The sequence below is a fragment of the Corvus moneduloides genome, chromosome 2, assembly GCF_009650955.1.
Source record: "Corvus moneduloides isolate bCorMon1 chromosome 2, bCorMon1.pri, whole genome shotgun sequence".
Classification (NCBI taxonomy): Eukaryota; Metazoa; Chordata; class Aves; order Passeriformes; family Corvidae; genus Corvus; species Corvus moneduloides.
The window spans coordinates 77,515,461-78,532,895 of record NC_045477.1 but is presented as its reverse complement, the minus strand read 5'-3'; the positions used below and the strand labels follow the sequence as shown (position 1 = coordinate 78,532,895).

Genomic DNA, 1,017,435 nt, shown 5'->3' with positions numbered 1-1,017,435 from the left:
GAGAATGTCTGCAGGAGGTGCATACAATGCTGATTTTAAAACTATCAAGCAGGAGTCTTGAAAAATACCAATGCCAAAAAAATCTTAACTAAGATGAGAAAATAATACAATGAAGCTATGTGGCAATTGTAAGGCAAAAGAAGAGAAAAGACAAACTATAACTTCTAAAACGGTCTGTGTTTTGTTTTGTTTTTTTTTTTTTTAAATTGGGCCATTTAATCAAGTGCTGTGCACTTGCTAACAGTAAAAAAAAATCAGATGCTGACTATAGCCATCTGCTACAAAACAGCTGCAGGTACTTACTATACTTTAGTTGTTGTGGTGCATATAAGGTGGTGACTATCTAGCATAATGAATAAAAGATTCACATTTCTATCCACTTCAAATTGCACAAGAATTTCAAAATATGAATTGATAAATTAAATGTCATATTTTGATAATTTAAAATAAAAAAAGGAAAGAAGTATTTTTGCTTTTAATCCAACAGATAGAAGATGCTGTTAAGCACAAATGCCATGAGATAGAAATAGGGAGTTCTAGGCATAGTGATTGAGAAGTTTAATGTAAAGTAATTGAGAAGGTCTCTATGTTTAATGCTTCTTGCAGTCTTGGATATGTAATTAACAGTATCTCAATTTAGACTGAATTACAACAAAGTTTTCTTCTGCAAAAGAGATAGTTTTAACAACAGTTTTGATTATGTTTTATTTTCCATCTTACTCTAATTTTGGTCTTAAGGATAATTTTGTGTAGTGTGAGCTGATGCTATCTTTTCAGTTCATAGGGACTTGCTAGCTAATGGCTGCACAACAGTAACACAAACACTGTGCACTGTAGGGACATTAAATGTAATGTCTTCAATTTTAAAACAGTTGTTTTGTGCTCTCTTTTATAGTGAAAGTAAGACAACTCCTAAGGTGGACAAGCTGCAAAGACTTAGACACCTACATTTAGGTGTCCACTTGCAAGCTAGCATCCAAGACACCACTGTATTTTTAGAAGATTTAGTCTTGATTCAGGGGCCCACTCAGAGGCTCTCAGTGCCTTTTGAGATGTCACACGCACTGACAAATCTTACACAAGGTCTACAGAAGTCGCATGTCCTTTACAAGGGTAAAGGATGAACAGATTAAAGTATGGTGTTTCAAATGGTGTCAGTCACCAATGTCTTTTCAACTGCTTTTCAGCCAATAGTCTACATCCAACTGATGGAATGATACCAGCTCTCTCTGTGATGGAAAGGTAGGTGCTTAAGTGAATAATAATTTTAGAATAAGATTTGAGTACCTACACACAGGCACCAAGTACCATTTTAAACATGGGCCTTTCAGCTATCTACACAAGGCTAGCTGATATGAGATTTATGGGTAGCTCATGCACTTTTAAAGAAGTGTCTGTAGACCAGGAGGACTATCCCAAAGAAGCTGGAATGGCACTTGAGGTCTATGTTTGGTCAGCTGTATATGTATATGTAACAGTATATGGTTTGCATTGACATAAAATCTTTCAATACTTGTATTTTGGAGTTAATATGAGAGAATTACAGAATCTGCTAATTTGGAAGAGACCCACAAGGATCATTGAGTCCAAGTCTAGGTCCAGCACAGGACACCCCAAGAGTCACACCATGTGCCTGAGAGCGCTGGCCAAAGGCTTCTTGAACTCTTGTCAGGTTGGTGCTGTGACCACTTTCCTGGGGAGCCTGTTCAGTGCCCAACCACCCTCTCGGTGAAGAACCTTTTTCTAATATCCAACCTAAACCTCCCCTGACACAATTTCAGGCCATTCCCTCGGGTCCTGGCACTGGTCACCACAGTGAAGAGATCAGTGTCTGCCCCTCCTGTTCCTCTCATGAGGAAGTTGTAGACTGCAATGAGGTCTCCCCTCAGTCTCCTTTTCTTCAGGCTGAACAGACCAAGTGACCTCAGCTGCTCCTCATATGGCTTCCCCTCAAGGCCCTTCACCATCTTTGCTGCCCTCCTTTGGACACTCTCCAAGAGCTTAATGTCTTTTTTATATTGTGGTGCCCAAAACAATATTCAAGGTGAGGCTGTAGCAGGGCAGAGTAGATTGGGACAATCACCTCCCTCAACAGGCTGGCGATGCTGTGCCTGAGTATGCTACTACATTACACAGAATATATTCTTAATATGTTAGTACAAATTTATATAGTATCTATAATAGGTCTTTAATGATTAGAAGGAATTAATTTTGATAGGAAATAAAAAATGCTATTTGATATAGATATGACTAAGCATAATAAAATCTTCATTCATAACCAAGTGACTGTAATGCAATGTAATAAACAAGTTTCAAATGAAATGAATAGAAAGCATTTGAAAATGAACAAAATATTCTCATAGTTGATAGTTTATGTCAAAATGTTTTTACTTTTTTTCACATGGTCATTAAGTCCTTATATATGTATATGTATGTATAAAAATATATTCATGATCAAAATATCTTGAAAAATCATTATGATAATGTGAACTCGTTTGGCCTACAAAAGTCAACACTAATATAGAGGAAGGCAGATGAGGGTTGTGATTGGCTTCCAAAGATCTTATGAATGCATTGTAAGAGTTTTTCCTTTCTCCTACGCTGCTGCAATTCAGGAGTCACTTTATGTAAAATCATTATAAGGGTTTAAAGCAAGAGAATGTGACAGGGATACTCTGGACTTCATAAATCATTTCACTTCATTGAACAATACTTCATTATTTTGCTGGAGTGAAAACATTTTTTTGTTTCATACCAAACTCCATTTCTTATAGAATTGAAAGGTATCTTCACAACGAGTCCAGCTACATTCCCCAGGTACTCAAATCTTTCTGAACAAACAGAGTGAATGACACAAATTTGATTTTCCTCTGAATTGTCCTTACCGTTAACTAAAGAGAAATAATAATAAAAAAAAATCTGTAGTTCAAACATAAATGTGGTTAAAGTTCTTAACCACAGAATCACAGAAAAATTGAGGTTGCAGGGGGCCTCTGAAGGTGATCTTATGTAACCCCCCTGCTCAGACAGGGTCACCTAGAGCCAGTTGTCCAAGACTTCATAACCAAAGTCACAAACAGAAATAAAAATCTTATAAATACTTTGCCCTTACCACCTAAGATGGTTTTTGTGTTGTGGAAAATTCTGCAGGACTTTTATTATTTCTTTTTTTTTCTCATATTTTGATGTCATGACTGCAGTAAGGATCATGTCTTATAGAATTACCAAATAAAAGTTCACTGAAGAGCAACATGAAAATCCCTTTCCCACAAAACATCAGTTCAACCCTTGAGTTCTATGACACTTCTCTCAGCGGTACAACAAATAAGTTTCCAGTGATGACCCAAGTAACAAAAATGTCAAAATACAATGAAAAAAAAAGCATATTAAAAAAAAGCCCTAAAACTAAGGCCAAACCCCATGTGATATTCACTTTTGTTTTCAGACTAATTTTTCATTCTTTTTTCAGTATCGTAATCACTTCATCTTTATAATGAGCTCTATGGGGATTTTAACAGGGAATATTTCCCTCATGTCATGCTATTTCTAGCACAATGGTTAAAACAGTACAAAAGTCCATCTCATAATATATTGAGTATAGAATGAAATAATTATTAGTTTCCAGTCATCTATGAATTCACATGAACGTCAATCTTTCTGCTAACCTTCCTTACTTTGATATAAGAATACAGTTCAGTTTCCAATGAAGTCTGTAACAAAAATCCCAGATTTCATGGTTGCAGAAATACACTTCTAGACACGGGATCTGATATGTTATGATATGAATGCATTTTGCATCTTTTAAGCCCTTAGCACCTTCATTGATGTCTCAGGACCAAGCCACAGAGAGCACCCATTTAACTAATCAGCTTCCATCAAAACTCAAGAGAAAACATTGTGAAATACCTGCATGTGTATTTGTGTGTCTGTGTGAAGATGGGCAGTATACAATTACAATTTAGCAGAACACTGATCTTGGTCCCTTGCTTCATCAGACAGCTTCTAGCAAAAACCAGAATAACTCCTATAGATTTATAGCAGCTAGTGTTATTTGTAGCACTTTATCTGAGTAGGACTAATGAAAGAAGGTGCAGGAGTAGCCAAATCTAAAGCTATTTCTCAACTCATGGTCTCTGTATTATCAGTGATCTGTAGAATCTGAGCAAGTAGTTCATGAAACAGTATGTGTTCACATACAGGCAATGAAACAACTGAAATGGAAAAATGCAAAAATTAAAATTTGAGCATCCCATGCTAAGTTTAGGTTTTTTATATGATGTAGATGAAAACCATTTATCCAACTTTGCACAAGATAATTTTTGTATTTTTAGAACAGTAGTTATTTTTCTGATTAAATAAAAGCTGTCCTTGAGAGGCCCTTGTTTAACAATTGTAGTGTAGTGTTTCTGTAGTGCCATCTTCTAATATTTTATGACCTTTCTGTTAACAGAATTGTATCATGAAATTTTCATATTTTGAGTCCCTTGATGTATAGCTTTTATAGCAAAGATCTTGCATTTCTGCACCATTTTTACATGTTTAGTTTACTAGAGACTCCGTTTTGTTCATAACCTCTGCTCAGATGATAGCAACTCGTCAACAGTTGCATGTCTCTCTGCAGACTCCCTTACATACTCTGATGTGTCTACCGGAGTGTAAGGAGCATAATGAATTATTCAAAAAGTACAATCCAACACATGTGAGCAAGCTGAATAAATGCCAAGTGTGCATAACTTCATTCATTACCTGAAAAACAACAGATGAAAATATGCTGTACGCTGTGAAATGACTTTCCTCCCATCATACCTAAGACAAAGAGAGAAAAAACATCCAGCAGAATACATATCTTGACTGAGTAGAAAAGGAAGAGAGCTAAACAACCATGGAAAATATAGCTGGAATTTTTATGTGCTATATTACATCCTCTTCCCCATCCTTGTATGCCCTTGTGAATTAAGATCCTGCAGAATACTGACTAAAATTACTTTATAAAAGTTATAATCATGAGTGCTGAGCTAAGGGGAAAATGAAATGAATTGCATGATGATAACAAAAATTATGACTATCATAAATTATTATATCTGTAGGACTGAGCCATGTAGGATCCAAGTTTAAAACTTAAAGAACCTATATTGTTATTTAGCAACAGTCCCGGAATACTTCGTTGCACCTCTTCATGACTAAAGGCCCCAAAGCATTATTAATCATCCTAGTGGCTATGAAACCCAGATGGGAAACACTCCTCTAAACTACTGTGGGTTTTTTAAAATCAATGACTCTTAAATGTAAAACACAAAACAGGGAGCATGATCCAGGGCTCCACAGCCTGACAAAGTATTTTAAGCACTACACTGTGAAGTCAAGATCTCTTTTATCTTGTAAATCTCTTCTGTTTGGCATTTGAGTGCTGCATTTCCAACAGAAAGTCTTGTCTGTGCATGTCTTTTCCATACAATCTTTCAAATTGAGTGTGGGGTAGAGGAAAGAGGACATTATTTGGGTGAATTTGGGTTTCACAAGAACACAATAAATCCTCTCTCAAGTCAAACCAATGGTTCTTTTTGCCCTGTGTTCTAAACTAAGAGCAGTAGGAATTGTCATTTAGAAAAACCATACAAAATCAAGCCATTTTGTGGAACTAGTGGATTTCCTTGTACTCCCCCAGGATCCCTCTGCTGCATTAAAGGTGCTGGAGGATACTTCCTTGCCTAAGTGCTGCAAAGAGTAGCTATTCTTGATGAAGGCCACTTTGTTTAGGAACTCTAGTAACACACTCTGACATTACTAAAGTCAGTCTGAATATTGTCTTAGATATGATCTAGCAGACACCTCTGTGACAGATCCTTCTTTCAAGAATTACAAATTCTGAAACAGCCATGTAGAATAATCAGGTAGAACAGCTTGTGACTGAAACAGTAGTGTGGACCCTTAATTCCTATATTTTGCATTATATTCTCCTTTGCTTTCTGTTGTTAGTTTTTAGTATATTGTGAGTAGTAGGAGTGGGTTCCAAAGCATTTTAGACTCAGATTTTTCAAGCCAGCATAGATAAGTTGAGGAATATAAACACCAGAAGAAACCTGTCTAAAAAGTCACAATAGGAGGTTAAAAAGACAGAGAAATATAAAGGAGAAGGAAGGGAAAACAGTAAATTCAGACATGTTTGCATAAATTCAGCAACAAAAGTAAAATGTTCTTTCTGCAGCCATTTAAAGTGATTTGCAAGTACATCAAAAACAATTATAATACAGTGAAGCTGGTTGAAATAATGAGAGATGTACCTTCACTTTGTAACATATTCTAAAGTGGGCAGATGTATTGTGTCATTGTCATGCAATTATCTCCTGTTTTGTTTCATTTCCAGCATTAATTTCATTAAGTGATACCCTCCAGTATAGTATTCCATGCATAATGAGACATGAGGACAGGGTAGCAGTTCTAACAAGATGTGACACTTCTGCAGGCTGCTCAGCAGAACTTGTTCTGTGAAGACACCAGTATCCTCTTCTAATAGAGTGTGTCACACTCCTGACAAATCAAGGATGCATTCTGTTGGAAAAGAAGTGTTAAGAGTGCTGGAATGTCGTACTTTGTATGACAGGACAACTCTGTGGGCAATGTGACTGCTTTCATTTATCAAGCCCCTTGTCTGAAACCAACCTTCAAGTTCTTCAACAAGTTAGTTCAGTTCCAGTACATTTTTAGAAGCATTTGTTTGTCATTATGGATATAATATTGCATATTGTCAAGCATTTACCCTTTTATTACACACTCAAGATTTTTTGTTATTTTTAATAATATGTGAAGCCTGTCATAAAAGCTAGTAGGCTTGGATCTATGCTTTTCTAACTGGAAAGGCACTGTATTTCCAAAAAAAATTTATTTGTTTGGAAATACATGTCTCATGTTGTTATTAGTTCAGAACTAGAGAAGGTCTCTGAATATATCAGTATTGTACAGTTTGCAAAAGAAATTAGACCTTCAAAGCTGTGCTGTTTTCTCATTTGTTCAAAGCTGCTAAAAGCTAAGATACAGAAATGTGGGTTGGCCTGTGATAGAGATTAGAAACTACATTGTCAAGCTGCAATTATATGTAAAGTGAAGATAAATATATTAAGATCTGGGATTTTGGTTTAGAGCAATCATTAATTTGAATCAAACAAATGTGGAGGATGCACTTCATTTTTTAGTGCATAATTCACTGCATCCTCTCAAACTGTTCAAGAAAAAAAATGTAAAGGTTCAAAAATTATTTTTTATCCAAGGAATGGGAAGAAAAAAATATTAACAAATTCTGCATATTTTGTTCATGGTTTTCATATTTTCTCTAGCTCTGAGGAACTATAATGCTGGTTTCCGCAATTACATTATTCTCCTGAGTGATCCAGTTATTGCAAGGATACTGTTCTAACTCTTTCTGATTGCACTGGTAGTAGATGTCTTGCTGATTCAGTATATGTGTGTCCATATCTGTAGTTGAAACACATACGTATCCACGAAAGGATCTGTTAAAAACTGGGGTTAGATAAATCCTTAAAAAGATAAGCTACTTGAAACAAAGTAGCTTTAAGGATAAAACGGAAACAATTTTCTACAGGTAATGTTCTATTTGTATTTAGTTCCACTTTGTTATGGCTGATATATGAATATTGGTCTCAGGCAGTCTTGATTTGTAGCAAGCATTAATGTGAGCATAAAATATTTATTTAAAGTGTTCCAATTTTAATTTCAGGTACTCATAAGGAAAACATAGTTTATGAACTGAGAATCAGAACACTAACCACACCACTAAGCACAAAAATGCCAGTTATTTGGTTTGGGGTTTTTTTACTTGATTTAGTGCAAATATTTTTATTGCTTTTTCTTGCTATAAACAACAAAGAAAGGTCCAGTATCTGATTTCCTTGTGTATTCAAATTTTGTATTTAATAATATCAGAGTATGGATAGATATGACATCTAAATTCAGAGCAACACTCTTTAGAAGCATTTATCTTTTCTCCCTAGTTCCTGTTTTGCTCTTACTTTGTAATGAATAAAACTGTGTGATGTTAAAGTTTCCACTTGCATGTCCTACCCATCAAAACTTGGGATCAATATAATGAAGTTATTAAAAACAATCAAACAGCTGAAACATTCTTGTAACTTGATCAGAGTAGAAGTAGGTAATCTTTATGCAAATTCCCTTGGTTTTTTAGCATTAGACTTAAGGAGAGTGGAGCTTTACACTTGGTTTCTGAGAACAAGCAAACAAAAGTCAAAAGAAGTGGCATAGTTGAATGTGAAGATGTGTTTTCATATGTTCGTCAAGTAATTTTGTTTTACAGGGTCTCAAAAAGCAGGATTCAGTTTCCTAAAGGTAGACATGCGGAGCTCTTTCAAGTACCCATCTGCTGCTCCTCTCCTTACATGATTGTGGTTCCATGAAACTATCTGGAAAAATATCAGAGCATCTATAATGGCATTAGTTGCCCACTTTTAAAGAACTAAATTGCTTTCATCTGAGTTGGAAAGAAACACTAAATATATGAGAAATATGTTATAATGAAAGTGCAAGAAAGAAAAACATCTGTAAAGATTAATCAATACATTCTGCTTCAGTGATTTCTAAAACATTTCTTAGTTTCGGCTTGTATTTCTCACTTAATAAATTCATTTATATTTTAATATTGAAAGTATTTTTTCTGAAGGCCACAAAATAGATTTTAAAAAGCTGTAAAACTTTAACAGTCATAATTTTTTTTACCCATAAAATTCAGTGACAATTTTAGTAAGAGATTGTTTCAATAAATCATGACTTTTTAAATTAAAAAATTTCACATGCGAGTTTGTGACTAATTCCATTTATAATATTTCTTTCAGATGTCACAATATAGAGTACTTCTATGAGATGCAAAGAAGGAAATTCTATGTCATTGAGTTGGTATTTGCTATATTAACCTAGACATCAGCTGCTTCTTATAAATCTCAGTGTAGTATGTGGGAAAAATCCACTGGTAACATGTTATTTTTTAATGGCGTAGTTATTATTACTTAATTTAATTATTTAATTATCCAAAGGAAATATCTGGGGTTTTTTTTACTAAAGACAGGTGCTTTCTTCCTGGCTCCTGCAGTGCTTTTCTAGCTGGTGTGGGGAGAGGAGCACCCTGATACACTACTTTGCAAGGCAATTTTTTTTTTTTGCATTTGCCTTCTGTCATTCTCTATAAAAAGTTGTTTGATCTTTCCTGACAGGAAATAATTTCTTTCAGGGTGCCAGGAAGTGAGTCATTGAAATAAATCTGTGCATTCTCAGTATGCATCAAAATTGTCATTGTTCCTTTGAAAGTCTTTGTGTTTCAAGATTTGGGTTAAAGATTATCTTGCTTCCTATCTTTTCTTTTGCACTAGCTGAGGGGAAAAAAAAGTAAATTGTGGAGCCCAGCCTTACTATGGCTGTCACTTTCTCCCCAAAATATCTCGAAGCTGAGCCATATGATCACCTACTACATGTACGAGAGTGTTCTAAGATCCTGAATAGCACATTGTAAGTTTTCTCTGGAGAGTTCTTCCCAGTTCCAAATCCATTGACGTTCAAAGTAGTCATATATATTTACCAAAAGTCCGCTGTCTCGTGCTGGTTTTCAGAATGGAAACCAAACATGCAGACAGAGAAGGAGACACAGGACTTCTAATGACTTAGTGTACCTAAGACCTATATAGCTTTGACCGCTCAGAAAAGGAAATACTGTTCACCATCAGAAGCGCTTTCTTCTTTTGTTATAATAACGCCATGATTTCCAAGTATCTGTCAGATATTATGCATTTTTCAAACCTTTATAGGGCAATATTATTGTTTCCGTTTTTCAGACATAGGTCTGGGGTCAAGAAGAGGTAAAAGGCTCCTTCCAGACAGTTGTACCAGCTGTAGCAGTCTCTGTCCCCTTCATCATGTGCCCCAGGAAGCCATCCTGATTCCCTGAGTCCCTTAGTAGAGAGCACTTTGCTTTTCTTTTCCTTTTAAGTCCTTTCTAAAATGAGCTAGACATTTCTTCATGGGAATTGCTTCTACCTCACAGCTGAAGCACCAGCCCTTCCTTCTCCCAAGCCTTTCAAGAATATTCCTTGTACCCTGAGCGCCCTGTGCTTGCAATGTGACCAAATAACCTTCCAAGTTTTAGAATTCGAATACTGCTCAGACTAAGGTTGGTTGTTATATCACCACAGCCACTCAGGCCTGGTGAGGAGTAGAGGAACAATGACAGGCCCAGGACCTGAGTAACTCCACATGCACCACAAGACTCTTCCTGGCCCTGAAGTTGATGATGGTGGTAAAAGTCCCCACAAGAGCATGCTGCTGATGTGCAACTATCTCATGAAGTGTCAGAGAAGGATGTGTCAGATGCTAAGAGTACCATGTACCAAGCAGAGCCTGCAGGCAGGAAACATCCCACAGAAAGATATGAGATGCCAGAAACCTCAAGATATTAGCTTGCCTCCAGTGTCTAATTTGAGACTTTCTGTCTGTATGAAATAAGTCAACTTTATTTTCCAACCTAACAAACACGCAGAAGGGACAACCTATCAATGGAGTTGCTATGAGACATAACATTTTTGATACCTGAAATACACTGAGATGTGTAATCAAATGAAATATTTTTGGCTCTTAGATGAATAAAGTGCCAAAAAATCCAATATAAGATAAAAAGTTTGTAAGTAATATAGACAAAGTCTATAAGTAATGCCTCTTTCTTACAAATCAGGTCTATACATGAGTGCATTGCTGAGTTATATACGATTAAAACCAATTGTTTTCCTTTAATGCATTATGCAGATTCTATATAAAATTTGATAAATTATTACATAAATATGTACATTTTAGTGTAGCTCCTTAGAAAGTAAAAATTTTGAAAAGAGATTTCTCCTAGATTACATCATTCTGGAGGTGAGGAAGTTCTTGAAATGAGTTGAGGTACTGACACATCTTCAGATGTCCAAATTGTTACTGGTGATTTTATTGCTAAAGTCCATTAGGAAAATACCTTTTCAGATAAGACTATCTTTTGTTACCAATATTTCAATTTTTTTAGTTACCTATGGCATACAGTGAACAGAATTTAATTGTCTTATGTTCTGATCACGTGTTCCAAAGTTACCTGGAAAGGCTCATTCACAGAACAAAGTGGAACTTTCTGAAACACTGGTTTTGCTTTTGCAGTAGCTCTGAAGATCAGACAAAATGTGTCAGGAATTCCTGCTGTATTGAAACCTATAAATTACAGGGACTAATGATGGAATCAAAAAGTTAATGATGCCCACTGATAAGAATTTTCTCCATTTTTAATTCTTGTTCAAACCCATGCTTAATATTGAAAGATGAGGAAAAGGACTTTCTTTTGCACTTTTCCACAAAAGGTTTCTGCATAAAAGGTTTCCATCAAGACTAGCATATTTTAGGAGACTTTGTAACATGAGGCAGAAAAAAGATAGGGTTTTCTTTCAGCTTTACTTCAGGAAAAAAAGAAAGGGAAATCAAGCTTTTCTATTTCATTACTTTTTAGCTTGAAAAAGTTTTTGATGGGACTCTGTTTCTGAATCTGAAGTAGCTTCTGAACTTTTAGCAGGTTTTAATAAAGGAGAACTTTATCGTATCAGTGGAGTGATCAGTAAAATGGATTGGGGTCTTCCCATATACTTTCTCAAATAGCTTAAATACAACCTCTGTGGTTACTGGGTCTTGTAAACCAGAAACATATACTTGCAAATCAAGTTTCAGTTTTCTCTCTTTTATGGTAACACATGATATTGTGCTAAAAGTTAAATTATTTTATCTGTAAAAAAAGGTGATTGGCTGTCACCTTAGCCCCTCAGAAGGCTCTCACACAGCCATTTTCTCCTTGTTTGCAGGGGAGTGGTTGGAGGTACAGAGTTTTGACTGGTCCCACCCCTGCCAGACAGATGCTCAGGCATGGTTTGCCCATGATAAAGCCATATGAGTTGTTCCTGATATCTTGTTCTTCATGTGCCTGGCCAAGGTTTCCTAGAGAATTTAGCCCTTAACCTCCCCAAGTCTTGAAGTGAGCCTGCCTTCTTGCCTGTGAGTGATGTCTGCCCTTTTTTTTTAGACAGGAAAGGCAGACATCACTGATGTTTCTGCTTTTGAATGCCTTAGATTGTTAGAGCTTTGCTTATAAAAGATAAATCCGTGTCTTAGGCTCATCTTGCATGAAACTGCAAGTCTTTTTCTATGGATGCAATAATTATATCTATACATAATTAAGAAGAGCAATCAGAGTTGTGATCAAAGGTTCAGATCACTCATTGCCATGAATGCTGTTTGCAGTAATTGAAGAACTGCCAATACTTGAAGAGAAGGAAACATACCAGGAGAGGACAAGTAACTATAACAATAATGTCTTCAAATATTTGATTGAATGATACATTTTCTTGGATGCTTATAGTATAAAAGATGGGAAAATATATGAAGAGCATATAATGCATATATTATTTTTAATGATTTTTAATATTTCAATCAAATTGATTTTTCTGTATTGACCTCTTGTTTCCTTATCAGCTGTCTCTCAGCCAACTTCATGTATGTTTTCTGGAAACAGCTGTTGGAAGAAAACTTCTGAATTGGAACTGAATTTATGTGTAATAAGAATTGTTGCTGCATATATTCATTTGCACCTAAGACACATGCTGTAAATAGAACAAGTTGTAATCAATAGGACTTGTCTCAGCATGTGCAGTTGTACATAATCATAAAACTGAGATTAGGATGTGTATTAAAATGGATGAAAGGATGCAGTGTTATATGAACTACTTGCATTATTTTAAAGAGAATAAAAATTCTATTAGTGACTCTTCTGTCAAAATCTAGCCACTGCGGCTCAAATTCTTCAAAGGGCCTGTTCAGATGGAAACTACAGACTAATACTTATTTGAATGAATTAGCCTAGAATTCATTTGAATTTGTTTAATTTTAAATCATGAACTTTGAGTTTATACTATGTTAAGTTACAGAGAGATTTATTTTGCAAGCTTTCAATATTCAAATAAGAGACACTTGCTTAGAGACCCTCATGCAAACCCTGAGAAAGGGAAGATTATACGTCTGTATGATACTTCTGGAAGCTGCCTTCTTGTTCCTCCTACAAAAGTGGCATTTTAACTAGTATTATTTGCTGTCTACGATAGACTATCACATGACAGCCAGCTCATATAAAGGATTTCAGTCCTATTTGCTTGCTTCACTCTAAGACTGAGAAAAACAAGAGCAAACAGGTAGTGTAGTGAGACAGAATGCTCTGAAAAACATAGATATTTATAGAAACAGAAATGGGAATAAAACCCAAACAACTACTTCATCTGTTTAATTACTTTTTACAAATTTCCTTCTTAGTACTAATCTCTCTTGACATATGTTTTCCCTGAAAATAATAAAACAGCAGTTTCTGCAGAATAAAAAAAAGCCATCTAAATTGTATTAAATAAAATTGACGTAATTACATTAAAATCAAGTAAACAGTCCATAGAATACTAGTAATTTTAATGCTTTACTTTACGTTTTACTATAGTATCTCAAAATACATCTGTCAATAAAAGAAAAAGCATTGAAATTCCATGAAACCTCTGAAACAGAGCGGCAGAGAAAAGGGCTTTATTCATAAATAAAGAGTTTATTCATAAATAAAGAGTTTATTCATAAATAAATCAGTTCAATTAATTGCATGTTTTTTGGCTATCCTTTATCAGTAATTAGATGTATAAATGATCATTTCAGAATGAATATTATTTAAACATCTTCATAGCAACAGTTCTCATAGTTTTAATAAGTGTAATATACAGTGCACAATATCCTTTAAATTAACTATATATATTCAACTATGAATCATTAACCCAATATTTAGCTATTATCAAGCATTCACCTTTCTCGTTGACTTCGATGAACTAAGGCCTTCAAAGTTTAAATACTGAGCTTTAGCACTGTGCAACCAGCTTTAGCTATTTCTCTGGTGGGAGTAGCTGCAATATAATCCCTATGGAATAGCTGCAATACAATGTCTTCCTTCTGTACTTAACGACCTGCCCTTTCGAAATCTGAGGTGAAGAAATGGATGATTTAAAAAATGAAGTTTGCTTCTCTCCAAGGGATTGCTGTCTCATGTCTGAGAATTACTGCTTTGAAACTTTTGTGTAACAAAGCGTTTCCATTATTTATTATGCCTTCTTTAATTTCTTGGTCTTGTGAAATACTGGTTTGTCTTTGAGTTAGAGCTTTTTCATTTTGACCTTAACAGCAAGAACATTTGAAGATGCACAGATGCACTATTTTCCTATATGAACTACACTCTTGAAAAGTTTTTTTAAGAAAAGTTGAGTTGTCCATTAATATCCAAGTTCATCAAGCTCTTGTGCCAGAACACTAAACTTAGATTATATTTCTTATTTCTCTTCATATTGTTTTCCTAATTTAATGTCTTAGAAACTGATCTCTCTTGAGCTCTCTTGGTGAAGCCTTGCCTGCAGATCATACTATATTGTGTGTTTAGTGTTTTTTTCCTCCTTTCTGTCCAGAGAGCTGAAGAAGAGCCAAAGGCAGTATTTTCTCTTAACATCAGGTTTGTGTTCCCTTCAGATATAATCATGGAAAGAATCATCATCAGCTAAAGAGGGAGCACCTTGAGTATCTACCCAGAATTAGACGGGATGTTTCTCAGCCTAGCCATCTGAAATGACTGGATAGACATTCCATTGCACAAAATGACCAAGTTATCACTTGGCAGTGCTTTGAATTTCTGTCCAGTAAAGAATGCAATATAGGAAAAAAGAGATTTTGCCGTTATAGGTTAGACAAAGCTTGACCAAGTATACAAATGTGTGGATGCTAAAAGGCAGGAGCAGAGGAATTTTCCAGCTGCTGAAGCATTTGTGAAGTTTTTCCTTTCTCAAGCTTTAGCTGAGAAACAGAGAAAGACGGTTTGGTAAACTATCCACAGGTGCAGGCTGTTGTGAGAACAGAGGAATTGTTTTCAGTCTTGTGAGGATAATATTTTGAAATGGGTGGTTATATTGCTCAGCCACTCACTGTGGTGGGTGGCTAGCCAGGTGGCCAATCATGTAATTTCTCTTTTGCAATCCATGCTATAAAAGATGGGGTTTTGGCATTAAAGGGGTCTGAGCTCTTGCTTCAGCCATATCATCTGACCTGCACTCGTGGTGATTTTGCTGTCTCTCTGGGGATAACAGTGACACAAATGTTTTCGGTAAGAGTTAGATGTAGTAAACAATGTAGTCAGCGTTGTTAAATTTTTTTAATGTTTTGTTTTTCTGATGAAACATTTTTGTTACCTATTACTGAAGAGTAAAACCTTGTACCCACCCTCAACTAATATTAAGATTTTAATCAAACTTTGGAATTTCCTACAGTTATCTGAGCTCTTTGAAGATCTTCTGATATGATAGATGATACATTTAGTATTATCAATGCAATACCTAATTGAGAGTCGATACTTAGAGGTTTGCATTATAACCACTGTTCAAATTGGAGTATCATCTGGGATATAGAACTGCTAACTTATTTTACCAAAATGTTGGGAGTTTTATTTTTTAAAATTTTACTTTCATGGAGGTAATAATTACAGAGGTAGAGTCAGTTAAAAGAAATAAGACAACACTGTAGTTACTATCGTAAATTATTATGATTATGAGGGTCTACAGTCTAGATATGATTTTAAAAAACATCAAGAAACTATTTTATAAACCCCTCAATTCCTTGCTGCATTTCACTGGAGTAATAGGTAACTGTGATATTGTTCACAGGAAAGTTAAACAAATCCTACAGGAAGACTAGATGACCAGACTTATTTTTTTTAACCGTGTAAGTATATGGCTCACTTAAGTTGTCACAAGAACAAGAGATCATGGAATAGCCTGGATTAGAAGGGGCTTTAAAGACCATCTTGTTGCCACTCCTCTGCCATGGGCAGGAACACCTTCCACTAGATCATGCTAGTCAAAGATGTCCCTGTTCATAGCAGGGGGGTTGAAACAGACAATATTTAAGGTCTCTTCCAATACAAATAATTCTGTGATTGTATGATTCCATTCTAAAATTTATGAAGTCTCAGACCTCATTAAATACACCAGGCATTTAAAATCCAGAAATCTTACAAAATGAGAGTAGACTCTTGATTTAAAGAAATGTGGCCATTAAAATGAATTCTGACTTGTAAAAGGGAGCCTTTTTTAGTTGTTTTCTGTTTTGCATTCTGTGCAGACTGGTACAAAGAATTTATTTAGCAATAATTAAGATATGATGGTATAAAAAACCCCCATTGTTTCAGTGTTTAATACTAGAGCTAAATTTAGGATTAATGAAACTAGCCTAAGCTATAGCACTTCATTAAACTTTGGCTCCAGGGAGTCTGAGCTATTCTAGCTTACTTGCACTGAAATAAAAGGAAAATTCAAATTAAAGTTGTTCATATATGTATGTATGTAAGGATTATTTTATTCTGCTATATCTATGTAGCAATCAGAAGAATAAAAGTATACAATATTCTGTGTAGTTACTAACTCAGCATAATTTGTTCTAAATACGTAGTGGGAAAATTTCTCCAAGAAATTTCTTTGACATCTGTTCATTGTGCAATAATCAAGCATGCTTAACCCCTGTTCTGTTAGAGGGAGTGGTGAGCAGAATGTCTTTCTGGTAAACAATCCGAGATTCAAGTGAAAAGACTGATTTTTCTTTTTTTAATTTGAATGAAGAACTGCAGACGCACGAATAGGCCAAGACATAAAGTGAAGACATTTTGGAGAGAGATCAGCAGGGAGATACCAAGATTGTTGAGGAGGTTAATCCATGTACCACGGAAGGAAATGCTGAGAGAATGAGGAGTTTTGAACCTGGAGAAGAAAAGCTAAGGGAGACATACAAGCGCCTCATGCAAGAAACTAGACAAGACAGTCAAACTTTTCATCTGTGCAGATGGAAAGCGAGAGAAAAATAAAACAAGTTGGAACACAGCATAAGAAAATGAAATAAAATCTTTCTATGTAAGAAAAAAATGCCATAAAGGTGGTCAAGCACCATAATAGGCTTCCCAGAGAGACTGTGGAACCTGCATCTTCAGAGATATTTAAAAATCAACTGGGCATAGCCTGCTGGATGTGCTCTGAGTAAGAGCTTGGACTACATGACCTCTGGAGATCTTTTCTGACCTATATGAGTGTGATTTCATCTTCCATGTAAGAAGAATCTTTGAGAAACATGGGAGATTTTAATTTTATTCCCTTTCCTCTTGCAGCTGGTAAGGAAAACTGTTGCTGTTGTCCGCAGGGATGGTGCGGAAAAACGACACTGAATTCAGGTCCAGGATAGAATGGGATCATTTAAGTAATTACCACCTCGTTTATATAACTTGATTTGCAGGAGTGGCATATTATTGGGTGCTTGACCACCTCCCAGAGTGATTGGCTGAACAGTATAACACCTATTTCAAAATATTTTCTTCAGTGTACCATAACAAAGCTGTGCTTAACAAGTTTGCACCTGTGAGATAAAGTCTTGGTTTACAAAATAGCAAACCGTTTCTCAGCTAGTTTGCATGAGAACAAAGACTACAAGAGCCAAGCAGGAAAATTTCTCTGCTTGCTTTTTTAGCATCCATAGAAAACAACTGTAGAAGGATCAGGCCAAAATGAGACATTGACTACTCTTTTGCTAATGCTTCCAGTCTCTCAAAAGATAAATAATACAAATCAGATTCCATGTAAATTGCTGAAGATCTTAAAAAAGGTTCAGAGCAGCTCCAGATTAGCAGAAGAATTCTGAACTGTCAATTGCTTTGCTAACAAATTGATTCATTCCAGTAGGCTATATCCAGGCAAAGTAATTCTGACTGCACTGAGGTCAAATGTAGACGGTTCAGCCCTAGGTAACAACACAGACTGTCTACCCATGAGACATAGCCTGATCTGCTTTAAAATTCTCTCATTGCTGCAGGCATTTTAAGAAGTGCTCAAGTAAACTGAAGCATAGATTTTTTTAGGTGATGACATGACTAGCAGTCTGTAGACCAAAGGAATTAGTGGAGTATCCCACGCACTGAAGCAACATATCTGTATATCCCAAAACATAGAGCTTGAAGTACCGAGAAAAGACCGAGATGCAGACCTTGATGAAGGAAAAACATGTCCCTCACTGATGCTTTAACTCCTAAGTAATATGAAAGAATCTTTTTTACAGCCATGAAGAAGTAATTTTTTTCCCCCAAAATACATTATTTCAGTTTGAGGTCTAATAACTTTTAGGATTTCTGAATTTTAATCTCTTAGAGGTGTTTGCCCAGATTGTTCCATTTGAGTAATCTAATTTAGGTGCTTAACTCCCAAAACATTCAAACATCAAAGCTATTTTTTCTCCATATTAACTTTATGAAGAACCTAGGCAGCAGAGTCAGATTATCAGAATCGCCATGGCTCACAGTAACATCTGCTTTTCAAATATGGTAGTACCTAACTTAGGAACATAAAATGGACTCACTAAGTTTTCATCACCTTGGCCCATTCTTATAAGCAGAAAGAAAGGATGATTCAACAAGGAGCATTTTTACCAATGGCCTACATTGAAATCTACAAATTCTACTGGACAGAAAGAGTAAAGTGCAACTCAGTTGCAAACCATGTCTTTAAGCCTTGATTTTGAGGTTGAACTCCAAATTTAGCTTGGGTAATACTGTGTAAAATCTGAATGAGATAATTTTTCATACTTTTTGTAGTTATTCTATCATTTTAAACACTTTCATAAGATAGTTCTCTATTTGTTTTAAGGTTCGGTTTTACAGGTTGTGCTGAACTAGGACAGTGCTTCTACTGTGATTCAAACTTCTTTTCTGCCCATAGCCACATTTCCTTCTGTATCCTAGCACTAGTTATTGCAAAACTTTGCAAAACATTTTTGTGATTTTGAGTAAGCTCAGCTGCTTTTGAATCTACTGCCTAAAATATGTCTCTTAGAATGTAACAGCTTCATTTCCATTAAAGCTTTTCAACAGAAAAATATAAATGAGATTGGTAACATGATTAACACTATGGCCTCAAGTATACTTTGATGTTTATTTCTGTGTTTCTGAAGTTACTGTTCAATCTCAAATTACCCAGAAGTTTGTATCCAGGCCAAACTTCTGCAGCAGGGTTTCATGGGAATGGTGGTTTTGGCTCTTTTGTTTGTAAATTATTTGCTTATTGCTAGCACACCATTTCTTTCTCTTTTTCTTCTGCATTCCTGAGCAACATCTGGAGAAAACAAGAGTCTGGGTGACTTCCAATTTTTTTCCCATATGTTTTCTTCATGGAAAAAGTAAATGCAAAATCAAAGAAACAAAAATTTCTGTACTGGGTCAGATAGTCAGGCACTGTAAATCAACCAAATTGCCAAAAGAGATCTTATCTCTTTTTAATTTGCCATATTACCCATTTAAAGGGAACAGTTTCTCTTTGCCCATCTATAAGTTTAATACTGTGAATGGGAGATAAAATTAAACATAAAAACAACTTTCCTGAAGAAGAGCAAAGTGCACAGTACAAAAAAAAAGTGTTTTCTTTTCCGGAACATTGATTGGTCCACAAAAATTAATAGTCCTGACTACTGTAATTGCATCTTGAAGTCCTTTCCAGAAGAGAAGTTTGGAACTCCTCTTTCAGCATCTTGAAACTCTACATATGAGTGTTTTTTAAAGAAAAGTTTGGAAAAGAGAGGGAAAGAAGAGTCCTGATGTAAAATAACACCTGGGGTGTCACTTACATTCTTTGCCATTAACATATTCAGTTCACTTGCTATCTTCCTTATTTCATTCTGCAGTGCATTTCTGAGATACATATACTTTGTCACATTTTCCTTCTCTACTGTAACTTTTACTATCAATTGTCTTTAGTGATGTAAGCACCTTCCACACGGCAACCTATATTTTCACTAATAAATGCGTTTTCTAACTTTGTAATTAACAAAAAGGCATATGGATTTATATATAATTATTCACCACCTCTACCTTGCTTATCAGAACATTCAAAGATAACATAGGATTCAGAATCCTGTAGTCATATACAGCGGCTGCAGTATATAGATAACTATTCAGAAATTAATGTGGAAATAAAGTCTTCAGGTTCAGCTTCTTTCTGTCCCTTTCAAATTGTAACTGGCACACTTTACATTTGACTATAATATCTGCTGTTTGAATTATATTGCTAAAATGACATTCCATGCATGTTATGCTGTGTAGCATCTGCAACAGTTTTTTAACCTTAAAATGCACCGTACAGATGTCTTATTCCTGATTTTCCTCTCTAATTAGGTCAGTGTCTTCTACAGCCTCAAATAGTACATGAAGTAACATTATTAGATGTATGCTGTTATGTGCAGAACTAGAAACGGAATTAGCAGAATTAGAAAGAATCCTTTCCTTTCCTCCTCTTCTCCTTCTTCCCTTTCCCCCCCCCACCCTTACCTTCCCATGCTTCCTCTCCCCTCTCCCTCTCTTCTCTTCATCTCCTTGTCTTGCTCCACCTCACCTCTTGCTTTAGTCATATTCCCAGGGCACAGTTTCTCATTACCTGTCTGTCATTTCAATATTTTAAATGACATTTATTTTTGGGAGATGAAATTTAACATAAAAACTACATTACCAAAGAAGAGAAAATACAAAGCTTTTTGCCCTGTTACCTTTTTCTCCTGTCTGTCTCTGTCCCTAGCCCTTTATCTTTTGATTGTTTTGATATGCACAAGACTTCTTAAAGGTAACGCAAGTTGTTCTACAAATTGTTGGTTCCATCAATTTTAGCCTCAGGTTCAAAATGCCCTCATAGAATGTGATGAGAAGATGAGATCAGAAATTGATTTGAATTTAATTTAAACTCCGTGACAAGAACTGAATGATGTTTTGAATCAAGTTCATCCAACTGTTTTTTTCTTTTCTGTTCTATTAAATTTCCCCAAAGAAGGAGTTCAGATTTTATCTTTATTGGAGGTTACTGGGTTTTGGATTTTGCATGCGCATGTGTGTATTATGTTCAATATATTGTTCCAAAATATTTAGGTACAGAGTTCTTGTGACTTCTGTCTTTTTACAGTTTTGGAGGACTTTATTCTCTGTTATTAAGCCTGGATTTTATCACTCAATTACCAGCAAAAATAATAAAAGCTGTGTGGTGCATTTCAACTTCTGACAGGGGTCATCTGCACAGAGCAATTTGTACTTGAGAAGATTAAATTATTTTCTTCCGTCTGTAATAATGAACCTTACTCTTGAAATGGCCCTTTCAGTTGCAAGAAATAGCTTAAAGGTTAAATAGACGATTTTAAGACAACCATTGGCAATCAGTGTGCATTGTACCTAAAGCTAAGTATATTGTTTAAGGTGATTCATTGATAAAAGTTCCATAAATGGTAATGTAACTGGAAATGTGGGGCTGTGTTCTGGGTATCATACAAGCACAAATATCAGAAAGGCAGAAAGCTCAACAACAGCTTATTTCCCATGGCAAGTAACCTGCTACAGATGTGTGAAAGAATGGCTGCACATTTAATATCTTGCTACTTCCTCAGTTGTTACAAATCTATGATTTGGAAGTTCTGGGATTTCTGGGTACTGCTGTACTTACCAGGTGTTTTTACTGCCATTTCATGACTCCCCCTTGGAGGTGTCATGTTTATTTGCTGACACTCATCATCTTGCACTGCATGTTCTTGAAGCCAGAGAACATCACTAGAAAGCAATTTTCAATATCATTTTAGACCCTCAAATCTGCCACTTCTGGAGTTCATCCTTTCTAAATGGCTTCCCTAATCTACTCCTGCAAAGACAAATTGTCTGTCTGTTTCTTTTCAAATAATGTTTGGATTCCAGGAAGAGGAAATCAGTAAACTACTGAAGCAGAAAGACTGTTAGATCGGAAAGATTTTGCAAGTAATGAGACATTGTTTAACTGCAGCTTTGTTATGGCAGATTTGAAACCGTGGACAACACCACTCTGTCTTGTGCTTCTGTCCACAAATCTTTAATATTTATGTAGAGGAAGTCTTGGCTACATAAAGGGCTGTTTGAACTGTATTTCCCACTAATAAATCAACTGTAAATGGAAAAGGGTCTTTCAAAGAATACAAATTTTGGCCCTATTAGTAAGGAAACAGGAAAGTCTCTTGCATCATTTTTATAGAACACAAAATCTCAGCTTCAAACTCCTTGGTTATATGTTTTTCTTAGTTGCCTATGAGTTGAGTTATCTCTCAGTTTTTGATGTGCTGGTCATAAAACAGCATTCCCAAATTTGGATAGCTTCGCAGAATTGCATTATACTGAGGCAGTGTAGCTCAGTTTTCATATACTTACATGTTCCAAAATCTGGGCCAGTGTGCTGGAAATCAAAAACTTATGAATTGCGGTATTAAGATTGTTTTTTATCATTTTTATTATTTCAATAAAAGCAAGAATGAAACAATTAGTGTCATTAGTTTTTGCTGTAAAATTCATGTCAGAATTATCTAAATACTTCTACATGTGTTAATTAAATATAAAAAAGCTCCCTAAGATTACCAGTTGTGTAGCAGAAAAAAGGATGCTCTTGTTAGGTTTTCCTAACTACGTTTGAAGATAAACAAAGAAGTTAATAAGTCTGAAATACTTAGCTACTGGTAGACTATAACAACAGTCCCTATGCATGGTGTACACTCAAAAATTGTATTCTGCTAATGCAGCATTATATTTGTACCTGCTATGCAGTGGTGTGCTGGTGTTGGCCACCAAACTCTAGTTTGACTAGTGTTAATTTTCGTCACAGTAGCTTGTATGGGGCTATGTTTTTGATTTCTGTTGAAAAAAGTGTTGATAAGACAATTCTGTTCTACGTATTGCTGAGCAGTGCTTATAGAGAGTCAAGGCCTTTCCTGTTTCTCGTGCAGCCATGCCAGGGAGAAGGCTGGGGGTTCACAAGAAGGTGGGAGGGAAAACAGCTGGGACAGCTGACCCCAACTGCCCCAACATACCATCTGATGTTGTGCTATGTCTTGGGGTGACTTTATGATGTGAATCCCATATTGCTGCCCTATGCCCAGAAATTAATTCTTGTGCCTTTTTATGCCTTTAAACTGAGCCTGAGAGGGGGAAGGAAAAACTGAGCAAAACTTTTTCAAAGCAGTTTGCAGCTTGTTCAAGGTCACACAGAGATAGCGACTTTTTTTTCCCAGCTGCAGCAGGGGAGCGAGGAAGCACCCGGCTTGCTGCTGCCCAGTCAGCTTTTGGCCAGTGGTTCAGCTGCTTTTTCTCTGGAGAGAGACTGAGAGTTGAACTTTTTTTCCTTCCCTGGAATTTTGGATTTTCTCCCTTTTCTGCTGGACTGCTTCAATATCAGAGCACATCGGGAGAACTTTCCACTGAGCACAGAGGGCCTGGCCCTGGGCCAAGCCCCAGCTCTGAGGAGACCAAAGGGAGGACTCTGACACTTTCCCAGGTTTTTTCTCCACAGCGAGAGATTTTATTATTTAGCATTATTATCCTTTTCCTTTGTTAAATTGTTAAATAAATAGTTTTTATCTCTTTCACTTTCCTTCGAGGAAAATTTATTTTTTTCCAAACCTGGTGGGGGAGAGGTGGTTGTAACCTGCCTTCTCTCAGAGGATATATTTCTAAATTTGGCCAAACCAGTACATGCTATAAAATCAAAGGAGTATTAGAACAAAAAAGTAACATAAGTGTTTTGGCATCTGATATTAAATAGCAAATAAATATTAGGTTAAAAACTATGATAACTGTGCTTCATTGAATAGGACAAATTTGGGCCTGGACACAATTATTTTTCAACTAATCTTATTACAGCAAAATTAGGGATATAGGTATGACATTGATAAAGTGTGTCTTCTTTGAAATGTTTTCTTACTTAATAAAAAGCATCTTTTATGCATATGGAATACCATCACTAGGGAAGTCTGCACTGCAGAAATACCAAGAAATTTTTGAACCAGTCTAAGTCATTAGTTTATTAACAGGAGACAACCCTTGGGCTACAGGTCTTGACTGCATTGTAGCACAGATTAACTTCTGCTCTTTGTCACGCTATATCCATTTGTTGTTGATATTCAGACTGAAGGTAATTAAATCTGAAGTTCTGAAGTGCTCCTGCTCTCACTCTCTCTTACAGTAGACTCAAAGTGTGTATGCAGAAAAATAAGAAAGCTTTGGCTTTTTTTCAGCACTGGTCATTGTCTTATCTTTCTGTGGCTGTCACCAGCTTTGCTGTTGCTGCATTCCTAAGCCTGGTATCCTAGACAAGCAGGCCTGTACTCCTTTAACAGATGATGGCTCCTGTGCTCCAAAGGTCCACTTCGGTGTAACTGGGAGTACAGGTGAGGGCTTTTACATGCTGGTAATTTGTCCTAATATGTGGCTGGAGTATGGCTTGGGAGTTCACCAAGACACACGAACCAGAGAAAAGCTGTCTTGTGCAGTAGTGTAGATATGGCTTTTATTTGCTTGAAAGAGATGGAATTTGGTGATGAACTATATGAAAAGTTTGTAGATCAAAGCTTTTATCAGTATAATATGGGCAGAGGTAATTAAGAAACAAATAACAAGGGTCATGTGCCAAATGATCTCAACCTTGAATCAGAGATGCAAATTTAAAAAAATATTCCCTCATACTGTTTAGCTTTGCTTTTGTGATTACCATCAATAGTGTCAACTGTGATTATTACTTTATAACATATAATTTTTTTGTTTTTTTAGAAGACCATTATAGATCACACAGATCACAGCTCTATTTATCCACAACCGCTTCTTTAGAGTCTTCCCCATTGAATATCTGCTATAAACTTCTGCTGTTTCAGTAGAAAAGGACTACCTTGTGTGTATTCAACTCAAGAATTGTCTTCAGCACATTCTGCATGACACTGACCAATCTGTGTTAAGAAAATTAGCTAATGGATTTAACAATTGAATGAAAACAAATAACTAGTTTTCAGAAGCATACAATATTGAACAAGAGATGCTGATTCTTCACTTACAGCCTTGTCAAAGTTCTGTGGAGCAAAGCTATAGAAAAAAATGAAGATTTACACATCCAGCAACAAAATCACAGGCAAACAATGCAGTCTGAAATTATTCTCCATATTAAGGTTCTGTTGGGTTTTGTGTGTTTGTTTGGGTTTTTTGTTTGTTTTTTTTCTTTAATGGATAAAATATTTTAGAAATAATAGAATATTGGTCATGGGAAGTGATCAGAAAAAAGCCATACCAGGTGAAGTTGCATGAGCATTTCTACAAAAGAAATAAAAAAAATATGGGTTTGTCCTTCACACTAAGAAAACTCTCTTTTCACCTTTCTGTCCCCAAGTGCAGTTTCACAGGTCATTCTGATCTCTATCATCCTAGATATAACCAGTTTTCAAGGTGATTTGCAGAGATCACAAGTATTTATCAAAACCTTTTTGCTGTGCAATATGAATTATTGACATGCCCAAGGCCCACCATGCTGGTTATTTCATTCAGAGTAAATAGGTGATGATGTGCTTATGTGTGTAGACAGCAGACTGACAGAAATGGGAATAAAAGGAGGAGGACAGTGAGAGTGTGGTCATAAATATCGAAATAGAAAATGGAATGACAGAAGAAAGACTGTCAGACACAACAAGCAAAAAGAAAGTGTGCTGCAAACCAAACATTAAATGGATTTTCTTTAAAGTATGTTACAGTTTATGAAAAGTAAAACCAAAAGTGTTTTTAAATTTTCCACTTTTGATAGCTTCAGTGCGAGAGGATCCCTGTCAGGTCTGGATCCATAAGAATTATGGGGTACCAGGCAAAATCTAGTCGGTACATATAAAGCTTTATAAGACCTTTTCTTTGGCTTTTGCTGGGGTTGTTTCTGTAATGACCAAGTTAGGTGCCATTCACTTTGGTTGGCATACTAGCATTTTCAGGCATTCTGTCTGGTACTAAATAAACTGGGCTATTATAATTACTTTTCTTAACAAAATAAATCTATATTTATTTTACTCCTCCCTTTCACTGTTAGTGATACACAGTAAAACTGAGGAATTTTACTGATGGCAACAGAAAACATCACAAAACAGTATAACCATCTTATTTCATAAGAAAAAACTTTGAGTGTTCTAATTTTGCATCTTATATGTGTTTTAGAGATTGTTTCCCTTCCAGTGATTGCCTACCATGACAGATGTTTAAAATGCACATTGGTATTCTTATTTTCCATTTCATGCCAAATGAGCTGGTGTGTCTTCAATGAAACCACATACAAAAAAATACAAAGCTCTATTTGGAAAATACTATGTCATCATAATTCAGTTCTTCAGACATTTCTCAGTGCTGCTCATTAAGTTTATTATCACAAATGAAGTTTGTACAATCCCTGTTTCGATTGCTGTGTTGACTCAAACATAATAGAGTAAGAAATGTCTAATAGTGATGTAATCCCATGGGGGAGCATCTTTTTACTTTTGAAGTAATGCAAATAATATTCTGTGTTGCATTAAATTAGCATGAGGCCGATAAAGGGTAAAACCTATCAGCTGTATCGTTCTCAATTTCGCTGTTCACTGGTAGTGCTAGCAGCTGCTGCAGCAAGTTTAGAATGATAAACCTGATGAAAAAGTCCTTTAATAGGAGCTCTATATCTAACAATTTTCATGGCATGCTAAAAATCAAGAAAATTTAAATAATTCAGAAAGTGATTTATGTATTCATCTTTATTAAGTGAAATATTAAATAAAGAGAGACTGTCAATCTTTAAACAATATCTGTCATAAGCCATGTCTATCATTGATCAGCTCTTGCAGAACTACTTATTTTGGGGTATTTTTGCATAGGTTATACAAACTTGCTTTTGTGGGTTTTCTGAGGGGGGCTTTTTTTGTGTTGTGATTTTTTGTTTGGTTTTTTTTTAGATTTTTCTCTGATTTTAAGGCAAGTTGCATGGGATGAGGGATGAGATATACTAAAGGATGTCCATAGATTAAAAAATTTAATTATGTGCAAGGATCACAACCAGTTGTCCATGTTGGGGGAAGGTAACATCTATATCCCAATGTCATGATTTAACATGGCAGGCAGCTAAATACCACACATCCATTTTCTTGCATCCTGGCCTTGAACTGGGATGGGGAGAGAATCAGAAAAAAAAGTAAGATTTGTAGGTTGAGATAGAAGTTACCGGGAGGAAAATTAACTGTATCCATACTGACACCAGGACACACAACTAAATAAAATCAGTCATCCAGTTATTCTTGACTTATCTAGAGTAATCATGAGCTAGATGTTCAAGTAGGATTTTTATTTATAGATGTTTACCTTTACTGTCTGGTTGGTATAAAGTATCAAGGATTGTTCTCTCCTGTTTTCCCATGTTTTGGGTAAGAATAAATGAGGTTGTACTTTTCTGAACTACTTAATTTTCTTTAACATTTTACCAACTACACCTTATAGCGTTCATAAGGTTGGTTCCTGGACCTTTTGCATCCATTCCCTGTCAAACTCAGATCATCTTCCTCACAGTGGAAACAGGAGAACTATTTCTTGAATATTCCAGACCAAAACAGGGAAGCATAAATAAGCATAAATAAGCCCTCCTTGCCTTAAATATCCATAAGAAAATGTATGCTTACTCCTACATGCATCCATAAATGCATGTAACAATATTATTAATGTTAGCAATTTCATCCCTGTGTATAAACACCTGCAGTAGTTTCACCATGCTTTGCACTTCCTCTCAGTTGTTACAGTCATAATCACAGAATCACAAAGAAAATGCTGAGTTGGAAGGAACCCTCAAGGATCACTGAGTCCAGCTCCTGCCCTGCACAGCACCATTCCCCAAGAACTACACCATGTGCCTGAGAGCATTGTCCAAACACTTCTTGAACTCTGTCAGGCTTGTCTTTCAACTCAGCACTTCAGGAGCCCCGAAATTTTCTCTTCATATACAAAGCCAAATGACACAACATGTTAAGTCTCTATGAAAGCTGTCTAATAAAATAATGGAATGAATTAGGGTTGTCTCCAAATAGCCCAATTGTATTATTTCTCAGCTAGTCATTCTGATAATATCAAAATATTCCATCTGCTCTCAAAACTTGGTGAACAGTTCAGAAGAAAATATGTCTAATTTACCTGATACTAGCAATATTTCAAATTAAATTATATGAAATGCCTACTTTCTTCCATGTAACTTGCAAGATTTGTCTTCTTTTTTCTCCTATTATTTTATTTTTTCCTACTCATACAGTTTGAAAATCTTTGAGTTATTTATCATTCACTTACTAAGTCTCAGCTGTGGGAACCAGTCTACCTTTTTTTGTAACAAAATGGAAAAGTGTATTAGATTTATTTAGATTAGATAGATGGCACCTGACTGTGTACAGAATAATTTGGTTGTGACTTTATTTGATCTAAATGAAGTGAATATCCTTACCTTGATCAATCAGACTGAATAATAATGATGCACTTTACAGTGACTAAAATCAGCTTTCCCAGAACAGCACCATGTGATTTCATACTCCAAACCAGACTGGAAAAAATGCTCCACTGCTCTTACACCTGACAACTTTATTTTCCCGTGTTCAATTTTGCAAAGCTCAGAAAGAATTCTGGAAGTCGTCTGTCTCATGAAATATTAACTAGGTCTCTCTCCAGGAAAAATTTTCCACTATAATGTTCCAAAAGAGTGCAAAATAAAATGGACAAGGAAAACACAGTGATTTGAATAAACAATCATATTCACTAGAGGTTGCTTATAGGCACACATGGTACAATAAATTTTACTTTACACTCAATTTAAATAAATGATAGCTGTTGTAGAGGAGGAAGAAACTGTCCTACACTATTGACATAATGCATAAGCCTGGTCTGAAATTGCTCTGAATTTAAATAAAGTTCACTTTGGTGCTTACTTTAAATTGTATTCCGACAAAGCACTAAACAAAATCACGTATTCTAGTAAGAAAAGTTTCAAGGAAGGAAGGTTTACCAAATGCCAGCTCAAACCTCATTAAAATATGCGTATCTGAAACAGGCAAACTCATAATATAAAATTTACCTTTCCCCAAAATGCGTTTTAAAACATTTATAAATATTAAAAATTGATGATATATGTTAGGAATTGATACCTGGCACAACCTCTTATTTTGTAGACAATTCTAGATGATGTAAGCAGGAATTGTTACAGGTAAAATCATGACAATGATTAAATTACTTATTTAAGTAATTATTTACTTATTATTTATTAACATTTTTATTAACTATCCTTTCTGCTTCCTGTTTCTTTCTCCTTTCAGCCTTTTCCTCATGAACACCTCTCTTTTTCATGGGGAAATGTTACAAACAAGAGCACTTATAGGAATACCATCAGTACCAACACTTAAAATAACAGCATTACTTAATGAACAGCTGACGAGACCCAGTGGTACCAGACTGGTTATCAAGAAGATGCTTACATTTTAAAGAACTGTGTTCTCCTAAAGTGTCCTAAAGTGCTGTGGTGTTAAAGTCTTTCAGTGATTGTTTTACTAACTATGCAGCCCTTTTCTATATTCTAAGACTTTTATAAACCTCCTGTAAGTACATCCATTTCTTTAACAGGGTTTCACTCAAAATGTGGAGAGAATTGTTCCCTTCCTTTTCCTTCTCCTGTACTGGTACAGCCTACCCTACCACACTGGTGACATGCCCAGTGTCTAATAGCACATTGAGTGCAAATGCCATATCCAAAAGACAAAGCTGCTGTTCATGGAAAGTCAAAGTCCTAATTCAAAACTCACTGAAGCACTGAATCCCTGGAGAGAAAAAAAAAAAAAAAGAAAAAAATACTGATTTCAGTGACTATGGAGAAAGCCAAGAAATGCAAAAAATATATTCATTATACTACTGCTGTATAGAACATTAAGGTACATTCATTGCAATGAATGCATGTAATGGACAATGAAAGCCCATAACAATACACTTAGCAGGGAGAACAGTTCTCACAGTGTAAGTGGGGTTGAGGGAGCAATTTGACAAAGGAGAAGGTCACAGAGCAGATTATTATCAGCTTGCTCTTGCAACACAGAATGTTATTTAATAGAATGTGCATGGTAGATTGTGTCAGAACGAAGATTCTCTGATGTTAACAGAAAGAAATAAAAGTGAGAGATAGCAGAGAAGGTGGAGTTATACAGAGTGCTTCAAAAAGGGTGAATGTGAAATTAAATTAGTGTAGTCAGTGACCATATTGCAGAAAGATAAAAAAGAAGTTCCGAATGACAAAACAAAAGATAATTTTACTGCCAGCATGTCAGACTTCCAAAGATAGATGCTGATGGAAAGATCACAGTCCTTAAGACAGAAAATAGCTACACCATTGAGAACTTTAGGTGTGATGCATTTTCCTCCCTTTGGTTTTGAAGGCGTTCTATAAGAAAATTATACTGCATTCTACTAAGGGGCTGATATGATGAATGACAAAAGAAGCAAATTATAGATAACACCAAGTTCTTCATTCTTGGGGTAAAATATTCAAATAGGGATTTAAGTTTTCTATAAGACCTGACATTTAAGACTGCAGATTTTGTTGAGTAGCTAATTTCCCTATGTAATGTAAATGAAGACCTCAAATTCCACACATTGTGCAAGAAACTGCCTTTTAGGTGGAGATATATCAGAAATCCCAGTGTCCTGTATGGCTGTCAGTGTACATGTTTATGTGTGTACACTTTTATCTCTTCAAGAGCCGGAGATGGTAAGTGCACCACGGGTGCCAGCTGACTAAACAGGCTGTGGTGATGGTTGACGTGTTCACTTTGACTTGACAATGAAGTAGTTAAAATGACTTATCACTGAAGGATTCCTACATCTACAAGCCATGAGGGTCCAATTTCCCATCTTTTAAGATCTGTGAGTGCCTTCATTAACCTTTCAAGCTGCAACCTACCCCATTCTAAGATGGGGATAGTGTGCACTTCTAGGTCTGTAGTGCTGCTCCTGCAAGCAGTTGCTACCAGGGAAAGTGGCACTGAAAACAAAACCACGTGTTGATTTTTAGCTGGTTGAATTTCCAGGGGATCAACAAACTGATCTGCCTCACTGCTTGCTAAGCCAAAATGCAGGAGGCAGAGGGAATGTGCTGTTACAGACATGGAGGAGGGTGGCACTTTCAGCATGACACTGTCCCACATGGGCTTGAGGCAGTCAGGGAACCTCACTGCCAGTGGGGACAGGAAGAGAGCAGAGCACACTCTATCATGTTGTAGTGTTTGTTGACTTTGTTTGAGTCATATATTAAAGAATAAAATCACGTTATGTTAGTTTTGCATATTGTACTGATAGCGCTTATTTTCTACTGAAGAAATGCTTATCGTGACAAAGGTGTTAAGCTATAGTTTTTACACATAAGATGGACAATATATAACAGATTGATGCTATGTAGTTTTTAATGAAGCAGGTGCATGCACATCATTTGAATATGTGACAAATCGGAAGTCATATTAAAAAAAAAAATTTAGTAATATTTTTCAGATGTTATATGAAAGGGTAGCTGTCCTGGAAGTCCTAAGTGTGATAGCTGTTTATTTTGGTGGAAGGCGGTGTATATTCTGTGTAATAATCCATGTCTTTTTATTTTTCTGCTTGCTTCTAACTTCTGTCTTTACAATCAGAATGAAACTTTCCTTCTAAATGACACTTGAAAGAGAAAATATTTAAAACAAAAAAGGAAGAAAAGCCCACAAACACTACATACTTTCATTGTTTGCAAACACCACATTTTGTTTTAAATTTAATTTTTTCAGAATCTCATAAAGACAGATATATATCAGCAATAAAACAGAGTAAGACTGAAAGTAAGTGATGCAGGTAACAGTGATTTAGAATTTCTCTGCAAAATTTAAACTGTCCTCATTGCTAGACCCAGATGTTTTCAGAACCAGAAAACTGTATTATAAAACAAACAAATAACTTGATGATCCTTAGCTAGATTTATTAGATCTGTAATGTGCCATGTGGTCACTTGGCTCTTCCAAGAAGCACAGATCTGGGGATGAATGTACTGAAGTGTGCTGAGCAGTGGAAAAATTGATGCCACCCCAGAGAAAGAAAGGCTTTCAGTATTTTTCACCAGTGTCACTTATGATGCATTTCCAGGTAGTCCATTTTGACCCCGTATGATTTAAATCAAATCAGGGATCTCCATTTAACCTGCTGCTTAGAGGAATCTCTAGACATCTTGTTTACACAAAAAGGAGAGGATTTATAGGGTTCACCATATTATCTAACACAGCTTGCTTGTCTCATTATATTCTGTGCAGGAAATACAAACAAAAGGAGTCACAAACGTTTTAAAAGCCTTTACTTAAGTAAACAGAAAATAGGCAAAACACACTGCTTACTTAACATGTTGGCAACTCAACAAAAATTTCCATTTTACCTGAAAATAAGATAATATAGTGGTTTTTTACTTATCATCCAAGGATAAATGTTTTTATTGCAGCATTTTCTGTCAGAATTTTGTGCTTCCCTTTCATTAGGGAGCTATAGGATTTTGTGGTTGCTTTTTACAGGAGTTTGGATTATGAAGTATAATACATATGCTAAATTCATCCTCAAAATATTAAATATAGTCTTACCCGCTCTTTAAAAGCCATTAGACCTTATTTTGTATTATTTAAATGTCTTTTTTATTGCAATATGTTCTTTCAGGGCCATGTTACCTAGTATCTTGCTACATTAGCCAGCCACTGTAGATACTAAGGGGAAAAACTTAGAAGTCGCCAGCATATTCTTATTAAGAGGCTTATCCTGCCTCTGAAGGCAGCAGAAAAAGGAAAATGGAGGTTTACTGCCTTCTCTGACAGTGTAAATGTGTAAAGAAAAAGAAGTTACTGTTGCCTGTAAAATGTCATTAGCTTTAAAAACAAGGAAATAATTATTTTGATCAAGTGGGGGTTGGTCTACTCTGCCATGTCTCAAGTAAAAAGACAAGAGGAAATGGCCTAAGTGGCACCAAAGGAGGTTCAGGTTAGACAATAGGAAAAAAAAAATCACTGAAAGAGTGTTAGGCATTGGAAAAAATTACCTGGGGATATGGTGGAGTCACTGTTTCTGGAAGTGTTCAAGAATTGTCTGGATGTGACACTTGGGCATATGGTTTAGGGGTGAATATGTCTGCTCTCCTCCTTCCTCTTCTCCTTCCTCTTCTTCCTTTTGTCGCCTTTCCTTTCCTTGCCTTTTCTTGCCTTGCCTCGCCTCACCTCCTCCCTTCATTTCACCCATCTCTCCCTTTCCCAATTTTGTTCTCTGTCCCATCCATTCTCTCAGTTTTCCTCTCTCTCCTTCTCTTCCTCCCTTCTATCCTCTCCTTCCCACCCCTCTCCTTCCTGCTCCCCCACCTCTCCCATTTGTCAACAGCTGTTAATACATGTTACAAAAAAATTTCCCTGGAGATATGGTAACTTTTATGCTAAGGAAGAAAACACATTGTCAACTGTACTTTTTGTCAGAGATGGGTCTCTAAATTGAAACTTAAAACAAGCTGTTCTAATAAAAAATCTTTTGCTTAGTAGGTATCATTAAATTCACATTATGTTTGCTATCCGAGCTGATCTTGACTGTTGAACAGAGAAAGCTTTTTGGAGATACAACACAGGGTAATGCAAATACCTCTCTTCGCTCATTTCTACTCTGTCCTGGTAAAACAATTATTCAGTATAAATTAACTTCCTGCCACTAACTTTTATAGTCTTTTTTTAAGAGGGATTATCCTTCAATAAGGGTAGTAATAGTTGAAAAAAATATGTCTTACAGAAATAAATGTTTTATTTACCCTTTGAGCATTATTAGATGATATTTGTATAGTGGTGTTTTCAGGAACACTTTTGTGTTTAAAGTGGGAAAGCCATTAGCTCTTCTTCCTTCTCTCAAGGAATTAAATTAGAAATCACTTCAAGATATTATGAGTTTTGGATTTCCATGTAGTCTTCGTTACTCCTCATTTCTATATCCAAGCAAACGGATTTTCTTGACTCAATATTTTGGAAAAGTTTGACTTCCGTATCTTCAATGATAAATATGAATTGCAAATATTAATATCCTGTCACAAAAGCACTTAGAGTTATGACATTTTTACATGCCTTTTTCATAGCAACTGATATTTCCCTAGAAGCAACACTGTTGGAATTTATGAGCTATTGAATGAAGAAAAATAGCCAGCGAATTAGCGGTAATATAGAATTACTGTTAGTTTTGCCAGTGGCAAATAGTGTTTTCAGTACTGGCAACAGGCTCATTAGCCTTTGTATAAGGCATCTGTGAGCCTGAATCATATCCTGGGGCAACATTACTTTGTAGTCTTGCTTCAAGCAGAACTTTATGAGCAAAAACCTTTTATTATTTCTGTTTTGTTTTTGTTGGTTGTGGTGGATTTGGTGCTTTTTATATTACATTTTGGAAAACAAAATCAGACATTCAGATCTTCAGATTGTTAGCCAATCTTACTTGCCAGTTGCAAATAGTGTCTGAAACAAGCAAGGAACTCATCAATCCTTTGGAAATGGACTGCTAATGTAATATTTAATCCATTAAACATTATGGCTTTGTTCATTAATTTCATTAGCAAAGATCTAAAATGCACCAACCTTTCCTTTTAGATCCAGACCATCTCCATTAATATCCCTTGAAAATGTCTTGGGTTTTTTTGAAGTTTACAGCTAGTAGCAGAAAGCTGAATTTATGTGTGCTCCTGTCAAATTGGGTTTGTAGCAAAGCTAATTGTTGGAAGCTGGAAGGCCAGGTTTCTGAATTTTTTTCTTTTCCTGTTCCAATCATGGCCTCATGAATATAACCAATCCAAAGTCCTATTGCCAGGTCATTACTGCCATGGGGCTGATATAGCTGCAGAGTTGGCTGGCTGTAATCAACACATTGGAAAACAACTGTTCATAGATGCAGTTAGGTCAATGCTTTTTATTTAGTCTGTAGACCTTGGAAAGGCATCAAAACTTTTAAACTTTATGTTTATCATTAGTTTAATTTCCTTCCATAAAGTAATCACCTTTCTAAGAACAATTTTAATAATCATAATTATATTTGGGATTCCTTGTGTTCATTAAAGCAATGTTACTTCTGTCACTCCTGCTGGATGCCTGAGGTAGGGATGAGTCTTGTTATTTGCTATACAAAATCTTCAGTACCTTATGTAATTTAGTCATCAAAGCTCTTTTTAGAGAGAGTTGAAGAAGATGTGCATCTCCTGGGGCAGTTCATTTCTCCCGTCATATAAGCTGATATTAAAATGACAGGTCCTGCGAATAGCTCACAGATGACTAAGAGAGTGTCTGGACAAGCTTGGACCAAATACTTTTTTTTTGAAAGAATGAGATCAGGTGAGATGATTCCTATATTTTCTTCTACAAGCTCAATTTATTTTACATTTCCGGCAAGGTCTTTGATGAGGTATTCATTCAAAGATTTAAAAATGTAAGTTTTATTATGGTAGTTTTCTGTAAATTGCATGCTTCCTTTGAGCAAGGAAAAAACCCAGTCCAAATCAGTGATATTTTGATATTTGGTGGAAAAGAAATAAGAATTTTCCTTTTAGAATTGATTTCTCAAAGTCTTTGTTCAACAACTCAAATTTTTTTATCTATTGAATAACTCGAAATTAAGAGTCTTCTTAACTTCACTGTTAGCTAAGTTATTACTGCCTCTCTGAGAAAAAGGAGACAGAAAAAACCACTGTAATTTAATATGACATTTCCTTTTTTGTAACTATGGACCTTCACACTCATTCATTTTTCAGGCATGCCAGTGAAAAGTCACATGCCTTTGAAAGTTTGTATACACTGCTGATAGAACAGACAGGCTGCGTGAGTTGGGCTGCACCTCGTGCATTGGAGGAAGTCCAATTTAATGGTATCTAGAAAGTCTTAGTGTAGTATGATCTAGTGTGCATAGCCCTGGGAGCCAGAAACCTTTTACACTGATCCTGTTATTCTAAGTTATTTTCAAAGGAAGTAGAGGATAAAAGTTCTTAAAACTTACTTTTATTTCTCAAAAACCTTTTAGTTGTAGTTGGGAGTAGGGGAATATTCTGATATTCTAAGATGTTCACTCATTCAGAATGCCCTAACATAAATGTAAATTGACATTCAAAGGTAGAGAGAAACCTCATCATGCTCTCAAAGTTTTAATTAAAACATGAAATATAAAACAGATCAGGAGGTATGGTACAAATCCTGAGTACCAACTAAATGCACACAGTGTTAAGGATTAAGCATAATCTCCACCACAGACACACAATAAATAACTTCAGTCTTTTCATGGGAGGAACCACCAAGTGCTACATACTTGTGTTTAAAGACTTAATAAGTTCAGTAAAATCCCAGACCCCACACATAATATTTTAGCAACTTCATACATCTAGAAATTAATAGGACTCCATATAACACATTGCAAGTTATAGGTACAATCATTTTCAATCACTGGAAAATATAATTGCTATAACATCTTTGTGGCCTCCTGGATGCTGGATTGGAGTAATGTCATAAATGACTCTTTTCATCATTTTAACCTGGGCCACGTGCCTGTATGGTATCGAGGAGGGAAGATAGCTTCTTCTCTTCGAGGTGATAAGAGGGAGTCTTACAGGAATTTTTATCTACTAGAGGCTGTCAGCACAAGAAACTAGATATTGCTTACACTGCGCTATGGAATTTCTATTTCAAGTTGAGTCTTGCTATGAAAAAGGGAATAAGAGATTTCACAATGTACATACTGTGTCATAAAGTGTAGGGCAACATTAAAAGGGATATTTGAATTTGACAAATTCAATTCTATTCAGAGATTCACTGTTTTGAAGAATTTTGAAAAAATGAGATACAGCCTGAAGGGCAGAGAAATAAAGGGCAGAGCTAGGTTTGTTTTTAACCTCACAGTCTGAGAGAGTCTTCATGCACATACATCATATAGCAAAGATATAATTTGGTGAAAAGCCAGTGTCAGGCTTTGATGCAAAGCCATTTCAATGCAATGTGCCATAGATCACAAATCCTCAAGAGCATTTTCTTTAAACCATCTAGCAATGTTTGAGAAATGATAATTACTAACATTCATGAAATGTAAATTTAATTTTGCCTTAGCATTTGATAGGTTTATGGGTCTTTTCTACAAGCCATTTTTTCTGAAATGTGTCAGACTGACAGTTGTGAAGAGTTAAAGAATGCAGTTGCATGCCTCAAAACACTGTCCCCATAATAGAAACCACCATCTTGGAACTTGAGATAAGCACATAATGCACAGCAGGAAAGAGCTAATTCCAGGCCTAATGGAGTTAAAGTTTTGGTTAGCATCCAGACAAAAAATTCCCACTGTAGCAAGCTGTTGGAAAAAGAAGTGCTTATGCACGTGCCATCTCAAGTTATGGGAATGGCATATACACCCCATGGATGCCCAGGACCTGGACTGTATAAACATGGTACCTCCAGAAGAACAACTCGGGGACCAGCAGAATGCCACTTGTGGTGGTGGTATCTTTGTTTAATCTCTCTCTCTACCCCTCTTCCCCAGCCCCCTCCTATTTCTTTCTGTCTCCCTATCTCGCATTTACTGTTAAATAAAACCTGTACTGGTGACTTTGGAATATGGTCTCATTTGCACCTTAAATCATGCAGAGGCATCTCTTCTATTGAGATCATAACAACAGTGCAGGAATCCAATGGCTTTTATCTAGACACTGAACAAACACACACAGCAGCACTGCAGCCTTCCTGACATTACCCTGTCAAAAACTTTTCTTCAGCTCCATTCTGGAAGAATCGGTGGTAGATATTGGTGCAGTTCAGCTTCTGCTTGTTCAAACCTCAGCCTCTTTGCTAAAGCTGCCAATCAGATAATGTACTAGTCACAGAGTGCCTAAACCTGCAGTGTTCTTCAGTGTAGTCCAGCGGAAAGCTATCAAATAAAGCAGATGGTGCTACTCCTTAATTGCCTAAAATTGTGCTACAGGTGAAATATCTCATAATCACCTTATCAGTTCCTTGGCTTCTGTGACTACATTCCCTGGAAAAGGTTGGCCTATCACAGAATTAAATTTGTCTTTCTTTTCTAGGGTCTCCGATAGGATAGAGGCTAGGGTCTCTGGTAAGATATGTGGTATCACCCTAATAAATCAAAGTAGAGTGAAAGTGGAAAAGATTACTGTGATGAAGAAGATAGTGTATGGAAACAGAAATGCCAAACATTACTGCCTGCAAAAATATGTATGATGGATATATGGAGAGTGTAACCTATCTAGCCACTTAGTAGCGGATGAATAAATGTTATCTTCCTTCTGAGACTGAATACTATCTGAACTATTTGAAATTCCTCAGCCTTACTTGATTTATCATCAAAGGTTTGATACCTATTTAATAATGGGTTTTCTAAGCACTTTTGAGCAATAAAATATCCTGTGATGATCACTGTAGGAGGATCAGAAATTGCAAGCTGGGTGCTGGATCATGGACTTGGAAAGCAGCTGTGAACGGTTGTGACTGGGAGGCACCCCTGATTCATGCCATGTAGCTCCCCACTAGTTGAGGCAATCCAAATAATATAATCACTTCCCTAAACATATCCAGATCTATCTGAAAAACATGATGTTTGGGTTTGGGGTTTTATTACTTTTCCCATTTGCCTAATCTGGAAATCTAATGATTAAGTTCAGTTCTACGAATTTAGATGATTCTTCTAATTTCCTATCTGAAGTCAATTAAAATTACCAATTGATGTTAAATAAAGTATCTGTCTGGAAGCAAAGGCTGAATTTTGCAATAACAGCAACAACATCCGGTACCTGATGTCATGATTGTCTTTCCCTCATAGTAATAATTTTTTAAGCATAAATTTTTGAAGTAGACTCTGCAAGCCTAATAACATTGGGATACCCCATCAGTAGGCCATGAAGAAACCTACAAAGAAACTGATCTGATCTGCTATTCTACAGTTGGATTAGAAAAAAATGCTAAAACTGAAAACTATATAGAATAGTAAATAAAATTAGCATGCAAAAAGAGCAATAGGGTATAATGTGAGAGAGAACAAAATGGTTGCGCCGTTGTGGGGATGAACTATATACATAAGAGTTAGTGGTTATGCATCTGTGCTCTCATCTGTATTGCCAGAGAACAGATAGAGTTCATACTTGTGCAGGGATATACAAAACATTTAGGGTAACATTGTTTTGCATGTTAATTACTACTTTTGCCCACTGTTGTTTAAGTTCAACTGGGAAAAATAAGAACAATGGATATTGGCAACATTGGATCTTTTTCAGAGTCAAATGATGGTCTTTGAAACCAGATGTTTTCATGCACAGACAAGCAATACTTTTTGTTAAAGATTGGTACATGGACTCCTGATTGAGATAGCTATGAAGTATGCTATTGCTTGAGAGATGAAAATGCAAAAGTAAATATTTATATCGTCTTTGTTTCCTGAGTGTTCAATCAGTTGTATGTCGCCTTTTGTTTCTAAAACAGAAAGATTCTCTTCCAAAATCCTCTTATGACTTAAAGGAAAGAAACCATTTGTTAGAAAATAACCCCCAAACCCAAAAAAGATTGTGCTGCTGATCCTTAGCTGCTTGTTTATGTATAGAGGCAGGTGTATATATATTAATGTAAGTTATCACACAATTATAATTTTCTAATTTCAGGGGAAAGCAGTGCTTGGCTAGAGTTTCAACACTCAGAACTCTGAAACTTTAAAGAGAGTTTCTACTAGGTCCAGAGAAACTATTGGTTCTTCTGTCCTAGAGATTTCTGTCTTTCCAGCAGTGATACGAGTGTTTGTCCTTGCCACAGCAATTTAGACCCTAATGTGTTTCTGCAAATTGCTAGGCTGTAAGCTGTGGCAACTCAGGAGCAGACATGATACATTCTAGGAGGACAACAATAGCTTTTAGGGGCAATAACAAAAAAGCTTCTCCACCATCAGAGATGAGAAAATAATTTGTTCACAGAGAGTATGAAATCTTACTGTCTTCTCTCTGGACTCAGGATTTTATCTGGGAACAATTACACTTAAAATGCAGAAACCACTTAGGGAACAGGAATGAGATTTTTCAGGACTTCCATCACAGATTTCTGACTACTGGAATAATGTCATGTCGGGTTTTTTTGTTTTGTTTTGTTTTGTTTTTGGTTTGGTTTGGTTTGGTTTTGGTTTCTTTTTGTTTGTTTTGTTTTGTTTGTTTTTGAATTTTTTCTTTTTTTATTGTTTGGTTTGGTTTTCGGCTGTAATTTTATTGATCGTTTTCTTGGGGTGACTTTATGATGCTGTATCCTCTATCGCCTGCTCTATGCCAGACATGAGTCCTGTGCCTTTAAGCTAGATCCGAGAGAGAGGGGTGGGCAAGGAGGTGGAATTCCTTTGGCGGCTGTGCTCAAAAACACAGATAACTCTCTTGCTCTCACCCCAGCTCTTGGCTCTGCAGCAGGGAAGAGAGTTGCATTATTTTGCTTTTTAGCTAGCTTCTTGTTCATTAGCTGAGGCAGGAAGTTTTCCGGGACTGTGGCTTCTTCTTCTTCTTCTTCTTCTTCTTCTCCTGGAACTGTTCAGCTTTGCTCCAGTCCGGAACACCATCACCGGGAGGCCCCACACCGCGGCCTGGAGGTGCCCACACCGTGGCCCATCCATGGAGAGAGCAGAGCCACACCTACAGAAAGGACTTTGAATCTACCAGGTCTTCTCCACAGTGAGAGGTTTATTATCTAACATTATTCATTTTTTCTTCCTTGTGCCTTCGTGCACCCTGCTTGTTAAATAAACAGGCTTTTCTTCACTTTCCTCCAAGAAATTCCTTTCGAACCTGTGGGGAGGTGCTGCCGAAACCTTCCTTCCATTAGAGGACATGTACATCTCAGGATGTTTCCTCCTAATTTGTCTCAAACCAAGACAATCATTCAGTAAATTAATTGGCAATCAGTAAATTTGGCTTCAAGCTTTTGCATTACATTAAGATAAAACCAAAGATACAATATTATTAGACACAAGCAAATTTCGCTTGCCTGTGGTACAGGATGTTTTTTTTTTCTTTGCTATTACATATCTACATTTGAAACAGAAATGATCATTGCTTAGATAAGCAGGTATGTTCATGGGTTTATAAACTCTCAAATATGATTTGAAATTCCAGTAGTTTTCCAGAAGCATATGGAGAGTGCCTTTCCCTGGCTTTGTCACATTAAAAAGAAATTAACACTCCCATAACTATTTTTACTTGGTTTCAAGGCTACAGGTTAAACAGTTTTAGGCCCCTGCTACTGTAGAAGGCTATATAGTAGGTCCAGATGGTGCCTGAGTATCAGGTGATGTAGAGGACCAGTCCTGCTAGGGTAAGTATTCAAATTCCCTATGCGGGTAATGAAGAGAGGTGACACTTTAAAAGTTTTTGTTCTAGAAGGAGAAGGTGGAAGGACTTAACCAGATTGAAGCCCATGATAAAAGTAAATTTTATCTCTTGTAAATTCACATAATAATTCAATATCCTTGAATTAATCTTTTCTTTACCAGAAAAGACTTATGTGATCCTAGATTCCTTTCTCAGCATGGGAGGAATCACATTTTTAAGGTGACCCTTTGATCTTGAGGGCTCAGTTGATCTGGCCACACTGAGGCTGTTTTTTACCTTTTGAAATGGCCTAAGGCATCTGCCGGGAGCTGGCAGGAACAGAGCAGGACATGGCTGAGGAGGCCACTGCCTCCCTGCAGCACCAGAAAGGGGCAGGTGTCTCAGGCCATCCTGGTGTAACTGCGTAGCCTTGGAACATGGCATTTGCATGGCTAAAGTGGCGGTTGCTGGCTTTGTACAGAGTTTTCAAGCCCTCCAGACTGGCACTCCTCAGACAGGCTGTCTGAATGTTTCTTTACTTGCCTGCAGCTTTGTTTTGCTCAGTTTAGCTGTGACAAGATGGTTTTTTCCTGACTGACCCGATGACTATGGCAAATTTGGTTTACTTCCATTTATCTTTGAATCAGACAACAATAGTTTTACATAGATAGCAGTAACACACCGTTATTCCATGTAGAATCAGATATTTATGACTCTAAGACAATGTTATAATGTAGAGAAATAGAGGCTTAGCGCAAGAGCAGAGAACTGCAGGCACAGATTGTGGTGTAAAGGAAACACAGTCATGGGGTGACAAAGGAGAGTACATAGGGTTGGTACTGGAGACCCCATAGCTATAAACAACTGACCCATGGTCTTTGAAGAAACACAGCTCTGGACCAGGAAAAGACTGGTTTTAAGGGTAACAAAGAGAACCAAGAGGTAACATCTAACGTATGTAAATGGCACCATATATATTAGATTCAGATGTAATCTGGAGCAACAGATGAATGAAGGAAGAGCAAAGGTATAAAAGCATGTCAGCAAACATAATGACGACAAAGTGAATCCTGAAGTGAGAAATAATAATGCATCAATGTCACATTCCTCCCTTTGAAGGACCCCAGATACTGACAACCCAACATAATTCCTCTTCTGCAGTCTGAAATTGCCAGTTTTAAGACCCATACGAACAGTGGCTCACTATAAAATTATAAAAAAAGATAGAAACTATGTAATTTCCTCTTTCCCATGATATTTAGATTACTGAAATGTTGACATTTATCACAAAGTGACATATTTCATACTTTTTCCTAAGAGTCACAGAGGTAACACTTCACAATATAAATCTTTATTTTCTAAATTAATTTTTTATTTCTTATGGTGTACATATAACCAGTAGAGACCAGAGAAATACAAATTGCTATTACCTGTAATTTTGTGATGCTTTTCTGAAAACAATCTTACTGTATGTAGTGTATCAATTCAATTTTGCATGTAGATAATACAAAGTCAAGCTATGTTTACAGTTATATCTGTGGAATTCAGTAGTATCACAAATGTCTAAAAGATGGAGCTGGCCCATGTGCTAATTTCCAGTCTGCTATTGCTCTGAAACTAAAAATACCATAGTTTTTATAGCTTGCTAAAGAGATATATGGCAAGCAACTTTTATGCTTCAGGATGATGTTGCTTTTTACCCTTCTGAAGGCCTGGTATTCAATATTTTTTTTCAGTTGATAAAACTATGTTTTCTTTTTCTTTTTTTTTAAATACAAGGGGTGAATTACACAGGTTTCATGAACACTTCCATCTGCCAAAAAGCAGGCATGTAAACAGACATGAAGAATATTTTTATCACCCGTCACAATGGTGTTAGCTATACTTATAAATAAAGTGAACTGAAAGTAAACAGGAAAGCACATTCTATACAATATCCATACCCTAAAGACAGATACAGGGGACAGAGAAGAGAAATAGCTCTTTGAAAGGCACGCTGACTTATGTATTGAGCAGTATGTTTTTGCCCATCAGCAAAAGAGATCTCTTATACACTTTAATGTGTGGCATATGTATGAATAAAATCAGGCTTTATTATGATTTTTTTAATGGCCATATCCTGCTTTAGATACCGAAGTATGAATCCGCACACATAATGTAGTTATGAAAAGAACTTTGCAGTATGTTTTTGTGTTATTCAAGCATTTTGTTGTCCCTAATTTTGTGTCCGCCTGCTATAAATGTGTGGCCAAAATTCTATGAGCACTATGGCTATACCATCCATTACACCAGTGGCATTGTCTTTGAAGATGCAAGGTGAACTGGATCAAGAACATCCTTTGAATCAGAAATACTCTGACCAATTTCACTGAATGATCCTGTAAACTCTTATACCACCTCAAATGGGAAAGAGAATGACATTGAGAGGAGAAGGAAAATCAGAAACTGCCACAGAGAAAGACCTCCATGTGACTTACATTCAAGAGACTAACAATTGATTTAGACTGCTTGATAAACCTGGAGAGACTTCGCTGTGACACCTAAATTAGGGATGCACAGCAGGTGATCTTAGCACAGCCCTCTGCACTGCGAGGGGTGATGAGATGCATCGACCGAGTCCTCCCAGCCGCAGAAGCTCAGCATGAACTTCCTCCTCAATGTGAACTGGAAAAGAGCCTCATGGCGTACCAGGTATACTGTCTCTAGCATTTTACATTAAAAAGTACTAAAATAAAGCAAAAGATAAAGTTTCTAACTGCCAGATATGCAAATGTTTTCTCGCAAAATTTGTTCATGTATCGCCAGGAAGAAAGAGTAAAGAGTTAAAGCTTAAGTAATATTTTGCTGAGATTTTCGAGAAGAAAATCTGGATTTTTCTAGAGTCACACTAACTTTTTTAGTGTAATATAGTTAGAAACAACTTTTATTTTAATTCCTATTATAATCAGTTGTGACTCAGAGCACATAGAAAAGCACGCTATTTTCTAAATAAGATTAATGCTTACACAATTATTTCAGAGTAGAACTGAATATAAAAGAAAATAAGTAGAGATAGCTTTGCCTACATATTTTAATTCATTATCCTGAGAAGACAATATGAAATAATAAGGTTAATCCAAAATCTTCAATAGGTTAATCTAAACCCTGTTATAATCTGAACAAGAATATTATTTTAGCATATAACCATACAGGTACAAAGTAACAAAGAAGTTATATGTACATCTATATATCTATAGAAAGAGAGGAATACAGACATAACATTTTACATAGCTGTAATTATGCATCATCTTTTATTAGTCATGAAAGGAACAACGATATTTTTTTCCAAGGAAACACAAGTGCTTTTTGATGTCTTTCACTAGGTACACTTAGGAAAAGTTGTCACCTTGAAATGTTTATTTAAAGTGCTAGGACATTAGTTATGACAATAAGTATTCCAGTCAGTACCTTTTCCCCAGGATATACAAGTACATTTAAAAACACAGGTACATCTACAGAAAATAGAAATGGACAGTCAAGAATTATAGAATCATTTAGGTTGGAAAAGAACCTTAAGATCCTTGATTCCAACTGTTGACCTAGCACTGCAAAGCCCATGCTAACCCTAATGTCCACAAGTGTCACATCTACATGTCTTTTAAATATCTCTGGGCATAGTGATTCCACCACCTCCCTGGGTAGTCCATTCTAATGTTTAAAGACCCTTTTCATGAAGAAATTCCTCCTGATATACATCTGAACCTTCCCTGGCACAGCTTGAGGCTGTGTCCTCTCATTCTATCACTTGTTGCCTGGGAGAAGAGGCCGACCCCCACATTCCTACAACCTCTTTTCTGGTATTTGTGGTGTGATAAGGTCTCCTCTGAGCCTCCTTTCCTCTACATTAAACAATCCCAGCTCCCTCAGACACTCCAGACCCTTCACCAGCTCCCTTGCACTTCTCTGGACACACTGTGGCACCTCAATCTTTCTTGATTGACCTCGGGCTTCCTGAAAAACCAGTAATGGGCAATGATCTGAGGGCTTTACCCAGGGAGGCAGCAGACTTCCCTAAGAAATGGGTGTGTGCTACATATAGGGTCTCTCTTGATCTCAGGGTAGAAGAAGAATATCTTCATTTTACCAAAATAAAAATATTTTGGATTTCTGAACTGTAGTATTTTTTGGAATTATTCTTTTCCTGGAATTTTATTGTAAGTAACCAGACTGTCCTCTAAAAAATTATTCCTTACCAAGCTCTCTCACCTCATGGTTGCTATTTGAAAAAAAAATGTACTGAAGCCAGTTACACAACTGTAATATTGGTATCCATTATCATTTTAGTATGATCAGCTTTTGAGTGTGTCTGTCTGAGAAATAGTGCACTTTGAGTAAAGCATTCCTACTTTACACCATAACAGTAATAATACATTAAAAGACTATTTAAAAGAAGGCAAAATAAAGCCAAAATCTTATTTACCAAATGTTCTGGGAAATATGGAGATGATTTAGACTGTTAAAAATGGCCAAGTATAAACAAATGACAGGAAACAGAGGAAACAACACCTACATGTCATTTCTGAGGTCATCTGGGGAGCTCAGCTCAGTCCTGTGGAGCCTGTGTGACCTGCTGTTGGGAAAAGCTTCTACATGCCCAGGCAATTGACCCGGATTGACTCACATACATACTGCATACGGTCCATCATTTTATGTGGATCCAGGTGGTTTTATAGTTTACTGCCACAATGTCCAGCTTAACCTTTTTTTTCCTATTTCTCATCTTGGCTTCTCTAAAACATTCTTCATGTTTCTTCTCAGTGCTATTCCTCTTTTCATTGTTTGCTTTAGCACAGAAACATTGGTTTTTCGTTTGGTTTTTTTGTTTTGTTTTGTCCTAACTTCCAAACGTGGAACTATACAACATTCTGCAGGTTTCCACAGTTTCATGCAATGGTACCTCCCTTGCAAGGTGACCTTGGGACAGATCACCAAAGAGCCTTGGCTCCCTTCTCCTTGCTCTGACATGTTTTAATGATTATATAATAGCTCTTTAAGAAACGAGAATATTTCTTCATAGCATGGCAGATTTAATGAAAAAATCTTGATGCAGCCTGGAGATGTATAAGTCTGATCAATGACGTGGAGTGTGTGGTGATGCCTAGATATAGATGGAACAGGAGGGTGAATGAGGTCTCATGGCAGAGTAGTAAGTGAGAAATCTCCAGACTTGCCACTATTATTCATATTTACTATTAGTTTGTTCAAATGTGTCTGGGAAGGAGAGACTTAATTTTCTACTCCAGAAGGAGTCTTAGAAATGATTCTGTGTAGGTACAGCGTCAAAGATAATGGGAACAGGCCAAGAAAAACAAAAGAGAGGAGTATTACAGACTAGTAATTCACATATGCCTGAGGAGGTCTTAGGACTAATTACTATCAGTATTTGAAAATGAGGTTTGTGTTTCCACAGTTCTATAGAATAAACTACTATTCCTTGACTACCTGCCTTTGTAAGGTCTTGAATAACACACAAAAGTTAGGAATGGAAACCAAGTCCTTCAGGATATAAATAAAATTCTAAGTAACGAGTAACTGTGGAATTTTTTCTGCATTTCTGTGTTTCCTTTTCGAAGATTTATTCCATTTTCATTGAAGTGACTAATACTGGCCATTGTTCAAAAAAAAGTTGCCAGACTGGATTGATTGCTTGTGTGAGTTGATGTAACAAAGGAAAAGAATGAAATCACATTTTCTTTCCCTGAATTACCAACGTCATAATTTCAAGTAAACAAGACAAGGGAATTTGAAAGATTGATTTACAAAATCTGCAAAGAAAAAAAGGAGGTCAAGCAAAATGTACACACTGGCACACATGCCTATTAATGATGTTTATCTGGGCATGGAATTGCTTTGCTGACCTTTATATATCTTTACCTATTTTTTATACTGTGTGCGTTATACTGTATGTGCTATATTGTGTGTGTTAACAACTAACATATAGGTTTAGGAATAAAAATATTTATGTATGTTTCTTTATATTAGTCTCATATAAGAGTAACTTTTTTTGTCTAGGAGGAGTTCTAGTTACTGTATGAATACATACAATACTACAGGGTCGTTTTTTTTATCTTGTAAAAGACTGTAAAGGAAAAATAACTACAAAGTATTCTTAAATACTTTCTGGTTCAAATGACATGGATTTAGTCACAGCAGAACAATCAAATTTTGTAAGAGTAATATGTAATGTACCATTTGTACTGCGGAACACTTTTGCTTGCCTCGTTTCATGAAGCATAAGAACTTGAGCTGGGATGCTTGTGATTCAGGTTTGCATTCGTGTGTCACCACTGCAAGCAGGTATCTAAGCTACCAATAATATTGGTGAAGGTTTGGTGTAGGATTCATGGGCCCACATGTGAATGTCTAGATCTGTTTGAGATAAACAAGGATGTTCCACTTAGCTGCCAGCTGCCCCTCCCCATGGCTCCCATTTAAGGAAGCCTCTGGAACATCCCATACACCCTGCAGTCCCATGAGGATGTCTTGGATACTCCAAGAAATCTTAGGTGGCACCAGTCACCTGTGTGTGGGCAACTGAGTTGCTTCTTTAGGCGTCTGTCTTCATATGAGCTGAAAAATGCACTGGGCTTCACCAACTCTGTTGACAAAGGGCTGTGGCCACTTGTCCAGAGAAAGACCTGAGGCCATTCAGAGCAGTAGTGGACACTGGTGGGTTATTTTTGAGCATCACAACTGGTACTCGTTGGTATTTTAGCAATTGAATCCAATGACTACAGTTACAGCTTAGAGATATACAGCACATAAGTAAATATCTGTATGTTGACATATAGATTAAGATACCTTAATCCAACATTGTGTCCTAACCCTGCTGTTATCCCTAGATAAAATGCAGCTATCATATACCTATAAAGTATCTAATACACAGTTTTTCTGAACTATAAAAAATAGTTCTGAATTCAGAGGGACCTTGGAAGACTGAAGAATTGGCTTGATAGGAATCTCAGAAAGATGAAGAAAGGGAAATGCCAAATCCTCCCCCTGGAGAGGAATAACCCCATACACCAGTACAGGTTGGTGCCTGCTGGGTGAAAAGCAGCTTTGCAGAGAAGGACCCTGTGGTCCTAAGGGACACCAAGCTGAAAAAGAGTCCACATTGTGTCCTTTGCAGCAAAGACAACCAAATACCTTCTGGGCTGAATCAGGTAAAATACCAGCAGGTCAAAGGAGGCGATGCTTCCCCTCTGTTCTGCACTAGTGAGACACATCTACAGTGCTGTGTTCAGGTCTGGGCTCTCAAGGACAATGACAAGAGAGACATGGACACAGTGGGTGGATTCCTGCAAAGGGCCATGAAGATTTTCAAGGTATGGGAACAAATCTGACACCAGAAGTGGCTGAGACAGCTGGGTCTGTTTGGCCTGGAGAAGATGCAGAGAATGATCTTTTGAAAATGTATAGATACCTGATAAGGGAGCAAAGAAGATGGAGCCAAACTCTTGTTCATAGTGCCCAGTGACAGGACTCAGAGGGCACAATGGACAAGAGGCATAAACCAAAATACAACAGCTAAAAAACATCTGCTTGGAGTGCTGAAGCACTGAAACAGTTAGGCCAGGGATTCAATAGAGTCTCCATCCTTGGAGACATTCCAATACCACCTAACCTTGGCCTTAGGCAACTTGCACAAAGTGAGTATGCTATGAGCAGATTTGGTCTAGATGATCTCCAAAGACCCCTTCAAACTTGGTAATACTCTCTTTTTTTTACAAATTGCTTCTAAGAGAAAGATTATCATAGACAACTTATTTTTAACATAAAATATTAAAAAAGCAAACATGACTTTTTGTGACTATATAGGTGTTTAAAAAGACACAGGTAAAATATTACATAAAAACCTTTGTTAATATTCAGGGCTAAGATCAGTGGCTGATCTTGTAAAAGAGACCATAAATATTGCTATATTCACCAGATCCCTTATTCCAGGCTTGTGAGCAGAGATAAATAGATGACAATGGGATACATATATCAAGACAGAAACAAGCAGTTACCAAAGACTGAGAAATGGTATTACCAAACTAATCAGCATAAATGTCATATAATCGGCCATTGCTGTACATCCTGCTCCAGTTGTGTCTAAAGTGCTGCCATCGTTGGTTTGATGGATTTGCTTTACGTCACTGAGGTTCGTCTTGTCTGGCATCCCTGCTGAGACAAATAAGAAAATACAGTATGACGCATGCCTTGTCACTACTGGCAACATATTATAGCTAGAAAAAATCTAAATCTCCTCAGCACACAGACTGTCACAGTTTGGTTTCTAATTCTAATGTTACTGCCAAATTCAAAATCCTTTATAATTGCATCTAGAAACATGCACTATAATATATGGCTATTCATCGTTGAAAGCAGTTCTGAGGTCTGCCAGCTCTGAACAAAGCTGTTCTTGTAGAAATATATCGCAACAAACATTTGCAGACTGAAGTGAACAGTTTTGCAAGTCCCAGTAGTACCTAAAAGTCCACTGCTCACATCTTTCTTGGATTTTTGAAGAAAAAAGGAAATAATTTAATGTAAAATTGGTTGTGTATGTGTCCCAATATTATTGCAAAATAATGTATAACTCATGGAAGGTATGCAGCAAAATATAGTTGTTGCTATATAAAACCTCCACTTTGGCACAATTTAAACAGATTTTACAACATTGTAAGAAAAAATTCTAAAGCTAAATTTAAACAGGAACTCTTTCCCTGAGTTCCCAGATGAATATTTGTACTTTTTTTTAACCAAGGTAAATATTTCTCCACCTCAAAACAGTATTTTGTATGGAACAAGGATGTAATCACCCGTTCTAGTTCTTCTGCCTGGTTAAACACTGGAAGCAGAAGGTCTTGGAGACACAGCGAAATTTGGTAACATTGTCAGCTGCTTGTATCTACTATGCATACTTGTAGACTAACTGTCTTATCCCATATAATAACTTGTGGCATGCCACTATCAATCAAAATTAACAAGTCTAAATTCAGTGTTATTACATACAACAAATATTGACATTGTAATTACACTGAAACTGAAAAAAAGCTTCATATAAAGCAAAGTCAATATTTATATAATTAGGTCAATACATATATAATTCAGAAGGTAAACTCTACTGCTGGAACAGCAGCATTAGAAAGAAGCTCAGCTCTACCGAGCTGATATATTAATTTTACAGTCTGAGTTTCTGAATCAGTATTCATTGTTTAGATACTTATTTCCTTTCTGTATCATTAGGAAAAATGAATAAACTAGTGAATCTTTTTTTTATTATTATTCAAAGGGACTATGATGAAGTATAAATATTTTAGTCATGGTGTTATCTTCTTTGTTAAGCTGATTTAACAGAAGCTGCAGAGGACAGTCATTCTCAAAAAGAATAACTTTTTTCGTGCTTGCATTAAAAGTACTCTTCTCTCTAAAAGCAGCTTGAAAGCTGCTTTTTGTGAACTCCTGCTCTATGTACTTCCTGCAGCTTTGAAAAAAAAAAGCATTAAGGGAAGAGTCAGCTAAAGTCAAACATGCTGTCTTAAAAAACCTGTTGGATGTTTTCTGAAAAAAACCTGCTAGATTGAATTTGTCTTCTTTGCTTCTGTACTGGGCAGCGTACCCTGCTATTTTGTGTGGATTTATTAATCCAGTTCTCTTGCCTGGAATTAGTGGAAATTAGCTGTATGAGTACAATGCAAGTAGACATACAAGAAGGAAAAGTGACAACACATTTTGAGAAGAAGGGAATACAACTTTTCCTCATTGTGTACATTCTGTAACCTGTCTAGAAAAACAGCAGTCACTCAATGCTTCACTGAAAATATTTTGAGAGGATCATCACTATCAAGGTATATCAAGGATTTTTTTCAGGGAAGATTTTATGTAGAACAAAAGCAAAAAAAATTGTTTGCATAATTTCTTCAGAGTTTTAGTGAGGTCTTCTCATATTTAAAAAGACTAATTTCAATAGATGGTGAAAAATTCAGCTCTCGTCTACACAACAAAGCAGTTCAGTAAGTGCTATAGGTATAGCAAAGTAGATTTTTCCCAGTATATTTACAGATACATTTTCACAGTATTGAAAGATATGGTCTTATGCAGGCTATCAATTATAAAAGCTAATTAACATAAAGAAGAAAAATATTCTTAGATCTGGCAGTTGAAGAAATAACCAGCTTCAGCTGAATGTGTTTTAAATCTGAAGACAATGTGATTAGATATTAATTAATGACTGGACAGTCAGGTGTAATTTCTACACCTGAAAATTTAACTTACAGTACTATGGAAAACAGAGATTTCTTTTGATGGGAAATTTTTTCTTTCCAGCCTCAACTGAAAACTGCAGACTTTGGAAGTTCCCATGAAAGCAGTGCTATAAAAAAATGTTCAAACCTACCAATGTATTTTCCTTTGGTCAATCAAAATGCCATAAATCATTATATATAATCTCTGATCTTAAATGAATACATTGTTAGAATTGTAGTGTAACCATACAGCAAACCTGTCACCTATTCAGTCCTATAGATCTATGCCACAACTTTGACCTCATTGAAATAAGAGGTCCAAAAATATATATATAGATATCATCTGGTGAAAAAATCACTGAAAAGAAAACCACTCCTTTAAAATAGCTTATTTTTTTGGTAGTTCTAGTAAATATAACTATAGATTTAATTACTACATCTAGGCTATCCTTTCTATTTAAATTAGTGGGTTCTGTCGTCCATTATGCATCAGGATTTAAAAATATATGCCACCTTTCATATATCATAAGCAGTAATACTTGCATATGAGAGCTTTTCAATCATTTGTAGCAGAGCAGACCAGAAATAAAGCAAATTTCTTTGGTTTTAGTCTCCTCACATGTCTGAGTCTGGATTTATGTTACAGAAAAGGCAATTAAGATTCCCAGGTATTTCAAATTATCTCTGATAACTGTCTAGTTTAGTATTAAAATCATTTTAACTGGAAAAATGGTAAAATTCAGAAGTCTCATCTGAGATTCAGAGGGATTTTTCTGATGAAATTTATAATTTCAGCAGAGCATAACATAAATAGCTTGGGAATTAAAATCCAAATATCATGTTTGCATAAGTCTACATAAAGCAAAGCTGACAAGTATCGCATACATGCCCCCAGTATCAGCTCTGAAACTCTGGAAATAGCTGCAATTTAAAGTATTGTCCTGCTCTGGTTTAGAAAAAAATAAGCAGCAAAAGCATTTCAGTAAACATTGTGTTTAATATTACAGCATCTCATTATAGTATAACAGCTGTAGAGTGTTTCTAAAGCTTTTTAACATGTTCTAAACATACTTAAACTCGTGAGAGGTGATGTCATTGGCAGCTTTGACAGCTGACCTGTTGTGTTCTCCAGAATACCTACAGCAGCAATACAATTTCCTTCAAATAATCAGCAAGAGTGTTTAGCCTTGATTTGAAAAGTCAAACCTATAGTCATGGGAGGTTTTCATTTGACACAGAAGTTTTCTGCTGAGGTTGTCAAAATATTACAAAAACAGGCTATGACTTTGGAGCAGTAGATGCTTACCTACCAAGGGCCATGCTGGGAATTTAATAATTTTAATGGTTTTAAACGGAACATCCTCTGACAATGGCCTATTTTGAACCCAAACCAGAAAGTGTTTGTGTGAGAGTAGTCTAACCTTAACCACCTCTCTGTATTATCTTCTGTCTACTGTGCAGCATATAACAGAATTAATATGGGTTTTCAAGGGAAACTGAAGGTGCCAAATGAGATTCTGTCGACATCACCTTGGACACAAACCCAGACAAAGATTTAGAGAAGAGGAAGAACTGGATTTCTCTTTGTGCAACATTCTTATGATGTTCTGCAAGATTCAAAATACAGCCTTTATGGATTCAGAATTTCCTACAAGCCTCAAATATGAGGAAAAATTTTATTTTTAAAGGAAGGGACAGTATTTCAGATGTAAAAGAAATGTGGAATATTGCTTTTAAAAGTCAGCACTGTGAAGTTGTAGGCAAAATTCTTCTTAGAAGAAAAAGTAATTATTTAAATCACATGCAATGGAAATTTCAGGATCTTTTAAAACATGAACTGTGGAGTAAAACACTGAGAACTTGCTGAAGTTCTGTCCCTAAATTTATGAGAAGGATCATGGGGAGGCATTAATTTATTTTAACAAAAAAAAGCAAAAAGAAAAAAGGAAAAAAAAAAAGTATTTACTTTGTATTACCTTGCATTTGCATTTCATAAATTAAAATGACATATTAGCTCCCAAAACTTTTTATTTGACCGGCCAATATTTTGCCATCTGGAACTTTTAAAGCTTCTAATGAATGTCTCCTCCTTTTATTTCACTGGAGTTTTTTGCCAGGTTTTATTCCTAACTACCCAATATCATGAAAATGGTTCAAAACTAAACAAAATATAACTAACTCACAGATAACTAAATCACTGAGTTGTACTTAAATACCTCAGAAATACTTCAGTTTATACATAGTGGTTCCTATGAAAACGTCCATTTTCTACTTTAAAAAATATTTATATACTGTTCTACTGAACAGTAGCTATATGTGAGAAAAAAATATACTGAATATATGTATATGGAGATCATGCTCCAGCTAGTGTATTTAAGCCAGTACTCTTAAAAATGTCACAAAATACTTATGAGTATCCAGTGCTTAGAAATAAAAGTAGAAACAATAGACTACCCTTATTATTATTATTCAAAGACTCTTCCATGTGAAGTTGATGGGATATTGGCCATGAAGTCTTAATGAGGGGAGAAAAAGTTGTGTGAAAACTCTCTTATGAAGGCTACCTGGAAAAGGACTAATTTCTGGAGGTCGCTTTCATGTCTTTATGACTGCATCTATACTTGGAAAATCTAGGGGATGTCCCTAAAAGGAAAACATATTCTATATGCCCTTTTTATAGTACACATAGACCAGTGTGTGTATTCACCCTCTTCAGGAAACATGTTTCTATAATTTAATGCAACTTTTGCCCTCTCCATTACACAGTTTAAGTGAAATGGAAAAGAGAAGTGTCATTGGAATGGATGATTGCAGAGGTTCCTCCCTCAACAATTCTGTGATTCTATAAATGTTAAATATTTCACAATTCAGCACTAGTCATGAACAGACAAACACAACCCCCCACTACTAACACAAAGTACAGGGGGAATGAACTTACACTGCTTTGCCATTCTTTGACTACATAGTAAGAGATACATGAAATATTTCTGCTGAGAATTGAGTCAGGAATCAACCTAGGAGAGAATGTATCTTTGCTTTCTTTTGTATAGTTTTCACGTAATGAAGGAAAAATTCACAGTTGATGCACAGAGGATAAAGGAATGTCACAATTTTCAAGCATTTTTCCAATGAAGCTTTGGGGATCTTTAAGTTTTAATTTTAAATCAAAATAAGTTTTGTAGCATTACACATATGTTTGCCTTATATGAATTATGAATCAGCTTATTCAGGTGAATTTCTTAATACTTCAGACTTGTCTTTCAGTGAGGCTCCATTTGCTACAAGAGTTATGACAAAAGAACAGAGGATTCAACTTTATTAATTAAGAACAAATGAGAATTTTTTGTTATACAATCTACTATTACATGAAATAAATGTAAGTGTTGCCCTATCAATGCCCTATCAATGAAACCAACGAATTACACAGAAAACAGCCTTCACTTATAATAAAATTGCATGATGTAAAATGGTGTTTATTCCTATCAACTTGTGTCTTTCTGTTAGGTCTAAAATCTTAATTTGGGTGCAGTTTCATTGCATCAAACGTTTGAAACCAAAATGAATAGATTTTGACAAAACAGTAATGCCTCTGCTTCACTATTTGTTTCAGCCTGCGACTGTTGCCTGATGTTTTGAGGTGGGAGGAAAATAAATATAGTGAAAAATTAAAATAGTCAGCCCATTGGGACCCCTAACTTACAGCATCCAGTGATTAATGCATATCTTGGACCACAGGGAAATTGATTATCATCATAAAAGTGGAGTGAATGATTCTCATAAAGTCTTCTACAGCCACTTTGCTTTACGCAAGAAGGAACCAAACCAAAAGCAATGAAAACCCAAAATTGAAAGAAAACCCAACAAGCCAAAAACGTGCTTACACTTTCTCACTTGTATGAGATTACTTTTAAATATGAAGGCCAGAGTGCTTAAAACACATCCATTAAAAACAATTCAGTACACTCTTTTTAAAATCACACACGAGCTCGAAATTTGGCAGAGCAAAATTTCGTCTGTTTGCTGTGTTTTTTACATGGTTCAGTTTGTGTCAGAAATGTTAAACAATTCTGAGCACTACCCTGCGTGCAGCATAAAGTAGCAGTGTGTTGATGCTGAAGTGATGAGCTTAAGAAGATACTAAGAGATGCTATGTAAGGTGCAAATAGTTCTGCTTAGTTCTTGGTATGTGTAGAGTCTGCATTTTCAGCTTGGGTACATTTGGTTAAACACAGCTGCCTACAGACATTTTAGATGTAGGGAAGAGAGATATCACATTTGGCATACATCTGCTTGTCCAAAAGCAACCAGATTCTTACAAAACCCTTTACGGATGTCTTGGACATCTTAGAGCATCTCCAGTGACTTTTGACCCTTCTATTCACGCAACTTAGCTAGTTACAACAGCTTGTATTACAGTGAATCAATGACTGAAGAATGCAGAAGAAGGAGGTGGAATACTCAGCAGTAGATATTTGGTCTGAATTTGGACAGGCAAACTCTACACTTAGTCACATAACAGGTTCAACACTGAGTGACCAGTGAATGTTTTCCAATATGTCCCCTACCATCATGCTTAATATCTTTGATGGAAAACTAAAACTAAATGTCGAATCATGTAGCTATGAAAAATGGATTACATTTTAGAAATTCTAGGTAGGAAAATGAAAAATAAATATTCAAAAAGTGAAATATTTATCAAGTTCATATTTTTTCAGCTGCAGTAGTATATTTTCAGTTTTATACCTAAACCCCTGCCTTTAATCAACTTTGGTTTCAGTATCTGGTGTTGAAGGGCAGGATCAAGGACTGCATACTGACATGAAAATAGTCAATAGCTGATGTGTGCAAACATTTATGAGAAGCCAGTACTTCATGAAAGCGTTTCCTGTTAAAGTACAGAAAGCGTCATCGCGGCTACATTTACATAGTTAAATATGTGTCCCAGAAGGACATCCTTCAGGCAAAGTGGTGTTGAGTGGCTTATGCCTGCTGTGCTCAGGGACATCAATACCTAGAAGAAATTGCTAAACAAATCTCCTCTACATAGTACAATGCCTTGCATCTCTTTTAAGCCACACACAGTGATCCCCCAGGCTCAGAGATCCAGTTATCAATTTGTTTGTTTGGTTTTAGTTCAAAGTGTCCGAAATAAATACGAGGGCTGTGCTGCAACCCGCCAGGTGGTGTTTTTATAACATGAAACTGAAGGAACGCATTGCAGGCTCTGGGGTATGATATCCAGGCAAGGGCAAGTGTTTTGAAAATAAAAAGCCTGCTTTTGAGGGACTCTGTAGGGCAGAGAAACCCGAGTCTTCAAACGTCTGGTTTGTGTTGCCTTTTGGAAGCAGTCCTTGGAATGAATTATCCACAGAACTTTAAGTTTATTTTGGAGTGACCGAGATAATTTTCCCTGATGTTCAGCCATGGAGTGAACAAACGTCCATGCAATGTGGGTAAGAAGAACTGAAACCAGGAGACAACTCACAAGCTTGACAACGTAGACATGGCCAGTGAAATCACTTAAATTTGGAGTGTTGCTTAGTATCATAGGAAGGTTCTATAATGTGGTATAAAACCTAGCAGCAAATTCCCAATGTCTTCATAAGCCTCATCCCTGCAATTGGCCAGTCACTTCTTTCATTGAAATGATGTCATTGCTTGAGTTTTCATGGCTGTTCCTAAGAAAAGTACCCTATGAAATCTGTTTCAGATCCCAAGGAGAGTTTGAGTACCAAAAAGCTGAACCTGAGCTGTATGCCACAAGGTGATGTGGAACAGAGAGATCATACTCACTTAGAAGCCAAGCCAACTGCATAAACACTGAAGAAATTTAGTGTAATAGGCATTTATTTGGAGGAAATAATTTGATCTAAAGTCCTCCTTCTCTTACTTTTACAACAATCATTGTAATAGTACTCAAACCAACACAAATAGCAATTTGAACAGTACAGGGAATATCAAGATGCAAGTAATCTCACATACAAAGGAATAGTATTCCTGTTATTGTTAGAAACCAATTAAGAAACCTGCCTAATGGTATTAGCTAAGAAAATTCTGCATGGTTAAGAATGTATCAGGAAATGAATCCAACACATCATGTTTTACTGCCCATATTTTATGAAATCTGTATACACAAGAAATAGAGTGGAACCAATGGTCTTAAGTCTGGCAAGTCATTTTAACTGAAAGAGCAGCAGACATTAAGTCTCTAGTCCAGTATTTGAAAGTTTTCTTTCAAAGTTGACAGTGGCATTTGTTTCACATTATACATTAATTTACTCAGTATTTCCATTGAGAAAACAAAGCTTTTATGAGTTAATGTAACACAAACAAATGGTGTCACAAACCAAAACATTTCCATTTGTTTCACATTCTTAAGAATCAAAAAGTGATAACATTATTTGTTGAAATAGCTAATACCTACTTTTTTTACTTGTAGGTCAGTTTTAGCATAAATAGCATATATATTAAAACTATATTGATAAAATGGCAAGTATTAGGTGTCTAAAAGACTTGGGTTTATTTTCCATACAGACACCAAACATAACTATGTCTGAGGTAGAGAGAACCACAGTAACCTTCATTAGATCTATTCCTATTGCCTTCTTGGGCAATAGCTTCTAAATCCATGTTCATTATAAGAATGTTCATTATAAAATCAAGGCTCTAGGGTGCTGGAATCAGTATTGCCAATAATGCCTGTTTTAAATGAAGAAATCCATCTTTTCAATCCTTTTCACTGTTGAAGGAGTTTTAACCTTTATCATTAACCTATGCAAAGGCTTTGTAATCAATAAAAAATTAAAATACGGCTAAAGTCCCATAAATCAGACTGTGTAAAAGCAAGCAAATTCTTCATTCTCCAAATTTTCATCTGATTAGTACTAGTTTCCTTCCTGTGAGTCAGATGTCCAGATGTCCTATATAAATTACTGTCCTTTGAAACAATTTACCCATTATTCTTTTATATTCTTTTTTTTTTTTTTTTCATTTTGCTGTAGGAGATTTATAATCAACAATTCTGGCTTATAAAAAACTACCATATAGAAGAAAGAGATGAATTTGAACTGAAACTCTTGAAATTAATGTGTGAACTTAGGTTGAGGAAGAATGTTACCAGTTAGGGTCATTAAAAAATGAAATGTTTTTCAACTTTTTTTTTAATCATTCAGATTCCCCTGATTTATGGCCCAATTTCATTGTAGCAGTTCATTATTCTACTGTTTGTCTGGATGCTGTTTCTAAAATGAAAGTAGCAAAAAAATAAAAACATTTTTGTGGAAAATAAATCTGAACTAAAATGATTTCCATTGTCAAGATATTCAAGTAACTTGGTATTTTTTTTTTCAGGTCAGTCTACCTAGAATTCCAATCATTCCACTCTCTGTTAAAATAAACACAGCCTGTAGATTATCTTAATCCCCAAAATACTGATACATTAAGTAGTTCTTAAGTTTTGCTGAAAAGCAAATTTAATGACATATTTCTACATTTTAAAACTATTTAAGGGAGAACTTTTTACAGTCATTTCCTTATCATGCCTGCGGGTGGGAGATACTAAACTCACCTGTTGCCATGTAGTGGCACATTTAAGAGCCCCCTTGTGAACCTGTTCCCAAAGGTGAGTGATTAGATCTGTGATTTTTCTTGATGAGTTGGTTTTACTGCATCTTGATCTTACTTTTAGAAACACCCCACAGTGGGATCTGCTATGTGTTGGCAAGAGGAAGAAGGACCATGCTGTTATAATTTGGAAAAGAACTTAAGCTGTCAGCTAATCATAACATTGTAATGCACCCAGAAACAGACTGAGAAAATGTAAAATCTGCTGTTGATATCTGACTCAATCCCACATCAAAGACTGGATTACTGGAGAAAAAAGAAGTGTGGAGCAGTAAAGAAAGTAGATGTCCTTGTCTCCATTCCTTCACCTTAAACAAAAGCACAGCTTGTTTCCTTATAAATAAAAGTGCAACATAGAGATTCTACTCAGTTGCTGCTTTCTCTTCCTCTCTAGGTTTACTTTTGGTTCCACATGTTTTAGCTCAGCTACTGTGTTGAAAACATATCAAAAGCATAGGACTGAAAAGAGTCAGTTTTCCAATGTCTTCTTAGAAATGCATTTTCTAACCAGATTATGAAGTTTTAAAACCCACAGTTTTTCACAGAATTTTTTTCCTCTCTGATTTTCATTTCAGAGACAGCTCTTTCTGGCTGAGCATTTCAATTTCTTTTAGGCAAGATGAATGCCAGTGATAAATTCTGTGGTGCTTACTGATGAATATTGATCTGCATCCCTCAGTGTGTTTAGTGTTATGAAATGCCATAGGAAGTCTTGTGTCTCAGTGCATCCCACAAGTACAGGATCTTTGATCTGAAGTCACTAAAGATAAATAGGTAAACATCAAAATATGTGTCTTATGTAAGTTCAGAGATAACCACTGGGTGATTCAAAGAACAAACCTGGTATCTGCAGCAGTTTTACCTCTCCCTAGGAAAGCTGGCCTTGCAGAATTCATATCAATATGCAGGTTTCACACAAATATACAGCTCCAATTCAGCAACACATGAATAGTGCTGCTTCTGTTTTGCTCCCAAGCATCCATCCCTGAACAGAAAGTAACTGCTGATCACCCCATGCTCCCACAGCCTAGCAAAGCTGACCATTGACTTGGACAAAAGTAGTTACTAACAAAAGCAAGATATCAGTCTCCTGGCTAGCAGCAATGCGAGTAATGTAATATCAGGTCCAAAGATAACATGTAGGGAAGAGGAAAAGAAACATTGAGGGGAAAAAGATTATTTATTTGTTTCCCATATTGGTAGTGTGGACATTTGGGAAGCCAAAATAAAAAGAAAACCTATATGGCTTCAAGAGTTTCTTCTTAACAGTACGTATGCCATGCCTGATCCTTTCTTCTAACCAGGTGCCCATCTATTTTACCTTAATTAATTAACCTAAATATAAGCAAAGAAACAGAACTGCTATTTCTGGTTAATTTGATAATTTAGATATATTTTCAAAACAGGATTTTAGTCACAACACAGCTCTTCAAAGAGAACAGGAATACAGATGGATGAGAAACAGCTGAACTTTCACAGTTTAAGTTTTTAGCCTGAAGATATTGATCTAAGAGAGAAAGAATTGAGTAAATAATGGATGAGGGTTGAAAAGCAAAGAAAAGAGAGAAAGGTGACCTCTATTTAAAGTAATTCTGTGTGGACTGTAAGTTAAAGACACTGTAAGTTTGCGCTTAAGTTGGGCTGTACCATTGTCAGTGAAAAGGTATGTCAAAATGCTAAAAATGCTTTTTCCATGCATGGGTGAGTCATGGGAACTGAGGGGATACACTGCATCCACAGACCAAGACCGCCTCCTCCACCGCACTCCTGTTTCCTTTGAAGCATCAGCATGTGGCAAAAGAAGGGGAGATGATAACAATGACCTTGGCACACAACATATTCACCTTTTTCTTCTTGTAGATGAAGAGAAGGAAGATTGGATTCAGATCCCACAGACAGTGAAGCAGAGAAAGTTTTGCCAGAAGCCTGTACCCAAAAGCCTACAAATGTATGCCAGACTTCCTGAGAACAATAATTCACATCCCAGAGTGTGTTACCCAGAGGTTTTATCAAGTTGATGTGCTTACCTTAGCAGAAGTATCATTTCTTGGGAATTAATAGGGAGGGGAATCATTCCATGGAGTAAAGCCTGGATATGAGGCAGTTTAAAGCATGATAGCTCTTTGTGCCCTGAAACTACTTCTGTTTTTAAATAGTCTTCTTCCAGAAAATGGAAGCTGAATAATGAGATGACTGCTTTACAGACCACCACAGGTTTGCTTTTCAGTCTCACACCAAGGATTTGGGGTTTTATGGAGAGATTAAAGGTCATGGCATAGGTTTGGGTGATTGCTCAGAAAAGACAAAGCAAAACCTGGTTCAAATGACACCCATTTCTAGCAGTACGGACAGTCCTGAAGTAAGGTGTCTTCTCAGGGCAATTGGATCTTTCTCTGTTGAAGGACTCCAAATGGCAGCTCCGAAGAAAATTAGCATACGTGCGAGGTGAAGAATTAGAGTGCCTGGATTCTAAAGCAAAAAAAAAATGTAAGTTCACTTTACAGTGAAAAAACCTTACATCTTTGTTGGGGTCCCTCCCCCCTGCCATGGAGCCCTGGGAGAGGCCCCTGCCCTGAGGGGACAGACACGGGGTTTTCCTGCCCCTGCTCAGCCTCGTTCCCTATTGGTTGGTTTGTATTCCCCTGCACAGGCAAGGACCCTCGGGTCCCGTGACTGGAACAGTTCCTCAGCAGAGCTCCGGCCATGCGGCTGGAGAAATAAATATCTCTGAAACATCTATCAAGAATCCGTCTATATATACTTCCTTTTCATGGGGACTCCTGGTTTGATAAATGCGTGTTACAGTATCCCCGCTGTAACAATGGTGGAGAATTGTGAGCAGAACGATCCCCGATCCCTAAGCGACTGATTTGTGTGAGTAAACCCTATAAACTTTGACTTCCTCTTCTTGTTTTTGTTTTGCTATTCCATATCTAAACTATGGAAGAACCATGGGAAGACTCTTGGCTTTCAGAGCCGCATATGGACATTTATCTTAAAAAGATTCTTGAACAATGATTTGTAAATTTTACTTTGATTCAAGCTCAAAAAGAACTGAAACACTTCCTGGCATGGTTGTTTAAGAATTTTTTCTATGTTTCTTGGGATTTAATTCTTACCAAGGAGTTTTGGAAGGCCATTTGGACACTATTAAAATTTGAGTCAAAATACATGCCGATGGAAGAATATTTTCCGAGAATAATTTCCGAGACTGTTGAGCAATGTCAGCTGTGTCTTGGCGAAGGGAAGCCTGGTGCAGGGACTGTGCGGCCCAGGCCACGTGCACCGAGCGCTCTGCGAGCAGCAGCGAGGCAGTTCCCGCATGCGGGCGGAGCCACGGGAGCCGCAGTGTCGGTGGCGGAGCGAGGCGCGGCGGGAGCGGCGGGACCCGGCGGTGCCCCCACGGCCCTGCGCAGCGCGTGGTGGAGCGAGCCCCATGAACGCCCGACCGAGAGGGGCGGCGCGCGGGCGGCGGCTGGCGGTGGTGGCGGCGGAGCAGAGCCGCGCCCAGCCGAAACGCACGCTGGAGCAGGGCATGGGGGGGTCATCGCTCGGGGGCCCAGCCAAGATGCAGTGCCTGGCAGCAGCAGCGAAGCTGCGACCAGAGGAGGCGACGCACGGAGAACTGAGCGGCGTGGCCCGGCCCGGCCCCTGCAGCGCCGAACGCGACCCCGGGAAGAGCGCGCAGGCACCAGCAGCCCCAACAATTCCAACACGGGAGCGACCGAAAGAGGGAGCAAAGACACAGCGAGACAGAAAACAGTAGCCACTCGGAAAAAGGAAAAGATCATAGTAGCTAAGATCTTAGGGATAGTGAAATGGTATAATGTTAAGCAAAATTATGGTTTTATAACAAGGTGTGACAACCAGCAAGACATATTCGTGCATAGAACTGCTATTAAAAAGAATAACCCTGAAAAATGCATCCCAAGCTTGGGAGATGGAGAGCTAGTGGAAGTCAAAATTATACAAAGTAGAAAAGGGTTACAAGCATCGCAGGTCACTGGGCCTGATGGTGTTCCTGTAAAAGGCAGTATATATGCAAAAAATCGTTGTCATGTTAGACAATATCTCCATTGTAAGCCCCCCCCCTACAGTCTCCCTTTCCTAATCCCACCTTTCCCTTTTACCCTATGTCTTATTACCCCCAGAGTATTCCCAATCCGTTTTTTCATCCATGGTTTCCCTCACAAAACCATACCTTTGATAATTGTTTCCCCAAAAATCCCTTTCCAATGCTGAGTGGGGGATGAAAAGGGGGAGGGAAGAAATTAAACCCTCTCCTGCCTCAGTTTCCCCACAAAGCATGCTCAGAGAGTTCTGTCTCCCTTCTGTCAGCCCTAAGATGTTCCACAGAATCTGTTTGGACATTTAAAGACTCAGGAGGGTGGCTTGTTTTGTTATGAAACTGTTCTTGTTATATTTATCCAGTTGTTTTCATTCTCCTTTTATTAAAATAAAACGGGTGAAATGTTGGGGTCCCTCCCCCCTGCCATGGAGCCCTGGGAGAGGGGCCCTGGGGGGGAGACACGGGGTTTCCCGAGCCCCTGGTCAGCCTCATTCCCTATTGGTTGGTTTGTGTTCCCCTGCGCGGGCAAAGGACCCTTGGTCCCGTGACTGGAACAGTTCCTCAGCAGAGCTCCGGCCATGTGGCTGGAGAAATAAATATCTCTGAAACATCTATCAAGAATCTGTCTACATATACTTCCTTTCCACAGGACTCCTGGTTTGATAAATGCGTGTTACAGTATCCCCGCTGTAACACATCTTTGAAAAAGTGAATTAATTACCTAGATCTTCTCTTGCACACTCAAGTGTTAAAGTAATTCCTTGTTTACTCTAAAGCATTTGATTTTGGGAAGTTAGGTTTAGCCAAGTTAGACGGTTCTTTTTTTATTTTACCAATTCAATACATATATTTAAAAGCTTTTGGCAAATTTGGCCACAACTTAAAGTAAAGCAGCAATGGAAACATTAAGAAAAGTAGACTACTGAACTACTATAATCAACATCTACAACCAGTGCAAGAAGACCAAGACTGAACATACACAAACTAGATATTTAGCATAAAAAGATGGAAATAATTACATGACTAAAGAGGCAGAATTGAAACAAAATGAATGAATGCATTCAAAAGCTAATGCAAGTTAAACAACAAAGGCAATTCTCCAAAAATAGTTCAGCAGAATAAGCAGATGAATTAAACTGCTGAAAATGTAGACTGTAGGTTTTTAATAAGTCAATAAAACTAGAAGTCTGGGAATGTCATGTAAGCTTAAGTGGTAATCATGACATCTCTTCCCTTGTGGTATGCCCTCTTCTTCTGTGCCCCCTCTTTTTCTTTCAATCTCACGGATGAGTTATATCATGTCATGCTTCTCCACACAGGAGGAGTTCCAGGACATGTTCGGCACACTGTGGTCGTGCTCCAGCGGTTTCCACAGTCAGCAGGGAACTAGGGAACAGCAGAGACTCTCAATGTGTGTAGCAGGGAGAAGAGTATCAAATTCCAACACCCTCCCAGACATCAGATCAAGATGGTGTCTCCTCACTTTGCCAAGAAAGAAATCAATAAACAGCTCTGATTTTGGGAGTAGAGTTGCAGAAAGCTGAAAGGTGGGCTTAATTCTTCCAGGGGTTGCTGCTATGTCTACCTGGGCACTGAGGGTGACCCTAGCACCCTCATGATTGTGCTGGTGGGGTTCAGTCCTCAGCACCTGAGAAGTCCTGGGTTGGTGACGGAACCAGTTTCTGAGCACTGCTCAATCATACCAAGGCAAATTGAGGTACTCAATCAGACCCAGGTCCATCAAGGAATACCAGTCAGGAACAACAGCGGGAAGTTGGGCCAGAAACAGGACTGGAGAAGAGGCTTCCTTTGTCATTGGCTTGGGACCATTCAGGGGACAGGACTACAGATAATTGTATCTACAGGATAGCTCAAGGAAAGTCTAGGTGCACAGAACAGAGCAGCCATGGGGCTCTTGGGCCAAGAAGGCACGGGTGGGAACCACAGGTGAGGCCAGTCAGGACCACCAAGTCTTGGAATAGGGAACATGGTTAAACCTCATTAGCAGCTGTCTGATTTTTACACTTAATTTGTGTAATTTCCTCAGCACCCTCATCTTCCAAGGAATACCCTGAGACCTCACCCACTTTACAGAGGGATGCTTGATACTGCAAAATGTTCTTGTTCCACTTGTGCCTCTGTATAGGGCACAGGCAATGCAGTTTGGATGGGCAGTTGGTACAGTGCCCTTCACACAGCAAAGTCTTCCTCCGTTCCTTGTGGTGCATGCAGCCATCTCAGCCCTCTCCTACTGCATTACCAGCTGTGGGCTTGAAAAGAGAGGCAGGTAGTTATAAAGCCAGACCCAGGGAATTCCTGCTGGCATTGAGAGTATGTGCCAGTAGCTGGTAGGGCACTCTCTTGAGGGGGAACTTACAGCGTCTTACACTGGCTTGATGATTCCACCGAATGGGGAAGGGAACACAGTCCTGTAAGAAGATGCCTATCCATCTGAGCAAAACCCACAGCAACTCCTGGCAGAAACACATAACAAAAGATGGTTTCAATAGCCTGTTTAGTCAAATGCATGCTGATATCTCACTGAACTGTGCACCTGCCAGTTGATCCAATCATCCCATGCTGTAATCTTTGCGCTCCTCAGGCTTCTCTTTAAACTATTCAGTCTAGATCTGACTTGTAGTATGATGTACCTTTCATTGAGATTAAATACAGATTAAGGTGTTGTAAATAGTATAGTGCCTCTTGCTTGATTCCCAGTCTTTTCTGTGGGAGCCTATTCCTTAGTTCGAACCTTAAATGTCTTATGAAAAAATGAAGGCTTGTGATAAACCAAGACGTAGGCTTCTACAAGTACCGTTTTACACATATTAGTATGAAGCAGAATGTTGTCGCAAACAAAATAAAACAAAAAAATCTCAATTTTTAAAAAACATAATCAGGAATTACATCCCTGTTACAATTTTTGGTTGATGGAAAAAATCTTAACATATATATAATGTATTATTATATCTTAAAAAAGTAAGTACTAAATGACTTTAAAAAGAGTTTTCCTGGGAGAAACCCTGTCGGAAAGATTGACTATTTAAAGCAAATTGTGTAAGTTTTCTGCATTCTCAGGGATGTTTTTTGCTTTCCATGACACTTTAAATATTACAAATTTAGTAATAATGTAGTCAGTTTTCCAGAGCAAAAAAAGAAAGGTGTGGCATTCATAATGCTTGAAAATATGAAATGGTGTACACACAGTGAACAAAATTGCTAGATGTTACTGAAAGCAGAGAGATATCTTTGCTGTTTAAACCTTTTATTGTCACAGTGATCAACTTGCCAGATGCAAACTATTTTTAGTGGCTTTCTCTGCATATGGAATGTGGAAGCATAAATAAAGGAGATTTTTTTCCACACAGGTGGTCTGATTTACAAATAGACAGTGAATAACTAATATATTTAACACCATATATCAATAGAAATCCCAAGGAACTACAATTCGGCATGGTTATAAAATTGTAATTTTAAGGACTGATTTAGTTCTAAATGTAAAAAACCCTGCTCTTTTACTTCTATATTTAGTGAATTGCAACCTTGGTATTCTTTTAAAATCCATGAGTAAAAGAGATATTTTATTTAATGGGGCACATAGAAAATGCAAGAATAAAGTATTACAGATTCATTCTATGTTGACTGTTAAGTTATTTAAAACTGTGTTTTGTTTTACACTTGAAGTGCACCACCCAAAATAGCATGTTAGAGACAGTGAGTCAGTCTCATTCAGATTTTTGTCTGACATGAAAAGGAGTAGTAAATGGGAAAATGGAGACACACAGACAAATAATTATACATTCCCAAGCATATTTTCAGATTACACATCTGAGCTGTGTATGGATATCTTGATATACTAAAATCCAATGGCCTGCATTATGCACAAAATCAGACCAAATGATCAAAATGGAATCCTTTTAGCTGTAGACTTAATAACTTATGTGCAGACTGAAATCCTCTTGAACAGGATAGCCAGACTTCCACATTATTTCTCCAACCGAAAACTCTCTAATTATAGGGAATCAGATATAAATGCTCACAAAAAGAATAACCTGAACTGGTGAACTTGACTTGACCAGACTCATGAAGGTGATTTTTATTTTTGGGGTAGTTTGAAGTATTTTCTTTTTTAAAATTGAAAACAATGGACACATTTTCAAAATTTATTTTTTACATTTATAAATTTCTTACATTTATGCATTTTGCCATGTTTTGTTGAACTTTTATAATTTGCAAGTGACAATCATATTTCAAAGATATTTCTTATCATAAGAGACTGTTTTGTCAGGAGCACTTTCGTATAAAAAGGAATTCGTAAGTTCTAAAGAGAAAAATTCATGAAAATAAGGCTTTACTGGCTGAATGCTGACAGACACTTACCTGAAGCACTACACTCAGCACTGTCCAAGTCCCCAAGCACAACCTAGGCACTAGAAATTCTGTACCTTGTCTCTTCCCCATGCTTTGTATTCAGATGACATTTTTCAAAGTGTTCCTCTGTGCAAATACTTTCCCTGGAAAGATATTGTGCCTCTGGGAGTGCAGGTGATTTTTCAGGTTCTTTATTGGTGATAAGAACCTGAGAAAAAGATGATTAAATATGAGAAGCCTTCCTCCATCACTATTGTGTCACTGTTCTACACTCTTCTGTCTACCCTTAAAGGAGTATCTTAAAATAGTTCATGGTCTAAATGTTCAATAACAATATTAAAATTACAGCTAGGCTGCACTCAGCATTTTTGCCCTGTGGAGTGATTATGAAGGAAGAAAACACAGCTACCCAAATCTGAATCTTCTAAACCACATTTTCAGCTTGTATAACAGAAGGTATGTGATTTATTATTTCTTTTAAAATATCGTTTCCAGTATAATGCGGTCCCAGCGTAACTGTGATTTATAATGTAGTCCAGGTTTTCTGGAACATTTGGCTCAAATTGAAATGCAACTAGAGGTGATCATTTGGCTTAAGAAGACTCATTATGCTAATACATAATTAATTATTTTAGAATTCCCAGGAATATTTCCAGATATTTTGAAGGAGAAAGAAATAACCACCTTCTTTATTAAAACAACATCAACAACAAAAAGGAATAAAATGGCTATAAAATCAAGGTTAGTATTAAAGATGCTATATGTTGAGAAGGTGCAAGGTTAGCATGGTAACCTAGTTTGCTCATGTTCACATTGCTTTGTTTAATTATGGCTACCCCCCTACAACATTGTCCCCATAGAGATGCAGTACAGCTATTTTGGGACGTACTGCCCAAACATATCGGCATGACACTCAGGAGACTAAATACCCAGAAATCCTAGCCCAGTGGTCCCTTCGCATTCACAGAAAGACAAGGAAAGCAAAGCATGTGCCATTAAGTACGCCATAAAACAGATTATGTCCACTTTTGAGTACCATTGATGGCAAGACTGGATTTACAAAGTCAATGATATACTGGCTATCTCCAAGCACTAAATGTGAAAATGCAGAAGTTTTAGCAAATCTTGCTTAGTGAAACAGAAAAGTTGTTTTTTCAAGAGAGTTTAAAAAAAATTTCTCTGTTGAATCTGTTTTGTAGTTCTTTGCCAAATTTATTCCTTTTTGCACAACAATGACTAGTAGATGTACAAGAATTATTAACAGCTGGTATTTGTTTATTTACTTATTTAGAGACTGTTTGCATTTTGTTTTATATTGAAATCTAAACAAGAGAATTTCCTGACTATATTATTTCTGCAAAATGTAAAGAAAAGCTGAAAAGTTACTTTAAGAAAACTTTTATTTATATGCACCATTTATGTAATTATTTATGGATGGATAATATTGAAAAACAGTATATTAAAAAGAACTTGAATATCTTCTGCTCTTGAAATATTTCCTGTGTCAGTACAAAGCCGACTTCTCTCCAAGACTGGAATTCTTTTATGATCTTTTAAAAACTGTAAAGTGTAGTAAAAATCAGTAATGTTTGGAAGTTTTCAGAATCCACTTAATTATTCAGAAAACAATTGTTTCAAAAATGTTTAGATTTTATCAAGTCTGCGCTAATAATATCTCGCTCGAGACAGTACTTTGTCTCTCTCTTATGAATGCTATCCAAACCACTAAAGCATCCCAAAGGGAGAAGAACTGGAAGAATTCAAAACTGTCATGAGGCAATTATTACTGGGCAGACTGCTTCATATCCATGTATTCAGCACATCTATTTCAATTTGTTTCTGGCAAGAAGGAATATAAAATTAAGGATTCACACAGAGGAAGAAACAGGAATAATATTCAATGATTTCAAAGTAGGCAATAAACCAATTTATCCAACAGTACAACTACAGATACTTTCAACTGAATGTAATTATGTCGGAGCATCTGGAGGAAAATTCTCAGGGCAGGAGGGATTTCTAATATTTAATCCAGGTAATTGTGTAAGTCTATGTATAACTTGCCTTCTGGGACTACCCATGTACATTAGGCAAATTATATACCTGTCTGAAAAATTAAGATATTTGGGTAAAGTTTTTTCCATTTGTTTCAGTTGTGAATGAAAGTGGATATAAACCCCACTTAAACTGGAATACAAGTTTAATAGTTTTTCAGCTTAAAAAAGTGCTACATTTTTATTTGCTTTGAGGTTGGGTTTCTGGCTGGTTGGTTGGTTGTTTTGTTTGTGTTTGTTTGTTTGTTGGTTTTTGTTGAAGAAGATAGGCTTTCAAATACTTACAGATGAAATCTGGTAAGGTACCTGTGTGCTTGCTGCCGAGCTTCTCTGTACAGATGTAATCAGAGGCTTGCTACCCAGTGAGAGCAGGAGTAGCCCCAGCCGCGCCTCCTGTCTGTGCCAGGTTTATAATGGGGACAGGAGTCCATCCACACTACAAAAATTGTACAAATAAGGGGAGACAGCTGAACAGTTGAAAATTTCAGAACTTCACAACTTTAAAATTATCCCAAATTATAGGTTCAATTTTGCCTAGAGCTCCTGAGCATTGAAGGCACCTTTACAACCAATAATGAAGGTAGTGTGAACGGTAAAGTTGCCTTGGAGCCTTGACTACAGGCCACTGTTTTTAAAGCAATTGCTGAATAAAATGCAGGGAATTGCAGGCTAAGGTGGACAAGTTTCCAAAAGAAGGCCCTGTAACAGAGCAAAAATAATAAATTGAAGCTACTAAGCTGGAAGAGGTGTGCATCAACAAAAAAGCCCAGCATTACGTGCATAATTTCTAGCCTCACATGTCCACAGGTCTCTCCCATGACACCTGTAACTCCTGCATTTCCAGCACAGCACACCGAACCTAACACCTGTGAATTTATTGGAAAAGTTTGGTGCAGGCTAAATATATTTTAAGTACTGTTCAAACAATTTACCAATATTAATCTCTGAATTCCACCGCCCAGTAATGTTCCTGATTAGTGTTGATTTGCAGGTTGTCCAAGAATCCGGATGAGAAAACCACTTCTTGAAGCATTTCTTCTCAGTGCAGGAGATTTTTTTTATCATCTCTCAGACTTACAGAGATACTAGAGAAAGACCGTGATGGCCAGTCAATGCAATAAGAAGAAATGAAGTGTCAGCATATGCAGTAGGGCAAAGTTCCTAGATAAGAAGGAAATCCTCGTTCAAATAAACACATTCTTGTGGGCATATCTCGGGCTGAATAGAGTGAAATAATAGGTCAAAAAAAAGGGGAATGATTGACAACTAGAAATCAATTAGATTAATTAGAATTAATAGAATCTTCAGAAATTATTTTAAGTTTTTGCAACTCGATGCCAAACAGTAGGATGTACTTTTCTGCCAGACTTCTCTAGCAAGAGGAGCTTTCAGCTCTCAAAATTCCTGCACAAAGATACCAGACTTAGTGCTTTTAAGCAATCCTCTTGGTGATTCATCCATTTGAACCCGAACATGATACATGCTTTACATTTATACATGCTTTTCTATCTGCTCCAGCTCTACTGTTTCTCTGCAATTCATTGCTAGGTGGTTTTGTGTTTTTTTTGGTTTTTTGTTTTTTTTTTTTTTCCCTAGTACATGTGCTTGTACACTCACTCTCTGCCATTTTGTGAGTGAGTATTGATATTTCATAAGCAGTACTTTAATTTTTCCAAGCAGGCTGTTGCAGATAGAAAGAATGGTGGTGGAGTTGATGGGACATGGATTCTAAATGGAGCTCAGAACAGAACAAAACAGATTATGGATTTCCACATTCCTCATGTGTTTTTGCAATAGAGACCTTGATGCATAGACCAGCAAGCTACAGCGGGAGGCATTTTGCACAGTACTGTGGAAAAATCCTGGCATGTAGGACCACACTTCATGGGAGAAACTAGGGTAAGGGATGAATTCCCTTGGGGAATAAACAAGTTCCTAAGGCCTTTCTGTTATTCTGTGCATCTCAACTGTGGAACTACCTGTCTGGCAGACCAGCAAAACCACTCATCTGCTGAATGCAGACACATATGTAATTCAGTTGCTTACATTTAGTAAGGACTGTTTCAGGCACTTCCAGGTATCTTGCTTAGCTACTTACTGTCAGTTGAGAAGAATGGTGACATTCTGTGAGATCTGTGTTGTACCTATTGGCCTCCTGTCTTGGATAATCTCATGTACCTTGGAAGATGTTATGTACCTATCAGTATAGACATAGAAGAATCCCACTGTTATTGTCTTCCATTCTGGTGTCAATCAAAATTGGTTTGGGTTGTCATCTTGGCACTGTATGGTCCATCTCTGTTTACCAATATTTAGAGGTATCATAGATATTCCTGCTCTTTGACATGATCAGTTTATAATTAGGCTTGCTCTTAGCCTGTGGACAAATCAATTTCTTTGAATGACAAAATTGAAACAAAGCCATGTATCATCCAGATGAATATCCAAATATCAGAAGCAAAATGTTTCTAAATTTCTTCTAAGTCTATCAGATCCAGTATCTGTCAGGGAGAATGTGCAGTTCTGGTGATTGTCTGACTGCTGCTGTACTTAGCTTTCATAAATGGGATTACAATGGATGTTGATGAAACATTTGCTAAGTCATGAAAGAAGATAATATGCTGGTTGTCTGAAATTGCTAAAGTGAGTACCTATTTTTCTTCATTTTTCAGATTGTGTCATAATTTGAAGATATTCACTTGCATTCATATGGAAGTGCATACAAGAAGACTGAATATATGACTTTTCATACATAACAAAACCATTCTCTTTCATATCTTTTTAGCTCATATTTTTCTCATTCTTGGATTGCAATGTATGCATATAATTTTTCTATGTCTATGGTTTATGATCGGTTGCTATAAATCACACATCACACTGTTACGGTTATTCACTGATATTAGTTAGAAACTCAGCTTTTGTTGCCACTTCCTAAGTGGTGTGTGATGGCGATAAAATGAAAAATGACATTATGATGTACATATGTTACTGACATCTGGATTTTATCCCAATACCATTACCTGTTAAGTAATTGTTTTCTAGACAACTATATTGTGTCTAGTCAGCACAGAAGTACATGAGGACATGTTTTTAGGCACAATAATCAGGGACTGTTCATTCCATCTGTAACTGAAATTATTCCAATCCAAAAAAAGTCTGGAAAAGAATGAGCTATTTGAAGGAAGTCCTTTCATTTTAGTGTTAATCAAAATAAAATTATGTTTAACAGAATTGGCACTGTTTCTACCAGAACGAATTCCAAGAAGTGTTAAGACCCGCATCTTGGTCAAAATGACCTTCAATCAAAGTGACTTTCAGTTGCAGAGAGCTGGATAATGGATGCTAGGGCATCAGTCCAACTCTACAACTCCTACAGCACATTAATGCTACATTCATCCCCTTCTACAGGTTGTACCTTTCAGAACATAAAAAACCATTTCTTTTGCAGATCTTTTCACTCTCCTCGTTTTCATGAGAACGTGTCTAGTTAAACCATCCTATTTCATGAAACTTCAGAACATATGTTGTAATGACAAGATTGTGCTCTTTAATCTACACTTCATTGCGCATCTTTGATAGTTTTATTATTATTATGAATTTTATACCTGCACATGAAACATCTGTTTTTCCTTTTCTTTTTTTTTAAGTACATTGTGATACATCTATTACAGTAACCAATTTACTTCCTGCTTTCTTCCTCTATACTGCATGTAAAAATATTGTGTGCATCAAGAACAGTGGATAGTAGGACCAATAGGAACAAAGTGAGCATCTTTAATTTCTGCTCCAATTGCTTTTACACACAGGTCAAACCTGTGTTTATAGTATTTTCTTCAATATTTCCTGTAAATTTAATCTCTGCAGGGGGTGAAAGTTATTTCATTTTCCACTGTCTTGAACACTATTTTACTAGAATCATGCTGATTTTAAGTGTACATCTGTCGCGGGTTCGGTTTGTAACCGGGCAGAAACACCAATTTAGTGTAGTGGTTTGGTCCAAAATACTCATTACTGTTTATCTGCTGTGAGATAAGAATTAGGAGAAATGCAAAACAGGCACCAAACTTGAAAGAATATAAAGAAGTTTATTAACAGACCTAAAAGAAGAAAAAAAAATTATACCACCTTCAGAACTCTCCTCCTCCCCCCACCTTCCTCCCTTCTCCCACTGACAATGTGAAAAGACAACCCTTAAGATGTTCAGTCTGTTTACCACTTCCATAATAACCTTGTTCAGTCCATTTAGAAAGAGAAGTTTCTTCTTGCTCATGCTATGAAAACATTATCACAACGAGACAGCCGCCCACTTCCAAATACTGTTCAGTCCATTTAGGAAGAGGAGTCTCTCTGCCTGCGTGTGAGTCCTTTCCCCCGACTTGCAGCTTTTCCCACAACTGCCTTCGAGGGTCCACTCTTGAAGTTTTTTGGGGTACAATTTTAAGGTTGAGCCGTTCAGAAACAAAAACAGAGGCCCTTCTCCTTCCCTGGGAGCAAAGGGTCTTCATCATCTTCATCTCTAGGACTACCTCTGGGAGCATCTCTAGGAACTGAGGTTTTCTCCTTTCCCATTTGGAGCAAAAGTCCTCATCTGGTTCATCTCTACGGACTGAGGTTTTCTCCTTTCCCGTTTGGAGCAAAAGTCCTCATCTGGTTCATCTCTCCCTGTCCAAACTTCTCATGCAATTACAGCTGCATCAGCATCTGCCTATCTCAGCGCAGGTGCTTCTGCTCACGAGTTGAACACTCTACCCCCCATATCTTCATGAAATTACAACAGGATACTCTGGTATATCATAGCTTCACAAAAGAATTTCAGCTTTAAGCATCTCCTCTCTCTCTTCCTTCATGTTTTCAGCTCTTCACAGCAATAAAAGGGTTAATCTCACCTCGGCCTTGCCGCTTTGCAGCTGGAATGTTGAATTTTTCTTATCGCAGTGGAGAGGGGAGAGAGCCAAGCCGCTCTGGCTGCCCACGGCAAGGCGGGGGGGGGGGAGGGTTGGTCCATGGCTGGAACAGGTCCATGGCTTCAGGATGGCCGTGGCCCGGCCCGGCCTGGCCCAAGCAGGGCCTGGGCCGGGCCCGCTGGCCCCCACTCGGGGCCTGCAGCCACCTGTCCCAGCGCCGGAAACGAGAGAGAGCTTGGAGGGGGAGTTTGCCTATTCTTAAATGTGGATCACAGAGGTGATCACAACTTTAAGTGGCTAAGAGAATTGTCCATATTCAAACTGGCCAGCTGATAGGCTCTATCAGTTCCCAGAGGAAACTGTAAGCACCCCTTAGCAAGGACGTCCCCTCCGGGACTATGCTTGCTAACCTATGACAACATCTCATTTTAACAGAATGCCTTTATTGAGATATCACATTTCAGATATTTATTAAAACTGAGAAAAAGTTTCTTTCTTGAATACTTATCAAATAAGACCGTGTATCCTGAATAATTCTAGAATATAAATATCTATCTTGAAAAGAGCTTAGTATTTTCTGCCATCAGATATTCATTGGTGTTGGCAACATCTTCTGTAATTAAGGCTTTCTGGACCAGTCATTAACAGTGAAAAGATTCATTCTTGCCAGAATTGGGTTATTTATACCCAAAAATCTTGGAGTATTTACTGTAAAATGAAGTCAAATTCAATTATTAATTTGTAAATACTCAGACAATATTATTTGAATATGTGTGAAAGAGAAACCCAATAAGATATATGTTGATTCCCAAACATTTGCACCTTTTTCATTTACATCTGGTCTTGTGGGATCATCAGTCAATTTTGATTATGAAGGGGTTTCTACTGGCTAAAGAAATAGACTTTTAGTGACTTGCATTTTTTTTTTTTAATTTTCCCACTGCAAAATCTGTAACTATGACCAGTTACATAGTTTTGAGTACTCTTATGTAGTAGAAAAGTGATTTTCTTCCTTAATATTTCTGAAGAATACATTCTTCTCCAGTTCTCCTTGTTATGATTAAACTCTCCCTGCATTACAGTCAGGTAACTGACCTTGCTTCCTGTTTAACATGGGCACAAGTTCAAAACTTTCCTCTAGACTTTGTCCCAAAACTGCTATTCTTAGAGCACTATCAGTGAAAACAAGGGTGGCCTTCCCTCTATGACAGTGTGGCATAGACAGCCTAAATTTGTGGCAGAGACAAAATCTGGTTCAAATGCAGTGGAAACAAATATCATGTTGAGAAGGGAACTCACTGGTTTAATTTGCTTCTATAAAGACGGTGAGACTAGGGAAGGGGAAGGAAGAACTTAGAACATGAAGAAAATACAGGGAGAACTGGAAATTTTGCCTGAAAAAAACCATTCAGTTCAAAGAACAAAGTGACAAGGGGGATGGTGGGACTGACACAAAAATCAGGTTGGTGAATGAAGAAAGTAGCTCAGCAAACTATGATAGGGTGGAATCTGATGAAAATGAGTAGATCAGCTGGTGGGGCAAATTGACCTTGACATGAAGAAAGGAAGAGGTGAAAGAGTGGGAACAAGGCAGAAACTAAAAGAGTAATACTTTAAAAAGGAGTTAATTTTTGAAACTGCAGAAAATTATTGAAAAGAGAGAGCAACCAAAATAATTTACCACTGAGTTAAATAAGTACCAAAACCAAAAATAGAAAGGAGACTTATATTCTGGAATTGGAGACACAGTGGGATTGTGTAACAGCTGCTTTAGTGAATTTTTTAACTTCATTCTCATTTTATCTTTCAGTTGAAACAGCAGAGTTTTTGCAGACCCACTTCAAGACTCACTTCAAGACCCACTGATAGTCATTGTACGTACCTGTATGAAAAATGAGGGAAAACAGCTACAGGATTTCTTTTTGTTCTGGAGTACTTTCTTCAACTTATTTTTAAGACCAAAAAAAACCAAATGCAAAATGCAAAAAATCAAAAATGTTAGAGCATTAATATCAGTCCACCAGTTAAAAAAAAAAAAAGTAAGAATCAAAGTAAATTCGGCTGAATTGATTTATTACATCTTTGTTTCTAATTAAGCATTGTGAGGGAGGGTTTTAGGCTACTGAAAGGAGATGATTTGCAATTCTGAATTGTCATAATGGTCTATGACCAATGGTCTCTCCAAACCCATTTCCAGTCACAGGCTGTAGGGTATCATGAAGCAGAGACATGCAAGCAATTGTTGTTTTGGATCTGGTCACCCTTTCTTGGAGGGAAAAAGGGCTTAGATTTTTCTGTCCTGTTGACTTTAGGGCTATTTAAGAGTCTTGTGCACATTTAGTTTATGGATATAGACAAAGCCTTATTATTTAACCCAAGAGTTTTTTTAAGTTCAAATTCACATGCTGCTCTTTTTCTCTCTGCACAAATTCGGTTAAAGTTGTCCATTATTGCAAGGATAAGTAGTGTTACCAATCCTGAGTAAGTAATCACTTGTATATACAACTTACTACAAAGGTGCTTCTCAAGTTTTCATTTCTAATAAATAATTCAAGTTTATTTTTAACAATGAAACATGCTCAGAAATTAAGGAAAACTATGTTTACATTAGTACTGATCTGACTAATTTGTCAGACATGCATGTCAAGTGCGAAGAATCCTAAAGACTTAGATGTTGTATCAGATTTGAAATTTGGAAGTTCCTTTGTAGTTGTACGAATCAATCTCCTCTGTTATGTGCCTTTTGTAACAGTTCCTTATGTGCCATTGCAAGGTGACAATTAATGACACCGATCTGCCTGAAAAAATGCACCCAGTTTGAATGCTTGTAATTGTGACGGAAAGCCTGAATTGGACACTGTCTGCCAACAGCAGAAATTGGACAAGAGCCTTTTTCTAAACTCAGTGAGGAGGAATAATTGCTCATTGCAATCCAACTGAGTCTGTTACTTTAGGAGAAAAGAAATCTAAGGATAGGTTTATAAAATACGCAGTAACTCTCCCCTACAGACAGAACAGACTTAAGGCAACTAATGTCTAAAAATCTGGCTAAACACTCAAGGTGGACCAAAAAAGTAAGTAGGGCAGTCTCTACCACCAGAATATTCTGTTAAAAAAAAATTCCAGATTTATAATTTTTTCTTTACTGTGCTATGAAAAAACTATAAAGGTCTTGGGGCCAAGCCAATTGTATGGGGTTCAACAAGGCTGTGTTGGACCCTGCCCCTGGGTCAACAACAACCCAGTGCAATACTATGGATTTGGGTCAGAGTGGCTGGGAAGAGGTCCAGCAGAAAAGGACCTGGGGATGCCAGTTGACAACCACTGAACATGAGCCAGCATGTGCCCAGGAGGCCAGAAGGCCAATGACATCCTGGCTTGCATAAGAAATAGTGTGGCCAGCAGGACCAGGGCAGTGATTCTTCCCCTGTACTCAACACTGGTGAGGCCACACCTTGAGTACTATGTCCAATTTTGGGTCCCTCACTTCAAGAGGTGCTGGAGTGAGTCCAGAGAAGAGCAACAGAGCTGGTGAAGGGTCTGGAGTGTAAGTCCTATGACAAGGGACTTATGAGGGAGCTGGGGTTGCTTAACCTGAAGGAGAGTCAGAGGGGAACTTATCACTCTCTGCAATGCCTGAAAAGAGGTTGTAGCCTGGCGGGGGACATCCTCTTCTCCCAACTCGTGACAGAACAAGAAGACATAAATCTTAAACTGGGTCAGGAGAGGTTCAGGTTGAGTGTCAGAAGGAATTTCTTCACAAAAATGGTTCTTAAGCATTGGAAAAAACTGCCTGGGGTGGGGTGGAGTCACTATCCCTGGAGCTGTTCAAGAAAAAACTGGGCATGGCACTTAGTGCTGTGGTCTCATTGACAAGGTGGTGATCAGTCAAAGGTTGGATTTGATGATCTTAGAGGTCTTTTCCAAATTAAATGATTCTGTAATTACCTGAAAGGAAGTTGTAGTGAGATGGAGGTTAGTTTCCTCTCCTAGGTTATGAGTGCTAGGAGGAGAGAAAATAGCTTCCATTTGCACCAGGTGGTTGAGATTGGATACTGGAAAAAATTTCCTCACAGGAAGGGTTGTCAAGCGTTGGAACAGGTTGCCCAGGAAAGTGGTTGAGTCAACATCCCTGGGGATATTTAATGGACATGTAGATGTGTCGCTCTGAGACGCGGTTTAGTGGTGGACTTGGCGGTGCTGGGTTAACTGGACTCAATGAACTTAAGAGTCTTCGCCTACCTAAATGATTCCATGATTCTTTGTTCTTTGATTCTATGCTTTGTTTATTTGTTTTTTTTTTTTTTTTCCACAAAAATGCATCAAGGGCATAAATGCCAGGACAAATATAAGTAGGTAGATTATTTGGAAAGAGGTAAAGCCAAATTCATTTATCTGCCCTAAATACAACAGAGACTTGAAGCTTAGCAACCATCAGCCTATACAGGGCTCTAATCTGTAAAATATTGTTCCAATTTCTGTCTTTCTTCTAAACCATTATGAAACTCCAGTGATACAGTTTCTATCATACTTTCAACAATAGCATTTACCATGGAAAACGTCCTTATCACAACCAAGGCAACGCGGCAAATCTTCAAACACGCTTTTCAGAAAGTAATATGGATGATAAAGTTAGATTTCCCATAAAATGATCGGAGGTAGCACACTTCCATAAATAAATCACCTAGTTTCTGATATTTATTACAGCTTGAGGAATGCTTAATTTCTTAAATAAAATTTAAAATAAAATTAAATTAAAAGAAGTATTTGAATGATATATTTCAGAAAACTAATGAAAGTATTTCATGCCCATTTTAATTGGTTTATGGTTTTCATATTGCTCTTCAAAAGTAGTGGTATGAAACCTGCCTTAACATAGAAAAAAGTAACTTCTCATATGCAAACTATCATTTACCCTGTCACTGACTGATATTTTTCCAGAAAGAGAAGTAATAATTTTTCATCTTCCTAACTGGTCAGCCTGTCCTGTAAACAAGTCACAGGCTGAAATATCAGCACATTTGGAAGAAACTAGATTATGATTGCATTTCTCTCAGGAACAGAGTGGTAAAACAGTCAACATGAGCAATACTGTTGCAGCTAAACCTCATATAGCAACAGATTCCTATGGCCACAACATCTTAACATTCATAGTGAAATTACAGGGACTAATTTTCATAGTCTTGCTATTTCTAAGCAGGTTCATAATCTGAAAAAATTCCAGTAAAAATTGATAAAATTTTAAACGAAGTGGATACTAAATCTAAGTAATGGAATATAAAACATTTTACTGCAAAGATTTTAAAAAAATGAGCTACAACAACAAAGTAAAATTACAAACTACAGAGCAGTAGTAAATAGATAAGATGATATTCCCAAGATTAGACCTTCAACACAAAACCGAGAAACAGGAAAACGTCTTTCATTATCAGCCACCAAGATGAGTTAATCAACACAGCATTCTTTCCCATGGCTTTAGAATGATGGCGTCATACTTTGTTACATCTCTAATGCTACAGGAATGAAAAAAAGACAAAGATTGTCCCAGATGGAGAATTGGAAAAAAATAATGCTACACAAACTTTCTTTTTCTATACTCTAGTCCACCTTCATGGAACAGTAATAATAAGTGTTCAAAAATTTAGTGTGGTTTGATGTATTACTCTCAATAATACAACTTCATCTCTTATGAGGATGAAAAGTGCACAGAACTTTCATGGAAGGAAACTCGCGCACTTATAATAAAGGTTTCCCTAAATTTGTATGGGTTTTCTACTTGTTATTGTCTTAGTATTCAGAAGATGAAATAGAAGGCTATAGGAGAAATAGGAGACTAGAAGAACTCCTAATTTAATATTTTTATGTACACTGTGGCTTGAATATTTGGTTAGTGTTTTGGAAAAGTACATTATTCTTTTAATCAATCTTTTCTGTTCTGAAAGTCTAAAATACTTCTCAATCTGCCCCAGTCATATACTTGAATGGAGGAACCTCTACTATTTATCAAATATTTCAAGCCCTTGCTGCCAACTTTCTCTGCTCATTTACTGAGGGTACTCTTCAAAACTATGGCTAATCACAATTCTGTGTCATCAAAGACAAAAATATTCAAAATTGAATTGAAAACAGGTCTTTATATACTGTAATGGATATTTTGCAGCTGCACAGAGTTTTTGTGATTTATTGCTTTTATAATCTTGTCCTAGACATATGAAAAATGCATTTATTCTCAGTTTTATTCATCCAGAAGAATCAGATTTGCATGTGGAAATCTAAAGTAAAATACTTCCAGTTAAAGTGAACTACATTTTTCCTGCTAAATTTAGACACTTATGTGAATGAAAAGTGTTTATATTGATTTCAGTGCTACAACAAGAAAATGTTAGGTGACAAATCTATTCAGCATTGGTCAAGGGAATATCTCATTTGAGACTAAAGGATTTATTCATTACACTTTGCTGTACATTATTTTCTGAAAAGTTTTGGTTCAAAATGCCAGGCAAGATCTATCTCTAAGGCTTTCTGCCTCTTCATGGTAAAGAGTACTTCTTGTGAAGGGCCCTTAGTATTCTCCAAGTTTTTACTCCACAGAGGAAGGTGAATAAAAAAAATACCCAGATTTAATAAAAAGAAGCCTCTTTGTCTCTCTTGGCAATGAGATTTTTTGGTACCTACCTAGCTACTTAAATATATGTACCTAAATATGTATGTATATATGTACGTATGTGCATGTATACATACATATGTACATGTATCTATGCATACTTCTATATACATATATACATATTTATATACATGGCATTTACTCGTGATGTCTCATTTGTTTTTCTTTTTTTTTCTTTAGGCAGCACAGAGTAATAATTTCATAAGGTATTTTTCATTTGAAATATATTTTATCCTCTTTATGTGTTTCTTTATTTTTTTTAAGTCTGTGTACATGAACATGAATGAAATGGCTCTGTGCTCATTGCAACAATTCAGATATTTAGTCAGCAAGAGAAAATATGTGCTCTGGCAGCCAAGATGGAAAACCACAGCCTGGGGTGCATCAAACACAGCATGACCAGATGGTCAAAAGAAGTGATCATCCCTCTGTATTCAGCATTGATGCGGCCTCACCTGGAGTGCCAGCGCAGGGCCCCACCATTAAAGAAGAATGTGAAGGTCCTTGAAAATGTCCAGAGGAAGTCAACAAAACTGGCAAAAGGGCTGGAAAGAATGTCCTGTGAGGAGTAGCTGAGAAGTTTGGGCTTGTCCAGTTTGGACAGACAGAGGTTGAGGGGTGACCTCATTGCTCTCTACAGCTTCCTGAGGAGGGGAAGGGGAGAAAGAAGTGCTGACGATCAGTGTAGGTCTCTTCCAACTAAAATAGTCTATTCCAAAAATATTTTTTGGAGTTTGAGGTGTAGGCATCCAAAGGACAGCATGAATTCTTACTAGATCTATACAAAACTTGGCAGCAGTGATTTTCTGAATTTTTAACTTCTCTTTTCCTCTTCATTAGAGGTTTCATGGTTTTAAAGGTTCAACTTTTGCTTTGAGTTTTTTAACTACCTGAAAACAAGGTTTCATGAGCATGACAAATGTTTTGCCTGAGTTAATTTCATTAAGTTTTGCTGCCCAGAATATTTTTTCTTTCAGGAAAGTCAATCTCTTGTTCTCAAGATACATGCTTCTTTAAAGAGTCAGGACAAAACTTTTTGCTTAGTTTGAATTATGACAAAAGATGCATGGGTTCCAAAACTTTTGTTTAATCTATGCCAAATATTTTAGTAAAAACTTAATTTATTTTCAGTTTAATTTAAAATGTATTTTTATCTTTAACACTTGTGAAAGTAATGAAGTTTTTATTGAAAAAAAAATAAAGTGAGAGAACAGAATTAGACAAAGAAAACATGTTGGTTGAGAAGACTAGCCATTTGGGCATCATTTCAGAAAAGCACTTAAATGTGTGTTTAAAAGGAAAGTAGCTTCATTCAAGGCAGACAGTAGACAGTGCATGAGACAATATAGAGGACTGTCTCAAAAAGTAAAAGATCCCAAGACAGTTAGAATTTGGCAAGACAATAAAGTCTCAAAAATCAAGCAGTGGGAAATTGACCAAGACTGAATAAGCAGAGTTTTTGGACTACTAAGTTATATGGGAAATTGTAACTGAACTTGCAAGATGTCCTTCAAAGTTTATAAAAAAAATTGTGTCTGGGGTGCTCTAGATGTGGTTATCCTTGTGTAGCCCTACTAGCTGGAGAGCTCACTAGAAAATAAGGCAATCTACAAAATTACTGTTAATTGAATCGATAGCAAAGGTTCAATCATTCTGCTGAAAAAGAGGTTTTAGATGCAAAACATAGTAAGAAGAAACAGAAACAAAAAACCAACAAAAATAACCCCAAAACAAACAAACAAACAAAAGGTGGGTGAGGAAAGAAGGAAAAAAAGCAAATATGTCCTCGCACAAAACATATGTGCCATGGGATAATGGGGTGCTGCGGACTACATGAATTACTAAAGTTCAAGACACAGCTGGAACTATAAAATAGAAAAGCCTCAGCTTATTTGCTTTAACTTTGAAATTTTGTGCTGTCTCAGACATCCTAGAAACTTGTGAATGTTAAACCTGAATAAGGCCTTTCCTTTCTTGACCAGAGCCAGTGAGATAAACTTGGGTACTTCAAGTATACCAGGCATTCATGCTTATGTACTGGATGTTTACTTTAGCATGAACTGAATCTCTCCTGAGGTTCTATTGACTGTCTTGACTAGACAGTTCATTAACTATATTTCAGTCCATTACCTATAATTAAAGCTTAGACATGTAGCTCATAGCTAAGCAGTTGCATGGAGACATCTAAATGAAAGTGTATTAATGTTTTGCTAACTACTGACAGCAACAACTTCTGTCTCAAGAAACCCCTGAGCTGCTGACTGACAAGAACTGGGAAAATATTCCAGGAAATGATCAATGACCATTTTAGTCTTGTTGTTTTTGTAAATCCTTCCTTAAGCATCTACTATTAGTCAATGGAGACACATGATAAGTAAAGTAGATTAGGTTGAGGGACCCTGAATAACTTTGTACAGCAACATACATTCCTTTATGTTGCTCTCTGGGAACACAGTACGTTGTGTACTGTTAGGAGTTAAGAGCAAGTGAACATAGCAGAAAAAAAAAAAAGAAAAAAAGGATTATCAAGCAATCCAATGAAATCCAGGTGACATCAGTAGAGAAGAAAAGGTTTTTAATATCTGCTGTATGAAACAAACTCTTCCTTCTGAAAGGGTTGGAGGTTTGTTAAAATAAAGAACTATTGGATCCCAATCTTCGCGTATCCTGTCAGATTATGCAATTAAGAGAGATGGGACTATGCAATTACTCAGGATTTATTGCTTAAAATAACAAATAAGGCATCAATCTCGAGGCATGGGATTTGCAGTAAATTAGAATAATGTGAATAGTCACAAGACAGAAGGTTACATGGTAATTTATAACTTTCTAATCCAATAAGCACTTAAAACAAAACTTTGTTTTGACTTCACGACCTATCACCTGTGGTACTTCTCACTGCAGTGCAGCTGTATCTTAACCAATGGCTTGTTAAGTCACGTACACACAGAGATTTCTTTTACAACATCTAAATTCTTAACCTATAAAATCACATTATTAAACTTAAAACTTGTCACCGTAACCCTCAATACTTATTTTTACTTATAACTATAGAAACATAGGTTTGTGATTCTCTTGCTTAAGTTCTATAGATCTCTGACAATTATGCCAGACCTAGCTTCTTCCAGGGCTGTAAATCAAATCCTCCCCTAACTGCAGTTTTTACTCCTCCTTTTCCCACAAAGAACTTGTTTGCTTCAGGTAGTATCTTGAGTTGTGTGATCTACTTTATATGAAGGCACTAATACACACCAAATATCAAGGTCTACTAAGTCTGCATATCTGAAACAAATAATTTACCCTATCCTGTGTCATTACCTCTGAAAACTGTACTGAAGTACTGAAAACTTTTGTATCTTTATCTCACATTCTTCACATGATCTAGTAATCTTCTTACTTCCACACTTTCTTTTTGTGAGCCCCCAAGCTCCATTTATAGCAGTAATTTACGCAGACCAAAAGCACAGGTCTGATTACTGACATGCATCTATCTCTCCTCAGTTAATGGCTAGCACACTCCATGGTATGATTTTGATCCACACTTCCAGACAGAACCTAGGAGTCATTTGAATAAGACAATGCAAGGCAGGCTGTTCGCAACATGAGGGATGATTAACACCTTTTTATTCTAGGAGTAAAAAGGAGGAGGAGTTTGCTCATCTGACTCTACAATTCCTTGATATTTATCTTCTAATCAGACCTGTGAAGTTTAATTTACTAATACAGATGTAATTGAGTGGGTTTTTTGGCTTTTCGGTTTTGTTTTTTTCCCCCAGAAATTGTTTAAACAACTCCTCAAGCAAAGCTCCAAGATACCAAGGTACCAGAACATATCACAGCTTTATTATCCTTTTCTCTCTTACCTTTTTAATTTCCTTGTGGTTATTTTCACGTTTATGCTTTAACTACTACCTGTGTCTGACCCTACCATGAGCTTCAGGTGCTTAAGTGTTCATATAAAATCACACCATGTTTTCTGTGAAGCATGTAGTTAAGGCATTGATCCTACAGATTCTGTTACTGTAATCCTCTCTCCCCACAAGTGTAGAGAGTTTTTAGGAACAGCTGCATCACGATGGAGTACAAAGACAAAATATTTCCTGTAAATAATGCATGGATTCTCAGAAAAGTGGGCACCAAGAGAAATTACAGTTTTATCTGTAGAAGTAGAAAAATTCCAAAACCTTTGGGGGAAACAACGTATTTTTAATCTTCTCTCATAAATTACCTAATCCACTGATGTCCACTGGAACAGAGATGAAATAAATTTATGCAGCTGTGTATTACAACCCCAAAATGTACACTGGGTTCTATGCACCAATATGTATGTCACAGCGATAAATCTGGTAATTAACCTATTAAATAGACTGCCTTTGTCTGTGAATACTTACATTTTTGCAATCACCATTGTCATATTTGATAGTAGCAAAGAAAACTTTACATTTCCAACAAGATTAAAATGCATATAATGAGTTAAAGTCTTAAAAACCTGACGTAATGGAAGTAATTTCTGAACTTGCTACTAATGACACTCTCATAAGTCACAGGTTGTTCTCTCAAGAAATGGGAATTTGTGGCTGGGAGTTCTAAGACAACTGTATTTAAATCCACACTAAGGAACCTATTGCATGTTCATTTCATTTTTAAAAAATTGTCTTGCAAAAGTTCTCAACAACATGCAATGATTTCCATGGCTTTCTGTACCCTAAAAGAGAAATGTTAACAGGACCAATCCTTATTTCCTCTGCTTTTGCCAATAGTTATTTAAATTACACTCAGCTTTTAATTCATCAAGGTCTACAAGTCCATGCAAAGTAAAAATTTCAAGCTGACAAAACTGCAAATCTGAGAAAATTTTAGTGAATTTCAAGTTGAATTTCATTTACACTACTGGAAAAATTATTTTCTATGAGAAACTATTTGTTGGGCTAGTGAAGTACACTTTTAGATCCACAGGGAATATGTGTCACTTTAACACAATCAAACATTTTCAATGAGGCTTAATGTTTCTTTCTTTGTGAAAGTCATATTATGGAAAAGTAGATTTAAAACAAGTGTAGAAAAATAACTAAATGGTATTTCCGCTAGACAATATCAAGTCCCAAATAAAATAACAGGAAATTTAAATTTAAGTAGCATTGATCTGAATATTTACTTATATTACTGGCATAGCTGACACATAGGCAGTACATAATCTTTTGCTATTTAAAATAAGTAAGTTGCCTTTAAATAATGATATCTAGTGTTTTAATTCCTTTGTGTGCTTTCTCCTAGCAACAGACCACCTATAAAGTCAATAGATGAACCAGACCTAAAGTGAGCTGGAGATGAATTTCAAAGGAAATAGAAAGCTGTATTTTAACACAAGGTTCAGCAGAGTATATTTTTTTTAAACTGCAAAATATAAATAGGCAAAATATAGAAAGTTACAGATGAAATTACATTAATTAATCTGTCGTATACTAGTTTACATAGAGATCTGCATGTTAATCGAAGAAAACAGACTTTGGAGATTAAAGTAATCAGTGAAAACTGATGGCATGTATGCATGTGCCAAACTAATAGAGTGTGATAAACCTATTATTCTTTGATATGCAACAGAAATATTTAAATATTATAAACATCCTCTGCTTAAAAATAGATTTACTTAACTTGTTAAAGGAGGAGAGACCTTATTTGTTAATGTACTGCATATTATTTTTTTCTATGTGCTGTACTGATGTCCTATTCACTATGTGAAATTAGGACATTTTAGAAACAAAAACAGTCTGAACCTTCAAACAGAACTGTCTAGAAATATATGGGCACAATGGATAAAATATTTAGAACAGATTAAAATTTAATTCCCCCCTCAAAGTTGCAGGAAATTACTATACCTAAAAAAAAATTACACTTAAAGAAACGTTGTGTAATTATCATCTCATATCAGATGCATAGAGGGGATTTCTTTCCTACAATTCCCAGGTACATGTCAATACTACCTGCAGAATGCACAGAGGTACAGACATGCCACTAGAAGGAATTCTGGGCTGTACTGTTTCTGCACAAACTTTTTTGGGGGGACATAAAAAATTACTTATACTTTGTCTCCCTTATGAGTGAAAAAGAAACAGCTGTTTGCCAGGGGTTTTTTTTGCTTCCTCTTTCTTTTTGTTAATGAGCAATTGTTTCCAGAATACTATTTTATTCCATGTGTTACCACTGGACAATTTATCATGGTATTAAGGTAAAGAACTTCCTTCTGGCAAAAGAACAATTATTCAACCCACCTAGTTTTTATCAAAAGAGGTAAAAATACACAAATATTTACTTCAATGCATTATATTCATAGTAAAGCAGCTTGGTAAGAACTCTGAAGATGTGTCCATAAAATTAAGTAAAAGGCTTAGTCCCTGACTATTCACGCTATTTAATTTCTAACATGGTTCCTGTTAATGGTTTTGGTCTTTGCCAGTTATTACAGTTCCACATGATACCTGGACATAGCTCCGGTGATAACTTATGGCAGGAATATTTCCCATAAATTTGGGCACAGCCACCATCTCTTTTGGGTGTAAGAGTATTTAGCTGTGTGGATGTGAGCCAAGTTGTACCTGTGATTTTATATGTTGCTCTTAGTTTGTTTCAATCTTTGCATCCTGAAGAAAGAACAGCTAAATGTAAAATATCTCTTGAATATATTTGTGTAAAGTGGTGTACTGGATCTGGCTGAGATAAAGTCAGCTTACTTCATGGCAGCCTCTATGCTACTGTGATTTGGATTCATGACCAAAACAGTGTTGTTCACATCCCAGTGTTTTAGATATTGCTGATCAGTGTCTGCATAGGTCAATGCTTTCTCTGTTTCTCCCTCTGTTTCCACCAGTGAGTGCGCCAACAGGCTCTTGCATCACTTGCTGTTTTGTGAGGTTCCCCCCCCCGCACTCCCCCACTCATTTTCATTCCCTTATTAAACTCACAAGTTATTCTCAGTTTTACCCTTCTGTCTCTTTCCCCTATTCCACTGAAAGGTGAATGAGTGAGCAATTGGGTGAGGGCTTTAGATTCCAGCCAGGGTCAACCCATAACGACTGGTTTTCAAACCCTGCAGTGATAGAGTTGTACAACCTCACTAGCAATCTGGATTAAGGCTGCCTTTTTAGAAAGCTTTTGGTTTTTTTCCTAATGTATAGTTTAGCTCTTCCTGCTGCAACTTCAAGCCCATCAATTCTTGCCTTATCCACAGTGAGTATAAATGCAACTTTATCATTACCTGTTGTCAAGATTTTATGCAGAGAAGTCTGGAGATCTTCATGAGTGAAGTATGACTGCAAATACGTGTTTGAAAAAGAACAAAAGAAACTGCACATCACAGAGTTGTAAGAGTGACCCGTACTGATAACAGATATCTCATCAGTAAAGAACCTGCACATGAGCTTCAGGAGGATGCCATCAAGGTTACAGCATATCATAGATATCAATCCTTTCCTTTTTAGCCCATCAGAAAGACTGTGTGTACCAATAAAGAGAAAACATACAATGGGCAGCAAAGTGGCCTAAGAATTAGGGAAGCTGAGTTAAGTGAGATTCTGGGAGAAATGACCATCCAGCTGTTGACTTCTACAGTGCATGAAAGATCTGTTAAAAAATTGGTTTGTTGCCACCAAATAGAGAAAAACAAAGACTGGATAAGGACTTGTACCCTGTTCTGTGTTGCACACAAGTGATCCTGAACAGACCACTTAGAGTATGAGAGCATGCTGAATGAATGAAATTTATGAAAGTAGAAGTGTGAAAAATAAATCTATTGATATATTGACATACTTGGGGGGGGGAGGGGAGGAAGCAGGCAGGGGGTAGTGGTGGAAATCACCTTCCTTTCCTAAAAGGCCTTTGAATTTGATTGCACTAACGTCACTACATTTCCTCTGCGGGCTACCATAACACATTTGAAAGTTCTTATCACAGCAACTTCCAGGCTTTCCTTCTCTGACTCTGCAACCCAAATATTTAATTTTCTTTCTTTAGGTCACATTTTCTACAGCTTGTTGGTTCCCAATATTCCCAAGCCCATCTGGCTCATGTCCATTCCTAAAATTGCACCTTATTGGGTTCAGAGTAGTGAAAACCCAGGCCGATAAAAACAATACCTGGATGACTGAGCTAATAGGTCACACTTTACCTGGAGGCTGGTTAGAAGCAGAGTACTGCAGAGAGTCTACTTTAGGCAGGAGGTTTGACTACACTTTCCTTCCAATCAGATCTTATTCTATGTTTCTTTGGATCATTGCTCAAAGTAAATGATTGGAAGGGAAGTAAAGAAAGTGAAAGTTATTTTCAAAAAGTTTGTGTGGCTTTGCGGATTGTACGGCCCAACAGAGAACCTATTTCTTCACAATGCTGCAATAAGTGTTGGCAAATGTTCATTTTGTAGTCCATAATAACCTTCAGGTCCTTTTATGCAAAACACATTATTTCCTGGTTTACATTTTTATCACAGGATTTCCCTGTCACCATACAATCCTTTCCTCCTGCTGTGTAGGGAAAGAAAACAAAGGAAACTTGTAATTGAGAGAACAAAGAGCATTTAGTTAGAAAGAAAGGACTATTCAGTCAAAGCAGGAAAGATGTAACAAAATTTTTAAAAATATAATATGTCGCAGGTGCACAGTAGTTTGCAGAGAGAGCTATTATACAAGCATTTATTTATCTTTGGGAGAAATATCTGATGTTGCTATTAGGGAATTGATCACTAATATTATTGCTTAGCTTGCTTATTAACAACTATACTATTGGCTATCCAGGCTCACGCTCTTCTTACCTGATAGTGAAAATATTATAGAAGCTATGTACTCTTTTAATAAACGTCTCTGGTTATGCCACGACTGGGGACTGTGTTTTTTTCATGTGTTGCACCGATGGCTTATATTTTACTTAAGCACATTACTAAAACAGATACATTTTTACAAAAAAAAATCTTATCTTCCAAAGTATCTGCACACCTAGAGCTTCATAGCATCTGAAAATTTAATAAAGGTGTTCTTTCTTTCACCATCATGAATGAAAAATATTGCAGAGCGTTGGATAACACACAAAACATTTCTTTACTCTGACAAGGAGTTACAGTCATTCTTTCCTAAAATAATTTTCCACGAATTTTGTGTCCATATAACAGTGGTTTAAACTGGACAGTATTTCTGCTGTTTATTTATAAGACTCCTATGTGATAACTTCAAAAGTCCTTCTAAAATAAAGAGGTGAAACAATATTACTCTCCCTTTATCCACAGGATGCATTAAATGTAATAGATGCTTAATTGGAGAGTTCCAGTTTCTATCCACATCTATACTGTTACCAATTACAGAATGGTAGAGTTCAGTATTTCTGAAAATTCACGCTTTCTTGAAGTATTTAATTGAATCCTAAATGTCACTATTATTAGCTATGGTAAAGAGTATTAGAAATTACTACCTATCACTTTGAATTAAAAAAAATTTAGCAATACAGACTGCTGACACCACTTTAATTCGCTTCAACCATCCGAAATTCAGCAAAGGCAAATGCAGGGTCCTGCAACTGATGAGTTGTGCTTTTCTTAGAAGTGAAAAATATTTGGCGTGCAGGGTACTGAGACAAAAACAACTGATAACTTCCACTGACATATGTTAATATCAGCACACAGGGATAAACTCCACTTGTATTAGAAAGACACTAAGAAAAGTAAAAATAAAGATGACAGACTTCCCATAAAATCATTTAACTGCAGAATTTTGACTAAAGGTCTGAAACAAGTTCCTTCTATTACACTAAATTCCGAATTATTTTCTCATAGGGTACAATTTCATATTTTGTTAGTGGTGAGGCTGGACGAAAGAGCAGGAATGTGCTTCAGGCTTTTGCTATTTTTTCCACCACTGGGAGTAGTGGTGACAGAGGAAGGGGTCCTGCTTTGGAATTCATTTTGCTAAAAAGAACCCCTAAAAAGCATAACCTTTAAGGAACACACAAAAGATGCTGTAAAGTTCAGTGGTGACTGAGCAGAGCCACAGGTAGTGAGTAAAACTACATCATTACTTATGCAGTTATGCTTTAGAGAGGCTGTGGGGCTTTTTTTTCCTGCTCAAACTTTGCCATAGGAAAGGCACATGGAAGCCATTTGCTGTTGGATTAATATAAGGGGCAGAAAGAACAGAGCCTGATTATTGCCTTCTGGTTATTCCCTTGATTCCTTGGCCTGTTCCATGTCTGTTTGGTAGGGATTGAAGGGCATATGCCTGTAGCACGGCACTACACTCCCAGTTACAGACGCTACAATGAGCTGACCCCCAGCAGTGCCACTGGTACATTTTCCCAGAGTTCCAGCTCTGCTCTCTCACCTACATCTTACCAGAGCTGTGTCCTACCCTATTTTGAGAGTCTCAAATACTGTGCAGACTGGGAAAGGATACTGGCAGGTAAGGTAAAACTCCTTACCTATCTGTCTAGGTATATCCAAATGAGAATTTAATGCTTTCAAAAAGCTTTCTGAGGAAAACTGCCACCGTAAAACAGGATGAAAATTTTGCAGTTTGCAACCGGTGATAACCTACCTTATCTGATAACACAGGATTTCCCAGACTTTTAATGGAGGATAGGCTTGCCTCTGCAGTAATGAAAAATGTGACAAGCCACACACTAAATATAAGCAACTTTTTTAGGAAAAAGTTAAGAGTTATGCTGGTAAAAATACCAAAATGAATGGCTTCTTTTGGGATGATGTTTAAAAAAAAACATGTGAGGAGACCAGTTTAATTTTTCTTCTTGTTTTCAATCTGTTTCTATTTAAGAGTTGGCAAGCACAGAAATACACTTGGTTTTTTGGTTAAAGAACACAGATACTTCTCTGTTTCCTCATAAGTAAAACTGATCCCACAAGAAAGGAAAAAGATGCTCCTTTCACTTAATTTTCAATGAATGTCTTGCCGATACTTTGCAAGGAAGAGGTCAATACCTGCCCTAGGGAGCCCAGTCTCACAGTGCAAGAAATACGAATCTGAACAAGGTGGGTAACAGGGGCAAAGGTACCTGAAAGAATGTATTTTTCTGCTGCTCATGGGATGCATTTTGCAGCTCAGCATTCACACATCATATGGTGCTGACTCCTATAGGAATTCACTTATTGATGTGTGGTTTTTTAAAATCTTCTCACAGACAGAGACGTATATTCAATAAAAAATGGAGAATTGTTATGAAAAACCTGGTTTTGATTCAAAATTTAAAAAAAAAGGAAGAAAAAATCAGCTAGAGATCTACTTTGCACTGCTCAGTTTCCCTGTTAACAAGAAAATGGAGAATGCTCTAATTTCATCCTTGTTAGGATTCACTGATCTGCTGCAACATCTATAAGCATTTCATAGTATAACTTGGAAATAATCATTCAGAACCACTTATATTTCTTCTGAAAACCTTTTTGAGAAGGTGAGGAGTTTTACCTAGTGGTTTCTTCTCCCATCCAAATCCTTGCTCTATTTCTGACACTTCAGAAACTGGAAAATCTCTGAAATCTGTGTAAAGATCTGGAACTAGATCCATCCACCCAGTGGTCTGGTACTTCTGTGCATTCGTTCCACAGAAGCCTCATTCACCTCCAAGTATCACAGGCAAGGTGCAGCTCTGTGAGCTGTCTGCTCTCTTCCTGCTCTATAGGTCAGGGAAAGCAAGTTCCATAGCAGAAAAACAATGAGGCTGTGGCACTATATAGCACCACACGGTGGTTTTGGCAACAGTTTTTAAAACCAGGCTTGAATTTTCAAAGCCAGATGGTGTAGTACATTTGTGTCCTGATCATATTTCAAGACAGAGCATTAAACAGCCCACCTCATACTTCAATATCCATACCTAAAAATAGCTAACTGAGGCACACAAGATACAGGTTGTGCAACTGAACAAAAAGTAGTGTTTGTTTTGAACTTAAATACTTATTGCATCCAGTCCTGGGCTCTCCAGTACAAGAAAGACATGGAGTCATTTGAATGGTTTCAGAGGAGGGCCACACAAAGGAGTCAGAGGGCTGGAATACATCTTCTATGCAGACAGGTTGAAAGAGTTGGGATTGTTCAGCCTCGGGTAGAGAAGGCTCCATAGATACCTTAGAGCAGCCTTGCAATACCTAAAAGGGGCTAACAAGAAAGCGGGAAAGGGCCTTTTTGTAAGGGTTATGCCGGTTTGGCCAAATTTAGAAATATATCCTCTGAAGACAGGCCATAACCACCCCTCCTCCACCAGGTTCGGGGAAAAATAAATTTTCCTCAAAGGAAAGTGAAAGAGATAAAAACTATTTATTTCACAAACACACAGGAAAAGGAAAATAATGCTAAATATTAAAAATCTCTCACTGTGGAGAAAAAACCTGGGAAAGTGTCAGAGTCCTCCCTTTGGTCTCCTCGGAGCTGGGGCTTGGCCCAGGGCCAGGCCCTCTGTGCCCGGTGGAAAGTCCTCCCGATGTGTTCTGATATTGAAGCAGTCCAGCAGAAAAGGGAGAAAATCCGAAATTCCAGGGAAGGAAAAAAAAAAAGGTTCAACTCTCAGTCTCTCTCCAGAGAAAAAGCAGCTGAACCACTGGCCAAAAGCTGACTGGACAGCAGCAAGCCGGATACTTCCTCGCTCCCCTGCTGCAGCTGGGAAAAGAAAAAGTCGCCATCTCTGTGTGACCTTGAACAAGCTGCAAACTGCTTCGAAAAAGTTTTGCTCAGTTTTTCCTTCCCCCTCTCAGGCTCAGTTTAAAGGCATAAAAAGGCACAAGAATTAATTTCTGGGCATAGGGCAGCGATATGGGATACACATCATAAAGTCACCACAAGACAGGTGTGTAGTGATAGGACAAGAGGATATGGTTTTAAGCTGAAAGAAGGTGAATTTAAATTGCGTATAAGGATGACATTTTTAGGATGAGGATGGTAAAAGGCTGCAACAGGTTGCCCAGAGAAGTTGTGGGTGCTCCATCTCTGAAAGCATTCAAGGCCATGGTGGATGAGGTTTTGAGCAGCCTTATCTACTGAAAGATGTCCCTCTCCATGGCAGGGGACGTTTGGAATAGCTGATCTTTAAATATTTCTTTCACGTCAAACTACTTGATTCTATGATTCTATAAACATGATGTTACAGAAATGCTCCAAGAATGCAGTATAAAATAAGCATTATACCTCCAGAAGCTCCCAGTCTCTGGAATTGTACTATATTCACCCATATAATTTTAAGTTTGCAGGAAATAAACTGTTTTGAAACAACATCTGAAAAGACAGAAGAATAAAGTGAAGAGTTTGCAGATGATGGTCAATGGGGAAAGACTGAAAAAGTGATGTTATAGCTGAACTTGTTAGCTTTCACTATATACCTCAATACTAAAGAGCACTACTTATATCAAAGTAAACCCTTAAGGTGCAGAAACACTGATTAATTGGCAATGAGATGTCTGGATAACCATATAGCTTAATACCATGGTAAAGCTTCTTCACTCAAGAAAAGGTGGGGATAACAGAACAATGTGATCCATTTAAAAAGCAGATTAATCTCCTTTTAGGCAAATGTAGCAGAAAGATGCCAGGTGGATTGTCTCAAGTATTGCCAACACTGAGGATGCTGCACAATTGAGGTTTGATTCCTGCTCCCAATTACACAGAAAATCTTCTCCAGAAAAGTTCCCATCTGCTGTTAACTCAATTTAGCTGAATCAGGCTCTATTTTCTGAGACTTGATCCATCATTATTTTATTGCTAGTTCTCCTACTCAACTAGAATTTTCAGCTTTTTTTTACATGTCTCTCAAAATCACAGAACAATTTTGAGATAACAGGGAATTCTGTGGGTTAGCACTGTCTAAGGAATCAATACTTCCTCCCATAAAATAAGGAATAAAACCTTCCAAAGATAGATTTTAGACTGACTTCTAAGAGGAAGTGCTTGCCCCTTTGAAATGATTTGTCATTTATCTATTGATTTCTTTGGATTTATGTCCCAGTATATCCCTTCCTCACTAGCAGAACCTTTCAAAGGACTGTTTGGTCAGATTTTATAAAATTATTGATTTGATCTAGGATCATTAATGTAGGATACTGCAAAAGTGAGACCATAGATACATTTTGGAAGCTGAGAATTTTCTTCTGAGACATAGTATTTTTGCTCCAGGAAATTGTTCACAGTGTGAAGAGCTTTTTCCCAAGCTTTCAGGGAAGACTGCTTACATATTTTTAAATAACAAATGAACTTTTGGAAAATTTGACATTTGTATTTATCATTTAATAGCCAAATGGCATCTGAAACACCCAAGAAAGGGCTTTAACCTGTCTAGCAAAGTGTTTTATAAATTATAGATGTTTTGTTCAATCAAGATGAACTTTTTTTTGAAACCTTTCATCCTTTACTTGTGTCTAGTCTGCTGAAAACTGTTTATTTTAAAATAGACCTTGAAGTGATCACTCAAGATTCAGATCAATTAGTTTTAAAGTCAGTAAAAGGCTTTTTTTCAGCACCACAAGAAACAATTGAGTTTTGCTTTCCCTAACATGAAGGCCAAACAAGCTTTTTTCTGCCTTCTTGGGAACAAAGTAGGAATCTGTGGCAGCAGACCAGATGTAGAGCTCAAGTGAGTGGCCAGTGGTGAGGGGTGGTTGAAAGGAATCACACAGATTTTGAGAAGTGTTTGGCCAGGCTGAGAAGCTTCTGTGAAGAATGAGAATGTTCATGGCAGTGAAAGTAGGCACTGAGTCTCTGTGGACACCAAGCCTCCCCTGGGATCTCTGTCCATAGTCCAGGGGCTCCCAGGGGCTCAGCCTTGATCCCTGATTCTTGAGAGCCCAGCAAGACACCCATGAAGACCCTTATGTACTGCCCTTGGCAGCAGCAGCAAAAGTAAGATCATGCCAATGGGAAATGGAGACCAGCTTTTTAGGCACAGTGCTAAAACATCTGAGGCCTGAAGCTCCCAGCAAAGGTGAAAAGAATATTGCTTGGGTGCAACATTCCTGCTATTGACAGTGCATTTGTCTTGGATTCAGCTAAATGAATATAACTAGCAGAAAATTAACACTTCCAAAAGATTATGGTCCATATTTGAAGTAGAGGTTGGCAGAGGAAAAGAGTGGACTCAGAAATTAAAAAAAAATTAACAGGTTTAGTGGTGATTCATATATTTGACGGTAGAAAAATTTTATGTATTTTACTTTTTTTTCCTGAGAATAATTCTCTTAAGGCAGAAGATTTAGACCGATGTTCCATATAAAGAGTGTTTTCTTGATCAGTCTTTGGCTGAGAGTAAAGGTGGGGGAGAGTGGGTGATGCAGGGAAGGGGAAAATATTGCCAACTTCAATGCAAACAGCAAAATTTCTGAAATCATAAAAATCAAATACCAATCCAATCAATACTAGGAAAATGAACTAAGAAATCACGCCCAAAGTCAATAGAGGGAGTTAACTCTTCACAGTCTCAAGGCAAATCCACACAGAGTATTCTTAATTACATATTGTACCCTGGAGCTGTTAATTCAAAACAAATCTATGATATCGAAGTAGGTATGTTACATTGCAAGTAAGGCTTTTTGACTAATTGATTTACACAATGTAGTATTAAAATTGTACTGATAAAACCAAGATTTCTATAAATATACCACTTGTGTAGGAAGCCGAATCCTAGATCTAATTTCCTTCATATGGGACTTGAAGATCTGTGTTTGCCTACTCTAACCTTTTAGCCCTGTCCTCAGTGGTCAGGAAACCTAAATAGCAATCCCTTGCCAGTCACTTCTAGCATGTCCTCTGAAGGTTTCCTTCACCTTCTTCCTGACTGAAGCTATGAAGGAGATCTTTCCTGTATTGCTTCTGGTCTTCTCTCAATGTGGACTGTGTGTCCTCTCCAAATTTGTAACTTCTGCTCACTTCAAAATTAAGCGAAGTAAACATACTAAAGATTTCCTAAAGATGCCACGTTCTGCAGCATTTTGATATTTGCTTTTCTTCCTCACTTTTTAACATCAGTTCCACCATTTTAGTACTTGCTCTGGCACTGCAGTGCTCACTGGATAAGATCGCTCTTGTGATGTTTTCATTTTACTCCCCTGGCCTCTGCCGTATTCTCCAGAGCTTGCCAAAACTTTGTATGACTGCATGGGCTGAACTGCTTCCCTGTTGGCTTTTGAGATTCCCAAAAGTAATGTGTAAATGCTCTATATAAGTCATATTCTCAGATATCTCAGAACACACTACCAGTTCCATGCACTTCACTGTTTTGATCTGATTCATTTCACCTATTTGTGGAACATAACATAAAACCCTAAGGCATCAGTGTAGTACCCATGGCTACATTTATAGTTAATGGGAAGTAGCAAAGACCTCAACGGTGCAAAAAAAGAGGCTTTTAGGCCTCACTGCCTATCTGAGAACCTAATGTGACTGCAATCCTAAGTGAAATCCCTGTAGCGCAGTGGTATGAACGCACTAGTTACAGCTTGATTTGGATTTTCTTCCGATTTATTTTCACACGATGAGGATAGACTTTTATGTCACCAGCCCTAAGGTATATATTCATGAGGGATGAACCTGTTTCATTGTTAGGAGTTTATCTTCCAGATGTCATCACTTTATTTGCATTAGTGTTAGAACTTGTATCCCTATTTGTCTTATCATTAAAGATTAAAAAACTGCAAATAAAATCATGGGATTTTTATATTGCTACAAAATGGGTAACAAAACCCAAAAGCATTTATCATGGATTTATGTATTATTTTTGTACCACAAACATCTTTTAACGGAAGCTGACTCAACCTAAAGTATAACATTTTCAGGTACATTAATGCCAGATATTAAAGTCACAATAGTTTATACACTATTATCTCGGAGAATTTACCTGAATATATATTTCCTGAAGCAATCTCACCATATCGCAATATTTTGACCATACACTCATACACTTGTGCCTGAAATATATTTAATAATGTATAATGTCATTGTTTTTCAAAATAGCAAGGCTGGACAAATGGAAAAGGAAAATGAGCTCCCTGGTTCATATGCACAGTAACACTTGTTTTATATAATCTACAGAAGCCTTGGAATAAATGCATGTGTGTACACAGGGATACTCTTTGGTTCATTTCCTTTTTTTCAATTCCATTTATGAATGTATATTTTATTTTGCTAAAAGCAAGACAGCTACCCCAAACTGCCAGGCTAAATGCAAAGTGTCATCCAACATCTGCTTTGTTTAATTGTTTGACTGACAGTGAATCCTGAAGCCCATCCTCTCCTATCCAAAGCATTGATTTGTATTCAGGAAGTCTATGAGTCATCTTAGGCTGCTAGACTAAGGAGCGTAGCCCTCCTTTTCTAAACAGATTTGTTTGGCAAGTTACAAGTAGCCTAGAAATACTTTTTTAGTCAAAAATATTTATCAAATGTAAGTTCAAATCCCCAGCCAGAATGTCATTAATGCTGTTCAGTGAGAGTGGCAAAGGTTCACAAAGAAATGATCAGTCCAGCAAAATGTGCAGCATCTTCAGTTCCTTTTGAATGAGGTACAAGTTACTCAGCAGATCACGAGAAATATTCAACACATAACAGATGAAGCCCAAATAAAAGAATCTTCCATGGTCTGGTAGCTCATTTTACTTGTGCTGAGATTGCTTGTTTCTTGGTATCCCACAAATGAGGTTCCAAAAAAGCAAAGAACAATCCCAGGATAATTAGTAAGCCAGCATCACAAAGCTTTTTAGAAAATGTATAAAATGAGTACCTGTGATCCTTTTGCCAGTCTATTAATTCTCCAATTAAAAAAAAAAAAAAAGATAAAAAAGAAAGGGTGATGCTTCATTAAAGCTTCAAAGAAGTGAAGAAAAAAACCTGCAAACCAAATAAACAAAAAGCACCTTGTCTTGAAAATCAAAGACAAAACATTAAAGTACTTTTGTAAAATAACGTTAATGTTCATGAAACATGTTTAAAGTGGAAATTGCTTTGGGAAGTTGGGAAATGTTCAGCTAGTGCTGGATGTCACACAGAAGATGCAAAGCACAACACGGTTAAAAAAGACTAAATGGGTCAAATGCAGAATTAAAGTGAGCACAGTATTAAAAGAGTGGGAGAAAAACCTATAAAACATCCTGAAAAAGATATTTACTTAATAACTGCAAATATTTTTCCATTTTAAGTATTTATTTTAGTTGCCAGAGCCTTTGATCTTTCTCAAAAGAAAAAAACGAAAGAAGCATTTAAATCTCATATTGCTCATATTTAAGTTCTATAATGGACAGATGATGTTGTTTGCATGTCCAGATTCACTAGGATTCAGTGAAATAACCAAACCCCACTTACTGAGGGTAGCTTCTGTCTTCTGGAAACTTTTCCTCAAGGGTAGCATCTGGCTAATAATATATTCCCCCTACAGCCTTTTTTGCATTTATATTATGCCAACTAAAACACTACTATTAGGAAATATTATTGTGCCAAGGCAGTTATTCAGATCCTCCATGTTATATGCTACTTAGCCAGCAGAAAGCAACAACAGTGGTATAATTTCTCCAACTGAGCATTGCTCTTAGCTCTTGAGGCCAAAGGGTTTCTTAGGCTCCCCCAGGGAACACCTGCCCTACAAGCCCCTAGCTGGCTGCATCAGCTCTGTGGTGGAGTTTTGACCCATGAGAGTGGATATCCCTCAGGAATGACTAAGAGGAGGGAAAGCTCAAGCTTGGAAAACACGCTGACAGCAGCGTGGGTGCAGCTGCCTGATAAAACGCCGCATGGGATGCACCATTGCACTTGGATATGATCTAGGTGTCATCCAGACACAGACAAAGGAAGGATGAGTCTAACTAGGACTATGACTGGATGAAGAGCCTCCAAGTTTCCATAACAATAATCAGAATCCCCATGCTTCACACCAGGAAATCCATGCTGAATTGACACATGCTGGTTTTAGAATAATAATCTCTCTCGTACACACACAGTGCCCTGTGAGACAAACTTCTGAAATGTATTTGTAGACGAATACACTGTGCCACCTGGAGTTTTAATAAACCAGACTAAATTATTTTCTCTCCATCTCATATAATTTTATTCATGAATAAAGTATTCAGATTTGAGCAAGAGTTTACATCCATGAACCAGGAAGTCATGAATAGATTTGCAACTGCTCTGAGAACGGCTCATTGGCTCATCACAAATCACTATTAACTCTGTAATTTGTCAGTATATTTTAGGTACTGGAAAAAGGAGGGGAAAAAAGAGGTAGAGATGGGTGTAAGTGCACTACACAAGTGGGTCTTTCAGAATATTTTCGAATGTCGATATTGAGGGTCAGAGTCACGAGAACTCCTGCTGCAGAGAAATCCATAACAGTGTCATTCGGGGCTTTTTCACGCCTTTTCCTCCCTCTCACTTGTGCCTGCCTTAGCAGCTATTTTGGCTGTTGCACAGCTTTATTGCATCTTTAGAATTCAGTCTGGCTCAAGTACATTTAAATAGATATGTCCGAGGCTGAGGTATTGCTATGTTGCTCCTGCTGCAATTGCCTCTCTTTAGGGAACACTTCTTTTTGTCCTGACTTTTTATCTGGTGAAACCACTAACTGACACCAGAAGAATTCTGTGGTGAAAGTGTGTCTATAGGTTTTTATTTTATACAGAAAGAGCAAATGTCTACAGTTAAAGTACTTGTACTTTAACAGCAGAGAATGTAACAAGTACAAAAAGGTGAGAATATAATCACATTCCTTTCTCTGTAACAAACAGAATATGTCTGGTTTTGTCACCTGAAGAAAGGTTCCTTCTTTAGCAACATGAACAGCTCTTGAAACTGATAAAGGCTTTTCAAGATAAGAAAGTTACCAGCTGAAACTGGAAGAAATCCATCTATTCAGAAAAATAATATGGCTTTCAGCTCTGCCTATCTAGTAAACAAAGAAGAAAAAGAAAAAAAGCACTACCCAACTTCTAAGGATCTACAAGCATGAGGCAATATATTCTTGCCAATGCTATGACAATGAAAAAAAATCTCACTTGAACTGTCAGTCTATATATTCTATTCTTTTTTCTCCTTATGGAAGCCAAATTACTACTGGTGTCAGTAGATTCAGAAGAAAATTTAAAAAACCCCACTAACTTGATTTTAATTTTTTCTTACTAGAATAGTAAGTTAATTTATGTGAAATTTTACTTAAACACACAACTTGAAGAAGGGAACAAAACTTACCCACTGAGTTGCTGCGTGTGAATAGGAGTTTTCAACACAAGCCCCTGCTTCCAACACAATCCCTGCTCAGGATTAAATGAAGCCAGTTAGCCAGCTGTGTGGGTTGCCAGATGGAGTCTCGTGTTTCCTGATATGGATATACTGTATCCACCATCCAAAGCCTTGGTTTTGGTTTTTCTTTTTATTCAACACTGGCCATGAGTCTGACTCCTCTTTCTTGGTGTGTGGTTCTGATCTAATCGGTGTAGCAAGGCAAAACTACCTCATGGGGTAACTGTTTATGTCTTATCCCAAGTACAGAAGCCTGAGGTTTGGGATCTGAGCACGACTTTCTTCTTACAAGGCGACCACAGTCTGCTTTCCTAACAGAATTCCTTGCAAGAATGTCTAGGTGACTTAGTAAAGTTTTCAAAAGAAAATAATTTTCAGTAAAGGTGAATTTTTATGGTTTTTTTTTTTTAATTTCTTTTCCTTTTATTTGAATTGCAACTTAAATGGAGATCATTAAAAGAAGAGTAGGCTGCAAGTGAGAAGAGTTAGACATAGGACAGGAGAAATATCCCATGGCTCTTACTGCTGTCTTTGTAGATGATTATTTGGGAAATGTAAGAAGAACAATTACTTCTGCTATTAAAAATTATCAAACTGTACCTGGAAGCCTTGAAAGGGCATGAAACTTTGCAGGTGATCAAAAGATGTGCATAGATTCAAGATCACTCCATAGGAAAATGAAGAAGGGGTGCTGCTTCATTACCAGCTATATTGAAGACTTGGTCTCTGGTCATATTTTCGAGAAATGCCCAGTAATGTTACAGAGCAGAGAAGTTCTATCTTACACAAACATCAAAGGAAAAGTAACATCTACAGGATATGAAGAGAACCCAGTGAGTAGCAAGGATGCCAAGCTATCCTTCACAGGATACACACATCTGAAGAAAACCCTGAGGCAGCTAGGGCATATTGCTGCAATCCAGAAAAAATGAACAAAAAGCCAAGGAAGTCAGAACAAAAGTACCAGTCCTGAAATCTTACATCCCTTCAATACAGCGCCAGACAGCTTGAAGTGGCTTAGAAAGCAGTGTACAAGTAGTCCTGAATCAAAAAGCCTGCAGCCCTTGGCAATTGTTTCAGAAGTCTCCTGCACATGCAGGGGACATTTTCATCAACTGAGACGATCACGTCCTGGGCTCACCTCTTGGTAGGCACTGCATCACAAGGCAGACTGAGCAAAAGTCCTTGGAAAACCCCAGCATGAAGCCACTGCTGAGGTCATGTGAGTTGATCCAGCTCTGGGACTGAAGACCTACGATCTGAGGGACAGAGTCCGGGGAAGTCAGCAGTGGTGACAAACACACCGTGTGTGCCATTTTTCTTCCATGGCATTAAACTGCTAACTCTGCAGAACAAGCAAAACTCTGACAACATGTTACAGTGAATTCCCACCTTTGATACATGGCAGGCAATCCAGCAAAGCACCTAGATAGCAAGAGTTCAAGGCTGGTCAAATGGTTGAGACTAAATGCCACAAGAGATGAGGGATGACAGATGTGTACAGGATTGGACTTTGCTAAAAAGTTGCTGAGGAGGAATCTTGTTGGATTTAAGAGGAGACAGCTGCATTCCAGGTGGAAGACAGGCTGTTGCTAATTGGTAGCTGTGAGTGAGGTGTTTTGGCATCTGCCAAGATGACATGTACATGTGATTGTTTCATTTATCTTTGAAAGGGACAAGATCAGGAAGAACACAGTGTGTCTACTTTGAGCATCTTCCAGTAGTCCAGGGCACACTGCATTTTGGATCTCCACAGTTTGGGCTCCACCGTGTTTTGGTTTCTCCCCTCATTCTTTACTCTCTTATGTCTGGATCCTGCTGAGCCACCCGGAGCCAGTGGGAAGTGAGGGCTCTCAGTTGTGCTCACCTGGGACCACCTGTGCTGCCCCTGCTGAGATACAGCCCCCCAGTAGGGCTTGCTGAACTTCTGCTGCTGTTTTCTAACAGTACTCCACAAAATAGTTTCTGTGTTTTCAAGAAAATATGTGCAATTTTTACATCTCCACCTGTAGCCAAATCAGGTGGAGCAATCAATTTAATGGTTAGACATCATGGGTGGAAAACCATTTTTCATCGCTGTTGTGGCAACTTCTATTTCCTCCTGTCACAAAGCAGAAATAATAATGTTTTCATGCAAAGGGCTTAAATTAAATTAACTTTTTCAGCTGAAAAGAAAGTATTGTTTTTATCAAGAAAATAATGATTTTGACAATTGGTCAAGCAAGACATTGTCTTTTTTATTTTAAACACCATTTATTACCTGTAGAATTTAGTGGTTTCAAAAATAAAATCAGAAATACCATTTAAGTTCCCCCTGCCTCCTGCTATTCATGTTATTTTCTCTGATGTAAGACTGACAAACCATTAAGCAATCAGTGAAAGGGCTTGTTTTCCCTTTAGAACTAAAAACAAGTTAATGAATGTGGAAATATGGGAAATCTCACCCATATTTTATTAAAGAACGTGTTAATATGTCTTCTTCAGGGATTTTGTCAGTGTGAAAATATGCAAATTCCATTACTTATAAAAGCACAAAGGGAACTTGATGTACACTGATAAAAAAATAAAGCCTTTCAGAAAATAACAGGCAACTCACTGGGGCATCACTGACCTATTCCTTTCTAACTTATTAACTGAATCTGAGGACCGTTTCAGGATTGTATTGATCGCATTTTTAAAATGACAGGTGACCTCCAAATCAGTTCACAGACCAGTGTCTCTTAGTGAAGCACAGAGCTGCTTGTCAATGGTGCCCTCGGAACTGAAATAGACATTGATGGACAAGACCTTCAACTGGCTGTTTAAAACATGCAGATCTCCCCGATTAGACTGGCCTTTTTTGTTGGGTTTTTGTTGTCATTGCTGTTGCTTGGGAGTATTTAATGAGCCTTTATTGATGAGGTGTTTAGTGTTACAGTACATTAAAAGAATGTGTGCAATACCATAGCTAAGAATTTGTATTCACCAACTTTAAAATACAAAGGTTTTGCTGCAGCTTTATAAAAAAAATTAGCTTTAGCTATAAATATATTCTCTAGTAAAAATACTAAGTGTACAATCTTGACTCATTTCTGTTTTGAAAAAGGTTATGTGAAATTTCTGTAAGTTAAGCAGGCTGTTCTACTAAAATATGAGTATTTGCTACTTATGACACAACTCAGTGACATTAGTTTTACAGGTGTCAGTATATTCGTAGTACCTCAAAATTTGCTGGAGATTTTTAGTGTTAGAAAGGTAAAAACAAATGATGATCTATCTTTTATTTAATATCTACCATATTGCTACATATGTTTATGTTTTATGCATGTTTTATTTTAAATGCAGCAACCCTGTAAGAGAAATGCTTTCTTTAGAAAAGGTGGGGGTTACATTTATTTTCTCTGAGCCTGATTTTGTTCTTGCAGTATCTGTTGTCTACATAATACTTCATTATAAGATGTTATTCAGAAAATGAAACCTTGATCACAATTGCAGCAAGTGTTTATTAAATATGAGTGAAGGAAGGAAAAAAATCAAATTATTTATAATCATTCCTTCCTTCCTGGCTTCCTTAGCAAAGAAGTTTTCCTGGTTTTGGTTTTCCTTTAAGAGAAGAGCAAATGTTATAAATTTGTAATTGAATCTATGTTCAACCACATTAGCAATTCCTCCAGCCCACCAAGACAATAATTTTCTAAAGTTCTTTTATTAAAAGCATTTACCTCAAAAGTATTTGTAATTTCCTCTCCAATTTTTTCCTCTTTGAATTAGATCTCTCATCTGTGTTTCACCCCCCAAAAAAGCTAATTTAAATGGTCCTGGACCAAAAGCAGACTACTCTGTGAGGTTATAGGACATCACTTTCTATCTTGACAATTTTAATGTAGCAATAATTCTCCATGTGATTCTGCCTAATGTCAGTTACACATACCCGGTTTTTCACATTGTAAATAAGTTCGAACTCTTTCAATACCTTTTTTCGCATTTAGAAGTTCAACTCTCATGATTTCTGAGTGAAATTATTCACATTATTTGACATGAATCCCATTTATCCTTTCCCAAATCCCATATTTTTAAAAGTTTAAGTGAAGCCATAGCTGTCATATATTAACTCTCACAAAGGGAAGAATCCAATCCCAAATCTTTAAAGGTGACATTATGAGTATCATATTCTGCCCAAGGGTAGTGCAGGCCGACTTCAGACACATTTGTCTCTGTTAGGATGGACACAAGCCTCTCTCTATGCAATTTGAGCTGAAGAACCACAGCCCAGCTCAGAAGTCATACTTGCACTTATCCTGTCCCTGAGATAATGCTTCTTGCCTCCAAGTAAGGAATATACACTCTGTTGCTGTCAGTGTGTGTGGAGCGTGAACCAGACCCAGCTGAAGTTCAAGCTTGGAAAAATTTACTTTTTCTAAATGAATTCAGAGCTGCAATTCAGACTATTTATTTTTCAAGCATCAGCATTAAAAATCAGTTGTTAGAAGTATCCCTAGGTCAATTGGTTAAGGTGAGCACTCTGGAAGCAGAAAACTATGTTCTGCCGCACCTTCTCTCAGCTTGGGAGAACTTGTTGTATTCATAGTCACTGAGAGTGTGTTAAACTGCATGTGCAGAGCCCAAATGCTTGCCTTTTCTTATTCCAGACAGGCGTCATTTCAGTCTGGGAGGAGTGGGCAACCATAAATAAGGAGCCTGATTGTGACACCTGATGATTGAGGCACATTATTTACAGGATGACAGCACCAGGTCCTGGCCGTTGTGCGAGGTACTTCTGTGCAATTTCCATGGCTGTTAGTAGGTAAAAGTGATTTTGAACAGGAATGGGAAACATGACATTCCTCCTCTATATTCTTCTAGAAAATACAACCATTTCTGGGATATCTGAGCAGATTTTTTTTTTTAAGTGAGAGAAAGTCACAAGAGTATCAGAAAACATATGCTACTGTAAAGTCAACGATTCAATACCTCTGTATTATTTGCGATAACATAGTTGCATCATTAGCAATCTGTAAAAGTCTTGCTAATCTCATAATGAAAGCCCAGAAACAGATTTTTGGATGTTACAGTGGCTCTGAAATCCAAATTGCTCACAAATTCAGCAATACTAGAAGGGAAAATGTACAAGAAATAAGCTATCTCAAAATCCTTCAAGCAGTATCTGAAGTGCTGGAAAATAATTCTGTGTCATCAGAGTGCCAAAACGCTGGTCCAGCAAAAAGTCCTCTGACAAAGCCATGTGATTTTTTTTAAACCTTCATAGTAATGAGAAATTGTTGCTTTAGAATTCTAAGGGAAGTAAATCCATTAATTGTCAGGTTTCTTTCTATTATTTTCAGGGCATGGAATAGTTGGGAAATTAACTGGAAAAATAGGTTTCATTTTAAAAAAACAAACAAAGAACAAAACCAGCTTTTCATGACTGTGTTTATTTTCATGATCTCTCTGTATACAGTTTTTGAATTTGTTCTTACATTTTTTTCTTGAGCAAAGAGCTTAATGCACGTTCTTGACAGTGGTTGAGGAATTTATGCTATGGTCTGTCCCATTCTAAGGTAGTGACCAAAGAGTAAAGGCATTTAATTTTTACATAAAAACGGGAAATCACAATGGAAATTGCTAAGTAAATTAATTTTAATGGCTAGTCTATCTCTTATTACAAGTTATTCCCACAGCAGTTTTACATGTCTGTATGATATTATGTACCTTGGAGTTTTGACTCTTTGGGGGGAGGGGCTGTGCCTTAAATGAAATCCATGCAGTTATTCTCATGAGTGTAAAGTGTTAATCAAAGCTGCTGTTACTAATGACATAATAACTTCATTCTAACTAATCTTTGCAAGTGAAGGGATGCTATCTGTTGAAATGGCAAAATGCTCAGTAAAAGTACATATTCCGAAAAGTTCCTATCAAAGTACAGATGCTATACAAACATGTCTAAGATATATTTATGAGATCACAATGAAACTAGGGGAAGAGACAAAGTGATTTTCTAGTTGCCTTTGTTGTGTGCCTGTGGATAAAATTTAAAAGGCCTTACTAGCCAGGAGTGTCACAAATAAAGCAGGAGTTGGGCCAAAAGGCAATCCATGGTAAGGGCAAATTTTCTGGTAGGGGACTGTGGCTTCACAAGCTGACAGGACAAAAAGAATGAATAATCTAAAGTGAAAATAATAACTATTTGCCTTTTAATTTTAGAAGAAAACCTATTGAAATATCCCTTTCCTTAGGCTACAGGATAGCAACTACGGAAAAACAATGCAGAACTAAGGAGGCTGATCAAAATTTGTAGTTTCTGAGGTAGCATGCTCATACTCTTCATGTAATAAAGTAACAGCATTGTTGTACATGGTAGGGTCATCCTTCTGGGTTTTGCTTCTGGTTGTAGCCCTCATATTTACTAACCTGAAGCGCACTTGTAATGAAAATGTATTTCATAAATAAATCAGGTAATTTCCCACAACAAAAACTTTGGGGTGAAATCCTACCCCTATATGTTCAACAGGAAAATCTCTATTAATCATAAAGCAGGTAGTATTTACCCTTTACCTTTTAAAAGTCTCATATTATGAAAGCATAACGAGAAGCTGTTTTACTTATGCCATTAACAGCACAAAGCTTTGATAGAGGTTTGTGCTAATACCAAGCTTTGTGTTGGCTTCACTCTTGAGGTTTCCTCCCATTTCAGTGAAATAAAATAGCCTACCTATAATAATATAACATATCCTAATTGGGATGGTGGAAAATAAAACGTGCTTCTGTTATTTCAGGGCTGCAAGCCCCTTTGAATTATTCTATAAATACAGTGGGTGCATTATTTAAATGGAGTCTGACTGTACTGAACAGTGCACTAAGCCTTTACATACCACTTTCTGTCTTCAAAGTTTTGAGCTAACATTGACTGAGTACAGTAGGTATGCTCATACATTTGTATTAAGTGAAGGAATAGCTTTACTGTCAAGGATTAGGAAGGAAAATTGTCACGGTAGTGTGAGCTTAAGGGTTCAAAATGGAGGCTCTAAAAAAGAAGATGGAAAAGTTGACTGTAGAAGAGGAAAGAAAAAAATCCAGACGAGACAGATTTTTAGATAGACTAAAAAAACGAGTGGCAAAATAAGTGCAAGAGTACTTTCAGCAAACAGGAGAAAAAATACTGTTTAGAATTTCAACATTCCTGTTCATAGCAAACCCTGCTAACATATCTGAGTGTGTTAGCTTCAATTCCCTCACCTTGTTTACACTTAGAACTAATAATGTTTGTTTGTATACTTAGCTTATTTTTATTTGGCACACCAAATGTTGTGGGTCTCATCAGGAAAATCGTTCATCACAGCTTTATTGCAGCCTCATATTGACAACCTCAAGCATTCAAAAATAGAGAATGTGGCACAAAAATCATAACATTGTCTTTAAATAGTCAAGAAATGACATAAATAGATGTGAGGTCTCTGTGTAGGTTGCCATCTCATTTCTGAGTTGTTACATTACACTTGCTCTATACATCAGGCTGCGTATTTGAAAAAAAAAAAAAAAAAAAAAGATTATTGTACTGCTTAGTCAGCAGCTGGGATTTGATGAAAATTATTTAATTTTATTCACACAATAAAATTGTGAGTATGGATAATATAGATTACTGAAAGAATTATCTTTAGTCCTGGGTATTACTTTAAGATATTGAAGGTTTTTAAAGATTAAGAAAATGTAAAAACTTCAGCTAACAGCTGGACAATCATATTTGAAAGGACCAAAATCAACATGTACTGCTAAAAGTATCTTGACCTGAAGTTACTGAATACCTATAAACAATTACATTCAGGTTATTACTGAATATTATATAATGAGATTAATTATTCTAGATAGAAATGCCACAATAATATCTATTATGTTGCACTTTCAAACTACCTCTTCTAGGATACAAAAGAGTTGGAACAAGATGTGCTAAGTGATTTAGTGATTTCCCCAATGTCCTAGTGTGTGTTTTGTTTACAGCTAGGCATCGTAACTATCAAAGCTTTTATTTTCCTTTTTTTTCCTTGTACAAAACCACTACAAATATTCAGCATTAAGAGAAGATCTGAACGCATCCTGCAGACCAGGTTGTAAAATTTCTTCATCCATTTAGATTTTATAGAGTTCAATAAAATTGGTTACCGGTCATAAAATGTAAGTCCTGAATCCTCCTTTTGTGATGGAAACTGCATAGTTATGCAATGCATAGCATCGATCCATGTTAAGCATCTATCTGTTTACTTATTTTTTTGTTTAAATAGCCATATAAATGGATTCAGGTAACTAGTTATGCAGCCTATGCTAGTTAAAAAGCACTTAATGGAAATCTCTCTGGAGTCTCTGGGCGGCGCATGCTGCAACAACCTGGCAGAATTCTGAAGTCCATGAGGAATATTCACCAGACAGTGGTTTCCTGAAGGTAGCTGAAATTTTGGGGTGTGTTCTGTAAATCTGTAAGGGGCTGGCACTTAACCATTTCACAACTTGCTCCTTTCTGCTGGCAAAAATGCCAGACAGATTAAACAATCACAGACAAGCTTGCTTGTACTTGCTAGAAAAGGATGTCCTGTGCAAAGGACTGGTTCATTTGGCATGTTTCTTACCATAGTCTGACATTTTTTTCCAATCAAAACCAAAAATATCTTTTGAATTTCAGTGACTGTGCAAGCAACCGAATGTGAGGATTTCTGTTTACGAGCAAAACACAAATACCAGTTATAAACTATGCTCAAATTCTTGGTAGAAGGACCAATAAAAGAAGGGTTCTCATCTTTTTTTGGATGCACTCATCTTTTTTATGTTTTTCCTCCTTTGGCTGAACCTACCAAATGTTTCAGGTAGTACTGTGACAGCAGAGCTTGAACTTTATCTCAAGTCAGATCCTAAATAGGTGGATGTAGTTTATAAACATCTTTCATGTCTTTTGAATGTAAATATTTACTTTTATAATTTTTATATAAATTTTTAATGTATTTATATTTAATGTAGGATGATCAGCAAATCACTAATTCTGAACCATACCGCATGTATTTACCCACAGTAAGACTTTCATTTTGATAGTAAATGCACTGGAACATTCCTCTATAATTTACTTCTATTTTCAGCCATTCTTTGAAGTACTATATGGTTATTCAATTTAGCAGCACAGAGGGCAAATACTGTAAACACCACAATCCATTTATGAAAAGTAAAAATAATTCATGGAGTTTCTAATCCAAGAAAGCAAGCTATGAGTGACCAAATGGAACTGCAGACTAAGACCTATCTACCACAGGTCATGCTGTGTTAAAGATTTACTGTAAAAAAAAAAAAAAAAAGGAGGAAATAAAAAAAAAAAGAAAGGTGGTTCAAATATTAGTTACTAGTCTCCTCAAAAAATCTTCCTGCCAGGAAATTTGTCTGGGGACGTTGAACACTTTCCCAGTTAAGCTATATGGGCACAATTCCTATCTTTTGAAATAAATCATCCATAGAAGTGTCTTTGCAGAAAAAATCTTTACTGTGATTAAAATGTAATTGATCACTGGGAACTTGTTGCATAATTCAGTATCTGTCTCTATTATGGGAACAAACTGTATGGCTTGAGCATGCTTTTAGATGCAGATTGAGCTCTTTTCTATCTCCAAGATGAAAAGAAACCTTGGACTTCTCTGATAACTGCATTTGATTTTAGAATGAAAGAAGACAGACAAATTGGGAAAGTAAAATTTCAAGATCAAAGCTCCATCATAGGATCTTTTACAAGCCTGAGAAACAGAATACAATGGTTAGGGTGCTTTTATTCAAAGGTGTATCAAAACTGGATGTTTGATTTTAAAGACAGTTTTTCTTTATTCTTGGACTAGCACAGAGTGGATGCAACCTAGAAGTCAAAAAAACTAGATTAGAAGAGAAAAATAGCTGTGTTCAGGAAAACCTTTTGCTTGCCCATTCCTGAGGTCACTGAAGTAAACTTCAAAGGAAGGTATTCATATCCCTTATACTTTAATATATTAGTGTTGCCTTTGTAATTTATCTGCCAAAGATTATGAAGAGGCAAACCCCAGCAGTGCTCAAAGTAATTTCATTAAAAAATAAAACCCTCCCCCCAAAACCCTAGCATTGTATTAGGCTTGGTCTCAGTCTAACACCTTTATTTTCTATTCCAAGGCTTTAGAAAAGTGAAAAAAAGTGAAGGGGAAAGGTAAGGGATCTCCAATAACCCCTATTCACTTAGCTGATCCATGTCATGATTAAATCAGTGTTTAGATCACCTTAACCACTCATTTTTCCTGATATTATTTTCTTATTAAGTAGTTATAGTGAACATAAGATAATTTATTTTGTTCATATAAAAATGAAATTGAGAAATAAAATTTTAGAGAAAAAAATGGTCAAGATCCTCAGCATGTACACACTATAGAATTATGTCAATCACAGCCTTCTGGACCCAGTACTCTTGTAAAATTCCCAGCTTCTCATAAATACTTTCAGACCACTAATATATAGACTAAAACCCATAACTTTGTATCTACAAAGATGATGTCCCATTAGCATTATCCACGATCAGTCACAGTGGACTCTCAAAAAACCAGCTCACCAGGTGTAGTGTCTCTCCCAGAGCTCTGGGAGCTCCTGATTACATAACTCACCTCCATCATATTTCAATATTCTGAGAAAGCAAAGATGCATGAGAGAATTGGAGGTGTTTGCAGTTGCTGATTCATTTGGCCACGGGATGCGCCATAAATTGTGAAGCAGGTGGTGTTTCCTACAGGCTGATGGTTTGATGCCCAGGTATGTTGCATTGTCTTAGTCCAGATGGCAAAACACATATATCTGAGAGCAGGACATAGTCTGCTAGGCTTCGAGCAACTGGATATAATGCATTCTTGTAACTGCTGGTATCCCTCAGAGAGCAATCCAGCAGCCCTCCCAACCTAATTAATCGTGGCCATGAAGCACTGGCTGTAGCTGCAAGCACATCCAAGTATTTTCTGCACTTATCATACCTTCTGCCCTTTTTACCTTCAGTATCAGCTGCTTGACTTTTTCATCTGGGAGCTGGTAACTGGTAAGGACTGGATTATTTTAATGGTGTTGGGGTTTTTTTGAGAAAAACAGACAGAGGGTATCTGTGGTGCATGAGGGATACTCACACTGGAGTCCACAGTACTTCACAATACAAATTATATCAGTTGTTACATGGATCCAGAGGTGGTGTCCAAAGTTGCTGCCTTTGCTGCCAAGGTGTGTTTGTTCATGTTTCTGAATATAAACACATGCAGGTACAGGGAGTCTTTAAGGAGACGGAGAATATATACAGCACTTAATGCCTTCTGAACAAAAAATATTTGAATTTCAGTTTCCAAGGAGAAGTCACTGAGCCTGTGTAATAGACCAGGAAAAAAGCAAGCAGGGAAAGCAGCTCCCTTTACCTCCTTGATCATAGATGGGGAAGTTGAGCCATAGAATATATAGCCTCAGCATAGGAAACATGTTTCAAGCCAGCCAGAGGGAAAGAAGAAACATGAGAAATGTGGAACCATAGTGATAGGCTTCTTCCCAGAGGATTTATTTGTTCTGCTACATGTTTTCAAGGCAATTCATGGCTAGTTGTTCAGGCCACCTACTGTCAATTTTTTACAGCTGTGAAAAAACATTCTGATGTAATTATTTTGTGACTTTCCAAATGTCAGTGCTGTAAAGGAAATGCTGGGACTAGGAGAGCTTCAGAGAAAAAAATCATAGTTAATTTTGACTAAATAAAATGAATAATTTGCTTAATCAAACAGAAAACGTGTTTTACACAATGCAGAGCATGCAGCAAACGATATAAGAAATCAGAGGGTTTTTTTTTCCTAAAACAAAACTTTCATTAATTTTTACTAAATCTCAGTTTGAAGTGTACTGTTTACCAAATGTCTCCTCTTTTCTTAGTTTTACTCCTTTCCATGTAACAATAACGATTTGAGTCACAGCTGCTTCACTAGAAAAACACCCTCCATTTCAATGAAAAGGAGTAAATCTGTTTAAAAAAGCGGCAGTGTTAGATTAAACTAATCTATTTTACTCTGCACAAAAATGGACTCGAAATTAACATGATCAGCTATGGCGTCTCAGCTGCAAGGCTGGTAACAAGCAGCTGTGAAGGATAATTTCATAAACTATTTCATCCAGAAGCCTAAGAGCATTTCTATTTGTGCCCTGACAAATTGAGAAGTCCTGTAAACTCTTAGTGCATGGGCTAGTTACAGGGAGTATGAGTTTGTTTATGTCTGTTTATAATTAACAAGCAAATCACCACAGACATGCTGTGAAAGTGGGTTGGACCTTGCAAATGATTGTGGATATTTGGATACTTAAGAGCTTGTGTGCTAAACGGCACCTGGACTCAAACAAAGAACAATTCAAGAAAGAAGAGTGTAAGTGGCAGAAAACAAGATTTTTTTTTGGTAGAGAAATGCAAAAGCACTACCAACAAAGCAAAAACTGTTAGCATAAGTAGAGTGATAGTGAGAAGCAAGAAAAGCAAAACTCAGCAAGTGATTTTCTATCAGCTGTTGAAATCTCCATTTGACTGTTGTTTGCCAACCTTGTGGTAAAATGAAGACCCAAAAAGGCATGTCTCAGTTATCGCGGGATAATTGATGTCTAACCACAGATGTCTAATGCTTTGAGATGCCTTAAGATATCCTGACTGGCTTTTCAGCTGCTCATTTCAAAGGTTGCAGAATTCCCATGACTCATGTAATTTTTGCCAGGCTTGTGTAGATATCTTAGAACTACTGTGACATCTCAAGTGGTAGGTGACATATCCATTTAGGTAAATGAATTTAGGTATCTGAGCAGAATTCCACTCTCTGCAAGGGAATACTAGAGTGAAACTAGTAGGGAGAAATGCAAAGTAAAGACTTCTGGACTTCTCATTCAAGTAAGGATTTTACTTTGCTAAATGTTTTATTGAGTGACAGCTCAGCCCACACCAAAATTACTTGAAACTGATTTTGTATTGCCTTTTCTGGGGAAACAGTTCAGGAATCTACAGTCTATTACTGTGAGAAAATACTGCAAAACATACAAAACTAAAATGAGTCTATGATTTTCCAGCTGTGTGACAAAACACTGGTTTTTGCTTAATACATGAACAGAACAAGAGTTTCTAAAAGTTTAGTGTATGCAATTTTAAACAAATGCTAAAAAATTGAACTTCAAAACAAATAGAAGATATGACATGATTACAGCTGTCTTACAGATAAAAGAAGCCGTGACATGCACATGGTCCCCTCTTAATAGGCTACTAAATTGTTTATCCTAAGGTGACAATTCTACTTTTAATACAAAAAGTAGACCTTACAGGGGGGTGACTAAAAGTTATATTAGAACCGGAAAAAATTAGTTAGGAAATGCAAATAATCATATAGCCGAACTTCTTGCCACATGCTACAGTCAGATATCCTTAAATCATTTTCCTGGGTGACTTGCCTAATGATGGAGGCAGTACAACCTCCCCAGCCACCTATTCCAGTGTTCTTACAATTAAAAGTTGTGTTTAATTGTTTTTCCTAAAATATCTTTCTTTTCTATTTGCTATTTATATGGGAACAGAATATCCCCTCCCTCTTAGCTTGTTCCCTCCTCAATGAGATAACTAATTTTTCCCAATACTGTGGTGCTTACAAAGCAACCATGACTTTAACAAGCACATGTTACCATTCACTTTGAAGAGAAGTACTCTGACTCTATCTACTCAAATGCAGTCTTCACTGCAAACATTGAACCCATTACACCACTTCAAGTTATGAGACAACTAGTACAAGTACAGAGAAATTAGTAGTAATATTCTCTTAGATGAATGCCTAACAACATTATTAATGGTGTTCAGGAATTATTTTGTCAGTAAGCAAATCATAGCTTTAAACAATTTTGTATTCAGTACTTGTACCAGTGGATATCCATAGTGGTAAATGACCTTTACCATCCTTCAAACTTGATGAGAAAATTTTGAAAGAAATACCTATACTTAGAGGATAGCTGTATTATTTTAGAAAACATTAGTCTTGTAACTGGATGATTCAATACATATATTTTAAACCAGTTGAGACACATTGGATTGAAGCCTTGAATGCCATGTAATTATCAACTATTGTTGTACAACATTTTGTCTTGAGAACCGAAAGTTCCGATCTATTTAAATGTTGCTGTAACAGCAGGACACTGCATAGAAAAAACAGCATTTTCCCAGAATATAAGGTATTGTAAAAATCACAATGAAAGCTATGTTTGAAAAGGGATAAGTCAACAAAGCTTTTCCAGAAGGAGACCTTCCTAAAAAATCATCTAAACAAATATTAGCCTCATACATTTTAAACTTCAGGGTATCCTAGAACGGATAATAAAAACCCACAAAATACACAAAACCAAACCAAACAGAAAAACCTCTAATTATATCAGTCACACCAGATAAAATATTTGGAAACAAACCATAAAATAAGCAGTCATTTTCCTAATAATAGGCACTCAAGTTAAGTCCCTCTTTCTCCTAGTATGTGCTGTTCAGCATACTCATTAATTATCTGAAAGAGAGGGTAAGTAGTGAGAATAAAACTTGCTGACAACTTTAAATTATTCAGGATCATAAACATAAAAAAATACTGTAAAGACATGCAGAAGGATGTCAAAATATTGACTGACTACGTAATAAAGTGGCAAATGAAATTCAGTGTTGATTAGTGCAAATTAGCACACATAGGAAAACAAGCCAAACTATATACAATGGCTGATTCTAACCAGCTACTGCCAGAGAGGTCTGGGAGCTATGATTTACTAAAAATGGTTATATGAATATTTTGTTTTCATGTTCATTGTTTAAAAAAAATGAAATTTTAAGAACTATTGGATAATAAACATAAAAGCAGCTGAAATAACCCTTCTATAATAATTTTTTGAATCCTGAATATATGGACTTCTGATTCCTCCTTGTGCAAAGGGTACAGTAGAACTCATAGGGGTAGAGAAAATAAACCAGTTTTATTAAAGATTTCTACAGAGTGATTTCTGTGCAAAGAGAAATTAAATATACTAGATCTCATTGAAGGAAGGAGCTGGAGAATAATGTGAAATAAAATCACTCACATGAGAAATTAAATTGGAAGTCCTTATTCGGCTGATGAAATAGGATCAACATGATTTTTGACATGATAGTAGACTTTAAAAAATATATATATATACATAAAGTGTTGCACTCATCGAGATGTTAAGTAATTATTAAACCCATGAAAGGAAAGCACATTATCAACAATAAAATATTAAGAGACAACATTGGACTGTTTCAGATCACCAGAGATGCAGACTGTTTCATGCAGGCAGGCATCACTGTACATTCTGGTCCTTCATAGTTGGCTAAACTTTGCATAGGGGACCCTTTCAAGAGATAGTTACTAGAGTAGATGGGCAAGGCTGTGAACTCAGTGGTACTCCTGTTGAAACTCTTATATTCTCATATCTGCATTCCGAAAATGATTAAATGATGGCCATGGTAGGATTGGACCAAAGCTCCATCCACAGAACTTTCATTCTTTGAGGAAGAAGTTTCAGGGGAGGGAAATGATGATGAAGAGACCACTTTTGGTTCATCTGTTTTGTCACAACTCTGGGCAGATCCAGCTCTCTGGAAGGCCTTAGAGGAGTGAAAGGCAGCTCTGTTCAGTGTCAATTTCTGCCTCCCTGTTTTATGCTTTTCCTCGCTTGATCATCATGCCTTTTCCATTTTAGGGCACAATTGATTTTAAGTTGCCTTCACATCCCAGTACCCTGGTCTGAAAGCATATCTAGCACATCTGAGGCCAGCTATAGAGCATTAGGACATCCTCCAACATCCATGCCAGTGCTTAGACTCGGAGTGTTGCACAGCCTCACACTGCTGGCCACATGTAATGGGAGCAGAGCCCTCAATAAAAGGCTTTACTAGCTCTCTTTTTGAACACAAGGGAAAATACCAAAGTGCTTTGGCTGCAAAAGTTTCTCCTTTTGGGAAAGATACCAGAATGCATGTTAGAGATTGGATGTAATGACCTCTTTTTCTTTGGAGGATGACAGGGTTTGCAAAAAGCAGACAATTACAGCCTGCCCACTGGCAACCTCCCAAATTACAGCAGCAATGATTTTGTAGCAAACACAACAGAAAGCTGACTGCAAACATAGAGAGAAGCTTCTTGTATTTTCAGTGCTGGTTATTTTAACAAAAAGCTGAGATTTTTTTCAGAAAGAATGAGTCCTCTCACATTATTAACCAGCCGGTAGTACATACAGGAGCACTGCAGTCCAGGAATGGGGAGACAAATGTAGTCTTTCTTGCTCTGTAAGAACAACTGATGGATCTTTCTTAATGCCTGAATTTAAACTGGAAAAATATCTTAATTCAAAATTGCTTTCACAGTCCTTATAACAGGCAGAAACCAGAACAGGAAGCTTTACTTTTGCTTCTGTTTTAAATCTACCAATTAATTCCTCTATTTCACTGACTCAATTTTGTTATGTTTATTATACAAACACTGTTTTACTTCAACATTAATGATGTTCCATTTTCCCACTTTTCCATTTTAGGATTTTTTTCTATATATGTTTGACTGTATAAATAAATACATGGATATATAAAATGAAACATACTCAAATGAAACTCCAGATAGTGCATCCATGCTTTTATTTTATAAATGTTCTACTTTGGACTACATCTTCAACAGAGCTGCTGTAGAGAGTTGGCCTTGTATTGGATGAGCTGAATGTAGAGACTAAATTCTATTACTTGTCTATTTCAAAGATGAAAATTCCTGGGAAAGTACCTAAAATAATCCCTCTTTTTTGGACTACATCTATCTTGGTAGACACCAGGACTTAGGAAATATGTCCCTTTGGGACAAACACTTCCTTAAGGACAATGTCATCTAAACTTACAGTAATTTTGCACTGAGGCTTGGTGCAAGAGTTTCATGTGACGTTTCAATTTGGACCAATCTGTTTATAGTCTTACTGGCAAAAAAAGTAGAGAAAGACACCCTGGAGTGGAAATATAAACAACTGTTGCTCTGTGAGCCAGTTTTCATTGACATAGAAGCTGTACAAGCAACATACTCATTGACATGTTCGTAGGCTGGTGCAGTGCCCAGGTAATGTTGGATTCAGTGTGTTTACCAGGGTGCAGCCAGCACACATTTAAGGTGCTTGCTGCTAAGTCTACCTTGTAACACTGAGCCTAACAAATTCAATCAGGTCTGTGTTAGCTCAGCTGCTCTTGCACTGCTCTCTGTTATGCAGTGTGAGCATGGATGATGTTTCTTCCCAACAAACTAGAATTACTTGTTTTTAGAATAAAAGGCAATGTACTTTCACATTCTTGGGGTTTTGCACCATCTTGTATTTATGCTTATGTTCCAACTTTATGTACTACCATAAAACCTGTTTGTGTTATGAACCTTTTTTTCACACCAAGTTTCTTTTTTATACATCATCGATGATGCTCCTCCAATAGGAAAAGTTTTATTTTTTAGCTTTTCTAAATGTTACAATATGAAACTGGTTCAGTTATTCTATGCTTAATATACTCTTAGTTCAGCTATGCGTGCAGTATTTCTGTAATTGAATCTACTGTACTGATAGGGCAGTAGCAAACCACAAACACTATATAGAGCATAACACAAGAATAATATGTCAAACAAATTGTGTGGAGAAGTGTTCTTCTCATATAATATGAAAAAAAAGAGGACAGAAATACTAAGAAGAAAATCAATATATCTTCAACACCAAAAGCCAATTATTTGAGGAAGGTGATACTTTATGTAGTTAATCCTTTATCTCTACTCTTCTATACTGTTACAACAGCTTGGGCAATATTACACATTCATGACAAAAAACAGTTAAGCCCAGGGAGGTGCATAAACTCTTATTTTTTTGCCTCATATAACACAAGTACTGTCGCTCAGAACATGATCATATATAAACCCTCTTCTAGGGACAGCAGCTCTATGTCCAAATATAAAGAGCCTGATATTTCTATCTCCTTAGTTCTCCAGGTTCTATAATCATGACCATCTCACTTTTTATTAAAATAAATACCTAACTTTCATGTGACACAAAATCCCTTACATCAGTAGGATGCTTTAATGAGAATTGTTTTCACGCTAAAGTTTGTGAGAACTTAATCCGTGGTTATAGTATACTATATTGTCAGGTTAACAGTTCCTGTATGTTCCCTTTGTTGTCTATTTAGCTTTTTAGTTTGTCATTAGTCATTAGAAACTAAAGCTACTGCTGTATTTTAATTTGAATACAAGCCCCTGTGCTGATACAGTCATTGGAAGCCAAACTTTGTCTCAAGAGAAATTTTTCAGTTGAGTTGCTTGCAAAGCTCTCATTTATTTCTGATGATGTAGAATGGTACATGCATAACAAAACTTGAATGAATGAAAAAAAAGGATAATCTTATCACACTGATAATTTAAATTAATAAAATGGAAAACTCCTAGTCCATGAACTACTGTTGCCCCCAAAGGGCAAGATATTCCTGTTATTTGGAAGAAAAATGAAAAAGTGTAGCACACCTTCATGTACATTCTCCATCAAAAAGGCACTAAAACTCAGACAATTAATTTGATACTGTTTTTTAACATTATTTTGAATCAAATGTGGAGTAGACAGTCACATCTATGACTTGTCAAATTCTCTAGCAAAGCTTTTCAAAAGTTTTCAGAAAAAAGAGCCATCCCTTTTTCTCAAAATAATGATAGATGGAATGTAGAATTTTTAGAAAATAATGCCTCGGAAGAAGATCCAATTTCTTGAGCAAGATGTAAATCTATACAGCTGTTCCCTCTTTAAACCTTGGCAGCATGCAGTGGTTCACTATACTTGACCAACTAAAGCAGTGGAGTGTGAGTAAAAATACCGATAAACTTTGTGGCTAATCCTTACTCAAAGTGGACTGTATCTCCTTTTAAAGCAGAACTAGTGAATTCCGTATACTCATCTTCTTTGGTATTTTCAATGCTATTGATTTACAGGGTACATTAATTTCTTGAGAAAAACTCTCTGTGACTATCTTACTCTAGCTGACTGTGAACTATTAAAAGGTGCTTATCAGAGTTTCATGGGGAATAGCGCTGGAGGTTAACTTCATGTAATGCTCTGATAAGTCCTGAAATGGTAGAATTTTGGCTTGTCTTTCAACCAAGTATTAAGTAAGCTGGCATTAAAAAACAAGATTTAAACAGCTCTATGCCCAAGTCTGATTCATCATTGACCTCACATATAAATGCACAGCAGAGGGTGAGTAAACAGTATATACTCCACTCTGTTTGCTTGTGCAGCAGACATTTCAAATGGCAGTGTCCAGTGTCTTAGTGCAAGGTATTATTGCTTGTTTGCTGAAAGAAAAGAAGATTCTATAAAAGGAGATAAAAGGAAAAGGGAATTGGCTCATGATGCTATATTTTCCCTTAGTCCATGGGAGAGACACAAAAGGGTGTCAGCCTTCCTGGTGCTCAAGGCATTCCAGCAGAGATCATGGCACACAAACCTGGAAGAACCCAAGCTTATAAACCGAATTCCTTCAATCACAGTGAGATGGCTGACTGTTTTATGTCCAATAAACTGTGACACAATTTCCTGCCTTTATTTTCCAATGTGATAACAGGTTTTTCATAATGCACCACATAGTGTTAGTGCAGTCTCTACCACTGTGTTCTGTATTTTGCATCCTGGAAAAGACTCTGGCAAATGGAAGCAAAGCAAACAAGCAAACAAAACCTCTTTTTATCCTCTGTTCTTCTTCCTTTAATAGAACATAAATGCCACCTTTTATTCAAGAAAACAAAACAACACTGTCACTAGAAGATGCTGTCTGTTGTAAAGCTCATGGTGTTTTGAGCTGAGCAAAAAGACAATTAAAGCCAATTAAGTAGAAAAGGAAACCACGGGGAAATTTAACATGAAAGTAAAAAGGGTTTCAGAATCCTGAATATCAGATTTGTAATGTAGTTCTTTCTCTCTTCAGGGGAATAAAGTTAGTTATATAAAACATTTACACAATATTCTGAAGTTCCTCTCTGTAAAGATACATTAATTGCAAGTGTCTGACTCAGTACAGAAATATCTGAGTCTATCAGAAATGTCTAAAACTGAGCTTAGCTTTGGCAGCATAATTTCAGAGTTATTATCTATTAATGGAAACAAAAATAGTAAATGAAAATTGATTGTTGATTCCATGATCAGTGCAGCCTCCTCTAACAAAAAACCACAACTTCATCAAAGATGGTTCTTATTTGAAATGCCTACATGAATCTCTTCTCAGGACTGCCAGGTATTGCACTTGTCATGAAGAATTAAATAGCAACATACAGTGTTCTTGTTGAAATAACTTGTGGATGTGATAATAGAAATATACAGGTGAGGTGAAGTTGCAGATAAGAGTTACAGTAAATCAATGAAGCTTTAAAACTCAAAAAAACTGTCTAAACTTGTAAGATGTGGCTCCAGTAGAAACTATTCAGTGGCACATTGTAGAGCAAAGCTCCAAGTTCATCGAGATAAATGAGCAAAAGGTGGTGCTGGACCAACAGACTCAATTGCTTTGCCTAACCAAAGATGCCTAGAGCTGTTTGGGCTACCCTGGGCTATCCTCCTAGACCCTGAGTTGCAACTCCAGAAGGACAAAGGCCATCCCTGTATCATATCTGCCACCCCTTTGTGGTGTCCAGGATGCCTCAAGCGATGTCAAATAGCATCAGATTCTTCTGTGTGGTCAATTGACACTTTCATTGTTCAGAGTACATTTTAATATGTGCAGTATCAGTTTGTATTTCTTAGTCTTTATATGATACCATAGAAAACTTGATTTATTTCTTCTTCTTGACTGGTTCCCTCTTCTTTCTGGCTGGTCCTACATTAAGAATTAAATAATAAAGGAACAGAAGCTTGAAAACAGAACAAATCACTCAACAAAAAATATTAGTTAAGTAGGTCAGACCAAAGTTCACATAGTGTTTTATAAGAACCAAAGTTCATTATCGTTCATCTGATAATGGTTTATAGATGAAGTTTAGGAAAAGAATTGAAAGTGTGATACTTTTTTTCAGGCCATTTTCCCACCTTTAAACAATCTCCACTACAGGGACTTCCTGAAGCATAAGTGATATCTTTGTGTTGATACATTTTTCATCCACAGCTATCAGAGGTCAACCCGTCATTTATTCCAAGTGAGTGACTTGATTGCTTGCAGAGAGTTTATTGACAAGAAAGTAAAAGTTGCTGTTATGGTTGAGAATGAAGTAATTGGGCAGTGCATGTGATTTACCGGTTTCTGAATAATTCCTCTAGAGAAAAAATAAGTAAATAGATTTTCCTCTTTCTGAACATAATGAGCTCACACACAATGTGGCTTGGAATGTGTAATTTCAAATATCAAGATGCAATGGTAGCAAAATGTTCTTTGTACTGGTTTCACAATCAAAAGTAGGATGAGTTGCATTTTATCAAAAGGAACTCCAATGTCAACAACAAGAATGACAATATTTGTTCAAGTGTGGCCCAGAAGAGAAAAAATTTCAAAAAATAATTTGAAGGTGTTATACAATGTAGCTGAAAGACAAATTTGTAGTGAGACACAGCTTCTTTTTTTCATTGTGTCAGAACAAAGTTGCCTGTTTATTAAGGAAAGATATGTCAAAAGAGGATCTAAATCCAGGTCCAGTTCTGCCCCACAGAATACATCAATCTCTTGGAACTCATATGAAGTGATATTATGTGATAAACTCTTTTATGTATAATCTACAGAATCATCTAGCAAAATCGCTCCCTTTTTTATCATATATTATGGGGTTTACTAATTACACACATTTTTTACATTGAGAATCTTAAATCCTTAAGAACACATGTTATAAAAAGTTTATGACTTCCATGTAAGTAAGGGAAAAAATCTGTTAGTTCATTTTAGTTGAATCCCTTTGTTCATGCACAAAATCTCACTTTTCCACTTCTTTCCCCAAGGAGAAGCCTAATGTGTAGCTTTTACCAATCTAGCTTCCTCTCTGTCATTAAAGCTGAAAGGAAGAATAAGACGAAGAAGGTACACTGTGCTTTTCCATAACCATGAACTGGTGTATTGTTTCTTCCATATGGCTTACAGCCCTATCTCAGGAACATATACACTGGATTGACCCCTGGATGACCTAAGATTAAACTGTTACAGGAAAAAAAAACAAGTAACAAGGGGCAGCTTAAAGCTAAGTGTGCTCCAGGCAGGGAGATAGAGAGCCTGGTTGCACATGCAGTGGAAATAAACTGGCTGAATAAACCTTCCACGGAGCAAACTGATGGCACCTTTCCCTCCCCTTGCAGCCAATCATATAAACTCCATCATTCCTGTGGACGCTGCACTCGTAAGCAAATGAGCTCTTGAAATGTTTCAGGGTTTTTACTGATAGAAATTTCTTAGAATATTTATCTAGAGAATATGCACTCTGTTTTAAATGCTCTCCTGGAAAACAGCACAAAACCATCATGGGTTTTGCTCCAGACCTTGCTACCTTGCTTTCAGTGACAAATGACTAAGAAGACAGGACAAGTCCTTGAAAGTGTCACCAGAGAACAATGATTACATTTCAGGACCTCTATGCTTAAAATAAATGTCATGGAAAGAAAATTTTTACTGTTGGATTTTAGTGTATAACAAATCATGTACCAGCATATTTTGGGGCACATAGAATGTGTCTAGATGCCCCTCAGAGTTGCAGCTTAGGACAAGAAAGTGACTTTGCTTGTGGTCCGGGTTTTTATTTTTCCTTTTAAAAATTTGATTGTTTCAAAGTATGAATTATTTCTTTGCTTATCTCTTTATTTTGAATATTTTCACCTTTTTTTTTAAATTTTATTTTTCTCCTAGATTCCTACCCTCCCTTTATTTCTCTATGTCTTCTTTTCTTTTTGATGCTCAAAAACAACATGAAGTGAAGCTGGTACAGAAAAGTAGAAAAAAATATTTTCAGGCTTAAAAAAATAACTAATTTAACTATTTTTGGTTATTTTTATTCCTGGATTACAATACACCTAATTTTTGTAGCAAGCTATAGTAGTCACTGTTCCATTTTTCTGTCTCTTATGGTGTGGAAGTTTTGTTGTGCTACAATGTCTTTGGAAATACATAAAGTTCTTAAGCCTCTATCTTTCAAAAACCTGAAAGTATACAAGGATAATCTGAATTCATGACCACTGTATTTGATATATTATTCTGTAGACCATAGTAGTTCAGGATCCTCTTCCCCTTCTTTTAAGAGAACAGCAATCTCTAAGAGATGGGACAGAGAGTAAAGGGAAAACTTGAGCCAACACTCTCTGTCTGAAATACAGTGGATATTGAACCTGTAAATTAAATGCTGACAACATGGAAAAGAATGGAAAAACTCTATCTGATTTCAGCAGAGTGGAATTTTATCACCGCTTTAATGAGACAAGTAAAGAGAATTACATGAAGCACATCCTTTTTCTTTTAACAAAGGCAGGCTTCAGGCTCAGTTTTACATATCAATCTTTAATGTATCCTTGTTTTATCATCTTAGAGTATGTTCCACTGATGGCAGTTCTGAAAAGGAGCCTAAAATATTGTGTGGATCATAAAATGTGAGAGAAAAGTAATATTTGAATTTAAAAAACCCCTAATTTTTTACCAAATTTCTATTCCCACCTTTTTTTCTTATATCTCTGATCTTGATAGTAAACTATATTTATTTTGTGATAGCTTCCAAATAGGAAGTAAATAAGCATGAATGACAGTGAGTTTAAGGAACATTCTCCTATGCCACTTGATTTTCATATTACAGCAGCAAAGGGATTCTACCAACTCACACAATATATTTTTTCTTTGTCCATTTTTTTAAACAAACTTGCACAATGTTGTCATCCTTCATAGTATTGTTATAATTTTTTAATAGCTAGTGTTTTACATAAGTATCTAGCTTTTGAAAGTGATGATTATGTAAATAATTTCAGATTTCATTATAAAGCATATCTAGTGTCTAATCTTTACAGCTCTGAAGACCTAAGTAGCCCCCACCTTACAAGGAAGCATTAGAGCCTTTTGATAGCTTTCAAATATCTTGATTTTTAGACATTTGAGAGCAGGAATTATGAACCTTTGGTCAGTCTTCCCCTATATCATAAGATTTATTTCAGTTGCACTCTGACTTAATTCTTCATTCCTGTATGCTTTTTTTTCTATGCTTATTCATTCTTTTTTTCCTCCCTACGCCATTTTCCTTTAGTAACACTTTGAAAACTTGACGGGGTGCCAATATCTACTTCCACAGAATTATTCATCTTACATTCATACTGATGTTAGTAAAATATGGATCATGTCATGTGAGATGACCGTTCAGAGAGAATGGGAACATCCAAACAACTCCTTGTTCCTTTCTGTGTTATCAGCTTATTGGTAGTCCAGCTTCATTGCTTGAAGGAGATACTTTTTCTAATTTTCAGGATGTCTTGTACTTCAAAAGTGATTAGAGCTTCTCTAACCAATAAGCTAGTAAGCTGTTATCTGTTCTTTTAAATTAATGATCACAGACTTTATTCCCTACAGAAACATGATTAAATGTACATAGCAAATGAGGATTAATAGGTAAAACTTTAAAACTTAGGGTTAAAAAAAGTAATGATAATAAATTAAACAAAAAAATTTTAAAAATCTGTTGTACTTTGTTCTCAGTTGTCTGTGTTTATAAATCAACAGAAAGAAAAAAGAAATTCAGTAGAAGTGAATTTGCAATACACAGTATTACACCAGAATCATCGTACTGTAGATTTTATTGGCAATAAAAAGGGAATAAAGCTCAATAAAAAGGAAAATGTGTTAAAAAAATAAAACCTTATGAGATTTTTTCTGTGTGCTATCTTATGCAGTAGCACTAGAATTTTCATTTCTAGACAGCTAGAATGAGTAAAGAAAATTTCATTTTCTTGTGGGTCAACACTTTTTTGTCATTATGTTTTTCTGGTTTTATATGATATCTCCTAGCAATTTTACTAGTTGGAATATCTAGACTATTATGTAGAAAGGGCTTCTGTTTTGTCAAATAATATACTTAAGGAAACAAAGGAGCAATCTCTCGTTCCTATTATAAGTGCATACATACTACACACACACACATATATATACACACATGTATGTATGTATATGTGTATATATATACAAATGTGTATAAACACAGATGCTCTTTTTTCAATGGAATTTCAAGGCATTGTTCTGGGAAGATTGTTTTCTTTACCCTTGACTTGTGTTAAATATTCCACTCAGGTTATGGAAAATGGTTGTCTGATTGCTTGCCCTATTTTTCTTTGCCAGAACAGATAGACTATGCTTATCTATTAAAAGCACTCCGGAGCTACATTAAGCTTGGATACCTGTGGAGCTTGTCAGCACAGGTTCTCACACAGGTCACTGGTTGCTGGGGCAGCCACAAGAACAGAATAACAAGCACTATTTGATATGGGAAACACACATCTGTGTCTTTTTCTTATCAGCATACTGATGAGAAATCCTTTGGATAATGAAATAGAAAAGCTCTCTAGGTAATTTTGGTGCTTTTTTTTTTTTTTTTTCACTTTTCTAACTCTTGTTGTCTCTGATGCAACTATTTGTATTCTTGAAACACAGAAAAATTAAAAACCTTTGTAGTGGTTGGGATACTTATGCATCACTTCCAGTTCTTGGAGAGATGTTTCAGTTCAGAAAAGAGCTCACAAACACAGATAAGTAGTTGACCACCTGAAAAAACAGAATGTTTGGAAATAAGATCCATCAGAGATGATTTGGCATAAAAATATTATACTAAGACTATGATTTTAGGGATTGTGTTCTGTAGAGCAGGCATAGGTGTCCACCAGCTTGGGATCTCTGAGGAAGCTGTTTATATATCTACAAAATCCTGAGCTGGGAGCCATAGGAGACCTACAGTTTTCTAGAGATGAAAACTACGTGGGACAACTCTCAACATGTAAAAATGCACAAGACACTTATATTCAAGAAAATAACTTGCACTCCATTAAGTTTCGCTTTTTGTTATTGTATTGCTATTTAATGTCTTAACCCTGGGCTCAATTCAGGTGCCCACGTAGAGGTGATGGTTAAAGGTGAGATTCCCAGCGATAGCCTGCCCAGCCTTAGATGGTCTCTGGTGGTGGTAGCTTCTCATACAGCTCCTGTGTCACATCTGATAAACCTATGCAGCTGTTCCACCTTCCCTGGAGCATCTCAGATTTTACCAGATACTTATTTATGGACGCCTGCTTCAAGTCTCTGTGTACTCATATCTATAAGTTAGAGAAAAAAACATAGAGAAAAAACACATCGTAAAGATACTGGTAATTTTTTTCAATATTGTGTAAGAAGATACTCTTTACCTTTCTGAACCATTCTTGCATAATAATAGGTGCCAGGAGTTGCACTCAATTCCCATGATTCTGGAGCTTCCAGATTCCTTTTTAACTGAATGCCTTTATTACTCTTTTGTACAGAAAATCTACCAGGACAGCCAGAACTGCTGTATTCTCATGCAAAGACCAGTGTACATGATGTTTCTATTTTCAGGGTATACTTGAAATACCATAATGTTTTTGTTTCATATATGCCTGCTGTTTTAAACCCTTGACCTTTTAAAGTAAAAAATAGCTATAAATTCACCCATTAATGTATTTTCTGGCACTTTCCTTTTACCATGGAACTCTTACTTCCACACTGTTCAAGTTTCAGAGTGTACCAGAATTTACTGTAGATAAATATTTATCTGTATAGCTATAAACCGTAGCAGATGTGCTATCAGTTTATGCTGCATAACCCAGGTCTCAGACAATTGCCTAAAACAGATTCAGTAACTTGCCAGAATACATCATGCAGTGCCTGGTTATTGTCTGAATGACATTCCTTCATTTTATGTGTCTGTTTGATTCATTAAAAATTTTTAAGGAAGGATTTCACAAACTAGAATTCCATTAAGCAGATAATGAAAAAATTATCATAAAATAGCAGCAAGTGAAATTTCATTATCCTAATTTTGTATTTTTTTAATTCCTTTTTTTTTTTATTTTAAAGAACTATGCAATTTGACTCCTTTCTTCTCTCCTTTGCAAACTGAGCTTCATTGAAGCTCTAGCACTACTTCTAAATTTTCAGTACAAATACATACAATGTATGGCTGTACCATATAATTTTAGGAATTAAATTTTTTCCACCTTGTTTTACACACTAAATTAGAGATAGACATCTTTGTCTATCTTCAGGCAAGATTCCTCAGTCACTTCTGTTTGTGAGATGAATAGGTGGCTGAGATTACCTAGCCTTCAGACTGCTGTTTTCAATATGCAGCTGCGCTTAGGAATCTGGATAGATTCTGTCTGTTCCACTAAAAAGGAAAGGGGGCAGATATGAGTCCTGAAGCTTGGAGTCAAGTGCAACAGGCTTGACACCTCTATACTACTAACTTCTACCTAAACTGCTGAGACCTGTTCTCTTCTAAACCATTTTTTTTTTCCCAAGAAAAATGGTCAGAGTGGTCCGAACTAAATATAGAGGAAGCTACCAGTTAAATAGCGGTGCAATCAAGCATCCAATGCTCAATTTCACTCCCTGGGTTTCTTCTACCTAGCAGCATAAGTGAGTGCATCCATGAGGAAACTGAAGGTACCATAGATTTGTGTCAATGCTTTAAGTGAAGAAAAAATAACCCGAGAAAAAGTTATTTCTTTAAATATACCTCCCATATTTAGGAATACGTGATTTTTGAGTTTTTTGTGGAAGTGATGTCTTAGGGAACCTCTAGGTTTCTTTCCTAGTCCAAACTTGTATGAAAATATTGTTTAAAATTTCAGGTTCACAACAGTGTTTCACTATTTTTTATTAAGCAAATATGTGCTGGACATGGTATCTGGAAATCCAAAGGAAGAACTCTATCACACTAATATTTACAATCAACTTTTAAATAAACTAATTTAGAATTAAAAGATAGCTAGTAACTAGTAGGAAAAAAGCTTCAGAGCATGAGTAATGTGTAGAGTGACACAGAAAGAACACAAGCATGAGTGGGACAGTGCTACTTTCTCCTGGACTAAAGATTCTTGCCATACTTCATAAAGTAGTTGCTGTATCCTTCTATTTCCCTACAGTTTTTCCTCCTAGTTGGCAGACTCATAGGCTAGCTGGAGGTTAGTCACTTTCTAAACAGTATGTACGGCAGCTTCTCTGGAACAGTGTTTATTATGGTGAATTAAGGACATCTGATACTTTTCCTGTACAATAATAGTATACACCAACTAATATAAATTTTAAAAAAAGATAAAATAAAAATATTAGAATATGTTGAAGAAAGCAAGTTGTATAATCTTACTTTGGATAGGAAATTTCAAATCTTCAGGTCATCACGTCACCATGGGCTTTTCAGTTCATCAGGTCACCATACGTTTTTCAGGTCATCAAGTCATTGGATTTTTAAATTCCACTTTTCACTCAGTAATTGGATTTTGACAACAGTCTCTTGCTGTGTTTTTTTTTTTTGTGCTGTGGTTGTTTTATTAACTTTTCCTTCCATGCGCACCTCTAAATGATCAGTCCAGAAAGTAAGATCTGTGAACCCAAGTATATTTGGGTAGGCAAAGGAGCTTCCGAAGTGTGCTGTATGAAATGTGGAAGCTTATAGAGTAGTCACATGACAACAATGTTTTATCCAAATAACACCTTCGTTAATTGACACCAAACATTTAACTCTGGGAAATATCCCTACTGTAAGAATGCGCAGATATAAAAATCAGCAGCCCAATTCACCATTCTCCTCCAACATATGCATCCTCAGCAAAGTACAGGCAAAATCTCCTACCAAACCAGGGTAGTAGCAACAATTGCTCTAGGAATATCCCCAGAAACAAGATGTTAGTCTACTTATGGGCATATAGCAAACAGCCTCTGTACCTTAACTGAAAACGCAATTGAAGAAATTGTTGGGAGAGTGGAAGGACATATATTAAGAGATTTCTAACATTGTTTTTTGAGAGTCTTAATCCTATGTGAGTGGATTTCATCTGAAACATGTTATGCAAATACTTATATGACCCTATTAACAAAGTTAATATCTTTAGTCCTAAGTTCATTTTTTCTCCTGAGGTATATCTTCTTGATTTTTTGGGACATGTATTTTATAAAGGTCAGGTAAGTTTCTGGTATTCTGTTATAGAAAAGTGTTCACCTTCTATGATACTGTTCAAAAGTGCTTAACACTCAGCTAGAACAGCATTCATATTGAATTGGAGGTGATGAATAATTCATACAATCTGATTTTTTTTTCCTTGACATTAGATGATAATTTAGCATAGGGTGCAATTAATGATTTCTAAGATACTGACATTCAAGGTTGTGCTTGGTAACACCTAGAAAATTTAAGAAAAACATGCTTTCACAATTAATTTAATGCAGTAGCTACTCTTTGTCACTCTTATGGTATACAAAATTGTACTGCATGTGTTTATGGCTTCCCTAGATGTTTAGAACACACTCAGTAATACTAGCATGGAAATATAAGATGAAAGATTTCTTAATATCCCATCATCAGGTTTTGACAACCTTGGCATTTCCACATCGGCTTTGGGAAGACTTCCAGACTTGTAATTCACTTTGTGTCTGTGTATGCTGCCTTTTCCTTTTTGCATAATGATTTTAGATACTGTGTCATACACAATCTAAAACCAAGACCCAAGACTGAACTGAGGAGAGCTATTACGAAATACTAATAGTAACGTTATTAAAGATGATTGATCTTTGCCACTGTTTAAAAATGTGTCAATATTTCAATCCTCTTTTCTAGATTCTGCCATGGATTTTATACACAACCTTGGGAAAGCAGCTTGAGGCCAATCTTTCCATTTTGGATATGTAGGTTTATGCCTGTTGTGCCTATTTCTCTTGAGTAGAATGTTTATAATTCCTTGTACCCTAGAAGATGTGAGACCTTGGATGTTTAACATGTGTTGACATCAGACATAACTGGGGAATCAGAAAGTGTGATGGCATATGATGGTAGCTCTTCTTTCTGGGAAGCAGAAAAACCTGTAGCAAGGACAAAACCTGATGCAAGTTTATGTAGGCTGCTGTGAGATTGCATTTTCATCTGCAGGTTGGTTGTCCTTGCCGCAGGGGAACACTTAGTGCATGTCTATGAGCAGCTTGGGTGGTAACCACTTCAGATGGCCCAGTGTTTTTATGATACTAAATGTACGTCAACCAGGCTGTGTTGTCACTTTTACCAAACATGAAATTGTACTCTGGTTCTTTTTGTTGTTGTTGTTTTGTTTTGGTGTTTTTGTTTTGTTGTTGTCATTGTTGTTGTGGGGTTTTTTGGTTTTGCTTTAGGTTTTCTTCTCCTGAATACTTAGAACAGGCTTTGCAGTAGATACTTGGAAATACCAGATTAAAGTTCTTGTGGAATACTTATCCCCAGCATGTTCTGACAACCTTGAGACTCAATGACAGTTTTACTCCCACAGTTTTAAACCCATTTCAGTTATCTGATTTTCGTGTTGCTGCTAATGAATCCCACTGGCAGAGTTAAGAATTTTGCCCTAAAATACACTTCATTAGCATTCCCTGAAGCTTTCTACTGTGGGAGGTGGACAGCAAATGTGAAGAACAATTCCTGTTGTGTTGCATAGGTCAGACAACCATATTGGTTTAGGGAGTGTCACTGATGCTCATTTCTTTCTTTCTGAAGACTCATTTATCTTCTAGGAATCAACAACTTTCTGAGCCAGAATCAAACCATTAGTGATTGTCATCAGAATACTGCTGAGCTAGTACAGGTCTGATATCTTGTTTTACAAAATATGATGAATGAAATCTGCTTCCTGACAGTAAGTCTAATGATTTAGAGCTGGAACTGCTTCGGCATTTTCCAAAATAATTTCTTTGTAAGTTGACTTTCACGATTATAAACTATGGAATCTTGGAATTTATTTTGTGACAAATCCTGCTGTCTTTATTCTACTCTAAAGAAAAATAGTGAATTACCACATTTCTTACTTCTCACATGGCATGGAAAATAGGGCTAATTAGAATAAGATAATTTATATTAGAATGGATTCTAAGAAGAAAACAGCTTAAAAATATTGTTGCAGTTTAGATAATAAATGAAAAGAAATTATGTTATCTTGGGAATCGTAACTTCTAGCACTAAGCTTGATATAGAACCACTTTCTTTCAACACTTTGTTGTCGGGAGAAAAAATAAATTCCAACATAGGTATAGGTTTGGTTATTTTACATTATTCATTAATGATTCCTTTTCCTTCATTTTGAGAAACTCCTTATCCTACCTTACTGTTTTGAGTAAGGATATATTTAAAATGTTGCATGAATCATTTTTTGTTTGTTTTTTTTTTTTTTAATCAAACCAACATAAGGTTGGGTGGGAAACAACAAAATTAACCTTGAAATATGCACAGTGCATTTTTTGACTTTTTTACACATAAGATGCAATTCGCATCCTAACATAGGAACAAGACGCTTTTTGTGCTAAAATCTCTGTTTTGAGAAACCTTGTCTGGTTAGGCCTGAGAAAGTCATTTTTCAGTACCCAAAGTACTCACCTCCTAAATTTTCTACATTTGTAAATATCAATACATGCCTAATTTATTACTTTATTTGCTTTACTATCTCTCTATAGTCACAGTAGAGACACAGGTATTTTGAGTGATTTAGAACTTATTTGTGTTATTTCTATTGGCTGCAGAATGAAACGTTATTACTTCAAGTAAAAAGCATAGTGCTGTAGGTAGTACCCATATGCACTTTGCAGCTACACTAATCCACAGAGAACTACTTGTGCTGTAAACAAATACACCTTTAGATTAGTATAGCTACAAAGAATGACAATTTGGATGATCCAGACGACTGGATGTCTGGATGAGGAGTAAAATAATTTAGTTTATCTAGACTAACAAAAAAACCCATGAGGTATATTTACTGTCTATAGAGTTTTGGAATTCAAAAGAAGGTAAGATTTACTTTTGTTGAAGAACCAAAAACTGGACTATGCATAAGATATATTCAAAGAGGAAATCAGAAAAAGCTTTCTAACCACTAGAGTACTGTGATTATGTTAGGACTTTCCAGTAAACCTTCTAGTGTCTTTCAGACGAGAAATACATGCAGATATTCCTGTAACTGCATTTGAAGCCCATATGCATTATTGTGGCACAATTTCAGTACTATCTTCCCTATAATCCAAAAATCTATAATTTTGTGTTATGCTGGGTATTTTAAAAAACTAATAATTTTTTTTCCACTGGCAAATTGATTTATGATTCAAAATGCAGTCATTAGGCAGTATAAGTGTATCTTTTATCAGCTGCAGTTTATAGTATGTGTATGATACATAATTAATTGAAAATTATAATATTAAAATGTACTTTTAATATAGTATATATATACATTTTTTTCTGAAATATTAGAAAACATGTTTTCTGGATTCTTTTGAGAGCCTATACAAATATGTATGTATACACACATACAGATATATAAACTTATTTTTACACAACCCTTCAACCTTTCTGGTTGTAGTTTCCATAATTTTAGATCACCAGCACAAGAAAAATTATCACAGTTTCTTTCACTGCTGTTCTCCCTCTTCTGCTGCCTAACAAGCTATACCAGAACCACTGGAAAAACAGAAGAGAAAACTGATTATTGGCATGCAGAAGATACTCAAAAGGGAAGACCCAGGTTAACTTGAAAGGAATTTTGAAGAAATTATTTTTTCTTTTTTGAATCCATGCAAATTTGTTTAAAATGTACATAACCAGTTAAAATGAAAGGATAAAATAAATTATGTCAAAAGTAAGAAAAATAGAACTAAAACATTAATAAGCCAAAATAGTTGCTGCACTTTTTGAGCATAATCTTACATTATATATTTCCAGTGACTTGCTAGATCTTCAGACAGATTTATTAACGTCAGTTTTGGCCCAGCTCAACTTTGTTTCCATTTAACCGTTGAGGAGTTACAGTGTCAAAGTCTTCTAAGGGCAGGGTAGAAATTACTTGGGGTGAATTAACATTAATAAATTTGACCGGAGTTTGTGTTGGGATTCATTATGTTAAACCACATCAAGTGAAACTAAGTTGACTTACACAAGTGGACAGAGAAGATAGTTGGGCTGTGTTTAAATGACCTACTCACAAAGCATACAGTCATGCCTCTCCTAAACTGCAGATCAGAAATTGAGTCAGAGATAACCTTTTAAACCTGTGAGGTTTTGATCACATCATCCTCATTTACTTTAATGGGATTTGGACTGTCAACCCAATAGACACAGTGATAAGAGATGGGCTGCATAGAGAATTTCTCCTTTGTAACCCACCTTCTTCTTGTATTTCAGCTGAAGTTAAACAGTATAACTAAAATAGCTCAGTGTGTATCATGAAGAATATTTCACATGGTGGTGAGCTTCATATATTCCAGAGTCTAATGGAAGGTGTAAAAGAGGCTAAAATGTATTATAGATAAGGAAGTCTGATCAAAATAGAAGCGATGGGTTCATTTTTGTGAGGCATTCTCTGTGCCTACTTCAGAGAATATTTTGAGTTATTCTATACACTTAAAATTACAAAATGCTTTTTACTGCTTTTTTTTTCCATTCAGCAGAGGTCTCAAAATATGCTCTGTGTACCCATTTAGGAGACTATTCTTGCTGTCCTGGCAACTTCCCAGTATAGCTGCTCTTTTTCCCAATGGAGGGGAAAAAATTGTAGGCACAAATACAGCAAGACTTCTTGAAGGCATGTCTCATAACAATATAGATTGACAGCAAGAATGGCAAATGACAGAAAAGAATTCCCCGGTTGATTAGAAGTCTTCCTAAGCATCCTGCTCCATCCAAATACAGCTAGTGAATGAAGTCTGCCTAAAATTAATTCTGATGTAACAACAGAAGTGAATCATAGAAATCTATGGCTTTGCTCTAAGGACAAAGTGTCACCAGCCCCATGACATTTAAACTAAATATAGAGGCTGTCACTTTAAATGTCTCAGTTGATCTCAACTACTGACATAAAGCAAAGAGACAGAGCAGGTCTTTAAGGTACTTAGGAGTCAAAAGGTAAAAGGTTTTATGGGCAGAATACCATACCTTGAACTCTACTTAGAAAAAAATTGGAAGACACAGAAAATGTTACAGGACTGCTGAAATAGTTCCTTGCACATGAAACACTACCAGTAGCAGAGCAAGTATATTCTTTCATAAATACACTTTCTGAGTGGTTTTCAGATGCAGATTTCACCTCAGTTGTCTACATCTGTAAGTGGTCCACTGGTGACTCTGGCAACATTTTGTAAACAAAAAAACTCCAACACTTGCATCAAGACCATATGTATTCTGCTAGAAGCTGATTCAACGATTGGAGGTACTTCAAGTAATAGGGCAAACTGAGGAGAATTATTCTTTTGTATTCTTTTGTAATTAGATATATAACTTCTCTTTGTTTCTGGGACAAGACCAAGGTATTTTTATTACATCTTTAAAAATCTCATGTCTGTTTCATTTGTATTACTGCAGACACGTTCTCATGTTGTAATAAGGGACCAGATACATAAAAAACTCTGATGTCCAAATATTTAGATATCAGTGTATTCATTCACCCCTCTAAAAATCCATGACAAATGTCACACATAAAAAACCAAAACATTTTAAATCCCATAGAACTATTTACTTAAAAAATCAAAAAAAGAGAAGAAAAAAATATAACTTGTCCTTCAGGACCCTTTACATCCTAAATATTATTATCACTTACTGCTGATTAGCTGTAGAAATATCTTCTTTTTAATTCAATATTTTAAATATCCACTTTATTTCTTAGCGTGTATTCATCTGTTACTATTATTTTTTTCTGCAGACACATTTTGACAAAATGTTTAAATCTTAGAAAAAGAATCCTAAATAAAACTAGATCTTTGATGGTCAAATGCTGGTATCAACTAGTGCACTGGAAAGAAGAGTCAGAGTTTCCGAATAGGCTTGAAATACATTCCTTAAAAATTCAATTATTTCCTTTAGAATTCCTTAACATAATAAGTAGCGGTCATTTTTCCATGTATCTCATTCTCCATTACTATGTGCTTAACAAACCTTCCTATGAATGATCATCATAATTTTTCAGATGAGAAACTTGAAGCACAGAAAAATCTCTCATCACGTGTCCCATCTTATTGGCAGAAAAGTAAAACAGAATATCCCACAGATATCTTGCATTATGTTCTCTTAGTTCTAATAAAAATCAATTTTTTTCTCCTTTGCAAGTACTTTTGTGAGTAATAAATGGAAACCAAAATGAAATAACAAATCTTTTCAAACTTCAGTACTGTTTTAGTACTGAAGTAGCAGCTTTAAAAGAAATTCACATGTAAGAATAGTTTTAAAGTTTTTTAAATTTCCTGATCTCTTAATGATTGAGTCCTGGCTGTTGATTATCACTGCTCATTTTACTTAGGTGACTAGAGGTCAGTGAAATGTTTCTTTCCTCAAAAACAAAATGTTGTCTCCATGGAGTAATTCACGTTAATTCATGGTCATGTGGCCTTTCAATCCATTAATTAAATTAATGAGACTTCACTGATTTCACCCATGCACCCTTAATTAAAAAACCTGAGAATGAGGAGTACAAAAAAATAACATCTGGCATTATCGGTGTTGTGCCCAAGAGAACTATCTAATAACAGCTCAAGATAATTTATTGTTAATAAAACTTAGTCAGTCTCTCAAAATGCATATGATAATGTGGAAACTGTAACTATTCTGACTTATAGAATCTATTCACTTTTCTCTGCATAGTCTTGATGACTAATGCTTCATACTTCCAGTAGCAGTAAGGTGGAATATTCAAAAGATCTGAATTTGATTGTATCAGAACATACTTGATGAGAAGTCGTAGCTGCTCTTCTGCTGATGAGTTTTGGGTAGCTAAAACTCTGTGTCAGAGGAGTTTAGCATGTTTTCTTGACAGACTTGCCTGAAGTCTACTGAACAAAATATTTTCTCAGCATATGATTTACTTTGTTTTTCACTGGATCATTTTCTGAGGCTGTTGATGTAGCCTAGATGAAATACTAAGTCTTAGAGACCAAAGCAAAGAGCTAAAACTAAAAAAATAATACACTTTCCATTGCCATGCAAACAATAAGTAAGCGAAGGTATCTGGAATAAAATAAATGGTGCCTGGAGATTCCAGGAAAGCGGAATTATTGACTTCTCCTAAATTAATGGCTTAATACACTTCAGTTTCTGTAGTCTTGAGAGAAATTAGGGTTCTGCACAAGCTTTACTTTGTAATATGGATGTCACCATCCCGAATAACTCCTGCTGGGAATCTACCAGGCAGCTGGCATTGAACCCCTGCCTGAGGTATCCTTCAAGGCACCTTGAGCACAGCAGCAGGGAAAAGTCAGAAGTGGAGCAGCCCTGAAGGTACTCAGATAACCAAAGGAATAGGGACAGAAAAAGAACCAACAGAAATGGCAAGTCTTTTGCTTACAAACATCTAAATTATCTGAATTTGCCAGTGGTTCCCTGCATGCAACTGCAGCTAAAGAAATATTCAAATTTTGTTCACAAGAAAAACTCTTAATTCTTGCCATCTCGAAGATGTATAATAAAGCTATAAGTCCTTCCTTTCAAGGACAGCAAAATCAATCGTTTTTCAGTTGTCCTCATTCACATAGAATCATCTGACTCCCTTTTGGTAGGAGTTCCCAGGTTTCCCCTTTAGGAACTAAATTAATGCTCTGCAGATGGATTTTAGTGGCTGAATTCCAAGTTCTTTGTGTTCGTTGGCAATCCATCATATCAATATATGTCCAGAGTAACTTCATTCAACTTCATGACTAGTTTTCACTGAATGCATTAAATACTCAATGCTGTATTACATTTCTACTAATAAGAAATGGGTTTAAGCTGTTCACATAATATATTAATGCATAGAACTGGGAAGATTTATTTTAATTAAACAAATTTCTAAATGGAAGCAAATAATAACAGTTATAATAATTAATAATCAATGCAACTGTCTGTGTAGTGTAGGATGTTTTTAAATTTTTTTTCCACTGTTTTAAAAAACGTCTTTATTAATAATATAAAAATTATAGTTAATGACAGTTTTAGAACGGAATGATTCTTCCTAATTTCAATTCCTCCACCAATTTTCTAGTGGTGGGAAATATCTAAATATTGCTTACTGTTTTTCATCTTTTCTATTAATAAAAGTTAATAAATATGGTGAAAAAGCATGGTTATTTTTTCACAACCATGTACGATTTTTCTTCATATCAAGTTTACATTCACTTTTTAAAGTTTAATGTGTCCTGGATTATTACTGCTGGTGAGGGGTCAGTAGCTCTGACCCAGGAAGAGGTGACCGGTCCAGGGAGATGGTCCTGAAGGGAATCGCCTTCCCAAAGCCCAGTGTGTTCCCTCAGCTGCTGGCAGGAGGGCCTTTGCAGAGACTGTCAGCTCTTTAGTGATATCAGCTCGTGATTTCAGCTCAGCTCTACAGGGCAGCCTCCAGGCCAAACCAGGGAGAGACGAGAGGCCCGTGTGGCTGGTTCCACACAAAGTCACTTATTGTTGGTTCGTACTCCTGGTCCGTACCCCAGCGAAGGGGAAGCTAGGGACAAGCCCCATCCCCCTCGCAGGGGCAGAGGGCTAGCTTTATAGGGATACAGGGGGTGGGTGTCAGAGGGTAAAGGCCAGTGGGTTACAAAGGATCTGCATAGGGTCTCCCAGAGGATTCTGGGTTTGTCTTCTTCTCGCTGTAACTGAGAGTAGCTGCCTTCCCGGGGGAGTCCTCCTGGGAGATTGAGCACTCTCCTTATCTCAGCAGACGCCCCTCTAGGGCAGTGGCTGGGCATACCCTACAACGGATGATGAGACTTCCTAAGGTAACGTGTCAATAATTAATCCCAGGTGTTTTAATAAAACTAAACCATAATTTAATTCATTAGATTATTCCAAGATGATCTTCCTCCTTCACAACACTTTGCTTATAATTCTGGCCTTTCAGAGTGTGTTCTTTTGCCACCCAGAGACTGGCTTTCTTCTACTTTAGTTCTCTGAATTAACCACAAATAAGGACAAAAGAATGTCAGCAACTGCAAAGCAGGGTCAGAAATGCAACAATTGCAGGAGGGAAGAAAAAATTGCAGCAGCACCACTTTAAATCATGTTAAACTTTTGTAGAACTGTACTTTCAGTTGTTACAAATAACTGTATTATATGTATTTTATACGCATTTTTAATTGGCACCTGGAGAAGCTAGACACGTACAGCCATTTATTTCTTTGTTCTGCGTTAATTTCTTTCAAACCCTTAACCAAATCATTGTTCTTCTTGAAATACCATTTTGCTTCTTTTCAGCAATCACTGCTTCCATTAGAAATATTCACATCTAGGGAATTTCCTGCACAGAAACTTACTAATACTTATGCAACCCCTGGTTAATTTGCACAACATTCAAAACAGGTCTCCTCATCTCTTGTGGGTTTAGGGTGAATTATTTGAAAAACATTAAGAAAGCAAATGGGAGAATGAGAAGATGAATTGAGTTTGGTCTCCACTACTTTGAATCCAAAAAGAGAGTCATATTATCCCTATATTACTGCTGATTTTTTTATCTGATCGCTTTCCTGACTCAAAGGATTTTAGTTACACACTTATAGCCTTTTAAAGTGGATTTTTTTTTACCACCCCTTTTCAAACATCTGTTTTGAAATAATATTTATTACTTAATGCAAAACAAAATTAGTGAGAGCCCACAATAAAAACTTTGATGACACCATCTGCTTTGGAGACCTAGGACAGTTGTTTTTGGAAAGAACTCATGCTGCACTGTGAAAACCCAGAATAATCTTTCTGACAAATATACAAGGTTCATGCTATGAAATATATAGGTAAGACAGCAGCCATTTCCAGCAAACACCTTGAGCAAATCAATTGGACAGTACCAGATTTACCTCCTGCTTTACCATGGAAGCAAGCCAGGCTGCTGCTACTTAGCCACCTCCCTTTCCTCTCTCATAAAACATATGCACACACAGAGCCAGCAGCTCTCTGTCACCCCAACTTCCACCAATGTAACTTGCCAAATAAAATGGAAGATTCCACCCAAAGTCTGGTATCTTGAAACTCTTTCTTGCATTATTTGGCTGCAGATAAGCCTGGTTTCACGCAGTATGCACGGGAAAAAAAATAGTTAGAATAAGAGATTTTAATGTTTCACTGGCAAAAAGCCAAAATACAGGGAGCCATAAGGAAAATAAAGACTAGGGGATTAAATACCAAATTTTTCCCTTTTCTACTGGTGGCTATCTGAGCTATGAGAAATGCTCACTGTTTACGTGGCAAGTAAGAAAAAGCATTTCAAACCAGTTTTCATCTGCTTCAGTGCAGCCATTGGCTCTCCACAATACCTGTGTTCAACTGGCCTGACTAGTTCAGGTCGCTAAAGACAGGTTTCTAATGTGTTTTATCAGGTATTAAATAGGCATAATCAGTGTGTCCCAGGAGGGGAAGAAACAAAGGGCAGCCATGTTTAGAGGTGATTTACAAGTGGCAAAACCTGTGCTCCAGGTCTTTCTTCTCTTAAGCAAGTTCAAGTACATTGTGTTTGGTATGACGAAGACTTAAATGGAACTATTTTTAAGCCTTTCACTTCAGCTGAAAGACTCTACAAAAACAAACACCATATGCACAAATCCAGGGATATAATAAATAAGTGCAGATTTACTTCTACATCCCAGGTGAAAAAAAATCCATTTTCTGTTCTATGTTCCAAAAGCTCTGTTTTCTTTGTTAAAGAATACTAAATACATAAACAGTATTTGCAGCACAGAACAACATGTAAAGAATAAAAATATATTGTAAAGACAGATCAAAAGTTTAATGATGTCAAGAAATCCTTTTTCCACTGTTTGTTTTCTGAGATTTTGAGCAAGACCCAAAAAAATTTTTTGAATTTTTTCATCTCAGATGTTCCAAGTGTTCATATCAAAATATACTGCCATATAGATAGGTAAATTGACAATGTTAATGTTCTATGCATATAAACCCATGATTTTATGTTCTGTTTCCTTGTGCTGGTCTTTAACTGAGTCATTTATGTAATTGTTCACTTATCTTTTATAAGGAACTCTTTGGTTTTCAGACCATTCAGGTGTTAATTTTGCATTTAAAAGGTAATTATGATATTACAAATCCCTGATGCATTATTTTCTCTTACCTGAAGATCATAAAAAGGGGGCAGTGGGGGACAGCAGAACTTAATTTTTTTTTTTTTTTTAATTAAAAACTTAGCAGGTCACCTTTTAATAGATTTACCTATGCAAAGGGATTTATATATATTCAGTAAAGACATAAAAGTATAGATTGCAATTAAGAACTGTCCTATGGGATATTATCATATGCAGCCTTCTTTCCCCATCTGTATAAAGCTAAGTGTTTCCTATCGGATGTCAAACACCCTAAGAACCACTGCCAATAGGCATTGAAGGAAAATTCAGTTTTTAAGACATGCACAGCTCCATTCAGGATTGAATTCCAGATATGATTTCAAATCATATCATAGGCTTCAAATTATAATTGGCATCATACAAAGAAAGCAAAGATGAAGATAATTTTGTTGATCCTCTACATATGGGCAAAAGCCATAACTGCTGGTACCCCCAAGAAAATTTAGCCCTGGAACATTCCTAGCCAGGGAGTTGATTAGAAGGGGAGAACTGATAAAAAAAAGGTCTCTGATCAAGCCAGCCTCGGATAAGTGATTCAGCAAAAGAAGGTGCTCAAAACCCCAAATGCTTTTGTTTCTTAAAACATAGATGTATAACTGTAAAGTATTAAATGAGGTGTCTAGGATAGAGGATGGGAATCCATATCTTTTTAGGACTGTTGGCCACCTTTTAAATTAGTGGTAGGGGAGGCAAAATCTTCCTCAGAACAAGGCAGAATAAAACTCCACTTTTATTGTATCCTTAGCTTTTTTGAAGCAGGTCTTTAATTTGCCCTTTGCAAGCGTTTTGCATAGTATGTCAGAGAGGGAGAGACAAGCAGTGACTTTTCGCACAATGCTTGTTTCAAAAAACATAAATGAAGGTATCCAGTAAAGCAGTGCTCTTAGGCTGCGAATTAGTCTGACCTTTATGAAAATTGCCATGGCCAAGACTTCATTCTTGTAATTACAGGAACAGTTGAAGAATTAGCCCTTATGACAAAAGTCATTATTCCTTTAATCATCAGTCTTCAAAATCAACAGTGTTCTTTAGAATTAAGAAGGGAAAAAATAATTATTGAAATACAGGTTTATTATTAAAATGCTAATGAACTCAAAGTGGGGATAATCACAGGTAATAAAAGATTTCACAATATTATTTACCTTAATTTCCTAGTTTTAGGACTTATATTCATTATTAATTTAGGAATATTTAAAAAATTGATTTGAATGATATCCATAACAATATGTTTGATGTGTTGGTTGCCTCACTATCTTTCTTTAAAATGCCTTACACACATGACAGCCTTCTGTGAGGTTTTTTTCCTCTTTTCACTAAAGCCAGGATACTTTTATTTAGAAAGGCACCTGAAGTAATTCTGAACAGTAAACAGTTGTACAGGGAGCTAATAAACAACTGTGAAGTGGAGAACAGATATAATAAAAGACTATATCACAATAGATAAAAGGTACAGTGGTGCTTTTCTCACAGGGATTTTGAAAAGGACTTGAGTTCAATTACAGTGTTAGGTACTTTAATCCTCATTCTCTATTTGCTATAAATAAATCAGAACCAAATTTATCAAGTCAACTGATGAATAGCATTCATTATTTTACACTACATTAACCAAAGTTCTTCAGGGTAGCAATGATTCTCCTCGATAAGTCATCCCAACTGAGGCCATTTCTAAGAACTTCAGAGCAACATAAAAAGGCACCATGTGCTTGCACATGGAATATTCTGTGTTTATTCCTATACGCAGAGAACAAAGAATCTTTTCTTTGTTCCATATTTCTTTTTTTTAATTAAATCTTTTCTACTTTAGCTACAAAGTATTTTGTTATTCATATCTTATCAGATTCACCATCATTATTTTCAGTACTTAGCTAAGGTAGTGATGTTTGGGGTCTAAAGTTGTCTTAGAGTACTCTTGTGGTTGCTGAGAGAGGTACCAATTTCTAGAGTGTCACTTTGAGTGTCCTTTTGCATTTTCTTCTGGAGATATAGATATAGTAGTGTCAATGTCTAGTACTTTAAAGAAAGTGAAATGAGTCCTGGGCTCCACAGCACAAGGGAAATGTGGAGGTCCTGGAGCAGGTCCAGCAGAGGGCTATTAAGTTGGTCAAGCGTCTGGAGAATCTACCTTACAAGGAAAGGCTGAGGATGCTGGGCCTGTTCAGCCTTGAGAAGAGGCAATTCAGATAGATCCTCTCTCTAAATATCTAAAGCATGGGTGACAAGAGGATGGAGCCAGGCACTTCTTGGCAGTGCCAAGCAATAGGACAAGAGGCAATGGGCAGAAAGTGATGCCCAGGAAGTTCCACCTGAACATGAGGAAGAACTTCTTTACTGTGTGGGTGACCATGCACTGGAACAGATTGCCCAGAGAGGTTGTGGAGTCTCCCTCACTGGAGAGACTCAAGTACTTTGTATTGTTTGGATGCAATCCTGTGCAATGTGCTCTAGGATGACTCTACTTCAGCAGGGAGGTTGGACCATTTGAACCAATGCGGTCGCTTCCAACCTGACCCATTCTGTGTTTCCGTGATTCTGTGAGTCCACGTCACAATGGTTCACATGCAAATTTGTTTTGATTCTTCAAGAGTACTCGGCCTCCCCTCCAGTCCCTTATGACTTGAAGCTGTGGATTCCACAGGTTCTTATTGCTCACAACCATGTCATGCTCCCTGGGAGGGAGAAGCGGGCAAGTTGTCTTAACCTTTCCTTTAAGACCACTTAGAGAAGAACACTCCTCCAGGATTACTGAGCATCAATGACCTGGCTTGAGCAGTAGCTGCAACTTTGATCAGTGGCCAAGTATTTAAATGTTTTGAATAACAGACTGCTGAGCATATGCAATCAGTGCAATGCATCCAGAACACGAAAAGCATACTGTATGTGTTCTGGCCATCTGTGCAGCTCACAGGCAATTGCTGAAGTGAATACCAATGTGTCAGGCTAACTGTGTGTGCCTTGTACACAAGATACTCCCAGCTTACCTGAAAGCAACACTCAAAAAGAAGAAATGGAAGACATGCATCTCATAGAATGCTGGTGTTTACAAAGCCCTTGCCTCAGTTAGATTGCTCCTTACCAGCTATTGTTTCACCACCATAAGAAAGGGGCACACACTAAAGAATGCCATATAACCCAAGATGTACCTTCTGTGTAGTACATATGTCTATCCAGTCTTTTTGCTTCTCCTAAGTTAGTCAAAATGACTTAAATATTTTCTCCCTCAGAATCCTTTGTATTTTTCTAAATATTTTTTATAGATTCTTTCTGAAAGCACACACTCCAAAGATCTGCAGGAAGGTGAATTGTCATGGACTGAGATCTTGTTTTTTGGAACAGGCTACTGTCTTGTTCTCAGCAGTGTCATTTGGCTGCAGACTCTGACTACTAGGGCAACTCTTTCTGTGGTGTTGTGAAGAGCCTGAGAATAAGAAGACAGTACACTATTAATGTATCTTGAGGGTTGCGTTAGTTTCTGGATCGATTCAGAATGAAGCCTTCGGGTGTGATTGGACTTGATTTGTGTAACAATTCTTCTCTCCCCTCAGAGAGATTCCCTGCTAGACTCACATCCAGAGCAGGGCTGTAAATGTGGTGCATACATAGAGCTACCACAAGGCATGGGAGAGACAGGTAAGTATTCTCTTGAGACCAAGATGTGGGTACCCACTGCAGGCACTGTGATCAGTGGTAAGATGTTGGAACCACATATTCAAATGACAAAAACTAATTTATGGACAGATACATGAAAACAAATTCTTTAAAATAGTATGGCATACATGAAAAAAGACTTATTTCTCATGTCACAACTCTTCCCTCCTCTGTGATTGAAATTTTTTTGTCAGCTATGACCTTTGCTGATCAGCATAATTTTATAAAATAAGAAGGCTTTACCCACAAATTCTGTATAAGAAATGAATGTAGTCTGGAAAATAAAATTACTCTAAAATTTCATGCTGCTTGCTTAGCAAAACCTTACTGTCTTGAAGCTGTTTGGGGTTCTCAGCCCAGAGCATTACTGGAATGGAAGTCACATGTGTGGGACTCATGTGTCCATGCTGTTCACTTCTTTGTACTTTTAAAAAGAAAGAGCAAAAAGGAGACTACCTAGCTGTGCCTTTAGTTTTTTGCTACTGCTCCTCATTGTCCATGACTCCTCAGATGTAAAATCATAAAACCACAAAATGGCCCTCTCTGAAGAGACCCTGGAAAACCATCTGGTCTAATCTTCCATGGAAAAGGGAGCTTATTTGGGATTATTTAGCATCCTCTGTAGTCATGTCTTGAAAATCTCCAGTGATGAGGACTTCACCACATCCCTAGGGAGGTTGTTCCAGTGATCGACTATTGTCAGTATAAAAAATGTCCATATTATATCAAGATGAAACCTCTTTTAAGGTAACTTGTACCCATGCTCCTTGTCTACTCCACGTGGCTTCTTGTGAAGACAGAGCCTCTGTCATCTGTGAAGCTGCCCTTTAAGTACTTGAAACTGTGATAAGACCTTCCTGAGCCTCTTCTTCTCTAGGCTGAAAAGACATTACTGATCTCGCATTTAGTAACTATGCCAAAACATGCAGTCACAAGGCTCTTGGCTGTCACTGACTTGCACAGAGTAGGACAGCATTTGTCCACAGCTTTGAAAATCTCTTCCACCATTTAAACAACGATATAAACATCTTGGGCAACACAGCATCCCGGCTGTCTGATTTTCACATGTTCAATCTTACCTTTACAGGCAGTTTTTTCCTTCCTAATTACTCATATTACTTCTTTTCTGAAGAAAATTTTCAAATAAAAATACCATGGCAGCAATTTTTACCATTTATTTAATTTCCCGCACTACTTTATTCTTTTAATATATCTAGTTTCTCCCCAGTAATTCTTTCACTGCCGATGTATTTGTAAAAGACTGTCTCTTTCCCATTGACCTTTACGGTTAGCCTCAACATATTTTGATTTTTTGCTGCCTTTATCTTATCCTGAATACCAATAATATGCATATTATTACCTGTACATCCAGATAGCATTATTACCATTACAAGTCAATGAATGCTTTCACCTTAGATAATAGTTTTTGCTGGGGAGCAAATTCAAAGTTAAATGTGTTAAGAATGCATAAATTATTTTGCTTGAATCCTCAGCAGGTACTGAGTCACAACCCATTAATCTTTTCATATACTTCTCAGCACGAAACATTACTATCCCAATATAATGAGTATATAAAAGTAAGTATAGTGATGTTAAATATTAAAATTTAAAACAAGCAGATAATCAGAATTTTAGAGAGTATTCAGAGACTGTTATATATTGCTAGATAGAACTAAGATCAGTTCAATACATATACACGGAATCTTACCATTGATATGAGATAATGCATTTTCAACTATCAATACTATCCCATAAGATCTAAATTAAAAATGCAAAAATAATTCATGCTCGTGATAAACTAGATTTATATTGATATAATTTCATTTGCAGCACCAAGGATACACCTAGGATAAACCTAGAATAACGCAGTATTATGTTGTTCCTTTTACTAGCAATGGATGTAACTATATAGCCACTGGTTTGCTGGTAGGAAACAGAACAATGTAAAAATCATATCCAGAAAGATGATTTAATGCTACAAAGCATAATGACTATCTTGTAAAATCTCATTACAGCCTTGCTGCACTTTTCATAGAATCAAAGTCCAGTGTGGGTCAACAGACCCTACTCTATAAAATATTGTTGGATAATTCACGTTAGCTACAGTTGAAAAAAATAAATTTATATACCGTGAAGTGTTTATGAATTTACAAACCTTAGTAAAAACATTCTTTAATTATGTCTATAAAAAATCAACCTCTGTCACTATACAAAACTGGAACATAAATCTGTCTACAGTTGGAGTGCAGCAGCAGAATCATTGGAAAACATGCTCTGGAACTAAAGGTTGCCAGTTACCCTTATGGTATTGAAATATACTAAACTTGTGAAAAACAGGAAATTGGGTCTGGTCTTCTCTAATTTTATCTCTGAATTGAACTTACAGTAAATAGATATAATATCGACATAAGCAAGGAGTTCCAGTTGCTTGGAGCTGTTTCGTAACAATCCAAAGATCAGGGTTATTCCAACAACTGTAAGAAGCTTAGCAGTTACAGCAGTCAGTTTTCAAAGACAACCAGAGATCCTTAAAGGAAAGTTCTATCCCTTTTCCATGAGAAAATGAGTCAATCACTTAAATTTATTTCCTAATGTTCATTAGTTTTTCAATTATAGTAGAAAAGGCTATAACAAATAAAATGAGGACTAAACTCTAATAAGGGAAAACAATGCTTTTAGTTAAGATAAATTTCTGCTTGAGGCCTTTCATCTTCTTTGTAAGCTCTTGTTGTGCAGGAAAATGGAAGTTGAGTTCCAGTTCAATAAGTTTTCTTCAATTATGTCTGGATTGTCATTAAACTCATATTAAAAGATTCAATATAGCAACATAAGGCTTTAGATCAAGCCTACATTAAGGAATGAAAGACTGTTTTTTTTCTCTCACATAATTTGCTGGAGTTATCTCTCTCCTATGATTTAGGGATATATATATGTAGCCTTTGGAACACACATTTGTCCTCCCATGTGGCACTCCAGAATGACCCAGCTTCTCTATGAGCTTTATGAAAGCCACTCTGCAGGAACCATGTTTATTGGAGCAGTATGAAAATTGAACTTACATTTGAATATAGATGAACATCCCTAGAAGAGTGTGCAAGGAAAATAAGTTTATCTTATCTATTGTGGGTTTAGGAAAAGAGAAGCAGAGTCAAACACACCACAGATATTTCTTATCCTACTCTTGCAGCCTCTAACAACTGAGACCATGTTAAGCCTTTCTGCAGAACAGGGGAAAAAAATCTTTCATTAATTTCACCACAATGTACTTTAACTACATCTAAAACTCAAATTTAATTGAGATGCAGAGAAAATTACAAGGTAATTCAGGTCATCTTGAGAAGTACCCATAAGATAGGTTAAATACCTTGGATGCTTTGGAATTGCTCTTTCCATTAGCTGTAAAAGCTTAGGCAATCTAGACATCTAAAGTCAGGTGAAATGAATCACAACAAAAATAACAAACTCTGGAAAATTGTAAAATTTTGTTCATGAAAGCAAAGTGTTCCTACTGAGAAAAAATAGCAAGACATTGTATTAAAAATGTATGGTTTGCTAAGTTTTTTTTTTTTCCTAATAATTAAATTCTTGTTTTAACAATCTGTGAACATATGACTTTAATGAAGTGGCATATTAAATTAGGATGGATGAGTAACTCACAAAACATACTCAGCAGGTGTCACCATTTTGCTGTATGAATCATTTGCAACTTTTTAAAGATATAAACTATCAGAAATCATTACACACACAAAAAAATTAGAATATGATTCTTTCTATCATTTGCAGGAGTTTCAGCAAGTTTCTGAGTTATTTTGCATAGATTAGGTAGGTCTCATGGAATATTTCTGTTCTCTGATGAGATGAATCCTGATGAGGTCTGATGTGTTAAAATATCTGAATATGAATTGGAAATGCACTTCTTGCTTGATTTATAAGAAACAGGCAATTGATAGAAACATGTCTGAAAGCATTTGTTAAAATAGACATAAGATTCAAAGCACTCCTGCTTTCGAATTTGTTTCCATGAGCTGGGCTGAAGCTATTTTTCCTTACATACCCCACAAAAAAGTAACAAAAATAGAAATAAGCTATGGTCCAGAACAGATATAGGATCATAAGAAGACACTCGGCTTGGCCTACAGGTGCTGCAGAGTAAATACTGTCTGATCACTGCTTTTATTCTCCCTTTTTGCCTCCATACCTTTTGAATTCTTTACTGACTACAGCTAGCTGCTGACCAGCCAGTGGCTGCAGCATCTCTCTGGGAAACTCAGGCCTCCACCCTCCTCTCCCCAGATCAATGCTGTCACCACAGCAGTTTGGCATTAGAAGAGCTTTTTGACTTCTGTCTCCATCAGAGAAGCTGAAGCCTTGTCACCAACTCCATAGATGGGTGGCTGCAGGTGTGGTGAAGAGCCTGGGTCAGCCCCATGTCAAGTGTGCTCCTGTTCTTACTCTTTGCTGTTGGTAGGCTCATGGTGGCCATACACAAGTGAACCACATTTTGGAGGTGCCTATTTCTCTCTGTTAATTATTTGACTAAAACAGCTTTAAACCACTGTGCTCTGCTAGATCCTGCTATTTATGGGGATTATGGTTCTTAACAAGTCACTCCAGTCTGACTACATAATCATAATTACAGATTATGACTGCGTTGACAGCTTCAGCATTGAATTTTTTATTTCAGTTCTACAATGGAATACCTTCCTGAGAAGTCACATCCTAAGAAAGTCTTCAGTTAAAAAAAACCATGAGAGGTAGACAAAAACCAGCAAGACACAGAGAAGAGAGATACAATACCAAGAATATGGATGCTCCTCAGCAAACCTCTCTCTGCCTGGCATTATCTTTCCCTCACTTACAGAAAGCCAAACCTCTTTATCTGTGGCAGTAAATCAAAATTAAATTCAATGGAATATTTTGTGTACGTTAGATGTGAGACTATTCTATTTTCTTATAGCACTTCTATTTTCTTATAGCTTTTTCTTTGGCCAACAAATCCTAATTCATTTTAAAGTGGAATTTAATTTTGAGATTAAAATAACCAAAATTTTTATGCTAATACAAAATGGTACATACAAACTTAAGTAGGACTGTAATTAATTAGTTCTATATACCACATGATTACATAAGTTTATTAAGCGCAGAAACTGACTGAAAACAGTTAATTTGTTTTTAGAATTTTTTTATACTCATTTAGCTTCTGCCTATTCATCTATGTTTTAGCTATATTTTCTGCAAGATTTCTTTCTTCTTCAGGCAAAATGAAAATCAATATTAGACATTAATTAATAACTGTATATATAGCATAAGGCTCATGAAATAACATAAGGAGCTAATATAAAAATCATTTAACACATATAAAAAAACCTTTTCTATATTAAATCACGCATTTCAGAAATATTTCACTTGAAAATTGGACAGACAGCTGCTTTTAAATATCTACCAACAAAAATATCCTTATTGTTCTACCATTTTAAATTCTCTTATGAGTTGTAACTCAAAACAAGAGCACACAAATAAAGATCATAATGAGCACTTAGTAGAATTTGAAATGGCCTTTGAAAATAAAATAAAATAAAACCTACTGTTTGAAATCATGATTGTTTCAACATTTTTATATTTTTACCTGTCATTCAACTGGTAGTCAAGTTGAAATGATCTGATTTTCTACGTGAGCCTCACTTTTAGGGAAATGAGCACCAAGATGTGAAAGTTAAGCTTTGCTTTATACATAGCGACTTCTGTCAAGACAGAACATATTACACTTCAATTTGTGCTATCCTGGAAAGCTCTTTGCCCAGCAAAAGGGAAACCTTTTTCTGATTTTTCAGATAATTTTTCTAGTTCTTTCTCTAAGTGACTTCAATTGTTTTCTCATGCAAAATATCCATAGGCAGGAAGTTGCATGCAAATGCTAAAAGTGCACAGCTGTAACGCTATTATAATCCCCATCAGTGCTCTGTTCATGCATGTTGACAATGCTATGTGGAGCAGAGATCATTACTGACCTTCTAGAAAGCAGGCAAAGGCACAAACAGGAAGAAAATTAGCAGGCCTGTCTGCTGCTGTCCAAAGCACTTGTGATAGCAGCAGAGAAACCTGCCTCCATGCTCACATCAGACGTCTGAACAAGGGAGGAAGAAAGCATGATGCTCCACCAGAATCAGACAGTCCTGGGGAAAAGAGAGCCAAAAATACATGCAGAAAGCCCAGCCACCTCAATGAACACACTTTGCAAAACGGCTGCGATTAGTTGAGGTCATGAGGAGAGGTTGGAAAATGGTTAAGAAAGTGGAAAGCTGTGTCAATCATACTTGACTGGTTACAGCAGTACTGAAGCTTTCTGTTCATCATCTTACTCAGGATCCCTTGGATTTCTTCAAGACTTCAAACTGTCCTCCCAGCACTTTGCTTTCTCAGGTAACTGGCATAGCATTCCTAGCAATGTGTCCGTACTTCGCAACCTCCTCAAGTGCGGGATCAAGTCACAGGTGCTCTTTTTTTTCTGTGCTGGTTTGCCTTGTAGTCCATTCACATAGATCTTCCTCCAGTTCTGAGTGGCATCAAAAAATTAGTATTTTTTCCTCAACTGGGTCTCCATAGCAGCAATACCAGGCTTTTCAATCAGCTGGTGCTGCTCTGGATGCTGATGGCCCTGATCTAAACATGATCAGTCGTGGGATGGGCAGGAAACCTAGAGAAAGGGTAGCACAGAGGTGGGCCATTGAAGAAACAAGAAAGAACAAGGGTTGTGGGCAAAATATTTAATCAGAAATATCTCCTGCTAACTTCAGAATGAGGATTCACAGCACATATGGAGCTTTTTTTTGATAAAAGCTCAAACGACTTTGCCAAAGAGGAGAGGGAATGCAAAGAGTTTAATTACTGTTTCCCAGCACAATAGGTAGAAAAGTTGGGCCAATGTTTAGGTCTTCTGAATTGCTGTTCACTGGTCACAGCAGATTGCACTAGCAATGGCAAAGAAAAGAGATATATACTAATTGATCCTTAAAAGGAATTTATCCCCAGGAGCTAATTTCACTACCTTTAAAGTAAGGGTAATAATAACTGCTGCTCAGTTCTGACATATGTAACAGCATTACACTTAGGAGAGATCTATTTTGCTGGTATTATCATGTTAAATGGTGTGTGGTCATTGGTAAACAGATGTAAAATTTCCAGGCTTTCAGTTGGAAAGGGAAAATGGAGAAATAAAAGATGAAGTTAAGTGAATAGGATATTTAACTCCTGTGCCCTTATTTCTGAAGTGACGTAAATGGAAGACATATTTAAACTTTTCAAATCAGGACATTCCATTAACTGGAAAAAACAGTGAGTGTGAGGAATCCATTATATGGTGATATAAAGTTTAGTACCAGACAGCACTTACAACACAAAAGAAAGTAAAAAAAAAAATCACTTAACATATGTTCTCAGTGTAAGCCATGTGACTAAAGGGGAAAAAATGGGGACATATGTTAACTGCCTTTTGAATACGGTAAAAGTAAGCTCAAGTAACTCAGGACTGAGACGGTGAGAAGTCCCATGAGAATCCAAGAGTTTTAATTCCTTGTTTCACCCCTTTTCCCACTGCGTTTAGCTCAAGTGCACCATACATGTGAACTCTACGGGAGTTTCTTTAGTGGAGGTATAATTTAGTATAATGACTCTAAATGATATTTTATACCACCAAAATGAGTAAGTCCAAAAGAGGGAAAAGCTGAAAACCTGAAGTTTTCATAGGAAGTAGGCTGCAATTTGTAAATATTTTTGTTGAAAGAAATACCATGTTAATTCAATAAACAAATTGCACCAGAAATGCTCTGACTTTGTGGCATCATTTTTTCCCCAACAGAAATATCCTCAGCAAAGAACAACTCCATCCAGCATGTGGAACTCAGATGCTGGAATTTATATATAGACTATATCAGCTTGTTTTCATGACAGAAAATGAAAGCAGAGCAAGCCATTGTATGTGGTATTGTAAGAACAACTGAATGAACATGGCTGTGGGAGGCCTCTTTGAGGGCTTAGTAGGGTTTCACCAGCTGTACCTGCTTTCTAGTTTTGCAAGAAACATATGTGAATATGTTTCAGCATATGCAGAGGCATCCAAAGAATATCTCTTGCATACGGACGAACACACTAGGAACAGCAAATAGGCTTTACCCTGCATGGAACTTTTATCCCCTCTTCTTCACTCCTTGGATGAATAGATGTATTTTTAGATCATAATGCCAAGTGCTTCCATTGAGGAAAGAAAACGATTAAGTGAAAAACTAGACAGCCTATCCATACTTAGCATTTTTTCTGTGTTAAGAAACACTCTACTTCATCAAGCAGATGCAGTGAAGGTAATACGGAAACAATTCATTCTTCATTATTCCCTTAAAAGGTTTTGTGAGCAAAGTGAAAATAAACTGCAAGAAAATAAGTCCAGGTTTGTCTAAAGAAACTGCATGAGAACATTGGTGTCTTCTATGGAAAGTGTTGTACTTTTCTAACTGCTTTGATCAGTAAAAAACCCAAACCCTCCTATTACTCGCTAATTATAGGGTAGTAGAAAAAAATGTCTAAGGCATCTGAAGAGTCTATGTCCCAAAAACCTTCCAAATCAAAATAACTTGTGACCTCATGAAACAAATACTAGGATAAATGTGCTCTGTGCTGCTGGCTTGCACTTTAAGCAGCTGCTCTTGAGTCTGTGGACTACACAGACTGTCATAAAGATATGACATATATAGCTTATTCACAAAAAAAAGAGCTTTTTACTACTCTCCATTAATGCTATATAAATAGAATTTGTAGTGAGAAAGTCAAGTGCTCACCCCCACATTTTAAAAACACAGTGTATTAGTGGAGCTACTAAATACTTTTTCTTCAGTGTTTATGTTGATATTTTTAGAAAACAAGATTGACTGTATAGTTTGCTGCAAAATTTCCTTATAACCAGATGCTCTTTTGAGACCAGAGTCCTGCTGACTGGCACAAGAAGCATCTGGCCAGCTGTCAGGATTGATTTGGCTCAGTAGAAACTGGCAGCAATAACAGAATGGAGGAAGGCTGCAATTACACTAGACAGTAACCCCTCCAATTCCAATAGTTGTTAGCATAACAAAATACCCTTGACATCTGGTAAAAAAAGAGTGGATATAATGCTTGGTTCCTGCATTAGTGAAAAAAGATTTCATATAGTTGCACCCGCACTGCCTTGTCAGCACCCTAAAAAAATCATGCAGGAGTTAAAAGTGGAAACCTGAGAAGAAGGATATTGAGAGAGAAAGAAAAACAACCTGAGCTTCCTCCCTAATCCTTCTCACTAGCTGCTTCATGCATAAGCCTTCACACGTTTTATTCTGTGTGTATTAATGACTCAGATTTGCAGTGTCTTTGTAAAACATTATTTTGGAACTTTTTGGACTTTGCTTAAAGTACTTGAATCCTCATAGGACAGAAACCCCACATTTTAAAGAGAAATAGGCTGGAAGGATTCTTTCTACAGCCTTCCATGAGAGCTGGCACCAGCTGCAGTCAGCTGGCACATGGTGACTCCACAGCAGTAGGTATGTGTCACTTGTTTGATGTCAGCTCACACTGACATTAACCAGACTGCAAGGTAAGAAGATACAAAGGGGAGAGGGGAAAGAAGACTATATCCATAAGACCTTTTTCTGCCATCTTATTCAGCTTCTTCTGTTTGTACTTGAAGGCCATTCTGTTCTCCGGTATTGAGAACACTTGTATAAACATATGGTTATTTCATCTGTAAAACTGCAAGATGTTGAGAGGATTTTAAATAACAGAGCTCCTGAAGACAGCAGGAATGTAAAATACCACCATATTGTCTTTCAGAAATATAGGTCCACCACGAAAGCCAAAGTGAACTATTTAATACTTAACTGAAACTTAAGGTTTCAGTCTGTTGCAGAGCCAATAGCAGTATAATAACCTCATTGAGAGCATGTACTAAAGTGCAAGAGACTGTAAACTTCCTCTTGTCTCACAGGAAGGGAGTACTACTCTTTCAGGGGAAATACTCTTTTTTTTTTTTTCCTGAGGTAACTGAGTAACGTGGAGGTTGTTAAATTCCTTATAGAACAAACAAAATTGTAAAACTCATGGAAAACTTAGATAAATATGTGTCTTGGGGTGACTTTATGATGTGTATCCCCTATCGCCGCTCTATGCTCAGACACTATTCCTGTGCCTTTCTGTGTCTTTAAAACTGTGTGTGAGAGAAAGAAAAAAAAGCCAAACTTTTCAAAGCAGAGTGTGCTCCAAGGTAAGTCTATCTCTTCTGTGTGCTTCTGCGGTGGCAAGAGTGGAGGAAGCACCCTTTCCTGATTTTCAGCCAGCTTTTGGCTCTGTTTCTCTGGAGAGAGGTGGAGAGTTAAACCTTTTTTTCCCTGTGACTTTGGCTTCTTCTTCTCTTCTGGAACTGTTCGGAACACACCGGGAGACCCTACACTGTTGGCCCGGAGGTGGGGCCAGCGCCAACCCAGCCCCAAAGAGAGGAAGCGAGAGACCACACCCACAGAAAGGACTCTGAAAATTTACCACTTTCTCTCCACAGTGAGAGGTTTTATTATTTGGCATTATTCTTTTGCCATTGTGCATTGTCTCTGTTAAATAAATAGGTTTTTTTCCTTTCATTTTCCTCAGAGGAAAATTCTTTCCGAACCTGGTGGGGGAAGGGCAGCTGAAACCTGCCTTCTTTCAGAGGACATTCATTTTGGACGTTCCTCTGAATTTGTCTCAAACCAGGACAACATGAAACTTGGGTAAAGGATCAGATTTTCACCTCTAAAGAGCAAATTTATATCTTAAAAAAAAAAAAAAAAATAGATAGCTTTCAAACCATAGATATTTTATGGTAGAACTATTTCCCTACTGCTGTGTGTGTGGACTGTTTCACTTTAATAGATGTATCTCTGTTATGCAAACAAGCACATATTCCCATACATCTCCACTGAATGTGTAACTAGCACACTAGTATTTTTCTTGGCTGCTGATTGAATATTTCTTTTCATTAGAATATCCTGGACTGTTCTAAACACTCTTCCTTTACACATATAGATGCATCACTCTTTGACAGTCATGCTGGAACAACTGCTTAAAAAGTCGTCAAGAAAGGCGGTGAACCAGCCTGCATCCCTGAGGTCTTGTTAATGGAGACAGTGTGCTTTGCTGGTTCTACTGCCATTGTCATAAAGACTTGGTGTTTTCCATGGCTAAGCATGCAAGGGGTTAGATACTACTCAAAGCCTCATTACTTTTATTTATTAGTACTAAAAAGCCAAAGAAAAATTATACCTGTCTTTTTTAATGTTGTCTCTTACTATGCTTGTTTACTTTAGCTGCTAAAATGCTCATGGCAGGAAGCTATCATTGAATTACTTTCCAAGGCAGAGCACACTGAAAGTTTGGATTGACTCTGCTATGTATCATAACTCATGTGGAAACCACAAAGGCTTCTCCAGACTAATAAGAATTAATATTATCTTGAATGAATGGGATTTCTGAGTGTTCTCAAAAAAAAAAATTTACATGCTTAGATTACAAAAGACTGAATTTTTGTTAACTCTCACAGAATTAAAAAAAAGGTTAAGGTTGGAGGTGACCTCTGGAGGTCATCTGGACCAATCCTTCTGCTCAAGCTGGGCCACCAAGAGATGGTTGCCCACGAGGCTTTTGAAGATCTCCAAAAATGGAGAATGCACAACCTATGTGGGAAAGATGTGGAAGTGATCGATCAATCACCCTCACAATCAAAACTGTTTCCTGATGTTCAGAGGGAATCTCCTGTGTTTCTGTTTCTGCCCATTGACTCTGGTCCTGTCACTGGGCACCACCGAAGAAAGCCCGTCTCTGTTCTTTTCACACCCTCCCTTCAGGTTCTTGTATATATTGATGACATTTTCCCTAAGCCTTCTCCAGGCTGAGCAGTCTAGCCATCTCTGACTTTCCTCACAAATGAGATGCTCCTGACCTTGAATCACCTTTGTAGCCCTTCACTGCAATCTCTCCAGTATGTCCATGTCTTGTGTAACATATAGCTTGTATGAAAAGTTCAGCAAATTTTTGGTATGTAGTCATATTTTTAATATTAAAAGTGTTACAAAAATGTTATATATGAATGTTAAAAATCTGAATAAATTACTTGGAGATTAACAGAAAAACAAGCATCGATCAAAATTACATAGCAGCTAGATGTTCTGTAATCTGCTTTTGGTCTCAGGTTTTACAGAAAAAAGACGATGTTTGAGAGGACAGAATATTATGTCCTATTTTTTCTAGAATGGATTCTATTAAGCAAAGAATAAAGTGTCTGTTTGCACCCTCTTAATAGATTTAAACCATTGGATCAATAGTAAGGGATAAACTAAACCACTTAAGAAGGTATTGCATTAATAAAATCCTTTGCACCTGTCTCTGTAAAAGAGGATAAACAGACCAGAGTTTCAGGGGGTGATTAAGAGAGCATCAGGTTGCAGTGAAAGGCTTAAAGGGGACAAATTAGCCTTTGCTGTACATGGAGATAAGGCACAGGGCTGCAAGACTGAGCTACACATTACAAGCTTTTACAGGCAGATTAAAAGGTTTTGGGTTTTTTAAAGATTCCAGGGGGATATCACATGACAAAATATCTTGAGGCTGTTTATATAACTAATAAAAAAGATGGTAAACTACTGTGCTGGAGCTACCCTTAAGGGCTGCTTGTTGATCTTATTTATTGCAGCCAGAATTATACTTGATTCATAGCTGTTCTTGTATTCATTCTGTAGAAAGCCTTCTGGGACATGTGGGGAAAATGTGAGGATTCAGTATGATTTTATTTCATTTTAATATTAAAATGTACTAGTTGTAATACTTTTATGAGCTTGTTAGTTTATAAATACAATCTAGCCACAGTCACCGAATCCCCTATGCTCATGCCTTTCACATTCTTATTCCTTCTCAGATGGCTGCTGTCTTCAAACTTTCACAAAGCTGTGGGCCAAGATCTTTTATCACCTAGTCTCACTTCTTAGAGATGGATACACACAGAATTTTACCCCTATGTTGTCACAACTGACTTTCTGGGGTTATAACAAGCAAGCACTGAAGGAGATCTGGCTTAATATGTATATCACAAAAATTTATTTGGTAAACTACAGAGTAACAGGTCTTTGTAAATATTTGAAGATGGTTCTAAAAGAGAATGAGAAAATGGCAGTAAATGGCCAGTTTTCATTGTGGGTGGAGGACACCAATGATATTCCATAAGACTTTGTGTTAGCCCACATATCATTCAAGATACTCATAAATGACCTAGAAAATAGGTGAAAAGTGAAGTGAAAATATTTCTGATGTTACTTAGCCATTTGAAATAGCAAAGACCAGGGTCAACTATGAAGAATCCACCAAAGAATCTTAGAGGATTAGGGAAGAAAATAGCTAGTGAAATGCGGCCAGTGTAGGTTAATATAAAGTGTTGTTTATGGCAAAGAACCACCTTTCCTTTTGAGTCCATTTCTATCAATTGAATAAATTATCTTGAAGTTATACCAGAGAAGTTGTTAAGATATTAGGTGAATCTCAGTAACAATAATTACTGAGTTCTTAGAAATGAAGCATAGAGTAAAACAGAGAATGTTATTATAAAGCTGCATAAAGCATTTTTTCTTACTCTATGTACTGAAGTACCCAGAAAAAAAAATGATAGAGAGGAATTGGATAAGGTTAAGAGAAGGACAACAAAGAATATGAGAAGTATGAAACAGTGTCTTTACAAGGAATAAATAAGTAGTCAGGGACTCTTCTGCTTGAAGAAGAAATGACTGAGGGGGAAATGATAGAGCATGTAGAGAACTGATCTATTGTTCTCTGCCCCTTGACAGCAAAGGCACTAGTAGGCATCAAATGAAGCTGTCAGCTGTCAGGTTCAAAACATGGTTACAGATAGAGTATGCATCACCTTGACACCGAGTATTGTGGATGATAAAAATGTAAATAGGCTTGTAGGAAGACTAGACAAATTCATGTCAGAAAAATCCATACAAACTTTTTCTGCTTCAGGAAGTCTTGTAGGCTTGAAGAAGTATTACCATATGCTGTTGGGTTTTTCCTCTGGATGTTTACTTTTAGTACATGCTGGAAAAAAGCTCCCATGCCAACTTAATCTTTGGTTAATCTTTTTTGATGTCCTAGTATCAATTGCCACTGTGATGCTAAAATCTACAAAACCTAACAAGACAGCTACGAAAAAAGAATGAAGGCAATGGAGGTATTTATTGAAAATGAAAGAATAAAACTCTTTTTTTTCTCTCTTTTGAACTGTCTTGAGTGAACTGTTTCACCTAGAGTGTTCTTCAAATCACTTTATACCTATAGGATTGCTTTAGGGATAAAGTTCTGTAGTTTAATATAGGTAATCACTCTAACCCAGCCAAATTTTCAGTCAAATACATTGTATAGTAGGCATTTGAGAAATAAATGATAACCTCATATTCAGGGGACAAAGGAATCAAACATCTTCTGACTTCAACTCTGGTTGACATGAAAGAGTACAATCATAGAAAAATAACTCAGTGGTAAGCAGCGGGCTTGAGGTTCAACCTGCCCTGCTAAGAGTGCAGATATTTACATGGGAGCTATACATGTCTAAACACCACTATAGTCAACAGAGACTCAAGGAATCCCTCCATGAGGAGTAAGGGAATGATTCAATGAGTGGGATATTCAGATACATAAGCCAAAGAATATCATGCCATTTGAAGTAACCAGAAGCATTTTCTCAGATAGGAACAGATACTATCCTAGACCAACAACAGAATTGTATTCTTCTGGGCTCACAGCTGGATGCTTAACAGCATGTGTGAAAGCATCTCAAATGTTTAAGCAACTTAAATACATCCTGTGTGCTTCCCTGAGGATAAAGTGGTCAGTCTCTACACTTCATCAGCAGTATGAATTATATTAAAATTATATAGAGCATAAATATATATATAGCATAAAATAGAATAAATGGAATAGTTCCAATTGGAAAGGGACCTACAAAAACCCCTTAGTTCAACTACCTGACCAATTCAGGGCTGACCAAGTTAAAGAATGCTATTAAGGGCATTGGGCAAATGCCTGTTAAACACTGGGGCATTCACCCCTCTAGGATGCCTGATCCAGGGTTTGACCATTCCCACACATCCTGTCATCACATCCCAGAGAGGAGAGATCAGCTCCTCCCTCTCCACTGCCCCTCCCCAGGAAGCTGTAGAGAGGCAAGAGGTGGCCCCTCAGCCTCCATTTCTCCAAACTATACAATCCTGAAGTCCTCAGCCACTCCTCACAGGACATGACTTCCAGTCCTTTCAGCGGAACTGCTGCCCTCCTCTCAATGCATTCAAGGACCCCAACATACTTCTTACATTGTGGGGCCCAGAACAGCACAGACTACTCGAGGTGAGGCTGCACCAATGCTGGATACAGAGGGATAATCCCCTCTTTTAACAGGCTGATGATGCTGCTTTTGATGCACATCAGGATGGGATTTGCCCTCCTGGCTGCCAGGACACACGGCTGACTCACACTGATCCTGCTGCCAACCAGCAACCCCAGACCCCTTTCTGCAGGGCTACTCTCCAGCCTCTGTTCTCCCAGTTTATTCTTGTTCCCAGCATTACTCTGTCCTAGGTACAGAATCCAGCATATGGACTTGTTAAATTTCATCCCATTAGTCATAGCCCAATGCTCCAATGTATCCAGATCGCTCTGCAAAACCTTTTGTCCCTCAAGAGTGTCAACAGCACCTTCCTGTTTGATATTGTCAGCAAATTTGCTAATGACATGTTCAGATCCTTCATCCAGATTGTTGATTGAAGAGGACTGGCCCCAGGACTGAGCTCTGAGGAATGCCACTGGCAACTGGTCACCAGCCAGATGCAGCTCCATTCACTACAACTCTTCGGACTCTGCCCTTCAGCCAGTCCTTCACACATCAGTTACAGTATTAGTAACATGTAAAAATTTGCAAAAGGATATAAAAATAAACCCATAAAAACTTTAATTCTAAACATCTACAGTGCACTTACGGTTGACACAAAATCCCACTGTGATAACATAAAATGTATTTTCATATTTCAAAATTCATTGTAAATACTTTAAATATACTTAGAAGCAATATGTAATGAAAATAGCATTTTCTGAAAGTGAATTAAGGATAGTTGTGGTAGTTACTGGCAGGTTATAATAAACCTTAACACATTCAAAATGAAATAAAGAGATATAAAAGCCATCTTATAATTCAGCAAGCCATTTATAATGAAATATGCATCTTTTAAATAAAGAGAATGCATTAGCAGTAGTTAATATGTTAAAATTATTCCTTTCTCTAAACCTGTTGTAAATTATGCTTGCTTATAAATATATTAATTTTTCCTAAGTCATTGACAGACAATCCTTTAATACACTTTGAGATATCTATTTCTTATTTAAGCCTTTTATCTTCTGCAGTTAAAGTCAGTACTGTTTCTTGTATAACATTTTAGAATGGCAAAATTGTTTGAAATTAATACTCCTTATTTTGGAAATCTTAAATATGAAACTTAGAACACATTTTTTAATTATTTGTAACAAGGAAGATAGTGCAGTTGTACTTTGAAAACTAATAATTTTTCCGTCATCATTTTCATGGTATGAGTCCAATTTTCCATTTCTGAAGGATACATATAATGTTGTTAAATTTTGAGATTCTGATGTCAAGATGCTCTGGCATACTTCCTTCTGACTCCGTATAAAAACTCATAATGTTTGCAATGTTCTTTATTTGAACATACAGTCTTCACTTGCCAAAGTAATAAACCCATAACATTTATAAAACTGCCTTGAGAACCTTGGAAAATGATATGGAAATCTGGAATATGTCACTTTTTATTAGGTGACTTTGCTGAATATACCCACAAGTTCCTGTCTCTTTTTATGGCACATTATAATTTATGGCTTTTACACTTTGTTATAGATATTGTATATTAGTAGGACTGGAAAAGTCTTTTGTGGATTCAGGTGGATGCAGAATTTCAGGAATGGGATGCTGTGAAAGTGCTTCAGGACTATATTTCTGTGATAGGATTGCCTGCCATGGGCGATAGATAGATCTTTGTTCTGCCCAAGCCCTTGAAGTGTTCAAATGCTGTTTGTGAGGCCCCACTTACAAGGCTCTGCAGAGACGCTTGTCTGACGGCAGCTTTTGCCACTGGTTGACAAGAGCATGTCAGAATTAAGAGCGAGTGTGGTGGCCTGTTCCCTCCCTAGCCTTGGCCACTCCCTTGGTTTCTCCCTATTTGTTCTGTACCCCAACCCTGCCCAGGGACTTCCCCCGGGCCCCTGACAAAACCACCCCGCACTCAGCCCATGTAGTCTCTCCACCTCTGAACGTCGCGGGGACAAGATGTAATTAAAGTTATCTCAAACCCTCATGAGAGACCCTTCTCTACCTTCTTTACCATCCACTGCATTGTAATGCTGCTGGCTGCCCGAGCCAAATCGCAGGGCTGTCCGAAATGGGTTCCAGGATGCGATCAACCGCATGGCCCTAGGAAACCCTCGCTGAGCTTTCAGGCTGCAGCAGCCTGCTAGGCAGAGTCCAGAGGTTACAACAAGCGAGGAACTTGTAGGAGTACAGGGAGGGGCAAACACGATACTGTATGCTACTATGTTTGTTGTATGCAAGACATAACATTAATGAGTTGGGTTTTCATGTTATTTTCCATCTTCTACTTCCTGTCTAGAGCCTGTTTTATGTGTGTCTCTGGTACTGTGGGATAACAGGTACAACAAGGCAAAGAAGAAAAGGAAGGCTTCATTACTCTACATACAATTTGAGAAAGGTGTTGCTGTTTTATAGAATAAAAATTACAGATTTATTTATAAAAAAGGGGTATTGCAAAAATGTAATATGTATTTTTTTCATAGTGCTGATATTTTCAGCCCTATTCCTTTTTAAACTATCCTAGACCTGATATGTTACTGGTTTTATGTATTTAAGTAATTTTTAATAGCAGGAATTGCTTATAGAAAGAGCACCCTTTGTGTTCTTCACTTCTAGTTTACTTTTACAAATTGCACCTCTGATTGTGCTCATCATATATTAAGTCAAAATGATGTCTTCCTGATTTAATTCGTCTTGCCTCAAAGGCCACTGAAGAAAATGTAGGGATTTCATAGCTTTCCTGTTGCTGAAAAGTGCACAGGACTGACATTATTATTTATCTTCTGTAATGTATTGAATAATCAGGGAAGTAACTTTCCTCTCAGCCTTCCCTCAGTAGAAGACTTAAAATTAAATGACAGCAAAGAGGACTGGCCCCAGGACTGAGCTCTGTTACCAGTTTCACCAGTACAATATTTGCATAAGGACTTAGAATTTATTTTCACTATGACAGCAATTTGGGAAAATAATTCCATAATTTTTTTTATCTCTTTAGACAGCTTGGACCGGCTACGTATCACTGAGTTATGAATAATGGGGTTTATACCTACATTGCTCTTTCCAATGGAAAGATACAATAAATGCCAAGAATGCACATTTGTCTTATCTAGGCCTGTAGGTACTTGAATCTTAAAGAAGGAGGGGAATTAGTGTTATCTTGTGTGGTCTTAATTAAGGCATAATTTCATGCTGAATTGCCGTAACATCAGCACTGCTGTGACAACATTAGAGTTCTTTTATATCTGTGTAGTGAAATGTGGTAAAAAAGATCAGATACTTCTTTTATTTCAAGTGATTCTTTTTTAGGGGAGGAGGCATTTGAGAACTACAGATTAACTGAACTCATTTATAATGCAGATGATCAAGAATTTTTTGAAGGATGTGAAGGATGTTCATCTCTAATGACTGTATATATCGTAATGAGACTAAAAGTGTAAAAGAAGAAGCTAAGAATACAGGGAAGGGTGGGATCAATCTTATCCACCCTCAAAATACATATTATATGTCATTTACATCTACATACGAATTAGTTGTTTTGATTCCATATATATTCTTTGAAAAAAGGACTCCTGGTTGCAGTTCAGTTATGCTAAGATAATAAAGTCACTTGACATCTCAAGCTAGATAAAGTGGGTCCCATCCAATCAGTCTCATTAAAAATTTTAATGGTCAGTGCATCTAGTTTAAGAGAAACAAAAATGCATGTGGAGAATAAGTACATAAAGCAGTAAATAAACAAATAATCTAAATTACTCTCAGGAGCATTGTCTACATGTTTGCCCCCAGCATGTGTTGGAGGGTGCAAACCTGGGCCAAACCTGATGAGGAGCAGGCAAATAATTAAATTATATGGACAACCACAGTGGACAATGTTTGGGCCTATCATAGGCCCTGATTTGTATGCAGTACAGATGTGTCTAAAGATCCCTCCAGACTAGAGCTAGACTCCAGAGCATGCCCAAACACACTGACAAAAATAAAAGAGATTTTGAACTTAGGACACTGAAAAGATCTGCAACAAACTGCACCTAATACTGATGTGGAGTAACGTGTGCCCTATTTTCAGGGTATGGATGGTTCCCTGAAGACCATACAGAGATTCTTTCACAGCATTCCATTACTTGAGTTTTTGCTGTGAAGGATGAGCGTTTAACAGATTTCTATACCTTTCTGTTACAGATTAATTCTTGATAATCTGGTACAGATCAGTGTGATCATAAACTAACATAGGGGAAAAACACAATTGCAACATACAGACAGGTTCAGTCTGGTCCTGTCTGCCGTGTCCCAAAGGGACTTACAAGGGATAACAACCTGGGGAAATGTCATCTTTTTGCTTGACTGAGCAAAACACGCTGAATGGCTCTGCACAACCTGGCTCAATATATGCTAGAGAGAAAAAAAGGGGTTAATTTCATGATGCATATATGTCAATGGCTCCTTTTTGTCTGTTAGGTCTCTTAATGAAGAGGTCTTGCCTTTTAGAAATGGACTTAGGCTAAATCTAGCTATTTGAATAACAAGGTTTTAACTCATTCTTTTGGATGCCTCGGATACAAAGATATTTCATTCCATTTCATTGACCTTATTTTGCAATTTACTTTCTTTACATATGGACTCTCATTAAAAAGAAACTAGATACATATTTGGAAAATGTTAATAACTAAATGATATTTCTATTTGCTCAATTCTGAAAAGTAGATAAGGAAGAAATAGTGCTAGAGATAATTACAAAATTTCAATATTTATAGAAACCAGGCACTTGTGTAGATAATAAGACAATTCTCAATGTGCTTTGATGATGATGAAGTGCCAGTTTTCTGTAAATATTGAAATAAGGTAATTATCACTTGAACTGTTCATTATTTATCTGGTTTCAAATCACAATGAATACAGTCAAATTGCCATTTTTTCATATGAATGTGGAGCTAAAAATAAGTATTGTGTTAACCTTCTGTATACTTTCGTTTTGGAAGTAGTTTGAAAAGTGTTTTACAAGATGTAATGAGATAGAATCTCTACACACATAAGGAAGGACAAATTTTCAAATTTAGTTTTGAAGTTAAGAGACCAGGCTTCCTAAAAATGAGCTATCCAGCAGGTATTAAATCTCTGATCCCACAAACACTGACAAACAAAGATAAATCTATTTACCATATATGTGCACAAGTCTAGTAAATAAGAGCAAAGAACCTGTCCTGAGTGGTTGAGTTCTGTACTTTATATGCCTGCAGTTGCATTAGTCAATCTGAAAAACATTTAGACTCTTTTTGATCCAACTGCCTTTGTTGTTTCTGCTACTTTGATGAGAAGGCTGTTTCAGAATGTACTTGTTCAGGAAAAAAACCTTTTAATTTACCCTTAAAAATTAATCCTGAATACTTGATAAATATTTATTCTCATGCAATATTACTGAACACATATGTAGACATTTGCAAAAATAAGTCTTAGCTTGTACTGTGCAAGGACTATATATTAGCTTTGTTCTTTATACAGCTTTAATTACAGAAATAAATAAATGAAGTGTAGTTTTCATAGGTAACAAGACACTACAGCACTCTCTAAATGTAGTTATTTTCAGGATTTCTTATAATGCATTGACTGACACACAGAACCACCTGCAGATAATAATTTGGAAACATAGTAACAAGAGCAGTATTGAAATGAAAATTAGCACACCAAACATAAATTTCACTTATGATATGGTGATGCCTACAAAACATTAATCTTTGTATTATTTAGTGTCTGAACATACTGCGCTCAGAATTATACTGTATTTTTTTAAGACCATACAGAGCACATTTATTTAGGTCCAGATCCAAAAACGTATTTTGCTCAAAGATTGAAGGATAGTAAATGTCACCCCCTGTCTTCAAGAAGGGCTGAAGGAGGACTCAAGGAACTCAGACTGGTAAGCCTCACCTTGTTCCCAGGGAAGATGATGGAGTAGCTAACTCTGGAAACAATTTCCAGGCACATTAACAAGAGGAAAGTCATCAGGAGTAGTCAGCATGGATTCAACAAGTTGAAGTCATGCTTGACCAACTTAAAAAACTTGTATGATGAAGTGATTGGCCTGGTAGATGAGGGGAGAGTGGTGGATACTACTTGGACTTTGGTTAGATCTTTGACATTGTCTACCATGAGGCTGTTCATGTACTGGCTGGACAAGCAGACTGTGAGATGGACTGAAAACTGACCTCGTGGCTGTGTCCAAACTGTGGTGATTGGCAGTGCACCGTCCAGCTGGACACCAGTTATAGTGGTGTTCACCAGGGGACAACACAGGGTATAGTCCTGTTTGACATCCTTAGTGATCCAGAAGATGGGTAAGACTGTACCCTCAGCAAGTTTGATAATGACATCAGAGTGGGAGATGGGCCTAATGTGTCAGAGAGACATGCTGCCAGCCAGAGAGACAGGATGGAGAAATGGGCCAACAGAAACCTCATAGAGTTCAACAAGGGGAAGCACAAAGTCCTGCACCTGGGGGGAAAAACTCCAGTCACTGGTACACGCTGGAACAGACAGAAAGCAGCTTGGCAGAAAAGGACCTAGGTGTCCTTCTGCACATTAGTCTAAACATGACCCAGGAATGTGTCCTTGTGACAAAGAAGGCCAGTGGTGATGCCAGCAGGTTAAGGGAGGTGATCCTACCCTTATACTCAGCACTGTGCAGCCACACCTGAAGTCCTGTGTTCCGTTCTGGGGTTCCCAGTACAAGAGAAACATGGACAAAACAAAAGCAATCCAGCAAAGCGCCATGAAGATGATGCCAAAGATGCTGGAGTATTTTTCTATGAAAAAAGGCTGAGAGAGCTGAGACTGTATAGACTAGAGAATAGAAGGCCTGTGGGTGGATCTGATTAATGTTTTCAGTGGTGCCAGTGACAGGACCAGAGGCAACAGGCCCAAATAGAAAGACAGGTGGTTTCCTCTGAACATCAGAAAATGTTTTTTGGTTGTGAGGGTGACTGAGAACTGGCATAGGCTTCCCAGAGAGGAAGATATTCAAAATCTGTCTGTACAGAGTCCTGGGCAAGCCTCTCTAGATGTCCCTGCTTGAGCAGGAGGGTTGGTCCAGAAGATCTCCAGAGGGCCCTTCCAACCTCAACCATTCTGTGATTCTGTTTCTGTGACTTTTAAGCAAATAAGTGGACCAGTCTTCTGTCATACTAGATAAAATTACAAAATATTTCCTTCCACTGAAAATCAGATATGTTTCTTGTTAAAAAAAATATGATCGTGATATCTTAAAACATGTTTGTTCAGACTTAAATTTGCAGTGAAAGGAAGGAATGGCTGAAGGCTGGATGTCCAGGAGTGCTCTTTCAGGAAGACATTTAGCTGTCAGAGTGCTGCCTCTGCAGGGGTTGTACATCAGCAGACTTTGTGAACTCTTCTGCACTCAACAGTATTTCATTTTTCTCAACAATATGCTATCTCCCACCAGCTTCTGAAGCCTTGATCTAGCATTTAAAGCAAAGGTGAGTTAGTGTCAGTCTAATATGCATAAAAATGATTTGAGATGAAATATTTTTCCTTTTTGTTTTCCAGAAAGCAACAAAACTTTATCAGAGAATCTTTTAGAAATAGAGAAAGACTAATTTGCCAGACAAAACCTTTCAAGTCAATAAGATATTTCATTGAAGAACAGTTAAAAGTAAATAAAATATGCCTACAAGCTCAGGGTCATAAGATCAATTCCTTTTGAAGAAAAACTGTGCTTTTTTTTTAAATTAGGAAATTGGTAGACTCTATAGCTGACTCCTGTGAGAGTCTTTGGACACAGGCTTTTTTAGTTTCTGACTAAACAGGGCAAGAGTTTTGATGACGCAGGTGGGATTCACGCATCTAAACATGGGCAGGTAACCCCATAGCACCCAAAATGTCTGCCCAAAGCTGGTTTTATGACAGGGACACACTCTGCTGACTCTATAGCTAGAGACCTAGGCCACAGACTCTAAAAGAATGAAAGAGTTTAAACAATGTACAGGATGCAGAAATAAAATTCTATGGTTATTATATGCAAATAGTGGCAGCTTTCTTGAAAAAAAAACACCAAACAAAACAAGATTAAGAATACAAGAATAACATTATCACATCTTCAGCAGTTAAAAACCTGAGAGCTTCAAGCTATTCACCCTAAGCATTACTATAACATTTTTACAATAATTATCAGATTTTTAATATATATAGAAAAGTAAAAGTGATTGGTTAAGTAATCTGTGGGATGATGTGAAAAATTACATCTACAAAACAGCTTACACTTTTTTTTGATCTCTGGTCTTACACAACAATTTTTCTAAGGCTATATGGATTCTTAATAGCTTTTCCATTTCTGCCTTGTAAATGCATGTGCCATGGCTCATAGGCACATGTTGGTGTGTATGAGGTTATGTACAGATATTTAAATTTTCACAGGGGGAAAAAAAAAATAAATATGTGTATGTATGGGTGGGGGTAGCGTAACAATGCTGCAAGGATGTGCACTTCAATTCCAGAAGAAAGGAACACAGATGGGGAGTGACTCAATACTGATGAAGTTAGGAGCGTACTCATGTAAGAGCCAGTTGTATATTAGCCTCAACTCTGCAATGCTACTCCTGTTTAAATGGTTAAAATCCTGGTTCTGCATGGGCCGCTAACAGCTGGAATTTGTGTCCGATCTGACCACCTTCAGACAAGGACAGGGATCATAACTGTTCATAGCATGTTTGTAGCACTATAGCTTACTACAGCATGTATATTATTAAAACACACACGGAGCATACGATGCATCAACCAGAATCAAAATCATTATTTTTACAGCATGTTGCTTTTAAGTATAGTAAGACAAATAGGATAGATATGAATGACTGCATTAAAGCAGATAGGTAGCCCTCTTTGTTCTTACCTATGCTTCATTGCTAAGAAATTTTGATTTAATACCTCTGCAATTATTTCAGGCCTTACAGGTGTCTATCTGCTTTTCTAACTCAGAAAATGCAAAGCTTAAGAGTCCGTAGAATAGTACCGTACTGTGACTTGGGACTTTCCATAACACTGAGGAGAAAGGATATTTTTTTAACAAAGTATCCCCAAGTTACATATTATTTAGATGGATCCAAGCTGCTAAATTTACATTATTTCCATTTGCCAGATGTATACTTGACCTTTTGTGTTTGTTCATGTGCATATTTTACATCCAAAAATATTAATTTTTCTAAGCATGCACATGAGGGAAGAATAATAGGCAATGTTTCTCTGGGCTCACTCATAGGCACCAGAGAAACTTTCTGGCTCAGATCCATCCTTTTTACATTAACAAATCTAAACACCACCCTGCATATTGGCCTAAGAAGTGAAAGAGTCCCTCTCCTTCCTCTGTTTGTAGGAGAGAAAGTAAGCAGGATAAGGCAGATTCGATGTGCACCATCTGATGGAGCTGACTGAGCAGTATTGATACAGACAGACTTTAGAAGAGATATGAGCATGATCTGCAAATTAAATTGTGTGGTTGTGTCTGTATAACAACATCAATCTCTGAAAATTAAATCTTAAATAGCTATTGATAATCAAATCTTAAATTAAAATTTTCTGCATTTAATTTATCATAACAGAAATGTTGTAGGTATTATATCCTATATTTTTAATATAAAATAAATTATACTTATTGATTTGTCAAGCTAAGTTTTAATTGTAAGGGGATTTTCATAAGAATAAGGGTGTATTAAGGAATCACAAATTTTCTCATTGCTTTCTTCACTGAAGAAACACAAAGCTTAATTGCTCGTGCCTTGGCTTTGTACTTTTTCTGAGTAATAATTCAGTGAGTCAACAGACCTATATGTATCTTTGCTGAGAATGAAAAAATTCAGTCCCACTGAATCAGGTGATCTATACTCTGCAACCTTCTCTTTAGCCTATGTACACTGTGACAGTTAGAGGTCAAACTACCAATTTATCTATTCAGACCATGCTGTCTAAAAAGGGAGTAATACCTATAAAAGGGAGTATAATTATTTCTGAAAGAGCTACACATATATTCCAGGATTTTTGTAACAAAACTTCAAGCTGACTTTTAAAAATAGTTAGTAAAAACAGAAAGGTAATTTGTGGATTCTTACAGGTAATGATACATACTCAAATAGCTATTGAACAACAAAAATGCAGTTGTCAAGAAAGCTGAAGGAGGTAATAGTATAAATATAATAGAATAAACTAAGCTAATTAAGGCACAGAAGAATGGTATGGTAAAGAATTCAGGGAGCAAAAACATTCTTAAGGGGGTTCCTCTTACACCCCTTCTAGGGAACCTTCATGCTTCATTACCTCTCTTAAAAGCCTGTACACAAACACATGATGCACAGGGAATAAACAAGAAGAACTAGAAATCTATGTGAGGTCGCAGGGCCATAATCTCATTGCAATTACAGAGACATGGTGGGATAGCTCACGTGACTGGAATGCTGCCATGGATGGCCATGTACTTTCTGAAAAGGACAAGTCAGACAGCCGAGGTGGTGGAGTTGTTCTTTATGTGAGAGAGCAACTGGAATGTATTGAGCTCTACCCAGGCACAGACAAAGGAGATAAGAGATTATGGGTAAAAATTAAGGGACATGCTGATATGGGTGACACTGTTGTGGGTGTTCACTACAGTCCACCAGATCAGGAGGAAGAGGAGGAGGAGGTTGATGGGGCTTTCTGTGGACAGCTAGAAATATCTTCGTGGTCACGGGCCCTGGTTCTCCTGAGGGACTTCAACCACTCTCATATTTGTTGGAGGGACGACAAGGCTTGACACACAGGAAGTTCCTGCAGATCATTGAAGATAACTTTTTGGTGCAAGTGATGAAGGAGCCAATGAGAGGTGTGTTGTTGGATCTTATACTAACAAGCCAGGAGGCAATGGTTGAAGATGTGAAGGTTGGAGCAGTCTTGGCTGTAGTGACTGTGAGATGGTGGAACTCAAGATCCTGCTTGGAGGAAGCAAAGCAGTAAGCAGGACTAGAAACCTAAATTTACAGAGAGCTGACTTTAGCCTCTTTAAAGACCTACCCAAAGAAATTCCATGTGTTAGGGCTCTAGAAGAGAAAGGGATCCAAGAGAGGTGGTCATTATTTAGGCACCATTTCCTCCAAACTCAAGACCAATGTATCCCAATGATCAAGAAATCAAGCAAAGGGGGCAGCAGACCTGCATGGATGAATAGGGAGCTTCTAGTAAATATCAAACAGAAGAAAGAAATTCATGGGATGTGGGTAAAGGGAGAGACCATGTGGGAGGACTATAGGAACACTGACAGAGTATGCAGGGATATGATGAAGAAGGCCAAGGCCCACTTGGAATTGAGTCTGGCAAGGGACATCAAGGACAACAAGAAGGGCTTCTTACAAGTACATCAGCAGTAAATGGAAGATTGGGGAAAATGTGGGGCCGCTGCTGAATCATACGGGTGTCCTGGTAACGAGGAACACAAGAAGGCAGAATTGCTGAGAACCTTCTTGGCCTCAGTCTTTACTAATGAGCTCAGCCCTCAGGAGTCCCAGATCTCAGAGGAAAAAGAAGAAGGCTGGATAAAGGAAGATTTCACCTTGGTCATACGGGGTTGGGTTACAGGACAGATAAGCAGAATAAACATCCATAAATCCATGGGCCCTGGTGGGGTCTACCTACAGGTGCTGAAGGAGCTGGCAGATGTTGTTTCTCTGCAGCTCTCCATCATCTTTGAAAAATCATGGAGAATGGGAGAAGTGCCCGATGAATGGAGGAAAGTAAATGTTACTCTCATCTTCAAAAAGCATAAGAAGGAGGACACAGGAAACTACTGACCAGTCAGTGTCACCTCCATCCCTGAAAAGGTGATGGAACAGATCATTGTGGAGGTCATTGATGCTTAGGTTTTAACTTTTTACAAATTTTAATATTAATAGTTAAATTATTTTAATATTTTAAAATATTATATTTTTCAAATTCTGTACTGCCTAGTTTGTAACTCTGAAGCTTCTTTTAGCCTGTTAACTACTGTTCTCTCATGCTGGTTAGACATAACAGGCCTCTCCAAGTTTGCTCTCTAAGGACACCCAGATTGTCCTAGGCTCAAAATGTGTAAACTAACATCTTAAGAAAGGGAGTAAACTTGGGAAAATTACATCGTTAACTGAAGTTTTAATTGGAGAATTAACCCTAATATGCAAATGGACCAAACTTATAAAAGTGTGAAGAACTCATGACCTGGGGTCCATCTTGGGTGTAGCCTTTTGACTGCCCAGGGTGTACCTTTGAAGGCTCTTCAAATAAATACCTACCTTTATTCCCTTATTCTTGTCTAGTCTCTGTTTTCAGGTGGCCACCTCAGGCATCATCACTACCAAGCATGTAGAAGAAAAGAAGGTCATCAGGAGTAGCCAGCATGGATTCACCAAGGGGAAATCATGCTGACCAATCTAATATCCTTTTATGGTGACATAGCAGGATGAATCAATGAGGACAAAAGAGTGGATGTCATCTGCCTTGACTTCAGCAAGGCTTTTGACGCTGTCTCCCATAACATCCTCAAAAGTAAGCTCAGGAAATGTGGGTTAGATGGATGGACAGTGAGGTTGACCAAGAACCGGCTGAATGGCAGAGCTCAGAGGGTTGTGATCAGTGGAGTAGGATCTGGTTGAAGGCTTGTAGACATTTGCATTCCCCAGGGATGAATACTGGGCAAGTGTAGTGTCCTGCCTGGGGAGGATTAACCCCAAGTGCCAGTACAGGTTGGGGGCTGACCTCCTAGAGAGCAACTCTGCAGAGAAGGACCTGGGAGTCTTGGTGGATGACAAGTTGTCAATTAGTTGGCAGTGTGGTCTTGTGGCCAGGAACTCCAGTGGTATCCTGGGGTGAACTGGAAGAGTGTGGCCAGCAGGTCCAGGGAGATGATCCTCCCCCTCTACTCAGCCCTAGTGAGGCCATATCTGGAGTGCTGTGTCCAGTTCTGAGCTCCTTAGTACAAGAAAGACAAGGAGGTACAGTGGAGAGGGTCCATTGGAGACCACAAAGATGATGAGAGGTCTGGAGCATCTGTTATGAGGAGAGACTGCAGGAGCTGGACCTGTTTAGTCTAGAGAAGAAAAAACTGAGTGGGGATCTCATCAATTCACAGAAATATCTCAAAGGTGTGTGACAAGAGGATGGTGCCAGACTTTTTTCAGTTGTGCCCAGAGACAGGACAAGGAGCAATGGCCATGAACTAAAACACAGGAAGTTTCACTGCAAATGAGGAAAAATTTCTTTATATTGAGGGTGGCAGAGCACTGGAACAGGCTGCCAAGCCTCTGTGGGTCACTGAGTCTCCTTCTCTGGAGATGTTCAAAACTCACCTGGATGCATTCCTGTGTCTCCTGCTCTAGGTGACCCTGCCTTGGCAGAGGTGTTGGACTGGATCATCTCCAGAGGTCCCTTCCAATCCTAACAATTATGTGATTCTGTGTTAATATATTAAAATGAAAAACAATAGAGTACTGTGTGATTGAACAGCTCTAATTTTATTATAAGGGCAAAGGCAGCCAAAATCTCATTTGGAAATTTACATATATGACCAGAAGGTTGTAACCAAAACATTTCCCTTGGATAACTCATGTATGTTAAAAAAGATGAATAGAGATGTATAGCTTGTTTTCTGAGCTGGTGCTTGCTGTGGTCTGTTTGGCATCTCCTGTAAAATTCTAACTGTAAATCAAATTAATCCAATAGTAAGCTCAGATGCTTAAGAATAAGACTTGAGTGCCATTTTAGAGATTCTAGGGTGTCCACAATGGCTTCCAGCTGTGTCTCTGGAGGGATATAAAAGGCAAGTTCATAGTCACCACAGGGGAGAACTAAAATGAAAACTGGTTATTTTCAAGCTTATTTAGCATTATTTAATGTTTATAAAAAAGAAACCAAATACCAGAAGCTTCGTAGATACACACAGACATCTCTCATCTTTAAATGGTGTGGAATATTTTCTATTTCTACATGCTTTACTTTGATGTACATAAATTACTGGAATTGTCATGCCCAAACTCAAGACCTTGTCTAGTAACTTGGGCATCTCCTAGTCGAAATTGTCCGAGGCATCATAGCTGAAGTGACAATATAGATAAGGGGTTGGAAACGCGGTATAAAAATCAACAGCTTCCTTGAAATTTGGCCTGCTACTTGTAACAATTGAATTAGCCAAAAATGTAAATATGGTCCTGCTTCCCTCAAGGTAAAATAGAGGATATTATAAAATCTACTTATTCCCATCTGATTTTTATGAAAAATTTAAATTAAGTTTGTCAATGTCATAGTGCTTTTTACATTTATAATTTACTTATGTCTTGAGGCCACTTCAGAAAGGTGGAAAAACATATGCAAATACTATTCCTTACACTCAATGAAGAAAGACAGACAATTCTAGAGACTCAGAATAGAAAACTATTGTAAAAGTTATTAACTCTTTCTTCATTAATCAAAAGAAGAGCCTGAGGGAGCAGGTCCTTGAGATTAGGCCTAACCCCTTTAGTCATGTCTGTACTCATACATAAAAGATGAAGGAGGAACATCAAGCAGGGACTCTCAGCCAAAGTTCCTGGCTTAGTCCTGGTCCTTCTGATCAATGTGCTTCTGGGCAATGCTCAGGCACAGTTCGAGGTTACCATCTATGGGCAGTTTTGGTCAAAAATGTCATCCTGTCACCATGACAGCAACACTTCCAACACTGTTACAGCTGTCTTTGCAACTTCAGCTGTTCCAATGTCTTGTGCCACATCCAGAACTTCCTTCACATGCCTACTCTGCCCTCAGTTTCATGTTGTGAAAAATCTCATTGTGGTGAGCTACAAGAGAGTATTCATATTACCTTATTAAAAACAGTACACACAAAAGATAATTGTAATTTTCGGAGCCGGAGGCAGTCCAGGGCTAGACACTATGGAGGGAGAACACAACAAATATGTTTTTCCTCTGTCTTCAAGGCCAGAAAAAAACCTCATGAGCTTTATCTATCAGCAGTATGCTCAAATGCTATTAACCCCCTCCTTTAGCTTCCAGTCTACTCTATTCTTGATAAAGCAGACCATTTATATCATGCTTGTGTCTCCTTGTTTATAACGCAAATTAAAACACTTGTGCTGCACTGATTTCAAATTTTGTGAAGGTGTTTGTAAGGCCATGTCCAAACGTACAAAAAAGATGAATTCTTCTTAAAAAGTTCATTTGAAGCTACTTTCTCCAGAAGGTTTGATTTGGTTCCCAAACTATTTCAGTGAAGAACATGTATATTCATAACACCTCAGGTTTCTATTTTGAGAATAAAAGTATACAGGTATCTATTAAAAATTAGTAACAGAAATACTATATTTTATCATCAAAACTATTTTTAAAAGATAAACAGATGTGCAATTCTTCCCCCTTTGCCTTCATAATATCTCTTTTCCTACTAGCATATTTATTTCTTTAAAACACGCAACCTTTCTTGAAGTTTCATACATTCACTGCCACAATATATCTATCACGGGACGACATTGTCACCTTTCCTTATCGGATTTTTTATGAAAGAATAAACTATTCTGAAAGAGATGAGACATACATTGTGCCCTGAAATTGTTCTAACACCCACTTTATTGCCTTAATTTCCTCTGAAATCTTCTCTTCACAACATGAGCATATCATTATCAGTAATCCTGTTAAACTGAGTATGGTTCATGCATGACGTCTTTTCAGTGTCTCACTTACATTTGAGATTTCTTAATCTGTATTAATCTGAAATTTGATTTCAATTTTTATTTTAAAAGAATGTTCCCACTTTAATACTCTTCTCCTAATATCAAACGCTACTTTTCTCCTTGACATTTTTTCCAAAAAATTTTGACTAAACAAAAAAATAAGGTTTTTGGTTTGTTTGGGCTTTTTTTTTTAAGTGAAATGGATAGTGTTTGCTAAATCTAAAGACAGACTTTTAAGTGCTTTATGCATAAACAGTCAGGTTTGACTGGGAAAAAAATATTTGAAACAAGGTCCTAATAAAATGAAATTATATTTATTGGAGATACAAGTGAAGATGGGATGAAGAGGTATGCAAATAATGGTTCTTTGTTGATCAGAAAATCAAATAAATACATATTTTTTCTTTGGAATTTTTGTGCACTTTGAAGTGCTGGAGTTGTTGTTATGTTCTTTTATTGTCACACTGTTGCAGTTTTACAAAACTTTACCAGAGATCCAACTGCTCATTTGTTTTGCCAGACTTTTTAATAAGAGAATGGTTCTGCAGGGTAAGTAAAAGCAGGAACTGTATTTTTACTATTTGTGAAGTACCACTTCCTTGCCAGAACAGATTGAACTTCAAAGCCTGACTAAAAACACCATACACAGTTCATTTGTTTGGAAGATACAAAAAATAAAAGCTAGAGCTAGGGTTGTTACAGTGGTATTTCAAATAAACGATAGTGACAGCCAAGTATTTGTCAAAGGCTGAATACGCTTTTTATCCGCCAAACAATTTCTCTGTTCCTGAAGTTAGTAATTGATCGCTAACTTAACTGCTTTATTGATGCTCAAACTGTCACATTGTATCCAGAGCACAAAAAAAAAAGAATTCATATTTATGGATCTAGTCCATCTTTTAATTTTTTTAATACTCAGTGTTTTTAACGGTTGCCTAATCATAAATTCTAGTCAGACTCTTTTAATTGGTTTTTGACCTACATTCTATTATGGGCCTGATTAACAATTCCCTAATCAAAGTTGCAAAACATTCTTCTTTGTGTTCAATAATTTAGATTTCCATGTGGGAGTTCTATTGTTGCTCTTAGTCTCAGTGTGAATTTAGTTCATTCTGTGCATATAGTCTTGAGATTCACTTGAGCAAAAATAATTTCAAACTCAAAAAAACCCCTAATACATCCAAGAATGCAATGAGTCTCTAAACTGTATTTTTGCATTGTTAAAGACACCTACAAATTTAATCACTGTGTATTTTGCTAATTAGCAAAATGGCATATTTGTTCTACTAGAAGCTCCTAGGACCAAGTCTTAGGATGATTACTTTGAACCATGTGGCCAGAGTGTTTTTTGGGGCTATCAAGTTGCTAACAGTCAGGTTTAGGAAGGTTATTCCCATTCATGAGCAAGGCACAGAAGATGACATAATGCCCCCCTTTAGCATCCTCCTTCTCTAGTGCCAGGAAAACAGGAGCTAAATGTGGAAATATTTCCTGGCCACAAAATACTGCAGCATTGTGATTAAAGGTTTTTAAGACCAAAGGTCTGCCTAAAACCCATTGACCTGTAAATTACATCATTCCTGTAGCCTCCAGAAAACAAGAGAGTGGTGTGGATGTCTTAAAGACCAAACAGTCTTTTCCCAGAGGAGCAAATGCTCTTTCTGAGAGATATAGCTTTGAAGTACGGGTGAGGACAAAGGAGGAAGTCTGGAAAGAAGCTCACTGGTCTTAATAGGCCTCAGTGAGGTCTGCACTATTGTGTACTTCTTCTATTGTGGCTAGGTCATTGTAGTCTTCCTAAGTCAGGGACCCTACCATGACAAGAGCCCCCTGCTGACCCTCCAGCCTTTGTCCTTAATCCACACAGAAAATTTCTGTCTGCTTTCAGAAGTGTTTTATATTTAGGGAATTATTTCAAAAACACATCTCAGTTGAGTTGCAGTTTATTCCCTATTCAAATTAAACACAGACAAGCATTATATATCTGATCACCATCCTCTTGGTGATACATTCAAACAGTTGGACAAAGACTTTCAGAACTTAATGGGAAAAAATCCCCAAAACTCATTGTGGAAGCCTGATGGTCCCTGAGTATACTGAAAAATAAAGAGCTTGGCCAAACCTTTTCTTGAAAGGTGCGCAAGGCTAAACCCAAAGTATTTCAACTAATTTGCTGATGACCTTAGTTAGCTCCCTGGTGAATTAAATACTGAAATCTTAGAATTACCTAATGAGCATTCTAAGACTAAAGATGAAGGAACAAGCCCCCTTGTTGATAAACCTATGACATATTCTCCACAGCCAGGGAATTTTATGTATCAGAGTAGAATTTTAAGGAATAGAAAATCTACCATACATGCATATTTAGTCTGATGCATGGTGCTTTGCCAGGCAGTTTTTCCTCAGAGAACTGTGTTGAAATCCATTATATTCAGTTTCTGGCATGTCTGCAGATGAATTAATACAATCCAGTAGGTAATTCCTTTTTGCAAGAATCAGACAAACTATTTTCATCACCAAGAAGACACAGAAGTGTTTTTAAAATATATGCTTTCTGAATGGTGTGTGAGCAGCAGCACAATGTGATTGAATTTCTTTTGAACAGATACTAGGGCAGAACATGAAAGTTGAAGAGATTTTGTGTCCTAAATTGCTTTATATTCATAACTTTATGCAAAGGTTAAAAGTGTAATGAGTTTCTTCTCATTGTGTACTTTTGTACACAAACATACACAACTATTATTATGAAAATGCATTTGGTCCTTAATGCTATTTCTCTACACTGTGAGAGAAGTAAAATTTGTCATATTTTTAACAGAACTAAAACTCACATCTTGCATGGCTCCAGGGGTTCTAATGCTATTTATAGAGTCAACAGGGATACAAAATAAATACAATATGAAATTTAGGGTCAATCCTATGCTCAGCAGAAAGATTACACTAATAAAATTTAGACCCTATCAGGTAGGCATTATCAACACAAAGTTTATCAGGAAGTTGTTTGAATGTTTATACTGAAATCCCCAAATTGCATGCAAATGATAGAAACTGTTAGAGAAGACAAGCGAAAAACCCAGCATGACATGTACTTTTATTTCAAGGTTATAAAATCTACCCATTAATGTACCATATTCACTGTGTCTACAATAAATTAGATGCCATACAATTTAAACAAAAGCACACATTATGATTTCTGAAGCTAATGAAGGATCTGGGAAAAAAACTTCAGAGAGCACACACAAAAATTGCCAAGAAATCACTAGGGGTCTTAAACTACAGAAGGAAGTGAACTGTAATTGCTTAAAATCTTTATCTAAATGTTTAGCTCAGATAGATGATAGAGATTACATGCTCAAAGGAAATTCCTGCCTATTGGGTTTAAAGGGAGTTTTAGATGCCAACAGAGCAGGGCATGATCACTTTGGAACAGCAACAGTAATTATATGTTCTATAAAATTACATACTGAGAAAACATTTATTCCAATACGTGTAAAGTTTCAGTTCTGCACATGAATGCTATTCGCAGTGTAACCTTTCATGGAAGAAAGTTTCAAAATGTTCAGACCCTAGAAACATAAAAAAGAAACAAAAAATATTTACCGACAAGAAAGATGAGCATCTGAATTACATAATGGAATGTGGCTTTATGGAGTTTAATGTTGAATATTTTGTGAAAAAAAACCCAAACAACCCAGCTTCCAAAACTGAAATATCAGAAAAAGATACTTATTTTCTTAAGATTGTGCTAAAATAACCGTGCTCCCATTTTCCTTATGTATTATTTTATGAGGAATTAAATGATAAAACACTCAGACTTTTAAAAGGTTAGTTGCTGCTTTGAATAATACAGAGAATACATATCTTCATCTGTACTACGATATTTTTTATTCTTCCTGAGTATTCTAAATTTCCAGTAAATATTGTAACAATAGGATGGTAAATTTGTACAGATGCAATGAATTTTCATCTATTTCTGATTCTATTTTGGAAGTATATTACTGCTTTTATAGATGGAGAGATGACAGAAGAAAAAAAGATAAGGTAGGTATAATGCAGCACAGATCATCCTACCTTGAGGTATGATTGCCACTTGCAGCATTACCTTTGTGAGGACAGATGGTATCAGTATTGATCAATGTTGAAATTATAGAGATATTTCACTGGGTTCTCCAAGAGCTCGATATCTAATATTATTCCTCTGTTTTACCTGAAAAATTTGTGGGTAATGGCATCCTTGGTAGTATTTATGTCAGAACTGTTTCAAACTCATTTAAAGTTCTGACATGCTTCCAAACCTGGCCAGTTGGAGACATCAGCCCCAGAGCTTCTGAAAAATGACAGCTGAGAATTCACTTCTTGTAACTTAGCCAGTGCTGCCTGATATCCCTGTTTGAGACTGTGAAGAAACCTTCTAAACTGCCATGCTCCATCTGCTTCCAGGGAGTGGGCCATTTCACAGTGGAAGTATGTCTAGATCACAAAAATCTTAGAATGATTTGGGTTGGAAGGGACCTTAAAGGTCATCTAGTTTCAACCCTCCTGTCATAGGCAGGGAAATCTTCCACTAGTTCAGGTTAATCAAGTGCAACCTGATCCTGAACACTTCTGAGCACAGTGAGAGGGCATTCACCCGTTCCAGCGTTCCACCATCCTTATCGTAAAATAATGTCTTCCTTTTGCCCATTTTAAAATGCTGTCATTCCGTTTGAAACCACTGCCCCTTCTCCTGTCACTGTGCTCCATGACAGAGAGTCCATCCCCCTCTTATGCATAGGCCCCCTTAATGTACTGGAAGGCTGCGATCAGGTCTCCTCAGCACCGTCTCTTCTCTAGGCTGAACAAACCTAAATCCTTCAGTCTGTCTTCATAGAGCAGATGCTCCAACCCCTGATCACCTTTTTCATCCTCCTCTGGACCCAACTGAGCAGGTCCTTGTCTTTCTTGCCCTGAGGGCCCTAGAGCTGGATGCAGTACTCCAGGTGGATCCTCAGAAGAGCAGAGTGGGAGAGAATCTCCTCCCTTCACCTGATGGCTGCTTTTCTTTTCACACAGCCCAGGCTATGATTTGCTTTCTGGGCTGCGAGCACACATTTCTGGCTCGTACTCAGTTTTTTATACAACAATACCCCCGAGTTCACATCACTCATCCTCTATGCATGTTTGTGACTCTCTAAGTGAGGAGCAGGACCTTGCACTTGGCCTTATTGAACTCCATGAGTTTTACACAAGCCCACTTCTCAAGTCTGTCCAGGTCCTCCTCGATGGCATTTATATTATGCATGAGGTCTAATATTTTGATAAAACTTATACCTTTATTCATGGTTTTTTTTATTTCAGAGAGATAGAACATTATTTACTTTTCCCTTCTGCTCCTCTTCAGGCATTCAAAACCTGTTTTGTAGATTCACTCTAAAAAGAATAACATTGAAGTTTATTCTAAATGAGAGAAATCTAGGTTTATATATTCAGGAAATAAAAGTTCATTTAGTATTTACATTAAAACTTAGGTGACTGGTCTCTGAAAATCAGTGTGTAAATAGAAATAACATGGAAAGGTATTAGAACTAGTGCTTGGGGAAGAAAAAATACTTTGTCTTTGTTTTGTTTTTAGAATCAATAACTGGACTTTCACAAAAACAGAGGGAACAAAATATTTACTGCTCAGTCCAGCTATTTCACTTTTGCCCTGATACTGCAATTCCCATTGATTTAGCAAGAAAAGCTGTCAAATTTCATATGAGTATAGAAATGAAGAACAAAAATCTTCTAGCTTTCAGAAAGAATAAATCATAACTCTGCTTGGACTGGTTTTAGTTCTACATATTTCACACTAATGGCTATGATTTCTGAACTCCCAAGAGTCCAGATGGGATACCTCATACCACTGCGATGAAATCGAACATTAAGTCTATTTGCAGAAATATTTTCTGCTTGGGGTTGGTAGGCACTACATTTTTCACTAGTCACATACAGACCATATTGATTTCTTTTCCCATGCTTCAAATATTTTTGCATAAAATTTGCATACCTTGAACTCTAAAAAGAAGACATCAGCATCATGTGTTTAAGTGAGAGAAAAAAAAGAGATACCATCAAAATTCTGGACTAACAGTCTAAGGGTCTGTTTATAGTTGGATGAAAATCATATTGGATTTAATATAATGGCACAATGACAACATTTCCACTGAAGTGTCACAGTTTATATCATAAAGTGGTATCAGAGAGTGCAAATGAGAAAAGAATTGTGTGATATTTACCTTATCAACTTAACTAATGTTATATATTATAGCAGATTGAACAGTTGTGCAAAAGCCATTTATATAAAAAAAAATTTGGGTTCCCTGCATAATTAAATTCAGTTCCTTGTGATTAAAAGAAAATGTGTTAGATAACTGTTGTTCAAAATTAGGAAATTACCTTCTTAAAATTGCTGAACACTAGTTCTGTCAGCAATTTTGTATTTCAAATCTAATATGTATGAGCTTACATCAACATACTCTTCTTAATTTTGACAAATATTTAAGTCACTGAGAAAAGTATGCTTTCTTATACAGTTTCATAAAATGTTCTCCTTTTTTAATGTTAGTGCATACCAACTTTTTGACACTAAAGTATGAGTCCTCCATGCTAGATGTGCTATACAGGTAAGTGGAAAAATGTCCAAAGCAATGTCTTGCCTAATTAAAGTTGCTGATTAGAAGTACATTTCAAGTGGAACTAGTGAAGAAGCATGGGATATAAAGGTTAATTTTTAAAAACTAAAAGAAAAGTTGTTTGTAGGTACAAAAATGCTGTTAGTGAGGATCTTCTTGTTATTTTTCTAAGTCCGTGAGAGACTTTTCTCTCTCACAGAAGAGGTAGCAGGGAATGTAAACAACCAACCTGCAACCTTGGAAAGTCTTGTTTATGGTATAGTAGAAAATATTTTGATAATGGATGTTTTAGGATTTTGGCCAATCACCCCCAAGGGGTGGCTGGTCGTTTGCCCAATTAGACTATGAAGAAAAAAGTCTATAAAAGAGTTTGTAAAATAATTAAATAGATCAATCTTGCTGCACAATTCCTGCCTGCTGGATCTTCTCCTCCTCCTCCTCCCTATGGCTGCGGGACACAGTGATATACCGTAGGAACCAGGCCTGCGGTAATAGTTGTTCAATTTCAAATTTTATTATCATTTGATCATAAAATACTTTAACAGATGTACCATTATAAAGCTGGGAACATTGCAATATGCAGTAGTATCTTCAGTAATGCATTCCACAATAGAAAGAGCTCTGAATGTCAGAAAGCTTCACATTCGGTGACTTTTTAATGTACAGGTTCATTTTACAGCAAATGTTTCTATTTATTGAGAGAATTGTCTATGTATTGTGGACAGAAGATAGTGGGAACACAACTCACAGAAAGACATACATATATTTGCTTCAGAAAAAGAAAAGGTCTTCAAAATTTTTCATATAGAAACAATCTCTCTTCTTCCCTTCCACCCAGGTAGGTTTCATGAATTTAGTCTAGTTAGCCTAACTGGTAGCAAAAAACAGTGTACCAACTCTTTTATGTAGTAGAAGTAAACAAAATATAACAATCCGTCTGTTCCAAACAGCAGAATATTTGCTTTGTGTCACAGATAGCCAAACTATAAAAGCAACCTGTTGATCATCACATGCAAACATGCCCTGAAGTGTCCAGTACAAGCAGACAACAGTGACAGCAGACTGGGAAAAGAGTGTAATTTCACCATATTAATTGTCAATGAGATATTTACTACCCAACCCTCCAATTGAGGACACTCAATAATACTCAGAAAAGCCAGAGGAAGAGATTCCAGCTGGGACACAGAAAAAGGAGATCCTGTGAAATGTTGATGGGAATGCATGACTCTGAAGCAGGATCTGGGACCATAACTCCAACACCTCAGACCCTGTTGCCCAGCCCCAGAAATGCACATCGCATGGCGGGGCTTGCTGCGCTAATGTGCATGACTTCACATCTGCATTGTCACTCCCATGGAACATGGACACTGTGTAATTCATAAAGTTGCATATATCTATGATTAAATTATATTGGTATCCACAGCCATTTAGTATTCATGTTGTGATTTGCTCTTAAACCACAAGAATCAGGTTTTTGTTGCTTTAGGGTTTTTTTTCACACCAATGAGAAAATCAGAGGGGACTTTTAATAAGTAATGGTTCAAAATTTCCTGCCTTCTTGCTACATTATGAAACATATATGTTAAGTTCTGGAGAGCTGCTGCTCTTAAGACTTTCTTTAGAGGTTGAAGAAGCAAGATTGCATAGGATCACAGTAGGCAGAACCCCTCACTAGAGCACTCTGAATGGTTACAGCTTCTGCCTCTCTTCTATGCTACAAGTAGTTGCCAGTACACAACCTTAACCTTGTGGAAAGCATCTTAGCCTCCTGTTTAGGACTAGGTACTTCTCTGTCACCCAGCACTTCTCCTGGGTCTCTTGCAGGCTTCAAATATAATAATAATAATTCTGTGTTCTTCTCCAAGTGTTCTGTTGCTGTGGGAGCAGTGTGATGAATCTTGCCAAGCTAGGTTTTACTAGGACATGAAACAGAGGACATGAAGGAAACACTGGAGATATGGCATGAGGACATACTACGTGTTTTGCAGGCTTAGAGGTATTTTTTGATAGCCAGAGGATACCAGTCAGTGGTGTCTCAATCCTTCTGACTGAGATTCTAAAAGATTCTCAGGAATAAAATACCCTCAAACTGTTTTGGTGCTTTGAATGAGCGAGAAAATTAGCAGTTCTGTTCCAAAGATTTTTCAGGGACCTAGTTATCCGACACATGCAATTTTGCCAGATCAGTCTAGAATTGAACAGTCATAATGGCAGTTTATGCTAATCATAAATCCTAGAGATTGTGTCTCTGCAGGCATAACACATAATTTCACTCTGCTAAAAAGCATGGCCAATCTCACTCCCACAGAACCATGTCCTAAACACATTTAATATTAATAAAATCTGGTATGCCTGGTGTGCTCAGACTATATCTTACAGCAGTCCTGCACCACTACAAGGTTAACATGTTAAGTAATTCTCTTTCAATTTGAGAGCAGTGTTAGGCATTCAAGGCCACAACTAAACTGTCACTATCCACACTGTTCTGCAATGTATAAAGCATAACTCCCTTCTTCAGATAAAAGAGAGAAGTCACAGCCTACCTCATTGACAAATCTTTGTTTCCTTTTATAGCAGGCTAATTTTTTTTTAAGAAGTCCCCTGAAAGTCGAGGCAAATATATCCATACAAAAAAAAAATAGCCAAACAAAACCACCCTGTATTCTATATTAGCAGTTTGGTTATATTGAAAAGAAATGCCATTCAGTGAATTAAGGGTTCACAAATATCCAAGTACATTGGGAATGTAAATATGAAGGTAACAACAATTTCTCCAACAGATATGACATTTTAAAATATTATTTAAATTATATAAATATTCATGAAAGTAATTTGAATATGCCAGAATTTTCCCTGCTGCATTTAGCAGCACAGTGTAGGAGCCAAAGTTACTTGAACTAGCTGTAATCAGATTTCTAGAGGAAAATTTTATTAAATAGATTGTAAAATAAAGGAACTGATGCATTTGGAATTATATTCCATAGACATATATTTTGCATCTACTCATGACCACATAATTGTTAAGTAGACAATAAGACATGCACATTTACCTTAGCTGTAACTTCACTGACATAAGTAGCTTTATGTCAAGGAATTTTGAATGATAGCTACAAAATATCAAGGCTGGAACATAATTATTTGGGATGCTGTGAGTTTTTTTACTTAACCACCAAAGACGATAAAAAAATTAATTACCTTTATGAAAATGCATAAGACACAGAAGGCTTCTATTCTGTAGTCTGATCTGTACTTAATTGCAAAATTATCCTAAAACAAAAGACTTAACTATTTGAAAGATGAAAATGAAAACTGTATATGTTTCTGTTCTCTTTCTTAGTTTCTTAAACAAGGTACAAAACTGCGTAGAATAGAAAACTTCAGCCTGAAGAAACTGCCTTCTCCAAGAATAGAGCTAAAGATCTTTTAACCACAACATTTTGATCTGATTAGACAGGTTGAAAAGCCATTTAAATTTATCTTTTTAAATTTGCAAGGGATGCACTCACTGGCAGTGAAGGTGACTTTATTTTTTTTCTATCTCCCTCCCCCTTCTTACCATCCACACATTCAACAATAAAAGGAATTCTAGTTTACAGAACAGGGACACTGTACAGTGGCCCAGTAAAAATGCAAGTGAAAACTTATGCCAACTGTGCAAAGAATGTCCTGACCTTTGAAACATGTTACCAACTTGCTATGAGAAGTGGCTGTGTGAATTTGAGCTTAGTACCAGATGTCTCTTGTTATGATGTCGAGTTTAAGCACGGGATAATAGCAAGTGCCTTGAAAACGTATTTGAAAATAGAGGACCTAGACCTACAAACAATCCCCAGATGGTCAACTAATTACTGGTCACTGAAGATGTACAACACTGACAATGGAGAAAAGACTCCTTTCAGCATACTAAAGAAAAGAAGCAGGTAAGCAAAATAAAAAATAGCTGAGCAACAGGATAAGGCACCTGCCTGTGAAAGTAACACCATCAGCACACACTGCAGTCTTGTTGGCAGAGGCTAAAGGCTAAAATTGCCAAAAGCACAAATATTGTGTACAATGACAGGATTTGGAATGGGGGTATGGAGAAAGAAGTATTTATGACAGGAATTGTTTCAGCAGAATTGGTGAGATCTGGAGCAGTGAGGAAGCTGCATTCTTTTGCTGCCTGCTCCAAGAGAAGCAGCTCTCCCTCTCTCTGCCTATTGCAGAAGCCCTTCATTCTTTTGACGTGCAGTTGTCCAGGATTGCATGTGCATTCATGTGTCTGTCTGTCTTTCCTTGCAATTTTTATGTATTCTTACCCCATAACACTCTAACTTGCTAGTTAAGCTTTATTACACATAAACAGTTCTATTGTTTCCTGAGCTGCTTTTTACCTTACTCTGTTCCCTTCCTGTAGCCTCATATAATATTTTTTGACAGTGCCTAGACTGTTTTACAACCCAGAATATATACTTCCTTGAATCCAAGCACTCATCAAAATATTCTGCATGCTGTGTGCCAGGAACATGTTAGGAATGGTATGTGTATTTGTCAGTAATTTTGGTATTTTCTAGCCAGTGGCCTAGTAATGTGTGTAATTACCATCCTCACCCTTGCCCCTGATCCATTAACTTAAAAAATAACAACTTGTTCTCTTGCTTAAGTAAGTTTGTTCCTTCCTTGGGGAATAAGAAGATAATGCCTCATAAAGGTGATGACATCTTGATACACTTATTTGTCTTAAATCCATTTTCACTGTTTTTAATAAATCTGACTTAAGGAAATTTGGTGGTTGTGTGGCTATTTCAGCACTTCATTCTCAAGGGCAAGACAATCTTGCAACTACAAACAAGAAATGTGAAATGACAACTAACTGATACAGAGAAAGGGAACAGGTAGGATTTGCCTTTACCTTAGGAAAATGTGATTAAAAACGCAACAGCAGGTTTCATATCACAGGAAATTAAAATAGTACCATAGAAGGAATGAGATTTTAAGAGATGTAACATCTCTGGTTTGTAGAGAGCCCTATTGCTAGCTTCTAGCCAATAAATATTTTTTTGCTTTTTCTATGTTTTTCATTTTTCCTGTTTCAGAGAAGGTGAAATATTTTGCTGCAATTGAATAGGGTAAAGAATCCCAGTAGTGAAATCCATTACATGGTGACACAGTCTCCAAAGGAAAGTAGAAGAAGCTTTATTGCTCAGTACACTTAACTCTAGATGAGACGAAGCATTGGAAAATATTCTTTAGGGAACAATCTAGTGACTACATGAAATAGGAAACCAAATAGCTATTTTCAGATCTAATTTCTACCATTAAAATCCATGTTATAGTGTAAATTGAAGGTTATTCAGAGATTAACGTGTTACAGAGCTGCTAGATGAGATTAATAATGTAAAAAAATCTGCATTTCACAACATTTTGCTCATTACTGTAGATTCCAGGGGTAGTAATTTAACCATAATTAAAAGAAAACATACGATAACAAGGACTGAGCTGTAGCCAAAAATAGCCATCTGATTTTAAGTGGCTGCTCTTTACTCAGCAACTAGAAAATCACATCCCTGATCTGGCTTTTCTTCATAATCATAAATGCTGCCTAGGAAAAACAATTCAAATAGTGTGTCAATGAATGTACCTACTGATGTTCAATAGGCTGAAATGGACAACCAAGACAGATGTAAAATGCTTTTGAATAAAACATGCTGATATATCAAGAAAATACTTTACTCATGTAAGAATAATGCTAGTCTGTACTAACTGCAGGGGTGGTGGTAGAAGGATCTTGAAAGACGTCTCTCAGAAAACATATAGATCTCATCCAGAGGGAACAATGTTTACAATTTACCTTACAAAGGGAACTTTAACCTTCTCATTGTTGTCAGTTTTATTTTCCTTTTTTTTTTTTTTTTTTTTCCCCTTCTGATTTCCACTTGTATTTAAGATTGGGAGTGAAGTTACTAAAATGATTCATCAGTACTTTTAAACAATGCTATCTAAATGCAATAAATGGAAATGTGTGGGAGAACAAGGCATTGTAGTTTGCTAGCTTTAATATCCTGATACAGAGAAACATGTCAGATACTACCCCAGATGCTCTCTCACTCCCATTCCTCAATGGGACAGGGAGAGAAAATAGTGTGTAAGAGAAACAAATGAGTATGACTTACTGATGAGCAAAATAGACTTCACTTGAGGAAGAGTCCATGAAAATTATCCATGAAGGCTGGAACACTTGTGGTTTGAAGAAAGACTGAGAGAGTTGGGGTTATTTAGGCTGGAGAAGAGAAGGCTCCATGGCGAAACTATAGAAGCCTTCTAGCACTTAAAAGGGGGCTTATAAGAAAGACAAAGAGAGACTTTATACCAGGGCCTGTAGTGGTGGGGCAAGGCTCAGTGATTTTAAATTAAAAGAGAGTAGATTTAGATTGGACACAAGGAAGGCATTTTTTAAAATGAGAGTGGTGGAACACTGGAACAGGTGGGTGTCCTATCAATGGACACGTTCACAATCAGGTTGGATGCGGATTTGACTAACCTGAGCTAGTGGAAGTTGTCCCTGCCCATGGCAGATGGGTCAGACTACATGATCTTTAAAGGTCCTTTCCAACTCAAACCATTCTATGATCTAGGAACACTTCCTCTGTAAATTGGCCCACTCTCTGGAAAAAGAGCACGGCAATTTAAGATGTCATATTACAGTCTCAAACAGGCCTGTTGAGTGGGACTGGCTATGTTACCAAAGGTGAATTCCCAGCTTATTTTTGAAAATTAATGGAATTTATTGGCAATTAAAAGAGATTTGGATAGTGAGAAGTAAAGGCAAATTTTAAAACACTTTCCCCCCATCTTTTTCTCAGATCCAGCTGCACTTGTTCAGTCCCAACTCTTCTATCTCCCCCTGCTTTGAGTGGCACTGCGATATGGGGAATGGGACATTATAACCAGTTCATTGCAGCACCTCTTCATCCATGCTTCTTCCTCACACCTTTCCTCTGCTTATAAGGGGTATTTCCAGGCAGTTCAGCAAATGCTCATGTGTTCGGCATAGTTGTCCACTATCCACACTGTGGATATCTGCTCCAGCACAGTTCTTCATGGGTTGAAGTAGGACAACCTTCTTTATTGTGTTTTCCCTCACTGTCTGTGGGGGAATCTCTCCTCTGGTCCCTGGAGCACCCCCTTCTCAGCTCCTTCTCTGACCTTGACATTTTCACTGTTGTTTCTCCCTTTTTTTACCTCCATCATTACATTGCTCTTTGTCTGGCATTTTTTCCCTTTCTTAAATGTGTTTTCAGAGGCACCACACACTTGGCTGATGGGCTCAGCTGTGTCCTGCAGTGGGCATTTTGTGGAGGCAGCTGGAAATAACTGCATCTGGCACAGGGTCTCACCGTGATCGCTCTAGCCCGCCTGCTATTAAAACCTTGCCACCCACACCCAATACAAAGCTCTACAATGTAGGGTAACCAGTCCAAACTTCTGACCAAGCATCTGTTTTAAAGTTCTGTTCAAACCAGTTTTATTATCTTTAAGATTACCCTCTACAGGTCAGAGGAGGTCACCTTGTGGATTCCATTGTTTCGAAAGGATACCACATTGTTTCAGGGTCTATTGACTTCTCAGAGCTCTGTTTCTCAGAATACACATTCCCGATCCTGCCTTATGTATGGGTAGACAGAGTTGCAAGGAAGGCAAACAGTGACATTTGTGGTGTTGACAGCACTACTTGTTCAAACACTGGACCTGCACATATATGTGCCTTTTCCTGAAAAGGAAAGACTACTGAAAGGATACTGGAAGACACCTACAGATAGAACTTTACCCCATATTTCTCAATGGTGTAATGCACCAGGACCTAAAAGCATTCCTGAACTCTTTATGATTCAAGTACTCAACTTGAGACACCAGAGAGTCTCTCTATCCAATACTGCTACTAGGATTTTTGTATCTTACTGGTTATTGTTATGAAGGAACACCAGTATGAATATAATTCAGCCAAAAGCTTGTAATATTCCTCATCATGTGATTGTGAGAAGAAAGTTAATGCGAGATTTACATCTAAATACTTTTTTTCTTTTTTCAGATATCTAAAGCTCTTTTGCATTCAGAAAATAACTTGAAATATGTTGTTATCTCCCTAGATATTTACAAACATAATATTGTGGATGCTGAAAGTTTGATGCAGAGAAATTTTCCAGCTTTCTGCCAGCATCGTGTGAAAGTCTTTCTCTCACACACACGCTAGCTCTAAACAGTGAGAGGGTTTTGTAAACTAATATTTTATCTTGCCACCTGCAGCTTGTTATGCAGCTTGTTATGATACTGACTGAAGAAATATTTTGAAATGGGTGTTGTAGGGTTTAACCAATCATTCTAAGAGGTGGATGGTCAAAGGACCAATAACCTTATGCCATTCAAGCAAACCAGGTTATATAAACGAGTTTGGAAATTAATAAATCATTCCATTTCCTCTTGGACCGAAGTCCATGTAGTTTTTCTCGCCGTCCCCGGTACAACAGCGACATAACATCACTTAAAAAAACCCCAAACAACTGGCTTTTAGCTCTCAAGGACAATGTAGGAAAAGAAGTAAAAGTCATCATACAAAAATTCATAAGTTTATATTTGCATACATTACAATATAATTCCAAAGCGTATCCTTTATCGTTTTGCTTCACCTTTCATAGAATGAGATTGTATATTTGTTTTGGTGCTTGAAATATTATTAAGATAACCATTCATCTTTTTGGCATAATGAAAGATGAATGTTTAATGTAAAAAGTTAGGGAAATAGATGTTTCTTGGGAACATCTGGTTCTTTTATAGTTTTATAATTTGAAAATGTACAGTCAAGTTCCTTATCTACCTGTTAAGATTTATGTTGAAACTGATCTTTCCACAAGACAACGAAAGGATGAGCTAGACCAATGAGGTATTCTTTTAGAAAAAAAGAATTCTCTCTCTGTACCACTTTAGCAATACATTCATTATAAAATGAGATGCTAAATTAGACTGTTTTTTCGCTCTGTTCACTTCAGTTTTGCATGACCATGAGTTCTGTGTGAAAAACTTAAACTGAGCCTGAAAAAATTTTTCATTTACTTTTTGGGCTATAGAGTCTGGGCACTTTCAGAGTATACAAGCTTGCTCTTTCTTACTGAGGGAAACTACATAAAAACAATCCAAACCCAGAAAATATGGGAGTGGTTTTTTTTTGTTGTTTTTGCTGTTATTTTAAGAAAGCCATTCATCTAAATTTATGCAAGCAATCTGGATATAAAGCTCATTATTGGTCTTAACATTAATCCTTCAGAAGCACTTTTAAAAAAATTTATATTACTAAACAGTAATTCATGGAGCAGGAATAATGTCAATTGTCTATTGTGTAACTAAATATTTCACTGTCCTTGGAATAATAGCAAATGTACATTTAAATCTTTCTAGGAATGATAGGAACTCTATGCTATATATTCCTCTAATACTAGAACTATGAATATTACCTAATGAAACATGTTTCTGCCTGTGTTTTATAGCTTGACCTGATTTAGCTCTTCTTTTAGAGAGTTCAGATATTACCTGTGAAAGACATTAGGCCTTTCCTTCCTAAACACAGGTATTGAGAGACATTCCAGACATACAAAAAGACCTGTTAATAAAAAGTGTTTAAACATGAGATCAGTCACCGTTAAAACAGAGCTCATTTAAATTAAAAAAAAAAAAAAAGGAACAGAATTAAATCAGAAATTAATGATGAAAACTTCCTATAATAGGAAAAAAATAGCAGGCCATAATTTGTACATATGGAAGAACATAAGACAGGCTATGCACAGGGCTTGCCTTGTTCTTCCTTTTCCAGAAACTACAGCATGTGTCTTTTACAGAAGGAACATCTATTTGAAATGTGATGTCTGATGGTCACAAACAAACCATTTCTCCATGAACTCGTTGAAACCTTATTTGACTTTTTGGAAAGTCTGGTGCTGAGTGGAAAAACTATTACAGTCGCTTATTTTAAACCCGTTACCTGAGAATTTTCTTAGATCCTTCCACATTCTCATATTGTATGATATAGTCTTCATTCACCTGCATGATTCATAGAACTCTTACACACCACAGAGGGTCATGCAATGGTTTCTAAAGGATATATAGGAGAGAAATACAGGATAATAGTTGCAAAAGGGAGGCTTTAAAGTCAATCAAATGAAGAAGCTTCACTATATGTCTTTTTTAGACTCCTGGGTAGAAGCCATCTTAATAAAGAATAAGTTGTAGCAAGCAACTCCTTGCCAACATTCTTCATTATTTTGTAATTTTGTGATTGTACAAATGTCCCTTTAAGAAAAAAACCCACCAACCAGCCAAAAAAATCAATCAAATCAAACCAAAATAAAACAGCTCTTTAGCATGCAATCTCTACAAGTTCTTTTAAATCCTTGCTCTTTTTACTTAGCATCGCCACGTGAACTTTCAGCTCCTGAGTCCATTTTCCATGCCCTATTCTCTTCAGTGTTATATAATGCATTTTGAGCTTAGAAATCACACTTTATTTTTCTGATTTATTTGTTCTAGAATCTTTCCCTCATCCTCCAATATTCGCTTCCATCTCTGTTATCAGCTTGATAAAGGGAATATTGCTGTCCACCTGCATTTGTCTTCACTGCAGTCGCTCTCAAATTTTTATCATTACTGCCATGAATCCCAGGTGCATTCAGAGATCTGTGATTTTCCTCTTGGAACCTTTTCATGATTTCCCACCAATTTATTAATTTCTAGTTCCTGGAATTTCCATGTCTTCTGACCTCAACATTTTGCATTATACCAGCTCTCCTTTGTCAAGTACTTTATTTTCTTTAAGCAGAGAGTAATAATATACTCAGATATTTTGAAAACATAATTCCTATTTTATTCCCAAGATTCAGCTAGAGAGATTGTAAATCTTATCCTGCAGTTAATCCTTTTAGAAGGCATTTCAAGTGCCTTAACAAAAGGAATGAACAAATGTATCTTATTTTTTTATGGCAGGTTTCAGAGTCACCCTTCAATTTCTAATACTAACTGAGTCACTTAATTTTATATATTCAATTTCTCATCATTTTATGTTGTGAGATGGAGTCAATGTAACAGAGCAACATGATATTATTCCCTTGTTACAAATGTTAATTTAAAGTACTGAAGGAAAGCATACAGTTGAAAAATCTAATAATAAATACTAAAATAGAAATTTAGGTTTAGTGGTGTGCCATACTTTGGGGCTTGCTTTGGAAGAATGTTTGAGACATGCTAGTACAGCAGCCACAAAAAGCTTACTTAAAGTGATTTTTCTTTTCAAGCACATCTCAGTTCTCTGGAAGTGTAGGTGCAGCATATTGGAAAAGCACTTTCTCTCTTCTTTATAGCTCTGCACAAAGTGACAGTATTTTGTTTGATTGGTTAGGTTTTGTTTCTTGTCCCTAAAGACAGGTAGAATAAAGACAGAGTTTTTGTTCTGCATATTAATAGCTCCTTGAAATTCTTTAAAAACACACAATAACAGTGCAAGAGTATCCCTTCTCCATCCTTCCCCCTTCTTAGCTCTCTACTCAGTCTCAGGCCACCATTTTGCAAACATCAGTTGAATTATTTCAAGTTTAATTATGTCGTGATTTTTTTCTAGATTGACAGTAAACTTCTGTCCTAGTTGTGAAGAGCATGGGGTGCATTATTATATAACTCAACAACGTGAAAACAAAAATATATTTCCTCTGTTTTGCTTCTAAACATGGCAAAAAATCATCACTTGTAAAATTTACTGAATAACAGAGCCAATCCTGCCATTCTGCTTCCATTGAAAGGTCCCTCATGTGTCAGTAAGTCCTAGCAGTGCTGCTTGCACACCCTATGGCGACAGAACTGAACTACATTCTCTTTCTCTAACTTGGCAATGAATGCCACCTTATTGTCATAACAGGTAAGCAACATGATGCCTACTCCTAAGAACTGAACATCTGAAGCAGAGCATGTAAGAGAGGAAGGCTTACTCTGCACTGACTTCTTTATTTCCTTTTCCACTGTTATTTTTCTGAAGAATAAGGCATTTGTTCACTCTGATGAGGATGTCAAAGTTTTCCAATATACTGAAATACTCAGTGTATCAGAGGATTCTCAGCAACATGGATCCACTTAATTAATATTGCAATTAATACTGAATTACTCTGGAAATCTTACCAAAGCATTTAAAACATTACAGCAATAGCAAATGAACTCATCACAAGTAATGTTATCACAAGATGCACTAAATTAATTAATGAATGGCTGGACACATTTTCTACGGATGTTGAACCCACTGTAGGATATTCCAGCAGAATCAGAAAATGGAACTTCTGGAATGTTCGTTTAACTTATGTGATGATCAACCCCCATCTTCAGTCATCCCCTACGGAGAAGCACATAAGTTGAAACTTACAACACCTGTGCAGCAAACTGCATCCATATTTCTCAGTGAAGAAGATAATGACAGAATAGAGTGCTTTTTGAGACATTGGGAATGGTAAAGAGAAAAATGAGTTAGAAACATCACCTTGGAATTTTCCTTATATGGGGAGTGATTGAGAAAATAGGAATTTCTAATTAATCTACTTCTACTCTTTATAGGTGTGGCCATAAGAAGAACAGCTGGAGCCTTGTGGGTGAAGAATGCCATGCTTTTCAACTGTGCTTTGAAGTTGGAGACATTTAACCTACTTTTGGCTTGTAGAAAAAAGTTTGTGTAGGTCAGTTGTCTTTCCCTGTCTTTAATGTGTAGGCATAACGCAGCAGAAGGACAACAGTAATCACATAGTCCAGAATAAAACATCCTTCATGCAGCACCACAAGAAAGGAAGATAAAGTGCTAAGTCATCTAAGAATATATTTTTGTACTTTGCCAACAGGCACAAGTATTTTTGACAATTCAAATCTTCCTTGCAATTGTCCATATATAAAATTTATTAATTCCTTAAAGCAGGCACACTATCTTGTATCAACTTTCTATAAGGAAATTTTGCCAGACATTTTATTTCCTCTCTACCCCCACACCAGTATTAATAATACAATATTTAGCAGAGAAGTTGTCTATGAAGGAAGAGGATCATTTTTCAAAAGATTTTAGGCAGAAACAAGATCTTTGGAGCCTGCCATCAGCTAGGGACCAAATTACAGTCAAGCTGTGTGTTGTAGTGTGTGAATTGTACAACATTTATGGTAGGGATAGAAAAGAATGTGTGGGTGTTTAACATGTCTCCCTAAGAAGATTGGTGTGAACAAGAGCTAAGAAGCATTCTAAATAGCCTTAAAAACAAGCAAAAATCTCATTAGAGGCCTCAGAGGAACCATTTCTAACACTGTTTAGCATAGCGATTGTATGTTTTTATTGATCAGTAAAGAGTGAAAAAACAAGCCTAAAGACTGGAAATTAGAACTACAAAAAAAAAATAAAAAGAAAAAAATATTAAATCAGAAGCCAGATAAAACAAGCCTGTTATGGATGTTTAGACAAAATAGTCCTTAGCATTCCCCGACTGAAGCCCACTGTAGTATGATGTTCTAACTATATCATAACCATATGTTACATTAAAAAGAATTTTTTTAGGTACCTAGATGCAAATTGCCTAAACACAAATTATTCATTAGAATATTTTATTATAAAAAAAAAAATTAAAAAATAATATTTCTACTGTTTTAAAGTCTCACTGTGACTTACTTGATTAATATTGTCAGAAAAAATGCATTCAATGTACAAGCTGAATGTTTTTACCACTTAAATGAAAAAGACCTTTTAAGTAGTTTTACATTTTCCTATTTATTTTTTACTACTACAGTTACCACTAAAATATGAGCCAGATAAGAGAGAATAAGCATATAATGGAATCTCTCTTTGAACTGGAGTATTACAAAAATTATTACAAAAGTATTACAAAAATTTCAAACCCATGTCTTTGCCAAGTTGATTAAACATCCACTACACACTATCAATTTACCATGCTGTTTTAATGCCAAATAATTCCAAATTTACCATAGCACTTTTTGTCATGGAAACTGCTGCTTATCTTTCAGTTTGACATAGTTTAATAAAATGGTATTTTCTTCTAAATTGTCTGAAACAGATAACTTAATACAAAGAAGCCATTGCCAATTAAACAAGTAATGCTAGACCAAAACACCAAGTATTTCTTGATAATGATGACACCCAAGAATTCTCCAGGTCATTTGTGACACAAAGTAATTTTCTTATTGAACAAGCAGGGAATCTATTTCACTCAAATTGATTGACATTGCTCAAAGGGAAGATATTGACTTTTATTAGCCTCTTTTTAGCTTTTTCTTTCACTCTCAAAAGTCTTCAAATAAATTGTTTCAATTGACACACACAAAGAAATAAAACTCCTCTGCCTTGTGATAGGGCCGAGGCTACAAAGAGCAAGATTCACTGCAGTCTTATTGCAGAAACTCCAAAAGAGGAATAATTCACATTGAGTTGTGCATTTCAAAGTGCCCTGAAAATTAAAAAATACGAATGAAAAATATAGAAAGAAACAGAGAGAAAGGATGCAGTGGCCAAATGGAACCCTTACCTCATATCTACAGGGTTTTCAATACCATTTCCACTTTCTTTGTAACACAGGCACAAAACAAAAAAAATTACTTTTTCTTTTTTCCCCTAAAGCATGTAGTTTAGTGGAAGTGTGTATAAAGGCTAAAGAAGTGAAGAACTGACTTTCAAGTAGCTGCCTTTCTTAATCTGCCGCTGGCCCATATTTCAGTGTTTTTTTATGGTACAGTGTGCATGTGATTGGCAATTACAGCCTGCTTTCTGACCATTTAGAACCACTTCCTTAAAAATGAAAAGTCTACAAAACAAGGTTAAAGTTTAGTCTTTTGTTGTACTAATTAAGGATACCAAATAGTTAAAGAATAAATGACAGATGTGTAAGGACTAGATTTTTATCATTACAGATAATGAAAGCCGCCTTTACTTCAGTGATCTTTTCTCTGACACCGTTTACCAAGGGCAATGTTATTCAGTATGAAAAAGTGTTAAAAGTTGCTCAAATGAGTCTGTAAATGTGGTTGAATACTTTTTTTCTAAAATATACACAATAATGAAGGATATTTAGAGCAACATTTTTTCCTTGGTTTGTTTCAAGTACATCTGTTTTCTTCCTGTGCATACTAAACCCTACACCCTATGGTTTAATAGCATTGAAACAAAAACCAGGTCTAGTTATCTTTTGCTAAATAAAGAAAGCCAAAAAGAACAGAATGTGACAGGATGATACCTTGGGTAGATATGTAAGACGAAAAATATGCTGATGTATTTATTGCTGGCTTTTTAAATCAGTTTGAATCTTTTCCTGTCGCTGTAAGAATCTCTGATAAAATTCTGAGAATATGAATGCAGGCAGAATAGGTGGCCCAGTGCAGTGAAGAGTCTTGGGTAGGAACCTTATATTCAGCTCTAGTTGTTTCCTAGCATCTCCTGCAATGAAAAAGGCTCCAAAGGAAATCAGAAAAAAAATGCACAAACCACAGTAACTTTTTAGTCTAAAACTTGGGTAAAATCCCTTTTTTCCCCTCTCTTTTTTCTTTGATGAAGAAATGGAAGACATAACACTGGGAATATGTAGGTTCTGTGACACAAGAAACAATATCTGCTGATGTTCCTATGGTGTCCTTTCAAGTACCTCTTTTTGAATAAGAATAATAATTTCTTTCCTCTAGTAGAGACTATGTTCTAATATTTAAATGAAGGTAATTTCCTCAAACATGAATCTTATATAAAATGCGACATTACATGTGACACTTCACAGAAATCCTGTCTGAATTCTGCTGTACTAGACTATGGAACAGTATATTTCAGAGTCTAACAAGAGACTGAGGCATGTATTAATAAGAACTCAAAAAATTAAACATTTTGACGAAAGTGTTCTTCCTTCTATCAAAATATTTCATGAAGTTGTCACAAGTCTCTTTTAACTCAATGTAAAAATGTCATGTGCTGCCTTCTTTCCTTTTCTATATTTTTGCATTGAAATATCTCCCTTAATAATTTCTGAAGATAGTAACTTCAGTTTTTCATTGCTAACTTATGTATAAAATTTAAAGCTATACAACAAGGCTTAAAATGTTTGCGAGATGCTGTCATAAATGATAAATTACCATTCTTTCTACTTTCTAAATATTTTTTTCAGCATTGCAAAGGACTGGGTTCCCTTTTTATATTGGATGTTAGAGTCTCCTTCTGGATAGATTCAGCCTGTCATTATCAGAGCAGCATAAGGCCCCAAAAATATTATTGCATAACTTCTTTTGTAATATAGTAAATACCTTGGCCCTGTAAAAAGAATATCCTGGAACTGCAAAACAGATAAAAATATTTATATCAGAGTAAGTGACCAATAGCACTCTGAGTGATCATAGGAACCAGCAAAATGGCAGCAAAGGAAACAGTGCCAGCAGCACTTTGCAACTTCTTTTAAGAACATATCTATGGGTAGGTTAGGATTCCTCTAAAACAAATGAACCAGTTCCCACTAGAGGTTATTTTTATCATGAATGTTTGTAAACCCTTGCTTTGTTTCTTCTTTCTTAGCTTACAGCTGTCCTAGCCTCATCTTTCCTCTTTCATGCAGCTCCTACTCTGAAATGTTGAAGGTCAGGCTTGAGTTCACTTACTGAACTTGTGTAATGTTTTCTTTGTTGTGACTCTTCCCATGATCTTTAAAGCCAATTCAAGACAAAACCCAATCTCACCAATAATTTACCCCAATGTCGATCATCATAAAGAGATGTATATTTTTAAAATGAGTTAACAGACCAAGTCCAGCTGCAAAAAAGAGAAGATGAAATTAAAAGCAGTGAAATACAAATATTTTGTGTCCTTGTACCGCAAAGAAGAGTTTTGAATCAGGTTCTAACCTACGAAATATCTGATTCACCAGACTTTCTTGTTGGTTTTTTTTTTGGTTAAGATTTTTTTGCACATATCATAGCATAATTAGAAAAATTGATATTACAATGAAAAGGAAGTCACAATTATAATTTTAAAGCTAACACTGTTCCTTGGCCACAGCCACAAAACTACAGTGGAAGAAAGACTTTTTCATTCAAACTTTACTTTTCTTCTTTTTCAGTATTAATTTAAGACCATTCTTATTTAAAACTGTAAAACTAAACACCCAAACTAGGAGTTTCAAAATAAGAAGGTAATATTATCAGAAAAATGTGCTTAGTTTTACACATTGTAAAGCTGTGTCTGTTCAAGAGATAATAGAGTTTCTTGTGGATGTATAGAGCAGTTGACACAACTGACCTCTTCCAGAGCTGTCACAGCTTGCAATGTAAATATGCATGAGACTCACATTTTTAAGCTGATAAAAGGCAAATTCAACATATTTGAAATGTAAGGCTCAAAGGTAAGTGCTGAATCAATGAAAAGGCAAAGATCATCACAAAGCACAATGAGAACAGAAGAGATCTAGAATTTGTTCAAGGACAAACTTTTAGGTAAAATGAAGGACATTATAGTGGCTGTGGCTAATTATCAAAAGACAGAAAGACCACATGTTGCCTTCTAATTTTATACATTCACAAAATATTCTTTCAGTTGCTCAAAGCCATCTTAGCAGAGAGTCTGAAAACATGAACAAGAAGTTATCACAACACTGACAGCCTGATAAGAAAAGTACTGTAATCAGAGGAATAAATAATATTAACCTAATTATTGCTGGTTCCTGCTGAATTTTATGCATTGTGACAATACCTTTTCAAAGTGCCATCTGAGTGGAATCTCAGTGGCATAGCAGATGGAAGGGGCAGTACAAGTGTGGGATTTTTATTAGTGTGTTTTTTCTAATGTAGGAACTGCGATTAAGGAAATAAAAGCTCAGGAATGTTGTTATAAACATTAGCAGCATCAGCAAACCAAGCACAGTCACTGTCCTAAAAATGCATGAGAAAGATAGACAGATGAAGAATAAGGACAGCAAGAGACTTACATAAACACAACAGCCCAAGTAAAAAGTGGAAATACTTTCCTGTGTCTTTATTTTTCTTTATCTGTGAGACAAAACAGAGAAGAGGTAATGGCAAAAAGGGAAAATGCAAAATATGATCAGTTGGTAGAGAAAAGACAAAAAATAACCAAAGAATGAGGAAAGGCATTTAGTGAGAGAAGGGATAACATTAAGATATTAAGAAATGCAATAGCTGTAGACTGATTTTTGCTATGGAAAAATCAATGATACAAAATCAATCATCATTAAAACAAATATATAACATTAAAGAACCATGATACCGGATCAGAACAAAAATCATTCTTTGGTCAGTTGCAGATATGTAGACAAAAAATATATCACACAGGGCAAGTATAAATTGCACTTTCCCTAGCTGAAGAATAAGTATTCTGTAAGAGTTTCGTGCAAAAAACTGTGCCTAATATCACTGCTGTGCAAGGTGCTGCTGCTTTTGTGATCCCAAGCAATGGGGAGAAAATGAGCAGGAAAGGGATCAAAGCAAATCTTTTCCTCTAGCTTTCCTTCCTTCTATACTTCAATTCTACATCATGAAGTACAAACAGCAACTGACTGTGGGAGAAAGATCAGAGGGGATGTGCAAGCTTTGTGCTGGCAAGGATGGCCAAGATATGAAAAGAAACCAATGGGCATGGCACCACTGGTATATTGAACCCAGGAGCCCTTGGCCAATTTCTTAATGAACCAGTTCATCAGTCCACCTACTTAATGAAATATAAACTTTCCCACAGTACTTTTCATGTACATGATTATGTAATTTTGCCGAATCTGTGACTACAGGATGATGTTCCCTGAATTTCTGCCATACTGAATAAAACTCAAAGCTCGATTTGGAAGAACCCACAAAATTAAAACTATTTTTACCCATATGTTTTATGATGATTTCCCATGTGAAAATCCGTATTATTTTTTCAATCAATTTTCATTTAGAAATTTAACCTTTTAGAAATCTGCTTTCTATTCTCAAAATATATATCCTCTATTGTAAAGATAGCATGTTCATGATATTTGCAGAACAGAAGATAGGGTATATTTTGAGAAAATCCAGAAAAAAAGTCCCGTAAGAGTGACAGAGTTCCAACTCCTATGGCTTAGTAAGAGAGTTTTCATAAGAGGAGTTGTTATAGCTTGAAGAGAAAACTGAAGACATGATAACTACCTTAATGTGTGTAAAATCTTCTGTTCTCAATGTCCATAGGAGAGAAGTCAAAACGTATCAGATTTAAAATAAAGGAGGAAAACTTTAGGCTACACCTTGAGAAAGATTTTCTATCAGAAGGACTTCTAAGAAGTAAACAGGTTACTGAACTAAATTGTAGAGACTCAAGATTGGCAGCCCTTAAGAACAGATCTGACAAAATCTGTCAGGGATGACCTTCCCAGAGTTGATAAAGATTAACTCAATGAAGTGGAAGGATATCCCTCCAACTGCTGTAACTCCAGTTGTAGCTCATTATTTTACCTGGGAGTAGATTTCACATGCCTATTAAGAAACAGGGAAAAATGGTGTTAAGAAAGGCTTGAAAGACATTAAAGCTTAAATACTTTAATTTAGCTTTCACAAAAACAGAGTGAATCTATTTACATGGGGATAACCTTTTTATCTTGTTTGCATTAAAAAAAAAAACCCAGCCTCTTTGAGAAGAAACTGCTATTTGTAAACAGACTGACCCTCCAGCAGAATTTACAGAATGAAAGTAATAATTGCTGTATAAAAAGAAAATTCAGTTACAGTGTGTCCCAGTATGTCAGGGCTGTGCCGGTGCACATAACCAGCAGATTCAGTCGTCTACTCCTGGAGTGGTCCAGAACTTCACATCTATTGTGAGCAAAGATGAGACAAGGAACTGATGTGAGACAAGGTGGCTGACTGAGCTGCTATCTGGTTTCAAAGAGTGCAGTCAACAAATTATCACAGAACCTCTTCAGGTGGGAATTTCAGAAACCCTGCCATCATGTCCTTACTCTAGGAAGCTCTTGCTAGACCAAGACCTAGACCAATTGATAGGCACTGTTTGTATAGATAGATGTATTGATAAGCACCCTGGGGACACTGCTGGCAATCACAGAAACTCTCCCAGACAGGTCCTTCTGCTTGTGCCCAAGACGTTTCTAAAAAGTCCGTAGAATCTTTTCTGGCAGATATGGAATTGTTCATTTCACAGAATCACAGAATGGGTATGGCTGGAAGGGACCACAGTGGGGTAATTTGGCCCAAATTGGCTCAAGCAGGGTTCTCCTAGAGCACATGGCAAAGATCTGCACCCATGTGGGTTTTGATTATCTACAGTGAGGGACAGCCTCTCCTGGCAGATTGTTCCAGGGCTTCACCACCCTCACGGTAAAGAATTTCTTCCTGATATCTATACCTGCCCTCTTTTCAGCTTTCTGGTGTGTGCAGCTTTTGCTTTACCTATTAAACTGTCTTTACCTCAAACCATGAGCCCCCTTACTTTTACCCTTCTGATTCTCTACTCCATCCCACTGCGGGGCAGTGAGTGGCTGTGCAGGGCTTAGCTGACTATGGGACTTAACCTACAATAAGTCTAATAAAAAAAAGCAATAAAAGTAAACAAAATGTTCACTTTTATGACAGGCATATGTATGGGTGCATTTATGTATATATATAACAGCAAACCCTATTTTGACCAAAAGAATGTTGGAGAAATCTTGAGTTCCTAGACTAACCCCATTTCTTTGTACCCATTACCTTGGCATATTTATACTTACATTTTAATTTCTTATTTGATTTTTTCAAATAGTGAAAATATAGCTTTTGCACTTCTAAAAAAGTAATATTATTTTAAAATATTTCAAATATTGCAGTAACGTTTTACTGGGGCACTTGTAACGTAGCTCTTGCAAGTGTTCTATTTTAAACTTTTTAAATTTTGGGGTTTTTTTAACCCTGTTAGGCTGTAGCAAGTCACAGCCTTGTTCTTACATAAAATATTCACATGCTTAACTTTGAGCACAAGTAACCTCATAAAAACCAATGACCTAAGCAGATGTTTAAAATTAATCATGACAATAAATCTTTGGAGACTAGAGGCCTTTAAATTATAGGTACCAAAAGCAGTATAGTAACTTTCAAGGAATGACAAGAATTTTTATCAAAAAATAGTCATTAGCATCAAATTACCACTTCTGTATATATTACTGAGTAATAACTTTGGACATTACCTTTTCCCTTAAAATCGAAATCCTAGGCCAAACTAAATTGAGTTTGTAATTTCTAGAAAGAAGAGCCCTAATTAAGAAGCATATGTGGTTTGGGGAGGAAAGCAAAAGGGAATAGTACTCAGAAGTCATAAATAACATTAAAATAATTTCTGAGCCCAATATTATTCAGAAGAATTTTAGAGCTATATTCAATATTGTGTTATGATCTTGAAGTGCAACTTACGTGAAATTTAACACTAAAAATGTGATCCAGGCACCTTCAACTACATTTTTTTTGAGTTTATGCAGGTGCCTAAATTCCTGCTGTGTCAAATTACTTACACTGTTTGCACAAAAAAAGCCATGAGATAAAATTCATAAATGGATTAAAAGAAACAGTCACAACACTGGACCTTTTCTTCTTCCTGGTATGCCCACAAGGCCTGTCTCCAGTGAAATATTTACGCTTTCTTGTTTTTTTTCTTTTCCTCACTGGTCCAGACTTTTGTGTCCTTGTTGGTTGTGCAATATGGCCCAGCTTCAACCTGAAGTGTGCATGCATCCCAGCCTGTATTCTGGGTGGAGAGGTAGGATTTGCAGATTTGGGTTGAAGGAGGCATGGGACTTGACCTTTTGATCCTTCTTCTGTGGCCACACAGTGAATGTAGAGAACCATCTGTCAGTATCTAAAAGGATTATCTGAAGTACATCAGTATGAGTCATGCTGAGTTAACATGACAGCAGACCAAGCTGGTGGAAGACAAGCTATTTTCAGTCTGCAAATGGCTTGTAGCTGCACTCTTGCAGGTGATAGCCACCACAGTGACCTATTAAGGCCAGTCTGATGGATCTATATGCAGGCATAGGCTTGGCGTAATGTATGTACCTATTTTTGGACTGGATCTACTTTCTATCCAGTCTCCTCATAGTGTGAGTGGAGACCATGGGTCACACCTCTGCCTCTTTGTGCTAACATGTCATGAGGTGCCAGAGTTACATAGTTACAGTGAGTCTTCCTGGGCAAGGATTTTGAGAAATGTATCTGGTTTCATGGATACCACTCCAGGTTCCTAAACACTACGTGTTGGTACAGTATTTTGTTATACATAAATCCCTGGGCTTCATTTTCTTATTACTTCATCAAAAGTATTTTTCCTGATCAGACGTAATTAGATATTTTTGTTGAGGCCACATGTGTAAGACCAAGTTTTCACTTCTTCATACATCAAAAGTTTTTCTAAATAAACCATCCTAGAGAAAACAAGCTAGAAAATGTGGCAGTCAAAATTAGAGAAGTGAACAAGTAATGAATTCTTAGTGGACTGTCAATCCTGGAAAGGCATTTTTTTCCTTTAAATTTGGACCAATAAAGCTATTATGGAAATGACTATAGTACCTTTAAGATTACTTTGTTATGACTTTGAGGGTAGCAAGTCTTTCTTTTACTCCTCCAGCTCCTCCTTTTATGGCAAAAGTCATAGTAACACTGGCTTTAATCCCTCAAGTAAATAAACAGGTCAACCTTTGCTATTAAGTAGTGTGATTTTAATTCCTACAGTCCAGAGATAAACAGGTATGTTTGAAAAGTAACATTAGGAAAGCAATTTCAAATTCACAGACTGCAATATGTTCTTCTCCATTGTCAAGGCAATCCTGATAATGTGAAGATGTTTGCTACTGCCCTGCTAATCTGTTTATACAAAGAGCTGTCCATCCTCAAAATCTTTCTCAATTTAGTGAAGGCATTCTGCTTCTTCACTGCAAGAATTGCATTATACACAGAACTTTTAGGTCAAAACAAATATCGTGATACTTTTCTTCTACCTTTTCAGTGATTTCTGGTCATAATCATACCTACATCATTGTATTCAAATAGAACACTGATTGATCAGGGCATTAGACTTTACTTGATTAATGCATTTTCCATATAATTTGTGTCCAGTTTCCTTACTGTGTAAATATATTCTCCTCTTACAGGGAGAATACAAAAAACCTGCCATAATGTAATGAAAATCAGAGAAATTTCTTGATGTTCAAGTTCTCTGTGACAGAACCCAGAGCCAAGGTTAAGTGTGTCAAGTACTTTAAGTTCCCATCTCCATGACAGAAAATACTCAGGTATTCCTGGCTGTATTAGATATATTTTCTTCTGGCATCTTATAAGCAGTTCATCTGGCATACTTATCCAAAATTATTTTGCTAGCTGGTCTGCCTAGATCTGGTCACAGATCCAAAGTTTTGGGATTGCACAAACCAGAAACTTGTAGTAACCAGACATCACCCAAGACTGAAAAACACCAATATTGAGTTTCTGATCTAGGGTAGCTAGGCAAGAATGTAACCAAGAACGACTTCAGAGGATTATTATACAATCCATAGAAGTAAATATGGTAATAAGATGCAGGAATGAAATCATTTTTGGCTCAGCAAATAGATTTTCTGCTGAAAACTGTCTCAGAAAATATCCAGTTATTTCTGTTTGTTCTAGAACTCATCATGAAGCTATCTATGCCTCCTAGTCGTGGGATACAAAATAGATAAGTCTATATAAAAGTATCTAATGTATGATATATGCATGGGGCACATTTACTCTTTTATTACAATTTCATATAGCCTTTAATGTGAGAGAACTTGTCCCAGATATGGAATTCTCAAAGTCAGTAGGAACACACACATACAAAAAGCTGAATATAGGTAAGTGGTAGGTTCAATCAGTAACAAAAATAACAGTTAAATCAGAACTCTGAAACAAGCCTTGCGTCTTCAAAAAAGGTAATGAGGTTCCAACTGATAAAAAGTATTGAAATGCTTAGCCCTACTTCCTCAGCATTAATCTATTAATCCATGAACTTAGTCCTGAAACAAGCCCTTTCCTATGCTGTTCATGATTCTAAAAGGGGCTGCATATTTTCAGTATGAGATTTAAAGCCACAAAAAGGATCCCTGAAGTAAGCACATGTTCTACTGAAGTACACTAAGGCATAGATAATAAGCTGAAAATTAATTAAAAAATATTATTTGCCTAAAAATAATTCCACCCAAATACCACTCTTGATGATCAGCTGTAAGAAAAACTGGCTGTATTTTCTGACCCATCAGCTAAGTTTTGACACAAGGTGAACAACTAAACTGGCACAATGTGCAGGCTGCAACTGGCAGAGAAGAAATTCAGAGCATATTCTGTTTACATTACAAGTGATGCAAAGCACAAGCCGAGTGTTCAAAAACACTCTGTGAAAGGTGTAACATGGGCCACAGAATTTCTGAGGTATTCTGGAAGGGCACAGTGGGCACAGTCCTTGTCTTTTCTTGCACAGTAGTATCTTGATCCAAGATCTTAATGATCATAGAATCATAGAATGGCTTGTGAAGGAAAGGACCTTAAAGACCATCCAGTGCACAGAATCACAGAGTTAGGTTGGAAAAGACCCTTGAGATCATCGACTCTAACCTATGACTGAACACCACATTGTCAACTAGACCATGTCACTGAGGGCCACATCCAGTCTTTCCTTAAATACGTCCAGGGATGGTGACCCCACCACCTCCCTGCAGTCCATTTCACCCCCCTGCCATGAGTAGGGGCACTGTCCACTAGACCAGGTTTTTCAAAGACCCATTCAACCCAGTCTTGAATAGTCCAAGGTATGGGGCACCCACAACCTCTCTGGGCAATCTGTTCCGGTACCTCTTCACCCTCACAGTAAAGAATTTCTTCCTAGTAAAGAATTTCTTACAATGATGATGTTGTTTAATTCCTAATCAATCAGGGCAGCAGTGGAGATGTATTTCCTGGAGGCCCCTGGACCTGACTTCTAGGAATGGTGGAGGAAACAAGAACTCTGTAAGAAGCGGAAAAAACCAAATGAAAACCAGACACGATTCACTGAATTGTGAAACGCATACCTTAAATTTTCCCTGCTAAAAAAAAGGTGTAAATGGTAGTGGGTCCTATAGCTTCAGAGACTAATCTTTCTGCCAATTGCTTAAAAACAGGAAACAGATCGCTACTTAAAAAAAAAAAAAAGGCAAAAAAAAGACTAAGATTTAAGCAAAAGTCTTAAATATTAATATTTGGTTTTGATGATATTACCGTCTCTTTGTCAGAAATACCTGTCACAGACTTCATTAAAGAAAACTAATTCAGTGACCTCCTTATTCAGTTTTAGAAGGAAAGATGAGTCTACTTAATAATGTAATCATTTCTTTAAATTACCATCTGCAGTAGGTTATACCAGTTTATTGCTTGTGTATAGTGCTCTCTCAGAAATGTTTCAAGCAGAAATGCCATTCATTTATATGATTATTTTTAGATTCTTCCTCTATGCCTCTTTCAGGAAGGAAGTACAGGGAGTTTGCTCCCCATCTGTTTAGCAAAATGCAAAACACAGGTAAAATCTGCTGGCATTCAAGTGATTTTCAGTTACTTGGACCCCTGGACACTGATATACAGATCCAGAGTTGAAAGACATATATTCTGGCATTTCCTATTAGTACCCTGATACACCTATGAGGGCTTATACAATATTTCTTCTAACTGTGATATCAGCAAACTTGAACCACCAAATCTCAAGCAGCAAATCTGCTGAATAGCCATTAAAAACATGTAATGAAAGGAAGCATGAACACATAGATTCCAAAATGAGTATAAACCACAACAATACTACAGATTCATAACATTTATAGACTTATAACTTTATGATATAGATTTTTAATTATATGTATCGAGTAGAAAATCTACTCTGAGTCAATCTAAGTAAGAAAAGCAGAAAATTCGGTTCAGGTTTCAGATAAAATTCAGAGTGATTCCTACTTTATCCCTGTAAGTTCAGCCAAGCATTATAAAATCTTCACAAACTGTAAAAGCATGTACAAGCTCACTTTAGTGAGAAGTATAGTATTTCTACTTGTCATCATAATAGAGGATCATCATAGATTCATTTTCTTCTTGGAGCCTTTGCATATACATTGCAACCAGACCTCTGGATGCTTAAGGACAGGATGAACATCTTACAGTAAGTTATAACACGTGCAATGGCTAAAGAATTTTTAAAAGAGTAAGAACTGATTCTATTAAATAAACATCTCACATCAACTCAAATCTGTTCCACTTCTGTTAGCTAATTAGAAAATTAAATAATTTCTAAATTATTTCTTAAATTAATTATAATGGATTTACGGTTTACAGTTCTCTCATTTTGATGCTCAGAAGAGAAAAGAGTTTCATAACATCATAAATTTCATGTGAATATTTATTTGCCCCTTTTATATGCAGGGAAATCTTGATCCAATGAAGAATTCACATTACTTTGGTCATGTGGAAAAATTCACCACTAGGGAAATGGAACAAAAAATTTTAAGAAACCAGGGAAATAAATTGCATATGTAAGTTTTCTACTCAAATTTTATTAGGTTTATTACTCAGAGTAGCCTGGTTGTTTTAGGCAAATGTACAAAGATGAAATAGTAGTCTAACCACTCAAAGAGGTGTGCTTGGTAAGGATGTATCATACATGATCAAAGTCATGAATACATCTGTTAAAAACATCTGCAATTAGACATTTAGATTACAGTGCCTTCTGTTTTCCTCTGGTCTTTTCCGACCAGTTGGTACCTGTTCCCAGGTAATATCTCTTTGCAAGCTGATTTTGCTGCACCCAGAGAAGTTTTACATTTGTTTTTCCAACTCTTTGTAAATGGTAGAGTATGTGACTGTAGAACCACATTTTACAAAGAAAAACTGCCTGGAAGACTTCTGAGAAAATTCATGGTCAGGTTAAACACAGCACTCAGACTGTGTTTTATCTTCTGGAAAGATCTGCTTTCTCACCCAACTGCTAAATTCAGGTACACTGAACTAAACTTATAGCTAGAAGTATACAAGCAGAGTAAACTCATTATTAAGAGAATCAGTGTATTAATGGAAGATCTAGATAATTTAGAGTGGAGAAAGTTGCATAGTCAGTATCTTCCAAATTACATTATTTAAATGTGTATGCTCTTAAAGACAATCTACAAAATTGTCTTTAAACCCTTGCTGTATTTTGTGAGTAAAGAAGACTATAAGAAGATCACAGAGTCTAAAGTGTGCCTTAAAAGACTATTTTCTGCTTCCTTTCTTCAGAATATTTCTGAGGTTGTCATACACTTCTCCAGATTCTGATGTAGCAACTACTTTTTGTTCATTTCTATGGTACATCTGGTTTATACAACATTTTGCTTCTCTTTTGATATTAGATTACAAGCACATCTGCAAAACCTGTCTATAAACACTACAAACAGTATTAGAGCAAAAGAAGATCCAGTCAAAATACATTTGTTCATTTAACTAAATTGTTTTTATCAAAAATGTACTTAAAAGTATTTCATTGAATAAAGAAGGCTTTTACCTTCCTACAACTTCCAAGATTTTACAGGGAGCAAGTTCTCCAACAGCAACAGACTAGCACAAGAAATTTAGCAAGCAGAAACTATGAAAGAAGACTTTGTCAAGATTTTTATCCACAGATCTCTAATATGTTAGTATATAATTTTTTGCAGTTCCTTGGCTCTATTCTGCCTCCTCTCACTCCTAACAGCAGCCTTCTGACTCTTTCCTTGGCTTATAATTGCACACTGCCCTCTGTGTCTTCCAACCCGTTTACTGACCAACAGTATGTGTTGGCATTTTGTGGCTTTTGAATAGGATTTGTGAAAATATTTGCAAGTATTCCTGCATCAATGTTGCATAACCAACTGTGTAAAGAACTATTTGCATTTACAGGCAGAAAAATGATTTAACTTACAACCTTTCCAGCTTGCCTGTTCTACATATTCATTAAGACCATTAATCATTTCTCCCACAGCCCCTCTTTTCTTTAAAGGTCACATTTGGTTCCAAATTGAAAAAGACCCTTTCTTAAATGTATGTGTGTGTGTGTGTATTTGCATATTTAAAATTTAACAAAATCTGTAAGTAACATGTTTTACGTCATTAACTTCACTAGCAAAGACCAAGCAGTACTTATTTACCTTTCCACTATTTCTCAGACCATAACCCTTTTGCAACTGATTTAATGGTCTGTGTGACCCTATTCAGAGTAAAGAATGAATGGAATATCCAGTAACAGGTATTTTACAAATCAGGCAAAAAATTAGATACACATACAGTATAATTTCAAAAGTTTTGGCAGCCTGAAGGATCTCTAACATATACCCATTATACTTGTATTAGGATTTTTTTTTCCATTAGGATGAAAGAGAATCCAATTGATGTGTATATTTTCATATACAGTATGATTACCTTTTTTTAGCTGTAATGTTTTACCCTTTTTTTTTCTTTAAATCTCCTTAGCTTGTGTTCAATCTTCTTAACTGAAGTGTCTAATTCACAATCTTAATTACCAAGGTTTTCCTCTCCATCCAGTCATCTCTCCAGGGAATAATTTAGTAGACCTACAATCTCTGGAGTGGTTTATCACTTCCAATTAGCTATTGAGGCAGCTGAAAGAGGAAACTTTCCTAAATTACATGTGCTGTATAAGAAGTAGCACCAGTTCATGCCTTCCCATTAAAAGGAAAACATGAATCTGCTTGCTCTGCTTGAAAGAGCTTTGTAGTACAATATTCACCTTAAATTTTTCCTTCTCAGACAAAGGTAGGAAGCTTCCAGTTCAGTAATCTTTCTCTTTATTCTTACTACACTAACTGCTAAAACATTCCTCAGGAGAGTCAGAACAATTCAGAGCATTTGAGCTAGGCTTCCAAAACATCTTCTGGTATTGTTTTTTTCCTTTCCCATTGACTGGAGACTACATTTGCAAATCTTGTGACTGAACAGCTGCAGAGGCATTCAGCTTCACACACCTAAATTTGAGACCCTCAATTTAATCTCTCAGCACCTTCCCTGTCTTAAAAGAATGTCAGCTTTATGCATTGATCTTTGGGAAGAGATCTGCCAGATTTCGAGATTTCAGAGGATGCCTGGTGCCTAGGTTTCCACTGGAAGCAAGGCAAACAGGCTCCAAATAAACTCTAATGAAAGCACATGGTGCAGAGCTGGAGAAGGAAATTTATGCTATTCAGAGACACTGACGTTAACTCACTGCAAATGTGACAGGCAGTTTTGATACAGAGGTTTATCATACTGTCACAGAATCATAGAATATCCTGAGCTGGAAGGGAAAAGCAAGAATCATCAAAGTCCAACTCCTATCTGTGCACAGGACAGCCCCAAGAATCAAAGCATTGTCTAAATGCTTCTTGGACTCTGTCAGTCTGGTGCTGCAACCACTTTCCTGGGGAGCCTGTTCCAGTGCCCAACCACCCTCTGGGTGAAGAACCTTTTCCTGATATCCAACCTAAATCTCCCCTGACACAACTTCAGGCCATTCCCTCGGGTCCTGGTACTGGTCACCACAGAGAAGAAATCAGTGCCTGCCCTTCCTGTTCCCCTCATGAGGAAGTTGTAGACTGCAATGAGGTCTCCCCTCAGTCTGCTCTTCTCCTGGCTGAACAGACCAAATGACCTCAGCTGCTCCTCATATGGCTTCCCTTTGAGGCTCTTCACCATCTTTGTTGCCGTCCTTTGTATGGTCTCTCATAGCTTAGTGTCTTTCTTTTATCGTGGTGCTCAAAACTGCACACGGGACAGGAGGTGAGGGTGCACCAGCATGGAGTAGAGCAGGACAATCACATCCCTTGACCGTGTGATGCTTTTGCAGACACTGAGTGATAACGACGCTGCAGATCTACTGTATCTCCCCTTGCCAGTGTTGGGATGACAGGGGTAAGTGCTGGTTTGAAGAACGAGGTGTCCTTGTCCACCTTAGAGAGACACATTGCTGAAATCTAGTTAACCATTAACGTGTTTTAGAAGTTTTCACACTGAAAACCCAGCTATCATTTGACATGTTTTTAAACTTAGTTGTGTTGTTTCTGAATATAAAGTTATGATTTCAAAATTAGTGTATGTATAAGTTTCTTTTAAATTTAAAATGATAAATTAGAAATTGGGATCTTTTACAGTAAATTATTCCAGGTTCCATGCTAGGCTGATCAAGATAGATCATGTGAAGTAAGAATATGTTTTATAGTTCCTGTTAAAAAAATAGAGAACACTTGATATTTTTCAAAGTACTAGACCTCTTTCTACCATTTTTTTCAGCTTTGTGTTACTGCTTTTCTCAATTCTAAGTAGAACTGGAATCAAGAAGTTGAACTAGAAGTTTTAGAAGCATGACAGTTGTCATGAAGGTTTTAGATCAACTGTAAAATTTCAAAAGATTGAATTTGCAAATGTGCTTAGCACTGTCAGTGATGCAAAATGTCCAATGCCCCCCTCCCCATCATTTTCTTTGGGTATGATGTGCATGGAAGCCCAAGGAAAACCTTCCAGTTTCAATTCAGGGAATAAGCAGGAAAAAGAAGAGAGCTTCTATCTTTGAAAACACATCCAAAAAGCTTAAAAATGTTGCTGCTGTGTTTAAAGTCTGCCATAGGGGGGTTTTTGCAATTTTATGTTACACATGATAAAAACGGAAGCTAATTTTTTATACTGCGGGTAAGGGAAAATATTAAAAATTAAGCCAGTGCTAAGAACATGGTTTCTAATGACAAATCTGGCCATTATCACTTTTTTATCCTTGAGAAATTGCTCATAAATGGTGCTAACTGGAGTCAATTGCTACCCACTCTCTTGTGCTGACAGATAGCCACTCTGCTCTGGAGGGCACTTACAGAGAACAGAATTGTTTTTCGTTGTAGATACTTGGGAGCTTCAAGTCATTTACTATGAATCATGTGACATTAAACACCTGCGGCAAGCTGCCACCTCTGACAAACTCCTTACTGTAACCCATGAGTACATGCACAATTAATATCAGACTGTACATCATTAAATTTTACTGTCCGACTGAATTCTGCCCTACAGGCACGGAAAGAAGAAACAGCAATGATCCTGCTTACCTGCCCAGGAACAGCTAACTTTTGATATGTTTTCCCCCATGACTCATAAAAAGACTGTTAATTACATTGGTGATATATCATCATACATTTTTTTTCCTAATAGGAATTTCGGTAAAAAATTACTGCTATTTATATCAAATATTACTTCGTCCATCACTGACTGAAATTTATGTAATTTAATTAACTTATGCTTCAGTGATATTTTGAAAATGAAGCAACTCTGAAGTAGCCATTGAACGGGACTTAATTGATATTCTATCAGAGTGTACTGCACCAAAACCCTTATTCTCTCAATAAGATGACACTCCCGATATAAAAAAGTAAGAAAATTAGTATGAAAAAGACCATGCAGTTCAGATACCCTAGCAAAGTAATTGTGCTGAAGAGGAAAGACAGATGGAAAAATAAAGTTTATTTAAGGGTGGGTGTCTTCCAGAGAGGGAGCTCTCAGTGACAGTGGTAATGTTGCATATTTTGCATATTCAGTCTCTCTCTGATTCATGGGTGCTACAACTAATTCTCTTTTTTTTTGGCAGATGTTGAACACATCTGGTTTCTTTCTCATCCATCTGCAGACAGCAGTCAAAATAATATTTTTTGGTTTTCATATTTCTTTAAAATTTGCTCTTTCATTTATCTAAATGCAGACCTAGCTGTCTAGGCAGCATCTGCACTATTTCCACTAGCTAGTGATCTAAACTTCCTTTATGTTCACCTAGTTACATAGCTTTTCTCTGAATTTAAAAGTAACTGTGTATGAGTCTAGATGTATGACTTCTATGACTGCAAGATCAAACTTTATGAAAATTAATGGACTAAAAGTTCTTTTATGTTTTTGTAATTTTTATTTTGTTAAGAGAAAGTAACTCCTCATTTACATGAAAACATTTTCTGTAATTTTGAACTGACATTTTTCAGAGGGATGTTCATATAAAATAGTCAAGTTCTTTATAGCAGGGGAAGAAAATTGCATTATATTTTGCAAATTTAATTAAATATTTCCCACACTAAAATAATTTTTAATAGTTTCAGAACATAATATGAGAACCTGAATAGGCAGACACATATATAAGCAAAGGAAATTTTTTTTCTCCGTTGAAGATAAATATTTTAGGGAAGGAAAAGTATGAATATCATTAAAGTGAAAATTTGTGAGTTGGATACAGTGTGTAGTCTTTTCACTTAAAAATACTCCTTGGTCAATACAGATTTTTATATTAATAGTAATATTCAATATAAGTCTCCATTTCATGGAGAAATGTAACATGTACACTACATGCAAATTAAAAATCCCTTTTCTAGTCTCTTATCATTAAGCATCTATAAAGTGCCATCAGAGTGATGTAAACTCCACTTAATTTCTATGATTTTAAGTTACTATTTTAATGATTGTATGAAAGCAATGCATATCCATGCAGAATCAGCCATTTTGGGTATTCCTATAGTATAACCATTCTACTTGACCAACATCAATATGAGACATAAAATAGATACCCAATTTTACTTACAGACAGCATATACAGTGTGGACTAATGCAACCAAAGCCTTCTGCTGCCATGATTCAGTCAGGCTATCGCTCCTTCTCTTTGTCATTAGCAGGAGAATAATGCATGGTTAAAAGAAAGCAAATGTTATGTGATTTTTCAAAAAAAGGATGAGTTTGTATTAGGCACTTTCTTGAATCAGCTCTCACAGTTTGTGACAGAAGCAGAGTGGCAGAAGCGGTAAATGTTATGATTTATGATTAATATAACAACTTTGAGTACTGCTGTTTGTATTTCCAGTGAGAATTGCTCTGTGGCCTTTTTCCATCTAAAGACTGTGCAGAAAATGTTAACATAAGGAGAATCTGGTTTTTATCCCCTCCACACCAGGGAGCAAAAATATGGATGCCTTTATGCTTTGTTACAGGAATTTAATGTATTTTTTAAAATACTAATATTATTGCAGATAGATTACAAATGCTTGAATTTTCAGAATGTGCAGAATAAGACATATAAGGGTTTCTTAAAACCAAACCTGGACTGGAGATAACCTTTGCATGGGCCAAATATGGGTCATATGAACCAGATAGAAAATCACCTGGTGTGAACAGACCTCGACGTAACTCTGCTTCTTGTCAACAACTTTTTTTCCCTGTTGAGGTAATTTCAGTCCATTTGATAAGTGGGAAAGGACAGCTTCCCTTTAAATCAGGAAGCAGAGTTAACGAAGTCTGTTGCAGAGGTATCAGAGCCAGCTTGGCCATGGGAGGAAATAAAACATTAAGTCATTTCTGATATGACTCAGATAATGGGTAATTGGTAGTTACCCTCTAAACTATCTGGCACTCAAAAGATAACATATTCTAAATTTCTGGCAGCTATTAGAATGCTAATGTTTAAGGTTGGCATAAATTAGACTTACCTGAGCCAATCTATTACACACTACTCTTATATACTTCAGCTGAATCGCTCATGTTTTTGTTACTGGGGATTGCCTCTTTTTCCTTTATTGTTGTGCTCAGATACAGAGGCATTTTGTTTTAATTAAGTCATTACTGCTGTCTTGCAGATTTGCTTAGAACTTCCAATGTTCAGCTGTTATCTGCATCTGTAATCCTCACCTCTATAATTAATGTTATTTTTATGATATTTTAATGTGAAATCACTTTGGGAAAGACAGCCTTTAGCTGCTAATATAATCTTTAAAGAGATAACCCTCCAAAGGCTGGAAATGGCTGTGATCTTCAAGGCTATTAATGACAGCAACACACTTAGAGCTATACTTACATATTCAAATATTTTCAGATATTTCAAATTGGGTATCAGTGGTGTACAAATTTGCCAAAGTGGTCTAAATTTCCAAAAACTCTCAAAAAACAGGTAAACTTTTGGAATAGTATGAACTTAGAGTGGCACATGAGGGAGGATGTTGAAGTTTCAATAATTTCAAATGATCCTTGTTCCTTGTCTTTTTTAACCAGAAAATGAATGAAACAATGGTCAAGCTTAGATTTTGAAACAGAATAAAATAGAGCAGGGAGATAAATCGCTGACACAAGACCCAAAAAAAAAGAAAAATTTATATAGAAGAGGAACTTTTGCCTCCATGACCACAACTACTCTTTGCATAACCACCAAATCATTTATTCATTTATTTCTGATTCACACTTACTTTCTAACTATGCAGCTGAAATTCACTGAAAGAGAAAGTATGTACAAAATGACAATAAATGGGATGAACGGTGCATGTGTTCATTTTCAGAAGTATAAATGATGCAAAAACGTGCTTACCTTTTTTAATTAGTTCTTTCGACTCCTTTATGTTTCTTCACAAAAGTCATTCTCACTTTCATTTATTTAGCACCATATGCTTAGGGATCTTTTCCACTCCCTCTGAGCTGCTGTAAATTTTTCTTAAAATATTCCCTGGCTCACATACCTTTTGATTCTATTAACTATAAACCATATTGAGCATTAAAACTGGTATATAATATCCGAATTCATTATGTATGTTATGTGGAAATCTAATTTCAACTGATTTTATACTGTAGCTATCCTAGAAAACTTAATCAGATTTCCCTTTTCCATTTCTAATATAAAACTGTCTATTAATAAATAAAAGAAGACAAAAATACAGCAACTTAAGATTACACAGAGAAACTCTTTGCAACCAGCTTATTATTTTTGAAACAATAGAAAAGTATGTTATATTACACAAGACTGCTTTTTGTTTCCTGCTGGCAACTGTTTCAGTTTACATTAAATTGAATCCCTCTGTAAGAAAAAGCCCTTGAAGAGAGAAAAGTAGAATATTTTCTTCTGAGATTAAAGGAGGCATTTTCTGGGCCACTGAAGAACTGATATTAATATACATTTATTTAAAAACTTTATATTTCTGTACACTTCTGCCATCATTCTTTATATGTAAATTTCACCTTGGAATCTAAACATTACGAATAAATAAACAGTTTACTAATGTATCAGTGAAGGTGAAACTGTTCCAAGTTAAAATGGAAATGAAAACTTTGAAAAAATATGTCTCTTTTTATTCAGTACTACCAAAAATTAATTGATAGAATTTACAATTTATTTTGAAATTAAATTTTAAATTTACTAGATAATAATTTACCAAACTGCAAACACAGAAAGCATTAAGAGTTGTATCTCTATAAATGTTTTCAACTGCTTATCTAAACAGTAATTTTTGATTTTTTTTTTATGACTACATAAGGAAGGTAAACTGTCTCCTTAATGGAAGAACACCTTTGCACCACTTAATTTCTCCATTCAGATTTCAAAGGAACAGCTAAGTAGTGCAAAGGCATTTGCAATTGTTCTCTGTGCAATAACGAAGACATATTGTTACTTGTTATTCAAATAGGTTGTAAAAATAATATACTCCTTCGGCAAACAAAGAAACCCAAATAACCTGCCTAAGAAATTAAACTGGAATTTAAGTTTTACTGAAATGCACTATTGAAAGGAACTATTTTTACTATCACAAAAGCAATTTCCCAGCATGAGAGCGTACTTCGTTGTATTAATCAGTAATAACCATGTAACTGCTTTGTACTATTACTTAACAGTTTTAATTCTGAGTATTTATAGTAAAAAGTAGTAGGTATTTTCAAAGTTAGGTGTCTTGGTGGGCCTGACAAACATTCAGATGGATAGGCCTATTTTAGTCTATATGAACAGGAAGCCAGGTCACTCAGTAAAGAATGATCAATAAAAATGGTGAAATAGGTTTTCTCCCAAGGACTGATAGCTGGATAATTGAGAAAACGATGGAGAAGAATCATGAAATACCTCTGGATCAATGGCTATTAATTTAAGAGCAGCACATTTCCTGGAATGAAACTGTTGATGTTGTGTGGAACAATTACCATTTTCAATTAACTGACATTTCACGTAGCTTTGAGACTAGAGGAAGACAATAACCCTCAGCACCTAATCTCAGCTCTGCTGTTAGGTGAGCCTTTTGTCAATAGTTCTGTGCTATTATTTCAAAGGCAAACCCAATACACTGTGAGAAGTTATTTTCTTTGTCCTCAAACACTAAGAACTGCAGGCACAGTTCAGGCACAGTTCAGATGCAATGAGTATTGAGACAACAGCAGCCTGCTGTACTAATGTATATCTATATGTGTATATAGCTATTCATATATAAAAATACATGTGTATAGGTGGGTTTGTGTGAATGCTTTTAATAACTGTGTATGTGCACTTTTTTGCCATTCCATTAACATGAACAGTTCAGTGAGCTTTTATGGTTGTTATGGTGCGTCACAAAAAATGGTAAAATAAATATCAATGATACAGCAAGCTATCTCATTTGAATGAAATGAACTAGTCTGCTAATCAACATTGTGTTTTATAACCTGCTATATAAATCACCATTTCATTTCCTAGGCTAAGTTCTTACCACAGTTTGGGAGATCCAGATAAGTCTCTATAATGACAGAGTACTTTTAAATTGACTTTAGATCCCATTGAATTAAAAATACAAGAGGAGAGAAGAGCGACCAGGAAGAGCCTGATGCAGACTATGAGTCAATAGCTGCCATCTGTTGTAATTTTGCACTAACTGAAATCTCAAGTATGAGTCGATAAATCTTTTCTGGGACTCAATTTGGTTATCACTGGTTACTTCTGAGAGCCAAATTGTGGGGTTTTGTGTAATTGAACACAAGACAGGCTAAAAGGGCCCAGCAAACCCCAAAGCCAGGTCAAGAAGGGAGGTGGAACACATGAATGAGAGGATGCAGCAGAGGATGGGACTGCAGCAGCCAGTGTTTACATCAGTTTAGCCTGCTGTGGAAACACAGGATTAGTAACATATTATTTAAATAATTCATCTAGAAGAAACCCACAGCATTGCGCTAAATTCCTTGTGCCTTCAGTTATTTCTGCTTTCTATCAACTGACGGTTTAGAATGAAAAGGATAAACACTCCAAGGATCAAGCTGAGAACACAGAGTGGTTCTTCTTAGTTTCAAGCCTTTGAGAAGCACTATATACTTTCATTTTTTTAGACCAAAAAAGTTAGTATACTTCAGAAATTTATCTGGAGTCACAACATGAGGAAAAAGATCAAACTACAACCAATCATGTTACAAAATTATAAAAATAATTAGCTGATTTGAAATATAACTAACTGGATTGTGAAACTACAGAAGTTTGTGAGCTTATCCTTTTAGCTTCTGAATGGAGACCTGAAGAACAGAAGCATCCATTGATACAAGGTTTGACTACCAAGAGATAAGCAATTAGTTCTACGATGTAACAGAACAACTTATATGTCCTTTTAATATATTGGGCTGACCTATAACTTCTAAAAACATTGGCTCTTGGTGCAGAATGGAAACCGCAATTGGTGAAAAATTACATCAGAAAATGAATAAAATAAAAATACTAAAGAATAAAAAGGAATATAAATAAACATACCACTACTTCCCTAAGAGATGGAAATGTTTTTTAGTTTTGACCTGCTTCCTTGTGTAAAATTAAATTATAATCCTAATAATGGAGGTTAGTTTCTCAAAAAAAAAACCCCAGAAAATCCCAAACCATTAAATTATTTTATTTCTTTATATATGTAAAATACATTTTAAAAGTAATGGTTAGATGCAGAATTACTCAGAAAGTATTACAAGTATTTATTTGGACTGGATATAGTGCTTGAAACAAATTTTCTGAATATTAAACTAATTTTCATCTAAGTCCATTAATCAGCATTATCTTAATCTTTAAACATGTGACCATTTATTTGAAAAAATATTTATTGAGCAGTAATAATAAAACCTTTCCTTTCCTATACTCTATATATTCCTAATTTTTAATATTTTTTTTGGCATCAATATGTGTTCAGTAGTATTCTAAGTGATGGTACTAAGACCTGTCACAAATGTGTTGTTCACAGGTGTGTTCTTTCATCCTCTCTTTAAGGAGAACACGCATGCTTCCTTGCTTTGCTTGTGTCTAGTTTCGTTTCTCTTCAAAACTAGCAAGACAAATATACTTCTACACTGGAGAAGTTATGCTGAAATGAAGCTGACTTTCATTTTCAGGAAGGGGTAACAGAGTTTGTGATGATTTGTAGCTCCACTAGGCTTTAGTACCAGAATTCCTGGAAATTTTATACCTAGAAGAAATTAATTTCCTTTTTTGAAAGGTTTCTAAGTGTCAGAATTCTGCAAATATCAGCCTTGGTTTTCAGCTTGGAATTCTTAGATATCACTGGCTTGATTGAACAAATCTTGGACATCGTTCAATACTTGAAACAGAAAATGTTTTCAATAAGAAAAAGATGTGCTAGGTATCCTGAAATCCATGTAGGGTACATGAGTCTTTGTAATAAAGTCCTTGGCAGATATTTCTTGCTGCAGTTAATGAAAAAGAATAATGATCTTAAGATTTTTGGCTTCCCTCACAATGGGTGTAGTGTTGTTCCTGGGAATTTGGTACAGTTTATAGGTTTTCACAGCAAAATCAAGATGTCAGTTGCCTGAGAATTGAAAGACCTCTCTTCAGAGGTCAGGACAGCATCTACACTGCAGTTTAATAAATACACAGAGCGCTAAGCTGAAAGACAATCTGTTCCTGCATGTTAATCTTCATCCCAGTATTTCCAAATCCTGTTTCCACTTCTTCTCTGAATTTGAGAAAGAAAAATAAGGTCTGAAGAAAACTGCTAGAGGACCCTTCGTTTTCAAATGTTAAACCCAACATGTCCTTAATGCCACTCTGTTTTCTTAGTTATCGCTGGTTTTCTGACCTTCTAGATTTGTTGCTTTTGTTTTTGAGTTGTGTGAAAACTCTATTAGATAAAGTTGCTTGCAAATTATTTGTTTGAGTAACCCATATTCCAATTACTTGGTCAAATGTCCAACAAGCATCACTGATAGATTTTTCAGATCCTTGAATTGGAAAAGCTGTTATGTAATTACAGTAAAATTATTACTAATTAAAACAATATTAATATCAGATGTAAATGAAGATATTATCCACAACACCTAAAACAGAATGTTACAGACATCTATGAAAGGCACTCTGTTTCACCTTTATCCATCTGACTTTCTGCCAGTATTCATGGCTTGTAGGCATTCCCTGTTTCTGCACTAACACTTTTTGAATTAACTATAGATTAGATTTTCTTGCTGAATTGTGGTAACCAATCTCGCTTTTGAAATCCTCCAAGGGTCCAGACAAATTTAATCTTTCTACCTGAAACTTTTATTTCCTCCTTATTCAAGAGACAGTTTGCTTATTCTTCTTAATTAAAGTAAGCATTATTTTACTCGCTTAGGGATATCTCTTTGTTAGATTAGATAACATCTCCTGTAATTTAGTGACTAATTAATGTTTCCTCAATGAGTTATAAAAAAAAAAATCTCATTTCTCCTTCTACTTTGCCAACGAATACTAAGTTTCACAAAATAGGTTAAAAAAAGGCTCTGGTTTCATGTGCATATGATCTAGGTAGATGAGTTATTGATGACAAAAGAGGAAGTCCTGTTCCTTTTTCCTGAATCCAGCTCCATCCTTTGTTCTAATCTTTGTTCCTCTCTCTCCCATTCTGCTCCCTTCCTTTGCTTCCTTTTCCTTTTCCTTTTCCTTTTCCTTTTCCTTTTCCTTTTCCTTTTCCTTTTCCTTTTCCTTTTCCTTTTCCACTTCAGCCACTTTATCTGACCCTTTTTGGACTCCTCCATGCATTTTCTTAGCCCTCTAAATCAATTGAAAACTAAAGTGGAAAGTCAAAACTGGATTTTTTTTCAGCTGAATTAGTAATTTTGAGCAAACCCTGGCAGAGGCTGCACATACTTCTCATGGAGGAAAAGGTGAAACTGCAAAAGCAGAAGAGAAAGTGGAAGGACATAGGAGCGAGAAAAGAGAGGGGAGGAGCAAAGAAAGAGAGAGGAGGAACAAGAGCCTCTGCTGCTGGTTGACCCATGGAAGCACAGCTTCATTTTGCCTGCTTCAGGAGTGACTCTTGCACTGAATACTATTTTCTGTACCATCTGGACATTAATGCTATACATCATATAAACATCTAAGTAGGATGAGTATGTGCAACAGAGGTGGCTCTTGCTTGAGATCACCCACAACCATTTTGAGGTGATTGTTCCTCATAGTCTAAGTTTTCTCTAACTGTAGGTACAATTTGTCTTGCTTTAATTTACATGTCCACAGTGTAGGTACTTGTGTAGTAGTGAGCTTATTTCAGCCTGTTAATCATAGGTATCTAGTAGTGATGTATTTTGTAGTGATGTATTTGAAGTGATGTATTTTGTCTGAGATATTCACAGGCAGCACACAAGACATAGACCCACAGTAAGTCATGCCCATACACCAAGACACTAAAAGTGGTACTAGTGACCTACACTTAGATAGTGAAATCTCACCTCCTACCCCATGATTTGAACACTTTCTTGAAGAGTATAAATCTAACCCTCATTTTAGAAATTCCTACTTTTTAGGCCCATCTAAGTCTTATTCCTCATAAACAGGAGGGAATTAAATAGCAAAGATGGGAAAGAGATGCTCGATTGCCATGATTACACAATATGCTTTTTAAATTCAACTAGCTGGGAAAAATTCTAGCTATGGACATGTATTTATGAACATAAATATGCCTACAACATACACTATATGCAAGCATATTGTGCCAAATCTTAACTAAGAATCTTTCCCACTGTACTCATTCAGGTCTTTACCTGGCATACACACATTGGTGTGTTTATATGCAGCATGAGTGGTTACATGCTTGAAGCTAATCATGTGTGTAATATGCTACAAAATTGAGATCTTCGGTAATAAGCACTACTGTTTCAGAATCTGTTTTTTTGAAATCTAAATTAGGGTAAGGAAACTATTAGATTGAACTATAGCTCTAAAAAGCAACATTTCATATAAACTTCATGTTTAGTGACTGGATCAGAGTTCTTCATGATATACTAAAATTTATCTCCTCTTACCATCAAATATCAGTGCAAATTCCATATGAGATAAAAACGTTCACCTATTCCATTTCTTAATATGAATTTCAACTTCACAGGTGTTGTAATTATATTAAGTAAGCTTAGAAGCTAAGGTATTTTCAAACGTTTACTTATTTTGAAAGGCATGAATCAGTTTCTTTGTAAGTCAGACACACACTCCTGAGTTCATTTATCAGGAGGATCTGATGCTCTTTGTAAATTATCATTTCTGTGAAGGTGAATAATATTTTTTCTTCTACTATGATATTTCAATTCTTCCTTCTTTCTCTAACTAAACAGTTTTTTAACATTAAAATTGTTTGGATGAATGCTCCTTTGAAATATTTCCTCTTTATTACGACTTATACTCTCAGTCTTTATGAAATTCCTGGTTAAAGACTTCATGTATCATCATAATGTTATGTCACAAAGGTCCTGATCCTATCAGGAATTCCTCATGGAGTTAACACAGTCACAAATGTTCTGTGTTATTTAATTGCCTTTTCTCAAATTTATTTTTACAGGAACAGATGTTATTTTTTCCAAGTATACACTTAGGGCTGAATCTTCCATTGGGGCCAAATCAACTGTGAAAGAAAACATTTCTAAGGCACTCAATAACAGTATAGTTAATCTCAACATCCACAGACTTGAATGTTGTATACACAAATGATTCCAATAAAAATGTGGATACATTTTTATTATCAGAAGCAGTTACATTTAGCTGCATGAACTTCTCTAAGATGATGTATTTGTACTGTTGGAACAGAGCCATATCTAATGTTACAAATGCACTCCAGGTGTTAGAAGTAAAATTCTGTTCAGGAATTTACCCAGAACTACTAGAAACAAGAGGAGATGGATAATTTCCTGTATTACTTGGACAGATGTTTAGGTCTGGCTGTACTGGAAGCTTGCAATTTTCATTTGTATCACCACAAAGATATATCCTCAAGGGTACACAAGGAATTGCCAGTCAACATCTAGGCAAAATTAATTTATCAGGTCAGTGCTCCATACTGAGAATTAAGAGAAAAACGGGTGAATCTAATACCTTGTCCCCTTTATAGAGAAGATCAGCTGCTGCAAAGAGCCTCCTCACTGCAGAATTATTTGGAGAAAAAATTTGCAAACATGATACAAAATCAAAGGGAGTCCAATCTATTATTTTAATACACTTGTGAGTTGGGGAAATAGACTCCTTCCTCACTTCTGTAAGACAGTGTTGAGTATTTTGGAAAACAAGATGCACTATTTGCAGAATATGATTATGCAACTCAAGACTTGTTTTAGTAATCTGCAAGTAGGTTGTCGGTGGCAAAATACACAGCTGGGTAAATATTAATTGATCATCTGTTGCTCATATTGTCTTACAGAAACAGCCAACCTGTGACAACAAACAGCCTCAAACCTACACTGCAGGTCCAGTTCATAAGGGTTATTAAAATACAATAGACAGAGAAAATTTCTATGGTTCAGCTTATTGTGCAAGTGTACACATACAAGGCACACCATCATAGAAACAGACTGGCATGGCAACTCTAATTTATTGCAAATCTCAGTACCCTTACAAGAAACTGAGCCTTTGAAGAAATCCTCCAAAAGAACCTTATATATAAATAGTCAGGGTTCTATCATCAGACTCATGAGTAACTGCCAGAGGAAGAAGCTGATACCCTTATTCCTATTTTTAGAGGACAAAACACCCTACTTGATATGATAATAAAATTTATAGTTAAAGCTGTGCTTGATGTGAGCCTTCTGTTTTCACTTGTATGTAATAGTCTCATATTTTTTTCCTCAGTGTCTGAGACTTTTCATATCACTTTCCTTATAATGGAAATATATCCAGTCAAGGACATCATACCTAAAATCAACATCTTATATTTTAGGCAGTCAGTCATATAGAATCCTGCAGTAGTCAGGAAGCTCCTGCTGTAGTGTATTGAGAGCGTAAGGTGACAGCTAATAAAAGCCTTAGTAAGAATTGAGTCCAAAAGTCCAAATCTGTATCCAAAACATTATTCACAAGAAAACCCCTCAATTCAATATTTCACTGAATTTTCTAAGAAACTTGAAGTTATGCTTATGAACATATCCTGAGCTGCCTCAATTTAAAAATCTTATTGGAACCCTGGGTTTAGAAAATTTAGGTTTCTGGGATATATGAAACAATATGGAGGATTTGGGGTGTGGATTTGTTCTTCTTCTTTTCTCCCTCTTCTTCACAAATCTGGGTGTTCTGGTATTGGGTCAAAAAACCCGCAGTGTGGATCATGAATAGTTAGTTATCGGATTATAAGTAAAAACAAATTAGTTGGCATTCCATAACTGGGTGATTTGGACCTTAAAAGACTTTGGAAGTTAGAACTTGGGGCCATTTTTCCACCTTGTTAACTAAGAGGCACATCCCATGCAGCTCTGCCACAGATAGGAATTAATAAACATCTAAGTCTGAAGAACAACCTAGCGCCTACTGCCTTTTAATCCAAACTCTGAGTAAAAGAACTCACGAAACAAAGGCAAAGAAGAAAAACAAAAATAGAGAAAATTAACAAAATCTCACTATTTTTTTCCCATCTAAATGGATTCCATTAAGATGTAACAATGGGGAGAAGAATATTACCTAATTTGTGCCTTGATTTTAGGGGCCTAAGATTGTTGAAGACAATTATTCATTCCTCGCACACTCAGTCTAATGGTTTCCCTTTAATGCTTCCAGAGGGAGAATTTATTCTCCTAACTTAGATTTCTAATGTTAGATGGACTGGATCTTATTTTGGGAATGATTTATCTATCATCATCTACTTATATATATATATTTTTTAATCAGGTGATGGACTATGCCTTAGACCAATATATTTCTTCCTGTTAACAGCAAAGACAACTTCAGGTAACTGACTTCAATGCAGACACTTGCACTATAAATTTGGCCAATGAATATCACCTTGGATACTCTCACTCGTCAGAGTGCCTAATACACATCAGCAACACTTTCCTGTAGCTGTGGACATTTTCTTTCAAAAGGGAAATGTAGAAAGGGTGTTTTACCCTCTCATAATTAGCAATATAAATTGCCATTATCGGGAATAAGTGTCAGATGAGCTCCCTAATGGCAATATTGAAACTCTTTGGCCATCATGATGTTTCATCATGTGTTATATCCTACAGTGGATGGATGGGGAGTGCACCATGAGCAGTTGGAGGTCAGAGCATAGTGGGAGGAATTAGGAGACCCAGCTATCTACATACTGAAGACCATGCTGAAGCAGAAGGCTCTCCTTTTCTCTTTCCTCTAACTCTGATTACTAAGCTATTATATAAAAGAGGAGCAACATCATAATAATCTTCATGAAAAAAGAAAAGCAGAAACTGCAACATTTTCTGGAACCTGATCCTGTTGATCTGCATTAGGTGTCCTCAGCATAAGCAAAATATAAGGCATTTGAGCAGAAAACATGATGATTCAGACCCTAAACTTATTTCTTGACACATTCCTGTTCTATGTCAAAGGCTGATGTTTAAATATAGCAATATCTGAGATATCTGTGAGTTTTCAAGATCTCGACATACAGCTAACAGGTTTTGCTGAGGCTGTATGGGCCATTCTTTAACTTTCTTGAGGTGGCGACTGGAGCTTACTTAAGGTCAACTTAAGCTTAAAAAGCTACCTCAGGATATCTCAGATGAAATAAGATATCCCAGCTGAGGCTACTTCATTAAACTGCAGACCTCCATTGGTTTTTGACACTTGGTTTGCATGTATACACCAAAATCTGAGCATCTTAATTTGACAGATCAATCTCTCCCTACACTCTGAAGCACAGAAAAGAATGGAGTTATTTTGAAATTTAGATAACATCTATATAAGCCTGCACTGAGCATAATCCTAGATTCTTGTATCTTAAAGCCTTATGTATAATACAGTTACATTGAGTTACATTTTGTGGTCTTTCTATTAAGAATTACATGTTTTGGTTTACCTGCAAAGGTGATGTAGTGTGATGGTGTTCATGGATGGGGTACAGAAAGAATCTTAAAGTACATTTGTCATTGCAGATTTGATCCAAAATATCCCTTCTTTCTAAGATCATTCTTTCGAAAAGCTTCCACACACTTTCCACTCCTACCAATGGGTGAGACTAAATGAAAATACTGAGGGGAATATTATAGAAACAGTAAGAGGAATTTTTTTGCAGACAGAACTGCTTGAAAAGCTAGAAACATTTATAACTTTTGTGGGAGACATTAACAAGGCCAAGTAAATCATATCCCATGAACTCCGTTGTAATTTATAGCAGCCTAACTATAGCTGGTCTTAGTACCACACATGATGTGTGAATTCATTAGGGAAACAATGCGACAGAGGCTGGACATTCACAGACTGTAATTCTAGGCGGACAACTTTCCTGAAAATATATGGCCTCAGCACATTCTTCTTACTCTTGGCAATGAACTGTATCATAGGGGCTTTCTATCACATCAGTTAGGTTTCAATTTATTGTGCTTTCCCTAACTCAGCTTTTGCACTGACCTTTGAGAGGAATTAATCCATCATGACCTATGCAAACACATTCCCTGTCTTTATCTCAGGGTTAACCCCACTAAAATCTGGTGAGAACTGGGCAGTGACACTATATTTCCCAGTCCTTATTTTCCTGGGAATGGACAATTTTCATTTTCACTTTCTTCCTTTGTGGGGAAAGGGCTTAAAGGTTTTCTGAGCAGAAATAAAATAGCTTTCCTTCCTTAGAGTTTAACTCTTGTTCCCCTGGCAGAAAGAACAACATTAAAACTGAAAATAGTGTTAAAACACTTTAGCACGATGTTTAACATGTTGGGCATTTCACTAACTCACTTTCTACTAAAATTAATTAGAATTTGGCAATGTGTGTTAGATCAGTAGAATGAAGAACAGTTTTCACATCTCACTTTCAAACTCTGCTGTTATTCCTCCACTTTATATTCTGTTTTAGATTATGTGGGCCAAATTCTGGTTGTAGACTCAAGTACTTCCTCAAAACCTCCCTTTGATAGTAATAAAACCTAACTGCATTTACCAGACTGGATTTAAACATCAGGACTAGAGCCAAATCAGCAGAATTCATATCTGTTATTCCAGATGTCCACCTTCTCAGAGAGCTTACTCTTTATCTCCTTTTGTCTACAAGCATTTACAAGTTTTATCATTACTAATTTCTACAGTTATAATACAATGGGAAGGAAGGCTCATATTTTATTTGATATAATTTTATTTGTCTACTTTCTTAAGAATTCTCATTAAATATATAAATAAATAAATAAATAAAAGCCTTAACACAAGGAATACTCCTTCTAAGAAATTATGAACCAGCAGGAAATTCTTGACTCATTGGTAGGTCTCTATGACAAACATCTGATATTCCCATAGTTTCAACAACATTAACAAGTGCTTGCAAACACTCCATCCATCTTTCATGGAATTGCATTACTGTAGCAGTTGTCTTTCCCAGAAGAGCTCACTCCTATTTAACTGAGTATTTGATTTAGAAATCACAGCTGTTCTTGTAAATAGAAAAATCTGCATCTAAGTAATAAATGGTGAAATTGAGTAAAAATCCACAATATGCACTCCACCACTCCAGTCAATATCATAAGCATCTGTAATTTAAACATAATCAGGTGTTTCTTTTGTTGTCTTTGTGTTACAAAGCCTAAAATCAATTTTATCCATCAATGAGACAGTAAAGAATTTCATCTGAACAATTTCACAGTAGATGATTTTTTGAGTTTATTTTTTAAAATAAATGTAGTTAAAGTCTATCTCTAGACTTGATACTTCCTGCAGGAACTTTCTCTGATGCAGATAACTCCATACTCATGCTTTTCTCGGTCAGCAGGATACTTGGATTTGCATGTTCCAATGTACTCTGTTTCTTTGTATTGCTCAGTTGTACGACTAGTTTTCTGGTTGGAGCAACATAGAGTTTTTTTGTTAGACCTATATGTGAAATTTCTTACCCCAAAAATTCAGGGATAGTAAAAAAAGGAAGGCAAGTATTTGATCACAGTGATACATATTCTGTTTTTTTCACACAGCTTTGAAGACTGGTGTCATATAGAAACTAGGTACATGCAGTTATGCTGTGTCTCTGTGTGTGTGTGTGTGTTTAAAATCCCTGTGCTGTCCTCAGAAAATTTTAAATCCAATCCAAGCTTCACCAAAAATGTTGAAAAGGTTTTAAAAAAGATATAATTTGTATGCTTTGTAAATGTAGGAAATGGAATGAGGAGGAAGAGCCTCTCTGATGGAAAAGCTGAGGCATGCACAAATACCTTCCTCATGAAGGTTCATACTTTAGGATACATCTCAGTTGACCTCTGATGCACAGTGGCACATAACCCTGGAATTTTGATTCCCTGGTCATGGGGTCTTGGGATGCATAAGAAGATTTCATCTGTGTGGATGAAAGTGTGAAGAAAGCACATAACCCTGATAGAGGCTGATAATGACCCCAGGCCTGCAGTCTTTGAGGCCCTCCTGGCTGCTGGATAAGATGTAATCTAGATACAGCCAGAGACACATTATAAATACTTCAGCCAACAATGGAAGTCAATCAACCACAAGATGCAGAATTGTAGGAAATAGGCCTCATCATTTCTGATGCTCATGGACAAGAAAATTGCCTGTATTTTCTTTGTGAGAAGTTTGGTATTTTTGCTTTTACAGAAACATGAGATCATTTCTCTCTGTGTAATTCAGGCCTTTGTCATGTGAAAGGGACCACTTTACTTGAAATGCAACGCAAGCATCATTATATTAGGAGTATATCTTTGCTAAAAGGTGTCTCAGTGCTACACTTTTCGCATAAAATATTTTTTCCCTCTTAAATGTTCAGTTCTTTCACTCTGTTCACCGCCTTTTGTGACAACAAGCTTTAAACAAGTATCCCCTGCAGTTTTATGTATAAAATACGCATATTGTGAAGAAACATTTTAAATCTCTTAAGGATCTTTTGCTTTCAGCTCTTTAAAGAGATACCAAATTTCTATTCCTGTGCTAAAATAGTTAGGTCAGTTAAGAAACCTGATTATTAACATCACTGTTATACAAAACAAAGGCAACTCTTTTTTCAGTAGTAGATAGGACAAAGGATTATAGTAATTATATGCTCTGTGATAACAATATAAAACCAAATTAACTCCATCTATGCTGTCTATATTCTTTAGACCACACACAAAACATTTTGAACTTTTGCTTCCTGGTTTTCATGTAGATATTTATTTTGATTAGAGCTGAATCATTTTCTAACAAACTGACATTCTATTTATTACTTTGCATGACCACCAGCAATCTATTATTTCCATGTTTCACAAACATTAGTCCATTTAGTGTTACAAAATCCAATGGTGACAGAAAAGTATCATCTCCGTTTCTACAGTTGTGGCCAAAGACCACACAGTTCAGGTTACATCAGACCCTGGAAGTGAACCAAAGACTCAAAGTCCCAGCCCAGCACCTTCCTGGTAAGACTACCCTTATAAATTTCCTTGCAGACTCCCTTTGTGGTTGCCATTTCAAGCAACACTTTACAACATGAAGTGATAATTATGTAACCATATTTACAGCCCATCAAGAGTTAACACAACTTGAAACTGGGAGCAATATTTTGTTTGGTATAAAGGAAATCCATGTCAGATGTTTTTATCTTCCCTAGAAGTTAAGTAAAAATACTTTCAGCATTGATCTGTGATATAAATCTAATACAGCTGATTATCTGGAGTGTGTGCATCATGATGATTTCTAATACAAAGAGAAGAGGGCATTCTAGTGGATGGGCCATTTGATATAGTTACAGGTACTCTTACTTCTCGAAGTCTTTTATACCTATCCTCTTGTGATTGCATTTGATCCAAAGATCTATGTTGTGAGACTATTAAGACAAGAAGTTTATTAGGAAAAGAACTTAAGAAAAAACACCTGCAATACACCCGTTTGTTATTTCCTTTTCTATTCAAAGTTTATATGATTTTTTACTATAAGAATTAGATTTTTATCTATTAGGAATTTCCAATAAATTATATGTTAAGAATATATACACTCATGCACATGTACTCATATATATATAATTATATATTAATAATTATATGCTATTATATATCTAGTAATTAGATGTTTAAGTCTGAATAAGTTGATAAAGTCCCATTTTACAGTTCATGGAGAAGAATCTTCAGTCGGTAATTTATTTTAACCCCCTTGGAATGAAATTTATTCTTGAAATTACTGTATCTTTCTGTTGAGAAAATATAAATACGTTTGAGGACTGCAGTTTTGATACTTTTGGAAGCTGAAATTAGGACAGATTAACTCTATCCGTATATGTAAAAATAGATATATCTGATCTGAAAGAAATATCCTCATGTTTTTCCACTTCACTCTTATTTTGCAGAACAAAATGTATCCTGGTACTGAATTGAAATACCTTTTTTTGAACTGTACTGCCTGGTTGCACAAAAGCACTTTATTTTAGAGAAAAAATAAAGGTACTTTTTAGCTATTTCAAAACTTTTATACAGCATGTACAATGCTTTAATTAATTCTCATGTTTATAAGTAAAGAAAATGCTTTTAATTTGGTCCAAAAGATTATAGCCGATCACAAGGTAGCTTGAATGAAGATTGTCCTTCAAATCACACATATCATATAATGTAGATAACTTCATAGCTATCTGTTTCAACAAAACTGAAAAATAGAAGCTCTTTAAAAAATGTCTTTTTAGAGAAACACCGGGTTTAGATTTCATTATCTTTCTGTGAGAATAAGAAATATTTTGTAACTCATTACTTGAGTCCATCTGTCAGGCAATATTGAAAGGCAGCTCAGATTGTGGGGACACTTCACTGTATTAAGATGCAAGTCATCCAAGGATATATGGTTTATACCTCAAATTTGGACTGGAACCCCCTCAAACTTGTCATTAATTCTTGATAGAAAACGATCTTTAGAATATTATCAACAGGACTGGTGTTGTATTTGTAGTTTAGAGAGTTTATCTAAAATTATCAGAGCACTACCAAGGTAATTTATTTAAATGCATTTTATTTGTAAAGCAACAGACCTGTAAGAAACCCACATTTGGCAACTGTGCTTTCAGGAACAACAGTGATCAGGAGATGCAATTAAATCATTTTAACAAAACCACAGTAACCTGCCCACAGCCTAAGGTAGGGCGGCATGTATGTCAGAATGCAAAGTGGAAATTCAGTCCTGTCTGGCATTTTTGGGGCATTGCCACAGGAATAACCAAATGTCTATGGCAATCCCTTGAGTAGTTTATTTTCAGTGGTGTAGAGCACTCAGAAAATTGGACTCCCAAAACCGAATAACATAAACAGAAAATATCCATCAGTAGTCAGTATCACCTTTTTTACCTTATTCTAGGCCTTTGCAGATACCAAAATTCTCCAGTGGGAGAAACGAGGTAAAAATATAAAGTGGATATTTTTCTCTCTTGAAGGCAAATCTGAGCATAATGGCTCCCATTAAAAAAACGTCCAGAGTTCACAGGCATTATAAGAAGCTGTGGCATGTATTTCACCTTGACACCTTATATTATGAAACTGATTTGTTTTTAGTCTACTACATGTGGCTACAGTGATGTCTTTCAACCAATAAGAGAAAAATACTTATTTGGGGAAAAAACTTAACCAAAATTTTGAATGGTCAGGTGGGTGTTGCATATTTTCATTACTAAGATATTGCCAGTGTACATATACTACGAGTAATACATGTAGTGTTGTTATATTAGTATTTAGATATACTTAATTTACTGTTCAACTTTCAAGATGTTGTTTCATAGAAAATTTGTGTTGTATTTCTAGGCTTTCTGCATATTTAATAAACTTATGCCTGATTTAAACACTTGGAATCTGGGTTAGTTATTATTAATACTATATGTATATATATATAACTATAAAATGTAATTAGTCTTGTTTATCACTTTGAGTTTTTTTCCTTTGACTCACCAGTTCTTCGAAACCAGTAAATAATCTAACTACTCCTCAAATACACTTAAAAATAATATGGTGTCTGATAAAAACCAGCTGTTTCCAGATATCACCATATATACTACATGTGCCATGAGTGCACACTTCTAAACTGATTTTACGAACCGTATTTGTACTTGTGTTATGCTTTCTGAGTGTCATTACCAAGCAAATTATGAAATGAGTCTGTTAAGTAGTGATTAACAGATTTCTAGCCTCTTGGATAAAGATTTATGAGTAGATTTAACAAACCCTGTACTTTTTTAGAAAATTATATTCATGTTGACTACAAAAGAAACCCAGAACCAAAATCAAGAAAACAAAAACAACCCCCAACTTAATTTACTGCAAATATTTTAAAATCGATGCTTTCAGCTCTAACATTTGCATGTTCAAAGACTTATTTTTCAGTTATCTAAATAGTATTAAGCAATACACAGCATCTGCCCTGGGGTACCTGCAGCCTGAATTTTTTATGTAGAAGATGTTCATTCACCAGCTCTCTTAAGCCATTTATGTTAAGGAGCTTTATAGATCTGTTACATCTGGGAGCCACATAACTCTAAGGCAATTCAGCCTTATGTTAAAGTATTTTATCTCTTTGCACTATCTGTCATAAGGTAGAACTCCATAAAGGAAGGTGACTGTGCAATTCCCAGGGATTTCAAGGGCACTTAGAGTCCTAAATAACTGAAGGCATTTGTGTCTTACTTGGTAAAGCATTCTGGGATGTACTTTAGCACTCTGCTGAATCAACACCTAAAGTCTGACTTTTCCCCATTCGCTTGTTTGCCACTTAATTTTCAAAGGAAAGAATGAGTAATTACAAAGTTAAGCAAGCTTTTTGTCAAATAAGGATAGGGCAGAAGGAGACTGGCTCCTGTAATAGGTGGCTACTTAGGTGTCAAAATTTAGGTAGGATGAAGTTTCATGAATGTCAAGCAGTAGGGATCTACTGAGTTTGTACTTTTAAGTAAGCCCTTCATCAACAGAAATAGGCAATTTTGGTTTGACAAAAGCAAGTAAATGTACTTTTTTTATTTTTTCATATGAAACTGAGCTGTCATTATAAGTAAGGAAACAAAGAAGCAGCAAAAAACATTTAGAAATGTTGAGTTCCATAACTAAAATTTGAGTTAGCTAGTTAGTTAGTCAGTTTAGTTATTTCTTCCCAGAAAAATTTGTCTTCAAGCAGGTTAATATTAGTAGAGATTTGCTTTGAATACTTTTCTGCTAAGTGATATTTTATTTGACACATTCATTTATCCTCCCCAATTTCATCAGCCTACAGAGTAATAAATACCAGATTACTTTTCCTCTGCATAGCATACATGTAATTATTTTTCATTCACAGCTTGCTAACAATATAGGTTTTTAATGCAGCCTCCAAAGAACAAGTTTGGCAGTTTATCTAGGAAAATCAGTTTACGTAGCTCATGACAGTAATCTTAGTTATTTAAAATTAGCCTTTCATTAAGAAGTTTAATTCCTGTAAACAGCATGTATTAAGAATATTTTAGCATAATCTATGTTAATTTAAATGGTGGCAAGACAAGGACTGCAGACATACTGGAATGCTCTAAAATAAGTATTAAGGTTTACTGTCTTCTGAGAATAAGAAATCAGAGAAGCTTCTATAAAAGATTAAAAAGGTCATTATTTGGTTCAAAACCTAACATTACACTCAGCAACTGTTTTCTCTTCCAGTATCTGAACTGTGATGAAGTCATTGTGGTACTCTTAACGTCAATATTTACTATGCTACAGTTCTAATGAAATATATAAAATTTAATTGAAAGGGGTAATTTTTCTATATGTTTATTATGATCATAGGCTTTTAAATGATCTTACAGATTGCTGAATATAGTTCCTCTGTGTTACAGGTACACCCATTAAAAATCTGTCAGGGATCACATGGCAATGATTTAGATTTCCAGTTGCTACTGCTTCTACTGCAAAGAAATACTGGAATTTTGCTTCCACACCACTGAAAACCATCTCCTAAAATTCCAGACTAAATTTATTCATGATCAGTGACAAATTCTTGTTCTCATTCAACACCACCCTTTATCTTAACATCTTCCTCTCTCCCCAGTGTTTATTCCCCCAAAGCCTTTGTAATGTAACTATATTTCCTCTCAATTTGGTAGGACTAGTAAATTAAATTCATTTACTCTCCTCTTATAAAATAAAATCATCTTCATCCTCCTGATTTTGTTAAAAACCATTTCTGCATCTCATCCTTTTAAAAGTAACCTTTTTTAAATAAGAATGAGCAGAAGTACACATGGGATGCTAGATGATATGAATACAATGCCTTGTACTACAGTCTTTAATAGAAATACAAGATTTTAATACCATTTTTTCCTCTAATAACTTTCAGATTGCATTTTGCAATTTTTTCTATTTATTAGTGCATCAGATTAATCTTCATACCTAATCTTTGTCTGATTTTTTCATTTCCAGCTGAAAAAGTCTCAGTTTATAGCAAAGCATCCTCCTTGTAGATATGTCCCAGTCCTGTGTTCAACATCATTAAGTTTCATGATATTGTCACTGCTCCAGTCCTCAAGGAAAGTAATATTCCTATTTTCTTATATATAAATGGTGCTTCCAACATAGGCAGAAATTTCCTCAGAGTTTTACTGTATATTGTCTTTAAATTCTTCCTGAAAAAATTGCGTAAGCTTAGTCTAAAGGGTAACCTTAAGAAACCCCACTGTTAACCCCACTGTTAACATTTCAGCTCTGTATTTCTCCTGATGGACCAGTTGCTATCACTATTACTTTCAGCTCTTTACTAATTTCATATTTTAATTAATCCTAATTTTTCCACCTTGAGATATGAAATCTCATGTGGCACCAGTATATCATATTGCTGAAATACGGATGATAAAGTGTGCTGCATTTTCTTGTTTTAGAGGCTCAGCTGAGGAAGATATATATATAGATATATATAAATATAGATATAGATATATATATTTATATAAAAAATTAGATTATTCTGGCATTATTTTTATTTGTAAATCAGTGCAGAATTTTACTCTTTTCTTCCTAATGTAATCTAAATCCTATGGAGGATAGGCTAGTGAGATTGCCTGGATTGCTTTTCCTGATTTTTAAACATTTTCTAGTCTTCAGACATATGATAATACTCCAGGTTTTAAAATTATTCTATTCAAACTCCTTTTGGTTTCAAATGTCATTTCTGTCAGAATAGTCAGTAAGATATAATTCACTTTTCTGGAGAAAACTGAATTCAGAGCATTGCACATCTTTAGTTTTATTTCTGTGCTAGCACTGGTAATTTTCATTTCTATACATTTAGTCCCCTTAAATTTATTGCCTTTGTTTCCATATCTAACATCAGCTCCTTGGTGAGAACTGGGACATATTTCAGATAGGAATACATGGGCACTGATTTCCAGATTGCACAGCATATATCAGATGCAAGTCACCCAAGTCATACGAGAAAGGAAATTGCGTAAGTGAGAAGTGGAGAATACTGAAGTACATAGGGCACTGACCCGAGGGAGAACATGACAGAAGAAAGCAGCAGGAAAGAATGAGTGAAGGAAGACACATATAGGAAAGATGAAAATGTTTTGGCTGATATGAAAACCAACACAGACATTTTTTTGGCTTGCGCAAGGAGGAGAGACTTTCAGACATTAAGACTAATCTTGCAAAGACCTGTTTCTAGATTTGACCTTGGGTACAGCAAATAGCCTTATTGTAATGAGTACTCACTTTAGATGAGGCACTTTAAAAGCAAGGAGCTGAAATAGCATCAAACAAATTACTCTGAAAAAAACCACCATGTCCCTGTTGTTAGCATCTATCAAAAATAACACATATAAATTGCTTTCAGATTTTACTTTCTTTAATTTTGAACAATGTTTGACATGTTGCATCCCCTGAACAATAGCTTGAGAAATTATTAGTGTTTTAAATATTTACCCTGAAGTGTTTTTATTTCAGAAATGGAATGGTTATCATACACTGCAGGTGTTTTGTTAGCTTGCTTGTTTTTTCTTTGCCTGGTAATAATGTTGTGCTTCAAGCATTAGCAAGGATATTTTGTACAGTATGTGCTTCCTTGTAGTTTACCAGATATATGACTTTTGGTCTAATTATCAAATAACAGCCATTCAGCTTTTTGTAGATTTACAGAGAGGATGTTTGTACCTGGGCTGGTTCCCTACAGAGAATGCAAATTGCATTCTTGAGCTGCATTTTTCTGACATGCACCAGGCACCTTCTTCAGGATAAAACAGATGGTTTTTTTTATATAATTTCCCATTACCTATACAGCCAACAGGAGTAATTTGGTCCCATGTTTTCGCCACCCCTGTTTAGGTATATATGTGCAAGATTTCCATGTGAACTAGCTGTCTAATCTTTTGTTAGGGTAATTGGATATTTATTCAAGAATACAGTCTCAGTGGTGTTGAGATGAAAAAAAACTAAGTCTTCTCTTTAGAATGAACCAAATAAATTCTACTTTTGCTCATACTTAAGGCTGCATTGCATAGGTATTTATAATCTGGAGAAGAAACTAGCCCTAAATGGCTGTTGGTCATGTATATCCAATGAGGTGCCTTCATGCAAAATTCCATAAGTTTTTTGTTTAATATAATATTGTTCAATCATTTTCATGTCAACTTGTTGCAGAAATAACAAGATGGAAGAAAAAAATGGAACATTATCAGCAGGTTAAAATGTGTGGAGTGTCCATGACAAACCCTTAGTGTCAGTGTCAAACCTGAATTACAAGGTTTGGTATTTATTTTTATGTCCTGAATAACAAACATGAACTGTATACCTGTTTTGACAGAACTAAAGCCTACATAATCATGGAATCACAGAATGGTTGATGTTGGAAGGGACCTCTGGAGGTCATCTGGTCAAGCTGCATTCCATGAACAAATGATGGAAAAGGAAGAAGTTTTATTAAGTTAAATAAACATTTTCCTTAAAAGACATGAGAAATGGGGCCTCCTACTTGAAGCATTATCTCTTGCCCAACTTCTCCCTCAGTACTGAAGTTGGACACCATTTTAGCAAAAGTTAAAATCAGGTGTTAATTTTTGTGGCTGTAGGAAAATGTGCTCTGACAGCAGAAACCTGGGAAGGTGGTAGGATTCTGAGTTGCAGAGCTGATCTCCAACTGCTCAGACACCTAGAGTAGGCAATCTTAATCTTTATTTTAGTACTTTTCCTTCTACACTGCCTGTGGCCAGGCTCTGGGCACTGAGCACAAAAATCACACATGAAAATCCTGGCTCAGATTCTGGAATTACTTTCTCTTGTTTTGGGTTTCTTCAGTTTAAAACAAATACGTTAAGTTCTTTCAGTATTATTTTTAGAGCATAATCTCCTCATGCATTTGTCTCCCATGTTATCAGTAATAAAAAGTAATTCAACAGCAGTTGAATTTTATGTCTGATTGTCAGAGGGATTTACTCATTTGAGATTTATTAATTTGGAATGATTTATTCAAGAGCTCTCTTCCCACCTAGCATTCTTACTTCTACTCTCCTCAGAGTAGATTTCCCAACTAAATTCCTGTTTTAATTTGAGCCTGATGGAATCCAGTAGTTCTAAATCTTTGATTTTTTTTCTGGGCTCCAGAAAAAGATACTCTCAAACACTGGGTGCTTGAAAGTGGATCAGACTATCTTAGCATAAAGTTAGATGCATGGTCTTTAAAGACAAGTATAAGGTTAAGATACGAAGTACAAGTAAATAATACTGAAACCTTGTAGAAATAACAACCAAAGCAACATCAGAAGAGTATAACTGAAGACCCCTGACTTGAAGATGTTTTGTGGTCTGAGGTGTGGGGGTAGTGGTAGCTTTGCTTTGTTTTCCAGAACAGGAAGCATTCCACTAGAAAAAAGTCATAACAGTCAAACATAAATTCCCATCAAAGGCCATGGAATTTTAACCTACATAGAAATTAAATAAGGATTGCATCTGTTCCTATTTGGATCAGAAATCTTGAGTTGTAAATTAATATGAAAATAGATAGATGTTACACTATATGATGCATTAGAGAAACTGAGTGTTTTGGAAGATAAGATTAATAAAATATGTATTTAAAATGTTAAGTATATTATCCATTTAAAGAAATAATTTATTTCCTATTCTTTTGCTCTAAGTATATTATTACGAGATAAGAGTATTTTTGAAATAATCATGGAACATACCTTTGCATTGAAAATAATTTCATTGTTATAGAAAAATATAATAACTGCAGAGCTCCTAGGACCACGACATACCATTTTATTGGTTCCTTGGGAATTGAGGAAAAAGGAGAAATCAATGAAATATATGCTTTGATACTTTCTGGTGTCAGAAGAGACATTCTAAAATATAAGTAAAATACACTTTGGATAAGTCTGAGGACTTCAGACAAAAATGGCCCCTTTACACCCCTAGCATAAAGACAGCTGCTGAATGTTCCTGTTTGGTGGTCTTTTAGGCCATAGCATATTTCCAGAATATATACATTGGGTTTTTTTCCAGAAGTTGTAAGTTGTGAAAAGAACAAGTATGAAGAACAGCTAAGTGTGCACAGTATCTAAATGACAGGCAGACAACTTAAAAACCTTTCAGACATTTGCAGAACATTTTATTTGGAAAAACAATAACACTTTACCAGCCTGCATAAAAATGTAAATAATATAGAGATGAGGAAGCTTATAACAGCTAAAGTTCTGCAAGTCTCACATCAGCTATCAGGATGTTTCCCTATCAAGGAAAGCTATTGCTCCCCTCTGCTTTGCATTTGGCTAATAGAAGTTTTTCCCTGATAGGAAAAGAAAATTGTCTTCAATTTATTTTAGTAAATACAATTCCCTTGACCTCTAGTGTTTCAGGAGGGAGCAATTGTATCGATTTCAGAAACTGAATTAATGACAACAATTTATATGCATAACTATCCTTTAGTGCATTTCAGCACAACATTGCCATTTTTGTTCGATGTGTTTGCAGTGTCCCCTGTCCTTTGTGTTAAGCATCAGCACAGAAGGTATGCAGCAAGGAATTGGCTGAAAAAATATTTCAAGTTGCTTGGATAATACTTGCTGTTAAGTAGTTGGTTTATTTGGGAGCTCATTCTCAGGATGTTGATTAGAAAATGCAAACATGCATTGCTTCATCTAGAAATATATACCAAGTATGTATTCACATATAGATACAGATATTCTATGGTGTATATAATCTATATATATTTATATATATATATATAATATATAATATTTCCATATTTCTTTATGTAAAGCAAATGCATGTATATATATATATAAAGTTTATATATATACACACATCAATATATATCAAGTTAATATCTTTCTGCATTTACAAGCATGTTTTTATGATAAAAGATAGGCAGATGATAGGGATTGACAATGTTTCTTTCCACAGTAGAATGTATCCACATACTTATATGACTAAAAGAATATGAAGAAAATATTGACATAGCCTGAGGGTATCATGGAGAAAACCACAAGATTTCAAATTTTTTAGATCATTTCATGTTTAAAGCTGAAATTAAAAAATTATTTCATTTTAACTGACACAAACAGTTTCTTTACTATTCAAATAATTCAGATTTTTGATTCCTTCTTCATGTTTTTCTCTGACTGGAAAAGTCATAATAATTTTCTGTAATGAACAGTAGAAAGTCAGCATAAATGACAATATATGGTAATGCAAATGGTCACATATTTTGTGAATGAGACAGGATCCTCCTCAGAAATTCAGTCTTTCTTATTCTCTCCTTTTGCTGGTTCATTGCATAAAAACTTGAATGTTCTAATGCTTTTCACCTGGTTTTATAAACCTAATAATCTCATATGTTTGTCAGTCTATGACCATCAAAATCCCATCTGTATTCCTACTCTTTCCAAAACCTAAGGCCTTCTTGTCAGTCCTTGTCTGTTTTCCAAAAAGTTTGCAGTATAATAGAGGAGGTTTTGCTTCCCACAGAGATTCCTAGCATCCTTTCTGAGCTCCTTAATCTGTGCCTTTTGACTTAGAAGTGTTGCTCAGGTATTCAAATCCCTGTAGAAAGGGTTATTTGCACAAGTGATTACTTTTCAAAAGAGATTCAATATTGGTCCATAAAATCATGTTACAAATTAGACCTTTTTGGAGGGAAAGAAGTCAAAAAATCTCACAGCATTTGGCCACTGCCCAGAGAAGAATCATTAAAAATTCAGCACTGAGCTAAGATCAAACTCTATACAATGCTCATAAATAGATAGTCTTTCTTTAAAAAGTCAGCTTTGGAAGAAGCATGAATACTTTGAAATGGTGTCAAACCATTTATATATTTCAGCCTGGCACTGAATTCCACAGAATAAGGATTATATTTCATTAGGTATCATATCCAGATTAATTCTTTCAAGTTCTATATTTATGACTAAGGTGACTGTTTGAGGAGATAAGTTACCTGAATTATTGTTACTGAGAGACAGGCACTCTTTACTGAAATAAACACCTTTCCAAAGGATTCAGAAGTACAAGGAATGTACAGATATGCATAGATTGTTTCCAAATAGTGCCTCAAGATGAAATGAGTCAATACTCTAGGGATCATCATGCACCAACGCTCTGGGTTTAAAATATAGATTAATTTTTTACATAGCCTCCAAAAATTACTTTCATGCTAAAGGCAGTCAATTTAAAGAAATGTGCAAATGTCAGTTATGATACTGTGAAGAAACCAAATGAAACGGGTATTAGACTGGTGCATAAAAATACATGATATTCCAGCTCTAAAATGAAGTATTTAAATAGATATTTAATCAGGGCAGTTAACCAGTAATGACACCAATTAATCAAGAAGTGGAAGCACATTCACCTTGTAACCCCTCCCCCACACCAAACCCATTACATTTTGAAAGAGATTGATTGTGTTTATTAAAAAAGTCAACAGTGTAATTCAATTATTATAAGACAATGTCAAACAGCTTGTAAATTCTGTGAGCACCACAACTATGGCCCTTTCTCAGACAAAAGTCTTGTACAGTTAGTAGACGTTTTACTGTATAAGGAGTACAGGATTGGGCACTATATGCTAAGTAGGAGCTACTTATCAGGGTAGAAAGAGAAAGAAAAAAACAATAATTTTTTTCCCAAAGAAAAAAGAAAAGTTCTGGTTTTAAATTGTCTTTTTCAAGTATTCTAAAAAACAGACCGCACAAAACTTAAACTTCTATACTTGCCACGACAGTTCTGGTCCTGAGACTCATTTTTATACAGGTAACCAAAAGTGGTTTTACGACAAGGCAAGATCAACTTTTCTGAGCCAAATATGAGATTGAGAAAGCTAGAATTTTAAAAAAGCGAAGTTTACTAATGAGTCAGTTAAGAAAATAGACATACTTATAAAAAATACAGTAGCACCAAGTGCCTCTGACAGAAAATATGAAGCTATGTTAGTGGTAAGCATAATTTTTAAATTTCAGTTTATTGCTCCAGTTGGCTGATATTATTTAATAATCCTTTTTCTCCTCTATACAAGTTAATTAAATCAGGATTACATACTTATTTGTACATATCTTTCTTTGTTACAAATACACGGTGATGACTGCTCAGGTCCTTCCTCAGTGTTTAAATTTTTTTTTATACTCACTTATAATCACAGTGTAGTCCTGTGACACCAGCAAGAACAAGTAACACAAAGACTCATGCAGGATTCTGACAGATAGAAGTATTCAGGACCAGACAAGAAAGAGAAAACACAGTCAGATAACATGAGCTTGACGTACTGGTATGAGAAAATCTGAAGACAAAAGAAGGACTGAACTATTGTCTTCTCTCTTTAGAAACTTTCTGTAATGTTTTATAGCTTGTAGCATTATAGTTACAGAGATACCTGACTAGCAATGCTTTTAGAAAGAGAAAGCAAGCAAGCAACCAATATTTACAGCAGAAGTGAAGATCTGCATGTTTCATGCAAAGATTATTGGCCTGAATCTAAACTGTATTTAGCACCCTGAAAAACTCCCAGGAATTTCATCACTGGTCTATATTGCTAAGTAATTAATGAGGAAGAAAGCCAAAGGGTTAATTGTGACCTGGGGTGCATCACATATGGCATCACCAGCCAGTCGAGGGAGGTGACTGTCCCACTCTGCCCTGTACTGGTGTGGCTTCACCTCAAGTTCTGTGTGCAGTTCTGTGTGACAATGTAAGGACAGCAAAATGTGTCCAGAGGAGGACAAACAAGATGTGAAAGGTCTCTAGGGCAAAAGTTATGAGGATCAGCTGGTTATTCATCCTGGAGAAGAAAGTCTGAAGGATGACCTTATCGCAGCCTACAACTTGCTTTAGGCGGGCAGCAGAGCAGGAGGTGTTGATCTGCTCTCTGGTGATCAGTGAGAGGACACAAGCAAACAGGATGAAGCTACATCAGGGAAAGTTCAAATTGAACATTAGGAAAAGGTTCTTCACTGAGAGGGGGATTGGTCTCTGGAACAGGCTTCTCAGGGAAGTGGTCATGGCACCAAATCTGTCAGAGTTCAAGGAACACCTGGATGATGCTCTTAGCCATATGACTTAATTTTAGGTAGTCTTGCCAGGAGCAAGGAGTTGGACACAATGATCCTCATGGGTCCCTTCCACCTTGAGATGTTCTATGATTCTATGACTTTGAACAATTTTGGGTTCTAATTTTCCCTGGGAACAAAAGCTTTTTCCTATTCCACCTAGCTGAACAGGTGCTATTGCACACCACAAAAAAAAAAAAAAGGATAATTTACTTTGATAATAATTGATAATAATTTTTTAATTGATAATTAAGGATGCAGAAGGAGCCCTTTGAATACAGTCTGACATAAAGTAAACTCTAAAAACTGCCTCAGAAAAAAATTTAGGAGAGACACTGATCAGGCTGAATGGCTCTTTCAACCCTTAAAACAACTGGACTGCCGTTAAATTTAAGATCATTTGAAGTCTAATAGCTCTTGGCAAGAAGTTAGACATATTCTTCAGCAATTACAGTAACTTAATTGTACTTATCTTATAGTATTAAAGTGTACCAGGCAATTTCCTGTAATAAGCTTGATTAAGATACCTCTCATACATCTACCATCAGAGTTTTAAGTCTGCTTTAGAAGATGAATCATGCCCCATACAACCTGTTTCTTTCCATTGCCTGTAGAGTGTCCAGATGATTAGCTCATAGGTAAAAGAATACTTTGTAGAGAGATACACTTGGCCAGTTGAAGATTATCCTTCATGTCTACAATATGTGTTTGTACCAGAATGATTCTCAGGCTTTGCCTTTTTTCTATGTAAGAAAAATCAGTGTTACATTGCAATATGATTTCCCGAAATAAGAACTTCTCTATTTACAAATACACCACTTCAAGTCCCAGAATCATAAGGCATAAAAGTAGTTTCAAGCTACAAAAAAAGAACAAAGTTGGGTTGTGAGTCACACTTCAAGGGATGGTGACTCCACCACTTTCCTGTCACGTCTCTTCCAATTGTTTACAACACTTTCTGTAAAGAAATTTTTCTAATACCTAATCTAAACCCCCCTTGGTGAACCTGAGGCCATTTTCTCTCATCCTTTCACTCATTACTTGGGAAAGAGATTGATACCCACTTCACTACAACCTCTTTTCAGGAGACCAGTGAAGTCTCCCCTCAGGCTTCTTTCCTCTAGGCTAAAAATTGCCATCGCCTTCATTGCTCCTCATAAAACTTGTGCTGCAGCTTTCACCAAATTTGTTGCCCTTCCCTGGATTCCCTCCAGCACCTTAGTGTCTTTCTTCTAGTGAGGGGTGCAAAACTGAACACAGTACTTGAGATGTGGAAAGTTACTTTCTAACTACTTTATCAGCTGACTCACAGCAAAGTTCCAGTCTTGACAACACCATGGATAATATTTCTCTTTACAAAAGCATCTATGCAGAAAGCACAATAAATACAAGTTTCTATGTTCTTCTTACAAATGCCTTTCTCTGCCTATCAAAATCAGTTATAGGCTAGAGACTCTATGGTAAGCAAAATCTCTTTGTTGAGATCATCCTTGAATTTTGTGTTGATGCTTTTTTTAGTTCTCTGAGATGCAAATCATTAGACAACCTTATCTAGAAATGTCCAGGCTCTTTGCTGTTAAGGTCCTACAATCTTAAGGTGCTCTTTTTTCACTGATTTAGACTGAATGAATAAGATGTGTATTGAACTCTTGAAAAACATTTCCTGTATTAAACCAGGCATGAGTATAGGAAGCATATTTTTGTTAAGGTTCTCTCAAGTTTTAATATCCTTGAGATTGAGGTGAAACTTGACCTTATCAAAGGTCAGTTTCCTGTCCATCAACTTGTGAAGTTACATGGATATTCCTGAAATTCTATTTCTTGTGTTTCTCACATTGTTATCCATTTTATCAGTTTTCTAACTGTTGTGGTTCTGTTAGAAGTTTTCTTTCCGGAGGGATAGTCCTTTGACAAAAGTGTTGATATCCTTAATACGTGGAATGAGGATAAATGAGTGAGACAAAGGCTGGGTTTGGTCACTATACCATTTGTACTTTATATTTGTGACGACAAAGGCTGAACCACTGAAAAGCTAGAAACATAACTGTTGCTATTAGAGATATGTAGCATATTAGGCAAAGTGACAAAATAATTGATAGGCACTTTTAAGCAGCAATTCAAGAGCTGATATAGTTCATAAATACCCACATCAAACAGCATTGATCTAGCTAGTAATGCTAGTTGCTTTCTTTGGATGTTTAACAGACATGGCACAATTTTCTCTGAAAATGGTTCAGTCTTCTCTGGAAATAAAATGATGATCTGTTAAAGCCCTGAAATCCTTGTGACTCATCTGCTCCTGGATTATTCTGTTCTAGCATGAAACTGACAGACAATCATGAAAGGAATAAAGAAAGAAACAAAAAAACCCATTACAACAAAACAAATTAATTAAATTTTTTTCTTTCAGCAACTTCCAGGTGGCCCATCAGTTCTTCTGGTATTGGTGCAAATTTGGTGTACCAAAGCTTTTGAGTTATTTGTGCACATTGTAAAAGCTAGACTGAGACCTCTTTAGAGATTGCTACAAAATTAAGGAAAATGGTCTCTTACAAATGACCTACTTTAATACCTAAAATTGTTTTACTTCTTGGATAGCTATATTAGCAAGATTTATATCTATTACTTGAGTTTTTAAACTGATTGTTTATAGCAAGTTTGTATCATGGATAAAACATGGACTACAAAAGAGCTGTCATAAGATACTTGAAAAACAAGCACAAAGAAATTAACTTTAGGGTAAACAAGGCATGTTTTTCCTCTGGGAAATGCTTTGTTTTACTATAGATCAGCCACACATTTCATCGCAATGTATTTACTGATCGCATGTGAAGAAGACACACCATAGCTTTGATGGTCTGTCTGCCTTTATGAATCTTATATAGATATTTGCAATGGGAATATGGGAAGAAGTTCCCTAACTACACTCATCCAGTGGGTTTACACAAGATCCTTAAGGACATTTTCTGCTTTTTACTCCATTCACTTCATAATTATTCTCTGTATTTTATTTTCTTTCATGTTCATTCCTACTGAGCACTGCTAGTTTCAGAAAGCTGCCTATAAAAATCTTAAGATCTAATTCCTGAGTAATATCACCAGTTACTGAGTACTGTGCAGTCATTTTGCATCTGTCAACCATGAGAATAATTTTTTATTAATAAATGTGTTCAGTTCAATATTCATGCTTTTCTTGAAGCTTTTTATTAATACGATGAACACCATGGGATATCTACATCCAGATCCATAACAACCTCCTCATCTAGATAAACTAACCATTTGTTACCTGTGTTTTTTGTTGTTCTCAAAACTTCATGCCTAAACTTTTTACAAGCCTTTAGTGGGGACTTATCAGCTTTTTTTTTTTTAATCCAAGAGCACTCTAATATAATGGATATTATGAATCATGGTTCATTTTACAACAGGCATTTCAGCTCTTTCTCAGTGTATCAATTTAGTCTGTCTGCTAGTTAATCCACTGTTCTAAACAGTCTCTACATCTTTCTTAACAAACTCATCAGGCTTTTTTTGTCTCAGGATTTCTTTTAGAGTTCCCTTTAAAAATTGGCATTTGCCACTTTTGTGGCAGTACTTTGGCAACTGCCAGGACAGTTTCAAGCAAAAGTGTCCATGTCTATTTTTTCCACTAAATGTTTAAAAATGTTAGGTGATTAGCATGTGGTCCTGGTCATTTGCTGTAGTTCTTTTGTCAATCTGTCAATCTGTTATGCACTGTCTTCCAGTGACATTTTCCAATTTGGAACAAAATCTCTGCTGCTTTTCACATCTCATTTGGGACCCCCTTCAAGCTTCTCTGTGTGGATCAAGGAATAAAAAAACACCAACATTTCTTTTATGCTATGAGCATGGATTGTTTGAGTGCTCCCTCATACTTGTATATTGATCTTAAAAAAAACCAGATGTATTTAGAATGGCCAGAAGTTATTTGCAAGTGAGTTTTGTAATTCCTTGGTTTAGGAAAGATAAAAAATACATGAAAATTAGGGTCAGAATTATTATTTTACAACAAAAATGTAGGATACTGGCATTATGTTTTAAGTTAATTGTTTCTATAAAGCATGTTCTGGTTTCACCATGAAAGTTTAAAATGGGAAATTTTCTATTAAACTATATCTGATACCTCACATTGGCAGTTAATGTTGCAGTCCAGTACACACAAAGTAGTGAATTTTGTGATTCAAACAGTTATGGTGAAGAAGAAGAAAACTTATATCTCTACATCTTACATCCATCCCTAAAGAACCTACCAACCAGAAATCATTTGTCAAAATTTGTCGAATGTGCATTAAAAGCACATTCCAGGAGATAAAAATTCAGCGGAGTATGCAAAGAAAATAAAACATCAGAGCAAGCCTTCTCACTTTTTGACCCACCTTTCATTCCCACCTAGTGTAAACAAAACTTGATGTAGGTCAAAACATTGAAAATCCTGTTCTGAGTAAGCTTCACTTGGGTAAACAGGATGCCTGTCTTGAATACTTCTGTTATTTTTCCCTCACGTAGTATACTCTCTCAACATGTAAATATATATGTTTATTTTTCAGCAAAGTGATATGGATTTATTTATTTCAGCTAAAAAATGTTCTGGTATTATTTGAATACTCAGGCTCTTCAAGGTAGTAGAAATATGAACCATTTTTCTTACCCTTATTATTGTAAAAATGGCTTTTCTAGTCATTCTTGCCCTTTCACAATGCGAGCAAAACTGAGACTAGATTCTAGCAACAGATGTTTCAACTCCTTTATAGTGCCAGGTAACATAAAAATCTCTGTGCACAAATATGTCAAACATTGCTATTTTCAATAATATAATGGGAAAAAAAGAACAAAGAGTCTCCAGTGAATTTGTGTATGCATAAGCCAATTTTCAGAAGTGCTAGTCCTAAGAATTGCAGTTTGACAGACCTACTTACCTGAATGAAGTAAATATTTATTTATCAAAGATAAATTGTGAATATGTGATTCCTGACAATGGATGTACTACAGTTCAAAAACAATTTCCCACAGGATCTTTTTCACTGCATTCATACTAATAAATTTCTTCACAGAAATGCTACTTTCTACCTGTGGCAGTAGAAAAGAAGATGGTAAAAATAGAGCTTGCACTGTATTTGGAAAGTACTGTTTATGACCACATTACAAGATTATCTTTAATTCACATATCTATGACACAGATATGAGATTTGAAAGATGTTACTGAAGTCAATTAATTTAAAACAATTTTAATTAAAATTTGATTGGTTATGGTAGGCAAGTGGGAAGTCAATTTTTCATCTCCATGATTTTTCCTCAGAGACTACAGCAATTCTACTATACATCATTATAACTTTGAACATCACTGCTCTTTGATAAGATCAAACAGAATGATATAGAATAAAACAGAACACTCTGAAATGCAATGTGACTCAATAAACCAGTGAATTTTTTATATAATTTTCAAATTACTTTAAAAGTGAATGGGAAAACTTATTTGGAAAGCTATCAACCACTGCTTGAACTGTTTTTTTACAGCATTGACATATTATTCAAAGAAATCAGCTTTTTTTTGTGTATAGACAAAAAATTAAATGCTAAATATTTTTTCTGAGATTCCATAGAACTGTAGAAATAGTTTTTACCTTAGCAGATGAGTGTTTTGTAAGCTACTGAATGTAAAGCTGAATGTAAAGCATGAAAGCTACTCTGGTAATAGTTTAAATCAATAACTGGTACTGAGACAATACTTGAAATTCATCTCACCAAATCTTGGACAATTAATTAATTGGCCTACATTTCCTTAGTGACTCTAGAGAGACCTGGACCTTTTGAATTCTTCTGAATGCCAAGGAGAAAGCCCTGACCATCCTTACCAGCAAGGCTGGTACTGCTTTAAGCAGGTTGTCATGGAAAGCTCCTGAGGTTCTTCTAAAATGAACAATTCCATAATTCTGATTAAAGACTGATAGTCCAAACCACATCATGTGAGGTTCCTTTTTACACATTGGTATTTATGTTTCTGTTTAGACTTTTCACCCTCAAGATGGTCCTGTTGCACCACAGCCACATACATGAATATCAGTATGAAAGGAAGGTCATTTAAAACTGGTGTTATTACAGCAACACACCAATAAGTATATTAGAAACAAACACTGAGAGTAGAATAGGAGGGGTTTGGGGTGAAACAGCTTTTAAACCATCACATACTTGGACCACATTGAAAATTATTATAAGCAGAGACTTTGAGTGCTTTTTTCTCATCTACATATTGCACAGTTGCAATTGTCTTTAATATGAAAGATTTTTGTTCCTTAGATTCTGAAAACAAGGTAAATATCCTAGAGATTGTTTATGAAACAATCAGAAATGCCTAAAAATATGCAGTTCAATGCTTAGTTATATGATAATCTGGTTTTAACAAATGTGCAGCTATTTTGATGCAACCTAAAACATGTATCACTCCGGTTCTCAGAAGGCACATTAAAATCTTGTAATGTCTGTTTAAATGAATGCCTGGGTACAAAACAGTGTGGTGCACCACATGACAAATTTTTTCCCGTCTAGGCAATAATTCATTGTGTCTATTCATTTTAAACAACTACCTCTGAAGGAAATGAGAGATAAACAATTTATGTGAAGGGGACCCGATAGCTATCACGGTCCTCTGGAAAATATGCTTTAATCACTGGTTTGTTTAACAGTTGCAGTTTATAAGTTCATAAAATGAAAGCAAAGTATTCTAAACCAGAATAAAACGCTGTTATACAATCCCATTATTCTTAAATTCTTCCACTGTGATTCTTATCACATTCATATTCACATTCAGTTAACTTTCAAATATTACAATATGATACCAGATTTTAACCAGTTTAGACCCACACAGAAATATTTTTTTTCCAAAGGTTTTTAACATGGAAAATAACATCATTTTAGGTATATGTTTTTTCTTCAACATATTACTCATTATTTGTAATAATTCAGCCATTGTCTTAGTTTCCAGCTACAGAGGTTGTTTATGTCAGCATATCATGCACTTTATATTATTACAAATTATGAAGTTACCGTACTAAGCATTAACTTTAAAGTGTGTTTCCTCTATCTATGGCCTCCTTTCTGCTTTAGCAAAGCAGAAACACTGAAAGATACTCTATATCATAGGCAGTCTAAAGAAGTTTGAAGCACAACAGATGACCTTCCCCAAAGCTGCATGATGCAATATGGATTGGAGGTTGGCTATGGTTAATGATAAAGGAATATTCAGAAAATTCCAATACGTATATTTCTTGGCATCTGAAAATTTTCCAACTTTCTTCCCAAAATTACAGCATAATTTTAGGAGAAAAAGCTTTCTTTCCCCTTCTACGCAGAGAACTACACATTCAAACTGTGCCAAAGGGAAACATAACAAATCTCTGGGTTTTTCCAGAGTTCCATTTCCCCCCAAACCTATCTCACACACAGCTGCTTTCCCAATTGTCACAGTGAGACTCTCAGATTGCTTCTCACTCAATCCTTCCTTGATAGAGCAAACACTTAAAATCAGTCTTCTTGCCATAAGAGAAAGAAAAAAACCCATACTTTTCTCTTTTAACGGATCATGGAGAGAAGTTATTTATGAAGAAATGAATTAAAATAAAAATAAAGAGAATTAAAATAATAGCTTATGTCTAACCACTTCAATATCAGTCACGTCTTAAGTCATGAATGCTATCAGTGCCACAAATCATTAAGACACACTTATCTGTGTGTCTTGATTTTTATGGCTGACTGTGTTGATAATTGTTTTCGTGATTAGCTGAAATGCTGTAGGCCGGTGAAAGCAGAACTGTTCACTAGAAGGTTATCAGTCCATTGAGTAGATTGTGGTTACTACTTTTAAATAACTTGCTTTCTGAAACTCCTGTTCCCCACTTCCTCCAGATTTTTAAACAAATAAACAAGTAAATCCTGTCTCTGGATTTTATACTGTCACACACAGGACTATCAAGAGGATGAGACAGAGCAGGGGATGACTACAGTGAAAATTTTACAGGTGTTACAGAAATGAGAGTCTATCATGCCAGTTCATTTAAGCTCCATTTATGCTCAAAGTACTTACCAAGAAACTAAAAGTGAACAAGCCCTGCAGGGCCTATTCAAAAGCATTAGCAATAAACCAGCCCCCACTGTGTCACTTAAAAGTTACAAGTTCTAATTTCATGTGGGAGTTATCTGGAAAGTTTGTCTCTACTATGATTATATCAGGCTGTTTTTATTCCCCTTCTCATACAAAGTCTCCATTTTTTTTCATGAATAATTGGCACACATCATGCGTCTGTCTCTAATCTGCACAATTATCTACCTACATTGCTTTTCAATTAAAGGATCACAGAGCACATGGCAATAGCATATTCTTGAAAGGCCACAGTCTCTATATGCAAGCTAAGAGTTTTGCTATCAGAAAAAGGGTATGCTCTGGTTTCTACCTGACATTTTGCCTTTGGTGTAGCTCAGCATGTACAAGAAATATGAAAAGCAATCCTCAGTCTCTTTCACTGACAAATATTTAACAGAACAGCAGGGCCTGAAATTGTTGGTGGCCTTGGCTCTGAATTGAAATGTCAGTAGTAGCACTATAATGCAGTGTCTATCTGTTCACACACTTCAGAGAATGAAATCTGAGTGCAATCCTTATAGCAAGACACTTTAACATTTACCAGTGCACACATGGACACAGCAAAGAAACAAATGGCAAAAAAATATTTGAATTATTGCAAGAGGTTTTGTGATATATTATGAGCTACATTTCCAAAGGTCAAAAAGCTCTGAGTACTCAACATGGAATTACAGACTGTACAGTACTACAAGTTAGCCAATTAAAGTGTTTTTAATAGTACATATTTTGTCCTTCCACAGATGAAGTCTATATTCTAGAAATTCAGTAATTACATTTTGGAGGAAAAAGAACATGAACGCTGGTTAATTTTTCTTCAGCAAAAAATGCTGCTAAATTTTTGTAAGTCTAGCAAAAAGAAAGCATTCCAAACAAACAGACGTTGGTTTTTGAAGACAAATAACATTTTTCTCTATGACATCCAGCTCAAGAGTTAATTCCTTTTGATACCACTTGACTAAAAAGACCAAAAAAGTAGGGTCTTACCTGCAGTGAAGCACATCAAAGTTCAGCCCATGAACAGACTCTGAATCCTCAGGGAAGATTGTCAGGAATCCCATCTATTAGTCATTTGGGTAATAATGGAGACATAACAATGTCTTCTGTGCTCTTGCTTCTGTTTCAACAACTCACCTACATGGTAATTTTCTTGCCTAATCCACTCTTATGTACATTCAATTTTTAACCTCCTAGGTTTTGATCTCACTGAAGAAAACCCTTCTGTAATTTCAGTCTCTCTGTATATTCTCCTCACAGTCATGTGCTTTACAGCATACTTCAGTTTCTGTTGTCCAGTGTATCATACTTTTTCACATTTCATCTCTTCCTCCTTCTTTCTGGGTAATCTGAGTCAAAATCATGTGCCTTTAAAATAAATTAATTTAATTTTTCATTTTATCTTCTCTGGTGTATTATTTAATAAAGTACATACTCATATCTTAACTAGGTCTGGATACTTTTAGTCCTCAGAAAGTTAAAGGGACTCTAGGTTATAAATATCATACTACTACTCATGTAGAGACTAGTTTACTGTGTGAATTAAAATTTTAGGTTCCTACTGTCTCACCTCTATTTGGTTTATTCGTCATGAAGATATCAGTTAATTCTGCCACGACCACCCTTCTACACACCTTTATTCAGCCGTGTTGTTGTGATCTTTCAATAAATTAGCTTATTTCCTCTGCCTACTCCCTCACATTCTCTCATAAAATTTCCTGGGTTTATATTCTTCTGCCTCTACATTTAGCATAGACTTTCTCTAGGTAAAAGAGAAGCAGTCCAGTAAATTTTACTTTCCTATTATATCTCCTTCACCTGTTACCAAAGTCAACGCTTCTCATCTGCCTTTTTAAACAGATTTTATTTTGTTCATTTGAATCAAAGTAAAAGATTTCAATGCACTGTTAAACAAAGGGCAGATGCTTTGAGTAGTCTTCCGTTATGAATCTTAGTAAATTCTAATGTATTAATTTAAAATCACTCTGTGCCCCACAGAACAGACATAGATTACGTAGATAAAATATGCATAGTTATCGTGTCATCCTCTGCAGGTTTTTTCCCCAATTCATTACGCTGTATATATTGTCGTATATCAGCACACAATGAAAAAAGAGTGCTGTAAGTTTCCCCTTGTAGAGGCCTTAGTAAAGTAGTTTTTATATCTCATAGTTAATTCTAGCTGTTCTCTCCTTAAAACCAGTATCAAATAATGAAAGGCAATCTAAAGCCACTTCTTCTTCCTAGATGGATGGTGAGTATATACAAGGTTAGGTTCAATTCTGTGCATTCAACATCTAAGTGCCTGGAGGTTGACTATACACTAATTATCTGTGTATCTATCACAGTCAAAGGGCATCTGGGGATCTATTCCATTTCTTTAATAGAGGCACACTGTGCAATTGGCCATGCTTGACTGTCACCATAGCTTCTTTTTCATATCTGAGATCTGGCACTGGACCACAGTACCCCGGCTCATTGGCTCAAAGGACTCCGAAGACTCCATGTTCAGGTCACCTATTTTAGGGATGAAGGAGTAGCTCTCCAAACTGTGCTGTGCACATCTGTTAATATTTTCTTAGGTTCCAGCAAAAAAAAGTCCCAGCATCGTTGGAAGAGGGGGAATGGGTAAGGAAAGCAGGGTGTGATAGACACGACAGCAGAGGCATGGCATACTCCTCCAGAGAAGCAGCAAGGTCCAGGCAGGATACTTTAGGGCATCTCAAATGGCATATTCAGGTAACTAAATCCCACCCTAATACTCTTATCTTCATTGACTATAGCAGGGTGGGGTGGATTGACCCTGGCCAGCAGCTTGGTAAGTCCTCCTGTTCCAAGGAAGGAAGGAAGGAAGGAAGGAAGGAAGGAAGGAAGGAAGGAAAACATGCAGTCTATATATCTTTTACTCATGCTTTCACCAGAGAAATTTAAAAATAAAGTGAAATGGAGAGAGAGAAATGAATGCTAAAATTAGTGGTGATTTTTCCTGGTTAGTTTAAGATATCTACATAGGCAGAGGCAAAATTATAATATCTAAAAAATGAGTAAATTAACCAAGTGAGCTGTCGAAGAGAGAAAGAGAAGAAAGTCACATCTGCCATACTGATGAATACATCAAAAGAAAAATAATCAATATAACATTTTTAAATATAAACCAGTTATATTAATTCCAGGTCATTGTCAGAATGTGGTTATGGTGGTTAGAATTACATAAATGCTCCCATCGCAAACAGGAGTCAGATAACTGGGAAGACAAAGCATTAGATACTTTGGAGAGAAATGTACTGTTATAAGAAGACTCCAGACCCTTCTGTGCCTTTCTTTGTACTTTAAGAACTCTGAGTTTTATCCCAGAGATAAGATTATGGCTAGATTGACAAATGGTACCCAAGCATTCTGTTCTGCTGACAAAAAAAATATTATTTAAATTAAAAACCAGAAAACCACCATCTTTTTATTCCTTTTCAGTCTAATACCTTGAGTAATACATTCAAAAAGGACCCCTGTTAAAAAGACCTGTTATAAAAAAAATGAGAACAAAAAATGTTAAGAAAACAACCAATTTTTCTAGCAAACTCTATACCCTTGTCTCATGGTGCTTTTCTTTGGCTCTGGACGTGGGATTTTAATGACACTGCTCCAAGTTATCTTGCTTTTTTGTCTGGTTAAAGATGGGTGGCAAGAGTCTTCTGGGCAAATCTATGCTGCTCCATATCAAGGCGGGGTGAGAGGAAAAAATTCAACACACACTTTGCAGAGTTATTAATCAACACTTAGTTTGAGACATTCTAGGGGATTTAGAAACTCAGCAAGAATAGTGGAGGTTAAAGTGGGAAGGGAAAGTCATTATTTATGTAACTGAGTGATAGGTGAACACATTAGAGCTTTCTTTCATCTTCAGGAAGCCTTGTATGTTACTTATGTTTGATAGGACTTACCTTAGATAAACGTAGCTGTCAAAAAAGTAAGTCATTATGCTAGCATTTTCCTTAGGTTCCTTGTAGATTCAGTGGGAAGAGCAGATGTTTCCAGCTGAAGGAGACTATTCTTAACTCAGCAGGATCTCAGTATAAATCAGTCTGTCTGTAGTATATGCTTGCCTATATAATTCACACAATTACTGCTGTCAGAGCATAGCTCACATTTCTGTCCCTTCCACATGCCATTCACTTTTAATTCCTTGGTAAGCATTCCCTCAAAATCCAGAAATTATTTTAAAATAATGATTCTTTATTCTTTGTTTTTAAATGTCATGGGTTTGCACCTTAGTTTCTTGGTGAAGGTTGAAGTGTGGTTCAGCTCACCATTTATCCCACATCTTAGTTTTGTGACCAAACTCTTGGACATGCATCTATAGCAAATGTGGTGAATGATCACTTGACAAAACTATCTGGGTTAGTGAACTTGACTGTTTTTCAAAGTGTCACTTTTAAATATGATAAATATATATTCAACATAACAACATAACTAGGTTTAATTGTATATTTTAAAGGTGTATTTATATATTTTAAATTTCTCACCACTATATAAAGAACTGTAGAGATATAAACATTCTCATATCAAGTTAAAAGTACAAAAATCCTACAATTCACATGAGAAGTTGTCCCAAAAACAATGAGCACCAAAAAAAATACTCAAAGGTATACAAATGCAGCAATGAAGAGGCCAGGTCATAACTAAAGCTTGCTATTTTTTACGTGTCTCAAGAAAATAATGGCTGACTGTAAATTTTTAAAACTGTGTATAAAACTTTTGTTAGAAGGTGAGAAGTTCAAAATCTAAAGGAAACAGCATTGTTATGTGTCTGTGATACAATAGAAATTGCAACTAGATATAATATTTTTTTTAAAGTTTCTGCTTCTTAGAAAGGACTTTGTATTCAGATCTTAAATGAAAGATGACTTCATCTTTTCACCTGATGAAGTTGGAAAATTTATATGTTTAATCATCACTAGAACTCTAAAGACAACATTTATTGATAGGTATGAATTTTTTTAACATTCACATCTTTTTGCAGAATATAGTCAGCAAGTTCATTTTGACTTCTACCTGACATGTGGTGGCCCAAGTAATCTTTCCATCTGCAGATAACAACAAGGTTACAAACAGATTTGAGATATAATGACCCTTAACTGGGCTTATTTTACCTTCACTGGAATGAATCCCACATGTATTTAGCTGCTGAATTATTAACCTACTTTAAACCCATCCTTGGGCTTTTTAAATTTTATAAAAATACAGAGATACACCTTCAGAGTGTGATTCATCCAATCTGAAGATGAGAATCTAAGATAATTAGGAGGAATAACCATCCTCTGACAGGGTCTATTTCTTCCATATAACTGCAGAGCAAGCCTATATAACTGTGAAAAGAATGAAACAGACAGTGAAAGCAATTCTAATGTCTGACATCCAAGTGTAGGAGTACAACATAACTCAAGGAAGAACACACTGAAATAACTGAGCAGCACAGGACAGCATATATGTCCAAATATAACTCTCTGTTCTAAACTGAATGCCTAGGTTTGCTCTGGAGACAAAGCCACTGGCAGTTTCCATGGCTCACTTCTAAGGTGGTGTTTCATGATGTGAAAATGTTTCATGATGTGAAAGTGCTAAAACCAACGGCTGTCTCCAAGTAATTTTGAAATACAAGCATACAAACTCACACTGCCACAGACTTAAAACCTAGGGGATTGCTTTGTCTTCCAGATTGCCCAGATGATATTTAACCCTGACCAGTGACAGGACTGGAGGAAACATGAAGCTGAGTCAAGGGAGGTTTAGGGTGAGTATCAGGAAAAGGCTCTTCACCCAGAGATTGGCTGGGCACTGTAACAGGTTCCCCAGGGAAGCGGTCACAGCATCAGCGTGACAGAGTTTAAGAAGAGTTTGGACAATGCCCTCAAAGTGTTTGGACAATGCCCTCAGATACATGGTATGATTCTTGGAGATGGTCTTTTCAGGGCTGAGTTGGACTCGATGGTCCTTGTGGGTTATTCTATGTTTCTATGATTTGAAGTACCAACAGCAAAATGTTCTTGGCATAGATTGGTTTTCTTCATCCCCAAGCCAGTAACTATCTGTGCTTTACTCCTGTGTCTTTGAGGAAAAGTAAGCAGCATCAGTGGCGCAGTACTCCAACGAACTTACATTAATTTGCACTGATGCAACTCTCAGTTACTTAAGGAACATTAAATTTATTATAATTTTAAATAGAACAGTGAAAAATAAAACAGTAATGCTATTTTCTACAGTAAAACAGGCCTAGGTCTAGGTCTAGGTGCAGGTGTAGGCAGAGGTGTAGGCATGTAAGGCTTTTCATTGTATGACTTATATTTAAATATTTTTACACACACACACATGCACTCAGTGTTCAAATCCCAGTTTAGTAGTATCTTAAACTGGGACCTGAACATTGAGAGGTGCTCCATGTGAATCCCCTGTGCACTAGATAATTTAAGACAATGATTGTCATTAAGGCACCTTCTATCACCACTCAGTCTCTAACAAATTTTAACTAAATTTCTTTTGATTTTTCAGAGCACACCTTAGAGCAAACCAAAAACAAACCAAAAACCCCAACCTAACAAAAAAAACCCTCAACCCAAAATAAAAAATGTCCAATAACAATAATAGTTAATATAACCAAGACTGATTCCTTATTTAAATCACGTTAGCTAATCTCATTTCTCCAAATAGCCAGCTGAGTGTAATGCAAGAAGAACGTCCAAAATTGTATATATATATAAATATATATAAAGTGAGTTTTTTGTTCATGGAAAATAGTTCTAGTTAATGAAATTTTGATTAACTCTTTATAATTCCAGTCAGTAGAACAAAACACGAGAGTAAACAGTGCAGCAATTAAATATTATTAGTCTACTTAGGGCTTATGTATGAAAACATTGTTAAAGGAAAATTTGATCTAAGAGAAAGAAATAACTGCAATGAATATGTGCAGTGCTTGAGCAGTTACAACATTAATTGTTTATAACTAAACATCAACAACACTTCTAAGGAAATGCCTGTAAATTAAGGTTTATGGATTAACACGTATCCACGGTGCTTCACTGTCAGGAAAGTGCTCAGCTTATCACACAGCAGATCATCCAGAGAAACAATAGAGAACAAGGCCAAACACATGAAAAAGACTTCTACTTCAAAAAAGAAAAGGAAAAAAAAAACAACAAAAAAGCCTTTTGTAATTTAGTTTGAGAACATATCTCCTAAGCAAATCTCACAGCAGCAGAAAACCAGAAAGTGCTCATTTTCCTATGACAGAGTTTCATGTGATCTTTTGAACTGCATCACCAATTATCAATTTCCTGCCTCCTATGGCTCCTGGATGAAGAGGCAGACACATTGATCAAAATGTTACTAAAGCATCAATTGGCAAGAGATGTCTGGATGCTATTTCAACACTTTGCCCTTTTCATCAGATTCAGGGGGAGGTGATAAAAAAAAGGAGTTTCCTACCAGACCCTAATTTTTCTGAAATAAACAAATGTATTCTTATTCAATCCTTCATAAATAGGCCAAAAAGTAGAGTTTGCAAAAATAAAATCTATTAGCTACTTGTAATGTAAAATCTTACAGGAGATATGTAAGAGTAAAAAATTTAAACAGTGTTTTATATGATTTTGTACTTCAAAAAGTTAAGAACTGCAAGGTAGCTTAAAAGATATGAATTACAGGTGATTTAACAGTAGGAAAAATGTGGTGTGACTTTTTCCATCACTTTGACTTCAGCGTTAGAAGCCAAGTACAAAATATGACACAGCCTTCTGATAACGTGAAACTCTGCAGCCTTACAGGGTCCAAATGGAGCCCTCTCATTGCTAGCAGCCCTCAAGGCAACTAGAGCTGGCTACTGCCCAAGTTGTTTCAGTTCTAGCTTAGCTTTCTATGTACATGTGGCACAATCCTTTTTTGTTAGAAGAAATTTGGTATATTTCTGTAACAAATCAATGGTTAAAAAATAGCATTCATTCTTTGTAGTTATATCACCATGAACTGCTAGAGTAGAAGTCAACAACCCCTAGTTACAGCTGGGCATATCTGAGTTATGGGATCCTACCTCCCATGACACTTTTTCACTTCTTGCATTGCATCTTGCTGTTGGAGGACAGAGAATAAAGCCAATTTCCTGGCCTGTTTTGATAGGGAACTTCCAAATGGACTGGGGAAATTCCGGTATCCACTGAGAACAGAGCAGTACCTGCTCCCGGTTGTTTGTTAATAAAACATAAATGCAACAACCAATACATTGGGAGAAAAAAAAAAAGGCCTAAAAATACAGGCATCAGAGAATTTATTCCCTGGTTTAGAAAGACTGCTCTTAACAGCAATAAGTTGCAACAAATATGTAACTTTCAGGTAATAAAGCATGCCCTCGGTATGCCTTTTCTCATATACTGATATATTTTTTAAAACTGCTATAGATCACAGATTACCAAAGGACAGAATTTTGAAGTTGTTTCTGGTTTTGGAAGTGCATATGTAAAATATACATGCAATCAACATGCAGTTGTTATAAAATAATAGTGCTATTCCTTAGGGTTCCTGTGCTTTCCCAAGAGATAAGGAAATAATTTTGTGCGTCTTGGTTTTATTACCTTACCTTCTCTTCTTAATTTCATTCTATTTCTTTTCTCTTTTTTATTATGTATTAGAAAAAAAGTAATCCCCTTTGTATTATGTGCCCAGAACATTAACAGATGCATTCAGAACTCTTTTTACAGCACCTTAAGGATTAGAAAGTGTTTTATTTCTGCTGTTTTAAAAACAATTCTTTCAATATCTGGCAGATATTCTGCTGATCAGATTCAAACAAGGTGAATAAAAATATTCCCTCTGTTACAATGACTTACAAGTTTTATCTCCTAACTCAATAAACTCATAATATATCCCGTAGGTTACTGAACATCAGTGAGCAGTATGCTATGAACCATTTTTCTCCCAGCTAGCTAGTTTAGAGACACAAAACATTCAATTTTACCAACCTGTTGATTTTTACTTTATTTAAACTAAACAGTGTAGAGAAGTACAATGCTGGAAAATTTGCAGACCTACTTTTAATGACTATCAGTAACCTACGAGAGTTGTAAGTAAAATGGGAAAAAGGGCTGACATACTAAGACTTCAAGACTTCGGTAAAGATGTGTCTCTAGGAAACATAGTGTTTATATCACAAAATAAATTCGTAAGTCTTCCTTTCATTCAGCTCTGCCAATTTTTACAATGAGATTTTGTCAGAAATTGGACAGTCTTCCTACCCCTTCCAGTTAAGGATTAGCAGAAAAGTTCTGGTATCTAGCATATCTGACTTGTTTTTCCTTCTCGCTCTTTCACTCTGAGAATAAGGGTGAGATGATACCCTAGATACCTGAAGGATAGAATACTATTAGCTTTGGGGTTTTTTCAAAGCCCTTTTACTTGATTTCAAGTCAGGATGAAATTGAACTGGAGCCAGCACTCTAGGAGTGCACCTAGTGCACTCCAACAACTAATCACATAATAATAATAATAGTAATAATAATAATAATAATAGAACTAGACTGGAGCTAGACTTCATTAAACCCCTCAAATATTTATAGTGCTGGCCCTGGAAAACACGTGTTTTTCTCTACAAATCTCATCAAGTCCCACTACTTGCTCCAAAACAAAGTAGTACTTCAAAAGGGTCAAAAGAGTAAGGTTGCTATCGGGCGCAGAAGAAAGCTTAGATGGCTCATGACTCTCAATCACCCGTGAATAAAACGGCAGACTAGTCACTCATTTTGTAAGAGCTCCTGAAGAAACACGTGTTATACTACAGTTCTAGAAATGAAGTTAAAGTACATTTTCCTTTTACATAAATTTACATACTTAACCACTGCTGACCTGGACCGGATTTCATGAAGAGCCCTACAGATAGGGGCAGCATGTTCTCCCACTACTGGCCTCTTGGATCACCCAAGGAGTCTACTTCTCCTAAACCACAATAATCCAAAAGATCTTCTAATCCAATTTTAGATGGTCTGTAAATAAAGAATAATTTTTTTCTATTGGAAACAGATGAGATTATCATGCATCTGTTTATTTTCATATGTGAAATTCTTAACTACTTGACCTCACACTTGGATTCATCTGTGAAAATACAGTGATGCGATTTACACAAGAGAACCATTAATTTCAGTCTCCTTAAAATAAACATTACAGGAAGATCCCCAGTGTTTTCTCACTGAGAAACTTACCTCATTTATGACATATGTGGTTTCTATATGATAAGGTACTGTATGCAAGATGGATCAAAACTGAAATAATAATGAATTATTTTACATCTGAAGATTCAATGACTGTTCAAATGCAGAAAAATAACTCCATGATTTGTAAATAAACTGTTTACTTGTATGTTTTATTTGGGCATGTTCAAATCTGATTTTAATGTCATCTGTCAATCTGTTCTATGACAATCAGTGTAGAAATACACTGTTGATTTTCTGGTTTGGTCTAGAAAGATGAGTTTCCTTCATACTTGGAGTCTAGTGTTACTATGAATTCTACTTTATTATTTCAGTTTAGAACTAAAAATACATTGAATATTTTTTCAAGCATTTTGTCTCCTCCTATTTCATCCCTTTTATTTTGCACCTGGAACAGGACAATCCTGATTGTGTGTATAGACCAGGGGAGGAGAGGCTGGAGAGAAGTGCCATGTAAAGGGACCTGGAGGTCCTGGTTGATGGCAAGTTAAGTGTGAGTCAGCAGTGCCCTGGCAGCTGAGGGCCAACCCTGTCCTGGGGGGCATCAGGCACAGCATTTCCAGCTGTCGTGTGACTGTCGGCGATGGAAGAGACGGGGCAGATTGCTTGGATGCAATAAGCTGATTTTATTGATACAGAGCTGAGTATTTATACCTTTTCAGCAGTAAGGAAAAATAGATTCTTATATAAGCAACAATCACTATAACAACCATATCTATGTTTCTTAATAACGTTGCAAAACTAGAAGCTAGCACTAACCGGCACAGGTACATACCAAGCATGCCGCTCCCTTATGCTATTTCATGGTAGGCCGTGCTGCCTGCCATGGTTTGCAGCTTAGCAGTGTTAGCGCGTCCATTTCTGACATGAGTTTAGCAGTGCTCTCACTTCGGCTTTCTAGCTGTATCTCCACAGCCAGCTGAGCAAGGGGATTTTCCTGCTCTGCTCTGCACTGGGGTGGCCTCATCTTGAGTGCTGGGGGCAGTTTTGGGCACCATAATATAAAAAAAGACATTAAGCCATTAGAGAGTGTCCAAAGGAGGGCAAGGAGGATGGTGAAGGGTCTGGAGGGGAAGCCGCATGAGGAATGTCTGAATTCACTTGATCTGTTCAGCCTGGAGAAGAGCAGACTGAGGGGAGAGCTCATTGTGGTCTTCAACATCTTCACAAGGGGAAGTAGAGGGGCAGGTACCGATCTCTTCACTCTCATGACCAATGAACTCCAGGAAATGGCATGAAGCGAAGTCAGGGGAGGTTTAGGTTGGATACCAGGAAAAGGTTTTCATCCAGAGGGTGACCGGGCACTGGAATGGGCTCCCTAAGGAAGTCATGACAGCAAGAGCCTGTCTGAGTTCAAGCAGCATTTGGATAACACTCTCAGGCACATGGAGAGATTCTTGGGATGTCTTGCACAGGACCAGGAGAAGGACTCAATGGTCCTGATGGGTCCCTTGCAACTCAGCATATTCTATGATTCTATTAATGAATTATTATGTCAGCATGCACACAATAAATAAATAAATAAATAAAACATAACTCTAAAATTCTTGTACAAAAGTATTGCACTATTTCAGAAGTTAGGTTTATGGATTTCAAAATACAAACTCTATAGTCCTTTTACTAAAAAAAACCAAAAAAACCAAAAGAACCCCTCACTATTCTTTCTAGTGGATTTTACATAATATACTTTTATAATATATATATAATAAACTTTTCATTTGAAAGTGGATGCCTGTCTAGGAAAAGGTAACTGTAACAAATACTTGATACGTGTTCAACCTCCTAGACATTGCTGTTGCTATCTCATTCCTATCTTCCTCTGTAAGTCACAACAAACAGAAAAGCAATGCATCTTAAATTTTGGTAAAAGATGTGTGATCTCAGCACTCTGTTAAATCCTCATCATTGTCAGAAGCTTGCTCATTCCACTGAAAGACAATGCACAACTTTGCAATTTTTCCTTCGTGTGCAATAAGGGGAATGTGGCATGCAGTGAATGCTTTTGCTAAATCCCAGCAGAAGCTCCCAGAACTAGCTCTAACAAATTTGCAAAAGAATACTACCAAAAAAATCACTCTGAATCTGCTTTTTTTCTTGTAGTCATTGTACTCCCTTGAACAAAGACTAGTGGCATCACATCATTGTATGGAACCAGCAGAAAAGGTCCATCCACATCTAGCTGTGCATTGTTATCATCTCAGTGATCCTTTTTCCAGTCCTTTGAGTAGCCCTGCTGACCTGAGAAAAAGGCCATTTTTCATGTAGCTGAATAGTGCAGGTAACAAAGTATATTTATTCTCCTTCCACAGGCACTGAAAAGTAATCCATGTGTGTCAATATTTTATATTATACCAAATAGTGCCCAAAATATCTGACTGCGGAGAATGGTATGGTTTGATCAATTCCTGTTACCAAAAAATTCCCCAAACCCATCCCAAGAACCCTGAAAAAAGGCTTTGGACTGGACTTAGCAGTGATAATGTACTTCATGCAGGCAGAAAGGAAGTCCAGTTGGGAAGGATTCATCAGGGACTGGCAGAAGTCCTGTTTCCAGTTCCAGAAAGATGTTAATGGGAGCAGTGAGCTGCACTCTCCTAAAGACTGAGTTGTACTTAGTCTCATGATTAGCCTTAAGAATGTAGGAGTTTCAATGGTTGAACTTGATAATCTTGGAGGTCTTTTACAACCTTGATGATTCTGAGATTGCATGGCCTGTGAGACTTAGCAGGACACTTAGGAGCACAGTGCATTAAGCACTGTCAGCCAATGAAATGAGTGTTACTAGCTGACAAATGCAATGTGCACGATGACTGTCTAGACTTGAGCAGAGTTTTCAGTGTTGCCTGGTGGTGCCAGTGACAGGGACACTAAAGAACCAGAGGATCTGCTACAGGACTGAAGATGAAAGTGGCAAATAGACCTGAAGTCTCCCACTCTTCTTTTCCTTATCATGTTTAGGATTATTAACAGGGGATTGCTGCAAAGTTTACCATAATCTTTGTGGCTACCTACAGCCAGTGATGTTCATCAGGTGCTTCCACAATAAAAGAACATAAATTTTTCCCTGTACGTTTCACAATCTCAAAATAAGTATTTTCAATTCGATTAAAAATCACCATTTTAAAAACCAAAATATTCAGTTGATGGGTCCTTTTTAGCTCAAAAGTTTTTAAAATATTCATTGATGCATAAATCAAAAGACCCTGAGGTTACCACAATAAAAAAGAATGACAGAGCAAAGAGAATTCTTCAGAGCAATACTTTCTTCATGTTTACATGTTTCCCTAGGCATTTTATTTTGGCTGTTAGGACAAGCTGTAGAAGTGAAGTAAGAAGTGTGACTTTCTCTAAGCCATCTCTAATTGTAAAGCTTAGAAAATTACTTATTGCCTGTCTCTTTGCATAAAAGCAATTACTATTTTTAAATGGTTAACTTTTTCTTGCTGTGCTTGATAATATATGATATGTATTTATCCCTTTTGGAGTTCAGCTTGAGATGTATTGCATTCTTTAGCCTAGTATTATGCTGAAATGTACTGGATATTAATAAGTTATCATCATTCATTCAGACAGAGCTGATATTATTGCAACATCTAAACTGTTCTATCTTTGCACTACACTCCTTTTTTTCTTTTCCATTAAAATTCTATGATTCTATGATTATCCAAAAATGTCAAACTGGGATCATGGTCCTAAACTAATGACTCTGAATGATTTTAGAGGTTTATAGACCAAACTCTTCTTCAAAATTCAAATTATACTAAATGTGCAAAGGAGTAGTGATGAAAAAGGAATAGTGGTGAAAACATTAGCTCATGTCGGGCACAGCTAGAAGTCCTAATTCCCAGATGCAGAAATGTGTTGCCTCATGAAACTTTCTCCAGGATGTTGTGAATCTGAAATTCCTGTATGCAAATAGGTTTGGCTTCAACAGGAAATAAAGAGGCGGCTCCCACCTTAACCTGTAGCGGGAGTTTCCAACCCACTCCTGATTTAGGCTGAGACAGAACTCAGGTACCCACTCTTGAAACACTGCTGTATCCACAATTTCCACACAACATTTTGGCAGTGCAAAGACCAAAAGGCTGCCTTTTCAATGAAAAAGAGGAGTCAGAGAACATACCTATCTGTAGGAGTGAGTTTCAGAGACTTGCAATTGCAAATTCAGAGTATAAATCTAAGTGAGCCTCCATTTCAAGAAAACTCCTCTCTGCTGTCCCTTGTGCATCCATGCCTGTACAATGAGGGCTGCGATGACACTCCTTGGAACTCCATTTTCCCGATTACATGCAATACATTGAATACAAGATTGAAACTTTATTTTACATTTTTCACAACCAGCAACTTACATGGACTTTGATATTATAAAAGGAAGGGAATCAAACGAGCAGAAAAGGAACTGATGATCTTGTGACACAGTTCTAGACGTGAGGTCTGATTCTCTTACAGATATTGAAATGGGGTAAATGGGACTTCAGTGAAGTAGAGAATTAAGGCACATATAAATTATTTTGATCACTTCTCAGCTTTAGAAACTATTTTGAGGCTCTTCCTTCCAACCAGTAATTATCAAAATTATTTTGAAGAGATAATGATTTCTGACTCAAGAGTCATACTGTGCGCTTCACTGCTTATTTGCTAAAATTATGTGATAAGCCAGACCTCTTAGCCTACTTAACATCTACTCTGGCTTGAAGTTTTCTATTATCAAACACGGGAAAAGAGTTAGAAACAGAGTTCAACAGGAAGACAAAAGAGCATCAATCAGCAGTTTGTTTACATGCACGTGGATACCTTTATCCCCTCTGCTCCCATATTCATTGTCCTCTGTCTACCTTGACCTCTCCTTTACTTTGCCTTTGGCCCTTCCCATAAGCATTCCATAGTATAGTTTTGTTCAATCTAACAAACCCCTTCCCATATCCCAGGACAGGTTTTTAAGAGACTACTTTTTACCAGTTAAAAAGTTGCAGTTGGATTTCCTCAAGGCTTTGGTTGGTTCCTTCTAAGGCCTATCAGGCAGTGAACTGAGAGCTCTGGATTTTCCAGTGTCTCTGTTATATTCTGGTACTCAGTTTGTGTATCTGGCTGCTTAATTTATTACTTCATATGGTTCTTTGTACTGAGCAGCCCATACACAATCTGGCCTCACAAACAAGGTGTCCTTACATTGCCCTTAGATACCCTCACACTCTGAGCATGCAGGTCTCTCCATTCAGCTGTAGAGACTTGATTGTTACTCAAATCACTTAACATGTGACAGTGTTCAAAGAGAATTCCAATTTAAATAAAACAAAGCCAAGAGAGTTAGTGAAATAAGCAACACTTTTCACAGGTCCAAGAGCCATACAACATGAGAAACCAACCACAGAAGGGTTCCCAGGAGTGAGTACAAATTAATATGTTAATATCTAAAAGACTTACACTTTTGAGAAGAAAAGCATTGACTGTTTGGTCAATGACCATTTGGCCAGCAAACCTACGTAACCAATAAACCAATAAACTTTTCCATTTAATTAATAAAGAGAATTATTATTTTATTTACGGATCTTTTTTATTGAACAATTATTTTTAGGATGTATCAATTTTGTGTAGAACTATAAGAGCAGAGGAAAGAAAAGAAAAGAAGAAAAGAAAAAAAGAAAATGCCTTTTAAAGAAACAATACTTCTCATGAAACGTACCCTTCTATGAGAGTCTGAAATTTAAATATCCTATTTAAAATGAAAGAAGATAAATAACAATAAAGGCACTTCAAAAGACAAATAGAATACTACACGTTCCAGACAAAGGTTTATATAATATGTGTCAAACTTCCAAAATATAATCTGTCTTTAAATATGTTGACCTTGTGGAAAGTGCTCTTTGGTTTTAGCAGCAGTGCTTAGGCTACTTCACTAAAGTTGTAAATGCAGAGACATGCTCCTCCACAATGAGAATTATTTATTAAAAGCTGTTGTTCCTTTAAAACCACATACATCAGGTAAGAATCATACAATCATAGAACCATAGGCTTTGGTTTGGGTTGGAAGGGACATTAAAGATCACCTTGTTCCAACTGCCCTGCCATGGGCAGGGGCACCTTTTACTAGACCAGCTTACTCAATACCCTGTCCAGCCTGGCCTTGAACGCTTCCAGGGATGGGGGAGATGAGGAGTCCACAACTTGTTTGGAGAACCTGTTCCAGTGTCTCACCACCCTTAAAGAATTTCTTCCTAATATCTAATCTAAATGTACCCTCTTTCAGTTTAAAGCTGTTGTTGATTTCAAACAGTCTTTGTACCTATTCAAACTCTAGCAACTCAAGACTTGGACTCTTCTCATGGCGTCGCTGCTGTAATTACTGTAGCAGATATTTTGGTTACCCACTGGGGACCCTCACCTAATCTGGGCTGAAGAGGTTCAGGTTACATCTGCGCTCCTTGGTAGTGATTGGAAGTTGGTTTCCGGGACACTTCTATGGCAGTGACGTAGATGCCTTCTGGTGAGAACTTAAAGGGTTAGGTGCTACTAGAAGGTAAATAGAATGAAGTGGTGGGACCCAAATGGAAATTTAGTTATCCAGTGTGCAGGTCATGCAGGATTTAAGGGAACCAGTTTTAGTCCTTCCCTCCTGTATTACCAAGTAGAAAAAGCATCCCACAACTTCAATTTCTCACTTTAGCTTCAGCACTTAAAATGAATTTTGCCTGGTTTAGGGCTTGGGTTTGTGTGGGTGCATGTGTGAGTGGCAGCCTCTAGAGAAACTAGAGCACTGGCTTCAGGCTAATCTGGCTGCTAATCACATACAATTATTTGGTGAATGACTGGATGAGGAGGCCTTTCCTCTGATGAATAGGGATTCAAGACAATGTGGTTTCATGTGTGTCAAGGGTCAGTATAAAAGAAAAAGTTTCTTAAAGCACTCAAACTGGTACTCATTACAAACCTAATAAAATGCTTATGAAAGGGAAAAAATGTATTTTTTTACATTAAAGAGTATGTTTACAGTAAAGAGTATGTTTCCATGTTCTTTTCAATAACCAAGCTATCACATGCAACACAGATTAGTGGTAATATGGAGGAAATTCTAAAGGAGGAAAATTAGCTAGAAAAACCACATATACAAAATTTACCTGTCTTCCTGAAAGCAGGTCTACAGAGGTTAAGGCAAACCAAATGTGCGATATTACAGACAAAATATTTAGTGAATGCTTATATTTAAGTCAATTTATGTATTGGTTTTTTTCATATTTAATAGCACTTCTTCCCTAAAAAAATGAACCAGCGAAATCATTGACTGTGTTAGGTCTTCAAAGCTCTGTTCCTGAGAGCAGTTTGGAGAAGGAAAATAATACCATGAGACATCAGCTTCCCTCATACCTGGAAGGAATTGCTTTGACTCTCATCAAGAAAAAGTCTAAATGATTCTGTCGCTAATCCAGGTGTAATCAAGTTAATTTACTTTATGCAGCCTTGTCTTGGAGAAACACTTTTCTGATGAAGCGTACAGCTAATTACATTGGAATTAAAGCTTAATATTTCTATCTACTAAAGAACTGTAACTCAAATTGAAGTGAGAAAAATTGGCAGATTAAGTAAAATAAACCTGGTGTGGTTCTCTGGGCTGGGCAGCAGAATGTCGAGGGGCAGCCAGGATCACTTTTTATACATGGTAATTTGTCTTAGAAAGGGTAATCCCTAACATCCCATTTTTTAACTAGGTATGCTCTGAACATATGGAAGTCATTGTTTTAAGGCCAAACACGCACTATAGATTTATATGTGTTCCTGGGGTTTCAAAAACATGGAAAAACAAGAAGAATGTTTAATAGCTGTATTCAGGACACTGATAATTGCTGTGACATCTATAAAGATGTGGAAAGAATGGTAAATGAAAAGAGAAACTCATTTGTTTACAATGACAATTCTGGAGTACTATTAATGGTTATATTGCAGTTTCATCTGAGGAAATGATGTCTTTGATTTATTTAGTATGTATTTTGTCTTAATTCACATGGGAACAGCATCTCGTGCAAAGGAAATTGCGATGTAAGAAGTTTGGACATTCTTTTCCCTGCATTTAATGTGCTATTTCATTATTTGGACATAAAATAAAAGTCAATTAGACACTAAAAAAGCAGGAAGGGCTTTGAGAAAAAACATTTATCAGCCATTTAGATGTCAAGCTGAAAATACTTAGAGTTCACACTGAATGGAAGTTTATGTTCAAAAATATTTGAACATCATATATTGAGGAAACCCTGTAAGGCAACTTATATATGTTTCCTTTATAGGAACTTTTGGAGAAAGCAAAATAAAACTGTTTATAAATGTATCACTGCTACAGATTTTGTTTTAACATTTTACTGTGGATTCCCTTTAAACTGGTTTATTTGTTCAAACATTGTTTAGTTCAGTGTGTTTATCTCTTATAAATGCTCCATCTTTTTCCTTTGTGCTTGATATTTTCTGTCCTTAAGCTAACAAATGAGGAATGTTCTTCTTCCTTGTTATTCCACAACTGTTCAGTATGAATATTCTATTTCATCAATGTCCAAAATCTAAGGATTTTGGTTGAATTTCTGGGACTTCATTACAAACTTATTTTTGCTTTTCTGGCAAGGTAAAATTATCTGCAAGTAGAAGCAAACAGGTAATGAAAGTCACACCTTGCTAAATTAAGGATTCTGATGAGGAAAGAAAGCTATAATAAGGTTTAACAGGTTAAAATAATGGTTAAAATACTTTCTCAGTATAAGAAGAGAATGAAGACAGTTAAGGTCTTATATTGTTCAAAGTCAGAACAAGTATTGAAGACAAATCTCTGAAACTGTAGTAAGGCCATATATGATAAGATAAAATAAAAAGGAATGAAAAATAATACATCATTTTGCAATGCAGTGTCGCAGAAATTGGTTATATTGTGTGAAGTATTAAAATGTAGATTGATGGAATTGATTGATCAAGGGGAAATTGAACCACTACCAAATTTTCACTGTTAAATGAAAGATTGCCATGTGTCTTCCCTCTCTTACTTCTGCAGTCTAAGTGCACATAGAGGGAGGCAGAAACTAGTTTTAAACTAGTCCAAAGGAGACATTATAACCAAATATTTTTCAATATATTTTTCATAGCGCTATGAAGTTCATAGAACTATGAAGTTCAGTGAGCAATGCTTATAGAAAAAAGTCTGCCTAATTAAATTGCTGTAAACCATTTATTACCACAGCAGTAACTAAGAAAAAGAAACAGTAAAGGTAAAAGTTTTAAGAAGTTATTAAATCATGTCTCTTGACATTTAATAAGCCCTAAATATGACATGAAAATCAAAGTTTTATGAGACATTTGCAACTTCAACTCTTGGTAGTAGTGCACTGCTATTTCTTACTGAAAGAAAACCTGACACTGGTTGGTATAAGAAGCAATATAATAAATAATTGTAATAATGAACTGGCTGGGAATACCTGGGAAGCTTACTTCTAGTTGGAAAATGCTGAGTTTCTTAGTTGTGGGAGCAAAGTCTAGTTAAAACTATTGAAGACAGAATAGGAAGGGCAAAAGAGTGAGGCTAGCACACTCTCCTGAGTGTTAGAAGAGGCAGCTTTTGGACTTTTGGTATCACATCTCCAGCACCTGCTGAGCAAATGAGTGCTTCCAGTACCTTTTGCCTCACCTACTCTTTTGAGGCAGTTTTAAAATAAAACATTACTTTCCTCCTCTGAAAAGGTTCAAATGCTTACACTAAGGCAAGGAATAAGGGTTATATATTATCTGCTGACTCAGGTCCCTGGAGAGGCACTGCAAACACTCCTGTCACCGTCCTCACAATTTCTAATAAACTCATTTCGGCAGCTCACCGCTCTGTGTTGGATATTGTTAATATTATTCTAACAACTTCCAAAAGCGCAGGCAACTCTGCAGCTGCTGCACCCTTCTAGTTTGCATGTGGGAGTGAAAGCAATCTTCTAGCTGTTTGACCTTGGTGCAGAGTAGGCACGTACCATTGAAAGAAAGAGATGTGAGGCCCAGATACAGAGTGAATGATTCTTCCTAAGGAAATTGCTGATGGCTATTCCCCTGAAGTTCCTGTGGTGGTGATAGTGCATCTTTAAACTGTGGGAAGGTTCTGCTTGGTTAAAACACAGGGCTTTAAGACTACTTATTAAGGAAAAGCCTTAAAGACTAACTACTTTATAGCATAAGAAATTTAAGAAAGCTCTTAACATTCCTAAACCAAGGCATTCTAAAATGTTCTAGAAGTTACGAAAAAAAATGTTTTATCTCACAGAACTCTATAGCAAGAGAACAAGTTTTATTTGAAAACTTTGTTTTCTCTTGCAACTTTTCAATAATCTCATCCACTGGGGAGTATCAGTTGCCCATTAACAAGCATTTTATGATAAACAGCTGCACTTGAAAACTGAGCTGGATTTGAAACCAGAGAAGTGAGATTACTGCATTCAGTCTGCAGAAAATAGAAAGGAATATTGCTGTGTTTTCTGTGGAAAGATGAAAAGACAACTTACAATTTTTTGCCTAAACCCAGTAAATGAATACAAATAGCTCAACTCATCTCAGCAAGGACAAATCAGATTTTTCACCCTTCTCAAACCATTTTACATATGCTTGCATTTATCCTGGAACACTGATAGTCTATGATTAATTCAAAACAAGAAATTTAAACAAAATCGGTCATTTTTATAGCAGCTTGCAGGAAATTTTATTTAAAGGCTGCCAGCCAGAGGTAGCACTGCTATTATATTCCAACTTGAAGTTTGTTTCTACCTTTCTGGATTAATTTAATTTGGATTAATTATGATATGGATTAATGAAGGTATTTGAAAAATTAAATTACAAAACATATCACAAAAGTCTTTTGTCATAGTCCTTTTTCTTCTTCTATCACTTAGATTATATCAGATCTAGGGAGAGTGCAAACTGTGATGAACCTTGCCTTTTGGAACCTGGAATGCATTTGGCTGGCAATCAATATGAAGACCTAATAAAGGTTTTGCTTCTGAAACTGTTCCAAAATGTTGAGAATTTACAACTGCATCTGTCTGGCAGTGTTATTATATTTCCAACTGAATAATGTTGATCCAAGTTAGATTTCAGACCCCTTTTACTTTGGGAAAATCTAGAGATACTAGATATAATTGTTAAAGAATATAATTAAATAAGCACATCATTAGATGTCTCCGTAGACTCATTTAATTGAATTGAAACATTCCATGTTGAAAAAATATTTAAAAGTATCAGTCACTAGAGAATTTTTTTTTAAATTGTCTCACTATATTGCTGAAAATTTTATGAATTTTACGAGTTTAAACTTTTAAGCAGAGAACACAAAGTTTTGTTATGAATTCAAAAAGATGCTCAATGTTTACATAATGATTTACATACGCTCAATGATTCCTCTTCAAAGATGAAAGAAATGAATGGAGAATATATAAATTGTGACTTTCCTGCAAAACAACTTTACCTTTAACGATGGATCATGTAGGGTGATGCTTCACTGCTTCCAATACATTAATAGTTATTAAGCTGACAGAAAGTCAATTTCACCATAACTTGTTCTGTACCAGAAAGCAACAGCGAAAAAAAAAAAAAGGAGAACATTCAATTCATGCTTCCTGTAAATGTCATTGTACACTTTAATAGAAAAAAAGTCTTCATAGACATTAATGTATAAGCTGTACATGAAATTTAAAAAACCCAAACCCTATATACATACTTATGTACTGGTTTAGGAGTTCACTGATTTTGAAGTGCAATGATCCTTTTAAGTCATGCAGGACAAGTGTCTTCAACAGCCAGCAATGCCTGAGAGGAGTATGATTTCTGCAAATCCTTAAGCAGTACTGGGAGAACATGAAATCATATAGATATCACTACTATACAGGTGTTTAGAAATAAATTATTGTAAAGGGCAGCTAATATAATTTGCCATGCCAGTTAGTTATTGCATACTAATAAGGGTATATGAAATAAATAGCATTTGACACAAAAGAAAAGCATTATGGAAGTATTCTTAAAGATAGCAAAAAATATGCAGACTAATATACTAAAAAAGACACCCCAGAAATGTAGAAAACAGGACATTTTGGATTCTGGAAATGAAAAATACCAAACAGATTTACACAAGGATTTATCTTTTTTTTACCGAACTGAGATTAATGTGAGTATATACTGAATATATTTCCAGCAACTCAGTTATTTTAACTGATTGAACATATGCAGTGCAAAAAGAAACTGTTACATGACATGGTCATCTAATTATCTAGTGTATTATATTAAGCTATAGTCAATTACAATTAAACAAGTGACAGCATGGATCAGGCACTGAAATTCAGATCCCACTTTAATTCTAAAATGATAACCTGAAACTAATCCTCTGTGCCTGATAGTGAAATACCAGTGTTTTCACAACTTGGCCATCTCAGAGTTGTTTGCTGCTAATGAGATGAGTAACACAAGCTGTTCACAGAGATCATAAGAGCTGAGCTTTTCCATATGGAAACTTTAATGCACAATCTAAATGCACCTTGGTGAACACTGGTGTTCCAGGGGGTCCAGAAATGCCTTACAGAGAGGAGATAGAGAACTATTTCCCAATTCAATATGATTAAGCACTCCATTAATCTTTTTTTTTATTCACAGAGCACAGGCATTTCTAGAGTTTGAGCTAAAGTGACAAGCACTGTCCTAAATGTTATTTCATAAGCGTTACTTAAAGCTTTACTCTTTCAAGACTGCTTTTTTGGTGAAGACTTTAAATCTCTTAAGTATTAGAGATATATCCTTATATGGCAACTCACATTAAACAGAAATTTATAATTTCTTTCTGGCAAAAAATACAGTGCAATGGAGTGACTTGAAAACAGAATAATACAGGACATAATAAAGAAGACAAATAACAGGAAGTTCACTGAGCAAATGACACTTAAAATCCTGCAAAGGCGCCTATGGAAAGTGAAAAATCCTCTGGCCTTTATATGGCAAAAAGGGCCAAACAATTATTTTAAACAATCAAACAGCTTGTTTTTTGTCAAATGTTATTTATTTCATACACCCTTGTAAATATGCAGTAACTTACTATAGAGGACCAGACTTCAGCACGTTTTGTCTCAAAAATTCTGAGTATTGCTACAAGAGAGTGAAAGGGAGGGTCCTATGGAGGTGGGGCAATGCTATTCTGAGCCAACTTCCTGCTCTGCTTTGAGACTGGTGCTCAGTCCCACACTCCCCATTTCCAGAAGGGCTGGCTGTGCCTAATACAGAAAACATGTGAGAAGTCTAATTTACATGAGAGGCATGCACCAGGTTGAGGAAGTATACTCACAGCTTTTTACCAGCTAAGCTCATAGTTCAATGCTTTAGAAAGCCTCAGGCAGCCCAGAGAGGTAGCACGGGCAATCCAGCATTTCAGTAGCTCTAAAGCAGCAAAATGGCAGCTGCAAATCTAACACCACCAGCAGAAGCAAAGAGGGAGAAATATAGTCTTCAGTTTACCTAATTTCCCGCAATTAGAAGCTTTCAAAAAGAAACAAGACAACAAGATGTTTGCAGAAAGAGTGCAAGCCAAAGAGGATGGGCCCCCCTTGGTCCTTTCTTTTATTGGGAGAAGGGGAAAGGGGAGGACTGGGACCCGGGGTGAGTGGCCAATCAGACACTGCTGAAGAGTCTGAGTTACATTTGGTTTTGCCCCTGCTTAGAACAAAGGAGTTCAGCAGCACGTGGCAGAGGCAAGTGTCTTGGGGAGGGGGAAGGGAAGCTCAGAACAGGCAACAACACCAGATTAACTATAAAAAGACGCAGATTAGAAAGATGCTTCCTTGCTGACTTTTATCTATGGCATATCTTTTTTCTCTCTTCTTCTTCTCCTCTCTTTCACTTTCTTCATCTCATTGTTTGCCCCAACTCCGGACCATCCATGCAGCAGCACCAGTGCAGGATCTAAGGACTGGGGATATCCTGTGATGTTTCCCCTTCCTTTGCCTGAGCAAAGCACAGCTCTCATATTCTATTCCATACTCCATATCGGACTCTGCTGTGGGGGTGGGGAGCCCGTGTAATGGTGTGTTGTGGCTTGTGAGCCAGATGTGTGAGGAGTTTGTGGTGGGAGCTGAGAACTTATTGAAGTGTACCGGACAAAATAAAGGGCTTGCTATCCACCACTTGTGGAAGTCTATTGTAAGAATTTATGGGCTTGTTACCCAACACCTTTTCAGTCTAAATAGTGGGCTGGTTGCCAAAGTTTTGGTGACTGTACAATAAAACATAAGACTTCCCCAACATGTGGTCCGATGTCTTTGTTCAGCCTCATGAGAATTTATAAGGAACATCACAGCCCCTACAAGTGGGGTGTGACACTTCCTGGTATGACAAATTATATTAACTGATTTTTATAACAGATTAATTGTTGATACAATTTTATAGCATTGCATTAGGAATGAGATTTTCTAGAAGATGAAAGCCTGTAAAGGGACTAGAAAAAACATCTGTTCTTAATAGAGTTTTTATGAAAATGCCTCAAAAGTGAGATTAACCTCGGAGTTCCACAGTAATAGGTGTAATCACCTTACTTAAGGAAACACTTTGGTGTGGGGTCTAATATGAATCAAAAAGTTTGTTCAGCATTGCTAGTCTGTACATTTGAATACAAACTTGTTTGATGGGAACACTGGAAAAAGACAATTATTTTCATATTGAAATGAGTGTAGCTAATATTTCCCCTTTTTAAACTTAGAGAAAGCCCAACATATTTGAGATAGCATTAAGTGCTGTGTATCTGATCTGGTCCTCCATTACACTTGAATGGCACAGGTAGAAATGTGTACAGTACATAGAGCCCCCAGCATTTCTCTGGGTTTTCACCTACTCTCTGAGACACAATGAAGTTATGATGCTGAAAAATATTCTTTAAAGGATAATTTAACTACAGCCTCAAATTTTCATTCTATAGTGGGAGTTAATTAAAAATCTATTTTATTGCTGGTTTATTGGAAATATGAGTACTACCAGTCTTCTTCATTTCATTTGATCTGTCTAAACAGGTAGATTACACATCAAGAGGACAACTGGGTGCCATATGTATGCAAATCCTTGCCCACAAGGAATTGTTTGGCTAAGTTTCCCAGCAATCATTCTTATGATTGAAAACATTAAACATTTTTGATTAAATGACCTTGGCACAAAGAACAGGACCATACTCATGAGGTCCACTGATGGCATTCTCATCACTACAGAGAAGGACTGAAATTTCTCACAGAAATAACCAGATGTTTCTGATGTATGAATAACAGTAATTGAATGAAAATCACCAATGGTATAGACTGACTGAAATACATAAGGACTGAAGAGAAACAAAAAAGAAATATTGCTTGGGTTAGTTAACTGCAAAATGACTATGAACCATCAAATAAGGCAATGGTGGAGAACGGCATTGTGCTGGTTAAATCACATAAATTATTTTTGGCATAGTTCTACAGGGCTTCTTTAAAACCACATTTTGATATATAAAAAATTATTACCTCAGATTGGACTTCATGCAAAGACAAATGAAAAAAATCTGGTACTACCAGTCTACCAGAAGAAGGGGTGGATACAAATTTGCACTACAAAACCAATGCATCGTGAATGGAATATAAGGTAGCCTTTGACTGCCTCCAGTGTCCCCAGCTGATTCCCTACTTTTGGGGAGCCCTGGTTTCCCCAAAATTTTAAGGGTGGTGTTGGGAAAAATGCATATTCATATACACAGTTAATTCAGATCAGCAAAGGCTTTCAGGCAGAAAATCTAGGCTTTTTAAAATAGAGATAAATTAGATACAATACATGCTATTCTGCACAATAATAGTATTTTCTTTATTTTTGCTCATGGAATAAAATATTACTACCAAGAAGAATATTACCTGTGGTAGGGAAAGTAATATTATTAAGCTGACTTTCATAAAAGTGAATGCTAATTATAGCTGCTAATCCAATGAGACACATTTCAGAGGTGCGCATAATCACTACAAATTTCACCTTTCTGTGAATATATAATGAAGCATCAGAGACTTATTTCTAAGCATATCAGCTTCTGTCAAGAGATTTTCATTACATCAAACATTGATTAAGCTAAACTTAGGTCTACCATGCAAGAGATGGCTTTGAAGTGCTGGTAGGCATCATTTTAAATGTATCTTTGCAGAGACCTCTATTACAGAGTGTGAAAAGAAAAGAAGGGAATATTGTCAACTTGCATAATGTACTTGAAAAGTACAAAGTAGAAAGTTTTTGTGATTTTTGTTAATTTAAATCTGGAGATTGTGGAGGAGCAAAGGATAAGCAATGGAAGGAATTATAATTAATGCCTTTGATGGTTGTTGTTCTTACTCATGGAAAGCTACTGTTAGCGAACTGGGATAAACTTGTCATGCTATTAGGCTCTGTGTGGGATCTTGTATGTGGAAACAAGACCTGGTACATGTACATACCCTGTATATACAGAAGAACATATACACACTGTACATATACATACTCTGATACAGGGGAATTCTTCCCTTTAAAGAGAAAGTCTTCAGTAGCTTATGCAAGTTTTGTATTACACAGAAAAAAATGCTATCCTAGTGGCCTGGTCTCATTTAGCCCCTGTGCCACAGCATGTACATTTCTGTCACAGCAATTTCTGCTTATTCATTTGCTGAATAAAATACTTGAATACATATATTCCAACATGCTGCACTGTGTCTTTGTCTGGTCCTGCTGAAATGAATGGTAGCACATTCTCAGGACTGTGCTATGCTATATATGTAATACTATCTTTTTGTTTTACATAGGCTGGGTTTGGGTGGAACAGAGCTAATTTTCTTCATAGTAACTAGTATAGGGCTGCTTCATATTTGTGCTGCAAACAGTGTTGTTAACTCAGGGATGTTTTAGGTGTTGCTGAACAGTGCTTGCTGAACAGGGCCTTTTCTGCTCCTCACCCCAACCCCACCAGTGAGCAGGCTGGGGGTGTGTGGGGACACTGGGAGGGGACACAGCTGGGGCAGCTGACCCCAGCTGATGAAAGGAGTATCTAACACCATATAGTGTCATGCTTAGCATATAAAGACGGGGTAAGAAGAGAAAAGGAGTATTTTGAGTGATGGTATTTATCTTTCCAAGTCACCATGATATGTGATGAAGCTAGGCTTTCCTGGAGATGGCTGAACACCTGCCTGCCCATGGTGAGTAGTGAATGAATTATCCAGTTTACAGTAGGTTTTACTGTTGTAGTCAGTATTAGTACCCAAAGAATACAAAAATGGTACTCAATATTTCATTAATGCCCAGAGGGCCTCCTGTCTTCAAATGCAAGAAATCTTTTGAAAGAAAACAGAATAATTTTTCAGTTTGTAGAAGGATCCTGTGGTAAGTTAAGCTCATTTCTCACAGCACTGAGACAGAATCTTCTTCCACTATTTCCAATAGCAGTTTAGAACACTGTTATCTTCCAGAAGCCACTGCTCCAAATTTTATTAAAAGCCTTTTTAACACAATGCTGTGCTCTGAGGAGTCTTACAGCTCTCAGTATGGTCAAGGAAAAATTGAGGTGCTCAAAATAAAGCCTTTGAAGCAGTTATTATCAGGTTGTGGCCTCATGTATTATTTTTCACATTGAATAAGATTACCATTTTTTAGCCCTTTACTGTCACTATCCTGCTGAGCCACCACATCACCACTATAGAAAACTTCATATAGAAGTTTGGTCCTGTTCAGGTTCCCGTTCAGTTCAGCCCCTGATGCTATTATAGTCCTGATCAACTGTCAGGGTGAAATACCAAGGTAACTCTGAGGAATGCAAGGACTGTAACTGAGGAGTTGCATACTCCAGGTTAACTCTAAATCCAGTAGTATTAAGGAGGGTCATTTTGCAGCTTCCAAGTAGGATTCATGGAAATACGCATCCAAAGCTGACTCCAAAGGCTCCTTCCACATACAATGGAGAGAAGTGTGCTCAACTAGGAAGTTATTCACCTCAGTTCCAAGGACTCAGTTAAATTGCCTAAACAAGTCTACTGACTTTCGGGCTAGGACCACATGGTCTTCCACTGATGGGCCAGAAGGGAAAAATTCTGTTGCAGAACCTATAATATTTGGGGTTGGGGTTTTTTTTGGAAGCATCAGGAAAGCAGTTTCAAACATCTGCCCAACCCTAAGTTTTGGATGCCTTAAAGCATCTCAAATACATTTAAAGACCTCAAATTAGCCCTAAATGCCTATATGAGAATAAGATGTGCCCTAGCAATGCTTATTCCTTTCCTTAGCAAAGATATTCAAGAGTCATTAGATCAGATACAGATGACTGGAGTCAAGTGAGATGAATACCACTCTCAGTGGTAATTAGATGCTGCTTTGAAAAATACCTACCACAAAATGTATAGGAGTGCTTCTATTGCTCCTCTCCTACCCTGCCTGCAGCTATGCTGCAGCAACTGAAATGGAAGAACTTCCAGGCCTTTATACTGGGGAAATCATGGGGTGTCTCAATACTCTGGCTTGGGGGCAATTTGCCTCTGATATGGTGCATTTCATGATAATCATACTGTAAGGGGCATAAATACTACTCATTGTTCTTTCTTAGGGAAAGTTTCTATTAAGCAAACTATATTTGCAGATATGCAAGAATAGTGTAGACAATTTACTAGTAATAACAAGGCTATAAAAAATTCAGTCAGAACATCCCTTTTTCACCGTATCCTTACCTTTTTTAATTTAACTGTAAATCAGTAGTAAATACAATGCTCTTCACTGCTGCTTTGAATTAGTATTATAGTTTATTGCAATTCCATTGATCTAATAAGATTTTCTGGCCAGTTATCAACAAACAGCATAGACAGGAGAAAGAAAGGAAATTAATTGAAACATACATAGTTTAAAAGGGCTAATTAGAATGCTTATAGATAACGCTGTAATGTTTGGTTTTATATTATTTTTAAGACCATATTAAAACATATAAAGGGCCTTTGGTGTCTAGGGACATTAGAGGGTGACCTGGAGTGGTACATTTATCAGGTCTGTTTGTGCAACTCTGTGAGACAGGAAACCCTTCAGAAAATGAAGCATGCCAATTGAGCACTGTAATGGAGTTCCACAACCTGTATTATGTTTTTGGGATGTAATTTTAGTTTATGAAGTTTGAATGGCAGACCAGATTACTGGAGAGGTCATGTCTGCTCCATGAAGTGGTGCCAGAGCTGAGAGAGGGTTGTTTAAACTAGCTTTAAATAAGAAAGGCTTCTGTTTGGCAGGACAGTTTTAGGCACTCTAGAACTGCTGCACATGATCTGCAAAGGCAAAGTCAAGAGACTTTCTAGAGAAATTTCGAAAGAATCTTTATTTCCTTAGATATTTGGAATGGGGTTACCTATATATACAAACTGTATCTCTAATTTCTTTTTTTAATTATGCTCCTAATGTGGGGAGATTGCAGTTGTATCCTTAAATGTTAATATTTACTCAATTTTTGCTGATGAATTTTTGCTTATTTCTGTCTTCAGTCCTGCCAATCACAATCTGAAATAAGCATGTTTATATTTTTATTGAAATCTAAAAACATAGTGTAAAACAAAAATGAATCACATCATTTCCTTCAGTGAATCAATAATACACTATTTTACTAGGATTCACAGTACAATTAAACTGCTGAAAAGTCTACTGAACAATAAAATGGATTTTTTTCTTTAACTGAGAGCCAATACCTTAGAGGATAATATCTCTGTTAACAAAAAAAAGAAAAAAGGAGATAATTAAAACCTTTTTAAAGCATCTGTCATCCATCTATACTCATTAGGGATTGTAAAAACCACACAGATTATAAAACATGAAAAAAAAATTTAATCTGAAGTTCCCCCCAAAATAAAACAGAAATAATAGAGAAAAAATATGTAATGTTCTAACTTTCCCATAAAAGCACAGATAGATTAAACCAAAAAAACCCCAAACCCCAAACCTATAACTTTGAGTACAGTTCTGATGTGTAAACAAAACAATCACCATGTAACATTTGCTGAGAAAAAAACCAGAATGATGAGATACAGTGTGGATCACAGATTATTGCACTTTAATTTCTAAATGAGCTTAGACATCTGTGAAATTAAAACCCCAGGGCGGACAATTTATGTGACACTATGCAGAGAAAGGAACAAAGCTTTGACATGCAAATTCCAGCTTTCCATTGTGTCAGAACAGGTAACCTTGCAAACAACCTTCACACAGACCAGTCTTCTCCACTCTGACGTCTCCCATATGTATCTATTTCTCCTCTCCGTTTTCCAATCAAGTTGACAGAAATTCCCAGTTCATTTTCTAAAGAGACTGATAAAAGCCAGGCTGGACCTGTACCTGTTATTAACCTCTCTTGCACCATTATTACTTATTTTTCTCCTTTGAGATAAGCGGTTACATTCCACTTGCTGATCTTTGCATGTGATGTGTTATTACATAAAAACGGTACTGCAAATGTCAGCCTGTTACTGGGTCATTAAAGTCAGGTCATGATATTTGAAAATTTGATGTTCTTAACCTTTTCAGGAATTAACCAACATATCTTATAAGGATTATTTATCTTTGTTTGTTGTTTTTGTCATCGTTGTTGTTGCTTACATCAATTATTCATGAACACAAGGGCATATATTATGCTATAAAAAGCCATGAAATCTAATTGATTTATTCATATTATTGAAACTATGATTTAATCATTAATAGTATTTGTATAATTATTTTCACTGGCCAGTTTGAGTCTCCTTCATCATTGTGAGGGAATAGTTTTGAGCTCTGTATATGCACAAACATTTACTCAAATGTCTTCTCTAGATATACACAATAGCATGAGATAGAACAAGATGGAAAATGGCCCCAAGCTGCAACAGCGAAGGTTTACATTGGATACTAGGAAAAACTTCTTCACCAAAATGTTGGAACAGGCTTCCCAGGGAAGTGGTGGAGTCACCTTCCCTTGAGATATTTAAAAAACGGGTTGATGGGGCACCTTGTGGACATGGTTTGGTGATGGGCTTGGATGTGCTGGGTTAATGGTTGAATTTGATGATCTTAAGGATATTTTGCAGCTTAAATGATTTTATGAATCTATTATTCTGTTATACAACATTTTTTCTATGTGAAAATAAGGCTTTTCAGCCTATCATTAGCATTCCTGAATCTTCTTCAGTTTTGTACACCTTCATATTTGTTACAAAACAAGGCTAAATAATGGATATTTCTCATTTTCAATTGTAAACTAAAATATTTGATATGTGTATGAAAATGGGACACCCTGATATTTTACAGATATGAAAGAACTGCAAATCTCAGATAGGGCTTGACATACATCACATGATAGGCATTCTAAGATGCCAGAAATTAGAACCCTTTCTTTTTTAACTGCAGTCCCCAAAGACAAAAGTCTCTGATTTTCATTAGCTTTTGCAAGCCCAGCATCATTTTGTGCCAACATCTGGGCAAAAAAACCAAAAAAGATGGTATTCAAATACTTGCCATGTTTGCTTTGAATTGAAACCAAACTTCTTCTGAGAAGCCTTTCAGAGCAGAGTGTATGAACCCAGACTCCATCTTCTACTCACATAGTTTGATTCTCTAAATAAATCAAGGTATTTTTTTTTTTCTTGACTTCTCTGCATACCACATGGTTTCTGCAGACAACATGTTGAGTTGCCAGTTGTGTTCCTTTTAGGTATCACATTAAAATTATTCTTACATAAACAGCATACAAAGAATATTTTTGCTATACTTAAAATTTTACTCTCCTCTATATATATATATATTATTTATTCAATATACTTGATGAAAAGATGTCATCTAGAAAGTCTTCTGTGAGAACCTTCTTTGGTCACTACTATAATTATTTGGGGGAAGTTACTAAAAAGCTCTGTGTATATATCTTTTCCTAGATTTTTATACATGCATTTATAGAGGAGTAATGCCAACGGCACGCTGGCCATCTGCTGTCCAGCTTTAAGAAGTGAATTGTCATTCTTCAGCATCAAGAAAATACCATTTTCTCCTGATATTTCCTTCATGGGTAAATACTCTTGAAAATTTAAGACAAATCCCAAAGGTACAAATGAGCTTTTACAGTGACAATATTAAAATTCACTTAAAACATGAAGTTTATAATAACATACTAGAGAAGATGATTTGTGTGTCTTTTTCACACTCCTGAGAACCACTACCGAAACAGGGCAGTTTTATAAAACATTGGTTAAAACAATCAGCAGTTCTTAAAATATGAACTGTACAAATGTGTCCTATTGTTATAGCAATCACTCTTATTTAGGAGAAAAATGGCACAAGGCTGTCTTAACTTGCAAGCAAAATAAGCTATAAAAAAAAATCACAGAGTAATGATTCTAGCAGTCATGAAGATCTAAGCTCCAGAAGTGATTTATTAGCTTTCTGAGGAAGTGAAGGGGCAAAGTGTGATAAACTAATTGCAAGTATGAATATTTTTATGGAAAGCATTTGCTTCATGTTAGCTCAATAAACTGTTGCCTCAGTTGCTGATGCGACAAAACCAACCAGGAACAGTGAGAGCTGCATCAAAAGGCCATTCAGAGAGGGAAATATATTATTCTTCCTGAGGTGGAGAAGTTGACTCCAAAATGCTAGCAGTATGGCTCTTCAGAGAAAGCAGAATATGCCTTCACTCCTTCTTCTGGGTCATTTTCTATAGAAAGCTGCTTTTGCCATTTGTTGTTGTGTTATTACTACCAATGCAATCCGAAGCCAGTGGAACACTCATTAGAGATATTCCAATAGCCAAACAATTTTTTTTCAAGAAATTCTCAGGTTTTTGATGCTTTTCTTAGGCCTATGGACCAAGGCAATGTAGTTCATGGGTGGTTTGATCCCATCCATCTACAAAATCTTTTAAACCTTTGAATTTATTTTTAAGACAGTGTGTATCTTCATCATTATTAGGACACAGCTGCATAATTTACCTTTACTTTTGAAATAAACATTTCTCCAGAGTTTTGACCCTTTCTTCAGGGAAATATTCCCCTGACACCCTTCAGAGATAAATTGTCTAAATGAACTTTTTAATAACTTTTTACACAGTATCTAATTGTGGACTAGCCTAGCAGGCAGCCTCAGCAGGTGCATTTCTATCAAAATAATTTCACTGCATTTTCTATATAATTGAATTGACTGAGTTCTGCTGCATCATGATTTTTTCTCTCATTACAATGACAGCTGTGATATATTGCAAGTTAGTTCTTGAGCAGAAGAAAAAAGTGAGAAGAAAAAAATATACATTTCAACCATAATTCTTCAAACCAAGCATCTAAGGGAGGAAAAAAAAATCAAGCAACAAATCCTTAACCCCAAGATAGGTAGTAAATAATCTGAATGGTAAATATTTTTGTTCCAGAAGAACCTAGACTACTTTTGGAACATTCACCATATTAGGAGTAAAAAAATTCTTTTAACATTAATATGCACCCTCAAAATAATATTCCTTGTGGTAGAAGAAAAAAAATACTAATACCTTAGAGAAACTGATGGTGTTCTTCAGTTTCTTAGTAGTGAAACTAGCTCTGAAGTTCTGCCTGGTGGTGTAAGTAAAGTTTTCTTTCACTTTTCTCACCAGGAACACCCATTTCAGAACATTCAATAAATATAAGAATAAAATATCATATTAATAATCTGAGTGTCATATTGTAACTGCAATTTGCAGCCATTTAGAAAGTGCCCTAAGAATAAATTACTCTTTTAAAAAGGGAGCATATTCACGAAAAGAAAAAAATTTAAAATTACTCTGTGTCTACATCTGTTTTCAAAAAAGTACAAGGAGTAATTTACAGTCATTGAGAATAGTGACCACAGAATTAAAAGTAGCTTTTATACTCCACTGTGATGAAGTATATTCAATTTTCTAATAGTAAGAAATAAAATTCCTTGAATAGGACTTATTTTACCTCCATAATAGTGACTTGTTAGTCTGAGTATTACTTTCTCTTTGCATTTCTAAGCATATGTGGCACAACACATAAAGAGTTAATGAAATTATTGGGGTGTTGAATAATTAATTACTTTCTCATTACTAGTTCTCAAACATTTCACCTATTTCATCTGAACTGAGAAATTGCTATTGTTTGAAGCATCTTTTTAATGCTTGTTGGAAGAAGCATTTATGTTATTATCTTATATCCCCTCAAAACATGTTGCCTCTGTCAAAACCTTTTAGATACATTGAAGTCCAATTTTTCACTATTCAATGCAGTACTTTTGAGAAACAGAAAGAATGATGAAATTAGATGCTTAAGGGAAAAATTCAGTTGTGGCAGAAAGACAGGCCCAAGGAAGATAAAGGTAAATTAGTTGTGCTCATCTTAGGTAATGCCTTTCACTGCACGTGGCAGAGTGTGTAGTGTGTGTGCTTCTTTTATAGTCCTTCATCTGAATAACATGCAGACCATATGTGCTTCTCAGTGGTCAACAGCCTATTCCCAGCTCTAAAGTGCTCGCCTCTGCCTCTAGTGTCAGCTAAAGGTTCAGGCATAAGATGGTAGAAGTCAAGAGAAAGCTCTCAGGAAATTAAAAATGCATACTTGTAGGAGATTGTTGCCCCAAGGGTAATTCCTCAGATTTACTGCTTGTTCACTGCACAGACAGAATTTTTTCAGGGAAGATGACAGCAGGAATAGACTTCAACATTTAGCCTATAGCACTGCCTTTAGTGGCAAAGCCCATTCCAGGCTGGAGAGTGGATTAAGCCCTTGATCTCCATTGCCTCAGATAAAAGTTTATAAACCTGCCTTATACCTAGACAAAAACACCTTTTGAGAAGTCAGGAGCATCCAAAACCTCCACTGGGGTTGGCACATATTGCAGAAGTCTTGTGAGAAGTCTGTGTACTTCTGGACCAGCAGAAGGAGAAGAAAATTGAATCTCAGTATGGATTAAACACCGTAATTACAGCAGCTGGACCATGACAAAACTGTCTGTAGGTGAGTTAGGTCAGGGGATCCCCAGAACCCAGTTCAGCTGCCCACATGCAGACATTATATGACCTGATTAGCTTGGGACAAATGAATAAAGGCCCTACATTTAGTTACTTCATTGTGAATGACTACAGTCAGGAGCTTTACTTGGGGTACAGCTCAAATCAATCACTTGACCGATCACTGATCTTTCTTTCATAAAACATGAATTCTGGCTACTCTTCCTTGGAATTTGTTGAAAAGAAAGTTGGAATATTATAGAAAAGAGGAAGGAAGGTACAATAAAGGAAATACACTAAGAATAGCATTTTCAAAGATTTTAGGAATTATTTCTTCAAGTATCCATTTATTTCCAGGCATTTATGAAATGTTTTCACAGATTTGTAGAAGGACATTGCATAGGAAGCAGGGCACATTTTACAGGCATCATTGTTCATCTTTCACAGACATAAAAAACTTATAAAAGCTGTCAATCAGCGCTTACTCTAGCAGAACTTTAATGCACTCATGAAGTGGAAAAATGCATTTAAGTGATAACACAAATCTTATTTAATAAAATTATGGCACAAACCTTAACAAAATACCTAAAATTTACTATAATCACGTAAAATATAGACTAATTCAAAATCTCTATTATTTACTGCTGGACAGGTTATTAATGTAACAGCTAATTAGCTATGAGAATCTGAAGCTTTTCTGCTATGCGCTGGTAGTGCTGAATTTTGTAAAGGAAAATATTGTTCTTTCTTTTTGCCCTTGTCAGTAACACTCTTGCTTCTCTACTTCTAGGCTGTTGCAACACGGGAATTGTTATAATCTCAGTGAATGATCAGAAAAAATTTGGGTTAATTCATATCAATTTCTTAGCACTTCATGTTGAATAATCTCAAAAAGAAATATTTATTTAAAGGTAGGCTTTTTTACTTCTAGTATCCCAGCACCTAATTTTGACTCTTAGATAATAAAGACATTGTCTGAAATTTATCTGCTTGTATCAAATCATCTTGTAGCATATTACCTCCAAACCTGCTTTATCATTTACCACTTTTCCCCAAAGTATTTACATAGTAGCAGTCCTATTCCAGATAGGTCTATACCTATGTGTCATGCATTTTCCTGTTCAATATATTATGAGGATTTCCAGAGTTGAAAAATCACTGTAAAATAGCAATTCCATTTTACATGAAAATCTGACTTCACTTAAAAGTTTTACCTGTCCTGAAAATAACTCCAGATCTAAGGAAATGAAAGGATTGAGGAAATTGATGCACCTCTAAGGGACCTAGTTATCATGACCTTAAATTGGAAAGGCGTTTATGTAAAATTAAGTGGAGTAGGGTCAAAGAGAGCAATTCTCAGATAGTAAGTATGTGGTTCATCTGATCCACAACAAAGGTGTTTAACGTGCTTTTATGCACTGCACTGGGGAGCTTTTGGATGAACAAGACTGTATTGGGTTTGCATGGCCAGGCTTTAGCAGTGGAGGGAATACAGAGGTGGTTTCTGTGAGAAGTTGCCAGAAGCTTCCTCCATGTCTGGCAGAGCCAATCCCTGGCAGCTCCAAAGATGGATGTACTGCTGGCCAAGGCTGGGCCAATCAGAAATGATGGTAACACCTCTATGATATCATATTTAAGAAGAAGGGAAAAAAAATTGCACAGTCGCAATTGTGGCCTAAGAAGAATGGGGTGAGAACATGTGAGAAGAACAGCTCTGCAGACACTCAGGTCAGTGGAGAAAGGGCAGGAGGTGCTCCAGGCACCAGAGCTGAGATTCCCCTGCAGACCATGGTGAGGCAGCTTTGCCCCTGCAGCCCATCGAGGTCCATGGGGATGCAGAGATCCGCCTGTAGCCCATGGAAGAGACCCACATGAGAGCAGGTGGATGGCTGAGAGGAGGCTGTGACCCTGTGGGAGGCCTGTGCTGGAGCAGGGTCCTGGCAGGGGCCTGCAGACCCATGGAGAGAGGAGCTCCCACTGGAGCAGGTTTCTGGTGGAACTTGTGACCCTGTGGGGGACCCACACTGGAGCAGGCTGTTTCTGATTCCACCCCATGGAAGAGTGACCCACATTGCAGCAGTTTGGACAGGACTGTTGCCTGTACAGTGGACTCATGTTGCAGCAGTTCACAGAGGTTGCTCCTGAGATGGACTCATATTGGAGAAATTCACGGAGAACTGTCTCATGTGGGAGGGTTGCCACAGTGGAGCAGGGGAACAACTCCTCTCCCTGAGCAGTGGGAGAAGCCTCGGGTGATGAACTGACTGTAACCCCCATTCCCTGTGTCTCTGCACCATTGGGGAAGGAGGTAGAGCTGGGAAGAAGGAAGGGGTGGGGGGAAGGTGTTTTCAAGGTTTATTTTACTTATTATCATGCTCTGATTTTGTTAGTAATAAATTCAATTATATTTTATCTCCCCTGTCCCGCTGCTTAGGGGAGTGATAGAGTGGCTTTGGTGGGTATCTGGCCTCCAGCCAGGGCCAACACACTACAAAGACAAAGAAGTCATCGTGGGAACAGAAACAAAACCATTGCTTTTCCATCTCCCATGAGAATAGTTACATTATCCAGCAGAACTACCAGGACTTCTGTTCCTTGATTTCAGTTTTGCCCCTTGCATGTGATTGCCAGCTGTGCAATGGCAGGGCTTTAACAGAAAGACATCATGTGCCTGTGTAGTCTGTAACCTGAGAACTGTCAGACTCTCATGAGGATGGAAGTTTAAAGCCCCTTAGCACAGGAATGAAAAGCTCCAGTTATTCCAGTCCTGAAGCTCTACTTCACCACAAAGATAAAAACTTTTTGTTGAGAAAATTTTGGCATGTCAGCATACACTATAATGTCTCCTAAAATGCAAATTAGGTCGTAAAAAATGAGATGCTGATGAAACTCCCTGAGTGGAGATAGGAACAAGTTGATCTATGTGACCCTATCAATGTATCTTAAAAGCTGATGTGCCATTTCTTTTCACATTTTGCCACAGACCAGATGTGCTTTGATATGCAACATGTTTGAACAGCTAATTAATATTTTAAAGTGTCAATCTGGCATAATCTGTATAAACACACATTTGGAATTCACAACATCCTGTCAAATACAATTTTTAAAAATCGTATTCAGTAAAATGGTTATGAATGCCTATATGGGTTGCATATGATGCAAATATTTCTGAATTTATTGAAGAAATCACAATTTCTTTTTCTCTCATTTTTGCTATTTCTTCCTTCAGAAAATGAGATTCACCTTCAAACATTTAAATGTAGGGAAAACATATTTCCAGTTAACAGCCTTTTGAAAAATATTCATTACATCTATTTTCTTTAAAGTAGTAAGTTTCTTCTTCAAAGTCAGAAGACATTAATAAAAACTTCCTTAGAATAGTTTCAATGTTTTAATTTAAATACAAATTTTAAGATTAACCACCTATCTCTCATTGAAGAAAAGGAATACAGTAATTATATAGTTTTCCAAAAAAAAAAAAAATTATATTTTCACTTCCAAAATAGTACCTAGTTTTAAAAAGTATTTAATATTTATGTAATTATATTTCCAGTAAACTACATCTGAATAAAGAATTTATAAACTTAAAATCCCAGTGGTACTATTTTCTTAAAAAGCGTTTGTCAGTAGTGTTCTATCTAGCAATTTTATTAATATTTACTTGGCAATTAATTTCAATTTCACTTTATTTCGGTGTTGGCACAAAAATTAGACCATCTTCAATGAAATATTTCAAATATTTTGTTACAGACAAAATTTCCAAATCAGAACCTTTCAGCAGCCACACAATTCCAAATTAGCAGCCTTTAATTGTAGCTGGAGCTATAACAGTACAGAGTATGAAGGGATGGCTTCCTCTGAATGGAATGATTTCCCCTGAAGCTGATATTGTTTTTATCTGAAATTGCAGTAGGGTAGGCAATGCCATATTGCTCAGTGGTTGGTTGCCTTTTCTTTGGGTTTTAACTGTTTTCCTTGAGTTTTAACAGCTCACTGAGTGGAAGAATGTGGATGTTCAAAAACTCCTTCAGTTTTATAGCCAACATCTTCAGGAGCTTTTCTGCAACACTGGGTAGGGTACAGCTACAATCAAAGAAGACCAACCATCACATTTCCTTTTTAACCAATTAGCTAACATTGAATATAAGCCACTTCTGGCTTTGTATCTTTTCTTAGACAGCTATATTCAATATTTCAAAAAGCATAATAAATGTATCTGTAAATATAAGTGTAATTACAAATAGCTGTTCTAGCAGCAACTAAGTTGAGAAAATATACAGATGTTCTATAGTGAAGGTAATAGCTTAGATAAATAAATTATAATCAGTTTTTTCAGGTAGTGAGTCTTACAGAGTCAAACTTTCCATTTTATTTTGGTTGGAGTTAGCTTTGCAATCAGATATTTCCTAAGATCTTGAAATCAAACATGTCCCCTCCTCAGCATGACTTCATACTTTCCAAAGCTCTACTTGAAGTTGATCAGCTGGTTTATAGTTCTGTGAAGCCACTGAAAGCTATTCTGTTGTGCCCTTTTCCAAGTGTATTTTAAAATCAATTTTTTCTACACAAAATATAATCCATCCAATCAAGTTTGGGTGAATCCTATATTTACTAAAGAAGTAGTTATGTATGGCACACAATGGTTAACTGCAACATGTTGATTCATTAGGAATCAAGTTATGTTACCTATATGATAAAATATCAACCACAGATATTTAATTATTAATATAGCCACAGTTTAAAAGAATTTTTTAGGATGCAGTCATAGCTGCATACCAATAATATTTTAAATTAATGGGTTTTTTAATTGTTATTTTAAAATTCACAGATTACTTTTGTAAAAAGAAGCTTCATATCCCAGATCACCAAGGGCTTATTTATATGAGCTTCATAGTCTGCATTTTGTATATTTCATGTCTTTTTCAGTGAAAGGGAAAGGAAGGGAGGAAACAGCTGACCTCAATCTATGGTTTTGGTGCTTTTTAGCAAAACACATCAGTTCGAAAACTTCCTACAAAAAAAAAATGAGGGCATTTTTCTCCATGTAGAGAGAAAAAATAGATATATTTTTGGTACATACACACATGGACACGTCCAGCCTGAATGATAAATATATTGTTATATAGATATATGGGTATATATGGATATATAGTTATATAGATATATACCCTAAACAGCACCAGTAAAAAAATATATTTTAAGTGGCACAACTCTATTTTCTTAGTGGCTCTAGGAACTCCAGGTACTAACTGGCTCTAAACTACATATAGATTTAAAAAAAAAAAAAAAAAAAGTGGAATCACACCTTTTATAGAAAAAGAAACATGATAAAGGAAGAGATGCTGACATTCAGTAGGCTCTTTTCTCTCTGAATCTGCTGTTACAGCAATGTAAATTACAGCATTAGCTCAGGAACTGTTTCAAGAGCAGAATTTCAAAGGTGATCACTTGAGTTTATTAAGGACATTTCCACTGTTTTCAGAATATGTCATTGAAACAACTTTGTGTTTTCTGTAGTAAACAGTTATGTATTGCTGGATTGCTGTGCTGAATAGTTTATCTCTTTCATCTTTGATGCACTTGCATTTCAGAGAAACATGAACTCTATTTATTGTATGAAGTTTCTAAAGCCCTTCCCTGTGGAAGACAGACTGTACATAAACATAAGAGGCTACATCACAAAACTGGAGAAATCTTCCTTTATTCATATTCTGTTCATATTTCTGTTCATCCTGACTCCTAATGAAGTAAATGGGAATGTTGCTTCTGACTTTATTAGGTCTTGAATTTGACTCATCAAATTTGTTTCCTCTTACCTTCAAGAAACCCAAAGCATTCTTATCCCCTTTTCTCAGACTCCTTCTTTGCTTATAGATCCTTCCCTTACAAATTGCCCCTCAAATAGAAAGAAAACAGTGTATCTGCAAACTCATTTTGTGTTTCCATTAAGGTCTAGACCACAAGGCACTTGGTAATGTCACTGCTTGTCTGTATCAAATGTAACTCTCAGGTTCCTTCCCTCAGTTACTTACAGCTCTCAGCTAGCATTTGAGTTAAAACCTTTTTTCTTTATTTTATGTCTAAAGTGTTCCTTTGGCTCTCTCAATTCTGATTAAAAGCTTCCTTAAGTGGAAGAGCGTTCTAATATTTTTTTATGTCATCACTTTGAAAATGCTTAATCTGAGCAACTGTGGCCATATTACATTGTAAATATCTCTGTGATAGTTCTCTGTACAGTTCATGGACAGAAACAGATATTGCTGGAGTCCAGTTCATTCTTCAATAGACATCTGAGCTGGGTTGCATGAGTTGAGGAGTTTGTACCAGACTAGGTAAGGTAAAGGTGAGGAATCATAATATACACCAAATAGTAAAGCAGGCATGTGGTTTGCTCAGTCCTGTTACTTTAGAGCTCCTGTAGCAGTTACTTGCAGGTCTGCAGTTTACTTTGAAGCAAAGTCTTAACTATGGTTACAAAGTCTTAACTATGTAAGTACAAAGAGGATTCTCAAAATACCTGGAGTGTGTCACATATACTAACATGACAGCATTGCTTATCACTTTACCAAGAGATGCTCAATAGGTAGGCACAGGACAGAGCTCAGTTCTCTTTTGCATCCTTACTTATCCAATACCACTGTAGCTACATGTATTGCGAAGTCAAGTTTCATATTAAATTTCAGTTAAGTTCTTGGCCTCTAATTTCATGTTATATAAGAAAGATGAAGATTCAGGAGATGTTAGAACTGATGATTTACTGCGTAACTTGGAAAAGCACCTGAGTCATAGCAGCTACACTGAAAAGAAAACCATTTGTGTTCCTCTGCCACTGGACACATGATAAATGTCTGGCTTTGGCAGTTGGATAGTGGAAGCTGAAATGACAATGAATTCAATGAACTTTCAGCTCCAAAGAACATGAACCTCTTCAGCCTCTTCCAGTATAGATTACTTAAGTTGTAAAGCAAAGAACAAATCTCCTTTTAATTTCTTGCACTACATGCATTCTAACTGCATTGTAATATTGTCTTTTGATTTTAGAGCAAGTACTCCCAATAAGCATTCCAGTTGCTATAATAAAATCCCTATTAAAAGAAGTAATAGACAAACTAACTTTGATAAAATGCAGATTGAAAGAAGATGCTGGATAAAATATATGCTTGATATTCTTCCTTCCATTAAGTGCTTTACTACATTTTGCAATATCAATAACCTAATAATATATGAATAAATCCCTCTCCTCAGTGTACTGTTCAACTAGATAAATAAGAAAACTTGAATTTGCTTTTAAAATACTGTAAACCAGTCCTGTGACTGTTAAAAAGAAATTAATTAGAATAATCTTTATAATTGGTGTGTTTTTAAAAAAAAGCCAAATTTTGAAGGATAAATTCTTTTTAAATTCTACCCATTACCCACTTATTTTCACCCCTTTATTCACTGCCACTTTTCCCTTCTAATAATTCTGTAATTTTCCATATTTTTGTCCTAAATACATAAACCTTTAAATACAGATTGCAATCCTGAAATTGAACTGGCCTACCTTATTCCTCTGGCATGCTCCTATGGGCCTAAATATCCACTGGCATCTGGTATCAAGTCAGCCTGCAGCACTGGAACTGAAAACGCTATGAAATCATAGTAGTGAAGATATCATTGAATGGTGTCCATATGCACAATCCACTACAAAGGTTTGCTTGTTCTTTAAACAAAATAATCACCATATCACAGGTGGATGGGAATATGCACCAAGATTTTTGAAGCATTTAGTCCAGCAGCCTCTTCTTTTCTGGCTTTTGCTTATTTAGGTTCTATTTTCCGGTAGTCAAGTCCTAATACACCTCATTAATTTAACCGCAATGTGCAAAAAGATTTAGTGCCATGGAAAAGAAATTCTGCTTATTTCAACTTGCATATCATATATGTTTTATTAATAGGTGAGTGGTTATTAGAACATATATACTCATCATTTAGTTAGGAACATATAAATGTATATGAATCATGAAGGGAGGAAAGGAAATAGTTCCCATTTCCACATTTTCAATATAGAAAATATTTTATCAGATTTTATAAATCTAAGCCACTCCATGTTTTATTTCTTCTCAACTGTTCATATTTTCCTTGAATTAAGCTTTTATTTATATACGAACCTCATAGCAAGTTTTGTTATCTTACAAAAATAAGGGTTGCCATATGCCTTCATAAGCAGAACTTTTATTTGCTTTTATTAGCTTGCTGCATCAACACAGAGCAGATTGTTTTTGAAAGATACAGTTTCATACTGCCAAAGAAGCTCCAGAAAAGAATATACCATTTCAAAACTAAAGTCTGTTTCATGAGGAGCTATTCTTTGAATGAAGTTTGATTACATAGGGCCAACTGCAATGTCAAGACTACAATCTAGGAAATGCTGGGGCTCCATACTACCTTTTTATATATTTTTTTCAAAAAGCAGTATAACTGGGAAAACATGTTCTTTATAGTAAAAAGCGTATTGGAAATTATAATAACAAGCATACTGAACTACCTTCTCTTTATCTGTTTCCTTTTCTGTTGCTCTACACTTTTATTTGCGATGTTTTAAATACTGAGCTCAAGTCTTTTATATCCTGGAAGTTACAGAAAGTTGCTCAACACAGTATCAAAATAGCTACAAGGATATGGATTTGAAATGGATATTTCTAGCAACGAGATTAGATTTTCAATGATCTGGCATTCAGAATGCAGCAAGTCATAAAACACAGCTTCAATTCTGTTTGGATTCATAAATATTCTCACAGGTAAATAGTGATAAACTGTTAATGTCATTCAGCATTCTGAATTGATAATTTCAAGTTATTTTTCAGTATACAGGGCAGTATTTTCTTTATTATTTTTTTTTCTTTGTACAGTGTCATTTTGGTTAATAACAGCAAAGTAATTCAAACTTGAATGAGGAAGGTAAGATACCCCTTATTATCATTCCTCAGAATACATTATTGTTTACATAAATTTCTATGTTTCTTAAAAAATCATTGAAATGTTATTTTTTTTTTTAAGTAATCATAAAATTAGAGTACAGGAATTATAATGCTGAAAGCTCAGGGGTAATTATATTTGTTATGCTGGCTGCATTGGTACAGAAGTACCATGAAAAATCACAAGTAGTAAGTTTTAAAGATTCTCAGCGCATATGAATTAAATGGATGCAAGACAGTTTAACAGACTGTTCACTAAAACATCCTTACAGAAAAGGAATATTCACATGATACCATTATCATGGAAAATAAACTATATACCAGACACTGAAAATTTTAGTGTTTCCATTTAATGAAAAGATAAGAATTAGTGTACCAAATCTTCTTTAACTAAGATGAATAAATTCAAAAATCAATAACGAAAAGTAATGTAATAAACTTGAAATGTAGTGGAAAATACCTTCTTCTAACCAGAGATTTTATGAACTAGCATTTTCTGAACATTTAACGGAAGAGTGTTTAGGGAGTTTAAAAATGTATATGTAACACTAAACAAAATGCTGACCTTAGTTTAAGAAGACAAAATGTTATTTTTTAACTACTGAAATTGTTAGGCATTACACCATGTCCAGAGTTGGTGAATAATTCAAAATTTCCATGTGTAAAAAATATCTATTTTTACTGAGCCTCTAGAAGTAATATCAAGATCAATTAGGTATATAATAAATTAATGCTAATAACAAGCACTTAGCATACTATTGGCACATTTTGACTTTACTAGGAAATCAGAAATCTCTAGATTTATCTTAGGTGCCCCAAAACTATAGGTTTACATTCAGTGGTAATTTGAATATCTGCCCCTTACTCTTGTCTGCTTAGCTGGGTGAAGTGCCCTGCCTTCACCTGGAAAAGCTGCGTGATTGCATTGGAGAAAAATTTATTTGAATGGTTGTTGTTTCAGACAAGTCAATTTCCCAGTCCTGATTTCTGCACAGCTGCACAAATGTCCATGCCAGAACAGAACTGATGCAGGGGCAGGAAGAGGTAGCTGGGGTGGGACAGAGATTCACAAGATGAGAGACACCAAAAAAAGTTAATGATGAGTCACAGCTGAAATCACATGAAAGCCCCATTAACATTGCAATAAATTAGGGTTGTTAATTTAGATATCTAAGTGAAATACATACAGACATGTAGTGACAGCATTCCTGCCCTTTCCTTCCCAAGGTATATATTTAATGTCGGTAAATAGAGTGAAAGCCAAGAAACAATCTAAACTTCTCACTGTTTGTATGAACTAAGAATTCTACTTTTAAGAAACACTCCAGAGAAATCAAAGGAATGTTGTCAGGTGTATCTACCAGCAGGACTTAAAATAAAAAATATTTCTTTTCTTTCTTAATACCATTTTTATAAGTGATGCCTTTTTTTTCCCTCTTTTTTCAGCCTAATGATGAATCTCGTTTTACCATTTCTTTCTACAAAGTAGCAAATAAGAACACAGTAACATCTTTCTCAGTTTACTGCAATGCTGCTTGGGGAACTAACCACAAACCTTCGACTTAGACCCTCACCTCATAGTCCTAGTGTGAAAATCTTCTGTGTTTTGCATGGAGATTCTCTCTTACAGAGATGCTGTTCTCTCCATGATGTTTTGAGCTTCTCCTAAGATGCAAACAGTTAAATTGCCATCTTTTTTTCTAGTCCCCGTACTAATAGAAAAAGGTACCTGTGTGCCAAGCAACACAAAATACATCATTTAGGGATTCAATTTGTATTTCCAATAAAACATTAGTAACTATGCCTAATAAACTATAAAATAAAAGGGAGAGTAGCAAGGCAAAAAAGGAACAATGTGCTCTTTCCCAATGCCATAGATCACAGTCAGTTTGCATCCAGATTTCGGGAAGCTGGAGCTTGTTTAAATCTCAGCACAGAGAAAAAAAACTTAGGACAGACTGAAACTTTCTTCTGACCATCTTTCTTTGGTTTCTAGGATAGTCCTTTGGTTCAGATACTCAGATGGCAGATGTAATATTGCTGTTATATATGTGGAAGCAATGTGATACGTACGGCAAAACTACTCTTAAATTACACATAGGAAATGTTTATTATTTTCCTGAAGGAATAAGTGTTGAGAAATTGCTCTGAAATTCTACAGTATAAAAGCTTGCAGCACAGAGTAGTAAGCTTCTACCTTATGAGCATTTCCACAGGATCCTAGCACATTCAAGCTCATTCAAGCATACAGGACAAAAATTAAGGTTCACTTCTATTATTCCCTAACTTCCAGGTGCTTGGTTTCGAAAATCTCAATTGCATTATTTTAATTTGTTTCTATATACAATACAGTATAAAGGAAGTAACTGGATCAGGAAGGAGCTAATAACTACATTGCAATTTGTTTGCTTCTGAGCACTCCTTGCATGTAAAAGTGGAAATAGTTTAATTTCATTTTCTTTTCATTACAGCATCAGGACAGCTCACCCTATTACTGAATGAATCCCACTATTAATGAAAATTTAATTAACTAATCATGCAAGCATTATTTTCTTTAACTTATCTTCAATACGCAAATAATAATTATTTATTTATTTTATTTAGCTCCTCCCAATAACAGTTAGAAGCCTTATTCATTTCCCCTTTACTTTAAACAAAACCTGATTTTCTTATGTATCCTCATTCACCAGAGGGAGGCTAAGAAAATTCTCAGGCCATGTGAGATCTGAAACAGAATAAACAACAGCAGTTACTGGGCTGGTTCTCTGACAGGGATTGTAATATTCACATGACTTCTGGATAGATGCTGATCCAGCACAAGTGAACCATTGAGCAAAATTAAGTCTTCACTAGACTCACATGATCAGCATGTTGGCCTCAGTTTGCTCCCTCAAGTATGTGAGTACAAGACAGGCACTCACATTCCAGAGAAAACAAATCCCCATTGTTATAATGGATATTTAAATAATATCCATTATTAAATAATGGATATTCGAAGAAGGGAACCAACTGTCCTCACCAAGAAAGATAGTACCAATGTCTGGCTACATATTAGCTTCCACAAATCTGAAACTGTGACGCTGGGAACACAGTAGGTCAGAAGTCAGTAGGTTTTATATCAGCCACATGTTAAGTAACTCATAATTTAAAAAATAGGTCTAATTAAAGACTTTATATTTACCTGCAAATCTGTCTTTCTCATACCCTTAGATCATTTGTCATCGGTTGTAACAAAGCTACACTCCAGAGGTAAGTTTCGATTGAACTGAGTCTGGATGACAGCAGTCAAGCAGGTTATTTTCTGGGCCCAAGACAAGTAATTCAGAAACACTTTTTTTTTCTTTTTATTTAATCCAGTTTGATCAACAAACAAGTGGGTTAATTTTATGTCTCCATGTGTTTGGGGAAGGGCTGCAGGATCCACCTGAATTCTGGATTTCCTGGGAGACAAAGCAGGAATATGCAATAATCAATCTATGGTCAATGCCAGTTATTCTTTAAAATATGGGCTACAAGTATTTATATTTTAAAACCATGTATAATTAAATAAATTTCTTCAAAACAACACATACTATTTAATTTAAATTGATTTAATTTAATGAAAAGCTATTTTGAAGGCCCCATGGCTGAAAAATGATGAAATGGAAAAATACAGTTCATAGTAAGGAAAAAGACAGGTAAAGCCAGCATTGCTCTGCTTTAGCACTCTTTAGAAATAAAAGCACAGGACCACCTTAAACTTACTTTTTTCAGTTCTGCAGCAAAAAATTCTTGCCAAGCTCTCTTAATTTTGTAGAATGAGAAGGCCAGATTCTGAGCTCCATTCTATAATTTGTCACAGGTAGTTATGCTGTTTTTCATGGTTATTTTTAACCTTCTAACTTGCTATCCTTCCAATCTTTCTTTTCATTCTGCTGCTTTCTCTTTCACTGATGACTTCAGTTGTTACTTGTGTGAGGAAATAATGTAGTATTTGATTCATGGCTACTAAGGCTTTGACAAGAAAGCCTCTGAAATGAGAGATTACATTATGGCGGACTAGAAATTCAAGAAAAATGAAAATTAAATAGCTATTGAAAATGAAAATACCTACTGTTTCCAAACGAGTTTCCTGTTTAAGAAAACTCGAAATGTCTGCTCTCTGTTTAAAATGGAAAGAGATACTAAGTTCTTTGGGGGCATCTGGGAAAATATCTCATACTGGATTCGTGCAGAACAGGAATGCATATACTGGTAAAGTGTAATTCTGCCCACATGTCCCCTACAGGGACAGATAAATATGAGGTATGGTCCACTTGGTGTTCTTGAAGGAAATCACTGTGGTAATTTAAAAGTAATTACACATTGTACTGAGGAAAACTAGGAGCAAGGACTCAAGCCTGAAAGAAGAAAGTAGATTGTCTGGGTGTTGGAATGTTAGCAGAATTAAATGAGCATTTAACACATTTGTTTCCTCCAGAAAGCCCACTGGTGAAACAGGGTCATGACTTGAGGGTATCTTCTTCTCTGTACATCACATGATGTTCAAAAACTAGAAACTTTGCTAGAAGGCGGAATTTTGTCAATTATGTTTATTTGGCTTTGAAAAGGAATATAATCAACAGATCCTCTAAAATATTCTGAATGAGTATCTTCATTTCAGAAATAGTGTGGGCAAAACATGAGAAATGCCTCTGCAACATTCATAAAATGGGAGACTATATCTTACCTGCCTTGTCAAATGAAGAAGATGAGCATTTAATGAGTAGTAAAAGTGAGAAATGCAAGTATAATTATCTTATCTTGTCTCCTGTTCTGGTCTCCTGTTTCAAATCCAACAAGTATTCCCCTAGAAAAAAATTTGTAAGTATTTCTACTCAAGTTGGATCATGCTCTGTGTGGAGAATTAGCTTTGCACTTAATGCATATTAACAGTACACCACCAGGAAACTCGTGCTACTTTGCTGAAATTTACCACTTAGATTTTAAGGGTTTAGTGTTTCACATAGGTCAGATCTGGATGGGTTGATAATGAACACATGAACTGCTTCAAATTGTGGAAATTCTTCACAGACATTTCTATGCAAGCAGAAAAAAATTCTCTTATTTTTTCACTGTTTTGGAAATGACTGAGATAATTCTTTTTCTTTCAGATTTCCACACACAGGAAAGTAAACCTTAATCAGAGAAGTAAGCTGTTTGGCCAATCAATAAGAAGGGAAGAGCAGTGATTTTTAATAGAACTTACTATCACTACAGCACCTTGATTACCTATGATTTGCAGAAGTGAAAACTACGGAGATTTGTAAATAATCAAGGTTAATAAACAGTCTTCCTCCTCTTCCCACAACACATTCTGAATTAAGAGTACACATTCAAAGTAAAAGTATTTTAGAAAGTTAAAACTGGCAGTCATAACTTGTTTGTATGGGACAGATTTTTAATTTTGACTAGCACCTTTCTCTGCAAATCCTTAAAATTATTTCCATGGGATTATGGTGGATTAAATTACTTTTTAGGGTAAGACTGGCAGAATTAGGTCCTAGGAGATTTCCTGTGCTGTGCTGTGATCCCTGAAGAGAAGGAATAGGAATTACACTACTAAAATTATTAAAGTCAAATGGGATTTATTATTTAATATACACTTTAAGAAACATTTCTACATTAACATGAGGACAGACAAGATGACATGGAACTACATATTGTAATTGTGTCTAATTTGACACATTCAACTCGGTCTTTGACAAAGGTATTGCTGTTTAATTTTATTTTTAAGTCTGAGAAAGTATAATTATTTCTATTTCTTGAATATATTAAAATTATCAATTTAGAAAATAAACCCATTTACAGAAGGGTTGGGTTTTTTCCCTTCTTTTTTTCATTTGGGGTTTTTGGTTCCTTTTGTTGTTGGGATGGAGGGAGAGACGGGAGAATACAAAACTATGGCCCATGGGATGGGAAAAAGTATAAACTGAGAAATCATACTGTGATTTATTTCATGAAAAGAAAATATAACTCCTCATTGTACACTGAAAATGAGACATTTGAGACACTGAACAAAGTGAATTTGCTTAATACAACACATCAATTGAGAAATATCAAATGCAATACTTGATACCCCATCCACTGTAAATATTATCCTTTTATCTTACATGCTTCTGCTGTACATTTTCTTACCAAAATGTTTCAGTATTCAAAAATGCTTTTTGTAAGACTTTTTTAGAACAAATAAAGAATAGTAAGTGTGCATCAAAAGCACTTAGGAGACCTTTGAAACTATAAATACTCTACAAAATTGTCTGTCATCCTGTGTTCATTCGTATAATTAAAAGACAAAAAGGGGTACCTTGCAACCGGAGATATCTGCCAATGGCAAGTCTGTGAATCCAGGTGACCTAAAGCCCCCTTATTCTTGTCTTCTCTTACTTACTTCTCATTTATGTTACTACTTTTGTTTCGTTTTGGGGTTTTTGTTGCTGCTGTTTAAATTAGCCTATTAGTGTTTGAGGCTCCTACAGGGTAAATCTACGGTAACATGCAACACTTAATATCCGTAAGAACATAAAAGTCCACATTTAAATGTGAGATGGTGTTGAATAGCAGCATTTCTGGAACCACTGTATCACTTGGTCCTGTGGTGTGACTGGAGAAGTGGAATCTGTACCTGTGAGGAGCATGGAGACTGTCATGCTTAAGGGCACGTGTTTCTTCAATAAATACAATGACAGTGAAGAAGCACGAAGTTGCCTAACATTGAATCACTTTACTTCAACTTCCTTAATTCACTTTGGACCAGCTTGTTTTTTAAAAAAAATGAAATCACAAGATTTACATCTAACTGAAGGAGATTTGTATAATAGAAATATAGAACATAATGCATGAAGTTATTTCTGCTTGCACAAGAAGAAAGGGTTCAGAAAAGACCAAGAGTTAGTGCATCATCCAGCGGTAATATGGGTAAAATATTGCTCCTAATCACAAGAGTATGCCACCTGTTATGTGTTCAGGACCACTGTTACTGCATGCAAATCAGTCATTATCATAAAAGCACAATCTTGAGTTTGCAATTTCCTCATCACCATGTAGAAACTAGGGTTTCAAATGGACAAAAAATTGTTTTTTCAAAATGCAGACTGGATTTTCACACCTGCTTGGATCTCTGACCTTCTTTAGACACCTGTTCCTTTCTTTTTATAGCCTTTGCATTTATTTTTTATTCTCAATGCTCATCATTTATGTTCTTCTTTCTCTAGGCCTCTGTCTCTGGTTTTAATTTTTCTCTGGCTGTTTCTCTTGCTTGTTTATTTTTGCAACTCCTTTCTAAGAGCTCTGCCATCCCATGTAGTATATACTGGTTGTGCTTCCTACTTTAGCTTAAGCATTGCTCAAGGCAAGTGAGATGTTACATGGCTGTGACAGGTTTCAGAGGTATTAGCCAGGCCTCAGGCTGTGGGAGTTCTTTCCCCAGGCAGCTCTGTTCCCAGAAGTCATTTCACCTCCTCCTGCATCTCCAAGACATGCACTTCTCTCATTCTCTCCTGAGGAACCACTTCATCACAAAAGCCTACTCTTCTTCTCCCAAGGCTGCCCAATAGATGATTCCAACATTTTTCAGTTTCCCAGTACCAAAGTGCTGAAATGGGGCAGACACAGAGGCAAGGTCTTGATTCAAGCTGTTCTACTCAAGCAAATGAGAAGGAAAAATTGGCTGTATCAAAAATCTGGTAAAAGGATTTATGAAAGCCATACAAGGCTGATAATCTATGATCATAGTAGCACCAACCATTCACCAATCCACCCACGTGTTTAGCTTTTTATGCAGAAAGTGTATGACTTTTTGGACCAGAAACACTTTGCTCTCCTTTCTTTGGCGAAAGACATCAAAATAGGCACAGGATTATTGCTACCTTAATCTAGCTCCATCTCGCCCCCACAAAATTATTCACATTACATGTATACATATGGTGGCCCTGATTGCATCAGTAAAAGTTTGCCACACCAGTTAAAGAGGTGTTTTCAAGTTTAATTAATCTATTTCTGAAGTAACAATACAGAGAAGAAGAGCTGATACTTATGCCACTGACATGTATGTATTTACTCTGAGAAAAGCTGCCAGTCTTTCTGAAATCTTTTACTATGCTTTTTCTTTTGAAATTAAGTAAAGAAATCAACACCTAAAACAGTTCTGCATAGGTTAATGAGTTACAAAGAAGAGCAAAGTGGCCTAAATTGTAGTTTAACATACTAATATTTCAGTAATAAAATTAAAATCCTGGCAAGGGGAAAAATGAGTAAAGGCAAAAGATATATTTGGAGAAATTATGTAGAATTTGTGGAGAAACATCAATTTTAAAACTTGTGAGGAGAGTGACTAACCAGATTTGAATTGGTTATGTCTTATGTGTACATTTTTCTACATACTTCTGTCTTTGTGTTACTTTGATAACCACTGTCCCTGGGACTGTACATTGAAATACATACAGAGAAACAGTAAGGAAGTATTTCTTTGTATCAATCCTGTGACTGATCATATGCATCAAAACAAGCTGACATCATCTGCCAGCAAAGATTTTTCCCAGACCCAATGGTTTCAGGAATAAAGACATGGAAAAAAATAAAGGACATTACTTCTGGTTTTACTTCCAAGACTGATTAATAGGGTATCCAAAATCTCCCACCCATCATGGTTCATTTTGCTCCATTTTCCTTTTCTTCCCCAACTCAAACACCTTACTGACCACACAGTTCCCTCCAGAACTATTCTGACACTGTTCTCATTTTTCTTTCCTCTCTAATTTGAGTTTAATTTGCCTTTAGAATAACTATTTTGGATCAGTACAAATCGATTAACATAATAATGTTCCTTAAGTTATTCAAGTTATCATGTGTAAGTTTTTTTCTTATGTCCCGTAAGGCAAGAATCACAGATATACATGTTGTGGTATTCTTACCAAGCAAGCAGATGTAAAGAATTCAAAGAATTCTCATTATGTAGGATAAAAATTTACTTATGGTCAAAACATACAAGAAGGTTAACAATTAGGAGAAATAATTATCAGGAAAAACTAGAAGGAAGGTCATAGTTTAAACAAAGGTATTGCTGCAGTTTACGAGAGCATTAAGTTCATAGTTTTGGTCCACAGTCCTCTGTCTGCTACCTTTACAAATGTCTTAGAAAGTCCTTTAAAGTATTTTCATCATGAATAAAATAACTGTTAAGTTGTTCATGCTCCTGTAGTTAACATTGCATCAGCAATTTTACTGTAGCCCTTGGTTTCACAGGTTCATAACTCTATGGTAAACATGTTCCTCAGTCTGAAGCTCAGCATAGAAAAGAGAAATCATTAGTAATTCAACTATCAGGAAAAATGTATTCTTTCTGTTTCAGATTTTGAAAGAAAAGGAGTTCAGATAAGTATGGTAGTCTAAAAATTATTTTACACTTTGGAGACATATAAATACATTAAGATTTAGTGTGTCTGTTTATGTTTGTCCTGGTTTTGAATGAAAATACGTTCATCATGACAGACTGATGTTATTTCAAAATTGTCAGAAGTATTTTAAATTATCCATAGTCCTCTAAACATGTCTACAACTTTGTGCCAGCAAATAATCTGCAGTGGCATTTAGCCTTTTAAAAAATGTACAAATTTTAAAAAATACCCCTTGTCCGTATGTACAAGGGGTATTTTGTCATGGTTGACCATAACAGCTTTAAGACCCAATCATATCTTTTGTTTAATTAACCATTTAAAAAGGGAATAATAACACTAAAGAAAGATAGCAATAAAGATGTAATGCTTTACAGAAGGAAAAATGGCTTTTCAGAATTAATACTATTGTTTTGCCATATTGATCCTCACAAGCTGCTAAAGCTTCATCCTATATGTACCGTATACCATAACACAGATAAGAGCTCAACATAAATAAAGTGAATAATTACCTTAAAAGGAGTTAAATATGGCCTTAAAGACTCAGTGAGTCCAAGGAGTGGATGCTTTAACTTCCACTTAGAAGGCTTCCATTGGGCAGGAGGAGAAGATAAAGGATCTGGTCCTATTTTGTACTCTCCTACAGTCTCTGTTAAGGGATCTCTTCTGTTGCGAAGAACACAACTTGCCAAAGCAAAATGCACAGTAACCTCTCTATTGTGAACAGTTGCACCAGGGAGCTTCTTTCAGAGTGATACACTTTTGTCCTCCTGTTAACATGAAAGTTCAGTGAGTCTGTGGCTTTTGCTTAAACATATGCTACCACAGACCTGTGCCTGTTGTAGGATTTCCTATCAACTCCAGGGTCTTTTTCCCACAGTTTAAGTCCCATATTATGTATGGAGGACACTGATTTCTGTTGGGATATCATATCACAACAACAGTCATCCTCAATGAGATTTACATTGCACTGTCCCCGTAGAAATATGGGGCTTTACAATTATAAACTTGCTCCTTTCATTTTATTTATGCATTGTATAAGAGCCAAGAATATTGTAAGCACCTCACAAATATCAGAGAAGGGGCATTGCTTAGAGTAATTCTTAATTTTTGGCTATTTTATAAGTTTGCATTTGAATTACTGCATTAAACTCACTGCCAAAAAAAATCACCTAAAAGAAAGGCCACAAGACTTTCTGGTATGAATACAGATAAAAAAAAAAGTCACAAAATACAAACTTAAAAAGACACTGGCAGGATAAAAGTAATATTTTTGAAGTGGATCTCATTGCCTTAGCTACTAATAACATTAGATTTATAAGACTGAGAAAGGAAAAGGTAATTTAATTTTCACCATTTGTGTTGTATGTTGCCAAAGGTCAGTCCCTTCACAGCACAGTATCTACCTGCATCTGATAGTATGTAAATAAATTCACAAACAATTCCACAAAAAGAAAAATAGCATTAAAAAATAATCTAATGACACAATTTGTAAGGGATAGGAGAAATGCAGCTTTGTAAAGTACTCAGCCTTGGAGTGATACAAAGCAGTCATACTGAGAATAGGGCACATCTCCACAAGGAACCAGCAGGGCTATGTGTTTAGTAATAACCAAATAAGGGAAATTGCCAAATATTTCATCTCAGCAGAGCTTCTACCATAAAAGAACTACTCCAGTAAAAGAACTCAAGAACTCTTCCATTTTCTCACAGCAGCTGGAGGTCTTCAGACAGTTTAGAAATCCTGGATTAATGATCACCACTTCACTCTAAATTATCTTCCCTGATTACAACAAATGCATTTGGGGCTGAAAGAAATCTTATTGCTGTCTGACTACTTATCATTATTAGTGTTATAGTATGTAGATGATAGTACCTAAATGCAAAGAAAATACCTCACTTTTTTGCTCAGTGATTAAATAGTAACCTTGAAAAGAGCAACCAAAATCTATTATCTGATCTGTATTGTGCCTCAGATCACTGTTGAGAAGTGTCAGGGTAATCTAACATTAAATATTCCCTTCTCTACTGAAGATTTACAGCAGTCAATACAAGTACTGGAAAGCTGACAGCACAACAAGACAGTTGTGAGAACTCTTTGCAGCAGGTGCACTTGGCTACAAAATGGAAAGAATGAACACAGAGAGAAACCAATGCTGCTGGAGTGCAGCAAGAGTATGTAAGCAAGGCACAAGTACATTAAAGTGGTTCACAGTATTGTTGCAAAGCATAGCTGGGTCAAGACAGAATGAGAGGCACCAGAATAGAACTAATCCTAAAAGAAGAATACAGAAGATAATGCACTGCACTAAAGAGACAACAAGCTAAAAGACTGGTGCTCCATATTATTTCTTCACTTTTCTACAGAGCACTCATGCTTCTAGTAATAATTATACCTACTACAGGCCGCTAGTGAAAAGCATGAACATTTCAATTCACTTGAACAGACACTTACATTAGAATCATAGAATATCCTGAGTTGGAAGGGACTCAAAAGGGTCACTGAAGTCCAGCTCCTGGACCAGCACAGAACAGCCCCGAGATTCACACCATGTGCCTGAGAGCACATGAACTCTGTCAGGCTGGTGCTGAGACCACTTCCCTGGGGAGCCTGTTCCAGTGCCCAACCACCCTCTGGGTGAAGAACCTTTTTCTAATATCCAACCTAAGCCTCCCCTGACACTTCATTCCCTTGGGTCCTTTCACTGGTCACCAGAGAGAAGAGATCAGTGCCTGCCCCTCCCCTTCTCCTCACGAGGAAGTTGTAGACTGTGATGAGGTCTCCCCTCAGTCTCCTCCATGTTGAAAAAATCAGGTGTCATCTGCCATTCCTCTTACAGCTTCCCCTCTAGACCTGTCCCTATCTTCATAGCTCTACTTTAGATGTTGTCTAATAGCTTTTTATCTCTCTTATTTTTGGTGCCCCAAATTGCACACAATACTCAGGGTGAGGCCGCCCCAGTGCAGAGCAGAGCAGGACAATCCCCTTCCTTGCCCAGCTGGCGATGCTGTCCCTGATGTACCCCAGGACAGGGTTTGCCCTCCTAGCTGCCGGGGCACTGCTGACTCATAGCCAACTTTCCATTGACCAGGACACCCAGGTCCTTTCCATGACTCTCTCATCCCACTCCACAGTCTGTCCATACAACCAGGGATGCCCCATCCCAGGTGCAGAATCCCACACTTTCTCTTGTTAAACATCATATGGATGCTGACTGCCCAGTGCTCTAATTTTTCTCTGCAGAGCCTCTCTGTCTTCAAGTAAACAGCTCCTCCCAATTTTTTGTATCATCTGCAAACTTATTTAGCATACCTTTGGGGCCTGCATCCAAGTCATTTATGAAGATGGTGAACAGAACTGGCCATAAGGTGGAGCCCTATGGAACCCCACCAGTGACAAGTCACCAGTCTGATGTCACCCCATTCACTGTAACCCTTTGTGCCAGACCTTTCAGCCAGCCGGTCACCCATCTCATGATGTGTTCATCTAGTGTGGGCTGGACATTTTGTCCAGAAGGATCCTGTGAGAGCAATGAGGGCCTTTATTCAACTGACAGGATCATTGAGAAATTGTGTGTCCAGCCACAAGGTGGAGGACTGCTGTTAAGTGCTTGGGTGTTAAAAGAGCACCTACGTCAGTAACTCACTTTAAAACAGAAAACTTGAGGAAAGTGCCAAGACTTAGAAAAATACTTGGTTTAGGAAAGAGTGAGTTGCACCCATCCAAAAAGAGACAATGTAGAAAACCTTTGCAAATACAATAAAGCTTCTGTCCAAAAGACCCATTCTGATTTAAACAAAGAGGCTACTTGCTGGTTAAGAGTAAAAGCTAAAGAAATCTGACTACAGTTTAACTGATACCTAGGAATGTTCTTAGTCTCCTAATCTCATAGCATTGTCTGATATTTTCCTTTTAAATAGATATTTTAATGGGAAAGTGATTTTGAAAATGAAAAATTACATATTACTGGTTTGCAAAACTTAATGCAAACATTTTTGAGATGCTTTAAGTTCATCACATTTATGTAAGTAAAGAAATAATTTCACCAGAGGCTAAGGTTTGCATTCAACAAACATTTAGTTAAAAAATACATGAAAGTAAATTAAATACTGTGGAAAAATAAACACATTTTAAGTGTTTATTTCTTTCATAGTTCAATTAACTCATGTTATTCACAGAAGGTATGTTTCTTTCCACTGCCTCTATTGGGCATCCTGACTCTTTAAGTATGACACAGCTGTTTTCTTTGAGGAACTGTTTTAGACAGTTAAAAGTCTGCAGATAATAAACTGGTCAAATCTGTTGGACTCCCTCAGAGGTTGTAAAACATTCTTCTACATTTGTAATATTAATGCCTAGTTTATCCTTGCAAAGAAGCAAAGACTGTTTCCTGCTTAAGTTGGAAATCTCTTTGCAATCAATTATGTGAGTACTTTGAGTTCTGAGCAGGGACTGGCATTGTCCAGGATAAAAAATGGAACAGACTGGATTTATTAGGTTCTTGTAATAATTGTTCTTACTGGAACAGACAGAAAACATGCATGTTTATACTGTGAGACTAGAAATGAAAAATTATACCAAAAGTATGAAGAAAATGACATACAGCCATTATTATACTACATGAAACAGTCTCAAGATATTAACAATTTTCCAACTGTTTACTTATGTTCTTAGAATTTTCCTCATGAATGTACTTGAGATTTAGCTCTCCAGTGTTGCTAAGAAAATTTACATAAACACTGAGTTCTCGAAGGACTTCTCAGATGTTAGTAATGAAAACTTGGCCAGGATCCCCACTATCAGAGTTTAGTAAAGTAAATACAAACATAGTTTTTTTAAAAAAACAAGACTGAAATGTTATTTGCATAGTTATGTAGTGAACTGCAGGCAAGTTATTAGAGTCATTATTTTTTTTCAATGAGACTTTTCTTTGGTGGAAAAGTGTCGGTTATTATTAGCTGTCTTAACTGAACCAGTAGGCAGTGCTTTACAAGCAGGTAGCTTTTACCAACATCAACTTTTTTGACCAAAAGAAAAGTGCCAAATCAACCAAAAACAATAAGCAAAAAGTAGTCATAGTTATTGCTATGTATTGCTAACCTCATCACATATTTGGAAATTCAAATCTCCCAAGTCTTTCCTAAAAATGCATTTCTATGTTACATATCTATAATCTGTTTATCAGTCTAACTCAGCCCTTTTGCAGGTTAAGGTTTTCTTAATGCCTTTGGTCCATCAGAAATTAAAATTATTTCCAGTGTTTCCTATTATTTTACTATACAGTACTTGATAATCCACATAACAGTTTTCAAAAGAAATTTGATTCCTTTCTTGAAAAGTAAATCATACATAGGCACATAATTATCTCTGAGGATGTAGTCTATAAGAATCCTAGCTTCCATGAAGAAAACCAAAAACTTGGGCATTTAGAAATCAAGAAAAGTTTGTCTAAAATCCCTAAGATATTTTTTGAAAATCAGGTTTATGCATGAGGCTGGATTTTAATGGGAATATATTTAGATACTCTTCAGTTTTCTGAGTGATCTAGAGTCTCTCTCTTATCATCATAGAAAAATAGCTATATATGGGAAAAATTAATCCAGGTTTTATTAATTACATAGTTTTTGATCAAGAAAACTTTATTTGGAATTATCCAACTTTCTTGATAGAATATAAAGTGAACCTAGATTACTCTAGATTTATGAACTAAGCTTTACATTGAGACAAATCCCACTTTATATCACTTATATCCATTGTTTGAACAAGAAAAGAATCTTAAAAAACCTGTATTTCTTTCATATTTTCTCTTCTACTTGAAACAAAGATTAATTATATATAAGCTTGCGAATAATAAAATTTGGACCCTGTATTTCAGTTATGTATTTGAGAAAAGAATTAGTAAAAATGCTGATAAATGGAAAAAAAATCCATTCTCTCTGACCATGAAAACTTAGGACTCTTGATAGTATGCTGCACTTCATCTTTGGAAATTATTTTTACAACACAGGGAAATGATCTTTATATTGTAGGCATTCATGAGGGCATAGTAACTTTCAGTGGCTACACAGAGTTAAGTTCCAGAGTGATATAGCACATAGCCTTATTTATTTAGTAAGCCAATTAAAAACTGCAAGAAAATTATTTTTTCCCTGTAGCCAAAGACACAGAATAACATAGGTAGGATCTTAAGTCACTTTTTAATAACTCAGGGTTCATCATTACAAGAAAATCATGTGATAAGAATGTGTTGTGCTCATGCAGAACGTCAGAATTTTTCTTGTGGGACAAATGACACAGAAGCTACGTAGAAGATAAAAAGAATTAATGGAAATGTCACTGGAATGGGTTCTAGATATTCTGTAGCATTTATAACTGGTGTGTATAGGTATAATTATCTGACAATTTATATGTGGTGGGTTGACCTCAGCAATATCCAAACACCTTCCAAACCTCTCACTCTCCCACAGGACAGAGAGGAAATAGAAGGAAGGCAAGAAGGCTCAGGGTTCAAGGCAATGACAATATATTAAACTGGTTTCTTTAAACATGTCCATCCAAGTCTACTTTTTCTTATTTCAAGTTCTAGGCAACCCACTCGTTATCAGCAGAAATGGCAGCAACTGGGAATTGGAAAAAGCATCAGTAAGACTATTATAATACAGTGGCAATACTCAACAGCCAGAAAACTGGTCTAGGAAGGATTTATTTTTATTTAATTCAGAAATATTTCTTTTTCATGAAAAGTAGCTTTTCAAATATATTTACATTATTTTGGTTTCTTTGCAAGTTAATGGTGCTTTAAGAGCTGTATAAATATAATAAAAAATGTAACTAGTTTGTTCAAAGACAAGGATTTAGAAAAGAATCCTGACAGAGATTAAGCAGCAAATAGAAAATTCTGTGTAATAGAATCTGAGACAATTATAGTACCAGTGATTGAATAACCCATTCATTTAGCCTTTTAAAGGATCGAAAGAAAGAAAAGAATTTTACAAGCTGAGAACTTTTAGATATGAAATGTAGCATATTAAATTAAGATCCTCTCTTTCAGCCTGCAAAATGCTTTATAGCAAATGCTCCATCTCATTCATATTTAAATTATATGAGTTCATGGCAACCTTAGAAAAAGTCAGAATTAATTCAGTTTCTTTAAATGTTTGCAAAACTCAGGTTATAGCAAGGTCCTCAAGTCTACCAAATCTACAGATCAGCATGGATCCAAGTGACAAGAAATCTGTCTATTGCAGACTTTGCAACTGAAAATACAAAATTCTTTCACTGGCTTCAGTTTGACATATACCTCTGAGTCTGCTATTACACAGTCCTTCCTTTTGGATTAGGACCTGTAGCTAATAGACATTATGCTACACTCAAGGCAAAATGGGAACAAATACTAAAAAAAATTACCATTTTTAAAAAAAAACTTGCAAAATTTTTTCCTAATCTGTGCCAATAGATTTAAAAATAAATCACTGAATTATAAACTCTTGTACAAAAAGAAGAGTATTGCTTGTCATATCAAATTTCTATGATGTAATCCCCAGCACCTTATAACAGAAGAAAAAACCTACAAACTAAAAGATAAAAATTTCCCCATTTATGAATTTTTGCTTCTGATACACAAATAAAAAATATAGTTAAATTTATGTTTATTTGTAAATTTTAATGCACTTGTTTATATATTTTACAACTTCAAATAATTTAATGATTATTTGATTTTCAGTTTTATTCTGATGCAGTTCTTATGTTCAATAAAAAAAAAGAAAGATTGAATATATAATGCTCTTCAAGTTATAATGTATAATAGGACTATTAATTTTGAACACAGTTTTGAAAATTAAGCATGTTTCTTTTTAAATAACCTGAATTATTTCATACCTATATACATTTTGTATGTCCTTTCAGACTATCCATGCTCACTTAATTGTTCCATTTTAAAAATAAGTTTTTATACTTCTTGATATGGTTGTTAACAAATATGTTTTTTATCTCTGGAACTTGATACTTAGAAAAAAATATGGTAGTGGCACTGTGTACACTGAGATTTAATTCAGGGCTTCAATAACTTCATGTATTTGAAGACATTTCTCTGGGATATGGATAAACTTTAAAAATTCTGTAAGGATGAGACCATAATGGAATACACAAAAATAAGATGAACTCAGTTACTTCCATTTTGGAGATGTCTGTTGCCCTCAAACTGATCTGTCTAATACTCTCTAGGTTTGGTGATGGACAAGAGGACTTTACCATAATAAATATGCATGTTCAATCTGACAATTGTTAAATATTCAAGGTATTAATCCTAAATTCCGGGATAATGAAAAAGGCTTATTTACACTCAATATTTATTACCAAATACATTTTGTGGAGGGTCTTCCTATATTTTAATTATGCAGCATATAGGCAGGTACAACAATGCTCTATCTTCACTTTTCAGAAATTACAGAAGTAAAATCCTGTTACTGAAGTTTACCATATGTGTCTTTAAGAATTATGAAACTATATGAAATTTAATTTATCTAATCAAATAAATTTGAAGATAAGGTGTCTTTTAGCAGTGGTTCTATTCCTTTTGATGTTCTGATTAATTAGAAGAGGCTTACTCTTCCTTCCTATGATTCTCCAAATCAACATGCTTTAGCAAAATAAAAATGTCAGAATTCCAAAAGCAGAACAGTCACCACGAATCCAAGATAAAACAAATGGGCACAGATTCAGGAGAAGTCTTGCAATTGGATTTAAGAAAAAGGGCTATTTTTTTAAGAGTAATCTGGAATATAGGAAAGGGTGCTACAGAAAAGGAAGATATAGGAGTAAAAGTCTGGAAAACAGACCGCTATTTATTAAGGATAAGGCAGAGTAAGATAAGTGATGCAAGGCTTTGAAGCATCAGGTGATTTACAGAGGTTTAAAGTAGGAAATATGATTTAATACCATGGGAGTACAAGGCTGGCATGGTTTTACTGTACTTGAAATAAAACAAAGGGGTAACACAGAAGGAAGTACATTTATTTAATTTCTAGTTTGGATGTATTCATGTGTGCATGCACAATAGTCCCTGAAGAACCAACATCAATACTGGAATTACAGGTGAGATGGTGAGATCCATAAAGTGATTTACTAGTAGAAAAAGCCTGTATTCTGTCTAGAATGCTTTTCACAACATTGAAGAACTTGTATGAGTGAGTTGTTTCACATTCTGTGTTACATAAATGGCCAGAAAAAGCCCAAACAAATAAGACAATAAATAAAACAGGAAAGGCTTAGAGACCAGATAATGAAAAGTTATTGCATTCTCTAGAAAAAGCAAAGATTCCTGCTAAAAAGCCAGAACTTCTCTTCTTTGGAACCATTCCTTATTGGTGACAGATCCACCTGGAATATTTCTTCTTGACTTATAAAAGATGATGTGCCAGAGGAAGGATGTCTCTGAAATTAGTCAAGTTCCAAACAAGTTATAGTGTCTTGTACTTGGGAAGAGCTTACAGCCTAGTCTTAAAAAGATCTGCTAAGATTCAGATGCAAAGTGATAATATGTCAAGCTCCTAAAACTCAATTATGGCTTATAAATGTCACTAAAAGAAAAGTGTGCACTGATTTGGTTAAAAAAATGCCACCACTTACTAATTTAACATCTTCTATTTCTGCTTTTTCCTTTGTAGACATTTTATTTCAATTATTCACCAAGGAAAGATCAGCTCTTAATTTTGTAGGCAATGAATGTTAACACTTTGGAAGGGAAAATTTGAAAATCTCTACAGATATTATCAGAAAAGATAAAAATAAACCAAAAATATATTATTCAAGACTGTATTTCTTTAATTATGAATTAGACAATTTCATACTACACTGCATTTGAGAGGTTTGGTTGGGTTTGGTTTTGAATAGGAAACTCACTGACTGTTCCTGTCACTTATTTCTCTGAAATCACTTAGTGTGGCCATAGTACTTCCTCATACCCATTTTTACCCATTCTCATTTCTAATGATCTCATCTGAATGTAGTTTTTTCTCTGATCAGTTTTCTGCTATGCGAGAGTTTAAAAGCATATAGGTATCTTCTCTTTCAATATTAAACTGTACACTGAGCTTTGTAAAGTCCTGTGAAGAGGTGATGGATAGTAGGCTTAATATACCTCAGGCATTTTTATTTTAAGCCCTGCATACATGCATACATACACTGATGATAAGTATGATTTTATTTTCAACTGAGAAAACTGCACTAAGCTCAATTCCATTGAAAAGATCTCTTTAATGACAACACAGTTATAAACCATGCATCCATTCCTATCAGTCTTCGAGCTTTAAAATTAATTCTATATATACACATATATATAGTAAATAGCTGTGGAAAATAAGCAAAGATCAATATATTCACTGAGGGAGTAAATAGATAAAATTTCATACAGGTGTGTGGTCTAACCCTGGCCAGCAGACACAGCCCCACACAGATGCTAGCTCACCCCTCCCCAGTGGGACAATGGAGAGAATCAGAAGGGTAAAAGCGAGAAAACTCATGGATTGAGATATAGTTTAATAGAAAGAGCAAAAGCCGTGCACACATGGAAAGCAAAACAAGGAACTTATTCAACACTTCCCATGGGCAGGCAGGTGTTCAGCCATCTACAGGAAAGCAGGATTCCATTCAACAGTGGAAAGACAAACACCATCACTCTGAATGTCCCCCCCACTTCCTCCTTCCTTCCCCCTCCACAGCTTTCCTTGCTCAGCATGGCACCATCATGGCGTGCAATATCCCTTTGGTCACTTAGTGTCAGCTGTCCCAGCTGTGGCTCCTCCCACCTTCCTGTGCCTCCTCAGCCTCTGGGGTGATGGGACGGTGTGATAATCAGGAAAGGTCTTGACGCTCGATAGCCAATACATTGCTGCGTTATTAATATTGGTCAAAAATCCAAAACACAGCACCACATAAAGTACTGTGAAGAAAATTAATTCTATCCCAGCCCAAAACAGCACAATAGAGAACTTAATTTGGTGCATGGGAGAGCTGTTAGAAGAAAATATGCAGTTCTAGCCTGGCCCCTCAGTAGCATCAGTCTTACTGACATCCTTAGCCAAGCTGGATATAGGGCATCAGAAGCACAGCTTCTCACACTTCATATGTGAGACACAATTCTTTGACCTTGGTTTGCAGAGAATTAAAAGTTCCAGTGTACACACATAGTTCATCCATGGGGACAGAAAGGAAAAGCAAACATGATGTGACAGACTATGTCATGTTGCTTAAGGTTATTATTGACCCTATGATGATAACCATGATACAGGAACCTTACTAGAAACTAAAAACATTACAAGCTTTCCTTTCAATAATCAGCTAGTAATACAGAATAATCTTTTATCTATTTTTTTCATCATTTTCTCTTACATAGTTTCATCAGACAGCATATGGCCTTAGCTGATTCACATAATTTTAGAGTACAGAGAAGGCCACTCTTGTTTTCAGTCTTTGACTGCCTTCTTTTAAAAAAATACATTCCTGTTCAGTGTGGATCTAGTTCATGTAAAAAAGGCACTGTCTTACTTTTATTATAAGGCATCATACCAAGTACTTCTGTGTGTTTCACTAAGCTATATAAAGTAAAAAAGATGTATGTTGTTAGTAAATGTATGCTATTGCATATATGCTGCAAAACCACTACTATAAATAGGACATTAATTCCAATGTAAATAATAAAATAAATCCAATAAATACAGTTGATTCAATTAAATCTCTAGTAGTTTATTTATTTGTATTTTTACTGGGCCTCATAATTAAAGAATCAGAGCCTGGTACTTGAAATGAATTTAGTGAAGAAATCAATGTTTGATATTAAATGTGCTAAAAAAGATTTGATTGCTTTTTGTAAAGAAAAGTGTACTCAGACCAAACAAGCTGTTCATTCTACATACTGTATGGCTCAGGTAAATATGCATAAAAGAAAAATTCAAGATCTGATCGTTTTTACAAAACCAGTCTCCAGCCTCTGAGTAGTTTTTCATTCTTCATTGCCTCAGAAAAGTATGAAAAAAGGAGCAGAAATCCATTAGCTGTTTCTTCAGTTCTTAAACTTCTCAGGAGAAAACTGGTTTCTTGTTTATACAGGTTAAGAGAGGGAAGAGAGCAGATATCTGTGTTCTATATTCACTGAATTCAACAATATGATCAATATAAAAATTTTTTAGACCAGTATTTACTGAAGCTGGAGATGGAGACTTTGGCTTAGGAATTGGGTTTGTTGCCCACGTATAAATGCATGGTGATACCACAGTATGTAATACTCCCTTCCTCCTTTCTTGTCCTTACTCCCACTGATTGCAAAGGTAAACCTGAGAATAGGAATAAATAAAGTAAGGGTTATGAACAGGGCTGTATTTCTCTCTGCTCCCAAAGTCTCTAGAAAGGATTAAGGCAGCTAAAGTTGTGTCAGCTGGCTCAAATGATCAGTTTCTGGATATTTGCTGCCCTTGTAAAGGCAGAGCTTCATCAGTTATGGGGTTACAGGAAGATGTCCTATAATATATATTTTAGCATTGCTTATTGTTGTGGAGAATTTGTAAAATTTTAAATGACAAAAACAATAAAAGTGGAATAAAAGGAAACAAAATGCATTAAAATACTCAGGAGGAAATTCAAACCTGTTCAAAATCCAATTTTTGAGCTGTTAATTTTTGCAATGTATATTCAGTGAAACCTTGTTAAAGCAGCATGAGGGACTCCTTGTGCATAACATGACAGCACTGAGATTACGTCCAGAGCAAAAGAGAGCTAGTAGCTGGCTTCAGATAGATGGGTGAAACTGAAATTTTCTGTGCCAGGAACAGTCAGAGAAGACAGTAGGAAAGCAAAGGATATGTTGAGGAAAAAGACTGCTATACTTCAGAAAAAGAACCAAGGGACAGAGAACTTTGAAGACAGATGTTCTGAATTATGGACAAAACAAACAAATCTGCTATTTGCTTCTTACTATACTCAGGAAAATAATGAGACATGTACTTCCATTAATTACCAAAAAAAACAGTGTCAGTGTCAGTTTATATTCCTTGTGAAAGTGTAAACAAACCTGAAGAAAGACTCACTAAATACTTAGATCACAGTAGAAATTAATCACAGATAATATAAGGAAAATTAACATATTAATGACTGCAAGTTTTCTGTGATAAGAGAAAAAAAAAGATTGATATTTTATGCAAGTATAGACAGTTAGAGAATTTTTTTTTTAATCTTTTAATATGAGAATGGCCATTCTTGAGATTGAGGATTACATGACCTACTAATTGGTAAATCTTCTAGTATGCTAAGTATACTATTCAATCAAATCATTTATATTTACAATTTAAAATATTGACTTAATTAGTGGATTAAAAAACTGTATACAATCTAAGAACGCACTTACAGGATATCTTTCAATGCAAAGAAAAAGTCAAAGGAAAAATGCATTCTTGTTGAAAATTGAACCTTTTAAAACAAACAGCCAAAAAAAAAGAGAAAGATCATGGTCTTAAAAAGCAGCATGCTTCCATACATAATGCCGTGAGATATTGCCTCACACAACCTTAATAAAACATGCTATATGACCATACTTCAGTCCTGTATGTAAACTACTGGTTGAGCTGATTATCAAATTCAAAGTATATGAAATGAAACACTCCCAGTCACACTGCAAAATTTAACTAAAAGTACATTCATGTCCTCTTGCTTTCTGCTTTGTATTTCTATTATATTTTAATAAAATATTAGTATGGATTGGGTTTGCATCACACCAGGGTTTGGTAGCAGGGAGCCTCCAGGGGTGGCTACTGTAAGAAGCTGCCAGAAGCTTCCCCTGCTGTCTGACAGGAACAATGTGAGCTGGTCCCAAGGCAGCCAAGGCAGAGCCCATCAGTGATAGGGGTAGCACCTCTGGGATAATGTTATTTAAGAAGGGTGAAAAAACCGCACTGCAATAGCAGCCAGAGAGAAGAGGGAGAATATCTGAGAGAAACAGCCCTGCAGACACCAAGGTCAGTGCAGAAGGATGGGGAGGAGGTGCTCTGTGTGCCGGAGCAGAGATTTCCCTGCAGGCCATGGTGCAGACCCTGTGACCCTGGCTGTGCTCCTCAGACTGTGGAAGTCCATAGTGGAACAGCAGGTATCCACTGGCAGCATGTGGAGGACCCCACACCAGAACAGATGGATACCTAAAGGAGGTGACAGTCCTGGCAGGACCTGTGGCCCCATGGATAAAGGAGCCCCTGCTGGAGAAGGTTTACTGGCAGGACTTGTGATCCCATGGGGGATCTATGCTGGAGCAGTCTGTTCCTGAAGGAATACACCCCATGGAAGGGACCCACGCATTCTGTGAGGAGTCCTTCTTCTGAAGAAGAAGGACAGGCAGAGACACATGATGAATTGATTGCAACCCCCATTCCTGGTCCCCCTGCATTGCTGGTGAAAGGAGAGGTAGAGAAAATAAGGAATGAAGGGGGGGGACGGTGTTTTAAGAGTTGGGTTCATTTCTCATTACCTTATTCTGATTTCATTGGTATTAAATTTTAATAGTATCCCCAAGTCAAGTCCACTTTGCCCATGATGGTAATCAGTGAGGAACCTCTCACTGTCGTTACCTCAGCCTACAAAACTTTCCTCATATTTTCTTTCTCCTGTCCTGATGAGGAGAGGAATGGTGGAGTGACTTTGGTGGGCACATGGCATCTGGGCACAGTCAACTCACTACATAGAGAAATTTAGATTCTTTCATAAAAAGGAATATTCAGGAATGGTCCATCAAAGTGTTTCATTTTATTACTTTCAACATTTTATCACAATATTTACCAGTGATGTTTTCCAAAACAAGATGTGGGCACAGCTGTGACTAAACGCTTCATCACAAATGATTTTGGATCCATCATCCTTTTTTTATAGATAAAGATGAATTCAATGCAGCAAAACTGGAATAAGCAGTTTATTGTTGCAACACTGATGTGCACAGTGACATAATATTCACTGGCTGTATCACTGGTCTTCAAAAATTCTCTATTGCATACTAAACGCCTCAGCCACACTGTGCTTTGTTTCATAGGTACTTAATATTTGGTACTTCTGAATAATGCATGTGAACAGCAGTAAACATGAAACCCACGGAAAATTATGGCAGAAAATGAGTTCGTGTTTGCTAATATCAAAATTAGATTTTATGTGGGTTCTATTTCATTTCCAAATATACCTTTATTCACAGTTATTTTTAATTGTATTTAGGGTAGAATAAATCCTATTTTCCAGATAAAATTGTTGTAATTACTGGTGAAAAGACCCTACATTTGTAACAGATGGGATACACATTTTATATACTTTACCTTCTTTGACAAAAATGCACTCTGTTGGTGCATTTAATGTGCAATTTCACCTTTTAATTATACAAATATAAGTTAAAAATATAAGTGCATGTTTTAGCCTCAACTTTAGGGTGTATGTTTAGTATTCACAAAACAAAAAGAGGCAAAGACGAGATGCTATGGAGAAGTAATGAAGAAAGTTTTGCAATGGTACTAAGCAAAACAAAAAGTCTCAAAGTGTAATTACTACATAACATTTTACTGGTGGGTCCAGTGAGAAGACTTATGTTCAGTCCATAGAACTGACCATTTGCTATTATTAGACCAATTTCATAGGTGTATTCAAGCCATTTGATTGTTTCAGCAAAAACTTTTGATAGAAGACGTTTAATCAAAAATAATAATAGGCAGATATGTGAGTTGTTGTTTTGCCTCATAGAAATCAACAGTTCAATAATCTGACACTTGACTAAATATCCTTTCTGGTTCCTCCCTACATATTTCTTGAGAAATTTGAAAGAAAGGACAGAATGCTCAGCTAGTGTTTCACGAAGATAGGTAAGAAGGCATAAATTTCAGTGTAAAAGACAGCCCCAATTTCCCCACCACCTGATGGTGCTCAATGTGCCTTTCTAATACTGTCCCTGCCCGGCTCCATGCGGTCCCGTGTGCCCCCACAGCCGCACGGGTGCGTTCAGTGTTACGGTCGGTAGCAAAGAGTCGAGAAGGGCATTTGTGTGCGTTCCGCCAGCAGCATTTATTGCTGCCACACCGTCGAAGGGTGCAGGGGCATACACCAACATGATCCCGCAGCTCACAGTTTTATCCGGGGGCGGGGAAAAGGCGGGACCAGGGAACGGGGGCCAATGGGGAGCTCTGGGGTAGTGACGAGGGGTAGAGGCTGACAGCCAACCGGGGAATCCAAACTGAAGTAACAGAACAGAACAATGCGTCCTGGGAAAAGCCTCTTTCACGGTGACCTCTAAGTCTCTGGCACCAGAGACTGTCGTACCAAGAGCTCTCTCTGTCCTCTGTGCCACAGGCTAACTGGCCACCACACCTTCCAAAGCCACGGCACAGAGATCAGGCTTTTATTCCTACGGTAACTTCTATGTTTTGATGATAAATTCTGTTCTTTCACTAAAGAGATGATTACTATTCTATACTTCTATTAGATGAGAAGCTATTGAGTATACTGAACAAGCTGAATAGATGTGCCGGATGTGGAAACACATCACTTATGACCAGTGGACAAAGGGAAAGCAGTAAACAAGGGTGTTTTGGATTTTAGAAAAGCTTTTGATATTATTTCTCACAGCGTTTTTGTGAATAAAATGTCCAGCATACAGTGAGAGATGCACACAGCCTGATGGGTGAACAACTGGCTGAAGGGTCAGACTCCAGGACTTAAAGTAAATGAGGTAACACCTCTCTGCTGACCAGTCACTAAAAGTGACATACTCTAAAACCTAGCTGATAAACCCGCTTGACCTCAAGACATGAGGTCTCTAAATATTAACTGAAAAAAAGGAAAATATTGATAATACATGGGATGGAATTTGCATTGTACAATGCTTGCGAGTAATATTTTTTCCACCTTTTCTAGCAGAAGACCCTGCACAACTTAAATTTCACAACAGCATTCTTCTGGTTGTCCATTTGATGACACTCACATTTGACAGTAGATTTCAGTGTCCCGTTGGAAAGCTTAAGTGCACACACTTTGCTTGCTTTCTTATGTAGGCACCCTGAGGGCAAACAATTAATTAATAGAGAGCTTGTTCAAAGCAAGTGCTTTTTAAAGTGCTTCTTCCTATTGTAATTCTTTATAGATTATCAATTTGAACCTTTTGGACCATCACAGTGTTACACAGTAACCTTCCTTCCTCTTCTCCCCTGTCACCAGCAAGTAGCATAGCTGTCAGATAAAATGTTCAAATTGTTCCTAAAATAAAATAAATCAAAATAAAATAAAGCATCCTTTTAGGTAGACCTTCTAGGGAAATATTTTCTGGCTGCCCTGTTTCTTTATCACCTAGGGAAAAACCTAGTTTCTAAAGGTAGTGATGGACTGCTCACTACAAGAATTTTTAAAGTAAAAAAAAAAAAAGAAAGAAAGAAAGAAAAAAAAGGAACCATGACACTGAAGTAGACAGATGATCTCAAACCTCTCTGCGATTAACTGGATACAGAACAAAATGAAATAGCAACCTAAGAAGACTATTTTTTCAAAGTGATTTATATAGTATATTAAACAGCAGGAAAATCCTTTCTAGAAAAATCCTTTGGAAAAAGAACATGTACTCATATTAGTGTCTGGTACTCCGCTGCAGCACATAAATATCCAAGGTGGCAAATACAGGACTAGGATTGCAATTAATGAAATTATGCCATAAAATAACGATTTCCTTTAATTCACAGTATGTAGTTGTTTACATTTATTTATTTAAAAAATAAAAAAATGTTGCAGAATCTCATTCTCTCTCCGGATTAAGACCCTGTGACTTTTAGGATGCTCACAGCAATACCTTCTCAGGTGCAATCTATCAGATACTGCATCTGATAATACTCATGCCCTTCTCCCCTGTCATCAGTCTTTACTGTTTGTAAGCGAGTGCTACAGTGGCATCTTCTGGCATACAGAAGAATTAATTGCCTTCTTGCTGTGACAGAACATTGCTATTTAAAAAGGTAAGTTAAGAAACAAGACTAAAGAACTGAGATAAAAAGCACCTGCTGTTCTTCAATTATTCTGTTTAGAGCAATTGAAACAGTAATGAATGGTGAGAAATTAAAATCCACTTCTTTGCTAAGTGGCCATTTGGACATAAGATTTTATGTGTGAGGCAACTGCTTCTAAGGCTATTAGTATCCTACATAATGACTTACAATTATGTCAGTTGACATAAAATGACAAATGGTAGTTAATTAGAAAAAGGAAGGAGCAATAAAAAAGGAAGAAAAAAGGCAATTGATAGTACTAGATAGCACTAACTAGAAGAGAAATAAAATCTGATTGTTCTCTTTTTGAATCCATATCTAAACATTTTCTTTTACATTTTATGACTTACATTTCTTAGAAATTGCTACACAGTAAAATAAATTAATGTTTATGGATTTGGGGATGATGAGAGTTGTTAATGAACTGAATATTACATTTGAAATTTTACTAGAAAACTACTTTATAACTTCATAAAAATGTTACTGAGCTCATAGTTTTTAATCACAATCTTTTTAATTATATATCATATTTTTCTTTTCTACGATATATTCTATGTTATTATGCATCACAAATCTTGCTCAGTGCATTCAAATAAGAAGTGAATCTTGAGAAGCAGAAGCAACAACCTTCTCAGTCTTCTTGTAAGAGCCTTAAAGGGCACACAGGTTCTGAACACAGGTCATGAGAAGTTACATTTTTTTCTAGAATCTATTGAATTTTCCCCTTTTTTTGTGGAAGTTGTTAATACCGGTATCAATCATGGAGCCATTTTTCACAACGTAAAGCTACTGGGATTTTGGTAGCTGGTGACTGTCTCAAAGGACCTAATCCTGAATCTATCAAAATACTTGGCACAGGAACGGGAGCAGCTGAAGTCCTCAGAGTACATAAGCAGATCTACAAGCAAACACTTGGTAAAGTAGTGCAGACAGAACTGTAGAAAAACTAACAGATTTTGCCCTCTGACAGGCCAAACCACTGCATGTGTGTGCAGCAGTAGACTCTCAGCTGAGTCCACAGGACTAGCCAGACAGCTGGCTTATGACAACAGAGTGATTAAGTTCTGCCTGTCCCCTTGGCCCTACTTCCAAAAGTGATTTCCTCTTGGAAAAGAGGACTCACCTGTGGCATCTGACACACTAGTGCCCAGTGTGCAATTACACTGGGTTTATGTGCCCCGGCACTGGCAGTAGGGATGGCACCTGTGAGGAGAGACTGGGATGCCCCATGTGTGACACAAGCATTTTCAGCAGGATTCAGCTTAGCCCCACCAGTCAGGACTGGGGTGCCTCAGGGAAAATGTATTCAAGAAAGGGCAAAATTGCGAGTCACTGAGAAAGAGGAGGTAAGGGTGGTGGAAGTGAGAGAAACTGAGAGAAACAACCTTGTGAACACCAAGGTGAGAGAAGGAGAGGGAAGAGGTGCTCCAGGCACCACAGCAGAGACTCCCCTGCAGCACCTAGAGAGGAGCTGATAACCACACGGCAGCCTGTAAAAGACTCCATGTTGGCACAGGTGGATGTGCCCTGAAGGAAGCTGCAGCTTTTGGAGAAGACCCACACTGGAGCAGGGAAGGAAATGTGGGGAGGAATGGCCGCAGAAAGGAACTGTTACAAACTGGCTTCAATCCCCACTCCTTGTCACCCCTGCACCACTCGGTGTCAGAAGGAGGCAAAGGAGCTTGGAATGAAGCAGTGAAGTAGATTGAAAAGAAGTGGGTGATGGGGGTGAAGTTGTTTGGTTTCTACCATCTGACTCTATTTTAAGTGGAAAGAAATTAACTTTCTTAAAGTTGAGTCTTTTCATTTTTGTGATGTTAATTGGTAAGTGATCATCCTGATTTTATCTTGACACAACAAAACTTTTGTCTTATTGCACTTTTTTTACTATTTGTTGAGGACAGGGAGTTAGAGAACAGCTGAGTGGCTATCTGGCAACCAACCAAATCAACCCACCACATCTATATTAATATACAGCAGAAGCACATTCAGTTTGCCTTGAAGTTTTGGTCTGTATTAAACAGCCTCATTTGTGGTTCAACTATAGTGGCTAGAAGAAATACAGCTCCAGAGGATGGGCAAAGTGGGTAGCAGAGACCACCTTCTCAGCTAAATTAATTTGCAAATGATAGTCAGTACTCTTAGTTTGCCTATATTTGAGGTGTGTCTAGGTGTCTTATATGTCTAAGTCTTGGAACTACCAGAGATAAGCAAATTGTAACCTGGAAACAAACCTATTCAAGTTCCTTATTTTCTTCATTTAAAGATATGAGCAAGCATTTTCAGTTATTGAATACAAAATCCCTGATGTGCACCTTTAATTTGCAAACCCTTAACAAAATAAATGTTTTAATAAATCTCAAGGTCTTCTGCAAGTCACAATGTATGATCAATATTTTTGTCTATAACTAGCTTTTGCTGAACAATTTTGTTAGGAAATAACTAATAGTCTCTTCCTTTTTTTTTTTTTTTTTGCTAATGACAGTGCTTCTATATGTAAGGCAACGACACAATATGTAGTAAACTATTATTTTGCAGCTATTTAGCTCATATGTAGCTCCTTCCTTTTAGAACAACTGCCATATTCTGGTTTTGCTCCCTGGCATTTCAGAAATAGTGTTTTTTAACAGCTAGCTGTCTCCATTCTAGCAACTGACATATTTTCCAAATGTCACTGTTACAATCCATAAGATTCTCTTAAGACTACTGTACTTTCTACATCATTATCAGCTGTGCAAGTGCCACAAACTGTGTTTCTCACATCCCAAAGCTGGTCACAGGATCTACTCTTTGGCCCTGGAGATGGAGACTTACATGTATGAGCATTTCTATTTAAGACTATGAACATTGGGAAAAAAACTGAAAATGGTGGAAGAGACACAGTAAAGATAGTATACAAGCACATTTCTGCATTTCTCTCTTACATCCTTCTCTATTCAGACTTGTTCTCATTCACACATCTCAATCAAACATTTTCCTCAAAAAAATCCTCTCTTCAGTAGTTTCTTATTCTTAGACATTTTATTTCATCCTATCCCTGTTCTCAAGGCTATATTTTTGCTTCTCCAGGCTAGGTCTCAGGGACATTTTGGCCCTGAATTAAAATTACATTGATTGAATCATGTCCGTAGTGCTTAGGGCATTAGTGATCACAGAATCACAGAATCATAGAATCACTATGTTGGAAGAGACCTTCAAGATCACCGAGTCCAACCCATGCCCTAACACCACCTCAACTAAACCATGGCACTGAGTGCTACATCCAATCTTTTTTTAAGCACATCCAGGGACAATGACTCCACCATCTCCCCAGGCAGACAATTCCAAAACTTTATCACTCTTTCAGTAAAAAACCTCTTCCTGAAATCCAACCTGAATTTCCCTTGGAGCAGCTTGAGACCGTGTCCTCTTGTTCTGTCAGTTGTTGCCTGGAAAAAGAGACCAAACCCCAACTGACTACAACCACCCTTCAGGAAGCTGTAGAGAGCGATAAGGTCACCTCTGAGTCTCCTTTTGTCCAGGCTAAACACCCCCAGCTCCCTCAGTTGTTCCTCATAGTGCTTGTGTTCCAAGCCCTTCACCAGCCTCTTTGCCCTTCTCTGAACGTGCTCAAGCGCCTCAACGTCCTTCCTGAACTGAGGGGCCCAGAGCTGGACACAGCACTCGAGGTGTGGCCTCACCAGTGCTGAGTACAGGGGAAGAATGACCTCCCTGCTCCTGCTGGCCACACTATTCCTGATACAGGCCAGGATGCCATTGGCCTTCTTGGCCACCAGGGCACACTGCTGGCTCATGTTCAGCCAGCTATCGACTGGTACCCCCAGGTCTCTTTCTGCCTGGGCACTGTCCAGCCACACCATCCCCAGCCTATAATGCTGCAGGGGATTATTGTGGCCAAAATGCAGTACCTGGCACCTGGACTTGTTAAACTTCACCTTATCGTACTCTGCCCATCTATCCAACTGTTCCAGGTCTCTTTGCAGAGCCCTCCTACCTTCCAACAGATCAACACATGCTCCCAGCTTAGTGTCATCTGAAAATTTACTAATGAAGGACTCAATTCCCTCATCCATGTCATCAATAAAAATATTGAACAGAACTGGCCCCAGGACACACCCCTGTGGGACACCACTGGTGGCTGTCTGCCAACTGGATGCAGCTCCATTCACCACCACTCTCTGGGCCTGGCCATCCAGCCAGTTCTTAACCCAGTGAAGAATGCTCCTATGCAAGCCATGTGCTGCCAGCTTTTCCCGTTTACTGTGAGAAACAGTGTCAAAGGCCTTGCTGAAGTCCAAATAGACAACATCGACAGCCCTTCCTGCATCTACCAGGTGGGTCACCTGGTCATAAAAGGACATCAGTTTGGTGCTGGCTGGGTCTGATCCCCCGGCCATCCTGCAGGTGCTGTGTGATAATAAAAAAACAAGGGTTTCATGCCCTTTCTAGAAATCTGACCTATCTTTCCATATGATCTCTCCATGTTTGTAACAAGCCCGAATCATATGCCTGTATGAGGAATGTAGCAGCTATTCAGGAGGCCCTTGACTTCAGCTTGTGCTGTAAAAGCAGTTGCCTGGGGATGACTGCAGGCAGTAGGAACTTGAGAAAGGAATCCAAATGAGAGAAAAGATCCATGTTTCAGAAACGTAATGGACTCGACATAAAAAATGCTAGTGACTACATGGTTACACAAAGGATGCTTTGATGAAGTCTGTGCCTATTAAGCTGTGGCATAACCCTCTCTTTCTGCAACTGGGTATATCACAATGAAGTGGGAGATTTACCCTTCCTTAAGCACATCTACTGGCCTTGAGAAGTGTCTGCTTAATGGGGCTCTAAGTAAGGAAATAACTCATGTTAAACATATCTAACCTCACTGCTACTGCCCAATATCTGGAAAAAATTGTTCTAGTTAGCCAACATTTGAAAACTCAACAACTGGAATGTATGTCCAGATTAATTTATCTAAATATAGGTATCTAGAGTGTAAAATCTGAGCTAGCTTCTGCTACAGTCACTGGAAACAGAGTTCATACAGTCAAAATAAACCAGTGAGCACATACAGAAACAGACTCCTAAAATGATCTGCTAAAATGATAGTGTGTCTAAGCAACAGTCCCACCCCTCCAATTAGGTGTATGCTCTAGTTTTTGCCTAGCAAAAAAATTTTTCATACATTTCATTCCAGAAACTTAAAATCAGTACTTGTGCCTATTATCAGACTACTTCTACTAACGAGTCATCACATTCCTAAATCAGATTGGAATTATACCGGTGCCTAACTGCTTCCCTTCAAAAGAACAAAAGAAAAGGAAAGTCCACTTGCTGCCTTCCAGATACATTATTTTACAGAATACAGGTCATAACTGAGTATTTTAGAATAGTTTCACTCTTTTTTACAGAACTTCTGATGATTTATATAAGTGTGCATATATATAAATTCACACAAGTTTTGCATATTTTAAGAACTAGATCTTTCTTAGGGTTGTATGTCACTCAATATATTGTTTTTTGGGGAAAAAAAGAGTGCTAAGTTTCTGTAACAAACAGGAATTAAGTGATTCTCTTTTATCTAAAAGTTAGCAAATAGTTTGAGCATGAATTACTGAGAAACAGATTAGTCAAGGCATTGGAGTTGTAATCATTAATAGTGGAAGACGCAAATATGAAACTAATCTAATTTAAGTCTCTGCACATGTTGCAAAGGGAACTCTCAGGAGATCACACACACTTTGATTTTTTAAAAGAATATAATAAAGATTGGAGATGCATGACAGGCTGAAGAGCTACCTTTGACTATAAACCACCTTTGAGTCAATCAAAGTGTGACATTTATCATGGTTACTCTCTGTTTAAGAAATAGAAAGATAACAGTCTGATATGATTCAAAACTTTGAAAAAGGACCGATTCTTTCATAAGTAGATTTAAAAAGTGTTTTACAGTTCCTTTTTGATTCAGTGAAATAAGTCTTTTTTTATGTAATGGCTATGAAAGTTTTGGTTTGTTGTAGTTTGACATTTATTTTTGTGGTTAAAATCCAAAAGGAGAAACACATCAAAGAGATACCATTTGTATAACGAAACACACCATGGGATTCACAGACATTCCCAATTCTTTTTGCACCAGTAACCATTTTCTCCATCACAGATGATGGAAAACAGGAACGATTTCTTCTCCCAGAAAACCACACCTTTCAGACAGCATGAATTCTGTTTTACAGGTCTTATTAGCTGTATTTGCAAGTACCCATCTATTTTTTATTGTAAGAAGTCAAGAGTGACACTGACAATAAGACTGTGATATACATTGGAAGATATTTAACCCTTATCTAAAAATAAAATCAAAATTAAATCAGAACCAGAGTGAAAGCAAAAGGACCTAACTTAGGGATAACTTAGATATCTGTACTTGAGCTACTGAAGCTTGTCCCTTTACAATCAGTTGAAAGAAGTAAGGATTGTAGGGCAAAATTCTTCTCATCTTAACAGACATGCTTAATGTAGGCCTAATAAACTGTGCCCTCATGTGTTTACTCATTTTCAGTGATACATGTCTATTTCTTTACCGTAACTGTTAAAGAAGTCTAAATTTTTTAGCTCCTGAAGAAAAATTCTGTCTCTGTGTCTATCATTATTAAAGTAGGATTGCATTCTAAGGAGAAAAAAGAAATACACAGTAGGCTATAGCTGTCCTCCAACATTCATGTTTAGAGTTTGGATGGTAACAGGTAGAGCTTTTACTGGAAACTTGAAGTAGCTAATCTGATCATTTTAAGGAATTGTTACTAGAATATGATAATAGTTTCAAACTACATAGAGGTTAGTTTTATATTTTCTCTCACTCAAAGAAATAAAACTAGTTAATTTCTACCAAAAAAAAAAAAAAAAAAGGCAACTCATTTTGAGGCTTTTTGTCAGTAGAGTACAAGTAAACTGGAAGAGCAAAAGAATCATCTAAAGTGGATAATAAAAGCTATCACAGACAGTATGGGAAATGGAACATCAAGACTGAGATGCTGCTCTTCCCCTCCCACTGCCAAAAAAAACTTAAAACATGGACAGATTTAAAAAGAAAACCTCAAAATTATGAAGAATTTCCTATAGAAAGATCTCCTTGGCATAATAAAACCACTCCTAAGGGCAACTGGAGATGAAAGTGACTATTCAGAAGGTCTGTTCTCCTCACATCCTTAACACATTATTAAGAAACGCATTTCAAAGAACATATTAAAGAATAACAAATATTTATTTATTGAATTATAATCAATGAATAATCAGAAATTATTAAAATTTAATAGTGACATTGATTCAATGAAATATAAAATAAAAGGCTCCAAATTTCTGGTAACTTCAGAACTGGTGATATTATTATAAGGTAATGCCTTTAAAAATACAATTAGAATTTTTTAACTTCAACGAAACTTATTATATGGTCTCTCTGAAAAAGACAATCTCATCTGAAGTCAGTGAAATGATGCCTACTCAGAAAGAATTCAATCAGAACTAATTTCAAACCTATTACCCTTATTATTTTCCAATTAACCATACTTTGCATTGACTAGAAGTGTATTTTTACTTGGTTTTGCATATATCAGATGCACATGAAAAAATAAATATAACCTAATATAGAGTAGAGGTTTTATTGTCTTGTATAAAAGAAAATACATGAAGGCACAGTTATCTTTTTTAAGAGTTGTTCCCTTGATGAAATTTTCCAAGTTCTTGTCTGTTAATGGGATGAATCATAAACCTTTAAAAGTTTCTTTGGTAAAAAAAGGCTAAAAGAGGTAAATTCAGGTCAGACACAAGTGAAGTGATTATTCTGGTTTTAGTCTATATGCTAGCTGAATGGCTTTAAACACAGCTGTAGAGACTTAGCCTGATTGTTATCTTCTAGTTTTTCCTACTCTATCCAAATAACTAAACAGTCTTTGCACCAGAGAGAGACAGACCTATGATAGGTAAAGGTAGGAAACAATGTACTTGGGATTGTATGGTGTTTTTTGAAGGATTAGTCTTAATCAATTTTCTACTGGCTCATTTGTGGGATTGGATTGGTAAATAACACAACTTCTGTGGTATCACATAAACCATTTGCATTTATACTCACATTTTATACTGTGTTTGTGGAATGGATATGATTAACCATTTCTTGCTTAGCTAGAAGAACTGGCATTTAGTGATGGTGCTCGATGCATTTCATAGAATTGAATGCCGGCTTTTTTTAACCTTACAAATTTATCAAGAAACAGTTTGTATTCCCCATCTCAAAATTCTGTTTATAGCTGGTGGTTTGTCTTTGAGACATATCTGAAAGATCCTTGTAGAGGAGGAGTGGGAAATGAGGGAATCACAAAAAAATCCATCCCATTTTGAAAGAGGAATTACAGCCCTGCCTTATGTAGGGCAAAAACTTCCATGTAGAAGGTGTTTTTACTCTCCACCTTCCTTAAGAGTACCATTCAGAATTAAATCTTAAGAGTCCACAGTAGGAAACTTGACATATTATTCACTGTCAGCTCAATTTGAGCAAGGACTGTCTCTGTACTTGGCTTTCTGTAACTCTGTAATTGCTTCTGTGCTTTTTGGCATAAAATTAGGTGAAATAAGGAAATGCTGTATTAGTTCTTCATTCAGTATGTAGCCTGTTGATTGAAACAGCTTAAAAGCATTTTCATATCTGGAAGACCAATCACAAGAATTCGGGTTTTTTTCCCCTCTTTCTATCCAAGGAAATAGCCTGAAGGATGTCCATGCTGGTGAAAAGTTAGAAGGAAATGCCTAAATCCATGGAGAGGTGTTATTTGGAGCCTTAGTATTCTCCAGGCCGATAAATTACTCTTTTAATAATCCATTACCACATAAAGTGTTTATCTCCACCAAGATACCAACTTTATTCTGATGTACAGCATATCAGTTCAGATGATACACAACCTGCATGATACCTTGAAGACACAATGCCATATTCTGTATTTCTCTGTTTATTCCAAAAAGGAGCTCTCGAAGACCTGTGGTCTTCACAGCAGAATCTGGAGCAGAGAAGGACATGCTGGAGTATATCCTCTGTGCTCAAGTTTGGAAGGCATAAAGCAGTAGGCAGGAGGGGTTTTTTGGAAGTTTTTAAAAACTAGGAAGTAATAAATCAGAATTTGTTAACCAGGCAGATCCTGTACAATAGCACTTTTGTAAGAGTGGCATGGCTTGTCTTCATTCTACTGCTGTGGAAATAAAAAAACATTCAGGACATTCTTTATCCTGATAAATAGCTATAACACCTTTTATCTTATTCATTCTCCTCAGGAAATATAAAAGAATGGATGAGAAAGCAATAAACGTTAGTACTTTGCCGGAAGTTTGTTTCTTTATTGGTAACTGTGAGTGCAAATATTTATACACTTGTTCAATGAAATAATACATGCAGTAAAAGGCTCCAGATTTCCGGTAACTTCAGAATTAGTAGTATTATTATAAGGTAATTTCCAGCAAAATATAACCCCATGTAATTAATGGAGGTCATTTGTAATAATTGCACTGCTCTGATGTGCTGTTTTAGACCAGTGAGTGTGCTCATTAAACGCTATAGGATAACTTAAAACCTTTGAAGAGCAATTGTGCTTCTTTGTTTGTGTTTTGGTAGCCTCTGTCATAAAAATCTTCATGTGGATGTAACATGTTAATACAAGGCAAAAAATACACTATTGCAAAATATGAAGTTTTATATTATCTGACTTTATTTCTGTCTCTGTGTAAACTCTCTCAGCAAATTTTACATAACCATTTCCCTTATTTGTTTTTCAATTAACAATCCAACCTGACAGTATAGTTTCAATCCATTACTCAGGTTAAATTCATCACTCAAGAAGTAAAAATGTTGACTTATGAGAAAACATTTTGTTAACAGAGAGAGCTGATACTCTTTAAATAGAAAAGAAACAAAAAATTGAAATATCATCTTTTATTTTTTTCCAATGCATAATATCGTTATGCAGGTCACACCTTTTTGCAAAATACTGCATAAGAAAGATGTCTTGTAACTTTTCTTAGTTTTTACAAGGCATTTTAAATGTAATTATTTTGTTTTTTCTTTCACTGCTTGTATTGGTTCTGGCTGAGCTGGAGTTCATTTTCCCATAGCAGCCCCCACAGTGCCGTGCAGTTTGTTGGCACCTGACATCTAGCCAGGGTCAAGCCACCACTGTGCTTCATATTGTTATACATCCTGCAACTTTACCTGTACAAACTTCATTGGCTGGTGAAGGTCTGTGCTTAGGAATCCAAAAGTGGTTTTGGGATTTTTTTTGGTGGAAATTGCTGGAACTTGTTCATCCTTTCGCTTTCTTTATGCTTCAGTAATTTGTATCATTATGTATTTTCGTGCCAACACTTGATCATGCACACAGAAAAATCTTTGAACTTCATATGTGTTGACAATATGTATCTTCTTGCTGGAAGAAAATACTAATTCTGGAAATGCAAATTTTTTACGGGAATGAACTAATTGCAATAAATCTTTTTCTTCAAAAGATTTTCAGCCCCACAAAAGACAAGGATAAGAGAGAAAAGAGCTCAGATTATGACAGTCTTTAGCTGAAAAGGAAGGGTGAGATTCTTCTAGTCTTCCAATTAGCAATAGCCTATGAGAATGTTGTTGTTAAAAGTGAGTGTAATATTTAGACCAAGGGTGACATTCACAGCAAGAACTTTTATTTTTCTTATTCACTTTTAATAGAATTGAGATGTTCTGAACTGAGTGAACTATGACCAGTGAAGTCACGTAGCCCTTCCAAAGACACCTGAATAACACCTCACATTAACATTCCGAATTAGGAAGAATACTCTTGTGTGTAAATAAAACCTGAAATCCTACTCAGACATAAGGGATGTCTTACTTTACTGAGGTAACAGAATGCAGATGAGAGTTTAAAAGAATTTAACAGATGGCAAACATCATAATGGAGATTTTATTGCCAGCTTTAAGTAGTTTTGGTCCCAGAATATGCCACCAGAATCAGATTTAACAATGAGAAAGGCAACTATACTGAAGTGGGTGAAGGAGCAGAAAGAGGAGAAATTATGTTTGAGACTTGAGAACGCATTATAATGTCACACAAGACATAGACTGGTTTATTTATATAGAGATCACAACATAAAGCATTTTCCAAGCTATTTTACCCCTATAGCATAATTTGAAAAAGAAAATAATAATCTACAGATTAAGAAGCCTGAGAAATAAAATATTTCAGAGACTTCTTTCTTCAAAGAGGAAGAATATTAGGTGAGATAAAAATTTTAAAAAGTTAGAGACAAGGTCTGCCCATATATATCTTAAGCACAAAGACATGTCTGCATATTTGAGCCCTGAACTAGATCTCTGGCTGCAGTAAAGAAACATGTGTGTTGCATGTTAAAATGAGCAAGGAAAGACAAACTAGTGATAGAGCACTTTTCAGAGAATCAGTGGTCTTGCTAAAAGTACTATGAGAATTTTGATAGATGGTATTGAGAACCTCAGTGGAATGATATTGGGATTAGTCCTTCCTCACAGAGCTATTTGGAAACAGATTCAAATCAATATGTAGGTGATAAGTATTTGTTGTTATTACTGCTGCATTCTGCAGAGGGTTTTGAAGAGGTAATTCATTGTGACGCGTGAAATAGTCCTGTGGGAGCTCCTGGGTTAGAGGAGAATAAAACCAGCAAATGAAGTGCCAAGACTTTATACTACTGTTTATTTTATATATTTAAAGTTCACTATCCTTTCTAGTACAATTTCTTCAAATAACTGCACTGATTTACCATATTTTAAAAGTACTTAGAGCAAACCAGTCAGCACAACTGTAGTGATTGGAAACATTGAATATAATGTAATAATTGACTCTTTGATAGTAAAACTAGATTTTTTCAAAACACAACTTATTTTAAACACTTTTGTAATGCAAAGCTATCACTTCTGAGTTACAAATACCAAAAGTCATAATTGGCTTTCTAAAGCCTAAAGGCTGTCAACACACATTTGTCTTCAGCACTAAATGAAATAAATTCTATCTCTAGCACTGTGTGTGGAAACAAGTAATCTTTCACTTCACAAGCTATGTGTACACATAAAATAGGTACAAGTTTGTTTTGGAAGAAGTACATCACCTCCCTTCCTCCCTGTTCCTTCTGGCTCTGAGTATCAGACACATGTTCAAAAGGCAAGGATATGGCATGAAAAAAGAAGGCGGATGTGTCTTTACGCTTTATTTTTATACACAGCAACATACAAAAAAGGGCTGGTTCCATATCATACTTTAATATCTTATGAGGATCGTTAAGTTGCTGCACACAGGATCATCTCCTTGTTGAAAATGTCTGCAGAAGTTACCAAAAAATGAGCCTGGGCTATGAATAGGCTGTGACTAGACTCTACTATAGAAAAAACTATGCAGCAATCCCCCTTTCTTTCCTGGTTGGTTATGAGAGAAAGAAAAGTTGTCCAGAAGTAAAAGAATCCAGAAAGTTTTCTTGATAAAGGAAAATAATACCAACTGTATGACCCATAGAGAAGCTAATGCTGAGGATCAAATAAACTGTGGTCAACTTGTAGGCTTAGCTGACAGTCAGACATATTTTCAAGGAGCTGTAAGCAACATCTTCACCGTGAATGTAATATTTCAGTTTAAAAATGAGGAGTTTAAAATCTGACTTAGCTTTTAATTAATACCAGTCACCCAAAGATAATTACACAAAATTATATATGTTGCATAAATATATGTAAAATATATCTATTAAAAATCAGCCTAAATTCTTATTATGTTTATATTTTTTTCAGTTCTAGTTCTCACATAAAATCTTAAATCTTGAGACGATCATTTTTTTTCTTACTAAAATATATTGGTTTTCACTTTAAATTCCCCCAGTCCTACTCATATATCACTGTGATGCAATAGAAAAATTTTTCAAGAACCTGTTTCATTTATCTTAAACATGCACTTAAACATATACTTAAAGATACAAGTAATTTCTGAAAAAAAAATATGTTCTTGACCTATATTGTAACAAAAAATCTACAAAATTGAGTATTTTAACAGTTCTGTTGGATAGTCCATATCTGAGGCCCCAGAACAAAGTAGGACTCTTTCTGGTATATGTTAAAGACAACTTTTAAGGTGAATTCCAAATAAGAAATGCATGCCAGCATAAATGTTCAAGATTTATGCAGAAGTCAAAATATAGAACAGTATGGATTCATATTTTTGTTCTATAATATCTTAGAAAAAGTTCAAATGAAACAGAATTACATGCAAATTTCACTATCTCTAACACATAGCTTACAATTCTAGCAATTTAGAAGATGTAGTATAAAGAGAATATAAATGCTGATTATAATTTTGACATTTTGAAAAGATTACACTAAATATACCAATATGAAGAAAATTCTAATGCAGCAGAAGATAGTGAAATAAAATATACTGTTCTTGAAATTCTTTCATCATTTAATACATCCTTAATAGCTCTAGTCACATTCTAAGACTATTTTACAGTCCTTCAATACCACAGAGTGTCATTATCAAATAGATATAATATATATAGTATTCCAAAGAACATCTGGTTTTAAATGTTTGAACTCCTAACTTCTTTTTCCAAAGTTATACCTCCAAGGGCACTCTCAGGAAGTAAGTGTCCAAACTTTTTTGGATATTGCTCAAAATCCCATCTAGACTTCTTGTAGAACTTGAAAATGTATGGACTAAGTGTCAATGCAAGAGGATCCTAGGCTGATTCCAAACTGACTTGTTAAGGCATGCCCTCAGTCTCATTTTTCCACCAGTTCAAAAGGAAATGGGCAACTACAGCTTCTCCACAGACACATTTTTAAATTGCCTCTTTACTGTCAAGTCAAAAAGGACCTGGGGTTCGCATCTAAGCCTGAAAACATGCATCACCCTCAAATTCAGTGAATATACATAATGTGAAATGCAAAAATGCAGTTTAGATGAAAGAATTCATCTATTGCCACCATCTCTGCCTATATTTCTACACTGGGAAGGGAAATAAGATATGCAGACAGATGTCCTGATTCAGAGAAGTAATTAGCTTACCTTGCTCATGGTTGGAGTTCTATGCCATTCAAGTGCACAAGCACAGGTTTTTTAAATGAAAATAGTTACAGATGTGTTTCAGAGAATAAATCAAACAAAACTAAAATGCAACCAAACAAAACCCCAAACTACATAAAAACAAAACAGTAAGAAAAATAGAAAGATGTATAAGAACCAGTAGTGGCATTATTCTTGAGTGTTTTAGTACATTGTTTCCAATAGTTCTCTATGAAATGCAGCTACCAGCACTAAACCTCATGTTCTGTCATAGTTCCATTAAAAATTAGTACAGTTTCTCTTTTTAGCTGCCAAATCTCTTATGTTAATGCAATAACTCACAGGGACATGTCACTTTACACCTATTACTTTACTAAAATACTGGTTTAAGTCTATATTATGCCAAGTATATTTTAAAATGTGTTATGATGAAACTGATACTCATATTGATACCATGCTCAGTTGCAGGCCTATTCCTGTAAATCTTGGAAACATTACACAGACAACTTTTCACACCTTTTCCAAGATCATTCAGTGGTATATATTAGTGTAAAATATGCCAACTCATTGTTTAAATGCATGAAGGAAACAATCATGGACTTACAGTCTGTAATTTTCAGGACTCTTTTGAATTCTCCACTTCCAGATCCTCCACAACCATCTTCATCGTCACAATCACCACTGATTTGTTCATCTACACCTCCACCACTGCCTGTTTGTTGGAGATCCCATTTGTCATATTTTGGAAATGATTTGCCCTGTAACAGCTGAAGAGAAGATATAGTATGCAAGTTAACAGTACATATAGAGAGCTTCAGTGACTACCCAGAATTTCATGTATGTCCCTAGTAATTACCTGATTTGAAAAGGAAATTTCAGGATCAACATAACGAGAATTCTGATTTTTTTTTATTTTTTTTTTTCTACCCTGGCTTACAGATAGATTTAAAATAATGGTATTTCGAGATGTATACTTAATTTTCAATTAAAACCCCACAAAACTGTTTCTTTATCACTATAAAAGAAGATCTGGTACCAATTTCTGGCCCAGAGGCCAAGCGTAATGCATAAGTACATAGAATCATAGAATAGTTTGGGTTTGAAGCAACCTTTAAAGGCCATCTAGTCCAAATTCCTCTGCAATGAGAAGGGACATCTTCAATTAGACCAAGTTGCTCAGAGCCCCATCCAACCTGATCGTGAATATTTCCAGGGCTGGGTCATCTACCACCTCACTGGAAAACCTGTTCCAGTGTCTCACCACCCTCAATACAAAAAGCTTCCTCCTTATACATGGTCTAAATCAAACCTCCTTCCATTTAAAATCATTGCCTTTATTTCTACCGCAACAGACCCCACTAAAATGTTTGTTACCCCCTTTCTTATAGGCCCACTTAGAGCAGACAGAATCTGTGCTACTTAACAGCAGAACCTGGATCTTTTAAAGACCCATGTGGTGTCTACTGAGACTTAAGATACATTTATTATTTTATGTGAATTTTTCGGTTTGAAATATCTGAAATAGTATGTGAGCTGTGTTGCAACTCTATATTGGTGGACCCAAAACATCCTTGTCTGCTCTGGGTGTGTCATATGGAAATCTGGTAGAAGCTGAAGAAAAAAAATATGTTGGGATGATACTAACTGCTTGACCAAGGAACAGCAGACCTAACTAGTACAGTCAGAGGCAGGACTAACATGGAGAGAACTATTTCCAAAGGACATCCAGGCATTGCCTTGGAGAAATAATAAAGATGACCTAAAATAAAGCAGAGGGATAGCTGATACTGGCCTAAGCAGTGTAAGTGATTTGGTTCCAGTAAATAAACTGGTTCTCTGTGTCCTTTTATCACTGTAGAGATGGCCAATGATATCTGCCTGGTTTATAAGAAAACAGTAGAGATCTCAAAGTTTAATACATTTCTCCACTCTGTTGAGCAGTGCTGAGCAATCACCTGAATAATGTTAATCTCTCTCATTTATCAAATGTCCAACTGCTGTCATCCAATTTTTAAATATACGAGGTACAACTGTTATACATACACAAACAGTATGCCCTCTTCCCCATTCAGATTAATTTCAGTTTATCTGTCAGATAAATATGAACATCACAGCCTCTAAAAACCAGGTGCTTACAAATGTTAATAACTCTTATAACCTTATCCAAAATATCAGTTTGTACAGGTTTGTGCAATACTCATGCTTAAATCTAGGAAGACTTCTTTACACTGGCCAAAACCTCACTGGCTCAGATTCTTTAATTTAATAATCAGATAGTTCTTTCTCCTTGAAATAGCTACTAATTAGTCAGAAACAGACACAGTTGTTTTATACCTTCAAAAATGTGTTTGCTTTGTTGTTTAACAAGATACTGGGTTCATATTTTCAACAAATACAATGATTTTAGTTTCAGATTATGGAGTCACTTCCCAGACTGCTTAATCTGTTAAGTGCTATACAGTGCCCAACAAAAAATATTTTAATCACCACTACAACACGATCACTCAGCTAAATCTCAATGGTTCTATAAGATCCACTTGCCACTGTGTAAGAACAGGAGAATGCCACTCACCGCGGAACCAACAGGACCAATTTATGCTGCACTTTTAATTCAAAAGTTTTATTAGGCATTTATATGCTACCTGAAAGACAAACTACCTAGCTAAGAGGCAAAAAAGCTCATTTGTACTGCTGCTCATCTCCCTGCTCATTGTGTAATCCATGCCATGCTTCTTCCATAATAGTATTTATTGAAACAAAACACAGGCAGTTTAATGAACTACACTCAGTTAAACAGCACACTTATTTTTCACCCCAAATCATATTGTGACACATTCCCACGCCAGTTGTATGATAAGGTACTTTTTATCCCTGAGCTCTGTGGTATAAATGTGGGCATGAACTTCCAGCAAGACAGTTTTTCAAACAAAAATTTTTGCCAAAGTTTCCACAGTACACCATATACATATACGCCATATATACCATATATATATCTGGTGTGTGTATATATATACATATATATACACACACACATTTTTTCAGTCTGAGAACATGCATCCTCCTCTATATCTGTTTCAGTCTTAGAAATATATAGACTTAATAAGGTTTTATATTTTGTTGCTTCTTTAAATTTCAGCACAACTTAGTTATTTCTTTTTCCTCTCTCTTCTTCTTCTTATTATTATGTATTATTGACTTCTGCCTAGAAACCTAAAAACACAGGTGATCCCACTTAATTGCTTTAAAGGTAGGTTCAACATTGAAAAAGTGCTCTTTAACTTTTTCCAAACTTTTCACTGTACTTGAAAAAGTAGAGATTAAATAATGAGTAAGCTCATTCGTTTTTTGGACTTTGTTATTCTCTTCAGTCTCCTTAATTGTACAAGAAGAAATACTGTCTCCATATAAGTTCACAAATCTCCGTGCTGGTTCTCTACTAAGCAAGGCTTGGATCTAGTATAAATTCTTTATTAAACAGAAATCCATGTAGTTCTTCAAAGATAAATTGATTCACATTACAAAGATAAAAGTTGTTTAAAAGAATTGTTCTCTTGTGCTGCACTTTTTATAAAGCTATTATTTAAGAGGAAAATAAGTACATGTTATGACTGGAAAATTTTGTTGTATATTCTTACTGGGTCTTCCAGCTGAATAAGGAGGGTTACTAGCTGTATACTATCTGCCCCTCAAAAAAATACAGTGAATGTTCTTCCCGTTGTGTCACAGTCTAAAATAATCTTTTTTCTTCTTATTTTGTCCAAAGGTTTTTCCACTCTATCAAATTTTTGTCTCAAAAACCCCAAAACCCCAAACCCCATGCTTTAATCATACATTATTGTCTTTCAATTTCAATTGAAGTAGCAGCAAATATATTTGGCAACAGTGTTAATTTGAATGAGATATGGCAAGGGTTAGTTCACCAGTGTTCTGAGACTGCAGTAGATACACCAGCATTGCAGATTTGCTGGTTCTCAATGTTGATGAAATTTTATTGAACTAAGACTTTGGTATCAAAAGCATGTCCTCTGCTGGTGGCATTTTATTTTCCCAGAAAGTTTGTGCGCCACTACTATGGTACATGTGCATGGGGGAATGATTTGGGTATAAGTCAACTGAAGGGTCCTTCACAGCTTCCCTACACAGCTTTGGGAAGTTTGGCCTCCCTCTTAGATCCTTCAGTGCTCCATTGCCCAAATACCTCTCAGGACTTTCATTGATGGCTTAGTGGAATGCTTTCTTTTACCCAAAAGCAATTCTGAACAAGGTTATAATACCAAAAAGTACCATTAATAAATTTTGTGAAATTTCACCTTTTAGAATGAAAATATTTGCATTACAGAAATTACACTGTTGTAATAAAGTACTTCCAGGGTTCTGTAAATATATGACTCACTGCTCTGTAACATTTCAGTAAGAAAATGTACTGCTTGCAGCAGCTACAGAGACACCTATGAGGGTACTTGAAGCTTCTCAACAAATCTCAGAGTCTAAGTATAATTAGGAAGATTGTCACTAAGGATGTATGATTATTGTACAGTCCTATAGGGCCTGGTAAACTTTCAAGATTATTTAAGACTTTTATCGATGAATCTGGAAAGCAAAATGAAAAACAAAGTGTTAATGATAAATCTTTTACTGCCACAAGAAGTGGAGAACTACTAAACAACAAAGAGAAGCGACAAACTAAGAAAATCTCATCTGGCAAGTGAGGCAATTGAGTGAATTTTAAAACACATACTATAATAAAATACAGACGAAAGTAAATTTGCAAGTCTAAATATTGTATTACATGCATATTAAAACACAAAATATTCTGTTCCGTAAATTAATTGTGGGTGTCCTGGGTAGCCAGAAGAATATGAATTACCACAAGCAATGTTCTAGCCAAAGATTTTAATGGGATCTCTTTGGGGACAGAAATAGGAATACTGAATCAGATTCGGGGTGTTATATTACTCCTAAATCCCATTCTCATTGCCTTTGTTCAGAAAGGATGGCACAGAAGTGAATTCTATTTCAGTGATTAGAATGGAACCAAAAAAATGCTTTTGTTTTAACCAAGGAGCTCATCCTTTAGTGCCCTCAAAAAAACCCCTTGATCTCAAGAATTTATTTAACCAGCCTTATAAACCTTGTAAGTGCCTATATGGCAAATACAGATTCAACAGATTCAGCAGGCCAAAGTATATGAAAATAGCAAATAAATCACTTTTTTTTTATTTAAACATTCAAAGTGAATCATAAAAAATCTATGCTACCAGAATAATACATTTAAAAATATTCAGGTTGGTCTATATTAAAATAATTTTTCAATAATAAACAATAATTACCAACAGTTGTGGTAAGGGTGTTTGTTGATTTTTCTTTTTTTTTCTGGATCAAACAGGTTTTGGTCTTAAATCATGAATTAATTCAGAGATTCAAGGACATGCTATGTATGAGCTTGAAGTAAAAGACCAAAATGGCCCCTTCTGCCTCTCAAAAATTTATTAATTCATATATGTAAATCTGAAATGGCAAGACTGTACTCTATTTTGGATTTTTTAGCTTGCAGGAAGTTGCAAGTGATTTAATCTCTGTTGTTGTTTAGCTCAGCAGGAACACCAGACAGTCTCACTCCCCCTCAGTGGGATGAGGGAGAGAATCGGAAAAATGGTAAAATTCATGGGTTGAGGTAAAAAACAGTGTAGTAGGACATAAAAGAAATGGAAAATAATAATAGTAATGATGATAAAAGAATGTACAAAACAAGCAATGAACAATACAATTTCTCACCACCTAGTGACTGATGACCTGAGCAGTGAGCCACCAGTCCCTGGCCAACTCTCCCCAGTTTATATGCTGAGCGTGATTTTGTAAGACACGGGATATCTCTTGGGTCAGTTGGGGTCAGCAGTCCCATCTGTGTCCCCTCCCATCTTCTTGCACACCTCCCGCCTGCTCACTGGCAGGGCAGTAAGAGAAGAGGAAAAGTCGTTGACAGAGTAAGCACTGCTCAACAACAAGTAAAACATTACCGTGTTATTAGCATTATTCTCGCCCCAAATCCAAGACACAGCATAATCCCAGCTACTAGGAAAAAAATTAAATCTATCCCTGCTGAAACAAGGACAATGTCTAATGAATGATGAACACTGAAAGGCAATAAAACTTATGTTTATACTACTGAAACTGATGTGATAAATAAAATCTAGTATTCTATTCACCTATTCTACATCATATACCTTCATGGGAAACATGGATTTTCTATAAATTTTATTGTATTGTATTTCAATAAAAATATCTTGATGCTCTATTGCAGTTCACTGTGAATTAAGCTCAGTCATAGTATTTCCTCTCTTTCATTTATGTGCACATCGTAAGTACTTCTGGAGGGAATCTCAAAGGACCCCAGCAGTGAATCCAATTTAGCTAATCAAGTCAAATCCAGAAAAATTATTTCTAGAAGTATTACTACCTTGAACTCTTTCAAATGAGAGGAATAAACTGCTAATTTTTTTCTCTCTGCTTAGCATTACACAGAAAATACTTAGAAATACAGCATTTCCTTTGGTGATCTCTTAAGAAAAACTACTCATACACCTGTAGGCCAGAATTTCCTGCAGGGTTTCATTTCCTCAACAAAAATGTGCATTCCAAATTAGAAGTCCAGTTTATATTGGAGACTGGTATTTAGATCACTAGTATGGCAACTCATAGTCCCTCATGATAGTGCCCTGTGGGGATTTTTTTGAATAAAAAGCTTAAAAAGCTGTAGCTTTGTGTGAAGTACATCAGCTCCTTTTTTTTTTTTTATGATATTTTCAAAAAGAGAATGAGATTTCTAATCAGATATAGCCTTTATATCCTTGAGATGATACACAAAGTGCAAGCAATACATACAGTGCTGTATCAAACCCACTGTTTTCTGCCTAGATCCAGGGCTACAACTCTGGGTTTCAAGTTTGAAAACCCATTCTTCTCCATAAAATCACCAGTAGCCTGAAATTCTGATGGAAGTAACACAATATTTCTCTCCAGTCTAAGCTAACTCAGCTGAACAAAGAAATAGACATTCATTCTGCTTACTGAGCTGAACTGCAAAAATTAGAAAGGTGGCTAAGCGCCAGCACTGCACAACACAGCTCTAACCTACCTTTTGTGCTTTCTTGATATACCTTTACTAACGCAGGATCAAATCAGCTGCTGCCTGAATAGTGGAAATAAGAATCACCCCAGCTTATTATTATACAACTACTTCAAAATCCAGACATTTCTTCTCAGTAGTTATTTATGTCTCATTCAAAATCACTTAGTAAGAGAACAAAATTTTCAAAGAAATCTAATTGCTGAATTAGGTAGCAATGACTAGCAATTTTCATTGAAGGTACAATTCCACACAGTGAGACTATGTGTTCAAGCACAAGCACACACTGAACATATTGTTCCATCCTTAGCATGCTTCCTGGCCATCACAGAGTTGAACTGACCTAACTAGCACTCTTCACAAAAATGCTTGACCCCAATTTGAGCCTCAGCATAGTCTACAGACTGTCCTGAGTAGGCAGCCTGGATATGGTTATTCTGCTGTAGGAAATAGGACGCTTGCTGTTCTTGAACATTTTTATTTAATACAGTTAACAGATGCAGTTTTTTGGGATGTCTACAGTGTCAAATAAAAGAGAACTGGGCAATAAGGTACAGTGATAGATATTGAATTTCTCAGTCTTTGTAACTTACATCTGTTCCCCAACCAGTTCTCCCTAAGATAAATCACTTATTAAGAGGGTATTTGTAAGCACCTTTGTAAGGGGATGTGGAGCAGTATGTTCTCACCCTTGATCCTCTTTTTACTTAGCAATATAGATACAGCTCCTAAATGTAATTGTCCATTCACAAATACCCTTTTCCTAATTTGTTACATATAGAAATCTTGCTTTATACCTGCATTTTACAGCTAACACCACCTATTCATGTTCTCACTTGAGTTCTATCATGAGCAATTACTTTTCTTTCCAGCTGTTACTCATTCAGAGTGAATACAAGAGCAAAAGCTTGGCTCTTATCCCTTGGTGCAATCTCTGCTGCCACAGATATGCACACTATCAACTTGATGTGTTTAAAAAATATTTAGGTATTCCCATCTGTAAAAATGCATGTCTTGCTAGCATTTCACTGTAGGTTTAAATCATCCTCAGAAAACTAAGTAAATGAATTAGACTTTTCTAAGGTAACAAATGAGAGCAAAATTAAACCCCAGAACAACAGCATGTACTCTTATTTCTGTCTAGTAGTTGAAATAACAGAACAAAGTCACATTATATATGATTAACGTCAGAGACTAATGTTCTTTGCCCATTTCACCCATCCATGCATGTGCTTGTATTTTTTTATGTCACTGTTCTTTTCTGTTCATCTGTTTCCTTTTATTCATTTGAAGGTTATTGCTTATAACCCCCTCCACTAGATATTACAAATAAGTTTTCAGATAATTTGAAAATAATTTTAATTTTAATCGCCCTTTACCTCATCCTCATCTGAATTTTTGGACCTTTCTACCTTGACAAGGTAGAAATATAGATATACATAGATATACATAGATATACATAGATAGACATATATGACATATATGACATATATTAGACAGTTTTCTTTGCTGGTAATAGTAGACTGAAATTCTGTCTTTCCAGAACAGAATATGTGAATCACTACTAAACAGCTTAATATCGAGTGGTTTCATGAATGATTGAGGTCTAACCAAAAATAAGAAAATGGATTGACTTAAATAACATGGCATACTGTGATCAGATAAAGCTCATTTGAACAAACACAACCAGGATTGTGGGTGGTGTTGGGCTTCAGAATCATGCACCTCAGTGTAGATGCCAAAACATTTACATGTTTTTCTGTAAGTAAAGTGTCTAAGGTCCTCAGTAGTAATTTGCATGTTAGAATTTTAATTCAGTTTTGTGGACATGGTTGTCTATTGCTTTTTGATATGACCTAGACTATCTGGAGAACTACACAGTGAGAGAGGAGTGATAGAGAATTTGCAGAAGAGCTTCTCGAGCAATAGCTGGAGGCCAAGGAACACGGAGCAGCTGGAATGGTTCCAGGCATCTGAGCACACGCAATTGAACCATAATCCTAGTTAAAGCTGGGAGTTATTCAGCTGAGCGAAGGCCAGAGTCTAAACTGAGATTTATAGAAAAGAAATAATGACAAAAGAAAGTTTTCCAAGTAAATTCTTAATTCTTTTAGCCAGGCAGTGCATTTTCTGTTTGTTTGGTAACAACACAGGTCATAGCACAACTAGGTCAACTGGACAAAAGCACAGTGGAATCTCAACCATTATCTAGATGCTATAGATATAAAATTCATTGTTTCTCTGTATGTTCCTTCTCTGTATAAATATACTACTAGCAAGAAAAAGATCAAATTATTTCTGAGGAAAAATGCTGATTACAACTAAAGAATTAAATTTTCTCAAAGAAAGTTTCAAACCAAACATTTTCAGTATTAACAACTAAAACTTGGAAAATCATATGGAGAATTAATCATATTTAAAGCCAGTTTCAATAATCCCATGATTATCATTACACAAGACAGATTTTCAAATAAAATAAGAAACCAACACATACCAAAGAAGCTGTGAAATGGAAGAGAATTCACCAAGAGATTCCTATATAGCGACATAAGTGCACGATCATTAACTCATTATCAGGAACTGATTTCTACTGATAATAACATCAGTCTGTTACGAGTCTGGCTGTTACTTAAAAATAAAAATCATGACATTAGCAAAACAGTAAGTGTTCAATTTTAATTCTTTAAGAAAAAGTTTATTCCCTACTTCAACATGTTTATATTAAATTGCTACTGAAAAATAAGCTAGGAATGGGTTCTACAGCAGATTACGACATCAGTTGTTCATCTGTGTATTTCCAGTCTGTGTCAATTCTGATCTTAGGTCTACAAAAATAGAACTTCTTTTTACTTCTTTGACACAATTTTTTACTTAAGAGTTAATAATCTGTAAACCCTTGTTTCCTCTCATTATCAGTAGAAACAGAAGTCTAAAGTTACAGCTGAAGTGAATTAAACATCATGATAGATAATGAAGATCACAGATAGGCTATTTCAGGTTTTGATTTCTTCTTATGCTTCACAGATCTGCAAGTGAAAGGGCATAATATTAAGCCATTTAGAAGCAGGACCTTCTGGACCACTTTTCACTTTATAAGAATATGCTACTTGACATTTCTTCTGGAGGGCCATTCAGAAGACATTATAGGAAAAGCTGCACTGCAATAATCTGTGATGCCATCATGAGCAAAATTGTGACCGTATTGTTAGAGGTACATTTCTATTGCTACCCTATTGTGGGTGGATAAATTGGTGATTTATCCAGAGAACTGATTTCAGAGAATGGAATTCAGCAGACAGGCAGTGGAGGTGACCCACCAGCAGTGGTGACTGACGCACTGCTTTCCCTTATTCACCAGCAGCAAGATAAAGCTACTTTCATCTTTTACTTGGTGACATTTCTACTCCTCACATCAGTGGACTCAAGTGACTGAGAAAAAGCAACAGCTGCTGTGTAAAATTCATGAAGACTAAGCTGACAGCAAGGCCAATATTGCATAACTTCATAAAACTAGTACGCTCCCAGAAACATTTGAAAGCAAGTTAAATACGAAAATAAAACAGAAGGAAGCCTTTACTTTTGCATTAGCCATTGCTCTGTAGATAATGCAAGTGAAAAATGTCCCATATACTTAAAAAATGGAAACATTAAAAATGCATTTCCCTCTTCAGCAGCTGCATATGTACTTTTCCCTTAAATCAGAGCATTTTAAATTGATCTAGAATATGATGTGACAGTAGACACCTGTAAAATTTAACACATAACTCAATCACTGTGAAACAAAATCCTTCAGTACTCATTTATCTCATCATGGACATAGCAATGTTGCCTACAGAACAGTTTTTGTCAGGACGGATTCTCTGTGCAAAAATATTGTCATGTCCCATGTCCCCTCCCTCCCCACCCTGCAATACAGAAGATGTTATGCAGAAGCTTAATATAACTAATAACCAGGAATCTCCTTATATTAGTGAGACCAAGTATCAATTACAAAGGCATACCTCCAGTCCTCATATGTGACTTTGTTTGGCCCCATCCTATAATAAGAGATTGCCACAAAACATACCACAGCAAAAACACATATCCAGAATCTTCTGCATTATTTATCAAGTTTTTCTTAAGGTCCAATATATACTCTTTTCATTTTCAGAATATATCCTTCAGACAGAATGCCAGTATAAACTCTAGTACATAATTTATGCCGCACTTAAGCCTTACACTGAAAGTTTTCCAGTCCCTGAGATTGTGTGCCAGCACTCTCCAGAAGGCAAGTGAATTCTCAATAAGGTTAAAACAAGGCTTTCCTGGCACACAATTTGCCCCTTTTCCCCATTCTTGAGTTGTCATTTATTTTCATGATTTCTGTATAACTATATTTCTCTGGTTTATATTCGTGTAGTAAGGCTGCTTTGCATAAATTGAGACTTATCATATATGAAGGGCTGTATTTTTAAATCCTCTTTGCCTCCAAACTATTCTTAAAATAGTTCCCATTGCCTAGTCTTGTCAAAATGCATCATGCCTGTTTTTCAAAATCTTCAAGAGAATTAAGGTATCCTTGAAATGTAAAAGTGGTGGAGGAGGGGACCTGTACATTACTTGAGAACAGGTTTCTTGGTGTATAAAGAAGTGCACCATTTACAATCAAAGTCTTCTCGGAAAGATTTGATAGAACAATTCTCTAGATCCCATTGGGTCTTTGTATGTGTGATAAGATTATAACTTTTCTCAGAAAAGCTAGCTTCAAGTTCAAGTAGCTGCCTATGCTATTTCTCTGCAGCATTACTTATTCAGATGCAATCAAATACCATGGAGAATATTATAAAATAGAGGAAGCCTTTTTCGAAATTCCTGAGAAAGCCTGGCTCATGCATTTTGCAGCTGTAATATGTGCGCAATGGTCTAATTATAGTAATCCTAATCTATGCAGACTATGTTATTAAACGTGACATATATTTTAATTGTTGACAGATGGCTTTGAACCATGTATAAATATTTATAAAGTCACACGTATTCCTACAGCTAGCACACACAAAAGTTCCAGGTATATTATTCTGTCTTTTCTGAATCCTTTCATATGCACATGCAAACTCAGGATTTCCATTTTAATAACTACTTTATTGTTTAGGTTATCTGAAGACATAAAAGAACCATTTTCTTTTTAAAGTGAAATTAATATTGCATAGATTACAGACAGTTTTGATTACTGTGGAAATAAGAGTACTTCTTCATCAGTACATTGTATTGTGTTAGCCCATGTGCTCACTGTTATTAAATATTGCCATTGTGCTGCTTATTCATAATCACCCATCTTCTCTTGTCACTACAGGGGAGATATCAATAGAAACCTTAAAATCTCCAAGAACAGTGCAGAAAAACAGGATCAATCCAGCAACACCATTCATTAACACGTGAATCTTATGTAGAACTCAGAAATCCTCATTTAAACCCTGTGTAGTGAAAAAGTTGGTTATTAACAAAACACCCAAAACAAGTAGAAAATAGGCAACATTTACAAGAACTACCATATAGGAAACACATTATCTGAGCTTTTCAGAGATGTCCAAGGGTAGGCTTAAACTAATGAATAAGGTGAAGACTGAAGGATCACACAAGTCAGAAAATCTGCTTACACATCTTTTCAGTTGTTATGGTGCGAGTCACTTCACGTAGCTTTAGAAATCTAAACTTAGGCATCTGTCTGTGCAGAAAGACAGGCAAGTCCAGTGGGTAATTCATCTCAGCCTAAATTTATCTGTAAGATGTTTATTGAAGTCAAAAGTCAGATTCTTTGCTGCTAATGTGGTTTTTCAAAAAAACCCAACCAACCAACCACACAAAAAACCCACAACCAAACCAACAAAAAGAAAAACTGTGCAGGTTTACTCTTTTTTTTTTTCCTCTGTAGGACATTTCTATTCAACTTAAACACCTGCAGGCTATTTAAGTGGTACTAGTTACCTTTTAGAGTCACTAGATCTTTTAGAGTCAAGAAAACAAAGACCCTTGTCTTTGGAAAGAAACAAGCATCTTCAAAAGTCTGACCTCATCCTAAAATAAATCATGCAAGGATGCATGGACATATGCATTGCTGATTTTGGAAGAGCATTATATGGTGCTACATATTCCAAAGAAGGTTAATTTTTTCCCACCGAGATTCTTGCACTAAAAGCTCATTCTGGCACAAACTACTCTCCTGCAGAAAATGGAGGGAGCAGTCAGCCATTTAAAACAACAAAGTGAAAATTAGAAAACTTGGCATTTAACTTCAAAAACTGTAGCCATGAAGTGACAGGATACTAAGTCCTTTCAAGAGGGTGTGATAATTTCTTCCTTGAAAATCTGGTGAAGGGATAAATCAGCAAGGAAGGAAAGAAAATAAATGTCAGACATTTGATGTCGGTCTTCCTACTGCCTCAAAGGTAGAGAAAAAATATTTTAAAAGTTTTGAGAGTAAATTATAAAGCTATTTGTTATATTCATTTTCCTTACAATTACTAGAAATTTTTATGGCAAATTTTATACATTTTTTTAGCACAGTGACAGTAAGATTTCAATTCTTTTCATTGCATCAGAAATATTTCACACAAAGTATGCCAATAATCAAACATCAGAAATGGATGAGTCAGCATTCTAAGGCTTTTATGAAATATAAAAACATCTTAAATTCCTTTGAGCTGAGCCAGATTTATTGTATCTTATTTTCTTTTATATAGAGCATCTAATTGGGGAAATACTGAAAACTCCTATTCAATGCAGCTATACATTTTTCATTTTATTAGAAGTATGAATTTCTACCATTAAAATCTTTCATACAAAATTAAAAAAAAAAACATTGTTAAAGCCAAGCATGAATATCGTATACTCTGTGTAAGGCACTTTGGGTGTTTTTCAGTTTCTCATAATCCAATTACCTATGTGCATGTCCTTACTTCTCTGGAGATAATATATGACAGATGGAGTCTGAATTTTGTTTCAAATGCTAGTAAAATTTATATATTGTACTTAACCTGACACAGATTTCGTTATTGCAATGTGTTCATTTCTGCATGGTTTTGTAATTTAAATTTATGTAGAAATGGGAATCATTAAGAGATCAAGTATTAATGTCAAAAAATACAGAATGCCTTTGATAAAATATGAGACAAAATACATAAAAATGTTACATATATATATATATATATAAAAGTCTGAGGTTTATTTTCTAGAGTTCAGTGTTCCCATTTCTCTTTATATCTTTGAAAAATTGAATGTGTAATAAATTACAATCCTAGAAGTTGCTCAACTCAAGACTTTTACATACAATCAACTGGATATGCATAGTATAAATGCTAGTAAAATACAGTTCTGTTTATAATAACAGAGCTTCAGTCCATCACATACAATAAAATTTGATTTTTTGTTTTACTGTAGTGTTCTTTTGCATGCAGGCCTGGGCTTTACTGCTCTATAAATTGCAAAGAAAGCAAAGAAGTTCTAATGTGAGCTGGTACACTACAGTGCAGTATTGGGGTCTGCCAGCTGTTGTGCTCCAGCCCAGGAGAAAAATTAACCCCCAATCATAGAGTCACTGAATGGTTTAGGCTGCAAGGGACCTTACAGATCAATTCGTTCCAATCCTCCTGCCATGGGCACAGACACCTTTCACCAGAGGAGATTGCTCAGAATCCTATCCAACCTGGACTTGAGCACTTCCAGGGATGGAAGTTCACCTCCACCCCAAGAGGCAAATGTCCCCAAGAGGCAAAGATTATTCCTACAAGCAGAGCCTTAGGGAAAAAGATATGGCTCAGAAATCAAGCCATATTATCAATTATATCAAGCTCATATAATCAAGTCTCACCCTATCTTAAAACTCTGTCAAGAGAAGAACAGATATCACTTATTTTCTTTCATATAATAACTTATTTATTAAGGTTTTCATACAAAAAATTAGATACCCAGGCTGAAATCCACACCCTGTCCACAGTGAATCACACCCATATTTTCTTCTATTACCCTTTTATACTATAGTCTACTTTCATTAAGAAAGACATGTTCTCAAGATATTCTTACCAAAAATATATCAATGAAGAATGAATTCTTAATATTTTATGGACCCAAAGTGCTAAAGAGAAATCAGAGATTTGTAACCTCTTAGTTAAAGACCTGAAAGTTATAGTAACTGAAGAATAAAGTTCTCCCTCCTCAAAGATCCTGTAGTTTTGATTTAGAGACATTCTCTCTGGAATAAGCTGAACTAGGATTTCTCAACTTGTACTTTAAACATCAAACTATTATTTGAGGGGAAAGAAGGAAAAAAGCAGCAGCTTCTTCTCTTAGATCAATGTTTAAAGACTGTACCATTTAGAATAAGTTATTAAATTACCATCTCCACAAATTTGAAGGAGCACACAGACAAAATGGCTGGAGGGGAAACAAAATAAGCCAGACAGAGATGAGCCCCTGTCCCAGAAATCCCATAAAAGCCTCAACTGATGGACTGTGGGTTACCTGTCTTCCAGACTCTATGGGGAAGGATCTCCATGGATCACTTCATATACTGAAGGAGTTACTTCCTAGGAAACGTGAGACGCTTCTAGGATGAAGTGCATTTTGAGATTGTACAAAGCTTAATATGGGATGCATAGAGGCAGAACCAAAGATAGGGAAAGGTAGAGATCAAGGGGTTCTGAGGAGGAGCGAGCATGGGAAAATAGAGGGGCAAAGAGATCAAAAGGGCCAGTCGATTTCAAACAGGGTCTCATCTGTACACTTAACTGGCTATGCTCTATATATGACCTGCACAGCCTGCCCTGTGCTCCATTTAACTCCAAGTGTTATTTGGGGTGAGAGCCTACACTTTGTGTGTATAACAATCTGCGTGTCAGCAGCTCATGTGGGGACCATAAGTCACGCCGGTCCCTCTCTCTCTGATGGAGGCACTGGATTGCGCTGATATTCTGATATGATGATGTCATATGTTAGAGTGTGATAGCTGGATTGGACTAGGTCAAGTCAGGTAAGAAGTCTGGGAGCCAGGTAGTGAAGCAAACATAGGTCTGGGCTGGATACTGGAGAGGTCAGAGGGTCTATGAGCTGGCTAGTGGAGGGGCCAGAAGGCCACTGGCACATTCATGTCTGTGTGTGAGGCCACCAGCGACCAGAAGATCCAAGACTGATGGGTAGATGATGAGTGCCTAGGGGTAGTAACTGAAAGGATCCCTAGTCTGTGTGTCTGGATATATGGATGGGCAAACGGCATGTGTCCCAGAAGGAGTCAGGCTAATGAGCCTGGGGGTGGGATAGCATGCTCAAGTGCCAGCAACTGGGGACATCAAAGTTCAGTTATTGGACAAGCTAGGTGTCCAAAGGCTAGTTATTGAAGTGATATTGTGTATGTGAGTGTGTATATATATTACATATATATATATACACGTATATAAAAATACATATATATATATGTGTTCATATATATATATAATGCATATACATACATATATGCATATATATATATGTATTTTCCATTAACAGGGTTTCATCCTGACCAGTTAGACAAGTGAACAGAATCAGGCAATTGGTGCAGTTTGTGTCTACATGAGCACTGTGTTTTCCATCTGTGTTGACATGTTGCATATAGCCCTGTTGTGTGTTCATACACATTTGCATATTGGGAATATGTGCTCAGCCTTGGTACTGACTGTGCCTGGGGTACTGACATGATGCTGCAGCACTTGACAAGCCCTAACATTAGGCATTTGCATTAAAGTTTTTTTAGGACACCTCACTCTCGGTCCATGTGTGTTCAGCAATCTTTGAGAATGATTGCTAAAATGGGCTTTCCAGGACAGCTGCACAGAGAGATGTCTTATTTCTGTATCTGCAACAGCAAAACTTTGTGGTTGCCATGAACATCTTCAGGGTAAGACAACTTCACAGATGCAGAAAGCTTCGTTTTGGAAATTTTTATTTAGATTCTCACCTTTGGGCTTTTGGGTTTTTAGGGTTGTTTTTTTTTCAGGGTTAGAGGAGGTCTATCTACTGTTTAAGGAAGATTAACAAAATCTTGAAGAATGGCTGTGATCACAGCAGATATCCCTATCTGGTCAGAAGGCTGTGCAAGTTCCACATTCTTTTAGAGCCCTGTGTATATCAGTGAATAAAAGATGGCAGCACAAAGTCAACATAATAAAAAAATGAGTGAGCCACATGAACTTTCTCCTGGCCTGACCTTCATTCCACAGAGCAATTACTTTCAATGCTTGATCTTGAAATTCAAATTCAGACAAATTTTTCCCTTTCTTTTTTTACAAATAAGCAAAGGCTCCAGGCCTGAACCTCAAGACAACATGCATATACAAATCTGTATTTATGAAAAGTTCATGCAAACTGTTAACAATTCTGTCATGTATCAAACGGTATATGTCAGCTAGCCCCTGATATTCTTCAGTGAACTTCTATTGTTTTACACTGGTTTTTATATAAACCATCACTCTTGCTGTCGTATAGCATAAAAGAATGCTAGAGTTCTTAAAACTTCTTTTTATTCCTTTAGAACACACTCTCACCATTGTCTTCCTACTTCATAAGCCAAATCTAGACTATGCACTATTTGGTACATATCACAAAATCAACATAAATTAGGGTTACTATCTGGCCAAATAAGATATAGAATTAATAATTTATTTGATATATCATTTTGAGAAGACCCATTACCTAATTAATTTAAATGTAAACGTCAGCAGAGTAGATTACATATGCTACACAGGTCCTAGAGACACGTTTGTGTTCCAGCCTATGTTACAGCCTTACTCATCTGAAATTAACCTTTCCATAGTTCTTTTTAACCTGAAAAAATCATAGATTGCATGGTTTGTTAATGCCAATTTCCTGATTTTTTTCCCCTGACTTGCAAAAACAGGCACAATTTGGAAGAAAGTAATATCAGTTTTGCCATTTTTTACTGCATTTAAACAAAAAGCCTTTACTCTCCAATTTATACTCACAGAAGACTGTGAGTATACACATGGTAAAAACACAAACAAAACACATTCAAATATTCAGCTCCAAGAGAATAATCAGAAATGTGGCAAAGAACACAGCTTGCAGTAGCTCACCATATTTTGAGATAAAATTTATTCTCAGCAAAAAAACCCATCTGCTTTCACTCTCTTGTTACTTCTATAATTTCATTGAGCCACTGTCTCTTTTACCAGATCACTTTTCACTGATTCACAGCTTGCAAGTAGCATTAAGTCAGGACTGTGGAAATGACGGCCAGCTATTAGAGCACATATATTTTCTATCAGGAGAATTCAGAGCAATATGTGATCCAAGAGAACATAATTTCACCTATATAGTTTGGACACTGAGGCCTAATTTTCAATAATTCAATTATTCTGTTTAGTTATTACAGTTTTAAGTGTTTTGTGATAATCAGCATAAACTAATTAGACATAAAACTATACAACATCCATTTTCAAACAATTACATTGTAAATGCTGATATTAGCAAATTATACCGCATTTTTTTGGTTGTTTCATTAAATGATTGCTAGAGAATGCTCTAAAACCATTAACATTTGCCCACGAATACCTTCAGAGTCCATAGTAGATGTAGACTATTGAAGGAAATACACAAATTATGTACATTTTCTGTCAAGCGCACTAGATAGATAAACAACCACTACTTACATTCACAAAGTTGCAGAGTGATGTCTGTAGGAACAACAGAATGTTCCTGGACACGAATGAATTAACAGAAATGGTTCTAGCATATTAGCTCAGAATTGTTAATCATCATCACCACAGAAAAAAAAAAAAAAGCCTGAAGAGAACACTAAGCTAGCAGGAAAAAAAGAAATCTTAACAGCAGCCAAATACATCAATGGAATAATTATTTCAATGGAGATAGTACTTCTTCAAGGCCTAAAGCTCCAATATCTGAAAGACCATATATTTTAATTTTATTCTGTTATTTCAATGCAATTATCTATCTTTAAAATAACACCAATTTGCTTTGGTAATATCTCTGTGGCAAATTACTATCCTGCTATTCAGATTTCTCTTCCCATAACATGAAGATTATAAAAATTAAGCCAAACATATCAGTATGACACACTACTGGAACAAAACATATAGAGAAGCTTGTCTTAACCCTTGCATACACTGTGTTTATTCCAGGAGTCTGATTTAATAGCAGAAAAAGCTATTGAGAAGCAAAACAGAATAAAAAACAGCTGGCTGCATTCCTGCCAGGCACTTTCACAGTTCATAAACCCCCAAAACACAAATGAAATACATTAACATCAAGCAATTCTTAGATTTCAACAAAAATCTTTAACTTCACAGCTGAAAAATATAGCATAATCTCATTTTTCCTGAAACCGACTCACACTCTATTGAAAGTCTTTCTGCAAAACAATCAGCATGCAGAGAGATTCAATAACAGCAACAACAAAGTAAGTACAGGAGTTATTTGCTTCTTCCAGGAAATCATGGGAAGATATTAAAGACTGCAGCTTAATTCAGAGCTACTGTATTTCCTTGGCTTTGAAGGCAGGCCATGTACATAAATTATTACATTTTTATATGAGGCAAAAAGAGACAGTATAGACAATGACAACATGTATAGAATACTATGAAAAATTAGTATCTGAACACCGATACTAAGCACTTGTATTATTTCCCTTTCTAAATATAAAAAAACCCCGCACCATATATTGACAAAGCCGAATTTTAGCTGTATCAATGATATATTAAGTAGTCTACACACTGAGAACTCATTTTAATGCTGGCACAGATAATAAGCAGAACACTTTCAAAGACGGCCATGGAAACTATGAAATGCATTTTGCTAAAACAAATAAAACCTGAAAAATTTGTATGGACTAACAAAAAATGCTTGGAGGACTGGAAAATATGTGTTTTCTTGATGCTTAATTTACTCCTGAGTTTAGGAATTTTCTACCAAGTCAGGGTCTTGCAAAGTTTTACTTGTGCAATTTACTTGTGTTCTGAAGACCACACAAATCCATCCATACCATTTAATAAACAAGATATGGCCATTGCTCAGTTCCCAGCCATTAGCTTCCCTACTTTCCCCAGAATGCTGCAGAATATCCTCTAGAATATCATCTAGCCTGTATCAGCTGGCAAGGGCCATGACTTCCAAAGAAGATAAAAATATAAACTGTAGTTCGTCTAATGTGAGCACTTGAATTCTCTCCGTGCAAATTCCTAGTGTGGATGCAGCCATCCAATCTAGCAGGTTGATACTTCATATATCAACATGAATCCCATACTATAAAAGCAATATTGACACATAGCTGACTGACATGTTCAGTAGTTATCACACAGCTGTTGAAACCCAGAATTAGACTGCCCAGTTTCCAACCTCAAATTCATAGAAAAGGGGCCATGGTAAATTTGAATAGCAACTCTACTGTAAATGTTGATACTCTTTATTGCAACACTTAGACTCACTGAGGTTCTATTCCTAAAAAAATTAAAAGCAAAAAGCTTAATACAAAACTTTTTAAAATCAATCAGGTTACAGAGGCTTGTGAATCAAACTCCAAATGTGTGAAATAGGTGTAGTCCAACAAAGAGGAATTTTTAAGAGAAGAGCATAATTGTTTGAAATCTATCCTCTGTAAAAGCACATGAATGATTTCCTATGCAGATCTCAGACTAGAAGTAATTGTCAGAAATAAAAATCAATAAAATGAGAAGAATTATGGAGAGACATACATTACACTAAAAACACGTAACAACCTCCCCAGACAGATTTAAAAATTGAGTTATGTGAAACTTTTAATGCAAAACACAAGGAAATTCCAGAGAGTTCACTTTCAAATAAGTTTTTTCTCTTTCAAATTCACTGTTTGGCTCCAGGTAAGCCACAGCACAACTCAGCTTGGAATTCATGATTCATATTGTTCTCAGTGAAATACTTCCCTATCAGCCATTATTGACTATAGGCATGAAGCCAAAGAAATCAGCAGAGTAGAATGTATTTTTTATTAATTTTGATCACTGAAGCTAATGCCAGGACCTTTAATCCATCTGCTTCATTTAAGGAAAAAGTATGGACAACTGGCGATCTTGCTACTGAAAAAATTATTTAGAGGAGAAACATATGTTCCAACAGCAATTTCCCCCCTGAGTGCAGAGGGAAAGAGGCAAACAACAGATAAGCTCCACAGTTACCGTTCCAGAGTTCTGTATATTCTCAATTGCATTCCAAGATATTAAGGTTTATTTTCTACTTGTCTGCTGGTGCTCAAGGGGGCACAGGGCACAGAAAAAACCCCACTGTAAGCAACCAAATTGTCTTATGATGTATGCACAGTTCAAAGTGAACACACAAGGATTCATATGAATTCATCTGATCGCTCACTTAGATTCTGGATAAACACCCTGGAAACTGACCTGGCAAAAAAAATCTGGTTTAGTGCAGATAAAAGTTTTAAACTTAACCTCTATCTCTGCTACTTTTACTATTTCCTCATTTATCTGCACTTTAGGAATATCCAGTTAGAAGGATTGTATAAGGCCCAAGGCATTAGAAGAGGGCACAGGCTGCTTGTCACGGCTGACAGAATTATTTTCTTGCCCCATTGAGAACTGACCCATTCTGAAGCACTGCAGTATCATGCGGGCAACTTGTGTGTGTATCTTGCCTTGCCAGCATCTCAGCTGCAATTATTTCCCTTCCTGCCCTGTGACTAAAAAGACAGACCACTTCACTTGAGCTTGTGCTGAAGCCTGTCTTTTCACAGAGCACATGAAAAAGCAAACAAAGAATCTCCCAAATGATTGAAAAATTATCTGAAAGATAGATATGTCTATGACCTTGGCAATGCTTATTAGCTGAGGACAAAGAACCAAACCTTCCTGTGAGCTTCATGTTGCTTTAAGCAAGCTCTGACTCTAACACAACAATTATAACAAAAGAATAACAATTCTTTCATGGGAGTTTTTTAACTTCTGTGTCCAGACTAGCATGAGGAGGCTGTGCCAGCCCATCAGATACATGGGGTTTATTCATTAAAAACCAAATACATGGGACAACTTTTCTGGTTGTGGCATGTGACTATGCAGTGGTACCTGGTGGTATAAAGCCTGCCTGAGGTCCACAGAGATCCAAGGAGCCAAATGTAGGTGAATCACAGAACTACAAAACAAAACTCTCCCTAGAGTGAAGCAATCTTGAATAATGTATTGGAAAAAGATTGGGTTTCACATACGTAAAAAATACATTCATGAAAATAGCATTTACACATATATTTGCTGTTTACAGTCGTCACAGACAGCATTGACTATAAATCAGTACAATGCAGTACACAGCTGAGTACAAGACCAGTCATCGAGAGGCCATCTATGTGAAAGGAAGGCAGCACAAATAGTTTGTGTAGAGAACATAGCTGTTACCTCTTATTTAGCAAAACTGACCTGACATGACCGCATACTCTGTTAGGGTTTACATATGACATCAAAATTCTCTTACAGTTTCTTGTACTCAGCAGGCATCATATGCAGTGCCTAAGGAAAAACATTCTTCAGAAAGGATTTCTGAAGGAAAATGTAGTCAGAATTCTAGTTGCAAAAATTCTTGTGAAAACTGCTAAGAAATATGGTGTTTTCAAAATTAAATCTCTCAGTACAATGAAAATTGATTGGGATTGTATACTCTTGTCTGAAATACAAAGCTAGAAACACATATCTGTAGAAGTGACAGGTGGGGAGTTCTAATGGGCAACATGCCCATATCAAAAGGGACAGGCAGAAATGTGTCTTCTAAGAATTGTAATACAATCATTGTGAATGAAGGCAGAGTACAACAGAGCACAGGTTATGACCAGAATCACATTCTCCTTAAGTGGTGTCTTCTAGTGCTACTGTAAGAGCAAGAGTACCGAACTCAATGGACCACAAATTTAAATGGAAAGGACTTTTCTGGTTTTCTTAATCATTTGGCACTGAAGAAATAGCCATTTGGGAGCCATCAATGTAACAGAATGTCCTTTACAAAAGATAAATTAATATTGTATTATTTCATGGTGAAGAAAAAAAAAAATAGAAGGAATTTTAAAAGGTAGAGGAACTGCTTTGATCTATGGCTAGAATAAACATGATGCTATATTTTAATATATTTTTATGTTTTACATCTGTCAGTATAGATAGCCTATTTCTGAGTAACATTAAATTCTGGTTTTTAGGCTGGGAATACAAACAGATTTACTACACTGTGTTTTTCAAAGTACATACAGTATCTGATGATATAGATATCATTGAGTATAAGCATCTTACTGAGCTTCAGACATATGAATTAGAAGCTCACGGGGACACAAATACAAGGCAAACATTTACACAGAAGTGGCTCAGTAGGAGCATTTGTATTTGAAATAGCTTTTGAGCATTTGGATTAAGAACCAAAGCTGAGGGGGGGGGATGAAGACAGATTAGACCAGACACAGATGTCTTTCAGTAATGCCTTGAGATGCATAACCACAACATTTGTGAATTTACACTGGAGACTTCACCTGTTGAGAAAACTGAAAGAAAAGAGCAGGTCTTGGGAATTACTTCATTTGAATACTTCGCAATTTTCTTCATATTAATTTGTCCACCTTCAGCTTTTAAACTGAAGTTTTAAAAAAGAAATAAATCTTATTTTACAACAGTCACAATTGCATTATTGGAGAAATGTTTTCAAGAAAACACTATTAATTTATCCCTTCAGGCACCTACATGACACAAAAAGTCTGAATTAAATACCAGAATTAACTGGATAAGGGTTAAGTTGCTTATAATTTTTAAAAAAGAGTTAGATTCACTGGTATTATTCTAACAAATTTCTGACTAGTCCTAATAAAAAAAAAAATCATACTTGCACATCATGATTTAACATAATGCAAAAATGAAGAAAAAAGTTCCTGCACTCCCCTGGATTGGGAGTAATGAAGGTTCATATACTCCTTTCTGTGAACTTCTTCTGGATGATTCTGATATTTGGCTGCATGGCCAAGAACACTTCATCTGATCCAGTAGTATATATTCTGAGACCTATTATTCCTAAATATAACACAATTATGCTTCAACCAGACTAAAATCTATCAAAATGGGTCAAAATACTAAAATCCTGATTTTTGGCATTCTTTGTTTTGCTATTGGTCACATACAGTAAGTAACAGAACAAAACACCATTTTGGTATAAAAGTAAAGCAGCCATATATAAACTGTGGCAATATCTTTAAGGGATGACCAAAAATCTTTTAAAGGTATAGGATAACCTCTGATGTTAGTTGTAATATTAAAAATGCAGACAGAATGTGCTGCTAGCATTCAGGATGAAGTACTGTTTTAAATTCAAGTAGACCTTCCAAACAAGTCTACTCCTGGGTGGTGGTGCCTGAAATGCAAGACGGGAAATATGGTTGTGCTTTTGTTAAAACATGTTTGGCATTTATAAATGAAAGTATTTTCACTAACGAGTATCTTGTCAGTAACGTTAGAGTGGTAGTTGTCAGAGGGACTAGAAATACGACTAATGGACAGAGAAAGAGAAAATGAGAAAGAGATGAAAAGAGAAAGAGGGTGAAAGAAAGAAGGAAAAAAGGAACAAATGAAAGAAGGAAAGAAAGAAAAAAAGGAAGGAAAGAAAGGAGAAAGAGAGTAAAAAAGCCCCACCTACCTTTTCCCAAAACAACACAAATGAATGGTAATCCAAATTCCACAACCAATGTTCCATTGCCTTTAATGATGCATAATGGGGTCCTCAGTCACAGAAAGACAGCCGCATTTCTGTGTAGCACCAAGAACCCATTTACACTGATGAAAGAAATAGCCACCTAAAACTAAAAGTTTTTGTGCATAATAGCTTTTTATGAAAAAGACATATGACCCAATTTCATTTTGACAGAAACCACGCAGTGAAATGGCCATCTGAGGTAAAACGCTCCCATTAAAATTCATTTGTGTTGTGAGCTTTAATTCTTAATATAACTTGGGCCATACAGAATTTAGGTACAAATGCAGTTATTAACTCATGCAGAACTTAGCATAAAAGTTCTACTTACAGCTTGAGTCCTTCACTTAAAGGAAGAAATTGCCTACCGTGACATTTGCTGGACTTAACAACATGACTGAAAGGCAAAATCTGTCCAGGCAGAAAAGGGAACAAGTCCAGAAGAAAACAGTCACTCAGTAGGGTATTTCAAAGGGTTTGATTTTAAGCAGGCTGTCTACATGCCCTTCAATAGCAAAACACCTTTCTACATGCTTAGCTTCTTGAATATTGCCATCAAAGTCAATGCAACAATTCAAGTACTTGCAGGATGAAATAAGCATTTGAACCCTTTATACCACTGAAAAATCAGCTTGAGCAATGAATAGCCTAAACGTTTTGAACCTTATTCTTGGTGAGTGTAAATTCCTACTATCCCCTGAGTTTGTTTTAACTCCACAGACTTACAGCCGTTGATGATGTAGGGGAATATAAATTGTTTGAATGCAACTTCTCGGAAGTGCAACCATTTAATCATTATTTTATCTCTAACAAAGTGGAAAGATAATTTAAAAAGTTATAAGTAAGGCCTTGGTTACACAGTTATTGGTGATAATATTCTGCTCATTTATAGCATACAAGGTAAATAACCTATTAAAATTTAGCTAATAGATTTTGTAAATTTCATAATATAGTAAGATCGAGAAAAACAGTTAAGCTATTCACAAATAGTCATCTTACAGGTTTTATCAAAGACTCAAAAACATTAAATATATGAAAAATGCTAAAATATGAAAATCAAATAAAAGGGATTTGAAAATGACATTATTTAAGCGTTGAAATAAATTGTGTGCAGAACCACCCTAGAGAATACAATCTATTCTGAATTTATTTCTTTCTTATTTTGTGATTAAATACACTAACTGGCCTCTATGACATTTTAAAATGCTACTTTTAGAGTCATGTCATGCTTTAAATAATTCCTCTTTGAAATAATTGATTCATGAGCAGTTTATGCGATTTACTTCACTACGAGAAGGCACAGAAATGTTCTGTGTCATAAGCTGTGCTACTGGATCTGGCTAAAAGACTGGATCACTTTATGCATTGCACCTGTAGTGGCTTTCAGTAATGAGAGCCCTCTAACTTAGCTCAATAAATGAATTTGACATTTATCTTTCAATAATCACTGATTTTTAGACAACAGGAAAAGAAAAATGTTTCTGGATTTGTGTTAGCAGTTATGGTATAACAAGTTACCTCCCAGGTATCATGAACATACACTTTGAACAGAGTCTCATTTAGTGTGATCAAACACAGAAATGCAAGCAACACCCTCATTAATGGTTTCCACAACGGGACATGTAAACTTTGAAAATTAAAAAAGATTATTATATAATAAAAAAAGAAAAAAAAAAGGATATGTCTGTCTCATATTCTGTATTTCAGTATTCAAATTGAAAGAAAAATTAATCTGGCATCAGTTTTTGGACCATCACAAAGTGCCATATAAAACTGTCTCTAGCAACATCAACTTCCACTGAATAAAGTAATACTTTAAACATTAACTGCATCCAAAACTGTGAACATTTAAACTTTGTATGTTTAAGAATAGAGTTAAACTCCTCTTTCCCTGTTTTCATTGCATAATGCTACATAACAATTTATGAGACGAATGTAGGAAACAGAATCAGGAACTGTAACTTAGAGAAAACACACCACTTTATCCATTCAAAACAATAAAGAACCACACATGACTGAGCATCTTGCTGGCATCAAGGTAGCACTAGAATTATGCCACCAGTGACCTAAGCAGGAAAAGGATGCTGCACCCACAGAAGACCCCTCCTGGAAAGAACAAAATCGTTTGCAAAGTTGCTTTATTAAAACCCCCTGTTGGCATCTGCCAAAACAAAATGGCAGCAGCTCTTAAATCCAAACTCTCTCACACAGAAAATGAAAGAAAAAAATGGACAAAGTGCTTATGCCCAGTGCTGCCACCACAGTTAGGAAAATATTCTGTTCTTTAGAAATATGGCACTATGTAAAGTGTTAAGTGAGCTGATAGAAGGTATGCAAAAAGCTTTGAGGTAGATCCATTTGTATGAAAATTGAGTTCCATAATTACCACAAATATTATCTAGATCAGGTGTGGTTTGCATGCTGAGCTAACTGTTATGGGCTTGGGTTTGTGGGTTCGGGTTTTTTGAATTATTAATCTGAAAAAAAAGGAAAGCAGCAACTACAAAGAATGATATTTTTTGTTGGCTCCTCTCCTACAAGCTGAGACCAGCGAAGTAAGTAAAAAGCTGAGACCAGGAATGAACATAAAAGATGCAAATATGGCAACATATCACTTGATGCTTCCCAAAAAGGGAACCAAGTAGCAAGCAGAAGCTGGAGGCAAAGAAAGCAACAGATGGAAGTTAGTCAGAGAGGAATTACCTTGTGAAAATCATATCAGGCATGAAGAATTGATACTTCACCTGTGAGGTTTGGAAATATCAGTCACTCTGTCTCAAATCGTGCAGTCAAATTTCCACTAAGGGGATGTACCCAGTGGTGGAGCAGCTAGAGGTCAATGTAGGGAATGGAGAGACATGTACACACCATCTTGTGATACCAGTGACCAGACAATGCAGAAGTGACACATGGGAAGCTGGGCCTGAGCCATCTTGTCAGATTCCCTGCTTGACTATCTGCTGAAGAGGAGCCCTGGATAGCTCCAGGGACCAGGGCATCTGGTGGTACCATTTTGGACAGATTGCTGAGGAGCTTCTCAGGAAGATAGAGGAAAGCTGAGGGACTGTCACTCATCCCTACACTACTGATGGGGAGCACACACTCTGACATCAAAGAATGGAGAAGCAAACTCTGTGAAATGGAAGTGTTAAGCATTGGAGAATGCTCTAAAGCATGTCCTCCTCTTTAAAGGAGCAACAACTAACAAGAATAAGCAGTGATAGAAAGCACTGACAAAGTTATGATTATTGAATGACAGCTACTTAAGAAGGTATTCCAATTAGGTGTTTCAGATGCTTGTTTATATGCAAAGAGTGTAGACTTTCTACATGTCATATATGCTTGTCTTTAAGAAATGGCATGATGTGCTGTCTCAGCAGTTGAACACTGTAGATCTTTACTTTTTAATCACTTTTTTGACCTATACTTTATCAGATAAGCAAGCTGAAGAGAACAAAGCTGTTTTATTTATGTTATCTTATCTCCTCAACACAGTCTGCTGACTTTTAGGCTATATTAAGACTACGTAATGTGGGAACATTTCTGATTTCCTGGACTCAAGCATTAACATTGGCCATACTGCCTTCTATCCTTGCAGATGAAAAGGGGTGATATGTGATGTTGACATCATGCTACAGATGAAGGAAAATCTTTTTACAGCATATAAACACAGTCATTGCCTTAATTTTATTCTGTTTTAAGACTCTGAATCAATGCAGGTGATACTGCTGCTGTTTGTGCACAATAACAATACACTCAGACTTGGTTTCAGTGGAGCACATTCGTGCTTACAGCCTTCCACATGCCAATACTCTAGTAAGGTATATTCAGAAATTACACTGAATATATGTTTACTTCAACAACATACATACTTCTTCCAGATATCCTGCTTGAAACTGTATATATACATAGTCAATTTCAGTAGAGAATAGTTTCCATATTTCATTGGCAGATTCCAAATTTAGTCTTCCTGATATGTGGATTTAGTTCAGGGATGTGCCAAGAAACCATAGGATTCAGGATTTTCTTGCCATATATTGCAGTTCATTTTAAACCTCAAATAATCCCTGGGATTAAAAGACTGAACTTCTGACAATATATCTCTGATTCTACTTTTTCCTTGGGGTTCTTCAACACTGTGAAATACAGGTCAATAAAAAGGTTCATATAATCACGTTGATCACCATTTAGAAGATCACAAAGTCTAATTCTTAAGAAATCTAAAATAATCCATTATCCAGTTGCATTACTTTTCCTGTATCAAACTAAGTAGCTTTTTCTTTCTAAATTATTATTATTTTACTACCAGTATCTTCAAAGACATGGAGGAGCAGATCTGGTCTTTTAATTCACTTTAAGTATAAAACTGTCTTGTGTAACAGATAGCACTCCTGTGAATTTTAATTGATTTAGTCTGCTGTTCTACCAGAAGACTAACACCATTATACAGATACTTTGAGCAATCAATCAGCCAGTGCTCCAAGGGAGCAGAAGCTGAGCTTTGGAACCTTTCCCCAGCAGGATCACAGTTTCTGCACTTCTAAATGAAAGAAGGTTTCTTACTGCTTCCCTTGAACAAAACTTAAAAATAAAAATAAAATACAGAATACAAAATGAAAATCAAAATCCATTCCAGCTGGAGGAAAGGGAGGAGAAAAAGCCAGCAGATTATTCAGTGAGGTTCTCTCACTTACCTATTTTTGCTCTGAACAATGTAATCAGTCTCTGTATTACCATATTCACTTTACATTTTCCCATTTGACTGATTTTCAGATGGAATCACTATCACATAAGAGCACTAGACAGAATTACCGTGTCTTTTCTGCTAGCTACCGCATGACATTTATAGTATAATATCTGGTGTTCATTTTCTTTTTCCTTTTTACATCCTTATTTTAACTTGTCTCTGACCAGTGCCATCCCTATTCCTAATTACACTCAAGATCTTGCACATACTTGAGGATGGATTTTCATTATTTATCAGTAGTTTATCTCCTAAGTGCTCATCATGTACAAGGTAGCTGCACAGTACACTGTGTATGGGAATATGCGTGTTAGGAGTATAATAACACTCTTGGAAGTCTCTGCTTCGTGTTGTATTCCAAATCTAACTCCTTATGGAATCTTCGCTGCATTATTCTGGATTCAGGACATGAAATAGATAGGGCTACTATTACCACAGTTTTTAAGAAATTCCTCTTATTTCATGAGTAACAGTTGAAATAGTTGGGCTTAGAATGGCATTTATAAAGTAACCAGCAGCTTTTACAACCATTTGGCTTATTCTGCTTTGTTAGCAAAACTGGAAACTGCAAGGATTAAATAACACCATGTCAAAAATTTCAGATGCCAAACCATGAACCAATCAGAAAAGCTATAAAAGCAAGGCTTGCTAGATTAAATAATTCTAATGCATGTTTCCAAATTTTCCTGTATGTTATGAGCCTACAGTAAACACTACAGTCTTCCTATGTAACACTGGTGCTCACAGCTCTTGGTACTGAGAAGCACAGAGCATATGAGTCCCAGACTGGTTCCTTTTCCCACACATTAGGAAACAACAACCTTCATGCCCTGCACTCTCTAACTGCACTAGGACCCTGAACAAGCCTCTGTTTTACTGTCCCCAGCTAGGAGTATAACACCGTGTCACCACCTTTTCCTACCACCCCTTCAAACTGATACCCTATCCATCCATTTAACTTCCTGCCACATCCTTGTTACTGATAGCTGTAATCATGTCTGGGAAGGTATGTAATCCCACAGCCAGAAGTCAGCACCTCCAGACTCTGAGATCAAGAACTCCACAGAGGCAATTGTTAATCACTGATATCTCTATTTTCTAAGGGATACAGCCTCCAACTAAGGTGAGCTTCTCCATATAGGCAGTGGAATCATATGGATGTGTTTCCTGTAATAACATTTCAAGGCTTACACGTACTAGGAAGTTTGTCAGGTAGCTGAAGCACTAGCTTTTATAAAAGATTTATAAATCAATGATGCCATATGTTTTTGTCATTTCCTAGAACTTCATAATCCAATCAGGATACTGTTCCTAAGAATCAGGACCTGTCCCACCCAGAATATGAAAACTAATCATTTGCAAGTGTTTTTTCAGGGAAATGTATTTGCATATGTCAATTTTTTCCCAAGGACTGGAGAGCTTGAATTCTTTTGTCCTGGAGGAAAAAAAGAGAGATTATGTTGTTTTGTTGGCTATCTGCCAATAAACCCCTAACAATTTTTAAATTATTGAAAAAGAATTAGTGAATTCCAGACAAATTTGATAGAGGGACTGGAGTCCAGCATTTCTGTACATATAATTCTTTGGGAATCTATGACTAACTGTGATTTCAAAAAAAGAAGAAGGGAAAGCTTAGTTGTGTTTGGCCATGGTTTACTAATCAGGTGGAGAATCAGCAATCCAATGTCAGAGATGTTAGGGGAAGGAAGTGGAAGTGTCCAGAGTGTCTGCACTATACACTAGTAATATGCCTATGATAGTATTGGGTTAGAACTGTGACTATATTATTGATTAAAAGTTTGTCTGGACCAAATAAGAAACAATCAAAATTTCTAGCCAATATAATGAACTACTGTAGTTTATTCCTTCCATACCTCTAATTTTGAATTAGAAATTACAAACGTTTACCTCTTTTGTTTGCTTTAATTTTGCCATTAAATTTAGTGTTTCATAACTGTGAAACATCTAAAAATGGTGAAGTGAAAGAAAGAGTTTTATTTGAGAATGGGCAGATCTAGTTTTACAAATCCAGATGGATTACAAGGTTTTTTAAAGAATTTTGTTACTCAAAAAACTGCTAGAGTCTAGCAGGAAGAGAAATAAAAATTATTTTGAGAAGCCACAATTCAAGCAAAATGTTTTAATTTTTTTAAATTAGTAATATGCGTTGGTACTGAAATAACATTTTATCTTAAGTGAAATACAAAAGCACTCCGACTATAAAAGGTTCACAGAGCTTTATTAGGCATTGATGCCACCTACTGGAAACCAATAAAGGCAGAAACCCCAAATTTGAGCAGTGCTCAAATACCCAAAAGAAAATGAGTGAATTGCTGTCACATATAATCACTAAACACATAAGCCTGGTGTCAAACATGTGGGCAAACTCACTGAAAGAATTAAAATCATGATACTGTGTAGGTTAGTAACTAGAGTGTTTGTAATTGCATATACCAAAACAAAGAAATCTGTCCATTCTGAACTTTGAACTCCAAGCTAAAACCCAGAAATATTAATCTTTGCTTGCAGAATTCTGAAGTTTTTAAGAGGGTTTTTTGGACAGGGGAAAAATCATACAAAATATGTGACCATAGGAGATATTTCCCTATAGCTTTTACGCAGAGACAATTTCTTTGTTGAGAGCCAAAATAGACCTTCCAATCACATTTGAATGCATAACAATGTCTTTCTAACTTAAAAAATCATGGGTGTGACAACTGTAAAATGAAGTCACCATTTTACATCAAAACCAGAATAAGGAAGGTTGCTAGCCTATCCTTAAGAAGAAATTAGATTGAAAATTCAAATTACCTTGCATATTATTTATTGATTTCAATGGGAGCTACTATAGCCACCAAAAAATCTATGTTCTAAAGCAAAAATTTTAACACTCCCACTCAGACAATAAATACCTTTTGTTCTTTTTTCTTCTCAAAGATAAATTTTATTCACACACACAGGTCATTCTGGGCATATATATTTTGTGTTAGTTCAAAGTTTCTGGACATCAAGACATTCCAGGCATCCTCACACTATATATTATATTATGATCCTATTATCACAGTCCAGTAATCAGCGCCATTCACAACCCACCTGCAAATATGAGAACAATTTTTAATGACAAAGGATAAAAGTACAAATTATAATGGAAAAAAAGATCACCAAATCAGAGAGTCAAAGAATCACAGAATATGCTAAGTTGGAAGGGACACATCAGAATCAACAAGGCCAATCCTGGCCCTGCACAGCACACACCGAGAGTCACACCCTGCACCTGAAAGTGTTGTGCGAATGCTTCTTGAACTCAGACAGGCTGGTGCTGTGACCACTTCCCTGGGGAGCCTGTTCAGTGCCCAGCCACCCTCTGGGTGCAGAATGTTTTCCTGATATCCAGCCTAAACCTCCTCTGACTCAGACTGATGACATTTCCTTGAATCCCTTCACTGGTCATGAGACTGAAGAAGTCAGTACCTGTCCCTCCTCTTCCCTCATGAGGAAGCTGGAGACTGCAATGAGGTCTCCTTAAGTCTCCTTCAGGCTTAACAGACCAAGTGACCTCAGCCAATGCTCCTATGGCTTCCCTCAAGGCCTTCACCATCCTCGTGGCTCTCCTTTGGATGCCCTCTAATAGCTTAATGCCATTTTTATATTGTGGCACGCAAACCTGACCCCAGCACTCGAAGTGAGGTCGCTCCAGTGCAGAGCAGAGCGGGACAATCCCCTTCCTTGCCCAGCTGGCGATGCTGTGCCTGATGCCCCCCAGGACATGGTTGTCCCTCCTGGCTGCCAGGGCACTGCTGACTCACATTCATCTTGCCATTGACCAGGACCCCCAGGTCCCTTTCCACAGTGCTGCTCCAGGCCTCCGTCCCTGGTCTATACATACAACCTGGGTTGTCCCAGCCCAGGTGCAGAATGCAGCACCTGCCCTTGTTAAACTTCATGTGGTTGGCGACTGCCCAGCTCTCTGATTTGTTGAGGTGTCTCTGCAGGGTCTGGAGGCAGATGACAGCTCTTCCTACTTTAGTGTTATTGGGAAACTTACTTAGTATCCCTTCAAGTCCCACATCCAAGTCATTAATGAAGATGTTGAAGAGAGCTGGGCCGAGGACAGAGCCTGGCAGAACCCCACTAGTGACCGGATGCCAGTCTGATGTTACTCCATTCCCTATAAGCCTTTGTGCTCGACCTGTGAGCCAGTTTCTCACCCATTGTGTTACACCCTTATTCAGCTGAGTTCTAGATATTTTGTCCATAAGGATACTGTGAGAAACAATATCAAAAGCTATGCTCAAGTCCAAAATTGTTAGATCCACTGGCTTTCCTAGATCAAGGCCATGGGTTACCCTGTCATAGAAGCAAATCAGGTTTGACAAGCAGGAATCTCCCCTTGTAAAGCCATGTGGATCTTGGATATTCTTAAAATAAATCAATTTGAAGTCATTGCTGTTTCTAAAATAATGTTTTATGGTTTTGCATATTGCACTCTTTTCAACAAAAATAAAACTTAAAAGGTCATGTTGGTTCTTAGTGTCTCAACTGCTCTAATCTCCCTAAACTGTTACAGATAACATACAAATGCAATACTCCAGACAGAAATAGAAATAGCAGAAACAAGAGAGGGATTAGATAGCGTAAACTTGCTATAATAACTCAACAGAAATATAAAATTATAAACACAAAATGTAGAAAAACATGACAAGAAGAAATCCTTCATCAGATGCTAAGACAATTAAGAGTTAAATTTGTTATAATATTGCTCTAGAAATCAAAATTAAATAAGAGTACATTCACTGTATGCCAATTCCTTTTCAACCTCATACAGAGAATTCTTTTCAGACAAGACTTTATTAATTTGATACAATATATATTTCAAGAAATAAAAACCTATCCCAAAGAGAACTCTTGTTCCCTTAGTCTCATAAAATTTCAGCATTTTTGCAGTGCCATTGACAAAGGTAGCAGTAAAATTCAGGGAAAGATTTGAAAATTGATAGTATCCTGCTAAGCTGTAAGCACATTCTAGTGGTTATTGCACAGGAAAAAAGCCTTATGAAAGCCTGCACAAGAGAGATATATGCTGAACTAAAAGTGTAAAAAACGAGTAAATCTGGTCCTAAAACTATGCAGGATACACTTTACAGTTACTAACTGATCTCATATATGCAGTGACAATGCATTCCTTTCAGCGTAAGAGATCATGTATCCAATTTCCATAATCTCAGCATAGTTATGGCAACTTTGAAAGGGCTTTAAAGCAAGTGCAGAGCTAAAGTCCTTTTCTTTCCAATGCTGCATGTTCTGCATCAGTTCTCACTGATCTCAGAAAGAATTTTAGAAACGAGCACAGCAAAGTCCAGCCCCATGTCTCCTTATAATATTTTTTCAAGCAATACAGATGAGTAGAGTAAGTCTGACAAAGTACAGGTATGACTGAATGTAGAGAACTTTGAGGCAGTAAGACACCTTTAATTAGGAAATCCAAGCAGAAAAATAGATCTGCAAAAGGAAAAGGGGCAGGAAAATTCGAACAAATAAAAATATGCAACTTTTGGAGTCGAAGAAAAATTGACCACTCCTTGCCCTCTAGCTGCAGACTACTACTACACTCAAGCTTAGACTTCACTTTCATATCCTTGAATTTTATAAACCATACGTTAGACTTAATGCTAAACTCATAACAAACCTTAGCTTCTGGGACAAAATCACTACTAAAACAATTAAAACAATGAAGTTAGTCAGATTTCACTGTGGAACTTAAAAATTAAACCCGGTGATAGTTAATGAGATGGCAACTACAGTGTTTAGGTAGAATGTGGACTGAGGTTCCAGACTTCTCTGAGATGAGCAGAGCACAAACAGGAAGATGAACAGGGGAGTCCCATGAAAGGATTTGTTTTTATTGCAGTGAAAAATGAGAAAACATTTTAATGCTGAAGATTAGCCTTGGTTATTTTCCACTAAAGTGAAGATTACTGACAGAAGCTTTCACTTTCATCTTGGACTCTTTTTTATTAAATATTTCAGCTTCAGTAGGTCTCTATTTGCCATAGGACCAAAATATTTTGACTGACTTCTCCTTTTCAGTCCCCAACAACATCCACAGATGCTTGTGTCACACAACCCTGCTTTGGTGTTACTTGTATATTATTTTCACTGAGCTGTGCTGTTCTGACAGCATGCAATTTCTAAGTCTAGCCTGCTGTCACTCTTTAATGCTCCTGCTCCCAAGAACTAGACATATGCTCAGTTATATTTAGAGCATAATTCAACAAAATATTTAAGTGTATGTTTAAATCTATTGCTATGAGTTATGTACTTAAAAAGCTTAGAGGATACGGGGTTTAGAGTATTTCTCAGGTTTTGTACAGATGGTATTCTTCACCTTGTATGTGAAATACATGTTTTTTAAAAAATATGTATTTATCAGATCTTGTCCTTTCAGTTAGCGCTGTTGAAAAGAAGCACTGTTGTGAAGAGTAAATACTAGCTGACATACTGTCAAATCACAGCCAAAACCTGGATTTTTTAATCTCTAAGAAGTCAACACACAAACACTGAATCATGATTAGCCATAAAAAGAAGGGATCTATGAATTAATTAAGTCTTGATAACTATTAATTGTATTTTACTCACATCTATAGGCAACATGATTTATCTTTAATTTTGATACATATACCAAGGAAGGAAAGAAGCTGTGTCTGGTCTCATAATCTTAACAGTTTAAACAGATTCCTATAAAAAATAATTGGAAGCATTTTTGAATTTATAGAAAACAAAATTCTTCTCACTGGGTTCATCTGATTTTAATAGAAATGGAGCTCTGGAAAAGACATACAGAGCCAAATTCAGCAAAGGTATCTATGCCTCCAGCAGAATCAATACCAGCGTGGGTAACAGGGCTCTCTAAAGTGTTCACAATAATAATGAGGTGTCTTTGATACTAAACATGGAGATATCCATTGGCAGAAGGTGCAACTCATAGAGAAAATGTGCAGAGAAAAAGAGGAGTGTGAAATACCATCATTTTCCCAGAATTTAAGGATTCCATCACCAGGAATCAGAACCATTGTTTTGTATAAGTAACCAAAGAACCCACCCACTTTTAGGCTGTGACTGTGATACCACATCCTGTGTGTATGGTGCTTCTCAGTTTCCTGTTGGAACTGCTTTTACTGCTCAGCAAAGAATTTAATGAACAGGGTGAGTACATGAAAAGGCCACTTTGGTAGCCTAGTAATTATGGCTGAGAAGATACTTGGTGTGTGCACTTGCTATGTGTACTTGCTACAAAGGCTGTGTTTTTATGCGGTGATGTTTAAAATACGGATTAATCATTCCCGAAATAAAATGCCAAGTTGAGTTTATGTTGTGGTCCTAATGACCTGCCCATGTGTTAGATTTGACACCTATAATTGCATTCCAATTCATGAATGTAGGAGAGAAATTCACCTTTATTTTTTTTTACTGCTTTCAGTATTGAGCAACCTGGTCTAGTGGAAGGTATCCCTGCCCATGGGGTTGAACTTTGATGATTTTAGCATCCCTTCCAACCCAAGCCACTCTATGATTCCTTGATATCGCCACTGTCGTTATTATCACTGTCTTATGAATTAAACATTACTGAATTGTCCCACTAATCATAAAACTGTGGCTAAACCTGGTATGTCATAGACTTATATCCACCTTCCCCTATGTTTCCTCTGCCTATTTTCATTGAAATAAAACAAGATCTCACCTCCATCCTATCCTCTAAAACAACCCAACCCCACAGCAATTCTTCAGTTCTCCTCTGGCAGTTCCCAATTCAACAGTAATGACAGATTTTCCCTACATCCTTATCCCCTGCTTGTCATAACTTAGCAGACTTTCATCACAAAATCCTCCCTAAAATCACCTCAGTTTCATCTAGCAGCACATTCCTCCAGTAGTACTAGCTCCCTTTCTTCCTTCATGGTACATAGATAAATTAAGTCAAAATCATTGCAGTGTCCCACTGCTGAGTGACATCTATCCCTTTGTTAAATGTGGTTGAAGAAGGCTAAAAGGCACAGAAGTTATCAAGAGCATTGATAAACATACCACCACTGCACTAAAACTGCTTTAGTTTCGTAGGAGGCTGAAAAGATGTTCACATCTGATTAGCAAATCCATCTTACTGGAGATATCACCATTTGGATAGTCATGTTTCTCTAGGCAAAACCTGTTTTGTGTTGCAAAGGTAACTGGAATCATGGTACAAATTGATTTATTCAAAATATTTTGCTGCAGTGCTGTTGGGAAAGTGCTAATCACTTTATGTTGAATTAGGTCAACAATGGGCACATATCTGTATTGTAGTAAGAAATATCTTCCTTTTTTAAATTTTTATTCTAGCAACAATCTGGTGTTTGGAACAATATTTATGTATCTTATGTACATGAATGCATGTTGGTAACGCATACTCAGTTTCTGTACTGTAGGGATGCACCCTACAGGCAATTCCATTTTAAAGCAAAGAAATTAACAGATTGGCTTCCTCTTGAAACCAAAGTGGTACTCAGACATGTTAGTCCAGTTGGTAACAATGCCTGCTGTTCAAGTTCATCTCGCAATGTGGTTTTGTGGAGTTTTAAACCACTACTTTCTCTCATTTGAATAGGCAATTTCCTTATCTAGAAATAAATTACTTTTGGAGGTATTTTAGTGAAAGAAAAAAGTTTCCAAGTATTTCTCATACATAAAATATATCAGGTCCATGTGAAATGCCTCAAACAGAACACTCAGCTTGTAGCAGAGGCTTTCAATTTTACCTTTTATTCTCTGTAATAGTTACAAGCCGTTTTCTCCTTCTTTTCAGTATTTGAATGGCATATTTCATTTCACACATCCATTGCTTTCTGCCCAGCACTGTAACTCATCTAAAGGAAAAAGCTTAGTATTTGAAAATGTCAGCTGCCCAGAAGATATTTAGAAGTCTATGAATGTTAACCTTTCTAGCATTTGCTTAAAGCCATCTGAAATTAATTTTCCTCTCTGCCTTCCCGTATCTGAATAAGGAGAAATAACTACTCTAAGATGCCTATTTAAGCAGAAACTGATACAAGGTGTATGATCTCTGGGGAAAACAGGCCTCCTAATATATGTAAATAACTCCCATTCGCATTACCATAACTGCAGAGGAACAGATTTTCTCTCAAGATTTTTATTCAGTAAATTAAATTCATGTTCACCTCTCTCAGTTCCTCTTACTTATTCTCATAAAAATATTTTTTTCTGATGTTCTGTGCACACCTTTCTCATCAGTTCACTGTACATTAAATTAAATGAATAGAGATATACAAGTAGCTTTAAATAATCTTAATGCTCAGAGTATTTTTTTTAACCATTGATTATCAATTCATCAAGTCAAGATTACTGGCAAACACATAAATCCTGAAGAAAGCTTTGAAATTATTATCATTTCAAATAAGACTTTACTGCTTAACCACAGAACACAACTGAACTACAGAGTAAAATGCCTCAATTTTCTGGATCATCATTAATGTGAATGTGACATTGTCTATTATATGTTTGATTGCATCCTCTCAACACAAAGTAAAATGAAACTGCAGATCTGATTAAAAATAACACATCATCTAATCATTTCAGAGAAACACAACAGAGCTAAAATTGTTTGTAAAGAAAAAATAATGATCTTAAAATGATTTATGCTTGAAGCAAGTAACTTTTGTTATTGATACAGTTTGTTCTCTATATCACAACAAGGTTTTTAAAATTCTTGTCCCAAAACCAAATAGTATTTACTTGACATTAATAGGTCCCATTCGGATAAAACAATATGATTTTACAGAGGCAAATCTGAATTTTTTACTTTTTTTTCTTCCCTTTGTGGTCTTGAGAAAAGAAAAATTTACACTCTTTTCTGCTGATGTGTAATCAGAGCCTCCTGCAGAAAAACTACTCTGGGCCACTGTCAGAGACTGAAAATAGTTCATGCCTCAAACACTGATATAAAGTTTTGCTCATTATGAAGAAGCTACAACTGAAGAAGCTTCCCTGAAGAGTGGGACTTTGGACTGAAAGTCAAACTGATGATTAGATAAAGGGACACATTGTTCAGCCATCTCAGGCTGAGGGAAAGGTGTGCATCCACAAAAGGCCAAAGCCACCAGCTGCAACTATCCCTGGTTGAGTTTGGGGTGGGGGAGAGCACAGCTCACAGAAGCCAGGCTTACACAGACTCCCCCCAACTGAGGGGGGAGGAGGAGGTTTTGGGTGCATGGTGCAACCTCTGGTGAGAGGCAACAAACACCCATCCTCCCATTACACAAACTGGGCCAGCTGTGGAACCCCCAACCCCACAGGGCACATCCACGGGACTTTCCCGTGAGAGGCTCGGCCCCACAGGGCTGCACGTGGTGCAACAGACCCAGAGTCTGCTGTGAGAGACTGACCCCACCCCAGGGGGACATGGCTGGACATGCCCACCCAGCCTGAGCATGTACACCCATGGGACTCTGTGCCTTCTGGGGGGACCTTCACCACCAAGAGGAGCCCCTGGAGAGGATCAATGAACAGCGTTGGGATCCATGGAGTGGTGATATTTTCCTTATTCTGTCCCTGTCATCCTTTCTGTCCCCCCCCCATCTATCTTCTACTTCTTTCTTCCTTGCTCTCTCTCTATCTCTCTCTCATATTTACCATCAAATGAAACCCTTACTATTGTCACTGGCATATGGTCTCATTTGCACCTTAATTCAGGCAGAGGCATTTCTAAGAACCTTAAAACTGGATCATAACAGCCACATAAATGGAAAATGACCACAGCAACCAAAACCAATATTAGATAATGTGAGGCCACAGCCAAGGCTTATATGAAGCTCAGCTTTTTACATTTGAAATACTCAGCTTACCCTTTTTCTTTTTAAAATCACATCTGAGGTCCATCTAGAACCCACATCATTCATTATTCATCCACAGAATTACCTTCCCAAAACATGCTAGAGCTTGATGTCTAGCATCCCACATCCATTGTCCTAACACACATCCATCTCCTTAACCCATGACAGATATATATCCCAAGCCTACCCCAAGAGACAGCAGAGTTTTCGTTTTGCACAGCAGAGCACTACCCTTCCTGTCAGGAATTCCCTCTATACTTGACAGGAGATTTGGCACGAGGGACATCTCTATCTGTACCTACATGTGGGATCTTATCTTGTGCTACTGTTCTGAGAAGAACATCAGTTGCAAGGCTTTAAAGTAGGAATGGCAGCATTCAAGGTCCTTCCCTAGGAGCCAATACACATTCTTCAGCATTAACATCCACTTTCCAAGAACACCTGACAAATGAGAAAATGCTCCCCACTGTTGCAAACTGTCAGATATTTTAATTCCTAATTCAATATGAACCTGGTGGTAATCAAAGTCTAAAAATTATTCTTCATGACTCCATACTTCTGTGGTTTTCATTAATCACTTCCACAGCATCAGACAGCTTTGTCCAAGATGAACTCCTCAACTCTCATTAGGGTACATATGGACACGATCTACAACCAGATTCAAGATATCTGGTTTCCTTCAGCATTTAGGTCTTCCAACAGAGATTTGTCTGCTTCCATCTCCTTCAAAAAACATCAGTCTCTGTGTTACTAGACTGTCAGTGTGCACTGTGAACATTACCCTCCTGCTGTTTTGGGCCATATATCCGTGTCTGGATACTTGCAATTTTCAGCCACTATTGAATCCTGTGAGGCTAAAGATGGATATATGCCTTCAGGCAACTGACTCAATGCTGAAGGACTTCTAGGGACACTTTAGAAACCTGCATCCCTAAAACCATGAGGGTTATCATGGTTTATTGCACCTTGTTTTATTTCTGAAAGAAGTCTGGAGAACCACACCATATGCACGAGTTCAAAATACCTCGTTCAACTTAATAAAGACTGGAGCAACTGCTGCCATCTCCCTAATACTCAGGAAGGGAAACGAGTATCCCATGAAATATATGAATGTTGAGCCCTGAGGGCTCACACCTTCCCAGAAGACTGCCCATCCACGCAGAGAAGTATAACTGTAGGGAAAGAGATGAGCCACACAATTTTCCAGAGAAGAAAAGACAGCACAGCACGTAGTATCCAAATGCAAACTGATTGGCAATAAACCATTCTAAAAGGCTAGTGTAGCTTAAAATGAAGGCACTAATTAATCTGTTGTTGACTTGCAGGATCAGCCAGTCTGACTGGGAAAAAATTAAGAAGGGAAGGGGAAAGAAGGCACAACTGCAGCAGACATGATACATCAGCCTGACTGCCAAAGTAAGGTCATAGTATCTGCATGTCTGTCTTGCCTCTGGATGTCCAGTGAAACTTTATTTATATCACAGTTGTTTACAGGCTTTGGAAGGGCTTTGGCAATGATTTTACAGTCAAAGGCCATACAAAAGTTGATATAACATATATACTTAGCTATACAGGATAGCAATTTTTAGAGGTTTTATTTCCTGCCCCCCTAAATTTCTATAGATTTGAATTGGAATATCTTTTCCCTTGGACAGTGACCACCAGGGCTGAGCTTCTCAGATGCCAGGAAATAGTCATGAAGCCTGGGGAAGCATCAGAATTCACCCTGTAGAACCCAGTGCCTTGGTCCTCTCTTAACCTCAGTACTTGCTCCCTGCCAAGGCATTGTTGAGTAAAATTCTCCTCTGTGCCCACAATGTAGAAATTAAACAGCTAGTCCAGACTGAAGGAAGGGAAGAAAACTAAATTAATTTTAAGGTGAATGACTTGAGCCCCATATCAAAAAGCGAAGCAGAAAATGATCCAACTTAGTTAATTATCCTTAAACCTTTAGTCACTTAACCTGAAAATCTACAGAAAAGATTGGTGGATAAGCCTCAACTTCAGCTAAGTCTGACCTCACAAAGTCTCTGAGATGTAAGGACTTATCAGAAAAAAAAGGAAAAAAAAAAAAAGCATAATCTTATGGAGTTTTACCTTTCCTTCTCTGCCACATTTTTTGTTCTCTCCCAACATAGCTAGCTCTTCTAAACACATTGCTAGATTTATTTTTTTTATCAAGTTTCAAATGATGCTGTCTAGGATAAAAACTGTAATTCTGTTTCTGGTTATTTGCAAAGCAAATGGTGTTTAATCATTGTCAGAGATGATTTGACATGACATTTTCAAAACTGAATTATTGCATTTTTTACACTAAAACCTGACCAGTTCTAATCTCAAATATGCAAAACCCCACGATTATGCTGGTGATTATGATCACAGAGTCTACATATTGCAGTCTAGTCTGCTTTATGTAATTAGCATTTATCACCCATTTCTCAGAGAAATGACATCCTCAGAAAAGAAATTTCTCTTCAGCAAGATCCTGTATGTAACCTGTATGTATGAATTCAGTAAAAGTCTTAAACAGACACAGGATATAAAAATTCATCCTGTCAAAATTGCTGAAGCTGTAGATAGCAAGGAACTGATAAAACAGTTTCTTTGTTCTTTACAAAGTTTACAAAACATCTGCACTGGAACCTAAACACCATTAAGAGATGTATTTTTTGCTTGTTTACATCTAGTGTCTGTAAATATATGTAGTCAAAAGTCATACAGAAAGACACTATTTCGAGATAGTACTTACAGGTACACCATCATCAGTCACCTTTGCTTGAAACAAAGACATTGGCCTTTCTATGAAATGAAAACACTGAAGTTTAAAGATAGGCCTTTAAGGGACTGCTATCTGCTCTTTATAAGAGCTCTTATTGAACTAAATATATCTCTGTTATGATTACTGAACTTTTAAAACTTAGTTTAGATGGGACAGTTTTGTTCTGTACTGAGCAGCTTCAAGGTTTATTGCTGTTTTTGTACAGCACTGGATGAAGTCTACAGGTTCAATTGTGTATGTGAAACCAAGTTTATTTCTTCATTTTATAACTAGTATCAGATTTCTCTGTCCTCCAAGACTCGAAATAAGAAAGGTGCAAGATAGATCTGAGCTCATGGCTTGCTCCTATTAAAGAATATTTTAAAAGCCTTGGTCCCACACTGACCCTTCCTCTCTGCTTTCAGCAGTGTGTTCTACCTTTTTGTTGATTTTGCAGCTGAGTCCCAACACAAATTGATTTGATTGTATATTCAGTAAAAATCAAGAGGAAAGAAAGTGAAATTAATACAGACCCTGTAAATCTTCATGCTGACACCAGTATCACAAGCACTGCAATCATCATCTTGCACTGCTACTAAAAAATGTCATCTTGCCTCTGACATGTCTGTGATTTTCCCTTTTTTTTTTTTTTCCCTCATAGAGCTTGTACAGCCAGGCAGGAAGTGGAATCTGAAAATTAACTACAGCTAAAAGAAATCTGCGAAATATGTCAGGTTTGACTTGTGTTAGTTACCTGATCCTGTTCACTACGTGGTCATGTTAACATGCCTGTGGGTGCAAAGCAACCAGCTGTGAAGGACAGGGAAGGGGAAAAACTGTCTCGTTTAGAAGCCATTTCAGTTGATAACAACTTAAAATGTGACAGGCCAATGAAAGGGGGGATAAGAGGTGCACTAGTCACAAATTTTTAAATAGTAATTAGTTAGGCTACATATCCAAGAGGCGTCAGAAAATGTGGTTAGGCATCAGCACCTCATTGCAAGCCCAAGGAAGAGCCAAATATAAATTTCAAGTGCAAAACTCTGTTCAGTCCTTTGACAATTATGTGGTATTTAATCATTCTGAAATCACAGTGATACTAACAAGCTCAAATGCATTGCTTAGTTTGTTGACTAAGTAAGTAACAGAGATTGTTATGGGCAGTGGAAAACATCTATGCTCTACTAAAAAGGTATTTGAAATGATGGTGGAAGCCAAAAAAACTTTAATCCTCATTTGACTATTGTTGCTTGGGTTTTTGAACACTGCACTTGGACAATAACAGCAGCATCAAGATGTTTAGAATACTACCATTCTTCCTGCATTTTAATGATAAAATTAGATTTTACATGAAATTAGATAACTTCAGGAAAATTTTTTGTTGTAAAATGTAACCCAAAAGCCCTGAAATCCCTTGCTCAACTGATTTGTTCCAGAAATTCTTACAAAGATTTTTTCATCCACAAAACCTACAAAAAATTCAATTTTTCATCCTTCTAAGTATATCTTTTTATGATGAGATGTCAATCACCAGCCCTTGCCTTCAAACACCTCACACGCAGCTCTCATCTGAATTCAGTGCATGATCTGCTGGACAGACCAGTCCAATGTAACAAGTGCTTAGTTAGAAACGTCTTTGAATAAGAACTGTGTACTTGTGAAACAAATTTTAAATGGAAATATATATGATAACTGAATAACAGTTTTAATGTAGGGGAGGTTTGAAAATAAAGTCAGTTTACAGTGAAAATGCTTTAAAAATGGCTGAATAAAAGAACCTGGCAGAGTGTGCAGAGCTCTTTGAAATCTATTTGAGTGGACAAACTGAAATGGTCCACACAATTTTGTTAAAATTGTTAAAATTTATGGGTTTTTTTAAAAAAATAATAGAACTAACTAGTACAAGTTTTCACCAAAACTTGCAGTATAACATAAAGCTGTATAATTTCTAATATTTAGTTACTGCTACAAAAGACAAGCATCAGAAGATATAAATGTGTTTCCTGAATTAACAGAGACTTTCAGTCAATTATAAGAAACCCAGTCCGCTTCCAGAGGTTAGGAAATAGATTTATTGTTTTTAATGATTTAATAGTGCTACTCTCATCAGAGTTTTTGGGAAGAAAATATTTACTTCCAATATGGTATTATGTCCCATGTAGAGTGGAATGAATGCTCTGTGAGATCTCCTAACTCAGACATCTGTTGCATGGATGTGGACTGAGGGCATCAGAACTCAGTGATCAACATGACACCTTTCTAGCCTATATTTTCTTACAGAAATAATGATCACAGTTGTATAGTCAAAGATGGAGCAAATATCATGCAGGTAACTGAAGTTTCTGTTGGTGTCAAAAAGATGCAATTTTTGTAATTTTAGGTATCAACATGGAATAGAATAGAGTTCACATATGAAAGACCTGTAATGCTTTAGATGAGTACATAAAGAAGAGATTTACTTGCAAATCAGCATGGTTTAGGAATGATTGTCCTCAATTCAGTGCCCCCGCTGAGACTCCAAAACCACACTATGCTTTCTCTCCCTCCCCAGTTTTGCCCTCCCCCTTCCCACTGCAGCAGGAAGGAGTTGACAATTGGAGGCACAAAAGACAAAGATCACAGGCTGAGATAAGAACAATTTAGTAGAAACCACAGTGAGATAGGAAAGCAAACAGTAGCAGCAAAAATACTAATGACAGAAGGTCAAAAAAAAACAAACAAACAAAAAAAACCAAACAAAAAAACCCCACCAAAAACTATTCACATGGGGGAAAAACCCCCTGAAAGTAGACAATACTGGACAGCTTTCTCCACCATGTTTCTTGGACTGGGAGGAACCACTCCTCCATGGAAGAGAATTCCTTTCCCTGCCCCTGTCAGTGAAGTAGATGGTATAGAATAACCTCTGTGTCCTAACAGTACTTCCTTGGGCTACTGAAAAAATTAACCCTGTCCTGCCTGGAACCAGGACAAAAAGAAGTAAAACATCTGTTCTGACTTCCAGTTTCTGTGTAATTTAATTGGGACCCAGAAATTTTAGAAATTTGTCAAAAGAAATTAAACCAAACATCAAGAGATTACTTCCTTCCACTTCTCACTTTTTAATTCACCTTTTACCATGACAGTGTCTTAGTGTAAACGTTTATGAAAACATTGAACCACATATCTTGCATTATCACCTCTGGAACAGCGAAAATGAGATTATAAGAGAGTGATGTTGAATTATTTAAGTTGCAACCCAGTTTCAATCTATGTCAGTATGCAAAAATTATTTTTACCAGAGACTTTTTCATAATGAAAAAAACAGTGCACACATTTCAGTGTGAATAGGCACAGCAATTAAAATATTATAACAGAATCATTGGGGAATCACAGTCTTTCTGTTGAAATAATTGCAGGTATTCATATCAGCTAAGTTTTATTTGGAGAACACTTTAATTTGATTGTGATATATGAAAGTGGATTACAGAAGTTAACTGATACATTTACTTACAATTAAGGTCTTTATTTAAACCCTGCTAATTTAATAGGCAGATTCTCTTGCCTTCATTGAGCCTGAACAAAAGGAAATAAAGGGATATAATTGGCATTTACAGGTGTGATTACACACCTACACTTAAAAATAGGAAAATTAGGCTAAATTGCTAAACGGTATATAGCATTTATTTTATTACTAACTATTAGTAATGATTTTATTGTTATTGTTTCAGATAAATTCTATTTTTGTAGTGCCAAACTTCAGACTAATAGTACAACTTTCTTTTCAACAAGTAGGAAAAAAGAAGAAAACCTGGGGATGTACCTAGCAACTGAGGATGTGACTTTTCAGGACGAAACCTGTTACTCATAGCATAATTTGAACTGACCTCCTATAACCCATAGCCTTCAAATCTGTTCTACAATATCAGCCTATAAATATGAAAAATGTAAAATTCCTTAATCACAAAGAAGCTAAATGCAGGATGACATTACAGAGCAGCAATTGGTTTGCTGGGGGCCAGAGAGAAATGTCACAGCTAAGCTTCTGAATTCTTACTCTTGTCTCCTTACTAATTATTTTGTAATTTCACTACAGCTCTGTACTTTACTCTTGCAGGCTTCTTAGTGGTTTAAAGTTCAGTTTAGATTACCACATGCTGGTACTCTCAATTGCCATGGGCTTCACATATGTTTTAAGAGGGAAAATAGTCAGAGACCATCATGTAGAAGGAAGTGGAGGTAAAAGCCAGCCTGTAGGATATTTCATAGGCCAAGCAGGCTCACATTCCATGTGTAAATTGGAAGAAAAATTTCAGTTATTTCTATTGTAGAATTCTCCTGCCTAGTGTCCTGATTAAATTCTGTGTTTGGAAAGTCAAAGCAACAAAAAAACCAGCCACGAAAAATCTCAGTTTGCTTGTTAGGTCACAAAACATTTTTTGCTTTATTTAAATGACAGCTAACAACAAATAAATCATAACAAAACATTTCCCTTAAAAACAATTTGTGCAGTGAAGCAGTCAGCTACAACAACCCCTTAGCTAAAGACAGCTGGGACCCAGCCTCAGCAGTTTTAATTAATCAGTTAGCAAATATTGTATAAAATATATTAAAGAGATATCTCAAAATTAAAAGGATTGCATTTATTTGGAGGCAAAAGCTTCATATTTATCCTTAGCTTCTAGAGAGATTTTTCCAAGTTGGTACACTAAAGAGACTATCAAAATCTTACAACGCTAAAAAATGCAAAAAATACCGTGTGCAATCCACTTACAGGAGCTTTTTGCACAAATTAAGTCTGCTTTTAAGGAAGAAATAAACATAGCATATGGGAGCTTTCAGAATCAGTATAAGAAGAGATCACCAAGTGCCCCTAGCAAATTTTCAAGTACAGAGGTCTCTCCAGAATAAATAGCTCTTCAAGATATTTAATTCTGTGAACACTGAAGAAATAACCAGTCCTCACAAAAAGCATGTGCCTTCTGACTAGATAAAAAAAAGTACTGTTGTAATGCACAAAAGAGCAGATCAAAATGTTGACAGCCACTAACTGGATTTGCCATTTTACTCTAAAATTAGTAATTTTGACAAATTTACAAAAATTACATATTATACAGATTTTTCCAAATCAGACTATGGGAGTTTCAGTCCCATTGAATGTCAGTGGTGTGCTTTTTAGACACTTGGATTACTTTATGGAAAATCTTCCCTTGGTGTAAGTATATATCTCCTGCTATATATATTATTTTCTGCAATTTTGGAAGAATGCTTTTGGCCATCACTCCATTCAACATGCTGCAGCTGTGGATCACCACCAAAACTGCTCTTATCTCCATCGTTTTAAAGAAAAATTAAACCTTGATCTTATGAGTAAAGGGCAGAAATATAGCTTTATTTTAGATTTTCATGTTTTCAATTTACTGAAATCAACTGAAATGAAACTGAGACAGAGAAATACGGAGTCTTAATAAATATAAAATAAATATTTTCAGGATTTGAGCTGATTATTTTCTGCAAATGAACTAAGGCATGTTGCTTTGAAGAGACCTGAAATCACCATTATCAAATCCTGAAGGTAAACAAATCTGGGAAAGGAAGTACTCCCTTCTTTCCTTCTCCATGACCAGAGAGAACAAAGTATTTTTTTTTTTTTAACAATATTTATACAATGTGCAAGGTCCCTTTTCTGCTCTCAAAATTGGCAGCTTTATTCCTTTTGGTGCAGATTTTCTTTAATGAGTTGTTGTAGTCTCTGTAAACTCAAAGACAGAATGATATCTCTACATATCTATCTCACTGAAATGTCAATGAATAATACCAAATCTTCTAACAATGAAAGTTTTGACCTCAGGCTATTTCAGTTTTCTAGAGAGACCTCTTCTACACAGCATGTTTCTTCTAGATGCCTTGACATATAAGTAGAATTGATAGCAGAAGCCTTCTTTTTTCCTCTTGAACACTTTTTCTTAAAAGAAAAAATGTAGTAAGTAAAAAACACATGGAAGATTTGTGCATAACTGAGTGCTGTGCTTCTTCGTATTTAAATTCCAGTCTGGTAAAAAAAACCCCACAACCAACACATAATAATTTAAAAAAACCCAACAAAACAAACAAATGAACAAAAAAACCCCACAGGTGCACACTTAAAATTACATTGGTGCCCCTTTCAAGCAGTGGCATTAACAAGGATTATTCTACAGAATCTCACTGTGTATAATAGCTATTCTTAAGAATAAAAACTTACATTCTGTGTGATAAGTTTGATGATATTTTCAGGTTCCTTTAATCACAAACTCAGCTACAAGTATAATGCAGAAACTTCAAGCTACCACTTAGCACTCAGTCATTGCAATAAATGCCAAAGGTACAATGAGATGAAAAAATTTAAGTCAGATTTTAAATTCAAATTTTTTTTCAAAATATTTTTTTAAAATATCAGAACTGGAACTCTCTTATGTTACAGATACAAAAACGAAATACATACTCTGCAAAAGTCCTGCCTCAAAGAGCATAAAAGATATGCAATGGAAAAAAAACCCAGGAAAAATCCTCTACCATCCACATTCCAGAAATCCTGATTTAGACCTAATGAGATTCTGTAACCAGCTAAACATTACTAGAATAGGACGTGGTGGAGTACTCCTATCAGTAAATACATGTGAAAGATCAATCATCCTTGCCTAGAGGACTGATCCATAAAAAACCTTAAGGATTGGTGTACTGAATTCCATGACTTTTTCCTCATGAGGCCTTAAACTCTCAGTATAGGGCAGAGGCAGAAAATGACCAAAAATTTTCTGTGCCATAGAAATCAGCCACAAAGAAATGTTGAAGATCTATCTAAAGTGACATCTTTCTGTGGGGTCTAGGTTCTTAAGACATGCATGTTGCAAGGATTCCTATCAGAACAGCCTGAATTTATGTGTTTAGACTGATCTAAGTTACATTTAGGGTCTTCAGGCCTTTGTCAATGTGAATTTCAACATTGGTAATTCATGTTTCCTGAATTCCAAATAAGTAATTCAAGCATTAAACCTCAACTTTTTAGTATAAAGCCTTAGCTCTGCAGATAATGGATGCACTTGACGTTGAGTCTTTGATGCTCATGATTCCTTAAAAGCTGTATAATTTTGTTCTCTTTGTATATAAGCATATATTATTGACCAATTACCTGCCTAGAAGACAAGTATTAGTTTAGGTTTTTTCAGGTAACTCCATCATGGAAAGTTTTAAGGAAAAAAGGCCACCCTTGTATCTTGCTGAGACATCTCATCAGTTCATTAATTGAATTGGGGGAGGGAAGGAAGAGAACAAAAGATTCACAAAATGGTTACATTGGTACTTTTAGTATGGCCATTAACACTTCTTTTATAAGAATCTCAGATCTATTCATAAAGAATCAGTCAGAGCCAAAACACAGGTCTGTAGGATCACTAAGTGAATTCAGCATGATAAATAAGCCAACTATAGAAAACTTGCAGTAGACAACATAGCAAGCACAAAAACCCACAACATCCCAAAACCAAGCACACAGTGGAGGTGGCAATATCAGGTGATGGCTTGTATTTTTTAAAAAATTACCATAAAATTATAGTTTTAACAACTGCATTGGGCTGAACATGTCTTCATTAGCAATCTTTTACTAGTGGCTGTATGTTTTCTTGCTCTCCAGGGGAAAAACGAAAGAATTTTTTTTTTAATTTGCGTAAAAATACCATTTCATAAAATAAAGCAATGTTTAGGGATTACCCAAATTACTCTGTGTGCTGTTTACCTCATTAGTTTATCTCTTCCTCTCATACTATGCTCAAATAATAACTATATCTGAATAAACAAACAAGTAAACATACATTGCCCCCCGCTCCAAATTTATTATTCCATAGAATTTATTATTCTTAAATGCAATTGCTGGGAATAAGTTTCCTGTGCACTTGGAAAAAAATCAAAATAAGTATGAAGAAATTATTTAACTGTGTTGCTTTTAATTAGATAGTGGCAGATCTCATTAGCAATTTTGAACTATTATTCAACTATGAAAGGGAAAAAAAATACAACCAAGAAACAAGCAGAAAACCAGCAGTGATTAATTCTTCATATTCAGAGGCAGAGCAAGTGTGTATTGCCAAGACACCAAGATTCAGCTGATTCTCTCTTTGTACCTGGAAGATAAACTGAATTTTCCTTCTTTCAGGTACAAGGATGTCTGGGCTTTTTAAAATTCAATGTTTAATCCTAAAGAAAACAATAACCTTTCTTCAAGATTTTTTTTTTTTTTTTTTTAAAATTATGGTTAAATTATGCAACTGTTCTTTGGCTAAACACGTACAGAGACAGAGTGCCACTTAGTATTATTTAGCGTTATTGTTAATGGTTAAAAATTGTCTTTCTATGTGCAAGTACATTTTCTTTTCAACAATGCATACTACACTCATAAGTTATAAAAATAATTGTTAGCAAAGTCAGAAGAACAATTCATTTTTATAAAATTTAATATAGGATTAGAAGTATGTGTCACCTTTACAATTTGGAAATACATCAAATTTCCATTTAAAAACACAAAGAATATTATCATCATTTGAAAAATGCATTGAAAATTGGAGTTGGTTAATTTGATTAACATAGGAAGGATATACAACTTTTAAAGTACTGCGTGTTTAAGTATATTAAGCCAAGAAATGGTGAAATATTAAGTATTAAAATATTCAGTAGTCACATATTTCTTCAACTCTTCATCAGCTAGTCAAGGCCAAAACATTCACTATGAAGAATTTCAGATGTGTTGAAGATGGTGACTGAGCAGGGGAATTAAAAGTCTAATGGAAATGTTGAAAAATATCAAGTAAAAAAATAAAAGCAAGCTGCTTTTAAGTCACGTTGGGATCTATGTTAGCTTGTAGCAGATAGAAAAGCGATGGTAGAGTAATTATGGATAAACTGATTCTTGGACTGAAGAAGACAAACAGGATGATGGAATTATTAGGAAATTACTAGGAAAAAATATTGTTCAAGAATTACAGAATCGTGGAATGGTTGCTATTAAAAGGGAGCACTGGAGTTCAAATGGTCCATCTCCCTGCTCAGGCAGATGACCTAGAATATGTTTCCCAGGACCATGTCGAGACAAATTTTTAATACCTCTAAGGATGGGAACTCCATCACCTCCTGGGTAACCTGTGCCAGTGCTCGGTCATCCTCACAGTACAAAAGCATCTCCTGATTTTAAGAGGGAAATTCCTATTCCCATTAGATGGTGGGGGGTAAAACTAGAGACAACTGAGAAGTTATATTCATATCAAAACAGAATTTATAATCATATGGAAATTACAGGGTAAAATACTACAGTTTTTCCTCCCTGGATGGAATGCAGTTGGCATGTTCCATGATGATTCCCCGTACAACCATATAATAAGCGTTTGCTAAGGGGAATGGAATAGAGGGTAGAGTAGAAACACCGTGGCCAAGGATCTGTTGAAGTCTTTGCAGAGATGGGAACTCAAAGGTACTTTGCATCAGAGAAACCACATAGCACCTGTCAACCAGGGGAGATTGGAGATGTGTTGCTGCTGAGTCAAGAGCTGTGGAGAAGTTGTTGTCCTCAGAAAAACTTGGCACATTATGGCTTAGTTTTAATATTTATGGACACCTTCATCCCAAAGTTACCCATCTCCAAGGTGTGACCACCCCTCACTTTATTATTTTTGACTCTATCTTTAAAAGTGAAGCAAGAGAATTTTACACCAATCACTAACAAAGGTATGCATGACTAGAGTCATTCAAGCTCCACCTACAAACAAAGAAGTTTGGGAAGTTAGGGGAGACTCCACCATAAGTGCTGGGATCAGTCAATGGGCTGAACCTGTCCTCTCCCCCACAGGGACACCTATTGAGTAAGAACCATACTCTGTGCATGCTGAGTACTTTTATTGGGAATTAGAGCTTGTCTGCCTATTGCTTTGAATATGTCTTTGCAATCAGATGTCATCACCAACAATCCTCAAACCTTAACCTATCACAGTTTTATATTAATAAAGAGTGTTATTCTGTAAACTTTTAGTGTGAGTCCTTCAAGGGCTCTGGCAGGTGCTGGGGTGGGTGATATACTTGAATAAAGTGGGAAGACCTGCTGAGGGATCATGAAGTGATGTGTGAGGTAGTGTGTGTCCCCAGGTCGAACAGCCCTCTGATCCTGAAGGACTGTGCAGTGAAGGAACTCTGGCAGACTGGTTGTACACAAGGCCCTTGGCTTTCCTGGAGACCTGACACACAAATTGAATACTAAGGGTCAAGGAAATTTCCCCACACTAAGGGATGAGGATATCCCCCTTTTTTTCACATAACAACCCTGAGTTCTTTTCCTGGCTATCTGCTTTTCATACGGCCTTCTCTCAGCATGTATTGGTGTATGGGGCTATTTCTTGCCAGGTAAAGGAATATGTCTTTCCCTTTGTTAGGGCTATGTCAGTCCATTTCTCCAGACTGTTGACGTCCTCCTGAATGGCAGCACAAACACAGCATAAAACTTGAGATTGTCATTTAGCTGGATAGAAAAAATGAACAAGACAGAAAGAAAATGTGCCACTGGCATAAAGAGTATTCATTGGAGTCTACAGAGCACACAAATTTTTCTGTTTAGGTATGTGGATTACAACTACTCAAATATAATAAAATTGAGTTTTGGCCTTATCATCTCGTACACATTGTGTTTGATTTTATATGATGGTTTTCTAGTGTTAATAACTTTGACAAATGTTAATCCTTCAGACTAAAAGTCTGCAAACTGCAATCAATATTGCCAATGTAAATGATAAAAAAATGCCCAGTATCAATCACAGTAAGTCTTACAAGTCATCAGATATTTTAAAATTTAAATCATGAATACTTACCTGCCTTCTAATTTCCAATTTTTCTGCCAACAATTTTGCAGGTTCTTCACTGATAAAGAAAATGGTACACTTTGTACAACATCGCACCTTCTCCTGGCCTTTCTTTAGGCTTCCTGTCTTCCCACAGCTGGGGATGTTCTCATTTCCCATTGTAAAAATGACAGCTTGGTGTGTAAGGGCAGAAAAAAGGAAGCTGGCAAGGAAAGAACATAATGTGTCTGGATCATTTTTCATAAGATGGAAAAATGGAAAAGAACCATACTGCTCCATCTCAGCACTTTGACTTCATACTTTTTGTCAAAAAACCTGCATGGTTCCTAAAAGATGAGTTTCACTCTATAGGTTATCTGCTCTTTTCTATGAAGTGAGATAAAAAAAAAAAAAGATGGTTCAAAGAGTGTTTACCTCTTGACAGTTTAGAGGCCTTGTTCAGATTTCTAAGATCTGCTGTGATTTGATGACTAAAGTAATTTGAGGCCCTGATAATTTCTGAGTACAGACTGCCCTGAGTGAAAAGGGAGTGAGAGCATGTGTGACCTTTGTTTCACCTGATACAAGGCATTTGTTCTCAGTCCTGCACTGCTCCTGCAGCCACTCAGCTGCACCTTCCTTTTCTCACACTACTGTTGTGTGAAGCAGAGACCTGCTTCCCCTCTGTAAATCTCAACTCAAAACAGGATTCCTCTCTATAACTATTTCTCTCTATTCCTCTCACTCGCTCATTAACTTTGAAATAATTTAGGGAAACTCAAGTCTTATAAGCATACGGAGAGGGCCTACCATCTATTTCTGTCTCATACATAGCTCGCTGCATGAGAGGCTAAAAGTAGGCATATAGAATACAACATTGTTAATCTGAGGTGGTTTCAAGGAAATGGCAAATGGAGCTGGTTTTGTTTTCTTTTTCAAAAATAACTATGCTGCAAAGCAACAAGTAAGGTATACAAGCAGGTGAATTTGTGCCACTTTCTTACGTGTTTATTGAGGACATATATAATTTGTCTGGAAGTCTCATCCCATTCCTTGAAACAAACAGAATGTGCTTCGGAGATGTATCAAATGCTGTTTGCTATCATTTACCTCAGCTGCCGAGGACTATTATAATGTATCAAATCCAGGAAGTTGTCACAGACATTGTTAATGAGAAAGGAACACAATACTGAAAAACACTCACATGGAGGGCAGAGGGAGAGTTCATGCTAGAGCTGGTTACATTAAACTCTGAACTGTCCTGTAGAAAAAGATCACAAAAGAAGCTGCAAAAGGCTCTACATGAGATCCTTTCATCCTTTAGACCTGAGGTGAAGAAAGAGCTCAAGCATCCCTTACTCAATAATGGTTAAGAAACACACTGATAAATCTCCATCAGATACACAGATGTCAAGCAAAACTGGTAGGGAAACCAAATTACTTGGCACTGGGTTATTTGGCTCTGTAGGGACATTACAAAAAAACCCACTGAGCAATGATGGTATATTTTCGTCTTTTTTAACCAAATAAGAATTTGATATTATAACAATTTGATATCATAAGCTGAAGATTATGATATCCAAAATAAAAAAGCAGCTGTGTCTAAGGAAGGTTTGGGAACAGTAAGACTCCACGCTGTAAAGTATCCATTGAACAACGTGCAGTGATCAATCAGCAGAACATAAATTTGCTCCTAGCCTTTGATTCCTGGTATTTTGCCTCAATATACCTTCAGGTAGCATGTCATCTCTCAGAATGTGGGAAACAGGCATTGTTCAAGCCACATCTCTGACTACTTTTTTGAAAGAAAACATCACCACTGTACCTTAGCACCTAAATCCAGTGTTTGGCATGTGCAACATAATAACCTTTCCAGTAGGCAGACTAATCTCCTAAAGTATGCCAAGATCTTTTTGAAGACTGTTTTCTAAGTCAAACCCAATTCATTTTAAAAAATTCAAACCAGAAATTTAATTTTTTTCCATTTTCTATATCTGATTTCAGTATTTCAAGTCTTCGTCCAGATTCAGTATCAGGACAGTCCCCAACTGCATCTAATTTATGTTTTTGAAAAGTACTGGTGCAATGTTATAAATTTGCCCTCTTCTTTCAATACAAAAATATGCTTGTAATATAATTCTCTTTTTTTCCACTCACAGCTTCAGGGTTCCCACCCTCATCATATTCACTACATGTTTCTGAAGGCTATCTTTAATCTCACTAACACCCATGATTTACATTAATTTCTTCTTTTTGTTCTTTTCATATATTTATACACACAATTCTGCACTTGTACTCACATACAGAGCATTTGAACTCAAACTCCAAAATGCTGTATATAATAGTCATGCCACCAGAGCACAAAACAAAATAGTAAACAATTCTCTGTCTGTCATTTTGTGGCTTGGGTGATTGCCAGTGCTATATGGCAATCCTCAAGTTCATATAGTTCATATAAATATATATTTGAACATCTTAAAAGTTTTATTTTATTTCTTATTGGCTGAATCAGATTATTCTTTTAGATGGATAAGCTTTCTGACCTGAAAACTTGTAATTTCTTGTCACATACTACAGTTTTCGTAAATTAAAATACATATATCTTTTCTTGATCAATTTTCATTTCACAACTTTGACTTGTGTTTCAGTATCTGAAGTTATAAAGCTAATCTGTGAAAGTGCTGTACTTCCATGCTGAAAATGCATTTCATGTTTTTCTGTTGATTAAAAAAGCATATGACAAATACAAAAGAAAAAAAAAATTGTCCACGACCCTCCAACACTCAAAGAAGAAAGATGTAACTGTTTTAATCAACAGAAAAAAATGCTTTTCTGGATGATTCAATGAGTGAAAGTAAACAGAGGAGATTTATTTTCACTGGAAGTAAGGGTGAGGAATGACAGCTGGGCTACGCACTCACATATATATCCACCTAACCAACATGCACCTACTTCAGACGCTGATTGCTTTTCTCTTGGTCAGGTATATATGCTTTTTTTTGCAGGTGAAGGAAACCATGGGGGAGATGTTTAATTGAACTCTGGTGTGGAGAATAGACAGAGAAAGCTTCCAGCTTTCACTTACAAATTACACAAAATCTTCAGGGATCTTTAACTGGTAGACATTTGGAGGAAATTAAATGCTAATGTGCAGTTGTACTTTTTACACGCACAGACATCAAATGTATAAAGACACCAACTTCTCTTCTGTTGCAGAAAATTCGTAATAAATGCACAAGGTATAAGGTTAAATCTTATGAAGTAAGGTAAGAATTCAATACCAAATCATGCACTTGCAATATAACATAAGCCTAGACATTTTCAGCCTTAAACTGTTTAAATAAATGCCACACACTTTTTTTTTAATGTGCAAAAATATGGCACTACTGTAGAATTAGAGAAGGTCCTTGTTGAATAGTGCAATGTGAAATATGCCCAGGAGAATACAGCAAATGATGTTTTGGGATGGCATTAAAGCTCTTATGCATAAGCTTTCAATACCTCTATCCTGAGAAGAAAAATGTTTTAAATATTTCCTACTTAAGACTTCAGCAACTCAGGAAAAAGAGTATGTACAAGTAATGGCACAGGGTGAGTGCAGATCACAGTGGACTCACAAAAGCTCACGTTCTTACTCTTCTTTTTTGTAGATTATGACAAATGTGTGCATGTGTATAAAGAACAAATTAGGATATTATTATGTTTGTTTTGTTACTGCCCTAAACTGTCAGAAAGATGGTGTCTTTAGGAGAGAGCAGTGTGTAAACACTCAACTTAGGAAATAATTATTTGGAAAAATGATGTGAGAAAACATTGGATGACCACATAAATGGAGTTTTAGAAACCAGTCAGCAGCTAAATTTATAAAGAGTTGTTGAATTATATCAAACATATGCTTTAAAAATATGAGGGAAAACAATGGAATTTAAAAGGGAGAAATTGATTTTGTGGGTTTGGATGTCTGCAAAGAACGAAAAAATCCAGCTGTTTCCTTAGAAACCTAGTATTGGGTTCTAGCTGAACACCTTGCTGAATTGTTCCTTAAGCCTAAGGGGTACTTGAAAACGGGATTTGTGTGACTTAAATGTCATCTATACCTGAAAAAGGCTCATTTTGTAATAGCTATTGTAAAGACAACTTGGATGACTAACGTTTAAGTTTTTAATGCTAACTGGGATGAATTATGTACCAAGTTCTTACCAACACTAATGATGGATATTACTGCATTGCTTGATGCAGTCAACGTTAAGTTAGGCCTAATCAAAAGTGTATGTGGGTGATCTTTAATTGATGCTATAAGATATGAAGATATGACAGCAAAACAGATAGACTATAAGTTTGAGCCTAGTAGAAAAGATGGACAGAGATGGGATTTGTTTGGAACTGCAAATATATACACCACACAAAATTTATGACAATTTTAACTAGCTAGTCTTCAACAGGTTCTCATACAGCTAGCTTCAAGTCAGTATACACAGTTATATGGTTTCACCTACAGACCTGATTGAACAACTCCCATTCAGGGTGCATATCTTCCCTATTTATATTTCTTACCTATACATCCTGTACTTTGTAGATCTGCCATCTCTAACCTGAAATTTCCAGAAGACATATGGTAAAGGTTAACTGTTTTGATGTTTAAGTACTTTTTGAATCAAATCTTTTGCAAGTATAAAAAAAATCAAAATAGAAACTTAGAGTAGAGGCCTTGTCAGAATACTGAAACAGTCTGGTAAAATAATAATTGTGTGGAAAAAAATTCCAATAAATGGAACTGTAAAAGAACAAACAACCATCAAACACAAAAAAAAACCTACAAAAAACTCCAAACAAACCCCCAAAATAGTAATAATGATTATAAATCTCCTGCACTTGCAATGTGTGTCCATACTGGTATACAAAAACCTAAACTTTGGTTAACTTTGTCTTTTTCTTCTGATTTACAGGTATGTGAGGATCACGGTATGATTTTTGCTTTAATAAAGCACAAATAGATTCGTATTTTGTATATTTTGCCTGTAATGGAGTAGAGAGAATGTATTAATTCAATCTTTCTATGTTCAGAATTCTTAAAACTGTAACGAAGAGGAGCAATTCATTTCAGAAAAGCCAAAAAAATTCTTTTTTAAAACTTCAAAAAGATGGAGTAGTTTTACTTTTAAAAAATCTTCAGGTAATGTGTTTAATTTTGAAAATATTATAAATATTTTAACTTGTATCATCTGTATTTCTTAAATTATTTTTTCCTAAGATTTTGATAAAGTGATCAAATATGTTGCCCCGATGAGCTTATAAAATTGTTTTTACCTCAGCAATCCCTAAAGCATAGAAAACACAGAAAAATTCTTACTGTGTTTAAAGCATATTTTTCTCAGCCTCAAAGGTAACTTATCAAAGTATGCAAATACCTGATGGGGATGAGTAAAAAAGATGCTGTCAGACATTTCTTGGTACCACCCAGTGACAGATGAGGGGCAATAAGCACAAAGTGAAACTCAGTAACTTCCATCTAAGTATAAGAAAAAAAAAAAAATTATAGTGACAGTGATCAATGGCTAGAGGAGGTTGCCCAGAAAGGTTTGGAGTACCCATCCTTGTAGATATTTTAAATCCAACTAGACAAAGTTCTGGGCAACCTGTTCGGCTGGCTCTGTTTTGAGCAGGCATGTCAGACTAGATGATTCCAGTAACTCCATCCAACCTCAGCTACTTGTCATTCTTTGAATAAAAAGGCAATAAAGCAGTTAAAGTGTTAATGAAGATATTTAAATGAAAAAAACAAAACCCCAAAGCAACAGATTACAATCAAGACATATTCTACAGCTGAAAAGAGTATCTTAACACAGATGATCAGACTAAACGCTGTCTCAGTGGAGCACTTTTCATTGAATCAGAGCAGAACCAAATACAGACCCAGTTTTTCATTTCTGTGCCTACTGTGCTGTTCCGAATGAAGACTCTACATGCATTGGAAGAATGAGGACTGTACTGACTGTGGCACACACAGAGAGAGAGAGAATTACAACACTTTTGCTAGACTGGCCAAAAATTGTCTTTGCCTTGGTGATGGCATATCTTTTATTCCAGCCTCCCGCTCCTACTGTTGCCAGGCTCAGTTTCTTGCAGTGCCTAGAAACGGCACCCTCAAGGCAGTCATTGTTCTTTTTGGTCTTGTTTACTAATAAAACATTCCATTTATGGAAGTGCTTGGTTTTTGTTTGGGGGGGGGGGGGGGGGGGTGGCAGGATAGATTCAGAATTTAGTATTAAAATGCACTAGGAAAGCATTTCTTAGTGTCAGCACTATATATGTTAGCAAAAATAAAGCAATTTTTTTTTTAAATGTAGATGACATGGAAAACAGTATGCAAAAATCAAAGCACACACACTGAGAAAGCAAACTGCAAAGAGCACTTTTTTCTTTACCTTGTATTAACACAAAGGACCATTTTCCTTACCAACTGCAATACTGAAGGGCAATGCCCCTTCACTGTCTTTCAAGTTAATACTTCTGATAATGATTTCAATAAACCAAATTAGTTGCAAGACTGAATGCATTTTAATGTTTTTTTAAAGAATACTCTTGATGTTGTCTGCAAATTACATCTCCCTCTGCATTAGGCTAAGCTCTAACTTCCTCCTGTCAGGTAGTCTTAAAATACTAGACCGCTTTAATAAAATTAGAAGACTGACATTACTTTAATATCTAACCCTACTATGTAATGAGAATACTGCAGACCATCTTTAATGCTCTTTATGTAATTAGCTCTTCCACAATTATGAACTTGGAAAAAAGTATCCATTTGAAGAACATCTGCGGGATTCCAAAAATCCAGAAGAAAAAAGAAAGGCTTGGTAAGTTTCTTTGATGCCAGTGTCTTTTTGTGCCCAGAAAGATATTATCTTTCTTAAAAGTTTCCAAACTTCCCTCCCTCCCTCCCTCCCCCTATATACAAAATATTTAATACTTTAATTACTGTAACTCTTGAGCAGTTATTCTTGCACAATCATGCTGAATTGTGTCTTCATGGAAGCTAAGATGCCAGCCAGATGGCTGGAAGTTATCCAAGGGCTTAGCAGAACAGACAAGATTTATGAAAAACTATTGCTCATAGTACAATGCTCATTCTTGTGAAATGTCAGTGAGCTAACTGGTTTATATCAGAAAAGTGAAATTCTTGTTGCCAGTCATAGCATATATCAGTTACAATTACAGCCATGTACTGACATCCATCATCATTCATTTTCTGGTCAGGTGTATATGCATTTCTTTTTGTTTAGGGATCTTACTTTCCACTGTAGAAAAGTCTAAAAAAAATAAATGCTGAGGTATCATGAATTTTTGGTAATTTATGTACAGTCTAATTACTTTTCAGGAACTTATGATACCAACTTGTTGCAAACCTAGCTGTACAGGGTACAAAGAGTATTCTCAAGACCTTCCCATTCCAGGAGTTTCTGTTTCATGAAGTACTCAAAAAAAATCTAGGACTCAAGACATAGAGAAGCTTTGTGAATTATTTTTTAACTGCTAGCTCTGAAAAGAATACACACTTCTCTGGACAAAAGAATTAGTATTTATGACTGTAGAAGCACAGTCACTTTCTTGAGTTTGCATGCCAGAGTATGCAAAGATGAGTAATTCTATTGAAATGCATGTCATTCAAATGCAGATAGGCTAAACGTACCTTTTCATCTTTGCAAGTTGCAATGTGTTTGGAAACCCGAGGATTAAATAATAACTTTGCCTACATATCCCCACAGGAGACCTCCACAGAGGCTGAGTTGTCTCTTAGAAGAAAGAAATGATCATTTCTCTTTCTTGACTTGAAAGACAGGGTAAGCATTATCTCCAGGGCAAACTTACAACCCATAAATATGGTTCCCTAGGCTGTGAGAAAGACTAGACTGAAACCACAGTACTGTCAGTGTACATATTCTGCTCTAGGTAGTTTGAGGCACTTTAGTCTCTGTGCTGCATATAATAGATCTTATTCTGAAGCACCTAAGTATTCACAGGATATATATTTTGCTTAAGGTCGAATGACATAAAATTTAGGAGTTGCAGCATCAGCTCAGAATTCCCCTTCCAAGCCACAAGGAAATTAATCTTTGCTTTCAAAATCCTTGGTTTGATTCATTTGAATGGCCTGTTTCATTTGAATCAAACTCAGCATTTTCTATCTTCGGGAAAATATCCCAGTCACAAAGTCACTGAGCTCTCTTTCCTTTCTGTTTTGTGTTCCCTTCCTCATCTGGAAGGGAGATATTGATTTTCATGTTGGCTACGTAAATTATTAAACTTCTGGGTGGCAGAACTTTTTCTACCTTTCTGATCCAATGCATGTGTTTGGGATGGATATACATACATTTACTGACATAGTTGCTCATCACTCCTTGCTCTCAAAATTCCTATTGGAACAAGAGCCCCAAAAAAATGAATCTAAATAAATTTATTGAGAAAATAAATTTATATATCTAAACAAATTTATAGACTAAAAATGTCACCCTGGATCTATCTATGATATTTTTGTTAATGTATAAGCTTTGCGGACTCAAGTAACTTTGCATGCTATTAGCTGCCAATATTAGTATTAGGAAGAAAGCTATTACCAACTCTGATTTGGGGAACTAGACTATAGCTTCTTATAGGACTTTGCACAGTGCTTTGCTAACAGCTTTATCATCTGATGCAGAGATCTTGGAACAAAGCTGCAGAGATTTGCTGTTCACTTCAGGAAAAAAAAAATGCTCCTCTCAGTCTTTAGAACTGCAAGCAGAACTAGTTCTGACAGAAGAAGATGAACTATGGCTGAAGAAAGGATAAGGGGAAACACAGCGAGCAGATTCTACTTGTGGTGCCGACTGAGCAGAAGTATCGCAGAGAGGCTTTATTAGAGTGGCCCTGCACAGTAGTTGTGCTGTTATGACTGGGGCTAACAGTTGGAATTTATGGATATAGTTGACGTAACCTGTGGATTCAGCAAAATATACTGACATGGAAAAAAATCCTGCACTAGCTGTATATATATATCTATATATATATATATATATAAAAATAACATTTTAATTGTTTCAAATTAAAATACTGTTTCACATTTATCTAAGCTACACTAGAAAGAGTGCAAAGGATAAAATGAATACTTCGAGGAAATTGTATTTTTCAGCATCTTGGCCAAACTAGCCATCAGCTATTATATGTCCATGTCTCTCTTGTACTGGGGAGCCCAGAACTGGACACAGGACTCCAGGGGTGGCCTCACTTCTGAGTAGAGGGAAAGAATCACATCCTTTGACCTGCTGATAACAATCATCCTTATATGGCCCAGGATACCACTGGATACCAGGCTACCTGCTTTGCAACAAGGACACATTGCTGGCTTATATTCAATTTGATGTCCACCAGGACACACAGGTCCTATTCTACCAGGCTGCTTTCCACAAGTACTGTGCCTGGAGTTGTTTCTCCTCAAGTGTAGATCTTTGCACTTCTCCTTCCTGAACTGTATGAGATTCCTCACAGTCCATATTTCCAGCTTAATCTCTGGCCTCAAGAATAAAAACAAACTGTGGTATCAATAGACAGAGAGATATAAAAAAAATGGGCAATAAGAAATTTTCCATATTGAGATCTGTCTTTGGTAGCTCTGATATCACTCATTGCAGAAGATTTTGATCTCAGGTACATATACAGACCTAATGACTACCTTTGTTTTCACTAACTACAGTGAAAAATGTCTTTTAATTTTTTGGTCTTGTTGGTTTTCTATATATTCTCTTTTGTAATCTTATGAAAATAAAGTTGGAAATAAAAACAAATCCTTCCAATTCACCATAAAAAAACCAATCTTTTTTAACTGAATTGATTTATTTCTTGATACTAGTGAAGACAATATAGCACATTTCTATGTCTTTCTCTCCTTGCCTAGGCTTTCACTTCTATATTTACTCTGTCCTACAGAAATCTCTGGAACTAAAGACTGTTTTGCAATTCATAAAATAATTTTTTTGCGGGTCAGTACTGTCTTGTGAACTGCTCCCAATATTCTTTCTATATAATGTGCTGGTCCATGTTCTTGATGGTTTTTTTCTTGGTGTTGTTAGAATAAATTCTTTTACAAAATATATCTAAAAAGGCATAAAACAGTAGTGTTGTTGAGTCCAGTGGTTTGGGCTCAAGTATCTAAACTAAGTGTCGTGTACTACTTAAGAAGTCCCACGTTACCCAAGACACACAAACTGAGATGAAAGATATGACATGGGAAGAAAATGAGACTTGAAACCTATTGTAGGATGAGGAGATGGAAACCAGCAGAAAATCTCAGCTGAAACAGGATGTTTTATACTAAGTTAATCAGATCAATCCAAGTGGAAGACATCACTGTGCAGAATGTAAGACTTCATTTACAAGAAAATACACCAAAAGTTATTTCCTCTCTGTTTTATACCCACTGCTATTTCTGGCCTTTCTCTTTTTCCCTCTCTGCTAATGTGCTTCAAATTGTCTAAAATGCACTTGGTAATATTAAAAAAAAAATTTTAATTTCTTTACTTGTCCTGTCCATTTCCCATTTGTTTTGCTAGCCTACCTAAAATTGCTTTGTTCTCCATCATTTATGACACAACTATGATTTAACCAGAAACAATAACAACCTAATTCTTGCACAATATAGTGCTCTCTGGTTATTGTACCAATAATATAACAAATATGCCTGGTATTTTACTTGTTAAAAATAATACAGTTAACCAAATTGCAGGAATACATCACTAATCAATGGGATAAACACTCAAATACAGCTATAATAACAGTGTCTGCTGTTTTTAACAGCTAGAACTTCTGGTGATTTCTCAAACTCTCCTGCTAGGCTTCCCTGTATTTCACATTATGCACAAAGGGCTACCATGACTAGACCCTGAATTTTTTTGCTTTTACTTTTTCCTAATCAGAAATATTGGAAAATAAATTAAATCATAATTTTAAAATCTGTGATACGTGATACATGTCTACTTACTACATTGACTTAAAATTTTCTTGCATATAAAAATATATGCTTGTGTATTTATACAGAATGACTTCATTGTGTTATATGACAGTTAAATCCCAAAAAATTCTTTCAATATTTTCAGAAGTTTCACATAAGAATATTTTAACAGTATTTTTCAGAAAAATGAGCAAATCAAAAACCAACAGTAAGATTATGATATGTGTTATCACAACTGAGTAGAAACCTTCTGTTTACATTTGTCCTTCTTTTTCTTATGGAGCCAAATGCTATCTGGAATAATTCATTTTATCAACTTGCATTAAAACTGTGTGCAGACTGTTACTTGGGAATATACACATTTGTCTATATTGGAAATACAATTTATCATTGGTTATGAGATAATGATTGATTTTTGTTTATAGTTTACTATTGATTGTATACACTTTCCACAGCCACCAGCCACAACAATTTAAAATTTAATAAGTAATAATAACGTTTGATTTTATCTTACTTGTTTCTACAAAACTTATCACGGCATTAAAACTGAAAAGTATGAACATGTGGAATAATGATAGCTGAGTAGACAGGAGAAGATGAATTGCTACTGTGCTCTTTAAACACATGCTTTTTAACACTGATCCTACAACCAGCTATTCTGTAGGGTCCTTTGGCTTATCAGTTACCCATGCATTCCAATACTCTGCCTTTGTGGAAGCCTGGTAAGAGATTTCAAACTATCAATAGAAACAAATACTTCTTCTCCAAGATTTCTGTAGGGAAAACATGACCAGAGAAATGTGCAATGAACACTCTTACAGAGGCTGCATTCTCTTCAGTCTTAATGACACCAATATATATAACCAATGGAAAAATGAAGAAGCTGACAGCCATGTGTATACATTGTCAACTGGGAAATACAAGAAATTGCTAAAGGAAACTAAACATATTCATGAAAGTTCTGAGGCCAATATTAAAGTTAATATTGTACACTACAATGGAAACAAAATATTATAACACAAATATTTGCTTGAATTTGACACAGATGGCAAATTCATCAATCAGACATAATACAGCATGTCAAAACAGTAAAAGAATATTTCTGTGTTTGGAGCAAAGCCAGGTGAAATACCCCACTGTAAGTGAAAATAAAATACTTTCTATCACATCAGTAAACAAAATTATTTTAGATGACACCTGATAAATATTTTGAATGCAGTTTAGACCCTATTTTTAAAATAGTAAAATTTTGGGTTTGAATTTTACTATGTTGCAAACTGAAAGTCTGTAGTAGGCAAGACAGAACATATATGCAAGCTAATCAAACTAACTTGCAGGGAAGAACATTGAAATTATGGATCAAAGACCAGTCTGGATGACTGGTGTTGATACTTCAATAAATGGCAGACTATAGTGTAAGGGCTGGGGAATTTGGACCAGCTAATGTTCTCCCCAGCATTTTGAAATTGAAATTGGTGAATCAAGGTAAGTATAGGTCTGTTAGTTTCACATCAATTTCATTAAAAAAAAAAAACCAAGCAATGCACATCCAACCAAAAAAACCCAACCAAACCCAACCAAACCCAAGAAAAATGTATATGTGATAAGATCGGATGGCAGTGAAATCATTGCCAATTTAGCACAGCTTATACATGTATAAATACATATATATGTCTTTCAGACAAGAATTATACATATATGTATTCTAATATCCACTCATATTTATGTGTGCATGTATGATCATTTATAAGAGTGTATATATTTATATGCATAATTACCACTCAAGGGAAAATTAGATTTCCCTAGAATAAAGTACTCCAGTTCTAGAGGTATTTATTAAAAAACCTACCTTTCATTTCAGCCTTGCATGGCATAATAATAAAAAGCTTATATTAAATCATTCTTTTGTCATCTTAAAATCTCTGAATCATCTATTCAAACAAAACAATAAGATATTAAAATTTCTTATGTGGACATCTCAGCAAGGAAACTGGTTTAGCTGTGTATTGAGAGTCAGGAAAAAATTCCTGCATGATAGTACAGTGGAGTTTTTTTTTCTTTCTTAGGGGAAAAAGGTGTTTTGGGCCTCTTCTTCCTTCTTTTTCCTATTTTCTTTCATAAAAAAAATAATCTGCAAACATAAAAAATCTATATTTTCACCATTTGCTGCTAGAAAAACAAAACTTTAGGAGCTTTGTAGTAGCTAGACATTATTTACTTGCTAGAGAGTTAATACTGCCGTGGTTTTGGGAATTCCTTGTCCAGGACTAAGTGAGGTAGGAACAGGAAATAAAGGTTGTGCATTCAGGCGAAAACCTTCCTGATTATAATGAAGCACCTAGATAACCTAGAGTTTGGCTAGAACTACAGGGAATGTAGACAACAAAGTGTGCAGAAATAAAGAGAAAAAAAGTAAGGAGAAAGAGTATCAACTCTAGAGAAATAAATATATGCTGACTATCAAGCAGTGGCTCTCTGCAGCAAAGTCTGTGCAGGAGGAAGGTTCTAGTTTTCCTCTACTTAGGATTCCTCTAAATCCTAAATTAGATCTGTATCCTCATTTAGACAAATGTTTAGCTTGCTTGTTTCTCACTCTCACTACTACATACCAAATTTCTCTTTCATTCAGAACAAGATTTGACCAAAAAAGCTTCAGGGCAAAAAGTTCAGTCTAAGTAACTTATGCAGAGATCAACTAAGTGATCTTTGCCATTATATGCTTTCTCTCAGAGTAAGTTTTGGGTTCAGTTAATTTTTTTCTTTTTTTAAAGTATTTAGAAATCATAAAGCATTGTTTCATATCTGGAATCTGTGAATTACATGAGGACAAATGGACTGATGTGACATAAACCTGCAAAAAGCTGCTACCATGTACATTGCAAAAGGTTCTTTTATTCCTGCAGATCTCATGTAGAATACCATAATTTGTTTCACAATGAACAAGTGGTGAAGCGTCTTGCATAATGGATCAGTTTGCCTCAAAAGGAAATTGAAACTTTTTTTAAATAGAATTGAGAAACTGATCTGTGAAGGTTCTTTATGAGAATACAGTTACTCATAACAGCAGGAAAGATAATCTTTTCAATTTTCCCTTTACCACCAACAGCTATTTATAAAAGCAGAAGGGCTTGTTCATATTGTGTACATGAAGTTGGTTTTCCTTTTTTCCCTATTTTTAGATAAAATGTAGATACAACTTTCACAATCTTTCAGAAATAACTGGCAAAACAAGTCTACTGAACACTATATTAAGCTGTGGCGTGGTGTAATCACCCCCCCTACAGTCCACACCTCAGTATTCTGACCAAGAAATTTGAGGGGAAAAAAAGTAAGGCATCATGGAGTGACAGAGATACAAGCATGTTCTCAGTCTAACATGTTGAACATTAATCTCACATAGCACATCTTTCACAACTTCATATTACTCTTAAATAGAAACAAGTCCAGTTCTTCAACTCATTCAACACTGAAGAACAGAATTTACACTTACAGGATAAATCTGTGTAGTCTCGTTAATATTTTTATGGTTTGTACACAACCTCGTGCAAAAAACAATTCCCTCCAGTTGAAGTATTAGGTTTAGAACTTCAGTAGTTCTTTATTAAACCCACTTATCTTAAATAAATACTAATTTTCATTTTGGTTTTCACAGATTTTTAGCTTCTTTGACTTTATCTGTATTTTCCTTAGAACCTCTATAGACACATCTCTTTTTCTTTGCAGCTCAGTTGTTACAGACTGTTCCCGTACTAAGCATTGCTAAACTCCTCTATAAATGACTACAACTCTCCAGGAGCAGGAATTATCCTTGGCTTGATACCTTAACTACCATATAGACCTACCCATCTGCAAGCTATTCAATGCCTTCGCCTTCCATGTGTCCTGCACAGTATTTTCTATTCCATAAATGCAAAAAAATGTACCAATTCTTACATTTTCAGTTTTTATTTCCATGAACATAGCCTGGAGCTATCTTCAAGATCATAGAGTTGAACTGTCAGCTTAGCACCATGATAATCACCCCTAACCATATCCCCAAGCACACATCCAGATGCCTCTTGAACATTTCCAGAGATGGTGACTCCCCCACAGACCTGAACAACTAATTCCAATGCCTAAGAGTCTTTCAGTGAAAAAAACTTCTAATATCCAATCAGAACTTCCCCTGGTGCAACTTCAGGACATGTCCTCTCATCCTTTCACCTGGGATGGGGCAGAAAAGGCCACCTCACTAAAATCTCCAGACAGGAAGTTGTAGAGAGCAGTGAGGTCCCCTCTCTGGGCTTTCTTTTCTCCAGGCTAAGCAACCCCAGCTCCCTCTACCATTCCTCACAGGACATTTCCTGACCATTCACCAGCTTTGTAGCCCTTCTTTGGACACGCTGCAGAACCTCAGTGTCCTTTTTGAAGGGAGTGGCCCAAAACTGAACACAGAACTCGAGGTAAAGTCTCACATAGTCAGAGATCTCTCTGTCCTCATATCTTTCCTGTCTCTCTGCTATGCCTGTATTTCTTTAGCATGAAGTCAGACTACGGAAAATGGAGTTCTTTCAATATCACTCACTAGATTAAAATCAATCACAATTGCCCCTAGGGCAACAGAGATACATATTAAACATAGCTCACTCTGTGTCTCTTAGTTTCTAATTTGATTTTTTGGGAACCTCTTAACTTCCTCTCTCACCCAACTTTCTTATTTTTTGTTTTCCTTTGATTTTCTCCCCCATCTTTCTCTCTTTTCACTCCAAATCTTTAGCAGAGATAAAGAAATTCCTGCTTTTGACAGACAGGATCTAGATTCCATCACCTCAAAGCCTACCCAGCTTTAAGCAGTAGTCAGCAGTAGTCAGAAGCTCAAGCAAGGTGATAAGTAAAACAAAGTTGAAGGCATTAAAAATGAATGTACAATATTTTATTCTTCACATATTAAAAAGCCCAAACCATTATTTTCTTCCCTCTTTTTTTTTTTTTAATTTTGCCAAAGTGTGGGGGAAAGCTCAGTAAAACAATCACGGGGAGAAAAAACATCACAGATGCATAAAAATGGGATGTGTAGTAAATGATCCATACTTGCGGACAATTTCTTTATTGTATTGGATGTGGCTGAAGACTAAGAGGTGGTCATTCAATAACAAATATATATTCTCAAAGGAAGTCTTGTTACCTCTAAGTAAGTGATCAAGATCATTGAGCTACAAGGACATATGAATCTTCATTGCCAGCTTAGTAACATTTTCCAGTAATGTTTACTGGAAAAGGGAATATGCACTTTCAGTGGACATAATGTGAAAGAATTTGTAAAACCTTTATACTTTTTCAAGGCAGTTTCTAACTTGTTTTTTAAAGAATGTAAACAACTGTTCAAAAATTAATAGTGGTATTGTAGACTATTAATTTGTCAGTTCCTTTATTGATAAAAGTGAAAAATCAGCTTAATTAAGCACTACAATATTTATGTTAAGTAATGTAATATTTTATTCACTGCACATGCTGCTCAACTACTTTATCCACTAATTATTCCCTTTTTACTTTTCAATGAATAACGTATTTTTTAATAATGCAAACCTAACCTTAGTTGTTTCTCTGTAAAGCAAACAGTTACACCTTTCAACTAGACACTACTTAATCATGTCATTGCCATTTGATTGTAGGCTCACCTGATTGAGGACTATTAAAAACACTGGGGCTTACAGTGAGTGTTAACCTGGGAGTATCTCAATTTCGGGAAATTAAAATTGATATTTTAAAAGTATCAGCCTCTTCATATAGTTTTTCTGGTTTTCACAAGATTCTTAATAAACTCCAGAAAGTCCATAAATCTAATGGATCTGAAACCATTCACGTCCACAGGAAAAGCTTACTAACTTCATTGAACTTAAATCAAACTCTGGATAAGAACAGTAAGATCTTTTCCCCAAGTGTTGTTTCTAAATTCAGAAACATGATAAAATTAAATAACATTTTAATTAAAATGATTCTACAAGCATATAACTATGACAATAAAATTATTTTTCTTTTAAAAAACGTACAGGAAAATAAAGGGGTTTTTTTGACAGCGTCTCTTAAACCAATGCTTTCACTTCACTGGGCTTCAATATGCTACACTTTGTTAACAGGCAGCTAGATCTCTGTTATAGCAAATCAATAGAAAATGTATCATTGATTTCAGGTAGAAGTGAGAAATAGCAGGGAGTCAAGTCATAAAAGGGCAAAAAAGAGACTTAAACACATTTGTTTTATTGATTACTTTTGCCTATATCTGCAAACCCATAAACAACTTGATTATAAAAGCAGGGGCCTTCACTTTCTACTTGTGTTGGACAGAAAAACAAAGAGTGTATGGAAAAGTGAGACAGTTACAGAAAGGGAAGTGAGGTGAAATGTTGATAGAACTCTCAGGAGCAGTTGAGAGATGACTATCAGTAAGTTAGCGAAACAACTCATGAGAAAATATATTTTCTTTATCAGCATTGCCTAACATACATCTGTTCTGCACTAACAATTACTAATAATATCATACTATTTCAGTAGTTTAAATAATCTAAATATTAAGGAATATACCAACTTCTCTTGGATCAGTAGAAATAAATGGTTCAAGAGACACATTGTTCCAGAGCAGAGTGTGTACACCTAATTTAAAGTCTTCACCATAAAATACAGGGTTCTGTGTCACAAAATGAGCTGCTAAACTTAGTGGACAAGAATCTTGCTCTGTTTTTGCTTAGAAAGGTTAGACAAGAAGGCACCAAATACACCCTTACTGGCAAAATTTGGGGTTGAAAACCTTATAGTTCATAAGCACTTGCTGTTGTGCTGCCCAATCACCTGTCCTAAGCACAGCCACACAGTTGTACAGCTGCATTTGCTTATGTCTGAGCTGAGTCTATCCTGAACAAATGACACTAGAAAGTGTGAGAATGCAGGAGGGATTTTAAATCCAGAATGTGCCATAGGAGTATCTAATTTTCCCTGTGCTCCACAAATGACACATAGCAAAACCTTAAGCACAAAAGACCAGAACTTCCAAAATACATGCACAGGAAGATACTCTGAATAATCCCTGTCTGGATCGTTCTCCTCAATAACTGAGACAATAGGCAGTATAACTTCACTTCTTTGCTACAGTCTCGTCTACTGCACCTCATGTAACCTTCTATTGTGCCATGATGTAGAGATACCAGGGTACCAGGAAAGCAAATGTTACTCATTCCATTTGGCATGGCTGAGGGAATAAATAGGTATAAGGTAGGTTTATGTTCCCATAGATTCTGAGGCTACCTGAAGGCAGCTCACTCCAGCACTAACTTGAGCAGCGACAAGTATTCAGATTTACAGCACCCAATAATAATTCTCCAAACATTGTTGTAGCTGCTAGAAATTCCCAAAGCACAGAAATTGCCTATATACTTTCCTTTTCTGAGAAAATCAGAGAGACAAACTGGTAAGAAACAGCATCACAAAATCACTAACCTGGCCCTAAGCCCAAACACACCTATTACCATTTCAGGAGTGCTTCCAGTCATTGTATTCTTGTGTTATTTCACATGACTTTTGCATAAAGAAAAGTTTCATGAGTGTGCCTTTATGCAATACATTGCTAATCCCTATCTGAACAGCTCTAATAGTACCAGCACAGAAATATACTCAATGTCACATGTGAAAGGAAAGAATGAAGCCCAGTGTTGTGCACACATGATATGCACAGAGGCACCTATGGTGTATGATGAGCATAATTTCGTGACATAGGCTGAACAATGAGGCAATTACAGCAGCCATCCTGCATTTCACAATCACCACTTCAGAAAACATTCTGTATACACAGTCATGCTGTTTGGGAAAGAACTTACTCTCAGAAGAGATAAGAGCTGATTGATTGAATTCTCTACTGAGAGTATTTTAACCAAGCATGCTTTATTACAGCTTACTGCACTTTAGTTCGTGTTTATGAACATGCAATGCTGCATATGCCTTGATAGACAATGATGATGTCTCTGCCTGCATGACTGTTATGATTCTGTGACTTTATTAGCACATAAATATTATTCCATTAAAATTTTTGGATCATATTCAATTCTGAAGCAACTCAAGTGGTTTCACTAAGCAAAGAGACAAAATACAGAGTTTTGCAGCCTAGTGTGAGGTTAGTACAAAATTAAGTACAAAAACCTTGAAAATGGGTTATTTTCCAGTGCTGAAATCAATCTACTTGTAAAATGTAACTGGAATTTAAACTTACCTTAATTATCAAATTCACTTTAAGTTAATTATATTTAAATGCACTTAATATTCCATAATAAATGTTATACTTGTAATAGATAGGCTCAGCACATTAAAATTATATTTTTTTTATTAGTGAGATGGGGCCAATTGAGAAGAAAATTAATCTGTGGATGGAATAAGGATTGAATTCCAATAGTCTAATATCTCAGACACAATACACTCTTAACCAAGGGCACCTCCATCAGTATACAGCACATTATTCTACAGTACAAAATACACTGACTTGGAGAGTCTTGTATTCTATTACTACGGTCTCCAAACACTTGCTTTGGCTTTCTATAGAAAAATAACTGTCCACATTAATTGGTATTTTAACATAAAAAACCAGAAGACAAAACTGAAATCTCAAACCTCAGAAGTTCATTTTGGAAACAATGGTTCTTAATTTCAAAAAGTTCCACTAGAAAATGACAGCCAGCTGTGGGCTTCCACATAATTTACGTCCACACTTTCAAGTAAAGCTTGTGTTTTCTATTACATTTGCAGCACACAATGAACCTGAAGTTGCAATTTTGTAAGCAAAGATATTTTTAGGCTATTTTTTATGCAGTAATTGATATTTCTTTTTTTTCCTGGCAAATTTTAAGACTCTGGAAAAATGCTAAAATAATTCAATGCATCATTCTTGTTAATTAATCAATTCTCTCAGTACTGGCTCCATTGCAAAGTTAAATAAATATTCCACATTTATGAAGCTGCATTTTTAATACTAGCTCTTCTCTGGAGCTAGCAGTCAGGTATTTCACCTGTTCTTAGAGTTGGTATTGTATATAAAATTATACATAATAAACCTTATTTAAATGTTACAGTTGCACAAACAAACAGAATTGAGGCTGCCATATTCATATAATTCAGTTTTTTACTGCATATGTATTATAATTATCTAATAAAATTTAAAATGAGAGTCCATGAAACGGCCAAGTAGACATCCCCATAATACAGGATTTCTGTTCTATACTTTCAACACCAAAGAACACTATTTCTTCCCTTGAAACCCTCTCACTCACTATCACCTCTTGCTCATTTTCAGTCCTGTCTTCGAACAGTCATATTCACCGAATCTCCCAGAAGACACTGTTTTCCTACTGATGAATTCCAGTGCAAAGACCTTAGCTAGATTTTGGTTAAGCATTTTATTTCACAGAAGAAAATACTACTTTAATTCAGAGCAAATTGGCAGCACAGGATGACTTCTTGTATGAAAGAGACTATATGGCCCATTTTTATCCTAAATCCAGAATGTAAATGACATGAAGATCTCCAAAACATTGGAAAACATTGAAACATATTTCTTCCATCTTATAGCTTTAAATGCACATTTCTTCTAAGAATGCTTAAATCTAATGATCAGGTCTAAGTATTTGAGGTGGAAGGGAAGGTACCTATATAATTAACATGCGAAGCTCCTCCTCCACACATTAACATACAAACAGAAATATTTATTAAGTTAGAATGAGCATGATTCTTGTCTCATACTGATTAACACACTCAAGAGAGGAGTTGTACAGCAGTCATTTCTGAGTCTGTTGTTTAAAAGCGTAAAAACTAACCATGATTTTCCTGTTTCATGTGATAATTTATTTAATGGTAAAGACTAACATTGCTTGTTATATGCACATAAAGTACTAACTAATTCCATCCTAATCATTCTCTTTTCCATTCCTCTTCCCTTTTAATCTTACTCATAGGTAAAGCCACCACATAGCCCACATGATGCAATTTACCTACTCACCATAAATAGAAGCTTTGTATCATGCATCTTAATTCCCATACAAATACAAAGGAGAGGAAATTAGGACTCATTTTGAGTTCTCTCCTCTTATATATAGTCAGTAATAGAGTTTAGTTAATAAAACATGACTACTATTAGGGCATTGGACAACTACAAATTATCCCAAAATTATTTAATTCAAGCTTTGTAGAGTCACATAATCACAGTTCACCAAGCAGCAGCAAAATATTGTTTTGATGTGCTTCTTTAGTAGTACTTACTTGGTCATTTTAAATGGGGTTGTTATAAATGTTCCCATGACAGCCAACACTTGAGTATTAGGAAGAGAATCAAATTACAGAGTACAATGTTCTACCTGTTCATCACTGGGGTTTCTGCCGCTTTTCTGACTTTCTTTTTCCTTTGTTCTTACAGTCTTTAAATTGTCAACAAGGGACACATTTCTGTCTATGCCAGAACAACTGCTCTGTATTAGAGAAAATGCATTACTTGAATAGCAGAAATAGAGCTAGAACACGTTTCTCCAGAATTCACTTTAAACCAAATCTTTTATGGTAGTTTATCACCAGGACTTCTCCTTATTTGATGTGTTTATGCTGTGTTTAATTAGTAATTGTGTTACAGTTTGTTAGTGCTGATATATTATAGATCACTTTTATTACTGAAGAACATTGCTGAAAAAATCTATTAATAAATAATCACAAGCTTTAGTTACATGTCAGACACCTTCTTAAAAAAAAGGCAAACAAAGTCTTCTTATTTTCACCACTTTTACTCACACACAATTCATGTGGGTATTTTGAGGTCTATTTCTGAATTGTGGTATTTTTGCTATAGGAAAAGGCAGTGTGATTTCTGCAAAGTCATAGATCATGTCTGCATGAAAAAGAAAAAGTGAGCTGTAGTTAATGTGACTCCCTCATGCAGAGGTGACAGAGGCACCAGTATTCTAACCAGATCCCATGACTTGGGAGATTTTTTGGTTAGGGCCAATATTAGTGGCCCCTTGCAGTCCCCCTGCAAAGACTATGGAAAGTTACCTCTTCCTTACCATAGGCACCAATCGTACTGCCAGAAGTAACCTGGAGTATATCAAGAGCATTTACAGAGCTTCGGGGTGGAAAGATGTGGGCCTAGGTGTTGTTATCCTCAAACCTCTCACTGAGGCAGGAAAGGCTTAAGCAGAGATGGGCTAAACCAACTGGTCAGCACCCAACTATGTGGTCATGTAACAAGCAGAGCTTTGGCTCTTGTGGCTACAGGACCATCTTTGAAGAAATGTAACTTAGCAGGGATGGGCTGGATCTAAAGGAAGGAAACAGCCAAGAGGGGTGTTTCAACCTCATCCTAGGGTGAATCAAATACAGCTCAACCAGACAATCAGAAGAGGCCGTTATCACTCTCTATTCAACTTTGGTGCAGCCTCATCTGGAGTACCGTGCATAGTTCTGGGCCCCGCAATTTAAGAGCGACACTCAGGTCCTTGGATGTGTCCAGAGTAGAGCAGCAAAGCTGCTGAAAGCACTGGAAGACATGTCTGGAAGAGCAGCTTCAGGCTTGCCCAGCTGGGAGAGAAAGAGGCTGAGGGGTGGCCTCATTGCTCTCTACAACTTCTTGAAGAGAGAAAGTGGAGAGGGTGGTGCTCAACTCTTCTCCCTGGGATCCAGTTATAGTGATAGGCAACAACAGGATGTGTGGGAATGGCCAAAGTTGCCTAGTTTGGATAGCTGGAGGAAGCCTCACAGTCACAGTCCTCGATACTCATGGATGACTTTCAACAGCCATGGTATCTGCTAGAAGGACAATACAACTGGGTGGAAACAAGCCAGGAAGCTTCTGGAATGTATGTAAGATAATTTATTGATGCAGGAAACCAATGAGCTGAATGGGGGGGGGAATGTTTTGCTGGGCCTGTATACTAGTTTGAAAACAAAGCAGTGGGAGGCACCAAGTCAGAATAACAATTTACTGGGGAAATTAAAGAAAAGGAAAAAAACTAAAAGCAAACACTGGTTCAAACTGACAGAGTCAAGATACAACCTGAGTCCCTGCTAGGCAGGGTGGTGGTAGCAGTCTGGTAGAATGGTGGCTGCAGTCCTCTGAAGTGGTGAGCCTGTAGAAAAAAGGGTCTGCTCTTCCTCAGAAGGTCTAGTGGTAGCTGTGTAGCTCCTGTCCTCTGGAAATCCAGTGGAAAAGGGTTGTCTCTGGTATTCAGAGTCTCAGATTATATCCAGGATGGGATGCTTGGTTCCTCCCTCTGGGTGGAGCATCTCACAATGGGGTAATGAGTCATGAGGCCAGGTGTTGATTAGGCTCATTAACAGAAGATAGTCCGGAGGGAGTTATCTCTGAGTCATGTGGCAGGACAATGATGGGCCATTAACAGAAAGATAGTCTGGGGGGAGGAGGCAAGGAAACACTTCCCCACCTGATTTCAATAGCTCATGAGGATGGTAATAGAATACACTGCAACCCAGGACAGCCTGATAACCCCAAACAAGGAAAACTTGATTCAAGTTATGAAGATAAAAGGGCAATCTCAGCTGTGCCAACCATGAGACTGTGGAATTTAGGATCCTGAGAGGAATGAGCAAGACAAAACAGCAGAATTACAAACCTGGACATCAAAAGAGAAGTTTGTAGCCCCTTTAGGGGCCTGTTTGGTAGAATCATTCAAGAAACTGTCCCAGAAGGCAAAAAGGCCCAGGAGAGCTTGCTAATCTTCAAGGACAACCTTATTAGAGTACAAAGCCAGTTCGTTTAACGTGTAGAGTAGGAAATTAAGATTTCACATTTATTTGGCACTTGTAAGACTACACCTAGAATGCTGTACCTGGTTTTCTACTCCCCAGAACTAGAAGGATATGTATGTACTGACTCAGCAGTCGGGTGTCCTTGGCCACCAACACGGACAGGGAACTGGATTACATGACACTCCAGGGGAGACTTCAGCTCAGAGAAAGGAAGGCACAGGGAAGACCTTACTGTTTACAGCTACCTGATCAGAGGATTCAGAGGCAATGCAACTGGACTCTTCTTCAAGCTGCCTGGCGACAGGTCAAGAGGCTATGGACAGAAGTTGAAAAACACTAAGTTTTTATTAGATGCAAAGTATTAAAATTGCTCTGAGGATGTTTAAATACTGGCTCAGATTGCATGGAGAGCTTGTGCTACCTCCATCCTTTTAAGTACTCATGACTATTGGTTGTTATTCTGGGCTATCAGGTCTGATGAAACCTGCTGTGAGAAGGCAGCTGAATGAATTGACCTCTGGAGGACCCTGCCAACCCAAGCTATGGTTATGTTTTTCAACGTCTTTATGAATACATGCCTCAAAAAGAGCATGGGAGTGAAAGATGAAGGATGGTTCATGTTATAAAGTTACTCAGAATAATAATGTCAGGGCTCAGCCGTGACAACCTGTGGAAGTACCTTATGAGCGGTTTGCCAATGAAATAACTCATGAAATTTAATACAAATAAATGTAAATTGTTTCATACCGTGGAAGAAAAAGACTCCTAACAATATCTAGGACAAAAGGGTTTGATATGATCATTACCAGTTGTCATAGCTTAGCAAGCATAGTCCCGGAAGGGACGTCCTTGCTAAGGGGTGCTTACAGTTTCCTCTGGGACCTGATAGAACCTACCAGCTGGCCAGTTTGAATATGGACAATTCTCTAAGCCACTTAAAGTTGTGATCACCTCTGTTATCCACATTTAAGAATAGGCAAACTCCCCCTCCAAGCTCTCTCTCGTTTCCGGCGCTGGCACAGGTGGCTGCAGGCCCCGTGTGGGGGCCAGCGGGCCCGGCCAGGCCCTGCTTGGGCCAGGCTGGGCCGGGCCACGGCCATCCTGGGTCGATGGACCTGTTCCAGTCATGGAACCCCCCCCACTGCCTTGCCGTGGGCAGCCGGAGCGGCTCGGCTCTCCCCGCTCTCCACTGCGATAAGAAAAATTCAACATTCCAGCTGCAAAGCTGCAAGGCCAAGGTGAGATTAACCCTTTTTATTGCTGTGAAGAGCTGAAAACCTGAGGGAAGAGAGAGAGGAGATGCTTAAAGCTGAAATTCTGTTGTGAAGCTATGATATATCAGAGTATCCTGTTGTAATTTCATGAAGATATGGGGGGTAGAGTGTTCAACTCGTGAGCAGAAGCACCTGCGCTGAGATAGGCAGATGCTGATGCAGCTGTAATTGCATGAGAAGTTTGGACAGGGAGAGATGAACCAGATGAGGACTTTTGCTCCAAACGGGAAAGGAGAAAACCTCAGTCCCTAGAGATGCTCCCAGAGATAGTCCTAAAGATGAAGATGATGAAGACCCTTTGCTCCCAGGGAAGGAGAAGGGCCTCTGTTTTTGTTTCTGAACGGCTCAACCTTAAAATTGTACCCCAAAAACCTTCAAGAGTGGACCCTCGAAAGCAGTTGCGGGAAAAGCTGCAAGTTGGGGAAAGGACTCACATGCAGGCAGAGAGACTCCTCTTCCTAAATGGACTGAACGATATTTGGAAGTGGGCGGCTGTCTCGTTGTGATACTGTTTTCATAGCATGAGCAAGAAGAGACTTCTCTTTCTAAATGGACTGAACAAGGTTATTATGGAAGTGGTAAACAGACTGAACATCTTAAGGGTTGTCTTTGAACATTGTCAGTGGGAGAAGGGAGGAAGGTGGGGGGAGGAGGAGAGTTCTGAAGGTGGTATAATTTTTTTTTCCTTCTTTTAGGTCTGTTAATAAACTTCTTTATATTCTTTCAAGTTTGGTGCCTGTTTTGCATTTCTCCTAATTCTTATCTCACAGCAGATAAACAGTAATGAGTATTTTGGACCAAACCACTACACTAAATTGGTGTTTCCGCCCGGGAACAAACCGAACCCGCGACACCAGTTAAGGACATTGGGCTTATGACAGCTATTTCCATCAAAATACCAAACTAATAAATAGTATAACTCAAAAATACATACCAAATGCTAGAAATTATTGAGAATCTATTAAAAAAACCCCAAAAACCCAAAGAGTCTTAGAGAACATTGTTCACTACATCTAAACTCAAAAGTCACACTCACATTTAGACCTGTGTTCAGTTTGGCTCATTCTTATCTGAAAAAAGAAAACCACCAAAACAACTATAGATATGTGACGAGAAGTAAGCAAAGAATTTTGTACTATGAACAATTGATTAAGCAGGCATTTTAAATAAAGAGACGATATAATGTCAGGGGAGGTGATACTATAGACTTTCAAAAAATGACTGGCTTAGATATGGTGGATTGAAACAGACTATTCTTCATCTTTTCAAAAGGAAGAAACAAGAACATCAAATAAGGTCATTTGAAGCCAGTTTCATAACAAGCAAAAGAGATACTTTGTGGAACGAGGCACAGAATTGTAAAGCTAATTGATATATAGTGCTGTGAATGCTAAAAGTTACATGGATTTAGTAGGAAAACGTGACCAGTTAATGGAATCTAATGGTTATCGAATGTGTAAAAATGACCCTGCAGCTGAATGTATTAAGGAAACGCTCTTCTTTAGGCATTTGGTTTAGGTAATACTGGAGATGGGGAACATGGGATTTCACAGACCTTCTAGACTGACCTGGGATAGCCATACTGAGTTTTGTGGTACCGTTCATCTGCATGTCATAATTGTAGAACCATAGAATGGTTTGGGTTGGAAAGGACCTCACAGATCATCTAGTTCCAACTCCCCTGCCATGGGCAGGGACACCTTACACCATACCAGATTGCTCAGGGCCTCATCCAGCTTTGTCTTGAACACCTCTAGAAGTGGGGCATCCACGGAACACCTCTAAAAGTGGGGCATCCACGGGTTCTTTGAGGAACCTCTTTCAGTGCCTCACCACCCTTACAGTAAAGAATTTCTTCCTTACATCCAATCTAAACCTACCCTCTTTCAGTGTAAGTCAATCCCACCTTGTTCTTACAAAGGGTCTCTCTTCAGGACCCTCTCAAGCTTTTGCACAGGTCCCCTTGAGGCACTAGAATGCTTAAACCTCCCCTAAAGCATGCTTGACCCATATGCCATGGTGGCAGTCCAGGTGACTCCAGCCACTCTGTCTCCTGAGGAGAACTCAGACAAGCAGCTGTGGTGGTCAGCAACTCAAGTTTAGCACGTAACTTGCAGTCATGGTGAGAACCCACGACTGTTCTTGCTCTGTCTTTTGCTCTGTCTTTTGCAGGGTTTTGCCCAATTGGTTAATGTTTTCCTCTCCCTGTTTTATATATGAGGTTATGTATATTCATTTCCCTTCTTTAATATGTATCAGTTCTAGAAAGTTCTTTGTTCCTCGATGCCCCATTGGATCCTTCCCTGAGTCCCTCCTATGTGTTGTTCCCATTGGTTTCCTTGCTGTCAACCCCGCCTACCTGTCCCTATCCCATTGGCTGAGATTCCTTTCCCCGCCTACTCTGTACTCAGTATCTAAGATCCCTGGACCCTCCTACCAATTTGCCTCTTCGTCCCTGTTGTTTGAGCAGAATAAAAGTGCTTGGAACACCTGGAGAGCCCACTCTCTTTTCTTCTTTGCCTTCGCCTCTGTGCATGCGTAACAGTGACTGGAAGATACAGTCCCTTTTGGGTGAGGAGCTCTACCCCTTTTTCATTGTGTGTTGGGCACTGAGAGTAGCCTTCCAGAGGGGTTTCAGCGTTGATCTCCGGGCTTCTTTGTGTCAGCCTGCGAGGGGAAAAACCCCCTTCTGCCAGCTCACAGTGGCTGCTAACTCCTCATGCCACAAGTGAGCCTATCAGATAATATATGAAAACTGAAAGCACATCAGTCAGAAGCAATTACTGTGTTTACTTTTCTTATTATATTGCAACATATTGAATAAGCAGGGAAAATTTCAGATACGTATTTTGTGCTGGATTACCAAGGGATGTTGATGAAATCACTGTAGTTTAAAATAAAGCACTGTGGTATTCTGGTTTGATTTACTTCAAAAAAACTCTACTTATTTTACAACTGAAAATTCCCCATGCTTTTAACATGGAAGGGAATAATTTCCCTGTAATATATGCAAGGATAAATAAGAGCTGACAGATGGTATAATATACAATAAAAGTTTCTATTAGGTTCATAATACATACTACACAAACACAGTCCTTACGCTCATATATTCCCAATGGCCTTGGTCTAGGTCTTAGTGAAATCAACAAGACTTTGTCCATTAAATGTGCTGTACAGTATAAGAAATTTAACTGTTTTCCAGTCATTTCATGTTTTTAATAAAATCGTACAATAATTTATTGCTTTTATAGACTATTGAGATGCATTGATTTTAATAATTTATGATCCATCCCTCTGTGTTTATGTAGTGCAGCCTGAAACCACACGATTCAGCTAACTATATACATAGTTAAGACAGCAAGAATATATAAAAGAAATGTAGTAATATCAAAAGAAAATGGTGTTTTCCTTTTAGTTTGACTCTTTGGGCATACATTCACTCCATGATGCCCAGAGGAAACTCAAAGCTGTGGATCAATAAAAGAACAAAGACATTAGGTAAAGTCAACCATGACAAAAATAATAAAGAAGACAAAAAAAAAAAAGAATAGTTTTAGTTTTTGATAAACGTTCTAGCTCTAAGAATATCAATTGCCTAGAGAATTTAACCTATTAGTACCACAGATTCTATTCTTCTGGGGTTCTGTTGTAGCTAGTTAACTGTAAACTGAATTTGATTAAGCAATGAAAACTTGGAAAATTTTATGCATGACAAAAAGAGACACTGTCCTTTGTCTTTCTATGTCAAAAGTAACCCTAGCCTCACTAGGACTTATTCTGGCTATAGCCCTAAAAGACAACAAAAAATGTTTCTATAAATACATTAGCAACAAAGGGAGGGCTAAGGATAATCCCCAGCCTTTGGGGAATGTGGGGGGAAACAGTGACAAAGGAGGAAAAAGCTGAGGTACTTAATGCCTTTTTTGCCTCAGTCTTTAATAGTAAGACCAGTCGTTCTCTGGATACCCAGCCCTCTGAGGTGGAGGACAGGGATGAGAGCAGAATGAAGATCCCATAATCCAAAATAAAATTATCAGCGACCTGCTGCACCATTTAGGCACACAACAATTCTATGGGTCTGAATGGGATTATAGAAATATAGAATCATTACGGTTTGAAGAGAACAAGTCAACCATTGAACCTTTCATAAACTCGGTGTGGGTTTATGAAAGGTAAGTCTTACTTGGATAACCTGGTCCTTTCTATGACAAAATGACCCACTTAGTGGATGAGGAAAAGGGTGTGGATGTTGTCTTTCTCGACTTCAGTAAAACATGTGACACCATTTCCCACAGAATTCTCCTGAAGAAACTGGAGTGGAGAATAGAGTTACAATCACTTGGCAGACAGTCACAGGTGTTCCCCAGGGCTCAGTACTGAGGGCAGTCCTGTTTAATAGCTTTACCAACAATCTGGACAAGGGGATTGAAAGCACCTTCAGTCAGTTTGCAGACACCACCAAATTGATGTGCTAGAGGACAGGAAAGCTCTGCAGAAGGATCTGGACAGGCTGGATCTATGGGCTGAGGGCAATGGTATGAAGATCAACAAGGCCAAGTGCTGGGTCTTGCACTGGGGTCACAATGAGCCCATGCAGTGCTACAGGCTGATGGAAAAGTGGTTGGAAAGCTGCCTGGCAGAAGAGGACCTGGGAGTGCTGGTCAACAGACGCTGAACATGAGCCAGTGGGTGTGCCCAGGTGGCCAAGAAGGCCAATGGCATCCTGGCCTGTATCAGCAATAGTGTGGCCAGCAGGACCAGGTCAGTAATTGTCCCCCTGTACTCAGCACTGGTGATGCTGAGGGACCTGGAGTTGTTTAGCCTGGAGAAACTGAGGTTCATGTGGGACCTCATCATCTTCTAAACTACGTGTCAGGAGGTTGTACTGAGGTGGGGGTCAGTCCCTTCTCCCAGGTAACAAGCAACAGAACGAGAAGAAATCACCTCAAGCTGGGTTAGGGGAGGTTTAGATTTCATATTAAAAATTAATTTCTTCATGGAAAGGGAGGTCAAGCACTGGAATAGCCTGCTCAGGGAAGTGATTGAGTTACCATGTCTGGATGTATTTAAAAGATATGTTGATGTGGCACTTAGGGACATGGTTTAGTGGTGGACTTGGCTGTGTGGGTTAACAGTTGGACCCAGTGATCTTAAAGGTCTTTTCTAACATAAACAAATCTATGATTTTATAATTGATAGCTGTGACAGAAAAAGAAAGATTTCTTTAAGAATTTTTTTCTTCTTTTTTTTTCAAAAAAATTTCTTCCTTTTGAAAAATGAACACAGAACAAAAAAGTAGTATCTCCCAGGAAAAAAGAAAAATATTTTACTGTTGCAAACACGTTTATACTTCGGTTATAGTATAATCATTCATTGATATGCTGAATAAATGAGAAATTACAAAAAAATTGTCTTCACAAAGTATTTCAACAGATGACAGATACCATAAATACAGACTTTCCTTCTCTTTTTATTTTCCTATTTCCTTAGGTTTTTTTTTTTTTTTTTCAAAAAGCAGGAGAACCATTAGAAAGATGAAATGGTTTGATCTGAGAAGTTTAACAACTTGAAACTTCTAACTCTGTATCTGAACTCAGTTATTGTTTTTGTTGTAGTGTGCAGTTAGCTGTGGATATGAAAAACCTTAATGAAAAACTGTTCCCTTGTAGTCAAACAGAATGAACTCCCAAGGGCATACCTTATGTGTCATCCACATTGTGCTTTTTGATCTGATCAAATTGAATCTTTCATGCTTGCTGAATACACAGGTGGTGTCTTATAAAGTTGCCTGCTCCTTGAATTTTCCATAGCCATTTCTAAAATTTATGTTTTCATGTTCTCAGTGCCCCCTGGGGCAAACACAGCTACACCTACTTTAAATTATTTTTGAAACTTCAAGTTTTTTATCAGTATCTAACTCTTTTTACTTTTTTAAACTTTTTTACCCCCCCCCCCACATTTTTCAAATCACCATTCTTGTGGATTTTATAGACTAGCAGGGTTCTCCTTGGGAGGCCAGTAGTTTTGAATGACACTCCATTCTAGCCCACTTATCTGAGCATTAAGTGCAAGCTCACGTAGCACATAGAAGAGAAACTGAGTGTATGACAAAACTGTGATGCCAGAGAGAAGGGAATGTTAGAAAGGTGGGATTTGTCAAAAGTGGTGGTGGTTGAGAGTACTTTTTTCCTTTATTTTTCACCTCTAAACAAAATAGGTGAGTAATTACAAATACAATATGAGGTAAGGGAGGAAGGAATACTAGTTAGTTTTACAAATATTACTTGAAAGTACAAAAGATGAAACAGGAAAAATAAAAGTTTACGTATTATGGTAACTATAGACAAAGCAATACTGGACTTTGAAATTGCCACAAAGAGATTTGCTAAAAATTTTTCAGTGGTCCTGCCAGTGTTTTGGAAAGTGCTGTGATAGGCTTTCAGAGGGTGAAGGGTGAGGGGGCATAGGGAGGAGTGGGTTATATTTTAAATTAAGTATGATAAACATTTGTAAAAAGATTTTGGGAAGAAAATAACACCGAACAAATTCAGACAGCTCTCCTTCTGATTCCCACTGCTTAGGCTTTTAAATTAACCTTTCAGGAGACCCTGCCTTCTTGGTTACTGCACTTAATGTAGACAGCCCCAATTCAAGGACCACAGACCTCAAAATATCTCTTAAAAGTTGAGAAATCTAAACAAGTTAGCAATAGGATAATGATGGTTCTTGGATAATGAGAAAACATGCTGAGAGAATTGAAGTGCAAGGAAAGGAAACTGCAGTAAAACAAAGATAGAGCATATCCCCTTGGATGAGTTATTTCACACTGCATTTCTACATTTTTAACAACCAGTAGTTATAGCAAAAAAATGCATAGCTTTGCATTTTAAAAAAATATTTAACCAGGCTTTTAAGAATCATCCACTTGAGCTTGGAATAAACCCACCATGGTGTGACTGAAGCATACAAGGCAGAAAGCCATTTAGTCATGACTCCCTGATCTCACAGTACGAAGAGTTAATCTTCATATTATTGCACTGGTCAACCACCTTTGCTAGTAAACATTATTTTCTCCTCAAAACGTGTCTGACAGCTTTCTCGCATCATTATTTTTCATAAATTTCAGATTAAAGCTGAATTTCCAGATTTTCCTTCTGAAAATTATTATAAGCCAGGAAAAGAATTCCCCAACCATCCTCCATATTTCTTTGCTTTAAATACCAGGCTAAATATGCTTAAATAGCAGGTTCTAACTGAGAGTTATCTTTTCTAAACATAATAGTTTTCTCTGTATCTTCTGTATGTTTCCACACTCCTTTAAAATACTGACTTCAGCTCTGCGGTGTAGTATTGGTCTCCTCAAGGACACATTTAAATGTGAAAAATAGTGTTTCCTGTTGCTCCTGTACACATTTTTGTTTAACCTTTCAAGGATGGCAGTAAACATTCCTGCACTTATTGTAATCTCAGGCTGCTAAACATTTTGCTGGAGTACTGCTTGCAAAGGCATGGCTACCTGTTCTGTGAGTATGACCTATCTGCAAAACATAATTATATGCACTTTTTTTTTTTTTTTTTTGCAACATAAAAGTGAGACACTGACTTAAATTTTTAGTTTCTTTAATAGTACTCAAACCAGTACATGTCAGTGCGTGGTTTGGGGGTTTTCTACTACTAGCAATGAATGAAACAAGCTTAGCTAGTGAAAACACTGCAATTCATTTTCACTCACAGATTATTTGCAGCAGTAATATATAAGGACATGGGTTTTAAGGCTAATGGCCTAATAACTCACCTTTTTGCAGCTGCTTAAGATTCATTTAACTCAGTTCTCTTTGGGAGTGGTAGTTAGATATATGATTGCTTAGGCTGCTAACTCATTTTAAAAACAAAAAAAGCAAAAACCCAAACCAAAAGAAAACTTAGCTGCAAGTTAATACACAACAAATTTCTTTGTGTTTCCTAGGGAAAGTAAAAGGAAGGAGGAGATAGAAGCAAATATTTAACCTGCATCTTCCAACTTCTTGCCACAGAACCATTCACATTCCCAGACCACAAATGAAATTTTTTTCAAGATTCTTAATTTAAACAAAAAGATTTTGTGTGCCAAAAGACCTGCTTGTGCTACAGCATGGAGCAAAACATGAAGACTGATATGAGAAACCAATGGGTTCCATGGCTAAAACAATATTCTTTTTCACTCCATTTTCTACATGAGAAAATTCACTCATGCAAGGATTCAGATGCAGCTGAAAATGTACGTGCCAAGGCATGTATTTATCTCTAAGATAGGAATCCAAACTATCATCACAGTCAATGAAGATCCACTAAATACAGTCAATAGAGTTTACAGAGATATTTGTGTCACTCTAAAACCAGACACTGATATTTGATCTGCTGGTTCTCTAGACACTATTGGTGTGCTGACAAGAGGCTCGATTCACTTGACCACAGGTATTGATTTAGTGTCCTCTGAGACAGGAAAGTCTATCCTGCAGGGCCTCCAGCTGTTGCTCCTATGATACCTGTGGGTCCCATGCCATATTTGCCAGCCACATGCAGGTACCTAAGATAGGCTAAGATATTTCAAAGTGTGTGTTTGAACAACAGAATTGAGCTTCACTGTCTCAGTGGTTGAATTGCAAAGGAGGTGAATTCCGTGGCTGTCAGGACTTAAAGAATGCAGTAAAAATGTCTCAACTGATCATCAAAGAAGGAAGTTCCTATAAGATAAACCACCACAACAGGCACAGATGGAAAAGAGGAAGGCATTAATTTCAGGCCTACACAACGGTGAAAGGTTTGGAATTAGCACACCAGACAAAATACCACTGTGCAGACTGTGGGAAAAGCACAGATGGCAATGAAAGGAAGATGGCAGGCCTGATGAGACAGCTCTAGGTAACTTACCCAGACAAAAGTTCCAGCCATGGCAAACTGTGAGAAAAGGAAACAACTGCTTACACACATGCCATCCCAAGTTATGGGAATGACACATATACCTTGTGGATACCCGGGACTTGGACTGTATAAAAGTAGAAACTCAAGTAGAACACTTGGGGAGCCCTACCACTGAGCAGACCCGAGTGAAGAAGGACCAATGGCATGCTGCAGGAGCCCATGTGGTGAGGATATATTTTCCTTAATCTCTCTCTTATTCATTCTTACTCTTCTTCCCCCTCTCTTCCTATCTGTCTCTACCTCACGTTTATTTTTAAATAAAATCCGCACTATTGATGTTGGCATATGGTCTCCTTTGTACCTCAATTTGGGAAGAGGCATCTTTTAATAATTCCACCCTAACATTATTTCAGTGTATCATAATATTATTTTGGTATCAAAAGTGATACTTTACTATCATTTTGATGTCAAAAGTGGGATCAGAACAATGGCATACCCAGACTTCCCCTCACACTTCTCCCCATCATCTACAGCAAAAGACCTGGGAACGCGATGAAGCTCTTTCATTATCAAGTACCATCATAAAACCAGGGTTTGGGAGGCAAGGAGAAAACCTTTTATTCAGGTTACAGTCCCAGACAATAGTCTATAGTATAAACTGTTTAACTAACACTATTTGATACAGCCTTAGACATCAAGGTCATATATACTATTCACACTATTCACACTTAGCCTGAGAATTTTTTTAGCACATTAATATGGCATTTGTGATGCAGAAATATCCAATGCAGGTGATTAAGTAGTCACAGCCATAGACAAGACTGACATAAAGTCACTACAAAAATTATGCATTTTTATTCCATCAAGTAAATCAGTTGTTTCTACTAGTTTTACACTAAATATTTTCAGTGGGATTTGGAACAGACAGAAGTGGGATTTTAGCTATTCATATTTGGGAATTATATACACACTTCATGAAGCAGCCATTAATCTTTTACAGCTGGGAAGCCTGGGTAAGTTAAGAATCAGATGACAGATATAAATTAATATGATACCAAATTTTTATTTAGAGGACTTAAAAAAGGCAGCCTTCAATTGTAAATTTTATAACTTTAAATGTCTAAGCTTTAGGTGTGCTTTGAATATTGATTTAAAAACAGAAAAACAGGATTCAGTTAGTCTTCTTCAGCAAACACTCATTAAAACCCCCTCACTATTAGATTTTACAAAATGTAACATTAAAAAAAATAGTACAATAAGCACTTTAGATTATTAGAATTTAATTTCAGAAGCTTATTAATTTTTTTCAGTATTAATGCAATTTGTCTTTCACTTATTTATGACAATGAAACCAAACTAAGTAGCCAATTTATTTTTTGTATATTTGAATCTTTTAATTACTAGCTCTGTGTCTCACTTTAGGTTGCAAAATGGAATTAGAGTGAATAATATAAGTATTTGGACTTTTGGGTCCAAAACAATACTTTTTTATGCAAGGGCTCTATTTATGTAAAAATTCAACAACAAAAAATTAGACCTTAATATGGTTTTTCCAATTATTTTGTAATTTGATTATGCAAAAGCAAGAGCAGATTTTACAAAGGATTAAGAGATTCTTTTTTTTTTTTTAATCTTAAATAGATGTCTTTCTAATCATACTAAGAAAGTTACCATTATACTGTAGTGTAATTCTAAAAGGTTGCTGGGTGTTTATTCAGGTAAGATTGTGGTGCTCAGCATTACCAAGATAAAAGAATTATGAATATGTTAAGAATATGTTGGAGAAAATAGGAGTTTAGCATAAAGACCCTATTTGCAAGCTATACAGACACATAAATAATCACATTATTTATGTAATAATTTATTTATTTACTGTTAATTTGTGCACTGTGCACTCTTACAACAGAATTTACTGGAAAAGCATCCAAGATTTTTAGACACCTTAAGGTAGCTGCAAAACTTCATCAGTCATTCTTTATGCTGACTAAAAATGGATGATACAGTTTGTGATGCCTTAGTCATTGCTTTCTGCAGGACACATACTTGAACCAGTGTCAGCAACATTTTACATATTCAAAAACAAAACTGCTTTTGTTGCTTCTTAGCCTTTATGAACAAGAGGGGTTATTCTGTAAGCACCAAGGTTGCCCCTTTTGCGTCCCTTCTGCAATTTTATTGGGGAAGGGGGCAGCTGTTTTGGGGAGGGTTTACAGTGTGAAGTTGTCATTAAGCTCTGCTAACTGAGCAGAACTTGTAATTGCAGTGATCCTGTCTCTTGTGAAATTCTCTTTAAAACATCAGCTGAATTAGTGAATTTTCAGTTCAGTGAACTGCTTATCTTAGCATTTGGATAAATGCCTACTTCCTCTACTTTACAAATTAAATGCATTACTTTTCCTTATCACAATATAAGTGGCTTCTAAATCTCCCTCTTCCATATTGACATCAGAGCTGTAACTGTAACATTCTCGGGCATTAGTTTCCATCTTCTTCACTCATCACTGCATTCCTTGCTGGTTCACTCTGCAACAAAAAGTTTACTACACTCTTAATGTTTTAGGGTTTTTTTGCTTCTCTTAAGACGTATGTCCACGCTGAGTTGGCTGTCTGCAGTTAGTAAGTCCCCATTAGTATCAGGTTACATGAGAAACTAAGACCTTCTAGCTCAGGATTTTTTTTTCTAATGGTCAACATTTGGCTAGGCAACTTAAACTTATGGTTAGATCCAGATCATATATTGAGAACATGTATGTGGACAAGATATCCTGGTCTGTTTTCTCAGGGTAAGGTCCAACACTAAAAACCTGCTTCATGGAACACAAAATTCTCATTTTATCAGTTTTGATTTTTATCAGTATAACTTACTTCAAACATTCTATGTTCTTTTTCTCAAAAGTTGTGTGGTTTGGCCAAGTCCTTCTGTTCGAGACTATGAATATAACAAATTGCTTCAAGCATTAAATCTTACCTATGTATTTGGTCTGACTCAATTTTTCATCCTAAAATAAACTTCCTTGTTGACCTTCCCCTCTAGGATTTGTTCTCCCAGTTATTTCTCAGTTCTGTAAGTCCCTGACATAGATAGCCTGGTTTTCTGGTTGACATTGGTAAAACAATGAGTGTCCTGAAGTGACTAGAATTTTATAACTGATGCTCCAATGAAGATTTCATCTCCGACTGTAAGTTACCTACTACAATGCTCCCAGCCAAGTTTTGATTGGACTGATTGCAGTAACTTCTCCCTCAGGCTTCATCTATCCTTGTGCAAGAGATTACCATTCCTAAATTACTGGCTATTAAAGACTGTGCGCTGGTTGCTCAGGCATTCAAATTCACAGCCTGGCACATTAATTTCCTGTGCCACTGGTTTTACTTTAAATAAATATAGCAATCCTCAAACTGGGAGTAGCTGGCATGTACTTGTTTCTAACAACCCAGGTTTCATTTGGAGAGTGACTGTTTACACGAGCATGCAGTGACAGGACAAGGGGAAATGGTTTTAAACTGAAAGACAGTAGGTTTAGATTAGATATTAGGAAGAAATTCTTTACTGTGAGAGGGGTGAGGCACAGGAACAGGTTGCTCAGAATCTTGTGGGTGCCCCATCCCTGGAAGTGTTTTAAGGCCAGGCTGGATGGTCTCTAGCAAGCTAGGGTAGTGGAAGGTGTCCCTGGCCACAGAAGGGGAGTTGGAGCTAGATAATCTTCAAGGTCCAAATCAAACTATTCTGTGATTCTATGACTCCATGATTTGGACAACTTCTGAAGAAAGACATAACAGAAGAGATGAAGGAAATGTTCTAAATTGCATGAAGAATGAGTTTGTTTGGAGTTATTGCCACCTACTAGATTTTCTGGGACGTATTTGAATTCTTCATACTCCATTTTCTGCTTCATTTTTGTTCAGCAAGGTAGAAGCACATGCAGTGTCTCCATGGAAACTGAATCTTACAGTTGTCATCAGTACTGTCCTTTTTGACTACTTGGTTACCCAAACACTGGGGCTGTGTGGGATCAAACAGTCCTTATGCAAACCTGTTCATTTACAAATAATAAACAATAAATCTCATTCAGGCCACACTTGGTCCAAAATTTTTCTTCTCTTTCTCTACATTGCAATCTTGTTGGCTTTTCTCTCCATTTCTTCTGCCCTTCCTTTTTTATTGTCCTGCAAATCAACGCTCAAAGACAATTTTCTTCCATAAGTGCCTGCCTATGTGTTTATTGTGGGAAGTGATACCAACCTGGGGTTGAGGGCAAGGCTTCTATTGTTTCAGTTAACTAGCTCTGTAGAAGGTTTTACAGCTTCTATCAAATCAGGAAAGAGGTTCGTATCCAGCCTCCATGACTCTGAATCTGGCTCTTAATAGTTTCAGTAATTATAGAATCATACTGATTTCTAACTGACTTTGCATGATGACATTGCAAATGTTAAACAAAGCAAGTTTTCTTTTATCTGCCATAAAATTTATATCTTTCTTCTGACACATCTACTATTAGACAAGCTCCTGAGTTTATGCCAGAATAATAAAATCTTCAGTGAATGGAAACATAAAAATAATCTTGTTCTGGTAGAGCTAAGAAACTTACTTGCTTTTCAATTATGTATTTAAAATAGGGGACAAGAAAAATTGTGAGAAATCTCCACAGCTTTTCTCTAAACACAACTAGATGATCACTCTGACAGATTCCATTCTTTTGGTGGTTGGTTTTCTGTTACTGAAGTTTGTAATATCTTATTAAAATTCTCTTAGGGTGTAGAGATGTTTCAAGGAGCTTATTTCTTTCCACTAATCTCTAGCTGCCTGATTATCAGTTCATTTATGCTTTCCAAGGAATCATTTATTTTTTTGAGACTGTAATTTTTGTGCAAGCCTGACTGTTATCTCATTTGCTTGCAAAGTGACAATTAATTCCTGATATATAGCCTCTAGTGTACAGCCCTTGTCATTTGCACAATGAAATACTCAATCACTGATCTTGAAATCTGTAGGAAAGCATACTAAAACTTGTGTAAGGTTTAAGGGGCATTGTTTGGTTTAGTATTTTTCTATAGAAATGAAATAAATGTTGACACATATGCACACATATTATCTGTTCTAAGGCAGTTTTTATTAATTGCATTTACAACTACACTTCATCTGATTCTCCTCTTATTTCCTTTTGAAATTTTCCAGAAGTATGACATTTTAGACAGCAAGTCTCTCTGTGCACTTCCTTAAGATGCTTGCTATAAAAAACTAGCTGTCTAGTGAGACCATTTATTGGAGTTTGAGAATTACTTTCAAGCAAAAAATTAGACTAAGAATCTTTAAAAATGCATAGGAAACTTTCCCCAACCACTTAATCACTCATTAACAAAATTATTTAGAATGGAGCTTTCTCTGTGCAATTAACAGGACTTTTGCCTTTGACATCAGTGAAAACTTTGTTTAGAGAAATCTGGGATCTAAGAGAAAATCAGCTGACAATGCAGCTGTCTTTAAACGGATGGTATGACTGATAAACTTTCACGGACTGGAGTGATGTGAAGGGTACAAAATAATTTTTAACTGAGGAAAGATACTGTTGCAGCAGCTAGAGGCAGCTTGAAGAAACTTTAGCATAGTATGCAGGGTAAAAAAGTATGTGGAGATAAGTGGAACATGGGTTTTGATTAAACTTACATATTTGGATCAGTGGAAATAGTCCAGATTTGAAAAGACAGAGGAAAGGACAGAACACCGTTCTGCCAACCTGAACAGTAATTTGTTCCCATCCCCATACCTGCCTTAGCTTTTCTCCTAATATTTACACAATGTTTAGTTTCTTTCGCCTCTAAGTTAGAAAAAAGCAACCTGCTAAGTATATATCTTTTAAAAAATATTTTTCCATTAAGGTAAATAAAGTATTCATAGCACTAGTATAAGGGGTCCCATTCTATTCCTGCTGAAGTAGCAGTAAAATTCAAAGTGTTTTTAATTAATGCTATCAACATTAATGAATGTTTAACCAAGGTAATACATCTATCCCCTTATCTACAATAATTGGAAGTAGCAAAAGTACCAAAAAGACAAGGAAGAAAAACCATACAGTGTTAAAAGATAAGACAAGAATAAGTCCACAGCTAACATATATTATTTACCAGTCACAGGCTGCAATCCAAAGCTTAGAGGAAGAAAGAGGAAATTTTGGTTTAGTATTGCTGAGCTTAGCATGACTGCAATACCCTCACTAAACTACAATAGCAAAGATTCACTTGGTCCTTTGTCCAAGTTTTTTTCTTTAAATCTCCTAACCAGTCCCATTTTTTACAAAGTTATGCTCCTATGGAAACTACTTGGAACTATACTTGAGGTTCAGAAATGTAAAATGTCAGGACATGAAAATACCCTGATCTGTCAAAACGTTTGGCAGAACAAGTTTATCTATGAGCTCTATCAGGCAATTGCATGAGGATATTCTATGAGGACAGTCTTCAAAAAGGGCAGGAAGGAGGACCCAGGGAACTATGTGCCAGTCAGCCTCATCTCTATCCACACAGATGAAAGGAGGAGAACACAGAGTCAGCATGGATTCACTACAGGTAAATCATGCTTGACCAACTTAATTGCCTTCTACGATTAGAAAACTACCTGGATGGATGAGAGGAGAGCAGTGGATATTGTCTATCTTGACTTCAGCAAGGCTTTTGACACTGTCTCTCACAATATCCTCATTGATGAACTGAGGAAATGTGGACTGAATGGAGAGTGAACAGTGAGGTGGATTGAGAACTGACTGAATGGCAGATCCCAGAGGGTCATAATCAGTGGCACAGGGTCTGGTTGGAGGCCTGTCAAAAATCGTGTCCCTCAAGGTTCCACACTTGGTCCAGTATTGTTTAATTTATCCATCAATGACTTGGATGAAGGCACAGATTCCTCCTCAGAAAGTTCTCTGATGACACAAACCTGTGAGGAGTGGCTGATACCCCAGAGGGCTGTGCAGCCCTTCAGAGGGACCTCAACAGGCAGCAGAGATGGGCAGAGAAGAACCATCTGAAATTCGACAAAGGCAAATGCAGGGTCCTGCACCTGGGGAGGAAAAACCCCCTGCACCAGCACAGGCTGGGGGCTGACCTGCTGGAAAACAACTCTGCAGAGAAGGACCTAGGGGTGCTTGTGGACAACAAGCTGTCCATGAGCCAGCAGTGTCCTTGAAGGACAATGATGTCCTGGGGTGCATTAGGAAAAGCTTTGCAAGCAGGTCAAGGGACTACTCAGCCCTAGTGAGGCCACATATGAAGTACTGTGTCCAGTTCTGGGTCCCTTAGAACAAGAGAGACAGGCAGATCCTGGAACAGGTCCAGTGGAGGGCAATGGAGATGGTTGCAATGGGCAATGGACCAGAGCATCTCTTTCATGAGGAAAGGCTGAGGGAGCTGGGCCTGTAAAGCCTCAAGAAGAGACATCTGAGAGGGGACCTCATCAATGTCTGTAAGTATCTGAAGGGAGAGTATCAAGATGATGTTTCCAGTCTCTGCTTGGTGGTGCTGAGCATAGGACAGGAGGCAATGGGTGGGAACAGATGCACAGGAAGTTCCACCTGAATATGAGGAAGAACTTCTTTACTGTGTGGGTGACCATGCACTGGAACAGATTGTCCAGAGAGATTGTGGAGTCTCCCTCACTGGAGAGACTCAAGAACAGTCTGGACACAATCTTGTGACATGTACTCTAGGATGAACCTGCTTGAGCAGGGAGGTTGGACCAGATGACCCACTGTGGTGCCTTCCAACCTTACCCATTCTATGATTCTGTGACATTAAAGACTTAAACTATATACAGTCATAATTGATACATGAAATGACTTGTACATATATATATACATGTAACTAGTCTGCATGTAACTAGGAAATTTCTCATCTCTAGATACATGCAGACAGAGTAACATTAACTATTTCTTTCTTGCTTTCCTTGCCTCTCTTGTACAGGTCTTGTCAGCCACGTTGCCTCCCTTGTTTGTTTCTTTTCTTTGTTTGCATATTCCTTTTTAAATTTCTGGGGTATATACTGTCTTCCATTTTTTCCAATGTTTTTTCTTCTTGCTTGTCTTCCTCCATTAAATATTTACTAGTATATATCTCATATTTCCTATTTTTCCCTTTAGACCTATTGTTGCATTTTGCCACACTTTTAATGTGCCTTTCAGTGAATATTTTCCACTTCTACTCATCTTTACTCTTTTCCAGATCCTTTGCTTTTTTTTTTTTTTTCTCTTTTGTTTCTCCTCCATTCAGCTATTTAATTATTACTATTCAGCTTTCCATTTGTAATATTTATCTTTAGGTCACACTTTGCCTATGTAGCTGTAAACTGCATGCAGCACACACACATAAGCATCACATTATAGTTTTAGGATGTGTTTCAATGCAAAGCTTAAGTTACATTTTAATTCATTTAAATATGACAGCAATAGATGTGAGTAGGCAGAAAAAAACCCACCTGCTTCAGCATATTTGGGAGATGTAGTGAGGGGATCTATTACTTTAATAAATGATTGATTTCATTCAGTTTCAAGCTTGTTTTGAAACAAGCCCCATTGTCATTCTGTTCGTACTCTGCCCAATGTAGCACTTCTTGTTGATGTTAAAGACAGTCAATAAGAACTACTGCAGCATTATACAGACCTTCTCTGTCTTTTGTTTTCTGCATAGATATCAATTTGTTAAACAATCTGAATCTTTGATGACTTACAAAACAGTTCAGCTAATGGTCCATGCTTTAATGCATCTTAGCAGCAGCAAACATCTGCCTGAAAATGGCTGTGCTTTCATGACTGTCAGACTCTAGGGAAAATGGGAAGATAGATGTCATTTTGCTGATCAGGTTGAAAAGTTTCCTGGTTCTAAGCAGCTACTCCATGTAAATAATTTATAGTCCAAAAATAATATGCTATTCAACACTTAGAGGAAGGAATCTTCTTTCTGTGTCTGTTTTATAATTGTTCCTTTAGAATTCTTCCAATTAATATTCAAAGATTACCAACTTCCTATCTATAAATGAGTTACTTATTAATATTACATAAGCTGTTCTCCTTTCTTCTGATGAGGCAGAGCACAACACACTGCAAAGAGTATTGACAGGAAAATACATGGTTTGGAACTGTAGTGAAGCCATTTACCATTCATGAAGTAACTTACTAATAATAGTTGCCTGCTTATGAAAATTCAAAATTTAAGGTTTTAACAGGGCACCGAGATCAAAAAGGAATAGTAATAAATAACCTAGAACTGAATTCTGTTTTATACAGCTGCATAGAATAAAGGGTTCAATTTGATTTGCATGTGCATGTGCAACATATGCAAGACTTTGTTGGAAAATTCAGCAGAGGAATACGACAAGTAAAAGAACTGTTTGTAAATACCTAATGGCCATGGATAACAATAAATAACAAAAAAAAAAAAAGGATCTTTACATGAGTGTGCCTTTGAGGAAACAGGGGAACTATTCATAAAATCAATGAATGAAAGAATATGCTGAGCTGGAAGGGACCCATCAGGATCACTGAGTCCAACTCCTGGCCCTGCACAGGACACCCCAAGAGTCACACAATGTGCCTGAGAATGTTGTCCAAACAATACCCTAGCTCAGTGGACAAAAGCTAAGTAAAGGTTGCCTTCCACACCCAACATCAATTTATCGAAAGCGTGTACAAATCACACACAAACCAATAACTGTAGAGCAGTGATGTACTGAATGAAACTTCATAACTACATGCTGATTATTTTGACATGTTCAGATGTTTAATATCGTGCCTGACTGCTTCTTTATGGCTGATGATTTTCTTTTGTTAAATATGACATGTCTAAATAAATTTGAACCCAAGTGAATTAAAACACTGATTCATTTACTTTGGCTAAAATCCCATATGTACAAACTAAATTCATGGTTTTGCTATTGCTTATTCAGTGGTATAAACTTATGACTATCTAAGAATTCATCTAATTGTTGCATATTCCATAATTCTTCTGCACAAGCATGTATATAGATCCTGTAAGATCCAAGACACTCAGACACTACTCCTCACAGGAGGAACCAAAGCCATTATATGTCCAAGACTAATTTTTTTTTTTTTTTAATAAATAGAGAAGCCAAGGCTTTGCTGGCTCTTAAAATAAATTTGAAATTTGTTTATATATAGTAAACGTGGCATCATATAAAAGAAACTAGTATATTATTGACATTAGAATAATGTTTTCTAAAGGACACAGAAGGATTGCACACAAATGAGCAGTCTGCTCTCACTAAACCATACTAAGATCTAGTTAGTATTGTAAAAACTAAAATTAATCAGCACAGCATTCGGATGGGAAGAGAAACACATATGACAGCATTTTGTCTACTTTAAAAATAAACCTCAGTGACTAGTTTATTTTTCTTAGGAGAATCTGTGCTGTGGTCCTGCCTTTAAAAAGAACTAGAGTTGAAACAAATTTAATATAGTTCATCTTCGTTTTCTCTTAGATTAAAAGTTTTCCACAGCAATAGGCAGGCACACAAATAGGAAAACAACATTGTTCTCTAAAGCAGTCCTGATTTTTGCACATGTATGTGACATACATGTTTATCACTTTATAATTTCATCATATCACTTTCTGTATTTCCTCTACATGTTGGAAAATGCTGACTGAAAAAAATGTGGCAGTCATAATAAACAAGAAATTGTGAAAGACAAAAGAACTAGAGGTAAGAAATTTAGGAGGTAGAGTTTGTGTGAAAAAAAATAAGAAAAAGCATTCTTTCTTGAGTGGAAACTAAGTTTTCAAACCTACATCAATATTTATGTTAAGACAGTACAGTAAACAAACAAACAAACAAAAAACCAACAAAAAAAAACCCAAAAAACCAAACAAACAAAAACCAAAATAGATGCACTAAGGAAAAAAAAGTATAAATTATTCCTGTTTCAATTTACCAAAAAAACACTAAGTTGCAATTCATATGGAAAATCAGCTTTTTTTGTTTCTCAGAATTTGTCATGGAAAAGGAAAGGATTGCAATGTTAGTGAAGTCTCTATTTCCTGTTAATTTGTGCCTCTTAGAATCCACCAAAAGGCCAGTTGGAGTCTGATATGACTAAATTGCAATGAAATTGAATATCTGGTAAGAAGTCTTCTAGGAAGATCAGAAGAATCTTATTTTTTGAGTTTAAAAGGTAGTTTTCCATAATAAGCATGACTAACTGCACTAAATTCTACACTTTCTATTTAAAAAGAAAAACTGAAAGATCTTCAAAATGTGAGTCAAGTGCTGCCTGAGTTTCTGCTGCCTTGAATATGAATGTGAACATAGAAACATACAGTTTCCTTTCAGTGGAATAAATTTCAGTAAAATAGCTTCTGGACAGGGAAGGAAAACTGCCATCCTCACTGGAGTAACAGCAGTAGGGACATACAGGTGCAAATCTAGAACTTTAATTTCTGAACACCTACAGTAGAAGCAGCAACCATGACCAAGTCCTGTGTAGCAGGAGAAGAACCACTTTGATGTGTGCTAAGGAGGAAGCAGAGGATGACAGCACTAATAAATCCATTCCTGAAGAGCTTGAAATTCAGCTTCTGCAAGTTTGCTTCTTTTGTCACAAGAATTTACCTCACTTGCCTTGCAAGTGATTCTATCAGAATAAGAGAGAAACTGTCTACTCATAGTTGCCCTTCCCACCCTCTTGCAATAAAAGCAGACAGATATGATTTTTTAAATTCAATATACTCCTATTATATAAATATTTTAATTATATCTGTAATAAATTTAAATATAATGGAATTATACTGAAGGCATATATACTGAGGCTAGGATGTTGGATGTGTTTATTTAAAAACAGAAAACTTGTGTTTAGCATGCTGGAAGGAACTTCACTGCCTAAGAGCTCAGCTTGTTTGCTAAATGAAAGCTGTTAGCTGATTCATAAGATGGTTCAGATACACATACACATAAGACTTTAATACTTCTCTTTTGTAAAGGAAAAACTATTTCTCAGAAAAACACTCTAATGGAAGAAAAATTTGTCATGGACAAATTTTGCAGTGAATCTTTTGGAGGTATTTTGTCTTTGAAACATAATAAGTGTTTGGCACACTTTTACTCACCAACTGTGTGAGAGCTCATACTGTTCACACATACCTAAAGTAACACGGAAGGGTACTGCATCATGCATCACCTCTAGCAGTGCATTTTTAAAATACCAACTTTTGACTCAAATGCTGATGTTCTACAGAAAGGTTATAAATTCCACCAAGTGACAGTGGCTATTTCAAGAAACTTCAATAAACATGAGGGTACAGAGGTAATTCTGTTTCAGAAATCTTTCTGAGCTAAGCAATTCAAAAACCAAAGCAAAAATCTTAAGATATTTTCATTTTTTGAAGTGATGAATTACTTCCTTCTTGGCTTTCTCATAGCTTAAGGTAGTAATATTTTTTCTTATTCTTTCTTTCCATTCTCCCCTTTCTGAGGGAATGAACAGGGCTTTTAAATATTTAAAATATTTTTTTATTTTTGGGCCACACATTACCCACAACCCCTTCCTTTCAGTATCCCATAAATATTTTGCTACCACATCCTCTCTTACAACCCCTTGCAGAAGATTACTCCCTGAATCCCTCCTAATAAGGAATTTCTCCATGCCAGAAGATTACTCCCTGAATCCCTCCTAATAAGGAATTTCTCCATGCTTAACAACATCATGCCATAAATTATTACTAATTTTCTCACTACATGAAAAAAGCAAAATTCTGTCCTTGTCTTCTTCACTTTCACCTTTTTTATTTCCTAATGTGAAAAAATTGCAAAAGCAATAATAATACTGCTAACTTTAGAAGCCTACCATACCAATGCAGAAAAGAAGTAGTCAGTAAAAAAGTACATAGATGTCCGAACAAAGCAGAGCAAAGGAGCAACTGGTGTGGGTTTCTGTCACTCTCTTGTTTAACAGCATAATGAGATGTGTCATTAGCATCAGGTATGCTTGTTCCTATGTTACAACTTTGTTTTTCCCCCACATAGTTTCTATATCCCATATATAGTCACTTGGATGCACAAGACAACAGCTCAGAGACAAAGATGTGTTGCTCCTGGGATTCAACTACATTTGAGCATAACATGTTGATTCTCAAAAATAAAAGCATTTTCTTTTTAATTACAATTACAACTCAGAATACAAAGGATAGTGAAATTTACAATCTTATGAGGAGGAAGCAAACAAGTATTCTTCATATGAATTCCCTGCCTGCCCTTCTTGAAGAGTCAGTATTGATGCATTGCAGCACTCAAGTTATGAAGTTATTCCGCCAGATCTCATTTATTACAACACCAGTAATGTCACAATTCAGCATCTGCACATGGAGCTTTAGTTCTTCCTGCTGGTTTCCAAGGTTGTACGTTTGTGCATATTTCAGGAGAGCTTTCTTTTCCCATTTTCTTGTTCTTGGAGCATCTCTTGTTCTTGTCACCTTGCACCCTTTGCTATGCATCTCTGTCCACTGCTTCCACACTTAACTGAGCTGTAATTTCCCTCCACTACTGGATGTAGTTTAAAGCTCTCCTCACCAGGTTTGTCAGCCTGCTGGCTGCTTTTGCTCTGCAAGACAGGTAAGTTCTTCTCTTTACCCATTAATCCTCAAACTTAGACCATTTCAATGTGGCCTTATTTAAAAATCAGAATTAAAACATAGCATATGGTGCAGAAAGAATTCCCTTGAAATCATAAAGAAAATGCCCTCATGTACAGAAGCAATAAAAACACTTCCACAGAATTAACAGCAAACCAGCTATTGAAGTAAATGAAACTGGAAAATGTGGATGAAGTTGAAAATTAAAAACCACCAAAAATATACAGGTCAAACTCCAAGATTTTACCAACTGTAACAGTTTTTGATAAATCTCCAGCCTAAGTAAATGGGAACTTTTATTTTGGTAATATATTGCATCTTAAAAATAAATTCAGTTTTTATTGATTTTGAAAGTAACACTTGCAAGTATGAAGGTAATAGCTTTTTGATTGATTCAGTCAGAATGAGTTAGGCTTTGTGAATAAAGGGGAAATTAATCAGTAAGGGTTGATTTAGGGCCTCTTTCATAATATGGATTTCCATTTTTGTGTGTCATTGTTCTGTTGTTAAAAACTTGATGGACTGTTTGCACTGAGGTGAATGATTAAATGTCTGTAACTAGGAGTGACTGAAAAGTGAAGCCATCTTAAAAGAATTAAAGCCTTCCTGAAATTAAATGCAACAATCAAACCTAATGTAAGAAATTGTGCAGAAACCTATAAAGTAAACAAGCAGAAAGGGAAACATTTTCCATTTCAGACAGAGCAGCTCAGAAAAGAGAACTATTGCAGAAATTAATTTTCAGCAAGTGAAACAATGTTTAGGAGGCAATAAAGAAATGAATTGAGGTATTTGTGACAGGCATTCAGCAAGTGAAACACTTCCACTGTACACAGTACCAGTTTGACAAGAATGACCACATAAAGTTGTTCCCTACTGGACTTTGAGATTCTTTTTTTTTCTCCCTATAGAGATAAATGCTATCTCAGCAAGGGCCAAAACATTATTAGACTTGCTAAGTAAAGCTGTCATTGAAATGGAGGTTATTGGATAGTGAGCTGAACAAGTGGGTTTTTAGGTTTTTTTCTCTTATTAAAAATAATTATTCAGGAAATGTTAGACTACAGGAGTAGATAACAGTTTTGTGCCAAAAATTTCTGTAAACTAATTTACTTTCATGCCATTGGACTGCAACTGTTACAGGACAGAAGCAGTAATAAAATTCCAGATAATGCTCGTTTCTTTTTCCTTAGAGAAAAGACAAAAGAGGCCCCTGTTATCTGCCACCTTCAAGCAGAGGACAATTCCACCATAGCTATTTATCTCTACCCACAAAAGCAGACATATGATATAGGATATTTCAGTGATTATGTATAAAGATGTTTTATGTATGCATGTATGTGTTTAAGTGTATACACTTACATAATTTGCTAAAAAGAAGATGGAAAATGATAAGAAAACCTATACAGAAACAGATATTAACTAGATTTTTTTCAATGCTTGTATATATTGCCATTTTCCCCATAATTATCTTTGAGACAACTAGCTTAATGAAAGAGAATATATCAATCATGGAATAGATTTGTATCATAAGACCTCGTTAACAATAGCACATATTGTAATAATTAATGAACTCATGGCTTACAAATTGATATTTCATCTGTTTCCTGGAACTGACTTAACTGATGATGATCAACTAGTCCCTTTTAGAAATTAATCTTTTTAAAGACAATATAGTTTTTAAAAAATCCAGTATGATATTACTTCAAAATCTTGAGCAGTGATACTGTGACATCAGAGCACCTGCACAGAAAACTTGATCCTGGCAAACAGCCACACTCAGAAAACAACCAAAGTGTGTTAACTTTACTAAGTTCAGATACAGAGTAAAGTAAGGAAGATGAATGAATATAATAATTCAGTTGCTGTGATGAGTGCAACAAGTATGTTCTTTGCTTTTCCAGATTGCTTTATGGTTACTACAAGTTTTCTCTACTATATTCTATCAATAAGGTCATGATTAGGCTTGGGAGGAAGCCAGTTATTTATGTTGGTTTCTGTCTTCCAGATCAGCTAGACAGGTAATAGTATAGTCTAGTGAAACAAGATCAATATGCAGTCAAATTCAGAAGCAAGCACAAACAATGGCATGAGACTTTTCTGGACAACTGTTCCCTTCTTCCTCTGTTTCAAAGAGGGAAAAGTCATAAATACCAAGCACCTCACTGTTGTACCATAAGAAAACTACAGAAAAAGGCGAAGAGAACCCTGTGTATTTCTTCATACCCTAGAAGTACATATTCCTGCAGGCAATCACACATGATTTCAAAAATGACAACGATTCCTTTTTCCCTTGAACATGGGAGACATTTGGAAAATGCTAAATTTACCATAACTTGTATTTGGCACCATGGATGACCTGTTTAGAAGCAGTTTTGGGTTAAAACAAGAGAATCCTTTCCAGATGCTTATAAAAGAAAATGAAAAGATATTTAGAGAGTTTACTTTTAAAAAGCTTCACTCTATCTGGGTTTTACACAGTAGCACTAAAGACAGTACTGTTACAGAAGACTATGATAAATGGTAGAACATTCTTTGCTTCTAAATGCACTGGAACACACATGTATAGCCAACAATAAAATTACTGTAACTTCTTTCCCAAAAAAACCCAAGAACTCTATGAAGATCATAGCTTGCTTTATTCTACACTGTCAGTGTATTTTATAAGTCTTGTTCCAGTCAGCTAAACTAGTTGGAAAAAACTATGTATAGACTGCAGGATGGATGGAAATACAAAAGTTATAGAGTGAAGATGTGTAAGTCAGAGGATTCAATTAAGGGTCTAACAAAACTCTTGCAGACAGCAGATCTCTGCTATTTTGGCAAACTATTAGGAGACATCAGCTGAGAAAATAATCTTTCCAGGTCTAAGGGTTCTTCCAAACTTTAAATCAAAGAATATGGTGCGCCAGCTGGCAAATGCTGTTTGGACAGGTGTTAATTTTCCCACCTCTCAATATTGTCTCACCTGTGTTTCCCATGACTTTATGTTGTGTACTCCACAGACAGTAGGCTTTATTGGGAACATCATGGCCTCATCCTTGCAGACTACTCTGCAAGCTGCTGCTGCTGCTGCTAGCTTGGTTAGATTGGATACTTCCTCAGTATTCACCATTGCTTGGTCTCCCATTAACAACTTATATAAAATGAGACACACATTTTGAGTGCTTTCAGAAATATTATCAAAAAAGCATTTAAAAAGTGATAAAAGGAATAGAAAAATGGCATAAGAATAAAATTCTCTTCTTTTGCTGAAATTGATGCACATTTTATGAAAATTTCTGAGCATGAAGTATTGAATTAATGATTTTTCAGATTGAATACTTTCAAAGGTCTTTTGATAATAGCTTCACTTTCTTACTTATTTTCTACTGTTCATTTTACCCTATTTTTTTCTTGCTAATACAGCAACAGACTTCTCTCTGTGGTCACTGTAATAAAGGACTTCTTAAGATAGCAATTTAATTTTATTTGGATATTTCTAGGAGAGAACTGTGCTGTAAACACTTACTAATGCATTTTTTTGCCTCTTCATGTCAGATAGCATATTGCAGAGACAACTGTTATACTAAACACTTCTGGAGGACGCTTCTCAGTATTTTCTATTACTAGTGCATTGGATATTTTTGTTTTCTTCTACTTGGGAGAGACAGGAGTGAAATGGACTGGAGAGATGGAACTGCAATTTTTATGAACAGTTAGTTTTGGAGTTTAAAGGTTGAAGATTGACCTAGTTATTTTCCTCTCTGAAGGCACAGTATCTATATTCACTATTTCCCAAATATTTTTATATACATTTTGAATTAGTTACATTTTGTGTTCAAGTACATGTTATTTATTTTCCAAGTGCACAGATTCATTTCTAATAATACAGTGCAATTAAACATGCTGCCAAGACATGCCTATAGGAACTCATGATTCACAGCTATATACTGATCCAAAACATGTATCAAAATTACAGTCATTAAAAAAACTCCAAACAATAAAACCCCAAACAACAACAACAACAGCAGCAAAATAGCCCCCCCAAAAAACCAACCCAAAAAAACCCCCAAAAAACCCCAAACCCAAACCAAACCACACCAAACCAACAACAAAAAAAAGCCAACCAAAAATCCCAAAACCAAAAACACAACAAAGATATAGCAATAGTAAAATGTAATGATTTTTGGTGAGAACATTTTATATTTAAACTGAAGGACCTAATTATAGTAATAGAGCCACACTATCATAGGACTGTATAATCAATGACAGTTGATTGAAAATTGTCTGTCTGGGAATAAAAACAAGGATCAGTGGCACAGTCTAGTTAGAGGCCAATAACTAGTGGTGTAACCCAGGGATTAGTACCAGATCCAGTCCTGCTTAACACCTTCATTAACAATTTGTATGATGGGGCAGTGTTTGATGGGCAAGTTTGCTGATGACAATGAGCAGGGAGAAGGGGCTGATATGCCAGAGGGTTTTGCTGCCATTCAGAGGGTCCTCAACAGGCTGGAGAAATGGGCTGATGGGAACCTCATGAAGTTCAGCAAAGTAAAGTGCAAAGTCCTGCACCTGGGGCAGAATAACTCCAGGCACAAATATAGGCTGGGGACCATACAGCTGGAAAGCAGCTTGGCAGAAAAGGACCTGACGGTGCTGGTGGACACCAAGTAGAACATGGGCTAGTGATGTGCCTCTGTGGCAAAGACCACCAGTTGTCCTCTGGGCTACTTTACAAGTGTTGCCAGCAAGTCAGGGTAGGTGATCCTGGAGAGAATCCAGCAGTGTCACTAAGGTAATTAAGTGACTGGACTATATTTTGTGTAAGGACAGGTTATAGGAGCTGAGGATGTTTAGCCTAAAGAAGGATCAGGAGAACTCATAAATGTGTATGAATACCTGAAGGGTATAAAGAATAGGGAGCCTGGCTCTTTTCGATGGTGCTCAGTGGCAGGACACACTCTGAACCACATGAGGTTCCCTCTGAACATCAGGAAACAATTTTTCCTGTGAGGGTGATCACACTGGCATAGGTTGCCTGAAGTGGTTGTGGAGTCTCCATCTTGGAGGTATTCCAAAACTGTTTAGACATGGTCCTGGGCAATTCACTCTGAGTGGCCCTGCTTGAGCAGAGGAGTTGGGCCGTACGATCGCCAGAGGTCCCATCTACCCTCAGCTGGTCTGTGATTCTGTAATAATTTGTCTTCAGGCTCCAAAGCTTTCAGCCCGAGTTGCTCTTGGTTTGTGTGTATTGCTGTGCAGTTGCAACACTTTTGGCAGGATGGCTGTGGTATGTAAGAGCCCATTTTTAGCTGTTGGTTTGTAGTTTTCATTTCTCATAACTCTTCTTGAATCTGATCTAATACTTTCTCACTAGCATCTATATGCCCACCTTAAATATATAGCAGGGGAGAAAAATCAAGGTTTATCTGATTTTTAATCAACATTGTCATGACTTCATTTACTTTATGTTAATGGACCAATTGTTTTCCAAATTTTAATACTATCCATACCAAAATTCCCAACAGAAGTTCAAACTGCAGAAACATGTAATTCACAACACAAGAAGATTTAATATCCTAAAGAGTACCTCAGAATAACAAACAAACCAAGGGAAGGAGAAAGAAGTGTTAGTATAAATAATTTTGGAGTAAACACCATATACATTTCAGCTAAATTATGGCATTTAAAGAACTAAGGTTAAATTAAAATTTATGTCAAAAGAGAGCAAAACTTAACAGACAATAAACAAATCTCACAAACAATTAGGAACCCACAATTTCCCATCTTCCAGATCTTGTTAAGAAAACTGTCCTTTATTGCTTCTTTCTAACACATACATTATGTTGTCTTACTGAGTACACCTTAAATCAAACTCCCATTAAAATCAGAAATTAAAGAGAAATGCTGAATTTGTTCTTATTGGTAGACAATTAATTGTGAATAAACAGGAAAGAGTGTGCCTTTTCACAAATAATAGGTTCATAGTCAAAATTTTAAATATAAAACCAATAATTATATTAATTGAATTATCTAATAATAACTGACTTGTATTAACGTCATATATATTCTCTCATATATATATTTTCTTAAGAAAAAATAAGATAAAGGAGGTGTGACTATGCAGATCCATCTGCAAAATTTTTATTCCAACAGAGGTCCCAATATGTGCAAGCTAATCAGCACTTAGCAAAAAAAAATTAAAGAAGAAAAAGGTTTTAATGTCTCTTCTTTTATTTTAGATCAGAGGTCTTCTTGAGAATAGTCTGCAAAACCAGTCATTTTATGTTAATTCTATGTTAATTTTCCAAACCAGTATCTTAGTGATGGTTAATGGCAAAGGGATTTCTGAATTAAGTTTCAGCATGTTTTTAAGCAAAAATTTCATCAGCAGTTTGAAAAAAACCATAAAAATACAAACACTAAAAAATATTTTTGGCAAGAATAATTAACAATTATAAATACAGATACTTTTGTAAATCTATGCCTGAGGAAAAAAATGGCCATTAATCAAAACAAAGAATACGATTACATTTTTTTCATTATAGTATTCATAATAACAATTGAATAAGCTTCCAAAAGTTGAGTAGCTCATAATCCAAAACTATTCTTTCAGAATTGTCATTTTAATATTTTTCTGTAAAAGTAAATTCATTAGTAGCATTACACAAGTTTAAAAAAAAAAAAAATTAAACCCAGGTTTGCATTAATCATAACACATTAAAAAATAAAACAATACCTGAATGCCATATGTCATATGCCAATAATGGAACTAGATACTGTAGTTAACCCTTTTCATTATTATTAAACTTTATAAAATAGGTGAGAAAAACAAAGATCTTTGATCAAGTCTGATACAAATGAAAAAGACACCAGCGATAAATATTTAAACATCTTTTTCAAAGCCTGTTTCTACTTTTTCATATCTCAAAACTGCTTAACCAAATAATTAAGTGTTGGAAAGTACCTTAAGACTTTAAGAGATTTTTTTTTTTCTAAGATAGTAACTTTATTTCTACAACAACAACAACAACAACAAGAAGAGGATTTTTGTTTAGAAGCCTTTTTGCAGTATCCCGCTAGGAAAGAAATATATATTGGCTTACCTAGTCATGGCATAAATGCAAGATTAATTTTTTTCTTTTTCATTTTGCAAAGACTCATGTCGTTTACAAGAGTTTTACAAAAAACATGGCTCAAATTTCTCCACTTCTACAGTCTAAAATGTTCAAGGCCATCAGGATAGCAAAAGCAATGAAATGTTCTCAAAACGCTTTCATGAATTATTTTTGATTGCAATAATTTCCTATGGAAAGTTCAACGTAGAAAGAAGTCCCTTATGTTTTAATTCTACCTTTTTTAATTATGTAATTGTGAAATTAGATGTAGAAATATCAGTAGAGCAGAAAATGGCTAAAATGAATCTACACAACTATTAAAAAGTCAGCAGATATTCAATGTTAATAAAAATTTTAATATATTTTAGTGAAATGTGTGGAGTTTGGGAATACTCTGAGCCTTTTAGTTCTACTGAGTTTACTAATAGTAGGATTATTGATCCTATAAAGGCAATAAACTCTGAAATAAAATCACTTGATCAACTGCTGCACTGATGATTAGTGTATCTCAGAAGCATTCAACAGAAAGTGGAAAATACTATTACAGTAATTTTTAAAGCAGTGTTGCTTTTTCCCTATGTCCCAGCCATTATCTACTTGGTTTCATTAAAAGCTCATCACAACAACACAATCCTCATTTTCTAAAAAATACCCAACAGTTTTTACATTGTTAATACTGAAAAAGCAGGTAAGAGATTTTTTAATCTCTTATTTTCAAGGATCAGGCTAACATAACCAACTTTAGAACAGAACAGTTTAATATTTACAGATGGTTTGGAAATATTTAGGAATTTAAGTGAAGCAGAAAGAACTGAAAATATAAATTCTCACTACCATCTTTTCCTTGTGATAATATGAAACACTAAAATTAAATATAGACTCTGAAAAGAAATTAGGAAATATAATACCATAATGCAACTGGATTAATGAAATAAACAGTTAATATATATATCCACAGGTTCTCCAATTACACGGAAATACAGTATTATATTAGTAATAACATTATTCAAGCTTTTAAAGAATAAGGTATAAAAATAAAAATCTATAGAACTAGCACATAGAATTTGTAAAAAAAAATCAAATTTCATTTTTATATAGTTTGTAATTCAAGAATAAACTTGAAATAGCTTTAAAAAACCCAAAATAATAAAACCCAGTTATGTTCCACCCTGAGTGCATATGTCAACGTATTTAAATACTGTATAGAAAATTATTGGGAAGAACATGAATGTGTGATAAGAACCTGTTTCTGGACCTACAGCTGTGAAAAAAATCAGCCTTCTATGAATCCAAATTACTGGGAAATGGCTCAAATTCATCTTTTGATCAGTTACTAGACTCAGGTGTCCTCATTTGCCTCCAGCTGATGGGTTTCAACCTCACAGAATTTCTTGATTGTAACAAGAAACCTGTCCAGCCAAAGCTCTCGTTGCACATTTTTGTATTTCATTCTAGTTCTATTGCTGTGGCCCTTAATCATTTCTATATTACCTGATTTTTCTTCAGATTACCAAATTTTTTAACTTCCAAATTTGTAAAACACCACTTTTTTAAGCCAAGATCATTTAATACTGGCTGCAATGCCAAACTCTGAGGGGCTATTCTAGTAATCTTTCTGCAGTCTAATAACTGTTCTTTAGATGGTGACACTTTTTCTATTTTTGTTCTTTTTAACTTAATTTCTTAACTACAAGCTTTATACTCCTTGTTCTTCCAACTAGGTCAAACTTAATTCATATAACATTTTAGCAGCCATCTTACTGACCCACTGAAATTTTTCTACGATACTCCTTCAAGCAAAGATTCTACAACATGATGGTTTCATGGTATATTGACAAGGAATTATACTGCTGACAGGATATCATACTGCTCTGTCACAGGCTCTCTGTAAACACATGTTGTCTCTTAGCACATTTTCTGCTTACTCCTTTCCTCCTCATTTTTCCCTAAATTGATTCATGGTTGTGTGGTCCATGTTTTGGTATATGGAAGCATGAACTGAGAGTTAAAATTTTTTACTTGATCTCGATCATCTACATTTTATTTCCAAAACCTCGTTGCCATTCACTGCCCTTTAGATTCCATAATCATCATCATTTTTTTTAGTTAAATAGATGTACTGAAGCTCAGTTCTCTCAAAGAGGCTTCTTACTTATCTTGCTGAAGATTTTTGTTACTGTTTGTTTTACTCTTGCCTGTGAGTTTAAGTCCGCTTGGCTTCTAGAAATTTAATGTAATCTCTACAGTTTCTAACAACATCTTTCCATGAAGTTTCTTATTTTCACTAGGACTTTATATTTTTGCTCATCCATTTTGATTTGGATCCTCACTTTGTTATATTAGTTTTCCTCTTGTTTTTTGACATTTAAACTTGAATTTCTACCATTCAGATACACCTTGTACTCGATATCATTACCTTAGCAGAGTTGATCTCATATCCCTAATTTCATACTGAAAATAGATCACAGCTTGGTAAAAGCAATCCTCCAAATCACCCCAAACCAGCTATATAAAACTCTGAAAAGAATAAGGAAAAGTGCACTGAGACATTTGTCAGATTGGCATTTCTGCTAAAATTTTGTGTCCTGAAAATATATCCTGACTTAATTATGGTGATTCAAATTACTCCCAATAAATTAGCTTATCAGGGGGTTTTAATGAAGTTTTCATGTCTGGGGAGCTGCTAAGAGGTTCTAGAAATCTGCAGGAATATTTTGGTCCTGAAAAGCAGTCAATCTGTTCTTTAAAGACAGCTGCCTTAGGTCCACGTGAACGCAAACAGAATTCAGTGTTGCCCACAATGAAGTAAATTCTGTATCCTTGGCCAAATATATCTAACAAAGGTACCTCAGTTTGGACTGTTATTCTAGAATGCCAAAATAGAAAAACGAGACATTCTAGAGTATGATTCACACCATCTCAAGCCTGAATTGCCTCTAGAGGTGTCTTTTTCCCTTTGTTACAGAAAAAGCAATCAATTTAGAGGACTTAAGATTTAAATGACGCTAGGTTTGAGCCCAGGCTACAAGTTTGCTTTCAGTGTCAAAGTAATGACAGATATTCACGTTACGCTGTGTTTTTCTAAAAATACAAACAATACTAATATACTATTTTCCTATCCTGAAGGAACTTGCATATTTCACAGCCTGAATAATGGAACTGTCATACAAGTTAGAAAGCAATAAAGGCAAGACTCGAAAATAATCACTGTAGTGCTTGAAACTTCTTATTATTTTAAATGTATTGGCAAACAAAAGAGAGAGAGTGAGAGGAAGGGGAAAAGACAAAGAAGTTGAGCAGAATAAAAAATAACAGAATTTTATAAAATGAAGTCTTCATCTGAGCTACACATTCCTGTAAAATATAGACGTACAGAGGAAAAGAGCACAATCTTGGGGTGCACAGGTGACATTCCTTGTTGATCTATAATACCAGAATTTCTTAAGGAAAATTGCCTTGAAATATCAAATGAGGGTATAGTTCTGTATATATGAAAAATAATATATATAGCAATGAAATAATTTCCTGCATTTTATGGTGCTGCTCCCTGTAAACAGACTCAATTTTTATATCCAAAAAATTGCCTAAAATATTAAACAAAAAATACAAGACAAATCCTCTAAATTTCACTACTGTGAGCAGAATCCAGAAAGTAAATACACAGTAATGAATCCTGCTTCTAAAACAGTACTCTTCCATTTTCTCAGAGTATTCTCAGTCCTATTTAGACACAGGAAAGAAAATTAAATTATTTTGTGTGAGCAACAGCAAAGTGGAATGACATGAATTGTCTGCAGTAAAAATTCTAAAGCATTTCTTCAAAATTATTTGATGGTTTTTGCTACAAATAACATCTAAGACAACTAAAGATGAAAAATAGTATAGTCCACTTGCTCGACTTTTTATCTATTTCTTTATTTTTGCAGACCTTTTTACCCAGATACCTTTCCTCTAGGTCCTTGTAAAAACACTTCTAACTCCCTTTACTTCACCACTGCCCACAGTTCCAAAATAATCTGAGCCAGGAGGGTGATCTGAGGCAGTTGGCCATTAGTGCCATGAGGAAAGCTGCATTTCATCCCACTGATGAAGGAATGAAGAGTAAGGGGGTTTACTAAAGATGAGACCTGTTGATGACTGCAGTACAGGGGATGTGGGATGGTTCTGAATAACATTTCCAGGAGACAATGTTGAATTACCATTGGAGGTAATGCTATCCATTCCTACATTAAATTACAGTAAAATACAAGGTGGATGATTTTATACCTGGAGAATAAGGAGACAGGCAAACGCAACTTGCTGTATTCAGGGGCCCTAGAGAGTATGGCTAAGGGCCTGAAATGCAGACTGTGCAGTTCAGAAATCTGCAAATATTAATTGAGTAGACAGAAAAATTGGCAGAACAAAGACGAGACCAATAAGCCATGAAAAGATTGAAAATATTAAGAATTCACAGAATATGAAAGAAAAATAGAATTTCAAATCACTACAAGATACCATGGCAGCACATTTTGTGAATTTCATACACAACACTAATGAAGTCTCAGGATCAGATATGAGTAAAAAACAAAAACAAAAACAAAAACAAACCTATTTGAAATATTCACCAGAAATTTGATAGAAAGTTTCTGGGTTTATTCACATGGTCTTCAAATAAAAATTCTGGAATATTCAAGAAAATGCAGTCTCCTGCTATTTTGAAACTAGTAACCAAAACACAGACAAAAAAGATAATTATATTGAGATGCAATTCATTATAAGATGGGACTAAGATATGCCATTTTTTAAAATTAAAAATCTTCAATGAAGTCTTTTAAAACTGAATATGGAATCAAAAATCAAAAGAATGGCTGAGGGGAAAAATTTTTTAAGAGAAACTATTATACAAACAGCTAATAAAAGATAAAATAGAATTTAAATATTCGTAGATTCTTATTTGTTCCTATATTTCAATTATTAACACTTTCTCTTATTTTTTTGTTTCTGTTAAATCATTTATTTCTAGGGGTTTTTCCTTCATGTCAAAAAACAGTTTTAGGAAAAATTAGAAACCGAATTAAATAGGAAACATAAGAAGGAATGAAAAGTATATGAAGTTAAGATAATTTTTTCAGTTAGAAGTTTCATTTAAAACCAATACTTTTTCTCCTTTAGAACTTCCAAATAAATGTTTCCTAAAAATTCCCCCAAACTGTCATTTTTATTTCTTGCTATGTTTTCCTACACCATTATTTCTTGATAAAACTTCTGTCACACAAAAGTTTCTAACTGAAAAGATTTCCTCCTAGATAGGAAGATACACATCTTTTTACTGATGTATATGAAAACAATTTTCTTAAAACTGATGTTTTATGAGTTGACCTCTACACGTATAAGCTCCCAAGAACTGACTATTTTATGAGATTTTATTTTACTTACACCAAAAATACAAGTGTCTGTTTACAACACCTGCAGAGTTTAACTATGAGAAACATACACATAAATCTGACCAACCCAGTGCTCTGGAACTGCAAAAGGAGACAAATCTGTTCCTTGACTATTATGGTATATTCTAGAAAGTATCTAAATGGATATGTACACACTTCACCAGCTAAATCCCAAATTTACACTCTGATCTTAGCATATTCCTCATACAAGACTTCCTTAAAAGGGCTGAAATAAGTGGTTTCTTGAAGGATCTGCACAGACTGCCAGTATAAGCAATAAAAGCAAGAACAAATGCACTCTCAATATTACACATAGTAACTAAAGAGATCACAGTACATTACCTGGCTATGGTGAACCCTAGATATGGTGAGTTGTCTAGATAATATAAGTAATAATTTTTGGATAAGAAAAAGTATTAAGGGTACATGTAGATTTATACAAAATCAATCAAAAAAGCTCTGAAGACAACATTTAAACTGTTAGGAAGAAAACTGAAGCCCAAGTCCTCCATGGTAACATTACTGACACACTTTCAGAATCACACATGGCTCCAAAAACAGAAGCAGAGGAACAATATTAATCAAAAATTGAAGAAAAAGTGCAAGGAACAAAAAATCTGATTAATTAAGAACAGTAGACATTAGAAATTAAGAGAGCTGTTACAGAAGGAACTAATTGCAGCTGAACTGTAAGGGAACCAGATGTCTGGCACTTCAAACAAGACTTCAAATAGGCTGTAAAAGAGTTCTTAAATGGAAGAATAGGGAAAAACTGACAGCTATGATAATATATGTACTATTGTAACATTGTATGTATGTACTATATGTAACATTGAACTGTGGCATGGAGATCAGAAGTTTAGAGGAGGACTTCTAACGAAGGAAAAGACAGAGAACAATAGTCAAATGGAAAGTGAAAATAAAATCCAACAGATGAAATGGATTAAATTGTTACAATAAATAAAAACACTTCCCAAAGTGCTTCCATGCAACTATTGAATGCCATGCTCCGTGGTTCTGATGCTATCTGATTCTTCAAAATCCCTATGAGACCTACTTGGAAAGCAGATTGTTATATTTCTGTATATGAAATTGTTAGATTTCTGTATATGTTGAATCAGGGGATGAAGAAATAAAGTAATGATGGATAGTTTTATGAACAGTAGTCTTGCTGTTCTACAGGTCTGGTAGAGAAGTTTGCATATTCTCACTAAAAAAGTAATTTTGTTGCATTTATTGACATATTATGCTGCAGTTTTTTGTTTGCACAGATCTGTATGCTTTGATAAATTTAGCATAGACCTGAGTAAATAGGTCTGTTTCAAGGCAGAGTTAGGGCAAAGCAGCCACTTTAAGAAGGAAATTACAGTTCGAGGTAACAGAATTGGAATTTTGCAGCCTCTTTCAATCTTATCACTGTATTTTTATCACAGTCATTCATTATTTGCACTTTAAAATGTCTCCCTATCTTTCATCACAATCAAGGCAAAAGTTTTCACAGAGGCTGTAATACACTTCTCTCCTGCTTTCCTGCAGGACTAGTTAGTACCTAACAGTAAGACCTTCAGATATCTAAAATTAATTCTTTCAGTTATAGTCCTGACTGACTGGGAAGCAACATTCTTGTTTTTGAGCTGGGTTGTCATTGTCCCAGACCTGCATACCAATGGGAAACATAGAAGTTCAGACACCTGTTAAATGTTGCATAGGACAGGGAAATATTTGTGGAATTAGGTGAAAATCATGTGATTATTTAAAAGAGGAAAAGGAACTGGGGAGGGTCAGAAAGCAGAAATAAGAAGCTGAAAAGGGGAAACTGGACCTGGCAAAATAGTACTTAAAGGATTATAGAAGAAGGATAGGACAGTTCTGTATTTACTGCAAATATACATCCCATTAACAGGCAGAAAATAAAGGAAAACACTTTTTTCTAAAATTAGCTTACAGTACCTCTATCAGCAAAAGCCTTTAGTCCTCACAAAATTTTTCGTCGTTTACACAGCCTGGACTATAGGCCAGTGTACCTGTGAGAAAATTTATATAGTAATCACATGTCAAGTAAACTAGATGAGGATAGTGATTACTTTTAATGATTTTGCTCAACTGAAGTGACAAGAGAGTTACAGGAAGAGAATTTTCTAATCAAACATTACCATACATTAAAAACTGGAGTCTATATGTTGTGTTTAGGAATTTACAGATACAGGATTGCTTTAGGGTTCTCTTTAGAGATCCAATTAATTGTTCATTCCTTGGAGGTTTTCTGTCCTACAGCTGTTTACATCAGTGCAGTGAGACAGTCCATAGATCAAGCTGAATGACTCACTGAGAGAAGAAAGAAAAGCCCAGGGAAAAGAAGAAGCAGAGGTGTCCCATCAATGTCCCACTACCAGGAAAGCACTTGCTACAATTATTACCAGTTCCAGAGAAGGAAGGAGAAAGAATTGTCTCCATTTTCTTTACAAAGTATGACCTACAAGGATGGAACTTTGCAAACAAGTTAGGGTGGGTCTTTGGCAGCAGAATGCTTAGCTCTTCTTCAAAGCTTTCATCTGTCTGCTCTTAAAGATGAAGCTTAACAGACACAGACAAGAGTTAAGAAGGCCACAACACAGCATTAAGGATCTGGTAAGCAGGCTGGTTTTAAGCCAACAAATAAGGTAATATTACTTTTAAGATGTAAGGTTTTGAAAAGTCATTTAAAGAAATGAACGCATTAAATAAATTAGAGTGCACAATCAGTTTAATAAATTATATTAAGAATGGTTTGGTTTTTTAAAGACAAAAATTGAAAAATATTTTTCAAAAGTAATAGCTAACCTGTCTTGTAAAGAAATATGTAAATGTATATTTGATCAGGTTACAATCAAAATTATTATTTGTTCTATATATAATATATCCTGATAAGTTTTCTTCTGTGAATGCATTTTTTATTATATTCTTGTTTTAGAAGGAATTCAGAATCAGCATATTTATCAGGCTTCTTTTTTTTGTTGTTTTTTAAATATGTCAGTTAAAAACAGAGCAGTGTAATATTTCTGTGCTGGAGAGAAGTTAAGAAACCTACCCACAAACCTAGCACATAATCATAGTCTGCCAGAATATATATTTGTATTTTTCTACATTCTGTCTTGAAACAAAAACTTTTAAAAAATGCACAGCACAGCTTGTTTCTGGCATTTCATTTTAATCCATAGTCCTGAACAGCTTTGCTGAGACTTCATGCAAATTAAATACTTCACCTTTGGTATTGATTCTTCAATTGCTTGCTGACTGACTCTCTCAAGACAAAACCAGGGTTGGGGTGAGCAAAATTTGTGACCTTAAACTATATGGTACAGTTTAAAATACTGGTGGTGTTATCCACATAGATTTCAGACCCACAGGGTTTAAAAGCATTTGAATGCTCCATGCATTCTGCTGCTGCTTTCTACAATTTCTGAAACATCCAGAGAGCAGATTAGTTCTTTAGGCAACAAACAGCCCTCATAGATAACATGAGATTTCTGTTTATAAGATTTCAGAGCAACAGATTGCCTTCCAGACTGATATTTCTCGTGCCTACAGAACACATTGCTTATTTTACAAACTGGCAAGGGTAACAAATTATGATGATGCTTGCAGCAAATGACTTGCTCTGTATTGCTCTCCACAGGTCACTGCCTCCGAGGATTTCCCAGGACTGAGACCAAAAGCAAATAGCCTGTCTCAAATAGGAAACATTCAACATGCTCAAAAAGGATGCATTGCTTTTCAGGCCAGAAAGTCTGTGGTCAACAACTTTTTTCCCTTAACAGTTAATTATTGAAATGCTTCTGTCTTTTTTTTTTTTTTTTTGGTTATTTTGTGTCGTTGTGGTACCTGTTTTGTTTTAGATATCACAGTTTTGCATAATGACTGTTGCACATATTCTATGAAATGGTCTTATGATCACTGATGATAAAGAAGCCTGTTTCCTTTGTGCTTTTTTATAATTGTTGACAGCATCTTTTCATGTCCATAGCATTTATGACAGCTCTTCCCAGGTGTATTACCTGCTGCTAATAGCATATGAGTTCACACAGTATAGTCATGGAGTCAATAGAATCATAGAATAGTTTCACTTGGGAGGGACCTTTAAAGATCATCTAGCCCAACCCCCAGTAGCATTCCCCTCAGCTGTGACACTAGGACTGACAAGAGACAATGCATTCCCACTGTATCCTTCAACATTTTCAGAACTGTCACTATCTTTGAACAATCTCTGCTCCTGTACACAATCCACAGCCAGCAAACCAAGGTGGGACAGAGTGCTCAGCCAGCACCAATACACAAATGTCCACAAAGTACAGCCACCCTGCTTATTCCCTTGATATCAGCCTAGTGGAACTGCTCACATCCGAATTTCCATGGTGCAGGGGAAACCACTACCACAGGATCACATAAATGGCACTTACATCTTAATGGTACCTACTGTTAACGCCAGTTACTGTCCCACTCTTCTTTTTCCTTTTTAATGTATTTGCTTGAATACAAAGTATTTTGTTAATGTTACTGAGATGTTGACAGATTATATCTGTCATTAATTAGTACTAACAGGAACAGTAAGTTCCTACTCAAATTTCTGTTGATACTTTCCATCTTACGTGATATTATTCTATTTAGTTGCTGAGCCCCTACTCTGAAGAGGCTGTCAATTAAGCTAACTATGGGATGGCTTTGTGATATGTGTCAGGTTTCATAAGTTAGAACCACTATTTGATTTTCACTTCTGACTAGAGAGTTTATATCCTGCTTTACTTAAACCTTTTAAAGCCTTATTTGATACCAGTCTACATTTCTCTTCTCTTTTTACCAAACATGTTGTTCCAAGCCTGTCAAATTTGAGAATATTCCTCTGTTATTAATGAAATAAGAATATTGATTTCAGAAGTATGTATTATAATAGTGAATGGGGTGTGGTGGTCTTTATGAGGAGCATGTGGAGCTACCCTAGGCTCCACAAAATCTCAAAACTCTCCTTCCCTTAATATTGTACTTAAAAATGAGGAGGTAGAACAATGGTCCTGTTTTGCTAAAAAACCCAACACAAGCAGTTTTTACCAGCTATAACAGCAAACAATTTAGGTGCAGAATAGACTTTTGTAGATAGGATCTGCACCATAATGAATACTTCAGTTAGTGTCACTATCCACCTAAGTAGCTAGAAAAGGCTGTTTTATTTTCTCTGCTTCTGTTCTCCTCACAAAACGGATAAGAATTGACAGTATCTCCCTGCTGCATCAACAAATATGTTTTCTCACTGTGCACTTTGAAGGGCTTTATAAGAAATTCAAGAAGAAAAATAGCAAAAAATCAAATATTAAGGACTTTTTTATTAGCCCATTATTAAGAGTTTTATACAAATTTGAACAACAAACAATTTCAGAAAGCTCTGTGCAATTTAGACTCTTCATTTCAGCATAAATCCTATTTAAAAAGGATACCTCAAAAAAATGATCATTTGTTCTAAATGAATGGGACCTTGATTAGCCCTTAATAACTTTAGTAATCCAGTTAGTGAAAAACAAAAGCTGGGGAAATTATCATTGGTGTTTTAATTAAATTACTGATCAGAAGGACTATGTGGCTGGTGACTGTTCTTTTTAATTTATCTCTTGAGCATCCCAACAGTGGGAGACGGATCAGCTGAACTGCATACCCTCCTAATCACTTTTTTTCTCTGCCTTCTACCTATAAACCATATGTAGGTTTGAGTTTACACATAATTTTCCAAGACATACAGTCATCTCAGAATTTTCATATAACTTTTGGTGTTTGACTTACAAATACAGAAAGACCACCTTTTTGAGCAACAAAAAGGGTTTATACCTTTGTGGGAACTGACAGCTGCACTGAAAGTCTCACAGATTTCAACTTGGACACAATCACTTTGTATCCATGAGAATTCAGTTTGTACCCATGAGAATTTTAGCATCAACAGAAGCAAGAAACCAAAATAATAGAAGAAGAATGCACAGCTGTTTGCAGGAGGCAGTTTTTGTTTTAGAATGGGTGTTAGTTGTAGGTAACCAACAATTTGTAATGTAGTAACTTAGGAGCCAATAGATACACAGCACAGGTGCCAAGAAAGTGTATAACAGAGGCTTTGTAGAATTAGAGATGCTTTTTGCCTGGGGTTGTTGGTGTGGTTTGTGCGTGTTGCATCCATCTCAACAGCAACATTCCTTCACTATCGTCACAGAACTGTGAAGAAAACCTTTTGACTCTCAAGAGATACAAAAGCATCAGCAATCCCGCACTGTTTTGTGTACTTTTGAGGCTGGAAGTTGAACTATATTTTAAAGGGAAGAGTATGAAACTCAGGAAGTAATTTCCCACCTAATTTCTAACTGCTTAATATTTTTACAGGAATTCTGCCAATATTTTATATGCAATGGTAATAATCAAGTATTTAGTATATCGTTGGCACCAGCCAGCAGCCAGAGGCAGCTCAGGTCAATACCATGTGATAAACCAGCTCTCCATAGATGTGATAAAAGACTGAAACAGCTCACACAACAAATATGAAATAGACTTCTTTGTCAAGTAGGAATATTCCACTGTGAGACATCACTAGTACTCTCCTATCATGCCTTGACAAAACCAGAATTTTTCCAAGGGTTTGATTTCAAAAAGACAGTAGCATTGTATTGCTTCCAGAAATAAAAAAAAACCCAAATAAACAAAAAACCCAAACCAAAACCAAAACAAAACCAGAAGGTGTGCCAGCAAATCACTGGGGAAAAAAATTAACACAATCAACCTACTGAACTCTACTGAGCTATTCTGTACCTGCAGGTTTGTTCTAACTTTGGATGAAACTAAAAAGTGAAAAAAAACCCAATAAAAACAAAATCTAAGGCAAAATTAACATTTAGATATGCATTTGTACTATGAAATACAAAAAAAACTTGTGAGGAAGTCTTTCCTAGTCCAACAACAGATAAATAGGCAGTTTAGGAGCAAACACAGCTGAAAGCAATTCTAATACCAGTGAAAGTTGAATGGCTGCTGCATGAAGTGCACTGAAATTTTGCTTCCCATTTACCTGTTATTGAAAGCTACAAACTGCAGGTTATGCTATATCAACAAAAAGCATTTAAAAAAAGAAAGGGAAAGAAAAGTTTAGAAAGTGAGTCTCCAAGAGCATGCTACTGAAGAGTGTATCAAACTAAGTATCTGTCTAATGCTGTACTCTTGAGAATTCTCTCATTCCATGAGAAAGTATTGTATTTCAGTCATTAAAAAAGTCATCAAAATGTCTAATTTGTGACTTTTATACAGGTGTTGGAACACTCTTAAGAGACAGAGGGGTTTTAACTATTAGCTGATTATTGTAACACTACAGTAAGTAGGCACAACTGCAAGTGCCACACCTTCTGTATGAATAATTTCAAAACATGGTTCTTTGTAAGAGCAGGTGAGGATTCAGGTAATATATTCCATCCCCATTTCCAATCCATACTTGGACAGCTCTCACAAAAACACATATTAACTTGCCTGTGCTGTGGTACATTGATAAAAGCTTTAAAAAACGCAGATGGAAAATTTAGTTGTTAGCATGCCAAATCAGTGTCAAAACAAAATCTCATCTCACTATTTTTGCAACCTTTTTGAGACATGTAAATGGGCAAATGGCAGCATGGTGAAACAGAGTGTTCACCATGCCATAATAATGACAAGTAGTAAAGAAAAAATTAGACTGTCACCAACATTTAATGTCATATGAAGTACTGGCATTTACTTCTTTAAGGAATGTAAGCATCAATTCCATTAGGGGACAGTTTGCAGCCCTTTGTGGAGAAAGTAAATATTATTTTGTGCATATCAGCTAGCACTCTGGTGGTATAGCAGTGTAAGATGGGATCTTTTCCAAATAAGTTCAGACATACCTTTTACTGCACCTAGAATATAGTAATAATTTATCCTGATAGAAGCATTTAAATTTCCAGTATCATCACTAATGGTAGGTGCCTCTGGAGATCTCCAGAGGGAGATTTGGTCTGCCTAATTTAGACAGTCAGACATAGGAGTATCTTTTGCTATGGCAAGATTTCCTAAAATTAGGAAGACTTTACTTACACTGTAAATAGAAGGTACAAATAATGTCTATTATTTTCAAAAGCAGTATCTTTTTGAGATTACTTTCTGAAAGAAGAAACACACTGAAATGACCAAGGTCCAATTGCCAGCTCCAAAATATCATACTGCATAACCTTAGTATTTGTACTTGCAGGAATGATTAATTAATCATGGTTTTAAATTATTGGGGAAGAAAGGAAAATAATTCCCAATACTATTTATGCCATATGCAACTGACTTTGCTTATCTTGATTACCTATTAGAGTGATAGTTGCAGATTGCAGTACATAAAAGAATATGCACTTGAACCCGTAATTTGCCTGCTGTGAAGATAAATGAATGAAGAAGAGCCCATCATTTAAAACTCTCCAAAACACCAGTCTGTACAAGTAAGGAGTTTTACAGAAGATGGTGACTTTGTCAAGCCATATTCAGCACTGACTGGTTCAGCAGAGTTCATATCAGTTCCTCTAATTGCACTTTGTTGTTGTGAATATGAACCTGTGGAGTCCAGGGCACAGAATACAGCCGTCGGGGTCCAACAGAATCAAAAAGTTCTATTGATTATTTTGTAAATCTGCTATTTACAGAAAAGGGAGGATTACTGAGAGCCTCTCACAAAGAACTGCCCAGAAACCACAGCCTGCTGAAAAGAGATACTGTCACTTATGCAACCAGGGGTTGATTTCAGGGGTTTAAAGTTTTTAACAGTTAAAGTTATTAACCTGGAAAACAGAGTTTAAGCATTGTATATTTACATATTTTAAAGCTAATTCTTTGCTTGGGATTTTTATGCCTTTGTATATCCAACTGGCAAAAATAGAGGAGATAGTAAGAAATTACTCTTTTTCTGTATGCAGGATAGAATGGTCTTAATCTGTTTTCCTAAGTAAACATTAAACATGAGCAGAAAGGGATCTCAAAGATATCTGCTCTTTTGCTTCTTAATAATATTTAGTCATTTTTTATGGTTAATATGTGCTGTCTGGTTTTCAGACAGCTCACTGCACCCTCCCTTAAATGGGCTCTCCCTTTATACCTCAAAATACTTCCTTTCTGCTTGGAATCTTGAAAGTAAGAAGGGAAATTACATGCAGTTGGTGATAAAAGTGGTCATCTGTTTTGAAGGCAAAGATAAAATAAGGTTTCAGAAAACAATGAAGCTTCCTAACAGAGTTTTTATACTCTGGATTTACTAGAAGGAATGACTTTTTCTGATTTGGGAGGACAAAATTTATTCAGGAGATGCTTTTCAATTTGTCTTAAATTACGCATTCTAAATGCAAAACTGGTCAACTTCTTGATATTAGCACTTCCATAGTTTAATCATACTTTTTAAAAATTGCAAAACCATAAAAGAATAAAATTAAGTTTGTATATAGATGTAAAAATATTTTTGTATATGCTAAATATTTCTCTTTAGAAAACTGTATGTGTCTAGTTTTTATATAAAAAATTATTCGAGAATAGTTTTGAAAATAGTTTGTGTGTTGAAACTGACAACCTTTTGGAAAGGGCTCAGAAACCTGACACAAGGGTGTAATCCTTCCGAACTGACACCAACAGCAGGTGTCACAGTGCAGATGCCAACATGTGGGTGAAGTAACCAAACTCCTTTTATATTGTACAACACCGAAGAACTACTGTTCTTCTAATCCTGATGCATACACTTACACAGGGCCAAATGAACAGCTCTCGATGGTCTGCTGAGTTGTACTACATATAAGCGAAGCTTAAACACTGAAATGCAGGTATCTGATTAAAGAACTGAATTCCACCTCTGCTGCAAATAAATACTATAGGTTGTCATTGATTAAATTGCATTTCAGTGCATTTCACCATTCTTACTATGAAAAGTACTAGAAGCAAAACTTTTGATTCTTTGTGCATGTTGATATTTACTAAGTGGTAGAGACTGTTCAGTCCTGAAGGCCTTGGTACCATCACAGGTTTTATAAGGAAAAGAAAATCAGGCTGTACTTACCACAGATACACAGAGCTCTGACAGTGGTTGAGAAGGAAGGACCATATCATGACATGATGAGACAGTAGGAAATGTTACTTTGATATCCTGAATCTTGAAATGTTTAAAAGCTGATGTGAAAAGTCAAGTAAAGCTGAATTACCACTCTTATTTCCTCTCTCCTATTATGGAGGGAAAATGGCTATATACAAAACACAAGTAAGTAACGAAAATGTACTTGTTTAGCAAGGTTAAAGCAACATGTGATTTCTATTAAAATATATATTGTTTCCTCCATAAATAGCAACCTGAAAATCTGTTTCACCTTAAAGCTGAATTAAAGTATATAGTTTTATTAATTTCAGGAATGATTAGTTTTGAAAAACTTGACAAATACATTTTGTTCCTACTAAGTTAGCTATTTAAAATTTTGAAGTTCAGTAATACAGCTTGGATAGAGTGTTAGCTTTAAGTATGACTCTTTCTATCTCTGAGGCAACGAAACAATCCATTAAGCTCCCCTTATTTTCTGGCCATCATAAGCTTAACATGTGATTCATCTCTTTTCATATCACACAGGACAAAAAGGTGATCTTTTGTAATTGAATCTCTAATTTGCACTCCTCATCCTACTTTCCCAAATGGTAAATAGTAGAGAAGAAAGCTTTTTCTGCAGCTTCTCCAGCCCTTTTTTTTTTTTTCCTGATGAAAAGCAGTTATATGTCAGGTCCTAAGGAATTTGATGCTCTCTTTATCCCTTGACCCTATCTTCATACTCAGAGCTACAAGGAAAGAAGTTATCCCACAGAAAGATAATATATTTGGAGGTTAGTAAGAATTCAGTATGTAAATTATATGTTCTTTTCCCCAAGATCCACTCAAGTTTTTAGGGACAAGGGCAAGTAAGCTCTCAAAATTAAATACTTTATAATGGAAATACTCTATTCAACTCTTTCAGATACTCATTCAAGGAGAAAACAACACAACTCCAAGTCTCTAGAGGAAACCAACACAATAAACTCTACAGTGAAGTTTTAATATCAAAGGAGGAAGGCATTCCTGATAGATAAAAGACCTTGGAGCTTAACCAAGTAAGATTTGCAAAGTTTATCTTTGCACAGTATTTTGTAGTTATTAATTAAATCATGTGATCTCTTGTAGGCAAAATTGCACTATTTTCCCACCATTGTAGTTACCATTTTAATAAAGGAGAGAGACAAAAGCATGATGCTGAAGCTGGAGGGATACAAAAGATATTTCTTTTAAGAAGGAAGGAATAATAATTGCCTTTGAACTTCAATTCTAATGCCAGTTCTCCCACAAAACAACACTACTGATGAAAAAGAAATTTTTCTGGTTTTCTTCTTTTTTCTATATCATCACTCTTTGTTTTGTTGTCAGAGAAGAGTTATTGTTCACAATTAGAGATATAAGAACCAAGAGGGTTTACTGTGAAGCTATCAGTAATATTTCAACCCCAGAAATCATGTGGGAAACTGTATTTAAAAGCTGTTAAGAAGTTGTATAAACAGAATTAGAGCAAGTCCTTAGACGGAACTAAATGCACTAGGCAAGAAGGCATTTAATATCTCTAATTCTCATGTTTGGGGAATGGGGTAGAGAAAGGAGGTGGAGACCATAAAAGTGCAAAGCTTCATGGTCTCCCTAAGTAGCCTCTCCTTTCACCAGTGCAGAGGAGAGGATACTGGGTTAGATGGGTCATGGACAACAAATGTCAGTAGAACCTTTCATATCACTGAGTCTTCAGATCAGAGCGAAAACTTACATTTTTAAACTGAAATACAGAGCTGCAAATAACTGTTGGCTTCAACAGAATGATGTTTTTGTCCTCTAATTCTGGCTATCTGTGCATATAAATGCAGCATGTAACCAGAGATACCTGTAATCCTGTAAACTTATTACAATATTATGATTGTACAGAACCATATTGCAATTTACTTCCCTGTAAGCCTTAAACTTAGTAACTCACAGATATGTACATCAGGTAATGAACACCAACCCGTTTAGCAGGCATGTAATTTCATTCAAGCTTCCTTGTTTTTCTATCTGGCATCTAAAGAAAAAACATTGCAGCAATATAAGTTAAGAAAGAACCCAGACTTAGTAAAGAGGGAAGAGGGAAATTATGTTTTATTGTTATTTAAACATATGCACCCAGTTAAAATCCCTAAATCACACTGTTTGTGCTTCTGTTGCTTACTGCAATGCCGAGCTGAGGTACTTGCAGGTACAGATGGCCCAGCTGCCAGGGCCTCACTTCCTACACTTATCTACCATTTGCAAGCCTTTTAACTAAATCATTTGTAATAACTGAAGTGAGACAGAGAGCAACTAGTGTTTTGCTGTGTACTCAGCAGAAACTTGAATTAACAATTAGCCTTTATGGTGCAGTAAATTAATACTTTCATTACTAGAGTGGTAGTTAGAACCGTACTGTATCTATAGGAAAAAGCATCTTACCTGAATAACATGCTTCAGCTTGTCAATAATTTGACTTATTACAGGATCTGTTCCCTTCACTTTTACTTCTGGATTTGCAGACTGAGCTTTGATTCCACTGCCAACCACACGGTGTGTATAGCTAGTTTAATACAGAAACACACATAAAAATGGTTTAGTAACTCACTCTACTCTCAGAGACTCATCTTCCAGTTTGTATTATCTCTCATGGCACCAGCATACCTCTTTAATGAGATGCATTAATTTTGTGCACGTATTTTTCACAAAAAAGAAATACAACAAAATAGAATTATTACATTCCACAAAGTTCTGTTATTTATTAGAGCTTTAATTTTACTGCAAAATTTAATAAGGAAGGTTATCTACATTTTGTAGCATGAAGCATTCAGCCCTGTGTATGGCTTTTTGCATGTGTGCAAAAAGACTTTCCTCCATTTTGATTTTGCTAAATACCAACTGCAAGAAGACTGCTGAAATGTACGACATTTCAGGTTTTTAAAACAAACTCCACATTCTACACATGCTGTATGATCAGAAATAAAACTGAAGTTTCCTAATATCAGTGTAAGTGCACGTGCAGACAGAATATTTGTTGAAGGATAACAGCCAAATTGTGCATAAATTATTTAGCATTACATAAATTATTTAAGTAAGAGTAGGCCAAATCATACTTGATATATAGATATATAAAAAGAAGAAATGAAAAACAGATATAAGTTGATTCAAAAAAGAACTGGTGAAGTAAAACATTGTTTCTAATACATCAAAATTCAAAATACAGTAAATATACTAACCACCAAGCAGAATTCTGTAGCTTAAGAAGCAATTCTTCATTCAAGTTACCATATTATATGTAATACTCAAGTTATGCAAGAAAGACTGAATATCTACCTTCTCATCACAGATATTGTACATTATGCAAATACTCTCCATATGCTATATTTTTTCTGCATACTCTATAAGAGGATACCTCTATATGTCTCTGTCTCAAAAGTATTTTGCCAGCTGTTATGCTGTAAGAAAGGAAATAACCTTATCAGAGTAAAGAAATGTCTAATTCTTGCCTGTTAGATCCACATATAAGCACAGACAACACAGCATATTCAAATTTTGCAGAATTTCTTTTATGAAAAACATTACGGGTCCTCTTAGCTCTGCAGAAAAGCTTGTATATATGCTAAACAATGAATGCAGTTCAATAAAACAAGGTTGCCACATAACAACAATATTTTGTCCTTTATTTAAATATCACCCTAAACAACATTTCGGATATTCATTCCTAAGGAAGTGTACACACTGAATACATGAATGACTCATATTCTTTAAAAGGTGTTATTTTGATTCACAGCAGACAGATTTTTGTGCTGTCTTGTAGCAATGGAACTGTTTGCCAGCTTGAAGTGATGGGGAAAAGCTTTGTATAGGGATGTGTACAAAATTTGCAGCCTGCCTGCTAGTCTTGGGCCATTATTTAATGCAACAGCTTGGGCTGGGTCAACAAATGTGGTAATTCAAAGTGTGAAAAAAGTAAAAGCAAACATAAAAACCTTAAAAAAATTTCTTTGGCAGTCATTTGTATAAAATAAAATATATAAATAAATAAGGAATTAATTCCAGCTAAACAGTGCTGCACTCACCAGAAAAAAACAACTGGTTTAACTGAACATACTAGTTTAATGCAATATCAAAATATATTTTCATACCATAACATTATAAAAAATCTTGAAGGTTATGTCTATCCTTTCTATATAGCGGTCTTGTTCTGTTTCACAGCATGCAAAGTCTGTGTTCTCACTTTCTGTCACTCAGAATTCTTCAATTAACACCTTTTTTTCAAATGCTGCAAACCCAACTATTGCACATTTGCCTGTGAAATGCATAACTGTGAAAAAGAATACCCTTTCTCTTTTTTTAATTCAATGACACTCATTTCTCTAACCATGCAGGAAGAAATAAATCATGCAGAAGCTGAAACTTCCCTAGACTACAACTTTATTAATTTAGTTCACCTGGGAATTATTTGGCAATGACTCATTCAAGACTGAATATCATTTCTTTTTCAGCTATTTCTGCAATGAAATCAGAAGTCTTGCACAGCTGGTAGTTGCTGTAGGAATGACTCCCTTCTTTCACATGAGAGAAAGTAGCTGGCAAAGTAATGCTGTCTTGTGAGTGGACCTGATATTAGGAGTTCCAATCGTGCTCTCCAACCTCTTCAGAGTTAACATTCTCTAAATTCCTCTTCAGCTTTTTTCAATTGAGAGTGGGGAAGGGTAAGAAGCTGGAGCAGAGGTGATGTGCATTGAAACAGTGACAAGTAGCACACTAGTGCTTGATAACACCACATCTTTAAGTCTATTGGCATTGAACAAATATTAGATCATTAGGTACTGGTGTAAATAACCTTGGTATTATTTGTTCTTACTTGCTCTGAGCTGTTTAGCACCTTTCTACCTTCCTTCTCACTACTGACCTTTCTCTCACCAACAGCTTGCATAATCCTTTCTGGTGCTTACAAAATGAATTTGCTATTTTCCCTGCTTCCTGCTGCCTGCAGGCCTCCTTATCCTCCACAACGTTTCCAAACAGAACAGTAAACCTTTCCACCTAAAACCTTCACACCACCACAAACCTTCACCCTGGCTGCCCGAAAACTCTTCAAATTTCCCAGTTCTGTGAAAACTGACACATTTCATCCCATTCTCTAGACATTTTTGTCTGTTACAAGCTCCAGAAGATCCCAAATAACATACAAGATTATGTCAATAGAGAAAATACCAATCCTTATATACCAACCCTTTGGACTCAGTATTGGTATAATCACTACACATTCCAAAGTTTTCTGGTTTATCAAGTTTACTAGATATTTACCACATTCCCACCTTGACTCTTAAAGGAGTTGATATTTCTCTCCAAAAATCCTTATACTTTTGAAGTGATGTGTTATTATTCTAGCTTTTTAATGTTTTTACTCCTTCGAGAGTTTTTAATTCTGTATTCCGAGACTTCAGTCTTGAAATTCATCCTCCAGGTTCTGGATGTGAGTTCTCTCCCAGGAACATACAGGGAGCAACTATCACATATGGAAAACGAAGAGCTGAATATCAAAAATTAAGATTCATTTAAATGGAATTCCATTTGGAAGAATATTTTGCCCGAAATGTATTTGATTTGCTTGGCAAAAGCAAAGCCCAGGGGAGGCTGCAGGAGTGGCTTCTGGGAGAAGATGCTCGAAGCTTTCCCCATGTGTGGCAGAGCCAATGCCAGCCAGCTCCAGGGCAGACCGAGCCCAAGCCCATCAGTGATGGCGGTAGCACTCCGGTGACAACAGATTTAAAATGGAGGAAAAACTGCTGTACAAGAGGAGATGGACAAGATGAATTGAGAATATGAGAGAAACAGCCCTGCAGACCCATGGAGAGCAGGTTTGCTGGCAGGTGACCCTCTGAAGGACCCATGCCAGAGCAGCCTGTTCCTGATGTGCTGCACCCTGTGGAAAAGACCAACGCTAGAGCAGTTTTTGAAGAACTGCAGCCTGTAAGAAGGACCTACGACAGAGAAGTTCAAGGACAACTTTCTCCCATGGGATGGATCCCATCCTGGAGCAGGGGAAGAGTGTGAGGAGGAAGGAGTGTAGAGACAGCATGTAATGCCCAAATGTGAGTACACTCAATATATTGATGTAAATTAATATATATGTTTGCATTTTTCTTGTTAATGGAAACCCTAACCCATATTAAATTTGCTCTCACTGCAAGCTGATCCAGCTTTGACCAACTGACATTAAAAGCTCTCATTTAACTTTGAGTCATAAAGCAGATTGAAAACCTTTCTTCTTTCTTCAGGTATATAATAAGGCATTGACAAAACCTTATGAAGTATTGCTTTATTGATTCTTATCATAAAAGCAAAATTATGGAAGTCAACATCTTTTTGTTTAATTTACTCTTTTTCTGCTTGAAAAGGTATCTTTTGCATACAAAAACTATAAATTACTTGTAAGTTGTTGTTTCATACTCCACATAATTGTATTTAATTAACAAATGTCTATAAATCTAACATCTGCAAATATTCTAATGTAAACGAAATGATCTGTCAAAGCTAAACAGGCTATTGGGAATCTTGAGCATGATGCACAAAACTTCATCCCTGTAGACTCACATTTACATGCAAAATATGTTTCCCTTTATTTGGGGGTGGGGGGAAATATGAAAATCTCAGACTCTTGGTTTGAAAGACTTCATTCATTTTAAAGTTTTAATATGGCATTAATCACTTTCTGTTTCTCTAACTCCTAATGTACAAGTAATGGGAAAAATATTTTAAGGATCCCCACAGAGGTAGCCTGACTTAAGCAAGTGTTGCTCAGATTTGAATCCTGGGGAAAAAAAATGACGAATTTCTTGCTAGAGAAATAATAGACCCGCCATCTGTGCTCATTTCTGTACAAGCATGGTAATGTATCACATCACTTTAATAGGCAGACTTGGTCCCCAAGTACTATTCATTTTCATCAGCATTAGGAAAAAAACCCAAGAACCAACATATTTGTATTCTATAAACATGTTTTAAAGTGATGGATAACAAGGTGCCCATTTTCTGAGCTCAATATATGAATATTCATATAAATTACCTATTACTCTCTACTGTATTTATGAATAAAATTGGTAGGGTTTACTTTTGATTCTTTCAAAATTTCTGATAAAAATCATGCTTTATTGGCTATCACCGATTTCTTGGTACATGCAGTTGGAAAAGCTATTAGAAGTAATAAATACATCAATTATTGTATGATTCAGCCATTTTGCATGTGTTGCTTCAGGAAGATCTGTACATGTATATCCCTCCAGCACAATATAATCTGTATTACCTTGTGATGACAACTAATACATCATATTTTTTATTATTATGATTATGATTTTATTTTTCGAGCTACTTTTAGGTACTTTGGCCATGTTTCAAGCGGGAGATTAAAGTAATGAAAGGTGTACTAAGACAGAAAAGCTATTGTCCAGGACATTCCTAAGTGCACTGGTAGTCAAGCTTCTCCCAAGAGACCTGGTGATATTCTACACTTTATCAAGTTTAGCTGGTCACCTCATCCTGATGTATCTCTTTCAACTGCTACCATCACCTTCTGTCACTGCCTTCTTCTGGTCACCAGTGATCTTCCCCAGGAATCAGTACTGAGTTCCATCCTGTTGAACATCTTTATCGATGGTTTGGAGAAGGGGCTCAAGTGCAGCCTCAGTCAGTTCACAGATGACACCAAGTTAGGTGGGAGTGTTGATCTGCTGGAGGGGTAGGAAGGCTCTGCAGAGAGATCTGGAAAGACTTAAACAATGGGCTGAGGACAATGGCATGAGGTTCAACCAGGGCAAGTGCTGGGTCCTGCCCTTGGTTCACAGCAACCTCATGCAGCACCATAGGCTCAAGGAAGAGTGACTTGAGAGATGATCAGCAGAAAGGGACTTGGGGGTGCTGGTTGATGCACAGCTGAACATGAGCCAGTGTGTGCCCAGGTGGCCAAGCAGGCCGATGGCATCCTGGGCTGTATCAAGAATAATGTGGCCAGCAGGACCAGGGCAGTGATTGTCCCTCTGTATGCTGCATTGGTGAGGCCACACCAAATCTTATGTTCAGTTTTGGGTGATCACTTCAAAAAGGACACTGAGGTGCTGGAACATGTCCTGAAAAGGGCAACAAGGCTTATGAAGGGTCTAGAAAACATCCTAAAAGGAGCTGCTGGGGAAACTGAGGTTGTTTGGAGAGAACCTCATTGCTTTCTACAACTGCCTGAAAGGAGGCTGCAGTGAGAGTTTCTTCTGCCATGTCTCAAGTTAAAGAACAAGAGGAAATGGCCTTAGTTGTGCCAAGAGAAGTTCAGATTAGATATTAAAAAAAAAAAAATCACTGAAAGAGTGGTTAGGCATTGGAGTAAGTTGCTCAAGGAGGTGGTGGAGTCATCACCTCTGGAAGTGTTTGAGAGGAGTCTGGATGTGTCACTGGGGGGGATATGGTTTAAGGTGATCATGCTGCTAGTTTGATGGTTGGACTAGATGATCTTGAAGGTCTCTTCCAACCTTAATTCTGATTCTGTGTGATTCTTGGGCTTTTCAGTGCTTGGCTCAATTGACACCATCAAGAGCTACTCAGGAATTTCTACATTAAGTTGTCAAGTTACAGGGTCGTGAAATTGAGACAGCTCTTCTGGTTGTGAAGTGTTTACACCAGGGTACATTGCCTTACCCCTGAAAGGTGTGTGTCAGGCAGTCACAGAGCTGTAGGAGGTTCAGTGGGGTCATAGCTGCTGCAGATGTACAGAGACACTGCCTGACAAAGCTCATTTTGTTAATCACTTTGTGGCCACTAGGATTCTCATCTTCATTTCACATTTCATCTCAAATGAGATCTTACTGCATTAGAGTAATCTCCATGACAATAAACAGAAAACAACCACTAACCCCTCATCTGGCAATAATGGAGAAGTGTCTCTCCATCAACTTAATTTTCTGCATTTGAAAGCAATTTGATGTAAATGATGCAATGCTGGTTTTCATCTGACTGTTTGAAGTAAGCAGTGAAATTCTAGGGAACTACTTTTAAAGTAACTGTTTGCTTCCGCTGGGTTCTTTGGGAAGATCCAGATGATGAGAATATAATGCTCAAGAGACCAAATAACTTTTAAAATAGTATCTTTATTTACTATATTTACCTTCCTGTTTTCATTTCCTTTAACTGGCATTGATGCAGTAAACAAAATGCAACTTTTTCAGTATGTTCCCTTCTTCATGAAATGGATTTTCTTTTTTGTATCCTCTAGTTTTTAAAAGTAAGCCTTCATGTACTGGCCTTGTTAAGGGATTTGTTTTGTTCAGCTTCTCACGTTAATTGAATTCTAAATTACTTCAGAACTTAGGTTGTTGGCACTTACAAGTTTCATGCAAGCACCTGTATTTATATAGCCTCATTGTGTTTAAGAACGGTAAAATAGCACAGTGTGCCCACTACATTTTGTTTTATTTCAGACATGGGATATGATTTTTAATAACTCCTTCTCAGCTTGCTTGTTTTACAATTGCTGATAATTACTGGTTTACACCTGCTATTGCTAGCATCTTCATCACAGCTGGGCATTTCAAAATTCTGGGTAATGTTAATTGAGAAATTAACAATTACCTGAATACTAGTAAAAAATAAACATATGCAGCCACAAATGAGTAAGAGTGTTCAGTGGTGTAAATTTTAATAAGCAAAGATGGACGAATCAAAGAATCACTGCAATAATAAAAACCACTTGGAACTTAGACAGATGTCTTGGCTATTTTTTAGTCTTACGTAGTTTTTTAAGAGTAGATATTGCAAAATTAGCTTCAGAAAGTTTGTAAAAAATATCTTACACTTAGCTATCAGAGACAGTACTTGTAGTAATTCTAGGACAGATCCCATTTGCCCTAGATATTTTCAATATATTTTCATTGATAAAAAATTTCCGTAAAATAAAATAAAATGTATTTGAATTTTTCAATGAGAGTTTCTTTTTAGACCTGCAATTAGATATATGTTTAAAGATTTTGGGACTGAGTCTGAAGAGCTAGCCAGAGTAACAACACATGCACCGATACGATTTGAGCATCATTCTCTGTTTATTGTTTAACTATACAAGCTTAAATCCACTTTTGCAAAGATTCACGCCCAGTCCCTCCAGACGGCCTCTAATCCGTGGGGGAGCCAACCAGTGTATTGCTTTGCCAAGGACTTTCAAGGCTGCCTGCAGCCAGGTGCTCTCCAGGCTTGCCTGCAGCCAGGGGCCAGTTCAGGGGTTTTTGCTCAGCAACCCTGGGTTGTCCAATCTTTCCAGGGGTATCATATGCCCCTGTTCTGCAAGGAATCCCTCTACACAGAGAAACCAGATTGCATATACACTTGTTAAACTTACAGAAAACATGAAGTGTGGAAAACAAACTGAGTAAAAGTTGTACAATTTGTGTTTCAGAAAAAATATGTTCCTATAATTATTCAGGCTAAAACATGGCTAATAAAAATATGTATTTAATTTTTTAGCATTGATCAGACCTGCCTTACTAAAGGAAAAAAAAAAAATAGCAGATCAGCCTTCGGACTTTTCTACATTTGAAGACTAAGTGACATGTCTTTGAAATACTCTTTTTAAAACAGGAATTTCATTTTAACATAATTGATTTGAAACTAGGTTCATGTGAATAAAACAAATAACACTAAAGTATGTAACAAAGTATTATAGAGTCTTTCAGAGTATTTCTTTCAATGAATTTCCAAGTGTGGCCCAGTCCTGTTTTTCACTTTGTACAGTACAAAATCTTTTATCATCAATAATTTCCATTATGTTCTAATCCTACAAAACATTTTTTAGCTCTTCTAAAGCTCATAAACCCCCAAAATTCCATCATGATCTTTATTTGAACACTAACATTTTTGAAAGGATTCAGTATGTGATTGGAAGCCAGTTGGTCATAGTTTTGATATTGGCTGTGTCATCTAAAAATAAGTACTTAATAAGCAATAAGAAGTGCTAATGATGTCCCAAAGGCTTCCTTAGGCAGACAGGTCTCCCTCTAGAGACTTTCAAAAGCATCAACTTGTCTCCAGTTGTTATGTATGGAACATGTATTTAGAAGGATTGTTTTACTATGCATGTGAAATCTTCTACAGGATGTGTGTCTGTTAAGTCAGACTATCCTTTTTGCAAAAAATGTAACTTCTATCAAAAGCTAAATTTTCAGAAGAAAAAATGCTGTAGCCTACACATTGAAAATTCATTATTTAAAGATATTTTCTACCACAACAAATAAATTCTGCTCACATTTAAAAATTGGTCAGTAGCACATTGAGACAGTTTTGAAATACACCTAATTTGCCTGAATCTGCATTAACTTGTTAAGGTAATCTATTTCAAGCTAAGGTTATATACACTGTTTCTAAAATACCATCTTTTCCTGCTGATTTTCCTTATTTCTTTTCTTGGAGATACTTTGAATGAATTAGTCCACACTAGCTGAAAGAATTCTGGAACAATTTTGACTCAATATTGTAAAACCCTAAATACATTTTCCTGAAACTGCTCTTATTTCCTACTGTAAAGAAAACATCGATATCATGTTTTCAACATCAGAGAATTATGTTTTATGTTACTTCAAAATCTAATTTCTATACTGTTTCAAAAATTCCAGAACTTTTAAGAATTCTCACTTGAAAGATGCCACGGAAATTAGTCTTCTTGTCAACTAATGGTAATTACTGTAATAGCTATCTATCTGTACCTATCCCCACAGTATGTAACTATTTTCTGGACAGAGACACTACTCTTATATGTGATGCAAAATCAATGCCCCAAAAAGTGTGACAAAACATGTCTGTAATGCACCTTAACAAATAAATGTGTTCTAGTAATTGCAAGGTCTGTTGAAGAGAAAAGAGGAGCTTTGAGACAGATATTTCATTTAAACTAGGTGCCTTGGGCAAGTCACATGTTTAAAATTGAGAAAATAAATTCTTATTACATTAGAAAATAACTAAACAGCAGACATATGCAAGTGCACTAAATCTAGATAAATGAGGACAACAGTATTTCCTTCTTCTTGTAGTATTCTGGAAATCTAACAACCGTAATAATTCCAATGTACCTTCATTTAATGGAGCAAGGAAATGAGAGATATTAATTATCATAAGCAAGCACATAACTGTTTAGAGCAAATAGCTGGAGAAACAAAAGGAAAAACAATTCAAGCAACTTGGAAAGACAAAGCTGTCAAGCCTAATTAGTGTAAAATTGAGAAGCCTGCTTCCCCTATAGGATACTAAAATATTTCTGCTTGGAAATGACAAAAGGGTCATGTAACTGTGGCATTATATAGGACACCAAACCTTGAAGACAGAAGTATGACATATCATATTTTGTCCAACACAATGCTTCAGTGCAGAGACCAAAGGGTCCTCCTCTAGGGACCTGGAATGCACCTGATAATTTTGGGACTGATACCTGACACAGTCAATACTTATCTCACCGCCCCATAAGAAGTACACCACTACTAATGATGTCAAAAGTGCACTTTCACAATCTGTTCTTTGTTATTGACTGGTTTGGGTATTTTTCTGAGGTAATTTATGGAAAATTAGCACAAAATGAGAGTAAAGTTCTGGTGAAGGACTATCAAGCAGATAATTAACTTGAATATGATTATTGATAAAAGGAAAAAAGGTCATTCAGCAAATAAAGGTCATATGAAGGAATCAACTTAAGTCACTGTGCAATGCTAAGAGTGAAGTGCTATTTCAGCAAATTCACTGACATGAGCCATTCGATAGATTTTTTTCCTGTTTATTCTAAAGAATTAAATCCCATGTAGTAAAAAAGCTGCTTTTTTCTGTCCTTCTCTGTTGTCCCAGTACACTCAGAGTTAGCAAAATATTGGTGGATTATTAATAAATCAGTGTAAGCAGCCAATCCATCTCCATGGTTTTGGACTCATTGTATCTTCCTAATTTACCCAGATGTGGATGAATGATGATGATGCAAACTAGGAGTTGGTGACACGTATACAACAGATTACTCTTTTATCTTAAATGTTTTTTGAAATCTATGTGATTAATAGTAATGGGGGGGGGGGGGACATGGGAGGATGGGAGGGGGTTGGTTTGTTGGTTTTCTGTTTTGATTTTGTCAGTTTGGGTTTTTTTCCCCAGATAAAACACTTAAATGTAATCTGTTCCCATTTTCAGTACTACCAAGTCTTGGAGAATATATTTTCCTGAGGAGACATTGGATGTAATTGCCTCTTCATTCAAACCAGTTTTACACTTACTCAAGCGTACTTACTTCATATACATCTGTGTGGAAGGAAAATCAGTCCTCTGGATTATTCCACAGTTTGGATTGGAGAAAATTGTTCTCAGCAACTAGAAGTTTGTTCAGCAGTTAACCCATAACTTTTTTTCATTTCACAGCTTTATTATTCACAGCACCTTTGCTGGAAGCATTTTCATTCCCTGATTTGCAAACTACCTGCATTGCCTGTTCTCAGAGAGCAGGGAATAGCTCATATGAAGAACAAATACAGAGTTATGTATCAGAAGTTCTACAGCATGCTGTATTTTATTAAATAATAGAACCAAGCATTACACTATAATGCCATTTATGTGCTAGTGTTACTTAATCTTTATGGGAAATTAAGCATTTTGTAGAAAGCCCTATTTTAGCAATTACAGTAAAGTAACTTTTCATTTTGCACTGGTGCTTAACTAACCTTATACCAAAGACAAGTACAGTTGCCTTAACCTTTGATGCTTTTCACCCTCCATGAGAGCCATTATGAATATTTTTTAAAGCATTTCAGGACAAGCCACAAAGAATATGGATTTAAATAAAGTCATACTCAAAGACAGTGGCATATGCATGAAGAGCTTCACTTTCAGAAGCTATTAGTAGCAGAGTAGTGAACTGAACTTCTGTGTAACAAACTTCTGGAGAAGACTGAAGGATACTCTGTGAAGTCACTATGCAGTTATCTGAACTGGCCTATTAAGATTTGTGTAGTTAATTTCAAATTCTGTTATACAAAATCCTATCAGTACCACAAGAGCATGTTTTAGATGCACATCTTTAATATCTAACAAAATAGGAATAATGTAAACACTGTACACAAAGCATATCATGGCACAGAGGACATAAGCAGGGATACAAACACATTCAAGGATCTTTCAGTGTTGTCCACAACATTTCAGCCCAATAGTTCTTGCATTCGTGTGCAATGTGGAGCCATCTTTTAATGTTTCTTTAAAAAGATGAACTCAGTCTTTACCGTTTGTGGGTACACTCAGTAAACATATTGAGCTAAGAAAGCTGACATAGCTAATGTTTCAGTGTTTAAAGGCAGGGAGTGTACTGGAGGCTTAAGAGCTTTAATAAACTTTTGTGTTTCCCCTTCTTTCCAACCACCCCTTCTTGTGTCTTCTTTTTACAAATTTCAATTATCACATTCAGTTACTGCTTTCTTTTAGATATGAATGAGTGGATGTAAATACTTTATTTTCTCTTCAGTGGGAAAAGGTTCACAGGACCATAGTTGCAAAAATATTTCAACTGAATTATAGGAAGATCATATTTCCATGTCCTAAAACAATTGTTCCAGTTTTGTTGTCACATGAATCACTGTAATTGTTCTTTATTTGTGACAAAATTACAATGGAAATGTGGTAGTGACTCCCATTCAATCAAATCTTAATATAATAGAGCTTTTAGACAAATATCACACATTTTTCCCCTGAGAATGCCCTCCCCTCCCCCCATAACAAGAAGGAATATTACAAAATTATTAGCAACTGTACTCCACTTACCTATTTTGAGCTATGTAAATATAAGACATCTATTGCCTAAGCATCTACTGCCTACAGAGTATGGAAAGAGAAAGAAAGAAGAAGGGCCTCCTGTGGGAAATAAAGCACTAGTGTAGGATGAAATGATGACTTGTCCTCTCCATTGGACATGCCTCCTAAACAACCCGTCTAGACACAATACAGAACTTCTGAATAACTAAACTGAAATTAGATTGCATTACCCTTGGGGTACTCATTGCTGAAGTGGTAAGCTTCCTGAAGCAAGCCTATTAATCTCTCTGTTTTTCAGTTTTGCATTTTAAAGTCATCAGAATTCTTCTTACTTGTACCATGAAAGACTCTATGAAAAGACAAGAGCTAAATATTATATGTCCAGCTATTTCAGTAATGGGAACTGTATACCTGAGTATCAATAAAATGTCAAAGAACTTGGCATTTTTTTCTGGAACACACAGATCAGTGCATTCTAGAAAACAGGACAGATAATGACGAGCTTTTATCTTCCCTTCTGTTTCTAAAGAAGCCCTAAGTAATTTACTTAAATATTCAGCAGAACCAGACAAATTGAAGGACAAAACTTATAAGAAATTGATTTAGATTGTAATGAAATCCTGGAAGCAAGGAAAAGAAGGGTTCCACTTTCTTCCTTTGGGATCAAAAGGAGAGGAATTCTATCATCTATTATAAGTTTGGAAGCTCTGTGTGACTGCTTAGTATGCAGTCTGAAGAGAGAATCAATCTAGATAAGGCTATTCTTAAGAGATTTGATTTTTAACTTCACTTGTGATATTGCCTTGGTTACAGAAATTAATGTCAAGTAGGCAACAAGGGGTTCAAGGATAATGTAAGTCAAGCAGGCTATCTTCAGTATAGGAAACACTGTCAAAGGAAGACAAGAAAGTGCAGTCCAAGTGTTGCCAAAAACATTCTTCAGGAAAGCAGCACCCTACAGCAAATATTGCATGTCTGAAAATATTAAAAGAACCTTGTGTTGCAAAAATATATCTAAAATTCCTCTGTATAGTTATGTATTTGTATGTATGTATATGTACAGACATCTCATTTCTGTTATGATCTACGTAATAAGCCAAACTCAAGTATCCCTGCTCTGTATCATGAAATGGTCAGAAGGTTTATGAAAAAATGGCTGGATTTTAAAAGCATTGTAACAGTGAGGAATTTCACTGAGAGGTAAAACATGCTTCAGTATCACAGGACTTGGGGAAGTAGGGTTTCACTTGTGTCTCTAAGTATTCCTGATGTAACAGTAAACAAGCAGCTGGAAAATAGGTCTTCCACACTACAAGAGTGCTACAGTGACATTTTAGTCATAAGTTTTAAGTCCTTGGCTGATGTCAGGAGAACCACAGACTAATTTCTTATGCAAAATCTTTGGAGAGACAGCAGTTTTAAAAAAGGATTCACAATCACCTGCACAGTCACAGAAATTAATATGTTTCTTGAGCTAAACATCATTTCATGTTTGTCAATATACACAGATTTCAAGGCACCTTAAAAATATTTCTCTTCAGTGGATTGTATTATATTAATTCTATCGATTCTGTGGAGTTTACTTCATTGTCAGTTGATGGGATTAAAAATAATGATTCAAGTGATTGATGTGCCTCAGATTTATTTCATACTGTAACACAAGAAAGAGCTGCTAACAGGAAATTCTCCTCTCTGTTAACAGAGTGTTGGTCACATCAGTAGGTCATTCACCTATAGACTAACTTGATCAGAGAGAAAAAGGACTGTGGTTTATTGTAAATAGTTGGGGAGGAAATGAAGAAAGATAAAAGTTCCCATATCTTTACATAAAAGTACATATTCTTTCTTTTACAGTTCCTGGATACAATGATGAAATATGCATGACAGGAGAAACTAAGACATCTAATTCCTAGCAAACCATCGTAATCACTAGGCTAGAGGCCCATGGTCATTCCTGAAACATTTTTTTCAACTCATGAATCTCAAATTATTCCATATAACCTAAAGAAATATATGTGGGACAGACTAAGAACTGTGTTTTTGATGCCTGCAATGGCCTTTATCACTGTGGATTTTGAGATGAGCAGCAGCCCTGAACCCTCAGTCATTAGAAATGAATCTACTCCCTACCCTGGTAGTATGTTTCTAACTGCTGAATTAAAGGAAGCAGAAAACTCTCTCCATTTTTTTGTTGTTTTGTTTTGGTTTGGGGCTTGGTTTTTTTTAATGCATCCTAATCCATTACACATGCTCTGATAACTCTTAACAAATTGCTTATTGCATATAAAACAGCTGAATCCTTCAAATTGTGAAGCCCAAAGAGGTTGATGCTTGAGCTAGAATTCAGCTCGCTTATCTCTGAAATAGGCTTTTAATAGCCAGGGATAAAAAAAAACTTGGCAAGCAGTTTAAAGAGGAAGTGCCATATAAAGTCAAGCAATAAAGAGATGGAGCAGCATGAATAGCCATGCAAACTTCTGATGTAGAGCGTTGTGCTTTTATTTTTTTAAGTCAGTGCTACTGACAATTATCTCCCCTCTCTAGGAGCTAGAACTATTGTATACAGGGGCCTTAGTATCAACATCTTAAGGCCATTCTTCAGACTGTGGGGTTTCCTCCCCTGATCTTATATTTTCCTTAGAAGCATGTAGCCTGTCAGCAAAATAAATGTTGAAACAACAGTATTATGACCATTTAAAAATACTGATTTAAAAATGCAAAAATACTTTTTTTCTTTCCTTTTGAGCATCCTCCCTATAGCATAAGGCCTGATTTGACTAACTGTACAACAGATGCTTTACTGTGAAGGAGATGAAAGCCTAAAACATGAGTTATTAGGGAAACTTTATAACAAGTACTGTGAAGCACTGGAATAGGTTCGGGAAAAGCTGGGGACTTCCCATTTGGGATGTGGCAATTCCATACTGCCATGAGTCTGCTGTAAACACTCTAACACAGCATGGAAACAGCAATTTCATCTGAACTGCTGAGCCCTACACACAATAAGGCAAAATCCTAATATGCCCAATATTGTGAATAATATGGTAACATGGTCTATTAGTTCAACTTTTTTGGCCACTTCCTACTTAATTTTGAGTGAGCATTAGGATGTACTTTTCATTAGGATTTAACTTTTCAACCAATGTAGAAGGAACAAAGTGAAAGTCAAATAAAGAAAAAAGACTTGGGTCAAAATATTCAGGACACATCTCAAAAATACTCATTATTCAGGTCATTGATCTTGCTACTTTGTTTTCAGAATAAGACTGAGTCACCAAAAGAGCATCGAATATTTCTTTTTTGGTTTGCAGCATTCACAAAGAGCAGTATTAATGCAATCTATATTCTCTGACTTAAGCAAGACCCAATCTTATGCTCTTCATTCAAAGGAATTTTCAATTTAAGGTCCTGAACTTTCAATGAGTCTATTCAAAGAGGTCTCCGTCCAGGCAGATAGTGAAAATGCAGACCTCAACTGCAAATAGGATTAGTTTTGTAATCTCACTGTTTTGGACACCTTAGAAAAATATTGAAACAAAAAGGTGCCATGTTTTGCTTTTTAATTTATTTGTTGGAGTGCTTTTTAAATACAACAGCAATTCTATAAACCAAAAGACAGAACAAGGACTTCCTAAACAGCCTCTGATATTATCAAATGAGTACGTTGCTCACCAAGACAGGTATGTGCATATCTTGCCCTGGGACCCCAATTTTCTTTTGTCTTAAATGAATTTTGGCAAGTGTCATCTAAATTTATGAATTCAAAACCATTGTTCAGAGTAAGAAACAGTTTCAGAGTCCTTTAGACATTCTGCTACAGATCTTTGGCAAAGTTTAAAAATTAAACATACCTTTGAAAAAAGATTAATTTGAAGGAAGAGACCGAAAGAAAGCACAGAAGTGAACTTAAATTTCTCAGTTCTCAAGCTGTGACATAAACATTGGACAATTATTCCACTATTTATCTGGAATTTCACTAGTTTATTTAAAAAAAAGCAATTAAAACTACTGGCTAGTGCACCATGGGAATGAAGTTTAATTTTTTTTCTCTGGAGGAACGCAGTTTTGTAATTCTAAAACTCGTATGAGATGACAGAAATCTGAATATCAACAGAAGCTTTTTTGTCCCTGGAGAAAAAGAGATAATAATTACATCAATTATTTCCCAAATATTCAGGTAAAAATTTGATCTTCAATAAAATTTAGATTTATGGCCAAGATTTTATTCTCAGGCATGGTTATACTAAATTTGCTTTTTCCCTTGGTTTTTAATTTAATTTTGTAAATGTAAATATATCATATATTTTTATACATAATACATAATATAATAATATATAATTTATATATATATAATTAACTGTAGATTGAGGTGGGGGGGTGCCAGTTTGCTCCTAACGATAACATCATCTTAATGAATTTAACAGGGTTTTTTCTGTTAAGTTTGTGCCTCATTCTGATTAACTATTATTAACCATACACTGTGATCAATAAATAGTACCAGGAGACATATTTCACTAAATCATCAAAATCACTTAACTCAGGAGCCTTTCATTATATTTTCTCTCCCCTGTCCAGCTGAAGAGGGGAGTGATAGAGAAGCTTTGGTGGGCATCTGGAGTACAGCCAAGAACAGCTCACCACAGACCTGAGCAAAACAAAATCAAGAAGACATGGAAGAGTTTTGAGATGTTCTCAGTTTCTGAAGTTAACACTTACAGATTTATCTTGCAAACAGCATGGACCATAAACTCAGCTGCACACTGGGCTAGGGGTTGATTTTCTAAACAGCTGAACTCTTTCTGAAAAGCTTTTAGTTCGTTTCACTTGCGTATTTCCTTTTCCTTTCACTAGAAGATCGGCAGTGTCCAGAAGGACTCTTTCTCTCCCTCAGATACATATATATGCTATTTGAGATCCTGTCAGGTACCACAGCTGGCCAACAGCTGCTGCTTCAGACCTGTGCAAATCTCCCACAGTGTGTGCACCTGCTCCAAACAGGTCATTCTAGTTACTCTGCGTATTGCAAAGAAACACATTACAAGCATCGTACCTTATTAAAAAAAATTCAGCATTATCAATTCCTGAACTGCATTGGGAAAACCTAACATGCTTAGCCATAGTTGTAAACTAACACTAATATTAATATATGCAGCAATTTCCAACATCTACATTGAATTAGACAGGTTTGTTTTACTTATTATTTAAATCATGACTGCACTTAAATAACAATTAGACATAAATCAGATATAAGTTTAGCCCTTGGATTTCTTGTTTTGTTTTTGTTGTTGGGTTTTGGGCTTTGTTTTGTTTTGTTCTTATGTATTTGTGTAACCTTCATATGGAAACTTCTCAAATTTTCAGGATATTTCTCAAAACCTCTGGTTTTGAGAGATTCTTTTGCCCATGCTCCAAGTTGGATAGATGCCAGCCAATCCTGATCCAAGGGATGTGAGCTCCAGCTACTTTAGTAATCCTAAGGAGAGTACAGCACCGTGCTAACAAAGATGCACAGCTTTCAGATTGAATCTCACTGGCCTTTAGCCAGCTCCAAGCACAAGTGAAGTGAGTGTAGGTTTGTCTGTAAAAGGCCAGGAAGATTTGCTGTGACTTGCAGTAAGTCAGATTCCCAGCACTTCATAAAATGATCACACTTTGCACTGCCAGGTGTTGGATGGCAAAATCTCTGAAAGCATCTGTGGCTAGTGTTTGAATAAATACGTCATATATCAAGAGACCTTCGTTGGCATAATAAGACTGTGAACTACATAGAAATGCAAGAAGGAAAAATTAAGTCCCAGTGAGATCTAGGAAACTAGAAAATGTGTATTTGATAGAAGAATTATACATGCAGGTGTTTTTGTACCCAGAGAGACTATGTTAACTGAGGATGAGGCACAAAGATAAAAATGCTTATTCATTAGCAGGTGTGGACCTGATATCCAGACTGTTTCACACATAGGCACTTTGGAAGGCACTTATGTTAAAATAGTCATGCACTTGTACCTGTGTAACTAATGTGAATGCAATTCCATAATTTCATACTTACATGATTTACAAATGTTTGGAAAATGAAAATTTTGCAGGAGATAAAATATGGTATAGGTGGTTATGAGAAATTATATTTATACCATCATGAAAACCCATTTTGTCAAGCCACATAACTTGAGAAAACAAGACTTTATATATAAGCATAAATAACAGAACTTGAGAAGATTTTGTCTGTTGCTGTGTACAGTTTTTTTTTATGGAAGATAGTAACTTCAAACAAAATAATGTTTACTCATGACTTCATATTTCTGTAATGAGAAATGTGTGACATTTTACAATAACTTTAGTGACTGAAAAAAAGATGTATGCAGCAAAAGTTTATAGTTCTATTTAACCTAATCAGAATCAGTCAAGAACTTCATCAATATTAATTCTAATGAGGCTGCCACTTCCAATACATACAAAGAGGTCATTTTCCTGTTGTTATGCTGTTATATACTTTTGGATGGAGGGGAATAAACAGCACAAGAATTTTTTTTTCTTACATAAGCAGGAAGCAAACATGTCAAAATGCATATTTTGCACATACCACATTTTGAAATGTGGCATGAAAGATCATAATAAACAATCAACAATCTTTTTCTGTTTATTGTAAACTTGTGGATTTTATATTAACAATATCCAGTTGACTAGATTTCCTTAGGTTTGAAGCAAAATAATTTAAGTTCATACCAATCAGCTTCTTCACACTTAGTAGGCAAACAAGAAGTGCTAGCAGATTTTGACTACTGTTTAAGTGAATAATCCCAGAAAAAGTACCAAATAAAATATGCATCTATTTCAATGCAGAGAGATACAAAAATTCCCTATGCTTTTCACACACTTCTTACAGTGTAATGTAATGTGTGGCGCATCTTGTGATGCATTTCTATGATATTTTCATCATCTAGCATGCACACGAATTGTTCAGCACCCACACATACAGTGAACATGTCCATACCTGGGGAATGCATATGCATATATTCATGAAAAGACATATATGTCTATCAAACTAAAATTATGGCACTTGATCAAATCTCCAAAGTGGGATTTTACACACCATTTCTTGGGATAGCCTGCTATAATGTTAGCAGAACCAAGTGTGTAATAAAGCGGTCAGAGTGATTATAATGTAGAGGAAAAAAAGACTTTTGATCCGCTTTAAAAAAATGATTTTAGCAGCTGTTAGACAGCTCTCCAGTGGGAGGTCATTATCTGGAGGTACATAGATTGGCCTGGGTTAGTTCTGCCTAAGGAATTGTCTAAAAGTGCCAATACTGTTTGCTCAGTTGCTGAGTTCCTCTGTAGTCAGAGAGACAGGGAAAACTTCAAAGGGAAAATTATCCCATGTAAGTCTGATTCAGCTCTATCTCTCCACTTGTGACAACCGACACCCCACCAAAATGGAAGACTTGGAGGAGGCAGGCAAGAAAGATGAGCTCAGGGAAGCAGGTAAGGAGTGGTCACCAGTCACTGTAGAGAACACGGAATGGATTTCAGCATGGCAGGGACAGGAGGGTGACCTTTGTTGCAGATATCCATTGTACCAGTGGGTCTGCAGGCTGTAAAACAGCCTTCCCTGTGATAATTAGGAGAGAGCAATGTCTTCCTGAGCTAGCCAGACCACTGTACAATGGATCAACCCAACAAAAATTATTAAAGCTCCACAGTTAATGAAAGGAACTTCGAACAGAGAAATGGGCTTGAGTTGGCTTTCACCCACAAGCTCCTTCACGGAAATTGGGCACATATGGTGTCATGACATGTCAGTAAGGACACACAGATCAGTAATGGCAATCATGTTTGTGTTGTGGTTCAGCTGCATATTTCAATCACTATGTTATGTTTTGTTGTGATTTCAGAATATTGCTGTATTAGTTTCTTAAGTCAAAATCACATGTAATGCCAACGATCTTCACATAAGTAAACTTGATATTAAAAATTAAGGTGTCCTTGTGTAAAATACCTAAAAAACCTGGTCAGACAGTATTGGGGTCTGACACCACTGAACATAGGAGGCAGGAGGACACAGACTCCTTGTTTAGGAGACAGGCAAGTCTTTTAATTAAGATGTGATGAATAAGGGACAAATGAGATGTTCAGGATTCAGGTCACTGGATTTCAAGTAGCATGGTGCCTAATAGGATTTCAGGGACTACACGTAGCTGGGTTTAATCAGTATAGGACAGTCATTTAGGAAAGAATGCGGCATAATTCCATTTTGAGCAGCATTTTTCCATATGGGTGTCTCCCTATATACACTGGCATTTCTGGGGAACTTAGGATGTTCTGTGGGTAATTATCTGTCAGCAAAGAGAAAAAAAAAGAAAAATTCTAAGTAAGGAAAAAAGTCTATTTCTCATCTGGGCCTTATCCTTTACGAAGTAATAGACATTTTCCAGATAGTTCTGTGAGCAAATGATGGCCAATGTACACCCTCTAGAATATGTAACTGCATTAATCCCTTTAAAGAAAATGCAAGTGTTATGTATGTTATGATAAAAAAGAGAGACAGTACCATCAGTACAGGAGCTGCACTTCAGCAATCACTTCTAGCTGTCAAAATAACTGATTCTAATAGGAAGACTCAACGGAGAAGAGAAAGTGCAACCATATATTATGCAGGGAAAAAATTAATCACAGTATCATGTAATTTACAGACCAATGAATTGATTGGCCCAGGTTCCTGCATTTTTAATTTTATCTGCTGTCAGTACAAGCACTGTAGTTCATGCCAACACCATATGTTACCTCACATAAACGCCACTCTACTTCTGTGCACTTTCAGATAATGAAGCTCTAGGAGAACTCTACTCGCTTGGCTGAGTCACTTGTAAGGTTTAAAGAAACTTGGCTCTGTGTATTCACGTTTCTAAAGACTGCACTTGGTCCATGAGCAGGTGTGAGTATTAGGTAGGAAAACAGATATATAAACAAAACATTCTGGCTTAAATAAACCTTTGGAAAAAAAAGGTTCAAAGAGGGAGAAGTACATGTAAAAACTTTTCTAGGTAGATTTGTGTCTCTAAATTAAAATATTCATAAAAGTAATTTGAAATTAGAATCATATAAGTAAAATACTAACGAGAGTAGAGAATAGAAGGTAATTTTATATTTTAAATTTTAATTTTAGAACAAAATCTAAAATATAAAATTTAAGAGCAATGGAAGCAAAGCTGGTATGTATAAGAACTTGAAAGCCAAAGACAGACATGAAAATGAGAACAGCTGTCATTTCTACTGGAAAGTAGTATTAAAAGACTTGAAAAAACATGGCATAATTGAAGAAAATTTTAAATATCTCTTATCCAAAATCTACAGAAAAAATCTATATCTGTGGCATTACTTCAAGTCTACAGTTATAGAAAATTAAAAAACTTCTGTAGATATGCTGCTTTTACACATCTTATAGCAAGCAGTTTTCAGTGTTAAAATCACTGTCACAATGTGTTCCAGCCAATAATTTAGAGGACCTTAAATAATTCAATGCAAACTGGATCTTTGCTCTCCTATATACAGCATAAAGCAAAAATAAAACAAGACTAATCTTTGCTTGAAGATGTGATACTAAACTATAGCAGTAAATGGGCAAAATACTGCTTTATTCCCAAACTAGAAATAGGATTTTTTTTTTTTTTTGGTAATGCTGAGCAATGGAACAATTACTTAAGAGAATTAATTAACAGAGCAAGTGGAGCTTACCACCTTTTTTAAAAATGAAACTGGCTATCATTATAATGTTGGGTGTGGATCTCATCCAGAAAGTGTTTGATAGGTGTGTTGAGAACATGCCTTCAGATAGGGCCTGTAGGGGATTTAGTGAGAAGAAAGCCTAATTTAATGATCAGTACTTAGATTTGACATGAGATAATCACGTAGCTGCTCAGCTTGAAATTGCCTAAGATAATTCTGCCTATGCACAGAAGCAGAACTTTTGGTTGCCTGTTAAATTTTCTGATGACTGTTGGTGTTGAGGTAGGCATTTTGACAATCACAGCTTCTTACATGTGCACATAAATTCTGTGGACCAGAGCCAAATTTATTAACCAACCTGTGATGCAGAAAATCTCTGGCAGAGGCAGGGAATTACTTGATTCCTCGAAGCAAAGGCAGTTCATGATTACAGACCTGATCTGGAATTAAGGGAAATGGCTAGTTTAATTCCCTGCTCTGTCACAAACTTTCTGTGACCTTCACCAAGTCCTGGTGGATACATCTATTTATATGTGTAGCTATCTCCAGATTTTTTCTAAATGAATCAATGTGAACCTCTGAAGCAGCACAGTTGCATACACACATCTGCGAAGCATGGCACTCTGGAAGCTAATTCACTCAATTTCTCTTCCAGTAATTCCTTATCAGCCAGATTCCAGGACTGAAAATATCTAAAATAATTAAGTTTTAGCAGTGATGATATCCTTCTCAATGAAAAAAAAAAAAAAAAAAGAAAAGAAAAAAGTAAGCCATGCCATTATCCATTACCTTCTTTTTTGCTCCTTTCCTGCTCAGCATGAACCAAATATTTATTTGAAAACACTGAAGACACTTCATCACTCTGATACAGACACAATCCAGATGGTATTTCTGGTTAAATTTTACTCCTTACAGGGCTGTTACTTCCGTAGTGTATGTTTAGCAAATGGAGAAGGAAGTTTTACTGAATCATGTGTACAGAACATTAAATTGCTCATTCCACAGATAGCCATGGTTCTCTAGATTACTGACTGAGTTTGAGCTGTGAAGTTGAAATTTGCTATTCAAACATCTTCAATTTAAAAATGATAGGATGACTAGAATTTTGTTTTGTCACTTCTTTGGTTCAAAGTAATGAAAACATTATAATAAATTCCAAAGAACAAAAAATAAAACATTTCAAAGAGGGTTAAACAGGTTTAATGTGATGTTATGTATTTCCAGAAGTCAGAAGCTACTGCGAAAGTGTCCTAACCAATGGTTTCAAAATCAAAAATATGGTTACTGTTGCATTTCTATTCCTATTGCAGCACTTGCTTCTGTTTCAGGCTCTGCAAGAGTTGGGTGACAAAGAAACTGCATAAATAAACCTGTCATTCTTTTAAGCTGTGTTTTCAGAAAAAAAAATCTTGATAGTGAAATTGGAAGACTTAAAGAAGGCCATTCATGTTACCCAGGAGAATACAAATCAATAAAGTTCATGGCTCAGAGGTTCTCATTGATTGGAACATACTGGTAGCACAGTAATTTCAAAAACCAATGCAGGGTTTGCCAACCACACCACATTTTGTGATTGTCGACAATAAAACTCTATGACCCAGAAACAACTCTCTACGGTACAGGCCTCTGAATGACTTAATGTGCTTGACTCCAACATGGATCAGCTAAATACTGACCACTGGAAATGCCTTTCAGAAAATTATAATACTCATAACATAAAAGGTTTAATATAAAGAAATCCATAAAATACTGTTGCCTGAAGAGCGCAGACATTTTAAAGCATAAAAGAAAACTAGTATTTCAAGGAAAATTCTCTCTTATGAAAACGTGCTTAAATGCCATGTAATGCCCTTTAAAAACCTACCAAACTAAACTCTTCTATTCATTCATTAGATGTTGAAGGCATTATTTGCTGTCACAGCCAATTCATGCATGCTGCTATGCCAGTAATTAACTTCAAGTCAGCAAGGGAGAAAAAAACATCCACTCCTCTTGCTCAGAGACATATCTCAGTTAAATTCTCAAGAAAAATACCCTTCTCTATCAGTTGTTGCTGCAAAAAAAATGCAGATTATGTCTGAGCTGTACAGTAGCTTATTCTGACTCATGGGACACACTGTGAATGTCAAGTTTGCAGTTCCAAACCATGGAAACAAACATGAAACAAATTTCTACATAGTGCATTAAGTCCTGCAGAGCCAAGTAGATATTCTTGAATATTTAATTGAAGTATAAACACATAATATAGATATATATATATATATATAATTATAACAATGTAACAATCTCCAGTTTGGGTTGCTTGCTAAAGAAGCAACCCTAGATCTGAGGCAGGTTATTTGTTTGATAAAGTCTGTATGGTGCTCAGGTACTCACACCTCAATGCCTGAGTCAAAAAAAGCTGAACAACTGAAGAGCAACAACCCCAGGATTTTTATTTTTCTTCTTTTATATGTGTTTTAGTTTCAAATAAACTGCATGGATGGAATGCTTCCCTGACCATCAGAAGCTGTTACTCAGTGTGTCCTTAATAATTTCTGATTTTCACAGTAAAATCGGCATATTCCTGTCCATTGCTCCATCACTTGTGCCATGCCTACAGCCTATATCCACACGAACTGCTCTGTTCTGCAGCTTGTGTGTTTCCTTGCTTATCCGAGTCTAGAGAGAAGACTTTGTAAGGACCTTCTTTAGTGTCTGGGAACAGATTTGACAGGGACTGTTTCTTGTTTCTTCCTTTTTTTTTTTTAAGTATATCTTCCAGATTGCTCCAGATAGTTCATGTTCCACCTCTGTCTCTAAAGTCATATACCACGTGACAGAAATTGCTAGTGTCCAAGCAAGGATCTCCTGGTGAGTGAATCTGGTTCATTTCTCATGTGCTGCCTCTGCATCCTTTGTTAGAAGCACTGGCTGCCAAGAAAGGCAGATACTCCCATGCCTTTCTATCTTAATTTGATTATTTTCTTCTTTATTACTTTCAGATAAATACTTCAGGATAGAAAACCTCACATTTTATGTGTTTGTGTATTTCTGCTTTCCAGTCTCTTTTTAAAAAATTTATTATGTTTGTAATAAATAAATTACATTTACATGTTATCTAAAGGACCATTAAATCCTATCTTCAGTGGTGTGCCAGATAATCATTTGGCTTCTGGCCATGTGAGCAAATATTCTGTCAGCCTTTTCCAGTTAGCTCAGCTGACTGCTTGCTATAGAATTTTTCTTTCAAACACCTCATATGCTTTCTCTAACATATGTGGGGTCCTGTCCTTTTTTCCTTACAGAGTCCAAACAGTCTTCCTACATTTCTTCTTCTCATCTTTTTTCTCCTCCTCCTCCTAGCAGTCTCCCCCTTAGCACCTTACATTCTCCAGAAGTGGAAGGCTGTATGACACAACCAAATCTGTAAGCATAGCTGACTTTTTCTTAGGAGCGCTCAAAGACCAGCAGAGTTTGAGAAGCTCATATATCTTCATTATTCTGGAGTGCCCCTGAGGGTGCTCTGAGTGGTGTGGTTTTGGGCAGACATCTGAGTGAAATTTAAATTGGGTGAAAATTAGTACAGAATGGACACAGTCTTTCATAAAGAAATAAAGGAAAAAAGCAAGAGGAAAGATATCCAGTATCCAGGACACTGCAGATAAATGGAGTCCACGGTCTGTGTAGTAAAATTCTGACATCAACTCCAGAGACAAAATTCTTAGAGGTTTTACCAACGCTGAGACCAACCTCATATAAAGCCTGAATGACCTTGATGCTAAGTCCTTTTAAAAGCAGGTTCTTCCATGAGGGTGACAAACCCAAGCAGAAGTGAACATCACTGCAGCCACTTAGACACACTCTCACAGCTCTCCCAGGTAGCAGTGTCCCAAAAATGCTGAGAACACCTGTCTTCATTATGTATCAGTATACTCCATCAAGGTAGAAATGTCTTACTACAACCTCCACCTTCTATCACATTATAGGCTCAAATACAAATGAAGTAAAACAGAGGTTAGGTTAAAAAAAGTACCTTCACATGCAAAATCAATTCTACTACCCTACAAACCCTACTGCTTTTAAGCCAAAAGAACAGCACATCCTACAAGCAAGGAAAACTCCTTTTACTTAATCTGCAAAAAAAAATAAATAGAGATTCCTTATGCTCCAAAATTAATCATGAGTTGTTGAGACTTCTTTGCCTCAGATAATTATGACTTCTAATTACAGTTAAGTTTTCATTAGCATATATCCCAACCTTACCAAGCAAAGAACAGTTAAGATATGTTGCGAAAAGATATGACTAAGAACAGGCACCCAAGAGGATCATTATAAAAATATGGTTTTGTAACACCTGTCAGTTCAAAACATTTCTACATATGGTCATGGCTTAATGCTTCCCATTGCTCTTCTCATGCTCATGTTCTCCTTTCAAGTCCCCTCTGCAATTAGTAGTATGTTGGAGCCAGTGAGCAGGGTGTAAATCACCCCCAAACTGGTGTTTTTATGATCCCTCCTGCTGTTGTTCCTCCTCTTCCAGCTGCTTCTCCTTCTGTTATTTTGCCATTTTACAGAATAAGGGCAATAATCTGAATTTTGCAGACTCATCAGTTGACAAACAATTTTGAAAAAGAGTGCCAGCCTTTAAGAATTCTAGTTTCCATAATGCTTGTTTGGAAATTTCCATAATAATTTCCAATCTGGTAGCCAGTTTAGTACTGAATACTGTATGGAGGCTAATTTGGCATTGGTTTTTGCCACTCTAAAGTCATACCAGTTGCCAATGAGAGTGTGGCAACACTATCTGTACCTGAATTTCAAACAGGAAATGTGACAGAAGGAACTTTTAGGAATGGTACAGAAATTCAAAAGACTTTATTTTAAAATCTGGACTTTTTTTGTCCAATTACCATAGTGTCATCCAGTATAATTCAAAAAGCCTATGTTATCCTCTTCACTATGCAAAGGCCATAGCTACTGAATGATCTTCTAGACCCACATTCAAGTTTGGAAGACTCATTTGGGAAAGACGAGTTGTCCCAGTGCGCCATCTTTTCCTCATAAAGAAGCAGCTTCAACAGAACAGTCATCAAGTATTCTTGGCTATTATTTCAGCTAATAGAGCTATTTAAGGAGTAGATAATTGGGCACATCATGGATTCATCTGCTTTTCATTTCCAGTGCTTGGAAGATTAACGAAATTAATCCAACTGGCAATAAAATTTTTAAGAACTGAAAAAACTATTTGGGATATTGCCAAAACTTAAAGTAGCATCTATATCTAAAAATGTCTTATTTGCAAATCAACTCTACAGCATTTCTTTACCCTAATGACACTTACCACATGCTTTCCCTTTAGAAACTCAAAAGAAATCACGTGTGCTCTGTTGGTTATGCAGGTATCTGAATTTTGTCTCATCTTTTATTCTGCATTTACAGATCCAGCAGAAATCTGAAGGGCCATCTGTTTTACAGACAAGACCAGCATGAATTGTACCAGGCCAATAATGCAATTTGAAAGAATTTTTCTGGATTTACCTAAATTGAAATAAATTATCTTGAAATAAATGATTTCAAAATGATAAAACACAAAAAATGTGTTTAAAAGGAAAAACAAAGAAAGAAAAAAGAACAGGATAGGCCTATCATAAAATACATAAAATGTATTTTCCATTGAAAAAGAGAATTTAAGAACAGTCTGTTTTTATAGGGTTTTTTTCCCTACTATTTTTACTCCAGTTAACAGTATCTTACTTAATGAAATTCCTTCATTTTTTTTGTAAATTGTAACAGGTTATCTCTCTCAATGGGAATATATTTCATTTCTTACTTTCATTGCCTTTACATTCCTTTCAATACATTGAAGAGAATCTTTTATCTTTCAACACAAAAGTTTGTTATCACATCCAATTAGTCAAAACTAAATTGAATTCTCTGTACACTGGTCATATCTTTTTGATTTCTGGGTATTGAAAAAAAGGACCACAGTATCATTACATTATATAAAGAAGGACACGGACTCCTAGCTTGACATTTGTATTCTCTTCATATGCATTTTAGAAAATCACAATAGGTTTTGGCTTCTGCCATGTCAAATTGTAAGGTGATACATAATTAGCTAGGTAGGAAAAGAAACAGAAAAGAGAATATTTATATCCTGCAGGGTCAAATTGTGTTTTGAATTGTTCCTTAGCAAGGATTTGGAGTTTGCAATCTTATCTTTAGCAGACTTACAATTTCCCCCAGTTCTATTAATTTGAGATGCCTGCAGAGACCTTTTTCAGTCTTTACAGAACAATTGAAACTTTCCATCTTTCATCTGAAGTCTTTGATGGTGCAATGACTACAATGAGGTGCAGAATTACAAAGGCTTCTTTTGTCCTTTGACCTATTCATTACATATCAGGAGCAGCCTTTGGAACTCCTTCTGAATTTCTGACCACATGGGAAAGAAATATGGTCATAGAGCACAACAGTTGCTTCCTGCCTAGATGACCCATTTTTAACCCACTCCCTCAGGTTTTCTTTACATTCCTATTGTCATTATATGATCTCCTGAACTTGCTTTTTTCTCTATTATATTCTTAAGCCCACATTCTGCTACTGACCGTTGCTTTGCAACCCTTTTGCATTTTTTTGCTTATAAAAAATACACTTTTTTTTCAAAAATTTTCAGTCATAGTTGTATCATCGTAATTTTTATATGGGTGAGAATACCTTCTGTCTAAAATATAACCTTTATTCTCCTTGCAAAGAACAGTCAAAACTGAATAAACACATGTATATAGATACCTATATTAAGTGTCATATCAAATAGAATCCCACTCACAAGCTTCCTTATTTAGGGCCATCTGGAAGATAATAAGCATACTACTGTGTACTAAAAAATGAAAAATAGATGACAGGAAGTCTCAAACCAAGTAATCTAATACATATCTCTATATATAAATATATTTTTAATCAGTTCAACAAAGGATTCTATAGACTATTACATTTGTGTGTAAATCTCTCATTTTCCAATTGATTAATTAAATTGTCCGTAAGTATAAATATTTCACAGCCTTGAGTAGTAACATCTTATGCATAGCTCATGCTGTTTACCTTGAGGTGCCATAGTTCAACATCTCCCATTTCATCTCCCATTTGTATATCCCTCTCCATAAAATACCACAGCTACCTGGAGGCCACCTCTGTTACACTTTTAGATGAAATATAATTATACTGTTCATTAGTTCAGGGTTAAATTCTAAAGCTGTCTTAAGCTCATCATTAGAAATGTTCTGTAGGTCTAGTGCTGCCCGGCTCCTCACTGAGAGAAAAGAAGCCTGGGATTGTCCTGCAGGTTCCAGGCTCTGTTACACACAATCAGGAGAAGAAATCTCTCACCCCAGGCCCTCTGGATTACTTTTTAAAGGCCATCAGAGGCACTTCACTTTCTGGGAAAATAAAACAGGTGAGCACAGCCTTCTAATTTAGGCAGCATTAACCACATTGCTTAAGCATCACATCTGTGTTTCAGATGCAGAATCCAAAAGCATTTGGGCAACATTAATGAATCAAATTCCATGACACGTAAAGCAAACTATAATGTATACACTGAATTTTCCACTTTAATTCTAAAGTCCTCTCTGCTAAATAGAACACATTTCTCTTTGCTTACTATACTTACTGTTGCAGAACCCCATCTTCACTTCTCCTGTTGCAAGGCATGGTTATATGTGGTTTGCATACAACTTATGACAAGATTCATTGAATTCTACACTCGAATCTGTGATTTAAAAAAACCATGTATTTTCCAACCCTGCACTAAGAATCCATTTTTATTATCAGAAGTTTAGCAACAATCCTGTCAGAGAGTATCTTAATTCATCTGGTTTTTTTGAGAAGCTCCATCCATATTTTGTTTTAAGACTACTTTAATGGATAATTCTATATGCATAACCACATTCCACAAACATAGCGTTCCTCCTACATTGAAAAATTGAAATATTTTTCAGTTCTTTTGCTGGCAGACGAATTCCTTGTTGCTCATTTTTTTCTTTGCAAAGTAGCCAGCGTACAAATAAAGTGTGTGCATTCTACTTAAAAGAAGCTTGATGTCTGCATTTACTTTAAATACTTGCTGTTTTTTAACTCAGAGTTGTTGTTGCCTTTGTCTTCGAATGTTTGAAAATATTCCCACAAGACTAAAAACTGAAATAAAAAAGTGCTCATGAAAATTGACAGAAGAAAAGCTTTATTCTGAGAACCAGAAAGACAAAATATGAAATGAACTTTTAATTAAAAGAATAAAATAATCTTATATGGAATCTGACAGAAAATATTTGTGCAATGAATCTTCAGCTTTTATTTTAGATGCATGGACAGATTGATAAATAGATAGATAATTGTCCAGTAAATACTCCAAATATCATGAATTTTCTTGGCACTTTGGAGAAAAATATTGGTACTCCTGAGTATTTCTAACTACTTCACAAGACAGGCAATGCTTTAAAACACCAGGCTATTAAAATATGCATTTTAAATAATGGGAGGTCACTGGAGATTTAACACTGAGCACTTTATTTTCTCTCTGTAATAAAAATTAGGATAATATTTTTACCAGTTGGGTAGTGTACACTCTTGAAAAAAAATTATATTAATATCTTCCATATTATGGTGAGAGTGTGGTTCAGGCCAAGACAACCAAATGGGTCTCAGTCATGGTTTTTCTCTGAAGGAGGAAAACTTCTACTTGATCAACTCTTTCAGATCTGTATCCTCAAAAAATGTCTGGTTTTTTAGGTATATAATTTGGTTTAACAGAATATATTGTTTTTGTCCACAAACACAAATTTTGAATGATGTTTTTACGTGTTCATCTGAGAAACTAATGATTTGTAAAATGTGGTACAGAGCACGTTGAATAACCAATTTTAAATCTTCTGAGTCGCATTAAATGGAAGAGTTGGCAAAACTATAGTCTCCTAGGAAAGCCATTTAAAATTTTTATCAGTACAGTATATTCTCATTTACTTAAAACTCTGAGAAGAATTTTAAGAAGCATTTCAGTCTGTTCTAAATTAACATATTTATTCCATTATGATGGAGTATGTAGGACCACAACTATTAACACGAATTCTGTGATTCTTTCTATTTCACAGGCCAAGAGACACACTCCTCTTCAACTGGTGTGACAAATAAATACAGTTTTTAAAATCTTTGTCCTACACTGAAAGGGCCTCACAATGTAGTCCTCCCTTCATGATCTATAAATTCTTATCACTGAAAAAAGAAACAAAACTTTGTGATCCTTAGGATACAAACTTGGGAAAAGCCATGTTTCAAATTAGTTTAATCTTTGCAAGAACAAAAAATGCCCTCTCTCACATTAAAATGAAACAAAAGCAACCAACCAACCAAAAAATAACTCCTGATGGATTTCAATAACCACTTGATAGGCTACACATTAAGTTCTAACTCCATAATTACACATTAAAATGAAGTACTGTACTACTCCATTTGGCCTTCTTGGTTCCTAAATAATGCTTTCAGAGTGATGTATAGGGCTATATAATGGGGTTCCTACAAGAGAAAGACGTCTTAAAATACTCTTTCCGTAACAATGTTATAAATACTCATTCTGTAGTAATACTAAAAATCATAAATTAAGAGGGAAAGGGAAAGTGAAAAGATTTAGTTATCAGTGCAAGACAGTATTTAAAGGTTATATTTTAAATATCTTTAGTATGTGAAAGTAAAACAGCCACTGAACAATTAACAGGTTTTGTACACTTAGTTCCTCATTTAAAAAGAATTATTTTTAAGATTGTAAATTAAACAAAAAAAAGCAAAGCTTTTACCTCTTTATGACAAAATTCCATTGTGAGCCTGTTTCTCATTTATACTGAAGGCCATTTACATGTTACTGGCAGGGTTAAGGGGACTTTCAATGAGTGTAAATGTAATTTACGTTCCACCAAAATTGAAGAGTTGATCTCTCCCTGTTCTGCAGTTACATTCTAATGCATAATTTACGCATAACTGAAACATTAATGTCAGCTAAAATAATTAATTTTTGAAATCCTATATAAACTTAGTACCAAGCTTCATTCTTAAAGATGTTGCTAGGTGGCCTTTAATTTATGTGATGTACAGTAACCTTTTCCACTGGTAAATGCGCAGTTTGATCTGCCAATTAAATTAAAAAGCTGTTCATGCCAGGGAAGATGTTCAAAGGATGAGTGCATTTCTGATAGGAATACCATAAAGCTTCTTTTCTGTTCAAAATATAACAAGATAACTTTTCATCAGTACCCAGAATTAACACAGATTTTATTATACTTGATGCTATCCTTCAGCAAATATCATACAAGAAAAAAACCCCAACAGCTTGATAATAGATCATACTAACCACGTCGAATCCTCTATACTGCACTTGAGAAACTTGTTTGGATTATTGCTACCTCATTCTGTTTTATCAAATCAGTTCAGCTCTACATCTGAAGACTGAGAGAAAAATATAATCTATTTTTGGAAAATGATGCCGAGTGTTAAGAATAATCACATGAACTAAAGAGGTTATATGAAAAAATGCAAACATAAATAAATAAATAAATATGTGAATTGTGAAGTCAATTTCGGTTGCTGATAGATCTGAATTTTGGTCTCCTTTCTAATCACCCATCTATGTATTTGTGGATATTCCTCATTCCCTAGACACATGATCATTGAATGAAGACAGCAAAAGCTAGAACATAAAGTTTTGTAAAAACAAAATTAAAAGCCATGCAAAACCAAGAGTGTCACACAACCCTAACTTTTAGTTTGGAAAATGACCAGGAATACCTAATAGAAGCTGCTTGAAGACCTTTGAAAATTTATATAGTAGTAGACTCAGTAGCTTCTCAATAGAAAGTTTGCCAATTTAATCCACTTAGATATTTTCCATTTTATTGCAGCTTTCAATTGGCTCGGTTTTCAAAACTGTGGAAAAGCATGAAAGAGCTGAAACATGGGCCTGAGACTGATCCAGATCTTTTTTGTCACTTCAGTCCCAAATGTTTTTTTAATGGCAACTTGAAGCAGAGGGAAAATCCATTATATAGTACGGATATTGCTGTGCAAACATGAACATGTGAAATTTTTCTTTTTACTAAATCATTGTGACACCATCTGCTCAGCCTTATTTTCATACAGCTTGACCTATTTCCATTTATCAAAGCAAAACAGTCAGAAAACAGAAAAAATTGTCACTTGATAGTAACAGATGAAAAAATAGGATTTGTCCTGCCATTGCTATGATAAAATTTTAACCCATCCCAAAGCCTTATAGAAACAACTACTTAAACACAGAATCTATTTTCTGTATTCCAAGACAGTCTATTCACTGCTAATGACAAAGACTCAAATAGTAACACTATTCGCTTTTCAGATGCACTCATAGTTTTTATAAGCCATACACACTTACATCAGCAATACAGCAAAATGCTGGAGACAGAGCAAAAGAAAACACCCAAAATACATAGAAGTCAACATGAATCTGGAATTTAAAGCATGAGCAATGAAGACACCAACAACATTTAATGTCATTTCCCCTTGACTTCCTCACAACCAGAAAGAGAGTGGACAGCAGCAGAACCACTACAGTTCTAAACAGTGAATGAGATGCATGGACCCTCAATCCTAATTCAAATCCTATTTGCCAATTATGCTTTATTTAAATATTTTGGTATCCTGCTGGAATCAGCATATTCAGTTTTGCGATAAAACTGAACAACAGCAGTAATGAATACAAGTATCACTTGAGATGTGATTGAGTAAGTGGACCTGACATAAAGGTGGAAGACTGACAAAGACTGACCAAGCCAAAGGATAGTGTAAGAAAATTATCTTTGCAGGATGAATGACTGGGGCAAAATTAGACATGGCAGTTCAGCGACCCCAGTTAGTGTAGCTACATTATTAATATTACTGGGTCACTACCAATCTGGAAGTTTGAGAGAATTTGGCTGTACTTGGGGCATTTTCTGTGATGGTGTAAACCCCCATTGCCAGTTTACACCAAATGGGAACCAAGTCCAGTTACAGCAAATTCTTTTTACTTGGCTGTACAAATTCTTTCTTCTTGGCTGTGCTCGTTTGGGCTGAGGTAGTTTTCATCATGGCTGTGTTTTGGATTTGTGCTGAACACAGGGTTGTAGAGATGTTTTCATTATTGCTGAGCAGTGCTTACACAGAGACAACATCTTTTTGTACTGCCACACTGGCAAGGAAGTTGGGGGAGCATGAGAAGTTGGAAGGACACACAGCTGGGACAGGTGACACAAACTGACCAAAGGGATATTCCAGACCATGTGACATCATGTTCAGTATATAAAGCCGGGGGGAAGGAGAAGAAAGCGGGGGACATTTGGAATGGTGGTGTTTGTCTTCCCAAGTCACCATTAAGTAGGGTCCTGCTCTCCTGGGATGGCTGAACACACCTCCCTGCCCATGGGAAGCAGTGAATTGATTCCTTGTTTTTGCTTTGCTTATGTGTGCATTTTTTGCTTTCCTCATGAAACTGTCTTTACATCAACTCATGAGTTCTCCAGCTTTTACTCTTCCTATTCTCTCCTCAATCCTGCTGGTGAGGGAGTGAGCGAGTGGCTGCGTGGGGCCTGGATGCTGGCTGGGGTTAAACCAAGTCATTAACTAACCTAGCTTGTTGTGTTGAGGGTATTCCATACTCTTTATTAGCAAAGAAAATAAAATCTATGACCTTGGCTACTTTCCTGTGAAAACAGCCCATTATCTGAGGATAGAGAGATGAAATATGTGATTTGAATAAAGCTGTTAAAGAGAAAGCTGAGAAAGCGTTCCATGGCAAATGTGGATGTATTGATAAATCCCCTATGAGCTTTGCAGGCTGGCAGCGTGACCAAAGGCCCTCTTTCTCTGGAATGGTGACATTCTTAAAATCCTGTGTGTATTAAAAAAATCAGGCTCTTGGACAATAGTATTTTGGTAGCTGTGAGCAAGTTAAGGCTGTGACAAAATGTAAAACCAGAATGGAAAAGTAATAGACACACATTTTGCAATCTTTTTCTTCTAATATTCTGAAACTTGTGACTGGAATACTCTGATTATTTTCATTATGCTGGAGTGTGCACAGAGATCATATGGGGATTTTCTTCTTTGAGATTGCAGGAAGCTCTGTCCCCAAATTGCTTATTACAAATTTATACAACACAGATGGTATTCTGTATAAGCCACTGGGCATTTGTTGCCACTACACCGAGCAGGTGTATTTACAGTACTCAAGAGAAAGTGGTGTAGTATTTGTTTTTCAAAATTCTAAAGCATCTGCAAGGTACAATGAAAAAAAATAAAAATAAAGTCTGCACTGCCTCAACTCACTGAGCAAATGCTGACTATTTAGAATTAATTCACCTTCTACCGTACCCCTGATAGATTATAGTCATTGATGTTAACCATCAGGTGAGGGAAAAGAAAGAGCAGATTAAGGTTGCCCTGGCTATTCAGACATTTCAGAATGGTAAAAACTATATGAAAGTATAATTAGGAAAATCTGGTACTAAACAATGTTGTTCAGTCCTGTATGGAAAAGGAATGGACACAACTCAGGTCACTCAGAACAGGTGAACCCAGTAAAGTTATGGCTTTTCTACTTGAGGGAACTATTTTAAAAATCACCACCTTAAACAGCAAAAAATGTCACTTTAACCTACTAAGAATGACTGAAGCCACATAAACTAAGTTCATGTCTAGAACTAAGTGATGTTACAACATTGAGTATTTATTATTGAAAAATGATAATGAAGTCCATGTCTGCAAAGGAAATTAAATAATAAAAAAAAAGCACTAAGGTAAAGAAAGCTAAAGGCACAGGAGACAGCAAAACTCAAAAACTATCAGTGTTTCTTATCACTGAATTGTGCATCAGTAATACTGTGTTTTTGCGTACTTTGATATGCCAAGGACATATTCCTGGAAATAACTTGAATGAGGAAATTAAAAAAATAGCTTTTCAAGAGAGTGAAGAGATTACAAAGCCAAACTACTTGCAGCATAAAGCTTACTAAACATGCAGGAGTGATTATGTGATTTTGCTTTTGATAGCAGAGCACAGCTGAGGTTCAGCAGACCTCTTCTAGGTCTATGTACTTATATCTGGCTAGTTGGGAGTTGTCTAAGTTCCCTAAATGTAAGAGTTTAGCACAATTACAGATATCTACTCTTAGAATTCATCCTAAATATGGCAATAGATTTACTGAATGTCTTTAAAAGATTTAGTAACAGTATGTCCTGCTTTATGCATCTGGGAGCATACAGGGATCCCAGTCATCTTGTCTGTCATAGAATCGTAGAATGATTTGGGTAGGAAGGGACCTCAAAGACCACCTAGTTCTAACCCCCCTTCCATGGGCAGGGTCACCTTCCACTACACAAGGTTGCTAAAAGCCCCAGCCAATCTGGCCTTGAACACTTCCATGACAACACTGTGGACCCTGCTCTGAAAGTATTACAGGATTGTTGAAGACTCTCCAAATAATATAATTAATATAAAAAGATTGATTATTTATTCCAGTGTTTTGCAGCTTCTGGCCTCTGCTTAAGAAAAACTAGTCTCTCCACCTCATAGTTTCCATACTGTAAGATTTATCTAAGGTAAGCTGCACATTTGTGTATACTTTTCTAAGTCACAGTTTTATAGGTCCTGTGTTCAATGCCCTTAAGAGGTTAAGTGTCATGTTTCAGCCTACTATAAAGCTTGAAAATCTTTCTGTTGTTGTACTGCAGGTCAAAAGTGCAGATCCTGACAGGTCACTAGTTCCCACCTGATGGTAAAATATGCTCTGTGCTGCAGAGGACATTTCTCAGCTGCTGCTGAAAAAGACTGATGCCTGGAACCTGCTTAGGGGCAGGCAATATAGGCTCTACCTCAGCATAATCTCTACTGTCAAAAGCTTCATTTAAAAACATTCTTCACTAATATTTCACTTCTTGCAAAAAATATTTACTTTTGGGAGGGTAGAAAGAGCACAAGCAGCTTTTCTTCTCTCCTTAGATTCTATAAACATATTTACATATATTCTAGTTTAGAACATCAAGTCCACCTTCTGCTTTTGTAAATCAGAGTCCAGGAAGAATTTTCTATTATAGCCCAACAGGAGAAAAATCAATAAATGTTGAACTTGAATGTCTCTCTGAGTGCCTGCTAGACAATGGTTATGAAAAAAGCTGACTCCAACAATATAGAGGGAGTCCATCCTTATCTGTAATACAAGAGAGAATGCATTGCTTTTCCTCTTAACTTGTATTCTATTTCAGAAGATTGCTCTCCTAGATGTTGGAGCACTTGCTCAACTGTCCAGGTTGATTACTTGGTCACAGAAGTCAGGAAAGAAAGATTTACCATCATAATTAATTATTTTTGCCTTGCATATAGTACACTGATGCCATCTACAGACATGTGTAAAAGCATTCCTAAATGCATCTAATTCAATCTATGAAGGTTCTCTCCTGGATATTAATTAATATGTTTATTTCACTGACTAAGACTGGAATACTAATAGTTTAACCACTGGAGATCAGTTCCTCCATGACTGAGATCAAATAAAAGACTCTCACCAGTTTGGCAGAAACTGAATTAGGTTTTTTTTCTTATAATATCACCATCACACCACACACACACACATACACACCCCCTCCACACACACCACCCCTTCTTCTGCAAACTAAATTATTTCCTTGAATTTTGCTGCACAAGACAAACTGTTCCCTTGTCCCCAGATGATGTATTTTGTTTGATTTGGACAGACTGACCAAAATCTTATGAGAGGTAAACTGTTCTGCTACAGTTTTCCTGAGAAATGCCAGGAAAATCCTAGAGATGTAATTCATATCCTCAGGCACAGCCCTGCATTGCTTTTACATTCACAGATCATCCAAACATTTGTGAGGTTCTTCTTCTGCTCACTTTTCTTGATTTAAGATTAGACAGATGCAGTCCAATCTGATTTGGATTTTGGTTTACGGCCTTTTTTGTTTTCCCCTTTCTCTTCGCTTTCATTATACCCCCTAGGGAATTCCATTATCTCACTTGTCACTAAAATTTTGTTCAAGATATACTTTGTACTGCAAAAACTGCAACTCTTTATTTCTGAAAATATCATCCTGATGTAGTCACTAGTTCACTCCCAAAAGCTATGCTTTATTTGCATTTCTAGTGGAATTGGCATTGAAAATGTACTGCCTCCTGTACAAGGTCCAATGAGAGAAGGAGGCTGTAACTGAGATAACAGAAACCTGAAAGCATGACTGTAAACTGCAGTGTTCTCCCTTCTCTGAGATTGTACATTCTTAAATAAATTCATGTAAATAGACTTAACAGTCTTTATGATGCATCATGATATGCTTTCAAAGATTCTGAAGTTCATTATACTCACAGACCTTTTTTCTGAGTGGGCAGAAACAGGAGAAAGGAAGGCAGTCCTGAGAACAGGCAGCACAGGTACAGGGAAGGCAAATTGGGCCTGACCCTCCTGGGGTCATCACCTGTCATGGTGGCTCTGTGGGTGAGGGGAGAACAAAGTGTGCTGTACAAACTGCTTCAGCAAAGACTCTGAAATGGCCTGGCATAGGATTCTTATAGCCAAGCTGATGAGATATAGTTTGGGTAAATGGACTGTAAAGTAGTTGTAAAATTGGCTGTATCTCTCATCTCAGTGAGTTGTGATCAGCAGAACAACATTTAATTGAAAACCACTTCAATGGAGTCAAAGTTGGGGCTGATACTGTTTAATGGCTTTATTAATGACCTTAACAAATGAAGGAAACACACTTTCACCAAGTTGGTGGGTGATGTCAAATTGTGGAAAAGCAATCTATAGGTTGGAATTGGGCTGCAATTCAGAGGCTTCCCTGACTTGGAGAAATGGGACAGAAGGAATCCCTTGAAGTTCAACGAAGGCAAATGCAAAGTCCTGCTCTTACACTTCTAGCTAGGTAACTCTACAGGACATCTCATTTCTTGGTAGGTACTATGAGCAGACAGCCATTACTGTGAGAAGCTGTAGTAAAACAACACATGTATTAGGCAAGACTCCTGATTACTACATCAAATGCTAATACCAGGAGGTTGAAAATTAGAAGAATAAAAATTTTAAAATCCTAATCACCTGGACTACCCTAATTTCATGAAATACTTTGTTCCATTCTGGGTTGTGTTTAACAGTAAAGGATACAGCTAACTCCTACTCAAAGCAGAAATCCACATATATATACTCTGATAAAATATCAGCTTTGTAGCTTACAAAGAAAGGAAAACTCTAGATAAATAATTTTAGACATTTTGTATTGCAGATACATATAAATATTTTAAAAATCCCTGTTTACCTAAATTTTTCCTTTAAGTGAAAAGAATAATAAGAGCAATCAGGAACTGAGCCAACAGTTTGACTACAAGATTTCTGCAGAAATTTTAGGAACATCTAAAGCCTGGGTGAACTTTCCATGATGTCAGATATCTCAAACAGGTAAGAGTCAGATCCTGTGTTTGACACCACTACTTGGTGCAACCCTGGTAAGTATAAAAGCTCAGTAATTGTTTGCCTAGATGCAGAAACTATGTATTTAAACACATGTATGTGTGCTATCAGGAAGATTGCTATTAACCAAAATGGAGTTAACATGGAACACAAGAGAAGCAAACCATCAGCTGTGAAGGAGGTAATAATAACAAAAAACAATAAAAAGGGAGGGAGGAAACAAAAGGAATAAAGGAGAGAAAGAAGGAAACAGGAATAGAGAACATTGAAATTGAAAATATTCCTGGATTTAAGATGTATGAAGCTGAGAATTCATCTGAAAATAAAAGAAAAACATGAATATATTAGTTGAGGACAAGAAAATTAGAGAAAGGGATCCCAAAGAAAGAGAAACAAAACTGATTAGACAGGAGAAAAAAAAAGTATTATCATCCAACTTTCTTTGGAAAAAAATGTGTACAGTGCCAAACATCATCACCAAACTGGAAAGATAGATTCCAGTCATCAGAATGCTGGTGTACAGCTGGAGGATGGTGAAGTGAGGATTAATACCACCAGACAGAAATATACACCAAGAAAGATTTCATTTTTTAAATCTCAGCAATAATCTAAGATGGAAGGAGTAAATATACTTCTGTAAACTATAACGGGATATTAAGTTGGATGATAATACTTTTTTTTTCTCCTGTCTAATCAGTTCTTTCTTTAGGAAAAGATAATTACTTAAATAGAAGGAAAAGATAAACTGAATAATGAAAAAAAAATGAATGTAAACAAAGGTGCTATCCGCCATTAGTAAATCACAGTTAATAATAGTATTCCAAATATGAAAAACTGGAATATGGACTAATCAACTTTAAATAGAACTTACTAAGGTTATGAAAGGACTAATAGAGCACATCTGCTGCTGACAAAAAAAGGGTACATGATCAGTCACCTGCTCCCATCCTAGGCTTCTTGCGTTGGCTTCCCAAAGTGGGTCCAAAGCCAGAGCCTTTATTTACATTGTTTCTCCAAAAAGGCAGAATGGCTACCTTGACCTGGTTGAGGAGTTAGGAGCTCACTCACAGAGAGGAGGAGACCAAAATGGTGACATCATGACACTAAATCTGTCTGAGCTGTTCACCTGCTAGCCAGGGAAATCACTTTGCTTCATCTTAGAGATCTTGAAGATCTGAACATTAAACATAAATTTCACTTTGACCCTCTGTTTTTAAGTGCCACTGCAACAAAAATGCAAAAGTGTATTTGCATGGAGTCATTTAGATGATGATATATCTCAATACCACCAGGAAAATTCTTGCTGCCTCAGTGCTATGAGCAGGTAATTCTGAAGCAGACATTCCCCTGTAACTGCTATCAAAACAAAAGTCACCCAAAGATTTAACGACTGAAAAGCAAAATATGGGCAGCCTCTGTCTTTTGGCTTGCAAGCCAAAGACAGGGAGCAGGTTAGCAGAAATTTAAGGTCTTTTGGTGTTATGTTTTGGCTGTTTCAGACTGGCTGTACCACCTGGGTTTCTTCTGTGCTGAAGACCACAACCTAGATATGGGAATAACCACTAAACAGCCAGAGGAAGGGCTAACTGTTTGGTCCCCAAAAGATAGATTAGGAGAATTGGTCATCCAGAGGGTGACCAATTTTTGTAACATTTGTACATTGTAACATTGTTTGGAGGCAGGAAACTATTACAAATGCAGATGCAGCAAAACAGATTTCTACCTGGCTATCACTAAACTGCAGCCATCTCAGTTGGATATAGAGCTCACTGCAGCATAAAGTTTATGGGAAGTTACAAATAATCTGTCTGGTCTATTAAATATGGTGAAGAAAGGATTTAGGGAGAAAAAACCCCAAGAAACTGAAGCTGAAACTCAATATCTGATTAATGAATAGAACAAGAAATTTAAGAGTCAGCTGTGTACCTCTATTTCACAGTTTGCACTGAGCACCCATGTGAGAGCGACTGAAATGTTAAAGGTTAGTGACTCAAACAATCAGCCATTTGCAAAAGCATTTGCTGAGGCCAGGTTTGAGCCTCTCAGCCAAAGGGGAGGAGAAGGGTTTCTGGGTGTGTGGTAGCAAAACCTCTGATGTGCACAAGAACAGCCCAGGTGCAGAGGAGCTGCCCTCCTGCCACCAGAGGATGATCACAGCTTCATTTAGCAACAACCCGTGTTTTTAGCCAGGTAAGGGAGAAGGATGATAAGAAGAAGACCCTTTGGAGCTGGGGTAGTGCTATGTATATAAACACCCATCATTCAGGGTGGTTTCACTCAAATCTGCCCCAAGGGATCTATGAACAGGAACCTCAGTTACTCTCACCTTCGGGGGCAGGTCGTAACACCATGGTACACTACATCCAGTAAAGCTGAATTGCAAGGGTGCAAACAAAGGCACAGTTGAGGCTCAAGCATGAGAGTTAGACTGGAACTTAGTATTTAGATAGAGGGTGGAGGATTTTGTCATTGAAGAAGAGAACTGATACACCAGACACACACACACTATACACATTCCTTTAAACTCTTGTTAAAATTCCAGAAATGTGTTGGCAGGTGTAGCACAGCTGTATAGTTCCAGAAAAACTTTTTCATTTCTTAATGTTTCTATTTTCCATTTGTTGAGTGCAGCAATATTGTCTTTCTCTTACTGAAACTCTGGGAAGACAAATCAGTTAATGGATAAATGACCACCTAACAATACTTGTCTGACCGTGCAAGCCACAAACAATTTTAAGTTCTCAAGGGCAATTTAGTATTTGTCTGAATTGCAAATGTTTACAAGGTATGACAAAAGGGCATATTGTCCATCCTCTTGCTGACTTGCTTGATCATTGCCAAAGAATGTCCAGGAAAATGCCACAGGATAGCAAGCATGGCATTTTCCAGCAAAGTGCAGATGTGAACAGTTACTTTGCTTCTATATGTATAGCTCAGATGCTGAAGAGATGGGTTCAAAACTTTGGAAGTGAAAAGGAGCTCATTATGCTAAACATACAACATCAGTTTGTCATCATGCAATTGTATTCCCTGTACCACTAATAAAAAGACAAAAAAGATTTTGAGTTTTCTAATACTGACACCACAGATGCTGTTACCACATGGTGTTGCCACATCTCAATTCAGAACCTAATTCAGAATGCATCTGTTTAGATGTATTCAATTTAGGATTCACTGTAATCATTTGCTTTAATGAAAAAATGAGCAAACTAAACCCTAAACTCTCCAGCAAAGACAGTGTGAGTTTGGGAGATGGAAAATTGAAGGAAAGATAATTACTTTGAAATGGTGAGTGTCCAACACACAGAGAGCCTGAATATTTCAATTCATTCTCTGGTATATGTGATCTATCTGTATTATATTAAATTGACATCTGTGTGCTGTGAACATTTCCTGACACCAAGAAAAACAGGCGTGAAGCAGCCCTTGCCTATGCTAGTGAGATCTCCCAGCCTTCAAAACAGGGTGATTGTAGCATATTGCTTATTGGGAACAGTGCCTAGAACCTTCAAACTCCCAAATTATGCCTGGGAATTGCTTGGGGAAGTGCCAGTTGATATAAATCAAAACTCTTCCAGGGACTGTTCTAATAACCTAACAGGAGAGATGAGAATTTTCCAAAGCCCTGATACATTCCTGAGCATTAGTTATTTTATACACACATATAAAAAATAAATATGTACAGATACACATATAAAAACATACTAAAATGGTTGCTCACGTGACCAGAAGTGCTGCTTGGCCAGCACTCCTAATTTCACAGAAACCCTAATGCAAAACTTTAAAAAATCATTTTGCTTTATCGATAACACTTTCTCCTGTCAGACCCCACTGGAAACCGTCAGCTGGAAAGTAGGACTTAAAGGATACCAGTTCAGCCCATTCTAATGGGGAACTTCTACTTACAGAAGTGTAGTTTCTGGATAGGGAACTGACTGGTATAGCCCATAACAATAATTTAAACTTATTTGTTTCTAAATTTTAAATACCAAATGAGCAATCACGGTGAATAAATAAAAAAGAAAACTATCAGCAGAAGAGGTACATGTCAGCTTCTGTAAGAGTATTTAGACATAAGTTATCCAGACACTGGTCAGAGCATATAATTTTATTTTAGATCTATAAATTCACTAATATCTTGCAACTCACTTTGCAGACCGTTCTTGTCCTAAATTTAGGCAGCACTGCTATGATGAGCAATGGGTGTGAAAGAATTCCTATATACGTAAAAGAAATGGCTGCCAAGGCAGTTCACACATGTGAACTCCTTCCCTTTTAAATGATCCCTTTATTTCTGGATCTAACACACTCCATAATATTTCATAAAGGCTGTGCAGTCCATCTTCTCAAACCTACACTGGGTGGAATTTCTGTTGGGGAGAAAAAAGGGATGCAGTGGGAAATTCTTTAAGCTGGTCCACTGCTAATGAGTACCATCTGGCTGGAAGGGAAGCAAAAAGCTGCTGGCTTGATCAAGTTTGGTTTTTACCTGCTTTTTCTTGTCTTTTGAAAAGGGAGATACACAAACTCTGGACTGGCAATTTTTGGGAGAGGACCTCTGTCGTAATGCTAGGTTTAGTTTAGCAAGCTGCAGGTTTCCCTGAGAGCTCAGCGGAGCTGCTTAGGGCAGTGTGACCATTGTCGCCCTCCCGCTGTCCATTTTGGACAATTCCGTGGTTTTGCTCCAGCAGCTCTCAGCTCTACAACACAGAGTGAAGGAGGCGAGAAGGGTCTCTCCATGAGGGTTTGAGAGGACTTTTAATGGCTACATCTTGTCCCGGCGATCCCCAAGGCAGAGAGCCCTCATGATCCCGGAACAGGGGGGTTTTCTCAGATCGCAGGGGCGGTACACGGGCAGAGTTGGGGTACAGGAACCAGTAGGGAGGACCCGAGGGAGTGGCCAGGGCTAGGGGCAAGAGAAAGTGGGGGGGGAAACAATGTGAGAGGCATTTAATAAATGAATCAGTGGGAAATACAACACCACATACCTCCTGAAATTAAAAGATAGCAAGCTTTAAAAAATACAGAATAATAAAAGTGAACTTACCAGTAATATCCTCAGTAAGAGTAACTTCCCTGCATTCCCACTGTATATGCCATATGCAAGGCAATTATTATCAGTATCATTATTTCTTATGACATACAGATGAAGGCACTAGGGCTGCAGACATCATTCTCTCAGCTTTGCAAGAATGGACACAGCCCTCCTCCAAACAGTGGCTGTACTCCCCCTGAATGACAAAGTACTCTGCAGGAAATCATGTTTAATAGCAGTATGAGGAAGGTAACCCGCACATGGTGCTTTTTAGCAAATAACTATCTAACATAATGTTACCACTTAGCGTAACCATGAACATTCTACAGCTCGTCTATACTCAGATGACTGAGATCCTGACAGGAATTTGGTTGTAGTGGGGTTTTTTTGCAGCCAGAAGCCTGACTATTCACCCAGGTTCCTGTCAGTCCAATGTGTCCTGGACTCCACACCACCTAGTTTCAAATCAGTTCAGTATATATACAAACATATATACTGGACAGTGAATTGCAGTCATGTCACAGAATCACAGAAAGGTTGGATTTAGAAGGGGAGTCTGGAGATCATCTAGTTCAACCCTCCCGCTAGAGCAGGATCACCTAGAGCGGGTTGCACAGGATAACATCCAGGCAGATTTTGATTATCTCCAGGGAAGGAAACTCAACGACCTTGCTGGGCAGCTGGTTCCAGTGTTCTATCACCCTCAAAGTAAAGAAGTTTTTTGTCATGTTCAGATGAAACTTTCTGTGTTTTAGTTTATGCCTGCTGCCCCTTGTCCTGTTGCTGGGCACCACTGAAAAGAGTGTGGCCCCATACTCTTGCCTGGCCTTGGGATATCTAAGATTGACAAGATTCCCTCTCAGTCACCTCTTCTCCAGGTGAAACAGTCCTTGCATGTAATACAGGTGTAGATGTCTATAACAATATTGGTGTTTCTAATTCATCCATTTCAAGAAGGCATTGAATATATATCTGATTCAATGCTGCATACAGGGACCACCACCATTATTAGGCATCACTCCTTCCCTTTTCTCCTTCCCTTCACCTTTGGTTCCAATCTGCTAGAGAAGACTGCTAAATCCAGAGGGCTTTGGGTTGGGCTTTTTTCTTGGCTAACTCCATGCCAGCAGTAAGCTGAGTCCCTGCTCTATCAGAAGCCCCCGTAACCAACCAGACAGTGAAAATATATTTAAAAAATAAGGATGTTGATACCTTTGCTACATTCTGGAGCTTCACTCCCCATAATCAGGAGTCTCTGGGCTGGCAGTACAAGGTACTGCAATTGCATCACAAGACTACAGTGGCAGAAGTCTTGGCATCCAGACAAAAGGTAATGACAATTTCAAAGATACAAGGCTCTTCTTGGAGCTGCAGAAAGTGACAGAGCTGTCAGTGGAATCATAACAGAAGCACCTAAGTAAAAAGAAAAACACCACCAATAACAGGAACAAAAAAAGAAGGCCTTATTTTCTGGAGATAACTAAAATTGAAGGTTAAAAACACTATATATGTATTTTAGGAGGAATAAGTATTTCCCAATACTTCCAGGTTGGTTGTTTCTATTAAAGGAGGTTGATTCTATTAAAGGAGCTAGCAGCAGAGGGAAAGTGATTTTTTTTTTTCCTAAGGACAGAAGAAATATATCTCGCATTAAACATTTAAGAACCTGTCAGGACTGAAGAGGAGACATACAAACATGGCATTCTGTGTTCCTGCAGTGTAAATGCCTCTTGAACTGCAAATATTTAGCTGTTCCATAGTCTGGTCTTTAAAAAGAGAGCTATATTTTCAGCCTGCAGACCCAAAGGGAATTAGATGCCACACTTGCATATGTACTATGTTGTACATTCAAAATTCCCTTGTCCTGCTCTGAAAAAAATACACTAAAATAATATGAATTTCCATGTAACTGCGGATTGATTTGCCATGACCTTTTAAATTACTGAGTTTAAAATTTTTCGTATATTAACCTAACAATCAAGATAAATACGCTTAAGAAACAGAGTCTGTATTATACATGCTAAGTTTTGTATAGAAAAAGCTGTACTCAAACATGAGTCAAGCTTTCTGATACTAATATTGTGTATCAAAAAAGAAAATGACAAATCACAAAGAATATCAAATCCAATGCTTTCAATTCTACATATGTACGTACATTTTATACAGTATTTACAAAGTTGCAGATACAAGAAGAAATCCAAGAGAGGAAAAATTCTGTCCTGAATGGCATGCTTTCATTTGCTCTAAAATGTTGCTTCAAGCACAAATCTTTTAGTAACTTCACCTGTAGTTGCATGGGCAAGGCAAGGGTTAGAGGAGAAGTGGCCAGAGGATCACTCCAAAACCCTTTAGGAAATCTCCCCTTCTGATATGTGTTTTAAACAAGCAGCAGATACCTTCCTGCAGCAGTCTCTCTGCAGCACCTGCCAGTGCAGCAAGAGCTCCCCCCTTTGTTTTCACAAATTTTAACCACTATGCTCACTTTTGATTCTTGAAAAAGAAGACAGGAAAAAAACCAGGAAAAAGTAGCTACTAGGCCCTATGAGAGAGGAAAAAACCTCAAACAAATAAACAAAAAAAGCAAAAAGTCCCACCCCAAAAAACAACCCCAAATTCCTAGTTCTTTATTTCAAGAGAAAATATATAACCTGAGTACTTTGGGATCTTTACAAAATCATCCACTTCAAGCCAAACTGGACTTGCTTAGACAACTGGCTGTTTTGAAGCAGTCAGCCTGGGGAGAAGTGACTTTTCAAGGCAAATACTTCAGAAAGCCTGTCTGTTAAGTCAGAATCCTTTATTCAGCCACAGATCAAACCCCAGAACTTTCTGAAAACAAACACGTGGCATTTCCTTAAAGACAGGAATTTCTCCAAGCTTTTACCACTTCAGTCAATAATCTGGATACTGAGCCAGGGCCCTGGCTTCTTTACTGAAAATTTACTCAAGTGTCTATTTTTTTTAAAGTTGTTTAAATACCTTAAGTATACCCTATGAAAATCAGTAATGCTCTGAAAAACAGTAAAGATAACAAGAAAAAGCAAACAAATCTGGAAGACCACCTAAGACATTATATAGGAAAATTTACTAACGCCTCTTAAAAAATGTGACCAAATGTTTGAGTAAGAACAGTAACTGCAATTTCAGTAACTACAGCAATTAAGGCAGACTCTTAATTCTCTTTCTCTGGGCATAGACTGATGGCAATAAGAAGATTTCTTATGGTACTCCATTACTGCTTGCTTATGGTCACGTGCCTTAGTTTCAAACTATAGCTGCATGAGACAGGAGAAAAATTGAAATGTATCTTATTTTTCCAGAGAATGTTTTATCTCAGTCTTGAAAAAGTAGAAGGCATTCCTATTAGCATATTATTTTTAAGGAAAAAAATTCATAATAAAATTAAAATGCACTTGCACACACTGTGGATGAACTAATGCTTCGTCTCAATTATATATTTGCTGTTTCAGTGGACCTGGTAGGGGCTTCAAAGTCTCTGACTCATTTAGCTGTAGCTCCACGATGTGGCCAATGTGAGAATATAAGGAGAGAGAACTATCCAGCAATTTTCCAGTTGCTATATGCCTTCATTCTCGGTTAGGTATCAACATCTTTGTCCATAGCCTCCTCTCCCAGCAGAAAGATTACAGGCTAATGCAATCTACTAATGGGCTTGATTTAATTTTTTTCCCAATATTGATTTCGGGAAGCTTAACACCTTTTTTTATATCCTGTAAAATGATGGCTTCCATATAAAACATCACAATGGAAAAAAAAAGTAAATACAATTAATATAGTATTGACAAAGATGAAAATACATCTGCCTACTAGAACAGCTTTTCATTTTTTAAGCAAATTCATGGTCTGATAAGACAGAAACACTGTCTGTTTGAAACACTGTAGACACAATTTCTTTTTCTGCTGGAACAATCTACTAAGTGAGATAAATATATTACTTTGAATTACATGTCATCGATCATTAAATTCACTTACAAACAATTATTTTCTTATGCTGAGTTATTTCTTTGAGAATCTTAAAGGTAAAACCATTCTGGTTATTTGTTGTAGTATCTATGTGTGTGTACAAGCTTGTTTAATTTAAAGCTGGACCACAGATCTAGATCTAACATTCCCTGAGGGTGACTGGAGACAATACAAATTCAATACAAGTACTTATTGAAATGAATAGAATAAATGCATTAAAAGTTCATTCAGTGTTAACTGCAAAAGTGATGACTATTCTGAGGGTTTAAGAATACAATAAATTCTGTGCTAGCACTGCCAAACTGATTCATTCTAACAAGAAAGATTTTAAACTGGAAAATTACAGTACAGTTAAGGTTGCCAGTTTGCATTATTTTATTCCTAGCTAAACCTTTCAGGCATTCATAAATTGACCATAAAGATTTGCTCTGCCCTGGGGCTACTGTGATACATATATTAGGCTGACAATCTGTTCCTTATTCAGCTTGCTATGTCTAGATAAGAAATATCACACGTTATCCTGAGTCTTCTTGCAAAGTCTGACAAGGGTATATGAAGTTAAGAATCCAACGACAAATTTTATCCTGTCGTTTCTCATATCAATTGACAATGCCCTGTAAAATTTTGCTCACCCAGTTTTGATTATCCTCATGATAACTAACACAGTGATGATAATTTATCAGAATACTTTAGAAGCATGATTTAATTTATGTTCATTTTACCCCCATAAGGCAGCTCGGTAAGTGATGTTACTCTTCTGTGGGGAATCAGAGAAAGACAACATGACTTGCAAAAGGCTGTACAATGATTCAATGCATACTTACAAGATTAAGACCAAGACTTTTCTAACCATATATCCTTTCTTTGGGATTATAGTTCCTGCCACATGTATTGGTCAGCCTAGTGGAGGTGTCCCTGCCCGTGGCAGCGAGGGTTGGACCTAGATTATCTTTAATCTCCCTTCCCATCCATACCATTCTATGATTCTGTGATTTTACAATAAAAGTCTTTGATACTAGGGATAATATTTTTACAACATATAAGTGTAAGTGCACTGGTGTTTAGAAGATACCTTTTTATTCACATTTAGTTCTGTGATTAAAATTAATTAAAAATTGGTCCTTACTTAGAGTTTCAAATGTCCCTTTTAAAGTCATGCTGGCAACATCAACACTCCTTCCAGTCATCAAGCATCTGAAGTAACTATATATGAGAGAGAGAGTGAGAAATAACATTGGTTTTCTAAGTGAGCCTGATAGTTCTGGGAAAGCTTTGGGTATTTTGGGTTTAGCAGTTATTACCAAATCTGAAAGCTGTTAAAGGAGCATTGTAACAAATTGTCATCTCTCCTTCTGCTCTTTCTATGATTACATTGTATTGAATACCCAGAAAAACACCCAAGATCTTAAAAATATTAACTCATTAAATGTGTCCAAACCTTTTATTTTCATTTTAAAAAATACCTGAGAAAATTTCAGTCTTCACAAGTATATGCTGTACAAAAATAGACATTTCACTTCAGTTTATATGATGCCATGAAGACTTCCTCGGAGTTAAGCCTTCTTAAGAACTGTTTATCCTCTGCATTGCAGCATGGTCCTTGCTATCTGTGGTCTGACTCCCTCACTATCCTGATTTAAGGGGTGTAGTGGTCTCTCCCACCTGCCTCATCTCAAAAAATTTGCTTGAACACTTCAGTTTTAGAAAGGTTTTTAAGAAATCTAGTATTGTTAAAAGAAAGAATTAACTATTTTTTGAAAGAGAAGAAGAATGTGAGAGAAGGATAAATAGTTTTAAAAATAAATGTATTGGACATTTCTTTAGAAGAAGAAAGTCCTGAAAATTATACACCAGGTTTTTGTTTGGGGTTTTTTTTTGATGCAATGCTTGCCAGTATGATATGTAGCCAAGGGAACACACAGCTTTGCTGAGTTTCAAATTATTATTATCTGTGGATTAATTTATCTACAATCAGCTGCTGAAGTAATTGAAAAGAGTCTCTAAAGTTCCACTGATAATTGCAGCCATATCCTTCTTAATATGCTCTCTGCTTGCATGTTTTTGAGAGTGTCTTTTAGTGGCAAAGAGTATATAGTTTCTTTTTATCTTCCATTGTCACTTCTTGCTTTCAAAGGCTGTGAATACACCCTGTATTATAGTTTGAATAATGAATTTTTTTTTTGTCTGAAAGCATAAAATAGTATCAGTTCAGGTTTTGTTTCTATGTTTCAGAGACAAAGAAAAAAAATCCAAGTAACTTTGACTGTATTATTCTAACATACAGTATAGCATGTATATATATTATTATAGGATAAAAACAGCATCAGAGAAAGGAATCACCTTTAAAGGATTTAGAAACTGTGCCCAAGAATCGTATCAATTAAAATAAAGAGAGAAGACAAGGGAAAAAATAAATCCACATGGCTGAGTATTCTCATTAAACTTGAAGTCTGTCAATGAATATTTATCTTTATTCTTCTGCCCGGAAGGAAGGCTGAAGAAAGACTGAGCAAAAACACTTATTTCTGTCAATGAGGCTTAGTAATCAACTCCATCACCAAAAGTCCTCTTACTGCCAGCTGTCATTCAGATGACAGGTTATTTCAATGTATCAGCAGAGGGCCAGCTGGCAGGGGGATAGAAATGACAGCCTTGCTTGAGTAGCGAAAAATATTTTCAACAAAATTAGCAAGGCTGAGATGCCTGTATATGCCTGAGGATACAACTAAGGCCAGAGGAGGGATGCATTTGAGCAAATAGGGAGACTTATTCTCCATCTTCTAGTGAATGTAGAGAAGTATTTTTTTCCAAACAGCAGAAAGTATGTGACTCAGAGGTAAATTAATGTTTGATCTGCTTGACAGGTTCCTTTTCTCCTGTATGTTTATTTCCTGGTGTTACTCTCCTGTCTCATACATCCAACTCTTAAAAGTTTCAGCTCAACCCTGTTTTACTGCATGACATATGGTGGTTTCTTTGGACTTCTTGTCACCTTTGTGATCTTCCTTTTCCTCCCTTTTTTTTAAACATCTTTAGGGTCTTATTTTTTAGTTACTTCGGATTCTTCTCAGTCTGTATGATTTGTTAATCAGTTCCCTAATGTGCATTCATTTGACTTCCAACCCTCTTAGAGGTTTAACATTAGTTGACTTTAAAATTATCTGCTTAAGGATAAAACTTGTATTTCCAGACTTCACCACCAAATTTGGAAGGTCCCATTTGTAGTGCTGCAGTGCAATTATAAGAAACTTGCACTGACTTTACCGAGAGCTGAAGGTATCAAAAGGTGTTGAAATTCAGTCTCAGATTGTGAGTACAGGCAAATGAAAACTTGACGTTTTTCTGCTACTCATTTAGTGCATTTCTTTTATTTATCTTCAGGTTTCAAAGAGCCTTTTCAGTAGGTTTTTTCAATCCTGGCTTTTTTCCATCAAATTGTTCAAAAACTACTGAATTCTCCATTTTCGTAGGCAGAATGTGGATTTAAAGTGATGGATTAGAAATTAATTTGACTTGGAATTAGCTGGTATTCTGTATCCTACTTTCTGTTTTCAATTGCAATATAGTAAATAACTATTTTCACAGTTAAAAATAATTTTGTAGACTTCAAAATGTAGGGCACAGGATATACATAGCTTCTATTTCTCTCAATTCCCTCAAAGAAAAAACATAATCAACTCTAAAATAAAACTTCTATTTTCTATACCTTAAGTCACCTGAGCTATTTTACAGTAAGTACATAAAATTTCTGTAAATCGGACAAAGGAGGGACCTTATATAAGGGCAAATCATACAGTTATTTTTCATGCTGAGGATTACATTATCTACAGAAGAAAGTATGCCTAAATTAATGTTTCCTATCACATACATGCATGATTCCATCTGTTTCCTATGAAGCAGGTATCATCCCATCAGCACTGATCAACACAGGTTGGACTGTGAAGAAATAACATGAATTTTTGAGCAACATCTCATTTGAGTATCAGTAACCATTTTGCTCCCCCAACAACATTTTAATATGCCATTTATAAATTTTTAGGCTGCCCCAAGGCACATTTTGCTAGTCCATTTATCTGTGCCTTGTGTAGGTACAGAAAGTACCAGAACAGCCGCCCTCAACATTCCAAAGCAGTTTAACATTTTACTAAAAATACAATGAAGCGTTCTAATGTTATTTTGGTATATAGATTTTTAATTTTAAGATGAGATTTCAATAACAAGAGGACATTTAAAACACAGCACCACCTTTCCATTTTGAGACTATTTAACAGACATGGGGTTTAACACACTTTTTTTTCTTTTTGCATAGGTTTGTTCTCATTGCTATTAGAATAGTGAAGTCACTGCAAGAAAACAGGAAATTGCTCAGTTTTCAGGTATTCCTATAACAAGATTTCCACAAATCTCCCTGATGATACCTACCTTCCTTTACTGGGATACTGACACGGAAGACTCACTGAAGGGATTTACTTGCCGTATTTCTAATGCCATGCTGCCTGATTTTAGAGGATAACATAGCAAAATGCAACTGTTCTAAGAAAACTAGTGAACTCCTTTCCTTGGTAAAGGGAGGGCCTAGAAATCCCTGGTCACAGAAAGGCCAGCTGCGTCACATCTTCATCCACAAAATATTCTTTGAGAATGCCCTGACTCTACATTCTTAAACAACCTCAAGCCAGCTTGCATCCCTAAGAGTGATGCTGCTATTTTAAAAAGTGCAACTAAGCAAACCACAGACACAACCCTTCCCTGTTTCTCATGACAGAAGAAGAGATTAAAGTGCTACTTATACTGTGACCTAGCAGCATTCAATATTGTTTAGTATTTGGATATCAGAGTGACAGGAACCATATCAGCGTACAGAATTGCTTCAAGACATAATAAAAAAGAACAAGTGATCAATGGTAAACCAGACTTTAAAATGCATGACTGCACTACGTTACTAATAAAGGTGCTTTGGAGGTAATGCTAGTGAAAGCACAGATGGGTTCTGAGTACCCTCTCCCAATTCTGTTGTGAATTTCGTGCATTGCAAGCAGAAAGGAAAAAGGGCGATCCCTGTGAGCTTGCACACTGGAGAATTCCACAGTGCAGCTTACGGCACAGTCGTTAGCATGCTCTTCAGATACGAAAGAAACATTAGAGGATACTGTAGGAAAATGATCATAAACGAGCCACAAATCATTAAAATAATTTTTTAACTTTTGGAATGCATCCTTCCCTTTTCCCTTCTATCATGCTTTCCCTGACATCATCAAGGACTGCTTCAAATCAGAACAAACCCAGCTAAGACAGAATGTATTATTCAGGGCTGGAGTCAGACCCAGTTTCACTGGGACAGCTGCACTTCATGTTTTCAGCATCCCCATTTCCCACACCTGTAGTATATTACAAGAATTAATATTCACATGGGGGTACCCTTAAGGTTACAAAGTAAAAAAAAAAAAACAAGGAAAAAAATAAACCAAGCAAAAATTATGACTCTTATAAAACTCAAGAATTCATGCTTAGGAAAAGACTTCCAGAAAAGACAGACACACAAGAATTGACTATGTTGTGGAAAGAATTAGGTGTTCTACACCTTTTGAAAAAAACCTGTCTCTGCAAACCCACAGAACAATTACATTGACCTAAGACATCTTAATTTACTGTGTGGAACGTTTTTTTACTATATTTAGGTAAAATAGTCAGAACCACTAACAATGTTCTTAAAATCTTCTGACAATATATTTTTAAAAGTTGACTGAATGGTCATTTTCAATGATTCATGAAGCTCTAGGGCAAAAGTTGATGCTACCAGACAGAGCAAATAGGCACTTAAAATGCTGAGATGACTGTCAGAAGTCTACATCTGAAAGATACAAACTGGTAAGGAAATTAATAGGACTGAGATCAGTAAGGAAAGAAACTCCCTCATTTTTCAAGGTAATGCACAATTCTGCTTTCACTGACCTAGCTAATAAAAAAGAGTTAATGCACCAAATGAGTGCTGAAATATATACCAGGACATTTCTTCCTATTTTTTAGGAATCTTTGAACAGGAAGAAAGAAAACAGACATTATGAAATATTATCTCATACAAATATTTAAGGAAAAGGGTAAATATTTGATTGGCTGCACTTGCAGTTATCATTGACTGTTTAGTTATGAAAATTGCTCAACAGCCTCTGTATTTCCTACATTTCTTTTTTCTCTGATACTCCCTAGAAAACAGTAATAGACAGCTTATGTATGTTTAACTCCACAAGATGTTGAAGTTTAATTAACTACTCAGAGTTTTCTGTAGTTTAAAGAATATGTATGTGACCCCTGGTTTCAGATGCAGCAGGCTAGTTAAAGCCATGAAAGGATGCCACATTTTAGACAATTAAACTGATTTAAAGAATTGATGCCACTATACAATGGCCTTCAACACAGATGCTGACTTTCTGAGCTTTATTCAAATGAATTTCCTTTCCTTTTCTTCCCCCATTCTATACAGTTAGTCCATTTGTACTTTTAATAATTTGTCTCATGGTATCTTTCATCTTTTGTCCCCCTAACTGAGCAGTAGTGAAAAATCTTCATATGCACAGTTTTTCCTGCCTGCTACAACATGGTAATAGTCTCCAGTTCTGTTTTTTTCACTAAATCACAGCCTGTAGTTTCGCCATACAACCTGTGTTCTGCTCCAACTCAAACTGTGCCTTTTCCTCATCACACTTCCATCCAATGACTGGAGCTAAGCTTGACCACAGCTGATTCACCAACCAGATCATCAGACACTGGGCTGCTTTAAATGGCCTGGGCTTTAATCATGGCATGGCACCCTGTTGAACACACCACCCTACTCCAAGGATTTTGGAAGCCAGTCAGTGATGTTGGACCATATATATATATATACATATATATATGTATGTATATAACCATTCTGGTTCTGCTTGATCCATCTAATTTGTATCACTTTTTTTCGAACAAATAGTGTTTGGTTAGTTATTCAGCACAGTTATGGAGAGTTAATTAAAGGGTCTTCATGTGAGCATCATTTAGGTAAAGTTAGGTGATGCCATGTCCAGCTGTACTCCATCCAAAAACTTCAGTGACATGAGCCTGAAATACTGTAGGTTGATATAAAGATAACCCTTGTGACTGCTGCACAACACCGGTAGGTGCACTGGGGTTTTATGACATTGCCAGGGAGGAAGGAAACACCTGATACGGGAATCTGGGAGGCATTTTTATTAACTCTTTTGCTCAATTGATGGATTTAAACCACAGTTCATACAAAAATTTATGGAACCCAGTGTAGGTCCCCACTCTGTATGTTTGACAGTTACAAGCCTAAGCATAAATAATACATAAATAATTTACATACAGGTATAAATGCATAAGGAGCTACTTCTATGCACAAATAATTAATTTATACCCTTTGCTATTTCAGCTCTACAACTGTTTATACTCATTCCCAATATTCATATACACTTGAAGAAAAGAACATTGTAGAGACTGATAATTTGCAGGTATTTGATTTTATTTTTTTTTTTCTGCACTTTATTGTTTGATACCATAATTAGTATTTTGGGGAAATGGTCAGGAATATTATTATGTATTGAAATTTATTTTTATCTAGGTAAAGGAATAGATTCCATTGGCAAGATGAATGGGAGGAAGATAAGGAAAATGAGTTTAAGAACTGAATCTTATCACTCAATATTTGCTTGTCTGGCTTTTGTAATTAGTGATTGATAATACCTTCTAGAATGAAGACAAACCTATAGCTTAAAACTGAAATAATAATAGCAAAATACAAAGAGTAATGTAGTGCACTATACCCCAAAAAGATCCTAAATTAATAAAAAATATGGACTAAACAAAGGAATATGAACATTTCAAAACTTAAAAGATTTCAGACAAAAATATTTTGATAGGAATCTTTTGAGCACATTTCAGATTGATTTTTTTTGTGCAAAAGCTGTTGCCCACAGATTGACAAATCACCAACTTCAATATTAATATTCTCAGACATGTGATTTGGGCATAAGTTTCCATTGCTAGCAATTTTTCATGTAATACTTTACTACTCTGCAAACTTAACTCTCTCCAATTACATAGAAAGTACTCAGAACCCCTTCTGAAGTTTAATTGAATCTTCATATGAATTATTACATTTAGTATTTCTTTCCCAAGAAGACTGACATTTAAATTCCATAATTTTTTATTTCATCTGCCTTCAAAGATCCTTCATCTTTTAATATTTTTACCAACAGTAATTCAAAAACTCTACTAGTAAGTAGATGACATACATATGATTAATTAAAGGTGCTGAGAAAAACTCATGTTGTTTTCTGTTACAGCAAGAACAAAAAGGACAAGATTTTAACAAGAAGAAAGAGATATTGAGCTTCTTAAGGAAAAAACTCCTAACTTGTGGATTTATCACTTTAGTCACTTTCAAGTCTCCTTTATAGCTTACAAAATAAGAAGGACATGCTTGAAAAGAAAATCCGAATCTTGATTTTAATTATGTCAAGTGTATCAATATAATAAAAAGGAATTATTCCTCTTGTGAACCAAATGTGCATTGTAACTAAACAGCTTGTGATAAATTAATGGTATTGGAGTCCTGAAATGGATACTTAATCTAAAACAAAAAGAAGAATCTTTAAAGTGCTCTAAAACTGCTTTGACAGGTAGCCAAACAGGTATATTTTAGATAAACTCAGCCAGCTCATGCCACATAAATATTATTTCATAATGGAAACATAAACATTACTTTATTGTACCCAGTTTGCCTTCATCACATGTCTGATATTTGTACCAGAGACTGTCACGGGTGGTTAATATGAGTAGAGTAGCAGGAATCAGAAATTAAATGACAGAGCTCTATATCATTACACTTCATGCCATTTACATTTTTCCCAAGATTAGGTTTATGTACTTAACAGAAATTCTTTCCCCTATCAAGTGTACTTGATCACATAATCACAGTGAGCTACCAAATGTTGCAGCCATGAAAACAGGACCTTCGGATGCAACAGCAGAACGAACATTGGTAGGTATGAGTTAATATTTAGCTATGCTGGTGCCAGGAAACGGCATCTCCATACAGCGCAGGGGGAACGTGCCAGCTCATCTAGGAACCTTCTATATTGCACTCCTTTGAGCAGGGAACATATGTCCTGGAAGAGCTTCTTTAGTTTAGCAGAACCACACACAGGCTAAGAGAAGATGGTTGCTTCCATATGGACACACTGTCCAAAACCAGGAATGGATGTGAGGTATACAAATGCAATTTAGAAGCCAGGTAGATGGTGGCACAAGAACAGGACACAGCCTCAACATTCTGCAAGCTGTGTAGCAGTGCACGAAGCTCAACTCCGATGTATGATACTTTAAAGGCCTCCAAGTAGCTTTAAACATATTTTCTACTATTCTCAAGAGCCCTGCATAATGGGAGATGGTTCTGGGGAAAGGAAAGGTCCAAAAAAAGATGGTTCATCTCATCCAAGCTTGAGAACAGTCCACTTTCTTGTGCAGGAAATCAAGCAAAGGAGACAGGAGGCTTACATGGATGAACAAGGAGCATCTGACTACCCTCAAACACAAAAGAAAGTCTGTAGGAGGTGGAAGTAGGGTCAAGGCACCAAGGACATATACAGAGATGGGGTACAGGGATGGAGGCAAGTCAAAACCCCCCTGGAGTTACATCAGGAGAGAGTCACAAAGAATAAGAAGGGAAGTTTCGACAGGGGCAAAAGAAAGCCTAAGGAAAATGTGAGATGAAATAGAACCCTGAGAAACCAGCCCTAGGTGACCCTGCTCTGAGCAGGGAGCTAGACTGTTCTCCAGAGGCCCCTGCAAGTATCCTATGACCGTGTGACAACCCTAGCATACTCATCTGCTGTACAGCTGTAAAATCCCTGAGCCATAGCTGACCTCAAAGGACTTTGTGTCCTGTTCATCAGGAATCATTGACAGTGCAGGATGCTTGCTGGCTTTTTCTTTTGCAAAGGAAATGTGAAGAAGTAAAAACAATTTCTGTCCTGTGCAAATGCCCATATAATAGTAACTGACTACCAAAATACAGAAATTTGCACCTTTACTGTTGTGCATATCAGAGAACTTAGAGAAGACTTCTGCCTGTGCAGAGAGAGAATGCCATTGCCTATTAATGCCCTTATGGAGACACTTAATTTAATGTGGAGTAAATGGAGTGCTGCCAGAATAAATTAGATGGACCTGAGATATGTGAAGCCTCCATAGATCACCAATTTTTTTCTCAGACATAACTATCATCATTTATCTCTGACAACCATTGTTACTTCTTTCTATATCTTTCCCACAGTAATCCTTCTCTGTTTTCTGTTTTTATAGGAACACTGGTCAGCATTATGGTGCCAATATCATAACAAAACAACACAAAAGAACTAGCAACTAAACAGACCCCAAACTCTGTGAGTGAGCCACAGCCCAACACTGCTGCACGAACACTTTGTCAAACAGCTCTCAGCTGGAACTTGCTTTTTCCATGCCCTGGAACTTGCTCTTTCCATGCCCTCCTTACCCTGGCTGGCCATGCTATTCTGGCTGACCCTTTCTTTGTGCTGATAGAGTTGAAAATACACAATTGTTTGGTATCCTGTGATACATGCTTGCCTCTTTCCCAACAGCACATCTCTCTTGGAATACATTCTGACTGTGATACAGCACAGCTTCTTCACCTTTCCTTGGAGAGCTGTTACCTAATCAGTTCACCCAGTAAGCACACGACATTTATTTCTGTCTACCTGCTGCTCATTGCAGTTATCCCCATTAAATTTCTTTTTTTTTTTTAGGTATCTTCCACGCTATGCTAATATAATTTAAAAAATTTAGTGTTATTCTCCATTCCATGAGCCATTAGGGATCCTACACAAATACCCAAAACCCAGAAATCACCAATGCTACATCTTCCATTCTATTTCAGGATGCCATTGGTCTTCCACAGCTTAACGTGCTCTTTCTGTCAGCAGGTTAATAGTTGAATTACAGATTTAAATGAGAAAAAAAAACCTGGTACAAAACCTATGCTAATTTTATATTCATAATAGGAAAAACTATTACAGAAAAAATTATTATTTTATAGAAAAGATTTTCCATTTTGACAGTAATCCCAGCTCTTACAGCCTGATTGAGTGCCTGACCTTCTTTCTTTCCCTTGAATAGCCCTTTTTATAGCTTATTTCTAGACAGCTACAATCACGAAGGGGAGCAAAAACTGCAGTTAATCACCTTCTTCTCTAGAGATCAGAAATGGGTCAAGTGTAACTGTCCAGTATCTGAACAAGTAGTGTTAAATAAAAAGAACTAATGTCTTTATGCTTCTGCAGGTTGATGTGAAAATACAGATGAAAATTCTTTTAATAATCAGCCATATCTGTGAAACACAGCAGCATAGTTCTTTCTGTTTATCATAAGACCCTTTACACAAAAATAAAACTTGTCATCCCTTGGTGAAAAGCACATGTGAAATATCTGAGTGACTATGCCACTTTTAAAGTCTCAGTCAGCCTTTGCAACAGCTTCAGCATAAATACATTTTTATCTAAACACAAACACGAAAAGAAATACTACAGTTATTGGTTGCCAAAGTAGTGCTGTCTGGTTACTATTTATTTAACAAATAACTCTGCCAAACAGAGGGCATATTCCTCAAAAACTTCATTATCTAGCACCCCAGCTTTGCAAGTACTTTTTTGTGTGTGGTTACACACATAAGTAGTTCCTTTGATTTCAGCAACAATTCTCTGACTGCATTTACCTTCCAAAATGCCTTTTTCTTGTCTGAGTTAAGCAGATGATAAAGTCAAGGGAAAGGTAGCCTGCAAGAAAAGATGAATCGGAGGGATTTGGGCAAGGCTTTCCTATGTTATCATGGGAGAATGGTGGCTGCTTCTCCAAAAGAGCTGCTTAGAGAAGAAGCTTAACTCAGGGCTTCCCAATCACCTTCCTGCAGAGTCTGTCCAGCTCTGGCTGCTGTTTAGGAGATTAGCCTATCAAAAAGCCCAAAGTCAGATGCCTGAAGCCCAGGTTAAAACCATGCTCCATTATTCCCAGTGTTTGCAGACCAGGAACTGAAGCATATAATCCACCATGTTGGGGCAGCATTAAAATGTATTTTTTTAGTCTCTAAATCCATTTCTCTGACCAGACTAGAAATGTAAAGTAGCAAACATGAAAGCTTCATCCCCAAGATATTTTAAAAAGAAAAAGGATCAGCTTTCTTTTTCTCCCATAGGCCAGGCGTGCAGAGATTCTAATTTGAGAAACATTTCCCTTCAGCAAGAAAAATATTTCATAGTCTATATTTGTGGTGTTAGTGTTAGTGTTGCCATCCAGCCCTCAAAACACTTTCTACAGTTAGGAAGTACTGAAAATCAAGCTATTACGATATAAAAAGTTACAATATTAGGCAATTTTAATTATTACATGTTGTAGGTCTGACAAATTTGCTACTTGGTCCTCAATACTATGCTAAATTGACACACATGCACACATATGGGATTGACATCCATCTAATTAAATTGTTGTTGGTGAGTATCAAGTTAGATTTCATTTACATACTATGTCACATACTAGTGATACAATCTTTTTAGTCTGCTTGGAGAACACATTAATGTTTTCAGTTTACAGAATTGTCTTTTTTCCTATCTCACATGTGTCAGTACACACACAAATATAGGTACATAGTCAGGGTCATTACATCTCTACAAGAATCTGTATCTGTCAATATGCAAAAAACAAAGTCCTAGTACTGCCAATTTTATCATTACTTCTCATGGCTTAAACAATTGTTGTAAACAACTACGTATTTTCAATTTTTAACCATTACATAATTTTAGCCAATTGCTCATTTGTTTTGCTGAGAAAAATGGTGTAAGATAAAAACTTCCCTAACATACAAAACATGTTTGCCCTAAAAATTTCAAAATTTCCAAGAAAATTAAAAAAGCCTTTTTGAAAATCATTCATGTCTTTGAAGACTAATAAAGACTTTAAAGACTTTTCTCCTATTTTCAAAATATTTTCAAATGCTGACGTCTCCCCTTGTAAGCATAGGCAGACTTTACAGTCTTTAAAATTTACATTTATTTTACCAGGATATTTGTACTGCACAGGTAAAAGAAAAAAAATATTAACGACAAACTATTTCATCTGGATTAATTCCATTTAAAATGTTACCTTATAAATAATGGGCTTCAGTAATCAGTTTTTAATCCAAAGAAACAAACAATAATGATGACTGATATTTTAAATTCCTTCACGAAGCAGTATACATACTTCAAAACTGAACATATCTGCCACTTTACCTAGCCATCCATCACTTGGTGATGAAACTGAAGTGTCCCTGACTGTGTACAATTTATTCAGTGTTCCAAGACTTCAGGCAATAGGATAAAACCATCTTGCACTGTGAGGTTTTTTTCCAGCCCTGAAGTAAGCACTAGGGAGTTTAATCCACTGTCAGAGACATTTGCCCTTTCAAAAAACAATGCAATCTCTAAGACTGCAGAAATGCAAAGCAGCTGTTTCAAAACAAGATGAAGTAAGTCTATTAGTTCACTGAATGACTGCACTTGGTAGTTTTCAGTAGTGGAAGAAAATAAAATCCAACCTACAAAGAGCATTTGGCCACCCTTCTGTGAATCCTACATTTCTTCATTTTCTCTGTCTATCACAGAGTACAGTAGCACAGTGTTCATTTGATTTGTCCCCTTTGGTTTACTTATTAGCATTGGACCAGATAACCTTTTGATACTGCTTAGTGAAATGAGAGGACTGGCAAATACACTGACCTCAGATCTCCCCTTTCAAGTTCATGTTTCCTCCAAGAGTCAAAAATTTCTGTGTCATCCTGCTGAGATATCCCTTTGTCCTAGAGAAGCACACTAGCAGTATTTTGAAATACATCTGCTCCTTAAGTATAATAAAAACATAATGTCGAAACCCTATAAATCAGTAAGCATCTGTAAGATTCTGAAAATTATATTATTTCATACCAATAACAATTTCAGTTAAAAACTGTAATTTTTGAACCAGTATAGCAATAAAAAATAGCTCCAGCTATTTCAGAAGAAATGCCTAATACATGAACATTTTTCCCTTTATGTTTAAAGGATCCATTCTGCTGCAGGCATCTTTACACCCGTAATACTGAATCCACACTGAGTAACTGTACCCAGGGAGCAGAACAAGCAAACCTTAATAACAGGCTCAGCAAGAGATCTCAGTCATTCTGATATCCTTCTGTGCAAGACAGGCTGAGAATGCATAAGGAGCAAAAGCCACAAGTAATTTGTAGCATTTCACAGTTACATTAACACCTCTAATTGTAACTGACAGGGCAATTAGGGCTCACAAACATCCCAATACACTGCTTTGTACGTGATGATTGTCCCACTGAAACAACAGAGCATGTACTCTGTTTGGAGGAAAAGTGTTTCACTTTATTTTCCTCCATCGAAGTAGATGTCCCAGTTCATCATGCCTCATTAGAGGTTTGTGTTGCCATAAACATGACTATTTCAAACAATCACAAGCCTTTATATCAAGCACATAATTTAACAATTCCCTTCTGAATACAAGTGTCAACAAGGTTCTTTTAAACAAAAGAATGTTAATTGTTATATAATCCATTAAAATGAGTCTTAGAATAATGAACAGGCAATATAGGCTGAATACAAATATATCACACATTGACCCTCATTTTTTTTAATGAAATCCACACAATTCACCTCATGTGCCTGTTTGCCAGGTTTTGTACACTGGTTTTCCTACTAGTCTCTCTTCCTCCCACACACATGCACAGCTCCCTGTGGTGAGCCATAACAAGCCAAGTTGCATCCAATACTAGCAAGTAGCTAAATTATATAACCACAAATTTAAAGACTTTTTTTTTCTCGATGCTTAGGGTCCAATATCTAGACTACAGATATCTGTAGGGAAGAGAATACTTGATTAGACCTATTTTAATCCCAAGAAACTGAATGTCCATTAGTAGTCAGGGTGTGTTAGATGTGATCTTCAGGCACAGCTTACTGTTTAGTTTCATCTAAAAGGAATCCTGTTTATTTGGCCCAAGACTGTTCTACAACATGAACTGAAGTAACTGGAAATGACTGAGAGATTTATGTCAAAAGCATACTGCTGATCCAAATTAAAATGCAACTGTAGATGCATCTGTATCTGCTTCTTCAAGTAGAAAGAGAGTAACAAGTCCATAATTTAGGAGGAATGAATCCCTCTCCAGTTTCTGCATATACTCAGGATTTAAAATTAGTGGGAAATTTTTTCTCCTCTGAGAACTCTCCTAAATCTTAGCTGTTGACTGTTTAATTTCTCTATCAATCACTTTGTATATACATCTGTATATCAAACATTAATAATATCTGGCCACAATTTACACAGCTTTGATTATAGGAACATAGGAGAAAAGCAAAACAAAAAAATTAAGCCCAAATCTCACAACCTTATGCTGTATTGCAATCTTAAGGAATATATAAGAATAAAAAGAGTCTGAAGGCTGAATAATTATGTAACTAGTTCTGGAAATTATATAAAATAGAATAATAAAATGACTGATCTTAGAGAAATACTTAGATCTATGTCCAAAGTGTGTCAGAGGTCATGTTAAGGGTGAGCAGTGGATTTCAGAGTACGCGGTTGTTACCTTCCCCCAATTACACTGAAGACAGATAGAGCATTGAAGGAAAAAAAAAGAATGTAACACAAACCAAAACCATAATTGCAAATGTCACAGCAACATATGGGCCTTTATGGGCCTGAAAAGAAAAGTGAATCCATTAAGATGCCACCAAGATGTTAAGGGAGCTGGAGAACTTGATATATAAAGAGAAGATGAATGAATTGTATTTATTCAGCCTGGGAAAGACCAGGCTAAGGGGGGATCTCCCCACACACTTTATAAAAATACCTAAATCATAGGTACAGAGAAGGAGTGTATAATGTTTTCACAAGGATGCACAGTGACAGAACAAGAGGTAACATGTAAAAGTTACTCATGGAAAATGCTGTCTAGATGTATGAAAAGAAAAAGCACCTGAACAGCTGAACATTGGAATAGGGTGGTATAAAAATTAGTGAAATATCTGCCATTGAAAATGCTACTCAGCTTGACATTGTCCTGAATATCCCAATTTATGGCCTTGACTTGTTACTGAAGTTTGTACCAATAATTCCAGAGGTCCCTTCCTAATGCAGGCTCTTCTGTGTTTCTGAGCCCCGACTAACAACAAAAGTTCTACACACAAAGAGGAAAAAATATACCTGTCTTTTTCCCACTGGACTACTGAACTGTAGCAGTTCATGCACATTTTTATTCTGAAAATGATACATAATAGCATGTTTTTTGGTTTTCTTTATTCACACTGCAAACAATGACGAAGATACAGAGACATAGGTTTTACATCCTCCCAAGTTTCTGCCTTATCTGCTACAACTTGGTTTGACCAGTAAAAGACTGATAAAAGGAGAATGCTAATGTTGAGGGGGCTTTAAAGAAGCAGAATCCCTCACAAAAGTTTAAACACCCTCCATGAGCATTTGAGGGCAGAATCAGCCCTGCCCTCCTCTCCTTCCCTCTCCTGATAAAGTCTTCGGGGGAAGAAATTGAAAAATTGAGATAGACAGCAATAGGCTAGATAAGGAGGCTCCTTTTCAGCTGAAAATGTGAGGGACAATTTGAAGACGTTGAGTTTCTGTTGGTTTTAATCTTTCTAAAGAAAGGAAGAACTCTTTGAAATTGTTTGCTCGGTAACTTGACCTTTGTTGCAGCAATGGCCTACTACAGACTTCCAAAGAAAAGGGATTTACCAGATATCTTTCTCTATTTGAGTTTGGTCTCCTTTGGATGCTGTTGGGGTTGTGGACCAGGGCAAAGTGATGGCTATTCAGGGATTGCTTCTGATATGGAAGCTACTGGTCACTGTCTTCCATCCATACCTCTCTTCCTCAGAGTCATCAGCACCCTTCCTTTTTTTTCTGTACTCTAATTCAACTTTCTCTTTTGTCCTCCTTTTGTTAAACACTCAAGAGTATTTCCTCATGATTCACTACTCAAATACCAGTGGCTGCCAACCCTTGCCTATATTAGCTTTGTACAGCAATTGCAAACACTTAGCTGAAATAAGTACAGAATGAGTCAGAAAATTCAGTAATATGAAGTGGAAAACAGGTTTGCTGTTTGGGTGGTTTGTTTTTCTTTCCTCAAAGTAGTGAGCTGCTTGTTTAAACACAGCTAAGGCCAAAAGATGTTTGTGTTAGAAGAGATTTTAACAGCACATGGCAAAATGAAAGAAGTCGAAAATACTGTAATTTTTTTCCTAAAATACAAGGCACTGTTGCAAATCACAGCTCTGACCCATTGCCATGTTGATCAGTTTTTACATTAATGTAAATGGAACTGCATTGTTGTTCCATGTTATATGGCATTAGCACACCGGCCAAGCTCAGCAAACATGTACAGAAAAGGGGCAAACACCAGAGCAACTGAAAACAACAAAAGCAGTCAATGTTTCCCCAGAAAGACCACCCCCAAGTATTTGCTTGCAGAATAAAGGGCTGCTGTCCAGGGGGTAAGAAGTGGTCACAGCACCAGCCTGACAGAGGTCAAGAAGTGTTTGAACACTCTCAGGCACATGGTGTGATTCTGGGGGTGTCCTGCACAGGGGCAGGAGTTGGACTCGATGATCCTTGTGGGTCCCTTCCAACTCAGGACAATCTATGATTCTGTGATAAGGCTTCTCATTTTCAGGATTGTGACCAGGAGAAGTTACAGTCTTCTCCACTGGGTGGCAACGTAGGATACAATAACAGCAAGAACAGCTCTCTCCACAGGATCACCAAAACAAGGGATTTTGCTCCTGTTGCTGTTTCACTTTGCAATGCTGTGAACGTGTGTTTAAAAAAAAAAAAAAACAAAAAGGCAGCTTTGAACACAGGTGATTGATTATGGGCTAATCAGACTTAGTGCAGTTCAACAAGTATTAACACAGCCCCCCCCCCATATCCAATTTTTTTCTTTTTCATCATAAGTGTCATGAAATGTAAACTAGTTACCATTAGATGTGCTGGAAACTAATGCTGTGTTGCAGTGGGGATCCTGCAACACGCATATATCAAACCAGGAGTCCCGTGGAAAGGAAATATATATGGACAGACAGATTCTTGCTAGATGTTTCAGAGATGTTTATTTCTCCAGCCGCATGGCCGGAGCTCTGCCCAGGAACTGTTCCAGTCACGGGACCAAGGGTCCTTTGCCCGCGCAGGGAACACAAACCAACCAATGGGAACGAGGCTGAGCAGGGACAGGGAAGCCCCGTGTCTGTGCCCTCAGGGCCCCTCTCCCAGGGCTACACGGCGGGGGAGGGACCCCAACACCTCACCCGTTTTATTTTAATAAAAGGAGAATGAAAACAACTGGATAAACATAACAAGAACAGTTTCAAAACAAAACAAGCCACCCTCCTGAGTCTTTAAATGTCCAAACAGATTCTCTGGAACATCTTAGGGCTGACAGAAGGGAGACAGAATTCTCTGAGCATGCTTTGTGGGGAAACTGAGGCAGGAGAGGGTTTAACTTCTTCCCTCCCCCTTTTCATCCCCCACTCGGCATTGGAAAGGGATTTTTGGGGAAACAATTGGCAAAAGCATGGTTTTGTGAGGGAAACCATGGATGAAAAAACGGATTGGGAATACACTGGGGGTAATAGGACATAGGGTAAAAGGGAAAGGTGGGATTAGGAAAGGGAAACTGTAGGGGGGGCTTACAATGGAGATATTGTCTAACATGACTACGATTTTTTGCATATATACTGCCTTTTACAGGAATACCATCAGGCCCAGTGACCTGCGATGCTTGTAACCCTTTTCTCCCTAGTACAATATTAAATTCCACCACCTCTCCATCTCCCAAGCTTGGGATGCATTTTTCAGGGTTATTCTTTTTAATAGCAGTTCTATGCACGAATATGTCTTGCTGGTTGTCACACCTTGTTATAAAACCATAATTTTGCTTAACATTATACCATTTTACTATCCCTAAGATCTTAGTTTCTATGATCTTTTCCTTTTTCCGAGTGGCTGCTGTTTTCTGTCTCGCTGCGTCTTTGCTCTCTCCTTCGGTCGCTCCCGTGTTGGAATTGTCGGGGCTGCTGGTACCTGCGAGCTCTTCCCGGGGTCGCGTTCGGGGCTGCGCGGGCCGGGCCGGGCCGCGCCGCTCAGTTCTCCGTGCGTCGCCTCCTCTGGTCGCAGCTTCGCTGCCGATGCCGGGCGCTGCATCCACGTCTCGGCCGGGCCCCCGAGCGACGACCCCCCCGCGCCCTGCTCCAGCGCGCGTCCCGGCTGGGCGCGGCTCCGTTCCACCGCCACCGCCGCCAGCCGCCGCCCGCGCGCCGCCCCTCTCGGTCGGGCGTTCACGGGGCTCGCTCCACCACGCGCTGCACAGGACCGGGCGGGCACCGCCGGGTCCCGCCGCTCCTCGCTCCGCCACCGACACTGCGGCTCACGTGGCTCCGCCCGCGCGCGGGAACTGCCTCGCTGCTGCTCGCAGAGCGCTCGGCGCACGTGGCCTGGGCCGCACAGTCCCTGAGCCAGGCTTCCCTTCGCCAGGACACAGCTGACATTGCTCAGCAGTCTCGGTAACTAAATAATATTCACGAAAATATTCTTCCATCGGCATATATTTTGACTCAAATATTAACTGTGTCCAAACGGTTTTCCAAAAGCCCTTGGTAAGAATTAAATCCCAAGAAACATAGAAAAAGTTCTTAAACAACCATGCCAGGAAGTGTTTCAGTTCTTTCTGAGCTTGAATCAAGCTAAAATTTACAAATCGTTGTTCAAGAATCGTTTTAAGTTTAAGATAAATGTCCATATGCGGCTCTGAGAGCCAAGAGTCTTCCCACGGTTCCTCCATAGTTTAGATACGGAATAGCAAAGCAAAACCAAGAAGAGGAATCCAAAGTTTCCAGGGTTTACTCACACAAATCAGTCGCTTAGGGATCGGGGGTCGTTCTGCCCGCATTCTCCACCATTTGTTGCAGTGGGGATCCTGCAACACGCATATATCAAACCAGGAGTCCCGTGGAAAGGAAATATATATGGACAGACAGATTCTTGCTAGATGTTTCAGAGATGTTTATTTCTCCAGCCGCATGGCCGGGGCTCTGCCGAGGAACTGTTCCAGTCACGGGACCCGAGGGTCCTTCTGCCCGCGCAGGGAACACAAACCAACCAATGGGAACGAGGCTGAGCAGGGGCAGGGAAACCCCGTGCCTGTGCCCTCAGGGCCCCTCTCCCAGGGCTACACGGCAGGGGAGGGACCCCAACAATGCTGACTTCTCATAAGTGGTTTTTCACACACAGCATGGCTAAAGTTCTGCAATTTTTTTATAATGAATGATTTTTAAAGTAATTTGAACTTATAGCAAGAAAATGTAAGACACAAGGTTAAAAAGGACTAAAAAGTCCCACAACGACTATGTCTCTGATTTCCTTAAAATACAGAATGTATTTTTCTCTGACAAAATTTCCTATTACATGAGTACAGTATATATCTGTATCTCTTAATTTCCAACAGATAGGTGAAGGTGATGGAACATTACTCTCACATCCACACAAGTTAAGTGCATAAGCTCAGAATTATTTCAAACACACATACCTATGAGAAAAATTAACTTAAACACACTCCCTATTTATCAGGAGATGTTTTTCTAGGACATGAGTTGTTCTGTACCTAGAAAAAGATTTTGTTCTCTTTCTATGAAATGATAATCTATTTTATTCAAGGTCTATTTAATATTTATGGAAAAATGGGCAGTGTAAATCCCAAATAGTTTAAACCTTTTGGGGATTGATGCAATTATTAGAGAAAAGTGCTCATCTGAACAACAACTTTAGGATCTTTTTACATATGGCTTCTCTTCAGGTATTCCAGTACAATTTGTGTACACAGCTGAGACCAGAGTTTTTCTTGTCGCGAGCATCTGCTTTACTCATCGTGTGTGCTGTGTCTACCACTGTGAACTGCTCCAATGGCACTGTTGAAGCATCTGCCACACAGGCTCTCTCTACAGAGGAATTCAGAGCCTAGAGGACTCTGACACGAAGCAGGGAACAGCAAATCAATGAGCTTTAGCTGGAGTCCAGAAAACTTGGGGTTTTTTTACCTTCTGATCTTTTTAACATCTAAGGGTGGTACACAGTGGTGCACTTGTAACAACAGCTCCCTGAGGCACAGGGTAGAAGTGACCCATTTCTGTACTTTCCTTCTGGTAGCCATGAAACATGCTCTGAATTGTCTCTCTGTGTTTCTGGCGATTTTAACAGGGGTACAGCTAATTTTCTTCATGTGGCTGGCGTGAGGTTGTGTTTTGGATTTGTGCTGAACACAGGATTGATAATATAGAGATGTTTGTTATTGCTGAGCAGGGCTTGCACAGAGACACCACCTTTTCTGCTTTTTGTACTGCCATGATAGCAAGGAAGCTGGGGAAGTTGGGCGGAGACACAGCCAGGACAGGGGACCCAAAGTGACCAAAGGGATATTCCAGACCACAGGGCATCATGCTCAGTGTATAGAGTGTGGGGGAAGAAGGAGGAAGGGGAGTGTTTGGAGTGATGAAATTCTGTCATCCCAAGTCACTGTTAGATGTGATGGGGCTGCGCTCTCCTGGAGATGGCTGAACATCTGCCTGCCCGTGGGGAGCAGTGAAGTAATACCTTGTTTTGCTTTGCTTGTGTACGGCATTTTCTTTCTCTACTAAACTGTCTTAACCCCCAAGTTTTCTAGCTTTCACTCTTCTGATTCCCTCCCCAATCCTGCTGTTGGGGTGATGCCTTAGGTTTTAACTTCTATATTTTTCAGATCCTGTGCTGCTTAGTATGTAACTCTGAAACTTCATATAGCCTGTTAGCTACTGTCCTCTCTTTCTCTTAACAAACCCTCTCTGGGCCTGAACTCAAGGACACCTTGTTGTCCCAGGCCCCAAAATGTGTAAACTAAAGTCTCTGGAAAGGGGGAGGAGGAGGGTGAACTTGGGGTAATTACTTAATTACCTGAAATTGTAATTGGAGGATTAACCCTGATATGCAAATGGACCAAACTTATAAAAGTGTGAAAAACCCATGACCCAGCGTCCATCTTGGGTGGAGCCCCTTGGAGGCTTTTGACTCCCAAGGTGTACCTTTGAAGGCCTTTCAAATAAATACCTGCTTTATTCTCTTAATCTTGTCTAGTCTCTGTTTTCAGGTAGCCACTTCAAGGCATCAGGGGAAATGAGCAAGTGGCTGCGAGGAATTCCGCTGCTGGCTGGGGTTAAACCATGACAATGTTCCCTTAGGGTGAAAAAATGCTTTACCATCAGACTTACATCCTCTTGAGGACAAGATTCAGATGATCTAAGCTAGCAACCACTCTGTGCTGCACACTTACAAGTGATTACAGTGGTCCACTAGCACTAAGTAGATGTGTCTCTCTCCATTGACTGCACAGACTCAAGTCCAAATTAGATGCCTATGTTTGCATAGCTATAGACGTCAGTTGAATCTCACCCTAAAAAATAAAGTTGTACACTCAAATTGTTGTACACTTCCTTGTACACTCAAATATGGCATTGTCAACATATGAATTTGAAAGAATTAACTATATTGACTGAAACATGAGCTAAATTAATTTTCACTTTAAATTCTTCACAGGTGTCAAAGCAAATAAACAACTTCTGGCTGTTTGATTCAACTCTTTTTCACTGCAAATATATTCCTTTACTAAGCAATTAAAATTACAGAGAGGGAGCAGAGCCCTGAAGTGAAGAGCAGAGCTCTTGAAGTGACTGGTAAAAAATTCTCGTTTGAAAAACTAATTCTCTCTATATTAAAATATTTATTTGAAATTAAATGATTATGGTGAATCTCTGTGAATACAGTCTGTGCTGTCAAAAGGCTGAAGGGCAGTCTTCCAGAATGAGCTTTTGTTGGGTTTGATCATAGTAAAATATTTCCTGTGTTAGAAATACATGTTGTACAGGGCCAGTAATGATTTTTCTAGACATTCTTGTTCAAAACCCCCTGTAATGGTTTATGCCACCTCTCTCTGTTAGCTGCTGTCTAGCACCCCTGCGCCATTCAGTGCTGCTCTTCCCCCACTCAGAATCGCAGTGTGTTAACTGACCATGTTTAATACTTTTCAATGGAAAATGAAACATCCTTATATCAAAAACATTGGTAGGATTTGTTAATTATTTCTTATTTATTTTAAACATCTTCTGTACAAGGATTTCAGGAGGCACTGTTAATATACTTTTCTTCCTTAAGTAGAATAGGGCAAGTTGCTTTGATGTTTGCACTTAATAATATTACCTGTCTGCCATGCTGTCTTTGTAGATTCCAGAAATAGTTACTTAAACAATGAAAAAACGCATTTTTGGTAGATGTAATATAGGATAGGCTTGTTACTTCATCTGTAACTGTAGTACTAATGTGCGATTCAGATGTTTTAAAGACACCAGGGTATGAAAGTGAGACATATTAAAAAAAGGATTGCTGGGAACCTATTTTATACAGGAACATAAGCATCTCTCATATACTGTCATTGACATATTTGCAAAAAGGACACGAACATACCAGTTTTTATAGCACTTTCTTAGAACTGTTGTAAGAACTGTTAATAACAGTTTATAGTAATTGTTTATAAGAACTGAACCTCGCCCAGAGAGGTTGTGGAGTCTCCCTCACTGGAAATTTTCAAGAACTTTCTGGATGCAATCTTGTGAGATGTGCTCTGGGATGACCCTGCTTGAGCAGGGAGGTTGGACCAGATGTACCCCTGTGGTCCCATCCAATCTGGCCCATTCTGTGATTCTATGACTGGAGACTTAAAACCTGGAGTTCTAGATACCATAACACCACCTACAGTGAAAACAGGCTAAGGAAATGGAGGGAAAATTAAAGGAAAAGTCAATCTTCTTTCCATGAACACTCTAATTCTCTCCAAATCTGTTTCTAACTTTATCTAACATTTAAACTGAAACTTTGAGAAACTATGCGAAACACAAGGTTTTGTGCCTTATTCAAGAACATGTTCCACCCTTGACCTAAGCTACTGAGAAAGAATTAAACTGATGCTGTGTCTTGCATGATTATTTTATACAGATTAGCTCAGTGAGCTTAATACATCACTTTGACCAGAAGATCAGTATTAGTAAAAATAGATCAACAGTGTTATATGGTATTACTTGCAGTATATGGATCAACACGGATACCTAGTTTTCAAGTGAAATATCTCAAAACACTCAAAGCATAGCTATTCTGGATCAGTCTACCAGCTGTAATATTTAGTCTTTAGATTTATTTTAGTTTTTTGTCTCAGCATAGACACTTTGTATGAGCTTGAGTTACTAGATATTTTAAACTTTGATAATGTAAATTCTACCAGTACTTTCAGACTGATGCCCTTTACAGACAAGGGGGAGAAAAAAGTCCTAGGAAGTTCTATCCAACTAATTGGAAGACTAAACTAATTGCATCCTACAAGGGTCCATTTAACTCTTCACTGAAAAAGAGGCCAAGAGTCCCATTCAGACATGCATTTCTTCACACAAATACCTGGAGTAGATATGATGAAGAATAACACAAGTTTCAACACAGCTCTTATTAACATAAGACATAAATGTGTTTAACATGACACAAACTCCTTAAGAGGAGAAGCTTCATCATATTACACAGCAGAACACTAGAGTGCAACCCTGCCATCCAAGGGATTTTCTCAAATATGCATAAAGATTCCTAACAGTTTGAAGGAAGGTCTTGCTGGTAGCAGAGAGGTCTTGTTTATTCTGAAAGAAAAACAACTAACTGTGAGATTGGACTAGGTTTCATGCTTCTTATTTCGTTTCTGTCTCACAGGTAATAAAGCATGTTTTTGGGAAGAATCTGCACAGTCTTCTGTTGCATGAATCTAACAATTTAGTTCAGCTGCTTTGATCTGTTCTTCATAGTAACTTCTGATATCTTAGGTGCTACCTGAACATGGAAACCTTTCAGATTTGGATATGACTATTCACACTAATGCAGCATGGCATACATGTGTGCACCTATGTCCTTTTCACTGCGTTTTGTTTCAGTCTTTTTTCAGAGAGAATTGTCACAGAAGTACTCATAGCAGTAGGCATTAATTGGGTTGCCTCATTAAATTTCTGTGTGGGATACTACACTTTAAAAATTAAAATTCTTTCTGAATTAAAGTATCTTCAGTTTGGGTTATTTAAGGAACTAAGAAAAAAAAAATGAGCTAACATCACTGATTTCTAAATTCACCGTCTTCATTAATGCAGCTTAATTTTCCTGAGAGCCCACATGTGGACTAGTACTAAAATCTTTGACCTTAAAAATGCAGTGTTACAACAGAAACAGAACAAAATAGTAATTTTAATGAATATAAACCAATTTATGCTTCCAATCATACAGTTCTAAAGGAATACAAGTAGAAGCTGAGCTGCTAAAGAAGATAAGAGACTGTAACTTTTATTAAGAAGGACATAACAATACGTTATGCTCGTAGACTCACAGTCGTGAATGGCAGATTAGTTTTACTTCATTACAGAGGATCTAATGATTCTTTTGACTATAAAAGCAGCAAGAAAAATTTGGTAAAACTGGAAAGAATAATGTTTATTTCTAGAAAAAATAATGAACAAACTCATTTTTTGAATGCATTGATAAAACTGTATGAATACCAATTTTTTATCATCTGTATTATATAAATGACAGTAACAAAATCAATCCGTACACATAAAACTCTATAGAATATTAATCAAAATAGGACTACATAAAGCAAATTTTTCTTATATAAAGAAAAACTTTCTGCAAACTTTCACAATTAGACTCATAGGAAAAATTAGTGGTTTTCACATAAGACTCACAACCAATTTCCAGATCTTTAAAGTCACCCTGCTTGAGTATCTACGTCATCTGTAAAAATGAAAAAAGCAAAGCCCTCAGCACAATCTAAGTTTCAATAGCATACTTTCACAGCCAGTGCAGGATGCTCAATGAAAATCTGACCTATAGCTGTCAAGAGAAAAGCCTTCAGCAGATGTTACATAATAATACAAAGGTTGAAAGGAACACCTCTAAATGATGCAGTGCTGAACATCATTACACTGAAATTTCCTCTCTGGACTGGTAAAGTTGCAGAGTTTATAGAAAACTGCTATGGGCATTACAGTGAAAGAAGACCTCATAGACAATATTTCATAACCCAAAATATTGTTTAAATAATTCATTGAGAGCTGCTGCACCAAATTTCCATGGCCAGAGGTGATAAATAACTTGAGTTTAGAAATATAAAATGCTTCAGAGTATCAGTGTGTGAAAGAAGTCTCATTGTAAAATACCACTAAACTTATTATTTGAAAGAGAACCTCTATATCTAAGTTGAAATCACTAAGACCATATTTCTTTTAAAAGAACTTGAATGGGGCCCAAACTTTCTGTTTAGTATCATCTACTATGATTCATAGTTAATTATTCTATGCAAGGTTTATTTTTGAATTATGCATCAAAGTCTTCTGCATGAGTTTTCCTTGGTTTTAATATTAACCCTTACAAAAAAGGAGACAATAGATTTTTATTTTTATTGCCTTCATTCTTTCATTTTACACAGTCATAGAAAAATAGGCATCACAATTTAATATTAGTGATCTATGACTCTTAAAGGTTTTCCAAGTGAATTCAGGACTACTTTACCACACTTTATGATATGAAAGACCAAAACCTTCCACAATGAAGGTATGATGATGCAATAATTCAAACTTGGAATATCCTTTGTTACTGTTCTTTCTCGTGCCTACCTTTGAACAGTCTCCTGTGACTTTATAAATGCTACAATTTATTCAACATGGTGCTAATCATGTTTTTAATTTTAAAAGTCAATACAATTTGTAAATTATTACCGACCGAATAGAAATTAATTCACCCAGTGTTAGAACTTCTGCTGTGCATGACAAACAAGTTCAATGATTCTAGGGCAAACACTACAGAAAATGATATATTTGCTCAGACAAACAAAAGGAAAAGTAGAACATTTATTTTGAGGTTATCAAATGCAATACATATTTTGCTGATTTTATGTAATTAAATCCATTCCATCCTGAAGCCTCATGAGATTTATCTAAGCGTATACTGAGGACAGATATTAACAATATTAAAGCAGGAATGACTTTTATTGTTATAACTCATGGCGAAATAGGGAACAAACCCCACAGTTATTATAAATGAAGGGAACATATGCCATTTCATGTCTTTTCTGTGTTGACACAGAAATATGTATCATAAGCCCCTCTTAAACTGACTCTGCTTTGGTATTTGAAAACTTCTGGTTCTCTTGCTGTGGAAAGCTACTGGTGAGAAGACTTTTGAGTTCATGGGAAGATTGAATGCTCACAGTTCCGGGTCAGGCATTTGCAAATTTGCATATTTTGAGGAAGTACAAGATGGGCTGTTCCTACACTTTAAGTTACTCAGACAAATCCTCTGCATAGGTGTCAAGTGGTGCCTTTGACAACAGTTTACATTCTTCCTTATTTTAAAAAGTGATGATTAGTTCAAACAGAAGGAAATTAGAATCAATTTATTAATCTCCCCTATATCACCATTTCTACTCCTTTGTTGGATAAGAACAGCATCAGGATTGTACTCGTTTCAGAATATTTAAGAATCTAAAGAGAAAATTTTCCCAGCCTAAGAGCTGTGCTACAGCTAAGCGTTTATATCTGATTAGAGATGCTTATTATAATCACTTTGTAACAATTTGCTCAGCAATTAAAATCAATCATGCTGTTTAATTTCTCTTAATTTGGATACTTCAGATATGCGTTTTATATGAAACTCTTCCTTCAAAACTTGATTAGCTCTTTTTAATAATCTCCATTAGTCGTGAATCCTTCAACACACATAATTTTACTATATTTTTCACTCACATCTATTTTTATTTCAGTTAAATCACTGGTCTCAAGATGTACAGTACATATTATGCTCTCCTCTGTGTATTTTTAATTTATCTCTCTTCACATTCTAGCCAGGCTCTCTGGATCACCAAAGCTGTATAAATCTCAGTTAAACCTCTTTATGTTTGTGAAGTGGAACAATCTCAGTCTATTTGCACAGCTCCCATTATTTTAGCTTTAATGCTAAGATGCCACTGAAATTCCAAATTCATATGCTTTGATAGTGAATAACTTACTAATTTCAATACCTCTTTTTCCATTGAATCTAATGAATCCTGTAACACTAAATTCCAGGTATTTCATCATGACGCTCAGCCATGCCTTTGAAGGTGAACTTTGAATTTCAATTTCATGCTAGTCCACTGCAGTCACACAATTGGGTAAGACAGTGGAAGGGCTGAAGACTCCTCTGAGATGTCTTGCCCCCCATGCTGCAGTGACATAGACCTCAAGAGAGCGGTCTTGCTCCCGCAAGTCCTGGCCACTACTGATCTTTTCAGGCATGAATACAGGAGTGTGGGAATTCCGGTCTGAGGTTTTGATGAAAGCATGAGCCTGGACTCTGTGAAATGCTAGATCCAGAACAATTTCTAGAATTGCAGAATCAAGGGCCATATTTCCATGGTATTGTGATTTGAAAAAAAACCTAAAGCTTAAACCAAAAATGGAACAGCTGAAGCATATGAAATGTAAACTGTTAAATAAGCTTTCATTTCAATAATACCCTTTTTCATTTTCTGACCTTTTCCCATCCAGGCTTGATAATCTCTTGGATAGTATTAGAGAAGGAAAAGGTTATAAGATTTAACTGATATACAGTGTGATAGCTGTTAAAACCCTCGAATTGCTTCCTTTAGAAAGATGCACAAAGAGGAAAATGAAGAACTGCAAAGATTTTTTTTTTCCATTAATCTGTCTTTTGTCTCCAGGGCTTTTTGCTACTTGCAGCTTGAAACACAGATACAGCAAGCAGTCCAAGAAATCTCTTCAGGTCCTGATACACCAGAAATACATAGTTCATTATATTGTTTTCTCATGTCAAGCCCAAACTTCCAGTCACCAGCAGTTATGGCACATGGTTTTGAAACAGAAGGCAGAAACAGATGGAAAGAATGAAGAATCTCAGAACGGATACAATCTATTTGTCTTTAACTAATTTGACCAATACAAACTTTTCCCCATCAGTGCCAGAAACACTGGTGAGATGCACTAATGAGTTCATCAATATCGTTATTTACTATTATACTAGTGGGAAGGCAGGATGAGGGGAGAACAAAAAAAGTAAAGTGAGTGAGTGTACAGTTCTTCAATATTTAGAGAGAAAAGCGATGATGCCTGCTCAGGTCACTATGGCTTCTAAAATGTCACAGTATCCTGGGATCATGGCAAGAGAAGTTGAGCAACACAGGATTTAGATAATCCTAGATTCAGAATCATAGGGCTTAGGGAGATTTTAAGGAGCTATCCAATTTATCTCCATATCTCTAAGAAAAATCAGCTTCTGCTGCATCATTTCTCAGTGCCTTGCCTTGCCTATTCTTAAAAATCCTTCTTCATGCAGACACTGGACAACAGAACTACTTATTTTTACCCTTGTCACTAGAAAACTCTTGCTAATGTTTAAGCAGAATATATTTCAAATGCTTGCTATGCATCCTAGCCATTATGAAAGCAGATAATAGACACTTCTCCCTAGATCATCACTTCTGTAATAATAATACTAATAGTAAAAAACTCCATATCTCAGTCAAACTGCAGGAAAGATTTCCCCCTTCAGTAACAAGAGAACAAAACATAAACAAACAAAATTGAATGAAGGGCATTTTGACTAAACAAGAAGGCAAAATGAAAGGATGGAAGAGGACAGATCTGAGTGCCTTCATAAAGATACTGAAACAGGAGATAATGTACCACAATGTATTTAGTGTACAATCAGAGGTCTTGAGGTGTAGGAACAAATCTGCAGGTCTCAGCTCCAGTTGATAATCTAGAGCAATTCAGAGTATCCTGCTCTTCTTGTTTTAATCATCGGTCTGTACTTCTATTCTCTACATCTCAGCTCTTTCAGGAAGCTGACACTCACATTTACTGACCAAAAATATAAATATATATACACTAATATAGATACAAAGACAAAATATTTTAGTTAAGGAAATTTTTAAGTTAAACTAATACCAAAGTGGTATTCCTTACTTCTAAGATACAGTGCTTTTGTCACCCATTATATCTTTGGGTGGATCCAATAATAAATATATTGTGTGTATATATATATGCACATAGATATATATAAAAGTGCATATGTATTAGCATATATATAGCCTATATATATATATTAGCATATATATTAAATTACTTTTAAAAAACACCATGAATTTAGAGAATGTGGAGAATGTTTCATTTCTCTAACAGGGCTCTAGGATCTAATCAATCAAAATCAAACAGTACAGTATAACAGTATAAACAAAACAAAAGTATAACCATATAATGTAATAATGGAGACAATATAATAGTACCATACAATATAATAATATAGGTTTGAAAATACATAATATATGAATAGTAAGTATATAAGCAGCCAAAAGTAATGGTAGAAGAACCTTGTTCTTAGGAAATCTGTAATTACAAGACCCTCACTTTATATTGTTACTGAAACACTTGGTAGGAACACTTTAAATCAACCAGGGGATGGGCAGAAAAACAAAAGCAAGGACGTGCAGTTGAGATTAAATCTCAAATACAGCCACCTAAAGAAGGAACATGGCATCTTCAGAAGATTGTTGAAATCTCTGGACAAAGGTTGCCAGTGAGACAAGGGAGTCAACCACTCACTGGACTTTGGGGCTGCCAAAGCACAGGACTGCCCAAGAAGATAAAGAAAAGTGGGCCTGTAGCTGTTTGCTAAAAAGATGTCCATTAACTTTCCTTAGGTATCAATCAATAAATGACAGCTCCTACCCAACTTTTTAGAGATACCTAAGGTGCATATTGTCCACTGCTGCCTTTACGTGGTACCAGCTATCTCCCACTTCATTAACTCACAGCCCTCTTTGATATGACCTTTGATACTACCTACAAATACACACCACATTAACATCATGATTTTTATTACAAATAATTGCAATGAACTTTTCAATATTTTGGTCTCTGTCATCAGGAAGGAAAGGATTTCCTGCTCAGAAAAATACTTGTTTTGGTGACCAAAGCAATAAAGCAAAAACATAGCGATCAGCTCTCTGAAAAACTTTCTGCCATCCAAAAATGCTAGTGTTTTATAAGCTGTGTAATATATTGATTCCAGAGACACACATCTAGGACTGGAGTTGTTTATTATCTCTTCTTTGCCATTGCTGCTGAATGATGTCTCCCAAGCTGCTGCATATATAAAAAAATACTTTTCACTTTTGAAATGTTTTATCTTCATGCCTAACTTTTAGTTCTCTCACGGAAAACTATATATATTAAGAGATTACTTCATACTTCACAGCCAGAGGTTTTAAGCTGGAGTCTGTTACCACATGCTGCATTGAAAGGAGCATTTTATAAAGATGAAGTTCAAACAAAAATCCATATCCTTTTTATCCAACTGTATTTTGTAACTGTCAGTCCAGCCTCTTTTTCAGTGTATGTTTAGGTGCCGTAAATTCGAAGGAAAAATGTCTGAAGAACACTAGAATTCTTTTGTTTTTCCTAAACAGAGATGCAGGGAGATTTTATTTACTGTGTACAGGTAAAGCCTGAGAGAAGGGAACCCATGCTTATTTATTTTTCAAACCAATCTTGACACAGACACAGGGAAACACCATACCCAACTCGAACAGAAGCTGACTGTTTCATCAGAACGACTGACGAAAGAAAGAGGACCAAAGTGAGTCAGAAAGGTACCTTCTTACGACATCTTCTCCGTTCCAACACAGGAGTCCATCGGCAGCTGCCAACTCATTCCCGCACAGCTGATCCGCCAGGCCGCCGTAGAAGGCTCTGTAGAGCCGGAGGTGGCTGATAAATTCCCTGCACACAGGAACACGAGAAAGAGCTGTCAGTGTCAACCGGCAACATTGAGCCGTCTTGCTGCTGTGGATTTCTACAAGATAAGGAATGTGTTCATTCCATTACTCTCCACTGGTTCCAGTGATATTTTAAATCGATTTGTCAATAGGTGAGTTTGATTCTTTTAGATACACTTCTTTGTTTACAGAGTTGATACTCCCATTAAATTAAAAAAAGCCCTATTTTACCTATGCTCTGGAATAGGAACTATTTTCCTTCAACCTGAAATTTTTTTGCATAGTAGTGATACAGTTTGCAATGCTACAGTTGGACAAATAAACGAAAAATGCTCCAAAAAAAAGCACAGCAAATTAAAAACAAGGTGCACATGAATAAGTCTCTTGTTTTTCGAAAGTGCTAACAAGAAGTCCCTTACATATCTTTACAAACACTACAAAAAATATTAGTTAAAGTTATGCAGCAATGCAAGATTTAGGTAAAATGGCTTGAAGATGTAGATATTAAATATTTAGTAAAGATTAAATAACTGTCTGAAATATTATATCAGTTCTACCATGTGCTGTGCTGGCAGGTTATAAATTATGAATTGTTATTTTAAATAATTTTCAAGATGCCCAGAGGTAATGATAAGGTTTTGTACTTAATTCAAAACAAATTAATTACTTTTTAGTTGGTATGTTCTCAACAAAATTGTGATATTTAATATAAATTGTTTGTTTATGTATTGAAAATCTCTTCCTGGGAGACCCCTTCCTACTGTGAAAAATGAAAATACTTATTCATTCTGGAATGGAACATGACACATTCCTGAGTTATCTATGACCTGCAGGCACACAGAAAAGCACCACCAAATGCTGTACTCATTGCTCTGTAACCCAGCAAGCTTCACTTTATGTTAACTTCTTGTATAATGTCTGGAGTTGTGAAAAAATGCCAGAAATAATATATATTTCCCTATATTTAGTCACCACAGGCCTAAAATTCTATAAGGAACTAAGTGTTAAGTATAGTTTACTTCAAATTAAAACAGGTAAAACATCAGTGAGTAAATACAGTCCATCATTTAAAAAGTCATATGCTCTTTCATGTAATAGGGCTAATCTTTTACACAAACCACAGTGGTTTTGATTTACTATGTCTATTAAAGGTGATGTGAGTGCCCTACTAATTCTGAAACTGCTGTTCTGAAAAATCTCATGTAGGGTCAACTTTGACCATGCATCATATAATTGCCTATGTGCATTAGGTTTTAAACATGATTCATCCACACTCTCCTAGCCATGAATAGCCATTATCTTTCATTTCTCCACATCCAAATTGAATCCAGTGTGCACAGTGGGTTTGCAATTTCCCTCCAAATCCCATTGAGTGGGATTAATTTTGATTTTGTCTGTGCTCTGTGTTTACATTTTGGATGAAAAGTAGTGTTTAGAGAGTCCTCTCAAAGCGAACGTTGGAATTTCTTCTGAAGAATAAATAAAAAAAAATAAATATACCTGTCATATTATCCTGTCACAAACTGCATTCTAACAGAAAGGCCATTCAGTTTATTAGGAAACACATCCTGAGGCAAAGCTAAATTTAATAGAGAAGTAATAACTGATTTCAGCCCCTGTTGATGTCTGACCAAAGTAGTTAGAAGGGCAGATGGTATGAATGTCAACTTTCACATGATCTTTCTCTAGACCAGATAGCATGTAACGATAGGCAGCTGAGCACAAATGCGCAATTACAGTCAGTGGAAGCTGAAGATACTTTTTATCTGTTTATTGAGAAATGTTCTTTTTTTTTGTTGCTGTTTTTTTACAATTTCATTCTCTGTACTAGAAGCTGTCTGAAGTTCTGGAGAAAAAAGCATTATATACTTTCTATGTTGCTATGGAAGGGTCTGCTTAGATTTTTTAAAATTCATCTAACAATTTTTTGGCATCAAAAGAGCAGAGAAATTTCATTTTCTTCTTGTACCACATAGTACCAGAAAGTATCAGCTTAGGTCCAACGGTAAAAATAATTCAGGAAAAGTTCAGATAGTGGCAGCCCAACATGTACTTTAAAATGTAAACTTTCATCTGGACATGCATTTGGAAAACAGAAGTACCACAGGAGGTAAATAAGGTGGAGTTAGAGAAGAGCACTTCCTTAAAAGCAGGCTGCAAGCACTTGCTGAAGTCACACTTGCATGTGAGGTTCTTACAGTTGCTATGGCAATATAAAGTGAAATGTAAAGTGACTGTGACTAATAAGGAAGGAGGTGATCCAGGAGGTAGCAACTACAGATGATATAAACTAAGAAGTTGTTAAACTGAAATCTGCATCAGTGGATCTCAAACTTTCTTTCCCTTCCCCTTTTTGGTGCAGAGTTTGCATGCCATGAAGTGTCTCCAGAATCTCAGGTAGGTGAGAGGGAAGGGAAGGGAAAACAGTGTTGCTTTGTGTTGCTCACTGCCACTCATGCCCCCTAAGGTCTCTGAGGCAATCTCCCTGAAGTCAATCCAGTGTTCTGTGCTTTGAAACACGGAACAGTCCTGATTTGAGATTTTTAGAATATGGTATTGTGTTTGCAGAGTGTTAGCAATCAGAAAACATCAAGAACTTGCTTAGCTACATGTAACTGAGAAACATGCTGCCATGTAATGGGTATTCCCTGAAAAACTTCTGTGCTGCCTAAAGCAAACTTCTGGTTTGCATATCTTTCTGTTCCCACAATGTTTTGAAAAACCCGTATTTGTAGTTCTGATTGTGTTTTTTTCTCCACTGTTTAGTAACTGAAGGTCCTTACACTGAGAAGAATGGTCTGCCTTTGAAGCTCAGAGACATTTTTTCTTCTCCAGACATCAGGAGTGAGCAGTTATTCCCTGCAATTCTCTCACTTCTGTTTCCTTGTGCACTACAAAGTGAAATGAGAGGAGGAAGAGGACAAAGAAAACTTCTCTGTATTTTAGCAAATACTATTACAGAAATGAAATTTCTGATTTTAACTTTGTACTTTATTTGCATAATGAAGATTTTAGTCTTAACTGCAACACTCCTAATGCCTTGCAGTGCTATTACTACTAACGGTCATTGAAGACCTGATTAACTTGTCTAAATATAGATCGGCCTTTGAGATTCCTTCAGCTACCTAAGGTACCTGCAGAAAGCTGGAAGCCATCACAGAATCACAGAATCTGCTGATTTAGAAGGGATTCACAAGGATCGAGTCCATCTCTTAGCCCTGCACAGGACCATCCTCAAGAGTCTCACCATGTGCCTGAGAGTATTGTCCAAACACTTCTTGAACTCTGTCAGGCTTGAACTTTATGATACAACTTATGGGACACCAGCATCCTTCTTGGCAGGAGAAGATCAGCTGGGATATCCCATGATATCCTTAAGTGGCACTGGATGCTTGTAGATGTGTGGACAACTAAAATGAGGTCTCCTTTCCACAGACCGTAATGACAGCTCAAACACCTAACTCATATAGTTACACAAACTTCATACTGCAGTGCTGAACCAGGTTTAAATGAAATCTCCAAGCCTCTGCAGTCACTTCAGTTCGCTATATACCAGCAAAAAAGCCAAAAAAAAAAAAAAACAATCAGCAGGTCTTGCTTGAACAAGGCTTTCAAGATTTAGTCCCAAACACTTAGTTGTCTCCTTTTTTACAGTAGAAAGGTATGTAAGAAAAGTAATTCTTTTTTTTTTCTGTCTTATCAGCTTGTACAAATAATTTTCTGCAAAAAGCTACAGATACTTTTTGTCAGATTTAATAATGCCTGCTGATATGTAAAGTCAAATGTAATTTTAAGAATTACACACAGGGCTAACACTCACCTTCTATCAATGTTATCCACTCTCATAAATACTTTAACCACACCAAATGACTCTGGTCATGTGTCCATTACTTCTGAAAACAAAAACTAGTAATGAAGTTACCCTTTCCAAAATGTAACTGTGTTGCTAAAATGTTTCATTCTTTGGAGACTTTATTCTCTAGTAATACATGCCATTGCATTGAGCAAAATCTACTCTGTTGTAAAATTAATCGCTTACTTTATTCTTTCTTTCTGGCTGTAAAACTAATGTCTTACTTTCTTCTGTTGGTGAGTGTTTCTTCACTGTCTCTGGAGAACATCTTCAACACTTGATTATCTTTGTTCTGATCAAAGGAGCAACCTGGAAACTCTTTAGGCTTCCTTACAGGAGGACCACACATTTTATGCACCTAAAAGGAAAAAAAGCCACAAGAAGAAGGAAAGAACACATGTAAGCAACAATTCTTATGTATCTCTCAATTCAGTTTCAATACATTTTAATGAGAAAGAAAGACTAAACTAAGAAAAGCATATTTAATTATCATACTTTGTAACATTGTATCCATAATGAATGCAGCAAACACATAATTAGTCAGGAAAAATAATAATAAAAGCATTCCTTTCTAAAGGACACCAAGTGTATAAGAAAGTCACCATGTATTTTATTGATTGTGGCTTTTTTTTTCCCATAAGAGAAGCATATTATTATGCAGACAATATCAATAACCTCAGAGAATATGATGTGTGGTGAACAGCAGCATGTTTTCATTTTATCTGTAATATATCCCAATCACATTTTTAACATGCATTGAACTTTGTGCTTTCTTTCAGGGTTGATGTTATATGGCATGTTCAGCCCAGTGACACAAAGCATATAGTGAACAGTTAGCATAGTGGAAACTTGCATTACAACATTGCAAGATGTTAAGGTAATGACCCAAGATGTAAGTTTAATGATATTGGAACACAGATGTTGAAAATACCAAATAATTTTATGTCCAGCTTTCTGATGTCAATAGATAAAAATTCACATGAGCTCTCATTTTCTTCTTTGTAAAATGTGATACTGAGTGATTTGTATGACAGAGGACATCAATTCACATTCATAGCTCATTGCTCTTCCTAGTCATTAAATAAAAATAATTAGGGTTATATATATATTTATTAAATAAGAGATAGTTATGCTTGTCATCACAATAGACAAGATATACTAAGCAGACTGAACAGCATGCATTTGTGTAAGCTAGCACTGGTGAAAAAACTAATACTGTATGTGATTTATGAAAACTTGGTAGTCAAAAGGTAGTGAACTTTTACAGAGAAAAAAGGAGAGAAGAGATCAATGCAGCCTCTAAGACAGGCATCCAACTTTGAAGCAGAAACATACTCAAAATGCTACCATGTGAAGGAAGGAACGTGTATGCTACACAACAGGGATTATTGTTTCCTATTGCATTTTATATTCCCACATGTAAGAACAGAGAAAGCAAATAAATTTCATTTTCAAGCTATCATCATGCATTAAAGAGAGTAGTGCAAGTCTTAGGGACCATCTTTCCAACTAAGAACTGCTAGAGCTAGGTAAGAAATACATTTAAAATTCAAAACAGAATAAACACATCTAACTTTGATGAGTTTGTTGCCATGCATGTTGCAACTGGTGATAATGAGATTCATTGAATGCACTTGCTTAGGCCAGTGAAAAGAAGAAAGAATCAGCATTATTACTACACAAGAATTAATGTTCACCTTATGATTTGAAATTGAGGGTAAAGTTAAAAGTGAGTAGTCCTTTTAGGCTGTGGTTCACATGTCACAACTCAGGCAGCCAAGTTATAGTTTAAACTCCCTTCAAATGACATGCATGAATTTACCTGCAAAACAATTATCTCTGGACATATGACTAATGTCCTTTAAGGGATCACACTTTCAACATCACTCAAAGCATTCATTTCACCGTTTATTCTTAGAGGCAGTGTCTCTTTGGACAGCATCTTACTACATTCCTTCTCGTCCTTAAATTCAGTTTCAAACATCCCTCACACTATTTCCCCCCTTACATCTTCTTCAGAACACATTAAAGCATATTCCACCAGCTTAACTGGACTCCCCATTTTTCCTCTCATAAGTCTCTACACTTTTTCTATGCTTCATGCATCCCTATGTGAGTTTGCTCCTTCAGTGGCAGCCTCTGCAGCAGCTTATCCCATCAGCCACACTGTGCCATATATCTCTATAATGGAGATATACCACAGACACAAAATGTTTTCATTTGATCACATTCTTCTATGCTCACTGATGTAACACAGGGAGCATTATGCTTATGATCAGCTTTTATGACAAAGCAATTGATTGATTTGAGTTGCCTCAGTTCCAGCTTGCCATACACTCTTGAACTACTCTTTGTCTTACCAAGAATAAAAAAAAAAGGGTTTAACAGAGAGTGAGAGTGAGAGTGAGATCCAGATGTTTGGGAAGGAGGCTCCATCTCATGACAGGCATGGGTCAGGTGTGTAGGTTGTTGCAGGTCTCAGGTGCCTGGCATATCTGAACAAGGCACCTTTGCTGTCCAGGCACTCTCAGAGCCTGACTGCAGGGTGGGAGCCTGTGGGGAGAGGAGAAACAGGGTGGAGATGACTTGCTGGCTACTGCAGCCCCTGAGCAGATGAGTACCAGTCCTTCAGGTCAAGGAAAAAAAAGAAAGACCAAAATAAATAAATTGGCTCCACCTACAGTAAACTAAAAAAACCCCACTATATACATTCAAATTCACTAGGAAAACAAGATTTCAGTATTTCTTGAATTTAGAGTAAAGTCTCATTATATTTTGCTCTGACTAAACTTAACAAAAAAAGAAAATCAATAATTTTTACAGTCATAGTGCCTTGGAATATGGATGATACTTATTTTATATGTGCTGTACATAAACAGTTGTTTCAAAATACTGTCTAACAGCCTTTCTCTGGTTGTTCTCTTTGAGTCAATGTCTCAAGAAATACATTTGCAATACTAGGAAATTTGCATTCACTGATACATGTAAATGCAAACCTTAGTTTCAAATACAAAATCTTTCTTAAAAATTAATCTTGGGTAAATGTTATATATAAAAATAACATTAAATGCTAGTTAATTATCCAAAATGTCTTTTTAAGAACTTATTTTTTCCCCAGGGTTGGAAAATTATGAAAATTCTAATAAAAAGCATTTGCACAGCACCACATACACCTCTGCCATTCTCACAAAGATATGCATGACAGTAATCATACTGCTGAGAACTCAGTTCTGTTAATGAGAGAAGCAGCACAAGATTAGCTCCTTAGCAGTCACTTACTTATTCAGACATAGTTTCTGAAGGATGAGCTACTTCAGCATTTACAATGGTGATGTCAGCATCTCTCTTACCTTTCTTATATCTGTGATATTTAAATCTCTGGGACCCCTGGCTTTGTGTGGTGTTGGTTCTTCTTGCTCACCTGGCTGAACCCAGCCTGGGGTTTTTTAACTCTTCAGTACTGTCACTTATGCCATGTTTAAACCATTAACTTTATATGCATGGCAAATTTACTTTTGCCTCCCTCACTAGCAGAGTCTTATCACCTGGTTTCTTCAGTAAACTTGTGCACATGTAAACGTCATGTACTCTTGTCTTGCCTTCAGGTGTCTGTTCTGACTGTAAGCCAAATATTTTACAATCAAAATATGCCAGTATCTCATTTCCCAGTACAGGGCTGGTGATAATCTAAAAACCAAATAAATACAGTTTCCATAATAATGCCTGCTTTTTTTTTTTTTTTTATGCATTCTTTTTTTTATCTACAGAAAGAAGTATATGTGCTAAGTGTAACACCACTCAGTTGTATTTTCTATGTTTTCTGAAGGACTACAACTATGTCCATTAGCTACATTGTTTCTTAATTTTTAGTCTTTGGACTGCAAAATTAACCTTCCAAATGAAAAATCATTCAGTGCTATTATTGCCAGTCCTGAGAGACTGGAATCATAACTTGGAGAGAAGGGCAATGGTCTCACTACCTTAACGAACTAATATAGGACCATTTTGCAGCAATATCTGATCAGAATGTGTTTCACTGGAATGGTATTCCCTGTTAAAGTTTCCAAAAACTGAGCTTTTTTCTAGGCTTCAAAAACAAAAGGGAGAGTAAAATGACCCTCAAAGGGGATTAAAAATAGAAAAGTGAAACTGAAAAATTGTCAGAAATATAATTCAGTGAGATATATCTCACTGAATTTTAGAAGAATTAAAGACTTCTACAAAATTTTAAAACAGGCAAGCCTCAGCAGCTTGCTAGAATTTTTTCCTTTTTTTTTTCCTTTTTTGAAATATTCTTAAATACCACACAATATTTAAGGGCATGAAAAGAAACCTCAGAAAATTACAAAACTCCTGATTTTCACAGCTCAGACAAACCTATTGTCATTGTAGTCAGCATGCTGCTATTATGCACAATTTGTGTGCCACAGTATGACGACTGAGTTAATTAAAAGCTCTTGTAATAACCACGCATTTAAATTGCAATTAGTGCCACACATGAACTTTATGGCAGTTTGATTTTGCTTGGTGAGATTCCTTAGAATGTCTACTTACAATTACTCACAGTTTGGAAAACAGGAGTATTACAAACCTTTGTATTTAAACAGGACTGCACAATGATAGGAGCATCACATCAATAATGGTCGGACACTGTCCTCTAAGTTCAGATGCTCACTATGAGAAATCTGTCACATTCTTGTTTTGGTTTTGGTTTGTGGCTTTTGCTCTTTTTCCCACTATACAAATGGTTCTTTCTACCTCATCATTTCTACTGAAATTATTTTTACATCAAATGACTAAAGCAAACTGAATGCTTGTCCTGTGTTGCACTTCAAACTAGGATTTTCCAAGTCTCAGTAGGCTCAAGTTTTAAATGCCTGCATGGACTATGGCCACACTGATGCCTCACAGGTCTGGGAGACTGGATCAATCTAGCTAACACTTGACACATACCCCATTTACAGGAAATTCTAGAGCTATATACATATATGTATCAAAACCTTACAGTGTTTGCTAAACTTACCAAAACAAAAATGAAAGAGTTAAACATAAAGGAAAGAGCAATTTTCAGACTCCTGGTTCTCGCTCCCAGCTAGATCTGAGTAAAAGCTCAAGAGGTGTTGTACCCCGAGAGGTGTCTTCTCCCCTTGTCCTCTATGCACAGCATAGTCTCAGTGACTAGCTAATCCATAATCTGATTTTATTTAATTCATTTTCTAGTTAGTGATTAGTCTGGTGGCTTTCAGTTCTAGTTGTCAGACCACAGATTTGCCACACTTCTTACAGTTAAATCTCCCCAAACACTTGTGAGCAAATGGACAGCTGAACTCTAAAACAAAGCTAGAATGAATCATCAGGCTGGTTGGAAATACAATGGTTACAAATAAAATTGTGGTTAATTTTATTTTCTTTTGTAGAAATACACAAGAGAATTCTTTCTTTTAGAAACAGATTCTTGACGAGTCACCAGCATTTCCAGCACCAGATTACTAATCAAATACCAAAGATATTGATCAAGGAAAACAATGCATTAAACTGTTATAGTTTCCTTGGTTTATTTCATCTACACCACGAGAGGGAGCATCAGCATTTCAGTATTCCCAAGCACTTCAGCAGCCTTCTATTGGTTTGGGGGGTTTTTTGTTTGGTTTTTTTTTTTGGTTTTGTTTTGTTTTTGTTTTGAAGAGTTGCTCATTTAATGTCAAGCTTTTGTTTCAAAGAAAAATGCATTTTGATATATGAGATAATCTCTCCATGCACATGGCATGGGAGATTAAAGTATTCCCTATTGAGACAAAATCCAAGGTTTTGAAAACAAGGAGATCAAGCATGAGGTACTAGTATCTATTTTTCCTTCAGAAAAGGAAAAATGTTGATGTGCGGTTGTTTCAGGAGAGAGTGGTGGAATACCACCAGGGTTTGCAACCCAGGAAAACCATGAGGAAATTCTGTATTATTTTCTTTACTTTCTCCGCAAATTTTGTCTTCTTTATCTGTGACTACTTGACTCTAACAATATGTCTCAGACATACAGAAATAAGCAACTTCTGGAGTTACAGTGGCAAATAACAAGTTTCATACCTAGGCTTAAGCATTTTACAGAATTTGCAGGAGACATCCATGACCAGTGAAGAGGATAACACTTCGAACAAAAGCCAGGAGGAGAATTAGAGAGCGAAGATTACACTTAGAATAATGTCTGCTCAAATTACTAAACAATTTATAATCCCCTGCAAGACAAATCTTAAATAGACTTGCCAGCTAATGATATTTTCACAGAAATTTTATTCAAAATGGAAATTGAAATTTCAGATGATACATGAAAATGTGCAGTCATAATTTTCCAATCATATATCCAAGAGAGATAGATCTGGAAGTGGTTTCAAGCTCAAAAAGGACAAATCCAATTCAAAGAAAACTTGTGAAATATAAGAGTTTGTATCACATGCAACCAGGTGGTATTGAGGAAAAATAAATGTAAACTGCAGATGTACAGAATGCACACCCACCAGCAAGGCAGTGGTACCCTCCTCAGGAAAAAAAAGAAAGGATTACATATTGAAAATATAAGTATACAGAAAATTATACTTTTATTGTATAAAAAAATACAATTTTTTGATATATAAAATACATATATCAATATATATTCTGTGATACATAAATTGAAGTACAACTTGGAGATACTGAACTAATAATTCCACTTTGTTTGGCACTATGAAGCACCACTGCCATGGGGAAATGCCCCATCCCTGGAAGTATTCAAGGCCAGGTTGGATGGGACCTTGAACATCTGGTCTGGTGGAAAGAGTCCCTGTCCATGGCAGGGGTGTGGAACTAGATAATCTTTAAAGGTCCATTGCAATGCAAACCATCTGTGATTTTACAAAATCTTCAGTCAAGATCAAGGAAAGAGACAAAAATGCAAAGAGTTTGCAAATCACCTTTTTATAATCAGAAATTTTTTCAATATGGTTTTTGTAATAAGACTTGCTGTTCAAGCTGTTGGATTCTAGGAGCCACAGTCCCCAGCTTTCACATGATCGAGACCCATCTCCTCCTCCTCCCACTACATTTATCAAAATCAGTACTCCTGTCCAAGTTCTTGAGACTGTTTTCATATCTTATCAATGCTTAATGATCTCTGCTTTCCTTCATAATTTTGCATGTTAGGATTGCAAAACGAAATCTAAGAGCCCATTAAATATGAGCTTCTTAATATACTTTTAATTTGTGTCTTCCGGTCTTTAATTACTAAAATTGTTAAATGGGTTTTAATTCTGCTGCTCATTCATGAGGGACTAACACTCAGCAAGTCTGGCAGTAAAAATAGTTTCTCCTCCTGAATGGAGCTGGGAGGGAAGGAAATGATTTTTTTTTTTTACTTTAAATGACTTAATGTCAGGGGAAATCCTAATGTTCTCAGCCAAGTTACCCTGTAGCCAGAACACAGCACTGCCAGTTCAAACTCTTCAAAGGCAGTTCAACAAAAACTGCTTCTTATGAGAGGCTGCCAGCTCTCCTGATCCAAGTCTGCTTTAGTGGATGCCAAGGTGTTTCATTTATGTTCAGTGAAAACACTCTGTGGTTCTTTTCTGAAAAGAAATTTTATAAAACCAGCAGTAGCCCTTTCCAAAGATCAGCTGCTTGTGTGTAGGTTTGATGGATTTATTTATGCTTTCTTGTGGTTCAAATATACTTTATTACTCCTTATTTCTGTGTGCCCAGCAAGTACAGCTCTGACACAAGAGGGCTAACATCTTGCTGTCTTGTAGGACACAGGCAGAACTGTTCTTTAAATATAGGTCTAAGACTACGCAGGGTCACCTGTGTAAACCAAAAGAAATTCAGTAGAAATGTGATTGTCAATGAAGGCAGAATTGGGGCTCTATAACCTTTATCAGGCATGCAACTCACTTAAAAAGCATATTACAATTTACAATACATAAAAAATTAGTGAAAGCAAAACAAGCTGGCTGCGTCAGCATGTCTGCACAATGTGTTTACACTTTATTGCAGGGTGCAATTTATGTTCCAAAATTGTGAAGAGCAGTGCAGTTTTGTTAGCAAAATTCTGTAACAAAAGTGTGTAAGTTAATAAAATCATGTCCACTTAAATTAACAGTCATAATGCATTATTTCATTTAGCATAAGGCACTGTCAATAACTCTGTATAATTGGAGTGTCACCTTTTCATGTTAACAAGAGTCAAAAAACATCAGAAAAAAGGAGGGAAAAATCCACTACCTAGTTAGTATTTCAGAGGACCTACGTGTTTCTTCCCATTCCAAACTGCAGCTTATGAGATCAGTGTTTCTGCTTCCTGTATCTGTATATTAAGTGTTTCAGTGCCTCCTCACTCTCTTCTTTGAACCTGGGAAGAACAGTTTTCTTTGAAGATCTTTTGTGACATACAAGACAGTCAGTTATTCATACAAGTTCATATCATGTCAGGGACCAAAATAGTCCAAAAAGCTCATTTGCTTCAAATCTCTGGATTTGCCCTCAACAAAGTTTTTCTCTTTCATTACAAAGGGCTGGTAGTGATTTAAAGGCCAACAGAGATACCAGAAGTCTGCTCAGCTCAGTACTTCTCTTTGTGAACAGTTACTCTGTTTCACAATGAAAAACACATACACAGCTTACAGAAAGGATTGTTAAGTGTTCTTTTACACTTGTTCATGGCCTTCTACTCAGCTTTTGGGGAAGGAGAGAATAGTCTCCTTTCTTCTCTTTTTGCAAATATGAAGAATCAGATTGCAGCATTTTCAGCCTCTTAGAGAATCTTCTTTACCTTCAGTCCAAATGCCCAGCGGGCACATTGAGACAAGCCCGCCATTGTGCCAAAGCAGAGTCAGATATCTACCACATCACCTAAACCCAGAACGTGATGGCAGCCCAGACTGCTTACTGCACATTTTTCAGACCTCTGAGCCCCCATGCAGTCAATTGAAAGAGAAAAACCATTTCAGATCTATGCATTTTGCCCAAATTTTGCCTAATCTTCTGTTATAAAAAAAGACAAAAAAGGGAAGGTATATTAAAGATCCTATGCTTTCCTGACATAACAGATCTCAATCTTAAAAAAGAAATGCAGCAAAATTGAAATGTAACATAAGAATCAAGTAATTTTAAATTGTGAAGCAGGCTTGTTCAAAACACATTAAATACCAATATATAATGCATGCCATGATATATTCCTACATTATTTACTTGGCAGTCTAGATTGAACATACCTCATGTAAACCTGCACTACTCAGCACTGCTTGCCAAAGCCAGGCGTGTGTGTCGATAATTGTGGAGGGTTGGACCTGGCTAAGAGCCAAAGGCCCACCCAGATGCTCTCTCACTTCCCCCCCTCTACAGAATAAGGGGAGAGAAATACGAAGAAAAAGACTGTGGGTTGAGATAAAGACAAGGAGATCACTCACCGATTAATGTCGTGGCCAAAACAGCTTGGGGAAGACTAATTAATATATTGTCAATTAAAAAGAGATTACAATGGTGGGAAACAAAGTTCAGACTAGAAACACCTTCTTCCTATCTCCTCCCTCCTTCATCTCAAGGTAAATCTCATTCCTTCATTTCCAGCTCTTCTGTTGCCCTTCAGTCCCCTAGGTGCTGCAGGGGAGTCGGGGCCTGGGATTGTTGTCAGTCCGTAACACTCTGCCAGTGCAACTGCAGCCCATACAACAAGTAACTCCACCCTAAGAGAGACAGGGGAGGAATCTGGGCAATTTGGCAAATGAATTTTAAGAAAGCACTTTTCAGAAAAGTGTGAGACGTGAACTTGACACTGGATTTGAACGTCTTCTCACCAAAGGTGAGAAATAGGTCCTCTGTCATTTCCATAAATGAAAGGAAAATTGGAAAAAAAAGAAGAGGAATAGAAAAGGATGCATCTTGAAAGTGGTACCAAAAGCTGAGACACCATATACTCAAATGCTGAGAAGCTGAGCAACATAGCAAGTGATTTTGTTTAGACAGTCATGGTTTCGTGGCTTCATGTTTGCTATTATGTTTAAAAAGTTCTTGACAGAAACAAATGCTTCCAGTGTTTGCCACACATTTCCCAGTGTATCATAAACCTTAAAATAAAAGACAAACAGGATATTACCAAGTGTATGTCCAGCAATGTGTATGCATTTTGTCTTTCCAAATTGCATTTGGGTACAATGCCTGGCTAAATCAAAGGAGCAGATCATACACCCATTTTTCCACAATGTGTGCATAACTATGCATGTATTACTGCCAAAATTGTAGACATGATTTCAAGCCCTGTTTTTACACATTAGAAAAAAGTAGACCAATTGCAAAAGGACATAAGTTCTGAGGATAATCCAGCAACATCAGGCATACAACTGCCATTCCAACACACAAAATGCGCTGAGTTGTGATTACCACAATTTTTATGTTAAATGTTGTAGCAGATATCTTCTTGTTATTGGATAAACACTGATTTCAGTCACAAAAAAAACCAGCCTAGGGACTTGTACTAATATATAGTGTGTGTTATGAAATAAATGCCAGAAATAAAAGTATTACTTCAGACCTCAGTAAATGCAAGCTAATGGAATATATAGAAAGGATGGATCAAACCAAAAAAGATGGAAGAGCTGTCCAACTGCGAAGTATGTTGAGGTAGCAATAAAGCCCACTATTTAATGAAAACAACTTTTCATTAGTTAGAAACAAGTCACAAACACTTTATTCGGTGATTTTCACTTTGTTTTCAAAGTTCTCCATTCTCTTTTCTGATGAAAAAAACCCAGTTTAGCTTCAGAAGAAAACTTTTTGATAGATGCAAGGAGCTTTTCCATGATAAAACAATGGGGAAGTGAAATACAACACTACAAGAATCTGAATTTGATGGAGGTCATGACTGCCATAGACTTACTTCATGCTACATTAAAAAAATGACAGATGTATAAAAATGTATATGAAAAGATGTATATGTATATAAAAGATGTATATGCCATCCTGTATTAGGATGTACAGTTTTTCACAACTACAGCTGGATGCGTATCTGAATGCAGAGAAAGGAAAGGCGATGGTCTTCAACTCTGTGTTAGGTTAGATATCAAACCTTCTTTTCAAACAGATTTGTATTAGACTTTAAATCCCATTACTGTTCAGCAGTTTTCACAAATCAGTTTCTATCGATCTTGTAATTTAAATTTAAATTCATCAATGTATCGAGTAATTTAAATCCAGCAATGTAATGATGGCACAGTCATATGCCAAAAGCTTCAGGCAGAACTCCACAATTTTATTCCAAAATCTACTTTGCTGAAAATGATAGGGGTTTGGGATTTTTTTGGTCTTTTTTTAAAGTATGAAAGAAATATATGGCAAATGGTTCACTTTGGGGTTGTCTTTTACAGATTGATAATGGGAGCCACACACACTTGCTGAAAGTTAAAGGAGTACAAAGCTGAGTCCAGATAGATAGTTTGGTGACAGGAACAATATAATTAGTTTTCCTACAACATCAAATTCAGGCAGTATCTGCGCAATCTCTAAACCAAAACTCATTTCCCCTCCTTACAATAGTGTTTCCCTCCTAGCTTAACATCAATACCGCCACTTCTCTTGAGAACAGAAGTACTACTGTTGAGATACAGCTTGGCTCCCAATTCCTTTGAGAACCTCCAGGCTATCACTCCATTGGTATCAGACTTTATCATCCTGTTATGGGGAATTTTATCCATGCTTAGAGGTTGTATAAGGAGCAATTCATTCTTTTGCTTTGACCAAAGATCTGTCAAATAAAGAGACAGTGTATATAGGCTTGTGAAGATTCAGTTTTAGCAACATGCTTGCATGGCAATGTTCACCAGCCACGAGATGAAGCCAGTGCCCACATCTTGCACTAGAAGAACACCATGAACAGGATATGTTCCTGCCTTGTCCATGATGCCTGTATGCTGGTCCTATCCTACTGCAGCTAATGAGTCAAAGATGGCTGGCTCCTCAGTAAGAAAATTCCCCTGATGCAGCCACCTTCTAAACCATTTCACAGAATCACAGCTTTATTTCAGAGGGATTTTTTGAGGTTATATAGTCTAACATCCCTATTCAATCAGGGTCAGATACAGCTTGTTGTCCAGGTTCATGCCTAGTTGGGTTTTGAATATTTTCAATGACGGAAACTCCACAACCTCTCTGGACAACCCCTTCCATGTAATTTCATGGTTTTTGATTTCTGCCCATTGCCTCTTGTCCTCTCAGTGAACAAGGCTGAAAATAGCTTGGCTTTTTCCTCTTCACTGGCTCATTACATGTACTTATACACTGATAAGATTCCCCCTGAGCCTCTTCTTCTCCAGGCTCAAGAGTCCTACCTCTCTCAGCCTCTCCATATATCGAAGATGGTCCAGTCTCATATCCACCTTTGTGGCTGGACTCGCTTCAGTCACTCCATAACTTTCTTGTACTGGGCAGCCCAGAACCAGACAGAGCACTTTAGATGCAATCTCAGCAGTGCAGAGGAGAAGGGAAGGACTACCTCCCTCAAACTGCTGGAAACACTTTTCCCAGTGAAATCCAGGAGGCTGTTGGCCTTCTTTACTGTGCAAATACATTTCTCATGGTCAACTTGGTGTGCTCCAGGAGCCTCACACCCTTTCTTCCAAAGCTGCTTCCCAGCCTCCAGCAGCTATTGATGCATGGGGTTATTCCTCTCCAGGTACAAGACATTTCATTTCTCTTTGTTGAACTTCATGAGATTCCCCTCAGGCCAATTCTTTAGCCTGCCAAGGTCCCTCTGAATGGCACAACCATTTGGTGTATCAGCTACTCCTCCCAGTTTTGTATTGTCAGCAAACTTGCTGAGGGTAAACTGTTCCATCACCCCAACCATTAATGAAGACATTAAAGAGTATCTGCCCCAGTATCACCCCCTGGGGGTCAGAGAACTACTGACTTGCCTCCAGCTGTACTTTGTGCTACTGATAACAATCCTCTGGGCCCAACCACCCATCCATTTTTCTGTCTTCCTCACTGAGCATTTTGACAGTTTATATTTAAGGATGTTGTAGGAGACAGTCTCAAAGGCTTTGATAAAGTTGAGGTAGCCATCATCCCTTGCTCTAACCATATCCTATCAATCTGGCTGCCCTATCAAGGGCATCAAGTAGGTTAACCATTACTCCCAATCAACTTCTTCATTTGTTTGGAATAGTTTCCAGGATTAGTTACTCCATCACCTTTCCAGGGATAGAGGTAAGGATGACTGACCTGTATTTTCCTGTGTCGTCTTTCTTACTCTCTTTGAAGACATCACTTTATTATAGCAATTCTGGTTGTTTATAGCTAGTTAATTCTAGCAAAAATAACCAGTAAGAAAAATGAAGTTCTAAACACAGTCTACTAAATTCTTTCTGCTACCATTCTATGCCACAAGAAAGATCTTGCTTTCTTTCCAGTATTAGACAGCTGATAAAAAAAAAAAAAAGACAAAAGTCTCTTTTAATAGAATATAATTATGCCTATTTTTTAGAAGACGCATAATTTAGGATTAGACTGACATGAAAGGACTTGAGAGCTTCCAGAATTTTGATATTTTTATCTACAACTGTTTGGAAACTGTTAGAACACAGTGAAGACACAGTGCTTTTGAAAATCCCATTCTGAATTTTTGTAGGCTTATAATACATACAAAAGTACATACAAGAATTTTACCACACCTGTAGCACAAATTTCTCAGAATAAAAATGAGGAAATGTCAGAATTTGTGTGATCTTATTTTTTTTATGTTGTGTTGCAAATTCCCACATTTTTATATGGATATGTGTCTTTTGGTATCATGGTCACATACTTCATTTTCCTTCAGATCCCAAAATCATCAGTGCTCAGAATAGCGAATGAACAACTAATCAATATTCTTTTTCATCTCTTTTATTCAATATTAAACTCAGACACCACTGATCTTTCGGGAATCAAGAACAATACTAGTATGCAAAGTTTGCAGGGAAGATTTAACTACAAAGCCCTGTGAATTTTCCTCTCCTCTCCTCTCCTCTCCTCTCCTCTCCTCTCCTCTCCTCTCCTCTCCTCTCCTCTCCTCTCCTCTCCTCTCCTCTCCTCTCCTCTCCTCTCCTCTCCTCTCCTCTCCTCTCCTCTCCTCTCCTCTCCTCTCCTCTCCTCTCCTCTCCTCTCCTCTCCTCTCCTCTCCTCTCCTCTCCTCTCCTCTCCTCTCCTCTCCTCTCCTCTCCTCTCCTCTCCTCTCCTCTCCTCTCCCCTCCCCTCCCCTCCCCTCCCCTCCCCTCCCCTCCCCTCCCCTCCTCTCCTCTCCTCTCTCCTCTCCTCTCCCCTTTCTCCTTTCATGTCCCCTTTCCCCTTTCCCCCCCTTTCCCCCTTTTCCTTCATCTCTTGCCTGACCTCAGATCCACTTCCCCTCCTCTCAGATCCTCTGTTTGTTCCACACCAGTAAACCTCTCACCTGCAGGTTACCCAATGTGTGGCAGCACAAGCCTTCAAACACCAAAACAAAACTATGGCTAAGAGCACAGACACTCCCTCAACCAGCTTGACTTTCAGCTGCCGGGGCAGCATGCACAGAGGGAAAGGGGTGGCAACAGAGAGCTGAGGCAGATGCCAGAGCAGGACTTGGGCAATCCAGGGTGAGACTGGCTTCAACTTCTGTTGAATGACACTGTAAGTGACACAAGAGGCTTCCATGGCCTGGGGCAGTTCCATTAATCCATATATAAAGGGAATGGAAACATGCTCTCATCCTGGGGATGGTAGGCTCCATCCATACCAAAACTTTGTAAATCTTGCTAGAATCTCTCTTTGTCCTTCTGTCTTAACATTGACAGTGGTTTGGATAACAGCATGGAGGTGACATGAAACAATTTATTATAACTTGTGAACAAATTTCCATGGGTTTTTTGTTTGTTTTTTGGTTTGTTGTGGTGTTTTGGTTTGGGTTTTTTTTACATGTATATAATGTAAGTGTCATAAAGTGTCATAAAGTTCTTGTGCATTCATCAAGCTGTACAGTGCCCTCCAAGGGGATTTCCTCGGCTATGCACAAGCTCAGAGACCAGCATGTGGCAACTCAAGCCGAGCACAAAAGAAGCACAGGATGATTCTGCAAAGTGCTCTGTAACAACGGGTACTTTCAGCTGCTACCCAGTGTGTAAGAACTACATACCATCTTCTTCAGATTATCCTAATAATGTGCACTTTTCTTGTTTTTTATGATGCAGCTCTCTTAAACCTCTGTTACATTACATCTGCAGGAGTATTCCTGGAGATGTTTGCTAAAAAATTTCTGTTCCAGCTAAAAAGCATAGGGTACAAATAGGGTGAGCAATACCAGTAGATAAATGGACATATATAGACTTCAGGAACAGAAGTGGCATTAAATATATGACAATACGTAGGTGAAAATACATATATCCATGAATAGTTGCACAACCCACACATGTCCTCTAGACTCTGCAGAATAGCATCAAATAATGCACAGGTATTGAGATGACGAACGGGTGCCGCACTTATTTTTCAGTCAGCAGAGCTGTGGGAATCAAGAATTAAGGGCGATTTTGAAACAGGAGGAAGAAAGGGAAAAATGAATTCCAGATGGAGACAGAGCAGCACTGCTCTGCTGACCCAAGCAGAAAAGGGAACAAGCTGCAAATTACTAGAAAAAAAAGAGTTTTGTAAAAGAAAGCCATGCTATACAGGCATTAGTGTTCATTCCACAGACACAGAGCTTAGAGCATGAACATACATCAGATTTAAATATTCCTGTGAAGTGTTAGAAAAAATCCTTTACATATGGTTATTTACACAAACATACCCATGAATGAAAAAAATCCCGCACAACTACATATATCATTAAGCAGGATACACTGTAGATTCTCACACTAACACCTGCATAATTATATATGGTACTTCCAAACATTTAAATTTTTTTTTCTCTGTTCACTTCTTTAAAATTCACAAAATGTAATGGAATTCTCTTTTAAAACTGCAGAGACTGCTGCGTGCCTAAGTAAGCCATTATTTGCTTGCTCATAATCATCTTTTCCCTGTCTGTTAGAGTCACTGATGCATTAATTGCTTATCAAAACTTGAAACAGTTCATGAGTCACTCTGAAGATAAATAAATATTAATGAGCCAATTTCAATGGAATTCATGTCCTCTGCCTCTTAAATCTGAAAGACTGTATTTATTACGTCAGAATTAAGTCGTGATACCTAATAAATGGGAAAATATGAAATAGACTGACTAGATCACTATGTTTCAAGGGATCATTGCATTATAGTCTTATTTGACCAAATTAGAGCTCAAAGAGAGAAAGGACTGGTCAATTGTAACAGAGAAATTAGGTGAAAGAGATGTCTAGGTCTGGTGCAGTTGGAGTCAAAAATGAAGTATGTGGGTTTTGAAGTTGGGAAGTGATTCTATATCAAATTATTTTAATGTAACATTGGTAAACACATGATCTTCAAACAAACACATTGGCAACAAGTATAAGAAATTTTAGTATTCCTTACATTGAATGATGGAAGGGGAGTAGGAAGGCATGTGTTTTCAGGAGTATCAAAAAAAAGCACTTTATTTTGGATCAATATGGATTTTTCATTAAGCAAAAACACTAAGAGTAGGGCTCTTCACACATTCAATTTTTTACTAAAATTCAGTGCAATATACTATTCTGGAGTGTAAAACTTTCATTTTGAAAACATGAGTGTGCTGAGAGATTTTTAAGTCTGGGCCAATGACAATTCACTGTTGAAAATCCAAGTCTAAAACTTTTCAAATTAAATGACCCACGATGAAATTGGAAACACAAGTCCGTCCCTTGAACCTTTACTTGCTTGTTCTAGCTTGTTCCTGAAAATGATAGGCAAAAAAGATCCCACAGAAATCAAAGGAGCAACAGGGAATATCCCTAAGAGGCAACTGTAGATCTCAAATAACTTGGGAATTAGAGAGATATCAGTGAGCCACTTTTGAGTCAAACTGTTAATGAAAAACCCTTTTCCAAAAAAATGACAGCTTGTCCCAAGGAATGAGCAGCAGGATATTACGGCTCATGTAGCTGGCTGGTATAAAATGGAAAATTTGTAGAAATGAATGGTGTTACTCACTGATTACAGCAGGATGAAGAACCCATTTTATCAGACTCTGGGTCTTAGTAAGAAATGAAGAATCCTCTATTTATTATATTAGGTCAAGCTCTTTATTTTCAGAGGTCATATCAGCTTCTTAACAGAAGACAATGCTTTAACTTCAGGTAATCACATATTGAGGCAGTCCTAGAATTATTACTGCACCTCAGCTGATGCCACAGCACAGGGACACCCTCTTCCGACCTGTGTGTACTATAAAACTAAAGGCATCTCCCCAAACCAAGCTGTCCAATCCAGCACTTAACAAAGAATATGTCAATGTCACTGAAGCCTGCATGTAAGAATACAGAGAAAAATACAATTATGAAACGTATTGTGGATTAAATATAATACAGGAAAAATTCAGATTTTAGTACTTACCTTCATAAATTAGCATATATACCAGCTTTTTTTCCCTAAAGTGTAGTTAAATAGTGTGCACTTTCCATAGCAGTATCCTAAAATTCTTCACTTCATGCATTTAGTTAACACAGCTCTCATACAACTTGTTTTTTCTCTTAAGTGTAAGAAAGGACTTAGTTTGTGTTACAAATGAACTGTGCTGCTTCCTCTGAAATGTACAAAACTATGGAAATAATATATGCAAAGTCATAGGTTCCTTAAGGCAGGCCACTGATATCTAAAATAAGGATTGTTTACATTTATCATTATGTGCACACGAGACGACAATGAAAAAATTTTCTTACATTCATGAAAAATATTTTTTGTGCTCATAGAAATTGTCAAATAAAGCTGAACTCAGATACAAATGTGCTCCTCACCATAAAAACGGCCAAACAAATAACAGCTATCAGTGATACTTTTCCTACCGTCATGTTAGCCCCAATTGTGGATAAAACCAGCATCTTACCCGCTCAGATAATTCTGGCCTGTTGATCTGAGCCTGTACCAGAGCGTCATTAACAAGTGAATGGAAGTTTAGCAGCACGTGCTCAATGTTGTATGCTCCGCTCATGGCTCTTGAGAGCTCCTCCAGGGACTGGATATACCCCCGCCAATGGAGATCAACTTCTGCTACGTCAGCCAGGCAGCCTCGGATGATGTTGAGGCAGTAGCCCATGCAGGGCTTGCTCAGTGTCAGACCCTGGCAGTGTGGGCAGTACTGCATTCTCAGCAAAGCTCTGCTGCAGTCTTTGGAGAAGTGCAGGTGATCTGTTGTATTGATCACTTCAATCCCCAAATTCAGAGCCTGCAAGAAAGTCCGGCTGGGTAAGAGTGCTCTTCCCATTTGTTCTATGGCCTTTTCGGGAATGTTGCCGAAGGGCCTGATGTCTCTTCTTGCCACTCGGAGGCACTCCCCATATTCCAGTGAAATGTCAGTCGGACCAGGGTTCAACACATGGTTGTAGACTACTGGAAACAGGGTGTCAAAAAATCTATTCACAAATTCCTCTGTGCTAACGTCTGTGCCAAATAAGAAGAGTCCAACATCTGTGAAAAACTCCTGCACAGGCACAGTAGCCTCAGCAGCCATGTTTCCATATGCATTGCAGAAAAGGGTGCTCGTGTAATTCTCAGCCAGTCTGATAAGCATTTCAAACATTTCTGCAATAAATCAATCAATCAATCAATCAATCCTTATTTTTAAGGTTTAAAAAAATAAGAAATTAAGAGTAAGAAGTTAAAACAGTTACATTACGACAACTTACATATATCCCAAATGAATTTTTGCATTAGAATTTTTGAGGAGACCAACTTCTCACAAACTGTGACAACTGTCTTTTCTATGTAGGGAAACACCTTACAAGCAATGTTACAACACAATTAATAAAATCCATGTTTTCTTTGCAGGTTACATTAAATGCAGCCTAAAAAAGATACAACAGGAAATAATTGTAAGCTGAGTTACTAAGTTACAAAATACAGCAAAATCCTATTTCATCTGTTTATGTATATAAACACATTAGTTCTCTCATCTCATGACTCATTTTGCAAGTTGCAATAAAAAGCTGAATGCTCTCAGTAACTCCAAGTCATTCCTGTTACCATCCTAAATTGATGGGCAAAATTAACATTAAACAATATAAGCAACTCTTCAATTCTATTAAAACTTAACTGTTAAAAGACCAGTTTTCATTTCGTGTCTTCCAGATGAAGCAGATGGACCAAACACACATGAGAACACGATTTTAAATAGTGCTGTTTGGTCTGGCAATTGGTGTGGTCAAGAATTGCATTCCTCAGGAACCGATGGATAATCCCTCCCTAAACCTCAAGAACTGTATAATGAATAAAGCCTGAGTGGACAAACCTGCATTTCACGTGTTAGGTGGTAATCCTTAAATACACTGAGTAGTGTTTAATAAAGCAGTTAAAAGTATACCAGAAAAAATCCTCTCCTGACTTGATCTATGATTTGCAGGTAAGAAAAAATGTCAGTTTTCAAAACAAAAAATGAGTGTTCACATTGAGGAATTCCCTAGATCTGCCTGAGAAGGTTGCACTTCAGGAAAGGCAATGAAGCTATATATGGATCAAAAAGACACTTAGCTCAGAGTTGAGAATAAAAACACAGAAACACATATTACAAATATTAACCCATTTTATACACTGAATGGCTATGACTCAGTAACTTTTACTTCAAGTTTTACAAGTTTTCATGTATTTTTTTCTAACATTTATTTTTAAGACTGTAAAAATAAAGTAAGGAAAAGCATGAGGTACAGTTAATACTGCCTAAAAGTGATGTTAAATACAGGCAGAATCAAATAATGTCAAACAATGTCAAGCAATTTCTGAAGCAACCTGAAGTCTGCTGGTAAGTCACTGACTGAAAGGAGTAGTAGAAACACCAGAATAAATGTAAAAAAGACAAGACTGGCAAAACCGTATTTAATAAATATCTATGCATAAGTGCCTTATATTATGATAAAAAGTTTATTCAGTTCAGGTCAGTGAAAGGATTCTTGCTGACTTCAGTGGGTTTGAAACTGCATGCTTTGTGAAAACATCACAGAGAAAACATATTAAACTGATCTGCATACACTTCGTATTCAGTCTCTGTTTTCTCCAATAAAAACAAGATACATGCTTATAAATCAAAATCATTGCTATCTGTCTCAGTTTCGTATTTCACACCACTCTTAAAATTGAATTTGCTGTTCTCTTTTCTTAACTAGCATTCACATGAGTAGGGAAAAAAAGTGTTGACAGCTCACAGTGAAGAGTCAGAAAGTGCTGCATCCCACTTGTCTGGTTCTTGGGGGTTTTATCGTTATGTCACATACATGTATGAACCTCTCCTTAAGTGAGTTTCACCACAGTCATTCATACATGCCAAATACCACAGTGACTCAGCAAAGGGATTAATTTGTTTCAAAAGTCAGACTCCTGAAGTCAGTACCCTTCATGAAGCTATGTTCCCACCAATGGAGACCTACTCAACACAGAAAAGCCTCTGGGATTTATCCAGTGAATTAACATGAAGAAGGTGCCAGCTGAGTACCTCTGCAGCTCCCAACATCTCCACCAGCCCCTCATGCCTCATATCTGAGCTAGATTTCTTATATAGATATAGATCTATAAACAAGAGGAGTGTGTCTTCAACCTCAGTACCTCATGTCTTGTACCCGAGACACCTGCACTGCACCCCATGTCAGCAGGTGTGCATGCATGTATGGGAGACCCATTTCCTTCTGGAGCAGCAAATCAGGCACAGCAAACCAGACAGGGTAGATCAAACTGATCGAGATGCCCACTTTAAGGCACCTGAACCAAGGATGAGATCTCCACCAGCTATAGAGGCAGTTTGGACACCCAGCTCCCCTGGAGGCACAGATACATGGGAAACTAAATTACAGCCCTAAATATCTAACTATATTGCATCTCATTTTTACTGGGAGAAATAAGGAATGCAAAGAACATGCAATCCTACTATAGAAACTTCATTTAGTTGCCTAAGAGTGTTTCATAGCATTTTTAATGGTAGATGCCATTTTTTATTTGCCTGTCCAAAAGGGCATGTGTGTTCTGGAGGTCTTATATCATATCTGTAAGCTCTTTATGGACATTTTGCATTTAAAACTGTACTAGATGGCTGTGCTGAGACCACTGAATTAAATTCTAGATATCTAGCTATCACAGACTTGACAACCTTTCATATAAAAGCCTGGAGCAGCCCAGAAGAGCAAAGACAAAAATTTAAGTAAAATTGATCCATGGTTGAGATGGCTTAAAAAATAAAATGTAAAGAATATTAAAGCTTTTTTATTAGTACTTTTCCTAGATGGAAACCATAAAGTCTGTAGTCTAAAATGTCTGTTACAATCCATGGCTGCAGTATCCTATTACCAAGAGCACAAATATTAGTTGAAAGAATAAATCATGCCGCACATGGATAATCAATAGATTTTACAATGTGGTCTAAACAGTAACAAATCTCCAATATTGAACTATATTGCTAGCGCCTCAGCAACCCCCAGATGAACGAGTACAATAATCAACTACATAATTTACTGACTATTTCTGCCTTCTAAGCAGGATATGATGATACTGGCCACTTGTGTTTGCAATTCTGCATCATGTTGTTTAATTGTCATTTTATAATTTCTTACAGAATTTGTTAATCAGTTTTTTTGTACTGGCACATTTTCTACTTTATAACCGTGGCTGTTGCAGAGATTTGTTTTGCTCTCAGCAAATTTGCTGACAGACAGCAAATCAGACCTATGTTTACTTTCAATATTGAATAGGTTCTGTGAGTACCTTACGATGGCAATCTATGTCATTTACAACACATTCTGATACTTCAGTGACAAATCAAGTTATACTGGTTCAATACTGCACGCTGTAGCAATGTGTTTATCTTTTAAATCTATGGGCTGACACTAACATAATCAGCATTAATTATACAGCAACATAAAAGAAGTGATGAGTTTTCAATCACTATAAATCTAATACATATAAAATACATTTTAAGTATAACTAAGATGAGCTAGACAAGCTCTTTTTATTCTTATCAAATGATTTTTAAATCTTCAGGGTCAGTGTCTCTTATCTCCATAATTTATGAGATCTTCATATTAACTGCTATACAATATCCTATAGATATTTTATGTAACCCTACTGTTAATAATGTCTAGTGTTTACCACAGATGACATGTCGATTTTGTTTTTCTTTGACAACAACAATTAAAATTATTGTTTGTATGCTTCTAATCAAAATTCAGGGTTGTCAATATTTTAACCAATTGATTTTTTGAAAGAACAGTAGTATTTCTCTTCCTGATTTTACTAAGAACAAAACACAAGGCTAGGAAAAAATGTACATGAAAACTTGTTGGTTTTATGTATAGCATTTATTCAGCTGATACTTCATACCAGTACATCTAAACATTATTTTTTGATAATAGTGTATTTAACAAAGTGATTACAAAGTGATGTATAATAACTATTGCTAAAGATCATTGCTTTAAAAGATTTTCTCTCTTCCCTTCCTTTAACCTTTCTGCTCCTGAGAGCCATGGGTAGTTCTAAATTATAAAGAAGTTCTAAGGTAGAAATTAGTCCAGTGGATAAATGGCTTTAAAATAAAAATCAAAAGTACACACATGCCTTGTTTACTAGAACAAAGAGAACAAAATAGAAATCTAGTTTTTTATTCCTGGACATTAATCAGATTTAACGGAAATATTGCAAAGAATGAAACAGAATTTGGATTAGATTTTAAACCAGCTCTGCAACTCTCATCCTTAATAGTTTTGGCAAAGTGTCTTTATACTATAGGTACCTTAGACAATAATTTGAAATAAATTTCTATGGAACCATGCTGCTGTAAAACAACTATATTTTCTTAAGTTTACCCTTTCTTTACACAGATGAATGTTCTGTAAATCTGCTAGATAAGAAAATGCACCTAAATGCTGAACACTAGCTTTTGAAAGTACATGTGGTACTTAATGCAGTGATAGTGTAATAAATTAAAAATCCCGTATTAGTAGGCCAACAAATTGTGAAGTCTTATAATTTGGCAATAATTCACTGTCTTAAATTACGTATTATAAATCAATTCACACTTAGGGCAACATACAGAACTCAATAAATTATAAAAAGACAGGTTAAAATCCTCCTTGATTTATGACTGTATTTAGCAAGACTGCCTTTCACAGTCCAGAGGAGATTCAACACTGATGAGCCTGGACTATCTTAAGGATCAGCCGATAATATACAGGAATCAATTACTAAATCCAAGCAAACCTGGAAAACCTAGCAACGTTATAAATTTATTATGATTTGAAAAATCCTATGGGAAAGTATTGCTAGCTGCCATTGATGTTTGGCAATCTTTTAAGTTTTCCTTCTGTTTATTCTGTTCACCAGAATCATCACACTCCCTCTTCTAAAGGTTTATAGTACGATCAAATGTACCTTGCATACATTGTCCTTCTAGAGTCACAGGGAATGTCTCAGGTGCAAGTTACAGCCAAGTAAGCAAAAGGCATTCAAAAATTATGAAAAAAAAATTGTGGAAAAGAAATTAATCCACACAGTATTACATTCATACTACCTTTGTTTAAAATACACCAAACAGAGAAATATGCACAGGTGGGAAATTCAGTGCAGCTATTCCTAATTACAAAGTAGTACATAGTGACAGATATAATGCAAAATCCCTGAATCATTTACCATACCAGAAAAATGAGCTGGAAGAATAATGTCTTCAAGACATATAAATTAATTATAAAGAATGAACTCATTAGGGCATTACCTGTGAAGGTTATATGGGAGAGAGATCAATAGGGTAAGTGCCAGCAGAATAGATTTGAGACTCACTAGAATTGCTCCTCATTAACACAAATTTCAAATTAATCCATTTCATAGATTGCAGACTCATCACTGAAGTCAGTAAGAAAACAGGTGTAACAGATTAAACCTGTAGCATAACCACCTTTGTGTTGCCAGATGATAGTGAGGCACCTCAGGCTTCTTCTATAGCTCAAAGTACCTGTAACAGTCTTTAGAGTTTGTCAGGTCTTGCTTGGTCTTGAATTTATTTTAGCTGTCTTTGAAAAAAAAACATAAACATTCAAGAAACTTGAATTATAACTGGTTGACTATTGTCTAAGTTGTTCTGTGTTCAGTGGCATATTATTCATATACTTAAGGAGTTTCCTACGTATTCTGTGATTTTGAGTTTGGTTTAGTCATACTTCAATTTTTTTTAGTTGGGGTTTGTGTTGAAACTTTTTGTGGTCTTTTTAGCATCAGGACACAAGGAAGTTGGCATACAACAGCTTTAGTTGGAATATTAACAGGAATTAGCAGTCATCCATAATTCAGGCTGTAAGCACTATTTACACTAAAAAGAATGATTGCACTTTGAAAAGAAATTGTCTCAAATCCGTATGTAAGGTGTGTCCTCCTTTTTTCCCCCAATGAAATTGTGAGGACTCATAAGAAACTCGCTCCCCAGTTAACCAATACGTAGAATGCAGAAAGTATGGCCCAAAGCCAAGTGAGATGAATTTCACTCATTATTGTGCTATATCTTTTCACTAGTCTGAATTGATAAGTGTACTTCACATTCTTGTTTTATAATCTACTTAATATCATCACTCAGTGTTAATTTTTGCTTACTAATCCTTATACAAACTATTTTCCCATGTAGAATTTGCTTTCTAAATCAACAAATTTAGGTATGTTTTCCTTCCCTTCTCCATCTTCCCAGGTGTACATTTGAGAAAAGACCGAACAATGCAGGAGGTCTCAAATTCAGCTGATTTGACCAAATGATCCAAATCTTGTAATTCGCTTGGGGCTTTTTTGTGGGCTTTTGTTTGTTTGGTTTGGCGGGGAGAGGGGGGTTTGGTTTTTGTTTGTTTGCTTGTTTGTTTTTTGTTTTGGGGGGGTTGTTTGGCTTTTTGTTTTTGTTTTGTTTTCAAAAAAAAGTTGGAATAAATTTATTTTTTATCCAGTTCTCCAGAGTTACATTAATTTTTATGACTTAATGGAAATCATCACAATTGATTCAGAACATTATTTTTTAACTTTTCATTGAAACTTACTGCAGTTGATTTTAAAATACCTAGCCTTAGAATCGCTATTTAACTTACCCCTAAGTCGTAACTGGAATGTAAACTATTTAATCCTACCATGACAAATTATATTTTAATATTGAATGTCTGTCATATGAAGAATGAATGAATAATGCAAGGTTATCATTTTATCTAGTTATAAGCAGTGATTCCACTTTTCCCTCAAAACTGTTCTTCCCTTTTCTTTTCAGTCTGGTGTTATCCTTTTAATAGTTATGACTATGGAACCATTCATCTTGTCACTTTGGAAGCATCATGAGCAGATTGTTTTGTATGGTGCCAGGAGAAGAAATAACTACCAATTAACAGAGATCGACCAAGCCTCTTTTTTTTTTCCTCTTGTATTCTGCTTATGTTCTCTCTGATTTTGCATTGCTCCCCAGGCAATACTTTCTCAGAGGAAAATATTTCTAAATTCTGAATATATTGCTTACTACCATGGAACGAAATATGCTTAGAGTTGCAAGCAGAGCACTCCAGGGAATCAGAGCTTTAAAACTGGTATCTTATAACAAAATTGTTTGAAAATATTTTGACATAAAATGCTGTGCATGGTTTGCAAAAGGACACTAAATTCATACGGATTTAAGATAACCATTTTTACACATTTGCCATAATATATAAGGACAGCAAGTCATCTCAGATGTATTAGAAGGGTATTATTTGAAAAGAGAAATTCAGAATTTATAGCAAGATAATGTTGAGATAGGAGGGTCAGAAAATTAATTGATTAGAAGGATAAATTCACATAATTTCAAACTATATATATGTGAGCTAACAAGCACTTCTAAGTCATGATTCATCTCTCTGACTTTAGATGACTACTTTGTGTTGAGATGAAGTGCTTGCTGGAAGTGCTTGTTCCTCTCCAATTTACTATAAAGAACGTGACAGTGAAGCCCTAAGATTTTGTAAGGAACTGATATTAAGGGAAGTGTCCTTAAATATAATTCAGTACTGCAATTCATACAAATAAAGAGCTGAGATGATGATGCTTCTATAAAGTGGTCCTAATGGTAGATAAATCACAAACTTCTTATGCATTTATGCAAATCTTTTTTCCCTCTTCACACCTGTAATGTGCTTTTCTTAGAATGAAATATGTAGTTTGTTCCAGGGAGCTGCCAGAGTATTATGTCTATACATGCTAACTTTAGAGGAAATAATTATTAGGGAATCACAGAGAAATTACACTTGAAAAGAAAGAACAACCTCAGGAAGACTTCCAAAAAGCTATGATGATGACTGACATCAGACGAAGCTTTTGTCTTTCTATTTAAAAGTTTAAAACCTGACTTTTTATTTATTTTTCCCAATTATCCCAGTTTTATGGTGACAATATTCACTCAACTTCAGTAAGCTGGGTTTTTCTTATACAAGTTAAAGTGAAATGTTAATCAGGTTCTAGCAGATGCAACACTACAGATCAACATTTCTTGCACATCAAACAAGTAAATATATTCATTTTGTATCACTGAATATTTAATCTCACAGACTTTTTCTAAGTGCTGGTTGAGGTTTGGTGAATTCCTGCATCTGACAGTCTGAGGAATTCCACACCAAAAATTATCAGAACAATCAGTCAAAGGAATTTAAGGAGATTGTTTACTTAACACATGATTACATGTAATGGGTTTCAAAGATCCTCCAGAGAGCTTGGTAAGGGATTAGATGCATTTATTATCTTTCAATTCACTTTGCTTAACTTTATTTACTGAGAAAAAAAAAAAAAAGATGAAAAAAACTCCCTTAAGGCTGCATTTCTTAAACAAACATGCATGTTTTTCATGGAAGATTCAGGAACAATGAATTTTATGACTGCATCTATACTGTACTGAAGTTAGTTCCGTGTTCCTCTGTAACTACTGGATGGCAAGAAGAAAAACTGCATGGCCCTCTGCACAGCTCTGGAATATTAGCAATTAGTGACCTAATCACTGTTAGTGATTAGTGATATGTGTAAAATATTCTGCTTAACGCAGGTGATACAAAAAGCATTTTCATCTATGCCATGTATTTCAGTACCTATTTTGCCACATGCTATAAAAAGGAATGAAGCATGCACTTCCAAGTTTCAGACAGGTAAACAAATGTAGTATTTCTCATTTGACAAGACAGAAACTCAAAGGAGCTGGATAACCTGGCAGTCAAATGTGCTCTTTCACAATTACAAGCAGAAAACAGCACCTGTCAACAATACAAAACTCCAGTTCTCCAAACTGGTTAGGAAAGGACATAACGGTTTCAGTATATAAACTTATCTAAGTGAAATTCAGAAAATATTTGAAGTCTAGAGAAATCCCAGGAAAGAGCAATTGCTTCTAGAAGGACTTTTTTAATGACAAATGTACAGAATATTCTGTGTAGCTGCTTTTGATGATAACATCTTAAAATCAAATATTGATATGGATTGGAACAGTCTAGTCTACTTTGTTTCATCCTTCCTTATCCCGTATGACTCCTGATTTTAATATAATTGATTTCTACACCAACTTGTGACACATTCTTTAGAAAATAAGGATTAAATAATACATGTTAAATGATCCAAAGTTGCTAGTAGCTTTGGCACTTAGAATGAAAGAATCAAAGAACTGTTTAGGTCCCACTGAGACCCCTTCTATTCCGTCTGCTGCAGGCCATGGATCTCCATGCCCTCCCTCTGCTGAGGCAGCAGAACAAAGGAATTCCCATCTGAATTCTCAGTCCAGCTCTCTGACATCATGGCAACAAGAAGAAGTCAAACCCTGGATTTCTTTATTAAGTCTGGATTTCTTTCTATAGCCTAAGAATGTTTTCAAGAAGCAAACTACTCTGTGAAATTTTTTAAAATCCTCTTATTAAATACCAACACATTTTATTCATGGGATTATTATCTCACCTATTATTTTCTGATTTTGTTTTGCATTATGCCTTTTTATGACTATTAATGTTTAGCCAGAGCTCACTCAATGGACCAGAGAACAACCGATGTTAGATTTAAATGCATATCAATTTTTTACTGCGTAATTACATAAATATGGGCTGAGTATGGGCTGAATATCATTAAATTATTCTCTTAAAACTTGTATCTTAATGCTCTTTAGACTTCACCAAGTTCTTTTCAAATATACAAAAGATAATTTGCCTTTTTAAATGCTGCTACTTTTTTTACTTTCAGAAAGATTATGAATACAATCAGTACATTATCTACTTTTACTGTACAGCTTTACTTGTTTTCACCCTGCCACTGTTTGCAGATGCTCTGCTAAGCCCTCTTCTGCAAGTGCTGCTGCAGCACTGCTGACTCACACATTCTCAAGGCATGTAATGCTTTCCAGGAAGGAGCTGGAGATAGCTGATGGATGTTATATGTGTCTCCTCCAAACTAGGACCCCACAGGAATTTCTTCCTCATCCAGTGATTTGCCCCATCATGCAATGTGACAAGGGGTACGCATTTCTTGCATCACGCGAAACTGGATCATTACCTCCCTGTTCCCTTTACAGTTATGTATCCTAGATTACATAGGACTGCAATATCTATCACTAAAGAATGAAACCATGCAGGAACACAGGGCTAGAAGGCACTTGAGATATGTTCTAACCTATCCTTTAAATCCAGGGTAGGTTCAACTAGATTTATGACCTTATATTTTAACATCTTCATCTAAACTATTCTTTAAAAATGCACATTAACAGACAAGCCACAACCTTTAAGAAAATAATTCCAGTGCTTCACTGTATTCTCATTTGCTTTTACCAATGAGAACAAATTATTTGCTTCTTCCTCCTCTCAGTTATTTCAGATTAGATCCTCTCCAAATGACAGCAGACATCTCGAAAGACCAAATGCATCTCCAAAGCAGATGTGTCTACATCTCAGCTAACAGTAGAGAGGATGATGGCATGATTCATCTGACCTAGTTTAGATGTCCACATAGAAATAAGATGAATCACGCTGCTTTTCTCCTCTATTTAGACAGAGAAAGAGGGTGATTAGTTCAGAGAAGCTGGGAGATGAATCTTACTCCTGAAAACTGTTAAAAATCTTTTATCTTCTTTTTATTAAAATGAACAGTCTTACTTCTCTCAGTCATAACAGGGGCACATTCTGCCACTATGTAGTCAAACTTAACTCTAAATACTTCCTAAAGCAAAGTCTAAATTGCCCAAATTATGTGCTTAAGTGGACAAGCTGTGTTTAGGAGTTCCAAATTCATCCATGCCTGACTATGTACTTCAAAAATGTTTTGTTAAACTATTTTAGAATTGCATGGCTTCTCTAAGTCATGTTTACTGTGGGAAACACTAAACTTTATACATCATTTCAACAGAAAAACTACTGAGCCAGTCCTTCTTTAGTCTTCAACTCAATCTTACCCCTACCTCAGTGCAGAATCCACTTACATCCCCATTTTGAATCCTAGCTCTATTTTCCAGTCTAGGCATGAGCTCTTGTTGCCCTCCCTCACTTGTTGAGAGCCCATTGATTATTGCACCATTCAACACAGTAGTGAAAATGGTGTCTGTACTTGCCCAAGAACCACATCTGAAGTGTCTTTTTCTATTCTGATTGTGAACACTTGCTAACCAATCAATTTGACATTTACAAAAACCTTAGTACATGTCTAATGGCAATTTAATCAAGGTCATTCCCAACTTACTTGTGTGAATGCCATGTTGAAGATCATAAAGAGACTTAGGAAAGCCAGTTGACTTACCACCTGTACTTCTCACAGACCCACATTTTGGTTCCATTTCCCTACAGGGAAATTAGATTAGTTTAATCCAACTTGTTACCAGTAAATACAGTTTCATTGTTATTGTTTGGTATGTTCTTGTGTTTGACTCCTAAATAATTCAGCTTTTCATTCCCCATTAACTGAAATTAGGCTAAGAAGTCTAAAATGCTCTAGTTTCCTCCCTTTCTGTTTAATAAAAAATAAAACATTCACCTTTTTCAGTCTTTTACTACCTCTAGAAATCCAAAGAAAAGTACTAGGGCACTTCAGAATGTGTATATTGACAAAAGAAACTAATCAATGAAAACCACGTGGAAAACAATTCTGAAGTGAACATGCTTAACATCTTACAAATGCTGCTCCATAGCTGTACATGGGGGTCCTTTACCTGATAATAGACTGATCAATATGGGTGATAGATGGGCTTGAACAAAACTGTTTCTAGGGGAACCTGATAGGACATGTGGGAACATTTTGCCCTTTCCTCCTTTTTTTAATGGCTCTGCATGAGAATCTGATTTATGTTCCCAGAGTGTCATATATTGTGATATCATCTGTTAAAACACATTTTACCTCTGTAATACAAAGTAAAAGGTTCATTATGGAGGTTTCCATTTTATATTTTCCAGTTCATATATATTTTTGGATGTATGCATGTCAATATTGATGAAAGCAGTTGATATTCACTAAATAATGACAATGCCAAACTCAAAACCAGATAAAGATAAGCAGATAAAGATCACATCTGCTTATCACACCTGTCACATAAGTATACAGGGTAGTGATTCATCTCAGCTACCACCTCAGCTAAATATCATATTCTCTTTTTCTCAACAGTAGAAACTTATGGGATGTTTAAGGTATGATTCATCTGACATATTTTAGATGTTTATGGGAAAATGAATCATGCAAAAATATTTATGTGGGCATGAATCATGCCAAAAAAGTGCCTCTCTCCATTTTATATTGAGGGAGCTGATGGTGACAAGCTCAACAATCCACTTTAGTATACCAATCATTATTAGTTTTGCTATTTCACATGAATATCTTGGTTATCTTAGTTACAAACTTACTTACAGCTTCCATATTATTGTCTTGGAAGAGCTGTATCTGAATTCCCACTGTAGAAAATTAGATCAAACTCTGTTTGCCCCAGAGGTTTATTTGCACAAAGATTATTTTCTTTCAAGTAGATAAAATATTTTAAATTATGTATTCCTCTAACTTCCACTGCATGAATGCAACCTATATCACAGAATAAATTTCAGGTGAAAGTAATGAACTCTTAAAGAAAATATACAACCTGTACAGATGATGGACAATATGCCTCTGTAAGTTGGACATCATGTTCCACTTCTTTTTGATGTTACTTAGTTTCATGTTGACCTAATAGTCACATGAAATAAATGTGTAGGCATCTTCTTTTATAGATGCATACTTACCACTGGACCTATAACTAATAGCTTACTCCCAGATTTTTTTCAGATCACTCCTACTAGTTCTTTCCAAGAATGCCTGCGTGGTTCTACAGACAGGTTTATCTCAGGGACTACTCTGAAGAAACAGTATAGCTGAAACTGTGTAAGCTTCAGCACTCTCCACACTCTTCCAATATCGCTCCTTAAAACTTCCCATTCCCTTTATCTTTCTGACACCCCATGGCATATAAAAAAGCACCTTGGATTCATTTTGGTGGGTGCAGTGCATCCTTCCTACTATTGCAGACTAAAAAAAAGCATTTTAAAAAAAAGTAATGTAAAATCAAGTGTGCACTCACAGCCAAGCAGTACATGAAAAGGATGTTGCCATCCTGCTCTAGAAAGAAGTCCTAAGCTGTGTGGACATGAGTCACATTGTTTGGCCTGCAGTCTGGTATCTATTGACACCTGTGCAGTTTGAAATGCAGTTACAAAGCAGAAAACATGTTCAGTTCTGGGCAATCTTCCTTCTGTAATGCTGAGGGCAGTGCTGTAGTGTTTTCTTCCTCTTGTGTGCCTTTCATTTCACTTCTGAATTTTATATATAGTTTCAGAACTCGTCACAGAGCTCCCTCACCCTCTACTAATAGAGATCAAACAGATAGAAGAGGTACAGGAGAGAAAAGCAATACACATCGTGTATTGCTGTCTACTGAAGACTGAAAGTAGCATCCCTATGCTCCACTCAATTTACCAAATGCCTTTTAACTCCCTGCCAAATCCAGTTTGACAAGAAGATCAAATATGAAACTATTTTCTGAACTGGCCACTTTCCTAGCAGCGACTAAGTGGACCACAGCTCTTCTCCACACTGCCATCTACAAAGAATGGGATGGGAGAAGAAAACCCAAGAGCACTGATCTGCCATCACCATCCAAGGAAAGAAAATTTTCATTTCAGTTCCAATGGTATGTTTCTTTTAAAAGAAAGCCATGGAAATTAGTCCTACTTTAATCCTAAGTGATGAGTGATAATTCCAGCTCTTGAACACAGACTGTTACTCTGAACACAGGATATACAAAAGATGTAAAACCTTTCTCCATAACCATGAAAATAATTTGTCTACAAAGCAATAAAATACTCCATTCTCAAATCCCATGCATGCAGGAATGACCGTATTTCCAAATTAGCAAATAACATACTGTGAAAACAAGAGGAAGGTGAACAGTCAGGGAATTTCTCAGTCTCTTGAGACTCTTACAAGTGCCCCACTATTTTCTTCTGTGACCAGAAGTTCATATGGGTAGTTTGTGCATATTTAATATTACGGGAATGTTCTGAGAAGTAATTTCCTTCTTCTCTTTTTTAGTGGGTCTTAGTGGGATGACATTTACAGCAGAGATACAGGATCATCCTGTTCTTTCTTAAGACTCTTACATATTGCTCTCAGTGGTTCATGAAGACTATTTGAACCAGTGTAACTGCTGATGAAGGACTCTCCTTCTCGAAGATGAGAAACTGCCTCCCAAAATTGGTCATTTGACTCAGAGCAAACAGCAAGGAAGCCATCCCTTTCTCTTCTAGCTGGCAGATAATGCAAACCACTATACCTTAATATATCTTAATGCTGCTCTAAAATAAAGATGCCACTACTTACACGGTAGGGGGCTCAAAAACAGAGCACGTGTACAAGGAGCAGAAGTGTGCTTCTGAAGCTGCAACGAGCATTACATATGTGAAGCTGAGTATCAGAACATTTTTTAAACAACTGTTTCTTAGATTCTCTGACTTATTCCTATCATGAGGATTTTTCAATTCTTTTTTTTTTTCCACCTGGCATTTTGCTGCAGGGTTTGGTTACATGTGCATAAATTAATTGGCTTTCTATATGGCATGAGCAATAATCATGGGTCATTTAGGAAGCATGAAAAAAAGAAGTAGCATTGTAAGAGTCATTGTGGATCAACTGAAAATATGAGGATTAGGAAACTTTCATCTACATGAGAAAAGATTACACCCATATATATTTTTTGTGGAAAAATGCACCACACCATAAACCATTCCACTGAGCAGACACAGGTCTGTGAGCACTCATATTACAGTCATATGTCTTTATAGATGGCACATACAAAAAAAGACACAGAGGAGTAATTAAAAAAGGCAAAAAAAACCTATATAAAAGAATTTTTTTTTTCTATTTCAAGTAGAATGCTCCCTGCTTCTTGGGCTTTACTGGTTTTAGCTTTTCTAAACCCACAATAAATAATACCACAACTCTAAAATTGCAAAGTTCTGGCTTTATTCTGTCTTTTATCCATTGATGCAGTTTATGTATCATTTATAACTTGCTGCTACAATCTCACCAAATCGATAGCTTTCAATAATAAATAAGTAAATAAACAAGTATTACTGTATGGCTTAGTTTATATAGGCAGGTAAGACAAAAATGCAATCGTATTCTTCCTAACAGTGTTCTGGGATGGGGAAAAAATAAAGTGGACAATATTTTCTTCTTTCTATATGTTTAAATATTGTAATTTGCAGTATCAAAACAGTGAGAAAATTATTGCCAAAATGTCATTTTTTCAAAATTTAAAGCAGGATTGATTTCACCTTACTGTAGCCGTATAGAAGTCAAACACTTCACCTACCTCAGCTATTTGGATAATCAGTGGGTAATCAGACAGGCACCTCCTCATTATTTTATCCCTGAGGCAAATCTAAGGTTACCGATTAATTAAAAAGGTGTTTTAACTGTGCAAGCCACAGTTCCCACTCACACAGACAACTTTGCAGGGCAATTCATCCTGATTATAGCAACCATTGACCTTAGGATGGGATGAGTTGAACTCTGGAATTCCTTTTCCTTCTTCATGAACTATGCTGAGCCTAAGTGAGGCAACTGAATAGACACTCCTTCAGCCACTTTACAGGTAACTAAAATTAGAAAAAATTAATCCCACTTTTAGAGTCTGCAAATTCAATCAGGTTTAGTTCTAGGTGAATTTAGTGCTAAGTTTACCCAGCTCATGGATCTTTAATTGTCACAAAAATAATTTAATTAATACACTGGGGCAGAGGGAGAGGAAATAAAAAAATGAACACTATTTTACTATAAGATTCTCTACTGTTTGGGAACCTTTAGGTGTTAAATATCTTTACCAGTAATACATTTGGTTTTAACTTCAATAAATGTGTGTTTCTTGATATACAGGTCAGTTATCATCCATTTAAGAATTTAATAATACCCACTTCCCATTCCTACAGTAAGGATGTAGCACGCTGCTATTTCAATATATTTTTTCCTAAAGAATATTCTACCAGATTGACATGATTTTTTTTTAATTCATCTCACAGAAATAGATATACTCCCATTGAATACTTCCCATAGAAAAGAAACACTGCAGAGAAAAGTCAGCACTGTGCTGACTTTAAGATACTTCTACTAGCAAACTACTATATCCACTGCAGTCCCACTTGAAACAACTTTCTGAACTAAATCTTTATGTCCAAAAATCCACCTAAAAACCAGTATTCTAAATACCTGCATCTCCATACACATTAAGATTCCAGAATATTTTTTGTTCTGGGTCTGGCTGCAAGACCAGCTAATTTCCTGAATTTAGGATAAAATCCAGGTATGCAGCAACTCCCTGTTTCAGAAAATAAACTTCATTTCCTTAAGAAGGTCTATGATCAAAACATCCAGGAAAGCAAGACATGAAAGTAGGAATTCACTGATTATTTAATAATGGCACTTAAATTTTTTAAGTATTCTTGTATACGAAGTTGAGCCAGCTCTACAGAAAGATTTCTAAGCAGCATCCAAGCATGCTGGAGGTGAATGAAAACCTTTTTGTACACCAGTGTTCTCTGGTCTTTCTAACTTAGCCAGAATCTGATGAGAACTATGAGTTTTAACAACACTTGGGCCAGCAGAGACTTCTCCCTTCAGTGGAAGATGGAGAAAACAGCTCACCCAATTCTTCAAAGCATATCCTTTTCTGATAATCACTTCTATCTCACTTTAGGAAGATTATTTATTATTTAAAAACTAAAGTTCTAAAAATATTCTGAGAGTTACTTTTGAGCATCAGTTGAAAACAGCACACAACATAATATATTGTTAATGCGTAAGTGTAGCCAAGGTTGTGGCATCCATCTACATCCCAAAGTGGCTTCCAGTACAGCATGGGACAGAATAAATAGCCTAGTTCCACTAATGCTCCACAGATAATAGTTTTCAGACCAGAAGAGAAATTACCCAGTAACAGTTTCTAAGTTCCACTGAGAAAAACAATGCTGTGTGGGATCACCTACTTCTGTTTTATCACGTAATCATTTGCTGACATTTGATCTCAAAGGCCAGAAGGGAGACTGAGCTTAGAATCTCATACTGGTCATAGTGATAAGAAGTCATTGTTTATTGATGTTACTGGCCCTTGATCTTTTTTGTTGTGCTGTACTACATCTGATCCTTGACTGTGAAACACACAGGAAATTCATTCATGTTGTGCAGTTATGGAACTCGGTGATTACTTCTTACCAGGAAGGAAAAACCTGAGCTAGTCAGAGAGATCATGGATCAAATGCTGACAAAAAAACATACTGCATTTTCAAATAATGTGTTGTGTACACTTATCTGAAGGAAATCAATTATTTGGCTTAACAGTGAGAACAGTTTTGTTCTATTATTTAGAAAGCAGGAAAGAAGTCTGCTTTGGAGAAGAGAGTGTGAGAAGTTTTCAAAGCTGCTTGAGTTCCAGCTAACAGTTTCATGCTGAATGTATTAAAAATTAGGAAAGAAATGTATCTAATTCCTTCATGTAGAAAGCCAGTGCATCTGGATTTTTTATACTCTGTTCAGTGTTATAGATTAGTACACAAAATAAGACTATCAGCTCCTTGTAAGCCTCCAAGAAAAGCCGGGGCTGTTACAGTTTTTTGTACTGAGACCAATCGAGTACACTCTGTGAGAACCAGGATCCAAGAGATTTTGGCATGGGGCTCTAATTTTTGTATGCCACCACCACAGTTAAGTTAAAAGCTGAAACATTAGAAATTGATATGTTTCTCCATATTTATGGAAGTACACTTTTTGAGCACCTTTGGGAATTTAGAAACTGCAGCACCTGCAGAGTTAGGCACCAGCGAAATGGCATGTTTTCAGATTACAGTTCTGAAGCTAGGCAATGAAGTTTTCTCCAGCTTCTGGTATTTGCTATCAAAGGTAAGTTTGTGAATGAGTCATCAAGACCATTACTGTTCAATAGAATTTGACTTCTTCCTGGCATCACAGGAAAGACAGTTATCTGCTGGACACACTAAGCCTATTCACTCATTTGCATCAAGAATGTCTGCCAGTTTACAGGTTGATACAGAATACTGTGCTTCATCCGTCTGTCACACATCACACTGCAATTTGTGTGTCAGATCTTAATGTGGGAACCCACTGAAGCTGGTGTTTAACTACCATGTTTGGTGTTTAATTGCTTCTTTAGACTTAGTTTCTTGATCTAATGTTTTAAAGATGATTTGCAGACTTAGAAGCTTTGCTTTCACTGAATGTCAAATGCTAAAATCTGAACAAAAATCCTAGTTTTCTTACTGTGCAATAATAAATAATAGTGTACAAATCACTTGTCAGTGATAGAGCAATAATGAGCAATTAAATAGCACTTTGAAATGGTTTATTTAATTGAGTGAACAGGTTAGACTGCTTATGCTATTAAAAGCTGTCTAATCTAAGATCAGATCTACTAGATTCTTATAGGTGTTAACAGCACAGTATTTTGTAAAAAAAACTTCAACAGCTTCTAAATCATGCAAAAATGGCTCAATTTTCAAGTAAAGGTCTACTACTGAGCCATATGTATTTCAGTAACAGAAATATTGGTAGACTCCATACAAAACTAATGGGTACTCTCATCATACATGCTTGCATGATAGAGTATTATGCAGAATCTGTTTCATAGTACTGCAATACAGTTATGCTACAGTGGGAAGCTGTCTTCTGAGACGACAGATTGAAATGTATGTTATGTTATTTAGGACTAAGAACTGAAGATGTGGAGATAGAAGTAAAATAGTATTTCCCACAGTAATGCAGGACAGTTTGGATCACTGAATAGTACTGGGAATGGTGAAGATTCAAGTTCCCGTATCCCCAAAATTATGAGATGTTGACTATCTGTGAAGACTTGGGGAAGTCCTGTAATTCCCTCTATTTCATAGAGCCATAACATCATATCGGTTGGAAGACACCTCTCAGACCAGCAAGTACAATCATTAATGCAGAACTGCAGTGTCCACCACTAAACCATGTCTCTGCATGCCACATCTACATGTCTTTTAAAAACCTCCAGGGATGGTAACATACCACTTTCCTGGGCAGCCTGTTCCAGTGCTGGACAACCTTTTCAGTGAATAAATTTTTCATAATATCCAACCTGTACGTCCTCTGGCCCAACCTGAAGCCATCTTCTCTCATCCCATTCTATTCTTTTGCAATGTTAGGATAATATACTTACTTGTATAAGAAGGAGGCTATGAGGATTGTTTATTATTTGATCAGCATGTTTTATACATCAAGAGACATATATATTCTATCTACACTCACGACTAAATTAAGACAGGAAATTTGTCTGAAATATCATTAATATTACACATTTGTTTACATATTCCAAAAGTATAGAAAAGTATATGACTTGTCATATGTGACTGTCATGTTTTCTATTACAGCCTGGTTGTTCTATTATCTTCTATAACAATGAGGAAAGAAAGGTGGAGGCTATTGCACTACTGACAAACCAGAAAGACTGAACAGATAATTCTTACACACATCTAAGAAATACTGCCTGAAAAATTAGATCAGAGACAATTCCGATCTCTAACTAACCAAGTATCTTTCGGGAAAGTAATACAGCAAAATGCAGACTATATATCAATCTCTCTGGATGGACTGATAATAATTTGTTACACAAAACAGAAAGCAACAAGACATAGACCTTACGAAAGAAGACAGATGGATGCACACACTGAGAAAAGTGAAGGCACAAGATGTGAAACAACTAGCAAGAAACATGCAAGGTAAACAAAGAAGAAGATCAACAGGAACATTAGCTGCAAGAGGAAGACAAAGGAAAGCTGGTCCACTACTCAATAGGGAAAAAAGCTATCAAGTCATAGCACTAAGAAAACCGTAATGTTTAGTGCATTTACTGCTTCAGTCTTCACTAATAGAGTTAGATGTAATCAGGCAGATAATGCAAATAACACAAACAACAATGCATTTAAGACAGAAAAAAGGAAACAGGTTGGAGAATACACCCATTAGTTGACTTCAAAACATTCAGAACTTAAGAAATTCAGGGAGTATAGAGAATTTGCTGAAGTAATTTCAGAGGCACTTCAAAAACTCATGGATGATGAATGAGATTCTGTAAGACTGTAAAAAAATCAAACAAGATACCTATCTATCCTTGAAAAAGGGAAAGTAGAAAAAGCTGGAAAACTATATACATTAGTCAGACTACTCCTCATTTCTAGAAAAAAACTCTGGAATATATCAGAAAACAAAAAACTGCAAGCCTCAGCAGAAGGGATGATGAGTAAGAGTGAAACTTAAAGCCAATTTCTGTGGGGGGCAGAGGAGGGACTAAACCATGATTTTACTTGTTTAATAGGAAAAAGCAAGCTTTATTGAAGCTTCTGATACTAACATAATATTCTCTAAGTTCTCATAAGCTGACTTAAAATGGTCTAAATTAAGTTACTCTTATATGCAAAACCAGTTGGAAAGCTATATTCAGAGAGATGAAAACGGTCCCCTGTTAAACAATATACTGAGAGAGATGAAAATGGTTCCCTGATAAACAAGAATATTCTGATTTGTGATTCCTGGGAACCTACTGCTGGACTAATCAGTATTTTCCTTAATAAGCAATACTGGCATAGTTTTAATAAATGTGAAGTTACTAAATACAAAGGTATTGCCAAGCTGGAGCTAACAGTAAGCGCACTTTTGCTGACAGAACTAAAATTCAAAATGACCAGAACATATTGGATACATGTTCTGCAAAACCAGAGTTAATTTCCCCAAAGAGAAGTGAAAAATACTTCACTCAGGCAGAAGTAATCAATGGCACAAATCCAGACTCTAGAATAACTGCCTGCAAGAAATAAAACATCTGGGGGCTTTCATGGATATGAAGTTGAACATGAGTCTTCTATGCCAAGTTTGAAAGGAAGAGACTATACAATTAGTGCATTAAAAAAAAGAGAACATAGCCTGTAAAATATGTAAATAATCTTTCTGCTGTAGCTGGCTTTAAGACACATTTCCCTGCAACATTAAATTTACTTTTGGTACCAGAATCCCTAAAGTATGTGGATTGCCTAGAAGTAATAGAGGGCACAAGGACAAAAAAATTCATCAGAGATGATGATTTAAATATGACTTACAATGAAACATACAAGTAATATAAGTTAAATCCAGCCTAAAACAGGAAAGGCATGATAGAAGGTAACTGCAGAGAGGAACAGAAAAAATATTCTTCATGTCCATCGTGGGTAGTGCAAGTAGTAAGAAGCTTTAACTGTGGAAAGGGAGATTAATTTAGGCACAAAGAAAAGCTTACTAGAAGTAATAGCTATGGTCTGGAACAGATTGCCGTATGAGAGTGCAGAGTAAACATCAGTGAGATTTTAAAAAACAAGCTAGACAAAAGCTGTTCAGTTTTGTCCTTTGTTGTTTTCAACCTAAAACATTTTGAGAGATTCTGTCTTGAAAACGCAATGCTTCATTTCCCAGACTTTATAGTTTTCTGAATTCTTGAGCTGGTTAGGATACTTGGTACCATCGTGACAAATCAGGAGAGAAGTCTGGTGTTTCACAAGATCATGTTAATATGGGAAAGGAAATGCTATGAGGAAATGCTGACTGTTGGTCACAATGGCAACAGAGATAAGAAGCTGAGGTTGACACGTGACCTGGCAAATAGCCCAGCAAATTCAGAATCAAGGGTCTACCTGAGCTCAGCTGTCTGATAACAAGGATGCGTGAAAAATGACCCGTTCAGCACGGATAATCATAGGACAGGGAGGAGCTTGGGAGACAGATCAATACTAAAGAGTGAAAAAATTAGTGACAAGATCCAAAGGTCAAAGACCTGAGAGAATGTGGAAGGCCTGTAGAAAATGAGACCAGAAACAGGTTAAATCAAGAACAGTTACTGATTTTTATGATGAAAGGTCTTCTTCAATCACTATATGCTAGTGGAATGTAGGAACTGCCACTGGATCAGAATTTTCCAGTGAAACTGCTCCACCTACCAAAATACTGAAAAGCAGTTTTCTGTAATGGAATGAGACCTCACCAAGTCACGAGGGACTGTGTTAAATCTTAAAGGAAAAAAGGATTAAATACTTGTTCAGGTAACAATGAAGTGGTTAATATTTTTAAGTACAGGAGTATCAGTTAAGTGAGTGTGAGTAACATTTGAATAAAGAAATGAGAAAGATCTTTTGACTGTTAATGTTTGATCCTCTTTCTTACTCATGTCATTTTTCATGTGAAGATAATTACGGGGGTGATTGGGCCATGGCTGACCCAGATGTTTTGCTCCCTCTCCTTAGTGGTTCTGTATTTCTTACCTGTCCCAGAATTTCAGCTGGAAAAACCAAATCTGGAGATTATTTTAGTCAATGGTTACACCAATGGCGGAGTACAGCAGCTATCAGCAACACAGTGGGGCACAGACATGGATGCTGGCAGCACAAGGGTCAGGAGGAGCTGAGCAGCCCTGCTGATGGTCCTGGGGTGAGCAATCAGCACAGGCAGGGCATGCATTTGGAGAAATGGGGAAGCCCTGTGATGTGTTAAGTGAGTTCACAAGAAAGTAGGCTAAGGTCTCAGGACAGAACATACTGCGGGACTTGGTGTGGGTAAGGTTTGGGAGACTGTAGGTAGAGCTGGAGTCTCAGACAAGATGGAATTCGGAGTTGTCTAAGAGAGGGAATTATACAAGTTGTGGGGCTTTGACTTACAGAAACCTAGGCTTTAGAGCTAGCAGGAGAGGGAGACTTACGTGAGACTTAATGAACCTCTGCATTGAGAAGTCTTCAAGGTTCTAGCGCAGCTGTGGCAATAATTCAATTCTGGGCAGAAGAATTATGATTGGGCACACGAAAGGCTTTGAGTCATGACAATAATGCGTTTTAAAAACTTCTTCTTCCCTCTAAACATCTATAAAGTGATCTTGATATGAAGAGCGATCACACACACAGCTTGTCCTCAAGTTGGGATAAAACTGCTGTGCATGCTTTTACCTCATTTCCACATTATTCCTTTTTTTTTTGTTGTTATTCTTTTTATGTTTTTTAATAGGGAATATGATAGCTTTACCTCACACAGAATTCTGAACGTCACTCTCAGAAGAATGCCTCAATTTCAAAAACTTCTATCCTGAACTTTTAAACTTGTGAAGAATATTTCTCTCCCCTTACATCGTCAGTGTAAGCATCAAGATACGAGTTAGCTGTATAGCCCTTTTATGGAGAGAAATATAGTGGAACATACTCCTGTATGAATCCACCCACTCTAAAACGTACAACTAATATGGAATAGATCAGGCATAACCTGCAGATGTCCATTTCTCTTCCCAACTGTAAAAAATACTACCTGAGCTGTAGAAAACTATGTTGAAAACATCTATAATTAGATGAGCTGAATCACAGCCCTTTGCACTATAAAACCTCTTTTTAAAATGTTATTCAGAACCATTCATGTACATTGGTAGTCAAGCTATGTACCTAAAAAGTGGTTGAATTCATGGCAGAATTAAATAGGTTGATTTTTGTGGTTATCATAGAAGTTCATAAAAATCATAAAAATATCACTAAGATTCTTGCAGTCTGAGTACATGATCAAGGATCACATTTTTTTTCTTAAGCCAAACGTATTATTATCTTCCTATTTTGATGTGAACATAGAATTGGTTATTATCTATAATTGCATGCCCATGAATGTGTCCTAGGTCTTGATTAAGTATGGAAGGCAATCTTGCACAAACAAGTCACCACCTTCAGACTTGGATACCTGCCCTTCCTATTACAGAGGCTGACTTGTAGAACTTTCCTGTTACTCTTTGTCACATTAATACAACAGATGCATATCACCCAGAAAAGCCAATGATAGTGAGTACACTGTGTATCAGAAACTGTTCTGTTTCGCATTCCAACAGCAGCAGCCAGGGCTCCATTATGCATTTGTTACTAAATATTGGATTGAAATTTCCCTCATTAACTGATAACACAATGCTGTTTGTTATATCACTGTCATTTGGAACTACTGCTCTGTTGTGCTTTGTGGAATCAGTTGTGTATGCAAACAGTTCATCAAAGGGTGGCAACCCCTTTATGAAGTTAAGACTTCTACACCTGTCCCTTGTTTGTCAGAAAACACCAAAGCAATTATCAGAATTGTTCATGAAAGCCTGCTGCAGTATTTAGTTAAATTACTTTACCAGATATATTCTATTTATTACTTACCGTGTACTAAAAACAGAACAAAACAAAACAACAAAATTATACAGTCTCTCATCTGAAATTATTGTTCTGTACTAGCCATTTTAAAAGAAACATCTTGAATTCACAAAACTGCGTTTCTAGAATTTCTCTACAACAGGCAAGTCATTAAGCATAGGTGACATTTTCAAACAGAATTTTCAGTATCATATTTGGGGGGGGGTGTTTTATAGTGAAAGATCCTTTAAATATGTATTCTCCTTTCCTCATTTCTCTGTGTCGTACAGTCATGTTCTTGATGCCAAGACATAACAAGTATACTAACAATAAATATAACCCAATAAATTATTAAGAACATCACTGTCTTACTTTTTAAATGCCTCAAATACCTCAATTTGCTTCAGAAGTAATATTCAAAGCATGACAAAATTAACTCTAAAACAACACAATTACTGAAAAAACAGTGTCTGTATACACCTCAAACTTTTTCATATTCATGTAATTTGATTAACAGACAAACTATGCTTGAACATAAAGCCATATACTGCTAGAAGCATTTACTGTTACCAAGGATGCCCATAACAAAGTATTCACACTACTTCAGTGACTTCGAAGTGCTCCTTAGGTCTTCTAAGATTGGGAGGGACACGGTTTAGTGACAGACCTGGCAATGTTAGATTAATGATTGGACTAGATGTTCTTTGGAGGTTTCCTCCAGCCCTAACAACTCTAAGATTCTATGATCAAGGTCAAATTATTAAGAATTGGAAAAAAAACCCAAACCAAAACCTGCACAATTCCTAACGAAATTACTCATGTTCCTAGGAAGAATCATTTGAGTAAGGTTTGCATGCACTAGCTACTGAGATCAAAAGTACAGGTGGAGAGGGCTCTGTCTCCAGAGCCCATACAAATTGCTGTAATTCTGCTGACTTAAATAGACTTTGGACGAGACAATAAAACTGCTTTTATGTTATCTACACACAAACACTGAATATGCAGCATGCACATATCATATAGAGGAATACTGACAGAAGACCAAATCTGCTTCCAGGAATATATTTCAAAATAATTTTTAAAGTGCAAAGAGCACAAAATTGTATGCATTAAACTAGTTTTTATGGTCACCAAAAGAAAAAAAGCATTATACATACATATGTATGTATGTATGTATGTACATATATAATAGGATTTAATCCACTGGCATTTCCTTGAACAACATTATTACTTTACAACTGGACGTATGTCCTCAGTGTGTGAGCTGTTTATTAGGTTCTTTTATCTTTAAATTCTTGTATCACAGCTGCTTTATCAATGTCATAAAGATAAAGAACAACTTTGAGAAAATATACATTCACTTCTTTGCTGCCCAGAGCAAATGAAAGGAACTTATTGGATGAAAAGTAATCTAGAATCTGGACATATATGATTATTTTTAAGAAATATTTTACTACATGAATCTTTTGAATGATGAGAAACTTCCATGGTTCTTGACCTTTGTTAGCAAGTGGCAATTTTTTTGACATATTTGGAAAGAAAATAGATGACTAATTTAATAGAAAAGGAAAATATAATAGATGAAAATTTCTATTTCATTTAACGTAATATTGTTATTTTACTCCCTTTCATTCCTCTCAAAAAACAGCTTTGAAGTGTAACTTCTGCAACATCTGAACATATTGCTGCATAACTTATAACACTTATACACTGAACTAATATACCATGACTGTGATGGGCATATGAAGTTTTATAATGTCTTTGTATATACGCTGGTTATATCAAATCTTTCATTTACATGTTATAAATAGTGTCTTTGTGTGAAATTTGTAATGTAATTTTCTTAATGAGCTTAACATATAAGCTCACAGTGCTTTTCCTCAGAATAACTCTCCTTTATCTCCAGTTAAAAGATGGATCTAACATCTGTTAACATCTAACATCTGGATCCTTGGGCATTGAGAGGGCAGATGGGTCTAGAAAGTGTTGCTCTGTTTGGCCTTTTAGATTATTTTGGATTTAAATCTTTCTCTATTTCTCTCCTCTGTCTCAACCAATCATTCTCTCTTTTAAATAAATTTGGTGTTTTGTTTGTTTTTCTTTTTCTCTTGGTACTTAGAATTATGAACCAGTGCTTAATTCACAAAAACATTGCTGCATACAACATAGATGGATAAGCAATGTGTCCTACTGCCCTGCTTCTGAAGTGAGCAGCCTGATGATTGCAGGCTCAGGTTAGAAATGCTGACAAGATCAGGTATAAAATTAAGTTGGTTAATTTGGCATCTCTTTGGCATCTATATTACTCTACATTATTTACATTCCATACTGTTACTGTGTATAAACACTTTAGATATCTACTCAGCATCTGTTCTGGTATCTTTATGACCTGTACGGACTAAATATTTTAAGTGTCCAGCAACTACAGGCACATGACAGAAAATGTGTAACCATTCTGAGCACATTTCACAACAATGTAAAAATTCAGTCACTTTTTTATCTCATCTTTCCATCACAGTTTACCACTCATGGTGGAATTAATCTAAGAAAAGACAGACATCTTCAATGTAGGTGTGTATTTCAGATACAAATTCTAGATTTTGCTTTACATCCAGTACAGTTCCAGTGGAGTAAATCTGGACTATGCCTCATTTTTTCCATTGACTATAAAAGGAGTAGGAACTACTTATATTATAAACATAAAGGATACAATGAAGAAATTCCAGATTAAGTTCCTGAACATGATTTTTTCTATTGCTTACTGTAAGGCAAATTGTCCTGTCAGCGCTGGGACACCTGCACTTTAGTGCCTCCAGATGCTGGAAGCATTGTAAAATACTTAGTGATGAAATGTGCTACTGTACACAAAGTCTAAAACCTTGCCTGAAGTTTCTTTAACTCCAACATATCCCATTTTCCAGGGGTTGTTATGTGCAGAATAAAATTATTTTAGAGGAATTATAAGTTGAATATAATAAAATAATATAAACCAACATACTGATACATTTAAATCTGGATAAAATATATAGAAGCTCAAAAAGCAGTTTATGACAGTAAAATAAATTAATTCATTTCAAATGTTACACTACAGTAGGTTTCCGCCAGATGTTTCTCTTTACAAACTTTATTATGCCGCAAAGGGCAATTTATTTTAATGAGAACATTTTTTGAGGATAATATTTATTCTGGAAAGCAGTACTTCTCCAGCTCCACATTCTAATGAGAACAATTTCCTTTGATTCATTGGTGTTACCATTCGTATGTTGACTCAGTCAAAACACCAATTAGCTGCACACATGCTGCAAGAGTGAGAAAGCAAGAAAATGCTGATTAGGGTCCCAATCCTGAAAACTCTTGATTAATACCGTTAACTCAGTGGAGTTTTTTGCATGAACTGATTGCATGATTAGGAGCTTTAAAGATGAAAAATTACTAAAAAATTTGGAATAAATTCCAAGTATAGGATCAGTTTCTTTCCTTCTGCATGTGAATGTACTTCTCAAGTCCACTGGGTAGGTATCTTTTAAAGAAAAAATTTAAGTATCTCTATTGTTTAGGTGATGTCATCATTAGCTGTTTGTCTTTTCAGGCTATACTAATGTTTCAGTCCTTTTTCTTCAACATGTATTCAATATGTATTTTTCTCATATGTCTGCTACATATTACTCAGGTAGTGCTTCAGATTTAGAATCTGAATTCTGATACTGACAAAATTCAAATACACATATACAAGTGCTCTCTTTTTTTCACCTATATCTCAGTCTTTCAAGCTGCTACCAAAAATGCAACCTAAATTATATGCTGAAAAGTTGAAACCTAAAATAAGAGATTTTGATTAAGAAAACAAAATGGTTTAAATCTGGCTTTAGCTTGCAGGGGGTTTTACATCTTCTAGCTACTTTGGCCAACAGTGATTTTCTCATGAAAAAACTAGGTCAGCGTTAGATCTAGAAAGATTCAGATGTTTAAGCAAGTAAAAGGAAGCCTAGTTTATCTTTCAGTGCACAAATGGGTCCCTTGAATTTCTATATGTTTTATGAAGTGTCTATCAGAAACTGGGGTCACAGGAAATTTATACAGCACATGTATCATGCATAAACTCATAACTGTTCAGTTCTTGAATTAGGAAGGCAAATAAAAGGGGTTTTTTCTCTGCAGAGCAATCTCTACAGGTAAAGTTCAGTTATAAAATTACATATTGAAAATACATTACCTTTCAGTGAGTACTATAACTCGTCATGTCAATTTTAACAACTTCTATGAGCTGCCTGCTGATGTTGATTGCAACATTATAGCAAAATTATAGTGTCCTCTGGCCCCACATCTGAATCATAAAAAAATCTGACAGAGAACAAATTTTAGCAAATTGCATATGAGCAAGAATTGAAGTGATACAGAATAGATTCCTCAATTTTTCATTTTAAATTACAGTAGCAAGCAACAAATAAATCTGACTTAATGATGTTTTTTGTACACAGTAGCTCTGAGTAATATGTAGTAAGTAAGCTGTAATAAGTTAATGCAGTTTAACAGTTTTATAATAAACTCAATAACATTATTATAAATGAGATTTTTTTGTTTCACACAGAAATTGAGGAAAGCAATTAATTTGAAACCTTTATTTCTGTGGGTTATTTTAGGAAAAAATCGCTTATGTAGCTCTGAAACAATCAGCTTACTTAAAACATAAAAAATGGGGATCTATTTAGCATAAATGACATTTTAAAATTTGTTAACAGGAAGATGATTAAGTTTATTAAAAAGTGCTTGTTTTCAGGGACCACTGGGGTTTATGTATTTTTTTATTTAGGGGAAAAGAAAAATCATAGAATGACAATTTCAGTTGGAAAGGGGCCTCGGGATCTTTGAGTCCAACCATTCACCTAGCACTGCCATGTCTCTCAGTGCCACATCTACATGTCTTCTAAATACCTACAGGGATGGTGATTCCGCCTCTTCCGTGGGCAATCAGTTCCACTGTTTAACAACCCTTTCAAGCCGAAATTTTTCCAGATATCCAATTTAAACCTCCCCTCATGCAATTTGAGGCTCTTTTCTCTCCTTCTGTCATTTGTTACTTGGAGGAAGAGGCCAACCCCCACCTGGCTACAGCCTCCTTTCATCAGATAGTTGTAGAGAGTGATAAGGTCTTCCAGCTGTCTCCTTTTCTTCAGGCTGAACAATCCAACCTCCTTCAGCTGTTTCTCACAGGACTTGTGCTCCAGAGCCTTCACCACTTCCACTGCCCTTCTCTGGACACGTTCCAGCACCTCACTGTCTTTCCTGCAGTGAGGGGCCTAGGACTGGACACAACACTCGAGGTTGTTGACAATCCCTGCCCTGGTCCTGTTGGCTACCCTATTGCTGATACAGGCCAGGATGCCATTAGCCTTCTTGGCCACCTGGGCACAAGCTGACTCAAATTCAGCCACTGTCAAACAGCACCCCCAGGTCCTTTTCTGATGGGCAGCTTTTCAGCCAATCTGCCCCCAGTCCGTAGCACTGCATGGGGTTGTGACCAATGTGCAGGACCCAGCACTTCACATCGTTGCACCTCAAGCCATTGGCCTCAGCCCATTTATCCATCCTATCCACATCCCTTTGCAGAGCCTTCCTACCCCCAGCAGATCAGCACTCCTGTCAAACCCGGTGTCATCTACAAACTGACTGAGGGTGCACTTGATCCCCTCATCCACATCATTGATAAAGATATTAAACAAGGTTGGCCCCAATACTGAGCCCGGGGGAATCCCACTGACGACTGTCCATCAGCTGTGTGTAACTCCGCTCACCAAGACTCTCTAGGCCCAGCTACCCAGACAGATTTTTATTCAGTGAAAGTGCACTCATTCAAGCCAAGAGCAGCCATGTTTAAAAGCAATTTTCAGTATGGACATCAATTGATATATCCCTTCTCAAGTTACTTCTCCATGCATTTTTAATAGCTAATTATCAAATTGCAGCAGTTCAAAGAAATAAAATTATTTTAAATAAATTAAACACAATTGCTATTTATTTTAGTTTCTGATGCTTTCTGTCTGTTTTGGTTTTTAATTACCATGAATGCACATTATCTTAAGGTAATGACCCTAAGCCCACAAATAAAATTCAGAAGGAACTATACATGCAGCAAACTGATAGTAATCAAGAAAGGTAATAAGACCCAAGTGCCTGAAGAGTTTTCAGTCATTTGATACATATGTATAATAGTGTAACTAGCAAATATTTCATGTTGTACTTTGGAGTGAGGTTAAGCTGGTAATATTGATGGCTTTATCAACAAGTGCACTGCTGTTGGTTTTCAAGGGCACTTCCCACAAAATGGAAAGAGAGTACCTGGAATCTGTTAAAGATGAAACAACTACAGACTTGGCAATAGGTATGATTTCTACTTTTGCCTTTGCAATTCAAAGATAAAACAGAGAGAAAAACCCTATCAGTCATGCTGTAGGACTGACCCATAAGTGACTCACTAGTGACTGCATCTAGTGATTTCACCGCTGTATCATACACTTGGCTGCCTTAATGAGAAAACTAGCAGTGTATTCTTGTAAAACTTGGCACTGTAAGGATTTCTGGTAAATTCATACATATACTTGAATTTCCTGGATATTTATCATTCCTAGAAATACTCCAATATTGGTGAAATCTCCAAGAGATGTCCTTCAGCATTATTTGCTAGAAAAGTTGTGTCCATTTCAACAAATATTTTTCAGTATTAATGAAAATGTTATAGAAATAAATGTCATTTCAAGGTTTTTAAAGCACCAAACCATCTGACATAACTGTACAGATGTTAATGCTGAAGAATAGACACAGTTCCACCGAAACTGTTCTCACTCTTGGCTGTGTTTCAGATTTTATTGTGAAGTTGTTTTATGGTTTTCTTTCTCCTTTTCTTCCCAAATTAACCTCCCTCAGACCCACTGAATTGTTTATAACCTAGCACACTCTAAACTTAAGTATTATTAAATATGTAAAATAAAAGTTGATTTAAAATAAACCCATTTGTCTTATCCTGCGCTCTTCCTTAGTTGGTGAATAGGTTATTTCTTACTTATTATTATTATTCTGACTGTCCCATTCCAACCGCACAGCCTGAAAAATATTTGAAGACAGAAAAAAACCATAAATACATATATTTACACATGCAGAAAAAGACAAATACTGCAAATATACAGTGCTAATTTATTTGCAGATATATGTATACATACATGGATGCAAATCTAGCTTGTGTCAAGATAGAACTGCTTTGAGTGGATACAGGGTGAGAGATGCCTTCTGGTTACTCTGTTATAGATTGTTAGGACTCAGCAGACAATTACCAACAGCCTGAATTGTATCCAACAGGGATAAGGACATCTACATGTATCAGATCTATTCCCCTATCCCTTCTTTTTTAATCAATGACATGAATAACATTCTGGTAATCTGATTCAATAATTAAAATATCATTTTACTTAGTGAACAGGGGTTTTTGGCTAAACTAACTGCTACTACACTTTAATTTGTTTCTAAGAGTATTCTTCTTTCCATCAAGGATTTAATTTAGAATGACAGAACTCATAATGATCATTTCCCTCCTATCCCCTTCAATTTTTGAAGATCAGTTCCACCTTAACTTTCTCTCTTAATCCTCCAGTGACTACACATTTTTTCTTAATTTTCTTTTTTTTTAGAATAAAGTACAGTTGTAATAAACTGTGTTTAAATTCACAGGGTCTATTCATGTTTTTACAGTTTGCAAATTTCTGTCTGACTTGGTCATTTACCCAGCTGCCATTTACCCCTCATATTTGCTAAGGGCCAGGCCACAATGCAGAGAAAAGCAGTAGGGGGAGTTTGCCTGATCAACCAAAGCCAGGCATCGACCAGCCGGCCCTGCAGAGGCAGCGGTGCCTCATCAGCTGCCGTTCCTCACTGCACAGCTGAGACAGTGTGCACTGGCAGATAATCATGAGCATGAGCATGATTTGAGAAGAAAAAGCAAGCCACGGTCAGGTGTGGATCTCAGCCTCCTGAGTCAATACCTTTTTTTTGCCCAGATGACACAACTGTGTCTCTCCTGAGACTTGGAATAGATCCTGATGTGCCAGCCTGCTTCTGTTTGCTCATGACCTTCCTTGCTCTTTTTTTTCTCCCCACCAAGACTGAGTTGGTTTTTTATTTTAAATCACTTAGGCACTTGGCTACTTAAGAGTAATTAATCATCAATTTAAACTACCTTATTTATTAACAAGCTTACTTTCTCTCTGGTCCTCCACTTTCCCTTGACACTCTTGTAAAAATTGTATTGACTCTTAACTGCTCCAGGTGCCACTAATCTGTTCTTATGTTTTGCTATCCTTACCTTTTCCCCGAATTATAAATGACCCCGAGTCCATTCAAAGGTACCCCAAGAAACAACTTGTAAGTAAGCAAACACCACTTGGTTTCTTCTTTGCACAGTCTCCTGTTTACATGTTAAAGGGTGAAAGCTTGCACATGCAGTAATTGCTTTATTGGTCGCTATCTACTTGACGGTCACTCAGAAAGGTACTTGCAGAATTAGCTGCAGTCTGGATGGCTGATAGTAGCAAATATAGATGGTTGAAAAGGCCTGTGTGAAGAGACTGTGGAACTATAAAAACAGTAAGATGGCTGAAATGTGACATTGAAACTCCATCAGAGTTTCATTCAGTCTTGATCAACTTTCAGTTATTGAAGATTCTTTTTTGAACCATTATGGATTCATTCTTCAAGCAAGCTATAAATAAATAAGCAGCATCTTTTAACTAAAAAAATACAGAATTACAGTGATTTTTAAAAACTTACCACTACAATAAAGTATGTAAGTGATGAAAAGCAACATGTTAAGCATCATTCTTACACAGATTTTGGAATGTTAATATACTTTGTTTCTCCTAGGAATTTAGCCTGTAAGAGGTGAGAACTACCTAAATGTATAGCACTATTCATGGATACTTCCTGGTGTGCAGAATTACTGTGCTAGGACTGTTCTACTGGGACAGATTAGCCCCAGAGTCAGTAATGCCCTGGAGCTGCAGTGACTTTGCAAAGGCGTGTGGAGATGTGAGGACCCACTGTATCCTGTGTCCTCTTGCTAGGGCTTCAAAGCCATATTTTGTCTTTTACAGTGCAAGCATTAAGGACATCTTTTTGATCATGATTTCTGACATCAAATTTATCTTTTATTTCATGTGATTTGTTTAATATTTTCTTCAAAGTCATGAGGTAATTTTAGTGGCAAGATACAGCTTAATGTCCTACATGAGAAAAAGAATACCAAAGTAACATCTCTAACCAGCAAAGAGGCTGCTGTTGAAGGAGCTATAAAACTAGAACAATGGAGCTGTGAGGCACAATATAGGATTGACACTGAGAGGATGCATTAAGGATGGCAATTAGACAGGATTCAAACAGGTGTGAAGACGAGACATACCAGGTAAAACAGACACATAAATAATAGCACAAGGGTCAATAGATTTTCTGTAGGTGTGCAAAAGCAAACAGAGAATTATGAATGTAGACAAGAGATGAGGTAGGTAGGTAGGAATCTTACATTACTATTACATCTGTAGAGAAAATTAGCCATACTCTTACACTATTCCTTCATGAAACGCAAGTGCAAAGCATCATTCTTTCTAGAAAAGTAGGTAAATAAAACCACCTCAAAATAAAGTGTTCCTAATGGTCTGAATCATTCAAAATTTGACTCAGGCTGATTTAGTCCCATGACTCCAAGCTAATGCTCTTTCCAGCCACATTCCAGCTGAGGGTTTGCCCATAACAGAGTGTGCCTGTGCCAGACTGATGGGACCAAGCACCACATCTGAGTGCAAGGAATTCACAAATGCATGTAAACTGCAGCCACTACAGATTGGTCCATGACATAGTACAGGTCTCTGGACATCACAGAATAAACTAAAACTATGACTGATAAATGGCTGATGACAAGTTAACAGCAAAATAAGGCTATTTTGTCGCACAAAATCCCAAAATGTTACCAGTAACTGAAAACTGATTCCAGTTCTCCTTCATGTTTCTACAATGAAAACTGTACATTTTTACCTTCAGCAATTCACTTATATATTAAAAACAACTCTCTGAAAGAGCTAACAACCAATTGTTTTCATGGTCACAGTACACTCCTCTTGTTTGTCAAATGCAAACAGCCTACAACTGTCTAAAACAGTCAGTTACCTTACAATCTAGCTATTTACACCTGGTTTAAGAATCTTTTGTTATATATAATTTTGTATTAATCATAAATATTCTGAATTTCTACAGTTTTGCAATTTCAGAAGGTAAACATCTTCTGTCATATAGGTGACAGGACTGGGCACTTATACAGATTACCCTGCACTGAAACATTGCTGCATTGGGATGTAAAGAACAATCTGATAATAAGTTAACTCTTTACAAGTTACTAACATCAACATTTTCAAAGACTTTTTTCTAAAAGATATAGTCACAAATCGTTACTAGAAATTCTCACCGTTAACTACAATGATGAGAATTTTCCTACTACCCCTGGGTATTAAACAAAAATCTTTGCTTACTCAAGGAATTCCATGCTCAATAGAAAATCTGAAGAACAAAAGAACTAAAAAAAACAGCCCAATGCACTTCAAAAGGCGCAAAGAAATGCTTAGGGATTCTACAATATTACAAGAATGTCTTTGCTGATCTACATGAAGCATGACAGGCATAATCCAAGCTGCGACAGGAAAGATTAGTAAAAATCCTACCACAAACACATGCAAAACACCAAACTATGCTGCTATTAAAACATCACTTTTTGATATGCATGCAACAAAATTTCAAAAGAAGTAAATGACTCAATATTGTTGGGCGAACTTTTACCGCATTTCATATTATATTACATCACTCATTTAAGAACAGGAGGAGTGGAATGGAATAACAATAATACCCTGCATATAATGAAATATGGCTAATGGACTCTAGATCAAAATTCAGAAAAAGACTGTCTTTGTTCTTTCATCTGCCAGTGATCACCTGTGGGACTTAAAGGAAATAAATTTACTACTCGTGCTTTGCTTTTCTTTCTCACTTACTTACACTGTGAACTTTTTATGAGACTTTCCTTGTTATGTCTCTGCACAGTATCAGTAGCATGGGAGACTTGGAGAAATATGTACTTCAATGTGATCCAGTAGCAATTTTAGCCATAATGAGCTCTTGCATTTATTTTCTATCACCGCTTACTCTTAGAGCTTTATACACTCTTTTACATACTTCCTCACTTGTCCTGACAGCTTTCTGGATAGCCACAATTTGACATTCCCACACCCTAGGTCAGAAGTGTCCTGAGACAAGAACACAGCCAGCTGTTTCCCTCTTATACTCCTAAGCAACCTAAGGTCAAATTAAATTACATCTTCCTCCGGCCTTAAGGTCTGAAAGAACCCTCATTATTGAGTCTTCACTGCAGCTACCTACATCTCCTGCAAAGTGATGCTAGTCAGACATTATTTTGCTTTAATGCAAATATTTAACACTATTTTCCTAGCAAGTAAGACAACTCTAATCTAGACGTTCAACTTGATACTCCATCTCAGGTGTATGTTCTTTTCCAGGTACATGCAACAACTGCCTGCTCCTTTTTAGAGTATCTGGCCAAAGAAGTCATAAAGACACGAACAACACATAGTAAAGGTGGTCATGGAACAAACTATGTCAGTGGCATAACTAATAAAGATATGTGGAGTGTGAGAATCTTTATTTTTCCAGTTGGAAGGATAAGGAAAGGAAGGGAGACAAAACACAGAGGGCCATAAATCCAGGCCAATTAGCATTAGCAAACAATAACCAGAAACAAACCTGGTCAGTCACACCATTGGATGGGCTATCAAAGACCTGTACTTTTCAACAGATGAGGATGCAAACCTGGGGGTCCTGCATTTTGGAAGGGTTTGGTGGGACTGTGTCAAATGGTGAGGCAATGAGTAGGGGAAGGGGGAGCAGGAGGAAACAGATAGACGGGTAGGCAGGAGGGGTATAAAACAAGATAATTGTATTGTTAATCAGTGTTGGACAGAGGAAGTGCGGGTTATCCTACAGCCACTGTGAACGGTGTATGTGTAAAAATAAGCTTGAGGTACTGGGCTGAGTGAGGGGCTCAGAGCTACTGGCTGGAGTGGAGTTTGTGTCACAGCCCGTGTGCCTGGTGTTCACTGCTGGGGTAGTGTGAGTGTTTGTGAAGGGGCCTCAGGTCCCAGCAGAGGTCTCAGACAGGCAGAGAGTCTGTGCTGGTACTTAGTGTGGGGCATCTGTGGGAGGAGTGTGTGAGTGCTGCGTGTTTGCAGTGAGCACCCAGCTGCACCAGCTGGCGAGCTGGGGACCTGTGGGGCAGACGAGAGGGTTTGGGATCCAGGCAGAGGTGCCAGTTGTGTAAAGGGGCCATGCTGGTACCCCAGAGATCTCACAAATGTCCATTTGCTTGTGAATCTGGAGAGTGTTGTGTGTGTGCTCTGCTGATGACCTCCTGAGGCAGCCTGTGTGATCAGCCGTGTCGGTGTCCTCAGTGAGTGCCTGTGTCCCCACATCCGTGTGTCCCTGCGACACATGCTCAGCTTCACTAGTGGTTGAACCCACAAACCTAACAACCTTTAGCAGCCCTAACACACATCATACTGCTTCAGACAATCCAGCAGCAGTCCCTTTGTCATTGGAGACAAAGGCAGAAATGCAACAATCCTTGCTCCAACAGAGAGCAAGGAAAAGGAAACTTGACATAATTTGTCGCAAGGACACCAAGCTGAAAGGGAGAAAACTAAAACTCTCATTTACTTTCTTTCCAGAGACTCATGTAAAATGTCCAAGCACTCAAGAGGTAGAAACTGGTGTCTGTCTCTAGTCTCATGACTTCTTTTCTGAATGCTTGACAAAAAAGCATTTTTCAGGTTATCAACACAGTAACCTTTTCCATTCAGACTGGAATGAAATCTAGCATCCACATGTAGAATGTTCTTGCTCTTTTTCTCTTTTTGACAGTGTAAAATTTTGAATGTTGCAATTATTTGCAGTTTACATTTATAGTATATTATGTTAATGATTAGTCGTGAAAATGATAAAAAGAATTTAGTAAACAAATGCCATTTTAAGTTAAAAGTTACAATATATATGAAGTGGTTTTTTACCTGCTTGTGATTTGCTGCGAGAGGAAGGGAAAACAGACATTTATCTTTTTAGCATAAATCAAATAAATCATATCATATATACACGCAAAATAAGGTTTCTAATTCAGGTAAATATGTATGATGATCAGCTTCTGAACTTCCAGATACTTCAAAATTATCAAGAAAAGAACATGTAAAATAGTGTCTAACAATATATTTTTAGAACATCACTATGATGATAAGCTTCTGAACTTCCAGATACTTCAGAATTATCAAGGGCAAAACCATGTAAAATAGTGTCTAACAATATATTTTTAAAACATTAACATCTTTTTCAGCTTGTGTAAGGAATGTGAAAGTACATGTTATGTACTGTATATTGCCATAAGCCATTTAAGGAAGGTAAACTCAGACTTAAAAATTCAAATATTAAAGTGCAAAATAAATGTTTTTCTTCACAATCTTTAACTATGCTTTTCTCAGTTCCCTCAAAGAGACAACACTTTACAAAAGAAAAATGGGGGTTTCTTCATTTCAGCCTCAGGAAAGAAATCATTGAAACTGTACCATTTATCATTTTGGAAGGTACTGTATGTATTTCAGATAACTGTGAAAATATCATGTTTTGTTCCATAATGCAGTAATTTTTAATTTGGTGTACTCTGCTTAAGATGGCGACTTGGATAAAGTCAAATAAAGGAACAGAGAAACAAAAAGAGAATTGAATAAGATATATCATCCTAGAACAGCCCAGGTTGGAAGGGATCTTGAAAGATCAACTGGTTCAACCTTTTGTGGAAAAGGGAGCCTAGATCAGATTATCAGACACCCTGTCCAACTGAATCTTGAAACCCTCCAGTGAGGGGGACTCATCTGTAAAAAGTGCATTTACTCACTGTAAAATCTTTATTTCTTATATTGAGATGAAACGTCTCCAAATGCTGCTTGGAGCCATTGCCTCATGTCACCTCCATGTGGCTTTTTACGAAGAGAGAGCCTCTGTCCTCTTTGTAGCTGCCGTTTTAAGTACTGCTATGCTGGACTTCGGCTGGTGTTACTAGCCCACCCATTTGATTGACAGTAGATACAAAAATCAGTCCTCTTACTTCATTTTTCTTGAACAATTTCTCTTAAGAATTATTGAGAGACCCCAGATAAAGGGACTCCAACCATCCTTGCAGTCCTTGTGGAGAGCTGAACACTGCCAACACTACAAACTGCACCTGGAAACCTCCAGCAACTCTGTTCAGGTGCATTAGTTTTACTACCTGTCCTACTTCCATTAACTCTTACATTAGACTGCTAAGTTCATTGACTTGGCAGAATTAAAATTCCAACACAACAGAGCATTTAAATATGGTCTCATGTATATTGCCACTTTGGAATGGATTTAAAGACACAGTTAAATGCTTGGTGTGCCATGCCATAATCTTTGCAAACCCCAAATATTATGTCATTTCTGTTCCACAAGCTCTTCTAAACACTTTCAAAGACATTTAAGATAACACATACTCCCTCATTATCTCTAGCTGTTTAGCGGTTGCAACTGACATATAATAAAATATATATAGAGTTAAAATTCTTTGAAGAGTTTTAACTAAGTGTGAGACTAGAGAGCCCTACCAGGAAATCCTCCAAATTTGCAGCTCTCAACTCATGTCACTCTCCTTCTACAATTTAGACATCCACAAGACTGAGTCTGAAGAGGTTCCAACATATAGTCATAAATCCACAGTATCACTGTTGATCTCTTTAAAGTTTGGTCATTTGATTCTTTTTTTGTTACTATTACTTAATACAAAGAAATGCCTAAAAAAAGTCACACAAATGCTCCCAAACTAGCAACAAATGTAACTCACCTCCATTTACCTAGAGAAATCAGAAATTAAACTTATTATTTAACCTCTTGCCAAAATTATTGCTGTCACATTAAATACAATTCATGAGAAACATAATCCAGATGTTACAGGACAGAACTGGGTTTGCATGTTTGCTCTTTGAATTCATGCACTCTGAAAATAATATAATTCCTAGGAATGGAACCTTACACCTCCCTTTCCAAACAAAATTGTGCATTCACACTAAAAACAGTTTTTTACTTACCTATACTAGATCAGGTCCCATATAAAACAGCCAGGTGGAAACAAAAAAGAAAAACATATTAAAAGTACTTATCTTCAGTATAAGACAGACCAGGGATGAGAGACCTCTTCTAGGATATAAAGAAAATAAACTGAAACAGTTTATAGTCTTGGTCACAATTAACTTCTCTGTTTTTCCGGTTGGAATTGAAAGAATTCATATGTCTCTGCCTCAAGCTGGAGAAACAGGAAGTAATGGTGGGACACTTAGTTAAAAACTGCTCGTTTTATCACAGAATCACAGAATAGTTGAGGTTGGAAGGAACCTCTAGAGTTCAGCAGGCCTGATCCCCCTGCTCAAGCAGGGGCAGCCAGAGACAATTGTCCAAGACCATGTCCCGATGACTTTCATACTCTCCAAGGATGGACACTCCACAACCTCTCTGGGCAGCCTGTGGCAATGTCTGGCCACCCAACACGACAAGTGCTTCCTCATTTTCAGAGGGAACCTTTTGTATTTCAGTTTGTGCCCATTGCCTCTTTTCCTGTCACTGGACACCACTGGAAAGAGCCTGACCCCTCCTCTTTGCATTCTCCCTCTGGGTATTTACAGACATTGGTAACAGCTCTCTCAGCCTTTCCTCATATGAAAAATGCTCCAGTCTCTTAATTGTCCTTGTGGAATTTTGCCGCAGTCTCTCAAATATATCCATGTCTCTCTTGTACTAAAGAGCCCCAACTGAACACAGTACTCACGGTTTGGCTTCATCTATGCTGAGAGGAGCAGCCAAAACAGGACACTGGTCTTACTAGTAAAGAATGAGGAGAAGAAGAAATTGAATACCTCAGCATACTCCACGTCTTTTGTCACCACGACCACTGCCCATTCAGCAGCAGGTACAGGTTTTCCCGGGTGTACTGGTTTTGCACAGCCTGGTTTTTGGTAGTGGGGGGCCACAGAGGTGGCTCCAGTGAGAAGCCGCTGGAAGCTTCCACTATGTCCAGCAGAGCCAATCTCTGATGGCTCTGAAAGATGGACATGCTGCTGGCCAAAACTGAGCCAAGGAGAGAGGTTGGTAACGCCTCTGTGATGACATATTTAAGAAGAAAATCAAAACAAAGTCACAGTTTTTTGCTTCCAGTCAGAGAAGAGGAGGAGGTGAGAACATGTGAGGGAAAACAACATGGAGACACCAAGGTCAGTGGAGAAGGAGGGGCAGGAGGTGCTCCAGGTGCCAGAGCCGGGATTCTTCTGCGGGCCATGGTGCAGACCATGGTGAAGCAGCTGTGCCCTTGCAGCCCATGGATCCACTGGGGATGCAGAGATCCACCCACAGCCCGTGGGGGAGGTGCCCGTGCCGGAGCGGGTGGATGCCTGGAGGAGGCTGTGAGCCACGGGAAGACCCAGTGAAGAGAGAAGGCCCTTGCTTTCAGGCTGGAGCAGCCTGTCCTTGGAGGACTGCACCCCGTGGAGAGAGAGAGCCACGGCACAGCAGTTTTGGGAGGACTGTGTGCCTGTGGGAGGGGCTCACACTGCAGCAGGTGCGGTGTGGCTGCTGCTTGTGAGGGTGGACCCATGTTGGAAAGGTTCACAGAGAACTGGCTCCCGTGGGAGGGACCCCACGGTCTCACAGGGGAAGGACTCCTCTCCCAGATCAGTGGAAGAGAATCTCGGTGATGAACTGACCACAAACCCCCACCCCAGGCCTGTCTCCCTGCACAGTTGGTAGGAAGGAGGGAGGGGCTGAGGAGGGGGGATGGTGTTTTAAGGGTTTATTTTACTTCTCATTATCCTCCTCTGATTCTGTTAGCAATAAATTCACTTTGCAACCTTAAGTTGAGCCTGTTTTGCCCTTGAAGTGTTTTCTCCCAGTCCTTATCTCACTTATGGAGCCTTCATTGACTTTTTTTTCTTTCTCTTCTCTGCCCAGCTGTGGCAGGGGAGGGTAAGCGAGCAACTCTTGTGGGTGCCTGGCACTGGATCAGTGTCAAACCACGACACCTAGTTAGCATTTAGCTGTTTATATATTCATAGTCTCCTTTATTGTTGCCTTTCTCTTTCTTCCATAGTTTCAAGTGGGCTTTGGCTTTGCTAACTTCATCCCTATAAGACTGGACAGCAATTCTGTGCTCCTCATGAGTCATGTGTCCCTGATTTCACCTTCTGGAATACTTCCTTCTTAAATTTGACTTTTGCCAGCAACTACTCTCAGCGTGTTTTTCCTATCCTCCTGAAAAGTGGAATGGACACCTCTTAAACTCGATCTTTAAATATCAACCAGCTTTCTTGGCTCCTCTGCCCTCTAGGACCTTATCCCACTGGACTCTTTCAAGAAGATCCTTGAAGAGGTCAAAGTCTCTTCTCCTGAAGTCCAGACTTGTGATCTTGCATTTTGCCCTGCTCCCTCCTCTTGCAATCTTGAACTCCACTATCTCATGGTCACTGCAGCCAAGGTTGCCTTGTGTTCCCATCCCCAATGAGCTCTTCCTCATTCCTGAATATGAGGTCTAGTTATGCACTTTTCTATCACTTGTGTCAGGAATTGTTTCTCTTCACAAACCTTCTAGATTTCCTATGTCCTGCTGCATTGTCTCTCCAGCAGATACTGGATGGATGAAATTCCCCATGAGGAGTAGGGCCTGCATGTGGGAGGTTGCTTCAGGCTGTCTGCAAAACTCCTCATCTGTGGAGTAAGGCAGGTGCTTTCTTTTTCCTAGAATAGGCACTTCTTCAGTTACAGACTAAATTTGAGCTAACAAGTGATTCTCAGCCAAAATCTGAAGTGCCTAATGAATTTGTCAAGACACAGAATGTTGGAAGAGAGACAGACTGAACTGTTGACTAGGATTTGGGAACACTGCAGATGCCCAAGACCCAAATAAACAACGTTCAGGTGGCCTGGAATTATTATGAATTTTGAGGAATGTTGTATTTCAGACTCCTACTAGTAAATGTTACTTAAAAAAAAAAAATCTGATATAATAGAACTTTCTGTACTGTAGCAGATTAATCTGTGTATTTAAAGCAACTTCAAGCATTTACACCAATGCAATCTCTGCCTCATTAGCACATTGTATTTTAAAGTCACTATTATATTTTCATCATAACCTGGGTTTTTACCATTTTGAAAACAAATGTTAAGACTGATTTTCTGTAAAATGTAAATAATTATGTACCTTTTGTTTGTTGAATGATAGGAGAAAATGAGAAAGTACTCTTTACTGTGAAATTAATGATCATGAAAATATTATAGAATGTGCATCAGTAAAATTATTATACTGTAATAACTGAGAAACCAACTACAGTGTCATCCATTTTATTTTGTTCTGCTGCCATTAAGTTAGCACGAAAGAGAATTAAAGAAGGTATAATACTTTTAAAGAACAGTTGATGTATGAAGAGATATATGAATGTAATGGAAAAGTGCTTGACTTCTTTAACTTTTGACTTACTTTTTTCTTATTAAACCAATGATACCTGCACCATCTAAATCCTTCTGAAATGATTTCCCACTGGCTGGAGCAAAAGCCACTCCAGGGAGCAAAATCAGCCAATTTTTTAAAAGCTGCCTTCATTGAAAACCTATACAACATGCTACAGAATTCAAGCAGATGTTTTCAGGTTCTAAGATTAAGGACACTTTGTATTAATGTCTTCCAGTGGTATTATTCACAAAACCTGATGCCCTTTAGCTTCACTGGAGCCTGAGGTCAGCAAGAATGTGATACAAAATTATTATGGTTATTAATCACCAACAAGTAAAATCTATGAGCTTGTAGCAAACTCTGAGAATCTGATTTGTATTGCAGTCTAATCCATTATTTTTTACGATGCAGCAAATTGAAAGGCTTTTATCTTCATGGACTTTTGAAGTGTACTTTCTGTAACACAACAAAAAAAAAAATACTGTGTAATCACGTTACATACTGAAAAATAAAAAGTGAGTAGTGTTACTAAACAATATGTGGATCTGATTGAATATAGCAAGAATTATCATCAAAATCTTTTAGAAGTATACATCTGAAAGCCTGCAAGGAACTGAAATTCTTTACAAAGATCCTCATAATGTAAGCATGGCTTTTCTCTCTTACACTCAGCTTTAGCAATAAACTGCTGATCAGTCTGAGTAACAAAAAAAGAAAATTGTAGCTTATTCTCATTACAAAACATTTTTTCATCAGTTCTCTTGGTAATGAAATTTATTGTTTGTTTCCAGAGGCATTTTCAATATTTGGAAAATAAAGGAAATGGGAAGGAAAAGAAAAGGAAAGGCAGGAGAAAGAGTGTGAGGGATGTTGTTTTCTATGGTACAGTTGTCTGTGGAAACTAAAAAGTTGTTACTTACTAAAAGGATGGCCATGAATACTAACTATCACTCACAGTAGCCAAGTGGCCAGTCCTGAAATGGATCATTTACTTTTTAAATGAACTTACTTATTTGATTTTATGATAGAAAATGAATATGAGAACTAGTTTATGTAAATCCCTTTTATGTTTTTACAGGATTACAAAAAATAATTCAGAACATAATACATTCCCCTACTTTCTGAGTCTGCCTAACTTTGTGAGTATCTATTCATGCAGCATCCTCTTTGCTCTGGAGGCTCTTTTGCCATTTAATTACAATCCACTGCATTTGCTTATTTCTGAGAGTTTTACACTTTCCTTCTTCCTATAATGGCATTTCAATAGATGTTTAGGTAGACAGGCATCCAAATCCCACTAAGGAAGCCCCAGAAACTTGCATCATCTGCAGCAGGATGGGTAACAGGTATTACCCAAATTTTCTATAATACTTAATTTTGATATCAGAAATAGGTGTCAAATCCTAGGCAAACCAAAGGAAAATTAATCTTTCTGGAACTGGAACAGACAGACCGTGTTTTTTCAGCTGAAGAGAGAATCTAATTTATGCAGATTTAACTGTTTCTTAAAAAGTGAATGGAACATCTTCCACACATCTGAATCAACCCCTATTCACTCATAATGATCTAAAAAAAATCAGGGAAATATCTTAGAAATTTTGATTTTTCCCCAAGTTTAGCAGAACAGCATGTTTATCATGAAGATAAAAAACTCCGTAACGAACTAATACTATCCCAAGTTAATCACTTAAACTAATAAAAAAGATCACTATATTAACAAATTACTATTTTTAACTAAACAAAGTTTAAATTCATGCTTGAAATTATCATATTCATAAATAATTTCTCCAAAGCCAAATAAGATATCAAAATTCAGACCAATGTATGTATTATCTTGAGCATCAAGGAAGTTTTGAAGATACAGCCTAATTAAAAAGCACAGATATACAGTGGCTTTACAACCCAGTTAAGATTAAGTATTTGTACAGCCACTGAAAGTTTTGAGGATCAAAATAATGAAGCACATTTAAACTAATTTCAACTGTATGTTTCCACCAAATAAGGATTACATCTCCCTCTTTCCAATCTGTAATATTTTGCTACTTTGGGTTGAAGCCTTTCTTGTTTCGCTTACTTTTTCTCAGCAATCACAATGTATAAAGCAATGAGTAGGATAAAAAAAGAGAGATTCCTAGGGGTTTTTTTCCCTCATTTTAGTCATCTGCTATATGCACAGCTTTTGTTTTATTTGAATTTCCTAAAACCCCCCTCGCAAAAATCAGAAACCATCTCGAACAAAGAAGAAAAAGCTCAGGGGAAGGAAATGAGAGCACTAATGTTTGTGTGCCATTCAGTGCTCCTAACTCTCTTTGGAATTTTTTTTTGAAAGTGGATCAAAGACCTTCCCAGATATTTTTTACAATAAATTCTTCTAACATCAAAGTAATATAAGATGTCACTATTTTCCTCTAGAAGAAAAATCTCATTGGTTTCAAAGTTTGTTTTTTCTACTCAAGAATGAATTGTAGCTACGTAAGCGTGACACAAATTCCCTTAATTACTTGATTCTTAATTCATTTGACAACTTTTCTACAGGCTAAATCCTTGTGTTTGTTTCATTTCATAATGAACTGAAAAACCTTAATTTAGGACACAAACATGAACTAAAAAATAACTTTGTTGAATAATTCTTGCCAAGTGAGAAGTAATCTCAGTGTTATCGTCCACATATATAAGCTTCTTCATGCAAGTTGTTTTTCTAGAGAACTTCATGAGCCAAGTCCTAGGCCAAAGTTTTACTGTCATTACTGCTTTTAAAGAGCTGCCACATGAAGACAGAGTTCTTAATGTTTCTTAAGATAATGCATATGCAGCAGAGGTCTCTTTAACACCAAGAAGTACAAGAGCAGGCATATACAGTAAATCTTTTCCCTGAGCTTCCAGGTGAGAGCAATTACCTTTGTCAGTAACTGACAGCAATTGATTTACTGTGATCTCAACACTAATTATGCCTAAGGGAGTCACTGTTCTGATAAATTACTATTTACCTTCTTATGTGGTGCCTAAATAACGTGACCACAGTTTTCTCAATAGCACTGACTTTTCATAACAATGTCATGCATCTGTTTGAATGTATAAAGATAAAACCACTTACTAGTGTCCTTATCTATTTCTCTATTTAAAGACCTGTTAGTGATGGACTTTGGAAAACATGAACAGAAGAGCCACACAATGATATAAGAGGTGATGATTTTTCATTCTTCAAGTTATCTGCTGAAAAGCTAACCATATGCTATTGCTACACAGTACTTATTAAGATGATAAAATGAAGTTGCAGCTGCCGGAACTGTGAATTTTGTATTGCTTTAATGATTTCTTAAACTTTCAACTCTAATCTTAATTGACTCCAAAGAGTAAGATTTAAATTCTGGGAGGGCAAATCTGCTTGAGGGAAGATGCTCAAGAGCAAGCAAACTAAGTTACACTGTAACTGATGCTTCAACAATTTGCAGTAAGATGACCTCACCTTCAAAATGTCAATCTTTACCTGAAAAACAGAGCATGAACTATCGAAAACTGTGGATTCTTTGACCTCGTACCATAAAAATCTAGAAATTATAAGCAACTTCCATAAGATGCAAAAATCAGTACTAGTTACTGTACGCTCCATTTTGTTTTTTTAAATCTGGATAGAGAATCATAGATCACTGAAACGTTAGGGCTGGAAGGGACCTTAAAGATCATCTAGTTCCATACTCCCTACCATGTGCAGGAATGCCATTTGCTAGAGCAAGTCACTCAGGGCCACATCCAGCCTGGCCCTGAACACTTTCAGGGTGTGTAAAAAGGTAGAGTACCCACAACTTCTCTGGGCAACCTGTTCCAGTGCTGCACCACCCTCTGAATAAAGAATTTTTTTCCTAAATCTAATTTAAAAGTGCCCTCTTTTAATTTAAAACCATTGCCCCTTGTCCTGTCCATTGCAGTCAACATATCTCAAGTCTGAATTAAGAAAAATAGTGAGCTGAATAGCACTTAAGCACACAATGGTCAAATTTCACGACTACTGCATACTCCTGTTGTGTTGTTCATATTTTTCCTCCTCACACCATAATACAGGATCTTTCCAAAGTTCTTAAAAGAGGTGATAATTTACATCTTATATAGTAACAGATTTTGAACATGCCAACCTCTGCCTTTATTTCAGTTGGATTTGATTCTGTCCTGGGGAATGGAAAATGGATCTCTAATAAAGCAGCCCAAGAAGTTATGTTCAGTTGTCTAAAGCAGAGTGACAACAGAAGCTGTTTTAGGAGTGAATTCCACGTGAGACTGGCAGGTGTGACACGAGCCTGTAAGGCCCTTTCTGAGGGCACAGTTAATGGTCAGACAGGGTATTGTAGAGACCTCTAAAATGGCACTTTCTATATTTTGCTAGCAAATCTTATGCAATATCTGCTAAATCTTCTGACTCTGAGTGTCTTTTCACATATTGCTGGATGTGTGAAACTGTGGCTCTCCTCTCTGTGGCAAACATGTAATTATCTTTCAACCAAGCAGATCAAAGTTACTTATACAGCTACTTGCAACGATGTTCTGACAGCTTCTGCCCTCTCTGATGACTGCTTTTGAGTATTTTAAAGCAAGAAGAGTGTAAGAAAAAGTATCTGATTACAGGAAAAAGCAGTCTTCTAGCTTAACCATTAGCAAGGAGAATGGTATCCCTTGCAGCTCCATAACATGAACTACAGTAGCAACACGTTGTTAACTTACTTTTCTTCATTCTGATACCTCTGAACCTTGATATCTTAGTGTTGTGTGCCACATTTTACCACTAGACTAATTTTACTTGAACCGAGTTGAATGTTTAGGTTCTCATTCAAGAACCACCTTCATAGCAGGCACTTGATTTAGCTCTGTCTTAAGCAAAAAATACACAAATGGTGTCCATCCTTGATGGAAATTAGCCACACAGGACGAGTTTTTCATCTCACCAAGTTTAATACAGCTGTTTTAAAAAAACCTGTTTTAATTTAAATCAATTCTACACATTCACTTCACAAGAAATAAAGAGATAGATCCAGAAGACAATTCACTCCATTCTTAAACAGGTTATGTGGACTGACCACTGCTAAGTTCTGATGATTCCAGAGGTCCAAGAAGAGCCTCTCCCTGTATATATGCATGCAAACTGTGAAACACATTAAAATTCATATGTCCTGATGTAAATATTTGCACTTGAACTAATCCTACTAGTCTATACTTGTAGAATCAATATGGACAACTTAGATGTTTAAAGCACCATTCATCTGCTCCTAAAGTAGGAATGTGTTGCTGTGTGTCTCTTTCTCTCCAGTGACTTTAAATGGTACCCGGGCACCTAGCTCAGATACAGACCTCCAAAGCTTTGATACCTAAATCTGGACAAAGTTCCAATTCCCCACAAAATACAAAATAACTCAGACCCGTTGTGAGAGGCTAACCTCCCTGTGAGAACACCACCAAACTGGTTTACAATCACGAGTTAAGGACAAGTATTGACAGCCTTCAAGAAAACTGGTAGGTAAAAGACAATTCTGTTACAGAAATAGTAACTGAAAAAGGCATTTTAGTCTGCATGATAACTACAATGACAAGAAAAGTATTCAATTTTATTAAATGAACAAAACAACACAGTGTTCATCCAAGTTACAAATTACCTCTGGAATAAGTAATTTGAATCTTTCAAAAAATATTTGTATCTTTCAAAAATAGTTGACTGCAGAATTTCTGAAAAACTCAAAAACATGTACATTGTAATAATAATTATTTTTAAAATAAAGATAAAGAGCTCATAAATGCTATATGTGCTAACTGGATATTGTTTAACTAACCTGATATTGATTACAGGCAAAATAGTATTTTTCTGGGAAAACAGAATGTTCTTAAGTAAGAATAAGATCACAATTAGTTCCAAGAAGTGTGACTTTGTGGAAGATAGGTCTTCTTGGCAAGACTGCTATTTTATAATAAGATCCCAAGATCTTTCAGTTCACAAAGGTAAATGAGATGAGAACCTAAAACCTTTGAATTAATAATTAAGAACAAGCACTTGAAGTAAAAACGAAGCAAATACCCCTCTTGGATGACTAAAATTAACTAGATTCTCTAAGATCCTGTGCTGTGACTAACTGCATTTAATAGAACAAAAGATAAAATCTTTGCTGATACAATTTGTAGATGACATAAAATTGGCGAGAATACAAATAATGGTGTGGTGAGGCCAATCATACAGCTAAACCTGGATCTTTTGCTAATATGCAGTTATTTGCACAGAGATGAAATATACTGCCAAATGCAGAGTCAGAGGAATATAAGACAGGTAATGCAATATCTTTAAATAAACTGATGCTGAGGGACCTAGAAATATTGGCATACAGAGAGCTGAGTTCAAATTGCTTTTACGACAGTGCATTTATAAAGGATAACTCAGTCCTTGGGATCATATCAAGTCAGAACTGATGCACCCATACATAAACCCAGTGAAAGCAGTACTAAAATAACATGGCATCTTTTTAAGAAGAATGCAAAAAACTTAGAAACAATTCAGAAAACAATGACAACATCAAATCAATTCTATAACCTACACTTCATAGTAAGACATTTAAGAAGTTCAGCCCAAATTAAGAAGTCAATAGATGACATGATAATAAGTAATACATTTCCGTAGGGTTTTCCGTATTTTTACAGCTTTAACTGCGCATGAATAGTGACTGCTACACCTTCTGAAATCCTCAGATACAAGGCTTATGGTTGCAGGATGTTTGCACTAAGTTGTCATGGTAACTTATTACAGACCAAGCACACTCATCACCAGTGCAGTAACAACAGTTTATTTCCTCATGTATACACACATGTAACAAATGCCAAACCCCTGAAAATGGTGGTAAAAGTACAGAATCTTCAAGAGTGTCTGCAAAAATTTTCCAGGCAAAGTATCTTACCCTGACCTGCATGGGTAAGAGATGTTTGACAGTAAGTGACTGAAACCAAGACTGAGTGAAGCAAGCTCACACTAGGCTACATAATAAGAGAAATAAAGTACACCTTTTTCAGGACTGAGGACATTAATTACTGAAGTAACATACCTAAAAAATACCACAAATCCTTTATGATTTGAAGCTTTTCATTCAAGAACAGAAATCTCTTTATAAGATATGGTAAAGATCAAAAAAAACCATGTCAATGCAAAAATTGCTAGGTGAAATTTGATGCCATGTATATCGAAGTTATTAACACTAGATTACCACTGGCTTTTAAAAGCTCCCTGTATATATTACTTAGATTAATAGATCCTATCGTAATATCAAAATGTTTCCAAAACCTTTTACATATGTCTGAACACTTATATACCGTTCAAAGGAATTGTATCTCAATGCTCTCAAAAACAGACAGATGTCTGCCTGTGTTTCGTATTTTTTATGCTTCTTGTTTTTTGGTATAATTTGGCATAAGATTGAAATAAAAATTCGGAATTTCCTAAAAATGATATGAATGAGGCCATAACATGAACTGAAACTATGTTTCTTCCACGTTAAGACTGTGTGGTGGGTAACCCAAAATGTTATCGTATTCCAGCCAGTGCCTGGGGCCAGGTCACCCTGTGTCGGCGCCGACAAACCAATTTTGTCCCAGACCCGACATGCACAGCATGGAGCACATCAGCACCAGCACCAGCAGAGTTTGGCAGGCAGCAGGAGGAGGCAGCAGGCAGCAACGCTGACCCCACACATGCCGGCCCTTCTCATCTGCCACTAGAACTGCTCTGTCATCTCCCACATTCCCAAGAGAGTTTGCCACCATCCTTTCCCTTTGTCTCCCAGAGAGCACAGTCACCTGCAAAGGTCGCCGGGGGGAGGGGGGAGGGTCTGACACCGTTTTCCCTGTCTCCCCGCACACGGTTGCCTGTGGTGGACACCATCTTGGAAAAGCGTATTTCCGCCATTTTGGGTGTCTCTTTTATCTTGGGGAGATTGTGAGATTTAGGAATTTTGTATCTAGGGATAATTTACTGTTATTTTTTCCCCCTGCAGTTTCACTTTTTAGTAAATTGGTATTTGTTTGCTTATATCTACTTGTATTTAGTTCCTCCTCATTGGTGGAAAGAGACTGGTTAAAACAAAGGGGGAGAACTCATTTTTGAGTGTTCCCCTTTAAATTGCCTTAAACCAAGACAGAGAGAAATGATTCTTTGCAAGAAGAGCATACGACAGGGGAAAAAACGCACTACCAACACAAACAGAAAAAAACCAACCAACCAGCAAATCACTACAACAAGCAACATGTGACTGACAAAGTAACTTCAGAAGTAATCTGTCAGAAGTTGCATTTAATATTGATAACCTGTGAGAGATTTCATGTGCATATACAAGAATAAATGTGTTTTGATGAAATATATACAAATAGGTAACCTCAAACATTAATTCCAGAAATTTAACTGACAATACACGAAATCACATGTATCTTATACTGGCTGTGTCCAAATTTTGATACTAATCACAAAGCTGACAAATAAATTCAGGGTTCAAGGTCAAGCAGTGAAATATATAATTCAGGTACCTAATAGTCTCTCCTGACAAGTTCCAAGTTTTCTCTGCAGAGTTTAACAGTGACAGAAACCTCTGCTTCAATCATTTTCAAAGACATACAGAAATAAGACAACAGATCAATCGGGTAGAGATTACTCCGTGCAGATGACAGTAACACATTGCTTCAGTATCTCAAGTACAAAGAAAACAAGCAAGATATTTTAAGTCATCACTCCTTCTGCGTGTTGTATTGACAGGCAGTTAAGGACTAGGTCACAGGACCCAATTAAACTAATTTTGATCATATTTTTTTCCTTCAAATATCATTTTAAGTTAAAAAAGCAATTTTATTTTATTTACTTATTTTCATCATTGGCAAAATCTTATTCGCTTTATCAGCCGAGTTGTTTTTTTTATCAGTGTGAACACATTAAAATAATCTTCATGAAAATCTCCTTGTCACTTTTTATTAACTGAGATAATTAGGATCAATTTTTGAGTATAAATACTGCTTTATGAACTTCATTCTATTTGGTTACCTTTATGCTAGTTGGCTAGACTGTATTTTCTGAGTATTATGTTTCAATATTAATTGTGAATTATACAGAAATATTAAAACAAGTGAGTTCTGATAAAATGTTTGGATGCTACAATTATGCAATATTTATATATCCACAACTATGTTATAAAGAAGCTAAGAAACAGAAAAGCCACATTATCAAAATCTTACAGGCTACAAAAGTACATAATTATTTTGAAGAAGACCTAAAGTGTATGTTCTTGCTATTATATACCTGGAGAATCTATTAACATTCCCTCAAGTTAGTGCAAATACTTTCAGTTCCATGCTTTTCTTTATTCTCATTCAGAGATCACATCCTTTAAATATAAATAAAATGTGTAACTTTATCCCACTTGAGTCATGTCCAGTGGGTCAGCTAACTTCAATGGAGAATATGCACAAAAGAAAACATTACAGATCCTATACATAGTGAAGTTTAGAAGACTCTCGACACGCTGCTACTTGCTTTCTTATTATATACACTGTAGAGGTGATGGAAAACCAAAGTACTTCTCATATTTCTTTTTCCTCACTCTCAGTGCAATGCAAGGTTTTTATTCTTCTAGCTCTTTGGCACAGTCTGCAGGGTAAATTTACCATTACACAGATCCTAGACTCTTAAGAGCCTCAAGAATCACCTGTCATCATTTTGTACTGACAAATAATTAGATCATTATAAATAGTTTAATATTTAAATATAAGTTAACTGAATAAATAGAATATATCAGACTTCCAAGAACTTACCAGAAAAAACAAGTTGATTGTTCCCCTAGTTTTCTCAGCCATAACTGGTTCTTCACTTCTGAAGCAGATATAAAGTAGTGCCATTGCTAATGAACTACTTTTTCATTAGGATTAAGTTTAAGACTTAATCACTTTTATGGTAGGATTCCACTGAAATTACTGAAACTCTCAGCTACGGTTTATCACATGCTATTTCCCTAATCTTTTCTGAACAATGTCAGGCTCACCTTTGGATTGAGGATTGTTTTAAAAGCCTTTATGAAATACAAAGCATATGACTCCTATACTTCAGCAGTGATTCCTTCAAACAATAATGAACTGCTCTGCAAGCAGTTTGCTATTAAATGGCTTTGTGAAACCTTCACATTTGCTCAGCACATTCTTTTGCAAAGTCTAGGAGACTTATTCAATTGACCAACATGTTGCTTGGTAGCAGCTTGATCATTTGATTCTTACTGGGAAGATTAAAACTAGAGCATTTCATCATTGTACTCAATTTCTACCATGGCGAGTCAAGAGAGCAAAGGCAAAAAAGAAAAGACCTAATCTTAAATTCGCATTAACACAATTCCTAATCAGATGCAGCTTCTGATAAAAATCCCACATAAAAGCTCTTTCCTTTAGATATCACAGACAAGAAGAAAGCTCACTTCAGCACAATATTAAAATACAGCTTCAAATCTTCTGTGGTTAAAAAAAAAGAAACCAACAATCCCCAAATGCCAATATTAGTAGCTAAACTTTCCAAGAATTCTAATTATTATGTGCTGGTATGATATTGTTTCATTAAAAGCAGACTATGCACAGATTGATCGAAGAGGCAAAAACACAATTTTGAGAACTTCAAGACTGCAGATATCTGTAACACTTAAGCTTCATCTCTACTAATGAATTAAACATGGCTGTGTACTTTGTCATGGAAGACAATTTGTGTGGAATGACCCACATCCACTCTGAACCAGCATGCTGGCTTCCAGCAGTAGGTGTTCTTGAACCATAATAACTGCAGAAGTATACACAGGAAGTTTTTGATACTGTGCTGGAGGACTAACAAGCAATTATGTTCTGACATAGTTGTCAATCATAGGGATGGTCAATTCCAGAACACAGGCATTTGCCTGAATACTCTGCTACTGATTAATTAGTAAAAACACAGCTTGTATTTTCATAGACTTAAAGTTCTTAGCTGGAGCTTGACCTTTCCACAGGTCAATAGTGACAAGTGGAAAGCCATTAATAAACATACAGTGTTGATGAATGCAGAGAAAATGCTTTAGCATCTTTAACCTGGACCAGAAAACATTTAGAAGTTAGGTCCCTGACTTCGGAAAGGTGATTCTCAGGAATGGTAGTACGTGACTAAAACCCCACACAAATGGGGCTAGGTGTAAACCTCTGAGCTATACAATGATTTATTAAATATTGAATTAATATTTCAGTAAGGCTGATTAGATAAGCTCTGCTGCTGTTCAACCAGAGAGATTTAACTTATATTTAGTAAATGCTGGAAAATGCTGAACACAAAAATATTTTAAGAGTTCCAATCTTCTGTGGAGCTTCTTTGCCGCAGTCAGAATTCTCTATTAAGTTTGTCTACTTGCCATAAATGTTTGCCACTTAACTCTCCATAACCAAAAACCAGATACCGAAATTTGGAATTAAACTTATTAAGCCCTAAAATGTCACTAGTGGTGGCTGTAGCTGTGTACAAAACCTCCATCTTGTTCAGGGTAGAAGCAGTGTAGCATTAACTCCCTGTGCTCAAGAAAGTAAGAAACTTAGATATTCAAATTCGATTTACTTTTCAAGGAAAATCTTAGTTTTTAATGTGTAAAGACTTAAAAGTTGTGGTGACTGATCAATTTTTTATTTTGGAGACAGTGCATTATATTTTCTAATTCTCATTTCAGATAAATATACAGCTTAAACATGGGGCTAACCTTAAATAAAGTAACAAAAATACACCAAAAGGAAACAGGTCATTACTGACCACTAAGAGAAAAAAAGTACATGTGTACCCTACCCAAGAAAATTATCATAGGACATAAACAGGATATAGTCAGTAGGATGAAACATAATTCCTTTAGTGAATAATACATAAGGAAATAAGGACAAATATGTCAAAGCAGGAGATTAGATATCCAAATGCATTCTAATGTGCCATCTTAGCTTTTTTTCCATTAATAAGCATCTACTGACCTGGGACATAATAAAAAGAGAAGTCATGGTTTGACAAATTTTCTTACCAGACAGAATTTTGTTAATTCACAATAATATCTGGCTTAACAGATGAGCACCTACAACACTGCAAATCAGCATATAAATGCAAGAGAATGTCTCATTCATCACAACAATCCTTTGAAGGTTTTTAAATGTACTTCAAAGTACATATGTTAAAAAATATATTAATATAGGATGTTCTTTGTAAACATGCCGCACAGTGCTTGCAAATCAAAAAAACCTTTGTAACATGATTTATCACTACCATGTTCTGGTTTTACAATCTTCAGCAAAACATATGAAATGTAAATTAACTTCCACGTGAATCAGTGAAATGATTCTTTGGTCAATACAGAAACTTTAAAGAAGAGAAATTTAATTCTAAATTTCTAAAATGTATCCTTCAAAAACGACATAAATTGCAAAATCATAAATATTCACCTTATTACCTCCTGTTTTAAACATAGTTCTATTTTAAGTTACACTGAACTCTCCCAATTAGCAAATAGCAAACATAATCACATGTGAACAGAAAGAAAACGAAATTCGCTTTTCAGCATAGTTCTCACAAGCGTGAAACTTACAGGAAAATATTAATACTTGCTCCCAGAGTAACATAAATGGCAACTTGATTTCATTTCATTTTGTAACAGCATGGCTGGCTCCTGTCTTTTTCTAACTGAAAGGGCTGTTGACAATCTAATGTACTAAAGAAAAGGAACACTTTCTTTCCTTTTTTGCTCATTTGCTGATAAAATGTTTTTCTATCTCAAGATACTCATATAAAGATGTTGGTGTAGAGCCTCTCGACTCTGCTTTATGCTCTGGAAAGTGTTTTTTAATAGAGGGGGGGAAAAAACCTTTGTTTAAATGCTTCCCTCGTTGGTGGCATAGAGGCTGAATAGAATAATTAGACTCTGCTGCTTTGCCACCGGAAGGATTTTATGAGCTTTAAAGGATATTGCTTAGATCACCAAGATGTGCAAGGTCAGTATCTGGCATGTGATCCTTCCCATAAAGCTCTGCTGACAAAACTGATCTGTCACCTGAGAATAAACAATCTTTTCCCAGTAACAAACTAATGGGGTTCCTCATTTATTATGTTCTGTTTTGCAAGAAAAATATGTAACAAAAGGGCAGACAACATGTTCTTATATGAACCCTTCATACAATTACATAACATTTTACAACAATTCAAAGACATGCATTCTTCTTCCATTTATTTGTAAAAAGCCACAACTAAAAAAAAAAAAATCAAAACCAACAAAAAGAAGCAAACCAAAATCCAAGCATCTAGGGAAGCAATAAAATATTAAAATCTAGAGGCACGGTGCTAGTATGTGCTACTCACCGTAGTAGCACAACATTAGGCATTTCTACAAAAATATCCGGGATTCTCTTTACACCTTGATGTGAAGTGTTTGTTCCTTGAAAGTGTTCTGCATTGCGCTGATAACTCCCTAAACTGTTTGATGAGAGGCTGGTTACAATGAGTTGCCTTAATGAATTCCCTCAGGGCATCTATAACCTATGCTCCCATATTAAAAGAACACATTAACTTCTTTTCAAACTAGAAGGTTGAAATCACAAATCAATCTATAAATAAAATGGTATTTTACACTCAGAAATGTAGGACATTTGAAATTTCAATGTTTTCACCGTCTTTTATATTAACAGACTTTCAGTTGTAGGTTTCTCAGAAAAAATCACGGTACTTGAGTCAGTACAAAGGTATGGAAAACTGTTTCTCACATACTATTTTATGTGGTTCTAGAGCACACATTAGTACTTGATCACACTTTCATTAACTGGTAATAGCAGCCAGCTTTACAGAACAGGAGTATCCTGTAAATCACTGAAAACTACTGCAGTGGATTTCCAACAGAAGACAAGTGTGTTTAGGACTGAACAGAGAAATCAACAACAGTTTGCAGCTCTGGATTGATTTCTTTGTAGGTCTTCAAACTCTTGATTAAAAGGAAAACAAAGTTCTCCTTTATTCTGATTCAACACCTGAAAGTCCTCGTATTTTTTTTTCAAATTACATATTATTTACAGCTACAATCTGCCACGTTCACACTATCCTCATTTCTCTGCAATGTTTTCTGGAAAGCTACACTACTTCTCTCTCATTTTAAAAGCCATTTGGTCACACTATTACCAGCTTCAGAAATCTTCTCTCACAGTCTAGATTAATTCTCACAGCAACTGGAAAATATTGTAATAAATGTAACTTCTCACACCTTATTGAGCACATTTTCATTAACATACAGCACCAGTTCTATCTTCTGTTATATATAGGAACATGCATAGTATATTTTCTAATGCCTATTAACCTATAAAAAGATAGGAGAATCTTTGATGAATTTTGAGGTAACAAGCTAAGTCCCAATTGCCACTATCAGTTCATCTTCAAGCACTACTTTCTTTGACCATGAAAACTTGACTATCATCTCAGGAAAAAAATGTTTTTAAAAAATATAATGAAGAATTTGAAAATGGTTTAATTATCCTCTGTGAAAACAATTAACATGATCCCTAAACAATAAAATTTTGAGCTAACACATACTTGGTTTAATCATTATGGGTTGAACACAACTGAAAACAGAAGTCTGCTGAAACACTGACAGGTCTATCTTAAAGGGAAAATCTAACGTAAAGAGTTGGGATTTGTATGTATGATAGTAAGAAAACTTTATCAACTGCCAACACTGTGCAGTCAAAATCAACAAAATACATATACACAGGATATATGGGTACCAAAGTCTAAGTGTAACATTCAATTACTCTTTCCTCCTGAATGGCTTTAATAATTATTAGCTATTCTCTGAAATTTCTGTTAACTGAAAAATGAAATGAATCTCCACAGACAGCCAAATCACAGTCACTTCTGGCATATGTAATATTTCAGAAGAAAGAAAAAGATGCCAAATGCCAGAAAAACTTTTTTTTTTTTAGTTATTAACTAGTGTTCATTAACCTTTGTAAAGATAAATAGTCTATGGTTACAAATACTTCAAGAATTCTCTCCAGTCATGCAAAGGAAAAAACATACATACACAATTTAATGCATCATCCCTACAAAACTCTTTTTTTAAATGTTAATAGGACTCCGGGGGTACAAGCAATTAGGTTACTATAAATAATCTAAAAAATTAAAATAAATTTAAAAACCCAATATACATGCAAAAAAACCTCCTAAACAACTGTGTTACAAGAGATACCAATTAGCTTACGATCCAAATTGTTTCTAAACCATCCTGCATATGACAAACAAATACAGAATATCAAAAACTCCAGAAGGAAATGACCATGAGAATGTTTAAAAGGCAAATATGACTTTGTTTATACAATATTCTCCTTGGAGATTTAAGCAGACAGAAGATAAAGGGATCTAGCAAGACTGTAATGAAAATAAAAGATCATATTTTCCCAGAGGAATTAGAATAGCATTGTAAATTAATAAATAGAAGACATTAATATGGCTCTACAAAAGAAAGGCTTCTTAATTTACTATGATGTATGCATAAATGCCTTTTCTTCACACTGTTAAAAGGAAGATGAGCTATAGTTAAGGGCAAAGGCTACACTTTCATTTCAATAAAAAAAAGCATACATGAATGGGAATTAGATTAATATATCAGACGCAGATAGAATACATTCTTTGAAGAAAAACTTGTAATAGGGATCTAAAAAGGAGTGGTTTTGGCATTACCATGCAAGACCAATAGATGCATAATCGTTCATAGAGGCAGACATCTTTCAGCCATTGAGTACATCAGAATTCAGTGTCCTAAATAATCAATAAAAAGGCTGCAAACATTAAAAGGATTTGTGAGAAAAAAAGATTAAACACAGGATGCTTCCCTGATCCAGTCCTCCTTGACATAAAAGTTTGACTTATGGTATGGTCAGGACCAGGGGTTCAGTCTACTGTCCTCCCCTATCTGCTGTGACCTGACAGGTCTGTCTGACAGGTGCTCTTGGCCACCATCCATGACATGGCTTGAATAGCATCTTATCCCTTCTGTCATACCTTTGCTCTCCTTTTTACCACTCTTGGGTGTCCCTTTCTCCACCCAGTCTCCTCTCACACATCTGTAGCTTTTCCCCTTTGGCGCCTGTTTTGCCACACTCACACTCAAATTCCAAACATCTGATACCATTACCCAAGTAGTTGTAACTGGTATGTACTGCCAGCCTGGCAAGACTCTGCTCCTCTAATGATCTTCAGTGCCCCCCTCCCTTCATCTGTGACATTCAGCCATTTCTCCCATAACTCCTGCTTACCTACCTAAGAAATCCAGCCATTTCTTATTTGCAATTTCTGTCAGCTTCACACACTGTCATTCATCACAAACATCTGTATCTCATGTCATATCCGTAAGTTTCTAACATCCTGTTTGATTATTCCAAGCTCAGAACAAAGACTAGTCATGTTCCCACAGCCCTAAGGGCCCATTCTACTTCTCTCCCTGAACTGAACAAGTAAGGCCACTGTGTTTAACCTCGCAAGTTACATGACTACCATTGGAAGGAACGAATCTGAGTGGAAGGATATGTCCGCTCAGGACTGTAAGTGAGCTAAGCCTGCAGTGATCTAAGCCTGCTTTGCCTACAGACTTAAGCCCACATACATACCACATGACCAGGCTTCTATCTAAAAGCTGTTCAACTGCCTGTGTAGCCTCTCACCAGGGCAGCCTTTCCTTGCACTCCATATTTGTCCATATTTTGAAATTCTTGACTTCCATCTTGATTTCTTCCTCAACTGTATACTCCTCCATTGCCCACATGAAAAGTAAAAACCCAACAGTGTTTCTTAGCTATCTCTCAGCTAACACTTTTGCTGAAAATTCCAGGAATATGGACACCAAAATTTCTTTTATACACCAGATGTGCCAGAATTTGTTGTTAAATATTTTCAGCCTAAGAAATCTTGAAGATTCTCTGTGTTCTTCTCTTCACCTGACATGGGACATGGAGACCTTCCTCTTTTCTCACATACGCTAAGAAAAAAAAAGAATGTGGGCCCCATTTTTCTGCTAATTCTTTTTCCAAGATGTTGGAAATGCTGGGAAAAAAACCCCAGGAAATTCTCCTCATTCTCTTGACACTGGAAGATGATGGCTGGATTGCAAGAGCACTTCATTTCTCATGTCAGGAAGGGATGATGGGAAATACTGCCCCTATTGGCAGTGAAAGGATTATCATCCTGTCATTCCATCTTGCATTCATCCTGAATGCACAAGGCTTACAACCAAGTCTTTCCTAAACCCACCAATTTCTCTGTATTTTCAGGGGGCTTAATGCTTCTTGGTTATAGAAAAAAAAAACAGTTTATTGGACTTACTGATAATTTCATTTGCATGTAACTAAACTGGGTTGGATTTTCAACTTTCCATCTTTAACTTTTTATTAGTATCAGCACTACTTTGTATATTTTCAGGATCAGAGTAGAGTAACTTTATCTGTACACTACAGGTATTGCTCCTTACAAGTTCTCCAAAAGCTCCACTGAACAGCAGGTGAAAGCTTTAAGTCTTTAGGACAAAAACACCATAGATGACACTGTGGAGGAAGAAGTGCAGTCACCTCTCATCACACTCAGCTAATCATGGAAGGAAAAGCTGCAATGTAAGATCTGGTAACAAATATCACAGGTAGGTTCAGGAAAAATCCCAATACAAATATGTATTATTAAGAATGCAGAAGAAGTATGGAGAAAATTTAACTTCTGTATACAGTGCTATGGTGATTTGTATACATAATTGATACATAATTTCCATCAGTAAAACTATTTTACAATTAGTAATGTTTTACAGTTTTGTACTGTAAAAATGTTTTACAGTAAAGTACTTAGTGGGCTGATTAGCTTACTGAAACAATTATTGAGGATGATATGATTGCATTCATATGGAGAAAATGCTGGATATTAAAGGGCTCTTTAACAGCAAAGATGTTCATTTGCTGTGCGATTACCTACTGAATAAAATTATCAAAAAAAGCAACGGCTCCATATCTCCCTCCTTACAACTTGAAAACAAAATTGGATACCTCTCTGGAAAATAGTTTTGGCTAAATTTTACTTATTAAAATCAATATAGGTGTAAAAACATAATGTTTGACTACATGATCTACTGACACATATTAGTGAAATATTTTGTCACAGTATGGACAGGGCTTCAAATGTCAAAAACCAGAAGTAAGGAACTATATGAATAGATCTGTGGAAGAATACGCTTTTTTTCACATGCAGCAGGTGAAGATGACAGTGACTCTCCCAAACTTATCCCTGGTAATCAGAAAGTACAAACCAGCCACACATCACAGAGTTATGCATTAGTACTGCTGTGGGGCAAGACACCCAAGCTGACACAGGAAATAGTGTCACGTGTCTTAAAGCATTCTGTATTTCCGTAGAAACAGTAGTGGGCACAAGAGGAATACCTCAGTCTTGCAGGCTTGACCTCATTTAGAAAATACATCCTTTCCAATTCACAGTCCAGAACCTGTACATTAACACTACAACTGAATCAACCCTTGAAGGTATCACAATACAAAATGGAAATTTGCTTCCTTAAGCTTATTACATTTAATCCATCACATAATATTTTTTAATGTTGCTTTTTTCTTATGTTCATTCATTTGCTAGATATGTATTTTAATCTACACAATTTTAAAAAAGCAAAAAGATTCTATTTATGTTTAACTACTACGGGAATAATTCATGATTTGAAGGGCAGCTCTAAAATCAATTTTGGCATTGTGAGTGAATTTGCACACTACACAGACAAGAAAGGTTAGTGCTCTGGATTCCACATTTTTAATGTGCATTACTACAAGTCAGCCAACTCACTAGGGAAAACAACACTTTAACAGACAAAACCAACAGAATGCTTTTGTTTAGGTGTGATGGTGAGTATGCAGTAACTGCAAGAAACCAGATCGTTCTGACCTAACACAAAAATATTTAAGGGAGTACTTTAAAATATGTCAGCCATAAAATGCAGTAAGATAAAAGAAGTGGGTCATGCTCTCTATCTATCATACTCATTGCCATAGTGTATAAGCAATTCTAAGAAAATTATATTCATGGCAAGATACTTTTTCCTCTTCAGCTGATACCTCAAGTACAGACCTCTACAGAGAACCAAAAAGCTCTTATACATGATAGACATGAAAAATGTACTAGTATCACTCAATCTTCCACTTTTTATATACTCTGAAAGCTCTTCATAAAACTCAGCATGTTCAGATATGAAAAACTCAGAGATGATCTCATATTAAATTGGCGTTGGGTGCCTAAATGAAAACCAAAGCCACTTCAGACTCTGTACCAGTAAGAGAGGCATCCTGGAGATCAGGTAAGTTTTGGGTGGCCTGTACAGCCTTTGAAGCACAGGTTCTGCCCAACAAGTAGCTGGTGAACCTTATGCCATCAGCACCTAATTTTCATTTCCTTTTTCGTTTCAGTTCAAAAGTGTCTGAAGGTGTGTCACAGTCAGTTGCAGCACCTTTCCATAGCATAGAACAGAACATAACGTGTCCTGACAATAATGTCTGAGGTCCGCGCAGGGTAAACACAGCCAAACTTACCACAGCCTCATCCAATGGCCTTTAGGGATTTGTCTCTGTGATGAACATTTTAGCAAGCACAACACAGCACAAGTCAAACATTTTCTGGAAAAACACTAATGCTTGGGCAACACGAATGAGTAATAGTTTCAATCTTCCTCCCAGGCATTGTGCTATTTATCAGTACAGATGCAGCTCAAATTTAAGCTACAAAATATGAATATCAGCCTAAGATCATAGTATTGTCACCCTGAGTAAGAGTAACTAGGTGCTGAAGGCATGGCCATGGTGTGATGCCCCACCTCTGCAACCATATGTGAGCGTGCGCGAGTTCCACCTCTCCCACATAAATCTACCCCTACACTCACTAGATAAATTATGCTCCTTTTTGTTCAAAAGCTTGCTGATTTCCCATTGTATTCCTTTGCTACACTTTGTTTGCAAATTGCTGAGAGCTGATATATCTGCAAGCAGCAGAGGCTTGGTTAGGAACAACAGACTTCCAGAAGGACCTGCGACATCTGGATCAAAAAGTATGTTAATACAAACATGTGCCTCTTTTTCTCCTTCACTTCTAAAATCTCTACACCACATTTTTGTAATACAGCTCCCAAGAAAAAAAAAGACGTATTTCACACTCCTCATTGATAAGAAACACAATCTTTTGAAATCAATTACACTAAAACCTAGCAGAGTCAGAGTGCCACATCACTAAGGACTATTACAAATCTGCTGAGAGTCCCACTTGACTAAGAACAACAATTGTATGCTTATTTACTGATAAAATGAAAATACAAGCACTCTTTTATGTCGTAATGCAAAAAGTGAAGATACTTAACATGGATCAGTTCCAAGTTTATTCTGTGCAAAAGTCCCCAACAAATGTCTGGCATATATGTGAAGCAAGAGTTGGATGGGAGAGACTTGGAAAAAAAAAAAAGTAAAAAAGAAAAAGAATTGATGGTATTTAAGCTAATTTCTAAGTAAGTACTACTTATAGATTAATTCCCACTTCTGAGATTTTGCTGGTCAGATACAAGAGTAAGGAAATATATTCCTTCTTCTTTTGATTCATAACTGCTTTCTGAATTATTAATTATCATCTTAAATATGAATAGTTATTTTGGATAGACCACATCTCGATTTTAAGCTGAGACAGATGCTAAACTTCAAAACTCTATTTTCTTCAGAGGGATGCAACTTTCCAGGATAGAAGAAATATTTTAAATTAAATATTTAGATCTTCTATTGCTGTACCTTCAATGCACCTTAACATTTATTCCCAAATTAAGTTCTGCTGGATTTCAGAGCTGAATTCGGAAATTCTATAGTAGCTTACAGATCTAATTTGTGTTGTTGTCACATTTTATACTAGAATTGTTTCTGTCAATTGTCTTGAGAGAAGTTTGTACATTAATTAAATACCTCTATATTTTTAGTCTGCACTGTACAGAACTCATGCAAAAAATTTGCAAACAAATCTGTATGAAGTAGAACACAGTTCTGATGCATTTACTTGATTATAAATATCCAGTAGGAATTATACTATACTACAGACAAACTATGTCAACCTTTTAATTAAACAATACATTTTAGCATTAATTATACAAAGCACTGAAAGTTACAAGACTGCCCTATTGCTTCCCTTCCCTGAACCTAAAGTAGCCCATTTGATTTTCAGTAAAACAGATGGGTTTAATAACTACATTGGGATGAATGTGAGTACCTACTCTAATAAGAAAGACAACAGAAACAGAAGTTATGGCAGACATGTAATCATAGCTGCCTTTTAATTACAAGCACTGGAGGTAGCTCAAAAGCACCATGACTTGGGCTATGGTTTCACAAGTCTCTAGCTCCAGTACCAGACAGACACACTACTGTTTGTGCAGCTGCTCCATGAAGCAGATCAGGGAAAGTATCCAACTTAAATACAATACAGCAGGAAAAATTATCCAGTGTTAGCTTCCCACTGTATTTCACTAAGAAGGCACAAAAGTGGTTGGGATATTACAAAGAGCAGAGGACAGCACATACTGTCAAAAAGTCAGCAAGGAAGGAACATGAATAACTTAAAAGTTCATATTAATGCTAAAAACAAATAAAGAGAAAAATAAAAACAGCTTAAGGAATACCCATGATCAAAACTGGCACTTAAATGAGAAATTGTCAGACAAAGGTATCCCATTCTGTTTGAACAGAATACTGTTCTTTGGCATAAATGTTTCTGATACAAATCAACGAAAATGATGTGGAGTAAGTCAAACAAGGCAAAACTAACTACCCTTGTTAAAAGAGATCTCCAATACACAGTTGGTTGACAAGCCTTGGAATGAATTTTATCCCAGATACACAAAAAGTAAGGAGGTATGCAAGTGTGGAAGACGAAAATATCCAATTTCAAGCCATGCTTCAAAAATTCACACTGACTTTAATTCAGGAACCTATGTTAAATACGGAAATCAGGATTACAGGGCACCCCACAAATCCAACAGAGAGAAGTATGTTCTTAACTGAATCTGCTGAACCTCTATTTGCCCAAGGAGCTTGAACATAGATGTTAGAAAACAAAATACTTAAAGACAATAAATATGTGTTTTAATACTCAAATTCATGATGGCGACCCAATTCTTACTGAAATCAATGTGACTTGATACCTCAATTGACATTGTCTAACTTCAGGGAACAATTGAGGCACTGAGGTGGGAGATGAAGAAGCCAGCTAATTCTTCCTCTGCAAGTACTTCTCTCTCACCGTTGACTAAAAAAGAACTCAGGAAAGCTAGGCTCCTAACTTAGGTGTCCAAATTACATGGAAGATAGGTTTTGATATCTTTGTGGATATCTTTAATTGAGCTGCTCAAATGCACTCCCACTTAAGTACAGACAGCAAGGAGTCTCACGGCTCTAGGTTTTTTCTGTTGTTAATAGAGAAAGATACCTCCAGGAGTCATGACTAGTGCACCCCACAGTCCTTTCTCTCCACAGCCTACACCGAGGGCTAAACTGCCTACTTTAGGACAGAACTACTTTCAGCAAAATTACTAACACTTATCATCACTAAGTATGAGTGAACAACAGTAAGAAATAGGTACCTTTCAATCACAAATTCAGATGCCGTGTCTCGGCAAAGTGCTTCAGCATCTCCTCAACAGATGAATTAATTATCTCAGTGATTCCATCACTCAGCTGTCTTGAGTAACTCAATGCCAAATCACCATGCTATGAAACTAATCTCAATGAGTTGTACTTTTCATTTGACACCTCTCAGATGAAAAATATAAATCCTGGACTTCAAGATCTTCACATGTTCAAAGTATGAATAGGAGGGTGGGAAAAATACCTATCCTTTAAGAATTGGTAAAAAAAGAAAAAAAGATATAACACAATAGCATATGTTTTAAAACCTCCTGCTTTTACTGTACCAGAAAAGACAACATAAATTGAAAATTGATGGATTACTGTGCTTGTAGGTTCTGAGCTACAGTACAGAAAACTGTTTAGCTATAAAACATTTCTTTAAACTACTTTCCTTCAGACTGATACTGCAGACATTCAACACAAAGAATTTTAACTTTTGAAGCAAATGTAACCTCAATGGTTTTCTTTATTCTTCTTGAATAGTCTTCTTTATTCTTCTTCTTGAAAGAGAAGTATTAGAGTAACTATATTTATAAACCATTATATGCAATCCTCCATGGTTATTCTTAAGAGAGCTTTAAGTGAAAAATTTATAAAGAACAGAGAACATTGGTTTTCACTTTCATGTATTTGTAAGTGCGAAGGAAAGGGTCAAAGGCAAGAGTAGAATTTCTCACAATACTTTCCTTGTGAATAACAGCTGAGAAGTCTGGAAAGCAAACTAATTGCTTAACTTTCACATTATCAACAAAGCTGTCTTTTGAAAGTGCAGTTAAAATCTCCATCATCTGTTATGTTTGATCAAGTTAGTTTTGACTAAAATACTCACACTGTCTAAAAAGAGAGCTCTTCATTTTTTTTAAAGGGTTTCAGGGACACCTAAGAAAATGCTATTTCTTTTGACTTTTAAGCCTTTATGGGAAAGGATGCAGTAACCGTAAGTACTGTCATTAGAAGAATCTAAATGATGAAACAAATGGTGTCTAGTTAGAAAAAAAGTACATTGAAACAATGAATGTTATCAGGTTATTTTGAGTTTCTGATATCTTAACACTAAACACTAAAAGAATCACAGAATCAATTAGGTTGGAAAGGACCTCTGAAATCATCAAGTCCAACTTTTGACTAAACATGACCTTGTCAACTAGACTATACATCCAGTCATTTCTTGAACACCTCTAGGGATGGTGACTCCACCACATTCCTGGGCAGTCCATTCTGACATTTAATAATCCTTTCAGATAAGAAATTCCTCCTGATTAATTCCTCTTGATGTCCAACCTGAACCTCCCCAGCTGCAGCTTGAGGCCATTTCCTCTTGTCCAGTTACTGATTGCCTGGGAGAAAAGGCTGACCCCCATCTTGCTACAGCCTCCTCCCAGGTAGTTGTAGAAAGCAGTAAGGTCACTCCTGAGCCTTTTCTCCAGGCTGAATATCCCCAGCTCCCTCAGCAACAGCCCCAGCTTCCACACAAAAGAGGGAGCATATGATTCTATCTCTACATATGGCATATCAGACTGAATGTTTCAAGTCTTGATCCACATCATTGTCCAACATTCCCCCATCAGGATTTGAATCTGGCTCCTAGATATTTCAATGAGCAACAATATCTAAAACAGAAAAAGGAAATTTTCAAAAAATATGTGACTAGATATTAGCCTATCTCTGCCATTCTAGTGCTGACATCCAATCTCTCCTTGGAGGAATCAAGATGTTTCCTAGTCATTATGGGGCTGCTGACAGCTTAACATGGCAAAACAACTGTATAACTTCAGCAAAGACCCTAAGAGGATGCAGCTGTATCATGTACCTTGTTCTTCCTTGGAAAGCCAGATTTCTGCATGCATCCCAGCAAACTATAGATATACACTAAGCTTTCCATGCTTCCTGAGTAGAAAATAGCTTATTCTCCCTGTCTCATTGCATTCAGCTAATTCCTAAACAGCAGTGTTAAAAATGCTGTTGTCCAGCAGCTCAACAGCCATCAACGGTAATATCAATAAAATCTGCCTAAAAGCAACTTGAATGGGTTAATGCTACTTAACCATAAATACACAATGCAACAGAAGGAGCCCCAGAGCATCTGTGATAGGAAGACATGGCACAGGATTCACAGGAGACCTGTGCTTCTCCAGAAGAACCCCTGACGCCAGGTAAGAGGTTTCAGGCCATTTAATATAGTATCAATGCTTGTGCCTAGGAAACCAAACAAAAAAAAAATGCTTTATTTGTGTAATACACAGGAAAAGAACAACTATTCTTTTAGTATTACTGATTGTAATCTCAGAGTCAAATGAAAGCACTAACTAAAAATAACCAAAGTAAAAACATATAAAGTTATGAGCATAAGGAGGAACATCAGATAAATCAGACAAGCAATGCACATGGATGAGCAAGAGAATGATGTATGCAAGTTTGATATAAAGAAAGAAAACTACATTAAAAAAGAACCAGGACCCTTCATGCTCTGTGAGCTGGCTATGAATTGCTATCTTTCTATGACTGAATATGTTTTTGTTTCTTCACTTTATTCTGCTGCGGAACTTGGTGTATCTATCAAAGACATTATCAAGGAATCTAATGTGAGACTGACTACCACCTGTGTTTCCTTGGCAAAATAATGGAGTTTATTTTTGCAATAGATTAATTTTGTGAAATTGGTCTAAAGATCATATAGACAGACCCCAATCTCTTTTAAAGAAAAAAAAACCAACAAAACCAAAACCAAATCAAACAACAACCCGCCCCCCAACACACACAGAGAAAAAAAACCCCAAGTTATCCATAGACACAAAGGAAAATTGTTAAAATAAAAGGTCTGTACACATACTGCAGCATTCTCCTGAAGTTAGATATGCTAGAGTTTCCTAGCACAGTGTTTGGGACTAAAGTTTAATCTTCTTCCCTGAAGAACACATTTCTCCCTCCAGCTTCAAAACAAGCCTTTCAATCACTTTTTAGCTCATTGTTCAAGCTCCTCTGTATTTTAGACCCTGGCTGTGTCCTTAGCCAAGCCAGTTGTCTGTGGCCTCCTCAGGCAAGGAAGAATATGATATCTGTGCTGTACACAGACAGGAAAAAAAAAGCAGCAACAGAACAGATCTGGATGTCCATGTTGTTAAAACATCTAACACCTAAAACATTGACGGTTCTCTTTGAGATGCATTAAAACACGACAGAAGTGGATTAACTCTTTGTACACATCACTCAGAGGAAAAGCAACTAGATGATTGAAGTACAAATACATAAATATTGATCTAAAAAAAACCCCAAACAACAACCCAAACATTTTTCCAAACCTCAAATTATTTTCTTTAAGTCTGGAAAGAGAGAGATGAGGTTTCTCCTTGGGATTAACAAGCTGTGTGGAAGCAAGCACCTCTCACTACTCCTGTGAAAGGTCAGCCAGCCATCCTCTGCCCTGGGATGTAAAATTCTCAGGGTGGGAAGGAGAGCAGGTAGAAATCTCGCTCTAGCATTACCATCAAAAATTCATAGATAAAGGCAGAAAGAACTAGGAGTTTAGGCCCTGCTTTGAAGACACAGAACAAGGATGTCTTGTCAGTGTTTGAAGCATTCTATGTTTTGAATCCACTGTCTGTTTAGAAACCAATACATAAATATAAAAGAGAGCAAAGTCCAAGTCCCCCTGCTGTCCATTTCTAGGTAGGTGCCTGAGCAGAAAGGGAGGGAAACAAACACAAAGTTTTGCAGAAAAATTAGCATAATTAAAGTGTTAGAAAAGATTCCTACTGTGCTGTCACGACGTAAATACTTGGAAGCAGCTACTACATCTAATTTTTGAAAATTCATTGAAGTGACAAGAGAAAAACATAAATCACAAGTAAAAATGTTTTCACTTAATGCTTTTCTCAAAGGTCCTCCGAGGCATAACTTTACTAGGGTAGTAACAAGTAGACAGAACAGGACTTGATGCTCAAAGGGCAACTAGATACTGGTGCTGGAACAGATCTGGGAGCAGACAAGAGAAAACACTCTTTCAAAGAGAAATTCCTGAAGCAGAACTTATTTGAGACAGCATGGAGTACACGAATTTTCTCTTTAGATTAATTTTCTTGCATCTAAAGTAGGCTATGTACTACTGTACCGTTCTTATAACTCTGGTGGCCTAACTACACAGATAAGACTAGGATTTGTAGATATGGATAGTAACTTTTTATGAGTTCAAAAAACATAGTTGAAAGTTTATCCACTCAGTACAGATCATAAAAGAAGTTATCCCCATCTACAAACTTCTGCCTAACTTATTTTATATTAAAAAATCCAGTAAAAAAATAAGTGAAAATACTTAATGATAAATTATACAATACAAAAATCCTGGGGTTTTTTTCTACCATTTTTTTAGTTCCTTCAGCTAGGAATGTTCTCAATCCTATATACTTACTATAGCAACAGAGTAATGAATCAAAAAAGATAGTTGAAAGCAAACCCAAAAAATAGCTCAAAAAACATTCACTAGAGAATCACAGTAAAAATAACCTGGTTTCACTTAATAAGGCATGTTAAGCTTTAGCCTGCTACAGAATGGAGGCAAAATGTTACTTAGGTAAGGTATAGACTCATTTAGTAATTAATAATACATCATGGAAGATTGCGCCCAATGTTGTTCTTTCCCTTCATAGTGCTACAGATTTCTTTTGATAACCTGAAGATGACTGGGGCAGGAACAGGCAGGAAGTGTTTCTTCATGGTGAAATAGCAGTATTAGAGGATGTCAAGATGCTCAAAGTATCTCAGTTTTGTAAAAAATAAAGTAGTTGTCATGCATAACCTTTCTCCATCTGTGATCAAGTAATAAAATGATTGACAAAACCTTTAAAGTTCTGTTTTGTTGTAAAACTTGATAGTTTGAAGTCTCATCAATGGATCTCAGTTTTACTACTTTCTTAAAAGCCTGACACAAATTCAGTTAGACAGTATGAATCATGGAGAAAAAAAAAAAGGAAGACATTTTGGCCATTATCTGTTTTTTAAAAAACCCTTAATGAATAACTATACAAAAACTGACTGTACAGGGCAATAATGTCAGTGGTGTACAAGTCTGTGATGTTAAAAGAAATAACTGTGACTTCAGCACTTAAGTAGGTAACGTGACTTGATAACCCTAACCCTAGCCATCCAGAAAGTATTCATTCAGGATACAAAAATGTATGGATCCTAAGGTCCTTAAAAATTTATAAAGCATGTAAAGAGTATCCAAATCAACCATAAACACTTGACGTGGTATTTATACTTGAAAGGAATTTTGTGAGGTATGCAATACTAAATCCCACTTAGTTGCAAGGCTTCTTGGAGAGATTGAATAACTTAGTGGTCTTTCCTTAAATCTTTGCATGAGAAAGAAACCGGAGGGGGAAGTGTGTGGAACAGATTTCATTCAGTTTTCTGATTAAATCAACACTATACATCTTTCAAAGAATCATTCTAGTGCCAGACTGTACTATGATGAATGCTTTCCTACATTCACACTCACCATTTTTAAGACTGGAGCAGGATTGTAGATCTGACTGCTGTAATACACCTCGGGCCTGCAAAATAATTCTTACAAAATAAGTCAGTGGCTGGCATTTGATTGCAGTGCATCTTCAAAAGCTGATGGATGCTAAACCTGAACTGAAGGACTTGAGATGGGGTTGATATTCCATCATCTCCAAACAGCCTGTTTCAGTGGCTAATCACCTTGACTACTAAAATGTATGGCTTATTTCCCACCTGGGTCCATCTGGCCCATGTGTATTTAACAAATGGGGATGCACTGGCCTAGATACTGCTTATGCCTGGATATTGGAAATGCATCTCAGACAGCTGAGTACCTCCTCGTGGCCAGAGATCACCCTGCCTAGAAGATGCATTCACCACAGTAGATTTGCTTAGCAGCTCACCAGGGTCATATGCTGAGTATTTACTTTGTCAATGTGGATACAAAGGGACAGCAAAAGAATGCTACTAACACTGCATTTCCATATTAAATAGATAGTGTCAACTTCTGAAGGCTACATAGTAAAGGAAAAATAGAAAATAGGAAAATAGAGCTGTAGAACAAACCAGCACATTTTTCCCAGAATTTGTCCATGCTCTAAAGCTTTGAGTCAAGAGCAACCAATACCACCCTTTCCTATATTATTATGGGAACAGAAGCAAGTAAGAAGGTTTTTTGAGAAACTACTTAAACTTTGAATTAAACTTGACATGCTCTCTTTAGAATATTTTCCTTGCTTCATTTTCCTACGACATCAAATAGAGTTTTCTTAAAAATTCTTAAGAATTTTCATTTTTAAGTTTTCGGGAAAATGTTGTAATTTTGTTCTCACACTGTATGAGGTTTTACATTTTCAGGTGTGGTAAGTTAAAAACTATCACTTGTTCTGAATTCTCAACATGCGCAGTGAGAAGATGCCAAGGCTGGACTTCTTTCAGAGTCACAGAAGATACTTTCATGTAAATGAGCTGGGTTGGGGAACTACTGCTACTACAGCTGCAGCTTCTAGCTGTACTGTGTTTCACTGAAATTTAAAGCTAGATAAAACAGAGAAGAAAGGAGTCAGTCTCCTAAACACAACCCAAAGTTTTTTTCTTTAGATTACATAAGGAGAGTAGTGTCCTCATTTGAGAAGCAGAAAAGAAACTTGCTGGATTCTCTGCAAAAAACAGTTGATTAATTCTTAATACTGCCTTTGATTTTCACCTTCCTTTCTGATACATTCTGTCATTTTAGATTGTGATCTTCTCAAGAAAGAACTGCTGGTTTTAATTGTACACTGGGCAGGTGAGGGAACTGAAATTGTAAAGTTCTGGAGAAATGAAGAAATTAAAAAGACACACCTATTTTGCCCTTTTCTCTTCTTTCTGCTTAATTTCCTTATTTTATACTTCTCTTTTTGCTTCTCTAAAGATTGGCTTTTTAGGATTTATTCATTTCAGATTTGTTTCTTTGGTTTCTTTAATCCACTCCTGTGATGAGTGCACAGACATAAGCTAATGCTCAGATATTTTTTAAAGATCTTTAATTGATATGGATATTTTTAATTATTCATGTCACTAGTATTAGATCCCTTGATTGGTTTTACAAGAGGTGTTAAGTTTTAAGAAAATATGCAAAAAGCTTGCACCTTTGTGCATCTTCCCAAACCTTTTTGACTGAATGTTCCTGTTCCAGTTGCATTAGGAACCATAGCAACTGCAGGAAAGGAAGCCGAGTATCAAAGAACTATTTCAGCTAGTGAAGCAAATCTGTAGTTAGAAGCAAGAACAAACCTGTGATCATGATTTTTTTTTCACCCTACTACCTTGTCCCTTCTGTATCTTAACTCAAAAACTGGGATGTTCCTGAAAAGCAGCAATTTGAATTGCAATTTTTTTAATCTCTTTTCCCCTAGGCTCCAGCGACTGTTTTGCAGGAGTGATGTTGTCTAGGGCTTCAATATAACTTAGCCCCCTACTTTCAGAATATGCATATACACTATATACAGTTCATATAAATAAAAAGGCGTAATCATTGGAGTTATTTGACTCCATTTAAAACAGATGTATTTGATATCATTTCCTTTGAACATTATGGGACTAAATGCCCCTACCCCTCATGTAGACACTGCAGTGTTGACTTCTACATTCTGAAAGAGTAAACTTGAATCTTTTGCCCAGAATACAGTGTCATTTGTTTTTCTCAAGGTTTTGCAGGATATCCTCTGTGGGATCAGCACCTTGCTGTAGTGTTAGGCCTGGAGGACAGAAAGGACACCCTGTGACAGATAAAACAGCACTAGATAGATGCCTGTTGTGCAGCTGAATCAAGCCCTGAATCTCATCCAAATGATCTACTGTTAACGCCTTTGTCTCAGGGAGGGTCACTCTGAACTATGTCATTAACCCATTTTGTTCTTAGACAGTTACCTTTTCTCTACATGGTGCCCTTCTAACTTCTCACTATTTCATCTTCCATGTTCTTGGCTAGTTTGTACCAGAGTAACACAGCACAGAAAGAGGAAGCAAAATGAAAGTTCTTTAAATCAAAGGGGTCATTAATCTGCCTCACAGTAAGGACTAAGTGCAGTGAGTGGAGGAAGAGCTATCTTTAAACCCTAAATTATAATAAGTACTCAAAAAAAACATTATCTTTAAAAGAAAACAGCAGGTTTATGATCCCCAGGTGTAAAAGAAAGAAAGAAAAAAGCCAGCTTAATAAACCATTAAATATAAAATGGAAATATTAAATGAAGAACTAAATCTTTCTCAAGGGAGTAATCACTACGAAATTTCCTTAAATATTAGCTTCTACCTAATAACACAATAAAGAAAAAGACTTTGCATAAAACAAATTACAGATTTTTTAATCCTCTACTCTGAAGGAAACCCTTAAATTAGATGGCTATTTCAATTCATTTCAAAACAACAAGAATAAGTCATGAAGAATCAAGTCCCTCATGAGACTGATCAAAATTGAATTTGCAGTTTCCTGTACTATGCTGACAATCATTTACAATAAAATCGGAATGAGAAAGGGAAATTGTCTGTGGGACCACTGAGCCAGGTAATAGCTTCAGTATAACACAGTCACACAGCCGAAATCAAATTAAAATGTACATAGAATTTTAATATGGTTGAACCACGCCTTACTTTGCTTATAGGATTCTGTCTTGCAACTTTTAGGTAACAGATCAGGAGTGAAAAAAACTACTCATTGGTGATAATGAGGCAATTTATGTTACCAGCAATTTGTTTAAAATAACATGACATTAAAATTGTGTTTGGCAAAACAAAGAAAATTAGTTTGAAAACTATTTTAGTTGAAAACTGTCATGACATAACAGAAGCACAAAGGAAAGCCATGCTATAATTTCAAATTTCTAGTCCTTCTCTGTACATCTACAAACCTTGTAAATTATAACTAAATTATTCCATCTTACAAAACTCAAAAGACCTCATAGGCACAACATAAAGAACAAGGAATACTTCAAATATTTCATTATTTTCAGATACCTAACAATAAGTAAATATATTTATATATCCATAATGTGTTTTACACAAATAAGGAACAAAGACTTGGCATACTTCAGTTTAAAAATAACACATCAACTTGATTTGAAAGAAATCTTCTCAGCCACATAATATATAAACCTGTACCTGCAGAACATCTTTGCTGTACTTTGCACAAGTTCATTTTCACAAGCAGCCAGCCCGTGGCTATCACAGTGGTAGCAGTGGAGGGAAATGTCCACTGAAATTTAGATACATTTCTCTTCATTCTTAAGAGAACTTAAGTTAATTGTCTCCCATTCAGCAAATTCCTTTTTTTTAAGGTCTGGTGACCTTAGAGAATTCACTGAAAAGGGCAACAAAATTGATGAGATCAGGACACTAGAAGTATTTCCAGCCCAGAGCTCCTACATATCTTGAAAAACACTTGTTCTACAGTGATTCAGGCCTGTGAGTGCAGACTGTATTTATGAATTATACAATTAATTAAAAATACTCACTGGAGCAGCACCCTTCCTTTGTGGCACACAAGTACCCTAACCACCAAACTACAGAGCTAATTTTTCACTTTGCTCCTGTCACAGTGGATATTAAGTAGCTATACAGACAAGGACAGCTGCAACAGGGAAGAGTTACACACTGCGAAGTAGATAACCCAGAAAATAGCCCACTCTCCTCAGTAAATTCTGCCATATTTTTAGACACTATCCAAAAGCCCTACATAAATGGCTACTGTACAAATGCTGAATGGCTGTGCAGCTGATGGACAGCAAATCTGTAGCATGCTGGATTGTGACCTGCAATGCATATGCATTTCAAACGCACTGAAATAGTGAATACAAAATGTTCTCTTCCAGAACTCGAGGATCAGCAGATCTCTATCATGGCACTCCTCTAGTCTGCACAGACCTAAGTTCAAGCCTTTAATGCAAGATGAGATTTGTAGATTAATAAAAAATGGATATTACTTGTATCAATAGCTCTTTTAAAAATCAAAGTACAGCTACTTACACTTACTCATGACCTGTTTTATATTAGTAAGTTTGTTTCATTACCACTGTTAAAATCACTGTCACCTACCTCACTATAAGGCATACATACCCTCCTGCTTAATTCAAGAAGAACAGAACAAAAAGTAGATAATCACTTCTTATTTTGCATGTAAGCAAATTGCCACATGATAAGCAAAGGTGTGAACAATAGATTTGATAATATGTTTACAGAACCTTCTTGCACATTTCCACCTCTCCAGCAGGAGGGATGCTCTAAGGAGTAAGCCAGCTTTCATTTACATCAGGATAAAAGCAATCACCTCCAACTAGTTGATAGGCTGGAAACTTGTGTGAGCTTACTGCTCAAAAACCTGCTTTTGTTCCCAAACCTTACTCACACCCTTGAGCTGTCAGGTAGGGCGGCTGTAAGGTTTCAGAGAGTAGGGAACTTCTGAGGGCTCTTACTTTGGTGGGTAGAATAAACTCACTGGAGCACAGCTTCAGACTCACCTCAGGGTTGGTATCTAAATATGTGAAATTTAGCTAAGTGTCCGAGCTGTCATTACAGGCAAGGGTGACACTGGGTTCGGCTCAGTTGTCTAACCATAGGTTTCCAGTGACATTTGGCAAGTCTTGAGGTCCTCAGAGATAACCTTGGGTTTTTGTCTCCGCAGGAGCAAAATTCTCCTCCCAGGTTTATGTGTACAGTACAGCGCTTTTTTGCATATTACCTGGCTTAATTCTCTCTTTACTATATCTCATCCACTTCAAGAACAGGCATAGTTATTTACAGGAAAAGTCAGTGCTTGGTTTTCTAAATTCTGCAATAATGTATTTTAATGTCTGATTAAATCCAATTTGATGCAATTCCACCCTCCCTCACTTTTCTGTTTTGCTGTTTTGACAAGATGGTTTTCTAATTTAAAAAGTCACTTAAAATAAAATCAGATTTATCCACTCTAGATGTAAACATACCTACCTTTAAAAATTCCATGTAAGACCAGATAACATTAGGTTTACTTCTGTTGGGAAAGAAAACTGGTTTTACCTCTCACAAAGCCTTTGAAAATGCAGTACATGATTCCACTTCTAAGCAGTATGTCAGGTTCACCGAGATGCAAATTGTAAAAAAAAAAAGGTTAAAAAAAAGACTGTCTGTACTGCAAAAACTGCAAAATTCTTGGAATTTCTCATGTAGAATATGTAGTTCATAATAGCATAAGTATCTGTTGAAGTGACGGTGTACAGATCTATTAGCTCTATACACAATAGTTCCACTGTAGGACTAACAATACAAAAAAATCATGTACCGAGATATGAACAAATTCATGTTCTTTTAATACTGATATATAATATTCTAAATTTAAACCCATTCTGCAAGAGTCTTTATGACTGAAGCAACCCGTCCCATTATGTTATAGTAAAGAACTGTGTAATCTTCTTGGAGAGAGATTAATGAACAAACCCTTTTTGCTAGAGCGTAACACCCACAGATTAAACTTAGAACTAGTTAAAACAGTCAAATCACTTAGCTTTTCTTTGTAAATCACATTTTAAACCTAAGGCCAAGAAAAGTCTGTTGAGCAGTCCAGTCTAACCCCTGGCCCGCAAGCAGAATTAATCTTATTTACAAGGAATTCTTGGCAACTGTTTTCTTGTCCAGCTTGTTTCTAAGACATAGAATCCCCAAAATTTTTAACCAAAAGCATTTTAATGTTGTCTTCGGAAAATATTTGCTAATATTGAGCCTATATTTTCTTTGCTCCGGTATGACACCACTGGTTTTTATCTACCATAAAGGAGTACAGGTAAGTACTTTCTTATATGTAGTTTCTCCTGCGTATATTTCAGAGCATATTTTGTCTCTCTTCTTTTCAGTTGGTCCATGTCTTTCAATTACATTACCCAAAACTGAACAATATTCTCCAGTTTACAAATGCAAAACAGAGGTTTCAATTCACAGATCTCTGCTGTCTTTCTGTTTAGATACTTATAGATACTTATGCTACTATGAACTAGATATTCTGCCTGACAACAGTATGAAACTGCTGACTTTTGTCATCTTTTGATCTGTCATTACTCCCAGAACTTCTCCTACAGAACAAATCCACTACAAGCTATCCCCTATACGTTTTCCACTGTACCTCCCCAACTAAATGGAGCACCTTGCATTTGCTCCTATTGAACAACAATTTTTTCACACTTTGTCTCTATCGTGTCAGCACTATTTTGAGTTCTGACTTCTGTCTTTCAACAAGACTTGCTAACCTTTCAGTTTTTTTCTTTTTCTTAACACAGAATAAAAATAGTAAGTGAAAACTTCCATGTGTATTTGAAAATCTCGGAAATCTAAAAGGCTGCAGGCAATTCTATCTCTGAAACAAGACCAAACATTCATTCAAAAGCAGCAGCTTTATACTGCGTTCTCTGCTGGAGTTCAGTCTTCTTTCAAACTCCTGCATTTTGCCAGCTATTAGTTTCCCAAAGTTCTCAGAATAAGCAGGAAGCAGGCATCCATGAAAATGCAAATTTTCTATGGCCACTTCTCCCAAGGGAATTTAAATTTGTACTTCACTTTTTTTTTTCTAATGCATAAGAACAACAGAAAGCATAAAAACATCTAAATTAGCATATGTCTACACTGATCGCTGTGCTACAGAAACATAAACCAAAGCAGTAGTGAGCTGGGTACTAACAAAAATATGAAAAAAAAAATCGTAGTACTCACCAAGTACGAGACTGAACAGTGCACCACCATCAGCTTAACTGTAACTCAGACATTATTGTAACTAGGAGAAATAATTGATAGTAAACAAACAGGCTGAGACTGGAATCCAGGAGCACAAGTGCACACTTGAAAACTACAATTTAAGAAAAGACTGATGGGGTGAAAACTGTTACAGAAGCCCATTAAATCCCTGTGCATATATAGATATATATACACACACCCCAGGACTGCCTACAGGCACAGCACATATGGAGGCAAGTAAGTATCTAAAGATAAGAATGAGATAGAGTGGAAGCAAATCCCTTCGGAATGATAAGACTTGCTTGCAATAAAAGAAATAAAATTCAGGGTTAATAATGGAATTTTAGGTATTAATCTAAATCTCCAGATTTCTGCACTTACAGCAGCCCTTTAATGCTGTGTTTTATGTATATATAGACATAGTGGGTCCAAATCTAAGTTACATTAGCATACGGTTTATCCTGCTTTTTTATTATAAAGGACTCAAAATACAATATGAATAGATGATTTCTGAAGTTAATAAAGTTTGTATAACAGCTTTGTCCCTTAGACCAATCACTGGGTATAATCATTCTTCTGCGTTATTAAAATTGCTTACTTCCTCAGTCCAGAGGGAAGCATGATCATAGCTGTGGGGAAGGGCTGCAGAACAACAGAGAAAGAGGAACATAACTCTGGTGAATCACAGATATTTTTGAGACCCTCATACCTCAATATAACAGAGTGACAAATGGAGTCTCTTAACCTGTCCACATTTTTGTCTTTTAGTAGAATCCTTACAGGCCATTTAATTAAAAGAAGTTGGGATTCACCAGTATTTAGATTTAGGCTTATTTCTATCACACTTAAAATATAAAGGATTATGGAGATGAGAAAGAAGAAAATGTTGGAACATCAAAGCCATTCATTTTGCAAATGATCTGAAGGGCAACATACCATTTGAAACCATGAGAGATACAGCAGCTCTACCTGGACGTTTTCTGATCTTCAAATCATTCTCAGAAAACTTCACAAGTGGAAAGCAATTGAATCCGTGCCAGGGCACATTTAGTTTTACAAAGATGAACAGAAATTCCATTATTTCTTATGGCTTACCAGAGAAAGCAGCTCAGAAGATTTCAACACATTTTCTAGTTCATACAATTTACTTTAGCTACTGACTAAAACGTTATCCTATTTAAATGTAATAATTGTACTGTGATCTCAAACAATATGATGTACCAATTTGACTTCATTTAATTCTGCTCTAGGATAAAGTGGAAATTGATCTATTGTGTAGCAATAATTTCACAGAAAAAAACATGAAACTGCATCAAGAAAGTCTGATTCAATATACTTCAGAACCTATATGGCAAAGGCATTAAATTTTTCCTACACAGTAGGAATTGTCAGGTAATGCTGTATTGAGGAGTGCAGTTTATTACCTATTGCATACAGACACACACTTGCCAAGTCCACTGTTTCAGCGACAGGCAGCCCCATTCAGAAATGATTGATGCTTCCATATTTATAAAAAGCATGCCACAGCACTAGAGTCGCCAAATATAGTAGCACAAAGGAAAGTCCATTTTCTTTGCACTCCACAACTAAATTCTTATCTCTAAATTTCCCTTTCAACCAGACTAGCTGTTATCTTGTTCTATGTCATACATGGCCACTTTTTAAAGGGTTATGAGCTCTCTTGTGGAAAAATAGTGAAGTGACACAAGATCTGCTATTCTGTTGCACAGCACTCCATCCTACTGCAGATCACCAGATGCTTAGATGCCTATTCAATTCCTCTCTAAATTTTAGAAATTATAGGGATTTCTTTTTTCTCTACACAAAAACCAGCACTGCATTGTGACTAGAGTGTAACCCTGATGGCACTTGTTAGTCTTTTGATTAGAGATATAGACAAGGGTCAGTGTGAACTTTGAGTAACATCTAAGAACCGTACAAAAGAAGTGTGTGTGTGTGTACAGAAAGAGAGAGGTCTACAGCATGTAATGTAAGGTTTAAAAAGGATTTGGGTTTATGGTTACTGGAATGGAGATGTTATAGCAATCCCTGTACGGCCGTCACAATCTCTTCCTCAAATATTAAGATAAGAAATACTAGAAATCAGAAATGTGCAAGAATGTTATCCTATCAAATGACTGTCTTGAAACACAATTATCTTACAGCTTAAGTTCTCTAGTCACCTTTCCCAAGGGAAAAATGATTTATTGCTCTTCATAATGTATCTCCCACTTACTAGATTAATATCTTATTTAACTTCATTATCACCTGTCCTTCTGTTCCTTTACCATTCCTCAAAGGTATTAAAAAGAAACAGATTCACAATGAAAAAGAAAACATGCATTCTGAAACACCCTGAAACATAAGGAAAAAACTGAAAGAGTACTCAGTAGGAAGCAGTACACAAGTGGAGCACTTTGCACCACATAGCTTGACATGTCCTAAGAGACATGGAATTTTTGCAATATTTGGAAATTGCCAATAGTTACTGTCAGGAGGCAGCACTTACCACAATACAGAACCACGGAATTTTGACAAACATTAGAAGGTAGCGAAGATATGTCAATATATATAGAGGAATTTACTGTCATATAAAGACACATGCACACACAGACAGATGGGCAGACAGCTGCCTCATTTCACCATTACAGTCACCCTAAAGTCTCGGGTAGTTAGTCATCCTGAAGACTCAGCATCTTTAGACTGTATTTAAAGCTGAGTGAAAACACATCTCTGAAGACCTCCAGAGTCAGATACAGACCACTTATTTTAACTGCCTCCTTCTCTCTACTGAATATGTAAGAAACTGAGACAAAGCATGAGCTATTTGTTCTATTGGGATCCAGTCCACCCCTTTAAAGCTAAGGCATCCAACCTCAACATACTTTGAAAAGAGGCAGGTGACAGCAGTGGCAAAGTCCAGGTCATCTGCTCCCTTCTCTACACACCCCAACAATCCCCTTCATGCTTTCTGTGTGACTCCTGAGATACCTGTCCAGTTGCCAAAGTAGCAGAAGATGTAATCACACTCCTAGCTGCCCAGCCAAGCCTCATCTAAACATAAAGGGAATCCCTGAACATTTGGTGGTGAGATAGGCACCCTGTCATACTATAATTCAGATTGGAAAGGACCTTAAGGAGGTCTCCAGTCAAAGTCCTGCTCAAAGCAGGGTCAAAACTGAATTCAGGTCAGATATAATGTCTTCCTATGTTCCTAGAATTCCAAGCTGAAAAAACATCAGCAGCATCTGATTATTCTGAATCTGAAATAATTTAGCTTTAATTTTAGTTAGCAATGGTTGCAATTCTTCAAAAATGAGTGGTATGTTCAATAGCATGTTTTTCCACAAATAATTACTTCAAGGTTAAACACAGTTTTAAATCTAAATAATACCAGAATCCATGCAACATTCTCTCTCAGTTATAATTCTTTACCTAAAAGGAAAATAAAGACAGAACTACTAAAGACTAAAGCATGTACTTCAAAAATATGTGAAGTGTATAAGGTATATAAAATAGATACAACTTTTAAGTATATGCTTCGAAAAGTATTTGTTTAAATGCAAATTATGGACCAAAGACAGTGGGAGAAGCACGTAGTGTTAAACTACATGTTTGGCAAGCAAGGCTTGCTTGCCTGCAACAAGAACTGCTTTCAAGTGTTTCACAAAAAATTAAAACCTAATTGTCAAGCAGTCCTGAACCCATCCCTCTAGAGGGAGCATATATAGTCACTAGGCTACAAAGGCAGGCTCCTTTCTTTACACCACTGCTTCTTGAATTCCCTTCTACACTGTAAATTAGCACTGCTTGGAGAATTAAAAGTGCACACATCTCACATTAGCCTCTGACATGGTGTTTATGGCTTCTCCTTGGGCTATCAAGCCCACAGTTTGATTGTGTACTAGCTGAGAAGGGCCTAAAACCTAAAACTCTGAGTAACTGCTCAGACTGTTACAACGGAGCCACAATTATTTCTCCTCAAAGGCCTTTGTGTCCTTGTCTTTCAGGCAGAATTCATCTAAGAATGAGATATACCCTGCACGCACTATGCAAATACACCACTGACTAAGGCCCACAGGACATAAAAGCAACAGATATACAGGTTTTGGGTCCTGATTTCACTTAATTTCATTTAGCTGTCATTTAAATCCCAATCTTGTGAAGACTGAAATTCTTGGGATTGCACAAATATATTACCTAGGTAACTAAAGTCTGGGTTTGCATGTTGGTTTTTCTCTTGGGTTGGGAGAAAGGAGGAGACAATAAAACAGCCCCCACTTAAGTAAAGCACAGTTGGTTACTGAGCTCTGCAGAGTCTACAGCCCCAGGTCAGCAAAGCAATACAACATATTATAATATGTACCAAACTCTTGGTTAACTCTTACAGTACCAAGAAAAAGCTAATACACAGAAATTGAAAGGAAGAACAAAGGCAGAAGAGAGATGGAGGGATTTCTTTGTGCATTTTACCAATGATCCCCTGATTGTAACACCCTTTGACAGCTGCGTTAGGCAGGCTAAATGGCAAAACTCCCAAAAGGCAGAGAGCAACCCTAGCTTGTTTTTAGCATGAGACAGCCTAAATTTTAAAAAAGGGAAGGCTTTAGGACTCCAAAGTCAACTTTGCTGCCCATTTCAGGACCCCATTCTGCTAATTATTTCAGCATCACAGGTTAAAAATAAGAGAGTTGCCAGAAGGACAACTTCCCAAGCCTGTATGAAGTTACCACATTATCCTTTCAAATCAAGTGGTCATAAAGGCTACTAAGTACACATTAACAGACAAATGACAAGACTTTAGGGCTTTTTCCTCAACACATGTGAACTCCCTATCTCTTTCTATCACATATAACCTCATATCTCCACTATTTTCACATCTTCTCAGCTCCTAACCAATTTCCACATTAACTTATGCCTATTTAAATCAAAAAGGAATTAATAGTATATGAAAGGTAATCGCAAAAAAGCAACCCCACCACCAGTCCAAATAACTATCATTTATCAGGTAACTTCGTGTTGTTTATTAAAACAACTATTGCCAAACCTACAATTTTTTTTCAATTATATTTAGAAATTCAAAAGTCTGCAAAACTAGATCCCAAAAATGAACCTCAAATCTCAAAAACAAACTACACAAGTATGTCTACTAGAAAAAGACAAAGAATATAGTGGGTGGGAACAATGGTATAACAAAAATCTCTCTTTTGTAGCACTCCAGGCGTTACTTTTGCATTTTAGTATGGCCCAAATTAAAGAAGTTAAAGAGGAACATCAGGTTACAGGTTTACAATCAAAATCAAAGCATCTTACTAAAATGATGTCTTACTTTTTCTTAAATATAATTTTTTAAAAGTCACAAATTCCAAAAGCAATGCAGTTTCTAATCACCTGCATGATTTAATTCTCCTTATTTGAAAGCATAAAAGCTTAGGGAGAAGCTAAAAATTAATAGATACCTCTTATTACATCATAAAATAACCAAAGATGAAAATCAAGAAAAGTATGAACAAGTTTGGAAATAAAAAGCAGAAAGCTTTACCTTGAAAAGCAGCTGCATTATGAGATATTAAAAATTTTAATGTAGCACTTGATGTTTGAAGCACTTGCTGTATATCTTGCTTTGCTGCAGTCTGATACTTTTCTTCCATCTTTTTGGTACAGCATGTTGGATTTTTGGAAGTACAAACCTGGAGATCAACACCTAAGGAAAAGGCAATTACATTGATCAATATAAAACAGTATTATGCAAAACACAAACACTTAGAAAACAGCTAGCTTTTTTTTTTTTTAATGGGTATTGACACATTGAAAAAATACCCAAAGCTTTAAAACACTTGGTCTTGTAAACAGAAGGGGGTACTAATTAAAATTCTGTGAGAAGAATACACTTATTACAGTTAATTAATGTCATACAATGTAATTTCCCTGGCACTGTAATCTTTTTCCAGCTGTGAACAGTGCTAACTAATGTTGGTAAAATATGTTGAATATGCATTGTACATCACGATACAGGTGGCAGATGTCCCATCCCTGGAAACACTCAAGATCTGGTTAGATGGGGCTCTTGGCAACCTGATCTAGTTGAAGATGTCCCTGCTTATTGCAGCCCAGATGACCTTCAGAGATCCTTTCCAACACGAACTGTTCTGTGATTCTATGATCCTCTAGAATACTGAACTGCTGGAACAGCTCATGGCTGGCACTCTTGTGCTCCTTTAAACCTTGACTAGAAAAAGCTAACTACTTCTAAACACTAGAAACACACCAGTGGAAAGCCCATTCGTGACAGGTTCATAATGAAAACGCTTGTATTAACTTCTACATGGAGTAGTCCTAACTTCCAGTCTAATCTCCCTGTGTCTTTCTCTAATGTCAAACATTCCCATGAATCCATGACACTGACTCCCTACTTCCCTGCTAGGTTGGGAAACATTGCTAGAAGGGAGTATTTTTCAAAATTTTGGGCACACTGAAATCCCAGAGGGGCAATTCAGCTCTTTTATAACTTTACAACTGGATCATAGTCAAGCACAAAAAGCATTATTCACCTTCTTTGTTATCATGTGGTATTCAAAATCTTTTTTTTTTTTTAATACTGTTACCTAAACAATGCTTTCTAATACAAGGAACAAACATATGATGAAAGAAAATATATGAGAATTTGAATTATATTAATACAACATTTAACACTCCAATCCAAATTCTGTTCTCAAGTATGTTGTTTCACGGACAGATATGACAAGATTTCTAGGAAACATAGTGAGAAATTTTTTTTAATCTGCCCTGTGGACTAAATTCTAATCCTGCAGTTGTGTGTATAAACATCACTCTTTCTTCATAATAGGTAAAATAGGAAGACTATGATTGGGAAAAAAAAGCAAGCAACTAAAGAGTCAACTTAAATCCATATTGCTTGTGACAGTAGCTCTTACATCACCTCTTAGTACTTAAACTTTTATTTTTCTACCACTAAATCTACAAGATTTAACATTCCTTTAAAATAATCTTTCCTATTTTTTCCTCTGATAAATCATTCTAAGTATGAATATAGTTATGGGGAAAGGGAGGCTTTACACATTTTGTACCCTAAATATAAATTGTCTTATGTAAATTAGGTGTTTTAAATAATGTATTTCAGAAAGTTAAGAAGGAAAATGTTAAGCTACTAATGACTGGATTGGAGCATTCTGGAAGAACGGTGAAATGTTTAAATACATCATAGCAAACTCATATCCCATTTATCCATGTGTTGGTTGAAGCACTTCTGCTGCACAGTGCGAAAAGGTGTTACTATTTACATACAGCAATCCCAATCCTAAAGCAGCAACCCACTGCGCATATTTAGACAGGTAGAAAAGATACAGAAGATTCCTTAGAAATCACATTTAGAAAAGCATGAGACCAGAATGAAATAGGTAATTTATATGGGCTATTAAGAAAAATGGAGTTATCAGAATCCTGGATGAATACTTGTCTTTAAAATATTACACACAGGTAATCTGATTCCCATGACAAATAAACAAATTTCCCTTGCTAATTGCAGATAATATGGTCTTTGATTTGCTGAATAATTCCTTCTAACATCACTGGTTTCAATCTTCACAATTCCTGGTCCTTCCATCATGAAGCAGGTGTGGAAAGGAGGATATGTTTGAACCTTCAGTATTAAAGACTACAGAATTTCTCTCAATTTTTAAAGGATCTTTTCTGCTTCACGCTTTAGGTCATATGATGTTTCCAAGCAAAAGTAATTAATTTTAGTAAGGAGTGCTACTTGGGAGTTTATATAATTCTATATTTATGAAGACAAAAGTTTGACTCTATACACAAGAACCGTTTACTGCCCATGATAAAAATGTATGCCTTGAAGTAAATCCATTTTGCTGACATTAGCAGCAGTATCATTATGATAAAGGAAAAGCAGTAGGTATTTTAAGAATACAACACAGAATTTACAAGTCTGACATTGCCTTCATGGTGGCCTGCAAAATTAAAAATTTAACCTCCAGATGTGGAAATTAACTAAAGCAAGTGATACCCCCGTAAATCCCTCTGAAGTGATTTCCAATAGCAGTTTAACACACAGGGACTGGTACACCTACAAGCCATGGTGCAGGAAGCTGAACACCTCCACTATCCCAATAGAAAGTTAAAACTCTAATGCAGGGATGAATCACTGAAATTCTGAGAGTAAGAAACTCTCTTTTTTAAGTGCTATATTATTGCTACAATGTATCTTATTTTCCTCGTATAGCTTAATGCTTTTGAAGGCTATTTATCCTCATAATTTATTTAAAAATATAATTTCTATGTTCTTCAGTACACACATTTTTACAATTTGCAAAGTAATTTATCCATGTGGCTGCTTTTACAAATCTTCTGCCATGTGAAAACCTTGATATTCCATCCTCTGACATTCCAATTCAAGCAAAGAGTGAAAATAAAGCCGCAAAAAACAAGCCATTAAATTATCTATTAATTAGCTACTCTAGTGTTTACATCATGCATGCGAAATAAGGTGCTTTGTGTCAGAGTCAGCCTTTAATAAAGTTTCTGCCTCTAAGAAACAGGAGGTAATGAGCATCTTATAATGATTTTCATTATGAATATTAGAAATCCTGTTCACCACTGCTCTCAGAATCCACGTGACTGCCTGTATAGAGTCACCCTCACTGCGATCTGCACTGCATGCCTCACACTTCCCCAGTCCAGATTTCAATCCTTTGACCCAACTGACTCCAAACTCCCAGCTCTCCACACTGAGGCACTTGCACTGTAGACCATCCCTACTGCATTCCTGCATTCCCACATTCCCAGTTCTGTCCCTACTCCCAAAGTAGTCAAGACTCCTCTCATCCCACTCTTCCTCATAAAACAATGGCATGCCCCACAATATTTCGAATCACAGACCAGGATATAAATCAAAGCAGATGTAGAAACTGTAGCATCACCCAAGAGCAATGTAATGCAGATTAGCTGCTTTTGGGTACAGGCCTGTCTGCAGAGGCCAATTGCTGCAATGCAGCTAAAACTCCACAAAAAGCAGGGAAGGAGCAGTGGCAGGAAAGAACTGAGTCATGGCACCCCCGAGCAACCACTTCAGATGCTTGTGCAAAAAGGTGGCCATATCTAGGATCCAGGATCTAGAACAGGCAAAGCTGGCAACTGACCTACAGGAAAGTTTGTTTTCTGCAACCTACATCTGCAGCTCTTATGACACTGGTTTAAAAGTTAAATCTTATTATCAGGGAAGTGATGATCACCTCAGCACACTTTGGTTCTGGGAAGAGACAGCAGGTTACTCAGGGGAAGGGGTCAACAGAAGAGGTTAGTAGTGCATGGCTCAAATCAAGAAATATAAGGATTAAATCTGTGCTACTACTTCACGTTCCACGGATGAGTTATGCTACGTGTTTATAAAACACATATAACTTCAACTGTGGTAACTCCAATGCAAAACTTAGGTCTAAGTTGACATTGTTTACGGAAATAAAACACAGCAGATTTCCATTAATCCTTTTAAATCTTCTCACTCATAATTAGATAAATTTGCTGATCTATTGAATACTAATTAATTTAAAAATTAGATACAGTAAATGGGAATTTTAAAATGGCAGACTATTAAAACAACAAGCAGCAAACTGGATTAATATACCACCCCATCCACCTATAAAAAAATTAAAGGAATGATAAATGAGCCTGCAGCAACATTTACTCAGAATACCAGAATACTAATTAATTTAAAAATTAAATACAGTAAATGGGAATTGTAAAATAGCAAACTGTTAAAACAACAAGCAGCAAACTGGACTAATATACCACCAACCTATAAAAAAATTAAAGGAATGATAAATAAGCCTGCAGCAACATTTACTCAGAATACCAGGAAGGTCTAGCCACAGGTATGAAACACAGTTTTCTCTCTACGTTTTTTCATTATTCCCAAAGAGTTTATCACACAAAAAATATCACAGTACAAGACAAGCCAAGGTATAGCCTGTAGCTTGCCAACAGTGATACACCTGACAAACATCAAGAGGAAAAATGTTTATAGAACTGATAGAAATGTTATAGAAATATAGAACTCACAGAACATGTTCACAGAATTGCATTACAACAGCCTTTTTTCCTATTTGGTTACGCAATGTTATCTTCTGCATGTAACACAAAGCAACTAACTACCTGTCATAGCTTAGCAAGCATAGTCCCGGAAGGGACGTCCTTGCTAAGGGGTGCTTACAGTTTCCTCTGGGAACTGATAGAACCTATCAGCTGGCCAGTTTGAATATGGACAATTCTCTAAGCCACTTAAAGTTGTGATCACCTCTGTTATCCACATTTAAGAATAGGCAAACTCCCCCTCCAAGCTCTCTCTCGTTTCCGGCGCTGGCACAGGTGGCTGCGGGCCCCGTGTGGGGGCCAGCGGGCCCGGCCAGGCCCTGCTTGGGCCAGGCTGGGCTGGGCCACGGCCATCCTGGAGCCGATGGACCTGTTCCAGCCATGGAACCCCCCCCACTGCCTTGCCGTGGGCAGCCGGAGCGGCTCGGCTCTCCCCCCTCTCCACTGCGATAAGAAAAATTCAACATTCCAGCTGCAAAGCGGCAAGGCCGAGGTGAGATTAACCCTTTTTATTGCTGTGAAGAGCTGAAAACCTGAGGGAAGAGAGAGAGGAGATGCTTAAAGCTGAAATTCTGTTGTGAAGCTATGATATATCAGAGTATCCTGTTGTAATTTCATGAAGATATGAGGGGTGGAGTGTTCAACTCGTAAGCAAAAGCACCTGCGCTGAGATAGGCAGATGCTGACGCAGCTGTAATTGCATGAGAAGTTTGGACAGGGAGAGATGGAAGTGATGAGGACTTTGGCTCCAAACGGGAAAGGAGAAAACCTCAGTCCCTAGAGATGCTCCCAGAGATAGTCCTAAAGATGAAGATGATGAAGACCCTTTGCTCCCAGGGAAGGAGAAGGGCCTCTGTTTTTGTTTCTGAACGGCTCAACCTTAAAATTGTACCCCAAAAAACTTCAAGAGTGGACCCTCGAAAGCAGTTGCGGGAAAAGCTGCAAGTCGGGGGAAAGGACTCACACGCAGGCAGAGAGACTCCTCTTCCTAAATGGACTGAACAATATTTGGAAGTGGGCGGCTGTCTCGTTGTGATACTGTTTTCATAGCATGAGCAAGAAGAGACTTCTCTTTCTAAATGGACTGAACAAGGTTATTATGGAAGTGGTAAACAGACTGAACATCTTAAGGGTTGTCTTTGAACATTGTCAGTGGGAGAAGGGAGGAAGGTGGGGGGAGGAGGAGAGTTCTGAAGGTGGTATAATTTTTTTTCCTTCTTTTAGGTCTGTTAATAAACTTCTTTATATTCTTTCAAGTTTGGTGCCTGCTTTGCATTTCTCCTAATTCTTATCTCACAGCAGATAAACAGTAATGAGTATTTTGGACCAAACCACTACACTAAATTGGTGTTTCCGCCCAGTTACAAACCGAACCCACGACACTACCGTTGAAAAAAGACAGCTATCTAGTCATGTAACAGACACTGAAGAGAGAGGATAGTAAAAGAGTTATTAAGTTGTTTTGGACACATTTCAGTGCCACGCCAGTTTCAGACTTACTATATTCTCTAATCCCTTGCACAAGTTCTTTAGGATGTCTTCTAAAAAAAAAAAAGAAAATGTTTAATTTATGCCTGCTTATTTAAAAATAGATTCCCTCTTCAACTTTTTTAAAGTTATTTGAGCATATCATTTCTTTTTCCTAACTTTCAAACAAATCAGCAGAGAACTCAAAAAAAAAGAATTAGTCATATAACCCAATCCAAATAAGAGTTTTTCAATTGGTATTAGAGTTTATTGGTCTCACATTGACAAACCAAGCAATTTCACAATTCTTTGCAGCACTTTTTTTTTTTATTAAAATTCAAAATTTGCTGTTCCAGTAAAGTCTTTTATCTTCATAAAGAAACCAGCATGACTTAGGAAGAAAGAGTATTGGGGAAAGGAGGTCACTTGTGATACTGGAAATCTAAGATGAGGTATTTTTTTAACCCACACACATGAATTTTGAGGCATTTGTTACATCATTATTAATACAGCTGCTCAAACTTATGTTTCATAACTAATGTATCATTAATTTAGGTACATCCAATTTGGGACTCTGCAGTGGGAATACCCTGTTAAGAGAGTATTTTGTGCAATCAGATGACCTCAAGAAACAAACTGAACAGTTAGGCACAAGTTCATAATTTCAACAACTCATCTAATCAAACTAACATTTGGATTAAATTGTTAACTCCTATGTTGCTGAAACTCAAGGGCTATTAGAAATTTTACTATATGTCAAATTCATGCCTGACCCTGCCCAACACAAATCTTTCTAAAGAAACATGATTAGCACCTACTGAAGAAACTGACATAAACAGTGACTCAGAACAACCCTGAATGTGACTTTCCCTCAAAGCTGCATACATTTTACAGAGACAAAATCACAAAATAGATTATTTAATTTCTAGATATCCAGGAAATAACAACTGATCCTACATTACTTCTAAAAGAGCTCTCTACTCTTCCTTCAAAGTGCTCTTTCAGTTTACAATTACTGCTGAGATTCCTCAGGATCACTTTGGCTTCCAAATCCTTTTATTCTACCAGACACTGGAAGCAAATATTCTCAACATACTCCTCTCGCTTCCAATTTCCCAAGGCATCCTGAGAACACTGATCCACTCATCCTAGGCACCTCTCTTTTATAAATATTAAACATAATTATATATTTACACATTTATAAATATTTATTTTCTAGCACAATTCTTAGCAATTTTCCTATTTCTTGATTTCATATTTTTGAAGCCTAATATGCCTAAATAGCCTTACTTTCTTCCTAACCTCAGAAAATTTTAAGTATGATTATAAGAGCCCAACAAATCTGTCAGAATAAGAAACACAGCAGTAGCCTGAACTAGAAGGAAATGACAAAGAGAAAGAGAAATTAATCTAGATTAATTAAGCATTGTCTACAGTAAGACTTTCTTCTGTTTTTTTTCACGAGCTGAAAACATAATACGAAGGAAACAGAACTATGCAGTGTCTCAATGAAGATTCATGCACTCATTTCACAACTTGCTTCTCTGCAGTTGAAAAGGGGGCTCCTGAATTTTTACCTGTCAGCACCACAGTGGTGGATGACTGCTTTTAATTTGGAAAGGGAGGGTGTGTTTTCACTAGTGAATTTCACTACTGAACTCTCAGAGTGCATCCAGATATGCTTCAGCTCCCAGGAAGAATTTCTGAGAGCAGCACCTGCTGTATTCAACAATTCCTATAACAACCTTAACACTGGAAAACAAATAGGCAAAGCTGGAACTCTGCACATGCCCAGAAAAACCAGATACAGCTGGAATAACTGAGACATGATGAAACAACTTGAGTGGCCACTGTGCATCAATGGATAGATATTAACTTGTCAGTAAAGATGAGGAGAAAAGAAAGAACGTTGCTCTTCATGTTAAGAAAATCACTGAAGGTATGGAATGGACAAGCTGGTTTATGACAAAAGGTGACCCAGGACCAAAGAAGATCCCAGTGAGGATGACATTGTGGTATGAATTTGATACCATGGAAAGTCAGGAAAAGGAAGCGGACTGAGTCTTCTTTAAAGCAAGACCCTGGTTCTTACAAGATATTTTAAACCTCACAGAAGGATTCAAGCAAGAGTTTTGGCAAGGACTGGGGAAAAGTTCTTATCACAGGAACTAGACAGATCAACCAAGCCTGGCACTCCTCTGGATTGAAACTAACAGAGAAGGATCTAGTCACACAGAAGGTAATGAACAGCAGCTTTGGCAGAGTGCCCATGAAATAATGTAGATCAAGATCCCTCTATTCAAAAATAGCAAGTCTAAGAGGTCATCTTTCCTCATTGGCTGAGTACTTGTGATGAGAAGTTATCTCCTACAACCTGCAAGAATTTCCAAGACCTGCTTATCACAGCAGCACGATATTCCCAAATATTTTCAGGTATCTGGAATGTTGAAATGTCCCGTAAGGACAAGGGTTACCCATTGTGAAATTTCTTTTAATCACCTATAGTATAACTCATCAGCGCTTACACCCTGGCTGGGTGGTCAGTAGCAAGACCCCCACTACATCTCCTTTGTTTTACATCCCCTTAATCCTCACCCAGAGGCTTTCAACCCCATCATCACTAACTGTAAGGGGTTCACACTACTCCAGACAATAACACAGTGGATGAGTACCAAGCTCTTCAATAAACTCACTACATAAAATGAAAGTAACTCTGGAAAGGCTGAAAAAAAAGAAAACAATTGAGCAGATATATTCTGCTTCCCTTACATCACTATGGACTTACAGTTTTATGATGAGTGATTTATTATAAAGACATTATACAATTTTGTACAGTACAAAAGTCTCCGCAATACAACAGATCCATCTTCAAACTTCAATATAGCTTACATATGAGACCATATACCAGTCTTCAAATAAGGAGACTTACAACTATTCCAAATGAAGAATATAGCTGGGGTGGATTTGGGAAGGATTTTGCTTTGTTTTACCGAGTATTTAAAAACTGGGAAAACACCCCACCCCACTGCCAACTATATAAGATGACCTACCTCACCCTCTAAATCTTAGCAGATAATAATTACATATAAATGTCCTCCCTCTGCTTGGAACTGAAAATGTAAGAAAACTTGGCCAAGTGTTATTATCACATTGCCTGAAACACAAATAACATTGTGTTGCATACAGCAACATTTTAGACAATGGCATCGTTATATAACAAACCACAATTTCATAACGAAAAGTGTGTAGCTGAATTGTCAAACCAAGCAAAAATTAGAACTTGTGAGTGCTATTCCTTATTCTCCTACTAACTTGACATGTTTTTTTCACAAGAATAACTTCATTTTTCAAAGGCACTGTTCTCCTTTTTCCCTATGAGCTTCAGTAAAGTGGATCTTCCACAAACCCACTGCGCCATTTTTCCAATATACATGACCTTTCAACTTCTACATTTTAGTTACTAACTAATAATATATGGGGTAACTGCTCACATGCAGTTTCCTGTGTACACAGGCACAGACATGCATAATACTTGTCCAATATTAAAATGAAATAAGCTAAAGATTAACTCTATTACCCAAACTCTTAGTATTTTAAACAATTGTTAGGCAATGCTTAGCTTTTAAACCTAGCCTTTTGTAAAGCAGAAGCTAATCTGAAATTTTATCTAGGCTTTATGGACTTTAGTATAGCTTCAAGAAGACACACACACTTTCAGCAAAACCCTAAAATAATGAATATTAATGAATATTTGTATATGGTTTCAGATGACTCTTCAGTATTATTTTATTCCCTTGATTTTATGAAAAGAACTTTTTTAAGCAGCATCTTTTGAACGTGGATCTCTTTCCCAACCCTAAGGGAATTCTGTTTTATACTTTTAACTTTATGTGCTAATCACGTACATCTACAGTATTTTTATTGACCTACTTTTGATCCAGCTCATTAAACACAGCTGCTTTCAATGACCAGGAAAAAGTAACCAAATACAACATGCAAAGAATCCAAATGACTAAAAATTAAATTGTCGCTCAAAAGCCACAGAGTGGTTTTGTAGTTGTTTCTTTAGAGATCTAGAGAACAAGAAACAGCTTACAGATGTTTCAGAAGAAGATACATAAACCAAAAAGTGAAACAGGTCCATCCATTTCAGTACAACCAATACTAAAAAACCCACACAATTATTTTCTGAGTTTTCACATCTAAAAAACTTTCCATCTTCCATAAGAATTATTTTGTCAATAACCAATTTTGAAATAGAGGGACAAAACACTTTCTACTCCAAAAAGGCATATTGGCTCTTTTCAGTACCAAATTCTGATGGCTCTACACTGTGATAGACTTTGAGACAAGATCACAAGACAGCTAGAAGTGAAATAAGTGGGAGTGTAATAAGAATATATTGATGTAAACAGTTACGGTACAGGAAAGGTTTTAGAACTGAGAACAATCTAGATGAGTCTATGCAAGACAGTTTGGGAAGAAAAACATAATTATTCTGAAGTATAAGCTTACCTATCTGGACCTGATTTCAAACTTTTAATCATGGTCTCAGCCGTACAAATCCTTATTTTCAGTACCTTGATATAAACAAATGCTGACAGGATGAGGACGTTAACTGCCAGGAAGAGAAAATGCCAGATGTGTGGTAAATTTCTGCCTGTCTACTTAGACTTCCAAGAGATCAAATCCAAGGTCTGAAAAATCCCAGAAGTTAGGATTGTCATGACAAACAGTCTTTCAAAAGCCAGCACAGAAATGCCATATGGCTTGGAAGCAATTGTCAAATCCGTGGTTTATTTCAAAATGGATTTGGAACCTGTATCAGACGTGAGTCCTTCTCATGCTTATCCTTTAATATTTATTAACTTACTTTTATTACAAGCACCACTCTGGTTAAGCATTACTTGCCATCGTTATGATTGTTGCAAAGCACTTCAGTTTTGCTCAGTAAAAGAAATGGGGATCAGTCTCGAGCACCTGGCCCTGAGTGTTGACACTGTTGAACTATCACCTCACTTCTTTCTGTGGCTCCATTCAGAAGGCACCAGTATTTCTCTCACCTGCACTTCACGAGATGGTGCATTCTATACACTGCCTTCAAAGGACACTCCAGACAACTGTAGTACAATTTGGCTCCTTCCTTACATAGTCCAAGATCATCCTCCTGCCTACTAGGAGGCACCCCAGCAAGGTGAAGCCATCCCTCCATACACCCATGCTACAGCTCACAGAGCAAAACATTTCATCCTGTCCAAAAGCCTTCCCATTTTGCTTGAATTTCAGGGCAGGGGAACCTACAGTGTCTTGGTGTTACAAAAACATCATGTTGGTTCTCAAGAAGATTCAAGAGCAAATCCCATTGAGTGAGGAAAGACCGTTCCTTCTACAGGACACCAGCCCTTAGCAATGTAGACATGAACCTGTCTATTCCACTCACCATGAGAGTCAGGAGTCAGTCCTCTATCTTCTATTGAGCAGCACCACCTTTCAGGTCAACCCAGTCAGATCAAGTCCTAAGACTACTGAGCACTGATGACTTCCTAGAGAAACTGAAAGATTGGTGATAGAGATAGGGGAACTGCTACATAGTTGAGCCAATTTTTTTGTTGATTTTAATCTGAAAACATTGTCAAGTTTTTTTAACAGTGATCATTTTGTGGATTCAGAGGTGAAATGTTCACACACATACAAAATTACGTTGTTGGCAGAGGTCCTTACAAAAACAGATGTGATATAATGAACATCAGTAACTGATTTGACAGAGCAATTCACTTTCTGTCTCTGACTAAATCCTTTTCCAGAGCTCTGAATGTCCATTAAACAAACAGAGTAAGTAGAAGTGTCCCTGTTTGCACACACCAAACAGAAAAAACCAAACTAATTTGACTTGAGGTAGAACCAAAATACAAATTACCCAAATGTAAATTATATTAGCAACCCAAATTAAAATTCAAATATGATCTTGGAATTGCAGTAAACTAACCTGCATTTAAACTGACTTCTACTGTTACTTTAAGAGGAATTAGAAAGAATATTTTAACTTGACTTAACAATAGCACCACAGACCAACTTCTTCTGACATTATCTCATCCTTCTAGCACAGTTTTTCTCATTTACTCAATTTCATATTCATAATGGTTCTCTATCAAAAAGCCTTTGCATTAAAATGTATACTAATCACAGTCTTCACTCTTTTACGTTTCTTGTTCTCATAATCGCACATGTGATCTCCCAATGTTTGCTGACAGGAAGCCTAGATTAAGTCCTGAAAAAAAAACCAAAAAAACCTCAAAACCAAAAAAGCAAACACACAGAAACCAACCAACCAACCAACCTGCTGAGAAAAAAGTATCTTCAGCACTCTTTTCCCCCACTTCACTGGGAATTGTTTGATTCTACAGCGACAGCAAATGTAACATTTTTCAATAAGCCACAGAATTCAGCTTTTTGGCGCAAACAGAAGCCTGGAAGCTTGTTCACTGACATACATACCAGAGGCACTCTGTCAAGAAGGCAAGAGTGAATGGTTTACCAGCCATCCTATTCTGCTGGTGCTAGAATTGTACCATAAAATGGTTTGGGTTGGAAGGGACCTTACAGAACATCTAGTTCCAGCCCTCTGCCATGGGCAGGGACACCTTCCACTAGACCAGGTTGTTCAAGCCCCATCCAGCCTGGCCTTGAACACTTCCAAGGATTGGGGATCCACAACTTCTCTGTCCTACGTATTCCGAGAGAAGGAAACCAGAGAAGAAGTATTATTTGCAACCAAGATAATAAGAAGAGTTCAGCGCTCCCATTTAATCTGTCTGAAAAAAAATGAGCTGCTGAAATCAGCTAAAAGCTCTAGATTTACTAGCATATATGGGGTGAAAGAGTGTAAGTTTTCAAGGAAGTTGCTTAGGTTACAGTACCATAATGGATATATAATACCTTGAACATAGGAAATAAAAATATTTTAAAGAGTATTTTGCAGACAACATTTTTTTTTTCAAATAATCCAAATCATATTGATCCACAGAAATAAAATAAAAAACTCCAAACCTAACTTATGAGTCCTTTTTATATTTATTTCATGCTTTGCATATTTCATACAGCATTCTTCATACAGCAAAAAAGTGTCTTTTAGATTTTTAATTACTGAGGTTATTCTGTACAGTCCCACCAAAAATGTACTTGTAGCACAGAACCAGACAGGAAAAAACCAAAGTATTTTTGCAACTAACATTTAAAATCAGTATGAAAGTGATAAATGTTCCGATATAGAATGTGATGGCACTGAGCACAAGTCTGTACTATAGTTCCCAAATCTCTTTTACAAAAGACTGAGAACAATTAGTCAAATGTCTTGATTTCTAGGGGTAGCGATAAGTATCCTGGGATTGGTAAATATATTAATTTATCTTGATTATTAGTTACCATTTTCAACATGATATGATATCCTGTGCTATGTGAATGACAACACAAACTCAAATTTGTAGTTCCCGTATCCTTCAACGTCACCTTCGTGTATATATATATGTGTGTGTCATTTTTGCAGAGGATGACACAGGTATTATTTTCTCCCTTAAAGATACACAACTTTTATACAATACCTGCAAAACTAACTATATAAAATAATGTGTAGTTTTTTGGCTAACATATATTCAAAATACAGACACATGGCAATCTCCAGAACTAGAATTTGCATGATTTACTGATATAAGGCTTCTTAGTTTTTATTCCTACTAAGAAGAGAAGAAATGTAAATGGTACAGCCTTTTTTTCAATACATGGAATGAAAACAATGTAAATATAAGCCCTAAAATTTTATTGACTTCCACTGTATACAAATCCGTACATCAACCAGCATTCCTGCTGTTTTTCAGCTGGTGATCCTACTCCACCCCAAAGATTCAGCTTAAGACATTTAAATGAAAGTGTTTTTAAACAAGTTATATCTAAGGTATCATTAAAATAAAGACACGGAGGCAGTGCAGTGGAGGCATTTATGCAACTTGTTCTGAAGACACCACCAACATTTGACAATGGAGTAGCTCCAAGATTCCACAAGCTGCATTGGCTGTGCATTGTGGCTGCCCACAAGGAGCCCCTGAGATGCCAGAGGTATCCCACCCACCACACACTGCACTACCAGAAAGAGTAAGTTTCCCAGAGTTATTGTATCTCTCAGCCCCACTGGGAATGTTACGGAAACCCTAAGAAAATTAAAATGCTGACAGATGCCCACATTTCAGCACCCAAATTAAACCTTACAAAGGCAGCTTAGACACCTACAAAAAATGTGCATTGTATAGGTGCATGTGTGTCTTGTATACAAACACATTTCTAAGTGCCATCAGAAAAGGTTTTAAAATATTTTTACATCTTGCCTCAAAAGAAGGCTTAATATAGAAGATCAGTAGCAAAAAGTGACATTTCTTTTCACATTATGCTTTCAGCCTAGTAATACCTTTAATCGCACCTAAACCTTCTAAAATGCTCATTTAATCCCCATTTTCTTGTCATTGCCAATTCTGGATAGATTTTACTGTTTGCAATTATTTGTTTCATGATATCTGAGATCAGTGCTATTCAGAGCAAGAACTCTGGCTGCCCAAAGAAATGTAATTCCTTCAAAGAGTGAAAGGCTGCGGACCATGCAGCTGTACCACACCTCCTGCTGCCCACTGTTTGCAAGGGCAGCAGCAGAGAAAGGAATTCTTTTATATTCTTACAATTCAAACACAGCTTTCCCTTCGAACAGGAAATGCAGAAAAATCAAAATCAAAAGAAGAAAGTGAGTGGTGGTATAAAAGATATTACAGGGCAAAGGAGGAAATCAGAGGAGCAGAGCAAAAGAAACATACATAAGGTACTATAGTTCTTTTCTCTTGAGTCAACATATTTCCTCCCTATCCCTAGCACACACATGAATGGTATAGTAATCAAAATACATGACAACGACAGAGAAAGCATAATAATTACACTAGGCTACGGAATGAGAAGAACATAGATAAAGTGATACCGTATCATTCATACTGATACTATTCACACAAACAATCAGCACAAAAAAAGCCTAATCACTTTAACTCAGATTTCACTTTCCAGACACCTTCATTTGTACAGTACCTGTCTCATCAGGCTTCCAACTGAATTGTTAATTTTCTTTCTTATCAAAGACAACTATAAAATCTTTAGGTTAAGACAATACAGGAACACAACAATGCATGTTGATAAATTTACTAGTAACCTAAATACAGTACTCTGTATAAACTATACACTACAATATTGACTGTGTTAAGAATCATCTGTCATATTTAATATTGGAGGAATTCCTTTAAAATAAAACTAGTACGCCTTATCTCAACTTGCAGAGTTAATAAAAACTATACAGATTAACTTTAAAAAAAGTATGAGGGTAGCTATTGATATTTTAGTGAGGGGGACATTAATTCAGCTTTTGTTGCATTTTCTGCCAAAAAAAGCACTAACTCACATCTACTAGTTAACTTGTCATCCAAAAATGAACACGCTTTACAGATGTGTAAAAAAAAAGTTATTTTCTCATCATATATCGCTGATCACAAAAATACTTGCATTTTGATTCCCTGAGTTCAACTGAGGTTCTCACAAACCTGAAAACAAAACCTCAAATCTAAAAACGTATACCTTATTATATGCGTGCTTTGCAACGTCATTCAGTAACTGCTTTAAAAAAAAAAAAAAACAACTCATTATTGATATAAATGCTAGATATACTCAAATTGCCATAAAGACTCTACTTTCCCAGGAATTTTATTCCATTACAGCGACAGGCAGATATCCAGTACAGAAAATGCGCAGCCCGACCACTTGCAGCGGCGTAAGTCATTCTCATTTCAGAGCAGAGTAACTCCAGCAGCCCCAGACGCAGTTCGGTGGCTCTCCCCAGCCTCCAGGCTTCGCGCTGGCACCGATGGACCAGTGCCTGCCCACGGCCGCCCGGAAGCAGGATGACACCAGCTGAAGCGGGCTCGCTCTGCTCTGCGCGATACGGAGTGGAAGTGGCTGGGCACAAGGGGGTTTTAGGCAGGTGTCGGGGTGCTCCAGTGCCCACGGCCCGAGGAGAGCGTTTTCTCTCTTGAGTGAGGGGCCAGGGAGCCCCCCTTCACCCAGCCCCGATGTCGCTACGGAGCCAGCGGAGGACCCGAGGTGCCCGCGGGGCCCAGCCCCGCGCCAGCACCACCCACCCATCGCCGCCGGCGGCACCAAATTCAAACCTGCCGGCCCCACCGCTCCCGGTGCCTCCTGCCCCGCGAGCTCTGCCTTACCTGCCCGCGGGAACTCCGGGACGCCGCCGAGCGGGCCGAGCCGCCGCAGCTGGAAAACTTTCCGGACCGCCTCGCAGCTCGGCGGCGGCTCCGCACCCTCCGAGGCGGCGGCCAGGAGCAGGACGGCGAGGGTCAGGAAGCCGAGGCGGAGGCTCTTCCCCCCCATGGCCCGCGCCCGCCACCAGCTGCCGCAGGGAGCGCGGCCGAGGCGCCCCGAGCCGCCGCCGCGGGGGGAGGCACCGCCCGCCGCCCCCGCCGGGACCCTCCCCCGGCCCGGCCCCCGCCCGAGGAGGGGCCCCCACGCCCGGGGCGGCAGCGGGAGGGCGCTGTCCAGCGCCTGTGCTGGGGCTGAGGCTGGGCATGGGCTGTTGGGGGAGGAGATCCCCCCACGTACACCCGGGGTGCTGGGAGTGCGGGCTGCGTAAGAGAAACCCACAGGCACAGGAAGCGATGGCATGGTAAAGGAGCAATTTCGACCCGTAAACACGCAAAAAAAGGGCAAAAAATAAATTTCTAGCGCTTTAGGGAACTACTAGCAACAGGCTCCACACTGTCAGTAAGGTACGCCATTCAGTTTGGCTTGAACTTTTGTTTTTCTGAGAAAAGTTTCCAAGAATTCGGCAGTCTTCAAGGCATCTTCAGAAGTTTCAGTTTCCCGATGCGAAAGTGACACGGGACCAATTTACAAAACCCTGTCCTGTCTACAAGCTGAAGTCCGATGGGAACTGTTAAGAGCAGCCAAGGAAGCAGCTGGGACGCATCAGGTTATCTTTAGAACAGCTTCCTTAATCCAAAATCAAGAATCCTCTCCATGCACAAATTTTAAATGTCACACCTTGCCCCTTATAGCCAGAAATTTTTCTTAGTGCGTTTTGAAGCTGCCAGTGGTCATTCAGCACTGTAAAACATAAAGCTTTCAATTTAAAAGAAAACTTTAATCCATATCAGCAATTTCTACACAAGACTGCAAATCCAGTTCTAAGTATGGATTATTCCACACATTCATTTGAATACAGTTAACAAACTGAAACATAAGTTATTAAAATTTGCACTAGAGATCAACCACTTCACTACTGAGCAAAGCAATAAAACAATGTCATTATCCAGTCTACTGAATGACAGTTCATAAGAGGGGGAGAGGACTAGTATTTCTGAATCATCGTATTCCTGGGCTTGGCAACTTCCCTCTGTCAGCAAGCTCCAACATACATTATATGAAGTGTCCTTTAACAGAATTTGTTCTACTGTTCTTATACTTTGATGTATAAAGAGTGAACACTGATGACAGGTTACAATCTTCTCAATAAAGCAAACTACAGCAAAAGACATTTTAGGTCTCCCATGAAGAAAAAGGAGGGAGGGGAAGGGGGGGGGGGGGTAGAGAAAACAGTGAGTCCTACTGCAAATAAAAAGATTTGGTTTAGATTTAAAAAAAGAATAAAAAAATTGCAATGTCTTGTGCAGAAGCCGATAGTAGGCAGTGAACTTCTTGTCAGTCAGTAAAATACTCTTAAACAAAACACTTCTTTAAAATATTGAAACATACCACTGAGGAAAACAACCTGAGCATGGGAGCCAGAGAACACAGGATTTTATTCAGCAACTTAAAGATGGTAAAGCAAATTCTAGGAATGATGAAATGCCATCCTCAACACCTAATACAAGATGTGCAGCACTCACAGTAAACATAGGAAAAGAAAGTATTAGTATCCAGGGAAAAATTTTTGCAAGTAAAGAAATACAGATAAGCATTCCTACTTACAGATATCTTCTTTACCTCGCAACCACATGGAAGTTTGCCTACAGCAACAGATGATGTTGGGAAATCTCTAGAACCCCATTGCTTCAATTTGAACCAGTACTTTCTCACATCTTCCACTAATAGCAATTCAGAGAAACCTCTATCCTCCAACTCTGCAGGCTAAGGGAAAAGGGAGGTTTTTGGTAAGATATTGAATGTACATGTTTTAACTAGCTCTTACACAATGAGTAAGATTCTAGTTTAGCCCAAAAGGTGAAATGGGTTTTTGTTTGTTTGGGGATTTGGAGAATTGATTTTTTGATTTTTATTTTTTGTTAATAACTTTAGCATAGGAGGTGTGAAGGAAATAATTCTTTTTGCCTTAATTAGGAGATTGAATTTAATTTCAGGTTTTATACTTCAAAGCTTCCCTGATTTTAGTCTTAAAATGTGTATTTTAGCTAACAAGTTTCATGAACTAATTATTCTGGGATATACTAAATTGAATTTATATTTGCTAGTGCTGTTTAGCTAGTAATGAGCAGGGTCAGCACTTGCCATGGGGCTCACTTTTGTGACTGTATTTTGAGTCCAGTGCTTTTTAGTGAGCATATTTTGCTTTTGCTGCTTGCTGTAGTGGTATACTGCTTATCACCTTACTGTATTGTGCCTGGGAATGCTTTGATAACAGCCATGCAGATGTACCTCCATGGGATGGCAGGTGGCCAAAGTGTGGCTGCTGTTCCTGTCCTGTTGTACTGGCCAGGCTGGAACTTCAGTCTGAACTTGAGTTGAAAGGACTGTGCTGTTAGCACAAGATGACTTAAGAATACCCCTTCCACTAGTTCTCCCTTTGCCTCTTTTCCCTAATCACAAACAGTACCACTCTACTACCTGAAACACTGGTGCAATGCCAGAGGAGGATCTTAAATTTATCTAAATCACAGCAAACTAAAATGAAGCCTTCTATTATTTTTGGCACACAGCTAAGTTTCCTCCTCATCTACACAAATGACATTCTCCTTTGGACTGTCATCTTGTAACTACTGAAAACACTTCATAGGGCTGTGCCATCTTTCCTGCTTTCCCTTCAGAGAGCTACTGCAAAAATAACCCTTTCCAACCTGTTGCTTTGACCACATTCACTTTTCTCACATTCCTTATTGTATCAAGCACAAGTTGCTTTGCTTCGATTGCATATCCTTCTAAGTGGTCCCATCTCAGGATGCAAAGAGGAATTTCCACTTCCAAAGGACTACAGCATCTGTCTCCAAGTTCTGGAATGATACATTTTGTCTCATGTATCTGAAAGTAGTTCAAACATCTACTAAGCTGCCTCATAGTAAAAAAAGATTTGAAGTGTGATTTAGAAGAATAAGTGTTTTGACTATTATTTTTATGCATACCACAGTAGTTATGGAAGTTCTCTATTGATTAAGAACACAGACTAGTATCTGTGTTGACTAGTATGTTCACATCATCTTCCAGTGCCAAATTCTATTTCTGGTCTAATATATGCTCTCTGTAAGTTCTTGGTTCTGATACTATCCTTTTAATTTTTAGATAGCTTTGAGCAGAGCAGGGATCCTAGCACTGAAATGGAACTTCTTGAAGTTACAGCAACAGAATGGGGAAGAACAACAACAAAACAAAAACCACAAAATGAATCACTGACTTTTTCTTCAGTTATGCAGAACTATTATAATGATTCTATAGATAGTAAGCAAAAAAACAAAAACCAAGAACAAACAAAACAAAACAAAACCAAAAAAAAAAAAAAAAAACACAACCAAAAAGAAAAAAAGCAAAAAACCCTGAACAGTTCTCTTATTTTAGGTTGGGACAATTCAGCTAGTAAAGTAGGACTAAAAGCTACACAGCATTTGTATTCATAACAATGCCACACTTACCAACAATCCCATAAACTTAGTGAGGTCAGTAAAATTTCACACACACCTCTTAAGTCTAATTCATCTAATGGTTCATTAAAAGTAGAGCTGAAAGAGTTGATACTAGTCTTGCAAAAGTTTTACCTGATTTTGAGATAAATTCTCAAAAATGTTGGTTGGGATCTTTTGATTTTTTTTTAAAAGAAGGAAAAAAAATATGAATTTTAACAAAATCTTTTTGAAATCTTAATGAGAAAACTGCATTATTATTTCATGCTTGCAACAACAAAGAGTTGTCAGCTGAGAACTCAGGTAGGGGCAGATGAGATCGAGAACACTGGGGAAGCAGATGCCGACCAGAGAGGAGTACATTACAATCATAATTAAGTTTGGGTTGGAAGGGACCTTTAAAAGTCCAATTCCCCTGTGATGAGCAGGGACATCTTCAGGAATCACAGAACCAGCATTGCTCCTCCTGCTCCCAAGCACGCAACAAATGCTATTCTTCCATTAACTTTTATTCCAATCTAAACTCCAGCTGAGGCTTCCCCCGGTCCCATCATGCCTTCTGTCCCAGCTCCCGGCTTCTCCATAACTCTCCACATGCTCTTCATCTTCCCAGTGAAATCAGCCGGCCGCCGTCACCCAGGAAAAGCCGCTGGCAGGCAGACCCGAGAAGTGCTGTGAGTGCCTGCTGCCGCTGCTCCCGGGGAGTGCCCGACCGCCCCCGGCTCCGCAGGTGCACCCTCGGCTTGGGGACATGGGGTGGGGGAAAGGTCCTCTCCCCGTCATACACCACCACCCCCCGGCCCCCGAGCTCTGCGGTACTGCCTTCCCCCTTAAAGTAAGAGGGAAAAGGGTGCAGAAGTGCACCTGGGATCCTGCCTGCACAGGCACAGCTTCTGTTCTTCACACTAATTCCAAATTCCAGTACTAACTTCAGAGTACTGTATCCAGAAGATAATTGCACATCTATTTTCAAAAAGGTTCTATTCATTTAATAATTTATACTTCAAACATAACACAGCAGTCAGCCATTTACTTTCAAAAGTACTTCTCCTTACTGCTAGGTACACTGTTTCCATGGAGACTTCCTTAGATATTCTGGGGGGAACACTCTTAATCTCTTATTTTCTTTTCATTTTAAAAATCAGCACAGACCTAGGCACTCCTGAAAGTCAGTAAAGGTTTAAGTTTCCATTAGTAACAATTCCCAGGCATTTATTTTTAGATTACTAGCAGCTACATGCTGTCAGTGTTGGAGAGGTGACCTACCTCACCACTAGGTCCCCTCCGAATTAACACACTAAGTTAAAGAATTCCTACCAGATCTCCAATTCAGACCACAACACAGTAATTCTGTTACACCTGATGTGACTAAGCATCAAAGAAAATTAATGCAGTCACCTTCATTTTCTTTAATACCATTCATACATTCAAGATTCAAGTGACTGGTTGTCTCTGTCTGCTTGACACAGATCCAAACTTTCCCACCTCTGCCAAGTGAACATGTGAGATATTAATGTACTTTTAAGTGGCAAGGCTATGCAATGAAGTCTCTGATGTTATCTTAACATGCACTCTAGTAGTTGTAGCAGCTGGTCTGGGGAAAACCAGAACACCAGTCTTCCAAGTGGGATACCCTTTCTACACATGACCAATAATGTAATATAAAAACGCTAGCACTAATCTTTTCCTGAATTATAAATACACAAAAAGAGCCACAGCTTTCTATTCAAAGGCTGTTGAACCTCCTGCTGAACCACACCATGTGCTCTTTTTATGGATCAGTCTATATTTGTCAGGACACAATTTCCATCAGCACACAAAAACGTTATTAACTTGATAATGAAATTCACAATATGAAGTCAATTTCCAATCTTATATTTCATTTTTAAAAAATAAAAATCACACTGTGTAATGACATTAATGCCTATGTGCCTAATGCCTACAGTTATTTGTTAATAGGTATTTCTCTGCTGTTATAGGTATGAGATATCCAAAATGCCTTAGTTATAGGAAAAATCTTCAAGTGGAAATCATGTGAATACCAAAGCCATTCACTACACAAGGTTTCATGAATACTGCTATCCCTGAACTACTTTTGAAGAATACTTCAAGTTTACTTCTCATTTTGTATTAAACAGCAAAATGAGACCAGTATCTGGAAAAAGTAAGACCAAGGTCCTCATTAAAGAAAAAAAGAATTGTGTGCTTAAGAAGATACATAGGTACAACAAATTTTCCTACTACATCTTACTACCACACAAAAGACTTGATTTTTTTTCCTAGACACAAAATCTTTCACAAACTGAAACCAAACTGATCCCCATGAATGAGCTGACTAGTCCTGGATGAAGGTCTCAGAGTGGTTTGTTTTTCCTGTCTTGCCAATAGCATGAATATATATTTCATGGAAGCTATACATTACATGTGTGCAACTTAGGAGTCCACTGTAGGAACAAGAATTAGTCAGTGCAGCATGTAAATACTTTGAGATGTTAGTCTCCTGTTATCCACTGGCTGTTCTGGTGTACTGTGTAGATAATACAAGCATATAAGTTTAATCTTGGTACTACCTGGTTTCAGTAAAATTTATCAACAATTAATGTTAAAATAATAGAAATATTGTTTAAAATAGTGAAAAGTGATCACAGAACATACTTGGAAAGAATTTTACAGGCTTAGAAGAAAAGCTAAGGGGGTTCTCCAGTAAATACTGTATCTCTAACTATATTCCAGCCTTGTCTTCAAGTGCAGGTCTTAGATGACTTATTAATATAAGGAAATTAGTTCCAAAGTCTTAATTTAAAAAGAAAAAAGTGAGGGTAGGTATTGAACTGATACTTTTTTTTTTTTGCTTCACTTTGCTAGTATATGTTGTTTGATGAAATATTGCTAAGACAATATAATGCTATTCAGCAACCAAAACTGACAAAAAAAATTCTGATCAGCAGGGCTACTTTTGTTCCTTTGTCTCCTCCAGGAGACAGAAGGAAATAAAAATGAAGGGTCTTAATAAGTTTACACATTATAAAGACTCTTCAAATCCTTTCCTCCCTTTTTTCAGCCCCAAACAGAACTTCATCAGCATGTAACAAACATTCAACTGTACAGAAACAAAACGCTACACCCAGACTGCACTTGCATGTAACTTTGGGTCACTGTGTGATTTCATTGACTGTGTCTTCTCAAACTGCTCTTTACCTCATTCTGATTTGGAGGCCAAGCTGTACTGCAAGGCTGCATTCCTGGTGATTGTCCTGCAGTGCTGTTTCCACCATAAACTACAGAAGTTTCAAGAACAAAGCATGGTAATAACAATCCAGATGAAAAACAAGCCAGGAATGAAAACAGTAACAGAGTACCCCATACTAGTTCAGGATGGCATAATACAAGTATTTCATCAAAAATAGACAAACTGTAGTTTTCCAACACTGGACAACAAAAATAAATTCTACATTTTCCTTTTCTCTAGAACATGAAAAACCTGTGGAGTAATGTTCCATCTCTCCAGTCATATTTTTGGGGGTCAAAAAGCTGGAAAAAGTCATCACCAGGAGTTTCTGGTCTCACGTCTACACATTTATCTTTACACTTTCTCCAGACTTCTAGGACTAACACTTTTCACAACCTTTTTCATCCTGTTCAAATGTTGTGTTTATTAAGTGTTCCTGCAAGGACTGAAAAGACAGCTAAAAGTAGCACCTGCTCTTCTGTTAAGAAGTTATCATCTTGCTTTACCAAGCTCCAGTACTCACTAAATCCTTTATTTCCACACCCAAACAAAAGCACTTCCCTTTTTATGTACATAAACACTTGGGTAAGTCTCAGTTTAAAGACTGTCTACATGCTTACCTCTGCCTCTTTTCAAGAAACAGATTGACTATTCTCTCCCTCCTTTTTCTTGGTCAGGATAGCTGTCATCTCTCCTAACTGTATAATCCTGCAATATGGAGCAGGGATGCTGTCAGCTATGCTGTTTTAAATAATATTGCTACTGATTCTGAACTAGCACTTTGTAAAGGAGCCTCTTTATAATTTATCTTAAGCTAGACAGCAATACTGGAGTCTACGCTTATCGAAGAACTAAAAAAGGGGTATTTACCTAGTGCCTTAAAATGCAAGTTGCAAGTGCTTGGCTGTTTACTAAGTTCCTGATTCCAATTTTCCTTTTATGCTCCTAACTAGTTCGGTACAGCTAGAATTGAACTAACTTGTTTCAGCAGTATGGATAGTAATAGCTGCAAAGCATTGGAGCCACCAACTGTTCAAACACAGCAACAGCTACCTTACTTCTGTTCCAGAGTAGTAAATACAAAACACATCATGCTAAGTTCTGGGACCACTGAGTTTCCTTCATTACTTAAGACACAAAATCATATTTATCTCATTAAAATTATGAAAAATTTCTACTTCATAAAAAGGATATCTATCTTGAATTATTATATTGCTACCTCTAAAGATATGACACTTACCTAATACCCTAGAAGCTCTTCCAGTTCTCCTTTCAATTAGACACTCAAATGACAGTTACACATGACCACGCAGCAGATGTAGTTCCTCGCACACTAGTTCATAAAAAGTTCACACAAGCCCTTCATAAAGGATTTTATACATTTGTTACTGCGAACAATTATAGCCAGAATTTTTAAATACTTAAAGGTAATTAATATATTAATGAGCAAAATGAAAACAGAATTACTTCAGAGCACACTCTTAAAACACCTACATGTTCTGCTAGAAGAACACCTTGACATTTTTGAAGTTTATCTTGAACTTTTGTCTTCAAATCCAAGTATGTTTTAATTCCCTCTATTTCATTTCCTTACAGTGCCTACTTTAACCATAAATTTCTGTCATTGATCTCTACTAACTCAGTTAAGGCAGCCAAGTGTCTCAGTTGTCTCAAGCTCTGACATTCTGTGGAGTTGAAATCACCATTTGCAAGTTTGCTGATGACACCAAACTGGAGGTGCTGTTGACTCTCTAGAGCAAGACACCTTGCAGAGGGATCTAGATAGATTGGAGCACTGAGTAATAATCGATAGGGTGAAATCTAACAAGTCCAAATACCAAATTCTGCATCCAGGACAAACTGGGAGAGGAGTGCCTGGAGAGCAGCCCTGCAGAAAAGGGTCTGGGGATGCTGGTTGGCAGCAGGATCAGTGTGAGTCAGCTGTGTGCCCTGGCATCCAAGAAGTCAAACGACATCCTGGGGTGCATCAAACACAGCATCACCAGCCTGTCAAGAGAGATTATTCCTCTGTATTCAGCATTGATGTGGCCTCACCTTGACTGTTGTGTGCAGTGCTGGGTCCACAATTTAAGAAGGATACTGAGGTCCTTGTATGTGTCCAGAGGAGGGCAACCAAGCTGGTGGAAGGGCAGGAAGGGATGTTCTATGAGGAGTGACTGAGGAATTTGATGTTCTTTAGTTTGGAAGGAAGGAGACTGAGGAACAACCACACTGTTCTCTACAGCTTCCTGAGGAGAAGTGAAGAGAGAGGTGCATCTCTTCTGAGATCAGCGATAGGACATGTGGGAACAGTTCAGAACTGCAGCACAGGAGGTTCAGACTGGAGATTAGGAAGCATTTCTTTACTGAGAAGGTGGTCAAACTCTGAAACAGGCTTCCTAAAGAGGTGGTTAATGCTTTGAGCCTCTCAATGTTTAAGAGGCACTGCGACAATGCCCTGGGGAACACGCCTTAATTTTTTTGAAGTGGCCAAGGCAGTTGGATTAGGTGATTGTTGTGGGTCCCTTCCAACTGAACTATTCTACTTTTACCTGAATTCAATCAGCACAAGAGAAGGAACACCTAAAAAATGAGCACATTAAAGTTTGAGAATTGTTTAACCAGTAGGCAACAGTATATAGTGCTAATTTCAGTTTGCAAAGCATCTTGGAACAAGAAGAGTTTATGCTACAGCACTGCAGTCTTCAGGTAGAACACAGAACAAGAAAGCTACAAGGTTAAGTCAACCACACAGTTCAGCTATGAGAAACCCAGAATTTAAATCAGCTGTAATTTATCTTACACAATGTTGCACTCACTACTCTAAAATACTAGCTCAAGCATCCAAGAAATTATATATACACTGAGGCAGACTCCACAGGAAGAACTATCTTATTAAATCAACTATAAGAAGTTTCACGACACAAAACTTTTTTTAGATATTCAAGCCACCCTAGCTCTGTTAATATTGCATAACCACCCAATTCCTTGATGGAGAAAGACTCCTCCATGAGTATGTAAGAAGGACTGTGGCAAGGTACAACTGTTCACTCAATATCCCAACTGTAATAGCAGATCCCTAGGAAAAAAAATGTTTTCCCTTCATGTGCTTCCAACCATCTGTGACTTCAGGAATACTTGAAGAACTGCTCACACTTTCTTTCATCACCCCTTAAGGGATTCCATCCATGTCCTCCCCCTGTTTTGTCCAATTGCACCCCCTACCATTGCCACAGGATTTGGGCACCTTCCCATGTTTGCAGTCTAGGTATGGCAGAAAAGCTCACCCTGCCAGTATTTCAGGATTTCAGAAAGAGCAGGAAGCCAAACCAACCAGCCAACCAAACCCCACCAAACTTTCTTCTTCTTCCAAACAAAAATTTCCAGGAAGAACTTAAGTTTCACAGATACCACTAGTGAGAATGAGGAAAATACACATGCAATGCTGATGTCGTGTCAAACTAGTGATTCCTTCTCCATTTCCTGATCATTTTTAGTAGATATTAGGCAGCAAACAATTTTACTTGTTCTTTGCCTTATATTTTGCGGACATAAATATATATTAGCTTTTGTTTATTAGTAGCATTCCCATACATATATTTATATGCACAATAAATATATGTACCTATAGGGAAACACATACATATATTGTAAAAGAGAAGAAGTATAGACTAGGGAAACAAGAAGCAGCTGTGAAGAAAGAACAATTCCTGAAATTTGAAGAAAGTAAAAAAGCTCCTGGTTTGTCTATAACTCATTTCTCAGCCCCCTCAAGGACAAAGAAGAAATGTCATTTGGGAGCATAGTTACTTTTTTTGACCTTGTATGCTTAGGGAAAGGCTAGCTCTGAAAGCAAGTCCAGGGAAATCAGAGAAATAGCAAGTATCTGTAGTTTTACTAAAAGCTTCCCTGAAACATTCCCTGGAAGCTCCAGTAGTTATTAAAATTCTGACTAAAATACGGCAAGTTTAAACTAATATTGTAATATTCCTAAGAAATGCTATAAAAGGTTAATTTTTTCTATACAAAGAGCAGACTAGAAAATGTTTAAACAAAGTTTGTAAGACTGATACAAATGCTGCACTTTCAGATTTGTTGGCAGATCTAAAACACAGAACCTGAGAACTCTTAGCAAAAGACAAACATAACCCTGATACTAGAACAAACCAATTGGATCAATCAAGATTATAAATGTCTATATCCTTACCACATACGTGCAAACCTCTCACCTATCACACCAGAGACTCAGACACCAGGGAAGTTCTGATTTTGTTGGGTCCATAAAAAGCCAATAGATGAGAATGTTCCCATTGAGTAAAATAGAGATAAATCTCTAGTTAGTGAAGAGACTAGTGGAGCAGAGAGCTGCGGCTCTGACAGGGCGTACAAATCATACGGGAGATTCAGTTACTGATTAATGCAGCAGCTCTACAAGTTATAGCTACCACATGAAAGATAACCACTTGCCCGGCTTTGCCAGTCAAAGACATAGTGGTGTTGCTGCCCTATGGAATGGCACTCTGGTAGTTTGAGCACACTACACACCAGCTCAAGTTCTGGCATCATAAATATTTATCAAGTGCTGATAAGGAAGCTTCCCACTCTGACCGTTCACGGGGCTCCCTGGCAGTCACACTCCCAAGGCCAGACCTTCACTGCTGGGACCGAAGCCCCTTCCCAGCAGGCGGCTCCAGTGACCCAACAGGAACCGCGCTTGGCTCCCCGCTCAGCTCCCCGCTCATCCCACTCACACAGCCACACCAGGTTTCTTCACCGGTTCGGCTCCAGATCTCCCACAGGAGAGTCTCGGAGGTCTCATTCCATAAAGCCATTTATTCCCAGTGCAGTACCACAGAAACAGCCCAAGCTGGTGCCTCCGAGGAGGAACCCCTAACTAAGGAACCCCCACCCCCTCCGGCTTTTATCCCCTCAGTCTCCCCATGCTTCTGCCCCCTCTCCGTGTCCATCCACCTCGCTGGCATCACCGGTCTTCATCTCCTTTGTTATCCAAACGGTCGGTAATTCCCAGCTCCTGCTCTCAGTGTCCATTCACCTGGCTGGCATCACCCATCTTCATGCCCTTTGTAATCCCAAAGGTTGACAGCTCCCGGCCTCTTGTCTCGGGCTCCCACTTGGAGTTCAACCCGCATCTCAATGTGCAGCTTTCGAGCTACGTACACCACGTGTATTCCTCAGCAGTGCCGCCGTCACACCAAAACCAGACATCCATAAACAAGAAATTCAAACCGCCTTAGGAGAGCAGGAGACTTTAAAAGTCATGCATTCAAGCAGGAGCTGGTTTTATCACACCACCAAGGACCACCTAATTCCAAGGAATGCTCCTGCATAGCCACACAGGGAAGAAATACACACGCATATTTTTATATAATTTTGATCTAGGTTTTGTTCCACTGTGCTTTATTAGAACTCTCCAGAAGATGATTAGTAAATTAATTTTACCCATTTCCTGTTTATATTTTTTTGGCCAAAGCTCCCTTCCAGTTAACTTTTACAAGGGAGAGGGAAGGGGCAGATTTTCCAAGCACTGTCAGGCTATGGAGAGAAGGCTCAGTTTATCACTAGCAGAACTCTGAAATACATAGTTCATATGTATTACGAATATAGCACATCCTTTAAATTTTTATTGAATGCTAGACAGTTCTTTTACTTCTGCTATGTTTGTAAAAACATGCTTACATTCCTGTTTGCTCCCCGCGCTTCTTACAAAAGAATTTAAGATAGAATGTAACCTAATTTAAATGTCCTAGAAATCAGCAGATTTCTAGAAGTAGGTGATCCCTAACATCCTGTATCTTTCCTATCCCCAAAGGGAACAGGCCTACAGATCCATACATTTTAGACCAAGCTCTTAATTTTTAGTCCTAGAGAAGCACTTAGCAAGTGGAACTACACATGTACACATGGAGCAAATAATTTTCAAGCTTTACTCCACATGGCTGCAGATACCCAGCTGTCAATACTGAACACCTCAGTCCATACAATGCTGCTGGCAGCTCCCATGAACTATTTTCCCAGGTAACCACTTGTATGTCAGAGCATGAAATATCTTTCAAGAGCATGTCTTTCAAGGCCAGTGATGCTGCTTAAGTTTGCATGGGAATTTTCTCAGTAGATGAACAACAGAGCTCAAATTCCAGGTTGAGTCCAGACATGGTCTTTTGACAACTGCTACATTAAAGTAACCCAGAGAAACATCCACTCAGTGCAAGAAGGCTTACTTTTTGATATACTAGGGTATGTTGCCAGGAAATAACTTCATGATTTGGTGAGGAAGAGAAGGTAGTGTTAATACTAGAGTATCATCATTTTCAGTTGGAATCCAGGACAGTCTTTGAACACATCATCATAAAATACTGCAGAAAGGATTCTCCAAAGCTGTGGTTCCTTTTTTAACCACTCTTCATACTCACAGTGAAAAGTTATTAAAAGTTTTTGATTTTTATGAAAAGAAAAAAAAAAATTGAGAACCACCAATTTGAAGTAGCAACCTATAAAGATTCTGTTCTCTGTAACCAAGAAACTCAATGGTACAAGGAAGGGGAACTCTTCACTTGCCCTATAATGGTATAGTTCAAAACTCTTAACACTCCCACATTTTCTCTTATAAATGCCAAAAAAACCCCTTCTGCCCAAAACCACTCAGCTTCCCTATGTAAAGTACATCACCAGAGCAGAATGGGCTACCTCAGAAAAGTCAAAGTACTCCTGGGCACACTCAAGTGCCATGTTAGAACTAACACAAGTTAAGAATTAAGAATAGTCTAGTCTTTGTCCAGCAGACAAAGTCCTGCAGGCTTTTCTTCACCTCTCTTACTTCTCTGGAAAACAAAACAGCCCGCCCACCCCTCCAAAAAAACCCCAAAACACCAAACCAAACCCACCAAACAAAAAGCACAAAAATTTATTTCACTCTTAGAATGAAAGCAAGTTTGCGATAAATACAACTACTGCAGTATTACAAACCCAAGAAAGGCAAAACACTATCACACCAAGCACAGTTACCTAGACTTTCTAAGCTTTCTTGGAGAGATCAGAGTTCTAATCTCCCCACCATACAGGGCTCTCTTCCAGGAATTATTTTTCTCCCCTTTCCTCCCCTACTCTACCCTTTTTAACTACATCTATCTACATACTACTTTAACCTACATCTACCTCAACCTCCTATTTAGAAACACATCAGTCACACAAAACTATGGTATGTGCTTCCAGATTCCAAGTGCAGTACATACTTGAATGCATCTTTCTACTGACTGTGTGTTTAATTACAGTCTGAATTTAATAAACAAACCTTTAAAAGGGACAAAAATAACTTTGAATAGTAGATGCCAACAAGTGAACATCTGTTGTCAAAGTGATCTGTACAATCCTCAGACATGAGTTGCTAGGAAATAAAGGTAAAAAGAATCATCCTCATTCAAAACACAGCTTCAAACAGGAGCTGACTCAGACCTGGCCAGACAAAGAACATGCTCACTTTTGTTTGCACTGATCTCCACGGATAACCCATATTCCAGACTGCTCAAGCAATCTCCCTGAGCAAAACCTCCTTTTGCTACACTGCTAGAGCAGCTTCTCAAATGCCTGCCAGGATCTATTCGTAACTCAACCATTTGGATTTAACCTGGGATCAGTGATCTTGCAAATCAAGACATGTGAAGGGGGAGAACTGGAAAGAACAACTCCCTTGAATACTTCCACAGGCACCCAGTTATTAAAGGACAGAGACTGAGCCCATTTTTTTTAGCACATCTAAGTTCCAGTTTTCCCCAAAGTCTGAGGTGTTCAAGCTTCTCGGCTGACCACTGACAACACTCCAAGAACCTCTGGTAGGATTGTTAATCATAATCTACATCTGTTCTCATAATTATGTCAATAAGCATGTTTGAGCTTTCCAACACCTAATCAGTTCTTACAGCATACCCCCCTGCACACAAATCCAGTCCAATACTTCTAGAAGCACCAGATATTTGTTAATTGAAGACCAGAGCTAAAGCTCTACCAGAAGATGCTGACAAATAGAGCACAGTTTGGTGACATACAGAAGAACACTAAAAACCAGCTGTAGGACCTTCAGACTGGACTAAATTATGAACTGAGCAGTTCAGAGGGCACAACTTATTCATGGAAGTTAAGCACCCTGTGCAGTATTATACTGCAAAATTTCCTTGTGATGGCTGAAAGGGAACACGTCTTAACACAAAATCCTCCACAAGCCTTGGGAACATAAGTGTAATGTAATTTCAAAGAGATTCATGACTTCCAGTGCAGCAGTTGTTTTGATAGACACACAGATATATAATAATGATTTGTTTTTATGCTTCATCTGGTAACACTGATGCACGAAACTACATCCCACAACTGTAGTATCTCACTCATTATGTTCTATCAAGAATGATTTAATATAGCACAACCATACACCTTCACCCCAGAGTAATTCCAATCATAAAATCTAGGTATCAATTACTGTTTAATCAACCTGTGTTTCATAAGCTTTTGCTAAGTAAGTTTTAAGATGTAGCCTAAATTAAAACCCTATTAGCAGAGCTTATCACACACATTGACACTCTTTTCTGCAGTTAAGAAAGTTGTCCCTAAGCCATTCTTATTTCATTATGAAACTTTTCATGTCAATGTAAAAGTCATCAGCCACCTAGTAGTGCCAAGTTCTCAAGTTTGACTGTGGAAAATGAGATACACAAAAGAAGTTCTTCAAAACATATTTTTTGGTATTTTGAAAACTACTAGGAAAGCTAAAAAAAAAAATAAATAATCCAACTTTAACTCACAGTTTTACAGGGTTTAACACAAATATCTTTTATTTCCAACTATTACAGTAATATTCAGGAACTACAGTGTTATTTCCCACATAAAACACAGGACTTTGTTAATGTAGTATGGGGTGAGAAAATAAAATGATAACACATATCAAAACAACTAAATAGTGACTCAGTGCTTCCTAAGTGCTTATATTTTACATCTCTGCAGAAAGGACAGTTCTAAAAGAATTAGAGAAGTGACTAGAAAAATGCCAGTCCTCTGCAACAGTAGAGGCAGCTTTCTCTCTGCATCAAGTACAATAAGCAGGAACTAGTTAATTTGTTCTGTAGCAGGAAAAAGGACTCCCATAAATACACTTAAAAGATGTGAGTATCTGGAATCTTTCAAAGATTCTATAGCATGTCACCCAAGGGATTTCTTATTGTTGTGCATCTTATCCGTTGTTAAATTCCTGATCATTTCTGTTCCAACTGCTGACATGCCCCACAGCAGGACAGTTGCTCTAACATTCTTGTCAGTCAGAGCAGCATACAAAGCATACAAAATAGATTAAGTAACCCAAGTTACGCTAGTATTCTGACTTAACTGAGCTTTCTACTCTTTTACCATCCATTCAGTTTTTTCATTTTCCCTACCTTTACTTGCATCCTTGATCACCTTCCACCTCCCAGGGAGTTTTACACTATTTCCAAGACAAAATAGGCCTAAATTTTTCTGCTAGAAGTGGGACATGACCAGCTACCACTTACCTGTAGGTCAGATTCCCCCAAACACTCTTCTAATCAACTAAAATCACTAGAGATGTATTTTGCACTGACTACAATATACATTATTTGTATAGCACTTAAGCATTCATCACAGACTGGTTTTTTTTCTTTCCAAACATTGCCCCATTAATTCAAGCTATACCTGGATAGCTAGCATTAACTGGCTGGGCCAGCTGATAGTAACCAAAATCAGTCTGAATCCCAGATACTACCAAAACACCAATGACCCAAGTAATCATTTCTTCAGTTCAAAGTCTCAGCTGGGTGTTTACAAAACTTGTGGAAAGACTGTTCCATGCAAAGCACGTTGGCCACACGTTAAACCCATTTTTTTCCTTTAATTAACTAGGGAGATTGCCTCCCTCAGCTAAAGTGGATGTCTGAACCTGGTACAAATTTGTAATGCTCAAAGGAATCAGTCCTTCAAGTGCTAATCTCCTTGAGTCATAAAATGCCATCGAAAGCTACCTAAGTCACAACTATTTGCATTTACAGCTCTTGCCTGTAGTTTGTTACCAATGTAAAGAACCTGACCCACTCTCACAGAGCCTGAAATAATATTTTAGTATTAAAATTTTTTAATCAAGCATTCTGTGTTTGGGCATTTAAGACTAAAATTACATGTCATGTCATCCTAACAAGTCAAATGTAATGAAAAAACCCTAACACCCCCACCCCAAGGAATGAAAACACCCAAAAACCCAACAGATGAGCCCAAAATTCACAGAATTGCTCACACGTTTGAAAGGGGAACTAGGCAAAATTAAGTTTTGTTAAACAGTTAAGAATGAAACGCTATAATGGCTTTGGTCGTTTTGTCTTCCTTACAACAGTGAAAAATCCAGAATAACCAAGATTCATTTTGCAACTCTTAGTCTCTACCTACTAGTCAGCTCTCCTCCCACCAGGAACTCAACTAGCTGTAGTATTTAACAGCCTTGTATTTACTCTATTGGAATTAATGTATGCAATATTTTTTGTTTGCCCTGCTCCAAACTACATTCCGAGTTTCAGAACCTGTGGCACGCAGCAATGGCAAGGTGTGAATGCATGCATAGTCTCACATATTCCAGACAATTCTCACACACCACATTAACAGGTACCAGCTTCAACACTCCTATTCCCATCAACAGTCAGATGCTACACAGATACAAGACACACAACAGCAGCAGATACCCATTAGAAAAATAGGATGTAGTAAATGGATAATTTGAACAGCACTTGTATTTCTCTCCAGTATCTTTTCCTTTAGACATCTAAAAATGGGAACAGGAAAGGAAATTACCAGAAACTGGCTCTTCAGAGAAATGCAGATTTCATAGCAAGGCTTCAAGGAAGAGTTCACAACATGATGCAGTCCACTGCTTTATGCTCTGGATCCATGACACTTCTGTGTTTCATATACTGAACACTATCAGCCTATGCATATGAAGCTACCAGAACCAAACAGAAAAAAGGCATCAGGGAATGAATTCTATGATTGGGGAAGGATATGGAAGAGAAAGGTGGTATGGAAACAAATTCCAATAATCCCAGACTTAAAGAAAGCTGTGAGCCTTTACAAAGACTTCATACACAAGACCACTTAGGAACTACACAAATGTAAGTGATGTACTGAAGAAGATGGAGCATTGCATTTATTTTTCTATGGTAGAAAGTCAGCTATGCCAGAGAAATCCAACTCCGTGCCACTACAGCAGGGGAGACTCCCTTCTAGTCCCGTTCATTTAATGCCTATGAAACAAGCTATTACTCAAAATGTCTGTGCCTGACAGTCATCTCACTAGTCAATTTTGATATTCAAAAGTCAGCATAGGAAAGTAAATTCTGAAGAACTGACCTGTTTTTTTCAGTATCATCCAGTGATGAATTTGTGAAAAAATGCTTAATTTCCCAGCATGCTTTCAGATACTGAGTATACTGAGTTTTCTATGGTTAATAGACATGGTTTTTCTTATAAGGCTTACTGTGCTATACTAGAACTCCAGGGAAGTGTTAATACTGCTTGGAATTTTTGTGTTTAGCAAGACAGACTAAGCTATGGTCTCCCTGCATAATACACTTTAAAAAAAATAATTTCATTTTAGACAATTCCTAAAAATCCTTTCAGGTTTATCTTCATTAAAACTAATCTCCCAGAAGTTCATATGGCTCAAACTAATTCACAGCAGTTCACTGTAAAAATAAATACCTGTATCAAAGCCAGTAGAAATACACTTCCCATACATGTGACATTTTTAACAGAAAAGCTGAATACATCTGCAGAAAATGCCTCTTCGTATTTCTCCAGGATTTTAAAACTGGCACTTGTTTCAGCCATCTAACCTCTCCTCTCTAGTCACATCTTCTGCATGAAGATCAGAGACAAGGCTCAACAAAGTAAAACCAGTTAGCAGCATTACTTCTCTCCCTACAGTCTGCTGTCAACTAGTTCAGTGTCTCAGCTACACTGAAACCAATGTACAGAGTTAATGATTATTTATGAGGAAACATTCGAATGACTGAAAAAGCCCAGTTTACACAGGACCTGATGTAAGACAGGACTGGATTTACTCATTACATTTAATGAGAACACTACTGATGCATCAAGTATAAGCTGAAGTGTAAAAGTATAAACAGAGTATTAAAATATTACTCTTTTTCCAAAAAGACCATGAGTAACTTGAAACTTCTAAGTTCTACAACCAATAAGCCAATGCTGTATTGAAAGCATACAAGTAAGACAAGTATTAGAAAGGCAGTGCCATAGTTGCTTCTTGACTAAAGAGAGCTTACTATGTCTTTAAGATGCTGTGTAAGCTACAAAATAATTTCTCATACCTGCACCACGTAGAAGGTATTTTTTTGGAGTCCAGGCATAGAAAGATTTTATGATGGAAACACAAACAAATGCCACAGTTTCCACAAAAAGGTATTAAAACTAGGTACACTGCAGCACACTTGATGAACAAGGCTCAACCGGCATAAAAACTGCTTGTGCAAGCACTTTATTTTAAAAAGCTTCATTGTCTAACAGTAATATACATCTTCAGGCATTTCAAAATTTGATACTTACATGGCAGTATAATCATGATCACATATTAAAACATCTTCTGCATTTCAACTTTTGAGAATACTGCTCTTACACTTGAAAGAGTTAAATCTGCTATCACCAGCAGATTACTGAAGAAACTGAGCACCCAGGAATCAGGACAAGACACACACCTTCATCTGCTGACTCCACAGACACAAGCTTCCTCTAATCAGCAAGACTTAAGAAGAAACTTTTAAGCTTGGGAATTGAGTATTTGAGGCAAGAAACCTATTTGAGCAATACTTTCTGAATAGGTAAGAGACAGAAAAAGGGGTAGAAACCGAGGAGCATGTACAAGTCCAACATGGCTTGCACACTTCAGAAAGAAGTTTAAGGATGCCAAAGCCGTCTATGTATTTTCAGCTTCTTGCTAGAGGACGGATAATAAGCCAAGGTAGCATTGCAATACACAGTGTTCAACACACTTTATGAATGACCCATTTAGCTTGATATTCCATTTTAATGTGAAATAGGAAGAGCGAGGGCAGCATTGACCCAAATTTTCCCACCACAAAGGAACTCTATTCTACTTTAAAATACTATATAAGATCTGGCAGCTTCAAGCAGCAAGTGAGTAATTTGAATTTATAGCATTAGTCCTCTGGAAGCCTGTTTTAGAACTAAACCCATTAACGTTTGAGCTATGAGTGTAGTTTACTACTATGCATCTTGTTCAACAAGGCAAGATGTGTTGAATGCTTCACTTTCAGATTTCAGTGACTATTCCTTATAGAGCTGGTTACCACATCTTCCCTAAGCAACCCATCTCAGCTTCTTTGAAGTAGTTATTTGGATGAGTTTTCCTTCAGGTAAGTTCTTCAGCAAGCTCAAGAGATGTTTTATTTCATTGCTATGTGTCACATGCTAAGAGTTATAAGCTGACCACTGTCACACATCATGAATGTACATACTCCACAAGAAGCGGACATTTACTACAGATGATGAAATGATTAAGGCTCTGCCTGTAACCTCATTTGTTACTCTTCAATTTGACAAATTCTGGATGGAAGAACTAAGGCTAAAAATGCACCCCATTACCATTTAAAAAATGCAGTTACAATATGGTAAGAAGCATTACAAAAGGAAGCTGCTGAATCCTTCATGTAATTTGAATTTACAAAGCAACCTTCTACTGAACAAGTTTGGACTTTCATCCAGATTTTTTGGTACTCAAGATCCATTTCTTCCCAACAAATTCATGAAGAAACTGTAAACAGTCATCCACCTCAGTTTAATAGAAAATTATATAACCTTTAAAAAAAAAATAATCCACTCAAGAATTTCAGTGAATACATACTGTCCAGCAACAAATCCAATACATACAAACAAGAAGCCAAATACAAAACAACCAAAGCCTGGTTACACAGAGAATTACATGACATTTTTTCAAAAAGAAACTTAGAAATTAAAAGTTTCATGGATCAGTGAAGGAGAAATTCCTTAAAGCTACAAGGGTGTTTCAGCCTCTATCCCCACCAACCTCAACAGGCCGGGACAAGTGCAATACCACAGACACACACAGCATTGCAACTGATCCCAACCTGTGTAGAAAGGGGTATAATTTTTCCACACTCACTGACTGATTTGTCACTGCCACAGTCAGTTTTGCATGGATTTGCACAGCAGAGTATCATACAGCTGGATGCAAACCTGCAAAACTAACCAGAGAACAGTGTTCAATTAAACAACAAATAAATTTTAATACACACTTAATATGTAGTTCTACAGCTAGCAGTACTTTAAGTGCTTATAATGCAGTAGATTAGTGAACACTACCTGCACTATAAGCACTTTAGTGCTACAAGAGCTGTCATTCACTAGACTGCTGTTAAAATAAGGAAGGCCACAAAATATCCCATAACCATCAGAAAGCATTCAGAGTCCTTGATGTAGATTATAACAGGCCACCATCAGCTTTGCATAGATTTGCACAACCACTCTCTTCTTGTAGTGCAACTATGCAAAACTAACAGAAGTCTGCAAAGCAGAAAACTACTGGAACATCTACAGTCTTAACCTGAGTGACTGGATGAAGACATAACTTCTTATGCCAGAAGGAGCACTTAGGGCAGTAGATGCTAATCTACTTCACTATCTGCACTAGATGCACCTTAGTACAAAAAGCACTTGACACCACCACACTGTACCTTTCCATTCTCTGAAGTCCTGCAAGATCTCCTGAGGCAGTTGTCAACATAATGCTACAAGTGCCTTCACTGCAGTAGGTTCTATATATCACTACCTGCACTGTAAGCACTTTGACATTACTCTGACGCAAACAGCGTTCTTTTAGTAATTCAAGATACGTTGTCTACCTTGTACCTGCTGAAAGAAAAGAACAAAGTGAGTATTTGATCAGGTTTCGAATTGCAAGCTCTGGAACAAATATTCACATTTCTGGGCTGAAGACCTCCTTCAGAGTAAACTGAAGCAGCCCCTCAGCCTAATCCAGCACACTCACATGCAATAGTAAGGAGTATCAAAATCAATGCTAATTCACAGTAGAAGACCCAAATGAGAAAATTAAATAAATGCTTCTCCCACACAGTTCTCAGAATGCCACAACTTGAAAAGTTAAAAATAACTGAGTCTTCCAAGAGAAACCTGAAATTGATTGGGAGCTCCCACCTAATCTCTTCAATTAAATAAAAAAACAAGGCAAATAAGTATTAAACCAAAGCTTATGCCCAATTCCAGAACACCAGGAATTTTTAAATTAGATTGAACACATCCTACCATCAGCTTTCTGAAGTCCAGAAAGCACCTTATGACGTGGCAGGTACCTAAATTTCCTAATTCCTTGCTTTGCTGTCCAGTTAGAGTATCTGCTGCTACTGCCACAGATACCCTGTCTCAAATTACAATTCCTACCAAGGCATTTATATTGGTCTATATAGCAACAAAAAGCAGGTTCTAATGGTGGCTGTAAAATAAACTACCACAGCCAAATTACACCCACCTATACTGAACCTATGAACTGAGGTTCAGTAAAGCAGGACAGTGCCATATTCAAAATCTGAAAGCATATTTTATTCCTTCTTTAATAGGAACATAGACTTGAAGGAACATGTAAACATAAAGTCTCCCTTACCTGATACTTACAGCCAGTTTAATATCATACTTTAGAACTACGATAAAACTAGCTTCTGCTAGACTGACTAAAAAAAGGAGCTTTGTTTAAAGAAAAAAGAAAAACCCAAAGTATCAACTTTAAACATTTTTAAAACTTTCTCACTGTCCAGCTGCTTTAGTAAAAAAAAATGATTGCTTGGGAAACTCACATTATCCTCCTCTAAATAAGAAATTGTGGACTGCTATGCATGCCTCCAATGCCAAGGAACTATTTGGAGTTTAGTGGTCCTAACTGAAGTCTAAGCCTAAGCCCTAAAAGAACTGCTTCTACCCCTGTATTTAAAACAACAAAAAATTATTAAAAATAAAAACTTACCATCATCCATTGAAACCAACTTCCTTCGCAAACACACTGCTGCAACATCCACAGAAAGCTTCATTATGTCCAGCTGCACGTGTGGATACTGCAAAAAAATCACCGAGTTATTTGCTTTCTGTTGCTGAGGCGTGAACAAAGTCACCGAGGAAGCTCCCAAACCCAGCGCTCCCCATCCCCACTCCACCCCTCCGTGGAGCCCGCGAAACGCTCCGTACCCCCTCGGGCGGCCATGAACCGCCCCGTGTGACACCCCGCACGCGGGCTCACCCTTTTTTCCCGGTAAGCCTTTCCCCCCGCGCCTCGGCAGGATCCCTCGCACGCTGCCGGGTGCGTCCCGTGCGGCCGGGCCGGGCGGGGGGCGCCGGGGCCGCTGCCGGGGCCGGGCCCGCTCCCCGCACCGCGCAGCACGTGCTCGCCGAGAACACAGGGCCGGCCGCCAGGGGGCGCCGCCGCCGGCAGCGCGGAGGTCACAGCCCGGCTACGGCGCGATGCCCCCCCCGCGCGCCCGCCCGGGGCCCGCAGCCCGGGCGGACGCGAAAGGGTCGGGCCCGCCCGCGCCCGGGGGCCGCCCGGACCGGGAAGGGGCCGCGGCGGGGGGAGGGGAAGCGGCTCCCCGGGCCGCCGCTGCCCACACGCGGCTCCGGGCCTAACAGGGAACAATCGGCCTCAGCACGCAGCCGCCGCCATGTCCCCCGCCTCCTCCCCCTTCTCAGCAACATGGCGCCGCCGAGGGCCCGCAGCTGCCGCCGCCGCGCCGATTTCGTAATGAAGCTCGCGGCTCCCGAGCGGCGGCGCGGGGCCCGCCCGCTGACCCCCGTCCGCCTGCCCGGGAGAGGCGGGAGGTCCCGCAGCTCGGCGGAGAAGTGTGTGTAGGGGGGGGAGGGGGAAGAGAAGGGCCCGCCGCCCCCGCCCCTCCTGTGAACAAAAGCCCATGCGGAGGGGCCCGGGACGCGCTCGCAGCCCGCGGCGCTGCCCCCTCCCCGGGGCCCCGCGCCCCCTCCCCCGGGGGGCGACGGAGCACAAAGCGCCTCCGCCGGGAACTCCCCGAGAGCCCCCCCCCCGACCCGCGCCCTCCCCCCGTCCCTCCCCGCCCGCCGCCTCTTTTACCGCCGCTGCCGTTCCCGAGCTGGGCGTGGGCGGCGAGCAGAGCCCCCGCGCCGCCGCCGCCGCGGCCTCTGCCCCACGTGCGGCTTTGTTCTGGCGCCGCCAGCTCCCCCCGCAGCCGCGCCGGGCACGGCGCAAACTTTCCCGGACGGGCCTTCCCCCCGCGGGCCGTGAGGGCAGAACCCCCGCCCGCGCCCACCCCCGGCCGCCGCTGCCATTGTGCCGCGCACGCCGCCCTGCCCTACCCGTCCCGGGGGCTCGGCCGCTCCCCGCGCCACCCTGGCCCGGCGAGGCGCCCCGGGCCCAGAGCGCGGCGGGAGGAGGGGGGGCGGGAAGGGGGCGGCGGGACTCACTGCAGCGGCGAGCGGCGCGCACGCTTTTTCAAATCTCCCTCATTCCAGCCCCTCCCGCCCCGTGTGCGAGCTCGGGAGGCGCCGCGCCATGCGCCCTTCTCCTGGCTCCCCCCGCCGCCCACCCACACCCCCTCCTACCGCCCCGGCCACTCGCAGCGGCCCCACCAGCTACCATCGCCGCCGCCTCCGAGCCGCCCGCCCGGCCCCCGCCGCCGCCGCGCTGCCTCCCCGGGCTCGCCCCCCGCGCCGGGTGGCCGCCGCCGCCTCACAACAGGTTTCCTATCAGCGACACGCGCGCAGCAGCGACACTCACCAGCCAGCGGCCGCCGCCACCATCTTCCCTCCTCCTTCTCTCGCGGCCCCGGCGCGGCGTGGCCGGCCCGGTCGAGGAGAGCCGCTCCGCGCCGCTCCCCGGCGGGGCGGATAAGGGGGGGGGAGGAGACCGGGGGGGGCGGGGGGGGGTGGGAAGTGGCGCGAAGGCAGGTCCCGGCGGCAGCAGCGGCCGGCCTCGGGGACCATGTGGGTGAATGAAGGGCGGCGGCTCCCGCCTCAACGTAAATATCCACAAGCCCCGCTCCGCCCTCATTAGAATAGAAAACAAAGTGCTTCCGAGCGCCGCGCCGCCCAATCGCCGGCCGCGGCCCCCGCCCCCGCCCGCCGCCGCCTGCTGCGATTCATCCACGCACCAGGCATGCACCGAGCCCGCCGCCCGCCCGGCCTGCCCGCGCTGTACGGGCACCGCCGCCGCCGCCGCAAACTTTGTCTCCGCGGTTCCGCTGGGGCCGGGCCGCGGCGGGGGAGCGGGGTGCCCGCCCCACCGCACCGCACCGCGCAGGGCTCCCGCCGGAGGATGGCGGTGCCGCGCGCATCCTGCCTGCGCAGGCGATGGGGAAGGGGAGGGAAGGAGGGAGGGAGGAAGGCACGGGGTGGGAGATGCACATGGTGGCCCCGCGCTCACGGGAGGGCCGGGGGAGGCCTGGCCACGGGGGGCGGGCAGGGCTGGGCCCGCCCGCTGCCACCGCCCTGCGAAGTTGCGCGCGGTTGGGAAAGCGGGGATGCCGCGCCCGTCCCGCCCCGGCTGCGTCCGCGGCCCCACGCGGAGCTCTGGGATGGAGGGGGTGGTGCCGCATGTGGCTGCACTTGTCAGGGGGAAACTCCTGCGCTTGGATCTAGTGGAAAGGCAGGATAGGAAACCCGAGTCGCGAGGGTGCGAGTGGGAGAGGTGTGGGAAGGCGGCCAGCAGCAGCAGCATCCCGGGCCGCCGGTTTCGGATGGGGATCCCACCCGAGACCGACGGACCCCAGGTGGGAATGCCGGAGGCTACGCTTGTCTCTGGCCGATGGCACCCGCCGTCTTGGGCTGGCTCTCTGCGGGCGGGCCCCGGGAGCTGGGTCCTGCTCGGAGCCGCCATCGGCTGCGGCTGCCCCGAGGGCTGGCGGGGACCCGCGGCCGGCAGAAAGTGCCAGGACCTGTGGGACGGATGGGTGTTCATTGTCACAAAGCTGTGTAGATGAGGAGGCAAAGTGCCTAAGTGAAGTGTGTGACTAGGTTTTCCTATGGCCCTGTTTTTTGCCTCAGTTTTCTGGACTCTAATAGAAAATGATACTGGGACATCAACATACGTTTCCATTACATAGATGCTTATTTTACAGACTAGATCAATCCTGTATTTTAAAAGGTGAACGTGCCTTTAGTTATTGATATTATATTTGAAATTATATTATTTTGCACAACAGTGATATTTTATGTATCAACATTTACTGATCTACGGTTCTTTATGTCATTATAAACAGAAAAGTCACTTTGCCTTCTGAATAAAACACCAGAAAAACTGTAGCCTGAATTTGCCCTTTCTAACGCACTTGGAGGGTTTGTTTGGTGTTCTGTTATGTTCTTGTCCAGTGATTTCTGCAGACAGTAGCATATTTGTTTTTATAAATTATTCTAGTTATCTTCGGCACATAGCAGAAAAAGTTTGCCTGTTCTCAGTTTGTCTTGATTTCAGAATAGGACACCAGTAGTTCCTAAGCTCGTAAATACATTTCATTAAAGCTACAACAGTATCTTTTAGGTGGCTTCGCTGTGTTTGAACCTTTGGAGTATAATAAACCGGAGTTGTGTTTGGGATTTTTTTTAGTATTTGTATATGATGTCAAATGTCACAGAAGTAGACTGTTTTTTGTCATCCACACCTTGTAGTTTGGGTTTGGTTTTTTTCCTCTTAAATGTATATTTACTGATGTACACAAAAAAATATTTTACAATTCTGTGTTTGATAAATGACCTTTTCAGAACCATAGCTGCTTTTTAATACTACAGTAACGGGAAATGCAATTGGTTTTACATTTTGATTTAGTAGTTTTGAAGTTGTTCTTCCTTGCATCTGAGGCCCTTTCTTGCACCTTTAATCCTGTTTACCCGCCCCCCCCCACCCCAAAAACATTTCTATGATTTAAAATTCTTTTTTCTTTTTTTTTTTTCCCCTAAAATCCTCTAAGTTTTGGAAAAAAAGGCCAACAAAAGATAGTAAGATGCAAATAGAAGGATATTTTTGTTCTTGCTGCTTTGAATGGACTCCATGCCTTGCCAAAGTTAGTGGCAATAGTCCCACTGATTGAATAGGTAAAGTTTCAACCCTTGTCTTATATCCAAAGATTCCAAATGGCTTTTGCAAAGCTGGGCAGGTGTCCTCCTCAGAATCTAAAGTAAATGAAGTGATAGGGAAAGTAACATCACAGCATACCAAACTTTCCACTGGCTGAGGAGCCAATAAAAGCATAAGCAAGGAAGAAGACTAGACTGATGGTGGTTTTTTTCAGTGACTTTATTCAGAGGGGATACTGCATTCAGGACCTAAGTGTCTTGTGTTCTTCTTCCCACACCTAGAAGAAACAGGCTATTGATGAAGAAAAATGTGTTATTTCACTGATTCAAATGGTTGGGCTCATAGACTCCAATCCATCTTCTACTGAAACCAGTGGAATTGTCTTTCTAAAGCCATTGTGTGCACTGGTCATCCACAAGCACATATGTTGCTGTGTTTCATGTCTCATAGCTCTACAGGTAACTTCACTTGAATGTAACTTTGGAGTAAAATCCACTAAATCGAGAACAGCTTTCTGAAGGAAAGAGTGGCACAACTCTAAATTCCCTTAAAGGAAAAATTTTAAAACAGTAAATACTGTTCTGTATCTTGAAAAAAACACTCAGAAATTAAGGCCGTAAGGTCACTGTCCTTTAACATGTATAAACTTACCTGTTTGTCCTTTATAGAACACTGCCGATATTATTTTTCTTTACTACAATAGGTGAGACCATCACATCATAATATTTACCTTCACAATAGTGTGACATGGCAATTACTATTCCCATGTAACAGATTAGGAATCTGATGTAATAAGGTACAGAAATTAGCATGTTCAAAGCCAAGACTGGCACCTTAACAAAGGCCAGTTTGTTCTGTTTAAATTGATAAAAAGAATGTAGAATAAATCAGTATCCTTTATACATCACTCCAGATCACAGGTAATGTGTATGTTGCGCAGTACACACTACTAAGAATTCTTAGGAATTAGCTACTTTATTGAGCTACCATTAAAAAGAAAAGAAAAAAATATTATCTGAAGGAAAAATAAAACTTTTGTAAGTTTGCTAAACCTCTATATCTAGTGAGATGTACAGTAGTGATGTCAACCCCTTGTCTTTTTGCAGTTACTCAATTAGAGTGAGATTGATTAAAAAGAATTTGCAGCATTCTTTTTGGTGCTTTTAGGGTCTTTTATTTCTAAAAAAAATAAATGAGTAGTGACAGACCAACAGAAAGTACTCTAGTTTGGTATTTTACTCTCAACTTTAAAAATTTCCATTTAAAAAAAAATATGTGCTATTCTTTCAAAGTATTACAAATGGTTTATCTGTAACAGGGGTGACAGATTTAGTAGATTTCAGTCAGAAAAAAACAGGATGAAAAATTTGCCAATATCTTTTTATATTTACTTGCCACTGCTAATGCATGAACGAGTTAAAATTTTAAAAATTAACTCATCTAAAGTAAAACATTTTAGAATTACTGATTTTTTCAGAGATAGTTCTTGCTATTCCACTTGCAGGTTCAAAAACACTACATAAAATTGGCCAAACAGTAAACATAATGGTGCAAAAAGGCTTCTTTGGTTTTAGGATTAGATTATCCTTTTCAGTCATACAATTTTTTTTAAAATCAAGCCTTTAAAATTCCTGCTCGTTTTATCATGCTCAAATACACATGAATCATAATTTCAAATATTTATATTTAGAAGGAGGCATGTACTCTGTAGGGAGGTGAGATACAGGAGTCCTCAGTCACAGGTAGTTAAACATCTGTATCTGATTATTATTCTTAGGAGCATAGTACTGCTATCATTCAACCATTAATTTTATTTCCCAGTGTTTATGATGTTATCCTATCTGGAGATCAGTGTTTGCACAGAGTCTAGCTATTCATTTCACTTGTAAAAATGTTCCCCTTTATATGTTAGTTTCATTTGAGGTATGGAAGTCTCTAATTAGTGGGTATTTTTCAGCAACTGCGGAGAGATGAAAATTTAAGAGCTGAAGCAGCATGAAAAGAAGTTTGTAACTGGAGAGTGTTGCATTTGCAGCAGTGTTTCCCTTACCTCTGTCCTTTGCAGCTCAATTTTTGTGCACTCTGAGGCTGGAGTGCTGGGTACAGGCAGGAGGACCCTTACATCCCTCTCTTTCTCAAGCTGGCCAAAAGCCTCTGCTGCTTTTGATTTTTACACAGCCAAGTTTTGCTGCAAGATGTGCCTTAGGTTTCTTGGGAATGCTAGTAAGAGACTGGAAATATTCCCCAATAGGATTTTGGGCTACTATGAAGTAGTTTGGAGAGATGTTGCTGTTACTGTGATCCAGACTCAGCTATAGGAAGCAAACATTACTGGGGAGAGAAAGACTGAAGATATGCTTCTTCATGTTCAACTGTTCAGTCCTCTGTCTCACAATCTTACTTTCTTGGCTGTTGAAACTCTCTTTCTTCCTTACTGTTTCAGCGTGTTCACTGCCTTTCCTTTTCACAATTCCTAAGAGAAAAGTACCTTACCTGTGTTCTCTTAAATACACAGTCTAGAGGGAGGTAGCATGAAAAACACCAAACAGCTGGAAAATAGGAGAAGCCACAGGATTTGCTTCAGACCAAACTGGATCTAAAAATATTGTTGGGGGAGAGGGAAAGCACGGGTTGAGAGTGGTAAGAAGGGACTTGGAAAGTAAGAAGAAGATGTTTAAAAACAGATGCTGAAAAGAGGGGTAAAGGTTGAGAGCAACTGGGACAGAATCTCTCCAGGATGAAGTTGTGCTCTGACATGGTTTTTATAAATGTTCAATAAGTCAGTCCATAATTCAGCCTTTCTAGGTACTGATAGATGTAATTCTTGCCTTCTGTTCCTTTGGCATCCATGCAAAAAGCAGATACTTTTTGTTTTGCTTTGCAAACATTGAGAATTACTAAGAGCATGGTTTAAAGCCTCACAGTGCTTTATTGAGGCTAAATAAATGAACATGCCAGGAGAGATAAAGCAAAGTGGCTGCTGTACCCTGCCCCAAAATTCCCTCTCCACACTCAATAGGAGTGATTTTCAGCTGTTGTGTAGGAATCAATCTGGCACATAAACGCAAATAATTATGGGCTATACCTTCACCAATGTGTAAGAGCAATTAGTGAAATACATGTGGTTATAGACACATGGTTATCTTTTAGGGATTCCTGTACCTGGGCTAGCTAACTCACATGCTTAATACAGCCACCTGTCTCCTAGATTAATTAGAGAATGAAGATTAACAATGAAGGAGTGGAAAAGGATGACTATGGTAGATGGAAGGGCTGGGGCAACATAATGTACTGTAGGGATTTGGGAATATGGCTATTAATAGACTAAGGGAGAGAGAGAATTAGTATGGAAGAGGGAATTATTGTGTAATAAAGAGAAAATTATGAGTGGTGAAAAAACTGTGAATTTGAGAGACTTTCTATGTGCATGTGAGAGCATGAGCTGAATACCAAGGCTCAGTGGGACCTTTTGAATGTTACAGTAACACCTGTAGATATTATTATAGATGTTTTTCAGAATAGTATCTGTAAGCTTGTGATATTTGTACTTAAGAAATTTACACCCCTGACTGTCCCCAGAATCTGCAGTACTGATGTTAAATTGTACTTTAGGTGTTCTGCTCCATTATGGCATTGACTCTGAAATAAGTCAGTGCATAAAGGACCACCCCGGCACCAGGATCAAAGTACTACCTCAGAGGAGCTGATGCTAATTTTTTTTTAAGGATTTGGCGGCTTTGTTGACCAAACATAACCCTGCTGTCCAGTCATAGTCCTGAATATTTGGGATGCACGATGGACTGAGATGCTTGAGAAATAAGTGCTTATGGACAATGTGCAGTAATAAACGTTATACTTCCATTTACTGTCAGCATCTGTATTAACAATGACTGTTACACATAAACATCCTTTAGACAGCCTTTAACAACCTTTAGACATCCTTTAACAACCCCTCGTAAGGAGGGGATCTGGATCTGGGTAGACCCAGCGTGTCCTCATCCCAATGGAGAATGAAGCTCTTCAGCCTCTGTGAACTGCCTGCTCTCCATCATGGCACCCCTGCCTTTATTTAGCACTTGTGCAAACATTTGGTCCTTCTTTTCCTTTCCAGTGGCATCCTCAGCTCTTACGAACCTCTGTGAAGCAAACATCCTTTCTTCTGAGGTGAGGAACTGTGAAAAAAAGCATAGATGAAAAGGATATACATACTCTTCTCATTTTAAATAATTTTAGGACATAAGGTAGGAACAAACTGCAGGTGTTTATTTTCTCTCCTTTTAATGTAGCTTTAGCTCAAACCACTTATCACAGGAAAATATATTAGTTTCATTTTTTCCCAACATTATCGGGGCAGGTAGGCTAGCTGTGTGTAGACTTTAGAAAAGCATTCTTTCTTAATAGTGAGAAAAGTCACTGAATTCAAGTATATGGCTGTTCATATGCATGTAGTGAAGTGCACAGTGACTCTACCCTTCATTGTGAGACTGTGCTGAAAAGACTATACCAAAATAAAGATATGTGTGGATGCGTGTATCTACCAATAGAAGTGGTAATGAAGTCATAAGCATTCAACCTGCCCTAATCTCCTGTAGAATATTTGGCCAAGATTTTAGCTTTCTCAGTAGCTTTGTGTCAGTGAGACTAGTGGTTCTTGGTGACATCAATGTGCACATTGATTAAAATCCTTTGTCAGGTCAGCAACCTGTGAGAATTTTCAACAGTTGCAAGCTGGGTTGAATACACTGGCTCTAGAAAGATGATAGGACATGTCTTAAGAGGAAATTCTGAATTGCTTACCTCCCATTTTAGATGTCTGCAAGCAATGAACAAAAAATATTTCCATTATTCTAATGGTGATTTTCACTAGATGTTATTAGCAAGAAGATGTCTGTATCAGTCAGTTCACCTGACTTAAGGAGAGTGCTCTGTTGCTTGGAAGGTATTTCTGCCTAGCCCATAGTGCTCAGTAAGTATGGAGTAGACAACACTTAGCTGAATTTTGTGATTATTCATTATGTTCTCTTCTTTTCTCCTACTCAAAGTGGTAGGGAGGCTACTGAGAGGTTTAGAAATGAGATAACGTAATAGATGCTGCCACTGCACTGACAGCAAAACCTGCCATTCTCTGTGTCTCCTATTCTACAATTCATATTGCATCAGTAGGAAAGAAAATTCAATTTCTTCCAGAAATGGAGGCTTAGACAAGAGTGATCTGGTCAGTAGCAGTGTAGTAACAGAGTGGGGAAAAAGAAGAAAAAAGGTGTCAGCACCTTTGATTAATTAGTTTGACCATCATCTGTGACACATACTTTAGACATGCAGTCTACTTGTGTAGATAGGTACGTACATATCACATGCAAATAAAGATGTGTTTTCAACTACATTTAGACAAATTCCATCACCTTTTTGCCAGCTTCTTAAATCTTTTCCAGTTTTGCGTATCCCAGCTATGTTTTTGCAGTAGTGTCTGCAACTACTTTGAAGCTAATCTAGATTCTCTCATGAACAGAGATTTACCTTAACTGAATATAGTGTGTTCAAGAGCTGGGCTGAAATGTAGCATGGAACTTAACATATTGAACTACAGCAAAACAAATGCCACTTTCAGTGAGCTTTCATGTACTACAAGTCACTTTCATGCCCTTTACATACAGTGTTTATTAGCAGAGTAAATTTGAAAAAAAATTAACCTGGATCTTACTGGTTTTTCAAAACAAAATAAACCCACACTTTAAAGAAATTCATATGCTTATCTGAAGATAGCAAAATACAGAAACAATAAATATGAATGTAACGAGTGAATGAAAATATAGATATAAAAAAGTAATAAACAAATGCTATTCTGGAGGATCTGACAAATACTATTTGAAAATTAAAAATACAGAAATCATAACTTTCATATTCAGAGGACAGGTAACTTTTTATTAAGTTACAATAGGAATTAATTTTAAAAATAACTTTGTTTATTCAAATGTACTGACTGTTTTGTATTAAGAGACTCCTTCAAATTCTCTGGGAAGTAATATCTTTTTAACATAACTTTTGCTTTTAAATGTTATGCATCTGTAAACACAATGAGAGAGTCCCCAGTTTTTTCTAATGAAATAAATTAAGTTTTTCTTGTTACAATAGGATTGAAGTTGACTGTGTTTTTATAGTGTGAAGTATGCCTGTAGAAATAGACTCTGCTTATTCAGTGGATCTGCTCCTTGCATATAATCCGTGTCATATCTAGTCTACTGATTAAAAAAATCTGCTTGATGTAGTCCTTATTCATTAAACCTAAGGGGAAAAAAAGGGCGTTCGTGAGATATTGTGATATACTTTTCTCAATTTTATTTCCGTCATCAACTGAGCTGTTAAATGAGTTTAATTTGTAAAAGCTCCTTATTTCTTCAGGGACATAAACAAAGAGCACAGTTTCATACTATTTCAATGTTCTGAAGTAGCTGAACACAACAACAACCAAAAAAACAAATCAATTGCATTTGCTATGTTCATTTTTTTATTTAGGATAAATTAACTACCTATATTTTAAGTGATGACTTTCCTTAAATGAAAGAAAGCATGTGAATGAAGTTATATATTGTACAAATTCGTAATTTTAGTTTGCTTATGCTACACAAGAGCTTGAGTGTTAAGTTAGAACAACAATGTATTACAACTCTTAACTGTCAAGTTAAAAATTGAAGCCTGTAATGTTGAATTGTCAGTGTTGTACATGTGTGTGTGTAAAAATGAAGATCTAATAGTTTTGAAAATTAACAAGCTATTGCAGTTTCAGTTGATTGGTCATTTTTACAATGAAAAAAATCTGGCAGTAATGTTAAGTTCAATCAATGGAGTATGACCTCAGATTTATTAAAATAAAAAAAATATATAGACATTGAACAGTGAAGAAACTGGATTTTTTTGGCATGGAATAACACACTAAAAATTAAAAATATGCTAAATAATTTGGCTGATAAGCCAAATAATTCATAATAATTTGACCTAACATTATGATTGGAATGGAATAAATACAAGACAAATGAAGAGGTAAAACAGAAATTTTATTAAGAGAAACAAATAAAAATATCCCATTCTTCTCTATGAATTTATTGTAATCATTAAGAAACACAACAGTTATGACGGTTAGATATATGTTTAAAAATGTTTTGTAGAATTACACACTAATTAAGCTTAGTCATGTTCCTTTTGGAGCAATGGTAAAGCTATTTTTGACCTCAGCTGTACCATTTCCCTACATGAGCAAACAATATTACAATCTCTATTTTTAGCTCTGATGAAATGCTGATTGTCCAAAAAATATCTTAGCCTACTTCTTTTTTTTTTTGAAGGAAAAAAAAATTAATCAAAACGAGCAAATCTTGTTCCACCTTGTAAGATAAAGTGTTTTAATGAAAACATATTTAAGAAAAGCCTCAAATGTATACTTTCTCTACTTATCTTCAAAATATTTTCTTGTTTTATTCCATCATCTCTCTTTCCATCTGCATCATTCTCTAGGTTTTTCGCTCAAAAAGACTTCTCAGCCTATAATTAGCCCAAGCATAATGAACATGTTTCTGGTACACAAATAAAGCTACTGTAGGTATCACAGCACCACGCTGCAGCGTAGTAGCCTGTGGATGCACTCGCAAAGCGCTTTTTTTGTTTCCCCCAAAACTGCTGAGCACCAGTAACTTGCAAGATGCTAAATGCCCTGATTGCTCCTGATGGGGTTTTAATACACTCATTGCCTCCCTATGTGCTCAAATAAGAACAAATCAGAAATCTGAGTGCCACATTTTGACCGTGGCATTTTACTTTGTTATTAAGAATTTCAGAAATGTGCTTACAATATTTATTGTATAGCTGTATTTGCAAACTGATATTATCTCCATGCTTTATTGTCTTTCAGTCTCTTAGACTGAAAATTATATTTTGATGTAATGTCAAAACAAAAAAACCATACAAATTTATTTTCATAATGCACATATGCATATGTTATTGGTAAAATGATATTCATGACAAAAAAATCTGCAGTGATAATTGTGGTTAGACAGATAAATATTTCCTTAGATATTGTATCATTTTTCTCTGATGAATGCAGAACAGGAAATTACCCATACCTTTTATTTTTACAAAACAGTTTCAGCTTTGGTCAGTTACACCAGTCAACTTTCCTCCAATAAGCTTATCTGGTCAGCAGACAAGCCATATTAATAGCTTAAAAGAAATCTGAACTTAAACTCTTGCATTTTATATAGGATGAATTGGATATTTTGAGTGTTGCAATGTGCCTATGCAATTATGGCAGCTACAAAAAGGTTTACTTTTTATCACAATGGGGAAGAAGTTTTCTAGAACCTCTAAACTGAGAACATCAGTTCAAACTCTTGTGAATAAGAAGCATAAGTGATGTGAAATAATGAGCTTGTACAATATGTACAAGTGATTAATTTTTTTTCAATTTGTAATCTAAACTATTTTAAGATAGTGCTTTACCAAAAGGAAAAAAAAAAAAAGTTGCACTACTCTGCTCTACTCTGTCTTTTTCTGCAGCCCAGTATCTAAGCAAAATATTTAACGTAACATTGACTCTTCTCAATAGCTTTTTCTGGCCAGTAAACATGAGACAGATTTATCAGTAACATAATTTTAGTAGACTTTGACACCTTATGGTAGCTAGCAACTTGATCCAACAGATGAAAGACTGAAGATAAAAACAAATTCCTTGCAGAATAGAAGAGGGTGTAGTCAAACTGATACTGACAATATAAAGTGAATTACAACCCAAGACCTTATGCTCTATCAAACTGAGGAATCAACTTTCATAGGCAACAGAAGAGAATAAGAATGTTGTACATGTAATCATAATAATAAGGGGAAATAGAACAGTGGGAGAAATATGATGATATTTAATCATACTTTCAAAAAATACAAAGGTGTTCAGTTCATTCATCTTTAATATCTTTGTCTTTATTCTGATTTCAAAGATTATGGATAACGTAAGATGTGAATTCTCCTGTTTCTTTCCATATGTTCCTAGAGCAAAAATAGTTTCCCCTCTTCATATGGATTTCTCCAAATAAGGAATGAAGGAGCTGTAAATTAACTCCTCATTACTACAGTACAAATGCATACTTCCAATATGCTGATTTGAGGGGAGAGGAGAAACGAGGAGACAGCTCTTTGGAAAACTCTGTTGAAATCTGTCTTCCAGAAATTTCCCACTTAATTACAGATTTTTTTAAAACAGCATTTAATTATTTGTGTTTATACATATGAAAGCAGCAAGGAAAACAACAATAACCCCCAAGCACCAAAAACCCAGCCCAAAACTTAATTAACTGGACTTTGTGGTGAGCTTCATTACATTTGTAAATCCTTGATTCTGGTAAGAAGGTAGTACAAAAATGAGATAGGATGATCCTGTCAAAAATGCCCCACTACAGGACAACATGATTCAAACAGCAGAGGTGACCAGAAATGAAACTAAGAAAATGTCAGGCCAGAATTGAGCAACAGAGCTGCTGTAAAGACATCCACAACAGAGAGCTAAATGTTTTTATTGGCATGTGCTGTTGTTCAGACCTGTGGATCTCAAGAAGTTATCTTTGGGAAAGGTGGATTCTGCCTTCTCTTTCTGTTTTATGTTTTTTTCAGTGCCTCTTCTACTTTAGAGTAAATACAACATCTGTTACAAGATGTAATAACATCTGTTGTCAACTAACACAGTCAAATAGACTGAGCTAGATGCGTCAAATGATCCAGAATGACAGCATTTATGGATCTATAACACAAATAGATACAATAAAAATTAACAACAAACATAGACTTTTGCATCCACTCGGACATTAATCTCTACTGCTCTTCACTGGAAAAAAAAAAAAGATGCTGGATTTTTCTCAAATGATCATGCTGTAGCTTTATGGAAAACAAATCCCAAAGTATAGTATATTTGGGAAATTATGTATGTGGGTATGTACATATATGCTTAGATTTAAAGACATCAGGCATCATATTATGATAGTGTTCTATTTAATATCATTATAGCCTAGGAAGTGCTAATGTTTTTTTCTTTTCACATATATACATTTTTGTAATGAATTTAATATTCAAATAGTTAAATGTATTTTTGTCTTGTTAATTCAAATGTTTTGACTTTTAGACACAGCCCTTTTTTTTCACGTTCTGGCTTGATACTCTGCTTGAGTTCAAAGCCAGCATCTGCTTCCCCATTGTTTTATAAGAAGTCTTCTGCAGAACAAATAAGTGATACAATTCATTGCAAGCACGGAGGTTAAAACAAGTTCCTGACCTTAAAAATCAGTAAACAGAATTATCTATTATAGTCCTTTTACTTTTGTCATCTTTCCTTACATTAACAAAATATCCATTTTCTCAACACCTTCAGTCCGTCTTGTTGATGCCACTGCCTTTCCTGATATCTTGATCTTGTTTATTTTGAAATCCTTAAATATTTTATGGTAAACAAATCTGTACTTCTCAAGGTTTTCAATGCTAAATTTTCAAATATATCTATTTTAATTTCCCACATGCAAAATTTGCTTGTTCCTACACCTTTCACACAATAATCTCTGATTTATCTATTTTCTTGAAATGTATGAAAGTTCCTGTATGAGCTTACTTATTTTCTCCAAATTCACTGTATTTTCAGTTCATCATTTTGAAAATTAACTGTTCACCAGTTATGAATTGTTGCTAAGTAGAGCTGAATTTCAAACTTGTATAGTGTGCTATCTCATTATTTGATTCCATGTCTTATGAAATACAGACAATTTTTGTGGTATTTTTTTTAGGTCCCTCTTCAATCACATGATAGTTCAACCTTCTTTTTAAAAAAGTTTTCATCTTCCTGGGTGTAGAATAAAACTTGAAGCCCTGGATGCTGTAAAAGTGAATGCAAATAAGAAAATAACATTATTTCATATTACTTTGAATCAGTGTTTTGGTTTGGTTCCGTGAGGCTGTATTTTGATTCTGTGTTTTGGTTTTTTTTTTTTTTTAATTGGGTTTTCAGTACAATTTTAGGTTTTGACTGATGTTTCATCTTTGTGAATTTTTATCTTTTATTTGCTATTGATATCTCATTTTTTATAAATGATTATTTAATAGATAGATAGATATGCATATCCAATTTGGTAACAGTTGAAAACTTTTAAATCCAGAAAATGGAAAAAATAGGAGAAGGCTGCTGCTTGTAATATGGCAGACTCCCATTAAGGACCAAGTTTCCCAGACATGCTGGACACCCTGCTTGAATGCTCTGTCTTTATACATACATACCTAGTTGGAAATGGATAGAGAATAAAAAAGTATCTCAAGTATTGGATACCATTAGGTACTGGGTGCTGCATATAAATCCTTGAAATGCTAACCTATGCCACAAAATTAGTTCTAGCAGTATAGGTATCCTGACTGGCACCCAGATACCATTTCTGTGCAAAGATATCCAGTGAAAATGAAAGGCAAATAGCAAGATTCACATATTCAGCTAGGAAAAGCTGAGAAACTGAAGGCATAACTTGGATGCTTAAATACTGATATGATATGAAAATGTGTGCAGTTCTCTAAGTTGCTGTTGGATGACTCCAGGAATGTTTAGAAAATGTTTCATTTTTGTATGGATGAAATAGAACACACAGTTTATGCATCAATATTAACAACACCTGAGGATCAGCAAGCTCAAATAGAAAGGAAATTCAGTTTTTATGTCATGCCTGTAACTGCTTCTCTTTCTTTATTTATGGAGGGGTATGTGCTATTAACTGACATTAATCAGAAAATAATTACTACCATTGGCAAAGAAGATCTAGCAAATGCTTTGCTACACCCTGAGAATATGGAGTTTATTTTTTCATAGTTATACATACAGAATATAAATGCCACATAAAAGTGAAATGAAGTGAAAGAATCTATGTAGATGACAGGGGGAAAATGCTCTCAGACCATAAATGTTTCTATGTTTCTTAAAATATAATAGAAATCTGTTTTGTTTGTTCTAGACTTTCTCATTTTCAAACAGTAGCTCAACTAGAAACTAAATAGGTGATTGCATGTTTGTTCTGCTTTTATAGGTGCTTGACACTGATTGGGATTTAATGAATTTTCTTTGTTTGATTTGAAATATAGGTTTAGATATGCAAGCATGGGTCTACATTTATCTTATCTAATACAATGGGATCATTATTAAAGTACTTAGTAAAAAATGATGGCAAACCAGATTCTAGTCCATATTTAACATTCAGTTTGTGGAATAGCACTTAGAAAGCTTGTTTTGTCTTGCTTTGATATTTATTCAACAGAAACTGAAAGGAAAAGTGCTGGAGTCATCTCTACCTATGGATGATTAAGTGGGAGAATGAAATAAATTAGGCCTTAAAGCTTCAGAGCGTGTGGGACTGCACAGCTTCAGTACGCCAGGGCTTAACCTCTCCAGGTTACAGCAAGTCTGTAATTCTGGAGGGCTCTTTATAATGACCACTTTCCTGCAGTGTTAGCATAGTTTGTGTCCAGTTGGTTATAGTATGTGTATCATGTACTATGTTATTGTTAGCTTTTGGCATGTTACGCTTTAGTTTGGTACAAAAGACAATGTGGGGCCTCTCAGGGCCAAGCTTCACAGAAAGGATATCCTGTCTTTATCGGGTTGGAACAAGACATAATAAAATAGAGTTGTTGCAAGCACCATCAGAGATAAAGGTGAAATGCAAAAATGCATCTTCATTTTTTGCTGCCAGAGGTACTCTTGTTGCTGAAGTTCTGCCACCTGAAAATACTGAAATCTTCAGTCACCCATCATGTCTGCAGCCATTTGAGATTCAAAGTGTCTCCACAGCTACATGCCAGAAGAACGCTTACATGGATGGATGACATTACATTTAACAGCAGTAATTACAAGCATGACTTCTGTTATTCTGTGTTGGTGCTGGGTCCTGCTTTTTGCTACTGCTAAGTTACTACACCGCTAGTCAGTGGTGAGAGACTAGACAGAGTGAGGGACTTGTGTTCTCAAGTTTAATAAGAATCTAATCCTCAGCTTTCTGGAGAGAAAAATAATGAAAAAGGAAGGAAAAAGAAAAGAGCTATCACATAACTTAATGGTGCTGGTGTATGACATCTCCACTTCTCTTGTCAAAATGTCCCCTCAGTGTAGAAGATAGTTTAACTCATTCATAGGACTGTAGGTCAAACTGATCAACACCAAGGCAGCCCGGCTTAGTACATTCAAAATTGTTTCACACATTTATTAGTTAGACAGGAGTTTTGCCCCATAAAGTTACTTTTTGGATGTAGATCTTGAATACTTAATGAATTCTATTCTGCCCATTTTTTATCCTACTGCACAAATTGGGCAGCAGTATAGTCTGTGTTTTTACAGAATGGTTCCTTTGGTTGTTTCTTTTATTATAAATGCCAGTAGTTTTGTCCTGATGTTTTTCCGCCCAATGTAAAACTTATCTTAAGTTTTCTCTAAAATCTGTTGGCGTTTATCTCTACCTTCTAATATTCTGATGAATTTATGTGAACATGCTGAATATATTGTTTTTTTTATAGGTACTATCTACCCATGTTCATACCACAAACTAGATTAAAAAAAAGAACAAATAAAAAAGCTACAGCAAAACAAAAACTCTATTACATGTTTCCTGAACCAAAAAAAAGCCAAAGACTTAATGTGAATTCCAACTGATTTCCTCATCAGTCGCTAACTGAGAAATAATTTCAGTATTTAGTTATTGAGGTGTGGTCAGCCAATATAAGTCAAGACCTTTTTTGACCATAGGTGAAGGCAAGTCCAACAGTGTTGCTAGTAAATGCAAATAGTTGCCTAGTAAATACACAGATGTAAACTGTAGGACTCTACACTTGATGTAGTCCTCTGGGCTTCCTTTTCACACTATAGAGCACAGTTCCTTCTAGAGTGGACGTTTTACATACTGAAGTGCATAATAAATTCCTAAAAGTGCCTTTTCTTTCCTCTACATATAAATGAAATCTACCCTGACTAGCTCAAGTTTAGGTATTGTGGATACCTAAAACTACATGAGTTGTATTTACTATGTGCTGGCAAATGTTTCATTCTGTTTTCCACTCAAAATAGCATGTCTTCATATATCTGCAGATCAGCCACCAAGATCTAATCCAAAAAAGTAGCTTTCAGCCTTGCAACCCACAAATACCTTTGATCATACTTTGCTCCCCCAAAGGTTAACACTGCGTCTGACATTCACAATAACTTATATATCATGGATCATCAAACTCCTCCCAGACACCTCTTGAACAACAGGCTTCTATGCTTTGGCATATACACACTATTTTTGATCTAAACTCTGTCTAAACATGATCCAACTTCCAAGGTCCTTAGTGTCTACATTCCCATCTCACTCAATCTTTGGGTTTCATGTCTCTAGAGTTCGGAACAACAGGATTATTAGTTTGAAACAAAAGGGTTATTACTGCTATGTTGGTGTATTTATTGTCTTCAAATAGAAGAATTTTGAAGAGCTTCAAACTGAGGTGAGAAAATGGTATAACTTTCAAAGTTCAACGAAGAGTACTGAATTGTGTCAAATTATACCTCCACAGTTTCAGTCTGGGACTACTCAGACAGGATGTTTCTCTAGAAAGAAGATAAAGAGGTTCAAGGTATGTTTCTAGAAACAGAGCACAGGCAGAAATACTGACCTTCTGGTGCCTTACAATTGTTTATTTTATTATCAGTTGTGGAGAACTTTGATGTGAGCAAAGAACTACACTTAAAGCAATGAAATATGTTGCTTTGTAACTTGAATGATTGTGAAGATGGGATAAGACATAACTTGATAGAAATTGTTCTGAAAAAATGGCAGTGGTTTGGAACCCAATTTTCATAAAAAGAAGATTTTTTTTCTTTATCATGGAGCATATTATGAAATATTTGGCTTGTTACTAACCTGCAATCTTAATATCAGATGAGGGTAGCTGTAGTACCAACGAGTTTGTGCTTTCACTCACAGTTCTACTTCCTTTCAGTTTTTGCTTTTAGCTATGCTAGTGTGGCTAGCAAAAGCAAAATGTATTTTAAGATTATTTTGAAACTGAAGAGAACAACAGTGCCTTAATGGAGAGAACAGCAATATTTATATAGAGCAACAGTATTTATGTTAATATTTAAGAGTATACATGTAAGTCCTTAGCAAACAACAAATTATGAGAAAAGTGTGATTAAACATACTCAGTATTATCTTAAGCTCCTTGAATAATGCAACAGCCTCTTGTCAGCATAGCAGTTGCTCTATCATTGCTCCCACTTTAGTCGGTTTCTGCATAGTGATGAAATATGCTTTCCTAACTCAGTAAGAGATACATGAGTTCTGAAATTATTTGATAAAGGAAGCCTCCTTTGTAACTTCATTGTAACTTGAAATCCCTTCCCGTTACATATTTTCCCAAGGTTCGTAGAAGTTGTCTTGAATAGTTAGCCTTTCCTCCACTGGATCTGAAGCAGAACATCCTTTTAACATCGCAGATGCATTAGAATTATAAGCTAGTTGCCTTTATGGGCAATAATTCATGGTCTTTCAAATGAATGACTCCTGTCTGCTAAGGACAACTGGCATGCACCATTCTTACATTTCTATTTTTCTACATTAAGAAGCCTAGATGAAAAGATTGGGCCAGCTATGATTTACACAGCTACAGTCAGATCTCAAACTGATCTTCCCGTTAATTATCCCTCTCAACCCCCTTTCCCTACAGAAATATTTTGATTAGATGGAAGGCAAATCAAATTTCGTATGTCCTTGTATTTTTGGAAAAAGACAACAAGTATTTTTTTGTTCCAAAGTTCCTACCGTTGGTATGACTGTGCCACTGGGGACTAGTTTGACCTTGTGAAGAACATCCAGACGAGGTTTGGCCACTGGATAATCACTCCAGTGATTGTTTAATGAATATGAAGCACAGCAGCAGCAGTGAATGGATGTCTTGACAATGTTGCCAGAAGTCAGACGTGCCAATGAGATAGGAGACATGCAAGGAAAGAAATGAAGAATGGAAGGCAAAGAGATTGACGAGAATCACAAAAAAAGGCCATAAAAGGCTGCTTCTAGAAGACCTCTAATGTGACTATGAAATGAATGGGCAAGAAATAGATTTTTCACAGGATGTGCTTAAGAGAGTATGCAGTTAGAAGAGGGAAACCTCAGTAATACAAACATCTGTGGTTTTGTTTCTGCATAATCATGGACTACAAAATATGCAAGCAATATTTTGGAAAGGAAGAACTAGCAAATGAGCCACAAACTGGCAAACCATTAGCAACACAGACTTCATTCTGTCTTTAATTAGGGCTCTGAAACAAGAGCAGATGCAATATAATAATGCTTATAAAAGCCCCTAGTTATTACATTGGATAAAACCCTGAGGCTTTACCCTATATCTGATGCTTACACATAACTGACTAGTCTAGTGAACTGTATACCCACTTTTCTGAATGAGTTGAGTTTAAACAGAAGTGAAGAGAAAGGAGATTTTATTTCCTCAGTAAGTAAAAAATATTAGAGTTGAATACAAAGACAGTGGATTCAATGTACCATATGACAGGCCAAATTTGCCACGCCACCTGATTAGTCAACCTGATTATAGTCTCCAGGCAGCTTGCACATGTGACTTAAAACAGCATCTCTAATGTCTTTGTAGTAACAGACCATGCCAGGAAGAAATTCCATTGGTTGTTTGTATGCAAATGACAGATTTGTAGCCCATAATTCATAACATCCTAAATTTAGGGAGGTGATCCACCCTCCCTAAAGATCACAGGCATCATGATGTACTCACCATGACACAATCAAATGAAAGGCAGCAATAATGTTACAGTTCCGATGAGTCAATTAGAAATGCCATCTTGCTAGAGGGCACCTTTCACCACAATCTGCATTGCTCAGAGAGCAGTTCAATTAGACAGATAATGCAGTCCAAACAGAAAATTTTAAAGACCAAGTTTAAAATTGGTGTGCATCTTATTTTAAATTTGATTATAACATGGATTTCTGCCAAAAGGAATAAAAGGCTGTTTTACAGAAATATTTTAGTGATACATTTTATTCAAGACTTAAAGGACAGCATAGAAGAAACCATGAAATTGAAGGTAACAGAATTTAAAATGAATTGGCTTAGACAGAAGTTTTATGGGAAGGAAACAAAAAAAAGTTATTTTTCTTTTTGTTTATGTAAGGGTATTGCTGCTTCCAGCTGGTTACAACATTTTTGGCCTTTGGTCTTATGAAATGGTATAAATGACACTAGCTGAAGTTGAAAGGTCTCAAAGAGAGTCAGTAACCTCACAGCATGATAAGCTAAGAGAAAAGCACATTTCAGAGCTTGTGTGTGTTTAGTGATACATGAAACAGCTATACTTATGAAACTTTCATTTTGCTCTAACTCTTGGGAGAAATATACTGCTGTTCAAGTCTATTATCACCCTGTTGGGCTCTCATTTGTCATAGTTTGCGAACAGTCAGCCTAAGAGAATGTATGTAGAAAACCTTCAGAATGACCAGTCCTGTGACTCTAAGGGTGGAGGTGGATGATGATAATTTTTGGAAAAATTTATTATTTTAGGTCTGACGCCTTTCTGTATGCTTAACATGCTTTATTATTCCAATATTTTTTCTTATTAAATTATTTCCTAATAAACCTGGTTTATAAAAATACTGGTATAAGCAAGCTACCCTGACACGCAATGATAAATTATTATCAGACCAACTGTGCATGCATTCTCATAAAAGCTGAAGACCTGTTGAAAGAACACTTATTTTTTAACAAATATCTCAAATTCTTGTCCCAAACCAGGGACAAGACATTACATTGTCATTGCCTTTATTGCTCATTAGTAGAACATCTTCAGATGATCCCCTAAGGAAACAAGACTCCTGTGGCAACACTCACTGTGCGGGTATGGTATGTATATGCTACTAACTTAATTTCAGTCACTTTCTGCTTGATCAGTTACTTCTGACAGAGAGCTGGAAGTACCAGAGGTATGTAAGCTCAGAGTTTTCATAAAAATTGGTATTTGGGAAGAGAAGACCCTATTAATATACATAAAAGAAAATCTTCAGCATGAATTCAGCCCATCATAAAGGCCAGGGACTGCAGAGGGGAAAGAGCTGTAAAAACAAATCAAACCAAATAAGCAGCTTAGGTAGGGCTAGCAACTCACTGCCTGCTACAAACTTGTCAGTACAAGAATTCAACTTACCTGACTTGGATATCTTGTTCCCACCTACACCTTAGATAAGAGTTACCTCACCATCACTGGACATCTGAGAGTTACTTACCCAGACTAGTCATATTGGCTATGTCTGTAGTGTTGAGTGAAACATGGCTAAAGACTAGCCCTGACTAATAGCACTGTTCACTCTCCAGGACACTTAGGTACTTTTTTGAGAAGGTCTGCTTCTACAAACACATGAAACCCAGGTGTAAGGTATCTGATAAAGATAGACAGAGTTCAGCTTCAGAATTTAATCGATTCTGGTGCTCACTTAACAATTTTAATGTCAATAGTTGCTTCCACATCTTATACAGTGGCTTTGGCTAGGAGAAAAAAAGTTTTAAACCTGAGGCACTTCCAGACAGTAAAGAATTAAGTATTTTAAGTATGTATCCAGTGTTTGAACTCATTCTCTGATGATTTTTTATTTCACAATATGGTATCCATGGTCAGTGGAACTAACAGACATTTCCAGAGGATGAGATGAATTGTCCGAGAAAAGACTTAACCTTTGCTGTTGATGACAGTTGAAATGCATGCAATAAGCTTAGACTAGACAATCTGCTTTTAAACAGTTTAAATTAGGTATGATTAATCCCATCCTGGAAGCTACTGAACTGTTCTCACAATACCTGGTAGTCAATGGCAAAGGCTAGGTTTTTTTGAAGATACCATAAAGAAATCCAATTAGCTTAACTTTGCTTGTTAAACTGAACAAGGCAGAATCACCCTCTTGTGAAAAAAAGTCTGACTATTGAACATACAGGAAACTTAACCACTTGCTTTAGAAAGGTAGCTTCAACAAACTCAAGGCATTTAGGTGTCTAATAAAGATGAGCAGATTTCTTTTTTAAAATTTCATTAGTTCTTGTGCTCATTGAAAAACCTTAACAACATTAGAGTTATTAAATTTAAGTATTTAGTATTAAAATAATATTTATACAGTCATTTTTATTATCTGTTACACAATAGCAGAAGATAACAAAAAAATTACAAAACATATGCAGGAGAAGGCAAAACTTGACCAATTCTAACATGTCTCATTTTTCATGTATACTGTTAATATAATTTGTATTATTAAGATCTTGTCTAAATTGAGGAACCTAGGAACATTTTCCATCTAGTGGATCCAGGTGTATGATCCAGCTGCTTTCTAGTTGGATGACAGCAATTATAGCTCTTTGGATGAGCAGAGAAGAAACTGTGGTGTAGTCATTAAGACCCCTTGCTTGTCACATCATCTTCTTAGTTTATGCTGTGATGATTTAAACAGAAGTTTAGGAATGGCAATTTTTGTGGGGGGTGTGTGTATATACACATACATATACCACACATATATAAAAATACTTCTTTAAGAATATCCATTAAACATTATAAGAGTTTTTCAAACAGTTTGTTAACTAGAAGATCATTAAGGTAGAAGAAACATGCAAATAAATGATACAGAAGGAATCAAACAAGCTACCTGAAAGAAAAATGAGGTCTACTTGATGGAATTGCTCTGAACAGCAGATATGTCAGACTAATAGCAGAAGACAAAGAAAAAAAAAAGAAGAAAAGAGGATGCGTTTGTACCAGACAGAAATAAAATTGCTCAAGGCTGCAGCACTGTGGAGGCTTGGGAGAAATGGTAGTGTTTTCCTGTCCCTGGGAAAGCTTGGAGCTGATTCCAAAAGGCAGTACTCTGGGCTGTAGCTGAATTGTTTCCTCAGTGTCTATGGCTAACATATACACAAGGAAACCCTTATGATCAACCATGAGCAGACTTTAGGGAGTTATTTAAAGGCATATTCTAAATCCCCCTTTGGCTTTTTTAATGCCTTTCCTAACTTTTTAATTCTTTTTTTCAATTCTTTCACTGAGCAGTTTATCCTCCTTTGCTAGGACAATCTCATTTCCTCCTTTAGGCTTTTCTGCAAACTTTAGCAGAATCCCAGATAACAAACAGATCATAAGCCCATTAAACCAATGGCACTCCCATTAAAGCAATGATCTTTTATTTGGTTATCATCTGGCTGCCAATGACCTAGAGCAAACCCTGAGGCTACAGCTGTATGAATAAACGAAAGGGATAAGGGCCGGTCTACTGGTCCTGATGGCAGCAGCAAATCTACCCACAAAGATAAAATAATTTCTCATTTCCACACAGGATCACCTCTTGCTTACTGCCCAGCAGAGAACAGTCTCTGTCCAGTGGTATTTCCTAGACAGCATCTAAACATTGTCTGACAGAACCTCATGAAGGACCGAAAGCAGAGAAGCTTGTGTGCTAGCAAATCGCATTATACAGGAGATCATTTGCTAGTGGTGCTTGAGCATATATCCCCTCATCCTGTTTTTTAGTACTACAGACGTTACAGAAGGGTCCAGGCATGACTGAGGGGATAGCATTTTTAACAATTCTGTTTCCTTAATTATCTTAGGTTATTACAGAATTTGTGTCTGGTCATATAATAGAAGTTGTCCATACTAGGAGTTGGGAAGTAGAGCTAAAAAGAAAGAAAAATATCAATACCATTCACTTCCCCCCTGTATATTTTAGGCTTCCTTCCAAGACTGTTTTTTTCTCCATCTCCTTCCTCCAAAGGCTTGCTAGAAGAAAATAGAGGGAAACAGCAATCTTTAGTATAGAGTCACTATTTCCAATATAAAACCAAAACCAACCTCCAAAAAAAGAACAGAAGTGCAGTTATGTAGAAAGTCCTACTTAAAACACATAAAAAAAAGACCTCCTCTGTTAAGTATTAAGGAAAACCCCGACATATTAAACACATTGCATTACAGAAAGCTATGTTCTTAACATATTCAGAATAATTAATCACTGGTTAATGGCATGCAACATACCAGTAGCCTTAGCTATTGTATGTCACAGAATACCTAGAATATTTTTAAATATTCACAAGTGGCTGCATTCATAAAATTCTGTACTTTAGGAAAAAAGTAATGAAACACACAGAGAAACAGACATGCTGGAAAGTGGATCTCTGTTTTTAACACAATTATTTCAGTAGTGCAGTTTTTCAGTTTTGTCTAGAAACCAAGAATCAAGAGGTTTAGCTCATCATGGACTTCTAAAGAATGGTTCAGAGGGGCTGCCACTGTCAGTGCTGTTTGAAGGCTGAGATTCTAACTCACAAAACACGATTTTATCTGTCTCAACATTTATATAAGGATTCAATAGATTTTCAGTCCATAATAGCTGGGATCATTCTTTTACACACTGGAAAGGAAAAGCTAACAAATAATTCAACCAAAATTTGGTTTTAGTTGGCAAAGTTTTGTCTGTAATGTACTATACACAATATTTTCTCTAATGAGTTCAAGCATCCTTCACAGATAAACATGATATTAGGCTGTCAATTCCTCAGCCAAAGCTATTTACTAGTGCCACTGTGCAAATTCCAAGGAGTCTGAAGTAGAGTAAAACTGAGCCATGTAGTCTTTGGTTTCTGGAGAACCGTTTGTTTAAGATAGACAGAAATTTTAGGGTAAGTGAAGTAAGAGGGTGCAAAGTCAGCCAAAATGAAATTACTTTTCCAAACAGACATAGCAACAGTTACTGCACACACTTTGTCAGTTCTATAATTTTGCTTTCTAAAAATAGGAAAGCTAGTAAGTTAAATAATAGTTTTTGGAAGTTTCTCTTAGCAGTATTTTGATTAAGATGTCACTTGAAGATGACAGTGCTACTGAAAATTTTAGAGCTGCAAGGATGGGAAATTAAAGGTTCAGCCTGGAGAAGAGATATATATTTATCTATGAAAATATTAATTATGTTTTAATAATTGTTTCAAATTGATATCTGATGCATCACTCCACATCGGCTTTAACTACGTCTATAATACATTCCAGTCTATAATCATCCAATATTGCAGGATTTTCCACCAGGGAAAATATTAACAGAATGGATGTATTGTAAAACAAGGACTGAAACAGCTTCTCATTCTGATTAGGAGACAGCTGAACCTGATTAGCATGTCTCCTAAAAATCTGAAGGACCAGAGAAAATCATTCAAAAGATGAAGGCTTATCCCTCTCTGGAAGCCTGGGCTTGAGATTTTGTTGAAATAATTCTGATGTAAAATGGATAAAACAGAAGAGCAGACCATGACAATGCAGCTAGAACCTCAGATATGGAAACAGTTGTGAGGAGACAGTAGAAAAGGGAATAATGTGAGAATAGAATAGAGAATACTCCAATTGGAAGGGACCTATAATGATCATCTAGTCCAATTCCCCCTGAGAGTTCCCTCATCCATCAGGGATGAATGTTTAATTTGTAAAGTTAGATTTACTTTGTTGACGATTTCTCTCTTCCTAGTGCTGTAAAAACATGGAAGTAGTTCTAAACAATCTATTTAAAACTAGTTGCATTAAAAATTCAGGTGATAACCACTGCATTTTTCTGTTACTACGGCAATGAGTGCTTTACTAGGGGTTTTGCAGTTTTTAGGTTTTGGTGAAGTAGATGCCATAATACAACTTCACATTTACACAAAATAAAATCTTCTGTTACATTTTAAATTTTCAGTCTTCTTCTTTTTTTTTTTTTTTTTCCATTTCTTCAGGCTTCTGCAAGGAATTGTTATTTCCCTGATACATACCAGTTGATGCAGACTGTTCACATCAGCTCTTATAAATATATATAACCATTTTTTACTTTATCAATCTGAGATAGTTTTGCTCGTATTTTTTAGCTTTGCCGACAAGGTAAAGTTATGACATAAAATTCTGTAAATTGATATATCTGTCAGTGATTCAAATGAGATATATCTTAAAATTACAGACTGTGAGTGCTGTACTGGGTTTTTATGTATGTTTTTGAGATAGTGATAACATCTACCATGCAGAAGAGCCCGAGGTAAATGCAGCTTTGGAACATGCTCTTGTTACACTATGTTCTTCCCAAACTCAGTATTTAGTACAACACACTCTCAAATGCTTGTTCATATAGCAAAGTTCCAGCTAATACATGGATCTTCCTGTTCAGCAGTTTTTGTATAAATTTTGGTTTTCATGTATATATTTGTTCTTTTGGAGTGATGAAGATTTCAATTTGAGACACTCACAGAAACAACTTTACAGTATTTGTAAATATTTCAAAGCAACTATTGAAAATCATGGAAAGAAAAACCCAAACAAGTCAAGTAGAAAAAGAAAGGCTAATACTCAGTAATCCAAGATACTGTAGATAAAACTTATCCTGGTGTATTTTCATGGCTATTCTGGCTTCAAGAAATCAAAATGATGTTGAAACAGTTACATGTCAAAATATATAATCCAATAAATCTAGCTTTTTAGGAATGGAGGGAGAATCTACTCTGTTGATTATATTTAAATACAAGGCAAAGCTCTAAAGGACAGCTGGTCGCAAAAGGTAGGATGTGTGCCAGTCCTTTCCTTTGCAGTCAGTGGAAAGAAGCAGGTAATTCTTTGGTGTAATTTAACACATATTAAGCTGGCCAGATGAATCGTATGCCAAAAGTTCTCTCCAAGGAGAGCCTACCATGACTAACTCAGATGCACTTGTTTGCATGACTGATGTCTACAATCTGCTGAGAGGAATTTTACCCTAAAAATCACTATGGAACAAAGGTTCATTGCTTTTGTATACCTGAAAGTTTCAAGTGTAAAAAATTTGACATATTTAGGAAGGTTTAAAATAAAACCTGAATTTGTTAATGTAGATATTGATATCACACGTAAAGTAACCTATTCATAGAAAGAATAGTTTGTCTTACAGTTTGAATTTTAAAAAGCAATGTGAGCTGGTACTCTTTCCAGCTGTTTTCAAAGTAACGCATTCAAATATATGGAGTATAATCATGTTCTCAATGCAGCTGGGATAAAGTGGGAGTATTAACTCTGTTTTATTTACATAGATACCAGTGCAATGTTAAATTTAGCTGAAATAATTTGTCCAAATATGTCTTTTTCTAAAATTCCTTTCTTAATTACCATTTTGTCCACATAATGAATAAGGACTGTTAAGGTAATTTTCAGAAACACCATTTTCATGCCTTAAAACTTAACACAGTCTTTAAAAATATTTCTACCATTTAAAAACTATTTTTATTCTTTTTATATTCTGAGGAAATCTAAAATTATACTTGCATTAAAGCTATTTTATTCCATTTTTATATATGTATTGTTTATACATTATTATTTATATTGTCTTTTAATAAACCAATAAGGTGGTAATTGTTTAACTAATTTCTTAAGCTTTAAACATAAGGCCTTTGGCACATTCTGAAATATGAAGAATAACCCTTTGATTATCATGAAGCTGTTCAAAGTTTAATGTATGACTGGATGTTGCAATTATTAAGTAACCACTGAAGCATTTCTAAAATAAAACCCCTCTGTTTATGGCCTTTCCTCAAAAAAACATCCTCATAGAAAAAAATGTAGACTCCAACATTATTAATAGCAAGAATTGCCATTTGGTGTAACTGGGAAAGTGCTCTCTGTCCAAGTGTCATTAAAAGCACCAGTCTAAGACTAATTCCAGAAGTGCCCAACTCCATTATAATTCCATTATAAAAATTATGTGTAGACTTTATCATTCATGTTTCCCTAGCATTTTGAAAAGCTGAAAAAATCCCCAATCCATATAAACAATTAAACATGATTTAAATTTGGTTTTGGATGCTTGTGTAAATCTCAAATTAAATTTCAAAAGATACACCTGCTTCTGTATGAAATGGCATTCCTCCCCAGTTTACTTCTGAGCCCCCATCTCCTTATCATTCACACTATATAAGCATTAACTCATTTATGGTCTTTTTTCTGGACAAAAAAAACCCAAACAAAGAAGCCCAGTTTCTTCTGCAACAAAGCCAGATACAGTTTTGGGGACAGTTCACTCTACAGAGAGTTCTCACATTGTTTAGGTGCAACGCTACATTGCCCTTAGCAGAAACCTTCGTAGTCTACTTGGGCATGCATGCAAATACATATCCACACCAGCAGTTTGATAAAGCAAATCTGTACAATGCAAAACCAGTACTAGTTATTCTATTATCAGTATTTATTATCACAACACTAAAAATACTTGAGAACTTTCAGCTTTTTTAAAGTTGGAAAACATAAAATTTGGCCTTTTATCTTTTAAAAGATTTGATAACATTTTCCTATGCTCCCTTTTTCATGTTTAGCTTGAGCTGCTGTATGCCTGTCTCTGTGGTGCTGGAAACAGCCAGTGAAATCCCAGTGGAGGACAGCACACGCCCACTCTGGTGTTCACATCTGGTTCCTGTGTGTTGCAGTGCCAGGCTTGTTGCTGGCACGTGCACTGTCTACACAGCACGAGAGAGAGGTAATTAATGATGTTTTTACCAAGGCATCCAAAGGTTTGAATGGAATGGGATCCCACCATCTGCAAAGGATGAACCACCCCAGCTCACTGCAGAGGGTGTGTGGATAGGATTAACACCCTTCCACACTCTCTGTCTCTGAGGCTATTCTGTGCTCTCAGATATCTTCATGTATCTCCATTCATGTTGCTGGTGTGAAAGGTTTGTTTTTTCCTTAAAAACAAACAAACAAACACCACCACCTTTAACACCACCAACGGAGCTTGAATAAAATTCAACAAAGGCAAATGCAGTGTCCTGCACCTGGGGAAGAATAAGCTCAGACACTAGCACAGGTTGGGGACCAACCTGCTGGAAAGTAGCTCTGTGGAGAAGGACTGGGAGTCCTGGTGGAAAACAACCTGTCCGGTTCAGCCTCCAGAAGAGACATCTGAGAGGGGACCTCTTCAATGTCTTGAGCGGGGAGGTTGAACTCCATGACCTCCAGTGGTCCCTTACAACCTCAACCATTCTGTGAGTACGTGAAAACCTTCATGCATTTTTTTGTGCTTTGCTACAGGCTGTAGAACAATATTGAGGTCATTAGGGTGAAGAAAAATGTCATTCAGACATACCTCTTTTATTCTATTACCACTTTGCCTTCAGAGAGGATTGAGAACATCCCTGGGAAAGGAATTCCCTGAGGCCATTCTTCACCTCTGAGAAGGGTGTTAGTACTTGTTTCTTGCTTAGTTATCTTACATTTTGAAAAGGGAGCTCATGCAGGTAGTATCTACTTCCCAAGGAAAACTTGATATTCATGGTTTTCTGTGGATGAAGTTAACTGCCTGAGCCACAGCACTCCTGACAGAAGCCAGCTGAGGGCTCAGAGCACAGATAAGATGTAGAATGCAACAATAAATATTATTTAGTGTGAGATCCGGTGTGAGTTCATTTTTAATTCCAGTCATCCCAACTGGCACAGAGACACTAACCCTGAAAAAACATTTCAGCAGGTATTTTGTTGAAGAAACAAATACTGTGAACTGTGTTAGGTCACTTATGTAAATGAGATGTTTGAAGAATGAGAAAAAAGATACAGAGTTGTAGATTTAATTATAAGGGTTTTTTTATTAATACATTGAAATGTATTTTTAGTCTATGACTGCTGAACCATAAAGAAGTAACTTTCCAGATCAAATCTCACACTTCTGGATGCTACAAAACACTATCTTTTTTCTTGGCTAAAATGCAGGGAAGCTGGGATGGTCTTTTAATGTATTGAAATGCATTGATTACTTACAAATCAGTAAAATGACAAAAACACCCAAATTTCTTAGCTATCACTGTTAAACACTGTTTGCAAAAATATAAGAAAATTTCAGCTGCTTAGTCTTTTCTTCCTTGTTAAATAGTGCAGTTGGGTATTTCTCATTGTAGGTGCCAACAGTAATGCTTCAAATTTCTACTTTTGACTACAGTTAAAGTTTCTGTGCAAACTAAAAGTCAATTTTGCTTCAAAAAAAAAAAAAAAAGAAAAGCATGAAAAACCACACATGTTGGGACTACACTGGAATTTGCTAAATTAAATTTTTGTTGTTCAAGACTCATTTCTGCTTCTGGAGGAGGCCACTTGAATATAGTGAAGAGTATTATCACAAATTCAATTAATTTTGTTTATACACTATCTTGATAAATTAGGCTCTGTACTCAGGAGTTAAAAGTTCTTATTGGTAATGTTGCTCCTTTGTGGTACTGAGGTAAAAAATTCACTGTTGTTTAGATTCAGATTTATCATTTGATTACTCCTAGTATCTATCCATAGATCTACATGCACTCAGGAAGCATAACGTAACACCCGCTTCACTTCAGAGATCCCAAATGGGTCAACTAATTTATTTCATAAGTAGTTGAAGGACAGGGATGTCTGTAAGCCAAAAATTCCTGTATTAAGGTACCGTAGTTTAACCAAGTGGTTTAAACCAGGACATAAGATTTGTCCCAAAGGAATTTTCTTCCAATATAGAAAAAATGAATGCTTAATCTCATTCACCTAACTATGAAAGTATTTACAGATGCTGGAACATACAGAAATAATGTGCAAAAATAATAAACTATGTATGGTACTGTACCCTTTGTACAACATAAATACAAAACTTTATTGGTATGTTACACTACTTTTTTTTTTTTTCCTTTTATGTATATTCTTAATTTGTGTAGAGACAGAGATGTCAAACTTGACAAGCATACCAATAATGCAGTCACTAAACAACGGCTGGAAGGTTTCTGGAGGTTGTAAGAGTCCAATCTTCTACATGAAGGAGGACTGTTACCCCACTCCAAAGTCAGCTGTGATGTGACTGGCTGAACAGAGGAATTCCTGATTACAGAACTACTCATAGTAGTGCTGTTTGGTCCGGAAAAGTTAGCTACATACACAGACGGAGTTCAGCTCTCACAGTGAAATGTAGCATCACCTCCGGGGCTAAACTCTTTGAAAATGTTAATTACCCCCTCACGTATTTCACGCTGTAGGTATTCATAGTCTTGAACAATCCTCCTGACTGAACCTCCCAAGCCTGCACATGTAGCACTTTTGCTACATCATCTGGCACTACCGCCACCTTCATAGTAGTCCTACAAGTAGCTAGAAGCAATCACCAGGCCCCTCCTCTTCCCAGGATCACCAAAGCCCAGCACCCCCGCCCCCGCCCCGTCTTTTTTGTAGGGTGTGTTTTAGGCACCGACCTGTTTAGACACCCATTACCGGACCCGTTTCTCCTGGGGGTCCCACCACTGCCTGTCATCTGCCAGCTCCCAGAGTGCAATAGAGGGGCACTGTAACTTTCCTCAGTCTCTTGGCCACCCTTCTCGTACGCGATCGGCCAGGGACGGGATATTCTGGGCCCGCGCCACGGTCTCTGCCTGGTGCTTTCCTTGGGGCCAGCCCCGAGCCCATTGCCCGGGGAGCAGTTTGACGCCATAGCGAGTGCAGACCTTGGTCCTTCCCCGCAGAGGTGTCTGCCAGCCTCGCCACTCCTGGGAGCTTTCTGGCCATGACCCAACCCGGGACAAGGCGTTTCTGCAGCCGCAGTGGCGATCGGGACACCTCTGAGTGCCGGTAAGGGGCCCTTTGTTCCCGGCACAGCGGCGCGGCGTCGGGGCGAGCGGGCAGCGGGCACAGCACCGGCAGCGGGGCCGCTTCCCGGCCAGGCAGGCGCGGGTCTCGCTCTCGGCCTCCCCTGGCTGCCACTTGCCGAGGAACGGGGGCCGGGAATCGCCGCCCGGCTGCCGCTCCCCGCAGCTCCCCTCCTCCCGGGACACCCCCCGCCCCTCGGCCCTGACGGGAGCCGCCGGCACCGACCGAGCCCCTCCCGCTGCCGCCGCCGCCGAGCGCCCGGGTGCCCCCCAGCGGCCGCGGGACGGGCCCGCGGAGCCCCGGGAGAGGGCCGGGAGAGGGCCGGGACGCCCGGCCGGCTCCTCTCCGGGGCGGTGAGGGGCACCGCACCCGGCGGGACGGCCCTGCCTTGCCCTGCCCTGCCCTGCCCTGCCCTGCCCTGCCCTGCACGGGTGCGGTAGGGAGCGGCTCCTGATCCCGCTGAGGGACAGGCTGCGAGGGCGCCGGGCTTTCCGCAGGAAAACGGGATCCAAGGAAGTCGGGGGAATCAGATGAAATCAAACGAATTAAGCCGGGAGGGAGTTTTGCCTGCAAATTGTGAGTGTCAATAATCCAGGCTCACACTGCTGACAGCAGATTGGTAACCCACAGCGGGTTTAAATCTGAATTGGTTGGCACTCCCCATACCCCCAGCTCTGCTCATTCCGTTTGTTTCAGGAAGAGGGTTCCTCGTTACTTAAGGAAGGGAGTGATCCATTGTATGCTGCCTCTTTAAGATGCTATATGTAAAGTTTGGTTGCTGGGTCCATTTTTTTTTTTTTTTTAATGGATACCAGATGTCGGGAGAAAAAAGCAGTTTATGTTCCAACAAGCCTACAGAGTGGATGTACATTTCTAGCTGTTAGCAAAACACTTGCTAATTACAATGCTTCCTTCTCTTTAAAGCACGGATAACTTGCAGAGTCCTTTTTGCTAAACTGTGACTGAACGTTATGGTACCAGTGCTAATTTTTTTTTTTTTTTTTTCCAAAGAAACGGTTCAGTAAATGTTGCAAATTCAACTAAATTCACTAAATACCTTAGCTGAGATTGGGAAGAGCTAGTTTTGCTTTTTGTTTTCCCTATTTGAAAGCTAGAGAAAGTGACATCCGAGTCGCGAACAGATGGCATCAATCAGTCAGCACAAATCCTGCCTAACGTCGGTGTTACAGTATAGTACTCTACTCAAATGAACATTAATTTTGGAAATTAAAATGATTTTTAAGGAAGTGTGTTGGACTAATTTTGTCCTTGTGGTATATTGCTTCAGTTATTACAAATTTTTATTTTTGGAGTGGCTGGGTAAACAAGTATTTTTTAACTCATTTATAATTCTTGAATAAATTGAAGGGTTTTTATTTTATTGAAGAAACTCAAGTTTTAAGTAAAGCTTCCGATAACTGTCTGATAAGAAATATCCAATGGATCACTTCTGTTCTTCCTATTATTCACTAGACAGACTGGTCTGTCTTTACTTCTGGGCTAATAGTGGTTTTTGCAGTCCTATTTAGTCTATTTTGCCTTTTCAGTAGCGTATCAATCAGTCTTTCTCCTATTTTTTCCACTTGCCAGCCCACCCTCTGCCCACATGCATGGGAAAGGGGAAAATTGCCTCACGTATTCTTCTTCTTCCAGCCGGCGAGTAGGAGGTGTTTTATGATACCTTATTCCTCTGTAATAGGGAAGTCACAGAATTGCTCTACTACATACAGTTATTTAAATCTCTTTTTAATCCAGAAGTCTATGTATGCAATTCAGGGGAAAAGGTAGTTTTCAAGAAAGTAAACAAGATTTATAACTTTGTTCAGAATCTAGTTTGTGTATGCTTACTGATTAGGGTTATGGTTCCCCCTTTTTTGATAAACCCTTGAGAACAACTGGACTAAAGGCTCTTCATGAATTGTTTAATCCCCACACAAGCTGATGATGTGGTGTGAAAGAGCTTACAGATCTTTCTCAAGCTTTGGGATAGGGAAGGAAAAGCTTTCACTGTCTGTGGGGGCACAGCTTCTCTTATCACCCTTTTGCTGTGGGAAGCAATGCTCCATCACCACCTGGGAGCTCAGGGATGCCAAAACTCACCCTCCACTCCAACCCCTGGAGCTGTGTAACAACCACCACAATCTGCTCTATGCTCCCTGGTCCCCCTGGCTCACATTTCTCATGCCACCTAGCATCACTGCCACTTACCCTGTTTTTATTACCAGTCACAACCTACTTGCTCCTTTCAGTTATTGTGAGCAGACCCCAGGGCTTCCACTTTCCCACAGAGATTGGAGAACAAAGCTGCCTCTTCTCCAGCTTTCTCTTTTGAGTTCATGATACTATTTCTTGTGGGGTGACCCAGCAGCCTTGCCATACTTGCTCTTAAGGCGCCTTCCAGGAAAACAGAGTTACTGGGTGAAATCCCTTCTGAAGGGTACTGGCCAGCATCTCAGGCCCCTCATTTCCCAGGTGAGTCCTCTAACTATGAGCATCTCCTCCACCAATGCTCCTGCTTTTCTCAGACTGCACCCTGGGAAGAGGATTTTGCCTTCTGAACAAAAAGAAGTGCTGTGAAGCCTGGGGGTCAGGACCTATTTTGGTCACACTTCTCTCCCAAAATCACCTGCTGAACTTCTTTGGGGAAACTCACTGTGAGGTGTCTCGATCCTTCTGCAGAGACATCTAGGCTTACAGTAAGCAGAGAGAGACTGTCTCCTAATGAAGGCACTGAATTACCCTTTGTAGCATCTCAGAGATGCCTTAGGAGGAAGCTGTAGTTTTCTTCATTATAGACTCGTAAAGAGTTAGAATTAATGTTTTTAACTCTGATGACTGTATCCTGTAACAGCAGGTAGAAGGAAAACATTTGGGAAAAATGGCTTGTGAGGAAAGGAGAAAGCTGTCTCAGTCATCCCAGTTTCTGACGTTAGCAAACCACACATATTTCATTATAGTGGGTGATAAATTTCAACCAAAGCCTCTTCAAGAACCAGTTGTGTTAGTTTTTTATGACCGATTATATTCAGAATACAGGCTTCTAATTCATGTGCTAAGAATCAGGTTGCTAGGTTTAGCTGACTGCCCTTCTTGTCCTGCAAAAGTGAAAATTCAGAGCCTAGTCTGGGCAGTTTGAACATGATCCAGAGGCAGCTACCTGCCAGAGAACAACCTGTTCAGATCCTCTCATGGCTCAATATTCTTAACTCAGTCAGCTTTTCCCATATCAGCTATAGGAACCACCTGTTAAGCACCTAACAAAGAATCAACTGCAAAGGTAGTTTACAGAACAGCCTCATCTCATGAATTGCACTTGAGGTTCACATGCATGGAATATGAATTTCAGAATACTATAATAAATCGTAAAAGAAAAAATGGTTCCTTCTCACACTGTGCTTGTTAATGTGGACCCAGACTAATGTAAAATGAGAAGAGGGATTGTGATTGCAATGGGTTTGTCTGCTTTAGGGGAAGGTAGCATTTGAAGTAGGAGACCAAGTTTAAAAAGGGTTGTATTTTTCCCCTTGGATGAATACTCTGGAAGGGAAGCAAAATCGTAGCTGTTGAAGGAATGATAAAAAAATGATTTTGAGTGCTCAGCTGTAACCAAACAGGAGGCGGTATGTTTTTTACTTTAGGCTCCAAATGTTACTGCATTTCTAAATCCCACGTTCCTGATCACTGAGGAAACACATAGTAATGCTTTTTCCCTAAAAAGTACTACTTATCTCCTTTTGAAATTATTTTCAACCAGTCATGAAGCTTGAGTATTTTATTCCACAGCATTCTATAGCAAATTACTTCACTTTAATTTGAGACCAGTAAAAAAAGCTCCATGTATGATGATATTCCAAGAAGATACTAAAGCAAAAAAAGAAAAACAACCAAGACCAAACCCAAAGAACCCAAACAAACCAAACCAACCAACCAATACCCCCCTTTCCCCCCTGTGGGGTATGCCCAGCCCCTGCCCTGGAGGGATCTCTGCTGAGATAAGAAATTTCGCAATTGCCCAGCAGGACTCCCTCGAAAGGCAACCACTTTGGTCACGGCGAGAAAGGACAAACCCACAATCCTTTAGGAGACCCTATGCAGATCCTTTGTAACCCATTGGTCTGTTCCCATCCCAGATCCCCTGTAACCCATTGGCCTTCATTGATCCCCTGTATCCCTATAAAAGCAAGCCCAATGGGGCCCTATGAGAGAGAGGGTTCTCGTCCCTGGCTCCCCCCTTCGCCGGAGGGGACCCACAATAAAGCCACCTTCGTGTGGAACCAGCCACACGGGCCTTCTCGTCTCTCTCCCTGGTCTGGCCTGGAGGCTGCCCCGCAGAGCTGAGCTGGAATCACGAGCTGATATCACTAAAGAGCTGACAGCCTCTGCAAGGGCTCCCCTGCCAGCAGCTGAGGGAAGACACTGGACCTCGGGAAGGCGATTCCTTTCAGGACCATCTCCCCGGACCGGTCACCTCTTCCTGGGTCAGAGCCGCTGACCCCCACCGTGTCCCAGCTGTAATACCCCCCCAGCTCCAAAAAAGCAAGGAAAGGTATAACACAGAAATCTTTTCCTACAGTTATTAAAGTGTCAATGTTAAATATGTTCTGATTTGTATAATATATGTGTGTATTTGTGCATGGGTGTGTGCTTGCAGAGGGATGCTTTAGCTGTCAAAAATGAGAGATGTATTTCCAGTTATGCTGGGAAACAAAAAATACTGTTTTTTCAGTTGTTGACCATTTTAGACATCTGTATTGTAAACTGAAGAATGTGTAATTATCGAGATTACGTTAGAACAGAACAGTCTTGAAGGAAATGTAACCATCTTCCTTGAAAAGCTGTGTAGCAAGCAAAAGATTACAAATGCATGTTTTGTTTGCCTTAAAACTAATATTTTTATCTTCCAGAAAAATTTATAATATAGTAAATACAATGGAAATGAGAGCAGTCTCCTATGGATATTAGCAATCTCCCCACATTTCTATGGTTCTATAGTAAGGTGAAAAAAAATCCTCAGAAGAAGGGAGCTTTAACCTGTTCTAGTTAAAAACTTTGAGGAAAGATGTTTTGAATATTTTGAGAAGGATCAAATATTTTATCATCAACTTACTTTTTCATCAATCACTCCAAATTTAATTTGTCAAACCCAGGAGAGATTCCTGGAACTTCAAGAATCTGAACATGATGTAGGTAGAACAGACATATTCTTACCTCCTTTCCTAAGAAGTAACAGTCACTTTGACAATAATCTTCAGGTAGCAAAGTAATTCAAAACCAACGTTCGCAATTTTGACACAATTTTAAGGCAAGAGTCACAACTTAGCTCTTTATTGAAGGCACAAAGTGAAATGAAAGAAGAAATATACAGCTGCAGCAACAATAACAGGAAACGAGAAGAAAAAAGGGGGTGGGTTCTGCTTCTTCATCTGAACATGCTCAAGATAATAGTAAGTGGTAATACTTTGGTAAGTAGTTGCATAATGGATATCCTGCCATTTGGAACATCCTACACACACAGGGACACACACCCCAGGTATATAACAGTGAGAACTTGGCGTCTTTATCTCTTTGGTAATTTTGGAAGTAGATTCTTAATTTTTCAGACAGACCTGGATTTGAGATCCTGAGTAAAAGGACTTTTAAGTTTGACTCAGGAAGGAAGAATTCCCAGGCACCATGGGCCCTAGGTGTTTCACTTTGGAAACAGCTCTCCTTCTGCTTCTTCTCTGCTAGATTTTCATTAAACTTAAAACTTGTAAAAGTTTGTGTTACTGCTCTTAGGAATGATAAAAAAATGTTAGAAGGGTGGATTATTTTCCAAAGTGGAAATATTCTGTTACAAATTGGGATCTTTATAATTTCTCTGAACCTTTCCAATTTGATTCGGAACTGTAACTGCTGCAGCAGCAGTCTTACAGGATGGAAGCTACCTCCAAACTCTAGCACTTCATCAGTTTAAAAGTTGACTTTGGTTTTGCTCATTTCTCTTAGGCAAAAAAATATTAGTGTTTTTTGAAGAATATGTAGGAAATGTATAGAATAAGAAAGATCTATATCCTCCACTCTATTACGGGTACACTAAAAGTTCTTTAGATTACATGTTCTTTTTAAGCTGTGCATGCTGTGCAGTATGTACAAATGTGTAAAATATTAATACTCCTAAAACTTCAGAATTCTGACAAGCTGGAATCTACCTGAAAAAAACCTAAACCCCCGATGACAGAGCACTTCTTTATTTCCATCCATAAATCTGTATAAATTACACTGATACACAGAACTGCAATACTGAAGGACTGTGTCTCTCCACACCTGCAGAGTGCAAACAAGGAGCTCGTTCTGGCGTGTCCTGACTTCAGCCTTCACCAAAGAGGAGTAAGGACAGAAGCTACTGAAATGTGCTCACCAACACTTGCCCAGCAAAGGGAATCTGGGCACTGGAGAACAATCTGTGATGGCTTTTGTTTTTCTAAAATTTACAGGATAGTATTTTTCAGCTGTTTTGGCTATCTTAACACTAAAAGAAATATTAATTATTTAATTTACTGTACCATTTCCTGATTTTTTCCTTGGAAATATGGTCAGATACTCAGATACTGTAGCTATGGCCAAAGAAGACATGATTCAATTTGTTACAAGTGTCAGTTTAGATTTTTTTTTAAGGAGTAAAGAGCTTCCATGAAGTGTTCAAACTTAATTGAAAATATTAACTGATGTTTCTGACATGGTCTCTTTCATCTGATATTTTTTATATGTGACAATTAAAGAGAGATAATTCAGTCCTATGTTCTCTTTCACTCAAGGTGATCTCAGTCACCTCCAGTTCTCATGGTGCACAGAAATGTCAAATAACTTGGAAGTAACAATAAGGGTGAGCTCAGTTCTAGTATTGAAACCAGCTTGTCCTTGTTCATTTAAATACTGCAATTAAAATAATACAGTATTAAGTAAAATACCAATAAAATAAGCAATAATTTTTAATATATTTGTCTCTCTAGAAGATACTGCTCTTTCGCCCTTCCATGTTGAATATGAAATTCAGAGGATTGTTTTCTGAAGAGGTCAATACTCGTAATGACAACAGGTGGCAAAATACTAAAATGTAGCTGGAAAATGGGCTTCAGTGTTACCTCCTATGAGTAACATGGCTTTGGGATTTGGGTTTGTTTTAAACACGATTGCAGTATCGGAGGAAGTGGCAGGATCTCTCCTGTGTGCCTTTACTAGAGCAGATACTTCTGCAGTGTCTTCAATTGAACTAAAACAAGGTTTCAGATTAAACTGAAGCCTTTTTTTTTTTTCCAAATTCAAAGGAGAAGGAAATTGGTTTTCTACTAGGAAAAATGACTACTATGGTCAATTGATTCCAGTAAGTTTGAAGCAGACAGTCCCTAATTGCTGATGCATGGTGAGGGCTGCAGTGCAGGTGGAATTTTATAGCTAATATAGCAGCAGAGGAAGAGTGCCAGTGCAAAAGGGAGGTGGCACACGCATTATAGAAAGATACAGAAAAGAAGCCAAGGAACAAAATAAAGGTTGCCATGAAGCACTTTAAAGAAAATTGTGCAGGGACAGCCGCAAGGGGAAAATTGCTTGTAGTGAAATATAAGCCTATGAGGGAATAAGACCTCATGAGTTATTTGGGACTCTTGGAAAGAAAGTTTTTCTTAGAAAAATATTGGATGTTCTTGGCTTTCACTTCTTTCACTGGCACCCTCTATGATAGCTAGTTATTCATTATCAAATGACTAATTACTATGATAGTCAGCATTAACTTAAACCAAACCAAAACAGATTACCTCCACGGTATTCTAGATTTGGTAGGACAAAAGAAGAAATGTATGGAATATAATGAGTTTGCTTTTAAAAAATACATGTATAAAGCATGCTAGCTCTCTTATTTTTTCCAAATCCCTGAAATAACTGATGAGGAAATAAGAAGTGTCTTTGGAGACTTTGTGAAGTGATGCAGGTTCAGAGATGAGGTTTGAACTTGCACTTATTCTCAATGTGCTTCTGTCACAGGCTATATACACCTATATACATCTTTGCTTTCAGGAATTTACACATTGTCTACATACTAGCTTATCAAGCCTTGTGCTTATCCTCATCTCTTCCATATATGTGATTGCTTGCCTGTAGACAGGGCCCTGATTTTCAGAATTAATTCTTTATCTATTTTAGTTAGATGCTGTTACAGCATCTCAGTTTCAGGATTGAACAGCCACATCACTACAACCAAAAGTAACTTCTGAAAGCCTTGGGTTTGACTGTCAGAATATGCTTTGCAAGCAAGGATTATTTAAACTTGGCAAAGTGATGCTTTTAATGGCTGTGGTTTGTTTTTTATGACAAAACAGTAGTATTAAAGCAATGGATATTACCAAGACTAACCAATTTTTGATATTAGATTCACTCAGTGTTGAAGTGTAAATAATTTTTTTTATGACAAATTACAGCAATCAAAACAAATTTTGTGTTTTTTTAACAAATCTCAGTGTATCAATGGTAGATGCAGTAGGAACTGACTGTACATCACCATAATTTCTAAACAGTGTGACAACATTCTGGAAAAAAAACCCTGTCAATTCTAGTATTTTCAAACCTGCTGTCAGGGCATGTGTAAGCTGGCTCCCAGCAGTGCCAAAGCATATGTAGGCAAGATAACAAACCATTATCAAGCATTAATGAAAGTTCACTTTCTTGTCTTCTAGTTTAGGCAAGTGCTGTGGTCATTTGTGTCCATAGATTGTAACAGAAGGTGTATTTAATATATCTAAATATATACAAAATTTGACAATTAGAATAATTGATTTCAGAGAAATTGCACCTTTTGTTAGTCTCATAGGCTGCTGGTTTGTATTAAAATGGATATTTATCACCAACCAGTAAGTCTCTGCTTATGGTATAAAAAACCTAGTTTTCCAGTTTCATTTGTCATTTTCTTTATGACGTATTCTTGCAGTCTATTATTTACTAGCTATACTATTAGCTTCAATTTTTGTTCAGTAAAAACTCCCACTAAATGTCATGTTTGATATATTTTTAGATAACTAAACATGAGATTTGATTTACTTGACTCTCAATTAAAAGTGAAAACAGAATAAAATTAGAGTATTAATATTACTTTTTTTTTATTTTGCTAACATTAATGTATAATACAGACAGACACTGACAAACTTAATGAAGTCTCTGTTACAGGTACTATTGTCATATTAGTACCTAAGTTGCTACTGATTATCTTACAAAAATAACAGCTTTAAGAAAAGCAAACAAAACACAACTGGAATAATTTAATGTCCAGAGGTCATCCAAATTCCAAATGCAGCACTCATGCCAACAAAGGGAAGTTTTTATTTTTCTTTATTTTGAAAATGTGTAAGTTCACTTAGTCTCCTGCTGAAATAGCCAGACCCACACTTCTTTGTGGCCTGGTTTTTAATTTTCAAGTCAGTTTCAAATGCAAGGAAGCAATCTATAGGAAGACATCAGTTCTTATCACTTTGTGTTTTTCAGGAGAAAAATGACCTCCAATGAAACTCCTTGCTGTGAATGCATGATTTTCTTTATTTTCTGATGAAATATAAAGTTATATGCTTGTATTGCTTTGCTTCAGTGAAAAAAAAAATTAGTAAATATAGAGTATATAAGTATAGGGTATGTCTCAGAAAGAAACCAGAAGTGAAAATTAGTGTCACCTATGGCAGGTTTATTAGGCGTGTGCTCAGATCGGCTTCTTAAAATATCTCTAAGGATGGAGACTCCACAGCTTCTCTGGGCAATCTGTGCCAGTCCTTGGTCATTCTCACAGTGAAAAAGTATTTCCTGATGTTCAGAGGGAAACTCCTGTGTTCCAGTTCGCACACGTTGCCTGTGGTCCTGTCACTGGGAATGACTGAAAAGAGCCTGGCTCTGTTTTCTTTGCACCCATCCTTCAGGTATTTGTACACACTGATGAGTTACTCCCTGAGACCTCTCCACACCAAATAGTCCCAGCTCTCTCAGTCTTTCTTAATAAGAAAGATTCTCTAGTCCATCACCAGCTTTGTGGCCATGTGTTGGACTCAGTCCAGCATGTCCACGTGTCTCTTGTACTGAGGAGTGAGGAGTCCAGAACTGGATGTGGTACTCCAGGTGTGTCGTCACCAGTGCTGAGTGGAGGGGCAGAACCACCTCCCTTGACCTGCTGGAAGTGCTACCCTTAAAGCATCCCTGCACACCAATAATCCTCTTTGACACAGCAGCACAGCTCTGCCTTATGTTCAGTTTGGTGCCCAGCAGGACACTCAGGTCTTTTCCATCTGCGTGGCCCCCAGCCTGTCCTTGGTGCCTCAGATTGTTCCTTCTCAGGTGTGGGACTTTGCACTCCCCTTGTGGAACCTCAAATGCTAGTGGTCTGCATTTTTTTTCTTGTATACAAGGAGTTCACATTCTTGCTTCTTTGAGATAGTTAATATTCATTTTTTTTGCCACATTTTGGAAAGACTAAGGTCACTGCTTGGCATGTACAAATCTGTCTGTATTTATCGGCACTTGAGGAGTCTGAGATAAGGAATACCTGCAATGGAATTTGCTATATGTGAGTTGCACTAATTGACCTCATACTGGGTTAGAGGGTTTTATACACCATTTTCCATTTCCCTCACTTGTATATTTGAGTGTATTTCTTTTTTACTATTTTAATGTTTGAAACACAGCTAAAAACCTTTAATACAAATGAACTGTACATGTAACAAAATAGTTTTTTATCATTAGTTCATATTTAAAATATCCGTAGTCATATTTAAGAGTGACAGGTGAAAATAGAGGTCTTGATTCAGCAAAGTGTTTAGTGCCTAATTTACAGTCCTGACAGTCCTAATCAATTCAATATCCAAACTGCTTCAGTAACATCTACTGTATATTTTTATTATATATTGCATGAGAGAACTCAGCCCTAATACCCTCAGTTATTTGTATTAGACTCATATATCCCATTTATTTCTAGGTACAATCAACTGCATAGCTACAGAGCTACCCCGCAGTGCATCTCAATTATTTCTATTCATCTAATCAGTAAGTTTTAATATTTTTGGTGCCACTATCTGAAAAGAGTGCTACTTAATCTTAATTAGCAATTCAGTTACAGGTTTGGGATGCACAAAGTGAATTATTTAGAAACTGTTTTATTTGTTGCAACAGACTGAAATTCCCAATAATATTTTTTTGTTTTATATACAGATACCTATATATATAAATGTGTGTGTGTGATTGGATCACATACAGTATTCAACAACTGCATACTTATGTCTTATTGTATGTTTTGTGGTTATGCGTTTATATCCATCTGATTTTGTGAATATGGCACATCAGTTTGCCTAGAAAACACAGTGTGTGTTTTCCACACTAAAATGTTGGAATTATAAATAGCACCTAAACCCTCATATTTATTTTGTACCAACATACATTTTTTCCTCTAGATGGCAATAGATTGCAAGAAATATTGTCAATCTGTTTGCAGTACTTTTAAACATTGAATTTGGCAGTCTCCAGAAGGTATTTAAAGTGAAATTACTCACTCTTTTCACTTGATTTTTTTTGAGGGTTGATAAGTGTAACATAATATATAATTAAGGAAATCCTATCAAATTGGAAGAAGTAAATTTGTTAAAAAATAATCAGTTATAATACATTCAGTGCATAAATACTTGCCTATAATCAATGATCACATGGGCTTTTACATCAAGAAAACCTGTAAAAGGATTTCCCAAATAAATTAGTATTTTTCACATAAATTACTGTAGGAAATGTGACTTTTACTTTTCCATATTAAGACTTTGAAATTCCATATTGACTCATTACATTTTCTGGTTTGATCACAAATTAAAATACAATATAGCAAAAATAATTTTCCAAAACAATGAGCAATACTAATATGGAAAATTATGTATAATATGTTAGAGGTAGAGATGCTGTTGTAGAAGTGATGATTGAAAATACAGGAAGAACTTACCTGTCAGGATAGGTAGTATCTTTCATACACCAACTGATATAAGCAGGGTGTTAAAATAGACATTTTTCCAGGCATCTCAGTCAAAAACGTGTATTTTCCCCTGTTCATACATTTTGAACCTGGTTTAATCTTTTTCTGTTCTAGTATACTATAATAAAAAGATAGACTGTATTTTCTTGAAAACATTAAATAGAAACTCAGGGGTTTTATGCACATCTGGAGCTTATATATTTTTATATACCATTTTAGAAAATACTGTGTGCACCTACTGAAAAATATATGAATTGAGACACTATTTCAGCCACTTGAGATATCCTTGTTTCTATACATGAGTTTGACTTTTTTCTCTATAAAAAGAAATACTGATACTTCATTGGAAGGCTTTAACCTTCATTTGTTTCAGCAGAATCTGACAGATTGGTAAATCAGCCCAGGAGGTTTATTCATAGTATCTTCCCCTGAAACTTCCACTGTGGATTCCAGAGGAATTACTCAAAAGAAGTAGTTTCTCCCTCACTTTTGTTAAATGAAGAGATGATCTGGTGATATGATCCTGAGTATGATGAGGATGAGCTTTGCAGCTGGGGAGCTCAACCAGCTGTGAAGTGTGGCCATAAGAAAAAATGGGAGGGGGCAGTGAAAAGGAGCGGAAGTGGCAGTTTTATGGCAACGCGTCTGCAAATGTTTTTAAGTTAGTCATACACTTTGCCTCAGGATAAGTCTGTGGGTTTAGGGATAGATTTCTCAGCACTGTATATTTGCCCTCTTAAAAAGGAAGCGTTGAACTTGTATTTTTGGCCTTCTGGATCTGATTAGGAGAAATGCAGGGGAACCTGATGCTAATAAATACGGAAAGGGGAGGCAGAGATCAAGACATCTGGGCTTTGGTGAACACTGATAGTGGAAAAGCTGTGGGCATTCCTTTGAGATGGCAAAAGGATGAAGATGAGCTCACTGTTGACTAGAGATTTTAAGATGACTCAAGCAAGGAAGACAGTAGAAAAAATGCTACCTGATTTCACTGTAGCAAACCGGTAAAAGCTGCAGATATGTAGCTATGTGAGAGTTAAGAGTACAGTAGAGGAGTTTGCTAGCTGGTTTCTTTGAGATAAAAACCTGAAGGTTAAAAGACTAGTGGAGGGGCTGAGCTCTAAAGTATAAATAGCATAAGGAGGTCTGTAGATCTTTCTTTTGAAAAAATACTTATGAGGCAAAGAAACTAGTGCAGGAAGAATGGAAAAAGACAGAACTCCAGGATGCCTCTTAGCTATTTGGAATGCAAAATTCTGAATTTGAACGGTGGCAGTTTCAGAAATTGTTATATATCACACTACTGTGGTGTGCTCAGACTTCTGGAGCCTGCTTGTAGTGTCCAGCCACAAACAAGTGCAGGCAACACTGGAGCTGAGCTATGTGGCAAAATCCTGGATGTGTTATGGAAAGAGACAGGGTGTGATGTTGCAGTGCTGCATCTTCTGCAGAAGGTGTTGGTGTTTGGTCAGCAGTCCGAATATGCTTCATGCAATACCTCTTTATTAAACTCCTTAAATGTTTACTGTAATGCATTAGGAATGCCATATTTGCCTTTAGGACTCAGTCAACCAGATTTTGTAGGAACAAGAAGTAGGTAGGAAGTAAACATCACAGTACTCCTTAATAAAACCTTGCACTTGACACTGAGGAAAGGATGAACACTTAAGGTGGAGCACTTCGGTGATCTCTAGCTGCTAGATGAGCCCTGTAGGATAACTTACCAGTTTCAGGCTTCTCCTATCAGTACTGAGACCTTGTCTCCCAGAATTAGTGAGGTGTGTAACAAAAGCATCAGACTGTCTTTACCACCACCATCTTTGTCATTTATTTTGCTTAGATCAGGGAATTATGCCAAAAACTGTTAATTGGGAAGTATAAAAATATGTACTATGTAAAATGTAACTATAGATCAGAGGTGGCTGTATAGGAGGGATGGTTGGAATTCATCTGGCTAAACTAGATTTCTGAGAGTTAGTCGTCCATTATTGGAACTGTCACCTCAGACTTCTTCGATCCTTTCCTGTGAAAAAACAGGCAGATTCAAAAAGTAATTAATTTCATCCTAAAGTAGGCATTTAGGACAGGTTCAGCCAGAAAGCTTCTCTTTCTCTCTATTGACTAGTTTTAGACACTAAATTTATGTAAAGTGAATCTCACTCAATATCTGCCCTAGCCTGACTTTGTATATGTTCTGAAAAAAAAAGCTCTCTCTACATATAAGGACTTTTTTTATTGCTGAAATAAAGCTGCAGCAGAGTTAGAGCAGTTTCAGTTCAGGAAGATCTGGCCTGCAATGTTGTTGTAATGTCTCCCACATTAAATGAAGTCACCTTATTTTACTTAGAATGGTACTGGTACATTATATATGTTTGCTAACCTATTTTAAACGGGTTTGCACTAAGACAACTAAATTTGTTAGATACTTCCATATGCAAATTTCTATGATGAATACAAACTCTTAGATGCTGTGAAAACAATACTGTACTGTCTTGAATCTTTTAAACTTGTTTCCACCTGTGCTGAATGTAAAATGCTGTAAAACAGAAGTGTTTGCTCACTTAGTACTTGTTTTAAAGAAGGGTAGTAAGTAAGATAAAAGGCAAGGAAGATAACAGTGATATTACTTTGATGCAGAGGGTCATAAAAATTGAATTGATTAATAAAGAATTGATTCTTTACTCCATATTCAGAGGAGAAATTACTTCTGTAAACTATTCCTTAAGAAATCTGATTGTTTATGTTAGTGCTAGAATAGTTGTCATATAGTTACACACTGAGAAACATCTTTTTCCCCTTGACAAAATTCTTTGTGATTATTTCATCCTGTAGATTCCCTTTGAAGAACTTGTTCTTCTTGTGTCATCTTTGACATAACAGGGAATCTTGAAATACACATTGTCTTATCCATATTTTAAAGATCTCATGTAGTATCTATACTTATTTAGGAGTTTTTTCCAATTTTTTAGAGTATATGGAACATTTTCAATTCATTTAAGAATTATGTAGGATGGGTGCTGGAGCATTATGCGCAGTACTAGCATATGGATAAAATCACAGGAATTAGCGAAATTACGACATAGCTTTTGAGGAGCAGATGCTTTGAAAGGTGGCTGCTGTTGTGACCTGTACTATGGATTTAATCCATGGATTCAAACCAGTCCTGAAAATCCTAGGCATCTTTCTGCAATACCAGCTCAGAAAGGGTCCTTCCTTGTATACTTTCCATACAGGTTCACTTGACCCAGTCATTGAGCCTGTAAGGGGACTGCCTTGCCTTTGGCTTTTGCCAAGAGCCTTTATGAAATCTCAGGTCTAGGGCAACAATGGTCACAGCTGAGTCAGAGGTTTACATGCAGTTATTCCTACCCAGAAAAATACATAGGGTACAGGATGGCCCAAATCATGCTAACTGTGTGTACTCTGGATGCTTAAATCAAAGGTTGCTTTGTGCAAATATTGAACTGAATTGTATATGTTTTTCTCTACCATATTTCATGAGACAATGATGCCTTGCTCCTCTAGAAGTGATGTCTGCCCTCCCCAGTCTGAAGCACAATTTCCACCGCTTTGCTGTCAGTGGTATGAGTGTTTGCAAGACCATTGCCAAATCAGGGAGCTACTCTGGCAGAGACCTCACACTACACGGAATGAGCCTGTGTTGGCCCCAGAGCTGTCTCAATGCCTGAATCCTTGTGTACTCACAAGGAAGACAGTCGGAGTAAGGGAAGGATGACCTTCTCATCAGCAAAGTCAATTTAGTTTAGATTAAGCTCAGTCCTTAGTCTGTACCAGCATGGTTCAAAATTTCACAGACAGTGTGTTTGTCTCACCCTATTACTAAAACTTGCTGTGGGGAAAAAAAAAAAAAGATGTTAAAACTTTCAGAATAATGTCTTTTTGCACATTTAAAGGGAAGATAAATCAGTCAAACATTCTGACAACGTATTTCTAATTTAAAGAATAAAACCCCAAACCCATTGGGTCAGACAGCAACTTCTTCCTCTGTTTCACTATTTGGGCTTTCATCTCTCTATTGATGTTGATTAATAATCAGCTCACTTTTCTAGGGTAATTATATATGACAGATGATTAGGATTGCCTAGAAGGAGTGATGGAAAATGTTATAACTTCTGATATTTTTTAAGACAGAATTTGCCAAGGGATTCTCTTTCCAGTAGTAAGAGCCAGATAATAACTTACAAATTATTCTGACATAAGACAGAGACAGTAAATAAAATGTATTGGAATAATTCAGTTTCTTTTCATTGAGTTGCTATCAGTTGCTGCTTTTTTGCTTACTGGAGGGATGAAAAATCTGATGTCTCTAAGTCCCCTATTTTAATAGTCTGAATACTTGAATATGTTTCTTAAGTTTTTTTTGTAATGATCTGGGCCTGAGTTTCTTCAACTGTAAAACAGGATTAATTTTTCACAGAGGTTTAAAGAGACACAAATAATATTTAGGAAATACTTTGAAATCCACAGCTGTAACTTTAAAAAAGTTCTACATGAATTGTGTTCCAGAGATCTGTGTGTGTTACTCAGAAAATATTCTGCCAAAATATTCTGCCAAATATGTAAGTATCAATCAATCTGTAGAAAACAAATTTAGGATTGCTAAAACTCAGTACATCATGGAAATTAATTAAATTTAAAAAAATGGAATAGCATGCTCCTGATATGGAACAGAAACTACCTGATGTGATTATTTTGAAGCAAACTTCATCTTCCATATGTCAAGAATGAGTTTTTCTTTACAGGCAGACCATAATGGGACAAGATCTGGACACGTAATTGTAAAAAAAGATTTTTACTTTGATTAACAAAGGAACAGACAAAGACATATTTTGTCTCTAACAGTGACAAAAATACAGACTGACCCAGCTAACTTTGAGAGAAGTGCCCAGTTAAGAGTGCAGTTGTTCAAAGCTCCCTGAATATCCACTTGAGAGAAGTATATATCTCTCAGGACTAGAGTAATTGTAAATGTGTTGAATCACTCTTTAAATCTGCCTGTTTTACTGCACTTTGTGAACAGGGAACTTTTATTCCTGCTATGTTTGACTGTAGTCCTACCATGGTGCCTCTGTTGCTAAATTTATGTAATGAAAGATACCACCTATTAAATGAGAAGTGGGCTGTGCTAGTAGCAAGTCCAGTTATTTTTCCTTCTTTAAATAAATGGAAAAAAAGGAAAACAAAATACAGAATGTTGAACAACAGCAACAAAACCCCAAGACAAATGCTGGCTTTCTGAATATTGAGATCTACCTTATTTTTATAGTGTTACCCTGTTCATGACAAGGTAAATCAGTAAAAGCACTAAAAGAACCAGACACAGTATAAGCAATGGATGAATGTGCCAAAATTCTATTTGTGTTTCATACATAATGGCATAACAGCAGACAGCTCAAAAGCATGCAGATGAACCCTCAGTTTATCAGGAGTTCAGGGAACAAAAAAGCAGCCTGCAGCTAGCTTTCTCCACCTATGCCTGGCACAAATACATTAGCTAAATGCTGTATTTTATTGCTAAATAGAAAGAAACAAACTGAAATTTTAGCATCAAGCAAGAGCTAAAGCTGGCAGAAGAAGAAAAACAATAGCATTCAAAGAAAATAACAACAGCAAGGGGGGAATAATATGGTCCAAAAATGAATAAAAGACAAGGGACCACATCCAAACCCAGAATAGGTTGTAAAACATGGTCAGAGATAAAATATTCCCAGTGGAAGTAAGCGGGAGAGATGCTATATCTCATATTGTGGTCAAGTAGAATTCTGCAAATCATCCTTTATACTGCCACCAAATACCATTTTGTGTCGGTGCCGTTATCCATTTTTTGGCATCGCATGTTTCTTTTTAGGGGTTACTATTTTAATTATTTTAATCCCTTTTTGGTGGTGGTGGGCTGTTACCAATAAAAATATGTAGCATGTGCCTACTATTGGCCTCATCAGTCAGAGCACAGCAAATTTTGGATATATTAATATGCTCTGAATGAGGCATGTGAAGCCTTTGGCCTTCATTTAAAAGTGTAATTTTAATTCAAAGGACGTTTTAGAATCCCTTATAATCGCCTCCCAATAATAAAACAAAAAGAGTTCACAGTTCAAACATACCTGCATGTCAGCACCCCAAATGGATACAAGTGTGAGGTTATCTGACAGAAATGTAAATAAAGTAGGTGTAGAGCTTGTGAAACTTGTTCTAGTGAAATGCTGCATGTGTAGATACACATCAACAAAATAGCTAATGCAATATCCAGCTGCCACCTAAGTGGTGAGATGGTTCTGCTTCTGACTATGCCCATCCCAGTGGTCCTTCTCTGCATCCACTAGCACTTTGCAGACATGCTGAACAGATTGTTTGATAAATTAACAGAAAATTTACATGATAAATAAAAGTGTAGTTTTCGTCTCTTTCAGAGGCTGAAATCAATCAAAAGGGCATTTCCAAGAAGAGCCAGAGACGTAGTAGAAGAGGAATGTGACCTGCACAGTTGGGTATGCAGGCAGAAAATGAGGAGAAGGGCTGGGTGTCCACAGCTACCTCCTGTAGTAACAACTGGCTCATATCTGTCACTGAATTACACCTTCAGAGAGAAAATTCCCAAGAGCAGAAGGAAGTAACAAAACATGCCATAACCTCTGTGATAAATGTATCTGTTATTGAGTAAAAACTGAAGAAAGTGAGCATTTATGTGGAATGCTAATAGTTCCAACCTTGCAGCTCTAGGGAGGATTACTGTGTACACCCCTTAAAAGAAAAAAATAAAATTACACCAAATAAGTGACTGATTCATCAGTTTCTTTTCTGAATGGAAACAGTTTATGTTTTGTGATTTTTTATGGCTATTTATCTCAAGAAGGGACAGAAATTTTGTCACTGATGGGAGTGCTTTTAACAAAATGGAAGCAAATTCTGCTGAACCAAAGTGAATTAGTGATTCAGGGAAAATGCCTGGGAAAATATAAAATGGGAAAAACCACCTAGATACCAAAATGGAGGCAAAATAAAATTAAAGACAATCTGACACTCCCTTTCTCCCCATTAAAAAAAAAAAAATCCAGAACCGGGATATATGTTTCATGCTGTGTCCAAGAAATTTCTGTAGGTGTCCAAAAAAGCCAGAATGCTTGTTTGCCTTGTCCAGGTGGAGCAGATTGTGCCAAGATTAATTCCAAGGTAGTGTGCCAGGGAGCACCATCCCAAAATGCCACTCAACAGCTCGGGGTAGGCTTGAGTGGGAAACTTTCACTGTTTCCCACAAGTGGGAAACTTATGGCAGAGAGGAGTGAAAGAAAACACATAGGGGTGATTCCTAAAGCAGAACAGATGAATTGCCATGAATTGCCAAACTCAAGACAGTGACCAAGAGGAGGCTTTTCCTAGAGCTTAAGACCTCTAATGAAGTGTTGTTTTTTTGCAACCGGAAAAACCCACTGAAATTTGCTAAACGGAGAGCAAGACTGGAAAGATGTTGTAAGCAAAACTATTTTCTACACTGTATCCCATATGTCAAGTTGGATGGATTCTGCATTTTCATGAAGTATCTTGTTCTACTTGGTTTTACAGTAAGATCAGAGATGTATTTTCTTTAAGAATAAATTCCTTGAAAATTCTGGCCCACCGTAAGGATTTTCTCTAGTTGTCTAGGGAAGCGCAACTGAAAAGATTCCAGAGTAAAACAGGCAGATAGAATAGGTGGCCAGCTAACTACTTGTCATTTAGAAAAAGTGTCCTCCAAAGAAAACTTTGGTCAAATTGCTGACAAAGATGAGCTGTGGGAAAGTCTGACAGACCTGAAAAATCACAGTCATAGATCTCCAGGAAAAAAGAGCTTGCTTTTATATTTGGACTGCACAAAGAATTTGCATAGGATTTGGGTATTTTTGCAACTGTTATCTAGTTTTTGTAAACTGAGACCTAGCTGTAACAGGTTCAATTTGCAGTGAATCAATTTTAAATATTTAGGTAGAACTGTAATTGCACTTGAAATTGCTTGAAAATAAGATTAGGTCCCTCTGAGTTCTGAAATTTGCAAAGCTACAAACCTTAGTAGTACAGCCCTCTGACAGAAAATGATTTTGGCTTTTGAGTGAATAGAGAAATCATGTTAAATTCAATTTGTGGAACAAGGGAGTATAGCAGTAATGGGTACATAATATCTGAGAGTTGATAAGTGATGACATCATTTAAAGAATGAAGACAGGTTGATGTGTAGGAGATACTACGTGGAAGTTGCTGTGACTAAAATATTAAGAGCATGTGTCTATGTTTTGGGTTCCACCCCCCAGTAGTTATACTTGTGCACTCCTTTTGTGATGCAACGAAACAAAATAGAGTGTGTATGTTGTCTTTGGTGAGTATATGACATACATTCTTTTCTCTAAATTTCTCATTTGGTCACAATATTTCTTGGTTGCCTACAGAAGGAGTTTCTCATTATTCGGCTTGTAGAAAACAGTAAATGTCACCATGATATTTATCTGTGTATATTTTTCAATCACATAATCTTATTACTTTCCTAGATCTAGATTTTTCTTCCTCATATAAAAACTGCCTTCTTTTTGTAGGCAATCCCTTTGACTACACTGGAACCAGTTATGATCAACATTACTATTCAGAGTGAGTAAGGGTGTTGCAATCTTGTCCTTAATGTGTATCTTTTCCACAATTTATTAATAAAATGATCTTTTGGATTTTTTTTTCCTACCTTGGGAAAAGTGATCAGAAGAACAATTTTTCAATTGTTTATAGTAAATTCTTTATGATATAGTTAAGAAGAGGGGAAATTTTCTTACATCATTGTTTCTTGATAGGTATAGTATACACAGAATTTCACTGTTTCATTGATTTTTTTTTTAAAGAAGTTCTTTATTCTAACATATTTGGTTGATATAGTAGTTATTAAAACCCCAAATTAGTGAAAATGTTAATGTTTCCTAAGCAACTACCCAGGGAAAATGCAGTGTCCATTACTGTTAAAGCTCCTGCATTGGCAGAAAGGATGACAGATAAACTGGAATGTGTCAGTACTTTAATTCAGTTACATTGAAATGTAAAGACTCCAAAAGAATCTTTGTTAGGTTTTCAAAAAGCTAGCACTTGGATTCCTACCCAGCTGCAATGGCACAGTGCAGTACTGTCTATGACTGGTGCCAGTTTCAACGCCATTGCGCAAAAAAGTTACTGAATATCCCTAACATCATTTGGGCTGCAAAATGAGCCCCTCACTCAAATGAGCATGTCTTCTCTTCTTGCTATGCAGACAGTACACTGAGAGCATTTGCTAATTCATTCTCATTCTGTTGTGTTTAATTATCACTTTCATCCCTTTTTCTTTTGTACTTAACTCTTTTTCTATTTTCCCTCCATTTTATACCTGAAACCTAATAAGGTTCAGTGTGATAAAATTAACGTTTATAGACATTATATTCCAATTACACACTCCACACACCAAAATTTAACTTGCTAGATTTCTGCTTTGGTCATTGAAAAGAAGGTTAATCTGTATATTATGGTTTGATAAAAGAAGGTTCTATGCAAGAGAATCAGACTGGGAGAGATTTAATTTGATTTCTAGGGACTTAGTTGCAACAGCTAGGATAGTAGCTCAAATATGTGCATGGATTTAGGTGAGTTGGGTCTAACCCAAATTTGTTTTCTTCCCCCTAAAGCCTACCTTCTGTGCTAAGCAGAACTCCACTTGTACCTGAGCAGGTGCAGTTTATAGTCAAGTGTGCAAAACATAACACACCCATTTTCAGTTCAAGTTCTGAATTACATATGCTGGGTGTCCTGGGTTGCAGTGTATTCTATTACCATCCTCATGAGCTGTTGAAACCAGGGGGGCAGTGTTCCCTTGCCTCCTCCCTCCAGACTATCGTCTGATTAATGAGCCCATCAATGCCTGGCCTCATGACTCATCATCCCATTGTGAGATGCTCCACCCAGAGGGAGGAACCAAGCATTCCATCCTGGATATAATCTGAGATTCCAAACACCACAGACACCCTTTCCACTGGATTCCCAGAGGACCGGAGCTACATAACCACCACTGTACCTTCTGAGAGGAGCAGCCCCTTTCTACAGGATCACTGTTTCCACAGAACCACGCCCACCACTTCAGGGGACTGCAGCCACCATTTTATCAGACTGCTACCGCCACCCTGACTAACAGGGTGTCAGGTTGTATCCTGGCTCTGTCAGTTTGAACCAGTGTTTTCTGCCTTTTTTTTTTAAATTTCCCTATTAAATTGTTATTCTGACTTGGTGCCTCCCACTGGTTTGTTTTCAAACTAGTACACTGGGGGTACTCTATTCACCCATATTGCTTCCCCTCAGAGGTGAGCATATCTAGAAGCAGGTCATCTACTGCCTATTCCTCCCTGTTCCAAACGGTGCTGTGCCAGCAAAGAGCAATTTTGAGTTGCAATTGGATCTCACTGATTTCAGTGAAACCTCATTTGTCATAAAACTGGGAAATTCAGTTGCAAATCAAACTCCATATATTCTGTCACAGAAAAGTTCAGACTTGTCCTGCTGTACAAAGCAGTGAAAGGTGTGAAAAAGCAAACTCTAGAGTTCATAGGGTGGTATAGCAAAGTTCTTCAGATGCTTGAAGAGCAATTGCATAACTTCTAATGTAAATCAGTCTCAGTATGTCAGTCTACTTCAGATAGAAGGAAAATACAGCTCTGCAGCAGGATTTTAAAGTCAAATCAGGTGCAGTAGTGTAACCTCATCTGGAATATGAGCAAAAGAGCAGTTGCCAAGAATTAATGAATGATCTGCATAGATGGCTGACAGTAATGGTAAGGTAGTTTTCACCTGTTTGGTACCTCCTTTCACCTGTTTGGTACTTTCTTTGGTACCAGTATTCCCACTGTAAATTGGAGTGTGTTAATGATTTAAAAAACAAAATCAAACCAACTGTTGCTAAAAAAAACAGTAGATTATCTTAAAGGTAAATCTTAATCAAGTTCTCTGGAACATTTTTATGGGAAGTCTGGGGTCTGCATAAACTAAAATGTGATTAAGTCCTAGATTGTAAGTTTTTGGGAACATGTAGGCTTCAGCTGTCAGGCAAGAAGGGATGTATGTGCTTCTTTCTGTTAGGATATATTATAATGTTATAGTCGATGTCCTTGTCTTACACATGGTTTTAAAAACAAAAACAATCAATCAACCAGTGTTGTTGATAAAACTGTAAATATTCAAAATTACAAAATTATGAGGCATGCTCTTATTCTGGCTTCTGGGGAATGGGGCTGTGCCATGTATTTTCTCCTGTATTTATTGAATACTGTGAACACTGGGACCCTGATCTTCTGTAGCTACTCACATAAGCAATTGTATTTATTTAAATAAGAACAATAAATATTTATGACCTTTGTATTTTGGGTTTCGTGATACAAATTCCCAGTTCATATTTACATTCACACCATTACATAACAAGAGCACTGAAAATCAACTTTTCTGTATATTAACTTACACACCTAGAATAAAATGTGGGTTTGTATTTTGAATACATTTCTTCTATTGTTACATCTAAACTATGTAATTTTAGTTGTTAATTTTGCTTATAGATGATCTGCTAAGAGTTTAAGTGGAACAGTTGCCCATTAGTGTGTGATGAGGGTGAACAGGTTGACTGAAAAACGTAGTCAAAGAAGGCAGCTAAATATGTTTTCAATGCTTCTCTGTAGTTTGGACATATTACTATCAAAAAAATACATAAATTAAGTTGGATTAAATTCTGATTTCCTCAGAAAGGTTGCTTCTATCTGAAAAAGGATTGATTTAATATGCTGCAACAAAAATCTAGTCAGTTTCAGTGTTTTTTAGGGGAGTTCCTATAGTACACATCTAAAAAATGGTATGATTTATTTTTTTTCATAACACTAGCTCCATCCCCAAAGTGACACAAGTGGGAAATCCCATCTGTGAATATCATCTGCTGCCTGTTACATTACTTTACTCAAATTGGGTTTGGTTATATCAATCAACCTCAAGCTTAATGGAATTCCTGAGGAGGTGGTTAACCTTAGTATCAGTTACTGGCAAGAGTTTAAATTACTATTTTTCACAGGGTACTGGGACATACTATTTTATAGGAACATATTAGGTTTCCTCTAGTTAAACTAAATACTGAAATATAGGTTCAAACCCACAGATTTGTGAAGGAACAAGTTCAGTTCAGGCACGGTGGAGTGATAAGACAATATTCTCTCCATTTAGAACAAGACAGAAATACTTGAAAGTATTAATGTAAAACTAATATTTTGAGTATTTAAAAATGTGTTTAATAACTTTAATTTGCTGAACTAAAGAATGAGAACAGATCTCTCACTAACCACAGAAAGGGTGTAATTGTTTTTAAGCAAGGAGCAGTTTAATGGTGAACCTTTCAAGATTTGACCAACAATGACCAGAGGCAGCTGCTAATCAGCTGATAGAACCTCCTTGTATCCTCTGAAGTTGAATAAGCTCCTTCTGGATAACCCAAAACTGGACTTCATGACAGACCCTAATTTCTAAAATTGGATCAAGCTGACCAGCTGAAATGTATTAATTTATTAGCTGCTATCAAATCAGAAACTAGAACCTTCTCACACCACTAGGGCTCCAAAGAGCTGGCAGTGACACAGTGCTATGTCTGTACTATGTTTCAGGTAGCCTTCTATTTTTATTATCTTTTCAGATTGCAGTCTGATTGTAACCATTAAGGCAAAAGAGAAATTAGCATAAATCAATCCTTTTACTTCCTGATGATCTTTTTCCAACTTGTTGAAAGGATCATATGAAAGAATAATTTGTTTGCTTTTCCAATATGTGTACTAAAAAGAAAAAAAAAAGAATCCATTTAACCAGTGAAGTCTGAAGTCATAATGCCAGATTATGAGGAGGCAGTAATGGTGCCAAATAATAAAAGGCAAAACAGTCAAGCACAAAATGAATGACCAAAGTTATTTAAAATACAACAAACACAAAAAAGAAAAATTGTTCTGTGTATTGTTCTGACTAAAGGATGACTGGAAGATTGATTTACAGAAGATCATATTGAATATGTGTATAAATTTTTGGATATTATTTTCAGATTGAGAGAAATAAAATATGAAATAGCAATTCATTCCAGTTGACTGGACTTCATTTCCAAAGCACTCTCAACATATATTAAATATAATACACTATAAAAAACACCGTAGTGAAATTTATGGAAAAAAACTGCATACAATTTGATTAAAAAAAAAAAAAAGAAAAAGTAAACATTTACATCAAGCTACATACTGTTCTGGAAGGAAGTTAAACAGTGTTGAGGCTCACGCAAAGGGATGTCAGAGATGTAATCTGAGACATGCTAAGAGGGCTCTCTCTGCAGAGGCCTTTGAAAGAAAATGTGTTTCCTCTCATTCTCTCAAGATTATACAATATTTGGAAACAGTCAGTAGTTCCAACTTTAGTACTTCCAGTTGGTCCCTGATGTAGGTTATGTACATGTAGTCATGTATCATTTAAAACTTGCAGTGCTAGAATAGCAAACTCTGAAACAATTTTTCAGGATAAAAAAATAACTAATTTAGGCTTGAGAATTAATGTAGACAGAACTGTATGTAAGAAACTGGTAATACTCAGAATTAGTCTTTCACTTTATGACAGCTAAATTTATTAGACTGTGGAATGGTCTCTCAGGGAAAGCAGTGAAAATACAAGTATTTGATATTTTTAAAATAGGTTTGTCAAATGCATAGTAGATGTACAAGAGCAAACAATTACTTTGGCAAGCAGAAAGACTATAGCTGTCACCCAAACTATCTCATAATCTTGATGGGTTCAGTTTCTTTAACACTGGTCCCAGCATGTATCTTTTGCTCAACTAAGCAATTGCTCAGTAATGCAATTTTGAGGCCATACCAATGAATTTTGCAGTTTTGATATAACATGGATAAAATGGACCAAATCAAATGGAGCAGCACTTTTTGCACATGCAAAAAAAGTATGCAGAATCTGAAAACTCTGTTTCTTTCACTCTCTCTGGGTCATAGAAGACTTTTTGTTTGTTTTCCTAGATCAACAAAGCTTGAGGTTTCCTTCTCTTCTCCTGAGTTTGTGATGCTTTGGGAAATCCTTTATAAAACATATATATATGATTTCTAGAGGTCCCTTTCAACCCTAACAATTTTGTGATTCTCAAACATGCTTTTCCAAAAAATGACCTTTGGCATTCCTATAGTCAGGACCTAGGAATATTTTGGCCTTATGGCATAGTGGGAAAGCAGTGGGATTAATCACTGGCACAGTCTTCTCTCTGACCTTTCCTGAGCATGTCAAATGAATTTGGCAATAGAGGTAAGTGGAATATTTGGTTAAAATAGTTCATTTTAGAGGTGATTGAGGCTGTCACTATTTCTCTTCAGTAAGGCTTCCTGACAAAGAGATCAGAGCCATCAGTTTCTTTTGCCTGACACCAAGACCCAGTTTTGGTCACACACTACCATAGAAATGTATTAACAGTTTCCTGTAAGTAGCTGAACTGTCAGGTTGTGTCAGTTAGCCAAGACTTCTGAAATTATTTGACACACTCAGCAAACTCCCCATTTATAAACTACCCCATACCTCAGTTGCATCTTCAACATTTTACACCTGTTTTTTTCTTAGTCATCTCCAGATCTCCTCTCTTACACTTCAGATGGGATTGAAGCTTCCTTACAGAAGCTTTAGCAACTGGCAATCAGCATGGGGTTCTTTAACAAACTGGTAACACAAGATGCAACTTTTCATAGACCTAAGCAGTACTGATTAGCCTCTGCAAACTGTCACAGTTCCTAATCCTAAAAAATCTGACAGAGGCTTTGTCTCTGCTAAGGAGAACATAGCTGCTACTGTCTTACTTAATGCCTTCAACTGAAACTGACATCATCAACAAAAATTAGCAATTTTAATGTCTTATCTCTACATTGGCATACTACAAGCAGCCTTAGGAGCCATAGTCAGCAAATCAAGTAGTCAGTTGTACTTAGAAAAGATGTGACATGTAGGTAGAGGCAATATCTTTTCTTAGGATAGCCTGTATAGTTGGAAATAGAACATACAATCCCTTCTTAAGTCTGTTGTAGAAGCAACAGACTTCAAAGTTAAATATGAGTTGACAACGCCTGCTCAGTTTAATTTGTTTTGATTTCTCTTTACATTTGTGCCAAATTACTGGCTAGCAGTAGCAGAAAAAGAAAAAAGAATTTTTAAAAAAGTACCTTTTTATCAGCTCACTTGATTCATTTTTTGTTTGATTCCTTCCTGTACTTGTTCCTGCTATCAGCTGAATTATTTACTCCTGCCTGGTACTGGCTTTAACATTCTGTATCTTTAACCTGGCTAAGTCCTCCATGCAGCCCTTGTTGGTTTTGTTTTTTTGTTTTTTTGGTTTTTTTTTTCTGCAAAGTTAGGGAGGGGTTTTTCTTGCCATTTTAATGAGGTGAATCAGTTTATCTTGTGATCAAATTATCACAAACACTTGTTTTAAGTAAGCTGTAGGAGTGTGGGCTAGTGCAGATGGAAGTGAAAAGCAGAAGTTTATCCTTTGATAAAGAAAAAGCTTTCAGCCCCTGCTGTACTTCAGAAGCCTACCCTGAAATATGGGCAACTGGATGTTTTCTCCTAGGGACAATGGAAGCGTTTCTGAAGCTTATGGACATTACCTTTGCCATATATCCAGAATAGATGTGAGAGGTAAATACAGTGGTTTGTGGAGTAGATAACTGAAAAAATAGGAGCCAGCATTCAAAACATAGAGCAGCTTCCAAAGTTAGTGGAAGTAAAAGTGGAAGTAAATTTTGTTGTTGGAAGGGGTTTCCTTAAGATAGAAATTTAGATGGAGCACTGTGCCAATATTTGCTGGAGCTATATGCATGATGGACTAGGAAAATGACCTACCTATGGAAGGTAGAGAGAAGAGAAAGACCCACAGAAAGAATAGAGCATGGTACTAATAAGATCAAGGTTGTGGGTTCAACCCCCATACACATTTAATTAAGGGTTGAACTCAATGATCCTTGTGGATTCCTTCCAACTCAGAATATTCTGTGAATCTGTGAATATAAGCCCTTATCTTGTAACATACTGCTTTAGCCACAAGAGACTAGAGTGCTAGCAAAAATGAGATTTGGGATTCTAAGCACCAGTGGTTGTTTTAATTTGTTGACATTGAGAGGAAAGAAAGTATTATTTATATAATATGTCACAAAAATATTTACCTAATAGAAAAAGAAACTCATAAAACTTTAGATTCAACTTTAGATTGCTTGGGTAAAATAAAGGATTAATTTTCTTTATGGATGAAACTATAGACAAAAATATTGGTAACACATGCTTGTCTTCCTTAAAAAACTTTAAAAAAAAAAAAGCTTTGATATTTCAGAATTTGTTTATTTGATCCCTCTCTTCATATGATTAGGAAATTTCATATGGAGAAAAGCACATAAAGGGACACATGAACCTGTTTTGTTTGGCTTTGTTGTTTTTTTCCTCTAACTCTTCCAATTGATGGGTATTAAAGCAGTTCTATGTGTTCCTTCAGGTATGTATCTCCTGATCAACTGCAAAGATAAATGGTATTGGAGAATAGCTGTATAAACTTAGTGAGAAAGCTAAATTCCACTAAAATATTCTAGACAACACTTTAACCTTGAATTCATTTTCGATTTCAATGGTAAAAGAAGAAAAGGTATTTGAAGCAGAGATATATACTTATTTGCAAAATCATAACTTCTTTTTAGGATTTCAGGGCTTGTCTTTCTACAGATTCCCTGTTTCTCATGATTGTTTATCTCAGAGAAGAAGCTATGTTTGTGGAAAAAAGCAACCAGAGACAAAGTGAAGATTTTAAATGTTCTTTCCATGCTTTTACCTCCCTTTCTTCTGGAAAATTGATTAAAAACATTTATTTCAAATCCCACTTTTACCTTCCACTTCTTATTCTTATCCTGTCTTTCATTTCGCTTTGAGCATTAAACTTCTCCTTTTAATTTTCAGTGAGGAAGAAGGAAGAGAGTAAATAAGGGTTTTGATCCTGTTCTCCAATTTCTCTATAGTTTTTTTTTAAGTGAAAGGGAACATGGAAGGAAAAAAAATGCCCTTTGAAGCATTATTGTTCCTAAATTAGAAAAATTCCAAAGAATTAAAAATCATAACCCTTTGCAAATTCATTTTGCATAAGTATTTAGCCATTTTATTTTGTAATCTAAAACCAATAAATTACTGTTCTCCTCTTAGCTTTTTTCCATGTTTAGTGGAATCTGGTATTTTAGGATCTCTTATTGCATATGCACAGCACCCAGCACAGTGGAATTTGAATGATATTCAAACCTTAGATATGCCAGAAGCAAACTGTTTGTAAGTGAAGTGGCAGTAGGAAATAGAATCTTTGATTGTTTTACAGTGGATAAATTTGGTAGAAATTAAAATGTGGAAGTTACCTATTGAAAATCTATGCAATTATCTATGGAAAAAGTTCTTTTTAAATTGAGATAAATTAAAATTGGTACCTGGTGTTACTTAAATTCTGAGAAATTAGTATTTCAAGCCACTAGATATTCATACCAGAATGTATGTCATTAATTTGGATTTATTATGCTAATTAAAGTGAACTAAAGAATCATATGGAACTGATTATTTTAAAATAAAATGAGCATTCTCAAAATATTAATGTACAATTGGTCCTGGGAAATGCACAAACTGAATTTCCTGTTCAACAAAGTACCATGTGAGGTGAGAAATTGTTCTTAATGTAGTAAAAGACTCAGAAGCATTTGCATCCATTTTTACTTCAGTATTATTGTAATTTAGGCTTAATCAAATATTAGTAAGTGCTTTAGGGTGATACTCAAATTCTGCTGCATTCTGTTGCCACTCAAACCCGTGCTGCTCTGCCCCCTGCCCAGTCCTGTTCCATCAACAACGAGCTTGTTTTTTCTCCGCAAAGCAGCTTCCTGCTTTTCGTGAAAGCACTTCTTTCAGCTACCACCTTAATATTCCTTTTTCTCAAATTTGTATAGAGTGTGGAGTTCCTTTGAACAGCAGAGAGAAGCCATACAGAGAGCAGGACTGGGAGAAGAACAGAGATAGCTACCATCTGCCACTTTAGCTGAACTGAAGCAAATTGAAAAGGCTCTTCAGCACAAGTTCTTCTATTTATTTGTTTAAGCCTATCTTGTGGACTAGGGAACAAAACCCCTTCAGTTAAAAACGCACTCTTTTTCTGACATTATATTTTTCTTTTGCTGGTTGAACAGGGATATTTTAGAAAATCAGAGTGTATGACACCAAACTTGGTTGGAACTGGGAGAAAAAGATGCAATCCAAAGCCCATTGACAGAATTTAGAGGTTTAGAGTGTATGCAAACAAACCCAAACACTCCATATTTTCAAGTTGAATGCTACAACAATAAAGAGGAAAAGTGTGGTGGCCGGTGAACACACATTACAAGGGACAGAGTTTTCAGTAAGACAAGTGCCTAGTACCACAAGAACAACTTTAGGTTAGGGCGACCAGAAGGGCTTCTCCCAGGATGCCATGTTCTGTTATGTGAATTTATCCCAGGTTGAATTCCCCGGTTGGCTGTCAGCCTCTACCCCTCATCACTCCCCCAGAGCTCCCCACTGGCCCCTGTTCCCTAGTCCTGCCCTTTCTCCACCCCCGCATAAAACTGTGAGCTGCGGGATCATGTTGGTGTTTGCCCCTGCACCCTTCGCCAGCGTAGCAGCAATAAATGCTGCTGGCGGAACGCACACAAATGCCCTTCTCGACTCTTTGCTACCGACTGTAACACTGAACGCACCCGTGCGGCTGTGGGGGCACACGGGACCCCATGGAGCCGGGCAGGGACAGTATTAGAAAAGTAGTCCTGTAAAAGAAGGGACTATGCTGTTAGGGTTAATGCAATGAGAGAGAGCTAAGAAACGTCAAATTCTAACATTAACCTACATGAGCAGTCCCTATTGTCCTTATTATCCTTAGAACAAGTAGGAACACAGAACGTGTCTGTTGGAGAGCGCAATGTGTTTGGGACTTCGATCAGTCACTAGCTGTAGTCATTGTGAGAGTCTTTTGTCTCTCTGAGTCACAAAAGACTGAAATCACTGAAGGCAAGGCTCAGCCTCATTCCATACAGTTCTGGAAGATTTGGAGTTTTTCTGTTATTATCCTTTTGAAATCTGTACTTCAGATCTGAAGAAAATTAAACTAAGGGCAAATCTTGGCCAAATTTATAGGTCCAGCATAATAAAGTCATGAAATACAAAAAAGTAATAATGACTTCCAGGAAAATGCCTAAGAAGCATTCTTTATGCTGTATGCACAATCAGTTTAAAGTCCATATAAGCATCTGGATAAACTTGTGCATACAACAAATAATTAGCAGTAGCTGTGACAGTTATGAAGATGAATGGGAAAGTTTTAAAATTGGAAGTCCATTATTTAGATTGTGAAATTTACCTATTTAGGTGATAAACTGTTTAATGTAATATATAATCTTTTAGGTAATACTTAAACATATTTCCTTTCTGAAACTTTCTCTTATTTTGTGACAACGATATCTGTAAAAATGTAATAAGTCTTAAAACTATATTTCCAACCTGAAGGTCAAGCATTAAATAGAACATGAAATGAAAAAACATAATAAGAAACTGGACCATATTAACGCTGCAGTTATGTATTATAGTGTGACATTAGAACTTTGGCTACCTCTAGAAATCCCAGGAGTGATAGAAACAATCTTTATCTGGAAAAAATAATTTAACTCAATATTAATTGATTACAAGATGTTCCAGCTGATAAGTCTCTAGGTATCTTGAGAAGGCTAAGAAGAAGGAAAATTTTAAGTATCAGAGTGTTGGTGGTTTACAGAATGCTTCTTAATCTGTTGACTTCTTTGGTTATATATGGTTTTAATATTTTTGATACACAGTCACCAAGGAGAAATGTAATATATGCTGTATCTTCAATGTTCTGAAATTAGTAAAAGGGGTTTTTTTGTAGTTTTTTTTTGGTTTGGTGCTTTTCCCCCTTCTTATTTTGTTTCCTAGCGAGGTTGCTTTGTTATGGAGCCAAGAAGATTAGTTTCTCTTAGGAACATTCTCTTTCCTTCCAATTTAAATACATATGTCATCCTATTTTGGAGATAGAGCAATAAATAAAATTTGTATTTTGAAAACACTACAATTTAAATAAAGAATAACCCTAGAAGTTTAGAAAAGTTTATATAGCATGAGAATATATATTGAATAAGTGGGGAAAACAGGTTTGTGTTTGTTAAGAGATTTTATAGTTATGGAGAGATGTTAAAACAATTAAAGAGGGAAAGAGGGAAAAATTTAAATTAAACTAAATAGTTAATAGCCAACATTTACTTAGACTATACTTTTGCAAAATGTGAATGAGTACAAGGCACACAATCAAATAGATATCTTTCATTTATCGGTATCTGTGGATAAGTTCCTTTAATTAATTGTGTCACAGATCTTATCAGGACAACTTATGCAGATAAAGTGTTTGTATTTGATTGATACCATGTTCACCAAAAAAGAATTCCAGCTGATTCTACAGACCTTTGAAGTCAAGTCATTCAACACCATTTGTGGAGAATATAAAGTAAAATTTTATGGTATATTGAAGTTATGAGTCTGACAGGTTTTTTAGTAAAAGGTATCAGTAATCTGACGGGAGAAAAGTCTGAAAAGCTAGTCATTGTGGGTTCAATATGACTTGAAACTGAAACACATGGAGAACCATTAGTTAGTCACAGAACACAGGCATTGGCAAAGAACAGAGATATGAGATTTTTCCTTTTTTCTTGTGAAATCGCTGAAGTGAAAATTAGTTAAAACTTTTCAACCCAAATTATAAGTGTCATTTCTGTGAAGTAATTGCTATCTGTTTTACTCAAGTGGAAGAAGAGACTTGCACATACAGAGCTGAATTTGACAAGGGCTCCTAGTTTTGATCTAACTTGTTTTTTCATGGTCAATTTAGGTCAACATGGTTTTGTAATTAATTTTAAAAAACAACACACGTAAGCCATAGCTTAAGGCCTTTAAATATGTATATATACACACACAGAAATTTTGATGTGCTGACTAGAGTTTTCAAAGTACTCTCTGAGCATGAGCTCCAGAAGGAAATGGTGGGTGGTAGAGATCAGAAATTCCCTCCTGTAGGATATGGAGGCACCCATCTGCCAGCCAGACATGATTTAATGTGAGTTTTTTTGTTCTGCAACATCTGGAATATTTTATATTCATATATTACTCAATGATAATTGAAAGGTTGTGGAGACTGGGAGAAGTGTCCGATGAAGGGAAAAGGTAACTGTGGCCCTGTCTTCTAAAAGAGGAAAAAGGACAGTATTTGGCAAGCTAGAAGGTGCTCATGTGACAAAAGGACTTTCCTTACTTTGGTCTCTGGGAAAATCAGAGATCTCTGGTACTGATAGGTGTCTAAACAGATGTGAGCAGAGTGACTGGGAGTGACTGTAGCCAGAAGGCTGAATATTGCCCTTAGTCTTCCATTTTTCAGGCCACATACAGACTACTGCATACAGTTGTTCACTCAAAACAAGAAAAACATCATCAGGCTGGGGCAAACCTAAAGGATGGTCACCAGACTGGTTGAAAGTGGATTACTTGCCCTGTGAGGAGAGGCTGTATCTCAGAGTATAACTGCAGTAAAAGTGTCTGTGATAATGAACAACCACTTAAGTAGTACACCAAAAGTTTTTTAACTAATCCAAACTGATGAAACTTCTCTATCCATTAAGAATGGTTACAAAAAATATTTAGTCAATATTTAGCTGGTGCTAAAATCTGTTGAAAAGGTTTACGGGGTTGTTGTTGGTTCCTTGAGTCAATCAGACTCAGGATGTCCCTCACATCAAAGGTAATCCACCCAGACTGGATTACAGTACAGACATGGGATCATATAGACCAAATGCTATATAGACTACACAAGGATATGTATCTGGAAAGCCCTTTCATGTAGGTGAACAGCAGCTGTTTTGCATTGCATTAATGGTAAAATTGAGCTATTTAGAGTCTAGGAACCTACTGAGTATTTGCTATTGCTCAAACAAAGCTTTATTTTATAATAACAACATGTCTCACGATATAAGGCTTAGAAATGTCTTTTCCTGGTACTGAAAAGCCATTTTGATTCTAAAAGAAATGGAATGGCAGCCTTGGAAGAGCTCATACACAAAATTTTTATATGAATTACCAGAAATGTTCTTATCAATTTACATTTAATTAGTTTTCATGCAGAAATTAAGAGATAGATTGTACATTTCACACATAGGTCAAGAACTCATTTTAGCAATTATAATGAATTTCCTAAGTCAAGCATTTCAGCCTGAAAGGTTAAAGTGGCAAAAACCAGAAAGGCTTTTCTTTTCTGTTCCTTCAATAATATCTAGTTAAATCCTGAACAGCTATAGATCATTGCACATGATTGTGTCACTTTGCATGTAATTAAGAAGATATTTATGAATTGTGATAAAAACATTCCATGTAGGGCTAACACACATCCTGAAAGTGTCATAGGTAGTTCCTCTTAATAATTTATGATGGCCACTAACAGTGCGGCACATTGACCTGTGGTTTGCATTGAACACCAACTGCCATCTGCACTGATGTATTATCTGCCAACATCATTGCCTCCAGATACCAAAACACATTTAGTAGAGAGTGGCAAGGCATTTCCTGTTTGTGATATTCCAGGTTAAGGAAACTTGCAAAATGATTAGAAGAAATAGCAGGCAGTTAAGTGGAACTGAATTCTTCCAGGGCTGTGAATTTCAATGAGAATAAAGAAAGCAAAAGATCTGAAAAATACTTTCATTTCTCTTTCACAAATTGTAGATTTCTTGGTTTCAGCTGGAAAACTAAATGTCAGAGTAAAATGAGAGTTTCACAGTTCTGGTATTTCAGATTTAACAGAAAAAAATAAGCCTTTTCTTACAAGTGTAATAAGACTTCAAGAAGACTTCAGTCTAAAGATTTGATTTTATTATTTTATTTAGGCACTCTCTAATGGTTGTAGATTTACTTGTTCTTCATTAATTAGTGATTAGTTAACATGAAAGCAATGAAACCAGTGCACTGTGAAGCAAAAGATACCACTGATCAAGCCAGAGACACCAAAGAAAGCTTTGTTTATCCTGAGGCCAAAACCAGAAGTGCTGGGAACATGGACCAGAGACAACTGATTTTATTTCCTTATTTTTTCCTTATTTTATTCATGAATGACATGATACATATATCAGTTCGTGTGATTAAGTTTTACCATCTTAAGTTATGCTCCGATTTTAGAGGGCATAAGAGATGTGTCATAGTTCATGAAATAGGAGTCAGGAATTGGTACTGGGGTTTGTCCTTGAATTGACATAATTTGTTAGATTTTGATTTGCATGTGTGCAGCACTGCTTGGCATAGGCTAAGCTAGAATGTGTCCTGTGAGAACTCCCAGATGGAAATAGTGCTGAATGCTTTATAAAATCATGTCCGAGAAATCGTGATGTCACGGATGGCATTAGTTCAATGCGTGGTACCGTATATGCAATAACAGAGGCTTCTCTTCATGACTGGTAAACTCATGTTGGAAAAGCTGAGCTTCCAGTGCATGGGCAGGTAACCTGTGCACTACACCAAAAAAAAAAAAAATCCGGGGAGCATCAGAGTCTAACTCTGCAACCTACTCACCGTGGAAGCATGTATCTAGTTTGAACATTTGGGTCTGCCATATACTGGTGCAGCTACTGTGCATTACCTGTAATTTATCTCAAAATTTATTCTAAATATTTTTGGGTTTAAGTGGGAGAAATACATGCATTTTAAGAGGCAGACTTGAAGTAATAAAGAAGAAAAACCCAAATATTTTGTGAGCTGAGACCATAGAAAATTATTTGCATGCTTTGCTGAGGTAAACCACCTTTAAGTACAGTTTTCGGGTTTTTTTTAGGTTGAATGGGGGGTGGTGGAGAGAAAGTGCAATAGAAGATGATATTGTAGGCTATTTGCATTGTAAACCTAAAATAAAGATAAATGGAGAATGCAAGTTAAGTTTTCTATAGCAATAGTAGTTTGCCAGTACTATGCATCTGAAGCTTTGCAACTGTTTACTGGACTACCGTGTACTTTGCTGAATAGTTTGTGCATTTATGAGTTAATGACTCTATGGAAACCTTTAGCTGTTATGTTTATGGACTACAATGGAATAAATCAGCTAATTTCCAATTTGGTATTGTTTTCCATCAATTTTCATAGCTGAAAAGTTCCTATTCATTAAAGAATTAGAGCTTCAGATTTTTTTTACTATAGTTCACTCTTAGTTTCTGACATGTTTACTTGCCAGCAAGATCTGGGTGTACTCCTCTTCGGTCCTTGGAGACCTTTATCTCTTTCCTCCCTGCCCCCATGCCTAATTAATGTAACTAGAACTAGTTGAAAACAACAATGATTGGTTGTTCTCTATTGTCCTTAATAAATTAGAGCTAAGTACACTTAATTGGTCTTGTGGAGCATGTTCTCTCCATTGGTACCACAATGATCATTAGATTGCTTTTGAACCATCTATAGTTATATGTTTATATATTTAGGTATATTTACATACTCAGAAACATTTTGACCCTGTTAATTCTGAAGATGCTAACAAGACTCAGCCTTAGTTAGCTGGGTATCTAACTAGCTTAGTTAGCCCCTCCAACTAAACACAAAGGAAGACTGTAGCTTTAATTTCATAACTGAACCCTCAAAACCAAATGATTTTATAACCTGGAAAGATTAAAGGATGTGGTGAGAGGCATGTCAATCACAGCCAGAAGATCATTGTTACCACCGGATCTGATTAGTGCTGGCCGTTGTCTCCAGGAGATCAGGGGCTTTCAGTTCAACTATATTACAGACAATTAACATCTCATTGAATCAGAAGCAAAACTCTTACTAACTCTGAATAGACATTTAGGCATTGAATAAAAATTTAATACAGTAGTAGAGATGAAAACGAGAATCTGGGCTTTTTAACTTGCTGCTGAGCATATCATGGCAGCAGCAACTATAGTTTGGATTTTAATGCTGAAGGAACTGAGGCATGGACAATTACCTGGACTCACAGAAGGGACTTTCCAGAGATATTCTCGAAGAAGCTGCATGGCTATTAAAGAATCATGATTCTCTTTTCCTGTTTTATGAAGATCTTAGTTTACTACTGCAAAGCTCCAAACCACTGCTGGTGTATATATGCAGACCTTTGATTACTCTGGAGAAAATGAATACATTGTATCAGCTACAGGCTAGTCATTTACATTTATATGTCCTATAGACAAACAAAAGTAATTTAGATTTCAAAGTGTTGAAACGTGGGAGAATATCATAAGTGTAATTTATTTTTTAAAAAAGTGGAGAAAGGAGTTTAAGAGGGGTTTTTGTTTGTTTGTTTTTCATAAATAAGCTAGTTAACGATGATGATATGGGGACTGTGGGTGGTATCCAGTACTGCACTCCTGTTGCATCCTGTGTTGTATGTTCAGAATTAGATAATGGTGAATAAACAAGATTTTTCTACAGATATATTAGACAAAAAGAAATCATGACTTCCTCCTATTAAAGAAAACAAAAATGTTGTGTATTGACATTCTTTGAACAAGCACTTTAATTTTTTGTCCAGTTGAAATATTTTTCTGTAAATCTCAGAATTTATAACAAAAATATTTTATTTCAAAATACCTTAAAAATGTAGGATTTCACTATTAGTTTGGCAAAGAAAAAATAAAAGAAAATCTAACAAGCAAAATTCAGAAAAATTTAGAAATTCGTTTAAATTTTTCCCTTCTGTTGGCAAGTCCTCAGTGGTACATAGAGCAATGCATTCACAACAAATGAAAAGAATGGTTTCTTGTACTAGTCTCAAGAGTGGACTCTCCACAATTAACTAGATAGCAGCTTTTAACAACTGTGTGGTTTATTAACTGTGCATAAAATGAAGCAAGACTGCACAAGCTTGTCCTGCATTGCTCATTTCTTTAAATAGTCAGTAACTCATACATCCTGTATATTTAGCTAATAGGAAAGGAAGAAACAGCATATTTAGTTAACTAGTACAGCTTGGATAATGGGCATTCTAGATGCATATAGCATCCAACAGTTAGAGTAACTAAATTAATGGTTATTTTTCAACAGAACATGGAAACACTATAAATTACTGGTCTCAGTTCATGAAAAGTAGCTGAATTTATTAAAAACAAGCTCAACAAGTACATTGTAAAAACACTGAGAAATCAGCATATGATGCTGGACTTTCTGACTACTTTGTGTCATAAATAACATCCTGTTATTTATACGGGGACACAGTATATATATATATACATATAACTACACATGTCATCAGTAGAAGCCTGATGACAGCAATTTAAAGACATACATAGGATACTTTTACTTACTTTACTAGAATCTATGATTTTCAAGTCACATTTAAAGTAGAGAAGTAGCCCTAATTCCCAGTACGATGTGGGATTAGAAGGTACTCATTCTCTCATTTTACAGAATGAAAAATGAGCCTTTCTTTGTGTATACATATAATTATGTATGCAAAGACAGAGTAAATAATTTATGTATATGTATGTATAAATGTGTGTGTGTAGAGTTAGAATATATTACTTTGGGCATTAAGCTGACGATATGGAATAAGGGGTGGAATGTCCCGGGGTGACTGAATGATACTGTATCCCCTATCATCTGCCCTATGCCAAACGTGAGTCCTGTGCCTTCCTGTGTCTTTAAGCTGTTTCTCAGGAGAGGGGGGAGAGAAGCCAGGTGAATTTTTCAGAGTGGTTTGTGTTCAAGGACACACACTGCCCTGCGTTCCTGTGGCTACAGAGCCAAGGAAAGCACCTTCCTGCTTTTAGCCAGCTCTCGGCTTCTTCAGCAGGGAAGAGAGTTACATTCCTTTTGCTTTTTAGCTAGCTTCTTGTTTGTTAGCTAAAGCAAGGAGTTTCCTGGGGCTTTGGCTTCTTCTTCTTCTCTTCTGGACTGTTCAGCAACACCAGAAGGGACCGGGAGGGCTAACACTGTGGCCCGGAGGGGCCCACACCAAACCCCAGCTCCAGAGAGGAGAGAGCCACACCCACAAAGGACTTTGAAAATCTTCCCAGGTCTTCTCCACAGCGAGAAGTTTATAATTTAACATTATTCATTTTTTTTTCCGTGCCTGTGTGCACTTTGCTTGTTAAATAAATAGGGCTTTTTTCACTTTCCTCTGAGGAATTTCTTTCTGAACCTGGTGGGGGAGGGGCTGCTGACACCTGCCTTCCATGAGAAGACATTCGTTTCAGACGTTTCCCCAGTTTGTCTCAAACCAAGACACATGGCAAGAGATACTGGGATAGTCTTAATCATAATTTTATCTATACGGCAATTCCAGTTCCCAAATAAGGGAAGAATTTAATTTTTCATCCTTGACAGTTGGATTAAATGATGGTATGTTTGCACACCAAAATTTTCTGTACTGATGCAACAATCTTTAGTGACTTAAATGCTATGCTTATTATAGATTCAGTATTGACTGCTAGATATTCTGCTAAGTAACTCTTTATATCTTTTAATCTCACTGGCTTTGTCCCGTTTTCTGTGAACTTGCTTGTCCTCCAACAACAGTGCCTGTTTGTGAAAGAGAGGAAAAATATATTTTAAGTAACAAAGTGAAGTAAAAGTAAATTAAAATTAAATAGTGTAGTGGGAACTTTCATATAAGAACAGTCAAAAAAAAGTGCATTTCAGAGGAACTCCATCAGGAAAATGGTATTTGAAAAACAGGCTGATGCCTTAATGTGAAGGGTTTCATTGACCTTCACAGTAATCTAGCAGCTATTTTAAGTTCTCAGAATTTAATGACAAAGGTTCTTTGAAGGATAAAAGTTGTGCTCGTCTTCCATCAGATTTTCCTAAAAGAGTAGTATGATAGATAATATAAAAACATCAGCTGTGGTCAGAAAATGAAAGATGTTTATTGCTAAGAATTCGTCTTCCAGTAAAGAAATGCTCTTGCCACTTGATATAGCAAAGTGTTTTGGCTGGTCCCATCACTGACAGGATGGAGAACTTGCCTTTCCAAAACTTCTGAAGCCCAGGGTGTCCCTGGAAATACAGTAATACCTGTACGTAGCTTATGAAAGTGAGAATGGAAAATCAATACAGCATCACATGCAAGATACATGCATCACAGCAAGGCTCAAGGGCATTAAAACTTGCTGATTACCACCTCTTTCTTCATTACTTGCTAATTATCTGCTTCTTTTTTATTTCACTGTCAAGCTGCTGCTTCTAAACACAAAGAAATTCTCATCTATGTCCTCTAATCCATTTTTCAGAGTTCTCAGGTGTAGAGCAATAGAACAAATGGAGCTGAAGTCTGAAACAAGGTCATGAAAGTGGCTTTTGTAGACATGCCAAAGAGAAGAGATGAACATGTGAAGGTGGATATAAAAAAATTAAATATGTCTGCTGCTCTCTCATTTCTGACTTAGGTATTCTTAACAGAATAGTTCAGAATAATTTTTATATTCATTTTTAAAAATTGATTTCTAAAGAATTATTTGTTGTAAATATTTTTCTGGTCATCTCCCCTACCCCCTACCACTATAGGAGTTTTAGTATTTAGAAGGGAGATTTTTTTTGGGAAGGTTTTTTATATTTGAGTTTATATTTAAGTTAGGTTAATCTGCAAGATTGCTTGAAAACTCAAGTATTTTCAGATCCTTTGATGTTGAATCAAAACCAATATCAAAATAGAGGGCTAGGCCTAGAACTTTGGCAAGGAAGTAGTTTAATTCTGTATCCAAGACTGAGCATTGCTAAGACAATAGAAAAATAAAATAGGCCCTAAAAAGTAAATGGCCCAATGCTATACCCAACTACACAAGTAATAGCTTTGGCACTCTAGTTACCAGTATTTTTTATTATTATTATTATAGTTTCGTTTGTTTGTTTCAACTCTGATAGCAATAATTTACCTTTTCCCCCTTGATGATCCATGTCTCATTCTATTCCAATCTACAGCTCAGGAGATTATTCCATGGAGAATCAGAAGGCATAATGTTTAAATGGCGTTGTAAAGACAGCTCCAGCAGAGCTGTTCTAAGAGAAACATCCTGAAGTCAGCTCATATGCCTGGCATTAAGGGCCAGTGACTCCTGTGCCGGTACATGGACGTAAGAATAGGACAGAGATAAAACCATCACAGCAGCATATGAAAAAAACCTGAGGAAAACAAGGACAGGATAGGTGAGGTGTGCCCCAGATTGTGACCAGTTTAAGCATGTATACACATCACCTTAGCAAATGACTAATTCTACATAAAAGATGAAGACACCAAGTGAGAGCTAAATAATATAACAAACACCTTCTGACCTGAAATCATGATGTTAAAACTTGCTGCTGCCAGCCTCATGCAGAGAATAACTTTTAAATTTCTGTCTTATTCAAACTGTTTGAGGGCGCAGGTAAGTGCCTTTTTTAATTTGTGCCTGAAGTGTTAGGACACTTGTGCCCAGTCATAGGTCAGCATTGAACATTAGCTGGGCCAAGTAACTGAATATACTTTGCATAAATGGAGATGATCACTACTGTATTTGAATTAAAATGAACAAAGCAATGCATGTGCATACACATCCAGAGCCATGTGTAAGTATATTTACACATTTTATATAAACAACTCTACAGTGAGGGAAACAGTGGGAGCATTGCTGCAGGAGGAAGCCAAGAGAGAGAAAAGGAGAGCTCATTTTAGTCTTAGAGCTGACCAAAAGCCAGACTTGGATTTATGAATAAAGAGGTAGCCTCCTCTTGTTTATTCTCTTCGAAGAAAGGAGAATATGTAATCTTCCTTTGCAAATAGGCTGAGTTATATTAAAGAGATAACTGAAAAAAGATTTTTTGTTCCTCTTGTGGCTTTTTTGGTTGGTTGGTTTATTTTTGTTTTGGTTTTGTGGCTTTTTTGTTTGTTTTTGTTTGTTTGTTTTTGTTGGTTTTTGTTTTGTTTCTCTTTGTTTGTTTTGGGGTTTTTTGTTTGTTTTTCTTTTTTTGTGTGGGGGGGGGGTTTTTGTGTCTGTTGGGAACACTCTGAAAATGATTCATTCTCAGCAGAAACAACAGCTTATCTGGAAAGTTATCTTTGTAAATATCTTTGCATATCTTGACATTATCTACTTACTTTTGGGTTATGATGCTAATGAGCACTTTTCAAGACTATAACTTGAAAATAGTTTATACTAAACAATACAAGCCTAATTACTGCACTTTGAACCAAAGCATGTTCTTGAATACTATGGAAGAGTGTCGAATTCCTTTGAATAAGAAATCTTTTCTCTCTGTGCCTCTTTTTTTTCCACTCTTCTACAGATTATGTTTCTTTAAAGAGATATACATTGTTCTTTGGGGAGAAATAAGCCTGTCAGCCCAGCTCATGTGATGGTTTTACAAAGATTTACATGGACAGATGCCACACAGTAAATGACTATCACCTCTGCTGAGCCATGCAAGGGGTATTGCTCCTGGCCTTGGGAGGAGGGATTGCTGACTCTTCCATGCCTGCAGAAAATGAGAAGATCAGAGATACAATTGTGTACTAGAACAAGGGATACATACAACCATGTAAAATAAGTGTATTAACCTAAAAGTTCTGGTAAAAACGTGATTTCTTGAAGGCAGAGCTACTTGTAGGTGATGTAGTAATTTGTCTCCTCTGCTTGTGTGTCTAGAGGCACATAGATATCATGCAAAACTGTTCTCCCTGGGATAAAATAAAAAGATCAAGTAAAAACTGACAGATTGTTAACAATATGGGGGTTTAGTCTACTCCTAGTCATGTAGCTTGGCTGCAGAAAGTACAGTACAAGGTATATGAAGATTTTTAGGTAATGCCCTGTATGACTAAGAGGAGATTCCCCATGTGGATAGAGCTCCTTGCCTGAGGCTGGTAGGACTTAAACAAAGAGGGTCAGGCTCCTCTCTTACTGATAATGATAAAAATCTCTGCTCTCAGTGGAGTTTAACAATTTTAAAATAGGCAACAGGAAACATCCATGGCCATAAATCTTAGTATTTTTCCAAACTGAGAAATAAGCTATTTCTCGTGGTAATTTTGCTTTTTTACAGTATTTATAGATTCAGTGTAAATTAAAATATTTAACATCATAAAAAAAAAAAAGAGAAAAGATGGTGGAAACACAGAATCATGTCAAGCAGACAAACTGAGATCTGCTTTACGCATCACTAGTGCTTCTCTGTTTAAATTGTGCTTGCTATTAGCTACCACAGTGCTAAGTGCTTTAGATAATGTACTTTTCAAGGAAATGAAAAAAAACATCAAAAAATATCCAGAGAGTGTGTAGGAAGCTTCCATTAGCAGTAATGGGATTTTGGACACAGTCACAACTTACAAAATCCTTAGTTTAAAACCTGTTATCAGATACTTGTTGCAGGCTGGGAGTGGGAGCACTGGAGCACTGAATTAACACACCACCTTCCCAGACCCACAGTCTTTGCAAAAGCTAATTTGTTAATATTTTTTTCTTTTTCTTTTTCTTTTTTTTTTAAGTTTAGAGTGTGGTTTCTTCTCAAGAATTATTTAGCCTGAATAAGATTTAAAAAATTGGTGTAGGAATAGGAAAAAAAATTTTTGCTATTTTTTTCCAGCTAAGAGAGTAGCCACAGTTTTCTTTCAGTGTCGTTTAAGGCCAGTCTATCTACATATGAGCTTGAAAGCCCTTAACGAAGTGCTGAAAGTACATTTAGTTATTTCAAGGGTAAGACTGACTATGTTGTGTGAGATGTAGTACAGACTGTGTCTTTAGCGCAGGATATGTGAAGTGGACACATGCCAGAAATCCACCAGATGTAATAAATTGTCTTGGGAAGTTACTCTCTTAAATAATTGACAGTAACCTGAGGCTGAGTATTCATCAATTTGTTCAGCTTAAGTGGATGTCTTAAAAAATCGTTTACATTTTGATATTTGAACAATATTTTATGTAACAATGAAAGTCCCTTCTGAGCCTGGAAAGGACGATCCTTACAAACCAGCGCCTCTTGAGGCTGCCACCTACCGGGACAGAGGGAAAACACACGGAGGCCAGCAGGGCAATCCAGTGCATCAGTCAGTGGTGCAGCTTCAGGGTTTATGCCATTTCGAGAGAGTTTAAGTGGATTCCATCCCCCACCCCCCTTCCGCGCCGCCCCAGTTCCCCCCTCCGCCCCCCCCGCCACCCCCATTAAATTTAGGAAAATATTCTGGATTAACACTGGTGAAAAATCTATTTTTCAGACCAAGACTCTAGGTTATTTCAGAAGTATTTGCAAATACATTTTTTTTCTTAGTATTTACAAATGCCTGTGCAAGATCACATTTTCAAAATTGTTGAGTTGTGTTTCCATGAAGGCTCATGTATTCAACACATCTGAAATCATCCTTGGCAGCTACAACTACAGTTCAGGCACTAGACACAGAACCTCAGCTGTGGGATCTCAGGGTTAGGTTGAGATAGTAGTAGAGATATTTGTTTTGATAGATAACTGAGCAGTACTCACAACTGAGTGGTTTAGAGAGATATTAACTCTCCTGTTATTATGTGGATAATAAATATGACTAGTGCTTCTGGATAGATTTGATTATTTACATGTGATAAAAAAATCCAAGAAGTGGAGTAAAAAAGATATAAAAAAATTGGTTAAAGAAAAAAACATGAGATAGAGTGATTCCAGGATTCAATTTAAATAGAATTGGGGAAAAAAAAGTTGAAGTTAAATTTTTTAGCAATTAAGAAGCCCCTAATTATCAGAATAAGTGAAAATAATTTCTTAGGTAGATGTTGAAACAGCTGCTTGGAATTTGCATTTCTTTTATACTCTTTTTCATGTTCTTCTGACTTGTCAGAGTTTTTCCAACTCACAATTTTTAACAAAGCATGATTTGCATATTCTTTTAAAAAGCAAAATGATACCCTTAATATTTATTTAGAATACAATAAAAAAAGCCCAAACAGAGGTGCTATTTTGGTGTGCAGAGATTTATCAGTGTACAAATACTTTTTCCATGAAAACATCATTTTCATAGTGCATCACACACAAGATGATGGACCAAACAGTTACCTTAAAGTCAGAGCTGATGCTGGCAGTGTGACACAAAGTCTTTATTATATTGCAGACATGTATAATGTGAATTTCTCCTGAAACTCAACATCACAGTGATAGAATTTGGTCCACATGCTTATTATCTCTGCATCAGGACTTGACAGAGATCAAAAAGGGTACACAGTTTGACTTCTGTCACTTTGCTTCCACTGGACTTCTTAATTGCAGTAGCTGTTACTTGTCTCCACTGTTGTGAAGGTCGTAGAACAATTTCCATGATATCCTGGTGTTCTCACAACTTTCTGACATATTTCTCTTTGGAGCTGAAGTGTTCTGTGCTTGGTCTCTGTACCAAGAGCAAAGTCCCTGTGCTTGGTTTAAAGTCCTGAGAGAGTTAAAAGGAACACATGTTCTTTTTAAGTTGTCCTGTTTTAACTTCAGAGCAGGGAAGTTGCACTATTAAGAGCTGCTGAAACAATGGTCCAGGCTTCCATGGAGTAAATGACATGAGACAAACTGTGAAGTTTTTATTAATTTGGCCATGTCTGCTCTAAGCTGGCACTTTGTGTTAACAGTGCTGAGATAACTGAATTGTATTTTATTCCGAAGTCTTCACTTCATAAAACTCCTAGTTAAAACAAAAAAGATTTTTTGCACTGGGGCCTAAAATATTAGTTGGATCCCTTTGCTGATTCATTTTCATGTTCTATCTAGGAGGACATTAAAATCCCATTTTTGTATGTGGAAGGCCGGTATAATAATTTAATTGTTAAATTGGAGAGTTGTAGTTGATTGTGTTAAACATACTTTCCAGCTGTTCCAAGTTGTAAATAAGAACTGGAAAAAAGCTGAGGAAAGAAAGGATTTTCTCTTTTCCCAACCAAGTGCCAAATAAGTCCACCCAAGTTTCTTCTAACCATGTAAACTCATGGCCCATATTTTTTGATCAGCCGTAACTTGTATCTGTTTCTAGCTATGAATTTTTTAGGCAGGGTAACATGGACAAGAGAGGAGAGCAAAAGGAATTTTCTTTGAATTTAGCTCCAATCTCCTATGAAATACAACTGTAACTGACTGACTTTATCTGGAGTTTATTTTGTTTTTTACTTTTCCTTTTCCTTTTCCTTTTCCTTTTCCAACATTTACCTACCATTAAGATTTGGGACAATCATGCAAAAGCAACAGAATAATGATGGAAGTTAAATAAGACATTACATTTTACATCAAATAGAGTTTTATTTATTAGCATAACACCCAAAAGTAAAGTAGGTGTGGGAAAACTTCCAGGATCCAAGATATTATCAATAGCTTTAATAGTCAGTTAAGAACATTGAAATTTAAGTTCCTAGGTTGTTTTTTTTATTCTTATATAAATAATTTATTATTTAATAATTTAATTACAAGATAAAAGTTGAGGGTTTTTCCCTAAATTTCTTCTGATTAATCAGCAAATACTTTATGGTGAAGAAAATGTCCGTACTCAGAATTTTTCTATTTTTCTTAAAAATCTCAAAAACCTACTGACCTCTTAGATCAGGAAATATGGAGAAATGTTCATATGAATCCATTTGGGTTGGTATCAGAAGCAGAATTGGTCTTTGGGTTCTTTGGAACTAAGGAGCTGCTGATTTTAGAAAATTTTAAAAGAGCATTACTAGTCCTGTATGATGCATTCTGCTCTCCCACAAGTGTTCTTTTTAAAAAAACACACACCATTCATCTAATGAATGCAAGGAATAAAATTACTGGGTTTTTTTTTTTAAAAAAAGAGGCCATTGTTAACTAGACAACTTAGGAGAAGATAATTAAATATTTTCATTTATGACTTTCATATATTAGATCAACTCCTCAGCTGACATAAACAAGCACTTTGTTACTCATCTCAGAGGAATTACATGCCTGGGTCACTTTGATTATGGAGATATACTGCTCTACAACAGTACCACAGTATCTCACAAGAACATGCTATATTTTGGCAGCTGAGCTCTTAGGTACATTGACACTATATCAGAAACTCTTTTTTTTCCAAAAATAATAAAAAACTTGGTGCTTAAGATTTTTTGTTTTGTTTGTTTCAGATGTCATATTCTACTCAGATGCATGTCTGTCTTGGGGTGACTTTATGATGCTAAGCCCAGACATGAATCCTGTGGCTTTCTGTACCTTTTGGGGAGGGGTTGGGAGGCAGTGAAATTCTTTTGGTGGCTTGTGTTCAAAAAATAGACATAACTCACTGGCTCTTCTCCTCAGCTCTCGGCTTCTGCAGCAGGGAAGAGAGTTACATTCCTTTTGCTTTTTAGCTAGCTTCTTGTTTGTTAGCTAAAGCAAGGAATTTCCTGGGGCTTTGGCTTCTTCTTCTTCTCTTCTGGATTGTTCAGCAACACCAGAAGGGACCGGGAGGGCTAACACTGTGGCCCGGAGGGGCCCACACCAAACCCCAGCTCCAGAGAGGAGAGAGCCACACCCACAAAGGACTTTGAAAATCTTCCCAGGTCTTCTCCACAGCGAGAAGTTTATAATTTAACATTATTCATTCTTTTTTCCGTGCCTGAGTGCACTTTGCTTGTTAAATAAATAGGGCTTTTTTCACTTTCCTCTGAGGAATTTCTTTCTGAACCTGGTGGGGGAGGGGCTGCTGAAATCTGCCTTCCATCAGAGTGACGTTCATTTCAGGCGTTTTCCTCCAAATTTGTCTCAAACCAAGACAATGTCATATCTTGTATCTGTGTAAAGCAGTATATCTTAATTCAGTTCATTTAATAAAAGGCAATAAGATTTTTGAAGTTCAGGGAGTATCATTTTGAGGATAGCTGTCTTTTTTATTAGGTTGTGGGATTTTATTCAATTAAATGTATCACAGGTGACTTGGGTAGTCACTGTGTTCACAAAACCATTACTTGTCTTTCTGAGCTTCATTGGACATTACAAGAAATTAACTTAGGAAAATAAATTGCCTAAAGCAAATTCATATGCTACTCAAGGTAGAAAAGAAGGTGGCAGAAAATCTGGCTTTGCTGGCCCCCAAAAAATCCTGGAACAGATAATGGAGATATATGTACTTAATCACTTTTATCTACAAGAGTATGTAGTTGTATATGCTGATTTCACAGTGATAATTGTGATTATTTTGTTTTGTATTGAATTCAGAAAAAGATACCCAACAAGAAATGAGAATTTCCATGACCTACATACTATATGCTATAAAAAGGGACAATTATTAGTTATGCATAGTTCTTAGAATATTAACTGACTATATTATTCAGTGTCATTTTATTATTCATCTCAGAATTGATTAAACAACTGTTAAGAGCAGAGGAAAGTTGTCACTTACATGCTTGTCTGTCAACCCACAGCCTTTAACATTGTTGTTTATGTACAACTAACAAAAGAAAGTTAAAATAATTTTTAATCACAGCTACAAACACAGAAAAATGTTCATCCCTTTGCAATCTGTGTGCAAAAGAAGGAAAATATCAAACCCATAGTCTGTAGGTAATGGACTTTTAAGGACAGAATGTTTCTATAAATGAAGTTAATTGGCAGTATTCATTCTTGCTCATCATAGTGTTTTGCAGCATTTCAGAGCCCTACACAGTGAATGGTGAAGGCTGTTGATTTTTTATGATACTTCAGGATGCCAAGTGGTAAACAGAAATTATAAAAGGCATAATGCGGTCGCAAAGTGCATGCAGAGCTACATTCGTTGCTTTGGATTTGCTGATTCACAGAAACTGATTCCAGTTGTATTCTCATGATGATAGCTTATGATGATAAAAGGACTCCCAAAATAATTTCAGTCCTTGCATTCATTCTGGAGCTTTTTTTTTTTTTTTTTTTTTTTTTGACTTCTGTTAATTGCTTCTAGCATGTGCAGCTCTTACTAAAATATGCATTAAATAAATGGCTCAGACCACAGCTGTTCTGAGTTCTTTCTTTATCTCTATCACAGACAGAGTGGCTTTCATTTTCTCCTGAGTCCGTGGTGTCTGGGGCATGTGGACACCACATACAGCCTGTGTTTTAACATGTATTTTAGAAAGATAGATCAAGATTCATCTTGCTTGCTGTGTTTTAGAAGTCCATTTCTCAGCTAATCATTCAGCATGAGCATCTGTGATGCCATTTAACTGATGTTGCAGCACAAATTTATGGTAAGGCAGATAAACTGTGCCTGTAAATCCCACTTTTCTCCTGTTGACTCTGAAGGTAGCCTTAGGTGACTAGTGAGAGATCTGCAGTCTGAATGCGTGATATTAGTTGATATAATTAGACATTTACACTGTGATTGAACTCATGGTAGGCACAGCTGAAGAGTGAAAGCCCCAAGATCCAGTAGTGCAGTGTAAAAAATAGCTTTATAGAAAACTGCAACTAGTTTTAAAGTGGTGCTGGGTGGAATGATCACTCGGGGATCATTCCATTGGGCCAAAACCACTTGCCTTTTACTTCCTCTTCTCCCCCTGAATTCTCTCCTCACTGGAAGAAAGCAAAGCAGAATAGACAGAATATATCTGGTTTTAATCACAAGAAATGATACTCACTTAGGGTCTCATTGTTCACTTTTCTCCCAGTAGGAGAAGTAAAGTGCCATTAATTATATCTTTTCTCAGCCTTTGTTTCACTAAACTATGCAAGCCTGGTCTTTGGGGCTTCTTTCCTTTTCCTCTTAAGCCCACGTGATCTCCTCTACGTCTATTTGAAATTTTGTTTAATGAACAACCCCTTTCTTCAACAGATCCATTGCAATTATGCACAGTTCCTCAAATTGTCAGCAGGACAACAGAACAGTTTCTTAGCTGGAAAGGATTATATTTGCTTTGGTTGTACTACAGTGACAACTCGTAAGATCAGGGGAAACACAATTGGTTTTCATCCTCTTTCATTTTAAGGCTTCTAAATTTTCAGTTCAGAGTATCAGTGTTCTTGTTTGGGCCTCTGAATGTGATCTACCATTTCTTACTTCTATACTTCCCATTCAACTAATCCAGCCTTTAATAGTGGTTCCAGTATTGAACATCCCCATTACACCATATTCAAAATCCATCTACAGCTCCTGGCTTTTAGTGTGACGCTCCTACAACCAAAATGTTATATGAAACCAGTTTTAAGAATTATCTGGAATAATATGTTTTCCCCCTGTTTTCAATCTGGAGGGTGAAACTTCCCTTTCTGCATAACTTGTAGAAGTTCACTTCACTTTGTCCAGACCCTCAGTTCATTTAGGAAGCAATTTACTACACTCAACTAATTTACTAATTCATCTACTAATCTCAGTATCCTTGTGCAAATAATAAACTTCTCAATATGGCATGTTTTTTACTAGACTTTTTTAGAGTTGAGATCTTTTTCACTGCTTTCATCCAGTCCTCTGTTTGAGCCTGTAACAATTTTCTCGTTTGGCAGCTGACTCTCATCACTGTGAACAAAATAGTAGAGTTAAGCATAGATGTGGTCATTTCCCCATCCCCTTTTCTGTGAACTGCTCCTAATGCTAGTTTTATTTTGATGGTTATCAAGAAGGAAGAAATAAAACATTGTATCTGAAAGAAAGCCTAATTATTAAATGCACTGAACTATTTTACCCTTGTTATTTTTTGGAGCTGCTTAGCACAGTGATAATGATTCACAGTATTGTGACTAGGTATAAAAATATCTAAAACAGGCTTTTAGCTAAGTTAAAGCATTTTGTGATTCTATAAAGCAATTCCATTTACTTTACAGAAGTGTATGAAAACAAGGCTTTGAGAAAACAGATCCCCTTTCCATTCCAGGGTTATGAATTAGGGAAGATGACTTTTTGATGACAAGTAGCTGCACTGGCAATGTCTATGTTGTTTACTAATACAGCTGTTGGAGTAAAGATTGAATTTCTAGGGAAGTTGTCATGGAAATATAGGAGGAAGACCAATAATATTCTTAGTGATGAGTAGGTTTTGGAATGAACAAATTATAAGCTCTTCAGAATGATAATGAATAGATTCTGCTCAAGTTTTCATATTCATTCAGAGTTGTAAATTTTTTATTATCTTTCAGCCAGTTCATGCCCAAGAAGTTTAGCACTTCCATCCCTCTGCAGTCCCTCATACTATCTGCCTGCCATCCCATGCACTGACACAAAACACTTGCAGGCAGTGCAAGACTGGTTGGTAGGCAAATGCTCTTAATCTATGCCACAGTCTTTCACGGATGAAAAAAATCTAGCAGGGATTCTGATGGAGGAAGGCATATCAAGTTTTAGCACTCAGTCTTAAAGCTAACATTTAACTACCTGTAAAATAAATGGAGAAAAGCAGATGCCATTAAAAGACTCCTGAGAGAGATTTGTTCAGTATTCTAACTTTGAGTGTAGACAAAAATGAAGTTATCCTGGGAGAAAAGGAATTTGATTCATGAATTGTTAAGGCAGATTTCTTACCCTGAAAATGCTGGAACACTCATGCTTTAGATTTATTCTAAAATATAATGATATCCTTGCAATTATTTTATAGCTTTTGAAATAGGTCTGGTCTTCCTCCCCTGAAGTCAATGGTACTTATTTGGCTGTAATTTTATTACTTTTCACAGATTATAAGAAAAAATCCTTTGTCGTATAAACTGATGCTGGGAGATATTTGAGAAAATGAAATATATACAAATCATTTGAATAAACATTTTTATTCCTGTTAAATAACAAATTTTTGATTTATTTTATTTTTTGTTTTGTCTTTATATATTCTTTTATGGGAGAAAACCCCCAAAATATTTCTAGTAAGTGCACTATTTGGCACAAAATCTAAATTCATCACATGAAACTAGAATGTAATGTCAAATGACAGTTTCGGAGCTATCTCCTTACACACTTCACTGGTTGTCTGCTCTGAAGTAATTGAGTCAATGAAAGAGCTAAATGGGTCTTAAGTAGGACAGGGGTTTTAATTTCTCGGACGGCCGCGAGATGGCAGCATTAATCAAGGTACTGCTTCACTTCAGGGCGTTCCAGTAAGGGCGAGACACCCCCGGAGAATCGTGTGAAACATTTAGTTTTATTGTCCTATTTCGAACAAGAATTCACATTAAATATTTATTGCAAACTTATGCAATTTCCAGGGCTTATGACTTCATAAAATCTGTTTGTGTGAGTGGTACAGGAAAGGGCAAATAATGCTTTTGGAACTGAGATTAATTAAAACCCCGGGAGAATAAAGAGAGGGAAGTGGAAAAAGTCTTGATATAGAACTGATACAGGTGGAAGGGATAAAGGATGCATACGTTTCAAAGTGAGGAGTAAAGGTTGGAGAGGTCACAGGCAATGCCAGAAAAAGCAGTGGAGATTAGTGGAAAAGCATGGGGGATCATAAGATTTTGAGTAAAGGATGTGGGCATCAAACCGACAGGTTTTGCTTCTTACATATCAGAATTACTGATCATTTAACTGACTCACATTCAGTGACCTACTACTATTTAAAAAGAAATTTGAATTCACTCTTTGTATTTTCTCAATAATTGACAGGGATGAAATCATAAGCTATGCAGTCGTTGCCCAGTGCCTGCGTTTTCAAAATGAGTCATTACAGTTTATTTGCTTGACTCATGAGATTATGATGGCAGAACGACTCACCCACCTGAGTCACTCCCAAATCTTAGCAACTACACTTGCTTCAGGACAGCTTTTTACCTTGAAATCCATCTGCCTACATACCTGTCACCGAACTGCTGGTCAGAGTAATTCCCAAGAGGATGCTAAAACTGCCTGCAAAGCCATCGCCTCTGTGCAGCTGGTGCCTGATAAACTGGTCAAAATTCTGTAAACTCCTGTCTGCAAACTAGGGTGACCTCTGTCTTTGTGACCATAACCCTCTTGTTCAGTGGAGAGAAAAGAAGAAATGCCCTATTCAGCCTAACAAGTCTCTTCAGCTTGTTTTTTCTGCTCAGCAGAAAAAGCAAGTGGTGGTGATGAACCAAAATTTTATTATGGTGATGAAATTACCATGAAGTTCGCACACAGCAGGGTCACAAAGCCATAGACAAAAAAGAGGTTTTGGTTACTTCTGGTCAAAGTGGGAATTAGTTTTAGGTGGGTGTAGTGTGTTGACCCTGGCTGGATGCCGGGCACCCACCAACACTGCTCTGTCATTCCCCTCTGCAGCTGGACAAGGGAAAGAATATATAAGGACAGGTTCATGAGTTGAGATAAGGACAGAGAGACATCACTCTCTGATTACTGTCATGCACAAAACAGGCTAGAATTAGACACATGATCTGAATTTCAAACTAACAAAATCAGAGCAGAATATTGAGAAGTAAAAAAAGCCCTTAAAAAACACCTTCCCCCCACATCTCCCTCCTTCCCAGCCCTACTTCCTCCCCCAGCAGTGCAGTGAGACAGGGAATGGGGGTTATGGTCAGTTCATCACACATTGTTTCTCCCATTGCTCAGGGAGAGGAGTCCTTCCCCTTCTCCAGTGTGGGGTCCCTCCCACAGGAGACATTTCTCCTTGAACTTCTCCAATGTGAGTCCATCTCACGAACAACAGCTCTCTGCTAACTGCTCCAATGTGGGTCACTCTTCCACAGGGTGCAGTCCTTCAAGGACAGGCTGCTCCAAGTGTGGATTCCCCATGCGTTCACAAGTCGTACCAGGGAAACTGCTCCAGTGGGAGCTCCTCTCTCCATGGGTCTGCAGGCCCCTGCCAGGAGCCTGCTCCAGCACAGGCTGCCCACAGGGTCACAGCCTCCTCTCAGCCATCCACCTGCTCTGGTGTGGGTCTCCTCCATGGGCTGCAGGTGGATCTCTGCATTCCTGTGATCCTCCATGGGCTGCAGGGACACAGCCGCTTCAACATGGTCTGCACCATGGGGTGCAGGGGACCCTCAGCTCCAGTGCCTGGAGCACCTCCTGCCCCTTCTCCACTGACCTGAGTGTCTGCAGAGTTGTTCCTCTTGCATATTCTCACTCCATTCCTCTTTGGCCACAATTACATCTGCACAGTAACTTTTTATTCTCTTCTTAACTATGTTATCATGGAAGTGTTATCACAATTTCTGATTGGCCCAGCCTTGTCCAGCATCACGTCCACCTTTGGAACTGCCAGGGACTGGCTCTGCTGGAGATGGTGGAAGGTTCTGGCAGCTTTGCACAGAAGTCACCCCTTTAGCCCCCTGCTACCAAAGCTTGGCCATACAAACTTCATACAATGGGATTGAAAGTGACGGTGTCCAGGGCCGTGGCTGCCCTTCCTGTTCCCCAGGAGCTGAGCTGGCAGCCTGCAGTGGCCAGCTCTGATACTCCTTGGGTCTGTGGCCTTGAGCCCAACTGCTGAGGAAGTGTGGGAGGAGAAAGAGCTGGGAGAAATTAGGGAGAAGTGGGGATGCTCCCGCTTCCCACCCTTAGGAACTGCTCAGGCCTGAGCTATCGTGTCTCTGACTGGCCTCATTCCTGCTGATCCTGACCCTATCTCGCTGACCTGATGTCCTGTCCTGGCCTCAGCCTATCTCCATCCCCATCCTGACCCCATCCTCAGGGAGCTGCCCAGTGCCAGGGGCTGGGGCTGCCCCAGTGTCCCCCCTTGTCCTGCTCCCGGCAGGGGGCTGTAATGATCTCTGGCTGGCCAGCCCTTGTCCCACTGCCTGGTGGAGAATCCTCAATCTGAGGAAAACCTGGACAGGCAACAGTACTGGAGAAAGTAATTTTTAAATCATGCTTGAACACAAAACTGAGTCATCCATGCTGTCTGCCACTAAACACTCAATTCCCACTCTGAAGTGTATTAGCAGCAGCACTGCACATGAACCATGGGGAGGAATTCATTGTCACACTCTGACCAGAACAGGAGAGGCCTCACACAGAGTACCCGTTCCACTTTCAGCACCTGGCGTTAAAGAAGACATAAATGGTTTAGACAGAATTCACAGGATAGAAATAAAATATACTGAAAGGTTTGGAAAGCATGAAGCAGGCAGGGAGAAAGCCTGCTCTACACTGTTTGATCTTGAAGATTGTTAAGATGTAATTTTTAGGAAATGATCACTTACACAGAGAAAAAGTGTATGACACTAGTTTAATTGGAAGAAAAAAACAGCTTTATTTTTCGTATGAGAAATGTTATTCTAAGTTTGAGAGTGGTGCAACACTGTGAGACTGTGGTGTGTGGTTCACTGCATTTTTGCACAGTAAGTATAGAGAATGGTCTGCCTCCATAATTTCTGGTCTCTTGAAATATCTTCCAGACCCTCATTTTTATGGCATGGCAGATATGAATCACTTCCAATTTTTTTTTTTTTGTTTTTGTTTTAATATGTATATATTTTTTCTTATTTCTCTAACATTAGTGGCATTGTAAGGAGAGCAGAGCTTTAGTGGAAATGTCCTTTAGTGGAAATGTTATGATGGAATTTTGTACTAGAATCCATGCACAGCTCAAGACCTCAAGAGCAAGGTCATCCTTAATTACTCTTCATTAACTGCTGTTAAGATTCCTTGAGATATTGCAACATAGGTATCAGTAGCATCAAGTACACATCATTACTAGATATTTCTGCACTACCTGAACTGCACAGGTTGTAGCTTGGAATTTTATTAATTAGAAGCTCAGCGATATCTTATAGGGTCTGGCAATGTTTCTATTTGGTGAGTAGGATAAAGACAGCTAGCTTATTTTGTGGCTGAAGGTTGTGTTTACAGCTTAATAAAACATGGCCTGTAGCTTTATTACAGCAATCATCCTTGTGGGTTTTTTTTTTTGTGACTACAGTTGGTTTTTTTCTTTTCCCCTGCAGAAAAAAAATACTGTATGGTTTAAGAGTATGTTGTCATCCCTACAGACTTTTACAGGATTCTGTGACAGGAATACTGGATTCATAGGAAGCTTCTTGTTCTATTAATTAACAGCCATCTTAGTGCAAGAGAGACATATTCCTTTTGTAGAATTCTTGCTGTGTATAAAGGTTATTTTTCAACATTAAATTCCATGAAGGTCACTACACTACACTGAAAATACTGCTGCATAGCCAAAATCAGCTTGAAGTAAAATCTTGAAGTAAAAACACCCCTATATGTATTTTATTATTAAAGGAAGATAGAATAAGAAGCTAGAGATCAAAAGGACTAGAGAAGTAAGAGTTCTTCAGTTCTTGTGGTTCAGTTTTTACATTTAGCTAAGAATGGCATAAAACTCTAATTCAGAGATTTCTCCCTGTTTTTCTGCTTTGTCAGTACTACTTTTATTTTCCATTCTGAAATTTTATTTCTTGATTCCTAGGTAAAAAAATATTTTAATTTACAGTATCAAAAGATATTTTTATTTTTATGATTTCAATACTGAAATGGTTGCAGTTTTCTTTTAAAACAAATCTGTGTGATTGTTACATGTTGAAATCAACTCTAAATGTTATATATTAAAGTAAGAACAGTGTCAAGCACAATAAAAATAATATAAACATGTAATTTCTCCAAATTGGGACAATGCAGGATTCTACCAAGAAATATTTTGTTAGCGTTCCTAATGCTGCTTAGATATTTACTCTGCCACAACACGGGAATGCTGGCAAGTTGTTCTGCCTACTAAACTCAAAAAAACCATTAGATGGCAATGTTTACATGGCAGTACCTTTGCAGCACTGCTGGAAACTTTAAGTCATTGTGTATTTCTATACATTCGTTTATTTCTTATACTAAGCATTAGTGTTTTATCACTTTTCTTCTTTCTTTTTCCTTTTAATACAAGGCTAAAAGAAACCACACTTAAAAAAAACCCCAGAGGTTCTCTTCCTGTAATGTCATACACTGCAGGACTGCTTCAGAGCCGCAGCTTAGTCTTTATTATTACAGTTTCCCCAATAAAACTTCATTTAAGTAATCAGGTCAAGGCCAGGTAGAGCATCAAGTAGTGCAGACTTATGCACACCTTAGCTGTGTAATGAGGCATGAGGAAAAAACACATCACCACCTCATCTGTTTTTTTTATAATGCAAACAAAATAACCATTAAAAAAACCCTAACAGCTGGAATTTTAATGTTTAGAGCTCAATGTGATTGAGCTTTAATATCCTCAGATTTTAAAAAATATGTTGAAAATATCATAACAAATTGCTGGTAAACAAATTCCTGTTTATCTCTGAAGTTCTTTGATTGCAATTAATTCTGTTCTAATATGCCATTATTATTTATTATATTAATTATTATTATTATTAATCTGTCAGGCCTTCATTTTAAATTTTAAACCAAAAAGTTTCAAAGTTTCTGTATTGGACCTGTATGTTGCTTCTTTCTGCCTTATACAGGCTGTATAATGCTGATAGGAGGATTCACACTGTCTTCTCTACCAGTTATTACTGTGGGACTTCTGGAGAGATGAGTGGTCATGTTAAGCTACTTGTCTGGGTTTTGTCTAAAGCTCAGCCTGTGAGGTTCAAAGAAGGGACCAGATCATCCACTGATACGCAGAACAAATGAGTATTTTGGAAGAAAATGTTGGAGTATTCTGGTGATCAGAAGGGAATTGTATGGAAAGATCACATTTTGGAAACATTCAGAAGGCAAATCCCCTAGAGCTAGGAAAAGGTAGTACATTGCAAAACATAAACTGCTAGAACGGCTGTCCATTACGTGTGCCGAAGATTCCAGTAAATTTTTCTCTGTTAAATATGTTAATAGGTCTGAAGGATAAAGCAGAAATGAATATTTGCAGAATATAATGAAGTAAATTTTGTTTTAAGTAGTATGGTCACTTCAGCACATGTGTCTAGGTGTAGTGTCCCCATTGTGCATGACTGTGCTAATAAACTTAGAATTCTTAAGGAATAAGTGGAGAGAAGATTGATGAAGGGACTGGAGCACCTCACAGTGACGAAAGGCAGAGAGAGTTGGGGCTGTTTACCCTGGAGAAGAGAAAGCACAGGGGAATCTCATCAAAGTGTATATAAACACCTTCAGAGCAGGTGTGTAGAGAACAGAGCCAGGATCTGCTTGGTGGTGCCCGCTGACAGGACCAGAGGCAATGGGCACAAACTGAAACACAGGAGGTTCCCTCTGAACATTAGGAAGTGGCTTTTTTTTTTCTTTGAGGGTAACTAAGCAATGCCACAGGCTGCACAGGGAGGTTGTGGAGTCTCTGTCCTTGGAGACATGAAAAATTATCTGGACACGGTCCCGGACAGGAGACTCTCTGTGGCCCTACTTGAGCAGGGGGTTTGACAAGCTGAGCACCAGATGTCCCTTCCAACCTCAGTCATTCTGTGATTCTTTGAAAGTTTTCAAGTTCTGTTTAAGTCACCCATTTTAAATGGCTAATTTAGAATCAGTCAAATCTACAAAATAGTTTTACTTTAGAAAATCACTACTTTTATGTCTAAATTCTAAAATTTAAAATTCAGTGTTAACATTTTAATGAAATTTGATTACTCTAGGAAGAGGAAGACAACCTATTTCATTGTTTGCATTGTATGTCTGTATTCAACCTCTGACTAAGAAAAAGGTAGAATAATGTACGGTGAAAGAAAAAAGTAAGTATCACGGTCCTTCCTTTCAGACTCCCCTATTTTAGTTTTAAATTCTTCCCTTCTTGTAGGCAGGCAAAGGGTACTCCAGCATATGTTATCTGTAAAAATTCTATTAAAAAGTCCCTGCTCTTCGGACTTAGCTTTTTTCCTGTCTTTTCTTTTCCTTTAAGAAAAGCAGTATCTTGGTTAGGGGAGTGCCATAGGCCTTCTGCTAGTGAAAATGAAGTACTTCACATTTTTTTTCCTCAGGATATTTCACTTGTCAGAATAGAAATATTCTTCTGCACTAAATACAGTAAAATGAACCTTCTAAATCAAGAAATAAAAAAGGAACTAGCTGCACCCTTTTATTTTCTAAATTAACTAAATTATTTCATCAGAAAAATTATTTAGTAGTTAAAGCCTAAAAAATTGTGCTGGAGACATACCATGTAGATTTGAATCTGCGTAGGATCCTTAAGGTACTCTTCCTTAAGGACTGTTCAAATTGTTCATAGAGAGAGGCAAAACTATCTGTTTAGAAATTTAAGGAAATACAGGGTTCATCCATGCTACCAAGGAATTTTTAGAGAAAGACAGCATATTTTTTTGAAGCAACTCTTCAGCTGTTATGAATACACTTTTTTGTTGTTGACTCTATAGCTGTGACAGTTTGCATGGATGGAACCTTTGCATTAAATTTCAAATGCTGTCTATAAAGATTTCCCATTGTTATCACTAGCACTTTGACACGGATAAATCAAATGTGGATGACAATGATCACCACAGAAGAAATAGGTAAGGTCTGGTAGTTTGCCTCAGATATGAAAATTCATGTTTTCCAGAAAACGAATGCCAGAAAATGGCTTTTTTTCACTTGTTTGTTTCTTCTTGTTTGTTTTGTTTTGTTATAGTACACCTCTGTCTTAAGTGTAAAGCTATGTCAGAAAAGGTTTTTGTGATCCCCTTTGTGTATGTTTATGCTGTGTTTACCAACCACAGCTTTTTTGTTCACCTCAGTTTGATGTGCCTGTGAGACTCTGTCACTAGAAAGTAGTTTTGAAAAAGACAGTCTAAAACGTTTCTAACTTCTTAACAGATGCTTTCTCTTGCTGTAGTGGTCCTAGGATTTCAAGAGAAAGTCTGAGACAAGTAGATAGATGTGAATTGTGCTCTGGACCTTGTTTTCACTTCACACCGATATGGAACGAGATGGTGGAATCCAGAGGGGCTAAAACCAAAACATGGTCAAAATCACTGTTTTCCACCCAGAGCCACACAACCTCATGCTGTGGTTTAACCTCAGCTGGCAACTAAACCCCATGAACCTGTTTGCTCGCTCCCCCTGGCCCAGAGGGATGGAGGGGAGAACAGAAAGGGTAAACATGAGAAAACTCGTGGGTTGAAATAAAGACAGTCTAATAGGTAAAGCAGAAGCTGTGTGCACAGGCAAAGCAAAGCTCATTCCCCTTAGCTTATTCACCGAGCCGTGTGCTGTGCTCCCTTTGCTCAGTTGTGGTCAGCTGTCACAGCTGTGTCCTCTCACAAATCCTTGTGCCCTCCAGCCTGGTGGAGTGGGCTGAGAGGCAGAAAAGGCCAGGAAACTGTGCAAGCATTGCTTAGAAATAACAAAAACCTCCTTGAGTTATCAACACTGTGTTCAGCAGGAAATCAAAACACAGCCCCATACCAGCTACTGTGAAGAAAATTAACCCTATCCCAGCCAAACCCAACACAATTCTTTACACTACCAAGCAAAATTCACCTGAGGTTATTAGCTTAGTTTCCACAGCTGCTTTTTCAGGAAATTATGGGAAAAAAACCCCAAAACCCTTGGCTCTCTTTCACCATCATTTTCACAAATATATTAAGAAAAAAAAAGTCTATATATAACATATATTTTACATTTCTTTGTTTTGTAAATCATACTTTTATTTTGGAATGGATTATTTTAGTGAGTCCATGATAGCTATAAATGAATAACCTATTCAATATGACTTGCCATTTTTATAGAGTTAGGGGTTTGTTTACGAAGGCACAACATCATGATAAGAATTCTTTATGTTTTCTGAAGTGAATGAGGGGAACAAACACAGTATCTTAGGACTCTATCACAGCTGTTTTTTTGAAAATGTTAATATGCTCATGGCAAAAAAGACAGGCAGAGGCTTTCTAATATTGCTGAGAAAATGTTGTTTGGGTGAAATCTGTTTCTCTATTTTCAATTATTTTTGAGCATTTTAATTTTTTTTTTGTCTTTTTCAATTTATGTGATTTGGTTCCTGAAGAGCAAATGGGTATTTAAAAATATTGCCAGGAAAGGGAAATATAAGTCTTGAAGAAAAAATATTTCTCATAACTCCTCTGTGATTGGAGGGACTGGAACATTTTATTTCAGAAAGAAATGGCAAAAACCTAACTTGAGAAACAGTTTTTCTCGACTTATCTACACAGCGGACATCGAAAACTGATCTACTTCATGCTAGGTCACTTTGGTGATCAATGGAGAGAAAAATGTCACCTCTAAAAGCAGTACATCTCTCATACATCTGTCTTAAAATCACAGGTTTCACCTCCTGAAAATGCTTCTCTCATTTGGTAAAAGGAGCACACGTGATGAATGGACACACGGAAGTTTTACTTTCAAAGTTTCACATAAGAACAAGTTACTTATACTTTGCTAATTGGGTCTTCTGTACTATTCTAAGATCAAGTTGTCTTTCAAGATGCCTTTACTTCAGGTCAGAAGCAATGTCATTTTTTAAGGGTTTGGCAGCTGAAAAAATGTAGCAAATGTATTTTTATGGTGCAATTATTAATTTCTCTCTATACTGCTGTTGGCTCACTTATGATTCAGATTAATGCCTCTCACTCTGGGGGTCCCTACAGTGTGAACCTCTCAAACTGGTTTGAAAACAGTATTTGCAATGGTGACTGCATTTCAAAATTTTCCATTTGGGGGAGCAAAGACAAAAAAGGATGGCTTCTTTGGGTGTCCCATCCCCTGCTTATCCCTACACGCTAGAGAGGTCCCAGGGCCAAGAGAGTCCCCAGAAATGCTTTTTATCCTCTGGCACTCCCGCCACAGATGAGCTATACATTTCCGTTTGTATTTCTGCCTTGTTTTCCATATAGAGTTCTGCCCAGTTAGAGATGTGAAATATGCTCTTAATATTTTCTAAAGGAGAATTCTAAAAGCAAAAACGTAGTATTAATGAGTTTAGATAGAACGTATTTCCATTCTTTAATTCTTATTTTTATTAATGCTGCCTCTTCTGAATTACATTAATGTTAGTATCAATCTCTTTGCTTTACATTTATGAATACAAAAGCTACCATACTGGTGCTTAATTTCCAGGCACTAAGAAAACCATCGCTTTTCTTAGACAAAACAGTTTCAAATCTACTTTAAGATAACCTCCCCTGCCCTCTGTACATTTTTTTTCCCTGTGAGAAATGTAGACTTTTTAAGAAATTCACTGTAAGTAGTAAAACTCTTCAAGTTTTTCAGCAAATCAACAGTAATTTTGCAACAGGCTTTTAAAATCACTGTCATTTCATAATCCATGCTAGTAGAGTTTACCATTTTTCACTTTGTTGGTTTCCTGTAGGGCTGCCCTTACTAAAAAACAAGGTTAAAGGTAGTGTAGTGGCTTGTCACATCATAAGTTTTTATTGCAGGTTGTTACAAAGGTAACAGAAAACTTAACTCCAGTTAACGACAATTAAATTAAAAACTTAAAATGAGTTCAAATACTATCACACAGATCTATTCATGGCTCATTAAGGTAAATAAAGAGCTTTCCTGACATGTCAGTATGTATTCCATTTTATAAAATAGATGCATTGTCTGAAAGTAATGAATTTACACATTATCCTAACAATTTTGTATAATTTTTGATAATTCTACCTCTTCCTTAAGTACCATCCTAATGTATCCTCAAGGAAAATAAAATGAAACTACATTTTGATACAGAAAACAGATCAAGATCCCTTTTTTTCACTCCACTAAGAAAACCTATGCCCAAACCTGTTGGTCCTGGAAAGCAAAAAATTCTGGGAAATCAGGCTAGTTTTCTCTGGTAAGGTGGGTAGGACCAGGCCCACTAACAGGAGAACAAAAGACACAAAAATCAAATGATAGCACGTATAGAGCAAAGGCCGTTTTGCCGCCTTCACCGCAGGAGAGGCCTGGCTCCCTGCTGCTTTCTTTGTGCTTTTCAGTTTCAAAGGCTGACACTGCAGCAGGGTGTTTGACCTCTCCAGAACTGCTCTGATCACAAGACACCCCGAATGTAGCCTTGTGTTCAGTGGAATAGCCCAAGTGAGGATGCTCAGCACCAGGAAATGAGCACACCCACAATTTCATTGAGCTAAATTAGGTTCCTCCGGCTTCTGTTAACCCTTGGAGACACTGCATTGCTGGTGTTGGAAGTAGCCCACGCACTCGGGCACAGCTTTACCTTCTATTACTGCTGATAGTAGACTTGCAGCAGTGCTGACCATGGATACTGTGCTTGGCACTGTTCACCCAGGCACACGAAAGAAGATAGCCCATAGTCTGCAATTTTGTGTTGTAGATAACTGGGAAAATCCAAAGGAAAGGATGAGCAGAAGATTTTCATAGCAGGAGTAGAGGAATTCTGGAATGAACTTCCAAGGAAGTGGTATAATGAAGGCAGATTATTAAGACTGGAAGTAAGTAGATGAAAACTAGTGATCTACAGTTAAGGAAAGATCAAAGCTCTGTCCAGTCATTACCTGTGGACTGAAAATCCATGAAACTCATCAAACCCGTTTCTGGATATTCAAAATGTTTAAAGTCCATTGAAATATTCAGATAAATGGAATTAAGGGTAGACTCTCACAAGAATAATGAGCAAGCAAAAGCATGCTGCAAGGAGTAAGTCTAGATTTAAATAATTGGCCATGTATGAACTGTCTTTGCCACTGCTTCTCTCTGGAAAAGCAAAAGTCTGCATTCCCAGACTACATACACTCTAGTTTTGAAGAATTTCTCCAAAATAATGCTATTTTATGTATATTGGAAGTGTATGGTCCATCTTGCAAATCGGGATAACCTACTCCTCTGTAGATTTTGTTTTGCATTAATTTAAATGCAAAAACTCCCCTCAACCTAAATGAAATCTGCATGTAACTTTTATAGCCTTCTTAAAAATCATGGGCTTTATCTGTTCCTGTGAATCTGAGAGGTTTCCAGTTTATCTAAGCAAAATCCTAGAGCTAAGTAAAAAATCCAAAGGAAGTAAAATGTTATTATCATGTTTTATTACTGTGTTCTATGCCACTGTCTAATCACGTACAGAAAATTAGGAGATATAATTAATATCAAGTAATCTGAGATGTTATACTGGTTTTTCCTGAGAAAGAGGATGTATTATTTAGTGACTGTTTTCTTGTACTATTCAGGAAAGGTCTCAAGTAATCTGGAAAAGATCATATAAAGAAGTAACTCATAGTATTATCATTTTGGTTTTGATGAATTTTAAATACTTAATGTGAAAATATATCCTACTGAAATGGTCAGTGAAAACAAAGTTTTCATCTGCCTTAAACTCAATATAACCATTGCACTTTAGGACTTCCAAGTAACCAAAAAATTCACATTTGCCTGTTAACATCAGCAGGATCTCTTTTAAGTTCAGCGTGAAATAAAAAATATTATCCAAGGCTAAAATTGGTTAAAGAGGAAAAGTTCAACAGGACAGGTGGAGGTGATGATCTCTGGTGACATTCATTTGTGTTTCCTTAGGTATCCTTCCCTGGATGATTTCTTCTATCCTCTGTGATGTATTATATTCAGTGCCTCATTTTTTGATAGTAGTTTCCTGGATCACAGGTGACATTTCAGCAGTGGGTTATTTCTTTGTTGGGAGAAAATGATTGGCATGCCACAGGATAATTTAGCTCAGCTGGTGTAATTCTGCTAAGTGCATAGTTCCTCTTACTATATTTTCAACAGAGTTAATAAGGTAAGACAAGTGGATTAAAGATTATTGATTCAACCTTTGTAGTAGAAAGTTCTCTGGAATGGTGGCTGTATTTTGTTTTAAACTTGACTGCTCCTGACACAATGGACTCATTCTTTTGTAACTGCTTAGAGAGACTTTAGACATTACAGTATTACAAATTATTATTATATACTCAGAAGCATAATTACTAGAAAATTTGTAAAATTATAAAAATATTGACTGTGCTTCATTTCCCTGTTTTTTTTTTTTTTTTGGTTTTTGTTTTTTTTTTTTAATTATGTTGTTTGTTTTCGTTTTGGTTTGTTTTTTTTCTAGATGGTTTAACTGATACTGTACAAATCCTTATTCATACGTGAGCATCCTTGGACACTTGAGAGCTGCAAATTCCTTATATGAAATAGGCCAGCATTTACCTTGCTAGCCAGGATAAAAGCCCTTTTTGTTCCCCAAAGATATTGAAAATTATTCTTCATATGAATGAAGTTTATGTCATTCATCTGGTGCTTCTGGGCATCAAAAAGTCTTAATATGAAGCCCTACACCATCTGTGCTACCGACTGTTTATCTGAATCACTCTTCCTTTGGCAATAGACTTGTCAAACTCAGCTCAGTACTGGAATGAAGGAATCACACATCTATAACTCTCTAGATTTCCATGTCCACCCATATGGAAATAATTGACCAGTTTTTCCTTTGAAATTGTGAAAGCCACTAGGAGGTATAGTAATGATTACCTAAACAGGTACTTCTGAGCTTTGCATTGTTAGCTTCCTGTGTGTGGGGTTGTCTCTACAGCATCACAGCAGAATTATTGCACTGGTATTTTTAATTAATAGTTGTCTCTGATATTGAAGTGTATCAGTAGAATATTATCAAATAAATGCAATTACTATTCTGTAGAAAACCCTGCCTGAAAGCCTCACAACTATAGTTTTCTGTCCAGAGTAAGAATGCATGTTATTTTCTTTCCTATTTTTTTTGTTTGCACATACATAATTAGTTTAAACTGTTCGTATCCAAAAGTAAAAATTGGAAAGTATCTCAGAATAAAAAATAACAAAGAACTTCACATTTAACTCTCATGGAAGTAGACATTAAAAATGTCAGTTTTCCTTCAACTTCTGGAAATAATGAGAAATATTTTGAGAGTATTATTTAAAAAAAAAAAAAGTATCTGTAGTTAAAGATAGGTTCAAGAAACCAAAGGAATAGTCACTAAAAGAAGCCAGAATTAATCTTGTGAGAAATCCTACACAGACAAATCCCAAAGAGTTTACTTCTAGAAGACTTGCTGCTGAATCAGTTTTGTTGAACACAGAAGTTAATAACAGTAAGAGATATCTAAAAAGAACTGCACATGAAGCTTTTCTGTAAATGAGAGACCTTTCTTCAAGTGTACTAAAGAATAAGTTCTTAGAGTTCTAACACTTTTTAGAAACAGAGAAAAATAAGACATTTTTTCAGTTCCTGTAATGACCTACAGGAAAGCTTATTGTGTGAACTCTCCCTAGTTCCCCTGAACACTACTTCCAAGTTTCAAATCTTCTCCTGTACATTTTGTAGATGAGTTGAATCTGGATCACATCTCTGCAAACCAAATAATTTTGCTCTTCTGTCAGGGTTAAATAGAAAGAATGCAAGATATCATTGCCCTCCTCCATCTTCTCACATAATGCCATACTCTGCCTATTAATGATAATTATCATCTTTGAGACACCTCTTTCCTGAATCCTGTGAGCTGATTAAAACTGATTCAGATTAGTTAATTCTAAATGGATGCATCCAAAGGAGTACAGCCAGTGAGATGGGGCTATACGCACAGTGTACACGTTTGCCCTAATAGTAAAACCCAAATAAGGAATTTTCACCATTTTCATCTCTTAAGGTTTCTTGAGCCTCTGGGTTTTTCTGTCTGATGTGATTTATTTCTGGCTTGTTTCTTTTTGTACAACTCCTTTCAGTCAATCACAATTTTTCAAATAGATAAATTTTCAAGTAACACAGATCACTCATTTTCTGTGATGTTGTCAAATATATAAAAATGATCAAAGAGATAGACTTTGGCATCTTGTTACTTTTAATGCTATATTTATAAAAATATTTTAAGATACCATGGATTTTAGAAGGGTATCTTTATAATGTTGTTTGAAATATACAGTGATACACTGAAAACATAGAGTTTGGGAGTACTCTATGTAGAAAGAACAAAAAAAACGTCTAAATCACAGAATATCACAGGGAGATGATGAATTCCTGTGTGAGGCAAAAAGACCCATGGATGCTTGCAGGATTATGAGACTGTCCGCGAGTTGGTTTTGGGGTTTTTGGTGTGTTTTTTATTTTCCATAGAAGACAGTACATCATCTCTCCTACAGCATGATCCTAGAGGATTCCTGCAAGAAAATCTTGGCCTGTCATTGATTTTTCTGTTTTAGGTTCTAAGGGGATGACTCAAGCATATCTCATGACGTAAAGTATGTACTCACTCCTGCATTTCCAAATTTTAAACATATGGGAGAAGTAGAAAACCTTAACTATCAAACTATTGTTTTCAAGGATGCATCCCTGCAAATTGTTTCCTTTGTCCTTTGACCGGATCTTCCTATGTGCTCATGGTGGTAAATATGATGCTTGACTCCATCTTCTAACTTTTTGCTAGAGTCTGATTTTTTCCATAAGGGCTCCTCTGTAACTAAGGAGAATTTAGTCATTACTGAAGGAGAATAGATATCACACTTTCTCCTTTGCTTTGAGCATCTTTTGGGGCCATGTTTGGTGATAAGCTTATTGAATGAGTGGTGCAGATAGTGAAAAAAAATCAGAAGTTTACAAGGAAAAAAATAGAACAAAGGACTGAGAATAGAGAAAAATAGAAATTATAGTTTGTTTTATTTATTAGTTCATGGGACAGATTCTGATTTAAAAACATCTGAGTTTCAAAAGCATTTCCATTTAAAACAACTTTGCCACTCAAATTAGAACATCTGCCATCTTCGTTTTACTAGTGCTTTATTTTTTAATGCAATATTTGGTATTCTTAATCTTTCTGGCAAAGGGGAAAGGACTGTGGAGGAGTGTATGGATCCTGTATATTGAACTGGTTGTGCAGCTGGTGATGGTAATTGTAAAGGTGAGGGATTTTCCTGTGGTTATCTGATCCCATGAGATTTTAAATATTGTTTTCTCTCCATCTGGCTGAGGAGGAGTGAGAGAGGCTTGGTCAGAACCTGGGAGACAATGTAGGTTAACTCACCACACTGAGCATTACTGAAATTCATCGCACTCCATTTAAGCATAAGAAAAATTTTTCACTGTGAGGACCATGAAACCCTGGAGCAGATTGTTCATAGAGTCTGTGGAGGCTCCATCCTTGGAGATATTAAAAACGCCACTGGTCATAGTCCTGGGCAACCTGCTCTAGCTGCCCTGAATTGAGCAAGAGGATTAGATTGGATGACCTTCAGAGGTCCTGTTCAAGCTCAACCGTGGAGTGATTCTGAGGTAGAAGTGAAGATTAGTCTTTACTCACATGAACTGTGGGAAATCTAAACAATATATGTTGACAAGCATGAGGAATGGAATAAGGACTTCACAGGATCTGGACACTTTGAAATTAAAAAAAAAAAAAAATTACCATATCTTCACGGAAGTACTAAGAATTAAATAAATGAATTATTTTGAACTTACCTGAATGAACTTAGTTAAAAACTTTTGACATTTTATAAATTTTATCCTATTTTGTACTAGTCACAGTTTAATAAATCAAAAAGACAGATGAAATGAGACAGTAAAAAATCAACAGATTAATTACTCAAGTCAGTCATAATACTGGCAAAATGTGGAATGCATTTTTAATCTTGAATTTAATTCAACCTTGACAATAAAAAATGATGAAAGCTCAGTTTGAAATTGTAGAAGGTGTGAATAAAATGGTCTGTACCTCTTCTGGGGAAAGTCTCTGGGGAAAACTCTGATTATCTGTTTGTTTTCCAAGTGAATGTGGAAATAATTCAGGAACGACTGAATCTATTGTTTCCCTCATCCAGGGATCATGCAAATAGGTCTTCCAAAAACCCAACCCATCACTGAATGCCTCTAGAGCTGTACGTGGCCATTCACAAGTTGAACAGGCTCAAAAATCTTTCTGAATTATACTGGGAACTGCAATAATTCTCATTTGCTTGGACAGATATGTATTTGTTTTGTGCCTTCCCTCTTCATAATGACTAATCCTTCAAGGTTTGAAGCATTACTCATGACATAACTGTGTATAGCTTGAGCTGGCAGTTTATACATATTCATCAATAATGACTGTCAGCCTGCAACTGAATGGAAAACCAGACTGTAAATGGTTCAAGTCTTAGCAAAAGCTAACAGTAAGAGCAGACACTTTCCATCTTAATGACTGACATAACTATGACATAGTAATATAATCTTTGGAATGGCACCATGATTTTACATCAAGTTTTAGTGATTTGAAGATGCATAACCTTTTTCATTCCAGAAAAGGTAGTATACAATGACTGTAGATACAAGATATAAACAGAGGTTTTCTTTACTCTTGAGGCCTCTATATTAAGTTGAATGAGTTGAATTAGAGCCAGAAAGTATCAAAATCAAAACTATAGGCCAGAATTTTCAGTTGCTCACTTCATTCTGATGGTTTTCTCTGTGAGACTCTTCTACATTTGGCCTTAGAAAAGCCATTCTGCCTCCGTGTCTCGTATGCGTCTCAGCATTGTTTCCATGAGATTCTGCTCTATGATCTTCCCAGGCAGAGATGTGATGCTAACTGGTTTGTAGTTACTTATACCTTCCTTTCTCACCTTTTTAAGAAGAGGGGTGATGTTTCCCTTGTTGGCCCCTTCCTTGGTCTTCAATCTTTTCTAATAAAAATCATTATTCAAATAATCTTAAAAAAATCAAACCCATGAAAATGTCAGGGAAATGCTTATGGAACTCAGTTAGTAGTGATTTTGTTATTTTTCTTTTTGTACAAAAAGAGATGGAAATAAAGGAGGAACAAAAGCATCAATATACTTTTTAGAGCAGTATTTTTATTTATGTTTCATCCTTAAAATTATGTTCCTTTCTGAATTCATAAAGTGAAATATTTTTCTCATTTTCTTTTTCTTTAACAAATACCAAATTTTATAAGGTTTTGATTACATTTATGATACACAAAATTATTGCTCCTGCTCTAATAGGCATTACTAGTTGAGGTGAAATATTTTTGCAAGTGATTTCAATGAAGTGCTGTTCTATACAGAAGTTTTGGATACCTCACCTAGCTGATAAGCATCCAAATTTATTACCTCTATTGAGTGCTCCCATGCAACTTTCTTCATTCCATTTTTTTCCTTTACATCCATCAAGGTAAAAAGCTCCAAGGTTATGGTCAAACACAATAAAAAAAAAAAAAATTCAGTGCAATTGTCAACAAAATGTACTCAAAATGTAAAGTACAGCCCTGGTAAATAAAACATAGAAAAAAACTTGTCAGCTTCATTCTAGCTCTGTGCTGTAATTTATAATTTTGTGGAATAACCATGAGCAACAGAATTAGTAATGATCTTTCCTCTCTTCAGAATGCAGCACTAGTCTCCCACTGGATCTGGAAAGTTCCTTTTAAATAATTAGCAATTTCTTACTGTAAACCAAGAAGTGACCTTTTATTTATTCGACAGATGAGTTTATAAATGCAATTTAGTTTTGGGAGACATGACATTGACAAGCTTTCCAGCATCTGAACTGGACAAAGTTTCATTAATTGGAATATTTTTTTATCTATAAACATGAAAGTCCCAGAAAGGTTGAACTCTGCAGAAACCCAGACCACCTTAATATTTTTTTTAAATGACTAACAGTGTTTTTCTTATACATATATAAGCCCTCTAATTATAGACTTTGGGATCATATTCAGCTTTTATTTCCTCCATTTTACACTCTTGTTTGAAATAAGTACAAGTTTTGTTGAATAACAATACAATAAAACAATCTGTTAAATTGAAAGCTTTTTAAAAGCTGCAAATTTCTTGTAACTTAATTTCCCTATTCAGAGCAGAAGCATGTTTGAAATAAATGAACTAACAAAGAGCTAATTCTACTTGTGTTGATTGCTTTTCAGTTAGTTCCATAGTGGGAAGTTTCCCATTTCGAGATCCTGCTGTCTTGTGCCAATATAAAAGAATAATTATAAAAGATACAATTGAAAATCAGACATAGAAAGGTCTTGGAGTATCAGTTGATTCCATATAACTCTTCAGTTGAAAAATAAGTCCTTTTCACTATGAAGTGCAAGAAAAAAAGAATATTTTATATATATAAACATATATGTACCTAACAAAATGAATATGTATATCCTAATAGGTGTGTGTGTATATATATCAATTTGAAATTACAGCATGTCAGAGCTTAGTTACAGGTCACTAACACAGGTTCAAGATGCAGCTGGATTTCTCTCACTGCAATATCCTTTTTTTTTTGTATTACAAATAAAAGAATTCTTTAAGCTCTCCCTCAAAGTTACAGAACGCATTTCCTCATTTTTTCTTAACTGTGATTTTATTACCCGTGTAATGTTTTTGAAGGACCATTTTCCTAGTAATCCTCGCCAAGAGGGTGAGATGAAATAATATTTTTTATGCTACGTGTGAAACTGATTTAGTGATTTTCTTCCATTTCTGTGAGAGCCGTAATTGCAGTTTATAGGTCAGTGGAATAAATACTGCGGTTAAAACTGCTGACATCTAAAATTCTTTCTGATGTTAAGAAATACCTTAGGAAATATTTATTTTTTATATTCCCTTAGTTAATAAAGGTGTTACATAAGTATATAAAATAACAAAAAGAAGGGCTTTCTTCACTCTGCACTGTATTCCTTTTCATATTTAAAAACTCTAGGAAGTCTGTGACCTCTTGTCACTTTTCCCAAAGAAGGTATATTACATATAACAAAGACCAAGGTTTATGATCGGTAGAGATAAAATGAGAGATAGTTTGTGGTCCTAGACAAGATTTAAGACCTTAGATGTTGTGGTGGGTTGACCTTGGCTGGATGCTGGGTGCCCAAGCTGCTCTATCATTCCCCTTCCCAGCTGGATGGGGAGAGAAAAGAAGGTGGAAAATGTCTCGTAGGTTGAGAAGCAGTTTACAAAAGTAAAAGTGAAAGCAGTTTACAAAAGTAAAAGTGAAAGTTTGCACCCTCACAAGCAGAGAAAATAAAAGTTTATTCTCTGTTTCCTGTGGAATACTCACAGCTTTTTACCGGCTAGCGCTCGTAGTTGAATGCCTTAGAAAGCCTCGGGCAGCCTAGAGAGGTAGCACGGGCAATCCAGCATTTCAGTAGCTCTAAAAGCAGCAAATAGTAGCTGCAAAGCTGATACCACCAGTAGAAGCAAAGAGGGAGAAATATAGTCTTTGGTTTGCCTAATTCCTGCAATTAGAAGCTTTCAAACAGAGACAGACACACAGACCTTCACAGAAGGGATGCAAGCCAAACAGCGTGGGCCCCCTCTCGGGCCCTTTTATTGGGAGAAGGGGAAAGGGGAGGACTGGGGGCGGACCCAGGGTGAGCGGCCAATCAGACACTGCTGAAGAGTTTGAGCTACATTTGGTTTTGCCCACACTTGGAACAAAGGAGCTCAGAGCGCATGGCGGAGGCAGGTCCTGGCTTGTCTTGGGGAGGGGGAAGGGAAGCTCGGAGCAGGCAGCAACAGTTTCCGATCAGCAAATGATGTTCAGCCACTTCCAAGGAAGCAGGGCTTCAACTCCTGTAGCGGTTTCTCCGGAAGGCAAGCATTGTAAATAATAAATGCCCCCATCACTTCCTCCTCCTTTCCTTAGATTTTATATCTGAGCTTCCAAGGAGATTTTATGTATGTAGCTTGCTTGTTTGCAACATGTTTCACATTCATGAATGACCTCTTTGATAGCTTCCATGATCAGGTCTACCCCTCAGTCACAAGTCCACCTGTATGTTGCATCTCTTCCTAGATGTCCTGATATTTCATGGGCCCATGGGGCTATAAATAGCTCACCCTTCCACTCCCAGTCTAAGTCCACCTGAGCTATTGCAATTTTGACAACAACCTGTTCATTGTTTTGATGTTTTTCAGTGACACTACTTCTGGGCATGTGGATATCAGAATTTGGGTACGTGAACATACCTTCAGAGTCAAGTTTTCTACCTGTGCAGTGATGTCCTGCCACAATGCAGCAGCCCAGAGAGGTCTACCCCTGCCTTGCCAATTGCTCTTCCATTGCTGCAACCACCCCCACAGGGCATTAGCCACCATCCAGGAGTCAGTGTAGAGATAGAGTACAGGCCAATTTGGTAATTTAGCAATCTATAGGGCTAATTGGATGGCTTTCCCTTCAGCAGCCTCAAAGACTCATTGTGTGGGACTCCACACAACACCTTTTCACCTCCAATGGTTTCCTATCACTCAGCAGGGTCCATCAGTAGGTAGAGCATAGCCTTTTTCACTTTCTGATAACTCGTTATTTGGTGGGGCTTCTTGAGCAAGAGTCACCTTCTCATGCAGTACTCCAAAATCTCTTCCTTCTAGTTAGTCCATAATCTCTTCCTGAGGAACTGGGTTTTCGAATTTGGGCTTGTTGTGTAATCAATGCTACCCAGTGTAGCGCTGGTTGCGATGTGTTGAGGGGATGTTTCCTTTGAACATCCAGTGTAGCACGGCAATCATGGCGCCAAGGAGACATGCTTCTGTCCCAACAACTTCTGAGGGAGCTCAGATCTCCTCATAGGATGCTAATATCTTTTTTTCAGTTGGAGTATAGAGGGTTTCTGACCCTGGCTACAAAACCCTAGTAGTCAGCCTTGGATTTCTTCTGATATCCTTTGTCAGAGGCAAAAATAAACTAAAAACTTCTGGCCTTACTTACTTTGAGTTCTGGACTCAAAACCATCAGTGTTCTTGACCATGACTGAATTTCTTTATAGATCTCTACACTGTCTCTGAAGGTACAACCATGGTATATGAACTACAGAAAAATGTGCTGGCTTACTTTTCAACTCTATTGGTTCCTAACCTTTCATGAGCACTTAATTCCTCACATGGTAGGAAACAATCACACTGTAGAAGCCTGTGGACCATGAAAGGTAATTGGATAAGATCTTTTGAAAGATTTACAAGCCTGCCAAGGATTGTGCCAGCTTAAAACTGTTTGATTCAGTGTGAAAAGATCTGAACAATTCAGACCTAAAGGTTTAAAGAGAGACCTTTCCTGTGAGAGTGTAATTTAGAGCCTGTAATAAAAGTGTATTGAAAAACACCACAAGGAAGAAAACAGCCATAAATTTTAAAGCTTAATATTACATTACAGGACACTTTTCAGTGATGTATCCTCTTGTCTTGCAACATACCTCCTTTGCCTCAAACTGGTTTTAATTGTTTCTTCTAAGGGTTATGGTGGTAGCTCATCCATAAAAGGATAATAAGAAAGCCATTTGTGTAATACATCTGAGAATGTGGACTTGCTCTCTCTGTATAGGGAAACATACACGAAGTAAGACCAGGTCTTTGAACAGTATCACAAGTAAGAAATAAGGGGAAGACTCACAAAGAAAATTAGGCAATTTATGTGCAAAAGGTAGGCTCTCAAACTTCTTGTTTAGTATCTAGGCTACCTTGAATACCCAGTGGTATTGAATATGCACACAGCGGTAACATTCTCTGTGCCTATTCATTTCTATTCCTGTGCAGCTCACTGTGGGCTAGTGCAGTGCCCAAAACACTGTAGAAGACAGAAGGAGGATGCTTTCTCCATTCTTCTCACCTGCAAGGTCCAGCTGAGTCAGCCCATGGCTCAGATAAATGTGAAGTAAGGCGATTTCCTCCTCTGGTCTAGAGCACGAGTCCTATGAGGAGTGGCTGAGGGAGCTGGGGTCGCTTAGCCTGGAGAAAAGATGGCTCAGAAGGAACCGTATGGTTCTCTACAGCTACCTATTGAGGTGGGGGTCAGTGTCTTCTGCCAGGTAACAAGTGACAGGATGAGGAGATGGCCTCAGGCTGTGCTAGGGGAGGTTTAGATTGGACATTAGCAAAAATTTCTTCACTGAAAGGGTTGTTGAGTGTCGCTGTTGAGATGGACACGACATACACACACCAACAGCTCCAAGCAAAAAGCCCCCTTTAATACTAAACATTTTCTTTTATACAATTTCTTAGCATTTGTATTACATGTTCATTGGGTGTTAGCTTACTACAATACAATATTATTGGTTGCCTATAGCGTGCACACACTCTTGCTACGTATCAGCCAGTATCCTCCCTTCTGCAGCTGCCACATCCTCTTTCTGTTGTTTTTGCTTCTTGCTTCTGTTGATGTTGCAGTTCTCAAGGGTACAAACTGATTGTGTCAAGGTCAATGCCTGTGAGGCCTTCAGGCCAGCTGTTGGTTCCCACGTCTCTTTCCCACAGTCCTTCTCTACTAACTGAAGTAATAGGCCTGAACCATGATTTTACAAAGGCAACAAGGCCTTCATTTTATAAGGCTTTACCTATATGCAACAGTTGAGCATTGGAACAGGCTGTCTAGGGATGTGGTGGAGTCACAATCCCTGGAAGTATTCAAAAGATATGTAGATGTGGCACTTAGGGATGTGGATTAATGGTGGACTTAAAAGTGATCAGTTAATTTTGGACTTCATGGTCTTAGAGGCCATTTCTGACCTCAGTTGTTCAGTGGTTCTGTTTCATGACTCAAAGGTTCCTGGTGGTAGAGCAGTAACAAATCATGCAAAAGTTTCACTCAAAATTCTTACATGGCACATAAGCATCAAGCCCTGAAAAGAGGCATTTTACTTATATTTGATTACAAAAACTTTACAAATAAAATAAATTTAAAACCTTTGCAACAGAGCTGTATTGCACACAATGAGAAATACAATATAAATTGTCTCTGAAATTACTTGGAAATATGGTTGTGTAAACTGTTATAAGCATATCTGTATAGTAAAGATCTCTGCATTTCCACCAGTTCTTTATATACTATTTGAATAGTTTAAAAAGCAAATCACACATAGTTGTCATCAGTTTTAATGAAGGGGACTAATTCTCTCTTTCTGTTGAGACATTGTGATTAAGTCGCTCCTGGACTTAAAGTGTATGTATAGGGCCACTCTCTCTGAGAGCCATGTGCACTGCTTTGCAGTGCCCACACACACAATACCATTGCTTTCAGTGAAGTCTTTCAACTTTTCTTCCACAGTTTTCTTACTGACCTTCAGATAAGCTTTCCTGTCTTCCCCCATACTTTCTGATTGCAGGCCTATCAGGTTTATCATTCTTGTGTTCTAACTTTATGGTTTGTACCCATGAGCAGAGATTTTTGGAGGCATGTGACATGAATATGGGAACGAGTAATAACTTTATTCAGACTCAAAATTACTGAATTTTAAACTAAGATTTGCCCTTAGGCTCCTGTTTGAATTGCAGTGGTGTGAATAACATGCCTCTAGGACAGCCAAGAACAATCTCTGTGTGGGTACTGGAGGGGAGTGTATCCAGACATAATCACAGCATGAACCTGCAGCACCAGCTGAGGAGGTATTCTTGTGAGGGAAAGATCAAAGGGCAACTATGACATAAAGGGAAAATCTCTGGGGCACTTCCAAATTGTAAAAAAAGCATCAGAGACTCCACCACAAACAAGAGCTAGAGAAGCACAGGGAGAGAGACAGTGAATCTGCTTGAAGAGGATAGACTAAAATAATATATTTGAAAATTTAGAGTTTGAGGTAAGGGGATGGGAATTTCACAGAGTACCTAATTTGCTGTTGGCTGAGGGGTTTGGGGTTTTTTTGCCTGGTTGGTTGGTTTTTTGGGGGCATGTGTTTGGTTTTGTTTCCTCCAATGAAACTGAGAAGGATGGACTTCATTCTGGCCAGATGTATGCAGATGTATACTTTAATTCCATTAAAAGGACTACAGTTCCAGAGGTGCCAAAATACAGGAAAGCAGATTGGAATCTGAACACAGGGTTAAAAATTTGGAGTTTATTTTTTTCCTGAAGTACATATATCTTCTATCTATATATCTACCTATAAATTCATAGGCATAATTTTCTAAACTAACTGTAGCTTGGTAAGTATGAAGGAAATTAGGATTAGCTCCATAACAGTTCAGATCACCTTCCTGTTTTCACATTCTGACAAAATTTAGACAAAATGGCATGTGGTAAAGATGACAGCTGAGCATAATTTTTTTGATATTTCATTTTCTGTGGATAAGCCTTCAGAGTGAAAGATTACCACAGACAAATTAGAGAAACACTGTCATGAAAATAATTAGAGTTTGACATTTTGCAGGTACTCTGTGACATGATGATTGCTGCTTTAGGAATATTTCAATGTGCAATTAAATTGCATCTCTTACGAACAGACTATAAATCATTATCTGTAGTTCAGTGGGATATCTTCAGACCATACATTTTAGAGGATTTATTGTAGTTTATCATATTGTGTACCTTTAGGGAGTCTTAATCTTTAAATAACTGCAGTAATAGTTGGGAGGAGACCTGCATTAGATGTGCTCAATGAATCAGGTTATTTACACTCCAAAGAAATTCTGTTGCACTGTTTTCACAACATTTAGGTAAATTTGTGGTGACAAAAATACATTCTATACAATATTATGCAAGATAGTATTTATTTATCATCTTTGCTTTCTTAATCATCTTTTTATCACCTTTGCTTTCTTAGACATTTCTCTATGGTTAAGTAAATTATGTATTAGGGCATCAAAGTTAAACATTTTATGCTCCATGAATCACAAAAATAGATTAATGTCATGCAAGCATGCATCTGCTCTTCCAAATGGAAGATTTCCTTAGAAACACTATTTACCCTTATGCTCCCTTTGCACTATTATGCTCTGCTCTATCCCATTTTAAACAATATAGAGAAAATCTATCTTTGAATGCAGACCTCATCTAATAATTGTCTTTTCAAAATTATGTTGAATGTTACCACTAGACTCAATTATCTATGGAGAATTGTAGACAGTGAAAAACCCCATTGAGAATATAATGAGGAGAAGTGCTAAGGCTGCTCTAAAAGCAAACATGGCAGTTGAAAAAGTGGAGGAGGCAGCAGAGTGACTGGTTGACAACCAATTTCTCTGCAGTCTCAGTGTTGTGCATAAAAGAGATTGGGGTAGGAAGGCCTGAGTCATGCCTACCATGTTGAACAACTGTGGTAGACTGACCTTGGATAAGGGCTACACTCCCACCCAGAAACTCCTGTGCTTTCTTCAGTGGGGCAATGGAAGAAAATGGGACAAGAAAGCTCATGGGTCGAAGGTAAAGACAGGGAGAACATTTGCCAATGACTATTGTGGGCAAAAGTTATTTACTTCTCATTAGATTAGATTCAGGGAGTGAGAAACAAAGACAAACATTAAACCAACAATTTTCCTCCACTCTGTCTTCCCAAGCTCAACTTCATCCCAAACTTCTCCCTTTCTTCCAGAGAAGATCAGGAGGGCTGGCAAATGGGGGTTGTGGTGCTCCTTCTCCTTCATCACACTTTCCTCGGTTCCTGTAAGGGCTCTCCTCATGGTCTATAGCTTCCTTCAGGGATATCCATCCACCTGCTCCAGAATGAGATCCTCAGCTGGCTGCAGAGAATTACCTGCTCCAGCAAGGGTCCTTCATGGGCTGCAGGGGAGTTTCTGCTCCTGTGCCTGCAGGACCTCCTCCTTCTTCTGTGTTTTTTTCCTTTCTTAAATATGTCATCACAGAGGCACCACAGGCTTGGCTGATGAGCTCAACAGTGTCGTGTGGGGGGTCCATTTTGCAGCCAGCTGTTCTGGCATTGGTCAGTCCCTGCTCTCATTTCAGAGAGGCCAATCCTGTGGTCCCCCACTGCAAAAACCTTGACATCTACACATAAAATAACTACATATGCACTCTCTGTTCCGTTTGCTTGGATAAAAACCTGGCAAATACCTCAGAATTCTGCAGAAGAGGTAAAAATCAGATGATACTGGCTATAATATTTGTAAATAAGAAACTTCTTAGAGTTTTGTTATAGGGATGATCTGGGACTTTTATTAGATTTTCTTCTCTTCTGTATTTCTAGTTGAAGTGCAACTGTAAGCAATCCAATAGGGTCCCCTGTTGAGCAGAAAACAACTGAAAGAGCACAGAGAAGGCAAGAAACACTAAAAGATTCAGAGGATGAACTTAATTTAGGACTAGTGGGCAGAGAGCAGCTTGCTAAGCAAAAAAAGTGATTGTTCACATTTTACTCATTTTTGGATTTTTTTTAATAGGCAAAAAACCCACACATGGATAAATAGAACAAGTCAAGTGAGGTTTTCATGCCATACCCTTGGAAACCAGTCAGCCTGCATCCATAACAGGGGTACCAGACCTCATGGCTGCAGGATACATGGCCTGGCACTTAACTGTTTTTCTGTTCTTTCATACCTCCAGCACACTGATTTAATTTCTCATCTTCCGTCTGTGGCAACATCTGACCTAACAGGCATTTGACGCCGGATAATAATTTTAACAGTGTAGGAATCCAAAAGTTGGGATGGGGAAATCAGTCGTTGCCCAGGATCAAGAGGAATATGTTTGTATTTTTGGGAAAAATATAGCAAAGCCATTTAAAGCTAGATAGTTTGGTGATTCTGGGTAGTCACTTCTTTGGTTCAGCTGTCATTAATTGACCACGAAGACCAGATGCTGATATATATATATATAGATGAGCTATCAATCTCAAAGCCCTCTAAAAATGTCCTCTAAAGACAGTTGAGGAACATAAGGAAACTTTGCCAGATAAAATACTGATTTCTTCAGATGAAGCAGAAAGAAGCACCTTAGGAAATTATAAGAATAAAGGGATTCGAATGCTTTGCTATCACTCTAATCATACTTCCTAGACTTCTTTTAGGACTTCCACGTTTGTACTTAAAATTTTAGCCTTGTTGTCACTAATTTATTTTTTCTTTTTTTTTTTTTGTCTTAACAATTGTTCCTGACATTGCAATGTTATTGGATTTTCTAGCTCTGTCAAAGAAAATAATATATTCACTCACAGTCATATGTGTGCCATTACAGATCTACACTCTGATGACTGCTCATCTTAAGAAAACACAGAGAGCCCTGTATTTAGCCATTTCCCAAAGACTGATCTTTTTCTTGTTCATTTCCTGAAGACTCTACTAACTGAAAAATGTGCTTATTAAATACTCTCTCTTGGGCTATGACTTTCTTAGTAATTATTAATGCTACACAAAAGCACAGAACAGGAATTACAGTCATGACTGGGGAAAGGTTTTAAAATGTACATTTGACTTCTTGTATATTTCAAAATGTGGAGATTGCATTATAGTCTCTCCTTCTGCACAGCCTCTAACTATAGCACATTTAAGTAGAAGTTTCTTTTCTAATTTTCCTACTTTCAACTGTTATTCAACTAATGAGTTTCAGACACTTCTTGCTATTTCCATTTATTTTCTTCATGTATTTGTGCCCATTATTTTCCCTTATGGCCTGCAGAATTCTTTCATCTTAACAAAAGTAAGTCTGCAGCTGCGAGATTGTACTACCTCTGCAGATGTATGGATTACTCTCAATATTGATGTGTTTTGCCTCACTCACTTTTTCACAATTATGGGAGATTCACAACTAGGAGTTCTATATATTCAGCCAGACCTTTATTTCTGTCTTACATGTGGCTTCTGGTTATATGCCCTTCTCCCAGTTAAATCATTATAACTTCCTATAAGTACTGTTCTAATTCAGCAGGTTTCTAATTGTGAATTTTGTTACATTTGCATTTGATGAGGGAAGACACTTTACAGTTAGTCTTTCTATTAGCTAATGGTCGCTAAAGTATTCTCTAGGCAGAAACAAAAATAGTTAGGAGTAGACAATGATGATATGGCCTTTTAGGACATCCTTGTTATTCTGCAGCATGAAGTGTGACACAGTGTACAGAGGGCAGGTGTAAGGCAAATGTGAGTTCAGTGACAGTACAGGGTTATTCTGAGATGATTATAAAAACCTGACATCAACGAGGCTGGCATCACACCCAAAGAGGATGGGTTTATAAAGTTACAGCTAATACAGACTTCAGGACTGGAGCTGACCCACCTCTTCTCTGAAAACTGAGAAGAATAACTGCAGATCTGCTCAGAGCTCAGGCAGCACTGCCTCAGCAAAGTGTTGTGTGTGGATAGGTTATCACCTGCCACAGTGGATATATCTGTGGATTTACTGATGACATTGTGATGTGACTGTTCCCTGGCCCTCTGCTCCCTAGAGTCTGTAAAGCAATGGCTCTTTAAGATACACTAAGGACTTTTTGCTGTTTTGGATTTCTGGTGAACATGTCTGGATATATTTTGGGCTTGTACAGGGTTTGACTCACGGCATCTGAGAGTATTCTTACTGAAGGAAAGAAAAGCTGCGATCAAAACAATTCTGACCTCTGTGCCATACATGATGTCTCAAATGTATCCTGATAAGAAGAATCCTAGAAATAATAAATTCCAAGGCCAGCTAGCCTGACCTTGCAAAGAGCAGGCCATAAGATTTTATTCTGCAGCTCTTTCAAAAACTGTAAAATTACATTGGTGCTGAACTCTTATGTGAAAGTTTAAATCTTTTGAATTCACTGTCACAATTATGCATTTTCCAGGTGAAGTTAACACCGCTGACAGGGAAGGAGAGGAACTTAGACCACTGGATGTGATAGGGCTAAGGTAGGAGTGGGGAATAACTTTACTGTAGCACAATGTGAAGAGTAGCAAAGCAAAAGACTGTCATTATGCTGGTATCTGATTTTACATTCTTTTTTTTTGTTTGTTTCTACCTAGCACTCATTGTATGTAATTTAAAATTTTTGACTGCTGTCCTGAACAGGTCAGTTGCTTTGTTGGAGCTACTATTCTCAAATGCTTTATTTTGTAAAATTGAAAGGCTTACACTTTCTTTCTCTTTCTTTTTTAGCATATCAATCCTGTTGCCTCATCCTGTACTAAATAATATGCATAAATGGGTTCCGAACCAGTAGAAAAACATGAATACTTAGAGTGCTTGCTTTTCTTAAATATGAAAAATGTCCAGGTTTATTTAATGGGCAGCTCACTTCTCAGTACAGGCCAAAAGCAAGCAGGAATAAAATATGAATATGTTAAACCATGTAGGAGACAGGCATGACTGAGAAGTAAACTAAATTGTAGGCAAAGAGACTTTGAATCTTCTAAGGTTTTGCACTATCCACTTTCAAGACCTTAAAATTAAAACTGTAGAAAGCATAAATCAAGTTTCGAAGTACTTTTCTCAAAACAAGTTCTCCTTCATTGAACACATTTGGTAAATTCCTTTTTCATTGGTGAACAGAGAGGCATACACAAACTGTTTTTTAATTGAGTCTACTTAATTAAGATTTTAATCCTAATGTTATATAACAATAATACAGGTAATTTATCAGCTACTATTGCAAACTTGATTATATTCTTAACTGTCTCAATCAACATAATTTCAGGAAATTGGAAAGGAGTCACAAGCCAATTAAAAATGCATGTTGTTCTTATTATACTGCTGAATGAAAAATCTGTTGGCCTGAAGGTCAAGTTTCCCTTTGTGACTGTTTTCCACAGAAATTTTTTTCATTTCTTATTGTCTGCTCTTTGGTTATCTCTAAATCCAAGAGGTTGTGCACTTGTAGTTACACTTCCACAACTGTAAATACTTAAACACCTTATGCTATTGAAGTACAAAATTAATAAATAAATTGAGTGATTTATGACTTTGTTACTGATGACAGTTTGGGAGTATTTTAGATCTGCCTCAGTTTTATTGCAAACTTCTGCCCTATTAATATAACTAAGTAGGTCACAGTGCATGCACGTGCAGAGGCATACCTATCCTTTTTAATCTCCCTTCAGTATTCTTTTAATTTTTACTTGTTAGCATGAAAATGAAGGCTATAATCAGAATTTTTTTTATATTTCCTATGAGGAAGAAAAAAAGTGCACTACTGGTACAATTGACATACACCTCTTAAAGTAAAAGAAGTAAAAGTATGAAGCAGGAGGAGTAAGCAAAACTACATTTGTAGTTCCACTGCTATAAAATTGGTCTAATTCTGTGCCTTTGAGAGAACACAGCTTCTTTATATTTCTTTGAAATCACTGAAGAACATTTTAAAGAAAAATAGTTTTCCTTTATAGTTTACTTACTGGAGACATTTACTTCTCATATATTATCTTGCATAATAGGATTACCAGTTGCAGCTCTCTACTTTCAGAATTTGGCATCATAAAGAATAACTAAATGGAGCAGAAAGTCTAAACCTCTTCAATAGAGCAAATCAGCTTTAATACTCAGTTCTCTTTCCAATGAAATTCATTATGCAAGTGCTTCACAGGAAAAAGAAAAAAGACGTGGGTATTCTCATGCCTCCTCTCCTGGATTCTATGAGTAAATTCTCTCTTTCTGTCCTACTGTTGCAACTACCTTGTTTTTAGTTCTAGACCCCAATATATCTTTGTCTTCAGAACACATCAAATCTGCAGTTAGAAGTAAGGTTTTTTTTCTCGCTCTTACCATATTTCTCCTTGCCATCTCTTCCAATATTTGACTCTCTTTTTAGCTAGGCGTCTACATCCTTATTAGATCTAAATATATGCTCTTCCAAAAACTAAAGATAGAAACCTGTATTTGATAAAGACACTGAGATGCTTTATTTTTATAAATTTCTGCCTACCTGGTAACATTACTATGGAAAGATATAAAGGAGCTCAGATCAAGAAGCAGTATAGTGACATTGCTGCAACAGTTTGGGCAGGGCAAGCAACACTGTGTTGTGTAAATCCAAATAGTGAAAAACTTACCCATAGTATTTCCAGTGCTCGGTGTAGTTAGTCATGGAAATGTGTTGAATTGCTGCAAGCAGTTATCTGCCACTGGAAGAGTCAGAGATACACGTGTCTGTAAGCATGCATAGGGAAAATCACATTCTGAGCATGATTTTAGCAGGGGTCATTATATTGAGAAGGAGGATGTATGAGTTAATCAACAGAAAATATTAAAGAGGAGAACAGTTTCCTCGGGCTTTTCCACAATGAAGCAGCACAATGGGATTCAAGATGGCCACGTTTGAAGTTCAGAAAATGGCTTTTAAGCCTTTATTTTGACTGATTTGGAGTAGGTTCTGGAATTCCAACTCCAGCCTTCTAAAACTGCTGTCTATTTGCCAGGCAATGGGGTTTTTTGAGGAATCTTATTCCTACTGCAGCTCCTTGGATGAATTTATTCCACTTCATACAAAATATGTGGTATCTGGGGAATATGATTTAAACTCATCTGTATTTCAGCTGATCTTTGTCCCCTCAAGGGCAGACTCCAAGACTGAAAAATCGGGGTTTTTTCCTTTTTGTTTTTCTTCTTGTATGAATTTTCCCCCCACTACTTTCAGAAAGGAATTTCTGCCTTAAAATATGTTGTATTTGTAGGCTGAGGGTGTTCTACATCTCCTCAGGTTTAGCTGAGAATTAACCCTCTGAATGCTATCATAGGATGATATAGTCCCAGCTGTCTTCCCTGGCTGCATTTTGGTGGAAGCTCAGTGCAATGGAAAGGGTCTCACTGTCTGTTCTCAGAGATTATTGAGTCAAAAATTGACCCCTGGCCTTTCAAGATGGGTAATGCTGATCTATGTTGCAGATTCATCTTTAGGGGAGTGAATTGGGATGGTACAAAACATGTTCAGGGAGTAAATGCAGGAGCAGTTTCTATGCTCAAGGGCTCAGTGTTTGAGCTGGCTCCCTCATCCTTGCGTGCCACGTAGCACAGATGTCCCTTCAGTGCCTCTCTCTTCGTGCCTCCCAGCTGCTTGAGGAAGAGCAGGTAGGATGGTGTGTTGTTTGTAACTCCCTGTAGGACACAGCTGTGAAATACTCTTGATGGCCCTGAACAGGATGTTGCCTGGGGATTTGTGGGCATGTCTGGAAACAGAGGCTCTGCTGCCAGCCTACCTGCTTTGCAGAAGCTGTTTGCATAAGTAATGCAGGAGCCCTGAGGATGCCTGGCAGCTGAGGCAGGCTCCTGAGGACCTACTTTTCAGACCTAGGCAACTACTGACATAAATGTCACTTAAGTGGTTTTATGAGCCCCAGAAAACATTTCAAGTTATTGAGGTCTGAGACTGGTAAGGTTTTCAAAGAATCTTAAATGGCATTTAAGCCAATATTAGGAAATACCAAGAGCTGCCAAAATATTTTGAATATAAACTACCTTGGATTTTTTAAAAAATGTCAAGTTAGTGTGAATTGTTATTAGCAACGAAGAAATAATTTTATGACCCTATTGTAAATCACACATATTTGTTTGTTCTCTGTAAGAGCAAAAACTCAGGAAAAAAATGTTTTTCTGCTTCACACACAACTCTGAGGCTGAAGTGGGTACAAGGTATCCATTTGAGTCTAATTACCCAACTCAGTTGAGCACAGCCAGTCCAACAAAAACCCAGCTGTAGTTTTTAATTGCCTTAAATGAGCTCCTAAATAACTGTGCAGAGTTAAACCACAGCACAGAGAGCACAATATAAGTGCATAGAAACTCTGAACACCCAGGGCTCTAGAGTGCTCAGAAGTGCTCAATTAAAGTTTTCTTGATTATTCAATATAACAGAAGTGTGCAAATTAAAGGCTTTCATGCTACAGCAGGCTACGACCTCATTCTCAAGTTTCAATATTGCAATGTAACTTAATTAAGATATTCCCCACACAAAGCATAACCCTAGAGGTAAGTTTTGTTCCAAATACCTCTTATAGGTATCTCTCCTGCTGTTAAGTGAATGGGTCATGGTGAAGAAAAATAAATATTGTTCTGGCATAGACTCACTTTTTTTGTATTCACGGAGAACAGTGAAAGGAACAGTATGAAATCATTAAAACATTTAACTCACCATGCTGAAATACAGTTGCTAAAAGGCCTCATTCTCATTGCATTCAGACTGTAAAGTGCCTTAAGATAGTTCGGGAAGAACCCACACTAGTACGTGGTTTTGTTATAGATACTCATTTGAATAGGAACAAATTGTATGGAAACTTGCAAGTGTAAAATTTTTGGCCCGTTTAGGTCAGTGGTACAAAACCAGTAAAATCAATACTCAGTAGAAAGAACAGCTTCATCTCAGGATGTTTGTTGGTTCATATGGTATCATGAAATGTGGGGGGTTTTTAATAACTGTGAAGCACATTAAAGTCACCGCACGAAAGGCCTTTTAAATTCAATGAGGTATTAATTATATGGACAGAATGCCAAACACATGGGAAATGGTCATGTAAATATGCTGGGTTTGTCCTTTATATTTAGTTTAGAACCACTAAAATGTATTAATCACTCTTTTTAAATTGCCCTATTAAAATGGAAATCTTAGACAACAGATTAATTTAATCTCAGTGCCAAGTTACTTTTCACACCAAAGATCTTTTTATGCAGTTGAAACAATTTGTGCCCTTCTAAATGTTTAAATTAAGTGCCAAATTACACTGCTGATAATGATGTAAACAGTATACTGTTGCTTTGCTTTGAACAGGTTTTTTCTCCAAATAATTATTAGTGAATTCAATTACTGAAAGCAAAAATACATCTAAATTTTATTATGCAGTTTGTTTCTCAGCAGACTGAGAAAGCCACGTCACTTTATAGTTTTTCAGTTATTAGACAAATTTTTCTGTTGCTTTATATTATTCACACTTTTCTTTGACATTTCCCTGTCTTCCATTATCTTATAATTGTCTTTTATCTGCTGTTCAAAAGGCAGCATTAGAAGCTGATGGTTTGATACCATTCTTTGACTGCACATCAGTTGGTTCTGTTTTTTTCAGAATGGACCTTTCAATCCCATTTCAGGAAATTAAAAAACAAGAGTTCAACACTGACACAAAAATAATTTCCCTTCTCCCAATATTTTCTTCATGTGGTATATAAGACTTAATCATCCCCGAGGCATCTAAAAGCTATGCTTTGTAATCTCTGAATTTTAGGCAAATACAAACTGTATTAGGTCTTAGTAACAACAATTTAGCTTAAATACAGTTCATCAGGGTGACTCAATATGGGTATTTTACTTCTGAACATGTATGTTTATTATATTTTCTAAAAAGATTAGTATTTTTTCCTGCAAATTAGTTCATGTACAATAACTTCCAACTGCATAAAAATAAATAAATGACAGATTGAGATACAGTTTTCTCATAATTCTTTTAAATTTGTGAACAACATTGTGAACATTGTGAAAATTATGTACTTTTGGCAATGCCAGCTCATAGCAAACTCAATAAATGGTTGTTACGGTCCCACCTGGAACACTTTGGAGCAACCAATAGACTCAACAGCTGATGTCTGTACTTTCTCACTTAATATTTGGGTGTTAGATCATGTTATCACAGAACAGCACAGGCCTTTTCTCAGTCTGTGCAGTCCTGGCAGTCAGTTCACGTGCTTTTTAAAAGCCGACTAGGCAGTGACACTGAAGGCAGAGGAGAATTAGATTAGGAAAAGGGGAGAAATAAAGGAGATAAATTTGCATCAGGTACAGATGAGTTTGAGGTAAATATTTTATTTCATGTGTATTTTTCATAATTATATTTCACATATTTTTTAAAGTGGGTTTTGACTTATCTCTGTGATCTATAATGCATTATATACAGTATAACTTCCAGATATAGGCATAAATCTACAGAATTGGGAAATCTTTCTCTTCAGCTTGCTGTCAGATCCTTTGGTGGTAGGGTAGTCAAGCAAGAATATAAAAATGATATATATATATAAATGTCTCTTCACTCAAGCTGTGTGTAAAATGACATTTACAAAAATAAAAAGTTAAATCTAAAAAAAATCTAACCTTATATCTGTTGTATGTTTGTATGGATATAATGCTAGCATTGGTCATTAGACAATCTCTCTCAAGCTACCCAGACAAAAATGTGAATCATCCTTATGAATTTAGTGTTATGAAATGCTAGAGTGCAAATATAATTCTTCTTAATATTTCACCAATTTGGAAAATAAATAATGTAAAATACCTGGTCATTAAAATGTCTTCTGGAAAGAGACTAATATTAACTGAGATATTGTATCATTAGGACTTGCTAGGATCAGAAAGATTGAGGGAGGAAAGCACATTCATTACGTCAACAGATGATTCTCGAGAAGAATTTTTGGCTTGTTTTCTCCACCATCTGATGGGTTTTCTAGAAATTGTAGTTGAGAAACATTATTTATGTTCAGTAAGTCTAGCAAATAACTATGCAATAGCCACCTAACTGATGTGTAAAACCAGTGCACAATTATTTTTATTGTTCAATTTTATAGTATTATGAAACTGGTAATGAAAGTATTATCACTAGCTTCCATTTTTTTAACGAGTTAACAGTAGTGTAATATTTTCAGGGAAGCAAGTGAAAATCAAACATTCTTTGTTAAAATAGAATTAATATGGAAGTACTATTGAGGAACATCTGTTCTCTTACCATTTTCAGCTGCCCCAGTTACAATGATCATCCTTTTTAATTGCTAAACACCTGTCTTTTATTATATTTGATGGCAATTCTAAATTTCATTTAATTTCCAGTCTTTTATTATCTGATTTTGAAAATGTTTTACTTCTATAATGCCCATTTACATGGTTTATTACCTTAATTCTTCTACTTAGTCTTGAGAACCCTAAAAATGATTATGAGATTAATTGTGCAGGGAAGTAATATTTCTCCCTTTTAGTATGAACCAGATACCTGCTCTCCAGTCTCTCTGGGAAAAAGAAAAAAGAAAAAAGAAAAAAGAAAAAAGGGAAGAGGGAAAAGAAAAGAGAAAAGAGAAAAGAGAAAAGAGAAAAAAGAGAAAAGAGAAAAGAGAAAAGGAAAGGAAAGGAAAGGAAAGGAAAGGAAAGGAAAGGGAAAAGAGAAAAAAGAGAAAAGTGTCCTGAGAATTAATAGCTTCTATTGCCAAACATAGATTAGGATGAAGATACAGTCCTGCTTCTCAAGCTACTGCCACTGACTATTTATTGCTGAGCTCATTGAATGTCTGAGTATTGCAAATACAAGTAAGAAATAAAATTGAGCTAAGGAGACCCTTTCTTTCAATAAAGAGTAACAGGGAAACAGTATATGTAACACCCTGTTCTCACTTGCTCATAGCATCTTATTCCCACTTTCTGGTCACATACTAACCCATGAAGTAATTTTTGGCTTCTGTGTCAAAACCCATGACACAGGACACAAATTTGGTATTCCAAATGAGGTTATTTGACAAGACTCTTCTCTACTGCAAATAATTGCTCTTTGGTATGTGCGAAACAAAAGCTGATAAGTTACTTCCTCAAAACCACCAATATTTAGATCTTCCTTACTCATACACAGGATCAGGATCATAGAAAATGTCATACTGAGTGGCATAGTCATTATTAGAATCACAGAATAGTTTGAGTTGGAAGAGGACCTTTTAAATGCCATCTAGTCCGCCCACACTTGTACTTGATGAAGCCATGCTGCTTGTCTGGAATCACCTCCCTGTTTTCCATATGCCTTAGCACAGCTTCTAGGAGGGTCTGCTCCATGATCTTCTCAGACACAGAGGTGAGGCTGACAGGTCAGTAGTTCCCCAGGTGAGCCTTTCTACCCTTTTTAAATATGGGTACAAGTCTGGCCCCGTCCCAGATACTTCACACAGGAAATCTTTCATTCCGCAGGTACAATGTGTCGAAGGGAAAAAGTTTTTCTTCTAATCTCATTATTATAACATGCCCTGAAGAATGAAAATCAGTTTCTATTTTATAACTCCTGTTTTGTTTTTTTTAAAATGGATTTTGGTACTGTAACAAGATTGTCTCTACGGGGTGTGCGTACATCCATATATTTATGTATGGGAGAAGTCTACAGAAACAGAAGTAGCAGGGGTTTTTATTTCACATCAGTAGCCATGCAATGATTAAATGTGAAGATTCACGCATCAAAAATTTGAAGAAAAATACTGTGTTCAGACTTAAAATTTTGCTAACTAAAAAAGGTTAAATATTAATATCTCTATTCAGGTGAAAGACTGTCACATCTCCCATTATCATTTTCATGATTGTTGAAATTTAAGGCATGCAATAAGAAAGGCTCCCTGGCTACAATTGCAAACATGCTGCTTTTAGTGCTGTGTGCCTTCTATGTTCTTATTGATACCTCTGACATTCATGCACGCAAACAACCTGCATAACATGATTATGTATTTCTATGGTTGTTTGCATTTTTTGATCTCAGTGTTTTATTAAAGGATGGCAGAATTTTCATATTATGCATGCTAAAGGTAAGGTAAAGGAATGTTAGCATTTTTGCACTCTCAGCTAAGACAAGTGGAAAAACTGACAGAAGAGTTGCCTCTCAGAGCTGAGTCATTTGCAGTTCTCATTGCAATTATGAATCTTCCAGTGCCAGCTCTAAGCATAAACATAGAAAACACTGGCTGAGAGCAGCAAATTCTGGGAATGGCCTGGGTGAGCCTATGTCAAGGTACCTGGACACACATCTGTGCCACTCCACAATGGACGCTGTAGGGCTGCACCCGTGGTTATAAGCCATGAAAACCATAGATCATACAGGGCCCTGCCCCTGGATCTGTACTTGACAAAGCTGCTCAGGTGTAGCCACAGAGTGAAATCAGGAGTCCACCTACTTAAGTTCAGTATCATGACTGAATTTATTGATATTCTACTTCCATGAATTTCCAAAAAAATATACAGAGTGTTTGTGCCTTTTCTACCACTGTTTTTGACAGTTTTTTTGACAATCTGTTTTTGAGCTGCACATTTTCTTCATTGCTGCTGTTTTTGTTCAGTTACAGACTTAATTAATCAAGCCCAAACTCAAAAGCTGAGCTTCATTAACTGAAAGATCAGTCTCAGTGTTTCCAATAAAAAGCTTGACATCAACTCTAATGATCTTCAGAAGTGTTTAATTCCTTCCAGAGGTACATTTTTCCTCTTCTTGTGTGTTTCTGTTTCAGATGTTAATGGCAGCTTCATTATTAATAACAAGGAAATCGGAAGTCTTTAATGTGATAGTTATGCAAGGCAGTTTGAGATTTTATCACAGGTAACATTGGTAAATCTTAGCTCTAATAGCCTATGGGTGCCTCTGAAAATACTTTGATTTGTTTGTTTCTCTCTCTTTTTGTGGCTTTTACTGTTATCTAACTGCCAGTGGTCTGAATGAAAGTTATCCACAGATAAAGATTGCTAGAGCCAGATTACTTATTATCTTTATTATTCTGCTTCTCTAAAACAGAGTGACAAATTCAGATTTTCAGATGTTTTCACTTTTTTAGATATTACAATGTGATTACTATGTGGTTCAACACTTTAGTTTGCCAAGTGCTTACTCATTTGAACATACTAATGAACTTCCAAAGAATACTAAATTGGTCTGTTACGATGAACAAGGTGCTGAATAAGCCTCCAAAATACTGAGTACTATGTCAGTCATCTTACCTTGTGGATATGGGGTTTTGTTCTGAAAAAAATTAATTGTCCAGCTTCAGAAATGCCTAAATATATAAATATGTTTAGTTACCTTAAAATTGTCAGTAAATCATATTAGATTTTTTGATCATTTCTATCAACCTAGTTCCATTTAATTAAGAACTTGTGGAATTTTATATGTGATTCTTTCCAGGAAGAAGAGGAGGGGAAGGGTGAGATGGGAATTAGGAGGAGAGATGAGTAGGAGGTGGGAAATGGAATAACAAAAAATTTCTCTTGATACATTTTCTCACTCCTACTTCTGACTAATACAGTTTGGCTTTGAAAAAGTATACTTTGAAAAAGTGCACAATGTTAACTGTGATTAATGCTCACCAGTAGGTCTAGCTAACTTTTTTGGGACTGAAAAAAATGGAGAAATCTAGTGAAAAATTGATGCTGTTGATAAGTATACCTGTGACTCAGAAATGTGGTATAACAGGTTGACTTAAGATAATTGAGAAATTAATTTTACCCTCTGCTGTGTTCTAAGTAAAAAGGCTTCCAAAAGCTTGCTACCTGCTGCCTTTTAATATAGTAATTATATCTGGGCAGGTTTTTTTCTGCTGTTAATCTATGCCTTGAACAGCCTGATGCCAGTATGTAAATATTAAATTTTCAAACTGGGTGTCAGATAATTTAACTATTTCACCTGGGGAAAGACTGTGAAAGGTAGTACTTGTTTCAGCAGATAAGAATATTGAGTCTGTTTTTACATAATCAGGTAACAGCCAGCTAAAGGCGACTTCTTCCCGATCTTAGAGTTGACCATGCATTTCCGCAGGTTGCACATGATTTTCCATTCCTAAAGGTTGTGGCACAAATGTTTTCAGAAGGGAGAGGAGGATGAATGCTGGTGGCAATAAACTGTCCCTCTTATGAGGAAATGGTATAATGTAGGAACCCAGAGTGCCGAGAATATTTCTCTGCCTGTTTTTAAGGGTTCTTACCCCCCTGAACAACACTGTTTTAGCTTTAAACCTTGGAAAAAATTACCAACAGTCAGACAAGAACTAGAAAATACAGTGGTGTGAATTAGGTGATAGACTACTATGTAAGATTGTCACAGGGTGAAAAATTTAGAGGTTTTGGGCTTCTCTTTACAGTAAATAGATAAGAGTAAAAAATATCAAAATGAAGGATTGTTGTTGTTCTCTAAACCTTCTTCTCCTTCTTCTACTACTCCATATTCTGCAGTAAAAGTAGTTTGGAATGATTGGATAGAAAATTCCGCAGTTCCTAGTCATGTTACTGAATAATTGGTAGGAAAGTGAAAATAATGTACGTTTTTAGTAACCATTGGTTAAAATATCTTTAAAAGGCTGTGTAAATCTTGATAGAGAGCCTTCACTCCTGCTTTTCTATGCTCTATGCTGTACCTGGGTCACGCTAGTGGCTCTGTTCCTCTGATAAGACTTAATAAACAACTATCTGGAAGCATTGAAACTCCAGGAAAAGTCTCGGTTTATCACTGAAACTCCTTGCAAGGACTTTCAGCAGATTCTCTCCCATCTGGAGGGACTTGATTTATGGCACAGTTCAGTGTCAGTATAATTTTTTTTTATGAAATATTTAAATGTATATTGGTGTAGGATCTTTAGTTTCACCTGATAGCACAAGATTGTGACAAACTCACTGCTAACTTTCCACTGATTGAAAAGCTTCAGGCATGCAGAAGCATGGGAGCCTCACACTGGATAGAGCAATAGCCATTAAATTCATAGAGACAACTACTGTGAAGCTATTTTTTTTTTTGTTCTTTCTGCAACCAAACCCTGTAAGTCATTGTGGACAATGAAAACAGTGGTGTGTATTATATTGTCAGAGTTTTAAACATCAATGGACTGAAAATATCCTCTTGTGTACAATAAAACCTCATGCAGCTTAAAATCATTGTCATGATTTTGATTTAATCAGATTGCATTGGGTTTGCATGGCCTGGTTTTTGGTAGTGGGAGGACTACAGGGGTGGATCCTGTGAGAAACTGCCAGAAGCTTCCTCAGTGTCCAGCAGAACCAGTCCCTGGTGGTTCCAAAGATGGATGTGCCTCTGACCTAGGCTGGGCCAGTTAGAAATGGTGGTAATGCCTGTGATAGCGTGTTTAAGAAGAAATCAAAACAGAAAGTGAGGGCACAGTTCTAATTGCAGCCAGACAAGAGCGGGGTGAGAACATGTGAGACGAGCAACTCTGCAGACACCAAGGCTGGTACAGAAGGAGGGGCAGGAGGTGCTCCAGGCACCAGAGCTGATATCCTCCTGTGTTCTGTGGTGCAGACCATGGTGAAGCAGCTGCGTCCCTGCAGCCTGTGGAGGTACCTGAACTGAAGCTGGTGGATGCCTTTTGGGAGGACTGTTGCCCATGCGATGGAGCCTGTTTCAGCAGGTTGAAGGGAGCTGCTGCGCGTGAGATGGAGCCACGTCAGAGAAGTTCATGGAGAACTGTCTCCTGTGGGAGGGAGCAGTGGAGCAGGGGAATGACTCCTCTCCCTGAGCAGCAGGAGAAGCCTAGGGTGATGAACTGACCCCCATTCACTGTCTCCCTGCATGTCTGGGGTAGGAGGTAGAGCTGGGAAGTAGGGAGGGGTGGGGGGAGGGTGTTTTTGAGGGCTTATTTTACGTCTCATTATTCTGCTCTGATTTTGTTATCATATCTCTAACCTGAGGCTGCTTTGCCCATGATGGTGTTTGATGAGCAATCTCTCCTGGTTCTTATCTCAACCCATGAACCCTTTGTTAAATTTTCTTTCCTCTGCCCAGCTGCAGAGGGGAGTCAGTGAACAACTTTTGTGGGTGCCTGGCTTCTGGCCAGCATCAACCCACAACACAAATTTATAGTGTTTAAAACAGCAAGAAAAAGGATGCCTTAAGGTCACTAGAAAATGGGATTTGGAATCCATTGCAACTGTTCTCCTTATCCAAATGGTGTATACCAATCAATGTCATATACCAAGCAATATAACATCTTCTGATCCAGAAGTGTAGTGGAGATCCTGCAGTTCTGCATGTGTAACACATCTGGTGGCCTTCCAGGCTCTGCTCCACTGGCAGGACTGTGAATGGTGTACTCAGGTATGCAGCGCCTTCTCTTCATCAAGGAAAAGCAGTGGGCTTTTCCTCAGGTTGTGAGCTAAAATAAAAACTAGCTTTTATTGGGCATGTCTGGGTTGACCTCAGCACTGGAATTTCAGTATTCTTTGATCCCTTTTTTAGCCTTCTTTTAAATTTTAAGAAATATATAATGAAGCTATGCATTGTATTGCAAGAGCAAGTAGTGGTTCCAGTTGACAATAGCTCATTTGTATATTACAAGAAAGAGTGGCGAAAAACTGAACTAAAACCCACTCTTTTTGCCTAGATCCTTTATATCTTGAGACCAAATAAAGTCAACTAGAAAATCATAGAATGCTGTTTCTCTGATTTTTTTTAAAAATCCTATTCAGTATTTACCTACTCTTAAGAAGAAATTAGTAGTCCTATTTACACAAGGATAACGTTCTGAAACAAAATTATGAAAAGATGTGGGTAGCCTTTCATTTAAATGCCACCAACATTTTCTTAAAGCTCCAAACAGTCTTTCTTCTCGTCTTTGGAATGGCTTATAAAGTGTATAACTAACTTCAGAAGTTCCAAATTTAATTGACCTATACGGATAATGATAACTTTCAAATCTCACTGAGTGGCCCTCTCCAAAAATCAGCTCTTTACCATTATGGTGCCATTTTTATTTTACTGTGCCAACTGCTTTCTGACTTATTCTTTGGAGACTCTGTAAAAAGGTTATATTAGAAACGAAAAAAATCAAACCCCAGAAATACAATACCAAAGCCCTGAAAGCATTTGAATAATATGAAAAATGAGTTATTAAGTAAAGATACAGTAAAGAGAATTATTGCTTGATGGAGTGTAACTCAGTAGAAGAGAAATAAAATTATATTTGAATTGCAATTTACTAAAACTTTCCTTTTATTTTGCATGTGAATTATAGTTTCAGAGTAGGAAATCATAGTTTGATAAGGAAAAGATATAAAGAATAATTAAATATATTGAATCTGTTTTGAGTAAAAGTTGGATGCTCTCTCTCTTCAGTTGCTTTAAATACATGTTATGTTGCTGTTTTCTGTCAGGAATGCACTGTATAGGTCTGTAGAGACTTCTTTGATCCTCTATTTGGGAAACGGTTGCCACACAGAATTTTTGTTATTTCCTAGCTGTTGAAGTAGTATCTTTGCAGCAATGTTTAGTTCAAGATATTCAAGTAGTATCCAGGGGAGGCTGATTACATGACAGAAAGTTCCTTCTTTGCTCCTACCTGTTTAAGATTAAAATCTTTGCTTCACACAGTCTCCTTAAATATTTATTTATTTATTTTTAATAGATTGCTGTCTTTTCCATGTAAAAGTAAGTTATGTCAGACAAAAATCTTGTCTTGTGCAGCCTCAGGGGCTATTAAACTAGAGCGTGATGAAAAAGGAGGGCTTCATCATTATCTTGTTGCTTATGAAGTCATTTGCATGCGTGCAAAGGAGGCAGAAAATGCTACTGTTTTGTTATGAGTAATACAGAGAAATAAATAGGTGCAGCTGCAGCTGTGCTATTAATGGTAGGGAATTGTGCTTCTCCATGACCACTATTATACTGAGTAAGTAGAAGCTGGTATATTGAGTTGATAGTCATGTTATCTGAGTTATTCTGCTCTTGATTTATAGTTTGCAAGTAGTGCAGAATCAGCCATAAGGCATCAGGGCAACATAGGATGATGGATTTGAAAGAGTTAGAAGTTTAACTATTCAATGAACTAAAGTTTGTGTTTTATTCCTGTAGATAAGTATTATTTGTTCAATGAAGTTGGCAACATGAGAAAAATCAATATTTTTCAGATAATAATAAATTCTTGTACCTTAGTACTTTTTTTAAATGAATGATTAATTTCTTGGGTATGTGCTTTACAGGTTATTAAAAATGGACAGAAAGAAAAGGTGATAGTCTGTTGATGTGACTTCTATACGTACACAACTGAGCTGTAATTTATCCATGACTAGCAGAAGTCCTGGAGACCTTGTGATAGTTCTCTGACAACATCAACTCAATGCTTAATGGCTCAAAATGCAGAACAGTGTTAGGAAATGTTAGACCTATTGGGAAAGGACATCATTGTGCTATGGTGTATCTACTACATACAATGTATATATGTTATTTTATATATATATATATTTAAAACAACATACAATCACCCACATCTTGATTAATGTATGCAGTAAAGTCCACAGGATTTAAGTAGGACAAGAAAGGCCCACAACAAAATTAGGGAAGATAAGAAACATAAGGCAACGTGGGTCGAGATATGGAAGAGTTTCAGAGAGAAGGAGCTTTGTAGAAAAAGTCTCTTTACTGAAAAGAAATTCAAGGTGTCCCCCAATGAAATAATTGCACAGTAGATTTTAAAATGGCAGGAAGTTTGGGGTTTTTTTCTCTACAGAGACAAAACATTAAGTTATAGGACTCATCTGTGACAAGGCATTCTGGAAACAGAAAGTGTGTGTTAGTCCAAATAATAGTACTGAACAAAATCATCTATCAAGCACAGTGTTCTGGAGTCAACATCTGAACCTGGAAATCCTAAACCAGAGGATTTCTAGAATTTGGAAAGATGTACCTGTGGAACCTTTTCATACACATTTCACCTTAACATCTGCTGGTGGCAAATGTGAGGATTATAGGATAGGAGGATGCAATGACTGCTACTCTACTGCTAAATAAATCATGGTAAGAGACCTTCCTCTGGCCTTGAGGCCAAGTGTTATATCTTGGCTGAAACCAAACTTCACTTGGCTCTGCATCTCTTCTGGGCTTCATGCCATGCTTTTTTGTTCCTAGAAAATAGTTATAATTTTGTGGATGTTTTGTTTGTTTGGGTTTTTTTTCTTTTTGTTTTTCAGTTCAGAGTGTTTGAAACAACATGAGGACAGTTCACTGGTATTTTCGTACCACAAGTCTGAGAATACCTTTTACAAGGTATTTACAAGGTCTGGGATGTGTCACAAGGGTCAGCAGGGACACTTCAGTCTCTGCAAGTCCTGTTGAGATACAGTGTGTGAAGGGAGCCAAGCCTGATGCAGTCTAATTCAGACTACATATTAGGAATGGCAGACAGCATGTGATGTCTACTGATCTTTGCCTAGGCACTGCCCCAGGGGATGCTACTTGGCACAGCTTAAACCTCACCTCTGTAGCTAAGGGTTAAGCAGTTCAGGTGATGGAAGCACCACTGCTCAAGCTTCTTGCCTTGAGTGTTTAGCAGTATTTTGGATGCACAGACTGATGCCTTGCTTTCCCAGTGAGGTTATAGCATAGCTTCTGTTTGAGTTTCTGGGGAAGGTAACTTGAAAATATGATGTGTTTACTTTTTATCCGAAGGGAAATCCTGGCATAAGTTTTTGTGGTGGGGTCAAACATGGTTGAATATTATATTATTCATAAAGACATGTTTATTCTTTGAAGCTGTTTCAAGTTAGGGCAAGCTAACCATCTAGTTCCTTATCCCTAGATTTTTAAATCCTTGTATGGAGTTCCCCCTAGCACCTTCTTTGCTTTTTCTGTAGAATATTGTCTTGGGGTGACCTTATGATGTGTATCCCATATCGCTGCCTATGCCCAGAAATTAATTATTGGCCTTTCTATGCCTCTGAACTGAGCCTGAGAGGGGGAAGAAAAAACTGAGCAAAACTTTCTCAAAGCAGTTTGAAACTTGTTCAAGGTCACATAAAGATAGCAGGTTTTTTTTTTTCAGCTGGGGCAGGGGGGAGCGAGGAAGCACCCGGCTGGCAGCTTTTCCAGTCAGCTTTTGGCCAGTTTTTTTCCAGTTCCTTGTTCTCTGGAGAGAGGCTGAGAGCTGAACTTTTCCTTCTCTGGAATTTCGGATTTTCTCCCTTTTCTACTGGACTGCCTGATTGCTGTAACATCAGAGCACATCGGGAGGACTTTTCACCGGGCACAGAGGGCCTGGCCCTGGGCCAAGCCCCAGCTCCGAGGAGACCAAAGGGAGGACTCGAACACTTTCTCAGGTTTTTCCTCTACAGCGAAAGATTTTACCATTTAACATTATTTTCCTTTCCCGTGTGCTTGTTAAATAAATAGTTTTATCTTCTTCACTTTCCTTCGAGGAAAATTTATTTTTTTTTTCCCGAACCTGGTGGGGGGAGGGGTGGTTGTGCCTTCTCTCAGAGTATATATATATTTCTAAATTTGGTCAAACCAGAACAAATTTATAACTTTTATTACTCTGCTGTCCCAGAAAAACCCTTGAAAAATGATTTAATATGGTCTGTCCTTCTTTTTTGTGTCTTGGAGATGTGTCATGTACAGGCCAGAGTACCTTACAGTTTGTCTAAAACATCATAGGAAAACAGAAATTGTGTGTAACTTGTCAGAGAGTTTCACAATGGTCTGTATTTCTACTCCAGTGCATTTTCAACAGTTATTTTATTCAGTGGAATACAGATTTCAGTCAACAGGTACAGTTAAGTTTTATGCAGAACTAGGGTTTTACCAGGACAAAGAACTGAGAAGTTTAGCAGTGTATGTAAGTGAAGCTGTGGACAAAATAAATTGTTTATCTGATCTAGCAGAAAAAATACCTATGTTGGGATATGGTTGAGGCAGTTTAAAACAAGGACACAGTAAAGTAGGATTTTTGAGCTTTCTCAAAAATTAGTTGGAAAATAATTATTTTTATTTGGTTGAGAGCCTTAAAATGATGCTGAATGCAGCTGCAGGGACATTGGAGATGGCAATGACTACATGAAGAAAGGGACACTATCCTCTCTAAGGCCAGGCCAGATGAGCATCCTTGGCTCATGAAGGGTACTGGACTTCTCAAGCAAGATGTGTCACTTGTGACAGTAGCAAGTCTTGTGTCTTGAATATCTTGAGAGTCAGAAGTTGCCCGGGAGCCAGAGACTTTCCACCCTTGCATTACAAGAAAGGTGGACTGCAAAAGAAGCAGAAATTTCAGACTACAGAAAAAAAACTGGAAGGCAAACCAGAGTGCTGACCCCAATTTTCACTTGTGCCACGCAGCAAAAATGAACACACAAAAAATGAAGAAAGCATTGGACACTGCAGAAAGAAGGTAAACTGGAAAGAGACTTATTTACAAGGTAGAAAAATGATGGATGCATACACTGAAAAAAACCCCAACCCAGCAACTGAAAAGACAAACAAATAACCCCCCTGATGTTAAAATTTAATCCAGGAGACTTCATGTTTCATTTAATTTTGAAAAGCTTAAGTGTAAGTGTTAGAGAGAAGAGCACTACACAAAACAGTATCTCTCGCTTCTCAACAATATGTAGTCTCTGTGGCAGCTCCCTTGAAATCCCTCAGTTCACCCCATGAAACGAATGTTGCATTGTTCTTGGAGCACATTAGTTGTCTGCAGGCTCCATCTCAGCTATTCTTTGAATTCAGCAAGGCACTGAAGTACTACTCCAGGTATTTGCCTGGTGATTCAGGACTACAGCAAGTGTAATTAAGGTTGGGCATGCTGGTAGGAAACCCAGGACTGCTCTTACAGTATGTGTGCACTGTAAATGAAGCTCCTGTTGTTATAAAAGAGTCTGTTTTCAGTATCCTGCAATTCCTATTGCAGCACAGGACTGCTGTGCAGCAGGGAATCCTTTTAGGTAACGGCAATGAGAACTGACTATGATGGGTCGCTTGACGTGTATGCAGGACCTGGGTAAGGAGTTCAAACAGTAAGATTACAGGTTTTTGAAGCCATGAATACCTAAGTTAACACTTTGATGCTTACAGTGAGGATTTTCTGATACTTAAACAGCACCAAAATAATTCATGTTAACAGTGGGATTGTTATTATTCCAAAAAAATTTACAGAGATTGTATGTGAACTCCTGGACTGTACAAGGGTGCTATGTCAGAGTGCATGGTGTGTTGTCAGAGGAACTTGCTTGGTATTGAGGTTTTGTCTGAGGAAAGCCCTAGTGGCATTTGTCTGTAGTTGTGTGTCTAAATTGCAACTGCCCTAATTTAAATAAGTAACTGTTTCTGGTAAAGTTAAATCTGACTGATATGCATACAGATATGACTGTGCATATAACTGACATTAAAACTAAAATCTCCTTACATGCCTCTTTAAGAATATAGATTGTTGCAGATTTAATTTTCCTCATGAAAATTCAATGGATGGATTTTGCTATTCTTAGAGCAAAACTCCAATTCCAGAATTTTTAGACGAGCTATAAAAGTCCACTTATACTCTGGATGCAGCACCCACTGAACTGATCTTAGGGAGAGCAGAATATTTGCTTTCTTTGAAGCCAGTTCTATAAGAACATATAGTAAGCATGGTACATTCAGTTGCATAATGGCCTTTTATTCATTTAGGTCCCAGTTCACCAGGGTACTGAAGGAGATATATTGCTTCAAATGCTCAAGTAGTCCCCATGAAATTAAAGAAGGTGTGCCTGCAGTTAACTACCTGCTAAAATTCCCTAATGAATAAAATCTTAGAATATGAGCTGCTTTTTCAGAGACTTTATATATAATTAACCTCTTTTATGCAACTGTGCAGCTTTAGAGTACTACTGAAATGCAGAATTAGAATCATGCAGCCTGAGAAAATAATTTGGTTGCCATATGGGATGTGCCCATATCAGCAAGAACTTTGACAGGATCTCTTTTCTCTGAACTAGACCAAAACTCCTCTATCCTCTGCATACTCAAAGTCATGAACATAGGAGCATTAAAAGTGAAATACTGTATGAAAAGAGACATATTTTCTGTGTAGTTAAAAATACTGTGAATGACTTTATGGGTAGATATTATGTAGAGTGCATCAGTGTTAGTGTTTGCTCTTAGATAAGTGTTGTTTTCCTTGATGTTATCATAAAAAAAACAGTCCTGCAACTCTAGGCCACTGCTATTGGAACAGTTTATTAGGCAGAAATAAACTGTCTGAAATTAAATAAACTTCTAGAGCCAACAGAACAAAAAAAAAAAAAGAAGCCGTCAGTAAATGACACAAGATGCTGCTTGCTATTCTATTCCCTTCAGAGAATCTCTACTTGAAAATGGGAATGTCTGGACATCTCAGGTAAATTTAACAAACAAAACCAATGAAATTCAACATTAACATCAAATATAGCTTCTGGTCCTTAAAAAAACCCCCTTGAAAATAGAACACAGCTCTTATATTTTGCAATCAGAGGAACAGATATAATTCCTTCACCGGCTCTAACATTGCTGTGATTCAGTCTGAGTTCAAAATGACCATTAGAATCCCCAAATCCCAGACTTTTTTCATTTGTTATCTCTCCATCACTTTTGTGATTAAGGTAGTTTGCTAAAATAGTGGCTGAAATGTTCTGAGTCTCACAATAGCAGGTAAATTGAACCTTAATGTGCTGGTTGCAGAGGGGTAATGACAATACAAATTGTGACCAGATTTGTAATCTTTCTCTACAGCTGTATCAGGAAATGAGCCAGTTTGGAGCAAAATTCTAGTCAGCAGCTCTTTGATGAAGCATGAAGACAACTTCAGAGTGTAGGTCAGTTTTGGAGATCATAGTGGTTTATTAGTTTTTTTATTTCTTTACTTTTGGTTTTGGGACAAATTTGCTCATTGAATTTAGAATACTTTAACTAAAAATAAGACAGGCATTATGGACAAAAAATCCCCCCAAAGCCAGCTTCCTAATGAAAGCCATAAGAGCATTGTGATAGTTTGCCAGTGCTTCAGCTTCTGCTCTTTGCCTGCCTGGTGTGTGGGGACAGCGGGCCCTCTCGCAGCAGAGTGGGTGGGGTTCCTTTCCCAAATGCAGACTCCTACGTGTGCTCTAATTGCCCGGGGCCCCTTTCTAGGGTGCAGCTCATCTTATCCTAATTTGGAGGTCTGAAATAAATGGCAAGGATTGTGCTCAAGAATTGCCTATTTGTCTTCCTGGATATTCACAGCATCTGCAGTGAGCAGCTCATGCTGTTGGCATCCCAGGTTAGGTGAGACAAACCGTGTCCTTTGCAACAACAGAGCATCATGCACACAAGCGACAGGTCTTAGGGCAGGGGGAGGCTGGATGGTTGCAGGGCTGTATAATGAATATTACTTCCTTTGAGATAGCTAGACATTGCTGTAGGCTGCGTGTGGTTTACCCCCTTGCTGATTTGCTCTATGTTTAAGCATTTGCACAGAAAATAAAATAAAACAGTAATGATAATAATAATATCTTCTTTTGTGTTGAGTTTTGCATCTGTGCTCAGTGGCCACAGTCTTTGTCGGTGTTGTGTCATTGACTTTTAATCAGTAATGACAAATTTTAGGCTTTTAGAAATACTCATTCTGAGGCAGAAGGGTTTACACAACATTTCCTGTCAAGGGACATCATCTTTCTGCTCATTTTTTCTACTACTAGTAATGTTTCATGCCATAATCCTTATCTTTGAGGAAGAAACACCTAGGTTTTAATACATGTAAGGGACTGTGCAGGACGAGCAATCTCTTTTTAATACACCATTACAAAGTGGGCTCGTTTATGTGGCAGATTTACGGATCTACTGTGGAATCCATCACCTCTAGTCTACATTTTCATTGAACGAAGCACATGCCAGAGCAGAATGCCTGACATGAAGTTGCACACTTACCATAACCGTGCACAGAGCAGACAAGACTATTATAAGGAACTAATTACTTTTCAAAACTGATTTTAATAACTTCTTCAGTGCTTTCACTAAAAAATAAAAATGCCGACAAATTTCCTGTTCTCTATTTGACTGTCCCTTACTCATCCTGCCCCCTCTGCTGGCTGATAAGTGCAGAATCACTTTTCACATGGCCTTGGTAGGTAGCACCTGAAGACTATATTCTATGGATGAGAGTGCTATGAAATACACGGGAATTCAGGAGCAGCTGTCCTACACTATGTAAAATGAATTTTTTTTCCTATGCTGAGAATTTTATAGGTAATTTTCTCAGTTAAAAGCCAGGCAGACCTTTTGTAACACAGATAGCAAAGCACAGATGATGAGTTTAGAAGATTTTGAAGTATTGCTTCCTCCTTGAGAGTCTTCATGTTCTAAAATATGGGTGTGTAATCAGCTGGGTACTCCCTGTAGTGCCATCCTCAACAGAAAAGGGGGTGCTTTTGCAGTCTAGGAATAATTGCAGTAGGTGTGTGCCATCTATGCAGTCCCTGTGGAAGGGGGGATTCCAAAGGAGAAAGGATTCACCAATTCAATAATTAATTTTCTCCACAGGAGTAGCACAAAGCAGATTCCTTTCCTTTATTTTTCTTTTTCTTTTTCTTTTTCTTTTCTTCTTTCTTTTTCAGTGGGAAACCATGATTCATATTTATGTTTTATTTGGGATAATCAATTTAATCTGAAATCTGATAAAATACACATAGAGATTCTAAAGAATCCTGAGAAAGTAGCTATGCAGCTTGTTTTAACAATAGATATTGAAAATACATTGAACAATCCAGCTATTGACCTTTTTTTTCTTATAGCCTCATAGTACAACATAAGGTGAATGATTCTGCTATACTGCCCTTGTAACTAGAAGCAATAAATTTCACTGACCAGGGATTAGAGAAAAGAGAGTGGAGGGAATTAGTCCACTCTTTGTGATTGTAACAATTGACATTTTTATTTTCAAAGGATCTCTGGCTTTGCTGCAGTCTCTAGTGTAACCCTGAGACCTGATAATTTGTTAGCAAAGAGTCCTTTTATAACGTAGTCCTGTCTTTTTGGCACCAAGATACTCAGCAGGTTGCTCCTTTTCTCGTGGTTTCCTCAGCTGTAGTTTAATTTAAGTGACATATTTAAACCACAAGCCAGCCTGGGATGGAGTCTTCAGAAATATACATATTTTTAATATAATTTATTTATATTTTTGTCTTGCACTACCAACTTGTTTTATGTTCAGTTTTGAAGAAAGGCCCCAAAGACAGAGGTGTCTAGGAGGTCACCAGCTACCCTATAAGTCATCTGCTATAATTTGCAGCAGATTGCTGGGCCAAATTTAGCCCTTTTTTGAACAAGAATAGGTCTCAGTGGCAAAACCAGTAGTAAGGTTTATACATGCACACAGCACACAAATTTGAGTTCTGTGTTAGAGACAGTAAGCCTTGGATCAATATTTGGAAGATAAAAAACAGATGGAACTTTCCTCTCTACCACACTGCTTTTAATGGGGAATAATCCACTTGTTCCTGCTTTTTGTGCTTAACTTCAATTATTACGAAAATTAGCAGTGGGCTGAGCAAGCTACTGCAAACTACCTTTTTTGCCTGAGGGAGATACTGCAACTGTATGAGAGAAAGGGTGTTTGTGTGCTCACTATGTGGACTGAAAAAATAAAAAAAACCAAATGGTAGGTGGCATCCAGACCAATATGTGCTGTAAGAGTCCTTCATAGTGGTAAATGAAAAAAATATTTACTTTATCTAGTCTTAAAATCTTAAATATTTTTTGGGAATTATTGTTTGAGGAGAAAAAGGGATGCATAGTGTTTTCATTTACTTAAAGTAAGAGAGACTTACTTTAAATTGACAAATGTCTTTTCAGTTTCTGTGTGTAGGAAGAGTTAGAAAAGTTTGGTCATATGCAGTTTCTCCCATGTGCACGCTTCACTTGAAATGTGAACAGAACCAGGCACTCCCCACCATGACCCTGGACATTTCAACTGCATTCAGCCGTGATTTCAGAGCAATTCTCTCCACAAGTACTGAAGTTCCAATGCCAGCTGGTGTCACACAGTGTTTAAGGAAGGGCTCTTCTGAAATGGAAAGAGCAGATAGAGAAGGCATAGATAGAAATTCTCCTAATAAGGAAAAACCTAATAAGGAAAAAATAAGAAAATTAAAGGTTATTTCTTAGATGACACGTCTTCTGCTGGAGTAGGAGTAGTTTTCTGTTGAAATTAGTGTCTAGTACCTGAAACACACAGGTGGTTAACAGTGTGGCATTGAAATGACTGATGCTATCTGCAATTCAAATCCCCTTCCTGCAGAGGGAGGGGGGTAGGGTCAGAGAAAGAAATTCCTCTTAATGCAAACTTGGATAGAAGCCTTATATGCAGTTATACAGGTCACTGCCTTCTGCATTTTTATAGTAGCAAATCTCTAAACCATGCTGTACTTACTCTGCTGTTCAGAAATACACAGTAAATCCCCTAGAGACTATACTGAATTTCTAGGACAGGTATGTCTATTGCAAAATGTGATTGGATTTTGAATATTCTCAACATCTTCTAATGTGCTTTTATTAACACTGAGCCTTCTTGAACTTGTCAGTATATTCTATGATGTTAAATGAGGCATTGTATTTGCATAAACTAGTCCATGCGTTTCCCCGACTTACCTCAGCTGGAGCCCTCATTATTCGGGTAATGTAGCTTCCTGTCATGTTTGGGAGGGATTCTTGTCAAAAAGAATTAATTCAGACACTCTGTTCATATTGGATCTTTCAGCAAAAGATAGGCCTTTTTCCATTAGTATGCTCTCTTTTTTTTTTCCCTTCATATCTTTTTTTTTTTCAGCAGAACTGGACGCAGCAGTACACAAGAGAGCTCGAGTTTTACAGCGAGTACACAAGAAGAAGCAGCAAGTGGGACTGAAATGAGCTGCCTGGCCTGAGACTACATTTTGAATCCAGGTGATGTGTGATGTATATCATCCTCTACTCACCTATTCCCCAATCTCCATGAAAGAGAAGAAGATGGTTATCTGAGCCAGGAATGAATGGCAGCATCTCCCTGATCCAGGAGTGGAAAACAAGCATCTTGAAGGATGAAACACCCATCTGAAAACAGCCAATCGCATTGGCCTGTCTTGTTGCCAACAGTGTTAGCAAAAAAAAAAATCTCCTATATCTTTTTCCTTCCCAGGAAAACATAAGTAAATAATGAAAGTAACTTTGCCCATTCTGGTATTTTAGTGAAAGAGACCAGCATGATAATTGGACTTGAAGGGTGAGAGCTGAGAGTTAACCAAGAGCAGAAGAGAAAAAGAACAGACTCCATTTTTCTTGATATAATTCCCCCAAATGGTACATTATATGTTCACATTTCAAAAGCACTTCTGAGCAATATATTAAAAAAAAAAAAAAAAGAACATGAACTTCAATGCTTATATAAAAATATATGTATTCTATATATATTCCTGAAACAGTTGACATATTTCAAATGAAACACATTCTGTAAAAGTTCCTCTTTCTCAATATCATTGTCTTTTTCAAGGTAGAGGTCTCATTCATGAGACATCCTTGTACACAAAGAACAATATAAAAGTTATACTTATTGTGTGCATAAGAATTGTCAAATAAATTAGATTGATACCTTGAAAATGAAAAATATTATCTTCCCTGGTTGAAATAGATTAGAAGGATATTTTGTGATTAAAAAAAAAGAATTCTCACATCTGTAATGTGGCTTAAGGTTTATTCAGTTTGCAGATGATCTTCTTCAGGCATTAATCTGTTAAAGGGTAGCACTCAAGTCTCTGTTGTGTGGTAAGATGAAGATGTCTACCTTTGAATGTTGCAAAGGAGAAGCACTGAAGTAACAATGCCTCTGTGAGGGCTTGTCACAGTCTTATTCCAAGTTGACTTGATTTTGTTTTAATGCTCTTCTTCATACAGGATTCTAAAAAATGGTCTTTGAAGCCTAAGGAAGCCATCTTGGTTTTCCCCAAAGCTGATGAGAAATCATAAGGAGGAGCTGAATTAAGTGTTGGATTTGATGATCTCTTCCAACTCAGAACATTCTGTGAACCTGTGAACAACTGAAGAAGCTTCTTCCTGTTCAGGATCTGGGTCTGTTGATGGGTGTGCAATAAGGAATGTGGCCAAATCTGCCCAAGCAAACGCTAAATTTTTGCCTGTGTTCTAAAGAAAGCTCCACGAATACAGCACTAGTATCTCTTTGACACCACTTCTTTTCCCAGGTGATGTTATTACTGGCCTGATTAGGTAAAAGAATCTGATGACTGTGTGCCACTGCAGTCAGTTCATGCAAATTTGGTCTCTGCTGCTAAATAGGACAGTCAGAAAAAGATCCATGGCCTCAAAGCCTATAGACATGCATATATCCAGTTGGACTAGTTCAGCACAGGTCCACAGAGAAAGTTGAAAAATGGTATAGATGATAGGGAAATCAGTGTTTGAATGTGGACATATCTGTAGGGGCTGCCCAACAACAAAATCACACCACAACTCAGAGTCACTTTTTTTTACACTATTTCTGGATACATTAATGAGATTTTAAAGCTGGAATTATATTTATATATTAAGAGAAGTATGCAAGCACTAAAAAAAGTCCAACAGTTCATACCTTTGCTATGATGCTTATAATTGTTACTCATATGCAATCTCCCAGTGGTGCCAAACACTCTAAAATTATAGGCTCAATTTCTTCATGCTGTTTGAATTCCCATTTTTAAAATTACAGCAAGTAAAAAATATGTTTTCCAATCTATAGATCTATATATTTTTATAGTACATCTATGAATTCATCCCTTTTTTATTGATATTCCTTTTTTTAAAATCTTTAGTCTTAATTTTTGCATTTAGTTTATTTATTTGCTTTTTTTTTTTTTTTAATTTAAAGACAATCTAATCTTTCTATTTTGGTTCAAGTAGGAGGCCAGCAGTATTTTTTCTTACAGTAGGTGGCAGATGCAGACTACGTATTTCTTTGTAATTTTGTAAATATCTCAACTAGAGGATTATTCTATTTTCTAAAAATCTGTATTAATGTTTAGGAGCACCTGCATGTTAAAAATTTTATTCCCTCCTAATATTTTTTTTTAAGTACTGATGAACTCTCACAATGCCTTAAATATTCATAATAATAATTAAATCACGGGTTAGAAAGAGAATGGATTGGAATTAAATGATTTCTGCTGCATTAACCTTGAAGTAAAACTTGTTCATTTCTCATGTTTTGATTTTCCTGGAGTTAAGAGTGAGCAAAAATGTTTCTGTAAAAGAACAGTTGTTTTCATATATATAACAAGCACTACACTAGATCTCATAAGCAATACGTTGTCTGAAGCTGTTTTAATTTCTTCTAGTGCCTTTATGCAACAATACAGAGACTCTTCTGATTAGAATAGATTTACAATTGTAGAATTTTAAGGAAAAAATTAAAGTATTACACAGGTATTTCACTTCATGGCACAGCTGTTGAACGCATGGCAGATGCTGTATGTGTCTTGTTGAGCCACAGATGACCTCAGAGAGGCACATAATACTTAAGTACTCTGAAAGACCAAAGGAAAATCAATCAGTCTGAAAAGCAATATGGGTTAGTGCTAATATGAATGATAGAAAAGAAGCAGGGACATAGGTTTTTAAAATCTGTTAAAGAACATTTTTCTAGTGGAGTTATTAATTCTTGCTTGCTTCTCCAGCTTTTAATTTATTCCAGCTTTGTCAGACTCTTGCGGTGTGGGTTGTTCTATACTTTTTTATATGTGCTCTTACACTGTGCTTATCGTCATTATACCTGAGTGTCTTATGGTAAGTGCACTGAATAATTAACATCCACTGCATATTTGTGCTGTCAGCTTCTCCCAAGGAGACAAGTGTGTGTGAGATAGGGTTTTATTTCAGGCAATTAAAGCAATGCACAGGCGCGCAGTGATGTGGGTTAGAAAGGGCACACTCTGAGAGCTATGGTTTGCAATTAGAGCGATCTGATGATTCTTTAGTTCCTATGGTAGGGCTTTTAGTTTTTGTTAGCTGTATTTTCTGTACATTTGAGTGTTTTGCAAAAGGGTGAAGCACCATTGTTTCATGAGAACATATTTATAGAAATTTTAGCTCCCGTGTGTTAATGCAGAAATGATGGATGCTTATTTAACAGACTTGCAATGAAATCAGTAGAATTACAATGGGAACTTGAAGGAAATCCTATACTGTTCTCTATACAATTTATATTTCATAAATTGTTGCAGTCTTACTGCGCCAGTATTCTTCAAATGATTATTTAAAGTTCTGCTGTAGGAAGCAAGTATATTATCTTGAAATGCATCCTATTTTCTCTCTCTCTTTTTTTTCTCTTTCTTTCATTGTTCCTTCTATTCTTGCTAATCAGATGGTTGTATTGACAGATTAGCCAAGGGTGATACATGTTTTCATGATTGCTGTTTCTGGGCATTAAGCTATTTACTGGAACATGTGTGCACGATAAATTCTTCTATAGGTAACCGCCTGACCAATTTGTATAACAACTGCCACTGTGGATGGAATAGATGAGAGCCCTTGCCATCGAGAATGAAATCTGTTTAAGTAGTGATGTTGGATCCTTTCCAAACCTGTTCTGGATTTTACTCTAATTACATTAAAAATAAAGAGCAGATTATCCCTTTCTTTATAAATTTCACTCTTCACCACACCTTCTTCCTACTGACATTACAGATGATTCCATTTGATCTGATCCTTGATAATAGTTAATTGTAGTCAAATGTACTTGTATCCAGCTACCAATGTGTTGCAATACCGAGTAGAGAGGAATAGCAAATTCTGTGATCATTTGTGTGCCTTATTCCCCGATTAGACTGCTGTTCAGAGTCTGGAATCTCAGTCTAATTGTTTTTCTTCAGCTAATGAACAAAGATGCAAAACTCTTGTTTACCCCTCATAAGAAAAATAGAATAACTGAATCAGATTTTTTATTTTCTGTTTTTCTTACAGTTAATTGTTTGTATTATCATATAATCTAAGAATCACAGTCCCAGTATTTCTGTTATGTGCAGTACTGTAAAAACAAACCAAAAATTCTTGGACCCTACATGAGCGTATAAAATAAGGAACAAGAAGTGAATTTGTATAAAGAAAAATAAGAGCTCCATTTTGAATTCAGAAATCCTGGCTTTTCATTCATCCATAGAATGGGAAAAAAACCCCAAACCACCAAAAACCACACAATGAAGAAGATGTCTATAATAATGCTAAACCTTCCTTCATGAGATACTTAGGCTGAGCTGTTGTCTCTCATCTCTGTTTATTTATGGCTTTGCTGACTACTTACTGGGATGCTGGGGTCATCACAGTGTAAACATTGCCATGAACAATAATGAAATAGCTGGATCCTTTCTTATAAACCATAAAATGGCCTTAAGAAGAAATAAAAATAATAAATAATAATTGTTGTCTAGATTTCCATCTCAGCATCATTCGTGAGGCTTGTAGGATGCTGATCTTAGATTTGTCATAAGAAAGGGCAGAAGAAAAACCTTATTTCTTTTTTGAATTATGAATTCCATCTTTCATTAAACCTCAAACATAATCCAGTTTGTTACTAAGCTAACAGAATGTAGTCCTCAGCCATTAGAAATTTATAGTAATGATGAATCAAAATATGGGCCATTTTAAAAAAGTCTGCTGATTTTGGTTGCCTCACAGACATAAAATTTCTGACAGTCAACCAAATCAAATACAAATGCATTAACATTGTCCCCAAAGAGAAAGAATTTGACCTAGTCCTTGGAGTGTATTTTTTCTTAATTAAATACATATTAATATTCTGGTGCTTTATTCAAATTGTGGTGCATTATTCAAATCTGCATTCTGCTTTTTTGCTTTGGATTGCTGTGCAATGGTTTCTCTTTATTTTCTTTTTTTTATTTGTCTGACTCTATTTAGGCCCTATATTTAACTGTGTCTCCATTTGTACTAATGTATAAAATTGCTACTGCCTGAACTAACTTGAGATTGTGCAAATAAATTGGAATTATGCAGTTTATTTCAAATTAAACACAGATTCCTGTAGATCTAGTCCATCTGCTTTGATACTTTGATTAGCAGAGTCAGGCTAATTAAATTCTGCTCACTGTATTTAAATTCTTGAATGTATTTTGTTCATGGTCATCCTTCAAGCAAAAAGATAATTATCTGGTGAATCTGAAAGCATCATGAACTATTATTCTGAGTTTCGTCTTGGAAAGTGCTTCAGATGTTTACATAGGTTTTTGGTTTTGTTTTACTTTGGTTGTTTTTTTTTTTTTTTTTTTTTGTAAGGCATATTATGCACTGCTGTTCTGCTAGGTAGGACAATTACGCTGAGTGGATGGCGACTGAGTACAGTCAATTCAGCAGACAGTGTTTGTGTCTAAACTGCATCTGGAAAGGATCCTTGATTTATATTTAAGGGCAGGGTGAGCCCAAATTGCCTGACTTCTCCTTTCCTCTTAAGTTCACAGCAGACTGTCAGCCTGCTCTTACATGTGCAAATGTCAAATTAATTCAATAGTAGACATGACCTAAAAGGCACATGTAATCCAAGTCCCAGGACCTCACCATGAGCCTGAATGATCCTTGTTGCTTGTGCATTTGTAGAAGGACACACTACTTTTTAAAATCATAATGAAAACCAAAATATGGTTATCCAGAAGTTGTTGAAAAAAATGAGAGACGGTCATACTAACAAAAATGAAAAACTAAGATTGGCTTTATAGGTACCTCTTTCCAGTACTGTGGGAACTATTGGGAAGAAGAGGAGATAAGACAGGAAAGAGTTTCAGAATTGCCAAGAGAAAGTTGCTGTTCTGAAATTTGAGTAGTGGATGTAGCGACTGGTTGGCTTCTCACATTTTTCAGGCTGTCATAGAAAATGTAAGGTACTGCAAGGATGAGATGGGGATATTTTTTTTCCTGTCCTAGTGGAAGCTCTTCCAGTGACAGAAATAAAATATGGGCAATGATCCAGAGAGGGAATGCAAAAAAGGCTGTGGTCTTGAAGTTAGACAAAGATGAGACAAAACTCCAGCCCTGGTATTGCTCTGGGATCATTCTGTACGTTTTGAGTTAAAGAGAGTGGCAGGAAAGGAAACAGGAATGCAGAATCTGGGCTAGAAAGTGGCTATATCCCTTTCGTCACCAGTTACCATTGACTGGCCTTACTTTCTGATTTTTTTCAATGTCTTCAGAAATCAGGCCTTGATTACCAAAATCACACTTTAGATTCACAAAGAATTTAGGGGGATAGTGTTTAAAAATATGTTTGGATTTATTTGCCTGTATATACATTTCTAATTTTGAATACCTCTTTATTTAAAAGTAGGCATACTAAAGCTTTAGTTCAATAAACTATATTCACTAAAACCCAAATTTGCCCTACCTAAATAAGAGAAATAATAAGAAATATAATAATAAGAAATACACAAGAAAAGTCCAAGAAGGGAAAGAAGGGAAGCTACTAATATTTTTAGGATCCTTCTCTTAACTGATGCATTGACACCAAACTCATCATCACTACCACAGAAGAAAAAATCATAGTATTATGGGCTGGTTTGGGTTGGAAAGGACCTTAAAGATCATCTAGTTCCAAACACCCTTCTGTGAGCAAGGACACCTTCCATTAGACCAGGTTCCCAGGGCTCCATTCAACCTGGCTTTAAACCCTTTCAATGCTGGGACATTCACCACTTGTCAGAAGCATCACTGTCTCTAGGAACTAAAAGTCTTTCTGGGCTTTTGGCAGGTATATAAAGCCAGAATTTCAATATGGGTGTTCTAAATTATGGGCTTTATTCAAGAAGGAAGGAAATCCCAGTACAGGAGAGAAGCTGCCTCCACTTTCGTTTGGCACAAGATGAAATTGGTCATAAAATTCAAGTCAGAAGAGATACATATAGATGCCTGCAGAGTATTCTCTGAGTTTGGAACTCTGTAATGATGTTTTATAGGGGTCTTTAGGTGACAACTTATTTCCCTCAGTTGCCATGTAAATTATGATATTAGTGTTAAGGAGACCCTTAAACTCTTGGTATTTAATTTTAGCAGCTGTTGAAGACTTTAGCACACACAAATCTTTTTAGGCATCAGGTCCAACTCCTTGACATTTAAAGAGTTTTATTTTAGGTTTCAGAAAACATATTTATAGAGCTTCTATAAGTGCGGCATCAAGAGATACCATTTTGGTTACTATTACAATTAGTTGTTATTAATATTACTATTATTAGTTATAATTTTCCTTGTTAGAATTGTAATTATAAATTATAAGAATGTTTTGTAATGCTTTACTGAGTTCTTACATGTATAGAGATCCCACTGGCATCAATTATTCACTGTTATTATTGTTATCAATTATTATGATCAATGATATGTTGAAAAATATTTCAAGAACATTTGGAGTCCTCAGCTGAGCTCACAGCCTCATTTTTCCAGGCTTTACAAAAACACACAGCAACAGATTATACCTCTCTTTCAGTATAAACAGATGTAAAACATAAGATGCTGTTGGCCTAATTTGATTAGGAGAGGAATACTTTTAGGTAGTACAAGATTAATTCTTATTTTAGTTGACTAACGCTGTGATTTCAAAAATGCAAATCATTCTGGCTTTGGTAGAGCTTTAGTTCTGTCTTTTTGGTGTTGTTCCAGAATACAGAGGACAATTGTTAATGTGTTTTCTATTTAACTCACTTTAAAATACATTAATTCAGTAATTTGACTTTAATTTGACTAGCTATGAAAATCCATTGGTACAATCTAACAGTTTTCAGCAGTTAAACTATCAATCAGAGGATAGAAAAAACCCAAGAAATATTGGCACCCCCCCCCCCCCCCCATTGAAAAGTTCTTATCATATACTCAAGTGATACAATATGAATTCATTGGAACTCAGTGAGCCTGTGGAGAATCTAACTCAGTGTGGTTATTTGGCAAGTTAGTGGCTTTTGTTGGACCTTTTGTGTTCTCAAAGAATATGGAAAAAGTGATTTAACATTGAATACTAATATCTTTACAGGAACATATTCAGAAGCAGAGTATGAAACAGCAATAACTTAGGATTTTAGATATAAATCATGCCTAATGGAAGCAAGATCCCTCATCACAGACTGATCATAGAAGATGATAAGTTGTCTTTCCGACTCCTCATAATATAAGAGAGGAAATGGAACCACATCCTACAAAACATAAATCAAGAAGTGTTTCCTTTCTCAGTTTCATGGAAATTCCTCTCAGAAGGTTTAAAGAAACTTCAAGTTCGATCTGTTTATTTGCTTCTTTTACAATGTCTGTCTCTGTTTTTTCCCTTTTCATTTCCACCATGCCCCTGAAAACAAGCAATTGCAGGTTTTAGTGATTATTTTTACATCAGGTTAGAAATAATCTATTACTCTCGAGACTGAATTAAAATTTTCTGGACTCTGGTGAAGTATGGGTTGCCCTAATTTCACTTCCTTATTCAGCATGCTCTGGGAATGTTACAGGTTGAGAGACACCTCATGTTTCAAAAGCAAAATGCTGCAGTCTGTATCGGATGGGTGAGGCTTGCACAGTGGCCTCCTGCAGGATGCACGTCTCAGCTCAGCACTGAAAATGTTTCATTTGCATAGATATTCACCTTATTGATTGCAACAGAAAAGACAACAGATAATAAATGTGATAAAAGTCAGTGCTGCTCAAATGAGTACTTGCTTTTAGCCTGCATGAAAGCTCAGCTGGAGCTTCTGTGATAGGGCTAGTCTCTGAAAACATTTGTCTCATAAGCATTTTTAGAAAATCTGCATGAAGTGATATAGAAAACCAGAGGAAGTCACAGCTTTATGTTCATGACAGTGAGACAGCACTGTAATTTAAAAATGCTTCCAATAAAATAGGAATGAATGTACTTTCCTTGATCTGACATCTTCAAAACATTTTTTGGCTACTGTTCTTTACAGATATGCTGTGGCATGCCACATGCATTTTTCACATGTATCACAGTTGCAACAACTTTACATTTCCTGCAGGTTTGCAGCATTCAGGTAGACATAATGCCTTTCCCTATTCCTTGCTGTCTTTTATTACCTTATCTGGTAGTTGAAAAGGACGTCTGATGTCTGCATACAGAGCAGGCTTCAAATCTCACATTCACATAAGAAATCTTGAAAGATATTGGACAAAGTGTTTTTCCTTTAATGGATGATAACCCGTGTCTTTAAGATTGTTAACACCAGGAAACTGAGGTGTTTCTATTGTAACAATTCATAGTGACAATTAAACCCACAGACAAATGGGCTTGGCTTCATCTGTCCACAGTTAAACATCTGAAAGTCAGATGTTGAAATCTGATCTAGTCAGCCCAGGCTCCCTTGTCAGCCAAGTAAGAAAGTTATGTACCTCCTAAGGGTGATTCATTCCTAAGGTGCCTTTAAGATAAGTCCCTTGAATTGTCTAGGAGTGTGTCTTCTCCAAATAAAGGAGCCTCTGGCTTCAGATGTGAACACAGCTTTTTCAAGTCTGAAGTTAATTATGCTTAAACCTGTCCTTGAGTGCTTCTAGATTTTGGTACCTAAAGACAACAGAAGCTTCAGATGGTTCAAGGGATCATGTGAACAGTCCTTACCCAAATCATGTCAAGTATAGGACAGTTTAAATAGCTGATAAAGATGATTTTATGCTGCGGTTATTTCTTTTTAACTGGAATTAAATACCTCTCACAGAGAGTTCTCACTACTGCTGTTTTATAGCTGGCAACTGCAATTGGGTGCCTGCAAGAGGCAGTGACTCAAGTGCTTTTGATCTAGTGGGTATCTCAAAAAAACATTTCATGGTAGGTGTGTGTGTGTGCCTGTGCATGCCTACATATAAGACACTTGAAATTTAAGACAACAGTATTATACAAAACAAGAACAGTATAAATTACTTAAGTTATCATGACAGTACTAACTCAAGGAGGATATTTAAAGGGTCTGTGTTGAGACACCCCAAAATGACCCTGATCAAGGTTAAAGGGCATTGATGCTTTCTATTTTTCCTTCCTTTTCATTCTCAGCCTGTGCTGCCACAGGCCTGTTTCTGTGAACTTTGGGACAGCCAGCATTTGGCAACACTGAGTTCTACAGCACAGGTGCATGGAAGTATGGGGACTCACCAGTGCTGTAACTGAACTTGTTTTTTCAGCACCAAACTTCTGTCTTTCAATTTCGTAATGCAAAGGAGGATCAAGGCAGACAGTTACAGAATAAAGTCTCACAAATCACCTCATGCATGAAATCACAGGAGAAAAGGGGTAGTAGGACCAACCAGCTCACTGCTTTTCATGTCACAGCCTACCCACCTCTGTGGCTTTGGGGGTAGCCAGGGGAATCCCAGCTGTGGTCTGTGCTCCCTGTGCCACTGTCCACTTCCTCTTGTGATGTATCATGGTGCTGGCTTTGGTGCTGGCATGGTGTCATCTGCCCTTAGTCGCAGAGGAAAATGAAACTGAACAAGTTTTTACAGGGAGCTTGCAACATCTAATGGGGATGGATCCCATTACACCCAAGGCAAGAGATAACAACTGAGATAAAAAACTCTTTGGCTGGCAGAAGCTTTTTTGAGCTGCACCTGGTTCCAGCAGATTGATTTGAGTGCAGCTTTATCCCGTACAAACCTGTGAAAGATACATTACCTGCAAAAAAAGGTAAAAAGAAGATTTGCAAGTTTAAAGGGTCAGGGAAAGCACAGATCTCTCAGCTGGAATGTGAAGTAACTGATCCAGGGCCAATTCTTGAGACAATGGTAAAATTCAGTGTAGATCAGATGATGATAAAATAGACAAATATGTGAGTAGAGAGGAGTTCTGAATTCAGAAATTAAAACTGGGTTTTCAAAATTTCAGCCTCATTTCTAAAACCATCAGACTTATTTTTCCTTTCCAATTAAACATCTGAAAGCACATTTTAGTGGTACCTATAAGAAAAGCTGGTAACTTTTTATACTTTTCTGCTATAAAGAAGCTGTGAACACAGTTGATATTTCACGCCTATGTTCTGAAGATATTTTATCCTTGAATATATGGCTGCTTTATGGTAAAGTAAGATATTAAATAACACATGGTCAAGGTTTTCAGTATTTGTTCTGCATCAGGGAAGAATGCTACCGACATAAAAAGTAAACTTGATTTTTATACGTCTGTCTATCTTACTGTTCTGCTTATGCGACAGACTGTTGAAATGGAAATAACACCAAGTCTAATGTTCAAAAGCCAAACTAAAGAAAAGGAAAATTTTTTTTATGATTTTTGTTAAGACCTAGTAGCCTCCAAAGAGATATTATGGGGGTTTTTTGTAAGTGTTTTACAGATTTCTCATTTTTTCCCTCTTGTTTGGGTTTTAGAAATTCCAGGCTGAGGACATTCGAAAATCTTCAGTTCTGTTTACATGTCTCTTCTTAAATCACTGTAAAAACCCTTGGCTTTAGGTGTCACAGTAATGAATAAATTAATTATGGATTGTTATAAAGTGTGAGAGCTATTACAACTGATTAGAATTTGATAAAAATCTTTGTTCTCCTATTCAAACAGAAAATACAGATGTATTATAACTTCAATAGCAAGTGAGTATATTTAATATTGAGCTTCCTTGAGATTACTCCAGTGTTATCTTTTTTTGACATTAAGCACCATTTTTTAGTCCAAAAATAGTTTTCTTTAGAAGTAATATGTTAGTATTTGTGTTACCATTAGCATGTTAAAATGAAGGGAGTTTAGATTTATCATAAGTAAACAAAAATACTGCTAAATTCACATTAATATTATTCTTAGAACCTTCTATATTTTAAATATTCTGTAACATAATTATATAAGGAAATTCAGTTTTAATATGTCAGATAGTTTTATCATCTTACAGGCAGCCCTCCAAAGTTAATAATGTCAGGAAATATGAAGTGTTTTTGACTATAAGATTAGACTTTTTATTTGGGAAAAGGGCTTTAATTTTCATTTCAAAAGCAGATTTCGTGCCCCATGAAATTTAAACGGTGACATTTAGAGAAAGTTCACTTTATTCCAATGTAGTGAAAAATTATAGTGTACATGCTTCTTGCTCAATCCATCAGGCAGGACTGACTCTGGAAAGACCAGGAATCTTTTTGCAGGTAGAAAAAATGTGAAATTCACTGACTAATCAGTTTCACCAATTGTTCATCCTCAGGAGGCATATAGCTGTGCAGAATTATTTACTTTCTTAATTGTGTTCACTGGAGTTTGAAAACAAAACCTAAAATGTATTCAAAACTTTTTTTTATATTTAATGACACTTCTTTCCTGAAAAAGTTTAACTTCCACAGAGAAATTCCAAAAACACCTGCAAAAATTAAACAGATGATGCTGGTAACACTTTATTAAACTTGACTAAGTAATGCTGTGATCCCAGATGAAGATCCCACTTTCCAGGAAGTGGGAATCGCCTTATGCAAGAAAGATTTGTACTTACACTTCTTCATAAGAATGTTAGTGGAGAAGAGTCACTTGCCTTTGAAAATATGCCAGTGAAGCCTTCTAGACCAGCACTCAGAATCTCTACAGGCATGTCTTGATGTCTTTCATTTCATAAGAAAAAGAGGTGAGCACTAAAAATACTGAAATAGAAGTGTTTTGGTTAAATGCACTGCCATAGGGCATCTCTGCAAAAGTGGAGAGCTACCCCCAGAAAAATTATGGCCAGTCCTCTGTGCAGACAGAGACCAGAAAAGAGAAGCAGGAAATCAGCTCAGTGGGTGTGCTAATGTTGTCTGAGGTAGAGTAAATTTCCTTCACAGCAACTAGTATGGAGTTGTGTTCTGGATTTGTGCTGAAAACGGTGTTGATAACACAGGGATGTTTTGGTTACTGCTGAGCAGTGCTTACACAGTGTCAAGGCCTTTTATGTTTCTATTACATCCCACCAAAGAGGTGGGGGGAACACAGCTGGGACATCTAACTGCAGCTTTACTAAAGGGATGTCCCAAAATTTATGGCATCATGTTCAGAATATAAAGCCTGGAGAAGAAGGAAGAAGGGGACATTCAGAGTGATGGCATTTGTCTTCTCAAGTAACTGTCACACATGATGGACCTCAGCTTTCCTGGAGATGGCTGAACACCTGCCTGCCGTGGGAAATCGTGAATGAATTTCCTGTTTTGCTTTGCTTGCATGCATGAGTTTTGCTTTCCCTATTAAGCTGTCTTTATCTCAGCCCACAAGTTTTTTCCCTTTTACTCTTCTGATCCTTTCCCCAGTCCTGTTAGTGGAGGAGTGAGTGAGGGGCTCCATGGTGCTCAGTTGCCAGCTGGGATTAAATCACAACAGCAGGCTATCTTCAAGTACCATTGATAAAAAAAGATTTGTTGTGATGAGGAAACAGGCCAATTTTCTGCCCTTCAAGTGCCCTGGCTGTTCTTCAAAAAGAGGTGGGTAGTAAAAAGCAGCCATCCCTTACATTCCCCAGTTGCCCTGTTAACAATACATTTTTGTTAAGCATGTAGTAGCAATGCAGCTGTGACTTGTGATTCATTAGTTTTGTAGTTGGATAGATATATATGAATCCTACTGCTTCAGTTACTATCAGCCAGCAACTGACCATTAATTTCATCAATCAACGACCGTGCCTCATGGACTGGTTACAATTAGTGTTAACTAAATGGTGTATAACAGCGTGTATAAGCCCTGGCAGATGTTGTGATTCTCACTGGGCTTTGCTTTTTTTTAGAGAAACTGCTTATGCCTCAAAGAACTTTTTGATATAAATGAGAAAAAAAAAAAAAGAAGGTGAAAGAATGGATATCTTCATATTAAAGCAAAAGTTCAAACCCAGAGCCGGTAAAGAACATATTCAGCTGCACCCTTCCCAAACCTTTGGTAGAAGTGTTATAAAAAGAAATTGCTGTAGAATCATAGAATGGCCTGGTTTGGAAGGGACCTAAAAGACCATCTAATTCCAGCTTCCCTGCCATGGGCATAGACACCTTGCACCAGACTAGGCTGATCAGATTTCCATCCAACATCACCTTGAACACTTCCAGGAATGGGCCATCTACAACTTCTCTGGGATATCTCTTCCAGTGCCTCACAGTAAGGAATTTCTTCCTAATATTCAATCTAAACTTAGATGAGAGAAAAGAACAGGTGGAAATGAGGAACAAGAAATGAATTCACTGAATAAAATACAGAAATAGTAATGTAGTGGACTGTCTGGATGTGGAAACTGCAGATCAAATAGGGGGAAATTGCTATGTTGGCTTCTCTTGCTAGTTTAGGAAGAAGCTCTAGTGTTATTTAAGAATTTGCAATTGATTTACTCTCTGTAAACCATCATGTAATTTTGAGAGAATCAGTTTGATGAAGTATGGTTGCTTACCAAGTTCCCAAAGAAGGAAGGAATGTCCTGAAAACTTTCTGCAGTTCTTTTCAGATTGTGAAGACAGTTTTTTGATCAAGTGTAAGAAATAAATCAGGGGTCTGAAAAAAGGGATAAAATTTACAGGCATAAAACTTTATCCAAGGAATAAGGTCATACAAAATTAAAGTGACTTTTAATTCCTAAATACAGAGAAGCAGAAAAGTTGCCAGTCTAATGTACGAAATAGGGGGTAAATGGGAAGACTTTAGTGGTAAGTGTAAATCATGTCTTTGTATTGATTACCTGTTTCACCTCTGGTGTCAATGTTTAAGGACCCAACTTTTCCATACAATTAGTAATTAAACAAGGTTGCTGAAGAAGAATGCAATCTTATACATTTGTCTGGACACAAGTTGTACCCAGTGAGCTCCATAGGTTAAGACTTTCAGTGATCTAGTGTGCTTAAAAAGCTTTATTGAGAATAATCCTGATATTATTGAATAATTGATGACAAGATAAGATTTAGAAGTGCTAAAACTCTTTGCCAATCTCTACAGTTTATTCAAAAGGAAGTTAGCTTCCTATCCTCTGGATTTAATTTTCTTATACTGTATCCTTCTCAAGTTATAGAATGTTTTGAGAGGATCTATTTCTCTGGATATGAAATGCCATAATATTTATTACAGGACATAGTGGCCACTGCAGGAACTACCCTGCATATTTGATTTTTGCATCTCAATCGAACCAGAGCAGTGGAGCGGTCTGGAAGCAGACAGTGCTGTGCAATGCAGATGATCCAGCTTTCCAGGGGTCTGTCCATCACTGTTTTTCATTATCTCTGACTCTGGCAACTGAGTCAAGGTGGTGAACACCTTTTTTGTGTAAAGCACCCTCTCTTTTTATACTTTTGTTATTAATATTGTTGCTGTTACTGAGCCTGATTCCATTGCATTTCAGTAAATGGTTATCTCAACCCACAGTCTCTGCCTCTGTCCCTCTCTTGCTGGAGGGGGTTGGGGGGATGTGGAATGGCTTATTTGAAGTTTAATTCCCAGCTGGTGTTAAACCACTACAATACTTTATCTGCAGGGGCAAAGAGATAAAATATCTCTCCATTAGCATTATTAACAATAGCCTTATTCGTGTCATTGAGTATTTATTTACTTTCCCCTGATAAATGCATTTTGTTTCTGTTAAGAATCAATATTTTAGTTGTACATTGTTTCCATGGTATGACCTAAAATTTTCAACAGATTTTTCTAACATCCTAAAAACTTGTCCCTGTGGACTTCCTATGGACTTCTCACCTACTACAGAAGAATCCAGCTAAAGCATAGAGCATGAGAGGAATTTCAAGTCTCTCAGCTTCTTTTCTTTAAAATAAGAAGCATTTTGCCAAGTATTCTGTGTACAGAATATTTGTACAGAACAATAAAGATGGTCTCTACCTATGTGTTCTACACAATGATTTGTATAAAAACAGAAAAAAGAGATTAATCACAACAGATATAAAAAATTCAGCCCCTGTCCCACAGATACTCTTAACTGAGTTTTCTGTTCAAGAAAGCTGCTTTGCAACCAAAGAAATGTTGTTGGGTTTTTTTGGCAATATGTGTTTTCTCTCTCATTTTATTATGTTTTCACTCTTGATAGAAAACAATCACTGTTCTTATCACTTTAGGAAATGAATTCTTTTTAAGCGCAGATTAATACAATATTGATAAAAGCCATTGTTATGTATATATGTCTGGAGTGAACAAAAGTAATTTTGTTCCTCTAGACTTTTTAAACCTGCAGCATTATTGGCTGTCTAAGTCTCATTGATTTTCTTCATGTAAGCATATGGAGCTTTTTGTAAGTAATGAAATGCTAGGGTTCAGTGTGGTGCATCTTTCATTAAATCTGCAGTGATGAAATCTCTTTAATAATGTGTGTGACTTTTTTTTCCCCTCCCCCACCTTTCATTTGGGATGGAGATGTAACTGAATTGCTTTTCTTTCATATTTTATATGGACAGGTAGTTAAATCCATGATATTTTTAAGACATTGGGAAATTCAACTTTCTTGTCAAGTTAGAACCTTGCTTCTATATACATGTATATATACATCATGAGGAAACAGAAAACAGATCAGAAAAGATACCTGTTCAACCACCAGATTAGTAGCCAGAACAAAACAAAGAGTAAAACAAAAAGAGAAGAAAAGTCATTGTCAAAAAACCAGACTCCATCCTCAATCCCAAAAATACTTAAACTTACAGATATTTTTATATAAAAAAATAATCTATTTGAAGATCATGGGATGATTGTTGTAAACAAAATTGAAGTTTTGCTTGCAATGTAATGAATAAATGTGGCTACAGATTCAGTTATATCTCATGAAAAAGAAATCATTCTCTAAGCTTTTATTGTTTTAAAAATGGTCAATAATTCATCTTTTTTTGTTATTTTTGTTATTAGTGCTTGGAATATAAGCAACATTATGTTAAAACATCCAAGTTGAATTTATAAAGCAAGATTCTGAGTCTTGGTCAATACTTTAGATCATTAATCATGTGATCTAGAGAACTGGAACTGAAAAGAATGGAGGCAACTCTCCTTTGCACTGCATGGAGAAATATGTATTAGTTCAGAGAAAATGTTTTGTTGGGTAAAATACTTGAGCTTGAATTACAGCTGTGTCAATGATATTGATGAATTACAGACAAAATTTAAAAAGCCTTTTTCTATTAATAAATAAATAAACAAACTGTCTCTTTAAATATTGATCAGATCGACTTTTTAAGCCTGACACTCTCTTTACAGTGTAGCCCACTTTATTTCTTCAGATAAGGATGCTCTACTTGAAGATTACTTCAGTGCTGTCCAATGTTAGAACTTTTGTGTCCATTTTAAATTCCAGATGAAGCTCATAAAATAAAGCCTGTTTCTACATTTTCCATCCTTCTTTCAGATAGGTCAGAGTTCTGTATTTCAGCTGCACATTGACACTTGAATTTTTCAAAGCCACTAATTCTATACCATAGCATAACTTACTACCCAGCTCTGATGGATGTAGTGTAGGGATCCAGTTAGTTCTTCATCTTCTAGTTTGAATCAACTTATTGTTTTAGTACCTTCAAATATAAATCTTCTGGTCTCCTTTTGTTAGTTACAAATTCTTTGAAGTGACACAGGTCTGAAAACAATGGACTTGTAAACTGTTGTATATTGCAATGAAGGAAAAGCACAGGGTTTATTCCTAGGAAAAGGAGCTGTTGTGGAGCTATGATTTTAAGAGGAGAGAACAACACTGTGATGCAGCACAGCTGAACCGTTAAAGAGGTTGTTTACAAGTGTCCTTCAGTTACATGAAATGTTATAAAGCAAGTGGTTTGCCCTCGACAGAGTATGTGTGTGTTACTAGATAAGAAGTGGTCAGGGACTGGAGCCATGACTGCCTTCACCGCCTAAATGTCAGTTTGCTCCCTGGATTTGGGCTGGGCTGGGTCTCTCCAAGATAAAACTTGCCTACAGGGATCTAAATCTAAGCAATATGGGTATAAATCAGCTGAAGTCACTTCGCTTAGGACCACGCCTTGCTCTTTTACTACTTATCACTGTAGATAGTCAGTATGTCCTCACGTGCATGAAATGCCCCTTCTTATAAATCTGAGATTGTTTGAGACATTTCCAGTTGGAAACTTGTGTGACTTTTTTTCTCAGCATTGACAGGATGATATAGGACAAACCAGTAGGCATTAATAAGTGGAGGACATAAGCATGGACATTCCCAAGTCTGTCTTCTTCAAATAGTGACAGGTGTATGGGGAGACGGTAAGTAATTAGTCACACTCCCTCTTCCTTATTTTGCGTGCTTGAGGCTTGAGATCAAATTAGTCAATGAATGAGTGTAATCTAGGGACCAATAGTCTTTATCCTCTCTAAGATGTCACATCCCTGTTACCCACAAAATGGCAACTATTTTTTAAAGGGGACCCCTAGAAATGTGATGCATCTGAAGATAGGAGCATGCATTTTGTATGTCTCTATAGATTATAATCTTGTTTTACATCTTTGTGATAGCATATAGTCAGCATAGATGTGTGTTCAAAAATTAGTCTAAACACTTTGTAACATTTCGTAATACTTCAGAAGTCTTCTCTGTAACTTTCTGGTGGTGGTTCATAATAGCCCTGATTAAGGTTTAGATTAATTTCGACTGTTTTCAGAATTTTCCCACCACTAGAGTAGGCCAACCTCACATTTTTTTCCTATGCAGACTTTTCTCTTAACCACCCGAACAGTTATTATAACAGCCTGAGTTCTTATATTACCCTCTGTGTTCTCTCCTGTTACTTTGCCTTTCCTGTAAGCTCTATTCAGAGATAAATACAAATATGAATAGCACTTATAATTCAGTCTCTTCTAAAAGAACATTTCATTAATTTCTCTTTATTTCTATCTACTCATGACATTTATGTACTCTACTATTGTGCACTCTTCTCTTGTTTGCTTTATTACTCCTCTGAAGTGCAGGCTTTGGAGATTTCTTCTATCTCTTGTGTGATGGAAGGCCACTTAGTATGCATTCCCTTTCCTTGTCCTCATTTTTTTTTCTTTAATCCTGCTCTTTTTTTCCACATATAAGCCACTTATCTGAAAAGACTGAATGCATTTTTCCTGAACAGAATACAATGTATCTTCCTTGTACTCTGAAGAAACACTGAAACAAAGCAATCTGGTTAAAAAAGGAAAGAAAAAAACCCCGTCTATCTCTATATGTATAGAAGACACAGTATCATTAAAATAGTCTTAAAAAAGTAAAATCACAGTTCTGTTTTTTTAAATGGAGACTATTTTATTGGAATCAAAAAGAAAAGACCCATTACTAAAGCATTTAAAGTTCTGCAGCTTTTATTGTTTTATTTTACAGACTTTGTAGGAATGACACAGAAATTATCAGCATTTACACATATCTCAGGTTATGTTTTGCTAACTATGAATCTAAATCATTACTCATTTCCAGTTTAGGCAAAATTTGATTGGAAAGATAGAAGAGGAACCAGCTGGAGGAGCAACGTCTCTTATAAATGCCTTTAAAAAATCACATTAGCCATATTATATTGATTACAGTTCTGAACTCTCATCCTCTTCCACACTAGCATTAGTTTAAATGCCTTCTGCTGCAGTTTTCTTAGAATGTACCACAGTTTAACAACATATTTGGGAAGCTTTCTGGGACATCCCACTGGTATTGACTGGACTGGATGGATAAGAGTCCAAATTCCCATAAAGCTTAGAAATAGATTTTGGAAGAATCCAGTCACTTTAAGAAAGCTTTCCAATACAGAGGCCTCTTGTAATAAGCACTTCATGTGCTGACCGGTAACCTCACTCAAAAGCTAAAAATTCTGTCTCACCAGTTATTTGTCAACAGAGAGGAAAGCAGGTTATAATCCATCTCTACTTGAGAAATTTATTGTGCAATATTGTTGCTTTGGAGGTACAGACCCCTCAGTTTCTTGTCATCTGGTTTCATCTAGACCATTGTCTTCCACTGATTTTTCTTAAGACAATTTTTTTTCTTTTTAATATAGTCAAATCACAGAAACCTGTAGTCAAAAAACAGGTATATCACAGAATCATAGAATAGATGAAGTTGGAAGGACCTCAGGAATTAATTTATTTCAACCCTCCTGCTCAAGCAGGATCACCAATCCATGAAGTTGGATTTCAACTTTTTGATGAAATGTGTGGAAGTAAGAAACATGAATAGACCTGAGTCAAATATAGGTCAAATCCCTGTCTTCCAGATCCTGGGTTTAGCTCTCTATATTGTGCCTCTCTACAATGCATTTAGGTGTCATTTGGATTAGGAAAGGAAATGCTCCTTAATCTAAACCTTGGAGATCAATGGAGAAAAGAGTGGCACAAGAAGGAAGAAACAACAAAAGAATATTCCTAGATAAAGGGAAAGTTTTCACACTCTTGCAACTAAGTAGAAGAGCAGTTGTGAAATTTGCAAATTCACTGCTGTTTTGGTGGGGGCGGAGGGAGGAGTATATTCATGCAGTGTTAAGAAGTCACTTCTATCGATAGACAGGAAAGATGGATAGAACAAATGTGACCAGATCAGGATTCAACATCTTCATGAGGAGCCTGGGATGGTAAAGAATTAAGAAGGTGAGGTGTAGGGATGTTTTGAAAGGGAGTATGTATGGCTTCTGTGAAAAAACACAGTTCACGTCAGCATTTATAAAATGGAAGTGACTTTTTTTGACTTTTGGGACACTTGATATACTTCTAAGCATTTAGCTATTGGTAAGGACAGTAGGAGTGCTGGGAAGTGTAATAGTTTCATCTTCTTTGAGGCAAAAATAGCAGAAAAGGTGGAAGGCCAAATAGAATTATAGAATCTTTACATTTGGAGAAGACCTCCAGGGTCATCAACTCAAAACTTTGTTCAAACACCCCCATATCAACTAAACCATAGCGCTATATACCAAGTCTGGTGATTTCTCGGAACTTTTCCGGGGATGGTGACTCCACCAACTCCCTGGCCAGCCTATTCCAATGCCTAACCATGCTTTCAGTGAAAAACCTAAACCTCCTCTGATTCAGCTTGAGACCATTTCCTCTTTTGTCCTGTCATTTGTGGCTTGGGAGAAGAGGTCAACTCCCATCTTGCTGCAGCCTCTGTTCAGGTAGTTGTAGAGAGTGACAAAGTTTCCCCCACACCCTCCTTTTCTCCAGGCTAAACAACACAAAATGCCTTAGCTGCTCCTCATATGCCTTGGTCTCTACACCCTAAAATATTTTATTCTAAAATGCTAAAAGTCTGATTTAATACAAGTGGTCTCAAGCAATGGAACAGATGACCTGCATATGCAGTACTAGTTGCCCTTGTAGTCTATTCCTCTGGTTTAACTGAGCAATTCCTGTCCTTTGGCAAAGCAGCTTGACTGATTGTAATTAATTGTTGCTGTAAGCTAGTGCTTTAAATGCCAACAGTAGTTATGCTTAATGAAATAAGTGAAAATGAAATTGAAATGGATAGTTCCTTGTCAGAGGAGGAAAAAAATACAAAGAACACCCAGTCTAGAGGAACTGTATACAAATATATATATAAAAGATAACAACTCTTATAACTTATGAGAGAGAATGAGGGAAATGTAAAGAATAAATCAAAAGAAGTGTGTTGTTGCCCAGCTGAATAGGAAGCTGTCCTAGTTAACAGGGCCAAACAGTTATTGAAATATGTGCTACTCTCTTATGCTGAAAAACAAGCTGAGATAAAGCAGAGAGATGTTAGAGGAAGACATTCTAAGAAGTTTAAGGCAAGAATTTAACAATGAGAATTCTTCTGGGAATGCTAAATGAAAAGGATTGCATACTACTTTAAGCTAGGCTGCTGCAAAGACTTAATTTTTCAAATTTCAAGGACAGTTACTGCAGAAGGAAAGCATTTGGTGATAGATAAAGACCTGATTAGTCACAAAGAATGTTTTTAGAATCCCCAGAAGCTGTACATTAAGATTTAAAATACAAGGATGAACTCGTAAGGGAGGTAGAAAACTAGTACTGTTTATCTACATATCTCCCATTTTCCAAAATACCTAACAGGAGAGCAAAAATCAAAGGTCATTTCTACTGCAGCTGTCAGCTTAGCATGTAATGAATCAACATATATTGGAGCTGTATTTGAAGAGCTTTATTTGAATTTGTTGTGCCAGTCCTAAAACCTCAGACGATCTATTGTCTTTTCAAACATTGCACATTGAACCTGGAAAAAAGATGCTTTCAGCTCTGTTTATTTGGTTTGTAGTGGGGGGCATATGAACTTAATCCCCACAGGTACCCTAAATTCAGATGGAATTAAAAGTCTTCCTGAAAAACTTTTGCACCTTACTTTTGTTTCACTGCTGCAAGGATTTATCTGGCTAAATTTACCGCAACTATAGAAGGTACGATTGAGTCTGTGATTCAGACCAAACTTATCACACACAGAGTGTACAAAAAAGAGTGCAAGGTTGAGGGTACCATGAAGAGAGGGACTGGAAGAGAATATCTTAGGCCTGTGGGACCTCTTTGTGTTGAAACAACTATGGACTTACACACTGTGAGAGAAGGCCAGCACATTGATGCTTGCACTAGCTGCCTCTATATATCCAATCTCTTCTTTTGGCTGTGTCTGGCGAGTAGTACTGAGTCTCTGGCTTAGCTTGAAAACTTTACTAGATCAGCAAGAATTGTATTTACTTTGGCATAAGAACTCTATTTGCCTTCCTAGTTGAAATAGGACAGCTGTCATCAGTTTTTTGTTGTGATTTCAACTAAACCTTTGCTGACTATGTCTGTGTTAAGAAAAACCAAATCAAAACATGAACAAACAGAAGGAACACCATCACAAAAAAATATCCCCAAGGGATAGTCTTCTGCACCAACCTGCGATTGTTTTGGCTACTGAATTCTTAGTGTCATCACTGTTACAGTTTTGGCTGTGCCAAAGTGTTCACTCAAATTTTGTCTGAACACAAACTGACAAGAGAAGATGCCAAGAAGCACTCCCAAAAGGCATTATGGACAGCACTGCTCCACATTTGGGTCTCTTTGCTCTGTTTAATTCCCTAGCACTATCCCAGCAGGCTTTGAATCCTCAAACTCCTCCACATATTTTTTATGATACACTGCAGATCTTCAGTGTATGTGTCATATAATCTCAGAGTGAGTTGTAGATTTTTCTTCAGAGATTTTGAACTGGTAAAAATAGATAAAAATAACCACCAGGTCTCCTTGCCAGAAATGTACGACATAAGGCCTGAAGAAGACATGTGCCAAGTGCTATGCTGTTCCATGCCACTTTCCCTCAGGGACAGAGAATGGTTCCTTGTTCAGATTAGTTTACTAAAATCCATGTGCCAATGTCTGCTGGTCTGCTGGACACCTAAAAGAGTGTTTGCTGTATGACAACTCTCTGAAGCAGAAAAAAAACATTCAGCAAGATCCTAGCTCTTACTGAAAAACAGAGGCATCTTGTGTTGTCCCTTTCTTATTTTCCTTTCTGGCACTTATAAGACATCACTGCTGTTTCTGGCACTGTGAAGGATAATTTTTCCTGCCGAACACCTTATCTTCCTTTCTGATATCATTTAATATCAAACATAAATAATTGATGTTTTTATTATAAAAACATTTATCTTAAGCTGTAACAGAGCAAGTGTGCATTCTGAAACATCCAATAAACTGTCATCACAGAGGGCTCCATCTTTTCTGGAGCCTCTAAGGCCTCTGTTTAGCAAGAAGGACCTTATGAATTCTCCATTCCTAAACACTTCACAGACTCCATCAACAAGTCTTGGGAGAGGGGGCAGAAATCTAGGTGCGGTTTTCCACACAGGTGCATAGCCCACACTCTCAGTGAAAGGAGGAGTCTTGTACTTCATTACAGCCACCTTTTAGCTTAATAAATAATCACTTGTACACAAAAGGAATGTCCTGGTTTAACCTCAGCTGGCAACTAATCCTGACACAGCCACTCACTCACTGCTTGTGGTGGGATGGGGAAGACAACTGGAAGAGTAAAAGAGAAAAATCATGATTTGAGATATAGACGATTTAATAGGTAAAGCAAAAACCATGCACACAAGCAAAGCAAAGTAAGAAAACTACCACTTCCCACGGGCAGTCAGGTGTTCAGGCAGCCCCAGGAAAGCAGGGATCCATCACACATAATGGGTGTTTTGGAAGGCAAATGCCATTACTTCTCCCTTCCTTCTTCATCTGCCTTTATATGCTGAACAAGATGTCGTGGGATATCACTTGGATCAACTGGTGTCAGGTGTCCCATATGTGCAGTGCTGTCAGTCAGGCATTCCACTAATCTTGAATGCCTGACAGCTGTGGCAAACGCCTAGGAAATGGGAGACTAAAACAAGAGTTCTTTGAAGTGGTAAAGCATTTTAAACACTGTGTACAGCAGGATGGATTCAATAGAATCCCTTCCAGACTGAGCTTCTCAGGGAAATCTAGAAGTAGACTCAATTTGTGGTGAACAACAGCTCTTAAAAAAGAGATATATGTGAAGACTGTAGGTTTGCAGAGGAAAAAAGACTGGATGGGTCAGGGCAGCTTTTAATATAGAATTAGGTGCCTGAAGCTTTAGTTAGCAGTTTGAGGGTTTAAATTACACTGTGATCACATTATAACTTTTTTTTTGAATTCTGGTTGAGGGTCTAAACCTAACAAACCATTTAAGTTTCAAAATTAATTTATAGGCATGAACAATAACATGACAGGCTAAAAGAATATTCAAGGAGAAAGGCAGAGGCAGCCTCTATTGTTCTTTCACACTGAAAAACATGAAGAATATGAAAATTATCTAGATAATACTTGTGGAGCATTTGTCTTAGGCTAAATTCAGTAATGCATGCTGAACTTGCAGAACTGCACTTGTATTTATGGGTTAAGAAGAATGAACTAGACTGGCAATGCATTTTCATGGAAAAAAATTTAAAAATCAGAAGCTCTTCAGGAGAGAGAGGGAGTTTAAATTTGTGTATACTGCTAGAAGTAAGCCATGGAGCAACCACTATGAAATTAGCATTTATCAGTAGCAAAGTTGTTCAGGACAACTAGTTAACATGGAAATAAAAGTGTATGTGATGAAGAAATAGTGGCCCAGGTTTTCTGAGCCAAATATCAAACCACAATGGAAAACTTAAATGCCAAAGTGCTTTCTGTCTTTCTTTTATGCCCTTGCTCTTGTCTGTGTGTGCTACACTCTTAACCATCATTTTACTTCTTTAGTAGAAGCAGTGCTGATTGGAGAGATTAAACAAATGCTAGAAAGTTAATGCACATAAAAGGATTATATAATTTTCTTTTGAGAATTCACTGTTTGAGCTACCCAAATCTTGAACAGTAAATAGCATATCTAGCAGAATGATATTTCTACAGTATAACAGGAAATGCACTGGAGGACGAAAGTTAATTGAATTAAATATTGTTTAAGATATTATACATCTAAGAGAGATTTGTTCATATCAAGCTCACACTGTTCATAGGTAATAACTAGTTTAGAAGGATCATAATTTTACACCTTATTTTTGTGTTCCTAGATTTTGAATAGTATATTTATCTCATGTGTCTAATTATAAGACCATATTTTATTTACGGAATAATAATAGGAAAAAAACCCACTATCACCACTTTTAACTTGCTTTTAAGTTGTAAAATGCCAAGACTCTGACATCTTTATAAGAAACTGCATCTAATTTTGTGGGTACTTCCCCTGGTTTCAAAAATGAATGAAGGAAAGTAGATTTCATGCATTTATGAAAATCTGAGTCCTGGGTACCAGCATGTTATCAATATTATAAGTACCAAAGGCTTATTAAATTTTATTCCAAAGTCTCAGAAGACAATGGAAAAATTGCTATAGCTTTCAGAGACAGCTGGATTATGTCTCAAAATAAGAAGGCAGGATTGTGCATATAAAATTTTTTCCTCTTTTTCTTGTGTCAGTGTGTAATCACGGTGATTTCCATTTACTACAGCTTCCTTGCTTGCAGATCTATTTGGCTGAGGTTTGTAAAGTGTAACATTGTGTGGAAACAGATGACAAAAATTGAAAAACCACATAATAATATATTGTTCTTTGGAGATCATTTCCCCAGCACACAGTTTAATACAGACCCCCAAAGTTTTGAGTATTAGATGGTATTTGATTATTAGATGGTATTTGAAAAATTTCTGAAAAGTTAAACACTTATGGAAAGCTTTAAACAGGTTCATAGGATCAACTCTATTAGACTAATACGAGTAAAGAGAATTTTTGGTCCAATGCCACAAGGCAGAAAAAATGCCCTTTGACAACTTTTTAAAGCTATCAAGGGGAAAAAAAAAGCTTCTAAAAATTTTTCATATTTCAAAACCAAATTATAGTTTGAAAAAAAGAGAGTGAGAAAATTTTGGAAAAAGTCAACCAGATTTTGAATTGTTTCTGAAAAGTTCCTTTCTAGATTACCTGGGCAGGTTTTTTCTGTTGATTTTAAAGTATATGCTGGGAACAGAAATGATTAAACAGGTTTTGTTGTTATTATGGGGCATCTACAACTTCCCTGGGCAACCTGTTCCAGTGCCTCATCACCCTAAAGTAAATAATTTTTTTCCTAATATCTAACCTAAACCTAACCACTCTCAGTTTAAAGACCTTCCCTCTTGTCCTACAACATGCCCTTGTAAAGAATCCCTCTCCATCTTTCTTGTAGGGTTCCTTCAGGAACTGAAGACCATTAGGTCTCATTCTGATTGCCAACAAATAAACATTTTTTTCTCCCTAATGAATGTGTGGATATAGTTTTAGAATTGTGTTGTGAATATTCTCATAGCAATAGCCCCTAGAAGCTGTATCCATAATCTGTGCAACGCTCCGTGTTTATCAGTGCGCACTGTAGGCAGAGCTGCAGGGGATGTGTAGGATGACAGTGGAAGTTCTGTACATTTATCTATCAGAACATGTCAGCTGGAGTCAGTTACAGGCTCCCAGACCCCTCAGTGATTAATTTGCAATTTATATGTTCCACTTTTCTATGTAATCTTTTAGGTTAGAAGATTGATGTTTCTTGAATTTGATGAATACCTAAACAACAATACTGCAACTACTATTGCACCATGCATATGTTTCCTTCCATATATCCTATATAGATAAACAGAAGATGTTTCTTAACCCATGCTCTACCCTTTATTTATTTTCTTTTTGAACCTGAAAAATCAATTTATGACTAATAAGAAATGCAAAAATAAAATTCAAACTGCACTGCAAATAAAACATAATGACTTGAGAGGTAGCTGCTCTCAGCCAGTGGCAGATCACCATAATCCATCAGCTGGCTTGTTCAGGATGAGTATGCTCCAGTCTGAAAGAGATGGATCTGCTGGCAGGCACTTTCAATAACGTTTTAGGAAAGTGAGAGAGGATATTAAGGTGTAATATAGTAAAGCTGGGTGAAATCTTCTGTTTCAGTAGTGCAAAGAAGTTGTAGGTGTGCATGAGTAGCAATTCAGTAAGTATCCTGGTTCAGTCTCTATTAGTGTTACCTCCTTGAATTATTTTGTTGGCTTAAAAATATGTTGTAAAGTGGCAGCAAATTCTGTACATTGGTGGAAAACCCTTGGAACATTTTTCCAGATGGTTAAGGAAGAAGATGAGGTTGTTTCCCTCCAGTCTCACCTTTAACTTCACTGAGAGAATAGATTTACAAAAATTTACATAAATTTGCAAAACCAGGGCATATGTGTAAGCTTCTATATGTGCTCATTGCACAATTTTACCTGTATCTTAGCAGACACTCTGAATTTGAGCTGGACACTTCTAGAGGCAGTAGTATTGTTTTCCGTGATACAAAATATACCATGTTCCTGAACACAGGTCTGTAGCCATACTCTATGAAAAGCTACTTAGAAAGGAACAAATCAAAATTCTATACCTACAATCTAAAAAAAAAAAAAAAAAAAAAACCAAAAAAAACCCTACCTAAAAATGTGAAATGTGCTTGAGTGAAGGCTCCAAGTATGGGGTTCAGCTACGACCTTTAAATACCTGACCGTGTCTGTCTCAGACTGGAGATGAAATGTATCCCAGACTGGACTTTCTGACCAAAAATTTAAAAAGCTAAAATTTGCACCTATGTTTGTGTTCCTATTCTGACACTGGTATCTATGATATGACTCTTATTTGTGTAGATTTTACCGTTTATCAGTGTTATAGCTGTTTTTAACAATAATTTTTCATGTATTTTTCATTTAAAAAGCATCCACTAATCATCTGTTTTAACTAAAATTAAAAATCATCAATATGTTTTTCTTTTTTTTCCATGTTTTTTCTGATTGTTTTGGAACATTTTTGAGAATTTTTTAAAGCTTTATATTTTTTGTATCCTGTCAACAGATAAATTATTTCGTTTATGCCATATGAATATTTTGAAAATCGTCTGTGTCTTACAAGAAGTTGGAACTTGTCATGAAAAGCATTCTTCAGATTTCACAAAAGAGAAATTCAAAGATTAGTTTCTAAAAGATCCAAAAGACTTGTTTTTAAAACTATTGTGAAGCTAGCATCATTGTAATCTAGACATTAGAAATTGCTTACTCAGTACAAGTACTATATCTGCCTTGAAATCTTAATTTCCTTTTCTTCAAACCTTTTAGAAATGAACCAAATGATTGGATGATCTTCATTAGTGAAAAGAAATTACCTGAGATAGAGACCTTTAATGGGGTTTTGCTGTCGATAAGGGCTTTGCAAAGCCCTGCATTTGAAAGAGGTTTGCTTTAACATGGAGCAGTATTCTAAGATTACCTCCCACAGAGAGCTGAATAACTCATTTCACTGCACATGATGACTTATCAGCATCTCTTTAGTCAATTGGATAAGTTTTGCTCCATTTGCATGGAGAGCATTTCATACTTAAAATGTATAGAATCATAAGTCATTGCCTTTCTGTTCCAGTAGGTACACCAAAATAATTTAATTAAGTAAAGAAGCTATGGAATTTTAGGAATGCACATACCTGTGCAATAACACATTAAGCAGTGATAATGCAAAAGAAAAAATCACATAATTTCTGACAAATATCTTGTAGCAGAATTTTTGTGGTTCCTTGAACTTGGTCTTTTTCATGTTCATATTGTGGCACATCTTTCCATAAATATTCCTACAGGGGACTTCAAAGCTATACCTATTACTAAGCGGAAAACTTATAGCCATGCTTCTCTCAATGGCATAAACTCAGTCGCAGAGGGAGCATTTCCAGTTCTAGTTACATGACATATTCAAGAAGTTTTTCCTTCAAGACTACACAAAATGTAATGAATATTGTAAGATATAATGTAAATGGATAAGAAAATTATTTTTTTGAATGCAGACAAATGGTGGCAGACTACAACATACATTAACTCTGCAGTGGTGTTGATATTTCTGAAAGCACTGAAACCTATTGGAGGCAGAAGGTCATGAGGAAACATCAAAGAGAACGTGCTGAACCTGAAAATACTGTCAGCTATCTTTATTGTGGTGCACAAGAAGAAACCTGTTAGCATGATTTAATTCACGACCAGACTAAGCAATCTGGTGTTAAGCCAGGTGTTGGCTGTTTGCTGCTGACTAGGAAATTTCATTTTGAATGAAGAAAACCCCAAACTTAAGGGAAATGTTGTGAGTGCTGGCAGAATTCAAAAGATTTATTGTGCTCAATGATTTTTTCAACACTATCCATTCACATTTCTGTGGTAGTAAAGCCAACATAGTTATGTTAAAATACAGTTTGGTAAAAAGGTTTATTGCTGTCATACATGAACTCCCTAATTAGCTTGGTCTTTGCATATTAAGTGTTTTAATTAGTTAATTTTGGGTTACACAACTTTAATTGAGTGTCAATGTTCACCCATCAGTCCAGGTACAAATATCAAGTTCTGTTATTAGTGTTTTCACTTGTTCAAAGCAGTTTATCTGCACCAGTTCCAGTTAAAATCCCCTAGTTAAAAGTGTCCCAGTTAAAATTCCCCTTCCAACTTTAAAAAGAGTTATTTTTCTCATTCTCTGTATACTTTTGCAAATGTTTTAAGATGTGTTGGATGTATTTTAATATTTATTTTAAGGGTTTCTACTTTGCTCAGAACCAGCTCCAAACCCCAGTTTCTAACAGCCAACAGCGAGTTTTAGACCTTTAGCCGTTGGTCTGTAAGCAAGCTCCATGGCAACCTGAATCTTAATGAGGGCATGTTACCACTCTTACACCAGCTGCTACTACCCCCCTAACAACGACGAGCTATTGGTAGACAGAGATAATCTGTCAAAAGGAAAGCACCAATCACTTAGGACCAAAGGGGTGTGCCATGGGTGGTCCGTGGGCGGACTGGGGCGGAGCAAGGGCACTATAAAATACTGAGTCAGTCTCAGAGCAGGTGCAGACCGCTGTAGATTTGGCTGTGGTGGGCGCCAGTGCTGGGCATTTAAGCCTTACTGCTATTTAGGAGCCTTCAATAATTTTTCTCTTGATTTTCGGGTTAGCTGAAAGTCAGCCCAGCACTGCAAGTTTTCCACCGGAGGTCCAGTGCTGTAAAAGCCAAAAGATCTCTAATCCCTGCGTTCCCGGGAATACCTTTTGAGCCACTAGGATCCCAAATTTTGATATTTTCCTGATTTTTGTAATTTTTCAATTTTTCTGTTTTAATAAATTATTTTAATTTCTCTAAGAGTTGTCTCGTTCCTCACAATTGCTACAAGGGAAAAAAGAAAAATCTGTAAAAAGGAATGACAGTGTTATGTATCAGACAACTAGGCCACTTTAATATCATATACTGTAATAAGTTGCCCAAACTGACAGTTTAAAAGAAAAGAAAGAAATTCCCAGAAACACTGTTTTTCTTTAAGAAAACATTAAAAATCTGATTAATTCTCGCTTGGTTTACAAATTCCCTGGGAGATCTTGATGTTTAGGCATATTCTGCAGTGTCCAGAAATACATTTAAAAACCTGTGTTTAAGATCAGGCAGTGGCAAAGATCTGAGAGCATTGTGCTACATTGCCTCTGCACAAAGTGGTCCATGCTGATTAAGAGAAGAGAAACAGAATGACATTCAATGATTGCTGGGCTACTGTGCCCTGAAAAGATGGTTTGCAACCTGTTTTCTAAGATTTTTATTATCTACATTAAGGAATGGAAGGTATAATTTTTTTTGCTATTTTTAGTCTGAAATTACTTTTTGCATCAGACAAACTTGAATAGAAATTAAGCAGTATTTTGTTCTATGCTTTGTGCACCAAGAGTTTAGAATTAGGTTCATAGCTACCTGTATTTTATATGAGCTCCTTAAAACTGCTACGTCATCTGTATTATAACCAAAAAACCCAAAAAAACCCAAACAAACAAAAAAACCCCAAAAACCCAAAACCACAAAAAAAAACCCTCACAACAAAAAACCTAAATTATTTGTCTTATGTACTGTTTTGCTGAATAAGATCTGGATTTGAAAATTCATGTGATGTGGTATACACAGATTAAAAACTCCTTTCTACAGATTTTCATGGCTAAACCTGAATATATGCTCTGGCAGCTTTCTTGAAGGATTAGTCACTGCCACTTCTTATCTTTCAGAAGTGACATTATCACTCCACTGTAAATGTCAGTTAGCCTTTTGTAAGTAGGTCTAGCTGCCAATCTGATCACAGATAAAAACTGTTGTTAATAGTCCTGGTAATTGACCGAATTTTTAATACAATATAAATACTGTGTATTACCAAGTTGTGAAAGGGAAGACTGCTTATCATATTAGCATACTTTGTATATTGAATTCTATAAATGGATTGTATTAAGTAGTTACCAGATATGGAAAACATTAGTTTAAATGTCTTCTTAGATGTTGGCCAAGACCAGAGACAATTGCCAAACTATTTTTGAGACAGTGAGTTTCAGATCTACAACACCCATCTGCCTTTTGAGGGACCCTCATATCTCTAAAATGTCATCACTGCTCTCACCTGGAAGTATGTAAATGAAAAAGTGCTGAAAGAAATATATTTAAAATCCTGTAAAACTGGGCAAATAACTAATTCATTGATTTTTTTCTCTATTAGCTTACGGGAGAGAAGCCAGGTCAGAACAAGATCTCTGATAAGCTCCACTCAGATTTCAAGAATCAATTCCAGAGGTCAGATTCAAGATATCACTGTAAAATTTATCCACACTTTTATTGGAAAAGGGAGGAAAAAAATAAAAGCTTTAGATGTTTTTAGATCTGGAAGAATTTTGAGTTTCATTGTTTCTGTGCTAGTATCTTGTATCTATGCCACACCACACCCCACCCATCCCACTCTCAGTTGTTCTAGTGTGACACTGTAGAAAATGCTACTAAAAGTGACACACTATACTATCCAGCTGAATGTTTTCTTTGTAAGGTTTCACTCATCTTATGTTTGCAGCTCAAGTTGATGAGAAATCTCATATGACTAGATATGAAAGAAATCCCATTCTGTTCTGTAATGTCTTTTCACATACCATTATTAGCAACCAGAGTGCAAATGACAGGAAAAATACTTATTGACATGCTGATCGATCCTAGTGCCATAAAAGGATGTACAGACAGGCAGAAGTGAGAGTTAAATCATTTCAGTGAAGTAGCTTTTGCAGTTTGCAGACCTTAACCTCAGGACAGAGACTTAGAGGAGTGAGTTTAAGCAGATCAAGGAAGGCTTTGTCAAAAAGGTAATAGACTCTGAACTTCTCCTCCCAGCTAAACTTTATGCTGTTTCTGGGAAGAATTTTTTTAGGGTATAAAAATCTATCATTTGGCAACCTGATAAAGTCACGAGACTATACTCAAGTTGATGAAAGACACAGGAGGAAGGTAAGGAAAAATACAATACAAAATCTCCATAGCGTGCCCAAGGTCTGGAAGACTAAGTTGTTGCTTTATTTATTCTTCTTTTTTACAAAAACATGAGATTAGTACTTTAACATTAATTTTAGGAAAAAATAGAGGTTATATTTGATGGATTTCACTGAAATTAAGAGTTAATATATGAAAGAGCTCATTCCGAATGAGTCTAATAACCACATATTAAGACCCCCCCCAGACTTGTCCTCACCTGGACAAAAACTGGAGTTCAGTTAGAATAATTCTTTGAAATAATTTTTAACTCATTGAATAAGTCCTAAAGAAAGCACTATAGCTGTATTTTTCAAAAGCCCATTCCTGCAAGCACATATAATCTTACATATTTATGAACCCGTGCATTTTTAACAGATCAACATAAGAGAAAGCTCTAAGGCAAAATACCATTCCCTTCCCTTGCTATCCCTGAGAAGAGACTGTTCTCTTGCTGTGACACAATAACAGAAATACACAGTGCTTCAGAAATACGTAGTGCTTCTGCCAAAATGACACGTTCTTTTTTTCATTGAGTAGACATTTCTTATTACAAGTTCTTCAAGTTCTGCTTTCTGAGACTTTGAGAGGTCAGAATGCCTTCAAATAACATAAAGGAGTAATAGTGAATAAAAAGGAAAAAAAGAGTATTTCACATACAGTCATATCCACTTAAGGTGTACCAGAACTAGTAGAAAAAATGCACCACAGATTAATAGACACTGTATGAACACAACCGGAAAAAGGACAGAAAATGTTCAATTTTAAAATTTACAGAATATTTTACAAAATGAAAGTCGTAGTGCTGCAGCTAGAAATAAGCTAGAATAATGACAGCTTCTATAATAGTTCATATTGAAGTCAATATTTCCAAAGTTCGAATTTATAAAATAAGGTTTCTCAGTTTTGTTTTTGTCTAGCTAGCAACTAACTCACTACTGCCATGATAAGGCTGGGCATGAAAAGAGTTATAATTTTTAATGGTACCTTTTTTTGGGCTGTGACAAACACTTCTCAATGTACACACCGAAAGGTAAAAGAAATGTTAAGTTGTAACTCATAGAATCATAGATGATCCTGAATTAGAAGGGAAACACAAGGATCGTTGAAGTCCAACTCTTGGCTCTGCACAGAACCATCCCCTAGAGTCACACCATGTGCCTGAGAGCATTTTCCAAATGCTTCTTGAACTCAGGCGTGGTGCTGTGAGCCCTTCCCTGGGAAGCCTGTTCCAGTGTCCAACCACTTTCTGGTTGAAGAACCTTTTTTCTAATATCCAACCTAAACCTTCCCTGACACAACTTCAGGCCATTCCCTCAGGTCCTGGCACTGGTCACCACAGAGAAAAGATAAGTGTCTTTCTCTCCTTTTCTCCTCATGAGGAAGTTGTAGACTGCAATGATGTCTCCCCTCGATGTTCTCCTGGCTGAACAGAGCAAGTGGCCTCAAGCACCCCTCATACAGCTTTCCCTCGAGGTCCTTCATCATTTTTTTGCTCTCCTTAGGATGTTGCCTAATACCTTAATGTCTTATTGCGGTGCCCCAAACTGCACAAAATACTTGAGGTGAAGCCACCCCAGTGCAGAGCAGAGTGGGACAATCCCCTCCCTTGCCCAGCTGACGATGCTGTGCCTGATGCACCCCAGGACACAGTTGGCCCTCCTGGCTGCTGGGACGCTGCTGACTCACATTCAACTTATCAATGCCCAGGACCTCCAGGCTGCTCTTTGTGGCACTGTTCTCAGAGCCCAGTTCCCCAGTCTGTACATACATCCAGTGGTGCTCTGACCATGCTCTGTCCCAGGTGCAGTATGTGGCAATTTCCTTTCTTACACGTCATATGGTTGATGATTGCCCAGTCCTCTAATTTGTCTTCATCTTTCTGCAGGACTTCTTTGCCTTCAAGGGAGTTGACAACTCTTCACAATTTAGTGCCGTCAGCAAACTTACTTAGTGTTCGTCCAAATCCTGTATCCAAGTCATTTATGAATATGTTGAAGAAGTGGAACTCCACTAGTGACAGGTCACCGGTGTGATGTCACCCCATTCACTGTAACTTTTTGTGTCCAACTCGTGAGCCAGTTTCTCACCCAGCACATGATGCATTTATCCAGCTGTTTCCTGGACATTTTGCCTGGAAGAATACTATGAGAGACAGCATCAAAAGCTTTACTTAAATCCAAAAAAATTACATCAAGTGCCTTCCCTTGACCAACTAGGTGGGTTACCTCATTGTGAAAGTAAATTAAGTTCAACAAGCAAGATTTTCCCATCATGAAGGCGCTCTGTAATGGATGACTGTGTTTTTCTTCAGGCATTTTTCAATAACTCTCAGAATAATCATCTCCATAATTTTAGCAGCCACTGAAGTGAAACTGACAGGCCTATATTTTCCAATGTCATCCTTGCCATTCTTGAAAACTGGGACAATGTTAGCCAGCTTCCAGTCACGGGACTTCTTCAGATTCCCAACACTGTTCAGAAATCAAAGAGAGGCCTCACAAAGACATCAGCCAGCTCTTTGGGTATACTCTTGTATGAATCCTATCAGGACCCTTAATTTACAGGGATCCAGCTGGAGCAGCAGTTCCTGCAGAACTTCAGGGTCCCCTGGGAGTTTATCATTCTGGTCCTCCAGCTCAGGGCACTGAGACCCTCTTAGTCCATCATAAGTGTTGGAAACCGAAACAAAGAAGGTATTAACGCTTCTCTGCCTTGTCTATCTTGTTTGTGAGGTGGCCATCCTCATCAAGTAACACACCAGTGTTATTTCTGGACTGCCTTTCGCTATTGACATATGTAAAAAAGCTATTTTTATTGTCCCCCTTCTCCTGAGGAACTCAAGCAGTTTGAAATTAATGAATGAAGAATAAAAAATGACTTTATCTCAGACAGTCAGCACTTGCACGTTACAAAAATTGTTAAGCCATATGCTAGCACTTAAGTGTTGAATCTAGAATTAAGTGAATCCCTTCATGTGTGTTTCAGAAATTGCTTCTACATCCTTTCAAATTGATTCGATGTATTCTCTAAACCATAAATTATCTTCAGATCTGCACAGTGGGTATTTCAGTAATATTTGCAATTCACTGCTTCTTGCTTAACTCTGCATTGCCTGTGGGTACCTGAACCAAAATTATTTTTTGGCTGCAACATAATAACTTGTTCAGCACCTAAAGGATGTGTTAAGAATTTGAATAATGTTTTAATGCAAAACTATTAACACTGTGGGTCTGTCATTGTGTAAGATACTGATTAATATAACAGAGCTTCCTGGCAGATTTGTCTGGAATACACTTTTTGGTCCCTCTGAATGTTTTTAGTGATTTGAAAAATAAATATGTAGGAAGTTTTGGCTACATGCATCTTAAAATCTTATCATCTGAGTCTAGGCATGTGTAAATTCACTTCAGCAAATCTCTGACTTTCCATTGATCAGTAGATGTGAGAATCTCTTATGTTAATATCAGTATCATATAACTGTTTTCTAGATTTTTTTCCAAATCACTCCCTCCTGAGGCCATCACCCCCTGCCCCGGTGATGCTGGAGAAGGGCTGGCCTCCAGTTCAGCCCTGCTCTGCCTGACTTTGGGCACCGCTGACCCATGCCCACCTGCAGGCATCGGTTTCCTACAGGTCCCGTCTTATGTCAGTCGGCATCAGGCAGGTGATTTGAAAAGCTTCAAGTATTTCATACAGTGTTAGACTCTCATGTTTTCGAAAGGGAAATAATCCCCATCACAATACAATCATGAGTCTAGAAGGATATTCAGATAAAAGTTGTCTATCTTAGGGTATGATAAATCTGCCCAAATTCCACCTATTGTACTTACTAGATTTTCACTGATTATGGTAGAAACACAGTAACCTACATTTAAGTGAGTTGAAATCCACTCTTGAACTCAAGAAGGGATTCAATTACTAAAAATTTAAATCTGGCAATGGCATTATGGCACACAGGCTGTTTGCAACAACAAAACATTTTGGAGTAACACTGGAGAGCTACTGAGGGTAGAGGGAATCAGCACTGGTTCAGTTTTCTGCAAGCTGTCCTTTTTGAAACAATGAGTGGGATGAATTTACTCCAGAATATGCCCTGCTTGGAGACAGACGAGTCATTTGAGCACCTCATAACAGAGCAAGGGACTAATCCAGTTTGTAAATGCTGTGTGGATCTGATCAGCATTCCAGGCTTTATCATACTTTATTTGTCAGAAGAGACAGATCCTTGGATTACCCAAAACTGAAGTTATCAGCCTAAACTGTTTAAACCTAAGAAGAATGTGAGAAAGAGCATTAAAATGGCATTTTCAATCAGTCACCAAGAAACTTTACACACTTGCAGAACTTACCTTCTTCAAAACTGCATAACATAGCCTAGCGGACTGATTAACAAATTTAGTTAAACTGACACATGGCTCACTCCTCCCAATTACATATTTAGCTTCAAAAAGTACACCAAGTCAACAGGATTCTTTGCTACGCACATGTCTAAGTCTCTGATTTGCTTTCCTTTTTAAATAGGGAAAACAGACTGGAATCTGAACGTGCAAACAAGCCCCTGGGGCTGCCACTCTGAATGGACTAGCACCAGCAAAATTTGCAAGGAGAGCTTACAACACGGTGACCTACTTTAGCAACTCTCAAGCCAGAATTATCTGATGGCAAAGCTACTAAGTTCACACAGGTTTTAAAAACAACAGAAATGATTTGCTAGGTAGCAGAGTGACAAAAAAGGGCAAACTCCTGTAAGCATACAGGTTCCATTTCTAATAAAGTTGATGTGTCACATTTGTAAACGATTATATACGCTATTATGTACAGTTCATAATAATTCAGTGTCTTTACGAAAAGTTGTAAGATAATTAAGGGAATATCTAAGTAAAAGAGTAATATCTAGCTTAGCTACAAGAATTGATCCTCATAAGAATTAAAAAAAAGTTATGTTGAAAAACGAGAAGGATATGTTGTTTAACAATATTATATTAAATGTCCATTTGATTTTTAAAAAAACTTGATTATTTATGTGTAAAGTCCATGGGGTACACAGTGCAGAAAATTTACTCTGACAAGCAAAACCCACAAGTGTTTGAATGCGATAAGAGAGTTCCTGTAATAGAGCCCTTCTGCACAATGTTTAACTTGCTGTTTTGGAACCATGGGAATGGCTGTTGCTGCATTATCCATCCAGCAGCTACTCTAGCTTATGGCAGAAACTATTCGGTTTAATGACTTAAATGAGCAAGTTTTATTTCATTAATTTTTCCACATTGAAAATACTTAAATGAAATAAAGTGGTTCTTAAAAGGCCTCACAGCTCATACACGAGTCATATAACACGAAACATATCGTATTCTTGAAATGCTATTTTAGTATTGGAGAATGAAACTGTTACATTATTGTGATGTAAGTAACCTGAATTCTTTCAGCATCTGGCTCAGAAGCATCGAAGACTGAGCTGGGAACCATAATCATGACACTTAATACTGCTTATAAAGGAATAGTAAAAGGAAAAATAGCTTCTGTAAGCAAAACACTTAAAATCCTGTGTTCTGTCTTCCAGGATTTACTCTTTCTAAGTGTCCTTCCCACACTACATTCCTCTAGTATGTCCTAGCTTTCTTGCACCTTATGTCAAATCATGTGATGTGAAAATTTGTTATGTTCACAATGTTTGATGGAAAAAGAACAATGTGATTTCCTTTTGAAATGGAGGAAAAGATTGTAGAGAAGAAAGATCTTGCAAACAGTTCTTACCAAAATTTAATTCTAATATATGAGATCTTCATATTCCCTGCACTTTCTGAAATCTCTGATCTGGATTCCATAGGGTCCTACAAAGAGGTCAGACTTTCAGATGTGTTTGAATGAACTCAAGAAGTATAGTTTTTACAAATTTCATTATTTACTAGGCCAGTGGCTCTATTGTGAAATTTATTTCTGACTGGAGTATAGAAGTTATAAATTAAGTCCACTTTCATTGGTTTTTTTTCCTGTGTTTTTCCTTTCTTTTCTTATGTTCTGTATGAGACCATGATGTAGAAAAGCCAGGTGAAAGTTACCTCTAGTTCCTGAAAAGTAAAGACAATGAACAGACATTCACTGTTCACCTTCTTTGTGACGTTCATGACTTCAAATACTTCAACATCATCTCTCTCTCGCTCTCTCTCTCTCTCTCCCCGGCACGGGCTCTGCTTTTTGCTTTACCAGTCTATATATTCTTAATTCTACCTTCCTTCAGATCCTTGTTGATGATGACTTTTGTCCTCTCTGAAGATTTATTTAATTACATCAATTTTGAAATGGAAGGACAAGAGATGTACAAAGTTTTATGTATCGACATGCAATATTAATTTGCAGACGCATTTTTTTCCTTTGCCGTCTGTAATTTTTCATATAAAATTTTAAAATTCAGCTGAATTTTTTGTTACTACTGAACACTAGACATCTTTTCAGAGAATCACACATTATAGTTTTATGATCTTCTCCCTGAATAGAATAGTCAGCTCAGAGGCCATCACTGCATAAGGATTGTATTTTATCCTTTTTGTCTATAGCTATAATTACTAAAAAATTATCTACCCTGAGTTTCAGTGCTAAATGTTGAATTTAATCAGGCTGTTACATGAAACCAAAAATATAAATGTTTTGTACTGGAACAAATTTCTCAGTGTCATCTTTTTTCCATATGAGTGAAAAAGAAAACTAGCCACTCTTTTCTGTAGATATTGTACGTACCTAAAACATAAAAATAAACCAAAAAGGAGAGAAAGAAATGGTATCATATACTGCAAAACAAAGAGCTTGAGAGAGCTACAAAAACATTTTCACTTTGGAATTGATTAATTTATTTTTCATTATTCAGTTGATTACATTGAAAAAATAAAATGCTTTCTTAAAATTGATTTATAATCAAGTATAATATGACTTCCTTTATTTTCAGTACCAAGTCACAGGGAATTATAGTCTTAGAACTACATTAATGGCAATCAATGTCAGCTAAGATTTTTTTTCCCCCCATCTTCTAGCTTTTCCTAATTAAATCTGGGTGACACAAGAAAGAAATTTCCCCAAGGGCTGTCTGATGTCGCTTTTTATATCAGCATAATTTCATTGTACTGTGCAGCTCATCTTCAGAAAGTAAACAAGGCAGACCTCAAATCCATCCAAACCACCAACTCACACCAGGGAAGGCAAAAAAAAGGAAATTAAAATTCTTAGCTGGTGTAAATCTGCCAATCTATACAGAGTTATCTGTACTGACATTAATGGACCACGATGATTGTGGGTATTTGGGCTTGCAAGATGCAGATTGAGATGCACATTGAGATGTGGGTTCAGCTCGGAGTGGGAGCCCGAGACAAGAGACTGGGAGCTGCCAGCCTTTGGGATAACAAAAGACATGAAGATGGGTGATGCCAGCGAGGTGGATGGACACGGAGAGGGGCAGAAGCATGGGGAGACTGAGGGGATAAAAGCCCAGGGGTTTCTTGGTTAGGGGTCCCTCCTCGAGGGAACCAGCTTGGCTTGTTTCTGTGTTATTGGGTGGGGAATAAATGGCTTTATGGGATGAGAGCTCCAATCCTGCCATGGGAAACCTGGTGTGGCTGTGTGAGCGGGGTGAGCGGGGAGCCAAGCACGGTTCCTGTTGGGTCACTGGAGCCGCCTGCTGGGAAGGGGCTTCGGTCCCAGCAATGAAGGTCTGGCCTTGGGAGTGTGACTGCCGGGGAGCCCCGTGAATGGTCAGAGTGGGATGTTTCCTTAACAGTAGATGAAAAGCTGAGTTTCTTTTCCTTAGTTCTTCTTAGCTTCTACAGCAGATAGTTAGTATGAAGGACTATTTTAAATTAGTATTTATACAGCCAGCGGTTCTAATAAGCTATATAATTATTCTTAAAAGTAGTTAGTAATGGTGTTTCATCTATCCATTGTTACTCAGTTAATTTTTGAAGAACTTGACAACCATCAGGTTTTGTCCTCTTGGTCTTTACAAGTCTTGGTATCCTAGACTGACTTTAATTTTTCATTCTAACATAAATCAAGAATCATTTCATCAAGTCACTGGAGCTACAGGACCACTGTAAAAATTCTAAATAATAATTGATGGTATATCTGGAGTCATCAGTTTGGCTTAAGGATGCCATCTAATATGTATTAATGAATTGATTAACCAAAAGTGGTAGCATGAAGTATTTGAAGGTGTATGTTCATAATTTTCAGTGACATGTCTGTAAATCCTGTGACGTCTAGAAAGTAATGGTCTGTCGAGGGAGGGGAGGCTTTCCAATATTGTCTTTGATTGCAAAGACAAAGAGTTCCTCTCCATACTCCAGGTGAAAAGACTACCTTAAGTGAGGAAAGAAAGGACCAAGTTAGAGAGAATGTGGTGCTGCATTTTTAGTCTGAAGTGGAAAAAGGTGCTGGACCAGGAACTGGACCAGTTTCTTTAAGTGTTTTATTTGCGATCTGTAGTTCCCAGTTTTTTTTCTGCTAACAGGACTTCATAATAATGTTGGTAAATTCTTGGATGTCTAGGTGGAGGCTTGAGTTGTTTAAATGTTATTTCTTTTTTTTAGAAAGAGCGTTCAGAAACTGATCCTGACCAGCTTGGCTCTCAGTCAACATTTGGCAGAATGGTTATTGTGCTTGTCTTCAAAAGGAATCAGACATTCTGAGGAGTATTTTAGATGGAAATGGATAACCTGCTAGTCAGTGCAGGCAAAAGCAAATTGCCTTAATGTGTTAAATATTAAAAAATGTCTTCTGGCTAGGTCCACAGGAAGACTTGCATGAGATTTAAGTATCTATCTCTACATGTTTTCCTAATCCAAAACTGCTAATGCCTGCATGCCAAGCCTGTTAGCTGCTGATTGACCATGTAAACATTTATTGGTGCAAAATGGAGAGATTTTTAATATGAGAATCTTAGTGTGCCAAAAACATTTTACATCTAGTACAGCATAATAGGTATGCACTTACTGTAATATCTACAACCTGTTCCTTTGCATACCTTGTCTGCCAACTCAGATCTGTTCTGCATTCTCAGATGCTAATAAAAGAGGCTTTTGATGAGACAGTGAAAGGAGCCAAGTGGAGACTCAGGTAATAAGAACAACTACAGAAGCATCCAACACAGTCTTTTTCACATTCAGATTTGTGCTTTGTTCTGGACTACTAGTCTGTTTGGAACAAAATGTACCACAGCTGAAGAAATACTTGGACTTACAATTCCAGAGCCTGGAGTCCAGTTTCCTGGTTGGAGTATGGTTGGTTGAACCTACTTTATCCAGTAGAGCACCCTGTTACATCATAACATTATAACATTCTGCTATAAATCACTTGGATTCATATTGGAAAGATAATTTTACTTTTCATTAAGTAATTAGAATGTGATTTCCAGGTTTAAGTCCTTGTTTTTATTGGAAATTATGTATTTAATCAAAGATCACTATGTATCTATGCTTCTGTGATAAATAAATAAACAAATAAGTGTATAAATAAATAAATGAAGGAAAAATAATAAGGAATAGAATTAAAATCTTCTGTGTGCCTGCAATGTTTGGAAGAAATGAGTCACTTTTAGAAGAAAGAACTGAGATATAAGTTGCAGTTCTGTTCTAAAGGCTATGAATTCTGAGAACAGATGGAGTATACTGGAAGGTGTATTCTTAAGTCCAGGAGTTCTCTGTTATGATTAACTGTCTACAAGTTATTTGGTCATTCCAGTAACCTTTATATTCAAAAGAGAGAAACTGTCATCCTTAGGGGGTGACAAAAAGCTGAGACAGTACAGGCGAATTTTTCTTTGAACATATCTACCTCTTCCCAGTGATTAAAATGGATGAATAGCTTGGGCATCAGGCAGGTAAATTCCATACCTACTGCATGCAGGGTCTTTTTCCTTTCTTAACCAATTAACTTTTTTTTTATTCTGAATGTATCAAAACAAACTATGCTACACCAGACAACTAAATGTCTAAAAATAAGGTGTGTAGTAATAGACAAGTAAATGATTTTAAAAAAGAGGGGTAACTTATGACCAAAGGAGGTAGATGGGAAATTTTTGCAGAGAGATGGAAAACCTTCTGGAAAGGCATTTGTTTGTTTGTTTTGTTTGTTTTTGTTTTGTTTTGTTTTGGCTGGTCATGAGGACCAATGAAGATTTGAAGAAGTAGAAAAGGCAATTACAGGGCTCAAGTTTGGTTAAATGCAATTAGCACTACTACCCCCAAAGCACACTATATTTGTGCTGGGAAAAAAAAAAGTAGAAAACAATAACATTTTGGGGTTCTGCGGATTTTTTTCTGGAGCAGAGATACTTTAGTAAGCACCGATAGAATGATACATAGTAGAGAGAGAGAGAGAGAGAGAAAACACATGCACAAAAAGTTTAATCTCTAGTCATCTGTTATGTCTTCTTTTAATTTCTAAGATTTACAACTCAATTATAAAATTGTACCTAGTTTATAGCTCTGTTTGTAGGGAAAACATGCCCAGTTAAAAAGAAGTCTATAATGACTGTTTCTATTTGAAGTGATAAAGACTTGCTTGGCTTTCAGCATGACAGCTGGCTGGTTATTCCTGCCTTTGTTATGTTTGGTGGAACGAGGGGCACAGGAGATGAGAACATTAGCTACTCTGTTTAACACCAGCTTTTACCACTAGAAGCAAGTGCACAAGCAAAGATGGTCCGTATGTTAGTGGGCATGCAACATGAAACACAAAAGCTGTTCCTTTCTTTCTTCACAGATGCAGAAATTTAGGTCATAGGACAACATTTCTCTTCACTGTCTTTACAATTCAAACTACTCTAACTGGAGAGAAAGGTTATATTTTTTTTTTTTTTTGAGCAGTCAGTGTGGCGCTGTGTTTTGGATTTCTGACTAAAAGTGTCGTAACACATCAGTTACACTGGCAGGTGGTCAACCTATGACACAGTGGAGATGTTTCTGGCAGATAAGTACTACTGCGGAAGTAGCAAAAGCAGAATGTTTTCAAGTTATTTGGGTAACATGTATTGTTCCTTTGTACTGAATGGGAGAAATAGAAAGTGAGTCATCTAAACTATTCCAGATTTCCAACTTGAGGTGAATCACCCTCCCAAAATGTGTTTCCTACTATTTAGGCAGATGAATTACGTGTTTCGTGTCAGTAGGTGACGTGTCATCTAAGGTCTTCTTAATGGAGGTCCGACTAAGCAAGAAGCTGAAATATAAGAAATTTATCATGGCAAGAAGAATAAACTAGCTGAGGTATGACTGGGATCGTCTTGGAGAACTGAAAGGTTGACATTATTTCACATAAGAAAAAAGTTCCATTTTGGGAATACATATCTAGGAATTAGCAGGAAACCCACATATTTCTTTGTTTCCTGCTATGTGGCAGCCAGACCAATGCTTGAGGGGATTATAGTATTCACCTGTGGATGGAATATAAATTTATATTTTAAAAAAGTTGCTAATGGATTAATGGGCTTATTCAAATCAGATATTACATTCACAAGAGTAGAATGGGAAAAAAAAACGTGCGAAGAAGCAAATTACTCTGGAGGGGAAGAAGCTGTGGATCATGGCTGAGGTGATATAAAATGAAATAGATTTGAACTAAAGACTTCTGTTAGAAGTAAGAACTGTTATCTAATGCAGCAGAACAGAATTTTCAGCAGATAAATGTACTGGACCTTTATGGGACAGTTTTAATCACAGACTTACGAACAGTTCTGTGGAAAAGATAAGTGTCAAGAAGGCTATAAGTGAAAAATAAAGAACAACAAGAAATTATAAGGGATTTGACAAAAACCAAACAGTGTATTTAACAGATTTTAAAAATCAGAATCAATTGAACACCATAACAGTATGTAGGATATAATTAAAATTGTATTCCATACAATTCCTTAAATATTTGATGTTTCCTGGTGAGCCACAGCACCCGCAATATATTAGTGGCAAGGTCATATGTTAAAATTAAAAGTTAGTTTAAGTCCTTTAAAATTTGACTTCTTAAAAGATGCCTATAATTATTTTAATAAGATGATCCAGAGGAAAATCTGTTTCAGTACTTTGGCCATATTCAAATTAAAATGAAGTCAACAGCTGTAGGCTTAGCATGAAATATTATATGGCTCAGCATGCTAATTTAATTATAATTGCTATTGCTAAAGAAAAGGTTAATTATAGAGCAGGAGAATAATATTGTGGAAAAATAAATCAAAGCTCTGTAAACAGATCCATACTTAAATATTGCAAACAGGTAGAAGAAATGTCAGAGATGTCCAGAAATCAAGGCATATCTTAAAGTCATGTTATTTGTGTTGTGTCTGGGAGTAATAAAAATCCACAGCATAGCAAAATACATCTATTTTCAGCAGAAGTAATACATAACAGAAAACTTTTTCATCTGAACCATTCTGGCCAGCTTCATAGGCAATGTTCTGTGCTTTTTGCCTTCTAAATGTAATTGAACAGTCCTTTCTTTCCTCTGAATTCCCTCATCAATCCTGTATAATAACATCTACCAATGCACTCTTCCATTTCAACCATTCTCATGTGGAGTCAGTGACACAATAAAGAGACTTCACTTCTTGACTTCTGAGAACTTGGCCATACGAATAATAGAATCATTTCACTGTTTCAGACCAAATGCTTAGGTTCTTTAGATATCTAGCACAGAGAAGCAATGGATGCTTAGGGAAGTGTTTAAGGTATTTACTGTCAAATGCTAATTTCATCACAGTTCTGCACTCTAATTTAGAATATCACCTTAATGACTGGAATATGGAAAGGAGTGAGATGCTACTGCTTCATTTTCGTTGTCCATGAAAATTCATAATGTTGGTGGAGTTTTTTTACATTCAGTGAGCTAAAATCTGCTCTCAAGTATGTATGTATTCATGACTTTTTTTTACAGCAATGGAAATTGTTCATCTTTATATTCATTTTGTCACATTGATTTTTCTTGACATTTCATGTAAGCCTACAGAGAAAAAAAAGCAATAAATGTGAGAAAACTTGTGGATTTATTGATGGTATGAAGTTTAGAACCTCTCAAAGTAATTTTCTGTGTTAGCAATTATTTTTGAGAGAGAGTGGTCTTTGAATGCTATTTGACTTGCTGCTTTCATTTATGGGGAAATGGAAGCCATGGAAACCTGCTTTTAAGATGACTGTGAAAGAAGTTGTCTAAGAGCAAGCTGCAACATTCTAGCAATAACTTTGTCAGTTACATGAATGGCTTCCAAGATGGTTATGGAACAGTAAATTTCCTTTTGAGAGATTCAGTAAATTCAAATCAATAAGACTACGTTTTATTTTCTGGTTGTTGGTTTTGTTTTGAGATTTTCTGGTTTCTTTTTTTTGATTGTTTTTTGTTTAAATAATAAATGAGCCTAAAACAAAATAGTAAGTTTTTAAGTCAGTGATATGAAGTATTTTGGAAATACTTGATGTTATTAATGTCTCCATGGTAGGGCAAGTTTTCTTCTAAATCGATTAAGTAATTTGCAAATATATGCAATTAAAATATAAGACATAATATCAGTGAAATTTTTATTTAAAGGAGTTACATAATCAAGTATTGATTGTGCTTAATTTTGATTTTCCTTCAGAGATTTTACAGCAATAAGATATTTTCTTCTTTCTGTAAAGGCTGAGGACACAGAGAGAAGGACTAGATCAAGTTATATGAGACAGTTTTATTTTTCCTGTGAGATTTCCCTAGAATCATCAAGATTGGAAGAGACATTTAAGATCAAGTCCTCCCATCAACCCCTAAATCACTAAATGATATCATCCAGTGCCAGATCCAGACATCTGTTGAACACCTCCAGGGATGGGGACTCCGCCAGCTCCCTGGACAACCTATTTCAATGCTTGACCACTCTAACAGTGAAAATATTTTTTCTAATATCTAATCTGAGTCTGCCCTGTCTCAGTTTAAGGCCGTTTCCTCCAGTCCTCTCACTGCAGGCATGGTAGAAGAGACCAGCCTCCACCTGCCTACAACCTCCTGTCAGGTAACTGTAGAGAGCGATGAGATCTCCCCTGACTAAAAGGGATTACAAGAAAAAGGTTTTCTTACTGTAATTTGAATAGTCAGCGAATAATTAAGTTTTTTACAGTAATGCTATCTCACCCTTATTCTTACAGGATTACATATTCTGAAGCGTCACAAGGAGTCAAGGCTTTCTAGTTATACGCCTAAATCCCTCATCACTCACTATCTTGCATTGATTTTCACAAAATCTTATTTTAGCCTGGTAATGTTATCACCACTCCACCATCTGTATTAAATATTGCTTAAGTCCAAATTGTATAACTTAAATTTTAGTTTTAAAAATAATTCTTTGCTAGTATTGAAAAGTTTTGCTATTTGTTACTATTGTAAATTATCTAAGAACCTGGGAAAGAGCATAACACTGTTACTCGGAAGTGGTATACCATGGACCTTTGTTGCAAATGGAATTTACACTAGTTTTTTAAAACCAGTCTGCTTAATCTGATGGAACTTGTACTATGGGCACCCTCCATTTTAACTGAGAATGCTTTTTCTGCATTTAATTCTGATGGAATGAAAATAATAGTTTTTATTTCACAAGTGTCTGCTAGCAAAGTTGTTACAGCTATACAGGGTAAGACTAGTTATCTACAATAGGATTATCTACTCTACTGTACTTATGCTAGTCTTATGCCTGATCACAGAATTATAAAGGTTGGAAGAGACCTTCAAGATCATCTAGTGCAACAGTCAACCCAGCACCACCATAGTTACCCTTATGCCATATCCCCAAGTGCCACATCCAGACACTTCCTGAATGCTTTCAGAGTTAGTGACTCCACCATCTCCCTAGGAAATTTATTCCAATACCTAACCACTCTTTCAGTGAAATTTTTTTTCCAGTATCTAATCTGAACCTCCCCTGATGCACCTTAAGGCCATTTCCTCTGATGTTGGTTTGTTCAACCTGGAAAAGGGCAGCCTACAGCTTCCTCACTGATCTCTTCTCTGTGGTGACCAGTGACAGGACCAAAGAGAATGGCCTGAAATTGTGTCAGGGGAGGTTTAGGTTGGATGTTAGAAAAACATTCTTCACCCAGAAAGTGGTTGGACACTGGAACAGGCTCCCCAGGGCAGTGGTCAAAGCACCAAGTCTGTCTGAGTTCAAGAAGCATTTGGACAATGCTCTCAGGTACATGGTGTGACTCTTGGGGTGTCCTGTGCAGGGCCAGAAGCTGGACTTCAATGATCCTTGTGTTTCCCGTCCAACTCAGTATATTCTATGATTCAATGATTTTCTCAATTGTGTCTTAAGATTTTCTAGTTGTCTCCATTGGTTTCCACTTAAAATTTTCCAAATAATTCAAATGCATTTATTATGTTTTATAGCATCCCTTAGAGGTACATAAAGATCACATAGAAATAATGTAGTGTATTACTGAAATTCAACCTACAGTAATGTGATACCTGCAGCTGAGTAAATAAGGTATGCAAAATAATTTTTTAACAATTCCAGGAAGGAAATGAAAAAGTTGTATTGAATAGAACATCCAGAGGGGTTTTAGTCATAAAACTTACAATTAAGTGAATTAGAATTAAATTAGCAAAGTGTCATTGCTATAAGAAAATGTTACAGATCTATGACAGTCACCTGGTACTATATTCATTGACTGAACTTAACTGTGCAAAACTTAGGTGAATCCTGCCAGGTGTTATTAGCAGAGTTCCTATGGCACTTTTTGTAAGATTTTATTCTGCCAAAGGATGCAATAATATTTGGGATGCTATTTCACTCATCCTTGGTTATCTTCTTCCCAAAAAGGCTTTGTACTGCCTTAAGTCAGGCACCCTATTTACCAGTGTTGAGTGGATGTCCTGGATACCTTAGATGTCTGAAATTAGTCTAGGCACCAATGTATATGCAAACAGGACAAGCATGAATGATTTCAAAATTACTTCAGAGTGGAGATGCCCAGAGTCAAATTTGGCTCCAATTTAAGAAGATTGTACACAAGCATTTATATTCAAATTAACGTCTAAGGTCTTGTAGTCATTGGAAGTCAAGGACTTAATTAACTTGCCCAAATATAGGCATCCAATACCCTTTGATGGGCCCCAGGAGATCCTCCTGACTGTTCTCTTGCCTTATATTCGGAACAGCCATGTCTTCTGTTGGTGCTATGCTGCATCTGCCAGCCATATCTCTGCATATTTTGTTCCTCAGACTCTATGAACAGGCACTAAATGCCCACATGAATGGAAGTAAATAAAGTCCCTAGTCAACATAGTGAATGAAACTTGAAGATGCATTTAGCTGACTATATATAGGTACCCAATTTTAGACATCTAGAATGTGGAGTTTAAGTGGATTCATAAAGTCTAAGGGAATTAAATTTACTAATATAGAGAATTTTTTCTTTTGCATCTTACCTGGAAGAATGCATATCCTCCCACTCATTACTCACGTTAAGTGCTTTTTGTGAAAGTCAGTGATTCAATGTAGTAATAACAGAAGGCAATACTTGGTCAGCTTCTTTGCTGTTAAGTGTTTCTTTAAATGGGTTTCCTAAGGGAAGAAAGAACTTGGATATGACTTGAGACATTCTGATTTCACCACCAGGAAGTGACTGATTCAGTGTAACCCACCCTGCGAGGCTAAAACAGTCTAGCAGAGACTTTTGTCATATCTGTGTACACAGTATTTGGTCCTGGGGCTTCTCTGAACCTTTCTAGCCTTGGGTTATAATTCTTAATGTCTTGGTGTTTTTTATCTGTTAAAAGTGTTTGAAATAATGTGAGACTATCTTTTGGCCTATTAGAATTAACTTGATATAATGTGGAACTGAAGGCATGCAATGAATTTGCAAAAGTGTGGCATGAAGCATATGTGCGGACCTTTCAGATACAACACTCTGTAGAATGCTGGGATTGAAGGGATACAGATGCTGCAGTTTTGTTCCACATCCATTCCTGTTCTTGAGAATCAACTCTAGAGTATATTGTCCTTTGTACTATGCTGGTTTTCACCTTAGAAGGAACTATTTACTTCACCTTGGAAGTGAGGTCCATGGTGAGTTAATCCTTGGCATAAAAAATTGTGGGAGGAGGATCCAAGGAGTCAGAATTTTAAATTTCCCATAAAGATTAAAAAAGTTTTTATGATAAGTTTAATGATTAAATATAGTTTCTTTCAGGTTATGAGAATCATGATTCCAATATATATTTTCATTAAAATGGTTTAAAAGTGAAGTTCTATGCAAGGGCAACACATTTTTTCTTTCACGCTATTTAAAAGTAAATATCAGTATTATTTGGTTTTGCCACCATCATTTTCCACCACTATTATCAGTGCAATTTCCATGTAAAAGTTATTGTGTTGACCAAATATTAGCCAATCTGAATCGAGGATTTTAAATGATGTACCTAAGATAACATTCTAGTTAAGCTGTCTGTTTTTCCTACATAGCATACTGGATTTTCACGGTAAGGATTTGGTAAAAGTGTGGCTACGGGGTGACTTCTGTGAGAAGATGCCAGAAGTTTCTCCTGTGTCTGATAGCGGTGTTCATACAGAACAAAAGATCAACAAAAGGTAAGAAAGCCTACCGATAACAATAAAAGATTTAAAAATAGGAAAAGACAGTGAGAAGTTAGAGAAGCCAAAGAACAGAATTACCTCCTGATTAACATAGATCATGACATAGAGATTCATCAATTTTAATGCAATACAGCAAAAATACATTGGTGTATCAGGGAAAAAACCATCATGGATATGTAAACGCTAGCTTAATTTTTAAAATTTTTTTTCTTTTGCATTAACTAATCACTTCCAGGAAATGATAATTCTGAAAACATTTTTTTCTTTTATTACCCTCCTGTTCCAAAAATACTAGTGAATCTGTAGGTCCAAAGGAATGGAAAAAAAAAAAAATAATTAGGATCTTGAAAAATTTTTTTGGGTAATTAAAAAAAAATCAGGAAGGAAAGTGATATAAAATGTATATAAAATTACTCACCAGAAAATGAGAGAGCTCATGTATGCAATAGAGGACAATTCAGAATGACTTAGAAAAACATGTGAAAAAAGAAGAATGAGAACAGCCCTCCCAAGGAAAAAAAAGGCAAAAGATAGCACTAGAATCAGCTGTACGTATGTGCTGATTAAGGCACTAAGAAAGATGCCTTGGCAATACTGTCATAAAATCAACCTGGAAAGCAAGAGATAAGAACTAATACTTATGTGCACTAAGCTTTTATATTGATTTCAAACTTGAAGAATGTCTAAGGCCACAGTTGTTTCGGGAGGATGATAAGAGTAGAATCAATCAGAAAGTGAATCTTGCATTTTTTAGTGGAGAGTGTGGTTGATTTGATTGTTACTTCTCTTGTTATTCTGTGCAGGAGAACGAAGAATAGAAAACTATCAAACACAGACTTCTCTGACATGTTAGGGACATGGGGTGTAGCTGCATCTCTGAAGCATCAACTGATTATGGCTCCAGCTGACTTTAAAATTTTAGGTCCTGATACTGTGCATTCCCTGAAATCTACTAAAGGCTGTAGGCTTCCACACGTGGTCAGTTGAAGTTTTGAGGGTATCATAACATCAGTCTTGTGTTACATACAGATTATAATCAGAATGCGATAACCCAACACTGATGTCTTTGCCAAAGTGATCTTTGGAACATGATTTATTTTATATAATATTGAACTATTTCATACAGCAAAAATTTACTACTCTCTGCTATACGCTTAGATGAATACCTGTGCTTCCACTGCAGGATATCCTTGTTCCCTGTGACTCCTCTAGTGGCTTCATTCAGGGGTTCAGAGGGAAGCTGAAAGCATTAAGTTTACCTAATCTAATCTTCTAAAGATGTGACTCCTTTGGGGTCTTCACCCAGATGTTCAGAGGAAAGCCGGAAGCATTATGTTTACCTAATCCAATCTTCTAAAGACGAGATTTAATATAGAAAGCTGCTTACAATTTCTAAGATTCAGTCTAAGAATGGTGATCACATTTGCAAAACAGAAAGATGTCTCTTGGATCGTGAACATTGTCAATAAATCCTTCAAAAAGATGTCTTGTTCAGGTGCTCTAAATAACATAAATTTGCAAATAGATAATGGAGAAAAAACATTAGGAAGGTGTCATTATCACTGCCTCTACCCTTGGTGAATGTATTCTGGCTGCACATGTGAAAATGACTGAAAATACACGTAGATTCTGAAAAGAACGGTAAGTTCTGGAGACAAAGAAAACGGCTTCATACAGACAGACTGTAAAACAATCTGCTTAATTTATCCAAATGAGGATGAAAAAGTAATTTTATGGCAAATGCTTGTGAAGTAGCTGAAGTTAATGAGTGAATCTAATGGTGTTACATACTTGTTCTAATCAGTGAGTTTAATATATATTTATTAACTGGCTGAAGAAAATACTGTAACTAAAATGGTCATAGCTTTCTTTGTTGACTGGCCTGGGGAGTCAGCACCAGAGTGTCTAATTCATTCACGGCTGATAAAAAAGTACAATAAATTTCTGAAAATATTCCTTATTTCAAACTGGTAAAGGAAGGTCACAGTTTAGTTTTTCATGAGTGCATTCTATGACTTTTTCTTGTATATCTGTATCCAAGCTCCTAAGTTAGTGACCTGAATTTCATAGTACTGCAATATAATTAGAATCTCTCGTGACTTTGGAAAGTGGTCAGTTTACCTAGAGGCCTTAAATCACTTTTTAAAAGCTTAAATGCAAGCATCCAATTTGGAGTCATGGTGAGAAATTATGATGAATGCTGTGCATTACTTTTTCAACCTATTGAACCTCTACCTCTTGGAAGTGAATAAAAGTCCAGTAACTTCTTTGTTTATTGAGCTGCTGTTTCACAGAAGCCAAACATATTCAGACAGTGAGTATTAATTAAACCACAGCACTTCTAGAAATGCATGGGAAGACGGGGAAATGTGACTGTGCATATCTGAAAAGTAAGTTTGTTGTGCATTAACTTTCTGTCGGCCTGAGGAAACGGGTGAATCACTCACATGGGTGGATTTGGCTTAGAGTGTGTGATTGGGCTTAGAGTGCGTGATTAGGATATAGATGAAAAGTATACATTTGTAGCATGCAGTAGATATGGAAAGGATGTTTAAGCATGTTTTTGTTGTTCATGTGAAAATACTGTTATTTTATTCATGTTTTTTGCTCCTGAACCCAAACAAAATATGACAGTTACTGTCAGTGTTCATGCAGCTTTGCTATAGTAGTATATCTAGCTATGTTAGCAAATAGCATGCTTTGGGAAAGTTTTGATATGACGACTTTCTAGGCATTTTCCCTTTTTAAATACAAACATAAACACTCTGCACTTATTTAATTCTGGTTTGCAGGTTTATGAATCCTGTAAATAAAATCTGTAGTCAAAAGTACAGATTAACTCCTGTCAGGTACCTTGTATGCTGGTTGTTTTCTGGGGTATTGGGAGCAGTGGGGTGTCCCTGTGGGATGTCAGGAGAGGAACCAGGGCCTGTCCCACTCCCCAGTGGCCAGGGCACCCTGGGGCAGTCTCAGCCCTGAGGTTTGGTCACCTCCTTGGGGACAGGATTGGGCTAAGGCTGGGCTGCGACATGGCTATGGGAGGCCAGGCAGAGCAGGACTTTGAGGAGTTGGAAACTGGCCCTGCTGCACCAGGATGAGGGCTTCCACATGAAGAGTCCTGTTGTTTCCACCTGTTTGCTAGTGTGTGAGTAAGAATCTTGTAAAAAGGAAATCATTGATGCCTGTTATGATTTTCATGTACTTAGACTCATCAGAATGTCTTAATGCAATAAATTGGTAAATAAATATATGAGGGTTTAATGCTTTTGAATCGGCATGTCTGGTCTTTTAACATCATAGTGCCAAGACTCCAAGGAATGCATTGTGCATATGTGCATTGTGCAGTGCTCAGTGATGGATATGCATAAGTTCTGTAATGATTTCTCATAGTACGCTACCTCTATTGCTGGTTCCAAATCATGACTTATAACATTAGTCACCTCCAAACGTTCGTTATTTCAGAAAAGGTATCTTTTTTCCTCCAATTCAATTTTTCCTGCTGGGTTTAAGAAAGGCTGTCCTCTTAAAATGATTTTTAGAGAATGCTTTTTCACTCCTTAAAATATGTTTAAAATTTTCCAAAGACATCAGAGAAGGTGGTGGAGGCTTAATTCCTAATGAAAAAAGAAAAAGTATATTTTAAATATGGAAATCCTCATATTTTTGTGATGAATGCCAATATGCATTCCAAATCATTGTGCTTTTGAGCAAATCTCTCCAAATCACTCTGCTCCATTGAGCAGATCTCTCTTAGAGAGACAAAGGAAATCCTCATTAAACATATTCATCAGTACTTTGCAAGAATAAGTAAAAGAAATAATTTTGGTAATATCTCAATGTACTTTAACTTTTTTTCATCTTTTTACTGAAGATTTCAGAAGAGGTGTTTAAAAAGAAAAAAAGGAGGAAAATCCTTTTATTTTCACTTTGTTTCTTTGTTATTGTGACAGTATTTCCCCCCCTGTTTTTCTGGATCTAGTAGTACTGATGTGATTGTTTTTGCTACAGATCTGAGGGCTAAATACCTGTTGCATTTAAAATCAGATTATAAATCTTTTTCTAGAGCTGAAAAATAAATGACAACCTAGGGTTTACAACAGCTGCTGTGGTTGAATAAACCATGAACTTTATATTATCAGGCGAATATCTGTGCTAAGGCTTTAGGTACACCTCAAAGCTGTAGGGTATTAAAAAATAATTTGGGTTTTATTAACATGGCATCCTACTGAATAAATTAAAAATAACTTTTGATGGATTATATGAGAGAGTTTTTATTGTCCTTTAAAATGTATAATGAATTTGTCCCAGATTAAAAGGGTTAGTTGCTACCTGTTTATCACACATTTCAGCTTAGTATGCATCACTTGTCCCATTAAAAAATGAGAACTTAAATCCTCATTAGAGGATACTGGTGAGTAGCGTTTCTGGGTTTTTATGGTCTTGTTTTCGCTTTCTGAAAGTGCAGACGCCTCTTTGTTCATTTTTCATAATTGTAATGCACAGATAATGGGGAGACTTGTGCAAAAAGATAAAAAGATTTTTTGAGTTGTTGAGAGCACAGCAGAGATACTGAGGATTCAGTTTCCATGTTTGTTGATGAATGTGGGAATGTTTATAAGAGGCAACTACGTAAAAGTAATGTAAAGATTGAATACCTTCCAAAGATGAACTCCAGTGTTAATTAAATAGAGCGATAAAATTTAGTTGGAGGTACACATGCCAAAAATTAAAGGAATAATATATAAAACGCCACAGGAGAAATCAAAAGGAAATTGAAACCTTGAATTAGATCACAGGTTCATACCATTGGCAGAACTTTGTTTGGATCAGGTCTCCCCTCCCATCACCATAATCTTAATGTTCCTAGTAGTATCCAGCCAAGGCCTAAAGTCATTGCAAGTATTGAATCATTTTGCTTAATATTTTACTTGGACTATAAAAAAAGATGGGTATGAGCAGCATCATAGACACATTTATGTGAATTCCTGAAACAACTGACAAATTTATTCTGGACAAGAGATCTATGGATAAAATATGTGGTTAACCATGAACACTCAGTTAGTTGTCTTAGAAAGAAAGCGTAGAAGTGTCACTCTAACAAGGACACTTGTTGACTACTTGTGGAATCCACAAATGGATGAATATTGGATTTTTCAATACTCTTCTAGATTAAGTGCAGCTATAAACAACCTTGTGAGTTGCTGTGCAACTTGTGAGGCATAGGTGAGGGTCTATGAATATTTTTATAAATGCTCGTGTAAGTCTTGCCTGATGGCTTTTCTCACAGGTACAAGGGATCTGCCTCATACTGAGCCATTGATGCAGTGTCAGGTGCTCATGTGTGAGGCCACTTCCTCCCTGTATCTTTTGGTTTACCTATCTATTTTATAAATGAGATTTTTAACTTAAGCCACTAAAGGCACCTTAAGCCACCATTATGTAGCCCAGGTCAAGTTCTTGGGCTTTCTCCACATGTAAGACCAAGCAGCAGTTGACACCCTACTTCGTGTCACCTCCTTGGTCTCCTACCTACCTCAAATATGTTACATTTACTGCGAAATCCATGATGGTTTTAGAACATTTGTCTATCACTGTTTCATTTCTGAATGATTTGGATATGAATTAAACCAGTCAATTAAACATCATAACAATGCTAGAGTAAGATAATAAAAAAGACATCTATAATAGTAAAAGGAGTAAGCTTTTAGAAAAGCCTTTCAAGCACAGTGCTGGAAAGACAAAAATTGGAGAAGTTAAGAGTTTGCAAAATGAGGTAGGTTATGTTATGGAACTGGCCATATGGCATACTGTCTGCAGGAAAATAACTGAATTGGGAATTCTCTAAATTCCTTTTGATTCTACATTTTGTTGTTTGATGTAGTTTTATAAAGACTTGTTAAGGCTTCAGATCCTTATAGAAATTCTCATGTTCTACTCATGCAGACTCATGCACGAATATTCTGGATCCATAGTTTTTTCCCTAATATATAGCTTATTAACATTTATGCAATCTCTGTGGTTGTGTCTGTTTCTCGCATTGCCTAACCTGGATAGGAATATGTAGGTTTTATGCTTCACACTTTATTCAACCTTGGCACTTCCTTGGATCTCTTTGGGTTTTCCCTGAGCAGAGTGATAGTTTCTCTAATTCATAGTTCAGTGTAAAATATAATAGATGTCAAAACCGTTACTACTCCTGTTTTCTGTGGAACACAAACCTTCTTCATTGCATTCTGTCCCATCATCTCTTTTTGAAGAGTCCTCATTTTATCTGCTGCCTCACTTTTATTGTGTTATATCTACTTGCAAAATTTTTTCTTTATTGGCTAAAAATTCTCACGACTAATGAAAAGACATGTTCATTTTTACAGTCAAGAAAAATATGTGTTTTCTTTTTCTGTATACTTTTTTATATATGAAGAAAATGCTATGTAAGAAAAAAAGTGAAGAATTTTCTTTAAAAATAGTATATGTAAGGAAGATAAGAATTCTTCCTGGATACAGATAATGTAATAGTTCATAGTTTGGAAAGACTTGCTTAATGATATTTTATTTTTTGCTTTTTCAGCCAAAATCTCCAATCCTTCTCAAATTTTTTCCAGTCTTTTTAAGAATACCTTAATTTACAAATCTTATCAAACTGGAAAAATAGCCAGAACAATATGGTGCCTGAACCAGGAAAACTGATGAAGCTTATAAAACTTTAAAATTCCTTAGTATGGATTCAAGTTTTTCAGCAATTTTCCCTATGGTGTAGAAGAGGAGAAACAGATTTTTATCCTTGGGGGGTGCCAGTGACACCAATTATTACGTTCATATTTATCCTTTCCCTGTCAAGGATTGGCAAAAGTAGATACTGAAGGATTAGTGCAGACTCAGGCTTCTTACAAAACATTGTAGAAAAATAAACAAAAAGTTAAGCAAGAAGATGCGTATTACCAGTCACAGTTAATCCCCTTGGTCCTAAATCCCTGCTGAATTTGCTCATCAGTTTAAATGCAAATGAATTGTGGAAGTCCAGGCCCTGAAAACACTGATTCTCTTCCTATATATACTGACTGGAGGTATTCCTTGCTGTAAACTTTCCTACTTAGCAAAACTGTCCTAGAAAATTATTTGAAATATTGAGGAAGTAACAGAGGGGTGATTTTATTTTGCTAGGTAAGCAATGGTTTGTGAAACAGCATTCTGTTTAGAACTGGAATAAGCATTCCTTTATTATTATTTTAGTAATAGGCATTTTACTTTTACTCTGCTTTCTAAATGTATCCATAACATTTGTGAAAAATACAACCTTGCTATCAAATCGTACAGAATTTGATAGTAAGTAACCCAAAATTTATCAGGTTTTATACCGTTTTTTTGCAATGTTTTCATAATGAGGAGATATGACATAAATAAATTTACTAAGAATGTGCTTTGGCTAAGTTGCGCTGTGAAAAACTCCTATCTTTCTATTGATTCATGCCAATTAGTGGATTGAAATTAAGAAAGCTGACTCAGAAAATACTTTTTTTTATGGTCAGCAATATTTTAACTGAAGATGTAAAAGCATAGCTCCTTAGAGAATGAGGCAACAAATATCGCTTCTGTGAAGTAAAAACGAGAAACTGTTATCCTTTCATATCCTATTCCCTTTTTTCAGTTCAACCTGACACTTTTTAACTTCAAGTTTAATGACAATTAGAGCATAAAGAGATTATCACGAAAGGATATATCAGAAAATTTTGTTTTATTTCTTCGGCAATAAAATTTTAAATCCCCCCCTAGATTCTGAAAGCAGTGATACCTCAAATTCATCATTATAAATTGGAAACAGGATCACAGGTTTAACTGGAGGGCAGAAGGACATTGGTTTCATAACACACCCCATAACACACATCAGTGCATTTGCATTTGTATCAGCATATTGTTGAACTACATAAAAGCAATAAACCGTTGCTACAAAGACACTCCTCTGTATTTCAAATAGTCTTTTCATTGTAGTGTATACTTGACTATTTTTAATACAAATCAGCAGTCATACTTGCTAGTATATGCCATACTAATCATGACATAAATTGGACTTTTTTTCACCTTCTCAGTAAATGTATTGTGTACATTAAATGCGTTGTGCATTTCAGCTCTTCAGTAAATGTATTGTGAATACTTTCATAGAAATCAGCATCTGTTTGCAAACAAATTCCTAAGAGAACAAAGAGACAAAATTATTTAATAGTTTATTTTCAGGAATAATAACACTGGTGCAGTTTAGTTCTTTCTACTCATTGTCATTCATTATAACTGATTTTGAATACAAATTTATCATAGGTTATGCCACAACTCTCTTGATTTTAAGATGAATAGAAATGATATTTTATAATGTGCAATGTGGTACTTGAATTTTAAATTCATTTTAGTTATATGGTCTAGGAAGTGATCTTTGATTATGGGGTCAAATGACATGGTAAGCCCATATCCATTCAATTCACATACATACATCATGGTCACATCTTCTTTCCCTCCCCAAATAAGGGAGGGATTTCAAATGTCTATTAGGATTAGCTCCAACAGATAACCCCAAACCTGCCTCTGTCTTAATCTAGAATATGCTAGTCTGCATGGGCTAAGAGTATGACATGGCCGGTGCTAATAATCAGGAGTGTGGACAATTATGCGCCACTGCTAAGGTCCATGTCTGTGTCTTTTTTGTTTTGCAGGTGTACACTTACCCTTCCTATGAAGCTTTAAGAAATCGGTTAAAAAAATCCCTCCTCCCAGAAGATGGAGCAAAAAAGATAACTAATTCTAAATAGAAGAAAGCTGCTTAGTGCACCACAGTAAGCAAGAAACAAATACTGTAGCTTAATCAATTTATAGGGTGATAGAAAGCAATATTAATCAATTCATGGAGCATTTTAGTTATAGACCTTCTATAAAAAGTCTCAGTATGTGGTCTTTTGAGGTTACTGCACAAGTTATCATCAGCACGTGTGCTGTTGATGTCACGTGATAGAGTGTAACAGCATTGGAGGCAGCAGATTTCTAGAACGCTGCCTTCTGTTTGAGAAAACAATCATACTCAGGTTGAGTAGCATTCCCATCTTTTTGATCACATCAAAGGTTTGAAATATTTCCTTGTAAATGAAAACAACTGTGTTTGAAATATCTGCTTTGCTGACATTGGGAAAGTTTTTCTTCCCTGACAGGTGTAAATCCTAGCGCAGCAGTCTTTGTTACCAAGAGGTGTGAAAGCGTGCTCCCTAAAGCTCTTGTCCCACAGTAGTCATAATGCTTCAGTTTGTAGGAAGTGTTCTGAATAACTCCTCTAATATTTCTAGACATCTAAGTAAGGATCCTGATACTCAGATGTAATGATATTCGCGTTTACCAAACCTTTGCAGGAACCAAACATTTTAACTTCTCTTTCCCTTATAATGTCTAAATTCAGCACTTTCAGCACTTCTGTTAAATAAGGAAAAAAGGAAATTATTATAGAATAGAAAACATAAAGAGGCAATGAAGCTTAATCTTGCTTGATAAGGGTTCAAAATTACATGGACTTCAATGAGAATTTTACAAAGAAAGTTATTATAGATTTGGATCTCCAAGACTTCTGCACAGAGAGAAGTTATTACATTCCTCCTGGGTTCTTCAGTGTTCCTAAAAATTGGAATCACAGAATGTGGTTAGTTTTCTCAGAAGGCCTTGTAACTCTCCTGCTGTGTTTTTCCAACCTTATTAACTCATGTACTTTTTTGTAATGATGCTACAAAATCCAAAATACTTTACATTTAATAGTGTATAATAACAGTATTTAGTTTGCAGTAACTTAACTGAGAAAATAATTTAAAATAAATAGGCCACGGACAATGTAGTTTCTGATATCTGACTCTTTCATTTAGATTCACAGAAGCATGAAAAATAACGTCTGCCTTGTGAATCATGAGAAAAATAATAACACACCTCCCCCCCCAAACTCATGTTAGCTAGATAAATAATGAAAGGTATCTAGACAATTTTGTATCTGTCAAACACAACTATTAAGGTCAGAAATTGGCAAGAACACAAATCAGATGCTTGTGCTCTCAGGCTATCTTGTGCTATCCAGTTACAGAATTGTTCTGTCCTGCACTTCAACAACGGAAAATTACTTCCTTTTAATGATGCTGAAATAGCACTTGTCACTGTGATGTATCTTGCATTGTATATTAGACTTTCTATCCTTTGTTGGTTTTGGCAACATTCACCCTTTCACATCAAGAGACTTTAGGATGGAGAAGAGAGAAAAGAGGCGCTAATTCACTGCAGTAAAGTTAGTCCCAGTAGCTGAGTGATAAAGTGTTTTGACAGAATAGTTCAAAAATCATGTTGCAGTAATTTTTCGTTGCATGTTTTATGCTCTGCAACCTATCAAAAAAAAAATCTACAATCTTTAAGCCTATATAAGATAAACTGCCTTCAAGATACATACTTCTTCACCAAAAGCAAATATGCTTTGAACTGTTAATACATTTCTAGATTAGGTAACACAAGCCTTCAGGAGTTGTGCAGACCAGTCAAAATCTAAGCAGAAAGGAAAATGTAAAGACAAGGATTATTGCTGAAATTTTGACATTATAATACCAGCACAGTATCCATACCTTTTCATCCAAAATGTCAAGAGTTTTTGTTTCATTTTTAGAAAAAACCCAAGCTGAATCCCACAGCAAAAAACTCATTTTAACATAAAAGCAGGGACATAAGAAAAGAAAGCACCAAATAAAACCATTTTTTTAAAATCTTCAAATGAAAATGAAGAGTCATGTAAGATGAGAGGCTATCTACTTAAAAATGGTTATTTTGAATGATATTTTAAATATCTAAGATGTCCAAGGACTCCACATGCAGCTGACGGATATGGTACGGAGTTACAGGCGGCTTCGGACCCTTCCAGAGAAGTAGGTAGCTAGGGAGCCAAATATGTGAAGAAGATCTTTGGACAGTGATATCAAAAACCCCCTCTGATGATATGACTGGACCACTCCAGTAGCAGGGCCCAGTGTCATGGTGGAAGTTGGAAACCACCTGCTGGAGGAACAGCCTATTGAAACATCCTATTGAAGTGCCAACGAGGGATGCAGCAGTTGCACTGCTCCTGAGAACATAACTGGCACTGAAGATGGGACCTGGGTTATGTCTTTGGAACAGCTGGTGTCCCAAGAAATAATACTAAAAGTAATTCTAGTAAGAAAAACATAGAAGTGTGCTGTGTGGCATTCTGTGTTCTCTCTCAGTTCCTTGCATGGAAATGTTGATTAGGGGCTGCCTGATAATTAATATCAGATATATAATAGTTAGAAAGCTATTGTAGTGCTTTTGTAGTTTGACAAGTTGGCAATATTCATGGCTTTAGTGCTCCATGTATTTGCAGAGTAACACAAAGAGGAAATAATATTGTAAGTTGCTTGACAGAAAGTTATCTCAGTGCTAACACTGTCTCTAAGGGTTTGCCTAATCCCTCTGATGAAAGTGATGACAGTTTCACTTTTTGTGGAGCAATTGTGCTGCGGGAATTGAATTTCAGCTACTGGTTAGTTTCACACAGATCACTGAACAGGAGAAGGCCATTTGAAAACAAATGATTCTATATTCCAGGACCAGTTCCATGAGATAACTGAACTCTTGTGTTAGAATGAAGACAAAAACAGTAAAAAGTGCAAAGAAATGTTTGAAAGGATGTGAATAATGTAGCTTGGACACTCAGTAATATTGGAAAAAGGTATTCCTTGTGTGTTTGTAAAACTTGCATCTGTGTTGCAGAATTAATAAGTGACCACTTCCAATTAGCTGTGAATCTGTGTGTAAATGAAAAATAATGTCTTATTCTTTAGACCAAACTACTCACAACAAATGTACTCAAAGTACTGAAGCAGTAACTTGGGCAGAATTTGATTTAAAAACAAACATACAAGCAAATAAACAATCCCCCCATGCCCTCCACCTAAAGATACATTTTATATTATTTATATTCTTTTGAGGGGTCAGTTAAGGATCCTTTTATATCCCACTCCTGTAGAACAATTGGAGTCAAGTGCATTCGGCTCCTGATTCAGATGCTGTCATTGTCCCTTATACCATAGCTTTTGGGACCTGTATGAGAGCAAATACATAAACTGGTAATTCAGAGGCACAATGATTTCTCCTATGCTTGTTGTGTGACTGTTATGAATGAAGTGACAAAGCCAAAGATCTATGTCTTACAGCCTCCCCTTTGGGGTTACCCATTTTGAACAATATTTTATAAATGAGTTTTCTTTCCTGATTCCTTCTAATACCATTATTAGATCACAACTTTGTCATTGCAGAACTGATACGCTCGTATCCAGAATACATGATGGCTATGCCATCCTTTTAAGGAAATCTATTCTCATCCTGCTCTCATCTAACACTTGCAAGTGGTAAGTCTGTGGAGAGGTTCTATGTCAGTGATTAAAGGCACGTGCCATTAGGGGTCTAACACTGAGGAAGATTAATTTCAGAAGTGAAAACAGTAACTGTCCTTTATTCCACAGAGGGCATTTTAGTTGTATTGATTCTGATTATCAGTTCTCAGGGGAATATAATTATGTTTGTATCTTGTCCAAGAAATGTAGTTTAAGGCACTGTTGTCGTGCATCCCCACCTCCCCCAACTCAGACTGCTCTATAGTGTCAGGAATTCTTGTTAGCCTTGGCCTTGATAAGTGACTCCCAGGTGATGCTGTTCCCCTTGACCTTATCAGAAACACTGTCTGTACCAGGAACTTCTGTTGCTTAACCAAGGAAGGGGATGAGAGAGATCAGTCATCCCCTGCTAGCCTTGGAACGTTGCTTTCCTGAGTCATAGCCAGAGTGGAACAGTATTGCTGTTACTACACTTTTGAAAAATTCCAGCAATTACCATCTTAGATTATGGCCAGGGTGGAAATTTAAGGATGACTAAGGCCAATCATCTTCTGACCCTATAAACAATGGTCTTAAGTGAAGGCCTTTGAGCTCTCCTGGACTGCAGCAGGCTGTGACTAGCATCTCCTGTAAGTGGAACATATTTCAGAGCTTATCTTTAAGAAATAAGTAAAACAGCATACCCTGCACAAAGTAAACCAGAAAGTAACTGATGAAAAATTCACAGGAGCAATATCTGCACTTTTAAAAAAATAGTAATAACAATAATAAAAATAACAATAATAATAGTAATAAATCAGTTCTGACATAACATATTTCAAAAGTAACATCTGTAACAAGTTAACAGTATTAGGACCTGAAAGAACGCTTAATAATGTGCTGTGCTACAACACATTTTCCAGTTGGTTGCTTGAAATGTAGTTTTAGGTATAGAACCTAAAGCTGTACTAATATTAAGTAATGGCTCCTTTAATTTCTTAGAAGCTTTGTCCAGTTTGATTGTTCAATATGAAATTGTTAAGTTGTTAAAACCTAGAAAACTGATCCTGATTTCCTTTGAAATTCTTGTCCAGAATTTTTAGATGAAGTGATTTCACATTTTTAAGAGGATACATTTGGGGGTTTTTGTTGTGTTTTTTTTTTTTTATCTGACATTTCCCTAATGACAATAGAACTGACAAGAACAAAAATGAAAGAGAAAGATGTTAAGCAAAGACTTATTAATGTAAATCTCCAGTGTAAAAAGGACAGTAACTATTTCTGAGCATATTGTCTCCTGGCAGCTAAAATTCATAACAATATCAACCACAAGAAAGAGATATGCAGATAGAAATACAGATTATTGACATTTAGATTACTTTCACATAGGAGTTTTCCACCAAGGTTTTTCAGTGTGTCGCAACCAACAGCTAAAACAATAGCCAAAATTGTAGAGGAACAGGCAAAATTAAATATTAGGAAAAATAATTCTAAAATGATATTAATTTTAAACATTAATTAATTTGGCAATCCTTTGAAGTTTAGTTTTACTTCATTGAATAATGTGAAAACTAAAGATTAAAAAAAAGCGCCTACTCCAATATTCTGATTCTCTTCTGTCTGTATATAGATCTCCAAAATACTTTTTAGTTTGCTTAAATAAAGAAGTACTTAAGCACTTCAATGCAGCAGCAATTTTTGCTGCTGTAATTGCTATGAGGTTCTATTAAAAATCTAATTTGAGTTAAACCTGTATATCTTCTGCTGTAAACACAGAATAAGAAGATCTATATTTCTGTAACTTGAAGAAATCTTGGAATCCAGTTTTATATGGCTAGTGAAAGTAATCATTGCTCATGATTACTAACTAAAGTTTAGTATCTAACTAAAGTGTTAGATATATTCCTAAATGGTGTTGATTCAATCTACTTAAAAAAATCGCACTTAAATTCCCTGTAAAGTCCAAGGAAGGAAGAAGGTACATCTAAAAGCAGAGAGTAACTGTTCCTTAGTCATTCAATCTGCATTGACTGCTGTGAACATAGACATGTCAGAATGGTCGTGTAAGCATGTAGGAAATGAGTCCTGTTCTGAAGAGGGACACCAGAGAGAGAGATGTAATAAAACAGCATAAAGGCAGGACTGCCCACCTTCTACACAATGATTTAGTTTTTTGGAGCATTACTCCAGGAAACTGAAAAATTGTGTTCTGTGCTGGTTTTTTATCTGACTCTGAATCAAACCTGTGCTGTAACCAAGTATCATGTTGTAGGGAAAAAAAAAAGGCAAAAGGGACAAAACTAGTACACAGACAAATCATGACCCCTGGAAATGTTTTTCTTTAATTCAATGTTTATCTAATGTAAATTGCATTCAGGGGAGTGCTGTTGACACTTCCAGGTCACCTTTCTGGTATGTGTCTTCACTCTCAAACTCAGGGGGAAAACACGGGTTTTCCCACATTGCAGACTTTTACCATGAGACTATTTTTCCAAAACATGGTCCACAAAACAAGTGTCTTCCCAGAGTTTCAGTACCGTTCTCTTCAAGAGGCAGGGGTCCATCTCCTCAGAACAAGTAGGTCTGATCATGCCTGGGTGACATAATTAACTTTTAGCTGAAATGGGGGAATTAACAGGGTCAACTAAGCTGGAAAAGCAGGCAGACTGAATAGCTGTTTGAAACAGTGAGCTTTAGGCAGACATGTGCTGACTGAACTTTCCTTTATCTGTGCAGAATCACACATATACATCAGGGAACAGGAGAGTTTTTAGAAATGGGAGGATTTGAGGACTGGAACATATTTTGTGAGATAGGAGAAAAGCTGCTTTATCTGCCACTTCCCTGCTCCATAATAGTAGCTGAATAGTTCTTATCAGTTCTGCAGTAATATTAGTAATGGAGATATAAAGGCTTTGTAAGGCTTCTTCCATTTGCTTTGAAAGTAGAAATAAAATTTCACCAGAATTTCTTTCTGTCTTCTAATTCTGCCTTCCTTAGTCATGTGGTGTAATAGTACTTATCATGATGAACTCATTTGATTTAAGGCAGATATGTATAACAGACACCTCATTTCAATTTCCAATTAAATGAAATTAATTAAATATTAATTACCGTTTCACTGTAACATAGCTACTTTCTGAAAATATGTTTATAAAAAGCAACAAAGAAATAATTTGCAGTGCACAGAAGATTGGGGTACTGAAACTATAGCTTTGCTTATAAAAGATTTACATATGCTGAGCTTTATGCTTTGTGAGCTGCTCCAATATCTTCCCTGCAGTACTTCATGCTGTGTAGAACCTTGTGAAAATCTTTGCAGAATTAAGACCTTCCCCATTACAGACAGAATAAAGCTTAAAGAAAAATATACAAAATATTGAGGTTTATTTCTGGAACAGATTCAAATATGTAAAGTGCAGCCTTCTCTGCGTATACCAGAGGAAAGTTTTCCCGTTTTAGCAGAACATTTGTATGACCTAACAATTAAAGAACTTGGGTATTTTACTGCCAGTTCTGCCACTAGTTGCCCTTGAAGCATTAAACAAATTTCTTTACTTCTCTGAGCATCTTTTCTGGTTTTTGGAAATGGGAATATAACCAGAAGTTATATTTATCAACTGAGTTCAGATTTTTAAAGGAAACTGCAATAGAAATAGGAAGACTTACTGTTCTTTCATCTTTTCTTTATTGCAATAAGCAAACAGAAGATTACATTTGTTAGCTTTTCATTTTGAACTGTATGTATTTCATCGTTGACATATAATTTGTCCTTATTTTCAATTCTTGAAATGCAACTCAAACACTCTGAAAGTCTGAAAAAATTAAATCTTACATATTTGATTCTTAAAAATCAAAATAATTAGAAACATTGTTAGAAAATGTTGATTCACACACTAGAAACAAGTTTTCATCAGAAAATGTTGTTCAGAAAAGCATGAAGGAACATAGTATAAATTTAATATGATTACAGATTGCAATTCAATGGGGAAATCAGTGTAGCCTAATTTGCATTTTGAAATGAAAATTAACTTCATAGATTTTTCGTCCTATTAGTTGTGAGAGAAGAAAAGTGTCCACATCTGTACCACATTCGTAAATGTTCAAATCAGTTAACACGAAGCATTGTTTTACCAAGTAAAGCAATCTGTTAATTTGTGACGTAATTAAATATGCATTTCTGTAAAAGCTCAAAACTGCAAGCATGTTTAATGAAATTTAAATGACATTTATTTTGCATATCCAGATATGTTATTAATAAACTGAGTAATTTAGACCTAATTTACATAGTAAGTGAATATAATTAAAATCAAACCTTCATTAAAGAATCACAGGAAATCTTTAATTTCTAATGTATTTTAAGGACAGAACCAAGATTAATTCAAGACTAATGCCAAAAAAGGCCAGTAATACGTATGAATCAGGTGAAATTTATACTGCACGTCAAACTACGTTAAAACAAAAAAAAAATTTAAAATATTCTGATAACTCACGTCCCTAATTTTTTGCTTTTCAGAAATGTTTTAATTTTGTCATCGAGATATGTTACACTTAGAAGATTGAAAATATCAAATAGTAAGAATATAAGAAGTGCTCAATTTCTGATATTTCAACATTTTCTTTTAATTGTTGATTTTGGGAAGCATGGGAGCTCTTTTTCTTCCCAGGATTTCTTTTGTACCCATTACAAATAGATAAATCAATATAAAATAGTTTAACTTGTCCTTAAATTTCAGGAGTTTGGATTTAAAAAAACTACGAGATTTAAGATGATTCATGTATGGACGTGCATGTTTAAAAGAAAGGTGTAAGATGTAATACAGCTCCCATGTGTGTAAAATTATAATCCTGTTGTCACTGTTATGCCGGAAGAAAATCTCGTTTGGTAAATAAATAGTTTTTTCAAAGTATTCTTCAGATTAATGAGATGATGGTCCCTCAGGTCAGTGAAATTCTATTGACTCAGTAAAAAAATCATAAAAACCTCTGCCAGTAGTAGAGATGATGCCTTCAAAATGCTCACTAGCATGGTTTTCAAGGTTTCCTTTTATACATGCAGTAGAATTAATTAAATTCTTGGTACAATGCTTGCATACTATTCATACTATTTAACTATTTTTTTTTGCTTTGTCTTGTGGTCTCCTGATGTTTCCATACAGGTATGCAGGAAAATTTTTTGCTTTGTGCATTTATCATGCACAGAATCAGGAGCTATAGCTTGAGCTTCACCTGGAAATAATTGTAGTGAATAGGAAAGGGTGAGGCAGACCTGGAGTGGTGATGGACTACTGGGCTTGCAGACCACAAGTCTAACCACAGCACAAAGTAAGGCAAATCATTACTTTATGAACAAGTGTTCAAAATTATACTCAAAAACTTATCAGAAAAGGGATAATCAAAGAGACTGTGACTAGTAGGAAACAGCAAAATTCTTCAGACCTTTCTGACTTCTAATCATTCTGTTCTAGTATTAGATCTTTACTGGCTCTTCATGATACAGTGAAGGTTTGGATAACAAGTTTCTGCCTCCAAAGGTATTTCAGATCTCAATTTGTGTAATAAAATAACCAGAGGCTACTGAGACATACTTAGTCAGAGACTGAACATCTGCAGAGTTCTTAGCTGGTTTCAGTTTATAATATTGTTTTGGTCTTTTCTATAACATGAAATAATATAAAAGTAGAAAGAACAGAAAACCAGTTGCCATGATGTGATTTTATCTCTTGGTTTAATTTGCTTCTTGCAGTCTTGATATAAAATTCTCTATTGAAATCAAAATGAACACATTTCAGATTTATTTCCTATTGCAAAACTCCTTGACAAAGGACAAATTAGTACTGAAAAAATCTAAAAGAAAAAGAGAGATTCTCAACAGCATCTTTGTATTCAATTGTTTGTCAATATTTCTATTACAAACACATTAGATGTTTTTCTTAGTCTATTCGCTTTCTACAAGAAACTGAGGATATCAGCTGAGATGTAGTTTAATTAAACAGAACAAAATGCTTGACAACCACTAAAATGATTCTGACATTAAAGAATGAGAGATAATAAAATAATAAAATTATAGGTACTTTAATAAAAGTTTTCAAGACTGAGAATTCAGTGATAGCTACATTAAACACTGCTACTGTCTAAACGAGTGTCCTGTGAACCCTGTCATCATTAACGAAAGCCAAAACTGCTATTTATCTGGCAAAAGCATACTTATTGTGCCCCAGGGTATGAGTTATATAGAGCACTTATGTGTGGAAAGTGTATAATATAAGTCTATTATTATGGCAAACAGTTATTTACACAAAATTTCAAAGATTATTGTTTTTATTTCCATTGTTTGTAGATACCACAGGAGAAGGAACTGAGGGTCCTTGTTTACTCAGGGTCTTCCCCTCATATCCGTTATCAGAGTTATAATTTTATTTTCTTCATTTCAATGTCAGTGCTTCTTGCTTTGGGTTTACATGCACATTATCGTTATACCAAATAAGTAGGCTATGAAAAAAAGCCTCAAATTGGCATATGGGTGTGAAATAACAATAGAAGAAAGGGTACAAATATTGTGATCATAGCCATACCTATATACAAGTGGAGAAGCAGGTATTTCTCTGACTTCTGTGGAGTGGGTATGCCTCTGTAACCCATGAAAAGAACACAGTGGAGCAGATATTCACACTGCATTTTGTGGATAACCCAGACTAGACCAGGTGGATATACCCTGAAAGAACAGTGGTCTGTAGAGAGCTCACGCTGGAGCAGGGAAAAAGCATGCAGAGGAAGAAAGGTAGATAAAAACCTAAAAAATGACCATACCTCCCCCAAACTCCCCAGCCCCCTGCATTGTTTGTGAGGTGATGGTAGAACAGTCAGGAATGAAAGGGTGAAGTTGAACTTGGGAAGGAGGGAGTGGATGGGGGAAAACTGTGGTCTTAATTTGTCTTGGTTTCTCATGATCCAAATCTAATTTAATTAGCAATTAATTAAATTAATTTTCCCATTTTTCCTGTTTTAATAATTGGTAAGTAATTCTCCTGTCTTAATCTTGATGCTTGAGCATCAAGCTCAAGACTAAGACAGAACAGTAACTTACCAATTTAATTTAACCTGTTTAATTTTCTCCCCCTGTCCTGTTGAGGAGGGAGAGTGAGAGAGCATTTGGGTGAGCATCTGTTAGCCAGTTGAGATCAACCCACAACACGCTGTATTTACTATCCTTTTCAGAGTACTGTGTATGAATCCTTAAAATATCAACTTTTGTTCTACTATTATCAACTATCAACAGTCTCATACGACATTTTCTAACTTTTCTGGTGTTTTGACTATGATTTGGCTACTATGACACCAATATTAAATAATTCTTGCAAGGAACTGTAATTTGCTGTATTTCAGAATAAATTCAACCCCGCATTTTCTTCTAAACACTGTAAGTGAGAATATGTGACTGAGAAAAGACTGGGGTTTTCTGACTTATGTGTGTAGATTGAGTTCTGGGTGAGGTTTTTTCTAGATATTGATTTTCAATTATCCAAATGAGGATAGTGGTTAGGATCACTAATGATTTTTCGTGTCTAAATCTATTGAAACCAAGGAAATTCTTGCCAACTACTGTGTAAGAATATTGGTGGTTCTTGTGAAAATATCATTCATGTTGCTGTAAACAGTGACAAGTACAACCTACACACCAGATTTTAATATTTCCTTCTCTATGAGAACATAGATTGTAACACATATATATTTTTTATCATTCACAGAAAGCTGTTAGTACTGCTAAACCATTTATTTTCTATGTCATCTTTTACATTTCTAATGTAAATCTTTTTTTTTTCCTGTGAAACAGCACTCAATAGTATTTATTTTAAGCTATTTCAAGAATGGAGAAAGGTTTTCCTGTATTTCTACTATGTGATGTTACAAGTTTTTCTCTCTGTTGTATCTATCTTTATTTTGTAATGTGTTAATTTTTATTTTCCTATTAGAGGGAGTAATACCTTATAGATTATAGTTACAGGGACATTCATTTTGGAAATTTAAGTATTATAAACTATTTAATAATTTCAAGACTTAGCAGTAAGGAGAACTAATTATTCTTCCTGCAGAGGTGCTCAAAGGAAAAAAAATCACAACACAGAGATTCACTTCCATGCCTACTATCTCCTGACAATAGTGTTAATTTAAAATGGGAATGCTCTGTCAACATTGCCCTTGAAAACATTTATAATGTTCTTCAGCTTCAGGCTGTTAACAATGTCCTTTCATGGCTCATTTTATTCAATTTAACATCTTCTCCAGATACCATTGACCCTGACATTATTTTACATCATCTTGAGCACCTTGTAAGTCTCACTGGCACAGTTTTAGCCTGGCTGATAACTTCATCTAACTTGACCATAACAGTGTAAATTAATTACTATAGGTATTTTTTTTTCTGAATTTATTTTCAAATTATTCAGGAATCTAGATTATGTACTATAATTTTTGTTACCCATATATTCCTACTTCTTTATACTTTTGTTACGGTTAATGTAATGCTAAATGATGATACTTATCTGAACTTACTCTCAATTCTTCATAAATTTAGTTACTTTACTGCATTGTCTTTGAAAATGGAAAATTATATAATAAACTCAGTTTAATCAAATATTTATACATGACAAGGAATTTCTATTTAGCAATTTTAAGGTAGGCTTGCTTCTTTGTTTGATACCTGTTATCAGAAGTTTACAATAACCTAAAGGCAGACTTATATCCTACTGGGGATGCATTATTTGATGTTATTTACAAGTTATTTCCCAAGAAAAGCATCTTCCTGAAACACAATGGTTCTTCAGGAGTGCACTGAGTTCTTGATCCATGTGTGTTCCCCTCCAGTGATATTTTCTGTCACCTCAGAAGTCAGATCTCATGATGTATAATCTAGTGCATGGTGATGTACTTAGTCTTCCTTTTGCATTAGTTATTCATATCCTTTCTCAGTAAATAGCTCTGTGAATGTACCCCTTGCTGATGACTTCCAGCCTGCTGATGGAATCAACTCCAAAGTTTAAGATAGAAACAACACCTGTCAAAGACAAGAGAGTCCATTACTGACATATGACCACAGAATTTTTCTCTGCTTTTGTCTTCTAGAGCAATGAATTCTCAAATAACAGATGTCTTTTTCCTACAAACCCACATATAGAGAATGAACATTTTCCTTTTAGCCTTTTTCTATGTATTTGGTAGGCTGACTCCTATGTGGTCTGACTTAAAAACTCATAGAGAACCGTGGGAATGTTTTTGGCAGGGCTGCTAGCTCCTCAGAAATGCCTCTGAGATGTTTGAATGTGAAGGTCACTCCCATTTACCTTCATTTATATGCTTGGCACATTTTCCGGCTGATTTGGGATATGTTTACTTTAAGTCACACCTCCCTGAATTACACTGTTGAAACTCAGGTAACTGTTTTACTTACCCTGCCTACATGCTAGTGCACATCAGCTGACTTCTGTGGTGACAAATCATGAGTGCAGAAGAGAAGATAATACAGCTTCAGATACAATATTTACATACTGCAAGGAGTCTGGATGTCCCTCTGTCTCAGGAGCAGTGGAAAAAAAACCCAGCGATAGACATTTTCACGTAACTTCTTTTTATTCATACTCTCCTACTGGCTAGTTTAGGGCGGTTGCTGCTCTCAGCTCCTAAGGATCTACACATAAATAGGAACATTTTATGTTCCTATTCTATAGAAACAGGATTTTTTTACCTTTTTTTTTTTTTTTAGTGCAGCATAGTGAATGCTAAGATATACTTTTGTCTCCTGGTTTTAGGGGAAACTGTCTAACTTTAGGGGTCTGTGTCAGTTTTAACACCTTATTCTTTCATTTATACTGCTATATCCATTTCTCGAGGCATTCTAGCTCATTCCTGGATCTTTCTGAACATGAAAAGGAGTAGGGGAAAATAGGTTCTAAGATAGAGGTTGAAGAAGGGCTAGGACAAAGGATGTGACAGGTCAACAGAAAAAATTATTGGAGAGAAAGAATAGAAAAATAAATTGGTATAGGAACACACAGAATAAAAAAATAAAAAAAAAAGAAGTTAAAATAGCCACAGCTGAGTATTTCTGAAATAAAACCAGGACAGTTAAAAAGAAATTAGAAAGATTAGGGGAAACCAAACTAAAAAAATCTAAATCTCTGAGAACCAAGAAAAGAGGATTATGTGGAGTAAGTAAGTAACTTCTAATAAAAAGTATTTAGGAAAAAAAAAAAAGGCATGAAATTAATAATAGCTGTTAATTACATTATCACCTTATCAGGACTTTTTGCATTAGTGGAAAGACTGGAATTATATGGGATTAGCTTCTCTCAGATTCATCCAGTAAGGTCTTTTTAGCATATTCATGCTTGTATCAGATGCCATTTTCAGGGTTTCTCACTTTGCATACAATTATTTGTCACTTTAACTTCTTCTTTTGTTACATTTTTTTCCTAACTCCTTCTCTTGAAACTTCTTACTTCTTTTGACTGGTGTTTCCTCTGCCTCTTTTTCTTGCTGTGGGAGCAAGCTAATGGTAATGTGGGAGTCATGGAAAGAAACACTCCTGGGCAGGTATGGAAAAGGGAAAGAAAGGCCGTGGAAATGGTAACTACTGGGAATTGTGTGTACTATGGCACACGAGCCCATAATGCCTCCCCATCCTAACCTTCACAACAAGGAATCAGCTCAAGCAGGCCTGCACCGAGCCCTTGCGGTTGCAAGCGCTGTTGAGTGTGATGGAAAGGCACAGAAGCAGTGAGTACAAACCAAACAAGCTCGAGGCATGTTTGACTATATGTGTATGCGTTTGGGGATGCCAGCAATGGCTGCTTACCCTGTTTTATAAAGGACCTTGTCATGGGTGGAGTGGGAGCTTTCGACAAAATTTTTTATAGAAGCCCTGCCACTGAGTCATGAGATGATGAGAAGACCCCCTTGCTTTCTAAAACTCTTCTCAGAGGGAGAAGTCTAGGATCTTATCTTAGCCTCAGTCTATCAATGGTTTAAGTTTTGTAACTTTGTCCCACATGTTTTAATGATGGCAAATCACATATATTTATAAAAGATGAGTTATTTATTAAGACAAAGGAATAGACAAAAGATAATGGATGAAATGTCTGAATCAGAATTGCTTACTACACAGTATAAAACTAAAAGAACTGCTAGTGGATTACAGTATTACATTAAATAGTGCACTATATCAAGGTACCTATACTAAAGCTAGCAAAAGAAATAATATTTATTAAGAATCAAATGTAACTTACCACCGAAATGACAATACTGGACACAGACTCCTTCGCTTAATCCCTTGGGAAGCAACTGTGAAATAGGCATTCCCACTCATGGGAGAAACTCCACACTTTACCAGGAAAATATATAGAATACTTCTGCTTTGTAGAAGTTTGGTGTGACTTTTACAGTTGGGAAGTGGATGGCTGTCAGTCAGAAATCCAGCTTAGCTGGTCAAATTTCATTCAAGAGTAAGATGTTTATTGGCAGCTGGGACATGCCAGACCAGTGTTAACCCCATGGTGCCTAAAAACTCACTGTGAGACAGCTTGTCTTGTTTGAGTTATCTGACCAGTTTACAAACAATAAATAAGCTATTAGGGGACTTAGATGCCCTGCTACAGAGCTGCAATACATTGTATATATATTAAGCCTTATAAGATTATTACTTCCACAGACAGCTCAGGTCTAAAAGCTACTGATACCACTCCACTGTGCTCCTCAAATAAGCATGAAGGAGGATGTCAGAAACAGATCCAAATGCACCAGCAGTTTCAAAGTTGCACAGCTTATTAGCTCTGGTTCAATGTCAGCTGCTCTTGGCCTAGGTCTCCAGAGCACCAAGTCCTGAGCAACCTTACTAGGTGCCAGGCAAGAGCTGTCTCTGTGCATTTTTCCAGTGTCCCAGGTAATGAGCCCTTCTGACTCTGGAGCTTAGGAGAAACAGTTGACTTGCTCTGCAAGAAGCTGTCTGAGCCCTGCAAAGCTGAGAATGAGGCAGAACTAATAAGCCTTGCTAAAGTGAAGCTGACTGTTTGTATTGGGATGTCTCTACATCTGACTCTACAGTACTTTTGGGTCTGGGGATGTAATAAAACTCTTTCATATGGTGATGGATGGTTTTATTCTCTGTTCCTGTCTTCCTACATGCTCATTGTACAGCACACTTTCTTACAACTGGGAGAGCTGGGTGGTAAAGGATAGGGCTGCCTGTTAGGTCCCACTGTGGCTACAATAAGACTAGCTGTGTTGCCTCACAGCTGGTTAGCACCCGTGCTGCTAAGAAGTGGTCCTTTCCTCTTCTCCTTTAGCACCTGGTCTCTTTCTTTGGGCACTAATATTTCTGTGGCTGCAAGATATCTGAATCAGATACAGCAGAAAATAAATGTCTTCTTTTTTTTTTCTTTTTTTCTTTTGTTTTCTGGTGGGCTGTGTTTCAGCTGTGTCAGCTCCTGGATTGTATAACTAAGTGCTGGTGGCGGTATAAGAGAGGTAAATACCAAAGTACAGAAGCACATGCTTAGAGCTGATTGCCCAGGACCATGTTCAGACAGCTTTTGAATATCTCCAAGGATGGAGACTCCAGAACCTCTCTGGGCCATCTGCTCCAGTGCTCAGGCACCCTCTCAGTGAAAATGTGTTTTCTGATGTTCATATGGAAACTCCTGGTTTTGAGTTGGTGCCCATTGTCTCCAGTCTTGTTATTGGGCACCACTGCAAAGAGCCTGGCTCTATCCTCAGGTATTTGTACACATTGAGGGCATTCCTCCTGATCCTTCTCTTCTCCATTCTGAAGCGTCCCACCACTCTTATCCTTTGCTCACTGAGGAGGTTTCTTCAGTCTCTTAGTAAGCTTCGTGGCTTTTCAATGGACTGTCTCCAGCAGTTCCATACTTTTCTTATACTGGGAAGCCCAAAACAAGACACTGTGCTTCATGTTTGGCCTCATCAGTACTAAGTCAAGGCAGGGCTGTGATCTGTTTTATTTTTATATCTCCATCACCTCATATAGTATACACTCAACAAGAAATATCTATTTGTTCGGTATCAGCTGGTATTAGCATTACCCCACCACTTGAGCTTCCTCTCTAATTGATCTTCTAAATGTAAGTTTGTAATTTGGGAGCAGGAAATGCAAATTAAAAACTTACATTTTTCTCTTAGCAGTTTCTTCAATGGTAAAAGTGTTAACTGTGTTACAGCAAACTGCTCCTAGCCTACTCAAAGAGGAATATTTTCCTTTTTTCACAAATCAGTTTTCAAAGTCAACTATGATCAGAGAACATATATTAACAAGAAAGGCCAGAGGAAAACATTTTAAAAAGACAGAGGAAAAGGTTTCTCCCTCAAGGATCAATTGTAAATGTGAAGATTTTTGACAGTTCCAGGACAAATTTTTTTGCCTTGTCTTTGATAGGCAATGTCTCTGGTCAATCTGAGATCCAGCTGGATAGAAATCTATCTCAGTGGGTGATTAAAGCTTCCTCTTCTTTCTTAGTGGCATTAAACAATGTAGAAAACAGCTGACAAAAAATCAAAGAATCAAAGCCTTATGCCAAGACTGTATAAGTTACACTGCTAAACACGAAAAAAAGCTTTGGCTATTCTCCTAGCAGACCAAGAAAATGGGGAAGAAAATATTTTCTTTTCTTTTGAAAAGGTGAACTACAGGACAAACACAATAAAGTCAACTAAAGAAAAAGGGTTAGAATTTCCTAGAATTACTCCATGAAAATAATCCAACAGAAAGGTGTTTCTTGTTTGCTTTCATTTAGTTTGCTTTTGATTCTTTGCACCTTTTTCCTCTCACGAACTAGATCAACTTACTGTTACAGAATAACTACATGAGACTCACAAACATTCTGGCTTTGCTTACTCAACTGTTAGAAACTAGAAACTTTCAAAAGCAAAAGAAAAATGCTGAGGCATAGACTACTGTATTTTTTAACCTAAGATAATTTATTCCAAATAAATAATTTTTTAAAAAGGCAGGATTTTGAATAATCTAAACCTGTTTTGCTTTATGTCATTTAAATTGAAAACCAATATGCCTGTTTCAAGGGAAATTATTTACATAATTTACTGTGCCAAATGATTATAGAGCTGCAAGTGAAAAATCTTAACTTAAAATGTCAATTTTTTCTTTTTTTTCCCACCCAATTTCATTCACTGATTTGATAAAAATGCTAACTGCAGCTGCAGACTTTGGGGTTTTTTTATGTATTCCAATAAATTTGGCTAAAAAGTTATAACTGACCATCCAAAACAAAAAGTTGATGACACCAAGACAAATGAATTAGTGCTTCATTTTCTACACCTCAAAACAAAAATACGAAATTGAAGTGCTGCTGCCTGTGTATCTTATTCAGTATATAAGGAGAGTTTCTTGTCCAAATTACATACTGGATATTAGGTGGAGTAGAGGTAGTCAAGAAGGTTTCCTTGAAATCCTACCTCTCCTGAAAGGTTAGGCGCTTAAATTATTTGGGACAATTTACCCTTAATCTTCTTATGATCATGGACATTTAATAACCACCCTTTCAGAGAAAGGAATCATTTGCTCTCCACTTTGAAAAGAAGAAGTACATACACCAATTCCTTTCATTTCCCAGTATCAATGAGAGCATGAAGTGCAAGGTCTGGTTAAATTGCTCTTTCTCCTGGGTATTGGAAAAAAGGAGGATTCAAGGTTATGCTTGTACCCTCTCTGTTCAGGCTGAAAAGATCGTCAAGAACAGATTGAGGACTGCCTATACTTCTTCTGTAGATTAACATTCAAAATTGAAGGTACCATGAAGTGAGAACAGAAGAAAAATCTGTTCCTAACTTAGTAGACGAAGAATTCACATGAGAAACAGATGTTCTCGTATTTTCTCCACTGAGGGTTGTTTCCCAAATTCTTTTCTGTTTTTTAATTTAGTATCTGTATAATAAGAAATGCAGGTAGTGTCTCTTGTTGAGATCAAACCAAAAATACTTTAAAGTAAAATCCCATGTAATGTTCCATTTCACGATGCCTCTGAATTGCTTTCTCATGTTTTGATTCTTATGGAAAAATATAGGTGACCTACTAGATCAAGGAAAACCATGTAATTTACAATTCTAGAGCAGTAAACAACATCCTAGAATACAATAAAAATTAAATCTAAGTGACAGGAGCCCGAATACATTCACTTTCAACCAAAAACTTACTTTACATCTGGAAATGTTAAAGAGAATTAAAGAATGGTAAGAAGTAAGTAAGTGGACTGCGTACCACCATTTTCTCTAATTTGATTTTTCCCCCTATTAGGAAAAAGAGTAACTATAGTGAACACCTGATTTCAGGAGGAAAACAGACTTATATGGCTCAGACACCATCCTTGATGAGTTATGTTTCATATACAAGATAAGTCTAGTTTATGTCATGTTTATTCATAGGCGCATTTAGACGAGGATGTCCTCATACTGAGTGAGAAAGCTCAGCTATTGATGAAGCATTTGTATGACCTACTTTTTTATTAACCTTAGTCATGAACCATCAGCTTCTAATGACCACACTGATTGGCAGAAAATGTATTCCTCAAGCTTTACTTATATATGCTGAGCTAAATTTTTTGCTGAAACTGAACATGAAAAAGCACACTGAATTACAAATAAATATAAATATGGGTTTTTTTACAAAAAATACTCCTGCAGTTTGTTATTTTTTGAACGAAGTACAAATAATAGAAAGACAGCACTACAGGTGCTACCTTGGTTTTGATATTCTGTATAGAAAAATCTATCATGAAGTTTGAATTCTCCAAGAATCATTCATTCATGGACTGGTAACTGAAGTGAGTAATTTTGCATTGGTGTTGTAATGAAGCCTTCTTATTATTTCATAGTTTATGAATAATGAAAATTTGCAATGATATTAATGATGATGAAAGTAACTTGCATCAAAGCATAAAAATTCATTGAGACAAAAAAGGCATAACCTATCTAATTATTTCTCACTAATAATTCTGTGACTTGAAGTTTGAATATACAATGACTTTTCCTTCTGCATGAGTACTACCATCAGTAGGGAATATTAAAAATATTGCCATTTGAACAAGTTGAAATAACATAAGTAGGCTTAACTGTAAACAACATGCATATTCATTACCTTTATTAACACTTCACTGGTAAGCTAGGAAAGAATATACTATTTTTTTCCTTGTCTTTTCACACTCAAATTTTATTTTTCATTGGTTTGTCAATCTTATTATAAGCAACCTTGCATTGCTTGTGGCTAAATGATTTAACTACTTTTATCAATCCATATAGATGTGTGCTGATTTCAGATATCAGTTAATGGCTGACAGAACATAAGACATTGACCATTCTTAATTTTCTCTTTAAATAACAGAATATATGACCTTAATTAACATATAATCTTGCACTTTACAGTAACAAAATGGAGACTTTATTCAAAAAAGAGTACTCTATTGGAATATTATATGGACACAAATTGGAAAATGAAATCAAATCACTTCCTGGCAACCAAAGTCTTTATTTTGAAGGCAGTGTAAAATGTTGTCACAGAATGGTAACAAGAAATAATGATTGTTTTCAAAATTCCTACAACAGCAGTACAAACCACTCAGAGTTCAGCCATCTGTGGAACTAGTCCTTGGAAAACCCTTTTACTTTCAACTGAGGTGATATAATCAATTTCTGATTTGAACTGCAGTTACAACCATACTCATTTAAAGTCAAGTGAAGTACTTCCCTGTAAAAAACATAAAAGGAATTCCTGTCTATCTATGATGTAGAATTTTGATGTTATACAATTTTTTACTTATATTAGCTTTTACTTATATAGCTTTTGAACAAATAAATACTTGTGCTTGAAACATGAGAAAGGCTCATATCCCATGCTCAATTTATGAACATTCTTGTTCATAAATTGAACATTTGAGTAGTATTTGAGTAGTCCTACTGAATTCAACAAGATTATTGATGCTCTCCTAATGCTTTTTTTTTTTTCTTCTGTTAAGCATAAGAACAATAAATCATGACGCTGATAAGATTAAAATACAAAGTATTAACGATATTACCGGAGATGGTAGCAGATTTTTAGAGAAAAATTGTAACCAACAAAAGACATACAGACTGACCCTATAGATCATAAAACTTTTCAATTTGTAGAAGTCAGAGTTTTCTTGCTTTCCTGAGCAAGATATTCCATTTTGCCCACTGTTTCTATCTACTTGCCTTTTTCTTATATTAATTTGTCTACTTGTCCTCACTTGAACTCAAACATACTTTTAGAGTTCACGACATCCTGCGGCTGTGAATTCTGCATGAATTACACACTGTGTGCAGTGTCAGTAGGAATCAGGGTTAGCTCCTTCTGTCTACCCAGGAATCTCATCCCATGTATATTCTTAAACTGGAAAGAGAATTTGGTGGTCATTGATGAAATTTAGTAAGCTGGACCTTTGGAAAGGCACCTCTATCTGGATAAAAAGGAAGAGAAAGAAGTGTACTTTTTTAAAATATAGATGGGATTGTAAACACCCTGAATTGATGATAAGTTCACATATATATAGAACAGCAATGGTCTATTTTTTCCTTAAGTTGTGTTGTTTATACATATCTAGTTTAATACTAATATTCAAATTCTGATAAACTTTTGCAGATAGAAGAACATCTTGTTCAAAAGGTTCTCAATTACCTATTGATGAAAGTTCCTTGACTTTTGTTTGGGCAATACAAGAAACAGAATTCTAAAGAGTACTGAACATTTGTTCTGGAAAAAAGAAAGGCCACTTGAATATTGCTCAAATTCATCTTTGGATGAAGTTACCTTGACTGGTAAAGCATTTGGCACTGTTTCCCACAACATCCTCAAATCTAAGCAGACATAATTGAGTTACATAAGTACACAGTGAGGTGGATTGAAAACCGGCTAGATAAACAGACCCACTTGGTTTTGATCAGCATCATAAAGTCCAGCTGGAGGCAAGTCACTAGGGGCATAGCCCAGGGGTTTATACTGAGGACAACCCTTTAGTGCCTTCATTAAAGACCAGGATGCTGGGACAGAGCACACCCTCAGCAAGTTCTCACAGATAACACAAAACTGTGAGGAATAGCTGGTGGATTGTTGTGTTGCCACCCAGAGGGGCTTAGACAGACTGGAGAAATGGGCTGAGACAATCTTGTGAAGTTCAGCGAAGGGAAATGCATGGTTCTCTTCCTGGGATGAATAACGCCAGACACCAGGATGCTCTGAGTGCCAAGTGTCTGGAAAGCATTTCGCAGGCCTACAGAGAACTTTAGGGTTCTGGTGGACAGCATCAATCCTTTCTCATAGCAAAGAAGGCCAAAAGTGTCCTGGACTGCATCAAGGAGAGTGCTACCATCAGTTCAGGAGAGGCAGTCCTTTTCTACTCAGCTCTGCTGAGACTGCATCTGGAGTGCCATGTTCAGTTCTGAACTGCTGAGTATGAGAAAGACAGACTTACTGAAGTAAGTCCAGCATAAAGTCTTTGTGGTAAGGAACTGGAACCTCTTTCATATGAGAAGAGCCTAAAAGCTGGCACTGTTCAGCCTAGAGAAGGAAGACTCTTAGCAAATATACTTACTCTGACTCTGCCTGAACTGGGGAGCTGGACTGGATAATTTCAAGAGGTCCCTTCCAGCATAAATGATTCTGTGATTCCATGATTTTTGAACCTCATGATATTTCTATTGATCCTACTTTCTGAGGTCACTCTGAATTGACACTTTGCCACTTATTTTGTCAGCCACTCCATCCAGTTTAGTGGCCCTAAAAGCTTTCCTGATGTTGCACTGCTATCATTGTTCAGTTCACTGATAAAGATGTTGAAAAAACAGGACTCGGTGTTGACCCCTGAATTCTCTGCTTGTCAATGGCTTTCATCTGGACATTACACTACTGTTCCTATTCCTCGCACACAGGGATCCGACAGGTTTTCTGCATGCCTAAATATCCATAAATTCATTCAGCCCTTGCAGATGTCTTCAGCTTCTGTTTTATTTCCTGTCATTTTGTGTACATAGGACAGAAAATAGCGTACAAAGGTAAAATGCCTTGGCCAGTGAGCATTGCTTACCCTACGAAGAAAAGAAAAGAGAGAAGTGAAATATTATCACTGTTTAATTAGTGACTTCTTTAAAAAAATCTCTCCATTTACTTTCTGATAAAAGAAAATAGCATAGGATTTCTTCTATTTGCTTGGTTTTAAGCATTCTTAATGACTAACATGTTAACGGCTTGTATATATTATTTTTTTTCAAAATGTAGTGTAATTAAGATTGTAAAACTAATTAAGGAAAAGAAACAGTGGTATTCTCTATGTATTGTTTCTTTGAAAGAGATTTTAAAAATTTGGTTTAGCTACGTATATGATACCGAGAATAATGGGGTTTAGATGGCCTACCAGAATGCGTAATTACCTAGATAAAATGGAATTTTGTGACAATTACTAAAGTCTGTTACTGGAAATTATGTTAGTATTTTGTCATGGTATTAAAGGCTTAAAAGTGGAGAACAAAAAAAACTTTCCAGTAAAAAAGGTTAATGAGACTTACACAATTAATGTGCATGGAGCTTAAAATGTAGTACTTGTGATGTTATACTCCTTGTGGAAACAAGGAATGGTCATATGAGGTCATTCTTAATTCAGAGCCATGAAAAGGGCATACAAAGTACTATACAACCACAAAAGGCAGATTCTAGACATGTGATGCCTAAGGGAGAGTTACATGCTGGCTACAGAGCCATTAAAACTCTTGAAAAGAAAGTTTTATTAGATTTTATGCCTTGGATCAGCATTGGCAATGTGTAGATCTAAATATCTGTCCAGGCTAAATTAAAAAAAAGGAAACAACACTTAATCTCCAAAACAACAATATCGGTTATATTTTGTAGTGGCACCACAGTCATCAGAATTCTTAGGTAGCTTATAATTGGAAGGACAGGGGATGAGAGCCAAGGCATGGTATAACCTAGTGGTCACGATTCTGTTTCAGTTTTAAATCAATGTAATTTATAAATGATACGGGGAGAGAACATGCCTCCACAGTGAAAGGAAGCTCAGAAATATTATCTGTCAGTATTCTCTTTGAGAAGAATTGTCTTTCTGATCCTAGCAACCATTCAGTCACATTGTAAATTCAGTCAGCCTGACGCAAGCCCTTTTCATTATAATAGCTTAAAGTAAGATGAACTGCAGTGAGGTACGTTTTTGCTTTTCATCGTTTTACACATTTTGAGCAGATTTTTGTAAGTGTTTAGACATATCAAGATACAGCAAATCATCTAGTGCGATTTCTGTGGCATGACTTACATGCAAAACAGTTTCTAAATATCTAGAGAGTTTCTATCTACTTAAATATTTTAAAGTCTGACCCAGTTTTGGAAGCATGTGGCAAAGAACTGAAAAATGAGCATCATGAAGAGGGTGGGTAAAAGATAATTTGTCTTTTCTAGACAAGAACTAGAAAAGCGTTGAAGCATAGTGCCTGTCAATAGCCTGTGGAACACTGTCAAAGGGAATTGCAAATTCAAGCTTTCAAGATTCAAGGAGTTTGGACAAGTATTCAAGGGCTGATCAAATGTTGGTCACTAAAAAGAAGATTTAACAGGTCTAAGACAACCCTCAATCTATGGATGGTGTTTGGGAGCTGAGAACAATCTTAGACTGCCAGAGTAGTGGGAGCTGCATTTTATCTTTATCTAGGTATTGCTCTTCATAGGAGTCATCAAGGGGTCACTTATGGAGAAAGTTTATTGAGCTCATCCAGTATAGACATACATATACAAATACAATTGTAGTCCTGACCACATGAGTTATGGGGAAAAAAACCAAAGTGTGACTCTTAGGAACAAAGGTATGCATATCATGCATAAAAAAGTCTGAAGTTTGAGAAAGACAAACTAATTATCTCTTGTCAGCAGACAAACAGGGAGAAAATCTGCCCATTGTGTCACAGGGTGAAGGGGCACTTGCTGCACTCCCTCAAGGGATCTCCAGAAGGAAGTGGCAGGAAGGGAAAAGAAATGTACCTTCAGAGACCCAAACAGGACAGTAGTCATGGGGCCATACCCTGTGCATATGCCCCACTCATTGCAGTCAGCCCTGGCCTTCCTGAGGAAGGCTGAAATGTATTACTGCAGGCCTGATTCCTATGGTATATCACCGTGTCCCGCAGCCGTAGGGAGGAGGAGGAGGAGAAGATCCAGCAGGCAGGAATTGTGCAGCAAGATTGATTTATTTAATTATTTTACAAACTCGTTTATAGACTTTTTTCTTCATAGTCTAATTGGACAAAGGACCAGCCACTCCTTGGGGGTGATTGGCCAAAATCCTAAAACATCCCTTATCAAAATATTTTCCTACTATACCATAAACAAGACTTTTCAAGGTTGCAGGTGGCTTGGTTGTTTACATTCCCTCCTACCTCTTCTGTGAGAGAGAAAAGTCTCTCACGGACTTAGAAAAATAACAAGAAAATCCTCACTAACAGCATTTTTGTACCTACAGAAATGGTCAGCATAAAATGCCCCCAAGAAGTACTGGACTGGGGAGCATAATACTAGGGAAAAGAAAGGTAGAATCTAAGAAGGATTTCCTCTTTAAAAGATGTAAGAAGATGATTAATGTGCTTTTCTGTAATAATTAGATTATGTGGACTCTTAGACTGTTAGAATATTAACTGGGCTACTGATAAATTCCTGGCTCATATGAGAGGTGTTTTGCTGATGCCATAATGAGTTTCTGAGAATTGCAAGAGCAGAAGCTTCACCGTAGGACTGGTGTAACGAAGTCCGTGGCTGGGTGAGGTCGCAGTTCCTGTAATCACCCATAGCCAGGGTGATTACAGGGACTGCATCCTCACCCTGGCATAGCACCTGGCATTAATAATGAAGAAAAATCTCTTAGAAGGGGTCATGAACAAAGTTCCCCATTCTCACAGTGTAGTAACTTCAGTTTATGAATTAACCCAGAGGCCGGTTTTTCTGCTTTCATCTAGCCTTACACTTCCAAACCTTTGCAACTGAGTTATAAGATGATTACTGGCGCAATTTGATTACTTTGGTTACAACATGATACAACAAGTGATCTGCCTGCTCGAGACATGAATGTTTCCTTTGCAGGTCTGTGTGGCTACAGCAGCCAAGTTTCTCATCAGAATGTTTATATAATATGAAGAAAGAGCCAAAATATTTGCATGATTGCCTCAAGAACCAAGTATTAGGGTATTTGCTTGTTTGTTTTACTAGTGCCCCATGAATTATTAAAGTGTTTTACTTTGGAAAATATCCCAAATTTTTCAAGTTGTGTGGAGGGGATTGTTAATGCAGTAAGTGGAACCTTGGTGAGAGAGATCTGTGCTTTACAAAAGGTGTCTATTATCTGTGGCTTACTGTGAACACTTTATAGAATTAACTATAATGAAAGCATAGAGAAAAGACAAGTGGAGATCAACCATTTTAGCTAAGAGCAGAGTGGCTGATTCCTCTTGTGCCCCTATTCCCCATGAGAAAATAACATTGCTCAGGAATCTAGAGCAGCTGTATCTTTAACTAGCACTGCTGAGGCATTGATCTCTCACTGCCACCAGGCTTTTGTAATTTTTCTCCTAAGTGAGATAGGATGATAGTTTCTCCTTTATGTATAAGCTACTTTCTCATCTTGTAAAGTCATTAATTCTCTTTCCTTATTGCTTATGAATTCATCTTGAGGGCCTGACAGTCTTTTTCTAATCTTTTTGCTCTCTCTTTCCCTTCATTTTCTTCCAGAGATCTTGCTTTCTGCCTGAGGTTGTCTGACTGCTTATGGATTATCTACTTCTCTACAGCAAACTCTCTTATGTTACATTAAAAAAAAAAAGAAAAAAAGAAAAAAAAAAAAAAAGGCAAACCCCCCCAAAGAAACAACAAAAGCCCAAAACCTAAAAAAACTCCAGTAGATTTGTTAGACAGTCTGCTTTACCCTACCAGTTGTCAGATAATTATTTTTTTATTATTTTTTCAGTTCATAAGTACTTAATGAAAAGAAACTTTATCAGTGATCATGTTTATTATAGTATCAGAAAAATTTCATGCACAATTTTGTCTACAAAAGTCAGAAATTTATATTTGTAAATTTTTAACAAGCAATGTTTTAGCTTACAGACACAAGAACACCGTTTAAAAATCCACCTAGAAATGACTATTTTTGTCATCAAGATATTCTGAAAGTGTAATGATAGGTTTCATTTTCAGTTAAAAAAATCAATGGGACTTTTTAGAACATGAATTATCTGAGAGATAGCACTCTCCATTTTAGAGACTGAAGAGAACTACGTATTTCTATGTAATCCATGAGTAAAACCAAGATATGCTATTTTATGCCAAAAATCTATATATTGATTTTATCAGCATTTAGGATTGTTTACTGTCTATCATACTTGCTTATAGAAAATGTAATTATTTCCATTGTATTTTATTAGAACCTCTGAATGGCAGTTTTATTAGATTAGAAGCAGGACACAAGGGGGCTCACTTGCTTTACTTTTCTGGATTTTCTTGTAATACTGATATCGTACAAAACATGGTTTTCCTTGGAATTATCCAGGACACTTTTTATAAACCTATAAAGGTGATTGAAGGGTAGGTTATTCTACTTTGAGAAAGAGAAATTTAATAGTATAATTTTTTTCTTCTTTTGTTCAAAATATATAATTTTTCCTTAATTCAGCTTCCCAAAAAACAATTACAAAAATGAAACCCTATTCACTAATACATATTAAATTTAACGTGCATGAAGACATTAATTTCAAAATCTTTTTTTAACAAAGTGGATGAGGTTAGTCCAATCTTTGCAAATATGTTGTCTTATATGTATGGACCTTCTTTGACCTATGATGAAGCATTTCACTTTTGGAAAATGTTAATTACCTTTGCCAAAGTAAATAGAGTGGGATAAATAAAGCACTTCACTCTACCTGAAAAAGACTGACTCCTCTTTTACTTTTGAGGAATAAAACCATTACTCTTGTATGACAGAGTTGCTTTGCCAGAGAAAAAGAAGCTTTCCACTTCCTGTATTTCATCCGATTGCCTGTATATACACTGAAGGTGATGGCTTCTGCACAAAGGAATAGATGAGGGGTTTTTGCACGGATCTGTTAAAGCACACAGTCCCTTTGTCTCTTTGAGCTCCTGTGCAGAAAATAATTGTTCTTCAATGCCTTCTTCTGGTTCAGATTATCCTGTGCTTGCATTTCAGGCAGAATATATCTCTTATTTTAGTAATATTGCTTTGTACCCTTTTATCACCATGAAAAAGACAGAAAAAATTTCCTCCCTAAATATTTCAACTTAATTTCCTCCTCAGGAGGAAGAAAACTCATCAACAAAAAATAGCTGTTTTTCCCTTTTATGTTCCTGAAACATTGGTTGACTAATATTATCCCAAATAAATTCTGATATTTTCAATGATACTGAGAAAAAACAAAAACCACACTAATAGTGAAGTGATTCTGAAACTTATGCAATGAAAACAATTGTGTCCTTTCTAGGTATACTAGGTAAGCAGAAAAAAAATCATATTTCTGCAAAATGAAAAAAGGTGAAATAAATGCCAATAAAAATATTTGCAAGTCTCTCAGATCAGAAACAAGAGTGAATTTATCCTGGTTTTACAGAGATGTTAGAGAATTTATTAATTTGAGCTGGATGATGCATATATAAGATGTTTCTCAAATGTTGGCTCACCTTAAGAGATGAAATTCTCTTTGAGAGAAACCAACTTCAAATAACTTACCTGTTGAGGTGCTGTTTGGTTTGAGGCATTTATTTTTGCAAAAGCTCTTAGAAGTTGTAGGTTCCTCTGGGGTCTTAAAGCTTGTGCTGAGCTGGATAAAATATTTGAAAGAGAGGAAAGAAATATAGTCTAATAACAGTAGTTACTTGGCAAAGCCATGCTTCAGCCAAGGAAAACAAGCTCTGGACAGATTGTTCACAAAAAAAGAAGGTAGGCCATTGCATTACCCCTTTCCTGCCCCACCCTCCTGCCCAAATGAGATTAGTTCTATCAATAGAAAGTAGACATGCTGTGCATAATAGATTTGGGATTTATATTTATCTATACATAATATTTTAGCTAAAAATGTCCATCACTGTATTTTTCTCTCAGACATTTTCTTTAGGTTCATAAGACCTTTTTCCAGAAGAAGGAATTCAGGCTTGTACACAACATTTTCTCCTTTTCTGTATCACATGGGTTTTGACAAGTCCATTAGCAAACATTTACAGTTTGAAATATAATTTTGGATTGAGGACCAAATGCTGGAACTCTTACTCAAGTTAGTTACCTCAGTATGGACATTGAGAATTTTCTTTTTAAAGGTTCAAGATTATAGAAAAAATATTAGACTACACTAAAATGGTGTAGCTGAAACCATACTATCCTCTGTTTAAACCACAGTCTATGACTTGTTTCTTTGGTTAAGCAAATACTATTCTTGTATAAAGGATAAGCAGCATTTAGCTGATTGCATTCATACACTTGACCATGACAAATGCCTGATGATAAAAAAGCCAATAGCATAACAGATTCAGTCCAAGTACCTGGAAGAGTTGAAGTAGGTTTTTTATGAGTTTTAACTGGGCCCATCTGACCTCCCCATCACATGTGGAAATAGCCTGTTAGATTCTTTAATGATACATAAAAATACCTTAAGCTGTCTGTAGACAACCAGAAAGTATTCTATAGATTGTTTAGCAGAAATAAGATATGCATGCTGGCAGAAGAGGGATAAAATTGAAGTAATCCTGCTTTCACTTTTCCTGACTATTCACTTATCACATAATTTGACACAGAGATGTTAGTGTAAGTAATTGTCCTGATAATTCAACAGTTCCAGAAAAGATTGATCTTATATATTCAGATACAGTGCTCTTACCCCCACAGTGTTAGGCTCCAGTAAAATACACAGATTAGATTAATCCACCTGGCAGCTGAAGAAGCTGACAAGATTAGAGGTGGCAATAAGGATCCATCACGTTTGTTTGCTTTCAGTACCACTTGTTTACTGTGTATGGATTTGGTGAGGTGAAAGAGTCCCTGCACTGCAGTCGAGCAGCTGAGCATATCTGGTGGTCAGATTTCCTTCTTAGATGGCCAACTCATAGTTCAAATGACTTGGCTTCTTCTGTGCACAATCAGTCATGAGCTGTTCAAGCACCAATGGCTCGTCAGAACAGCAGGTTCCTGGAACAAAAGCAATTTCCCACTCAAGCCTTTTTGCCTGAAGCTTACGCTCCTTCCCTCCTTATATGGTTCCTTTTTTATTGTTTTGTTTCAGCCTCCTCTCTGGTTACTCAGAATTAGAAGTCACTGTTGCAAAGTTAGTGAGAGAAGAACTACCAGTCTGGCAGTGTCAGGACAATGGAGCAGCAGGGTAACTTGACTGATCTGTTGGCTTTCTTTATTATAGAGCTTAAAACAGGTTCTCATGAATTAAGAGAATAGATCAAGGTATTCTTTTTAAAAAAATTCACTTTTAAAAAAGTTTTTCACCGTTTTTAAGGAGTGTCAGACAGATTTAAGGAAAAGTTACCTGTAAGAGGACATGAACACTCACTGACTGAGGTTTTCACTAGATCCCTTGAGAGTTACAAGGTTTATCTTGACCAGTCCTGACAGGCATCTCTCTGTGAATTTGCATTTTTTTTGAAAACTCTCCCTGGATTCTTTGCTACCACTGTTTTTCTTGTATACAAATCTATTTCAAATCACTAAAACCACAAGAAAAAATATTTCCAGCAATTTATCACATTCCACTTTTGGAGTCTGTAATTCCCCAAAGTGTACTGTAGTAAAGCACGAAATGCTAATGAAAAGCACTGACAACCTGTTCCTAGTTTTGGATTTCTAAGCAAAACCTTGCTCATGGGTAATGCAAATTAAAATAAACTTGTAAATAGATATACTCCTTCAGTAAGTGAATGACAGAACTGAATTGATAGAGCTCTGTTGAAATTCACGGGATTACTTTATTTATGTGACCCAAGAACCTCACCTTAGCAAAAAATTTAAAATCATATTTTTAATTCCTCTTACCAACTAGGAATGATATCAGAAGACAAGTCTACAGGGTGAAGTCCAACAGAAAAATTTCTAAGTTAGTGAAGAACTGGAATGTATTAATGACATTGTACAAGAATGTCTGGATCACCCCCTACCTGAAGTCTACATACTTAGCACTATTGTGACTAAGAAATTGTGCTGCGCCCTTGTAAGCTTTCCTTGTAAATAGAACTTGCAGGCTTCAGCTTGTTGTTATTTAAATGCAGCTATAGTATTTACAGGACTAAGTGGCCACAAAGATAGAGTATTTTGGAATCATCACAAAATGTCTTTGTACACTTATACAGATGTGCATAAAGTGTGTATGGCCTGAACTTTAGTGTTATTTTTACATACTTTCATATAATGAAGAGTGTCAGGGCTGTATGAACAACTATCTAATGAAATATTCTTGGTTGCAAAATAATTTTAGAACATGTAAAAAATATTGTGCTCCTATGCCAGATGGTGAAATCTATGTCATATAATTCTCTATTTAACAGTGTGTTACATTGCAGCTTTGAATAACCTGGCATGCAGGAGGCTGGCTGAAGCCCATCATCCAGAAATACAAAACCAGTTATTTTGGGGAAATGTTATGGGAAAAACTATTGAATGTTTCTCAAAACATAAAGGTTAAAACTGTCAGTTATATGTAACAGGTTGACAGTGTCATTAGAATTCTATAGTGATGTCTTAGAGATATTTTGGCAGTATTTCAGAGAGTGAAGAAATAGTGATTGAGTATGCAGATTTTTGGCAACTGTCTACAGCTTAAGCTGCTATACTGAAAACAAACTTCCATGTGCTTGCCAGGATTTAAAAAAGAAGTATTGTGAAGAAGCGATCTGCAGTCATTGATGAAACAATCTGAAGTAATTACAGGGTGTTGCAGTATTGCAGAGAAAACTTGTGCAGTTTATGGATTTCAGACTCTCTAGTTGCAGTGGACATCAAGTAGAGTGCTAGAGCAAAGTACAGTTTATAGACCTTGGATTATATAGACTTCAAAATGGTGTAGACTTATCACCTGATATCAAGGACTCCATATACTGAAAGGGAATGAAAAATTTTTTTAAAAAATCAAATAGATCAACTTCTAGAATTTTTCTAGTTATACTTGTAGTATGCTCTAGTAATTTTATCCTTTATGGAAGGATAAAAACAGTTTGCAATTCTGAATGGAGATATAAAAACAAAATATAACTTTGTTCATTATTATAGTGTTTGTATCTCCATATTAAATTTTGCATGTATTTCTACCTATTATTTATAATGGAGATGGATCAATATGTAATGCAGATCCATGGAATACTGTAGTATGTACACGCAGTGTTCCATTTTTATGACCAGACAATCCTTTTTATGCATCAGTCTGGAAGGATATCACAGTTTAATACTATTTGAAATGTTCTTTGACAAGCTCTGGTTCTAGCAGGCATCATCATTTAGCACTATTGTAGTTAACTCCTCTTGTGGGTATATGAGTAAGTTACTAAGCTTGCAGTGATGCTGTTTCTGGAAAGTTTTTTGGTTACCTAAAAGCTTCCAAGTGAAAAAATTATTTAAGAGTAGAAGAAAGAAGTTTTACTGTGTGGTTTCATCTTTTTTTTTTTTCTTGAGAACGGAATGCTCAAGCTGGACTGAGTTCCCTGCAGAAGTGGCTTACCTACTCTATATGGTATTTAATTCTCTCATTTCAGGAGTAAAGACTTCAATATAGGAAGGTAACTTCAGTTTGAAACAGACCCTTTGTCAAATCTTTCAGAGTCTTAAAAAAGGGTCATAGTAAAGACTTACTTTTGATTTGAAATAGTATGTACAGTCAAATGACTACAGAAATAAATGAAGAAATTAAGTCAATGATATATGAAATTAACACCACCTGTAATATTTATAAATTAACTTCATTGTTTTGTTTTCTTCAACCAAAAGACTAAAACTTTCACTTTTCATAGCATTTAAAAATAATATTTATCAAGAAAATTTTTGTTTTCATTCTTTTCATTCCCCTTTTATTTCTCTTTCCTTTGTAAATGATCTGGAGGCTGGAGTCAAATGTATATCAAAGAATTTTGCTGATGATACTATAGGAGGAGCTATGGATTCCCTCAAGGGTAAAAGAGGCCTTCCAGAGAGATCTGAATAGACTAGGGAGCTGAGCAATGATATGACCAAGTGGGTGTCATCCCTGCCCATGGCAGGGTGGTTGAAACTAGATGACCTTTAAGTTCCCTTCCAACCCAAACCATTCTATGATTCTGTGATTCTACAGTTCTATTATTCTATGACCATATGAAATGCAACAAGAGAAAATGCCAGATTCTGCACCTCAGGCAGGGTGATCCTGGTTGTACATACAGACTGGGAGATGACAGCCTGGAGAGCAGCCCCACTGCAAGGAGCAGGTCCCTTTCAACCTGTGATAGGCTATGATTAATCCCAGGTCTAGTTTGCTTTTCTTGTTAAAGAATACGTATTTACTTGGAGAAATCCTATCCTGTGCTGAGCAGGAAAGGTGACTACATTAAGCTTAACAATAGGTTTTTAACTTCTGGCTGCTTCTCCCTCCCTCCCTCCCTCCCTCCTTCCCCACCCTTCCATTTCTTATAATGGCTTTAAAATACCTAGCTAGATTTAGGTAAATAACTGCAGCATTAAGGCAGAGAATTCAGTGTTTGAGCTAGAAAATTCAGCTTCTTTCTGCATTCTGTTCAGTGCTATATAACCTGATATTTTCTTATTGAGACAGATAGGTGAAAATTATTTGAGTCCCAAAAAATATTTTGGCCGGTGATATCAGCTTAGCCAACTCATACCAGGAATGTTTTACCCCATAAAATTGACATTATACAGTGATTTATCTTCATTGTTTTGTTACCAGAACTTTTCATTATTTGAAGAGATATTAACAATTGGTCTTTCCAGAAGTGGTAAACAGTACGTTGTTTACATGTGCAGTGACTCAACAGCAGTCAGCAACTGATGATTCATTACCATATGCTACAGTTTCCACAATTTCTGAAGATTATTAGTTAAGAATTTTGTTCCAATCTTCAAAGACAACTTAGGAGTTCGTGAACATTCTGAAGGTGAAGACCCCAGGCAGGATTCCTCTTACTTGGCTTTAAACACGTACAGTTGGGATGTCTGCCTTTAGCTCTGTTTCTGTCCAATTGAGAGAAATATGTGCATCTGTTGCATAGTGCATCTGATCAAATGTAGCTGATCCCCCTAAAATGAGATGAGCTGTACTGTAAAAGCTGTAATTGCTCCCCATGTTCTATAAAGGGGAATCTAGACAGATGATCTGAGATACACTGTCTGCACTAAAATACAAATAGAAACCCTCCTATCCCTCCCACGACAAAGCTGACCAGTTTGTCCTTTCAGTTCACAAACACTGAGAGGGAGTGTCTCTTCTCCAATTCAGGCTTCTCTTGTCCTCCATTCCTTCACTAACTTCCCTTAGATGGTTCAAAGCCACAACCTGAAAACTCCCTCATACATGGAGATGCTAACATTTCAGTGATGAACATACTTTCTAGATCAGTTCTTACTCTTTGGACTGTGTCTGATGGAGATGTCTCTGCACTTGTTGGTGCCAAAGTTCTGCTAGAGAAGAACAATTTTTGAAGATATTTCTAGGCTGTGAGGATGGAGTGTGGTTGATCTGACTAACAGTGTGTAATGTAGTAGCATTTTAGTCCACAGAAACTCTGCCCTTTTTATTCATGTGCTAATACATTGGAAGTCACTAGCATATAACCTTTTATTTCTCTGATCAGGAAACTTTATTGAGTCTGTCTGGGAAGGAGTTAGCTTTCCTCATAGCAGCACTTACGCTGCTGTGCTTTGTGTTTGCAACTAGAACAATGTTGGTAACACTCCAGTGTTTTGGTGACTGCTGAGCAGTGCTGCTCATAGCAGCATCAGTGCTGTCTCTTCTAACTTACCCTCCAATGGCCTGTAGGCTGAGGGTGAGCAAGGCTGAGAGGGGACACAGCTGGAGCAGCTGAACTAAGATGACCAGAGAGGTGCTCCTTACCAGATGACATCGTGCTCAGCATGAAACCTTAAGAGAAAGGAGTGGAGTGGGCTTTTGTTAGTAAGGCATTTGTTAGTAAGGCATTTGTCATTAAGGTATTTGTCTTCAACTGCTATGCATATATTGAGGCCCTTCTTCCTAGGAGGGGACTGGGGAAGTTGAGAATAGATCTCTTTTTCCTTTGCTCCTCAGCATTGCTTTTGCTTTTCTTTGTTAAGCTGCCTTTGTCTCAATCCACAAGGATTTTATTCTCACCCTGTTTTTTCCCCTTTGTCCTGCTGAGGAGGGGGAGTGATAGAGCAGCTTGGTGGACACCTGAAATCCCACCAAGATCAACTCACTGCAGGACCCAAAAATTGTTACTCAATTTTCAAAGAGAAGAGGAGGATGATTTTCCTAGGGAAAAAATATTAGCTGCAAATTGTTTATTCAACTTTAATTTTCAGATGAAACAGGAATAAATCATTTAAGCTCTCACAAATTTTAAGCTGCCTTGAAGCTGTGGACACTTAAAAGTTTGCTCTTTTTACATTTCTATGTTTAATTAATAACCATCTCTTACGTATATATCATAAATGGTTGGCTTCTTTTTAATTGAAGCTGTGCTCAAAGTTTATTACTTTCTAGTGAAAAAGTGAAAGATTGTCTTTCATATGTTAAAATAAACTGAAATTGATGACTCTGAGACATATAATATAAATGGAAGCAGAACAGAAAACCTAGTTCTGAAAGTTGCTTCATAAATAATTCATGACGTTTCTAGAAATAGTTCATGAGCTTTTTATGACATTTTGTAAGCCCTAAAGTTTTTATTATCATGAGTTCTATACTGCTGCAGTTGTAAGCTACTTTTCCCAATATATAAAACCTGCAGTTGGAAGGGCAGTAAAACCAGGCATCTTTGCCCCATAGTGCACATTTTCTTATTTTAGGTTGTATTCTCAGGCATTTCTAATTAGCTGAAACATTCAACATAGTACCTGATATATTTGTTAACTAACTAACTAGGAAAAAACCAAACCAAACAAAAAAAACCTAACCAAAAACCAGATAAAAACATGGAGCTGCATCTGGAGAAAGGTTTAGAGCTGATGGATTTGCACAAAGAATTCACAAGAAGTAATAAATTCAATTTCTTTTCAGGTTCTTTCTCCTTATGTAACATATCTAAAGTCAGAGCATGACTTTGGGGACTGATTATCCACTTTGTGTTTTATCTCCTTTCCATTGATTGTGATAATTCAAAGCTTAGTTTTTATTTCATAGTTATGATTGAGAAGATAAATAGTTTCTGACATATATGACACAGGGCTCATATTGATTTAAAGTTGAATTCTTGCAAAAAAGCTTCCAACAAGAATTCATTGTCTCTCAGTAATTTTATTGAAAAATTTTGTTATTTTCAGAAATCAAACCGATAGGAGGGGAAGTGAAAAATCATGGCTTTGGGGGATTTTTTTGTGTTTATTTTTCTATTTTTAGTTGTTGTTGTTGTTTCTAAAGAAAGTTTTTCCTCCCCCTTTATTTGGCCTGTTCTGGTTTACAGCAAGAAAGTTTGAAAAATCTAACAGAATTATTAGTGCTTTTTGGAAGCAGTAGTAATAATACAGAACATCATACTTGTGATAACATTCAAAACTGGGAATTACACTTAATCAGGGTCTCAAATTTAAACTCAAAAATACTGGGACACATGTGGAAGTCACATTAGGATTCAGGAACAGTACTTCAATGTCTTTCCAAATGTGTTTTACTTGGGAATCCATCTTTGGCATGTTGTTGAATCTTACAGAAGACACCTATATTTTCAGATGGAAAGTTATAAAATATTTTCTTTTTTTTTTTTTCATAGTCTTGTCAGAGACTAAGCCAAACTTCCGACTCTAAGAGAGTAATATGGAATTGTGTGGTCAATAAACAAGAAAAAAAAAAGGCAAAAAAGGAAGGACAAAATGGTTCTATGAAAAAATAGAATTTTATTCTATATTTTCCTTAGATATGGTTGTGTCCTAGATCTCAAAGTTGGTTTTCACTGATTTATGTAGCAGCAACCTTTTTTTTACAGTTTACTTTTACAGTCTCCTTTTATTTCTATTTCAATAAAATTTTTTATCTTCCTTTTGCCCAATCTCCTCTGCTTTGACAATTTTTTCACTTCAGAGCATTCAGATGACTTTTTTCTTTTTAACTTATACATAGAGACAATTGAGACATGCACACAGTCTACCATTATCAGAGTAATGTCTACCATTTTTAATAGTCAGTGAAACTCTTTAAACGCTAAGAGAATTTTTGAATCAATCCTAGACCTCAGTTCACTCATGTATTTTAACCATATTCTTAAATTCATCTTTATTAAATGAAATACAATAACCAAATTCTAAGGCGCTGCTGATTTCACCAGGGACTGAGTACATGCCCCCCCAAAAAGGTAAAATCAATGCATAAACTTCTGAATTAGGATATTAACAGAATCACACAAGCACGGAATTGCTAGGGTTGGAAGGCACCTCTGGAGATCATCCAGTCCAACCCCCCCTGCCAAGGCAGGGTCACCTAGAGCAGGGGACATAGGAATGCATCCAAGTGGGTTTTGAATGTGTCCAGAGAGGGACACTCTACTCCCTTCCTGGGCAGCTTGTCCCAGTGCTTTGCCATCCCCAATGTAAAGAAGTTCTTCCTTGTGTTGTGGTGAAACTTCCTGTGTTTTAGTTCATGGCAATTGCTCCTAATCCTATCTCTGGGCACAACTGAAAAGAGTCTGGCACCATCCTCTTGGCACACACCCTTGAGATATTTATGTTCATTGATGAGATCCTCTCTCAGTTTTCTCTTCCTAGACTAAACAGGCCCAGCTCCCTCAGTATCTCCTCATAAGAGATGCTCCAGACCTCTCATCATCTTTGTGGCCTCCAATGGACCCTCTCCAGTAGCTCCTTGTCTCTCATACTGAGGATCCCAGAACTGCACACGGCACTCCAGATGTGGCCTCACTAGGGCTGAGCTGAGTATAGGAGCAGGACCATCTCCCTTGACCTGCCAGCCAGACTCTTCCTAGTTCACCCCAGGCCCTCCTGGCCACAGGCCGTACTGCTGGTTAAGTGCCAGTTGTCATTCACCAAGACTCCCAGGTCCTTCTCTGCAGAGATGTTCTCTAATGGTTCAGCCCCCAGCTGGTACTTGGGGTTAGTCCTCCCCAAGTGCAGTGCCCTACACTTGCCCTTGTCGAACTTCATTAGGTTTCTCTCTACCCAATTCTTCATCCTATCAAGGTCCCGCTGAATGGCAGCACAGCCTTCAGCCTCCAGTTTCATATAATCAGTAAAACTCCAGTTTTGTATAATCAGTAACACTGCTGAGGGTACAACCTATTCCTTAGTCCAGGTCATTGATGAACAAGTTGAATAAGACTGGACCCAGTACTGATCCCTGGGGAATGCCCCTGACTCCAAGCGCACTCAGCTAATCATGACCCTCTGAGCTCTGCCATTCAGCCGGTTCTCGGTCCACCTCACTGTCCATCCACCTAACCCACATTTCCTGAGCCTACCTATGGGGATGTTATGGCAGTGTTAAAAGCCTTTCTGAAGTTGAGGCAGACAACATCCACTGCTCTGTCTGCATTTACCCATCCTGCTATGTCACCATAAAAGGATATCAGATTGTCCAGCGTGATTTTCCCTTGGTGAATCCATGCTGGCTACTCCTGATCACCATTTTTCTTCTACATGCTTGGTGATTACCTCCAGAATGATCTGTTCCATCACCTTTTCAGGGATGGAGGTGACACCGACTGGTCAATAGTTTCCTGTGTCCTCCTTCTTGCCCTTTTTGAAGATGAGAGTAACATTAACATTCCTCCATTTATTGAGCACTTCTCCCATTCTCCATGATTTTTCAAAGATGATGGAGAGCTGCAGAGAAACAACATCTGCCAGCTCCTTCAGCGCTCATAGGTGAATCCCATCAGGGACCATGGATTTATGGATGTTTAGTCTGCCTATCTTACCTGTAACCCAACCCCCTACAACCAAGGATAAATCTTCCTTTCTCCAGCCTTCTTCTCTTACCTCTGGGACTCCTGAGGGCTGAGTTAAGCAGTAAAGACTGAGGCAAAGATGGCATTCAGTACTTCTGACTTCTCTGTATCCTCCTATACCTGAGCACTCACGTGATTCAGCAGTGGTCCCACATTTTCCCTAATCTTCCTTTTACTGGTGATGTACTTGTAGAACTTTTCTTGTTGTTCTTGACATCTTTTGCCAGAGTCAATTCCCAGTGGGCCTTGACCTTCTTCATTGTATTCCTGCATACCTTGATGGTGTTCCTATAGAGCTCCCATGTGTCCTGTCCCTTTTTCCACATCCCATAAATTTCTTTCTTCTGTTTGATATTTGCTAGCAGGTCCACGCTCATCCTACCCATTTTTCCAGATTTCATCATCATGGGATATACTGGTCTTGAACTTGAAGGAAGTGGTGCTTAAATATTCACCAGCTCTCTTGGACTTCCTTCTCTTCTAGAGCCTTATCCTGTGGGATTCCTTTAAGCAGGTCTGTGAAGAGGCTGAAGGTAGCCCTCTGGAAGTCCATGATCATAATCTTTCTTACTGCTCTGCTACTTCTTCATTCAGTGCTGAATGGACTGATACAAACAAGGAAGATCAGCTTTGTATGCAGGTGGCTGGGAGGTGAGTGTTTGTGTTATGAATGCGATTTTTTTGTGCATACATGGTATTCTTCTTACAATGACACTTTTGCACTAAAACTGCTACCTCTGAATGCCAATTTGCATTGGCATCCATCTACACCAGATAGATATGTCCAGAATTGTTGTCTGACTTGCTGGCCTTACTGCTGCTTGTTTTGTTGTGGCAATAAAGAACAGGAATAAGTGCGTTTTCCATCTTCCATTCTCCACCCCTAATCATGGCTGCAGACAAATAAATCTATCTTTACGGGTAGTATATAAGAAAAGGTCTTTCTACATTATCATATGATGACCTCTGTTAGAAATACAGAGTTTTCTTCAGTTTGGAAAAACACCAAAGTTCTGTGCAAAATTAGTTAAAGAAAAAAACATCTTAATGTGTTTTCTGGGCACATAACACAATCTTTGTTTTACTTCGTTTTTCATAGAACAAGAGTTGACATGTTAGGCAGAGGGTGAAAGCAAGAGAAATGGAAGGTGACAAGAATGGGAACCAGTATTTAAGTCATTCAGGCTAATAGACTAGATTTTAAAATTACTATGGTAAACAAAGAGTAAAAATTGCACTGAAATCTGTGACTGAGAAAGAAATACAAAAATAAAACTAATATTAAAGCAATATGAGCTTTCAAGTATAGAAACATGTAGAGATATCGTGTTTCAGTTGGAGATACTGGGAAGTGACCATAGAGAAAAGATGGAAAACTTGTCATGGAATCAGTTGAATAAAGCAGACTGAAATGCTGTGTATTTGTAATTCCCTCCACTCGACAGTCCAAGCTCAGCATAGGCAAAACATAATCAAATCCTCACACCATTCTGCAGAGAGACCTTGGCAAATTAAAGGACAGGGCAACCATACGAAGTTCAACAAGGGAAAACGCCAGATTCTGCACCTGGGATGGAGAAGCTCTGGATGTACACATTGGGGAATGAGATGCTGGAAAGAAGTGCTGCTGAAAAGGACCTGGGGGTCCTGGTCAGTGGAAAGTTGAATGTATGTCAGCAGTGTCCCAGCAGCCAGGAGGACCAACCCTGTCCTGGGGAGCATCAGGCACAGCATCACCAGCTGGGCAAGGGAGGGGATTGTCTGACTCTGCTCTGCACTGGGGTGGCCTCACCTTGAGCACTGTGTGCAGGTTTGGGTGCCAGAACACAAGAAAGACATTAAGCCATTGGAGAGCATCCAAAGGAGGGCAGCAAAGATGGTGAAGGGCCTTGAGGGGAAGCCATATGAGGAGCAGCTGAGGTCACTTGATCTGTTCAGCCTCAAAAAGAGGAGACTGAGAGGAGACCTCATTACAGTCTACAACTTCCTCATGAGGGGAAGGGAAGGGGCAAAAACTGTTCTCTTCTCTGTGGTGACAGTGACAGAACCTGAGGGAATGGCCTGAAATTGTGTCAGAGGATATTTAGGTTGGATATTAGAAAAAGGTTCTTCACCCAGAGGGTGTTTGGGCACTGGAACAGGCTCCCCAGGGAAGTGGTCACAGCACCAGCCTGACAGAGCTCAAGAAGAATTTGAACAACCCTCTCAGGGACATGGTGTGATTCTTGGGGATATTGTTTTGCAGGGCCAAGAGTTGGACTTTGATGATGCTTGAGGTTCCCTTCCAACTCAGCTTATTCTGTGACTCAGAACTACATGGTCTAATTTCATACTCTCCTATGTGAAGAACTGTCAGGAGACTACTTTGTAGGTTGTCTGCTTTGCCCTCTTAATAATTCCTCAGGCTAAACTTCTATGCTTTCTTGTCATATTCAATATGAGAGGAACTGACTCTGAACATCCATAGCAACATCTCACTGCTCTCCCAAAAGAGGCATGGAACCATTAAACTCTCCTTTACTATATTTGTGCACAAAAATGATGACACACTTGCAGATACAAAAAACCCACGGCATCTCATGTTCATTATTATAATCAAAGTTATTGCTTGTGCTTCCCTTTTGGTTTGGTATATTCACTATTACCTTTTCCACTTCTGAGAAAAAACTCTTTAGTATTAATTTTCCGGTCATAGATGCATTGGAACAATACCAGGAAACTTCTTATCAACTCCCAATAACTGAGCTCGACAGAATAACTTATATTTATCTACAAATGGCAAATCCAGAAGACTTTTTCTGTACTATCTCATCAGTGATGCATATAATGCTAAAATCAGTACTCTTTCTTACTGCTTTAAAATAAGTACGACATTTAACTGTGGGGGTATAGCATTGACCTAACAGTTTATTGGATGGCTAATTAGGTATTTCCAGAATATATACTCCATTAGTTGGCATTAATTGTTCTTAAATATATGCTTTGTACATGATCTTCTAGAATTAATTCTGTTTGAAGAGTTAAAATTTGTTCAGATTCATTCATCTGAGTTTTCTGTTCTTTTGCTCTTTACCTTTCTTATCAGTGTTTTGCCATCAAAAAGTTTTTTGTTACTGTGTTTTCTTCCTTGACAACAGGGAAAATGTATTTACTGCTCTGGAACACAGGAAAACCACCCATTGATGAAGATTTCACACTGGTGACTATTACGGGGCTAGCAGCCAGTTCTCAAAATTTTTCACATAATGAATACTGTATTTTTACTTTGAAAGAGTTTTTAAATAAGTAAAATATCCTCTACTAAGTTTTATCAATGCCTTAAAAAGTCTTACTCTTTCTTTGCTTATGTGAGCTGCTTTTAATGCTTCTGAAAAAGGCAATGTTATGGGAAGCCCTCCAAAAATAAAATTATTAGAGATGAGACAGAAAGGGAAGATTGAGTCAGAATAACAGGTGGCAGTAAAAATAGGCTGGATATAAAGAAAAAAAAAATTGTTGAAAGCTAAATTGGTATCTTTTACAGTCAGCTAGAGAGCTGATGCCTTTTCCTGGTCTTAAAATACAGAGTCAAACACGGTTAGAAGGGAAAAAGGGATTTTACCTCAGTATTTATTTTAGGTGCACCACATCCAGGTGGAATGCGCCAAAATGCACACCCCCAAAAGATCTGGTATAACATTATAGGTTTTACTAATTAGCATATCTATCAAAGATTCCCCAATGAGAGGCTTGAATGAGCCCCCCTCCCCAAGCAACCTTGGATGGTTCTATCTAAGTTTACAGAATGCATTCTGGAGAGGACCTTGGGGTCTGGGGCACACTATCCTCTACTTATGAAGCTTCTAAAATGTTTAGTCTCTTAGCTGAACAAACAAGTCCAAGAATGTAGGCAAAAAGCACTAAGAATACAGAAGTTGTAAAAAGGTATAACGGGGTATAAAAGAAAAGGCAAAAATCTTCATGGCATCAGAGGAAAGGGTAAAAAAATGTCCAGGAAGAAGAAAATGACACAGGGTCAATATATCATGGTGTATTTCAGGCAACTTACAGAGTAGCTTGAAAAAAAAGATGAAGGGTCTTTAGTAACATATGAGAGTTATCCTCTGGAAAATGTGTTCAAGTTTTCTTCTATAGAAGGTCCAGAAAGAGTCTGCAAGGACCTGTGTCTTTCCTTGTTGTGGAGTCAGTATCTCTACAGGACAAATACTGAAGAGTTAAAAAGCAACCCGAATTTTGGGGGTAAGATGTTTACTTTTACAAGCTAGAGAAAGAGCAGACAAACGTATATAGGAAGAAGGAACAAGTGAAAACATAAAAGGAAAATAAATCATTTTTATCCAAATGTTTTTAACAAAGCAGGAGTCTCCAAACCCTAATATTTTGTCACTGGCTTTTAATAGAATGCCTTGCAACATTTTCCAGGAGACTTCAGCTTTGATTCTAGAAAAAGTTGAAATGCAACCTAGACAAGTCTGAAGATAGATAAAAAGACAACAGAGGTCAATTTATATCAGTAGGAACATAAAAAGTAATATCGAGATACATACTCAAAAAAATTTTAGCAATAAACTAGTGGGGAAGATTAGTACAGAAATAAAAATTAAAAATAAAAAAAGCTAGTTCCAAATCGCAAAGAATAATGAATGCATCATTGCAAGACATCATATGCCAAGTAATTTTGGGTTTTTTAAATATACACACAGTAAACTGCATGTGATATTTTCCCTATTTTAAATGTGAAGAAAAGGGATAGACAAAGAGAAGACAAAGAACTGACAAATCTGTCAACTAAATATATATATATTTTACAGGGTAAGAAAGTAGCAAATCTCTCTGCTAAGAAGTATGTTCTTCCTTCACGCTGTGGGTCTCCAATTAAGATGATCTTTCTTGGAGCTGCCAAAGAAAATATTTGAACACTCTTGTGTGCATATTGGCATTCAGGTCCTGGAACAACCAAAGATCAGGAGTATGCACAAGATGACATGGAACTCGTTGTTTCCTGCCCTTTCTCTAGTCTCAGCTGGTAGTTCTCAGAGGAACATTTTAAGATCACCCTGATTCACTGCTAAGAAATGCAGTGCAGTTTTTAAATGTGAAATAGAACACACTCATACAAGTTTGTGGATGATAATTAAAGAAACATTAAAATTGGCAGTGAAACAGCAATACAATTAAAGAAATGAGAAAGATCAGAAATTAAAGCAATGTAATATTTTTCCAGAAATAAGACATTGGGACATAATTATCTGCTCTAAACCACTGATATTCAGTAGGAAAATAAGAAGGAAAAATTTGGAATGAAGAAACATGAAAAAAATCTTCAAAGTCTGTACAAGGGCACATTTGTATTAGAAAAAGGACATAATGTTTTTTGTCTTCTATAAAGCTGTAGAATCACAGAATCCCAAAATGATTGAGGCTGCAAGGGATCTCTGGAGGTCAACCCCTTTCTCAAGCAAACTCAGCTCTCTCAACCTTTCTTCATATGAGAGATGTTCCCCTTAGTCATCCTGGTGGCTCTTTTAACATAGAACTGAAATTATTTCCTCCAGCTGAATTCTTCTATTTGCCACCCCATTCCAGAATGATACCGACAATTTAGACAAAGTTCAGAGTACAAGAAAACAATCACTTCCAGTGGAGTATAAACAATGACTTCTGAGGAGTTAATTTTGAGAAAAGAGTAAGACTTAGCATCTACAAATATTCAGGAAACAAAACTCCAGGGAGAAAGTGGAATGATTTACGCTGATAAATGGAGGTTAATAGGGAATAACAGAGTGAAACAAGGGACAGAAAAAATTAGAATGAAGAGTACAAAATTTCCTGATAGAGATAAATCAATCTCTGGGCTAACTTCCTAAGGCAGTCACAGAAACTGATTTGTTCAGCACTATTATTACTATGAACAAATGCATCAGACCTGTCAGGCATCGGTGGTACAATAGCAGTGCAATGCATTAGGTGATTTAGTCTTTTATCTTTCTCTCTAATGATTGTTGTTTTATTACCTCACTCTCTGTTTACAGGAACATGTTTTCCAAAATAAAATACTCTTCAGTATTAGATATGATTCATCATGGATAAAGATAGAAGAAAATGATAAAATTTTAATCCAGATCTATGCATTCTGTTATAATTTAAACATAAAGTTGCCTTGTAAAAGCTACTAGTTACCAGAAGTGGCCAATGCATTGTCATAAAAAGATGAAGGGATTTCTGCTGTAAGGAAGTATAGTATTAAACAAAAAGCAAATTATTTCATCTTCAATAAAATTCACTATCTCGTTTCCTACAGATTTCTGTTATCTGTTCTCTAGAAACATATTAATATCTTCAGGCTTCTCCATTTGCAACAGTCTATTGTCATTGTCCATAATTGCTCTCTTGTCACTTTTTATCTTGTCTCCTTCTGGCCTGCTCCTGTGGTGTGTGCCTTTGTTACATGTGGTCCAGCTGATCCATGATCTTACAGGTTAGAAAGAAGCTCTTCAGTAGGTTCTGAGACACTAAAGGAGAGCCTCCAGGGAAGCTGGAAGTGCTCAAGGCTAGGTTGGATGGGGCCCTGAGCCACCTGATCTAGCAGGTAGCATCTCTGCCCCCCATGCAGGAGTTGGAACTAGGTGATTTTTGAGGACCCTTTCAAGCCAAACCACTCTACGATTCTATCATCATGTTCCTTGGCTTCCTATATTTTCTTCCAATCCTTCCTTCATGTGCTGTACATTACTAAACCACCCTCATACCCAGTGCTTCACCTCCTAGTATGTCACACACCCTAACCAGAGATTTCTTGAATGGACAAAAAGCTGTAGGAAGTGGAGATACTTTGCAGCTTTGCAAGCATTGGGCAGCTGGAACAAAGGGATTTGTCTTGTTCACTTGCATGCTATCCATGAAAGGCAGCTAAGATTACCACATTGTGCTAGTTTGAAAACAAACTAGTAGGAGATCGCAAGTCAGAATTATAAGTTAAAAGGAAAATTAAAATAAATGCAATAGTACAAGAACACTGACAGAGTCAGGATACAACCTGAGACCCTGTTAGTCAGGGTGGTGGTAGCAGCCCAGATGAAGTGATCCAGTTGAAGTGATGATCCTGTAGAAAAGGGTCTAGTCTTCACCTGAAGGTCCAGTAGTAGCTCCTGTCCTGTAGGAGTCCCATAGGTAAAAGCTGCTTATGCTGTTCCAAACCCCAGATTATATCCAGGTGGGAATACTTGGCTCCTCCCCCTGGCTAAAGCATCTCACAATGGGTTGATGCAATTCTGTGAGTCATGTGGTGGGTCCTTGATTGCCCATTAAACAGAGATATCTTCTGGAGTGAGTTATCAAGGATGAGTCACAAACAGTGACCCACCTGCTTTAACAGCTTGTGAAGATGATAATAGAATACATGCTTGTGTTTACACCTTACATTGTAACCTAGGACACACGTGGAAACATGTGCTGCTTAAGAGCTGGGTTTCCTCACTTTTTTTTTCTTTTAGCAAATACTGTGTGTTTAGTGAGTTATCTCTGGTATTATCTGTAGGAATATGAGTCATTTCCATTAGGACTGAAGATAACTGTTTGGCTCACTAGAATCTTTTTCTCACCTTTGAACTGTGTGTTTGCCACACTGCAAGAAATATCACATAAGGAATACTACAGGCCTGGTTCTCTCTCTTCCTTTCTTCTTTCATTTTCTTTCCTTCTTTCCTTTCTTCCTTTCCTTCCTTCCTTCCTTCCTAGCTGTAAAGACAGATTCCATCTCTTTGATTCACAGATAGGAATGCCAGATTCACTAGCTAGACCTAAACACTCAGATTTTAAGAAAACTATAATTCCTGAAGAGAGCATTTTGTTTTCTAATTCTGCAAAAGAGTTTCATTCAGTTTACTGACAGGTATGACAGCTGCATATAGATTCATAGGAGGTGATAAATTCTTCATTATGTTTCTGTAATTATTTAAAAGTTGCTTTACTCACTTTCAGGCTAGGTAGACATCCCTTAAAAAACCAATGCCAGAATAAAAGCCAAGGATTTGTTGTAACTCAAATCCATTTATCAGTACATACAGCTATAGGGTTTCTGGTGTTTTCTATGTTAGTGGGAATTACACTTTTAACTGTTAAAGCATCATATCAGAGAGAAGATTCTGAAGAAAGTACAGTGAAAAAGCATATTTTCTGTTAGAGTATTTTATACTCACTAAGTAAAAAGGTAAAGTGGATCTCTGTCAAACACCTTGAGCTAGAAGTGATTAAAGAACATGACACCCCTCTCCCCAGTTTACAGTGGTGAAGGCTGGATTGTGTTGATTCAATTCATTTTCTAAGTGAAAATGAAGGTACTGTATAGAAACAGAATTTAATTTTTTTGAGGTAAAGTACTTCATAAAAACGAGAGATTGTCCAAGAGAGAAGGAAATTACTTTCCTGCTATAGAAAATCAGTAGTGATAGTGAGAACATTGTAACAATCTCAAGTCACACTCCTAAGAGTTTGCTAATTCTTTAAGTAGCTGTAATGAGGGTGGCTTGATGGCTGAATAATGGCCATTGAGAATTTTAAAACTGAGATTTTGAAGCCCAGACACAGTTACTGGATCAAGAGTTCAGACAGGTCTGTGGCAAAACTGATGTAGATTACTTAATTGTTTCCCTATTTAGGTAAGAACTTAAATTGAAAATTTCTTCTTACCTTTTTGTATGGTGAAACCATGACCAGAATTATTAACCGTGTTCAAACTAAAAAGTCTGTAGTCCTTTATAAGCATTTCCCATGTTTAACCACAACTGGTTTTCTAGGAGAAAAGAGTAGGGTTTTTTCTATAAGCCAGACCAGAAACAAATAAAAGGAAGCTGAATTTATACATATTTAAAGATAGAACATTTTGTGTGGTAGCTGGTGTTTTTTTACTGTAATTGTGTTCAAAACTGGGCTGGGCACCCTGAGGCAAGGAGAAGAAAGAAATTTCTTTAGCTGATATTGTCTCTAAGAGGCCAAATAAGTTTTACATCATTTGTGAAGTCTTGGTACCCGCCTGAATTAAGAAAAGGGCTTATCTGCAGACTTTTAAAGTCCTTTCTCATGAGGAAATAAATTATGCTTTTTGTGCTCACATATGTTCCAAGTATCTGTTTGAAGTAAGAAAAAAAACCACCTACCTAGTGTTTGGTGAATAACTGCTCCTTTATCAGGAGTGATGTGTGTAAATAACCATTATGATCAGATCTGTTGTCGAAGTTTTGGATTTTTTTATGACCAACCTCAATTGATTCTCAAAAATTGTAAGGATTTTTAGTAGCTCTTAGCTTAATATTATAGATGTATAATGGTAAAATTTAATATCCATATATATATTAAAATTTAATAATTTTTTATCCACATTTTTATAAAAGTTCAGAGCTATGGGCTACTTGCTGTGTTATTCAGGAGTGGGAAATACCTGATGAAGATTTTTTCATTTTGGCCGGAAAACAAAGAGAAAAGAATACCCTAAACAAACCCAAATCCATAATCTTAATTTCTGCCGTTCTCTTTTCTACAATTTGAGCAACATATGAATGAAAGGCACGAATGCACTTCAAGATATTATCTAACCCAAGCCCAGGCATTAATTCTGGATCACTACAGTCACTGTCAGAGACATTTGATTTATCTGTGCCTTAAAAATATCTTGTAAAGAAGATTGAGATTGGCTCTACCAGTAGTACTTCAGTACCCTTTCCGTCATATAGTTTTTTCCTGTAGTTTTCTAAAAGCCTTCACTACTATCTGTCATTGGAACACAGGTGTTGTCAGCCTGGGCTCGGAAAAAGTATGGGTGAGCTCCTCATGCTCTAATATCTCTTTGAAAACAGTATGAGAATGGGAATGAAATTTTCAGGCCAAATAATAGAGTTCATATCCAGATAGCCTCATGAGGGATTCACCTGTCTAAGCATATCTGTCTAGTATCATTATTGATGCCGTAATAGTTCTGAGGCACCTGCAGATGTTTGAAAGATAAAATACAGAACTTAGGGAAGACCTGTGGCTTTCTTGGTGGCAGCTGGAGACCAGACAGGATGTAATAAGGTAGAAAAAATGTGCAAGAAATCAATTTTTAGAGAACTGAGTCTTGCCTACAATATCTAAAATATATCTCCTAATGAGGCTGGAAATCCAGCATAATGGATGTGTCTGTCATGAGGCTGGACTACACTGGGGGCATTTGTGATCTCCATTAATTAAAGTGCAAAGCTGGGTGCTGCAGTCACACGTAGGTACAACTATTGAATTCTGTGGAATTGTACTGAATTGAATTGGACCAAGGAAAGCCAATATTCAGAACCCTGCTCTGCCTATGAAAGATTGTGGACATGAATGTAGGTTTTCTGAGAAAAAGGGCATAAATATTACCAATAGAAATTGCAACTATTCTAATTTGAAAAAAACAAAGTGCTTGTATTTTATGTGCCGACTGACATAAGAGATGTGAGTTTAAATGGCTACTACAAATCACCTGTAATAAAAATATTGCAGGTGAAAATAATATCCCTCAGGCCCTGTCTGTTGGTTCTATTGAATAGCTGGTGTTAAAAAACAAAATTGAATTAAGGAAAATAACAGGTTATTTTGTCCTGACTATGTTACATGACTGTTTGTAATAATATTCCAACAATCCTCTCCACCTCTCCTGAGCAAATGTAATTGTCATTGCCAGGTAGAAGCGATACCTAATGTAATAAGCAAGTACTTTTTTTGTGTCTTCTGCAGTAAAACAGTCCTGTTCTTTCAGGAGAAAAAAAATCCAGAGGGAAAAAAAAAGAAGGAATAAAAAAAAAAGCCAGCAAAAATTCTACTGAAGTCCTTTAGTAACTGCCTGGAAAGAATAATAAAGAAATTCCTCACAGTTTTTTGAAGAATTTGCAGTTTAATAGATTCAGTTGCCCTTAAATTACATGGAAGTGTGTATAGAAATGCTCTAAATAAAACTTAATAATTTAAGATGTAACTTATGCAGGACTGTTTATGCTTGACTAATAAGGGAATGACAGGATTGATAAAAATTATAGGAAACACACTCTTTTAGTGAAACACATCTTACTGAACAAAAAAGGCTTTATGGTTAAAAGAGTCCTAAATGGAGCAATTATTAAGCGTAGTAAAATCAGTCTTGCTCCACTACATAATATGAAAACTAATAACCCCACTTATCCCACTTTATCCAAAGTGTGAAATATTATTGTAGACTTAACTCCAGCCATGTGCAACCATCATGTGCCCTCAATGAGTGGCTAGAGATGTAAGGAAACTGAGGTCTGTATGTGACTCACTGCGCATAGCAACTAATAATTGTCGCACATACGTATATATCAGTTAAAAGTCCATCATGACTGTAAACTACAGAGATAAAAAAAGATGTCAGGACATCTTTAGTGATAGAAGTTCCTACTGTAATCATTCTCAACAAGTTTGACATTAGATATATGACTATATGTGAAATTCTCTTTGATATTTGATACAGGTTAATCTTGGATAACTGCAATATATGCTTCTCATATTTAAAAGCATCTCAAGGCTAATTAACTTCACAAAATTCAGATCAATAATTTTAGGCAATTTTCATAATTTTTTAAAGATTTTATAAGTATTGTTTTTAATAAATTTTCAAAAAAATATTACTTGATTGATAAAGTTACATTTACAGGCATCTGAGAAGAAAAAATGATAAGAACAAATCAGTTTTACGTAATGTCAATGACAATTGTCAGTCCTGATGTGTTTTCATTGATGTGCTAAATTTATCCTTTATAAGGTTCCTTATAACTTTATGGGGCTTTTTTCATATTGTGTTTCATTTTTATCTTTATACATTCATTGAAACTAGCTGTAAGTCTAGTAGAGGACTTAAGGTATTTTCTGTTAATTTTCTTATCTTTGGAACAAAGAAAATTAAAAAATCTTAGTTATCAAATCTAAAAAAGTGTTTCTTGGTAACTTTTTAAAGCATTTTGTAATAAATTGGCCAGGCAGGGCTAGAAGTAGACAGGCCTGGCTTTTCTGGGGATCATGCAGCATCACAGCATTTCCTATCATGTGGAGTATGAGCGTGTGTCATCCCTCAGGGAAGAACTATCACTAGAAGGGGAACTTTACAGCACATTTCAGTAATTTCCACTCTGGGTCAGTAGCTGTGTGTCTGCTGTATGTATATTACTCCACATTCATCCGGCATGCCTCTTATGCATATGCATAATTATGCAAAATAGTTTAATAATATAAAAGTGTTAGATTGCGTCTTAATGTTTGCTGACTTGCATTTTTAATGGACAGAACTTATATCAGTTTTGACATGTCAGCCACCCTTTTTCTTCTTACATTTAACAATATGGAAGATTTACAAAGAGATGCTGAGGTCACTTGGAACCTTCGTCTTGAGGAGGCTGACAAGAGATCTCATTGCAGTCTCCAACCTCTTTATGAAGGGAAGAGGAGGGCAGGCACTGATCTCTACTCTGTAGTGACCAATGCCAGGACCCAAGGGAATGGCCTGAAGTTGTGTCAGGGGAGGTTTAGGTTGGATATTAGAAAAAGATTCTTCACCCAGAAGGTGGTTGGGCACTGAAACAGGCTCCCCAGGGAAGTGCTCACAGCACCAACCTGTCTGAGTTCAAGGAGCATTTGGACAATGTTCTCAGGCACGTGGTGTGACTCTTGGGTATGCCCAGGGCCAGAGTCAGACTCAATGATCCTTGTGTGTCCCTTCCAAATCAGAACATTCTGTGATTCTATGATTTATGATTGTATTTTACTTTGAAACTGTTTATGAATTAACCACCACATGAAGTACCTGCATAATATGTGTCAGGTAGTAGCAAAGGGGGTGGCAATTAAAATTTCCCAAAGATTACAGTAAGTAGCAATAGAAAATATTTGTTGAAGCAGCAAAAATTTTCAAACTGGTAAAAGTATTTTAAGTTACAAGTGTCAGAGGCATGATTTTTAAAATTCAGTGATTCAAATAATTTCTGACAGTATCTTAAATAAATCTATCTAGTGTCCAAATTGTAGCAATTGAAATTAAAGGTTTTTCTTTTTTTATTTTTCATTTCAGTGGGATCAAGCATCTCTTAGAGAACATGAGAAAATTCTGAAAGCCTATTCCCAGTTTTATAAGAAATCATCTTGGACTTGATGTGTTGATAGAAACCCAGACTGCTCTTTACTTATATGTATTACAAAACAAGTGTGTCAGGTAGCTTCAGATTATGTGTCAATGATAGTAGGGTGAAAAGAATCTATAGGGAGAGGAAAATATGCACAAAATTCTTCTAGCTAGAGCTACATTCCTTAAGCACAGAAGGACGAGAACAAAGTGCTAGAAGCAGAGATGGGGTAGAGAAGGAAAGGATTCTTCCTTTTTACCCCAAATACTACGCTAAATGCTGAGTGTTATGCTACTCCTCACTATGACTAACATCTTATGGTACTAATTAATTTAGCAAGTGTTTCAGCTTGCGCTCTAAAGTCATGGGGGTCTGGAGAAAATGATAAGACAAAAGCTGCCCACTAAAATGTGTACAGGATAGCAGTATGAAAAGGGCAAAGATTCTTCCTAAAGGAAAGAAGATCCTTTCACTTATTTCCAGTCTAAACTTCTTACAGATTTGGCACAGAAGAGATTGTCTTGGCAATTGGCTTCATCAAGAGGCTTTATTAGGCTGCTGCAGATTAGGGAAACTATTTAATTCAAAAGCTGTTCACAGTTCCTATCTTCTTTGTGAGATAACTCTTTTGTCCAGTCTTCCTTATTTGAATATATACTCTAGGGAAATATATTTTTCTCTATAACATCATTGTAGTTTTAAATGTTTATATATTCATAGATATTCATCATGCTAGCAATTTAGATTCATATTTTGCATTTCCCCTTTTGGGAATATGAAAAGTTTATTATGCTTCATGGATCACAGTCATAATGATGCTTGATAAAATGTACTGGAAGAGAAATCTGAAGATTTAGTTTTAAATAAAGTTTTGAGACCTGAAAAAACACTTAATCAGAACCATGATATGAGGAATGCAGATAAATTTTTACAAGAGATGTAGCAGACATGAATCTGTCCCTTTGAGGGACATAAGCATATAAATATTAAGCCTTCGAAATATAATTTTAGATAAAAAAACTTTTAACACTGACTTACCATATATAGGTATATAATCTCTCTTTATTTGGAGCATAATTGGTGTATTCTTCTGATTGCATTTTTTTGTCTAGCTTGTGTTTTAAAAATTATTTTGAATTTTGAGTCTAGAATTTTGAACTAGGGCTTTCAAGGAAGCAAAAACAATGCCTTAACCTTTGCAATTTTCAACATCTCTGTGACACCTGATTTATCCATTGAGTCTACTTATTGATATATATATATACAATTTCTTACCCAAAATATCTGAAATGGGAAGACCTTTTTTAATTATGAGGTATTCTTCTGGGAAGTTATTAAGGTGAGAAAAGTGACCCCCAGTTTCTTAAATAGCTTTTGAAGAACTAACAGTGAGAGAAATGAATGAAACCATCATCTTAAAAACTTGAGAAATGCAATTTCTTGTTAAGAACCAGTTTTGTATCCTGGGTTTTGTTGTTGTTTTGTTGGTTTTTTTTATTTTTCTTTCGTGCAATGATTCCTGCTCTCTAGCCTCTTAATATCACCATACCTGATACAGAGACTTGTGATTCTTCTGCATTGTTAAAATCCTTTGACAGCTTCAGCAACATCTATGGTTACAAATTCACAAACAAGTAACCCCTAACCCGTCAAGGGATTCTTCAACATTTAATCCTGGAATCTTAAAAAATCACTAACTTAAATTATAAGTTATCAACTCTCAACTAGGTTGAAACTCCCTCTTCTATGACCACTATTGAACAGTTTTTTTCAAACATTTAAAACATTTCAACAGGAATTGTTGAACAACGTTCAAAATTTATATACAATACTGTCTCTCTGTTTAGCAGCAGATATTTATTAATTTGTACCCATTGATTACTTCTTGAATTGATATTGTTTATTTAATTAATACCTATATTAAGTCTTTTGTAGGAAAGCTCAGTGTTGGGAATCAGGTTATTTTCTGACCCTAATCAACATATAATTCAGGCAGGATACCTTTAAGCCATAGTATCAACATTCACTATAACCTGCAAGTGACTTTGTTCATGTTGCATCTGTTACATGGTTGGAACTTTCCTATATCAAATGCCACTGAATAAAAAACACTTCTTTATTCTGAGGACTTATAGCTAAGCAGAACTACCACAATCCAAATTTTTCCTATGGAGCCTAAGGATTAATTTAGAAAGAATATTATCAATCTGATAATTGGATTCATTTTGTAATTTGATATAATCCTTTTTTTAAAAAAAGATTGTGTAATCCTCCTGGCAAAAATTGACAGACAGCAACAAAGGCTGAAATGATATTTAAGGGCTTGCTTCTAAAACACCAGCTCTAGCAGACCTGGGATAATTATATTAAGCCTTTGGGACTCAAATAGCTAAGTCTTCTATGTGCAGACATGAATTAAAGTTTAAAAAATAACGTTTTTATTCAAGCGATATAAAAAACCTAACAAAGATATAAATAAATAAGAGGGGTAATAATAACAACTAATCCTTTGTATATAATCATAATGGTTTTATAGTCTTTCCTCTAGCAGTTGACCATCTAGTTGACTTGCCCTTGCTGCAGCAACCTTCATTTACATTTTAAAGTTTTGAAAACCTTTTAGTAGTACTTGCTTTTGCCAGTAGTACACATGTCCATAGTTTCTTTCTTCTACCAGAAGGTCCTTCTTTAGCAGCTATCACTGCCCACCTCTTATTGTGCTCCTATGTCTTCTAGTCATGGCTCTAGCAACTCGGCACTCTTCCAGCCCCTCTGGAAAGCCCCAAAATATGTACTAAAATTTTTATGTAGTTAGGAATAAAAATGGTTATTATATTTTATTGAAGAGAATATGCACGGAATTGGAAAATAAATTGGAAAATAAATGCCGCCTCCCATTACACAGGAGGTTACTCACAGCTTCTTCCATTTCCTTCTGGTTTGAAGGACCCTTACAGAAAAGTTGCTGATTTCTTTGCCTCTTGAAAATTTGTATGTCAATAAAATAAACTATTTCTATTGTTCAACTATAAACTAGTTCTATAGTTTATAGTTGAACCTACCTTGCCACACTTAGGTAGAGTTAGGTGGCTTAGATTTCTTTGCACTGCTAACATACTCTTATGCTATAATCTGATTTTTAACAGGAATGTCTTTCAAACACAGTGACACAATACTACCAAAAGCAAGCATGCCTGATAAGGCCTACACACTGGCCTTTCCATTTGCTTTGCTTCCACAACTGCATCTGTCACTCAAGCTACTCCCTTTTTAGGGTTCTACTCTTCTCTAGAGCTCTGAAGTGGAATGGTTTTCTTACCATGTTGGAGGATGGGATGGTTTTGCTTACAGTTGAAACGTGAGACATAGTCTACATATAGTTAGTCCTTCTGGTCATTTGAAATAATACAATCCGTAAATTGGTGTGTTTTGCATTAATTCATTCTCTTTGCTAGGTGTAAAGAAGGGTTGAAAGAAATAAAAGACACATTAATAATCTACGTGTGCATTAAGAAATATTTTACCCAGAGAAAGAAGTATCTCATCATCCCTTAACCCCCTCAGGCAGCATTCACGCAGGACAACAAATTACTGAATGTGAGATAGTCAGATTGTAGATATATACTTGAATGTTTATAGACTTAACATTTCTCAGTGAAACAAATCAGTTGCCTCCATTTAAATGGGTATAATATTGCTCTAAAAGAAAGTTTTCTTTTTCACCTGAGTCCATTTAGTTCATTTGGAATCATTTAGAAACCTCTTTGCCAAGCGGAAATAAGGGTCTTTATAAGGACTGTCCATCAGCCTGACTCTTCCCAGTAGGATCCTTATTATGACAAATTATGGCAACTTGAAATATGTAAGCCTTTTAAACCACACTTCTACAAACTGCGTTAAAAAGTTATGTGACATTACTGTGGAGAAGGCAATGGGGTTTTTTTTAAAAGTTGAATTTCTGCAAAACATCCACTTGTCTTTGATTATGGGTATATTTTAAGAGATTCAATTCTTTTCTCATAATAAAATATATAGGCCTGACTTGCTGTTTTATGACTTTGTGCCAGTGTAGTTTGCTGAATTCAGCTCAGGACTTCTGTTAAGATGGAGTAACAAAACCAAAGTTTGCAGTATTTTTAATTTCTGATCCACCAAGTCGCTTTCCATCCTTCAGCCAAATTTAGATGGTTTGTCAGCTGAATCTGCATTTTTACTTGCAGTGGCAGATGTAATGAGAGCTATTACTGCCTCTCACATGTGACAGATATCAGCTCTCAATCCTCTAGCGTGCTTATTGTATACTGAATACAGAGCAAGTAAAGCAAATGAAAAGGACATTTCTAAGGCTCTTGGCTTGAGTATTCCTATCTAGAAGGTCAGTTCTTGCCTGATATGCAACATTAAACATATGGCCCAGATATTTCCCTGCAGATTTTCTTGACACTGTCAGAAATATACAGTGTATAGTTTCTTTTATACAAAGCCAGGACATCTGTTACGCTGCTCAATGTTTGTGTACTCCTAACCCAACAAATCAGGAGGGAGCACTGTGTTTAGGTTATTGGGCAACCCAAAATTAATTCTTAATTAATTAATTTGAACTGCAGTATGTGAACAAAGACAAGATTCCTTACATCTCCTCATTTTTTCCTTTGGGACACCTATGCTGCATGAAGGTGGTTGTGCTTAGCATGTTCTATTGCATGTAGGAAGAAGGGGTCTGGAAAGAAACATCATGGCACATTAAAGCATTGTATATATATATATATTTTTCTGTCCTTTCAGCATAGCAGAGTTCTTCCCACATTGACAGTTCTTCTTATTTTGTTTTTAAATACTTTGTTTTTAAATCTAAAAGAAGGAAATAGTCTCCCTTCAAAAAAATGACACAATGAGGTAATATATTAAGGAAATCTCAAATAAATTTTCATCAGAAATATCATTTCAGATGAAATGACTATGGTATGATACTATACTAAGAGGAGTTTTACTAAAGGAAAAAGTATTGTAAGTAAAATAGCATGCTTTGTTACATAACATGTCTGTATCACTGCACTTGCTCAGGGGTAAATACTGAACAACAAAGAAAAACAAACAACTAGAAATATTTAATACACTTTTCCACAGCAGAGTCACAATGATCTTGATAATCTCCAAGAATTTTGCCCATGGTCCCTCTCAGATTCTTTTACATACGTTATTAGTATCCTTTCCTTCTGTGGATGTAGATTTTCTGCTCACTCTGTGTGAAAGTAGAACACTCTCAGATTGACAGTTCCCTGAAACAGGTTTCTAGAAGTTGCAAAACACCTTACAGGGCAAAAAAATTGCAAGACGTACAATTTACTTATTTTCAACATTTTAAAGGAGGGTGATGGATAGGAATGTACAAAAGTGAATGCTGATTGTACAAGTCATTAATTTTTCCTGTTAAAAAGCTCTTCCAGGAGTAATGAGTTTCACAGGCATAGATACAACAGTATATTTATGCAGTAGAAATTAAAACCTTTAATCCTATATGCCTGTTCTACCTAATTGTTAATAGAATCATGCAATTTTGTCTTTTCTGAAAGATTCGTGAGCAAAGATTTTTTCTTGTTCCTGCCAACCTCTTAGTCTATTGCATTTTAATAATTTTCAGCACAATGAATACAGACTGAAAGTGAAATCCTCAAGTAGATTGTTTCTATCTACAATTTTGAAATGTTTATTTACAGTGATAGGGCATCTATTACATGACCAGTCACCTAAAATGGAGCATAATATTGGGTTTATCCCTTGAGTCTGAAAAACTTAAAATTATTTAACATTTTGTCTTGGCGAAAGCTCCCACAAATATCTCCTTTGTTTACAGTTTAAATTCCCTAGTGGCTTTTATTAGTCAATATCCAACATGATTTCATTGGAATAAAAGGGAAGCAGATATGAGGGCAAAATTAATTTGGAAATGAACAGTATTAAAATATGGCATGTCATCTCAAGACTGGTGAACAGGTGTGAAGTAGTTTTCAGTATGAAAAAAATAATCCAGTAGCAACAACTTTTTAGATGCCTTTGAAATCTGCTGACTTATTTAAAGAAGCATTCCATGTATTCCTGGTTTCTATTATTAGTTATGCTACTGTCCTGGGTTGCAGTGTATTCTATTACCATCCTCAGGAGCCGTTGAAACCAGGTGGGGCAGTGTTTCCTTGCCTCCTCCCCCCAGACTATCTTTCTGTTAATTGCCCATCATTGTCCTGCCACCTGACTCAGAGATAACTCCCTCCGGATTATCTTCTGTTAATGAGCCTAATCAACACTCTGCCTCATGACTTGTTACCCCATTGTGAGATGCTCCACCCAGAGGGAGGAACCAAGCATCCCATCGTGGATATAATCTGAGGCTGAACACCAGAGACACTGGCTTCCCACTGGATTTCCAGAGGACAGGAGCTACACAGCCACCACTGGACTTCCTGAGGAAGAGCAGACTGTTTTACTACAGGATCACTGCTTCAGAGGACTGCAGCCACCATTCTACCAGACTGCTACCACCACCCTGCCTAACAGGGTGTCAGGTTGTACCTTGACTCTGTCAGTTTGACAGTGTTTTCTTTTACCTTTTTTTTTTCCCCTTTTTTCTTTAATTTCCATTAAATTGTTATTCTGACTTAGTGCCTCCCACTGGTTTGTTTTCAAACGAGTACATAATTTGGCGCCCAATGTGGGGCTTGCTCTGAGAAAAAGTCAGAATTACAATTTTGTATAAACAGAAATCTATTCACCATGGTGCTCAGCTGGTCTGCATGGGTACTGTATCTTGCTCTCTATATTTTTCCTCACATGGGGAACTACCTGCCTGTTGTATTACTCCTGTTAAAACCAGGGAATGGTATGAGAATTGCTTTATTGGTTTATTATGTCTATAGCATAATAACCTGCGAGGCGATGAATACCATTCGGAATATATACTCAATTTTGTTTGGCTGTCCTAGTCTGGGCTCCTATGTCTGGGACCTCTTCAACAATCACAGCCAGCCCCTGGTGGGAGGAGTAGAGAGTGGTTTCTTCCAGCCTTTCAGGCCAGGCACAGCAGTTTTTGAAAAAATTGAGTTCCCTCTGGATGTTAAGGATGGTATAATCTTCTTGTCAGTTCTCTTCTCTTTTTCTCTATGGCCTGCATTGTGTACACCATGCTTAGAAACAAAACACTACTTAGTGTGGTGCAACGTCTGCTTGAGGAGGAGGTAAAAAGGAGCAAAGCAGCAAATACCATGTCTACACAGACTGTCACACAGAAAGGAGCCAAAAGCAAAGCAACCGCATCCATTTCTACGCAGACCGTCACAGAGGAGAAAGGAACCAAAAGCAAAGCAACCGCATCCATCTCTACGCAGACTGACACAGAGGAGAAAGGAACCAAACAAAAAGCAACAGTGTCCATCTCTACACAGACTGTCACAGAGGAGAAAGGAACCAAATGTAAAACAACAGCGTCCATGTCTACGCAGACTGACTCAGAGGAGAAAGGAACCAAAAGCACTGTCAGCGTCCCCATGCAAACCATCACTGAACCAGAACAGCCTAAACCGATTGCAGTTGCCCCCGTGCAGAAGAAGAAATCAAAAAGCAAATCAGTCCGCATAGTGACTGACGAGGATGCAGCAGGACCTTCGCACCCAGCAGAAGAGGCAGAGCCAGAGATCATCACTCGGTCGCTATCCCTGGGTGAGCTGCGAGACCTGCGGAGGGAATTCACCCGCCAGACGAACGAGTCTATCCTGACCTGGCTGCTCCGCATCTGGGACGCTGCAGCCAATGACACCATTCTGGACGGAAGTGAGGCCAGGCAACTGGGATCTCTGTCCCGGGATGTGGTCATTGACCAGGGGATCGGGAGAACCCAAGAAACCCTCAGCCTCTGGCGGCGACTGCTTACAAGTGTAAGGGACAGGTACCTTTGTAAAGAAGACCTCCAGGTGCACCAAGGAAAATGGAGCACAATGGAACAAGGTATCCGGTGCCTGAGGGAATTGGCTGTGCTGGAGATCATTTTCTCAGAAGATGAGAGATTTCCTAAGAGCCCAGATGGTGTCCAGTGCACATCACAGATGTGGTTGAGGTTCGCACGCCTTGGACCAGAGATATACTCCCGTTACCTGGCAACGCTGCAATGGAGGGAAGGCGAGGACAGGGTGGGCGTCTTGGTCAACAAACTGAGGATTTACGAGGACACCGTCACAGCCCCGTTTCGCACCCATGTCTCATCTGTGGAAACAAGTCTTTTGGCTGAGCAAGTCCGGAGCTTGATTGAAGAAGGCCATCAGAAATTGAAAAAGGAACTTAAGGAAGAGATTTACCAGATCTCACCAGAACCAACAAGAGTCTCTGCCATTAGGAGCCGGCGACCCCCAACCAGGGAGAGAGGATACACCCCACGAGGTAATCTCTGGTTTTTCCTTCAGGAACATGGAGAAGACATGAGTAAGTGGGATGGAAAACCCACCTCCTCCTTAGCAGCTCGGGTACGTGAACTAAAAAGAGGGACAACTACCACAAGAAGCGCATCTAGAGTCAACATTGCTCCGGTCTCCTGCACACAGAACTCCAGACGGTACCAGAATGATAATATGACCGATCCTCTTGAAGGGACCTCAGGAACGTATTCACCGGAAGGGAGCAACATGCACCATGACCAGGAATAGAGGGGCCCTGCCTCTAGCCAGGTAGAGGAAAGGGAGAATCGGGTCTTTTGGACTGTGTGGGTCCGATGGCCTGGCACATCTGACCCACAAAGATACACGGCTTTGGTTGACACCGGTGCTCAATGTACTCTGATGCCATCAAGGTATGTGGGAGCAGAACTCATTTCTATTTCTGGGGTGACAGGAGGATCCCAGCAGCTGACTGTACTGGAAGCTGAAGTGAGTTTAACTGGGAACGAGTGGCAGAAACACCCCATCGTGACTGGCCCGGAGGCCCCGTGCATTCTCGGCATAGACTATCTCAGAAATGGATATTTCAAGGACCCAAAAGGACATCGTTGGGCTTTTGGGATAGCTGCTGTGGAGACAGAAGATATCAGACAACTGAGTACATTGCCTGGCCTCTCAGATGACCCCTCTGCTGTGGGACTGCTAAGAGTTGCAGAACAACAGGTGCCAATCGCCACAGCAACAGTGCACCGCCGGCAATACCGCACCGACAGAGACTCTGTGGTTCCCATTCATGAGATGATTCGCAAACTGGAGAGCCAAGGGGTGGTCAGCAAGGCCCATTCACCTTTCAACAGCCCTATATGGCCAGTGCGTAAGTCCAGTGGAGAATGGAGGCTGACGGTGGACTACCGTGGCCTGAATGAGGTCACGCCACCATTGAGCGCCGCTGTGCCGGACATGTTGGAACTTCAGTACGAGCTGGAGTCCAAAGCAGCGAAGTGGTACGCCACTATTGACATTGCCAATGCCTTCTTCTCCATTCCTTTGGCAGCAGAATGCAGGCCCCAGTTTGCTTTTACCTGGAAGGGTGTGCAATACACCTGGAACCGACTGCCCCAGGGGTGGAAGCACAGTCCCACCATTTGCCACGGACTGATCCAGACTGCATTGGAAAAGGGTGAGGCTCCAGAACATCTGCAATACATCGATGACATCATCGTGTGGGGAAACACAGCAAAGGAAGTGTTTGAGAAAAGAGAGAAAATCATCCAGATTCTCCTGGAAGCTGGCTTTGCCATCAAAAGGAGCAAAGTCAAGGGACCTGCCCAAGAGATCCAGTTCCTGGGAGTAAAGTGGCAAGATGGACGACGTCAGATTCCCACCGAGGTCATCAATAAGATCACAGCAATGTCTCCACCGACCAGCAAGAAGGAAACACAAGCTTTCCTAGGTGCCATAGGTTTCCGGAGGATGCACATTCCCGAGTACAGCCAGATCGTGAGCCCTCTCTACCTGGTTACCCGCAAGAAGAATGATTTCCACTGGGGCCCCGAACAGCAGCAAGCCTTTGCCCAGATCAAGCAGGAAATAGCTCATGCGGTAGCCCTTGGCCCAGTCAGGACAGGACCAGAGGTGAAGAATGTGCTCTACTCTGCAGCCGGGAACAATGGTCTGTCCTGGAGCCTCTGGCAGAAGGTGCCTGGTGAGACTCGTGGCCGACCACTGGGATTCTGGAGCCGAAGCTACAGAGGATCTGAAGCCAACTACACTCCCACAGAGAAGGAAATCTTGGCAGCCTATGAAGGAGTCCAGGCTGCCTCAGAGGTAATTGGCACTGAAGCACAGTTGCTTCTGGCACCCCGACTACCGGTGCTGGGGTGGATGTTCAAGGGAAAGGTTCCTTCCACGCATCACGCCACCGACACCACATGGAGCAAATGGATCGCCCTCATCACACAGCGTGCCCGTATTGGAAACCCGAATCGCCCTGGGATTCTAGAAATTATAACAAACTGGCCTGAAGGTGAGACTTTTGGATTATCCTCTGAAGAAGAGGAAGAGCAAGTGACTCGTGCTGAGGAAGCCCCACCATATAATGAGCTACCGGAGACTGAAAGACATTATGCCCTCTTCACTGATGGTTCCTGCCGAATTGTAGGCGCTAATCGAAAGTGGAAAGCTGCAGTATGGAGCCCCACACGACGAGTTGCACAAGCTACCGAGGGACAAGGTGGATCGAGTCAGGTTGCAGAGCTTAAAGCCATCCAGCTGGCTTTGGATATTGCTGAACGAGAGAAGTGGCCGAGGCTCTATCTCTACACCGACTCATGGATGGTAGCTAATGCTCTGTGGGGATGGCTGGATCGCTGGAGAAAAGTCAACTGGCAGCGCAGAGGGAAACCCATCTGGGCCGCTGAGATTTGGCAGGACATCGCCGCCCGAGTAGAGAAGCTGACCGTGAAGGTTCGACACGTGGATGCGCACGTACCCAAGAGTCGGGCTAATGAAGAGCATCGCAACAACGAGCAGGTGGACCGAGCTGCCAAGGTGAAAGTATCACAGGTGGATCTGGACTGGCAGCACAAGGGAGAATTATTCCTAGCTCGTTGGGCCCATGATGCCTCTGGTCATCAGGGGAGAGATGCAACATACCGATGGGCCCGTGACCGAGGGGTGGACCTTTCCATGGACAGCATCTCACAGGTCATCCACAGTTGTGAGACCTGTGCTGCAATCAAACAGGCCAAGCGGGTGAAGCCTCTGTGGTATGGTGGACGATGGTCAAAGTACAGGTATGGTGAAGCCTGGCAAGTTGACTACATCACCCTTCCCCAAACCCGCCAAGGCAAGCACTACGTGTTGACCATGGTTGAAGCAACCACTGGATGGCTGGAGACCTACCCTGTGCCTCATGCTACAGCCCGGAACACCATCCTGGGCCTGGAAAAGCAAGTCCTGTGGAGACATGGCACCCCTGATAGGATCGAATCAGACAACGGGACTCATTTTAAGAATAGCCTCATCAACACCTGGGCCAGAGAACACGGTATCGAATGGATATATCATATTCCTTATCGTGCACCAGCTGCTGGAAAAGTTGAACGCTGCAATGGACTACTTAAAACTACCCTAAAGGCACTTGGTGGGGGGACCTTCAAAAATTGGGAAGTGAACTTAGCAAAGGCCACCTGGATAGTCAATACCCGAGGGTCCATCAATCGAGCTGGTCCTGCCGAGTCTGAACCCTTGCACACAGTGGATGGAGATAGAGTCCCTGTGGTACACCTGAGAGGTATTTTAGGAAAGACTATTTGGATTAATCCCACCTCAGGCAAAGACAAACCCATCCGTGGGATTGTCTTTGCTCAAGGACCTGGTTGCACTTGGTGGGTAATGCAGAAAGATGGGGAAACCCGTTGTGTACCACAAGGAGACCTAATCTTAGGTGAGAATGGTGTGTAGGTTTCACTGTGTATATATATATATATATATGTATGTGTGTTTTAGAGTTTAAGAAGGTATTGATTTGGGATAATGTAGATGGTAATAGAATAAGGGGTGGATAATGTCCTGGGTTGCAGTGTATTCTATTACCATCCTCAGGAGCCGTTGAAACCAGGTGGGGCAGTGTTTCCTTGCCTCCTCCCCCCAGACTATCTTGCTGTTAATTGCCCATCATTATCCTGCCACCTGACTCAGAGATAACTCCCTCCGGACTATCTCCTGTTAATGAGCCTAATCAACACTTGGCCTCATGACTCGTTACCCCATTGTGAGATGCTCCGCCCAGAGGGAGGAACCAAGCATCCCATCGTGGATATAATCTGAGGCTGAACACCAGAGACACTGGCTTCCCACTGGATTTCCAGAGGACAGGAGCTACACAGCCACCACTGGACTTCCTGAGGAAGAGCAGACTGTTTTACTACAGGATCACTGCTTCAGAGGACTGCAGCCACCATTCTACCAGACTGCTACCACCACCCTGCCTAACAGGGTGTCAGGTTGTACCTTGACTCTGTCAGTTTGACAGTGTTTTCTTTTACCTTTTTTTTTTTCCCCTTTTTTCTTTAATTTCCATTAAATTGTTATTCTGACTTAGTGCCTCCCACTGGTTTGTTTTCAAACGAGTACAGCTACATTATTCTAAATCAAGTATTTTGGCTTCTAGAAATCATCGCTTAAAACCTGATAACAGGACTGTCGAAATGGTCAGATTGAAGATTCAAATACTAAAAAAAATTATGGTCTTTTACTTTGCTAGCACTTTCACCTTAACTCAGGAGAAATTGAAAAGAAAATACTTGTGGAATAGAATCATTAACAAGATAGTCAGATTTATCTTGAAAAAAACCCAGAAAATATCAATAATTTTACATTTTTTAAAAGAATATTTTATTCACAAAGGAGCAGGAAATGACCAAAAACCTGATGAAAAAAAATCTAAGCTTCTTGACCTAGTTTACTTAGACTTTGTACTGTGTTCCAACATCTTTGTATACTTCAATCTGGATTCTAGCTGTAACTTGCCACCAGAAAAAAGATCCTATTTTCAACTCTCTCTATAAAATGAAAATTGCTGATGATATAAAGCCAAGTGAAAGAAATACTTTTGAGTATTCCCTTAGGGCGTGGGAGATATGTACTGAAATACCATGACACTGTGTATGTCTCAGAGACAGCAGAATCCTACAGTTATGATGATATTGCTAAAAAACCAGGGGGATTGGTCCTTAGCCCAGCCCCGAAGGACAACAAGCTGGTTTCCTCCCACACTGCTGAGAAGTGGGCTTTTCTGTGGCACATTTATTTTGAAGAGAGCTCTTTAGGACAGTACAAAATGATCCTGACAGTGAGATGACAGTTAAATACTATGTGTATAGGATTCAGTGTCACTATCCTAAGATGCTATGTCTGTGGTTAATTTTGGGCATGACCTAGAAAAGAAAAATAGAGTTATAATAGGATTGCTACTGGACTGTGCTTGATATGAAAATGTAACTCAGACTGAAGCAGATTCAGGACCAGTATTTATAACTGGGAGTGTTATTAGCTGCCACCTGATATGAAAGCCTGGAATATTATGTTTTACAGGAAAAAAATTCTCTCTTTCCAGGTGGATTCTAATTAAAGTCTTCAGAAAGCTCATTTATTTATTTCATTTCTGGGGATAAACATTGATCGAATCCCTAAGAGAGTGACTGCTGAGTACACCCAGAATTTGGCGTTAGTATCTGGTACCAAATTTCTTCTTCAAGTAATCTGTTAAATGAATGTGACTTTTATCAGATAATGTATTCTGTTGCATCTCAAACTGTAGTTTGGCAGAAACATCCCTAAATAGAAACATAAAAATATTAGAACTGACAGTTAAAAATTATTATAAATTCTTTTGCATTTTTCTGACATTGAATTCCTACTAAACATATCAGAATCTTAAAATTGCCTAACACACTTAACATCTTAATTAACACATTATGTGGATTCACAGAATAGTGCTAAAATAAAATTAAGGTAGATATTACAGCAAAAAACAGGTTGATGAGAATAATAGGATTCTGTTTGATTTTCTCCAAATTTGACTTCATTTGTTGTGATAAATAGCAGTATGAAAAACAACATCATTCACTGTCAAGGTCTCTCTTGATATTTTGAAACAATTATGAAAGGAATTAATGGTTGTAAGTATTCTGAGCCATTCAGAAGATTTCATATTGATATTTCTTCCTTCAAGAATTTGAAACTGTTTTCCAAGTGTTTCATGTTTTAAAAAACCCCAGATTTTCTATGTAAAGTGATATAATTTCATATTCCTTAGAATTTGAAGTGTCTAAAATTGCTTATTCACTGCTGGTACTTCATAAAGAAGAGAAACTCAGATGGAAATTCTGGAGAAAATTATAAAATATATTTCAGCAAAAAATCGCTGAAAATGTGAGCAAAGTATTCTCCAGGTTAATTATGTTTAATTCCTTTATGCATTGAATTGGAAGTTTTATGTTTAGAAATGCCATGTATTATTGTATGGGAAATCTTGGATGTATACCTCTTGAGATAAATACTTTACAATGAAAGAGTGTATTCTTATGTATTTCCCATAAAACAGTACAATTAAAAAGTCTAAACCATTTACTGTTCTACCCCTTTAGTCTTACAATATTCCAAACATTTTCTCAAAGCATTGTACAAAACTGAAAAGGACTGAGAAAATTAAGAATAGGCTGTATGTGAAATGATTTTGTGTCATAGAAGGGTTACTATGGTGTGCTTGGTTTTGTCTTATGTACATGGGTTGCTTTAAGTCTCTTTCCAAACTAGCCTGTACTTTCTGATATCTGCCTCTAAAACAATGCTTATAAATCCCATAAGCACTTGTTCCTCAACAGGCTTCCTCAACATCAGTTTTTTATTAAAAAACATCAGAGGCATTGACAGCAACTAATTCAGACTTTTGTGAGTCTGCAGTTCTGGCATTTTTTGCTTTCAGAACAATTGCTGATTGGTGATTGCTAAAACCTTCTTTTTGTGGAATCACCTCCTTTGTGCCACATCTACCTCAGACAGAATTTTATTTGGAGACATCTATTCTTCCCAAACACTTGGGAAGAAAATACTATGCTGTAAATCCTATCAACTAAGCTAATAACAGTAGTAGGTTATCATACTGTATTTTTTTCCCATATGGACTCCTAAGGATTTATGCAAATGAGAATACCTGCATAATGCTATAATAGTCTTAGACATAGTGTGACTTAAGTGTTTGACACATGAAAGGAAATGGATGCATGAAATTTCTCTGTGCAGCTCCTTCAAGATAGAAACCTTTCCTATCTACATCTATGAATTTTTTTTAATTCTAAAAAATTCAAAAGGAAATTAATGATATTGTTGAACAGAATTTTTCTAAAACCTTTAATTTTTTGTAATCTTGACATTTTGAGTGCTCATTTACATTTTAGAGGAAGAGTCAAGTTAAAATATGAATCTTGAAATATGGAGAGAAAAAAATCACTGACTCAAGTCCTTTATAATGCTCATCACAATCATATCATTGACAAGTGGGCTGAGGTGGCAGTCCACACCTGCTCATAATTCAGAGTAGAAGAATGATAACTGAGCTTAAATGGACAGCTATGTAAAACAGAGCCTGTAGCTATCCTCTAACTCTGACCCCAAGTCTGAATGTCTTCATGGTACTTGGCTATGGGTTTCTTCTAGGACACATGTAAGCACAATTGTGGGAGCATGTTAGTCTGGAGTGTCTGCAGTGACGGAAAGCTGAGCCATAGCCCAAAGACTCCTGGAATAATGTTAGAGGACTACACAGGATGGAGTATAAATTGATACAGTCTTGTCCATACTTGTAGGTTACGGGGTTCAGGGTCCAGTCGGGACGGCCGGACGTAGACGGATGGAGACGAGAGATCTCTATAGGCAGGTCTTGGGACACAGTCGGTTTTTTGTAAAAGGCTTGGGTATTGGGGCACTGCTCAGAGCTGCCAGACTCAGCTCTGAGCAGGCCCAAGAGAGTAAGCAGGAGAGTAAACGGGTGAGAGAGAGAGTGTAAGAGCAAGAGTAAGAGCAAGAGTAGAAGTGGAAGAGAGGAATGTCTGAAGTCCTGGTTACAATACAATAAATCATCTTCTGTACTGAATATTCTAATTGTCACTAACCAATCTAATACAAGATACAAATCCTATAGCATTTACATACAGCCTATAAGAGTTCTTATATTACCATAGAGTGTTACATCTTAACTTCTAAAAACTATTCTTTGGACCCCTTCTGCTGAGCTAGTAGGGTCTGCTCTGACCCTTGGACCTGTTTGCAAGCAGAGGGTATTGTTCCATCAAGAGGGGATTATCTTCAGTGGCCATACCATTGTTTTCTAGTTGTTCAGTAACTAAGACCTGGTATTTCAAAAGTGGCTTTCATTTCGATGTTGCCTGTAGTTTTCATATTCCCAAAATCTTTTGTCAGGCAATCATATTTATAAGGCTTTCCTGTTTCATCTTCCCCAACAATACTGCCTTTTGAGAGTAGTAGTTGAAAAGGTCCAAAATGAGCCAGACACTATGCTATTCATACAGAATACACCTATACTAGTAAACAAAACAGATCAGAAGCAGTCCTCTGACCTTAAAAATAAGTTGCAGGGCACAGCTTGTGTCCATGTTGATCCAACAGGGTGGCCATAATCAAGTTATCTACTGAGAATAATCTGTCACATGCAAATTTTGTCTTACCTGAGCATTTGTTCAAGACCACAAGCTAGGACAGGCTAGAACTGGATCAAGGGCAATGCTAATAATTTAACAGTATGAAAATTTCATACCACTGCTAAAAGCAATCTGTCCCATTTAGCTTGCAAATATATCCATAGAAACAAGGGGCAAGCCTCAGTGGATTGATGATAAACTTGTTCCGATTTGAGCTGAAGCTTATATGACCATCCACATTTACGCAACAATAGAGCCCTAAACCCTTCCACACAATTTCAGTTCTGTACTCTCAGGAGATCTACAGTAAAGCCAGACTGATCCTGTCAGTATGGGCTTTAAACTGGCTGGTGTACATAGGGAGATCAGATGGACCCACTTTAGTTAAGTATACAGATAGGAAAAAAAATTAGTATTTATGAATTTTCTTAGTGTATTTCAGAAATCAAAATCAAGTATGAGTGTTTTCAGAGGCAATTTAAACTGTCCATCTTTGACTTGGTCCACAGAAGGATCAGACATAATCATTGTGGCTGGAAGTTATTGAACAGAATGTGAATAACAAAATCTGAGCTAGGCATTTGAAATTTTTTATACACAATATAAATGAATAGGCACTGTGGGCTCACATCCACATTTTAATGATGTGTGTTTGCTTGTTTATTCATACCTGTTTGGTCAGATAAACCTCAAATTTCCCAAAATGGATGCAATAAATGACAGTGGTTTGGCAGCTATGGAATACCTACCCTAACTTTCTAAACTGTGTTTGTAGACCACCTTTGAGGATAAGTGGTCAGATTTTCACAGACGTCTGTAGTAATTATATTTTTGTTTGCTATTTTATAAAGAAGGTACTGGGAATAATTCCATTATTTCTAGCAAAAGCTAATTGTTTTATTGATTTCATTGCATCTATATGTTGGACTCTACCCTGATACTGTGAAACCAAGTAAAAATTAAAATAAACCTCATAATTCCTGAAAGGATTCATTAATGAACCAGTTGCATACATCTTATGAATACTGTTCTTATATCATCCTAAACTAATTTCAGGAAGGGTTTTCTTGAATAAAAGTGCCAGACCCGGGAAATCTTGCCATCCTATAGTTTTTATATTGTTGTAATATCTTATGATGTACTATCACGAGCTATATTGTAGTATACGCTCATTAGACAAATGAAAAATAAGCAAAACAAACCTTTTTTTACAGAAAATATTCTTGTTTTTGTCTCCATTCTCCATATTTTATTCAGAATTATTTCAGATTCAGAGTACTTGGAAATACATCTACACTTCTTTTCAATTTAATTTTCCAACAGAAGATTGCAGGATTGCAAATAATAGGCTGTCAGTTCCTTCATTATCACATGCGTATCCCCTCCTTCTCTGCAGTTATTTTACTTGAGGGTCATTTTATTTGAATTTGAGTGAGAGCAAAAGGGCTAACTCCTCCTGCCAAGAAACAAATTAGCTTTTTACGTTGTTTAATAACTGCATCCAGTTCCAAATGCCACCAAACAGCTATTAAACAGCAAGCCCCTTGAACAAAAACTCAATGGTGCATAACATACTTGATTAGATATACTCTTTTCTGAAAGGGCCATTATTCTTAGTAGGCATATTTCATTATTGCTAATCTGAGTTTAAATCTATGCACCCATAACCTAATAACTCCATCTGAATTGTCTTATGTTATCTAGCTAATCTTAGGATGTCTTCTAATATTTGTGGGAGATATTTTTGAGGCTGAAGAACTGTGTTTAATGTTCTCTGTTGCCGTTTCTTCAAACTGAGATCAATCGTGCCTAAGAAGAAAAAGGTTTTGCTATTTTACTGCCTACCTTATTTTTCTCTTCAGTTGAAACAAAGCAGTATTCTCAGCAGTTTCCAAGCAAACACATAATTTCCAATTACTGCTTGGTATTGGTTTTTGTGCCTGGATTACTGAATGCCTTTCCTTTTAGTCAGTTTTCTCTCTGGGCAGAGAGTAACATAGGTGTATTGCCATGAGGATGTGTGTGGTTTTTCTATATGCATCAATAAACAATATCAATAAAATATGCTTTGAAAAACAGCATCATATTGGGTGATATGTTTCACTGCTGACAATAATAAGTTTCCTAAATAGAGAAGGAGGATTTGCTAGTTTTACTGGTATCTTGATTTAAATGTGTTTCCTGATCTGTTAGTGAGCAAATGTAGAAAAATATCTGCAGGTGATTTTATTCGGCCTACCAATTTATGTCCTTGTATTTTATACCTCCTTTACACCCTTATTAGCAATTAAAAATTTAAACATCATTATAAAGTAATCACGTAAAGATTGTTTTAAAAAGTAATTTGGCATTATGTGAAATTTAGTACATTGTGCTCATATTTAAATTTTGATAAATTAATTTAGGACCTTATAAACATATACCTTCTATGTAATAATTTCCTTGGGAAATAAACCCCTAAGATATCAGAAAGGTAGACTTCAGCACTGTAAGGTTATCTAGTAGCTCTTATGGTGTAGAGTTTGCGCAGTATATGATTTTTAGAAGACATGCATGCACATGTCAAGATTCACGTGGCTCTTGCTGTAATGCTTCTTCACATTACCTTCAGCCTCAAAACAAATTGAATTCAGAATGTTAGTTGAGTGTTTGTTTTGAATGTGAGTGACTGTTGCGATTTTTTTACTACTCTGGAAACCTCTGATGGCTTTAATCATTCATTGGGCAAAAAGGCCTTATATACCAGCATGCACTGAAAGATGAAATCTGAATATTCATGAAGATAGGGCAAAATATCTCTCCTAATAAGACTGCAATTTAAAGTGGCATCTTAGTCACACGTTTTCATTGTATTGAAATTGATGACAATGATGATGATGATGATGATGATGATGACAAGGTTGAGAGTCTGTGGGTGAAAATCAGGGGGAAGAGCAGCAGGGTGGATGTCCTGGTAGGTGTCTGCTACAGACCTCCTCACCAGAATGAACAGGCAGATGATAAATTCTACAGAATGGCTGGCAGAATTCTCACCGTCACCAGCTTGTGTACTCATGGGGGTCTTCAATTTGCCAGATGCCCACTGAAATTACAACACAGCAGAGAGGATGAAGTCTAGGAGGTTCCTGGACTGTGTGGAAAAGAATTTCCTGATTAACTGGTAAGCGAGCCTACTAGGCAAGGTGCCTGACTAGACCTGTTTAACACCAGACAAGAGCTTAACAGTGGTCAAAGGGTGGTCACTGGGGCTGCCATAAACACTAGATTTGCTCACTTGAACACATTGTCTCTTGCTTGATTGAACAAGGAAAATACTCCACATTATTATAAAAAAACCCCCAAAAACCAATATATTCCAAAGAAGATATGAATCCACAGTCTCTGCTTTATAGTTCATTGGATCAACAGAATTGCAAAAGGAACATTAACTCTTTTGGAAGCGTAATGAAAAACAGAAAGAAGATCAAATATACGTATTAAAATATATAAATATTGAAGCTGTGCACTCTTGATTGTCATTCAGAGGATGATGCTTTTAGGCAATAATGACCATTACAATGCTATCTTTTTGTAGTATGAACTGCATTATGTTAAAAATACTGTCTTGGACACTTTGTATTGGTGTTTTCGTGGAACTTCCATTGCAACAATTTTATATGTGGTATATAGAAAAGAATATTAGAAAAATAGGTACATAGCTAAGACAGTTAAAATTGAAGAGTTAAATTTAATAGCTATCTAAGTATATTAGGAAGTCCCTCTGTGTTTTCCTATGTCTCAAAACCAGTTCCACAAGAAGGGAAAGTCTGAGACCTATGAGGCTATCCAGGTCCCTGGGAAGAGCAGGTTTAGAATTGAATCAGAGTCAGTTAACCTTCCAGATAACCTCTAAAATATATAAACAGCAGTCTAGAACTTAGCACTTTGAGCATTTACAATAGCCTTTGACATGTATCTTATGAAATATTTTGCAATAAGTGATATGTAAATATTAATAGTTTCTACTAAGGGATGGAGGGAGCAAAAACTAGGGAATTGCTGGTAGTCACACCTAAGTGAATTCAAATGTTTTAAGCCTCTGAAGGATGACCTTCTATATTGTGAACTAGAATAATTTTCTAGGAACACAGTAAAACTTCATCTAGACTCTAATTCTTGATTAAGTATTTATGTCAAGTGCTTTTACCTTGCACGTTTTTCCTAGAATAATGTCATTTGACAGACACCCAGAACCTAATTCTGAAGTGGTTGTCTCATATCAATTGGTTCCTATGTGAGAGTACTCAAAGATAAAATGCATCCAGGTTTCAGAGCTCTCCTTAGTGTCAAGAAAGAAATTTGGAAGAAGACTTAAAAAGTACAGAAAGGCAGCAAAATTACAACAACGCAATAATCCACAGGGATTTACATGTTTTATGTTAATAAACAAAGCCCAAACAAATACAATAGAACAAATTAACTGCAAAATAAGACTTGTACAATTATTTTAAGTTCTTACACAGCCTTTTCTGTATGCTTTCAAGTTCTATGAAACTAGGACTTCTCAGATTGTGTTGCTTTTAACATCTCAACCTGTGCAAGTTTATGATGCAAAGATTAAGCTACTTGTGTGAATCTCCACACAAGACGATGTGTGAGTTTCAGTCTTATCAGAGCCTTACTACAGTGTTTCACATGATTAATTTCTTCTTCCTTTTCTTATAACCCGGATTCTTACCAACCCTGCCAACACAGATTTTTTGTCTTCCAATGTATTTAGAAGTATTTATTCTGAGGAGATGGGTGGATAAGGGTTTTTATCTTGCCTCTAGCTCTGATATGAAACAAATTTAAGTAGACCACCTGAAGGTCAGCTAAATTGCACTGAAAACATAAAAAAGTACAGGTATGAATTAGCCAGCAGTTACATAACTTACAGAGAAAAATGGAAATCTCTACCTATTATGCGTTGTAATGACTAGGCTTTACATTATTTCCCAGGGGAATTTTATCCATCATTTCTGTGGAGCCAAGAAAAAAGAGCTTTTTAGGGAGAAAGAAGAGAAAGATTACATAAATGCTCCTGGCTCCAACTGATCTAGAGATTTAAGATTGTTGAACTGTTGCTTCACTTTTCTTATGCTGTTTGAAATCCTGTAATAAACAAATGGAAAAAGCATATACAAATCTGAAATTCTCTTATCTGAGTCCCCAACATATTTCACTTAATATTACACAACAATTGTGTTACTACCAAGAACTTTGGAAAGACATGAGAAATCATTTTCGTTGAAGTCCATGCAGTCACTAAAATACATAGAAAAATAAATAAATAAATTTTAAAAAGCTCAAAATAATGAGAAGAGAATCAGAAACACAGCAAGCTGGAAAAGATCACACCTCAGGACAATGGTAAAATGTTGCCTAGGACAGGGATTTGCAGAGCCTCTTATTGACTGTGAAATCAGTGGACGAAACAAGATGCTTTGGCCTCATCATACTGCACGTAGCATCAGAAGATACTGAAAGACTTGCTGCTTCTAAGCACTAATTCTACACCCATAGATACGCTTTTTTTTTTGCATTAATTCTTCTTTTATTACTTTTCCATTATAAGAGGTATTGTTTCTTGTCCTTTGTAGAACATCAGTTTATTTAATAACTGTTAGAAACAGCTGTCTTTTATTCAATCCATATAATATATGTAGTGAGGTTTTACCAAAGTTTGTCAATAAGTACTAAGTTGCAATGAGGAGAAAACAATAAAGGAAGGTTTTCACTGAAAGAAAGAAACTTCTTCCAAATTACTGTATTATAACCAAAAACCTAGCCTTGGGTGTCACCACAGGGTCAAACAGGACACAGCCTCTCTCAGCCTCTGTACTTATCAACGAATAGTGTGTAAACATGTAGGTCTTGCACTTGTCAGTACTATGCAGGCTTTGGGGTTTGCCTTACATAATGAGAATGAGTGGCCTGCTCCACACAGCTTAGAAATTAAAGAACACAAGGCAAGAAATAGAAAAATTAATGGTTTTGTAAGAAAAAGTAACAAAATTCAAAGTAATCCCATGAATTTGGAATTATTTTTAGCTGCATAGATCTTTGGCAGAAGAAAATGAGCCAACCAGCCAAGCCCTCACTGCATCAGTTAAAAAGAATACAAGCTGTCCTCCAACACACACTAGTCCTGAGACAGTGACAGGACACAACAGTTTTGTCTGACTACGAGGTGCCTCGAAGGCCAGCAGCTCCCCCTGGGAGATATGAAATGGGCTTATGGCTTTGGCCTGGTGATTAGAAAGCAGATGTAGATGTCACCATTGACACCAATAGTAAACATTTATACTTAAAGCAGGGGGAAAGGCTCAGATGTTATGGTAGAGGGTGTTTAAAACTTTTTGTGGTTGTCAAAGACTTCTTGATGTCCTTAAGCTTGCAAACATTGCGTAGGACAAGTGACACCACACTCCTACACAGCTAATTGGAGTGTACCAAATTAATTATATGTGTGTTTTAGAAAGGCATAAATAAATTTCCACACCACTGATGACATTAAAAGTAACTACTCATAGAATTTAATACTTTTAAATCTAGTTCAGGACAAAAAACAGGCAAAAATAGGCATGACTGTACTCAAAAATAAAAGGAAGGTAAATTACTGTAAGAAGAAAAATAGAGGCCAAAACAAGAGTTAGGAAATAAAAGTTATACTTAAGCTGAAGCAAAAACCAGAAAGAATTGAAAATGTTAGAACAATGATTTAAATACTTCTGAGAGAGCAGCAGCAGAATTGAGATGATGAAGACAACTTTTTAAAAACATACTTAACAATTCTATTCCCCTATCTCACACATGAAGTTCTAAACATATATCTCAATAATTTTTATTTGGAGTTCTATATTAAAATTTATATTTTCTTGTCAATCTCCTACCCTTTTCTGAAAGAAATAGCATTCTATTGTGCAAACTGGTTCTGTAGGGTGTGTGTCAGCATATAATATTTAGGCATCCTTACAAATTTCTATTTTTCTGAGTCCTCAGTGCATTCAGAAAGCACAGTCTTAAGAATATTGTATTCAAATGGTGTTACTCACCAATTTTTTGTCTCATACCAGTATACTGCAGTTGATATTCAATACTTTGATTGTTACTGGAGAATAAACAAGGCTTTTTTTTCTGGCAGTTTAAAATTACTTTGTTAAATTTAGAACCATCAGACTAATTTTTTATTGTACTATTTCTATATATAAGTCATAAGGTAACTCTGCAATTCTTTTATATAGCAGTGAGAAGAATAAAAAAGTAATGATATTTATGACTTAATGTTTTCTATTATTCTTGTTCTATAACAATTTCTCTCCTGTGCAGAGTTGGAGAAGATATAATGTAACCATAAGTTATGTACAAGTAATAAAATTTACATATTCCACTGTGCATTGAAATACTGGAATAGTTTCTGCATTGGAAAAATAATGCCCTTTCTGAAATCCTACATAGTACTGGTAAAGTGCAAAACTGCAAAGAGCTGCCAGTGGTGATGGCATTGACCTTGCTCCCTTTCGTACTCAGAAGAGAAGGTATTCTCCTTATATTTGTGTTTGAGATACAAACTCATAAACATGGTCAAACGATATATAAACTTCCTAAAAGCTAAACCTGAGAAAATACTGACAATAACACTGTATTACTTTTTCTGATAAACCAAAAAATATCAGAGTCAGACTTCTTTTCTGCTCTCAAGGGATGAAAACATAGCTCTGATCAGTCTGAGGGATGCCCAGACATGACATTGTAAAACAATTCTCATTTAAAAACAAAACAAAGTAAAAAGAAAATCAAAGAAAAAAAACATTCCGAAAAGCATTCAGGGTATGTAATTCAGGAATGAGTGTCTTTTCCCACTCTGACAAATGCATGTTTTTCAATTGGACCTCCATATTTGCATTTTTTCAGTTTCAGAGTAGCACAGAAGAAGGAATAACAGAATCATTTAGATTGAAAAGACGTTTAAGTTCATCAGATCAAACCATAAACTTAGCACTGTCTGGTCCACCACTAAATCATGTCTCTAAGCATCACATCTATCTGACTTTTGAACACTTTCAGGGTTGTTTATTCCACCACTTCTCTGGACAGCCTGTTCCAATGCTTTGCCACCTTTCAGTGAAGATTTTTTTCCTGACATATAAATCTAAACCTGGCACAACTTGAGGCCATTTCTTCTCATCTCATTTCACCTGGAAAAAGAGACCAATCTCCTACCTTGCTACAACCTCCTTTCAATTATTCGTAAAGAGCAATAAGGTCTTCCATTCTTTCCAGCATCTTTTCTCCGGGATAAGTAATTCCGGCTCCCTCACCTGCTCCTCAGAAAACTTTTTCTCTAGACCCTTTGTCAGATTTGTCTCCCTTCTCTGGACTCCAGCAGCTCAATGTTTTTCTTGCTTTGAGGGCCCTAAAACCGAACACAATATTTAAGGTATCTCTCTTAATGTGAAATATTACCACAGTATGTATCTATGTATAGCTTTACTCTTGCATTTGGTAGAAGTGTGAAAGAGATCCTGATCACTGTTTCTCATTAAAGGCGTCAAATTTTCACTTTCTGAAGCAGAAAACAAGTTAATTTTTTTCTGACCATAAATTCCAACTGGATCACTTCTATTTACAACTCATTTTCCAACTTCAGAGGTGGTATAGCAGATATTACAGGTAATACCAACATAATCCTTGAATGAATGATATTCATCTAAACCTGTTTGTGCATATCAAGACACAGCTGCTTAGTTCTACACCATGCTGAGTAAATAGACCCCAGTGCATCACTCATTTCACAGGATGGATATAATTAATTCCTATTTAGAAAGGATTTTTTGATTTTCAAAAAAATAATAAAATTCTACTCCTGTTACAACCATAGCCAAAATTCTTGAAATGTAATAGAGGATACATTCTGTAAAGTAAACAGCTTGAAAAGAGAAAAAATTGTCTGCATCTTGACATGAATAAATTATAGGATTAGCTGGGAAAAATGAAAATATCAATAAATTTCTACAGATTTACATTTCAATTTGCTTATGTTTGGCACTGATGACCTGGGATTAAAGTTCCAGATGAATTTTTGATCAGGTATTTAGGTATATCAGTAAATACATTGGGGTTTGTGTGTATCAAGAACTGTTTTCTTTTTCTTTTTAAAGAAAATGAAATTAGAGAGAGCATATTTATATATGATAGCAGAGAAAATATATTTATTCTAAATAATGCAAAAATCTTGTCTGAAGTAATGTGATTTGTTAGGTTATGCAGCTATTTAAAAATTTTAGTCTATAAATATGTATATTTGCAATTTAATTCAGATATGTTTTCAGCCATGCAAACAAATGGGTTTGAGCATGTATTTTACCAGAGATTTTCAATTTTTTTCTTCAAACACATTATCCATGACTCATATATTTAAAACAAAAAAAAGATAGTGAGCAACAGATAAGGTGTTAAAAGAACTTGCTGGCTCTCAAGTTGTCAGCTGAGCCAAAGCCAACATTTCTTTCTAAAAGTTGCTGTGCCAGTCTGGACACAGTTCAGTGCAATGGGCTCCAGGATGACCCTGCTTGAGCAGGGAGGCTGGACCAGATAAGCAGGTGGCCAGGACCACTGTGGTCCCTTCCAACCTGACCCATTCTGTGATTCTGTGATTTTGTGATTTGGATATAAGGGAAAGCAGAACAAGGACGAAGGATGAGACTGATGTAATTTCAATCTGTGTTGAAATTGATGTAGGCTTTTCTAACTGGAATGTTTTAAAGGCCAAATATTTCACCCACAGATATATTGCATTTACTGAGGTAAAACAGGGAAAATGGAGACAAAAAATGCAGATGTTAAAAAAAACCAACATAAAACCTCAAATAAAACCAGGCATTGTTTTGCACATTTGAGTGGAATATTGCAGCTAAACTAAAGTGAACATTCACAAAGCCTATAATTTCTATTGAGTTGTTCAGCTCTATCCCTGAAAATGTCTGTGCAAAGCAATAAATTCAAATTACTTAGGTAAAATTCAAAATACTTAGGTAAAACTCTGCACTGCTAGGAGTTTGAAAACAAATAAAACAATGCTGATTTCATCTGTGCACAGGATATTTATTTGGTCCCAGCTAATCACTGCAATTTTGTTGTCAAAAGTGACAGAGATATCCAGAGAAAAAAATTAGAAAATTTACAGGAAATAAAGCTAAATTTTATTATTATTACCCATAAGACCATATTGTAGAGAAATTAACATCTCGCCCAGTGAAGATTACCATCTGGGGTTCAAACTCTTAATTTACATTCTTGGAAAAATAACTTTTATCTTTTTCTTTTGTTTTTCTCTGCACATATAGATGAATTCAGATACACAGATCCTATAGTACAAGATTCCAAGATGCTAACAGTTAATACAAGTTCATTACATTACTATTGAATAAGAACAGATAAAAAAAAATTCCATTATAAAGATAAAGCCCAATAAAATAAACTCACTTATTCTCAGGTCTTTTCACATGGTTTCCAATTTAATTTCAATGGAATATGAAATTATCTTCTTAATTATCTCTGAAGGGAAATTAGAATTTTTTATTAACAGTCAATGGAGCTAGGAGGAGTTACAGCACTCTGTTAAATTGTCAGTCATGTTGTTTATGGAATACTAACCTTGGGATTGTTTCTCTGAATTTTCCATCACTGAATAGTAAAGCAATTGGTAACTTGGTATGTTTTATACAGTAACAAGTCTCTTCCTAAGAAGTATTTGCCTTTGTATCATGCATATCTATTAAGATTGCAATTATCTTTCTTCTGTTTTGTCTAAATCAATTCTAAAGAAAATAATCTCTGCAAGTATTTCACACTCCCAAAGAGAGGGAATGTCATCATTTAACCCCAGTAGGCAGCTCAGCCCCCCACGGCCGATCACTCACTCTCCCCTGGTGGGATGGGGAGAAAATGGGATAGGGAGAAAATCAGAAGGGTAAAAGTAAGAAAACTTGTGGTTTGAGATAAAGACAATTTATTAGGTAAAACAAGAGCCTCATGCACAAAGCAAAGCAAGGAATTTCATTCACCATTCCCATGGGCAGACAAGCGTTCTCCCAGAAAGCTGGGCTCCATCATAAATAACAGTTACTTGGGATGACAAATGTCATCACTCAAAATGTTTCACCCTTTCTCCTTCCTTCCCCTCAGTTTTACTGCTTATCAAAATTTCTGCTGCCTTCAGATGTGCTAAGATATGAACAGGGTAAAATATTTCATTCATTGCTGTCAGATTTAATGTTGAGCACCTTGTATTTATTTCTAGAAGTAATCAAGGTATCCAGACTTTTTTTTTGAAGCATTCCTTAGTAATTTGCTTATGTCAAGGAATGAGCCAGAGGTAGAACCTAGAAAAAAATCAATTATCAGTTGTGAAACCTAGAGTGAATTGAGTCACTTAGACCTTCTCTCAATATCACAATGCTTTCACAGTTTTTTTGTTTGTTTGTTTTTACACACTGTTGAAATAGCAGAGCATGTGATTATGGAGATACACCATGAAAATATTTTACAAGCCATACTGAAAATCTGTATTGTGTTTCAGGACATGCTGCAAAAGAAAAGTAAAACTGATTTTCAAAAGTGTGTTGGAAACAAAAATTAAGTCATGGAAATTTTTCCATTCTTTGCTTTATTAAGGAATTTTTGGGTTATTTAGTCTCAAGCTGTCGTTGACTCAGCATTCTACCTATCACATTCACTTGAATTTATGAATATAGCCTGATTAAATAATATTGATTATAAATATTATTATTTTGATGTTTGCCTTTTAAATTTTTTTTGAGAGCTATAACTGTAAACCACAAAGATTTCTGTGGAAAGTTAAATATCATACTGTCATTCCCTAATCAGACCTCCAATAAATAAGTAGAAACAGAATAGGTTTAGATTAGATGGTAGGAAGAAACTCTTTACTGTGAGGTGTGTGAGGCACTGAACAGGTTGCCCAAAGAAGTGGTGGATGTCCCATGCATTGAAGTGTTCAAGGACAGATTCATTGGGCCTTTGAGAAACCTGGTCTAGTGGAAAGTGTTCCTGTTCATGCCAGGGGGGTTGGAACTAGATGATCTTTAAGGTCCCCTCCAACCCAAACAATTCTATGGTTCTATTCTATGAAATAAAACATATATGGCGCTATATAGTGCAAACTTCATGTTCACATGAGCTCTTTGGCTATTCTATCTTAATCTATACAGGTATATGAGCCAAAAATTCACAGATGAAATAATTTATTAGTTACTAGAATACATTTTGCTGTCCTTTAATTTTTTTTTCCCCAGGAAAATCTAAACATTCATGAAAACAAACTGCCAATCCCATGGTTGTAGTAACGCTATTAGGTTTCTTGGAGATAACAAAATTATACAACTATATTATAAATCTGACATAAAGCTTCTAGGGATTGCCATCTATTTGTTCCCACCTTGCAGATAAAAATATGCAAAACAAGACATTCTTTCTGAAAACCTCTAGTTGTTCACTTCAGGAAAACAAGATTACTTTGAAATTGCTTCTTAGACTTTTCACATCTGAAAATTCTTCTCCCCCTTTTTAAAGATGAAGAAAAATGCTTATTGAAGCTTTATTTATTTTTTTATATGAATGTGTGCTTTCTTAAACAAACCAAAACCCTATATGGTATTACTGTAATGCCATAGGTTAAGAACTTTGTAAATAGCTCTATTTGCATATTTACATATTAAATCACAAATTTACATATTTACATATTAAATTACAAATTAAATATTTACATATTTCATGTCTTATTAAATAAAAAATTTTGAAATTGAAAAGCAAAATCACAAACAGATTTTAAAAGGAACATTAGTGTTTCCTTCTGTTTATCCTCTTTTTCATGTGAACACTCAAAACAGATTCCTATGTAATAATTTAAAAAATACATTTTCTTATAATCATTAAGATGCATCAAACCATGAATTCAGGATACCAAGTTCTAATTCACTTCACTTTCAATTGATAAAATATACACCAATAATAAGTTCACCTTTTTGACAATATCTGCATTAATACTAGTACTATTTGTTATTCAAGAAAACAATCATTTTCTGTGTGTGTGAAAGAATTGAATATTCTTATTGGAATCAGACTAATACCCAAGATTATGCAATAAATTTAAATAGTAACATTTGGAACAAGAGGCCATCTTAAATTTAATAAAATTATTTGTGTCTTTGTAACCAAAAATTTTTTAATGATGCTACATAGATATATTGCAGTATTCCTTGCTGCCAAATTCTCTTATTTTACAGAATATTTGCTACCTCGTACAATACCAGCAGTTTTCAGAAAAAAACCAAAACTCTACTAAAGTTAGATGCTGTTTTTTATATTATCCTTGTCCTTGGAAGTGTTTCTCCCCATTAGCTAATATACCAGCTGTTAACTGCTGGTAACAGATTTTGAGAAGCAATTTCTTAAGAAGGGAACTAATAGTTAATTAACTTACATGTTTGTTAAGTATCTGAATGTTCTTTTTATGCTGAAATTTATTATCACCAACCTTTAATCTTAGACTACAAAATGAGGTAATTAAATTACATTTGTTTGTGTAGCAGAGGACTTGATGAGTATTCTGGAACCATGTGTATTTTTTAGGACATTGAAAGGTCAATAAAGAAAACCTTAACCAGAACTACTTTTCAGTAGGTCATTTCATTAAAGAGAAAAGATCATAACAAAGGCTGCTTGAAAAATTTTTAATATTTCAATATTAGTTTCCCAACTGCTGGAATAGGTTTCTCACAAGAACATAAGTACGAGAAATGGTATACTGGCAAAAGGTCAAAAAATTGAACATGAACTTTGTTTGGAAATACAAAAGCAAAGTAAGAAGGAAAGGGTGTGTCTTAAACCCTGTCCATTTTGGATTAGGTATTTCACACACTGAAAATTTAGCATCTTCTACTTGTCATTACAACTTGTAACTTTCCACAGCAAAAGTGAAAACTTTTTCTTTACAAATTGGACAGTAGTCAGTTCTTTTTGTTATAAACAAAATCTTTTAAAGCATGAAATAGAATCCATGTACAGGTATGTAAGAATTTATTGTAAATCTAATTAATATTTTAGTGATAATAAAACCAGTTATACTAATCCAGACACAGAAACACTAACAACCATAGCCTGTATTAATACATAAGAGTTTCATAAAGCTCTTAAAACTGTTACACAGGACAAATTACTGTATCTTATCTCCCTGCCCACCCTTCCTAAGACTCCTTCAATTTTAAGGTCAGTGCAGACTGTCCTCCTCAGGAAAAGAGATGGGTTAACAGAGCAGGACATCAAGCATCCAAAGGAGGAGTCCTGTATTGGTCCTGGGGGCCTATTCCACTGCAGTCTTGCATCTGTGTGGATGATATTTTATATGTTTTCTTAAAACAATCTACTTTTTGCTTATTAACTGCTTGCTAAACTTTGCAAGGTGAACAACCTTTCCTCTGGCATAACAGGACTTTTCTTAGGCAAAGACTGCTGGGCTTTTACGGTATCAAGACACAGTTTAAGCTAAAACAGCTTAGGCAGGAGGAATAGACTAAAACTATCTTAGTCTAAGACAAGTCAGGCAAGTACCGAAACACTGAGCTGCCCAATGAGTATATATCCTGGGTCCTTGCTGTTTTTTCACATCTTTCACATTTTTCACACAGTGGGATGGAGTTATGGGGCCAGGCAACAGGAAGTTAGGCTGAGGAATGAGGAATGAGAGTGTGAGGAGTTCCATCTGCATTGTATGAAGTTTTTCCACTTGGTCTAAAGCAGTTCTGGACTGTATTGGAGAAGACGAGATGGAATACAGAAAAAGCAAGCAAACAAGGGCTGTAATTTAGTGCTTACGACTTTCCTCTGGGCCATCTGGAGTTTGCATTCAGCTTCGAGGGCTGATTAAGTATTTGAAATGTAAAGCACATAAATAGAAACCCTCGTTTTAAGTCTCCTCATAAACCTAGCATTACAACATCCTCACACAGAGGAGAAATAAACCAAGAACATCTCTTGTACTGGATGAATGTCCTAAGCACTAAATCCTTATCTAAAGGACATTGATAACTCTTCTGGACTCCTTCTTCAGGAAAACAGTAGTTAAATTTGGGGTTTTTTTAAGGGTACTTATCCAATAAATGTACTCTGTGAACACTCTCTTGCCTGTTCTCCTTCTAAACCTCTGACCTTGAAAGTGCAAAAAGTAAAAAAAGGAATAAAAAGCTTTCAGGATTCTTGTGGAAGACAGACTTGATCCAGAAAGTAATAAATCATTACAGTCAATTTCAGAGTGCCCTTAGACATAAACATAAGCAGAATTTTGGTTACCTGAAGAAGCTGAGCTTCCCAGAGATTCATATTCTTAAGAGGTCTTGAGAGTTACAGTACAGATTTAGTTATTTATACTCCACCTTAATTAGTCTCTGGACATTGTTTTTCAAACTGATTGATCATTGAAATGTTAAGCCTAGGTATGGTTAAATATCTTTGAATAGCTGTGTGGATGGATCTGAGGTTTCATCAAGGAAAACAATACATTTTTTTAAAAATAGGGTTATTTTACCCTTGCTACATGGATGTGAAGACTACTGTGGTTGCCATTAAGGGAACAGTATTCTACAGTATTGTATACACTAAAAATAATTAATACTAAATGGAAAAGAAATTAGCAAGTATAAATAGTACCTAGTGATGACTACCAAACTTTCTGCACTATTTCAGAACTATATGCCCTCATATATTTTTTCCTTTAAGGGACATGAGGCCCTTTCAGAGCCTTGTACTTTGTGGGATTAAACAATATGTTATCTCTGATACTCAGGAGCTGAAGTTGTCACAATACGAAACTTTGATGGTTGCTAAAGAAGCCTGCAATATATACAACAATTTTTTTTTCTTTTCCTTAGTGCATTCATTTGATAAAATAAATCTGAACTTAGAATTTCATGGGTAAATTACAAATTTTTTCCAAGTTAATGAGGGTCAGTGTAGGAAGGATTAAAGAGTCTGTTCAGTAAGAAACTCAAAATATAATAAAGCCTTCCTACTTGGCCAGTTTAATATTTTATATAGTGTTCACACACTTCTTTCCATCATCCTAGAATTTACATGGGAAAAGTCAGAGAACAGTTTGTTCTTGTTCATGCTGTTAAAACCACTCATTCTGCATTTTTTTATAATATACCCTTTGGTTAGGTTAGCTTTTGTATCTCTTGAAAACATGACAGGTTCTCCCATATCCTTTTCAGAGCTGAGGGGACAAGAACTTCACAGTGCTGTAATGCATATATGTATATTTGTGTAATGAATATATATTCCTTAATTCCTTCCTAATAACTCTTTACATTTTACTTCAGGTCTTTTTGACTTCTGCCAAGAACAGAGCTGGTATTTTTACGAAACTCCCTGTCTTGGTTCTGAGCAGTGATGTTCATTACCAAGCCCAGCTTTCAACATATGAAGGCGGTATAGTCTTTGTGCGTGTGCTACATTTTGCAATGATCTACAGTTGACTTCATCTTCTATCTATTGCCTTATACTATATCATAATGCCCTTCATAGTAGCTGTATCCTCAATCCCTTGAATAACTTTATATAAGCAGCCAACTTTTCATTCTTTACTCATCTGTCCAGATATTTTATATCTATAATTATATATCATATATACATATATATACATATATATACATATATATACATATATATACTTATGTACACATATATATGCATATATATACATATATATACATATATACATATATATACATACATACATGCGCCCACACACACATATATATATCATTTATATATAAGTATACAGCTATTTATATATGTATGCACTTATTTGTCTATATTAAAATAGCCTAGAAGCTCTTCAGGTGGCTTCCCTGCACTGTGACAATGAACCTTTTACTCATATCCTCTGTTTTCATTTCTCAGCCAACAGTGGTGTAAAGAAGTTGTGGCACTTGCCCCATTTGACCACAGCCTTCATTCTCAGCTGGTGGTAAAGGCACTTGCTCTGTGAGTGCACCTATGACTGCATAATGCCAGGTGAGGTCCTGCTCTTGGGTGACACTCAAGTATAGGTGATACAGCTAATTCAGCTTCCAAAAATCTCTGCCAAGGTCTGATTGTGCCATCTGATTCTAGAGTCACACCACAGCCTGGTTCAGCATGCCTCAGAATATTTATTATGTAGCATGAATTTACCCTTAGATGGCTCAAACTATTTTTACAGTGACTTTGGATGATGCAATTTGTTCCCCTTAGGAAAATTTGATCTACAGAATCACAGAATCATTAAAGTTGGAAAAGACCTCCAAGATCACTGAGTCTCATCTTTGACCAAACACCAATGTGTCAACTAAACCTTAGCACCAAGTGCCACATCCAATCATTTCTTGAACACTTCCAGGGATCAAGACTCCACCACCTCCCTCAGCAGCCCATTCCAATGCTTAACCACCCTTTCCGTAAAGAAATTCATCCTGATGTCCAGCCTGAAACTCCCCTGGTGCAGATTGAGGCTATGTCCTCTTGCTCCATTGGTAGTTTCCTGGAGAAGAGGCTACAAGCTCCTTTCAGGCAGTTGTAGAGAGTGATAACATCTCCCCTGGGCCTCCTCTTCTCCAGACTAAACACTGGCAGCTCCCTCAGCTGCTCCTCATAAGACTTACTCTTCTAGACCATTCATCATCACTTCTCTGGAATTGCTCCAGCACCTCAATGTCTTTTTTAAAGTGAGGGGCCTGGAACTGGACACAGGACTCAAGGAGTGACCTCGCCAGTTCTCGATGCAGTACCACATTAGGCATTCTTCTGGAGTGTGTTTTCTTGTTTCATTTAAAAGAATAACCCATTTCTGTGATACAAAGCATAGTGAGTGGAGGAAATCAGGAGATTTGCTTCAAAATAATCTTTCTGGAACTAATATTCGTAGATGTTTGCACAGCAGGCAGCTCTGAGTTCAGTGCCCAGCAGCTGCACTGGCTGTCAATGCAAAACAAAGACAGATGATACACTGCTGCGTGATTCTTGGTAAAAATATTCTCCTGGGAAGAGTAACAGCTTGATTCTACCCCCACGTCACTTTTTGCCATCCTCCAAGAAAACCCCCTGGCAGTTAAAAGACTAGTCTTGTGCACTACAAAAGAGTTTTCTGCCTTTTTTCTTTGATGAATAAGAATAATAGGATTAAATTGAGAGCAGGAGAACAGATACACTGATCTACAGTTCCTAGCAGTTAAGGCTCAGCTAGTGAAAAAGGTTTTGGGTCCTTGTTTCAGGTGTCTTTTTTAGTCTATGGCTATGCCTCTGGGGGCCACAGGCAAAAGATATATACGCATTTGTTCAAAAATATAATATCAGTGCTCAGTTCACGTGACTTTATGTGTTAGATAAATGCCTCAGAAGCTGGATGAGTGCCATTAGGTGTGTACTCAGATGAGTACATTTTTACAAGCTGAACATGAGGTCATTCTCACAGATTGGACATATGATTAATCTCTATCTGAATTGATTTAATGTTTGAGAATACTTACAGAGGTCTTCTCTTTCTAGAGATAAGAACCAAATCTTATAAGATGAAATTAAAATAAAGAAGATGGAAAGTGGTTTATGTACCTCAGAAATGTTTACCCTCTTGCTCTGGGGTAATCCATCACTTCAGTGTCACAAAGCAGATTTTTTTTCATTAGCCTGAACTGTTTTTCTTCTGCTTTAAAGATCCACTACCACAGGAGGTTCAGTCACAATCTCCAGAATATCCTACTTTCTTCCCAGCGTGTTGTCTGTCCTTTCCTTCTTGTAAGGTCGCAATTAACTTATGAGTCAGGATTTAGCCTAACATCATAAATATAACACAATGTAAGTTAAATCATCTGACAAAAGAAATATAGGAACAAATAACTGCTAGCTTATGAACAGTATGGGTGTTTTTATTTCACTATTTATTATACTAATTTATAGAAGTAGGCAGAAGAGTAAAAAATATTCCTAATATGAGTGAGTTCTATTTTATTTCATTTTACGTCTTATTTTCAAGTCTGACAACAAGATGAATCTGCATTTAACATTCATTGCTAGTGCATAGATGCTATTTATTATTATTTAGGATTCAAGGATACCTGAATTTCTTTGTGATATAAAGTTTCCAACATTATTTTGCATGTTCCCTTTTTATCCATGGAATGGAATAGCTATGCTCAGCAACTGAGAGACTGATTTTGACTGTATATTAGTTCTAATTTGAAGTAAAATTACAAATGCTGCTGAGAAGGTCATATTTCAAAAATAATGATGTTAAAGTCTCTCCTGTAGGAAAGGTCTTATGGTTTGAGGATTTCTTTCCTTCTACTTAACTGATTGGAAACTCCTTACCATCATTATTAATATCTGAGCGTTGCATGGTAACAGGATAAAATATTCAAGGCTATTGGAATCAACCATTTTCCATTACTTTCCTTCTGATCTAAAACATATATTTAATGAATGTCAGTTCTTCGGCTTTGAAAAGTTAGAAGAAACAGAAAAGAGGTACAGGACAATGCCCTGACATCATGTGCGTTAAGACAGAAATCAGACACTACTCCCTCTTTGTCCAGAACACTGTTTAGTGGAGGAACAATACTAATCTAGAGTAAAATATTTCTCCTTGGATTTTAGCTTCAAGTTTCATACTATTTTTCAATTCCCACATTGAACCAAAAAGTATTGATCATATGAAGTATTTACAAGGATTTAGAACTTAGCTGTCAAAGTTTTATTTAGGGGAAAATGATATAAGTATTTAAATTTCCTAATTTCAGATTCAGAGGGGGGAAAAATGAGACACCCCCTCTCTAACTGTTCAGACTATTTTGATGAAAATTGTATCCAGATTGAAATAATATAAGTTATTTCAACTCTTCCTTCACAAATGTGCCAATAGCAAACTGCAAAGAGAGATACCTTGTGAAATGCTTGACATCTTTTACTCAGGCCAAATACTGAAGAAACTGATAGATAGAACAGTATTTAAAAATATAGTAAAGTATGTATGGGTTTCAAAAAAATGTATTATGGTGTAACTGTGGAAAAGTAAAGAACATTTAAGACTTCAAAATTCAGAAGAGGCCTTACACTTTTTTAATAGAGGTTTCTAGCGCAAAGTAAAATACTCAACTAGTTTCACAGGCATTAACCTTTCTTATTATATACAAAATGTGAATATATTTTCATATACGTTCAGGAACATTGAAGGTGCCTTTTTAGCCCTTAGCAATGTAAGTTAATAAAATTTGTGTGGAAGTTTACATATACTTATTTATTTAAGTCCTTCTTCTTTCTTTTGGAAGGATCAGAAAGGCACCAAAAGTTATTTTGTAAAGAAAAATGACAGAATTATTCATTTTTATTTCCAGAGCACTGAGAAAAATAGTGATCAGTCAAGAGAATCTGAAGTTGTCTACTGATAGATGTGGAACTGCTTCCAGCTCCCTAGAGGGACTAACAGAAGGAATAACACACTGATTAAACAGGTAACTGTAGCCTATTTACAAAGCTCAGAGAAATCAATGAGATATTTTAATTTACCTTTCTGTGATTTATATCAGATTCTATATTTCTTATCCCTTATGTTCAATTTCCTTTACCAGCCTGGAACAGGAGGGGTATCTAGCATTTACAATATCAACTCCTGTTCTTGACCTTTTTGAAGACATAGTTTATAAATATTTTTGACTCTTCTCTAATGCTCGAAAAGCTTTGCTCCTCAGGGCTTACACAGAAGGTGCAACACTGAAAGCTTTTTGTAAGCAGCCTGCAAGATCCTCAGGGCAAACAGTTTTTCTTGATTCTGTCTACAAAGCACAAAGCACACTTTCCACAGCATAAAAATAAATCTTACTGCTTCCCATCATCCCTGGTAGGCAGTTTGACAAATTTTGTATTAGGTAATTGCTTTTGGCTTGCACCTGCAAGGTTCCAAGCATCTTTCAGTTCATGATGAACTTTGGGGGAGGAAGTGAGGTTTCTCAGACTCTTGCAGCCAAGAGACAGCACCTTTAAATATGGAATGCTCTCCAATAACATTGTACTTGTAGAAAAAAAATCATTTTTTACATTGAAAATATTGGTGGAATTTATTAAATTTAAGTCTACATTTTATTTACCTTTCTGTTTTTATATGACAACCCATTCTAGATTAGCGAAGTACTATCCTGTTTTTGTTTTTTTTTTTATTGCATTTTGTTTCTTCTATTTTGGAAGTACAAAAGATGATTGAATCCATTGTGCAATGTCCTGAATGCATGCACTGCAGACTAGCCTCTCTGAATACATTAAGGCTTGATTAGAAACAAAATTCTTAGAGAGTGTGCAAATACTGCTGTTAACATAGCTGAATTTTAATAGAGGCTAATAAGGGTTTTGCATAACATTCACATTTCAGCTTAGAAAATGCTTTGACATTGCACTCGACATAGTGAAATAATTATCAGTGTATGTGTTAAACTTTAAATCAAAATATAATGAGTCAATAAAAACAATAACATTTTATTCATAGGATCTACATCACAAGATTTATACTATATGGATGGTACAGTAAATAGAAATCCTTTAATTTTATATATCTTAAAAAAAAGAGTACAGAAAAAGAATTCAAACATGGATTAGGGACTTAGAGAATAAATAAATATTTTAATCCAAAAGTTCTTAAAAGAAGATTTCAAAATAGGTGAATTTTATTCAAAGATTTAATAAAGAATGCATCCCGCAAGTCTGTAATTGTGTTCCAGTGAGAACTAAGATTTATCAGTAGATCTGGTGAGTAGTCTAAACATCTAAGAAATTACCTGATTTTTCTTAATATTGCAAGTAACTTTCAGTAATTATAAACCATCTTTGCATTTATGATAAGACTAAAAGAGTTTTTGAACACCTAGATTTAAATTTTGTGTGATTTTAGATGAGTCAACACCCTCCACCCTCCCAAGGACCTTTGCAGCCTTTTTTGACACTTGAGAAGGCTTCTGCTGGAAAGTTTGAGAGAGCTAGGTGGTCATCTAGACAAATATTTTCTGTCTGAGTTTGTTTGGGATCCACTGAGTAGACCTCCTGCTTTTAGGTCTTTGAAGTAAAGTTCTGCTCAGAAATACCATTCAGAAATACAGCAGTTGGTAGTGTTTAAGTTTTTTTCTAACAGTCTTGATAGGATTGAAATCTACACATTTTCATTCCCTGAGTACTCTTCTCATCAACATAGAAAATCAGATGAGACTTCAGTCCTTTAGTTTAGAGGGAAACCCCAGTAATCGTTTGTTCAACTATGGCAAACTATGACAGAGTAGAGAGGAACCAAAGGATCTTGATGGGCAAGCTTAGACTTCTAAGATTCTGTGCTTCTTCTCTGACCTGCCTGCTGATATACTAATTAAATAAATAAATAACAATCCCCAAACACACAATTAATTCCCCATCTCTGTTAATTAGGTATAAGATCTTTGCTTGGTTGTAAGGTATTAGCCAATTCTAATTTGTAGAATTTATAGATCTACCTCCCAACACAGAAATAATTTTAGGAATAAAATTATGTTCCCTTTCATTTTCCCTTGTCCATCAAATCAGATAGGGGAAGAACTACAAATGTCGTCTACCTGGATTTCACAAAAGTCGTCCAATATCTGAAGGGGGGCTTATAAGGAAGATGGGGAAAGACATTTTACCAACTCCTCTAGTAACAGGAAAAGAGGCAGTGGTTTAAAAATAAATGAAAATAGATTTAGGCTGAATATTACGAAGAAATTCTTTACTGTGAGAGTGGTGAAGCACCAGAACAGCTTGCTCAGAGAAGCTGTTGATGCTGTATCCCTGGAAGTGTTCAAGACCAGATTAGTTGGGGTTTTGAGCAGTCTGATCTCATGCAAGGTGTCCCCTCCCACAATAGGGGATTTAGTCTAGATGATCTTTAAGGTACCTTTCAACCTGTTCAAACAGGTTGATCCTGGGATTTATCTAAGGTAACATCACAAATATTCTTTCCCATAGACTTGTTCATATGTAGATGGCATGATGATATCTGTGGCCTCTTTTGCACTCAAAATACTGTTCTCTGATGCATCTTAATGTACATTTGTGGGAGTCAGAGCACATCAAGGAGAAAAGGGTAATATTTCAGGGAAGGCCAGGGTTAATTATGATATAAATGGATTAGATGCGTGTTTTGGAATCAACTGAGAGAGTGGAAAGAAGCAAGAAAAGTGATTGATGTTGCTTCCCACTGTGCATTCAGATGAGTCTGAAGACCATGTCACTATTAATTTGCTCCTAAATATACCACAGCTTCTAGGCTTGTCACAGTAGGAAATTTTAAAGGCTTGTTTTGCATAAGCAATCACTTTTATTCCTTTTCAAGTACAATTATATTTTTTTCGTACTCTCTGTATGGAGTCTCAGGCAGGATCAAAGTCCTGAAGTGTAACATTTCATAGTGTGATTCAGTACCCTGTGTAGTGCTACTAGATGCAGATTATTAATTTGATGTGCTCTTTTGTAATGTCCTTAGTCCTGATAAGATGCTTGGGCATCAGTTACTCTTGAAATTTCAGTCACAGCAGGAAAGGGGAAAGTTGTTTCCCTTTCAACTACATTTCAAGGTTCAAATACTTACACAGTGAATGTGTTTGAGGGTGACAGTTCCTTCATGTGGTCTCTTCTTACTTACTGAGGCCAATCAATAAGAAAATAATGAATTTTCTGTGGCAGTTCTTGGCTGTTCAGGAAAAAGATGTCCCAAGGCTTTAGATGTTGGTTTGGAATTTCCTACAAGAATAGACAGTATTTATTTTTCACAATAAGCATCTGGTTCTTCATCAAGAAACCCTCCAGAAACTCTTTGCACTCAAAGAAATAATTAGCACTTACTGTTTGGGGAAATTTATATGCATACATAATTTTGATTTAATTCTTTGTAATGGCATGATAAGAGAAACTAGGAGAGAGAATTAGCAAGTGAAAGCAATAGAATCATCTTAAAAGATTCAGATTTGGATTAAAGCAATCAATTCATATTATATTTATCTTTCATATTTTATATATAAATGCAACTCTCGTTCATTTTAGGACTACAGTGGACAAATGAAGCACTAGAATGCTACCACAAGTATTGGTTTCTGTCTATTTGGCCAACATTTTTCTAAGTTTTAAAATTAATTTTCCTATAGTAACACACCAGGAAATAAAAAAATCTATTAAAAAGTCCTATCTCCTACCAAAAAATATATATTTAAAGCAATCTATTTATACATAATATCCACTAGGCAAAGAGCACAATTGCTGAGTGTAAAGAAAAATATAACCACTCCTCCATGAGACTGGATCATCAAAATGGGACTGTATAGCTGAAAAACATTACTAAATTTGAAATTTAGAGGTATCATTATAAAATCCAAAACATCCAGAGGGAGAGATGGAAGAAATTAAAATGGCACTGCAAAACAGAAATGCCTTATTCCAACTGTAGATGTTGCAACCAACTTTATTATTTACATTTTGTAAATTGTCTATTGTTATGCATTAGGTAGGTGCATTAGGTAGTTTTTCTTTTAATTAAATAGGCAAGATGCAAAATTAATTAAAACTCAAGTGTTGGCACCTCATTGTCTCAATTCAACACTGTAGGAATCCAACGCTGATAATCCACACACTGACAAAGAAAAAATCACTGGCTCCTCTGAGTTCCTCCTAGCAGATATCTGCTGAATTCGGAGGTGATTTTGAGACATAGGGGGCATGATTAGAGGAAAAGGGCACTTGGATTGTATGCAGCTGTTTAGATCTCAAGAAAGTTAATTGGGAAAAACCCCAAACAACCATTTCAACATACTCTGAAGCACAGGTGTGTTTATAGAGATACCTGCACACACAGACACGCACGCAAAGGTATGCGCACACATAGACATATGCATTCAGCTTGCTATAATTTCTCTAGCAATTCCAACAAATTATGTATTGGGGAAGTGGAAGCATGCTGCTGAGCTCCTGTTGACTCCTGGAGCTGCTTTGCAAGAAGGCAGTGCTGGGCTTTGTGCAAAGAGATAACCCTGGCACTTACTGACTCATGATCAACTGATTGATAGTATCTACCTTGCAGGACTCCTGCTGATCTCTTGATGGTGGGAATACTGCCACTTTACATACCACAAGCTGTCAGTCTGTGCAAAATGGGAACTTAGAGAAACTCTAAGATAGGAGCAGGCGCCTTGCTACATGTAGACAATCATCCGTTCTCGGAAAAGGAAAGCCTTCCTAATCTTGCTGAGTTCCCTCAGATTCAATGAATCTGCCTTTCTCTTTGTGAGGCAAAAGCTTGGTGCTGTCAGAAAATAAAGTAAAATAAAGGAAAAACACAGAAAGTGTCATTGAGAATAAAAATCTTTGTTTGAAAATGCAGTGTAGTGATATTTCACTCTGCTTCACCTCCTATTTTAAATCCTTTCAGATTTTCTTGGCTTCCATATCTGATTTTAGTTCTCTTTGCACTTTTTTTGATGTCCTCTAATCCTCTGTAGACTCCATCCTTCTAAAAACCTGCTATGCCCTTAGTGTCTTTTATTTGCTGTTATTAGCAAATCATTCCTTGAGCAATGAGCAAGCATTCAAAGGAAACTACCTCTTCCCTGAAACTTCTTAAAAGTAGAAGCACGCTCCAGAAACTCTGGAACCAACTTATGACCCACAGGAAAAAAACAAAGAAAAAAATTAGAAATCACAAGTCTTCATCTCTCTTCACAGACAGCAAGAAAAAAAAGTAGAAATAAAGAAAGAAACCTGAATTTATCCAGAATAGTTGGAAAAACTTAAAGCAGAGAACAATGGTGTTCAGCCTGTTTGATAAGCTGAAGGAGTTATGCCAACATACGTAAATAGGATATTCTTAAATCTGATGAACAAACCATGGAAGATATTCCAAAGACTTTGCTTGAGGATTTCATCCAACGTAGAAACAATATTTCTTTCTAAACTAAAGAGAATGACTTCATCTGGGAAGCCTTAAATGACAGGTTACAATACTTTAAGTTGTTTTTTTCCCACCAGTTATGAGTTTTTATCTTGGATGTAAACTAGGGCTTATTTGAAAGAAGAATGCTTTTCAGTAAGGACAATGTTTTGGTCATTTGTTACTGGTAAAACTGAATGTTACAAAACTGGGTAAAAATATGTCTGCAGTTCAAACCAATAAGGCAAGTAGCCAGACTGTTTTTCAGCCCTGCTCCATTTAAGATATTTCTTAATTTAAGTCTTATGAATTAAGCGTATCTGCAGAGACGTGATCACTAATTTGGTTACTAAAGAGCTTAAGAATGTGAAACTAATATGAAATGAGTAAAACATTATCATTTATTCATAGTGCTTTCAACTGTATCTCATTCTCCATTGTTCATCTCTAAAATGTCAATCTAGATTAAAAATATTTGAGATAAAACCACTGAATTTGATTCTTAAATCTATTGCTGCGGTACACAAAACACCCAGTGGATTTTTTCTTTTTTTGCAGGATAACAAATTCACTACAGCTTTTAAGGAAAATTATAGGGACAGATGATAGCTTTGATTTTATTGCACTTGCCTTTTCAGTCTTTTGGGATTTTTGCAAATGGGTTTTCAGTAGAAGCACTACTGGTTCAGTAGAAGCCTGGATTGAAGGGCCACTAAGACAAATTTCTTTTCTTTCCCTCAGAAAACTCTAAGTCAAACATAATCACCTGAGCCCTCTTTCAATTTGTCCTTGTGTGATATCTAGTATATAATGATTCCCACATATGCAAACGTAATTAGACAGACTGTATTAGAGAAGTTTAGCTTTGCCTGGGAACTTGAAAGAAGAAGGAAAGATACTATTGCAAAAGCTGAGTCACTCTTAGCCACTTGGCATTAAAGTTTTTCTCAGCTGTTGTGGTTGTCTGTGCATCCAACATCAACAATAATCTAGTAAGAGTTTAGGACTGATCATAACCTTGGAACTCCTTTAGCAGGTGCTTTCAACAGAAGGTGCAGTCACGGCCATCAGCCACTACTTCAAAGACTTTTTCTTGCCAGGTGACATCAGTATTTAACAGGATTTAGGCTAAACTAGCCAGCTTCCTCTCAGGACTCGGTGCCAAACACAGAGTTACTGAAGAATCAGCTTTATTTGGTTTTGGTGTGGAAACACAGAGCTGAACATTGTTGGATTACTCATGATAATGGCACTCATCTCACCTCACACCTCTGTTTTACAGGTTTGTGTAGGAAGTGACAAGACCAAATTCTACTTGTGTTAATCTTAAAAATGGAGGACAAATTAATCAATGTATCCAACTCTGGTTTCATAACAAAAGATGTGAATGAACTCACCCTACTCTAATTTAATAAAACGGTGTCAACTCTGTAATTTTAATTTGCGTAGGTCATGATTAAATTATAAGTACTATTCTTGCACCTAATATTAATAGTGATATCACTTCTCGCTATTGTGTGAACATATTTACTAACCAGAATTACTTTTCTCTTTTGCATAGCCAAGTCTGAAGCATTTGCTTAGCCTATGCTACTGGAATGAGTGCGCAAACACTTACTAAAGAACTTCCTCATTTATAAATAAATAAATTAATTAATAAATAAATGAAAAATATTGTGAAGTTGCCAGGAGAAAATTGGACATATTACTGTCAGAGGTCAGTCTTTGAGCATTGAAATGTAAAGTTGAAAAAATTCTAAACAGATCACATTTTGGATAAGCTTGATAATTAATCATGGATGACAGAAATTAAATGACAGCCTCTTAAGAGCTAGTCTTGGGTGATATTCAAGTCTATTTCCTCAAATCAAGTTACTTCCAACAAACTTTATTTCCTACCCTTCAAATATATTTGCCATGTTCTGTCATCAAATACATGGACTATCATGATGCATGGATCCAATGATGCATGAATTTATTTCACTTCATCTCCAGACACTGGCTACTGGATGAAGTGGCTGGTGGTTTGCTTCTGCAAACTCTACCTTTAGTAGACAGACATAATCCTCCTCTTCTTTCTTTCTTTCATCTCCCATCACTCTGGTGGGATAGGCAGAGAAACAAATTGTTAGAATCTTTAAAGTTTGCTCTTTTAGGAGATTTATTTTACCTGAAAATGCTTACTTTTGAAGGTGTCATTTCACCTTGGTTTTACAGTAGGATTGATAAAACAGTAAAATCCCTTTGAAGTGAAAATAGGCAAAATTAAAGCTTCTTCTGTTTAACCCACTTTTTAGAAAGCATTTCAAGAGACAAAATGGCTTAAAAGCAAGCATTTTGTCAGGAGCCATGAGTTTTGGAAAAAGCTGAACACCAGCTCTCTAGCACATTTCTAATTAAATATGCAATTAAAAAGCTTTCAGTGGCCCCTAAGGCTTCCCAGCCGAGTTAATAGAAAACTTCTCAATTTAACAAGCAAGATAAAACTTTCTTAAAAAAATTATCCAGTGTTAAATAAAGTGCTTGCCTACTTTGTTTCCTCTCTGTGCTTCAAAAATTTATTTTATGATGAATCAAGGGGCTCAGGATTTTAAAAGCAAAACAGTAAAGATAATGAACATTGAGTAAGTTTGTTGTAAAGTTAAAATAATACAGACTATGTTTTAGGTATTTTCTAGGGGCTGAAGTAATATTCAGGTCATGTGAAAGAGTCCTGTTTATTTAGTAATTATTTAGTAATTATTTAGTTGTTCATTTAAAAATATTTAGAGATTTGCATTTTAGTAAAAGAATTCAGATCAGGTCTTTTCAGATATAGCATTTTTATTTCAGTTGGACTATCGAAGCTGTACCACTGAATGGTGCAGGTAATGAAAGTTTGATCACAGTAGCATGAATTATAGGATGCTTTTTCTTCTTAGTCCTCCAATTTTTTTTAGGGAGACTGAAGTATTGGCATTGAAACATGGATGAAAGATATACATGAAAATAGCATGTGGACACCTATGATGGGTGAGGGTAGTCAGAGTACAAGAGAGGAATGGACATGGTCTTCGTCTCAGTGAGAAGGTCAAAGTGGGACAGTGTACACTGGAAAGCAAACCCAACAGAAATGAGCCTATGGAAAGTGTCCAGGGGTATACTGAAAGCACTTTGTGCCGTCAAAGATGCAGTTAAAATTAATCCATGTTGTAAAAACACTTATACAATATCTTTGGTGATTGGAATATTTCTCACACCAGCATTAATCATAATAATCAAGGCATTTAAGTTTGCTGCCAAGTTATAAATTTCTTGTGTTAATTTTCTCTCTTTACTGTTAATGCTTTTGCACATGCAAATCATTCTTTGTTCTTAAAAATAGCAGACCTCACCTCAACCCACCATATGTTCATGGGACATGCAGTGGTGAAAAAACTTATGTGTAACTCCTAATTCCTCAACTCATATAAAAATAAATCTCTTTAGGTCCTGCCATACATGTTTTTTGCTATAGTCAATTTTCTGTCACAAAAAGTCTTCTGGAATTTTATAGTCTTTCTTTTTGACATAATAGAATTCTAATCAATAAAGAAATAAGAGCCTTACTGACAGATTTGTTTCGCACAGTAACTACATGAAGGTGTTTTTCCCTTAAAAGATGCAGTCACTTTTGGCATGTGAATAGCTTGCCAACTGTGTAGAAAACTTTCTACAGTGTTTCAAAACTGATCAGAGCAGGTTACACAGGAAAATAGATTTTTCTCATTTATATCTCCTCATATATATATTTTTCAAAGCTTCTTTTTAACATTTTATCTTTTCTAGGATTATTTTTGTGACAAGTGATTCATGTTTTCATGTGGCTACTTAATTTCAATACCTGAATGTAATGTAGACATATGTGATAAAGTAATAATTAATTTATTAATACCAGAAAGCAGCAAAAGAAATACCTCTTAGAGATAAATGCATCTATTTAATCAGTGATTGCTCTGAAAACAGAACTGCATAAACACATTCAGATAAATCCAACTGAACCATTTTATGTTGTCCCCAATGACACTCTAAGTACATGATTTTTAAAGATCCCACAGTCTTCTGAAAATATAAAAACATGCAGCACATTGTAGCCCTGATTTCGAAGGCCTTGTCCAAAATAAATTCTTGTCCAAAGTAAATTCTTCTCTTTTTTAGCTGCTTTTCTAGAAAAAAACCCCAACTTTGTGTTTCTTTGGCTTTGTAAATATGAAAACCTCCCTGTAACCTAGTGGCTGACCAGCTTCCTGTGGTGAGTGTTTTGCAATGTTTAGAGATTTAGATTCTGTTTCTTCCATTTTCAATTTACTTGTAGTGGAGTTCAGGAGCAAAATAGATCAGAAAATCATAAATCAAATATTCCCTTCTAAGTTCTCACATATCAGTGTATATAAAATATATAGTCAAGTTGTGATGAGAACAGGTTTTGTCTCAATAAATGAGTATAACGCAGTCAGGAACACACGAATTGCACTTGTTTCCTTTGTTGACAGGTCTACTCCAGTTTTTTTATCCAGGGAAAATAAGTAACTCAGAGTTAAATGAATTTTTTCAGTTATGCAAGTCTTGGAACTCACTGACTAAACTAGTAAGCAAACTCTTGGGGTTGCAGTTCTGTATTGAATATTCATGTTATTGAGTTCAAAATCCAGGTTTTAGCAGTATTTTCTAATATTCCCAGAAACATTCTTGTAGTCTAACTATTGACTAAAACAGTAGTGTCAAGAGATGAACTCAGCTAAAGCAATTTCCTTACAGAGCTGAATTCTTAAAAATGCAAGAGAAACGGGTATGAAGAAGCACTACCTTACCGTACAGCTTCATCAAGACTTATTGCCATGGAATTTTTGTTTTGGATTTGGAAAGAAACCTAGGGGTAAAGTTAATTTTAAATAAATAATAGAATTACAGTCTGGGAACCTGTACCTCAGTGACTCACTCAAGGACAGTGTATTGCCATTGGAGGAAAATTAATACTTTTAAAGTAAGTTTAATTTGACCTATGTAATTCTAGAAAAAGATAAAAATATTGAGGATATTTCAAGGGAATAAATAATAAATAAATAAATAAATTTTCAAGGGAGGGGAATGAAGACACATAAATGAATGAGAAATAAATGTGATCTGAAAGTGTAAATTACAGATGAGATTTCTGAAGCAACAGCAATAGGACTGTGTTAAGCAAAGGGAAATAATAAAAATAAAATGAGGAATAAAAGTTAAAATGCAGTCAATATACCTAAAAATGTGACTACAGCATTTATATATTCTATGCCTGTGAGGATAGTTGCAATTTTCTTTCGTGTGGATAGTGATGTTAAGAAATTCCAAAGAGCTGTTGTAGGTATAAGGAGATTGATAATATCAGACAAGTTGTAGTAGAAGAAATGGCACAGATGGAAAATATTGCTGAAGTAATCTGCAGTTTACCAGACCTGCATGAACAAAAGGTACTAGCCTCATTTCTATTGAGGCTTGTGCTCAATATCCAAAACATATGAGTCACCTACAGTGTTTAAAACCAGGTACATGCCAGAAAAATACATCAGCTGCTATAGAATCAATATTATTGAGATGTTTCAGAATAAATTAATTTGGTATCGGAAAAAGGAACTTTATGCAATATGGTTAAATAATGTCCAGCAGAATATTTTCTGAATTGAACTGAGCAATTTGGTAGGCAACCCTGGAAGAGCTCCATTTCAAATATAAAAAAAATATATATTTCTCAGGGGTCACAGACTAATATTTTTTAAAGTAGAGAAGTCCTCAGAAGAAAGGAATGCTTTCTCATATCTTCAGAAGACTATTGGTTTGGTGATAACTTAGTCTTTGTCTTCAAAGTTTCTAGATTCTGGATAATGAAAAATGGTGAACTAACTCCAAATATGCCAAATTCTGAGCCCTGTATGAATCCAAAAACACATAAAAAGAAGGATTTTTAGTACTGAATCATTCACACTATGCGAAGACATATTCCTGTTAAACTTAATAACTTATTCTTTAAAAAAACCTCAAAAAACAAGTCATTTTTCTTGTCTAGCTAAGGAACAAAGTAGTTTTACATCTATTCATAAAAAAGGTCAAATAGCTTAAGCCATTTATTCATCATAATAACTATGGTAGTATTACAAATAAAAGCTTTAAATACCTTTTCTACCATATCTCAATTTTCAAGGGGATTCACAGAGATTTAGTAGCATGTCTCCTATTAGAATATATCACATACCTAAGTGAACACACTCTACCCTGAAAACTGAGGTGTTAAGAGACAGTTCAGCAATCATATATTCAGGCAAGTAACTTATATTTATATTTTCTTTACATTCAGTAGAACTACTGAATTCTGCATTTTCAGAATCAAGCTATTAAACGTAGCACAGGAGAACAAACAGCTTGAAATCCTAATTCTAAACAGCAGAACTTTTAAATATCGTTATATGAATAATTTCCTATTGTGGGTTCATAGTTTCTGAATTGAGCATAGCAATTTTCAGTTATCAGAAAATTAGTTAGATTAATTTTCCAGTGTTGATACCTATGTTTTCCTTCTTTGTCTTACATAATCAACTGGCAATTAGTCGCTGTTAAACATTTCTACAAAATTAAAATCAAGGATTTTCACATATGAAAGGTTATTGAATTGATCATAGAATTATAGAGGTTTGGAAAGGACCTTAAAGATCATCTAGTTCCAACCTCCCTGCCACTGAAAAGAACACCTTCCACTACACCAGGATGCTCAAAGCCTCATCCAGCCAGGCCTTGAACACTTCCAGTGATGAGGCATTCCACAACTTCTCTGGGCAACCTATTCCAGTGCCTCACCACCCTCATCCTATCACTACACAACCTTGTGAAATGTTGCTGTCCAGCTCTCTCGCAGGGCCTTTTTAGGCACTGGAAGGATATTAGAAGATCTCACCAGAGTCTTCTCTTCTGTATTCTGAACAACCCCAACTGTCTCTGCCTGTCTGCATATCCCATCCCTCTGATCATCTTCTTGGACTTGCTCCAGCAGGTCCATGCCCATCTAATGTTGTCCCCAGAGCTGGAAGCAGTACCCCAGGTGGTATCTCACAAGAGGGGAGTATATGGCAAAAACCACTGCCCCTGAGCGCAGATCACGCTTCCTTTGATGCTGCCCAGGAGATGGTTGTCTTTTTGGGCTGCAAGTGCACACTGAAGGCTCATATAAAGTTTTTCATTCACCAAGACCTCCAAGTCCTTCTCCTCAGGGATACTGTCAATCTATTCTCCTCCCAGCTTGTACCCATTCTTGGCACCTTGCCCTTTGGCAGATGTCAGCAGGATACTGCCCATAATAACCATAAAGGTCATGCCTGTATCAAATCACAGAGCCACCAGTGGGGCCAAGGGCTGCTGTGACCCTTACTCACCTCCACATGCCATTTGCATCATTGACTGCTGCTGCCAGTAGACCCAGACTCATCATCCCAGGCAGTCCAGCAGAGCCATGGCATCACTTGTGACCCTCTGTTTGCTCTTGGAGATTGAGTCAGTGACTGTGTGGGCACATTGTGCCTTGTCTCTCTCACAGCTTCATACAGTCATAGAATATGCAGAGTTGGAAGGGAACCATCATCAAGTCCAAATTCTGGCCCGGCACAGGACACCCTAAGAATCACACCATGGCACCCCAAGAATCACACCATGGCACCCCAAGAATCCCACCATTATTCGATCAATCTTTCAATAAAGCTTTCAATAAACCTTTACTTTACAATGTTACACACCACTACTATAAGACAGACAGTCTTATATCAATCAAATTTTTAAAGTATGGAATATTAAAGAAAAAATTTCTTTATTGAAAAATATATTGAACATGGCATTGATTGACATGCATGAAAGTCAATAGCTATTAAAATATTAAATCACAGAGCTCCTAAAAATAACTGCACTAGGTCATCCAGGTTTTACAAATGTATTTTTTAATGTTTTATAAAGCTTCAAGTATATCAAGAACTACAATGTCCAGTTCTTTTTATAATCTCTAATTCTGTAGTCCCCTTAGCATTAATTTCAAAAACAATGCCTCTCACATATTAGCTTGCATAAAGGCATCCATGTTAATATCTTGATTTTGTAGCAATTGCTTTTTCATTTTTATATAAGAATTGATGGTAAAATAGCTTCTTTTTTTTTTTTTTTTTTAATAGCCATGACTGAATTATTGCAGAATAACTGAAAGACATAGAGCAAGTCTTGATGGACTTTACACTAAGTATATATGATCAGGAACTGTATAAAACAATAATGTCTTTTGCAAAGGAAAATCACAAAATTCAGATTCTGTGGAACATGTTCCTGTTGCAAACTGTGATGTGAAGATGCAACAAAGTAGAGAGTAATGGATGGCAGTAGTATTGGATGTGATAGGTAATTCTGGAAAAACATGATTTGGGCAAATTCCAAGTCTGCTCATTGATTCAATCACTCTCAGATGTCAATGTCATCAGAGCATCCCTTGAAATGACAGCATACACATCAGAAAAACAGTAGCTTCTCTGTAGTAAAACTTTCTTTCTTTGAAGGAATTTGGCCTTATATTATTAAAAAGGAAAATTAAAATTAAACCAATACAAACCAAACTAAACCCTCACAAAACAAACAAACCCCCACTTACTCCGGTTTCCTGTGAAATGAGAGCTGGATTAGGATGTTGGCGGCCAGGAAGGTGCTGTCGTCTGCATACATATGTACATCAGTTTCCCAAAGCAACGTATAAATAAAAGTATCATGGTATTTTTCAGTGCATTAAGTATTTAGTTACATTTATTTTAGATTCTGTAATTAATAAATAATTTGTTGTAAAGAAAAATGGGAAATGTTTTAGCTTTTTCCAGGGTACAAATGCTGACCACATTCTGTATTAGAAAATGTGATAAACAGATTTTATGCACAAAAACCTCTCTGAAATATAGGCAGAATTTTCTCTGAGGTAAACATCTGTGTATTAAACTCATTTATCAAACAGCACTTTGCCTGAAACAGGATGCAAGCAGCCTTTTTAAAAACTGTGCAGACCAATACAGTCTAATAAGCAGCAAAAAAGCATACTTCCTTCCTCTATTTTGTTTTTTTTTTTAATCTCCTGGTTTTAAAAGTTGCACTGTACAAATCATGCAAAAAATAATAATATCTGGGTATTGGGTTTGTGGATTTTTTCTTTTCTTTTCCTCATACAAAAAGAGTATTTTTTTCTCTCTTTTTCTCTCAAACAAAATTTAAGTCTAAAATGGGAAACAATCGCTCTGAAACCAGAACTATTATTTTTGATTTTTGTTCTCTTATGCTCGCATACTGAAACCTGGCACTAATTTCTGATGAATCTTCAAAATCCAGCTTCAAGCCTACTTCTGCTTTTGTGCAGTCTGAGTTTTATCAGCATCTTTCTGTCACAAATTTCATCTTCTCTTACTGCTTCTAGAATCCCTAATGTTGTGCATCAAATGTAATAGAAAACATCACTACAGATTTACTTGAAAATATGAGTTGTGAATGTGCAGATGCAGAAGGTAATACAATCTCTGCTAAATTTAACACATCAATATCACTAAGATTTCCATGCTTGGATGAAATATTCAGAATTTTGGTGATCAGTATGAGAAAAAATCACTCAAAATAATTTTTTAATCTTTATATAGTTGGAATATTTGCTTCAGCATAAAAATATTTGAAGACCATCACTGAAGTAAAATACATTTCGATTAGATTATATCACTCAGTCATCTTTAGTAGTACTGTTCCCTGAAATTTGTCCTAACAATATCAGTCATACAATTTTTGGACAAATATGTTATTATCTGAGGCAGGAGAATCTAATTCTTTTACTAATTATATGTTATTCATCTGCATTAAAAACACTATTTAGAATTATTTTTTTGTTCAGAAATTGTAAATCAAATAATTATAAAATCATTTAATCTAGAACCAATTCATATTTTTTCTTTCTTAATAAAGTTTAAAGAGTATGTTTAGAGAATGTCCTCTACATGCAAATATGCTGAAAAGAAAGGATGCTTCACCGACACTTCCATATATTTATTATACAATATAATGTTCATCAGCAAAAAATCTGCAATGAGCATATTCTCGACAGAAGCAAGGGAGTGTTAAATTTATGGTGACCTAAGGGATGCTATAACTTATTTTAAAAACATTAATTTGAAAACTTATGCAAATCCCTCTGGGTCAAACACAGAAACAGATACATCATTGTATTGTTTTTGGCAATAACATTTATTATCTAACTTTCACAGCTCCACTTAAAAGCCAGATTGCTACTTTTAATGAGTCCCAAGTGGTAATGCAGAGGAAGGCAAAGATTAATAAACACATGCATCATCATACTCCATATTGGCTACATCCAGTCTGAGTAGAGAAAAGGATCTATTTGTTCTGATTAACAACTTCAAGATCAGGCCTAACAGTAGCAATAGAAAAATATTTACGCTTTTGGGTATACTCTTAAAAGTTTCCGGATGGCAAACAATAGTCCCCACTTATATAAGAGACCTAGCTCTGCTTTATATTTACATTTAGATAGCTTTAGCAACTGATAATAGTTCTTGCTGTTATCTCAACCATGCAAAAGTAAAAAAGCATTACAAGACTATCTTGTAACTGTGGTGATAAATTTATACATAATACAATATTAATGAACTTTTAAAATCACCTTAATTTTGTGAAATACAAAATATTTTTTTTATTAAATGAACCTGTTTACATTGCCCAGCTGCAGAAAATTTAATGGATTGAGTAAAGGTAAGCAGAGACTTTAAGATTAATGATTTTTTACTTACAGGTAAATTCTGCTAAGGTCTTAATTAATACCTCTCAGAAAAGTCAAGCATGTTCCTTGCTATACCCTCATAGCGTATCAGTTTACTACTGCACATTCTGAAGTAGCTATGGCAATACTGACATCAGTAAAACCTTTCGCTCATAGTACTGCAGAGATTCAACTGCCTCTCTGAAATGAAGAATGAAATAACTATACCTGGAATCTCCCTTCATGTCCTATTTTAATGATGTGAAAGGAACTAAAGAGAGTTTCTGTCCTTCCACTGTCCTGTCCCTGCCCTTGTCCCTGACTTCCTAGCATGAATTTGTCTTCCAGCCTGAATCTGTGTTTTCAACTTAATACATCAATGTCCCATCTAACTCTTTAGGTGGTAAAATATATTTAACTTCATCTCTGCTTTGAAGGCTAATCTGAAGCTCTAAATAGCACACTATCAAAAGCCTAAATAAAAACATGAGTTCTCTGAACCTATATACACCTCCAGTGTCAGTGAACCTATATACACCTCCAGGGCAAAGCAACACACATGTACTCAAGCAGGTGACAGCTGTCTACTGCACGTACCCTTATACCCTGCTGTTTCAGACTTCAGAGGAAAATGCTTGCAATCATCCACTTTTGCTGTGAAGTTCCCAGCCTTACTAAATCCTTGGCTCCTGTATTGCAAGTTGTCAAGCAGTAAGAAAACACAAGTCCTCTGTAGTGCTTTAAATAATTTACTGGTATCGAGTAGCTGAAAATTGGTCTAGACCACAGATGCAGCGTGAGTTAGCACTTTAACTGATTGCTAAAAAAGTTGATGATATTGAAGAATAGAACAGCCAATAATTATTCAGAAAACATATATTGTAGCAAGTTGTCATGCAGTTGTACCCACAAAGCAAAACTATATTCTGTATCTGGTTCACAGATACAGATTAAAACGCAATCAGCAGCAGCATCTTGAAACAAAATTGGCCTTCTGTCAGTTCAGATGAATGAGCTGCAGGAGAGGCAAAGCTTATTGCCCTAGTGCACATTGTGTCTGAGCATGCTCACCTTGTGGTGGGCTTCTCCTATATATCCTCCCCTACTCTGTTACCTCCATGATGGCAGAGCAGATCGGGTTAGCTTCAGCTGGGCTGTGTGTGGTGCAGCGCTGTCTCTTCGGAGAGTTGGACCGCCTGCCTTAACATTCTTTGTTGGCTTGCAGCTTCCTCACAGGGAAGGTCCTGATGTGGCAGGTACATCCTCACAAGAGGCATGCGCTGTTAGCCCCCAACAGAGGAGCATGGAGGTGCTCTCAGATCTCCCAGCTGGGATATATCGTGCTGAGCTAAAGCCTGTGACCTCAGAGACTGCCTGAGCCTTTCCTCACCTGACAGCATCATGTCATTTACATTTGGATGTTCCTGCACACTTCAATGCCAACTCTAATTGCATGGTGTTATATCATCTTTCCTTTGTGACTGCTGACTTCTTGCATTTACCTTGATGTGTTAGCGAAGTCCTTTACTATTCCTAGAAGAAGGTAGGGAAGACATCAAAGATAAAGAGGGAGAGAGAGAGAGGTAGAGAGGGAGAGAGGATGACTCAGACTTATAGAAGTTTTCGAAAAATACTGCAAAAAGGATTCTATGGTAAAATCTTTTATAAATATGTGCTGTGATACTGAGAAAATCACTGACATTTCTCCCTTTGCTTTAATGTAGTACAGGCACATTTTTCAAGATGAAGTACATAAAATTTATTTTCAGAAATGTCTCATCTTAACAACTGTAATCTGAAATCAGTGAGAGCCAGGAGGGCTCTGAATATGTGCATTCAAGTCCCCTTAAAGAGAAGGGTTTTCAATATACAGAAGAGTATATAGCTGCTAATTTATTCAATAAAAGGAAATGTTACTGTTCTTCCATTTATATTTTCTGTTAGGTTAACCATCTCTGAGAAAACCCACTTTTAACCCTAGCTGACATAATAGGAAAAACTCTTAATACTGAATTCCGGTGGTTGCTGAGATTGGGAAGAGTCTTCTCATTGCTGACAAAACACCATAATTTGATGCAGATACTTAGGCACCCCAAAACGTTATTAGCAGTGGAGGTTGGTACTGCTAGGGTTGAAGGGCAACTGGAAAAATTAATTAACTTGACCGTATTAATTTTGTAATTAGTATATCTCCTTGTAGAGTACATAAAACAGCAAGGGACAGAAACACCTACTGCCTCCAAAATCAAGAGTTGCTGAAGTAATTTATCCTTCTGAGGTGGCTCAGGTGAACTGTCATTTTCAGTATTTTGCGGAGTGCAACTACTATCTTTGCATGAGAGTTTGCTCCTTTATTTCAAAATACCAGTCTGGATTTGAGGCTTCCATAGGTGTCTTTGTGCAGTCCCTGTGGTGCAGTACAGGCTATGCTAGTGGATACTCACACTCCTGAGCTGTAGTCCTCAAAGACACACCAGTATTTCTGCACAGTGTGTAGTTCTCACTACATTAATTGGACTTGGATATTAAATACCTTTGTCTGTCCAGCCCTTAAATTCTTTTAAAGATCTAGCCCTCAAATACAGAGGTGAGCACTATAAAAAGAGTTAAAGTGGAAACTTCCTTCCAATACAGGTTTGTGTAGTATGTATGGACATACTGCAGCAGGAGGATGAGGGAATACTCAGTCACAGTTGCTTCCTCCTCTGAGCAGCAACCATCCTCCCATGCACAGAACAAAGCAAACATCCTGTGAGGAAAACAACAGTATGTGATAAAGTTGTTACTCATAATACTTTGTCACAGTAATTTAAAATTTTGCCTGAGAATAGAACTAAGCTGAATGAAACAATTTTGTCAACTGTGCACTTCCTGATGGTTTGATTTAGTTTACTTTAGCATAAGAAGTATATGAATACATAAACGCACCAAATAATCACTTTCTCCACTAAGAGCAGCATATATTGAATAAATAGCTTCATCATTTTCTACAGACATATTAGAACCACATAAATTATGATGTAGTAGTTTGTGTGATTGTATGCACCCTTAACTTCTGCCCTTCTTCCTTCTACTTTTTTGTCTCAGAAATTTTAAAAAAATCAAATAGTCAGCTCTTCCAAGCTGCAGAAGAGTGGCTAGTGCATTCACTCAGCTTCAGAGCCTTTCAGTATTATGGAAGAAATGAGTAGTGTAAGTACACAAAGAATAGAAAAAAGAAAGTTAGTTTAAAAGTGTTAATTTCTGTAGAGTTTGAACCTGCAGGAGTCTCTCTTGTTCTGTTCTTCATGAAAGCACATGCAGTGTTTCGTAAGGAAGGGTTTTCCAGCTGATAAGGAACAGTAAATTGTAATACATTTCTTACTGCAGAAGTAATTAAAACCATTGTAATACTGCTTACATGTATAAGTTTTCCTGTTCAGCATAGAAACTCAGAGCTGCAACATGATGAATGTGGTTTTGTTTTTCCTTTTTAATCTCAGCACATTAAGGAAGTCATCTTGATGCAGGCTGCATTAGCCATAATCATACCTGCTGCTGCAAGGAGGGTGAATGGAATAACTGAAGCACCAACAAATCTTTAGGCTCTTTGTTTGATCAAAGATGCATAACGTGTGTAAGAGCAGATGTTAGGATACTATTATGTTGATAATAAACTGATATTAGCAAATTTACGAAATGTTGTATCTGTGTAAGTAATGATTTTGTCTGTTTACAGTTAATCTGAAAAGGAAGAAAATAATAAAAGACACATGTTAAGAAAATGGTTTTTCTTCTTTTAAAAAGAAAACCCAGGGCAAAAGAAAATATTATGCTTAGTAACTGAAGTGCAGTATGTGTAATTTTTTTACAAGAATCATGCATAGATTAAAAAAAATTGAAAAATTCATGCTAAAATTTTTTAAAAAGATGATTTTAGGTTCTTAGAGTTTTTCAGAAGGGTTATTAATTTATGTCAACTTTTCTGAACATTTTCAAGTGTGAAAGTAAATTCTTAGGCAGTTGTTTAAAAGGACAAGTTACTGTGGTATTTTCTAAGCTTATGCTTTTGTTTCCCAAGAAGTCTTGTGAGGAATCCAGCCTTTGGGAGGAAAAAGCGTACAATGTAAATTAAAAACTTAATCAGTATTCAGAAAGCATATCAAGCATGTTTAAGGCAGGACATGTAACATAATGACAATGAGATCGTTTTCCTGAATGTGTATACCCAGCAATGATTCTCCAAACAGAATATAATTCCTCAGTTGAGTAATGACAGAAGAGAGAGCCCACACATTTTTATAAAATAAGTTTTTGAAGGAAGCGAGGGACAGGAGATTGACAGGAACAAGGAACAGGGAGTATGATAGTAGGAGATGGCATTATAGCCACAGCCATGGCAGTGCTGCATAGTAAGAGGTTGTTGAGGGTGGAAATGGGGCCATTGAGTGGAGAGGTGGCATATGCTTGCCATGGTTTAAAGACCAGCTTTCCAGAAGCCTCTAGTCTGTATGAATCATGCATCAGGTACAGAGAAGCCTTTATTTAAAATATTAAATTGGTGCATGAAACACACAGAAGCCAGACTGCAAGAAAGCCAGAGAGGGACTTTTTACAAGGGCATGTAGTGACAGGAGAACAGTTGATGGCTTTAAACTGAAAGAGGGTAATATCTAGATTAAATATGAAGAAGAAATTCTTTACTGTCAGTCTGGTGAGGCAGGGGAACAGGTTGTCTAAAGAAGTTGTGGATGCCCCATCCCTGGAAGTGTTCAAGGCCAGGCTGGGTGGCTGTTTCAGCAACCTGTTTAAATGGCAGGGGAGTCGGAACTAGACGATGTTTAAGGTGGTGCCTTCCAACCCAAGCCATTCCATGACTCTATGATTTTCCTTCTGCAACAACTGAATACCTGATGTGACTCATCTGAGTAATCCAAATGCCAGTGGCACTGTTTCTTTTTGTTCCTACCCACCTCTACCGTGTCTGAATCATAGTCAACACCCAGCCTTTTCCTCACAGGTGTCTTTCCCCCAACATGACACAGTTGTACAAGAAGTCACAAAAATTCTCTCAGCTGTGTCAGAGAAATCAGACAAAAATTCAAAGCAGTGTCATGTGCACAAACAGAAAGATCTAGAGTATGTGGGCAGACCTGACTAACACAGTTCACTGAAGTCCTATTATGCCAGCCTTGATTCCTTGAATAGTTAACACCATAAAAGAGAAGAATCATAACACCCAGAAAATGTCATGCATTAGGGAAAGAGCAGCTGTTCATTTTAATGTTGTAATGAGGAGGAAAGCCAAGAGCAGTTAAGTTCACAAATTCCCATTTTCTGAACGTTCACCTCTGCTTTGAATATCACCTCAATATTTTAAGGATTAAAACTTTTATTCTCTTTGTTTTTGTGTGGACAGGAACACTGTACATGACCACATTACAAAACCTACCGTTTGCCTAAATGCTTAAATGAGCCAGAGAAATACCACATGGAAAAATTCTCTGCTTAATTTTATGCATTTACTCACATTTTGCTTGAACTGTGAGGACATCAGATAAGACCAGAAGTAACTTCCCAGATGCATTTCTTTGGAATGTTTGATATATCATTCCAAGGACACTCTGTTTTTCATTAACCTTTCTGTCTATGAGCATGTCTTATTCAGTAGAGACTAAAGCTACTGGTGATTAAATTACTTCTTTTTTAAGGGAAGAAGAATTTCAGGGAGTGATAGAAGATATTTTATCACATCTAAAGCATAGGATTAGTTTTGGTTTGGTATTGTTTGGTTTTTAAAAAGCTATGAAGGTGATGTATTGCAAAAATACTAGACACATCCAAATATTTGGGGTTGATTTGAACCAGGCCCAATCCCAAGTTTTTAAGTGCCCACCCAGTATTAACTTGAAGCTTCCAGAACAGTACATCTTGTGTATGATACGTCTTACAGGCTGATTTAGAGTACATACTTGTAGACTCGTACTGAAGAGAGCTATCATGGTCTCTGATGGTCTATCTTAATAAACTCACTGAGCGTAGACATGCTTTAAAGCTTAAAAATGAGCAAAAGGCAGTGTAAACTCAATTTGATCCCAGTGGTAGCAAGCATTGTAGATCTAGCATGAGGTACAATTTTTTCTGCCTTCATGCAGTTTGCAGGGTGCACAAGAACTGAAATGCCTGTCGTATTTGCTTTTGCCCTTTGGGTAACCACTATCATTTTAGTAAGCTTCTGACTGTACTCCAGGATATTGGTAATGAAAGCCAATATCAGATGCACACAGTATAAGACAACCTTATTGCAGTGCTGCCACCACATATCACTACTATCAATTTGACCTTGTCAGCACACTGTGCAATATGTTCTTTGCTTTAGGTTTTATTACTGCTATTCTTACTGTCTGCAGCAGTTACGTGATCTAATTGATCTCTACAGCACACTCACCCACATAATGAGAGTAAGTGTTCTGTCTTCAGGCATATTATTGTAGTGATTTCTTGCATTTATCCACAGCTCATAAGTGAGCAGACCTGTTACGTGCATTATTATGCACCGCAATGTATTTTGCCTTTTAGATAAGATCTTGCACTGCCTGTCATTCACTCTCCTTTAACATGAGTAAAGAGCTTATTAGGGATGCATACTTCATCCTCCGAGATTAGCTGCTGTCAACACATTTAAGCCACCATTTATTCTTAAAATGTTGCAGGGAAAATGCCATTCAACAAACATATAGTTTTTGCATGCTTATCTTCAATATATTAAAATTGTATTCAGGTCACTAAGTCAAATTGAAGAGCTCCTGAGACCAGAAATACATAATGTTTTTCAGTTTCAATGGCAGTGCAATGAAGAACTAAATGCATTATAGAAGGAAGAATAAAAAAATTGCAGAAAATAGATTAACAAAACTATTTCGTATTATGAAATTGCAAGGAAGAACTAAACAACTAAACAACTACAGCAGTTGGGAAACTTTTCAAGGGTCAGAGATAGAAGAAATTTTGCTGGAAATAAAAATCAGCATTTGTTAATCACCTGTTTGAATGGTGAGAATGGAGAAAGCTGACAAAGGGGAGAGACTGAGATAGCAAAAGGGCAGAGAGAGATTTAAGAATGAAAACAATAAATAATGAAGAGGCATGAGAAGAGTTAGGGCAAGAAATAGAGAAAATTATGATTGCTTTGGAATAAAGAGTCAATTCCAACTCATTTACTTTAATCTTGTAAAAGCTGGGAATTTTATCTAGTATGATCGTCTTGGTTCCCTTGATAGTCTGCAGAGCAGGTTTTTCCAAAGACTGACTCCTGTTTTCCCTCAGAGATATATATTGCTAAACAGTCTGAATTATAGAAGCTTTGTTCTTTCTCTCTTTCTGCAATGACTGTGATGGAGTTTAAACTGACTGTCAAAATTTTACATGGCTTTGGTTAGGTGGGACACATTTCCCTAGGAGTATCAAGATGGTTTTATACCTACAACAGCACAACCTGGCAGACAGAAGCCACTGGGCTGACACAACAAAATAGGACACAGAAGTAAGGCTAAACAAGGTTAAACCTAGCATGAAGCTGGCAAAAACCAATGGAAGAATGATTCCTCAGTGTCATTAGCAGAAGAGCTGATAAAAAAACCCAAAACAACCCACCTCCAACAAAACAGTCGTTAGTGGATTTATTACAGAATTATGGGTACATGTTAATTTTGATAATCTTTAAACAGCTTTATACTGCACAGAGGAAGACATAAGAGTGTATTTATTTAATCTTATTTCCTTCCAGAGGAAATACCATGTTTTCTCATGAAACAGCTTCATCCCTTTGAGATCATGCGCTTTACTATCAAATCTTCAGTGAAACAATTTGGTAGATTTCCCCTCACTTCTAGAGGAAGCAAGTTAGTGGTGGCAGTACATGGAAAGGACAATAGGAATTTTAGAGCCATAACAGAGTTTAGCACAGGAAGAAGCCTAGATATAAGTATTTCTAAAGTCTATTTTCTTGTAAAATAGATTTTTTTCTAAATATAAATGGGTTTAGATTAAATCAGCATTATTTGCACAGGCATTAAAATTACTAGCAACTCGATCTTTTCTAGCCTTAACTTGAAGTACCTCACAAACATAATGTTACATATCAGAAGATCATTCCAGTAATATAAATCTCGTGGGCAGAGAACAGAGAAAAAAAATCATAAAAGGATGAAACTCATAAACAAAAGGAAACAAAGAAAAGAACATAACTTCATACAGTAAAGCATCTTACAAATACTTTCAGGAAGCTTCCATATTAACTATTTTTTCGAGTGCATCTATAGCTGTAATAGTTACATTATCCCTGTCACTAAAATACACATTATTTTTTATATTCATTTTTTAGAAAACCACGGAAACAAAAATTTTTATTGAATAAAATTTTGCATTTAAGGATTTATTCAGTGTAGCATGATTTATTAATTTATAGATTATCCCAGTAATGCTACTTATATAAAAAACTAATTTAGATCAGAAAAGCAATTTAGGAGGGACAAAATTAATTCTGGTGTAGATGTACTCTGTATGTTTTGTGCTATATTTAAGTAATTGATGCCTTTCTAATGTCATTTCATTAGTAGTATTGAGAAACCGCATAATGAAACATGCATCTGTGTTTTTAGCACAATAAAACCTGTCTCTAGTTGAAAAGAAATGTATTCTACCATGGAAATTCACTTAATCTTTCAGGGCATAGTTACAATGTTTGACTAAATGACTGATATGTGTACTAATCATCACAGGTTAAAGCAGACAATATTAAGCAATAGTCTTAAGACAGCCCCAATCATTCCCAACCTACAAGAAACAAGGAAAAAAAGAAAAAAAGAAAAGAAAAAAAAGAATTTACTTTAAACTAGCAGAAATTAAATTAGCTATTGGTATATCACAAGCAATAACCTTACATTTATTAAAAAATATCTGAAACCAAACCAAAAATAACAACAACTAAAAGGAAGCTGATGGAAAGTTGAAAAAAAAGATTATTTGTGAATATTTGTTTCAATTGCACTTTTTTTTTTCTTTCACATCCCTTTGTTGCTAAGAATAATATTCCTATAAATAATGTGTGTTTGGAGGAATGGTTGGGCTTTTTAAACATTTGTTAACGTGGTTTGTTATTATATTTCTGTGTGCAATAGCTTACATTTATAGACAAAAGTTATTGAAATAAAAACACAGACATCTGTTAAAAATCTTTATCCACATTACTGTGTTTGCTAAGAGCAGTAATGAGGTTTCAAAGTGAATAACTTGGATGTCCCTGAACATTGATTCAGTTTGAAAGGGATATTCCTTAACAAGTATTTGATTATTTTTGAAGTTAACCATAACAGGAGATCTGGTCTCAAATCAGCTTTACATGCACTTACACTGCTGGGGCAGATTTAAGTGTTTGAACCAATGATTTCTCCTTTTGGGTATCTTCATATCAGGAGGATGGTGGGGACATTTATCCAGTGAAATGGAGTAAATCTAACCTGGAGGAAGCAAAAGCCATATTGTATATAAAACATTTCATACATTACCAATGTAGGCACTTCACCTTTTTTATTTTGATGTATGAAGCCTGTCCCATGGTACAAAATTGCTTTCTATTGTGGACATAGCATTTTTCTGCACTTTTGATTATTTACTTTCCACCTAAATGAGACAAAACAGAGAGAAGTGGAAACAGTTAAATGCAATTGGTCATTAGATACCAAAAATATGTAACATCAACTGCAAGCGCTTAACATGCATAATTTGTGAAGAATTCCAAAGATTAATTTACCCATACCATGTATTTCAACCCACACTAGAATAGTTTTGAAAAATAATTCTCCAACATGTATGGAGAAATCAGAGTAATTTTGCAATTCTTTATTAAATGAGAGAAAAGAAAAAAAGATAGATGCTTGATTTAGTTGCAATGGATAATTTGGGAAAACTCAGTTGATTATATAAAAAGTTCTACTGATGACTTATAGGATAGAATTACATGTTCTTTTTGCATTAAATTGCAAAGGAAAGAGTTTAGCTGATATCATCACTTTGCACCTAGCTACTGTGGATACACAACCTATAGAATGTGGTTTTCTGATTAGGATTTATGGACTTTGTGTGCCAAAAGGGCTAAAAGAAAACTTGTGAGTAGAATTAGATTCCATCACAGTTAATTTGTACTTCCAGTTCTTCTGCATTCCATTTAAATCTCTTTCCTCTTTGCAAACAGCCCCATCTCTTTCATTCAGCACTTACCTTTTCTTAGCCAAGACTTTTCAGTGCAGACATTAATCTCCTTGGCTTTCAATGCCGAAATGTCCCTAATGTTATAATCAGCTTTTTATTTAGGAGAAACAGGAGGCAGTTCCCAATAGCATAGACAAAGATGATATATTTTATCAATCCAGTAAGATTTAAGGTTTTGTGACATGAAAAAAAGGCACAAAAGACCTCAGCACATCTGAACTGTACACATCTGATCATTATGCTTGTTCTTTAAAATTTACACTGAGGTCTAGACAAAATCCTAGAAATAATCTTTGCAAAAAGGAAGCAGGTATAAATAGTGCTTGCTAAACATGGAAGGCCAGAAGTTGGAGGTTTCTAACAACCCGGTTTAGAGAGACACTGTCTGGAATCCCTTTGCTAGGAAAGCTTTATGCAGCTTGGATAGCTAGAATGGAGAGGGTGTTCTTTTGTTTTGAGAAGCCTGTATGTTCCACAGCAGGCACAGAGACAGTGTATTACAACTACCTGGAACCAAAATAGAGGACTGTGACATCTAGAAATTATAAATGTATTGATCATCATGCAATTAATTCTAATTCAAATATAAGCACACTGAAACAAGTAAGCAAGAACAGCATGTAAGCATTTTGTAGCATTGTTAGGGAATAACCCTGTGAGCCAGAGAATTCCGCAATTTATGTAAGTATGAGAATGATGTGACCACCAAAGGGGAAAAGAGAAGTTGCATGTAAGAGGCATCCAAGTAAGACAAAGTTGCAGAGGACAATATAAGCACAAGGGTCTGCAAACTCACAGGACCTCCAACCAAGTATACCAGGATAACCGGAAAAATATCCTTCACCCTCAAAGCCGCATCAGGAGGAGATGATTCCCCACTTGAGGGTGGGAGAAGGAACTGTAGTAGCAAATAGCATGAAAACAGCAGGCATAAGTGAGGAAAACTGTAGAAGAAACAAGATAAAACAATGCACATGTGACTTATCCTGTCAACAGCTCTCAAGGCTGATCACCTTGTTCTCATCAAGGACCACCACAAACCATAGCCAGCAGTGGCATCAGTGATGTGGAGTTGCATGCACACAGCTAATTCAGAATTTAGGTGTTGAAGCCACATTGTATACTTTGTGTCGAGACTTTGTAGAAGACAATGTAATAAATTTTAACACAATACTGATTTTTAATGTGCAATAACTAAGCACTGTCATGAAGTGTGCTGTTAAGGAATGAATTTAGTAGACACAGGTTTTGAAGTTAAAAGGCCATCTGGCTTATCTGTTTTCTAAGCACTTGTCACAGTAATCAGGTTTTTTCTTTGTTTTTCACTCTGTGTGTGTATATATATATATATTTTCAGTTGTAAAATAATATAGAACTGCTCTTGTTTTCTCAAATTTATACACAGATGTAAAAAGACAGACCTTTTACACAAGAGAAGAGGAAAACCAAATCTGAGTCTTTAATCTCTTTTAATTTACAGGCAGGTGTTCACCTATATTATAATATCTAAAATCTTTACCTGCTATTCCTTTGCTTACATTTCCACTCTGTTTTCTCTTGACATGATATAAATTAATCTTCTCTGGCAAGTTGAATAAATAAAGGGTTTAGCTCTTAAGTTTGCTGAGTCTTTCAGCTTTTTTATATCAGAAGTTATGAAGTCAGTGAAACTACTTGAGCAAGCATAGTGAGTTCTTGCTTTCTTGTAGTTTAAATGGACATAGATGAAAGTTTTCTCTATCCTGACTCTGAACAAAAATTAAATAAACAGCTCAAGGACTTGTTGAGATTATTTATGACATATAAATGAAAACACCTTAGATATTCATGTTCTTTGTACTTTCTTGGTGGAATAGTGAGTTTTAGTATTATCAGTCAGGCAGTGACTCAGAAGACATCACTTTTATCTCAAAATATTAGGCTTAGTTTGTTGATTAAAGAGCTGATTCTGGGTCTTTCATTCCTAATTTGCTGCCCACACGTTCAGTATTTCTCCTGTCTCACTGTATATTTCTTCCCTATAAAAAAACACCCTAGGAAAGTTCTTAACCACAAGAGAAGTACCATCCTCTACAAGCCACACACCAAAAATAATGATATGTAAGTCTGAATCCTTATGGTCTAAAAAAGAAATCTCACATAAGAAAAAGTCAATTAATTATATCTAGTAATCAAACATCTTAATCAAGATACACACACAATCCTTTATTCATTGTCTAGTAATTTTAGTCATGTTCTGGGCTGTAGTCAACTGTTTATATGGTAGCCATTAATAGCCTTAAATTTTAGATTCTTTTTTTGGTCCCTTGCTTATTTCATCCCCCTCTCTGTCTCCCATAACTCACAATTTTTTACTTCTTTTAATTACCATCAACTTGACCTTGTTTTTCTTGACACAGTTCTGAAACACAAAGCCAGAAAGAAAGCTGCTTTAAAGATATGTCCTAATTTTATTTTTCTTTTTTTTTTAATTAAAAGGCCATTCTGACTGGGGCTAGTTGTGGGCTTCAGAAATTTCAGGAAAAAAAAACCAGGAAAAGATAGCAAGCAAAAAAAATATTTTACAGAAATGCCATCCTATTGCAAAAAATAGCGGAGAGGCAATGAGGTCCAAGCCCAGATCAAGAGTAAATTATTATGGCTACCTAGGATAAATTAATGAAGATCTACAGTTAGACTGGTATCAATCACCTAAATTCTTGTGCTTAACACTGTGATTCCTTGGTACAAGGGTTACAAGGGTACCAAATACCAGGGTGTACAGAAAGTACTTTTCAGACATGTATCAGATCAACAACTGGATCTTCACTAATTATCCTTCAATCAGATTATGCTCTTATCAAGTTATATGTATTATTTTATGTATTTCATGCTTCTAAAGAACATATTAAAAAAATGACAATTAGAACCAAAGAAAAATGGATATCAATTAAGAAATAACTTTTCTAATGACAGATTAAATAATTCACTGAAAACAAACATATAAATATACCAATCATTCACCTTCTGAACAGGCTTTTAAAAATCAAACTGTCACTGAAGATGTTCAGACATTTTTAACCAGTTTCAGTCTCAAAAGCTACATATAGAACCCTTAGAAACACATATGTATCAACTGCAGCTACAAACAGCTTATCTGAAATTTAACTAAAGCTTAAAAAAAATAAGCCAAAGAATTGAAAACCACAAGCATAAAGCTTAATAACTTGACAAATAACCCAGTTCTTTGAGATACCCTGTCAGACATTTGCTTTTGAGCTAGAGATAGCAGATTCTCTTCTTAGCATGTGGAGAATAAGCACACCACTAGAATGGGTTTATTTTGTTTTCATCCAAAAATAAATGTCCAGGATGACACTTCTGTACAGAAGCCTTTTTCTTCTCAGAAGATTACATAGAAAACCTAGAGTGATTTGCACAGTTAAAAGTATTTCTCTAAGCTCCCTAGGTTTTAGGTGAATAAAGTCAGAAGAGAAGAATCATCTCATGTGTCTCTGATTTTCCAAGTCCTTTAGTTGCAGTAAAAAACCTGGGGGAGTTTGATCAGCTGATTGCTATAAAAATATAAAGCTAGTGAAAGACTGCATAGAAAAATGTTAAAATGAACATGACTTTGAAATGTAATCCTTTGTTTCACTGCATTGCTCCCTAACAAATCAAAGCATTCATATTGTATTGTCCTTTATTCCATACACTGATGACTTACAAGTAAGAAAAGAGCTTAAAGAATAGAAGCTTGAATCAAGATAGTTTAAAGAGCAAAAGCAATACTGTCATCCCTGTAGAAGACTAAAAGACATGAAAACTATTTTCTTGAACCTAAACAAATGCATCCATAAGAGGAAGTTAATACATGTCAGGGACTAGTAGTAAATTATTGCAGAATTTGAGGACAACACAGGTACATATTGCAAATTCTTCTTTTTAAAGAATGAAGAAGTTGGTAGCAGTGGGGCAAAAAATGAAAGTCTAGTGAAGTAATACCATGGAATAAAACAGACTTATCAAGGGATAGGAATTGCCAACTGCCTGCTTTCTCATCTTCTAAGGGGTAATAAAGAATTCTCTAAACACCCTTTAGTTTAACACCCTATATCTCTGGTATTATTCCAGCCAGCTGAAAAATAATATTTTAGAATGCATTATAAAATGTAACCTAGAAAGAAAGGTCACACCTTTCTTTCTAACATAAGTTCCTTATGTTATGTGAAAGAGGGAGATATTCTATATTTCTTTTAAAATATGGATGCCAATTAAAAGTTTGCATAAAATCTTATTTTTTTAAGAAAGAGTAAATTTTAATGTCCTCGTGTTTAGCTGACTGACTAGGATATATTGCAGATTCAAAATCCTAAGCATATACTTGTTATCCATTATTTATTTACTTATTTTTAAGATTTTCAAATATATAGTGATATGAAAATGTTATTATGCTTAACATTTAAATATGTTTCAATTATATTTTTTACCAAATATAAATTTTTTTCCTGTATTTTGCTGGAGAGCTAGAACTTATATAAGGATACGAATTTATGTTATCTAATTTCAGTCTCACATATGTGATTTCTTCATTTCTTTATTTCAAGCAGGATCTGCCATTTTGAGATGAATACTGGAGAGAAAAACAACAATGATGGCAGTTCCTGCTCATAAGAATCCCTGGTCAATTTTTACACTCAGTACGAACACGTAGTTGAAGAAAAGTGATATGCCACTGCTTGATGTAGAATATGGATTTAGGTGTTGGATTCTGACTCAGAAATTGTTCAGAAAACTTTCTTTTACTTTCTTCTTCCTCTCCCCCTTCTACATCCCCCCCCCTCCCCCTGGTGGCAGGTTTTGGGAGAATTTTAAAGTACTTTGATTTTCACTATTGCTGTTAGTTGAATCAATTTAAAGAATGAATTCAGCATAAGGCAGATACTAAATCTTTTCCCTACTTCTGATGAAATACTTAATATCCCTACTATGAGGTGAAAAATCGTGCAATGTAATGAAACAGAAGAAGCAGCAGCAATGAATGATGCATAGTAGAGGCACCAAGCATGCAACTGATTTCATAGATACTTAATCCCCTGACTCCAGCCCCCTAAAAAGCAAATGCTTATAATACACTTATTTTCTGCATTTCACTGGCAATAAACCCAAAATTCTTCATGTTCATTACAAGAAAAAATCATTTTCAACTATTATGCAGAGAGGTTTTACACACTATGAAAGTGTATTATTCTCTCAAACTGAGCACAGCAAGAACAATTCTGCAAAGCAGTTTAAAACAGATATGAATAATAATGTTGAAGTCTGTGGGAATCCAGATCTGAAGAGGTCTATGAGGGCATATTTCGATATGCTGCTCCTACTTGGAGAAGAAAATACAGTGTGTGGATTGTTAATTGACATTTTAAAAGCTATTGTTTTAGCATAATGGACCATAGAATATTTCTTGAGTAATTTTAAGGCAAAGCAGTAAATAAAAGCAGTAAATAGTAAAGTCACAGCCATAGCTTGATAAAGGGATCTTAAGTTTACTTAAATAAATCAGAATCTGCAATGCACTTTATCATACTATCATGTAGAGATCACAACATGTCATTAGATTGTGGAAAAGAGAAAATACTACACCTGAAAGAAACACTCACAATAGAATAAAGGCTGAGAAAAACAACAGACCATGATTGCCTCTGAGTCAAAATAAGACTTTCTTATTGCAGTCACCTTAAAGGCCAGAGATATTTAGTGCTCCTTATATTTCATGGTTGTGAAAGTAATATTAGCATTCAGTGCCTCTTGGAGAAGAAATATATCCATATACATATTTAAACATAGATGATCTATTTGCAGTATGTGATTGATTGTGAAATTAAATTGTGAAATTAAAAAGGATTTTAGTACATATTAATGGACAAGTATAAGGAGCAAGACCTTCAAAAGTAGATAGATAAAGCACCTAGTCGTCATTGTAGGTGAAAATCAAAAATGCTGATATTCAAAACTCATTCAACTGTTGATTGATATTCAAGGTGATGGTGAGTTTCCTAAGTCTCTATCTAGTGGACAGTGTAAGTCTTGTCTATGGGAACCAGTAGAGAAGTTGATTTTAAAACAAATACATCTGTAACACATTATATATACAAATATAAAAACCGTATTATACAAAATTGAAGGAGGTGCTTAATTTTACACCCTTTAGGCTGGATATAAGCATTCACCTGCCATATGGATAATGTAGATTTTTTTGTGTATTGAGTAAGTAAAAGTTGTAATAACATCTTAAGTTTTAATTTAGTCTTTCCTGGTTATCTTTAAGAATATCCCTTTTTCAATGTTTATCTGTCTTCAAATGTTTTATTTTACTAATCAGCAAAGCACCAGTCCATGCCCTTTTTTGCATGTTTTTTTCTGTCATTATATGAAGCAACCTCGGTTGCCTATTTTTCTTATCAATTGTTCCCAGGAATCTTAATCCACATATGTTCAAACCATCACCACCCCCTACCCCCCAAACGAACAAACAAAAAAGGTACCAATGCTATTCACATAGCCAATTTAAAAAAAAAAAAAGGATCTATTTCTGTTAAGGAAAAAGTCAGAACTGTGAGGTATCTTGCACACAAAATTGCATTTTTCTGCCTTGACCTCCCTGACAAGATTTTGTATTTTGATTGACTCTCAGGTTTTAAACTAATTTACATTGGCAGCAATTTTTTTGATATCATTGTAGAATGCTACCATTGCCACCTGAGGATTTAATTACACAGACTTGGGCACTACATTATAAAATGAACCATGGACTCATGTCACTAATGTTCAAATTGAGTTTAAACTTCTCAGTGTGGCTGTTTATAATAATCTCCATCTCATTGTTCTCACTAGTTGCAAGCAAAGCTGTGGCACACATCCACCAAAGAGATAGGGGTTTTGGCTCTTTTAAACTCTTAAATTGTTCAAGAGATCAAATATATTTCAAAAGAGGTAAGGCAATGTGAAGTTCTACCTTATTGTCTATTTAGAAATCTGTACTTTCTCCAGAATGGTAGGAATTGTATTTGTGAAAAGTTCTTCTAAGACACTAGAAATGTCTCACCTAAAAGTAAAGCTAATATACATTAACTTTAAAGAGGAGATAAAATTGTGGACAAAATAATAACCTTCTCTTTGACAGAGAAATAATCTTCTATATTGCCAATGACACACATAGACTTTCAAAAATATCTATAAGTGAACTTTTTACTTCTGTGTCTCAATCTACAGCTCATGATAGCTGACCCTGTGATAACACACCCTGTTATTTGTTAATGACACTGCTTATTTATGAAATTATTAATGTTTTTCTTTTTAAAACAACATCAACCTTGTTGCAAATGCTTCCCAAGACAGTCCTCAGTTTAAAATCTGCAGTGTTTTGTGATTCCTTATGCTGCTGTTACCCAATGATCCTTCTCTGAAGGATCTGGTCACTGTATTTGGAAAATACGGTGCTCTGTTCTCGACCATGGAAGATAATGTCAATGTCAAGGCCCTAAATATTCCTTTAAGAGATGCCATATTTCTGAACAATATTTTTGATTTGGGGGCAGCTGCTTCCTTGCACTGCTTTATTCTCAGTTACCAAAGGAAATCAGAGTGTTGGGGATTATTTTAGCCGGATTTTTTTCTAGCATATTATAGCCTAGTACATCATACTAGGCAGGCAAAATTTACAAGCGGACTCTAGTAAAAGCAGTGTCCTAGTCCTCTGTGATGTACTACCAAATTTCCCTAAAGGAGAAGAGAATCCTTCCCATTGCAGAGGGAATCACAGCAACATTACTCAAGGCTTCCTCCCTGCTGTGTGAATCTTGACGTTTATTGGGTTTTTTTTTCCTCTGATGCTGAAAAAAATTAACACAAACCATTGCTCTGGTACTAGCAGCTGTGCTTTTGCTTAAAGGGTGGGTCCATTTACTGTCTGATGAATAATACCCCTGTTGGAAAACCTAGAAAAGTTGGAGCATTCAACTCAAGCATGTGCCTGGGGTTGTGGGTATTCTTAACTGTGGGGAAGAACAGGTTAGGTTTGTGCTGGACAGCAGGCTGCCAGCACACAGATAAATTACAGGCTTCGGGAAAGGCTGGAAATTGTCTCCTATATGCAGTCTGGGTGAGGTCACCTTGGGTTAGGAGAAAGAGCCTTAGGCATAAAATCTGAACCCTGACACTTCCCACAGAATAAAACTTGTTCTGTTTTATTTACAGGGATTCTATTCCCTACAGACAAGAAGAAAGAAATATTCCCTTCCCAGACTCAGTCACAAACCCCCATATTTTATTTAGCGAATGGACTATACAATCAATGCAGAGATGTTTAAACCATATTATTATAGTAGCAGACATATAACCATTTGTCTGATTGCAAATAGCTTCCATGTTTATTATGCATGTCCAGTAAGGAAAAGACCTTACAATTCTTTCTTAAATAGATCCATCCTTTGGTTACATTCCAGATACAGCTTTTAATTTTTTAAAAAGAAAATTATTCCCCAAGTGGTCTATTGGTATGTGGTGCACAAACTTTAAGACTTGCAATCTAAGTGGTATTAAATCCCACTGAGACAAACACAGCAGCCTGCTTTAGTCAAGAAAAAATCTAGACTGACTTTTTTTCTTTTTTTTCAGCAAAAGTTATAACTCTACCTGACTGACAATTCATGTTAGAAAAGAGTTCTTATAAGAATTTCATCCTGTGTGTGAAAGGTCAGAATCAGAGGTTAAGTGTTCTACAGCCAGGCTCTAGGCTTGTTGTTACAGAAGCCCAAAGGAGTAAAACCATTTTCAAGTGAAGCAATAACGTGTAAAGATAAACAAAACAAAAAAGCTCTGGAGGAAAAAAAAACCAACCCAATCTTCTGTGTTCTCAGAGGAAGAACAGAAAGTAAAAATAAAAAAAAAATTCAGAGAAAGAAAATCTTTACTCGAGAAGATTTAAATGTAAGAGCCTGTGCTGAACAATGTGAATAATTTATATGAAAAAATCCAACAAAAAATACTGTCTCTGCAATCTATTATTGAAATACATTATAATTATCCACAAATTAAACTATAAAAAAGAGTACTTAAAAATTAAAAAAAATATTAAGGCATAGAGAAGCACAGTGAAATTATCTGTGCAACTTAACTTTGCCCCAAGATAATTTTATTCATTAATCATATTATTCTATTTTTTAGTTGTGTTCTTGAGTGAACTTGTGGAGTGACTTGTGAGAACACTATTTATTACTCACTCCCACTTTGCATGAGCAACAGTGAGTAAAATACAGACTAAATTGATAAAATTTGGACTCTTGTAGAGAGATTATTATCAACTGTTAGTTGTCATATATTTTTAATTGTAGACGAAAAAATATAATTATTTCTCTTTCACATGAGCACTTGGTCTCTTTTTTATTTAAAAAAAAAAATTATTCCAAAGCTTGCTGTCTCACATTCACACATTTCTCACTGCTACAGTCAATTATATAAAGAGACAAGGCTGGTGTATATTGCTCCTGTGGGACCTTGAGGTAGTTTTGGACTGTGACAGGACCTGTCGAAGGATACCTTTGCATAAAAACTGTGAACCTGCACATTTTAAAAATAACTTCTTGGTTCATAATGAAACAGAGAAAACCAAAACCAAGAAGTTTTCTACATATCAGCAAGTTTGCTCACTACTGCAATTAGTCTCTCTGCCACCCTAAGGATGACAGTAGCTTTTGTCAGAACTAAATTACTGAGAGTGTTAACAGTGTTCAAGCAGTAACCAGTCAAAAACAAGAGCCTGCCCACTGCCTATCTCAGCATTTACACTTTCATGTGTCTTGAGCCAAGATCACTTTACTCTGCATTATGGCATTATGAGATGTGTATTTCCTTACCCTCACTAATGCTAATGCAAAAGGCAGTGTAATGGCTACTCTGAGTACCATGTCTATGCAGGTACGTAGGAGCAAAAAGCAGACTGTAAACTATGGAGTTTATTTATTTTCTGAATATAAGAACAATTTCTATTCAGTATTACTGAATGTAAGACATACTTGACAGCTATTAACCTGTTCAGTAATTAACATTAGTCTTGCAAATGGAAGATAATGTAAAAGCTTTTGCTGAAATATAAAAAAATTCTGATGATTCATAATTAACAAACAATGTCAGTTTCTGATAAAAAATTTTCTCCTTATTACTACAGGTTATGCCTAATTGCCACAAATTAATAAAACCCGATTGCCCTGTCCAGGTCATATAGCTGTATTTTGACACAAGTGTTTCTCCTGTGTGTTCATTTTCTTTTTCCCCCCTTTTTTTCAATAAAGTTCTGAAATATTTCTGTTCTACATACTTTGCTTATCTAAACTGTATATATTTTAGACACAAAACCTATATATATATATACACATAATGTTACTTCCATTAGTGACAACTTAGCACTCAGGAACTATTGCTCTATATCACTGATAAAGACTAAACAAAGAAAAAAATCTAACATTGAGAAATAATCTGTTCATATGTGAAATGAAGCATTGTGTAGATGATATTTTATTCTGAGACCTAATGTTGAACTATTAAACTTTTGGCCAGTTAAGATTAACCCTTTCAGCCCAGAACAAAGACCTAAGTACCTGGCAAAATACTTTTAAAGGCAGCAAAACTAGTAAATTAAAAGGCAGCAAAACTAGTAAATGACTAAGATGGACTGCTTAAAGTGACCTCCCTATGTACTCGATTTTCTCAAAAATTTTGATTCGTCCCGTGTGGTTTTCCTTAGAAATATGGCTCAAACCATAGTGAAGCTGTTTATCTTTCTACATGAGCTATCAAATCTGCTTCGAATTTCTTCTCTCTATATGATTTTTATCTTCAACGAACAAGAAATTTAAAAAATCTACCACAAGTATTCCAAATAGATTATTTTCTTTCTGAAAAGTTAGTTCATCTCTAAAACTGAAACCCCTCAAAACAGAGAAGTTAATACTCATGGAAACAATACAGATTGCCATAAAAATATAAATTTGACCATGCTTCAGCCTTAATATCCTCACTGGGACATACTGCATTTTCTTCCTTGGAGAACACCACTTAATCATGTAAGTGATACATTGCTTTCATATTTTCATTCCTAAACAATTAATTCAATTAACTGTTTAAATGTCTCCTAATTCCAGCCAGTTCTCACACCAGTGACACCCAGGGACAGTGCTGAGAATTCAGAAAATACAGAACACTACCTGGAATCTTAAGTAGCTGGTGACACTGAAATAGAATTCTGCCTGTGTTCTGTTTCTTTAATGGAAAATACTGGATAAGCTTTGTTTTCCTAGTTTGTTGCTGTCAACTCTCTTCCCCTCCTACTTACATAACTTCAGAACACACAAGGTCTCCAAAAAGAGCACCCTCTTCAAAATTGAAAGCAAACCCCTAACCCCATCAATGATTTTATCTGTCCTCTCCTTACTTAAGTCAGTCTTCTGTGCCCCAGCCCGAACCTTGAATATTTTGGCTACCTATTGTAGCATACTTATTTATGCCAGTCTGCAATATGGCCCACACGAACCTCTCTCCACAAGCATGGAATACAACAATGCAGCTATCATGCAGAACAATATATCTTGCTTTCTGTTTAGGGTCACTGAGAGAAGTTTCCTTATTTTACCATCGACATGCTTTTAAGGGACTTTGGGACTTCTGAATAAAAAGATCATACTGCTGCTGGTATTTTGCAGCATGAACCTTTAGATATGATATCTAGTGTCTTGAGCAAGAACAGAAAAATTTTAAAAAACCGACATTGTAGTTTACAACATTATAGAGACATTATAGAAGTCAGAGGAATATTCTGCTGTAAAATAAGTGGTTCCACATTAACGATCAGAATTATAAGGAGTGCCTCTCTTTGGTTTGGATATATTGACAGAAATTCTGTAGTTTTCTCTGGAACTGTTTCAGATAAATAG

General features: G+C 36.8%; 2 protein-coding genes and 2 long non-coding RNA genes across 10 annotated transcripts; all 4 read right to left on the bottom strand.

Moving 5' to 3' along the window:
• Positions 1-43,148: 43,148 nt before the first annotated feature.
• GPC5 (glypican 5) lies at positions 43,149-669,208 on the bottom strand. Of its 7 annotated transcripts, none has more exons than XM_032100028.1 (9): positions 668,996-669,208; positions 652,654-652,815; positions 568,132-568,826; positions 550,361-550,494; positions 549,067-549,174; positions 546,162-546,287; positions 465,622-465,742; positions 339,527-339,689; positions 43,149-49,592 (listed from the first exon to the last, which is right to left on the bottom strand). In XM_032100028.1, exons 1-9 carry the CDS (start codon positions 669,159-669,161, stop codon positions 49,432-49,434), a joined length of 1,836 nt encoding a protein of 611 aa, XP_031955919.1. In that variant the 5' UTR covers positions 669,162-669,208; the 3' UTR covers positions 43,149-49,431. The 7 variants fall into 7 exon arrangements, with proteins under 7 accessions (XP_031955919.1, XP_031955922.1, XP_031955924.1 ...); XM_032100031.1 differs by having other exon boundaries at positions 43,149-49,589; XM_032100032.1 differs by lacking the exon at positions 43,149-49,592 and adding an exon at positions 302,122-302,223.
• LOC116439929 lies at positions 162,883-174,460 on the bottom strand. The gene is made up of 3 exons (XR_004238340.1): positions 174,325-174,460; positions 169,968-169,973; positions 162,883-162,893 (listed from the first exon to the last, which is right to left on the bottom strand). It is a non-coding gene; the product is annotated as an uncharacterized LOC116439929 (long non-coding RNA).
• Positions 422,800-444,858, bottom strand: LOC116439930. The gene is made up of 4 exons (XR_004238341.1): positions 444,848-444,858; positions 435,232-435,236; positions 432,318-432,323; positions 422,800-422,965 (listed from the first exon to the last, which is right to left on the bottom strand). It is a non-coding gene; the product is annotated as an uncharacterized LOC116439930 (long non-coding RNA).
• Positions 669,209-712,366: 43,158 nt separating the features above from the next.
• On the bottom strand, positions 712,367-727,402 carry LOC116439867 (translation initiation factor IF-2-like). The gene is made up of 5 exons (XM_032099908.1): positions 727,371-727,402; positions 726,353-726,407; positions 724,327-725,204; positions 716,799-716,875; positions 712,367-715,538 (listed from the first exon to the last, which is right to left on the bottom strand). The coding sequence occupies exons 1-5, from the start codon at positions 727,400-727,402 to the stop codon at positions 715,534-715,536; spliced, it is 1,047 nt and encodes a 348-aa protein (XP_031955799.1). The 3' UTR covers positions 712,367-715,533.
• Positions 727,403-1,017,435: the final 290,033 nt, after the last annotated feature.

Bases quoted from the DNA above. Each gene is read 5' to 3' on its own strand.
- GPC5 (XM_032100028.1), bottom strand. From the start codon at position 669,161: ATGGGGGGGAAGAGCCTCCGCCTCGGCTTCCTGACCCTCGCCGTCCTG. The intron at 652,816-668,995 runs GTAAGGCAGAGC...CCTTTTCCTTAG, and splicing joins CCCGGAGTTCCCGCGGGCAG to GTGTTGATCTCCAGGTTTGT. The intron at 546,288-549,066 runs GTAAGGACCTTC...TCCTGTGTGCAG, and splicing joins GGCAGACCATTCTTCTCAGT to GGAATTTATCAGCCACCTCC.
- LOC116439867 (XM_032099908.1), bottom strand. From the start codon at position 727,402: ATGTCTCTGCAGAAGGATCGAGACACCTCACA. The intron at 726,408-727,370 runs GTGAGTTTCCCC...TCCCTATTACAG, and splicing joins AAGGATCGAGACACCTCACA to AGGAATAAGGTATCATAAAA. The intron at 725,205-726,352 runs GTGAGGCAATTT...TCCTGCGGAAAG, and splicing joins GGCTGGAAGAAGAAGAATAC to CCCGGCGCCCTCGCAGCCTG.